General features: G+C 53.4%; 340 protein-coding genes across 340 annotated transcripts; 180 read left to right on the top strand and 160 right to left on the bottom strand.

Annotated features, from left to right (window-relative positions):
- Positions 1–13,422: 13,422 nt before the first annotated feature.
- MYCGRDRAFT_92880 (uncharacterized protein) lies at positions 13,423–14,532 on the bottom strand (the record flags this gene model as incomplete). Its single annotated transcript, XM_003853117.1, has 1 exon — positions 13,423–14,532. One exon carries the CDS (start codon positions 14,530–14,532, stop codon positions 13,423–13,425), a length of 1,110 nt encoding a protein of 369 aa, XP_003853165.1.
- A 3,714-nt stretch (positions 14,533–18,246) lies between these two features.
- MYCGRDRAFT_92879 (uncharacterized protein) lies at positions 18,247–19,854 on the bottom strand (the record flags this gene model as incomplete). The annotated part of the gene is made up of 1 exon (XM_003853116.1): positions 18,247–19,854. One exon carries the CDS (start codon positions 19,852–19,854, stop codon positions 18,247–18,249), a length of 1,608 nt encoding a protein of 535 aa, XP_003853164.1.
- A 516-nt stretch (positions 19,855–20,370) lies between these two features.
- Positions 20,371–24,462, bottom strand: MYCGRDRAFT_92878 (uncharacterized protein; the record flags this gene model as incomplete). The annotated part of the gene is made up of 6 exons (XM_003853115.1): positions 20,371–21,150; positions 21,301–21,486; positions 21,703–22,105; positions 22,263–22,475; positions 22,571–23,016; positions 23,608–24,462. 6 exons carry the CDS (start codon positions 24,460–24,462, stop codon positions 20,371–20,373), a joined length of 2,883 nt encoding a protein of 960 aa, XP_003853163.1.
- Positions 24,463–25,000: 538 nt separating this feature from the next.
- On the bottom strand, positions 25,001–25,859 carry MYCGRDRAFT_92877 (uncharacterized protein; the record flags this gene model as incomplete). Its single annotated transcript, XM_003853114.1, has 2 exons — positions 25,001–25,420; positions 25,701–25,859. The coding sequence occupies 2 exons, from the start codon at positions 25,857–25,859 to the stop codon at positions 25,001–25,003; spliced, it is 579 nt and encodes a 192-aa protein (XP_003853162.1).
- A 5,115-nt stretch (positions 25,860–30,974) lies between these two features.
- Positions 30,975–32,000, bottom strand: MYCGRDRAFT_25073 (uncharacterized protein; the record flags this gene model as incomplete). Its single annotated transcript, XM_003853113.1, has 1 exon — positions 30,975–32,000. A coding segment is annotated over one exon (1,026 nt), but the record flags the coding sequence as incomplete, so codon positions are not given.
- Positions 32,001–32,471: 471 nt separating this feature from the next.
- Positions 32,472–33,717, top strand: MYCGRDRAFT_109310 (uncharacterized protein; the record flags this gene model as incomplete). The annotated part of the gene is made up of 1 exon (XM_003853174.1): positions 32,472–33,717. The coding sequence occupies one exon, from the start codon at positions 32,662–32,664 to the stop codon at positions 33,715–33,717; it is 1,056 nt and encodes a 351-aa protein (XP_003853222.1).
- A 1,225-nt stretch (positions 33,718–34,942) lies between these two features.
- Positions 34,943–35,379, top strand: MYCGRDRAFT_104325 (uncharacterized protein; the record flags this gene model as incomplete). The annotated part of the gene is made up of 1 exon (XM_003853175.1): positions 34,943–35,379. One exon carries the CDS (start codon positions 34,961–34,963, stop codon positions 35,183–35,185), a length of 225 nt encoding a protein of 74 aa, XP_003853223.1.
- Positions 35,370–36,572, top strand: MYCGRDRAFT_92874 (uncharacterized protein; the record flags this gene model as incomplete). The annotated part of the gene is made up of 1 exon (XM_003853176.1): positions 35,370–36,572. One exon carries the CDS (start codon positions 35,370–35,372, stop codon positions 36,570–36,572), a length of 1,203 nt encoding a protein of 400 aa, XP_003853224.1.
- A 1,473-nt stretch (positions 36,573–38,045) lies between these two features.
- MYCGRDRAFT_39975 (uncharacterized protein) lies at positions 38,046–38,555 on the bottom strand (the record flags this gene model as incomplete). Its single annotated transcript, XM_003853112.1, has 2 exons — positions 38,046–38,410; positions 38,459–38,555. 2 exons carry the CDS (start codon positions 38,553–38,555, stop codon positions 38,046–38,048), a joined length of 462 nt encoding a protein of 153 aa, XP_003853160.1.
- Positions 38,556–40,326: 1,771 nt separating this feature from the next.
- On the bottom strand, positions 40,327–40,941 carry MYCGRDRAFT_40773 (uncharacterized protein; the record flags this gene model as incomplete). Its single annotated transcript, XM_003853111.1, has 1 exon — positions 40,327–40,941. The coding sequence occupies one exon, from the start codon at positions 40,939–40,941 to the stop codon at positions 40,327–40,329; it is 615 nt and encodes a 204-aa protein (XP_003853159.1).
- Positions 40,942–41,264: 323 nt separating this feature from the next.
- On the bottom strand, positions 41,265–43,916 carry MYCGRDRAFT_100069 (uncharacterized protein; the record flags this gene model as incomplete). Its single annotated transcript, XM_003853110.1, has 1 exon — positions 41,265–43,916. One exon carries the CDS (start codon positions 43,914–43,916, stop codon positions 41,265–41,267), a length of 2,652 nt encoding a protein of 883 aa, XP_003853158.1.
- Positions 43,917–45,499: 1,583 nt separating this feature from the next.
- Positions 45,500–48,302, top strand: MYCGRDRAFT_92872 (uncharacterized protein; the record flags this gene model as incomplete). Its single annotated transcript, XM_003853177.1, has 4 exons — positions 45,500–46,191; positions 46,579–46,619; positions 47,063–48,099; positions 48,177–48,302. 4 exons carry the CDS (start codon positions 45,500–45,502, stop codon positions 48,300–48,302), a joined length of 1,896 nt encoding a protein of 631 aa, XP_003853225.1.
- A 200-nt stretch (positions 48,303–48,502) lies between these two features.
- On the top strand, positions 48,503–50,141 carry MYCGRDRAFT_71623 (L-galactonate dehydratase; the record flags this gene model as incomplete). Its single annotated transcript, XM_003853178.1, has 2 exons — positions 48,503–48,785; positions 48,840–50,141. The coding sequence occupies 2 exons, from the start codon at positions 48,693–48,695 to the stop codon at positions 50,139–50,141; spliced, it is 1,395 nt and encodes a 464-aa protein (XP_003853226.1).
- Positions 50,142–50,184: 43 nt separating this feature from the next.
- On the bottom strand, positions 50,185–51,141 carry MYCGRDRAFT_71621 (uncharacterized protein; the record flags this gene model as incomplete). The annotated part of the gene is made up of 2 exons (XM_003853109.1): positions 50,185–50,670; positions 50,861–51,141. 2 exons carry the CDS (start codon positions 51,131–51,133, stop codon positions 50,185–50,187), a joined length of 759 nt encoding a protein of 252 aa, XP_003853157.1.
- Positions 51,142–53,027: 1,886 nt separating this feature from the next.
- Positions 53,028–54,716, bottom strand: MYCGRDRAFT_71618 (uncharacterized protein; the record flags this gene model as incomplete). Its single annotated transcript, XM_003853108.1, has 10 exons — positions 53,028–53,162; positions 53,228–53,301; positions 53,375–53,452; positions 53,506–53,632; positions 53,689–53,714; positions 53,770–53,960; positions 54,013–54,073; positions 54,132–54,316; positions 54,374–54,599; positions 54,659–54,716. Coding segments are annotated over 10 exons (1,161 nt in total), but the record flags the coding sequence as incomplete, so codon positions are not given.
- A 178-nt stretch (positions 54,717–54,894) lies between these two features.
- MYCGRDRAFT_104322 (uncharacterized protein) lies at positions 54,895–55,950 on the bottom strand (the record flags this gene model as incomplete). The annotated part of the gene is made up of 2 exons (XM_003853107.1): positions 54,895–55,250; positions 55,334–55,950. 2 exons carry the CDS (start codon positions 55,898–55,900, stop codon positions 55,071–55,073), a joined length of 747 nt encoding a protein of 248 aa, XP_003853155.1.
- Positions 55,951–58,473: 2,523 nt separating this feature from the next.
- On the top strand, positions 58,474–60,289 carry MYCGRDRAFT_40054 (uncharacterized protein; the record flags this gene model as incomplete). The annotated part of the gene is made up of 4 exons (XM_003853179.1): positions 58,474–58,884; positions 58,940–59,113; positions 59,354–59,545; positions 59,726–60,289. Coding segments are annotated over 4 exons (1,341 nt in total), but the record flags the coding sequence as incomplete, so codon positions are not given.
- A 2,266-nt stretch (positions 60,290–62,555) lies between these two features.
- On the top strand, positions 62,556–63,807 carry MYCGRDRAFT_100065 (uroporphyrinogen decarboxylase; the record flags this gene model as incomplete). Its single annotated transcript, XM_003853180.1, has 2 exons — positions 62,556–63,677; positions 63,734–63,807. The coding sequence occupies 2 exons, from the start codon at positions 62,657–62,659 to the stop codon at positions 63,805–63,807; spliced, it is 1,095 nt and encodes a 364-aa protein (XP_003853228.1).
- A 223-nt stretch (positions 63,808–64,030) lies between these two features.
- MYCGRDRAFT_85889 (uncharacterized protein) lies at positions 64,031–64,640 on the bottom strand (the record flags this gene model as incomplete). The annotated part of the gene is made up of 3 exons (XM_003853106.1): positions 64,031–64,061; positions 64,124–64,389; positions 64,479–64,640. 3 exons carry the CDS (start codon positions 64,638–64,640, stop codon positions 64,031–64,033), a joined length of 459 nt encoding a protein of 152 aa, XP_003853154.1.
- Positions 64,641–65,473: 833 nt separating this feature from the next.
- SNT2401 (histone deacetylase complex protein) lies at positions 65,474–69,648 on the top strand (the record flags this gene model as incomplete). The annotated part of the gene is made up of 2 exons (XM_003853181.1): positions 65,474–66,790; positions 66,880–69,648. Coding segments are annotated over 2 exons (3,822 nt in total), but the record flags the coding sequence as incomplete, so codon positions are not given.
- Positions 69,649–70,419: 771 nt separating this feature from the next.
- On the bottom strand, positions 70,420–71,322 carry MYCGRDRAFT_39960 (uncharacterized protein; the record flags this gene model as incomplete). Its single annotated transcript, XM_003853105.1, has 1 exon — positions 70,420–71,322. One exon carries the CDS (start codon positions 71,320–71,322, stop codon positions 70,420–70,422), a length of 903 nt encoding a protein of 300 aa, XP_003853153.1.
- A 1,080-nt stretch (positions 71,323–72,402) lies between these two features.
- Positions 72,403–75,872, bottom strand: MYCGRDRAFT_41207 (uncharacterized protein; the record flags this gene model as incomplete). The annotated part of the gene is made up of 5 exons (XM_003853104.1): positions 72,403–72,488; positions 72,556–72,743; positions 72,900–73,492; positions 73,685–75,621; positions 75,683–75,872. The coding sequence occupies 5 exons, from the start codon at positions 75,870–75,872 to the stop codon at positions 72,403–72,405; spliced, it is 2,994 nt and encodes a 997-aa protein (XP_003853152.1).
- Positions 75,873–77,341: 1,469 nt separating this feature from the next.
- MYCGRDRAFT_71605 (calnexin protein) lies at positions 77,342–79,260 on the bottom strand (the record flags this gene model as incomplete). The annotated part of the gene is made up of 3 exons (XM_003853103.1): positions 77,342–77,857; positions 77,912–78,973; positions 79,039–79,260. The coding sequence occupies 3 exons, from the start codon at positions 79,159–79,161 to the stop codon at positions 77,342–77,344; spliced, it is 1,701 nt and encodes a 566-aa protein (XP_003853151.1).
- Positions 79,261–80,077: 817 nt separating this feature from the next.
- MYCGRDRAFT_40209 (putative major facilitator superfamily transporter) lies at positions 80,078–81,955 on the bottom strand (the record flags this gene model as incomplete). Its single annotated transcript, XM_003853102.1, has 2 exons — positions 80,078–81,205; positions 81,254–81,955. 2 exons carry the CDS (start codon positions 81,953–81,955, stop codon positions 80,078–80,080), a joined length of 1,830 nt encoding a protein of 609 aa, XP_003853150.1.
- A 1,293-nt stretch (positions 81,956–83,248) lies between these two features.
- On the top strand, positions 83,249–85,967 carry MYCGRDRAFT_92864 (uncharacterized protein; the record flags this gene model as incomplete). Its single annotated transcript, XM_003853182.1, has 3 exons — positions 83,249–83,305; positions 83,364–83,589; positions 83,722–85,967. The coding sequence occupies 3 exons, from the start codon at positions 83,249–83,251 to the stop codon at positions 85,965–85,967; spliced, it is 2,529 nt and encodes an 842-aa protein (XP_003853230.1).
- Positions 85,968–86,919: 952 nt separating this feature from the next.
- Positions 86,920–88,683, bottom strand: MYCGRDRAFT_11841 (uncharacterized protein; the record flags this gene model as incomplete). The annotated part of the gene is made up of 2 exons (XM_003853101.1): positions 86,920–87,162; positions 87,247–88,683. Coding segments are annotated over 2 exons (1,680 nt in total), but the record flags the coding sequence as incomplete, so codon positions are not given.
- A 2,356-nt stretch (positions 88,684–91,039) lies between these two features.
- On the bottom strand, positions 91,040–92,359 carry MYCGRDRAFT_92862 (uncharacterized protein; the record flags this gene model as incomplete). Its single annotated transcript, XM_003853100.1, has 1 exon — positions 91,040–92,359. The coding sequence occupies one exon, from the start codon at positions 92,357–92,359 to the stop codon at positions 91,040–91,042; it is 1,320 nt and encodes a 439-aa protein (XP_003853148.1).
- A 6,832-nt stretch (positions 92,360–99,191) lies between these two features.
- Positions 99,192–100,423, bottom strand: MYCGRDRAFT_58483 (uncharacterized protein; the record flags this gene model as incomplete). The annotated part of the gene is made up of 4 exons (XM_003853099.1): positions 99,192–100,102; positions 100,163–100,242; positions 100,305–100,315; positions 100,369–100,423. Coding segments are annotated over 2 exons (975 nt in total), but the record flags the coding sequence as incomplete, so codon positions are not given.
- Positions 100,424–100,954: 531 nt separating this feature from the next.
- On the bottom strand, positions 100,955–102,027 carry MYCGRDRAFT_100061 (uncharacterized protein; the record flags this gene model as incomplete). Its single annotated transcript, XM_003853098.1, has 5 exons — positions 100,955–100,972; positions 101,031–101,320; positions 101,382–101,811; positions 101,868–101,908; positions 101,961–102,027. Coding segments are annotated over 5 exons (780 nt in total).
- A 261-nt stretch (positions 102,028–102,288) lies between these two features.
- Positions 102,289–102,845, top strand: MYCGRDRAFT_80611 (uncharacterized protein; the record flags this gene model as incomplete). The annotated part of the gene is made up of 2 exons (XM_003853183.1): positions 102,289–102,493; positions 102,550–102,845. The coding sequence occupies 2 exons, from the start codon at positions 102,428–102,430 to the stop codon at positions 102,811–102,813; spliced, it is 330 nt and encodes a 109-aa protein (XP_003853231.1).
- Positions 102,846–103,244: 399 nt separating this feature from the next.
- On the bottom strand, positions 103,245–104,766 carry MYCGRDRAFT_104314 (uncharacterized protein; the record flags this gene model as incomplete). Its single annotated transcript, XM_003853097.1, has 4 exons — positions 103,245–103,821; positions 103,875–104,295; positions 104,357–104,618; positions 104,675–104,766. The coding sequence occupies 4 exons, from the start codon at positions 104,697–104,699 to the stop codon at positions 103,441–103,443; spliced, it is 1,089 nt and encodes a 362-aa protein (XP_003853145.1).
- Positions 104,767–109,140: 4,374 nt separating this feature from the next.
- On the top strand, positions 109,141–110,890 carry MYCGRDRAFT_41254 (uncharacterized protein; the record flags this gene model as incomplete). Its single annotated transcript, XM_003853184.1, has 3 exons — positions 109,141–109,593; positions 109,644–109,852; positions 109,909–110,890. Coding segments are annotated over 3 exons (1,644 nt in total), but the record flags the coding sequence as incomplete, so codon positions are not given.
- A 1,497-nt stretch (positions 110,891–112,387) lies between these two features.
- MYCGRDRAFT_100058 (uncharacterized protein) lies at positions 112,388–116,143 on the bottom strand (the record flags this gene model as incomplete). The annotated part of the gene is made up of 3 exons (XM_003853096.1): positions 112,388–114,264; positions 114,487–115,113; positions 115,174–116,143. The coding sequence occupies 3 exons, from the start codon at positions 116,141–116,143 to the stop codon at positions 112,388–112,390; spliced, it is 3,474 nt and encodes a 1,157-aa protein (XP_003853144.1).
- Positions 116,144–116,740: 597 nt separating this feature from the next.
- MYCGRDRAFT_109300 (uncharacterized protein) lies at positions 116,741–117,625 on the top strand (the record flags this gene model as incomplete). The annotated part of the gene is made up of 1 exon (XM_003853185.1): positions 116,741–117,625. One exon carries the CDS (start codon positions 116,741–116,743, stop codon positions 117,623–117,625), a length of 885 nt encoding a protein of 294 aa, XP_003853233.1.
- Positions 117,626–124,553: 6,928 nt separating this feature from the next.
- MYCGRDRAFT_109299 (uncharacterized protein) lies at positions 124,554–127,675 on the top strand (the record flags this gene model as incomplete). Its single annotated transcript, XM_003853186.1, has 4 exons — positions 124,554–124,563; positions 124,943–125,192; positions 125,633–125,821; positions 125,887–127,675. The coding sequence occupies 4 exons, from the start codon at positions 124,554–124,556 to the stop codon at positions 127,523–127,525; spliced, it is 2,088 nt and encodes a 695-aa protein (XP_003853234.1).
- Positions 127,676–128,664: 989 nt separating this feature from the next.
- Positions 128,665–129,623, top strand: MYCGRDRAFT_100057 (signal recognition particle receptor beta subunit; the record flags this gene model as incomplete). Its single annotated transcript, XM_003853187.1, has 2 exons — positions 128,665–128,897; positions 128,955–129,623. The coding sequence occupies 2 exons, from the start codon at positions 128,688–128,690 to the stop codon at positions 129,621–129,623; spliced, it is 879 nt and encodes a 292-aa protein (XP_003853235.1).
- A 2,564-nt stretch (positions 129,624–132,187) lies between these two features.
- MYCGRDRAFT_92854 (uncharacterized protein) lies at positions 132,188–136,474 on the bottom strand (the record flags this gene model as incomplete). Its single annotated transcript, XM_003853095.1, has 8 exons — positions 132,188–132,481; positions 132,539–132,727; positions 132,780–133,248; positions 133,308–133,960; positions 134,013–135,329; positions 135,380–135,687; positions 136,074–136,235; positions 136,384–136,474. 8 exons carry the CDS (start codon positions 136,472–136,474, stop codon positions 132,188–132,190), a joined length of 3,483 nt encoding a protein of 1,160 aa, XP_003853143.1.
- Positions 136,475–137,325: 851 nt separating this feature from the next.
- On the top strand, positions 137,326–139,463 carry Rlm1 (transcription factor protein; the record flags this gene model as incomplete). Its single annotated transcript, XM_003853188.1, has 4 exons — positions 137,326–137,610; positions 137,665–137,827; positions 137,883–137,979; positions 138,334–139,463. 4 exons carry the CDS (start codon positions 137,561–137,563, stop codon positions 139,461–139,463), a joined length of 1,440 nt encoding a protein of 479 aa, XP_003853236.1.
- A 534-nt stretch (positions 139,464–139,997) lies between these two features.
- Positions 139,998–141,359, top strand: MYCGRDRAFT_92852 (uncharacterized protein; the record flags this gene model as incomplete). Its single annotated transcript, XM_003853189.1, has 1 exon — positions 139,998–141,359. The coding sequence occupies one exon, from the start codon at positions 139,998–140,000 to the stop codon at positions 141,357–141,359; it is 1,362 nt and encodes a 453-aa protein (XP_003853237.1).
- Positions 141,360–141,859: 500 nt separating this feature from the next.
- On the bottom strand, positions 141,860–143,369 carry MYCGRDRAFT_92851 (uncharacterized protein; the record flags this gene model as incomplete). Its single annotated transcript, XM_003853094.1, has 3 exons — positions 141,860–141,968; positions 142,178–143,227; positions 143,329–143,369. The coding sequence occupies 3 exons, from the start codon at positions 143,367–143,369 to the stop codon at positions 141,860–141,862; spliced, it is 1,200 nt and encodes a 399-aa protein (XP_003853142.1).
- Positions 143,370–144,122: 753 nt separating this feature from the next.
- MYCGRDRAFT_109296 (uncharacterized protein) lies at positions 144,123–145,912 on the bottom strand (the record flags this gene model as incomplete). The annotated part of the gene is made up of 3 exons (XM_003853093.1): positions 144,123–145,340; positions 145,396–145,409; positions 145,489–145,912. 3 exons carry the CDS (start codon positions 145,910–145,912, stop codon positions 144,123–144,125), a joined length of 1,656 nt encoding a protein of 551 aa, XP_003853141.1.
- A 9,981-nt stretch (positions 145,913–155,893) lies between these two features.
- On the top strand, positions 155,894–157,521 carry MYCGRDRAFT_109295 (uncharacterized protein; the record flags this gene model as incomplete). The annotated part of the gene is made up of 5 exons (XM_003853190.1): positions 155,894–156,153; positions 156,214–156,318; positions 156,372–156,497; positions 156,660–156,802; positions 156,858–157,521. The coding sequence occupies 5 exons, from the start codon at positions 155,950–155,952 to the stop codon at positions 157,519–157,521; spliced, it is 1,242 nt and encodes a 413-aa protein (XP_003853238.1).
- A 550-nt stretch (positions 157,522–158,071) lies between these two features.
- On the bottom strand, positions 158,072–159,899 carry MYCGRDRAFT_109294 (uncharacterized protein; the record flags this gene model as incomplete). Its single annotated transcript, XM_003853092.1, has 4 exons — positions 158,072–158,309; positions 158,368–158,862; positions 158,914–159,742; positions 159,805–159,899. The coding sequence occupies 4 exons, from the start codon at positions 159,826–159,828 to the stop codon at positions 158,152–158,154; spliced, it is 1,506 nt and encodes a 501-aa protein (XP_003853140.1).
- A 561-nt stretch (positions 159,900–160,460) lies between these two features.
- MYCGRDRAFT_109293 (uncharacterized protein) lies at positions 160,461–162,224 on the top strand (the record flags this gene model as incomplete). The annotated part of the gene is made up of 7 exons (XM_003853191.1): positions 160,461–160,809; positions 160,859–161,317; positions 161,376–161,587; positions 161,659–161,756; positions 161,808–161,886; positions 161,945–162,122; positions 162,184–162,224. The coding sequence occupies 7 exons, from the start codon at positions 160,461–160,463 to the stop codon at positions 162,222–162,224; spliced, it is 1,416 nt and encodes a 471-aa protein (XP_003853239.1).
- A 3,884-nt stretch (positions 162,225–166,108) lies between these two features.
- Positions 166,109–166,531, bottom strand: MYCGRDRAFT_92846 (uncharacterized protein; the record flags this gene model as incomplete). Its single annotated transcript, XM_003853091.1, has 1 exon — positions 166,109–166,531. One exon carries the CDS (start codon positions 166,529–166,531, stop codon positions 166,109–166,111), a length of 423 nt encoding a protein of 140 aa, XP_003853139.1.
- A 610-nt stretch (positions 166,532–167,141) lies between these two features.
- On the top strand, positions 167,142–167,954 carry MYCGRDRAFT_92845 (uncharacterized protein; the record flags this gene model as incomplete). Its single annotated transcript, XM_003853192.1, has 1 exon — positions 167,142–167,954. One exon carries the CDS (start codon positions 167,142–167,144, stop codon positions 167,952–167,954), a length of 813 nt encoding a protein of 270 aa, XP_003853240.1.
- A 1,778-nt stretch (positions 167,955–169,732) lies between these two features.
- MYCGRDRAFT_100052 (uncharacterized protein) lies at positions 169,733–171,187 on the top strand (the record flags this gene model as incomplete). The annotated part of the gene is made up of 7 exons (XM_003853193.1): positions 169,733–169,960; positions 170,029–170,134; positions 170,197–170,237; positions 170,304–170,740; positions 170,793–170,880; positions 170,947–171,042; positions 171,096–171,187. 7 exons carry the CDS (start codon positions 169,771–169,773, stop codon positions 171,185–171,187), a joined length of 1,050 nt encoding a protein of 349 aa, XP_003853241.1.
- A 6,666-nt stretch (positions 171,188–177,853) lies between these two features.
- On the bottom strand, positions 177,854–179,662 carry MYCGRDRAFT_109292 (uncharacterized protein; the record flags this gene model as incomplete). The annotated part of the gene is made up of 2 exons (XM_003853090.1): positions 177,854–178,409; positions 179,076–179,662. The coding sequence occupies 2 exons, from the start codon at positions 179,405–179,407 to the stop codon at positions 177,854–177,856; spliced, it is 888 nt and encodes a 295-aa protein (XP_003853138.1).
- Positions 179,663–181,813: 2,151 nt separating this feature from the next.
- On the top strand, positions 181,814–183,667 carry MYCGRDRAFT_80591 (uncharacterized protein; the record flags this gene model as incomplete). The annotated part of the gene is made up of 2 exons (XM_003853194.1): positions 181,814–182,164; positions 182,222–183,667. The coding sequence occupies 2 exons, from the start codon at positions 182,052–182,054 to the stop codon at positions 183,486–183,488; spliced, it is 1,380 nt and encodes a 459-aa protein (XP_003853242.1).
- A 1,250-nt stretch (positions 183,668–184,917) lies between these two features.
- On the top strand, positions 184,918–185,543 carry MYCGRDRAFT_92841 (uncharacterized protein; the record flags this gene model as incomplete). The annotated part of the gene is made up of 3 exons (XM_003853195.1): positions 184,918–185,209; positions 185,296–185,362; positions 185,444–185,543. The coding sequence occupies 3 exons, from the start codon at positions 184,918–184,920 to the stop codon at positions 185,541–185,543; spliced, it is 459 nt and encodes a 152-aa protein (XP_003853243.1).
- Positions 185,544–191,964: 6,421 nt separating this feature from the next.
- Positions 191,965–193,056, bottom strand: MYCGRDRAFT_104300 (uncharacterized protein; the record flags this gene model as incomplete). Its single annotated transcript, XM_003853089.1, has 3 exons — positions 191,965–192,266; positions 192,331–192,487; positions 192,539–193,056. 3 exons carry the CDS (start codon positions 192,955–192,957, stop codon positions 192,081–192,083), a joined length of 762 nt encoding a protein of 253 aa, XP_003853137.1.
- MYCGRDRAFT_71564 (uncharacterized protein) lies at positions 193,030–195,497 on the bottom strand (the record flags this gene model as incomplete). Its single annotated transcript, XM_003853088.1, has 1 exon — positions 193,030–195,497. The coding sequence occupies one exon, from the start codon at positions 195,495–195,497 to the stop codon at positions 193,551–193,553; it is 1,947 nt and encodes a 648-aa protein (XP_003853136.1).
- A 674-nt stretch (positions 195,498–196,171) lies between these two features.
- Positions 196,172–199,831, top strand: CPC2401 (condensin subunit SMC2; the record flags this gene model as incomplete). The annotated part of the gene is made up of 3 exons (XM_003853196.2): positions 196,172–199,449; positions 199,505–199,714; positions 199,777–199,831. 3 exons carry the CDS (start codon positions 196,172–196,174, stop codon positions 199,829–199,831), a joined length of 3,543 nt encoding a protein of 1,180 aa, XP_003853244.1.
- A 249-nt stretch (positions 199,832–200,080) lies between these two features.
- Positions 200,081–201,337, bottom strand: MYCGRDRAFT_71559 (uncharacterized protein; the record flags this gene model as incomplete). Its single annotated transcript, XM_003853087.1, has 5 exons — positions 200,081–200,237; positions 200,292–200,431; positions 200,488–200,776; positions 200,834–201,002; positions 201,066–201,337. The coding sequence occupies 5 exons, from the start codon at positions 201,208–201,210 to the stop codon at positions 200,081–200,083; spliced, it is 900 nt and encodes a 299-aa protein (XP_003853135.1).
- Positions 201,338–201,582: 245 nt separating this feature from the next.
- On the top strand, positions 201,583–204,020 carry MYCGRDRAFT_109288 (uncharacterized protein; the record flags this gene model as incomplete). The annotated part of the gene is made up of 1 exon (XM_003853197.1): positions 201,583–204,020. The coding sequence occupies one exon, from the start codon at positions 201,732–201,734 to the stop codon at positions 204,018–204,020; it is 2,289 nt and encodes a 762-aa protein (XP_003853245.1).
- A 1,171-nt stretch (positions 204,021–205,191) lies between these two features.
- Positions 205,192–207,365, top strand: TYR (uncharacterized protein; the record flags this gene model as incomplete). The annotated part of the gene is made up of 2 exons (XM_003853198.1): positions 205,192–206,272; positions 206,331–207,365. 2 exons carry the CDS (start codon positions 205,279–205,281, stop codon positions 207,209–207,211), a joined length of 1,875 nt encoding a protein of 624 aa, XP_003853246.1.
- A 572-nt stretch (positions 207,366–207,937) lies between these two features.
- MYCGRDRAFT_40839 (uncharacterized protein) lies at positions 207,938–209,143 on the top strand (the record flags this gene model as incomplete). Its single annotated transcript, XM_003853199.1, has 1 exon — positions 207,938–209,143. One exon carries the CDS (start codon positions 207,938–207,940, stop codon positions 209,141–209,143), a length of 1,206 nt encoding a protein of 401 aa, XP_003853247.1.
- A 405-nt stretch (positions 209,144–209,548) lies between these two features.
- On the top strand, positions 209,549–210,569 carry MYCGRDRAFT_39852 (uncharacterized protein; the record flags this gene model as incomplete). The annotated part of the gene is made up of 4 exons (XM_003853200.1): positions 209,549–209,660; positions 209,722–209,770; positions 209,825–210,404; positions 210,471–210,569. The coding sequence occupies 4 exons, from the start codon at positions 209,549–209,551 to the stop codon at positions 210,567–210,569; spliced, it is 840 nt and encodes a 279-aa protein (XP_003853248.1).
- Positions 210,570–210,651: 82 nt separating this feature from the next.
- MYCGRDRAFT_104297 (uncharacterized protein) lies at positions 210,652–211,497 on the bottom strand (the record flags this gene model as incomplete). Its single annotated transcript, XM_003853086.1, has 1 exon — positions 210,652–211,497. The coding sequence occupies one exon, from the start codon at positions 211,485–211,487 to the stop codon at positions 210,765–210,767; it is 723 nt and encodes a 240-aa protein (XP_003853134.1).
- A 413-nt stretch (positions 211,498–211,910) lies between these two features.
- MYCGRDRAFT_41185 (uncharacterized protein) lies at positions 211,911–214,061 on the top strand (the record flags this gene model as incomplete). The annotated part of the gene is made up of 1 exon (XM_003853201.1): positions 211,911–214,061. The coding sequence occupies one exon, from the start codon at positions 211,911–211,913 to the stop codon at positions 214,059–214,061; it is 2,151 nt and encodes a 716-aa protein (XP_003853249.1).
- Positions 214,062–214,374: 313 nt separating this feature from the next.
- MYCGRDRAFT_17862 (uncharacterized protein) lies at positions 214,375–215,070 on the bottom strand (the record flags this gene model as incomplete). The annotated part of the gene is made up of 1 exon (XM_003853085.1): positions 214,375–215,070. A coding segment is annotated over one exon (696 nt), but the record flags the coding sequence as incomplete, so codon positions are not given.
- A 1,157-nt stretch (positions 215,071–216,227) lies between these two features.
- MYCGRDRAFT_92834 (uncharacterized protein) lies at positions 216,228–219,458 on the bottom strand (the record flags this gene model as incomplete). Its single annotated transcript, XM_003853084.1, has 7 exons — positions 216,228–217,278; positions 217,338–217,529; positions 217,579–218,007; positions 218,060–218,925; positions 218,982–219,125; positions 219,190–219,207; positions 219,264–219,458. The coding sequence occupies 7 exons, from the start codon at positions 219,456–219,458 to the stop codon at positions 216,228–216,230; spliced, it is 2,895 nt and encodes a 964-aa protein (XP_003853132.1).
- A 2,044-nt stretch (positions 219,459–221,502) lies between these two features.
- MYCGRDRAFT_40002 (uncharacterized protein) lies at positions 221,503–223,277 on the top strand (the record flags this gene model as incomplete). Its single annotated transcript, XM_003853202.1, has 2 exons — positions 221,503–222,801; positions 222,918–223,277. The coding sequence occupies 2 exons, from the start codon at positions 221,503–221,505 to the stop codon at positions 223,275–223,277; spliced, it is 1,659 nt and encodes a 552-aa protein (XP_003853250.1).
- Positions 223,278–223,635: 358 nt separating this feature from the next.
- Positions 223,636–224,175, top strand: MYCGRDRAFT_92832 (uncharacterized protein; the record flags this gene model as incomplete). Its single annotated transcript, XM_003853203.1, has 1 exon — positions 223,636–224,175. The coding sequence occupies one exon, from the start codon at positions 223,636–223,638 to the stop codon at positions 224,173–224,175; it is 540 nt and encodes a 179-aa protein (XP_003853251.1).
- Positions 224,176–224,815: 640 nt separating this feature from the next.
- On the top strand, positions 224,816–226,492 carry MYCGRDRAFT_41214 (uncharacterized protein; the record flags this gene model as incomplete). Its single annotated transcript, XM_003853204.1, has 5 exons — positions 224,816–225,003; positions 225,067–225,493; positions 225,546–225,760; positions 225,814–225,937; positions 226,010–226,492. The coding sequence occupies 5 exons, from the start codon at positions 224,816–224,818 to the stop codon at positions 226,490–226,492; spliced, it is 1,437 nt and encodes a 478-aa protein (XP_003853252.1).
- Positions 226,493–227,699: 1,207 nt separating this feature from the next.
- Positions 227,700–228,685, bottom strand: MYCGRDRAFT_104294 (uncharacterized protein; the record flags this gene model as incomplete). The annotated part of the gene is made up of 3 exons (XM_003853083.1): positions 227,700–227,967; positions 228,035–228,523; positions 228,583–228,685. 3 exons carry the CDS (start codon positions 228,607–228,609, stop codon positions 227,866–227,868), a joined length of 618 nt encoding a protein of 205 aa, XP_003853131.1.
- Positions 228,686–229,463: 778 nt separating this feature from the next.
- On the top strand, positions 229,464–230,369 carry MYCGRDRAFT_85860 (uncharacterized protein; the record flags this gene model as incomplete). The annotated part of the gene is made up of 1 exon (XM_003853205.1): positions 229,464–230,369. The coding sequence occupies one exon, from the start codon at positions 229,464–229,466 to the stop codon at positions 230,367–230,369; it is 906 nt and encodes a 301-aa protein (XP_003853253.1).
- Positions 230,370–231,132: 763 nt separating this feature from the next.
- On the bottom strand, positions 231,133–233,241 carry MYCGRDRAFT_109284 (uncharacterized protein; the record flags this gene model as incomplete). The annotated part of the gene is made up of 1 exon (XM_003853082.1): positions 231,133–233,241. The coding sequence occupies one exon, from the start codon at positions 233,239–233,241 to the stop codon at positions 231,133–231,135; it is 2,109 nt and encodes a 702-aa protein (XP_003853130.1).
- A 3,105-nt stretch (positions 233,242–236,346) lies between these two features.
- Positions 236,347–237,560, top strand: MYCGRDRAFT_92827 (uncharacterized protein; the record flags this gene model as incomplete). The annotated part of the gene is made up of 3 exons (XM_003853206.1): positions 236,347–236,435; positions 236,490–237,308; positions 237,362–237,560. 3 exons carry the CDS (start codon positions 236,347–236,349, stop codon positions 237,558–237,560), a joined length of 1,107 nt encoding a protein of 368 aa, XP_003853254.1.
- A 1,060-nt stretch (positions 237,561–238,620) lies between these two features.
- Positions 238,621–239,089, bottom strand: MYCGRDRAFT_92826 (uncharacterized protein; the record flags this gene model as incomplete). Its single annotated transcript, XM_003853081.1, has 3 exons — positions 238,621–238,679; positions 238,764–238,895; positions 238,948–239,089. The coding sequence occupies 3 exons, from the start codon at positions 239,087–239,089 to the stop codon at positions 238,621–238,623; spliced, it is 333 nt and encodes a 110-aa protein (XP_003853129.1).
- Positions 239,090–239,838: 749 nt separating this feature from the next.
- MYCGRDRAFT_85859 (uncharacterized protein) lies at positions 239,839–240,975 on the top strand (the record flags this gene model as incomplete). Its single annotated transcript, XM_003853207.1, has 5 exons — positions 239,839–239,982; positions 240,033–240,261; positions 240,346–240,462; positions 240,534–240,599; positions 240,656–240,975. The coding sequence occupies 5 exons, from the start codon at positions 239,839–239,841 to the stop codon at positions 240,973–240,975; spliced, it is 876 nt and encodes a 291-aa protein (XP_003853255.1).
- A 207-nt stretch (positions 240,976–241,182) lies between these two features.
- MYCGRDRAFT_71542 (uncharacterized protein) lies at positions 241,183–243,189 on the top strand (the record flags this gene model as incomplete). Its single annotated transcript, XM_003853208.1, has 1 exon — positions 241,183–243,189. One exon carries the CDS (start codon positions 241,183–241,185, stop codon positions 243,187–243,189), a length of 2,007 nt encoding a protein of 668 aa, XP_003853256.1.
- A 64-nt stretch (positions 243,190–243,253) lies between these two features.
- On the bottom strand, positions 243,254–243,922 carry MYCGRDRAFT_39901 (uncharacterized protein; the record flags this gene model as incomplete). Its single annotated transcript, XM_003853080.1, has 3 exons — positions 243,254–243,368; positions 243,421–243,556; positions 243,658–243,922. The coding sequence occupies 3 exons, from the start codon at positions 243,920–243,922 to the stop codon at positions 243,254–243,256; spliced, it is 516 nt and encodes a 171-aa protein (XP_003853128.1).
- Positions 243,923–244,237: 315 nt separating this feature from the next.
- Positions 244,238–245,897, top strand: PWP1 (PWP1 periodic tryptophan protein; the record flags this gene model as incomplete). The annotated part of the gene is made up of 2 exons (XM_003853209.1): positions 244,238–245,627; positions 245,706–245,897. The coding sequence occupies 2 exons, from the start codon at positions 244,242–244,244 to the stop codon at positions 245,895–245,897; spliced, it is 1,578 nt and encodes a 525-aa protein (XP_003853257.1).
- A 126-nt stretch (positions 245,898–246,023) lies between these two features.
- On the bottom strand, positions 246,024–252,632 carry MYCGRDRAFT_71536 (uncharacterized protein; the record flags this gene model as incomplete). Its single annotated transcript, XM_003853079.1, has 1 exon — positions 246,024–252,632. One exon carries the CDS (start codon positions 252,630–252,632, stop codon positions 246,024–246,026), a length of 6,609 nt encoding a protein of 2,202 aa, XP_003853127.1.
- A 201-nt stretch (positions 252,633–252,833) lies between these two features.
- MYCGRDRAFT_71535 (uncharacterized protein) lies at positions 252,834–253,924 on the top strand (the record flags this gene model as incomplete). The annotated part of the gene is made up of 5 exons (XM_003853210.1): positions 252,834–252,991; positions 253,046–253,077; positions 253,134–253,188; positions 253,309–253,393; positions 253,475–253,924. 5 exons carry the CDS (start codon positions 252,948–252,950, stop codon positions 253,922–253,924), a joined length of 666 nt encoding a protein of 221 aa, XP_003853258.1.
- A 594-nt stretch (positions 253,925–254,518) lies between these two features.
- On the bottom strand, positions 254,519–255,571 carry MYCGRDRAFT_104291 (uncharacterized protein; the record flags this gene model as incomplete). The annotated part of the gene is made up of 1 exon (XM_003853078.1): positions 254,519–255,571. A coding segment is annotated over one exon (987 nt), but the record flags the coding sequence as incomplete, so codon positions are not given.
- Positions 255,572–255,807: 236 nt separating this feature from the next.
- MYCGRDRAFT_109278 (uncharacterized protein) lies at positions 255,808–257,036 on the top strand (the record flags this gene model as incomplete). The annotated part of the gene is made up of 2 exons (XM_003853211.1): positions 255,808–256,169; positions 256,225–257,036. 2 exons carry the CDS (start codon positions 255,863–255,865, stop codon positions 257,034–257,036), a joined length of 1,119 nt encoding a protein of 372 aa, XP_003853259.1.
- A 220-nt stretch (positions 257,037–257,256) lies between these two features.
- MYCGRDRAFT_71532 (uncharacterized protein) lies at positions 257,257–259,339 on the bottom strand (the record flags this gene model as incomplete). The annotated part of the gene is made up of 2 exons (XM_003853077.1): positions 257,257–259,176; positions 259,227–259,339. The coding sequence occupies 2 exons, from the start codon at positions 259,311–259,313 to the stop codon at positions 257,257–257,259; spliced, it is 2,007 nt and encodes a 668-aa protein (XP_003853125.1).
- A 343-nt stretch (positions 259,340–259,682) lies between these two features.
- On the top strand, positions 259,683–261,274 carry MYCGRDRAFT_40027 (histidine--tRNA ligase; the record flags this gene model as incomplete). Its single annotated transcript, XM_003853212.1, has 2 exons — positions 259,683–259,834; positions 259,885–261,274. The coding sequence occupies 2 exons, from the start codon at positions 259,683–259,685 to the stop codon at positions 261,272–261,274; spliced, it is 1,542 nt and encodes a 513-aa protein (XP_003853260.1).
- Positions 261,275–261,786: 512 nt separating this feature from the next.
- MYCGRDRAFT_71524 (uncharacterized protein) lies at positions 261,787–263,621 on the top strand (the record flags this gene model as incomplete). The annotated part of the gene is made up of 1 exon (XM_003853213.1): positions 261,787–263,621. One exon carries the CDS (start codon positions 261,849–261,851, stop codon positions 263,619–263,621), a length of 1,773 nt encoding a protein of 590 aa, XP_003853261.1.
- A 448-nt stretch (positions 263,622–264,069) lies between these two features.
- Positions 264,070–265,747, top strand: MYCGRDRAFT_71522 (uncharacterized protein; the record flags this gene model as incomplete). The annotated part of the gene is made up of 3 exons (XM_003853214.1): positions 264,070–264,634; positions 264,690–265,241; positions 265,293–265,747. The coding sequence occupies 3 exons, from the start codon at positions 264,130–264,132 to the stop codon at positions 265,640–265,642; spliced, it is 1,407 nt and encodes a 468-aa protein (XP_003853262.1).
- A 772-nt stretch (positions 265,748–266,519) lies between these two features.
- On the top strand, positions 266,520–267,951 carry AFL-R (aflatoxin regulatory protein; the record flags this gene model as incomplete). Its single annotated transcript, XM_003853215.1, has 3 exons — positions 266,520–266,612; positions 267,214–267,318; positions 267,376–267,951. The coding sequence occupies 3 exons, from the start codon at positions 266,520–266,522 to the stop codon at positions 267,949–267,951; spliced, it is 774 nt and encodes a 257-aa protein (XP_003853263.1).
- A 549-nt stretch (positions 267,952–268,500) lies between these two features.
- MYCGRDRAFT_100038 (uncharacterized protein) lies at positions 268,501–269,816 on the bottom strand (the record flags this gene model as incomplete). The annotated part of the gene is made up of 3 exons (XM_003853076.1): positions 268,501–268,698; positions 268,759–269,567; positions 269,620–269,816. The coding sequence occupies 3 exons, from the start codon at positions 269,726–269,728 to the stop codon at positions 268,501–268,503; spliced, it is 1,116 nt and encodes a 371-aa protein (XP_003853124.1).
- Positions 269,817–269,982: 166 nt separating this feature from the next.
- Positions 269,983–271,447, top strand: PDI (protein disulfide isomerase; the record flags this gene model as incomplete). The annotated part of the gene is made up of 1 exon (XM_003853216.1): positions 269,983–271,447. A coding segment is annotated over one exon (1,368 nt), but the record flags the coding sequence as incomplete, so codon positions are not given.
- A 760-nt stretch (positions 271,448–272,207) lies between these two features.
- Positions 272,208–273,014, bottom strand: MYCGRDRAFT_92814 (uncharacterized protein; the record flags this gene model as incomplete). Its single annotated transcript, XM_003853075.1, has 2 exons — positions 272,208–272,768; positions 272,826–273,014. The coding sequence occupies 2 exons, from the start codon at positions 273,012–273,014 to the stop codon at positions 272,208–272,210; spliced, it is 750 nt and encodes a 249-aa protein (XP_003853123.1).
- A 798-nt stretch (positions 273,015–273,812) lies between these two features.
- On the top strand, positions 273,813–274,553 carry MYCGRDRAFT_92813 (uncharacterized protein; the record flags this gene model as incomplete). Its single annotated transcript, XM_003853217.1, has 2 exons — positions 273,813–273,998; positions 274,053–274,553. The coding sequence occupies 2 exons, from the start codon at positions 273,813–273,815 to the stop codon at positions 274,551–274,553; spliced, it is 687 nt and encodes a 228-aa protein (XP_003853265.1).
- Positions 274,554–275,175: 622 nt separating this feature from the next.
- On the top strand, positions 275,176–275,538 carry MYCGRDRAFT_40224 (uncharacterized protein; the record flags this gene model as incomplete). Its single annotated transcript, XM_003853218.1, has 3 exons — positions 275,176–275,258; positions 275,321–275,373; positions 275,435–275,538. Coding segments are annotated over 3 exons (240 nt in total), but the record flags the coding sequence as incomplete, so codon positions are not given.
- Positions 275,539–275,796: 258 nt separating this feature from the next.
- Positions 275,797–276,897, bottom strand: MYCGRDRAFT_92812 (ARV1-like protein; the record flags this gene model as incomplete). The annotated part of the gene is made up of 4 exons (XM_003853074.1): positions 275,797–275,910; positions 275,966–276,526; positions 276,576–276,629; positions 276,709–276,897. The coding sequence occupies 4 exons, from the start codon at positions 276,895–276,897 to the stop codon at positions 275,797–275,799; spliced, it is 918 nt and encodes a 305-aa protein (XP_003853122.1).
- Positions 276,898–277,790: 893 nt separating this feature from the next.
- Positions 277,791–278,667, top strand: MYCGRDRAFT_109272 (uncharacterized protein; the record flags this gene model as incomplete). The annotated part of the gene is made up of 1 exon (XM_003853219.1): positions 277,791–278,667. The coding sequence occupies one exon, from the start codon at positions 277,834–277,836 to the stop codon at positions 278,665–278,667; it is 834 nt and encodes a 277-aa protein (XP_003853267.1).
- Positions 278,668–279,543: 876 nt separating this feature from the next.
- Positions 279,544–280,984, top strand: MYCGRDRAFT_40751 (uncharacterized protein; the record flags this gene model as incomplete). Its single annotated transcript, XM_003853220.1, has 2 exons — positions 279,544–280,491; positions 280,544–280,984. The coding sequence occupies 2 exons, from the start codon at positions 279,544–279,546 to the stop codon at positions 280,982–280,984; spliced, it is 1,389 nt and encodes a 462-aa protein (XP_003853268.1).
- Positions 280,985–281,841: 857 nt separating this feature from the next.
- On the bottom strand, positions 281,842–282,246 carry MYCGRDRAFT_29011 (uncharacterized protein; the record flags this gene model as incomplete). The annotated part of the gene is made up of 2 exons (XM_003853073.2): positions 281,842–281,905; positions 281,960–282,246. Coding segments are annotated over 2 exons (351 nt in total), but the record flags the coding sequence as incomplete, so codon positions are not given.
- A 1,226-nt stretch (positions 282,247–283,472) lies between these two features.
- MYCGRDRAFT_104283 (uncharacterized protein) lies at positions 283,473–284,623 on the top strand (the record flags this gene model as incomplete). The annotated part of the gene is made up of 3 exons (XM_003853221.1): positions 283,473–283,629; positions 283,730–283,864; positions 283,925–284,623. The coding sequence occupies 2 exons, from the start codon at positions 283,756–283,758 to the stop codon at positions 284,494–284,496; spliced, it is 681 nt and encodes a 226-aa protein (XP_003853269.1).
- A 1,050-nt stretch (positions 284,624–285,673) lies between these two features.
- Positions 285,674–287,103, bottom strand: MYCGRDRAFT_92807 (uncharacterized protein; the record flags this gene model as incomplete). The annotated part of the gene is made up of 2 exons (XM_003853072.1): positions 285,674–286,338; positions 286,458–287,103. The coding sequence occupies 2 exons, from the start codon at positions 287,101–287,103 to the stop codon at positions 285,674–285,676; spliced, it is 1,311 nt and encodes a 436-aa protein (XP_003853120.1).
- Positions 287,104–288,745: 1,642 nt separating this feature from the next.
- Positions 288,746–290,648, top strand: MYCGRDRAFT_71508 (uncharacterized protein; the record flags this gene model as incomplete). The annotated part of the gene is made up of 9 exons (XM_003853222.1): positions 288,746–288,778; positions 288,841–289,116; positions 289,172–289,308; positions 289,359–289,396; positions 289,456–289,477; positions 289,532–289,914; positions 289,985–290,132; positions 290,197–290,312; positions 290,392–290,648. 8 exons carry the CDS (start codon positions 288,844–288,846, stop codon positions 290,646–290,648), a joined length of 1,374 nt encoding a protein of 457 aa, XP_003853270.1.
- Positions 290,649–293,424: 2,776 nt separating this feature from the next.
- On the bottom strand, positions 293,425–296,504 carry MYCGRDRAFT_92805 (uncharacterized protein; the record flags this gene model as incomplete). The annotated part of the gene is made up of 6 exons (XM_003853071.1): positions 293,425–293,450; positions 293,612–293,910; positions 294,049–294,468; positions 294,898–295,464; positions 295,532–295,803; positions 296,184–296,504. 6 exons carry the CDS (start codon positions 296,502–296,504, stop codon positions 293,425–293,427), a joined length of 1,905 nt encoding a protein of 634 aa, XP_003853119.1.
- A 949-nt stretch (positions 296,505–297,453) lies between these two features.
- Positions 297,454–298,281, top strand: MYCGRDRAFT_92804 (uncharacterized protein; the record flags this gene model as incomplete). The annotated part of the gene is made up of 1 exon (XM_003853223.1): positions 297,454–298,281. One exon carries the CDS (start codon positions 297,454–297,456, stop codon positions 298,279–298,281), a length of 828 nt encoding a protein of 275 aa, XP_003853271.1.
- A 778-nt stretch (positions 298,282–299,059) lies between these two features.
- Positions 299,060–300,864, top strand: MYCGRDRAFT_109269 (uncharacterized protein; the record flags this gene model as incomplete). Its single annotated transcript, XM_003853224.1, has 2 exons — positions 299,060–299,644; positions 299,733–300,864. The coding sequence occupies 2 exons, from the start codon at positions 299,508–299,510 to the stop codon at positions 300,862–300,864; spliced, it is 1,269 nt and encodes a 422-aa protein (XP_003853272.1).
- Positions 300,865–301,651: 787 nt separating this feature from the next.
- On the top strand, positions 301,652–302,676 carry MYCGRDRAFT_109268 (uncharacterized protein; the record flags this gene model as incomplete). Its single annotated transcript, XM_003853225.1, has 3 exons — positions 301,652–301,903; positions 301,959–302,607; positions 302,665–302,676. 3 exons carry the CDS (start codon positions 301,749–301,751, stop codon positions 302,674–302,676), a joined length of 816 nt encoding a protein of 271 aa, XP_003853273.1.
- Positions 302,677–305,318: 2,642 nt separating this feature from the next.
- Positions 305,319–309,614, bottom strand: HHK6p (histidine kinase HHK6p; the record flags this gene model as incomplete). Its single annotated transcript, XM_003853070.1, has 3 exons — positions 305,319–307,265; positions 307,327–308,374; positions 308,458–309,614. 3 exons carry the CDS (start codon positions 309,612–309,614, stop codon positions 305,319–305,321), a joined length of 4,152 nt encoding a protein of 1,383 aa, XP_003853118.1.
- A 2,014-nt stretch (positions 309,615–311,628) lies between these two features.
- MYCGRDRAFT_40912 (uncharacterized protein) lies at positions 311,629–313,411 on the top strand (the record flags this gene model as incomplete). Its single annotated transcript, XM_003853226.1, has 3 exons — positions 311,629–312,031; positions 312,171–312,671; positions 313,005–313,411. The coding sequence occupies 3 exons, from the start codon at positions 311,629–311,631 to the stop codon at positions 313,409–313,411; spliced, it is 1,311 nt and encodes a 436-aa protein (XP_003853274.1).
- Positions 313,412–317,423: 4,012 nt separating this feature from the next.
- On the bottom strand, positions 317,424–318,367 carry MYCGRDRAFT_40059 (uncharacterized protein; the record flags this gene model as incomplete). The annotated part of the gene is made up of 3 exons (XM_003853069.1): positions 317,424–317,499; positions 317,558–317,971; positions 318,024–318,367. The coding sequence occupies 3 exons, from the start codon at positions 318,365–318,367 to the stop codon at positions 317,424–317,426; spliced, it is 834 nt and encodes a 277-aa protein (XP_003853117.1).
- An 807-nt stretch (positions 318,368–319,174) lies between these two features.
- MYCGRDRAFT_109266 (uncharacterized protein) lies at positions 319,175–321,216 on the top strand (the record flags this gene model as incomplete). The annotated part of the gene is made up of 1 exon (XM_003853227.1): positions 319,175–321,216. One exon carries the CDS (start codon positions 319,318–319,320, stop codon positions 321,214–321,216), a length of 1,899 nt encoding a protein of 632 aa, XP_003853275.1.
- A 14,527-nt stretch (positions 321,217–335,743) lies between these two features.
- On the top strand, positions 335,744–337,910 carry MYCGRDRAFT_71498 (uncharacterized protein; the record flags this gene model as incomplete). Its single annotated transcript, XM_003853228.1, has 3 exons — positions 335,744–336,409; positions 336,471–336,671; positions 336,725–337,910. 3 exons carry the CDS (start codon positions 335,744–335,746, stop codon positions 337,844–337,846), a joined length of 1,989 nt encoding a protein of 662 aa, XP_003853276.1.
- Positions 337,911–339,677: 1,767 nt separating this feature from the next.
- Positions 339,678–340,991, top strand: MYCGRDRAFT_92796 (uncharacterized protein; the record flags this gene model as incomplete). Its single annotated transcript, XM_003853229.1, has 1 exon — positions 339,678–340,991. The coding sequence occupies one exon, from the start codon at positions 339,678–339,680 to the stop codon at positions 340,989–340,991; it is 1,314 nt and encodes a 437-aa protein (XP_003853277.1).
- A 193-nt stretch (positions 340,992–341,184) lies between these two features.
- MYCGRDRAFT_71496 (uncharacterized protein) lies at positions 341,185–341,826 on the bottom strand (the record flags this gene model as incomplete). Its single annotated transcript, XM_003853068.1, has 2 exons — positions 341,185–341,445; positions 341,522–341,826. 2 exons carry the CDS (start codon positions 341,824–341,826, stop codon positions 341,217–341,219), a joined length of 534 nt encoding a protein of 177 aa, XP_003853116.1.
- Positions 341,827–354,798: 12,972 nt separating this feature from the next.
- Positions 354,799–357,715, bottom strand: MYCGRDRAFT_92794 (uncharacterized protein; the record flags this gene model as incomplete). Its single annotated transcript, XM_003853067.1, has 3 exons — positions 354,799–356,370; positions 356,859–357,347; positions 357,698–357,715. 3 exons carry the CDS (start codon positions 357,713–357,715, stop codon positions 354,799–354,801), a joined length of 2,079 nt encoding a protein of 692 aa, XP_003853115.1.
- Positions 357,716–360,822: 3,107 nt separating this feature from the next.
- On the top strand, positions 360,823–361,885 carry MYCGRDRAFT_71493 (uncharacterized protein; the record flags this gene model as incomplete). The annotated part of the gene is made up of 1 exon (XM_003853230.1): positions 360,823–361,885. One exon carries the CDS (start codon positions 360,950–360,952, stop codon positions 361,883–361,885), a length of 936 nt encoding a protein of 311 aa, XP_003853278.1.
- A 1,029-nt stretch (positions 361,886–362,914) lies between these two features.
- MYCGRDRAFT_92792 (uncharacterized protein) lies at positions 362,915–364,177 on the bottom strand (the record flags this gene model as incomplete). Its single annotated transcript, XM_003853066.1, has 1 exon — positions 362,915–364,177. The coding sequence occupies one exon, from the start codon at positions 364,175–364,177 to the stop codon at positions 362,915–362,917; it is 1,263 nt and encodes a 420-aa protein (XP_003853114.1).
- An 809-nt stretch (positions 364,178–364,986) lies between these two features.
- MYCGRDRAFT_104278 (uncharacterized protein) lies at positions 364,987–365,471 on the bottom strand (the record flags this gene model as incomplete). Its single annotated transcript, XM_003853065.1, has 1 exon — positions 364,987–365,471. The coding sequence occupies one exon, from the start codon at positions 365,352–365,354 to the stop codon at positions 365,124–365,126; it is 231 nt and encodes a 76-aa protein (XP_003853113.1).
- Positions 365,472–368,923: 3,452 nt separating this feature from the next.
- Positions 368,924–370,060, top strand: MYCGRDRAFT_92790 (uncharacterized protein; the record flags this gene model as incomplete). The annotated part of the gene is made up of 1 exon (XM_003853231.1): positions 368,924–370,060. One exon carries the CDS (start codon positions 368,924–368,926, stop codon positions 370,058–370,060), a length of 1,137 nt encoding a protein of 378 aa, XP_003853279.1.
- A 3,124-nt stretch (positions 370,061–373,184) lies between these two features.
- On the top strand, positions 373,185–374,737 carry MYCGRDRAFT_40852 (uncharacterized protein; the record flags this gene model as incomplete). The annotated part of the gene is made up of 3 exons (XM_003853232.1): positions 373,185–373,983; positions 374,038–374,486; positions 374,534–374,737. 3 exons carry the CDS (start codon positions 373,185–373,187, stop codon positions 374,735–374,737), a joined length of 1,452 nt encoding a protein of 483 aa, XP_003853280.1.
- A 5,297-nt stretch (positions 374,738–380,034) lies between these two features.
- Positions 380,035–380,653, top strand: MYCGRDRAFT_109261 (uncharacterized protein; the record flags this gene model as incomplete). The annotated part of the gene is made up of 1 exon (XM_003853233.1): positions 380,035–380,653. The coding sequence occupies one exon, from the start codon at positions 380,204–380,206 to the stop codon at positions 380,651–380,653; it is 450 nt and encodes a 149-aa protein (XP_003853281.1).
- Positions 380,654–380,949: 296 nt separating this feature from the next.
- MYCGRDRAFT_100032 (uncharacterized protein) lies at positions 380,950–381,971 on the top strand (the record flags this gene model as incomplete). The annotated part of the gene is made up of 1 exon (XM_003853234.1): positions 380,950–381,971. One exon carries the CDS (start codon positions 380,958–380,960, stop codon positions 381,969–381,971), a length of 1,014 nt encoding a protein of 337 aa, XP_003853282.1.
- A 281-nt stretch (positions 381,972–382,252) lies between these two features.
- MYCGRDRAFT_40145 (uncharacterized protein) lies at positions 382,253–384,538 on the bottom strand (the record flags this gene model as incomplete). The annotated part of the gene is made up of 3 exons (XM_003853064.1): positions 382,253–382,453; positions 382,547–382,808; positions 382,908–384,538. Coding segments are annotated over 3 exons (2,094 nt in total), but the record flags the coding sequence as incomplete, so codon positions are not given.
- A 691-nt stretch (positions 384,539–385,229) lies between these two features.
- MYCGRDRAFT_104277 (uncharacterized protein) lies at positions 385,230–386,922 on the bottom strand (the record flags this gene model as incomplete). Its single annotated transcript, XM_003853063.1, has 3 exons — positions 385,230–386,624; positions 386,724–386,777; positions 386,897–386,922. The coding sequence occupies one exon, from the start codon at positions 386,591–386,593 to the stop codon at positions 385,427–385,429; it is 1,167 nt and encodes a 388-aa protein (XP_003853111.1).
- A 705-nt stretch (positions 386,923–387,627) lies between these two features.
- Positions 387,628–389,457, bottom strand: MYCGRDRAFT_71484 (uncharacterized protein; the record flags this gene model as incomplete). The annotated part of the gene is made up of 3 exons (XM_003853062.1): positions 387,628–388,083; positions 388,143–389,099; positions 389,159–389,457. 3 exons carry the CDS (start codon positions 389,435–389,437, stop codon positions 387,628–387,630), a joined length of 1,692 nt encoding a protein of 563 aa, XP_003853110.1.
- Positions 389,458–390,375: 918 nt separating this feature from the next.
- Positions 390,376–391,482, top strand: MYCGRDRAFT_39944 (uncharacterized protein; the record flags this gene model as incomplete). Its single annotated transcript, XM_003853235.1, has 2 exons — positions 390,376–391,232; positions 391,287–391,482. 2 exons carry the CDS (start codon positions 390,376–390,378, stop codon positions 391,480–391,482), a joined length of 1,053 nt encoding a protein of 350 aa, XP_003853283.1.
- Positions 391,483–391,790: 308 nt separating this feature from the next.
- On the bottom strand, positions 391,791–393,450 carry MYCGRDRAFT_71479 (uncharacterized protein; the record flags this gene model as incomplete). Its single annotated transcript, XM_003853061.1, has 4 exons — positions 391,791–392,137; positions 392,189–392,925; positions 392,983–393,166; positions 393,241–393,450. The coding sequence occupies 4 exons, from the start codon at positions 393,443–393,445 to the stop codon at positions 391,791–391,793; spliced, it is 1,473 nt and encodes a 490-aa protein (XP_003853109.1).
- A 1,067-nt stretch (positions 393,451–394,517) lies between these two features.
- MYCGRDRAFT_14486 (uncharacterized protein) lies at positions 394,518–395,603 on the bottom strand (the record flags this gene model as incomplete). Its single annotated transcript, XM_003853060.1, has 1 exon — positions 394,518–395,603. A coding segment is annotated over one exon (1,086 nt), but the record flags the coding sequence as incomplete, so codon positions are not given.
- An 852-nt stretch (positions 395,604–396,455) lies between these two features.
- MYCGRDRAFT_40428 (uncharacterized protein) lies at positions 396,456–398,137 on the bottom strand (the record flags this gene model as incomplete). The annotated part of the gene is made up of 2 exons (XM_003853059.1): positions 396,456–396,872; positions 396,923–398,137. 2 exons carry the CDS (start codon positions 398,135–398,137, stop codon positions 396,456–396,458), a joined length of 1,632 nt encoding a protein of 543 aa, XP_003853107.1.
- A 3,590-nt stretch (positions 398,138–401,727) lies between these two features.
- Positions 401,728–402,332, top strand: MYCGRDRAFT_39839 (uncharacterized protein; the record flags this gene model as incomplete). The annotated part of the gene is made up of 3 exons (XM_003853236.1): positions 401,728–401,796; positions 401,829–402,060; positions 402,136–402,332. The coding sequence occupies 3 exons, from the start codon at positions 401,728–401,730 to the stop codon at positions 402,330–402,332; spliced, it is 498 nt and encodes a 165-aa protein (XP_003853284.1).
- Positions 402,333–403,146: 814 nt separating this feature from the next.
- MYCGRDRAFT_40128 (uncharacterized protein) lies at positions 403,147–404,995 on the top strand (the record flags this gene model as incomplete). Its single annotated transcript, XM_003853237.1, has 2 exons — positions 403,147–403,399; positions 403,464–404,995. Coding segments are annotated over 2 exons (1,785 nt in total), but the record flags the coding sequence as incomplete, so codon positions are not given.
- A 554-nt stretch (positions 404,996–405,549) lies between these two features.
- MgBem1 (uncharacterized protein) lies at positions 405,550–407,784 on the bottom strand (the record flags this gene model as incomplete). Its single annotated transcript, XM_003853058.1, has 3 exons — positions 405,550–407,214; positions 407,289–407,390; positions 407,444–407,784. 3 exons carry the CDS (start codon positions 407,462–407,464, stop codon positions 405,550–405,552), a joined length of 1,788 nt encoding a protein of 595 aa, XP_003853106.1.
- A 2,013-nt stretch (positions 407,785–409,797) lies between these two features.
- On the bottom strand, positions 409,798–411,623 carry MYCGRDRAFT_109254 (uncharacterized protein; the record flags this gene model as incomplete). The annotated part of the gene is made up of 2 exons (XM_003853057.1): positions 409,798–410,047; positions 410,100–411,623. The coding sequence occupies 2 exons, from the start codon at positions 411,464–411,466 to the stop codon at positions 409,798–409,800; spliced, it is 1,617 nt and encodes a 538-aa protein (XP_003853105.1).
- Positions 411,624–411,783: 160 nt separating this feature from the next.
- On the top strand, positions 411,784–413,710 carry MYCGRDRAFT_109253 (uncharacterized protein; the record flags this gene model as incomplete). Its single annotated transcript, XM_003853238.1, has 1 exon — positions 411,784–413,710. One exon carries the CDS (start codon positions 411,875–411,877, stop codon positions 413,708–413,710), a length of 1,836 nt encoding a protein of 611 aa, XP_003853286.1.
- A 714-nt stretch (positions 413,711–414,424) lies between these two features.
- MYCGRDRAFT_71466 (ABFa alfa-L-arabinofuranosidase-A-like protein) lies at positions 414,425–416,605 on the top strand (the record flags this gene model as incomplete). The annotated part of the gene is made up of 5 exons (XM_003853239.1): positions 414,425–414,616; positions 414,680–415,192; positions 415,284–415,443; positions 415,495–415,818; positions 415,896–416,605. 5 exons carry the CDS (start codon positions 414,425–414,427, stop codon positions 416,603–416,605), a joined length of 1,899 nt encoding a protein of 632 aa, XP_003853287.1.
- Positions 416,606–416,838: 233 nt separating this feature from the next.
- Positions 416,839–418,864, top strand: MYCGRDRAFT_100024 (uncharacterized protein; the record flags this gene model as incomplete). Its single annotated transcript, XM_003853240.1, has 3 exons — positions 416,839–417,410; positions 417,477–418,568; positions 418,626–418,864. 3 exons carry the CDS (start codon positions 417,107–417,109, stop codon positions 418,862–418,864), a joined length of 1,635 nt encoding a protein of 544 aa, XP_003853288.1.
- Positions 418,865–419,406: 542 nt separating this feature from the next.
- Positions 419,407–421,110, top strand: MYCGRDRAFT_104274 (uncharacterized protein; the record flags this gene model as incomplete). Its single annotated transcript, XM_003853241.1, has 2 exons — positions 419,407–420,781; positions 420,837–421,110. The coding sequence occupies 2 exons, from the start codon at positions 419,517–419,519 to the stop codon at positions 420,997–420,999; spliced, it is 1,428 nt and encodes a 475-aa protein (XP_003853289.1).
- Positions 421,111–421,312: 202 nt separating this feature from the next.
- Positions 421,313–422,706, top strand: MYCGRDRAFT_100022 (uncharacterized protein; the record flags this gene model as incomplete). Its single annotated transcript, XM_003853242.1, has 3 exons — positions 421,313–421,502; positions 421,561–422,415; positions 422,477–422,706. The coding sequence occupies 3 exons, from the start codon at positions 421,457–421,459 to the stop codon at positions 422,692–422,694; spliced, it is 1,119 nt and encodes a 372-aa protein (XP_003853290.1).
- A 2,211-nt stretch (positions 422,707–424,917) lies between these two features.
- On the bottom strand, positions 424,918–426,672 carry MYCGRDRAFT_71455 (uncharacterized protein; the record flags this gene model as incomplete). The annotated part of the gene is made up of 3 exons (XM_003853056.1): positions 424,918–425,085; positions 425,524–426,514; positions 426,571–426,672. 3 exons carry the CDS (start codon positions 426,663–426,665, stop codon positions 424,918–424,920), a joined length of 1,254 nt encoding a protein of 417 aa, XP_003853104.1.
- Positions 426,673–428,400: 1,728 nt separating this feature from the next.
- Positions 428,401–429,048, bottom strand: MYCGRDRAFT_92771 (uncharacterized protein; the record flags this gene model as incomplete). Its single annotated transcript, XM_003853055.1, has 1 exon — positions 428,401–429,048. One exon carries the CDS (start codon positions 429,046–429,048, stop codon positions 428,401–428,403), a length of 648 nt encoding a protein of 215 aa, XP_003853103.1.
- A 610-nt stretch (positions 429,049–429,658) lies between these two features.
- Positions 429,659–434,674, top strand: MYCGRDRAFT_92770 (uncharacterized protein; the record flags this gene model as incomplete). The annotated part of the gene is made up of 6 exons (XM_003853243.1): positions 429,659–429,685; positions 429,782–430,942; positions 431,003–431,338; positions 432,054–432,320; positions 432,711–432,821; positions 433,175–434,674. 6 exons carry the CDS (start codon positions 429,659–429,661, stop codon positions 434,672–434,674), a joined length of 3,402 nt encoding a protein of 1,133 aa, XP_003853291.1.
- An 832-nt stretch (positions 434,675–435,506) lies between these two features.
- MYCGRDRAFT_92769 (uncharacterized protein) lies at positions 435,507–436,631 on the top strand (the record flags this gene model as incomplete). Its single annotated transcript, XM_003853244.1, has 1 exon — positions 435,507–436,631. The coding sequence occupies one exon, from the start codon at positions 435,507–435,509 to the stop codon at positions 436,629–436,631; it is 1,125 nt and encodes a 374-aa protein (XP_003853292.1).
- Positions 436,632–437,373: 742 nt separating this feature from the next.
- On the top strand, positions 437,374–439,554 carry MYCGRDRAFT_109248 (uncharacterized protein; the record flags this gene model as incomplete). Its single annotated transcript, XM_003853245.1, has 1 exon — positions 437,374–439,554. One exon carries the CDS (start codon positions 437,374–437,376, stop codon positions 439,552–439,554), a length of 2,181 nt encoding a protein of 726 aa, XP_003853293.1.
- Positions 439,555–441,060: 1,506 nt separating this feature from the next.
- MYCGRDRAFT_71451 (uncharacterized protein) lies at positions 441,061–442,941 on the bottom strand (the record flags this gene model as incomplete). Its single annotated transcript, XM_003853054.1, has 2 exons — positions 441,061–442,270; positions 442,322–442,941. 2 exons carry the CDS (start codon positions 442,939–442,941, stop codon positions 441,061–441,063), a joined length of 1,830 nt encoding a protein of 609 aa, XP_003853102.1.
- Positions 442,942–443,236: 295 nt separating this feature from the next.
- Positions 443,237–443,849, top strand: MYCGRDRAFT_92766 (uncharacterized protein; the record flags this gene model as incomplete). Its single annotated transcript, XM_003853246.1, has 3 exons — positions 443,237–443,487; positions 443,559–443,754; positions 443,808–443,849. 3 exons carry the CDS (start codon positions 443,237–443,239, stop codon positions 443,847–443,849), a joined length of 489 nt encoding a protein of 162 aa, XP_003853294.1.
- Positions 443,850–445,657: 1,808 nt separating this feature from the next.
- MYCGRDRAFT_71450 (uncharacterized protein) lies at positions 445,658–447,450 on the top strand (the record flags this gene model as incomplete). Its single annotated transcript, XM_003853247.1, has 3 exons — positions 445,658–445,747; positions 445,811–446,910; positions 447,113–447,450. 3 exons carry the CDS (start codon positions 445,674–445,676, stop codon positions 447,448–447,450), a joined length of 1,512 nt encoding a protein of 503 aa, XP_003853295.1.
- A 1,244-nt stretch (positions 447,451–448,694) lies between these two features.
- Positions 448,695–449,725, top strand: MYCGRDRAFT_85831 (uncharacterized protein; the record flags this gene model as incomplete). The annotated part of the gene is made up of 2 exons (XM_003853248.1): positions 448,695–449,560; positions 449,650–449,725. 2 exons carry the CDS (start codon positions 448,695–448,697, stop codon positions 449,723–449,725), a joined length of 942 nt encoding a protein of 313 aa, XP_003853296.1.
- Positions 449,726–458,996: 9,271 nt separating this feature from the next.
- MYCGRDRAFT_41212 (uncharacterized protein) lies at positions 458,997–459,825 on the top strand (the record flags this gene model as incomplete). Its single annotated transcript, XM_003853249.1, has 3 exons — positions 458,997–459,063; positions 459,123–459,603; positions 459,663–459,825. 3 exons carry the CDS (start codon positions 458,997–458,999, stop codon positions 459,823–459,825), a joined length of 711 nt encoding a protein of 236 aa, XP_003853297.1.
- Positions 459,826–460,151: 326 nt separating this feature from the next.
- Positions 460,152–460,685, top strand: MYCGRDRAFT_92762 (uncharacterized protein; the record flags this gene model as incomplete). Its single annotated transcript, XM_003853250.1, has 1 exon — positions 460,152–460,685. One exon carries the CDS (start codon positions 460,152–460,154, stop codon positions 460,683–460,685), a length of 534 nt encoding a protein of 177 aa, XP_003853298.1.
- Positions 460,686–464,700: 4,015 nt separating this feature from the next.
- On the bottom strand, positions 464,701–465,644 carry MYCGRDRAFT_41334 (uncharacterized protein; the record flags this gene model as incomplete). Its single annotated transcript, XM_003853053.1, has 3 exons — positions 464,701–465,092; positions 465,143–465,201; positions 465,277–465,644. Coding segments are annotated over 3 exons (819 nt in total), but the record flags the coding sequence as incomplete, so codon positions are not given.
- A 401-nt stretch (positions 465,645–466,045) lies between these two features.
- On the top strand, positions 466,046–468,077 carry MYCGRDRAFT_71444 (uncharacterized protein; the record flags this gene model as incomplete). Its single annotated transcript, XM_003853251.1, has 2 exons — positions 466,046–466,341; positions 466,413–468,077. 2 exons carry the CDS (start codon positions 466,114–466,116, stop codon positions 468,075–468,077), a joined length of 1,893 nt encoding a protein of 630 aa, XP_003853299.1.
- A 3,194-nt stretch (positions 468,078–471,271) lies between these two features.
- MYCGRDRAFT_71439 (uncharacterized protein) lies at positions 471,272–473,290 on the top strand (the record flags this gene model as incomplete). The annotated part of the gene is made up of 3 exons (XM_003853252.1): positions 471,272–471,504; positions 471,560–471,699; positions 471,750–473,290. 3 exons carry the CDS (start codon positions 471,275–471,277, stop codon positions 473,288–473,290), a joined length of 1,911 nt encoding a protein of 636 aa, XP_003853300.1.
- Positions 473,291–475,294: 2,004 nt separating this feature from the next.
- On the top strand, positions 475,295–478,032 carry MYCGRDRAFT_10667 (uncharacterized protein; the record flags this gene model as incomplete). The annotated part of the gene is made up of 4 exons (XM_003853253.1): positions 475,295–475,666; positions 475,718–477,108; positions 477,165–477,409; positions 477,623–478,032. Coding segments are annotated over 4 exons (2,418 nt in total), but the record flags the coding sequence as incomplete, so codon positions are not given.
- Positions 478,033–478,772: 740 nt separating this feature from the next.
- ERG24 (ERG24, C-14 sterol reductase) lies at positions 478,773–480,830 on the top strand (the record flags this gene model as incomplete). The annotated part of the gene is made up of 4 exons (XM_003853254.1): positions 478,773–478,886; positions 478,942–479,282; positions 479,343–480,341; positions 480,760–480,830. 4 exons carry the CDS (start codon positions 478,828–478,830, stop codon positions 480,828–480,830), a joined length of 1,470 nt encoding a protein of 489 aa, XP_003853302.1.
- A 140-nt stretch (positions 480,831–480,970) lies between these two features.
- Positions 480,971–482,734, top strand: MYCGRDRAFT_39884 (uncharacterized protein; the record flags this gene model as incomplete). Its single annotated transcript, XM_003853255.1, has 2 exons — positions 480,971–481,393; positions 481,445–482,734. 2 exons carry the CDS (start codon positions 480,971–480,973, stop codon positions 482,732–482,734), a joined length of 1,713 nt encoding a protein of 570 aa, XP_003853303.1.
- A 1,987-nt stretch (positions 482,735–484,721) lies between these two features.
- MYCGRDRAFT_109240 (uncharacterized protein) lies at positions 484,722–485,997 on the bottom strand (the record flags this gene model as incomplete). Its single annotated transcript, XM_003853052.1, has 1 exon — positions 484,722–485,997. The coding sequence occupies one exon, from the start codon at positions 485,838–485,840 to the stop codon at positions 484,722–484,724; it is 1,119 nt and encodes a 372-aa protein (XP_003853100.1).
- Positions 485,998–486,562: 565 nt separating this feature from the next.
- Positions 486,563–487,696, top strand: MYCGRDRAFT_92754 (uncharacterized protein; the record flags this gene model as incomplete). The annotated part of the gene is made up of 3 exons (XM_003853256.1): positions 486,563–486,600; positions 486,655–487,106; positions 487,227–487,696. 3 exons carry the CDS (start codon positions 486,563–486,565, stop codon positions 487,694–487,696), a joined length of 960 nt encoding a protein of 319 aa, XP_003853304.1.
- A 228-nt stretch (positions 487,697–487,924) lies between these two features.
- MYCGRDRAFT_58320 (uncharacterized protein) lies at positions 487,925–490,196 on the bottom strand (the record flags this gene model as incomplete). Its single annotated transcript, XM_003853051.1, has 3 exons — positions 487,925–488,086; positions 488,139–489,865; positions 489,923–490,196. The coding sequence occupies 3 exons, from the start codon at positions 490,125–490,127 to the stop codon at positions 487,928–487,930; spliced, it is 2,091 nt and encodes a 696-aa protein (XP_003853099.1).
- A 181-nt stretch (positions 490,197–490,377) lies between these two features.
- Positions 490,378–491,362, top strand: MYCGRDRAFT_71432 (ras small GTPase related protein; the record flags this gene model as incomplete). The annotated part of the gene is made up of 4 exons (XM_003853257.1): positions 490,378–490,589; positions 490,641–490,687; positions 490,744–490,935; positions 490,997–491,362. The coding sequence occupies 4 exons, from the start codon at positions 490,517–490,519 to the stop codon at positions 491,360–491,362; spliced, it is 678 nt and encodes a 225-aa protein (XP_003853305.1).
- A 1,368-nt stretch (positions 491,363–492,730) lies between these two features.
- On the top strand, positions 492,731–494,778 carry MYCGRDRAFT_41178 (uncharacterized protein; the record flags this gene model as incomplete). Its single annotated transcript, XM_003853258.1, has 8 exons — positions 492,731–492,798; positions 492,869–492,947; positions 493,081–493,105; positions 493,168–493,196; positions 493,264–493,363; positions 493,533–493,732; positions 494,103–494,243; positions 494,674–494,778. Coding segments are annotated over 8 exons (747 nt in total), but the record flags the coding sequence as incomplete, so codon positions are not given.
- Positions 494,779–498,167: 3,389 nt separating this feature from the next.
- Positions 498,168–499,951, top strand: MYCGRDRAFT_109237 (uncharacterized protein; the record flags this gene model as incomplete). Its single annotated transcript, XM_003853259.1, has 4 exons — positions 498,168–498,659; positions 499,049–499,267; positions 499,329–499,779; positions 499,854–499,951. 4 exons carry the CDS (start codon positions 498,429–498,431, stop codon positions 499,949–499,951), a joined length of 999 nt encoding a protein of 332 aa, XP_003853307.1.
- A 716-nt stretch (positions 499,952–500,667) lies between these two features.
- Positions 500,668–502,374, top strand: MYCGRDRAFT_40139 (uncharacterized protein; the record flags this gene model as incomplete). The annotated part of the gene is made up of 1 exon (XM_003853260.1): positions 500,668–502,374. The coding sequence occupies one exon, from the start codon at positions 500,668–500,670 to the stop codon at positions 502,372–502,374; it is 1,707 nt and encodes a 568-aa protein (XP_003853308.1).
- A 463-nt stretch (positions 502,375–502,837) lies between these two features.
- MYCGRDRAFT_92747 (uncharacterized protein) lies at positions 502,838–505,127 on the top strand (the record flags this gene model as incomplete). The annotated part of the gene is made up of 2 exons (XM_003853261.1): positions 502,838–504,400; positions 504,927–505,127. 2 exons carry the CDS (start codon positions 502,838–502,840, stop codon positions 505,125–505,127), a joined length of 1,764 nt encoding a protein of 587 aa, XP_003853309.1.
- A 2,557-nt stretch (positions 505,128–507,684) lies between these two features.
- MYCGRDRAFT_104261 (uncharacterized protein) lies at positions 507,685–508,564 on the bottom strand (the record flags this gene model as incomplete). The annotated part of the gene is made up of 3 exons (XM_003853050.1): positions 507,685–508,350; positions 508,405–508,462; positions 508,515–508,564. The coding sequence occupies 3 exons, from the start codon at positions 508,556–508,558 to the stop codon at positions 507,862–507,864; spliced, it is 591 nt and encodes a 196-aa protein (XP_003853098.1).
- A 377-nt stretch (positions 508,565–508,941) lies between these two features.
- Positions 508,942–509,454, top strand: MYCGRDRAFT_30776 (uncharacterized protein; the record flags this gene model as incomplete). Its single annotated transcript, XM_003853262.1, has 1 exon — positions 508,942–509,454. A coding segment is annotated over one exon (513 nt), but the record flags the coding sequence as incomplete, so codon positions are not given.
- A 1,212-nt stretch (positions 509,455–510,666) lies between these two features.
- MYCGRDRAFT_109235 (uncharacterized protein) lies at positions 510,667–512,157 on the bottom strand (the record flags this gene model as incomplete). Its single annotated transcript, XM_003853049.1, has 3 exons — positions 510,667–510,816; positions 511,130–511,303; positions 511,367–512,157. The coding sequence occupies 3 exons, from the start codon at positions 511,832–511,834 to the stop codon at positions 510,667–510,669; spliced, it is 792 nt and encodes a 263-aa protein (XP_003853097.1).
- Positions 512,158–513,213: 1,056 nt separating this feature from the next.
- Positions 513,214–516,387, bottom strand: MYCGRDRAFT_71423 (uncharacterized protein; the record flags this gene model as incomplete). The annotated part of the gene is made up of 4 exons (XM_003853048.1): positions 513,214–513,491; positions 513,549–514,326; positions 514,381–514,725; positions 514,777–516,387. The coding sequence occupies 4 exons, from the start codon at positions 516,088–516,090 to the stop codon at positions 513,349–513,351; spliced, it is 2,580 nt and encodes an 859-aa protein (XP_003853096.1).
- A 764-nt stretch (positions 516,388–517,151) lies between these two features.
- Positions 517,152–518,286, top strand: MYCGRDRAFT_71420 (uncharacterized protein; the record flags this gene model as incomplete). The annotated part of the gene is made up of 2 exons (XM_003853263.1): positions 517,152–517,878; positions 517,928–518,286. 2 exons carry the CDS (start codon positions 517,152–517,154, stop codon positions 518,284–518,286), a joined length of 1,086 nt encoding a protein of 361 aa, XP_003853311.1.
- A 1,159-nt stretch (positions 518,287–519,445) lies between these two features.
- On the top strand, positions 519,446–522,222 carry MYCGRDRAFT_71417 (MFS putative major facilitator superfamily transporter; the record flags this gene model as incomplete). Its single annotated transcript, XM_003853264.1, has 16 exons — positions 519,446–519,572; positions 519,627–519,668; positions 519,788–520,027; positions 520,148–520,328; positions 520,384–520,406; positions 520,526–520,566; positions 520,633–520,877; positions 520,925–521,032; positions 521,086–521,121; positions 521,177–521,297; positions 521,360–521,457; positions 521,513–521,542; positions 521,601–521,680; positions 521,731–521,852; positions 521,905–521,957; positions 522,073–522,222. The coding sequence occupies 16 exons, from the start codon at positions 519,511–519,513 to the stop codon at positions 522,220–522,222; spliced, it is 1,632 nt and encodes a 543-aa protein (XP_003853312.1).
- A 440-nt stretch (positions 522,223–522,662) lies between these two features.
- On the top strand, positions 522,663–523,227 carry MYCGRDRAFT_41229 (uncharacterized protein; the record flags this gene model as incomplete). Its single annotated transcript, XM_003853265.1, has 2 exons — positions 522,663–522,884; positions 522,943–523,227. The coding sequence occupies 2 exons, from the start codon at positions 522,663–522,665 to the stop codon at positions 523,225–523,227; spliced, it is 507 nt and encodes a 168-aa protein (XP_003853313.1).
- Positions 523,228–523,730: 503 nt separating this feature from the next.
- MYCGRDRAFT_31164 (uncharacterized protein) lies at positions 523,731–523,964 on the bottom strand (the record flags this gene model as incomplete). Its single annotated transcript, XM_003853047.1, has 1 exon — positions 523,731–523,964. A coding segment is annotated over one exon (234 nt), but the record flags the coding sequence as incomplete, so codon positions are not given.
- Positions 523,965–524,807: 843 nt separating this feature from the next.
- Positions 524,808–526,607, top strand: MYCGRDRAFT_71416 (uncharacterized protein; the record flags this gene model as incomplete). The annotated part of the gene is made up of 6 exons (XM_003853266.1): positions 524,808–525,449; positions 525,501–525,593; positions 525,646–525,779; positions 525,841–525,956; positions 526,012–526,202; positions 526,275–526,607. The coding sequence occupies 6 exons, from the start codon at positions 524,860–524,862 to the stop codon at positions 526,303–526,305; spliced, it is 1,155 nt and encodes a 384-aa protein (XP_003853314.1).
- Positions 526,608–526,760: 153 nt separating this feature from the next.
- Positions 526,761–528,675, top strand: MYCGRDRAFT_71411 (v-type proton ATPase subunit B; the record flags this gene model as incomplete). Its single annotated transcript, XM_003853267.1, has 5 exons — positions 526,761–526,962; positions 527,017–527,101; positions 527,160–527,215; positions 527,270–528,020; positions 528,070–528,675. The coding sequence occupies 5 exons, from the start codon at positions 526,858–526,860 to the stop codon at positions 528,609–528,611; spliced, it is 1,539 nt and encodes a 512-aa protein (XP_003853315.1).
- Positions 528,676–528,891: 216 nt separating this feature from the next.
- On the top strand, positions 528,892–529,281 carry MYCGRDRAFT_92737 (uncharacterized protein; the record flags this gene model as incomplete). Its single annotated transcript, XM_003853268.1, has 1 exon — positions 528,892–529,281. One exon carries the CDS (start codon positions 528,892–528,894, stop codon positions 529,279–529,281), a length of 390 nt encoding a protein of 129 aa, XP_003853316.1.
- A 1,004-nt stretch (positions 529,282–530,285) lies between these two features.
- MYCGRDRAFT_58295 (uncharacterized protein) lies at positions 530,286–532,139 on the top strand (the record flags this gene model as incomplete). Its single annotated transcript, XM_003853269.1, has 2 exons — positions 530,286–531,709; positions 531,811–532,139. The coding sequence occupies 2 exons, from the start codon at positions 530,290–530,292 to the stop codon at positions 531,879–531,881; spliced, it is 1,491 nt and encodes a 496-aa protein (XP_003853317.1).
- A 421-nt stretch (positions 532,140–532,560) lies between these two features.
- On the top strand, positions 532,561–534,096 carry MYCGRDRAFT_71407 (putative galactosyltransferase; the record flags this gene model as incomplete). Its single annotated transcript, XM_003853270.1, has 2 exons — positions 532,561–533,153; positions 533,228–534,096. 2 exons carry the CDS (start codon positions 532,637–532,639, stop codon positions 534,094–534,096), a joined length of 1,386 nt encoding a protein of 461 aa, XP_003853318.1.
- Positions 534,097–534,948: 852 nt separating this feature from the next.
- MYCGRDRAFT_41082 (uncharacterized protein) lies at positions 534,949–536,781 on the top strand (the record flags this gene model as incomplete). The annotated part of the gene is made up of 4 exons (XM_003853271.1): positions 534,949–535,170; positions 535,261–536,213; positions 536,268–536,469; positions 536,527–536,781. 4 exons carry the CDS (start codon positions 534,949–534,951, stop codon positions 536,779–536,781), a joined length of 1,632 nt encoding a protein of 543 aa, XP_003853319.1.
- A 1,424-nt stretch (positions 536,782–538,205) lies between these two features.
- MYCGRDRAFT_40414 (uncharacterized protein) lies at positions 538,206–538,763 on the bottom strand (the record flags this gene model as incomplete). The annotated part of the gene is made up of 3 exons (XM_003853046.1): positions 538,206–538,379; positions 538,485–538,624; positions 538,736–538,763. 3 exons carry the CDS (start codon positions 538,761–538,763, stop codon positions 538,206–538,208), a joined length of 342 nt encoding a protein of 113 aa, XP_003853094.1.
- A 1,712-nt stretch (positions 538,764–540,475) lies between these two features.
- On the bottom strand, positions 540,476–543,181 carry GLS-A2 (glutaminase A L-glutamine amidohydrolase; the record flags this gene model as incomplete). Its single annotated transcript, XM_003853045.1, has 5 exons — positions 540,476–540,549; positions 540,637–540,816; positions 540,873–541,338; positions 541,412–541,812; positions 541,871–543,181. The coding sequence occupies 5 exons, from the start codon at positions 543,174–543,176 to the stop codon at positions 540,476–540,478; spliced, it is 2,427 nt and encodes an 808-aa protein (XP_003853093.1).
- Positions 543,182–545,691: 2,510 nt separating this feature from the next.
- On the top strand, positions 545,692–546,620 carry MYCGRDRAFT_92732 (uncharacterized protein; the record flags this gene model as incomplete). Its single annotated transcript, XM_003853272.1, has 2 exons — positions 545,692–545,764; positions 545,869–546,620. 2 exons carry the CDS (start codon positions 545,692–545,694, stop codon positions 546,618–546,620), a joined length of 825 nt encoding a protein of 274 aa, XP_003853320.1.
- A 1,162-nt stretch (positions 546,621–547,782) lies between these two features.
- On the bottom strand, positions 547,783–547,944 carry MYCGRDRAFT_40724 (uncharacterized protein; the record flags this gene model as incomplete). The annotated part of the gene is made up of 1 exon (XM_003853044.1): positions 547,783–547,944. A coding segment is annotated over one exon (162 nt), but the record flags the coding sequence as incomplete, so codon positions are not given.
- Positions 547,945–550,498: 2,554 nt separating this feature from the next.
- On the top strand, positions 550,499–551,930 carry MYCGRDRAFT_104260 (biotin synthase; the record flags this gene model as incomplete). The annotated part of the gene is made up of 1 exon (XM_003853273.1): positions 550,499–551,930. The coding sequence occupies one exon, from the start codon at positions 550,523–550,525 to the stop codon at positions 551,765–551,767; it is 1,245 nt and encodes a 414-aa protein (XP_003853321.1).
- Positions 551,931–552,337: 407 nt separating this feature from the next.
- On the top strand, positions 552,338–553,300 carry MYCGRDRAFT_25437 (uncharacterized protein; the record flags this gene model as incomplete). The annotated part of the gene is made up of 1 exon (XM_003853274.1): positions 552,338–553,300. A coding segment is annotated over one exon (963 nt), but the record flags the coding sequence as incomplete, so codon positions are not given.
- A 948-nt stretch (positions 553,301–554,248) lies between these two features.
- On the bottom strand, positions 554,249–557,005 carry MYCGRDRAFT_41266 (m-AAA protease subunit YTA12; the record flags this gene model as incomplete). Its single annotated transcript, XM_003853043.1, has 1 exon — positions 554,249–557,005. The coding sequence occupies one exon, from the start codon at positions 557,003–557,005 to the stop codon at positions 554,249–554,251; it is 2,757 nt and encodes a 918-aa protein (XP_003853091.1).
- Positions 557,006–557,597: 592 nt separating this feature from the next.
- On the bottom strand, positions 557,598–559,103 carry MYCGRDRAFT_40778 (uncharacterized protein; the record flags this gene model as incomplete). Its single annotated transcript, XM_003853042.1, has 2 exons — positions 557,598–557,969; positions 558,021–559,103. The coding sequence occupies 2 exons, from the start codon at positions 559,101–559,103 to the stop codon at positions 557,598–557,600; spliced, it is 1,455 nt and encodes a 484-aa protein (XP_003853090.1).
- Positions 559,104–559,864: 761 nt separating this feature from the next.
- On the top strand, positions 559,865–560,794 carry MYCGRDRAFT_92726 (uncharacterized protein; the record flags this gene model as incomplete). The annotated part of the gene is made up of 2 exons (XM_003853275.1): positions 559,865–559,908; positions 560,065–560,794. The coding sequence occupies 2 exons, from the start codon at positions 559,865–559,867 to the stop codon at positions 560,792–560,794; spliced, it is 774 nt and encodes a 257-aa protein (XP_003853323.1).
- Positions 560,795–561,360: 566 nt separating this feature from the next.
- Positions 561,361–565,335, top strand: MYCGRDRAFT_109224 (uncharacterized protein; the record flags this gene model as incomplete). Its single annotated transcript, XM_003853276.1, has 1 exon — positions 561,361–565,335. One exon carries the CDS (start codon positions 561,361–561,363, stop codon positions 565,333–565,335), a length of 3,975 nt encoding a protein of 1,324 aa, XP_003853324.1.
- A 2,222-nt stretch (positions 565,336–567,557) lies between these two features.
- On the top strand, positions 567,558–570,126 carry MYCGRDRAFT_92724 (uncharacterized protein; the record flags this gene model as incomplete). The annotated part of the gene is made up of 4 exons (XM_003853277.1): positions 567,558–568,049; positions 569,086–569,529; positions 569,586–569,648; positions 570,088–570,126. The coding sequence occupies 4 exons, from the start codon at positions 567,558–567,560 to the stop codon at positions 570,124–570,126; spliced, it is 1,038 nt and encodes a 345-aa protein (XP_003853325.1).
- A 1,318-nt stretch (positions 570,127–571,444) lies between these two features.
- Positions 571,445–573,862, bottom strand: MYCGRDRAFT_10738 (uncharacterized protein; the record flags this gene model as incomplete). The annotated part of the gene is made up of 1 exon (XM_003853041.1): positions 571,445–573,862. A coding segment is annotated over one exon (2,418 nt), but the record flags the coding sequence as incomplete, so codon positions are not given.
- Positions 573,863–577,250: 3,388 nt separating this feature from the next.
- On the bottom strand, positions 577,251–578,210 carry MYCGRDRAFT_71387 (uncharacterized protein; the record flags this gene model as incomplete). The annotated part of the gene is made up of 2 exons (XM_003853040.1): positions 577,251–577,573; positions 577,767–578,210. The coding sequence occupies 2 exons, from the start codon at positions 578,122–578,124 to the stop codon at positions 577,251–577,253; spliced, it is 681 nt and encodes a 226-aa protein (XP_003853088.1).
- A 3,271-nt stretch (positions 578,211–581,481) lies between these two features.
- On the top strand, positions 581,482–583,262 carry MYCGRDRAFT_85807 (uncharacterized protein; the record flags this gene model as incomplete). Its single annotated transcript, XM_003853278.1, has 4 exons — positions 581,482–581,987; positions 582,114–582,864; positions 582,928–583,049; positions 583,103–583,262. 4 exons carry the CDS (start codon positions 581,482–581,484, stop codon positions 583,260–583,262), a joined length of 1,539 nt encoding a protein of 512 aa, XP_003853326.1.
- Positions 583,263–583,531: 269 nt separating this feature from the next.
- MYCGRDRAFT_92720 (uncharacterized protein) lies at positions 583,532–585,773 on the bottom strand (the record flags this gene model as incomplete). Its single annotated transcript, XM_003853039.1, has 2 exons — positions 583,532–583,893; positions 583,946–585,773. The coding sequence occupies 2 exons, from the start codon at positions 585,771–585,773 to the stop codon at positions 583,532–583,534; spliced, it is 2,190 nt and encodes a 729-aa protein (XP_003853087.1).
- A 1,296-nt stretch (positions 585,774–587,069) lies between these two features.
- GTA (GTA glutaminase A) lies at positions 587,070–589,533 on the top strand (the record flags this gene model as incomplete). Its single annotated transcript, XM_003853279.1, has 7 exons — positions 587,070–587,711; positions 587,766–588,072; positions 588,122–588,437; positions 588,494–588,761; positions 588,826–589,178; positions 589,243–589,400; positions 589,468–589,533. 7 exons carry the CDS (start codon positions 587,080–587,082, stop codon positions 589,531–589,533), a joined length of 2,100 nt encoding a protein of 699 aa, XP_003853327.1.
- A 200-nt stretch (positions 589,534–589,733) lies between these two features.
- MYCGRDRAFT_40048 (uncharacterized protein) lies at positions 589,734–592,022 on the bottom strand (the record flags this gene model as incomplete). The annotated part of the gene is made up of 3 exons (XM_003853038.1): positions 589,734–590,843; positions 590,890–591,800; positions 591,863–592,022. The coding sequence occupies 3 exons, from the start codon at positions 592,020–592,022 to the stop codon at positions 589,734–589,736; spliced, it is 2,181 nt and encodes a 726-aa protein (XP_003853086.1).
- Positions 592,023–592,633: 611 nt separating this feature from the next.
- MYCGRDRAFT_92717 (uncharacterized protein) lies at positions 592,634–593,251 on the top strand (the record flags this gene model as incomplete). Its single annotated transcript, XM_003853280.1, has 2 exons — positions 592,634–593,021; positions 593,088–593,251. 2 exons carry the CDS (start codon positions 592,634–592,636, stop codon positions 593,249–593,251), a joined length of 552 nt encoding a protein of 183 aa, XP_003853328.1.
- Positions 593,252–593,564: 313 nt separating this feature from the next.
- Positions 593,565–594,781, bottom strand: MYCGRDRAFT_92716 (uncharacterized protein; the record flags this gene model as incomplete). Its single annotated transcript, XM_003853037.1, has 2 exons — positions 593,565–594,484; positions 594,604–594,781. 2 exons carry the CDS (start codon positions 594,779–594,781, stop codon positions 593,565–593,567), a joined length of 1,098 nt encoding a protein of 365 aa, XP_003853085.1.
- Positions 594,782–595,206: 425 nt separating this feature from the next.
- Positions 595,207–596,450, bottom strand: MYCGRDRAFT_92715 (uncharacterized protein; the record flags this gene model as incomplete). The annotated part of the gene is made up of 3 exons (XM_003853036.1): positions 595,207–595,561; positions 595,691–595,909; positions 596,065–596,450. 3 exons carry the CDS (start codon positions 596,448–596,450, stop codon positions 595,207–595,209), a joined length of 960 nt encoding a protein of 319 aa, XP_003853084.1.
- An 876-nt stretch (positions 596,451–597,326) lies between these two features.
- MYCGRDRAFT_104256 (uncharacterized protein) lies at positions 597,327–597,987 on the top strand (the record flags this gene model as incomplete). The annotated part of the gene is made up of 1 exon (XM_003853281.1): positions 597,327–597,987. The coding sequence occupies one exon, from the start codon at positions 597,376–597,378 to the stop codon at positions 597,916–597,918; it is 543 nt and encodes a 180-aa protein (XP_003853329.1).
- Positions 597,956–599,389, bottom strand: MYCGRDRAFT_40500 (uncharacterized protein; the record flags this gene model as incomplete). The annotated part of the gene is made up of 4 exons (XM_003853035.1): positions 597,956–598,208; positions 598,261–598,932; positions 598,996–599,246; positions 599,303–599,389. The coding sequence occupies 4 exons, from the start codon at positions 599,387–599,389 to the stop codon at positions 597,956–597,958; spliced, it is 1,263 nt and encodes a 420-aa protein (XP_003853083.1).
- A 338-nt stretch (positions 599,390–599,727) lies between these two features.
- GMC-oxred (glucose-methanol-choline oxidoreductase) lies at positions 599,728–601,822 on the bottom strand (the record flags this gene model as incomplete). The annotated part of the gene is made up of 4 exons (XM_003853034.1): positions 599,728–600,135; positions 600,191–601,214; positions 601,297–601,544; positions 601,607–601,822. 4 exons carry the CDS (start codon positions 601,799–601,801, stop codon positions 599,728–599,730), a joined length of 1,875 nt encoding a protein of 624 aa, XP_003853082.1.
- A 771-nt stretch (positions 601,823–602,593) lies between these two features.
- On the bottom strand, positions 602,594–604,842 carry MYCGRDRAFT_109219 (uncharacterized protein; the record flags this gene model as incomplete). Its single annotated transcript, XM_003853033.1, has 2 exons — positions 602,594–604,008; positions 604,347–604,842. The coding sequence occupies 2 exons, from the start codon at positions 604,840–604,842 to the stop codon at positions 602,594–602,596; spliced, it is 1,911 nt and encodes a 636-aa protein (XP_003853081.1).
- Positions 604,843–609,425: 4,583 nt separating this feature from the next.
- MYCGRDRAFT_104253 (uncharacterized protein) lies at positions 609,426–609,930 on the bottom strand (the record flags this gene model as incomplete). The annotated part of the gene is made up of 1 exon (XM_003853032.1): positions 609,426–609,930. One exon carries the CDS (start codon positions 609,808–609,810, stop codon positions 609,526–609,528), a length of 285 nt encoding a protein of 94 aa, XP_003853080.1.
- Positions 609,931–610,748: 818 nt separating this feature from the next.
- MYCGRDRAFT_71377 (uncharacterized protein) lies at positions 610,749–612,545 on the bottom strand (the record flags this gene model as incomplete). Its single annotated transcript, XM_003853031.1, has 4 exons — positions 610,749–611,156; positions 611,254–611,577; positions 611,631–612,161; positions 612,224–612,545. The coding sequence occupies 3 exons, from the start codon at positions 612,518–612,520 to the stop codon at positions 611,383–611,385; spliced, it is 1,023 nt and encodes a 340-aa protein (XP_003853079.1).
- A 192-nt stretch (positions 612,546–612,737) lies between these two features.
- Positions 612,738–614,976, top strand: MYCGRDRAFT_71375 (uncharacterized protein; the record flags this gene model as incomplete). Its single annotated transcript, XM_003853282.1, has 3 exons — positions 612,738–613,044; positions 613,113–614,820; positions 614,885–614,976. 3 exons carry the CDS (start codon positions 612,823–612,825, stop codon positions 614,974–614,976), a joined length of 2,022 nt encoding a protein of 673 aa, XP_003853330.1.
- Positions 614,977–615,209: 233 nt separating this feature from the next.
- MYCGRDRAFT_39961 (uncharacterized protein) lies at positions 615,210–616,265 on the bottom strand (the record flags this gene model as incomplete). The annotated part of the gene is made up of 4 exons (XM_003853030.1): positions 615,210–615,522; positions 615,605–615,735; positions 615,792–615,932; positions 615,990–616,265. 4 exons carry the CDS (start codon positions 616,263–616,265, stop codon positions 615,210–615,212), a joined length of 861 nt encoding a protein of 286 aa, XP_003853078.1.
- Positions 616,266–620,767: 4,502 nt separating this feature from the next.
- MYCGRDRAFT_109215 (uncharacterized protein) lies at positions 620,768–623,254 on the top strand (the record flags this gene model as incomplete). The annotated part of the gene is made up of 2 exons (XM_003853283.1): positions 620,768–621,802; positions 621,860–623,254. Coding segments are annotated over 2 exons (1,818 nt in total), but the record flags the coding sequence as incomplete, so codon positions are not given.
- A 462-nt stretch (positions 623,255–623,716) lies between these two features.
- Positions 623,717–625,154, bottom strand: MYCGRDRAFT_71372 (uncharacterized protein; the record flags this gene model as incomplete). The annotated part of the gene is made up of 4 exons (XM_003853029.1): positions 623,717–624,216; positions 624,301–624,694; positions 624,764–624,933; positions 625,016–625,154. The coding sequence occupies 4 exons, from the start codon at positions 625,152–625,154 to the stop codon at positions 623,717–623,719; spliced, it is 1,203 nt and encodes a 400-aa protein (XP_003853077.1).
- A 600-nt stretch (positions 625,155–625,754) lies between these two features.
- On the bottom strand, positions 625,755–627,705 carry MYCGRDRAFT_92705 (uncharacterized protein; the record flags this gene model as incomplete). The annotated part of the gene is made up of 7 exons (XM_003853028.1): positions 625,755–625,792; positions 625,847–625,888; positions 625,944–625,997; positions 626,050–627,163; positions 627,429–627,484; positions 627,547–627,617; positions 627,701–627,705. The coding sequence occupies 7 exons, from the start codon at positions 627,703–627,705 to the stop codon at positions 625,755–625,757; spliced, it is 1,380 nt and encodes a 459-aa protein (XP_003853076.1).
- A 1,399-nt stretch (positions 627,706–629,104) lies between these two features.
- MYCGRDRAFT_109211 (uncharacterized protein) lies at positions 629,105–629,784 on the bottom strand (the record flags this gene model as incomplete). Its single annotated transcript, XM_003853027.1, has 1 exon — positions 629,105–629,784. One exon carries the CDS (start codon positions 629,759–629,761, stop codon positions 629,105–629,107), a length of 657 nt encoding a protein of 218 aa, XP_003853075.1.
- A 158-nt stretch (positions 629,785–629,942) lies between these two features.
- MYCGRDRAFT_71363 (uncharacterized protein) lies at positions 629,943–632,247 on the top strand (the record flags this gene model as incomplete). Its single annotated transcript, XM_003853284.1, has 2 exons — positions 629,943–630,777; positions 630,844–632,247. 2 exons carry the CDS (start codon positions 630,100–630,102, stop codon positions 632,245–632,247), a joined length of 2,082 nt encoding a protein of 693 aa, XP_003853332.1.
- A 293-nt stretch (positions 632,248–632,540) lies between these two features.
- Positions 632,541–632,997, bottom strand: MYCGRDRAFT_104241 (uncharacterized protein; the record flags this gene model as incomplete). Its single annotated transcript, XM_003853026.1, has 1 exon — positions 632,541–632,997. The coding sequence occupies one exon, from the start codon at positions 632,946–632,948 to the stop codon at positions 632,625–632,627; it is 324 nt and encodes a 107-aa protein (XP_003853074.1).
- Positions 632,998–636,178: 3,181 nt separating this feature from the next.
- On the bottom strand, positions 636,179–638,366 carry MYCGRDRAFT_71361 (uncharacterized protein; the record flags this gene model as incomplete). Its single annotated transcript, XM_003853025.1, has 9 exons — positions 636,179–636,288; positions 636,334–636,516; positions 636,572–636,622; positions 636,677–636,787; positions 636,835–636,859; positions 636,943–637,337; positions 637,395–637,575; positions 637,633–637,719; positions 637,771–638,366. The coding sequence occupies 9 exons, from the start codon at positions 638,263–638,265 to the stop codon at positions 636,179–636,181; spliced, it is 1,638 nt and encodes a 545-aa protein (XP_003853073.1).
- Positions 638,367–645,882: 7,516 nt separating this feature from the next.
- MYCGRDRAFT_71358 (uncharacterized protein) lies at positions 645,883–646,773 on the top strand (the record flags this gene model as incomplete). The annotated part of the gene is made up of 3 exons (XM_003853285.1): positions 645,883–645,971; positions 646,026–646,407; positions 646,467–646,773. 3 exons carry the CDS (start codon positions 645,887–645,889, stop codon positions 646,771–646,773), a joined length of 774 nt encoding a protein of 257 aa, XP_003853333.1.
- Positions 646,774–646,942: 169 nt separating this feature from the next.
- Positions 646,943–652,163, bottom strand: MOT2 (general negative regulator of transcription subunit 4; the record flags this gene model as incomplete). The annotated part of the gene is made up of 4 exons (XM_003853024.1): positions 646,943–649,203; positions 649,814–650,053; positions 650,189–651,989; positions 652,044–652,163. 4 exons carry the CDS (start codon positions 652,161–652,163, stop codon positions 646,943–646,945), a joined length of 4,422 nt encoding a protein of 1,473 aa, XP_003853072.1.
- Positions 652,164–652,463: 300 nt separating this feature from the next.
- Positions 652,464–653,596, top strand: MYCGRDRAFT_71354 (uncharacterized protein; the record flags this gene model as incomplete). Its single annotated transcript, XM_003853286.1, has 4 exons — positions 652,464–652,742; positions 652,804–652,882; positions 652,944–653,475; positions 653,561–653,596. 4 exons carry the CDS (start codon positions 652,532–652,534, stop codon positions 653,594–653,596), a joined length of 858 nt encoding a protein of 285 aa, XP_003853334.1.
- A 269-nt stretch (positions 653,597–653,865) lies between these two features.
- MYCGRDRAFT_104239 (uncharacterized protein) lies at positions 653,866–655,067 on the top strand (the record flags this gene model as incomplete). The annotated part of the gene is made up of 2 exons (XM_003853287.1): positions 653,866–654,152; positions 654,208–655,067. The coding sequence occupies 2 exons, from the start codon at positions 653,993–653,995 to the stop codon at positions 654,951–654,953; spliced, it is 906 nt and encodes a 301-aa protein (XP_003853335.1).
- A 150-nt stretch (positions 655,068–655,217) lies between these two features.
- MYCGRDRAFT_104237 (uncharacterized protein) lies at positions 655,218–655,828 on the bottom strand (the record flags this gene model as incomplete). The annotated part of the gene is made up of 1 exon (XM_003853023.1): positions 655,218–655,828. One exon carries the CDS (start codon positions 655,700–655,702, stop codon positions 655,325–655,327), a length of 378 nt encoding a protein of 125 aa, XP_003853071.1.
- Positions 655,829–656,173: 345 nt separating this feature from the next.
- MYCGRDRAFT_104236 (uncharacterized protein) lies at positions 656,174–656,926 on the bottom strand (the record flags this gene model as incomplete). Its single annotated transcript, XM_003853022.1, has 3 exons — positions 656,174–656,379; positions 656,431–656,738; positions 656,858–656,926. Coding segments are annotated over 3 exons (573 nt in total), but the record flags the coding sequence as incomplete, so codon positions are not given.
- Positions 656,927–658,515: 1,589 nt separating this feature from the next.
- MYCGRDRAFT_41129 (uncharacterized protein) lies at positions 658,516–660,930 on the top strand (the record flags this gene model as incomplete). The annotated part of the gene is made up of 2 exons (XM_003853288.1): positions 658,516–659,745; positions 659,779–660,930. 2 exons carry the CDS (start codon positions 658,516–658,518, stop codon positions 660,928–660,930), a joined length of 2,382 nt encoding a protein of 793 aa, XP_003853336.1.
- Position 660,931: 1 nt separating this feature from the next.
- MYCGRDRAFT_71347 (uncharacterized protein) lies at positions 660,932–662,386 on the bottom strand (the record flags this gene model as incomplete). The annotated part of the gene is made up of 2 exons (XM_003853021.1): positions 660,932–662,168; positions 662,225–662,386. 2 exons carry the CDS (start codon positions 662,362–662,364, stop codon positions 660,932–660,934), a joined length of 1,377 nt encoding a protein of 458 aa, XP_003853069.1.
- A 414-nt stretch (positions 662,387–662,800) lies between these two features.
- MYCGRDRAFT_92696 (uncharacterized protein) lies at positions 662,801–664,014 on the bottom strand (the record flags this gene model as incomplete). The annotated part of the gene is made up of 5 exons (XM_003853020.1): positions 662,801–662,921; positions 662,990–663,323; positions 663,437–663,679; positions 663,746–663,780; positions 663,905–664,014. The coding sequence occupies 5 exons, from the start codon at positions 664,012–664,014 to the stop codon at positions 662,801–662,803; spliced, it is 843 nt and encodes a 280-aa protein (XP_003853068.1).
- A 721-nt stretch (positions 664,015–664,735) lies between these two features.
- MYCGRDRAFT_92695 (uncharacterized protein) lies at positions 664,736–665,904 on the top strand (the record flags this gene model as incomplete). The annotated part of the gene is made up of 3 exons (XM_003853289.1): positions 664,736–664,744; positions 664,832–665,530; positions 665,662–665,904. The coding sequence occupies 3 exons, from the start codon at positions 664,736–664,738 to the stop codon at positions 665,902–665,904; spliced, it is 951 nt and encodes a 316-aa protein (XP_003853337.1).
- A 747-nt stretch (positions 665,905–666,651) lies between these two features.
- On the top strand, positions 666,652–667,669 carry MYCGRDRAFT_71344 (uncharacterized protein; the record flags this gene model as incomplete). The annotated part of the gene is made up of 2 exons (XM_003853290.1): positions 666,652–666,844; positions 666,897–667,669. The coding sequence occupies 2 exons, from the start codon at positions 666,652–666,654 to the stop codon at positions 667,667–667,669; spliced, it is 966 nt and encodes a 321-aa protein (XP_003853338.1).
- Positions 667,670–668,485: 816 nt separating this feature from the next.
- Positions 668,486–669,681, top strand: MYCGRDRAFT_58228 (uncharacterized protein; the record flags this gene model as incomplete). The annotated part of the gene is made up of 1 exon (XM_003853291.1): positions 668,486–669,681. One exon carries the CDS (start codon positions 668,597–668,599, stop codon positions 669,449–669,451), a length of 855 nt encoding a protein of 284 aa, XP_003853339.1.
- Positions 669,682–671,831: 2,150 nt separating this feature from the next.
- Positions 671,832–674,931, top strand: MYCGRDRAFT_71341 (uncharacterized protein; the record flags this gene model as incomplete). Its single annotated transcript, XM_003853292.1, has 3 exons — positions 671,832–672,018; positions 672,081–674,349; positions 674,437–674,931. 3 exons carry the CDS (start codon positions 671,930–671,932, stop codon positions 674,929–674,931), a joined length of 2,853 nt encoding a protein of 950 aa, XP_003853340.1.
- A 1,268-nt stretch (positions 674,932–676,199) lies between these two features.
- On the top strand, positions 676,200–677,428 carry MYCGRDRAFT_58223 (uncharacterized protein; the record flags this gene model as incomplete). The annotated part of the gene is made up of 3 exons (XM_003853293.1): positions 676,200–676,238; positions 676,298–676,393; positions 676,606–677,428. Coding segments are annotated over 2 exons (894 nt in total), but the record flags the coding sequence as incomplete, so codon positions are not given.
- A 30,966-nt stretch (positions 677,429–708,394) lies between these two features.
- On the top strand, positions 708,395–710,054 carry MYCGRDRAFT_104234 (uncharacterized protein; the record flags this gene model as incomplete). Its single annotated transcript, XM_003853294.1, has 2 exons — positions 708,395–709,365; positions 709,402–710,054. Coding segments are annotated over 2 exons (408 nt in total), but the record flags the coding sequence as incomplete, so codon positions are not given.
- Positions 710,055–710,390: 336 nt separating this feature from the next.
- MYCGRDRAFT_99982 (uncharacterized protein) lies at positions 710,391–713,031 on the top strand (the record flags this gene model as incomplete). Its single annotated transcript, XM_003853295.1, has 4 exons — positions 710,391–710,842; positions 710,972–711,501; positions 711,609–711,829; positions 711,882–713,031. The coding sequence occupies 4 exons, from the start codon at positions 710,482–710,484 to the stop codon at positions 713,029–713,031; spliced, it is 2,262 nt and encodes a 753-aa protein (XP_003853343.1).
- Positions 713,032–713,371: 340 nt separating this feature from the next.
- On the top strand, positions 713,372–715,153 carry MYCGRDRAFT_85784 (uncharacterized protein; the record flags this gene model as incomplete). The annotated part of the gene is made up of 2 exons (XM_003853296.1): positions 713,372–714,825; positions 714,940–715,153. 2 exons carry the CDS (start codon positions 713,372–713,374, stop codon positions 715,151–715,153), a joined length of 1,668 nt encoding a protein of 555 aa, XP_003853344.1.
- Positions 715,154–715,755: 602 nt separating this feature from the next.
- On the bottom strand, positions 715,756–716,111 carry MYCGRDRAFT_40070 (uncharacterized protein; the record flags this gene model as incomplete). The annotated part of the gene is made up of 2 exons (XM_003853019.1): positions 715,756–716,023; positions 716,086–716,111. 2 exons carry the CDS (start codon positions 716,109–716,111, stop codon positions 715,756–715,758), a joined length of 294 nt encoding a protein of 97 aa, XP_003853067.1.
- A 223-nt stretch (positions 716,112–716,334) lies between these two features.
- On the top strand, positions 716,335–717,822 carry MYCGRDRAFT_71332 (uncharacterized protein; the record flags this gene model as incomplete). The annotated part of the gene is made up of 3 exons (XM_003853297.1): positions 716,335–716,453; positions 716,529–716,577; positions 716,700–717,822. 3 exons carry the CDS (start codon positions 716,399–716,401, stop codon positions 717,820–717,822), a joined length of 1,227 nt encoding a protein of 408 aa, XP_003853345.1.
- Positions 717,823–723,194: 5,372 nt separating this feature from the next.
- On the top strand, positions 723,195–725,253 carry MYCGRDRAFT_92686 (uncharacterized protein; the record flags this gene model as incomplete). The annotated part of the gene is made up of 4 exons (XM_003853298.1): positions 723,195–723,308; positions 723,375–724,208; positions 724,293–724,607; positions 724,663–725,253. 4 exons carry the CDS (start codon positions 723,195–723,197, stop codon positions 725,251–725,253), a joined length of 1,854 nt encoding a protein of 617 aa, XP_003853346.1.
- Positions 725,254–725,783: 530 nt separating this feature from the next.
- Positions 725,784–727,921, bottom strand: MYCGRDRAFT_71330 (rho-like GTPase; the record flags this gene model as incomplete). Its single annotated transcript, XM_003853018.1, has 2 exons — positions 725,784–727,678; positions 727,736–727,921. The coding sequence occupies 2 exons, from the start codon at positions 727,743–727,745 to the stop codon at positions 725,784–725,786; spliced, it is 1,905 nt and encodes a 634-aa protein (XP_003853066.1).
- A 425-nt stretch (positions 727,922–728,346) lies between these two features.
- Positions 728,347–730,537, top strand: MYCGRDRAFT_109196 (uncharacterized protein; the record flags this gene model as incomplete). The annotated part of the gene is made up of 3 exons (XM_003853299.1): positions 728,347–728,366; positions 728,446–730,124; positions 730,233–730,537. 3 exons carry the CDS (start codon positions 728,347–728,349, stop codon positions 730,262–730,264), a joined length of 1,731 nt encoding a protein of 576 aa, XP_003853347.1.
- A 1,035-nt stretch (positions 730,538–731,572) lies between these two features.
- On the top strand, positions 731,573–732,850 carry MYCGRDRAFT_40355 (uncharacterized protein; the record flags this gene model as incomplete). The annotated part of the gene is made up of 1 exon (XM_003853300.1): positions 731,573–732,850. A coding segment is annotated over one exon (1,278 nt), but the record flags the coding sequence as incomplete, so codon positions are not given.
- A 30-nt stretch (positions 732,851–732,880) lies between these two features.
- Positions 732,881–733,582, top strand: MYCGRDRAFT_85779 (uncharacterized protein; the record flags this gene model as incomplete). Its single annotated transcript, XM_003853301.1, has 1 exon — positions 732,881–733,582. One exon carries the CDS (start codon positions 732,881–732,883, stop codon positions 733,580–733,582), a length of 702 nt encoding a protein of 233 aa, XP_003853349.1.
- A 630-nt stretch (positions 733,583–734,212) lies between these two features.
- Positions 734,213–735,422, bottom strand: MYCGRDRAFT_104228 (uncharacterized protein; the record flags this gene model as incomplete). Its single annotated transcript, XM_003853017.1, has 1 exon — positions 734,213–735,422. The coding sequence occupies one exon, from the start codon at positions 735,215–735,217 to the stop codon at positions 734,282–734,284; it is 936 nt and encodes a 311-aa protein (XP_003853065.1).
- Positions 735,423–739,036: 3,614 nt separating this feature from the next.
- MYCGRDRAFT_99976 (uncharacterized protein) lies at positions 739,037–740,285 on the top strand (the record flags this gene model as incomplete). Its single annotated transcript, XM_003853302.1, has 3 exons — positions 739,037–739,218; positions 739,407–739,890; positions 739,976–740,285. The coding sequence occupies one exon, from the start codon at positions 739,452–739,454 to the stop codon at positions 739,875–739,877; it is 426 nt and encodes a 141-aa protein (XP_003853350.1).
- A 1,487-nt stretch (positions 740,286–741,772) lies between these two features.
- On the bottom strand, positions 741,773–742,744 carry MYCGRDRAFT_92680 (uncharacterized protein; the record flags this gene model as incomplete). The annotated part of the gene is made up of 6 exons (XM_003853016.1): positions 741,773–741,778; positions 741,875–742,001; positions 742,061–742,124; positions 742,185–742,194; positions 742,285–742,387; positions 742,686–742,744. The coding sequence occupies 6 exons, from the start codon at positions 742,742–742,744 to the stop codon at positions 741,773–741,775; spliced, it is 369 nt and encodes a 122-aa protein (XP_003853064.1).
- A 1,501-nt stretch (positions 742,745–744,245) lies between these two features.
- MYCGRDRAFT_40950 (uncharacterized protein) lies at positions 744,246–745,007 on the top strand (the record flags this gene model as incomplete). Its single annotated transcript, XM_003853303.1, has 1 exon — positions 744,246–745,007. A coding segment is annotated over one exon (762 nt), but the record flags the coding sequence as incomplete, so codon positions are not given.
- Positions 745,008–745,541: 534 nt separating this feature from the next.
- Positions 745,542–750,112, top strand: MYCGRDRAFT_85776 (uncharacterized protein; the record flags this gene model as incomplete). The annotated part of the gene is made up of 6 exons (XM_003853304.1): positions 745,542–746,131; positions 746,219–746,368; positions 746,519–747,446; positions 747,561–749,639; positions 749,690–749,756; positions 749,856–750,112. The coding sequence occupies 6 exons, from the start codon at positions 745,542–745,544 to the stop codon at positions 750,110–750,112; spliced, it is 4,071 nt and encodes a 1,356-aa protein (XP_003853352.1).
- A 520-nt stretch (positions 750,113–750,632) lies between these two features.
- MYCGRDRAFT_40235 (uncharacterized protein) lies at positions 750,633–751,820 on the bottom strand (the record flags this gene model as incomplete). The annotated part of the gene is made up of 1 exon (XM_003853015.1): positions 750,633–751,820. The coding sequence occupies one exon, from the start codon at positions 751,818–751,820 to the stop codon at positions 750,633–750,635; it is 1,188 nt and encodes a 395-aa protein (XP_003853063.1).
- An 895-nt stretch (positions 751,821–752,715) lies between these two features.
- On the top strand, positions 752,716–754,164 carry MYCGRDRAFT_109190 (uncharacterized protein; the record flags this gene model as incomplete). The annotated part of the gene is made up of 1 exon (XM_003853305.1): positions 752,716–754,164. One exon carries the CDS (start codon positions 752,758–752,760, stop codon positions 754,162–754,164), a length of 1,407 nt encoding a protein of 468 aa, XP_003853353.1.
- A 696-nt stretch (positions 754,165–754,860) lies between these two features.
- Positions 754,861–758,359, bottom strand: MYCGRDRAFT_99975 (uncharacterized protein; the record flags this gene model as incomplete). Its single annotated transcript, XM_003853014.1, has 2 exons — positions 754,861–755,776; positions 755,961–758,359. 2 exons carry the CDS (start codon positions 758,357–758,359, stop codon positions 754,861–754,863), a joined length of 3,315 nt encoding a protein of 1,104 aa, XP_003853062.1.
- A 502-nt stretch (positions 758,360–758,861) lies between these two features.
- MYCGRDRAFT_40267 (multiple inositol polyphosphate phosphatase-like protein) lies at positions 758,862–760,544 on the top strand (the record flags this gene model as incomplete). The annotated part of the gene is made up of 4 exons (XM_003853306.1): positions 758,862–759,593; positions 759,647–759,781; positions 759,830–760,249; positions 760,302–760,544. Coding segments are annotated over 4 exons (1,530 nt in total), but the record flags the coding sequence as incomplete, so codon positions are not given.
- Positions 760,545–763,277: 2,733 nt separating this feature from the next.
- On the bottom strand, positions 763,278–763,877 carry MYCGRDRAFT_104222 (uncharacterized protein; the record flags this gene model as incomplete). Its single annotated transcript, XM_003853013.1, has 2 exons — positions 763,278–763,635; positions 763,700–763,877. The coding sequence occupies 2 exons, from the start codon at positions 763,861–763,863 to the stop codon at positions 763,479–763,481; spliced, it is 321 nt and encodes a 106-aa protein (XP_003853061.1).
- A 253-nt stretch (positions 763,878–764,130) lies between these two features.
- MYCGRDRAFT_58203 (uncharacterized protein) lies at positions 764,131–765,735 on the bottom strand (the record flags this gene model as incomplete). The annotated part of the gene is made up of 3 exons (XM_003853012.1): positions 764,131–764,974; positions 765,028–765,482; positions 765,534–765,735. Coding segments are annotated over 3 exons (1,386 nt in total), but the record flags the coding sequence as incomplete, so codon positions are not given.
- Positions 765,736–766,583: 848 nt separating this feature from the next.
- MYCGRDRAFT_92672 (uncharacterized protein) lies at positions 766,584–767,000 on the bottom strand (the record flags this gene model as incomplete). The annotated part of the gene is made up of 1 exon (XM_003853011.1): positions 766,584–767,000. One exon carries the CDS (start codon positions 766,998–767,000, stop codon positions 766,584–766,586), a length of 417 nt encoding a protein of 138 aa, XP_003853059.1.
- A 1,939-nt stretch (positions 767,001–768,939) lies between these two features.
- On the top strand, positions 768,940–771,237 carry MYCGRDRAFT_58200 (putative ABC transporter; the record flags this gene model as incomplete). Its single annotated transcript, XM_003853307.1, has 3 exons — positions 768,940–769,138; positions 769,197–769,668; positions 769,721–771,237. The coding sequence occupies 3 exons, from the start codon at positions 768,951–768,953 to the stop codon at positions 770,942–770,944; spliced, it is 1,884 nt and encodes a 627-aa protein (XP_003853355.1).
- A 2,894-nt stretch (positions 771,238–774,131) lies between these two features.
- Positions 774,132–778,033, bottom strand: NCR1 (NCR1, Niemann-pick type C; the record flags this gene model as incomplete). The annotated part of the gene is made up of 2 exons (XM_003853010.1): positions 774,132–774,235; positions 774,289–778,033. The coding sequence occupies 2 exons, from the start codon at positions 778,031–778,033 to the stop codon at positions 774,132–774,134; spliced, it is 3,849 nt and encodes a 1,282-aa protein (XP_003853058.1).
- A 632-nt stretch (positions 778,034–778,665) lies between these two features.
- MYCGRDRAFT_109185 (uncharacterized protein) lies at positions 778,666–780,916 on the bottom strand (the record flags this gene model as incomplete). The annotated part of the gene is made up of 3 exons (XM_003853009.1): positions 778,666–780,490; positions 780,554–780,665; positions 780,726–780,916. 3 exons carry the CDS (start codon positions 780,895–780,897, stop codon positions 778,666–778,668), a joined length of 2,109 nt encoding a protein of 702 aa, XP_003853057.1.
- Positions 780,917–781,788: 872 nt separating this feature from the next.
- MYCGRDRAFT_92668 (uncharacterized protein) lies at positions 781,789–782,996 on the top strand (the record flags this gene model as incomplete). Its single annotated transcript, XM_003853308.1, has 2 exons — positions 781,789–782,800; positions 782,914–782,996. The coding sequence occupies 2 exons, from the start codon at positions 781,789–781,791 to the stop codon at positions 782,994–782,996; spliced, it is 1,095 nt and encodes a 364-aa protein (XP_003853356.1).
- Positions 782,997–783,305: 309 nt separating this feature from the next.
- Positions 783,306–789,542, bottom strand: MYCGRDRAFT_109184 (uncharacterized protein; the record flags this gene model as incomplete). Its single annotated transcript, XM_003853008.1, has 5 exons — positions 783,306–788,001; positions 788,875–788,984; positions 789,040–789,080; positions 789,133–789,311; positions 789,511–789,542. The coding sequence occupies 5 exons, from the start codon at positions 789,540–789,542 to the stop codon at positions 783,306–783,308; spliced, it is 5,058 nt and encodes a 1,685-aa protein (XP_003853056.1).
- Positions 789,543–790,392: 850 nt separating this feature from the next.
- On the top strand, positions 790,393–790,851 carry MYCGRDRAFT_104217 (uncharacterized protein; the record flags this gene model as incomplete). Its single annotated transcript, XM_003853309.1, has 1 exon — positions 790,393–790,851. One exon carries the CDS (start codon positions 790,400–790,402, stop codon positions 790,625–790,627), a length of 228 nt encoding a protein of 75 aa, XP_003853357.1.
- Positions 790,852–793,751: 2,900 nt separating this feature from the next.
- Positions 793,752–794,948, top strand: MYCGRDRAFT_41247 (uncharacterized protein; the record flags this gene model as incomplete). The annotated part of the gene is made up of 5 exons (XM_003853310.1): positions 793,752–793,868; positions 793,924–793,975; positions 794,032–794,213; positions 794,286–794,541; positions 794,605–794,948. The coding sequence occupies 5 exons, from the start codon at positions 793,752–793,754 to the stop codon at positions 794,946–794,948; spliced, it is 951 nt and encodes a 316-aa protein (XP_003853358.1).
- A 190-nt stretch (positions 794,949–795,138) lies between these two features.
- MgBgl8 (putative beta-glucosidase) lies at positions 795,139–798,178 on the bottom strand (the record flags this gene model as incomplete). Its single annotated transcript, XM_003853007.1, has 8 exons — positions 795,139–795,857; positions 795,919–796,960; positions 797,016–797,126; positions 797,183–797,344; positions 797,397–797,421; positions 797,476–797,582; positions 797,640–797,905; positions 797,967–798,178. The coding sequence occupies 8 exons, from the start codon at positions 798,169–798,171 to the stop codon at positions 795,139–795,141; spliced, it is 2,637 nt and encodes an 878-aa protein (XP_003853055.1).
- Positions 798,179–798,994: 816 nt separating this feature from the next.
- Positions 798,995–802,069, bottom strand: MYCGRDRAFT_109181 (uncharacterized protein; the record flags this gene model as incomplete). Its single annotated transcript, XM_003853006.1, has 4 exons — positions 798,995–799,117; positions 799,306–801,224; positions 801,284–801,724; positions 801,783–802,069. 4 exons carry the CDS (start codon positions 801,982–801,984, stop codon positions 798,995–798,997), a joined length of 2,685 nt encoding a protein of 894 aa, XP_003853054.1.
- A 188-nt stretch (positions 802,070–802,257) lies between these two features.
- Positions 802,258–803,165, top strand: MYCGRDRAFT_71301 (uncharacterized protein; the record flags this gene model as incomplete). Its single annotated transcript, XM_003853311.1, has 2 exons — positions 802,258–802,517; positions 802,573–803,165. 2 exons carry the CDS (start codon positions 802,322–802,324, stop codon positions 803,163–803,165), a joined length of 789 nt encoding a protein of 262 aa, XP_003853359.1.
- A 1,604-nt stretch (positions 803,166–804,769) lies between these two features.
- MgMkk1 (MAP kinase) lies at positions 804,770–806,546 on the top strand (the record flags this gene model as incomplete). Its single annotated transcript, XM_003853312.1, has 2 exons — positions 804,770–806,145; positions 806,207–806,546. The coding sequence occupies 2 exons, from the start codon at positions 804,770–804,772 to the stop codon at positions 806,334–806,336; spliced, it is 1,506 nt and encodes a 501-aa protein (XP_003853360.1).
- Positions 806,547–806,869: 323 nt separating this feature from the next.
- Positions 806,870–808,991, top strand: MYCGRDRAFT_71297 (uncharacterized protein; the record flags this gene model as incomplete). Its single annotated transcript, XM_003853313.1, has 3 exons — positions 806,870–807,918; positions 807,984–808,116; positions 808,183–808,991. 3 exons carry the CDS (start codon positions 806,881–806,883, stop codon positions 808,989–808,991), a joined length of 1,980 nt encoding a protein of 659 aa, XP_003853361.1.
- Positions 808,992–809,676: 685 nt separating this feature from the next.
- Positions 809,677–811,486, top strand: PDC1 (pyruvate decarboxylase isoenzyme; the record flags this gene model as incomplete). The annotated part of the gene is made up of 2 exons (XM_003853314.1): positions 809,677–810,556; positions 810,636–811,486. The coding sequence occupies 2 exons, from the start codon at positions 809,677–809,679 to the stop codon at positions 811,484–811,486; spliced, it is 1,731 nt and encodes a 576-aa protein (XP_003853362.1).
- A 1,227-nt stretch (positions 811,487–812,713) lies between these two features.
- Positions 812,714–813,700, bottom strand: SDG2401 (ESC/E(Z) complex protein; the record flags this gene model as incomplete). Its single annotated transcript, XM_003853005.1, has 1 exon — positions 812,714–813,700. A coding segment is annotated over one exon (987 nt), but the record flags the coding sequence as incomplete, so codon positions are not given.
- Positions 813,701–816,642: 2,942 nt separating this feature from the next.
- CYTb5 (cytochome b5) lies at positions 816,643–817,680 on the bottom strand (the record flags this gene model as incomplete). Its single annotated transcript, XM_003853004.1, has 1 exon — positions 816,643–817,680. The coding sequence occupies one exon, from the start codon at positions 817,585–817,587 to the stop codon at positions 816,643–816,645; it is 945 nt and encodes a 314-aa protein (XP_003853052.1).
- Positions 817,681–817,888: 208 nt separating this feature from the next.
- MYCGRDRAFT_80499 (uncharacterized protein) lies at positions 817,889–818,567 on the top strand (the record flags this gene model as incomplete). The annotated part of the gene is made up of 1 exon (XM_003853315.1): positions 817,889–818,567. The coding sequence occupies one exon, from the start codon at positions 818,149–818,151 to the stop codon at positions 818,371–818,373; it is 225 nt and encodes a 74-aa protein (XP_003853363.1).
- A 15-nt stretch (positions 818,568–818,582) lies between these two features.
- Positions 818,583–820,968, bottom strand: MYCGRDRAFT_58174 (uncharacterized protein; the record flags this gene model as incomplete). Its single annotated transcript, XM_003853003.1, has 10 exons — positions 818,583–818,885; positions 818,942–819,071; positions 819,128–819,146; positions 819,200–819,423; positions 819,493–819,548; positions 819,614–819,719; positions 819,775–820,102; positions 820,152–820,261; positions 820,321–820,683; positions 820,734–820,968. The coding sequence occupies 10 exons, from the start codon at positions 820,936–820,938 to the stop codon at positions 818,705–818,707; spliced, it is 1,722 nt and encodes a 573-aa protein (XP_003853051.1).
- Positions 820,969–822,849: 1,881 nt separating this feature from the next.
- Positions 822,850–825,542, top strand: MgXBX3 (putative xylan 1,4-beta-Xylosidase; the record flags this gene model as incomplete). The annotated part of the gene is made up of 6 exons (XM_003853316.1): positions 822,850–823,086; positions 823,142–823,544; positions 823,665–823,705; positions 823,759–823,959; positions 824,016–824,097; positions 824,146–825,542. The coding sequence occupies 6 exons, from the start codon at positions 822,853–822,855 to the stop codon at positions 825,540–825,542; spliced, it is 2,358 nt and encodes a 785-aa protein (XP_003853364.1).
- An 87-nt stretch (positions 825,543–825,629) lies between these two features.
- Positions 825,630–827,890, bottom strand: MYCGRDRAFT_58167 (uncharacterized protein; the record flags this gene model as incomplete). The annotated part of the gene is made up of 2 exons (XM_003853002.1): positions 825,630–826,937; positions 827,106–827,890. The coding sequence occupies 2 exons, from the start codon at positions 827,568–827,570 to the stop codon at positions 825,789–825,791; spliced, it is 1,614 nt and encodes a 537-aa protein (XP_003853050.1).
- Positions 827,891–829,738: 1,848 nt separating this feature from the next.
- Positions 829,739–831,369, top strand: MYCGRDRAFT_92656 (uncharacterized protein; the record flags this gene model as incomplete). The annotated part of the gene is made up of 3 exons (XM_003853317.1): positions 829,739–829,936; positions 830,023–830,213; positions 830,880–831,369. The coding sequence occupies 3 exons, from the start codon at positions 829,739–829,741 to the stop codon at positions 831,367–831,369; spliced, it is 879 nt and encodes a 292-aa protein (XP_003853365.1).
- Positions 831,370–833,833: 2,464 nt separating this feature from the next.
- Positions 833,834–835,354, bottom strand: MYCGRDRAFT_104206 (uncharacterized protein; the record flags this gene model as incomplete). The annotated part of the gene is made up of 6 exons (XM_003853001.1): positions 833,834–834,049; positions 834,106–834,223; positions 834,276–834,426; positions 834,479–834,710; positions 834,764–834,867; positions 834,923–835,354. The coding sequence occupies 6 exons, from the start codon at positions 835,091–835,093 to the stop codon at positions 833,863–833,865; spliced, it is 963 nt and encodes a 320-aa protein (XP_003853049.1).
- Positions 835,355–835,802: 448 nt separating this feature from the next.
- MYCGRDRAFT_92654 (uncharacterized protein) lies at positions 835,803–837,678 on the bottom strand (the record flags this gene model as incomplete). Its single annotated transcript, XM_003853000.1, has 4 exons — positions 835,803–836,315; positions 836,417–836,791; positions 836,970–836,996; positions 837,415–837,678. The coding sequence occupies 4 exons, from the start codon at positions 837,676–837,678 to the stop codon at positions 835,803–835,805; spliced, it is 1,179 nt and encodes a 392-aa protein (XP_003853048.1).
- A 1,126-nt stretch (positions 837,679–838,804) lies between these two features.
- On the top strand, positions 838,805–840,567 carry MYCGRDRAFT_71278 (uncharacterized protein; the record flags this gene model as incomplete). The annotated part of the gene is made up of 2 exons (XM_003853318.1): positions 838,805–839,187; positions 839,241–840,567. 2 exons carry the CDS (start codon positions 838,805–838,807, stop codon positions 840,565–840,567), a joined length of 1,710 nt encoding a protein of 569 aa, XP_003853366.1.
- Positions 840,568–840,888: 321 nt separating this feature from the next.
- Positions 840,889–843,074, top strand: MgVPS5 (Vacuolar protein sorting-associated protein Vps5; the record flags this gene model as incomplete). Its single annotated transcript, XM_003853319.1, has 4 exons — positions 840,889–840,932; positions 840,991–841,059; positions 841,117–842,609; positions 842,672–843,074. The coding sequence occupies 4 exons, from the start codon at positions 840,905–840,907 to the stop codon at positions 842,957–842,959; spliced, it is 1,878 nt and encodes a 625-aa protein (XP_003853367.1).
- A 354-nt stretch (positions 843,075–843,428) lies between these two features.
- Positions 843,429–846,074, bottom strand: MYCGRDRAFT_92652 (uncharacterized protein; the record flags this gene model as incomplete). Its single annotated transcript, XM_003852999.1, has 3 exons — positions 843,429–843,487; positions 843,652–845,892; positions 845,957–846,074. 3 exons carry the CDS (start codon positions 846,072–846,074, stop codon positions 843,429–843,431), a joined length of 2,418 nt encoding a protein of 805 aa, XP_003853047.1.
- Positions 846,075–846,361: 287 nt separating this feature from the next.
- MYCGRDRAFT_104198 (uncharacterized protein) lies at positions 846,362–847,386 on the bottom strand (the record flags this gene model as incomplete). Its single annotated transcript, XM_003852998.1, has 6 exons — positions 846,362–846,457; positions 846,515–846,604; positions 846,666–846,754; positions 846,867–846,997; positions 847,066–847,088; positions 847,219–847,386. 6 exons carry the CDS (start codon positions 847,360–847,362, stop codon positions 846,425–846,427), a joined length of 510 nt encoding a protein of 169 aa, XP_003853046.1.
- A 4,374-nt stretch (positions 847,387–851,760) lies between these two features.
- MYCGRDRAFT_25547 (uncharacterized protein) lies at positions 851,761–852,429 on the bottom strand (the record flags this gene model as incomplete). Its single annotated transcript, XM_003852997.1, has 1 exon — positions 851,761–852,429. A coding segment is annotated over one exon (669 nt), but the record flags the coding sequence as incomplete, so codon positions are not given.
- Positions 852,430–855,662: 3,233 nt separating this feature from the next.
- On the bottom strand, positions 855,663–858,253 carry MYCGRDRAFT_99959 (Hsp90 family chaperone HSP82; the record flags this gene model as incomplete). Its single annotated transcript, XM_003852996.1, has 2 exons — positions 855,663–858,047; positions 858,146–858,253. One exon carries the CDS (start codon positions 857,984–857,986, stop codon positions 855,884–855,886), a length of 2,103 nt encoding a protein of 700 aa, XP_003853044.1.
- A 294-nt stretch (positions 858,254–858,547) lies between these two features.
- Positions 858,548–860,497, bottom strand: MYCGRDRAFT_71265 (uncharacterized protein; the record flags this gene model as incomplete). Its single annotated transcript, XM_003852995.1, has 2 exons — positions 858,548–859,051; positions 859,133–860,497. The coding sequence occupies 2 exons, from the start codon at positions 860,243–860,245 to the stop codon at positions 858,548–858,550; spliced, it is 1,617 nt and encodes a 538-aa protein (XP_003853043.1).
- Positions 860,498–861,948: 1,451 nt separating this feature from the next.
- On the bottom strand, positions 861,949–863,870 carry MYCGRDRAFT_92648 (uncharacterized protein; the record flags this gene model as incomplete). Its single annotated transcript, XM_003852994.1, has 3 exons — positions 861,949–862,129; positions 862,190–863,639; positions 863,738–863,870. The coding sequence occupies 3 exons, from the start codon at positions 863,868–863,870 to the stop codon at positions 861,949–861,951; spliced, it is 1,764 nt and encodes a 587-aa protein (XP_003853042.1).
- Positions 863,871–865,115: 1,245 nt separating this feature from the next.
- MYCGRDRAFT_109168 (uncharacterized protein) lies at positions 865,116–866,840 on the top strand (the record flags this gene model as incomplete). The annotated part of the gene is made up of 5 exons (XM_003853320.1): positions 865,116–865,291; positions 865,400–865,446; positions 865,502–865,770; positions 865,826–866,261; positions 866,323–866,840. The coding sequence occupies 5 exons, from the start codon at positions 865,116–865,118 to the stop codon at positions 866,838–866,840; spliced, it is 1,446 nt and encodes a 481-aa protein (XP_003853368.1).
- A 384-nt stretch (positions 866,841–867,224) lies between these two features.
- Positions 867,225–870,820, top strand: MYCGRDRAFT_71261 (uncharacterized protein; the record flags this gene model as incomplete). The annotated part of the gene is made up of 7 exons (XM_003853321.1): positions 867,225–867,657; positions 867,717–867,945; positions 867,996–869,427; positions 869,479–869,529; positions 869,582–869,636; positions 869,698–870,631; positions 870,694–870,820. The coding sequence occupies 7 exons, from the start codon at positions 867,336–867,338 to the stop codon at positions 870,818–870,820; spliced, it is 3,150 nt and encodes a 1,049-aa protein (XP_003853369.1).
- Positions 870,821–871,465: 645 nt separating this feature from the next.
- MYCGRDRAFT_92645 (uncharacterized protein) lies at positions 871,466–872,999 on the top strand (the record flags this gene model as incomplete). The annotated part of the gene is made up of 2 exons (XM_003853322.1): positions 871,466–871,893; positions 871,958–872,999. 2 exons carry the CDS (start codon positions 871,466–871,468, stop codon positions 872,997–872,999), a joined length of 1,470 nt encoding a protein of 489 aa, XP_003853370.1.
- Positions 873,000–874,472: 1,473 nt separating this feature from the next.
- On the top strand, positions 874,473–876,222 carry MYCGRDRAFT_92644 (aspartic protease; the record flags this gene model as incomplete). Its single annotated transcript, XM_003853323.1, has 5 exons — positions 874,473–874,498; positions 874,610–874,987; positions 875,132–875,328; positions 875,380–875,440; positions 875,502–876,222. The coding sequence occupies 5 exons, from the start codon at positions 874,473–874,475 to the stop codon at positions 876,220–876,222; spliced, it is 1,383 nt and encodes a 460-aa protein (XP_003853371.1).
- A 2,866-nt stretch (positions 876,223–879,088) lies between these two features.
- On the top strand, positions 879,089–879,448 carry MYCGRDRAFT_40412 (uncharacterized protein; the record flags this gene model as incomplete). The annotated part of the gene is made up of 2 exons (XM_003853324.1): positions 879,089–879,174; positions 879,313–879,448. Coding segments are annotated over 2 exons (222 nt in total), but the record flags the coding sequence as incomplete, so codon positions are not given.
- Positions 879,449–879,915: 467 nt separating this feature from the next.
- MYCGRDRAFT_80478 (40S ribosomal protein S11) lies at positions 879,916–880,650 on the bottom strand (the record flags this gene model as incomplete). Its single annotated transcript, XM_003852993.1, is given in 4 exon segments — positions 879,916–880,015; positions 880,070–880,308; positions 880,433–880,528; positions 880,544–880,650. The coding sequence occupies 4 exon segments, from the start codon at positions 880,608–880,610 to the stop codon at positions 879,947–879,949; spliced, it is 471 nt and encodes a 156-aa protein (XP_003853041.1).
- Positions 880,651–880,868: 218 nt separating this feature from the next.
- Positions 880,869–883,122, top strand: MYCGRDRAFT_92641 (uncharacterized protein; the record flags this gene model as incomplete). The annotated part of the gene is made up of 4 exons (XM_003853325.1): positions 880,869–881,162; positions 881,331–881,511; positions 882,446–882,541; positions 882,875–883,122. 4 exons carry the CDS (start codon positions 880,869–880,871, stop codon positions 883,120–883,122), a joined length of 819 nt encoding a protein of 272 aa, XP_003853373.1.
- Positions 883,123–883,370: 248 nt separating this feature from the next.
- MYCGRDRAFT_92640 (uncharacterized protein) lies at positions 883,371–883,895 on the bottom strand (the record flags this gene model as incomplete). Its single annotated transcript, XM_003852992.1, has 3 exons — positions 883,371–883,589; positions 883,699–883,782; positions 883,836–883,895. The coding sequence occupies 3 exons, from the start codon at positions 883,893–883,895 to the stop codon at positions 883,371–883,373; spliced, it is 363 nt and encodes a 120-aa protein (XP_003853040.1).
- A 1,999-nt stretch (positions 883,896–885,894) lies between these two features.
- On the bottom strand, positions 885,895–886,827 carry MYCGRDRAFT_109163 (uncharacterized protein; the record flags this gene model as incomplete). Its single annotated transcript, XM_003852991.1, has 1 exon — positions 885,895–886,827. One exon carries the CDS (start codon positions 886,822–886,824, stop codon positions 885,895–885,897), a length of 930 nt encoding a protein of 309 aa, XP_003853039.1.
- Positions 886,828–887,906: 1,079 nt separating this feature from the next.
- Positions 887,907–889,670, bottom strand: MYCGRDRAFT_92638 (uncharacterized protein; the record flags this gene model as incomplete). Its single annotated transcript, XM_003852990.1, has 1 exon — positions 887,907–889,670. One exon carries the CDS (start codon positions 889,668–889,670, stop codon positions 887,907–887,909), a length of 1,764 nt encoding a protein of 587 aa, XP_003853038.1.
- A 392-nt stretch (positions 889,671–890,062) lies between these two features.
- MYCGRDRAFT_92637 (uncharacterized protein) lies at positions 890,063–891,420 on the top strand (the record flags this gene model as incomplete). The annotated part of the gene is made up of 3 exons (XM_003853326.1): positions 890,063–890,172; positions 890,231–890,514; positions 890,567–891,420. 3 exons carry the CDS (start codon positions 890,063–890,065, stop codon positions 891,418–891,420), a joined length of 1,248 nt encoding a protein of 415 aa, XP_003853374.1.
- Positions 891,421–892,543: 1,123 nt separating this feature from the next.
- MYCGRDRAFT_30173 (uncharacterized protein) lies at positions 892,544–893,326 on the top strand (the record flags this gene model as incomplete). Its single annotated transcript, XM_003853327.1, has 1 exon — positions 892,544–893,326. A coding segment is annotated over one exon (783 nt), but the record flags the coding sequence as incomplete, so codon positions are not given.
- Positions 893,327–893,931: 605 nt separating this feature from the next.
- MYCGRDRAFT_117762 (aspartyl protease) lies at positions 893,932–895,400 on the bottom strand (the record flags this gene model as incomplete). The annotated part of the gene is made up of 4 exons (XM_003852989.1): positions 893,932–894,393; positions 894,451–894,588; positions 894,651–894,868; positions 894,923–895,400. 4 exons carry the CDS (start codon positions 895,398–895,400, stop codon positions 893,932–893,934), a joined length of 1,296 nt encoding a protein of 431 aa, XP_003853037.1.
- An 851-nt stretch (positions 895,401–896,251) lies between these two features.
- Positions 896,252–897,913, bottom strand: MYCGRDRAFT_71246 (DNA primase; the record flags this gene model as incomplete). Its single annotated transcript, XM_003852988.1, has 3 exons — positions 896,252–896,413; positions 896,469–896,785; positions 896,860–897,913. The coding sequence occupies 3 exons, from the start codon at positions 897,911–897,913 to the stop codon at positions 896,252–896,254; spliced, it is 1,533 nt and encodes a 510-aa protein (XP_003853036.1).
- A 376-nt stretch (positions 897,914–898,289) lies between these two features.
- Positions 898,290–899,781, bottom strand: MYCGRDRAFT_71244 (uncharacterized protein; the record flags this gene model as incomplete). Its single annotated transcript, XM_003852987.1, has 3 exons — positions 898,290–898,853; positions 898,906–899,323; positions 899,381–899,781. 3 exons carry the CDS (start codon positions 899,575–899,577, stop codon positions 898,290–898,292), a joined length of 1,179 nt encoding a protein of 392 aa, XP_003853035.1.
- A 2,672-nt stretch (positions 899,782–902,453) lies between these two features.
- Positions 902,454–906,041, top strand: MYCGRDRAFT_92633 (uncharacterized protein; the record flags this gene model as incomplete). Its single annotated transcript, XM_003853328.1, has 6 exons — positions 902,454–902,501; positions 902,884–903,054; positions 903,422–903,452; positions 903,686–904,094; positions 904,398–905,793; positions 905,859–906,041. The coding sequence occupies 6 exons, from the start codon at positions 902,454–902,456 to the stop codon at positions 906,039–906,041; spliced, it is 2,238 nt and encodes a 745-aa protein (XP_003853376.1).
- Positions 906,042–908,459: 2,418 nt separating this feature from the next.
- MYCGRDRAFT_109158 (uncharacterized protein) lies at positions 908,460–910,871 on the bottom strand (the record flags this gene model as incomplete). Its single annotated transcript, XM_003852986.1, has 3 exons — positions 908,460–909,616; positions 909,675–910,485; positions 910,577–910,871. The coding sequence occupies 3 exons, from the start codon at positions 910,616–910,618 to the stop codon at positions 908,910–908,912; spliced, it is 1,560 nt and encodes a 519-aa protein (XP_003853034.1).
- A 707-nt stretch (positions 910,872–911,578) lies between these two features.
- On the bottom strand, positions 911,579–912,684 carry MYCGRDRAFT_99953 (uncharacterized protein; the record flags this gene model as incomplete). The annotated part of the gene is made up of 2 exons (XM_003852985.1): positions 911,579–912,349; positions 912,523–912,684. The coding sequence occupies 2 exons, from the start codon at positions 912,682–912,684 to the stop codon at positions 911,579–911,581; spliced, it is 933 nt and encodes a 310-aa protein (XP_003853033.1).
- A 164-nt stretch (positions 912,685–912,848) lies between these two features.
- On the top strand, positions 912,849–914,786 carry MYCGRDRAFT_109156 (uncharacterized protein; the record flags this gene model as incomplete). The annotated part of the gene is made up of 1 exon (XM_003853329.1): positions 912,849–914,786. The coding sequence occupies one exon, from the start codon at positions 912,876–912,878 to the stop codon at positions 914,784–914,786; it is 1,911 nt and encodes a 636-aa protein (XP_003853377.1).
- A 253-nt stretch (positions 914,787–915,039) lies between these two features.
- MAM3 (uncharacterized protein) lies at positions 915,040–917,433 on the bottom strand (the record flags this gene model as incomplete). Its single annotated transcript, XM_003852984.1, has 2 exons — positions 915,040–915,279; positions 915,415–917,433. The coding sequence occupies 2 exons, from the start codon at positions 917,431–917,433 to the stop codon at positions 915,040–915,042; spliced, it is 2,259 nt and encodes a 752-aa protein (XP_003853032.1).
- A 580-nt stretch (positions 917,434–918,013) lies between these two features.
- Positions 918,014–919,424, bottom strand: MYCGRDRAFT_99952 (uncharacterized protein; the record flags this gene model as incomplete). Its single annotated transcript, XM_003852983.1, has 2 exons — positions 918,014–918,339; positions 918,392–919,424. 2 exons carry the CDS (start codon positions 919,362–919,364, stop codon positions 918,014–918,016), a joined length of 1,299 nt encoding a protein of 432 aa, XP_003853031.1.
- Positions 919,425–920,284: 860 nt separating this feature from the next.
- Positions 920,285–924,938, top strand: MYCGRDRAFT_109154 (uncharacterized protein; the record flags this gene model as incomplete). The annotated part of the gene is made up of 8 exons (XM_003853330.1): positions 920,285–921,479; positions 921,669–921,723; positions 922,058–922,118; positions 922,286–922,392; positions 922,446–922,924; positions 922,998–923,077; positions 923,137–923,721; positions 923,787–924,938. 8 exons carry the CDS (start codon positions 920,285–920,287, stop codon positions 924,936–924,938), a joined length of 3,714 nt encoding a protein of 1,237 aa, XP_003853378.1.
- Positions 924,939–925,365: 427 nt separating this feature from the next.
- Positions 925,366–926,975, top strand: MYCGRDRAFT_71228 (uncharacterized protein; the record flags this gene model as incomplete). The annotated part of the gene is made up of 2 exons (XM_003853331.1): positions 925,366–926,358; positions 926,560–926,975. The coding sequence occupies 2 exons, from the start codon at positions 925,476–925,478 to the stop codon at positions 926,973–926,975; spliced, it is 1,299 nt and encodes a 432-aa protein (XP_003853379.1).
- Positions 926,976–927,522: 547 nt separating this feature from the next.
- On the bottom strand, positions 927,523–931,464 carry MYCGRDRAFT_109152 (uncharacterized protein; the record flags this gene model as incomplete). The annotated part of the gene is made up of 4 exons (XM_003852982.1): positions 927,523–927,592; positions 927,871–927,912; positions 928,101–928,237; positions 928,885–931,464. The coding sequence occupies 4 exons, from the start codon at positions 931,462–931,464 to the stop codon at positions 927,523–927,525; spliced, it is 2,829 nt and encodes a 942-aa protein (XP_003853030.1).
- Positions 931,465–933,230: 1,766 nt separating this feature from the next.
- On the top strand, positions 933,231–934,358 carry MYCGRDRAFT_39898 (uncharacterized protein; the record flags this gene model as incomplete). The annotated part of the gene is made up of 4 exons (XM_003853332.1): positions 933,231–933,369; positions 933,422–933,578; positions 933,633–933,996; positions 934,047–934,358. The coding sequence occupies 4 exons, from the start codon at positions 933,231–933,233 to the stop codon at positions 934,356–934,358; spliced, it is 972 nt and encodes a 323-aa protein (XP_003853380.1).
- Positions 934,359–935,873: 1,515 nt separating this feature from the next.
- On the top strand, positions 935,874–938,272 carry MYCGRDRAFT_92623 (uncharacterized protein; the record flags this gene model as incomplete). Its single annotated transcript, XM_003853333.1, has 8 exons — positions 935,874–936,100; positions 936,175–936,232; positions 936,431–936,437; positions 936,516–936,727; positions 936,784–936,879; positions 936,938–937,309; positions 938,007–938,070; positions 938,223–938,272. The coding sequence occupies 8 exons, from the start codon at positions 935,874–935,876 to the stop codon at positions 938,270–938,272; spliced, it is 1,086 nt and encodes a 361-aa protein (XP_003853381.1).
- A 5,537-nt stretch (positions 938,273–943,809) lies between these two features.
- Positions 943,810–945,131, top strand: MYCGRDRAFT_40731 (uncharacterized protein; the record flags this gene model as incomplete). Its single annotated transcript, XM_003853334.1, has 4 exons — positions 943,810–944,124; positions 944,185–944,279; positions 944,334–944,616; positions 944,679–945,131. 4 exons carry the CDS (start codon positions 943,810–943,812, stop codon positions 945,129–945,131), a joined length of 1,146 nt encoding a protein of 381 aa, XP_003853382.1.
- Positions 945,132–945,482: 351 nt separating this feature from the next.
- PRS5 (ribose-phosphate pyrophosphokinase) lies at positions 945,483–947,290 on the bottom strand (the record flags this gene model as incomplete). Its single annotated transcript, XM_003852981.1, has 4 exons — positions 945,483–945,539; positions 945,592–945,662; positions 945,767–946,013; positions 946,095–947,290. The coding sequence occupies 4 exons, from the start codon at positions 947,007–947,009 to the stop codon at positions 945,483–945,485; spliced, it is 1,290 nt and encodes a 429-aa protein (XP_003853029.1).
- Positions 947,291–947,502: 212 nt separating this feature from the next.
- MYCGRDRAFT_58104 (Rho protein) lies at positions 947,503–948,713 on the top strand (the record flags this gene model as incomplete). Its single annotated transcript, XM_003853335.1, has 2 exons — positions 947,503–947,629; positions 947,683–948,713. The coding sequence occupies 2 exons, from the start codon at positions 947,559–947,561 to the stop codon at positions 948,248–948,250; spliced, it is 639 nt and encodes a 212-aa protein (XP_003853383.1).
- A 643-nt stretch (positions 948,714–949,356) lies between these two features.
- MYCGRDRAFT_71216 (uncharacterized protein) lies at positions 949,357–950,257 on the bottom strand (the record flags this gene model as incomplete). Its single annotated transcript, XM_003852980.1, has 2 exons — positions 949,357–949,872; positions 949,946–950,257. The coding sequence occupies 2 exons, from the start codon at positions 950,018–950,020 to the stop codon at positions 949,357–949,359; spliced, it is 591 nt and encodes a 196-aa protein (XP_003853028.1).
- Positions 950,258–953,104: 2,847 nt separating this feature from the next.
- On the top strand, positions 953,105–958,593 carry MYCGRDRAFT_71215 (putative ABC transporter; the record flags this gene model as incomplete). The annotated part of the gene is made up of 8 exons (XM_003853336.1): positions 953,105–955,044; positions 955,111–955,344; positions 955,408–956,138; positions 956,237–956,399; positions 956,462–956,776; positions 956,833–956,959; positions 957,029–958,327; positions 958,392–958,593. The coding sequence occupies 8 exons, from the start codon at positions 953,736–953,738 to the stop codon at positions 958,591–958,593; spliced, it is 4,380 nt and encodes a 1,459-aa protein (XP_003853384.1).
- A 51-nt stretch (positions 958,594–958,644) lies between these two features.
- On the bottom strand, positions 958,645–959,400 carry MYCGRDRAFT_17135 (uncharacterized protein; the record flags this gene model as incomplete). The annotated part of the gene is made up of 1 exon (XM_003852979.1): positions 958,645–959,400. A coding segment is annotated over one exon (756 nt), but the record flags the coding sequence as incomplete, so codon positions are not given.
- A 1,005-nt stretch (positions 959,401–960,405) lies between these two features.
- MYCGRDRAFT_40824 (putative major facilitator superfamily transporter) lies at positions 960,406–962,028 on the top strand (the record flags this gene model as incomplete). Its single annotated transcript, XM_003853337.1, has 1 exon — positions 960,406–962,028. The coding sequence occupies one exon, from the start codon at positions 960,406–960,408 to the stop codon at positions 962,026–962,028; it is 1,623 nt and encodes a 540-aa protein (XP_003853385.1).
- Positions 962,029–962,320: 292 nt separating this feature from the next.
- MgSCP2 (serine carboxypeptidase) lies at positions 962,321–964,044 on the top strand (the record flags this gene model as incomplete). The annotated part of the gene is made up of 3 exons (XM_003853338.1): positions 962,321–962,905; positions 962,962–963,103; positions 963,182–964,044. The coding sequence occupies 3 exons, from the start codon at positions 962,321–962,323 to the stop codon at positions 964,042–964,044; spliced, it is 1,590 nt and encodes a 529-aa protein (XP_003853386.1).
- A 30-nt stretch (positions 964,045–964,074) lies between these two features.
- MYCGRDRAFT_40021 (uncharacterized protein) lies at positions 964,075–964,738 on the bottom strand (the record flags this gene model as incomplete). The annotated part of the gene is made up of 3 exons (XM_003852978.1): positions 964,075–964,401; positions 964,462–964,598; positions 964,669–964,738. 3 exons carry the CDS (start codon positions 964,736–964,738, stop codon positions 964,075–964,077), a joined length of 534 nt encoding a protein of 177 aa, XP_003853026.1.
- A 554-nt stretch (positions 964,739–965,292) lies between these two features.
- MYCGRDRAFT_92614 (uncharacterized protein) lies at positions 965,293–966,730 on the top strand (the record flags this gene model as incomplete). The annotated part of the gene is made up of 5 exons (XM_003853339.1): positions 965,293–965,800; positions 965,856–965,948; positions 966,012–966,136; positions 966,213–966,370; positions 966,604–966,730. 5 exons carry the CDS (start codon positions 965,293–965,295, stop codon positions 966,728–966,730), a joined length of 1,011 nt encoding a protein of 336 aa, XP_003853387.1.
- A 93-nt stretch (positions 966,731–966,823) lies between these two features.
- Positions 966,824–967,899, bottom strand: MYCGRDRAFT_39869 (uncharacterized protein; the record flags this gene model as incomplete). The annotated part of the gene is made up of 4 exons (XM_003852977.1): positions 966,824–967,050; positions 967,117–967,493; positions 967,551–967,647; positions 967,731–967,899. Coding segments are annotated over 4 exons (870 nt in total), but the record flags the coding sequence as incomplete, so codon positions are not given.
- An 810-nt stretch (positions 967,900–968,709) lies between these two features.
- MYCGRDRAFT_85740 (uncharacterized protein) lies at positions 968,710–969,098 on the bottom strand (the record flags this gene model as incomplete). The annotated part of the gene is made up of 2 exons (XM_003852976.1): positions 968,710–968,942; positions 969,005–969,098. The coding sequence occupies 2 exons, from the start codon at positions 969,096–969,098 to the stop codon at positions 968,710–968,712; spliced, it is 327 nt and encodes a 108-aa protein (XP_003853024.1).
- A 1,957-nt stretch (positions 969,099–971,055) lies between these two features.
- On the bottom strand, positions 971,056–971,632 carry MYCGRDRAFT_28978 (uncharacterized protein; the record flags this gene model as incomplete). Its single annotated transcript, XM_003852975.1, has 3 exons — positions 971,056–971,310; positions 971,377–971,495; positions 971,569–971,632. Coding segments are annotated over 3 exons (438 nt in total), but the record flags the coding sequence as incomplete, so codon positions are not given.
- A 487-nt stretch (positions 971,633–972,119) lies between these two features.
- On the top strand, positions 972,120–974,384 carry MYCGRDRAFT_92612 (uncharacterized protein; the record flags this gene model as incomplete). The annotated part of the gene is made up of 6 exons (XM_003853340.1): positions 972,120–972,122; positions 972,268–972,286; positions 972,446–972,700; positions 972,753–972,888; positions 972,954–973,827; positions 973,878–974,384. 6 exons carry the CDS (start codon positions 972,120–972,122, stop codon positions 974,382–974,384), a joined length of 1,794 nt encoding a protein of 597 aa, XP_003853388.1.
- A 3,105-nt stretch (positions 974,385–977,489) lies between these two features.
- MYCGRDRAFT_71209 (uncharacterized protein) lies at positions 977,490–979,070 on the top strand (the record flags this gene model as incomplete). The annotated part of the gene is made up of 2 exons (XM_003853341.1): positions 977,490–978,375; positions 978,433–979,070. The coding sequence occupies 2 exons, from the start codon at positions 977,490–977,492 to the stop codon at positions 979,068–979,070; spliced, it is 1,524 nt and encodes a 507-aa protein (XP_003853389.1).
- Positions 979,071–979,712: 642 nt separating this feature from the next.
- Positions 979,713–981,112, top strand: MYCGRDRAFT_71206 (uncharacterized protein; the record flags this gene model as incomplete). The annotated part of the gene is made up of 1 exon (XM_003853342.1): positions 979,713–981,112. The coding sequence occupies one exon, from the start codon at positions 979,766–979,768 to the stop codon at positions 981,110–981,112; it is 1,347 nt and encodes a 448-aa protein (XP_003853390.1).
- Positions 981,113–981,195: 83 nt separating this feature from the next.
- Positions 981,196–981,716, bottom strand: MYCGRDRAFT_104183 (uncharacterized protein; the record flags this gene model as incomplete). Its single annotated transcript, XM_003852974.1, has 3 exons — positions 981,196–981,293; positions 981,344–981,508; positions 981,573–981,716. 2 exons carry the CDS (start codon positions 981,654–981,656, stop codon positions 981,377–981,379), a joined length of 216 nt encoding a protein of 71 aa, XP_003853022.1.
- Positions 981,717–982,115: 399 nt separating this feature from the next.
- Positions 982,116–985,883, bottom strand: MYCGRDRAFT_109145 (uncharacterized protein; the record flags this gene model as incomplete). The annotated part of the gene is made up of 2 exons (XM_003852973.1): positions 982,116–985,653; positions 985,708–985,883. 2 exons carry the CDS (start codon positions 985,881–985,883, stop codon positions 982,116–982,118), a joined length of 3,714 nt encoding a protein of 1,237 aa, XP_003853021.1.
- A 559-nt stretch (positions 985,884–986,442) lies between these two features.
- MYCGRDRAFT_85738 (uncharacterized protein) lies at positions 986,443–987,709 on the top strand (the record flags this gene model as incomplete). Its single annotated transcript, XM_003853343.1, has 2 exons — positions 986,443–986,503; positions 986,556–987,709. 2 exons carry the CDS (start codon positions 986,443–986,445, stop codon positions 987,707–987,709), a joined length of 1,215 nt encoding a protein of 404 aa, XP_003853391.1.
- A 439-nt stretch (positions 987,710–988,148) lies between these two features.
- On the top strand, positions 988,149–989,237 carry MYCGRDRAFT_99945 (uncharacterized protein; the record flags this gene model as incomplete). The annotated part of the gene is made up of 2 exons (XM_003853344.1): positions 988,149–988,890; positions 988,972–989,237. 2 exons carry the CDS (start codon positions 988,149–988,151, stop codon positions 989,235–989,237), a joined length of 1,008 nt encoding a protein of 335 aa, XP_003853392.1.
- An 874-nt stretch (positions 989,238–990,111) lies between these two features.
- On the bottom strand, positions 990,112–990,968 carry MYCGRDRAFT_92606 (uncharacterized protein; the record flags this gene model as incomplete). The annotated part of the gene is made up of 2 exons (XM_003852972.1): positions 990,112–990,122; positions 990,188–990,968. 2 exons carry the CDS (start codon positions 990,966–990,968, stop codon positions 990,112–990,114), a joined length of 792 nt encoding a protein of 263 aa, XP_003853020.1.
- An 816-nt stretch (positions 990,969–991,784) lies between these two features.
- OXD (oxalate decarboxylase, secreted) lies at positions 991,785–993,382 on the top strand (the record flags this gene model as incomplete). The annotated part of the gene is made up of 2 exons (XM_003853345.1): positions 991,785–992,956; positions 993,016–993,382. 2 exons carry the CDS (start codon positions 991,797–991,799, stop codon positions 993,380–993,382), a joined length of 1,527 nt encoding a protein of 508 aa, XP_003853393.1.
- Positions 993,383–993,482: 100 nt separating this feature from the next.
- Positions 993,483–994,357, bottom strand: MYCGRDRAFT_99943 (uncharacterized protein; the record flags this gene model as incomplete). Its single annotated transcript, XM_003852971.1, has 2 exons — positions 993,483–993,677; positions 993,738–994,357. 2 exons carry the CDS (start codon positions 994,263–994,265, stop codon positions 993,483–993,485), a joined length of 723 nt encoding a protein of 240 aa, XP_003853019.1.
- A 392-nt stretch (positions 994,358–994,749) lies between these two features.
- Positions 994,750–995,514, bottom strand: MYCGRDRAFT_92604 (uncharacterized protein; the record flags this gene model as incomplete). The annotated part of the gene is made up of 3 exons (XM_003852970.1): positions 994,750–995,167; positions 995,234–995,273; positions 995,325–995,514. The coding sequence occupies 3 exons, from the start codon at positions 995,512–995,514 to the stop codon at positions 994,750–994,752; spliced, it is 648 nt and encodes a 215-aa protein (XP_003853018.1).
- A 443-nt stretch (positions 995,515–995,957) lies between these two features.
- MYCGRDRAFT_71192 (guanine nucleotide exchange factor GET3) lies at positions 995,958–997,083 on the bottom strand (the record flags this gene model as incomplete). The annotated part of the gene is made up of 2 exons (XM_003852969.1): positions 995,958–996,000; positions 996,051–997,083. The coding sequence occupies 2 exons, from the start codon at positions 997,013–997,015 to the stop codon at positions 995,958–995,960; spliced, it is 1,008 nt and encodes a 335-aa protein (XP_003853017.1).
- Positions 997,084–997,351: 268 nt separating this feature from the next.
- MYCGRDRAFT_85733 (uncharacterized protein) lies at positions 997,352–998,161 on the top strand (the record flags this gene model as incomplete). The annotated part of the gene is made up of 3 exons (XM_003853346.1): positions 997,352–997,571; positions 997,677–997,854; positions 997,960–998,161. The coding sequence occupies 3 exons, from the start codon at positions 997,352–997,354 to the stop codon at positions 998,159–998,161; spliced, it is 600 nt and encodes a 199-aa protein (XP_003853394.1).
- A 2,146-nt stretch (positions 998,162–1,000,307) lies between these two features.
- MYCGRDRAFT_71190 (uncharacterized protein) lies at positions 1,000,308–1,001,327 on the bottom strand (the record flags this gene model as incomplete). The annotated part of the gene is made up of 3 exons (XM_003852968.1): positions 1,000,308–1,000,376; positions 1,000,430–1,000,788; positions 1,000,852–1,001,327. The coding sequence occupies 3 exons, from the start codon at positions 1,000,994–1,000,996 to the stop codon at positions 1,000,308–1,000,310; spliced, it is 573 nt and encodes a 190-aa protein (XP_003853016.1).
- Positions 1,001,328–1,004,328: 3,001 nt separating this feature from the next.
- On the top strand, positions 1,004,329–1,004,764 carry MYCGRDRAFT_104179 (uncharacterized protein; the record flags this gene model as incomplete). Its single annotated transcript, XM_003853347.1, has 1 exon — positions 1,004,329–1,004,764. A coding segment is annotated over one exon (351 nt), but the record flags the coding sequence as incomplete, so codon positions are not given.
- Positions 1,004,765–1,005,335: 571 nt separating this feature from the next.
- Positions 1,005,336–1,006,355, top strand: MYCGRDRAFT_39840 (uncharacterized protein; the record flags this gene model as incomplete). The annotated part of the gene is made up of 2 exons (XM_003853348.1): positions 1,005,336–1,005,640; positions 1,005,698–1,006,355. The coding sequence occupies 2 exons, from the start codon at positions 1,005,336–1,005,338 to the stop codon at positions 1,006,353–1,006,355; spliced, it is 963 nt and encodes a 320-aa protein (XP_003853396.1).
- A 211-nt stretch (positions 1,006,356–1,006,566) lies between these two features.
- On the bottom strand, positions 1,006,567–1,007,661 carry MYCGRDRAFT_41107 (uncharacterized protein; the record flags this gene model as incomplete). Its single annotated transcript, XM_003852967.1, has 1 exon — positions 1,006,567–1,007,661. One exon carries the CDS (start codon positions 1,007,659–1,007,661, stop codon positions 1,006,567–1,006,569), a length of 1,095 nt encoding a protein of 364 aa, XP_003853015.1.
- Positions 1,007,662–1,008,027: 366 nt separating this feature from the next.
- On the bottom strand, positions 1,008,028–1,009,903 carry MYCGRDRAFT_20852 (uncharacterized protein; the record flags this gene model as incomplete). Its single annotated transcript, XM_003852966.1, has 3 exons — positions 1,008,028–1,008,894; positions 1,008,946–1,009,752; positions 1,009,805–1,009,903. Coding segments are annotated over 3 exons (1,773 nt in total), but the record flags the coding sequence as incomplete, so codon positions are not given.
- A 2,802-nt stretch (positions 1,009,904–1,012,705) lies between these two features.
- MYCGRDRAFT_109139 (uncharacterized protein) lies at positions 1,012,706–1,013,622 on the bottom strand (the record flags this gene model as incomplete). The annotated part of the gene is made up of 1 exon (XM_003852965.1): positions 1,012,706–1,013,622. The coding sequence occupies one exon, from the start codon at positions 1,013,597–1,013,599 to the stop codon at positions 1,012,706–1,012,708; it is 894 nt and encodes a 297-aa protein (XP_003853013.1).
- Positions 1,013,623–1,014,458: 836 nt separating this feature from the next.
- MYCGRDRAFT_92595 (uncharacterized protein) lies at positions 1,014,459–1,015,773 on the top strand (the record flags this gene model as incomplete). Its single annotated transcript, XM_003853349.1, has 3 exons — positions 1,014,459–1,014,506; positions 1,014,575–1,014,956; positions 1,015,013–1,015,773. 3 exons carry the CDS (start codon positions 1,014,459–1,014,461, stop codon positions 1,015,771–1,015,773), a joined length of 1,191 nt encoding a protein of 396 aa, XP_003853397.1.
- A 2,941-nt stretch (positions 1,015,774–1,018,714) lies between these two features.
- Positions 1,018,715–1,019,422, bottom strand: MYCGRDRAFT_109137 (uncharacterized protein; the record flags this gene model as incomplete). Its single annotated transcript, XM_003852964.1, has 2 exons — positions 1,018,715–1,018,946; positions 1,019,006–1,019,422. The coding sequence occupies 2 exons, from the start codon at positions 1,019,353–1,019,355 to the stop codon at positions 1,018,832–1,018,834; spliced, it is 465 nt and encodes a 154-aa protein (XP_003853012.1).
- Positions 1,019,423–1,021,046: 1,624 nt separating this feature from the next.
- Positions 1,021,047–1,023,155, bottom strand: MYCGRDRAFT_109136 (uncharacterized protein; the record flags this gene model as incomplete). The annotated part of the gene is made up of 1 exon (XM_003852963.1): positions 1,021,047–1,023,155. The coding sequence occupies one exon, from the start codon at positions 1,023,153–1,023,155 to the stop codon at positions 1,021,047–1,021,049; it is 2,109 nt and encodes a 702-aa protein (XP_003853011.1).
- Positions 1,023,156–1,025,576: 2,421 nt separating this feature from the next.
- MYCGRDRAFT_104178 (uncharacterized protein) lies at positions 1,025,577–1,026,469 on the bottom strand (the record flags this gene model as incomplete). Its single annotated transcript, XM_003852962.1, has 4 exons — positions 1,025,577–1,025,812; positions 1,025,865–1,025,985; positions 1,026,053–1,026,129; positions 1,026,235–1,026,469. 4 exons carry the CDS (start codon positions 1,026,412–1,026,414, stop codon positions 1,025,639–1,025,641), a joined length of 552 nt encoding a protein of 183 aa, XP_003853010.1.
- Positions 1,026,470–1,026,777: 308 nt separating this feature from the next.
- Positions 1,026,778–1,031,985, top strand: MYCGRDRAFT_117720 (SNF2 family DNA-dependent ATPase; the record flags this gene model as incomplete). Its single annotated transcript, XM_003853350.1, has 1 exon — positions 1,026,778–1,031,985. The coding sequence occupies one exon, from the start codon at positions 1,026,778–1,026,780 to the stop codon at positions 1,031,983–1,031,985; it is 5,208 nt and encodes a 1,735-aa protein (XP_003853398.1).
- Positions 1,031,986–1,032,777: 792 nt separating this feature from the next.
- MYCGRDRAFT_104175 (uncharacterized protein) lies at positions 1,032,778–1,033,580 on the top strand (the record flags this gene model as incomplete). The annotated part of the gene is made up of 1 exon (XM_003853351.1): positions 1,032,778–1,033,580. A coding segment is annotated over one exon (621 nt), but the record flags the coding sequence as incomplete, so codon positions are not given.
- Positions 1,033,581–1,035,370: 1,790 nt separating this feature from the next.
- On the bottom strand, positions 1,035,371–1,036,656 carry MYCGRDRAFT_99937 (uncharacterized protein; the record flags this gene model as incomplete). The annotated part of the gene is made up of 4 exons (XM_003852961.1): positions 1,035,371–1,035,426; positions 1,035,478–1,035,686; positions 1,035,809–1,036,176; positions 1,036,228–1,036,656. 4 exons carry the CDS (start codon positions 1,036,639–1,036,641, stop codon positions 1,035,371–1,035,373), a joined length of 1,047 nt encoding a protein of 348 aa, XP_003853009.1.
- A 383-nt stretch (positions 1,036,657–1,037,039) lies between these two features.
- On the bottom strand, positions 1,037,040–1,038,982 carry MYCGRDRAFT_71174 (uncharacterized protein; the record flags this gene model as incomplete). Its single annotated transcript, XM_003852960.1, has 5 exons — positions 1,037,040–1,037,272; positions 1,037,335–1,037,405; positions 1,037,458–1,038,607; positions 1,038,661–1,038,756; positions 1,038,810–1,038,982. 5 exons carry the CDS (start codon positions 1,038,980–1,038,982, stop codon positions 1,037,077–1,037,079), a joined length of 1,686 nt encoding a protein of 561 aa, XP_003853008.1.
- A 611-nt stretch (positions 1,038,983–1,039,593) lies between these two features.
- MYCGRDRAFT_71171 (uncharacterized protein) lies at positions 1,039,594–1,041,664 on the bottom strand (the record flags this gene model as incomplete). Its single annotated transcript, XM_003852959.1, has 3 exons — positions 1,039,594–1,039,964; positions 1,040,022–1,041,450; positions 1,041,518–1,041,664. The coding sequence occupies 3 exons, from the start codon at positions 1,041,560–1,041,562 to the stop codon at positions 1,039,594–1,039,596; spliced, it is 1,845 nt and encodes a 614-aa protein (XP_003853007.1).
- A 270-nt stretch (positions 1,041,665–1,041,934) lies between these two features.
- MYCGRDRAFT_92589 (uncharacterized protein) lies at positions 1,041,935–1,043,092 on the bottom strand (the record flags this gene model as incomplete). The annotated part of the gene is made up of 3 exons (XM_003852958.1): positions 1,041,935–1,042,360; positions 1,042,410–1,043,006; positions 1,043,066–1,043,092. The coding sequence occupies 3 exons, from the start codon at positions 1,043,090–1,043,092 to the stop codon at positions 1,041,935–1,041,937; spliced, it is 1,050 nt and encodes a 349-aa protein (XP_003853006.1).
- A 1,239-nt stretch (positions 1,043,093–1,044,331) lies between these two features.
- On the top strand, positions 1,044,332–1,045,449 carry MYCGRDRAFT_71170 (uncharacterized protein; the record flags this gene model as incomplete). Its single annotated transcript, XM_003853352.1, has 1 exon — positions 1,044,332–1,045,449. One exon carries the CDS (start codon positions 1,044,382–1,044,384, stop codon positions 1,045,447–1,045,449), a length of 1,068 nt encoding a protein of 355 aa, XP_003853400.1.
- A 171-nt stretch (positions 1,045,450–1,045,620) lies between these two features.
- Positions 1,045,621–1,046,871, top strand: MYCGRDRAFT_92587 (uncharacterized protein; the record flags this gene model as incomplete). Its single annotated transcript, XM_003853353.1, has 3 exons — positions 1,045,621–1,045,680; positions 1,045,819–1,046,323; positions 1,046,825–1,046,871. The coding sequence occupies 3 exons, from the start codon at positions 1,045,621–1,045,623 to the stop codon at positions 1,046,869–1,046,871; spliced, it is 612 nt and encodes a 203-aa protein (XP_003853401.1).
- Positions 1,046,872–1,059,091: the final 12,220 nt, after the last annotated feature.

Below are 1,059,091 nucleotides of genomic sequence, written 5' to 3'. Positions count from 1 at the left end.
CTCTTAAAGTGCACGCAGGGCAAGCTAAAGGGCTAGAGATCCTTTTTCTACGCAGCACTATAGGCAGACCGCACTACTATTCGCAGGTCTACGGGATATACGCCGGCAAGTCTTTTCTATATATTTAATGTCGTCCTACCTATTAAGCTGCGGTACGACACTTAGAAAACGATTAACTAGAAGATAGTGCGTACGACCGAAGACTTACTAGCCGCTCGAGTAAGGCAGATCTTCTGCTCTAAGAAGGATATTAGAGAAGTTACCGCCCTATAGCGCAGGCTACAAGATGCCTAGAAGGAGTACTAGGATATAAACTATAATATCGACAATAAGCCGCTTAAAAAGGGGCAGCTCGTACTATTAAAAAGAGGCGAGCGAAAGTCTACCTATAAGAAGCTGTCCTTTCGATAGAAGGGGCCCTACCGAGTAATAAGTATAAGCCTAGACACCGGTACCTACAAGATTATAGAACTAGACGAGGCAGAGCTCTAAGGCATATAGTCTAGGGACATGCTTCGGGTAGTCCCTGCAGACTACCTCGAGCATATTAATAAGCTCGAAGAGCTAATACGCGGCGACTTAAACCCTAAATAGCTTACAAGTGTTAAGAGTAAGGATAAAGAGCCGGCATTACCTTACGGCGACGACCCTGCCGCTAAACAGTATAGAGAACCGGCTCCCGGACCTCCGAACATCGTATAGGGAGTAAGGGAATCCTCGCTATCCCCGGAAGAACGATTATAGTACCTAAGAATCTAAGTGCGGCTATAATTCGCATTAAAATGTTTCCTAGACCGAGGGTCTGGCAAACATAGCGACGTCTGCTCTCGGCTTACCGTAGTTGTTTCCTAGACCGGTAGTCTAGCAAAGGCTCCGCTCGCTCTCTCGGGCAAACATTATTATTACCTAAAGAGATATATACATTTCTTTATATTAAAGGGAGCTCTTTTCGCCTATAACAAGACTCCCCCGGCACGACCTTATCTCCGTCCTCGCTGCTAGTGCTGCCGGATAGGCCTAGTTGTTTGCTAGACTATTTAGAAAAAGGGGGCTAGTAAACATTTGCGAAGGATAGGATATTGCCTAGGTGTCTCTGCTAGCTACGACTAATCTACTATTGTTCAGAGCGTACCAAATATACGTTCTCTACCCTAAAGGGGAGGGAGTTACAATTTACGAAGCTTAGTCGCCCTTTCGGACATTTAGGGGCTAGGCTGCCTTTTCCTAGACAATTATGCACATTCTGCTACAATTACGAGACTACTAATGCGAGCACCTATATACGTAATAATTACTGATATAACATTTACCGATATAACAATTACAGGCCTTTCCTAACAATTACGAGCTCTTCTAACAATTACGAGCATAATTACGCATACAATTTACGAACAATAATTACCGACATAATAATTACAGGCCTTTCCTAACAATTACGAGCTCTTTTAACAATTACGAGCACAAGTACGCATACAATTCACAAACAAGCAAAGGACCCGCTTTCTACCTACTCGCCCTACTTAATAGCCTTAATCTTCTTTACACCTCCGACTTCCCTATAATATCTACTACATCTTCTTTCTTTCCTATCTCCTTATACCTCCCCTAACGACTCCTTTTCCTCTTAGACGAACCTTATCTGCGTCCTCGCAGACCTTCGACCTAATTAAACACCCTCTACGAGCCCCCCCTCGATATACTTACTAACCGAGCGCATTAGCGCAAAACAATACATATACTAACCGAGCGCATTAGCGCAAAACAACACATATACTAACCGAGCGCATTAGCGCAAAACAACATATATACTACCCAAGCGTATTAGCGCAAAAACAGCTTCGAAACGATACGAGCGCACCGAGCGCATATAACACACCTTAACAACGAGCGTAACTGCGCATACTACTACTAACATAGACAACATCCTAGCTTGCCTCCGGAGCGCACCCTTAACAAACAATAAAGAAATGCGTATAGCCTTCTCGACTGCGTAGAACACTAGGGAGCTAGGAAAACTCGAGAGTCTCCTTAAGAGCATACCAGACGCGGACCGCGAGCGAGTAGTATTAGACATCGTTAATACCTTAGAATTAGGATTAGAAAAAGCAGCAGAGTTTGCAGTAGGCATGTAGGATTTCGTGCGGATAAACCGGGTCCCTATTACCTTAGGAACTAGGAGGATTACTAGACAGGACAGTATTGCAGCTGCTTATCCGAGGCTAGTAGCGGCAGCTACGGATAGCAGGAGGACCCGCAACCGCAAGAAGGGCATTTACGACGCCCTTACAAAAGAATAGGGACAGGACGTAATAGATGCAAACCCGGAACTAAGGTAATACGTGTACAAATCCGAGAACATAGCAAAAGAGATTCGAAAGCTAGCTTTAAAGTACAAGACGTAGTCCGATAAGGGTACGACAGTAGCTATACTTGTTTTACGAGAATATATTCGTTAGTATAGTTAGGGCGTAGGACAGGGTTATTCAGATCCGAGAGGGACTAAGTACACTACTAAGGACTTCTTTATAGTCGCCAAACTAGGAGGAATCGATCGCCCTACATAGGAGCAGATTAATATCGTGCGCAACACGTATAACCGGCATATAGATAGTCGTAGGTAGATAGTGCCCTACAAGCCTAAGGGAAAGGAAAAGGAAGTTGCGTCTAGATCTAACACTTAGAAGCAGATCGAAGCACCTCCCGCTATAAGCACGAGGTCTAAAACTAAGAACAAGCTAGCTAATCTCGGCAGTCTTCCTATGCGCGGTACCCCTTCCGAGAGTAGCTCCGGCCGCCCCTAAACACCCTACTCTAGCAGATCTATTTCCAGCCCTAGTCTCGGAGGGAGTATCTATGCGAGTCCTGTTATTCGCATTACGGGAAGGGCTCGCTTAGTAAGTTAGGCAGTAACTAAAACACAGATCGCTCTTAGCATACCTATTACGGAACCTACGAACACGACCTGTAATTATAAGAACGCCTTACCTTAAATCATCGCTACGATTAATAGCCTAAGGAGGCTTCCGCTTTCGCAACGTCTTGCTACCCCGAACTAGCTGTTTCGATGCCTGTAGCTGCTATATCCGGACAGTACGAAGCTAAAGGATAAGTGCACGTTCCTGTGCTACAATTATGCGAGGGACCTGCTTCGATACTTCGGAATTAAGGTAAAGACCGGGAATATAATAGCAAAGAACAACACGCTCTTTAAACTTACTACCCTTAAGTACGATACGTATAAGCTTAGCTAGCTAAAGACAGGTTCCGAGACGTATAAGATATAGTTTAAGGATGCTCGTCCGTCTCGACTATCAGACTTCCTTGGGCTGTACCGCTTCGACAATAACGTCCTACGTAGAGAACTCGGCTAGCTCAACTTTGACGGCTTCTTTAACAAGGCTCGCTAAGCGATGTACTTAACGGCCGGTTAGGAGAACGAGTTTAAGAGAAATAGCACGCTTAACATTCCCCTCTTCGCGTAGATCGGACAGGATAAGGCCCTTTGCAAGATTATTAATAAGGAAATAGATATGTACTTATAGCATTAGCGCGAAATTAATAGCTAGCCTAACTACGGATAGCTTCGCACGATGTGCTACTCTTAGATCTAGCAGCTTATCCGCTAGGACATTTTATACTAGCTACTATATGTTCTTCTGCGAGGTAACTATAAGCACCGGCTAGTGTCGTACCTATACTACGCTAAGAGCACTAAGAAGGGCGACAACACTACCTTTAAGCATATCGACCTTACGGTTAGCCGTATAGTCGAGGAGAATCGCGGTATTAACCAGATTTAAGGTACGGTCTCCTTAACAGACAAGGGCAAGAAGGACTGTACGGTGCTCGTTAAGAGGATGCACGAGAAGGAGATCTTTTAGGAATAGTACTAGTAGATAAAGGCTAACAACTGCGCAGACGGAGCAGTGCAGAAGATCGATTCTATAGTGCTGCCGCAACACTTCCTAGATCGCTATAAGCTTAAGTAGGAACATGTTCCTTACAAGGCATTTAATGTTCGCATTACGGTTCCGCATCTGCTATATAGTGTCGATACTAAGGCAGAGACCGAACGTCGAACGATTCTTCCCTAGTTCGTAGCTATGTATATAGATAGTTCTCTCGAATGTACCGAAGCTAGTAACTAGGAGATGCTACGCAAAGCTTATATAGACCTAACCGCCCCCGAGAAGACACCTTCCAGGCTTATTAACAAGTACGGCAAGATTCCTTACGCCTTCCCTACGTCTGTGTCTTTAATACCTAACAACTATATCGCTACTGCACTTGTTACTTACGAGAAGTAGGAGAGCCCTAGAGTTGTCGTTAAATTAGAGAAGCTTATACGCCTTAATATTGTCGATCTAAGGGCATAGATTAAGAAGTAGCGAAATGCGACTATAGCTCGGGTAAAGGCAAACTATAAGGACATTAAGTACGCGGAGCGGAATATGTTCGGTAACCGATCGTACTACAACGCTAAGGACAAGCACCCGACCGACTTTTAGAAGCACTAACCTCTACTAGCTAAAGTCGCTCCTAACGATGTAGACGATAGGGAGCGTAAGCTGCTTAGGCAGGGAGATACAGACATTACAGTACCCTAGGAAGTCCCCGACTTACTTATCGGCAAGGATAGCAAGCGCGTACCTAGACGCAACATATAGTAGGAGGATAGTACTTAGCGATAGGTTTACAATGTTTCCTAGACTAAAATCCGCATCGGGTCTAGGAAACATTTAGTGCGAACAGGACATAAGGAGCGGCTGTTTTCTGCACTAGCGCTTGTTTTAAGGTTCTTTTTTTCTTTTTGTTGTTTCTTTTGTTTTGTTTCTTTTGTTTTAGATGCGATGCATGCGATAGACATACGTAGTAGGTGCAAAACCCGAGGATAGGGACAGTCTACGTTAGTAACAAGTTAAAAAGGACGACGCTAGTGCTAGATCTAGAGGGTTTTTACGCTTTAAGCGTGCACAATAGTATAGTTTAGGTTCTTGTAGTGTCTAGGTTAGACACTATAGGAGGGGGACGGATGTAGTAGGGAATATCGCACTATTACGTGCAGTCTGTATCTAGCTTCAGCTTCGTATGTAGGTCGGAGGATTATTAAGACACCGACCTACGGAGGAACAGGACACCGACACTAGCACCTCCGGAAGGGCCTTCGACACGCACACGAGGCCTAACAGTACAGAGCACTTAATACTACCTCTTTTGCCCCCTATACCTTTTACTCTAATTGTACAGTTTACCGCCCTTTTTGCCCCCTATGTTACTCTATACGTCCGCACTGCTACTATCCGCGGGAGATCGGAACCTTTGGAAGTTCCCCCCTCACACGACGAACAATAGAGAGAAGCCTCTACTCTCTACGCAACACGTTCCTTCCAAACACTCTACTAGTAGGAGACTTTAACCTTAGACACCCGTCCTAGGATCCGAGGGGAAAGGATACTACTAGTGCCCGCGAATTTATAGAGTAGATAGAAGACTAGGGCTTTACTCTACATAATACGATAGGTGTCGGGACCTTCTATAGGCCGCACCTAGACGCAGAGTCGGTCCTAGACCTTACGTTTACAAGAGGATCCTTATCTACGAAAGAAATCGACTAGAGAACGATTCCGACAGGCTTAGACTATAAGGCTATATCTATAGACCTTACTAGCGCGCAAGATCGAGCCTAACAGAAGAAAGTAGTTCTAGATATAGCTTCCGCGGATTAGGAACTGTTTACAGATCTCCTAATAAGCAAGGCGACGTCTATTAACTATATAAACTCCCTCGACGACATCGCAGACTCCTTTACCTCGTGTATTACCAAATCGATGCGGGGAGCAATCCTAGAGAAAGTAGTATACGCCTGCGCAAAACCTTAGTAGAATAGAGAGCTACGCACGCTACGCCGTACAATGTCTAGAACATATAGACAGACCTTTACCTACAGATATACGCCGACGCTAGACGAGAAAGAGGCGTATACGAAAGCGAGAAACGAGTACTTCTAAGCTATTAAAACAGCTAAGAAGAACTACTAGAACGCTTTCCTCGAAAAAGAAGACTCGAAATCTATCTTTAAAGCTATATCCTATACTAGGAATAGTAGCCGAAGATAGATACCTACGATAAATAACGAAGATTCTTTCGAGGGGAAATGTAAGGCCTTCTCCGAAGCCTTATTTCCGCGCCCTCCTGCCGAGGAACCTCTACCTAGCCGTTAGGAAGTATATACAGCCGGGGATTAGGGCTGGACTACGCTAACCGAAGAGGAACTCGCTGCCGCCTGTAGTACGAAGATAGTAAAAGGAAAAACGCCGGGCCTAGACGGCATTACGTAAGCTATTATTAGTAAAGCGTACAGCGCTATTCCTATTACCTTTCTACGTATATATAGTAGGCTACTCGACGAAGGACACTACCCCCGATGCTGGAAAGTTGCGACAGGCGCAGTTCTAGCAAAGCCGGGAAAACTAGACTATTCGGTCCCTAAGGCCTACTAAGTTATCTCTCTCCTAAACTGCCTTAGCAAGATTAGCGAGAGAATACTCGCAAAACGCCTAGGGATTATCGTAGAGACGAAGCCCCTTCTACACGACTCGTAGTTAGGAGGGCGAAAGAAGAAATCGGCTATCGATACGGTACTTCTCTTAACAAACGAAATCGAGGAGAATCGAAGAAAGAAAAAGAAGACTTCGGTTATCTTCCTCGACGTAAGAGGAGCATACAACTACGTTACAAAGAACCGACTATTAAGAATAATAATCTAGTTAAGGCTTCCGCACAGCCTTATATGTTAGGTTTAGTCGTTTATAAGTAATAGACGCCTACGAATAGCATTCGACGGATAGATACAGGAATTCTAGGACGTAGAGATCGGTGTTCCGCAAGGCAGCCCGATATCTCCTATCCTCTTTCTTATCTATACGCGCGACATATTCTTCTCGCTATAAGGAGTTACTCCTAGTTCCTACGTCGACGATATTAGACTATCTACCTCGTCTACGTCCCTTAAGAAGAACTCTAAGGTACTAGAACGTAAGGCAAGAAGGCTAATAGACCTAGGAAAGAAGAACTCGATTGCTTTCGACCTAGTAAAGACAGACCTAGTACACTTCTCGAAAGGGAAAGGGTCCGATTGCCCGGTAATTCTTCTAAACGGCGATATTGTTTACCCGGCAAAGAAAGCGATAAGGTAGCTTAGGATTTAGCTAGACGCCGGTCTTACCTTTAAGGAGCATATTATAATAAGATCGGCACAAGCATAAGCGGCATTCTATTAATTAGAAAGACTAGCAAATACCGAACGCGGTCTATCTTCTATATCGTTAAGAAAGATCTACCTAGCCTACGTTACTATAATAGCAGACTACGGGGCCCCGGTTTAGTAGCAGTCGAAAAAGAGTATAAAACCTCTAGTATCTCTATAAAGTAAAGCTTGTAGAAAGATCCTAGGCGTTTTCCGTACCGCCCTAAACGTCCTGTCCGAAGTAGAGTTAAATCTCTTCCTCCTGGATCTACGCCTAGAGAGACAGTTAATTTTATACTCTCTACGCGTAGCAAAGCTACCCGAAAACTACCCTATAAGACTCGCTATCTAAAGCGCGCCTTTAGACACGCGAGAAGTCTAATACGAGGACTCGAGAGAGATACTTCCGCAAAAACGATAGAGAATATAGATATAACTACTCTATTATCGACTCCGACAATACAAGCATTTCGTAGAACACAAAAGGGCTAACTACGCAAAAGACAATCTCTTTAGCGTCTAGAAAACCTAATACGAAATAGCAAGACAACGGGAGATTAATAAGGTACCTAGGAATACAAATAGCTACCTTAGTCGATTTCTATAGAGCTCGCTAGGAAAACATAGAATAGGAGGAAGACGCGCTTTAACTAGTGCCTTCTATACTATCCTATTAGGATACGGATACCTAAAGTCCTATCTCTATCGCTTTAGATACGTAACGACGCCAGACTGCCCTTGCGGACGACGAGAAATAGTAGAACACCTCGTATGTAGCTGCCCTATCTACGATGTATTTAGGCTACTACCGCTACGACAAGCATAATCTCTACTAGAAATAGTAGAAGATAAGGAACTCCGGAAACACCTTACTACCTTTCTCTCGGATACAAAGATTGCTTCTAGGTCCTAGCACCTAGCAAGAGGCGAAGACGAGACCGTCTAGCCTACACTCCTTTTACTTTTCCTTATTTGTCTTTCTTTAAAGTCCTTCGATACTAGCTTGCTACTATCCTAGGCACAGGTCTTTCCCTAAGGTTAAGAGATACGAGAGAACAACGATTGTACATAGATAGACTGCTGTCGCGAGACAGCCGTCCTACATAGTTATAGACTCCTACAGGACGTAAATGGAACAAACAAACAAACAAACAAACAAACCTAGTAAAGACAGACCTAGTACACTTCTCGAAAGGGAAAGGGTCCGATTGCCCGGTAATTCTTCTAAACGGCGATATTGTTCGCCCGGCAAAGAAAGCGATAAGGTAGCTTAGGATTTAGCTAGACGCCGGTCTTACCTTTAAGGAGCATATTATAATAAGATCGGCACAAGCATAAGCGGCATTCTATCGATTAGAAAGACTAGCAAATACCGAACGCGGTTTATCTTCTATATCGTTAAGAAAGATCTACCTAGCCTACGTTACTATAATAGCAGACTACGGGGCCCCGGTTTAGTAGCGGTCGAAAAAGAGCATAAAACCTCTAGTATCTCTATAAAGTAAAGCTTGTAGAAAGATCCTAGGCGTTTTCCGTACCGCCCTAAACGTCCTGTCCGAAGTAGAGTTAAATCTCTTCCCCCCGGATCTACGCCTAGAGAGACAGTTAATTTTATACTCTCTACGCGCAGCAAAGCTACCCGAAAACTACCCTATAAGACTCGCTATCTAAAGCGCGCCTTCAGACACGCGAGAAGTCTAATACGAGGACTCGAGAGAGATACTTCCGCAAAAACGATAGAGAATATAGATATAACTACTCTATTATCGACTCCGACAATACAAGCATTTCGTAGAACACAAGAGGGCTAACTACGCAAAAGACAATCTCTTTAGCGTCTAGAAAACCTAATACGAAATAGCAAGACAACGGGAGATTAATAAGGTACCTAGGAATACAAATAGCTACCTTAGTCGATTTCTATAGAGCTCGCTAGGAAAACATAGAATAGGAGGAAGACGCGCTTTAACTAGTGCCTTCTATACTATCCTATTAGGATACGGATACCTAAAGTCCTATCTCTATCGCTTTAGATACGTAACGACGCCAGACTGCCCTTGCGGACGACAAGAAATAGTAGAACACCTCGTATGTAGCTGCCCTATCTACGATGTATTTAGGCTACTACCGCTACGACAAGCATAATCTCTATTAGAAATAGTAGAAGATAAGGAACTCCGGAAACACCTTACTACCTTTCTCTCGGATACAAAGATTGCTTCTAGGTCCTAGCACCTAGCAAGAGGCGAAGACGAGACCGTCTAGCCTACACTCCTTTTACTTTTCCTTATTTGTCTTTCTTTAAAGTCCTTCGATACTAGCTTGCTACTATCCTAGGCACAGGTCTTTCCCTAAGGTTAAGAGATACGAGAGAACAACGATTGTACATAGATAGACTGCTGTCGCGAGACAGCCGTCCTACATAGTTATAGACTCCTATAGGACGTAAATGGAACAAACAAACAAACAAACAATATAACGATTCGCAAATTCTTAAAATTACTACTATTACTTTAACCGACATTATCGTAATAACTAAGATATATAAAAAATAGGTAAGTATATAGAGCTCCGAGAGGGGATTACGGGCTTTCGAATAAGCCTACGATAATAGGAATCGGTCCGTAGGTTAAAAAGTTGTAGCCTTATATAGCTACTTAAGAACATAGTAAGCTTTAAAGAGCTTTATATAGTCGAATTTTACGCTCTACTACTTATATACTAGCCTTATAAACTCCTTAAACTCCGACTACTAGTCCTTACCGAGCCTATATTTAGGTATTATATACTAGTACCTACGAATCTAGTACTTAAGAAGGTAGAAGGTCTTCTTAATAGGGTTATAGTCCGGTAAATAGGGTAGAAGAAACATAAGCCTTACGCCTTGTTTATTGTAGAGCTACTTAATAATTAGACGATCGTATATTAAGTAGTTATCTATAATAATTACTAAACGAGGCCCTAGAAACGGTATATAACGAGGCAACACTTCTACTTATATCTATAAAATAAAATCCTCGCTCTTAATACTACCCTCCTTAATAAGTACGCTAGGTAGATATCTATTAATAGTATAGGCTAGAAGAATGCTATATCTCTATACGTAGTAGAGGTGTTATTTATCTCGTACTAGAAACCCCTTTAGTAACTAACCCCTTCTTCTTAACGCTAGTTTATTACTCGTATATATCTTATTAATATAGACGAGCTAGTTAGCCCTTAGCTCTTATACTTACGCTTCGAATAGAGCCCTTACTAAGTCGTCTCGTTATATAGTAGTCCTTACGACTAGCTTGTTGTTTGTTTTGTTTGTTTGTTCCATTTACGTCCTTTCGGAGTCCAAGACTATGTAGGACGGCCTTGCAAGCAAGGCAGTAGATCTATTTACAATTAAATTCTTTCGGTATTCTTTAACCTTAGGGGAAACCCCGTGCCTAAGGCAGGACCTGCAAGCAGAATCTACTAAAGGACTTTAAAACAGCGCAAGACAAAGGAAATCAAACGAGTGTCGTTGTCTGCAGCCGGGGCTGCAGAATTTTCGCGCCAAGCTTTTTGTAGAATTTTCAGCGGATCCTTCCGCTTCGCACGTACGCTACAAATTCGAAATGCAGTACAAAAGCAGTGCAAAAGCAGCTGTCTAACTCGCTGTCTTCTCTTGTCCTTAATATGCCTTTGTAGAACTGTATGCCGCTTCTAAACGTATATAGCTACGCAGGTTAATCGCAGAGTTGTAGATTCCACCGAGTTCTAGCTCTTTAAAGTACATGTATGCTTCCTTTCGAGGGCAACGACGTCTCTACTAGAGAAGGGACATGCGATTTCGATTCGGATTTCGAGGAGGTGCGCGTATAGGATAGAGTGGACTACTTCTTCTCGTTCGTAACGTAGAGGGCTGTTCGTTCGAATCGTGCCGTTGTTCTGTTATAGCTTATGTTTCGAGGCGGATTTCGAGAAGGATTTCGGGCGGATTTCGAGAGGTTTTCGAGGAGGTTTCTTCCAGACTGTCTTGGTTTCCCTTCCGAGGAAGGTACTTACGACGGCCACCGCGTGAAGGTGCAGTCTGTTCGGCCGTCTTACGACTAGCTTGTTAGTAAAGTCCTCGCTATATAAATAGACGTTAATAGTGTTTATATAGACGCTTAAGGAGAAACGCTCTAGTAGTAGCTCTTATAACTTCTTATACTAGTAGGTAGAGCGTTCGGTAAGTATATCTAGAAGGAAGTCTCTATAGTATAGTAGGATCGATCGTAGTCGGCCTCCTTTACGAGGGAAGACGGTTTGTTTTGTTTTGTTTGTTTGTTCTATTTACGTCCTTTCGGAGTCCAAGACTATGTAGGACGGCTTTGCCATAAAGGCAAAGCAGTAGATCTAGTTACAATTAGATTTTTCGGTATTCTTTAACCTTAGGGGAGACCCCGTGCCTAAGGCAATGCTAAAGGACTTTAAACAAATGCGAGACAAAGGAAATCAAACGAGTGTTGCAGCCTAAGGCTACAGAATTTTCGCGCTAAGCTTTTGCAGGATTTTTAGCGGATCCTTCCGCTTCGTACATACGCTGCGAATTCGAAAGAGATGTAGCATAAGGCAATGCAGCGCAAAGGCGCAAAAAGCAGCTGTCTAACTCGCTGCCTTCTCTTGTCCTTAATATGCCTTTATAGAACTATATGCCGCCTTCTAGCGTATATAGCTATGTAGGTTAATTGCAGAGTTGTAGATTCTACCGAGTTCTAGCTCTTTAAAGTACATGTATACTTCCTTCGAGGGCGACGAAGTCTCTAGAGAAGGGACATACGATTTCGATTCGGATTTCGAGGAGGTGCGCGTATAGGGCAGAGTGGACTACTTCTTTCTTCTTCTTGTTCGTAGCGTAGAGGGCTATTCGTTCGAATCGTGCTATTATTCTGTTATAGCTCGTGTTTCGAGGCGGATTTCGAGAAGGATTTCGGGCGGATTCGAGAGGTTTTCGAGGAGGTTTCTTCTAGACTGTCTTAGTTTCCCTTCTAAGGAAGGTACTTACGACGGCTACCGCGTAAAGGTGCAGTCTGTTCGGCCGTCGAGGGAAGACGGTGCCGGTAGTATAGAATCGAGTTATTCTAACCTATATAGTAGTCTTAGAGCCTCTATTATCGTATAATAGTAGCTAGACGATATCGTAGCTACTCTAACGGTCTTCGAGAAGGTGTTATATTAGTACCTCGTCTTTACTACCGAGTCTTATTACGGCGAAACGGAGGCGGCGATAGCGCGTAAAGTAGTTAACGGATCTAGTTAATTCTTAATTTAACGGAACGGCTACGATAAGGGGAATAATATAAGACACTTCCTATGCCTCTACGATGTATTATTATAATGTTATTAATAACTAACTAAATGAAGGTTGTAGTAGTAGTATAAAATTTAAGGATTAGTAAAGTCTTAGCATCCCCGACCCTTTCAGGATTGAGAATAGGGGCAATTACGTGCATTCTTAGAACGCCGGAAGTTCGGAAACAGCGTGAGGTAGCTGAAACTTTGTATTCTGGGGTCGGGATTCCGGTTTGGGTACGTATCAATGCTATCTTGCCTTGAGTCCCTCAGTGATGGAAAACATAGCGATCGTGTTCGTATTTGTGCTCGCGCGTCGTAAATGTTTCTGTGCGAAAGTTGCCCCCTCGCCAGACCATTGCTGAGATCTCCCCGAAGTTGATCGCTTTTGCTCACAAGTCGGAAACAATGCTTCCTAGCCGTGAGGTCGCAATCGGACAAATTCCATTGCTGGGATTCCCCCAATGAGAATGTCCCTGCTCGCAAGTCGGAAAGGACGCTTTTCAGCACCAAGATAGTACTCAAACCAACTTCCACTGCTGAGTTCCCTCCAAATGAAAATGCACCTGCTCAAAAGTCGCACCATTTCCATTGCTGAGATCCCCCCGAAGTTGAACGCCCCTTGCCATTCCACGCCATAGTGCTCGCGCAAGCAAGGGGAAGATCCTCGATTCTCCCCGCTTTCATTGCCCGCCTCATTCCGAAGGTTTTGCTCAACGTGCTACGTTCCGATCTCGACGAGGGACCTCGAACAATTGGCTATCGGCGAGCTCAATAGCGAGAATTCCTCTGTCCAGGTGTAGCAGGTTGTCTTTGCGGGCTCCAGACGGAGTTGGGATCGTAGACAAGCTGCGATTTGCTAGACCAAAAGTCTAGTCTCTGCGTTGATACTGCAGTGGCGCGTCCGCTGGGGTCAAGTTGTTTTTCCCGAGGTCGGCGGTGATCTGCCGGAGGACTTGGACGCTTTTCGGGGCATTGACTACATCGTTGGATTGGGAGGTGATCGGGCCGGGTTCGCTGGCTCCGGACAGGGGTGGAAAGTTGGACGAGCTGGAGTTTCGACCAGTGCCCGCAGCTGGGATTTTCGCCCGTTTCGCCGCACGCTTTTCGGCCAATTTTGTGCTTGCCTTGATATACTCCAAAGTGTCATCATCAACAACGGTGGAGTTTCCGTTCCCGGTGTCTTCTGTTGGAAAGTCGCCCTTTGGGCCATCGTCATCGGGTTCATCGGCTTGGTTCCGGTCTGAAGTCATTGAGCTGGAACGCGATGTCGAAGTGGAGCTACTTTCCGCTGTCAGGCTGGTGTTCGGATTTCCACCCGCCGCGTTCCATGGCGTTGCAGCACCATATCCGGCCACGGGGTTGAAATTTCGCTCTTCCCATGCTTCCGTGAGGAATCTGTCATGCCCGTTGGCGAGAGACTCCAGCATTCCGCTAGCGGCCTCGCAGAATCCGAAGTGGAAAGATCTCAAAATCTGGTCTCGACCACACTTGTACGGAAGAAAGATGGCAAGAACCCCGAGGATGGTGAGATTGCCAGCGTCTGTGTAGCCGTGGGGAAAAGCCCGGCGCGCCTGAATGGGGGTGAACACGATCACCCATGTTAAATCGTCCGCGTACGTGCTGTCTTTTGCGTACATTTTGGGCAATACGGCTTCCAGGCTTGGGTTCGACTTGGGTAGTTTCTGCTTTGCAAGGCCATGTAGGGACTCCATTTCAGCGTCGCGGGTTTCCACCATAGCAGGTCTGTTTCCGTTGCTCGGACTATTCCATCTGATGAAAGATCGTCCATCATTCTGAACTGCCGTCACAATCTTCTCGTCTGCCGCCTGGAATTTTACGCTTTTACTGCTCTCTTCGGAAGACATACATTGGAAACGGGCGACCATTCCAACGGCGTCGGTGGCGATAGCCCCGGCGGGTAGAACTGCCACAAAGACTACCGGCGGCGTGAACAGCTGGTTCTGTGCCGGGTGAGCCATGTTGATAGACTGGACTCCTGGTATCGTTAAAGGTGGTGATGCGTGACGACTTCTTGGACGGAGTCTTGATGTGTTTGTCGCGGCTCAAGTTGGTATGAACACGTCGGTGTGAAGGAGAGATTGTCGACGGGAGGACTCTTGACTGGGTAAAGTGCCGGAAAAGGGGAATTTTGTGGTGGACGATAGTTGTAGAGAATGTGGATGATGTGGATAGGGAAGGATGTTGGTTGACGTTAATGTTGATAGGGGAGGATCTTCTTGGAGATGGTGTTGATGGAGGGGCGGTCTATGGTCGTCAGTCTTGACTGGCCCCGATCACAAGGAAAGGGGCTACATACGATGATGCCTGCGCACGGTCCCCCGGACGGGAGGGCTTCCTTGAGCTCCGAGCTCCCTTGAGCTCGCTTGCTTAGCGCATTTCTTCTTTCAATATCCTTTTTTCTAAAGGCACTTCTAAGAACAACCTCGTTCAAGAACACCCTCCATCAACAACCTCTTTCCCGAACGAGAACCCTTTCTTACACCGTCCCTCCTTGCGAGACAGCCTCCTCCAACAAGAAGAGTATTTAGCAACGGTGTCTTTGGGAGACAACCTCGCTAACAACGACATCCATTCTCACTGTCCTTGCCACTGTGGATCGAGCGACCACCAGCCAGAATAAGCTTTCCCGGCATCGCCAAGGCCTTCGCCTTCGCCTTCGATGGAGGACGAAGATTCCGAAAACGGGCAGAAATTAGCGAAAGCTCCTTCGGAAACCCCTGCGGCGAAGCAGAGGCTTCTAAAATACTGGAACTAAGGGGAAACGACTACAGGGGCGACGGATCAGGTGGCATTTTCAACATCCGCAGACACGGACACGGTGAGTTCGACACCAAATGACAGAGCTACCTTGTGTTTCCCGCCCATCGCGGAAAAGCATCCACGACGAGTTTCAGCTTAAGCTTAGGCCCAGTAGTCGAGAACTTGGTAAAACTTCCGAGAACGTAAAGGAGTCCGCTTTCACCCCGATGTTAGCTATTACGCATTCTACCGCCAGCCCGCCATAACCTGCAAGCACTTTAACATACTCAGCTCGAGGTTCCCAGATGTTGAGAACCCTCACAAACGGACCGAATCGTCGCGTGCATACACGTCTCCTTGATAACGCGATGGAAATTCGGAGACTTGCAAATGGGAGGGAGGATTGCATTAAGAGCGACGGAAAGACAGCAATGTAAGGGAAGTCCGCCACTCGAAAGCGCTGGCATGCTAGCAATGTTGCAGCTGGAAATCGCCGGTTTTTCCGACACCAAAAAGCCCCCGCTTTAAGACTTGCAGGCGTCGGACCAAAAGTCGTCGGTTGTAGAATTGACTGGAATGGGGGACTTCTACGATGGAACAATGCATTTCAAAGCGGCCGTGATCAAGCCTACTTCTCCTTTCGGCATCCGAACAGAGGCTGCTTGGACAATCTGCGATCCAAAAGCGCTTCCGTCCCCGCAATCTTAGCGGTGGAAATTGCTGGTGTCTTCAACATTTGAAGAATACTTGCATTGGAATTTCCAGACAGTAGTTCAAAGGCCGTGGTTGGTGAAAGGGGAGGGTTTGACCGTGCACCAATACATCCGAAAGCAGCTGCGAAGACGTTGTTTCCATCTTCAGCGTCCGAACAAAGAAACTCACGACTTTCCTGCGATTGTGAGTCCGAGGGCTTTTTCGACGACGCGAGATACGGGAACTACATACTGCCTAATTCCGGCTGGAATGCAACATGACGTTCGATTGTACTACAGACTTTTGCGGAAATCTTGATGTGGCTCCTAACAATGAAAGTACAGCTCTGCTCTCCGACTCGCCCTCATTTTCGTCATCGCCCTCGTCCTCATCTTTCTCATACTCTCAGCCACTTTCACATGGGCCAACGCGGCAGTCCTCCGCAGCTTACTCGATGGTCTCATCCTCGGCCTCCTCCACGGCTTTCATAACACCATATCTTCAGGTGTCGCCTCAGCCGCACCAGGCCACCGCCACCAACAGCAGTCTCGTCCGGGCCGACATCCTCTGCACTCTCCGTTTGTTCTTCCTCGTCTGAATCCTAGTATCCGACATCCTCGTCGTCCTGAGACATGTCAGCGATGGTAGGCAACGTCACAGGGGAATGGAATATTTCCACCGCGATACTATTGCAGGCAAATCCAACAATCAGATGCCAGCGAAAGTAGTCGAGCCGCTCGTGTTTCTTGGACCTTGCAAGACTGAATTGCGGTGTCTCTGAGGCGGTCGCAGTGCGCAGCGTTCGAGCACTTCTGTGACGGATTTCCTCGGGAGTGTTGAGTTGGCAATTGCAGTAGCTTGGGCATGTACCGCCGTCGCCGGCTTTTTGGTGACTTTTACGATAACTTGCGGGGGAGCGTAGAGTCGATACGCGGGCTGCCCCGGTCGGAGATTCAGTCTTTGTGAAAAAGTGGGCGAAAGGAACGATCGAGCCGCGGTGGATTTTCAGAAGGTGAATTTACGTAGTGCCTGAGGCGCCAAGATTTACCCCTTTTCGTCTCGTTCGGTCGATTCTCTCCATGGAACCTACACCGCTTGATACTCCACACGCTTGATACTCCCTACGTAGGTAAAGCCTCTCGTCCGCAGCGAAAAGGTAGCTCTTACCCTAGCAGCCGTGGCACCATTAGTCAACGGCCCGGCACACCTCTCCTTTGGCCTTTACAGAGCTTGATTGCGAATGCATAGGCTTCGGGACAAGTTTGATCCGACAGGTGCCGATGATACCCGACTTGACACTAATCGGTGTGAAAAGGGGGAAAGGTCTGGCCCTGGATCCTTCAGAATCTCTTCGTCTTTCGTGCCTGGCTGCTTGTTGTGCTGGATGATCTTGCTCACACATAACAAGTCTGCGCGCTCAAAATGTACATCGTGCTTATACAGACATGGACGCGATCGAGCGCGGCAAGCACCACTCTCTAGGAGCCGTGGGCATCGCCCTCAAGTGTGTAGCCTTCGCTTAGACCTCCATGCGGGCAGCCCACCTTCTCCACGCCCAGATGATATACGAAGAAGGGACGGCAGATATGTAGCTTGGTGCAGTTGGCGTCGTCGCAAAGGCTAGTTGCACTTTTCTCGGTGCTGGTCTTGCGCTCGAGTTGTTGGCGCAGATGCTCTGGATGAGCAACAGTCGGGTTTTGTTGCGGACGAAGGCGACGCCGGAGATACCACCGACACCGTAGAATGCTGGGTTGGTGGTAGCCTTATTCATGATAGTGAACGCTGGAATTTTCCCCGCCGCGTTCACAGAGAGATTGGTGTTGAGATTGGCTTAACGAGGTGATGGGATGCCATCAGGAGGGCGGTGAGGGTTGTTGTCGTGTACAGCGGCGTCAGGTTCTCCGAGTAATCGAACAGGAGTAGCACGTGAGATACTTCTTGAGTCTCCACAGAAGTATGGGGTGGGCTAGGAGAGCTACGTTGAGGGTTACGTCCAGAGCATGTCCAACGCGGAAAACGGCTACCACGCAATGGTTTATCGAGTCAGCATGGTGAGGAGAAAGTCTGCAGATGTTGAAGAAGCTGCTTGATTCATCGGACTGCGTAATACCCTCAATGCACGCTATGAACATGTACAACTGCCTCATCAACGGAATGTCCCATCGAGATGCCCTGCGCCATCGTGTGGAACCCTTGAATCCGTCGACCAGTCCGTCGCTTGCATGAAGTCCTTGACTCCGTCAATTCTCCTTCACGTAGTAGCCCAGGCTCGATGGTGTCGACCCATTGGATCTGTCTGCCGATGGCAGCGGGAGGAGACGCATGTTGTTGAGATGGCGATCGTCGACCTCAGTGTGGGAGGTCATGAGAACACATGCCCGTCGAGCACTGATGCAGCTTGGGCAAGCTTTCTGTTGGTCCCAAACCTGTACTATCTTGACTTTTTGGCATTTGATGTACACGCAGTCCTTGTTGTCAGTCTTCCCGCTTTGTGGCAGAGGAGTAAACCAGGGCCAATTGGTGCCTTTATTTTTCTCGAGCTTCGAAAGCGTCTCCTTGAGCTTGACCTGCAACTCTGCATTCAGGTCCGGGTATGATATATCGTCGTTGACGATGACGTCTGGCAATAAGCTGTCGGTATCTCTCTCGTTGGAGACTTTCTCCGCTCTCGGCTTCTTCGCAACAGGCTGCTCGAGGTCATCTTCGTCATCTGGCACCACATCCTTGCGTTTACCACGCCGACTACCTCCACTGGACTCTACGATGGAGTCGTCTCGAGTGGATCGCCGAGGTGCTCGGCTCTTGGACTGTCGGGTGGCAGCGTGGGATATCTGCTGAGACTCTTGAGGGAGGAAGGACGAAGAGGGCATGAGCGTAGTCGCTTGAGACGAATCTTCCACTTCGATGACGCCGGTAGAGTCCATGGAGCCTATATGGCTGATGTCGGAGATTGGACTGGGTCGCTGGAACGAGCCGCCTGGGACACCACCTTGCTGGGCGGTCTTGTGTGGCTGGCACTTTGTGCCGCTTGAAGGCACAGAGGACACTTTGTCCAGTCTTCTCGAGCAAGTATCTATCGAAGATGAGAGGCTCTTGACGAAATCTTGGCACACCGAGACGTCGGAATCGGTGTCCGTGATCTTTGCGCTAAAATTGTCGAGTTTCATCTTCAACTTCTTGATGTCGACAATTGCATCTGAGCAAGCATCAGTGGCATTGCCGATGGTATCGTTCGCTTTGGAGACGGTCTCATGGTTGAGTGTCGCCAGGATCGTCGTGGCTGAAGTTGCCTCTGCTTGGAACTTCTCAGAGCATGACTTCACGTCAGAAGCATATGAAGTCAAAGTGCCTTGCACTTGCTTTGACTGCTCAGACACCTTTGTCATCTCGGATGACGATTCTTGGGCGGAGGTGGCGAGCTTCTGGCAAGTCTGCTTCATAGCCGAAGCATGCTCTGTCAATTGGTTGGAGATTTTCTCCGTGGAGGCCTCAAAGCCTGTTGCAGTCTCTCCGACCTTGTCGGTGCACGACGACAATTTCTTCTCGTGAGCGGAGAGACGATCTATGAGACCGTTCAGCTCCTCGCTCCGCTCGTTGGTCCGTGTGATGCTCTCCAGCTCTTCTTTCTGGATCCTGCACCTGCTCGAAAGTTCGCGATTCTCCTGCTCCAGTGTGCTGATGCGAGCCCGCATCTGGTGTATTTGCTTCAGCAGGTCGTTGGCGTCGGAATCGTCTTCTTCACCGCTTGGCGACATGACCTGTTGTGGGAGGTCTTTGACCTCGTTCAGCGGCTGCATCGGTGTTACGACCTGTTGTGGGAGGTCATTGACCTGGTCCAGCTGCTGCATGGCTGAGTGCGGCCGTAAAGGTGCCATCACGCGGAACGAGGGCGGCTGTGAATACCGCGATGAGATTCTGTTGTGTTGACTGTCCTCTTCGTGACGATCCGCCATGATGAAAGGTAGCGAGGCTCGTTGCCTTGGTTGTGATGAAGATGGTCGAGATAGGAGGGAAGAAGGAAGTAAAGCAAGTGAAGTGAAGTAAGAGCTAAGCTAGGCAGGTCGATTCTTAGGCGCAGTCGCGTCGCGTCGAACGTCGCTCCTCAACGTGATTTCTGTTTGTTTACCTTACCAAATCACAACATTTTCACATAATTTCTCGTCGTCGACGGACAAAAATGAAATGATCGTATTAGATACGCCCATACAGGGTAGACAGGTTGTGAAATGGCAACACTTCAGGGGTACCTCATGGCGATAGCACTCTCCCCTTCCGTTTCTTGCGCCTGAGCTGCGATCGCCTAGATCCCGAACTCCGTCCTGCACTTGATAGCCTCCTTCTCCGCCACCGAAGGCGACTTCCCGCTACTTGTTGGCTGCTTCAGTCATCTCTTGTGTGAAGTCTTTGACTGGATCGGCATTGTCGACCATAGATTTGGCCTGCGCAGTTATTGCCGCGATCTTGCTCTGCTTCGCAAGATTGGTTGCGGTGTTCCTCGCCTTACCCCTGGCCCTGCTCTCCATTTTGTTGGTTTCAATCTCTTCGTCAAGATTGAAGTTCTTCAGCTCGACCAGCCCGATCGTGTTCGTTGCTTGCATGATGGCATCGATCCGGCATTGAGACATGAAATTGGAAGCGGCGTTGTTTGCCGCTTGCGCTGCTCTCTCTCGTTGCTTGCTCTTGGCATCGTCAATCTGGAGCTTGCAGTCTTTGACTGAGTCAACCAGGATTCCAGACAAAGATGCCTCGATCGCTTGAAGCTCCATCTCATTTCGAGACTCTTCAACTTGGGCGTCCACCGATTCCTGTAGCTTCGTTTGCTGGGATTCCCGAGCGGCGCTCAGCTCAAGCGGATGGTCCTTGACCTTGTCGACGGCGATACTTGCTGTCTGCGCGAGGATTGCCTTGACCTCAGACTCGCTGCGAGCGTTGCTCGCGATGGCTCGGACAGACTGATCCAGGCGGCTCTGTTGTGGAGTGAGAGCATCCTTGATCTGAGGGGTAAGGTCCAAGACCTTGTCGACGGCGATGCTTGCTGTCTTGGTGACGATTGCCTTGCCCTCAGACTCGCTGCAAGTATTCTTCGCCCGCGCCGCTGTAGACAGATCCAGCTTGGTCTGTTGCTCGGCCACAGCTTCGCTGAGCTGGGTGGTGAAGTTCGTGACCTCGTCAACCTTGACATTGTCCGTCTCTGCTTTGATGACATTGACGGTCTCTGTATTGTGCGTGTTCTGCGCGTCGGCCTCTGCTGCCTTTCTGAGCATTTACAGTCGAAACTCCCGATCAGCACTGACTTCAGCAGTGCAGTCTTTGACTGTGTCGACGCTCGTCTGTCCGGTCTCAGCGTTGATGACCTTGATGCAGGCAGTGTTGCGTTCATTGGAAGCCTGATTGTCCGCAGCCGTTCGGAGCTTCTCGTCTCGAGCGTCTTTCACGAATCTGAGGTCGCTGGTATGGTCTTTGACCTCGTGGATGGATATCTGCGTGGTTGCAGTGTGAGTAACACTGACGGCAGCAGCGTTCTGGACAGTCACCGTATCACGGTCGGCAGCCGTTCAAATTCTCGTGTCTCGAGCGTCTGTCTCGAGCTTCAGGTCAGTGGTGAAGTCCTTGACTCCGTCAATGCGAGTCTGCTCAGTTCTGGCGAGGACAGCACCGACAGTGGCAGCGTTTCGATCGTTCAACGCTGCATTTACGGCGGCTGTCTGGATTGTCGAGTGCTGGGCATTTTTCGCCTCCTTGAGGGCGGTGGTGAAGTCCTTAACCTCGTTACAATGAATCTCGAAAGTCTTCTGATGGATTGTCTTGAGCTTGACCCCATTGACCTCGTTCTGCACGCTCTTTGTCGCTCTCTGTGTCATGCAAATTCGAGCAGCCTCGTTAGCATCATCGGAGACAGGTGATCCGCGCTCTCGTTGCTTGCGGTCATTTCCCGTCGACAGCGGTCGTTTGGCAAGATGATCTTCCGAAAAAGGTAAGACGGCAGATCCTCTGGCAGTAGAACTATGGGCTTGGCGGTCTTGGAGATCCTGGAGAGCATCCCGGAAGTTGCTTCCGTCAGGGAGGAGGTTCTGAAAGGTCTGGAGTGGAGGGCAGTAGCTGAGATTGCCACAGGAATTTCGAGAAGAAGGAGAGGGCGAAATAGGAGAGAACGATTCACATATCCCGAATTCATATCTTTTGGTCAGAGAAATATCCTCCCGTCCGGCGGATGCCTCTCTTTCGAAGACTTGGACTTTGAATGCAGATATCTCACCCAGATGCATTGGTTATAGCGAGAACTGTGGAGACGCAACCAGAGAGCACGAGCTCCGGTATGCCGCGGCGGAAGCGGAATGCAAAAGCCTTGCCGCCTCTGCCGGCTAGAAGCTCGGAACACACTTCTCGCGGCCGCTCTGGGGTATGTTTGAGATCTTTGCGTCGTCTCGGCACACCGTACCGCTTCTCTTCATTCGACTCCCAGCCGTTGCTGTACCTTGTGCAAAGCGTTCAAGCGTTGAGATGGAAGCAGATCTGCTGTATCATGGCCGGATAGGCCAACACCGAATCTGGGCGTTCCCATACCAGCTGAGCGTCTGCAATCCGTGGGCCGGCATTGTACCATTCGGAGTATTCTGGTGCGGTGTTGGTTGAAGCGGACCGTAGCGCCGCGGTGGCTCGTAGTATGCAATGTCGAGAGAGAAAGGAAGGTCTCTGACCTGCTCCAACCAAAGCTGCTCATCTTTGTCGGTGAACCGGTGCCATCCAAAGTATAGGCATCTCTGAATCTCGACATGTCGAAGCCGAGGGAAAAGCTCTCTGAGCCGCTTAACGGTCTCCAGATCTAGGAATGTGCAGTTGACAAATTCCAGGCGGAAGACAGGTGGATTTTCAGTCGTGGCCGGCTTGGCGTAAACTGCGGCGAAGAGAGCTTGAGCCGTCATCTTCTTGCTTGCGATCTCACTACCAAGTATGGTGACTGTTGGACGTTGGAGATGCTCGGCATCGGAGGCGGCATTGTTGTATGTGACCTGTGGTACCCAGTGTAGCTCGTCAGGGAGGTTGTGGAATTGGCGAGCCCGATAATGAATGACTTCCCCTCGGTGCTGGGACCGACTTCTGATGCTACTGGACGCCTCGCATGGCCTTGGTCGGACCTCATGCGCAGGGAAATATTGATCGCAGTCGAGTGTGCATGTTCTGACGAACCTGGTACTGTCTCATACCATTCTCCATCCGTAAGATCTACAATACATCCTGACAGCCTCTCTTCGGAGCTTAGGCGTCTCCAATCTTCGGTCCATGACATGCTGTCACAGAGCTCTCATCCTGCGGCGCATCCTCTCAAGTTCGACAGGATCCAGCAAATCGATACCCTTGAGCTCCTCGCGCCTCGTCGCAATTTCGATCTCAATTTGTAAATGCAGCATGCGATTTACTCGGGCTATCACGTCATGAGACAGAGCTTGGACGTCCACAGAACCGAGAGCTGTCCTCAACTCGAAGGTATAGTGCGCTAAAAAGCTTGCTAGGTGCCCAGTCTGGACGCGAGAGGCGGCAAAGAAGTACCATCTAAACAGCCAGTCCACGATAAAGGCCAGTACGCAAGGTATGGAAGTCACCGCGCCAAGCGGCGGATGAGCGGCGTAGACTCTCCAGAGTAGCGTTAGGCAGCTTGCAAGGACAGCAGCGATGGTCATCGTCTTTCCAGCTTGGACGTCCTTCGCCATCGACCTCATGTCAACATCGACTGGCCTAGGATTGTAGGAAAATTGGGTGCCGTTGACGACGCTCGGATACAGCTCGAGGCCATAACCCGGATGGCTAAGGAAAGTATCATGGCGTCGCCAGGTACCTTTAAGGAGGCGGCACATTCTCTCCTTGTGCAGCTCCGCACTCAACAACCATAGTACGTTCGAGATGAACATCTCATACTGATAAGGAAGTAATCGATCGGAACCCGAGCGATTGAAAGCTTGCTGCCATTCATCGTCAATGTGAGTTTTGGCACTGCAATCAACAGTGCCGCCGCCTTCAAAGCGGATGAATGGCGCTGTGCGTAGGAAGTCGGGCCAGACCAGGTGGCGGAGGTCGTTTTGAGAGCTGCCAGGGATGACGCCTTTCTTGTTACTTCGAAGGCTCGGAGCGTAATCGCCGCAGCGTAAGTTTCCGATGAAGACTCCTCCTGGAAGGATGCGGATCGGAATGTAGTTCAAGAGGAAGAGGAGTTTCTTGGCTTCGCTATGCATCTGCTTGCTCGTGGCGAGGATTTGTGGGTGGCAACCCCTAACGGAAGAGGCTTCTGGCAACGTGAGGAGTTCGTAGTAGACCAGGTTTCGAATTTCAGGCGGGAGATCCAGAAAGTGAAAGGAAATCGCTAGTGGTAACCAAGGAGGATCATTCATCATGAGTCTAATTTCGTGGTTGTTGGGCATTGATGCGGAGCTGGAGCGTCGAGATCCAGATAAGGTGGCCATTATTTTTGACGTGAGCTCAAGAGGTAGCTTTGTTTCAGGATCGGAAGTGTGTAAAGTCAAGCGCCGCTTGCCATACTTCTTGAACGGTTTTGAGTTGAGTGGAAAGTTTGGCTCATCCAGCCGTGCTTCCTTGGTTCGACTCCAGCACGGATTCGGTGCAAAAGCGGTCAGGTAATCCTGGAGCCAGATCTGGTATTAGTTTCCAAGCTCCGCGGGCTTCCTGCGCTTTTTGCAAGAGGGATGAGCCATGGTGCCGTTAAATCAGTTGCGACCAGACAAAGACATTACGATCAGGTCCAAGAGCTGTCGAAGCAGTCATGAGTTGGGGTTCGGTTTGCTGTGGACGTAAAATTGCACGAAATACAGCATACCGAAAGGCTCATAGATGCCACCCTCTGGAATATCCGAACTCAGCCTTCGTCTCACGCTTGGGTTCTCCTGGTCCAATGCACGTCCAAAGATCCTGCTGCTGCTTTCACCCTGCACGTGGAGGGTACTGCTGAAGTCCAAATCGGCGCTCGCTGCGCAAAGCTCGACTCTAGTCCTCGAGTGGCTTCGGAAACACGATTCGGTGCTGGTAGTACCCCGCTGTCTTGTCTTCGTCCTCCAGCACGACATCAAAAGGCCGCTGCACGAGAAGTCGCACGAAGTGCGTGAACCGATAAGTCGTCGGGCACGATGCCGCAATGTGCTGTTCGTCTTCGAATTGTGGACAATGCAAGCGGTTCCTCTTGGCCAAGCGAAGCATGTCGTTGCCGTAACAGTGCCTCCGAGCTAAGTCAATAATCCGAGATCTTGCTGACCTTCCTGTTTGGAGCACGGTCTGATCCTGAATCACGTCCGCAATCCTGATGGACTTGAAGTGATGTAACATACGTGGCTCAACGGAGCGTAGCCAGTGTGCGAGCCTCCTTCCTTCTCCGCCCAAGCTGGTTCGAAGGATCACATTGATCTCAACCTTCGTGACATAGTAGTATGACAGAAGCTCCTCGCGCATGGCGGCACAGGTTTGCGTCACGGGAGGAAGATTGGATGCCCGACCATCTCTCGATCTGCGCGTTTCGCCATTGTCGACGACGTAGAAGCAGCAGCTTTCGCCAAAGTGAAGACTGGCATGATTGTCGACCGCCATCTTCCCTATCTCAGACCAGAGCTCTTTCGGCAGGTCAAGAAGGCGGAATGTCTTCTGGACCCCATCAGTCCAAGAAAATAGCAAGCGTAGGGTCCAAGAAACTTACCCTTCCATGGAAGGTCTTGATTGCTTTGTTTCCATGCTCTTCCGTCGTGTCATCTTCGCGCGCGTGCTTGCGCAAGCCGGTCTCGATTTTCTGGTTGTCTTGCGGCGCATCGTCGGAGGCCTGCGGCTGAGGTGTGGGTGATGGCGATTGTGAAGCCATCTACAGGGATGGTGGTGGATGGTAGACGATGAACAGCAGTGAAGTTTTGATCAAATTTTGCTGAAAGAGGAAAGTTTGCTGAGGGTGTTTCGTATCTGGGCAGGCACAATGCAGGGACTGAGCGTCCGCGTGGTGCGCCCCTGCGTTACACGACGTTTCACAGTGAGGGGCAGAGAGCAATTCTGAACGTTCTGCAGTGAGTTCGACGGGAATCTATGGCACATTCAGGGTGCACATGTACCGCGAGCGTCGAACTTGTGCGCGTAACTCCCTCCACTGTCCTTTCACTCGATGCGCTTCTCCAAAGTCATGATGAAGTTAGTGAAGCTCTTGTACGAGCGTTTCAACTTCATGATCACCGGCTTGAAGGACTCGGCTTTCTTCTCACTTGAAGACGACCATCTCCTTGTACTCTCGGATGCCGCGCGCAGCGTCATACTCAATCTTGTCCCCGAGCTCGAATTCCATCCTTCCTGTCTTGCCCGGAGTCTTGAAGTCCAGACTCAAATTGATGCGCACATAGTCGGTCCATGTGCCACCATTGTTAAACAGATTTTTGGAGTCCAGATGAGCCTCCAAGGCGTCCACATAGTAGGCATCTTTCATTCCTAGCACAGTCACATGGTCGACCGTAGGTTCCGGACACTTCACGAGTCCGATGATACTAACTCCCTGAATGGCACGAAGCATATTGGGATCGACGAATCGCAACCACACCAGGATAGGGAAGCTGCCTGCGATATCGTGCCAGTCGAATATGAGGTTGATCTTGGTCTGGAAGAAGTAGACAAGAAGTTCGCGGCGAAGGAGGGAAGTAGCCTGCGTAATGGCTGGAGGGGTTGGAAAGCAGCCCGGAAAGTTCTTGACAATCATCCATGGGGTGTACGTGATAGTCTGGGGCAAGATGGGGCGAGTTCCCTTTATGCGAGCACTTCGATCATGTAGAAGCGCATCAGACATGCTTTCAAGCGGAGTAGCGACTCCAGGTGCATCGTCGACCACCATCTTGCCGATTCTCACCCAGAGCTCATCGGGCAAGTCGAAAAGTCGGAAGGTCTACCAAAGGTGTTAGCGATATCAGCGAGCATTCTCGCAGAGCTTCATACCTGCGGCTTGGTCTCTTCCGCTCCCACAACATCGCGCTCTTTTATGTCCGACGCACTTTGAACATTTGCCTGGGTAACCTCTCCGTCGTTTATTGCATTTCCGGCGATGGCATCAGACGTCGAGCGGTTTGAGTTGAAGCGATCAGACACATCGACCATCTGTGGCGGGCTGAGGGTGTGTAAGAGATCATGCTGTATGGCGAGTTCCAGAATTTCCATCGTGTGGCGTGAAGCTGAGTATTCTTCCATTGCGAGCGCCTGGAAGGAGGCTCAGCAGATGTAGCGCGGGATAAATTCCTGTGATGGCGTGTGTTGATGCAGATGTAAAGAGAGAGAAGTTCAAGCTCGGAAAGTGTGCGAGTGGAAGGAAGCTTCGACGCACGGACGCCGCACGCCGCTGAGTCAGCGCTGCGAGGAAGTGAAGTGAACAATAAGGTGGAGAGCTTCGTTGCCTTCAGCGGCACATGCTCAACTTGCACGCTTTACATGTGCAACTCATACCACTGCTGGTAATGGAAGCAGACTTTGTGCAGTTAGGATGGCTGATTCATGAAATAAACACCTTGTACTTGGAACTTGTAGCATAAGCATACGTACGAGGAGCCGCATGGAAACGCATGGGTTCTGCATCCGCTTCTCCTACCGTGCACGCTGACACAGGATTGACACAAGCCACTCAGTTGCGACTCGCCGAAGTCAATGTTGCAATGTTGCTTTTGCTCCATCCCAGAATAGCAAAGTGCCCGCATGATCACAGTATCGCCATTCGCCGCCGTCCATCTCACTTGAACACAAGTTTGCCCTTGTACTCTTTGATACCGCGCGAGACATCGTACCCAGTCTGGTCCTCCACTTCGAATTCAACTTCCAAGCGGACCCGGACAAGGTCAGTCCATGTAGGCTCCTTGACGTTGGGCACCTTACTTTTCAGCTGATCCTTCAGCATAACGACGTGAACATAGTCATCGTCATCGGCATCAGGTCCCAATGGCAATGTCATGAGTGCAGCTGGAGAGTGGGCGAGGCCAGTGATTTTGACCCCTTGCATAACACGGCGCATTTCTCGGTCCACCTGTTTCACCCAAAGCGCAAAGATGTAAGTGCCCAGAATATCGCGCCAGTCGAATGTAAGGTCGATCTTGAACTTGTAGTAGTACGCAAGTAGCTCGCGCCTGAGTCTAGAATTGGCCCGTGAGATGGCTGGGGGTGCTGGAAAGTAGGTTTTCAACATGTACTTCTTGTGATTCGCAAGTCTCATCGCCTTATCGTCAGGAGACTGCTCGTCCAGGGGACTGCTCCGGGAACCCGCGGGAGTTTTGGGCATGAGCATGTCAATCGCCCTTTCCGGAGGAGTTGCGATTCCTGGTGAGTCGTCGACGACCATCTTCCCAATCCGGACCCAGAGCTCATCCGGCAAGTCGAGCAGACGAAAAGGCTGGCGTTGTCAGCTATGCGCATGGGAGATGGAGCAACTTGCCGTACCTGAGTGTCCGTCGCCTGCGCATCGTCGGTACCCTTGTCCATCGTGTCTTCATTCGTCGGTGAGCTGTACGTATTGGCCATAGCCGTTTCAGCGGCTTGAATGGAGTCGACCATCGCTGGAATGAGGCGAGTTCCGGTGATGAAGTGAAGTGGTCGGGTTTGCGCAAGAAGCTGGGCGGTGTTGATGAATTGTGGAGGTCCGCCGTCGTTGGAGTGGGAGCAAGAAATAGAGCAATGTGAGTGCTCACTTCTCTGCAATGCGCCGATGGATAAAGCACATGCGTGACAAAGTGTGTTGATGATGGAGAAGTGAAGTAAAGAGATGACATTTGAAAAGTCGCTGCTTGAGCTTTACTTGCGCGCACGGACGGAGATGAGTCAGCCGTGAGGTGAATTGCAAAAGCTTCGGCCTGCGTGCATTCACTGCTGTCCCAATGAAGCTGCAAGCTGCGCATTTCCTCCCGTCCGAGCCATGATGCAACGCAGACACCGGATGCATATATCTCGGCGTCGTCAGCCCTCCCATCGCATCTCCACCTTCGATATCCCATGGACCACAGGATTTGTTCGATTTCAGGAGTGCAAAGACTGCCTCAACAAGTACCACCGCCCGAATGTTCTCGAAGATAAACGCCAAAACAGCAATGATTTTGTCTCAACCGTCTCATCATATGCAAAGGCTCGCGGCCATAATATGTGCGCCGCTTCAGCCCGTCTAAGCTGAAGGCAATCGCGCGGTGCTTCAACCCATCTCACTTGAAGGCGATCGTGCCCTTCCATTCTCGATACTCTGGAGCAGCCTCGTACTCAGTCTGGCCAACGACCTCGAATTCCAAGCCTAGCTCAGACCGCAGATATTCCAGGTAGGTGTGGCTCTCGACCTTGGACTTCGTCTTCGTCAGCCGCACCCTAAAAGCGCACACGTGAATGGAATCTTGTCGAGAGCGCAAGGCCAAGGCATAGTGCTTCGTACGGTCGACTTCCGCCAGACCGATGATGCGAACTCCGCGTACCATGCGATGTCGCTGCGGGTCGGTCTTCTGAAGCCATGCGCAGAGATATTCCGTACTCTTGAGGTCACGCCAGGTGAATGTGAGACTGATCTTGGTGTGGTAATAGTAGGCAAGCAGCTCGTTCCGGAGGGCGGAGGTTGTCTGCGTGATGGCGGGAAGAGGCGGAAAATGATCGCGGAGCACTTTTTCCCTGTACTGCTTAATTTTCGACTGAACTTCGGTGAGATACGCACCGACGATGTAGTCTGCGGAATTGGGGAATGGTCCTGCAACAGAGTCCATGATGGACGCGAATGCGTCACTCATGTTGTCCGGAGTCGTGACTCCCGGGGAATTGTCGATGACCATTTTGCCGATCCGAACCCAGAGCTCATCGGGCAAGTCAAGCAGGCGGAATGGCTGCAGGAGTGTCAGCTGTGCAAGCCTTCGAAGATGTTTGAGCAAGACGGCTTACTTGAACTTCGGTCGCAGTGAGCTCATCTGCGATCTGCGCATCCGGCTTGTTTTGCGCAGTAGCAACGGCACCGTTAATCTCGGCCAGGTCTGTCATGATGCTGGATTTGTGGACGTTGATGCCGGAGATGATTCGATGTGGCGAAGTAGGAGTGTGAGCAGTGCTGCTAATGCGCTGGAGCTGCTGCCGATGAAGCTGAGTTGGGGAATGTCGAGGGTGCGCCGGACTGAAGCAGAGGCGTGTTGTTGCGAGTTGCGGATGTTGATGAAGGTACGAGGTTGAAGATCAAGCGCACGACCGAGAAGAAAAGGTATCATCCAAAGCACGGGCCTCGTTCAGTCAGCCCTGAGCTCAAGGTGAAAGTGAAATTCACTGGCACATGTTCACCCTGCTGCGTTAAAGGTATCAGATGTGCGGAAGCTGACACCCCTCCCTCGATACATATGAATCTCTCGCTCTCTCGACACTCGTACACAGTGTTGCGCAGTTCGTCCTTCGCAGCAACCTGGCTGGAAAGCATCGTACCATCCACGGACGCTCTTCCATCACTCCCGAGCTTCCTCACTCATTCCGACCTCCATTCATCACGGGAAGAAAATATGAACCACTGTCTTCGCCTAACCGCATTGCAACTGGTATGCACCCGCCAAGTCAGAAAGCAGTGCGTTCCAAGCACTGCAGCCCAGGACGAGCATCGATTGTAGCATGGTCAACCGCAAGCTCTACTGCTGCTGCGACGAGTGTCCGTCTGCTGCTTCCTTCGCAGGCCTGCCGGAGGACCGAGTGTTCCGCACGCTTGGATAGCCGGCTTCGACGGCTTGACGATTGCGTTGCTCCAGCCTGCGTGCGCTATTCCGTTCCCAAGACGCAAAGCTCTATCGCGCAGCACAAGACTCTCGAGGAGCGCAAGATTTCCGGGAGCCGTCTCGGGGCAAAATTGCAATGCCCTCGGCTGACGCTCCATCTATAGGGAGAGCCAGCTGCACCTCCTTGCAGCGACCAGCAGTCTGTGTGTGTGTTCCCTCGAGTGTTCTCAACCCAAAGCCTCTCATCCCTTCCGTCTCTTGCAAATCGCAGCCACAACCGAGATATCATCCGGCTTCCCACCCTCAATCGCCAATCCCTCCTCAACAGCCTTCTCCATAAATGGCGAAGCGGCGAACGGATCCTCCGCAATCTTCCTCGCCGCCAGCACAATTTCCTGCGCCACATACTTCATCGCCTGCTGCAGATCGAAGTCATGTCCATGCTTTTCCTTGATAGTCTTCAACGCTCCTGCTGCGTAGTCTGAAATCTCCTCTTCCCACAAGTTGTCCGTCACTCCGTCGCTCAACGCCAAAACCACATCATCCTCCTCCACATCCACTTTATCCAGCACTGCATTCCCTTCTGGGGTATCCGGACTGTTGGTTCCCAGCTGTCGAGGACAATCAAAGTAATGATACTGCTCCACGCTTGAAAAGAGCACCTCTCCTTCTCCACTCTCCTGCGGCCGAACCACCAAGACCTTGCAATCGCCCAACTGTGTCACATACACAAGCGGCTTGTCGTCCTTCCAATGGAGCAACGCCGCACTCGTGGTTGTCGTCCCATGCCACTCATTCGGCTCGCTCAACGCGGCCTTGGTGTGTTCATACGCCTCTTCCAGCCACTTCACCGGCTCTGGCTCTCCATCCTCTCCGCCCGCATACAACGCCTTCTCCGCCGAAAGTGCCATGAAATGCGCAATCAGCCGACTCCACAGCGGAGCGCATCCTCTTTCTCTTGTCGCCCAAGCTCCTACACCGTCATTCGTCGCAATCAACGTCTCAGACACCAGCATCGCATCATCGCCATTCGTAACGCCTCTTATCATCTGTCCGTCGACTTTCGGCCGGCGGTCCATCGATCGGTGGGTGGTGCTAAGCGGATCGGAGAAGGAGCCGGAAGGAGGCGAGAAGAACGGCGGAGGGAAAGGTCGAGACGGTCGTTTCGCCCAGCCAGCGTAGCCCGCGGCGAAGTAGAAGGGAGAAGCAGACTTCTTATCGGCGGAGCCATCTGGGACGGGAGTCTTGAGGCCGGTTTGTGGATCGCGGGAGCGGTGCTGCTCGCGGCGGGTGTCGGCGAATAGTCGAGGGAAGGAGAACAGTGTTCGTCGTTGGATCTGATGTATTGTCGTCTGTCGTGGTATCGTGAAGGCGACACTGCTGGTAGGCTTCAGCCGCAAGGTCAGCATCGCGGAGGTTGTCGTTGCTCGAGGCAAGGTGGCGTTGGTTGCCCGTCCGGCGGCGATGTTGGCTACATGCCACAGAGTGTATCGCCACTAAGCAGTAGGAGAATTTGCGGCCAGGAGATCTTTATCGGGATGTCGCAAGTTGTTGGGGTTGAGACGAAGAGTAACGTTCCGGACTTTAATTTTGGGTTCAGCTTTCGTGCCAGAGTCGCGGTTGGGATCCCGGCGCGCTCCCGATTGGGTTGGTCGTGCCGAAAGACGCACGGACCAGCGTCAGGCCGGCGGTCTTGGAGGAGGGATGAAGTGACTGTTCACCACAACCTTGCTGGCCACTACCGTACCTGCCTATTTGAGTAATTACTGCTTCATTGCTGTCCTGCGAACAGATATCCTGTCTGCTGGACCTTGAAAGCAACCTTGAGTATCATAGGCAAGCCAGTCTGCTCAAACCCGTTCGCTGGATCCTCACGGAACCGCACGCCATTCTTGCCTGTCCTTCGGTCAGCAAAGGCTTCGATGGGCAAGATAAGTCAATATGCCGGCCCACGACGATGACCTGCTGGCGAGATTGAATGCATTGAAGCCATCAAACCTCAGCTTCCAGCAAAAGGCTCCGTCGATAGATGTCGAAACGTCAAAGCCTCAAAGTCTCGAAGACAGACTAGCAGACCGCCTCAAGAATCTCCGAGCAGGCGGAGCAGGCCCGGCTCAGGGTTTCTCGACCACTCCCAGTCAGACTTCCGCAGCAGACTCCGCCGATGCTTTGACAGCAAGAACGCAAGTCGAGATTGCTTCAGAGCGTGATCCGATTCGAGACTGGCAGCAAGAAGGCGAGGAGCAAAGCTTGGAAGACCTGCTGGCAGAGCTTGGTCCAGACGATCAATGGAAACTGGACCCTGAAGACCCGAAGCACATTGAGACGCTGCTGAAGGAGGCTAAGGAAGCTCTTCCAGCGGAGTCGGAGAATGCCGCTGGCGACAATGCCGAGCCTGATGCAGACCCAGCGAACCCCAAGAATGACCAGGAAGAGGACTCCGAGAAAGCGGAAGACCAGCGAGATGAAGCAGAAGCCGACGGCTACGTTCAGCGTATCCTGGCCGAGCTTGAAATGGAAGCAAAGTATGGTGGTGGCGAGGAGGAGGAAGCCGCCAGCAACGACACTCGGCCGACTGAGACCTTTGGCCTCGATCTCCCTTCTACTCCATCAAATCTACCCGCTCCGCCTCCCTCTCAGTCACGAGCAAAAGAAGACACAGATCTTGCCGCCCGCTTCTCCCAGCTGGGTCTGAATCTTCCCTCAACTCCAACATCGAAACCTTCCTCGGCCAAGAAGCCCATTATCACAGCTTCTGTCAAGCCCAACGGAGACTCGAGTCTGCCTAAGTACACCGACGAAGACATCGACTCGTGGTGCTGCATTTGCAACGAGGACGGAGAGGTGAAGTGTTTGGGATGCGATGGCGATTTGTATTGCCAGGAGTGCTGGGATGAGGGACATGGAAGCGGACCTGGGAAGGAGCAGGGTCATAAGGCTGTGAGATTTGTGAAGGGTGGAGGTGAGGAGAAGAAGAAGAGGGTTGCTGCGTCTTGAGATCCATTCCCGGCCACGTAAAACGACTTGGTGCCGACGCTGGGATGCTGCCCAGGCCTCATAAATCGCGCGGCCCACTCCGCTCGACTGATCAGCCCGTCTTTGGTGCGCTGTCGCTTACCTCCCCAGCAGGGCATGGAGGACGGCGGCATGAAGGACAAGAGGAGGGTTGCTGCAGTCCAAGCTTCACTCTCGCTCGATGACAATGAGTCTATGCCATTGGTGGCCACGGGCGACGTTTGAACACTGCAGTGTCCCGATTCTGCAGCTTACCTCACTTCGTCTCACCAAGCTTGGGCCCCGGTCAGCTGCCTCTCGCCCTGCCGCTCCCGCTTCTTCATGTGACAGAGCGCCGATCGTAGCTCTCCAGCTCAAGCTTGAGCAAACACCAACACAAACCTTCTCGACTTCGAACACACCACAACACTCACACACAACATCTTCAGTCTTCAACAGACCAAAGCACAACGATGCCCCGCTCCCGCTCACGCTCTCGATCTCGCTCTCGCCCGCGCTCCTCATCCCGCCGCAGTCATCGGAGTCACCACGACGACCGTCGCAAGCAAGGAAGCATGTCTTCCGTTCACATCCCACCTGATAATCCACTGACTCATAGTCAGACGGCTTCGCCTCACCCAAGGTCTTGCTCGCCGCCACTTTCGGACTCGTGGTCATGGGCCTGCTCCGCAGGAAGAAGAAGAAAGACAGAGAGCAGGATGGAAAGGATTGAAGTGGACTCGGGTGCGATTGAATGGATCAAGACAGCGGTGGGGAAATGAAGCGGATAATTCGGCACAACGAAAGGAAAGGACTGCTATCCCGCACTTCCTGGCAAGTGAAGGCAATGGAAAGCGCATGATGCAGTCAGATGAAGGCGTACAACTGTGCTTACAGGATCAGGCGCAAAGCTGGGCTTTCGACTGGCAAAGATCGTTGCAGCGCTTTACACAGATCGAGAGAACTGTTCTCGATCTTGGTGGAATGGAGAGAAGCGGCAGTACAAGCGAAGCGCTGCATTCGGGGCTTGGAATGGAAGGAAGCTGGAAGCTTCGGCATGCGCTTTCGATCTCGGCAATTACAAGCTGCGCATCCATCTTTCAGCGCTGCAGTGACTGGTCGGTATGAGCCATAAGCCATGGCAGGTACTTCACACATACACGGCGAGCAGCGAACAGTAATTACTCGGCGACGGTCAGCACTACCTTACCAGGTATCTTACCCGAGCTCCTCATAATCCAAGCCGATGGCTCCACTCAACCTGCGCAGAACCGAGCCACTCAAGGCCGCTTCCGCGCTTTCAAGTCTCTTCCAAGTGCTGTGCCCACAACGAAGTCTGGGACGTTCGCAGAGTTTCTCAGGAGTCGAACATCACCAAGTACAGCGATCGATAACCATGATGTCGAGACGTCCGCAAATTGTGGCATCGCAGACTAGCTGTCATCAATCTCTCTGGGCGAGGAAGGTGTGAAGAGTGAAAGTGTTCTCGTAGCGACTCCCTCGACAGCCACGCCTGCCCACCGCCAGGTCCGACCTTTGGAGCCACTCTCATCCTTGAAACCTCACATTCAGCGATACATATCACTCACAAGCCCTCACACGGCAGCATCATAATATCACTCACTCTACCAGACACTCATTCTGCAGATCTCACTATGGACTACTCGCAGCATTATCCGATGGCCTACATGGACTTTGACCAGGCTTTCTACACCGGTCTACACGGCGGCGATCTGGATGATCCAGCCTTCGACCCGTCTTTCTACGCAGGGCTATATGGCAACGACGTTGATGCCTTCGATGCCGTTCAGGACTTCAGAGACTTTCCTCAAAATCTCGGATCGTCACTCTTCACTTGCACTCTCGACCAGGAGATCAAAGCAGCCTACCAGATTCCTTGGGCCGCATCGTCTCCTGAGATCAGGCGAAAGATCCCGATGCTTCAACCAGGTCCACTCCGTCGCCAGCAATCGCATATTCTCTACTCGCAGTCCCCCCGTTGGCAGAGTGTTAATGCAGACGAACCGAGCGATGCACGCCCAAAGAGACCTCTTCCGAGCCTCCGCCCCTTCTCTCCTCCGCCCTTTCTCTCTCAACTCACCCTCTTGAGACCACAACAAACTCTGGCAACGATCTCCTCCCCAGCTGCTCAAAGACCCAACTCGATCGCGAAGCGACCTCCGCCCCCCTACCTCGTCTGCCACACAACCACTCCCCATACCCACCCATGGCCAGACTCCGGCGACTTCTTCGTCGAATTTTGCGAACGGATCTATCAGCTCTGCGAGCGGTTCAATAGTGTTAGTCCGCTCTTTGGCGAGGTGCGTACATTGAGAGGGCATGTGAGCCGGTCGCATTGCCGCAACGGAAAATTGAGGTACTGGACGGTGCGGAAGATGATGCAGAATTCGGATTTTGCGTCGAAGATCAGGGTGCCTGCTGTTTTTCCCTCCACCCCGAAGTCGTCTCCAGGTTCATCAGCGGCGACCCAGGGGAGCGACTCCGCCCTGAATGTACCGAACATGCCGTCTCCGGAGAGGTCAAAATCGTCGGATCCGCTCGATCTGTTCGGCATGGACCTCATCCGCTACTACAACCCAGGCGCTACGGTCAGCGACGAGAATAGCGAAGACCTATTCTGCGGGCTATCAATCCTGGACACGAGCTCACCTACTTCAACCCTCTCCATAATCTCCAAAAACGACCATACCAACACCAATACCGTCAACTTCCACCAGTCTTTCGGAAAACGCATCAGCTCGCCTGTCTGCTTACTGTCCGGATCCTGTCTCCTGCAGTCAAACTCTGATGACACTTGCTCTCCTCCTACCATGCCAATCACCAGTCTGCATGGCTGAGGAATGGGGTAGACAGTTTCGGGAGAACGTTTCAATTTTCAGGGGTCCGGTGCTAAATGGGTGGATGGAGGATATTGCGCCAGAGTTGTGTCAGGTTACGGATGAGCCGGTGGGATAGGATCCGAAGGACTACTCACGGGTTGAAAGGTGGCTTGATGGGGTGCTGGAGGATGTGGGGATGGGGTTTGATGAAGAGGCTGTAAGGACGGAGTAAGTGGATGTGATGGCGTGGATTGATGAGGTTGAGGAAGTGGGAGGTATTGTTGGACTGGATAGGTTGGTGGAGGAGAGTTGGGTTCAAGGTGGGCGGTGAGGTCGGACAATAAGAGTGACAAGGTATGTCATTTGTCTTGGGTCGAATCTGTACAATTGCGCTGATCAGGTGTGCGTCGCTTCACCGTGCATCTTTCTTCCGTACGCACGTACAGATTTTGAGCCATTTTCGGGATGTTTCTCTTTCTCTTTTCCTTGATCTCTTCACTTAGCATCTTTTTCTCCTGCTTTTTTCCCCTCTCCATCGCTTCCTTATGGTATGCGCCCTCCGTCGGCGAAAACATCGACAGGACTTCACGGGTGAGGTATCCGGATTGCCCTTCAGCAAAACGGCAGCCCTCCCAGACTCCCCGCCGCAATCTCATAAGCCTTGAAGTGATCAACGGACTTGAGTTGCTGCTGTGCCGCCATCTCGCCCGACAGTTCCATGCTTCTCATCATCTCCTCTTCTTCCTGCGGATTCCACACATCTGAACTAAATCGCGGAACCTCATACCCATCTGGCTGGCGGGGAAGGGTCGGCCAAGGGCGAGCTGGAGGAGGCATCGGTTCGTTGTTTTGTGGTAGAGATGAGAGATGAAGTGCGAGGTTTCGGTCGAACGCGCTTTGCGGAGAGGTCTCTTGGATACTTGAGCGAGGTGTGGGGAGCTGGAAGCCAATCGACTGTCGGGAAAGCTCCGCTTGATTCCTGGTAACTTCAGCCTCTGAGAGAGACACAGGAAGCCTGCGGATGGGATTGCGAGCCTGTGACTCGCGGTTCGACGGACGGTTGAGATGATGAAGAGGTTCCTGTTCAGCTTCCAGTTGCCGGCGCACCATGTCACTGATGTTCATTGGCTGGGACAGCAGCTCGTTCGCGGATGTTGAAGCCGCCGGAGCATTGCCGCTGTTCAGCGCCATCGAGGAAGCCGCGGAGCCACCGTACTCATTGCACGTAGGCTTTTCGACAGTGAAAATGGCCTCCCTTCCCGAGGTAAAGGTGCTCTGCCGACCGCGCCTAGCGACGGTCTGGCTGTTCTGTTCTCCTTGGCGACGTTTCTCCTCACTCCCCAGAGATTTCCATTCCTCCTTCTCTTCGGGAGACAGACTCCGCCACCGTTCGCCGATGATCCTGACGACTTCTGTTTGGTGGATGCCGGGGTGCTCCGCAGTGATATGGATGTGAGTCTGCTGGAAGAACAGGTTGTATGCTGAGAGTGGTTAGGAATTGCTACGCTTGTGATGATGGACTTGAACAATACCAGTGCGTGCTTTCTTTGAGCTGGGAGCACAGGCAACTGTGATGCCGCCACATCTATTACATGTGAGTTCTTGAACGGCAGGAGTGAATCCCATCTCGGCGGGATACGCGTTCCGTCGACCTGACTTCGGTTGGGCGCGGTAATACGGATATTGCGCTTGATGGCGTTTCTTCTCCTCGTCCGCGAGTGCATACCACTCTTTCTTAATTTCGACCTCCAGCGTCCGCCACTGCTCGCCTATAATCTTAGCAATCTCCTGCTGTCGCAGACCTGGATGCTCGGCGGGAACTTGGGCCTGACGATGCTGAAAGTATAGGACGTATGCTGGAAGAAGTTAGATATTGCTGGTTTATGGGCATGCTTTCAACACACCGTTTCGTGGTCCTGCAATCTTTGGACCCGGCGGGCAGACACAAATACGAATGCTGTCACCGTCTTGACTCGTGCTTGACACCCGGCGTGCTTGCATCCGCGTGAGCATCTCATTCGAGATGGGCGAAGGATCAGTTCTAGTGCTGGAGGCCGGAAGAGGCGAGGTGATAATCTTGCCCAGCGCTGGGCGCTTGCGGCTCTGCTCCGAACCTGCGACCTTCAAGCGCTTGGCAGGTGGCTCGGTGAGTCGATGAGTCGAGCGCCACTCTTCGATGAGGGCTGAGAGTGGTATATCGGGGCTGGAGCTCCGCTGTCTACCAGCAATAGGATGATTGGGAAGTTTCAACACCACCATGGTCTTCCGTTTGCTCGGCGGAGTGGTCGTGTGTTCTCCACCGATGATTTTTTTCAGCAGCTGGACTGGATCCTTGATGATCTTGGAATGAAGACTTCGGGATTCGTCGACGGAGCCAATCCTGAGCAAGTTGCTGAAGTACAGCCTCATCAGCGCTCCCAGCTTGGAGTACGCCAGCTCGTCGGTCTTCAAAGGCGCCCGCTCCTCTTGCTCATCTTGCCAGGCTCTCCGCGCTCTCCCCGACACGACCGAATGAAGTGCAAAGTATGGTCCCGAAAGACAAGTAGCCGCTACTTCATCACTCCCTTTCCAGTAGGTGTAGTTCTGAAGAGTATTGACCGCGGATAGATGTGTCCGATGAGCGCCATCGTTTGGCCAGAGCCGTGCGCCATAAATGCGGAGGAATGACGCTGCGGTGTCCAGACTGAGAGTCTCTTCGTCCGTCGGGGGAGTGTTGTATTGCGCTTGCTGAAGGTGGTACTCGGCGAAGAGGTGAAATGTGTCGTGGTGTTCGGCTTTGAGGAACAGTAGGTTGCGGATTGTAGTGAGCTCTTCCCCAGGCGTTGACGTCGAGCAGACTCGCAGGGATGATGGGAGTGTCGGATCCTCCGGTGCATTGCTGTACTTGGTAACAACACTGGACGGGTCGGAGATTCTTGACTTGGCCTTTGGGCGATTCCTCGGAGGTGCATTAATGACTTTCGCATACTCCTTGTCGTTCCTTTTGCGCAAGTTCACCGCGGAGACAATGGTGACGCCCGGCATGTCCTTCAAATGCAGATGATCCACATGAGCGCGAAGGTTGCTGGCGTCGCTGAAGCGTTGGTTCTTCTTGGGATGCGGGCAGAAAGAGCAGAGGCGCTCACAGTTCTGGATGTGGAAGACCGCCGGACCAGCTTCTGGCCACTCATGACTGTGTGTTGGATCTTCGCAGGGCATCGCAATGGGCTCGTCGACGTTGTCGTTTGTCTGATTGATGGCGGGACGAGGTCGATGATGTGGGAAATGTTTCGTTTGGCGTGACGTGAATTCATATCGATAATGCAGCTAGCCGGCTTAGACGAACGAGCGCATACCTCCGTGTTTCCGCTCAAACTGCACCGCATGTGTCTGACTCTGTGGGCTTGGACGGTGCAATCTGCGCCAGGGAACGGAAATACAGTTCGAGGAAGGTGTGTTGTCTTCGCGAGGAATGAAAGCAACGACAAAACTTTCGTCCTTCGAGCTCACACGATACCGACCGAGCTACTGGAGGGCGAGTTGAGTGGTGCGGTTTGAGCGGAGCCATGGAGGTATCTGAACAACACGAAATACGCTTTCACAATGAAGATGAGCAATGAATGGAGAACGAGACATACCTTGGGAATGAAAGACCATTTTCACGTACCTTCAGAAGCAAGACATCTTTCGTGTACATCCTTCAACTCGCTCGGTGTTGTTCATATGGGTATCATCCTCCCCCTCTTGCGCATATCCATGCTGCTGTATCTCTCCGTCCACACCCCAAAGTCACCTACGCCGCCTCCCCACCCCTCCTCATAGCCTCCATCTCCTCCTCTCCCGGCCTCACATGACAAACCTCCCCACACTTCCCACACGTCCTCTCCCCTTCCTCCATCGCCCCAAACCCATTAACCGCGCCCTTAATCTGCGTCCCCAAATCCGTACAATGAAACCCATCCTCATAAACAACCCCTCCACACCCTCGACAATACCACCTCAATTTATCCACACTCCCCTCCGGCCGCGGCTGCTCAATCACAATGCCCACGGTATCCTTGAACCTGACCGGATTATGCGGCACATTCCCAGGTAAGAGGAACATCTCGCCTTCTTTGATGTACACGTCCACGGGCGTCTCTTTCCCATCGATGGTTTGCATGGTTTTGAGCAGCATGGTGCCTTTGTATTGGAAGAAGAATTCCGGGGTCGTGTTGATGTGGTAGTCCGTGCGGGCGTTGGGACCGCCTACGATCATGATTGTGAGGGGGTGGGAGTAGACGCAGTAGTTGTTGATCGGGGGTTGGAGGAGGTGGGAGTTTTCGGAGAGCCATTTGGGGAGGTTGAGGGGGAAGCCGAGAGGGGGAGCGGGGGTGGTGGTGGTGGTGTTTCCGTTGGTGGAGGACATGTCGTCGGTGGATGGAGGATGCTGGGAGATGATAGAGGGACCTTGATGGATATGGAAGGGTCGAAGATTACATGTTAGATACGTGAGGGGCAGAGGTGCAGTGGTTGATGCTTACGATTTGCGTGAATTCAAGGATGACGATGGAAGCCACCGGAACGGAGATACATGTGCGCCGAGATTCGGGTCAACGTCGGGTAATGGGAGTGAGTATGAGGAGCCAACAGGGGAGAGCATCATTCGTCTTTCGGAATGAATAGTGCAGCAAAGGATCACCAATACGGCTCATATACCACTCACTCCTCTGCTACGTGCCATAAATAACCTCACCGCCCCGCCTTCTTCTTCTTCGCCTCCATCTTCTGCCGATCATTCCTTGCCTTCTCCCTCTCCCACTCCTTCCCACCCTGCGCCGCCTCACCCTGTACCTCCGCAACCAATCTGCGATACTTCTTCTCATACGCCACATCCGCCTCCTTCTTCTCCCTGAGCATCTCTCTCGCCATGAAATTCGCATCCTTCCGCAGTTCGCGAATCGCACCTTTCCTCTCCCGCTTGTATTCTGCTGCAAGTTTCTTGCTGTCGCTACGCTCCTTGTCGGGATCGTAGTGCTTGTCGGGATTGTAGGATTCTTCGAATTTGGGGATCGAGGTGCGGATGGGGTTGGGTTTGTGGTGGTGCAGCTCGAGTGGGCGGCGGGCGAGGCGGGAGGTGGAGAGGGCGATTTTGAGGCGTTGGTGGATTGGTTTCGCAGTTGGGATGGATTTGAGGACGGAGAGGAATGGGGTGAACAGTTCGGTGAAGGCGGAAAGTGGAGCGTAGAGGTCGGCCAGCAGGACGAGGTTAGTGAGGTGCGGTGTCGAGAGGGCCGGAGTGAGGGATCTGGTAGACAGCGCCCTCAGAGTGAAGCGGACTGCCTCCGGGATGAGGCGCTTGGAGAGTCGTTGGTATGTGATGCATAGTGAGACGAGGAAGGCGCCGGTGGCGAGGAGGGTTGGCTCGACAGGCTTCGTGGCCGAGGGCACATTGAGACCAAGCCATTTGGCCATGATCGTGATGGCCGGCGTGACGACTTGATGCCAGTGGTCGCTGGTGGGGTAGATAGACCCGATTGCCGTGAGGATGATGAAGTCGCCGGCGTTGGGCTGACCGCGTTCGTGAAAAGCTCTGAGTTGAGCTCGAAAGGCTTCTCCAATTTCCGAAGGGTATGTGCGTGAGAGGGAGTGCAAATGGCGGATGACTTGTTCAATGACCACAAGAGGCTGCTTCTCGTTCCCCATGTATGCCAAGTGCTCTACCAGAGAGCGGGAAAAGTCGGCCATGGATTCCTTGTTGGCCTCGGATAGAGAGGGATGATACAGCGCTCGAATTCGCTGGACGACCGTGATGAGCTGGTCGACCGGAATGTCTTTTACGACATCGAGCAGCTCTTCATGAGATCGGGGGCACGGGTATGTAAATGCCAGTCGTGTACCCGGCGCAACAGCATTCGCACCACTGACTTCAGGCCCTTTTGACTCCACCTCATCTTCCGGTCCGAGAATGCCCGTGACGAACTCGTCCTCTTCGTCGTCGTGGTTCTCCATGTCCAAATCGCTGTCTTCTTCGCTGTCCTGACCACTTTCAACGTCACTCAGTCCAGCATCAGAACCGCTTGCAACGAGGTCATCTTCCAACGCAAATTCATCCTCGTCGTCAAGAACCAGCTGTTCGCTGGGCTTTGAGGCCTTTGTCGGTGGTGCCGAAGACGTGAAACCGAAATCGGCGGCCTCATCACCGTAGTCTTCCTCTTGATCCCCACCATCAAGACCGTCATCTTCCACACCATCGCCCTTGTCAGTTTTCCCGTCCTTCTCATCATCAGACAGTTCCTCTCCTCGCATTCGCTTGAGGCGCTTCTCTTCAAGCTTCTGTAGTTTTGCAGCCTCATCTGCAGCTTTCTCCTCCGCGGTCTTCGCCCGATCAGAAGGCTTCGCACGGGTGTCCGTCGCGAGCTGCTTCATGCGAACATCATAATCCTTGTCTGCCTGCGACCTCTCCATTCCATCCAATAGTTTCTGTCGATCGGGATTGACGATAGGTCCATTAGAGTCGACAGCAGCTGGTACGCTTGCTTTCGGGGGTGGAGGAGGCTTCTTCACGCCTTGAAGGAGGCCGAGAATTTCCCCGAACCCCTTGTCCAGCTCTTCTCGAAGGTCATCATCGTCCTCCTTGACCTTTTGCCTCTCATACTTATGCATTTTCGACTTTGCAATCAGTTCATGCATAACCTCTTTCTTCGTTTTCTTCCTCTCTGGCTGATCGTCCTCGTCACCATCAACCTCTTCCTCGCCTTCCTCGTCCTCGCCTTCATCGCTCTCCCGCCGCCTCTTCCGTGTGAACAGCTCCTCCTCATCATCTTCACTTCCCTCAACGCTCTCATCCTGGAAGTCGTCCGCCACCAAGTCCTCCACCTTCCTCCCTCCATGCGTTAGCAAATCGCCTCCCTCCTCATCACTGCCCTCCAAATCAAACATTCCCCGTCCCTTCGCCTTCCGCTCCTTCTCCCTCGCAAATCTCTGCACTGCCCTTTCCTCCGGCGTCATATCCACATCGCCTTCGCCAATTCTTCGGTCCACCAATCCACCAACTTTGTTCCTTCTCCTCATCTCCGGCAGTAATGTGCCCCGTCTCATCTCCTCGCCTCTTGACTTCGACACCCCAGGTCGATGCAACACAGCTTTGTACCCGCCCCCAGCACCATTGTTGCGGTTGCTGATGCTAGTCGAGGAAAACTTCTCCGGTCGTGAAGAAATCGATTTGTGTTCGAAAGGATTGAAGGAGTCGCGGATTTGTTGGAGGGCGGCGGCGCGATTGTTGCGTTCGGAGGTGGATTTGGAGGACGCGGACTGTTTCTTTTGTTTCTTCGATTTTTGTTGATTGGAGAGACCTTGTTCGCGGAGCGAGGCTTTCAGCCGCTTGAGTTGGGAGGGCGGCATCGTATGGTGTTGTGAAGAGGACGACGAGAGGGTCGCAGATTCAAAAATTTAGATCGCATCGGAGGGTTCGGCGTTAGATGACCGGACTTCGGGCCGGCGCTTCGGGCCGGAGGTCCACCTGTGGGCTCCACGGCTTCACTTGCCGTCTGCTCTGAAACACCACTACCTCCATTCTTCCGCTCAAACTGCACTTCAAACCATACTAAACAGGATATCGCCGACAACACCTTGAGCGCAAAGATCCTGATGCACATCTCTCTAACTTCGGCGCACCTTTCACCATACAGCTATAGCTCAGTCAGCTTGGACGGTGCAGTCTGAGCGGAGACATGGAGGTATGGCTATGCGAGCCGACTGCAGCTTTGGCATTGGACGAAGATTGAAGGACGGAATCGATGGAGAACGAACTGAGAAAAGACTTCTGGCGTCATGTTCGACTTTGCCGATTCAATGTGCTCCCAGCTTGGGTTCGACATACAGCCTGAAGAATTGCTCAAATGCTCTACACGCGGTCAGCCTCTCCGCGCTTCCCTTGAAGTCCTCTCCACTTCTTCTCCTCCCGTGGACGGCAGCGTCCTTTTAATTGCCGTCCAGAATCAACAAGACCACAGCCAGAACGCTATGATCATTGCTCTCGCCTGAAGCCTGCGATGTCGAAGCGCGAATGCCCAGCTCAGCCCTCAGCGCCGTGCGTATAGCCTTGATGAGCGCATTGCAAGTTTTGGTTAGCGAGATGTAGTCGAGCTCCATGTCAACCAGCACTACAGGCAAGTATGTTTGGAAGCGGGAGAGGACTTGTGCGGGATTGAGTTGTCGACGTCTCCCGATGGTTGATGTGTTGTTCTTCGATATCGTTGTCCGGGTGGGCCTGACCGCATGCTCTTCGATCTGAGATTCGAGTTGTAGGAGGGCGTGTTCGACGCTGCCCTGACTGTCAAGCAATTCCTCAACGACTCGGACGCAGCGCCGCAACGGAGCTTCCAAGGTTGCTTTTTGTCAAAATTTGCGCCGGTGACTCCGCTCGCGTTGGTTCGATACTCCAGCGGAGTCTTCGCGGAGTCTTTGGGCCAAGGCTTTCGCGAAGAGTGCATTCACGTGGAGATCAATAATGCGGTCCATGTCTGGCCACATGACGAGCCGACGGGAACGTGCAGTGCAGTAGGGACTGCAAATCACCGCGGGCTGTACATAGATGGAAAGCTGTCGTGTGCAGCATGCGGTCGCATAGAGCGCCGTCCAGGCATATGGTGAACCCAGGTCGCAGCTCGTTTTACAGTCACCTCGCAAGTCCCACCAACCCCAGCCCGGGATTCGACTGACAATGCTTTGATGCGCTCCTGCAGTCAGCGCTGTACGTTGACGTGGATGAGAAACCATCGAGACTGTCTTCCTTTGAACCGCGCAGTCGATGCAAGATGCTCTGGCGACATCTGCATGGATGTCCATACCGGCGAGGTTGATGTCTTCAGAAGTGAGGAAACGCGAAAAGTACACGTCAAGCTTTACGCCAAGAACTCGACACGTCTTCCTTCTCCTCGGGCTGTCTTCTTCTTGCAACAACACCGACATCAGCATCGGCGAACATGACAGCCATTTCGAGGAAGCGAGAGTGCGAATATGGTGTCGGCGACGAGAGTGCAGTCTCCGCGAAGCACTCGCGGCTCGACTTGACCAAATTGACTCCAGCCATGCTGGAGCAGCCTCGCCTGACGCTGGCGAAAAACCAAAGAATCATCCGAGAGATGCAGAAAGACGCAGATCAAAAGCGCCGAAACATGGTCGCACGTCCTCCCAGCTCGGAACACGATTTCAACTTCATGTCAGTCTCTGCTATTGGACCATTCCTCGAAGACCTGCACGCCACGAACGCCTACCTTCAGAGCATTATCGAAGCAGAGGTCCCGGACGATGGCAGTATATCGCTGAACGAAGAAACCGGCATCAAGCGTGCGTCTTTCTTGGGACTGCCGCAAGAGCTGCGAGACAGAATATACGCCATGGCGATGCCTTGGGGTAATATCCATGTTCAGCATCATGGTGGCAGTTACTCAGGCGGAAGTAATAGTGCACCGAGTTACAACCCCGGAGCTGGCTTCACGCGGCATCTGTGCAGATGCGAGGGCACTTCGACGGATGATGAAACCGAGACCAAGAAGTGGATCGATGACGAAGCAGATTGTTGGTATTCCGACTACGAGTCCCGCCACTCTGATTGTTGGTACTGTTCCGACCGAGATGGTGGAGCGGCAGTGCCGCGCTGGCCTTTCGCTCCACTGTTCGTCTGCAAGCAAACATACGATGAATTGTGTGGCGAGGTATACCGCAAGAACGCCTTCTCGTTTCGCTATCCCCACGATCTGCATGCATTTGCCACGAAGATTCCAACGAAACATGTATCGCTCGTTCGCGACTTGCGGCTGCGTGTTTACATGGGCAGTTCACGTGACGGACTCTTTCACCAACATCCTGCAAAATCGGTCGCAGTTTGCCGTGCTTTCTCTGGAGTTCGCAAGCTGCATGCCACGCTAGAACTGGCCTTTTGGAAGATGCCACAAGCGCGAGACGCCTTGAAGACGGACTGGAAGATCAATCACTGGGCCCGAGGTTTGCTGAACTTTGGTTCTCTTCCTCTGGAGCATGTTTCTATCCTTGTTCATGACAGTGAGGAGAAGCATTTCCACTGCGAGACGCCAAGCATGATTCGTAAGCATCTCCTAGATGATGATGAGCGCCGAACGTGGGCCGCTGCAATACGTGATCAGCTACTGGCGCCATGGGATCGCGATACTGTGCTTTTGTCGTTACATGCTTGCAGACGACAGGAGGAACAGTACCACAGAAGGCTTTGTTACAGTAGAGTCGGGTTTTGTGGGGAGTCTTGTCCTTCAGCGATCCCGGAGGAGCGCATTCCATGATGATCGCAACCCAATTGCTGCAAAACTGCCTCTTTGCGACGATGAACATCAGTCAAGAGGGCCATGGCAAGCGGAATCGATTGCCAACATCATCACGATTGTTGACAAGATGAGCTTCGGACACCCCTGTCACAATGCCACGTCCATGCGAGCTCTCGCGTGACATTAAGCTTTAGGCAAACGCGTTCCTCGCGTCTGACCTTCCATCAATCGTCAGCATTGTTCGCATAGACATGCTCATCGCCGACAAGATCATCAGTTCCGAGCTTGATGCAGCACCTCCACTTTGTCCGGAACCGAGCGACAGGATGGCCAACCTGATGGATATCCCCGACGCAGTCCGAAGGAGGATCTTTGCTCATCTCTGGCAAGACTCTCGATCTATTGCACTTTGCGATCCGGCCCAGCTGGAGGCGGAAAGGTACGAAGATATGAGGCGCTTCCCAGAATCCCCTACGACAAACTACCCACCGGCGGACAAGAACAGCGCAAGACCTACAACAAACACCGCTGCCAAATCGAGACTCGACGGTGCAACACCACCTCCATACATAGCCATTCCGAGCATCAAATTTCGCACGAAAGCTTTCATCGCTAGACACGCCAATGACGATGAGGATGAAGACGGTGACGAGGCTCAAGCACCGCGCTACCGTCTTGTCACCAGAAACCACTTCACTCTGGACCTCCTCCGAGTCAACCGTTGCCTCCACGATGCTGCCAGCTCATACTTCTATGCAACGACGACCTTCGTCTTGGACTCCGATGCCATTGCCAGCATGCGCTTCCTGTCGTCTTTGCCGGACCATGCTCGGAAGTGTATTCAGTCCGTCACACTTACCGGCAACACTCTTATGACCGACGATGGCTCGAATAGGATATCTTGGTCTGGGAATCCAACACGTCCGCACTACAAGGACGATCGGCGGCTGGAACTCGTTGCTCCATTCACGGCCTTCCTGGCTTCTCACCTATCGTCGCTGCGAGAAGTGTCTTCATACGTCCCATGCGGCGGCGCAGAGGATTGGTATCCGCCACTGGCTCCGGAGGAATTGCTCAAGCTGCTAAAGTATGGTCGTATTGACAAGCTCAACTTTGTATTCATGGGTGAGGACACGGTTGAGACTCTTGAAGGTGAGAGGCGGTCGTCGAGGGACATCTACAGTGCCCTGATGGGTCCGTGGGCGGAGAAAATTGTAGGTCCCATCTCGTGGAGCTGGGGCGAGAGAGATCTGGACATGGGCAGTGACGGAACTACACAAGCTGTAGTGTGTTGCCACATGGTCCCTAATCCTGGTCATTGAACACGGTTTATCAATCGTGAGATGTAACTACATCGTGAAAGTCGTCGGAATGCAGAATTTCAGTGCGCCACCCAGAAACTCTCCCACCGGCTACTGACGGCGTTTGCGTGTTCATCGTCTGCACGCTCTCGAATGTGCAATGCGGCCAGTCTTACAGCGATCGTTGAACCATGCTAGCAGAGTAACACTGTGGCGAACAGTGCCACCACCGCCGGGGTCTGTCGGAGACATTTCCAAGATCGGTCTCGATGCCTCGTATCGGGAGTCGCGCCACTTTCTTCAGACTACTCGTATCCCGGCTAAATTCATCGACAAGGACGACCTCACTCGCCTTAAAGCGTCGTTGCCCATCAATGTATTTTCAGGCTATTTGTCTCGTGGCTGAAATATCGTTTCTCAATCGCCTTTTCATCGGACGGGAAGCTTGATCGTAGCCAAGTAGCCTACCTGAGATTCTTGACTACAGCTCGGGTCGGTTGGAGACGGAAAAGTGGACCACTGCGGGAGCTTTCATCACCTCACCTGTGTCCTCCTGCTCTTTTTGAGCTCCTTTCACAATGGGTGTCCTGATAGAACCCAGTGATCCACACGACCGAGCAGACAAAATGGTCACAATCACAAGCATCACCACGCGGGATGTCCGCTTCCCTGTGAGTACACTCCAACGTCCATCATCCTCCAGCACGCCCTCTGACACACCACAGACCTCCCTCGACAAAACCGGCTCCGATGCCATGAACGCAGCAGGCGACTACTCCGCCGCATACTGCATCCTCCACACCGACAGCCCTCACTCCGGCCACGGCATGACCTTCACCATCGGCCGCGGCAACGAGATCGTCTGCCACGCCATCGCCGCCCTCTCCGAACGAGTCAAAGGAAGAACCCTCTCCTCCCTCGTCGAAGACTGGGGCAAGACCTGGCGGTTCCTCGTCGCGGACTCACAACTCCGCTGGATCGGACCCGAAAAGGGAGTCATCCATCTCGCGCTCGGAGCCGTCGTCAACGCAATCTGGGATCTCTGGGCGAAGACGCTAAACAAACCCGTCTGGCGAATCATCGCCGACTTCACCCCTGAAGAATTCGTGCAATGCATCGACTTCCGGTACATCACCGACGCCTTGACGAAAGACGAAGCCCTCTCCATCCTGCGTGACGCGGAATCAACCAAGCCCCAACGCATCGAAGAAGCCCTCGCATCCCGCGCCGTGCCCGCCTACACCACCTCCGCCGGCTGGCTCGGCTACGGCGAAGCGAAAATGAAGTCCCTGCTACAAGAAACCCGCGATCAAGGCTATCGACATTTCAAACTCAAAGTTGGCACCTCCCTCGCTGAAGACAAACACCGCCTCAGTATCGCCCGGGAGGTCCTCGGGTACGACAAGGGGAATGTCATCATGGTGGACGCGAATCAAGTCTGGGACGTGCCGGAGGCGATTGCGTATATGACTGAACTGGCGGAGTTCAAACCCTGGTTCATCGAAGAGCCGACTTCACCGGACGACGTGTTTGGTCACAAGACGATTCGGGAAGCGTTAAAGCCGATGGGTATCGCGGTGGCGACGGGAGAGATGTGTCAGAACAGAGTCATGTTCAAGCAATTCCTGCAACAAGGAGCGATAGACGTGTGTCAAATCGACGCATGTCGAATGGGTGGTGTGAACGAAGTGCTGGCTGTGCTGCTCATGGCGAAGAAGTTCGGCGTGCCGATTGTGCCGCATAGTGGTGGCGTGGGACTGCCGGAGTATACGCAGCACTTGAGCACGGTGGACTATGTGTGTGTGAGTGGGAAGCGCTCGGTGTTGGAGTATGTGGATCATTTGCATGAGCATTTCTTACATCCGAGTGAGGTTGTGGATGGGTTTTATAAGACGCCGTTGGAGGCGGGGTATTCGGTGGAGATGAAGGAGGAGAGTATGAGGAGGTTTGAGTTTCCGGGTGAGGAGGGGGTGAGTTGGTGGAGGACGGAGGAGGCGAGACCGATTTTGGAGGGGGTGAAGATTTGAGGAGAACGCAGGCTTCGTTTGCGAAGATAGATGAATATGACAATCACACCCATTGCAATCCTAACCCGTGCATCTCCACCGCCAGCCTGAAAAGGTAGTCCAGACTCTCCGCCTGCGTCTTCGCTTGCACCACATCTCTTCCCCACACATACACCCCGTGCCTCTTCACCAACACCGCACACGCCTCCGGCCACTCCTTCATCGCCGCTTCCAGACTGTCCTTCAAGTCCTCCTCATGCGCTGTATTCTCGATGATGGGCACCTTCAAGGTGTCAAAGTATCCCAGGTTGCCGAGTTTACGGCCACCTTCAGCGATAGTGGTGCTGCCTGTTCCAGTGCGTGAGAGACCTTTGATCTGTTCGATTTCGCGGATTGCGAAGTGGTCTGTCGCTCCGTTATTTTGCTTGCCCGTTCCGACGATCAAGGTAATGAGAACAGCCCATTGGGAGTGTGTGTGGATGCAGCAGTGGGCGTCGCGGACTTTGTAGGTGGAGAGGAAAAGTGGTGTGCAGGCTGAGGGTTTGAAGACCTACCGGTGGAGAGAAAAGGGTTTCAGCGAGTGATTTGAAGCGAAAGAAGTCGGGCGAGAAAGATGCTGCATTGCGGATGTTATGTAGGTATGTAGTCTTCCTCGTCTTCTGATCCTCTTCTGATCCAAGCTTTCTCTTCCCGTCTCGCATTGTATCTCTTCCCACCCCGAACGAAAGAAGATCACCTACCTCTGGCCTCCTCAAATACTCTCCACTCTTCCAGTCCATCACGAAGATGTCCTTCGGCGACATCAACTCCTTCTCGACACCCGAGGGAGCCAGATACACATGATCGCCGTGCCGGATCGAGATCCCTCCACCGGTGCCCGTCACCCAGCCGTGTGTATAGAATTGCTTGCAGAGCGTGGGGATGTGGTTGGCAGGGTGGAGCGGGTCGTCGGAGATTATGAGAGCGTCGGCGTCGGTGGTAGAGAGCTCGGCGAAAGGCGTGGAGGCGGACATCGCAGCGGTGTTGAGGAGGGTGAGATGAGTAGGTAGAAACGAGAGATGTGGAGGTGGTCGTCGTCAATGCCGTTTCACGAGGCGGAGCAGCTTTTTCGTTCCTGCCTGAGGCACACAAAATCGTTCAAGTCCTCACGCATTGCCCTTTCCGATCGATCAACATCACCTTGCCGACAAACCCCAGTCATGATCACATGAAAGCGCCCCGCATTCCAAGTGAATGTAGGTCCCCTTTACCGGCAGCAATGGCTGTCCCGATCACGATCACCTCCTCCTCGCCGACTGCTACACAGCCCAAAGCACCGACTTCTACACGTATGTGCACATATATTCTTGCTATCGAAGCAAAGTCACTGACACATTTCAGATCGGCTTCCGACACAATCGGCCGCAGATGCGCTGCAAGATGTTTCTGGCGATTCCAAACACGCCTTCGTCTCAAGCGGCCTCAAGTCTCTGGATCATGCTTTGGTCGGCAGCTCGCCTGGAATGACGGGAGGGTTCGAACGTGGGAAGGTGGCGGAGATCTGGGGACCTGCTGGGAGTGGGAAGACTTCGCTGGCGTGAGTATCTAATTTCGAAAGGCGAGAAGGATTCTTGCTGATTTGATGCTATGACACAGTTTCCAGGCTGCTGAAGCAGCGATCAAAGCAGAAGGGCATGTGGTATGGCTAGGTAAGCACATTTGCTCTCTTGTCCGCATCCTCTGTTCTGACATTGACTTGCTTCACAGATTGCAAGAATCCTCTCGCCGCCTTCCGTCTGGCCTCAATATCGCCATCCTCATCGTTCCATTACGCCTCCCTTCCTACCCTCTCCCACCTCCTGTCTTTGACCCAGCACCCACCGTCTCCCTTTCCACCACCATCAACCTCTCTACTCGTCGTCGACAATCTCTCCACACTTCTCGACCTGGACTATCCGCGAACCAATAACCCTACCAACGCCACGCCTGCTCAAAAGTGGACCGCCTCCCGACGCTACGCTGTGCTCGCATCTCTCATCACCTCTCTACAGCGTCTGGCCGCTGTGAACCACCTTGCAGTCCTGGTAACGACATCTTGTGCGGCGCGGATGCGACCAGGGACGAACATGGGCGCTGCTTTGGCGCCCGGTGTCGGTGGCTCGGAATGGGAAGCCGGAATCTGGAGTCGAATCGTGATGTTGCAGGATTTTGGCGGTAGAGTGGTTGGACTGCAGAAAGTGGGCGGTGTCAACATCTGGCCGCTGGATCCGGTGGGCGGGATTGGTGGAGTCATTGGAGTCGAGATCGATGCTGGGGGAAGGCTGCTGGAAAGGGTTGTAGACTTGACCGATGTGGAAGGGCAGAGCTCTTCGCCGGTTGTGATTGTTGCGCCTCCTCCTGTGAAAGCAGATGCTGGTCAAGGCGTCGGCAGAAAGAGGGCGTTCGTGGAGATCGAAGACTCGGAGGAGGAAGGAGATGAATACGGGTGGGGTGATGAGGATGACGCTGCTATCGTGGGCGCCGAGAGCGTAGCAGACCCTGCGCTCCAAGCTGAGACAGCAGGCAGCGAGGGCGAGACGACACAAGCGGCTCTCGCAATCGACGGTGAAGCTGGGACCGCAGACGGAGAAGTGAACAGCGAGACGCAGACCGATATAAATGACCAAGGACTACCGTGAACATCGGCACACTTCCGGAGACTTTTCCATTAATAATCCGACTACTTGACGACAACAAACGCAAAATGGCGTGCGACGGTCGACCAACTACCGGATCTAGCAATACCAGACGGAAATCGGACGGTTCAATTAGCTCCCAGCTGCAGGCTCGACGGAACAGTCGACTACGCGCCACTAGGCGACCGCATCCTCCGCATCCGGAATCCAGACAGTCATCCGATCATATAGAGCGTCGGCAGATGCCATCCTCTCAAGCGAGAATAAGCTGCTTCTCCTTCTTCAGCTTCTTCACCGTTGCCACGGAAACATTCAGCACCTGTGCCACATATGGTGCGGGAGTGAGGGCAAGCCATTGTGTCAGACTGATGTCGGCAACTCTGTCGGCCTGGAAGAATGTTCGTGGTTAGCACTGGATGGATCTGTGTGATGATGGCGGCGACGATGACGGACCTTGAAAACCTCGATCCACACCAAGTCCTCAGTCTGGGAGGTGTTCTCGACGTAGTGGCCTGAGTTATCGGGGACTGCAGTCGAGGAAGGAAGATTCAGTCAGCAGGTGTCACTGGGTGGAGTGGGAAGGCCGGTGCTGAGACTTACAAACGGCAGTATCGCCTGCGGAAAAGTCGAAGGTTCTCGATCTCGCGTTGCCGGCGAAGATGGTTGCACGACCTTGGCCTACAGCGAACGGTGTCAGAACCTCATCACGAAACCCCCGGAGCAAGCCGTACCTGATACGAAGTAAACCCATTCCTCAGCTGTGGGATGCCAATGCAATTCTCTCAGAGCACCGGGCTTGAGTGTCACAACACTGGTGGCCAAAGTCTTCGAGATCGGGAAACTGCGAGAATCGAAGATCTAGAGCCCCGGTCAGCATGACCGTGGACGATGGACACGATGAGGATGCTGCGTACCTGAATGGTGCCACCACCGCCGGGAGCTGTTGGCCAAAGTCAGCGTCAAGGACTTACCCACGAATTTAATTCAGAGCATACCAACGATCGGCGCCACATCTTTGCTGTGCTTGACATACGACCCATTGCCATCGGCCAAATTGCCATAGGGGTGGTCGATGCCTTCGCCACGAGCTCCGTCGCTGGAGTTTGTCGCTGCGACAATGTAGGGAGTTTGTTGAAGGCCCGCCAGTTCGGACTCATTGACGCCCAGGCTGCGGGCCAAAATGTCACTACAACACTGTCAGCGAAGTTGAAGTGTGCTGCATCATTCATCGGACATACCGAGGAGTGTGAGTAATCCAGTCATCAACATTGAATGTGGTGCCGGGAGCTTCGAAGTCGCCTTCGGAATCCGTCAGCAACCATGGCCCGTCAAGAGAGTATTTCCGCGAACAACTCACCCTCGTCAAACACCAAGAGGAACTCATTATCATCGTCCAGCCCTTCGACGCCGTGGGCCGCTCCCTTGGGGAAGTACCACACATCTCCCTTCTCGAGGACATCGTACTGGTTCTTTCCATTTTCATCGACGGCGGAGACGGCGACGCGGCCTGCGTAGACATAGCCCCATTCGGCGACTTTGTGCCTGAACGAGAAGCGTCAGCGATTCCTGCAACCCTCGGAGGCGAGACGAAATCCTTACCAATGCAACTCTCGCACGGCTCCTTTCTTAAGATGCTGCTGGGCGCCGAATATGTCCTTGGAGGAAGGCAAGTCGGTGATCAATTGTTGACGAACCCAGCCGCCACTTAGAAGACGAGTCTTGGAATCGGAAAAGCGCCACTTGAGATTGGGGACGTTGCCTGCATCGGTAGTTTCCTGTCCGAGGTTTGATGGGCTTTGGAGGTCGATTTGTCGGTTGGTACCGCCTGTCATTGACCGTCAGCTTCGACTGAAAGTGACCAGATCAATGAGATCTGAAACCCACCTGACAATGGTCCACCTTTGCCGGTAGAACTGATTGGGTTGCCATCGGAGAACCCTCCTTGACGGTAGTATCCCTTGGCCGATGTATCTGGAGCCTCGTACTCCGCGTCTCTCTTCTCGTTGCCAGAGGAGTACTCATAACGCAGGTGCTTGGAGTCGGCGGTGGATGGAAGGTGACAATTGGCTGGCTGCTCTTGAGCTGGCTTGTCCAGAGGCGTGGCAGAGGTATATTCGAGGACGTTGAGAGCCAGGGCTCCAGTTACGAGATGGAGGAGCTTCAGTCTGACGGAAGGATCCAGTTACCCGGTGTGATTTGCATCCCCGAACGGGACCGGCTTCGCTGTAGATATGCTCGATGTCGCCGTTCATCAGCATCAACGTATGTTAGCCTATCCCAACCTCAAGCTGCCTTCCTACTTCGACACCTTGGACCTGCTCCTTGACCTTCGTCGATACCACGCATACTCCGGCTTCGTCTCATCCGCCAATTCTAATGACACCTTCCCTCGTCTCAATCGCGACGTATGCTCAAACAGTAGATCAGTACCGCGCTGATCCATGTCCCGCAGGATGATAATGTACTCCGGGTCGAGCTGTATATATAAGTTAGCACCACCGTCTACGGGTTAGAAAGAGACTGATGAATTGTGGATAATTGAGGGCGGCGGCCACATACGTGATCATATTCCCAGGGGATGTGGTAGTAATTCAACGTCTCCACGGAGAGGTACTTGCGGTGGACTTTGGGGTAAACGGGGGCGTCAGGCGGGTGGGAATCGCTCCCGGCAGCGAGCGCGGTCGTGTCATGCGTCGACTCCACCTGTTTCCTGGATTCGCTAGGGATCTCCTCGTCGACAAGGATGTCGATGGTCTGTTGCGTATAGCCCATGTTAGAGAGACGTTTGCGCATTTCGGTCTGGAAGTTTTCTTCTTCCTCTGTTGCTTCGCGCTCCATCTTTTCCTTTTTCTCTGCTTGAAGCCGGACAAAGTCGTCGTATTTTCGCTCTTCTTCGTCTTTGGCGTCCTGTTCGCGCTGCTTGTATTCAAGATACGTCTCTCGTCTCTCCTTCTGTTCAAATGCCGTCTCTTCCACCTTATACGGACGCCGCTCACGCTCAACGTTCCCCAGGGGTCCCTGCTCGCGTATCTTTGCTCCGCCCTGAGGATGAGGTGGGTACCTTGTTGGCGGGTACGGCACCAACGGGAATGCACGCGATGGATCGCGGTCGTCATCCTCCTCCATCGCGCGGTTGTAGATATGGAACGTCGGTGTCGGACTATGGCCACGGGATCGGCTGCGGTAGCGTCCAGAGCCCCCGGGTCGATCACGCTCCCACTCCGCCTGATCCTCATCGATCGGCTGTCGTTGGTGCTGTGACGATGCGAAGTCGTCTGCAGCCTGTTCCTCGTCGATGGCTCGGTGCTGACGGCCTTGAGGTTCAGCAAGTCGACCCTGATCGGTGTCGATGGCTTGATGGCGTCCGCGATCAGACGTGGCTATTCCCTCGCGCTCTATGTCCGCGGGTCGCACTCGCCTAAGCATTTCGACGAATGGCTGTTCTGGCTTATCCTCTGTCGAGGTGTTTTCGTCCTCTCCTCGCGGCCCTTGTCGTGGATCATCTTGCATAGAGGCGTTTCTCGCCTCCCAAGCGCTCGCTCCGAGGGAGCTCGCGTGATCGCTGAGAGCGGTCACGGAGGGAGGCGGAGCTGCCTTCTCAAGTCCATTCTCGGAGAAGGAGGTAGTGCGGGACGGTGTAGTGTCATAGTTCTCGTCTTCGGAGGCTGCCTCATCGCTCGGATTGGATTCGAAGAGACCAGGGTGACGATCACGAACAGAGGGGTCCTTTGTGGGATGGATAATGTCGAGAACCTCAACGCCGACGGCACTTGCGGGACCAGACTCATCGGCGACGGAGGCCCCCTCCTTGGCGGGACTGAGATCCCGTATGATATCCGACATACTCGACACTGCCTCTGTAACCTCTGTTCTCACATCGGCGTCGTCCGATGGAGTCACTGAAAATAATCGTGGAGCTCAGCAAGCAACTCCAGCTCGTCCGGGTTCATGTTCGCGGGTTCCAACCGTACTGCCAAGAATAGATCCTGATAGCCTGGTGGCTCGAAGACCGGGGCTGATATTCCTTGCGCAGCATCATTGTCGCTTTCTATGTCTTGCTCCGCAGGCTCGTCTACGTCACTCGGATCGTTTTCTTCATGGTCTGTACTGTGCGCAAAGATGTGAGTGGGTAAAGCGAACAGAGCAAGTTGTTCCAGATGATGGCCCACATGTTTGAACCACAAATTGCGATTCGACGTTTCTTTGTAGCAGAACGGACACTGTGCGAACTGGAAGCCGCTGTCTCGAGCGCAAGACTTGCTCAGGCTCTTCAGCATCACGTCCTGAAGATCTTCGTGATGGTCGACCTTCATATGGCGACGATGATCCTCGGCCGATGCGAATGCGTCCTCGCAGCCGTATGGACATACCCAGTATCTGTAATGATCTAGTGTGTGCCTGCGCCATGCACTTCGGCGGGAGAATTGCCGAATAACACTTTGGCAGTCCTAGTCGCTGTTAGGCGGTGTCCCGAACGATCCATACTCGCAAAGCTACCGACATACCTCGTGCATGCAGGTGTACGGCGGAAGGTCCTCGTACACATGCTGCCTCCAGAGCCGCTCGTTTGGGGCATTCACGATGTGAAAGCAAATGTTACACTCAAACGGCAGCCCATCCGTTGCTTTCTCCGGGCGAGGAGGCGGCCGCAATAGTGTTTCGCTGGACTCCGAGGGGGCATAAGATGTTGCTGTACCAATTGATCCATTGTCGGAATCTTCATGGAATGACCCTGGCTGAATTCCTGGCTTGACCAAGGCCGTTGCAACGGTACTCTGTCTCGTCTCGTCATCGTCCGGCTTCAAGTCGTCGATCCCTTGCGCCAGCTTCTCGTTGTGCTCTCTGCGGTACTTGAAGTACTGCCGGTGTTGAGAGATAGATTTTCCCAACCGTTGTGCCAAGTAGTGGGGGAGATGTGGGTATTTCATTCGGACGTGTTCAATGTCTCGGGGTTCAAACAGTTTCGTCAGCGCTGTATCCGCATATCTCACCTGGTCGTTGCGGGCTGGATTCCTCAAGGCCATGGAAATTCGCATTAGTCCACTTATGATGTCGTCAACTTCCTCGAGTGCTTGTTGCGCTGGCGATTGACGAGCGTCGACCTCGAAGAGCTCCTCGTCGCCTTCTTCGTCATCTTCCTCGGACGGATCCTCATCGATGGAAGGCAATTCGTTGTTCGCTAGATCTTAGAATCAGTCTGAGTGGCAAAGCTTCTGAGACGAGTAGAATAACCTCGACCAAGTATGTCCAGCAGTTCTTTGAGATACGCCAGGACGGCCTCCGTCAGCTCCGAAGAGTCTCGCAGTCTGTACCGAAGAGACCTCTTCCCACTTGTGTGTGCCGACACATTGCCAGCCCATACTCGAAATCGCCCGAAAACATCAACAATCTCTTCCTTGTACCTGCTGTCATCCGCCAAAAGAATTTTGAACCGATCCAGACATTTCCTCACCGTGGAGGGTATCTCCATGATGATCCGTATCTACCAATTTCTCACGTTGTCGATGTTGAAGAACGTCTCTCCGAACACGAGATGGGGAGGCGGGGTGAGCTGGGCTTAAGCGAATGCATGGTCAGCCTCATGCACGTCCCGGAGCTCAGATGAGGAGTCGTCGCTCTCTCAACCAGAACTCAGCCGCAGCAGTGAAAACGTCGCATCTTCTGGCGAATCCAGCTGGACAAAGGCGAATAAAATCTCTCGTGCTGCTTCAAGTTGCCCTGCAAGGATGTCCGGAGTCGAGGTCATCGGCTTGGTCCTGGGAGCGATTCCTCTCATAATATCTGGCCTGGAGCACTACAAAACGTGTGTCAAAACGATCAAGAGTATCAAACACACTGCAGTAGAGCTCGGAACAGTGGCAAGGAACTTGCGAACAGAGGGACTCATGTTCCGCAATACGCTGCAGATTCTGCTTAGCCAGTGTCTGGACCATGAAACGCAAAAGCAGCTCCTCGATGCCAGTGCCGATGGCTGGGATCAAGGAAATGTTCGGGATGCACTCCAGCAAAGGCTTCAGACCTCGTACGAGCTGTACATGGAGCACGTTCACAGGGTCCGAAGTACCCTGAGCGAGTTCATGGAAAGGTTACACCTCGGTCCGGATGGCAAGGTACTACCCAAGAAGTCTCCAGATACGAACTCGAGCCAGCTGACAATATGGCTAGCCGCCTTGCGACACAACTGCTGCATCATTCCGATCCGCATACAAAAGGCTCGGCTTCGCTATAAAGAAGTCCGGATACTTGGACCTCATCCAGGAGATCCACGATGTCAACGTCATGCTTGAGCGACTTACTGGTCAGACTCGAGAGCTCGAGGCAGGAAGAAAGCTGCGAGCGGTTCCAGACTTTGAAACGGTCCGTTTGGAATCTTTGAGTATCTTTAGTTGCCTGGCCAAGACCCTCCACGTCTCGTGTTCTATGCCTCATCAAGTCAGCATTCTTTTGAGCTCGACAGCAGGAGTTTTGGATGGACCGAGAAATAAGGCGGGAGGACCAGGTGCGCATACCTACCGGATAGTGGTTGAACACAACATCAGCACCTCCAAGGCCAAAGCCCCAAGATGGAACATTGCTGAGACGGACATCAAGCATATTGAAGCTCCGAAGCCCGTGCTATCAGTGTCTTCAAGCACTGCGGCTTTCGATGCCACTATCTCGCATGCTACCGGCAGCTCAAAGATCACAGTAAGAAGTCATTCGGTGAGATTCCAGAGCCCATCACGAATCCACATAGCACCGACGCTGCCTCCAATATTGCCGCCGGAAAATGTCGTCGAAATTCGGGACCTCTGCGAAATTATGGACAACCTTAGCACAGCACCCTGCGGAGGTTGTGTTGGCTACATGACCGATGACCAGAGCCGACATGGACTATACACCCCAGAAACACGTCTGATCGACCAGAAGCTGTTCTCTGTAGGAAGATTGTCGGATTGCCTGGGCCAACAGCGGAAACAAAATCTGACCGGTGCGGACGCCCGACGTCTGGCACTCTCTCTGGCCACAGGAATGCTCCAGCTCCATAGTACTCCATGGTTGCAGAGTTCGTGGGGGAAAAGCGATATCATGCTCATCAGCAAGCAAGACAAAATTCTCTCTCAGCACGCCTTCATCTCGCAAGACTCAACCGGTGCTCGCAAGACTCTACCTGCCTCTCCAGCCACAGGAGCACTGGCAATGATAATCAAAAATCGGACGTTGTTCTCACTTGGATTGATGTTGATCGAACTATGCATGGGCAAATCCATGGAAGACTTGCACCGAGCAGACGAGCGGAACCCAGACGGCACAATATCAGAGTTCTCGGACCTCCTGACAGCAGAGCGACTTTTGAACAAGCAGACCATCAGTGAGAGTTTTGGCAAGCGGTGGAGTGATGTCGTGCGCCGGTGCATCCGTTGTGAGGTAGACGAGACAGAAAGCAGTCTGGAAGATGCTGGCTTCCGAAAAGCGGTGTACAACAAGATATTGATGGAGCTGGAAGAGGAACATAGGCAGTTCTTCCGACTTTGAGCGACTGCCAATTCCGTGGGAAAGTCGCAGCCAGGCAGTCCGTAAGGGTGTCTGTAAGGGTGGTCGCAGCAAGGAACGATTGTTGCCACAAATTTTCCCGGGCAATAACGGCTTCGGCATCACCGATAGCTTCCAGACTGCAGTCAACGACTGTGGGATCTATGAGGCACTGAATGAGCGGAATAGCCCTTTGACGTCGAAGTAGCTCAGGCTAGAAATGTCTCGATGCGAGCTTCATTTGGCCGTCACATTGACGAACATCTTGCACCGCATCGCTAGCAGAATCAACGGCGAAGAACCAGGCCATGAGCTTTGAAGCAGGGCGGTTTGAAGTCTGACAGTGGCCATGATGGGCAGGCACTTGCGCCGTGGGCTAGAGATGGCGATCTGCATTGAGACATGCCGTTGCTCGAGGGACGAACGTGTTATTGCCCATGTTTCGTCGTTGTGAGAGACTGTTGTTTTAGTGACAAGTCCCTCGTGTACCAGATCAGGGCAGTGGTGGCCATCCTCAGCCCCGGCGGGTGTTCCTCGGATGTTTCGCAGTATGTGTGTATGACTCGAGGTTAACCACCGATCAATGGTAAACAACTTTCGGAAACGCTTCATGTGTCAGATCCAACGAGCTCGCTGCAGATGTTGCAGAGCCACATCCGATGTAGGAGTCGAGGCTGACGGCAAAAGGCGGCGATGTTGACCATCAATCGACAGCCTCACAGCGCAGAGATATCGGATGGTGGGAGAGGTAGTTCCAGATGGCATGTCTATTCGGCCTGCCGCAATGACTACATTTGGCCAGAGCTCGGTCGGGCCCTGATGCCGCCAGGTCGCCGTCAGCTCATCCTCCCATCAGAATTGCCATTCGTCCCGACTGTTCCCACAGCAATTCAGAACATGCCAAGATCTTTTCGAAGCGCTTCGTTCTCAACTGCGATACGCCGCGACTCTTCTTTGATCCTCGTGATCTTCTCCAGCAAGATTTCCATCCGTGCCATCTCACTGCGAATAGACCCTTGCTGTGATATCTGCACAAGCTCCACAGGCCCGTTCGTCGGTTGCGATGGAAAGTCCGCGTAGCAAGGCAGAGAGGCGGAGAAATGCTCGCGGATGATTTGGTGCCTATGCGTGCTCCATACACTCCGGGGCACCAGCATTTGCTTGGAGACGAGTATTTTCCGATCACTTGGATCTGCTGGATCATCGCCTTCGAGGACGCAGATGTTCGACCGGACTGTATGGCGATAGGGAAACGTTGGATAGGAGTCCGGTCGATTTGCTTCTGGGAGTTTTGTGTGCTGAGCTGGTCGTACAGGTGGATATCGGTCGTGCTTCGGAGAATATTGAGAGATGCTTCCCTCCGGATCGCTTCGAAGGGTCGGATCACTGGATGGGGTTCCACCCGGTTCAGAACGCGGAGGAGTGCTCGGTAACAACTTTCGACGCTTCGGCACGCGGCGGAGTCTGCGATTGGTGCTCTCCGTAGGCTCTTCTCCTTCCGATATGTCTTCTAAACGTTTTCTCTTGGCATCGCCTTCTTGATTGATCTCCGGATCGCTTGCTTTGTGGGCTTCGCAGATGGCACTGGCGGAGATTTTCATCATGGTCTCAATGTGCTGGTGCTCAAGGATCGCCGTCGTGAAGGGAAAGATGAACGGAACTTAGGCTACACGAAAACACTGAAAGCCCAATGTTCGAAACGCGTTGTTGACGTTTCGTGGGTTTGACAGCAGCATCGTTAATCCTTGCATGATGTTTGACTCGTTCGAACGCGTCTTGCGTCAAAACACGCGCATGGCCGAGCTGGGAATGCTCAAGATGCCAACTGCCCTGAGACACAGAGTAAGAGCACGTAGCTCGCCTTGAGCATATCGATGCATTGCAACGATGAGCTTCGAAGGAGGTCGGAGTGCATATATTGCCGTGAAAGCCTCAGTGGACATCTCTCAGCTCCTGCAGCGTTCTTCTTTCTCCGAGTCCGTCTCGGGATGAAGTCTTCGCCAATCTCGTCATTACCATGACAGGTTACGAATGTCGACTTGAGCCCTCGAGCTGTGCTGTCTTTCGTACGCGTGGCGTGAAGCAGTGAGGTAGAAGGTATGAAAGCGAAGCGAAGTCAGCGAAGGGATTTGATCTTCCGCGCACGAACTTTAAATTTAAGCGTATTCCTTGAGCCGAGGCGGAAGGTACGCCGACATCATCCCGTTTAAACCCCACCAAGGTCGTCTGGAATTCGAAGACGTGTCCTGCTCACTGTCACCATCATCGAGCGGATTGCATCTCCTGTACCTGACCAGCGTCCCTCCGTCCCGAGACCCCATCAATCGCTTCTCTTGTCCCCCGGTCCCCAGTCACGACCCCACCGCAGCCATGACCCAATTCGCACCCCTCAAGAATGACCTCCTCCTCCGCACCGCCCGCGGCGAGAAGGTCGAACGCCCACCCTGCTGGGTGATGCGACAAGCCGGCCGCTACCTCCCCGAGTACCACCAAGAAAAGGGCACCCACGACTTCTTCGAATGCTGCCGGTCCCCGGAGATCGCCTCGAATCTCACACTCCAACCCATCGACCGCTTCGCCGGCCTCATCGATGGCGCCATCATCTTCTCCGACATCCTCGTCATCCCGCAAGCGATGGGCATGGAAGTCGTCATGCTGGACGGAAAGGGACCACATTTCCCCAACCCACTTGTCGGACCCGAGGACGAGCAGTTCAAAGAGGTGATGGAGAGGAAAGTGGATGTCAAGGAGAGTCTGCAGTATGTCTACGATGCGATCACGTTGACGAGGAAGAAACTGGATGGAAGAGTGCCGCTGTATGGATTCTGTGGCGCGCCGTTCACGTTGATGTGTTATATGGTCGAGGGAGGCGGGACGAAAGTTTTCCGTCAGACGAAGACGTGGATTTACAAGTATCATGCTGCGGCGAAGGAATTGTTGCAAAAGATTGCGGAGCTGTGTGTGGAGTATTTGGCTCAGCAGGTTGTGGCTGGAGCACAAATCTTGCAGGTCTTTGACTCTTGGGCGGGAGAGCTCAGTCCGGCGACGTTCAAGGAGTTTTCGCTGCCGTATCTGAACTGGATTGCGGATCATCTGCCTAAGAGATTGGAAGAGCTTGGTGTCGAGCAGGTGCCGAAGGTGGTGTTTGCGAAGGGTGCTTGGTATGCATTGGAGGATCTGTGTAAGAGCAAGTATGAGGTGATTGGACTGGATTGGTTGCATGAGCCGAAGGAGGCGTATGCAGTTGCGCAGAAGTATGGAAAGGTGCTGCAGGGGAATGCGGACCCCGGCGTGTTGTATGGAGATCATGAGGGCATTACGAAGGTGGTCGAAGAGATGGTGAAGGGCTTTGGAGGTGGCAAGCAGGGATGGATCGCGAACTTGGGACACGGTATGTTCGACAAACTCCAACGAGCACTGTCATGGAAAAGCTAACGATCCATGCAGGCATCACACCATGGGTCAAGCCCGACGACCTGAAGTTCTACTTCTCCGAGATCCACCGGATATCAGGTAGCTGACTCCATTCCGATCCTGCCAACAAGCAGCGGCTCTAAGCTGTGATATTCTAGAATCCCACCAGCAGACCGCCATGCCGAGCAAGACGGACCTCGCCGCGGCTGAGGAGAAGATGCACACACGCAACTTATTGCACGGCGACTGGTGAAGAGAATGCTGTCCGCCAGGGCGATCACATAGCCCATAGAAGTCCTCGATTGGACCAAAAGCAATTCCTCCTCCGCTTCATTTCGTCTGTTCGCCAATGTCCTCGTACCTGACAATGCCTGCGTCAGCTGCAAAGATCAGACGATGCATCAGCCCCTCATGAGAACCCACCAATCCTCTGGATGCGCTTCGATAAACTCCTTCATCAACTTCTCACACTCTGCGCTCTTCAAATTTACCACTTCCACCCCTTTAGCCTTCAGTGTCTCCTCTCCGCCAACGAAGGTATTGTTCTCGCCCATGACGACTCGAGGGATCTTGTACAGCAGCATCGCGCCTGTGCACATGTCGCAAGGAGATAGAGTAGTGTACATCGTTGAGCCGACGAGGCGGGAAGCGGGAAGTCGGCCGCAGGATTCGAGGGCGGCGGTTTCGCCCTGTCATTCGATGTATAGTGTAAGAATGCATTGCATAGCATGGGTGGTTCTGATCAAGATCTTCGAGAAGCTTGTTGCTTGCCGCATACATGTAGAATCATGCTATTCTTTTGAACTCGCATGTTATGTCCTCGACCTAGGATTGTTCCATCTGCTGCTACGAGACATGCTCCGATGGGGACGCCGCCTTCTGAAGCGCCGAATTTGGCTTCTTCGAGGGCGATGTTGAAGCCAGGATCGTTGGTAGACATTGTCAGACAAACAAATGTTTTATAAGTGCTACAGGGACATCGAGGACATTGATGGACTCTTTAGGACGAGTTCCTCAGCTATCGTGATTGATAGGCCAAAAAGTCCTCGGCCAGGTACTTCGGATTTAAGAGCGGAGTTTGCGATTTCGCCAGCTTTTAGCGGACGGGGATGCGAGCGGATCCAGCCAAGACTCGGGGTAACGATGATGAACTCTTCAACTCCTGCAGAGAGCTTCACATCTGCATCGACCGACATATTCACCACTACAACATGTGAATGCACGATCGCGCATCTCATTGAGTTCTCACACAACTACCCGACACTCATTTCGTCCACGCCTACATCACTTTTGCGACCGCGATCCACGTCATCTCCGACGCGCTGGGCCCTGTCCGCCCTTTCTACCACCACGATTACGAGCGCAACGACCCGCGCATCATCGCACGCGCCTAGCCGAGACATTGGACGAAATCTTGGAAAGACTTGGAGATATCTGATAGCTGGCTTATCTCATCAGCCACAGGCATAACACACATCATGGATCCTGGTCCGCATCGAAATTGGCCGCATCCGCCGGGCGGGAGCTCGCATGGCGGAAATAATGAGCAGCAATCACAGTCGCAGCCTCCAAGGCCTGGAGGAAGCTATGGGTAAGTCTATTGCTGTCGTAGTAAATGTGCGATTTTGAGGAGAGCTCAAGCTGCAACGCGAGCCTCACGATTCAATATTCATGCTAGCGCGCCTTCCCTTTTTACCTTTGCAAGACTACCAACTAACATCGCGCTCCTGCAGTCTCGGCACATCTCAACACCACCAATCTCCGCCGTCAGGACCTGGGAGCAGTCTGCCACCGCCCGGCGCGCCCTTCCCATCTTTCCACCAACCCGCCCACAATCTCGCCAGCTTGGCTGGCATCAGTCAATCGTCCCCGAGACAACCCGTTCCACACTCGCAAGGTCCACCTCCGAATGACAACTTCTCATTACCCGGCATCACTCAAGCGACGGGTCAATCAGATCGTGAACGCGAAAGAGCTCGGGAGGCGGAACAATATACCCACATCAAGGAAGAGGAAGGCCGAAGGAATCGCGAGCGTATGGAACAAGCTCCACAACATCAATCACAACCTGGCCCTCCTCCACATTTGCATCAACCAGTCGCGCTGGGTCCGCGAACTGTGCACGGTCCAAACGGCCTTTTGAGTAATCCGGGTCTTGGAGGTCAGCCGCAGCATCCACATCTTCCTCTTGGAGCGCCTTCAGGACCTGCAAACATCTTCGCCGGAGGTCCCGTACAGCCAAATCAGGGACAGCAGATGCCAGGCTTGTTGGGTCCGTATGGTGCGCCTGCTCAAGGGACTCCCCAGCATCCGCAAGAACAACACACTCCTCAACAGCAGACTCCTCAGGGAGGCCCACAAGCACAAGGCCAAGGCCCAGGCCAGCAACCGATTCTGAATGACGCGCTCAGCTATCTGGATCAAGTCAAAGTCCAATTCGCAGATCATCCCGATGTCTACAATCGCTTCCTCGACATCATGAAAGACTTCAAATCTGGCGCCATCGACACACCTGGGGTCATCGGTAGAGTTAGCACTCTCTTCGCAGGTAATCCGCAGCTTATCCAGGGATTTAACACGTTCCTTCCACCCGGCTATCGCATAGAGTGCGGCGCCGATGATGATCCGAACGCGATCAGAGTCACCACACCAATGGGTACAACAGTATCCTCACTACCACAGCCTCGTCCTCTGAGTCAACAAGGACTACCAGAGAGCTCTCGGCCCGCCAATGGCACCTTCACACCGCAACCCGGCGGTCAAGGCGCGCAGATGATGTTCAGTCCAAGTGGACGACCACTCGGACCCGTCGCACCAAATCAACCTCAGCATCTCTCACCACTAGAAGCAACACGACAACAGCAAGAACAGCAGGCAATGCATCAACAAGAGCAGCGTGGTGTCAATTCGCTCCAAAGTGCCGTGTCAGCAGCTGCGGGTGGGGCCGGTCTTCGCGCCGGCGTATCTCCGCGCGCAACGCCGATGCCTGATCAGGACGCAAGTGCGATGATTGACGCTTCTCAAGCTGGCATGGAAAAGCGTGGACCTGTCGAGTTCAACCACGCCATCAGTTATGTGAACAAAATCAAGGTATGCGTCGCATGCGGAATTTTTGCCAGGGCTGTCATCAGCCATTGGCCGTGCGAAAAGTCTACTAATTCACCTTCACTTCATCACAGAATCGCTTTTCGGCGCATCCAGACATTTACAAACAATTCCTCGAGATCCTTCAAACCTACCAACGCGAATCGAAACCGATCCAAGACGTGTACGGCCAGGTGACTCACCTGTTCAAGACCGCTCCGGACTTGCTGGAAGATTTCAAACAGTTTCTGCCAGAGTCAGCAGCACAGGCCAAAGCTGCGGAGCGTGCACGACAAGAGGCGGAGAACAACGTGCTCATCTCGAATGTGAGAGGTGAAGGCGGTGGAGGAGGAATATACGGCAGCCCTGTCATGTCGCGTGAGGCACACATGGGCACACCAGGTGGGACTGGGCGAGGCCTGCCGCCGGTTGGCAACTTCGCACCAACGCCAGCATCCAAGGACAACAAGCGGAAGCGCGATCAGCGACAAGGCACCGCGGGTAGCATTCCCGATGGCGTCGCTGGACCAGCTGCCAACAAAGCTCAATTTCCTGGGCAACCCGGCAAACGCGCCAAACCGAATCACACTGTCGCAAAGGGCCCGATCGAGCCACCACCATCGTCACCGACCCTCATTCCCGCCCTCCCCGCACCGATCGAGCCGACCACCACTTCCGCCGCGACGAGTGAAGAGCTAAGTTTCTTTGACAAGGCGAAAAAGGCGATTGGGAATAAGAACACGATGAATGAGTTTTTGAAGCTCTGCAATCTGTTTAGTCAAGACTTGATTGATCGCACGGTGCTCGTTCACCGCGCGCGATTCTTCATCGGTGCTAATGCGGACCTGATGAAGTGGTTTCAAGAGTGGGTTGGATACGATGAGCGGGATATCGTGGTGGAGAACAAGCCTCGCGTGCCATCTGGTAGAGTCATGCTCAGCAACTGCAGAGGTCTTGGCCCGAGCTACCGCCTGCTACCCAAGCGCGAGCGTCAGAAGCCATGCAGTGGTCGCGATGAGCTGTGCAACTCTGTGCTGAACGATGAGTGGGCGTCGCATCCGACGTGGGCGTCAGAGGATAGTGGCTTCATCGCTCACCGCAAGAACCTCCACGAGGAAGGCCTGCACCGCATTGAGGAGGAGCGTCACGATTATGACTTCAACATTGAGACTTGTAGCCGCACGATCCAGCTCATGGAGCCGATTGCGACACAGCTCCGCCGTATGGACGACCACAGCCAGAGGACATACACACTGCCACCTGGTCTTGGAGGTCAAAGCGAGACCATCTACAAGCGCGTCATCATGAAGCTGTATGCTCGTGAGCGTGGAGCAGAGGTCATCCAATCACTTCACGAGCGACCTTACCAGGTCATCCCGGTCCTGCTCAACCGCCTCAAGGAGAGACTGGAGTCGTGGAAAATGGCACAGCGCGAGTGGGAGAAGGTCTGGCGCGAGCAGACGCAGAAGATGTTCTGGAAGTCACTCGACCACCAAGCCGCCAGTGCGAAGCAGAATGACCGTAGGCAATTCCAGCTCAAGACACTTCAAGGCGAGATCCAGGTCCGCTACGAGGAGATGAAGCGCGCGGGCAATGCCAACCCGGCACTCTTGCGACAACCGCAAATGGAGTTCACCGTTGACGACATCGACGTTCTCTACGACACCACCTATCTGGTGCTCAGTCATGTGGAGGCGACGTTGGCGACAGATCAACCCAAGCTGTTCAACTTCATTCGCGACTTTGTGCCGCTCTTCTTCGGTCTCGATGCGGAGAACTTCAGAGACAAGATGCATGGAAGGTTTGATCGATCGCCAAACAGTGAGATGGTCGACGATGAGGCATCTGGCGCTGAGGATTCAGCGTCGATGAAGTCGCGCAAGACCGGACCGAAGAACAGCATGTTGCGCGCGGCTCTCACTGGGCGAAAGATGCAGCGCAAGGATCGCGAGGATAGTAATGCCTCTGGAAGCCGTGCATCAACTCCTGATGTTGGATCGAACGCAGACGAGGAGCCATCTGTCGACGCCACCATGGATGATGCGGAAGAACGAGGAGAGCTGGCAACCGGACGCTGGATGGATCATCCTACCACCAACAATGACGACAAGAAGACCAGGCCAAACGTCAACCCTCACGAACCGCAAGTGCGCACGCTCTACCGCTGCTGGGCTAACACCCCGATTTACTGCTTCGTCCGACTGTTTGTCATGCTCTACGAGCGACTGTACAAGCTCAAGATTTCCGAAGCTGGCGTGCGTGAGGCCGTTAAGAAGGCCAATCGCGTCAAGCCAGCTGTGGAGCTTGGTATCATTGACAAGCTGCCGGGTGACTTCTTCCCAGACGTTAGCGAGGGCGCAAACTACTACAATCAAATGCTGCAGAAGTTTGACGAGGTCGTCAAGGGCGAGCTGGAGTTTGTGGAGGTCGAAGAGGCTCTTCGTCGCTTCTACCTTCAATCAGGGTACCCGCTCTACCCCTTCGAGAAGATTGTCAACACTCTCGCCCGCGATGCTATCATGGTCATGAACAGCGACAGCAAGGACAAGTCTGCAGAAGTCTACGCGCTGTTCAGGAAAGACCGACAGAAGGAGACGTCGACCGCTCAACAACAGACTGACTACCGCAAGTCTGTCGAGAAGATGGTCAAAGACGCCGAGCTGTACCGCATTGACTTTGACGGTCTCGCCAACAAAGTTCTCATCTCCCTTCACAAGAAAGACGACCCCATCGCTGATGACGGCCTTTCCGTCCTCGATCGCGAGAACAAATGGCGTTACTACGTCGCCTCCTACACTTCCGTCGACAACACTGACGGCATCAACTTCAACCACGTCCACTATCCCTTCCGCATGTCCAACATTCGATCCTTTGGACTCGATCCTCGATCTGAGACTTTCCCTCCGCAAGTTGCCGATGAGTCGGCGAGGAGTTCAGTGGAGGCGAAGGCGAGGTTCTTGGAGGTCAAGAATGAGGAGAGATTACAGCTGCGGATTGCGGTCGGCAACTACAAGGCTTTCTTCCAGAAGGATACCTTTGAGAGCTGGTTCGTGCCGGGAATGGAAGGCAGGGAGGGTGGAGAGAAGGGCGTTGAGAGTGCAGAATTGGCGGCTGGAGAGAGGGACGAGGTGGTCAAGGACCGGTTTGTTAATTACAACTCCGCGATGGAAGGTGTGGCCCGAGAGGGTGTTGATGCAGCGAATGAGAGCTGGAGAGATTTGGTTGAGAAGGGTGTTGAGGGTGTCGTGGCTGACGGGGAGAAGATGGACGTGGATTGAGGGTGATGGGAAAAGCTGAAAGAACGAAAGCACGCCAGAAAGCACGCCGCTCCGCCATGCGCGACATGGCTGTTGGAGCAGTCGCTGGGATTGCCTCAAGCCTTTTGACATTTCATACGACAAAGGCAATGTCTACGACGTATTCAGACGACCTTCTCAGTGAAGGACCAAACTCCCAGCGCCGCCGCTGAGCAGACCGAGCGGCATGGAGTGGAGCGGAGGATTACCGGGCTGGACAAATGGACGTAGCCATAGACGCCCTACATGTTACTGTACGACCATTGTCACTACAAAGCGAATGAAGCCTTCAGGCACAATTCCACCTCATCCTCGCAATCCAATTGATCTCCTCTCCACTCACTTCTTCCTCGCAACAGCCCTCAACCTCACATACCCCAACCACCTCGACCCATCCTCCTCCCTCCACACACTCCCCTCCACATTCTCACAAATCGCCCTCACACACTCCTCCTTTTTCCCCTCATCCTCCACCCGTTCCAAAAACTCCGCACACATCAACCTCACCCACCCCTCCAGTCCCCCTTTCTCCGTCTCCGTCATTCTCGACGGTCGATACTCCGTCTCACAAATTTCCACTACAAATCCATTCCTCTCAAGGCAAGCTCTCATCCACGCCACACTAGGGAAAAACCAGGGACTCGCTTCCCTCGCTTCGAAAAGGGAAAGCCCGCCGATGGAACGCAGAGCGGCAGTGGTGGCTGTGAGGATCTCGGCTACGTTTCCTGCGCCGCCCATTTCAAAGGTGAACGTCCCGCCCGATTTGAGCACGCGGTGGATGGATGTGAAGAATGGGTCCCGCGTGGAGGGGTGGCGGAGGATCCAGTGCATCGCCGCGTTGCTAAACACTTTATCGAACCCTCCATGCTTCTCCACTTGTTCCTGAACGGAAGGGGAGGAGAGGAGACTGTTGGCGTCGCAGAGGGAGAAGGTACATTTTCCTTGTAGCGCTTTTCCTTCCTCCTCCGACGACGACGAGGTTTGGAGGCGTTGGTTGGCGGACGCGATGAAGGATTCTGACGCGTCGATTCCGAGGACTGAGTGAGCGGAACGTGCGATTTGAGTGGTTAGGAGGCCGTCGCCGCAGCCGATGTCGAGGATTGTGGAGGAGGGGGTGGGGGACAGGTAGGAGAGGACGGTGGAGGTTAGTTTGGGGACGAAGGCGGCGGAGGAGGCGTAGGATTCTGAGGACCAGTGGTCTTTCTTTTTCGTCTGGGTGGAAGAGGAGGAGGAGGAGGACATATTGGTGGTTATGGTTGTTGAGAGGGCTCGTGTGGGGAGGGGGTTGAATGAGTCGACTGGTGGCACTGCTGAGGAAGGTGATGTTAGCTTACTGTGTCGTTGTTGTTGATACTGAGTGAGTCCGGATATAAGCACGTACATTTGGCGGTGTATATTAAGTCGTAGTTGTCGGCAACTTTCGGCAGACCTCGAATTCCTCTTACACGCAAGCTCTTCGACAAACAACGACTCAACATTGTTCAACAGGATCCACAGCCCAGGAGGAGAGATCTCAACATAAGATATACCCTTCCACCTCGCAAGGATGTAGCTATACAGCTGTAGCTCACCTCTCCGACATCGGCTATACCCACAGGTCCCTCACTTAACACAGTCAGTGTAACCGAAAGTCTAAAAACTTCCCAATGCGGAAGCTCTGGCAGTCTGGCAGTCCTCCTGTCTGAGGACTTGTCTGCCATAGAATCAAACGAGATGATATGCTCGATGTAAAACGTTTCATAATACTGTATACTCCCTCCCAGCCTTCCTTCCTTCCCAGCCTCTCCCCCTGTTCCTCCTCTCTGCCATTGATTCCTCGCGAACAGGAGAGCAATGATCGAGGCAACACCATCGAGGCTGCGACGAAAGAAAAGAGAGAAAGAGCAGAATCTGGTATCGAACATGAGGTGTAATTACAAAAAAACAACGGAAGAACCCGAATTTTCTCGCTACCATACGCTCCGGCTCCATGAACAAAGGAAAAAGAAAATCTCAAAAAGGATCGCAACGCAGACGTGAAGAAAACGCCCGCGGATGTGGTATCATTAGTGCCTCCTCCATCTCACTTCTCCTTCCGCTCCATCCTCCCATACTCCTTCCGAGCTTCCCTCCGATGCTCCCTCTCCTCGCGCGCAGGTGGTCTGTACAATGTGTGTATGTACACCCCACGCACCGCGTCCATCCGATTGACGCAGGTGGTATTTGCAGATTCTTGACAGCAGCACAATGTCGGGCGGTAGTCATGGGATTGACGCGGCATGTCCATCTCGCGGTGCCAGGTCGTCCCCTCAGTCGGCGTCGATCTCAGTCCAGATCAGCCTTTCAAGGCCGCGCATTAACAGCACTATCCATATTCCCCGTCAACTCCGCAACCCTCGCCTTGATCCTCGCGACTCTCGACTCGATCGCTAATAAAACCACACCAGTCAGCAAAACACCCTCTCACCTCACAACAAGAACAGGATGAAAACTTACTCTCCTCCCCAGACGTCTCCCCATCATCCGTCCTCTGACTCTGACTCATGCCACTCCTCGCACTCTGATCCTCACTCCCCCTCTTCGCTCTCCGATGCGCATTCTCTCGGATCGTCGCCCAGCGATCCTGGACGACCTGCGGATCATACGACTCCTCTGCTCTCCGCTCATAGTCGGGCGTCAAATTCCTCGCTGCTCCACCGACACCCGCACCAGCACCAACATTGTTCGTCGGCGGCGCGAATTCCGGCGGCGGAAGGAAATGGTCGTGTTCCGCGACGGGTTCTGGGGTGGGAGCGTCTGGTTCGGGAACGTATTGTTTCGGCAAGGGGACTTCTTTGAACGTGGACTTGTGGGTCGAGCGGTCGTCTTCCGAGTCGAGAGTGACGGCGGACGGGATGTCCATCAGCGGACCTTGGTCGAAGCGGGAGAACTCGTGCACGGCGTCGGCTTCTTCGCGGGTGCTGGTGCGGGAGAGGTCGTCGGCGGGGTAGGGGTTGGGACTGGACATGTCGAGGACGGGTTCCTTGGAGGTTGCGGCGCGTGCGGCGGCGACGGCAGCGGAGTTGGATGGTTTGGATTGGGTGGTCGGAGAGGTTGTCGGAGGAGATCTTGTGTTTTTGCGCATTTGGGAGAAGCGGCGGCTGATTCCATTCTCGGATTGTGGTGGTGCGAGACTCGATGCTTGTTGGCTGCTCACTCGTGGAGGAGGCTCGTTGACAGTCGTCTTCTTGCCGAAGAATTTGCGCAGTCCGGCGTTGTTGGTGGTGGGACCCTTTTGAAGCTTGCTGGTATTCTGAGGTGGCGGAGATGCTCTAGATTGCATCGCCGCTTGTGCCGCGAGGAATGTTGCGCTCTTAGGGGTGCCCGGATCCTTTTGTTGCGCAGCCGGAGCTCGTGTTGCTGGGTGGACAGGCGGAGGAGCTGCAGCGACCGGCTTTCGCTCAACTCTGTTAGGCATGGGAGAGACGTCTCGCGAAACAGGATGCTCCTCCTGAACAGATGGCCGAGAATCTGGTCGAGGCGGCGTCTCCTGCACGGTCTTCTCGGGCTCCACCGGCAGAGGCGAGACGGAACGCTCTCTAGGCGCCCGAGTCGTCAGCTGCGGAGGAGGTGCAGGGGCAGCAACTGGCTCCGGCAGCGGCACAGCAGGAAGGTCACGCTCAGTCTTCTGAAGATCCAGCGGTGGCGGTCGAGGAGAAGTTGCCCTTACAGGCTTCTTCTCCTCGGTAGTCAATGAATTGGACGAGATCTGGCGGACGAGATCCTCTCGCGACTTTCCAGTACCGGCCAGATTATCACCCAAGTACGCCGCACGAATGGCATGCTTGTCGTACGCCTTGGCCCACTGCATCGCCGGTGCAGCCTCACTACCCAGTCCCACAGTCATGGTACTCGTAGTCTTCGAAGCAGTGCCCTCCTCGTGTCTACCGCGTCGGGTGGCTTCTGGACTCGAATTTTCCTCATTCTGTGTGGTCAAAGCTCGTGCAGCAGCCTTGATCTTCGCGTGTTGATCCGTGGTGATGCTCACTTTGCTCGGAGTTGCCGAGAGCGCACGCGGCGGAGGCACCTCGTTGTGGGACTTTTTCTTCGACTCTTTCGTTCCCGTCTTATTCCGCTTGGTGAAGCTGAACAGACTCTTCTTCGGCGCGATGAACGCTCCCTCCGCAGGATCCGGCGCAGCACCCTTGACTTGCTCCTCCATGATCAGCCACTTCCCATTCATGATGGTCGTCTCGATGAGCGCGCAACGACCGAAAACAGCTTTTCGCCCAGTCGGCTCCTCTCCTGCCAAGCTCGTCATCCACACCCACCAGAAAGCATCGTCCAGCTCGACATTGGTAATCGCAGCAAGCTCTCCCGGAGCGAGAGCCTCATTGATGCCCTCCAGTCTGCCGAAAGAGGCCGAACGTTGTACCAAGGGTGGAAGCGTTTCTGTAGGTGGATACAGCAGTGTTGAAGGCTTCCCATCATCGGCGAATCCAGAAGAGAGAAAGTCTCCCCAAGATGGCGTCGTGGGTCGGCCGAAATCGTCACCTCTCGAATGCGGTCCAGACCGAAGACTGCTGCCAATCATGCTGGAAGGTTTATTCATTCCCTCAGGACCTTTCGACAAAGCCCTCTCGTCAATATCGCCGAAACCCATGTTCTGGAACGCAGACCACGACTCATCCGGCTTCGGCAAACCCGGCAGTCCGTGACTCGATGTGACCGCTTTCGTCTGAGACTGGTTCGTGGAGGAAATCGCCCACAACACCCGCTTGCACTCCTCCGTCAGAGCATCGATTGGATCCTCAAACTCGGCAAACTCCCGCAACACTCGATCGCGATCCCTGTACTCAAAGTTCTTAGCTCTGCGAAGTAAAGCGAACGGCGTGGGCGAGACGTTGTCGACGACCATGACGACTCTCGCAGTCGATCTCTGCAGCATGCTCGGCGTTTCCGGTGGGTACTCCGTCGAAGCCACAAGCGCCTGCAGCGAACGCGGAATGCGCTCAATGACATTCATCGACGGATTCGTATCCGGCGACAGCGAGCGCAGATACGCAAAGAATAAATGACTGCACGCATCCGCCGCGCTCTGCCAGCATTTATACCCGCCCTCGAACCCCTTCCCATCATCCGAATGCTCAAACGCCCACCATCCCGCTAGACGCGAGAGCTTCCTCCCACCCAATCCATTCAACTTGCCATGCGCCGCCACACTCGCCAACAGATCGAAAAAGTCGAAGATGATACTCCTCCTCGCCTCGGAGTCGACACCCATCGGGATGAACGTGTTGAACGCGTTGCGCGCCAGGTCGGCCTCTTTCTCGCCGATGCGGAAACCCTCGTAGACTGGCCAGGTGACCACGCCCGCGGGCATGCGGCTCCAGCACCACTTCATGATGCTGCACAGGACGACGGAGTCGGTGAGGCGAAGTTCTTGCTTGAGAGCTTCACCGCGGTATTGGGTTGAGCCTTCGGCGTTGGCTTTGTAGTAGTTACGGATGAAAGTGCGGGCGCTGATAGGGTGGGAATCAGGTCGGAAGGGGAGGAGGAAGAAGGGCGCATCGAGGGCCTCCGCTGGAGATGTTGTTAGCATGTCTTGTGTCCTCAAGTCCTTCATGTCTCTGTGTATGCCTACCGCGAGACTTCATCTCTGCCGTGCAGATGTGCACCAGCTCTTGAACCTCCGCCGGCACAATGGTCGTGCTCTCCCATCTCGACTGGTATGTAGGACGTTTCGCAGCGACATCATTGCCATTGGTGACCTGCGTCTTGTCCTTCGACGTCGGCTGCGCTCCCTTGTTCTTAAACCGGGAGAAGAGAGGCATCTTCACGGATATCCGACAGACGGCGTCCTTGCCCGGTCGGTCCGCTTCTCACGTAGCTCTTGCCTGTATCTTGGTCGTGATGCGACGAGTGGGAAGTGGTGAAGTGCAGTGCGGCGATCAGGTGAAGTCGTGAGTCGGACTCGCAGATCTCGGCCGCGTGGTGAAGTGGTCGACTAGGAAGGCACTGCTGGTCAATGTGAAACACGATCTTGGGGGCGGTATCGGCCAAGCAGATAGCTGAGAGAAGTTGAAGCGATCGCAATGCGCTGGCACAGTCGTGACGAGGGCGTGAACTCGGGAAAGCACGTCCGTCGAGGGGGGTGGAGAACCGCGCTGGCGAAGCTGGTCGAAAGAAAAGGAGCGTACGCCGCGGGTGAAGGCAGCAATTAAATGGACAATGACCCAGGAGAGGTTCTCGTCACGCGTCAATGCGGAGAAGGAGGAGGGTGAATTAGTGGTCAAGCAGAGGACTGGAGGACGAACAGGTGAATAATTGGCGTCGCAAAGGAGAGTTGAAGCAAAGAGGGCACACCACACACCCCGGTCAGGGAGAGAGAGTTCCGCACAACCTACGGCGATGGAGAGCAGTCCACCGTCCATCATGCTCATCAAATGTCGCTAAAGGGGTCGCGTCTCATTTGATACAAGGACGCGGTACTTGGTGGTGAAGTCTCCATCGTGACTGGCGCAGTGTCCCTGCAGCTCGTGCCGCTAGTGCCCATGTCCTTGAACTCTATTGCAATCGAGAACCAAGCATTGCCCGGTTTTCAACGTCTGTTTCAAGCAGCTGGCCTGGAATTACGACGTGTCCAAAATCTGGAGTAGACATACGTCGTCCATACCAGTTTACTCCGCCAGGACATGCTCTTCCAGGCATTTCCGCCGCCGATTACATAGGACTCCGCCCCGCCCTCCCTCAACTCACACTAACCCTCGGTACGGCACTCTGTAAACCTTAAAATTTCTCCTAATCGAGACTATCGTCATATCTAATCTCCTGAACAGGTACCCGAGAGGACACCTCACCTGATGATTCAAATAGCAAGAGGACCAGTCCTCCCGTTCAAAGTACCCATGCCTGACTTGAGAAGACAGAGAGGTCGGAAGAAGTGATGCTGCCGCAGGATGTACTCCGATCGAGCAATACCTCCATCGGGACTTTCGCAGCTGTCTGGTCCCGTGTCATTTGCTCGGTCAGCGTGCCGCGAGATGTGGGTCGCAACGCCGGAAAGGCATCATTGTCCAGCTCGCCATCAGATTGCAAGTCTTCAAAGTCATGAATCTCTTGGTTGCGGTACAGATAAATAGATTACATAAAGCTGCACTACGGCTCGAAAGCATCAAGGACTTGTCTACTCCACAGCAGATATCTTCCGACTCCTCAAGCCGTCTACTGTGTGTTCTCGCTTTTATCTCCTCCACGCCTCCCTCTCTCACTCAAGCTCTTTCTCCCTTCCACGTCACTCCACTTACTGCGCAGCACCACTCCTCGTGTTCCTCTTGTTGACCTCGTCCTTCGCCTTCTCCGCACCACTCGCAACCGCATCAGCAACCTGATCCTTCGTCTTCTCCGCCTTCGCCTTCGCCTCCTTAGCCCTCGCCCGGATCTCCTCCGCGGAAGGAGCGGCCGCCGCACCACCACCAAACAGCAGCAGCAACAGAGTAAGAAGCGTAACACCAATAACACCAGCGACCTCGGGAACGAACTTGATGGCGTCGATGGGGTTCTTCTGGAAGAGCTCGATGAAGAGTGCGCTCTTCTCCTTGATGTAGGTGACGGGATCCTCGGTGAAGACGAGGTCCATCGGGGACTTCTTCTCGGCCTTGTCCTCCACGGGCTTGCTGGCCTTCTCGGCTTTTTCTTCGGCGGGCTTCTTGATGTCGAAGGTGGCGGCGCGGAATTCCTTGGCGGCGGCTTCGTCGTGGCCGATGTAGATGTTGTCGAAGAGGATGTTCTCGTTCATGGTCCAGAGCTCGAAACCGATCTAGTTGGATGTCAGTGAATGTCTATGTCTGCATCCTCAAGAAGTCAAACTTACAGCGCCCATTGGCTCAAAATCAGCTGGCGTCTTAGCCTCGAAGAAGTTGGGGTTGGCAATCTTGCGAGGAGCCCAGACGCCCTTGTAAGCCGGGTTGTCGATGAATGGAGCGGTCCACTTGCCCACGTACTTCGGGTTTTTAATCATCGGCTTCTCCCATGGACCACATCCGGAAACATCGTCACACTTGGGGTTGGAAACCTGAGGAGGAACCCAGTCACCATCCTCCTCATCATCCCAGTCCTCTGGCTTCTCAGCCTCGGGGTCGGGAATGGTGAGAGGCTCGTTCTCAAGCCAGTCCTCGGGCTTCTCGGCGGTCTCGTCGACAATCTCGTATGGAGCGTCCTCGTCCCAGTCCTCGGGCTTCTTGGCGTCAGGGTCTTGGATCGTGGCAGCGTCAACCCAGTCCTCTGGCTTCTTGTCCTCGGGGTCATCAATCTCGGCCGGTGGGTTGACCGATGGAGTGAAGTTCTCAAGGAGAGTGCCGTTCTTCTTCGACTCGCCATTGATGAGAACCTCGAAGCTCTGGTCGGGTCTGACAATCAAAGTGTACAAGTTGGTCAACTTATTGATCACAGCCGACGGAGCGCCGTCCATGTGCTTCTCCTCATACTCGCCCGTCTTGGGGTTCTTGTGGCGGAAGATGAAGTGGACCTTGTTGGTAGACCCACACTTGTCGGGACCGAACATGATAATGTACGGCGAGGCATTGGAGAACTCATCCGTGCCGAGCGCCGCGTTCTGCTGGAGAAGCTTCATGTAGGCGCCACCGCACTCGAGGAAGTTTTGAAGCTTGACCTCGTATTGCACGACCAGAGTCTTGCCCTTGTTGTCGATGGGAGCGTCAAATTTGGCCGAGATGGCGTGGTGGGCCGCCTTGTCCTTCAGCACGAGGCCCTTGTCGCCCTCCATTCCCTTGAGCACGGTGGGCTCCTCGACCTCCCAGTTTCCGACGAATTGCCACTCCTCATCGGTGTTTTCCTTTTTCGCGTGGGATGGCTTCCATCTGCTGTCCCATCCTTCGGTGAATTGCTCGAGGAAGGGTGCCTTCAATGTGGTGGGCTGGGAGGAGTAAAGAGGATTAGCTTTTGATGCGTCGAATGCCGCCGCATGATGGAGCAGCTTACTGTGAATTTGGGCAGAGATGCATCGACTGATGATGACTTTGCGGCCTCGTCTTCGACATCAGCGTCCTGCGCGGCTGAAACGGCAGCATAGCAGCCGAGCGCCAGAAGAGAGGTGACACGCATGGTGGGCAGTCCTGGGAGTGTGCGACCTGTGGAGTGTGTAGAAGTAGAAGGAGGAGTCACAAGCGAGAGGTCGATGAGGGTGATGGAGAAGAAGATTCGTGTCGAAAGTGTCGAGGGATGGAAAGAAGAAGAGGGTTGGTCCAATGGCGAGAAGCTCGAGTCGTTGATTTAGCTGATGCCAGCTTTCACTTTCCGAGGAGCCAGCACCCCGGTCGTTCTTGGCTTCAAGTTCACGGGCGGCGGCGGGGGTTTTAAGTGGACCCTGGCAGAATTGCCGGAACATTCACCCATCCATGAAACGTTTGCACATGAAAGCGAGGATTACCTCAAGCTCCATGCATCTGCGTGAATATCTTGCCTCTGCAGCAAGATCCGACTCAGATCTCAATTGGGTATACATAAAATTATGGCTAGAATATAGGATAACATGCCCAAGGCACTCGCCGTAAAGTATCGAAGGCGACATGTGGTCCTGTGTGCAAGTGGTCTTTGAGAGCATCAAGGACAAGAATATACCACAAGACTCTTCTCGATTCCCCATGATACTATTGACAGATTGCGGTTGATTTCCGATGACGACAGCAATCAGGAGGAGTCATGAGATTGTATCAAACCATCGAGACGTGGCGACTTCCACACCGTCTTCAATGGCCATTGACGAGCGAACCCTAACCCTAAGACATCATGAACGATGCTTCATCGAGATAACGTCTTCCAAGAAGTGCAATCCTCATGCACGTTTCCTCGAAACCTGCTCGTGAAGTAGCTGAAGGAGGTACTATTACATTGTCTCTGCCACTCAAGCATGCCACTATCATCCAATCCTCCTTATCCTGTCGATATTTTACCACCTGGCAGCACCTATACATACAAAAAACGCCTTGCTAACATATCCAAAACCAAATCCACCTCCACCTCAACTCCCAGCCTCAACATCCTTCTCCACCGCACCCCTCGCCTTCCCCCTCCTCTCCTCCTTCTCCCTCTTCCTCGCCGCAGCATTCTCCCTCTCCGCCTCCAACCCCGTCTTCGTCTCCTCATGCTTCGCCGTCAACACCTTCTTCTGCACGAAGAACATCACCACCAAGCCCACCGTCGCGCAACACGTATACAAGATCCACATCGGCTGCAAACTCTTCGCAAACTGCTCTCTCACGACCCTCCTCCCCGGGTTCGGAAGGTCGTTGATGAACGCCGTCGAAGCACCCGCATTACCACCCGTGAGTTCCTCTGCAGCTTGTGGACCAATCGCCGCCGCGACGGTGTCGAATTTCTTGGAGAATTGGTTTTGGTAGACGACGTCGCCGACTACGACGGAGATGGCGGTGGAGAGTTGGCGGATGAAGCCGAGAGTGGCGGTCGCGGTGCCGATGTCGCGGGGGTTGATGTGTGCTTGGAGAGCGATGATGGGAGCTTGGAAGAGAGGTCCCACGCCGAGACCGGCGATGATTTGGTAGATGATGATTTTGGCCCAGCCGGAGTGGGCGTCGAGGTTGATGAAGAGGCCGAAGCCGAGGGTGAGCATGAAGAAGGCGAAGTAGATGGGCGGAAGGAATTTGCGGGTCTTGGCGACGAAGATTCCCGTTGCGAGGGAAGAGACGGCAAGCGCGATGGCGTGGGGGAGGAGGTAAACGCCGGAGAGGAGCGGGGAGGCGCCAAGGATAGCTTGGAAGTAGAGAGGGAGGTAGTAGGAGGCGGAGATGAAGACGAAGCCATGGATGAAGACGACGCCGAGGGTGGCGCGGTTGGTGACGGAGGAGAAGATGGCCATGGGCATGATGGGGTATTTGGCGAATTTCCACTCGTAGAGGAGGAAGAGAGCGAGAGTGAGGACGCCGAAGATGATGAGGCAGAGGACGAGAGCTGAGTCCCAGGGTGCGGTCACGCCGCCGTATTGGAGGCCGAAGAGGAACATTAGGGTGCCGCCGACGATGAGGAGGACGCCGACCCAGTCGATGGCTTTGAGGCCTTGCATGAACGGCGTGCGTGGGGTTTTGACGTCGAGGAAGAAGAGGAGGATGAAGAAGGCGATGCCGTCGAGGGGCTGGGATGTGTTAGCGAATGTCTGGTAGCAGCGAACTTTTAAACTTACCAGATTGATGTAAAAACACCATCGCCAAGTCACACTCTGCGTGAAAGCGCCTCCGATGATCGGTCCCAAGCTCGATGCAATCGCCCAGACACCTCCAATCAGTCCGTAGAACGCACCACGAATGTTCAATGGGAAGAGGTCACCAATAACGATGTTCACCAAAATGACCAGTCCACCCGCACCGATACCCTGCACCGCTCTCGCAGCGATCAACATACCAATACTATAAGCCAAAGCCGCCACCAGCGAGCCCACTAAGAAGATGACATTCGCGGCCAGCAACATTGGCTTTCTCCCGAAAATATCGGACACTTTGCCCCAGACCGGAATGGACGAAGCGTTTGCCAGTAAGAATGCGGATCCGATCCAGGTGTATCCTGCGGCGGAATTGAAGTGTTGACTAATGGTTGGCAGGGCCGTGGTGATAATGGTGACGTCTAGAGCGGCGAGAAAGACGGCCATCATCAGAGCGGCCATGATCACGGCGACCTTGCCTTTTGTACGGCCTTGAATGAGGCCATTGCTGTTTAGTGGATCAACCTCGTCGTCGGCTTCCTTTTGCGCGGGTTCGCCATCGGGGCTGGAGTCGCGTGTTGTATCCGGAGCGGTCTCCTTGTCGGTGGCGGCATGATGGTCGTCGATGGGGGAGTTGCTTGCAGTGGTGTCTGCTGATGGAGCAGCGTTATCGGTGGTCGTGCTCATTGCAAGGTTTGATATATTGTTTGCTAGCCCAGGGTTCGTGGTTGTTGACTCAGCTTCCTAGGGGAGGGAGTCCCTGCTGGAGCGAGGATAGCCTGTGTGATTGGACGGGCTTGGTTCCGGTAAGATTGTCCGATCAGATCTTCGGTTGCATGATGGTATACCAGGAACGAGATGCACTTTGCAGATGCGGCAGGGTATTATGTAGGAGGTTGCAGATGCACGAGGAGGAGGTGTTGTATCTGCAAGAGACGGAGTTTAGCGTCGCACATGGCCGATGACGGTTACAAACTTGGAATCCCGGACTTTCGGTCTTTGACTTTGACAGGCAGATTTCGGCATTGCCATGACTCGCGTAATGGTATCGCACGCTTGAGAGAACTTCTCCCATCACTTCCACTTCCACCTCACTTCAACCCGACTCCATCCACTTCGTTTCGCTTCTTTCAAGGCCGGGCTGTCACTCCTTTGGTCTTTTGCTTCTCCGCTTACTCGTGTCTTTGCGCTGATGTTCGCCCGCTGCTTCGCGCTCATGAGGATACCTTGCCTGCTGCCGGACATCATGTAGTAAGAAGTTTGCATAGCTCGACAAGCCATCCGATGCTGTGAGATGGCACGTACGGCTTTGGGAGATACTCTGACTGGCGATCGGTCGGAGTTGCCTGATTGTGCGGGGAACGCAGCGAAGATCACGTCTTCGCCGTCAGCATCAGAATGCGACATCTGATGGAAAATTTGAATATCATGATCATGGCAACTCGCGCCAGGTAGATTGTTCTGCTCGACGGGGACCGCGGCCTGTACAGTGTGTGTCGGAGCAAAGAGGCAGGAATCTGGACGGGATCGTGGCAGTCCGTACATCTTGGTTGCAATGTAAGTGTCTCTTCGTATTCTCTCATCAACTTCATGTCATGCAGAAAGAGACCGAATAAGATTGTTCAAAAGCCAACTTCGTTCTTGCCTGAAAGCGGTGAAGGCGACGTTCTGTCTCGTCGCTGCCGCGAAATTCTCCGCTCCGCTCCGTCAACAATCAACACAACACAACACCGCGTCACGCACATGAAGGCCTTTCCCTGATCACCACCACGTTGTTCCGGCCTGACTTCACACACATCGAGCGCACACTGCGCAGTCCCTCAACGCGCGTGCGCACCGAACTCTTCACCACACCATCATCCACATTGCCACCATGTGTTACCAAGGCTTCGCGCACTTTCGCTGCCACCATTCGACAAGCTTTGTCGAGTTGTGCGAAGATGCTCTTGCGTTGGACCTGCCCTTCTTCCTGGCGATATCATGTCCGTCCTACAGCATGTCATCCCACAACCCGGCCCTCCTTTGCGGCGATGGAAGGTACTACTGCGCACAGTGTCCCGATGGCCCTTTCCTCGATCGTCTGCATGCGCTTCAGTGGGCCGCGGCGGAAAATCTGGCAGAGAACAAGGCGAATGTCGAGGGGCTGAAGACCATGGCGAAGAAGATGGTGGACGATGAAGTCCTCCAGGGACGAGAGGCAAATGAAGTGAAGCGCTCCGAGCCTTTCAGGGAGATTGTTGCGGCTGTCGACTTTGGGATGACAGAAGGCAAGGAGCTGGATGCAAGAAGGACAAGACTAAATGCTGCTGCTGATACAGCGCGTAAGTGGGTGTTCTCTCTAGGCAATCGAATTATTGGGCATGAAATGGAGATCGCCCTGCCATACCACCTAAGGAGGTGGGTCGAGAATGTCATGGAGGGGCGAGTTGAATCGAGTGCAAACATGTACCCAGGAGCAGCATTAGCTGCGCCACTCGGGGCGCCCGCGAGCACTCAGTTGCCAGCACCACGAGCGCAGTTCCAGTCGCGACCGCCGACCCCTTCTGGTGTCCCAGCCACAGTACCCTACGCAGTACCATCTGCTTTCACTGGCCATCTTCCACCAGTCGCACGGGCGCCCTTCGCCGTCCCCGGCCAATTCGCAGCACCAGGACCGATCACTCACAACATCCAATACCACGGTCATTCATTGCAACCAACGCAGGTCCAGGACGAAGACAACATCGTGGTGAAGCACACAGAGCGCCCGAATCGCACCAGCTCAGTTGTGCAGGGTAGCTCGGCCCAGAAGAGTCGTAGACCGCCGATCAAGCGAGAGGAGACTCAGGACAGCGTGCTTTCAGAGTATGACAGCCCCACGTCGAACCGCAAGCAGGCCAAGAAGAAGGTCAAACAGGAAGCTCCTCCACCGAAAGAGGAATCGTCTTCTGTACGACGCAGTGCTCGGACTCGCGGAAAGCGAATCAGCTATGCTGAACAGTCCGACCCAATCTCGAGGACACCTTCTCCAGAAAAGTCGGACCACTCATCTTTTTCACCACAGAAATCCGACGTTTCCGAGCGATCGATTCAAGACCGGCGGAAGAGCGCCATGAACCCATCGCCGTTGAAGAACGAGATGTCCGCGAGTCACTCGTCCAACTCTCTAGTAGACAAGATTGCGGAGTGGAGCAGACGAGGTGGCGGTGTTCCTGCGAAGACGCCGACTCCTGTGCATGCTGTCCCACAGAGCGGTCATACCATGCAGGCGAACGCCAATGCTCCGGGAACCAACTTCACCTTACCACCACCTCCGGACTACCCTTCGAACCGCCGCTCGGGCTGTCCCTCCAATTTTGCCACCGTGGCGCCTGGTGACTTCATCTCAACGGGAAATGCCAACAATCAGCCGGGCTACGGTGACTCAAAGCCTGCGCCTGATCGACAGATCGCTTACCCCTTTTCAACGATGCCGCACATGGCCCCAGTCACCGCGCAGGGCCAAGGTTCGCCCGACTACGGTACCAACACCGGCCTGCCACCTCAATATCAACAGCAGTCGTATGCCCAGACTCCAGCACAGGCTCAAGCATCTTCATACTCTCGATCTGACCCTCGCATCTTCAGCAGTGCGCAGACAAAATCTCGTCCACCACAAGACCCGCAGGCTATGGAAGAGATGAGGCGACGCAAGGAGGCACGAGTTCAGCAAGGCGAGGTGCCAAACATCAATGATGGATCGTCGCAGAGCGTGCCTACAAGAACGTTTCACGTGCAAGCGAGCACGAACGACCCATTCACCACCTTCTCACCAGAACGCATGGCAAAGATGATCTTCGCCGAGGGCACGGTCGCTCTCCCACGCTCAAGCAAAGAGCACGGAATGGCCGCGGCTTTGCAAAACTTGAAAACCACTCCGAGCCCCATCAAGCGCTCTCTACCCTCATTCACTTCGACTTCCGGCCAGACGCCTCCTTCATCGAAACGCGCCCGGCTATCATCCAATTTTGCTCCTACCCAGGACGGTGATCCATTCAAAGCACACGATGGCGGAACACTCGTACCGTCGAGAAGGCCATCGGCGAAGAAAACGCCGAAAAAACGCACCGCTTCCGGCACGCCGCAGAAACGTACGCCAAGCCGAGCAATGAGCGACGTTAGTCGGATGAGCGGCCTTGGACGCAGTGGAGGACCTCACGAGTCTAGTACGGGAAAAGTGCCATCGAGCTTGAAGAGAGACTGGGCTGCGCAGGAGGTCACTGTAGGAGCAGAGTACGTTCCCACACCCAGTCGCGGATCGGGACTGAATGCGGAGCAGTACCAGCAGGGTATGAGTACGATTCGAGGGACGGGTCCACTGGGAGGCCTGATCGTCCAGCCGAATGGCCAGTCACAGAAAGACCAATCCCAGTACAATCGGCTAGAAAGTGTGCAGCGCCAAGTCAACGATATGCACACCCAGTACGGCGGAACGAATCCACCGCACAATGGACAATACCCAACGACCGGTGCACAGCAATCCGAGAGAACATATACCTCCCTCCCCGGCTTGAGTATGAATGTCGACTCGGGGACGATGACGAATATGGTCGCCACGAACGATATGGCAGGAGGACAACACGACTTTGGTTTCCCGGACGATTTGTCGGCGCTGGGGAATTTGGACTGGGATTTTGGGGAGGCGGCGATGGGTGGGTTTGGGCATGTTGATGGGGGTTGACGGTTGAGAGAAATGAGTTGGGAGGGAGAGGGGTAGTGAGGTGAACGAAGAGGGGTGGTGAGGTCAATGGCGAGGGACGGCGGTGTTGAAGTTGGCGTTGAAATTGAAATCGATGTCGAGGACGGGAGACCAGGTTTGACCAAAAGCGTTTCGATGATCTGTTGGGAGCTGGGAGTTTCAATCCGAGTTCTTGAGAATACCGACCGCTTCTTGTCGAACAGGTTCGCTACAAGATTGACAAGGTAGCCCATTACCTTGCCATGTCTGATAGATACTTGTATGTTTGTATGTATGTTGGCCTTTTGCTCCCCGTCAATCTCCTCCACGGACTTGATGTGATTATCCCACCCCATCTTTGTACATAAGCGGGGTCGAACTCTCCTAATCCCAAAACGACCCGAACAAATAAAACTTCAGGAGACGTTTTGTGGATAAGAAAACCCCCAAGGAACAGAAAGCTTTGTGAAGTATAATGTAATACTCATTGTACACTATTCCCCTCTCCATCATGCTTTAATTCAGCCAGTTAGATCAATTCCCAATCGACCAACCGACCAACCCATCTTAATCCCAATCCCGTCCCATCTCATCCCAAGCAAGCCAGCCAGCCAATCCAGTGACCTGACCATGCCTTTCCTTTTCCCAAAAACGCCGTGTACTGTGTCTTTCCCTTATGCCCTCCCGCTGATCTGGTAGTATACATCAATCCAGTAGGTCGTTAATACATCGCCCGCTCGCTGAAAGGAAAAAAAAACGCCACGTTTCCCCCTCCTCAAAAACCCAGACAAGAAAAATCAAGGTGCTAAACGGATCCAACCCTCCCCCTCTCTACCCTCTGCAACCTCACTTCCTTCGCAATCTCACCACCTCCCTCATTCTCCCCCGTTTCTCCCTTCTCCTGGACCCCCTCGTTCCCAGCCAACTTCTCCTCACTCCCATTCCCACCCCCCAATTTCTCCCTCAACCGAATCACACTCTCCAACTCCCTCAACATACTCGTATTCGCCTCCCTCAACATCTTCACGCTCGCCTGCCGTTCCCTCTCCTCATTCATCCTCGCGATCCTCTCTTCCCTCGTCATGGCCAAACTCCTCTGTCGCTGTCTCCTCATCGTCGAAGAAGGAGTGAGAGCCACGGCTTCGTAGAGCAGTCCTCCTCCTCCGCCGGAGACTTTTTTCGGGACGGGGAAGGGTTGCTCGGGGTCGGTAGAGGGGGAGGAGGAGGGGGAGGAAGGACGGGATTTGGCGGGCAGGCTGGAGCGGTGGTTGGATTTGCGGACCTTGAAGGAGGCGGGGTCGCCGGTGAGGGAGTTGAGGGCGTCGTCTGGTCCTCCACCTCCTGAAGCGGTTAGGGGTTCGGTTTCGTCGACGGCGGTGAGGCCTCCGAGGCTGGAGACGGGGGAGCGCATGCCGTTACTGCTTGACATGCTCGCTAGGGATAGGCGGTTCTCTTGCCGGGAGAGGGATGTTTGGAGAGCTTTCTTGCCGGCTTCCCACGCGCGGAGGAGGTCTTGGATGTCTTCGCCGATGGCGTCGTATTGGGAGAGAAGTCTCGGCCCGAGATCGGTGAGGTCTTCAGACGCGTCGATGGCGTGGGAGGTCTCTTCGCGGAGGATTTGGATTTTCGCGTGTAGACCTCTGATGCCGGTTCCGAGGGTCGTGATGCCGCGGACTTGGGAGCGGATTTTGTCGCGGGTGGGTTGGAGGTTCGGGGACAAGGTGCCCGAGGAGAGATTGCGAGTTGGAGTGAGAGGCACGGTGATGGTTTCCATTTCGGTGAGGGTTTGGCGGAGGCGGGTGGCGGCGGTGGAGATTTGGGGAGTGAGAAGGGAGAGGGTGGAGGTTGTGGTGTGCCAGCGGTGGAAGTCTGGGTGTCCGCCGTCTGCGTCCAGGGACATGAGGGCGCAGAGGGTGATGCGGCGGAGGATGGAGGAGCGGTAGCTGAGTACGCGGAGTGATTTGAGGGATTCCGGGTCGTCTTCGAGGATGGAGAGGGAGGTGGTGGAGTTGAGAGCTTCTCGTGCGTCGGCGAAGCTGATGTCGTAGACTTCGTAATATCTTTCAAGATCGTCCTGGTCGACCAGAGGGATGAGAGTGTTGAGGGCGGATGTGGAAGCCGGGATCGTGCTGCTGTATGCTTTGTACAGCACATGCCGTAGCTTGTTGCATCGTCTGCTTGCGCCGGATCCTTCGATGCGTGAAGCAGGTGGCAGAGGTGTGCTGAGTCGGAAGCCCTTGGAGACGAGTTCGACCTCTTGAATGAAGGAGAGCGAGGATGTGCAGGCCAGCTCGAATGCTTGCCAGCTGGTCGTCAGGGCGGAAACACCCTCCACAGCCTGCTGTCGAAGCCATCGTAGCCGTCGTCGTCGGTTATATCTGTGCCCAACGAACCCGACAAGCAAGAGTAGAACCAACCCCATCATTGCTCTGCCCGTACTCAACCAATGTCCAAGCCTACTCTTGCCCAACTGATCAATCAACAGCGCAACCAGCATCGCGCCGAGAGTGGCCGCAGTCGCTCCATACAGACTGACACGACCATGTTCGGCATCCTCATGCTGCTCAGCGGCGCCGTCCACATTCGTAGGGACCATTGCATCTGGATGTAGCGATCCATGATCCAGGTACTCGTTCAGCAGCTGTGAAGCTACAATGGTATAGCGGAAGTGTTCCAGAAACCGCTCATTGTCCGCCCTTCCAAGCCGCGAGTTGACAGCCGTCGACCAAGCATCGTGAATCCGCGCCAGCGCGTTCTGCGCCGGTCGTGGCTGTTGTTGTTGTGCTACCTCAGGTATCTTGGCGGTCTTGAATCGTGGACGCGGCGAGGCAGTCGGTGGAGGCGCGAAGGATGGCTGTGAGTGGGAGTCGTCATTGGTATCCGAGCCGGCATCGTATCGTGTATCGCTGTCCTCCGCGAAAGGCTCGTATTCGCCCTCACCTGCATAGTAGTAAGTCACGTTAGCTCTCGTCCCTGAAGACATGTCGCGGTAACTGGCAAGCTCATGCCGAGGGTGGATTCAATACCTTCGAGGTACGCGGCGAGTGGGCTGTCCGCTGGGTAAATTGTCTCCATTCACCTGGTCGTGACTCTGACGCATGGCACGGTGAGGGTTCCTGGTCGACGTCGGTGGACTAGTGTCGTTGATATGAAGGATGGAGGGAGCTGGTGGTCCGCGAGCGGTGGAGGTGAGTTCTAAAATAGACCCTGCCCTTCCACACGCGTGGCGGTATAGACGGGATGGGAGATATCGATCCTGCTCATCAGCGTGTGACGCCGCGACCATACGTTCCCTGCGTTAACAAGCCAGAACGTCACGTTTCAAGAGATGTATTGACGGCCCAGGAATAGATGCCGCTCCGTCTCCACGTGAGGTGAGGCTTGAGCCTTGACGGGAGCTTTGTCCCCAGACGACCGGGACGACGGGTGGATCATCTCCCAAGTTCAAGGGTCTTTAGCGTCATCGTCCCGTCTTCCCATCAATGTGCAACGTCTTCTTCCATCAAATTCGTCCAAGGTCTTCCTGTCAACATCACCTTGTCCATTGAGGAGCATTGTCTGCACTCAGTCGGGCTCGTGCAAGACAATGGGAGTGGACGATGAACAACACTTACACACCGTCAAAAAGACATAGAGACCAAACCGCCAATCCTCTGCCGTCATCAAAAAACGCTTGGACCCCAAAGCAAATCAAAGGACGACATCTGCAAAATGCCGTGTTTCATACCTGCACGCCCGACCGCACCCGCCATATGCGATCAGCTCGTCCTGATAAAACCTCTCCGCGATCGACTATAACCATCCAAAGCAACCTGCATCTGCACCGACATCCAAAGTTCAAATCCAACCACAAGTCGGCACTCGAAGTCGGCAATGTCGTATAGCGAATGGCTGTTCTATCTTCAGACCGCATATACGAATCCAGTCGTGACACAGCCGTTGACTCTGCTATACTCCTCTGAAGACCTGTATGCTGCAGCAATGTCTCCTCATCGCCCACGCGTTGATACCAATCTCCGAGGAAACATGGTTACCAATACGCAGATACCTGACCTCAAAATCAACAGAATGCTCTCGACGACGACCCGAGTCAGATTGTAGCTGTCAACAGCGGCGGCACATGGTGAGGATCTTTCTATTCTTGAGATGAACAGCGTCATGCTCATATGCGAACAAGCAAAGCCGTGACGCAGCCGTCGACATCTGCTATACTCCACAATCCGTGTGCTTCAGGCAATACATCCTCATCGTCTCCAGCGGAGATAACCCACCTCGCTGCAAGAAGAGTAGCCAACATGCATATACTCTCAACCTAAATAGAACCCCACCCTCCGACGAACAAGCCGAGTCATATCCACAGCTGCCAACAGCAGCGGATGCTTCATGATTTTTTTTTTACCACATTGCCAAGCCCAAGCGTGTCAAAACATCGACATCTCTGTCTGCATTCTGGAGGAGAGAAATAGCGTCGGGCTGGAGGTGCCAATCGATGCAAAGATCGTCGCGTGCGAACTTGGGCGAAGCGTTTTCTACCCTCTTGAGAGGGAAACAGCGTCGAGCGGCCCACTGCCGACTCGGCGATGAAAGTTCACCGCGTTCTCCAAGTAGCGCCGGGAAAAGATGCCGGCGTAAGAGCTCGCCCCCATCGTCCTCTGACAATTATCGTATCGATACCCCGCTCCTTACGCCTTGCATGTTCTTTTCCAGGTCCACTCCGCGGAAAAAAGTCCTCGGAAATCCGTATGCGAAGTCTGTACCTTTCCATTCAATCTGACGACAAACATCGGCGGAATTTTTCGGCAATTGAGCAAGAAAGCTAAGACAGTAATCGCTGCCCGACACGATGGAGTTTCGCTGCCCAGACATTATTAGTCTGGAGAATTGCTTCGCGATTGCTTCATCTCAACGAGCAGATTTCTCAGCGGGTATGGAGGACTGATGTATCCACGGCCCGGCGCTTGGAAATCCAAACCAAACTTCCCAGATCCAATACCAGGTAGCGGTACCTCGCATCTTTCCTCCCATCACCTCATTCCATCACCTCCTTCCATCGTCCCCCTCCCACTCACCTCACCTCACCCACTACTACCTCCCCTCTCCATCCCCTCAATCTCCCCCACCACCCCCTCCGCCATCTCCACAAACCCCAAACCCGCCCGCACCCTCCCCAAAGCCACCTCCCTCGTCTTGACCCCCGCTGCCCTCCCTGCATCCCTCCACGCCTTGCCTCCAACCCCGCTTCCACTCCTCGATAAATCCGGCGGCAGCAAATGACTTTCATCCGCTAGTCTCCCCAGCAACTCCTGCGTGCGAAATTCCGACTGCGCGAGAGATCGGCGGACATGGGAAGTTTGCTGCGTGAGAGAGGAGGTGGTGGTGTGTGCGGTGAGTAGAGGGTGGAGGTAGGGGAGAGCTAGGATGGAGGGTGTGAGGAGGGGGTGTTGATCGTTCGTTGCGTCGGATGGATTTTGAGCACGGCTGTTGATGAACGGAGGAGGAGGTGGTGGACCAGGAGCAGGAGGATGAGCGACGAGTTGAAGTAGTCGTGTCCGCGCGGAGAGATAAGTCTCGTACAACTCCTCAATATCGCGGATCGTGAACTCCGGCGCGCTGTTCGCGTTACCCGTCGTATCTGCCGCTTTTGGCGTGGGAGCTTCCACGTCTCCAATTAGTCCCAATTGACTTTCCATCCACATCGTCAACGCCATGTGAGTCTTCTGCAGCGCTTTCAAGTCGGCTTTACCATCCACTTTCATCCCGCGCCCTTCAATCTGCTTCTTCGCTCTCGCAGAATGCTTCTCGTGCTCGGAAATTTGCTGCCGAGTGGAAAGGATCGCCTTCTTCAGTCTCAATAAATCATACTCCGAGTCCTCCCGATCCGCCGAGAGTGAAGCGGAGGGTAGACCGGGTAACTCCCCGACTTCACGCTGAGCTACAGTGTCGAAAGATTCAGTAATTGCTTCGCTGCCGACTTGCGTGACTTTGGTGAGAGCTTTGTCGATGACGAGGAGTTTTCGGTGTTTTTCGCGTTGCCGGATCAGAGGGATGTATGAGTCCGTGAGAAAGTTGGAGCCAGCGTCTGCTTCCTTCGGTGCATCATGTTCTCCCGCCGCAGAAAGCTGCGCAAGCTCCTCCTTAACAGCCGCGTACTTCGCCTGCGCGGCATTATGAGCCTGCAGAGCACGATAGTACGCTCTCCTCACGCCGATGAGACGCGCTGGTTTGATGTCCTCCGAAGGAAGAGGCTGCGAGACATGAATGGTGGATAGTGGCAATGTAGACTGCAAGCCCTGTCGGATCGCGTTGGTTTCCTGGCGGGTTTTGATGAATGGTTCGAGACTGTCGGCGACCTCTGGGAAAGGACAGTCCTTGCCGATGACCGGAGAGCGTTGCATCATCGATTCATTGGTGTGTGTTGAAAGTGGTCGATACCTAGTTCAAGACTTTTGCTTTGATTGTGACGGGGGTCGGAGAGGCATTGGAGTTGAGGTGGAGGAAAGCAGAAGCCAGCTCGGCGCTGAGTAAGCTGGACGAATATTGTTGTGATTGGGCTTAAGCTGAGTGGAAGAAGACCTCTGATTAGTAGGTATATATTGTCATGCAGAGAGAATCTCAAGTGTGAGATTCTCACTTCAGCTATCTGTATGTAGGAATGCCTTAGCACTAGTCACGTGCACTCACGTGCACTTCACTGATGGTCAGTCTAATGATCCACAACACTCCCCTATCAGCAGCTGCATCATCACGAGCTGTCTGTCACCTGGATATGGCAGGTATTCACCCACCACGTGGCCAATGCTCGGCTTCAGCTTGTTAAAAAGCATCTTCTTCCATCTTTTTCATTCCTCCACTTTACAATCCACACCTCTCATCCATTTAGCTAATTTATCAGCTAATCTATTATCCATCCCTTACAGCTGTTAACAACACAATCTACATTACTGGCCATAGCTTCTGGAAGAAGAGCAGCTTTCTCTGTCCCCAGGAAAACCTTCTAGCAAGTCATCGATAAAGCAAGAGCTGTTAGCAGTGGAGATCTCCTATAGATCCACAAAGATAGTTCTGTAGCACATCAGACTATGCATCGACTCATCAGAGGAGAGATGAATAGACACTACAACAGAGTGAATGTTAGGGCTTGGGGTCCCTTCTCTTTTGTAGCTTGCTTTAATAGGTTCATAGCTAAGCTCAATAAGGATCTCCTCACTACAGACCTCATTAACATAGTGATAGAGGAGCTGTACAACCTAAGGGAGTGGGCCTTCCTAGTGGAAAACTACCCTGGTCTAACAACTCCTAATCCTTAGGGACTTGTGTTGTGCTATAACTAGACTCCTCTTAGCCAAATGTCAGGCTCTAACAAGGCAGAGATGAAGCAGTAGTTGGTAGCACAGCATCCTGTGTATGTTCTCCTTAAAATCCCTTCTTCCCTAATAGAAACTAACATTCTCCTAGGCTTTAAGTTAAGATTCTAGGGGAATTGGCTTGGTCTTTTGGTAGTAGTTTTAGGGGGGCAGGCTGCAGGTTCTAGGACATGCTCTGATGCTTTTGGGTTTTCATGGAAAAGTTTTTCTTCAGCTAGGTGTTTTTCTTATAGTTTCTTAGATGCTTTTGTGGAGGTGTGTAGTTGCCTCCTTTCCTTTGTACAGATGAGAATAAAATGAGTGTTCTGAGTGTTGTACTTCTCAGTTTTGTAACAAATGAAATAGTGTAATTCCAGGGAGGGAATCCTTCTCAGGTGGGAATGCAGGTATTGAGGCATAAATTTGAGAGCAATTTCCCTCTTCTCATCAAGGGCTGGTTAGTCTAGTGGTATGATTTCTAACCACAAATCAGAAGGTCACAGGTTCAATTCCTGTATCAGCCTCTCTCATGTGTCCATGTTAGCTGCCTAATATGGACACATGAGTATCTTTTTGCTGGATTCATAGATCCATACATCAGAGGATAGTGTTTGGGGATTTTGGTTTTGTTAGACAGTCTGCAAGCTGCATGTCTGTCCTCACAAACTCCACCTTGATACTCCCCTTGTCATGTTGTTCTCTGCAGTAATGGTTCCTAAGAGAGACATGTCTTGATCTTTTGGAGTTGGCATAGTTTTCCACAAGGCTGATGGCTGATTGATTGTCCACTTTAATAAGGATAGTAGAAATGCTTTTGGCCTGGGTGAAGGGCTGGAGCTCATTAATAAGATTCCTCACCCAATTCACTTCTCTTGTTGCCTTAGTGAGAGAGAGGTACTCTGCCTCAGTGCTAGACAGCACCACTTCTTTCTGCAGTTAAGATCTCCAGACAACTGGGCCTCCTGCAATTTTGAAGAGCATTCCTAAGGTAGACCTGGATGTGCTAGGATCACCAGCAAAGTCAGAGTCTAAGAATGCTTTAATCTAAATTTGCTCCTTGGTTTTCCTATACACAAGGCACTTGTCAATTGTGCCTGCAACATATCTCCAGATGTGTTTAGCTGCCTGAACATGCAAAGGTCCTAGGTTCTAAAGGAACCTTGCACAGTAGTTGACAGCAAAACTGATGTCTGGTCTAGTATGGTTTGACAGATGTTGCAGTTCCCCAATAATCTTGTTAAAGAGATCATAGTCCTCCTTTGTTCCCTCATCCTGGAGGGGTTTAAGGAGGGTGTTAAGGGGGTACTTGACACTCTTTGCATTGCTAAGACCATGTCCTTAGAGTTTGTCTCTAGAATAGTGTTCCTAAGAGACAGACATAGAGCCATCTTTCCCTTCCTTTAGGTAAAGTCCAAGAAAGACATTGGTATTAACAACCTTGATTGTGTACTTCTGCTCCAATCCCTTGATTAGCTTGTCAATCTTATGGTCTGACTGTCTAAAGATCTGGAAGTCATCTACATGAAGGAGAACAAGGATGCCTTTCCCTTAAAAGAGGCAAGCGTCACTAACAGTTCTTGTCAGACCAAGCTTTTAGAGAGTGTCCACAGCATCGTAGTGCCAGAGAGCAGCTGCCTGCTTAAGCCCATACAGTCCTTTCTTAACATGTATAATGTACTTGTGGGCATCTTTCTTAAAGAGATAAGCTCCCTCTAGTGGCTTAATAAAGATCTGCTTATCCAGGTTTGGATTTAGGAATGCAGTCTTAACATCAACTTGTCTCCTCTTCCAGCCAAAGTTAACTAAGAGGGACAGAAGTATTCTCCCTGTTGCAGCTCTTAGGGTGGGAGCAAAGGTATTAACATAGTTAAGTCCCTTCCTTTGTGTGAATCCCCTAGCTGTCCATCTGGCCTTGTACTTCTCTACAGTTCCATCTAGGAGCACCTTGATCTTAAAGACCCATTTCCCTGTAAGAGGGACTCTCCCCTTAGGGAGGGTGCTAATAAGTTTCCATTCAAGGCATCCTGTGGACTCAAGTGACTTAGCTTCCTTAATGATAGCTTTCTCCCATTCCTTGTGGTCAGATCTGGAGAGAGCTTCCTTGACTGTCTTAGGATCAGACAGATTGGGATTTGTTGCTTTAAGTCCCATCTTCTGGATCTTGCTGTAGTCTTTTCTCACAACTGATCTTCCACTTCTTAAGAGTCTGAATGTGCCTAAGCTTTCAGGACTTGCTTTATTGCCTAATTTCTCAGGTCTCTCAGGGCTTCTCCCTGCTTTCCTCTTTCCTGTGACATAAATGTCTGGGAAGGGAGTTATGGCATGATCTTGGAGGTCTTCCCTTTCAGGGCAATTCTCTGCTGATGCTTAATGTTGTGGCTGTGTTAATAAGGCATTAGCCTGCTCCTGGAATCCCTTAGGACTTCCTTGGAATCCCTCAGGACTTCCTATTTCCTCAGAAACATGCTCCCCCTGAGCTGGCTGGGAGGCTTCTTTATGCTTAGTAGCCTCTGGCTGATTAGGCTCAGACTGCTTGTGTTAGTCATCCTAGGACTGTATGTCCTAACCTGATGTTTGCTCCCCCTAAGATGTTGAAAGGGAGGCTTGGTTTCTCTCTCTCTGCATAGTATCAAACATGTTCTCTACTTCTTGAAGATAAGAAGTAGTGAGAGGTTAGGCATCTTGCCCTTAGGCATCCTAGCCCTGATCTTAATCCTCAGTGTGGATAGCATGGACTTCCTGTTCTGTGGCAATAGGTTGCATTAGTTGCAGGAAACTCTCCCCCTAGAAGTCCAGGGCAGCAGGTATTATGCTGTATACCTCATCCTCATTGTGTGTTACATAAGGAGAGGTCACAATCTTGTGCTGAAACCTGGCAAGGGTAGATGGTTCAAACTTCTAAACCATATAGTTAGTTAAAGTGTTCTCCTAGAATCCCAGATTCCAGTATTTCTCTGCTCTGGGATGGAACTTCTATGAATCAGGTCTCCCCTAATCATGCAGATATGCTCTGCATCCAAATCTCCTAACCTTTGTCAGATTAATATATGGAGTTCCAGCATTGAGATCTTAATCAAATTCCTAAAGAGGAATCTTGTTAGTTAACAGGCATACTAGCCTGTTAGTAAGGAAGATTGCATGTGCAACTGCAAAACTCCAGAGAGGGAGAGGTAGGCCAGAGTCAATCATCATTGCTCTTGCCTTGTTAAGGATAACCTTGTTAGATAATTCTGCAATTCCATTCTGCTTAGGAGTATAGGGAGCTAAGAAATCCCATCTCAGTCCCTCATTCTCTGCAAATGTAATCAGATCATTATTGTCAAACTCTCCTCCTCCATCTGAGAACCAGATCTTGACCATCTTTTTGTACTAGTTGAATGTCTTGGTAGTCTATTTCTTAATGATTTGTGCAGCTTGTGATTTAAGCTTGCAGAAGATAGCCCATCTCCTTCTTGACTTTGCATCAGTAATCATAAGGATGTACTTGCATCCAAAGATGTCCAGTAGAAAGATTGGTCCCACAATGTCAATGTGGACCTCATCCAATGAGGATTGAGGTGTTAGTCTTAGAGTTCTTAACACCACTCTCTGTGACCTTGCAAGCTTGCATAGCTCACAGTGCTCAAGTGTAGATGTGTCAATCTGCTCAAGTCCTTGGACTTAAGCCTTTGTTGCACTAAGAATCTTGTTCCCTACATGGCCTAGTCTCTGGTGCCATCTTGTTGTGTCAGCCTTAGGCATGGCAAAGGCTAGACAGGACATGTTCCTGTCAGTTGTAGAAGCAACTTTGGTACTCCCCTCAGGGAGAGAGACAGTTGCATTCTAGAGGATCAGAACATTATAAGTGGACTAAACCTTGCCTATCTTCTTGTCATTCCTTAGAATGCATAAAGATGGCCTGTCCAGGTGGACCTTGCACTTCAGCCAGAGAGTCTCTGCTAAGATAAGGTTGTGATCAGAGTTAGGAGAGTACAACACATCTTGCAAGGTGATGTTTGACTTATTCCCCTTGTACTTCATTATGATCCTCATACTTCCTGAGTGTGTAACTGTGCTTTGTCCAATAGCTTGAGAGAACCTGATTAGGGTTTCTAGGGGTTTGAGGTCTAAGAACCAGGACTTGTTGTTAAAGAAGTGGTATAATATACCAGAATCCCAGACAATAGTGTTACTCCTTTGTATTCCAGCGGCAGCAATTGCTGCTCCTGCAAATAAGCTGTCTAAATCAGAGCCTGAGCCTGCATTAGAAGAGGAGATAGGCTTGATTGCTGCAGCACCCTTTCCTCCCTTCTTGTTATGTCTCTTGCTCTTATCTTGGGACTTCTTCTTGTCCTTGTCAGATCCTCCTTTTCCTCTGTATACCCAGGACTTTGGGGCCTTGTCAGGGTGCTTCTTGAAGCAATCTGCATTTATGTAGATATGATGGGTACACTCAGTACACTAATCATCATCTACTGCAGCACCCCCAAATCCTCCTGCTGTCCTCTATGTCTGTAGAGGAGGTTCCTTAATCAATAAGGTAATCAGCTCTTCAAGAGTTGTGTTCTTAATATAATAGGATTGTCTCCAGCTTCTTAGGTATTCCAGATAGTAGAGGCCCTAGATAAAGAACAGCCTAATCTGCTCATTACTAAAGGTGAGCTTTAAGACTGGAATGCTCTTAGACCTGGAGTATTGTTCTGTTGCAGAGATGTACTTGTAATGCCACTTCTGGAAGTCCTTACAGTACTTCTAAGTGTTTGTTCCTTAGATCTTGATGTTGCTGATTCCAAGAATCCTCAGGCTGTCATGAATGTTTATAGTCACAACAGGCCTGTAGGTAGCTGCAACAGTATTATACAGTTCCTTAGCTGTCTTCTCTGTATCCCCAAAGTTGGGCCTTAGAGATTGGTTAATCCTTTTGCTGACAATCCCGTATGCAATCAGGTCATGCTTGTGCCAGACTTAGAGAGGAGTTGGTCTTAGTCCACCAGTCAGAATAGGTTCTGTTACTAGAGTGTCCCCTCCTTCTTTTTGGGAAGGAGTTGGAGCCTGGGAGGATAAAGCAGTACTCTCCTCAGTTGGTAGAGAGGGATATCTGACTTTAATTCCTAGCTTTGGTTAGGCAGGGCACTAGGGAATGTTATGAAAGACATAGCCCAACACCTCCTTGTCCATAAGGGCTGCTTTGAGCATCCTTAACCAGTCTAAGAAGTTGCTTCCCTTTCTTAGGACTTCATTCTCCTTCGCAGTCTTGAACTTATTGGCCTGCATTGCGGCTGTTGTTGTAACTGGCTCTTTCTCGGCTCGCTAGTCAACTGTCTAAACAGTGTACAGTAAGGTTCCAGTGGCTGCGCTTAGAACAGACAATTCTTCCTTAAGTGTGCAGTAGTTACGCCGGGCTCATAACCTGTTGTGATTAGGCTTAAGCTGAGTGGAAGAAGACCTCTGATTGGTAGGTATATATTGTCATGCAGAGAGAATCTCAAGTGTGAGATTCTCACTTCAGCTATCTGTGTGTGGGAATGCCTTGGCACTAGTTACGTGCACTCACGTGCACTTCACTAATGGTCAGTCTGATGATCCACAACAAATATGGGCTGCCCTGGGCTGCAGTGGGACCACCATTGAATGTACAATATTGCTCGCTTTGCTTCTCGGATTGCTGTGATCGCTTGTTCACATATGTACGGGTATCTACCTAGCTTCAACTTCAATGCACTCCTCGCCCATCACCTCACGTCTGATGACTCCGCCCCGTAATCCCCGGCGCAACTTTCAGCACCCCCAACTCATCCGCCGCCTCCTTAACCTCCTCATCGTCTCGCCCATGCTTCCACTCCTCCTTCTCCTCCACCACATTCCTACCCCTCACCGCCACCGCCTTAAACTCCCCCAAATTCGGCGGCTCCCTCAACGCCCTCGCATTCCTCACAACCCTCACCTCCGCCGCCCTCGTCAACTTCAAATGCCGACTCACGTCCTCCTCCTTCCCCGCCTCCTCGCCCTTCCCCTCATTCAACGGCTCCCCCTCCTCCAAACTTCGCAGCACCTCATTATAATGCCTCGCCGTATCCTTCAACACAGCCTGCATACTCGCCAACACCTTCTCCATCGCCTTCGCAAGCGGCAACTCCTCCGCCACAACCTCATCCGGACTCCTCCAACTCTTCTCCCCCAAAACCCCCGCCTGACTCGCAGCCTCTCTCAGCCTTGCAGTCAGTAACGCAGCGAACATGTCCCCCGTGCCACTAAAAAATACCGGCAGCGCGGGGACTTGAATCCGAAACATCCTCGCCTTGCCCTCTTTCGTGGCACTCGATCCGATAACCCACAACATCCCCTCCTCCTCCTCCCCCCCTTCTCCCTCACGGGGCAACTTCACGCTCGTAACAACAACATGCGCAAGCTGATATCCCCCATGCAACCCCTCCACCGCCCCCCTCAACCCCTCCCAATCCCCAATCCTCACCCCACTCAACAACTCCGCCTCGAACTGATTCGGCAAAACACAATCCGCATCCTTCAACAAACTCTTATACGCCGGAACCGTATCCTCCGCGACATAAATCCTCCCATTGTCCCCCATGACGGGGTCGAGGATCCAGAAAAAGGAACCCGGGCGCGTGTTGGAGCGGAGACGGCAGGAGCGGCCGATGCGCCCGATTTCGTGCACGAGGGACGCCGAGGGGCTGTAGCCGGTTAGGAGCATGGAGAAGGTGTCGAGGTGGGTGTTTTGGAGGCCGGTGTAGAGGGAGGCGACTTCGGTGGGGGTGGAGGCGCGGCCGGTGAATTGTTTGTAGCCGACGTGGTTGCCTGGTGGAGGAGGTGTTGTCAGAGATGAGATGAGATGTATACGGTCTTTTTGTCACTTACTGTAGTTTACGGTGTGAATGGCCGAGACTTCGCAGCCCAAGGTCTGCATGCAGAAGGTGGCCATGGTGTTGCCGACATAGCTGGGAGCTTCGTTCAGCAGTTGATCCTTCTGCTGTCTTGATGTTACTGCTAGACAACTCACCCAGATGTCACCTTTCACTGACTGTCAGCTATCATCCCAATGGTGTCGATAGTAGAGCACGCACATGGCTAGCAATCGCCAGGACGTGAGTCTCGGGGACGTTGTTGTCGTCGCTCTCCGCCATTTTTGCACGATCTGAGAAGTCGAGCATGACAATGAAGAAGAGGAGGGGAGTCTCGAGGGATTTTATTCAAAAGCGACAGGGATGATAGTGGTTGTGTTATCGCAGCGATCAACAATGGATGACGTCCGGCTTGCAGGAGAAAGCACGCGAGCGAAAGCCCCGGCACGTCGGCTATCTGGCCCCCACCATCGAGCAGTAGTCACTCGTCCCGTTGCCCATCCCAAGTGCCATTGCCGTCGATCCGACACGGTCCTTTGCATGCAAAACCTGTATCCCCGAATCTATAGACACGAGGTTCTTCCCCTTCCGCCTCCAGCCATTGTGCAATGCCTCTCTCTTCCGTGAAACGGCGTGCATAGCGCCATGAAACCATCTCACATAACCATAGCGCCAGTTGACGTCCCACAAAGCTGACGATGCCTCCGTAGTCCCGCGCAAACTGCCTCCAGCTGTTGTGGCCCAGAGCACGAGTCTCGTGCGGTCCAGAAGGTGCACCACCAGTAGCTAGATTCTTCCTGCTAGAGTTCTACTCCTCGTCGCCAATCTGAGAATCTCAATATTAGCATGTCATCTTGACAAAAGCGGAACGGAGGCAATTTTACCTTTGGTGCGAGGTAGAACCGCAAGAAGCTGTTGTTGCTCAAGCTGTATTCGACAAGAAGTGGCACCTCGTTGCTGAGGCAGAGCTTCACCGACTTGCTGAGTCCACTAGCCTTGCAGAAGTTGGTGAGGTATTTGAGGGAAAAGGTCAATGCGACGGGCTCTGAGAGGTTGATCTCCACGTTCTTGTCCTCGTCTTCGACGTTGGTGTGTTGGCGGAGAGTGACGGAACCGTTGCCGATGTCGCCGTTGCACTTGAAGCTAACGCCGTCTTTTGTGCACTCGATGGAGACTGTTGTTGTGTTAGTGAGGCCGTTCTTCCATCTTTCCAAAATCTTCATGCCACAACATACCAGACTCAGACAGAGCACCAAGATCCCTGGTGATACGCTGAAACTCCGAGCTGGGCAGAGTAATCGTCGCCGCGTACTCGGTATCCGGAATCCCCAAGTGCTCTTGATCAATATCCATCAACTTGATATCGTACTCGCTAATCCTGTCGCTCTCGGCGCTCTCAAAAGTGAAGTTGACAACGTCCGGCGCATCCTCCGCCTTCATGGTGAGGATGTCCTCTCCTTGGGCGCATCGTAGGACTTTGGTGAGGGAGCCAAGGTTGATGCCGAGGGCGATGTTGCGGTCGCAGCGAAAGGGCGAGAAGGATTCGGATTTGAGCATCATGGACACGAGCGCGACGTGGGAGTTGTCCATGGCTTGAAGGGCGATGCCGGAGTCATTGCAGTCGAAGTTGCAGTCTTGGACGAGGTCCTTGATGGCGTCGACGACCTGGAGGGGTGGTCAGAATGAGGGCATAGTGGTAGAGTATTACTGTTTGTGTGTACCTTCTTCAGCAGAGCAGCCTGTTCCAAACGTGCTTCAAGCACTGCGAGGTTGTCAGCGAGGAGATTGCAGGATTTTCAGGCGAGCGAGCGTACTCTTGAATTGTGTTGTAGTTGTTTCTGGTTGTTGGATTGAGTATTGTGTGTATTGAGACTGTGGGAAGATCTGTTGGTGGGATGTGATGTGAAGAAGGCGACACTTTGAATTCGTGAGAGAAGCAGACGCGATTTAGTTCTAACGCGACCGAAATTGATCAGTTCTAGCGCGACTGCCGTTTGGAACCCCACACTGACACGTGATGAGCTACGGCGGGCCATTACTTTCGCCGTCTCGATATCTGACTTCTAAGCAACTCCATCTCGTTGTCCAATTCCAGACCCAATCCCATCGAATCATCTTACAAGCTTCTTGAGCTCCACTGGAAATCGAACAGCAACTCCTCCAGGCCAGACAAACTTCACCAGCTGCTACCAAGGAGGACCAAGCATAGCACTTTCCGTCCCGATCCGCTTTGGAGAAGAAACAACATTTACCACAATCTCCTCCTCACCAACCCGCCAAAATGATAGACGAACGCGAACTAGCCATCTCCCCCATCGTCCAAGACTCCGTCCAACACAACATGCGAGTACATCTCCCCTCTCCCTCACCCTCCTGCATCCCACCCTCCTAACCTCCTCACAGACAGTCTCCAACATCCGCGCCCTAACAGCCTCCCTCTTCGGCGTCGCAGCGGGAACAATCGGTCTGGAATCCCTCCCCGGTTTCATCTTCTACTTCATCGGCACCGGAATCGTATCCCTACTCATTTTCTCTTTGAAAGCGGAGAAGAAAGCCGAAGCGTACTTTTGGAGTCCCGGGAGTGATTTGTGGATGGGAGATTTATTTGGGGGTTTGATGAGTTTTGTTTTGACTTGGACGTTGTTTTATGGGCTTTGTAAGGCGTGAGGGATGAGCGTGTGGTTATGGATTGGGATGTGGTTGGTGTGAACTGGTGATCCGCTTGCGGTCCAAGGCGCCTGGGAGCGGCTTCATTATATGGTCAGAGATGGGTGCTTACCGGACCGGTGCGATTTTCGACCACTCTATGCTTCTGGGAGCGTGCATAGCGAGCTGGACGAATGTCGGATGGTGAGATTGAGCATATCCTCTGAAGATGTAGGGCTTTCTCGAATCAACATCGGACAGGGAGACTCCACTCCAGGGCTGAGACTGTGGTGCAGCTGGTCACATGTACCAAAGCAATGCACGATATGAAGCGTCGACGAGCGCACGGATAAGGTCCAGGATGGCTTTGCTCGGTTCAACGACGTGGGAGTGAATATCACGGAGGTTAGACTAATGTAAAGAATATCGAGACATTGTACACTCTTTTGCAAACTGCTCGAGACGTGGACGCATTTCACCGCACTCGTAAGCTATCCTGTTCTCAGAAAGGCAGGAAGTTCATCTAGTCAGTAGATCCAAACAACGAGAACCATCAAATCGACGAATGACTGCTTCCGTTCAAAATAAAAACAACATTTTGAAGCTCTCAAACCACAATCCCTACATCCACCCCGCCCCTTTTCCCATCTACAACTTACTCTTACCCGACAACGTCGAAGAGTTCGCATGGAAAGTATCAACAGCACCCTGCACCATCTCATCAATAATCACCTTCGCCGACTTCTTATGATTCACAACCGCCGCAGCCTTGCCCATGAGGAACGGCCGGGCATTGTCCATGGTGTCATCATCGACATCGTCGCCCATGCGCTCCATGTCCCATTCGACGGGAATGTGGCCCTTGGATGTGAGGTCCTTGATCTCTTGCTGGCGGTTCTCTTCCCAGTTGGCGATGTAGGGGTTGTTGCGGACGCGGAGGGGGCGGCCGGTGAAGATGATGGTGCGGACGTTGTCGTCGAAACCGGCGGTGCGGACGGCTTCTTGGTGGGCGCGGGGGGCGCCGGCTTCCTGAGAGGGGGTGTTAGATTTGTTGGGGAAAGATACAATGCAGTGATGCCTACCTCTGCGAGAATGAAGCGGGTTCCGACCCAAACGGCGCTGGCACCGAGAGCGAGGGCAGCGGCCAAACCTCTGCCGTCAAAGATACCACCGGCAGCAATGACCTGCACGGGCTGGCCGGTCATGGGAGACTTGTGGCCCTTGCAGAGCTCAGCAACAGCTGGGATGAGGACAGTCGTGGGAACATCTCCAGTGTGGCCACCACCCTCGCCACCCTGCGCGCAGATCATGTCCACGCCGAGCTCGAGGCACTTCTTGACGTGCTTGGGGTGTCCGATCATGTTCATGTAGAGAATACCAGCCTCGTGGAGGCGGTCGACGACCTGCTTGGGTGGGACACCGACGGCGGAGACGAACAGACGGGCGCCGGAATCGATGATGATCTCGGTGAGCTCGCCGAGCTTGCCCTTGGTGTAGTCGTAGCTGAGGGTGTTGTTAGTGTATGTTCCCGTATCTCCACCCGGTTTTTTTTCATGCCACGTACTTGGTCTTGCGAGCACTGCCTCCGACTTGGGGAAGGAGCAGATCAACACCGAATGGTGCGTTCTTGTCCTTGAGGTATCCCTTGAGCTCCGCGATTTGCTCCCGGAGCATATCCGGTGTGTATCCCACACCTCCGATGACTCCGATTCCACCTGCGTTGCTGACGGCGGCGGCGAGCTTGGGACCGGCGGCGACGTTCATGCCGGCGAGCATGATGGGGTGGTTGATCTTGAGGAGATCAGTCGTCACCGTGCGGATCTGCTCTGCGGGAGGTGTTAGCTGGCATGTGATGGTCCTGGATCCGAGGGTTGTTGCTTACGGGGGGAGGAGTCGGGAGCAGACATGATTGCGGTAGTATGAATGTGGTATGTGAGAAGAGGTGTGATAGAGAGAACAGGATGATGTCCAGTCGTGACTTTGAAGACAAGAAACGGGGCGTTGTTGGGGAAGATGGAGTAGGTTCATAGACTGTGGAGAAGGAGCCTCGGCCTCGGAGGTCAAGCGCCATGACTAAACACATGTGGTCGGCTTCTCTCGGCTGTTGCGAATGAGAAAATCACGAGTCGCCTTCAGCGATGCATGATTGAGCCGTGAGCGATTAACGTCGCGATCAATGCGTGACAAAATGGCCGTGAAAGAATGCTTTCTGGCAGTATCTCACTGACCTCGAGATCGGGTAAGAAGGGCAAAAGACAACGTGACGTTGTTCTTCGTGCAACCTGAGTCATGCCTCAGGCACCAAGGCAGGAAACTAAGCTGCGGCCAAAATTTCACAAGTGGATCGCGACTTCCACGTGAGATGCCTGATACCAAAAAGTATATTGTCGACCTCACATCTTCGGTCAACCAAATGCCACCGGAGTTCCACCGCATACCATCGACGTTGCTCGCTTGATGCGGCATTTGACACTTCGCGGAACAGCACATCAGCTAGTGCAAGACAAATGCTGCATCTTGCCATCTCACTACCACACCCTCGCAATGCATTGAGACTGCTACACTACTCCAGCACGTGAGTGTGTCGGGCAAGATGCCCCTACGCCGTGCTATTGTGCGGCGTATACGGCAAAGTCGACATCATGTCCGCAAGATACGCCAATCAGACACACCACTGGTGTCAGATGTCTCCGCTGCATCTTCGACTACTGAGCTGCCACCGGAACGCGATCAATTATCGCACTGGCAGGCATTTAGACCAGAGAATTGCCTACAGATGTACTCTACCAGCAAATTCGCGATGTGAGTAAAGCTTCAATCCAGCCAAAAGCTCCACTAACGCATCTGCGTAGTCCAAACACGATGTCGAAGCACTTCGGCGGAGCGGCGGTCAAATTGTATACGCATGGCTCGGCCCAGGATAGCTGGCAGGCAACGATTGCATCGCTGAGGAAGCCCTTCAACTCCGACTCTGACATACAGCTTCTCGCTGCAAGCAGTCCTTTGCACGCCTTCGGATGTCTCGCCAGAATCGCCGTCTGCGTGCTCAAAGATCGCGACAATGCTCGAAACGCTTTTGTGCAACTTTTTTCTAGGATGTCGCCACTATCTTTGGAGCGGAGGGCTACCTTCAGCAAGACCGCTCTCCCAGGATGGACTGTGTATTGCGCGATCAGCAAGTCTAGCGATGGCCTGCGATCAAGACCCTGGATATCCTTGGAGACCAATAAGATACTTCTCTCCAAGCCCACAACCGTACGGAGCTCGACTAAAGCCAATACCAGGACCGGCAGTGCATTGCCATTCAGATCTGCTGATACTGATTTTGGCCTCGTGTGGGCGATAGGCGGCGAACTCAAGCCTGCCGCCTTCGATGGGGTTTCACCTGCTCTTGAGGGAAGTGAAAGATTGCAGCATGGCTCTGTCTTCAGATCCATCACCGACAGCTTGAATCTTGCCATTTCCCGCGCCACGAAGCAGTATAGCAGCTGGACATCATGCGATTCGATGATGCTCGATGTCCAAAGAGCACTTCTTGAGCACTTGAAGTTGTCGCCTCTCCCATCTGTGCTAGATCTGGCCCAACTGAATATCGATCTAATCAGGGACTTTCCACGTGGACGACGCTACGTCCGACGCATTCGACTGAATAGTGATGGCACTGTGCGGAAGAGCAGCGATGGTGATGAAGGATCAGACCTGAAGATGCTCCCGGTCTTAGAATCGCACTCTGCTATCGAGCCCGATATCGAGAGGCCGAAGATGCTTTCGACGCTGGAGGCAAACTCTGCCATCAAGCTCACACCGGATTTCAATGCTTCCGGGTCGTGGTTGGGTTGGAAAGATAAAACTCTGTGAGTACTTGCGAAACGCGGGGTATATGGAATCCTAATTCAAGGTAGTTCAGACGAAGCATCAGCGAAGTTGGGTGTCGACACATTCTGGAAGGCCAGAGCCTTGAAAAGCAGCAAATCGAACGTTGACAACGAGTTCGCCATCTTCGACGCTGCGTGCCAACGTTCTGACAGCAAGGGTCTTGAATGCTTCCTCACTGCTGCTAGACCATCAATTTACTTGCGCTCGGCGGCCATCCCATTACCAGACAGTGGGGAAAGCACTACGAGGGCTTACAGGATCAGTTTAACGCCAAGACCAGCGGGAGTCCGATTCACGATGAACCTTCCACGCATTCACATCTCAGCTCTAGCCATTGCTGGTGCAAGATCCAGGCTCCCCATCGACGTAGAGCTTCGGGCCTTCGTCAGCTCGAATCAAGCAAGCGAATCAACAGCCAATGCAAAGACAATGGCACTGATACCCGAGGAAGTCGCTTATATCGTGGGTGCCGCCGAGGTGGTAATCGAGAGCATCAGCAAAGCAACGGCTTTCGACGATGCAGTGTCGGCCGCTTCTGCTCTTGCAGAAGCCCTCTTGAGGATTCTTGCGTTCCGCAGCCCTTCCCTGAGCCTTGGCTACGCTTACGTCAGTATCGCACCACTCCAGCCACACGGCGCTCGTGCGATGGCCCGCTGGGCAGCTGAACAGACATTCGAAGATAGAGTTCGCAGCGGCGATGCAAATGTCTATATTCAAGCTTCTGCCAATACTGCTCCGGTCGCAGATGCCAGTGACATTGAGTTTGCACCAGAACTTGAAGCGGACGAGCAGACGGTTGAAGAGAAGGATGCAACGGTTCCCTTTCGAGTCATCGAGCCCGATGGAGAAATATCCGTGGCCCGAGACCCACCCTCACAGGAGAATGGACCTGCAGAAAGCCTGGAGAAAGATCCATCCCACGCCGGTGAGGTCGCGGGGTCAGCGCTTGATGCGACGTCTCAAGGAAGAGACGAGCAGAGTGCAGCGACAAGAAGTGAACCGAGCGATTTCCACCTGCGGATTGTCCGCGGCTCGGTCTGTTCCTCTGTTTTGTTGGACGAAAGCATGGCACAGGTATCGGATTGCCGGAAAGCCAAGCTCAATATTGTCTGGGGCTCAAAATATGCACCCGACTCAGACAGGTTGTCGCTTGCTGATATCAAACACCTTGCGGCAGCAGAAATTTCTCGCATCGATTCATTTACTCTGGGGAAATTCCGTGATGCATTGCAGCGAATAGGAAATCTTCTACCTGGACGACCAGGAATCGATGCGCATTTGACCTTCGAGTCTAGCATTCCATCCTGCCCCAAGATCAGCACTGGTCGGCTGATGGTCAGACTGCACTTTGATCGGCAGAAGAAATCGGCGGGCCTCAGAATGACAGGCGTGATCCGCCGTCTCGAAGATCAGCAGAGAGCTTTATGGGTGAACGCTAGAGCGGCGTTCGGATTCTCGTCTCAGCCTTTCTTGCAATTCTTGTCTGTAGCCCATGGCGAGAGGGTCCTGGTCAAGACGTGGGAAGCAGCCTTTGAGCATGTACTTCGTCCTATCGTTGAACGCGGTAATTGGGACGATTTGCCCGCACTGGGTAAAGAATGTCGTCGCGAATTGGACAGGTACAAGGCCACCACCACGTCGGAACTCCCCAACAATGTATGGCGCATTAAGCTATCTGCAGTCGACATGAGGAAGGAGGGTAATGAGAACGATCAGCAGCACTCTGCTGAGGACTTCGAGAACGAGGATGAAGAGCACGAGGATGCACTCGAGCACGAGGGCCCCTTTGATGAGCTGAGGGAGGAACGCCAACACCCACAGGACGATCTTGCAGACCATCAGGACTCCCCCGGACGCGCGAGACCCGTGGAGGAGCTCGACACTTCCTCTGCAGCTCATTCTCACGTCCCCACACACGATGCCACGTCTACGACAGCCCACGAGGAGAGCTGGGACTCGGAAAAGCACGATGCCCAGACAGAAGAGGACTACGGAAACTGCGCCGAATACCACCTAAGATCGACGACTAGTGATACGGTGAAATCGAGGCTCGAACTGGGCCAGATGGTGGACGGCGCAGAAGTCGTGGCTGGTGTAAGCTGGAAGTCGAGCGAGCCGCCCTCCACGGATCAATTAGGCTTTGCCGACCTGCGCGAAATGGTTGAGAAAGAGCTCTGCTGCGTTCGTCCATTCACATTCAACAGCTTAGGGCATGCTTTGCGGCGGCTGGGAGAGGTATTGCCATCCGAGCCCTTCGTCGAGGTTTATCTAACGCCCTTGCTCAAGAAGGCCTGTGGTAGCGGTACGAACTCTGACCCCTCGCGACTGGACATGAAGTTCAGATTCTCGAACACTTTGCCTGGACGTGTGAAAGCCGACATGCGGGACATCGTTCGCAGCCAAAGTGGAGCGCAGCGAGGGAAGACGACAATTACAATCGAAACAGCAGGGATGTCGCTGTCTCCCGATATCATGTCCGATGCGCAGGGCATTGAAAAGCTGACCAATTTTTGGGACCTTGCATTCCAAAACGTCATTCGCCCAATTGCCACAGCGACTGACTGCGACATCCGTGGGCTGACGGCGCTGAGGACGGAAGTTCGCCTCGGCCTCGAAAAGTACATCAACACCAGTGTCTTGAACAAAGTGAGATGTAGGAGGATTAGAGCAAGATGGGATCCAGATGATACCAGCCAGGAACACCGGAAGATCGTTGAGGATGAAGGACGGAAAGAGCCACATTGGCGACGAAACGTCTTCTTGGCCCTGGGAAGCAACGTTGGTGATCGATTCCGAAACATTGAAGACGCCTGCGATAAGCTTGACGAATGTCAAGACATTCGAATTATCGATACTAGCCCCCTGTACGAGACGGAGCCGATGTACGTCGAGGATCAGGATCGCTTCCTCAATGGCGTGTGCCAGGTAAGTTATTCGAATGCATCGTTCGAGGGAGCTACATTGACTCAGAAAAGATTGAAACAACTCTTGCGCCAATGGACCTACTAGACCGCCTTCAAGCCATCGAGAATGACCTCGGACGAGTCAAGTTCATCGACAAAGGCCCTCGCAACATTGATCTGGACATCATTGCCTACGATCAGGAGATTATCAACAACGAGCGCTTGATTGTGCCTCATCTCCTGATGACAGAACGCGAATTCGTCTTGCGTCCGCTATGCGAGTAAGATCCATCTATCACGCCTCAGTGCAAGCTACCGATTAACTAATGATTCGCAGTCTCAGTAGCGGTCGAAGTTGGCACCATCCAGCAACACGATTGACCGCCACTAAGCATCTGAACAAGCTGCCCCGTTCCAAAATTCCGATGTCTTCTGTGACACCTCTAGCACCGTTGTGCGAGTCACTGCGGGCTTTAGATCCTCACCGTCGGACGCACGTCATGTCGATTCTGAACATAACGCCGGACTCGTTCTCCGATGGCGGCGTGCATGCACTGTCGGACATTTCTGCTTTGAAAGCAACGATCCTGTCACACGTTGCGGCTGGCGCAACCATCATCGACATCGGCGGTCAGTCCTCCCGTCCGAATGCACCAGACGTCACCGAAGAGGAAGAAATGAATCGCATTCTGCCGGCCATCGAAGCCATCAAATCTCTGCCAGAAGCTGCGCATATCGCCATCTCGGTCGACACCTATCGCGCGTCTGTGGCTGAAGCAGCTGTCAACGCTGGTGCACACATCATCAACGATATCTCTGCTGGCCTGCTTGATCCTGATATGCTCTCTACGATCGCTCGACTCAAGTGCATATATATCATGATGCACATGCGTGGAACTCCAGCAACGATGCAGTCTCAAGTCAACACGACCTACATGGGTCAGGTCAACCACAAGGTGCGTAGAGAACTAGTCGAGCGTCTCCAGGCCGCTCGCGAAGCCGGGATCCGTTGCTGGAAAATCATCCTTGACCCCGGCATCGGATTCGCCAAGACAGCGGAACAGAACGTGGAGCTTTTACGGGACTTCAAGCAGCTCAGAAACAACGCGATGGTGAGAACCGTACCCTGGCTAGTAGGAAGCAGCCGAAAAGGTTTCATCGGCCAGATCACTGGCACGAAGGTAGCGGCCGACAGAGTGGGAGGTACCGCAGCCACTGTCGTGCAAGCAGTTGCGGGTGGAGCTGATATCGTGAGGGTTCATGATGTTGAGACTATGACACAAGTGGTGAGGATGTCCGACGCCATGTACAGAGGTATGAAGCAACAGCAAGACAAGAAGGAGAAGACTGCCAGCATCCAAACGGGCAAAGATGAGGCGAGCAGTGAGGCCGAGACGAAGACCGCCGCGGCCGAGTTGATGTTCAACGCAGACGAGGCTGCGAGCGAGACACGACCGCAAGCCGATGCAGTCGAGCTCCCCAACGCCGACGATGAAGCTGCTCACGAGGCAGAGTCCCGGGTCGGAGAAGCTGGTCTGCAGTCTTATGAGAACACGGCTTCCAACGAATCGGAGTCGGACAGAACGATACAAGCTGAATCTGTCAACGAGCCGACACCAAATGAAGCATCAGCCGACGATCAGCCAAGCGAGAATGAGCCACTCGATGAGCTGCAATCCGGGACAAAGAGCGCTGACCTGCGAACGACCGAGGACGAGACCATCTCCGATCAGGATTCGAAGGACGAAGAAGTCGAATCTCTGCTCAGCGAGGACGAGTCAATCGACGCGATCGTGTCGAAGATACAAGGTGACGAACGACAAACAGCCGAGAATGAGACCGCGGCTGAGCAGGAGCTGAGTGATGAACGTTCCGCCCTCTACGGAGACGCCGAAGCGGCCATGAGGGAGATTGAGTCAGATGGAGCAACTGAACCCGTGTCAATCGAGAATGAAGCTCTGGACCAGGTAGAGTCAAATCATGACGACGTCAACCTTCAGACAACCAGAGACGAGTCTGTCGACGACGCAGACTCAGGATATGAATCAGCCGAAGACTCGTCATCTGAGGATGGTGTCGTCGACCAGACAGAACCAAAAGACGAAGGCACTGAGCTCGAGTCAACTCAGGATGAATCTGCTAGCCCTTCAAGCGAAGACGAGGCATCCCACGAGACAGAGGCGAAAGAAGGGTCACAAATGCAGCGAACGGAAAGCGAGCTCGTCGAAGAAGCGCAGTCGCGGGATGAGGAAGCTGAAACTCAGCCAACAAGGAATGATTCCGTCCACGAGATTCACTCAAAGGACCAGTATGAGAAGTGAATGAAATGCTGGTGTGCCGCGAGGGAGTAGAGACAGACGCCAAGAGGTGTTGAGGAGGAGTCGGGCTTGAAAATTGGCTTCCCCAGAAAAGGAAGAGGAAAAGCATGTAAATTACCACATAGAGTTGCTTGTCGAGCATTTCAGCGTAGCATCAGCATCAGCATAGCATCTTGCAGCGTACGGGATAGAATAGAAACCCCAGCATGGAATAGCACAGCACACCGAGGCGCCCTACTCTTGTTCTCGAGCAGTCAATCGCAAGCCAGCGACCTGAGTTATCCACAAAGTTGTCCATTACACACATTGCAAGCAACGAAGCGGGTTCGAAAAATCGTATACACGCAGTAACAACACCACCTCATCGACCAACGGCTCACAAGCAAAGCCATCAGTTCCTCTCCCGCCATCAACGTCATCACCTCTTCCTACGTCCTAACTTTTGGTCCCCATGCACCAAAACACTCCTCTATTCTACCCTCCCACTTCAAGATCTGCTCAATTCTCCGTCTCCCACTCCACCCAATCCCTCCCCACAACTCTCCAAACCCTCACCTCCCCACTCTTCAGATCCCCAAGTCGAAATTTCTCACTCCTCACTCCACCCTTCTTCCCATCCCTCCCCTGTTCCCAGCCTTTAATCGCCCTCTTCGTGCCATCCCACTCCTCTACAATCGCAACGTGTTGCGGTCCGTAGTCCGCTTTGTATTTATGCTTCATCGCGCCATGCGTGCCCTCAAATCGCGCATTGCGCAACGTGACAATGTCTCCCGCGCGGATCTCGTCGTACTGGAGGGTGGACGCGTTGGCGAGGTTGGCGTAGATGATGGAGCCGTAGGCGCGGGTACCGACGGGTTGCAGGGCTTTGGGATGTGCGGCGATGAGGGTGGAGACGAGGACGAAAGATGTGCCGTCGCCGACGTTGGAGTCTTTGCGGGTGTTGCCGAGAGAGGAGGCGGATTCGGCGATGGAGCGGCCGAAGCGTTGCCAGTAGCCCTCGAGTTGGTCTTGGCGGAGTTTGGGTGGTGGTGCGAGGTGGCGTTGTTCGAGGTTGATATCGGCCGGGTTCTTGGAGTCGAAGCGTGCGGTGATGATGGTTTGACTATAGTCCATGTAGAGGACGTAGATGTCCTTGGAGATGTAGGTGATGCCGCCGCGTTTCGAGGTTGTAGACTCTTCGCATTCGGAGAGGATATCAACACCATTGCGAGGTTGAAGTGCAGGTGGGAGTGGTTGCGACGCTGTCCACCATTGAGTGTCACTCGGAAGAGGCACATCAGCAGCGATCTGCCCATTGCCCTCGGCAGGTCTTGATTCCATCGATCGTCGACCTGTAGTATCTGATCGGCGAATGTCTAGGGACTCTCTCGGTGCCGCACGCTGTGGTGGTGGAGCTGGCTGCGGAGGTGGAGCTTGGGCAGGTGGTGGCGCAGGAACCGCACGCTCTTGTGGAGGAGGTGGAGGCGGGCGCTCTACTGAACGACGAGGTGGAGTGGTTGAGTACATCTCATCTGCTGAGCTATCTTGTCCTTCGTCAGTTTCTCTACTCGGAACAGGTGGTGGTAATGACGGAGCAGCGACGGGCACGGCAACAGGGGCAGGCGGTGGTGGACCTCGGCGATTCTCGTAGCGGAACGGGTCGTAATCGTCATCCTGGTCGGCGGAGCTTTGTTGCGATCCAGGAGGCAAAGGCGGCGGGGCTCGAGGCAGGTCGGTGGATTGTCGTGTCCTGGTTGGGAGCTGAGGAGGAGGCGGCGGCACTGCTCTGGGCGCACTGGTTTGTGGAGGTAGTGGAGGCTGAACCGGGCTGTTTTCGGCTGTTGTGCTGTCGTCAAGACTGATGTCGCGTACGTGCTGAGACTTCAATGCGTCCTTGTGCTTCACACCAGATGCAATGTCAGTATCGTAATCTCCCTCGTATTCGCTTTCGCCACGACCTTCAGAATCGTCAGTATATGCAGGTACTGCTGAACGACCGGCATTGGCTGGTCGCGGCGGAGGTGGCGGGCGTGGCGATGTCAACGGGCTCTGCGGAACTGGCGGCGGAGCACGACTAGCTCTCCGATCTGATATTGCTGATTGAGGCTCATTGCTGAAGTATGACTTGTTATCGGTCGCTGATCCGGGCACTGGCGGCGCCATTCCGGTGCTTGCGCGAGTTGGTGGACCAGGAGTCAGAACATCCGGGGATCCCATCGACTCTCGCTGTGGGTTGATTGACATCTCGTCGTCCGATTGGTATCCAGGTCCGGGTGACATAGGGGCAGCTGGAGGAGGCGGAACCGGACGAGCATCGGGCGCAGTCGCTCGCGGTGTTGGCAGACCACTGCCAGGGATGGGAGGAGGCACACTCGCATCGAGTGACGGTCGAGAGCCTATGTCAATGTTAGCGCACGAGTTTTGCAATAAAAATATCGAGGACACTCTATCACGTTGCATCTTGTCTTGCGGCCTGAAGCTCTTCTCCAAACTTGCTGGCACATCCACATAGCCATCCGCCGAAGACAGCGGCAGGCCGTGAGTGTGGTGACCAGAGTCGAACTTGACATTGCGCGCCGGCGGTCGCTTCGATGCAGACGAGATGCGATTCTGCTTACCTTTTGGCACCGGCGGAGCAGCGGCTCTCTCCTCGGTGAGAGATTTTCGCGGCGGAGGCATCGGTTGATCTTCCTCCAAACCTCGTTCAGATCGCTCCAGTGACTTGCGGCCTGCTTCAGAGCTTTCCGTTCTCGAGAAGCCCGGCATCGGAACTCTTTGCGGAGGCGGAGGTGGAGATGTCGTCTCGTTCTCCGCGCTGGCCTGTCTTGGCTTCGTTGACTTCTTCTTCGAAGCAGTTCCGCCGGGAAGTGGCATCGCGCCAGGTGGGCCGAACATGCCAGCCATGCCCATGCCGCCGCTCATCTTTGCCATGCGCTCTCTCAGCTCCAGACGTCGTCGAGTCTCCTCGTCCATGCTATCGTCTTCCTCTTCTTCGCCTTCTTCGGGGTCCTGCTCGTCGCCAACATCCGCTTGTTGCTTTGGAGCGGTGTTCGCCCGTGAAGGTGGAAGTGGTGCATGTCTCTCGTCGCTGTCATCTGGGCCAATCGTACCGGCATCGTCTTCAGTTGTCTCGCCAGCAGCTGACTGATCTGCGTCGTTCTCGCTGACAGGCTCGTGTTCAGGGGCTGCGATGACAGGAGAGAGTGGAGTCTCATCTAGCTGGTTTGATGGCACTCGCGGGCGTTCTCTTGGGAGATCCAGAGATTGTCTGTCCATTGACTGCCTCCCTGCAACAACAGGCTCACGACTCGTGACTTGCTCCAGCTCATCAGCCTCGCCCACTGCCTCTGCTTGCTCAGATGACTGGGAGAACTTCTTTACAGGAGGCTTCTTCTCCCGCTTCTCACCACCTCCATCTGCTCTCCGCTGTGCCTGTTCAAGCTGTTGCTGCTGCAAAAGTGCAATACGCTCTTTCAAAGTTGTAGGCTTCGGAGCATCCTCGCTTTCCTGTTGTTGCTCCGGGTCACTCGTCAACCCAGCCGCCTCCGCTGCAGCACGATCTTCCTCTCGTCTTCTCTTGATCTCCGGATCCTCCTCTCTGATGTACGGCTTGTGGATTGTTTCGACTTTCGGAGGAGGAACGTACGAGTTCGCTGAGGGAGGAGGAGCGACGAAAGGCTTCTTGATGAACGTGTTGCCTTGTGGCTTACCGCCACCGGGAATTATCGGTGCTACCGGTGCAGCTGCAGGCTGGTTGAACGCGGCAATCCTATCTCGAAAGGCATTGGACTTGGCGGCGATCGGTGGAGGAGGCTTCTTTGCGGATGCTGGTTCGGCGGGAACTGGTTTAGGTCCTGGCGGAGGTTCGCTCTTTACAGGTGGGGCTGGCTGTGCGGCAGAAGTCGGCGAGCGCACTTCTTCTGCCTCGCGTGGTGGTGGTTGCGGCTTCGATGCTACTGCTACTGGAGGAGCAACATCCTCTTCGGACGCCGGCTCCTCTGGCTCCGCGACTGGCTCTGGAGCTGGCGCAGCTTCCGGCTTTGTCCGTGCAGGTCGCGTAGGACGTGCTGGCATTGGCGGCTCATATTTCTCAACAAACTCCCTCGGAAAGATGCCAGCCTGAGTCGCACCTGAGGGATCAGTGTACTTCCCTTCCAGCCAGCTGTCGTCCACCTCTTCGGTCACGTCAATGATTTGTCCGACTGGAAAGCCCAGATCGTCCTCCTCTTTCGCCTCGAAGTCGTACCGCGCCTTGACCTTGAACAGCGACGCCATGACGGGCGGTGGGGCAGGTGTCGTTGTCGATGACAGTTTTGGAGAGGCCGTATGGATGTTGCTACGGCTAGAAGCTCACGGTCGCCGTCTGCGGTGCGCCGGCGTGGGCTGTGCTGGTTCTGAAGCAGGTTGACGCAATGACCGCGTGGCCGCCTGGTGGGCAATGTGCAAGGAGCTCGTCGTTGGTCGGGACGTCGTCGTGCTCGAGCCGGCAATGGTGCAGAGGGAAACAGAGCTTCGACAGCTGTGGATGGAGGTGAAGTCGTCCTCAGTAGCGTGGCCTGTCTATCGCAATTTAGATACAGTCCACCAGCGAAAGCAACGACGATGAATCCACAACACACTAGAGCGGCCGTTCTCGAAACGTGGGCGGAGATGACGATGAGGGCACTGTGGCTGACGTTTGAAACAATGACATCTCGCTTTCGGATCGGTATCTCGCATTCGGATCGCCCACTCGACTCGGATTCGGCTTTGTATGTGTGGCGCATGGAGGTATACATTCACTTGATCGACTTGGATGACTTGACCTTAGCTTGACAATCAATATAACCGACTAGCTCCGACATACCTCACGGCTGGAGCATATCACGGAATATGGCCTCAACAACACCCCTCAAGTCGATACTGCGTCCACAACCACCACGCAAGAAGAAAGTCCCCGAAGTCACAGAAGAACAAAAGGCGCAAATAGAAAAAGACAAGCGCAACCTGGACCTCGCTCTCAAACACGCCCACCGAATCCAATATCAGAAAGACGTTGAAGCGACCATTTTGAACTCCACCATCGCCTTGCTAGACTTCCCTTCATCCTCCACATTCACCGCCCGCGAAGCCCTCGCCTTCACAACCCTAGTCAAAAACTTCCAACCCTCCGACTACGACAGCCTAATCGAAGAACGACGCATCGACTCGAAATGCGGCTACGTACTATGTCCTCAAGCTCCTCGAGCCATCACTCTCGGCGCATCCGCAGCTTGGAAACTCAAGAAAGGCGCGGGAGACTGGTGTAGCGATCATTGCGCCAAGAAAGCGCTCTATGTCAGAACGCAACTCAGCGAAGTCCCAGCTTGGGAACGAGTGCCGCAGCAAGTTCCAGACATTCAACTTCACGCCGACGATGCGCCGCCGGAGGATGATCCGCTGGTGAGGAGAGCGAAGAGAGCGGAGAGGGTGAACGAGTGGCGGACGAAAGTTGCGGACGACGAGGAATTGGCGGCGGAGAGAGGAGAGAAGACGGCTTCATTCCGGCCGAATCAAGTCATGAGTGAGGCGGTTGTAGAGAAGAAGGTAACGGGGAGGGCGAAAGCGCCGGAGATGGAGGGAGACTTGTTTGCGATGCCGGGTGGGTTGATTGAAGGGTATGCGCCGAGGAAGGTTGTGGCTAAAAGTAGGATCGGAGGGAAGGCGCAGGCTGATGAATACGAGGACGATGAAGAGGAAGAAGACTACGAGGAGGAGCTAGATGATTACGATGAGTGAGGGCGCTCTCTGCGTGGCCTGACGCTGTCTGGAACGGTTTCCATCTCCCCCCGAAACTACTTATTCTGGACTAAAGACCCACGTGCAGAACGTCGAACCAGACGGCTTGAGCCCCGACATGTCTTCCCAAAAAAAGAAGAAGAAATAAAATAGCAGCCTTCCAGAACCTCCGATACCAAACCGGACCTCTTGCCAACTCCGCCCATCGGGTCCACCTCCGAAACCGCCACAGGCATCACATCTCGCCATGCACCTCTACACCCGATCCAAACCCTCCGCATCAAAACAACCACAAGCACCACGCCTGGTCCCACCTCCCTGTCAAAAGACCCAAACGGATTGATGCATGAGTTCGTATCCAGCCATGCGAAAAGTCAACACTCCATTCATCCCTTGCTTCCTCGCTCCCGAGGGCTTTCTTTTCGCATCGGTGCATCCGAGACATTTTTGCTACTCCACCCATCCACACACTTTTACGGAACTTGGTGCGGGTTGGGTGTGGGGTTTTCGTTCGAGAAGGTTATTGTTGCAGGAGGCAGGGTAGGTGGGAGGGAGGGGTGGAGATGTGGTTGTTTTGAGGCAGGGTGGGGATGTGGGTTTGAGGCAGGGTGTAGTGGAGGATTCCACGCTAGGAGATGAGACCGTGGCCGTATGCTTCGCGTCTATCTGGTAGAAGTGGCATCGATAAACAAGCGCAAGTCGTGCACCGTGAGCGAGAAACCCAAAACATGCCGCAGACGACATCGTGTCTTCCGATATGATCTGATGATCACAGCATCCGTTCAATCAAGACAGAATACTTCCTCAGTGTTCTAACTGCGACTTCTTCCGCTATGTCTCTCACACCCTCTTCTCCTATGCAGCTTTCCGCTTAGCGTGCTCTCTTTCCTTGCGTCGGGGATGTCTATATATCGAAAGCTTGTCTTGCAAGGTGCATGTGGCAGAAAGCGTGGTGGTTGAGGCAAGGTGGAAGATCAGATAAGACTCGGTAAGAGTTGTTGTTTTAATTCGAGGTGTTGTTCGCGGGTAATGTGGTTCGTATGTATGCTTGTGTGGGAGGACGCCTACGTTCTCGAGCTTATGTGGATATTGAGCATGTCGCGAGGGGTACTCACTGCTTTGGTCAGAAAAAGGCTGCGAGCCGGTATTGCTCACTCCCTTGTAGGACGGAGTGAATGGTAGAGATGTCGTGTAGCTGCTTTGGAGCTGTTGATCGCAGGCAGCCATGTAAGAGCTCACTTGTTCAGAGTCTGATTTGAAAAGTGTAGAGGTCGAGGCGCTCGCGAACGAGGTCCCGGATGTATGACGAGAGCGCTGATCGTTCAGATAAAAGGCGCAGATACTTAAAAATAGAGACCGTTAAAATTCGATTTACTTTTGCGTATGATGAGCTGGTGTGTTCGGCTCTCCTGTACAGCTGGTGAGATGCATCGACGCCTAGTCCTTCGTATTACGATTGTAGAGCTCAAAGCCAATTCGCAACGACGCGAACATCCTCTTACTTTCCGCAGATCAGCTGACAAGTCATCGTTTGAAGTTCGCTCGATCTGCGGGCTCACCACCGCAACAGATACAGAACTCCCCATCGCCAACTCACCAATCTATCCACCCACCTCCCACCCTCAACAAGGCAAAGAACCAAGCCTTGCAACCTCTCTCACGGTAAGCTTAACAAGAAATCTTGTTTGCTGCAGCCTTCCCAGCAGCAGCCATGCTCTCATCAATCTGACGCAAGTCACTCAAGTCACGCAACCTCTCATCCATAGATCGTTCACCGATCCCCAGCAACCCACGTGAGGCTGACGACGAACGAGGCTGCGCCCTGGTGCATCGTACTTCGACGATCAGGAGTGGGAGGCTGACGTGGTGCTGGCGTGGGATGGACGGCGAGGCTGACGGAGGGCTAGGCTGAGAAGGGTTGGTACATGGGCGACAGAGATAGGCGTCGATTGTGGAGGAGTGTTGGGAAGTGCCTCGGTGGGGGAAAGAGAACAAGTTGTGGCAGATGCGGGTAAGCGATGGGCTGACGAGGCTGGGGTGTTGGGGATTGAGGAGTTTGCTGGCCGGCCTAGAAAAGGGGTCAGCGAAGGGAGTTAGAGGGTCTAGACCAACATTGCGATAGTAGGAGCTCAGCGTGACACATTCAGGAGCGTTCCTCGGCAACCCAGATTCCAGCAGTAGATTTTCTTGTTTCAAGACGTTGTCAGGAGCAGGAGCCGGGCCGACTCTACCAAGTATGAACCGCGGCAGTCGACATGCGTGCGACCATTCCCTCGCGGCAAGTCTGCTACAAGTCCAGTACTCCAGTCCAAAACAGGTATGAAGTTCGTCGCGGCTCTGCAAGGTCCCACCCTCGTGAAAGAGCACGAGCAGATACCCAGCCGAAGGAGCCGAAGCGTGAAGATTCGCCGTTAGCTGCACAACGTGAATTGCAAGGAAAGTCCGGAACGTTCCTGTGTGCTGCTGTCAGCCTGGCGGAGGGGTCGTACATGCTGTGAGGAAACGTTCCGCGATCAGGTGGTGTTTGCTGCCGCTGTTCCAGGAACTCGAATCGAAGGCGAGGAACATGTTTCGGAGTCCAATGACGATTGACGGAATCAGCGAGATAAGCATGTATCCCGTTGGAAATGTTGCTTGTTGTGATCACGGCGTTCTCGCGACTGTCGATCTTGCGTTGGCCCATTTGGCTCAGAATGTCCCCGACGATACTCTCGTCAGATGTCAGTCAGAGCGCGGAGGCTGGTTTCGTGGCGGGCTGACGAGCAACACGCAATCTCTTCTTTGCATCATCAGACAAGGCGCGGACGCCAGTCATATGATCGAAAGTTGGGATGTCCCTGGCTCGTCCAGCTGTAGTCACGACATGCACAATTGACCATTTCTGAACGCCTATCGCGACAGCTCTTGGCTTAAAACTGCTGTTGAATCGCAGGATCTCCCGCTGCTGGGTTGTATTTGGAATGTTTCTGCGGATGTCTGAAAAACGGGATGGAGGCATGACTGCGGAATCACAGCAGAATTGTTCGTCCGGCTTGAGTGAGAAAGTACTCCTCGCGGCTTCTGAAGCCATCAAACCTCCCGCAATCTCGACTCCATCGCCATGTGAGGCTCAATCGAAGCATGTGCTGTTCTAGGACATTGCACGGACCAGGTGTTCGTCTGGAAGAACCAACCCAAAGAACGTGCGACACAGTAACGACACGCGATGGAGGGGTGCGATGTACAGTCGATTGTATCTCTGCCGTATGGTCGTGCGGGGTCCGTCACTGTGGCAGCAGTGGGTGACACGGGGTAGATCTGGAGTTCCGCTGCCGTGCCATCATCAAATGGATGTTGAGCACCGCGAGAAAAGCTCCGATAACTACTTGGCGGATGGTGCAGATTCCGGGCGGGCTCGAGCAGTGATGTTTGAAACCGTGAAGATCATGAGGACAGCCGCCAGCCTCGTACTGCGTTGGAAGGATGTTGACAAATTGCGAGGCGCATTCTGCCCTGCTGAGTCTGCCGGAAAGCAAGTCACCGGACCTTCGACATGCGTGGCTGATTATTGCGCAGGAGACGATTGAAAAAGCGCGGCCATCGGCATACGTTGGGATGCGCTCGAGGATAGGACTCTGCGTGCTGCCGGCACTCGTGGTCCGTGACGTTCATCGATACCAGACCGAATTTGGGGCTCTGCGGTGTATTTGACCAAACGGGGCACAACGTCTGAATGTGGATCGTAGCCTGACGATTGCAGATCAGCAGCACACGATCTGAAAGTAGCGAGCGGATCTGAAGCGCCGTTTCAGAAGAATTGCTCTTGGTAGCAGCAAACAGTGAGCCGGGACGCTTTTGTCGATATTCATGCAGTCGCAGCGATCGTGAGGAAGTTCAACCAAAATACCAACCACGGACTTTGCATGATTGATTTGCGGTCCGCATGACAGATTAACGACGAGGTTGGTCGTTTCAGCTAGAAAGAGCAGCAATATGCCAAACTCGGTGCATAAGCTCGGCACGCCTTGCTGTGCGAAGGTGATCCTTTCGTCACGTGGGGAAGAAGACCCTGAAAGATGAAGTAGCGGTGAGGACGGTACCTGAGTGTGCCAACGGGTGGTCTGCAGCCATCCGAGAGCGTCCCAAGAAGTCTTCTCGAAGGACCACGAATGAGACATTTGGTTAGGGCAATTGCGGTAGGATTCCAACGCATGGCGCTGCACATGACATGACGCTCTCGAGGTTGGATGGGAACTCGCAGGAAGCCGAGATGTTTCTTTCCTTTGTCTTTGCGGGCCTCGTCGACTGCTCGGACGTGGGAGTTGGTAACCAATCGAATTGCAGAATGTAAGCAGCGAGCGCGCGGCCTGTTGAGATGGCTGTTGAAGATGCCGTTCAGCGATATTATATTCGAAAGCCGACATGTATGATGAGTGTGTCGTCGCTTTGGTTCAGAACATCGATCAATGCATGCATGTATGTAGGTGTCGTTGTTGATCTGCATCGCTTGTCGAGTTCGTCAATTGAAGCTTGGCGCGGCAGGAAGGGAAGGGACGGTCCGTGCACTAGCTTAACCGAATAAGCCGGACACGCCGAGTCCACCGGACGTCGCAGCTTGCATCCTTCGCCCTGCTCGCTTCTCCACTTCCAATCTTTTTGCCTCTCAAGCGACCCTCTCAGCTGCATGATAGCTGACATGGATTCGCGCGATCGAAGCAAGGCACTTCTGGGTCGACCTGCGGAATACGCGCAGCGCTCGCCGCAAATGGCATCATGTCTGTTGCGGGTTGGATCGGACTTGAAACCGAACGGCTCTCGCGCGTCGGCGATGGCAGAAAGCGGGACAACAACCACGACCAAGTTAACAGCGATCCTGCGGCAGGGGTGGAGTGGATCCTCCGGACGACTGTACTGTGATCACTGACGGCACAGCACACTGTTAGGTCCTCCGTCTGCCATCGGCGCTTGTTGGCGACTCGAGGGGAACCAGCGTGCCTCTGCTGCACTTATTGCGCAATGTGGCGGGTGTGTAGGGGCCATTACTCCACACGCCATACACCATCCATGATCGGGGAATAGTCTCCAGCGCAGCACCGAACAACTGTCAGCATTTCGCGTGACTCTGCTCTCACTTTTTGTGACAGGTTATTTCCATGTTGCGCAGCGCGACCGTTTCCTCGGGAGTCCTGCCGACCTAGATTGCTAGCCTGGCTGTACGGTTCCCGGGCCGATCGGGAGAGGCTTCCAGGGCACGACAATGGGTGGCTCGTCTCCATCCTCCGCAGACGATGCTGCGCCAATCCTCCCAGACTCCATGGGCCGATCATACACACCTGACCCAGAGGTGGGCATGGGCCTGTCGTTTCTGCGAGATGTCGGGGCCGTGCGGAGCGATGCATCGAGTCCTCAGTCGCCGGTCTTCCGTTCAGATCTGGCCATGGCGCAGCACATACACGGTACGGCCGAGGGGCCAAAGAGAGATACTCCACCTGATAGAGAGATTGCGGTGATGAGGACGTCTTGGTCTGCAAGGAGAATTGACAAACTGAGCGGAAGTCATCACTCAAGCACTGGTGAACGGGCGATACGCTGCCCTCCCTGGCTTGACGTTTATGAATAGCAGACCGCTTTCGGCGGACAGATGCAGCTTCCCACTGCGAGCTGCGAGGTGCCCGTGTGGCCTGAGCGCTGGACCTTTGAATACGCTCATCAATACTCTCATCAGACGGGGACCCAGCAGGTTGGTAACGAAAGAATATCCGTGCAGTCATTTTCTGCTGTCCGCGGCCAAGGTCGGTCATGACGCCGGTTAGAAGAAGGACACGATGGCCGGCTATCCCTGCCTCAGTAGACGCTGCTTTCCTTCAACACTATCGTTCCGTCTTTCTGGTGCATCGAGGAAAAAACTGGGCACTCCATCGTCTGTACTTCTTCCTGGTTCTTCCTCCCTGAAGTTTTGACTTTTCCCCGTTGCCTCTTTGTTCACACGTCCATCGTCAAGCAGGGCAGTCTTACCCGGGTCACACAAACACTCCGCTACTCAAGGTCCCAGATCAAGCACTGCAGCCTTCTGCAGATCCACGCGACGTCTTCCGCCCTCGACATATATCGGCTTCAGGAACGTTGCCCTCGTTCGACAAGATTTGTTCAACAAGATATCGTCCGACAAACACCGTCCACGTCCACCACCCACAAGGACATCTCCTCTTTCTCAGTACCACGCAGTACTCTGTCGACGCACTCGAAAACCTACAGCACCACTTCAGCATCTCACTTGCATCAGGTCAGTTCCTACATCTCCTCAAACTCATTTTGATCGCCGACCATGAGAGATGAACGGCGACGTTCGCGCCACTCGTGCAGGATGGCACTCTCCACCAAGGATGAGGAGGCGAACCAACCACTCTAGCGCGATGCGAAATGCTGGTCGGTCTTCAGGGTTCAGGGCTTACGAGAATGTGAGCTGTCGCAAAAGATGGAGGCTCCCGAAGACCAGCCACGCGAACGCCGCGAGTCGCAGGGAGTGCATCGTCCAAGCCAGAGGATTCCAATACCGAATTCTGATGTGAGAAGAAGCAAAGCTGACATGAAGAACAGATTTCCTCAAATCGACGTCTGACGTTGAAAGAAACACGGCCCCAGCGCACGTTTTGGAAAGTCAAAGCCGCCCTCGCGAGTCGGTCGTTGCTGTTTGTCCGGCCCAATTCGTGCTTTAGCGAGAAAACGCCATCATCCCCGCCGACGAATCGCGCATTCGCAGCATCTCGCCCGCTGTAAACGGTGTTGCTTGCCCCACCTTCACTACCTCGACGACGACGACGACGACGACGGTGATTATTGAGCGCAGTCCATTCCGACCGCCCACAACCCACAGCAACGATCGATACTCTCACTCTCTCAGGAAGAACGACTCGACGACAGAAAGACATAAATGGTGTCGGTTTTGACCATGGAGCAAGGTAAGCACTTGATCGCCTCTCGTCAAAACAGCCCCGGTCGCTTCATGCATTGCGCATCCTCGTTTCCCACTTTCACCACACCGTCGGTCCACTCTTCCAGCCCATCACCGAGAATTGGCAGCAGGGTACCAACCTGTCGAGTCGATCAATGGATGGGCGGTGCGACGTTTCAAGCGCGCATTGCTGTGTTGAACTGCACTCAGATGGATACACTTCACGTTGTGCGACAACGGCTGCAAATGTGATCGACCAAGTCAGCATGAGAAGGAGATCGACAGCCAACACACTGCGGATCACAGTCTGGACCAACATTCTCGCTCTGCATCGGCTCGCTTCTGGACGGTTTCCTCGCTACAACTTTGCTAACGCACTCGTGCAGGACCCATCCTTCAGCAGCATCATCAGCTACCTCTCCACGACTATTCGCTCTCCTCCGGCCACGACTACAACGACCAGTTCTCGCCGCATACGCATCACAGTTCATCCTACACGTCGGGCTCTGCCGCTGACCACCGCCGGGATGCGACGACCCAACTCCAGGCACCCGCTGCTTACAGTTTCACACCCAGTAACGGTACGCCTTCGGCCCGTTTCGTGTCCGATCGCATTGTAGCATCGGAGAACAGCAGGTGCGTCCTTTTCTTGTATTCCCTTCATTCTTTCACTCTTCCGCGCTCGCTCTCCGTGCATCTTCGACATGCGACCTCCCGGCTTCAGCAATGTCGACAAATCTGGACTCCTCAACGGTCATCTTCCGCATCACGGCAATTGGTTCTGCACGTCGGCCTGCAGGGTACTTCTCACCCACACCACTCAATGTGATACAAAATCCGACAGACCGGTCGCCTATCATGCTGACCAGTCTTGGTACTGATCACACGGGCGAATTATGTCATTCGAGACCGGTTCTCTTCACCTACCCTGGCCACTACAGTACGGCGGTACAAACTATGCTCGTACTTGAGCCACGTTACACCTCGTCACGCATTCTCCCTCTTCTTCACGACGACAAACAAGCGTTTGTGCGCCACCTTGAGACAATCGAAGCTAATTCCCGTTGACCTTCCAGCTACCACACGAACAATTTCACCGACTCCAGCTCCGGCTCCATCTCAAGCCCGTCCTCGGCGGCATCGTCGCTGGCTTACACCACCTACCAGCAGCAGAATCCTTGCACAAACATCTCCACCTATACCAATCCTGTGCCACTTCACCAATCGTACACCGGCACATATGCCAGTACACGAGTTCCATCCATGTAAGTCCATCTGGCAGCACAGCTTCCACAACGCATCCGTGACGAAGCTCACACCGGGTTGACAGTGCGGACAGTCTCGGACCGGGCATGCTGCCACCTCCCAACCCCATTCGATCACCGATAACAAGCTCATCGCATACACTCGACCGAGACTCGTACCCGCACTCCTCCCCCTTCCTCGCTCGACCTCTGCAGTCACCGGGCAGTCAATCCGGTTACGGATCCTACACCGACACACCACGAAGCAGCCTCACCTTTGGTAGCTTGCCACTGTCCAACACCTTACCCCACTCGTACCCCAACCCTCACGCGCACATGGCGTCGCCACCAGGCTACAGCAGCCATCACAGCAGCAATGAGTGCATCAACTTCCCATGGCCGACGCTGGAGATCCAGGCCGAGATTCAATGTGATGGCGCATCTGTCACACCCGAGGTTCACGCCAAGGTTGAGAAAGGCTTCTTTCCGTCCACCGTCGATCAGAAGTGGACGTGCTATCGACGCAACTACTTCTCCGTACAGTGTAGCTTTGAGCTGCATCCCAACATCAATGGTGGCCGCATGTTCCTGAAGCGATCAAACAGTACCAACACTGAGCCTATTCAAGCTATGGGCATGCGTCTTTCCGCGGCGGTTGATGGTCAGCATGGGAAGAACATCGAGCTCGTCCAGCATACACCGAAGCGTGACAATGGTCCGAAGACCAAGATTGACATCATCAAGGTTTCACCGATGCCTACATCGGGTCGCAACGAGCACACCGTCTCACCGCATGGCGTCTACCAGGTACCAATGTCGACCTTTCACGCCACTGGTCAGGTTCCAGGACCTTACCTTCCCCTGCAGAACGTCGCCGACCCCAACGCTTCACCATCCTCCACCACTCCGACAATGTCCTCGCAATTCGCATACGCCGCATCGACGCAATCACCTCAGCCAGGTCAGACCTGTTCCCACACCTTCGAGCGTGTTCAGTTCAAGCAAGCAACCGCCAACAACGGCAAGCGACGTGCTTCACAACAGTACTTCCACCTCATCGTCGAACTGTTCGCCGACGTCTGCAAAGAGAACAGCGATACTCCGAACTGGGTCAAGGTCGCTCATCGAGTGAGTGAGAAGATTGTGGTTCGTGGTCGGTCTCCCAGTCATTACCAGAATGAAGGTCAACATCAAAATGGTCGCACTGGTAGCTCGGGTGGAAGCAGTGGATACAGCACGACTGCAGGAGCCAGCTATGGTAGTCTCACAGCTGGTGGGTTCAGGACGGGATCGACTGGATATGGCGGCAGTCTCGGCGGTGGATCATATCGCACCAACAACGCATACGCCTTCCATCCATCGCCGGAGAACTCTGGCAGCAGCTCGTCTAGTGTTGACGGAGGTGCCAACGACGCCGACTACCCGCCTGATACTGTGATGACCGAGTCCGAGCGGAATGAGGTTCAAAGTCAAGAAGGCTACCGCTACTACCCTGGCTCGATCTATGAGGGTAACCCACCTCATCATGCAAGCTTGCCAATTCCGAAGCTCGAGTCCAGCGCGAGGTTCAACCTCTCGTCCGAGCCTTCACAGTGGGCGGTCAAGGCCGAGTACAGCGACTCGACGTCGCAAGCACCGTCGTGGCCGACAACGCTCAGCCGCTTTCAAGGCGTCGACTCCAGTCGTGGGTACTTTCCGGACTTGGCTGCCAACAACTACTCGTAGTGGTTGATGACTTTGGACGATGCTACGATATCAGAGCAACCTCTCTTTTGTTCGCATGTGCTGCGTTTGGTCACCACGCTTCAAGATACCCTACACAGCTCTCACACCCTGCGGCACAGGTGCCGGACGCCTGACGCATGATCCAAGAGCATCAACATATCCCATGGCGCAGCTACATTTCACTCGACTTCACTTCAACCGGAGTGCAGCACTGCACACAAGCACTTTTCGGCACTACGCCTTGTAATATCGGGCAACCTTTTTCGTTTCTGTCTGCACGGCGGGCTTCCTGCATTGTTCGGAGTTTTTGGGTGCGGCATTTTGGGCGACGGACTTGTCTTTTCTTTTATTTTCTTTTGATTTTGACAACGACCACTCCTTTTCACAAAACGAGGGAGGAACATCAAACAAGCATGAGATATATGATGTGCATGATATTATCCAATCGACAGAAGACGAAAGACTGGACTGGACAGAACAACAACATGGGAACAGACCGGATATGGGATGGTAAAAAGGACGTGGGATGTCAGAGTAAATCCGAGATGGAAAGAAGGGAACGTGGCAGAAGACACGGCGACTCGATCGACGAGTGATGGGCACGAAGGAGACGAAGGAAGGAAGTAATGTCGCAACGATGGACGACTGCAAGACTCGCCAATGCGGCATGACTGGCAAATGCATCATGATGAATGACCTTTGCGATCATAGATAGCTTAGCTTAGTGGGAATGGCGGTCTGTTCGCGAGGTTGGAGGAGGAGTGAGTGCTACGTTAGGTTTGTGGAGTGGGAGATTTGTACTATTGGCTGGAGGCCCTTTTACTTCTGATGACTTCTCTCTCCGATTCAGCTTGTTGGGTCAGCGTTCGTGGCCGTCGTGATCACCAAGTCTCTGCATCAGTCTATTAAATCGATGGACATGCACAACGGTACTGGGAATGACAGTGAATGTGTTGTTGTCGAGAAGGAAGAAGAGGTCAAGATTGAGACAGCAGAGTTCACACTCCCGCAACTCTCGCGGCGCATCCCGACCGCGGATCTGTGGACCCTGACTCAAGCTTGACGATTGACCATTCAATAAATCGTCCGACTTCCACTTTCCAGTTCTACATCACCAACCACGATGCCGTCCTCCACCCTCACCAAGACGACCGTCACGGTCATGACCGGTCAGACGTCCAGCAAGTTAGCAGACTGGTTCACCTGGTCCGTCTCAGGCAACCTCTCCGCCATCGTCGTAACGCTCCTCATCGCCCTCATCCTCCCGGTCCTGATCCACTCATATCTCTACCGACAAGCCGTCTCACGAGAAGCACCAAGTATCCTCCTCGTCGGACCCAGCGGATCAGGAAAGACAAGTCTCTTCACACTCGTGCGTACCACAACCCTCATCGAACCTCCAAACCACTGACCTCATCCTTCCTCGCAGTTCGCAACCTCCACCACCCCCACAACCCACACCTCCCAATCCCCCCTCACCGCCAACTGCACGCTCCCCTCCCACATCCGCTCCTCCTCCTCTCAATTCCGCTCCGAAAACGACTCCTCCGACCGACCCACCTTCACCCTAACCGACACCCCCGGCCACGGAAAACTCCGCCACCACGCCTTCACCCTCCTCACAGCAACCCCTCAACCCAAAAACATAATCTTCACCGTCGACTCCGCCGCTCTAAGTTCCCCCTCTGGCCTCACCGAAGCCGCAGAATATCTACACGATGTATTACTACTCCTACAAAAACGCGCCAACTCGAGGAAAGGAAGCAAAGGCCCGGAAGAAGTGAGGGTGCTGGTGGCGGCGAATAAACAGGATGTGTTTACGAGTTTGCCGGAGGCGGTGGTGCGGGTGAAACTGGAAGAGGAGATTGCACGGGTGAGAGGGGGAAGGAGTAGTGGGGTGGTGAAGGCAGGTGGGGAGGAGGGAGGGGCGGAGGATGAAGAGGGGAATTGGTTGGGGGAGTTTGGGAGGGAGGGGTTTGGGTTTGGGGAGGTGGAGGAGAGTGGGGTGTTGGTGAAGGTTGTGGGGGGGAATGTTAGGGAGGGGGAGGGGGAGGGGAAGGTGGAGGGGTGGTGGGAGTGGGTTGGGGAGGGGTTGTGATGGGGAAGAGTTGGAGTAAGAGATACGATACAGCGATATACCCAAGTTCTTGTCGAGATGTCCTGCTCGTGTCAAATGACCTCCATACACCATGCAACGAGTGAATCTGAGGTCGATCGACAATATCGTAGCGAAGCCGAAGCCGCTCTGGTCAACATGCAGCCGAAGCCGCCCTCTCCAGCAACGAAGCCTAATCCTCCCATACCAAGCTGAAGGCCACGCCGAACCCGCTCTCTTCAGGAGTGGAACCGAACCCGCTTCACTATTTTGAAGCCGAACCCGCTTTGTCAACACGAAACCGAACCCGCTCCTCGAAGACGAAGCCGAACCCGCTCCTCGAAGACGAGACCGAAGCCGCCCTCTCCAATAATGAAGCCGAACCCGCTTCTTACCAAGATGAAGCCGAACCCGCTTCGCTGATATGAGGCCGAACCCGCTCTTACTAAGACCAACACGAAGCCGCTCTCAGCAAAGTGAAGACGAACCCGCTCTTACCAAATTGAAGCCGAACCCGCTTCACCAAAACGAAACCGAAGCCGAACCCGCGCGGTGAATGCAGAGCTAAAGTCGCTCGACTAAGGCGCAATTGAACGCGCTCGACAAAGGCCAAGGCGAATCCGCACGGTAAATACTATCCTTGTCCAGCGAGTTCACAGCGAAGTAGAGGCCTCTCTTACCAAGATCAACCCCAAGCAGAACCTGCACGATGAAGTTGAACACGCTCAAGTCAGACGAGGGCACATGATAAGACCTCGCTACGTTAGGATACGATCAAAATATGCGACAAGGTACAAAGGTAATTAGTGAGCGAAGCCGAACCCGATCGATGAGGCCGTACCTGATCTACCCACACGCGTAACTTAGCAAGGCTAAGTCAAAGAACTAGAGCCAGATCTACAAGTGCCTAGGCCGTAAGAAACGCGCTCTACAACGAGGACTCGATCGTATGCTAGCACGCGATTACTAACGCCAGCGAAGGCGAAGCCGCTTCACGAACCCGAACCCGAACCCGCTCTACGAACCCGACTAACCAAGCCGAACCCGATCTAGCATGTAGAAAGACAGCAAGAGAAGCGGTTGCATATAGCTACAACGGCCCGCTTCCTCTGCATTTCTTATGCAGTTCAACTTGTGGGGAGCCACACCTTGCTGCTAGCGACCATCGGAGGCGAAGCCGAACCCAACCTAACAAGCCGAACCCGCTCGACGAGCCCGAACCCGACCTGACAGATGAAACATCGCGACGGAAGCGATCGCCTATGGCCATAGAACACGGCACATATGTATCGTCCCTCCGTCTTGCAGGCCTGCGTGCAGACAGGCACGCCTTGACGCCGGCGACAATCTCGAAGGCGAAGCCGAACCCGATCGACGAGCCCGAACCCGACTCAGCTAACAGAAGCCAACGACAGCAGCGGTGACGCATGGCTGCAAACAAATGCACGCCTCTATTTATTTCGCTATCTAATGAGGTTTGACTTGTAGAAAGGAGAAGAGACACGCTGCCGCAGGCCACAACGATCAAGGCCAAGCCGAACCCGATCGACCAAGCCGAACCCGAGCCCGACCTACTCCAGACGGCGACAGAGTAAGGTAGCCGCCGAGCGCTGTAGGAGCATCATTCCCATCTGCTTCCAGTTCTAGGTCTGTGAGGATACACTGCCGTGGGCGGCGATGCCCTTCACCACGAGCCCGCGCCAGATCAACGAAGCCGAACCCGCTCGCCCAAACCGAATCCGAACCCGCGAGCCTGAACCCATCTACTTCAGACGGAGAAGAGGCCAAGAGTTGTGGGAGCATCTATTCCAGTTCCGTCCCCTACGGCAGTGTATCCTCGCCGTCGGCAACGATGCCCTTCACAGCGAACTCGCACCAGATCAACCAAGCCGAATCCGCTCCCACGAACCCGCTCGATGGATCTGGAGGCAGGACTCTCGTGGCCATCTCGAAACCACCAAGCCGACTCTCCAAGCTGAGCAGAGAGCCATCATGCTTTGTGACAGCAGTCCATCGAGTCAAAAGTCAACAGCGTTTCAAGACTACGCTCTCCTTTCCCTGGCAATAATTTCGTCGCTGTACGTTAGAGCAGTTTGTAGACTACGAAAGCACCCCCAGACTCGTAAGCCGCAGGGCGGAGGAAGTATCCTGTTCATCTGGTCTGGGTCGTGTCATCAAAGCCGCATCTTGTGGTCGAAGCGGCACGACTCCTCCACCAGGAGTAAGGAAGACCGTACAAGAGGGCGTGCAGAAAGACATCGGTGTTCGGAAGGGCGACAAAGTCTAGCTGAAACGTGGAATGGGGCGAGACATGCCAAGGTCCACCACCAGCACGTAAGCAGCAGACAAGAACCAGAGACGGCAGACACGAAGAAGTATTGCTGCGAGCATTGCCGAAGACTATTCGTAGTATCTACCCAGCAGGCGAGTGACCCTTTCATCCAGCTTCATCTCTTTCTCCATCGTGATTTGCAATTTGTTCCATCCAGTCATGCATTCTTGCGGTCAGTGACCTCCATCTCATACTTTCTCATGCCATGTCCATCATCACTCAGCGTCTTGCCGTCCTACTCTTCACTCTCTGTGACTTCATCCCTGAACTTCAATCCACAGCAGACAGTCCGCTTCTCCAACTTCTTGATCCAATCCTCGCCCTGTCGAAGTTTCTGCATTGGCAGCTTGGTGAGTTCTCCAGTGCCCTCGACCTCGTCCCGGTAGCGGACATAGGCTGGGGTGGCAACTTCTTTGCTCCGGTCCTTGCGCAAAGCCACGGAACATGCCCCACCGAGGACCCACCTCACATCTTGACTCCGAGTCATCGCGACGTTCATGCGCTTGTCGTCATCCACAAAGCCGATGTGCTGGAGTCAAAGGGTCAGTTCATGTCTTGGACGAAGAAGAGAATTGGGATTGCGTACCTTGTTCTTCAGTCTCGGGTCGTACTGCTGGACGGCGCAATCGATGATGGTGACGGGAGCCTCGCAGCCTTGCGAGGAGTCGATGGTGAGGAGTTGCGGTAACTGACAGGCTGGGATCTGGTGCTTCTTCTGGAGATAGGACATCGCCTCCTGGTAAATTTGCTTGGTACCTTTGTACGCACATATAATCTGTCGTGGCGGTCAGCATGGTTTCATGGATTTGGAGAGGTACTGTGCTCACCATAACGTTCTCGTTCATCGACTCGCCATAGTAAGCGTGGAGATCCCAGAAGATCTCGTTGAAGAAGAAGCGGACGTGCTCATTGACGAATGGAGAGCGCTTGGAGGAGTCGCGGGTGCCGGTGATCGAGAAGTAGTGGGTGCGGAGCGCCTTGTCCTGATTGATGGGATCGGCAGTGGTGCTGAAGGATGCATCGAGGCGGGAGATGATGTTCATGGCGCAGTAGTACAGACCGGGCTTCTTGTTCGCCAGAGTGTGCTCGGTGCCTGGACCGTTGAGCATGCCGCCGGCGTAGAAGTTTTGCGAGGGCCAATTGGCAATGTGCTTGCTCATGCGATGCTGGACAACGAGCTCCGTGCATGGGAAGCCCTCTCCCTTGAGTCGAGAGAGAAGCGGAATGCTCAGTCGGTCGGTGAAGTTGTTGAAGCAGAGCTGGCCCTTGGCCGACGTGTTGCATGGCTCGAGTTGCCTTGAAGTATGGATGTCAGCAGTGGTCTCGAACAATTTTGGGGGGATTCCAAAGCGTACCTCTCGTCTCCCAACATCACAACACCTGTGATTTTGTGTCGGTACTCCGGAAATACCATCGGGGAAATGCTGTCAATCTCAGTATCCTTTGCGGCTTCCTCCAGCACATAAATTATTCCGTTACACTTCACGCCGTGCTTCTCCATGGCCCAGTTGTTGACAATGTCATCGCAGCGGAAGTTACCAGTGGTGGTGGCGACGAGGCGGCAAAGGGCCATGTGATGAGCTTTGCACGCATCATACGCCTTCTGATATTTCTGAACATCCTTGACGTTGCGCCAGTCGAATGTACCCTCGGTGGCTTTTTGAATGCAGGCGCGGAGGATGGCCCAGGAGTCCTCGCTCACGCCAGCAATCTCTTCAACGTTGGACATCTCACCTTCGCGAGCGAGCTTGAGAACTTGAGCCGCAAGACCACAGTCGTCGAATTTCTGTCGCTTGTCACGAGAGTCAACTTCGGCGCGGACCATATCGAACTCGAGGATGTCAGTATCGGCCTCCTGGAGCGGGCCTTGGGTTGAATTCTTTGGGTCCTCGCCACGGTGGGCTTTCTTGGCGATCTTGTCCGGGCTGAAGTCTTTGGAGGATGGGAAGACGCGGGTGGCGTCAATCTCAGGAAAGAGCTTGTTGAGCTTGGCCATGAAGTCCTTGACCTAGATATCATGAAGATTAGCGATGCCGAGAAGACGTAGGACTAATACGTACGTTGCTGTTGGCGGGAGCAAGAACAAGTACATGCAAACCGAGCTTGTAGAAGAAGGCGCACAGGGCCTGCAAGACAAGGGTCTTGCCTGTGCCTGCGGGACCGCTGATGAGTACCATCGAGCCAACAGCGCTGCGCAGGCTTCGAAGAGCAATAAGCTGCTCCTCGTTCCAGTTCTGAAATGTGAGGAGCCATCGCATGGCGGACTCAACCGCTTCCTCGATCTCCGGAGTGATCTCCACATCGTCCACTCGCTTCATCGCGAGGTCGACCGTCTCGAGGGCAGAGTTGTCGTGGTTCATGAGGAGATCGTGCCATCTGCTGGAGTCTGGATGGACCAAGTTGATTGCTGCACTCAACTTGCTCGTCAAAGTAAACTTGTTCTCCGAAGAAGTGACGTGGATGTTCAAGATTTCTCCCTGAATATCGTCGGAGGGCTTGACGCAGGCATCGAGCATCTTGTCGTTGGCCTTCGTGATGATGAAGAGGGCATCGTGGACGGAAGGAAGTTGAATCGGAAGAGTGCTTCGAGCAGCATCGCAGTGGAATTGGTCTCCGGCTCTGTTCTCCCAGCGCATCTTCACAGTCAGCTTGTCCGGCAGTGAGAAGTGGCCGACACCTGGACCGCCAAGTTGCTTGAAGTCGCCAAAACGGAGCGCCATCACGACTGCGCCTCCAACTTGATACAAAGTACCAAAGTGATCGACCGCCTTCCATTGTCCGAGAGCAGTGTCTTCTTCAAGGTGCTGGATGCGCGCGCTTTCGTAGTATTCGACACAGGCTTGCGTAGGAGTTGTAAATGGCCCGCACTCGAATTGTACCATTGGATGCGGTGCCGGTGCTTTCAGAAGCTCGGCAATGCTGCGCTCGGGCTTCGGTGGCCAGAGTGTGCTCCATGCTGGGAGCAAGAGAGAAGGGAGCTTGTTACGACCATCGATGTACGGAAGCACGACTGGCAAGGCGGAGTCCCATGATTCGATCGGGTTGAAGAAGCGGAATCGAAGAGTTGTGCCAGATCTGTTGGTGATGAGTCCGCGCAGGACTGTGAGGATTCGGGCGACAGGTTCTCCAAGTGCCGAAGCTTTCTTCTCGGCGTTCACAAGGCCTTCGCAGGAAGCGCCATAGCTGTCAAACACGATCTCGTCCTTGCGCCGGCCGAGGCGCTCGACACGCGGCTGGACTTCGAACTTCTCGAGGGCAATGTGTTCAGACTGGCGGGCCTCGTTGGTGAAGGCGAATTCGAGTGAGACTTTGAGCGGCGATTCTCCTGGAGTGCCAGTTGGGATGAGGCATTCGACGCGTGCGGCGGGAGCCGTGAGCTAGAATTTGTTAGTGGTGCTGTTCTGCGAGGTCGTGAAAGATGACTTACAAGTCTGTTGAACGTAAACTGAAGGTAGTAAGGAGCTTCGCCGCGGGCGAAGGAAAAGCCAAGGGTCTCGCCGTTCTCGAGCACCAGGAAGCAGCTCTTTGCGGGACGAGCGATGCCTGTGAGACAAGCAACAAGCTTGCCATTTCCGGTGTCCTCATCTGGCTTGTGCAAATTGACGAGGGTGGTGGAATCGGTGACTGGACCGCACGTGACGGCGTCGACAAGATCTTTGCGGTAGGCGAGGACTTGCTGCAGTGGTCTAGCCATTGTAGCGGAGTGTGTGATGGAAGTGGTGCTGATTTGGTATGCTGTGGAAAATGCGATGTGAAGGGAAAGTGGTGGTGAGTGTGTCTGAGGAAAAGGAAAGGAAGAAGGAATCCGACGAGGAAGAAGAAGAGATCAGACGTCGTCCCAGCCTCGTCTTTCTTTTCTTCTTATTGTCGAGAAAATCTCTTCCGATTGTCGCTCTCGTCCAGTCATATCCCAGGCTCGTGAATGCGGTGGCAGGTCGTTGAGGTCGATGGTGGTGAAGTGGCCAATGGGGGTGGTGAAGTGCTGTTCGGAACCCTGCTCCCGCCCTGTTCCCGCGCGGCGGAGCTAAACGCCGGTAAGCGCGGTCGGAGTCATATGAGGAGATGCAAACGCAGACGACATTGGTGGTATGGTCCTCCGTAGCACCAGTGGAAGCACACACTGTTGAAGGTGTACTTGTCGATGTTCATGTTCTTGGTGAGGCCATGGCTCGGAGCGACTAAGGTAGGTGGCCTTGTGCCCGAGGCATTGACGACGGCGGTACCACGTGGTGGGTCTGAGTAGCTTCCTCCGCCGGTAATGTGAGCTTCCGGGTGACTTGCAGCTACGAAGTGATCGTGCTCATGTGAACGTCTTTTGATTTCCGCCAACGGACGCTGACCGCGGTAAGGGACACTTTTTCTCCACAGCACCCATGACTGAACACCTCTTATCCAGTGACTGATTTCACGCAGGGCAGGTTATCAGTATACCGGTGATGAAGCACACGTGAACACAGAGCAGGGTAGTAGAAATGAGGAGAGGTACGTATGACATGGCATGTCGCTGAACCGTGAACTGCATCGCGGGAACACTCTCTGCGTCTGATCGAGTGTCGAAGTCCAAGAACGAGTTCACATCTACTGCAAGTGGGGGCCATCAGTTCATCACGAGAAGGTCTGAGTGCTTCCCTCACCAGCTCATCCATTACAAGGTACTCACAGATTACTCTCAAGCATCACCGCCTCGTTCTTCCAAATTATCCTGACTTTGAAACGAATTTCCGAAGCCATACGCCACAGAGGCAAATGCAAACGTCGCATGTCAACATCTGAGGCAGTTGACATCTGCCCACGATACACGATACCCTTCCCATGCTCTTTGCCGATCTCTTCAGCTCCATCTCGGAGAATCGACGTCACGCCCAATGCCGGCATCGGATACGCCGCTCACACGAGCCGGATATTCTTAAACATTCTGCTGTTTGACATGTGTGTAGCAAGGAGACCACTCTCGCGACGTATGAAACGTGGTATCGGAGCTCTGCTTGGCGATGGCAGTCGAAGGGCGAGGAAAGACGAGCACACCGTAAGCGGGAACTCCGAGATGGGCTCATCAAGATCATTGACGACGACGAGAAGAGCGAAAAGAAAGTATGATGTATTGATATGCAGGCATTCATGCACACAGCCCGACCAAGAAAGTCGGAGTGAGGTTCGTTTCAACTGGCCATGCCTGGGTCGCATGGGTCGCATGACGGCCCTTCCTTCCGCCTCTAGCGCTCGGGCCCTGCCCTTTGTCAGAACAACCTTTCACCGATAGCACCTTCTTTCGCTCCTATAATTAGCAACTACCACCCATTCCACCAGCCCGAGATCGCCTACAGATCACGCTACTGCTGCTGCGATATCTCCATCGAAGACGAGAGTGTGAATGCGAACTTCTTCACATTACGTCTCATCTCCAGTCACTCGTTCACACCTTCCGAACTCAGCCGCGCCCGACTTCGTCGCAATCCTCCTAACCCTCTCGCAACGGTCGGCCACAGACGCCTCATCCGTTAGCAACCTTCGACCCGGAACCTGGCCAACTTATTCGTGGAAGCCGTGCTGCTAGACGCGCGCGTGCTCGCAACGGCCATTCTGAGCAGCGTGCTCGCTCCAACCCACGATGGGTCGTCGAAAGATTGAGATCAAACCTATTCGGGATGATCGCAACCGGTGAGTAGTACTCGAGCTGGTTGTCGCCGATATGATTCTGACGACAATATGCAGATCCGTCACTTTCCTCAAGCGAAAAGGCGGCTTGTTCAAGAAGGCGCATGAGCTTTCCGTGCTCTGTTCCGTCGACGTCGCGGTCGTCATCTTCGGTCACAACAAGAAGCTCTACGAATACTCATCCTCCGACATCAACGAGATCGTTGGTCGTTTCCAATATGTAAGCGCGGGAGAAGAAAGAGATGCATGGCAGGACAACAGCTGACAATATACAGTACGGCGGCGCTCACGAACACAAGGGACCTCAGGACTTCGCGGACAAGCAAGGCGGTGGTGACGATGATGAAGACGATGAAGGAGGAGCAGGGGAGGATCATGGAGAGGAGCGGGGCACACCAGATCATAGCATGTTGCAGCACGCACAGATGGGAAATCATCCAGGCTTTCAGCATGTACGACATGGGACACCGTCAGGCTCGCCCCCGATACCCAACGGCGCCATGCCTCAGTTCAATCGAGGACCCTCACCGCTGCCACCAGGCATGTCTCGACCGTCATCTCGCAATGCGCAAAACCCGCAGCAACATCGTCGCGTAAGCTCGAACCTTGCGCCTGGAGGTGGACCGCAGCCTGGGTATGCATACAGCCCGAACCCGCCATTCTTCAACCCGCAAAGTCAAGCTCCGATGGCCAGACCGCCGCCGGGTGTTCCTCAAGGACCGTATCCTCCACCGTATCCACCTCAAAACGTCCCTCATCCTCAAATGCAGCAGGCTTTCATGAGAGAGAACAACAGATCACCCATGCCACCAGGATTTCAAGCGCCGCCGCCTCAAGCCAATATGCAACGCAACTCACCGCCGGAACATCTTCAACCGCCACCTCAACAGCAACAACAGCAGCCTGGACAGCCATCGCCGAGATTGACTCAACAGCAACGACCAACGCCATCACCACAACCTCCGCAGAACGAGTTTGCAAGTCCGCCGATACCTCAACCAAGGCCATTACCCGCCAACGCCAAATCGCATAGCATATTCACACCCATCGATGACAGTCGGTCATTGCTCGCACAACATTGGGGTGCGACGGGTAACAGTGAGATGCCTCGACACGAAGCTTTGATCAAACTGGATGGAGTTGGACCACGCTCACAATCCATCGATGTGGCTCAAATGCATCGCGAAAATCAAGCCCGCGCGAACGGCATGTCATCCCCTCAACTCAGGCAGTCCACGTCACGTCCGCAATCGCAGTCTCCTCAAATACCTCAACGATCCGCCAGCACATCCAACACACCCGGTATGGGACGGCCTCAGCAACCAGAACCTAAGCGACCTCGATTGAAAGTCCAGATTCCCAGCGAGCAGTCCGGTGATGAGGGAGGTGAATCCGGCCAACCAGACTCCACCAGCGAACCACAAACCAGCAATCCCGGCGCCGCACAGCAACAAGGTCAGCAGCCTTCACACGGAGGCGTGCATCTCCCGCCACCTTCGCCTAGTACGAACCAAATACTCTCCGCCGGCGCGCAAGGTCCACCGAATCCGTTCGCCCGTCCTGCTCCGCCAATGAGTACAAATCCGCATGCGACAAATCGGGATGCAGCGAGCAACCACATCGAAACGCCGATATCCGCGCTGCCTAGTAGATTCATGAGTGACAACCTTCTACCTTCACCGAGCACGTTCTATCCGGAATGGGGTTTTGGCCGAGGAGATGGGAATATGCTTCCCAGCCCGTTGAACTTTCAAACGCCGGTCGTGAGTAACGGGAGTGGTTGGCGGGAGGAGGAGAGGAAGAGAGCGGCAGAGGAGGAGGCGGCTGGCGGGGAGGCGAAGAGGCCGAAGCAATGAGTGGTGAGGAGCGAGGGAGGAGAGGAGGAGGAGGAGGAGGAAGGAAGACACGGCAGCGGTATTAATGATATGTCTCAGTAATAAATGATGACTCAGTAGCGCTTCTTGGATACGGGATTCATGGGGTTGAATTGGCGATATGACACGAGCATTTTGGGGATCAATGAGCTTTGCTCACTTTGTGGACTGTCCTTTTTGAGATATTTGGGAGCATTCGAGCGTGCTTGGGGCTGGCGTTGGAAGATGGCACTGAGATCACACTCCTTACTATGATCAATAGAATCAGTTTACTACTGCTATTTGAGTAATTCATGAGCTATTGTCGAATACGAGCTATTGATATCTGATCGTGTCATTCTCACCCGAAGTCATTCTTGAGCATCCTCGCCTCGGCAGGACTGAGTGACGGCAGATTGGTGCGTCTCCAAGCTCTCTCCCAACTTTAAAGCTCACCTCCACATTTCGACCTGCAACATCAACACAACACCTTCCACCCTCTTCTCCCACCGGAAACACACCAACATAATCCTCACAATGACCACACCCGCCGCCCCACCTCAACGTCTAACCCAACTCCCCGGCTACGACACCGCTCCCGACGTCTACGAAACCGGCGGCCGCACCTCCAGCAGTTTGTCCAACACATCTTCCCATTCCGCCGACGGTGGAGCAAACACATCTGACACCTCCGACCCGGAAGACGAAGAGGAAGATGTCTCTACAAGTGGATATGGAGTTAGTAGGAGGAGACTACATCCCGGACAAGCGAGACGGCGGTTCGTGGGAGCGAGTCGTGGGGTTGAGACGAGAGGGGTGGATTATGGTGATCGGGTTGATGGAAAGCGGAGGGGGCTGACGAAGAGGAGTAGGAGGGTTGATGTGGATAGTGAGGAGGAAGAGGAAGGGTTGGAGGCGAGGATCGCGAGGTTGAGGAGGGAGGTGGAGGAGTGTCGGGTTGAGGCTGAGAAGGAGAGGGGAGAGGAGGGTGAGGGTGGAGGAGATGGGATGGGATATTTGGAGGAGTTGGGACGGATGATTGGGGAGTTGGACGGTGGTGCGAAGACGAGAGGAGCTACGGGAGGACACAAGAGGACAGGATCGAAGTATCACGACGCGCCCACGATTCCACCCACCGCTACGGCGAGTACACAACCATCGACGTCAACGCCAGAGCGAAGTGAACCAGTCGACGAGCAGACCCTCACCTCAATCACTACCTTCGACACCCGCCTAACAGCCCTCGAGTCCGCCCTAGGCCTCTCCTCCCTCGACCCAACAAGCCAAATCTCCGTCCTCACCGCACCCCTCCTCCCAACCCTCACCCTCCTCGACCAACAACTCGCAACCCTCAGTTCAGCAACCTCCCTCTCCGCCCTCGAAGCCGCTTCATCTCGAATCCACAAATTGAAATCCGAAGCCGCGTCCTTGTCCCAATTACAATCTCAACGCGGTCCACCGACAGCCAATAACAACAGCGCCTCCACACCCTCCGCTTCAACCCCTACCACTGACGATGAAGAAGAAGAATCAACAACCGCGGACTCGGCCAAGCCAGCTACCTCCGCCCTGCTCAGCGCCGATGATTTGAAAACTTTGACGGAACTTCACGGCCTGCTTCCGACCCTGACATCACTCACGCCGTTAATACCCCACCTCACTACCCGGCTGCGGTCCTTGCGAACGTTACATACCACAGCGGCCACGGCGGCGAGCGATTTAGATGGGATTGAGAAACGGCAAGCGGAGATGGAGAGCGAATTGAGAGTTTGGAGGGAAGGGTTGGAGAAGGTGGAGGAAGCGGTGAGGGAGAGTGGCGAGGCGAATGGACGGAATGGAAAAGTGGTGGAGGGGTGGGTTGGGGAGTTGAGGGAGCGGGTGGAGAAGTTGGGTCGATGAGGTAGGCAGGGAGATAAGTGTGAGCAAGTTCTTTGCAGGTGCTATGTTGTCGAAACGATGGAGGGACAGCTTTGCGCGCTAAGTGAGGTGTCGCTTTGCAAGCACATGTGATGGTCAATGAGATCGCACGATCAGCGAATTAAATCTTGAGCTGCTCAGCAGTTGATCATCATGGGGGTATCTCATGCTATTGGGCTGCTCTGTGCTAAATCCAGTCTTGCTCCTCATTTTTCTTCTTTCCTCATCTCGTGGGACGTTTCGTGACTTCATGCGCGTGATGTTGAGATCGGTGCTCAATGCAGCCGCAATATCATCTTGGACGTCCCTTTGTTGAGACTGGATGCCTCTTGCGAAGTCGTTCCTGCCATGCAAGTTCCAGCGACGCTGCACTCTGTCGATACTGCGAACTGCCATCGGCCTTGTACGAGCCCTGCTCCTTTTTGGGCAAGATGCTGCCCGCATGGTATCGTCTCACCGTGCGTAGCATGCCGTAAGTCCTTTCACTCACACCTCCTCGATGGGACTGGAGCCAAGGCTTCCGCGAGCGTGTCCAACGGATGGATTCGTGTTGTACCTGGCTGAAAGCTCATCCCCTCTGCTTCAAGATTTCTTCGAAAAGTCGTCAGTTGTCATTCGTCCTCGACCGTCGCGTGGTTCAATAAAGTCCCGTATCCGTCACGGACGAAATGGAATTGAACAAGAAGAGGCTCTGCGCACCTGTAAGGAATTCCTCGCTGTAATCACATCCTCGACATTAGCAATCATTCCTCTCCCTCTTCCCTCCTCATTTAACCAGCTCGGATGGATGTGCAACTTACAAGCTCAACGTAATATACCCATCCCGATCGGTATCAAACTTCTTAAACACATCCGTCATCCTCTTCAGACTGATACACGCTTGGACGAAGAGGTCGAAACTCAGCACCTTCTCCCGTTCATGCTCATCCCCTCTCCCTCTTGAATGACTCTTGGCGTAGGTCGAGAATAGTAGTCCAACGAAAGCAGGTGAAAGTCTGTACCCAAACGCCACAAGACTATCCTCAAACTCCCGCAAACTGATATTCCCACTCCGATCCACATCGAACCGATCAAACAGCCCCCTCCATGCGGCCAGAAACCCCCACAACCCGCAAAACTCGTCAAAGTTGATCGTCCCACTGCGGTCCGTATCGAACATCCGGATCATCATACGCACGGTATGTGGGTCGAAAGCGGTGTAGTCGCCGTTGACGAGAGCGCGCTGGAGTTCGGGTTCGGAGAGCTGACCGCAGCGAGAGGTGTCGACTTGGAGGAAGAGAGGCCAGAGATTGTCGCGGTCGGTGGAGGAGCGTGGCGCTTGGGGTGCGACTGTGGGAGGGCGTTGTTCGGTAGGGATTGGAGGGCGGTGGTGGGTAGGTGGAGGACCTTGGCCGTAGGAGGCGGGTGGAGGTGGGGAGGTTATGCCGCTGGTGGAAGGGTTGGGGTTTTGGTAGACGTTGGAGGAGGAGCGGGGTGGTGGTGGGGCGGAGGTGTAGGAGTTTTGTTGGTTGTAGGATTGTTGGGGTGGTGGGCGCTGCGATTGACCGTATTGATCGTAGCGAGGTGAACTTCCACGGCCGTAGTCATTGTATCCTTGCTGTTGCTGCTGTGGTGGGGGAGGTGCGGGATTCGAAGAGCCGTATGCGCCGGGTGGTGCTGGTGATTGATATCCGCCTGAGCTCTGTCTTCCTCCTCCTCCTCCATATCGATCGTCGTGGGATGGACGGAGGTTTCCAGATTGTGGTGGAGGCGGAACGGGCTTGTTGTAATTCGCATTCGGATGATCGCGTCGTGGCGGCTGCCCGCCTGAAGTGTGAAGCATTTGTGCTGCCTGCTCGGGTTCGGCGTGTCTGAGAGTGTCGAAGGTCGAGTCAGTGAGGGACAAGTTTGTGGTGTTTCAAAGTACTGAAGTGGATTGAAGAGAGGAAGACAAGGACAAGACTCGACTCACGCAGGAAGGGCATCTGGGTTGTAGCCTCTGTTGTACGCCATCGTCTCGTATTCCTCTCTCTCTGCCGATCAGGCTACGGTACCGTCTTCCGCCAGTCGCGCGCGTAAATCGGGTCGAATGTCGTCAGAGGAAGACGAGTGAGTTTGAGTACGCGCGGCCGAGGAGTGTGGAGTCGAGGAAGATGGACAAATGAGTGAAGTCTGAGAAGTCGACGTTTCCTGTTCCTGAATCGAGTCTATTCCTGGAGGATGGTTCACGTGTGCAGAGTCCAGTCGTTCTTGGTTGAAAGTGGAGAGGGATTGACGCGGCCGAAGCGCTGGGCGGGACTTCACTCTATAACAACATCTGATGAGGCTCTGCCGACCGGTGAGAACATACGACGCGGCCTCGAATCTCAGGATAAAGCAGAAAGCGACACGCATATCGATTGATTGCCGTACCACGTCCTACGGATTGACTCTGGAGAGGCACACGTCATGGATATAGCCCGGGTCTGAAGTCGTCAGGCCTCAACCTGGCAGGCCCAAATGTATACCCTGGACATGGCTCTATGTCTAGGAACATGAGCCCCCATGGCGCCATGGAGACGTCTGCAATATTTCCCTGGACAAAGACCTCGCAAAGCGCAGTACTGCGGTTGAGCTGGAGGAGAAGAATCCGAGACTCGAGCTCTCGTCAATCAAGTCAGTCTCGCTGTGGTATTGACCTGCTCTAGGAAGAATTGGAAAAAAACTTTTCTTGGGGACGTTCATGCAGTCGCTCTGTCCAAAGATCTTCAAGATAGCTCCCTCCCATCACAGATCCTTCGCCAACCTCGATACCGGCGGGATATAAATATGCCTCGCCCAGCCGACATAATACGCCGTCGCCACAATTCCCACTCCGCCATATACCGCACTCGCCCAATTCATCTGCTCCGCCGTCGGATTATTGTACAGCGGAAAGAACGCCATGACAAACGCCAACACCACATACACGAACCCGACCACATTCGAGATCCACCCCAATGGCACTCCCAGCGACCACCTCCTCGGCAACAACTCCTCTCCTCGAATCCTCTTCAACAAGATACACCCGATACTCGTAATATAACTCGTCAACAACGCCACCACTCCAATTGACAGAATCGCATTGAAAGCCACGAGACTCCCCAAATTGATCAAACTCAACAACGAGGTGCACACGAAACATATGCACACCGCGTTGAACGGGATATCCCAACCAGGCCTCACTTTCGCCACCACATCCGCGAACGGCAATCCGTGATCCCGCGCAAACGCAAACAACTGCCTCGATGCCGTGGCGACGTTACTCACCGCTGAAGTCAACGCCAGCGTCGTCACCACAAGCGTCATGACCGTCGTGCCCGCTTTACTCTGCGTGGCGTTGTAAAATGTTCCGATGAAGGCAAAATTGAACTGCGGCGTCAGCGCGGCTTCCATCGGTCCCACGCAGTACGCAAATGTGATGGTCATTACCAATCCCGTAAGGCCATTCAGCGCGAGGGTTGACACCATCGCCCACGGCAGTGTGCGAGAAGCGTCGTGGACTTCCTCCGCCATGTGTACCGCCGAGTCCGGGCCGATGAGCGCGTAGATTGGACCTGTGAGAGCAACGAGACATGCGGTACCCATATTCGGCCAGCCTGCTATTTGCGTGAATTCCGTCCAGACGGCTGCGCTCGGCGTTCGAGGGGCGAATACCCACAGCGGGATGAGGATGCCGAAGAAACCGAAGATGAGCAAGATGAGAATCAATCCTTCAAGAAGTGGCAACTTTCTCGCGAAGAAGGAGTTGAAGATCACGGCTACGCTCGCCGCGGCGATGGTGAGGAGCGTGGAGTGCCATGGTTGGGGAATGTAAGTGGCGGAGTTAAGGACCAGTAGACCTTGGATTTGGGTGGCGACGGTGAAGCATTGGCCTGCGATTCCGGCTTGCCAGCCGAGCACGCAGAACCAGCCGACGAGGTAGGAGAGGATTTTTTGCGAGGATTTTGGGGCGAATTCGGAGACCTGGGATGGATCATCAACATCATCACTTATTCGTGAAGGACGCCATGCGACTTACCCAATGGTATTGACCTACAACGCAGAATCACGCCGTCAGCAAATCGCCTCACTCAACAGTTCCCACGACCAAGACAGGAAAGTCGCTACTCACCACCACTAGTCGGCGCCATACTCGCCATCTCCGCCATACTCAAAATCGCCGCCCCAAACCCCACCAACGTCGCAACATAATTATAAATCAACGCCGGCAATCCTCCATTCGGCAGCGCATAGCTAACACCCGACAGTACGCTCGCCCACGTCATCATCAGCACAGCGGAGAAGCCGAAGATGGGGATGAAGGAGAAGTTTCGCTTGAACTCCTGCGCCATTCCCATCCGGCGCATGTCGGAGCGGTCGGCGCGGGTGCCGCGTTTTTCGGGAGGGAGCTCATGCTCGCCGCCGCCGCCGCCGCCGCCGGAGGAGGAGGAGTCTTCGCGGGCGATGTGGACGGTGGGATGAGGGTTTTTGGATTCGGCGAGGGCGTGGGTACGGGCTTCGGAGACGAAGAATTCGGTGACGGTTTGGGGCGCCATTGCGGCGGCTGTTGGAGGTAGTCGTCCCTAGAGCGCGAGGAGGTGAAGGATGGAGAGTGCTCGCCGTGGAGAGGGCTGCGATCAGCACGCCGCGATGATTGAGGACAAGACTGAGGGTTTGCAGTGGAAAAGATGTCGTCGAGACGTGAGATGGGGTTGTTTTCCCACGTGGTCGAGATGAGGGGAATAAGCATTAGCTTTCCATCACCGGGACCATTGACCATTTCCAGATGTTGAGCCTCGCCTGCATCTGACCATTCCCTGTTGACCTTTTTTCAGGTTGGACCACCTGGCACCATTCAACCCAGAGCCGGACGAAAACCTTGTGCACGGGCAGGGTTCGGGCAGGCCATCAGTACTAAAATTCCTAGTCATCAGGGACCTCAAACATGATGCTGGTTCGGTCTGCATGCATCATCGGCGACAGCAGGGTGATTGATGCAAACACCTTGTCACCTTGTGCTCCTGCTCACGCTCTTGTTCGGCTGTCGGGACTTTGGAGCGACGACTTCGCGACTAAGTTGTCGTGTTATGCATACCCAAGAAATCATTCTGTCGATCTGTTAGCGTTGATTCATGAAACAGGGTAAGACCAGGGATATTGACTCCAACAGCCTGATTACGTGGTCAGTGTCCTATATGATATTATAGGATATTGGCGATAAGACCCCAACCCCTTTTGGGTATTTGGAATCACGGCGTCTATATAGTCTTTAGGTCGATAACCTTAAGAAACACATGGTTTTTCTTAATCTTGAAGTTCACCCCTGCATTGCACTACTTAATTGACAGTTATGAGCCCGGTTTCGACTTGAACAACAAGATTAAAGACAACTTCGCATCAACAAGCAACAATAGAAGGTCTTAAGCTAGACTCGTTGGGTTTTCTAACCGCAACAGGACTAAAGCGTCGAGAAATCGTCTGCACCGATCAAACCAAGTACGACGAATGGTACCTAAACACCAAGTCGGCGGCAATTAACAACCATATGTGGCAATATATGCGAGAGACAACCCCAATAGTCAAAGACGGTATGGCCGTGGACCGAACTTTAGAACCAAAGGTCCCAAACATGCCGAACAAGACGGATTTGGGCCTTACAGACACTCAACTTCTGGAAGGCGAGAACTTCATAAAGTGGCAACAAAATGAAGCCATTTTCGACTCCAAAATGAAGAACTACACCAGAGAATCCGTCATCTACGAGACGTTTAGGAAGAAGAAAGAAGATTTCAAAAAATACTTTAGCCGGACTATTCCGTTAACGTACCTGGACGACCTTAACGAACAGTCTGGGACACTGGCAAGCTGGATGGACTTCGTAACCAAGACATTCGCGCCGGACGACGCAACGAGGCGCAGAATGCTTTCTAAACAACATAACGACCTGTTGTCTGGACCCAAGTCGTCCAACATCCTCATGCACCTGCAGAAGTGGATTAAGCTTGAAAAGAAGATGGTCAGAGGACACTATCCGGCCGCTAGCATCCTGAAAGACGACTTCGTGCGGATAGTGGAAGACAAGATTGATGTTACCACAGGAAGACTGTTGGCGAGCAAGAATGATCTTAGTTAATGCGTTCACGACGTGACTGCGTTCATTAACAGAGATCCTGGCAACTTGGCCAAGCAGTTCCGTGCAAACGCCACGTTTGGGTCTGAAGAGGCTTAAATCACCGGAACAGGTTAGGTAACATTTAACGCAACGACCAATTCAGGTGATCAAAACAGAGGGAACAGGCCCAACAACAAGGACAGGACCTGTCGACCGTATACGGGTAAAGACGCCGACAAAGCGTGTCCAAAACTAGGAGATTGTCCTATCGTCAACTATCGTCTTCGACCTGATAAAGCCGATATGACAAAAGAGGATAAGAAATTCCTCGACAACTACCGGAACGTCCTTAAGAAGGACAAGGCCAAGTGCCTCTAGCAGATGAAGTTTAGAGACCCTATTGCTATAGGACTAAAGGATCACCACAAGATCACTAAGGTACCAAAGGAATGGACTAGGTCCGGAACACCTAGTTCAAGTGGGACAATCGTCTCTAACGAACTAAAGACGCAGTATGGCAGTCACGCTATCAGAGCGGTAACTCAGTTTAGAGTAATGTCGACCGAAGCTCACGACGAGAAAAATCGATAGCTTCTAGACAGTAGCTCGAACGTTTACATCGTAAACAATCCAACTATGGCGGGATTTGAGGTCGTTAATATACTATACAACGTGTCGATTTACACCGGGAACCAATAGATAAAGGCTGCTGCAAGAGGCACGGCAAAAGTGTAGTTCCTATTACCCTCAGGTAAGCCGATCACGCTGTTACTAAGGGACGTCCTGTATATACCCGGATTTCACGTCAACATCGTGTCGACTGGGCTGTGCAGAGACTTCAGCCTCTTCTTAGACGAGAGGACCGACAACTGGATAGATGAATCCGGAGCAGTTGTTGCCAAAATCAAGCGATATAGCGGCTTACTATACCTGAACCTGGCGACTACGCCGAAAGTAAGGATTGAAATCATCAATTAGCTACTTGACGAGAACAGTCAACCCCTAAGCGTCGAGATAGCGTTGAAAAGGGATTGACTAGCCGATCAAACACGGCTCGTTGCCTTCGCGACGGACAGCAGGGCTGCGAGACGACCTAGAGTCCTCTCTCAGGCCTAATAGCACCGAGTTATGGGCCACATCGGGGGTGATCGTATATCAGAACTCTATCGAGCCGCTAAAGGCGTGGAGTATCTGAAAGATAGAGATGCGGCCCCTAAAATGCACGAATGCCACTTATGCGCCCAGAGCAAGTCGAAAAGAATCGTTTCTCGAAGAAAACCGGTTAAGATCAGGATGCTAGCACCTTTTTCCGACGTTGCGGCCGATATCGTGGAATTTAACATGGCAAAGAACGGAGATAAATACATGTTTTACGCCGTGGATTTGACGACACACCTGCACTTCGTTTGGACGATGCCGAATACGGATCAAGCGAGCCTGGTACGATGCTTTGAGGAACTTCAGACCTTTGTAAAGAGTATAGGTCGTGAAATATTCGCCCTTGGATCGGACGCAGACCCCAAGTACGGATTGACGTTTCAGTCCGCACTCCGCAAGGGATCAGTGATGTGGAAACCCTCAGCACCGTATACGCAAGCACAGGACCCAGCAGAACGAGCCGGCGGCGTCATCGTCGAGATGGCAAGGACACTGATCATCAAATCGAGGCTCCTAAAGGATCTCTGGAATGAAGCCTGCGTAATAGCAGCCTACATCATAAACAGGGCCCTAACGCAAGCATTGGGTTACAAATCCCTATAGGAAATAGCGACAAACTAGAAGCCAGATATCGCCCACATCCATAAGTTCGGGTCGAGAGCGTATGTACACAAAACCAATCCAAAAGACGTCCCTAAAAGGGAGAAGATGATGGAGCGAGTAAGAATCGGATACCTAGTCGGGTTCGAGGGACACAACATATTTCGAATCTGGATTCCAAGCCTAGACAGGGTGATTAGGACAAGAGATGTGGTGTTTAACGAGAAGATGAAGTACGAAGGACTCTACGACTTTGATCTAAACATGGTAGTACCACTTAATCTTGCGATTGATGTCGAACTAGACTACGCTGCAGAAGCACATCAATTTCATAACCTACAAGAGGCTATGTACATAAGCTACATCGCTAGACAAGGTGAAGAGGTCGAAATTCCGGAATCCTTCCGAAGAGGTGCTCCAATTTAAGACGACAGTGATGTCGAATATACAATCCCCTACAACAGACCTGAAGAGATGCGAGAGGACATCGTGGAAACGTTTGTTAGTGTCTAAGGCATCGAATACACGGACAATTAACTCTTCCCCTTCTATCAAGCTTGGAAGCGGGGACCGGAACAGATGGATCCGGACGATGAGATCGATAAACTAACGTTATCGGCTTAACGGCAGAGAATAATCGACTACCAGCCACCTCAAAGCTTTGACACCGAGGTTATAGACTTTAACTTCGGCGAAATAACCTTATTCGACACTACGGGAATGTTCGCGACTCATGCGACGATGGCCAAAGTCTACGCCATTACTGCGATAAAGGCGGTTATAGAGGAAGGAGCATCCGCAAAAGACGCACCTGTCCTTATCGGAGATTTACCGCCAGAACCAAAACGCTAGAAAGACCTTATTATGCACAAGTACTCAGAGGAATTCGAAAAGGCTGCTAGAGCAGAGTTTCAAAAGGCTCTCGACACTAGAACGTTCTATTGGATCCCCAAAAGTTAAGCAGGAAACAACCTAACCGTCCCGTTGACGTGGGTGTTTAAATACAAGCAAGACTTAAAAGGACACTTAGAGAAGTTTAAGGCTCGAATTTGTGCAAGAGGAGACTTGTAGTTAACCGAGCTTGACACGTACGCAGCCACCCTCGCAGCGAGGCTGTTCAGGTTGTTAATGGCAATTATAGCACACTTCAACCTAGAAACAATCTAGATGGACACCGTAAACGCCTTTCTAAACTCTGAGTTGCCGACGCTAATCTACCTTCAACCCCCAGACGGTTTTCGAGACCCGAACATGCTGTTGAAATGCGTTCGCGCCCTTTACGGCTTTAAGGAGTCCCTAGCGCTGTGGTGGGGAGATCTGAGTGAAGGTGTCGAAGAGCTTGGACTACGGCAAGTCGTTGATTGCCTATACACCGATGGAAAAGTCATGATCTTCTTCTTCGTCGATAACATTGTGTTAGCATTTCATTATGAACACAAAGTTCACGCCGAAGATATATAGAAAAGGCTGATAGCCAAATACGAGATAAGGGTTATAGGCCCAATCGACTACTTCTGTAGAATCAAAATCATCCGGAACAGAGAGACTGGGGACATGTGGCTCAACTAAGACACCTACATTAAGAAAATCGCCGGAAGATATAATATCTCATTAACTGAAAAAAGAGCGGATACACCTCTACCTATGAACTTTAATCAGGAACCGGCAAAAGAAAAGGCGAAACCCCACATAATCAAGGAGATGCAGTTAAAAGTCGGTTCTCTTAACTTCGCAGCATCCTACATAAGACCGGATATCGCTTTTGCAGTTTCTTTGTTGGCACGTCATCTGGTAAATCTAGCCGAACATTATCTTAAAGCAGCAGATCATTGTATTAGATATCTGCTACAAAGCTCTCAATTAAGCGTTCAGTATGGCAAAGACGACAGCAGGCTCACCTACCTGTCGCAACCGCTGGAGTTCTTCGGAGCCTCAGATGCTTCGTTCGCAGACGATCTAGAGACGCGAAGAAGCTCAGAGGGTATAGTTTTCTTCTTGTTTGGAGGGATTGTCGACTAGAAGTCCACGAAGTAGACCATGGTTACTAAATTATCCACGGAGTTAGAGCTATATGCACTTAGCCATGCTAGAACGGAGATGATCTGGTGGGAACGAGTGTTCAAAAACATAGACCTGAGCCTCAACAGCAAGGGCATGTTGTTATGTGACAACAAGCAAACCATTCGAGTCGTCACTGCACAAGGCCAAAAGCTGGACACTAAGATAAGGCATGTGGATATACAGTAGTGCTGGCTGCGTAAGAGGTACCAAGCCGGAGACCTTGAGGTCGAATAGGTCGAAACCACCTTAATGCCGGCGGACGGGATGACAAAACTGCTGTCAGCATAACGGCATCGCGCCTTTCTGGACCAGCTCCGAATGACGATACCACCGGATCTGGGGGGTGAGGACTGCGCTGACAGTAAAACTTCACTACCGGATCTCGGGGGTGAGGGCTAGGCAAATGCCTAGCCCAACTTCACTATTAGAAAGAAGTCTGCACAACGATCAGGAGCCAACACATGGCCTCACATGCACATCACATGCGGACTTAAATTATCACGTTCACCACCTCAACAAGTAGTCCAGGACGTATACATCCAGGGATCCATCAACCGGATTACCCTTTTAAAGCCAAATTCACTTCACTTTTTGCGCTAAACTGAAATTGGAAGGCCTAAACAGCTATCACATGCCGAACCACGCGTACTTCTGAACCCGTAACGCATTCCTCAGCACTGGTCTGTGCTCATTCTTAGAGCTCATATCTTTTCCGTTTGCACTTCCACTTTCTCTTCTTCTTCAACCACCTCATTTTGCATTAGTAGAGGTGTTGACATTGCACAGTAGCACTATCGCGATAGTGAACACCAGAAACAGGCACAACCTTAACCCCGAGAACGAGGCACCACTTCTGGACTTCAACGCACTCGAAAACGTCCCCAAATTAACCAAGAAGTCGAGAAAACACTCGAAAACCACCTCCACGATAGGCGACAACCAGTCTAGCATCGACGCCAACGACCCGAACGCGCGCGTCGACACTCCCACCAATCCAATCACTCTAGAACAGCTACGTCAAGTCACCGCTGAGACCGCAACCGCTCGTGCGTAAGATGAAGTTCAGGACAACTAGTAGGGTGCGCAGCCTCATCTAAGGGAAGAAGACGCAATCGACGCAGCAGCAGAAGCTAAAGTTAACTGCGAGTTGTTGGCGGCCGAAGATCCACTAAGCGATAAGGACGACATGTTCCGACACCGCCACCTTAATTAGCGCGCAGCAAGCAATGCGCAGATACCGGATCAAAGCGCACAAGTCCTAAGCGACGGGAACACACAGGAGGATACCACAGCAGCTGGAGCTGAAGTCCCAAATGAGGACAACGCTCCTCCTTAAAAAACAGTCATCCTCGACAAAAAGGAGTTTAAGAATCACGCTGCAACACTTTATTAAGCTAATCCAGTTACCGGACAATCGGATAAGGCCTTTCAGGCCTAGCAAGCCAGGGACCTCAAAGCCATTTAGTCATACGAAATAAAGTTGAGAACGAATAGTCACACAACCGAAGAGGACCTGACAGCATACTAGGACGCAAAGGCAAGAGAAGCGGCTATCCTGAAAGCAGAGAAGAAGGCAGAGAAACAACGCAAAGCTGCTAAAGAGGCCGAGTCCGAAGCCGCCAACGTTAAGAAGGAGTTGTAGGATGGATCCGAAGTCGACCCCATCCCTGAGAAGAAGACTGGAAAAGGTGACTTCAACTAGGGCCCCTTGCGTGGAACCTTTGTAACAGAGACTTTACGTCGTTAGAACCAACCTTAGCAGACCCCAACGAAGAAATCAACTCGCGCTCCCAAGACCCTACGCACAACTAGTAGGTAGCAGAGTGCTAAGAGGCCTACAACTCTTCTAGACAAACAACCCAAAATCACCGATCAGGTCGTTAAGACTTACCAAAATGCATTTAACGACTTCTCCAGAGAATTTGGGCGGTTTACCAACTTTAGCGCAACGAAGGAGTAGGCGTTCCGGTGGAATAAAGGAGAAGACGGAGTACTTCAACGCGACGCTGCGGAAAACAAGTCAAAGCCCAAGAGGCAGTTGAAGTCCATCCTGCTTACCCTCCTTAACTCCATCGACCGCATAAAGGAGTTCAAGGCGCTAATTTCAGCAAAGCTTCACCCGTTAGCTCCCTTTATTATCAACGTCCCGTACATCGACATTCTCACTTGGCTTAAACGCATCTATGACGATATCAAGAGCGGAGTTACTGTCTACTACCCTAGACTTCTTCAGATTCTTAAGGACCTGGAGGCCCTCTGCACCTTCAAGGGCGAAGGAAAGGATCGAATTATTAAAAGCATCGACCCTATCGCTGCGTCCACGATGTTAAAAAACTACACTCGCGCCTACGCCACGCCGACCTGGGACGACCAAACCCTGAATAAGCCTGAAGCCGACGCTGGAAACAACCGGATCCCAGACATTAAGACTATGCGCCAGATGGTAAAAGAACATGATCGCAAGTCTAAGGCCTCTAAGGAACGTAAAAAGAGGAGACAGGTCGCTCAGGCTACCCTGGACGCCCTCGACGAAGAGTCTAAAGGAGATAACGATCTGGAAAACTTCCTCACTCCGTACGGTAGCTACTCCGGACCACCAGCTCGCCCACGACGTAATTAGCCTGTTAACGACTCTTCCGACGAAGAGGAGAAGGAGCTCACACCTGTGCCCAAGCCGACCAAGAGAAAGGCACTAGCAAAGAAGCAACCTACTAAGGGCGTTGCCGTCAAGGCCGAGAAGCCCGCGAAACGCAAACGCCAAGATAAGGACGAAGACGAAAACGTAACAGGCGTCAACACTGAGTCTAAGCAATCGAAGACCAGAAAGATCAACCGCAACGCTGGGAAGGTCGCTCCCTTGCCTCTGCCTAAAGGACCTTAATCGAGCAACGTCACTACTCCCGACCGGATGATAAGAGACGCCTACGCCGAGGAGGACGCCATGACCGCGATAGCGGGGAACCAACGTAGAGGAGCCGCCGTCTTCAACGCTATGGCTAGCGGATCCGGCGAGTTCGAGCCAGAATCTCTCAAACTTCAACGCCGTCGTCAAGCCGCCGCCCTGGCGCTCATCAACATTCCACCACCGCCAAAGAAGGACCCCGAAATCGAAGATTCGGACGACGACTCCAACAGCGAGGAGAGCGAGGGTTAAGATCGTTCAGTATGACATAAACGGATCTCGGGGGTGTGTCGATCTGTTAGCGTTAATTCATAAAACAGGGTAAGACCAGGGATATTGACTCCAACAGCCTGATTACGTGGTCAGTGTCCTATATGATATTATAGGATATTAGCGATAAGACCCCAACCCCTTTTGGGTATTTGGAATCACGGCGTCTATATAGTCTTTAGGTCGATAACCTCAAGAAACACATGGTTTTTCTCAATCTTGAAGTTCACCCCTGCATTGCACTACTTAATTGACACATTCTGGCTCGAAGTTCCTTCGTTCTGCAGAGGTAAGCCAGCATATGAGAACACTGCAATCCCAGCAGAGTCACGATCAGCCAATCAAGGCCCGTCTTCTAATGTGCCGCTCGTATTCGCTGGATCTTCTCGATGCGACTTCGTCTACGCATTTCATCCGCTAGGGCATAAGCTGCATAACTTATACGACGCAAGTGCGAGGACAAAGAGAATGTCATCCACGCCAGTATGGAACGACCCTTGATGGCCGGATGCACGAAGTCCCGCGGCGACGAGTGGGGAGACCTGGCTGAACGACCGTTGACCTCGATCACGACATGGCCCCTGGATCTCACTGGTGTTGAAAAGTTCGGGCCATGGGTATACAAGGGGAGAAAAACGTCAGCATCAGCTTTGCAAGTCCCTGCTACCCTGCACGCCCTTTTTCTTCCCCGGAGCCGCCAGAGTGATCGATGTGTCAGTCACTGTCGTGATTGAATTTTTCCCTGAAAACCTCCCTCTTTGGCTTCCGTCCGCTCCGCCGTCTCTCCGCTCTTGAAAGTCCGCCGTTGAGGAAGGGTGCGAGAGGGATGATTTCATCGCATACATTCTCTGACGATGTTGACGGAAATACTGCCTGTACTATGGCTCTTTCTGCAAGTCGGAAACGACCACGAAAGCGTGTCCAAACTTCCGCGGAACCTCTGCTACTCCGTCGATGAGCGCTCTGGAGATGCGTCGACGTAACTCAGCTTATGTGAGCTTATGGCAGCACTCCGGAGATCAATGCGAATGAACTTCTGCTAATGAGGCCCGGGGTCGACACCGTCAGTCGCTAATGCGTGGCAGAGACCGCTCAAGCCCCGTATATCGCGAGCCCTTTCGGGAAATCGCATCTTGGGAACGCAAAAGCCAACGCAATTGTCGAATACGGGCAAATCTCGCACGCAAACTCTCCACTCACCCCAGAACATTGACAAGGCTAGGGTGCGCTGCTAGTTCGACGACCCTTTCACCACTGGGGTACAAAACCTTGACCCCAACCCTGAACTTGCCTCCTCCGATGGGGCTACCAACCTTAGCTCTTACACCAGCAACCCATAACCCCTCCACGATCGAAATCCAATCCGGCGGGGCGAAACAATCACCAAATGCACGGTGTTTTGCGCAACTCTCACACGATGACGGCGTCTCTTCCCAACTCTCGCTTTACTCCACCTGCGCCGTGTCCACGGCACGAACGACTACAGCTGCATGTCGACGCCGTATCCACTCCCGAATCTGAATTCGGGTCCGAGGGCTTTCGTCACGAGTGATTTGGATCATGGCGGGATTGCGCTCACGGTGGGCACGTTGCTCGCGGTGTATGCGGTGTTGTGCTTCATTTCGAGGATGTATATGCGGTTGACTGTCAGTGGACCGGTTGGGTGGGATGATATTATTTGTGGTGTTGCGACGGTATGTTGGAAATGTTATCAGCTTCGGCGATGAGATGGATGTGCAAGCTGACTGGCATAGTTCTTCGGTTCACTGGAAATGGTCGTCTTCGGCGTGGCTATACACTTTGGACTCGGCAAGAAGATGGAGATTCTGGACCAGACTGCGATTCCGTACATCTCCAAGGTGTGTTTCCTCTCGTTTTGCCAAAGGCGTGCAAAGCTTACAATGCCGTGCAGGTCATCTACGCTGCGCAACTCATCTACATCACCACGAACGCGTTGACGAAGTGCTCCGTGGCACTTCTTCTCGCACGCCTCATTCTTCTTCGGAGCCGACTAATAGTATGCTACGGACTAGTCGCGGTGAGCGCTCTTTGGGGTCTTGCATCGTTCTTGGTGATAGCTATCAAGTGTACTGATCGCCCTCCTTGGGTGCTTGTCGGACCTGGCAAATGTGTGAACACTGTACGACAGCCCGGAGTCATTGAGAGGGACATCAAAGCAAGCTGACGCACGACTGCCCAGACTCTCACCTGGCAGGTCATCACCGCGGTCAACGTCGCCATCGAACTCGGCCTCCTCGCCATACCCGTCTGGCTCGTCTGGTCTCTCCAGACCAACTTCAGCCGCAAACTCACCGTCGTCGCCGTCTTCGGTCTGCGAGTCCTGTACCTTGCATTCTTTTCCCGTTCTCTCGACCTCTCACTAACCTCCTCCTCCCAGCGTCATCCCCGCAGCCCTCGTCCGCCTCCACTACCTCCAAACCGTCCTCCCAAACTCCCGCGACCCTTTCTTCGACGGCGTCGCACCCTTCATCTGCCTCAACCTCGAACTCCACTACGGCCTCATGGCCAGCACAATGCCCACCCTCAAAGCCTTCGTCAACGCCTGCAACACCGGCTTCGGCACCCACGACAGCGCAGGCGTAAGCGGCTACGGCAGCAGCAATAGCTACGCCATGCAATCTCTCGAAAGCGGGGGCAAGTCCTCCAACGGACAACCTGGCGGACCTGGCGGAGCCAAGAGACGGAGCACGAAACTCCCTTTCTCACCCGACCGAACACAGGACTCGTTCCGCACGGCGGATTCAAGGAGGAGGAGTCGGCATGTTGTGGACGGGAATTATGTGGTCGATGAGGCGTTGCCGAAATTTGGTAAGACGACGACAATGGTGAGAGCGATGCCGAGTGAGGAGAGGAGGGAGAGGAGGAGGAGTGTGAGGAGTGATAGTTCGTGTCGACAGATGGTGATTCAGCAGACGACGACGTGTGAGGTGAGGTATGAGGAGGAAGAGGCGAAGAGAGAAGTGCTGGAGAGTCGAGGGAGAGGAGGTGCTGAGGCGGATTCGATGGAGTTGGCGCCTGTGAACAGGAGGGGGTCGGGATGAGGAATTGCTTTGCTATGAGTAGCGATCAAAGCCTACAAAAGCTATCTGTACACAAGCTTGCGATGCACCGCTGGCGGTGGACTGGCATCGTTGGTATTTTTCTCATGAGAGCAAGCCGATCAACCCAACTACGTTACTATGACAGCATTCGCGTTTGGTCGTCCTGGTTGATGTGGTGGCGAACCTACTGTCTCTTGACTCGTTTGCATCCCTCTCTCTCCCCGAGCTCAGTAATTTCGAGATGGCGACGAGAGTCCTGTCTCCAGATCCACCGAGATGGTTCGCTGGAATTGGTTTGGCCTGATCGTTCGGGATCGGCTTCATCGATCTCGTGCGGGTTCCCGGCCACGGCATCGTGCCCCTGCGGAGTATGGCAATACAATCTGCAGAAAAGAATAGGCTCAACGAGACGACAACCAACAACATTGCCATCATTATGGAAACACAATGCTTCCCTCGTGCACACGCCTCACGGTCCTACAGCCACGGACACCTGCGCAGAGTCCTCTATTCGAAAGTCGGAGCGAAGTCACATCAAACAGTCACACGACAGAACAAATGTACACTTCCCATTTTGATCGACTACATCAATAAATCCCGTCCTCCTCCAATCCTCCCATTTCAGACCACCTAATATTGCCCATCGATCGTGAGTGTGCCAGTCTTGGTGATCATGTACTCCTGGATAGCAACGTCTTTGCCAGACTCCTTGCCGTAGCCGGACTCCTTGATGCCTCCGAAAGGTGACTCTGCGGCGGAGGCGTTGCCGGTGTTCATGCCAATCATGCCTAGAAAGCGAAACTGGTCAGTCAAAGTCGTAGAACGGATCTCCCGGTCATTTCTTACCGGCCTCGAGGTTCTCCAGCAGTCTCCATGTGCGGTCAACACTCTTCGTGAAGAAGTACGACGCCAAACCCATACTGGTGTCGTTTGCACGCTTGACGGCCTCGTCCTCGGTATCGAACTCGAACAGCGCCAGGACTGGCGCGAATGTCTCCTCCTGTGCGATGAGCATCTTGTCATTGGCTTGAGTGATCAACGTCGGCTCAAAGAAGTAGCCGTCCCCATATCCTTCCTTGCCCATTAATTTATGGCCACCAAGAATAACTTTGCCTCCTTGCTTCTCCGCGTCGGCGACTTGAGCCTCTGCCTTGCCGATCGAGCGGTCGGTCGTGACGGGTCCCATTGTGACGCCTTCCTTTGAGCCGTGGCCAACGACGAGCTTCGCAGTCTTCTGGGAGAGAATTTCGGCGAATTTGTCGTAGACTCCCTTCTGTACGAAGACACGGTTGGCGGTGATGCAGGCTTGCCCGGCGTGGCGCCATTTGAGGGCCATGAGTTCTGGAGATAGTCAGTATCAATGTGGATTGATTGGAGGGAGGAATGACGAACGAGTCGCCGCGGCTTCGAGATCGGCATCGTCAAAGACCAAGAATGGGCAGTTGCCTCCCAGCTCGAGGGTGCACTTCTTCAGTCCATCCGAGCAGATCTTCGCAACAAGCTTGCCGACTCGGGTGCTGCCAGTGAACGTGACCTTCTTGGTCAAAGGATGTCTGCAGAGAGCCTCGCTCAAAGCAGGAGTGGTATCCAAGCTAGTCGGCATGACACTGAAGACGCCCTTGGGGAATCCGGCCTGCTCGGCGAGGTATGCGAGAGCGGCGACGGAGAACGGAGTCTCGGGACTGGGCTTGACGATCATCGTGCATCCGGCTGCCAAGGCAGCACCTGCCTTTCGCAGAATCATCGCAATGGGAAAGTTCCACGGCACCAAAGCAACCGCCACACCGATTGGCTGCTTGACTGTGAATACACGCCTGTTGGGAGCCGCGGGCGTCTGGACCGTGCCTTGCACACGCTCAGCCTCGCCGGCGAACCACCAGGTGAAACCGAGAGCATAGTCCAGCTCGCCTTGAGACTCCGCGAGAGGCTTTCCACACTCGTAGGTCACGATTTGAGCGAGATCGTCCCGGTTGTCGCGAATGAGCTGGTCCCACTTCAGCATCCATTGGGCGCGCTGCCTGGGGTTGACCTTCTTGTAGTCTTGGAAAGCGGCGTGGGCGGCTTTGACTGCGGCGTCGACATCATCCGGTCCCATATCTGGAGCTGTGGCCCAAACTTTGCCGTTGCCCGGATCGACGACATCGAAGCGGTTGCCGGTCTTGGACTCGATCCAGTTGCCTCCTACAAGAGACTGCTCGCGGAAAAGGTCCGGGTTTTTGAGCTGCGAAGAAGGATGGTCAATATTGTTATGAGGATTCTTTTCCGGGGTAGCTCCAGCCATACCGTAAAAGGGAGTTGTGGTGCCATTGTCAATGATGTTATGCAGTATCTCTTCTCTTTGCTGTCTCGCCAAGTTGATGGTGATCAAAAGGGAAGTGTTGTCAAAACAGAAGAAAGCAGATCGGCTCTCTCCACGTCATCTCTCTATATCTCTCGTGGTCGAGGCCGAGCTACCGGCCAGCGGGGTTGATCGTTCAGCCGTGTTGGCCCACAACCTCTGAAGCGACCAGGTGGGGTACAACGTCACCTCCTTCTCAATCATCTCATCAATCATCTTATCAACACGATGTTAACAAAGCATGATGAGCTGCGTCGCGCAAGAGGCAGTACTGATGGTGACGATAGCAGACGAAGCTACGGGCTGCGGTCCATCGGTCGTGACGGCGGTCCACAGTTCTTCACACGACAGGATCAGCAACCCCTCTCGATCTGACAACCTCCTCTCAGCTCAAAATGAGGGACAGCTCCCCAGGATCGTGCTCCGGTAACCTATCATGAAGCTGAATCTGACGCTCCGTGAGATTTGACAAGCAAACATGGCTCGTTCCTGCAGCTGTTTTACTCCCCTCCGGCTTCCGTTGCACCGACAAGCATAAGTATGGCACTGTACCTCGATACCCAGGCGTTGGTATAAGTATTCCTTCTCAGCACATTCTCCAATGGCTCCCTCAAAACGTCAAAAAGTCTCCAAAGAGAACGGCAACATGGCTCACGCATGGTCCGATCTCCCGTCCGCGCTGTCCGCAGCGCTCCCCAAAGCCAACCAGGCAGCCAAGGATGATGCTCAGTTGAAGTCATTCACCCTCAGTAATGCCATCGAAGCTCCTGCTACCTTCGGTATCAAGTCGGGTGGATCAGACAGTGCCGTACTGGTGACGGTCACCAATGGAAAGGCCGACATTCGTTCCGGCTCGGCCAAGGAAGCCCTCTTCACCCTCAACGCCCAGCCTGAGCAATGGCAGGAGTTCATGAAGCAGACACCTGTCGCCCCATACCAATCTTACTGGGGTACGAGCTGATCCTCTTGCAACCTTGCTGTTATTCTCTCCCTCCACAGCTTATACAACCCCAGCGATCAGACGTCAAACCGCCAAGACCGCCCAAACTAACAAAGAAAAAGGCATGTTCGGCATGAACATCAAACAAGAAGGCATCTCCGTCGAAGGTGATCAGACCGCTTTTGCGCACTGGACTCACGTCTGGCGCCGCATCCTCGAGCTCATTCACGATGCGCATGCCGGTCCCACGCCGGAAGACTCCCAAGACGAGCCTGTTGAAGATCACATTGTCGGTCGATACACGTACATCACCTCTCCGCTGTGGGGCAAGTGTAAAGTCTTCTACGAGCAAGCTGGCGAGGGCGATGTGGAGATCGTCTTCTTGCATACCGCTGGAAGTGACTCTCGTCAATACCACGGCGTGATGAATGACGAACGCATGCGGAAGAGGTGTCGCATGACGGCTTTCGATTTGCCGGCTCACGGTCGCAGCTTCCCGTATGAGAACTACTTTCCTGGTGAGTCTGCGCTACGCTCCAACGCTTGCTGGCTCCGGCATACCTGACGACTTCCCAGGCTGCCACACCAACAACGAGGATGCCTATATTGGCTGTATCGCCGCTTTCGTCAAGAAACTCGGTCTGAACAAGCCGATCATCTGTGGTGCTTCAATGGCTGGACAGATCTCCCTTGCCTGCGCCGTACGCTATAAGGAGGTCGGATGTGCTGGTACAATTCCATTGCAAGGCAGCGACTACCTCAATATGGATCGCACATGGAACGACAGGGTAAGCAACAGACGACTTTTCTACTTTCCTTCAATTGAGAGGCCACTGACTCAACCCATCCGTGCTCGTAGTCGCCATACGTCAACCAATCCCTCTTCGCTCCCGAGTGGATCTACGGCATGATGAGCCCCACAGCTCCTTTCAAGAACCGGCAGCTCGTCTGGCACATGTAAGCAAAGTCACCCACACAGCTACTCGGCGTCGCTGATCACCCACCTAGGTACTCCGCCCAAACCTATGGCCTCTTCCACGGCGATCTCGACTTCTACTTCGGCGGTTGGGACGGTCGCGACCGCATGGTATGAGTTCTGCTCCCCTCGAGCGTCTGGGTTACACGACTGACAATGCTGTTACTAGGCCGGCATCGACACCAAAGCCTGCCCAGTATACATGCTCACAGGCGAATACGACTGGTCCAATACTCCAGCCATGTCTCAAGCTACTTGCGACAAGATCCCAGGAGCCAAGCACAAGGCTATCAAGGGCGTGGGTCATTTTCCGGCAACGGAGAATCCGAAGGTTTTTGTGCCGAGCTGTAAGTTCTGGTCCTGCGTACTGAGATCTGTTTGATGGGGGGTTGCTGACTGCGGGAATAGTGTTGGAGGCGATTGAACATATTGTCTCGACGAGGTCTTGAATTGGGAGAAGGGTCTTGTATGATGAAGTTCAATGTGAGGTCGCGTTCACAAGTGACAGGAGTCATCGGTTTTATCTGCCCCCCTCATCGCTTGTCTCTCCGCAGTAGCAACAGGCACGGAGGCACATTTCAGCACTCCGGCCGCTCCCGTGTCGGTTCACTTCCTCCAGCTTTTGACCGCCCTTCTGCTTCTTCCTTTCTCTCTTCACGCCGTTACTGTCTCGTCAGCAGCACAGCGGCGTTATACGCGTGTGCCTAACAGTCATGCCTATCCAATTTCACTCCCGCTGCTAGGCTGGGTCGTCGTGAGTTTGGCTCATGACTATTTTTTTTCATCTGCTCTTGGCTTTGGGCTGGGACAGGAGAAGAGCGGGAATACCGGGCGGTGTCAAACACCTTTCTGGCGCATCAAGGGACTTGGCCGTCAGGAGAGGCCCATCAGGTGTGAGCTATAAAGGGCGGCCTTGGTCGCTGCTGGTGGTAAGCGTCTCAATCTGCTATGCGATATTGCTGGCAATCCCGTGGTGACGGACTTTGCGCTCCGTTAGAGGATGCCCTTTGCACAGAGGATGGAATGGACCTTGTAACCAAGACCTCCTTCACTCTCGTCGTCCGTATGGCGGTACTTCTAAGCACCTTTCGCACATGTCAGCACAAACGCTCGGCCGCTCCCGTTCGTTTTCACTACTTCAACTTTCTCCGCTTTCTTCTCTTCCTCTTCTTCTTCTCCTTCATGCTTAACAAGGGACTGACCTGTAACTTCATCACGCACGTTTAACAGCTGGGTGTTGTGGGTTCCATTCCTCCCGTGTTGCACGCCTTTGGGCCGGCGCATGATGTCCAGTTCGACCTTTTCGGGGGTCGTTCCTAAGGGATGGGCAGGTTGGTCGCTTCTTTTCATCAGTTTACGGGTCTTTCTTGACTGGGTACTGGAGAAGAGCTTGGAAATATGTTTGCTATCGACAGAACACTTCTTCGCTGATACACCAACATATCTGACCACAGGATCGGAAGATCCTCTCGAATCCGTAAGGACCATCTCCCGTCCTCAAACCCCGCCTCCCACCCAGAATCGCATCACCCAGCCCTCCTGAGAAGCCGAGGAATCACAGCTTCTTCGAGGCGACTCACGAGTGTGCCAGAGCCGGCGAGCCCGGAACATCGGACTGGAGGAGTGCTGCTGGCTGTTGCAGGATGTGAAAACTTCACAAACGATCGCCAGCAGATGCTCCACAAGCACGCCTGGGAGTGTAGTATAAGCATATCCAGCAAAGCAGAGGCTCGCGGAGAAACACGTTGTTTCATCGCTGTCGCGCTTTCGTCCAGATCGGCCACCTCGCCGCGCTAGCCCCTTCTTGCTAGCTGGCCAGTTGTTCACATCAAAGACTTCTCCGCCAGGACTGCACATCTCGACGGCCTTTGCCCTACGACTCACGTCGGTCCTCTCCCGATCTACATCTGGCTTGGAACCCAGGGATATCGCCACTCCCTGGATCTAGCAGTTCGACAATGAAATACCATGACTACTCTCCCTCCTCCACTTTGAGGAGTTCATGCGTACGGCATTGCAGCCTCTGACTGACACAACGATATGATGGCGTGTTGAGCAACAGTTCGTGGAGAGGAACGTGAAGAGTTGCTGGCGTGGTGGTGTTTGATTCTGAGCTGTAAGTGCGGACCAGTGACACTTCCGGCAACCAGACTGACTGGAGACCGCAGGTTCCCAATCGACAATGCCAGTAGACCAGTGAGCAATGAGTAATGAACCATTGTGGCGGTGCTGCAAATCTCCGACTGCAAGGTCACCGGATGTCAGCGTCTTCATCCATCACAACAACGCATTGCCTCGACCCGGTCCACATCAGTCTCGCCGATCGTCAGCGCGATACGCCAGCAGCCACAGTACGAGTGCGAAGCCGACGATCACGATCGATGTCCAAGCGATCGACGACCTACCTGGTCTCCTGGACCGACTAATTTCATCCTGATACGGTAGTTCGAGTTGCGGAAAGAATGAAGAAGTTGTTCGGGTGACGAGACCAGACCTGGAACACAAGTGTAGCTTGGTCGACTCGCCGAACGCTCCGGACTGGACATCCTGCCATCCCGGATTGCACATCTCGGCGGACCCAAGTGACCCGAGAAATACTACAGAACATGAGACGCAGAAGAAGGTGGACTACGGGAGAAATCTGCGAAGGTAGGTGGTATGCGAGGTAGGTGAGGGTGACGGAGATGGTGTGGATGGAGTCCTCCGCCAGGTTGGCTTGATGGGACATTAAATGCTTGATGGATACAACGACGCATTGCGCGATACAGGAAGTGATTCCTTGCGACAAGCGATATTGGGAGACCAGTCTTGATCAAGGGCGAAATGCGAGCCGTAAGGTCAACGCGAGAGGTGAGGTCGTGACGACTGCACGGGCTGGGAGCCTGAAACCTTGGGAGGAGGGCAATGGCACCTGCCTTCGATGTTGAAGTTGAATCCCACGCTGGCATACACATTCCATCAACACATCACGCTCCCACGTCTCACACACGCACACGTATACCGAATCGAACGACACAATGCTCCGCAAGACCAGATCGGCCGGGAAGAGACCTGCTCTCACTCCGCTCTCGACGAATACAACAGTCGGCTTGAGCAAGAAGCGAGGCCTCCCGGCCGATCAAGTTGAAGTCGGCAATATAACGACGAAGAAGGCCGCAAGGCGACGGGCAAAGAAGCAGCAAGACTATGATGATGACGACGATCACTTCGAGTGAAGTGGCTCAAGAACACGACCAAAGAAGAAGGGCAGGCCACAGCCCGTGATGAGTGAAGAGGAGGGGAGTGATGGTGATTTTGCGTTTGACGACGACGAATACGTGAGCGAGGATGAAGATCTCGATGAGCAGTTCGCAGACGATGCCATCGAGGCCAGCTCCAGCGAGCCAACCGTCGCTGGTCCGAAGGAGAAGAAGGGACGCCGAGACCCATTGTGCCGCTCGAATTTGAGCTGAAGTCTTTCACTACGGCACTGCCCTGAACGTTGGCGAACCTGGCCCGGTGCATGGGTAAGTTCTTCTCACTTGATAGGCCAAATGTTCTTGTCCGAGCATTGCACTAATCTCCGACGGCACGCCATCGACCAGACCAATACTCAGGCTCTTGTACGTCTGGAAGAGATGGAAGAATGCGAAATGTTGTGCTCATCAATCTCCGACGGCACGCCATCGACCAGACCAATGCTCAGGCTCTTGTATGTATGAACGAGCTCAGAGAGTGTGAGGAGTTACACTCACCAACCTCCGACAGCACGCCGTCAACCATACCAATGCTCAGGCTCTTGTACGTCTGAAGGAGATAAGAGAATGCGAGCTGTTGTGCTCACCAATCTCCAACCCCACGCTATCGACCAGACCAATGCTCAAGCCGTTGTAGGTACGACACGAGAGACAGGAACGGCATAAGCCTAGCCGCAGTGTGCCAAGCAGAAGTGTCTCCTCAATCTATATAACATACCTGGCGGATAGTCGGAGAAACGGACAGAGCTGCAGGAGAAATAGAGACGGAGAGAGAGACGATGGAATAAGCGATCGAGATGGAGAACAGGGGAGGAGAACAGCGAAAGCTGCACTTTTGGATATGGAAGCTACGAGTTACACGGATCTCACCCGAGCCCTCCCACACGGAATGAGTCCGCTCAGGCGCAAGGTAGACTTCTCTCACCTCCGCTGCCACTGCTATGCCAACGCCGCTTTGACTTGCCAGACAAAGTCTCCCCTCTGAAAACACATATCTTGATCCTGCGCCGCTGCGTTCATTCGCTGAATACTTCTCGGAACTTTGACGAGAGAGCGCAAGTGGTTGGGAGCTGTAATTTCATATCAATCGCCCAAAATCATCCGTCAGATCTGCGATCAGTGTCGCCATTCCCCGAGGGGTTCGGCCGCATTGGCAATGTCGGCTGCGCAAACTTGATGGTCGCATCCGTTGGTGCGTGAAAGCCAGTGGTACGTGAAAGCTTGTGCACATTCTTGCTTGGACGGACGCCAGCTTCATCTCCCATGCGGTCGGCGGCTGCCACCAGAGGCTCAATGTCCACAGCGTGCGAGCCGTTGTTTATCAAGATCAACGACATTCCCAGCTTTGCCGTCATCCCCGGCTCCAGCATGTTCTGCGTCGCCGTCGTTTGCGCAGCATGCACTTCGTCGTGTGCACGCTTCGTGGGCAGTACCGGTGCCCTCACTTCGTCCTTCAACTTCCGCAGTCTATTGAAGATGCCGTTCGAGACCCAGTGTTTCACCCTGGGGAAGCCGATCATGGTGGAGAAGAAGCGCTTTATCAGTGCATTGGTAAAGTCATCGCGGCTGGGAGTTGGGCCATTCTTGAAGCTGTTGACGACGAAGTCGACGACATCCTGAGTCTTCGGGGCGTTCGACGGGAGACCTGGGCAGTACGATTAGCTCTTTTGAATGGTTGGACAGCAGGCTTTTGATAACTACCCCATTCAACTCTCTTGTTTTCGAAGCCAGAAGCGACAATTCTTTCAAACTCGCGCCAGAGCTCGTCCTTATCGTCGATCTCCATTTGCTGTGACTGCGCGGTCCCGTTCTGCGCTGGTAGCTTCTTAGAGGCGCTGGAGTCTGCCATCGTTGGCACGGTTGGAGATGGCGATGATGAGCGGGATGTTTGGAGTGGCTACGAAGATGCGCGAAGGTGGAGAATTGTTTGCGATCCTGAGGCTTCATCCCGTCTGCAGCTTGCCTGCTAGCGTGATTGTCAGCAGCCAAAAGTCACGAAAGGGTTTGCCCGTATTGCTCGTAACTTTGCGCACTCCACAGTCCTCTCCAAGACCGTGATCATAACCATAGTGATCAGATACTCTCTCGCCACACGAAACTCCTCACCAAACACGAGCGCATACCTGCATCATGTCCGCTGTCACCGCTGACTTGGACTATCTGCTCGCGAACCCCATGGGCCTTGAGATCATGCTGCGCATGGGATGGGAGCCAGATCAAACCTCGAGCCCTAAATCCAGTCCATCGGCAACATCGAGTGCGGTCCAAGGTGCAAAGACCTCCTCCGGCGACCAGAAGAACCTCCCAACAGATGGCGATCAGCTCGACAGCATTCCCGACATCTCCTCGCTCAATCTGAAGACCGGCGCAGGCCCAGACCAGTCGAATGGCGAGCAGGCAGGGACGCTCAGCAGGAAGGAACAGATCGAGATGCTCAAAACGTACAAAGACTGCATCGGCATGTTGATGGAGTACTACAACGCACGCAGCACATCCGTCATCGCACCTGCGCCACCTGGAGACGTCGACCCGAGTGCGGCGGAAGAGGATAAGCGCAAGACGGGCAAAGCGAAGTTGGATGTGGCGAAAGAGTTGGCGCTCGACGAGGTCCGGCCAGGCCCGAAGACTCTGACCGGCTTCACCAACTGGCTGTCCGACCTGCGGGACGCACACATTCGTGCGGCTCCCGGCAATACTGAGGAGACTTTCCGCAAGCGGGCTCTGGGCTCCTGGCAGGACGAGAAGACTGCTCGGCTCGATCTGATCCAGGAGAACGTCGAGGCGTACACGAAGTCGCGCGCTTTGCCCGGCTTTGAAGATGCTGAGCCGCCTCTCTTCAAGAACGAGAGAAGCATGAGGGACTATATGGGGATGGACAAGCCGCCAGTCTTTGCTGAGGATGAGGCAGTTCTTGAGGATGACGAAGAAGACTCTGACGATTAAGGTACGAGGGAGAAGAGATGGTAAAGTGGAAGCATAAGATTTGTCTTGGGTGATAACTCTTTCATTGGCGTTGATGTGAGGAGTAGTGAACAGGGAGATTGAAAGAGTGCTTTGCCATGTTGCTCTCTCGTCGCCGCATTTGTTGTTGGGAAGAAAGACGTGAAGTTGTCAAGAGCGAAGGAAACGCTCGACGTGCTGAGATCTGCGCAGTAGAAGTATTCACTTGAGCGACATCCCTCTCACGCAACACTATCACTCTTCATACAACGCAGCTCGATTCCGTCCTCTGTTAAACCCGATCGGTCGAGGTCTCATTATGTCGTTTTGGCAGTATGTCTCACAGTTGTCTTCCTCCTAAATCGCTCTCTAACACCAATACAACAGATCCTACCGAAACCTCTCTCCTCGAACGCGAATGATTGCTGGCGGCGGAGTGATAGTCTGGGGGATTGTGGGCATCCTCATCTCCGATCGTGCTGAGAAGTCTTTCGATCTAGTCCCGACAGACGAAGATCGGAGGAAATTGAAAGAGGCCATACCGAAGCTGCACATGGTGGAGAAGGAGAAGTGAATATTGGGCAAGAGATAACAGACCATTGCAGGACGGCTTAGGAGTCGATTGAGTGCCAATGCTCATTGGAAAGAAGAGCAGGCTGTGGACAGACTTTACGGGCCCTGTGCCATCGCTCCGAAGCAACATGGCGCGAGAACAAGGCGTGTGAGCTAGTGCCTCCCAAGTCTGTCGAGACAAAGCCCAGTTTCGAGTGGATGTGCCGCAAGGCGCAGTCTAAAGATACAGCGCTATCTCGAGCACGACGTGTCTCCCGGCATCATGTGGCATATCCTGCGGTCGAACGCCAAGCACAGCAGGACCCATGACTTTGGCTGCGAGCGCCTGTATTTCCGGAACAAGGCGTGCCCTCCACCGGACAGGCCGGAGCATCGAGCTCTAGCGCCGACGACTGGGGGCCTGGCTACTCCGTATATCAGACATGCACCGGAAGTTCATCCAAATATAAGGACTGCTGCATTGAGACCTTCCCGGAAGCGGCAATACTACACTAGAATACGCCGAGGGAAGCACTGGTCAGGAAGCATGAGAGGGACATTCGATTTGTGCTGTTGTCATCCAGCGCATAAGATGATGCGAGCGTGCTTGCATATTCGTTTTCTCATCTTGAAATCTTCTGCTCAACATCATGGCCCCCGCGCTACATCGACACATCAAAGCTGTCGAACTCCACAGTCTGGTCTCAAGATCTCCCACATCAATACGCCATATCGAAGAAGCTCAGATTCTCATTGTGTGCATCTCGCCAATTTGGTCACCTGTCATTGATCTTCACTCATCCTGGCTTGGTTTCCCCGCGTTTGCTATTGTACAGGTACAACGAAGTGCGGAGTTGCATGCATTTCACGCAGGAACATTCATCTGCTCCTCGCACCTTAATGGCCAACGAACGAATAAAAGCTCAGCGGCGCCGTGGTCCCATCTTCCAGCTCTGCGTACCACGGCTTACACTGCGGGGGTGTTGCGGTACGAGTGACTTTGCCATGTCTTGGAAGACGGGATGCATTGCCCAGAAGCTCACCATCCGATGCACCGAGCGCTTCTGGGCAGGGATGGCGGGAGAAGAATGGGCATTGCTACGGGGCAGTGGATCAAATGGAGCTCCTGCAGAAATAGCTCCTCCACTATCGGGCGTTATAAGAAGCGAGAAGCTGAGCTCGCTGGGTTCATTCGGCCTTTATCTGCGCTCCTAAATTCTTCTCCATCCCCGATATCTTACATCAACGACCCTGCACCACAACGACAATGAAGGCTTTGATCTACAATGGCATCGGCAAGTACAAGGTCGTCGACAAACCCGATCCCAAAGTAGAAGCGGGCACCGATGCCCTGGTTCGAATGGTCCGGACCACTATCTGCGGATCAGACCTGCACATTCTCAAAGGCGACGTCCCTACCGTGACGGACGGACGAACTCTGGGCCATGAAGGCATAGGTACGTGATCCCTTGGAAGGCTCTCCATGATGTGCGAAGTAGCGTTACTTATCACTTACGCTGCCAAGGTGTCATCGAGGAGGCTGGCGCCGACGTCAAAAACTTCAAGAAGGGCGACCGAGTGGTGATCAGATGTATCACCTGTTGTGCGACCTGTTCGTTCTGCAAGAGAGAGTGAGTCCAATCAATCTCCACCCTTGCTAAGGTTTCCACTCACACGAGCTGACTCTTACCAGCATGGCCTATGCATGCCGCAATGACGGAGGCTGGATCTTGGGTAAGAGCAGCTCAGCCCAAGCCAGTGCTACTACATGAGCCGACGCTGACTTGCCGCTTGAAATAGGCCATACTTCAGATGGAACGCAAGCGGAGAAAGTGCTCATCAAGCATGCCGATTCATCTTTATTCATGGTACCTGAAGGCGCAGACGAGCGAACACTTCTCGTCTTTTCCGATATTTTGCCGACCGGGCTCGAGGTCGGTGTGCTCCGTGGAAAAGTCACTCCTGGTAGCAGTGTCGCCATCCTTGGAGCCGGTCCTGTTGGTCTTGCTGCTGGAATCACAGCGCAGCTTTACTCACCTCGGGAGCTGGTGTTCTTTGACCTCGATGACCACCGACTTTCGGTGGCCAAGAAGATTGGTGCAACCCATGTCTACAACACCACGGGATGCAAGGACATTAGGGCATTGGCGAAGGACCATATCGGTGAGGCGGACGGCTTTGACGTCGTGATCGAGGCGGTCGGGATTCCCGCTACCTTCAACTTTTGCGAGGATTTGGTAAGGCACACAGAACGCCAGGATTGACGCAATCATCCTGATGTTTTCCCAGGTGGGAGTTGGTGGCAACATTGCCAACGTCGGAGTGCATGGAAAGCCTGTTCAACTCAACATTGATAAGCTCTGGCCTAGAAGCATCAGTCAGTACCTTCCTGGTCGCGGCCCCCGGACACCTCGCCGCTGCTATCCTGCTGACAGACTGTCAGACATATCCATGGCCTTGGTTTCAGCTCACACTATTCCTCGGCTCCTTGACCTCATGGCAGCCGGAAAGTTGAATGCAAGCGATATGGTGAGCCATGGTATGTCCAGACGTCCAAGCCATGGCGAGCGAGCTCTGCTAAATCTTGCCAAGACTTCAAGTTCTCCCAGATCGAGGAAGCGTACGATTTTTTTGGCCGCGCTGCGGAGACCAAGAGCTTGAAGGTCAACATTGAATACGATTAGCTCGGGAATGCGATGTGAGTGCTGAACCTTTTGTGTCATTATTCATTGACGTACGGCGTGGAATGCATGCATTGATTTGAGACGCTCATGCTTCAACTGAGAATTTGACTTGCAAATGAGAGGTGCGTGAGTTGAGATGCTTTGCTTGACTGCGGAGATACTGCTATGTACACAGATCTGTCACGGCTCATTTGTAGCAAAGACGTGCTTCACGAATGGCTCGCAGCAACATCTTGTCCCACAAAGATATTCAACTACCATCGCATCTTCCGGCACCGCGTCCCATCATACTATGCACTTCTCGCGAAGGTACAACAGCCGACAAGACCTATGCCCCAGGAGTTGCTTGCCACGATCGCCAACGCTCGAACTCCGCCGAAAATGCCCCGACCCAGTGTCGATGCTCCGCGCTCCATCTGTGCAGATTTGCTTGGGCGTTCGAGTCGTTGCTACTTGAGTGGGCCAAGTCTTGTTGTGCGGCAGTAAGGTTCTGAAGCGCCACTTGTCCCCGCCAGGCAAGGAAGAAAAGTTGAAGTGTGGGATCCCAGTCGTTATCAATCATAGCGAGGCGCTCTTCGTTCGTGATCCCAGGCGGCATTCCTTGGCTTCTTGCCCAGTCATGAAATTCCTTCTTCTCCTTCCTCGCCCTGACTGACGCACCTGCACGATGTCTCCTGCGAGTCGGCCCGTTGGTGAGCGCAGCGCCTGGTACGGATGCTGGCATTGTCCTGCCAGCTTGTGGCCAGAGGGACTGGCTGTTGGCTTGCACTGGTGTGATGAAAGAAATGCGGGCGTGGGCTGCAGCTCCACGCTCAAATCGGGAGACCGGCTGCTCGCTCGCTGATAATTGGCCTCCAACCTCCTGAAAGGGCGAGTTGAAGTCAGTGGCAGGGACAGCAAAGCCACGAGGCTTCTCGCTCTTAGCAGCGTTGCCCACCACTTGCTCTTGACGCTTGCAGATGGTATGAGAGTCGCCTCTCTTGCGCTTCAGCTGTCGTGCAAGCGCTTTATCAAGGCATTGCTGCAACGCATTCCGATTCTCCATCTCCCTTGCTAGACGCCTCTCGTCTAGAGCGATCTCTGTGGCCTCGACCGCAGCGATGCTGGCGGCGCAGTCTTCCTGGTCCAGGCGCTCGCGCTCGAGCGCATCGTACCGGCGCTGTGCTTGAGTCCGCGCAGTTTGCGCGCGTTGTTGCTGCGGTGCGTTCTCGGTCGCGGCGAAGGTGTCGGGATTATGCGCTGGCTACGACGGTGGTTAGCACGACCGTGCGGGCAGTAAGGACTATGCCAGACGTCGAAATACCGAATCTTCCCGATCATTCTGCTCTGGTAATAGCGCTTTCCAGAGCTTCATGCGTCCGGCTGGCTTTGTCCCCTCTCCGCTTCCGTCACGCATACCACGCTCGAGTACACTCTGTACATCTTGGTCGAAAGTCGTGCGCTCGGGCGGCTTCGGGGTGACGAGGAATTGCTTCGTGCGCCCGAGATGCGAGGAGATCTTCGCCTTGTGGTGATAAAGCACGGCTGGTTTTGTCGCGGGTGCTTTTCTCGATCTGAGTGCGCTGGCATCGATCGGGCTCAAGGTGCGAATTCCTGAGGCGCGACTGCGGCCTTCGATGCGGTTCGCAAGCCCATCTCGGTGCTCGTCCTAAGTGGCGTCAGCATGATGAAGCAATCAGACATGCCCTGTCTCACTTACCTCGGCGCTGCTCGTTGATAGAGCGCTGCCATTAGTGTCGTGTGGTCCTCTTGTGTAAGAGCTGCCATAATGGCTTGGAGGCGCTCCTGTTGTGGAGCTGCCATGGTTCCCGAGACGCGCTCCTGTTGTAGAGCTACGTGCGCCAGCTGCCAATGTAGGCGCTAATGGCGATGGGTTGTTGTGGTTTGGCCAGTCACTCATCTGACACGTGCTTGCGTGTCCTCTGAGGCCTATCTTCTGATGGAAAGGGTGTTGATGTTGAGACAGGAACTTCACTTCGAGCAAACTTTGCATTCGGCCGGCAGGAGCGCACGCTAGCGCCGAAACGAGCTTGTGACACAGCCTGCAGACAAACAACAATCTGACTTCGAATTCGACATCTACGAGAGCTTGAACACATCACATGCGACCACACATCTGACGGATCTCGGTCTTGATCCAAACGGTGTAATGATACGACGACCGAATCCAAGACCGCGGTCGCCGCTCCGCTTGCCTGCACGGGATGATGCAGAGCTTTTCGGCCATCTGTCCTCGCTGAAAGACGCTGCCCCGGTGCGCAATACAAGCACGATCACAAACGAGACGACGCTCGTAGTACTTCATGGCCAATCTACTCCACCGCACAGACAAGGAAAGAAGACGCTTCTGGAGAACTTCACTGGCGTTGCGGAGCCCAAAGTCCCTTGCCAGATCAATGGAGGAGCAGATGGTCGGGATTGGTACCCGAAGGACAGAAGCGCCACTTTGCATGTCACCTTCAACAAGTTGGTGAGTATTGTAAGCGTATTCCCCTGGTCTCCATCGCTGACACCTCCGAAGCTCCTCGCGCCAGTGGTCCGCATTGAGGCCAAGTTCCGACAGCCCTCCCCGCCCGCAGGCCCAACCTTTCCCATGTTAGTCCTCGAATTTCACCTGAATAAGAATGATCAAGTCGAACCCATCACCGATGTCAACCTGGACAATCATGGGAGCATTACCTTCAACACAACTGGTGCAACCAGCTCGGGCTTCAACCACATCGCAAAGCTTTCGCAGTACCTGAGTGTGCGACAGCGCGAGGTCGTGGACTTGTTGCTCCAGCTTCGGTCTCCAGAGTCACCGAGAGCTGTTAAAGTCCGCCTCAACTACGGTTCCTCGAGACACATTGACCGCGCCATGCTCAACAAGATCATCGGTCGGCTGCAAGGCTCATTCGCGGATCGACTTTCTCCAGCAGTGTCAGAATACTCGGCCTTCCGCCGTCCAGGTGGAACATTATTCTTCAAACACTACGAGATGCAAACTGTGAAGGAACTCATGGAAGGAAAATACCCTCATCCGATGACGGCGCTTGAGGCCTCCAACACATTCAGCACCGTTGCAGAAGCCCAAATTCAGCTCGCATACTCCGCCGTTGTGATGGATGCTGAATCGCGCGCAACCCTACTTCTCTGGTCTCAATATCAGCATGGCGGCTTCCTCTACAATGGCGAAGACTTCCCCGTGCTCGCCGTCAAGAACAGCCGAGTATCGCTTCCTGGCGCTAAAGGTGCGATCAAGCTCCCAGACGAGCTGGAGTGCAAAATCGAGCTGTTCTATGAGGAAATGAGAGCTGGCAGGAAAGAGGATGTGGTCATCAGGACCGTGGGGCATCTGCTCGCTTCGAACCCTGGAGTACCACACCACGACGCTTACTTCAGACTTGGGATGTCGAAGGGACTCTGCGCCAAAATCATTGAGGCCCGGAAGATCACTGAGCCAGACAAGACATGGATCAAGGCAGATCTGGTTCCACACATCAATTCTTTCACTTTCTCGTCCCAGCTGGAGACTTGTCAGCAGCTCGGAAGGACCTGCAATGAGCGTTGGCAGCGCATACTCTTGAATCAGCGTCACGAGACTGTGCCGGAGGTGGATGTCACTGCCATGTCAAGAACGGAATCCTCGCTTCGCATGAAAGCCGACCACTGGCTCAAGACTACAAAGCCGTGGAACGAGGAGCAAATGCAAGTGATTGATAGCACCATTTCCGGCAAGTTCGCAGGGGGCATGTCCATAATAATGGGACCTGCTGGTGTGGGAAAGACTACTCTCCACATTGCGCTGACGCTCTACTTCTGGTTGCTGGGATATCGAGTCCTTTCGTTGGCACCCGCTAATTCGAACTGCAATCACGTCGCATCCTACATTAACGTCGAAGAGCTTGGCAAAGACTTCCCTGGATTTGATGTCTTTGGCTTTGTCAACAGCGATGTGCTGCGGTTGTTTCCCGGCTCCCGGGACGTCAAGGTCAAAGAGATGACCGATGAGCAGACCGAGCACAAGGAGGTTGGGCACAAGGAACGCCGCGTGCTTTCTCTCACGGAGCTTGTCTTCGCACTTCAGCAGGAGAAGACTGGTTTCACCACAGCCGAGTCTCGCGGCGTGGTTCAGACAGTCATCAAGCTGGTGGATGACGGCTTCCGCGGGTACAATCCGGAGGCATCGAAGCAAGGCCCTGGACGCAGAGTCGACGAAGTGCTTGACAATCACGAAGGGCTTCAAGATAGCGCTGTGTCCAGGCAGGAGGAGGCTCCACAGAACGAGACAAATGCCTCTGTCGAAGCTACGCCTGAGCAAGACTGTGTGCCCAAAGAGGATGATGTAAACCCTTGGGACAGACTGAGAGAATACATCACTCTTGCGCGAACACTGGACCTCAGGGAGGAGATGCAACGCATTCATGGTGTTGACGAAGCGGTCCGGAAGCTCAGGAGGCGGCCAGAGCCAGAACTGAATGCATACCAACAATGTCTGGAGGAGATCATGGCGCACAACAGATTCCTGATCACGACCACCGGTAACGTTCGCTCCTTTGAGATGATGGAGTTCTGGAGCACCGAGCACGACGGAATACCAGTCGCGGTGTTTATCGATGAGAGCGCAAAGGATTTGGAAGTGAACGTGTGGAGTGCCATCGTCTGCGAGAAATGGGCGGGGATGGTATCTGGAGTGTACTTATTTGGGGACGACAGGTAAGCCAGGGCAGCCTTGCAAAGAGACCGACTATACCACAGCTAACCAACCTCACAGGCAGCTGCAGCCGACAAACACTTGCATACGGGATTACAACCGCGACACCGGCGTGCATACGCAGTACAATGCCTACTTCGACCGTCTCGATATCAGCTTGCCCTGCCGCCTGGTCGCAGAAGGCTTTCCATTCGTTCGACTCAAGGAGCAGCGACGCATGCACAAATATCTCTCCGACTTCCCGAATCGCAAAGTCTACAACGGCGAGCTGAGAGACGGCCCTGGAATGGACAAGTCACTAGAAGCTGTCAGGCCGGGACTGCTTGCAGTACTTACCGACATCATCGCAGGCAGTGAGACCCTGAGCCTAGCTGAACGTGAGGCGTACCTTGCCGAAGCTTCGGAAGAGAAGGCTCGTCTGCATTGGATCGAGGTGGAGGGCGATCGGGAAAAGAACCAAAGCCAGTCGTGGAAGACCGAGAACCACGTTCAGGTGTTCTTCTCTGAGATCTACCCGAAACTGTTGGCGTACTTCAAGGGGAGGCAAGAGAAGATGAGCGAGTTCGTCATGCTCATCTGTTCATACAGCTTCACGGTAAGTCGTCGCGAACGGATTATCGCTCCAGGTTCGAAAGCTGACCAAACCAGATTCGAAGCTACGAGGATAAATTCGCCAACTGGCTGCGCGCCGACCCGGACTTGACGGTCGACGACCAACCTCGTCTGCTCTCCGTCGACGCCTCACAGGGGCAGGAGTCCATGATGGTGATCTACGACACCGGCCTCCAGAATGGCTGGGATCTTGGTGAGCCTTGTACTTCCCGGCCATAGGGAAAACATCGACAGCTAACCATGACTAGGCTTCCTGAAGACACCGAGCCGCATCAACGTGTCGATCACTCGCTGCCGAGATGTTTTATGGATCATTGGAGGCACTATGCAGCTGAAGAGCCCGGGCGACAGGAAGTATTTGATCAAACAGTACTACGATGAACTGAAGGCGGCGAGGAAAGTGCATCGATTCAAGATCGAGGAAGTTTCAGCTGGGCCAGCTCGTGGCGGTCATCACGGCGCTCGCCGGGGCGGGGACCATCGTGGCGGAGATCATCGTGGCGGAGATCGGCGTGGTAGAGATCGGCGTGACGGAGACCATCGAGGAGAGCAGCGCGGTAGAGGTGGAGGCAATCGTGGTGCATCGCAGCGTGGTCGGGGTCATGGGGGCCGGGGTCAAAATCATGGTGTTCAAGGCCGGGGTCATCGCGACGGAGGTCATCGTGGTGGATTGCCGCACCGACCTTTGCCAGCCGATCGCCCGCAATTGCGAGTCGAAGAAGAGGAGTTCAGCGAGTAATTCGGTCTCAACGGCGAGCACGACTTGATTGTAACGGGTAGTGGCATGGGCTTCAAGATCAGGACATGCATGGCGCGAGGGAAAGAAGGGTTTGGACTAGTTCATAGAATGCTGAGGCTCACGCCTTCCGTAACCTCTACCATAGCCTAGCCTTCGTTCAATCTGTCCACCGAACGTGAGCGTCTCATTCTCCAAGCCATGCGCAGGTGTACCAGACCCATGAGTGGAATCAACGGCCATGAGACGCAGCTGAGCATTCCCTCAGCACCATCAAAGCCATGTTGCTGCTCCCGTTCCAGACTCTGCCTCGTCAGCATACATTGACTTCATACCAACGAGCTCGCCACGAACGTCACAGCTATTCGCCTCCAATTAGAGATCGTGGGAAGGAAACTCCTACTCTTCTCCAGACGCCAGCATAAACGCCAGCGAAATGATGAAAAGTCAAAGACGGGCTCTCGCCACGCCCAGGTAAATTGAAGACAACATTTCTGCATGCCCCGATAGAAGGTGTGTTGACCAAAGTCCACGCGCGATAAAGACCGCCTTTCGGCAGGCCCAGATATAGTTTTGATGGAAAGACGACTTTCCAGTAAGCCTAGACAAATCCATTCATGCCTCATCAGAAGCCCTTCTCCGCCTCCATTCCCGCATCCCCCGTGCATGGTTCCAGCAGCACTCTGGGCGGTATGCCTTCCTCGTCCTTCTCCCTTTCGTAATAACACTCCCGTTCGACTGGTTCCGCGTAAGCTTCGCTATCCTGCCATTCTAGCTTCATCTGAAGGGACGAATCACTCGGCGCCTCATTGAACAGCCAGTGTGCGATGCCAACGAGTTCTCCATCTTCTTCGCCCCGACCTGTCATGTCGCTGAGGTATAGGCGCATCCCGGCCTCATCGAGGAGTCGCTCCGTAACCTGATACATGATTTTGTGCGCAAGGTCCTTGTAGCCCTCCACTGTCCATTGCAGGGCGACGAGTCTGCTTTGTAAAGCCCAAAAGATTGTTTTATCGTTGAGGAGGACGAGGATGTTGCGCAGCTTGGTGGATGTTGGTGTGGTGATCTGGTCGAGCTGTAGGTTCTGCATGTTGAAGCGGTCCATGATTGTTGGTCTGAATGTGTGGGTGATGTAGTGGCGATGTTGAGGGTCCTTCTGCAAGCTGAAGTGGAGCGGAATTCTGCTTGTTCGTTTGCACGGCGGGCGTCATCGGCTGCGCATGGAGATTGCTCTTCTCCAAATCCTGGCGCAAGGCCAGGAGCTGATGAAGAGATCAACAACATCGTTAGATAGTAGTTGATGAGGTACCACACGGCCGTTGGGCATGAGTGATATGGAGCAACACTGCCGTGAGGCAAGAGTTACTGGGATTTTGTTTTCGCGCCCAAGATCGTGAACAACAGGTCTGCTGTCCGCTCATAGCACATTAACTCATTAAAAGTCTTCATCGTCAAAGCCCATGTCCAACCCGGGCCCAGCTTCAGCCCAAGACTCGTCAGACACATCCTCCTCACGCTCAGCATATTCGATGGCTTGCCTCCACCGATGGCGAGCAACAGAGGTCAAGAACCGCGCCTCGCGATTCCACTTCTTGCGGAGATGATGTGGCGGAACCCAGTCATCATCGTCGTCGTCATCATGATCCTCTGCCTCCGCGAAAGGAAGCACAGCAGCCAGCGCCTTGTTCTGGATCCGATCCTCTGCCTCGATGTCGGCCTCTTGAAATAGTCAGTGCACGAATTGCTCAATTCCTGTGTCGCCCTCCGGTCGCTCGAGCCGATCGTGTAGGCGTGCTGATGTGCCGGCGACGTCTGAGCCATTCTCCCAGCAGGACACGATCACGCACGGTGACATCTCCAGATGCATCTCCGTGAGCTTCTTGTCCATGATGTCCCACATCTTGCTGATATAGGCGGCTCGTGCGGCCTCGGCAGTGGTGACGTTCGTGTGCGGGATAGATTGTTGTGATGTATCGTACGCATGCGAAGCCTCTCGATTCGTGAACGGATGGTCGGACGGCGCATACCAGGCGTTGTCAGGAGATGAATCCCAAGCCAGGTTCCGCGATTCAGCATCTTCCACGGCCTTGTCCAGCTTCCCGAGTAACCACCGCACAACCATCACAAGCTCTTCGTCCTCTTCACCGCGGCCCGTGAGGTCGGCTACGTGCGAGAGCATGTTCGCTTCGGTGACTCCTCATCTGATGCGGGCGAAGTTAAAAGGCCCTTCGTCTCGATCCCGTTCTGCCATGTATGCGCGCATCCTGACTTCTTTGACACTCCTGCTCAGGCGATTCATGATCTGACGGGCAAGGTCGGAATAGCCTTCGAGCGTCCATTCCATAGCTACGAGGTGCTTTTGCAGCTCGCTCTCGATGCCTCTCGATCGTGGGCCAGTGGTGGCTGTTCGGATGCTGTTGGAGATACGTTTTGCTAGACCTTCCATGATGGCGAAGTTGGGAAGGTGTTGTGCTTGATGTGATGTGTTCAGTATTTGAAAGGTCGTCCTGTCGATCGTTGTTAAATCTGTCATTTGGTGAATTGAAAAGCCACTGGACGTGGGCGGCTCTCCAAAAAGGTGATCTAGAGTTGTGGCCATTCCAAGTCTCCGTTTGTCGTCGCCGTGTCGCTTCCGCACGTCCTAGCGCAAATGTACGCTCAAACTTTAATTTGACGGCTTCGATAAACCTGGAGCGGGGTGTACTGAAAGCCATGTAAAATGATCAAGCTGTCAAACGCCACATTTTACTATCGTTCCAGGCCATCGCCAGTTTTCTCGCAGTCATCTCCAGCCCGGGACAAGTGACAGTGGCAACAAGCATTGTGTCGAAGCAAACATCTTGTGCAAAGCCGAGAAACGTGCAGTCAAGTCGACAAACCACCGTGGTCTACGCTTTGAGAGTGCGCCGGTCATTCGATGGAAGAGGCACAGCAAGAAAGGCCGCTGGAGGAAATCGAGGAACAGGCCAGGCTCCCAGTTCGAATGCTCCGAAACTGGCAACGACGAACAAGCCAGGTTTACCAAACTCTTTGCCTGATCCGAAGACAGTCAGCTCGAGCCAGGAGAGGGCAGTCCGGCTTGGGCGCTTGATGCGAAGATGTCATGCGCTCCGCAGAGTCTGGCAGTGGGATCATATCCTGCATATCTGAATCTCAACGCCGCGGGCGACCACTCGCTTCCATTAAAGCACAAGTTTCGGTAGGTGTTTTGCAGACTGCAAGTCCACGGGCAGCATCATGTCTCGTCGATACTGAGCGGGATATCGATGACTAACTTCGAGCCGGACAGAAGATTCCACCGCTAGGCTTCAACTTTTCGTGGTCTCCCGGCATGACAGCACCTGAGTCACAGCATCTAAGACCGATGGTCATGTGATCAATCATCGAGCGCTTCGAATCCAGCTTCGTACCTGGCGGTCATGTTTCGACCGTCGCCGCCAGGCTGTCATTAAGAATCGGGGAGTGGTATCGACTGGCATGGCAGTGCGAGGTGCGGCTCACCGCGGCGGACAGTGAAGGAAAGTGTAAATACTACTCCATAGTTGAGAGGAGCTCGATCTGGTCCCGATGTGATGTCCACCGAAGCAAAGAAGGCTTTCGGTCGCCGACCAGACCCGATAGCGTATCAGGGTCCAAGCTGGCCCAAAATTCACCTATAAGACACGATCACGTGTGCCCTATTCCCGCCTCTGTTCGCCACAACATTATCACCCCACGAGCTCGCCTCGTGTTTCATGGAGGGGCAGCAGTTCCAGCCGCCTCAAATCTTGGTGAGCTCATCTGCGGAGTGTTATCAAGATCCTTCCTGCTCGGTGTGCTGACTTGGTTGCTTCCATTTCACTGGAGACGTGAGACGCGTTGAGGTGCAGTTGAGGATCGGTGGCATCATCGAGCACGAGAGACATCACGCATGAGCCAGTTTGTGTGTTCCTTTGTTGCTCGGGTCGATTGACAGCAGGCAGAAACGTCTGGCATCTGGAGACATCTCCAACCGTTTTCCACACCGCGGACAGATGGCGATTCCTTTGTTGTTTGTTCATCCTAGATTCGATTTCGCAGCGTCGTTCTCGTTTTGTCGAGAACTTAAGCTTTCGGCCGGCGTCATGCTGCAGGGCTAGAATCGGAATGGAATCCTTGAAAGAACCCCGGATTCTGTGGTCAGTGGCGTGGATCTCCTCAGAGTCCACAGCTGGGAAGCAGATGTGTGTCTTGTTTATTGTGGTGGTGAATACTGGATCCGAAGAGACAGCGGCATTCCCAGCGGCGCATTATTTGCACCATCAGGCACACGGAGATGCAGCGGCAGTTGAGTTGTGCCTGGCAAAGACGTCAGCAAAGATCCAGACGGGAGGCGCATGTGGAATTGGTTGAGCATTGGAGCAACATGATTGGCTGGTGGTGGATTTTGTGTTTAGAGTGAGAGCCGAGCCGGGCTGTGATCTGGTCGTCTCGTCGTTCTCGTTCTTTTGAGCTCGCTCGAATAAGGGGTCCGTTGAGATTTTGAGATTCCGGCCCGTGGCCAAATTCACTACAATTCTCATATAATGTCTTGACGGTGCCTGCGCTCTCCTTCTATCCTGACACCCACCTACCAACTTCGCGTACTTGCTACTTTACTCTGGACTCTCATTCATCAGTTGAGAGCCATCGTACCATAACTACACGCCAACGCTCCGACGAGCATCACGATTGTAGCGACACGACACCTACACATCGCCAACGCATTTTGGCGTCACACCGCAACCATGCCTTCCCACCAACCCGTGGAGTACAACAACGCCTCGAAGCCCGAGTTCGAGAGCGAGCAACCAAAGGGCGCTGCCATGTCCAAGCCAGCTCCGCAAGAGCCCGTGAGGAACAAGAGCTACGACCCAAAAAAGCCACACATCACAGAGACGCCTCTCACGAGGTATAACTGGTACAAACATGTCAATTGGTGAGCATGATCCCAAAACACACATGACAACGAGCAGCAGCTGACCTCAACCCCCAGGCTATCAACAACTTTCATCATCGGCCTGCCTCTCGCTGGCTTGGTCGCCGCATGCTACACTCCTCTCCGACTCTCTACCGCCCTCTTCGCCATTGCCTACTACTTCGCAACCGGCCTCGGAATCACCGCCGGATACCACCGATTATGGGCACACACCTCCTACTCCGCATCGACACCTCTCAAGATCTTCCTCGCCGCAGTAGGAGGAGGCGCCGTTGAGGGTTCCATCCGATGGTGGTCCCGAGACCACCGCGCTCACCACCGATACACCGACACCGACAAGGACCCATACAGTGTTCGCAAGGGTCTCCTCTACTCCCATTTGGGATGGATGGTCATGAAGCAGAACCCAAAGAGAATCGGACGTACGGACATCTCCGACCTCAACGACGACGTTGTCGTCGTTTGGCAACACAAGAACTACCTCAAGGTTGTGCTCTTCATGGGCATCATCTTCCCTTGCCTCGTTGCCGGAATCGGCTGGGGTGACTGGGTCGGCGGTATCGTCTACGGCGGTATTCTCCGCATCTTCTTCGTCCAGCAAGCCACCTTCTGCGTCAATTCTCTGGCCCACTGGCTCGGCGACCAGCCCTTCGACGACCGCAACTCTCCCCGCGACCACGTCTTCACCGCGCTCGTCACTCTCGGCGAGGGATACCACAACTTCCACCACGAGTTCCCCTCCGACTACCGTAACGCCATCGAGTGGCACCAGTACGACCCCACCAAGTGGTTCATCTGGACAATGAAGCAGGTCGGCCTCGCCTACGACCTCAAGCAGTTCCGCTCCAACGAGATCGAGAAGGGCCGCATTCAGCAGCAACAGAAGAAGATCGACCAGAAGCGCGCCAAGCTCGACTGGGGCGTGCCTCTTGAGCAGCTTCCCGTCATGGAGTGGGACGACTACGTTGACCAGACCAAGAACGGTCGCGCCCTCGTCGCCGTCGCCGGTGTCGTCCACGATGTCACCGATTTCATCGCCGACCACCCTGGTGGCAAGGCCATGATCAAGTCCGGTCTTGGCAAAGATGCTACCGCCATGTTCAACGGCGGTGTCTATTATCACTCCAACGCTGCCCACAACCTTCTCTCCACCATGCGCGTCGGCGTGATCCGCGGCGGCATGGAGGTCGAGATCTGGAAGCGCTCGCAAAAGGACGGTCAAGGCTCGCAGATCTACAAGGATGCTGACGGCAACCGCATCGTCCGCGCTGGCGCTCAGATCACCAAGATCATGGAGCCGGTTGCTAGTGCTGGTGCTGCATAGATTTTGGAGGACATGATAGATTATGACGAGTGGCTTTGGTTGTATGCGTTTTAGCGATTGGGAGAGGATGATAGATTCGGCGGAAGAGTGGAGTTTCACATTCGCTCGGATAATGAGGTGTTTGACCGAGGCACAGACTGCTAGGTAGACACCTGAATGTACGACCTGAGTACAACGTCAACAAATTTTCATAAGTTCACTATCACTATCACATTGCAGTTTGTATCTTGATGTTCAACAGACAGTCACTCCACCTTGGCTGTTGCTGCCAATGACGCTTGACAAGCTGCCGCACCTTCAAAGCTTGAGATATTCCCACAACCTCAACTTTCCACATTCAAACGACAACGTCAAAGCTGTTGACCATCATCTCGTCAGATCACTCGTACGATGATAGTAGTTCATCGCCAACCATGCCAATATTCCGAGCGTCCAAAACCAGGGCAGTGAGCACACTTTTCGACTTACCCAAACCCTAAACCTAAGATGCTCGGCGCAACCCTAAGCACGCGACGCCGAAGTTTGTCCCGACTGCAGGGCTCGGATTCCAGCAAATGCTCGTAGCTCTGCGAGAAGGATGTGCGTGCAGTCCAGCCCTTCATTTGAACGGCGATGCCTTGGAAAATACGATGATACGCTGGAGTGGTTGGGATGGTATTGAGATGGATGTCGTTCGAGGGAGCTCTCTACTCTGCGGAGGGAAGCGTCCAGAGGGAAGGGAAAGAGAGGAGGATCAAGGCCTCTCGTGACTTTCGTCCAGTGGACTTGGACGTACCGTGTTCTGAGGCGGCTGGATCGGTACACGCTCTGCACCCGGGAAGAGTCAGGACGATGAACATGTTTGGCCGCCCGGCGCACCGGCCGCAGCGGTGCTCGCCTCGTCTTGCGAGTCACGCCTTTGCTGACGATGGCAACACATTCATCCTGGCTGACCGGCCGATGAGATCTCCGCGATCGAAACCTTTCCGCTGTCGGTTGATGGCCGCAGGTTTCCAGTCCCTCTCAGATCGAGCGGGATATCGAGGTCTTGCTGGCACAAAATCGTCCAACCTGCCATGTCATGCCAGAACACCAAGCTCCGTGTCCAGGATCAAGGCGGCGATGTTCTGCTAGTGTCATTTTCGGACATCGAGGATGGAGGCCTCAGATGAGGTATGGCGATGATTATGGCGGTGCATTGGACGACAGAATGCATTGAGCAAGATGAACGAGCAATTTGAGAGACCTGCCGAAGGACGGGTGCAACGAAAGAGAAATACCGCCGGGGCAGGCGCTCAAGGAGAAGTATCAGTCGGCATCAGAAGCATCGGTTCTCGTCCTCATCGACATCCTTCATCCACACCATGATCATACACTCTCGTTCCCAAGTTCTCCAGATCCATCCTCTTGGGCAACGTCGAAGTTCTTTTACGCCATCGCCGCTCTCACCATGGCCAGTCCAGCCTTTGCCGTCTTGAACTGTGGCGGATACTGCGAATGCTTGGAGGCGGACGGAGGTCACTGCTGCGTCGACATTACCTATGGTGCCGAGCGCAACGGTGGCTTCGCAACCAAGTCTGGCGACGACTGTACGGCCCGGCGCTCCATCCGCCAGGCCTACGACCATCATGGAAAGGAACATCGTGGCAGCAGCAGCAGGTCCTCTCTCTCGGGCCAACTCCGGTACGAATGGACCCACGGAGATGGTGGCAAAGAGGCGGAGACGAAGGTCAAGCCCGTGGGTCAGGTCTGGCCTCAGATCGAATGAAGGTCGAACAGCGGTATGTGATCTGCTGTTATCTCGAGGGCACTGATCTGGTACTAACAGACAAGCTGTCGACGAACCGCGCATCACTCATGCTCGTCGAGATTATCGTTCTCTGGCTGCCGGATGGGTACGAAACTCAAAAGTATGAAACTCTCCTCTTCCATCTGATCAATAGAAATCCATCAAATGAGAACTTTATCCGGGACAGACATTCGCTCAAGGCAAAACATTCCATTCACAGATCCATGCTACATCACATCCTGCGGCCCTTCCTTTCCACTCGCACCTCTCCGCCGGTGACGTTCTGACAAGCAAAAAGTTCAAACTCGAACCGGCGACCTTCGCGCAAACAAAAGAAGAAGAGGGCATTTTAGAGTCTGCCGACTTTAATTTCAAGAACTCTAACGTCATCCCCGTATCCCGACTGACCAATAATTGGAAGTGGCTCGGGGGTTGACGGTCATTCCCATCCTCCCGACTGACCAATAAATGGAAGTATCTTGGGGGTTTGACAATCCCGCTGGCTTTTCTTTTGTATATATATCCAAAATGATTCTGCCGTGGTTATGCCGCCCCCTTGTCGCTGATGAAGAGCTTGATGTTATTTTATTGGGGATCGCTTTTTGCGGTCGATACGCCTGTCGTGTTGCGAGCACTCTAGAAGCGGCAGCGAGCGATTCTGCAGCATACATCTGAGGACTTGCTGATGCTTCAGTACAGCTTTGCGCAAGATGTGGTGTCGGTCCTGGTCTTTCGAGGGCTGAACCTCCTGCTTCCCTCGACTTCATTCGTCTGATTGCCGTCGTCTCCACGTTGCTCAACTAGGCCTTGTGGAACGACCACATGCTTGGTGCTACTGCTTTGTTGAGACCGACATCCGTGTGCTCAAAGGTACGTCACTTGTGTCGCTACGCTTTCGGGAACGAACTACCGCAATGGGGAATCTTGAACGAGAGAGATATCACCACCACCATTTCTGTCATTGCTCGTTGAGTTTTCACTGAAATCGTGATTAAACCATCTTCCACTGTATCAGCGGTCTCGGCGAATATAACCTTCACGACGGGCTCAACGACATGCTCGATTCTCTGCCACATTTTCCACGACATTCTTTACAACTGCCTCAATCCTGCCGACCATCACCATCGCATGTGCTGCGTGCATATGTAGAATAGAGTAGAAAGTTTTACGGCGAAACAAATGAGGCGGATCAAGCAGGAGGTATTGCCAACACCATTGGGTTGTTTCCATCCGCATGGCAGCCATGGATCGCATATTGGCGCTAGTGTGGACCCTACGAAAGCTTAAAAAATTGTCTAAAGTGATGACCGAAATCTTTGAACGATGGAACGCAAGAACGAGACGACGTGAGCGATCGAATGACAGCAATTTCCCTGTCTGGAGTGAGTACTTTGTAAGTCTGAGCAAGCCCGTTTGTCAAAAGTGCTTCGCGCTTTCGGTTCTCCATCGGGCCGAAACTTTTTGGTCGGCATGCCGAATGTTTGGATTGTTGGGATGCGAGAATTGACACTGATCTGGCTCATCCATGACCATTCTGTCGCCCGTTCTCGAGTAGAAAGCAAGCGGTCTGTACGAGCACACTTATCAGGAACGCGATGCTATGCGATGACATCCATCTGACAGCATGTAAAATGTTTGTCCAACAAGCCGAAGCCTCGAAGCCTTCCCGATCGCGGCGACGTCTTCGGCCGATGCCGATTCACAAAGTCTCGGTACGAAGTTGTTCTCGATTGATAGACCCGTAGAGTGCTAACATGGAGTCTTATCTATCGCGGCGAGTGAATGTAAAAAGTCTAAATCTGGGCAAACACAAAAAAGGGGGTCACGTGGAGCGAGAGTGAAAATTTGCATTGTCACGTCTCCTGTCATCTTTGGAGGCGCTGTATCATCGATGTGCCCGATTCAGACGATCTCGCCGGCCTCGATTGACTGCAGAGCCGTGCGCAGTGTATGCGATCGAGCGGTACCACTGTTTTCTGTTGAGCGAGAAATTGGACATATATCTTGAACAGTTTTAACATCTGAAGTCAAATTGCTATCGCGGAAGATAATTGGCGAATCCGCTATTCATTCGGGACTACGAAAGTAGCGCGAAATGACGGAACAAATCTTGCATCGCTGCAAGTGAGATGCTAATGCCCCTGAGAACGTGATTGTTGCTGCTTCTACATGGGAACAGGAGACGTGTTGGAGACAAAGGTCTGCCTCGCTCTCTACAAAGACCTGAATGTCACTGTCCCGATGTCTATCATCGACTTCGCCGTCGCCACTGTAAAGTTGATGAGGGTGGGAGGTAGGTCTGCCTCGGACCCTGCTACCGTGGTTCTGTTTCTGTCTAATCGGTGTCAGAAGTATCGGCCAAGAGCAAATACGTCCATGAACGCCGATAAGACTCACGTTGAACTCGCCTTCGTCCGTCAGTCGTGCGGTCATAATGTCACAGATGTGAGCGAAAGAGGAAGAGTCCTTTCAATGGTACTGCCAAGTCGTCTCTTCTCGAGGAGAATAAAACTCTTCGTCTTCCTCGACTCTCTTCCTCTTCTCTTCTTTCTTCTCCATCTTTGCGACTAGACTGGTACGTCTGCCTGCCCTCTCTTCTCTTCTCAGCACAACCACCACCCTCACACGACGTGCACCACACGACATCTCACCACCACCACCACCTCCACCACACATCCTCCCTCACACGATGTGAACTTGCTAACCGCCGTCAGATTTACAAATTTGGAAGAAAAAGCGACTCAAGAATCAGTTTCAAAGATGTGAGTCCTCATCCATACCAACCACGTCGAAGATGACCTGCTAACACGCCTTCCAACCACAGTAGACATGTCTTCAAACATCTCCACTTACGTGGACAAATGCGGTTGTCTCTTCGGGTATGACCCGTCCGACCCAGTCAATTACGAAGTTCTCTGTCAATGCAAGATGCACCGCAAGGCCCAAGCCCGTATCGATGCCATCTTCGACAATCAGCCCACTCCAAAGCCCAAGTCTTCCGCCGGCTTTTGGAGAGCCCTGGGAAGTCTCTTCTGCTGCTTTTAAGGGAAGAGGCGCGCTCAAGGATTCTTCGGATGAGGGCGTGCCGGACGAACAGATCTGCACCTTCACGCGGTGTCCGGTGTTAAGTAGCTTGTCCTTTGTGGCAGGTGAAACCAAGACAGATCTACAGATAGCTTCTCAGATATATCATCAATGTACTTTGTTCTCATCTTCCACTGCTGTCGTCTTCTCCTGTTATCCTCTTTCACTGCCGTTGTCTTTTCATCCCGTCGTCTTTCCTCTCCGTCGCCCTGGGCCCTCCACCGCCGTCGTCTTCCACCGCGGTCATCTTCCACTACCGTCGTCGTCCACTGCTGTTGTGTTCCACCTTCACTTGCCGTCATGTTCCCTTGCCGTCACGTGTCTTTGTTGTCGTGTTGACGCGTTCCTCTGTCGTCGCGTCTCCTTGCCATTGTCCTCGATCACCATCGTCCTCCAATTCATGCCCCAAAATCAGTGCGTCTTCGATGCTCCTTTCACTCTTGTGCTCGCTGTCCAGTCTCACGCAGTATAAGAATTGGGTCGCTTCCTTCGTCACACGGAAAGCACGGGAAGAAGTCCACGCGACCGGCAACGCGCGACTGGCAACAACTTCCGATTTGTGACATACAGATCGTGATGGAATCCAAAGACTCATTCGACGTCTCTCGCTCATTTTACATTTTTCCTGACCATCCCTTTCACCCGATGCGAACCTGCCGTCCTGGTGACGAGTCTGAAACAGCCCTTTGCCAGATTACGTCCGCAGCCATCTCGGCATACTCCTATCTGTGACCAGCATCACTCGATGCGTGATGAAGACTCAACCACTCCTCCAAGCTATCGGTACCGTGTGCAATACTATAACACGACCAGACGAGCCGTCTTCGCAAAACCACAAGCAACTTGGGACTCCATCGAGCCTTTCAGGGGTAACGACGCACGAGAATGGCAGGACTGGATACAACGGCTATTATCACCGGCTTTACAGATGTCGGCTCTCAACGGCGATCCTACTTGATACGAGGGTCTCAGTGGACTACAAAACGCTGCAGAAGAAGGTGGGAAACATGGGAGCGCTGGCTTGCAGAATCTCAAAGACCTATATGTCAAATTTGCGGACGTCAAGGCAGAGGCGACCGAGACGCATCTGCAAGTCCTGCGGTCAAGAATACTTCGAGCTCAGGGCAAACTCCGAGTAGAGGAATAGCACGGATGAGAAGCATTCAGTACTGCAATCTTGGGAGCTCGGCTGTAGAGAAGTTGTCGCTCAGTTGGACTATACTGTATCTTCGACCACGTCACCGTGGAAGGATCTGCTGGTCAGTTGCCGTACAGACTTGACCTTGTACGAGAGCCCATATCTGGCAATCGCGGAAAGATCTGCTGATCGGTCGCAATGTTCTGTCGGGACCTTGATGGCAATGTTCGGCGAGGAGGCCAGGCTAGGAACAGCGTGCTTGTTCTCGTGTTACTGGCCAGGGGGGTAACTGGAGATCAGCTGTTTCGAGTCCGGAGTCAGGGGATTGCAGTCGAAGCCGTAAGGATCGGAGAAGTGCATAACCCGATATTCGTTCACCGTGACGGTTCACGTACCGCCTAGGTCTTCCCATTCAAGCGACCTCCTCGTCGTAATCTAGACACCCACCTCAGCCAGCAACAACTGCTGACAGCCATGAGGACAGAACGTCGATCATTCTTCGGCTATTTCTGATACTCCATTTCCGCGTTTCAAAGAGGCTGCCTTGCCCGGGCTATCTGACGAGTGAAGCCATCAACGCCGGAAATCAGTGGACGGAGGTGTCCATGTCTTGATGGAATGTGGTCCCTCGGTTGGCTTTTGGCGAATGACTCTTACATTGGAAAGGAGGTGTCCGTGTCTGGATGGATTGTGCTGGAGTTAATGGGTTGTGGGTGGTGACATACGTCGCAATCCACTCGAGGTTGGTATCCAACAGCCCTGGTCGTCGCTCGATCGTTCTTAGATTGGAGATATGGATAATGGATTTCTTTCATGCTCGCTCTCGCACTTCAATGACACACCGTTGATCGATTTACTTGCATCTCCTACTATTTGAGTATCGTGCGAAGTGCCGTGCCAGATTATGCGAGGTATTCGCGGCGCAGTCTGATATCGTCAGCAAAGTGAGGCGCCGGCCCATCGTCTAGAGCCCATAGCTTGACCTTTTCCGCTGCAATCCAGTCGGTCTTGCAAGTGCCGCAACATGCGCCTGCATATTGTGGCGCAGACAGACTCCATCACACTGAATAGCACGCATAATGAGACATGACTGCATTCGTTCAAATCGGCCAGAATGGCAGATAGTGCAAAGGGAGGCGACACAATTGAAGCCCATGCATCCGCACATAGATGAAAAGTGGTCGGCTTCCGGTCCGAGCAAAGATGATGAATTGATGATCAACAAATCTGCAGACTAACGATGCTGCAGTGCTTCTCCCGCCTCCTGATGAGGTAATCTTCCAACAACACACAAGCAAAATTGCAGGCTAAAGATGCTGCAGCAACTCCTGACCCTCCCGAGCAGAAATGCTTTGGTCGATGTTTCGGTAATTGAGCGGGCAGGATCGGGTGACGAAAAAGTATCGGGTTCGTATTGAGCTTCGGCCCCTAACAGCCGGGTCTCCGTTCGGAGCGGATCGTAGCGCACTGGGCACATTAGCTTCGTGTCATATCGGAGCGAGAGTACCGGATCAGGATCACTTACCACGCAGCACTGCTCGTGGGACCCATATATACTGCAGGCAGCCTCGCAAGGATCGTCACCATGTTGAGGAGATGCCTCTGCGGCAGGAGCTGCGGATGCGCAGATCGCGAGGAGGATGGAAGTCAGGAAGAAGATGGTCTTCATGTTGATGTCGTTTGCCGGTGAGTGCTGGCCGTGGATGAGTGTTGGCCGTGGATGAGTATTTACCTTGGATGAATGTTATCCGTGAATCAGTGTTGGCTGTGGTTGAGTGCTGGCTGCGAAAGCTGGCTGACTTGACTTGGAATCGAATCAACGGCGAATTCGCGCTTTTTTATAGACGAAGACGGCTTCCCCTCTCTCGCGCCTAGTTGCGTGATCACACAGAATCACAGGTGCTGTACCGTGATGGAAAAGAGCGGCTTCGACCGTGAAGGGGATAGCGATCGGAGGTCAAGGATACTCTTGGAAGCTTCTAGTCGGTAAACGTCGGAGCATACCTCGTAAAGTCGTCTGATCACAGGGTCAGGTCAAAGGCATGTCTGCAGGGAAGCTCAGGCTCAATTCCCCTGCCTTGCAAAAACTCGCACCGGGATGGCTTGACCCCTGCAGTCAGAGATAACCCGGGAAACTGGATGTCTCACAATTCTGGGGAGACCACATCGAGTCAGTCGCAGTCAGTCTCAGGTCCTTGATTTGTCGAAGGCTGCCGGCGCTTTTACGACATGTACAACGGCGGAGGTAACTCTGCAAGTCCTTTCCCGAAAGCAAGAATCAAAGCCAGGCCTCGCGAACGAGATCGACAGAATCCAGTGTAATTGAGACAGCGTCGGCTTATACTCCAAGACTGTACCGATAGGGTTGCGCGCAAGGATGAGGAGCGCGAAGATTGGGAGCGTCATTGTCTCACCTAATTGGTAGCCTTGCAATAGGCCTTCCCACGTGCAACAATGCGGTGGAGAAGCGGGGAAGAGTCATGCATGGGGAGCTCATGAACGTTGTGATTAAGCTCAACGAGGAAGAGGGGGAGGCGACAGGTGTTCTCTCCCTCAAATGCCGAAAGTCAATTCATCCTCGTGCTAGCCTGGGAGAGGTGGTTCACCACGGCGCATCTTTGCCGTCATACGAATTCAAAGGCCGATTCTCAAATCCCGGAACTTTGACCACGGTCAGCTTGCCGTTCGTCTGATCATTCGGCTTCCAGATGATGTCCAGCGAGGCTTTCGCGCCCTGCTCGGGAGTCAGATCGGCTGCGTCTCCTCCGCCCAGATCAGTCTTCAGCCACTATAATCCAGTGGGTCAGCACTCTCGACGAGACAGTGTACCAAGACGCGGTGCTACGACTTACGCCCGGAGAGAGTGCGATAAAAGTGAACCCATCTTTGCCGTATTCGAGGGCATACTGGACCGTGAGTGCGTGTGCCGCAGCTTTGGAGATCTTGTATGCCGGACATGCCGCCCAGGTATACTGTTCAGCAAGCGTGAGGGAGCCCAGGGTTGTACCACTGTCGGAGTCAGCAATCAGGAATGCGGAGAGTCAGATTTGCTGGACTCACATGTTGGCCACCTTCTTCAACTTCCCAGCTTGCAGCAGAGGCAGGAAAGTTCGAGTCACCCAGTGCACGCCGAGCACGTTGACCCTGAAGCTCTCCTCCAGATCTTCGGACGCCATGGACTTGGTCCCGTCAGGAGCCCACTTGGCGATCCCAACGTTGTTGATCAAGATGTCCAGACCATTACCTTTCCCAAGAGCGGCTTCGACTTCCGGAACGGCTTTTCTGATCGACTCCTCATCGGCGACGTCGAAAGTGACAATCGTCACTCGACCTGAAGATGCCTTCGCAATGCCCTCCAACTCGGCAGATAGACTGCGCACGCTTGCAATGATTCTGCTGATATGGGAAAGGGAGACGAGCTCTTTGACGAACGCCAGGCCCAGACCGCGGCCGGCACCGGTGACCAGGACCGAAGTCATTGTTGTGAGGAAGTGCGATTTTCTTGTCGGTGATACCACTGGTCGTCGATGTTGGGCCAGAATGGTTCCGACATTGCGTTGATCTCATCTAATATATATGTTTCGATTGGTCGTCCCCTTCGTCCTGCTCCAAGACTGCTCGATTTGTCAGCTTGACGACTCGGCGAATCCTTCTGCCACCGGCGTCCGAGCTATGATGAGCTCAGCAAGAGTACTGATGCCCCGGATTTAGGAAGTACGCATTGCGACTGAGCTGGCCCCTTTACGAACAAGCTGAGCCGTCTGCTCGGAGAACCCTCCGGCGCGCGAGAATGCTGGTTCGTTTCTGCTCCTCGGACGATTGGCACAGACTGAGCTCTGGAGACCAGACTCTCAGTTACATGCGTGTTCAGCACAGTCTTGAAGACATGGCCGCCGCTCTTGAAGTCAGTCCAAAGCGACGCACGTCTCCTCGTGCATCCTTGCCACGATTCCATCTGTCCCAGATCCCCAACTCCGGGACGAAGTCGCTTCAAAACTCGTGCGGTTCCAGTCAAGGCTCCGCCTCCGCGTCTTCTCCAACGTTCTCATACACAAAATCCCAGCAGCTCAACTCATTTCCTGACTGGCTCAAGGCTAGCAGGTATACTCCTGCACACAGCAACATAGTCGTCCCACCTCTGTTGGTCTTCAACCACACCTTTACCAGTCCAAAACATGACCCACTCCGTTCCCTCCACCCTCCAACTCCCCTCCGCTCGCTCAAAATACCATTTGTTCACCGGATTACCCACTCGACTTCTCCAGCACACTCCTTTGGGGAAGCCGGACCGGACCATCGCTTGGAACACGATATCCGCCACGCCGCTACTACCCTGTGAAGTCTGCAATACGGCGAATTTGTCCAGGTACGGCACCAGCCGAGATGGATCGTTGACGCCGGGTGGCATCTCCCAGGTCAGGATCGCGGCACCTTCGTACTGCCCTGCGATGATCAGGCCTGCGAGGCGGCTGGAGATGCGGGAGAGGTAATGAGGGACATTCAGTTTCCGGCGAAAGGAGTCTTCGATGAGGTGGATAAGGCGAGGGAGGTCGATGCGAGGATCGGTAGTAAGGTCGAGAGAAGTGGTTCCCGATGGCAAAGGAAGTTGCCAGCCCAAGGGTGAGGGTGGCGGAGGAACGATAGTCAAAGGCATGCCGAGGCGGAGGACGGTGGAGAGTTGAGCTCGGGTCGGGGTGGAAGGCGAGTGCTGGGTGAAACGGGAGACAGGGAGGGAGGAGGAGATGAGAGGCTTGTTGGTGAGGAGGTTGTGGATTAGAGGATTCTTTTGACGGCGGGTGCCGGCACCGAGGGTGGGGGCTGTGGAGCGCCGGGAAGCGGAGGCTGCTTCGTTGGGAGTGACGATTAGAGCGGAGGAGGATGTAGGGAGCAGGGTAAGGCAGCGGCGAATGAGGTCCATGTTGGCACGGTGCTGGTCGTAGACGGTAAGTCGGGACGCTGTGCCGTTATTCTTTCGTGCGGCGTACTCTGACAGTTCTTGGGAGATTTTGTCGAATTCTTGTTGGAGATTGATAAAGACGTGGGCGCCGTCTCCCCGGTCTTTGCTGGGTATTCCTCCAATCGCATCGAGTATGATGATGCGATCCAGTGATGCCGTTTCTGGAGAAGGTGCGGCCTTCTGCTTTCCGCTTACATTGTCCAATCCAGAGAGAAATTTGGTCAGACCGGTCATGACTTCTGAGGTTGGAACTGGTAGCAATTTGCCAGAGAGAGTGTAAGCCATCGAGGGGACGATCGGAATAATGCCCCTTTGCAAAGGGTCTGCTATGAGTTCTGGTATCGCAACTCCAAGATCTTCGCCCTCATGAACCTGCTCAAGAGCATTGGGCACCGAACGACCTCCCTTGGGACTGTGTCGTTCGAGAGCATCGCATATTCTACTTGCCTGTTTGGCGAATGCATTTCGAATTGGTTTAATGTCGACGGGCGTGCGGTTAATCTTGATGAACTCATCCATCGGGTTGTCCGAAGCCAGCACAAGAACGATTCTCATATCGAGCTTGACCAGTTGTGAAAGGGTCACTGCCAGACCATCCAATGTCTCATCATCGATCCCATCCGCTGCTCTCAGACACACCAGAGCGATGTGAAGTTGCTGCTCGGGCACTGTCGCGGTCTGCTCTTTGACAGCTTCTTGTTGCGTAAATTGAGGCGTATTGGCAATCGCTCGAGCGGGAGCGTAAAGCCCACCTAGATTCACTCCCATACGGTCCACCCGGTCCTGATCCCGACGATGGCGAGCATTTCGTTCATCCTGAGAGGCGATTTTTGATTTGACCTCAAACCGAGCGAGATATTGCTTAGCATCTCGCCTCGTAGGCGTGACATTCAAGACGTTGACGATGAAGTCTCTTTGTGTTTCAGTGTCCTCGGCTCTCGCGAGATGTGCACCGTTTCCATTTCCAGTGCTTGCTGAATGGTTCGAATAGCGTCTGGTACATTTCAGTATGTTCGATTTAGTGTTCCCGGAGATGACCTTTCCAGCAGCCAAAGAATTCATGATGTTCCATGTCAATGTGAATAAGCTCGAAGAATCGCAGTAGGAACGACGGACACGGCCAGCATTGCCTCACGAGCTGCTCTTGAGCTGTGAAACATATGAGTGTATGAGGTCAATGACGAGGGATCGAGGGATTTTTGTGTCGGTGTCGTTGATCCGGACGAAGCGTAATCGGATCAGATAAGAATGAGTCGACGGGCGAAGATAGACGGTGTGGAAAAGGAAAGTTTTAGTCGGTTGTGACACATTCTGCCGACTAACGCCGAGAGCTGGCGTCGATCGTGGAGAGGTACCTCAGGCGTGGGATACAGTATCTTACATTCATGAGAACGAAGGAGGACGTATTTGAAGATGGTGTCGGAGAGTGCTCGAGCAAGGACATCATGTTCCTTGAACCGTTCCCGTCCTTCATTTCGTGCATCGACACGTGATGCGGAGCGGAGTCCGGAAGTTTGACGCGCGAAGCAAGCACTTGCTAGCGCGACGCTCTTGTTTACTTGAAAACACAAGAACAACCACGACAGCACCACGACGAACGACGAACGGCTCTAGGACGACGATGCGCATCAGGATCTGGAGAGAACAACACCCGATCCTGGAATAAGAGCTGGAACACATCTTGCGATTCGGACGAAACCGGCCAACGCACTTGCGACAACACACCACCCGCAAACATGAGGGTACAGGAACTGGTCATTGACGGCTTCAAGTCGTATGCTGTGCGGACAGTAATCACAGGCTGGGACTCTACTTTCAATGCGATCACGGGTCTGAACGGTTCCGGCAAATCGAACATTCTCGATGCGATATGCTTCTGCCTTGGAATTGGACGTTTTGAACTGCTGCGAGCAAGTGGAGGCGCCAGCGATCTCATCTACAAGCGTGGCCAGGCCGGAATCACAAAAGCATCCGTGACACTCGTCTTCGACAACAGCGACAAGCCAAAGTCACCCATCGGATTCGAGGACTATGGCAGCATCAGCGTTACCCGGCAGATCGTCCTGGGAGGCACGAGCAAATACCTCATCAATGGACACCGCGCACAACAACAAACCGTGCAGAATCTCTTCCAGAGCGTACAGCTGAACATCAACAACCCCAATTTCTTGATCATGCAGGGAAAGATCACCAAGGTCCTCAACATGAAGAGCGCGGAGATTCTGGGAATGGTAGAAGAGGCGGCTGGAACGCGCATGTTCGAGGACAGAAGGGAGAAGGCACTGAGAACAATGAACAAGAAGCAGGCGAAAGTGGACGAGCTGGAAGCGCTGCTCAAGGAAGAGATTGAGCCGAAGTTGGACAAGCTGAGAAGCGAGAAGCGGGCATTCTTGGAATTCCAAAGCACACAGAGTGATCTTGAGCGATTGACGAAGCTCGTGGTGGCATACGACTACATTAAGTCAAAGCAAAAGATGGAGCAGAGCGCACATGACCTCGCCGCGAAGAAAGAGCACGCGGCAAAACTGGAGGAGAATGCTGAAAAGCTACAACGAGAAATTGGCGTGCTCGAGGAGGATGCGAAGAAGGTCCGGGCAGCACGCGACAAGGAATTGAGGAAAGGCGGCAAATTTGCAGAGCTGGAGGCTGCGGTCAAGACGTTCTCCGAGGACCTCGTTCGACTTGACACGAAGCTTGAGATTGCGAACTCGTCTGTCAAAGAGGAGCAGGAGCGGCTGAAGAAGGCTCAGGAGTCTGTTAAGGATTTCGAGAAGCAATTGGCACAAAAGACTGAGACACACCAGAAGCTGCAGACACGCTTCGAAGAGGCCAACAAGGAGCTGGAAGAACAAAAGGCAGAGTTCAATAAGAAGGAAGAGCTTCTGCAGACACTCCAAACCGGTATCTCTTCGAATGCAGGATCAGATGGTGGTTATGCTGGTCAGCTTACAGCAGCACGCGACAATGCGAGCAAGGCTGGCACTGAAATTGAGCAGTCAAAGCTCAAGATCTCTCATCTAGAGTCGCGAATCAAAGAAGACGAGCCTCGAGCTAAGAAGGCTGAGAAGGAGAATGCTGGTCTGCTGAAAGATCTTGAGTTATTACGAAGTCAGGCGGCGAGGCTGCAGAAAGAGCTGGAAAAGCTCGGTTTCCAACCCGGCAAGGAAGAGGAGCAGCAAGCAGAAAAGGCACAGCTTGAGAAGAGAATCCGCGTACTACAAAGTGAAGCCGAAGGACTGCGAAGACAAGTTGCTGGTCTTGACTTCTCATATTCCGACCCAACACCAGACTTCGACCGGAGTCGCGTCAAGGGACTGGTCGCCCAACTCTTCAGTCTCCCAGAATCGTCAACAGGAGCCAGCACTGCCCTGGAGATCTGCGCCGGTGGGCGACTTTATAACGTCGTCGTGGACAGCGCGAAAACATCATCACTGCTTATCGATAATGGCAAACTGCGACGACGAGTGACGATCGTGCCTCTGGATAAGATCGACTCATACCGTGCCCCAGCAGATCGCGTCAACAATGCACAACAGCTGGCGCCAGGCAAAGTACACCTCGCACTCAGCCTCATTGGCTACGAGCACGAAGTCGAGAAAGCCATGGAGTTCGTCTTCGGCAGCACATTGGTTTGCGCTGATGCATCAACAGCGAAGAAGGTCACGTTTGACCCATCGGTCAGGTTAAAGAGCGTCACAGTCGAGGGCGATGTGTACGATCCGAGTGGGACACTCTCTGGTGGCTCTGCAGCACAAGGCAATGGCGTGCTTCTCAAGCTACAAAAGCTACACGCAATCACCGAGGAGCTTGACCGCGAGCAAGCCAAACTCCACACCCTTGAGCAGGCCATGGCCAAGGATGCGCAGAAAACGAGCAACGCGCGGAAGTACAAGCAGGAGCTTGATTTGAAGAGTCATGAGATCCAGCTCGCCGAAGGACAGATCGCAAGCAACTCCTCGAGCAGCATTATTGCTTCTGTCAACGAGATGAAGGAGACCATCGGCGCACTGAAGGACCTTATTCAGGCGTCCAAAGCTCGACAGACAGAAGCCGAGCAAGAGGTAAAGCGCGTCGAAAAGGACATGAAGGACTTCTCCTCAAACAAAGGCGCCAAGCTGGACCAACTCCAAGGCGACCTCGACAAGCTCAAGAAGAGTCTGGCAAAGGCGCAGGGAGCCATTAAGCCTCTACAGCAGGAAGTCAGAGACGCGACGATTGATGCCGAACAGACCGGCAGTGATCTCACCACCGCCCAGGAGGAGCTTCACGATGCGGAAGTCACACTGAAAGCACAACAAGAAGAGTTCCAAGGTCACCAAGCAGATCAACGAGACGTCAAGAACAAGCACGACGAAGCGGAGGCAACGCTCAATGACGAACGCAAGAAGCTCAGCAGTTTCGACGATGAGATTGCAGACCTCGACAAAGCCTCCAAACGCAAAGCCCAGCAAATCTCGGACGAGAAGCTGGAGTCTCAAAAGCTCGGCCACTCAATCGACAACTTCGCCAAAGTCCAACAAGTCGCTCAACAAGCCGTCTCTCACCTCGAGAAGGACTACGACTGGATCCTTGAAGAACAGACCTCGTTCGGCAAGCAAGGCACCCCCTACGACTTCCACAACCACAACATGGCCGAAGCAAAGACCAACCTCAAGTCCGTTACCGAGCGCTTCCAGGGCATGAAGAAAAAGATCAATCCAGCAGTCATGGCGACGATCGACAGCGTGGAGAAGAAAGAAACGGCACTCAAACAAATGATGCGAACGGTTATCAAGGACAAGAAGAAGATCGAAGACACGATCGTCAGTCTGGACGAGTACAAGAAAGAAGCGCTCTTTAAGACGTGGGAGAAAGTCAACACTGACTTTGGAAATATCTTCAATGATCTTTTACCCGGCAATACAGCAAAACTCGACCCGCCGGAGGGTAAGACGATTAGTGAAGGCTTGGAAGTTAAGGTCTGTTTGGGGAAAGTGTGGAAGAGCAGTTTGACGGAACTGAGTGGTGGACAACGGTATGTCTTCCTATCCCCTGCCTGATCATCGAGCCGAACACTAACGAAAGGACAGATCCCTCATCGCACTCTCCCTCATCCTCTCTCTCCTGCAATACTCCCCCGCTCCGATGTACATCCTGGACGAAGTCGACGCTGCGCTGGATCTCTCACACACGCAGAATATTGGCCGCCTGATCCGGACGAGGTTCAAGGGAAGTCAATTCATTGTTGTGAGTTTGAAGGATGGCATGTTTGGGAATGCGAATCGAATTTTTAGGACGAGGTATGTTCTTCTTGCGTTGCGTCCCTTGGGCTCAGGATGCGTTGCTGACTGATTTGGGATAGGTTCATGGATGGTACGAGTGTGGTTCAGTCGTTGACGCCGGCGGATGTGAAGTGATAGCATGTTGAGGCGGCGCTTTAGGGAATTGGATATTTCGTATTTCTGGGTGTGGACAAAGGGCGGCGTTTGGGGGAGGCATTGGGTATGATTCCCGTGGAGCGGATTCAGTGTTGCAGTGCATGAACGTTCGATACCATTGTACGATGCTGCGCTACGCTACCGCCATTGTGCTCCCCATGCTCAATGTGCCAATGTTAGACTACCGCAGTTAAGCGAATAACCGTCGACTTTTGCTCGACAAGCACTTTACGTACCGGCAACAAGCTCGTACCCACCATCCACCGTCACAGTCTTGCCGTTGAGATACTGATTCGTCACCACGAACAACACCGCGCCCGCCATGTCCTTGTCGTTTCCGGGGCGCTGAGCGGAAGTCTTTGACTCGTATTTCTCCTTCTCGACGCTGAAGGCGAATGTTAGCGTTGCTGCGGTTTGGCTCGAGAATGGATGCTCTTACTGAGACTTCTGGTTCGCGCCACTCTCGCCGGCAGTCATCTCGGATGGGAAGACACCGGGTGCGATGCTGTTCACGCGAATCTTGAGGCCGTTGTTCTGAATTTCGTTGGCGAGCATTTTTGTGAGGTGGATCGTGGCGGCCTGAATTGTCACTGTCAGTAGTCAAGTCCAATGTCCAGCTTGTAGTCATGCAGTACCTTTGAAGCGTTGTACTGAGGATGGTGCTGCATCGTCTTGACCTCTCCCGACATAGAGCTGATGTTGAGCACCATGCCCGACCAGCCGTACGTCTTCTCCGTGGCCTTTTGCAGGAGTGGCAAGAAGCAAGTAGTCATGAAGTAGATCTGTGAGACGTTGGTGCGGTAGACGTCGTTCCAGTCCTCGAATGTGGCGTCCTCGTTGTCGAAGAGGTTCTTCTTCATCTCCTCGGCGGTGGAAGCTTCGTGCTTGAAGGTCTTGGTTGAAATGCCGGCGTTGTTGCACAAGCTGACGTGGGAGAGTTAGCAATGCGGGTGGAGAAATGTTCACTTCAAGGCATCTTACATGTCCAGATGATCCTCCTTCGACGAGATCTCCTGGTAGAGCTTGGCAATGTCGTCCTTCTTGCTGACGTCGGCGACGAGTGGGATAATCTGACCGGAAATGCCTTGGCTGTAGGTCTTCACAACGGTGTCGAGCTTCTCCTTGGTACGTCCGACGATGTAGACTTTGGCTGCAAGGTGAAAGGGTCAGCTATGGCCTTGCCAGAAGATCTCTGCTCATCCTTGAGTCTTACCTCCGTTGACTGCGAGAGCCTGCGTGACCATCAGACCAATGCCGCTGCCGCCTCCAGTCACCAATGCCACTTTCTTCTCAACGTTGAAGACGGTCGACAGCTTGAAGCTGTCATTGTTGTTCTCTGACGAGTTGGTGGAAGCCATGTTGAAGTGTCTGTTGATCTGGCCAAGTCTCTCTGCTGAGAACGTGGTGGGTGGTGTTCGAGTTGATGTAATTGACGGAGTGAGGGTTTGAGAACGTCGAAGAGCAGATTGTGAAAGTCGTAAGAAAGGTCGCATTTGTACTTACGCAGAGGATGTCAAGGAGAGTCGTTCTTGCTCTCTTCTACCTGCAAAATATTTTCATGCTCGCATGACGCCTATGTGACGAGAGAGCTGCAGTTCATGTGCAACTCCAATGGTTGTTCGACAATGTACTTCTCGCCCGCCGTAGTATCTGGCCTCAGGCAGGAATTGGACATCTTTAATAAAGCCGCGACGATCATAAGCTCTCCCTCATCCTACTTTCCATATATTCGACAGCACAACGTTCATTGAGCATCTCATCAATGCGGATGCGGCGGAGATGCAGGCATAGCTGCTCGGCTCCGAAGAGCGAGTAGAGATTCTGCGCATCGCTATTGTCACAGCCATTTCCCAGCGATTGCCCCACCAAACAGTCTATCATGCCGGGTTCCAAGCCATTCACCGTCGATCTCAAGATCGAATTGCTTGAACTCTTGCTGGAGCTGGCAGAGGATTGGGTAGATGGCGATGATCCCGATATCCGAAATTTCTGGCATATCGTCCAACGCGAGTTCCGAGGCGCGAAAGGAACCACATGGGACGGCAGACACTTGGAGATCAAGCTGGAGAAAGAAGAGGAGGCATGGTTGGAAGAGCGTGAGGACCCGAATATGAAACGTCGGCGTGGACATGAGGAGGGATCTCAATATGACGTTCTCATGGGGAAGTTCTCCAAGATCTGGAACGACTTTCTCAAGAGACATTGGCAGTTCATGGTCGATGCTGGACTGGAGAAGTACGAGTTGGTGCCGGACTGGGTACGGCCACATATCAAACCACCTGCAAAGCCAATCAACCCCGCCAGCAATTCGACGTCAAGCACGTCCCAATTTCCGCCGGAGGACATGGTCGTCGTCGCCGATGGAAAGTCTCTCAGAGAAATCGTGGACGTTGCGATTGAAAAGGCTCTGAGCATCGGCAACGAAGAAGTTGCAGAGAACGTGCGTCAGGTCTACGCAGAGTCTTTGGCGAATCCACACTTGATGCGATTGCTTAAGGAGCTACTCACACTACCTACGAGCGTGGAGCGAAACAAAGAGTTCTCGGCGTATGTCAAGGAGTTGAAGAGGAATCCGAGACCTAGTCAAGCGCACGCTGCTATATTGTTCCCGAAAAAGCCAAGTGCTCCGCCAACCTGGAACTTACCGGCAAACAATTCACATCGTGTCAACGGCAAGCCATCGAATTTCGCACCTGCTCCGGCTGTGACCACCCAGGTCAAGCCTCCTGTGCAGAATGCAGCGCCGAAGAAGAGTCAGCCTGTGGTCAAAGCTGCTCCAACGGTCAAAGCTGTTCCGCCAGTCGTCGAGAAAGCAGCGACCCGATCAACTCCGGCCAGTAACACAAAATCGGCCAGCAAAGCCAAGTCTACCAGCAGTCCAAAGTCGGCCAGCAAATCGAAAGCACCAAGCAAGGACAAATCGCACGTCAAATCCTCTGGCGACTTCGTGCACACTTCGCCTCCTGCCGACATTTACACCCCACAGAGGTACCTTATTCTTGGAAACCTGCTGTATGCCCCTGTTGTTCATCAGATTCTTCGAAAGGCGCCTTGTCGGAGCAACGCCGAACTTGAGCTTTTGAAGAAGATTCTGACGGAAGACCCGAAAACCACAACTGATCTCGTCGCCCTGGCTAAGAGACTGGAGGCTGAGCTTCGACAGTATGATAAGGACGGCAAGGACGATGGCCAGGCCGGCGCTGGAGCCTCGCGTGATGAGTCAAGTGTCAATTTGTCAAAGCGGCGGCGAGAATCTCAGTCGTCTTCGGACGCGGCGAAGGAGGAGGATCTGCTGGAAGCTCAACGCGCTGCAAAGCGTCGAAAAGTCATCGAGAATGATCGCGATGTCGAATGGGGAACGAGCCGTCGCGGTCGTAGTAAGGCAAACAAGAACAAACGCAAGGACGTCAATCGCAGCAACGACGATGATGAGGGAAGCGACTCAGAATCCTCAGATGAGGAGATTGAAGTGCACAAGTCTGCTTACGTTGACGAGATTTTGCGCAAACGCAAGGAGGAAGATGCGCGAAAAGTGATTGAGGAGCAGTATGGTCCAGTCTCGCCGACGGAAGCTGGCGATGGCGTTGATGTGGAGGACTGGGCATCGATGGCATCGCCAACACTACTGCCAGCAGATCTCGAAGACGCTAACGAAGCACCGACTTGCCCAACGACTCGATCACGCGCACGGAATCGAGCACCGATTCCACCTCCTCCAGAGCGTGCGAGTGCCAGTAATGAGGCTTTACAGCTCATCTCGGCAGCCGCAGCCAATGCTGTCGCTAGGGATCCTGGCATCGGCCGTCTAGAAGCCAAGCTCGATGCGCTTTTGAAGAACAAGGTACCACATCCCTCCTCGGCCCTCAAAGCGGACGCGAATGGACGTCAGGTGGAACGGACGGCAACTGAGCTGGCAGCATCATGCGAGTCAACTTTGGCCAGCATTGCAGAAATGTTGCGCAACTCCGACCATGAATCCCACAATCCTGAGCTTAGTGTGGCCATCTTGCAGCTCACCCAGAATGCGACCAAGTCTGCCAGCTATGCAGCTCAAGCCGCCGAGAGTGCTGCGAAAATGGCTCAAGATGTCGGTGTGGTGTTGCAGCTGATGGCCAGCAAGACTGCAGACGAACAACCCGCTACCCCATTGAGCAGCAAAGAAGAGTGACTGTACACGACTGTACACGAAGTACTGTACAGGAGACGCATTCGGGGCGATCATCGCATGCTTTCGACGAATCACAGAATTGCCTTGCAGTGCCTGACTGCCGGAAGCGAGAAAATGCACGCGATATGCAGGACAGCCTTTATTTAGCTCTTCAGCTTCGTGCGCTGTTGCTCGAAGCTTCCTTCGCGCCCACAACGCAGGATTCCAATATAATTACGAAAATGTTTTATGAACATCGCTGACGAGAAATGGGTGCTTCGGCTATGGCGGCGCGAGTTCAGCTCGCCACTTCATCCTTAGCTGCGTTACAACACGGCGTCCGGACGCCGGCCAGCCGGCACGGGACCTTTTCCTCGCGAAGTGCAAACTATCGAACCAGTCTTTGTCAAGCCCCCGCTTCTATCTTCGTCTTTTCTTCCTTTCGTGTACAGCTTACCCGAGTTTTTCACGAGTCTGGGCGCGCCTGGAGTTGCGGAACAACACACCGCTTGTCAGGCCACAGGCTGGGCGTGGCCTGATGCATGCTCAGACCCGTTCTAGTTGACTCGACATGCCATGTGGCGACAGCTTACACTACTGACACATATGCGAACAAGTCACCGAATTGGCCCCATGAGTCCATGACACAGGACAGGACGGAAGCGTCGAGTGAACGACTCGACGTCAGGCCCCATTTTATCGTTCAACCGGCGTTGTTATTGACAACGCGCGTCTCGAGGAATAACCGCCCACTTTGCCCAGAGGTGGAGGTAGCATTGCCAATTAAACGGCCGACGCCACGGGGGTCGCTGTGGAGCGGCTGTGGGTGGGCTCAGGTCCGTCTGACGTGCCGGGCTCGCGCATCGCGTGGGTGACCAATGTGAGCCCGCTTCTCAAGCTCTAAACGCACTAAGCCTCCCATCTTCCCGATCAAGCTTTCTGGCGTCCGTCTGGAACGGTGAGTCTTTCCACTGAAGGTTTTGCCCTCGGAGCCAAATGGATCAGGCCATGCGACGCCGATGCCCAGTTCCGCTTAGCGAGCCCGTATCTGCTGGCAATAATAATATTAGATCGTCCTTCGTGCAGCCCCTGTGGGCTCTGCCCGGCGCTGCTGTCGAAAACGGGCAGCTCGCGTGCCGGAGCATCTTACTTATACGCCCTCCTGGTCGTTGCGCCATTCTTTTACTGCTTACTCTCACCCCCGTTTCTCTTCCCTGCCAACTCAATCTTCATCGCCGGCCAGCCCTTGCTCGGTCGACAATTACCTTCGTTCGCAACCATGCGCTTCTTCACTTCCCTTGCCGCTCTTTCGCTCGCTTTCTCTTCTACCTTCGCCGCCCCTGTCGAACAAAATGAGCACACTCTGGAGACGCGACAGTCCGGCATTGTCCTCACCACCGGTGCTCAGGGCAACATCCTCGTCCGCAAAGAGATCCGACAGTTGAAGGACCAGAATCTTGATCAATGGACACTTTTCATCCTGGCCATGAAATCATGGTACACGCAATCACAATCGAGCTCCACGTCCTTCTTCGGAATGGCAAATATTCACGGTGTGCCGATGGGTAACTACAACGGTGTCGGGCAGTGCAGCAACTGTAATGGTGCGACGGGATACGGTGTCCACGACTCCATCCTCTTTCCACCGTGGCACCGCGTCTACCTCGCCCATTTTGAGCAAGAGTTGATCAAGGTCGCCAAAAATGTTGCCAACTCCTACCCGGCATCTGGAAACAACGGTTGGACACGAAGCAGAATGGTTACTGCTGCTAACAATCTGCGATTGCCATACTGGGACTGGGCTGCCAAAGTACCAAGCGGACGCCCGGCCATGCCACTCATGTTCACCGACACAACCGTCACGGTCTGGGACGCAACCGGACAGAAGACATATGAGAACCCTCTCTACACTTTCAGGATCAACGATCCCAGCGGAACGTTGTACACTCCATTCGTCAACTGGAGGCAGACGTACCGCTGGCCCAACAACAACAGCAACAACCCATCCAGCCAGACCGGCAAGATGGCCTCCGCCTTTGCGAATGCGCGTCAAGGATACGCCGATCAGGTGTACAGCTTGTTCACTCAGTGCGACGATTACCTTCACTGGTCCAACGACCAAGCCGGCAGCTCTTCCACCAGGTGTTCTACCTCGATTGAGGCTGTTCACAACAACGTCCACAACATCGTTGGTGGCCCACCTGGCTCCGTCTCCGGTGGCCACATGACCTACCTGCCTCTCGGCGCAATGGACCCAACTTTCTTCCTTCACCGTACGAATTTGGCCTACATCCTGTCGCTTTCGATTAGCTTACTGACATTCGATCCCAGATGCCAACGTCGATCGCTACTTCGCCATGTGGCAGCGAACTCACCCTAACCAATGGCTGGGCAACCAGGCCGCGCCATCCACCTCGTGGACAATCTCTAGAGGTTACAATGTGAACGGCGGAACACCTCTCACTCCTTTCTTCTACGACGGCTACGGAAACTTCTGGAAGTCCGACCAGGTCCGTGACTGGACCGTGTTGAAGTACACCTACCCAGAGTTCGCCAACAGCGATGGCTCTGCCGCCTCCATCAACAGGTACATTAACAATCTCTACGGACCCAACGCTGGCGCCGTCGCCGGTTCCTCCAAGCGACAAATTCTCAGCGGTGTGCAAGCCATTGTCAACAAGACTTCAACTGCTATCGAGGGCACCGCCAAGGACATCATGTCCGGCAACCCGCTCAAGGCCGCCAATGGCACCACATACCAATACGTCGCGAACATCCAGGCTCCTCGCAACTCGCTCGGCGGCTCTTACACAGTCTACCTTTTCAACGGCCAGCCGTCCTCTGCCGCCAGTGACTACCCTCTCGACTCCAAGCTCGTCGGCTCCATGGCCGTGACCTCCGTCAGCCCCAACTCGCCAGGCGGCGGCATGGGCGACAACGGCGTGATCGTCTCCAGCTCCGTGCCATTGACTCGCACTCTGCAGAGCCAAGTCAGCAGCTCTGGCCTTGCCTCGCTCGCCGAGGCGCTGGTCGGTCCCTTCCTCACCAAGAGCTTGGTCGTCAAGATCATTGGACCTACGGGCAATGCCATCGACCCTAAGTCATTGGACGGTTTCTCCTGCGAGGTTGCCGGTTCCACCGCGCAACTGCCCAGCGATCCTTCCGTGCTTCCGGTCTTCTCGGAATTCGTCAAATTGATCAGCATCGTTTAAATATCGACAGACTCGAGCGCTTGATGTTTGCGCGTTTTGTTCTTCTAGTTTGCAGTTTGTTACCACCCAGTTACTGGACGAACGGGACGAGAAGTGAGTTGAAAGTGGATTTGAGAATCACAGAAAGGGAACAACGACGAAAGTAATCTGAGCTTTCGCGAACTGTCTATACGACCCCAGAACTTCCTATATAGTCCAATCTTCATAATCTGAAATGTCAAATACCAGATCTTTCTCCAAGCACTCTTCCATCAGAGTTGTTTTTGTTCTGGACCCCAAACAATATATTCCGCGGTAAACTCTCATCACACGCGCAGGGTCAGCGTTATTGATCGCTGCGAACGACGAGTCATCATCCCGACCAGTTCGTCCTTGTGGCAGGGTCTCATTGGTCTGAAAGCATGGGCATTGATCAATCGGCTCGGCCTCCCAGGAGTATGCCTGAAACAATTGGCATCAAGTCGAAGCCTATTTCCGGGTTGATTCAGGCGGTCAACTCTTCCTTTTGTGGTCAACAGGAAACATCGTCACCGCTGCGATACCGGAAGGAAGAAGACTTGTAATACCCGAAAGGAGGGCACAGTACACTGCAACGACAGGCCGTCCATGGTCTTCAGTCCAGACTGCGATCCCGCTCATGTGTATTTGTCACCAGCACAAACACCGCTTGACGACCTCAGACCTCAGTCGTGCGCTGTTTACAGCATCGCCGCCATGCTCAAGTCAATGCTCCAGGCTGTGTCCCTCCCGCTGGCACTGAGCTCGGCCCAGCTCCTCCCCGAAAGCGTCCAGCTTCCACTTGTCAGAGAATGTGGCCCATCGTCAGCCCGCGTGGTCTGCGTCGAACGATATGCCTCCGTCATGCCTTATCACTTCTCTCGCGAGCCGATCATCAACGACACCGAAGTTCAATTCGGGAACACTTCCGTGCCAAACGATCCGTCTTTTGACTTAGTCTCCTCGGCGAACTTCGTTGTCTTTGACGAAGAACGAGCCTTGGACATCCTCGGCAACAACCCGACCTACGAAGTCGTGCTCAACGTTTCAAATACTCCGCACGAAGCGCCCGTGTATGTTCCAAGCCTGAATAAGATCTTCCTCAACGATCTTGCTGCTACACTCAGTCAGCTCGTTATCGATCTGAACAGCGAGCCACCCACGATCAGTGATTTTACCAGCGATCCCCCTGTGCTGATTCCCAACGGCGGTACCTTCCACAACGGCCTCATCTACTGGGCTACAGCAGCTGGGAACACCACCGCCCCCGGCGGCGAGCAGAGACCCGGCATCGTCACCCTCGATCCACATACCAACAAGTCGACAGTTCTGCTCAACAACTTCTTCGGCTACTACTTCAACAGCCTCGACGATCTGACAGTGGACAGCAACGGAGTCGTCTGGTTCACCGACACGGAGTATGGCTACCTGTTCCACGCCTCGGACACAGCGCCTGTCCTCAAACCTTCGACGTATCGTTTCGATCCGAAGACCGGCAATGTGCGGGTGGTCGAAGACACTCTGACCGTACCGAATGGAATCGCACTCAGCTCGGATGGCAAGTATGCCTATATCGGCGATACTGGAGCGCACACCCTTGAGAATCCGGCGGTCAATCAGAAAGGTCCACGGACGGTGTACAAGTTCGATGTCGTCGACGACGGAACGAATCTCTGCTGCAGGAGACCGTTCTACTTCTCGCAGGACTGGCTACCTGATGGGTTGAGAGAAGCTCGGAATGGAATGGTCGTGATTGCCGCGGGGAGTGGTGTCGATGTGGTTGATTCGTATGGACAGCTCGTGTTAAGGATTCAGACGGACTTTATGGTTCAGAACTTTGTTTGGGCTGGGAACGAGTTAAAGGATCTTTGGCTTACTGGAAATGGAAAGATAGCGAGAGTGAAGTGGGAGCTGCAAGGGCCTGTATTGACGTGAGCAGGGGTTAGTCCGACTTGCCATCATTGCCTGATGAGGAAGGAGCAAGTCTAGGCAAGAGGCAGGTTGAATTAGAGTTTCATATTCGGGAACGATGGGGCCGAGAGAGGAATGTGAAGACGACGACACTTCTCTCTTCTCCTGTTCCCACATTCGCACAACACACAATATTTCGCCTTGAAACAGGCATTCGTTCGCCCCTGATCACCAATTCTTCGACGTTGTGAAATCGCGGAAATCCAAGCCCAAAGACAACGATCGATGACGTAACAATCGATACTTCGTGTCACCTACATGCTCGTGCGAAGTTGTTTGATCGCAGCTGCATCATCAACGACCAAATCTCTGAGATTTCTATCCACCGGAGCATCAATATCATCTCAAACCTTCCGGCCATTCTCAGCCATGTCGTGGATGGACAGCTGGTCACGACCAAACGCAAACAGCAAAGTACCTGCGCCGCTTTACCTTTCTGGAGATGATGTGCCATACTGCCATACGTGTGGGAGGGTGATGAGTGAGTCCAATTTTACTGTGAAGGCGATTTGCAGGACTAACGCGCATAGATTCGAAGAAAGTCAACAGCAAAAAGCAAACTGCCAACCCAATCAAGTATTGTAGTGATAGGTCGGTTTCGATATCCTGTTATTGAGGCATCCTCGCTAATTCGTTGGTACTCAGGTGCCGTAACCGCAAACCTGGAGCTCTAGACCGCAAGATTGAGAGGACCATTGCTTCCCTTCTCAACGGCGAGGAAGATTGCGGCCTCGAAAAGACAGCCGCTCGGGACAGAGTTGTCAAAGGAGACCCTCGACTAATCGTGACGTGTGGCGAAATCGAAGAAATTATCTTTGGCACACGCTTCGATCCTGAGAAAACTCACGGTAGAAGGAAGAATCGCAAAAGTCGAGCCATTGGAGCATCAAAAGAAGAATGGAAGAGCGTCGATATGGTCGACTCGGAAACCTCAGATTCCCAGGATGATGAGGAAGACGAGTACCATGACGATCACTCCGACTTTGGATTCTCCGATGATGGCGCCGCATCGGGAGGCGGCGTCAGGGTCAGGCCTCCTCAAACGGAGTCAGATGTCAACTTCAGCGTGGGAGGTGAACGGAGTCGTAACGAGAAGATCGAAGAGACGCCACTAGATCTTGAGAAGCGAAGAGAGGGGGCAAAAAGGGCAGAAGAGAGGGAGATGGTCAAAAGAGCTGCGAGGAGGGCTATCGTGTTTGGTCTAGAAGTGCCCCGAATGGATCCTGTGCCGCAGAAGGGCGGCAAGAAGGGAAAGAAGGGAGAAGAAAGGGTCGAGCTACCACCTACGGAGATCAGGAAGGCTGAGGGGTTGATGAATGGGATTGTCGTGGAGCCTTCCTTCGCGAAAGGCAATTGGAGCGTTAGGTGGAGAGACAGGACCGCACAGTGATTGGCATGCGTCGTCGAGTCGAAGCAGTATCTCTGATATGCGTACAGGACACTCTTGTGCACAGACACTGGAGGGTAATGTACAGAACTCTCATTCACGACCAGCCTCGTTATCGTACGTCCATCCACGCTCGAACACTCAGCTGTGAACATGTCGGTATGCATCTCGTATATTCACATTACCTCCTCTTGCTCGCTACCATCCCTGCTTCTTCATCTTCATCACCATCCGCACCGTCTCCTTGAACCCCGCCTTGAAATTCTTCCTCCACCTCTCACTCTTCAGCCTCTTTCGCTTCAAACCCGGCCGTTCATGAAATCTTTGCCTCATAAAATCTCTCTTCACGCTATTCCTCGCACACAAGATCTCCAGTGATCTGAACGCCCGTCCAACATCCATTCTCCTCTCCGGATCCACCCTGACCTGTCGTCCAGTACTTGAATTGAGCTTCATCGGGGGTTCCACAATGTCCATTGAAGGTGCGAGTCCCAAAGGTGATGACGGAATCATCCTGTCCATTTGTGAACCTTGCGAAGCCAGGGGAGACGGGTATGCTGAGCTCATGCCGCTGGTGAAGACGTCGAAGGAGTTCCCTTCGCGCGGGCGATTGGCGAGGATGGCGTCGCTGGATTTGGCGGTGCCTGAGGAGGGAGTGCGGGATGTTCGATTCGCAACGGGCGATTTGTTGCCGCTGAGGGTATCGTCTAGCAAATCGGCAATGTCCATGTCAAATCGAGATGTCGAGGGATCGTCTGCTCTTCGCGCGGGAACCGTTGTGAAGGCTCGTGATGGGAGGACGCTGCTGGTTCGGCATGGTTGCTGGAGATGTTGCACCACGCGCGATGCTCTGGTAGGTAGTTGTGGGAGTCGGCGCACTGCCGGAGCCAGTAAAGGCAGTAATCTGAAGGAGGCCTCCATGTGATGTATGATGTGGTCGAGTAAGTGAAGCACCCGGCCAATGTCGATGCGATGCGGAGTTCCGCTCGGGAGAGACGCCAACTTTTCGCCAAGGCCGCCGCGAAGCTTCAAAAGTAGAAGGTTGCTGTCTTGACACAACACTTCTGCAAACGCAACATCTGGAAACACTGAACCGCCGCCCGCCATACTCCCTGGGTTCAACGAGAATTGCATCCGCTCATACCACTTGACAGCATCTTTCACTTCTGATTCGCGACACGAAACACCACCATGGCGTACTACGGCCCACCGGGCTCGTATGGCCAATTCCCACCAGGAGGAGCGCCGCCTGGATTCGGCGCTCCGCCAGGCTTCGATAATGTCGCTCCTGGCATGCCCTCACAGTCTCCCGGCGGCATGTCTGCGCCATTCCAAGCGCCGAACATGCCTGGCATCAACTTCAACGCTCCGGTGATTCGTTTGGGTGTTGATGGACCAAGAGCTGGCGGTCCTCCAGACAACAGAAATGGCGGCGATCGCGGTGGAAGAGGCGACCGAGGAGGCAACGATAACATGGGCAATCGGGGCAGAATGGGACTCGGCATGGACAACGATCGTGGTCCAAGAAATCTGGATCGCGAGAGACAGCAGGTTCGCGACAATATGCTTGCTCTCCAACCACCCACACGAGAAGAGGTTGCGCGCACGGTTTTCATCGGTGGTCTCACTGAAGGCGCGCCGAATGACGATCAGCTCGAGGCCATTCTGCGGTGCGCGGGCAAGCTACGAAGGTGGACACGCGCACGGGACGCAGACGACAAGAGGTGCAAGTTTGGATTTGCGGAGTACGAAGATGTGGAGAGTCTGGAAGCGGCGAGCGAGATCTATCAAGATGTCGAAGTGCCTCTTTTCAACGCGGATGGGTCGGCACAGAAGGATGAGGACGCTGAGGAAGAGGTCAAGAAGACAAAGCTTCTGCTGGTCGTGGACGACGCTAGCAAGAAATACATTGAAGAGTGGAAAGGTCGTGTAAAGGAGGACGACGATGCGCGACAATTCCGAATCGACGGCTGCAAAGAGGATCTCAGATCGGTCATTGCAACTCTAGCCAAGAGCGCTGCAGTCAACGGCGTGAATGGACATCATGATGGGGATGTGGTGATGGGAGAGACCAACGGGAACTCAGCCGAAGTCATAAACATTCCAACAAGCACTCTCGAAGACGACCTGGCCGACATCCCTGCGGAGATGCGCGCAACTGTTGCTGAAGAGATCAAGAACTTCCGCGATCGGTCCAACCGAAGAGATATCGAACGACTCCGCCGCGAGGAAGAAATGGAGCAGAACGAGCGTAATCGTGCGACTGCTGCAGCTCGAGCGAACCGGCAGGCGTCTCCTCCACCTTCCGCTGGTGCCGGCCGAATTCCTAGCGGCCCTCGTGGAACACATGGTGTGTCAGGTGCTCCATCTGGTCCGAAGGGCTTCCGAGGCGCACAGCTTCCAAGCGACTACGTCAACGGTGTGGTGTTCGTTCCTGGTGTAGGACCCAATGGCGCCGGTACTCATGTATCTATCAACCGCGAGGATGACGATGCAGAGGAGTCAGACGATGAGCTGGAGCGCAGACGAGAGGCAAAGAAGAACGCCGAACTCGACGCACATCATGAAAGTCAAGTGCAAAAATGGCAGGCGAAAGAGCGCTCTCGCCGGGCGGCTGCCGACCGCGAGCGCAAGCGCCAGGATGATGAGGAAAGGAACTTTGCGCGAGCTCGAGAGGATATGCTCGCCCGGCTGGCAAATTGGAACGACGACGAACAAGCTGATATCCGGAAGGAATTGTACTACAAGGATCGCTCCGTTTGGCTTCGCAATCGCGAGGCACCTCGCGATACGGAACGCCGAGATGACGACCACGACCGGAGAGCGGAGGAGAGAGAGAAGGCTGATCAGCGTCGACATGAGGCGGAAGCTCAAGGCCAGGCGAATAGCTTCCTCGACTCTATGGGCAGCGATTTGGGTACCAAGGGTGCTGAACGCGAGCAAGCTCCAGCAGCAGGTTTCGGAGGTCTCAAATTTAGCTTGGGATCTGCAGCGGCAGCTAAGACGAAACAGCAGCAGCCGGCCATCAAGCGTGCGTTTGCAGACATTGAAGGTCTGCTCGAAGACGAAGAAGATGCTGCGGCAGCAGGTACGAGGCGTCTCGAACTCAAGACTCTGCAAGACACCTCTACCGTGCCCATCTCTGGCGCCGATCTCACGGAAGAAGAAAAGGGCGAAGCGCGCCAGCAGCTCGCAACGGAGATCCCGACAGATTCGACGGCGCTGTATGCTCAGCAGATCAAGTGGAAGTCTCTGTCTCGCAGCCTTGTGGATGAGCAGATCAAACCGTTCATCGAGAAGAAGATCGTGGACTACTTGGGTGTGCAGGAAGACTTCCTTGTGGATGAGATTATCCAGGGTATCATGGATCAGAAGAAGCCGGAGGTCATGGAGGAGGAGCTCACGGGACCTCTGGAGGATGAGGCGCCGCTGTTGGTGAAGAAGCTGTGGCGTTTGTTGGTGTTCTGGGGAGAGTGTGCTAGCAGAGGGTTGTAAAAGTATAGGCAAAGGCGAGGATAGCGATGGACGACTATGCGGATGGTGGCAGGGAAGGCATGTTGGAGATGAAAAGGCTAGGCATACGATGTGAGCTGATCAGGCAGCGAACCGTGCAGTGAGTATACTCTCTGAGATCGCCTTTCGACGTTCTGGTCTTGCTGCAGACGTTCCAGAGCTCCTCCGAGTTGCTGTAAAAACACATTGCCCCAATTCTTCATTGCACGGAATCCGCCTTCGTGCCCTCCTTTGCGATCTCTCCTTGACCCTTCACCTCCCCTCCCACCTCCTCTCCCACTGTCTGACCACTCCCCTCCACATCCGGCCAAAAAATACTCTCAATCCACACAACCTGCCTCCAAGCCCTCTCACACTCCCTCCACACCCACCCTCCCTCCTCAACTCCAACTTCATCCACCAACCCCCTCAACCGCCCCACAAACCCCTCGAACTCCTCCGAGCTCCAATTGGGAATGAAGACCCTGGCCATGACATCCTGCCCAGCATCACCTTCCCCCTTCTGCGCAACGCAATGCGATTTGGCAAACTTCCACGCCCGTAAATAACACTCCTCCGTAGCCCACAACACCACCAACCCCACCACCCACCCTTTTGCACCACCCGTCGCACCCGCGAACAAATCCCGATAACATCTCGTCGCCGTGCCCTCCTCCACTTCCCCGCCACACACCTCCGCTTCCCATCCTTCCTGCCTCGCTACCTCCTCGAACATCCCGATCTCTCTCCTAATATTCGCCAACGCATCGATCAACACGTCCGCTACCCTCCACTCCAATGACGTAGAGCGGGAAGGGTGGGAGGGAAGGGGCAAGGAGGAGAGGATGGAGCCGATGAAAGAGGGGTAGGAGAGGGCGTAGAGGCGGTCTTGGGCGAGCCAGGTTGTGAGGATTGAAGGGGGGAGGGTGGAGGTCGCGGCGGCGAGGAGGAAGGGGTGGGTTGTTGCGGTGTGCAGGTGGGATGGGGTGAGGGAGAGGAGGTGGGTTGTTAGGGAGGGGGGCATGGTGAGGGAGGAAGGATGTGTGTTGAGGGAGTGGTTGGGAGGGCTGGTGGTTTTGTTTAGGTTTGGTGGTTTCGTTGGGGTTGCGGATGTGGGCCTCAAGAGTTGCGTCCGGATGGTATCTATGGTGTCTGGAATCTGCGCTCGAGTTGCAATCTTTCTGGTCCAGTGGATGGTCGTGGTTGAGGAAGTTGTCGGTTAGGGTTATCGTTCTCCGTTAGGGTTGTTGCTCTCCCCTAAGGTTATCTACGAGCTCCTCAAAACTCGTATCCTTTCGGCAGTGTCTTCTTCTGATCTATTCTCGAGTTACACCTTTGTTCTGAGCAAGCGAACAAAATCAAATGCTTTCTCCGCGATGCCGTGCTGCTTTTGTCCGGTCGTTCGTTCTTAGGGTTGTCGCTTTCCGGTAGGATTGTTTCCTCCTTAGGGTAATCGACGTTGTACTCCTCAAAACTCGTATCCAATTGGCAGTGAAATCTTGACCTGTCCTTCGAGTTGACGTTTCTCCGAGCAAGCGGCAGATGTGATTTGCTTGCTTTCTTTTCCGATGGTGTCCAGCTCAGGTCGTCCATTAAGTAAATGTGATGGTCGGAAGGATTGTTGAGCTCGGAATAAATGACGCGAGCTGAGCTGGCCACCTCATGCTGTGGGTGAAATCCTCGGGCTTGCAGCTGACATTGCAGTCGAGCATATTCACCCTCAACACCCCATGCCATCCCCTGAACGCGCAGAACGTACATGAACTATTCGAGGACCTGCATCTCATGCATCATCGCCGAACAATGCACATGAGCTTGGCTTGAAAACGGGCACGACTCGATGCGGTAGTCATATGCTAACAGCTATCTACCGAGCGCCAACACATATCCCTCGACTCTCATCATGAAAATGCATCATAAACCTATACTTTTTCTGTCCTTCTCGGAAATACATGATCTCATGCTCATGCGTGTGGGAATCTGTCAGATAAGACGCCGCCACGGGCCACTGCTTTGGTCCCAAAACTCCCCCTCCTCCTCCTCTCACCCAAATCCATGCCATTCCCGAAACTCCTGCTCCTATCATCGTACAAACATGCCACCCGTTCGCTCCCAAACTCCTCCTTACCCCATCAAATTTTTAGAATGCTCCATCCCTCAATCTCACTCTCAACCGTACCCATTCGAAGCGCCATTCAATCCATTCAACCCATTCAAATCCCCCGCATTCTGAATCCCAAAAAACTCGAACCAATCCCCCACATTCAACGTCGTCGGCACGATCGGACCGCCGGTTGTAGAAGAAGAATTACTCCACACATCATCCGGCCGTGCCGTATTCGCCTGGTTCATCGATGTCCACGCCGCCGCATCGTGGTGGTAGTCCATCGGCTGAACGGTGCTGCCGTCGACCATGTTGGGCATGTGACCAGCGTGGAGTTGTGATGGACTTTGAAGATGTTGAGGATTGAATTGTGGTTGACCGATGTTTCCACGAAGTGCGGGATCGACCATGTTTTGAACGGGACTGTTGGTGACGACAGGGAAGAGGGAGTTGGCCTCTGGAGGGAAGAGCTGGTCGGGTTGGTAATTCTGCCACAGATCCTCGGAGATCTTGGGCGAGCCCCGCGTGTGCAGGAAGAAGTCGGGTGGTGTGCCGGGGATGGAGAAGCCATTGAAGGGTGAACCGGGCCGAGTGTGAGGTCGTGATCGGCCCATGAACGCATCATTACCCTGTCGGATCACGGGACTGCTAGCGGCGATGTTGGGTAGTTGATGCATGTCGGGAGCCTGTGTACCCGATGGGATGCCTTGTGAAGGCGACAGAACCGGTGACTGCGGCCGCGATCGTTCGTACGACATTTGCGGGGCAGGAGGTCCGTTTGAGTAACCCATTTCCATGTCATCAAACTTACGCTTCTGCGCGTCAGGTCCATCCGTGTTGGCGGGATTGTTGCCCGGCCTTCGTTGTGTGGTGCTGGGCTTGTTTTTGGCGTGCCGCCTGCCTGCTGCTTTCTGCAACCGCTCTTCGAGAGCTTTATTTCCGAGGATGGATTCAAACAGAGTGTGCACCATCTTGGCCACCAGCCAGACCTTGGAAACATCCTTGAGCGCGTTCATGCAGATCGTCAGCCGTGCTTGTGTAGCCGACACGATCGTCTGACTGGACGAGCGCATCTGGTAGACATGCATGATCAACGCGGAGAATAAACTGTAAACACTGCATCCGCTGTCAGTAACGTCGAACACGCGGTTGGTGACCAGGTCTGTGTAGCTTACATGAATGCAGGCGTGTATCGAAGTTGATCGTGCTTCTGTAACGTTTCGATGATCGAGGTGATCATCGCGGCGGCTTGGTAGGCAATGCCTCGGGATGGGTAGGCGGTCTCTTCGGGGTAGCCGTTCATTGGTCGAGCATCAACAGCCCCTGCTGGTGGCATGTGAGCTCTGTGTAGAAGACACAAGATGGTGCTACGAGATGTCAGTCGTCGCCCGCAATCGTTCAATCTGTAATACACACTAGTAGTTTGACTGAAGAAGAGCGGACCAGAAGTGGTGACGTTGCGGCTCCCACCGCACTTCTGGAGGACAATTCTGAAGCCAGTCTGCAAGTGCCATATCGCTGTGCGTCAGGTCGAGCGCATTGTTGCGCCGTTCCTTTTTCGCCACAGAGTACTGTTGAGAGAGCACAAGACCCATAATCTCGCACAGCTTGACGTAGTTGAGGAAGAAGTGGACGTGAGTGGGATCTGGTGGGAATTCTGCCGGTCGGTCGGGTTCGTCGTCGATGAAATCGTCCTCGGTGACCATCTCAACATCGGAATCGTCAATGTTGATGGAGACGGGGCGGCCGAGAGCGACAGCGACGGAACGATCGCGGGTGAACAGTGTCCACCATATTCGTTTCCAGAGTCTCTTGTCCGCTTTGCTGAGCTGTGATTGCTCCACACTGAGAAATATGGTCAGCGCTGATTGGGAAATAGCAAGTTTGCTCATCTCACCTTCTGTGCATGCCTGAGCCTTGCGCAACAATAACGGCAACTCTGCTCCAGTAAAAGACGTTTTTCGTCACGTCTGCAGCCACGTCAGACTGAAGGTGCATAACGGATGCGTCTGGTGGTGCTAGTCCCTTACCCTCTGGTCCTTCCCAATACCAACCCATTAAAATCAGTGCTTGAACAATGGTCACGCGATCGTCCTCGTAATTAGCGTCGTAGAGCGCTTTGGCTCGTTTGTAAAACGTCATGGCCGCGGGTGTCGTGGAGCCGTTGGCGTCCATCAGCTGCGGATTGCTGCAGACTCGCGATCCTGCCAGCAGAATTGCCTGGAGTAGAAGCAGAGAGGGCGGGTTCTTCGTGTCTCGATATCGTCGCATGAACTTGCTGCGATTGATGACAGGCACAACCGGCGCGATCCAAGTGAAGAATGCATCGACCAGTTCGTCGCATAGTTGTCGCGGTGGGAGGAGAAAGGCTCCTCTTTGGTGAAGGATGTCAATCTCGACATTATCGAGTTCGTTGATCCGTGCTCGAGCACCGCGGACATTCTCCGGTAAGGGGTAGTGAACTACATCAGTCGCTCCGAGACGATCCTGAACCAGTAGGGACAAATTCGAAGACTCGCCAAGATATGCCACACGTCCAGCTTCCTTGATGGGTGCTCGTGCAAACTTTGGTTTCATGTACTGTGCGTAGGTTCCGTTGGAGGCTTGTTGGCTCGCATAGTACGCGTCCGAGCCTTCCGTCTTGGGCATACCCGCGGAAGTATTCATACCAATCTTCTCTGGGGGAATGTCGCGTGTCATGACCATCTCTCCTCGTCCTGGAAAAGCATCATTCGCGACTGCTGGTGATCGATCGTCGTCTGCCTGGGAATCTATAGGTTCACTGCCGTACGTTTCGTCAGCACAGCACTTGTCCTCACCGCTATTGCATCCTCCATCACCCACCTGTCGTTATCCTTCTTCCCTCCTGTCTTCTTCCTCTTTGGCGCCGGGATCTTGCATTCGATGGAAAAGGCGACGCAGTTGGTGCACGGCACTCCGAGACTAGCGGCATCGCAGCGGACCTGCATGAATGTTATTCGGACTGTGCATGTGGTGCGTGATCGGTGACTCTCGCGCGGGACATACCTTCCGGGCATGGCAAGTCTGCGATGTTTATTAGTACTGTGTATGAGATGTGATGTTCTCTGTGTGAAACCCACCTCGCAGGCTCGCGATGCTCTTTGTCGTCGGAATGATGGGTGGCCAGGCATCTGATCCTTGGGCGCAGCGGCGCCAGATTGACCACCATTGTTGCCAGCGCTGACCGGAGTGTTGCTCGTGGGTGTGACCAGTTGCGCGCTGCCGTCGTTGGGCGTGATGGCCACGGCCAGCGGACGCTCGCGGGGCTGGTCCATGGCGGATCGGATTGCGTGGTCGGCGGATGTCAAGCTCTTACGGGGCGCAGTGCGCGCACATCGCTCACGGAGGTGACAGAGCGCTCTCCGGGGGGTTGAACTCGTCTCAAGCACGTATGATGGGTCTGGGAAATAGGCGGGTGGTGAAGTGCTGGTGGTGTTATTGAGGATTGTCGAACGTGCGGGACCGTTGGCAGTGTCTGGAACGAAGCTCGACCTCTAGTCCTACCTCTCTCCACCCGCCAGCCACGGTGCCAATTTCTGGGGTTATGCAAGGCAAGATCACAGGATGCACCAAGACCGAGACGTTACTACAAGGAACAGCTTCTCCTGCATCATCCAAGCATCGTCACACATCCAATCCACGACGATACGATGTACACTTCCAAGAGGCTTGTACGTAGCTTTCGTTTGCTTCCGGGGCCGCCCGACAATTCTGCCTGCCTGCTCTGCTCTGCCCTGCTATAGTTCTACTGTAAGATGAAAAGGACCGAGGCATAAATTCTGCACTCCACCAACACGATCGGCGCTGGGGAAGCTCCCTTGAAGTTTGCCCAGCCTTTGATCTCCATAACCACCACTGCCGCTCTGCCATATAAGGCATCGACTGCGCTCGAGGACTGCACCTCCATATACGCCATTCTCCAGATCTCCTGCGCACGAGTTCCCAGCACACAGGGCCACAGGTACATCACCGCCAGGTTCTAGATCATACTGTACATCCCTCTGTTCTCCACCATCCTTTGGGAGAAGTCTGGACGCCGCGCCAAGAGCGGTCTCTGGGGCCAGTAAGACATCTCTTGATGACTTCGTACCTTTCCGACTTCCTGAAAGCCATGTCTCCCTCGAAGACCACAACGCAGCCTTACAGCACAAACATCACCCGACAGACGACGCACCGACAGTAAATGACCGATGCTCCCGTCAGTGTCAAAGGTGGAGCCTCACACTGACCCTGTCAAACATGTTTACCGGCCGCCATATCAAACCCTGATCTCGACTTGTTGATGAGCGGTCGTGGACTCGCATGGTAAGCTCAAAGTATCGCTGCTTCACGAAGAATTGAAACAGTGGAACCATTTCCACCATGCTTCCTACGATCCTCTCATAGACCCTGCTCACCAGCTCTGCCGTTTACCCTAATGTCCGTGGAGGTATCCCCCAGTTTTCGAGTCATGCAAGCACATCTTGATGGACAGCTTGACCGTGAATTGGTTAAAGCTTTCGTCGCATCCTTCACGCGACGATTCCGCCATCGAGATCTGCCATCCGACAACAATTAAGGTCAAGAATGCCGACGACTACTGCTCCGACTTTAATGGTACGCAGCACAAAGGCAGCAAGGCTCGAAACCGCATCTGCCTACGACCACAGCTGGCCACCCACTCCGACCTGTCCGCGTGTTCATCGAGCATCTCAAGAGCATAAACTCACGCTCCGCCCTGCGAACTACCTCCTATGCCGTGTCCTGTCTCAAAACACCACGCGACAACTGCAATCCGACCAAGTCTCAGCCAATGTCTGGCTTGACTCTGGTGAACTTCACGACTGGTACAGTGAGACGCGTTCACTCTTGCCCTTGATTCATCTCAAAGAGGCATCTCACTGTCATGGCTTCAAGAAGACGGAACACATATGACAATTCCGTACAGGTCATGCTCCAGCAGCACATTTCGCTTGTCGAAACAGATGTGCCTCTTCCATCATGAGAACTGCAAAAGGTCTCATCACGAGTCACGACATTCTCTGTAGGGCCATTGCAAAGACACCCTTATTTCGAGGTAGTCGGACTGCAGTCCGTCCGGAAGTCGGCACCATCCCAGCCTCGGCTCTCCGCGTACAGTCTAAACGATTATCCGGTCGTGAACAACACATCCCTGTTGTTCGAACGATATTCGTCGAACCCACTGTTGGACATTGCGGTGAGACTGTTAGATTTTAGTCGAGAAGATCGATCGGAAGGTCCTACATCGACACGATGCTCTGGAAGTCGGATCATCCGGAACTCGACAGTAAGTGCAGAGCCGTCGATGTGAAGGAAGACATGAACCTAACGCCTGAGTCAGTTCCAACAAATGTGACAACATGGGAATGGGTCTTTGAACAACCACACCTACCAAATGGCAAATACGAAAATGCCGTCACGAAAGAGTCCATCGACTACGAAGCCGTCAAGCAGAAATCAACCCAACTGAGCAGTGCTCTCATCCAGAATGGCCTCCAACCCGGCGATACAGTATCGTTATTCGCAACGAATACAATCTGGTATCCTGTCGCTCTCTGGGCTACGATCAGAGCAGGAGGACGCATCAACGGCGCATCATCCGGCTACAATGCAGACGAGATGACCCATGCACTCAAAACGGCAAAGACAAAATTCCTCTTTACATTACCCGCATCTCTCGACGTCGCCTTGGAAGCAGCCAAAAACGTCAATCTACCCGCATCCAACATCTTCCTCCTCGAAGGCAAACGATCAGGCTTCACCACAATTCACGAGCTCATATCCCACGGCTCAACACTCACACCCCACCCCCCGTTCTCCATCCCACCCAATCAAACCAATAAAACCATCTGCGCCTACCTCAACTTCTCCTCCGGCACAACCGGCCTCCCCAAAGCCGTCATGCTCTCCTACCACAACATCATCGCCCAATGCCACCAACTCCGCCAAATGCAAGTCATCGAACCCAACGAACGCCTCCAAGCCTTCGCCGTCACCCCGCTCTTTCACATCACCGGTCTAGTCCGCTACATCCACTACCCCGTCTTCCTCTCCGGCGACTCCATCATGCTTCCCTCCTTCAACCTCGAAACCATGCTGCAAACCATCATCTCCCACAACATCCGCGAACTCATCCTCGTACCCCCGATTGTCATCCGGCTCGTCCGCGACCCCATCGTCGACAAATACCTCCCTTCCCTCCTCCCTATCGTTCGCCGCTGGTCTTCCGGCTCAGCCCCCACCCCTCCCGAAATCATCGCCCTTCTACACGCTAAATTCCCCAGCACCGGGTTCAGGCAGGGCTACGGCGCTACCGAGTCCACCGCTTGCATCACCTGCCATCCGCCCACGCATTACGAATACAAGTACGCTCACACGGGGGGTAAGTTGTGTGCCAACACGATGGCCAAAGTTTTATCGCTGGAGGATCCAAGTGTGGAGATGGGAGTGGATGGGGTGGGCGAGATTTGCGCAAAAGGACCTCAAATTGCGATGGGGTACTTGGATAATGAAGCGAGTACGAGGGAGACGTTTGATGCGGAAGGGTGGTTTCATACGGGGGATGTGGGGTTTTTTGATGCGGAGGGGATGATTCATATTGTGGATCGGATTAAGGAGGTGAGTATTGAAGGGCAAAGGACCTGCAGCTGAGCCCGAGCATGTCTTTCCGGACTCTGTCTGCAGGGTATCGACAGCCTAACACATGAACCACCACTAACCTTTCCCCCACCTAGATGATAAAAGTCCGCGGCCAACAAGTCCCCCCGGCCGAACTCGAAGACGTCCTCCAAGGCCACCCTTCCGTCTCCGACGTCGCAGTGCTCGGCATTCCCGACGCCTACTCGGGTGAAAAACCCAAAGCCTACGTCGTGTTGCAACCCGGCCACACACCCAGTGCGGAGCTGGGAAGGGAATTACTGGCTTGGGTCAAAGAGAGGAAGAGTCGGTATAAATGGTTACTGGAATTGGAGTTTGCGGAGAGTGTGCCGAAGAGTCCGACGGGGAAATTGTTGAGACGGGTGTTGAAGAGTGGGGATCGGGAGGCGGGGAGAGCGAGGGGTGTGACGGTTAGGGAGGAGAGGGGCAAGTTGTGAAAAGGGGGTGCTGGCGCGCTAGTCAGCAAGAAAACGAATTCCATTGTTTTCGAACCACGACAAACAAAAGCCTAAGTCGAAAACACAAAACCTCCATCTCCTTAGCGGCTTCATCACCTTGTTGAAGAATTGGCTTTTTGGTCGCTCTTCACTCCACCAAGTTGCAGCTTCAACAACGACACAACAATATTTCAAACATACGACACATCACTTCAAACAACCAAGGAAGCACATCACGCTCCGATAATCGCCACCTTCATAATTTCCCAAGGACAAGCCCTCCCAGCAACAAGATCATTCTCCATCAACGCCATACCGTCATCAACCTTACCACCCACTCGGTTCCAACATTCCCGCCATGTCAGACATACCGAACAGCAGCGACAACACGAGCTCGATCATGGACGAAGACGTGCGGACCGCCTACGACGCAAAACTCGAGGAGCTCCTGGCAGAACGACTCGAGCGGATAATGCACAATAATTTCCGCTCAGGCGCCAGCATCGCCAGTTTGATCATGAACCACCTCGAAATCGGCATGGATCATTATACTCTGCTCCACTACCTTGAACGGTCGGTGCGGTTGACGAACAGAGCCTCCGAGATCGAAGATATTGTGCTCTGGCTCTTTACAAAAGCGCAGTATGAAGCGTTCAACGCCACGCTGGCTGATGCTCTTCCGTTTGCAATTGCGCCTGCAGAAGTGGAGAGCACTGTCTGCAAGCCAGACCTCGAGTGCGTCCTGGTTTCCACCTGGGATCAGGACATCAATTGCCCGCTTCCTGAACAGCGCCGCTCCCACTCTGACCAGCACAAGCGAAGCGCATCTACGGCATCATCGGACGGGTCGTCTGAATCCGAGGAGGGGGATATGCTCATAGCGGAGGAAGAATTTTGAACCCGCGCACGAATAAAGTCTGTGCCAGTCCCGCATTCTGCTTCTATGGGTGCGGCTCAAACAGCACCTCATCTTCACCGCCCTTGCAGCACGACAAAGCCATTCCCGGACACGAAATCAGCACACAAAAGCTCATTGGGTCCACAAACCTAACAATCTCAAACAACGACACACTCCGCTCCAAAGAAAGCTCGAGAATAATGGAGAACCACTTCGTACAATCTCGGGCACTGCGCTATCGCCTGCCGCACTGTGATGGAAGCAACCATTCAACAGAACAGCACTGGTGGATCTTCTCCGCATCTCGAGACCTCACAACCTCGGGCAAGCATGGCGCGAGCATCTTGGCGGCGACTCTCCAATGTCGACGGCTACAGAGGATGTACTTCGCGAGACCGACAAGATGGACACTCGCGTTCACTCACGCCACGTGCATGATAGCCGACATGTGCCTTTGTGCGGCAATGTTGATGCAGAGGTTTGCACGTCACTGCTTGTGCCGGCGTTATTCCCATGGAGATCTGGCAGAACCCAGCCCGGCGCTTTCAAAGGGTTCCAGTACTTCCAACCCATCTCTCCTTCTGTCCTCGTCGTCCTCCCCACCTCCCAAATTCAGCTCTTTCTCCACTTTCGACTGGCCATGGACATCTCAAAGCACCCCGCCAACGCCGATCATGCCGAGAAGCACCCATCGCCGGCAGAGAGCGATCCTCCATGGGAAGACCCTCGCGTGAAAGCGATCAAACACAAGGTCGACGTACGCCTCTCCGCCACGCTCGCGGTCATGTACATCGTAAACCAAATCGACCGCAGCAATCTAAGCAACGCGTGAGCGACCCGTCTCGATCAATGTTCAAACAGGAAAAACGTGCTAAATGATCTCCACCTCAGCGTCATAGCGGGTATGGACGACACTCTCGCCTTCGAAAACACAAACCGCTACAGCATCATCGTCCTCCTCTTCTTCCCTACCTACGTCCTCTTCCAACCTATTGCTACGGTGCTGGCCCGCAGACTTGGGCCTCGGCCTTTCCTCGCGGCGATTACTCTCGCGTTTGGACTGGTCGTTCTAGGATTCGGGTTCGTTGACAATTGGGCCGAGCTAGCTGGGCTGAGAGTCCTGCTCGGAGCATTCGAGGCTTGCTTCTTCCCCTCGGCGCTGTTTCTCGTGAGTATGTGGTATGTGAGACGGGAGGTGGCGAAGCGGAATGCGTTCTTCTATCTTGTCGGTAATAGTGTAGGCGGGTTTGGAGGAGTGTTGGCGTATGGGTTGCAGCAGATGGATGGCCTCGGAGGACTGGAGGGGTGGAGGTGGATTGTAAGTGTACGATTTCAAGGTTAGAGTACGGTGCCTGGCTGACATGTTACAGTTCGTTATGGAAGGAGTTATAACGGCGATCATTGCTCTCGTTGGATACACCTTCCTCATCGACTTTCCCGAAGACGCCCACAAGACCAAGTCGTTCCTTACGAGCGAGGAGATCAAGATTATGGTCGATCGTGTTGAACGGGATCGCGGCGACGCTCATGTCACCCCGTTCAGTCTGAAGAACTACCTCGTCCAAGGCAAGGACTGGAAAGTCTGGTAAGCAGCGGTCAGATATCCGCACTCATGATGCCAAGCTAATCAACGCCCAGGTTCTTCGCCCTCAACTTCGGTCTGTCCGGCCTCGTCACCTACGCCGTCTCCTACTTCCTCCCCATCATCCTCCGCAACACGCTCGGCTTCTCCGTCGTGCAAGCCCAATGCCTCACCGCACCAGTACGCCATCCATCCAATCAACCCCCCCTTAGCTCTCCCTGCAGTCTCTAACCTCCACCTCCATCCAAACAGTGCTACGCCTTCTCCTTCCTCCTCGGCTTCACAGAATCCTACCTCTCCGACAAATACACCCTCCGCGGCCCCGTCCTCATCTTCAACGCCCTCCTCGAAATCACTGGCATCGCCATCCTCGGGTACGCCTCCCAACCCTACGTCCGCTACTTCGGCGCCTTCCTCATCACCGGCGGCGCGAACAGCAACATTCCCGCGAGCATGACCTACCAAGCAAACAATGTGGTCGGCCAGTGGCGTCGAGCTTTCACGGCCGCGACTATTGTCGCCGCAGGAGGGGTCGGAGGGGTGATTGGAAGCGTGGCGTTTCGACCGCAGGATTCTCCAGGATATGGGCCGGGGTTGTGGACTTGTTTCGTGGCGGCGGGGGTGACGGTGGGCAGTGTAGTCACGACGACGGTGTATATGTGGAGGATGAATCGGAAGCAGGCGAGGGGAGAGTGCGTGATCGAGGGGGTGGTGGGGTTTCGGTATACATTGTGAGGCTGACCGCTGATATCGATGCGGATGTCGGGCGTCTCTGGGATGTTGGGAATTCATCGCCCCAGGGAATGCACGCATCTTTGAACATGTACGGCACAAGAGTCACAGCTCGCGTTGTCCTCGTGCCGGTTCGCCAACTCGTGGAAGTCCACGCGGGCTTGCCAAAGGTGTCTCCGGTCTCCTTCGCCCTATGCCTCTTGGTTTCTCCCCAGACAACAACCCGAGTCTAGTGAGGGCGACCGACATGCTTAGTTGAATCTTCGAGTTGGCCTCGACAATCTGGTACCGTATTCTCGGCTTGTACATGGATCTGTCTCCTAGAGAACTGCCAATAAGTGTGAGATGTCGAAGATGAGCCACCCATCTGCTAATCGACGGCGCTGTAGTATTTCCAGCTTGCAACATGGATCTATGCTTGGAACATACAAGCAACCCACATCTTCACTTCTCTCGGAGCGAGCGATCAATCTCATCGTTGCGTTCACCATCAACAAGGTACCGCTCACAACCAAACATCTCTCACCACTCATTTACCCAACCATGATCGCCACCCCACCCCTCCTCGCCATCCTCCACCCCGTCTCCTCCATCCGCCCCTACAAAACCCTTCGACGGCACCCCCAGCGTCTCTCCTCCCGACTGCAACTCAGACGATTTCTTACTTTTCTGGCGTACCTCCATTCCCCCTCCCCAAGGATTCCCTCCCACACCCTTTGCCAGCCCACGAAGTCCAACGCATCGCTAAAGAACAAGTATAGATCGACCCCCGCTACACCCAGGCACCTTCAACAGCAAAAAGATTGCAAACACAAGGAAAAAAGGTCTTCACGACTCGAATCAGTTGGATCAATCAATGGCTTTCCGGAACTGAGATAGGAGGGAGGGTTGTCGGGTCAGGGGGCAGAGTATGTTTGCGCGTCAAATATGATGTTTATATTAGAGATGAGTTGTTGAAGGTGGGGGAGTGTTGGGCACTGGATTTGAGGACGGGGAAAGGGCGGCGGAGTTGGACTCTAGGGGAGTTGGATGGGATCAATGTATGATGTATCCCCGCATTTGGCTGTTTTGGTCGAGATTGAGGTGGTCTTCTGTTATAGTTTCATGAAAAAGTGGATTCAAGACTAATTAACAACACACTTCGCCGGCAACCCACAAGGTCCCTTCTTCGCATCCTTCTCCTCTTCCTGCTTCTGTTGCGTTGCAAAGTCCTTGCCTGGTACAGTTGTCGCCGCGCCAGCACCAGAACCGGTACCCGCAGCAGCAGCAGCACCATTGCTTGCACTCGCTGCCGGCTCCGTCTTGGCCGCAGCCGGACGCTCAGCCAACGTCTTCTTCTCCCCTTCCTCCTGCTTTCCAGCGGCACTGCCATCTAGTCACGCAAAGTTGACCTTGGAGACTTGCTCGTAGAAAGCTTTGCCCTGCGCGGTTGCGAGCTCGAGTTCCTTGGCGGAAGGTTGGCGGGAGCCATCGCCGGCCTGGGAGATATCTGTCAGTACAACATCCCTTGTGATGTATTGGTCGATGAGATTAGATGTGACTTGCCGAGAAAGTACCCGCACCCCACGGCGATCCACCACGGACCTCAGACAAGTCCGACAACAGCGCAAAGGTGTGCTTGTAACCCAACGGCACATAAATGATACCGTGGTGAGTAAGAGTCGACATAGCATTCATAGCCGTCGTCTCCTGGCCCCCACCCGCCGTCGCCGTGCCCACAAACAACCCCGCATACTTCCCCCAAAACGCACCACTCTGCCACTGCCCACCCGTCTTATCCCAGAACGTCTTCCACTGGGCCGGGAAATTTCCATACCGCGTCGGAATCCCGAAGAGGAAGGCGTCGTACTGCTCGAGGGTCTTGGGGTCCTCGAGGACGGGGATGTTGGCGTCTTTGGGGGGAGCGTGCATTTTGGTGAGGACTTCTTGCGGGAGGGTTTCGGGGAGCTGGTAGAGGTCGGCGGTGCCGCCGGCGGCTTTGATGCCGGCGAGTTCGGCTTCGGCGAGTTTTTGGACGTGGCCGTACATGGACCACTGTAGTGGGGGAGGGGGGTTAGTGAGGGGATGGGGAGGGATGGAGGGGAGGGACGTACGAAGACGATGGCGATTTTGGGAGCCATTTTTGGTGAGTGGGTTTGGTTTGTTTGATTGGATTTGTTGGTTTGACTTGAGTCTGGGCAGAGGGGAACAAACGGTGGAGGCAGACAAGAGAGGGATATATATACCAGTCCACCACAGTCCCCCACCCCTCACCATGCCATTGGAAAGCAGTCGACTGTCCGGTTGCTTAGGGAGCTTGACCCGCAGCACTATGCATCATTAGCGTCGAGGGTAAGGCCCGACTATACTACATACAGCTCTTTTGCCGATGTTTCTGTTGATTGAAAATGCAGCATAACTCTGAGCTTTTCCTTCTTTGGGCCGGACACCTGCGGAGAATATGTGGCAAATTGATTGAGAATCACTGACAAAGATTGTACCCCGCTGGTTGCAGTAGCATAATCGAGGCGGAATTGGTTGCGCCTGGTCTTGTCAAGAAATGCCGAGTCTTGTGCTTCGAGGTCTTGCTGACGACGCATAGGGGAGCTCTGATCCATCGTCAGCAGCGAACAGATCCAGTCCATTTGATCGATCTCAAGGGGAGGAATGACGATGTTGTCGTCGGAGCTGTTCCAAACGAATGGAACAGAATCGAACATCTCGCCCGGCAAAAGTTCGTAGCGCCAGACATGCAACCGCTGTATGCACGCATCGAGACACGCAGCCGAGAGGAGTGAAGTCGTTGTTCCTGCATTCACTCGCAACTCCGCCTGCGCTTGTGAAAATCGACCCACTAGCGGGGGTGGCATCCTCTTGTCGGTGATGTCAACCTAGACAATTTCTCGAAGCTCCGAAGAGCTCGACACAAACATTCTCGCACCGCAAGTGAGCGACACCACACCATCCCACCGCCGACAGCGGACTTCCGCCCACCATGACCTCCGCCGCCGCCGACGACGACGAAGACGACTACCTCTCCATGACCTTCGACGCCCCTCCCACCACCAAAGTCAAAGAATCCTCCCTCCAACGCATCGCCCGACAGAAACGCGAAGCCGCCTCGCGCGGCAACATCCTGCCCAAAGCCGAACGCGAAGCCCTCGACCGCGCGAAACTCGAGTCCGCTCTCACCACCGAGCTGGACACTGCGAATCCCTCGAACAAAGGCGCGCTACTCATGGCGAAAATGGGGTTCAAAAAAGGCGAAGCGCTGGGTAAGATGGAGGGAGCGAGGACGAGGCCGATTGAAGTGGAGATGAGAGAGGGGAGGGGAGGGATTGGATTGGAAGGGGAGAGGAAGAGGAAGATTCGGGAGTTGGCGGGGGAGGTGGAGGGTGGGGAGAAGAAGGTGAAGTTGACGGCGGAGGAGTTTCGGGAGAGGAATAGGGTTGAGGTGGAGGAGAGGAGGGTGGAGGGGATGGTTTGGGGGGCTATGAAGGTTTTGGAGGGGATTGAGAGTGGTGAGGATGGGGTTGGAGAGGGGAAGGAGAAACCGCTCAAGTCGGTGAATGTGCTGTACCGTCCCTTGGTGAAACAGAGGTTGGAACGGGAAAGGGAGAGACGGATGAGGTATGATATGGATCAGAGCTTGTCACGGAGTCGACAGTATGAGGAGGAAGAAGAAGATGAGAAGTTGGCATACGGAGGCGAGGTGGAGGAGGATCTGGAGGAGGAGGATACCGACTTGGAAGCATTCGAGGCGTTGGACGCAAAGGAGAAGTTGGAGAAGTTGGTGGGATATCTGAGGGAGGAGCATCACTATTGCTTCTGGTGCAAGTTCAAGTATGAGGATGCGGAGATGGAGGGATGTCCGGGTTTGAGTGAAGACGAGCATGGTTGAAAGCGTGGCCATTTGGATCATCTGATCTGAGATCAAACCCCAACAAGCGGCTCCTAATGAGAGCAAAGGCAAGCCCTTCTGAACGCACTTACCGCGCACGAATTCCGAGCCATATCGAGGAGAACGAAGCCCAACTGAGCCAACAGCAATTGGTCCTTGATGCGACCAACCTAAGGCCGTTACTGCGCCGAGAAGGCCGAGAGAGTGAAACAACCGAGAAAATCACACTCGCACATGCTCTTGCGCCCCCTGACACATTACAACGGCACACAACTCGGTTCGCTTTCGCCTACTGCCAGTTCCATTGCAAGCAATGCTCCTACAGAGGGCAAACACTCTTGGGTCGTCTTCGGATCTCGAGAAGCCCCATACGAAAAGTGAAAACTCGGGATGACGGAGACAGCGCGAGCCATCTCGGCGACGATGATTCAATTGTCGATCACTTACGAGATAGTGTGCTTCGGTAGACGATAGGATTGACAACTCGCGTGCCACTCACTCACGCCACACGAGCAGAATAGAATTTAGCTGGATGCTCTATAAATGCAAGAGGATTTTGTACAATCACTGCCTTTTTTGCCAACGTCAATGTCTCATGGAGATTCTGGCAAACCCCATGGTTCTTCCCTCGGATACACAAGATGCCGGATCTCGGAGTTACAAGGTCGTCGTAAAACATTCCATAATGCGTTATATCGTGGGTTTGTCATTGTATAAGGTAGTTCCAGCCATCCGGACTCATGGATCAACGCCGAGGGTCCTTTCACCCCTGCCTCCCATCCTCCTCCTCATCCCACTCCTCCTCCTCCTCCTCCTCCTCCTCATCAACATCCATCTCCTCCGCCCCATCACCACCGCCCATCATCTTCTCTCCCAGCGTGACGGCCCTCTGCATCATCGGCGGTGGCGGCGGCGGCACCCCACTTCCCTTCCCAGCAGCAGGCTTAGCCGGCAGTCCCCTCAACATCCCGCCCGTAGCATTCAACGTCTCGAGCGCTTGTCCAATCCAGCCCGCTTTCCTCTTACTCACCGTCAGAGTCCATCGAAACTCATTGAGTCGACATTCATAAAAGGTTTTCTCTTCTTCGTCCGCGCTGGTCGCCATTAGCAGCGCGCCAAACGTGCCGATGAGCGCGAAGTTGGAAGCGGATGCGAAGAACCAGAAAGCGTGTAGATGGGAGGGCGTGAGCCGGTTGACAAAGTCGAGAGCGGAGATGAGCCGGGTTTTAGCGGCGGAGCGGATGATGTAGAGCATGTAAGGGTCCGCGGTGGCGGAGTCGAGGGAAGAGATGATGCGGCGGTGGATGCAGATTTCTGTGGCGAAGTAGGCGAGGTGGAGGTAGCCTTGGGTTTGGAGCACGCCAGGGTTGGTTTGGAGGGATGGGGTGGTGGAAGAGTCCATTTTGCAGTCGGCGGGAAGGTTGGCGAACCATTCTTTCAGTTTGATTTGTACGGGTTTGGCTTTGTTGAGCACGAGTTGGGTTGCGTATGGTCCAGCGCGGAGGAAGGCGGCTTTCGAGGTCTCGGAGTAGAAGGTTTCGCAGACCTCGGACATGATGGATGTGAGAGCCATCATTTGCGTAAAGACCTGTCGGCCTTTGGATGTGGTGGAGTCTTCTTCTTGTTCGTGCTCGGAAGACGGGCCGATGATTTCGGAGAAGTCGGCCTCTGTTGGTTGAGGCACATTCCAGTCGGAGGAGTTGATGTGTGAGGGACGACCGTGCATCACTGCAGACCATTTGTCTTGCATGTAGAGGGCCCAAGCGAGACGTTTGCGGAGAAGTCGTTCCCATAGTGGTATAGACCAGTCGGAGCAGTCGAGGTGGAGGCCAATGTCTTGTCCCAGAGCGACGAGTTGGACCGTGAGTGTCCAGGTAGAAGACTTGGCTCGTTGAAGAAGGAGGAGACCAGCCTGTACGGCGGAGATCTTGGGCCGTTGCATGGCAATGGTGAGGGAGCTGATGGCGATGTATTCAAGTTTGGGAACATCTGGCTTCGGGTGGGCAGAGACGGACGGATCGTAGTCCCACCATGTCAGCGCGAGGAGGTACATGGCGGCCAGCAAAGGAGGATTGAACTGGCGGTCGCCATGTCGATGTCGGTCGAGGAAGGCTTGCTTTTGGATAATGGGGTAGCTGGGATGAACATTGCGAAAGTAGATATCGATCAAGGCGGGACCATGAGGTCCAATGATCTGGTCGATCTCTCCGAGTGCCCTCGTTTCATCGTCGGGGATGTTGACGTCGGCATCGGCATGTGTGCTGAAGTACTCAGTCCCAGTGACTTGACGGAGCGTCCCAACCTGCGACTCGGTCTCGTTCTTGTCGTTGAATGATCCCAGCCCAATCAAGCAAGCGTCGAGAGCGGTCGTCTGGCCAAGATACTTGCAGTGCCGATGCCTCTGCAAGCTCAATGTCTCGTCCACGGCGAAGGGCTTTCTCATCGAGGGCTGAGCCGGGGTCGGCAATGTGGCGTCCGGTTCCTTCTTCGGGATTGTGGTCACCACCGGAGCAGATGTTGGACGTGGAAGCACGGGTGGGGAGGCTTTCTTGGTCGGACCGTCGGACTTCAATGGATCCTCCGCTTTGCGTTTCCTCGGTTGGGCGTCTTGGATGAACGTGCAGTCTTGCTTGTGGAATTCACACAGTACACATCGGCGGGACTCCTGCAGGACGCACTTGGACTTTCGTTTCCGGCAGCCGTCACAGGGTCTTTCTCTTCGTGATCGATTGGGTGGAGTGCTTTGTTGGAGCTGTTTCAAGGCAGGTCGATTCTCTTTGCCGTCTGGGAGAGGTTTGGGAGAGGACCAGACGGTAATTGGGCGTGGCGAAGGTCGCGGGGCTAGAGGCGGGACTGTCATCACGGCGGCCATGCTTTGGGTGATGTCGATCCAGATAGGTAAGGTATGTTCTGGGTTCGATAGATAGAGAGATAACGTAGGGCAGAGACGACCGGAGGCGTAGCTTGGCGGGGATTCTCGAGGAGGCAGACGGGTATGCTTCTTGCAAGAACAGGCAAAGTGATGTCGAACGGCCAATCCGGTGGTGAGTACTGTCTATCCGCCGTAGACTGCCAGAGTCTAGTTCGACTGTCCAATGCGGCGGAGGATGCGATATGGGTCGAAGTCGGTCTTATCGCCGGTAACTTCAGGTCTCGTTTAAGGAAAGTGATAGCAGATGCAGGAATGTCCCAGGCCTAAGCGTGGTCGCAGGATCCGCACAGAGCTGCTATGAGAATGAGATGGTCAAGCGTCTTGGGGGTCATTGAGTCGTGGGAAGTGTCTGATTTGGTATGCAAGGACACTCTTCTCAATGAAAGAGAGAGATATGAGTAGGAATAGTATGAGGGAAATAGCCAAGCACGCGAGCAGTACCGTCCGGAGGGTATATCACTCATCCCTTCCCTCTCCGCCAAGGGAGAATTGCTAATAGAACCAGCCCCCATCAAGCTCAGCATCGATGACTTCCCTGTCCGACTGTTGGTCGTTTTGCACAACAAAGTGCGTCCAAGTGCCACCCATCGTGGTTCGAGTACGTAAGGAATAGGTAAGAGAAATCGACCGCTGTGCCAGTTGTTCGGAGGTGAAGAGAGGCTCGAGATAAGACATCCAACTCGTCCAATCAGAGCGCGACAATTGCAGTTTGTGTTTCTCATCTCATTGAATGAGGCTTAGTGCGGAAGGTGACGCTAGGCTCGGGTAGGGATGGTTGCGACTTCCTACAAGGCAGATCGCTGACCTCACTCTCCATCCGGTGTGACCTGTCATCCGCTCATCTTGGTGCCGCGAATCTTGCTCTATATCGTGGATATGGACGGCCGGACAAAAAGCATTGATACAGCACGATCGCCTGCAAGACACACCGGCGAATTTTAGGCGGATTGAGGCCATGGACGGCCAGCAAACTCGCGGAAGAAACAAAAGGTCAAGCGACTCACAATGCCGGCAGCGACAAGGCCTTCAGGGTCCTTGCTTAACCGCGCTTACGCCCAGATCTCACCACGAGATTCATCCGAACCGCACCTCATGCGTGTCAGTAGTAGAGCATTTTAGCAACGCTGTCAGGACAGCATGCAGCGAGGTAACAGCACAAGCTCCGGAGGGGTTGCTGGCAAATGCCTTTGCGACAAAATCGGCTAAGGGCAGACGTACTTAGCTCGGCCGCAGAGTCATTATTGGCTGTTCAAATGCGCTATACTATTCCTGCTGCTGTCGTGTCCGAATCCGTGCTGTCATGGCCGCTACAGCGAGTGTAGCGGCCATGACAGCAGATTCTGATTTTCGTCCATTTTCGGCCACTCTTGGCAGGCGCTTGACCATCTTCGGCCGCTGTATGCTCGCTGTATGATGTCCTGACAGCGTTGCTAAAATGCTCTAGTCAGACACCGGCTCTCACAATATATCTTCCTTGAAAGCGGAAGCCCGCGGCCTGCAGCTCATGGTCGGACGGATGTCGGACGGCTGTCCGGAAGAAGCGACCGCCCGAGAGCTTTGCTGCGACTGCAAAGGGACAGAAGAACCAGAGTCGACAGCAGCACCGAGCGGGAATGCCATCGAAATGAGCAGACCACCGAGAAGGGCGGCTCGACCGACCTCAGACGTTCATCCGCCTGATCCGCCGTCAAATCGTGCATCCCATCGTGCAAGCAAGTGCCGACGCCTCCAGCACAGAAGCGAAGCCAACCGAGCATGCGTGCTTGGCTCAAAGTGCATTGTCCAGTCGCCGACAAAGCACATGTCCGGAACCACGGCCGATGCGAACGTCGTGTCACCAATGGAAAATGCTGTCGGACGGCGCCAAGGAGTTCCAGGTTGTGTTTTCCATGACTTTGTGAAATTTACGAAGAGACTGGTAAGTTCAGATTCTGTCCATACATCTAGATTGACCGGTCTTGCTCCTTGTGTACGTCGACTCCCTTCCTCGAATCCGTCGACTGCTCTGCAAACATCAGGTTTCAATTGAAACGCTTTGCATTCATGTCAATCTGCCAGCACCACCATATCGAACGCTTGCTTGAATTTCGTCGCGAGCCGTTGCTCTGCAACGCTACAAAGATCGAGACCTTTCTGAGCGATTCCATCGTCTTTGTCTTGGTATGTAGCGCGACACCGAAGTCCATACCTCTGGGTCTGGGAGATCGATCCCTCGCTCAGACAATGTCTTCCCACAGCCATCCTCCCTCCTCTGAAGACTCGTAACGTGTGTCGGGACCGTTCTCCGCCCACTCCCTCTCACATCTATCTGCATGACTTGCACTCTTTCTTCGTGTAAAGTCGAAGATCATCATCCACCACTGACCAGCAGAGGCAGAGCTCTTCCAATTTAGCCTTTTGGACGCCTCAGGCATTCAGAGTCAAACCTGGTCTTCCGTGCTGTGCTCCTCTTTCGACATGCATCAACACCACATCACTTTCTTGTCAGCTGACGGTGTGGTATATGGCCGTGGTCCGCAGCTCTTCACGAGTCTCACGCTCTACTATACAACATCTCCATCTCGGCCACGAAGATGACCCGGCCCTCACTAGCAGATCCTAACCGATCGGCGGTGTGCCGCCTGGTGAATAGACTTCATTGGCTCCCAATGGGTCGTTTCGCAACGGCGTGGTGACGTCCGCCAGACCGAAACACCGACTGCCGAAACGCGAGATCTACGGCGGATCAACGGCTACGTGGACAAGTGTGAAGCAATGTCAAGCCTGGCCCGGATCTTCCGTGTGTGGTGGGGTCTGGGCATATGGAGCTGTTTGAGTTTGGTAGTTGGTACCTTCCTGGACTTGCTTGATAATAGCACCGTATACTCCTCTCAGGACTGCTAGCTGCGGGTGACGGTAGCTGCGGAAGGGCAGTGAGGTATATATTGACCACGACCTCTTCTAGCTGTAGACTTCTGCAAGGTAAGGGAGAAGCACATATTTCCTTTCCTGTCTCACTTCCACATATTCCACACTCCACCATCGCAAAAAAAAAAAACAGTCAACATGGCGAACATACCAGCGAAGCAAACCTCCCTCGAGCAAGGCCGCGAGACAGCAGCAAAACAAGGATCCGTCTACTCACTCGGCTACGAGTAAGAAGCCTTCCCTTCCTCCCAAAGAACCACACTCTAACACCCCTTTCCCAGCGACCAAGAACGCCTCCGCCTCACAACCCAACACAACTCCCTCATCGCCCTGATGGGCACTCCACCCCTCAGCCCCATCCCGTCCCACACGCACATCAAAACAATAATCGACATAGGCTGCGGCGTCAACGCCTCCAACTCCCTCATCTTCGCCCGAAACTTCCCCCACGCCCAAGTCTACGGCGTAGACCTGAGTCCCGTCTCCATCCCCAACTGCCCAGCAAACCTCACCTTCATCGAAGGCAACATCCTCCACCTCATGGCCTCCGACCCGCGCCTCGCACCAGGGAGCGCGGATCTGGTGTTTAGCCGTCTACTAATTTCCGGCATGCAAGACTGGACGACACACATCACCTCCGTCTCCCGCCTCCTCGCTCCAGGCGGGTGGTTGGAAATGCAAGACATCGCGGACTGGAACTTCTACGTCCACGACGATCCCGCCCCGGTCTCGAAAGACTGGAACTGGGTCGAATTCTGCATGGAACAACTCCGCGGACCGATGGGGTTGGATATGCTGACGTTTGATCGCGCGGATGAAATCTTGCGGGATGAAGCGGGACTGGAACGGTGTGAGAGGAAGGTGATTCGACTACCTTGGGGAGGGGAGGGGGATGCGGGGGTTGATGAGAAGATGAGGGGGTTCATGCGGGAGGGGCGAGGAGCGTGGAGGGCGGCGTTGGATCGCATGGTGGATTTGACGGTTGGGGATGAAGGGGAGGAGAAGAGGGGGGAGGTGAAGGGGGAGGTGGAGAGGACGTTAGAGCCGAGGGAGGGGATGTGGTTTCCTTTTGTTGTGGTTTGGGGGAGGAGGAGGGCGGAGTGAGGGGGTGGTGGAGATGTATTGATGTCGTAGTCATATTCGCGTCCTACAGTATTCCAACGCCTACGATCACAGCGCAAGCCATCATCAACGCCATCGCTGCAGATCCCTTCAATTTCAACCCTCCATTCGCCCCGACCGCTTCCGCCATCAAACACTCCTCCCTCCCGCCCGCGAACCCCCTCTCCGCCGAGCTCACAACAAAACTCTTCACCCCGATCCCGACTTCGAAACACTCCCCCAGATTCTGACAGCTCCACACGAAATACGGCTCCAGAGTCTCTCCGTTGTTGTCGACATTTCCCTGTTGACAGTCGGCAGCGGAGTAGAGATAAACGGCTCGAGCGGCACGTTGAGTGGCGTCTGCGGTGGTGGAGGTGTTGGGTTGGGAGTAGTGGATAGAGGAGTAGTTCGCGGCGGGATCGTATGTCTCGAAATTGGTCACGGAGTAGGTCTGGTTGTGGGTGGATGAGTTGCTGGTGCTGTTGGTGAAGATGTCGGCTAGGTTGAAGCACTGTCCGACCGTCGGGAGGGGAGAGGTGGTGAATGTCAGACCGGAGGTGGAGGAGGAGTCGGCGCAGGAGTTGGAGGATCCTTGGGATGAGGATGAGAAGGTGAGGGTCAGGTTTGTGCTGTGGGAATCAAGTGTCAGCGAGGAGGTTCTTTGAAGAAAGGTCAGAGGTTTGAGAAGTGTACGGTATGATCTGAGCAGCCGATATGCCGAGGAGGCAGAATAAGGCAATGTGGAGGAGCATGCTGTCCATCATGTTGAAGGCGTTGTTGTTGTTGCTGTTGGAACTCGATTGATTGCGATGCGACTTGAAGATGGAATATCTTGAAAACGTGATGGCTCCGAAGGGATGAATGTTACAAGTCACATCTTGCGGCGGCCTTGTGTAACCCAGTGACGACGTTGCCCATCTGGCCGCAGAGTCTTATGCAAGCCATCAAATCGGACGGCGAGGCTGATCATGGTCACGTCCTGAAACGTCCAAGCACTGTCTAAGTCTTCATTGGTACCTGCGGCATAGCACAAAGCATGAGGAATGCCCTGGAGAGGTATGTGACCTTGGCGGCAGGGCAGGGGTGATGTGTGTTGGTGGAGATCTTGGCTGACCTCACGTTCGTCGTGCTTTTCAGCAACTCGGTACAGAACGTTCGCTGAGAACAACGTGTGGAAGTAGGAGTTGTAGTATTGCCCAACGAGGAATGAGAGAATTGGAACGAGTTTGTTGGGGAAGCCATTAAACTCTCAGCGCTCACTTCCAACACTTGATTCATTTTGCTATCCGAACTGCAACACAACTTCATTCACGACTTGACCACTTGTTGAGTCCCGATGCGCATCAACAATAACCTGCCGCCAGCATCTGATTGCCAGACCATCAAGAATAATCCTTGCCTACACTCCGTCAGCTGCAAACACCAACACAGCCTCAAGTGACCGTACTCACCATTGCAGCGGATGATGATTCCAAAACTCTGGGGTCCGGGGTAGGTGGTACAGAATCCACTGCAGATCCCACCTTTGTTGTCGCCTTCGGCTTCCTCTTTCAAGGACTTGCAGCCGTCTTCGCACTTGCTTCCTATTCGCCACGGTTAGCAGATAGGAAGTGAAGGACGGAGAGGCTCACTCACGGCTATCGTAGCTGCGCAGCCCATCTCCGCGGCCGTCGGCACATTTGGGAACATCGTTCTGGCGAACCTTGAGCGTTGGGGAGGCTGCTGCGCAGAGAAAACCTGCTGCCGCGAGAGTAAGGACGGTGAGGCTGGACTTCATGGTCGAGAGCCGGCTGGTGTGGTAGATTGGAGCCGGATGGGCAGGATGTGATTCGGAGAAGTCGTTGATCTTGAGCAGTGTTCCGACTTTATATGCTGAAGGTACGCCGTGTTTGTTTGGGCGACTCGTACTCTGACGTCGTCTGGGGAAACGACATCAGAGTGTGAGACAGCCATGCTGCAGTCAGGCGGAGATGACATGGGAGTCGACTGTTATCGGCCACGGTCGATGCGGCAGAGTCTGTGCTACCTCCGATGGGCTATGTTGGACGAATCGGGAGAGCTGAGCATGAGATAAATCCGGAATCGAGCTCGCCATCAAGCACGGGCTTCTTGCATCACTTCATGAACGGCGGTTTTGTGCGGCTGAGTTTATTTGCGTCTGTCTTGCTGCACGTACAGCCTTGCACAAACCTTGGCGGAAACTGAAGATCGGAGAGATGTGCCAGGGACATTCCTGGCGCCGTCATGGCTAGGCCAAAGACGAGGTATTCCGTCGGTGGCACCAACAGAAGACGCAAGTCGACTCTCGAGACATTGCCTGCAGGTTGCCGATGGCGTGGCCGGCGGAGTTTCGGGAACATGACGTCTCAATGCTCGGATATCGATGAAGGAGGCCCTGTAGAGTCGATCTGTTGGCAAAGTCAAGAGGAAGTTGGCATATAAGCTACATCGAAAGCCTGTCGACTTTATCAGCGTCCATACTCCCTTTTCTGACACACCCTTTCAATACATATTCGATTCGACATCATGGCCCTTGTGAACGCCATTGGACTTTCGAGCGGGATACTCACCATTGTTGGCTTCTTCCAAAGCAATTTGCCCGCCAAGCCTGCCGAAGGAACGACAATCGGTGTCAAGGTGGGACTTGGTGACGATGATAGTGATAACCTGGTCAGTCATTGATCAACACCGCTCAAAGAGCTGGACTGACGACCGAACAGAGCGGAGGTATCGGAGCCATTTATGGTTTCGACACCAACAACAACTATATCGGCAAAGCTGCGGGCGCCAAAGTTGGCACCGGAGGTTTTCGGGAGTTCACCATAGACCAGAGTGTACCAGGCATGCAGGGAGATTTCATCAGCGTCGAATCCACCAACGATGCCATCTGTATCGCTTGGGTCAGCGTAGGCATGTTCGACGACAGTCCAGGTGGCGCGTGGACCGGAGGTGAGCCCATTTGTCGTACACGACTGAATCTCGAACTGACGGCGTTAGACATCGGCTTCAACTGTGGCCAACGTTGGTACGAAGGCAATCAAGTGGCGGGAAAGGATAACGACACTGGCGAGCTTTACAAGCCTCGCTGCACCTGGATCGATGGAGACGACACAGGCGACTTTGAGACTTCTGCTCTCAAGTTTCGGACCCGTGCTTACGGCGAGAAATCTGAGGGTGGGTGATCCTAACCGCCACTGCGATGGCCACTGACGAGATTCCAGACACACTTGACAACAACAAGGAATGCAGCGAGACCGCGTTTGGCAAAGATCCGGGTCCAATCAATGGTGAGTGGCTTTCGCGGACAAGGAAGCTTCGGGAACTGGAACTGATAATTTCGCAGGCATCCCAGGAGCGAAGCGCGCAGTTCCAACCCGTCGTCCTTGGATGGAGCAGCGTCTGATCATGTCGAATGGCACATCTCACTCGGCCGCAAACTTGTGCAGATCTGAGACCTCGTATGGTCCAGACTTTCTTAGTGCTGATGGGCAATTCTGCGATATGGTCAGCAAGACGCTGAGCCCTCTTTGCTCGGTGAAGGAGGTCGATGGGTGTGTCGACGTCGATGCCTCGGCGATGACAGTCCACAAGCGCTCCAGCGTGGCGAAGCGCACGTCTTCTCTACTGCACAAGTCGTACAGCAAAGTCTCCCAGTGGTCCTAGAGAGGGGTATTGCCGCTACAGCGGGTGGCAAGGAGATGGAAGCGAAGTGGGAGAAGTAAGGTAGTCATGTCGATGGATGGCGTGAGGTCAGCTTTTTGTACTAGTCGTGCCTGAGGCAGCAAATTTTAACACGAGACACTCACGTCCAACGCGACTTCCGTCACGAATTACCTAGGTACAAACCACATCCCGGCTCGTGATCTTTCAATGGAATACGAAAAATGCTATGTCTTCAGTCCAGAAGACACACGACCTGTAAAGCGCCGAAAAGTCGAGCTCACCGGCCTGCAAACATCCTGGCCGATTCGCGAAAAGGCCTACCAAACAGCGTGGTCCGCCCAACAAGCCCGCATAGATGCGAAGGTCAATACCATCAATGCCACGACCGTCACGGACATTGCTCAATTTCTGGACGAAGCTGTCAGAATACCAGCTACAGATCGCATACCCGCAGGTCTCATTCTCGCCGGTCCGAATTCTGCTCTTCGAGCTTCAATCGCCGCTCAAGTCGCCAAACAGACGGGAGAAAGGACGAGACGAGTCCTCGCCACCATCTCATCAAATGCGGGATCAAATCTCAAAGGCCTTGTGCGGACGATCATCCAAAAGGCGACTTCCAGCCCTGAGGGCGAAGACGATGATGATGGCGAGGAAGTGGGGGGCTCAACGAGGAAGGGTGCCAAGCTGCTGAAGTACGACTTGCAGATCCTCTGCGACTTCGTCCAAGAGCGGCGGATCCAGCAGGTCGTCATCGCCATCGAAGACACGGAGGCGTTCGACTCGGATCTGCTTTCCGAACTGATCGAGCTGCTAAGCTGTTGGCAGGGAAGAATCCCGTTCGCATGTCTATTCAATGTCGCGACCTCGGTGGAGTTCCTACAGCAACGACTCTCAAAGTCTGCAGTCAGATGCTTACAAGGCCGACTTTTCGACGCGGAACTTTCAGCGGATGAAGTCGAGCAGGTCTTCGAAGCGATCGCGAGTACGGAAGTGAGACTTTGGTTGGGAGCGGGACTCACGGCTATGATGTTGGAGCGCCAGAGCGATTACATTCAGAGCATTGATTCTTTGGCGCAGGCGGCGAAGTACGCTTACATGTCGTGTTTCTTTGCGAATGCGCTGAGTGTGTTCCTGGACCCCAAGGTGGAGTTCGAGAGTGTACCCAAAGATCACTTTGAGGCTTTGAGGAATTTAGATTCTTTTCGGAATGAGGCTACGAGGAGGTTGGAGGCTGGAGAGGCAAAGCTTGTTCGCGATCTGCTGGATCGGGATCAGGCATTGTTCACGTTCACGCAACAGGCTGTCAAACGTGGGCGAACCGCTCTGGCCGAAATGGTCGCCGCTACTGAGGTGATACGGACGGTACAGCAATACCTCCCCAACACTCCAGTGACGACAAAGTCGAAACTCTACGTCCAAGCAATGTCCGGGAAACTCTCAAACTCAGCGCAACTCCGCTCCCTCTTCCTCTCCCTCCGCAAAGCGCATTCCAACATCGCTCGACAAATCCTGGAGGCTCTCGACGACGACTCGCGCAACCTTCCACCCCAAGACAAGTACTCCTTCTACTGTATTCGCGCCGACCTGGAGGACCTCGTCCAGGGCATGGCCAACTTACGCATCCCGCTCCGCAGCGAAGACGACGTCCAAAACTCCACCATGCGGACCACCGTCGTAGCGCAAAAAGTTGAGCTGAGCAAACAAAAGTCCGTTCTCTCAGAGCAAGACTCGGCGTACACGATCATCATCCGGAAATTCTCCAAGCTGTTGCAGGAGTTCCTGGCTGACAAACTTGTCAATCCCAAAGACCTCCCGTTCCACGAGATCTTCGTCTACGATCTGAAGAGCCCGTATCGAGAAGTCTTCACTCCACGTCCAAGGCATGCTATTGAGCGGGCATTGGCGAGTCCGCATGATTACCTGGATTGCGAGTGCTGTGCGCCGGGTCAAGGCGATGGGGAAGAGGCTACGCTTGCGGCAAGTCAGCCGGCCACGGCGGTGCTGTATCAACTGTACCTGGAGTCGGGCTTGTTGATCAACGCGAGCGATTTGTGGCAGGCGTTTCAGGCTGTTGTGGGGGATAAGTTGGAGGATGAGCAGAAGACGATGGCGCTATTCCAGCGAGCGCTGTCGGAACTGAGGCATTTGGGTTTCGTAAAAGCTACGAGGAAGAGGGTGGACCATGTTGCGAAGGTCGCTTGGAAAGGGCTGTGAGGTGACATTGAATAGATTCGACGAACATTCTCGATGCAGATGGTAGTATCAACGCAACAAATGTCTAGTGGCAAGCAGCGCTCTTGGTAGCGGCGGAGCCGCTGAACATGAGATATCCGACGAATGCACCGACGCCGACAGCGAGCATAATCCAGCCGTTGTAGGTCATGAACAACAGCCTTTCACACAATCAGCGATCTGGACGCATGCAAGCCGAGGTTCAGAACTCACATGATGAAGAACGAGTAGAAGACCTGCACAGCATAGAACGCCGCCTTCGTGATCCTGCCTTCGTCTGCCTTGGCAGGGTTCCCTGATCGTAGGAGTGAGCGTCGTTCGGTATCGGTGTCCTCGCGGTTCGGAGGAGCTGTAAGGTAACGCGTTCCTCATCAGAAGAGAGCTACAACCAACCCTCCCCGCACGGCCTCTAGTATCAGAACGGAGAGGACCTGATCTGCACTCACTCACCTCCACTACCCTTCTGTCCCACCCGCGCCGCGACTTTTGCCTCGTACCTCCTCGACGCCTCTCGCACAGCTTCGTACCCCGCTGTCATGACGATGATGGCAAGGAGGGAGACGATCAGAGATAGAGTCCCGGTCACACGCCAGCCGCTGAAGACGATGCAGAGGTTCTCCGTGTCCCAGGTGAAGAGCATGTTCATGCTGCACATGGGTTCGGAGTGGTCCATTCCGCCGTGCCCGCCATGCCCGCCGTGGGCGCCGTGGTCCATGCCTTGAGGCGGGTCAGCAGGAGGGATTGGAAGCTGAGACGGAGGCAGAAGTTACCGCTGTGATCCATCTTGGAGTGATCCATCTCGTGTGGTTATTGGCTTGCAGTGTTCGTGGAGGACAAGGAGAAGATACAGGTGTTCGATATACCTTGAAGCTGACATCCAGGCATAGCGGCGGACGGTCCCGCCACTAAGACCCTGTTCGTCGCTTTGCCCCACTTTAAATATCTTTTGAAGAACGACTCGACTGCGATTCGAGGTGGATGTCAGTTCTTCATACACATTTCTGTTTGGAGATTAGACGGCACAAACAGCAAGCATGACTTCTATGATCACAGCGACCGCATGGGTCCCTCGAGGCCATGCGGCGGCCTTTCCCACGAAGTACCAAATGGACGACGACGAATACGCTCGCATTGCGAAACTGGCGAAGCTCGAGCTCGACGATGCAAAGGTAGATTTGGAAAAGGCGAGGGATGCGTTGAACAAAGTGAACATGGGAGATACTTCAGAAGGAGCTGAAGACGATGACAAGGACGAGGAGGACTCGGACAACGACAGCGACGACGAGGCCGCAAAGGACGACGATCTTGCGGAATACGACATGGAGCACTACGACGACGAACCGAACGTTCCCGGCGAGGAGGATGACGAACCTGCGGGCGGTGTTTTCAGCAACATCAAAGACCTTGCATATCACACAGACAACAACGACGATCCATACCTAACGATCCCTGAAGGAGAGCTATCAGACGACGAAGAGCGAGAAGAGCTGCAAATCCTGCCCACCGACAGTGTTCTGCTATCGGCAAGAATAGAAGACGAGGTCGCACATCTGGAAGTATACGTCTACGAAGATGGTGCGGACAACTTGTACGTTCACCACGATGTCATGCTGCCCGCCGTCCCACTTTGCGTAGAATGGGTCGGAACAAAAGTCGGACAAAACGCCGCCTCGAGCGATGGAGGGAACTTCGCCGCCGTGGGGACAATGGATCCGGACATTGAGCTGTGGGATCTGGATATCGTGGACTGTATGTACCCAAACGCAGTCCTCGGACAAAACTCGCAAGGCGGAGGTATGGACATGCCCGAACCAGTGCTCAAGAAAAAGAAGAAAAAGACCAAGAAGTCAAACGACGCCTACCACGTCGACTCCGTCCTCGCTCTCGCCGCCAACCGACAACACCGCAACCTCCTCGCCTCCGCATCCGCCGATAAGACGACCAAACTCTGGGATCTCACAACTTGCACCGCTGCGCACTCTTACTCACATCACACCGACAAAGTCTGCGCCCTCGCATGGCATCCTTCGCAGTCCTCCATCCTCCTCTCCGGGTCCTACGACCGCACAATCGTTGCAGCGGACATGCGCGCTCCTGGAGCAAAAGTCCCCCGATGGGGCGTTGAGTCAGACGTCGAGCAGTTGCGATGGGACCCACATGATGACAACCGCTTCTACGTCAGCACGGAGAATGGTGTGCTTCATTGCTTCGATGCGCGCACATTACCCGCGACGCCAGAGGCAAGTAAAGCCGTGTGGAGACTCCAAGCGCACGACCAGACTCTTTCGACATTCTCGCTCAATCCTGCTGTACCCGGGTTCATTGCTACGGGCTCCACTGATCGGACGGTGAAGTTGTGGAATGTGACGGCGGACAGTGGGCCGAGTATGGTCGTTTCACGAGATTTGGAAGTCGGGAAGGTGTTCTCGACGAACTTTGCTCCGGACGATGAAATCGCTTTCAGGTTAGCGGTGGCGGGGAGCAAAGGTGCAGTGCAGGTGTGGGATACGAGTACGAACAAAGCCGTGCGCGAGGCGTTTGCAACGAGGGTGAGGTTGCCGGAGCCAGTGGATGGAGTGCTCAAGGAGCGATTCGTTGGTATTGCAAAGGACACAGAGGTTGAGGACGAAGAGGACGAGGCGGAGGAAAACGGTGGCGAGGGAGGATGGGAGTCGATGGACGAGAACTAGATGAAACAGTCAGATGCACAAGATAGATTGTATTCACACAGCGACGCTACAAACAGCGCCTTGTCGGTCTTTCGAGACCAAGACCACTCAATATCCCACAACGCCAGGCATCCAACTCTCTAGAATCTACCCCTCCATCTCCTCGTCCTCATCTTCTTCCTCCTCCTCGCCCTCCGCAGCATCAACCTCAAAAGTCGGCGCCTGATCCACACCCACATACGAATCACTCATCAAATACAACGTCAACTCATGCACCCCCGCAGTCGGGACCACAATTTCCAACTTCGTCTTCAACTCCCTCGCAACAGTAACCCTCTTGATCGCGAGCAGATTCTTCGTCTTCTCCTCTCCAACCACCAACCACCAGTTCTCCGTCTTTTCCGCAGGATAGAACGGCGCGTGGACAGCAAGGTTCGGCTCTTCGTCCTCTTCCAATTGGCGAGTGATGGAGACATTAAGCGTGCTCGGAGAACCAGAGACGACGTTCTCCGCGTCCTCAAGCTCGAACTCCAGCTCGACGTTCGGGTACCGCTCGTTGATGAACTTAGCCGCGTCGGCGAGTTGAGTGTTGCTGAAACCGAGACCCTTCATCAATTTCTCGTGGTCGGGGTTCTCGTCCGGATCCATAGCGTCTTGGAATTCAAAGACGTCTTTGATCTTGAACTGTGAGCAGACTTCCACGACGCGGTCTTCGAAGTGAGGGATCTGCTTGAGTGGCGAGTCGCGGTCCCACATGGCTTGTACGACCATTTGGCTCATTTCCATGGCGTTCATGGCGTTGAGGTGGCCTTCGGAGGAGAGCACGTCGACGCAAGCGCTGAGGAGGTTGAGCACCTTGCGGAGGATGACTTCTTGGTCTTTGGCGAGATCGGTAGGGAGTTGCATGCGGGAGAAGTGGGCTTGCAGCAGGATGAATGCCTTGGTGTGTGGTGACTCAAGGTTGAGGTCGGAGAGCTTGGCTGGGATGCGATCGTAGATGAGTTGCAAGACAGACTCTTCATGACGGCGGATCTGGATGTCTTCGAATTCGGTGGCAGCTGTGACGATTTCAAGGATTCCCTTGAGCTTGGTGCCGCGGCGGAGAGAGAGCAGGAGCGTCTGCATCGTGATGAAGGAGATGTTGTAGTATGCTGCGATCATGGCAGCATTGAGTGGGGCGATGGTATCTTCGTCTTCGTCCAGTTCGATGATCTTTGCATCAGACAGATCCTTCAACGTGCTCTCCACTTGCTCAGACAGGTACGCGCTGAGACCCTCGTGAGAGGTATCTGTAAGCCCGTAAAAGCTGGGATTCGCCAACAGTCTCCTGTAGAGATAAGTGTAAGTCGTCCAGTCCACAGCATCTTGCGTCGACTCGATCGTCTTCGTGCTGATCTCAGTGACAAACGCATCGTGTAGGTATGACTGCAGCTGGCTCTCAATCGGCAGCGCCTCACCCAAGAACTTCTTGTAGTAATTGCGCTTGACATCGGGACACATCAGCACACCTCTGCAGTCCTTGTCGGTCGAGGGTCGGCCAGCCTTGCCGAACATCTGCAAGATATCGCTGATGGGGTAGTCGATGTAGCGATGCTCACGACCCTCGAAGAATTGCGTGCCCATGACAATGACAAGATGAGCGACGCTTTGGATCTCCCAGCAGCAGTCTCGCGACACGAGCATGACCTGTGCGGCGCCCTGCATGTACAGCGACTCGGAGATGCGCTTGTCGGAGTCGTTCATGCCCTCATGGAAGTAAGCAATACCATGCGAAAGCGACTCAGCGAGTGACCGCTCCTTCACCCTCGCCAGGATGGGTGCCAACTGCTCAGCGTCGGTCTGCAAGAATCGATCCTCGTCATCCTCGGCAGTGCAAGCAGCAAGCAGATCCAGTGCGGTGCCGCGAACCTGCTTTCGGCTTGGAACGAAAACGATTGACGGCTTGTCTGGAGCGTACTGGACGATAGCCTGGTAAGCAGGCTTGACCATGGCCAACATGAGCGAGGGGAAATGGGGAATGTTAAAGGTCTGCAGATGCAGGTTGAGGGAGATTGGTCGGCTGTTGGGGCTGAAGTTGAAGATGGTGTGCTTGCTGCAGCCGATCCATTCGCCAACATCTCGCGCGTTGGAGAGGGAAACGCTCAGACCGATGGTTCGCAGGTCGTTCTCAAGCTGAGCTTTGATGGCTTGGGATCGAGACATGACAGCCTCATAGATGTAGCCACCATGGCCGCCGAGCATGTGCAAATCGTCGGCAATAATCAAGCTGACATTCTGAACATTCTTCCTTCGCTGCCACTGTCGAGACATCATATCCCACTGCACAGGCGTGGCGAGGATGAGATGACCCTTCTCTAGGAGCTTCAGATCAGCAGTCGTCTCGCCAGTTAGCTTGACGATCTCCTTGCCACCTGCTAATGGGCCTAGCCTCGCCTGCCAGATCTTCTGCCTCGCATCAATTTGTTGCTGGAAGGGTGCAACATACACAGCCTTGCCTGCATTCGCTTTTGCGAAGTGCCGAAGCAGGGCGAATTCCGCGCAGACAGTCTTTCCGGCGCCAGTCGGTGCTCCAACAAAGACATTGTCATCAGATTGGAACAGTGCATTGAACGTCTGCGTCTGAATTTTGTTGAACTGCGGCCAGTCCGGGTACAGACCCACGAAGTCCTCCCTCTTCAAGGCCTGAACAGGCAGAGGCTGCATGTCCAGAAGCGGAGTGTGAGGCGGGAACTTCTCCGGCAAGACCAACTTCTGGAAGGACAGCGTGAGCTTGGTCTCGGCGTGCATCCAGCGATCGCTGATGACAGAGATAAAGTAGTTCGGAGGCATGGGCTCGGTGATGGGTACTGTAAATCCGACGATGTGCTCATTCATCTCGGAGATGGCGTAGTCTTTGCGGAGGATGAATTGATCATGAAATAGGATGTCTTCACCATCGCAATCCTCGACAATGATCCAGAAGCTTTCCGCACGTCCATGAATGGAATCATCCCACTCGAACTTGGGAGTGATGGTGAGCTCGACCCGAAGCATACTCCGAGTAATAGGCTGCGCTTGTGCCTGGATGTCCAGTCTGGGGAACTTTGCAACCAGGTTGCAGACCTGTCGACCTTGCTTAGGCATGCCCAGCAATTCACCCATCCGTGGCGGGTCGAGATCGAAATAGCTCGACCACGGCACATCCATACGCTCGGCCTTCTTGATGATATCGACCGAGCAGTCAGGGAATTGTCTCAGCGGCGTCATGGTGGGCCACATCCTCTTCTCCGCCATCTTGCACAAATCCAAAGCATCCTTGGCAACGGATGACCAGCCCTTCTTCAATGCAATTTCGAACATCGCACGAAGGATACGACCAGCGGACTGCGTGACGTAGACGAGATCGGCCATCAATGCAAGACCCTCGAGCTTCAGTCTGCTCACGTATGCTTGCAGCAAGACGTTGATCTTGCATTGCGGCTCGTCGATCGTCTCCTTGACTGGGATTGGTACCCGACCCAGGAGCTTGGCCATCTCGAGCTTCTCGTCTTGCCGCACTGGAATGTACTTGAACTCGTCGCTGAGCGCAAAGACTCGGAAAAGCTCGATCGGGCTGACGGAAGGTTGGATGTGCATGTTGTATGTCAGCATACTGTTGTGCGTGATGTAGTAGTGACTGGCGATTCGGCCAAGATCAGTCGACTGCAGACGACCTGTCTTCTTGTCGTATTTGACCAGGCTGGCCTTCTCCAGTACTGCCGCAGCTGAGTGGATCAGATCGACTCGCTTTTGCTCGAGTGTCTCGTCTTCCATGTAGTCGGCGCCAACTTGGTAGATGGCGGGGGATCGTAGCATGCGGACGAAGAGGTATGTGTAGCCGAGCCACTCCACACCGTCGTCACGAGTCCTGATGTTGCCCAGCACGATTTCGGCATTGAGATTGTCCGCCAGTCTCGAGACGAATTGCGACTCAATCGGCAGTTGCTGGTTCAGCAAAGACAGATAGTACTGAATTTCAGCCTGTGTCGTGATGATGATACCTTCACCATACGTGTCGTACTGAGGACGACCCGCACGACCAAGCATTTGCAGCACATCTTGCGGGCTAAGCTCCACCCAGGAACCCTTCTCAGGCGAGTAGATCTGCGTGCCCTTGATGATGACAGTATGCGCAGGCAAGTTGACACCCCACGCGAGGGTCGCTGTGCAAACCAAGACTTGAATCGCGCCATCGGAGAACAGATCTTCGACAGCAGTTCTGTCCGCTCGGCTCATACCGGCGTGGTGAATACCAAACCCGTACGGCAGAACGTCCTTGAGCTCTGCATTCTGCGCAGCTTCCGCTTCCTCGCGCAGAATCTCACGGCTGGCAGCGTCTGTTCGCAGAATCTGTCCGATAGTATCATTCTCGAGCGCCTTGTCACGGATGTACTTGGCAGTCTTTGCGGTCTCCTTCCGTGAATGGACGAATATGAGCATCTGATTCTTGTTCTGGCCGACCTGCTCAAGCACTTTTGTGTAGCAGACATCGTTCATCGTCTTGAGCTGCTTGATCGCTTTCTTCTCCGTGACGCCGACGAACTCTTGCTTCAATGGACAAGGTCGGAATGTGCCGTCGAAGTGATAGAGGTCTTTCTTGTCGACTCGCAGGAAAGTGGCAACATCATGGTAGTTGGGCAGGGTTGCGGACAGACCTACAATTCGCACAGGATCGCCAGTCTGCTCAACACGTCGAATTGTTCGAGAAACAATGCTCTCAAGCACGGGGCCTCGATCGTCGTGCAGAAGATGGATCTCATCAATGCAGATCAGTCGGACGAGGTTCGTGTAGCTCGTGTCGGTGGCCTTTCGAGTGATGACATCCCACTTCTCAGGCGTAGTGACAATCACATTGGTGTTTGCGATTTGTTCCTTGGTGAGCTGCCGATCTCCAGTAAGCTCAGAAACAGTAATCCCGTAAGCCTCCAACCGCTTGCCGAAGTTGCCAACTTGCTCTTGTACCAGCGCCTTCAAGGGAGCAATGTAGATGATCTTAAAAGCAGCGAGGTCGAAAGCTCCAGTGTCAGGGTCGCGATGCTTGCCGATCTCTCGAAGCATAGTCAACATGGCGACGTTCGTCTTACCCGAACCCGTCGGAGCACAGATCAGCATGTTGCCGTCATCTTCGAATGCAGATTTGTAACACTCTGTCTGGATGCGGTTGAGGGACTTGGAGCTGCCGAAGCCTGCTTGTGCCCAGGTCGGTAGACTTGACGTTGGGATTAGGGACTGTTCGTTCGGGTTCGGCCTTCGCTTTGGCGCAGGCACGTGAATCTCCTCGTAGCCCTTGAAGGTCCTCTTCGTCGATCCTTGCGGTAGCTTGACATTCTGGTTGGTCATCAAATGGTTGCCTTGGTCGAACTTCAAGTCTTCAAGATTGAGCGTCTTCCGAGGCTGCAGACCACCGACAATGCCTTCCTTCTTGACATCGTCCTCGTCCTTGACTGGCAGCTTGGCGTCCAGATCCATTGGGTCTAGCTTGACGGTGATTTTCGGCGCACCCTTTGCAGGCGCATCGTCACGGCCACGCAGCTCCTTGAGAATGGTGGCATGTCCGGCATTGACCATATCCTTCTCCAAAGCCACGCGAGCCTCCTCGTCTTCGGCCACCCTTCGCCATCGAGTGACCCAAATGATCTTATCTCTATTCTTGACCAGCTTGCCCACCAACTCATGATGCTCGTAATCGAAGAGTTCCATGAGGTCGTTCTCAACTTCTCGCAAAGGCTTCTCTTCTCCCTCGTCATCCTTCGCCGACATGATCGTTTCGGCCTCTCGTGTCTTCTCGGTCTGAATGTGAGCGTCCTCGTATATTTGGCCGATTTGTCGCTGTAACCAGTATGCATCGATTTCGTGTGCCGGGACGTTATTCGGATCCTTGCTTTCCTTCGCACTCCGACGAGGCCGATTCTCAATCACCATTCCATCATCTTCCTCGCCTTCCTCGCCCTCGACATCAGGTGGAGGACCAGCACCGTCTTCTGCCTCTTCTTCAGCTCCGACGGCCAAGTCGTCTTCTGACTCCTCGTCCTCTTCCCTGACTTCGAATGTTCTCCCAGCATCTTCGTCCTCATCCTCGGATCCAAAGTCGACGGCTACGCCCTGTTGTTCATCCAGATCCGCTTCATCTTGCAGACCCTCGCCCATTTCTTCATCATCGTCCTGCGCATCATAATCCGTGATCTTCTTGCCCAAGTTCACCAGCTGATTGAACTCCTTGCTCGAACTTGTGATTCCCAAGATATCGTCAATCTCCTTCTTTTTGTCAAAGTCCTTCAGACTATCATCCTTCAGGTACTCCAACACGGAATCCGTCGCAGAAGCCGTGACTGCAAGACCATAATCGCCACCCATCTTCTGCGCCACATTCGTCGAGATCAAATCGTACACGTCCTTGGTCGCAGCGGTTCGGGGGCGATATCGCAGTCCTTCAATGTTCATATCCTGTTGGCTGAGGATACCAGCTGCGCGCGAGCTCTGCACCGGTTCTGTTCGTTTCCTCTTCCGGGCTTGTTCTTGTGTCGCCGCGGACACAGGTGCCTTTTCACGTGCTGTCCGTGATCCCATTTCTCCCAGATTTATTCTGCCAGCCAGCGACTCTGGATCTCCCGTCGTTTCATCGCCGCGACGGCTCACAAATCTTCGATCCGCCTGGAGGACCAAATTTGACATGGCCGCATATTTGTATTGGCCGAGATTGTTGTCGGCGCCGCCAGCGCCCTTTTTGGAGTCCGCCATGCTGGGTGGTAGAGCCTGCGGGATCGCAGGGGAGACACGGAGAGAGGATGAGGTGGATGTTCGTGAGAGCGGCACTCGATTGAGTCTGCATGATGGACTGGAAATGTTCGCGATTCAGAACCTTAAACCCAGCTGACTAATCAAGATATTGGTCGACGGCGACTTCACCGCAGATCGGTCCATGGGATGGATAGCGATTGTGTTTGTTTCTGCCATTCATTTGTTCGATCACGGCATCTATTGTACTACTCATATACTGCATATAACGAGAAATTCCGGAAATTCAGCAAAACTGTAAAATCTACCTTCCCTACCATGTCTGACAACGGCGAGAGCGATCTTTGGTTATTTGGATATGGGTACCAAGGACAACTTCCAGACTTGCTTGAACATCAAACTGACCGTATGGATAGAAGCCTGATATGGAAGCCTCCGCCCCATTTCGGTACTCATGATCGATCCTTCAGCTCCAATGTGACCTTGGCTTACCACCTTCGCCAGATCTACGGGTTCCGGGATATATCGAAGGCTATGTCCGACGGTTCTGGCAGGTAATTTGGCCGTCGTATCGCTCAAATGACAAGACCAATCAATGGCTGAACTTACTCCGCAGGCAAGGTTCGACCACTACTCGGCGTCGAACGCGATCGTTCAATTGACCATCGGTACACAACAGCGAAGACCATCGTGGAACCCCTGAAGCTCCAGGTCGAGTCTGCACATTGATCGATCGCCAACTATGGGAGACACTCACAGATCAAGTAGGTCGCCTTCCTGATGCTCCATCTATCTCGACTTGCTTCTCAACAATATCTTTATCTTCAAATGCCGTGGACAAAGAGCTGATCGTGGAACAGCACACATCCGCCCCACCCCGAACCTGGGGAGCGGCCTACCGCATCCCCTCAAAACACGTCCCCGAAGTGAAAGAATACCTCGACATCCGGGAGATCAACGGCTACAGCATCCAATACGTGCCCTTCCACCCACAACCCCCTTCCCCAACCCACTCCGACGAACCCAGCCCATTCCTCCCACAAGGCGAGATCAAATGTCTCGTCTACATCGGCCTACCAGATAATCCCCAATTCCTCGGCCCTCAAGACCCACAAGCGTTGGCGGAACATATCGTCGACTCGAGAGGTCCATCGGGGGAGAATAAGGATTACTTATATCAATTGGATGAAGCGTTGAGAGGCTTGAGTCGGGATAGTGGGGATGAGCATGTTTCTGATTTGGCGAGGAGGTGTCGGGAGGTTGAGGCTAGGAGAGGTAAGGGGGATGAAAGATAGATGGACGGCTTGAACGCACGGGTGGGAACGAGAGAAGAGAGAGGGCGGTATGTCGTGATTGAGAGTGGGGGCATTGAATGATAGACCGAACGAAAGATAGACGGGGGTACAAAGCATTTCATTTCTTCCTCCTCGATGCGCTGAATTTCATCTGATGTCGCTGTGCTATGCAATTTCCGATGCCCCACGCGCCACCCACCTGACGTCTCCCATGAAAGACTATATCACGCTCAGAACGCTAAATCGCTTCCCAGACAAACCGAAAACAACCCTTGATCTCCCCTCCCCCAGACACTACGGCCCACCCCTTGGAGCCTGGTTCCACCTCTTAAAACTCCTCAAGTTGGCATTCACCACCACAAACTTGCCCGCCTTCGGATCATAGCAGCTCTTCACATCGAACAACATCCCGCCTTTCGCACCTCGTACCTCCACCAATCCTTGCACCACGAACGTACCCCTGGGCGGCTCCTGCTTCTTTGGATTCCATTGTTTTTGTAATGTGGTCGCGAAAGCGGAGAGCGCGATGGGAATGTCGGAGGATGAAGAGGGGTCAGACGAGAAGTGGACAGAGGGGAGAGGTAGCCAGGGGAGGGTTTTGGAGATGGAGGGGGAGGGCTCAGGCGTTGTGTTGGCGTCCGGACTTGTGGCGGATGTTGAAGCAGCGGCGTCGGGGCCGGGTTGTGGCATTTTCTGCGCTGATCCGCCGTTTCCGTCGCGGCCATTTTGTTGGCGCTGGAACATTTCGATGGCGTGTTTGTATCGCTCCTCTGGACTCATGGGGTTGACGCCTTCCCAGCCTAGCCATTGTTTCAATCGCCGATACTGAATGCCTGTGAATACGCTGACGGAAGCGTAGAGACTGCTTGCCGCGGCGGTGGGGACCAGTGCTCGTTTTAGGCGATGCTGGTCCTCTGGGCTGATCCTCTCAGCGCTCCAGTAGATGCCATCGTCCCCAATCTCCAGCCCTTTCCTCTCAAACTCTTGCGGCGGACCATCTGGGAATGAGATGTCCAACCAGTATTTCCCAATCTTCGAGTCCTTTCCCAGCATCGCCGCGACTCGTGGATGTTTCATGCTCCCTGCGTGCACCATTTGCGCCAAATCTGTTTGGATCTTCTGATGTCGAGGTTTGTCCTTTGCGATGCGTACAAACTCTTGCCATTCCGGATCGGATCCTTTGTAGAATTCACGAGCGACCGGCACGGCCCATGTCATGGGAATGAAGAAGCTCTCCTCCTCCTCCTCTTCATCGTCGCCTTCAGAGAGTATTGAGGAAGCGGGCTTCTTCGAGTCTGCTTTTGAGTCGTCGACAATCTCGACGGAGAAGTATTGTGAGAACATGAGCATCCATAGTCCGGGCACGCCGAGCCAGAGGAGTACGCGGACCTGTCGGCTGAAAGCGAAGAAGGAGGGTTTGCGGAATCGGACGGCTTGGAGTTGGATAGGTTGTGTTTGGTGGCGAGATTTGAGGAAGATCGTTCGTCTTTGAGGGACGCGAGCAATGTGTATTGAGGGTGTTGTCCGTGATATTAGTGGTTGCTGCTGGCGCAGTCGGAAGGCTCGTGGTAGTCGATACATCGTGGCGGTGAATCGTCGAGTTGTCGGTGTCTTGTCGATGGTGGTGAGGAGTGCTCGAACTGGGAGGTCAGGTCATCGCATGTCGTGAGAATCGTGAATGTTTGTTGTGGTCTTAGGTGAGGTAGAAAGAGAGAGACAAAGTGAAGTTCGAAGAGTGACGAATGACCACAAGCCAGGCCGCAAGACGTCAAGACGATGCCCTGGGGGTGGCGGCAGAGCGGAGCCAAGGCCGGCTGATCGAGAGTGAGCTTGAGACAGATACTGGACTGGACTACACGAGAGACGACAGACCGAAGCCATCACCACGACCATCTGCCCTCTCTTCCATCTCGTCCACACACGCATCCCGCTTCCACGATGAAGCTCTCCGCCTCTACGATACTGCCGGCCCTTGCGCATCTGGCTTCCGCCTCGACCGCACGCATTCACATTCACGACCCGCAACAACGAGACGTTCAATCAAGAGATGTGTCGCCCGTCGCGGCAAGACTGGTGCTAGCACAGCGGACAGGCGTGGAGGATTATCACAATGCAGACTTGGAGCAAGACGACGTGATAGATGCCATCAACGACTATGGCCTGCAGACTCCAATGTTTGCGGACAAGGCAGCGGGCTGTGAGAGGAAGGCCTTCCTATTATACGAGGGCGAGGAGCATATTGAGGGTGAGATACAGAATCGCATGTAGCCAAGGATCGTAGTACTGACACCTTGTCGCAGCACTATCATCATACACCTCCTTCGACCTATCCCCCGCGCCCGCCTCCTCCGCCATTCGAGGCCTAATGCTCGACCTCGCGAGACAATCCGACCCCAAGCAACTGCTGAAGCTCTCCGACGAGATCCTCCTGGATCGCCTCCAATCCATCCAGTACATGTCCTCCCCCCTCTTCTTCCTCACCACCTCCTCCTCGCACTTTACCTCCGAGCTCAACCGCCTCGTCAAAGAGAGCTACTGCATAACGACCCTCACCACCCCTCTCGACACCTCCTCGACCGCAACCTCAAAATTCCAATGGGGCACCTACACCCTCCCCAAGCTGAACACCAAACGCTCCGTCCCCGAGAAACTCCTCTCCGAAGCCCACGCCTCTCTGTCCTCTGGCTCCCACCCAGCACTCCACGCCTCCGCCAACCACTCGTCTTCCAACTCGTCTTCCGAACCCCTCCGCGGCATCCTCCCGGCGTGCTTCACCTCCCTCTCCGCCTGCGAGTCCACAACTCGCAACTGCACCGGTCACGGAACTTGTCGCAAAGCTTACCGTGATCCTGACCGTGGCTCGAACGGTCTGGACTGCTACTCTTGCTCTTGTGTAGCGACCAAGTCTGCAGATGGAAAGAAGACGACAACATGGGCGGGACCGGCGTGTCAGAAGAAGGACGTGAGTGTGGAGTTTTGGTTGATTGCACTGTTCACCATTGCGATGATGGGGCTGGTGGGATTTGCAGTAGGAAGCGTTTGGGAGATGGGCAGTGAGGAGTTGCCGAGCGTGATTGGAGCGGGTGTGAGTGGGCCGACGGCGAGGAAGTAGGGGAAGAGATACGAGATAAGGAGATGAGGACGATGAGAAGGGGAAGAGAAGACCGCGTAGAAGAAGGGAGGAATCGATACTGCGCACGGCGTTTGAAGTGATAGCTGGGAGGAGATGCGTACGGCCACAGAACAGGCTTTTTGTAAATGGAAACATTCTTGAACTACTCCTTCCCAACCCCTCCCCTTGGTGCTGTCACTACCCACTATTCCCTCTACAACTACATCACCCCCCTCCTCTCCACCGCCGCCCCAACAGCTTTCCCTCCACTAATCATCCCCGTCGTAGCAACCACAATCCTCCTCCCACTCGCCTCCTCAATCTGCCTGCTCACCAACCTCAACGCCCCGACTTCCGCGTACGTCACGCCACCCAAGAAAAACACGATTGAAACTTTCGGCCCTTCTTTCGCTCCTGCCCGTAAAGTCTGCTTTGCTTGGGAAATGTCTTTGCTGTGCCCGGATTGAGAGATGTCAATTGTCGCGCCGCGGATGCGGGAGAGGGGGTCTGTGAAAGATGTCCAGCCACCGGCGGTTGATGAGGGGGTGGTAGGGGCAGGGGGATTGGATGTTTTGGATGTGGAAGAGGGAGGGTTGAGGAGAGCGGACTTTTGAAGGATGGCTTGGACTAGCCGAACGGAGAGCGGAGCGTAGCCTGAGAAGGCATATGATGGGTCGACCGGGTCGTCTTCTTGCACGTCATCGGACCAGAGATTTAGTGTTTTGCGAAGGGAGGGCCAGTCTGTCGCTGTGGTGCCGAGAGCCGCGCCGATGGGGTTCAGGTAGCCTCTGTGGCTGTCCCGAGTGGAGAGGAGGTTCATCTTTTCGAGTCGGGAGAGGGTGAGGGTGTGTTGATAGCCGTAGGCTTGTGTGATTTGGCGTTTGAAGTGATCGAGATCCCGCTGACGAAGGCCGTTGGAGAGGGAGGACATGAGGCATAAAAGGCGCAGGACGGTGGGGAGAGGGGCGGCGCGGGCGATGAGTTCGTCGAGGGCGTCGTGAAGGGAGGTTGGGTCTGTGCCTGCGAGGAGGTTTTGCTGGATGTCGAGTAGGGAGCGGAAAGTGGAGGAGCGGGTGTGTTTGAGAATCTCCTCGGCGAGGGAGGTGTGGATCTTCAGGGACGCGGATTCGGCTTGGTAGGTGGGGAGTTTGGAGTGGACGATTGCTTTGAGGTCGGAGACGGTTTGGTCTTTGCTGTGCATTGCTTCGGAGTCGGAGGCGAGGCGGCGGGCGGTGCGGTTTAGGGAGGGGCCGACGGTGGCGAAGTTGGCGTCGCGGAGGAAGGGGTAGAGTTTGTCGGTGCTGTCGAGGAGGACTTTGCGTTTGGTGGCGGCGGTCGGGGTGGAGTTGGTTTGTTGTTGGGGTTGGGTCGGTGCTGCACCGCCGAGAATGGAGGAGTCGACTTCCGTGTTGTTGTTGGTGATGCCGAAGATTTCGTCGATGAGGCCTTCGTAGGTGAGTTGGGTGGAGAGGAGGGTGGGAAAGTCGATCTCGCGGTCGATGATGATGAGGTTTTCGACGAGGGAGCTTGGACTGAGGCCGAAGGAAGCGAGGTAGGCGGTGTTGGGGTCTGCAGAGGCATTGACATCTTCTTCCTTTCTCATGCGTTGGAGAAGTTCGGCCAGCCGTTGTGCATTGTCACCTTTGCCTAGAATCCGAGGAAAGAGGCCATATTGCTTCTGTAGTAGCATCAGAGCTTTGGCAGAGGCGAAGATGCTCGAGGGATCTTTCAACAAACAAAGACCACTGAATGCATCTTCCAGCTCCAACGATAGCAGGTCCGGCTCCAGCGGGACAAAGTGCAAGGCGAGTTCTGTGATGTTGGCCTCTCCCAGCACTCCATGTTCCTCGAGAATCATATCACTGATCATGGTCCGTCGAGACACCCAGATGATGGTAAAGTCATGATCGATCTTGCTCTCGCTTCGTACGAGCTTGATCTGCTCCGCGACCATGCGGATCTTGTTGGCATTCTCTCCACGGACCACGAAGACGATGTTTCGTTGGCTCGAGTCGATGTTGTGGTTTTCCAGGAAGAAAGGCTTGTCGACGCCATATTCTTGGAGCGTGCTGAACTTGACAATGAGACCGATAGTACCGGCGAGTGACCTTTCCAAGACTATGTTCTTCTTGCCTCGGACCTGTATAGCTGTGAGTAGTGTGCCGGGGTTGGATGGGAGGGCATACATACTTGTTCGAGATGATGTAGTAGTTCTCGGCGAGCCTTGTCGGTGAGTTCCTGTGTGTTGATGGCCTTTGCGGCCGAATGTGCTGCCATTGCATTCTAAGGGAGTATCAAACAACGATGATCAAGAACAATCATGTACATAGAGTTGTTGGTATGCGTTTGGATGTACCTGAAGCAAGCGGCCGTGCCCGGTTGAACTTCGGGTGGGGCCACGAGGGGGCCGACGTTTTGCTGGAAGTGACGAAGGTTTTGGTTCTTTGAGCTGTCCACCTCAGCCCAGTCATTCACGAAACAAAATATCCTCGACTTCAACTTCTCTCCACCAACTCCCACCACACACTCATTTGCATGAATCACTGCATCTTCCGAACCTTTCGCGCCTCGTCTTTCCTTTTATTCAAACGATCGTTCCGAACCTCGCCCCGCTTCTATACCTCACGCATATTCGAAAACGAAACCATGGTTAAAGAGAAGGCCGAGAAGACGAGCTACCAGCTCAAAGTCCCCAAGGGCACCAAAGATTGGGATGGCATTGACATGGTTATCCGCGACCAAATCTTCGACACAATCAAAAAGGTCTTCAAGCGTCACGGTGGTCGGACGATCGATACGTGAGTCAACTTTTTCACGATCACACTTGTGCACCCGCTGACTTTCACAGACCTGTCTTTGAGCTGAAGGAGATTCTTTCGGGCAAGTATGGCGAAGACAGCAAACTCATCTACGACCTTGCCGACCAAGGCGGCGAACTCTGCTCCCTCCGATACGATCTCACTGTTCCGTTCGCACGATGGCTCGCCATGAACTCCAGTGTTTCCAGCATCTCTCGATACCAGATTGCGAAAGTCTACCGACGCGATCAGCCTGCTATGACAAAAGGACGTATGCGCGAATTCTACCAATGCGACTTCGACATGGCTGGAGTGTACGACCAGATGGCAGCGGACAGCAAGGTTCTGACAATCACATCACAAGTCTTTGAGGCGCTAGGATGGAATGGGAGGTACACGATCAAGATCAACCACCGCAAGATTCTTGACGGTATCTTCGAGGTGTGTGGTGTTCCGGAAGAGAAGTTGCGAACGATTTCATCGGCGGTAGACAAGCTGGACAAACTGCCGTGGGCAGAGGTGCGAAAAGAGATGACAGAAGAGAAGGGCCTTGATCCCGAGGTGGCAGATCGGATAGGAGAGTATGCGGTGCAGAAAGGCGGCGTCGACTTGCTTGAGAAACTACAAAAGGACGAGAAGCTTGCGGCCAATGCCTCCGCGAGTGCCGGTCTCGCAGACATGGCACTGCTGTTTGAATACCTTCAACCTTGGGGTGTGATGCCGAACATCTCCTTCGACATGTCTCTTGCCCGCGGTCTCGATTACTACACCGGCGTCATCTACGAGGTCATCACCGAAGGCTCCGCAGGTAAATCAAAAGACTCATCAAAACCCGACTCATCAAAACCCAGAAAGCCCGTCGATGCAGATGAAGACCGGTCCAACGATCCCTCCGTCGGCGTCGGCTCTGTCGCAGCAGGAGGTCGCTACGACAACCTCGTCGGCATGTTCTCGGGCAAGCAGCAAATCCCCTGCGTTGGTATCTCCTTCGGCGTGGAACGCATCTTCAGCATCACAAAGCAACGTCTTGCCGCTGCATCAGCATCACTTCAACCACGTCTTTCGGCAGCAGATGTCTACGTCATGGCGTTCGGTGGCAAGGGTTTCACAGGTATGTGGCCGGAGCGACAAACTGTGGTGAAGAAGCTATGGGACGCGGACATCAACGCGGAGTTGCAGTTGAAGATCAAGCCGAAGTTACCGCAGCAGTTCAAGGCCGCGGAGACATTGGGCGTGCCGTTCGTGGTGATCCTGGGCGAGGAAGAGCAGGCGAAGGGAATGTGTAAGGTGAAGGAAATGGGACTGCCGGAGGGTCACCCAGAGAAGGATGGTGTGGAAGTACAACTAGACGGGTTGGCGGACGAGGTGAAGAGGAGGCTAGAGAAGTGGAGGGCGGAGAAGGAGGTCGTGAGTGGCTTGCAGGCTCTGGGGATGCAGTAGATATGAGGGATGGAACTGATGTGAGGGTTGCGGGTTCATGAGGATCATCATGATTCATGAGGGACGAGGGAAGTCTCTGTACGATGTGTGCACAGAAAAGGTAGATACCATGGAAGCATAGCGATCGGGTAAGCAGGGTGAATGGACTCTGCGAGGGTGAGAGCGCCAACATTGCGCCCCTGGCGCTTATCCCACAAATTGATGAGAACGAAGCTCTCCTCCTGCAACGACAAGACAGATTATGCATTCAAGTACCAACCGAAGTACCACACACAAGCCTCCTCGTCCATTGAGGCTCTTGGTGGACCAAAGCTTGATCCGACGTCGGAGGCCTTGCCGAGATCCGTGAGCTTGCCCGCCAATGCCATGCGTTGACCGCGTGCTATCGCCATCTTCGATCGCAACCTCATCGGCGGGACTCTTGTACGCTATAGGAAGGTGCGAAGACCTCCATTGATCCATCGAGTAGGTGCATTGATCATTGCTTTCCTTCTTGTTCTCGCATATCCTCTTCCCGTTCCCATCTTCTACACCCTCTACATCTCATCACATTGAGCTTCACCAGCCATCCAGCATGGAGAAATCGACTCTTCCCACCTCGGTGGAGCCCATCGCATCTCGCCCAGCTCATAAACACTCCGCCCTCCGCAAAGCGACCATTGCCGCAGCTGTGCTCATCGGTCTACGGACGCTATTCTACTCCAGCGCCGCCGCTGCCTCACTCTTCCCATTCCCATCCTCCGAGTCGCCTCTCAGCTCCTCCACGCCAAAGTGCCAGCAAGTCCCCGCCCTCTTCCCCGCTCAGGACGAGAAGCTCCAGCAAGCCTTTGAGTACCTTTCCACTCCTGAATCTGTCAACGCCTCCATCATCCGCCTCTCCGGCGCCGTGCAAATCCCGACGCAGTCCTTCGATGATCTTGGCCCAATTGGCGAGGATAAAAGGTGGGAAGTCTTCGGCCCGCTGCACAAGTACTTTGAAGCCACATTCCCTCGCATCCACTCGGAGTTGAAGGTGGAAAAAGTCAACACGCATGGACTGCTGTATACTTGGCATGGATCGGACAAGGCCCTCAAGCCATTGGTGCTGATGGCGCATCAGGATGTCGTGCCGGTGGATCCAGACACGGTGGACTCGTGGACGTACCCGCCGTGGAGTGGACATTTCGATGGAGAGAATGTTTGGGGAAGAGGAGCGTCGGATTGCAAGAATTCGCTGGTGGGAATTATGGAGTCCGTGGAGGTATTGCTTGATGCGGGCTTCAAGCCGAAGAGAACGATTGTTATGTCGTTCGGGTTTGACGAGGAGTGCTCTGGTGCCCAAGGAGCGGGTCATTTGTCGAAATTCTTGCATGAGCGGTATGGAGATGATGGTGTTGCTGCTATCGTGGACGAAGGGATGGGATACCAAAAAGCGTTCGGCATGGGATATGCGGTCCCTGGCGTTGCTGAGAAGGGATACACCGATGTGGAAATCGAGGTGAGGACGCCAGGAGGCCACTCCTCTGTCCCGCAAGACCACACGAGCATCGGCATCCTGAGCGAGGTCATCACCAAGATCGAGAGCGTCAAGTACCCGACCTACCTCGCACAGGAGAACCCATACTTAGGTTTTCTTCAATGCGGCGCCGAGTACGCTCCCGACTTTCCCAAGAAACTCAAGAAGCTCCTCAAGAAACACCACGCCAAATTCTCCTCCGACGAGGACATTTGCCCTGCAGCCAAAAAGCACACCGACCGCCTCGCACAAGAAGCCGCCTCTCTCGGCCTCGACGTCAGATACCTCATGCAAACCTCTCAAGCCGTTGACCTTATCTCCGGCGGCAAGAAGACCAACGCCCTCCCCGAGTCCGCCACAGCCATCGTCAACCACCGCATCAACATCGGCGACTCCCCAAAAATTGTTTACGACCACCTCTCTTCCCTCATCCACCCGATCGCCAAAACGCACAACCTCACTCTACACGCTTTCGACGGCACCAAAGCGGCATACAACTCCATCTCGCTCTCCGCGCGCAACACAACTCTCAACGTCGCGCCTGTGACGCCTACGAATGTCGACGCCGTGACTCCCTACGCTGTGCTGTCGGGGACGATCAGAGCGCTGTACGGCGAGGAGACGATTGTCGCTCCGGCGTTGATGACGGGTAATACTGATACAAGGTACTATTGGGACTTGACGAGGCATATTTTCCGCTTTGGGCCGGGATATGTGAATGAGAAAGATTGGGGTATGGGCAGGATTCATACGGTTGATGAGAGAGTTAGTGTTAGTAATCATGGGAAGGTTGTTAAGTGGTATGCGCTGTGGATTCAGAATGTGGATGGGGCGAGGTTTGAGGGGGAGTAGATGGAGTGATTTTGGTATGGCGGCTGGGTCGGAGTAGCAGATGGGTAAAGCCTAGATGTGAACGACGACAGGACGAGCAGTACACTAGAAGCTGGAATTGACTATTCAGATATGGATACAATTGTGAGTGCTGTCTTCTCCGGAGCTTCGGTCGTGATCTGGAGGTCCTCGATCGAGAACGTTGCCGTCAAGACTCGAACGTAATCGAACGTCCCGCGAGATAACTTGCCTGCTTGACCGCCCATGCCGAGCCCTTGAGACTAAAGCCTTCGCAATCGATGTACAGGAGATGGTGACAGCAAGAGGCAGCGGATGTCGTTGATCTTGGTGGGGGTCGATTTACAAGGGAGCTATGATTTTGGACCCCTGTTTCACCCCACGCTAAAGTATACCTTAGCTCGTGCAAGTTGACCGCTCGAACCATAAGACAATCGTTGTAAACACACGCACTCTCAGCATCTCGATCACACACACAATACACACACACGGTACCCAGACCACCGCAGCCATGGACGAAATCGCACCGGAGTACGACGTCGTAGTGCTCGGCACTGGACTCACGGAATGCATCCTCAGCGGTGTCATGTCCGTGAAGGGCAAGAAGGTGCTGCACATGGACCGCAACGACCACTACGGCGGCGAAGCGGCATCCGTCAATATCGAGGCTCTGTTCAAGAAATACGGAAACTACGAGAAGGGCACGGAGCCCTGGAAGAAGTACGGTCGGGCCAACGACTGGAACATCGATCTCGTGCCGAAGTTGTTGATGGCCAATGGAGAACTCACCAATATCCTGGTCAGCACGGATGTCACTCGATACATTGAGTTCAAGCAGGTTGCTGGAAGCTACGTTCAACAGGGCAATGGGGCCAAGGCGACGGTGGCCAAGGTCCCTAGCGATGCTACCGAGGCGCTGAAGAGTCCGTTGATGGGACTGTTTGAGAAGAGAAGGGCGAAGAACTTCTTGCAGTGGGTGGGCGGCTTTGATGAGAACAACCCGAGCACACACAATGGTCAGTGAGATACGAGGAGGGGATCTGCAGCGATTTGCTAACTGGGCATGATCAGGCATGAACCTCTCGCAGACCACGATGAAACAGGTCTACGATAAGTACGGCCTCGAGGCCACCACCCGCGACTTCATCGGCCACAGCATGGCACTCTACACCACAGACGACTACGTCGATGCCAAGGGAATGGCAAAGGACTGCATCGAGCGCATCCGCCTCTACGTCAACAGCATGGCCAGATACGGAAAGAGCCCATACATCTACCCTCTCTACGGATTGGGGGAGCTGCCTCAGGGTTTCGCTCGTCTCAGTGCCATCTACGGAGGCACATACATGCTCAACACCAACGTCGATGAGATCAAGTACGAAGGTGGAAAGGTTTCCGGTATCAAGGCGACGATGAAAGAGCGAGGCGAGGAGGGCGAGGGCATGAAGTTCGAGACCAAGTGCAAGAAGATCATTGCGGATCCCTCGTACTTTCCAGACAAGGTCCGAGTGACCGGACACATCCTCAAGGCGATCTGCATCTTGAACCACCCAGTCGACAAGACTGACAACTCTGACTCCTTCCAATTGATCATCCCCCAGTCCCAGTGCGGCCGGAAGCACGGTATGTCGCACCATCCTTTAAAACCACTAAAAATGCTAACTTCTCCCACAGACATCTACATCGCCGTCGTCGGCTCCAACCACAACGTCTGCCCCAAGGGCTACTACATCGCCATCGTCAGCACCGTCGCCGAAACCGAAGCCAACCAACACCTCGAACTGAAAGCGGGACTCGAACGTCTGGGACGGATAGAGGAGCAATTCATGGGCCCTCCGATCCCGATCTACGAGCCCCTCGAGAGCGGTGCGAAGGACAACGTGTTCATCAGCAAGTCTTACGATGCGACTTCGCATTTCGAGTCGATGACGGTGGACGTGAGGGATGTGTATAAGCGGGCTGAGGGCGAGGAGTTGAAGGTGGAGGGATTGAAGGAGGGTCAAGGGTTGGAGTACGAGGCGTAAAGGCCAGGTAGCTCCCCGGAGAGGGTGATGCTGAGGGTTGGTCTCTTGCTACGAGCGGAGATGGACGTGCTGGAATAGCAAGGAGCATCGATGAGTATCGTTTTGAAGCGAGTTCTGCGTGCCATGTCTTTTCTCAGTTGTCCGGCTTCGATTGGAGGACGAGCTCGTGGGTCGTCTCGCGCTCGTGCGGCATCTTTGCCATAGTGGTCCCGAGGTGTCTGTTCGGTTTGTCTCTGTATCTCGCAATGTGAGTGCGCCTCGACAGGACTTGCTCATATCATGGCGAAGCGATGTCTCGAGGTCAGAGCAATGCCTAGAATTCGACGCCATGCGGGAGGACACGTGTCAGTATTTGGCCAGTCGACAAGCTGCCCGCCGAGCTCAGAGCACTGTCCAGAAACCAACGCCATCCCAGATCGACGCCAGAAGCGAGTGATTGTTTTCGATAACCGTTCCCCAGCGTGCTCCTTGTGCGTGGTGATGCTTATCGAATGCGAAAGTCGACTCCGCGAATCGTACGCGGCTCATGGGACGCTGTGTATGACGATGAATTCCAAGCGAGATACGCATCCTGGCAGTGATCGAGACGGATGACTGTATTCGTTTGGGTGTCAGGCGGTGTTCGACCGACTAATGCCAGACCAAGAACATGAGCAGTAGCTTCCATCTGCCTCCCAATCAACGGCAATCATTCCAGGTCAGCTTCACACGACTGAGATGCGCAGGAAAGTGGTCGTCTTTCGGTATGTGAACAACGACATGACCGAAAGAAAATCCACGTGGTTGATGAGAGATCGCCAAGAAATTGTCCCAAAGAGGAAGTTGTGAAGAAAGTGTCGCAATTTGCCCAACGTCCTCGAACATTCAACTCGCAAACATGCCTATTCTATGCCTGCAATCACTTCCGCTCGTGATTCTCGTAATGCTCGTGATTCTCAATATGCTCATGTCTTGCTCAATGGGCAAATATGTAAGAAGCGAGAACCGAGCAGACCGGATGATGGTATCCCTCTCAGAAACGCGTCACATTGTCCTCGATGAACAAGGTTTTTTGAGATAACCCGAAGACCCTGCCTTGAACCCAGCAGGCGGGTGTTCTAGCCGAGCTGCTGCGCATCCGCTACATCGGTGCCGTGCTTCGATGGCATCCTCGATGCTTCGTTCTAGATCACAGTGGCTGGGGAACTTTAGACAGGCTGCCCTGTCTCTGCCATCTGGACCCTTGATCTTCCCTCTGGATCTTGATGGACTGCTTCGATTGCAGCGATCGTTGAGATAGATTAGAACCCTCGGAGAGCACGTTGACGGGAGGTCTGCGACAGGGTGATTGGCAGGCCAGTGACAGAAGTTACCTCCTAGGTCAAGCAGTGTTCTAGGCTTCTGGCCGCAGATCATAGTGTAGCCAGTGCCGTGCAGGGCCAGTCCGCTTCAGTCTACTGCCGGCGGGGAGTCGGTCATCTTGATTGTTTCGCCTACATGGCTTGATCTTCATTTGTACACGAACGCTCGAGCGGACTGCTTTTCTCTCCCGCCTATACTCTGAGACGGCTATACTGCGACATTTTCATCAGGTCCCTCAGGGCCTGTCCTGCTCGATGACGAAAGACGGGGTGCGAGGTCCGAAGAGAGAGCAAGTGACGAATGCATGCACGGCTTGCCGTCTGTCGAAGCTGAAGGTCCGTTGCTCCTCCTATTGACCGCAGTCTTTCGTTGACACTGACTCAAGGACACAGTGCAATGGAAGACATCCAACCTGCTACCGCTGCCACGCTCGCGACCTGGAATGCGTATACGACGTGTCCGAAGGCATGACTAAACGACAGCATCTGAACAACGAGCTGTCCGAGCAAAAGTCAGAACTGACTCAAGCAAGCGCCGTACTCCGGGTGCTCCAATTCGGCACCGATCAGGAGGCAACGGCGTCACTGGCTCGACTACGAATCGGGAGTACCGTCGGACAGGAATACCAACTTCTTCAAGCGCACAGCAAACCTTCGCTGCCTGAGGGTGTTCCGGTCCATGTATCCAGACAACAACGAGCGATCAACACGACCCGCCTGCAGTCTGAGACGTTCGCACCATGGGGCTGCCCGCCGACGACTGAAGCTTTCTCGGGTTCGCAGCAATACGAGTGGGATGATTCGGCATCTGACCAGCTTGCCGACTGGCCGCAACCGTGTCAGATAGCGAGAGAGGACTCATCCGGCACTGTCTACAGTGCGGTCGACAGTCCGCTCCTTGACATGGCGCTACCCACGCCTGCCAGCGATGGTTCACTGGATGATCGAAAGCCATGCATTGGCGGATAGAATGCCCCTGCGCACACGTTGGAGAGCTCTGATATGGTTGATCGGTGAGCGGAAGGAGTGATGCATCGAGCGATGGCCGGAGAACAAGAAAGACTGGAACGACGGACAATTGAACGGAATAATGTTATGGCGGCGTGGTGGTGTGGATTTCTAGTTCTGGTGCTCAAGGCGCACGAGTTGACGCAGGCGTCCGAGACGTCAACGCAATGATCACGATACGCGTGCTTCGAATCAGAGATACCCTTGATAGCTCGAACGGTATATGCAACAGTTTGGAGGCGTACCTTTCTGAGCTGTGTCTGCCGTCTCTTCTGGGTCTCGTTGACAGATGGCCCCCAGGGTCTCATAACCGGCACCGCCTCGAATGTCTAATATGTGCGACATTGATCGATAGAGATCCACCGAAGCCTTGGTCTTGAGTTGACGACAATTTTGCACGGCGCACAAAGCCGAGATCGTCGTACGCAGGAGATCCTTCCAATCGGCACACTCGGCTTCGAGACATCGTCGACTCGACAAGCATAAGAAGTGCCCAGAAGATGTGCGACTTCAGCTTGCACCAAGACTTTGCAGTGCTAACCTGAGTTCCTTGACCGCAGTATCAGCATCTTCGAAGTTCAACGCCGATATCGCCCATTTCGCATGTTTCTGTGCGGCCAAAATCGAATCGTCATCAGTCTTGTAACCTCCAGCTGGAGGCAGCGTTGAGATCGGTTGAGATATCGTTGGTGCAGGTGCCCTCGCTGGCTGTGTTGACATATGATGTGGTGTTGGTGCAACAGGACGGTCTTGTGGAAGTGCGCCGACAGCAGGAGTCGGATGAGCCGCCTCTCGGGGCGGTGATGTATTGTAGAAGTCGGCCGGATCCGATGGCGCTTGAGGTGAGCTTGGAGTCGGTGGCTGAGCGTTTGTATTCGACGGTTCTCCGGGAATGGCTGGAAAGTAGCCTCCTCCTATTGATGGCGCTCTGCTCGAACTTACGGCTGCGTCACCCGGCAAGTTGGCCGATATGTGTTCGTCCGGCGTCCTACTAGGGACTGCAGGTGGTGCCATAGCCTCTGCATGCGGCGTGGACTGGCCCTGAGACGGATAACCACTATCAGGCGCACTCTCGACTGTCGGCGGTCTGTATACTCCGGCATCGTTCTCCATGCTCTTCAGCTCAGCCTCTATTCCGTCGTCCATCTCAATGTCCACCGGCTCCACAGGGCGTTCCACCACCGGATTGGATGCATTCGGGTCCTCGCCTGCTTTGATTGCCTTTGCTATTCGCAGAGCGTGGAACTTGGCGAATTTGATCTTCGCGACGAGCTCTGGCTCCAGTGGTCCCCATATGCTCACGAGTTCCATGAACGTCACTGATGCCTGAAATGCATCTGCAGTCTGCTTAGAGACCTTGTTTGTCCGTTGTGCCTCATCGCCTCGACTGAACGTTTCCAGCGCAAAGTTCTCGACGTACGCCTTCGCGGCTACATCGTCCACCACCGCGTCGTTTGTAGAGTTCTCCGCCTTGTATTTCTCGAGCTTGTCCATCAATTGTATCGCGTAATTCGTGCATTCTTCATCGCTGGAGTGCAGTTCTTTCGATAGGATCTGCTGCAGGATGTAGTACTCACCTAGCGCAAGATCAGTCCCTTGAGCAACAACTTCTGCAGCAGCAGCACCTACACCAATAGCTCACTATCGGCTTGAACCTTTCCAATTGAGCTGCTCTCGTTGCGAATCTTTGCACATCTGGAGCTGCTGCCTTGAGCTTCGCTGGGAGAGCCGCGGCCATGTTCTGCGGCAGATACGTGGATCGCGACCAATGGAATGAGGTACGTTCTGCAGGATCTTCCGCATGCAGAAGCACGTATCAGGTAAGTGAATGATGAGGTCTGAAGACGGGCTTTAAAGGTACCGGGAGGATAGACAGAGCAGCCAAGGCCGATTTGGCAGCTGAAAGTGGGCCCGAGCTTTTGCGGGGAAAGCTCTCGGTGAATCGTGAGGCTTGAGACACCATCTAAAGGACAACTTGCATATGAGTAGTATGTAAAAAGCCAACCTCGAGGACACATGTCCTGCAACTTACGTTCGTTCCGCGACATTCCATTAATCAGAAAGATTCTCTGTCAATTGGTTTAACACAATGGTCAAGTCAGCACAGATCGCCGCTGTTGCAGCGTCTATCCTTCTCTATGGCGCCGATGCTTTCTACACGAAAGACTCTCCTGTCCTCCAAGTCGAATCACGAACGTACGACAACCTGATCGCAAAGTCGAACCACACGAGCATTGTCGAGTTCTACGCGCCTTGGTGTGGCCATTGCAAGAACCTCAAGCCAGCATACGAGAAAGCTGCCAAGTCGCTCTCTGGTCTGGCCAAGGTCGCGGCTGTGAACTGCGATGAGGAAGCCAACAAGCCGCTATGCGGCAGAATGGAAGTCAAGGGCTTTCCTACTCTCAAGATCGTTCGTCCTGGCAAGAAACCTGGGAGGCCAGTTGTCGAAGACTACAACGGGGAGCGCAGTGCGAAGGGTATCGTGGATGCAGTTATCGATAAGATCCCCAATCACGTCAAGAGATTGAAAGATTCGGACATTGAAGGCTGGGTGGCAGCAGGTACAACACCAAAGGTGCTTCTGTTCACGGACAAGGGTACGGTCAGCGCACTGTTGAAGTCAGTTGCGATTGACTTCTTGGATGGCTTGGAAGTTGGGCAGGTCAGGAACAAGGAGACCAAGGCTGTAGAGGCGTACGGTGTCACAAAGTTTCCGACACTGATGCTCTTACCCGGAGATGGAAAAGAGCCCGTGAAATACGACGGTGAGCTGAAGAAAGAAGCCATTGTCAAGTTCCTCTCGCAAGCAGCGACACCGAACCCAGACCCGGCCCCAAGCAAGAAGAAGCCAAAGACCGATAAGAAGAAGGACAAGGATGCTTCGTCGTCTTCCAAGTTCTCGAAATCCTCGGCTTCACAAGCTTCGAAGCAGGCCGAGACGGACGCCGCCTACCAGACCGACGAAACCATCGTCGATAATCCTACGGACTCTCCCAGTCCCGAAGTTGACCAAGAGCAGAAGCAGAAGCCGATCAATCTGCCCAAGCCTGCCCCGTCGATTGCACAGCTGGCAGAGGAACTCTTGCTCCAGCACAAATGTCTCAACGACAAGGCTGGAACCTGCGTGCTGGCTCTGCTACCTGAAGACAGCGCTTCCGAGAAGACTGTCGAGGCTGTCCAAAGTCTGAGCGACCTTCACTACAAGCACAAGTCGGCCAAGAGAACACTGTTCCCATTCTACCAAATTCCGGCTTCGAATGCCCAAGCAAAAGCTCTTCGAACCCAGCTCGATCTTTCCCCAACAGAGGTCGAGATCATCGCTACCAACGGCAAGAGGTCGTGGTGGAGGCACTACAAGGGTGCGGACTTCAGACTCTCGGGACTCGAAGACTGGGTCGATGCTATCCGTATGGGTGACTCTCCAAAGTCAAAAATGCCAGATGGCTTGATCGTCGACTTTGCCGAACTTCCAGCCGAGCCAGTCAAGGCGGAAGACACTCCGGACCTCGCGGCGTTGAAGGAAAAGTTGAAGAGTCAAATGCCTGATGGAATGGACTTTAGCTTTGACGAGATCAACGATGAGATGTGGGCTCAGATTTTGAAGCAGGGTGAAGAGCTCAAGGCGGCGAAACCAGCACAAGATGCTGCAGAGCCGGAACCTGCAGCACCGGAGGCCGCAGATCCAGTGCCAGAAGTTGCGCCAGAGGACGATGGTCACGATGAGTTGTAGTTTGGTCGATGCCAGATCGTTCGCTCAGATACATACGCAATCTACCTGGTCAATATCCCCTCGATCTCAATGTCCACTCCTGTGTCATGAGAGACTACTGCTGGAAGCTTGTTTTAACCACTGTCAGTCATCGGATGCGACAGGTAACTCCAACAACGGCATCGCTGTGTGATGAATGTGAATGCCACCAGTCCTACACGTAGCGCGAATACACCCTGCTCGGCGCTGGCGGTCACGAACGATAGCATTGCAACACAGCATGGTAGTATCACCGCTCTACTGTACATGGAAGTCGAATGGGCCATGGGCAATTTCGCAATGTTCCGAGACTCTAGGTCATAGAATTCGTGGCTATGTACAGGTTCTCATTATCTGAGCTGACCGTCATGATCGTACTGCATCATCATCACCATGCAAAGCAAACCCGGTTCTCGCGGGCCCCTTGAGACAAGGTCTCGTCCAATCCCGCCTTTGGTCTTTCATTCGATCAAAGTGAATCGACAAAGCTAGTCTTCTGGCCCTGAGCCTTGTAGCTAGCACCTGGGAACTGGCTGAAGAAGGCGGAGTTGAACTTGCCGAGCTCAGGGCAGCTGAGCTTGGACTGAATTGGCGCAATCTGCGAAGTAACGAAGTTGAGAGCGGAGCCCAGTGCACCTAAAGCAGGGTCAGCGGCATCAGGCACGGCTTGTTGCGAAGCCCGCAACATGAAGTAAGCAAGATTGTTGCCCTCGAAGAGTGAAGCTCCGTTGAGGGCTCCTCCAGTGAGATCGGTGATGTCGACGCCTGTGAAGGAGTTGACATTTCCTGTGTTGCCACCGAAGCGAACGATTCCCGGGTCCATTGCATTGTTGACCTGAACGTCGGCGAGCACGGCCGGGATGCTGTACTGGATGCTGCTGGATCGGCGGTAGAAATTTTCCGGAATTCTCTCTTGACCTCTGTTGTGCACGAAGCTGCCTGGCTCTCCGGTGACACCGAAGAATTGCTCGAGGACATCACGGGTGAGGACACCACCTGGATTCTCAGCGGAACGGTTGGACATGAAGTTCTGGAACGAGTGTCAGTTTGCATTCATGACAGGGCCGGGCTATTGGACTGGACTCACAATAACGAAGTTGTGCGCAGCAGGCGCGACAAGACCAGCGAATGGCACCGAAAAATAGTAACCGTTGTTGGCGATAGACCATCTGGTCTGGTAGTCGGACTGGTCGGCGACTTTGTCCAGTGTGAGCCCATCCTCTGCCAGGGCGTAAAGGCGCTCCCACGAGCGCATCTGGAAGACGCCGAGTTGCATTGTGGCTCTGGTGGCTTGCTGCTGAGATAGACAGAATTACTCCAGATCCACAGAATACGTGAGGGGCAAGGGTCGGTGGCTGTCGAGCCGCAACATTCAGGACAAAGGCGTGTCGAAAAACTCATTTCGTCCAGGCTTTCGTCCAGGCTTTAATGGACTCTTGGTCTTGCGTAGCATGGCGAAGTGGCAAGCCATGGCACCCTGTGGACACGCACACTGGCTTGGATAACGCCTGTGGCGGTAAGCCACTGCACTCCTTGAGCGTCGCCCGGGTGAAACTTCTGGAGAGGCTATGCCGACGTTGGCCTCTTTGGTTTGCATGGCGTCGCCTCATCAGCCTCATGACGACCTTTGGCGCAGGACCCCGGCTTGCAGTATCGACGAGTACTCCGCTCGCGGATAACGATGTGGCCGGCGAATGTGCAGTGTGCAAAACACATCGAGTTGGTCGTAGGCGCGATGAATCAGCACAGTGGCCACTCTGGCACTGTCAAAGACTTCCTCTCTGGGCCGAGAGCCATCCTATCGGACCCGCTTGTTCGCAGGTCTTGCTAGATGTCAGTAGTGAACTATGGTGGTGTGTCAGCGTGCGCAAAGAAGCCTTAGGTAACCAGTACGCTCTGGTGTTGAACGATGCCGACGCCCATTGTTCTGCGAGTGAATCAAAGCGAGCTCACGGTAATCTGCGCCGTTTGTCAACCACAAAAAGCACGTCATCCGAAATCGTCACTTCGCGCCCCTCCTCAAACGCAGCTCACCAACAACAACAATCCTAAAGCTGCATGATACTCACACAGTATGCACTCCGACGAAGAGAGCAGCTTCAACGAGCTCGGTGCACTCATGAAGAAAGTCAGAGCTGTAGAGTCGATCGCACGCCATCACGAAGATGCTGTCAGGTTCCACGAAAAGGCCGGTCGAAACGCGGAGCTGCAAGCGGAGAAGGCGCGCACCGAAGCCAGAGCCCTTCGAGAGCTCTACAAGGTACGTCCGCACTCGGTCACTTTGGCCAGTCCATCTGCTAACATCAGCTCGAAGGAGTCCATCAAGAAGTTTGCCACGGCATTCAGCGTCGAAACTCCAGTGAGTGACTCATCTACGGCGGAGTCGATTCAAGAGAGGGCTCGCGAGAAACGCGCAACAATCGAGTCGCATCTGGATTGGCCATTCAGCGAAGGAGTGTTTTCTTCTGCCAAAATCCAAGCCATTGCGGCAACAGATGCAGAGTTCGGAGTAAGAGAGAAAGCCTCGGACACCAATGAGCTTCTCCCGACCTCTCTGCACATCTCACACACCAACGCCGCCTTCACCCTCGCCGGGAATACCTCGAGTGAGTACACCTCCATTTCCAGCAGCTTCGTTCAGCGAGTGGCGAAGAGAAAGGAGAGTATCAGCGCGCTGCAGAAGATGAATCCGACTCATCTGCGCACTGCGTCAGAGCCGACGCGCAAGGTGAGTCCGAAGGCTGTGCAGATGGAGGAAACAACGGAAGAGGAGGGACTGGGATTGGAGCATGATCACATCAAGGCTTTCCTGTGAGCGACAAGTGGTGACCAATGCGAGGTAGGTGGAGAATCTTTGAAGCTGCGCTTGGCATGTGCTGTTAGATCGCACATTATGAGCGTCGATCGGGCGGTGCGACGAAGGCCAGCTTGGTAGGTGGTCCAATTTTCCTAGAAAGCAGGGCGATTTGCGTTGAATTGCAAGCGACATATTGGGACTTTCCGCCGGCGATTTGAGTGGCAGCCGCTCAACTGGAGACCTTTGCGCAAATTGGTTTCTTGCGTGAAAGCCACGTGCCTCTGTACCTCTTAAGCTCCACCATGGCTGCGAAGCTGACGGCACGGACGGTCCTGTGAGCAACGAGAGGATGAGCTCCGGTAGAGAGTCAAAATACGAGTACGAGCACCTCTGAACCGCATTGAAAACGCATCTGGCATGGTGTGAAAGTGAAGTGAAGTTCGTCTGAGGAATCCAACTCAAATTCAAGCCCGGTCAGACTTCGGCCCGTTCCGAAGCTCCGACCTCCGATGAGCGTAGCTGACGGCCATGATCATGCTGCGACAACTGAGCACATCTGAACCAAGCACGATCTCACAAAATGGCGAACGGGTACGCACTCAAGCTCCATGGACATGACATTCCCTAACAAACCTGCAGATGGAGTCTCATAATCAGCATCATCGTGGTGGTAGCCATCGCGATGGCAGCATGGTTCTTTAGCCCCAAAGGCGAGAACCAGACGTACGTTTCTGCTCCCTCCAGACCTCACAGGACACCATCAACTGACCTTCTCCTCCCTGCAGCGTCTGGCGCTCAAGTATCATATTATCCGTGGCGAGCTGTTGGCTCATGTGGGGTGCGCACACCTCCCCTCGATCGAAGCTGAGGATATGGACCAAGCTGACGAATGTGTGCAGCGATCACTTTCCTCGCGCAATGGCATCCTCTCATCGTACCCGAGCGAAGCGACTTGAGACCGGAATTCAACGGCGGAAAAGTGCAAGGGAGCAGGGCGTTCTGAGAGGGTACGGCGGGTGAAGATGATGGGATGGCGAATATGGCGTTTTTGGGAAGGGTTGTGATTGATTGTATACTGGGATATATGAACGCATGGCAAGCAGAGCAGGCGGGAGAGATGAGACACCAATTTCTCGCTCGCGGAGAGAACGCCGCATGGAGGTCGAAAGGCGAACGATGGTCACATTGGCACGGGTCGATATTGCTTCATGGCATTTCATGGCAAAGGAGGAGGCTATTCTACACTGCCCTGTTGGCCCGATCAGCCCAAGCCTAGAGTCTCGACAAGCGTCCGCCAGACAACAATCAAATCTCCCGTCTCCACGACGCCAGCCGCAGCAGCGCCGCCATGAATGCCAACCACTCTTAAAATCCCCTGAATGCGTGTCAGCTTTCTTCATCTTCAGCAGTGAAACAGGCAAACAACTCACCCATCCAATACCAGCTCTAAACACAGCGCCCACAGCAGCCAAAGCCGCCGCTCTCACATACCCACAATCTAGTAGAATTTCTAGCGCCGCCACGTTATTGATAATGACCGCCCAACTGACTGCACTCGCGCTGCTGGGAAGATCGTACTTCCAAACCAACAACATCAGCGGGAAAAGCTTTGTGAAGCTGCTAACAAGTAAAGCCGTGCTGATGAGAGCCGAGTGCGGGTAGTGTGGAATCGCGGAGCTGAGAGGTCGTGGGAAGCGGAAGGATAATAGCCAGATGATGGGGAGGTGGAAAGAGGCTGTTTCCACGGTGCAGAGGATGAGGAAGAAGATGTATTGGATGAGGATCGGTTGAGAGGCGAGGTAGCTGGACGAGTGGTCGATGAGATCCGGTGGCGTGAAGAGTGAGGAGTTGGATCCAGATTGGAAGGGTGGGAGTGGTGGTGGTGGAGATAGTGGTAGGGTTGGAGAGGAGGGCGTGGCTTTTTCGATTCGGGCCCAGGTTAGGTAGACGTCGAATAGGAGGAGGAGGACGCCTAGTCGTTTGATAGATGGCTGTTCTTGTTTAGTCTGATGTCCTGAAAGCAAGATCTGTTCCACGTACATCTAGGGTGTCGTCTTCTCTGCCAAGTCGGTTGAAAAGTAGATGTCGATAGACCTGTCTCAAATTAGCAAACGAAGCCTTGAAGGACAGCAGACAAGCACAACGAACGGATCGTCCGATGAACGCGACATACCTGCGGCTTGATCAAGACCAAATCAATGAACAACACCACGAAATCGTGTTCGACATATTTGTCGGCGAAGCGTTTGCAGCGCGGACATTGCGTCAGACGCACGCCCTTTCCAAGAGCCTTGTCATCGGCTTTGCTGTACGTCGTATACAGCGTCGCCACCGGATATCGACATTCAATACATATCGGCATATTGGCATGTCGTTCTTCCACATTGATGGAGTTGATACGGCGGAGGGCTGGAGAGCAGGGGCGGCGGGAGGGCCGGAGCGATCCCTGCTCTAGTTCACTTCAACCTCACGTCCGAGGGTCTCCTCCTTTCTTCCACACCCACACCTACACTCACACTCAAATCACACGCATTGCTCAGGGTCTGCCTCATCGGTACTGCATACATTGGATGTAACAAACTCTGCCTCGAGGACCATGGCTCACGCGAGCCGTCCAGCAGGCGTCATAAAAACATGCTCAAGAGACCAGAGGTTTTGGGCATCAATACCATGGTCACTGATGGATGCGAGGACGCGGACCCGACAGTAATATCCACTGGGTAGACATCGAGCATCCATCGATCTTGAGCTTCCCGAGCCTCGCATCAAGAGAAACTCTGTACGCCAGCACGCGACATCGGACTGTAAATGGGGCTAGGGACACCTCGACAATGAGCCACCGGAGTGGTATTGTGCTATGACAGCTATCAGAACGCAATTCCATGGTCTATGTTCCGTCCTCTCTTCGGCGACTGGTCTTGAGCGTGCCCACCTATGAGCAAATTGCGAAGTCTGGGACGAAGCGTGGATTGGCCATGACGCACCCTTCACCTCTCCAATGGTCACGATATAATGGGCTAGGCCAATGGCGACCACTGATAGGCCAGTCAGCAAGATTCGGTCTGCCATAATTTTGGTATTGTCGGACCAAGTTTACTCATTTCCCATGCAAGCGTACCGATGTGACCTTTCCCTTCTGCCATATTTTCTCGACGCCCATCCTATCCTTCGTCTACAAAGATCCTCTCACCCGTACCTCTCTCTTTCAAACCTTGATCATCATTCAGCTTCTCAAGCGTCCACGCTCCGACCCCAAAACACTCAAAACCAAAACTCAACACCAAGACCACCTACAACCATGGCTCGCATGACAGCACCAGCCTGCGGCCAGCACGCTGTTCTCGTCCGCTTCCAGCGCAGTGTCAACCTCCGTAAACACCGAGCACGCTTGGAGTCTCATATGCTCTACCTCGAACAGGAGTACGCTCAACTCCAGGCGCTTTACGAGGAGAACGAGGCCGACATTCTCGACAGCGACACCATTTCCACCGTGGACTACTCCGATGCACTCCCAGCCGACCATGACAACCAAGACGCCGGCCTAACCTCAGAAGACGACGACGATCAGGGGAGCGAGGCTGGTCTTCTCGCCAATGACACCGACTCCGAGGAGTACTACTCCACCTCACCACCAGCCGACCATGGCGATCATGCCGCCGGCTACAGCTCATCGGAAGAGGGCGGCGAGGAGAACGAGGACGATATTCTCGCCATCGACACCGATCCCGAGGTGTACCGCCCCTCCCCGCCACCAACCTACCATGCCGACCATGAGGCCGACCTCACCTCATCGGAAGACGACGACCAGGAGAGCGAGGCCCAGTACGATGTAGACGAGTTCCTCTTCCCAGGTGTGGAGGAAGACTCCCTCACCTGGAGGAGTGAAGAGGAGGAGATCGAGGAGGAGACTCGCGCGCTCTCCGAGGAATCGTCCACCATCCCGGACGATGAGTCGACTGGCAGTGGGCCAACATCGCCGCAGTCCTCGGAGAGCGAGGACGAGCCGCTGGTGTCTCGCAAGCGGAGCGCGGAGGAGATGGAGGGGGAGGATGGTGATGAGCTTGGATGTGGCGGCTTGTGGGTTTGGGTACCTGGTCGTGGGTTGAAGTGGGCACGATTTGATTACCCGTAGAGAGTGTAGAAAGGGTCTCTCCGAACAGTGGTAGGGCGACTGTAGCTCCGAAGCGAGTATCAGATGTTCATAAACGGATCTTCAATAGGAAGCAAAGTAGAAGCGTTTCTTCGATAGTACAATGAAACCAATCGAAATACAATATTCACAAATTATTGCGACTGCCATCGTCCCTCGCCTTGATCACAGTAACTCTCAAGTCTCGCCTCCGAAGTTCCTCCGATCTGACACCCTGATCGCCACGGCCCGCTCTCCGCCCGCTCCGCTCTGTCAGATCGCGTGGAGCATAGAGTTTTGACATGCATCGCACCTGAAAACAACCAGCAACATCAATGCCATCCTTGTAGCATGACTTTCGATAAAGCTTTCGACTTACAACATACAACTTTCCATACAACTACAATGCTGCCGTATATCTTCTCTCTGATCTTACTCTCGGTAGGCGAGATCGACATTAGGATTGGACCACTGTAAATCGGTACCACAAGGCAAACAATTCATGGAGGTTTGTCATGCTGCTTTTGTGGGTCTTCTTTTTCGTCCGGCTGGTCTTGTCCGAGACGTGCTTTCTCCTATTGAGGAGTGTCTCTTCGCGTTTTCATCATGTCCACTTTCTGTTTTCGGGCATTGGACGATTCTGCTGTGTTTCATCATCGTGGTATTGAAGAAAGAACGCCGGACGACGCTCGCTCTTACTGCTGCTAGGCTTGTCAGACTATCCCTCCGCTGTGCCTCAGTCGCCACTTGAGAGGATCTTGGACGTCTTCCCGAACTACGCGAGGATCAGACTTGCGGGAGAACAGCACAGGTTTATTCACACCAGGACCACGCCATACGCAGCACTCGACCGGACAGAACGATAGGATGGCGACTACGATGGAATTGCCGAAAATTGATCCATACCTCACGGAATCGGACCAAATCCTCTTGAAAGACCTCTACCAAGACATCAAGCAAACCAATGCCTCCAGTCAAGACATTACCTCAAAATCCAACCCAGAAACCACCACAACATCGGCCATCACCCACCTCAAAGCCCTCAACGACCCCACCTCCCCCTCCTTCTCCCCCACAATCTTCGTCTCCTGGGACACCACCTCCCTCCCCCTCATCCTCCAAACGCACCTCATCCACCCCTACGCCCGCTTCGCAACAACCATCGTCCGCCATCCCACCGACATCGTCTTCCTAACCCACATCCTCCTCTACCTCACCATCCTCCTCCCCTCCGCCCTCTACCTCTTCCACGCCTTCACCTACCTCCACGCCACCGTCCACCTCATCTTCACAATCTGGTGCGCGGGGGGTTACACCCTCATGCTGCACAACCACATCCACAACAACGGCGTGCTCGCCTCGGCTTACAAATGGCTGGACTTCTCTTTCCCTTACGTCCTCTCCCCGTTGTTGGGACATACCTGGGACTCGTACTACTACCACCATGTCAAACACCACCATGTCGAAGGCAACGGACCGGACGATTTATCTTCCACGCTACGATATCAGCGGGACGAAGTATGGGACTTTGCACAATATGTCGGTCGATTCCTGTTTTTCGTATGGTTGGATCTCCCGCTCTACTTCCTCCGAAAGGGAAAGTACAACCTCGCGATGCGCTCGTTCGGCAGTGAAATGGCGAGTTTCGGGTTCATGGCCAGTATGTCAACATTCTTCGACACCCGCGCCGCCATCTTCACGTTGATCCTCCCATTCGTCGTCCTCCGCTTAGGTCTCATGGTGGGAAACTGGGGTCAACACGCTCTCGTCGATGAAGTCGAACCAGACTCCGACTACCGCTCTAGCATCACCCTGATCGACGTCGCCGTAAGTCCTCCCCCTTCTCCCCCTCAACCACCCCGCTGACCATGTGTGTAAGTCGAACCGCTTCTCCTTCAACGACGGCTACCACACCGCCCACCACCTCAACCCCCTCCGCCACTGGCGCGACCAACCCCTCCACTTCCTCTCTTCCAAGTCCACCTACGCTTCCAATCACGCGCTGGTATTCTCCGATATCGACTACATTTTCCTCACGATTACGTTGCTGTGGAAGGACTATGATACGTTGGCGAGATGTCTCGTGCCGATTGGAGAGGAGCAGATTGCCTGGAGTCACGAGGAGAGAGTGCAGGTTTTGAGGAGGAAGACGAGGAGGTTTGGGGAGGAGGAGATTGGGAGGAAGTTTCCGGGAAGGAAGTCGGGAAGGAAAGCCAAAGGGAAGAGAGTTGGGTTTGGGGGCTGGATCGGGAAGTTGGAAGCTTGGGCGAAGAAGATGGGTGCGCTGAGGGTTGGGGAGGGGGAGGGGAAGGGGGAATGAAAACGACAGGATTGAGCAGAGAGACAGAAAGGTTTTGAATGGTTCGGTATGAAAAATTGCCCCCGAGGTGTAGAATTGGCTGCGTGAGGAGAGGTCATTAGGGTTTTGGAAACGGTCAGAGGACGGATGGCGTCGAAGTGGAATAGACGAGCAACGGAGAGGATTCAGGAACAGCAGAACTAGCCAGTGGTAAGATATAGATCAGCCACAGCTCGGCAGAAGGAAGAAGAACCCCTCGCCCAGATCGGAGGCGTGAGGCGATAGAAGAGCAGACAGAAAAGCACAGTATGTTCAAGCCTCGGTAGGCGGAATGTAGTCCTGAATCACCAGAGTTGCTGCTCCCTCCTCGCCTTTCCTACACAGCCTTGTTAGGGTTCCCGTCCATCTCGGAAGTGATGTCTTGTATTATTATACAAGGTCGATGGCAGCTGCAGTCGTTTCCTTCGATGGGAACGTGCAAAATTCAAGCCCTGGCGGGTTCCGATTGGCCTGGTGGTCGGCTCCGACCTGTGTGTGAGGAAGTACTGGTTCAAACACGAGCGGCCTGCCTGGATGAACGCAGCGGTGGCTGAAGAGATACTGTTTCCGTAACTGTTGTCTCGGAACTCGACTCGGCGAGCTGAGGGAGTACAGCGGGGAGAGGATCCGATATTGGCGACGCTTTGATGTGACCTTGCTCCCGTCAGACGACTGCCCTCTCGGCATGCTCCGACTGGACCGCTGATGGCGAACAGTGTCGATGGGAGACACTGACGGTGTAGGCTTTGGCGTCTCAGCTGCGGTTGCTGAGGTCGAGGTCCATCTCAGGTTCTCTTTCTGCTCGTTGTCGTAGAGCCGGGAATGAGTCGATCAGTCTTTCAAGAGAAGACAAATTCCTTCAAGATCGGCGAACTCGCAAATTCCGGATTGAGCAGAATACATCTGCGCAATCTTGGTCAGTAACGGTACCCATGAGCGAAGAAAGAACACCCTCACGTCAAAAAATGCTCCAACCCCATCCGTCTCCCCTCCAAAAACTCCGGCCGAAATCTCGAAACGACACTCTTCCTCGGCAACTCCGGAATCATCTTCGCCGCGTGAGGAAACGCCCTCTTCAGTTCACTCCGCAGTCGATCGAATTCCGAGTACCGTTTCCTCAATTCCAATTCCCCGCCCTCGAGGGTTTGCACCGTGACGTGCCACACGACGTAGGCTCCGATGCCTGTGGGGCCGGAGATGAGGATGTAGGAGGATATGGAGACGGATTGGGCCCAGCAAGACTGCCATTTTTGAGAGGTGGAGGGGGATGAGGTGTGGTCGATTAGGAGGATTGCGGAGGGGTGGGGGGTGGAGGGGAAGGAGTGGGAGCTTGGTGAGCGGGTGTGGTGGGGGGAGGGGGACCAGAAGGGTGGGATGGTGGAGGTTGGGTTTTGGTGGTGGATGGGGTTGGAGGGAGGGGAGGGTGGTTGCTGTTGTGGAGATTCTGCGGGTTCAGTTGGGGCGGAGGCGGACATGGCGGGGAGAGATGGGTTTGCATCTTTGATGGTGAGGCCTAGGCTAGTGGTGCTGTGGTCTTCAGTGTTCTTGAGTTGGGTGCTGTCCGTATGCAGAGTTGTGACTACCGCGGAAGGCGAGCTAGACCGAACATCGGCCTCGGAAGTGTCGTCGTCGTCAATAGCATGGTCTTCCTTGTGGTGGTGGCGGGAACTCATGCGCAGGGATTGAAGTGGAGGCTAGGAACAAGGTTGGAGGGGATTCGTCAATTCGATCTCGACCGCGTCGCACTACTTCACATGCATCTGTGTCTCCTCATATGCAGGTCTGGGGTGGCGGCGGGAGGGTGGGAAGAAATATGTCCCCGGTCACGGCCAAGCTTCTGAGATGCGGTGACCCGAGGTTGTGTCGATGCGAGTCCACGTGAGAGAAAGCTGTGAGGATGTCCAGAAGCGGGGAGGTGGACAATCTTGGCACTGCTCGTGTCGTTCAGTATGGGATCCCAGCAGCGAGTCAAGAGATGTTTCTCAGTCATGTTCTGATGTTCAGAGCTGCAGTCCGTCTCGTTGTTGCCCTCTCACCAACCCGGCACGACTTCATTGGTCGAGATGCTCGTAGATGCACGTCTACGCCCAAGCGGGTTAGATCACGCAGGACAAGGTTCGGGATCGTCTATAATTATGATTTCCCTGCAGAGCTCCGACTCTTTCTGCTAGTCCAATCGTCAATCCCGATCAATCGCTGCACCAAGGCCGCGTATGTCTGTCCTCTCTCACGACCACTTGCATCTCGTTGAGCTCCGGGATATCCGGCTGAATTGTCCGTCGTAGGCATTGCCTTGTTGAGCGTCTCGTACTTGTTCCCCAGTCGCTCGGAAGAAGTCCTATACGCGGCACAACAGATGCACGGGAGCTAAACACGCGGGAAGAGTGGAATAAGCTCCAACGCACATACCACCCATGTCCATCCACATCTCATGACTTCTTCCTCTTCTCCCGTCTTCTTCTTCATCCAGTCTTCCCGTCCTCTTCTTCCAACGCGTTTCTCCTTCGTGCCTTCCTCTTCCACCTTCGCTCTCCTGCTTCAGCCCTCACACTCGCTTGAGCATCGCCTGAACGACAGTCGCTTCTTGCCTTGTTGACATTTACCATCGCCCTACTAGGAAACATCAGGTGAGCACATCCCGTGTCAGTGAGAGGAAAGACATCCACTCGCAAAGATGCCATTGACACAACAATATCGGACAACACAATACTCACAGCATACATCCAGATACATCACATAATACTCCCACCACCATGAAGTCCTCCACTACCGCAACCCTCACCACCCTCCTCTTCGCCACGGCCATCAACGCCCAGGACCAATACGCCATCAACCCCACCACGGTCAACGAGACCGTCCGCGGTACGCATCTCAATCCTCCCCTCCTCCTCCCTCAACCCAACTAACCTCCTCCCCTCACAGACTTCTGGTGCACCCAACAACAAGCCCAATGCCCTCTAATCTGCCTCCAAGAAGTCACCAACGACGACGCCACCACGCAATCCAACGACTGCAACCCCACCATCCTCACCTACGCCTGCGTCTGCTCCGACGGCACCTCCCCCAACATCTCCGAGTACTCCCAGACCCTCCCCTTCTTCATCTGCCAGGAGTGGGGCAACCAGTGCGTCGCCAACTGCGGCGGCAACGACGCCACCTGCCAGACCGCCTGTCGCGAACAACACCCTTGCGGCGCGCAGAACCCGAAAAAGGCAAATTTGAGGAATAGCACGAGTACGGCGACGGCGACGGAGGGATCGACGAGTACGATGGCGGCTGGGGGGATGAAGACTACGGATGCGAGTGGGGCGACGAGGGCGGTTTATACGCAGGCGTTGGGTGCGGGGCCGACGTCTTCGAAGGGGAGTGGTGGGAATGGTGGGAATACTTCTGGTGCGGTGAGGTTTAGGGGTTGGGCGCTGGGTGCGGGACAGACGTTTGGTGGGTTGGCGCTTGTGGGTGCTTTCTTTGGGGGGTTCGCTGTGTTGTTGTAAGAGGTGGGACAAGTAGTTCTGGACAAGTGTGCTGGCCTTGATCTTCTGCTTAGTGGCAGGAGAGGAGGAGGGAGGTAATGAAAGTCGGATGGTGATGCTTGTGGCTATTCATAATTGACCTTTCTGCTTTTGTCGTTCATTAGCGCTGCATTTGTCGACTTGGAGAAAAGCACGGAGGTTGGACGAGGAATCATGTTCAAAGAAGGAGTCTGGGCCGATGTATGCGTTCCGCTGTGAGTCTATCATTCACTCATGCGTCGGTTCATACATCCTCTTCCTTTAGTCACTCTACCTTCACCACTTCTTCGGTTCAAGCACAGCGCGACTTTTCTGATCTCCATCTGCACTTCGCCTCTCTTTTTCTCCAACTCTTGTCGGTCTCCTAAGCCATACCCTCCAGGAAGCAGACCCTCTTTCACCACCACTCCCTAAAACGAACGGATTTAGGAGCGTCTAGCATGAACTCTGAAAGTCGCAACGAGTTCACGAAAAAGAGAAGCCCATGATACCCAGCCACGCCGATCGAGAGCGGACGCAGCGGACGCAGCCGTTCCCTTCCGAGGCAAAAAGGCGCACACTTCCTATTCACCACCACGACCAATCAACCGACCCGCCCACGGACCGGCCGCACCACCTCAAACGACCAAACAAAGAAGAATAACCCCGGCATAGAATGCAAGTGAGGAACAAACTCAAACCATTTAACTGTCAGAGCAGTACCGACCTCGAAGAGCCGGCTGGTTTTAACAATTGATCAGAGATTCCGCGGGTTCGAAATGAACGATCCATCTTCCCGCTATAACCATTCGGCTAATCGGAGCGAGTTCTGAACCACGGAATTCTTGAGAACGGTGCCGGAGAGGGGGTATATACAGGCAAAGAGGGCGGTGGCGGTGCAAAGGGGGCGCAAGAGGTGAAGCGGGTGTGGGTCCGGGCGGGAGGGGAGCGGGTCACGGTAGGAGGTCGGCGCGAGAGAGGAGGGGGTGGATGAGCTGGGTGATGAGATGCGAGCGTATGGCGGAGGTCGATATCTGCCATACCTCATACTGGAATGAGTCCTGCTCCACTGTCAAAAAGGATGTATCCTGCCTCTCTGGCGGACAATGGTAACGGAACGGACGCCCTCCCACGACCCTTGGGAGCCGTGGCATTCATGAGCTCTCCTCTCATCGCCCGCTCACCACACACTCTTCAGATCCCTCCTCTTCGCCTTCTCCAACCTCTCCTCACTATACCGAAAGCACTCCGGCAACCCTGTCGCAGCCCACTCCTCGCCCATAATCAACTTCGCCAATCCCGGAGCCGCCGTCCATATCCTCGCCATCCCATGCCCGTTAAAGCCAGCGCAGATGTACTGTCCGTCTAGCCCATCGATGGGACCGACAAGAGGCACAGAGTCGGGCGTCATGGCGATTATGCCGGTCCAGTAATTTCCTGGTACGTCGCCATGGTTGGGTGGAATGGTCTGACTGGGGGAGAGTTTCGTGTGTTCTCGCTCGGCTGTGAGCGCTACTTCGGCGTTGTAGCCCGAGTCGTCGAATGTGATGAGGCCGTCTCGAGTTGACTGCGTCCACGAAGGGTTCTCTCGTGATGTGCCAAAGATGACGGTGCCGTCTTCCCGCCGCTGGATGAAGGAGAAGAAATGCTTCAGTCCGTATCGCAAGGACATCGTCTCCTTCCTCACCTCTAACCCCTCGACAGGCGGAAACGCATGTGCTTGCGCTCGATTCGGCGTCAAAAAGTCCCTCAACTGCGGCAGCAGATACGCAGCATACGCGTTCGTGCAGTGAACCACTTTCTCCGCTTTCACCCTCCCTCTCTCGGCGTCGTCACGATCCATCCCTCTCCCTCTCCATCAGCATCCCTCTCAACCTTCTCCGCAGCACAATACGTCCACAACCCCACCCCCCTCTCTACACATTCCCTCAACAACCACCCCGCCAACTTGGCCGGATGCACACTCCCCGCCGGCCACTCATACACCGCCTTCGCGCCCTCCACTCCACTCCTCCCCACCGCCTCCCCCTCCCCGTCAAAAACTCGCACATGCTCAACATCCCCACCCACCTCCCTAAACCCTTTCAACGCCTCCCCTTCCTCCCTCGCAAACCCCTCCGTCAAACAAACATCCCTCGTAACCGTATCTTCAAAATCACACTCCACTCCCATCTCCCTGACAAACGCTCTCACCCTCTCAAACGTCTCCCTCTCAGACCTCAAAATCTTCTTCGCCTGCTCCACCCCATGAATACGACTGTAAGCCGCAAACCCCCGGAAGGCATCCGGTCGACAGTGGCCTGCGTTGCGACTTGTGGCGCCGGAACAGGCGGAGCGGGCTTCGAGGAGGAGGAGAGAGGTGGGCGGGAGGGAGTGGGTCGTTAGGAGGGTGTAGGCTAGGAGGGAGGCGGAGAGGCCGGAGCCGAGGACGACAATGGGGGAGTGGCTTGGTGGAGGAGTTGTGGAGTTGTGGTTGCGATATGGGAAGGAAGGGGTGGTTTGGTGCCAGTAGGAGGTTGAGGGAGAGGGATGGGGGAGGGAGGGAGAGATTGAGGGTGGATAGGATGGGGGAGGGGAGGTTGATGGGGCAGTTGAGGCGTGGGGTGCCATGATCTCTTGCTTGGAAGCGTTTGGAAATTGGAGATTGTGTTCAATGCCGTAAATGTGGTCAATATGAACGGTAGAGAATGAGGGTGGACAAACAGTGAGGAGGTGCAGATAGACACCGTACTACATCTTCTGGTCAGCAGAATGCTTACGTTGGGCCCGCTCGATATGTGCGATGTCGCTGTGAGGAGCTTCCTGCTGCCGGGATACTAGGTAGGAAACAGCTCTCGTATCCAAGTCTGAGCTAAGCCGAAAGAAGCTCATATACATTGACGAGGGAGATACGTATTTTGGAATCCGAATAGGCTGCCCCCAGCGCCAAATCCCTCGACTCGGGGACTAATTTGAATAGATTTGAGCACAGTATTAAACGGGACATTAAACGGGACATTGAACGGGACATTAAACGGGACATTAAACGGAATCTCGTAGGGTGACCCTGACGTTCTGACCCTGCCGTTCTAGCTTGTGACCCTGCCGTTACTGCTTGTGTAAAAGTAAGATACGCCCGGCGGTATACAGTGTACGCGTGAATGCAGCGCTAAGCCACTTGTAAATTTAAGCGACCAATCAGACGCGAGTAGCGGCCAAACCAGTTTTTGGCTGACTACCTGCAACTTTATATTGCGCTGCGCGCAATAACACGCGATAAGTCTCACTGCATAACGTATCACTCACCTCGAAACAACCTTTCCTGCCAACTTCACTTGCTCAACCACACAACAATCCAAACCGATTGCAGAAATGCTCCACTGCTAAAGGATACTGCTTCGAGAAAGCAATACTTCAAGCGGTTCAAACGCATCAAGACTCCTCACGAAGCTCCACTGCCCAGTCGTATCTCTCTTCTCCGCTTCGGCCACGGTATCGGCATCGGCAAATCTTCTAATTAAGATACATACATTGGCAAGCAACTGCGACCGTATCTAGGGGAGGCCTATCGCTATCTCGGTGCCCCGTTTACCGCCACGGGACCACAATGCTTCGCCTATGCTCTCCCGAAAGCTTTCCTATTGCCGGCTGCCAAAGATCGAGGACTTGAGGTGTTGAGAGTCTGGCACTTAAAGGCGCTGTTACGATACCGTTCAGAGACTGAGAGACATCATTTGAAGAGTTTCGCTTCTGTTTGCCCAATTGTGGGCAGCAGTTGAACGCAAGTGCTCAAGTTCCTCGTATTTGGACTGCGGTCCGCGTGGCCGAAAGTAGCGTCTGCGACCACGGCGACAGTGACAGGGATCAACCAGTCTAGTATGCGGAGCGACAATGATCGACGGTCTGCAGCGTCAAAAGACGAGCGCCGCCCGCTTTTGGAGGGTGTCGGAGAGGTCGGTTCTGGTTATTTGAGAACCGCTGCGGCTTCCTCTTCGTCTTCATCTCGTCCCGCGGAGAGCTCTAACACCCCAGAAGCATCAAGAAGCCTGCCTGTAGGGTCAGTCTCCAGCAAGATGGGTTTCTGGGCGAAAAGACCCGCGGTCCTGGCTCCTACGCCGCCTCGGTCGAAAGAAGAGTTGGCGTTTGTGAGGAGATTGGATATCTTTCTCATGACGTTTGGATGTATTTCGCAGGTGATCAAGTATTTAGGTAAGAAAGCTTCATCGGCCAACGCCGAGATGTGGAAGGACATGGAAAACTGACAGCAAGACCAGACCAGCAGAATATCAACAATGCCTACGTCTCAGTGAGCCAGCCATCACACACCAACTCTCTACCCAACCAACCACTAATACGCTCCCCTCCCAGGGCATGAAAGAAGACCTCTCCCTCAACGGCAACGAACTAAACTACTTCACCACAACTTTCAACGTCGCCTACGCCCTCATGCTCATCCCCTCGCAAATCATCATAACCTGGGTTCGACCCTCCTTCTGGCTGTCCGGATTAGAAGTCGCATGGGGTATTATGACAGGTCTCATGGCGATGGTGACGTCTGCGAAGCAGGTGTATATCATTCGAGCGTTCTTGGGTGCATTTGAGAGTTCGGCTTGGCCTGGGATGATGACGATTTTGATGCATTGGGTGAGTTGAGACAACAGGAGGGGAAGGTTGTGGGAGGTGCTAATGGGTTGGATAGTATACGCCGATGGAGTTGGCGAAGAGGATGGGGTTTTATCATAGCTGTCAGTCGGTGGGAAACATGTTATCGGGAGCGCTACAAGCGGCGATCATGAAGACTCTGGATGGGAATCTGGGGCTTGCTGGTTGGCGGTGGTATGTTGAGGATCTCAGGAAGTTGAAGGTCTAGCTAACAGTTGCCACAGGCTGTTCGTCATCAACTCCATTATGACTGTCATCTGGGGTACGCTTTCCATTCTCATCCTTCACATGACAACCTCGTATTGACCTCTTGTCTCATAGGCTTCGCGGGAATCTGGATGTTGTACGTTTAGAACCACCCGAAGCACAAGGCCAACTCCCTGATATTCTCTCTCAGACCTGACTACCCCAATAAGACCAACCCCCGCGCATTCTGGTTCAGCAGCGCCGACAAAGACCTCGCCGTCGCCCGCCTCCTCCGTCACAAACGCGCCGAAGCCAAACCCGTCACCCTCGCCTCCGCCCGCCGCACTTTCTCCAACTGGCTCGTCTACTTCATCGCCGTCCTCTACGCCGGAACCGTGCTGGCCACGTACGGGTACAATTACTTTGGCTTATTCCTGAAGAGTCTGACGAGAAGTGATGGGAGCAAGCGCTGGACGACGGAGCAGGTGAACCTCATTCCGATTGGAGGGAGTGCGATTAATATGGTCTTTGTGTGGTTCTGGGCGGTGGCGAGTGATGTGTTGCAAACGAGGTGGACGTTGATTGTGGCGCAGGGTAGGTAGTCTTCGAAGTTCTTAGGCTGAGTGGTGGTGGTGCGAAGACCGGCGCTGACTTGTGAGGATAGGTGTCATCTGCTTAATCCCCTGCATCATCATGTCTGTCTGGACTTCCCACCCGACGCAGCTCCCGATCTCGGCTGCGTATGCGAGTTACTTCATCAACTTCATGTGTCTCGGTACTGCGCCGTTGATCATGAGTTGGCTGTCCGACCTGTAAGTGTCATCGTCGAAGATTTGTCGTCAAGCATGTGAGACCTGACACTTGCGTCCATCGCAGCATTCCCCAAGATCCCGAAGCCCGCAGCTTGATCGTCGGAGTCGCCATCGCGACGTACTACGCCATCGGAGCATGGTCACAGGTCCTCGTTTGGCCGGCGAGTCAAGCTCCTTACTGTAAGCCCGCATTTATCCACTCCATACTCATCGCTGTCGACGCTACTTATCTATTTCGTGCCACTAACAAAGTGCAAAGACAAATTCGGCTGGCAATCCGCCCTCGCAATCTGGGTCCTCTGTATCGCCATGACTATCGCCTTGCGCTACATCGATGTGCGATGGATGATGCCAAAACGACTTGCGTTCGCCGAAGGGATTGAAAGGGGCGAGATATCTATTGCTGGACAGACGGCTGTCGAGGGCGTGGTTGCCGATGTTGAAGAGAGTGTCGATGGTAATGGGAAGAGAGACGGGAAAAAAGATGCGGGGGTGCAGGTGACTGATGACCGTTGAGCACGACTTGACTGACGGTTATCATCGTTGACGGTGGGACCATGCTCTGAAGACTCGAGCTGATGTTGATCTCAGTCGACAACGATCTCCGACCTTGTCCGGAGTCCGCTACAGAGAAAGGATCAGGATTCATCTGATCCACTTCTGACCCATGCAAGATCCCTGCCCTCCGATCATGCACGTCAGGACGAAAGGAGCGTTGTTGGTCTACACTACGAGTCTACGACGGCTTCGATTCAAAGCAGTCCCGCATGTAAGAGGGCCTCAGCCTTCTCAAGGTACACATCCGATGTTCCTTTCCATCTGCCATCTCCTTGCTACATTTCGATGACAGTCGCTCACCACGTCTGTGGCCAAGACATGTCATACAAAGAAACCATCCTTCTTGTTGCTTTCATCCTCACCTTCGCCTTCTTCGTTCATCACACTCAACCCATTCCCATGGAACTAGCTCAGCTCCATCACATCCTGAGTGCGTTCACAGGCAAAGGTCAGACGACTCTGGAGCTTTTTGCGCCGCTTTCAACGATCCTTGGTCGGACCGAGTGGTCCCAAGAGTTGATGACTGTGGTATCTGCAGTGTGCTGGCCGCTCGTGGGCGCGGTCGCTGTGTACAGGCTCCGAGGACGTTGCGAGGGAATCCAAGGAGCCGTGTGGTCGATTGCAACGAGTAGCTGGGTATTCCTGTATGGTGTTGGTGTTGGGTTCACGAAAGACGAGGGCAAGGTTCTACTCGATGAGGTATGTGGTCTGCAACATTGTACCAGACAGCTAGTTGATCATTCCGAACAGATTCATGACATAGCCGATGCATGCTTATGTCTAGCTCTTCTACTACTACCAGAGCGTCCGAACACATCCAAGTGGTCAAGCCTGGTAAATATCTGCGGAATACGAGAAGCGCTTATTCTTATGAGCATGGCTGTTGGGTGCAATATGGTTGATGGATTCGTTGCATACTTCCTGCTTCTGGTCCATCGAGCAGAAACTCTCTGGAGACGGATCGCAGACGACAAGCGTTCACCGGTGAGTGCACCTGGTCCCGTCTCGAAACCCATAGATTCCGATCTCATGCCTGTATCAGCTCTCCCTGTTCCGACATGGACTTGTCAGCTTCGCAATCTGGGCTTTGATATGGCCAAGTCTCATCCTCCTGCTCATCGGAGCAGTGACGCCAGCTTCAGAAGCAAAGGCGTGGGGCAACTACCACTTACGCTTCTTCTCAGCTCGGGCAAGGAGAGCCATAAGGCCCTTCACAGCACTGGACGCTTCCCCATCTACTGAAAACAGTCCTTCCGGACTGTATCCTGAACTGGCATACACACTTTACGTACCTGGAGCTGGATTTCTCTGGAGCGATGCGATGATGTGGAACCAAAGCTTACCGAGCACATCATCGCGGGACACCGATGTGAAGCACGACCACTTGACTCTGGACTGGCTCGCGGACGAGTCCTGGAGGGTCTTCTTCCAGGACAAGTACTCGGAGAGGTATCCTTGGGTCGTTGACATCGCTACTGACCCACTTCGGAGCGGGAGGGAGAAGCTTCCGGTTAAATCAACGGGTAATGTGCGTATTCGCGATCCGAACACCTCGCGATACTTGTGCATCATTGCGAATTAGTCCGTGGTCAGCGAAGCTGGATATGTTGACAGCAAAGCGGAGCACATTGGCCGGATTCGTGTTGGGTTTGTATAACGACTCTTCGTCCATGAGGATAATCCTCGCTAATCGGAACCACCAGCACTTTGCAAGAGTATCACCCGGAAGACTGCGACTGGTCAGCTTTCTATGACGCTTCAACAGACAGGGAAATAGCCTTTTACAATCTATCCCACGAATGCACCCTCGCTACGACCTTTCGGTCCATCCCTGAAGCTATCGAGCAGAAGACCAACGATACTGTGCAACTTTTCATGAACCTCAAAGTCGAAGCGAGCTGCACGAAGAGTGCGAGTAGTGCTAGCTCAAGGATGTTCCTAATCGAGACTGCTTTACGGAGCAAGCTCACTGTGAGACCTGCACCGCAGAAGACTCGCAGAGTGTGTCTGAGAACCCTGAAGGACGCTTTCAGATGGGCATGATGGAATGTCGAAGCACGACTACGGCTCGCGCGGTTTCGAGCGAGATATTGGCAATTGCAAAAGATGACGGAGTCGATACGACAGCTTCATGGGAGAGAAATGGAGGCACACTTCTTTGAGCCAGATGTTCTGGTAACAGGTGTGTGGTCAGCGATCTGGTTGTTGGGACTGGTCGGTCGTCAACGATGTCGGCGTAGCGGGTATGGACTGTCCTTACATTACAGCGGTCTCTTTGCAAGTGCTCACTTCCTAGTGAATGCTTCGCTCGGAGCGGGAGGTTTGACGAGCTCACGTGTCCCTGCTCTAGTGAGCGTCTTCGCTTTGACATCCTCGCTGGTCGGTAATTGAGAAATGTGGAACAGAATCAGAAGACTCATGTATCGATACTATCACAAACTTGCTTTCTACCGAAGTAGTCTAACAAGCACTCAAAACCAACTCCTCATAGCAGGATATCGTCGTCCCAACAGGATTGAATCCCAAACTTCCACACGCTACCGACTTGGTAACTCCTCTCCCACACTCTCCTCTATCGCCATGAACTTCGACCTCGAACTCGGAACCACAACCCCCACTGACATCGCAATTGAAGCGGACCTGAATGCCGTCGTTTCCATCCCTGTAGTCCTCTGTATTGCCTTGGAACCACGTGCATGAGATTGAGAAAGTATTGAAGACAGCAGGACTGCGATCAGGAAGATTGAAAGTCGCCGAGATCTGACAGAACGATGTGCCATCCGCGCCCTGAGAAGTCAGGAAGTGGACTTCTTGAATGTTGGTGACTGTGAACGTGGGAGTGGGCTCGGGCTCAGGTGTCAGAGTAGTGGTGGGATGCGGATTTGAGGTTCGGCCTGGACACAGGCTATTGTCTGCAGCACACGGATCGCCGTCGTCAGAGTCGTCGCCGCCGCAGCCAAAGTACTTGTAGATGTTTGCGTCCAGGAATCCGCCGGAGGTCTGTCGTGAGAGCAGGTCTCTGGCATGATCTCGTTTTTTAACACTGCCGTAATCGAGGGTGGCATTGGAAGTGTGACGCTTCACGACAGCGCGCGATGCCCCAGCGTCCGTGCATTGTGCTTCCAGTACGTTGCCGTTCATAGCTCTAGGCGCTGGACTAAATCCTTCCGCCAACTGCCATTGTCCCGAGACGAATTCTTGGGTGCCGGGAGATGGACTACTGCAGTACGTTGGTGGTTGCTCGAGAAAGACCGATGGGTCTCTGTTTGAGTCACTGTCAAGAGTAATTTTCCCATCCGGAGTGAGGTAGTATGCCAGCTGTGTTGTCTTCCGTGGAGAGCCGACGTCCTAATCAAACCACGTATCCCACGCGCGGTACTCATTCCCACTGGCATCGGTCTTCCTCTGTTCAGTGACCAGGCCAAATGATGGTCCGTATGGCTGCGAGCAGATGTTCTTGTCGACTTGATCTTCTGGCAGGTATTGCGTGAAGTCATCATTGAACGCCACGCAATAGACCAAGCCGTTGGTTCGCAGGTTGCCAGCTGGATTGTTAGCATCGCGCCACCTCGTGCTCACTGTGTTGATCCATCGCTTCATGTGATTGCCATGCCTGCTGTTCTCTCGACTTCCAGGGATCAAGGGCAGGACAGAGTCTCCACTGAGGCTTCGATCGGGATTGCCAGATCCGAATGGGTACTCCTCGACCTCACAGCCTTCGAGTTTCCAGCCTGCACGAGGATCATCTGTACGACCCGCAAAGTAGCGGCCGTAGTACCTGGAAATTCTTAGCTGTTGCTTGTTTAACGGTGTAGAACAAACTCACCAAGGTGATGTATCGTGAAGGTTGCTGCTGGTGTGGTGAGTCAGAACGGCCGTAGCACCACGGTGCAAGATCGCGGATTTGGCATTCCCGCAGACGTTGGGAAATAGGGCATCAGGACAGGTCCAAGTCGCATAACACTCTCCTTGTGGCGGGTTGAAGGGATCTCTGGCAGGATCAGCCTGATAATCGCATTGTACTTGTCTCTTCCGAACACCTAAAGATTCGGCAAGCTGTCCCAGAAAGCCGAGTTGAGAAACGATTTTCTCAGCTTTACTCGAAACAGGACAGCACGACGCCTCGCCTTCGATGTATTCCGTGATAGCGGCAATGTTAGAATCGATGTCTTGCTGGCATTCAGAGGGCTCCCTGCTGTCATCGCACGAAATTGTGCCTGCCGCTGCGTCGAAGACAGGATAGTTCCCATTTGAGCACATTCCTGAAGCGACGTTCATGTCGCAGGGATCAGGACTCTCAGGATCTGATTCAATGGGTTCAGGATCGTTGGGAGCAGGTGTCGGGACTGGCGCAGCATCGGGACCGTCAGCAGGAGGGGGGATTGGCACGGGAATTAGAACCGGAACAGGAGGCGGAATCGGGACTGGAGGCAGGCCCGGGACAGGTGGAACCACTGGAATAGGTGCAAGAATTGGCACAGAAGGACCGGTCGAAGCAGGAGGATTGTTTGAAGTCGCTGGATTGGTGAACGTAGCAGTACCGATGGGATCAGGAGTATTCGACGCGGTAGGTCTGTTCGAAGCAGTAGGATCGTTTGGAGCGATGACACCACTGGAAGCAGTGAGATCGACTGAAGAAGTGAGATCGCTCGAAGCAATGGAACCTGTCGACGTAGTGGACTCTGTCGACGCAGTGTAATCCATAGAAGTAGTGAAATTCGTCGAAGCAGTAGCAACGTCGGAAGCAGTGACCTCGCTCGAAGGCGGACGATTACTAGAACCAGTGACAACCTCAGTCGGAGCAGCAGGGTCAGAGTCTGTAGCAGCATCACTTGGCGCACCAGAACCGGCCGGAGCAGTAGATGTGACAGCCGAAAGCGACGGACCGATCGAAGAATCTGGCGACAATGACGGTGGTATCAAGCTGGTCGCTGCAGACGGTGCAGGACTCGTGGCTGTTGAGGCGGAGCTGGAAGACTCGCTCGACGTTGATATCGCCACAGGCAACGCAGACGTCGACACGCTGGTTGAGATATCGAGAGCCGAACTCGGCGGCACATCGGAGGGGGTGGTGGACTCCAACATGGCTGAAGTCGTAGCAGAAGTAACAAGGCTATAGCTAACAGTATCATTCCGAATCGGCGCATTGCTCTCAGAAGCGGTAAGGGGTGGACTGATTGCAGTAGTACCAGGTTGCGCAGTAGTGTGTGTAGCAGGGTCTTTCGAGGCTGGATCACTCGGTCTGGGCACGCTCGGATCCGAGTCGATGGGACCTGGATTAATAGGCCTTGAAAATGCTGTGGTAGTCGACGAACTGACGAGAACCGGATTGGCTCTGGAAGCCGATTCAGGTTTCATAGAGGATGCTGTCGATGTGGACGAAGTCGTGGTCGGCCTTGGCGTCGAGTGCAGAGGTTCCGGCGTGGTCGCAGACCGGCTCGACGTTATAGATGTTCTTGCACTCGAACAAATAGTAGTCCTAATAGGTGGTACTGTGCTGATGGACCGCGCTGAAGTGTCAGAGCATATCGTCGTTGTTGAGAGCGACGGTCTGATAAAGCTTGTCAAAATGGTCGAGCGCGCTGTCGATTGTTTCTCCGTCTCGCAGTCTCCGGTCTGGTAGATCGATATGTATTTGGTTGGTAGCGTCATGGACCGGGATGTATTCAGGTGCATCGAAGGACCACGAAGTTGGATGCCATCGTGATCAGGCAAGTCGTGCTCCGCGGGAGCATGCGCTTGAACAAACGCAAATGCCAGGCTGCACAGCAAAGTTGTAAGCAGTGCTTGACACCAGTGCGCGAGCAAATGCATGTTGCTTCGAGGACTCCGACGTGCATCCGGAAGTGTACATTGGCGGCGGCATCAAGGGCATATATGATCGAGAGTTCTGTCGCATAACAACATCTCAGCCGGCAATGCTGTCTCCGCTCTTTTCGAGCCTCGACTCACCCGATCTGGCCCAGACATCTCCGAGGAGAAGAGGAAGGATTCTTCAATATCAGCCTCGCTATGCAGACGAGATCCCACGCGCCTCGAGAAGCGACCCATCCCAAGGTGTCTCAACTGATCCGGCCCAACTTTCCGAGCAGTACAGCTGAGACCAGGCTGGCCAAAACATCTCAGGACGAACTAGACGGTCTGGCCATAGCATGCAGAATTCCATCGGCATAAAGTCCAGCAGCTTACATTCTCAAGGGCGGGCACATGCAGCGTCCTGAGGGAGGTTATCGGAGGTTTGTTGACAGTCAGACGTCGGCCTCACCGGAACAAGAAATTGCACACCCTCATCGCGCTGGGTTAGATGATAGGACTCGCCTTGGCGCACGAAGCGGGTCCTTCCTCTTGAGATTGGGCATCGAAGGAAGAAAGTGGCGCAACACTCCGATCATTTCCATCCACTGGTCTGTCACATTCGAACTCTGCATGCGAGACTCCGAAAGCATCGTATAAGCGCCTTCAACCGAGCGGCTCCGATATTGGATAAGGCTGCAGACATGGCTCGTTCGCGCATGGACATTTTCGTGATACGGCTGATTGTGGAGCATTTGCAGCGGGTGTGAACAGAGACTTGATGATTGACCAAAGCCAGTGATGGAACCTGAGAAGGTCTGCTTGAGTGCAGCATTCTTGCACTCATTCGGTAATCCAGGAACTCTGCATTCTAGTCAGCAACGCAGCTCTCACATTTGTTACTCCTCAGACAAAGCCGCCGGACTGACAACGACACCCCGACCGACATCAACCTCATCGCTGTTGCATCATGGAAGCCAGCACGCCGCCTTCGTCCATCGCACAAGCCCTGGACGCCTACAAAGTAGCCGTAGCAGCGAAGAACCAAGCTGTCCTCGAGGTCATAGTCGAGACCTTGACATCCCTGCCACTGCCCTCAAACATGACAGCCGAATATGCGAAAGCGAAGCGTTTCGACTGGCTCAAGCACAGACTCGGGACTGGCATCACCGCCTTCGCCTCTTCGCCCGAAGATTTGCTTTCAGCAACCGCACGGGCAGAACTCGTATCGCGACTGGAGTTGGACGGTGTGTCGCATCAACTCGTGGATCAGGAAGCCAGAGAGAAATGGTTCGCTGCCACCAAGGATGGCATTTCAAAGACAGGCGTCGAAGTCGAAAGAGCCTTCCCTCCACCGGAAATAGAAAAGCTCTGTTGCCTCGTCAGCAGCGTTCATGGTCCTGGACTACCCTATTGGCGAGACATGAAAGGCTTCGATCTTCTGGCGCCGGCCAGACGTCAGGTGCAGATGGAGCTCACGCAACAGCGAGCCATCGTACCTGCTCATGACGATGATGCAGACGCAGAGCCCACGGAAGTTGACTATCTCTGGGAAGAGTGGGACATCACCGTGGCGGTCAAGATCGGGGACGGCTGCTCAATCAGCAACGGAGGATCCTTCGCGATGTACTGTCGGAAGGCAGAAGCTGAGGAGTGGAAGTGGCGATACGCGGTGCATGATGGAGAGTGGTCTTCGGACGTCTATGAGACTCTCGAGGAGTATCTAGGATTCTATGCGCACTTTGGTGAGCAGAGCGAGGACAAGGCTGAGTGGCTTGCCGAATTCGCGGGCATGTAAGGTAGCTTTGTGAGCAAGAACTTGAATGTCGGCCAGCTGCGTAGCGACTTCGTTACAATAATGGACTCGCCCTGCGCAGTCCATGCGCCTTCAAGTTCTCCAGGCCATGCCGCAGCCTGCGAGAGCGTGGCAGCATGTGCCATGGCTTGGCTTGGCTGGAGCGGACATCCTTCCAAACAATCGTCGCTCGTACCATTGAATGGTGAGGCCGACACGACCGCGGAGCAGTGACGTTCGATCGATGTCTTCCACGCAATCCGGCAGCGAGATGCCGGTGTTCGCACGTGTCTTCGCCGCGGAGCTTTTTGTAGTAAGAGTTTCTTAGCTTTTTGAAGTGAGTGAAGTTTCGAGTCCGAGCCCAGCCTTGTTATCCGTGCTTCCGACTCCGCCGACTCCGCCCAGCCTCTCCACAAGCACGTGCGATCGGACCAAGATCGGATACTTCTACTCGATGTACCGGCTCTTCCGCCGTATTCACCAACTTGCCGTATGCTCGTGAAAAACCGTAAGCGTCGCATTGGGTGTGCTGTCCAAGTTGTCATTATGAAGCGCACTGAATCATTCCGATACATTCCTCTCAATCTCCGCATCAGGCCAGCGCATTCGCAACTCAAATCATTGACAACAACAGTACAACACTGGGTCGCCCCGCCTTCGATACACACCTCATCGACTCGGATCCTTCTGCAACTCATCACGCGCCAAGTGCGTTGTCGGCAAGCCGACTCTCCGCTTTGCCTTGTCCCAAGCACGCTCCATAAGCAGAGTAGAGTGAATCATCATTCCATTGTGCGGTTACGAGTCCAACGGCCCTACAGTTTTCAATAGCGGCCTCGATCGCCACCTTATCTACACTTCACCCGCAGCCCGGAGTGAGCCGCATCGCATCGTGCTCGAGCTTCTCTCTTCCTTGCATTTGTATAGCATCTCATTCACGGGCACCATTCACGACCACCGCCTCACTCGCTTCTGGCTGCGTCGAAGTACTCAAGCCACCGAGTCTCGACTTGCTCCGCTCCACGACTCCGCGATTTGGACTACCCCTGGTCATGACTCTGCATTAGCCGCAATCCCCTCCACGGCCGACTACATCTCCACCTCGCAATCCAGCAGCACCTCGCAGGAGACAGAGGCTGCGCGCAGTACGGGAGTGGCATACTTGGACTCGAAGTTGTGTTTCCCGTAGCGGTCGACTGTCACAACGTACCTTTCTGGGACACATCACCATGTCTTCTACCACTTCGGCGGCGCCTGCTGCCACCACGACTGGCTCGACTGAAAAGCACGACGGCAAGAGCAACTCCAACAACCCACTGCTTTTCTTTGTCGCGCTGGGCTTCGGCGTCGTCTTCACGAATTTATGGTAAGCTTGCGCTGCCTCACGGCGCTTCCCGCCCTTTCTGACCGCCGTCCGTGAATATTACGCAAGATGCTAACAACATGCTTCGCAGGATTATCGTTGGCGTTAAGTACTGCTTTCGATACAATGCCCGCAACCGCGCCGCGCGCATCCTCAACGAACATGGCGAACCCATCGATCTCGATAACATGCCACCGGGCCACCGAAGGAGGAGGAAGGAGAAGAAGCTCCTTTCTATGCAAGAGGTCAACGAGCGGTTTCCGCTCACCAAATACAAAGTCTTTCGCTCGAGTCGCGAAGCCGTGGGCGTGCCTGAAGGAGGTGTTCCTACTTCGCCGAGTCGCCCAGCCAGTGTGAGAAGGGTCGAGGGTGTGAATAGCTCGATGGTAGGAGGAACAGTAGCAGACACAGCACCTCCACAAACCGCGCTTGCTATCGCGCAACAAGATCATGCCGAAGCCGTCACAGGAGGCAACACTACCAACAAACCTACACCCCAAGCGACCACCAGCACCGACCTTGTGGCCGAGAAGAACGACACCGCTGTTCGGTCCAGCTCCGTTGGAACAGGCGACGACGACGATGAAGACGACCCGATCCGAACCGCTGCGCCCGCTGAAATGCTCGACGTTCCGGGTGATACCTGCGCCATCTGTATCGACACACTCGACGACGATGATGATGTGCGCGGCCTAACATGCGGGCATGCCTTCCACGGCTCCTGCGTCGATCCCTGGCTGACATCCCGTCGTGCATGTTGTCCACTGTGCAAGGCCGACTACTACGTTCCCAAGCCACGCGATGCTGCAGCTGATGGCGAGAGAGGCTCGATGCCAACGTATCCTTCTCACACGTGGATTGGACCAGGCGGTTTCAGGCCACACATGATTTTGACGTCGAGAGGCTTCTTCCTGGGAGATCAGGTGCAGGAGAGGATGAATGGGCCGGGAGGTGCGAGGAGAAATCGTGCTGCGAGGACGACGAATACGACGACGAATGGGGCGGCGAGACCGGGATTCTTTGGACGATGGAGACCTGGCGCGCAGAGTGCGACGACCACCACACCCACGGCCGGCACGACGAATCCTTCTACCGATCCTACTATTACTACTCAAACACCACCCACCAGCACGTGGCGATCAATGCTGCCGAGACTGCGACGAGGAGAGGAGAGCCGCACGCAGGAGGCGCAACTCGAAGCTGGAACGAGGACTGTCCGATGAGCGCGTTCGTCAGGTCTAAGAGAACTACTAGCGGTATAAGATTGGCAGCGCCCTCTCTTGAGTCTTACACAGCGGACTCGAGGAGGAGATATTCTTGGGAGGCGTTTCGCTCGATCCAGTTCAGCTCAGCTCCGCCTACGATGATGGGACACCCGCCTCGAAAGGAATACAACTAGCTGGTGGAGGGACTTTTTACGATGTGAATATACGACTGGATGATTTTTTCCCAAAGGAGAGCACTGAGGCGAAGTCCCTGCATGAATATGGAGGGAATGGCAGGCAGCAGGAAGCGTGAGCTTCATTGCTACACTGCTAGCCGGGCAGCTTTGACCATGGTCAAACTGTAGTACCTCTGCTGGCGAGAATGAAGCTGGCTTCTGCGAGAGTCGATCGGACCCCTGAATGGAATTTCATGAAATCTGAAGACGCGTTTCTAGACCCAAGTGATTGTACAGTGGTCGGCAGTGATGCGTGGAAGCGCGGCCGGAGTGATCTTCGTAGATGTAAAGCTTCCGAAGCAGCAGGCCTAGGATCGATCATTTGGCAGCTGCATGCCATCCTCATTGAACGCATTGCACGAGTATGTCGCTGTGGCATGTGAACGGAGACTGATACTTGCAGCAGACAACATCGACATCTCTCAGCTCGACCATCCTTGCACGGAAGTCAGGAACAGGTTAGCGCTAATCTCACTAGCTCACTTCTCCAGCCACCAAGCTTTGGAGCTCCTCGAACTGCTTTTGCGACAGCAACTCGCTCTTCTACTTTGCGACAACCTCGACCATCCATCGCGCATCGTCTCTCCACTTTTCCATTCGCTCGCTTCATTGTCGCATCATATTGCTTCAGCTCGCACTCACTTTTCACCATCTCAAACCATCACAATGGCTGACCCGGAGACCGAGATTGTCATCGAGGACGAGACTAACGTCGACGAGGAAATGGCAGAGGACAACGTCGACGAGGGCGCTGACGAGACTGCTCCCGGCGGCCTCGAAGACATTGAGCCTACCATCCCGACTCGCACCACTTTCCTGGAGTACGTCTTCTCGCAATCATTCCGTCTTACCTCACTCAACTAACCTCAATCCCAGCTACCTCTCCTCCCCCATCGTCGAGCTCGTAGTCGGCTCCGGCGCCGAAGCGCAAACACTCTACGCCCACCAAGCCCTCCTCACCAAAGCTCCCTTCTTCGAACAAGCCGTCAGCCAACTCACCGGTTCCGCCCGCCGCATCGCCCTGCCCCACGACGACCTCATGGCCACGGCCTCCGTCCTCGAATACCTCTACAAATCCGACTACTTCCCCACCCTCTCGGGCAGCACAAACATGGAATACGACGCCTCCGTGCCCTCCCCCGATAACGACGGCGTGGGTCTCCTCCGTCATGCCCGCGTCTACACCCTGGCGAAACGCTACGGTCTCCCACAACTTTCCGCCCTCGCGCACAAGAAAATCCACCTCACCAACTCCACCGCCAAGGGCGAGATCGCGTACGCGCGTTTCGTGTACAAGGAGAGCGACGCGGACGACGAGGCGATCCGCAAGCCCGTGGCTACTTTCTGGGCGACGAGGTCGCATGTTCTGCGCCACGAGGCCGAGCAGGAGTTCAAGAGGATGTGTTTGGAGTTCCCGCAGTTTGGTTTCGATGTGCTCAGCTTGGTGCTCGATGCGCAGGAGAAGAGGAGTCAGAGGCAGGAGGGGCAGAGTACCGGTGGACAGAGTGGAAGGAAGAGGCAGAGGGTGAGTTTGAGATAATCCTTGATTTGGTGATGAACGTGCTAATTGCGATGTGTACAGACCATCCTCTAAACGCCTGGATATACTGTATCATACTAGCTGGGTGTACAACTTATACGGCGAGCGCAGTCGCTGGAATTGGAGGTATTGCGAAGTCGAGGCAGGGTCCGTCGAAAGTAGAAAAGGGCGAGCGAAGTACAACGAAAATTTCCGTCGCATTTCCAGTGCGTCTCCTGTTCTTCCTTGTGTCCTTCAAGCCTTGGTGCTGTTGACCTCTCGATAGGTCTGGCCTTGTTGCGAACTCACCTTTCTCACTCTCTTCACGAGCATTTGCTTTATTCACGGCACTGCGCATAAGTGATACAATCACGGAGCTGACAGCTGGAGTCTGCTTCGACCGACTGGTAGTGAAGCGAGTGGAAGTCGAGGTAAAAGAGAAGCTTGGATTCCTTGAATCTCTCTTGGACCTCGATTCGTCTCATTTCGCCACTGGAGTGGAATTACTGTACAATCCTTTACTCCTATCATAATCCAACCCTCCCCTCTTCCTTCCGAGCCCGTCCGTTCCATTTGGCGCAATCTGGACATTCCCTCGTCGATCAAGTCGAAATCGTGGCCTGGAGCTCCACGCACTGAACCTCCTCCGCCTCAGCCAAGCTCAATCAGGGCAACACTGCACGGCACCGTGTGTCTCGAACGAAGAGGAAGAAGAAGAAGAAGGAGACGTCATTGGCGCTCGTCAAGTCATGGCTATGCATATCCTGTCTCAGGCGCTTAAGAGGGGTCAACTTGAAAGGGAGGTACCGCCATGTTGTATACCGTGAAGCAAGACCAGAGCAGGTGGAGATTGAGCAAAAGAGGATCCCCAATGTCTGGTTCCTCGCTTCCTCCTATTTCGTTTGTCTTCCGAACCGAATTACGTCCTGACGCTCCAGCGAGACCTTGATTTATGCTTGGTTATGGTGCATGGAAAGAAAGACACATGAAAGGTAGATGCAGTAGAGAAAAGAAATCACCAATTCTCAATGGTCTATCTCAAAATGTCTCAAGCCGAAATCGAACGAAGTCATCTGCACCGCGCAAGGGTCGGCCAGGTGCAGCACGCGGAAGTTGAGAATAGCCATGAGATCCAATCCTGCCCTCGCCCAGCATGCACAACAACAACAACATGCTCTCCGTCATCAATCACCCTCTCCGCTGGCGACTGAGTCTCCTCCGGCCCGTTCGCTGTACTCCGCTTACGGAGGGCCGTTGTCCTGGTACGCGCAAGAAGCCCTGGGAAAGTACTTGCCCAGGGAGCACGGAGCGTTTGGGTAGTCGCACCTGCTTTCCTGTACAAGAAGGAACAATGTGTCAGCGGCATCAACTGAATCTCTTGCGTGCAGTAGGCACATGCAAGGTACGAACCACGTCGCATTCCCAGATGGTGGCCTCTCCTTTCCCGCCAGCGCTATAGACGCCCGTATCGCAATGGCCAAACAGGTCGCCCTTGGGGAAGAAGCATTTCTGGTGTGTTGTTAATGACATTGAAGCAATCGTGTGGAGAGCGCGCAGCATGGGGTACGTACGCCGGCAAAGGCGACCGAAGCCATTGCGAGGATGATCGAGACCTGAAAGATTTGCATGGTTCTTGTCGTATTCGGTTTTGGTGGTGTCTCGGTTTTGGTTGTGGTGTTGTTGAGCTCCGTGTGTTGGCTGGTTTTGCTGTTGGTTCGAGGACGAAGGAGGAACGTCAGCGCAGACGTGGAAGTGGGCGGTCAATATACGTCCGTCGAGCTGGCTCGAATCGTCGATTCGTTGGGACCTAGGTAAGACACCCGCGGAGATTATCGACATGGAATATAGTCGTTCATGTGACGGTCCAGGCCAGAATCGTTGCAGGTGCCTCGTCATATCACATCGGCTTTTGCATGGCTTTCCTTTGGTGGTCAGCATAGCAACGGAACGCGATCACCGTCGCGAGTGTCGAGAATGGACAATTCAAGCGCTCGCTTCAATCCTTTGGTCCCGCTCGTGCGAAAGCCTCTTAAAAGCATTCCATAATCAATGCTTTCATGCCTTGGACTTGACACCTGCGGAGATCATCGACAAAGAATCTGGTCGTCCGTGTGACGGTCCAGGCCAGGATCGTTGCAGGTGCCTGGTCGTATCACACCATGATTTCCCTTGATGGTCAGAAAGCCATGCTCGGAGTGCTGTTTGGCGCTTTCCGTTTCAATAGCATTTCGTTGTTTGGCGCTTTGGCGTGCGACCTCCGCAATAGAGCCTCCGGCGGCCAGAACAGTCTTGCGAACCTTCTGAACGAAAGTATACCTCACCGCTCTCGTGTACAGTATCGTACGCCAGTCGCTGTCCCTCGCAACTTCGGGCGCCTTAGAACTAGAACTAGTGCTTACTTCCGTCTTTGCCGACGCTCGTGGCCTCGTATGATCCGTATCGCAACTTCAGCTCGCTTGTCTGTGCACCATGCTCATTTCGCGGAGACAAGCGCCAAATAGCGAATGGCCACGCGCCAAAAGCGTCCGGGGGCCATGCCATGGAGGCCTCGTTAAATCATTCCATAATCAATGCTAATGCCTGGTTTTCGCAAAGTCCGTTCTATCTCTAACATCAACAATCAGGCGGTGCTGTGTCCCACCCATCCCGATGCTGCGAACCTGAAACCGAATGCCTAGGTGCTGTACCACCCAAATTATGACCAGATCACGCTCACTTCATCGCCGCTCCACCACACTTGCCCTCTTCGCGGCCGTGCCGACCAACACTGGTGGTGGCGCAGCAGAAGCAGGCGCCACGCTGACCGTCTCCGTTTCCGCCGCATTATTCGCCAGACTGCTGCTCGCATCTCCATCTGCATCCGCAGCACCATCTATTAGTTTGCTCAGCCTCGCGTCCCGCGCAAATTTATGCATATTCTCCGTCGTCAGAGCCTCGCCCTTTCCCTCGCTTTCGAGTCGTTCATCGTCTTCGCCAACGTTCCTCCCTACTTTGGTCTTCGGATCTTCGCCGGCTTCAATCAGTTCGTGATCCCGTAAAGCAATAGCTTGTTCTTCAGCGCGTAGCTGTCTCAATCCTCGATCGCCTTCCGACTCAGCGCTCTGCTCAAACGCCGCTCGGTGCGCATACTCCATGCGTTCCAGCTGTCCTTCAATCTGCTCCTGTGGCGTCTGCAAACTGCCCACACTGCGCTCATCACTCGCGAAAGAGCTCCTGGCACGATCAATCGGCGGACGCACAGCCAATGTCTTGCCACGGGGGTTCGCCGCGATTTCGGCGCGCTTCTTCCTCCCTTCAATCGCCCAGCGTACGAGCATTTTCTCAAGATGGGGTTTCTTGACGGGCTTGGCGAGGTAGTCGTCCATTCCTGCGGCTTGGCATTTTTCCCGGTCGCCTTGGATTGCGGACGCGGTCATGGCGACGATAGGAGTGGATTGCAGAAGAGGAGAGGAGGTGAAGAGCGGTGAGTTGCGGATAGTGTAGGTCGCCTTGTAGCCGTCCATGATGGGCATTTGGACGTCCATGAGGATGATGTCCGGCCGAGGTTGGGAGGAGGATGGGGAGGCCAGGTAGTCGAGAGCTTCTTTGCCGTTCCAGACAGCGCGGACGGGAAAGCCGAGCTTTCTGATGGTTTTAAGGGCGATTTGTTGGTTGATGGGGTTATCTTCTACCACAAGGACTTCGGTGGCGTTACGGTCTTCATCGCTTAATTCCTGATCCTCAGCGGAAGTGTTGGACCACGGAGCGGAGGTCTTGGGGATCACGACATTGGATGGTTGTCGTTGGTGCGTTTGGTTATTGCTGTTAGACCGTGGTAGGGTAGGTGTAGGTGGTCCACTATTGTGTTCGGAACCGTGGCGGGACACGGAGAGGTCAGATTGCAAGCGGTCGGGGATAGTGGTGAGGTTGAGGTCGACCAGGGGCGAGTTGTCCGATTGGTAGGGCGCTTTATGGAAGGGTATGGAAAACGTTGCTGTCGTACCGACGCCTAGAGTGGATTCGAGGGAAATGGTGCCGCGCATGAGTTCGACGAGGTTCTTGCTGATGGTCAGCCCAAGACCCGTCCCGCCAAAGCGTCGGGCGGTCGAGCTATCGGCTTGCGAGAAAGGCTTGAACAACTTCTGGCGCACCTCCTCTTCGATTCCAATGCCGGTGTCCTGAACTTCGAACTGGAGTTGGACCATGTCATCAGTCTCTTTTAGAGTCTTGACCTTCATTGTGACACTGCCCTCGGTGGTGAACTTAATGGCATTCGTCAAGAGGTTGGTGATGACCTGCCGCAATCGTCCAGGATCGCCCATGACTTTCCATGACTTGAGCTGTTGGATATCGTCCACGTATTTGAGTCCCTTTCGTTCCGCGGCGAAGCTCAGCATCTTGTTGACATCACGAATGACAACCGATAGATCGAACTGCACTTCCTCAATGTCCAGACGACCGCTTTCGACCTTGGAGAAGTCGAGAATATCGTTGATAACCGTGAGCAGCCCGTTTGCGCTTCGCTGGATGTTTTCGGCGCATTCTCTTTGCTCTTTGCTCAACTCTCCCGGGTCGTCGTCCAGCAATAATTCGGACATGCCTATAACCCCAGCGATCGGCGTACGTATCAATAAAGGAGTCAGCATTGAACAGAACCAAAAGTTGCGGATGAAAGCCGAGACCTGCTAGCACAGCCCAAGAGAAGACCCCCAGCCATGCAACAGACCTCCTGCTGTACAGACTTACCTCATGCGACATATTCGCCAAGAACTGACTCTTCATCTTACTCGCCTCCTTCGCAGCCACACTTTGCGCCAATAAATGCGCATTCTCGCGATCCCTCTGCGCCACCTCTTCCGCCGCCTTCCTCACCTCCGTGACGTCCATACTCACACCTACCACACCGTCCACAAAAGCCTCGCCCTCAATCCCTCCAAACCTCTCCTGCCTCAACAGCGGATACAATCTCGTGCGATACCAGCGCTTGTTAGTCGCAATCTGCGACTCGATCGTCTCGCTGGTCGACCGACCCGCCAGGATCTCCCGCATCGGTCCCTCGAAATTCGACCTCTCGGAAGCGCGACCTTGGGATGCAAGGACGTTCCACATATTGAGGCTGACGACCTGGGAGCGGTCGTTGGAGGGTAGCGTTTCCCTGTCGCTCGCGGAGTGCATGGAGCGGCCTTCGGAGAAGGTGACTGTGAAGTCCCGGTCGACGGACCAGAGCGTGACCTCGCCGTGTTCCATGACTCGCTCGAGCTGGGCGCGGGTTTGCTTGGCTTCCTCGCGGGCGATGACTTGCTCGTGGATGTCGGTGCAGGTGCCGAACCATTGCAAAATCTCTCCGTTCTCGTCTTTCATGGGTGTTGCACTTCCCAGCATCCATCTCCATTCTCCGCTGGCTGATTTACAGCGGTATTCGGTGCGGTATTCATCTCCCGTGGCCAGGCTGTGTCGCCACTTGGGCTCCGCGACCTGCAAATCATCATCATCAAATGCATTCAGCCATCCCTCGCCTGCGCTCTCCTCTACAGACAGCCCTGTGTAGCTGTACCATCTGTCGCTGTAGTAATTATGCGCTCCCTCTGGAGTCGTCGTCCAGATCATCTGGGGAATCATATTGCAAATATTCTCAAACTGTCGTTCGTTCACCTGTTGTTGTTGATCGATCGTGCGTGTAAAAGTTGTAACGTCGTGGAATAGGACCAGCCCACCGATGAATTCTCCCTTTTCGTCGAGCAGAGGCTCTCCGCTGGTGTCGTATAGAACCTGGCTACCGTCTTTGACGCTGTACCTACAAGTGGAAAGCAGGTTAGGGAAGTGTTCAGGGAGGTTTGAACCAAGCTGGAGGTGCTCTCCGCCCTGTACTTTACTTACATGCCGACGCGGTAGCCTTCAAATCCTTGCTGCTCCTTCATGAGCCGCATGATCGGAAACTCGGCAAGAGGTATTTCTTCCGAGAAGTCGGGTCGATAAAGCACGTAGTGAGAAAGAAAGTCACGAGCCTGCTCGCTAGAGTCGAATTTGCCGTCCTCGATCCACGGATATAATAGTTTGACGGCAGCGATGTTGGGAATGCCAAAGGATTCGTCTTTCCACATGGCGTATGCGGGTATGGACATGCTATTCAGCAGAGCTTCCTTCAGCTTAGTCGTCTTGCTGAACATGGAAGGTGCCGCGACAGAGCTTTTGCCAGGTGGGCCGCGAGGAGGAAAATCCATCCGTGGCATGGTCGTTGGGCTGGCCGTATAACTCGCTGCTGGAGGGCTTTGTACCGCGGATCTCCGCGCTCCAGACCGAGAACTGGCGCTAGAATGGGTGCTGTTGGAATACGAGGTTGCCGTGCGAGACACCGTGCGACTGGTGGTTTTGGTAGAAGTCGAGGCGCTCGACGACGAATCGGACTGTGCAGCTGTGAAAGTCAATGTGAAGTACTGGCTGTCTTCAGTAGCCCACACCGACACAATCATCCGAGCTTGTACATGATCGGACATCTCGGTTCGTGAAGCCAGGGGCAATCCTGTCTTGGGATCTCGATGTGTAGAGAACACCACATCCATCACGGAATCGTGAACCTCTGTACGGGACCCTCTCTGGTCACTAAACTTGTTGGAGCGACTCGTGCTGGTTGAAGTCGAGCGTCCGCGCGTTCCTGTTGGTGTACTGTCATGATCTAGGCGTCTTTCGTGATGTGTGTTCAGGTTCGTGCCGCGACTTTGCGCTCGAGATGCATCGTCCACAAGAGTCTCCAGAAAGTCCTCCCAAGCTACGAATACTGCATTGCCGTTCTGCAGCAAGTCCACGCCTAGTTCCGCCATTGTCGCTCCGTATAGTGTTTCGGTCGCGCTCTTCTCTTCTCGACCGTCCAGCTGGCCGAGCAAATCGGTCTCGGTCGTTTCGTCTTCGTACTCCGGATCGATGCCCAGCAGTCTGCCCATCGCTTCGTTGGCCATGATGACGTTCTTTGTGGAGGAGAGCACCATCACTGGCATTGGAAGGTATTGCATCGCGGCGAAGGCCAATTCCGTCTTCATTTGGTTGGGCGGGATGCGAATGGCGAGCGACGCTCGTCTGCGGGCTGGCGGTGATGCAGTGCCCTCTTCCCATCGATCCGATCCACTGTCGTCGGCGGAGAAGTAGCCATCTCGCTCTGCGGACTCATCCTGTATTCCGTCCACTGAGGGCGGCGGCGGACTGTGTTGCGGGCTGTCGTTAAAAGAGACTCGTGCTCGTGATACCTCGGCGGGACGTGTAGGAGGATCCATGGCGAAAATATGGATCGCAATGCGCTCCCCTACGTCCCCAGGCGCTTGACGCCGGCTCCGTGTGATTGTGTACGCTCTTCATCCACCTCTTAAAATCGTGGCGGTCTGGCGATCTCTAGAGGTTCCAGTTTCAGATATGTGCCGGAGTTGATCGGAAGCGCAGGCCTCGGGGCAGGGCGTGGGAGGGGTCGATAGGTAGATTCTGTAGGCAAAGCGAGAGACTGCGATAGTGGGTGAAATCTCATGAGGTCTTGTTGTTGTCGCATCTATCGCTCAGCGCGCGAACTTCGAAGAACGCTGCCGGTACCTGGGATTTACGTCGGTTTCCGGCAGAGGCGCCATGGAACGCGGCCAGCCCTTCTCGACGTTGCGAAGGTTGGAGCTAGGAAAAGCCAAATGCTGCCTACACGCAAGATCTGACGGAGCGGCTGATGCGGAACGATGTGTTTTTGTCAAATATGAAGACGGAATGCGAGAAGAGGAGCGGAGTGGTAAACATGTGAATTCATCAGTATTGGGGAGAGCAGATTGAGGCCTCAAGTACAAGGTAAATGTGAGAGTCGAGTCCTCAAGTCGCACTGAGACAAGGAACAAAGCCGAGACAGGTGACAGATCTGAATGGCCTTCCCGTTGGCGTCCGTAGATCGGGATCTCGCGGCAGATGGGATGAGAGATTTCGTTCATTCGGTGGCTGCACTGGCCTGGCTGCTGAGCAAACCATCACCATGAAGACTCGAAGAACGACACCTTGCATCGTGTAAGAGTTGTAGTCTAATGTACAGTGGTATGCGATTTGGCTTTTGAGAGAACAGGGCAGCATCCCAGGTACCGGGTAACACCAGAGTGTATGAGCATACGAACACGACTGTTAGCACGTCTTGCCAAGTACGACAATTTAGCATGCCTGGCCAGATGCACGACAGTACAGCGTGTCCACTAACTTATCCGCACGGTTATCTAGCATGTCTTGCCAGCTTATCTGCACGGCTATGAAGCATGCCTACTAAGTTACCTGTACGCCTACCTGTACGCCTACCTGTACGCCTACCTGTACGCCTACCTGTACGCCTACCTGTACGCCTACCTGTACGCCTACCTGTACGCCTACCTACCTAGGCGCCTACCTGTACACGTACCGGCACGCCTTCTTTTCCTTCCTGTCAGACTACCTGCACGTGTCCCCGCACGTCTACTGAATCGTCCTGCTAATGTACGTGTACATGTACAGTGGTTGTCTTTGTTACAACTTGTCGTCCGGCTAATAATGTTGACCCCAGGAACACACCCCTGCGATTTTGGGGGCCCGATATGTAGATCGGCGCTATGACGCTTCTGTACAGCACTCTCCTTTGGAGGTACCTTACACTTGCGACTGAATAACAGCACTTCTTGTCGGACAGTGAGGGATAGACTGATTCGAAGACGTGCCAAGCAGAGCATCTTCGAGATGAATTTGCGAACATAATCCTATTCCGGGAGCTGCGCCTCCATCGTCTGCTGACCTCAAGATTTCCAAGAAGAAGCCTACGCGTCGTCCCTGGGCTGGTCACGCTTCACGAAAAGCTGTTTGCTTCGTCCTCACGTTTCTCCTAAATTCATGTCTGTTCCGGGAATGGACCCATTCACTGACACAACAGCCCGAGAAAGAACACCTTCATAAAACTTTCGCCTTCCTTCCTTCCTTCCTCTTCATCATCGACCAGGTCACCAACGAGGTCACCAACCGGACCATCCATGAGATTACGCGCGAGATCACCACAGCATAACAGCACATAATTCGACCATGTCGTACAATCCGTTCGGAAGAGCTGGTCCTTCGAGACCTCCGCCCAAAAATCCTCGTCCGCCAGCAAATGGAGTCCAGCGCCAAACTGCCGCCCAACTCAAGGAGCACTCCGCCCTCTTCACGACTTATGAGCATCTACCGAACCAAGAACGTGCCGATGCGGCTCTTCTCATGCTGCGCAAGGTGGCATCGATCGTGAAGCCCATCATGCAGAAGCACCACTGGCATGTCCAAGTTCTCGCGGAGTTTCTGCCTAAGGAACAGAGTCTGCTAGGCTTGAACATCAACAAGGGATACAAGATCTGTATCCGACTGAGGTATCACCACAATCCGGGACTCTTCCTCCCGATCGAAGAGGTGACGGACACAATGTTGCATGAATTAAGTCATAATGTCTGGGGTGAGTGGCAAATCTTCCCTTCTACCTCCGTTCTCCTGCTCAACCTGCACACACCAGGCCACCGAGGGTCAGGTCGTATGGTGCAGTTTGAGTGGGACCACGGAGGTATGCCAGGATCTTCTCGCTAACATACTTCCAGGCCCTCACGACTCCAACTTCCACAAACTCTGGGACGAACTCCGAGATGAACACGAAACCCTTCTCCGGAAAGGCTACACAGGCGAAGGCTTCCTCTCCGAAGGACATCGTCTCGGCGGGTCCAATAACCACCGCGCACCTCCACCCCACGAACTCCGGCGCCTCGCTCGCGTTAATGCCGAGAAGCGAAGAGCGCAAGCTGGACTGGCCAGCGGGTCAGGACAGAGGCTGGGTGGAAATCCGATCCATCGGGGTGCGAATGTGAGGAACGTCATTGCGAGACAAGCGATTCGGAGGACGACAATCGATCAGGGCTGCGGATCGATGCGGGACGATGCTGTCATCCTGTCGGATCAGGTAGGGAGTACAATCTTCAAGACAAAGGCGGAGGAAGACGATGCGAATAATCTGGCGATCTCGAAGGCGTTGATGGAGTTGATGGAAGAGGAGGAAATGGGCAAGTTGAATGGGACGTGGAAGGGAGATGAGAAGGGTGGTGGTGGTCTTGGGTGGAGTAAGGAAAAGGGGCTGTACGATGCTGGAGCGAGTGGTGAAGTGAAGCCCAGCGGCCGCCACGATCACCCAGACGAAGAGGAGCAGATGCGCTGGGCGATGGAGGACAGCGTCAAGGCTGCGAGTCTATCGAAGGCGAACTTGGAGTCAACGGCATCGGAAGCAGGGCCGCAAAGCTACACTATCGACTCTTCCACAGATCCGGATTCTTCTACCGACGAAGAGAGCGCACCACCGACTAGGGATGCCGATGCTTTGCCCACCAAGCGCAAGCGTCCACCAACGCCCTCGAGTCCAATGGCAATGCGTTCCAAGAAACAAGAGAAGCCGACAGCAGCACTACCTCCACCTACTGTCAACGCACCGACGATGCCAGCAACGCCCGTCACCGCTACCGACGACTGGGCCTGCCAAGTCTGCACATGTATTAACCCGCTCCAATTCCTCGCCTGCGATGCGTGTGGCACAGAGCGATCACAGTCCGTCCTCGTTGCAGCTAAAGCGCCGCCACCGATGTCTCAGCCGATCATCAAGCAAGAGCGGCAAGAGCGAAAGCCCATACCATACCCATCGCGAGACAGACAGGCGCCGAGCATCACGGGCGGCGTGCTGGACAGGGGCTCAACCGAGAGGACGAAGAGTCTTGGGTGGACGTGTTCTTGTGGTGCGTTCATGGAGCATCGGTGGTGGACTTGCTCGGCTTGTGGGAGGTTGAAGGAGAGTTCCTGAAATCGGCGGGGCCGCATGGTTCGGTACGGCATAATTCTCGCTGTACCATGGTGCATGAGGCGTAAGGTCTAGCACGGCAAGTTACCCTTTGCTGCCATATTTTGAGTACCACTTTGCTTCATATCTTCGCGTTCACAGTTCCCATACCCTCTGAATCTCACTACGTTTGACCGCACTTCGGCAGTCTACTGATGACGCCGTGAAGAATGGGCGCTGTTGATACCATGACTCCACAGTCGCAGCAAACCATCCCGAAACATCTCCTCCCGACAACTAGCATCAAGCTCAAACAGCGGAGATGGCGGCAAGCCTGGTACTACGACAAAGAACGAGAGTCGTTGCGAGAGATGTGGCATCACGATATAAAAGCGTACCTCGCCGCTTTCCGCCTCTCCGACGCCGACCACGACCAAATCATCGAACAGGGCATGTCGGCCTTCACGGTTCTGCTCATACGTATGTTGAAGCATGCGCAATTCGCAGACTACGAGCGTCGTGGCCACACAGCTTGCGCAGACCTTGTCACCACCATGACTTCCCAGCCCAATTCTTTACCACCGAGCGACCTTCCGATCTTCATCGCCATCGACTTCGAAGGCGAAGTCCACAACCGCGGCATAACCGAATTTGGCCTGGCTAGACTCCATCCTCAGAACCTTCAATCTGGAATTCAAGGCATGGATCTCGCTCTCTCGTCGAAACGCTCGAGAGGAAAGTTTTTGTTTGGCGAGTATGTGCGAATTGACTCTGTCCAACTACCGGATGTCATTCGAAACGAGCTGAGAGGTGACAAAAGGAGGAAGATGGTGTTGGTGGGACATAGTATTAGCTCGGAGTTGCATACTATGCGGGTTCTTGGCGTTCCGATTGAGGCGTTTGAGAATGTTGTTGGCAGTAAGTTTTCTTCCTCTCCCACCGGACCTAATCCTGTCATCTGGCTCCTCGCGCTCTACCTACCTCGACTGTATGCGTGCTGACAACGTGATATAGCCATCGACACATGTCTCCTCAGCCGCGACTCGCAAAGAAAAGGATTCTCGCTGCAAGGCCTCCTGGATCATTTGCAGATTGGATACGAGGATAACACGTTTCACTGCGCTGGCAACGATGCGTATTACACCATGCAGGCTTTCCTTGCGTTGATGGTTCATCGGGCGGATGGGGTGACCCGCAAAACAGGTAGCGGCGCCGTCGCTTGTGGTGATCCGGAGACGAGGATGTACGAACGGATCAAGGAGTTGGCTTGGAAGAAGGCGCTATTGAAGAGGGAGGTGAGGAGCAGGATGGACGCGGAGGCTTATCGAAAGGATGGGCAGGAAGACGAATGTGGCGTGTTTGGAGGAATGTTTGAAGATGGATGAGGGTAACGTCGTGGGTGGAGGCGAGATGTTATGGAACCCGGAATGGAAAGGAGAACACCTGTGTCCTGACTCACAGAGCGGCGGACATGCATCACGACAACGATCGCCACCTACCTCACATCAATCGACGAGCGGTTGAGGACCCGGATGAAATCTTCCGTATGCAGTCTAAGCCGGCAGAACTGCTACTTCGATGACTCAACCGAAAATACGGTTAGAGGGTTGGTGCTCTATCTATATCCCCCGAGGCTTCCTAAGAAATGGCGTGAGAGCTCCCCAGGATCGCAAGAACTGTGCCTGGTCAACTTGGTGCGTGGAATACTGACAATTGTTTGTCGTGTAACAGTCATGCGGAGTTCCCATCACTTGTCATGTTCCGGATTCTCCGATTTTCCGCATGCTGTGCAGCGAACTCGATTCGTACCATTACTTCGAGGACCTCTGGACTTCCGCGGAGAGGTCGGATCTCGCGACCAGGGGATACAGTTCCCCCTGAACCTGGCTGTCTTGTGTACAGCATGTGATCGCATCGGAGTGCTCGCCTTTCAGACCTTGTCTAAGGTTAATGACCTGATTACAAGGAAGTGGGCCAATCCGGTCCCAGACATGGCCCCCTTGAGCCTGTAAGTGCCCACCAGCGCCGAGCACTCCGATGCGTTCACATGCTGTAGAGCTGGCCAAGATTAATTCATGGTTTCCACATCGGCCGATGAACTAGCATGGCCACGCGGACGTAAATAGCAGCCACTATGGACCAATCTCGACTAACTGCACCAAGTTAGCGGTGCAAGGAGTCTTGGCCTGTCCATCAGGGCTGTATACGACCTCATCTCTGACACTCTCAGCTGTAAAGCCTGTATTCATCTCTTTATCATTGCCATCTCGTGCTCTTGCCTGCTCTTGTGCATACAACATGGATGTGCTTATGTTGAGAAACCTCAATCGAGACGATTTTCGGCAGCGATCCAGATTCCAAACTGCTTCAGACCGACAGCCTGGGTTTCGATTGTGACCACCTTGTTATGTCCGCTGTTGAGTTCTGAATGGCACACTACTGCTTACTGTATCGCCATCCTATCCAGGGCCAGGCAGCGGAATGGCCGGAACCTGCAACTGGAGAACACCAGAGAAAGGTCTTGATTAGCCTTTCCACTTGTCAACTGTCACAAACAGGCCGGCAACCGAGCGTATCCGAGCGACTACATAGGTAGTCTTGTCCTCCACCACCTTGTCAGCACCACACTTCTGTCTTTCCTCGGATTCTCATCAGAAAAATCCCTCTTGCTCGCGCACTCCTCGTTCGACGACTTCAACATGAAGCTTACCGGTGCCTCCGCGCTCGCGATCTTCATCGCCGCTGCTTACGCAGCTCCAACCGGACCACCCGCTGCTGCTCTCGAAGCTCGTGTAGATGGCGTAGGTCCCTCCGCCGCATCTTGACATATCGTTTTGTCCATAACTGATACAACTTCCTAGAATGCAAACGGTTATAACCCCACGCCAAGGCCGTATATCCCCAGCAATGGAGATAAAAATCCCGGCCACGGCGGCGGTGGCCCGCTCCGCGCTCTCGCTGCTCGTGTAGCTGGCGTAAGTCCTTCCAACGCATCATGGACATATCGTTTTGTTCATAACTGATGCAACCTCCTAGAATGCAAACGGTTATAACCCCACGCCAAAGCCGTTTCCCAACAATGGATCTCCTCCCAGCCACGGCGGCGGTGGCCCACTCCGCGCTCTCGCTGCTCGTGTAGCTGGCGTAAGTCCTTCCAACGCATCATGGACATATCGTTTTGTTCATAACTGATGCAACCTCCTAGAATGCAAACGGTTATAACCCCACGCCAAAGCCGTTTCCCAACAATGGATCTCCTCCCAGCCACGGCGGCGGTGGCCCACTCCGCGCTCTCGCTGCTCGTGTAGCTGGCGTAAGTCCTTCCAACGCATCTTGGACATATCGTTTTGTTCATAACTGATGCAACTTCCTAGAATGCAAACGGTTAATAACCCCACGCCACACCCGTTTGACCCCAACAATGGATATCCTCCCAGCCACGGCGGCGGTGGCCCACTCCGCGCTCTCGCTGCTCGTATCGCCGGCGTAAGTCCTTCCAACGCATGTTGGCAAGACCTGTATGACTGACCCAGATCCTCAGGGACCTGTCTGGAACGATCCAAACAATCCAGACGGCCGAGGCCACGGTGGCCATGGCGGTGACGGCGGCTCACCACGTGCTCTCGCTGCTCGCGATCCAGTATGTCCTCGGAACTATGCTGAATTGTTCACGTTTTCATATGACTAATCCCATTAACTCCAGCATGACGGCCACAGTCCTTCCACTTAGGATTCCGGCCACAACGGCGGTTACCAGCCGATCCGTGCTCCTCTCGCAGCTCGCGCGGTACGTCTTTCCCCTTGATTAGCATAATCCTTGGACGACCGCGATAGACCTCGGAACTGACAATGCCCGCAACAGGCTTTCCACTGAGCATCGAATCGATGGTTGGGTTTGGTAATATGGCTTGCCATGACTGAGCTCGGAGTGTTTGGGAAGCACGTCTTCGGTCTGTTTATTCGTTCCTGCTATCAGACCGCTCGATAGCATGACGCCGTTCGTTCTTGAAACTCAGCATGGTCGACGCTCTGCACCTCACTTCTTCACCCTTGTTGCTCCTCCGTCCACGGTGATCTCCTGTCCCGTGACAAAGCCAGCATTCACAAGATATCTGACAACAACACATTAGCACACACATCTTTCTACACATTCTTTCAGACTCAACTCACTCGGTAGCATCAGCAATATCTTTAGGCCGTCCAGCGCGATTGGTAGGATGATCCGCCACATCCTTCTCCCCGTTCTGCTCCTCCCAGTCCATTCCTGCCTCATCTCCCGCCTTGGACTCGTGCGCGACTTTGATTCGTCCAGGAGCCACCAAATTGACGCGAATGCCCCTCGGCTGCAGACTGATCGCCATACTGTGCATGAGTCCCAGAAGTCCGGATTTGGTGGATGCGTAGCCTTCCTGGTTCGGGTCGCTACGGTGAGCACGGAAGGAACCGATGTGGATGATGCAGGGTCCGGCGTTGGAGTGGCCGTCGTTTTGGACGGGTCCGTGGAGACCTTCGCCTTTGCGTTCCATGTATGGCAGACAGGCTTGAGAGACGATGAAGGGCGCTGTGAGGTTGGTTTCGACGTAGCTTGGTCGGATTGTTAGCATGTGACCAAGATGAAGAAGGACGCTGGACTCACGCCTGCCACTCCTTGGCCGTCTCGCGATCGAACATCGTCTTCCCATCTCTCCACTGCGGACTTGCTATCCCTCCGTTGTTGACCAGTACATCGATGTGACCGCCAAGAAATACGGCCGCCTTCCCGACTTTGTCATAAATGTCGTCGACGTTGCGCAGGTCGCAGATACTTGATCCCAGAGCTTGAGTATCGGTGTAGCCTTTCAGATGCGAGTGAGTGGTGTGATAGAGCTCTTCCTTGTCGATGTCGAGAACGTAGACTTTGTAGCCTCTTTCAAGGAAGCGGCGAGTGAGGCAGCGGCCGATGCCGCGAGCGCCGCCGGAGATGATGGCTGTTTGAACCATCGTGCTTCTGACGAAGGTTGCTTGAGGATTGATCGTGGTTATTGTCAAAGTCTGGAGTGTTTTTCGGAAGTCAATTTCGATGCAAATGGCGAATGCGAGAATGTTTGCCATGGAACGGGTACGTCATGGTGATCGAGTGGTGACTGCCCAGAAGATCAAGGTGACACGGCGATGGTGAAGATTGTGAAGATCAGCAGTACCGTATCTTTCACATGCAAGAAGTGGAACATTGTGCGTGCTCTCTCACATGCGAAGCTTCGCCCTCCACTTAGGGTCGGTGTTGCTTCCTAGCTTCGTGTCCAACATCTTGGGAATCCGACATTTCACCCATCAGTCAGCTTGTCCGAGTGCAAGAGATGTCAAACCTTGTCGCCAGTGTCATTCCGAGCGGCCGTTACTGATCGCGGTGTGTTGAGCGCGCTGCCCGACCTCGCCACGATTGCTGCTCTCCGCCGAGTAAACACGTCTCATCAAAGGAATCCGAATGGGCCGCCATTCTGGCCAAAACAGTGCTTTGCTTGCTGACACAGCAACACGCGGCCCGGACACCATGATATTCAAGATAACAAGAAGGCAAGTCTTCGTCTGTACTTGCAGTCCGTGTACACTCGTCGTGATGGCACAACATGAAGTGAGGTTGTTGTAAAGGAGAGCTTTGAGTTCGAGGTTCAAACGCCGGCGCAGACCGGACTGGACCTCTCTCTGACCCATGACGCTGCAGCTCGAGCGCCGTATCAATACCGTAAGATCCGACCACATGCCATAAAACGCGCCTTCGTACTCTTCCAACACGCCGTTCGTTCAGGGACCACATTCTCCACTCTCCGTGTCTCCGACCGACTGAACGTAATGCGCCGGTTATAGGAGCCGCTTCCAGACGACCAACTGTGTTGTCTCTGGCCCTACATCCCACCATATGCCCCACCCCCTGCGACGCTGCGTAGTTGGCGATGAGCGCCAGCAATGTCCGCACGAGCTCCGCCCATGCCTCCTCCTCGAGTTTGCGACCGCGAGGCAAACGTCTGATATCCGGTCTGGACGAGGGCGACGAGACCAGCTTCGATCCCGACCACTCCAACCTGACACGTATCGCATCACCCCTACCTTCTCCATATGGCAGTCGACCTGCCTCACCCATACCTTCAGCACATCCGCAAAGATCAGGGACAGGAACACCGCGGCAATATGGCTTGGGTTCGACGAGATCACCGGTCAAGAGAGGAGTGGCAGGCAGTCAGAGGACAACACGGGATAGTTCACCTTCACTAGCAGGACTATGGGGGAGTTCATGGAGCACACTTCAAGGCCTAGCTTCGGATTTGTTGGGGAGCGATCTTGCTGCAACCGATACGACAAATCGACACCGATCGAGGCGAACGCAAGGAAAGCTGCACAGCGTGAGATCACAGTCCACCAACCCTCAGTCGAGTTCATGGGGACCCTCCGCACCCACATCCCACCCGCAATCGAGCAGCATCGGCTCCGGCACCCGCGAAGAGCAAGCAGCGGCATTGCGAGCGCAAAAGAGGATGGACATGTTGACAAGGCAAGAAAGCAGTTATGCCACGACTGATGCAATGGGAAAGTTCAAACGCCGGCTTTCAGACGATCGCAATTCAGTTTCAGCACCGCCGGGAGGAGAGGAGGATCGAGAAGCGCTGGTTTATGTGCACCATGTGACGAAGAACGATACTCTGGCAGGCATCACGATACGGTATAACATCTCTGCGAACGCTTTGCGGAAAGCGAATCGCATGTGGCCGAATGATACAGTGCAAACGCGGCAGATATTGATATTACCCGTGGACGCGTGTGGTGTGAAGGGCAAGCCGACGTCAGATGGGTTGGATCTGCTGGGTGCAGAGAGCGAGAGCTTGTCGAGCATGCAGGCGGAGGAGGTCCCCACACCCACACAGGCACAGCCTAATCCTGGCCTGCTCACTACCGGACGAGATCGTTCTCAATCAACTTCCACTCACTCTCACGCCGGGTCAAGTGTCGATACCGAAGCGAATTGGCATCACGACTCGTGGGTGCTCCTCCCAGGCAACACCAAACCCACCGAAATCGCCCGTCTACCACGTCGAGCGTTAGGATACTTCCCTCCCGCACGCCGGAAAAGTAACGCCTGGTCCGATGCTGAGACACCATCCACATCTCTCGATCTCAACCGCAATACATCCGATGCAGGTCATCCGCCACCCTCCCCTTCACGGCAGAACCGACCTCCCCACACCCGGCGCCCCTCCAACGCGAACAACGGCTACTTCCCGTCCTACCTTTCCGGACCCGGCGGCGTCGGCACAATGTCCCAATCCGTTCGATGCCCAGGTCCAGCACAAGACTCGCTGAACAAAATCTTCGCGAAACATCTCCCCGACGTTGCTCCGCCTCGCAATCAGCAATCTCTCTACCATCCGGAAGTTCCGCTCTATACCGACGAGCCTACTCCTCTGACGTCCGGGTCACATACACCTGCATATCCGCACGGCGGAGGTGGTACAGGTGGTATGCACATGAATCTTGAAAATGTCGGCGGCGCGATTGAATCCTGGGTGAGGCGATTAGCAACAAAGAGCGTCACGACGCCTTCGGCAGAGAGAAGGGCAGCGAGAGCGAGTGTAGGCACGCCTGGAAAGGGAGCGGGTGGAGTGGGAGATCTGATTGAGATGACGGACGAGTTTGAGATTGGAGGAGAGGACGACGATCTAGATGAGCTGGGAAGGGGAAGGCAGGGGAGCGTTGGCGTGGATGGTCAGGCTGGAGGAGGAAGCTCAGGGGCGAGTTATTTTGACGGAGCGACGGCGGTCAGTCGAGGGAGGGGTGGCAAGAGTGGGAAGGCGGATTGAGAATGATCGCCAAGGATGAGGCTGTGGTGGCCATGGAAGAAGAAAAAGGCCGGAGGCTGTTTCAAGTCGTTGCTGGCCGGCCGGGAATAATCATCTAGATGATTCGGAGCTAGATTTTGGATATCGATACGAGTTTACTACCATTTTGCCGCTATCGTAGTGGGTCTCGTGGTTTGCCGCATTTGCCTATAGGATCTTCAACGAACTGCTCCTTCGAGGTCGAACACTTGGAATTCGCTGGTCGGGAAAACCTATGGAAGCACCTTCTTCTGGTACAATCAAGCAAAGCTCCACTACCGTATTTTAGGCGAATTTGCAGGCAACAATGACCATTCCGTATAAGACAGCAGAACGCATTAGGATACTACAGAAGACGTCCAATCATACGCTCCAGATTCACGATTGGACCCTCGTCCGGCCATAACCGGGAATAATCTACTAGAAACGCCCCCCAGATCCACCCCAGATCTAGTCTCAGGCGCTCAGACCACCTCGCTTAACGGGCCTATTAGCTGCAAGCAGCTGGCCCTACTGTAGGTGGTCTGAGGGTCTAGACGCGCTTTTTTCGTAATAGAGCGCAGCATTAGTATGTAAACACTACTAACATACAGTGTAGCATTAATAACGGCTAGTAGCGACGATAGCGATACTAGGTATAATATTTAAATTTCAGACACTGTAACTTTGTACAACTAGACCTGCTAAACAACCTCCTGCTATTTATTTATCTATACCTCCTTAATAGCGACCTCTAATAGAGCTCGCGTACCTCGCATCTTAACAACGCGTTTATATAGTAGGACGCGAGCTCTATTAGAGGTCGCAGTTAGCAACTAATGCTAACAAAACTATATCTACTAGAACCGCATACGCTCCCTCTGCAAAGTTACAGTCCCTAATTCTCTAATAGCTCCCCTAAAGGCCCGCTATAGACAACTAAAGGTTGCTAATCCCTAATCTTGCGCTAGCGATATCTCGAGCAGCTTTAGTACTAGCAGTACCGGACAAGATAAGAACAGTACAGGGACGTCGGTCGTTAAGGAAAATCGATCGTAAGAGTAGTCTCCTAGTGCAGATATCGAGCATATAGCTGCCCTACTCGACTAGTTCGATAGGTGCCCGGGCGACGACGACGGTAGTAACAGCAGGCTTTCGGACGTACCTAGTAACTTCGACGATGTAGGAGGGCTTTAGGGTAGTCTGCAAGTATCCGTTAAGGCGTCCGAGGAAGATTTGTCTATATAGAAGGTCCTAGGTAGAGGGGATATAAGGATCTATTTCGCTAGGCGACGCGAATAGGTAGCTAAGATAACCGCCGCTCTGTTGCGTACGCTAGTAGAGGTTAACAACGCAGGTATAAAGAAGGTCGTGCTTTAGGCGCTACATAATGCATAGCGGCAAAACACTAACTTAGAAGCTGTACGTTCTACCTAGCTCGGTCCGGTAGGCGCTAACGGCAAGCTAACCCTCGAGATACCTAAAGACATAGTTAGCAGTCTGTTTGTACTGTCGCGCCGGCGGGCGTTTCTTTAGGTGCGCAATGCAATTAACTAGGCGATCGACGAGCCTATCCCTGTCGACAGCGGGCTACCTATAACTACCGCTTAGCAGATGCATTTAGTTTAGCAGGCGGTACGACTCCTCCTTCCCTACTACGCTCGCCCGCCGCAGGTCCGGGCACTCTACTAGCTGCTATTTAACAACCGAGATCTTGTCTAGATCGCTGCTACGTCCGTAGGCAAGAGCCTCGTCTTCTAGGTATAGCCTATTATCCGCAACAAGATGTCGATCCTAATCTTGCCCTTAAACTAGATTAGCAGGGAATAGTTTAAAAGGATCGAAGGCATAGGAGGCAAGCTAGTTATACTAATACATAATACGAAGGCTAGTGCTACGGCGGACGACTAGAAACTCCTGTATTCTAGCAGGTGCACCTACTTAATGTTGTCTCTAGAGATAGCTATGCAGTCCTAGTTCCGGAAGCTTATAATAAGGACCGACGTGCGGAAAAGGCTAGGAATACTCGTCTGCGATAAGTTTTATCTCGTCTACTAGTAGGGCATTAAGGGAGGAGGATTCCGGAAATAGTATACCTAGCTAAAGAACCTCCGGACTATACTTTACGAGTAGGTAAAGTTTTACGGCTACTCTGCGATGCTTAATGCGTCTACTCTGCTTAAATATTAGGAGGCGGCCGGGTTCGACCCGGACACTTAGCTTATTCGCGATCCAATCGATCGGCTAGAGATATCGATGTAGTGTTGTGCTATTCCGGATAGGATACTAACGAACTAGCGGGCGCTTTAGTATCTGCTCGCAGACCTAGTCGGCCCGGACGGCGTTACTAGACCTTAGAGCGTAGAGAAGACGGTCGTCTTTATTAACAGCCGTGCCGGCATCTATGCCGCTGCTACTAGTCTCCGGGCCTATATCTAAGTAAGGTATCCTAGTTAGCTAAGTTCGGACGAAGTACACTAGCTCGTAAGGACTTACTACGGCAGGACCGTAAGGAGGACTTAGGCAAATGTTATCCAAGAGTTCTAGAAGCCTAACTCCCGCATCCGCATCCTTCTAGCTACTAAGGCGCTTAGCCTAGGGGTTAACTTACCTAATATTAAACGCATTGTGCAGTACCGACTAGCTATAAACGGCACTATGCATACTATTATCCAGCGTACTAGCCGCGTAGTCCGAGACAGTCGAAAATAGGGAGCTAGTTCGTTTATGTTCCTATATAATCTGTAGATGCTCGGTAATCGGGTTATACAAAGGCCGCCGGACTCTTAGGTCCCTACGAGATAGCAGAGCTAAGCAGACGACGATACCGCAACGCCTACAAGCTCTAACGCTAACATAGATTGCCTATTAGACGCTAGTTTAGATATCGATAAGCCTCTTTAGGTTAGCTAGTCGAAGAAAAAGAAGGGTAAACTAACGAATTAGCAGAAGCGCGACAAGATAGATAGATGTGTCTAGAAGTTTGTTAACGCTTGTCCGCTAAGCAGCACGTCCTTTCTACTGTCTTATCGCCGCGTTGCGGCACTTAAGTTGTTTTCCGAGGTACCTAGGCTAGTAGCAGGACGTGTCTGTTGCGATATCTGCTCGCCGGCGTCCGCTCTGCCTTCGGATTATGTGCTCGAATAGGCGACTAATCTAGGTACTCGTACGGCGGCAAGCATTACCTAGCTATACCTTAAGTCGATCCGCGATAGTCTAATTAAATAGGAGTCCGGAGCCGCTTAGTTATACTATAGCAACGCCGTCTTTCCGGGAGTTCCTAGGTCTCTACTACCTTCGTATGTAGTTAACTACCTCGCTAAAGCGTACAGTGTAGAGGACGCGCTACCCGATTTTAGCTATAGCCGGATCTAGGGACTCTATGTAGGTATCGACTTCGCAGTCTCTTCTAAGTTGTGCGACATACTGGTACTACAGTTGTCGACCCTGCGCAAGGTCGCGGAGTCTATTAAAGCCTAGCGGCTATAGGAGCTTGCGACTAAGCGCGAGGGTCGGGAGAGGGAGCGCTAGGAGGAGCGCTAGCGCTAGCGGCTCCGACGAGAAGAGGCCTCTTCTAGTCGAGAATAGGATTGTTTCGCAGCCTCTTAGGAAGTAAGGTCTGCTAGTGCTCCGGACCCTCGTATTGTCGCCTTTACTACTAGTAGTACTCGTTTAGTCCTTGCTCGTACACCCTCCCCGGTATCGCCTACCTCCTTAGTCGTTACTAGTTCTAAGCGCCGCCGAGGGAAGGCGAAAGCTCCTCCTCTGCCTGCTCCCGGCCTATCTGCTAGCGCCCAGCCTCTACCTCCTACGGCAGTTCCTAGCCTTACGGCGGTAGGCTCTCGGAAGGGCAAGAGCGCGGCTTCTAGTCCTATTATCGCCCGAGCCTCGCCGGTACGCAGATTCGGCACAGAATTAGATCCTAATCGTCGAGGCTCTTGTGCGCCTACTCCTGTTTCTCTAGCATCCTCCGAAGCAGCCTAGTCGCCTATAACTACGGAAACATCTCGAGGTAGGAAGCGGGTCGTAAACGGGGTTCATTAGCGGCATCGACTCGGGTAGATTAATAGTTATATAGATAAGCTAAATAGAGAGAAGAGGTAGTCGGCGCTAGGTAGTTTGTTTTGCTAAGAATGCTAAGTTATAAGTGTATTTTTAGCTACTAGGCTCTTAGTTAACATTAGTTAACACTGTCGTCGACCTTATCTTAAGCTAAGTTAATATTAATATCTTACAATATAGATTAACAACAGTTAGCTTCTAGTTCTCGCCGTATGCGTAGTCCTCGTCCACCTACCCTCTAGTCGCTATCTAATTCGCCCGAGGGCTCGCCGCCACCTATAACTAAAGCTAGCTAGTAGACGAAACCTAAGCCGACTAGGAGGAAGAGAGGGAACAACTAGCATAGCGACTCGAAGTCTGCTCGCGAGAAAGTGGACTTTATACTACAGACTATTCGCAGGCAGCACCTGTCGTTCGAGGACTTCCTAACGCTTTATATAACGACTAAGAAAGAATGAAATATACCTAACTAGGGCGAGCGGGCGGCTACTAGGGCGGTAAAGTTAGCACGGATTCTGTAGGAGGATAAAGTAGTAGAGTGCATCGCACTATATATGTCTAATAGTAAGTAGCTAAGTGCTGCGAGTCTAGCGAAAGAGCTCGAGGATCTAAAGGGACGGAAGGTAAGTAATATTAGCATATATAGGTTCTGTTGCTAAGTCTATATAGGAATTCAGGTCTTAGGACAGAAAACTACCCGCAGAAGAACTAGATTATAGAGACGCGGTAGTAGCTATAGGTTAGTACGTCCTATCTATTTAGGCTCTCGTAAAGGAGCTCTTAGGCTTGCCGGCAACTTAGGATCTCTCTAAGTTAATGCTCCGCCGCATTAGTCTTATTTCTAGTATACTTCTGCGCATAAGACATCCTCGATCTGGGAACTAGTTCGCTATGCAGTTAGGAGTGTACCTGCAGAGTTAAGGTGTCAAACGTCGCGTTCTTGCGGTCCTAGCTAGACTAGGTATATGCGGATACCTAAAGAGTATATACCGTTGTAACCGGATGCTCTACGACCTAGCTGCCGGTTGTATTAAGGCATTCGGCCGGTCTAACCTTACCTATAGTATATTCGACAACCTAGACTACTTTGCCCGCGTCGGCTAGCATAGCTTCGGCAGGCGGGACGTCCTAAAACATGTTACTACCGTAAAATAGTTTAAGAGCATCGAGGTACTATGCTTAGGCCTAAAGAAAGAACTATTCCGAGAGGACAGGCCGCTTTAGCTACAAGACATCCTAGATAGCCCGGGCAACTAGCACGACGCTTAGCAGAAGGCGATCTTACTCTACTTAATCGCAAGCGCTATAGCAAGGGTGTATCTAGCCGACGTTGCACAGGCATTCGGTGTCGAATCTAACGATTCTGTTTTAAAAAAGAAACCGAAGAAGAAGAAGAATATTAGCTAGGACCCTAGTATTAGTAGAGATACTGCTACCGGTAGCGAAGCTAACCCTAACGGCATCGACTAGACTAAAGTAAAGGGCTTCCCTTAATTCCCGGCTTTTAATCGTATAGTAAAGCAGAAAACTATTAGTACTACTATAAATCTAATCTACGAACAAGAGGGCACGACCAAAGGCACTTATAACGTTATAGAGAATATACTAGAGGAGTAACTTAAGCTTAGGGAATTATACGAACAGGCTGTTAAAGGACAGAACGCGGACTAGATCTGCCGCCCTAGTAATTTTAACTGCTACGAACGCCCTCCTACTACTTAGACCTAGCCCTCTACTAGGCAGACCTAAGTGCCCGCTCCTCCAAATCAGTCGCCTATAGCTAATAACTATCGTCCCGGCACATAAATTCAGCCCCCCTCCTCGTAATATTAGCCGCCTACCTCGCAAAGCTGCCCTCCTAGCTTATAATATTAGCCGCCTACCTCGCAAAGCTGCCCTCCTAGCTCGCAATATTAGCCGCCTACCTTGCAGAGCTGCCCTCCTAGCTTGCAATATTAGCTGCTTACCTCGTAGAGTTAGCCTCCTAGCTTATAATACTAGCTGCCTACCTTGTAGAACCGCCTCCCTACGCTACGGAATCCGCCTCCTACTAGTCGAGACTAGCCCCCTAGCACTCGTAATCGACTACCTACGGACGGAGAACATGCTAAGGACGACATTCTACGTATTCGACGGCTAGTCGAGGACTTTACGGGTAGTGCGTATAACCCCTCTAGGTATATTCTACTAATGTACAGCGATCAGCTCTCCGTAAGCAACATGCGGACGTAGCTAAAGGAGTCCCAGGAGAATAAGGACGATTTTAACCGCATGCAATAGGTACTGCTATTGCCTAGGCTCTTCTACCTTAAGATGTGTCTAATATAGGCAATCGAGAACAATTTTAACGGCAGAGAGGGCTGCCGGGCTAAATCGTTACTCCTAGTATACCGGGAGATAATAGAGCGGAAGATATGTCTATCATTTTACGCGCCGCATAGCCACCTAGAACGACTAACACTCGACAGCTTTAATGCAAGGGTGCTAGCATTCGTGTATAAAGAAATCGACCCGGTAGTTCCTAAGAGGCATGTTATATCTAACTACATCTAGGCGCTGTTAGCCGACGGCTTTATAGGTCTAGTCGGAAAGGTGTATAAGAAGGTGTTCTTGCTATCTGCTCGTTGCCTAGAACCCGATGCTATTAAAGCTAACACTTAGAAGGCAAAGAATTCGTACTCCTCGAAGAAGCAGCAGGGGAAGAAGGCAAAGGCGACTAAAAAGGCAGCTGCCCGGATCGATAGAAACGAAGAGCAGAGAAACTATGTCCGATTCCTGCATATCGTCGAGATGTATTATATACTTAGCCGGGCTGTTAAATATGCGGATATTAGCCTACTGCGTCGAGTCGTTAACTGCTATATCCTAATCTTCTATGCACGCAGCCACAAGAATTACGCTTTTATTATACTATAGATAAAATAGCTAACCGATTCTAAGGCGTTAGATCCGGTGCTGCAAAGAGCGATGCTAGCGAACGGGTTTGTAAACATAGCGGGTGCCGAGGATAGTTAGTTCGAGATTAACCGGGCAAACGAGTTCCTTAATCGATACCTAAAGACTCTTATTAGCAGCCGCTATAATAGGACATTCGACGTCGAGAATTAACTAGAAGAGGCAACCCTCTTAGCAATGCATACTAGCTATCTGCGAGAGGTTATAGAGGCTAGCTTCGGGGAGTCTACAAACACAAAGCACACGTCCCTAAAATCAGTTAAAGAGGTGCATGCTGTCGCAGCGGCATACTAGGACGAGACGTTAAAGACCAAAGAAGTCGATCCGGATCCTAACGTAGTAGCCTAGTTTTACGCTATAGACCTATATGCTATAGGTGTTAAGAACCTAGTAACTCTAGTTAAGAATATTAGCTGTCTAGAACGCTTTAATAAGAACGTAGTAGTTAAAGGACAACAGATTGTACAGGCCGACTAGCCCTTATTGTCTGTTAGTATAGAGCTTCCGGACCTAAGGACGGACCCTTACTTATAACGAGCGGCAGCGACCGACCTAACACCTGGACTTATTATGTTATCCTAGGATTTAATAGACGGATACGAATTAGAGCTTTTATAACAAGGCGAGGTAGAGTAATGTTAGTTACTTCGCCAGTCGCTACGTGCTACATAGGAGCAAACCGGGCGCAGCAGGGCGCTGTTATGCGCCTGCTATTGTCAGCTAATTTACCGAAATTCACGGGCATTAATTGTGTTAACTACACAGGTACCTCCCGGTATATCTACCGCCCTATCGACATTATTACTCGGAACTCTTCTATCTACTAACAACATCTCGACTCTACTTTATTATCTACTTCCTTATCTACTCTCTTGTCCACTTTATCTACTAATTAACTATCTCTTCTATTACCTACCTTCGCGAACGCACGCGAACTCGAATACTAGCTTACTATAAGCACTCCTACGAGCGGCAGAAACCTCTCGGGTCTCTAGCGACCAGCCGACTTTGGCGAAGCCCTACTAGGCACTAATTAAGACTAGTACAACGCGGCATGCATCTAGATATAGGCGAACTGGTTTAGCTAGCTAAAAATACGGATATTAGAGCTCGAGGTAATAGCGTTTATCGTTAAGCTTTATAGCGTCCTTACATAGGAGGATAGTGCTATACTAGATCTACTTAAGAGATTTATACCCAGGTTATACGCCTCTGGCAGACCGCACACCGAACTTATGCTTCTCCTCGACAGCCGAGCCGACTAGGCGAAGCTTATTCCCCGGGACAAGATCGCTGCGCGTATGCGCGGCCGCAACGATTTCTACCCGTATGTAAGCACTACTTCGCTTTCTGCGATCCTAGCAAGCTTTATAGTAGGTGCCGAGCGTATAGGCGAGCCGGAGGAGAAGGATAGTTAACGCGGCTGCGACTAATGCAGTCTATACGATAACTAGAAAGGCTTCGTTAAAGGCTACTATACATTCCCGGCGCCGGATAGTTTGTCTAAGCTCTAGTCGGGCGCGTATACTAACTGCCTGCTAGACGGCAATAAGAAGGGATACAGCATTAGTAGAAGGAAGTTATCGCGAGTTTACGATAGGCTAGCATCTAAAAACACGGCTAATACGTTAACTAGACGGCGTAACGATCCGCTATTAGCATTACTTAGACGCGTCCTAGCCGAAGTTAACATTGCAGACATCTTCGACAGAGATAGTGTCCTAGATGCTGTTAGCTATCCTACTTCGAACGACTCTATCCTACAAGAAGACTGCATAGTAGGTACACTTAACATTCTATTCGTCTTTAGCTAGTACGATACTGCGGAGGCTTACGTCGGTCGGATAGAAAGTGTAGCGGCTAAGACTGTAGAAGCATGTCGGACTGCTATTAGGAATGCTGCTATAGCTCGAGACTAAACTAAGATAGCCGCGGCCGAGGAGAGACAGGTGTCCTTATCCGGATCTAAAGACTCTATGCTAGTGTTTAGCATACCGAAGGCTAAGGTCCAAGAGCGTAAGTAGTATAGGAGCACGAGATTAGAGCGACTAACTTAAGGCAGGAGGGTTCCTATCGACGAGGACTGTTCTAGGCGCCGCTCGGATCGAAAGAATTTGCCCGGCAGCTTTAGAGAAATAGACGTCGAAGATAAAGACGATCTAGTCGTCCCTTCGGCCCGGAAATCTAGAAGGAAGAAACTAGCACTTACCGACCTGTTTAGCAGCCCTAAGCCGGAGACTACGCTAGCGAAGAAGCAAGCTTTAATAATAAGCAATATCTTTAGCAGCTTGCTAAGTAGTCGTAATAAGAGTCGTATAGTAACCTAGCCTTCCTAGCCTCGCGCCTCGCAGCCGCCTAGGCAGAGGGTCTATAAGCCGCGACAAATTTCAGACGAGGAGATAGTCGACGCCGGAGGGGACCGAGACGTTACTATAGAGTCTATGCCTATAGGCACTATAAGGCCTAGTAGGAGCAACAAAGTAGACAAGAGTAATCGCCGCCGTAAGCGGTAGTTAGATAGCTATACTAAGATACTAGAGCTTGCTTAATTTATAGCGCCTACACTACTATTTTGGATTCGCGTTTTGCTTTATTACCTACGTAGCTACTATGCTACCGTCCTGTCGTTAGGATAGCCCTGCAGGACTAGCAACCGCTTCTTAGCATTTGTTTAGCGCATTGCGCCTTAGATTTTACGAACGGCAGTCGCTCTAACACGATATGCTAATTAGCAATAGACCACAAGCCCGTTATTAAAGGTCCGTTCGTACCTGTCGTTAGGATAGCCCTGTAGGTCGACAGCAAGTTGCCAGATACATTCTTTAAATTAAACCTTAGTATCCCTATTAGCTATCGCCTTATATTACTTAGGTGTTGCGTAAAACCTAGTAGTGTTATAAACAGGAGCGCAGCTTCTTTATCTGTATTATACTTATTATCCGAGCTGCTGTAACGCCGGAGTCTAGGACTTACATTATGCCTACGCTAAAGTAGGCGGGCCTAGTACATATACACGGACTAAGGAGTCTAACATAGCCTCGAGGCTCGTAAACATAAGAGGAGCTATAAGACGAGGTCTGAACCGTAGACCGGAATGAATCTTAGATCCGGCTATACCGCACACCTTATAATTCCTAGTACTACTAGAATAGCTAAAGTTACTATTAAGTCCTTACTACCGGAGCGAGGCTAATAAGCTATATAACTAACTTTACGGCTAAGATCTTACTGCTAAAGTAAGCCTAGTAAACTATGTGACCTAACCGCGACGATAAGTAATATCGTGCTCCTTAAATACCTACGTGCAAGGCGCGACAGCAAACCTATCACGCGCTGTTATACGCGCAGGAGGGGCCGCGTAGTGAATTTACGAGCTAGCTAACGCACTAACTAGCCGACTCGAAAGCGGTAATTGTGCTGGCTACATAGAGGGCAACCTGCGTATATCTATAGCCCTACTAACCTCGTTTCTTAATCTTCTTTCTCTATCCTTTATTAACCTCCTTCCCCTTCTGCCTTCCTTACATTATCTACTACATTATCTATTACACTATCTATTACACCATCCGCCACACTATCCGCTATCGTCCGCTTACGTCGAGCAGGCCACTATTCGTAACTGCGCTGCCTTATTAGAAGCAGCTATTATAAGCTTATAACTTCCTAACATTTACCGCGATTTACAATCTAAAGACTAATAAGACTACAGTACTACCGAAATGTCCGAGACTTTAGGAAAACGCGCGAAGATTATCCGCGACGGTCTCGAGCGCCTAGCGAGCTAGGGCAATACGCTATCCGGAATAGACTAGGAGGAGTACGAGGCCGTTATAAGGTAGCTGTAGAAGCATTAGTTCGGCTGTAAGCGAGTCGAGCACACGAAGGAGAGCATCGCAGAGTTTATTAGAAAGCTTTACTAGGCTCTATTATAGGAGGATAGAGCGGCGGTGCAAAAATGTAGAGAGTTTATCCTGTCGACTTATGCAAATAGTCGCCCTTATAGCGAACTAGAGTCTATCCTAGATTCTTTAGCAAGCTAGGCGAGGCTTATTAGCCCGTAGGAAATTAAGGACCGTCTGCGCAGCGACATAAACGTTAACCTATAGGGAAGCGCTACGAAGCTTAGCGCTATCCTAGCTAGCTTTATAAAGGGTACAAATGAAATAGGCGAGCTAGACGATAAGGTAGGTTAACGTAGCTGCAACTAATGCGGACCATCTTTAGACGCGAAAGGCCTAGTTAACGGCTGCTTTACGTTTCCCGCGCCAGACAGTAAATCTCTCCTCTTCGGCGGCGCCTATACAAACTGCCTACTTAATAGTAGTTACTACTTATATAGCATTAGCATAGTCCCGGTAAAGAAGCGCGTATCGCGTGCGAGCAAAGGTAGCAAGCGAGAAGAAACTTAGCTGTTGTTATTGCTAAACAGAGTTACCTAGCAAGTGCATATTAGCGAGATCTTCGACGATAGTGCTAGTATCCTAAACTCCGTTACCTATCCTACCTTAGACGACTCTATCCGGGTAACTAACCGCATAGTAGGTATGCTAAGCGTTCCCTTTACCTTTAGCCGGAACGACGATGCTACTACATACATTAGACGGATTAAGAGCGTATTAAAGGACGGAGTAGAGGAGTATCGGTCGATACTACGTAATTAAGAGCTCCGGAACTTATCTAAGTCCGATGCTAGAGATGCTTAGTCGATAGGATCGGGCATTTCGAGGCTAAGAATAAAGACTGCGAGTCCGAAGAAGAAGACGCCTTAGAGGACAACTAGTAGGATAGAGGAGGAGCTAGAGGAACTAAGGAGGGAGCCTAAAGACTTCGCGCGTAATTAGCGCCGCATTACCCGCTCGTAGAGCACTACCTAGCAGCCCTAGGCGGACGAGATAGAGGTAGACGATTAGCTAGTAAGCCGCCGACGTCGTCGCCGCTCTAAGAAGACTTCCTAACTCTCGCTAGAGTTTGTATAGGAGGACTTAGATAAGGATCTCGAGGGGATCTAGACGTCTAGCCGTCCCCCCTTTAAGGACGGCAGGATAGTTAGTTCGAAGGTAGATAAGACACCTAGCAAGAAGAAGAAGGGTAGTGTTTTCTCGGACATAAACTTAGGCTTAGGTTTCAGCCCGGATCCTAGCGTAGAACCGGAACCCCGGACTAGAGCGATAGGGATGTTCGACAGGTTCCGTAGCCGTAGCAGCCGCTTAGTTGCGCTATTAAGTGTAGTAAAGCCTCGTACGGCGGAGGCACTAGCTCGTCGAGCATACAAGCCTCGGGATTAGGATACGCGCATAAAGGATCTTAGTAAGGACGACACGACCTAGGACCTTACTAATACGTCTACTAAGGTAGGAAAGCAGAAGCGCCGCGAGTCTGGCTAGGGCGGTCGCTACCGCGACTACTAAGAAACGGAGCGACAGGTGTAGATAATAGGAGGGTACTACGGAGCGTGCAGATGTTTTAACTTGGATTTTAGTACTTTTATTACATTTACTAGTATTGCGCTGCGACTTTAGCAGAGCAGCATCGAACTTAGCCTGTCGTCAGGATAGCCCTACGGGTAGAGCGATTACTAAGCGAGTATTAGATTTTACGCATCGTAACTCCTACATAAGATAGGAGTAGAGACGAGACATAACGCGGACGGCGGTAGACTGCAAGTCCTAACATCGCTGTCTAATTCCACCTATCGATAGGATAGCCCTATAAGTTAAAAGCATGCTTATAGTTAAGTCCTTTTTAATACAACCCTAGTGCCTTTATAACCCGAACCGTCTTATTTACTAGTGCTCTAGCAAACGTAAGGCTCCCTTTTATTAAACATTACTATATAACAATAGAGTTCGCCGTAAGATTATAGAACACGTAAGGCGATTACTATTCTTATAGCACTTTAGCATAACTATTTATTAGATAAAGGCCGGCAACGTAGATAAGTCGACAGCTACGTGCGAATAGCAATTAGCAGCTAACAGAATTCACTAACGAGATGCTAACGTTGCGCCGCGTAGCCAGGCGACTAAATAGCATACAAAACAACCCCGTAAGAGCCCCTAAGACTTCTCTCGAACACTAACATTAACAACTATTAAGCGAGACTAGTAAGCATGCCTTAGCTACCTAGGCAAATATCCGAACTATACTAATATTCGCCAGACACTATATGCTTCTCCTCAGACGACTAGTTAGTCTATCGTAGTGTTAACCGCTACCCGAAGTAAGGTCTACGAAAGTTACGCGCCTTCCGGAACTACTTAGAAGAAGAGCGCCAGGCGTAGTAGCAGGACGAGCGTATAGCGTAAGAACAAGACTTCGAATCCGTATACGATCTTCTAGTACGGCGCCTATCCGACAACCGCGATCAGTCGCGATACAGAGGCTTAGGATACTATGTAGGAAGCTCTGACTACTACTATATAGATAAGATATAAGAATTACGTTTAGGACAGCGCGTAGAGGGGAGGCTAGGGATAAGGCTAGATAACGGACGTAATACTAGAGATGCTAGGCGGACGACCCGGAATCTATAGCCTGCCCAAGTTAACAACCTGTTCATAACGCGGCCAGCGCCTCGTAGCACAGCGCTATCGACTTATCGCAACACGGGACAGCATCCCCGTATCGAGACTATAGCAACTTAGTCGAGTGGACGTAGTCGCTCTAGCCGACGACCAAGAGCTTATTAACCGCTATTAACGAAGTAGAACCTAGCGGATTAGCAGAGCAGGGCGGCAGCGATTAAGGCTAAGGAGGAACGCGCGTAGCAGCGTCTTGCTATAGCGGACAAATAACATAGTACTAGCGACGGATATAGGGGCGCAATAGACACAGGTATAGTAATTTTAAGCTTTTAGCATAAGAATCTAGCTGCGATACTAGTTAGAAACTAATACCCCTACTGCGTACGACAGCGATGGAATTATAGCATGATTTTTATAGCAGTGCAATTAGATCGATATGCAGCTTCTTATACATACCTTAATTATGCGATAAAAGTAGTTTTGAATTTTCGATGTCGCGGCGCTACATAGCATTACCTAAAAACGCTGCTGGGCCCTCAGACCCTCTCAGGCGAGGCGCTCGAAGAGGTTAGTGCTCGCCAAGAGGGTCTGTGCTTCTGAGACTACCCCAGATCGCGGGGGACGAATGAGGAACTTCACTGCTTCACCGAGGATAGATCTGCTACACGTCAACCGCATCAACCGGCTTCGAACAGTTTGGGCGAGCTGTGATATGAACAGTGGGCTAAGTTATGTGTTGACTGTTTCTTTGACTCAATTGCATCCTTCTCCTCTCCTGCTCGATCTTCCCTCTTGTTACTCTTGAAACGATCTCGTCGTGAACTCGCATGCTCTCGAACTGAACGATTGAGCTGCAAGAGGCGAGTGTATAGAGCCATTGAGTCGCGATTCGGTGGCCAAACAAGACGACAGCAGCACATACACGCAGACCAAGGCCTCACGAAGAACAGACCTCAAAGTCCTACCCATAGGGTAGCCACATTTCCACCATGGCCCAACGAGTATTCCTAGACTGCTTGCGCTCCTCCACGTTCACCACCTCCTCCCTCCTCCACCGCTCGAGCCCAGCAATACGACGACCACGACGAACACCTCCAACCATCCCTCAACGTCGCACCCACCTCACACTCCCTCAACGCCGCCGCGCCACCACAGCCTCCGGCTCCGCCATCTCCTCCTCCACAAACCACCCCATAATCGACCACCACTACGACGCCATCGTCCTCGGCGCCGGTGGAGCCGGTCTCCGCGCCGCCGTCGGACTCGCCGAATCCGGCCTCGAAACAGCCTGCATCACCAAACTCTTCCCCACACGCTCGCACACTGTCGCCGCACAAGGCGGCATCAACGCCGCGTTGGGCAACATGACGGAAGATGACTGGAGGTGGCATATGTACGACACGGTGAAAGGAAGTGACTGGTTGGGGGATCAGGACGCGATTCATTATATGTGCAGGGAGGCGCCAAAGGCGGTGTATGAGTTGGAGAATTATGGCATGGCGTTTAGTCGGACGGAAGATGGAAGGATTTATCAGAGAGCGTTGGGAGGGCAGAGTTTGAAGTATGGGAAGGGAGGACAAGGGGTTAGGTGTTGTAGTGCGGCGGATCGGACGGGGCATGCGATGTTGCATACGCTTTATGGGCAGAGTGTTAAGGTGAGTTTTGCTGAAGGGCGTGTGGAGTGAGGAGTGCGAGACTGATTGGGTGATGTTGCAGCACAACACGAATTTCTTCATCGAGTATTTTGCGATTGATCTGCTGATGGTGGATGGAGCGTGTGTGGGTGTGCTGTGCATGTCCATGGAAGACGGCACGCTTCATCGTGTGTTCGCGAAGAACACGGTCATGGCGACGGGTGGCTACGGACGGACGTATTTCTCCTGCACTTCTGCGCATACCTCGACTGGAGATGGGAACGTAAGTCTTGTCTCAAATAGCCATATTGCCCGCGGCTAACACCCCATTCCAAGGCCATGGCCGCCCGTGCCGGACTTCCTAACCAAGACTTCGAATTCATCCAATTTCACCCAACAGGAATCTACGGCGCCGGCGTGCTCATCACTGAAGGCTCCCGCGGTGAGGGAGGATATCTGCTCAACGCTTCCGGCGAACGCTTCATGGAGCGCTACGCTCCGACAGCGAAGGACCTCGCTTCCCGAGACGTAGTCTCTCGATCGATGAACATGGAAATCCGAGAAGGACGAGGCTGCGGACCTGACAAAGACCACGTCTACCTGCAACTATCCCATCTTCCGAAGGAACTAATCTACGAACGACTCCCCGGCATCGCAGAGACAGCGAGCGTCTTCTCCGGCGTAGACGTCACGAAAGACCCCATCCCCGTCTTACCAACAGTCCACTACTGCATGGGCGGCGTCCCCACAAACTGGAAAGGCGAAGTCCTCAACGTCGACCCCATCACCGGCGCCGAGAAGCCCGTTGAAGGACTCTACGCCGCCGGCGAAGTCGCGTGCGTCAGTGTCCACGGCGCGAACCGTCTCGGTGCGAATTCTCTGCTTGACATCGTTGTCTTTGGCCGAGCTTGCGCCCTCGATATTGCGTCGAAGAACGAAAAGGGTATGCCGCATAAGAAAGCTCCTGAGGACATCGGGATGAACTCCGTGCGGGATATGGAGAGTATCCGCACCGCAGACGGAGATAAATTATCAGCGGAAATCCGCTCGGACATGCAAAAAGTCATGCAAGCAGACATCTCCGTCTTCCGCACGCAAGAAGCATTAGAGCAAGGCGTCGCTCGACTGGAAAATGTGCAAAAAGACTTTAACACGCGGCTCAGCGTCAAAGATCGGAGTATGATCTGGAATAGCGACCTGATCGAAACAATGGAGATGCGGAATCTCCTGACGTGTGCGGCGCAGACGGCCAAGTCGGCACTGTTGAGGAAGGAGAGTAGGGGTAGTCATGCGAGGGAGGATTTTCCGGATAGAGATGATAAGGGCTGGATGAAGCATACGTTGAGTTGGCAGGGGGATGTGGGAGAGGAGGTGAAGATTGGGTATCGCGGGGTGGTGATGGATACACTGGATAAGAGCGAGATGGAGAGTATTCCGCCGGTGAAGAGGACTTATTAGGACCGAGATCGGGTGCCGACGCTGTCAGAGCAAATTGTAACAGGCACTCGTCGCCGATCCGTCCACTCTCGAACCACAAGGTGCAAGGCAAGCTGTGCACAAATCGGGTCCTTCGTCCGCTCCACGAGTCTGCAAAGGTGATAGTCCTTTGTGCACTTGGTGTTCAGCGAGGAAAGAAAAGACGAATCCCGTTAGCCAAAGTCATTCTTTCCAACGGGTTCGAGACGCAACGCATATCTTCGTCTGCGCGTTGGATTCGAAGACTCCAAGTTCCTCGACTTGCGCATGCATCCATCTAGTAGCAGATCGCATCTCCGTTCTTCTCCGCGAAGCTGCACTAAAAGAGAAGGACATGAGAGTCAGCTATGGCACGGCTGAAGTGAATGTGAACGTAGACCAGGACATGGCCCAGCTCCAGATAAATGGTCTCCGGCTGAGTTGCATGCCTGACATCAGGTAGTACTCACTCGGTGTTGAGAGCCCTTGCACGGGTTTTTCTTCGGCGGAGCAAGAAAATTAGCCAAAGTTATCCGACAACAGCACGTACGCATCGCAATATTCGCAGGTGACGGTGGACATGAGGGAGAGTAAGATAATCGTTGGCTTGAAGAGATGCATTCTTGCGGTGTCGTTGGGAGGTCTCTCGAGTGTGGATCGGAATCTGCGTTGATGTAGCTCGAATGACTTGATCTACCTGTTTTAAATCGAAGTGAACAAGGAAAAACGCAACGAGAGGAGCTTGCGTGTGTCTATACCGACCAGGTTCATCACAACCGGGTAGCCTGGTCACCGGGGACTGACGGCAGGGCATGTCCGATGTATTTTGCTGCACTTGAAGACATAGGCATGCTCGAAGAGAATGTCTCGTGCCAGCTGAATGCCCACGGGATTCTTTCGACGCTGCTTCTTCCCGGCCAGATTTGTATGCGTATCTGAAGAATAGGTCTGGAAGATCGGAAGGCTGCAGATATCCAGCGTTCTACGATGTGCGCATCGTTCTGACTTGTACGATTGCAGAACCGCGACTCTTTGAAAGAAGACGTGCCGAAAACATGAACATTACTCGAAATGCGCTCAACATCGTTTCTACCTCAGAGGGCGCACAAGGTGCAGCGGCATGAGCGCAAGAACTCGGCGGAAGGCAGGTATATCCACTTCTTGTTCGGCGACAGCCCTCGTTCCAGTCAACTTCTTCCTCTGACCCGAATCTATCACCACATCTATGGAGCATGGTCGTTGCATTCCACAAATGTGTTCCATGTTTCCTCGACTTGCTCGTTCGCTCGCTCACCCTCAAGATCTGCACAGCGCACAGCGGCATTCTGCTGCCAAAAGAGATGTACTTAGCAGGCACATAGGTAGTCTAAGTACTACTGGTGAGGCTGTGTACAACGCGCGAAGGAACGAAGAGCAACGAACCACGGATCTAGCTTTGGAGTCATACAATCGTACCGCACAGAGCCACAGCTTCAAGCATACAACATTCTCTTCTCTCCGATTGGCGAAAGATATGTTCGTTCTCGTTCTTCACGCTCGACATCGCATAATCACCTGTCCTTTCGTACCATTTCGAGACATTTCTTTCATACCATCGAGACCACTGAGACCGCCGAGACCACTGCGACAACGGTTGCGACAAAGACTGCGATAACGATAATTTGAATCAAGCAAGTCCGACAAGACGACATATATTTTCCACATTGCCGAACGCCTTGTACAGACGCATACATGGCTTCCAACTCGCAAAATCAGAAGATCGACCTGATAGCCTCTCTCAGCCAACCTGTCTCCCTCAGAGCTTCCACAACCAGCAATACCAAATCCAACCAGAATGAAAACGCTCGTCTTGACTCACCGCGACCGCCGTACGCACGCAAATTTCCTGGCGTTGCCGCCCGAGGTGAGGCTGCGTTGCTACGAGTACATGTTGATCCCTCCATTACCCATACACGCCCTCCGCCACCAACCCACCTGCCACAACCACAATCCTCTCGCCGCCTCAATTCCGCCGCCATACATACCCGCCCTCCAAAATCGTCCCAAACCAGCCTCATGGCGCTCCCTCCTCCCCCGGGAAGTCTTATCCGAAAAGTGTCGCATCTCCTGTATCCAGCAATCCGGCCAAAGACGGAATCTCGCCATCCTTCGCGTAAGTCGATTGGTGTACAAGGAAGCCATAGAGATCTTGTGGGAAGATGAAAAATGGGGCTTCACTTTCACCGGTCTGCAGGATTTCGTGGATAGCATGAAGACCATGCCGCTGGAAGGTAGGTCGAGAGTGCGGAAGTTGGTGGTTAGAGAGGACAGGAATATGGATGTGCAGCGGAGGGGGTTTGGGTTGAAGGAGTGGTTGCATGCTGAGTTCTGGAGGTTCGTGGGAGGATGTCCGAGATTGAAGTATTTGGAGGTGCCGAGTACGATGGGTGGGGTGCTGGCGGGAGAGGTCGTGAAGCTGGGAAGCCTGGAGGTAGTGAGTGTGAGCGTGGTTGGGTGGATGACGTTCGTGGAGGGTATGGATGTGCACAGGGTGGAAATTGGAGTTAAAAAGGGGTTTAAAATTCGGAGCGGTGAGATCGCGAGGAATAGGAGGGAGATGAAGATGGAGGAGTGGTTGAGAATAGCGGATGGCAGGCGTGGCGGGAGACGGGAGACGCCCGAGTGGATGCAAAGGGTTGATGCGGCGTTGGAAAGAGATCGAGATGTGATGGTCCATCAGGAAGGTGGGCGGGATTGGGTGACTGTGACGATGGCGGAGGGAATGCGGGTCGAAGTGGAGATATGGGGACTGCCAACGCATTCAAAAGCGGAGAGGAGGAAATTGTTTCTGCAGGAGGCAAGGAAGCCGAAGACGTTGAAGGTTTCGAGGCGAACAGTGCCTGATCTTCCAGAACTGGGAGGTGAAAACGACGAGGAATTGGCGATGATGGCGAAAAAGTCGGATCAACGAGCAAAAATCTGGTACGAGCAAGAAGAGGATCATGAGGCGCTGTTGGAAGAGCGGCGTGATCAGAAGAAGCAAGAGGCTAAGACCGAGCGTACGAAAGAGAAGCAGAAGGAGCGGAGAAAGATGAAGAGAAGTGAGAAGCAGTTGGCGGCGGAGAAGAAGGCGGTTGCGACGCGGGCTGGCAGGAGGGAGGTGCAGTAGTGCCAGCGTGTCAGGAAGCTGTTCATTCTTTAGTATCCTTCAATACATACATACCCTTGCCATACCTCACTCGGAAAAATGCGTATGGAAGAATTGCTTCATTCTCAATGGTCTTGTCTTGTGGTATAGCCTGTTGTGTATCTCTCGCGAGTGTCGTAATCGGATTACTCGACTCAAGTTCCAGCACGCTAACGTTTGCCGTCCAGCTCGTCATGGCAATGCTCTCTACGAAGGAGGAGCCCAGTCGTAGACCAGACGAATGCGCAACTCATCCTTGCCCTTCTTGGACAAGATACGACGGACGTGGCGACGCACACCCTCGACCTCGGCGAAACCCCAGACCTGATCAGCGGTCCAGCCATTTTCAAGACTCTCGGCGAAGGACTCGAGAATTTCATCGCCTTCCCAGCCCTCTTTGAGGTAGGCGTCTTGAAGGTCGGCGACTTTGGCGAATCTGTGGAGAGAAGAAATCCCGGTCAGCTTGACGATCTTGTTGACATGTCAAATACTGATCAGCAGGTCAGACATACTGCGACCGTCCCTTGACCTTGCCCCAGTACTGAATGTCCCGCTCATGCATCTGGTTGTCCAAAATTCTCGGCTCGTGCTGGGTGTTGACGGAGGAAACCTGCTCCTGGTCGACGTGCACGACACCCTGGTCGTCGGTGTACTGCTTCAGGTTGACGGAGACACTCGAGTAGTTGGCGGCCTGCTGCACGAGCCATGGGATCTTTTGCATCTTGAGCATGGGCCCGGTGGAGTCGGAGAGCTTCTTGTTCATGGCATAGCTGCCGGTGACGTTCTTGATGTTGATTTCGGCGGGAACGGAGGCCATGATGGTGGTCGATTCGAGAGTATCGCGGGAATGGGTTCTGTCGATTGTTCCTGGTAAAAAAGATCGAAGCGGTTGGTACGGGTGAAGACTGTGTGGGAGACGGAAAGAATGGTCGCGGCGGACGTCAGGAAAACTAATATCCGTCGACCGGATCTAGGCCTGGAGCTGTCGTCGCACTGCATCCCGTATGATGCTGTACCTGCGCTTGCCTCGGCCTGTGGAGCAAGCCAGGAGGGGTCCACTTGGTCCAGATTCGCAACGGGAATGGATTGCGCTGGACGACAGCAGAGTGTGGGGGTGAGGGGCATCACATCTCCCGGAGTTCTCCATGTTGAAAGTCATGAGCCATAGATTGTTGATCTACGGGTGGGCCATGGCCTTAACTAAGTACAGATTGGTACCGATATCGGACCTATGAACACGTGTCTAATATTTAACACTCCTACTCGATGAGTGTACTAATATCCTATGTAATTAACTGTAAACTCCTACTAAACGCTATTAACTCCTACTAAGTAATATTCCCGCTGCCTCGTTAAAAACCTTATTAAGGGAAAAAGAGTGCAGCTAACTGTTTACTAAGGTTATCGTTTCCCCTGTTTCTACTAAGTGCTAACGCCGCTTTATTTCTATCTCTTCTTAATTCCTAAATCCGTCTAGTTATTATCGCTGCGGCGATAGCTGACCTCTTCCTATTAGTCTAGGCTTCGTTGTCGTATTATATCTAGTCGATTCTAGTAAAGAGATCCTTTGCTAGTAGATATTAAACGATGTATTAATATAGGTAGTCCGGAATTCTGTCCTTAATAATGTTAACGATAAACAAGTTTATCTAACCCTAGCAAGCCTGTCTCTAGCGTAGTCGATTTGTATTAAAGCCCTCGTTAAATTGTTAGGCTTAAACAATTTTAAGAGGATACCGCTCGGGATAGGTAAACACTTCTTTAAAGGACGGTCTAAGGGAATAAATAAAACGAAGTATTCGGGTTGTCTAGTTGACTTTTAATTAAGGATCTAGTAGACTAAGGATAGGGACTTTCTCTACGAGAAGTCCGGGTCGTAAGAAGCGGACATTACTAACGTAAAGTTCTACTATGCGTTGTAGGTAGCTCGCGTCGTAAATGTTATCGTCTATGTCCTCTTCGTCAATCCAGAGTCCGGCGTTAGAGTTCGAATTTAGTTACTGTTCGTAAAACTATGCCTAGTGTTAGTATACACTCGCTCCGTATCTTCGTACTTCTTCTCGCGCTTTCGCGAGACCTGTTAGTTAGGTTGCTATTACTGGCGCGTAGTTTAATGTAGGGTTTGATGTGTAGTTTAATGTGTGTGTATGTATATATATGTATAGGTACTTTTTAAGACGGTTACCAGGTCATACGGTATTTGTGCTTTTTAAGACAATTACAAGGTTATAAAAGTAGACGGCCCGTATTTAATAAACCGGACTAAGGAGTCTAACGTATAGCGTAGCTTTTATAGTCGTTCTCGCTTAATAGACCTACTATTGTGTTAGTTTGCAGAGTTTATGCAAGGATGTTACCTTAATTAATTGCCGTCGTTATTATTCCGAGCGCGGATAATTGCCGGTTGAATTCGCCTAGGGCGAGTGCCTTCGTAAGGATGTCGGCGACTTAATAAATGCCGGGGATGTGCTACACCTCGACTCGCTTGTCTTCGATAAGCTGTCGAATAAAGTAGAACTATACGCGAATATGCTTCGTCCGGTTGTAGTGCTTAGGATTCTTAGCGATAGCAATAGCGCTTTAATTGTCGACGTAGATAAGAACCGGATTACTACCGTGTAGTAAGCCGAAGTATGTTAGTATATCCTTTAGCTAGGCTACTTCCTTGCCCGCGTAGTGTAGAGCGGTGTATTCGGCTTCCGCTGTTAATAGTACGACGGTAGTTTGTTTCTTCGATAACTAGCTAATAGTAGAGCTACCGAGCATAAATATGTAGCCCCCGACTAACTTGCTCGTAAAGGGATTACCTGCGAATTTAGCATCGGTATAGCCTCTAAATAGGTCGGTGCCGTCGAATTCTAGGGCGCGGTTAACTAATCCTTTAATATACCGGAAGATGCGTTATACTAGTTCCGCGTGTTGTTTTGTAGGATTGTAACAGAAGCGGCTAGCGACCGATACAGCGTATACGAGGTTAGGACGTATTCCGAGCATCCCGTACATTAATAAACCGACTACGGATTGATACTACTTTCTTTGTTTATTTAGGCAGACGTAGTCCGTTAGCGGTAGTTCGTATTTAATGTCTATCCGTATAGGCGTTAATTAGGCGTTGGCCGTAGTTATCTTAAACATAATGTCGGAAATCATGCCAACGCAGCCACCACACGAACAGAGAGGCCTCCAGGCCTCTTAACACGCAGCAGTCTACCCTTAGAGGAGGCAAAACATTTAGGGAGGTTAGGGAGTAAAGGAAGGGGGAGGGGACTATCCTCCGCCTTCCCAAGCCCCCCTAACTACCCTAAACTACTTAAAGGGCCTAAAAGGCTATTAGCAGCACCTTAAGGAGCTGCAAATACAGTTAGAAATTAACAAGGATATGCAAAAACTAACTAGTGAAGTAGCAAAGGTCCTATCCTCCCCCTAGGAGGAAACCCTAAAGTCTCTCCTCCTCTCCCTCCTCTAAAGGGCATAAACCATCCTCCTGCACACTCTCTAAGGGCAGATAGTTATCTAGAGAGTCTAGGAAATCCAGAAGACTATCTAGGCTACCTAGCTAAAGACCTAGGCACAAGCTACAGCCCTTCCTAAATAACAGACATCTAGCTAGGTGTACACAAAGCTAGCCCTACCCTAAAGCTACTACTTCCTCCTTAAGATCTAGAACCTAGCAGAAAGAGAAGAGATCTAGAAGAAGACAAGCATAGAGATTGTTAGGGAGTTAAAAGACCTAGTAGTGCTAGCAGTAAAGAAGCTAGAAAGCGGAGACATTAGGGTTTTTACCTACAGCCAGAGCTCCTAGGAAAGGCTAGAAAGGGACCTTAAGTAGGCCTAGGACAAATACCCTAGTGCTAAAGCTGTAGTGCAGCTCTTCTAAGTGCTAGTATATAGTGTTAAGATCTAGACTATTAATACTAAGAGTTAGGGAACAAACACTTAAATTAAGGAGGAGAATAGAAGACTCTACCTATACCTAAAAGTCCTTAGAGCAGGATAGCTAAAAAGCAAAAAGGGAAGGGAAGGCAAGGACTTCTCTTCCTTAATCCTAAATGTCTAGAACACAGCACAGGCAAAGGAAATCGTTGCTAAGGGATTAGTTCTCTAAGGGAACATTCTAGTTGTAGAAGAGTTCTACCTATACTAGAGACTAACATAATGCCTTAACTGTAGACAGTTTAGACATATTGCAAAGCACTATAGAGGCACACAAACCTATAGAAAGTGCTTAGGAAACTATAGAACAGACATATGCAAGGAGACTAAAGCAAGGTATAGCAACTACTAGAGGGAGCACCTATCTTAGTTAGCAACCTACAAATTTAAGCAAGCAGTAATCTTAAAGGCAAGGCAGTTTAGGAGCATTATAGCCTAGGGATTGTATAGGAAACCCTCCTAAACCTAGCCGGAGGAGAGTTAGACAATAGTGCAACTAACAAACATAAGGAAAAGAAGGGCTAGCCCTATCGACAGTAAGCAAACTAAAGGCAACTAGATTAGGAACCTAGCAGGGAGACTAAGAGCTATCCTAAAAGCAGGACAAAGCCAGGCTAACAAGATTAACACAATGCTAAGGAGCTCTACATAGGAGGGCTACTAACAAGCACCCTAGGTACAAGCAGGAATGCAGCAGCAGGACTAAGCCCAGGACCCCGGACAGGAGGACCTAGAAATAGGAGAGAGCGACATTAAGGACTACTTCTTCCCAACCCAGGATGAATAACACACTAAAGGAACTTAACATCCTACAGTATAACACAAACAAGAGTAGCAACCAGATCCAAACCCTATTTATGCAACAAATGAACCTAAGAACCTACTACATTGTTACAATCTAGGAACTATAGGTAAACACCTCTACCAGAGGGAATGTTAAGCAATACCCAGGATACTACACAGTAGTTCTAGAAGGAGAGACACTAAGAGTTGTTACATATGTATTAAAGGAACTACAGCCAGAAACCTAGGAAGCCTGGCTAATTTGTAAGGACCTAATTAGGATTACCCTCCTCCAGACAGAGCTAAAACTCCACATCTTAAACTGCTACAACCCAAGTAGCCTAATAACAGGCAGAGACCTAGGTACCCTCTAGGAAGTTAGGAAGGCTCTCTAGGACACAAAGGAAAACTAGCACATTCTAGTTAGGGACTTCAATCTGCATTATTAGAAGTAGGGAGCACAAACAGCAACAAACTAGCACTAGGCTGCAGACTACCTGATTAAGACGGTAGAACAGGCTGATATGCAGCTCCTCCTAGAACCAGGTATAACAACATAGGAGAGAGGACCAAGCATCTAAACCCTTAACTTAGTCTTTAGGATAAAGGAAATCCAGGACCAGATAACATAATGCAGGACCTGCACTAAACTAGAAACAGGGTTAGACTACCTTCCAATCTAGACATTACTCTTCACCTAAGGCATTGTGGAGCAAGAGAACTAGAAAAGGCTATAGTAGAAGAAGGCACTATAGGAACAAATTAGATCTAAGATCCTAGAAGCAAAGGGAGAGGCTAAACAGCTACCTACAGAGGGAAAGCAGAGTCTGGACTAATAGGCACTCTAGCTTTAGAGGACAATCTAGCAGCTGGTTAAGGAGCTAGTACTACAAGCCCGACCCTTACTATACGCAAAGATAAGTTAGGACCAGGAAAGCACCAGGCTAGTTAAGAGAGCGAGGAAGGCTAGGAGAGCCTGGAGGGAGAACAAATCCCTCCTAAACCACCTATTAGCACTTGGAACTGCATATGCAAAGAAGAGGCACATTAAAAGGAGCGGGAACCTAGCTTAAAGGAAAACAGTTACAGAGATCTTAAAGGATTAGAGCAAGATATAGAAGTTTGCAAGGTAGGCAAGAGAAAGGGCAAACAAAGGACCCTCTCTTCCCTAGTTCCTAGGCATTAAGAACAAGGCTAGACTCCTCTAGACAACAATATCTAGGAAGGCTAAGGCCCTTGTAGAGGAGTTCTTCCCTTAGCCGACAGAGGTAGACCTTACAGACATAACAGGATCTATACTAGCCCTAATCCCTATAGACTGTATAATTACCTAGGGAGAAATCCTAGCTACAATCTAGAGGCTTGCACTAAACAAGGCACTAGGACTAGATCAGATCCCAAACCTATTCCTAAAGAAGACAAAGAAAGAGCTAGCAGACCTCCTACAACTATTCCTGCAAGCCTGCATAGTACAAGGATACCTCCCTAGGCCCTTTAAGGAATCTACAACAGTAGTCCTTAAGAAGCCCTAGAAACCAGACTACTTAAAGGCAGGAGCCTACAGACTAATCGCCCTGTTAAATACAATCTCTAAAGTCCTAGAGGCCCTTGTGGCGACAAGGCTTAGCAGAGCCGCTGAGGAAAGAAACCTGTTCCTACTAAACCAGATAGGAGGAAGACCAAAAAGGTTAATAACATTAGCACTAGAGCTAGTAACTGAACAGGTCTACTCCATCTAGGGAAAAGGCCCAGGGAATGTAGCCTTAATGCTATGTTTAGACATCTTAGCGGCCTTCCTAAATGTTTTACACCCAAGACTGATCTACTACCTAAGAATGTGCTAAATACAGCTAAACCTAGTAGCCTTTGTAGAATCCTTCCTTTAGGACAGGACAACATGCCTTAGGCTAGGGAACTACCTTAACACACCAAGGCCCTAGCATACAGGAATCCCCTAAGGATTAATAATGTTACCTATCCTCTTCCTGTACTTTGCAAGAACCCTACTTCCTCTAATTAAAGAAATAGGAGTATTAGCAATAGGCTTTGTAGATAATACAAACATTCTAGCCTTTAGAAAAAGCACAGAGGAGAACTGCAGAAAACTTAAGAGAGCCTATAAAAAATGTGCAGAATAGGCAAAGACTTATAGAGCAGTCTAGTCCCTACAAAAGTACATGCTAATCTACTTCACAAGGTTAAGAAGGAAACACAACCTACAAGCTACAGTTAACATCTAAAGATTTAATAGCAAACCCGTCCCTAACCTTAGGCTTCTTAGAGTGCAAATGGACACTAAACTTATATAGAAACCCTACATTAGGAAAGTTGTAGAGAAAGCAGAGTTACATATAAACTCCCTATATAGGCTTAGCTAATTAACCTAGGGAGCATCCTTCCAGAAGGCGAGGCACATCTACACTATAGTTGTAAGGCTAGCAATAGCCTTTAGCTATAAAGTATAGGCAAAGGTAGAAGGGGTTCAGAAGGGATCTAAAAGCTAGACAAAAGAGCTTAAAGCAGTCCAAAATGCTGCCCTAAGAAGGATTACTAGAGCATACAAGAGTGTCCTACTAGGAGTACTCTAACAAGAGGCAGAGATACTATCCTTTAATCTATATATGCAGCAACTAGCTTTAAACTAGGCAAGGAAGGAGGATAGGCGAGATGTAGGGAGGTACACAAAGGCAGCAAGTCAGGCACTCTTAAATTAGGAACAGGGGGCCCGGAGAAGACAAGGACATCGAAGAAACTAGAGGGCACCCTACGAAATTGTACAGGAAAGACTCCTAGAAAAATTCTAACAGGAGGGGGGAAACTAAGATAGAATACCCCTAAACAGATCCTTTATTTAGGAGAGATAGAAGGCAAGATAGGAGTTAGAAGTTAGAAAGAAGAGACAACACAGCAATAGGAGGTTACCTACAGCATGGACAAATAGAGGAAAAGGAAGGTCTCTATATTAGAACTAGACAAGAGCACAGAGCACAATTGCTACACAGATAAGGACTAAGCACATTAGATTCAATGCCTACCTAACAAAGAGAAGAGTCCTAGGGAAGACACTAGAATGTAGCTATAGAAGTCAGGCTTAGACAGTAAAGCATATAGTAATATTCTGCCCTCTCCTCTAGGGGAGGGACAGAACATTCTAGCAGCTAGGTATATCTAACTAGAAAAGCATAATGTTAACAAAGAAGGGTCTTAGGGCAATTGCAAAGTAGATAATTAGGGAAGAAGTCCTAGACTAATTCCTACTAGCTAAGGAGGAGCAGGAACGAGAGGAGAGGGCTAAGGGAGCCTAGGTACACAACCTAGTAAGAGGATAGGATAACAGATCCTTCTAGAGTCCAAAAGAGGAACCTGAAATAAAAGGTGTCTACTAATAGTCCTAGGAGACACAAGCAGAGAGAGATTAGGAGGGTTTTTATGCCTATAGCTTTTTGCCCTTAGTGAAATTTAGGGAAGGCTACTTGCCCTGTACATAGTTACATAGAGGGATAGATCAGCAATACAAGACTTTATTATTATTAGTTATCTTAAACTTCTCGAGCATTTGCTTAAAGTACGTTTCTTAACTAAGTCGGATCTTGTTACTGTTTCGACTAACCGCGATTCCGAGGAAGTAATTGCATTTGTCTATGTCGGTTATTTTAAAGCGCTTTAAGAGGCTTTCCTTTAACGATTTAATTCGGTCGAGGTTAGGTTTAGTAATAAGGAGGTCGTTAACATAGGCAAGGAGGAATGTAGTGCTATCGGAGAATACTACGTTATCGTGTTAGCAAGGCGTAAAGCCTATATCCTTTAGCGTAGTCTTAAGTGTTTAGTACTATATTCTCGGTGCTTGTTTAAGTCCGTAGAGAGCCTTGTTTAGCTTGTAGACCTTTCCTTCCTATTCGTAGCTAGGAGGTAGTCGTACGTAGACTTCTTCGTCGATTTTCCCGTAGAGGAACGCTATTTTTACGTCTATTTAATAGACCTTCTAGCTATTAATTAAGGCGAGAGCGAAGAGCATTTTATAGCTTATTAGCTTTACGACTAAAGCAAAGGTCTCGTTAAAATCGATGCCTTCTTCTTGTTTAAAACCGCGGACGACCTATCGTGCCTTAAAGCGGTAAACATTTCCCTTGTTATCGCGTTTAACCTTAAATACCTATTTCCCTAAAAAGGCGCGTTTGTGCGCGGGCAGTAAGGCCTCGTCGACGATTTCCTAGGTAGCGTTCTCGATTAACGATAAGTATTCGTCTGTTATCGCGGTAACCTATTTAGCTTCGTACTAATTCTTCTCGACATCCTTATAGGACTTTAGTTCGATAGGGTTATCCGAGGACAGTTGAATTTTTACTATGTCGCCTAGTAGTACTAGTTCTAGCTATAGTTTCTCGTCGGTTTAAGATTCTATTTTCATCTACTTTTGGCCGGTAAGGTCGAGTTCGACTTCGAAGCAGTTCTCGGTATCGACGGCGATATTAGATCCGGCTTCTTTAGTCGCTTCCTTAGTAAGGAATAATCGCAGGCTATTATCGCTAATGTCGGATACAAAGTAGCCTTTAAAGCCTAAAGCCTATCGAGTAAATCCTAGTCCCTAGGACCCGAGTCTCTTGCTATCTCTTTAACGGATTTTAGCAACGGTGTTGCCTAACTAGCCTTGCTTATTCTCCTACTTAGGTAGGTAACTAGTAAGTTCGTCAAAGCTTAGAAGGTCGCCGTATTTATCGCTAGTTTCGAAGCGAGTAGGCATTATTTCGTCCGCCGTTATTATAGCGGCGGTGTTCGCGCTTGTCGTTAGGTAAATAACCTTAATTTCTTTGTAATCGATTGTAGTGTCCTTATTAAAGATCACTTCCTTTGCGCGCTCGATTACGCCGTTATATAGGTTCCAGAGTCGGTAGAGATTCGTACCTTCGTAGCCGACGAGGACGCGCACTTGTACGCGGTTATCCTATTTCTTTAGGAACTTGCGCTTAGGCACAAGTTTGTATGCGCAACAGCTAAGTCGCCTTATCTAGGATAGGTCGTATTATCGACCTATAAACTTCTCGAGAGGTATACTTCCATTTAGAGCAATTAATAGCCTTCGATTAATTAGGAATACTACTGCTCGTACTAATTCAGGCTAGAGCGCGACTTGTACGTCTAAATCGATCTTTGCGCATCGAATAATGTCCTAGATTTAACGGTATCGTCTTTTAGCGACTCTATTTTAATTAGCTTAGTAGGGCGCTGTTCCTTTAAATAAGATTCTATGCGATTTCTCGAGAGATTTAAGGACTAGTATAAACTCTAGACCTATATCGCTGCGGAATGTTTTAACGCGGCTACCGGTTTTTCTCTCGGCCTTTTTAATAAAATGCTTAATATAATTACCTATTTTAGGGCCTTCCTTTAACTTGTAGGTGTATATCTAGGTATAGCGAGTCAAATTATCGACTAACACTAGGTAGTACAACTCGCCTAATTTCGAGAATAACCGGTAGCTAGTGTCCTTTAAGCTTCGCATAGGTCTACACAGGTCTATGTGGACGAGTCCTAGTCGCTCTTCGTCTCGCAACGGTTTTGTTTTAAAGAATGTGCGCACACCTTTACCGCGGATGCAGGTAGAGCAATTAAAGTCCTCGTCGTAGTATTAAATATCGCTCTTCGTAAGGAGTTTTCGAAGAGCGGGGAGATTAAGGTAACTAAAGCGTTAATGCCAGACGCGGAGAGGGAGTTTCTTCGTTAATCGGCTCGTAAAGAACGATTGTCGGAGAGGAATTCGTCTATTTAGCGCTTAAGCGGCGTAGCCCTTAGGGCTATCGTACTAATTGCAAAACAATAACTTTGTAGAGACGTCTAACTTCTATAGGTTCCCGAGCTGTGTTCCGGTTATAATTGTTCGCTTAGTTTGTCTGTCGTAGAATTTGCACCAGCCGGTGTCTAATTTGTATTTCGCACCGCCTTTGTAAATTATAGCGACGGATAGAAGATTAACAGACATTTAAGGGACGTAGAGCACGCCTTATAGCGCGATTATTTGCGTACTATCTGGCTGTTGTACGGTAAGCTCTACCGTGCCTCTACCGACTGTAAAGAAGCTAGTTCCGCAGCCTTCTATCTCGATCTTGCGCTTAAAGGGCTTGTATGTCTTAAACACCTCGCGCTAGTAGCAGACGTGTATTAAACAGCCTAAATTAATTACCTAGTCTAATTAACTAAGGTCTGCGTCTTCGACTTATACGCGTAAGGTGTTTAGCTTAATCGCGGTAAAGGCTTAGATACGGAGCTTGTTTAGACTACGGCGTACTCTAGCTAGTTATTCTAATAGGGTAGGAGAGGTGCCCTTGTTCGCTAAGAATATGTATATTCCCGCCTTAGATAGGCCGGACATTATTCTCGCAGCGGGTTTGTCCTTCCTAATTTGCTCCTTATCGTCGTTGTCGTTAGAGACATTATCGGTAATGCTAGCTAGGTATGTTCCGCCTTTTCTTATTTAATTAGAAGGCGGGCGAGAGGGCCGCTCTATGCGCTAACGCTTGTCTGGCCGGCCTGAATCTTCCTTGTTTAGAAGGTAAGGAAATTAACTAAAGTACGCCCCGTTAGTGTACGAGGGAGTGCCGTTCCTAGTGTAAATTAAACAGGGTGCGTTAAAGTTACCCTTTAATTAACTACTTAGATGCGGTTTTGCCGCATTATAGTCGGGCGTAATGTGCGACGTACGCGGTAGCCTTAGTCCGTCGCGCTTTCTCTTCTAGAGGTTAAACCTCTATAGGCGTGCTACGTACGCTATACTAATTTCGCCTTAACTTTATATCGAGAAGTATTTAGCTCGGGCGCGACCTTTAAGTTTACTAAAGGTAAGGTCGCTACCGGTACTAGCACTAGCGATGCTATATGTCTAGGTAACTATGTCTATTTAGTCGGCAAAGGTTGGTCTAAGAGCAGAGGTAAACAGAAGGATTTTGTACGCTTCGTTATACTACGCGGCATATAGCAGTCGATTATACTCCTCGATTAGTCGATTAAATTCGAGAACGAATGTTAAGTAGTCGGCGACGGAGTCGAGAGTTAACGCCTATATCTCGCGATACTTAAGAATTGTCATAAACGCGCCCGAGGGTGTATAGTCTAATTTAAGGACTATAAGCACCGCCTTAATTGTTAGGAGGTTCTTAACCTTGTCGGAGAGGCGTTTTGTACATCGCGATACGATGCAGCCACAGAGTACTTCGTTAACCTTTTTATACTCGGCTAGTGCGATTATATAGTCGTTATATTTATTAATATCGTCCACATTCTTAGGGACAATTGGAACTATGCCTTTAATATAAGGCTCGTTTGGTAGGGGCACTCGTAGTCCTATATTGAAGAATTTAACTATTCCTATACGCTTTGCTACATTTCGACAGTTATCGTAGAAGGACGACTAGTTTTCTAGTCCCTCGAGAAGAGGAACTATGTCGAAGACTTTACCGTCTCCGCAGATGTCCTTTTATACTTTTCGCTATTCTGGCGAGTAGCGAGTAATTCGCTTAGCGACTACTCTTATAGCAGGCGCTATTGTTGTTGTTGCGCGTCTGTTGCGCGGTCGTATGTCGGAAAAGGTCGAGGTAGACCTTCTTACTCCCTTAGGGAGTAGATCGGAGTTTAGTATGTCGTCGGCGTCGCCGTCGCTATCGCTTAGATCGCTAGGTTCGGCGCCGGGTTTAGCGAGAAGTGTTCCGCTAGTTTCTTCTTTAACGTTGCTGTTAGAGTCTAAGTCTGATGTATTAGTAGATACAGTTTATGTAGCGTCCGCAGATGTTATATCCTTTTAAGGATAATCGGTAGTTAAAGTATTTATAGCCTCGGTACGGCGCTTAGATTTTAGATTTTTTGGTAGGTGTACAGAATTCTCATCGCCTTACACCCCTTCGCTTTGTAGTTATTAAGCGGTATTTTTATTTAGCATTGCTACAAGTCCTTCGCTAATAATAGCAGGTTCGGTCTTTTTCTTTCCTATTCTTAACTTAATAGTCTGTAGGTTTGTACCGACCTTCTTGTTATAGCGGTAGAGTGCGACTCTATCGGCGTTCTGGCGTTTAACCGCTTCGTATTCTTCTTACGTTTAGCCGGGTTTCGGTCCTTTTGCCGTAGGTATAAATGTAACGATTAAAAATTTAGCAGCGTGCTGCCTTTAATAGTTGTTTATAACGAGATGAAAGATAACAGCGAGTTGCCGTATATAAGAGACGTTAATGTAACGTTAGAGAATTAGGCAGCGTTGTGCCTTTGAATTTAAACAACTATTAAAGTTAACCCTGTAGGGATTTGGTTACCGCTTACGGTTTAGGTCATTAACCAATAATTAATAGACCTTGCTTTAATTTAAGTTATGTAGGTCTAGCCCTTAGGCAGATATCTAACTACATTGTAGTAATTTGAATTTATTAAGGATAAATTAATCCTATATATAGCGTTACTGTTCAGTCGTTAACTGTATTTGTATAAAGTCGTCACTTCTTGTTCTGCGACTTCGTTTAGCTAAGTATTGCGACTAATGCGGTAGTTTAAGGAGAGAAATAGTAATGTTGTATTACGTATAAACGCTCACCCGGGCTTATAACCTATTAAAAGTCATAAGCTATAGATTGTTGATCTACGGGTGGGCCATAGCCTTAACTAAGTACAGATTGGTACCGATATCGGACCCATGAACACGTGTCCAATATTCAACACTCCATGCTACCGTACCTTATTGCCCAATTCAAGACACGGCTGCCTGGGTCTTCTCGCATGGTGTCCCTAGAGGCCTCGGTGATTTCTTGTCATCTCGATCAAGTAATAAAACTGCTTGAGGACACGGAACTTGCGATGCGGAGTGAGCCTGTTCGGCAGGTGCGATGGAACATGGGCATGCATGTACCGGGAACGGACATTGGAACGAGCGAACGAATGAATCGTCGTGACAGAATGAGGCTGAATTAATGCCGCAATCTTCCCTGCCGGCGGGCAAGTTGCTTGAATTGCGATTGTTGCTGCCTCAGGCAAGACTAGCCTCAGGCAGAATGGAAACTTGATCGTCCGTCTTCTCAACTCTCTTTCTCTCTCCTCTCCCTCACGGCCACATCCCCCTCGGAATCCTCTGCTCATGCCATCCATCCCGATCCAGCATACGACTCAATCCATCATCAAACGCTACTCCATTCTCCGCATCCTGCACCCAATACGGCTCCACCATGGCGCCGGAGTCCTCCAACCACTGGTTCCTGCTGATGGCCACATTGAAACTGAAACTGCTCTTCACGAATCCTCCAAAGACACTGCATCGCCGCAACACCTCCCAGTCTATCAAAGCCTGCTGATCCCACGTCAAGCCCGCCATAATGGTTTGCTCCGCCTCGCTCATCAAGTCCTGCTTGGTGATGACTCGAACCGCAGGGTGCCATGCAAGACCTTTCTCCTTGAATCTCTTCAGGCCATCGACATCACCTGAAGCGGCATAGACGACGCCGAGACCATGCTTAACGGCTTGACTGAGATATGCATCCGTCTGCACCGTGAAATTCGCCGCCGGCTCGCTCAACCACCCGGCATTCGCGGCATCAGCCTCGATCCGCAAATGCGCTCCGTAAAACGCTCCTTTGGGCACCGCGTCTCGTGGGTCGATCGGTAAGTCATACGTCTCCTTCAGATTCTTGACAACACCAGCTGCAAGACTGCGAACATCCGACCTCACCCTCAACAATTGTCCGAAATTCCTTCTCAAACCCAGCGGCAAACTCCTCGTGTCGAAATTCCACAACGTCCGCTCAAAATTCACCTTCATCAATGCCGACCCATCTTTCTCGAAGCCCTCCTTTTCGCTCATCCACATCTCCAGATCAGCCAGGTACGCCTGCCTCGTATTCTCATACCCATCATCCATCCTTCTCGTCCTCGGCAGATAATTGCCCTGCAATTCCGTCGCCTCAATCTCCTCACCCTCTCTCAAGATTTTCATCTGCGGACACGCCTCCTTCATCTTCTCCAGAAACCACACCTCATCAAACATATGTCCCATCTGCTCTTTACTCCCCCAGACGTTACTCAGATCCGCCTCCGCACGTCCCGCCATGCCAGGGAGGTACATGCTCGCTCCCGCTTCAATGGCGTAAAAGACAAAGTCCAGAATATTCCCTCTCACATTCCCGATTCCTCCGTTCGCATCCGCCAGATTGAAGATTAAATTCGAACGCCATGTTGTTTTGGCGCAGTATGTCCGCAAAGGGGAGGGGTTGTAAGGTTGAACCAGGGAGGTGGCAAGCCAGTCGGAGGTGACATTCGTCGAAGGTGGACGGATATTGGAAGATGCTGAGGAGGTGCCGTAAGGGTGATGGAGGCGGTAGGTGTAGGAGAGGATGTATAACGGAACGAGGGTCAGCAGCAATGTGAGCCCATACACGGTCGGTGACTGCGATTGAATCCGGTGGAGGTGGGCTGGATGGAGTTGAGGGAGATGCATGCCTGCGGTAAAGCGAATTTTGCTTTGGAGATGCTCGGAAAGAGGTAAGAATTGTCGTCTCTCACGATTTGAAGGGAATTGCGCACGTTGAAGAGACGTGTATCGAAAGGGGAGTTCCTTGCGTCGACATTCCGTGGTCTCCAGATTTTGCACCCCTTGCTTCGGATGTGTGCTCGATTCTCCGAGCTGACAACTCACGTGTCCAACGCCTCATCTTCAAACAGCCCACCCAACAGTTCCCATCCGCCTTATCATGGAGCCTGTTCTTCTCGACTTCCTCGTCGATTGGTCTCCGAACCTCGCGCTTGAGCGGTGCCTCCTTCTAGGCCAGCTCCTTGAATCGCGCATACAACGCCATCGCCCGATCGCCATGCACGGATCCACCACCGATAATTCGTTCCTCTTCGATCCGACGGACAAGCAGCCCAAGAAATGCCCGCATCGTATAGAAAGCATCCTTCCCCCCCACAGTGGAAGGTGTTTCTTTCATATGGTATACGAAGAGCATCCATTAGAGATTGGAGTGACAGATCTCGTTCGATATATCGTGGCCCACGAGGATTATCTGCTGCCCATCGAGGTATCCGCATGTGCTGACCGAAGAGGTAGTTTCAACCGCTACGACATGCCGTGGCAATATTACTGCCATGAATGCCTTCTTCGAGATGATGCACCTTCAATCTGGCCAGACCTAGCTCCGACACTCCCTTGGGGGTCCCGTCGCCTTCGAAATCGATGGCAAGGAAGACCGAGTCCGGAGCAGCATGTTCCAGAGTATTGTCGTGGATGAGTGCCGAGCAAGCAGATTGCGCCCGCCGCTCAAAGCGTTCGAGCTGAAGTTTGTTCCAATGCCGCGCCTCCCGTTTGAGGAGTCGAAATTCAAGTTGGGCAAACGCGGCCATACCGAGCTCGAGCACATTTTCTCGATCTGCTTCATCCGCGTAGACAGCAGGAGAATGTGCGTCTTTGCCATTGTGATGTCCTTGCCGCCACAAAGCTCTCTCCTCGTTGGGCAGATTGATCCAATTCCGACGCCATGTGCGAAGGGTGACTGTGGCACTGGCACGTATGGTTGCTGTTGGCGGGCCATTGCATGCGCTCGGCTCGAGAGCTTGTGGTGATCGCTGATGCGCCAGTTTGAGAGAGGTGAGAGCGAACAATGACTATTGCAGAAAAAGAGCGGAAATGCGAAATTATTAAAAAAACTGGTAGCAGCAACGCGCTGGGATGTGGGTGATGGGGATGAGAGCAAGGTTATCGAAGAGAGGCCTGGAAACATACCCTTCTAGCGGGAACTTCCTCAAAATATGGCGACAAGACGGAGAAGCAGGGACGCCACGCCGCCCTCAATGCAACGCCCCTGATTTCCAGGTATTTATACCCCGCTAAATTGCCGACTCCCATGAACTCCCGTAATCAAGTAATCGGACGTGTTAGTACAACGGTTAAGACGCTCGTCGTCTGGGAGTGTTTAGTAGCAAACCAGCTAGAACCCGTCCGGGGTGGATAGTACCACGACCATCGTACCCATGTCGAAGGGGGTTGTTCCAAATCGCCGTGGCCAAGTAGGTTTCTCGTGTCTCTTCGGAGGCGTTCTTTTGCTCTTCCTAGCACAGTTTCGAGCACTCGTCGGAGGTGTTCTTTTGCTCTTTTTACCACAGGTTCGAACAGCTGTTTGCGGCTGTGACACGGCTGGCTCGTGGCACATCGTTTACTTTTCCGCAGTAACGCGGCTTTCTTTTTGCCATTCACAGCTCGCCGTGTTCAGAGAATTGCGTTCCCTTCTTAACAGACTCGCGTCAGCTTTGCAATATCAGACGATGAAGCTTGAAGAGAAGGATCTCAATCCGACATCTCCTGTGCTGCCTTTGTCTTGGTGTCCTGCACCCTTAGCCGGTACGGTGGGCAAGCCGAACCGTGAATCCATTCAGGAATGACGCCAGCCTTGTCCAAAGTTGTCGACGTTCCTCGTCATGTTGCCGTTGAAACCGGGCTCGCGAGGGAGGTCTGCGGGAGTCAGGATGCGCTTCCTTCCCAAGCCCAAGGTCTCGCTTGCTGGCCAGGACAATGTGGAGCCCATGTGACAGCATCATTGTGAATCGTGTTCCTTGGCCCAGCTTTACGACATCGCCGTACTGACGACCTGATGTTGTCGAAATGAGCTGACGTCGCTTTCATGCAAGCCTGCTCGTCGACAACATTGCTCCTCGCACCCTACTCGACTTCGCGGCTCGCAAAACCATGTCCATATCATGTCTTGCTCTTGATGGCATTCAACGTCGTCCTCCGATTGCCGGTCGAAGGGTCATCGGCTGACATTCCATGTAACGAGGCTGTCTCCGTGGCCGTCGTTAGGACCTTATTCGTTCGCCTTGTGCACGAGACGACTTTCTGCCGTCGCTTGGAGCTGTGCGCTGCGGATCAGGCCCTAAAGTGCTGCATGTATGAAATGGTGAGCATAAGATGATGGCCGTACAGGTGAGGTGCGACGTGAAGACAAGCCTCTGATACCTTAGTGCCAATACACAGCAACAGGCGGCTGTAGAACTACAGCATACCACCCACCGAAGGTTCAGGTCTTCGTCTCGGGAACAGCACTCTGCTAAGCACAGTACAACTGTGAACTTTCACGCTACTCGTGTTGCAAGCAATATCCACCGCCAAGGCGGTGTTGGCCGGTTTAACGCGAATTACGTGTTCAACGCAAATCTTCTATATAGCTTTATTGATTATTACGTATATTAGCTATTACACTTATCTAATTAACAACATAGTGCTTAAAGGCAGTCTTCAGGCCTCTTATCTTAAACCTTAGCTGCTAAACCCTCCGGATTGTAGCTAGCCTGTGCCTGTAATTAGCAGTCTTAGCCTAAGCAGCCTTCCTTCGAATAGTCTTAATATTAGCTTTATTACGTTATTTAACTACTATACGAGCATCTAAAGCCTTTATAACACCCCTAAGCTAAAGCCGACGCCTCTTGTCGTAACGACGAGCTATCCTTTGCTCGTAGACTGCATTATATGCCTTTAGATCGTGTTAAGCCTGTTAGAAGCCTATAGCTTAAATTTTAGCCCCTCGGAGTAACGGTGCTAATGCCTCGTAAAGTAGTATATCTATAGTAGCCTACAATATAGCCTTAGCTTGCCTTTTAAGGCTTCTTATAGTAAGAGGTGTTATGCGGTCCGGTAGAGCCTGTCTTAGTAGTATGCGTAGTGTTTCTATGCGTTTAGCTTAAGCACGAAGTAGTGCTAACACTACCTCCGGATTAAATAGATAAATACTAGTCTTCCTAAAGCTTAATAATATCGTTGTTAGCTTTAGAGCCTGCGCTCTAAAGTGCTCAAAATTAGCAAGGAATACTAGCTTGTCGTAGTCTTTAATACTAAGTCTAGCTGCACGGTTAACAGCCTTACTATAGTAGTATTTGTATAGCTGGAATACTACGACATCTAAGGGCTAAAGCACAGCTATTGCGTGTAAAGGAAGTCTAAAGGGGATCACGTTGTGCTAGTCGCAACGAGTAATAAACTCTCTTATACAGTATAAGCCGTAGTTATCTATAAGAAGGAGCTTAAATCTACCCTTCTGTGTTGCTCGTAAATGCACCTTAAAGTGCTGCAGCTATTCGAGTGCGAGCTGGTTATTCGTGTAGCTAGATTCAGAGACCCTAACGAGCGTGTCGTCGTGTAGATATCGATACTAGCTCGACATATGGGCCTTGCTAATTAACACTAGCATTAGTAGAGTCTTTAATCCACCGGCTAAGATAGCCTTAATAACCGTAAGGCTCTTACGATTCGTAGAGTTTAGCAGCCGTGCCTCACGCTTAGGAATCTTAGTAAGGATGTATTTAGCTCTTGCAATGCCGACTCTAAAGCTAGACTCGTCTATGTTCTATATGTCCTTAGGCTAGATACCATGCTCTTTAATAACTAGCCGGAGCTTCTCAAACTAGCCTGTTAAGTCGTCTAAGTCCTTAGCTACAGCTCGTGCTATTTCCTAAGGTTTCTGCTTCTTCTTAAACTATAAGGGGTTGCGATCCTTCTATCGTAAAGCCTAGTAAGTGCCGACAGTCGGTAGTAGATCGTTCGTATTATAGCAGTCTCGGAGTATCGAATTAGTAGTAAGGGCGACTATTCGAAGGCGTAGTAAGATGCCACACTAGTCTAGATAACGTAGATAGGTCGTAAGCACCTCGTCCTATTTAGCTATAAGCCTCCGGTTTAAAGACACGCGATTACTCTTGCTCGGTCGTCCTTAAAGCCGTTTAAGCAGTCTGTAATATAGCACGTTAAATTAATAGGCTGCGTGCGTGACAGGGGCGTGTAGCGCGTCTACAAGGTATTCTAAGGCCTTAGCAATGCGATCCTTAACTTCAAAATAAGACGACATAGTGGTGGTAGTAGTAAAACACGTAAAAGAGGCACGCGTTGTAAGTAGTATAGAGGATTTGCGTTGAACACGTGATTCGCGTTAAACCGGCCATTACCGCCTTGGCGGTGAAAAGGAACATCACGAGTACAGCCGGACATGAATGCTTTCCAAGTGTGGAGAGCCATTGGCTCCAAGGCAGATTCCCCTTCTGGGACGGGAGCTTGGGACCTGAGGCTTTGTAAGCGATCAAGTCTTCTCCAGCCTGGAAGGTAGGATTCCCGTCCTCGTACATTCGCATTCATTATTGAAACCCGACACTTCCATCGACCATCCACTTCCAACCTCTCCCGCCCAATCCGAAGGCTACAAAGCACGCAGTCTCGATAGAAGATGGGCAATCTCGCTATCCTCGGCGCCTCCGGAAAACTCGGCTTCGCAACCTTGAACGCCCTCTTGGAACACAATCTCATCCCATCGACATCCATCATCGTAACAAGCTCTTCCACCTCAGGTGCTGAAAAGCTCAAGGCCGCACAATCGGCTGGCGTCCAACTCCGGTCCGCCAGCTTCGACGATGACTCCTCCTTAATCTCCGCATTCGAGGGCTGCGACAAACTTTTCTTGATCTCTTCTCCTCGAATCTCAAAGGATTTCAACAATGCACCACCAGGACATGGACGGGAGGAAGATCATTTCCGAGCACTGCAGGCCGCGAAGAAAGCCGGTGTGAAACATGTCTACTACACCAGTCTCGCTTTCGCAAACCCGTCTCTTAGTGAGGTCATGACGGCCCATGAACGCACGGAAGAATTCCTCACTTCGGGACAGAGCGGAATGCAGTGGACGATCTTGAGGCAAGGACTGTACAACGAGAGTTGGCCGCTATATTTCGGGCACTGGAAATTGGGAGAGGATGAACGGAGCGAAGTCGTGGTAGGTGGAGATGGAAAGGTTAACTGGACGAGTATCGCCGACTTGGGTCTCGCGAGCGCGCTGATCCTCGCGGCGCCGGAGGAGGAGTGGGCGGGCAAGACGGTGTATTTGTCGCAAGGTAAGAGCCATTCGTTGAAGGATGTGGCGACAATGGTCGGCAGGGCGCTCGAGAGAGAGGTGAAGTTGAAGGTTGTAGAGAGGGAGGAGCATGAGAATTTCTACGTTGAGGAACGAGGAATGGACAGACCGTTCGTGGAGTGGTGGAGTCGAACGTATGATGCGTTGAGAGCAGGCGAGTGTGCGATTGAGGATGGGACGTTGGAGAAGTTGTTAGCGACCAAGGCGGTGAAGCCAAAGGCGCTGGAGGATACGATCAGGGAGATGTTGGCATGAGGATATGTTGCGATACGTCATCATCTGGAAACTCTATCTGTGGGAGGTGGTTGAATATCGGACTCAGAGTTGGACGCTGGATCCTCATCGCCCGCTCCGATGTGCGGCTGAGATTCGGAGGATGAAGGAGTAGTGCCGTCTGAAGCGCCGCCGATCTGAGGAGGAGGTGGATGTGGTTGTCCTCCGATGGGTAGGACGTTGTCGAAGTTGGTGGGTGTAGAGTCGGGAACTTTGGGCTTGGGAATTATTGCTCTGGGGAGGAAGCGGAGGAAGATATCTTGGTTGGGCTCTTGGGTGTGCGGTTTGATGGCTGAGAAGGAGGTATCGTCGCCGGCTGCAGAGCCTAAAGCCAGGACGAGAGTGCTGTCTCCAAGTAAGGCGAGGAGAAGAACGTTTGTCCAGAAGTTGAGCTTCATTGTGGGTTGTGTTGTGCGAGCACACTTTGAATGGAAGGTTTAATTCTTTTGGGAAAACTGTGAGGCAGCAGGCAGATAGATGGGTTTATCAAACACAGGAAAAGTGCAGGGCTGACAAACCGCATATGCCGCCTTTGTATACAAAGTGCAGGGCTAGTGATCTTTGTGTACGTGCACTGCAGACGGCAGGCGTGCGAGTCCAGTGAATGCGACATACAAAAGCTAGCTTGATATTTAGTGTAGCAAAGATAGACGCTGCGGCGCGAAGGATTTTACGAATGGTCAGGGATGGGTGAAGACGGGCGGTGTATGCAGCTAGTGTCTTGGCGGAGCATGCTCGCATGAGTGGTAAAGACAGTTGTATTCTGAGTATGCTAACATACATAGTTTGACTTTGGACAGATGATAGGACCAGAAATTGTCGAACAGTGGACGAGCCGGCCGTTAGTAGCAGAAGAGAGCAATGACGGGTAATTACCAGCCAGGAAAGGACAGAGACGCAAACGCGATAAGAGCCAGACAGTAAGTAAGCCAGCAGACTGAGAGCGACAGCAGGGCAGACGTGCAGGAAGTCCAGCAACGGTTCCGTCAAGATATATCGTAGATTCCAGGATCATGCGGACGCTGCTTCTTTGAAGATGACAGCAGCATAAAGCTGTGTTCCAGACACCCCCTCGGCCAGTTTTTGGGCCTGTTTTGGGGCAACGACGACCTTGTCAGGGACCTTGTTCCCAATGGCATTGTGGTGGTATCCGTAAGCAAGGAACTTGCTCCTGAAGTTTGGGCTGCCCATGATGCGGTTGAAGGCTGGGGTGCCGCTGTTGAATGTGAGGATCTGGTCGAAGGGCTGCTTCGCCTCGTTGTAATTTGCTCTGACGATCTTGTAGAACTCGGTATTCTGGATGTCCATGAGGAACACCACCTTGAGGTTTTGTGTTTTACCAGGTGCTGATTCAATGAAACTCTGCATGCCCATTTCCCAGACTGGCAATTGGTACCCATCTTTAGGTTGGGCCCTCTTGTCAGCCTCTTGATACATGATGAATCTGCCCTCTGTATCGTATATGCCCCTGTTGATTGGTGCCCCACCCTTCTTGTTTGCGATAGAAATCATCTTGACATTGGCCTTGTTGTCCTTGAGATTGAAGCCCAGCTCGTTGGAGTTGAAGATCTTCAGCAAGTCTCTGTACGCTCCGTTCTGTAATTTGTAGTCGAACTCCCAGTCATCCTCGTCGACGCGATAATGCTCCAAGCTGCGAAAATTGGGGAAGGCCGTATGTCCGGGGATAGCGGTTCCGATAAGTGTGTCTGGGCCTGGACCAGCGGCGATCTCAGCATATTCTGCGATTGCCGCGTGGCCATCGGTCTCGTACTCCTCAACACTCCGGACCTCATCCAGACCTTTCTTACCAGTCCCAGGGTCTAAATCCTCTGGAATGGCTTTCCAATCTGACTTCGGGGCTGGCGGGTCCTCGCGAGGTGGCGTGACCGTTCGAGGAGGCGGATCACCAGGACCGAGCGCTTTGGGACGTTCGCTTGAGAAAGCCGGACCACTCGTCAAGCCAGCAGTGCCTCCGGGAAAAGCTCGGGGTGGTGGAACAGGAAGCCGCGGAGCTTCTGGAATAAATCCCTTCGGAAAACCCCGTGCTCCGACGGCAGCTGCCCTTTTCCTTGTCTCGAGGGAGGAGATGTCCGCATCTTGCCACAGTATGTCGTTGCCGTAGGTTCCGCCGAGACGAGGGTTGAAGATGTCATGCCCGGACTGTGGTCCAAGAGAATCGATTGCTTGGGTGAGAGGGAATCCCAGCGTGGAGCGTGGAATACACGACACGAGAGAGGCGAAGAGAAGAGCATTGCTCCCGATATTGAGCTTCATGGCGGGCGTTGAAGTAGATTGCAAATTTGCAATACAGCGGCGTTGAAAAGAGAGATCTGCAAGTATCTGCAGCAGAAAATTGAGGGCGTACACATGCTTCGACGTCCACAGTCTTATAAAAATCCAAACCCGGGTTCCGTTGAAGCTGTTGTTAGTTCATCGCCTCGGACGGCGCAAGATGCTGCGCTCTTCCTCGATCTAATTTTGGCTCTTGTTGGTCTGTCAATACCAACATCGCCGCCTGCACGATGCATGCTATTTACCGTTTCGAATGTTGCTGGTCCGAACCTGTATGGTCCTCGATCATCTCCGACATGGGCGTTTTGGATCTCCGCATGCACTTCGCCAGGGATAGACATGTTGCAGCGCGTAGACCGCAGAGTGCATGCCACTGGGATCCTGATCTAGCCCATGATGGTGTTCTTTCGCAAGCGCAGGTCAAATTCGACCTGCGGCAGGGTTGGCCGGAATGGCATCACCCAGGCCATCGTGCTGTGCCCCGTGCGATCTTGTCACTGGAAGCGCTCTCCAATCGTCAATTAGCGCTCGTAATTGGCGCTGGCTATGGTATGTAAAGCGCGAGAGCGCATGTAGCTGGCTCGAGTGGCGAAGTCTCGGTGTCGGATTGTCAGCAGAGTTCCAGCCAGAAAGAGGTGGTATACAGTAGGTAGAGAAGGGAAGTGAAGTCAAAACCTTCGACTCCACGTGACGCAGATTAGATAGCGCCTTGGCAGCATAATGATTATGCGCTCTCATCTATCCCGTGCCGTGTTTCAGATCTTGTCGCGCGCTTGATGCGGTTGATCATTGGCAAACAAATTCCGGGAGCGACATTGACGCATATCACTGATGCTGGAGGAGCTCACGATGGCTCAAGAACGCCGTCCGTTCAGCTTCCTGCAAGATCAGGTCTCTTTTCATCGTTCTTTTTCTATACGGGCATACACTACCGAAGCATTGCATTATCAGCATGGCAGCTTTGCAAACCTGTCCACCGGAGGTTCTGGATGTCATCATACACCACCTCATCCTTGATATCGGGATCCAGAAAGCTGTCCTTTTGCGCAGTGTGAAAAAAGCATTCGACACGGCGATTCTCCACGCGATTTGTTCTTGTCAGGAGGTTGACGTCGAAGATCCGGCCACGCCATGTATGATTGATCGCATGGAACACCATCTTAGAGGCCAAGTTTTGTTGAGCAGATCGCGCTCTGTCTCCCGATGCAGCAAAGGATATCTCCAAGTTATCGCCAAAGTCAACCAAGCTCTCGACATGCTTGTGGAAGCTTCAAGTCCAGAGGAGGTCCGAGCTCGACATGAAGCCATCGCAGAATGCGCTATCTTGGCAAAGGATGATTATCTGCCCAGACTCGAGCGGCAGAATCTGCTCAGCGGTGCTATAATAATCGGCGACATCTCTACAGTAAGGTCTGTGCTTCTTCGTGATGGCCCCGAGTCCGAGAAAGCGACTGTCAGCGGGACCACGCCTCATTTCTGGGAGCCTTTGACTTTGGCCGCCAGTAAAGGCCACCAGGAGATTGTCCAATTCCTTCTGGATAACGGTGCTCGACTCGAGACTCAAGCGGAACTCTGGTGGCAAGACCGACATGATCTTGCACAGCTCGCAGACTGGAACCTCCATGACGAGCGCAGGCACCATACGGTGTTGCACTCATCGTCGCCCAGTGCATTGCGAGCTGCGATATCTGGTGGACATACGGGAATCGTTCATTTGCTACTGCGTCTCGAGCATCGCTTGCCTACGACTAGTCTCGAATACCTGCGCGCCATTCTGACGGCAGCAAAGGTTGGACGCAAGGATATCATGGAGTTGGTTTTCGACACGATTGACCAGCAGTTGTCAGACTTCGAGAATCTCGGAAAGTTCATCATGTGGGAAGCTATCCGAGGTGACCAGGCCGAGATTGTGCAGTGGGTTCTGGATCATGGGGTCGATGTCAATGCTTGCCCAGTTCGGGATTATTACCCAATACGAGGAACCTTACACCTGGCTGCATCTTTGGGCAGAACTCGTCTGGTCGAACTGTTGTTAAACCGCGGCGCGAACGCCATTGACGGGCCGCCAAGAGGCGGATACGGAGGACTACCAGTCGAAGGAGCTGCCATGCGCGGGCAAAGGGATGCTGTCGAGCTACTGCTCAGCCATGGCGCTGACCCTGCCAGAGCACTCTATGCCGCCGTCGCCGGAAGTCAGTCTTGGCTCATCAAGCATTTATTGTCCAATCACCCACAATTGACGGATGAGATTACTCTTCGGACCTGCTTTCACTTTGCGATTGCTAGCTGTAGCCTCACGGCCATGACTATCCTGGTTCAAGCCGGTGCTTCTCTGAACGACTGCTACGAAGACGATGGTGTCCGCTTGGATACTCCTATCAACAAGGCGTTAAAGCAACATGGATTTTCATGGGTCGGTGAACATCTGATATCGCTCGGAGCATATCCTACGGACGCCGAATGGGCATCAACTCGGACCTCGGACCTCAAAGTCAGAGAAGTAGTGGTCACCAAGCGTACTTGGGATTGGGTTGGGAGATACTGAAGGCTGTGTCTGACATGATCGCTCCGCCGGTGGCTGTACTGGTGCGTGCGTCACTAGTGGAACAGGAACATCGGCGCGTGGACAAGCCGCGTTGGCTGCATACTTTAAGCGCCGCAGAGACAAGGCGCCATGCGCTGATTTCGTACTTTAAGCGCCGCGACCATCCCCTGATGAGTCCTGAAACAACTCCAGCATATCTAAAGAGCAGCATTCCGGCTTCGTCACGCAGCCAAACTCAGACGACTTCATCATTTCAGATACAGGCATGTTCTCATACGCATCAACAAGATCCAAGCAGACGCAGAACAAACATCCCAGATTCTTCCTACTATTTGCGGCCAACACCTCCCTCGTTCTTCTCCTCGCCATCCTTATCATCGCCTTCAAGGTCGACGCTCAGACTACGTACAGCAATGCAACACAGGGAGGACTCACACACGGAGGCACTGTCGATCTCCGACCTGACGAGAACAACGACGGACTTCGCCTGGCACGATATCCTGCTGTTTTGGTTGGCCGGAATGACTACAAGGCGGTAGTGGCCAGCGCTGGTCTGAGCATTGCTGTGGCCTTGAGTCTTGCCTCGCTTGGGGTCTTCGTTCATCGGCGGGCGATAGCACTACTTGTGAGTCGATGCTCGGTATTCTCGTTGCGGGTGGCGACGCTGTTCGATCGTTGAAATCATGTCGTTGCTGACTTGAGTACTGGCAGCTTTCGAGATTGCAGAGGCTCGCACTCTGCTTCGTCATTGGCATTGACTGCGGTCTTTCGCTGATATCGTTCCTCATGTGCCTTGTGCATCATGTTCAATCCGACCATTTTGAACCGACATACCGAGTCGAGTATCAAGATGACCCTTGGCTTGGCAACAAGACATATTCACTCTACGGGCCCGCCAACGTGTACAGCGGTGGCAGATTCGACCTCACGGCATGGGCTTGCCAGCTGAGTTCTTACGGTGCTTTCGAAGACTCCGGCCACGACATGTCTCGACAGTGTGCCGGGGGAAGCGCTTCACTCTGGATCAGTCTTCTTCTCCTATTCTGCAATTTGGGCACTGCTGCACTCCTCTGGTGGGATTGGAGAGGCGGGAGAGTACTGCTACGTGACTATCGTGATGCGTTTCCGGACGAGCATGAGTGTGACGTTGTCTGACGAGCCAAGTTGAAATGCGAGGCAAGGGGTACAAGGCGACGAAAGGAGGAGAGCACCGGTCGGTGGGCGATACTCCACCCTTGGCTTAATCGATAGCTAGAACAATTGAATCGTATCTTTGACCGCAGCATGCAACTTTGAACAGCCTCGAATCCCAGTACCCCATCAAGACTAGAATCGAAATACAAGAGGCACATGTTCCGTCTACCTCACGATGCTGTCGCTGCGGTTGTCATGCTCCCGTGCCGCTCCTTAGGCCCGACCAACTGTCGAATCAACAGTTCCTGTGCCTCTCTTGGGAGCCATGTCTTTATTGGCGCTACAGACGCCCGCATAGCTGATCGCCTGCGCCATCTTGGGATCGACCGAGCAAAGTTTTGTTGGCGATTGATTCGGGATCTAAATTGGGATGTTGCTGCATGTTGACACCCGGCGCTTCGTGTCTGGAAAAAGATCTAATGCTTGGGGTCAAGCGCCAGACTAACAAGGAGACTACGACTCGGACGCTGTTGGTATTCCTCGGAACGCTCCAATGATGTCCGCAGGCGACAGGCATACGCGCCATTGCTGCATCGCATGGAGCTCCGACATGGCGGCATTCGGTTTCAGGATGAGAGCGCCGGGCGGCGAGAATGATCTGAACGTCGTTATCTGCGCACTTCAGGCGACAAACACGAGTCTCCGAGCATGTTGGCAGACGGAGCGGATGTAGAGCCTCAAACTGACTTTAGTAGCCGCCATGTTTGCATTAGCGGAGAAGGCTCAGCCGCCGTCTCTGTTTCACCATCAAGAACCTGATCGTCGACGACTCTCCCAAGCCAGGATATTCTATGGTAGGTGGTGATGGTGTTAGCATGCTGCGGTGATAGAAGGCCATATAATGACTCTTTGTCAAACACTCGTCGTACTCACCATAGCTTCTCTCAGCTTACTTTGCTCATTCGGCGCTCTCGACACACCTTCTGTAGCTTGTTACACGCAGACATCCCGTTTCGAAAGCTTCTTCGGTTCCACTATCAACTTTGACAATGGCTCAGGCTCTTGGTTTCATCTTCGGCGGAGCAACCTTCCTTCCGCTGGCAATACCTGTGGAGAGACCAGCGCCAGCCACCGGGGGCTCGACTGTCCAAATCACGGTCGGGTCAGGCCCGAATTCCCAAGCTGGCGGGAACGTACCTCATATTGCACTTTGGGATGATGATGGCAACCGTATCGGCCAATACCACCCTAGGAAGACCGACAAGATAGCGGAAGGCGATAGTGGTGGCGGTCCAATCAATGTGCCCAACAATCAGAATGGCGGCAGGCCCGCTGACCCATACTATGTTATGCTGAGCAACCTCCAGAACGATGCGATCTGCATTTCTGCCGTCAGTGTGGCCAACAATCAAGTGTCAGCTACTTTCTTTGGCGATACTGGCTATCAGTGCGGCCAGTCGTGGTTCCTGAGTGAACATAGAATTGGAGCGGACTTCGCCAAACCAAAATGCGTCTGGCTCGACGGCGATCATTCCAATGGCATCAATGCCCGAGCGCTCAGCTTCCACCTGAACGACATGGCAGCCGCTTCAGACAAGTTGGCAGAGTACACCAGCAATCCAGACACTCTGTGCAAAAGCACACCTCGGTTTTCCTTCTGGGGTAATTTGCTTCCGGATAGTCAGATTCCATTCTTCGACCCCAAGCTGGAATACGACGTGGTTGCAACGGATGAAGAAGGGAGAGGGTCAGGTGAAGGTGGAGATAAAAATCCACAGAGGGTCATCGATAAGCCGGGCCAATACGACAAATCGGTCTACCTGTTCCAGGGAGAAAAGCACAACACGAAACGAGAGACGCGGCGACGTCGCAACATCAAAGTCCGTGGCTCCAACCAGGATCCAGAGCACCTCATAATCACGGATCATCAAGAGGACGATATCCGCGAAGTGTGCGAATCGTCCAGCTCACACGGTTTCGACATCGTGTCCACGGTCCAGAAGCTGTACTGCGATATGGAGGAAAAGCAGTTGTATCAAATCTGTGACGAAGAGCATGTCAAAGACAACTGCTTTGATATGGAGACGAAATCCATCAAGCCCAAAGACGGCATTGGCGCGCGCGCTGAGTTCGCTGCGGCGGTGCCACAGAAGAACTACACTTCGCAGGCCTATTGGAAGAACTGAGACGTCGCTCGAGAGGCGGCACACACGATCTCGCGAGACTTGTGTTGCGATTGTTGATCGGCCTTTGCGTTCTCAGCGTTTTCGGTGATCGTATGCTAGAAGTTTTTGTCAGTACTCCAATGTCAAGTAGCATGTTTTGAAAGATCGCTTTGTACATTTGCTCGCAATGTCTACCTCTCGCTGAAGACTTGGAGAATGAAGTTTCAAAGCATTCCTGATTGCGGCTTCCTAGATCGAGTCTATGAGACATGAGCTTTTGTCTTCTGCAATATACAGAGCCATGAGCACCTCCAGAGAAAAGAGGTGTCCACGAAGGAGGTGTCCACGTCGCAGGAGGGCGAGGTGGGACTTGCGGATGACTCCATTTTGGTAGTCCACGCACCGCGAGATGAGCGGCGTCATGGACCGTCGATCTTTCGGACGCATGTAGGTCTGAAGTGGATTTGCGCTCGTTGTAGACCAGGTCCGTCTGAGGAACGGTGGAGCTATGGCTTCGCTGATCGGTGGTCTGGATTTTTTTCATCGGAGGAGCTTGCGGCCAGCACAGAGACGCTGGCAAAGAGCGTGGGGAGGCAAAAATCCACTGAACCAACGTTGACCTTCATCGTGATCGAATGAGTTCATCTGAGAATGCTGGAGAGTACTGTGAGCAGCAAATCGAGGGGATTTGGTGAGGCTTTAGTTCAGCATTCTTCCAAGGTCAAATAGCATACTTTTTTGGCTTCACATTGCGGCGCTTCCTCGTGCCAGTCGACAGCAAGCACATGTGCTGCGGACTGTGGATACAGAGCGCCATGAGAAGCATTCTTGAAACGAGCTTGTCGATGAGAAGAGCACGAAGGACCTGAAAGAGTGAGGCGAAGTTGAGCCTAAAGTCTTGGCACGCTGCCGAAGCGCCTCCGGGAGAGATCGCGTTTTGATTCATGCACAATAATGTGCCGGCGGAACAGGCAGCGCATATTCATGCGACCGCACGCTTTGAATGATATTGACCATGTTGCAGCTCGCGATGGCGTCGTCCACGCACTGCCGCCTTCTGCTGAGCCCTTGAACGGATCAAGGACGAGAAGTCATCTGCTCCAGACACTCCGCGCTGAGCAGCACTTGGAAATTTTCGCGGCAGCAAGATGGCGACATTGAGTTATTGCTTACCGGAGATCTTCGACATAATCGTTGAGCACCTGGTCATCGCTATCGGCATTCAGAAAGCAGTCCTCCTGCGGACTGTGAGCAGGGCCTTTGACGCGGCTATCATGCACGCTATCTGTACACGTCAAGTCATCGACGCTGAAGCCGGGGATTCATTGATGCTGTATCGCATGGACCGTAACTTCAGAGTCGGGATTCTATTGCAGAAATCACGCCTAGCCACGGTAACGAGCCAGAGCTATCTGCAAGCAATTGCGAGAGTTAACCGAGCTCTGGACCGACTCGTGGACGATATGGATCCGGAACAAGCACAAATTCGACATGAAGCCGTAGCTGAGTCGATCTTGTTTGCGGATACCTATCGACGAGAACGAGCTACAGAACCTACTTTGCGCAGCTGCACTTACCGGAAGCATTCCTCTCGTGAAAAAGGTGCAATCGCTTGCATTACCCACCTCTGCAGAGACGATTTTCAATAGAAGGACTCCCTACTTCCCCATTGCTTTGACGCTGGCGGCTGGAGAAGGTCACTTTGATCTCGTGAACTACTTGCTAGATCAAGGAGCCCGTCAAGACACGGAAGCAATGTACTGGCGGGTGGAAGACATTCCAGACCTCTCATACTGGAATCCCGCCTTTGACTTCGAACACTTGGAAGCCCTTGAGACGCGGCGCTTCAGTGCGTTGCGAGCAGCAGTCTTGTATGGACATACGGACATTGTCCATCTCCTCCTGCAACCCGAGCATCGATTACCCACGAAGGATGTTGAATATCTCAGAGCTATCATGTCCGCGGTGCAAGCGGGCAGTCTAGACTTCATTCTACTACTCTTCGAAGCAATTGGAAAGCGGCAGTCCGACTTCGAAGGGTTGGGGAACTATATGATGTGGCAGGCAATTCGGGGGAATCAGGCTGAAGTCGTGCAGATGCTACTGGTCAACGGTGTTGATCTGCACTATAACCCGAACCATACTTGGTCGGGTTATGGTGCGCTACACTTGGCAGCGTCTTTGGGCAGGGCCAATTTGGTCGGTTTGTTGCTGGAACAAGGTGCAGACCCGAATGGTGGGTCGCCTCGCAGCAATTGTCTGCCAATCGAGGGCGCGGCCGAGCGTGGACAGAAAGACACGATGGACTTACTTCTCGACCGTGGGGCCTCTGCGACGATGGCACTTTACGCTGCAGCCGCCGGCGGGCAGTCGTGGTTGATGAAGGACTTGTTGACCAGATTTTCGGCAGAGTTGACTCAACTGATTGTCCTCCAGACTTGCCTCGGACATGCGATGCATAGCTGCAATCTCACGGCCATGACTCTTCTGGTGAACGCGGGACTTTCATTGAACGACTGCTACAAGCGAGATGGCAATCGCTGGGTGTCACCTGTCGATCTGGCAATAAGTTTGAATGAGCGGTCGTGGGGTCGGGCCGTGGGACCATGGGTAATCGATCATCTGGTGTCGCTCGGTGCCCGTCCGACCAAACTTCGGGATACTTCTGGCCAAACAGACAAAGAGGCCGAGAAGCGAGCGTTCAGGCGATGCAGGGACGTAACGCTTTCGGAACGTACTTGGGACTGGGTCGGTAGGTACTGATGTCCGAAGATGACTTGCGAATATTTCACCCGTCGATATCGACATGTTCTCATCGAGAGTACACTCATGGTGTAGCTCGCTCCCAGGTGATGTATGAACGCTGGAGGTGATGGATCGCGGGGCAAAAGTCCCGTCGCACAGCAAGGCATCGATTCTATATCTACCTACGCACCAAGGAGTATGCTTCAGCTGGGTCATCAAAAGGATAAATATCTCAATAGTTCATCTTTTCGATGAGCGGCTCCGCTGCTTCCAACCTCCGTCAAAGGCCGGAGCCGTTACCGACGGCATGTTCGGCAAAAGGTTTTAGCGGCCACATCACTCCTTCCCTTACCACGAATACCCCAGCATCTTTTCGTTCACTTACACGAATGTTCCGAAAATGGCAGCTAAGACTCCCGTGAAGCATGAAAATCGGGATGCTCTCCTTGCCAGTCTACCCAAGCCATACCCTGGCGACCTGCGTTCAGCAATCAAGCAACGAGTCTCGAACCCCAGCAATGGCATTCCTCTCTTGGTGATTCTGGACGATGATCCGACTGGAACGCAGACATGTCATGACATTCAAGTATTGATGAGCTGGGACGTTGAGACTCTGAAGTCTAGCTTTACTTCCAGCGTAACGCAAAATGTCGGAGGATTCTTCATACTCACTAATTCCCGGGCTTTGCACGAACCGGAAGCTCGAGAATTGATCAAGGAGATTTGCACGAACTTGAAGGCTGCTGGGAATGCAGTCGACAAAGATTTTGAGATTGTGCTGAGGAGTGACTCTACACTGCGAGGACATTTCCCACTCGAAGCGGATGCGGCATCCGAAGTCCTCGGGGAGGCCGATATCTGGCTGCTGGCTCCATTTTTCCTTCAAGGCGGAAGGTATACGATCAATGACTGTCATTATGTGGACGAGGAGGGAACGCTTGTACCGGCTAGCGAAACGCCTTTTGCAAAGGATGCTACGTTCGGGTACAAGAATTCTAATCTCAAAGACTGGGTTGAAGAAAAGACGAACGGTGTTATCAGCAGAGATCGAGTGCAGAGCTTGAGTCTACAAGACATTCGCACAGGAGGTCCTGATAAAGTTGCACAGCTTCTGACTGGCTTCGCAAAAGGCAGCACTGTCATCATCAATGCGGCGAGTGAGCAGGATATGGACGTTGTCGTTGCTGGACTACTGGACGGTGAGTCTAATGACGACATATTCCCCTATCATGTCGGGAACTGACTCTCGCCAGCCAGCAAGTCAAGAAAGTTCTTATACCGCAGCGGTGCAGCTCTGGTCTCCTCTCGTCTCGGAATCGCACAAATCCCACCCAAGACGTCAGCACAGCTCAAGCTTAATCCTTCCGTCGGTGGTCTCGTTATTGCAGGTTCATACGTTCCGAAGACGACTGCTCAACTCAAGATCCTTCGTGAGAAGAGCGGCGACAAACTCACGACAATTGAGCTCCAGGTAGAGCAGCTACTGGAGTCGCCGGACACTGCCGACCGTATCATTGAGGAGGCGAAAGAACAAGCTGCGCAGGAGATTGAGAAGGGTCAAGATGTGCTGGTGATGACTAGTCGGGGACTGATCACTGGTAAGGATGGAAAGGAGAGTCTCAACATTGGATCGACTGTTGCGAAAGCTTTGGTCTCGTTCTTGACGGGACTGCGATCGAGGCCGAGATACATCATTGCCAAAGTAAAGGGCTATTTCCAATCGTGGAGTTCTCGGCTGACAGCTTGCAGGGCGGCATCACATCATCCGACATGGCGACGAAGGGATTGGGCATGAAGATCGCAACTGTGGTTGGCCAAGCGGCGCCTGGCGTACCGTTGTGGGAGTGCTCGGAGGAGAGCAGCAAGTGGAGCGGAATACCGTATATCGTATTCCCCGGAAACGTGGGCTCAGCCGAAGAATTGTTCAACGTGGTCAATGGCTGGAGGCCTTGATGCCCGCCCAAGCATAATCGAACGGCAACGACGGGTATGCATTCGAAATTTAGCCATCAGATGCAGCAATGGTGCTTGTCGAATGTAAAGACAGACCAGACCACTATTCAGCCCACAGCAGCATACCACATTTTGCCATACAGGTCCTTCGCGTTAAGTAGGCCAATGCCCTGCATCCTGGTCTCTTCGTCCAGACATGTCGCCCAGCTCTCGGCCATGCTCACTACCTGCTGTTGCAACTCCGTCGACGGCGGAGCACCCACTCCTTGCACAAGCCGCTTCGCAAAATCAACATGCAAGTCCATGGAAGTGGTCGCTTTCTTGAAATCGTGTTTCTCCAGATCTCCCAGCCTCAAAGCAATTCCTAACACTCGAGAGTCCGGAAATCTGGCCTTTTGAACGAAAGACACAAGCTGCTCATACCTTCTGCCATACGCCCTCCGCGACTCGTCGAACCAAGTAAGTCTCGAAGATATGAAGCTCGCGAGTCCTCCAAAATGCCTGTCGGTATCAGAGCTGGGTGGTAACCAGATCCAGAGATACATGCCGAAGCGATCGGGAAGAATGGCTGGAGTGCGAGCCGGATTTCCAAGCCAACCTTCGGACAAACCGATGCCGTCGATTGTTCGGACAACGTAGTCGACGATGGGCTTGCTGTGCTTTTCCCAGATGAGAAACTGCTTCGCACCCCAAGGTGGCGGCGCCAATTTCCCAGCGAACATCTCCCATTGCTTCAAAGTTGGGTCGGGATTCTGTAGAACGACGTCGGCCTGACGCAGCACGACGGACTGCACTTCATCTATGCTCATACCGCCATCGGTCGCTTGCCACTCGTTTCGTATCATAGAGACCGGGCTGGTCTTCTGCAGCAGATAATTCGCCGGCTTCTTCCCGAACAGTGTCAACCAGTGTCGGCCGGCGTTCCAATCGTGAAGTTCCGGATCCTGCTCGATCCTGCTTGTCACCGCAGCCAGCTCGGTGGACGGGCTGAGGATGACAGTGAAGTAGTCAAGCCACAGATCGAGTACTTCGCTGGGAACATTCGCCGGGTGGTCGAGGAGATGGATCAGAAAGCTAGGCTTAACGGGTATCGCTGGCAATTTCAGTTGTGGAATGCCCATTTGTCGAAGGAAAAGCGATAGCCAGCGTTTGTTGCTTTCGATGGAGTCATGAAATGCAGGGAGTAGAACACGAGTGATGATCTGCTTCTTAGTTAATGCATCGACTTCTCCCAGGGCCTTGAACATGAGTTGCAGCATTGGAGTGAGCTGGAAGGAGTCTCCTTCGAAGTACACTTCCGGGAGTTCCACATCCGCATCGAGACTCTCAGACGGACCTTGGGGAGGACCAGTTCGCTCGCTCATACTTGCCATGATGGGCACGACATCCCTTTCGAAGAATGCAATGATACGAGTGCGGACATTGCCATCGGTCGATTGCTTGAGAACATCCAGCAGACTCTCAACAATGGATACGCGAATGTCAATGTGCGTCACTCCAGTAAAGAGATCAATCAGGATTCGACTCGCAGTGTCTTCGCCCATGAATTCCGCACCCGACAAGAGCTTGGACACCATCTTGACGGTGGACACCTTGACTGCCGGACCTTGATCCGAACTGCCATCTGACTTCCGAGCAGTTTGCTGCGCGAGCTTCTCCTCTACGCCCATGACCAGGCTTTGAAAGAACTCGCTGGCGTACTTGCGAGGCAAAGAGCGGAAGAAGCTGGGCTTCAGGACCGATCGGTGCCAGGAGCTACTCTCGGGCACGTCCAGTATGAACGAGCGGACGACTTTAAGTGCTGCTTGAGGACGATCACTGAGTACCAGTAGCCGCAGAAGCTGAGGGATACTGATGGCGCCTTGGCTCTCAATTGAACTTGACGCCCGTTCTGATACCAATTCCGTGAGCAGTGTAGGAGGAATGTCGCTGATGATGGCAGCAAGTAGGTGCTGTACGGGGTGCTTGGCCAGATCGTCTCGGTCTAGGAAGTCTCCGTCCAGGAACATGGCGGAGAATCTCGAGGCGCCAATGCTTGGGAAGGGTTTCGAGAGAAGGTTTGACGATCCAGACTTCCCGGCCACGTACATTACCACGGCAGCGACAAGAGCTTCTCTTGTCGCAGGATCTTCTAAGTGGTCTCCAGCACGTCGCCAGAAGACAGAAGGCTCGTATTTTGGTATCCGGGGGTCGAGCTCTTCCAGCCAAGTACTCGTCTGTGGGTCGCGATATTGCAGATGTTTGGCCACCAACATCGTGTCCAGCCTTGTCGGGGTCAGCTTGCGAGGCTTGACTATATAGTCCTTCAATTCGGGGTCCGGATTCCATTCAACCGCCTCTTCATCAGAATGCACGACAGGCAGTCTCGGCTGCGGCAATTGCCTAGGTGCATCGGTCCATGGTCCACGGACATCACACTTTGCGAGTGCCTTGGTGAAATACGGCGACCAGAAGACGTGGGCTTCCACTGCAGACATGCGAGACAGCGAAAGGGTCTCCGTGGCATGCTTCCAAGCTGCAGAAGCTGCAAGTTGCCTGTCCTGGCTGAGCAAGACGTAGTCTTCGAGTGCCTCTTCCCAATTGTCCACTGCGTACGCAATCGCCTTCTGAACCTCCTCTGATTCGGGCACTGGAGAGAGGGCGGGCTCCGAATCCACAAATATCACCTCCTCCGCTCGAGAACGTAAGTAAGACAAGTCGACAGTCCCTTGCAGTTTTGTGAAGTTCATCAAGATGAACGGTTTGTATGGATAGCCTCGAGAGTAAGGGTGCGGTAGCTTCCTGCTGAGTGGGAAATGCCTCTCCCGCCATTTCAGTCTTATTTCATCCTGCCTAAAGGCCAGCTCATCAATGAACCTCGCCGTCGCTGGTCGGAGCTCGCGGAAAGCCGAGCCATCAAGCTTCTCGATCAGCGGATCTCTGACGGGGTAAAACAGCTCCCTGTTGTCTTCTTCTAGACACTGTCGTTCAAAGGAGGCCCAATACATGAGCGTCGGCTCCCACACAGTGTCGAAAGTCTCCTCGTCAGACAGCTGCAGAGCATCCTGGAGGCGATCGACCCCTTCCATTCTTTTACGCAGCACTAACGCAGTCAATCTCATAGCCGACTTCCAGTGGAAGTCCTGAAAGCTCGGCTCATGCGAAGCGAGGAGTGCCGTTTCGACAAGATCTTGACAGATCTGGTTGCCCTTTCGCACGTTGTCAGATATTGCGTCCCTCGACACATCGACTCCTGCGAGGTTGTCCGGGATACCACTGAGTAGCTCAATCGTATCGTGGTTCTTGAGATCACCTGTGTAGAAAATCCCAATCGCAGTCTGCGGGTCCTTGATGTACTTTCTCGTCCAGAGCAAGGTGCCGCGATAGAGGTCGAGAGAGCCAGAGATCGAGGCGCATCGCAGTGCGTACGAGGCACAGTACGCGCGGAGCGGTTGAGTGCGCGAGTTTGAAGCTGCACTCTTGTGGTGGTCTACGGCATTGACCACCATGTCGTGGTGTTCAGAGTCGCCTTTTGACAGCTGCATCAGCACAAAGTCGGGATCGTCGGCAGGTTGACGAGGCCCGAATTCGCCCAGCCCATCGAAGACCTTGTCGTGGAAGATGTCCATTAGACGTTGGAGTAAATGCTTCGATTCTGCTCTTGGCAGTGCAAGAAACAACTGTGGCGACCAAATGGGTCCAGACCTTTCTAGATCCACATTCGAGGTGATATCGATATTGAGGCACCTGAGATTGCGCATTGCAAGTTCTAGCAAACGAAACCGCAGGGCTCGCCGGGCACCTTCCAACAGTTCTGTCACATAGCTCGAGTCCATCCGTGCGGAGCTCGGAAGCAAGCGGAAGATGCTCTGCAGAGAAGCGTCGAGCTGATCGGGAGAGTGTGACCATGCTCGAACCACGAAAGTGGTGACATTGACGCTGAAGATATTCTCCGAGTAGGCGGCATTTTCCGCGTGCCTCTCAAGATACCGTACGTAGGACTGCACCGCTCCAGAGATGATATCCGGCTTGCGCTCTCTTTGGCACAATTTATGAAATAGCGGTCTGGCGATCTTCTTCCTAAAAGTTGTTGTATCGAGAGCCTTGAGACGATGTCGATTTGACAGCGCATCGATCACTTGCAACGGAAATACGATGTTGGCTGAAATTCGTTCCCCTTGATAGGTCTGATGGTCCCCAGCTTGGAGTGCGAGAAGCTCGAATAAGGCGCTGATGTCGATGTCTTTCTCAGAGTCGTAAAGATCGCCAAGAAATTGTTTCCGCAGGAATACCGTATGCGCTTCGAACACGGACCTCCTGACATCGCCGGGCAATGTGTAGCACGGCGTGGAGGCTATGACTCTCTGCGAGCAGGCTGGAAGCATTTTGCAGTAGTGCCGAGTCAAAGGCCGCTGATCCGGGTTTCGTGATGCATCTTTCAGCCATCGATATAGCTCATCCACGTATTCTTGTCTCGTTGAAGCAGCGATGACTGTCCTCCCGCTTTTGCCAACTTCAGAGCAAAAGAGCCGGACATCCTGGACTGAAGCTTCGGCGAGGTATGCTACGACTCCGTCGGTACCACCCAGGACTTGCCACAGCTCGTCAACTTTCCAACTGCGAAATAGTCTTCCAAAGTGTTTGATCGAGGCCCTCCTTACGCGCATAGAGTACTCAAATTGAAGCCCTCTGCGAACGGAGTGGGCATCTTGACAGACCGACAACCACAAGGAGTAGACTCTAGGTGGCAGTGATTCGTTCTGTATACCCGCGAGAAGTTCGTTTGTCACTGCTGTAGATCCAATGCGAGAAGCACTGTCTTTGAGGTACTGTGCCAGATCCGCCGGACGGCCGTTGCGAATTGTTGAGAAGTCCATCGTCAAAGCGCGGTTGCCATCTTTTCCAAGTGTGTTCAAGCTTGCGCAGGTATTTGGAGATGAAAAGATACAAAGATGTTTGACTGGAAAAAACGGTGACTAGATATGGCTTACCGCTCGCGGGTGCCTGCTTTATGCGGCTCACCCAGGTCTAGGGCGATGTCGCTGATCCTTCGAGATACATGACTCCATGTCTTGGCAAGATGGGTCTTACAGAGTTCGGGAGCAAAGAATCGACATGGGCGATGGAGAGGTGCAATGAGATGGATGGAGCGAGAGAGGAAGTCGTTGTCGAGATTTGTCCTCGCTCAACTGCATGGTGTGTACCACATCACGATGACAGTATATGCAGTCCCTACCAAAGACTGCAAGTGGAACCGGTAGATTGTCATCTGCCGGACGAAGACGAGCAATAGCGCAGGCATCATCTCGGTTACAGACGAAAAGTGACAGATAATCTTCTTATTGGCATAGAAGTACCGGACGTACAACAGCAGTCGGAAGCCAGTACCTGCTCAAACCATCCGGCGAGCAAGATATACACCAGCAGGGCATCCTTCAGATCCTCCAGCCCTACCAGGCAAGTCACCACAAAGGCGTTCCACCAAAGATGCCAAAAGAAAAGGTTTTCCTGGGCGAAGGTCTAGAACCCAGCAGCGAGAAAGCCGACACAGAGACAACTCGATACCTAGAGGACCTCTCCCGGCAAATGGTCAACGCCCTCAATGAGCGACAGTACGACCACCCCGTCTTCAAGCATTTCACAGAAGTTACTTCCAAGCTCGACACGAAGTCTGGAAGCGGAAGTCTGTCCGATCGTCTGGAAGAACAGAAACGTGTGACGACCAGCAATCCCGGGTATCGTATCCTGATCAAGGATACGAGCTCGTTCATCAATGCCACGGAAGATGTGGTAGAAGTCCTGCTGGTTGTGGAGATCACCGAGGGGGTGGGAATGGCGGGCGAGTCGATCGGCGTGTTCAAATGGATGAAGCAGAAGTCGAATGATATGTGGAAGTGCAAGGAGACGACGTATATGCGAGGCCATCCAGCGGTTTGAGGGGCGTTGGCTTGCAAGCCGGATTAGGGTCGATGGCATGACTTCGTGGAGGGTCAGGCTATCTGGACCGAGTCGGGGATTGCCGACGATATGTTTCTCTAGAAAAAGCCTACTCAGCAACATGCACAACGGGTGTCGATGGCTGTTGTCAACGATCGAAGCTCGAAGCTACCTGCATGTCAGAGCGGGGAGCTCACTGCATGGAGATCCTCCATGAAGAGAAGTTGGATATCTAGACACCCAATACACGACAGACATAATCAAAGGACTTCAGAACCATCTCCAAGCAACCATGCCAACCACCATGCCCTCAAAAATCGACCTCCACTCCCACTTCCTCCCACCCTTCTACCGTACAGCCCTCCAAACCCACGGCCACGCCAATCCAGACGGAATGCCCGCCGTCCCAGACTGGAGCGAAACCTCTCACCTCGCCCTGATGGACAAACTCAACATCTCCAGGTCTATCCTCTCCATATCCAGCCCAGGAACCCACCTGATCGCCTCCGATCCATCCCTAGCCATCACTCTCACCCGACGATGCAACGCCTACGCAGCCGACCTCAAGCGTCGCCATCCCTCCCGCTTCGGATTCTTCGCTTCCCTCCCCTTACCAGAAATCCAAGCCAGCCTGGACGAAATTCCCAAAGCGATCTCAGAAGATTGCGACGGTTTCGTGCTACTGACCAACGCACACGGCCATTACCTAGGCGACGAAATCTTGAATCCCATCTTCGAGGAACTGAACCGCAGAAAAGCGATCGTCTTCATCCATCCCACAACACCGAAATGTCCTTGCTCCACTGAGTCCACTGCAGCAGGAGGTCAAACTCCCATCCCAGCCACACCCTTCGCAGGACGATTCCCAAACCCCATGCTAGAATTCTTCTTTGACACCGCTCGGATCGTAACGAACCTCTTCCTCAGCGGTACGGTGCAGCGATGTCCGGACATCAAATTCATCTTACCTCATCTCGGTGGGGCGTTTGCTCCATTGCTCTCGCGATGGACGGGGTTTAGTGGACTTGTACCCGGACCTTGGTCAGGAGTTTCGGAAGAGGAAGTCAAAGCGGCGTTTGAACGGCAGTTCTGGTTCGATATAGCGGGATTTGTGTTTCCGAGTCAGATCAAGGGGTTGGTGGAGGGTGTTGGGGTGTCGAATGAGAGGCTGGTGTATGGCAGTGATTTTCCATTTACGAAGGCGGAGGGGGTGGAGATGTTGCTTGGGCAGATGGATGTCGGAGTGAAGGGGATGTTTGAGGAGGGTGAGACTGAGAATCTTTATCATGGCAATGCGGAGAGGCTGCTTGAGTCGTGAGACGTCGGCGTTGCTTGGAGATGGATCGAGAACGGAAGGGTTGTGATCGAGGAGAGCATCGTATGTCCAGGGTCGCTGTTGACCATTGCCGATTATCCAATACGATGGCTCTATCTATACAAAGACTCAGCTGCTATTCACACCGGCATGCGCACGAAGATGACTCCAGAATCGGAGAAACCTTCATTCCGAAAGCCACGGACATCGCAATGTACACGACTCTTCAGCAGTCAGGGGGTATCAATACACCTCATCTCATCACCTTCTCATCCAGCCCCTTTTCACCTCATCTCCACCGCCGGCCAAAACATCCTCCCCTTGACCTTGATTTTAACCTCAAAAATCCCCTCCTCACACGCCGCCCAAAGCACCCTCCCATCAGGAGAAATCGCCAATCCCGCAGTCCTCACTCCAATTTCCCTCCCTCCACCAATCGCCGAGAACCTCATCACAGGAACCCGTCTGAGCGACGTATCATGTCTCTCAGTGAACGGAATGCGCCTCGGATCCGCTATCATCGACTCTGGGAATCCCGAGACATTGGCACTCGCAGCCGCGACCGCAGCAGCATTAACGACAGCACCTAGACGCGAGGTTCGCCATCGTTCGCGGGTGCGGGCTTGTTGTGCGGCCAGACGGCGCTCGGCGATGATCTCGCGTTCAACGTCTTGGAGTTCTTCGGGTGTGAGGTCATCTTCGGGGAGGGGAGGAGCGGCACGGGCGCGAGCGGCGCCTTCGAAGAGTGGGCCGCGGGCGGGCATGTGCTCTTCGATGAGGCGCCAAGGGTTTTCGTCGTCGTCTTCAGCGGCTGTCCGGGAAGATTGAGCAGGCTGCCGGCTACCGGACGAGGACTCGGGAGGGCTGAGGAAGATGGATTGTCGTCGGCGAGGAAGGCGGGACGGGTCGGCGAGGCGGGACGGGTCCGCGAGGCGGGACAAATTCGAGGTGGGCCGTCGAGCTGCCCATGAAGCTTCCGGTATTGAATGGACCTGGGCGAATGTGGTTGGCGATTCGGCTGCGTGGGAAGATGGTGGTCGCTCTGTTGCGGCGTGCGTTCTCGACAGAGCTGGCATCGACTCTTGTGCCGAAGCTAGAATCTCGGAAATCGGCTGAGGCAGGTCTGCAGTGCTAGAGGTCGTTGAGGTCGGCATATCTCCCGAGGCGTTGAACATGTCCGCGCTGGTATATGTCGTCGACGGCGATTGTCCATTCGCGCGGGCTTCTTCTCTCTGCCGTGATGTTCGCAATGATTCCAATATCTGCTGTTCTCGTCTCGTCAAGCCTTCAGCATCAGACGCATGACGCGAGCTCGAAATGCCGGTGTATGATCTTCGCAAAGCGTTCTGTTCGTGTCGCTGACGCTGCTCTCGTTGCCGTCTCCTCACCTCCATCCACTCCGTCGCAGAATGTACTGGCGACGGATACCCATCCGTCACCTGTGATCGATACCTCCGCAGCAAATCCAACTCGTCCAGATCGTCCCGAACTGCACTCGGTGTCGCATTTTCAGAAGGCAAGTCTTCCACTTCCAACCTCTCCAGAGATTCATCCTTCGGATCCAAATTAATGACCTGCCTGCTCTTCAACCCAGTTCGCAGATCCCCTATACATATCCTCCCCTGATCCTCCGCCCATATGAACAAATTCCATGGCTCCGGGGAGAACATCATCGTCCGGATCGCACCAGGGTGGAGGCCTGACAAGTCAGCCCGCGATCCCGCAACCACTGCCACCACCGCCTCGTCATCTTCGCATTCTGGGTCCGCGAGTATATCCGCATCCAGAATCGTCACATATCCACCTTCCGACCCCAGCGCAACCAAATGTCCACTCGGCGACCACGCCGTTGTAAAATATCCACACGTCGACTCATTCGAATGTAGCGTCACCACATTCGTCAACGTCCAATCCAGACTCGCGCTCGTGAGGCGATTATGCGGTTTGGGTATTTGCGGCGGCGCGTCCAAAATCTCTCTCGTGAAGAAGTATGCCTGGTTGTAGTCTCCCACCGCCACCAATGTCGTCCCATCCGGCGATATCGTCGCATGATTGATCGCGAATGGCAAATCCTTCACCCTCGTCTCTAGCCCCTGCGGTAAACTGTATATCCGTACCGTATTGTCATTATTCGTGAGAACCGCGACAATGTCGTCCAAATGTGCCTCCTCATCTTGTATCCGATGTACCGAGATCGAATTGACGATTTCCTCTCCAATCCGCTCAACTTTCACGGTCGGTGTCCGATGCCCACTGCTTTGCCTCCATCCCTCAATCGGCAGCGCCGCGTCCACATCGAGTGCTCCTGAAAGCTTAATCGCCGCAAAGAGTCCATCGTCCTCGCCGCCTATACAGACCCAGCCATGGCCGGATGCGGTACACCTCGCTTCGAAAGGTAGGGTGGTGATGTGTTTGCGCTTTTTGGTGGAAGTGTTGAGGCAGTAGACGTCTTTGCCGCTGGCGTAGTAGAGTAAATCCTCCTCGGGTGCGGAGATGTAGTGCCGTAGTTGCCAGTGTCTATGGAAGAGGCGCAGGTCAGTACTCGGCGAGGGCGCACTCGGATCTGCATATCCTCACGATACTGGGATCTTGACTTCGTAGAAAGCCTTTTGTGTTTGCGCCAGGTCGTGTGCTTCCGGATATCTATTCGCATCAATCAGCTACTGTCCTCCAAGCCAAAGACCGAGCGCGACAAGGTACGCACGGAACCGGATCGATAGCCATCCTGCGCGTTCTGGACGGGACAGCAGCGGGGGACTGTCTCGCGGCAATACCAAGCGGAGAGAATAGGTTCGACGGATGAGGTTCGGGATTCGGGTCGTCGTCTGGACTGCGGTGATCGCGGCGGGTCAGTGCGAATGTTCGAGACAAAGCAGACGGATCGCAGACGAAATGACGGAGTTTGAAGGCGTTGGAGGAAGTGTGGGGGAATGACAGGGCTTTGTCGATCTCACATGGCAATGAGGTCAGGCAAACTGCTTGGCGTTGATGAGCCGCTCATCGTTGTGTTGGGTTTCTTGGGGCTAAAGATGCAGGGTAATGATATGTAAAGATGCTTGAGGTATAAAAGAGTTCTTTGTGATCGGTCCCACTGCCTCGTGAGAGACATTCCCGTCGCTAGGGCTACAGTAAGCCGATGGTAGAAGCAACCAAGCACCACCTTAGTGGTGCCAAGTTTCACATGTTGGAGCAATGACGACGGAACAATCCCATTGTTCTTCATCGTTTCACGACATGGTTCCGTGGAGAGGGATGCGGGGAAACGACTGCTCAAGTGCGATCGCTTTCATATCGTGCTCATTGCTATGATCGCCAGCTAAGATGAAATGCATCAAAATCGTTCACATGCCGGTGACTTAGTCGTGCTCTTGACGACAACAAGCTGGGGTGTCTAATATAGGCCCTTCCTTCGTGATTTCACTGTCGATCTCCCCCCGTGGGTCATGCCCTTCCACAGTCTACTTAGACTCGCCCTGCACCTTCTTCACAATCGCCTCGACCTTCTCGAACAGCGGGTGGCTCTCCTCCAAACCGGTGATATCCTTCGTCGCCGCCTTCGAGTCCATGTCCTTCAACTTCTTCGCCAGCTCGGCAGACTCCTCATCACCCTCCACATTCTGGAAACGAAGAGCTTGCTCAATCGATCCCAAAATGCACTCCACGCTGTCACCCTGCTCAGCCAAGTGTGCAGCCGGGCCAATGAAACGCTCCTTGCGGGAGAGCTTGCGAAGCGGAGCACGACCGACACGCTCGACGTTGTCCTTGAGCACTGGGTTGCTGATACGCTTGACAATGTTCTGGACGTACTCCTCCTGCTCCTCCCTGGAAATGTGGTCGTGCTTGGTGCAGATCAGATGGGCAGTCTCCTTGAGCACGTTCTGTACAATGTCGTGGAGCTTGGGGTCTTCGAGGACTTCGTGGATGTACTGCTTTCCGGCTTGGTGACCGTAGTATGCAGCGGTGGCGTGGCCGGTGTTGACGGTAAAGAGCTTGCGCTCAATGTATGGCTCGAGGTCGTCGACGAAGTGTACGCCCTTGATGGGTGGTGGGCTGCCGTTGAAGGGCTTCTCCTCCACACACCACTCGTAGAACTTCTCGATCTTGACGTTCAGACCTGCGCCCTCATCTTGGATTGGCACGATTCGGTCAATGGCGGAGTTGGCGAATTCTGCCTTGGATGCAATGTTCGTCTTGCTGTCATCTGAAAGCTTTCCCTCGATGAACCCGCGGAGAGTGTCCGTAGCTCCAATTGCGTTCTCACAAGCGACAACGGCAAGAGGCTTCTTCTCCGTACGTGCATCAATACCCTTGGCGATCGGCTCAGCGATGAACTTCAGGATGTTCGGTCCAACAGCACAGGTGACAATGTCTGCAGTAGCAATCTCGTGGATGACCTTCTCCATTTCATGCTTGGAGTTGAGTGCGCGGTAGTTGTCGATGGTGAATTTCGACTCGCCATCGGGACCGATCTCGGTAACTTCGTAGCTGGAGGTCTTTTGGAGAGACTCAATGATTGAATCCATGACATCGACGAAGACGACTTCATAGCCGGAGTTGTGGAGGAATTCGGCCACGAAGCCACGGCCGATGTTGCCACCGCCGAAGTGGACGCCCTTCAAACCCATCTTGCTGGTGCTCTGTTGGTTTGAGAGGTGTCTGCAGGGAATGATGTTAGTGATGTGCTACTCGAAGCTCCAGGCTTCGACAAGGTGCAGTGTGAAGTCGAGTAGTGTGTCGGGCAGTGAGAAGACATACCCTTTGATTGACTCGACTCTGGAGGAAATGGTTGCGGTATTGGTGGTGAGAAAGCTACGCGGTCCTGGTCAGTTCAATCCTCCGGTGAATGTATTCTCTCCACCACGGGACCAAGCTCGCTGGGGATGCCGGCAAGTTGGTCGAGAGTCGGAGCAGACATCCTGTCAGCTTACAGTGTAGAAGAGGTGCGGTAGAGCGGGCGTGTGTTCTGGAGGAGAATCGGAGAGGGAATGGAAGATGGAGTAGAAGAAGAAAAGAAGGAGACCAAGAAGAAACAGACAATGTTTGCTCGCGTCGTGGTGTGATGGCACCAGCCTGCCCGCAACGCGGGGCTGGCGGGGAGAGCAGGGATATGTGGCGCTTTGCAACGTCACAGAATCACACAGCGTTTTAAGCCGCCCCTAGGTACTCCTCCCCTTGCAACTTTCTAGGACAAACAATCACGCAGAGGAGCACTGTCCAGATACGGTGGTCTATGGAAGATCTGGAGACCTACCTGTCTCAATGATGGTCCTCCATCGTAACACGCTTCGCAACGAGCGACACGCAAATCCCGAAATGCAACCGAATCTGCAGGCCCACCGCATGTTCCTCAAGATCCAGCTGCCACGATAATGTGTGCCATGCAAGTCGAGTTTGCCGGGGTTCAAACGTGCAGCGCGTCCAATTGCGGCCTGAGGAGACCGACATCCCGGAGCAAGCAATGCAACCACCCGCGGAAGGTATGCACGCCGAAACGTGTACTGTGTCACCAGCGCTTCCAAGATCGGCGTTATACACGTACTCTGAGTCCTCCTTGTGCCTTGATCTCAAGCGAACCGTGACATTTCTGCAATCGAGTGCATTGTGTTCTTGTGTTTGATATTACCGCAGCATCAACGAAAGTCTTTCCACGATGCGCCTCTCATGCGTGGATTGCTTGTTGTACCTGTGAGACAGTCAGCACGCCATTTGGATCACCACACCGCATCGCCCGACTTACATGAGGGTACACCTGCACCATTCTCTGGTACAAATCTCCATGCTGCTGCATCAGGCACTGAGGGTCCCAGCCCATTCCAACGAAGATGGTATCGATTCCACTGTTGATCGGCACAACGAAGCAGCTGGCAATTTGAAGACCGATGAGGAAGGCATAAACGACGATGACTCCGGTAAAAGCTCCACCCTCGTTGTATGCTGGGTCGGTGACGTCCAGGTAGATGTAGGCGACCAGCGCGCAGCAAACGGCCACGAACAAGCAGCCCATTGAGAGGACTGGACCGACAAGACACTCGTTGATGAGTGCATCGATGCCACGGTCCTTGATCATTTTCCAGGTGCCCTTGGCAGAGGCGATGTATGCTTTGCCGTAGAGGGCCTGCCAATCTGTTAGTGAGAGGCCCAAGGTACGTACCGTCCTCGAATGCCAGTACTTACGATGTAGCTGAAGGCGTATCGGTTGACGAACTCAATCGCCCACTGGATCAAACCAAGAATGCACTGCAGAATGCAGAATGCACAGTCAGCGACTGGGTTACCGGTCCCTCCATTTCCACGGGCGATGGAGCAGGCGAATCGAAGAAAGTCGAGAATGGCAACGATCAAGCTACCAAATGCGATTGAGCCAAATGAGTATGTCAACGCCCGCTTCGCAGCACCGCGAGTGGCGCCCTTCGCCGGATTATTTGGGTTGAAGTACCATGCGCCATACACTCCAGAGATGGTAACGTGGATGGTGTTCTTGAGCCACTCGGTGATCCAGTATCCAGCGAAAGTGATATACACGACCAGTCCAATGACAGTGGCCTTGCTGCAGTCTCCTCCAGAACCTCCAGCAGCACACGCAGGATTGTTGTTGGAAGGCTGGAATCGGATGTAGACGGCTACCAGCGTGGCAGCGAACCAGGCGGCGAAAAGAGCTGCGATCAAGCCACCCATGAAAGAGACCAAGTAAACGTGACCGAACTTCTTCGACACATCCACGGCAGTCTGGAACATCAACACGGAGAACGGGATTCTCTTGATCCATGAGATGAAGCAGATGATGGTGAAGACGGCGAGAAGCGCGAAGAGTACACCTCCGACGTAAGCATGGCGGTAGAACTGGTAGACGGCCGTTGCAATGGTCATGCAGATGTTGAGGATACCGCTGATCCAGATGAATTGCTTGGTGAACATGCGTGCCATAACGACGTAGGCGTACCCGAGAACCAGAGCAGCGACCAGGACAAAGGCGAAGAGGACCAAAGTGTTTCCATTGAGGCCGAATGTGTTGTCGGTATTGGAGAAACCGCCATTGTTAAGGCTGCTGTTCGAGGCGTAAGAATGGAGACAGTAACCACTGATGGCAACGTATCCCAGAAAGACGACAATCAGCAATGCGCCGGCCCAGAGCTGTGTGCGAACAGGGTCAGTTTGCGATTAGGAGACGACTTGCGCCGAGAATTACGAACATCATTCCACTTGGGACGCTCGACTTTGAACGTTTGCTCGAAACCAGCTTTGCCATCCGGTGAGCTGTAGTTCTGGCCGTACGAAGGCGGGTTGGGCATCTGCTCCTGCGGTCCAGGTCCACCATTGTCGTATTGCTGATACTGCTGCTGTTGGAATTGCTGCGGCGGAGGGCCCTGTTCGTATTGTTGATACTGCTTCGGAGGAGGCGCACTGTTGTACTGCTGCTGTCCATTGTAGTAGCCCTGCGCTTGGCCGTAGCCCTGGTTGTTGGGATCCATTGCGGCGGAACGGCGTGCGCGACAGCGATCGTGGATTGATGGAGTGTGTTAGTTGGGAAGAAAACAATTTTGAGAGATGGACAACCGCTCGATCGCGTCACAGACGGATGCGAGGTGCGCCGTGCGTTGAACCAACGGTACCGCTAGCGCCGATATTGAAATGAGCAGCAATGTATTTGATTTTGGGTTTAAAACAATGGATTGATCGGCGGTTCTATAGGGTTGGATGGCGAGAGTTGAGGTTTATTAGGATGATAGGAGGCCACGCAAATGCTGTGAGCAAGAAGCAACAATAGAAGGCAGAAAGTGCACCGCACGTGCACAAGAAGAGAGAGTGCAAGTACAACTTTGTGACTCGTGCCGCCTCGTATTTCGTCATCAGCATTGCAGCAACATGGATGGCGGTAGCTTCCATGTATTGCAGCCAGCAGCCTCCCGTAGGCGTCGCCGTGATTCCATGCGCATCAAAGTACAGCTGCTCGGGCAAACAAGATCACAAACATACTGGAGGTTTTCTTGTTCTTGTTGATGTATCCTCAAGATCTTCTCTGGTTCACGTGCGAGAACACGACGAACACAAGCCTTTTAGCGGGCAAAGCTCCGACCACATCTTAATGTGCCCCGCCTGATCGACCAACCCTGCCCTGTCACGCTTGCGAACATGGAAGCAATCGTCACTATCGCCATCACTCATTCGTAGTCTTTGATATCAACCACCATCACTACCACCTTACTACCTTCACAACACCATGACGGACGCACAGCACCTCATCGACTTCGCGCGCGCCCAGTTCAACGAGATTGCCGACGGTGTGGAGCGCCAGTTTGACAGCATCGCTCACAGCCTACGAGACAGCTTCAACTCATCCTCGATACCCGTGCGCCGACCTGTTCAACGGCTACCTCCGCCGACCACATGGCAAGTCGCTGAGCGATGGATGCTCAAGAATAAAGCCTTGACGGCGGGCCTCGCGGCGTTCGTGGTGACTGGAACAGCTGGCACTGCTTTCTACTACATCAAGAGCAAGGACGCCAGGCGGAAGCGAAGAGCGAGGAAATCACACAGTGGTGCCAGAACGGACGTGGTCGTCATTTCTGGAGCAGTGGCAAATCCTCTGACGGCGGCACTGTATCTCGACTTGGAGAGGCGAGGATTCGTGGTCTATGTACTCTGCCCCACAGCCGAAGACGAGCATTTCGTTCGATCACAGTCTCGGGTGGACTTGCTACCACTGCCCTTGGACGTCCTCGATCCATTCAAAGCTCAGACTCAGCTCGCGCGATTTCAGGACTTGCTGGAACGAGACCATCGTGCATTCGACCATGCCGAATCGCACAGATTGAGGTTCATGGGTCTCGTGCTTGTCCCCGACACTCAAGTCGCTCCCATGCGAGTAGAAGACACAAGCTCCGAAGAGTGGAGTATGGTGCTCAACGCAAAGGTCCTCAATACCGTAGCAACGACACAACTCCTCCTACCGGCAGTCACACGGCACAAAGCTCGGGTTCTGCTCCTCACACAGTCCGTGGCGCCGTCATTACGGCTAGCGTCGCACTCCATGGAAAGTGCCGTATACGGAGCGCTGCAAGGCTTCGCAGCGTCTCTTGCGGCAGAGCTGAAGGAGGATGATATTCCTCTCACTCACATCAAAATTGGCAGCATGGACATCCCCGCGATCTCCGCTAAGCAACGGCGAGAAGGTGTTCCAGCTCCTCGGTTGAAGCCGACTCCGTTGAGAGCACTGCACGATTCTGTTTTCGACACGCTTGTAGCGAAGTCGCCGTCACGCACATTGTAAGCTTAATCGCGCGGTATGGTCTCAGTGAAGTTGTGTCTAATCAAGCACAGGCATGTCGGACGTGGAAGCCTCACCTACGATCTTATCGGAAAATGGATGCCACCTGCTTTCATTGCCTGGATGATGGGCGCCGGCAAGCAAAGACTACCTCAGGCGAAGGCTGCTGTCAACAAGGAAGAAGACTTGCGCTCTAGTACAGGATCTTTGACTTGGGACAAAGTCGAGCTGAGCGATCAGGAGGCGTGAACTGTGACTAAAGAGCGATTCTATCCTGTTGATCCTTCCTTGCAGGATCGGCGAAGACCGAGAGGCGTTCAGGGGGAGATACCATCATACCATACTCGTTTCAACGGCGCGGACACCACTTATCTTTCAGCTCAAACTACTTTGAACGCAATTCACCGTCCGAGCAATGATTCCGTGTTCCTGTGATACAGGCTGTCTACCGTTGAGCACAGGGCCGAAACACAAAAGCGTCGGGTCTCAATCTATCATCATCATTTCTCTCTGCCTACACCTCGCTGAATCCAACAACAACCTCCCTCACTCAACAACTAAGAGTTAAGATAACTCCTAATAGCACCCTGCAACTTACCCGCCCCCTCACCCAACATACTCGTCAAATTCTCCAAATCATCTCCAGCCGTAATCCCAAACTTCCTAACAAAGTCCTTGGCCGCCGTCTCCAAGTCTCCATACTCGCCATTCGCATCCGGTCCATCATCATCCGGACGACCAAAGTACGCGTTTGAAGAGATGGAAGAGGCGCCTTCGAAACCTTGCAGTCGTTGCTTGGCTTCGTTCTTCGCGGAGCTGTCGTAGTCGTTGCGGCCGAAGAATTCGTCGGAGGAAATGCCCTTTTGTACGCCGAATTTTTCGCGGGCGTAGCGTTCTGAGTCGTCTGGTGAGGGGTTAGGTTGTGTACCACTTTTCGTGTTGAGGGAAGCCTTACCAACGACTGGCGCCTTGCTCGTGCTTCCAAAGCCCATGGCCTTGGGAGCAGCGCCCTTCGGCGCACCACCACCGACCTGTCCGAAGCCTAGTCTCCGCACTCCCATGCCCAGTCTCTCCATCTCGCTATCGCTCCTCTCTCTTGGCTTTCCCGCCGCACCAAATCCGCCTGCAGCTCCGCGAGCTGGGCTGAGAGGTGTAGGAGCATGAATCGTCGAAGCAGCAGTATCCGGTTGCGCGGCGTTTATCCTGCTTTCGCTTGGTGTCTCTTCATTCGGGTCGTATCCCAATCGCTCTTTCCGCTCCTCTTCCTCGCGAGCCTTCTTCTCCGCCTCGTCAAAGTCCAATGCGCTGGCGTCGACTTTCTTCGCGCCGAGTTTGGTCTTTTTGGCTCCGAGAATGTTGGCTTTCGGCTTGCTTGTTGTTGCGGTCTTGCGAATCGCGGATGTCGAGACGGACTTTGCCGCGGCGGGAGCGGTGGTTGCTCCTTCGGCTGGTACCAGAGGCGACTTGGAGCGAGCGATGCCGTTGCCGTTAGCATTGGCGTTGAGGAATGGGGAGGCGGTACGGTTGACGTTGGAGGGAGTTCCGGTGCGCGAGGGAGGGTTGCTGGGTCGCTTGATCGTTGGCTTGTCCCAAGACGAGAAGAAGTCGTCGCCACCAGGCTCACCGGATGGAGTATGAGTTCCGGAGTCGGCGTCTTCGGGAGAGTCTTCAATCACGACCTCGTCGGGGAATCTGTCGAATTGTCAACACCATGTCTCATGATTCCACCCGATTGTCTTGTCTGCTCACTTCTTATGATCCGCCTCCACTCGTCGAGCCAATTCATCCTTGTACTTGTTCGCGGCATTGCTGGTATACTTTGTCTTTGGGTCCTTGCTCGCCAGGGCAGCACTTCCACCATGAGACTGGAAGTACTTGGTCGCAGACTCATTCCCGCCAACCTTCATCCGTCGCAGCTGATCCCATTGCCATTCTATTCATGCGTCAGAACTTTGTATCACCGCACGTCCCCTCCCCTCTCCTTCCTGGGGTATGGTCTCTACTCACGATCCAAGTTCGTGCTTCTCACGAAACTGATATGCACACCCAAGTTTCTGTGGTGTGCCGAGCAGTCCAGACACAGGTAGATGCCGAATGGAACACTGGACCATGTTGGGTTCTTGCCGCCGCAGTCAAAGCAGATCTTGTTCGCCTCCTTGCGCTTGACCTTTTCGAAGATCCTCAGCGACTCGGACTTGGGCGCGAGCGCCATGTTGTTGGTCGAAATGGGTGTCACGGGATGTTTTGGAGGGGTTTGAGCCGATCAAGGAGTCCGGTCGCGCGCGAAGACGAATGTCAAGTGGATCGTGTATAGGAGAGAGCGGAGAGGGAATGTTTGGACGGTCTCGGCCGCGGAACGGCCACGTAGATTTGTGGGGAGCTGAAGCCGACTTGCATTTCGAGATGTTTGAAGGTCGCCTTACTTTCTCGTAACTTCCCAAGCCATTTCTTACTGCTATTGGGAAGTGCGACTTGTCGTACACTTCCAGGAGCTTTCAACCTTTCGCCAATAATGTCCTGCTCAAGTCAACATCCTCGTCGAGGGGTCAGGCAGTCGAAGGAGATTACTCGGCGTATCATCGGGCGGCAGATCAGGAGAGTCATGTATAACAATAACTCTCACACCGCCATCCAATCAGAGCTTTCGAGCATCTGAAAGTTCGCAGCTGAGTGGCGCAGGTTCGTTCCACCACACGATTGAGTTCGAGTCCATCAACTAACATCTTCACAGCGGAAGCGCGGTATGTGGCATCAATTAGCCCACAACTTCGGACCTGGACTGACAATCAAATAGCCGGGCTCATAACCCGGAGGGCAACGGATCGAAACCGTTCTCAGCTATTCTTTTTGCCTTTTCTCTGTCTGACCTAGAATGAGGTTTTGAACAGAGAGTGTCTGTCTTTTTGCCCTTGGTCCCTACAGACTATGTTCTTGGACAACTGTCTGCTATGAGAGGGAGACATGTCCTTGAAATGAATGCTTGCATGAGACAGATGAGGGAACTTGCTTTTACATGGACGTATTGATACCATCTATCATAACATTCTAGCTGATGTTCAACCAACCTGCTCCGCTGTTGCTCGAGACATCGAGTCGATGCTTGAGATGGGAGAGCTTCCCTGCCATGCATGCCTTTCAACGCCATCGCTAAACCAGAATGCTGACTTTCCAAAAGATATCCAATCGCCTCCGACCGCTCAAGGTCTTTCTCCTGAACACGGTAGCGATCTGTGCCTCAGCAGGCACTACTCACTTCCTTTCCCTTAGGTGTACATCTTCTCATAAACATGCTCGCCCGTTTCCAAGACCTCGACCTTCTCTCCAACCCTCAACCAACCCCTCTCAAACAACGGGATCATTGACAGTCCAAGCACAGCATGTGGCTTGGCACCATCATCAACCTGTCTCTTCCTCTCCAGCGTCATGAATGGCTCCTCGCGGTCTCTCAGCCCAGTCTCAGGATCCACATTCGGCAACCTGCATCGCGCCGTGCGGCAAGCGACATGGAACTCGCTGTCGGATGCAACCTCACCTGGATTTCCTGCCCGACCGAGGATGATGCGCTTCCATTGGTCTTCTGCGAAGGCTGGGATTCCGGAGATGAAGATATTTGCTCTGAAGCGCCTCGGGGATAGGGAGGATTTGATCTGACTTGTAGACGGTAGGAAATCGTCGATCGCGCGAACTGATGCGATGCTGAGCAGACTGACAGGGAACGCGTCCGCAAAGCCGACTTGAAACTTTTCCTCGAGTCGATCTTTGGGCAGACAACGGGTGACAGTGCGTAGGTTATCGTTGTCGTCGATGCGGAAGAGGGCGAATGACCTATCGACTCCGAGGAACGACTTCAACTTCTCGAGGGTGATCGCGTCGATTTCCGAGGACACGTTGATGGCCAGCGGATCGTCTTTCCAGATCTTCATCGGAGCATATGTGTACCCTTTGGCCGCAGCTCGCTCACTGGTGGGTTTGAGCGGAAGCTTGAAAGTGACAGTCTCCGTACTTCCCTCTGAGCCGAACGGGAAACGAACCACCAAACAGCCTCCATTGGCCTCCCAGTCATTGAGCGCATCACGTCCAGACTGTTCGGTCACCTCGACATCCTCCGGAAGAAGCTCGGAACGAAGTCGAGGATCCGGAATCCATAGCTCCGTGGTGACCTGCGAGAGCTGTGGCTTCTCCCTCTGCGTCAAGAACTTCCAATGATACTCTCCTTCAATGACACGTCCCTTATCATCACGTCGTTGCACCCAATGCGCGAATGAGAACAGTCGGTCATACTTCAAGCCCGTGCTCGTGATCTCCGTTGTCTGAAGCTCGACTCCGCGGCACGACTTGATCGGGTATGCGAAGATGGCTTGTACTCGAGGCTCATTCGACTCCTCCGCATGATTGACTCGTCGCTTGTCGAGGTTGCTGCGGCCATAGAGTCCGAATCTAGCGCATCCTGGATAGTCGAGTGCAGCCGATCTCCGGTGTTGTGATCCAGTGTTGTGAACAAAGAAGAGCGCAAGCAGCAAAAAGGCAACAATGGCGATCAACGCAACACCTGGCGAGGATAGATACGCCATGTAGTGCTCGAGGAACGTCGAATGGTGGCTCTGCTGGGCCATATTTCTTGCCTCGAGGTCGACCTTGGATGTGTGTCGCTTGAAGGAAGGTCAATCCACCTCATGAACAGGGCATGAAATGTTTGGGTCACCGCTTTGTTTCTCGTGAATTGTTACCCGCCATGCCGGACTCGGAAAGTGACTTGATGAAAGTGATGTGGTCGCAGCTGATTCTATTCTTACCTTTGATGACATTTGCGCTCCCTGGTCACTTCTGCCGCGACATCCTTCGCACGAGCGTTCCGAGATCACGCCGCTCCTCCTTCCTCAAGGTTCATGGTTCATGCGAAGTCCTTCCGATATGGTCGTAAGAAGCACTAGATGTGAGACCATGATGAGGAATTGGAAGAAGTTGTAGGCCAGAAGATGGTTTTGTGAGGTACAACAACCGAGCAAAGTCGAGAATTCAGGTTGCGTGGAAAATCCAGCACCGCCGCCATGGTCCTGACTCAAGTCACAAATATACATGGAATTGAACTCGGCCAACGAACTACCACACAACAGCCGAAACAGCTAGCATGAAGAGGAGAGATGACAATGAGAAGTTCGAATATGTGCGGCATAACAGCTCCCTTAATTTTGCATGTCACGATAGATACATCCATCCACAACCTACGACTGCGTCGGCATGTTGACCTTCGCCCGCGTGCTGACCGCATCCTCGGCCTTCCAGAAGCTCGTGACTGTCTTCTGCTGCGTGTAGAAGTTGATACCCGGCTTTCCATAGAATGTGTTCGCACCACCTCCCGCGATCGACTTCTTGTTGCCCGTGAAGCTGAACATGGGAAGCGGCACAGGGATCGGAACGTTGATACCAACCTGACCGGCTTCAATTTCCTTTTGGAATCGAGTGGCGGTCGCGCCGGAAGATGTGAAGATAGCTGTGCCGTTGCCGTACTCGTTCTCGTTGATGAGGTTAATTGCATCGTCGAGGGTGGGCACGTTCAAGCACACGAGTACTGGGCCAAAGATTTCTTCTTTGTAGCAGGTCATGTCTTTTGTGACGTTGGCGATGATGGTTGGGCCGACCTAGGAATGAATTAGTTGCGAATTGAAAGATGTCGATCAATGCCACTTACCCAGTTGCCGTTGGGGTACTTCTCTGGCTTCTGGCCTCTGCCATCGAGAACAATGGTCGCGCCCTCCTTCTCGGCGGACGCAATGAGGCTCTCGATTCTCTCCTTTGCCTGTGGCGAGATGACGGGACCAAGATCTGCACCCTCTTCAAAACCACCGTTCATGGACAGAGCCTTGGCGCGCTCAGCAATCTCAGGAGCCCAGTCCTTGGTCTCTCCGACAAGAACGAGAGTAGACAACGCCATACATCTCTGACCGGCAGCACCAAAAGCAGCACCGGCGATCGCATTGAGGGAGTGGTTCTTGTTGCAATCCGGGAGGACAGCCGCGTGGTTCTTGGCGCCCAAGTTGGCCTGCACACGCTTGCCATTGGCGCTACCACGAGTGTAGATGTATTCACCAGCCTTGTTGGAACCGACAAAGGAAATGGCCTTGATGCGTGGCTCGTCGATGATGAAGTCGACGGTCTTGGCAGAGCCGTGAATGATGTTGATGACACCTGGCGGGAAGCCAGCCTTCTCAGCAAGCTCGGCCAGAATCATGGCGGCACCTGGATCACGCTCGGAAGGCTTGATGATGCAGGTATTGCCAGTGATGGTGGCCACGGGAATGGTCCAGAGAGGAATCATAGCCGGGAAGTTGAACGGGCAGATGGCAGCGATGATACCAAGAGGTTCACGGTATGAGCGGGTCTCCATGTCCTTTGCCACCTCCAATACCTCACCCTTGAGGTCGCTAGTGATCGCGCAAGACTGCTCGGCGACCTGCAGACCACGGAGAACATCGCCCTTTGCATCAGCAAAGGTCTTGCCCTGCTCCAAGGTGATGCTGGCCGCTAGACGGTCCCAGTGCTCCCTGATCAAGGCCACGTACTTGAACATGATGGTCTGTCTAGCAAGAACGCTGGTCGCCCTCCACGCGGGAAAGGCCTTCTCCGCGCTGTCCACCGCCGCTTTCAGCTCTTCATCCGTCGACTGAGGTACTCGAGTCACGAGGTTGTTCGTGGCGGGGTCGTGGAGATCAATCCATTGTGTGGCCTTGGAAGCAACAAACTTGTTGTCGAGGAAATTCTGTGTGTCTGCCGGCTGTTGCACCTTCTCATGGTTGTTCGGATACTCTGTCGGCGAGCTGGCGGCGGATGTGGTACCGGCGAGGTGAGATGCCGTGGCGTGTATCCGTCGAGCTGCGATCTTGCTGGCATTGACGTTTTGAGGCATCCTGGCGAGGCGAGGAGCTACCGCTGGGCGGAGAGTGAGGTTCTGGAGAGCTCGACTCGAGATCGCTCGACGGGCTGCTGCCATGGTGTGTGAGCGACGATGAAAGACTCCGCTCGTTGTCTTTGTCGCAAGGTGATGTTAGTCTAGACCAGCGGCTCTGGGTAGGAATTTAGTCTACCCTCGGGCAGCTATTGTCACGTTGCCGGGCAAGCTTTTAGCCCGCAATATCAAGCGGAGACCGGGCAGGCGGGGAGCTTGAGTTGCTTGGGCCGATTTCGGCCGAGACTTTCAGATCGGTTTTCGGATCCGATCGTCTTCCATCCACACAGAACGTCTCCATTTCATCTCATCAACATCTCAGGCAAGAAGTGCTGCTTCCGACTTTTTGGATTCTGCCTGACACGCGGACCTCCAATACTGTCGGTGTCAACAGCTGTCTCCATCAAGAAAGCCATCCATACTGGCGCTGCTTGGCCTGTCCCACTGCAACCATGGATGCGTCCATCGAATACGTACGGCGCCGTTCCATCACATCAAGGGCGTGATTTATCCTGCTCACTGCAGCCTCGAACATGCAGATGCTCGTGCAGAGCCGAGATGCCTTTTCTCTGAACATGCCAAAGCATCTGGCGGCCGAACGAACCATAAGAGTTCATTTTCTGGACGACGAGATGGTTCGAGCATGAGGCGTCGAAAGAGCTTCGAGCCTTTGGCGCAAGGTAATTTGTTGAGCAGCGCTGTCCAAGCGCTATTCAAGTTGCACTGCAACCTGAAGATGACACGTTCAGGATCATGAGCCACGACAAGCAACCTGTTCAGTCACCAGTCACAGCATGTGGACACATCGGATGACCATAAAGTAACGCTCGATCCGCCTCGAAATTGAAGGCTTGCCTGCGTTCACAAGGTCTTGATCCAATGATCACCAGGAGAGGCCCCTGCTATGAGCAAGCGAACGCTTCCAGTGTGTTCATTGTGCACGTTGTTGGTGAAGGAGCTGCAGAGAGTACAAGGCTTTCTCGGACATGGCTCTGTTGCGCGATGGTAGCTTAGCGTGCAAGGTCTCTGGCTTGTTCGTGATGCATGATGAAGATCCGCATCGCCATGTGCCATAAGCTCCTTGTCCACGACCATCGATCGCATCATCAGACTGTGAGTTTTTCGATTAGCCACGCAGAAGAGCGCGCTCTTGTCCGCTTCCTTGCCTGGGACGATCGCCGGCCTTTCGAGTCTTGGCCTTCGAAGGCCGTGAAGAGTGACAGGTCGCAGGCCCTTCCTGTTGGTGGTCAAGGGTGTATCGTGCTGTCCATGCGTCTGGCGCTGTCGCCGGTGCGTCCGGCATGCGCAATACCTGGGGGAACGTCTACAAGGTAATTTGGAGACCAGTCGTCCCGGCGACTTGTCACTTCGGCTTGCACTGAGTCCCATTCAGCTACCTTGTTACGGCAGGGACATCCATGCAGAATTCAGCAGGCTTCTGGAGACGGGCTACCCAAGTTACTTGTGAAAAAGAGACAACCCTCGAACTCAAGAATCGTCACTCCTTCGGGCCATGACGTGCGATCCTCATATTGCGAAGCCACGTTGTTGCACAAATCTGTGACGACCACTATTCTGCATCAAGACCCTGCTTATATTGCTCAACGGAGAGAAAGGCGAGATGTCGGTCGTTGCACCACCAGAAACACTATACCGAACCGAGCTGTTTCGAGAAGGCCTAGGATCCGGAAAAATCCCGTTCGGCCACGTGCTGCTCGGCGAGGATCTGGCGCCTGGTCCGTTCATGCGTTCGTGTTCTCTGGGCTAGTCATGCACTTGATCGAGGGTTTATATTCGGTCCTTGCGAACACCAAAATTCATGCTCGTCAAGATCTCGGAAGGTGACCGGAAAGATGCTGAGCCGTTGTACAGGGCGGTGAGAGACCACTGCAGGACAATAATGTCATAACCCTACGGAAAGATGCGGGCGGCATGAGAGCGACACGACTACGAGGAGAGACTGGCCTCGATGTGTGCCGACTGACGACACTCGACACGATCGAGCTTGGCAAACGGGAAGATGTCGATTTTCCGGACCGCAGTATTGCGCTGTGCATTGTATTATTACTATTGTGCAGCAGCTCACGGAGTCAGCAGCCGGCCGCGTAAGGCAAAGTGACACGCGATAGAATGTGAGATCCGAATCGATCTATCGACTTGCAGCATCGACTGGTCGTATCGCAACCAGGACCGAAGTTCTCGCACATTTCCCCGATCTCAGGGCCGGACCGGAAATCGAAAGTGTCTCCAACGGCTGTCAGAAATGTGCTGAAAGAGGCTGACCCCGCATACTGTGCTAGGCTGCCCTGCACGTTGAGGTGATCATCACCCCGAAAACCAATTGCGGCGCATGGCAACATGCGCTAGTTCTTGCCCTGCTCATGCAAGGAACACCATGCTTGACGACACCTGGCTCTGGCGTGTGTCGGATTGTCTTGTTCTGCTTCATTAGTGCTGATGATGAGAGAATTGTGGTACCAGGAATCTTGACCTCGGAATCGATAGACCAGCAGAATCATCTATGATGCTCGAGAACATGGCTAATACAGCAAGGTCTATCACATCTGTGATCATCTGGAGCCGTGGCACCGCATTTTCACAACTTTAGCTTCTGGCGATCGCGGACCCCAACTTCTTGACTCGCAGGCAGTGCATTGAGGCCTAATACAGTAATGACCTTTCGCCCCAGATCTTCAGACGGATTCGAGCAGAATGCATTGGCCAAATTACGCTACAATATACGGAGTAGTGGAGATGATACCGGCGGACCTCGAAACTGAAGACGAGCAGTTGCCGCCGCATTTGCAGCGTTGCATAAGCTCGAATGCTCCGAGGAACGAATGCGGACAATCCCAGTGCACGGCACCACTGAATGATCAATCCCAGCCCTTGGCCCAACAGGGGAGCTGAAGTCGGCATCTGCTTATATCTCGGGCGCAGTCCGCGTCGACATCTCCTGTCCCATCAACAATCACTGCTACGCCGGAACATTGCCTCAATTTGAGGTTCGAGATCGACCATGAGGCCTTCACTGTGTCTGTGGGCCGTCGGAGCACTGGCAATATCGCACGTGCAAGCGGAGTACACACTCAACTCGACTGCCGCCATGGAGCTCCCAAAGTGCGTCACCGACTGCGGCTTGACAGTCCTTCCCAAAATGAACTGCACGCTTGGAGCCGACTGCTATTGCGCAAGAGGAGGTCCGGTTGCCATAGCCCTTACAGCTTGTGTTATGGCAGCATGTCCATCCTTACGCGAACCCATCCAAGGACTCAAATTCCAAGCGGACGGCTGCCACTGGCCACGCGATCGCGACCTCTCGACTGCAGCCTTGACCGTGAACGTCGCGCTGTTCGCGTTTACGACCTTGTTTCTCACTGCTCGGTTGGCTTCGCGCATGCCGCGATGGTCTGGTGCTGGTTTTAGCTGGGACGATGGTAGGCTGCTCTGTCGCTCCAAATCTGGGACGGTTCCACTGACAGGTCGCGTTTGCAGGCGTTGCCTCGCTATGTTACGTACCGATTGTGGGCATTTTTGTCGTCGGTGTCAACATGTATCACTACGGTCTGGGTAGAGACATGTGGATGGTTCCTACGGATAGCATTCTGGCTTGGAGCAAGGTTGGTGGTCAATCAAGCCTTTGTCAACTGAGCCACCCATATTGACCAGTTCTCAGTGGTTCTTCGCTTCTATGCCGCTTTACTTCGTGGCAGCTTTCTGCACGAAGCTCTCCCTGATCTTGCTCTACCTTCGCATTTGGCCGGACGACACTGGCACGAATCGAATATTCCGCATGGGATGCAAAGTCATTGGATTGTTACTGTTGCTCACGGCGTTCATTTCCGTGCTCACGCTCATCTTTGGGTGCAATCCCATCTCGGATGGTAGGTATCGCTTACAACGCTAGCGGTGCGTCTATCTCAGCCACATGAAATCGCTGACGACGTTCATCTCTACAGCATGGCGCTACGCAAACAGGGCGGGTGGGAAGTGCATTGACCGTGTGGCTGCCGGCTACGCCTTCGGAGGCCTCAATGTCATATTCGATCTGATCGTCATTCTGCTGCCCATTCCACGGATGATCGCTCTCAAGGTATCCATGAGGCAGAGGATAGGGTATGTCTTTGGCAGTGCAGAGTGGGATGCGTTCGACTGACTGATTATGCCAGCGTTGTGTCCTGCTTCCTCATCGGTCTCGTGGTGACTGTCTGCAGCACCGTGCGGCTCACTCATTTGTACCAATTGACGAATGTGAGGGACATCACGATGGACTTTTACCCATTCTTGATGTGGAGCGTGGTAAGTCACTTCGATGGTCAACCTCGTCCCATTGCTAATCCCCACTCCAGGTCGAGGTCTACGTCAGCATGTGAGTCCGTTGATGCGGCATATCACATCCTCAATGACACTGCCCGAGTTCTCTACTGACACTTCGAACAGGATCTGCTGCTGCATGCCCGCGATGGCCGGTCTCCTGAAGCGTTGCGTCTCCCACGTCGCCAACAGCAGTTCCATCATATCTTCACGGAACCGAATACATTCCTTCGACCTCGTCCGCCCGGAGAAGTCGATGAATAAAGGCAGCCAGTACAGCGAGGAGTACGTTGGCATGGGATCTCTTCCGCCAGTTTCAAAGCGCAGTATGGGTTGAAAGAGGAGGCATTGTGAATAATAGTGTACAAAACGAATCATGACCAAGTTGTATCATACGGTTCTGTTCGTTCAGAGCGCTTCCATGTCGTTCAAGAGAGGTTGCGATTTTCGCGCGTCGTCAATCGGCACGTGTGGTCGCTGAGGGTGTTCCTGCCTCGCGGGTGCCAGGCTGCACTCGCGTGCGGCTCAGCTCCGCCTTCCTGACGAAGTGAAGTTATCACGTTGACATTTTGCGCGGAAACTTTCTCAGACACATCACGATCGACGTTCTGATCAGCTTCAAATCGACTTCGAAATCACGGCTATCGCCGCGCCGCACACTCACGATGAAGATCCAACGACCAGGATTTGGCTTGCCATTGAGGTTGGCGGAATACAACTGGCGTGGCACCGGCCACGACGACGACGACAGGTTTCCACATGCCATCGAAGACTTCTTCGCCGTCTCTGCCGTCACTTTACGAGAGCGGCGAATGCTGGAATTTGTTGGGCAGATCACCGACAAGCCAGGTTGGTGGGAAAAGATCAAGAAGGATGAGATTGTTGCGCGTTGGAGACAGGAAGCTTGCGGTACCGAGCAGCAGCAGCAACGCTCGTCTGATCACCTGGATCAGAAGAGCTTTGACTATGTGAGTATCGAATCCCAAGTCGGAAGATGACGCTATGCCCACAGTCGCTGACCTGGCGGCAAAGTGCCTCGCTGAGCTTCACGACAAAGCTGCCTATCTTCAGCGACATGGCGTCGTTCACGTTCTGGATGTCAAAATCACCGTAGTGAAGTCGGACTTGGACCTTACTGATGTGTTCTGGACATCACTCAAATCGGCAGTGCTGGACTTCGAAAACGTTCCGGATCGCTGCAAAGACTGGCATCCTCATACCAACAAACAGGTCCTTGATCTCCTTCATCCATCTCTGTTCCCGCTAGAATTTGGCAAGACCCGAGTCTTGTCAGACTCTCTGGTACCACTGGAAGGATGTGTAGAGTATATCAACAAAGGCAAGATATGCCCAGTGCCGCGAGAGGTCAAAGAGAAGCGCAAAGTTCACATGCATCTCATGTGGGACAACATCAAATTCATGCAGGCCTGGGGGTCCTTTCAATGGCTGCCTTCCGAGATCGAATTCCATCAGAATGGCAAGGCCTACATCGCCAGCTACGTGAACAACCTTCATCCGGATCAACATAAAGACACCTATCGCGTCCTGGAGACTGCAGTCGACAAAGCAGTTCCTCTTTGGAACGAATGTCTGTCATGGTTCCACTCGCGGTCGCGTATCGAAGACCGGCACATCGGCATTGAGGGTCTCGTCCCGCCCGTGGGATCGAACGGCGAGACGGACGACGATGTGGACTGGGAGGATCCGGATTACGACACCTGGGTGCTCAAGCAGCAGCCTTCGGCAGTCAAGTTTGCTTCCTTCGACGCGCAGGCACAGGAAGCCAAAGCCCAGCGACTGGATCTACGCACCAGGTTCTCGGAAGGTTTGCAAGTCATCTTCAAGCTGGCTAACGTCGTGTTAACGCCGGAGAATCCACGATACGATGGCAGCAACTGGCACATAGAAGGCTGTTTGAACGAGCACATCGCAGCAACGGCATTGTTCTACTACGACTCTGACAACGTTACGGACAGCCACCTCCACTGCCGTCAACACGTCGACGCAGAAGAGCTGCGCGACCAGTGCGCACAGGGTGAGGGCATTACCATGTGCAAGATGTACGGTGTCAACTGGGGAGGCAGCGCCGTCCAAGAACTCGGCAAAGTCCTCACAAAGCCGGGTCGTATACTTGCCTTTCCCAACGTGCTCCAGCACAAGGTTGGTCCCTTTCAGCTACAAGACAAGTCGAAGCCCGGACACCGCAAGATCCTCGCCATGTTTCTGGTGGACCCGCACGTCCAGGTGCTCTCCACGGCAAACGTGCCACCGCAGCGTCGTGATTGGTGGGCCGCGGAAATCCGCAAAGTCGAACTCTTCGCTAGACTGCCTGTGGAGTTGTTCGACCACATTATCGACGACGTGGAAGACTTACCGATGACCTGGAAGCAAGCATGCGAGGCGAGGGAGGAATTAATGAAGGAGCGGGGTGCCTTCACTGCCGAATTTGACGAGATACCCAGTGAGGTGAGCAAGCACGCCGGATGTTCAATGCTCTCTGATTGATGACTGATCTGCGTACAGGACACCTTCAACTTCTGCGAGCACTGAGTAGTTTCAATGTCTGCATTGTCGTTTCGTGTGGGTCGACAGATAGCTAAATCTCCAGACAACTCAGCAATGTGCGGGCATGTATACGGCCAGTCAAGTCAGAAGTACAACGGCATGTGTGCGGGCTGATGATCGATCAATACAAGAGCGGTAGCATCTCTATCATGGGAATGGACGCGAGCAGGCGGCTGGGAAGTACAACAGCATTTGACTGCATGGAAAGGAGATCATCAGCATTGATGAATGTGTCTTTCCTTCGAAAAGAAGAACATATTAGCCATATTTCCAAAACTGCCAATTTTCGTTCTTCAAAAGGGTATAGGCAGCAAAAAAGCAGGAACATCTCCACGACTCAACTCCACCCTCCGTTCCTCTTTTCCCTCCATCGCGCATGAAAAGAATACCACGCTCCACATCGAAGCACACAAAATAAAAATATCGTCCTAGATTCCTCGCATTGCAACCATGCATTCATCCATGCATTCATCCATCAATCCATCCCACCACATTCACGACCCCGCCGCCCTCACCGCCAACGTCAACTTCTCATTCCTCTCCACGGCGATATCCAGATCCTCATCCCCTTCCAATCGATAATACTCCCCATCCTTCTCATCCCGATACTCAATATCCAGATCCTCATCATCCTGATCCTGACCCTTATACTCCAACTTCCTCCTCTCCACGATTTTCTTGTGCAGTTCGTCGTACGTGAATTGTCCCCGCGGCGCCATGCGGATGACGACGCACGTATCGCGGTCGAACCAGGCCTTGACTTTCACCGGCGCGTTGGGCGTGCTGGTGCCGCCGCCGGGCGCGGGGAGGGTTTGTTGGCTGGAAGTGAAGGAGCCGTTGGCTTGGGAAGATTGAGAAGGGCGGTGCGCGTAGGGTCCAGTGGCGGAGTTGAGGGTTGTGGATTGGGAGGCGGAGTATTGGTGCGATGGCCGAACGGGAGCGGTTGTTTGGTGGGATATTTGCGAGGATTGGGAGTATCGTGCGCGAGGATCGGAGGGTCGGGCGTGTTCGTTGAGATCCACTGCGTTCGGATCGATTTCGTAGTCGCCTTCCCGTGGTGCGAAGAAGTTCCGTACCAGGGATGAGTTTGTGATGTGTGGTGCCAGCTTTAGCAGATCGCGGAGGTACTCGTCCAGATTTGCTCTTCGTCCCTCGCTGATGCTGTCTGTGACAAACTTGACCGGTCCTGGCATGTATGGCAGTATCCGGGGTTTATTCGGTGCCGTCCTCGCCTCTTCGGGAAATGCGTTGATCAAATTAATTTGCAGTTCGTAAAAGTCCTCGTAAATGCGCGAAAGATCCCAGTGCGAGCCGTTTGACAGCCTGCACTCCACGATGAAGTGGAATTTGTCGTCCGAAAAGATGAATCGCGGTACAGACGCTCGCACCGCGGCGAAGACGTTCTGCTGCGACATGCTGGTCTGCCGAGAATGTCTTTGCTGTCCATATGCGCTCTGTCCGTTCACGCTCATTCGTCCCATGCCCTGCTCGAGATTACCGGAGATTGACACAGTGCCGAGAGGTACGCTGTTGTTCTTGTATTCGGCCGCCATCTTTTTCCACTCCTCCACCTTTGGAATGCCTGCCGCCGACACCGCGGCCACCGGATCCTCCACAGCCTTGCCCGTCGTCATGTCTCGAATCTCGATGAATGATACTGGAATGAGTCCGGGTCCTCCTAGGCGAGTTATAGGCTTTGCGACAAACCATTCCGGATTCGACTGCGCTATGACAATGATCGCCTCACCCTCCTTTGCATCCAGCTCGTCCGGTCGTTCCGCGTGGAAGTCGTACGACACGACGCCATAAACACCGCCGGGTGCCTTGCTCCCACTGTAAGACTTGGTTGGTCGGTGGCCCGGCATTGGCGGTACGGTACTCATTCTCGGCGCAGGTGGGGTAGAGCCCTCGGCGTAGCCGCTATCGTGTGTGGTACTGGATATGGATTGCGCGGAGTCGCCGCTGTCGCGCACTGTCTTTCCAACAATCTCGAAATATTTCACTGGAACCAGTCCTCGCGCATTGCGCAAGGGGTTGCAGGCTTCGTACCAGTCCGCATCGTTTTCGCGGCTCAGAACGTGCAGGAAGTCGCCGGCAGAAAAGGAAAGATACATGTCAGAGTCGGCGGGCGCATTGTAATCGTATATCGCTTTTATGACCTGTGTATTGCGACGTCAGTGGGGAATCTTCCTGAATGGAAACGCGCGCGGCTTCTACGGCTGCTCTCTCGTACCTTTTTGGGCGGCTCGATTGCGATGGCGTCCTTGTTCTGGACTGATATCGGAACAGGTTGTTTCGCCGAGTCGTGCTTGTCGCTCTTGATCGACCGTCGGAACTGTTCCTTGTCAGCGCGATGTGCAGACCGGATGTCCCGCGTGCACTGCCTACCTTCATAGCCATTTTGTCCATCCTTGCTGCTTATGCTCACACTTGAGCGCGCCTCTTACAGAAAGGAAATTGTCGCGCGCACAATAGCACTGTACCTTCGCGATTGTCCTCCTCTTAAGCGACCGTGGTAAGAATGGTGTCCTCTCTGCGCCTGCCGAACAATGAATGTGGGTGTAAGACAGCCGTCACAAAGCCGAAGTCGTCTCTGGTCGCGATTTCCGGCGGAATGAGCCACTATCGTATACGTCGTCGCCTGCCTCGGTCGCGGTGGGAGGGAGTAAAGTCGCGAAAAGCAGTGTTTTCGATTGCAGGCGCGGAGGCGGGGTGGTGGCGGTGTTGTGTTGGTGCGTGGTGTATGGGAATCGGATGCGTCGAAGCGTGAGAGTAGGTTGGTAGCGTGCGTTCCCGTCCAACGGCGAAATCGTCCGGATTGCACAAGAAAGAAGCCGCAACGGCTGCTGTGTTCAAGGCACGACACCTCGGAGGAGCAGGTCAATCTCAACAAGGCAAGACGGTGATCTCTTGATCTGTCTCACAATAGCTGAACAAGACGATACCTGTGCTTCTCTTGTTTCCCTCTCGACTGTATTCGGGCCAAAGTTTGATGATCGCCCGCCGCTTGCTTTGTCCCAGACTCCACCGAAGATGCGCCAACAATAGCGACTGACCGGGGTTGCACGTGGCAGCAACAAGGCCTGGAGTGACAGCAATGACGGAGCGATGAACGTGGATCTGAGTCTGTACGCTCTGTTTACGGCCAGATTGGGGCGGACGGACGACAGAGTGCGGTAGGTTCGGTGGTAGTCAGACGGAGTACCACATGGCGAGAAAACTCGGAGCGGTACAGCACCAAGACCACATGCAGAGCCTACCAGTAGTACCAGAAGAAGCACTTCCACAACCCTCGTGGCAGCCCGACGACCTCATTGCCGAGTGGGGCAGATCCCCGACACAACAGTACACACACGACACACAAGCCATCCCTTTCAATCGACTCTCAACCCTCAAATGTACGCCATATCCTTCCCTCTACGGTTCGTCCGCCGCTCTGTATGCAAGCCTCTCCACGAACAGCTGCAGCCGCCGAATGTACGGATTCGCTCGCCGTTGTGCCTCGACATACGAATGGCGGTCTACCGCACAGGCGGCTGCTTGACGCCCAAATGAGCCGACATGTTGCCAACCTGTTTGCTCCTCCTGGGATGCTGTCCGTGTTCGCCTCTCGGTGCTCCGCCCACTTCGCTGTCAACAATAGTGTTGTTGTTGAGATTTATACCCACCACACCACACCGAAACGTCGTCCCTTCTTCGCCACACCTGTCATCCAGTTCAAGATCACGAAATAGGTACTCGCATCATGCCGATCGACCAACAGACCAGGACGTCCTTGCAATAAAACATCATAACCGGGTTGGAAATCACTGAACGCCAGCCGTTCTTCGACATGGACCCTTCAGGGACCACGTTTCAAGAACCCTCTCGATTCCCACGCCAGATTACAGCATCTCTGAATCGAGCAATGAGAATATAGAAACATGGCGGCGAACGATGCGCTGGCGGCTGGAGCATGCGCGACTGACTCCCGAGCTGCATGACATATGCCGAATAGCCCAGCAATCTATTCTTGCATCTTTGTCGCGAATGCACCGTTGGGTCGACAAGCACGACCACTCAATCGCTGCTGGTACCTGACCTGGTCGACTTCGCTGCAGGAACATGTTGAGATCGGTCTGGGTTGATCGTAGCTAGATGTCGCGGGATTTGAATCCGAACGCGCGTTGTGCAGCCATTTCATTCTCAACAAAACATCGTTGCTATTGGTATCGATCTTAAATGTCTTTGACATCTCAGAGCCGACTGTCTGGATGTCTGAAGATCGCGCATGGATATGAAGTACGCGTCACTATCACCATGCTCACACTCCCTTGGTATCATCACCAATCCAAGCCATGCCGAAAACCGATCCTAAGGACAGTGCACGAACCCAGTTGAGGCCTGCCAAAGCCTTGTCGTCTCGACGCTCGAACTCGACAAGCAGGCTACTGTAAAGAACCCGACCGACGGCGTGCCGTATCCGACATGGAATACCGTGCTTCTCTCTCGCCGGACACAGAGGACGATCATGAGCCGAAAGCAAGTCCATCAAATGCCGACACCAGCTTTCCTCCGGTGTCTCCCTTCCGGCACAACAGGCAAAGCTCGTTCGAATGAGGTTAGTTCTGCGCCGCGCAGGAATCAGGTGAAGCAATGAGATCGGAGGAGCGGTCTTGAAGATGTGGATGGGAAGTGCAACGCGGTCGGACGGTCCATGTGCTTTTCACCGATGATGCGCGAAGTCGAAAACGGTGAGTCTATCATATTTGACCTTTGATGTCGGTCATGCCGAAGGCAGCTCGCTTGGCGTTCTCGAGAATGTTGCCGGCCTTGCCAGTGAGGAAGCGCGTAGATCCGTCCTTTTCTTGTAAGAGATTCTCGCCGTTGTTTTGGCAGATGAACGCGAGACAAGCCTGAAGAGTTGCGTTGTCAAACACCGAGTCAGCAGGGCTGTCGATGTGAAATGCAAGCTCTCTGGCCACGAATTCACTGTTCACGTCGGGCTTGTATCTGGAAAGAAGTCAGCAAATGACGATGCAGGCCAGATTGAGGTACTACTCACGCCTTCCCCATGGCAGCCAGCGCAGCAAGCCGCTCTCGAGCAACGAACATATCCATCAGGTATGGTACCATACCAGTGTCGTGGGAATCGTTGTATAGCTGGAAGAATTTATGGTAGTTGCCGGACGCGAGGGCCTTGCGCACCTGGAGAGCAAGCTGCACGAAAGGCCCATTCTTGTCTGCTGGAGTTAGTTCGGCCAACATGTTGTTCATGTCGACCCGGTTTCGCGTGTAAATCAGATACAGGATGCGGTAAGCCAAAAACTCATCTTCTTCTCCGCCACTGCCGCCATTCTCGCCCAACCTCATCTTGTACAGTGCACGCAACTGCGTCTGACACTGGTTGTACTCACCCAAGTCCTTCATCTGCAGGGCAATGCGCGCGTGTACTTCGTACACCTTGATGGTGAATGCCGTCTTGATGCGCTGGACCGTGAGGTCTTGTCGTAGTGACTTCAGTTGATCGCAGACATATGTGTAGTCCTTGTCGGTGCGCCATTTGTCTATGATGAGTGCCAATGTCTTCTCTAGAACAGGTACTGGTCGAACTGAGCTTGGAATAGGAGGCGCCGTCAACCGAAAGTAGTTCTTTTCGAGTGTCTGACATGTTCCAATGATGGGTCCAGCGTGCGCGTCGTGTGAAGAAACATCTATACGGGGAGAGGAAATGGGGGAGATATCATCGGAGGAAATCTGACCGAAACGTTGCCGGCGTCGCTCAAGCGCATCTGAGCTGGTATCGAACCAGCTGGTGTTGGTCGTCTCTTTGCGCTTCTTATCCTGATTCTTACTCTTGCCAACAGCGCCAGTCACACGATCGGCCAATGTCAATTTCGCCATAGTGTTCTTCTTCTTCCACGGTGGTGTGACGGCTCGTCCGTGCGATTCGCTGCCGTTTTGGTCCGGTGATTTCCGTTTTCGCGTGCCAGCTCCTGTGGCATACAAAGGGTTTTGGAGCGATGCGGTCGGATCGGTATTCGTGGCATACAGAGGATTTTGAAGCGATGCAGTGGGATCGGGGTTAGTAAGCATTTCTTGCTGTCGACTGAAGAGCGCAGCCTGCTGCCGGGCTTCAAGAAGGATCTGGTGAGGTAGCGGGAATGCCTTCCAATCACGCTCATATATGATCGGGCTGTCATCCACTTCCATGATCACTTTGGAGAGTGCCGCGCGAATATCGGCATCGAGAATGCCGGAGAATGCGGGCTCGTCTTTGCGTTTGTTGAACTCGGAAAAAGCCCGCGTCACATAATCCAGAAGCGAAGGAGGATATTCCTTCTTCTTCTTGGGTGTTTCCTGCGGCGGCAGTGGGTCTTTGGCGAGCGTTCGCCTCGCCGCAACTTGCGTGAAGGACGGTTCCGCGGTCATGGCGACCGTGTCGGCGTACAGTGCGCCGAGAGTGGCAGAAAGGAACTAGATTGTGGAATAACGACGAAGGAGACAAGTGTTCGTGTGGCGGTGCTAACAGATGGAGCAGCCTTTGATCGTGGATGATGTTCGCGTCGTGAAGTGCTGTCTTTGTTGGTGTTGAAGAGGAAGAAGAATGAGGAAAGACGGTGACGGGAAGCCAAGGAAGTCGCATGAGAGCACGTGACCACAAATCCTGTGAATGGGACTTGCAAAACACATCCACGTGAGCATATCATGAATGAATTGGCCTCGCGAGACGATATCTTTTCACTTTTTTAGCATTCCGTGGATCTCTGGCCTTTTCAAGTGATCATCGGCTTCTCAGCTTGATCGTACTGCTGCAACAAATTTCTTCCATGTCTGCGAATGTTCCTCCGGCAGCTAGACTTGACCACAGCCCTCAGGCCATCGCTCTACGATGACGAGACTTTACTCTTTGTGCAGGACAGCGTCGGACTCTACGAAGGCAAATACAAGATTCCCAACTATCAGCATGGTCATGCCTATCTCACATCGCATCGAGTGTGCTATATCGACAATGAAGAACCAAGAAAGTACTCCGTTGCAGTGGACCTCAAGGAGATCGACCGGATCGAGTTCTATGCTGGGTTCCTCAAGTCATCGCCGAAGATTACACTATTTCCCAAAGCATTGAAGAAATCAGCATTGGGAGTTCGTAGTCCTGTCCCGAAGTACGCCTCTCCCAGCGACGCTCTCGTCGGAGCTGCGACTTCATCGCCACGCTTGACGCCTCAGTCGACCGCTCCTTCTCGAGACATCAACGCTACCTGGATCTGTCCAATATGCGGCCTGTCAAATCCAGTGCCTTCAAACTTCGATCCTTCCACGGCGAACCAGCACACACCGCTTCCACCATGTCAGGCCTGTGGGATCAAGCCACCACTCGTGCATCTAGTGAGGGCAGCAATCGCAGCCATGTCGAATCACATTGGAGGAGGAGTCTCCTCACCACGAAACTCAATCGATGTATCCTCTGTAAATGCAGGATCGTCCTCGCTGCAGCAGTCGGCCACGACACCCAACCAATGTCCACGGTGTACCTTTCAAAATCATCCTTCCTTGTCGACTTGCGAGATCTGCGGTGCATCGTTACAGAATGCCTCTCATCGACGCTCACAAATCATAGAATCCGCGATAAATCGGCCTGAGAGTCCTGGACCTTCGTTGAGCACCAACACTATCATCGGAGACGACACGATCGAGACGATCAAATTCTCGTTCCGCGACGGTGGAGAAAAGACTTTCACAGAGCGACTGAGGGGCGCTCTTGTGCAGCGCAAATGGCTCTTACAAAGTGCGCCTCCAGTTCCGCGAGCACCTCAAACCCCACCACAGTCAGGTGGATTTTCGAGGCCGCCAGACTCTCCAGCTCCAGCCAGCACACCGCAACGAGTCGTCGGTATAGCAGGACTGGAGCAGCGAGGTGCAGCACTACGTCAGAACAACCAGGCCGTGATAGGAACTGCATTTGAAGATCTCGAAGCTTTGATGACATCCGCGAAAGAAGTCATCAAGATGGCCGAGCAGTTCGCAATGCAGTCGAACGGGACGACTGACGGCGAGACTAGAAAGCTGATATCGGACTCGACTTCGGCACTTGGATTGATCACAACGAAAGACATGCTCGGATCCGGCTCATCCGCTGAGCAGACCTACCTCACGGAGTTGTCGCGAGATCTGGCAGAATATCTCACCGACGATAGGAAAGGCATACTGCGAAAGGAAGGCGGAATCATGTCACTTGTCGATCTATGGCAAGTCTTCAATCGGACCCGAAACGGCATCGAACTCATATCGCCTGCGGACTTTGGGAAAGCGGCGAATATGTGGGATAATCTTCGGTTGCCGATTCGTCTACGTCGATTTCGTAGTGGTCTGCTTGTCGTACAAGAACGAAGTCGGACGGACGAGAAGACGATTGCAAGTCTCCTGGCCTGGCTGCGACAGCCACAGAACCACTCTCTGCCTGTTGATCCGGTCACGAACGAATTAGAATTCGGTAGAGGCGTGACAGCACATGAGACCGCAGAGCGTTTCGGCTGGAGCGTGGGAGTTGCAACTGAGGAGCTCGAGATGGCTGAAGAGACTGGCGCCATTTGTCGAGATCAGTGTCTTGATGGCATTCGTTTCTGGAGCAACTCTTTCATGCTGTTTTCTCCTCCTCCTCAGATAGTGTCTTGAGACAGCCGCCAGAACGACTACTACTACTGATGGTGCATGGACTCTTCTTAACAGAACATGCACCATAACGAAAACCATGGGCAGCTTCCTTCATTCATGCTTGATTCTCTGCCATATCGCGGGATCATGTCTTTCATCGGCGAAGGACGGAATAGTGCATTGCTACCGGTCCAACCCACCCAACTCGCCATGCATTACCGAACAAAAACAAGTCAAGCTCCTCAAGCTCCAGCAGCCGAAAGCTTACACCCGGTCTTTCTACTCGATCTGCACTGACAACAGTTTAGACGAACACATATTGGCGGCTAAATGACAACTTCTCCGACCACAGTGCCTCGCTCGTCATTGCAACGAGAGCTGGGATGCTGGGCTCTCACTTGGATACGAGGTTGTTTTTACCCGATCCCAGATTTTCCGTGAATGTACTTCGTCCCCGCCTTGATCCTTGCTCATGCACCCCGCATGTGATCCCTCTTCCTTCCCAAATTGGTCGAACAACACCACTCCGTATTACCATAGATCTGCCGGAGCGGGCATCTCTCCTCACGAAATGCGGGAGAGTGGAGCCGATATCGTGAGAGAGCGATGGCGGAAGCATTGGAGAACGTCACAGGATCGGAAGAAGGAGATAACGAGCACGATCAAGTACAAGTAGGCGGTCCGGCCTGCTGAATCGATCTCGTGTTCATGGTCCTCATTCAAGCCTCTTTCAAGATGTTTGCGAAAAGTCTTCTAACGCTCGGCTTGGCCCTCGCGGCTCAGGCGGTCGAGATCACCGTCAAGTCGACTGGAGGAAATGCTACATCACCTCTTCAATATGGGATCATGTTCGAAGACATCAACAACTCTGGAGATGGCGGCGTGTACGCCGAGCTTGTTCAGAATCGAGCATTCCAGGGCAGCGGTGTGAGTTCGACGCCGTCGACCCAGACACGTGACAGCATAGCTAACGAGCCTGTCATCGCATAGATCTGGCCAAGCAACCTGACTTTTTGGTCTGCGCTTGGCGGTGCCCAGCTATCCCTGCTGAACCTCTCGACGCCACTATCGTCGGCTCTGCCAGCTTCGATGCAGGTTACTGGAACCGGGAATGGTATCGGCTTCTCCAATGCTGGCTTCTGGGGCTTCCCGGTCGTCTCGAACTGGACCTATAAAGGCTCCTTCTATGTCCATGGTGACTACAACGGCAACATCAGCGTCAATCTTCAGTCCTTGGAGAAGAAGTCTTGGGCAGAGGCGTCGATCGAGGTGTCGTCCAGCTCTGGGCAGTGGACACAGTACCACTATACGCTACAGCCAGGTCAGGATGCTCCGAATTCGAACAATACCTTGGACTTTACCTGGGACTCCACTTCTGGATGTGCTCTTGACTTCAACTTGATCAGCCTATTCCCCCCGACGTACAACGACCGGGAGAATGGATTGCGGATTGATCTTATGGAAGCGATGGCTGGCTTGAAGCCGTCGTTCTTCCGAGCTCCGGTAAGTCGAACATCAGTCTGGGTGAAATGTTTTTGTGCATTGCCCTTCCTGCATCATCTTCAATTGGCAAAAGTCTGATGAAAGAAAAAAGGGAGGCAACAACGTGGAGGGTCTCCAGTCACCGTATTGGTGGAACTGGACGAACACTATCGGTCCACTGACAGACCGACCTGGATATCCCGATACCTGGAGCTATGAGATCACCGATGGACTCGGCTTGATAGAGTACATGCTGTGGGCACAGGATCTCGGTTGGTTGTCCAGTACTACGTTCCTTTCGAGAGATCGCTGACCAGTGCTAGGCATGGAAATTGTTCTTGCAGTATGGGCAGGCCTCTGGCTCGACAAGGAAGTCGTCCCAGAAGATCAGCTCCAGCCGTACGTGCAGTCCGCACTGGATGAGATCGAATTCCTCCGAGGCGACGCTTCATCGCCTTGGGGCAGTGTTCGTGCCAGTCTCGGATACCCGGAGCCGTTCTCTGTCAAGTATGTCGAAGTCGGCAATGAAGACAGCTTGAACGAAGGAGACAAGAGTTACCGGGAGTACAGGTTCAAGATGTTCAATGATGCCATTAGCGCAGCTTACCCAGACATCAAAGTTATCTCCAGCTTTTACGATGTCGATGGTCCCACGCCTGTAGATGGAACAGCTGGAGGTGAGCAGTACTTTCGTGGCTTCAAGAACCTCGCTAACCGTTTGCAGACTATCATCAGTACGCCCTCCCCATCGAGATGTCGTCTGAGTTCGGCAAATTCGACAACTATACCTCAGATCATCCGATCCTCATTGGCGAGTATGCCATTGTCGAATACGACGGCTTTAACAGAACTGAGGTGACCTGGGAGAAAGGCGCCCCACGAGCCTTCACACCTTTCTGGTATGGCACAGTCGCAGAAGCCATCTTCGTTCTCGGAGCCGAGCGCAATTCAGACAAGATGATCGGAGCAGCGTACGCGCCGATGCTGCAGAACCTGAACAGATGGGAGTGGATTCCAAATCTCATCTCGTATGATGCGAACCCAGCACACACCACGCTCTCCACGAGCTACCACATGATCAGCCTGTTCTCCAGCAATCGGATCACGGAGAATCTGCCCATGGAAGGTGCCGAGTTTGGTCCAGCGTACTATGTTGCTGGCCGTAGCAACGTGACGGGCTCGCATATCCTCAAGGCAGCTGTTTACAACAGCACTGGGGATGTTCCATTCAATGTCGTCTTCGAAGGGGTCGGAGCTGGCTCGACCGCGACATTGACATACCTGACCGCGCCGATGAATGCCAGTCAGCCAATTGGTGGGAATATTGTCGAGACACACACGTCCCAGGTGGATGCAGATGCCAATGGCGCATTCTGCTTCAGCTTGCCGGAGTACTCGGTCGCTGTACTGGATGTTGCCGGAAGTGATTGCTAGTTCTTATTGAAAGCTAGCAGAGACTGTGTGCGTGGGTAGTGGCCTCGCAAAGATGTTAATATGTGTTTAAAAATTAATGTACCTTATCCACGAGGAGAGTGAAGTCCTTCGACCAACGCACGGACCCACGGCGGATATCCCGCTCTTGCTTGAGCTTCGAGTTTGGATGTGAACTTCGAGATTTTGCACCTTCGATCATCAACATTCACCAGCTCTGTCACCCCGTTCCGCGCATCTTGTCATTGTCGCATCATCCGACGACTGATGCAGACTCATCCACTGGCACTTCCCGTTCCGTTTAGTCCCACTGACCGACGGACCGAAATCGAGACCTCGAACCTCCTCCGCCGAAAGCACTTCCGTGTTCCTTCCCTGAAGACGTTCAATTGATCGTTATAGGCACGCACGACGGGAAAGAACTACCGGATACAACTCCTCCACACCTGCACGCGACACCTACGTAAGAGCGCGCAGAAGAACACAACTGAGGAAAATATCAGCATGTCTGACGGGAGACTGCAGTCCTCTCGTGATGACCACCGCCGCCGCGACCACGGTGACCGCCGCGAGAACCGTCGCTCGCGATCTCCGCACGACCGCCGCAACCAGAGACGCGGTCAGCCCGAGGTAGACAGCTATTCTTCGCAACGAGGATACCGTGAGCGCGAGCGCGAGGATCGCTACGGCGGTGGCCGCGGTGACCGCAGAGACGACCGCCAATGGGGTGGAGACCGTGGATCCGCTCGGCGCGATGCTCGACGCGATGATGACGGCGACCGTCGCCGTGGAGGTGACCGTCGCGGAGGTGATGACTTGTTCGGTGACAGGAGAGGACCACCACGCGGCGGCCGCGATGATCGTGCGCCTCGAGAGGACAACCGTGATCGTGGACGTGATCGCGACGACATGAGACAGCTCGAGAATCAGTCCAAGCGCAAAAGCGCTTCACCACCGCGCAAGCCAAAGGAGCCCACGCCCGATCTTACCGACATCGTTCCGATTCTGGAAAAGCCTCGCCGGATGACGCAGTGGGATGTCAAGCCTCCGGGATACGAGAATGTCACTGCTGAACAGGCTAAGCTCTCTGGCATGTTTCCACTTCCTGGCGCACCTCGTGTGCCGGCAATGGACGCCAACAGGCTCAAGGAGTTCATGGCTCAGCCAGGCTCGCAGGCTAATACTTCAGCTCTCAAGCCTTCTTCGGCTCGCCAATCGAAGCGTCTGCTCGTTTACAACCTCCCAGCATCGGCTACTGATGATAGTCTCATGGACTTTTTCAACTTGCAGCTTAATGGGCTCAACGTGACTAAAGGCGCAGACCCGTGCATCTCCGCAAACATCAGCCAGGGCAACGGATACGCTCTACTGGAGTTCAAGACTCCCGAGGATGCCACCAATGCAATGGCCATGGATGGTATCAAGATGGAAGCCGATGTCGACATGGGCAATGGCGAATCAAATGGTACCTCGAAGGGTCTGGAAATCAAGAGACCAAAGGACTACATTGTGCCGACCGTGTCCGATGAGACCGAGAACACCTCTGGCCTTTTCTCCTCCATCGTCCCAGATACGCAAAACAAGATTTCGATCACCAACATCCCTGTCTACCTCCAGGAAGAGCAGGTCGTCGAGTTGCTGACCTCCTTTGGCCAGCTGAAGAACTTTGTTCTTGTCAAGGACAAGTCGACCGAAGAAAGCCGCGGCATTGCATTCGTCGAGTACAAGGACCCCGATTCGACGACCAAAATAGCACTCGAGGCGCTGAACGGGATGGACCTCGGCGATGCTGCTTTGAAGGTGAAGCTTGCCAGTATTGGTATTCAGCAGGTCAGCGGAGAAATGACCGTGGGCGCCATGGGTCTCATCGCTGGAACTAAGAGCACCGATGCTGACAACGGGCGCGTGTTGTGCCTCATGAACATGATTACACCAGAAGAGCTTATGGATGCTGACGAAGCAGATGGTGAGTTACGATGCTTATGTCTTGCCACTTACCCACAGCATGCTAATGTAAGAGCAGAAATCCTCGAGGATGTCAAGGAAGAATGCGCGAAGTACGGCGAATTGATGGAGGTCAAGATGCCCCGACCCACTGGCGGCTCGCGTCAAAACAATGGAATCGGTAAGATTTATCTGAAATACAAGGCCCCGGACAGCGCCGCGAAGGCATTGGGAGCGTTGGCAGGCAGGAAGTTTGCGGATCGTACTGTCGTTGTGACTTACTTCGGAGAGGAGTACTTTGACGTCAACGCATGGTAGAGAGGAGAGACGTGGAGAGCATGGCGTGAGTTGAAAAAGGGCGACAATCCATGGTTGTCGATATCGATGGTTGCAGAATCGGAGGCGGGAGTTGAAGACGAAAAGCAAGAGGTGCAGCAAGCCGGCGCAGCAGAGACGATACAGTGGCTGGTTGAATGTGACAGCAGGAGGCGATGATGTTGAGCTATGAAGTTGGCGCAGGTTTGCTGTTCTGTTCAAGTCTTCGACGGAGCAGCGGCCTTGCAAAAGTATGCGGAAAATGTCCTCTGTACCATAACATCGAGCGAGGCAGAACGAGGGAAATGTAGCAAAAATGGCAATGGAGACTTGCTTGTCGAATCACAAAGCGCATGTTCGCTTGCGTGTCCTCTATAACTCCGGATCATTGGCATTGTGCTGCCTGGAGTCCGAAAATCTATCTTTGTCTTCTGACGACGCCCAAAGTGTGGCTGACGTCCATCCCACTTGCGTTCCCCACATGCTTCACGGGCGAGATCTCCATCATTGGACCCAAACTTGTGGACGTGCATCCGTTCCCCTGATTCACTGTTCCTCTCTTCCTCCTCTCCTCACACTGATCTGCTCTACAGAAAGCACCATACCATACAAAGAGCCCACAAACATCCAATTCCCGCGAAAATCACCCATAATCATGCCATTCGGCCTCAAGAAAAGCGACAAGGGAGACGGCGATCTCGACTCGAAGAAGGCCTCTCTCTTCGGCGGAAGATCAAAGGCCTCCAAAGCCTCTGGATCTCCAGCACCTGCTTCGAACAATCCATACGCCGCCGCTCCGCCCAGCAACGCAAACCCATACGCTTCAGCACCCACAAACGACCCATATGGCAAAGACATCAAGACTGATCCATATGCGAAGAGTCAGAGCAGCTTCTCACAACCACCCACGAGCTCATTCGGGAACCTGAGCCTGAACGGCGATCGCGCTGCGCCTCCGAGTTATGGCGCAGCCGGAGGGAGTGGACAGCCGTTTCGCAATGACAAGAGCCCAGTGCCGCCTGGAGGATATGGAGGCGGACAGGCGAGATACCCAGCACCTGGAAATTCATATGGACAAACGGGAGGCTATGGGAACAGCGATCCATATGGAACTGGCAGCTCACAACAAGCATCCCGCTATGGGCCTTCAGGATATGGTGGGCTAGGGAGGAGCAACAGCCAAGACACAATGAGCACAGACGCTGGTCGGAATGCGCTCTTCGGCGATGCGCCCACTCGTGCGCAGCAGTCACGGCCGGATATGCCGCCTCAGCAAGGCAGTGCAGGAGAAGCAGGTGATGCGAGCTACAGCAACACAGGTGGCTACGATTCGACGGAGATGCCTGGAGGGTACGGGTCCGGTCCACCACGAGAACTCACAGCTGAAGAGCAGGAGGATCAAGATGTAGAGGCTAGCAAGCAGGAGATCCGGTTCATCAAGCAGCAAGATGTGGCATCTACCCGCAACGCCCGCCGTATCGCCGAGCAGGCCGAAGCGACAGGTCGCGAGACACTTGCTCGTTTGGGTGCTCAAGGCGAGAGGATCCACAACACAGAACGCAATCTCGACATGGCATCCAATCAGAACAGACTCGCGGAGGAGAAAGCTCGAGAACTCAAGACACTCAACAGGAGCATGTTCGCTGTGCACGTTGCCAACCCATTCACCGCCAAGAAGCGCGAGGAGGCCGCCAATGCGATCGCATTGGAGAAACATCAGCGCGAACGTGCGCAGAGGGATGCCACGCGCGAGGAGGCGTATGGCAGCACAGCGAGAGCGCAGCGCCAGCAAAGAGACATCAATGGCAATGTCGTGCGAACAGCGCCGGGCGCAAACAGGAATCTTGCGGATCGGGCAAAGTATCAGTTTGAGGCGGATAGTGAGGACGACGAGATGGAGAACGAGATTGATGATAACTTGTGAGTGATGTCGTGGAGTCCACTGGTCGAGCGGATTGCTAACAAAACCTGGTAGGGACGCCATTCACCGCGGAGCCAAAACGCTTAATATGCTGGGCAAGGCCATGGGCGAGGAGATTGACTCGCAGAACAAGCACATTGATCGTATCATTACGAAGACAGACAAGGTGGACGATCAGATTGCCGTCAACAGGGCGAGGTTGGATCGCATTAGGTAGACGAGCTCACTGGCAATGTTGCTCTCTCACATGACATCTTTGGCGTTTGCATGACCCGGGCAGCATGGATGCATACCCGATAATGGATTGGCCAAGTCCAATACAGTGACTTGGAGCAGCATGAAGGACTATGAGGCATATAGAATGTTCGCTATGCGTAGAAGCATGTATCATTGGACCACGCCTTTTCAGTTCCAAGCATATTCCTTGCATGTGACAGAGGGAGGCCTCTGACAAGCAAAGCTCACAACGTCACTTGTGACCTCGCAGCTCGAAGCTTTCAAGAACGCAACACCGACCGACCATCCCAGCCAATATTTCGAAACACACGACCATGGACCCACCAATTACCGGTACCCATCGTCCCGCCTGAACCTGAACAAAACAAAAGAAAATCTCTCAAGTTTTGCACACAACAATCACACAAACTCCATGATCTGAGCTCATATCCACCACCATGCCGCCGCGATACTTCAAGAACGACGCACCGCTCGCACGTCGAGGTCAGCAACACTGTGTTTACCGTTCAATACTGCACACCCAACTGACAACGTATTACAGACCCCCGCCGCCAGCTCGAAGCCTCCCTCACCCGCCTCGTCCTCGAACACCCACCCACCTCGATCAAACCCGGCGGCGGGCTCTTCAAAGGCCCCATCTCCGTCGCCTACCTCTTCCTCGTCCTCCAGCAAATCTACTCCGACCTCCTCGTCGAAGACACACCCCTCGGTACCTGGTCCGCCGCCTACCTCCACCACGCCCAAGAACACATCGCCAGCTACGCCGGTCCTTCACCGGGAAAATGCGGCATCACCGACGACATTCTCGCGCTGCTGGCGATTGGCGCGGCGAGTAGTAAAGATGCGGACATGGCGGCGAATTTGTGTGATTATTCTGCTGAGGTGATTGATCCCGAGACGGAGAATGAGCTCATGTTTGGACGGGCGGGATACCTTTACCTCCTGCGGTTGGTGAAGGCAAGTTTTATGGATGATGCCAAGACGTTGCAGCTCATCACGGATACGCAGGAGGATGTCATTGATGCGATTCTCGACTCCCCACGGCCGTGGAAGTGGCAGGGGAAGACGTATATCGGAGCGATTCACGGCGCGATTGGGATTCTGACGCAAGTGGTGCTGACGAATCCGGGAAAGTACGCGGAGAAGTTGCAGGCGGAGTTGGCGGTGTTGTTGACGTATCAGTATGAAGGAGGGAATTTCCCGGCGAGTGTGCCGCCGGAGAAGGATCGTTTGGTGCAGGTTTGTCACGGGGCGCCCGGGGTGGTGTGTAGTTTGATTAGTGTGGTGGAGTTTTATGACGGGCCGTTGAGGGAGAAGATTGAGAAGGCGATTGTGAAGGGTAGGGAGTGTGTTTTGGAGAGGGGACTATTGACTAAGGAGCCGTGTGTTTGTCATGGTGAGTCGTGGATGGGAGGGAGGGAGACTTGTGTGCGGATGGTTTGCTGATCTGATGGCAGGTATCTCTGGAAACGCCCTTGCGCTTGAGGATTCAGACTTTGAGCACTTCCTCACCTACACTACGGGCCATGAGATGAAGTCGATGGAAAAGGATGGGATGCTGGAGAAGTCTTCTGCGCCGGAGAGCCTGTTCTTCGGCGAAGCTGGAAGAGCCTGGACTTGGGCTGTCGCGGATAAAGGCCTGCCGAAGCGGATTCTGGGCTACAATGATCTTTGAGGTCCTTGTGGAATGGGAGGAACGAGCAGAACGAAGCATGAAGCTGAAGGGCCTCCGCGCTACGAATGATGCATATTGAGCGCTTCGAAGGGCCATTTTGATCTGCGAAGCGGAATGCGCGTTCAACGATGCATTCACGATTAACGATTCCTGTGCTGCGGCCTCAAACTCTACGACATCGAGTCTGAGAGCTGCTCACATGGTTGCGATGAGAGATGTTGATGAATTCTGTTACGATTGCATGGTCTATGAGCAGACCGAGGAAGCTTTCAAGTTCCGTTTTGTATGATGCATACGCACAGAGGGCTACGACTACATAGCAGCAGTATGATGATCACGAGCCATTGATTGTGTTGTGCTGCAGTACTGCCGATTTCTGTGACTTGACCCCGGCTTGGCGATCATCCCTTGCCTGTCCGTACCCCTGTCGTGCCTCCGCAGCGGTTTCTCCACGATTTCCATCATCATGCATTCGGATCTTCCAACGACCCAAGCCGCAACATCTTCGGCACACGGCGCAAACATCTGTTTTCCGACTTCATCTTCTTCATCGACATAACTACGTCGCCTCCAGGGCAATGACAAAGCCCACGTCGTGCCTTCCATACACTCTCCGCCGTTCGACTTCATCCCTGCCCCTCTTCACGACAAGCACTTCACTCTCTTCTGGCTGGCGATCACGACACATGAAGTCATCCGTGTTCCTGCATTGAACGACCTTGAACTTCGTCTTCCGCTTTCCTTGCGCAGGTCCACTGTAGACCTCGACGAGCGAAGATGGCTTCGCCAGCGAGCTTCCTTGCTTCAAGCAAATCTACGCCTGAGATCATCATCTCGGAAGACCACATGGTAGGCGGCAATGCAAGACTCCCACCACCGATGCTTTCTGCCCTCCTACCAGCCGCCGCCTCACATCATCCATCCGGCCAGTCAACACCAGAAGCGAAGCCACGCTCCATCCACTTCGACCTGAAAAACACTCCAGAACGAACCTCACGCCCACCCTCCGCCAAGAAGATCCGACCAGGCAGTACACCCCCAATGGTTATCCCCAACAAAACCATCACTTCCCTCGCGGCAACAGAAGCCGGCGCAATCCAACCAAACAGCCTCCCTTCCTCCATCTCGCCACCACACCTCAAAACCCGTCCCAAACTCCTCGACGACTTGAAGCGGAGCTTATCACACACCAACGTCCACCACATCTTCCACCCTCACCATAACCGACCCTCCTCACGCCAGAATCCCCATTCAGTCAAAACACCTCCCCTCGGTGGCGACAGTGGCACCACCTCTCCTCTCCCCGACACGCCCGACCTACAAACCCTCTTCCGCGCCCACCCAACGAGCAGTACCTGTCCAAACCTCCCCGCCGTCAACCGCGCGTTGAACGCTCTGCGCGCGGACTCCACAGCGGCGACATCCCATCCAGATCACCTCACCTCCCTCACACTACTCGCATCGACCCTCACCGCCGCACGCGCTTCCAGTCGGAAAACTCTCTCCCAAGCCATGCTCGCCCGCGACAGTGGCAAGTACGAAATTTGCCGCGCCTTATGTCTGGGGATATTACAAGATCCACGGGCGGGAGCGGATGTGGAAACGAAAGTGTATGCCTGCGCCATCCTCTCCACTCTCGCCAGCAAAGGTCAATCCCTGACATTTCTGGTCGAGGGAATGGAGATTCTCGAGCGGGCTTGTCGAGATGGGGAGAGAGATGAGGATGTAGGCGGTCTGGAGGATGGGTTGAAGGAGAAGTTGCTTGTGTTGTTGGCCATGACGAAAGAAGGGGCTGTGAAGAGGGATGGTGGGATGGAGAGTGAAGAGGTGAGGAGGTTGGCTGGGAAGGTGAAGGGCTTGGAGGAGTTGAGGCCAGGGGTTGGGGTGGAAGTTGTGGGCGATGGGGTGGGAAAGTTGAAGGTTCCTGAGAGTGAGGAGGGTGGGAGTGGAGCGGTGACGCCGAGGTTGGGGAGGATTTTGGTGTGGCAGGGGTGGAGGTGATGATTATGACGATGATGGATGGGAGTGGGCGGAAAAGTTTGATTGCTTGTTGATGTGCGCGGTCTCGAGCGTGGTGTTGCGGTGCGTTTGGGCGGGAGTTTGCAAGGCGCAGGACGGAGGCGGCGATCACCGGCCACACACGAGAGTGGACAGCAGGAGGTCTCATGAATTTATCATTGCGTTCGGTTCGTCCACGATTTTACGTAGCGGTCACGAAGAAGTTCAATTCCTCCTTGCCCTCTTCGGTCTCCGAACCTTCTTCTCAACCTTGACCGACTTGCTATCCTCATCTTCGTCCCGCTCTCTCTTCACCGTCCGCCGGCTCGCTGTCTCTTGCTTCACGGGCACCGCCACCTCCTGTTCCGGCTCAACCTCCTCATCCTCTTCCGACTTGACATCTTCCTTTTTCACAGGTGTCATCTCAGGCGTTCTGTATTCCGCTTTGATGGGTGTCCGAGAAACTGCCCGCTCAGCTTTGATGGTAGGGTTCTGCTCCTTTTTCACGGCCGCTTGGGTCGTCGTCTCTGTTTTAGTTATCGCAGTGCCGGCCTGTGTTTCCTGCTTGATTTCCTCTTTGACTGTAACTCGAGCGACTGCCGTGCGGTCGCTGTTGCGCTCTCGTTTTATGGTGGATTCCAGTTTGACGTGCGGCTGATCGATGTGCTCGGCTTCGTGCTTGATCGTCGCTTCACCTTCGCTTTCATCGACGTCGGCACTAATCTCCTCCTTCACGATGGCTCCCTCCACAGTATCGTCATCCTCTCCGGCCACAACAGCCTCGATCTTGATCTTCTTCGCTCTTCCTTTCCTTTCTTCCTTGACAAGCACCTCCTCCTTCACCTCTTCCTTCACCTCTTCCTTCTTGACCAACCTCTCGCTGAACGCCTTCAAATCCGCCGTGAACAGCACCGAATGCGCCCAACCCGCTTCCTTCCCCCACAGACTTCGGAATTTGTTCCCGACGGCATCATACGTCTGCTTCGTCAGACTCGCGTGTTTACCCTTTCCGAATTTGTAGTCTTTTACCGCGATCTGCCATACGTGCGTATCGACGGGTACCGCCTCGCCCCATCCCAGTCCCATCAGGCTCACGCAATCCGCGACCTTCGGACCCACGCCTTGGAGTGTGAGGAGCTCGGCGTGAGCGGTTCGGTAGCCTTCTCTTCCTTCTGCGGCCCACTTTCCCGCATCGGAGGGTTCGACGCCGAGGATGGGGGTCTCGGGGTTGCGCAGGGTGTCCAGCCATCCGTCCGGCTTCTCTGAAACCATACACGCTGTCTTGTAAATGTACTTCGCCCGATACCCAAATCCCAGCCGTCTCAGCTCCGCTTCCACACCATCTTGCGCCAAATCTTTCGGTTCCGGGAAATCGTGGTAAGGTTCCTCGTCGAGGTATCCCAACAGCGGACCGTATCGTATGCAAAGTTTATGTACCATTTGCCCAATTCTCGCGATGTTGTTGTTGGAACTGCAAATGAAGCCGATGAGAGCTTCCCATGCGTCTTGTCGAAGGATGCGAATGCCAGTGAATTGTGGTGCTTTGCGGGCGAAGTTGGCATCGGAGGCGGCCCATTGGGCATAGAGGGTGGTAAGGTTGGGTTCGAGGTTGAGGTAGTGGTGGATTAGGGAGAGTGTGTCGTCGGATGAGGAGGATGATGGTGGAGAGGCGGGTTTGGAGGAGGGCGGCGTTGGTGGCGTTGTGAGGGTCGTTGTCGTTGGTGGGATGGAGCGGTAGTAGAGGTATTGCGGGTCTTGGTGGAGGGAAAGGATGCGGTTGTGGAGGGCGATGGACCAGACATCGAGGTCGTTTTTGCGCCAGCTGAGAGGGAGGTCAGTATGGGGAGAGCTGGCTTGAGATTAAGTGGCCATTAGTACCGGAAGGACTGGCCGCAACGGAGTGTAGTGTTGATGCAGAGCTCTGAGAGGCTCATTGGCAGCTTCTGCCACTCGGCGAGATTGATTCCGCCCATGTTGATGGTGCTGGAGAAGATGTGGAAGAGAATTGTGAAGGAGTCCAGATGGGAAAGAAGTTCGGGGATCGCGCCCAAGCGCGCCTCCATCGTGATTTAAGCTTTCAGGGTCCACGATACTGTGGGGATTGAAGTGAACATCGTTCTCGACGTCAGCTGCTATTGAACGCATTCTAAAGTACGAATAGAACGGGTAGCAAGACGACAAAAGCATGGCGCATGCAACATAGAATCATCCGTACTTCTTGTATACTCGCAGGGTATGTCTGATCGATCTCTGTAGGTACGGTAATGATGTATAAGTACGATCTCCCAGAAGGGCTCTTCAGGGGCAATTGCAGCTGTTCGATAGGAGGTACCTGCAAAGCTATATCGAACAAAATTTGTTGCCGCAAGACATTGGCTCGCCATGTCGCCAATCAAGCGGTTCTGAACACTTGTGGATGCCCCATTCTCTCGGCTATTCATTGGTCGTGGCCCCTATAAGTCTAGAAAGTCCTGCCGAGCTCTACATCTCCATATCCTTATAGTTATAGTCCTCCCTACTCTGTTCCTTCCGTATATACAAGCACAACCAGCGGCATATGAGCACGCTTACTGCTTACCTCATCCCGCTCCCGTCGTCGTTGATTGACCTTCGAACTTTTTCCTTGCCAAACCTGCTTCCTTTCCCTCTCATACTTACCTTGTCTAGATTTCCTGAGCTCACGAATTCGGGAACTCCAAGAGAAAGTCCTGCATTGCACAGCGCGGAGACGGTCTCTTGTCATTCTGCTTCGGGTAAGTTCCTGAATACCACTCATCGTTGTCGAGCATTGCTAACTGTCTTCTAGCGGCGTGTTAGGCGGAATTTTTGATGCCCCCCACCGTCACGGTCACTTTTCATCAGTTGCTGAGCTTTACGAAGCTCGGTGTTGGAGAAGAGGTATTTACATTGATTATAAGGCGCGACTACTAATGTCGCATGCAGAGCCTGCCGTCTTGCATGAAGGTCGCGATGCTTGCTGAGTCCGAGAGTAGCGACCGGTCATCGACAAGAACCTCAAGCGACGTGGCCATGCGACCGACGCCCGACTTTTGCTCTCGAAACCGCACAACAAGGGCCTCACGCTTCCTCCTCTCGATCTCGTCCTTGCCAAAACACCACGAACGCCTTCTGCGTACAGCCTTGGATATTTATTTCAAGCCGAAGCAAACGCCTCACTCTTCGATCGAACCTCGCCGCAAATTTGGTCGTCGCTGCCAGCGCGCAAAGCGCACCCTTCAGGCTGGGCTGCGAAGGCGTTACTTTTGAGCATTGGAAGAGCCGAACACCGGGCCTGGTTAAGCAAAAGCATGATACGGTCGAGGTAAGACGTGTACACGTTGTGGCGGACAGCACGCAATACATGCGCCGAGGACATCACCGATCTTTCTGCCGTCAGCGGCTCCCATCTTATTACTACTCGGTCTCGATCGATGGCCCCGAGTCTTCGTTCTTGCTTTACACACACGCCGAACTCACGATTCCATCCGAGCATCGAAGCCCGACTCTCATCCATTCGCTGCCGTCGGTCCAAATGCGCCCTTGGTGCTTCGCTGGTCAGGTATTCTTCAAGACTTGGAAGAAGCCGGATATTAAGTCAATCGAGAAAGAGAAGAATACATGAGGTAAGATGTGTACATGGTCGTCTGTACTGGAGCTTATGCTGACGTAGGCTACGACCGAGGTCTCTTCATGGCTCCTGGCCATGTATCAATACAGTTCTGCCTGGGCCGTATTGTTGAGCTCAATCCACATCTCGGTGAGCCTCGCTCTGCTTTCATCTGTCAACCTGCCGAGTTTGGCAATGTCGTCTTGGTAGGATACTCTGAACCCGCCGGTGATGTGCACCACGCCGTTCTTGGTCTTCAAAGTGTTAACCATGGCGGCTTCGAGTACCTTGCGTACACCCTCGGTGCGATGAGAAGCGCCTTCGCCTTGGTTCGTGATCTCCACATACTCGTCTCGCAATTGGACGGGCTTTGCGGTGATTCCTCTGGCACCGAAGCTAAAGAATGGTAAGCAGAACATGTCAGTCTTGTGTTTCCAAAGCACGACGGCCATGCGACGTTTGCTATACACCGGACCTTCGGCCGTTCTTGTCAGCGCCACATCGTTCGGTTGCACGTCTTTGTTGGTGTTCGGAACATGAAAAGGGAGCGATATTATCTCGCCCTTGGTGAATGCCTCTTTTGTATAAGCAGAGCGGACGCAATCCTCGGTGTCGATCCAGCCGTCTTGCTGTCTTCTTGCCGCTCCGCGTCTTGTGCTTGCTTGACTTGGTGCCGCTTGGCTTGGTGCCGCTTGGCTGGGTGCTGCTTGAGTAGGTGCTGCAGCTGCTGCTCGCCAGTCTTGATTCATGGCTGCACGATTTGGCGCATTTGAAGGATCCATGGGCGATATGTTCTGAAGATTCATTCGACCGAACCCGGCGTTCATAGCGGCGCCCGCTCTTGAAGTGCCTGCGGCAGTACTTGGAAGCCTCGAATTCTCCCATCTGGTCGTTGATTGCTGGGTTTGCTGGGTTTGCTGGGGTTGCTGGGGCTGCTGGGGCTGTTGCGGATTGCTATCGATTGTCTGTTCACCGATTGCTGCCAGGGATGGAGTTGCCATGGTCGACCTGACATTGCGTTGTCCATAACCAAGTCCGCCCCTACCAAATGCACGTCCTGGGTTGCGATTCGGATTAGGAGGAAAATTGCGAGACATTCTGATTTCGTGGTGATGATTTGGTAAGAAGTTGAACCTTCGATATTCGGGTTTGGAATGAAGGTTTGCACAGGAGGTAACACGATCAAATCATTATTCCATATCAACTGCTCGACAATCAGTTGATCGAAAGGGTGATGACAGTGGCCGCCGCATCGGGGAATGAATCCTTTGTTGTCTTTGTGCAGAGACCTCGCAATTTCACTTGGTCTCATCTCAACGCAGGAATTGCCTCTTTGACCCAGAACAACAAATTGGCACAATGAGCCGTCTAATTCCGGCGAACATCGTAAGTCTTCTTCAGATCAACACATCATTGCATTGTACTGTTCACTAAGCGCAATATTCACCAACGTCGACTCGATCTAACTTCCTTTTCCAACAGGCGCAATACAGATTCCTAACGATGGAAGCCCTGCTTAATTTCTGGGCGGACTTCAAAACTCCACTGATCGAGACGTGGAGGAGCGTGGACAACTCTCTTCTAGGCGCAGACAGTCCTCTTCTACTGCATCCACAGTCGGAAGCAGATTCTCCGCGCCACCAACGTGATTCTGAGGACGGACGCTCGTATACAGAAGAGTCAGATGAAGAACGACAATCAGAAGCAGAACCTTCGCGGGATCAGACCCAATTCATCGATAGAGGCACAAATACCGAGGAATCAGATGGAACTCCGCACGACCAGACCGACCCCGGTCACTCGGGCCTTAGCGAGTGGGAGGAAGAGGCAGCACGCCAGTCCGTCATGTTGGTCTTCGAGGAGGAGATCCCAGACGCTTACACAGACGGACCTGGCTGCCTGATTGAGGCGCATGATGGTGTCAAACCATGTATCGCTCTCACCATATCATCGGACCTCTCAGCAAAGATTCAGAAGGTGATCATGTCGAAAAGGGAATTTGAAGCAGAGAAAGTCCGCGCAAAGGCAAGGAGCGAGGCGGTCAAGAAGTTCTCGTCCGAATTGCGTACAGCAAAGGTCAAGCACCAGTCTCGCATAGCGTCCGAAGAGGCTCGTCAATCGGTCTCTGACGAAGAAAAGTTCGACAAGATCAGCTCACTACGACAAGAGCTGGAAATGCTCGAATTGCTGTCAGAGAACATGACTGCTGTGAAGACCAACATCGAGCTGAATCTGAGCGCCCGAGCCGACGGTTTGGCTGCTGCCCAAGCGGCAGTGAGCGCATACTTGGAAGACGCCTTTGTCTATGCGCAATTGAGCGAGCCTGATGCTGGTGCATCACCCGAGCCAGTGCCCGAATACGACCTGCAAGAGGAGTACCAAACACTCCGAGATCAAATGGAGGAGATCAATGGGGGCCCTCCGGCACGCCAAACATTGGACACCAGCGACGACCATTTGCGTGCCAACAAACCGGTCCAGACACCAGCTCAGGAGGCCATGCTTCAGGCGAGTACAGATCTGTGGCACGCAAGGGAGCGATTGCAACAAGCTCAAAATCGATTCCACGCCAGGGATGAGATACGGCGGGACGAGTACCAGCAGAACATCGAACTCGAAGAGGCAGGACAACCGACTCTCGATGTCAGTAACGAAGATTTCGACTGCAGATGGGTGAAGTGCATTACCGACATGACTCGAGAGCTGATAGAGGCGGAGGACGCCGTTGAGCAGGCAAAGATCGCGGCCCGGGAAGCAGGTCTCCCATGCGAAGACGATCGGCAGTCCTCGTGCTTTGCTGATGATGCAGACGACGGTCCCGATGGCCCTTTCAGGAGCGGCGACCCCGACACATCTGAGCACGTTGCCGCGGAGCCCCGAGTTCTGGATTGGTTTGATTCTTTGGTCGAGGCTGGTGATGCGGAATTCATGGGGGCTGCTGAGGTTGACGATTGGGATTATAGCGAGGCGGGCATGAGCGATAGTCTCAGTATGGTTGCTCAAGGCTCTGATCGCAGGAGGATAGACAAGTGGCAGCAAGTTTGTCGTACCTAGAGCACAATTTGAGTACGACTGCCTGCTAGATGTTGCGAGCCAGCTGTCTATTCACCTGCGAAAGCGAATAGTGTTTGCCGTCCTCCACTCGTTATCACTTCATACGCATCCGTTTGTGTGTGGCTGACTAAGGTATCATGTTTCAAGAAGTCAAATTTCACCGCACCACATCGTTACCTTTCCTTTCCTTTACTTTACCTCATCATCATCTTTTTCGACCCATTCTCGACGCTCTCCGTGCATCCACAGAACTTCGTATGATGCCTCTTCGTCAGATAAGAGATTGGTCAAGATGAATTTTGATACTTGATATCTGCGCGAACCGAATCTTCAAGACACAACGCTTCTAGCAGACGATGCCTGGCGCCAGGCCAAACAACAGATATCCCTCAGGCTCCACATGGAAGACTTAAGCATTGACGCGTCACCTCCGAGTCGGTACCCAGGCTTTGTCTTGCGCAATGTCAACTCGATCTTGCCACAACTGTAGCAAATGAGCATGCGAGTCTTTGGTCAGCCGCCCGACATATGTGATATGCTCCCTCGGATCGACCGTAACGCCTCCTGTCAGATGTACCGTCGTCTCATCCGTCAATGGCTTCCGGTCGTACGATTCGAACACAACAGGCTTGTACAGTCCCACGTTCTTGAACGAGCGGCCTGCCTCTTTGTTTGCCAAACAAACATAGTCAGCTTTCAGATAGTCCTTCTTTGCGGCCAGGCCTTTTCCTTCGAAAGAGTACAGCGGCAAGCAAAACATGTCGATCTGGTTGATCCAAAGGACGATGAACATTCGACGCTTGCTGAAGGCGGGTCCCTCGCATGTTATCTGCAGGCGCGGATGATTTGGTACCAGTTTCGGATTCATGTTTGCGACGTGGAACGGAAGAGCAAGGACTTCTCCGCTCTTGAAGTCTCGCACGGTGCGTTTGGTCCTGACACATTCGGGTGTTTTGACAGGCTTGAAGTAAGTATCTGTCGTCATGTCGGTCTGGACAGCAGTGCCGCCCCACTGAGTACCTGTCGGCGGCAAGGGACCGAGGGACGGATTGTGGACATTAGGATTCGCAGCTCCGGGATGCAGTAAGGAGTTGTTGACGCTCAGGCCTCGCATTTGGGATACCATCGACAGTCCGCCAACGTGCGAAGGCATTGCTTTCAAGACCGATTTGCGCATATCTGGTGGAGCGACATTCGGTCTTGCGACGGTCTTCCAAGGACTCTGAGCGCCCGTTGTTCCTGCTGCTCCTGCTGTTCCGGAGAAACCGGACGCTTTTGGTGTAGTTGGGGTTGTCATGGCTGAGGCGACCGACGAGGTACCTTTCTTTGCGGTCCCCAGAAGAACCATGGTCTCCAGGATCTTCCTGAGATGTGGAGAGTAATAGAGCGGGTACTTTGCTGGTCCGAGGATGTGGAGTGGAGAATGATCAATGGATGGAAAGTTGAGTGCTTTGGTATTTCACAAAAGGTAAGCGTCTGGTTATCTACCTGCTGTCATGCTGTCGACTGACATTGTCTCCTCCCTGGGCTTTATTCACGGAGAGCGCCGTCGCATTCACGCATTGATGTGGGAATGAAGTGATCCCGTGAATGGACGACAAAGAAGGCCGATGTCTCGGTCATCCGTCTCTCACAAAGATACAAGCGTATGATCCGTCCGTGAAGATGGATCGAATTTAACAAACAAAGGGTCAAAGGAAGCCAACTAATAGCCATCAGCCCTTGGGGTCCTTCTTCTCTTGCATCTTTCAAAGTCTTCTGCATCACCACAACAATTCAGCGATGGATGTCGCAACAATGGCTTTTCTGAACAGGTTTCAGTGGGCAACCATATTCGGCGCTGCATCTCGTCAACTGCCGTGCGCAACGAAGACAGAAGCGACACGGCCATTCACAGCTACGGATCGCACGTGTCATTGTGCCGACCGACCGATTTACCAGGACAGCGGCACGCAGACAATCGACGAGAGCATCCTGAACCCTAATGACGACCATCTGGACGAGACTGAGCGAGTGCTTGAATCGTCACCCGACGAAGCTCCAGGCGAGACGTTTGATGAGGAGTGCGGAGGCGAGAATCACTCCGAATACATCGACGAGCAAAGCGTCCGTGAAGAGCGGTATGTGAGAATTCATGACGAAGTTGAAGAGGACTACACTGCAGGGCCCTTACGCCTGGTTCTGGCCACCGATGGGCTTAAAGATGACTGTCCTGCACTTCTGATGAATCTAGAGCTGTCTGGACTCATTCAGCAAGCAATATATGCGGAGCGACAGTTTGTCCGAGCAGAGCGACATGAGACCGACACCAGGATAGAGCTGATGAGACTTGAGTCTGCGGTGAAGAGGGAGATTCGAGCTCATGAGTATCGCCTTGACCAAGACCAGGTTGATGATTTAGAGACGGCTGCGGTGGCCTCGGCAACGGATGAAGCAGTCTCTGCGGCGTCTGTCAAGGAGTTGGAGAACCTTCGATTACTGCTTGCAGATGTTGGACAACGCAAACAAAGGGCTGCTGCTCAAGTGGAGACTGAAGCTATGTTGCTACATAACTGTACGAGAGCGCTGACCGAATGTCTCGAAGACGCTTTCACTGCCGCAGAACTCGTTTGGCCGGAAGAGCAGGCGCCGGACATCGATGTTGAGCCTCTCGATCTCAAGCAAGAATATCAAGCATTTTGTGAGCAGCTCCGAGAGATGGAAGAAGGCTCTCAAGCAAGTAGTGTGGCAGCATTGAACGTCACCGGCGACACTTACCTGCGGGTACCTCCGCAAGTTCTTGGGCCAGAGGAGCAGGCCGAGGCCGATTTGAAGAGTGCCTTTTTTGACGCCCAAGAGCGCCTGCAAAATGCCACTTTTTACTTCGATAAGCGCGGAATGGCGCGACACGAGGATCGGCAGAGGACGGACGAAGACGAGCAAGTCTTTGATCTTCGCTGGGTACAGCATATCTCTGAGTTGACACGCGAAGTGATCGATGCTGAGGAGGGTCTCGCAATCGCAAAGACGGCTGCAAGAGAAGCTGGCCTCAACGTTACGCTCGAATATCAGTCGTCGGGATTTGCAGAGACTGAAGGAAGCGGCGACCGCATGAGTATTGGGGACGAGCTGATTGTACCTGCCCGGATGGAGAATATCAGTGGATGGCTGAGTGGCGTTGACGAAGAGGTGTCATCTGAGACTGCTAGCAGCGCGGACGTCGACGATTGGGAAGCGCGAGACGTTGAGATATGTGATAGTATCAGTCTTGTAGCATACGGAGTGGATCGGAGGAAGATTGATGGATGGCAGCAGGACTGCCGCCGGTACAATGAAGAATGAAGAAATCAAGCTGCTGATCTTAGCGGCTCAGCCGAAAACATGTATATACAACGTTGATTCATCTGACATTCAGGATTGCGACCATCGCGCTGGCGGGTACAACGATCATTCACCTGTAAGCGTTGACCATATGTCTGCTGTAACACCAGTACGTTCGCTGCCGCTTATTGTCTTTCATGTCGATCGATGACATTGATCTACCGAGCGCTCAGTGCCTGATCCAAGGGGCTATCGCATCTTCCCAATATGGATACAAGGAAACACCATCTCAGGCCGTATGAAGCCAGCTGTATCTGTCGAATATGAAGCAGTCTGTCTCAAACGTTACCGAGGGACTTGGCATTGTATGCTTAGTGAACGGCATCTTCGTCCATCCCTTCTCCAAATTTCCAGATTGCGGTCGTTCAGGGGCTTCAAGACTCATACTTCATAGAGATAGCAACCAATGTCTTTGTGTTGCGAAAGACTTCGACCGAGCCAACTGCGATCTTGTCTCGCATCACCGCCACTTGGTGCTTCATTTGTGGCATCCTGACTGATTTGTCTCATGCGGAGATGACGTTCTAAGTCATCGGACGAGCAACAAAGACTGCCCATGGAAAAGGAAGCTCTCCACCAAAGACTTTTGACTCATGTCCCTAGACAACCATGAGACAGCAGAGACATGTGCTGGTATAAAGGCAATTGACAAGTCAAAGGGAACTGTCTGCTGCAGCAAACTACAACCGCCGAAAAGACCTCATAAAAGTTCAGCAACCTCGCCCTTATTTTTCCCGGCACCACCATCTCATAACAAAACGAACAGCGACACCTTACCGAACTACATCTTCCAATGGACGTTGCAATTGCTGTGAAGGCCTTTCTGAACAGGTTTCAGGGGACAGCGTCGTTCGGAACAAACTTGCAACAAACGTCCCAGCCCGGCACCGATGTACCGAACCATTCAGGAGCCCGGCATACAGATATCCGTCGGCCAACTTATCGAGACACTGGCACACAGACCCTGGAAGAGGATCCTGCAAGCTGCTCAGATGGGTATGGAGACGACACCAACGACGGCAGTGAATCGGCCTATCTTGCAGAGCGAAACGAGGAGGACGATTTTTGGAGCTATGGAATGGGAGACTTCACTTACAGGCAGCAAGTCCGCGACAGTGTCGGAGTGAGCTTGAAAGGCGATTGCGCGGACTACTACACGGAAGGGCAACCTCAATTCGTGGCTGCAAATGACGGAATCAAGGACTGTGCGGCGCTTCTGATGACCGTGCAGCTATCTGGACTTATCAAAGCCGCGATACTGGCCGAAAGAGAGTTCAAGGAGGTACAAGGACAGGCGCAAGAGGATAGAGGAGAACTCATGAGCCTGGGCCGCATTGTACATCGCAAAATCAGATGCCTTGAGTATCGCCTGGATCGAAAGAATGTGGATGCCGCATCGGTGGACGGGGAATCTGGGAGGGAAGAGTTGTTCCAGGAGCTGCGGATTCTGTGCCTCCTACACGAAGACGTCAAGCGGCGAGTGCGGTGCGTTGAGGAGACTGTCCATGAAGCGGTCATGACTTTGCACACAGGCGACAGGGACATGAAGGCATGTATGGAGAAGGCCTTTGTCAAGGCTGATCTCGTGGAGCGCGTATGGTACGACCCGGATTACTGCACAGAACCGTTGGACTTCGAGTCGGAGTACGCAGCTTTCTGTCAGCGGCTTCGAAAGGCGGAGAAAGAGCCCCAAGTCGATATTTCAACATCGGACGCAACCTCGGACGCTGGTATTCGTATGCTTGAAGCGGTGGAGGAAGGCCATCGGGCCGACGAACCAGCATTAGACTCAACCTCGGACGCTGACGTACCAGTGCTTCAGGAGGCGGGTGAAGACTCCCAAGCGGACCGACCAGCTTTGGATGCAGCTTTGAGCGCTGATTCAACTGTGCTTTCAGAGGTGGAAGATGGCTCCTAAGCCGACGATTCAGTATTGGACGGAATCTCGAATGCTGACATGCTCTCCTTTTCTTAAGCTTCTTGCGCAAAAACGATAGACGGAGTTTGATGTCCAAAGCACATGCTACAGCGCTAGGGCCTATAGGTGTCAGACTTGAAGCAGTCTTATAATGTGTGTTCCGAGACAAATTAGAGGCTTTAGATTAGCATAGCAGATAGTAGATAGTGCGAGTTAAATCCGAAGTTCTTTCCCTAATCCGCGTAATGCCTCGCCGCTACCTCTATCTTAGTGCGCTCCTTCCGAAAGCTCGAATTTAATATGCAGGTGCACAATTTCGAGCTTTCTTGTAAGGATTTACTATAACACTACTCTAAAGTAGAAAGGGCTAAACCGGAGATAGCCTCGCCGTCCTAGTACAGTAATAATCGGAAATGTTCTGCTGCGCCTTCTAGGGCACGACGGACCTTTGCCGCTTCGGGTCTAAGTATAAGCTTTGAATTCTGAGATTGCTGTCCCAGATTAGCAGCATTCACCATTGTCGCTGACGACTGTCTCATGCCACGCAAGACAATACCGACACAATCAAATAGGCGCTTTGTTCGCTTTGTCTCGGACAATCAAGATAAACAAAGACCACGGGATCTGAGATTCGCCTTTGTCAAGTTCCCTCAGGTAGAAGTCCGCGATCTTCGTGCAACGAGGCATCGTCTCAAACTTACAAGTCCAACCTCCAGAACTCGCCCCCAACTCATACCACGAAATGGATCTGGCATCCATCGTCCCAGTTGCAGTCTTGCATTGCGCTCCCTACGTCAAGCGTTGCCTCGCAGCGTGTACCACCCGCATTCTCCAAGCTGCGGTAGCTGAGAAGCAGGCGGCGCGCAATGTCCTCACAGCGAAATCTCACCACAATGATGTTGCGACAGTTGACCAATCGCCTCGTGACAGTACGTCTTGCCCGGCCAGATCCATAGCCACCACAGACGGCGTCGATCCATCATTCACGCTCTTGGTGCAGAGCGACCTCTGCGAGTCCATGAAGACAGCAGTCCGTATCCAGAGGCTGTACTCCAAGGAGCAAAGGTATGCCAAGGCGCAGCTAAAGGAGATCAAGGCGTTCGATTCCAAATTGTGGCAAGAGATCACCGTCCTCAAGAAAGCAATCCGGAACGAGGAGAATCCTGAACTTAAGGCTCAATGGAAGTCGAGGCTGCTTGAACTCGAAAGCTTGCTGAATGTCGCGCCTGCAAAGAAGAGCAACCTCGAAGCTGGACTCAAGTACAGAGGGGAGATACTACTGAAGGCTTACGCAGAAATCGGCGCATTCTTGGACCAGGCACTTGTAGAGGCGACTCTCGCTGATCTCGACAATGACGAGGAGCTTCCGATCGAAAAATTGGATATTGATGAGCAGTGTCTGCAGAGAATCCAAGATCAAGACTATGCAGACCCAGAGTATGCAGCGGAGCTCGCGGGGCCACGGATACCTGACGAGTATTACGGAGCTGTTGCGGAAGGTGTCGCGGCACCGCAGTCTCCATGGCCGGCAGGACAAAAGGCTGAGCATGCGGATCTCGTTGGCGATGCTCAATCCGTCGAACAAGATGCTGCTGCTATCGAAGATGAGCCAGCCCAAAGGGACAACTACATCAGGATATTCCCCGAAGATCTCGAAGACTACACTCCCGGCCCGGCACGTTTCATTTCTGCCACAGATGGATTTCACTCCCCAGTCGTGGCACTTCTAATGCGACATGATCTTTCTCAGTATATCAAAGCAGCCATCAAGTACCAGAGGATGTACGATCGAGAGAAGCGTTGGGGCGAGGCGCAGCTTGAGGAAATCGAGCAGTACGACTCTCAGCTGAGGCGCGAGATAAATGATCGTCGCTACGCCCCGTCCGAGCCCAGTACCGCTGCACGCCCTACTTGGCGCGATAGCGAATTGTCGATTCTCGAAACTCTGTTGAAGTCGGTGCCTTTGAAGAAAGAGGTCCTAAAGAGTCGTCTCAGGCACCGTGCGAATGTGCTTCTGGAAGAGACCTCGGAAATCATGGCGTTCCTCGAAGAAGCGTTCGTGCATGCCCTTCTTTGCGAACCAGACAGCGGAGAGGAGCTTCCGACCGAGCGTCTGAACCTGGAGGACGACTACCAGAGTTTGCGCGCCGAGCAGTTTCCAGAGGAGAAGGGCCTTCCGAAGCAGTATCTGTTGGCGGATTCTCGAGAAAGTCAAGACCAAGACGCCGGCACTGCACGCGCAGATCCCGAGCCACTGACACCTGACGCTCACTACGGAGCTGATGCGGAAGACGTGGCGACCTCGCAGCCTGTGTCTTCACCAGAAGACGAGGCCGAGCACAAGGCCAGAGTTGCTCACTGGGAAGCCCGTAAGTCTCTTGAAACTGCGCGGCAGGAATTCGACTCCAGGGCAGACAACGAAGATATCGATCTGTACAATTGTACACGTGCGGAAGAGAATGGTGAGGCACCATACGATGCTACACAAACGGAATTCGATCTCCGTTGGGTCGCAATCAATCGCCAGCTCACCAGGGATGTCATCAAGGCCGAGGAAGTGCTCCAGGAGGCCGAAGCCAAATTGTTGGAGCTGGGCGTCGAGTTGCCTGAAGAGTCGGCAGGCTACTATGGCGGCGGAGGCTACATCGAGTACTACGAACGCGATCCTGTTGTGGATGGAAATCCCCCAGAGGATCCTCGAATTCAGAGCTGGCTGCACGCCATTTCCGAGGCTTCCTTAGAGGATCCGGAGACGCTAGGCGAAGAGCGCGGTGAGATCCTTGAGTGGGAGTGCCGAGAGATTGAGATTAGCGACAGCTTGAGTGCGGTCGATTACGACTATCAGCGTAGCAAGATTGACAAGTGGCAGCTGGCCTGCCGTAGCGATCGAGAGGAAGCCTGTCGTGTTCGTATGGTTCAATGAAGACAAATCGGTTCGACAGAAGCTGTCATCATGCAGATAACCAAGGTAGATCCGATTCGAAAGGGCTTTCAAACGACATGTGAATTGCAAGCCAGGTGAAAAGTGAATCACACCGGCGTTGAGGTGGTCATCCAGTCCTGTCGCAGACCCTTGACGTGTGTCGAGCTCTGGTACCGAGACAAAGCTCTACAGCTGCAGGCAGTCTGCACATGATGCATGAAGTCCGGCGCCAACGCGTTGGCGGTGTGTCTGCTCGAGCACTCGCGAAGGAGCTCGCTGCGGTGGAGGTAGGGATCGTACTTCGCTTGCGTCGTGCTTCGCGTTCTTCAGGCAGCTTGTGCATAGTACATGTGATGTCCAAGACGCTTCATTCGCCCGTGTGTTGTCGATGGCTGGAGTTGTTGGGGTGAAGTCCTTGTCAGAGAGGAGTGATCACATCACAGCTCACATTCAGCCGGATTAATTCTGGAAGGATCACCGCGCTAACCGCTGCGTGGGGTGGAGACCCGAGAAGGTTCAAGCTTCAATTGACCTCGGACCACAGCTTACAGGCACATGGCCGACGATGACATGAATCACAAGGAAAGTGGAAGACATCAGCTCCGGAGAAGTGTTTCATTGAGGTAAAGAGCGTGTTCGTCGGATCGTCAAAAGGCACCCTTCAACTTTCTCCTCCACCGACAAGTCCCATATCCTCCACCCGGGCCAGATCGCCCATCATCCACCCTCTCCTCTCATTTGCTCGCAACCATGGTCGACGTGGAATGAAGCGGACATTGACATGGCATCCCTTCGTTGTCCGTTGGTTGGTCGCACGTGGCGTTGCATTTACTGTTGTTCAAGTCTGTCAGTGAGGATGTCCAGTCGGCGACTGTAAGCAAAGGGAAGGGCGAGTCGTACGCAGTTGCAGTTGCCGGGAGCGCAAGCGCAGTTGTCGTTCTTGCAGGATCCGCAGCCACCCATGATAATGATTGGTTTGTTTGGTTGGTGATTGGTGGAGTGTGTTGTGTAGTGTGTTGACCTTGATGGTTTTGCGAGAGTGTGTTGTGGAAAGAAGATAAGAACGGGCGAAGTTGGAGGGTTAGATATAGGCCGGCCGAAGTGCTACCCTCGCTTGTGACGCTCCCACTCGAGAGCTCGTCAGTGGAGCCGGTTGAAAGTCTATGCAGGCCAAGATGTCATTCAACGCATACGTGCTCCCACTGCTCCCACGTCTGCGTGGGAGGTGTGCCCGATTGAGGTAGTTATCAGCAGGCTGCGCTGGATCTGCAGGCATCGAGGTGTGTCGGAGATGAACGAGCATTGGTTGAAGCTCTTCACAAGCTGCTGAGGCCTCGTGAGCACGACCAGCATACGAAACAATCGCCTCGCGCTAAACCGGTACATTCACCTTGATTGGGCTTCATGCCGATCTCACGCATGTGTGCAGAGCTGCGAAAGGATCGGAATCGCTCGGATAACTGAATACGGTAGCTCCGAGCGGCGTTTGATCACACATCACATGCTTCATAATCCCACGAGCCTGCGGATGCCTTGCCATCTCCGACCGAGAGTCTCGCCATATCCCACTTCAACCACCCCACGTGCACTCTGCCAGGCGCCCATCCGCATCGGGTAGTCCAGTTTACCGGGGATAGCCGTCTTGATCAAGCCAGGCCACTTGTCGGAGCAGACCGATTTGGGGTTGCACAGGCTTCGTAGGCCTTCGCAACCCGCGAATCGCCCATAGCCAGAACCTCCGACTCCACCAAAGGGCAGCTGGACCACATAGTATGCTGCAAAGTCATTCACCGCTACCATGCCAGCTTTGGCGCCATTGGTCACATGCTGAAGATCTGTCCGTGCTTTCGATGAAGATGTTGGTCCAAACACACTGCAACCCAAGCTGTAGATCGTACTGTTCGTGATCCGCAGGACGTCCTCGATGGTCTGTGCTTTCATCATGACACAGATCGGCGCGAACAGCTCCTCCTGTGCGATACGCATCTCCGGAGTCACGTCTACGAGCATGGTCGGTGAGAAGTAGTGACCGCGAGGGTAAAGTTCGTGGGAATATCGGTAACCACCAACGAGAAGACGCGCGCCTTGCGCCGTGGCTTCAGCGATGAGTCGTTCAAGGCGATCGAATGATGCGGAGCTGATCATAGCTCCGACATCGATCGGACTGCCTTCGCCGCGTCTGGCGTCAAGGTCGTTGCCGACTCGCAATGCGTCGATGCGTGGCTTCAGCATGTCCACAAGCTTGCTGTATGCTCCCGGCATAGCAACAACACGCTCGATGCCAACGCAGTTCTGACCCGCGCTTTGGAAGACACCTCTCATGATGATGCTTGCGATCCTCTCCAGTTCTCCTTGTCCCATGGCAGATCCCGACGGCTCGTCCAAGACGATAGCAGCATCCTTACCGCCAAGTTCGACACACAGCGGTGTGAGTGGTTTTGATGCGCTTTTAGCCACAGCGTGGGCAACAGGCCTACTCCCGATAAATGTGAGGTGGCTGATGCCAGGGTGAGAGGTGAAGTGGTCCGCAGTCTCAGGCCAGCAAGACAAAGCATGAACGAGGTTCGGATCGTGGCCACAAGCAGAGAGCGCATCGCATACAATGCTGACGAAGTAGGCTGATGACCACGCAGTCTGCTCGCTGTTCTTGATGACAATACCGTTGCCGGCGAAGATGGCGGAGATGACTGGACCCATGAAGTTGTGAAAGGGATAACTAGGCGTGGTCAGTCTACCGAACGCAACAAGAATGGTCGGTGCAACTCACTTCCAACTAACACAAGCACCGACGACTCCAAGCGGTTCGTAACGGATCTCGTTGTGCTTGTAGAACATCATCAAGTTAGTTGGTCGACGATCAACTGCAAGGGCCTTCTCTCCGTGGTTGATGGTCCATTGCAGCTTCTCCACAGTAACAAGAACCTCTCCAAATAAAGCATCAACACGAGTTTTTCCACTGTCCAGGCACGCAGTGCGAATGATGTTTTCCTGATTGTCGAGGATGAACTTGAGTATCGTCTTCAACACCTTGCGGCGCTGAGCAAAAGTCGAAAGACGCCATGTCTTCTGAGCGGCGGCTGCTTTGGCAATAGTCCTGTCGATGCGGTCCTTGGTAGCAGGATTGACAAGTCCGAGAAAAGTTCCTGAGGCCGGGGCGTAGCATTGTATAGCTGTGCTTCCGGCAACCTTGATGGACGGGTCGTTCAGCCCCTTTCCTTCCCAGCCAGGCAGGATTTGCTCGGGCGGTGCGACGGAGTAGTCGATGGCTTTTTCTGGATCTGTTCGCAGTGTGGTGTATGCTGCGTATGCGATGATAAGACCGATCACCGTTGCGATGATCTCTTCTCGAAAAAGGGCATCAAAGAGGACCTCGAGGGACCAATTCATGGTAACGTGACTTGCGGATGTGAGTGTGAGGTTTGGTTTGGTGGAGGATAGAATTCTGTGGTCACCGCGATTCGGCCGATGTTCGGACCAGCTGGACATTGTGCACCTCCAGTGAGAAGGAGCATGCCAATAATTACAGACATCAATCTGTCTCGAGACGACTACTCGCGAGAAGACCAAGATCCACCCTCTACCTGACAATGGCACCGCTCAAAGTCGGGGACGAATTCCCCGCAGACGTCAAGTTCGAGTACGGCTCTTTGCAACGAGCTCTGGTCTGACAAGAAGAACACTGATGCTGAACGCCTGTAGATGGGCTCCGATCACGGACCCCGATCCAACGACATGTGGTATCCCGCAAGAATACGACGCTTCTAAGGAGTTCGCGGGCAAGAAAGTTGTCCTCGTCTCCGTACCTGGCGCCTTCACTCCTAGCTGTTCCTCCTGGCACATCCCACCGTTCATTGCGCGGATCGACGAATTGACGGCCAAGGGCGTGGACTTCGTGGTGGTCATTGCTAGCAACGACAGCTGGGTCATGAATGCGTACGTCCGCCGCAGAGAAAGAGTCACGTTGTCGAACAGATCACTAACATTTAAGGTTCATGACTTTGCAGTTGGGGTAAAGTCAACGGAGTGAAAGGTGACAGCAAGATCATGTTCATGAGCGACACCAAGTCCGTCTTCTACAAGAACCACGGCTGGGACGCTGGTCCTGGTCGGGCTGATCGCAGTCATCGATGGGTGATGGTGATCGAGCGAGATGGCACTGTGTCTGTCGCTGATGTCGAGAAGACAACGAAAGATGTGGATGTATGTGACAAGAGGCATCTGCATTTTGCCGGCTTCGCTGACATTCACCACAGGTCACAAGCGTCGACGCTGTGCTTTCCAAGCTCTCAGGCTAGCACATGTCGAAGCAAAGCATCTGCGATGCACCACGATCGATACAACGCAGACCGCGAGTAGACATAGAAACGCTCTGGTGCCCAAGGTAGACCTAGACTCCCCCAAGTATGCGCTTTGCCAATACCCGTAATAGCGGGTGAATGCTATGCGATCTGGTCACCTCAAGGACGTTGTTGTGAGCAGGTGCTCGGGAGATTGTTCCAGTGTTGCTCAACGAGAAGGCTGCTGCTGCTGAAGAGCTTGCTGGAAGGTACGGACCGAACATGACTCAGAAATAAAGCCAAGGCAACCGCCATTGAAAAGCCTCAGTTTGCTGCGGCCCTCTCCAACCTTCTCTTCTTGCCAGACTCGCCACCCTCAAACCACGACTCTGATGAATGTCTCATCCATCCACCCACCCAATTCTCTCCCTTGACTCACGACAAACGAGTTGCCCTCGTGTATGAAGCAATCTCTGCTTGCAGAATGGCTCTTCGCTGCTTAAGCGACGAGAATAAGTCGTCCAATTCCCGCCTCATTGCCGCGAGGACTTGGGCATCTTGTCGAGGAAGATTATTTCGTCTCGCAGCTCGCCAGATCACCTCGCCTCGGAGACGGTGTGTGTTTGCTTTCAACCAGCTTGAGGCGGCTTGGACAAGATGGGCGAAGACCATGCGATGGTCGCTTGAGGGATGGACAATGGCTTCTGACTCGGCGGGCCTGGCATCGCCGAACTCGCGTTGCTGGCTCACTCGGTCGATCGATATGCTTCGGTCTTGTTGAGCATCTTGTGTATGCGGTGCACTGTCTGTGCTGATAGCAGTTTGGGTGGCGATGGTCGATGGATCGAGCCGAACGTCGGAGTGTTGGAGCGGTTGTGCGTGATCGCCGCCCGGGTGCACATCGTGTCCGTTGTGAAGGTAGCTCGAACTACCGCTGTCGATGGCAAGGCTCCGAGAGCGATGGGTTGAATTGGTCGCCAGAATCTCCGGGTCACTGGTGTCCATTGGTCTGGAGATCTCGTGCCTGTTGGCATTGTGGCTCGAGGTCGCCATGTTGTAGAAAGTGCTGTTTCTTCGTGTTCGCGATCGTGATCAAAGTGGTGTCTCTGTGTTCTATTCGTGAGAAAAAATGAGTCTGAACTAACGATTGTTACTCGGCATATGGATTTGCACATGTCAGCGCATGTGATAATGGTGAAGAAGACAGTGAAATTGCTCCAGATGTGATATGCAGCTTCTTGCCTGCTAAAGAACCACTCACAGCCTGCCTCGAATCATCGCGCGTGTGCATCCAGGGAAGGTATGTTCGCCAGTTGCTGTGGCAGGAATGTGTATACGCTTATAGAATGTGTTGTCATGTTGAATATCTTGAAGTGTGAGCGCCAGAAGCTCCATATGAAATCGATCGCTCGAACTATAGAACTATCAGGAGCAGACGTCTACTAACGCAGACGACGATCTCATTCCCGCACTGAAGGAACTTGGGGATACCGTGATCAAGAGATGAAGAAGAATGATATTCGTCACTAACGACCTGCACCATCAAGGAGATTCAAGGCAGGAGATACGCGGACGTAGGTTCGCTCTCTCACGCCCATACAGATCCGCAGTGAAGGGACCCGATGACAACTCCGCATCATGAATGAATTTGCTTCGTTTGAGGGCGCGATGAAGAGAGGAAAGGAAGCAAGAAAAGATTGAACGTGAGGAATGTTGTTGCAGCGCCGTCTCTAGCGTGCAGTATTTCTCAGACTGCTGTGTGTGTGGCGGCAATTTTCTTCGTCGTTTGGACTTCTTCCTCCTCGAGACCAACCACAATGTGAGACTCACTTTCTCATCACGATGGATACACTCGATGGGACCGACTGGGATGTGATCATCTCAGGCACAGGTCTACCACAGTCGCTACTTGCGCTGTACGTCCGCCCAGCATTCGTGAGCGCAACCTCGAGCTAACTAACGCGAAGGTCGCCTTGAAGAGCTCTGTCTCGGTCCGGCAAGAGTGTCCTCCATGTCGACCGCAACGACTATTATGGCGGCAACGAAGCTGCCCTGAGCCTGTCCGATGCGGAGTCGTGGGTGTCGAAACACGCCGCGAGCTCTCACGCCCTGCCAACGACGTTCAGCAATGCGGTATCGAAGTCCGCTGGGCAGGACACCGAGCAGAACAACCTGGGCCATTCCCGCGCCTACTCTCTCGCCCTAGCCCCACAGCTGTTGTACGCCCGATCTTCGCTGCTGTCCGCATTGGTGTCATCGCAGACTCACAATCAGCTCGAGTTCCAAGCGGTCGGCTCTTGGTTCGTGGTGTCACGGGCCTCAGAAAAACTAGTAGGGCAATGGGAAATCACGAGGGTACCTGGCGGGAGAGAAGATGTGTTTCAGGACAATACACTAAATCTCAAGGCAAAGAGAAGCCTGATGAAGTTCCTGCGCTTCGTCGCCAGCAGCGAGGAGCAAAAAGATTCATGGGAGGCAGATCACACAAAAGCGTTCTCAGCGTTCTTATCGGAAAGTTTCGGCCTGCCAGAAGCATCGCACGCAGCGATCATTGCGCTCACTTCAAGTCAGCAGCCATCGCAAAGCGTCACCGTTGCAGATGCTGTGCCTCGAATTGCTCGACACCTCAGCAGCATTGGCGTGTTTGGACCTGGCTTCGGTGCAGTGGTCCCGAAATGGGGTGGTCTGGCTGAAGTCGGTCAGGTTGCTTGCCGAGCATGCGCTGTGGGCGGTGGCGTCTACGTCCTTGGAAAAGGCGTTGACGAGGTGCGTGTTGAGGACGACCAGAGCCTCTCCGTCACTCTCGGCGGTGGTGAGAAAGTGATAGGACAATGGCTCGTTGGAGACAATGAGAACTTGCCCGCATCAACTCTGACAGAAGAATCTTCATCCGAGTCTTACACCTCGGAGAGCATCTCCATCATCTCATCACCGCTGGCCGCCCTGTTTCCTCCAACATCCGAAGGAGGTCCAACGCCCGCCGGCGCTGTGATCCTTGTGCAATCAAGCACCGATACTGAGCCACCGGTTCACATTCTCGCGCACTCCAGCGATTCGGGCGAATGCCCAACCGGACAAAGTACGTATGATCTCCATCTTCATCTCCATTTCCCACGCTCCTCCTACGAAATGATGAACGATTATTACGAATACTTATCTACATTGTCTGAACAACATTGAAGAACAAACCATCTCTGACAACCTGAAATTCGTCCCCAAATACACACTTCACATTTGCATTCACTACTTGTTCAACGAACTCGTGCTGACTGCAACTTCAGGCGTCCTTTATGCTTCGAGCTTCGAGCGATCAGATTCTGGTTTCAGCCGACTGAACGACGCTATACAAACTCTCCTACAGAGTCTACAGGAGGAGCCTCCGCCGCCCCGAGTTCTGTGGGACATGCAGTATGAGCGACGGCATGCAACGAGCAACGTGACTCGCACTGCTGACGATCGTGTGATTGCACTCAAGCCTATGCCGGCAGACCTTACTTTCAACGATTCTGTATTAAGAGACGTTCAGGACGTCTGGCAGCAGATAACGGGTGCTGATCCAGAGAGCTTTCTCAAGTTCGAAGCACGAGAGAGCACTTTCGACGAAGACGGTTCCAGCTAACCGGCTCTCGCGAATGACTTCACGATCCTACATGACAGCGCTTCCCGCAAACGAGATACTTGTGTGCAACCGAATACAGTATGCATTGTTCTTGTCAAGTACTTGTCCCTTAATGTTCTACAGTAGCACTGTGCGTTGGCATTCCAATCATTGGTCGACATGGCGGGCTGAGCTTCTGGTGCAACTGCTCGGCGTCACAACGGCTGAGCGCTGGAGGATGATCGCCCCGCATCTTTAGCTCGCCTTTCACAGCTGTGCGGCACTGCAGCATTGGCTTCCGGGATGCTCCGCTGCCATTCGACCACAAGTCGTTGTCAGACCACGACAGGAAGGGTGTTGGCGACGACAGGAACTGATATCTGGCCCAGTGCGGTTTAATGACAACCATGAACGACACTCGATTCGGATAGTTCCAAGCCGCTGCTTGTTCGCGAGCAGCAAACCTTCATTGCGCATCCATGATCCTCAACCTCATCATTACCTTACCATGTGTCCGATGGTTCCCGAACTATCGGGCATGCGGACAGAGAAGGAGGCTTGAGCTCCGAGACAATCAGCTGCGAACCAGGAAGCATAGGACCATGGCCGCTTCATCGTCCTGGTCGAGACGCGTGACTCCCGATTTTGGTATTGGCTGCGTGACTGAACCCCGCCCGATACAAGGTACGCTGCGAGAGCTCCAACGAATCCAAGCAATGCCATATCAGCTACTTGAGGAACCTCCCCTCTCGCACGAGCAACCTGTCGTGACTTGACACCCTGTGCAACACTGCAGCTCCCTGCTTGTCTCGCATTTACCATCGTTGTTCTTCTAGATACCTGATAACATTGTATCGTTCGTCAGCCGACGCTCAATTCGATCACGCTACCTTGGAAGAGCTCGAAGCGAGTTGGCATTGCTTGCTGCGGGGGGCTGGGCATTGCTACAAGACCAATTTAACCAGAACTGTGAGTCTTTGCGGAAGCAATCGGAATGTTTGCTGGCTCCGAAGCGAAAATGGAATGAGCTGGCTTGTTGTCGTCGCTGGTGTCATTGAGTGATCTTTGGAATGGAGTATTCATGACTTCCACTTGGGCATTCTTCTGACCGGAAATAGCGGCATTGATCGCCAGATCTTGAACGTTCGACGAAGCAGACTCCACGACACAGCGCGAACATGGCCTCGGCACTCGAAGCAGCGAAACGAAAGGCCGACGCTGCCTTGACGGCAGCAAAAGAGGTCGCCGCAGACGCACCCGCAGCGATGCAGAAAGCCTCGGAGAACCCTCAACAAGCCACTCGAGACTTTCTGCACACTCCGATAATGCGTATTGCACTTCCATTCATTAATGGTGGAGCTGCGGGGATGGTTGCAACATGTGTCGTTCAGCCCATGGACATGATCAAGGTCCGGCTCCAGCTCGCCGGAGAGGGAGTCAAGACTGGCCCCAAGCCGACTCCAGTCAGCGTTGCAAGAGAGATCATCGCCGCGGGCAAGGTCCTGGACCTCTACACTGGCCTGTCAGCAGGTCTTTTGCGACAGGCTGTATACACGACTGCTCGCCTTGGCTTGTTCGACACTTTCATGAAGTCCTTGACCACACGCGCAGAAGGTCAGGGTCTATCGATCGGATTTCGGGAGCGCGCAGCAGCTGGTCTGAGTGCGGGCGGTATTGCAGCTTTCATCAGCAACCCGGCAGACTTGGCCCTGATCCGGATGCAGAGCGACGGTCTGAAACCCAAGGCAGACAGGGCCAACTACAAGAGCGTCGCCGATGCTCTCATGAGGATCACAAAGAACGAGGGCGTACGTCGATTGTGGGCCGGTGCCACTCCGACTGTCGTAAGAGCTATGGCATTGAACTTTGGTCAGCTAGGGTTCTTTTCCGAGGCGAAAGCAAGGCTGAAGAAGATGGACAACATGGGCCCTCGCGCCCAGACTCTCACTGCATCGGCCGTTGCGGGATTCTTCGCATCATTCTTCAGTTTGCCGTTCGATTTCATCAAGACCCGTCTCCAGAAGCAGTCCCGCGGCCCGGATGGCAAGCTCCCGTATAAGAACATGTTCGACTGCGCGAAGAAGGTGATCCGGGATGAGGGTCCGCTCAGGTTCTATCGTGGGTTCTCGACGTAAGTTGACCGAAAGGGCAGAGCCCGCTTGGAGCCTGTCTCCGCTGATCGTCGAACGAAATGAGCTGACTTTATGATGCCGCTGAAAGATATTATGTAAGGATAGCGCCCCATGCAATGGTCACGCTCATCGTTGCAGACTATCTCAACTTCATTACGAAGTGAGTGGTGTCCTGTGAAGGGAGAGGCTCGAAGGCGGCGTGTTGGGGCCGAAGCGCAGAATTCCGCTCTGATAGTAGTCTCGCACACATATCACGTGAATGAAGAGATCAGCAAGCACGATAACACCGCCTCTGTAACGGGGATGTCATTGGGATGCTTGTAAGGGAAGGGAGTGCAGTAGTTTAGATGTGCGGCATACCACAAAGTAACGTATGGCTGACTAAGCCGGATTATTCCTTCTCCGGCCCGAGCTGAGGTGCGTGAAGGGTTTCTAGCTTCACACGCGTCTTCCTAGTGCTGCAGCAACGCGTGTTTCTCACGTCTTACACTATCACTCCCACGGCCCTCACATTTCTTTCACGGACACATTGCGCCAACATGTTTGGCAGGTCGCGACAGTCAACGGCTCAGCCGACACCACGACGAGGCACTCAGGGAACGCCTCATGGAACTCAACAAACACCCCAGCGCGGCGAGCAGCAGACACAGAGGCGCGAGCTGCCTCCGCATGAGCCTCCAGCGTTCCCACTCAATCCGACTGCGCAGCGCGAATTGGCCACTCTTGTCCGCGCGCAAAAGCTTCGTAAGCTAAATGACAGCATTGCCGACTCGCAGAAACGCATATCCGATGCCGCTGCCGACCTCAATGACCGCGTGACGCACAGAGCGACCGCGGTGAGGAAGCAAAGAGAAAGAGAACGTGCTCCAGACGATCTAGAGGAGCTGGAGCGGAAGCTGGCCGAGTTCCAAGGAAAAGCCGATAGCATGACACAGCGGATGGACGAGACAATGCGCAAGCTGATCGATCAGCAACAGAATGTGAAGTACATTGGCGACTCTCTCGCAAGCGCTGAGAATCACGCTCGCAACACCGCCAGCACGCAAGCCAGCACGCAAAATGTACGCTCTCAACGGCCGAGGCGAGGAGGCCATGCAGAGGGCGAGGAAGCTGGTTCAGATGAGGAGGAGGAATACCCGGACTTCACACCAACAGATCCGGCAGGTGCCACTCAACCCCAGCAGGCATCATTAGATGTCTTCCGCACTGCTTACGAGGATGCCAAATTGCGATATGAGAGTCGAACGGCGGCAGAACGTTATGTGGAGGATGGACCGTACGGTGACTTCCGGAGAGTGGTGCACGATGCCTGCCACCCAGATGATGATGTCGACATGCCACCTCCTCGTGAGTGGTTCACCGAAAGTGGTGCACCTGCGCCTGGTATAACGAATCGAAGAGGGCCCGCGAATGACGAGGAAGACGATGATGAGGACGACGATCTCGCGGTCAGCAAAGCGACCATCAGCACGAAGTGCCCTATCACTCTGAAGGAGTTTGAAAATCCTTTGACGTCGAAGAAGTGTTCTCACAGCTTCGAGTCAGCCGCCATCAAGGAAATGATCGGTCAGTCTGCTACTCGGACTGCTCCAGGACCAGGTCAGAGAGGAGGCGAAAAAGCCATGCGGTGCCCTGTCGGCGGATGCAAGGAACTCCTCTCGATGAACGATTTGGAAGTGAACAAAGTGCTGGTGAGAAAGATTCAGCGACTACAGAAGAGCAGGCGATTGCAGGAAGAAGGAGACGATGATGATGACGATGGCAGTGAGGCCGGCATTGGTACTCAGCGGCGTGCGCAGTCGATTGACGACGATGCTGTCGATGACGAGGACGCCACGCCGGGTGCATCCAGAAGTCACAGACTCAAGTCGGAACCAAAAGCGACCGCAACGCCTGCGCCAACGTCCACCGCGGCCCGTGTCATTGACCTGGGCGAGAGTGATGAGGAAGAGGATGAGGAGGACATCGAGGTCGACTCGGAGGGAGATACCACCATGGGATAAACCTTCGGGATGCGCCACAAAAAGGCTCCATGAGCATATATCGAAATATCTTATTGGCATGTAGTCATACAAGCTTCTCCCAAATGATCCCAATGCCTTCAAGACTTGATGCCTATTCATCTCCACCCTTTGCTCTTCGACCCTGCATCCTTTTCAGTGTCCTTTACTTCCACAAAAGCTCCCCTCTTCTGACCGTCTCTGGCAGGAATGCCTTTCATCTGCATGCCACCTCGCTTCGACTGGCGGTCCATCGCCGAAGGTTTGGGGTTGCCGCGACCTGTGAGTCGTCTCGAGGCGCGTTGGATCGATTGTCGAATGTTCCACTGCCGGCGTTTGGCCACGACGAACAACACAGTCATTACGGCTAAAACATGTCAGTTTGTTTGGGGATTTCAAGCAGCGCTGAAAGGTCTATACCGCCCAGAATCACTACAATGACGACCACCACGATGATCGCGATCAAGCCGCCTTTGCTGAGGTTGAATGATCCTGACGACCCGCCTGATGCTCCGCCTTCTGTGTCAACTGCTCCGCCGTTGGATTCATACGTTCCATCGCTGCTTTCTTGTGTCTGTCGTCCTTGGATTGCGGCTGCCAGAGAGAGGGTCGGGAGAACTGCGCAGAGCCAAGGTACAGCTTGAGAAATGGAGGCCATTGTCGATTTTCTGTTTGTTGATACACTGTGCTGTGGTACCAGTTGCTTTGTCGGGACGAGATGAAGGAATCAAAGGAACGCGTGTAGAAGATAGGAAGAAAATGCGATCGAGACCAGCGTAGAGTTGTCTTCCATCTTTCCACTCTTCTCAGCGCTTACAGTGCCCCTATCTTGCTCCGCAGTGATAGCAATTGACGTCTACCGCGATGCTACTCGCTGCGCGACGCCAATGGAAGTCGAGCGCATGCAGGAGGCGAGTGCGAATGGACAGTGAAGGAGGAAGTTTGGGCGGCTATTTGGGCGAGGACGAGTGGAGGAAGTCGAGATGGTGGTTGTGATTGGCTGGAGGGCGGCTTGGTCTTTGCGCCTCCTTCTCCCACAGCTTGGTCTTCCTTTCGACATCGACCTCATCCGGCCCTCCGTCATGTTCCATCTGTCCGTCTTGATGGCTTATCGGGATGGACGTGTTCTTGAATTCTGTGAGCATCCGATGAAGCCGCGCAGGGTAGTCCTACCGCCGGTGCAAAGACATCAGGATGAAGTCGGGCGCTCCCTTGGCTCCTCTCCTCATGATCCTGCTGATGACAGTCTGCTCAGTTCTCACAAGAGGGAGAAATAGCAGTCCGCCGTCGCCCGAGCCGTTTAGTGAAGCTCCGGTAGATGTGCAGCTGCGAAGCATCACTGATGTGCAAGGCATGTCTCTGGAAACCGCGGCTTCGAGGGAAATATGGATATCTTGAGCTGGAGCACCTCGTAATCAACGTCTTCACTTCGGTGTTGTGTGTGCTTGAGAATGCGAGATGAGCATGTCGTTCCAGATTCAATCTGCAGCAGATCGTGTGAGCGGTTGAGGTAGAACACAAGAGGAAGTCAAGGTAAAGTGGATGTTCTGAGAGGCAAAGAACTTGCATCGCTCAACCTCTACCTTGCGATTTGATCTTCAAAAGCTCACATCTCGACGCGTGAGCGTGATCGAAACGATTGGCGTGGCTGCCTATTTCGACGAAGGTCAAGTTTCAACTTCACTTCTTCCACGCTGGCTGGATTCATCTTTTGCTGAGCTTCCATCACTGCAACCACTCCTGGCATCAACCTCTCGATACTGTTTTGCATCTCGACAACGCACTGGCAAGACGGACTCGGTCATGTCTGTCGCCTCGCCACAGATCGTCTCATCAGACCAGCCATCGTTCGACTCCATGCCGGACGATGAACCACCCACACTCAATGCAGAGCAGCAGCATCCGGCCGGCACCGACCAGCAACCAGGAGGAGCAGCAGATAGTATCAGCGAGGATGAATGCTCCACCGACGAGAACGAGGAGACCGACGACGATGACGATGATTCAGACGACATTGGTGGGAGCTTCTCGTACGAACGAGTGTATGCTTCTCAGCAGCAGGATCAACTCGCACGCCCTCCGCCTGATGCGAAGCAACCTCCGACTGCCCGCTCGCAACGTGTGCCACTCAGTCAAGTTCACTCTCAGGATCATCGGAGTCCAAATCAAGGTCAGTTTACTACATGCACGGCCACGTCGTTCTCTGCTGACTACTTCACCTACTACCTAGCATTAGGATTCTCACGCGTGCCATCCACTGCAAAGCCGGGATACATGAATAATGTCATCACAAGCGAAGACCAAGATGTCGGTGTTGTGGAAGCGGTGCAAAACAAGAGCGAGAAGACACAGCCGATGAGCACGATAGCTCAGGCCGACCCTTTGAACGACGGCGGACCTCCACCGTTGAGACAGCAAAACGCCGATCGGCCTCACGACAATGAAAATGACCTGCCCCCGACCCCCACGCCCACTGTAGAGACCGCCGCAGCCTCTCACGGCGAAGTGTACTCCCGATATCCACCCCACAAGGAACTGATGAACACGAACGATACCGCCGATGAGCAGGTCTCTCAACAGCCTGTACCACGCGCGCCTCCTGCTCAGTCAGAGACACAAGAACATTCAGTTGACACGACCGAGCTCCACTCCCAGCAGATGGTGCACCATCGCGGCGGCGCTGAAACGGTCCAGAATCAAGCTGCTACTAGACTACCCCAGCTCGACCAACCAAATCCAGAATTTGACGGGTTTCTAAGCTACGCGTATGGTCTTCTCGATCGCGTGAGAGAGCTTGAGGCCGAGTTGAATGAGCAAGAGCTGAAATGGCAATTCCAAGCTGAGCAGGAGAAGTCCGTTCAGGAAAGCTTGAGAGCTCAAGTGGACACAAAACAGAAGGAGAACGACAGCTTGAACACAGGATTTGAGCAGAACAAAGCAAAGATCACAAACTGTGTAACCAAAGGACAGAAGATGAAGAGCTTCGTCACCGGCCTCGGGACTGACATAGACTCGCTGAAGAAGAGATTCAACCTCAATCGGCTAGAGAGCGAGCAGGCTGCCAAGGATGGACGCGAACACGTAATGAAGCTGGAAGGACTGCTCAACGAGATGTCCAGCCGAGCGCAACAGGCCTCTCAGACCCAGCACGATGCCATGAAACTCTGCCGTGAGACGGCTGCAGAGCTGACAGCAGCAAATTTGCGCTGCAGACACCTTGAAGAACAGCTGGAAGCCAAGTCGAGGCTGATCGTCGAGGAGAAGAACCTGCGTGAGCAAGTTCAGAGTCAACTTACCTCGGTCATAGCGTCTCATGAGGCGACAGGTCGAGAGTTAACATCAACCAAAGACGCCGTACTTGGAAAGCTTGGGGAGCTCAAAATCGGACTCGGCGAATCTACCATCACAGACGAGATGATTGAGATGATCAACAAGACGTTCCAGGCAGTACAAGATGTCAAATCCCAACAGACGCCGATGCACAATGATGTGGTATCTTCGAAGGGCATGCTCGAAAAGCTGGCCGAAGCGTAAGTTTGTCATTGCTTGTGAGAGTCGCGTCCTCTAACAAAGTCCACAGTCTATCTGGCCTACCGCAGCAATACACTCTCGGAACAGAGGAGATGGAGGGCCTGAAAGCTCACATCGAAACCGCTGTCAAAGATCTCAAGTCGGACGTCAGCACTCAAGAGAGACTGGTCGCCCAGCAAACCTCGGATCAGAAGACGATTGATGACCTTCGAGCAGAGGTTCGCAGCAGTGATGCACGAATTTCCGAGATCACGTCGCAGCTATCGACTGCGCGGGAGACGAATACCGAGCTTACGAATCAGAACTCGGTTCTGCAAGAACAAGTCACAAAGCATGAGAGCGACGTTGCTGCCAGTGCATGTGAGCGTGAACAGCTCGGCAACATAAGAGAGAGACTCGCAGCCAAGGAGACGGAACTCTTAACCACGAATTCCAAAGCCGATCTTCAAGCGCAGGAGTTAAGCAGCTTGACTGCTTCCAACGCCGACCTTCAAAAGCAGCTTGAAGCTCTCGAGCAGCGGTTGCAAGAAACACCCGCGATTCCAGACTTTGAGGGGGAGCGCAGTCAGCTCGAACAGAAGCGAGTCAAGGACGTCGAGCACATGCGGCAAAAGATGTCAGATCAGGCGAAGACGTTTCATGCTTTGCACCAGTCGCAAGCAGAGAACACTGAGAAGACGCTGAAATCTGAGCGTGAAAAGCTCCGTGGGGACATTCAACGCCTCAGATTGGAGCTCAATTCAGCCAACAAACGCATCGAGGACCTTACGATTGAACAGCACGGTCAACTTGAGCTGCCAAAGCTTCTAGCTGACAGTCAGAAAGAGGTCAAGGAATTTCGATCAAAGGTCGCGAATCTTGAACAAGCCATCCGGTCAAACGCAGCCACCTTGAAAGATCTGGAGAGCGTTCAGTCTCAACTCACAGCACGCCAGAATGAGCTTCTGGATATGACAAAACAGAAAGACTCTGCGAAGGAGGAGATCGCCGCCCTGCAACGCTCATCTCAAGCAGCGAAGTCGAGTGAGGAGAAAGTCACAAAACAACTCCAACAGGAACGTGTTGCCAATCGCGACGCTGTCCAGGCTCTCCAGGTCGAACTGCAGACAGCGAAAGACTCCAATATTCGTGACGCAAAGCTAGCTGAAGATGCTAAGCGGACAGCCGTGGATGAAGAAAAAGCCAGAAGCAAGAGTGAACTGAACATCATGTCACAACGCCTGCACGATGCCGAGGACACGATCAAGAAGTCTGCTGAGGCATTTCAAAATGCCCTTGCCGAGCAGCAAGAGAAGCACGAACAGCGTATTGCTGAGGAGGTCGACGAAGCAAATAGATATGCGACCGCTCCTGGTGCCTCGCAGACCTTTCCGAGCGGCAGTCAAGGAGCGCCTTCCGCGGATTCGACTGAGAATGGCACTGCGAAGAAGAGGCGAACTCTCGATCGCAGTCAGGTCGAGCGTCATCGGCCCACTGCTCTCCAACAGTCGACTACACAGCGACTAGATTTGTCAAGCCGATTGGCAGGACCTCCAGCTCGAGGACCGATTGTTCCGGAGTCTCAGTCCGAATTCCTACCCCCGAGCAGCTTTTCGAAGAACAATTCCCCTGGTATGAATGCACCAGGGCTGCAGAGACCGAGAGGTGCTGTGGTCGAGGAGTCTCAGCAGTCTTACCCGAACTCGCAAATGCTGAGGGCCACGGGCCTGACTGTAGAGCAATCGCAACAGTCGGGATTCAAATCGCAGCACTTCTCGCAGGTGCGCGGCGAGAACCTGAGAGGCCCAGTGGTGGAAGAATCTCAGCAGCTCTCATTCCTAGGGGCGGTGGTGGATGATGTCGACCGATATGCCTCTCAAGGCGCTGCTGAAGTATCCACGCTGGGCGGTCCCGCACGACTTACATCTCAAGAGGAAGCCGATTTCGAGAACTTGTTCAACCACACCGAGACACAGAGCGCTCAGAACCATACCCAGGTTGTGCGCACCAGTCAAGCAAGCAGGATGGGAGTCTCTCAATGCTCTCAGCAAGATTCGCGAAATTCGAGCACCCGAGTACCTCAGTCCCCTGTCCTTCAGGAGCGGACTGCGCGTCAGAACCATCCGCCTTACATCTCGCGCGGACACGCAGGATCCAGCCTACATGAGCCAGAGACCCGTGTTTCGAAGAAGATCATGGCTCCTCCCAACTCGTCTTCGAAGCGTACTCGCCCCAGCACTGGAGACTCAAGCCGCTCAGGAGGTTCGCGCAGCCAGTCTCAAAACAGGCGTTCCAACAAGACGCCAGAACCGAGAGGCTCCTCGCAGAATGGGTCAGCATCGACTCATGGCAAGCAAGGTTTTCTCAGCAGTTCGCCCATCTTCGCCGACAGCCTCAAGGGCGGGTTGACTGGCGGCACGCAACGTGAGACGTTCGGCCGCCGTCCATCTTCGAAGGGACGTCCGGACTCGAGCGTAAAGCGCAAAGCCTCGAGCCAAGTTGTCAATGGCCACGAGTCGCAGAAGAAGAGGCGTACTAGTGTCGCCGCAAAGGGTGGTGCTACGAGCCAGCCAGCACCCAAGAAAGCTTCGCAGCTTGTGACAACGAGCCGACCATCGAGCCAGACTGGCATGCGCAACACTGCCGGCGCCTCGTCTGTCGGAAGTCGCACGCCAGCGCCGTCTCACATGCGCAGCCACAGGAACTCCCAGCCAACGACCCGACAAACTCGCAGCACGAAGTCATCGCAGAGTATGCTGAACCTTCCAATTCGTGAAAACCCAAGCTAACCGCATCGCAGGGACCGAGATGGGCGCCGCCTTTAGCCAAGAGCTCCCATGAGCGCAAAACGATGAAGAGATTATCCTGAAATGCTCGAAATATGCAAGACATCATCTTATAACATTTCTATGCTTACTCTTTTTGCGAGCAGAGAATTTGCGGGTATCTCAACAGGGCTTGTCTATGGCCCTAGCTTTTACTGCTTTCAAAATGGAGGATTGTACATTTAGACGCATTGTAGCTTTCACATCACGTCTCCATCTCTTATTGCCTGCGGACTCGTGCCATTCCGACATCTTACATGTCCACCATCTTCGTCCGGACGATAGTGGGTTCCTTCCGATTTGACCCTCTTCGAGGCGCGGTTCGCCTTACGGCCAGTTGTGCGTCCGGTGGCCTCGATAGAGCATCCTCGTTATGCTGTCGTATTTCGAAAATTTGAACTCTCGAGATGGCGGCGTATTCCTCACTTTCCGCCTCCACGCTTTGCTTCGAGGAACAGGACCTTTTGCTTGACTGTGAACCCAAATCTTAGTCTTCGTTTCCCGTCTCATTTTATTCCCTTCTTTCACCTACCAACAGGGTCGTATTTCAACATGCTCAGCGGCCGATGTGTTCGCGGTCTCGAGTACGTTCGGTAGAATCCCGTCATCGCCTTGAGGAGGTCAGTAGGCCACTTAATTGAATATTCGAGGTCGGTATACCATTGAGATGAGGCGCACCGCAATGGTACGGGACTTAGCTGTGGAAAGTATCAGCGCATATCACGGGCTTCACAGCGACGACTTGTATACCTTTCTTCGCCATGGCATGGGTCGTGAACTTTCGGTTGCTCGACTTCGTGATGGACTGCGGTCATTCAATTCGAGATTCACGAGATCACGTGCTCAATAGTTCTACACTTGCCGTTCTGCTGGACCTCGGCGGCTGTCGGATGGAGTGACCACACGAAGGCAGCACATGCGCGCCGCTAGCACGGTCGGGCAGTTCTTCGACGAACGAGGGTCACTCTCGATAGACAAACATATACAGAGTCGCATCCGCTGACTCTCAACTACGTGCGCACAAGCCTTCGTTGAACCACTACTCCGAGAACAGCTCCCAATCAACTCCCGTCCGATCTGCTAATCACAATACCGCCAACATGGTCGCCGACGCCCTCGTCTACCACCCTGCGGTGAGCCACTTCAACCGATTCGTAGCAACCACGAGTAAGCGCAAACCCCCCACCCTCCCCTCCACGAAAAAGTACTGAACATTCCTCCACCAGTCGGCCGCGACAAGACCCTCCGAACGATCCAATACTTCTCCCGCTTCCTAGCATGGTACCTCTACCGCACCAACCACCCGGCGACGACCGTCGCAACCTTCGAGACGATCAAAAAGAACTTCGGCAGCGTCCGCAAAGCGATGCGCCTGGGGAAATTCGTCGAGCACTTCAAAGCGGCCGCCATCGCCGCCGACGCCAAGAACCTTGATCCCGTGCTCAAGTACCTCGCCGTGGGCCGTCAGCTGGGCTACGCAATGTACCTGTCGCTGGACGCGCTGACGTACTTGGACCAGACGGGTATCAAGAAGTTCTCGGCGGGAGCGAGGTTGCAGCGGGAGGCGTACAGGGCGTGGTTCACAGGGTTGACGTGTAATATTCTGGCGGGCGTGTATACGCTGTACAACATGAGGCAGTTGGAGCAGCAGCAGGCGGCGAGGAGCGAGGATGCGGAGAAGAAGATGGAGAGCAAGAAGTTGGAGAAGTATGCATATTCGCGGGAGATACACTGCAGAGTGAGAGGACTAACATCTGGGTTTCTAGGGAGAGAGCGGCTGTCAAGCTGCAGCTGCTGTCGGACGTGTGCGATATCACCGTTCCCAGCAGCGCGATCGGATTCGTTAACTTGGACGACGGTGTTGTGGGTTTGGCTGGTACCGTGAGCAGTTTGATCGGTCTATCAGCTGCGTGGCTCAAGACGGCATAAGAGGAGAGGAGGTCCAGGACAAGGGAAGAAAGACAATGGTAATGTCGGCCGTCCTGAGGCAGCAACACTGATTTGTTCAAGCATTTTGTCTACATTTTGCAGCTGGGTTTTGGGAATTCACTTTGTTCATGTGCCGTCACCTGCCATCTCGCGTCTTTCGTGCGGAGAACCCTCGGGCCACTCGGCCTTGGCCTATCGCGCTGCATGGAGACTGCAGGTACAGGTATTAAAGCAAGACTGTTCCTCTGCTAATACAGCTGTCCACTTACATCTCACAAATTCGCTCTGGAAGGCTTTGACGGCTTCCTCAAATCGCCCAGCTCACCATGTCAGACCCAAGCACCCACCCCTCGGCAGACTCATACCGCGCCTCAGGCTTCTCCAACCGCATAGGCTGGGGCCAACGACCTGCTCTCCTCCTCATCGACGTCTGCGCCGCATACTTCACGCCCGGCTCTCCCCTCGACCTAACCTCCAACCCTGCTGCAGCCGCCTCTCCAGACTCCATGAAGCGCCTCCTCACCGCCGCTCGCTCGTCCAAGGTTCCCATTATCTGGACTCAAGTCTCATACACCTCTCCCACACTCGCGGACGCTGGGCTTTTCCACGTCAAAGCACCTGTCATTTCTGTATGGCAGAAAGGTGACACGAGGGGTTTCGATAAGTGTATGCCCGGGTTGGAACCGCTAGAGGGAGAGGAGGTGGTGTTGAAGAAACACCCTTCGGCGTTTTTTGGAACGGAATTGGCGGGCATGCTGAGGTTCATGGGTGTTGACACGGTGGTCATTGCTGGAGTGAGTACGAGTGGGTGTATTCGGGCGACGGCGCTGGACGCTATGTGTCACAATTTCCGGCCGTGAGTATTGAACTCCCGGCGGAGTGAAGGAGGCATTTGTTTGCTGATCATTGTGCAGGATGGTCGTTGGATCCGCGTGTGGAGACCGGAGTCCGGCGATCCACGATGCCAATATCTTCGACATGAGTGCGAAGTTCGCGGACGTTGTCGATGAGCCTGAGGCGATTGAGCACTTGGAAGCTGGGTGGCCGAAGGTTTGATGTGCTTCGCAAGACGTTGGTCGCCGTGCTGTCGCCAGAGCGCTCCTGTAGATGGACAGTCTGATGGATGATGACAGCTCGCAGATAGATCCTTCAACCAAAGGTGTCCAGTCCCACAGCTCCCAAGTCAAAGTCTCCCGCGAAATTGTCCCAAAAGCTGCCGTTGAGGTAATTGAAGAACTCTGCGTCGTCCATCGACTCCGCCGGTGTGGGCTGGCCCATCTCATTCAACGTGTTCGAAAGCCTATCGCCATGTCCGTCCGCATCCCTCACCGGCGACGCCGCCCTCGTACTGTGGGCCATTTTCGCTTCCCATACTTGCCTGGCAAAGCGCAATTTTTTCCCCCACGCACCGAAACAGTCATTCTCGACCTTGATGTCATCCGGCTGTGAAGCGTCGGCTGCCTCGAACTTGGCGGCGAAGGCCTCGAAAGTTTCGGAGAAGCGCATTTTGTCGTTCAATGCGGTGCGAATCCAGGGCTCGGCTTCCATTAACGAGAGTTTTGTGAAGCAGATGAGAGCGTAGACGAAGTGGTCGAAGATGGAGAATGTGACGAAGAAGAAGTCGCCTGTCGGGATGGCTAGGAAGAGATCGAAGATGGATTGAATGGCGTTTGTACAGCCGTAGACGTCTTCGAGATGGTGAGTGAGGATTTTGGTGTGGTTGTCGAAGAGGTTTGCGAGACTGGCTTCCCAGGCGTGGAGTTCTACTGCAAGGCATTGGAGCTGGAGAGGAACGTCGGCGCGCAGTTTCGTCTGTTGTTGTGGACTGCCGCCGATCTCGCGGAGTCTCTCGATGTCAGCTCGGATGGCCGAAGCGTAGACCTTTGCGGGTACGTGAGAAGTGCCGTTGGACACGATGGTGCAAGCCAGGCGCTGGACTCGCACAGTCTGAACGAGGTGGAGATCACTCGCGTACTCGCGTGCTGCGTCGATGACAGAAAGACATTCGTCCATGTACGGGGTGAAGTGCAAGGCTGAAGTCCTGTTGCCGAAATTTGTGGCCATGATGGAGGTATAGTAGAAGACACCCATGAGCACGCGGTGATCTGCGAGGGTCTGTACCCTCTCGGAAGACTTGCGGATGACTTCATTCTTCTGAGGAGCTCTGTCGACGCAGGTGTCAACTGTGAGAGCGACGGCGAGGTGCAGGAGCATCGTCAGTTGGTTGAACCAGAAGACGTGAGGATGGTACCATGCCACCGTGACCATTACGCATTGCAAGAGATCAACGGACCTCTCGCCTTTGACCAGGATGCGCTCTCCAATTTCACGGATGAGGTCTTTAACGCACACTCGCTGCCGCGGAAGATCGTGGAACAGGGCAACGCAGACGATAGCTCGCAGCAGGAGGGGATTGCTTTCGTAGAGCGATTGCGGTGTTGCGTGGCGCGGGATGACGACGAAGGGCATGTAGCATGCCATCAGTTTCTTGTAGCGATCGAGTAGGACTTCTGCTTCGACCAAAGAGATGGCGACCGCTTCAGGATGTTTTGGGGTGTCCGGTTCTCGGTTGAACTGAGAAAGAGCGTCAGTAACGATCGAGCTCGACACAAAGAACGTTGACTTGCTTCGAGATTGTCACCACCACACATAGTATCTAGCACGCTGTAGTCCCGATGTGTTGTGTTCGCAGGATTGTCAAGCTGAGAGATAGCAGGCGAAGGGTGTCCAAGGCCGTTCGATCGAGTCGATGCAGCCGTCTGGGGTGTTGCAGTTGAAAGCAACGGAGTGGAGGACGCCGAAGTCGACGCCGCTTGTAGTTGCGATGTCGACGAAGATAAAGCATTGACGAGATGGTCGAGTTTGTTTTCAAGTTTCTGAAGTTGCGCCGCTCGTCTGTAGCGTGTTGATTAGCATCGATTCGATTGACTGGATACATGTCGAACGAACACGGTCGATAGAGATGAACATACGTTGACTTTTCAGGCTTTCTTCTCCTTGCAACAGCCTCCTTCCTCAGACATTCTTTCCCAAGTCTCGTACATCTGTGACATGAAACCAAGATGTCAGTAGAGTTCAGTGTTCGTGTGAAAGACCAGGGCTCGGATTTACCGTTGACAAGTCCTCTCCGTCCTCTCTTGATCCCAGACACATTTCGCCTTTGCTTTCGCACACGTAACGCAAGATCGCGTGGTATGGTTGGTCGGTTCCATCATTCAGATCATTCGTCAAAATGATTGTGTTGACAGGGAGTTGTAGGACAAGGAGTGAACAAACGGAACGGAGATGGAGGAGAGGGCACCCCGTTCGATGGGACGGAAGCGGGATTTGAAGAAGCTCCGGTCCCGCTCATCCCGAATCCTAAACAACACAACACACCGTCAACGCAATCAGCTGTCATCGAAGTCGCGCATGCATCTCATTATCGAAGTCAGTTGTTTTGTACTGTTCGTTTGCATTCAATAGGAGGTACAGTCAAGCGTAAGCGAGACTCTCAAAGACACTCAATGCTCGCAGAAGGCCGTGACTCCTGCCAAACATGCTCCAAGAACTCCAACCATGTGATTCCGTACCAGCCGTCCATCCGTCCATCCATTCCCTTGATCATGATGAGAAAAACATACGAAATGTTCAAGCGCGCAATTCTGTGCGATTGTACAATAGCAGGCCGTTCTGCTCATTTCCTTCGCTCCTTTACTCTCCCAGTGTCTGCATTTGTTTCGTTCGTACTCGCTCCCTCGCTGAGTTCGCAAGGGATCAGTCCTTCCAACCAAGCCATGTCTCCTCGCCGAGTAGCTCCTCTTCGATTCGTTCGATGTTGGGCAATCACCGCCTCTTCACCCACGGACTGGGCATCTCCTCTCCGTGCACGCCATGATTCCACTTCGCTGGACTCTGCATTCCGCGCTGGCTCGACAGTTCCACCAATGTCCTGCCGCGCACCGGAGGACGGTTCTCCTTTTCCTTCTCTGCCAATGCGGCGGCGCCGAACTTGCCTCCACTGGACTTGCCTGGGCTGGCGACCATGCTGAAGATGTTCCTCTTGAGCGGATCTCTAGCGGCCTTACCGCTGCCATCAGTTGGAGCACTTGGCGCATTGCGTCGAGGTGACAGACCAAGATGGCCAAAGCGAGCACCTGACTGCTGAGTGTAGCCTTGATGCATCGGGCTTGGACTCGCCATGTGCACGTCCATCGGGCTATCTCTAGCTGCATTCGCGCCGAAGTTGCAGGTCGCCATGGTCTTGGCGCGCGCGAAGGGCTTGCGGGAAGACTTCTTCGGTGGTGGGAGGGATGGTTTGGCCGCGCGACGAGCGAGTGGTGATGCATCGTCGTCCATCGGTGGGTCGTCGGTGAGGGAGAGAGATGTGAGGTCGGGCTCGTCAAGCGCGGAGGACGATGATGTCGGGCGAAGGCTGGCTGATCCCATGTCGGGAAGAGAGGTGGCGGACGGGTCCGGCAGGTTACGAGAGAAATGGGAGAAAGCGGCGGTGGTTGCGTGCTTGCCTGGTGGAGGAGTGGAGGAGCGGACGTGTATGGCGGATGTGGAGGATGCAGGGTCGGAAGGAGGGTTGTGACTTGAAGGAAGAGAAGCAAGGTGGAGTGACAGCTTCTCTTCTGCTCGGATGTCGACGGCGGCGTCGAATTGTGCAAGCAGCTCGGCGCGGTTCTTCTCACTGGCTTCGTGAACTTTCTGATCGATGGCGAGGGTGGCGCGGGCGTGCCACTCCATCTCAACCTTCTTGTTGGCTTCGCGGAGTTTGAGGACCTCGGTTTGGAGCTCTTGGAGTTGTTTCTGAGCGGCCTGAAGCTTGTCCATGGCACTGTCGCGCTCGGAAACGACTTTGTCCAGTTGGCCGAGCGCGGCGGCCTGTTCGAGGCGAGTGCGGGCGACTTTGATGTTGGCGAAGGAGAGCAGCTGAGCACAGTCGGGGCGTTGAAGGGGGTTGGTCTTGAGACACCAGGAGATGGCGTCCCAGAGGTCCTGACTGTATTGTGAGGGAAGAGGAGTCAAGCGACCATTCTTGATCTTTAGCACGAGTTCCATGTGGCTCCGAGCTTCGAAGGGAACTCGACGAGAAGCAAGCTCATATATGATGCAGCCTAATGACCATATATCAGAGTGATGCGAATACTTCTCAGCGGCGCAAATCTCTGGTGACATGTAGAATGGGGTGCCGACGTAGGTGCTGGCGAAATCGTGGGAGGCGATGATCTTCGAGAGACCAAAGTCGCCGAGCTTGACGCTGTTGTTCTCTCCGAGGAAGACTAGAACGGTCAGTTTGAGCTAGAGTTGAGGTGATATCGGGACAACCTACCGTTCTCGGGCTTCAGATCACGATGCAAGATGACAGTGTGTCCTTGTTGTCCTTGTTTGCTGACGAGCTTGCCCTTCCTCGAATTTCCCTCTTTGCCCGCCGCTGGGGGATCTTCTCCGTAGTGGCAGCGATACAAGGCGCTCACTAGCTGGGCGAAGATAGTCCAGATGAAGTCCTCCTCAGCCATTCGGTTCCGCTCCTTCAACTTTCTGATGTACCCTCCCAGATCTCCATTGCCGCAGTACTCCATATACAAATGCAAATCGTGCGACGACTTCAAGTGCTCTCGGTGACAGTATTGCACAATATTTGGATGCCGTAGCGACTCCAAGATCTTGAGCTCCGAGTGCAATTGGTCCTTTTCCCGATCCGACATGCGCGTGTACGATATCTCTTTACGGCACAAAACCTCTCCGTTGTTCTTGCGTCTTACCTTTCGAATGATTCCAAATGAACCCTGTCCGATCTTCTCCAAGACATCAAAGTCTTTGTCGTTAGCCATGCTGGCGGTAGATGGGTGATGCTTCTTCTCTCAGATGCTTCGGTATGTCGCTGTTCTCGTGTGTTTGTTGTATGTGTTGAATCTGCCGGTAACGTCTGTGTGAGCCAGTCACAAGGCAAATGAAGGACTAGATATGTTGCAGCATAAGAAGCTCGCAATGTGGTGTGTGGGGAACGAGAGCAGTACGGTATTGTAGTAGTAGAGTCGAAGTTGAAGTCGAAGAAGTAAACACCAAAGTTGTTTAGCCGTTGCTATGGCGGTCACCACTTCCTCCACTGATCCCTGAAACTCTCTTCTAGCGTGGGGGCCAAAGTCGTTTCGCGTGGCGTTTGAACGTCATGCCGGGAAACGTTAGAACTTCAATTCGACTTCATCAACGAACACGACCTGAGCGGCATGTCTTCAGATTCATAGGCATTGTCACAAGTTCGAGAGACAGGAGCGCTAATAGAGCACCCCGACTACGATCATGACCAACATCCTCGGGAAGCACCAGATCGAAAAGGCTCTCTACGAGGAGAAGCAGGATATATCCTCTGGTCGACTGAAAGAAGAAAACCCCTTGGACACGAGCATCGAGTTCCGAAAGTTTTGCGAAGCATGTCGACGAGGTGACCTCAAAGTCTGTCAAGAACAGATCACCACCGGAATCAACATCAACGCCCGAGATGAATACGATTACACACCTCTAATCCTTGTGAGTGGCAACTTTACCCCGAATTCCTGAATCCGACGAAGACTGATTTGCTGATGAGGAGACTCGTGGAGGCATCACTTTGTGGTCACTATGAAGTCGTACAGATGCTCTTGGAGCAAGGCGCATTATGCGAGCGGGATACCTTCCAGGGCGAGCGCTGTTTGTACAATGCGCTGAATGACCGGATACGCAATTTGTTGCTTCAATATGACTACAGCAAGTCTACGGATCCGTTACAACCTCTGGCGGCACATATCACGGCGCTGTTGACGAGAGACACTCCGAAGACGGCGGATATCAGCGTACAAGCTGGTGAGGAAACTTTCGAGCTGCACAAGTTTCTTCTCAGTGCGAGAAGTCCCTACTTTGCTCGGAAGCTGGCCGCTGCACCGGAGACGACAACATGGCGCTTATCTCAAGGCGTCCCGCCGCAGTCGTTTGAGACTTGCATACGGTACTTGTACATGGCAGAAGTCGGTGCGGACCTCGGCGATGGCGACGAAGCGCAAGCGATTCTGACCGGTATCGATAAGCTTAGCCGACAGCTGGAAATCCAGCAAGTGTTTGAGGACATTTTAGCTTCTGGAGATCGACGACAAGCGAGACAGAGGAGGACTGAGGAAGTGGAGAGAGGTCGAGATCAATTGGCGAGCTGGTTTCAAAACAATGTGCTCAAGTACAAAGTGGCTCTCGATACGGCAAAGGCAGATGATGTCAAGTGGGATCGAGATAATGGCATATTCGCAGATGTGCTTCTTCGAGCGGACGAAGACGAAGATCAAGATGATGAGGATCCCGCGCCCAAAGTCCGCCAAGCAACAGGTCCCCTCCAAGGCATTCCCGTCGGCCACTTCCAGCAGGCCTCTCGCTCTCCCTCCCGCCAACGAAAGACCAAGCGTTCCGTCCTCTTTCCCTGCCATCGAGCCATGTTACTCCGCTCGGAAGTCTTCGCAACCATGTTCGCCTCTCCCTTCCGCGAAGGCCAATCCAGCACACACCTCCAAATCGTACCAGTCGATTGCTCCCCGGCGGTGCTGGAAATCATCCTCCGATTCCTATACACCGAGTCTGCCGACTTCCCGCTCTCCATAGCATTAGATGTGCTCACCGCCGCAGACATGCTCTTCATCGATAAACTCAAACAGCGAGCCGCGCTACTTATCAGCACCCTCGGTAACGGCGGCGCATCGGTCGTTGAAGCGGAAAATCCTCGCGGCGACACCACCGTCGACGAAATCCTCGATATCTACGAAGTCGTGCGCGCCGGCTGGGACACCCGCGTCCACCGACTGGAAGAATTCGGTGCAAGATATATGGCGTATCGACTCGAGCGGTATATCGACGAGCCGGAGTTCAAAGATTTGGTCAAGGAGTCGGCGGCGAGGATCCAGGGACGGCAGGAGACGGATACGGTGGAATTGGTGGATGATATCCGGTACTATCTGAGTGAGAGATTTCGGCTGCGGTTTGAGGATGCCGGGTTGGATGAGATGATGGATGAGGAGAGGAAGTGGGTGCAGGCGGAGCAAGACGGTGGTGATAGCGATGATGAGGATGGAATGCCTGCTTCCACGGCGGTACGCAATGACCAAGCCATTGACGGTGCGGCTGGAGGCGTGGTGAGGACGCTGGACGGAGAGATCGCTGGTGATGAGTTTGCGCAGGATGCGATGAATTATCAAATTCTGCTGGGAAAGATCGAGACGTTGATGGACGGACTCGGCTTGGACGGATAGATCTGCAGACAAATACATGTAGAGACAGACAGGCTGCGCAATCTTTCGATGACAAGCCGAATAGCAGGCCACGGACAAGTAGGCGGTATAGTACCGCGCCACGGATGAGTACGGGCGCGACCAGGTTCGGGGAACGACCGTGTACGGTGCCAGATCGCGGCATGCACGATAGCAGATTACGGACAAATGCGATAGCTAGTGAGAGCATCCGGTCTCCCTGCTGACCCTGACCGCATGCGCAGGTCCAGACCCGTCCCAAGACGGTATACGCAGCACGATCAAGCATCACGTCCTTCTCCCTCTTAGGCCATGAGAAAGGACGTCTATAGTGTTTCTGCAAGATTGAGAGATTTCTCTTACCCTCTGCCGGGAAGTCGATAGGGACCGTTCGCGGCACAACGTCCCAGTCCCAATACTACCATCCCGAACGGTTCTTCACGACTTCACCTCATTGGACCCTTGATCAGTATGACTTCGATGTTTCCGGCCGAGGGAAAACTTTCATGAACATGCCGCTGCGCCCGTTGCTTTGGAATCTCTGAAGAACAAGATCTGTCGACGGGATGAAGGTACGAAGCAGGAGGAGAAGAACAACGGGAAGAAGCAAACATTCTCAGGCCGATGCCAATCCGTGGGGCCGAAAGGCGGAAGTGCCAGAACAATCACACACCTCTTGCAGCCCTTGGTGGTAGAATGTCAACAATCCAGCCCCAGCCCGAACAATGCTTCCCACCACCACCACGGATACCGCAGCATGCATCGTCCCTCGTTCTCGCACGTCTCTGATAAACAGTGTTAGCCTGTCTCTATCTCGTCCTGGCATCAAACCATCCAGAAAAATCACACACCAATCGTCGTCCTTGACAGCAAAACATCAACGGCCTACCTAGTTGCACACCTCCGCGCAATATCGTGAACCTTTTGTTTGGCAGCATTTGTCCTCGGTGTACTGGCACCAGGTTCCGCCATCGTTGCATGTCTCTGATAGCAGTGTCAGCACTCCGCAGCGAGCTCGCAGAACAGAAGGCAACTCACTTTGGCACTCGTTGTTGAGGCATTGAAACCTTTCAGAACAGCATGTACTTCCGCTATCGGCGCAGTATGCTATTGAAAGCGGTAAGTCAAGGATGTTCTAGGCTGGGGCAATGGAGGAGTAGTATTCGTACCATGGTCGTTGATACAAGTGAATGGCTCGATGCGGTAGCATGCACCGATCGCCGCGGCGGCAAGGGTGAGCCAGGTGTATGTGAGGACCTTCATGGTTTGAAGTGGTTGTAGGATTTTTGGAGTCTTTGCGAGTCTCTGCGAGGACCTGAGAAGAGAGGCAGAGGGGGAAACGGATGGAGAAGAAAATGGCGGTCAACATGATGGCTCGAGCCTGTCAAAGTAAGCACGGGAATGTGGCTGAGCCGCTGAAGCAGTATTGTGTTGACAAGGACCATCTCGCGGTCGGAAGAGTCGGAACATGGAATCCATGTGACAGCGATATCCCATGTTCGAACCATCGGCAGGGTGTCAACATGTCGAGGAGGAGAGAGGGTTGAACGAGCGTCAAGACCAGTCGTTCTCTTTTGGACACTTCACGTAGTCGATTCGGTTTTGTGAGATGGAGTGAGATGAGGTGAGCATGGATGCGGCTGACTTTAAGTTGATGTCGATCGGATGCGAACATCTCGGGCCCTCTCAGGGACAGTGAGGTAATTGACAAGGACGGAACAGGCACTTGGGCTCTGCCCGAGAGGTTGGAATCACAACGACGCTGTCAGTGGCATCAAGATCACGAAGATCCTCATCACCTTTCGATACGCACCTTCAAGACACCACAAGATGTCTGCTTCGAGCGCTTGCTGCCCCCATCTACCGCAACGTGAGCACGCAACGCAACCTGTCATCCTCTCCTGTCGTGAATGTACGCGTCTTGCCATGTTGTCACCCACGATCCCACCTGCCCTCGGTGCGCGCACCTTCTCTCGAAACGTATCCTAAGGTCGAAAACGGTCGAGCAGACGGTCAACGAGTTGGTTCTGGCGCAGCGCTTCTGCGGCCCTTTCGGCGATTCTTCGTTCCCAGATGTACCTGCGGCAGTTGCACCACGTTCAGGTCACAAGGGAGTCCGGCGATCTCGGGGCAAGGCGTTTCTTCTCATCTCGTTGATGAAGGAATTCCTGATCTGCAACGTCACACTGGAGCTGTCTCGTCTCTTGAGGTCGAAGGGCCGTATGGTTCGGTTTCAGGTATTGCTTCATCCTGCTTCATCTTTCGATTCCGTTGTACATCTTCGTCGTTGACCAGAGCACCTCACGGAAGGAAGTTCCCGATTTTCATCACTGCCAAGCCGACTTCGCATCCTTTCGGCTCAACCTGCTTGCCTGCAAACGAGCACTTGGCGTGTTCTAAACGAGCGTTTTGGAGACACTCTCGCGTTGACAACGACTTGCCACTCCTACAGCCAGCGCCTCATGCCCGCGGTAACTATCATTGCAGCCTTTGCTAGTCTGGCGACAGCGTCGAGCTCGCGCGCGACCCCTCATTCTGAAGATGAGATCGAGGCCCCTTTCAGCAAGGTGAGAGCGAGCAAAGGCACAGCTTAGGGACAGAGCAGCGGACAGGTACGGCAGATCTCTGTTTCAACAGTGTGAGTGGAGCAGAAAACTCTCGCGCTAGAATCCTCCAAAACCTGCCACGAGCTGAACAAGCCACAGGGACATCGCCAGACTGCTCGATATCGTGTGCGGCGATCAAGCGCGGCTTCACAACCCATCATGCCCTGAAGTCGCCGAGGTGACATCGGCCTGATGGAGAAGCTGAATTGCGCAAGTTCGCCTTGCAAGTTGCCATATGCCGTTGCCTCCCCCAAGGAAGATTGATCGACACTCCTCCGCATGATCAGCGGGTCTCCAAAAACGCTGACTCGTTTACAGGAATCTCCACCCGACCTCCATTTGGTTCCGTCCAATAGCATATTTCTTTCATTTCCTTTCGTTTTCCCCTCATGCAGAATGGATTCGGGAAGAAACTAGACAGACGTGTGATCTCGAAGGAATGCCTTGGTGCATAGCGTTGATCCACTAGCTAGAGGCGTGAGCGCCAAACAGCTGCTGGACTCAACAGTAAGGCACCGACATATAAATGGGTCTGTATGTTCACCACATTTCTTCTCAGTTCCACATCCTTGCTCTCATTCTTTCATCGGCGAGATGGGTCTCAAGCAATTCCTCCCGTTTGGCCTCTTCCTGCTAGCAGCGGCGCTCCCTGCCGCAGAAATCAGACAAGAGCAGGAATCCGAATATGAATACATCGTCGTTGGCAGTGGAGCCGGAGGCGGTCCACTTGCATCTCGTCTGGCTCGGGAAGGCCACAGCACGCTGTTAATTGAGGCTGGAGACGATCAGAGCAGCAATCCAAACACCACTGTTCCCATCTTCCAGTATGTTTGGGAACTTCCTATGAGCAAGAAAGACGGGTCGCTAACTCTCGAACAGAACACTAGTATCAGGGGATCCCGCCCTACGATGGGACTTCTATGTCTCTCACTACCAGGACCAACAACAAGCCCAGCGGGATCCCAAGTACAGTTACGATACTCCAAACGGAGAATATACTGGACTCACGCCTCCTTCGGGTATGTAGACATGCTTCGAGCATGAGCTGTGCCTTTCTGACAGAATTCAGGCGCCACTCCGAAAGGAGTCCTGTACCCACGAGCCGGCACTCTCGGAGGCTGTGTAACACACAATGCCCTAATTTTCATCACAGCCCACGACTCCGACTGGGACAACATCGCCACTCTGACTGGAGACGCCTCATGGTCCGCTTCAAACATGGGCAAATACCTCGACAAAGTTTACGAATGGCAGAGCGTGAACCCAACCGACCCTACGATTCTTCTCAAGGACTTGCAGCTTGTCCGACAGCTCGCCGGGGGTGCAGGTGTGATCGCTCCTGGACTTGATCTGCTCAAGCCGGTCGTAGGTCTAGGCACCGCGCTTCTGGGTGACCCGAACGCTCGTCTTCCGAACCGTGACTCCACTGAGGGCTTCTATCCCATTCCTCTGATCGCTGAGAAGGGAGCACGAAAGAGTGTTCGAGAGCACATTAAGGACACCGTTGCTCAGGGATACCCCTTGACGGTCAAGACCGACACTTTCGTCACAAAAGTCGTCTTTGACAAGTCTGGAGATGAGCCAAAAGCGGTCGGCGTGGAGTATCTCGAAGGAAGCTACCTCTACCGCGCCAGTCCTCGCAGCAGCGGTCGCTCAGGAACACCCGGATCCGTCAACGCTACTAAAGAAGTCATCCTAGCAGGCGGAACATACAACACAGTCCAAATGCTAAAGCTCTCCGGAATTGGTCCTAAAGCCGAGCTCGACTCGTTTGACATTCCCATCCTCGTCGACTCCCCGGGCGTAGGCACCAACATGCAAGATCGCTACGAAATCGGCCTTAATGTCCAACATACCAAAGACTTCAACATTCTCGAAGGCTGCACCCTCGATGCTAAACCCCACGACGAATGCTATAAGCAATGGGTTTCCGGCGCCCCTGTCCTCGCCCAACGCGGTACATACGCTACAGATGGTCTCGCGGCTACGATGGTCGCCCACTCAGACTACGCCGAAAACTCCGACGTCGACATGTTTATCTTCGGGTCTCCAGCCAATTTCACAGGGTACTTCCCTCAATGGTACGACCACATCGTAGACCAACACAACTTCTACAGTTGGTACACCCTCAAAGCCCACACGCGAAACACAGCCGGAACAGTCAAGCTCCGCTCCGCCGACCCCCTCGACGTCCCCGAGATCGCCTTCAACTACTTCACCTCCCCAGGATCCGACAAAGATCTCGCCTCCATGGTCCAAGCATTGAAAATGTCGCGACAAGCTTTACAGCGGTATAACAATGACCCTATCCTGAATCTCCTTCCAGGAAGTAAATTTGAGGAATTCTTTCCCGGGCCGAACGTCCAGAGTGATGCGGAGCTGGGTCAGTATATTAAAGATCGGACCTGGGGACATCATGCTGCTTGCTCCGCGCCGATTGGAGCGGATGGCGATCGGAACGCTGTGCTTGATAGCAAGTTCCGGGTTAGAGGTGTCAAGGGATTGAGGGTTGTAGATGCGAGCGTTTTCCCTAAGATCCCGGGAGTTTTTATCCAGGCGCCGATTTTTGTTATGAGTGAGAAGGCGGCGGATACCATTCTTAATGGGTAGAGGGAAGAGACGACGGTGGGGTTTGGATGTAAATATGGCGAATGAATGATGATACATGGTTCCTGCCGTTTGATGCACTGTGAAATCAGCTTGAATTCTGCGGAGGTAATGGAGTGAAGCCTGTCATTTTGTCAACACCCGAAGTCTCCGAAACGCAAAGTCCTCCGATGGAGACTACTCGAGCCTGCGAGGTAAGCTTGCATCGAGGAACAGCGAGAATTGAGTGTGCGGCAGGACGCTTCCTCGTCTTTGAGCATTGCAGTTGGGCGCCTCGGTATTGTGAGATGGACGAGGTGAGGTCAGGATCGATGCGGCTGTTCTTAAGGTGATGTGGTTTGGCTATGCGAACATCTCGGGGTGTCTCCGGAACAGGGAGGCAGTGGCTGAGAGTCCAGGACGGTGAACAGGCGCCGACATGCCGAGAGGATGTGTAACAACGAGGTCGTTTGTACGAAGAGTACGAAGTACTTTTGTGTCGTCGGTTGAGGACTGACTTATCGTCTCACAACTCGCGGTCGCTCTGCTGGACGCAGCAGTGTGCATAATGCAGTGTATGCATAAAAAGTTCGCTGCGGCTCTGTGCGCATGCACACGCGGGTCTTGCAGCTCCGTCGTTTTATGCATCCACAGTCGGGCTGTTGTATTGTCTCCTCAGCTCGGTATGGAGGGAAGGGAATGCGTAGGCGAGGTAGGTCAGGTCAGGCAGGAACGAGGGGTTGTTGCTGAAGAAGACAAGAGAAGGAGGGAGTCGTTTGCTGTTCACCTCAGCTTCATCCTCTTCCAACACAACTCGTGAATCCCTCCTCGTCGACTCACAGCGCCCACACACATTCGCACGCATCTCTCCCAAGCCCCACGGACCAAGCAGTGCGTAAATGGTCATCATGTATATCCTGGGCGCAACGGCGTCAATATTGGACTCCCAGCTGAGAGAGCCATGCGATGGAATCCGAGGCATACGAACGACGTCTCCAATTCGAGTCATACCAAACGACAATCTTCACGCAAGATCCCGGCTGGGAACTCTGCGGAATGGCGAGCGAGGAAGTGACGAAGTCAGAACAGGCAGCGACCGACTCTGCGCCCAAGAATCTTGTCCATACGAAGAGTACGAAGGATGGAGGACGGGAATGTCGGCCAAAGATGAGCGCCGCCTCCGCTCCCTCACACAACCTCGAGTGGTTCCAAGATCGGATCGACACGGTCTGGCTCGTCCAAGCTCGTCGTGGCTCATCTCATGTAAGCAACGTGGGCTTAGTCTCAAAGTCTACCACCCAAAGGACATACCTCCTAGCATTGCTCTCACTTCCGGCAGTAACGACACTGCACTGCCTCACACATCTCACCCTCCTCGCACATCCGAAGTGCCGCGACAGCTCCATTACCAAGAAACGACAGGCATCCGATCGTGTCATTCGAGTTCCTCATGCACTCCCGGAAAGGATCTTTGATTCACTCCATTGTCTACTAAGATGACGCAGTCACAACATTTCGCTTAACTACCTACGACGGCAGTACGACTTCCTGAGTACCATGAGCACTGGTCACTGTCTATTCTCACCACCTATACTGCACCGTCGACTATCGCAGTCTCAATCTCTTCGCCCGACGCCCACGACCTGGCCTGCATCCCCGCGACAGTACGACCTATCACCTCATACCGCCTAGCTTGAGGCATCCAACATCCCGGCCTGTTAGGCCACAACCCTGGTTCACCGCCCCGGTCTGGATGTCGAAGGTTTAACGCCGTCCAGGTGTGCTCCGCCTCCCTCTCTCGCGACTATGAATCCACCAGCTTCGCCCGGCGACGGTTCACAATCCAACGCCGCCATGAATCCTCCACCCCCTCCCTCCATGTACGGCAACTTCAATGCCGTCAACAACCCTTCTGTTGCACAACAATGGTCGGCGGGAGATCTCGACTACGGCTACGACGAAAACGATCATGATCAGGACCAGGACGGCGATGGAAATGGGGACGGCGACGGCGATGGTGGAGACAGAGATGCGAAACGGAGGAGGATTGCACGAGCTTGTGATATGTGTCGCAAGAAGAAGATCAAGTGCGATGGCAAGATGCCGAAGTGCAGTCATTGTGAGAACTACAAGACCGAGTGCATATTTACACATGTGGAGAAGAAGCGGGCGCCGCCCAAGGGAGCGAAATATATCGAAGGACTGGAGAATCGGCTGGGTCGCATGGAGAGTCTGTTGAGACTGTCTGGCTTGCTGGCGGAGAACGATCGAGGACGGACTGATTTGGGTACACTGGAGAAGCGACTGGCGGAGAGAGGAAAGGTCGGAAATGGTACGGGTAGCCCAGCATCGCCAACATCTCCAGCTATGAATCGTGCGAACAAGAACGGGAGCACGCCCGTACAAGGTGATGCGTCTAGGGAGAAGGTGCCAAGTCCGGAAAAGGAGCAGAACGGGAATGGCAGTATTGCCTCGTCGGTGGAAAAGACGTCGGCAGATGCTGCTCCACAGGACGTGGCCAAAGACGAGGACGGGCTTGCCGATCAAATGTGTAGTCTGATCACAAACACTGCTGGCGAAACGAGATATATTGGATCATCTTCTGGCTTCAGTATCTTCAGTCCGAAAGGTATCGATTGGGTAAATGCGAAAACCGGAGACAAGAGCTTCCAAAAGATGATTGCAAAACAAGGAGCAGAGGAGAAGGAGGGGTGGGAGCATTGGAAGCCGGAAGTCTTCAACGATTTGTTCCACCGAAAGATTTTCAAGCCTCTGCCTGGTCGAGAAGAGTGTCAGGCGCTATTGAAGGACTACTTTGAGAACTTCAATTGCATGTTTCCGCTATTCCACGAGCCGACGTTCATGCATCTGGTCGACAAACACTACTCGATGGAGCCGTATGACGGAGCTGGATGGTGGGCTAGCTTGAACGTCGCTCTTGCCATTGGGCATCGTCTTCGAGTAATGAGCAATGTCACTGGATCGGAGGAGGATGAAGTGGCCTGGGCATATCTCAAGAACGCCATGGCCGTCATGACAGAGCTGACCATGCGGAGCAATGATCTCCTCTCCGTGCAGGCTCTTCTCGGTATGGCATTATTTTTGCAGGGCACTCCCAATCCACAGCCCAGCTTCTTTCTGGTCTCTGCAGCTGTACGACTTGCGCATTCGATCGGTCTGCACAAGCGTGGTTCCGGCTTCAACTTGAATGAAGTGGAGAACGAACAGCGAAAACGTGTTTTCTGGATCGCATACCTCCTAGACAAAGACATTTGCCTCCGATCGGGTCGACCTCCAGCGCAAGATGACGACGACATGAATGTTGAACTACCGTCGGAAAATCCACCAGATCACATCGGCAGTATTCCACTTTCCGATGAGAATGGCAAATCCGGCACAATGAACCTCTTCAGACTGATGTGTCGATTCGCTGGAATTCAGTCACGCGTCTACAAGCAACTTTACTCCGTCAAAGCCAGCCGGCAGAGCGACGGCGAGTTGCTGAACACCATTGGTGAGTTGGATGCTCAACTGGAAGAGTGGAAGGACAGCATACCATTGGACTTCCGACCGGAGCATGAGATCAAGGCGGCGCACACGCCGTTGATTTTGCACATTGTGGTACTGCATTTCGCGTACTACAATTGCCTGACCACGATACACCGCATGAGTGTGCATCATGGATATTGGACGAGTCGATTGAGCGACTACGCTATTCAAGGGCTGAATGCGCGGCCGCTCAATCCGAGAGTGTTCATGAGTGCTGCGCTGTGTGTCAACGCTGCGAGGACCAGTATTGCGCTTATTCGGTACATTCCTCAAGGCGACTATGCTTGTGTTTGGTATGTTGTTCTTCTCATTGCATCCGATGGACCTCTTTACTGACATACCAATCTAGGATGATCCTCTATTACCCTGTCTCCGCTCTCGTCACCCTCTTTGCGAACATCCTGCAAAATCCACAGGATGCTCGTGCCCGCTCCGATCTGAAACTCATGTCCAGCGTCGTCTCCTTCCTCACTATGCTCGAACGCGATGTCTCCGAGCCCAACTCCTCCGTCCGCCGAATGCTTTCCGTCTGCGCCGAGTTCGAACGAATAGCAAGAGTTGCTCTCGACAAAGCCGAACGTGAGATGCGCGGACGTGGAAAGCGCAAGCAAGCTGAGAAGGAGAGGGAGAAGGCGATCAGACATGCTGTCAGCGGAGAAGTACACCTCGGACTGGAAGAGGGCAAGACTTTAGAGATGTTGCAGGTGGAGACGCAAGCAAGCTATCGCAGGCCAGTACAGACGCCCAGTCTACGCGCTAGTGTCGCAGAGTCTCAAGCTGGCAGTCAGAGTCCCAAAAGCTGGGCAGGCAGTCCAACTGGCCCCAACGGAGCTGACTACAACGCCGCCGCTCAAGCTGCGATGCCACCACCGCGGACGGGTCACCAATCTGGTCATTCGCCGAACATGCAGCAGCAACATCCACAACCATTCAACGCTGCGTCGTATCCAATGCCCAACAATGGTGTCAATGCAATGGACTACTCCAACGGCCACCTCCATCCCCAACAACAGCAACAACCCTTCACACCCGACTTCACGACCTCCGCAGGCCCAACCTTCGGCCAATCAACCTCTCCCATGACCGCCGACTTCACCTTCAACCCCTCCCCATCCTCGGCACCCCTACCCGCAGATCCCAGCGGCGCGTTTCAGCAACCTTTTGTGCCGCAGGACTTGTGGCAGATGCCGATGACGTTGGAGTGGGATTGGGCGGAAGGGTTGGGGATGGGAAGTTTTGCGCTCGGTGGAGGAGGAGGGATGTATGGCAATGGAGGTGCGGGGATGGGTGGTGGAGGAGGAGGAGGAGGAGGAGGAGGAGGAGCGGGAGGGAGTTGGGAGTATAATCTTTGGCCGCCGCCGACGGGGCCGACTGGAGAGAATGGTTGAGGGATGGGAGCTGACGGGAGCGCATGGATGGGAGAATGGTCTGATTTTTTGAGCGTGCTGGAGTGATAATATGGTCCGAGGAATTTGCGAGGCGTTTTGGCTGGGATGAAGGGGCTTGAAGCTGTATTGAACGTACGATTCTCGGTCGTTCGTCGGATGGAAACGACCGGGCAAGGATGTGTGAAGAGGAGGACGGATGCTCGGTTGGAGGATGACTTGGATAATGAACAATTGCTCGCTTAAGGACTGGAGGATTTTGTGCTGCAGTACGAATGATAGAGAGGATCCAACTCGACTCGACTCGCTTCTACTGCTCAATCCTTCTCACTCTTGCTTCAACAAGACTTCACCTCAGCAGTGTCTACTCCGTTCACGCAGGGCAGGTCGCAAACGGTATGCGATGTACAACTTTTATGTCGATATGTCTACGATGTCGCACGGACCTCAAGGTACACGCGCGACCCTGACGCGGATCATGAGATCATGCTTCTGTCGTACGATCAACAAATTCGAGAACGTCGAATCTCGTACGATTGACTGTTGTCCAATGGTCAATACATAATTCCACCTTCACTCTCAAACTCGACGACTCTCACTCTCACTCTCCCTGACACGATCTTCACTATGGCGTCCAAGAAGGTCGCAGTGAAAGCAGAGCCTCATGGCTTTGAATTCGGCGGACCGTACGTTCACTACAACCAAGCATCACTACAAGCTCACATCTAACACTCTTCACAGCATCGGCGCCTCACTCATCTCCTTCGGCCTGCCCATCGGCTGCTACGCCTTTGCCTTCCTCTGCAACGATGTTTCCGGCTGCCCGGCGCCCTCCCTGCTCTCGCCGTCGAAACTATTCACCGCGCCGGCTCTGTCCAACAAATCAGGATTCCAGCACGCCTTGGATACATTGGCAACAGAAGTGGGATGGCCAGGCTGGACGGGTCTGCTGAATACTGAGGCGGTCGTGGGGACATTGGCGTGGTATGCGATCAGCTTGTTGCTGTACGCCATTTTGCCGGCGCAGGAGGTTGAGGGTGTGGAGTTGAGTACGGGAGGGAAGTTGAAGTATCGTTTCAACAGTGAGTGGACAATCGGTTGATATGGACTGACACGATGGACTATGGGCTGACAACGACCAGCGTTCCTCACCGCCGTGACGATCCTCGTCGCATGTGCTGCCGGTACCTTCACTCTGGGCCCACACTTCCAGGTCTGGACTTTCATCGACCGCAACTACATCCAGATCCTCACGGCCAATATCCTCATCTCCTACGCCCTGGGAACCTACGTCTACATCGCCTCCTTCGGCGTCAAGCCCGGCAATGCCGACAAACGGGAACTCGCCGCCGGCGGCCACAGCGGCAACATCCTCTACGACTGGTACATCGGCCGCGAACTCAACCCCCGCATCTCCAACCCCCTCGTCGGCGAAGTCGACATCAAATCCTTCATGGAGCTCCGCCCGGGCATGATCGGCTGGATGATCCTCGACCTCGCCTGGATCGCAAAGCAATACCGCACCTACGGCTACATCACGGATTCCATCCTGATGGTCGTCGTCTCCCAGTCCGTCTATATCCTCGACGCCCTGTGGATGGAACCCGCCATCCTCACCACGATGGACATCACCACCGACGGCTTCGGCTTCATGCTCGCTTTCGGCGACCTCACCTGGGTGCCGTTCATCTACTCCATTCCCGCCCGCTACCTCAGCGTGCACCCCATCATCCTCGGCCCGGCCTACATCGCCGCCATCCTCGCCGTGCAAGGGCTCGGATACTACATCTTCCGCGCCTCCAACAACGAAAAGAACCGTTTCCGCAATAACCCCAATGACCCCGCCGTGGCTCATCTGAAGTACATTGAAACCGCGAGTGGATCCCGCCTCATCACCTCCGGCTGGTGGGGCACCGCGAGGCATATCAACTACATGGGCGACTGGTTCATGAGCTGGTCGTACTGCTTGCCCACCCTCGCGGCCGGATACCGTCTCACGCCGAGTATTCTGTACCCGGGCACGAGACTGGTGACGACGGATGGCATGCAAGGGTATGCGATGCCGATTACGTATTTCTTCATGATCTACTTTGCGATTTTGTTGGTGCATCGCGAGATGAGGGATGAGGCGAAGTGTAAGCGTAAGTATGGCAAGGATTGGGATCGGTATTGTGAGATTGTGAGGTGGAGGGTTTTGCCGGGGGTTTATTAGAAAGTGGGTGAATCGAGAACGGGGTGGAGGGAGGAGGAGGGTTGATGGGTTCTTGAGACGTGGATTGGGAAGAATGTTAGGGAGGAGCGTGCCGAGGGAGGAAATGTAACAGGACATGGGTGGTATAGCAGAGGAATAGAAGCGTCATCTTCTATTGAGCTACCATCCATCTTCGATCCAGTCTCGTTGCGATCCCACGGGCATCAAGGACAGCGAAGACACCTTGAAGGAAGATAAGGAAGTGATAGCGCAGGGAATATCGTATTCTCGCGCTAAGCCTATTTTGAAATACTTTGAATTCACCTGGCTTTATGAATCGTCTAAAACAAGATAAAGCTCAACACTAGGTAGCTTCGTACGACTACAATTACCTAACTACTTCACTACTTCTATCTACCTGCCTTCACTCTTCTCTTAACAGTTTACGGCCCGGACTAAAGAGCACTCCTCGGCCAAACGAGCAGCATAGCCAGGACAGAGCAGCGCTTAAAAACCAGAGGAAATACCGACTTTCGATCTCGCAGGAAACCACGAGAGAAACCGCCATCCGGGCCAACCATGGCGTCTACCTCGGAACAAACCCACCCTGAAGACCAGGAAGAACCGCCCTATCCATTCAATCTGGGCTCATACACCCCTTCTCTCCTCCTCCCCACTGCCTCACCTAGCGCGGCTCAAGAATCCTTTACTCAGGCCCTCCTCTGGTCCTACGCTTTCAATCACGCCGAAGCTCAGTCTTGCTTTCAGACCGCACTCTCCCATGATCCCGACTGCGCACTTGCATATTGGGGCTTAGCGGTGAGTGGCGGGCCGAATTACAATCTTCCTTGGGAGAGTCTGGGCAGTGAGGATGAAAGGAGGGCGGAGGTGGAGAAGTGTAGAGAATGGGTAAGGAAGGCGGCGGAGGTGTTGAAGCGGAAGGAGGGTGGTGGAGATGGTGTGGTGAGGCGATTGCTAGAAGCTGTGGGAAGACGGTATGGCGTGCACATCGAAACGCAAGCGGACGAGAACTTGAGTGTAGCGGGAAACAAGGAAGACTTCAACTATGCCGCCTGGAATGAAGCGTACGCTGCGGCAATGGGTGACATCTTCAAAGACTTTGGCCACGATCCGGATATTGCGACGTTGTATGTCGATGCGTTGATGAATCTTCACCCCTGGTCGTTGTGGGATATCTCGACGGGAAAGCCGGTGGAGGGTGCAAGGACGTTGGAGATCAAGGACTTGCTTGAGAAGTCACTCGCCTCAGAAGAGGGTCAAAACCACCCAGGTCTGCTGCATTTATATGTTCATCTCATGGAGATGTCACCAAAGCCAGAGGAAGCTCTGCCCATTGCCAACCGCCTCCGGAAACTCGTTCCGGACGCTGGACATCTATTACATATGCCCACACATCTCGACGTCCTCTGCGGCGACTGGGACAGAGCAATGGAAGGAAATCGCCTCGCCATCCGCGCCGACGAGAAGTACCTTGCGCATCGCGGCGGGAAGAACTTCTACACTCTCTATCGATGCCATGACTTCCACTTCCGGGTCTACGCAGCAATGTTCGCAGGTCGATACGGTGTCTCTCTGGCGACAGTAGAGGGACTGGAACGGACGCTGTTGGACGATATCGAAGGTGTGCTGAGACCAAATGCAGATTTCTTGGAGGCGTTCTTGGGGATGAGGGTGCATGTTTATGTCAGGTTCGGAAAGTGGAAGGAGTTGGGAGATATGAGTATGCCCGAGGATGTGGAGTTGTGTAGTGTCACGGCGGCGATGGTGAGGTACGGGAAGGGAGTTGCGGCGGCTGTGGACGGGGATCAGAACGAGGCGGTACGGCAGAGGGAGCTTTTTGGAGAAGCCAAAGCGAAGGTCAAGGAGGGGAGGACGTTGTTCAACAACACGGCGAAGGATCTTTTGAAGGTTGCCGCGGCGATGTTGGATGGAGAAGTGGAGTACCGGACGGGAAATGTCGAGAAGGGACTGGCGAGCTTGAAAAAGGCGGTCGAGTTGAGTGATCATCTGCCTTACGATGAGCCATGGGGATGGATGCAGCCTCCGAGGCATGCGCTGGGAGCACTGTTGTTGGAGCAGGGAAGGGTGGAAGAGGCCAAGGTGGAATATGAGAAGGACTTGGGACTGGACGAGAGCGTGCCTAGGCAGCTGAGGCATCCGAATAATGTCTGGGCGGTTCATGGGTACGCGGAGTGTTTGAAGAGGATGGTTGCAGATGGGAAAGAGGTGGAGAGGGTGGAAGGAGAGCTGAGCGTGCTGATGAGAAAGGTGGACGTCAAGATTGGGTCTTCTTGCTTTTGCAGGAAGACGGGAGAAGTGTGAGGATCGCATCAGGAGGCGAACATGTGAAAGCAAGTCGGGCATCCACGAGCAGATTTGCGTTGATCATGGACAAATTGCCATGTGCAAAGACAGCAAAGACAGAAGCCAAGGCCAGACTGGCAGGTCGATCAGAAGTGACACGTGCGATTCACACGCTTGCGAGACATTCACGCACTTGCAAATTGCCGTCTACCTGAGGGAGCTGGCTTTATCTATCTTTCCACTGTCCACTCAACGCCTTCCTCAACACCGACCTCAACACTGACCTTCGACCAACATCTTCCTCATCCACAACCGAAACCTCGACATCCAACTTGATCACAACATCCATCTTCGCCTTTACGCTTCCAAGTCTTATTCATCCTCGACGCACTCGACACCCTCGACATCCTCGACGACCTCGACATCCTCGACATCCTCGACATCCTCGACATCCTCGACACCCTCGACAGTACGTTTACAACCCACATCTTACTACAATAAGCTGACACATGTTCCTAGAGATGCACGCTCCACTCAGCAGTCTCTGCTTCGCCCTCCTGGTCCTCTTCCTCTCCAGTCTTCCAACCACCTCGGCCTGGGCCATCGCCTTCTTCGAGAAAGACGACTGCTGGGGCGATGCCTACTCTGTTCACAGCGGCGACGACAACTTCTCGGGCGAACACCCCGGGTACACTCGACCCGGCGAGAACGCTGACAACCAGAAGTGCTACTGGGTACGCCGCCTGTGATCACCTTTGACAACGTGCTCTTGCTGACCAAGTGACTCTTCATATGACAGAACAAAGACTGGGGCCTTATCCAAGAGCCATGCACCGTTGCCACCGCTCCCGTTCCGAAGTCCTTCTACATCAGTAGCAACACCGGTTGCGTCATGGGAGTCCTGAGCGAGGTGAAGGACAAGTTCGTACGTTATCTCCCATGCTTCTTGATCTCAAGCACAAGATTGACAGACCCTATACAGTTCGGTGACACTACGGCCGGCGAATGCAACAGCCTCAAAAACTTCAGAGGCAGAGCCGCTCTCAAGAGAGGTACGATCGCCCGACTTCTCCTCATGCACGCTTCGCGCAACCCAAGACTGACATTCAAATCTCAACACAGATCCCAACCTCGTCTTCCGTTGCCGCAGCCTTGCGGTCATGGCACAGCAAGACCCTCATGTTGAGAAGAAGATCGGCGTGTACCCGACTCCGAGCAACGGCACGAAGTACTCCAACACCACCGGCGATGCCGTGACGGAAAATGACGACGAGTGGGACGACGACGAGAACTACCTCGAGGAAGTGCCGGAGGAGGACGTGGCGTACGATATGTGGGGAAACCTCTTGTCACCGGTTCAGGGAGAGGCGAATGCGACTGCGGGAGTCAACGCTACTCAGGGCTAGGACGATGACCTTCATGCCTAAAACCTAGGCGGCACGATACCTCCACGACTACTACCAAGGTCTACCGACGATGACTACGACTCTATCGACGCTACCGACTCTACCGACGCTACCGACTCTACCGACGACTGCGATTTACGGCGTTCATCACGATTGCAACGATTGCCACGAAGCTTACGACGGAAAAGTGATTTTTACTCGAGCATACTCGAGATTTGATTTCTTGACATTTGCTCTTTTGAGATTCACATCAGCTACCTGGCTCTCGATCTGTGCTGCCCAAGCTCCTCTACAGTCCTGGACGAACAAGAAGACAGAGAGCAGTACATAGCACAACAGGCCTGACCATTCACATTTTCAACGCAGACTTCACAAATCAGGAGGATGAGCGTCATGTCCCAAGCTCCAAGTCGGAGCAGATCCAATTCTCTACCCGTTGACACAGTGGTGAATCTCGTCATCATCCAACAGTGCTGATGTTCTTTCCTATTTCACTCATCCAATGAATGACTACGTCCTGTGTCCTCCGATCCAACATTCTTTCCCCTCTCCGTCTACTACCACTCAATACTTCCCAACCATATTCATTTCCAAGACTCTCAATCTTCTCCATCCTCCAACAAACTCCCCTCTAAACTTTCACTCCTCTCCATCGCATCCCCACCTCCACCAACCGTACTCTGACTGACCACACTCGCCACACTCCCAACCCTTTGCAACTTCTGCCTCTTCTTCACATGCAACAAACTCGTCTCATCCTCCTCGTCCTCTCCCAACTCCGATCGATCCCGTTTACTTTCCCCTCCCGCCGAACTCGGCACCGGCGAAGACCTCAGATTCGCACTACTATTCGACTTGGACAAAGACTTGGGTAACTTTCCATTCGAAGTCTCCTTCTTCGCTTTCTCCTTCAGGCCCTTTTTGAGCAACTTCTTCCTCACCCCTTGCGGTTTATTCGGCGTATCCTCCTCTGAAGCTGCCTCTCCAGCATTATCTCCGTCCTTTTCACCTCTCTCACCTCCGCCACCGTCCTGACTCCCCGGCCCAGGCGTACCACCTCTCGATCCACCGGGTGTACCACTCCCACTGCCATTCATCTTCGCCATGGCATTCCTGCTCGCCGCTCTCCCACTCAGACCCATACATTGCTCCAAATGTTTCGCAAACCGCGTGATAAGCAGACTGCGTTTACACGACGGACACGTATGCCAGGGCACATACTCCCCCTTTTTCAATTTCTCATCAATCTTACTCGCTTTCTTCTCGCCTTTCTCCAATTTCTGCGGCGCGGCTGTATTACTGCCGTTATCTTCCTGCGATGGAGACGGCGGACCACCTGTATCCGGTCCATCTTCGCCATCTTCCTTCTTTTTCGCTTCGCGTTCTTTCTTCGTCAACGGACGACCCGTGACGTCGGACTTGAGGAAGGGGTTGCCGTAGATGTCGTGGCCCGGGCGGCGGATCCAGGGTTTGCGGTCGCAGTAGGTTGTATTGGCTGGAGGGTCGGAGGTTGCGCCGCGGACTTTGGGCGCGAGAGGAGGGTCGAGGAGGCGAGGGAGGTTGCAGTCGGAGCAGTGGGGCAGTTTGGTGGTGGGGTCGAGGGAGGCGAGGAGCATTTTGTGTTCGCGGTGGCGGTGGATTACGATGTTGTGGATTATGACTTGGAGGGCTTCTTCGAGGATTGTCTGGGCGACTTCATTGAAGGAGACCTTGGCCATGTTGGGTGGAGATATCGAGTATTGAATAGAGCTTGTCGAGAAGGTCGCGTGAGAGGGCGGTCTCGTTGCGATGGTGTATGGTTGTGAGTAGTCGCTGCTGTGTGGTATATACCCAGACGAGTAGCAATGTGCGTGTTCTTCCCTTCCCTCTTGAATTCCCCCCTCTCCTCTCGTCGATGTTGTGGTAAGGACAATGGTGCTCAGTCGTCCTCTCGACCTTATATTCGAGATCCCCAGCTTTGGCGCCGATCAGCGGGACGGCACGATGCGACCTGCCTTAACTCTATTGAAGTGTGGGGAAGCCGGGATGGACGTCGACGGTGATGAGCCGACAGAACTTGAGCACTGAACTTCACCTCTCGTTCTGGAGAGGCGTGGACGGATCGATCTTCAAGTGCCGACACTTTTCCAGCAACTCATCCTACGACTTCCATGCCTGGACTGTTGTGACGAACAGAACTAGCCAGAGAGTTTCGGTCTGGTAGTCCGGAGACATACGAGGAGACATACGCCCGCAGGAAGACTTTGGCATCAACAGAACGGAAATTGTGCTCTGCCATCGGATAGTTGTGTGAGAGAGCAACAGACTTCTAGCAAGTGATCGAAGGATATCAGAATCCACGAGGCACCCAGATCCTCAGCAAGGACTCATCACAGCTCCTCGAGTCCATAAACGATCTACCTCGAATATCGCCTCGACCATACACTCGACCACCGCCAATATGAGCGCCTTCACCGAAGCCAACCGCAAAGCGTTTGAGTAAGGAAGCTTCTAGTCCTTCTGTTTCTCAGCCACTAACCTCTCCCCTCCCAGCGACCTCTCCTCCACCTACAACAGCCAACCCTGGCAAAAGGCCATCTCAAGCCAAATCGGCAACGCCCTGCTGGCACAGAAAGAATGGATGGGCGTACCCTGGATCCTCCCTACCGATGAGCCTGGCCGTAGAGACATCCGACTCCTCGACTACGCCTGTGGCACCGGATCTATCACTCAAGTCCTTGGTCCTCACGTCTCCACTATCCGAGGCATCGACATCTCGGAGAACATGGTTACCAAATACAACGAGGCCGCCTCATCGTCCGGTCTCACCCACGAGCAAGCACATGCTGTGGTTGGAGATCTCTTCACACAGACCGTCGCCCCGGATCTCTGCACAAGCGAATGGTACAATTTCGACATCGCCGTCATCGGTCTGGGTTTCCACCACTTCGAGCACCCAGACCTGGCCATCAAACGACTCGCAGAGCGGCTGAAATCAGAGACAGGTGTGCTCGTCATCGTCGACTTCCTTCCGTTCGAAGCCTCTGGCCATCATCATCATCATCACCACCACGGGCACAAACACGATAACCAGACGGATTCATCATTGAACTCTGAACACGCAGACCCACCAGTGGCATCGGCCTCGAAGTCTACAGACGCACCAGCGTCATCATCAACAGAACCACCTCAACCAGCCAAGGACGTCCAACACACCGTAAAAACCCACGGCTTCACCCCTTCCCAGATCCGCGACTTCTACACCGCCGCCGGCTTCACCCCCGAATCCTTCGACATTACCGCGCTCCGCGAATCCGCAACGCTGCACCTCTCCAGCGGTCCCAGTGAGCGGAAAATCTTCATCGCCAAAGCCACCAAGTCGCCCACCGCATGGCAGAAATTGACAAACTGGCTCGCTGGCGGCCAAGATACAGTGAGGGAGCAATTTCGCACGGATCGAGTGGACGCACAGGCTTGGAGACCTTGGGCGGAGACGGGACCGGACAGGGAGGTTTGGGGTGTGGGGAAGAATAAGGAGGAGCCGTGGGGTGGGTTCGAGCAGAGGGCGGAGAAGAAGAGTTGGAATGGATTTTGAGGTTGTGACGCAGTGCACCATAACCATGAAATGGATGTGTTTTGATGCGAGGCTTTCCGTTCCCCGTTGAATTCCCATTAAGACCGGTCTTCTAATAACGCTTTGTGCTGAAGCTGTAAAAGTGTCGGTCCAGATTGACCGATTCCTTCTTCTCTCGTCGCCGAGGAAGTCGCCGTGTCCGCGCCGTTTTGGCAGGCTTACTACACACGAGCCGCAGCTCGAACCACTGCTCTACTCCCTCCTCTTCTTGCCCTCCTCGAGACTACCCAAGCGACCCTCACTCTTCACTCCCACAAATTGTCCGAGCAATGGATCCTTGCCAACTCTGTCCAGTGTATCCTGGTACGCCTCAACAGCCCACTGCGGCGTATTGAGTTTCGGCCAATTGACCTACATCTAGTCAGCATCAATTCGGCATCACAACACATCATTCAAAACTCACATAAAGCGCGCCATAACTCCACATGAACCGCCCCGCATATCCCGCCACCGCCAAACTAAACAACGTCACCACCCTCAACGGCCAAATCGTCGAGTCCGGCAATTGATTCGTCGAGACGCTGATCAGCACGAAGAACACACAGAAGCCCAGCACGTAGGGAACAGCCTGCACGATCAGCGGTCTGCGATCGGCGAACTGTGCCGCGGAGCCAATACCCGCTTGGTCGGCGGGCGAGTAGGATCCCAAGAAGAGATCGAAAGCGTCTTGTCGCGGTCCGTCGGCGAAGTTGTTGCGGACGTACCGCGTACAGCTGTTGCTCAGATCTTGGAGCATACCCGCGCGGGTGCGATTACCCGTGCGAGTGAAGTCGGTCTTGAGCGCACCGGTGCCGGAATATGTCTTCGACACGACATCGGCGTTGTCAGCCCAGACGTTGCGGAAGAGGTGTTCAAAGGTCTGGTCGTCTTGGGCGGTTTCGCCGGGGCGGAGAACGCCGAGATCGATGAGCATGCGTGTGAGGGTCCATCGTCCGAGCATTGACTGCACGACGTTGGTGCGATCGAGGCAGTCCATGCAATTGGTGCGGACGACGGCGGTCTGTTTCCTTCGGACGTCAACGCCGCCAGAGGGCATATCGATGCCGTGGAAGTAGGAGCCTGCGGTGAGGCCTTCTTGGAGTTGGTCGAGGAGAAGTTGGGCGCGGTGCCATTTCAGGCCTTTGGTTTCGTTGTGGAAGTCGAAGTAGACGTAGTGGAGATGATCGTACCAACTGCGTTTGTCGCCTGGCTCGATGACATTGAATTTTTCCCGCGTGCGTTGGTCCGCCTCGGACATTTCTTGTGGCGAGGATTGGAGAATCTTGACGACTTGTTCGTAGGCGTCTTTGACTCGCATTTCGCGGCCTTTCTGGTTGACGAGGTTGACCATGTAGTTCTCGCCGTAGATGGAGATTTGTTCGTCAAAGTGCTTTTTCGCGGCATTTGCCGCGGTTTCTACGCCACGGATTTGAAGCTTTGGCGTGTAGTGGAGAGTGTTGATTTCTGCCCAAAAGACTGGCACACTTCCGCGAGTCTGCACGTATGACAGGACTTGAGTCTCACGACCGCTGCCGGCTGTGCCTTTTGAGTAACCTTGGTCGCCGGCATAGCTCGTCATTCCTCCAGAAGCGTTGTCATTCAAAATCACAGATTGCTCCGTCTCGTTGAAGTTGCTGACATGGCCTTGCTCATCGATACCGCGGGAGAGATATCTTGTGCCAGTCCGATGCCGCGATCGTCGGGTGATCAAACAAAAGGTGAGGCCATTGCCCTTGATGGAAGTGTTAGTAATGCTCATCATCCCGTACATCACTGGTAGAATGTACGGATCGACGCCTTTCTGAGGACCGGAGGACAATCTGCCAGCTGACTTTCCTAACCGGAAGTCGATCAGTGATGAAGAGATGTGTCGATTCCAGAAAAAACGGTCGTCAGCACGCTCCCACAAAGGTTCGTTGCCATCGCTGTGAGCTTGTCGTTGAAAGCTGTTGGTTAGATCGAACGAGTACGAGAAGTACATGGGTCCATTCTTGAGCAATGTTTTGAGGTAGGTCAAGTAGGTGTCCTCATCTGGGTCCCGGACCTGGCGCTCTCGGAGAGGCAGGAATTCGGTAGTGACGACTTTGTATATCTGATGGCCTTTGAGACGTCCGACGGGCTCCGACTTGGTAATGACAATCACATAGCTGTCTGAGAGGAAAGTTCAGTGGATGAATCTAGGAACAATTGCCAATGCCGCTCTCATACCCAGTCGTAACTTGATGATGCCCAAAATACCCGAGATGCTCGAGACCCGATGACCACCAGTGATTTTGCCATCGTTGAGTCGCAAGTCTCCAGATGGTCGATCAACGACTAATGTTGGGGCGTTTGGGGATGATGGCGAGGAGAAGGCATAATATGTTGCTGACGCGTGGACGTTGATGTCGCGGTATGGGAGAGTCGCACTCATGTTTCCAAGAGTATATTTGCCCGTCTCGCGCGTGACAGTCTATCCCGGTGATGCGAATGGAGATCTGCTGGAAGATCACGTTGATGAATGTCTCGAGAGCTTCCCCCTGCGACGTCTTGGCTTGTCGTTGTTTCTCAGCCACGAATCCGCCCAATGACGTTGCCAGGAGAGCACGTGCAAGGACAAGGCCGCTTCACGGCTTCAACAAGCTACACAACTACAACATCCACGAACGACGAATCGACATAGCTACAGCCACAGCACTGCAAGCACCGAGAAGCACTCAGACTACGATCACATACACGAAGGACCCTTCGAACTCATACCATCGACCGGCGATCCCTACACGGCCCAGGAGCGGTCTACAATCAATAGACCAGGCAGCGATAATGGCCGCGAGAATGCAGCAGGGTGGACGACCGAGCGGCGCACGCTTTGCGCAGTTCAAATTGGTATTGTTGGGTATGATGGACCGCAGGAATACAGCAGGAGCACAGGACTGACTGGTCGCAGGCGAGTCTGCCGTGGGAAAGAGCTCACTGGTATTGCGCTTTGTCAAGGTAGGAGGAAGCTCAGAAGACACTACATGCACTCATGACCTGACACCTGCGCACAGGATCAATTCGACGACTACAGAGAATCGACCATCGGCGCCGCCTTCCTCACTCAAACGATCGCCCTTGACGAACAGACAACTGTAAAATTCGAAATCTGGGATACGGCAGGACAGGAGCGATACAAGTCACTGGCGCCCATGTACTACAGGAACGCAAACTGCGCGGTAGTTGTATACGACATCACACAAGCGGTAAGATAATGGCATGCTCCAGGGCATACATAGGGGCATCAATAGCTGACTCGCTGAATAGAGCTCACTGGACAAAGCCAAAGCCTGGGTCAAGGAACTGCAACGCCAAGCAAACGAGAACATCATCATTGCGCTCGCAGGAAACAAAGCCGATTTGGTCGCCGAGCAGCCCGACAAGCGCGCTGTACCCACCGCTGATGCCGAAGCATATGCCCGAGAAGCCAATCTACTTTTCTTCGAGACTAGCGCCAAGACCGCGGAGAATGTCAAAGAGTTGTTCACGGCTATCGCGAAGAAGCTGCCGATCGAGCAGGCGAGCCAGCGTGGCATGCGAGGTGCGGCGGGCAGACCTGGTGGTGTGGATTTGGGTTCGAGACAGGATCCGGGCACGACTTCGGGTGGTGGGCCGGGAGGATGCAACTGCTGATGGAGGCGTGTAGGGGAGAGGTGTCAAGGAAATGGGCAGCAGAGAGCAGCACGTGGCAGGATTCGAGAGACGGGACTTGTGGATAATACCAATTTTTCTGAGGATGCAGCCTCTGTTGTAGCGCCGCGGAGCAAGGTGGAGGCATGACCAATGGTTCTTTCCGCTGCTGTCGTGAGCAGGTGACTTGTCTCAGATGTCGAGGCGCTTATGCGCGGTGCCTGCAGGTTGCTGAGGTTCGGTGTCGCATCTTATTAGATCATGATAGCAAATATGAATGCTTATGCAGATTTCTGTGACCTTGTTTCTTCAGGCTCTCGCACGAATAGTCGAAGAATGGTTGAGAAGAGAATCTAGACTACTCAACCCTTGTCATAGCAGGTTCCCTCACATAGCACCGACCAGGAGTTCATCGCGCTGTAGGCCATATCCAGAGCGGAGACAGGTCCGGCCACGCGTGCAGCGCCCGCGTCTATTTCGAGAAACGTCATCGCCAGATGGACATCGCTCGAGCGAGCTGAATTAACTCCGATCCCTGCTCTGCATATATCAGAAACATGAACGGAGCAAGATACTCAGCTCCGGGAACCAGCAGTGGCACACGCGATCATCATTAAAACATTGAGAACCACGGTCTCTTGCTGGACCAAGAATGTCAGCCTCAAGAAGAAGATCACAACGCCTGTCGACAGGGGACAGCACCGAATCGAAACACAAGCGAGCAGCATCCGGATCTGGACCAGCCAGCCAAGTCACGAAGAAGCCAAAGAAGCAGCTTAGTACTCCCAAGAAGAGCCAATACTTCGAACCCGACTCGGAAGCCGACGAACTGGCCGAAGACGACTCTCCATCCCCAGTCGAGAACGACTCGTCGGAGTTCGGCGAGGACGCAGCAGTATCCGAAGCATCCGACTCACCGGAAGACGACGAAGATGAGTATGATAGCCATGCGGATTCTGCTCCGAAGAAACGACGAATGTCCGCGAAGAGCACTCCAAGTTCTGTTCGCGCGCCGGCAGGAGAAAACTATAAACCTGGAGTGACGATTATCAAGAAACCGAAGGCGAGGCCGGCGGGCAATGTGAAGTATGCTGATGAGACGATTCACCCGAACACTTTGTTGTTTTTGAAGGATTTGAAGGCGAATAACAATCGGCCTTGGTTGAAGTGTGAGTTGTCCTTGCGGCCGTCGATCTGTCTCTCGTGCATGTGTTTGAAAGTCATCACGCTTTGTTCTTTTGTGATGCAACAGACGACACGGTCGTCCGGCATTTGCCCTGTGGAGGCACTGTGGGGCGGAGATTGCAACATCGGCCACTCCATTGACATGGCTTCGAATTCGCAGAACGCTCCTGAAGAGAAGCTGCCATCAAACAACGAGCTAACCCGAGCCACCTTACAGTACATGATGCAGACTTCCGCCAAGCTGAGAAAGACTGGTAAGTCGACACAGCATACTCGAGTATCACGAAACCCCATGCGGCTGACCACTTCTTTGCTGGACTTCAGGCATACCTTCGTCGAGAAGATGACCGAAACATTAAGCGAAATCGATGACACTGTACCCGAACTACCTGTCAAAGAGTGCGTATTCATTCCTGACTCGAATATGCTGTACCACGATGCAACCTCGCTAACGTGCATGTACGTGTCAGCGTGGTGAGTCTCTACGAGCATGATGGTGGAATGAGAGCTGTCAGAATTCATTTTATGTTGTACAGGTGTTCCGCATCTACCGCGACGTTCGTACGTACAATCTTGGTCCCTTCATGGCATGTGCAGCAGTATGGCTAACATGTTGTTTTCAGGCTTCTCCTCCGATCCTACACCTTACAAGGTAAGTAGCGTTTCGAAATATGCATTTCCTTTGCAGCAGCTGGACGTATCGCTGACGCGTGCGAAAGCCATTTTTCTCCGCTGCATGGTCTCGCGCTGGTCGCAAGTCGCCATATGCGCACTATTATGTCCAGATTGGACCCACGGGCAAAGGCGACAGCTTCGTCGGTAAGTCGCTCAGGTGCCAGCTCGGCTCAGGCATTCAATCGATCGAGCGCACAGCGCTCGCGACGACCTTGCTCGATGGCTTGTCTACACACCTGCCTCTCGCCAGGTCTTGTCAGAAGCTCGGCTGCATCCCACAAGGACCGTGTATATTGACTCTCGCTCTTTCTAGGCGGCGGCCTGTGGTGTCCCGAAGCTGCAGCCACAGCCGCGATGCGACGGGCGATCGACCGTGATTCCGCTCGATTGAAAGGCGTCCTGGCCGACGAAGCCATGCGAAAGCACTTCCTCGGCGGGACCAAGACTGACGCGAAGGCGTTGAAAGCTTTCGTCGAGGGCAATAAGAGTAATGCGCTCAAGACTAAGCCGAAGGTATGTTCTCCCCTTCGATGCGTCGTGATCAGAGCTCGAGCGAGTTCATATCAATCTTTCAATAAGCATCTCGAGTTATCCAGACACAGCTCGATCGCCAGTCGCATCGAAGCACGATCGAACGCCCCTTGCTTGACACGCAGTGTAATCCAGCACCTGCAACCCATGCGGTGTATCACATCCGTTCTGCGACGGTGACATATCGGATCTACCCCTCTACCCCGCCACCATTCGATCAACCAATGAACCGATTAGACTACGTCTTTGAAGTCAACGGGAATGCTTGCTGCAGGCTTCAAGACCCCGCCGTGATGGAGGGGCGATTCCCACTCACATTCGTCCCCTGCTAACCTCTCATTTCAATCGATAGGGTTACGACGGCGATCACCCTGACATTGAACTCCTGCGTCTGCGAAATTACACCGTGGGCAAGAAGATCCCCAGCGAGGAACTTCTCGGCGAAGACGGGGCGAAACGAGTCGCAGAGTTGCTGGCTACGTTGAAACCTATGGTGAGTCGAATGTTGTTTCTTTCGCTGTGTTCTTGATGGAGTCTGGTGAGTATTGACTCGACCCGCTCGTGACAACTCCCAATGGACAATCGGGCCGTGGCGACCCGGACTGAGGGTCGGTACGATGTCTCAGATGCTCCGGTGGTTCAAGTTAGGGCTGAAGGCTGGACACTTCAAACCGTCACACGTGGAGTACGGATACGAAGCGGAGCCTGCTATCATTGTACGTGTCGGTCGTGCTCAAAGCGATGGAGTGAACAGATGGTGGCGATGTTCACTGCCGTGCCGACAGGTCGACGACGCGACGTACCATGCCGGGATAGACCTGGACGTTGGGCTTCAGTGCGACTCTTGGCGGCGACCGGTCTTTGAAACGACGATCCTTCGCTAATCGCGGCCTGAGCTGTTGGCTAATTTTGCGTGTGAACAGATTACATACTGTAACAGTGTGGTGATGCCTGATGAGGCTGAAGGGGAGGAAGAGGACGAGAGTGGCGACGATGAAGATGGTGACGAGGAGGAGGCTTCGGATTGAGGTACAGATTCAACGGTGTTGCGGCTCGCCGGAGCAGTTTACAGTATGCTTCACTGTCGACGTTGCCCTTCTTGTTCCTGGTCGCTTTGTGCAGCTTATGTCATATCGCTTCGTCGCCAAATCGCCAAATCGCGTCCACATGCCCTCTCAGCCTGTGTAACCTGAAGTCGCTCAATGCACATCCACACTTCCACAACCTCTACGAGAAGACAAGCCAGCACATCGATGTGTATCTTTGCCAGCGCATACTGCATCTCACCTTCGAACCACGTACACCTCAATGCACCTCTACGAATGTGGTGTCACATCAAGCTCGACGGGAAATCACATGACCGATCACTCATGCGGAGCGCCCTGGAAGCGGGATTCCGACAGCGGGCACACCGCTGCAAGGAAGGGAACGAGCGGTCCGAGAGCGATAGTGCAAGCCAGGGTGGATGCCAGGATCGGAGAGAACGAAATATCCGCGACATGGAGGTTGGCAAGGTTGGCGAATGCATGCCACGACATCGCGTCGTCACCAGTTATACCCTCCTTGTTCGGGTGCTCGGCGAAGTTGTCGCGGCGAGGTCGCTGGCTTGTACGGTGCGTCGATGGACTTGGACGAGGTACGTACTGCCCTGTACATGCGCTCAAGGTCAAAGAGTCAAGATGCATGTTGGACTTGCATAAGCGCTGCCGTCAACGCCCGCCGTCCGGCCGACCCGTCCTTCGCCCGGCGAGTCCCTGCGATCTGTATTTTTGTCGACATCGTGGGGGTGATCGTGAATTTGCGACAGGCGTAGTCGGGTTGCGAGATTTCTGTCCTAGGTGACCCTTGTATTACGAGGTCAGGCTCGTAATTAGCAGCTCACATTGTGGCTACTGTCCGTGGTATGCTGGTTCATCCGGATGCGACCTTGACCGCTTCCTCGCCAGGTGAGGTGCAGATTGCAGAAGACGACAGAGTTTGTGCAGCGGAGAAAGGAAGACCGGTATGAAGTTTGTGAACGGAAGGAGCGTGCCGGTCCTCACCACGTTCTTGCCATTTACTGACGGTTCATTTCGCAACACAACTTCACCTCCTACATCGATTATCTCACCTTTTGATCAGCATTGTTGATGATGCAACTCACGCCATCGCGATTGAGACCTCCCTCCGAGCATGCATGCAGTAACCTGCAGCTTCTACTAGCCATGCCGCTTTGCCTGCCGATGAGAAACTCACCTGCCACCTCGATGTGGCCTACCCTTGGAACTGCTCGACTGACCTGGCCTGCATTTTGGTACTGTCCGTTGCACCGTACCTCTCGCGATCCGGAAAACAGTCCGACGCACGATGACGATGCGCGAGCCTACGGACGTCTTATCAAACTGCCCGGACCATCCTGGACAAGCTCATGTTTGAGGTTGATCGACCTGCAAGCCCGTGTTATATTCACCGGATCATCATCAGGAGAGGAAGATGCTTTTGGAGAACCGAGTATACACAGCAATCAAGGTTCGGGAGTGGCCTTGCCCTTGTACCCGAGCCTTGTTCATCTCAGCACTTCGTCACACCATCATCGCTCATCTCACCATGCACGTTGCAAGTCACCTGGCCGATAGCAGCTGCGGCGGGCCTTCGCGCTCCGTGCGGCACAGCACCCAAGTTCAGCCAGCGTTCGCCCATACCCGCAGCATTAGCTGCATGAACTAGCTCGTGCGATTTTGACCAGTGAAAGCTCGAGCTCCCTCCCCTTTTCGTTTCACTTTCTTGCAATGGCGATGATTGGTTAGCCTCGAGAAACGCGCTTGATTTTTCTTGAATCTTCACACACGGCATCGACGGATCCCTTCAGCGTGAACAATGAACGGCACATCTCCCTCACTTGTCGATTCGATTCTTGTGGACTGATTGAGACCATCGCATCGGTCTACGCGGACAGGTAAGCCGAAGACACAGATGCCACAGCCGCCCAAGGTGCATACCATTTTACGTGTACAGCACTTCCACCTGCACGCTCGTGCAAGGATGGAGTCACTGTTGCATCGGCCGCTACGGCGTCCCTTGCCACGAGGGCTGGGACAGCCCGAAGTGGGGTTCACGTCGCAAGCAGACGCGCAGCGTTGATTGGATTGATGCTTGCATTATTCCGCTGCAGCCAGCACTGGCGTAAGAACGAGTGTGTTCGAGCTGGGCCAATCAGGCTGCGTATCAATGGGCCTTCTGTCCGCGACCGGCTGCTTGAGTTTGCACAAATGCTCCCGATTTTGGCAGGGCTTTCCCAGTCCCAAGATTTTGGAGGAACAGCGGCTATTCCAAAGCCGTCAAGCGCGACCTCGGCAGCAGGTTGGCGAGGCGCTAGGGCTTGCGTGTCCACCCTTCTGGGTTCATCGATCTTATGATGATAGCCGTGGCTTGGTACCGGTCAGAGTCTGTCGTATACGATGAAAAGATGGCGTGATATGATTGCTGGTGCCGATGCTCCTTGTCGAGATTGTTGAGCCATGTCTTGAGCCAGTCAAAATCCATACGTAGTTGCATACGCCAGACACGAGAGCCTTGCAAGCCTTCGGACCGGCTATGCAACGGGCCCTCCGCTGATTCTTGCAGTGGGCTGAAGTCTTTTCTCGCTTATTGTATGCTGCCGGGTCCGTCGCCAAAAGTACACACCTTGTCGCAAGCTAGTCAGAGGCAAATAAGGCAAATATGCGTCCAGGGCCATATCACATCGTCCAGGTTGTGCCTCACAAGGGTTCGCACTGAACGCCGAAGGCTACAGATGAAAGGTTACCGTCGCGTTGTGCATACACAAGAGAAAGTTTGATCATGAGGTGTAGACGATGAGAAGATTCGATATGTCATCATTTTTTATCCTTTGATCGCTGCACATCACTGCCGGTCTTAGCCCCGTGCCGTCTTTCACGGTACCGCATCCTATTCCTCGCGCGTGAGCCCTCTTTCACGTTCCGCTTCGAGCTGAATGGAGAGCATTTTCGTACTGAGCGCAAGGACACCAATCAAAGTGCTGCCTTGCCTTGCTTGTCTCTGCAGATTCCGTCGTCCATCTCCGCATGCACCGAGAAACCCCTTGTTGAACTAGATCGTGGCGTGGTTCTGAGAAAGTCGTTCGACTCCTTCCAATAAAATCCGATCGACACGTCCGGCCGACGTTCCGTTTTTTCCACCTGTCGCCCGTGCGCCTGCGCCTGCGCCTCTTCCCTCCCGATCCCAGTACTCTGGCTCTGGTTCCTTCTTCTTTCTGCGCATCCTTCTCCCGCCCGCGCGAATCATTAACACCGCCATCCGCACCGTGCTTGGTGTGGTGCGTTTGTTCTCCTGCCGTCCGCCTTGATCCGCCCGCTCCCTTCCCACCCCCACGCTCACACTGCGTTTGGCAACCTCATCGTCGAACGAACGCGAGTGAACTGGATTGCTGCGTCGGTCACACCCGAGGATTTCGACCATCACGACCAGCTCAGGCCTCCCTGGTCCGCTTGTGCGTCCGCTCGTCAGGACCAACGCTCACGGCACGCTCCTGCAAGCCAGTCCGGCCCGCACCTTGTGCGACACTTCAAAAGTCCGCTCCACTCGCACGCATTCAGATCGATACATATTGTCGATACATAGCGCCTACTTTTGATCACGACAAGGCCACTTCTCCGACTGGGACTTCATCGTCGCGACCATGTATCAATCTCCAACGCAACCCGGCCAGTGGCCGCAGAATCCATCGCCTGCGAATCAACAACCGAACAATCAGCAGCAGCAACCACAACAGCCGCAACAAAATCAACCGCCGCAACAGCAGCCGCCGCAGCAATGGGCTCAACAACCACCTCAGCAGCAACAGCAGCAGCAGCAGCCGCCGCCAAATGGCCAATATCAGCAGCGTCCTCCGTCGCAACAACAACAACCAGTAAGTCAAGCAAGTCACACGCCCTGAGTCATCACGCTCATTCACAATCCTCCATGCATGCGTTCATTCACCCAAATTTGTTGTCCATGTTCTGCTTGTTTGAAACGTGCGGCGTCGCGTTCTGCATCTGCTCATCATCGAGAGCGCGCGCGTGCCAAGAGTCGTGACCAGCTCTACGTTACGCAATTCAATCTGGCGTCGCTTCTTTTCCACCTCGAATTCTCAACCCTGCCCTGCCCTCAACTCATCCAGCTTCACTTCCGCCGCCGCCACTTTCCGCTCATACCCGCACATCCCGCTCCCGTCCATCAAATACCATGGGCGCCGCCATCGATCCGGCCCTCGCGCTCGCGAATGTGCAAACTGACGATGACCTCTCGCAACAACAGATCGGCCCACCTCCCACGCATCCTCCTCAGCAAGGTCCCGTGATGGCGACACTTCAGCCGAATCATCCGGATCAATATCGCGCGCTGCCTTCGCTACCTCCGCCCGGACAAATGTACGCGCAGCCATATCAGCAAGCACCGCAGATGGGCTACCCTCCAACACAACCTGCACCGCGTCAGAGAACCGCAATCGCGTGCCGGTATTGTCGCCGACGCAAGGTATGCCATTCTTCCATCCAAACAAACCACAAAACGCGTCATCTAATGTTCTCACTCGCAGATTCGCTGCTCCGGTTTCGATCAGTCCGATGATGGTCGCTGCACCAATTGTCAGCGTTTCTCACAGGAATGTGTCTTCACTCCAGTCAGTGCTCAGACTCAGGCTTTCGTTCCTGCGCATACCGTCTGGCGCGGTCAGAACCCACCCGCCAATACACAGCTGTACGGCGCCTACGGTCAACCTCTTCCTCATGGTGGTCGTGAAGGATACCCTCCGCAACAGCAACAACCAGGACAACCAGGCCAATACGCTCCACCTCCGCAAGGTTACCAACAACAACAACAACAACCGATGTACGGTCAATCTCCGCAGCAAGGTACGCCGATGAATCCGGATGGCAGTCGCAAACGCGGCAATGACGAGCCGCACACTCCGACTCTGCCGCCTCCCAACCCTGCGCAAATGGGTCCTGATGGTCAATACCGCTACCCTGACACAAGTGGTCTGCCAGGTATGTGCATATTTTGCTTTCAACTCACGTCTGCACGCATGTCGTTTTTAGAACCAAGCTGACTTGTTCCCCAGACGCAGGTCCTGATGACAAGCCTCAGTTCGTGCGCAATCCTGTTCGCGATGTCGGAGTTCAGGTCGATTTAATCACCGGCAAAGACGAGTCTTCTTAGGCGGCTTTTTCTATCGGATGGGTTATGAAATGGCGTCCCGGTTGTGTGATACCCAGGGATTTCGAATGGTGCGGATCACTCGTGTTGAGTGTGTGCATGTGCGGCGAGGCAACGATTCTGTTCGAGTTTCCGCGCAGATGCATGTTTTGTGTGTTGTTTTAATGGTTGGCTTTTTTGCGGCGGTCTGCGCGAGCGGGTCGAGCATCATAGCTTCAAGGCATCGGGAGGCTGTTTGATTTCGTTTTCGTGTTTTTCGCAGCGCACGAATATGGCTTGAGAAGAGTATGAGATGGTTCTGTCCTTCGCGCATCGGACAGGCAGGCGAGCAGAGATATTCCTGCTGAGGGAAGAGGAGCGCATCTGGCAAAGGAACTCGGGTTTCCAATGTGTTAGCCAGCATACCATGCTTCAGTGAGATGTACAATGTCGCAACGCCGCAACTTCACTTCTTGCAGCACCGTGCCTGCCGTTTTGTGCGTTTGCGCTCGCTCGATGTGATGAAGAAGAAGATGAAATGAAGTCGCTTCAAGGTCTGTTGTGTGTGAACGGCCCGTGGCGATAGCCGCCGTAGAAAGGAACGGGAGGGACGAAGCGTTACGGGCCACCATGACGGGTATATGCAAAGCTCTCTCTCACTTCTGTGAGCCTGCGGTCGATCTACCGGACAACATTGCATCTCGGTCTCTTGAGGAGGCAAATATCAGCACCTCAACACGATGGCGACACCACTGATAGCATGGGCACTTCCACGCCTTCAGCAAATTCTGCCACTGGACGATGAGTCGCTGAAGCAAGTCATCGCCTACGCCGAAACATTACCCAAAGAGGCTGCGGCAGAACATTTAAAGAACCTCCTCGGCGACGATGCGAAAAGTCTGGAATTCATTTCGAGCTTCAATCTACGGCGAGGAAATGTACCGGCGTCGACGACGAGTCTCGCATCGAATGGTGGGAATGCGGCGGCGTCATCGTCAGAAGCACCAGCACGCAAACCGAGACAGCCGAAGAAGAAACCTAATATTCATGCATTGCCCGCGAGGAGAGTGGAAGGGAGTGGAAACGTCACGGGCGCATATCAGAGACCTGCGGAGGACTCGTACATGCCCGCGGCGACTTCACGCCAGCAGAGCCACAAGGACCAAGTGGCGGATAACCTCGCACTACGGCAACGCCGACCAGATGCGACACAAATGCCACTGATCACCGACGATGCGTCTCTCACCACGAAGCCGATTACTTCAAAGCCACCTCCTTCAGCTTCCGGACCGTTGATCTCGGATGGACTGGCTCCGAAAAAGAAGAATCCCTCCACGCAATCGTCAAGAAATGCTTCACCAGCGCCCAAGACGAAAGTGAACATCTCTGGTGGAATGGCCATGCACGGCGCAAGCACAGCATTATCAGACCTAGACTCCGCGATTCGCAGTCTAGAACTTCAGACCAATCCGACGTTATCCACCTCCACTCCCGCCGACAACGACAAGCGGAAATGCAACTGCATGGCCACTCGCCATCCTCTCCTCGACATGGCGCCCAACTGCCTCGATTGCGGCAAAGTCATCTGCGTCAAAGAAGGTCTTGGGCCCTGTACCTTCTGCGGCGCTGCGCTGCTCTCTACCGACGAGGTGCACAAAGTGCTGAAAGTGCTAAAGGAAGAACGTGGCGACGAGAAAATGAAATTGAACAACGCCTCGCATCGTCGAGCGGATGTTGCGCAAGGTAAACCTCGCGCTTTTACAGGTCGAGACTTCCTCGCGCAGGCGTCTTCTTCAAATCGACCTTCGCCACTATCGAGTACTGCCCCGTCTCCGATGACTTCAGACGACGACGAAGCGACGAACAAAGCGAAAGCTCACCGCGATAGATTGCTAAATTTCCAAGCGAATAATGCAAGGAGAACGCAAATTCACGATGAAGCGGCGGACTTTGATGTTCCTACAAGTGGCACGAATATGTGGGCTTCACCGGTCGAGCGAGCGAAGCAATTGAAGCGTCAGCAGAAGGTGATGAGAGAAATGGAGTGGAATGCCAAGCCGGAGTGGGAAAAGAGACAGGTTGTGGCGAGTATTGATCTCGTGGGAGGGAGGGTGGTGAAGAGGATGAAAGAGGTGGAGAGGCCGGACTTTGAGGTCGAAGGTGAGGGTGAGGATGATGGAGAGGGGTACAAGCAGATGGTTCCGGAAGGTGGAGATGGGAATAGTGGTGGAGCGTTCAGTAATAATCCTCTGGCAGCTGGACTCATTCGGCCGATGGCGAGGGAAGGTGGTGGCGATGGGAAGGGCAGGAAGGAGAGGGAGGAGAGGAGCACGACTTGGAGGAGAGTGCAGATGGATGAGGACGATAATGAGCAATGGATTTTGGACGGTGGGGTTTATGGTGGAAACACGTCGATGGAGAGTACGGCGGGTGATGAGCCTGCTTGAGGTGGAGTTTCGACGACGTCTGCGCCAGAAGAAATGACGAAGGGTATGGATACCGTTGCTTTACTTCGAGGTGAAGTCTTGCAAAAGATGCAAACGATCCCACCCACGACAAGAAACGATGTTTACAATGGATGGAACTGCTACTTCAAGACATTCAGGAAGAACTTCGCAGAGCTGAGCCATCGATTCCTCGGGGTTTCAGTCCTCGTTATGGCTCAGTATGTCGCACTCGACCACCGTCAAAAGCTAAATATGGTAGAAGGTCAGATTGAGCACTGCACTCACCACATTGAAACTTTGCAATCCTCAATCTCTCGATTTGGCATTTGCATTCCACAACCCAAGGCTGTGGAATGTCAAAGCACGACTTCGAGGCTGGCTCACACGTCCTCCAACTCCATATTGATATTGCTTGCTCAAAACGCCTCACGCGCGATACTGCGACAAGTCTATCTAGACAATCATGGCGTTCCTCTCCCAGAATCGCCATATTTTGGCGGCATCGGCCTTAGTCCTCAACGCCCTCGTGTACGCTCAAGGCGTTGGCGAACCCGTTCCCGATTATAACCCAACCTTCACAACCGCACCCATCAGCATCTTTCCCACCACCACCGAGTCCCTCTTCTCTACCAGCACCGCCAGCGATCCAGCAACCTACACGGCGCCAGTATGTCCACAAGCCGATAACACGCCGTACACCAATGGAGCCGGACAAGACTACACCATCCGCTGCCCAGCCAGCTGGTTCGCCAACCTGAGCAACACCACTGGCATCGCCACCCTTGACGGCTGCTTGATACTGTGTACGACTTATGGCGACGAGTGTGGCGCTGCTGTGTACGATGAAGCAGAGAGCATCTGTTCGTTGGGATCTGGAGAGGAAGATGGAGGAGCGCTGTTGCTTGGGAACTTAGTTGTCGGTGTGAAGGTTGTCGTCGAGGCCTCTTCGACAACGTCGGCGACGAGTGTGATTACGGAATCTGCGCCGGTCTACGCTGTGCCTGCGACGACGACGACGACGACTTCGCTGTCTTCCAGCGCTGGCGCTCCTCCTGCCTACTCGGCTCCATCGACGTCCAGCAGCGCAGTAGCACCGCCAGCATATAGTGATCCTGCTCTTTCGACCTCCAGCAGCGCAGTAGCACCGCCAGCATATAGCGATCCTGCTCTTTCGACCTCCAGCAGCGCAGCAGCACCACCAGCATACAGCGAACCCGCTCCTGCTCCTCCAGCTTACAGCCCTCCTCCTGGCGCCTGTACTTTCGACACACCGACCGCATCGCAGTCCACACTCACCGGCCTTGAATACACTCTGTCCTGCGCTTCACGATGCGCTGGCGGCGCCACGTACGACACATCCACTGTTTCAAACGGCTACGTCGACTGCTTCGCTCTTTGCGACTATGACTCTGGATGCGGTGGCTTTACCTTCACCGGGCAGGACGATCAGGGTGGCGCGGGAGCAGGGACTTGCGAATTGATGTCAGCTCCGAATGAGCCCGCTGTACTTTATCTCACGCCGGCGAGCAGAGGTACTGTGGGTGGTGTGAGAGGAGAGGCAGTATTGGTCAGTGGATCGTCGACGACATCGGCGGCACAAGCTCCGCCAACGACGACAACAGCCAACGGTGCGCCGACGGTCATCTTTACACCAGTGCAATCGCCGTCAGAGTATGAGACTGTGGTCGTCACGCCGATCGAGTCGCCAACGGGAGGCGAGACAGTGGTTGTGTCTCCAGTGCCGGGAGCATCGACGACAGCGACTGAAGAATCCTCAGTGATGGTTGTCGTGCCCTTTCCCGGAACAAGTCCGAGCAGCGGCCTGACCGGCACAGAGACCGGATCAAGATCGGTGATACTCGATTTGCCCACACCTGTCACGCCGAGTGCCTCGCCTTCGTCGGCATCCGTGGTGATTGTCACCCCGATTCCTGCCATCACAACGCAAAGCACCACGAATGCAACGGCAGGACCGGTCTCGATGAGTCTCAGCTCGTACTTCAACCCGACTGCGTCGACGACAGGAGTGTGTTTGCCAAGACCATGTTCAGTGTGCACGAAAGTGACGACTGTGATTGCTGTCTCTGCGACGCCGGCGATTGGAGCGTATATCGTTGGTGGAGTGATGGGTTGATGTTTTGCTGAATGACATTTGGATTTTACAGATTTGCTCTAATGAGGAATGGACAGCGCCATTGTGATTTGATGAAGGGAATCATGTTTTGGATGAGATGAGCGTATTGTGTTGATACGAACGAGTAATGTAGCCTCCTTGCACGCTTGATAGTTGAAATTTTGCTTGAAAGCGCTGCATGCTGCTCCAGAATTTGCCGCATTCATGGGTGTACTGCTTCCATCGCCTTTAGTGGCAAGTGCTGTAATACTTCCTCTCCTCTACGCACTCTGGGTTGCAAAAAGAGATCTCATAGAAGACCATTCATACAGCTGAAGCAAAAAAAGTGAAGCATTGTAGCGTCGAAATGACAGAAAGAATGGTGGTCGATGTAACAAGCCCTCTGTGCGCTGCGTTGTGCTTCAAAGACACTACGAAGGCCGACAAGTCGAAGAAGGCCACCGCCGGTTCGAAGCGCAAGGCGGAGAATGATAGCACCAAGGGTCCTTCCAAGAAGCGGGGCAGCAAGAAGGTCGTGCGTGACGACGGCGGGGAGGAGCCGATCGAGGTCGAGGACGATGACGAGAGCAGCGAGGCGCAGGAGAGCGGAGGAGAGTACGACGATGAGGATGATGAGTAGGCTCACCTCACGGTAAGCCCACCTCATGGAAAGGGCTCCGTTGGAGACACCGCTGCGGTCGAGAGTTGGGTCTTTGGGCTTGATCAACAGTAGTTCTCTTCATAACAGCTCTTCAAACTTCAAACAAAGCTCTTCAGCGTTGGCATAGTCAAGACAGATAGTTGACTCATTCGATCACTTGTTTGCCTGACTTCTTCCGTACCTCGTCGTGTTGTGTGCAGTTGCTTCTCTTGAAATCCCATCACATCTTTGGTAAGATCCGTGCTGAACAAGGACTGAGCCGGTGCGAGCTTCCGTCAACGTCGCGAGGAGACCTCCAAGTCGAGTGGCCATGTGCACACGGGAGGTGGTGTTGTTGCGGTAACTGTGAAGTGATTGGTAAACGTGTGAGCATTCCGACCGCGAGGTGGTAAAAAGTACCTATCGGAAGTGGAACAGTCGCGATATGTCCCATCCCAGCACGCTCACAGCCGGCGCTAACAAGCGAGCCGAAGTTGTCTCCAATCAGACCGGTGGATGTCGCTCTTCGTTGTCGGGTCGCTTGATGCCTGAATTGTTGCCTGATACTTGAGCTTCACCCACCGCAGTAGACTCGAGCGGAGCAGCCCTATACAAAAGAAGGAAGGTAGCAGTGGTGGTAGAATGTCCATTGGGCTTCAAATTACGTCATATGGTGAAGAGTCTACTTCGAGCGCCTGATAGGAGGCAGTCTCTACGCATCATTCTACAGCTTTGGAAGGAAGGGATCGGTCTGCTCATGTTGATACAACGTGTCGACGCAGGTCTGCCATTACGTTGATCGATAGAACTAAGGTACAGCTGTGCTTCTCGCTTCAAGTCGAGCCTTACCGCCCCAGCCATCCCCAGTTGGCTATATACACGACTTCGCATTGGAGCCCGGCGGCCAGAATAGTTTTGCTAACCTTTTAAACGAGCCTATGCCTCACGCGCTCGGTATCGTACGCCCGTCGCTGTCCTCGCAAGCTCGGGCTCCTTGGTACTTACTTCCCTCGTCACCTCGTGTGTCGCTCAGTCCGCAACAGCGTAAAGAGCATAAAATCGGCAAAAGGAAACGACAAAAAAGAGTTGCTGGACGATGTAAGACTCGAACTTGGGCAGAATTAGCTGAGTTCAGAAACGTACAGTGTCCAAGATGCTCACCTCACGACCTCATCCAGACGGGATGTAGCTGAGAAATCAGCAAGCATCCGTGCTAAGGATGCGCGCTACCAGCTGCGCCAAACGCCCTGTTTGGAAAGCTGGAAGGTGTTACCCTACCAGCTGTGGTGATGAGATGGGCGCCGGCAGCGGGGTATATAAAGGTTATTGTCCGAGTGGGGGGGCAGGGGCGTACGTGATGGAGAGATGCTGGTTGGAGGAGCCTGGAAAGGATCGGCTGTCGAATTTGAACGGAGACGCTAGCTTGGATTCAACCCTGGTAGAGTGCAGTTCTGGTCACAGGGGCGAACTCTGGGCTCTTCCTCCAGGAGACAACAAGAGACCTGAGGATTCACTCGCTCTTGCAAACCCCTCGAGATCCTATGTATCCTGCGACTCGAGCATGCGGGAATGGGAAGGCCACGCGGGCGCTGGCAAGGTCGAAGAGCATCTGGTGGTAGAATTGGTAGCCTGTACCTAACGCTTACTCCTGGGACGGTTCATTGCCGAGCTACTGTCACAGCTTCTGCCGGCTTCGGATCTGATTACCTCGCTGCCTCGAGCATATCTCCAAGGCGACAATGAACATGTCCACATGCGGCTTTGCAGCTCAATTGTAGTGAACTTGCCGGATAGATGTACAGCTCGACATGTGTGGTGGATCGCTAGCGGCACACTAGCCTTTTAGCGTCCCGATATGTGTCTTGGCCTAATGCGGAAGTTAGGGTTGCTTAGGGTTAAAGGTATGGTCTCAACAACAGATGCGAATCTGTCACTCGAACACATGAGCATCTCACGTCTGGCAAATCGTTCAACTCGTAATCACAATTGTACTCAGCTATACTGGATCATTGTACTCCATGCAATGCCGTTCGGGAATAGCAGTTTTGAGCCAAGTCAGTCGAGTACGAAGTTCACGATGATTTAGACGGCCGATATCAATCGATTGCGGCCCTACAAGACACAAGATATAACACCAACAGGTAGTACTTGCGACATCCCTCATGCTAGTGGTGAGATTTGGATGGAGACAATTGCAAAACGTCCCGAACAATGCACAAAGACCGAGGGCCTTGATCATGTCTTGAAGTCATCGAGTTGAAGATCATCCGTACAATTGCGCTGCATACGTTGATAGACGCTCTCGGCCACGATTCCCGTTTCATCGCGACGAGTCCTATGTGATGTGCCTGAATGTTGTGCTAGAGACAGCTTCACCGACTGAGCTTTGGGAACGAGACGGGCTGGCTTCCTCCTTTCTGGGCCATGAACTTCATTCCTACCGTTGCTGGAGCGCCGTTCTCGCAGGGCCCTGTCGGAAGAGTTGAAAGAGGATGCAAGATCTAGCAAAGCTGCAAGACTCTACTGTTCAGCGAAGGTCATCGATGAAAGAGCACGGCCTGTGGATGATTTCGATAGTGCACGGTGGACGTGCTCAATGCGCCTGCTGGTCTTGTCCCCATCCTCTCTCACTTGCGCCGCGGGTGCATCGCTCCTGCCTCCTCACGTCATCCGCCAGGCGCATAGAGTCTGCACCCTGATATATGTACACCTCCGCCTCATGCACACACCCAGCCTATCCACCCGCCTTTTGAATGAAAGCCTTTTCCAGCTTGCCAACCTCGGTCTTGAAAGACTGCACCTCTTCCCAGCAGTCCAGCGGTCTCCGATCGTTGTTCCTCAAACAAGACACCAAACTCTCCTTCGCCTTCTCCAGCTCCTTGGGCACCTTCTCCACCTTCTTCCTCGAGTCTAGCTTCTTCCTGAGATCCATGATCTCGTTGTTCACACTGTCTGAACTGCGTCCGGAATCTACGTTGGCGGTCTTTGAACCCTTCTCTTTTGCGCTCCAGTCGTGGTAGAATGGTGAGCTGAGGGTCGCGAAAAGACCGCTGTTTTCGCCTTCTGATTTCGGTGAGGATTCTTCGGGTTTGGGTTGGTTCGTGGTGAGGGAGGCTGTAAGAGAGTCGAGGCGCTTGGCTTGGTTTTCGCGGGTTTTGCGCAGTTCCTCGTGTACGCGGGATTGGATCTTCAACTCGTAGTCTTGCGCGCGGGTGGTATCGGACTAGCAAATGACGGTTAGATGGTGGTGGAGGACAGTGTGCCGGACAATGCATACCTCTGGACTGTTTTGCAGAGAGTTGACGACGGATTGGCTTAATCGTACTGGCGCATCACTGGTTTGTGGTCAGCTACGTGGGCAATGCGTGCTGTGTGATCTTCACATACGCATTGAAGACGTGTTGCTCCTGCTTGGAGCCTCCGCTACCCATTGCTGTGCTGTTGAACGGTGTTGTCGGGGCTGAAGCTGTGGTCCCAATGTTTCTTGAGAAAGAGTGAAGCCGAGACCGAGCTTCCGTCGCTTTCAACAAATTCCGAGCGACAAAGCCAGCCTTTCTCCACGCGACCAACACTCTCAATGCACAGCCATGCATCCTGATCGATGCCTCAGACGTCGCTCACAACATGGTTGAACAAGCCAAAGGCTGTGAAGGAGTCAAAATCGTCAGTCAGTGCAGGCGAGCCAGCGCCAGTCTCTCCTGATTCTGCACATCCAGGTCAAAGGTCCGCGACAGATGAGAAGCAGAATCGCACACAAGGTAATAGCAGCGAGAATGTTTCGATATTCGGGTCAACTCGAAAGCCTCTTCCGCCCAATGTCGAACTGCGAGCTTGCAAGAAGGAAGACATTGCCGCCCTGAAAAATCTGACCAGTCTTCTCCTTCCAATCCCCTACCAGGACCGCTTCTATAAAGAGATTATCGAAGACCCGGTAACAAACAACATCACTCTCGTCGCTACCTGGCACGATGATCCGATCACAAAAGGCCGCGACAAAGGACGCCTGATCGGAGCGGTTCGATGTCGACTACTTCCCGAGCTTCCTTCGACGATCCCTCAACCCAAATCCGACGATGCACCAATGCTATACCTCAGCACTCTGGTCCTACTCTCTCCATACCGGCAACATGGTATCGCGACGCAGCTTTTGCAGATTCTCACGCAGCGCGCAGTGAACGCATATGGTATCACTAGCGTTGGGGCTCACGTCTGGGAGGCCAACGCGGAAGGCTTGGAGTGGTACCGCAAGCGTGGATTCCGAGAAGTCGGAAAGGAGGAAGGCTACTATCGGAAGCTGAAGCCTTCGACTGCGGTGGTCATGCAGCGCAAAGTGAGCGTTATGGATTTCGTGGGAGAATGAGCGGAGCGTTGGATGGGCGATGCTTCACGAAAGTGGTACGAGACGCAGTATCGAGTTCTATGGTCCGATGCTCGAATACCAGCACTGCTGAACGACACTAGAGTTGATAAGTACCAGCGTCTGCCTCGAGACATTTGGTCCCGGTCGGCAGTTTCTCAAGACTCGAACAATGCATGATGAACGGAAGTGGCATTGCACAGCTGGAGAGTAAGCGGAGAAAATCAGCGGGCGCTAGGGGCACCATGTGTGGCACCGTATTCAACGCGGAAGAGCCTGAAAAGTCGAGACTAATTGAACTTCCTCACTGGCAGAACCATGCACGATACAGAAGTGGTGCTCGAGAAAGTTTCGAGACAGTCGCAAGTCAGCAGCATCTCCAGGGACGACAGCGACGATGCGCCAATTGATCTGGACAGACAAGGAGAAGAGGTGCGCGGTCTGAATGCATTGATTGTCTACAGCCAACTCAGAAAAGCCCCAAACGCTGCCGCCGTACATCGCATCCGGAGGAACCCATCGCCATGTCGTTGCAAAGCCTTCTTTACAGCCGTTGCGGAAGTCCATTTGTCCAAGCTCCGGGCCCCGGGTTTCGGGCAGGAGAAACTCATGGCCAGCTGTCGTCGCAAGCGCAGCCATTTGGAGCACTGGTGGAAGACCCTAGCATTGATCGATCGGACTGGAAGATAAGATGGGAGTGTTACCAGTGGCCGCTTGTGCGGTGGCATTCCGTTCAGCAGGAAGTTTACGGACACGGGAGAGAGCTGTCGTTGCAAGCACATGCGTTGTCCGCGCCACTAAACGATCAATCGTCAGTGTACAAGATGACGGAGACAGGAAGACAGCGCAGAGAACTTGCCAGATCCCCCCATGACAAAAGCTCTGATCTTTGCATTCCTGCATGCAATCCCCACATGAAGCGACCAGAGGCGCGACGAGGCCGATGACGATCGCGGTGAGGATCGTGGTGAATTTCATGTTGAGTGGTAGTGTTGAGTGTTGGTGGTTTGCACTTTGATGGTCTGCAGTTTGAAGGTTGCTGGCGGTGAACTTGCTTTGCTGGAGAAGGCACGTTGATGTTTGGTCGTAGATTCATCGGCGGAAGACGGCCTTTTTCTGTTATCTCTCACCCTAGAGACGACCAAAAATGGTCGGCGACTCTTCGAAAGACTTTCCCGGCAGTCACCAGTCGTGGACAAAGTCAGGGAAGTCCATGCAGCGCAGCGAATTTGACGTGGAGGAGCCTGGAGAGAACAGACCGGATGAGCGACTTCTCAAGGATAGAGCCACATGCGATATCGAAGAGTTGACGTGGCGGTGCTGGAGAGAGCTCTGGGACAGTCACAAGTCAGCAGAAGCTCCAGGGAGATCCATGCATGGCAGAGCAAATTTCACCTGGAAACCCGAACAGAGGAAACCGCATGACCGACTCCTCAAGGGTGAGACCATACACTTCAAAATTCGCGGTCGTCAATTCATGGCTATGCTGCGCTGAGCTCGCTCTCTGCCCGCTCGCTCAATATGTTTCAGCCCTGGTATACATGCAACGTCCAAAGTGCCAAAATCAAACTCCCGCTTTCTGCACTCCAATGCAATCAAATCGTTCCTGGTCTCAATCTCAATGCTACCATGACCCTCATCATACGTAATACTGCCTCCTGCTGCTTGAGCGATGCGTGCTTCTTCGTCCTCCATCACGACTGCTGCGGTGATCGCGGCTAGCAGAGCGACGATGGCTGTGGCGAGAGGTGTGATACTCGCGCTTGACGACGACTTTGTCTTCGTTGCGGTGATTGCGGTGAACGAGGAGAGCCAGAACCTGTGAGTCCAATGTTAGTAAACTGGCTTCTCCATCTTCCGGCGCATCGAGACATGAACTTACGAAAGTAACGCAGAAAGCGAGAATATTGATAATCGCCAACGCCCAGCTCGCCTTGAGCATCGCGCAGTTCTTGTTCAAGTTCAACGCCCACCGGTCTCCTCCTTGCCTTCCATAGTACCCAAACGGTCCCAGATTGACGAAGATGCTTCCAGTCTCGAAGTTGGCGCAATCAGCGTTCGCAATCCGTCGCATCACCACCACACCGGCGATCAGCGCCGCGACGAAGCACAGATCGACGAACGCAACGAAGAGCGCATCGTGGCGCGCGCGCAGGTAGCTGATCAGTGTGAAGAAGACCCAGGCTAGGGCTAATACTGAGACGATGAAGAGCACCAGAATGAAGTTTGGCGTGAGTTGGTTGCGCTCGACGAAGCCGTGGACGAAGTAGGCCAGCATGCCGACGATTGGTATGAGAGTGACGAGCTCGAAGAGCCGCCATGAGATGAAGAGGAAGCCGGAGACGCCCATTGTGGTGGTTGTGTTGGGTGGATGTAATGAGTGAGGGTTGATCGATCGGTATTGTTATCGTCGTTGTCGTTGTTCGTTGAAAGGCAGCAATCGACCGAGTAAGATTTTGCGGTTAAGGAAGGTCGAAGACTTGCGCCGATGATCGAATCGTGCGCTGCGTTCAAGGAAGTGAGCTTGACCTGCAGCGAAGAAACAAGGCTGACGAGCGGAAGTTGAGCTCTCTTGCGCCGGATCGTTGGATGCGTTGTCCAGGAAGTCCAAAGTGCGGTGTGAAGACGTTGTAGGATATGTACAAAGTTGCGCCTCGCCGTTGGCAGGTAGAAACTCTCGCAGGACTCGACCGCAGGACGCAGCAGAAAGGAAGGACCCGACACTTTGTTTAAAGCTTCAACGATGCCGACGGAGACTTTTTGGAGATGGCGGGGGTGGTTGGGGATGACGATAAAGCTAATGCGGGCAGGGCTCCGCCGTCGATCCCAGAACTCAAAGCTCGTCTAAATTCTTCCGGCTGACCAGCATAACATCCAACTTGCCTTGACTGATCGCGAGCGGTCCGCGAAGATCCTCGCTACAATCTATGACATGGCCGAAGATCAGCAGCTCACCGCCAAATACGATGCGCCCGGCGATACGAAGGAGTTCACCAAGCAACTGCCCTCGATCCCAGCAGACGGCAGCGACGTGGATGCGAAGACGACATATCTGGCTGCATTGCGATCCAATGCGTCGAAGCTACAGGGCGAGATCAACGTCTTCTTGACGCAGAAGATGGAAGAGGACAAGGCGGCGGAGGGAGAGTCGAAGAAGAAGTCCGCCAAAGAGCAGAGAGAAGAGGAGATGTATGGCGAGGAAGATCCGGAGAATGATGGATGAGGCAGATACGGTCGGAAAAATTGTACAAAGGCCATTGCTAGCGCTGTTTTTGAAAGCAGCCGGAGGTAGAGATGTGCTTGCAACCGGGATCAAGACGTTTCGCTGGAATTGGAAGTGCACAGACAACATGAAAAGAGCAAGGCCTTTCCCTGGATTTGGGCTCGAGCACACCAAGAAGCCGCGGCTCACCGAGGACAGCCAACTCCATGGCTGATGGCGAGCTTCATGCGATACCGTCTAACCCGCTGGGATGCTTCGGTGATCGCGGTCGTGGTTATATGTGATCTCTTAAGACATCATCACGACTGGATTAGCTGTGTCTATACCCTTACTATTGCCGGCACGCATTGGGCATGGCTTCTGTGGGTTATGGCTATGTGTGCACATTGACTTGGCTCCATTGTGGAAGGATTGGAGCGTGTCTACGGCGCCTTCTGGCCGCTGATGTATCAGTGAAGGCAGTACAGATTTTGAAGGGCGACCTCTCGGGATGCAGCGCGAGCGCTAGAGTGATTGAGAATCGTTCCCAAGGTTAAACAATGCAATCTTCAGTCAAGCAAGACATGCACAAATGCTTCCGTCGCCAATCTAGCTGTACAGCAACGGCCGAATCGGCCAAACGCCATGCTACGATTTACCGTCTAAAACCCAGCCGCAAGCATCAAGCCATATCCAACACTGATAATCACCACATATGCCATCATAGTGGCGGGAATACCTCGTGTCAGGAAATGTCGGACCTTCAAATATCGTTGTCCAGAAGAGTCTTCCATCATGATAGCAGCTAGTAGAAACAGTCAGCAAAGGAACTCGAGTTCAACCAGATTCACCATTGACTCACTCATATTGGGGAATCCACTCGTCGGCAGACCCATGGCGGCAGAAGCCATGAGCACCGAAGACATGACGAGAAGATTCGGATGCGGCTCGCTCATACCAACGCCGACCTCGCGGACGAGAGGGAGCACGATCAGTGCAGCAACGGTGTGGCTGATGAATGTAGCAACAACTGCGATCAGCGCTGCGAACACACATGTGACTCCATAGAGCGATAGGTCCGAAACGGCTCCGGTAATGGCAACAGCGATTGTGGTCAACAGTCCAGAGCTATTGACAGCCTTGCCGAGCGCCAGTCCACCGGCTGCGAGGATGATGATCGTCCATAAGAAGTTATTGAAGTCCTCCTTGGTGAGAATACCAGTTCCGAAGAATAGCACAATCGGAATGATTGCCACAACACCCATGTCGCCAAAGATGTGCTCGAGTTGATGGCTCACACACCACAGCGCGATGGTCGCGATCGTGACAATTGAGATGAAGTACTGCACGCCACTGAACTTGTCCTTCATTGGTCGAATTGGAACGATGGTGGTGTTTCGACCTGGGCGGAAGGTGACGAGCAGGAGGACCCAGATGAGGAGTATGCTGATGATGCAGACTGGCAGGGCGACGAAGAACCAGGTGCCCCAACCGGGTTGTGGTTCCATGTTTTCCAGGGCGATGAGATTTTGGGGCGAAGCGATGGGAGAGGCAGCGCCGCCGATGTTGGAGGCCAGAGCGATGCCGAGGAGGAGGGCTTTGGTCATGTCGCTGTCGGAGGGCAGGTTTCGCAGGATTGGCTGGGAATGTGATGAGTATGCTTCACTAAACCTTTTTCGCAAAGTAAATCTCACCTGAATAATACTGAAGCACAGGACGGGTGCCGCAACGTTGCTGATCCACATGCTGGCGAACATGGCCACGCCCATAGAGGTGAGCAGTACCGTCCTTGGCTTAGTTCCAGCCTTTGAGAGGACGAAAGTGGCCATCATCTTTGCAATGTTGTACTTGCTCAGAGCAGCTGCAATGGTGAAGCCTCCGAGTAGGAGCATAATGACCGGAGTCCACATTGATGCGAAGACATAGCCGGCAGCTTGTTTGCTCGTAAGCCGGCGGTTCGGCTTTGCGTCTTCGCGCACGACCTGCAGGATCACACAGAGAAACGGGACGAGCAAGGAGGTCACGAATAGAGGTATCGCCTGAGATGTGGTTAGTGAAGTTGAAACGTTCGTGAGATCGCTCAGTCATACCTCAGTCGCCCACAATAAGCTGACGAAGACCACCAGCGCCAGACAGTTTTGTTGTTCTGGCTTCTCCATGATCGGCACAACCAAGAGGACAATGAAGATGGCGATGATGGCCATCAAGACCCAAAACGTACCCGCAAGCAAGAACTTGGGACATCTGTACTTCCCAATTGGCAGATTTACTTCTTTCAGTGCGGCGTCTTCTTCTTGGTCTCCCTGCAGACGGCTCTTCTTTCCATTGCTGTCCGTACCGAGCATGGTATTCCTGATTCCGAGATTTGCAGCTTGCGCCTTCCGCTCGATACCGATCATCTCTCGCCAGACAGTATTGCGTTCCCACACGACGTGCTCCCTGAGATGTAGACGCAGCTCTCCGCGTGCAGCTTCCACGTCACCCTTTGTCACAATTCCGGCGTAGGCTTCCTCAATCTTTTGCAGGTAGTCCTGGAGCTTGTCCAATGTTGTGGATTGGAATGGATACGCCGGTTTTACCTTGGCCTTGACATATTCGCTTTTCAAATTCCGGTCCACGATTTTGTCATACTTTTTCAGTACTTTGGAGAACCCAGTCTCGTTCAGCTGGATGAACGACCGCAATTCGCATATGCTGACATAGAGGTTTGTTGTCCGCTTCTTCAATGTGATGCCTTCATCGTAAAGAGCTTGCAGTGCATCGTCTCCAAAATCTGCAAAGGCAGCGCTGGGCCTGCGTCGGACTTCGGCCATGGAAAAGTCCTCAGAAGGAGCATGCTCGCCTGAAGACATGTCATTCCGGGAAGATTTCCGGTCGATGGTGGCTTGACTCTTGTTCAAAGCCGTATTCTCATTGTCGTCGTCTTCGCTCTCGTCCTCCTCACGGATCATGCTCCCTCCGACGCTTCCCTGATTTGAACTCTTCCGCCTTTTGCCAGGGAAGTTGGTCGTGCGAAAGATACTTTGCCGCCTGGCCTTATCCCACAGACTCTGTCTGCGCTGTCCCACTTCGCCAGCATGATCGTGATCAGCCTCGAACTCTGCAATGTCTGCCAGCAATGCATCCACCTCGCCATATATCTCCGACTCTTTCAGCTTGTAAAAGCTGCATATTTTCTGCAGCTCATCGTCAAGCTTCCGCGCAAAGACTTGGTCCGGATCGTCGATGTTGGAGCTCGCAAGGAGTGGTGAAGATTCGGGATCGACGGCAGAGGACGCCGGTTGGCCAAGTTGGTTGACCTGCTTCTCGAGCTGGTAGATGAGCTTCTTGAGGTTGGAGTAGGAAATGTAGTTCGACGACCAGTCCGGAACGGCGTTGAACTGGATGCTGTGAGAGAACTTCATGTCGTGCTCGAGAAGCTGACAGAGCTTCTGCCGTCGCCGAAAGGTTTGTGGCTGTACAGGTTGGAGGCGGCGCGGCAGAGGGAGGCTCCTGCTGTGTGTGAGCAGTGGTGGTGGGAGCTCGGCGAGTTCAATATTGAGATCGTCCGAGTGGTGTATGCTGCTACTGTGCCATGCTCGCTCCTCCAGAGTGGCCGATGGCAGTGGCTCGATCCGCCACGACGGAGGAATGGCGATATAGTGTGGTAGATATGCGGTCAGGTAGTTCTGCAGTACTTTTGACGTGTGTGTCGAATAACGGCCGGCGCGAGAGCATACGATTGGTCGTGGTGTTGGCTGGAGCGGCCTGAAAGCTGTGGACCAATTCCTCTCCACGATCTACGTACACGCTTGGGAAAGTCTAAATTTAAATGCATCGACGGGAGGGCTCCACGGCCTCATACGTGGAGAACTCCGCCGACGACGACTTGACTGAACGACAACATCAGTTCGGACAGGAAACGTTCGCGCAGAACTCGCCGCTGGAAAGGTACATTGCTTGAACGGTAAGGAAGGTCTTCTCGCACACCACTTCCCACACCGCTTCCTTACCGTACGCTGCTATGCCAGCCTTCACAGATTGTCGGAAACAAACATGGAATGGCAAGACAAGGCATAGGAAGGCATGGCATGATGCAAAATTTCGTACTGCACTATGAGATCAAAGGCAGTGCAGAGTTGCATGTGGCAGTGCGAGTCTCGCAGACCGCCGACGTCGCAGCTGTATGACACAGCGAGACCGAAGACGCAGTGCGACTAGACAATATATTGCAGATTGCCGGCGAATTCAGAGTCTCGTTCGAGATAAATCATTCCGAATGCACTGCAGATACTTATAGCAACCTGACGAAGCTCAATTGCATTCACTTTGCATACGAATCCGCCTTCGTCACAGCCTTCCTTACCTTACTTGCTGACTTGCTGCAGAGGAATCAAATACTTCGGAGCGATCTCGCAGTCCCAGGGCGAAGCGGTCCGTCCAGGCTGGGAGAAGCACTGTACTGCTATTCGTCAATACGAGCAACATGGCCGAAGAATCTGCATCCAGCCCGAAAGTCTACGTCGCCCCGAAAGATGCCAGGAAATACGTTGAAGCAGTCCTCAAAGGGAATGGCGTGCCTTCCGAGAATGCCTCAATCGTCGCGAGATGCCTCGTAGCAGCCGATCTGCGAGGTGTCGACACACATGGGGTCAATCGAATCCCGTCATACGTTGCACGCATCCGCCAAGGTGTTCTGGACGCAAAGGCACAGCCGGTTCTTCACGAAACGACACCAGTCGTCGCGCAAGTCGACGGAATGAATGCTTTTGGCTTCGTAGCGGCTCATATGGGCATGAAAAAAGCTATCGACATGGCCCAAGTTTATGGCATCGGCATGGTCAGTGTCAAGCACAGCAACCACTTCGGCATGTCCGCATGGCTTGTGCAGCAGGCCATCGACGCAGGTATGATGAGTCTGGTCTTCACGAACAGCTCGCCGGCGTTGCCTGCTTGGGGAGGCATGACGAAGCTCATGGGCGTTAGTCCTATAGCTTGTGGAGCGCCTGGCGGGAACGAGAAGCCTTTTATCCTGGACATGGCTCCATCGGTCGCGGCTCGTGGCAAGATCTACAAGGCAAAGCGTCGAGGCGAGAAGATTCCCAAGGAGTGGGCACTAGATGCGAATGGAAGGCCAACTGATGACCCTGCGTTGGCGTTGGACGGTGTCATGCTGCCAATGGGTGGGCCGAAAGGGTCGGCGCTGGCGATCAGTAAGTCCTTGTTGGAGGCATGATCTCGATACGTGCTGATGAGGTCTAGTGATGGATGTCTTTTCCGGCGTCCTCTCAGGCAGCGCCTTCGCTGGTCATGTTACCAACCCTTACGATCCCAGCAGGCCTGCTGATGTAGGCCATTTTTTGATCGCTATCAAGCCGGATCTCTTCATGCCATTGGAGGACTTTCGTGCACGTATGGACTACCTTTACAAGCGGGTCATCGACTCCGACAAGATGGAAGGCGTCGATCGAATCTACTTCCCTGGAGAGATCGAACAGATCACCGAAGAGACGCGCCAGCAAGGCGGAATACCATACGTGGAATCTGAGATAGCGGCGCTCAACGATGAGGCTGATCGAGTTGGCACCGCACATATCAGGATCATGCAGGAAAATCCCTAGGCTGGCCGGTTCGTGATCCAACGAGTGTATGGCTTCGGACTCTTTTTGCATCTGTCGCTGCACCTGTCGCGTGGAGCGCTGGGATTGCTGCCGCCTGCGTCTGTCCTCCACGGGGAAGTGGATCGTCTCGGGGCCGAAGACCAGGGCCTTGGGAAAAACGAAGGCTAGTCAGCCGGTGGTATCCCGGTAAATGGCGGTTGTCCGCTTGGCATTGAACGGCGGCTGAATGGCTTCGAACTTTGGTGCTTTGCCGCACCGGAATTGGCAAAACATCGGACGACCGCTCTCCGATGAAGGATTGTGGAGCTTATGATGCTCAAGTGTCTACTTTCGATCTTGCAGAATCGTTCCTTTCACAGTGTGTCGGCCAGCCACGAGCATCGACAGAAAGGGTACATCCGTGGCTTTTACAAGGCCGAAACGCTTCCTGTTGGATCCATTGTCGTTCTTCGCAAATGGTACACGTCGATGGACGCAGAGTTTCAAGTTAGCAAGGGCCGCCGAGTTTGGAAGAGGATGAACTCATACCCGACAATACGCCGCCGTTTTCTGCACCCCGGCACGTGACGGTCCAACATCGGCGACCCCGTGGAGAAACCCCGCCAAATTTGTTGAATTTTTGGAGTTGCCGCGTGGAGGCGGATCGGAGTGGATATTCTCATGCAGCATCTGACTCCTCTCCAGATGATTGGCACCGAGCTTCAGTAAAGCTTGGGAGGATTCGACTCCTGAGCGTTGAACTGCGGTCAGTGAACGCTACACGCCACCTCTCGTATTGCTCCACATGCGACCCCACACAACGCCCTACGTCCTTCGCCGTCAATCGTCTGACCAACGCTGACTCGCTAAGTGCTGCAATAAACCCTGCATCTAAGCAACGGAAAGCGATGGCTTGGACCGCTTGTACGGCTTGAACGACTTGGCATACCTTGGCAGTACCTGTGGTCCGACGGGTACTGATGGTTTGGTACCCCACAAACGCCCTTTGGTTCACGCTAGAACGAAGAACCTGGTATCGACTTGGTAAGTATCGGCACGGCGAGACCATGTGCAATCTCACCGGAAGGGCTGGTCAAAGGTGTGGCGAGTGGAGAGTTGATAAGTCACGGTGGCCGCGCTCTTTCAAGCTGTCTGTGTCTTGCTTGTCGCTCTCCCAAGTATCTACTTTCTTGAACGTACCGACCTCCAAGCTTTCGAGGCTCTTACAAGCTCCCACCTTCGAAAATGGGGAAGATTATGAAGCGCGACCCGGATGCTCCGTTGGAGATCTTGAACTGGAGGCTCTGGTAGGCCTGAGATTTGCTCTTGGACCGTTTGCCAGATCGCTGACGACTCCACAGGCTATGTGTTTTCGTTTTCGCCCTTATGGGTGCAGCTCGAGGGTACGCAATCGATCGACGGGCAGAAGAGCTTTTGGACATCGCATCCGCATGTTCTACGAGCTCTCTATCCCGACTTCACACCATCCGAGCATCGCTAACGCTTCCGCCTTTCACCTCAGACTCGATGAAGGCCTTATCGGAACCAGCGCAACCCAACCCAGTTTTATCAAGCGATATGGACTGAAGGACGAGTCCTTGACCAAGGCGCAGCAGGCTGACTTGAAGGGCAACATTACCTCGATGGTGCAGATGGGTTCTATTGCTGGAGCTCTGATCGCTTTCCTCATCGTGGACCGCATCGGCCGCCTGTGGGCAACCAGACAACTCTGTATATTGTGGGTTGCTGGCATTGCTCTCTTGTAAGTTCTGAAGGGTGGAAGGCCTGCAGCGTGCGTTGAGAAAGTCTCACAGCTGCAAAAGTTGGAATTTTGATTTTTGAGCTACAACTGACCTTCGACGTTTCCGAATAGCCTCGCAAGTGCTACGAATGGCAGTCTAGGGATGCTCTACGCGGGTCGCTTTGTTGCAGGTATGGGAATAGGACAAACCACTGTCGTGGCGCCTTCGTATCTGGCAGAAATCTCCCCGAAAGCCAACCGCGGATTTTGCGTCGGCATGTTCAGCGGGTCTGTCTACCTGGGAATCATGATTGCATACTTTGTTCGTTCTCACTCACTATCCTGACGATCTGAGCGGCGGCTAATCACCATTCAAGGCTTCCTATGGCGCTAACAAAGGGTGAGACTGAAGAAATCAAGGTCTGGGTCCCAGTCCGAGATCCTCTCTCGGGTTTTTGGGCGCAGGCGTGAACCACCATTGATACCTCTACACCAGAACGCTAGCTGACCTCATTCCAGCATTGATTCGGGAACGCAACTCCAGTGGGTTGTTCCCAACCGTAAGTGGCAGCTCGATCACAAGAAGGCCCACAAACGTACTGACAAGTTGTTTCGTTACTTCTTAGTGCTCCACATTATCTTCGCTACGATCATCTGTATCTTCTCCTTCTTCGCGATTGAGTCTCCTCGATGGCTTTTCAAGGTTGGCAGACGGGACCAAGCCATTGCCAATCTTGCCAAGATCAGAGGTCTGCCAGAAGACCACTGGTACGTTGCGGCTGAGGTTCTGGACATCAACGATCAGCTGGAACGCGAGAGAGAAGCGACGAAGGGGACGAAGTGGTATGGCGTTCTCAGAGAGCTTGTTTCCGTAAGTAGAGTTCTTGCATTGTGGTGGTCCTCCGCTAACAGATCCAGTCGCCTGCCAACAGGTACAGATTGATGCTCTCGCTGTTCAGCCAACTTCTCGGACAGTGGTCTGGCGCCAACAGCATCACAATCTATGCGCCCGAGTACTTCGAGATGGTAAATCTCTTTTGTCACAAACGTTCAGACCCTTGCTGACTCTTCGCGTACAGGTCGGTGTCACTGGAACCTCAACCAAGCTCTTCTCGGTAATTGCTACTCTCCCCTGAGCTTGAATGGCTACACGCTAACTGCAGCCCCAAGACTGCAATCTTCGGAGTTGTCAAATTCATATCCGCGCTTCTGTGCGCATTCTATCTGATTGACAGAATTGGCCGCAAGCGATCCCTCATGACTGGCATTTCGTTGCAGCTCTTTGCCATGTGTACGAAAACGCAACGATCGCAACTTGGCCTCCATAATAATTTGCTGACCTGCCGACCTTAGTCTACATGGCGCTCTTCCTGGTCATCGACACTGGAGTGGATGACCCCGAGGGTCAGACCAAGAGCGAGAAGCAAGCTGCGACGGTTGCTATTGTTATGGTAATGCCCTAGAGAGCACAGATAGCTCGTACTCATTTGCTGACGCTCTTCGCAGATCTATCTCTCGGGCTTCGGCTGGGCTTTGGTAGGCACATTTGATTCCTTCGTTAGCTGTACAACAGCCGGCCAACTTTCACCATTAGGGGTGGAACTCAATCCAGTATCTTATCAATTCGGAGATCTATCCGCTCAGGCTGAGAGCGATTGGAGGCTCGTTCGCTATGTGAGTCTTGTCGTATCTTTGTGCCGTTAGGAAGAGACTAACGGTCGCAGGACAATTCACTTCGTCAACCAATATGGCAATTCGAAAGCAGTACCTTCAATGTTCCTTTCTTTGACCACTGGTGGGACGATGTTCTTCTTCTCGGCCGTTACGGCAATTGGATTAGTCTGGGGTAAGCACGGTGCTCTCCGTCTGACGAGCAATGATCGCTAACATTATCCCAGCCTGGTTCTTCCTTCCCGAGCTCGCCGGAAAGAGTCTGGAGAGCATCGATGCGGTAAGTCTGAAGTGCACAAGGTCTGCAGAGATGCCCGAAATATTGGGCTTTGTTCGCAGATCTCATTCTGCATTGATCTTGTTGCATTTGAGCGTGAGCTGACTGTCATTTTTAGGTGTTCGCTCTACCGTGGACTCAGATTGGCCGCCATGGCAAAGAGCTTACGATGGATCAAGGCGGCGCTGTGGAGAACTTCGGCATTGCGAAAGGCGAGGACGCCGAGATGGTCGAGAACGTTCATGTGAGCGTGGACAAGAAGGCTTGAATGAGAGGCAGACACAGACCAGTGCCAGGAATTGTAGTCACAACGAGATACGAGATATAGAACAGAAAGTGCAAGATCATATGAATGAACCGCTATATCCCAACCACACTAGCGCCATTATTCTGATGACGAAGGGAGTGATGGCCATGTGGGCAGAAATGTGGGGAAGTCCAAGCTGAAGCTCAACCCAGCTGTTCCTGGCCTGGCCTCGACAAACACATCCAGCAAACATAACGCTCTCGAAAGCACTGCAGAACCATCCATCATACTCCATCGCAGCCTCATCTCTTGAATTTGCAACAATGTCCGCACCAGCAGCAAGCCGCATGTTGCGGCGCACCATGCGTAATGCCACCAGAGGCTTCCTCCAAGCACCACGAACGCGTCAGATGCAAACAGCAGCAAGGCCATTCGCACAAGTGCACACCGGATCTACGCAGATGAGAATGATCTCGACATCAAAGGCTTCAATGGCCGGACTCATGCCTGATTCAGAAGATCCCGAGCCGCCGACAGTCAAGGCGACAGAAGCTCCGCCCGCTCAACCAACAGAGCTCAGCGATGAAGCATACGCCACGGTTGCGGAGGAATACATGGAATTAGTTCATGAGAAGGCAGAACAGATCCAGGAGACACGGGAAGATGTTGAAGTCGAGTACAGCGTAAGGTTTCTTCCAAAGGGAGACGATGGCGTTGCAAAACTGACACTCTTACTCGCAGGCTGGCGTCCTCTCAATAACATTTCCGCCCGCTGGCACGTACATCATCAACAAGCAGCCGCCGAACAAGCAGATCTGGCTGTCGTCACCAATCTCCGGTCCCAAGCGATACGATTGGGTTATCGAGGGCGAGGGCATGCATCAGAAGGAGGGCGGAGGAACGGGAGAATGGGTGTATTTGCGTGACGGCACGAATCTCACAGAGCTGTTGGGCGAAGAGCTGGGCATCCACATCTATGCACAGGCGGGGGAGGAGATGAAGGGTAGCACGGATCCCACAGAGTAGCTGCGACACAGGGGGAAGAGGGGATTCAAGCATGGAAGACATTGCAATGGCACAAGGGCGAAACCGATATGCAGACCAAAGCCGATGCTAGATGCATATCTAAAGCGTACCCGAATTTCGCAAGAGTTGGCGCTGGTCTACCACATCTCATAGCGATTTGTTCCGGCCTTAGATGTCCTTGAGCCGAGCGTGCTTCTTCATCTTGGTTTGGCAACGAGGTACTCGACATCGTTCTCCTCCAGGATGACAGGTGCTGTAGGAGTCTGAGCATCGGGCAGGGGCAGCATTTTGCCACCGCGTGCCGTGTTTACAGGTTTGCTCGCGCCACAGCGGCGTTGTTGGCATGGTTGGAGATGCTCAAACATTCTTGGTTGTGTATCGACCCGTGCCAACTCGTGCTGTCTGGCTCGCATGGCTCCGTGCATCACAGCCGTGATTCCACATCTGACAAGACTTCCTCTTCGCTCCGCTCTTCATGTTGCTGCGACCACCTGTTGCGGCTGGATTTGTTGGGCACTGGTGCCACCTTCTGGCTTCGGTAGGTCGTCCAAGTCGAAGATCACTCTGATCTGAAGACTGCAGCTCGGGCAGACTGCGATGTCCTCGCCATCTCTCAGGTCCTCGATGTTGATTTCGAATCGGTCGCCGCACGGGCATGGGTAATGGTATGTTTGCAGAGTCTCATCGTATGTCATGTCCTCGATCTCGATCTCGTCGTACATGTTTTCGTCTGCCATCTTGACTCTGTGGTGCTCAGATGGGATGTCGTGGACGGATGGATGTTCGGAGAGTTCAAAAAGTCCGCGGGTTGATCTGTGGCTCGTGATGAGTCAGCGAATTAGCGGCAATGGAGCCCAGTCTATCGCCGACGACCGATGTTCCAGCTCTACGACACCACCAACGCCCACGAGATCTGCTCAGTCTGCGGGCCTGCGTACTGCAAATATCGCGAAAGACATCGCACTCGGCCGCATTGAGCCAGGTCCGATCCGCAAGACTGCCGTCCGGCGGTCAGCGCTACTCTCGCAGGAACTTCGCCGTCGTTGTCGACAGGCTACAGCCTTCCCGATACACCGGTAAGCACGCAACTATTCAAAAGCAGAGCACGAGCAGATCGCTTGGCCATGTGCCATTCTTCCGATCTTGACCGGCCAGTCGTAGGGCGTGGTAAAGATCGCTGATAACAACCACTTCGATTGACCTTCCATTTGAGACGAGCACGCAATCATCAACCATTGCAAAAAGTGAAAGCCGGCCGGTCGCCGACGACCCGACAACGCGGCGACCACGTTGTTCGACTACACTTTGCCTGAATGAGGTGGCCACCCGAACCCCACTCGTTGACAGGCGCTCGGCAAGACCTTGCGATCTTCGCCTCGCACGCAATGAACTGCAACACGGCAGCTCCATGGCATCAGATCTGACCTATGGCAGGGCGCCGGCCAAGCTTAGGTACTCAGGTAGGTACCTTTGTTCCCTTGCTCAACCTCTTGTGGACCCGATGCCGGGCGATACATATATGCCCTGGTCTTTCTCCCATCGCTTCTGACTTCTGATCTTCTTTGCACTTTTCGAAACGCAACTCGACATAATACCTGTTTGAACACCTTATACAGCACACAATTCGTCGCAATGGCTCCTGGACTTGTTGAGAACACCTTGAACGATGTGAGCGATGTAGCCGAGAAGGAGTACATCAAGGACAAACTCCAGAGCACAGAGTCAAAGGAGGCCTTCGGCCAAAGTGCTAAGACCACCAACTATGACGTTGAACTCCGCGGCGATGGCAAGCACGCCCCAGCAGCATACCCTCACTACCTTCCCTACTGGGACCCTGATACTCGCTATCCTCCGTATGAGCCATTCGAGGCCGTCCAGCCGGGCAAGAATGCCGACCCAAGCTTCCCCAACCTGCTCGCAGGCGCGGAAGTTCGCGACCTTACCGCCAACATCGGAGCTGAAGTGACTGGCGTCCAGCTTTCGAAGCTTACCAACGCCGGCAAGGACGAGCTTGCCCGCTTCGTGGCCGAGAAGAAAGTGGTCGCGTTCCGGGCACAAGACTTTGCGGACTTGCCCATTCAGGAGGCTCTCGACATCGCGGAGTACTTCGGACCATCTCACATTCACCCTGCGTCTGGTGCTCCGAAGGGCTTCCCGAAGGTTCACTTGGTGCATCGTTCGGCATCGGATACGACTGCCAAGGACTACTTCCAGGAGAGGACGTAAGTTTGGGAGTGCCATCTCTTGCTGCTGCAAAGACTAATACTTCCAAGCAATTCGATCACATGGCACTCCGACGTTACGTACGAGATGCAGCCTCCGTCCACAACGTTCTTGTATCGTCTCGACGGACCTGATGCGGGAGGGTAAGTTCGAGATTCACGCTGATCATTACCGTCCGATCTAACATCGTTGCAGTGACACACTGTTCGCAAATATGGCAGAGGCGTACAAGAGGCTGTCACCCGCCTTTCAGGAGCGCCTTCATGGCCTCAAAGCGGTCCACTCAGGCCACGAGCAAGCCCAGCAAGCCCTCGCACGCGGTGGCATTGGTATGTGCGGCATCCAATCTTTAGCTGTCTCGGGATCCGCTGACTCCTCTTCTACTTCTAGTCCGACGTGATCCAGTCTCGAACGTACATCCTATCGTCCGAACGCACCCAGTAACTGGCGAGAAGGCGTTGTTCGTCAACACTCAGTTCACCAAAAGAATAGTAGGGTTCAAGAAGGTAAGTGGTTGACGTGTATAATATTTCACGCTGTATCTGGCTGACAATCCTCCAGGAAGAGTCTGATTTCCTACTGAAGTTCCTGTTCGACCATGTGGCTCTTGGTGCAGACTTCCACGCTCGCGTGAAGTGGGAGAAGGGCACTGTGGTCGTTTGGGACAACCGCGTCACCGCACACACAGCGCTCTTGGACTGGCAGGATGGACAGAGGCGCCACCTTGCTAGGCTGACGCCTCGTGCCGAAAGGTGAGTGCCGACGGGCGCATCAAACCCTCGACTTCTTAGGAACCTTGCTGATCCGCGTGTCCCTACTCCTAGGCCATTTGAGACTCCATTCGAGAGCAACTGAGCGAGAGGTCGTCTTTTGAATGAAGAGTTGGCGATTGCTCGGCGTCAATCTCACAAAGTCGTCATTAACGTGAATGAATAAGTGCCGCTCTTTCACGCGTCAACGAGTCGAATGATCTAAGAACTCTATTGGAAGAGACAGTTCCAGAAGGGTAAAATGCATGCAGCGTGGCATCAAAGTCTTCCTTCTTTTCAGTAAATTACAATCTGTCTTGGAAAACGATTCATGGAGAAGCGAAACAGGCGTGTTAAATAGGTCTATTCCTAGCTGTTAGTCGACAATAATGCTCAACGTCTGTCTTGGATCCTTCCTCTCGAGTTGAATACAGCATTGTTCCTGCCTGAGGCGCCACAAGACGTCGTCAGATCCAAGCTTCGCAGCTGCACCTCACAGCTTTAAGCTGTGCATTGCTCCGACTTCAACACACCACCTCCGCGCCGTACCACACACACAGCCGCAGAGTCTCACGAAGATTCTTCCCAGACCGACCGACGAACGCCGCCCAACTCCGACCTTCCCACCTTCAGATAGCCACAGCGGCGTGTAGCCGTCATGGCCAAAGAGCAGGATGTCGACCCGCGCATGATGTCGGTGACGCCGCGCATACGATACAATACCATTGGAGGAGTCAATGGCCCGCTCGTCATTTTGGAGAACGTGAGTTGGATGTTGATAAGAGCTTGAGGGATACGCATACTGAGACTCGGCCAGGTCAAATTCCCCCAGTTCAACGAGATTGTGGCTATCACATTGCCTGATGGCACCGAGCGATCTGGACAGGTCCTCGAAGCGAGAGGTGTGTAAAGAGATAGATCACGCAGTAGAACGGGATCCGGACTGATCACATCCTACAGGCAACCGTGCTGTTGTGCAGGTCTTCGAGGGAACCACGGGTATCGATGTCAAGAAGGTGGGCATAGCTTGATCACCACGACTGAGATCAAGCATTGCTGACTCTCAGCAGACCAAAGTCGAATTCACCGGACACAGCTTGAAGCTTGGTGTGTCAGAAGACATGTTGGGGCGAGTCTTTGATGGTTCCGGACGAGCCATTGACAAGGGGCCCAAGGTCCTGGCTGAGGACTACCTGGACATCAACGGCTCTCCCATCAACCCGTACTCTCGTGTGTACCCCGAAGAGATGATCTCCACTGGTATCTCAGCCATCGACACCATGAACTCTATCGCTCGTGGACAAAAGATTCCCATCTTCTCAGCCGCTGGTCTGCCTCACAACGAAATCGCTGCCCAGATTTGCAGACAAGCTGGTCTCGTCCAGCCCACAAAGGGTGTCCATGACGGCCATTCTGACAACTTCTCCATCGTTTTCGGTGCCATGGGTGTCAACTTGGAAACCAGCCGATTCTTCACCAAGGACTTCGAGGAGAACGGCAGTATGGAGCGTGTTACGCTCTTCCTCAATTTGGCCAACGACCCCACCATCGAGCGTATCATTACACCTCGTCTTGCCCTCACCACCGCCGAATACTACGCCTACCAGCTGGAGAAGCACGTTTTGGTCATTCTCACCGATCTGACTTCATACTGTGATGCTCTGCGTGAGGTCTCGGCTGCAAGAGAGGAAGTGCCTGGTCGCCGTGGTTACCCGGGTTACATGTACACTGATTTGTCGACCATCTACGAGCGTGCCGGTCGTGTGCAAGGACGTAATGGATCTATTACTCAGATCCCTATTTTGACCATGCCTAACAACGGTATGTCATTTCATGCATCGATCGTGAACTCATAACTAACATACTTCAGACATCACACATCCAATTCCCGACTTGACTGGATACATTACCGAGGGACAGATCTTCGTCGATCGCGAGCTACACAACAAGGGTATCTATCCACCGATCAACGTCTTGCCATCTCTCTCGCGTCTCATGAAGTCTGCCATCGGCGAGGGCCACACTCGCAAGGATCACTCCGATGTCTCCAACCAGCTCTACGCCAAGTACGCTATCGGTCGTGATGCCGCCAGTATGAAGGCTGTCGTGGGTGAGGAGGCACTGAGCAGTGAAGACAAGCTCTCCCTCGAATTCTTGGAGAAGTTCGAAAAGACGTACATCAGCCAAGGCGCATACGAGAAGCGTTCCATCTTCGACGGGTTGGACCAGGCATGGGAGTTGCTTCGCATCTACCCCAAGGAGCTCCTCAACCGTATCCCGAAGAAGGTCTTGGATCAGTACTACCAGAGGCAGTCCAAGAAGGGCAGCAAGGATACGCGGGACAATGGAGGGGAGAACGGAGAGGCGTCCAAGCCGCAGAATGGTGAGGAGGAGAATTTGATCGACGCATAGGTATCGGTGTTTGGGTTTGTGCAGAATAGGTGCCACATTACAATGGAAATGTCATGCAATCGTGACTTGTGCTCCAGCTTAGGTTGTCTTTCTTCGTGTCATCTGGAGCTGCATGCTCAGATCCGGATAACCTGGAAATTGGACGGCTTAGTCAGTTTAACCCTAAGGTAGCGGACCTGACGTTCAGCTCAATAGCTCACTTCTTCGGTTCTTGAATTCGAACAAAGCCGTTCTTGGGAGTGGTCTTCCACACACGAGCGGATTGTATTTCGACCTCAACATGGCGGGTGACGAGAAGACCAAGGTCGCCGTGAACGGAGCGACGTCCGGCTACAATCCATCGACACAGGACAATATCACCATGGCTCTCCTCCAGAACGGCGGCATCAAGCGCATACAGAGCACTTTCCAACAACGCCTAGACGAAGCAGGCTGGTCGCAGGCGCTCCGCGACTACGTAGAGAAGCTGTTCCGAAGCGGAGAGGCCCAAACTTACGATGAGGCTCTCAAGATTGTTATGCAGCACATTGCGCTCCAGGGAGACGAGACGAAGTCGAATGGGAACAATGGCTCGTCGGCGCCCGACTTGACTATCCCGAGAGATGCTGCGAAGGATGCTGCGGCGACAGTGAAGAAGGAGTTGGCGCAAGTGGTTAAGATGGAGAAATGAAAGAGCCGGCAATGGTATATGATATCAGAAGCGAATTAAAGCAGGGCGACCCAGACCTTGCAGACGCACCGGAATATTTGATACCCTGAGCTATTGCAAAGATACGTCTCCTCGCGGTGGACAAAGACCTCGCTCGTTGCGTTGCACACACCATAATGATCACTGGAGACAAGGCTACCTTATCATGGGCCAGAGCACCTATTCATCGCCTGCGGACTGCTGGAGACAGCCAATGCACAGTCAATGCCGCAAGATCACTACAAATGCACGACATCTGGATAAGAGCACCCGCACAGCCCACTGGAGTAAACCGCCATAGTCGACCAAGTTGGACTGCAAGGAAATGACCATATCTTTCGACAACGAACCGGATTTAGCTATGGACTTGCCGCATGCAGCTTGGCAGCTAGGAGGAGTGTTGCCTGCCGTGGTAGTGAAGATATCTTACCGGCATTGTAGCGATCAAAGCTCGGATCGCTTCGTTCGCTCGCAGCCTTCATACTGGCCCAGTGTAGCGGTGGTCAGGACCTTCTTCACTCATCGGAGAAGGGAACACGGAAGGAGGCCTCGCAGGGGGATCTGGACGGGACAACTTGTTGTGGCAGTACATTCAGCACAGGCTGACACTGGCAGAGCTAGGAGTATATGGCAGAAAATACCTCTAGGTTGCCTGTCGTCAATCCATCAGACAAATCTGAAACTCATCTGAACTTGAAGCTGCGACCAGAACGACCGGGAACGGCCTTGTCGTGACGCGACGTCCAACATTGACATTCCATATCTATCATTCTTCCATTACTTGCTGAGCAGCTACCTTGGTCTCCTGTCATAAATGTCAAGCTCCCCGAATATCCCCCCATGTGAAGAACGGCAAGCAACGGCCCGTGTAGGTTAAAGTCGCCGCTGATGCGCGATTGCCGCAGGGGTCCGCGACCGAACCGCAAGGTTGGAACGATGATGGAATACTCGCGATGTAACAACTGGAACACTTAGACTTCGCAACCAGCAATGGCGCGGCTCTCCTCCATACTTCATCCGCGCTGGTCCGCGAGATACGTCTGCTGTTCGATCTTCGCCCTTTACTTTCTCTACTGCACGGTCTTCTCAATGCCTTTGCTCAGCTCAAAGCTTCCCAAGCCTTCCGGACAGTTTGACGTCGGAACAATAGACATTGAAGCGCTCTGCGAACGACGACGGATCGATGATTTTGTATTCAAAGCAACGGGCAGGCCGGCCTTCGAAATCGAGACGGTGCTATTCGCCCTCTACTATCCCGCCGTGAAGGATGCGCCCTCACGAGGGCCGCAGCACAGTTGGGTTCCGAAGCCCATTTCATTGACTGGAGAGGGATATGCACGATTCGCAAAGATGAGCAATTGGCTTACGGACAATGTCTTCACATTTGGGCTGTGGATGCTCGCTGGATCAACAATCATTCCAATAGAGGTTGACTCTCCGCTACATGGTACGGTCAAGAACTACCGTGACTACGAGACAGAGCACCCGCTGGACGACTATGGTTTGCCAGAGTTCCCAGTCATCGTCATGTCACATGGCATGGCAAGTTCGAGAATGCAGTACTCGCAATACTGCTCCGAGCTTGCCTCTCGCGGGTTCATCGTTGCAGCAGTCGAGCACCGAGATGGCTCCGGACCAGGGACCACGATCATGACACCGGATGGCAAGTCGAGAGACGTCTTCCACTACGAGGCGGGCGAGCTCGAGCCGACACCAGACACACCGAAATACAAAGAGTTGCAATTGGCGTTCCGGCAGGCAGAGGTTGAAGAGACGGCGAGAGTGCTACACATGCTCAACGATGGGCGAGGTGCAGAAGTGTTTCGGAACAATCCTCGCAAGGAGGGAATAGACCTCGCAGAATGGAGAGGAAGACTGAACACAAAGCGCATGGTCATTGCGGGACACAGCTACGGAGCTACGTTGGCGCTACAAGCATTGAAAGGAGCACCCTCAGAACGATTGCCGTTCGTTGGAGGCGTGATCTTGGACCCAGGCAAGCAATCTGGACCTTTGAACGACGACATTGACGTGCCGGTCGTGGTTGTGCACTCTCAGTCCTGGTCAGCGAAGCACTCAATATTCCAAGGCAGACCACACTTCGAGGTTGTCAAGGACCTCGTGCGCAAAATCATCGACGAGAAGAAGAAGTACGCCTGGTTCGTCACGGCAAAGGAGACCTCTCATCCCTCAGTCACAGACGCTCCTCTCATCGAGCCATTGTTGTTGGCTTGGACGACGGGATCTACCATTGACGCTCGACAAGGTGTGCTGCAGTATGTGAAGATCACGGAACAATTTCTTCATTTTCTCGAGACTGGAGATCGAAAGTCGATATTAAAAGAGGAGATATCGCACCCAGAGTATGACGAGAGCAGTCGGCCCTTTAGAGGCAAGATTGCCAAATATTGTAAGTCTCCACAAGGCCTGCGGCGTTCAATCATGCCAGATTCTGGTGTTCGTCGCCGTATTGTATAAGCATCGCTAACTATCATACCCTCTGGTGTTTAGGGCAAATACACATGAGTCCGTCGCCAGCGTGCCCAGCTCCTGGCTACTGCGGGCTGGATGATAGCGACTGACCGGGCAATAATCTGCTCTGTGCAGCAGTCGACGGGCGCCGCTGTCGGACGGCCAAACGACGGATGGCTTCGAGTGCAAAGCCATGGCTGATGTGGTTACGAAGACATGATTTGATTTCAAGCGCAAACAGGACACAGGCAATGGCACGGAACAGTATGCTAGGCGTTACTTCTCCAAGTTTGGAGCTCAGTGTGCACTTTGTTTGTACCATAGAAATCCCATAGGAATGAGGCTTGTAATAAAGCTTTTCTTGCTAGCATGGAGAGACTTGTTCAATTTTAATCGCAAGGTCTGACCGAATGAACGCTGTCCCGTATCCCGCCGATCTATTTGTGTGTCATCAAACTTCCTCGATTGGAACGCAGTACGAAGTACACTCCACCTCCGTCATGAACATGTCGACCAAGTGCATTCACTCGCAGCTCATGCAGATCGAGAACGCTTGACAGAAGGCTACACGCTCCAGCTGAGCTGGACAGCTGAAGACGCGATTCTTCAGGTCCTTCGGGCCGCGCATGCTGCGGGTCAGATTCGTATCCTTGTTAACTCTCCTTTTGCGTTAGACCGCGACCGTGCCATCGGCAGGCAATGTCTTCAATGGCTGACGCGCAGCGCCGGCGAGAAATTGAGAATGCTGGCCTTTACTTTCAATGTCTAATAATACCAAATCCTCTGCGCGACTGCCTTCCCTTCTTCTCGGACATCACCTCCCCGACCTGGCGACATCGATGACGACCTCGAAACCTGCCTCACAATGATCCTAGTGACTCCGTCGCCGGGGACGGCGAAGCTCTTGATTATCGCGGGAGTCACATCCTTCCTTCTGCTCGCTCTGTATGGATTCGGACCAAGCGCTGTGCCTTTTGACTTGGAGACATTTTCGACTCCCGTGGAGCTTCCTCAAAATCCTCCATGCCAGTTACTACCAGGAGCCGAGGACATCCTCGTCGTGATGCGAACCGGCGCCACGGAAATCAAAGACAAATTGCCCGCTCATATTGAAACAACATTCAAGTGCTTCAAGAACCTGGTGATCTTCTCGGACTACAACGAAACGTTTCTGGGATATCCAGTTCACGATGTTCTGTCCAATGTGAACCCCGAGATCAAGGACACGAATCAAGATTTCGAGATCTATCGACATATTCGTGAGGTCGGTCGCGAAGGACTGAATGAGTCTGAACTCTCTGGAGCGGTGTCAGCCGAAAGCGGACCTGTGGGCAAGAATGACAATGCAGGCTGGCGCTTGGATAAGTGGAAATTTCTACCAAGTGAGTCCATCACCAACACATCTTGGCAACAACATGTTCTGTGTGGAAACGGAAGCTGACCAGTCTTCTCGCAGTGGCTAATGAAACCTTACATATGTATCCCGACTTCAAGTGGTACGTGTTTGTAGAACCGGATACATACCTGGTCTGGTCTTCATTATTGCAATGGCTGCCCACACTAGACTCCGGAAAGGCCTCATACTTTGGCAGCGAGGTCATGATCGGCGATGACATGTTTGGTCACGGCGGGTCCAGCTTCGTCATCTCAAAGCCGGCTCTGGAGAAAGCAGCCGAGTCCTACAACAAGGAAACACAGCGATGGAACGATATCCTTGCCGGCCATTGGGCCGGAGACGCTGTGCTTGGAAAATTGTTGGATGAGGCCGGTGCGCGCGTTACTGCCACGTTCCCGATGATTCAGGGTGGCAACTTCTACGATCAGATGGACTGGGATGGGGGGAATGATCATAATGGAAAACTTTGGTGTCGCCCTGCTTTATCATACCACCATTTCACGCCGGATGAAGTGCGGGAATTTTGGAAGTTCGAACAGACGTTCATTCAGCACGCCTTGATTGAGGCTTCCGAGAAAGAGTCAACACTTACGGCCTGGAGGGAGCCTCCTATGGCCGTGCTGCATCATCGAGATGTCTTCAAGCTGTTTGTACAGCCAGCCATCGCCGAGGCACGGAAGGATTGGAACAACACTGCTGAACAGCTCGTATCTGAGGACACCTCAGTGGAGAATTGTCGGAATGCGTGTCTGGCTAAGGACGACTGTAAGCAATACGCCGTTGGTCCCGCTGGCTGCTCAATTGGCAATAAAGTGCGGATTGGGTCGGCGCAAACAGGCACGGAAGCTTGGTGGCTCACGGAGAGGATTCAGGAGTGGGTTTATCACAAAGACAAGTGCCACGGCCAGGAAGGATGGTCAGTGTCTTGAGGGGTAGACTTGATCAAGGCAGGACTGGCGTTGGGTTTGTACATTGCATATCTATGTATTGCATATTTCCCGCCTCAACATATGAGGCTATAGATGAGAGAACGGAAAGGAAGAAGTTTACAGCAAATTCTCGAAGGCACGATCTCCGCGATACGCAATCCACTGCTCTAGCACAGACGCACATGCAATGAACGCCATTCGTCTGATCCTTGCCGTGTCGTGGTTGCCATGTGGTCGCATGATCTGACCGTCGACACTCACTTGCATGGCCCGTGCCTCGGCGCCGCGTTTTTCCGGCCAAGCTGCATCAGTTCCAAGTCCAGGGGCAGATCGGAGAAATGTTCGGCCTTTGCGACCTGCTCGATGTCCTCGAAAAGGAAAGCCGTAGAGGAGACGGTGATTAACGGGAGATCTGGAGCCAATCGAGCGATACTAAGGCCTGTTTATGTGGTTGTGCTGCTTTTTGCTGCCGGCAAGAGTTTGTGGGGCAATGCGGAGATTCGGTGCGGGGTTGATCCTAGTGCATTCATTCACCCAATCACCATCTGCGTCACGGAGGAAAGAAACCATGTCGGCGAATGGAACCACACTCCGCACCGTTGTTAGCCACGCGACCGCCGACCAGGTCGAGGGAAATGGACCGAAAGCCATGGACATAAAGATTCTGCATGTCGCCTCCTCTTCCTCATCTCCCTCTTCTCACCCTCAACGCTCGCGCGCACTCTCTGACGTTTCCTCAAGGCGACCATGGCTGACCACAACGTGACCACGCCGGTGCAGGAGCACCACAACGAGAAGCATGGCGATCCACTCCATTTCACCGCGGATGAGCAATTGAAGCAGACCGACTCCATGAAGCAGACTGTGATCGATGCCAAGAAGGCGTCCGACAATGAGCACAGCATGTCTCTGATCCAGGGCATCAAGCTGTATCCAAAGGCGATCATGTGGTCCGTTATTATCTCGACCTGCATCGCCATGGAAGGGTACGATGTTGCGCTCATCAACAACTTTTACGCATTCGATTCATTCAAGAGAAAGTTTGGTGAGGAGATTTCGCCTGGCAAATTCGAGGTGAGTGATGTGAAATCCATTGCGAACGAACGGAGCCGCCGAAGACGAGGTTTACGGGCAATGATTCGTAGTCGACTAACATTTATTCAGGTCCCTGCTCCATGGCAATCAGGACTCAGCAATGGTGCCAACTGCGGCGAGATCATCGGTCTGCTGCTCAATGGTTTCGTCAGCGAACGCTTCGGCTACAGATGGACGGTCATCTCGTGTCTGGCGATGATCATCGCTTTCACTGCCATTTTCTTCACAGCCAATACCGTTGAGCAACTTTTGGTCGCCGAGATTCTCTGCGGTATTCCATGGGGAGTGTTCCAGACTCTTTGCATCACGTACGCATCCGAGGTGTGCCCGGTCGCGCTGCGAGGATATCTCACCACTTACATCAACGCTTGCTGGGGCTACGGCCAGCTCATCGCGATTGGAGTCATCCGAGCAATGGTTAACCGCAACGATCAATGGGCTTATCGCATTCCGTACGCTCTCCAATGGATGTGGCCCGTCCCTTTGATGATTGGTGTCTTCTTCGCTCCGGAGAGCCCGTGGTGGCTGGTCCGAAAGGGCAAGCTCGTGGAGGCGAAGAAGTCTCTCATCCGCCTGACTAGTCTGAACCGCGAAACCGATTTCGATGCCGACGAGACGGTCGCTATGATGACCCACACGACTGCACTCGAGAAGAAGATTACCAGCGGAGCCTCGTACTGGGACTGTTTCAAGGGGACCGATCTCCGCCGGACTGAGATCGTCTGCATGGCGTGGGCGATTCAAAACTTGGCCGGCAACTCTTTCTCCAACTACAGCACTTATTTCCTGACCAACTCCGGCGTGAGCGAGACGAACTCTTACAACTTCGCCATGGGACAATATGGTATCAACGTCGTCGGTGTGATCGGCTCGTGGTTCCTCATGTCGCGAGGCATTGGACGTCGAAGCCTGTACCTGTACGGTCTTTGTGGACTCTTCACCATGTTGCTCATCATGGGACTGCTGGGCTTGGCTCCAGATTCGCAGCGTGAAGCTGCCGGTCTGGCCACTGGTAGTATGATGTACGTCTTGACTTCTGCTGTGCTGCATTGAATTCATACTGACAATTTTCGCAGGATCGTGTGGGCAGCTGTGTACCAGCTCACTGTGGGCACGGTCTGCTATTCACTCGTCGCTGAAATCTCGACCCGTCGTCTCCAGATCAAGACCGTTGTGCTCGGACGAGCCCTTTACATCGTGGTCGGAATTATCGCTTCTGTCCTCACTCCTTACATGGTCAACCCAAGCGCTTGGGATTGGGGTAACTATGCTGGCCTCGTAAGTGCTCCGCCAACTACATCTTCTGCTGATAGCCTCACTAACACCTCATTCCAGTTCTGGGCCGGCAGCTGCGCGCTCTGCATTTTGTACACATACATAAGAATCCCCGAACCACGAGGCCGTACCTTTGCCGAGCTGGATCTTCTGTTCGAGCGCGGCGTCAGCGCGAGGAATTTTGCTACCACGGAGGTCGACGTGTTCGACGAGACTGTGGACGAGAGCATTATTGCACAGTACAAAGACAATCTTGGTGTGCAACATAGCGAAAAAGCATTCGAGGCCGAGACTAACAAGGCATTCAAAGGTTGATGATCGAATATTCGCAGGTCTTTAATGTAGTATAGCTAATGCCATCACGCTGAATTTATCGTACTCATTCGTTGAGATGAAGAGCCTCTGTACATCTCTGCCATGTTGTCATCCGTTCGAAGTGCTTGTCGTGATGTTCTGTCTCAAACAGGCAGGAGCAAGAAAGCCAAACTTCACGACATGTTCCCGTCCAACCTCAACCTGCAGCCATCACATCATCAGCATGGCAACTCCGGCAGCTCCAATCCTCGCATCAAGCATTTGGCTAGCACACAAAGAAACATTTGCAAAGGAATCACAAACAGAACCGTCACGCAAAAGACGAAAATTAGCTACATGCGTCAAAACCATCAACGATGCACTCGACGGAGGCTTCGACTTCGGCTCAATATCATGCATCACTTCCGAGCCCGGCCATGGATCCAAAGACATCGTCCAAGAATTGCTCATGTCACATCTGACGGGCGATCCGAACGCCGCCGCGACGGTGATAGATGGCACGCTCTCGTTCGATGTGCGGGGTCTGTTTCAGCAAATCGAGGTCCTACTGAAGGATAAGCAAGAAGCGCTGAAAGTGCTGGACCGACTGAAGATCAGCAAGGTGTTCGACTTTGTCGGCTTGACGGAAGCTGTTGATGAAGTGCGAGATACGCTGGAGGCGAAGCCTGTGCCTCCCGATGGAGAAGATGATGCATCAAGGCCACCTAAAGCCACGATTGCAGACAGCGAAGACGAAGAGGATGAGATGTTGGAAGGATCCGATCGAGAGTGTAAAGCGCGGGAAGCAGAATCGGAACAGAAGCCTGCTGACCTCCGGCCGCCTGCTCGACTGCTCATCATCGACAATATCACCCATGTCACAGCTCCCATCATCAAGAGCAACTATCCGCAAGGCCAAGCACTACTCACAGCACTGATGCGATCGCTAGGCCACTTGACACGAACACACGACTTGTGCACAGTGGTTCTCAGCACCGCAATGACGAAGTCCAATACCGATGAAGAGACGCTCAGCATCTTCAAGTCGTGCACCATTCGTCCAGTGCTGGGTCTTGGGCTGGGATATTTGGTAGACCTGCATATGTACCTTCATCAGCAGCCGAGGCGGACGGCTGGTGCGTTGGAGGAAGGTGCGATGGGACAGCGACGGCCCGTAGAGATGGCTAGTGTGCTCGAGATTGTGCAGGACAAGAGCGCTGGGAGAATCGGGCGCTGGGCTTCATTCGTGAAGGGCGAGCATGGGAGGTTGATAGACATCGCATGATTGTATTATCATGTGGCCTCCGGCTGACCAGACATACTCGCCGTATCATCCACATCCTCAAGCTTCCCGTCCAAGGCATCTCATCGAGCATTGGTGACATGACTTCATCCTTCCCATTCCGTGATATATCTACAGCTCTCAGCTCCCGATCTCCGCCTCCTCATGCCTTCGCTCCCTTCGTCGCCAATAGCTTCGCCGGCGTCACTTGCTTCTCCGCATCACTTGCTTCCAATAGTCCCAAACTCCTGATCTCGCCGGCGCTCGGCGCGTTGTCTCTCGGTGTTGCGGCTTCGCGTTTTCGGTACGCGGCTTGTAGGGCGATGATTTTGGATGCCTGGCGCCTCTTGTATTAGCATGGGCTCCTGTATACGTATCCTCCGGTTCCGATCTCTTCTCTTCTTCCTTCTCTTCTCCGTGTCTCCTAGGGAAATTGGCCTACCTCTTTGCGGTGGTGCAAGCACTCGTAGTAATCCTGAAGTGGAGGCTGGCACTTGGCTTTGCCAGAGTCGTCTTCGGCGGATGTGTTCACGACATAGCAGGCGAGGACTTCTTGCCAGTAAGGGAAGCAGCGCGAAGGTCCTGTGAGAGGGAAGAAGAGCCGATGTTAGCAAGCGGTCGCTTCGGGGTTGCGTAGGGACTGTTTGGAGCACGAGCGGAGCGCGTGAGAGCTAAACACATGGTCCGACGTACCTCCAGTCAGACCGTATCCAGACGACATGATTGAAGAGCTGGCGCGGAGTGGTTGCGAGGATGTCGGAGCTTCAATGGCGGAGGAACGACGTTCGCACGACTGGTGAAACTGCTGACTCAGCGCCCGATGAACAAGGGAAGCTGGAACCTGTGAGGTGGACGGCACCTTTCACCACCTCACTTGGATCATCAGAACTGAACTCATTCACTTTCTACACCGCCCTGGGAGAAGCAAACTGTCAGACATTGAGTCAAATCAAGGCGACCGCGACGATCGCCTGACCGTCCTCGCGCCTTTCTTCGTGGCCTGCCTCATCCCGGTCTGCCTCCGCGCAATGAGACGGCGTGTGACACAACGATAATCGGAGTAGATTCCAGTCCAGCTTCGAAAGGTCAGAATACCCTACATCTCCGCTGAGATTGGTTTGCTCGTAAAGAAGCCTGTGATCTTTGGCGAGCTCCCTTCGACAGCATTCGGACCATGGGCCCTTGCTCCTGTCTTGCGGGATGGACAGACGCGTCTTCCATAGGGAGTCTGTCGTCCGCCGACAGAGGGTAATTCGGAGAAGCACAAGTTTAGTCACTTACGACAGCGCCGAGTACTTAATGCCAAATGTTTACCTTCTCGAGAGTCACCGTCGTTTTGCTGATGCACATTTGGCCTCGTCAATCGCGACAAGGAAGAGCCCTGCCTCACAGGGAGTGAGGCAAGCTCACGCACGCCGATCATGATTCATCGTGAGGTGAAGTAGCTTCCTTTACACACACATCCGCCCGATTCCGAGGGTGCTCGACGCTGTGATGTGTCTTATGCCTCCTTCTCCTTCTTCTCCTCCTTCTCCTCCTTCTCCTCCTTCTCCTCCTTCTCCTCCTTCTCCTCCTTCTCCTCCTTCTCCTCCTTCTCCTCCTTCTCCTCCTTCTCCTCCTTCTCCTCCTTCTCCTCCTTCTCCTCCTTCTCCTCCTTCTCCTCCTTCTCCTCCTTCTCTTCCATACCCGCGGACAGATACACACAACCGACAAAGACACTCTCTCCAAGCACTCATTCAACCGATAAACAACCACAAGAATGCAGATCTTCCAGCTCTCCGTGATCCTCGCTGGCTTGATCTCCGTCGCCTTCGCAGAGACCGGCGTGAGTTCTCTTCATCTAGTTCTTGCAACGATGCCTCGTTTGACAATCTCCAGTTCTGCGTCCCGACGACCGGGAAATACGGGCAGTGCCGTGACGGCCCAAACGGTCAAGACTGTCGCAGCGTACGTCACACCATTCTCGGCCATGTCGTGAAGTCTGGATCACTGACCTTTACATTTCCCGCAGAACTCCAAGTGCCCCCATGTGAGGACCGAGTATGGAAGGCGCAGAGCATGTCTCGAAGCCCTCCAACATGTGAACGTTTCAGACACCTGCTGACCTTAGGTCTTCGTTTCAAAGGATGCCAACCCATGCACGTTCACAAGCAAGGGCGCCATTTGCGCTTGAGATATTCTCGGCTTCGTTCAAGGACAACTCATGAGGTTCCAGCCAATTGCGGCGAGTTGTCTTGGGAGGAGGAGGGATGGAAGATCGCAAGTGAGATCGGAATTGACTGCGCCTTTGCGTTTGCGCCAAACTGTTGAATCTGGAGCCAATGGCTTTGGATCGAGAGTGTGAAGTTATGGTCTTGTACGTAGTTGTTTCGGCTGTCAAGAATCGAAGACTTCCATTCACGCCAATTCAAAGTGACCCTCACCGCGATTTCCCTACTCTTCGTAATCGAAAGCAGCACTCGCTTTCCCGTTGCAAGCCCTCTCAAGTGTCAGGAAAGCGAAATGACCTGGCGGAGGAGATTAGCAAAGTATTTGGCATCGCGATGTAGGAGCAGGAGATGCTGTTACGGCTTCCTGCCCTTGAAATTACTCACTTCCAATAACCGGACGAGCGAAAAAATTCGGCCCGGGAAAACCTCCATCGCCTTCAGTCTTGTACAAATCCGTGAACGGACGATCAACCTCCGTCTCGTTCAACCACTTCGCCACCCGATTGAGGATTTGAGAACGTGTCTTCTTGCCGGCCACCGCAGCTGCTTGGAACTCCCAGTCGCCTAGATAGAAGAGTCAGCGATGTCTTTGTCAGTACCGGAGGAACAGGGATAGCAACTTTTAGTATACAAGTGCCTTGAATCAAGAGGCAAGCCATACTTCTGCATGACTGTCTCGTACCAGCGAGACTGTGCAGTGTAGATGTGATTCGGGATGAAGTTCTCCTTATCCTTATCCTTGTGACCACCAGAAATCAACGGTTCCTGAGAACCTTGGCGGCCGTGAACCTCCAGAGCGGCAGGCGTAGCATTGAGTGATGGGTGGAAGCAGAGAATCGCATCGGCGTAAAGGGAGTAAAGCGTAGTCCAGCTGCCGTACCAGTCGTAGGCGAGTTTGGCTCGTCCTCCATCACGGCTCATGCCTTGGACCTCCCACTCTTTGATGTAGGTTTCGCTGATGTTGCGGTAGTACTTGGCATCCTTGGACTCGCCGAGGACTTCGGCAAGCTCGCTCATTGCTTTGATGCCAACGATACCCTTGAGGGCCAAGTTTGTCATCAGTGGTAGCCAACCCGCAAAGTCGTCCTAGCAAAGTATACGTATTAGCTCAGATCTCATATCTTCGGGGTAAAAGTGCTTCAAAACTGGCACCACGCACCGTGCAGAGCTGATTGCTCGGATAGAGTGAGTAGTCGACCAGATAGCCAGTCCATTGTTTCCATAGAGGATAGCTCCTTGTCAGCCACTTCTTCGCTTGGTGTGAAGCCGTCGCTCCTCCCCACTGATCGTCAAGACCGAAGATGCCATCGCGAGTGGCCGGAATACTCGGCAGCGAGAACGGCGTAGCTCCTTCCGCCAACGACTCGATCGCGGCGGCATCCACGGGCATACCAAGTGCACTCCACGGAGACTGTGCTTCATCCTCAGAATCGTAGGAGAGACTGTTGACGAGCGCAAGTCCCATGATGAGCATGTCGCCACACTCCTCAACAGGCATGTATTCATCGTTGCCATCTGCATGGCCCGTCATGTTCGGGAAATGTGTTCCAAGATCGTGCACTAGCCATCGTCAGTAATCGCCTCATGTCTTCCGCCATGCAACTGAATAGTGACCTACTCGTATAGTCATTGGGATACTGCCCGCTCAACATGTGCTCCAAGAGTGGCTCTAGCAGGTATGCCAGCCACCTTGGATTAGTGTACAAGAAGAATGGGAATGCAGGGAAGATCACATCGACAGTCTGACAGTTGCCGTTGGAACTGATCTCCTTGAGGAACAAGACAGGGTTGTCTGGAGTTCCGCTGAACGACGTAGCACCCAAGACTTGTCTGGCGCTCAGCTGGACAATGTCTCTATAGCTGTCACTACCACTGGCGTACGCATCCTTTGCCACGCGTGCAGAATAGTCCTCGGCCAGGCTTCGCGCATGGTTGTAGTCCTCGTAGTGAAAGCTGATGAGCGCCTCGTCTGAACTGAAGTACGATGTCCAAAGCGGTTTCATCAAGGTCAGCCCTCTCGCGGACGCAAACTGAGTGACCGGGTCCTGAATGTGGGAGATGGTGAACAGCACGCTGTCTTCCTTGTCATTGCGACTGTCCGAGGTCAACTTGAACGACTTGCTGAAAGCAAAGACAGGTTCCTCGTCCATGATCGAGCGGAAGTGGTCGTCCACCGCATTCTTCAGCGTTCCATTTCTCGCGAATCCGTGTCGGAGTCGTGCAGACGTGCCACATTCGTGATGAGCGCTGGCAGGCCCAGTGAAGTGTAGTGTGCCCCATTCCGCTTGATCTCCAATCTCCGTGAAGAGCACTTCGTCCCTCCTCTTGACTCTCCATGTCTTGAGCCTTGCATTCTCCTTCTCTTCCCTTTCGTGTAGTCTCCACTCGATGTTGGAACCTCGATCACCGCTGACCCACTGGCCATTGACATCGACGTACAAGTTGATGTCCAGGCTTCCTTGAACATGAATTGACAGGTAGCTCGCGGGGATAGACTGGCGAAGAGTGGAAGTCGGAGTGATCGGCGAGAGGAAAGACAGCACGACCTGGACGCTGCCGTTGCCCGATGTGCCAGAGGAAATGCTGTACGTCAGATTGGTGGTGGAGGCATCGTACTGAGCACCCAAGTACTTCGGATAGGCGATGGTATAGTGCGAGCTCTTCTCGTCCAGCGAGTCGTGAGCTCGTCCGAGGAGCGGATATACAGTCGAGCTATCAGGCGATGAGGCCAGCACGGACAGACCTAGAGAGCTTCCGGTGTAGAACATGGGCCATTCGGTCCATGGTTCATCTCTCGCATTGGCCAGCCAAGTGGAGAGATATGGATTGCGAACGATCAGAGGTAAGACGGGAGGTGCGAGGGTCGAGGCGGTGGCAGAGCCGACCAGCAGGCTCGCCGCCAGGGCTGCTATGACTGCGTACATACCGGGCGGGACGGTTGGCACGACAGTATGCTTAGTTTAAGAAATGCTGTTCATAGAAGAAACGTTGTCGATGAAGATGGTGTGTATACCGCTTGGATCAGCACAGCTGTGTAGGAGCTTCCCTTCCTTCCCCACGACACCATCTCAAACCTGGGGTCGTTTCAATCCCCCGCCTTGGGACCGGAAGGGCGGGAGGGGAACAGGGTATAGTAGGCCATGATCCTTGCGTTCGGGTCTGGTGATGTGATGTGATCGCCTGCTAGATCGACTGAAAGTTCTTGGAGATCATGAATGCGTACACGAGCAACTAGGAGGTAGTACTATCAACGCTGCAGAGCTTCATCGTCGACATACGTCATGCGCTTTTCGCAATCCACATGCAATGGGAGGCGACATGTGTGTGCACTCTAGCGAGCCAGCACGACCAAGAAGAGCGCGCAGATATGGACTTTGTGCGAGAGCGGAACATAAGATGGGAGCCTTTTGTACAGCACCTCAAAGTCGTCGCGATCGAGCAAGAGTCAGCACATCGGCTCACTCGACGCCAAACTCGTGGCGGAGTACACCTCCGTTTTTGCGAACCCACAATCGCTTTCGGGCAGTGCTCACAGTTTTGCCGTGCTTCAGTACATTCCTGCGATTACCGACGAGCGAAAAGCGATGCAATCGATCGTAACGGAATGTCCAAGATCGAGCACGACAAAAGTCGTGCTCGATCGCGGCATCGCAGCGAGAAGTCGGCATGGAGCTAGATGCAGAAAGATGGCCCGTGGCGGCGACAACTCCGAGGTGTCGAATAGCAAGCAAGGCCGTTGACTCGATGGCTTCGGCCTGGCGGCGAAATGCGAGGTTGCCAAGACATATCGTAAATGAGCCGTGCCACATACTGAACAATGATGCAAACCGGCAGGCAGAGTTGCAATCATAGGCAGAATGGAATCTAAACGAAGAGTCGGACTGTGCCGATTGTGAGCTGAAATCAAAGGTAGCAATTCGGAATGCTGGGTAATGCGGTTGCCGATATCAGCATGTGCAACTGTACGTTCTGCTGTCACCTTCGTGTTGTGAAACAACCTCGTCTGCACTCGCTGATCATCACGAGTGCCCGGACTCGGTACCGGGAATCCACCGCGTATGCAGTTACGCGGGATCGATCTCCATCATGACGAAGGGTATTCTTTGCGATATAGAACGGTCTTTGGAACGTTTCGAGACCTACCTGCCTCTCGTAGGACTGCTGGCAAAGTGACCTTAAGGGAGCGGTTACTCTCCACGTCATGACAACCTCGGTGCCGTGCATTCTGGCAGTTGGGGTACCAGTGCCAATCACACATTATTGTCGGACGCGGACCTCAGCTCCGGTAGCGTGATGCACATGCCAATTGAGGGCAACGAGCGGACCGGAGTAGAGAGCCAGAAAGCTTTGCTTCGAGCAACACGATTCCGCTTTGTTTCCTAATGGAACGCTTTTTCATGCGAGCAAAAACTCAACTGCGCCGGCCATGTATCAAAGCTGTCCGAAGTGATGAAAATGCTGGCATCAGACCCCGCAGTTCCACCGCGTCATGGTTGCGTGATGTTGTTACTGCATTACCCTCAAGCGTCAAAGGCTTCGGTGCTGCAAAGCACTAGAAGCAGGCGACATGTCACTTTCTGGGTGACCTTCCCGGACGGGCCTGTGGCGCTGCTTTGCTGATTTGACCTATCGAAGAATGGTCATAAATGACCAGGTCATTAAGCCTCTCTGCCACATACTGAAGGTCCCGGCTGCAGTCGGCGTGGGTCTGCCATTGATTAGCTCGAAGCCATCGTAAAACACGTTTGTCTCATATTCGACATTACCCGTCTGTGCATCGTTCATCATCACCGGCTTCTCAAGCTCTCAGCAAAGAACCCGATTGCTCCTGGGGAGTTCGGGGAAGGGAAATACAACCCGCTTCCCTTCTGCATTGTAGCGATTCGTCTTGTTCCTTGCAGATCCCTCCTACGATCAATCGATCGATCGATGCTGCAGAAGGCTCCCCCTCGCCACCACAGCCACGTCTCGGCCACACAGACACGTCTCGACCTAGATTCGAGCACTGTCCCATTTCGCGCAGTCACTGATACATCAGCCTGTCTGTCCATTGCCGCCACAAAAGAAATCTCTCACTGAACATTGACGAGTGGTCGTCCGTGTATGAGCAGAAAGGAGCCTGGAATCCACGGATTGTTGTCGGCCTGGATCCCGTGCGACGGACATATGAATCACAAACTATGCCATCTGGTCAGGAAACGGACAGCGATGCGTCGCAAAACCAACCAGGCTCTGACCGACCGACCCGAAACCCTCCTCTGGTTATAGTATCGGAGCGAGGGCGACATTCGGAAGCCAGTCGTCGAATAGTCCGAGCACAGGCGGCGAGAGCAAGTGCTGCGCAATCCAGAGAAACCAGAGCCAGAAATCGTGAGGACAGATTCCAGCGAGACACGCCAGCAGACGGTGCCTCGAGATCTACTCCCAGCTTGAATCCAGATGCGCTATCTGCGAATCCTCGTCAGCAATATCAGCAGGACCAACGACAACGCAGTCAATCCTCATATCTTCCGTACGCACAGCCTCCTCCGCAACCATTGACCAGTGACCGTTCTGAGGAAACTGCTCTCACACCGCTCGTTAATTGGATTACGAATGTGTTGCAATTGTCGGCAGCTTCGCTCGCTGCTGCCGGCGCCGCTTTAGCTTCCGCAGCGATGCCATCGCTGGAGTCAGCCGGTGATGCGATCGCGCAAGCCGGCAACGCCCTCACTGGCAACGAGGACACGAAACCCCGATCAGAGCGTTCAGGCGGGCTCTTCATTGGGAACAAACTTCCTGCAGCATTACCGAAGGGTTTCGCGGCCTTGGAAAGGCGAGTGCGCTTGTCCGATACTTTTCTTCAACAGCTGCAACGCACGGCCTGCTTCGATTTTGGCAGTCCGGGCGTGGACCATCGCTTGAACCAGCTGCTCTTTGACATTGTAATGACCGAAGCCGCTTCCTACCTACCGAATGCGACATCGCCGCCGGCGCATCCAATACAAGGACATCTGCGAATAGCTTGTGCTTGCCTGACCATCGTTCAAGGCCAACAGACGGAAGGCTCCAAATTCGCCGAGGATGAGAAGTACGCATGGGGCTTGCAAGCAGCGTGGTTGGAAGTGACGACGTTGGACCAGAATGCCTTGCGCGAGCCGAAGTCGCCCGAGGCGGCTCTGTGGGCCATTTTCATCATCAGCGTGACCTGCGGGTCGACGGTGCATTTCTTCGGCCAGGTCATTATGGGACTGCTGGAAGAGATGCAACTCCGGCGGTGGGAGGAGGTCCGGAGTCTGCTGATCAATTTCATCTATCCTGGATCGTACCTGGAGGCTCCGTGCAAGCAATTCTATGAGCAACTACAGCAGGGCAACGTTGTCCATTGACGAGGCGAAGTTGCTCATTTTGCCGTCGTCAAGCGATGAAGATCCTCAATGAGCAGTCTTTCAAGCGAGAAATCCTCGTATAGAAGCTCGGATGTATTTGCCAAGAAGGAAATGCGAAGAGGAGGTTAAGACTGGCCGAAAGATCCGGGTCAGTCAATGATGTTCCACATGTGCGAGAGGTCCAGACTTGTCGGCGATGCTCGGTGGCAGGAACAGGGTCATGGTTGGTCGAAGAGAAGGGTGCCTTGGACGTTTCTTGCATGACAGCCGTCTGGATCTCTCAGACGAGACAAGTCGATGGCCGTGAGATCCGGCTTGCGCAAAGTATCGACCTGCCGTGCTCATGCTCCATAGAGATTCTCAAGACACCGGCGACCGGCACTGCCCTCTTCCGAGCAGCGCGGTGCGTGAGGCCGAGCTGACGACAGAAAGACACGATGCAAGCAGTCCAGATTAGCAGTCCGAATTAGCGGTCCAAATTCCAGAACAGTAATCCTTGGTCTGTAGATAGAAGCGGAAGCGAGATGACGATGACCAAATGGACACCAAACATCCGTCTGAGCCATTCATTGTTTCAGATGGTTTTGTCAGGTGATTTTGCCTGGTGCGACGTGTCTGTGCGTGACAGTCATGCCATTCCATCGAGTGTAAGTCGACAAAGCAGGAATTATGCCGTATGGTGTCCAGGAGATCGAGTGAGGAGTCAGTTAGTAAGGTGAAAAGAAAAGGCGAGGTATGGTCGGAGGAAAGAACACCACTCGCAGAAGGATCGGCGGAGGATCGACGGAGGACCCTGAAAACGCAAGCTCCCCTTTGGGTTAGTGTAGTTTTTCCGCACTGGAGCACGACGTTCGAGACAATCACTGACGATGATCAGAAAAAGTGAAAATCAACAAGTTGTTCTCAATATCTATTCATTAATGACAACCTTTGCGTAAGCATATCCTAAATCAAGAAATGACTCTGCTGAATATCAATGCGATGAACCTATTCGTTGGCATGATCCAGTGCAACGTTGGCCTCCGCCGCACGAAGGCCGAGAACGTCTTGGAGTTGAAGAGTTGCGAGACAGCCTTAGTTGGCCTTGACCTCCTCGCAGACGAGAGCCGCACCAGCCTGGCGTCGATGTTAGAGAAGACAAGTATTGATGTTGTGGGAATAGTCAACTTACAGCAGGCAAGACACAGCACTGAGCGGTGGCACCAGACTGTCCGCAGTGGCGAGCGAAGTCCTCGCGGCTGTACAGGTCGACAGTGGGTGCGGTGCAGGGGAGGGAAGCGACTCCGAGCACGTTGACAGCGCAGCACTGTGGGCTGCTCTGGAGAGGCGCGGAGCACTGGAATTTGTCCCCGTTGTTGCCGTTACCACCGTTGCCGTTGTGGTTGTAACCACCGTTGCCACCCCAGTTGCCGCCAGCATCGCAGTGGCCATCCTCGCAGCCGGCGCCCCAGTTTCCGTTGTCGCTGCCACCGTGCTCGTATCCACCCTTGTAGCCCGGGGGGTGCTGGTTGTCGCCGTAGCCGGTGACCTCGCCACCGTTGCCCGTGACGCCGGAGCCGTTGCTGCAGTAAGCATCCGTGCAGCCCTCGTCGTGGTTCTTGTCGTCACCCCAGGTGTTGCCAGCGGTGTTGCCATAGCCTGGCGCGTTGCCAGCGGTGTTGCCGTAGCCTGGCGCGTTGCCACCGTGGTTCCAGTCGCAGTTACCGTCCTTGCAGCCCTCGCCCTGTGGGCCATTGTGGTCGATTTCGTGGTCGCCGCCGTGGTCCCAGTTCTTGTTGCCGCTCTGGTAGCCGACAGCGTTGCCGCCGTTGCCACCGTAGCCAGGAGCCTTGTATGCCTCGTCACCGGGCAGAGCAGCACCGAAGGCGAAGCCAGCGGCGGAGAGGACAGTGAGAAGGGTAGAGGGATGCATTTTGATATTAGGATTGGAAGGTTGTTTGGTTGATAGTTGATAGATGGAGATGAAGGAGAGACTGTTGTTGATTATGCGTGGAAAAGATAGCGAAGGAACGGATGTGGGAAGTTGGATGGTGATGAGAAGAGTACTGCAGAAGGAAAGAGAGCTGATTCTTATAGCCAAAGACTCTCGACTGAGCTCGTCGGAATATCCCAAGTGGCGGGCTCTGGGCGGCGTCCGTGCAATGTCGCATAATCGTGGCTATTCGCAGCTGTCCTTGGTTTCGGTCGTTGGCCTTTGCATCGGCAAGGATAGCAACGCAGTGAAGGCATTCCCTGCCTCGAGTCATGCTGTCAATGAATGCAGAAACCTTTCCTTGGCATTGTCGAACGAGACTCATCACAAGCGCGTTTCAAGGATGTACTGGCTGATGAAAGAAAGGCGATCTCGACCGGGCTCAAGGTACTCGTGGTCAAGCACGGCCGCAGATGTGAAGTGAACGAGCTGTTCGATCTTCCTAAATTGTCTGTTAGCAATCAATCGTCAATTCGATCATGGAGAAGGTCTTTTCCATCTTCGTTTCAAGCACTAGTTGTTACGTCAATACCGTATTTTTGGCCCTCCTTGCACCAGGGCGAGAATACGAGCGCCCCGCGCGCAGTACGCATGATGACATGCTCAACGTTGCCGTGGCATTGACACGTAAGCAGGTAATCACAACTACCTTCATCTTTCCATCGACATATTGCTTGAACTCGAGTCGCGACTCGAACCTCGTCAGCCTCGTAAGCAGATGGAGCGCCTATGAGCTGTCCCTTTCTCTAGCGAATGATCAATGTTCGGCGGCTTCCTGGAACTGACCAGGATGAGTCTGAGATCTTGCATCTTAAGGATTAGTATCCTTGCGAGACGACCTTCTCGATCTACTCCGAGAAGCCAACGTCCAGGTTTTGCTTACAGACCTCTCCGATCGGGCCCTCATGCCGAATGCCGGGTCGCAACAGATAGCGCAGAAGAAACACGGCTTCAAGACAATCCCGATCCGTGAAGGGCATTACATTAGGTGCACGGAACACGTGAAGCAACGTGTCACAAGTCGTTTGTCTCAGATGGGCGGTCTGCGTCATTGCTTGCGGTTGTGCGTAGCCGTGCGAATTTGCCTGGGGGCGGAGACACACTCGGTGCCGCACACTGAGTCCAGCATCTCAAGCAAGTGCAGATTAAGCGGGCAAGATGTCACCATGAACGCCATACCGCACTGGCGGCCCCCCTCTGATGCTCTTGCTCAGCGATTGCGATGTGATAATGCCAGGACCGAATGGCAGGGAGCACAAGACACATTCCCTTCCCTTTCGGTTCGCGGCCATGCGTTGGCGGAAGTTCCACAGGAACATCGCAAACAGCGCAACGATGCAGAAGCACCGACCTCAGCCCTCGTATTACCTGCTCCCATCGGCCAGAACGTAGGTCGTGATGAGCAATCGGCCAGGATCCGGGGAGTTTGGTATATCGGCCAGTGTTTCTGTGCTGTTGATCGAAGTGCCATCACATCCAAGTTCCCGGGGCCTTTTTTCGACACAAGAATGGAGATGCTTGATAGTGCGGCGTGTTGATTGTCTCAAGGGGATGTCAGTTTGGGGTCGGATATAGAAGTGTTTCATAGGTGAGGTTGGACCATCCTTGGCGCGGATCATCATCAACTTGACGAGGCGGTCAGCGGTGAGGAGCACGACGGTGGCCTCAGTAGGCTGTGAAGCTGCTAAACCATGATCGCTGCCAGCGGGTGTGGTTGATGAGGTTGACGAAGCACCGATGATTTCCGGAAGCGAGAGAATCCTGAGACCTGGGGCTTCCTTCGGCAAAGGGGTCATGCAGATCTCCAACCAATTGCGGGGCAGCAATTGCCAATCGGTTTGATTGGGAGTCTGGGGACCGTGTTGAGCATTATTGCGCTGTTCGACCTTCACCAGCATCCCCTCGAGACTCGACTCTGCCGCCCTTCGCAATGTCGCTGACGCTCCTTTCCAGGCGGGTTGCCGTCCGTTCCGTGCGGTCGTCAACATCAGCATCGCCGACGTGCACACGTGCGTTCAGCACACCGGTCGACGACTCCTTCGCGCCCATCTCTGCTACCCCTCCACCTCCGCCGGAGTCCACCAACGCGGTGTGGAATGCCGTCAATGCCCGCGCTCCACGTTACGACTGGACCAAGGATGAGATCCGCGAAATCTACAACACTCCTCTCATGGAGCTGGCCTTCCAGGCTGGGACTCTTCACCGCCGTTTCCACTCGCCGTCGGCCGTGCAAATGTGCACGCTCATGAACATCAAGACGGGAGGATGCAGTGAGGACTGCTCGTATTGTGCACAGTCATCACGTTACAACACGGGCCTCAAGGCTACGAAGATGTCTCCTGTGGACTCTGTCCTCGAGGCAGCACGGATAGCAAAGAGCAATGGCAGCACACGCTTCTGTATGGGAGCCGCTTGGCGTGACATGCGTGGAAGGAAGACCAGTCTCAAGAACGTCAAGGCAATGGTTGAGGGCATCCGCGGCATGGACATGGAAGTCTGTGTAACTCTCGGAATGATCGATCAATCCCAGGCCGATGAGCTCAAGACCGCAGGTCTGACCGCGTACAATCACAACCTGGATACTTCGCGAGAGCATTACCCTTCGGTCATCTCAACTCGATCATACGACGAACGCCTCCAGACGCTATCCCACGTTCGGAATGCTGGCATCAATGTCTGTTCGGGCGGCATTCTTGGTCTGGGAGAGAAGCCAGAGGACCACGTTGGCTTGCTATACACTGTGTCGAATCTGCCGGCACATCCAGAGTCATTCCCTGTTAATGCACTTGTACCAATCAAAGGAACGCCTCTTGGAGACGACCCGAGTCGTAAAAGAATCGAGTTCGATGCTATTCTCCGGACGATTGCTACGGCACGGTTGGTCATGCCAGCAACGATCATTCGCATTGCCGCTGGACGCACGACTATGAGTGAGGCTGAGCAGATTCTCTGCTTCTCCGCTGGTGCGAACGCCGTGTTCACTGGGGAGAAGATGCTGACCACCGAGGCTGTCGGGTGGGATGCAGATAAGGCTATGTTCCAGAAGTACGGTCTGACTGGGATGAAGCCATTTGAACGAGGAGCGTATAAGGGTTCGAGCTTCGCGGAGATGAGAGGTGATGCTGCTGTGCCGAGCGACAACGCTGCACCTGTTGAATCTGCTGTCAGGGCGTAGGACTGTTATCTGTGCAGTCTCCAACAGCTGCATACTAGAGGCTTCGATCGGCATGTGGTGAGTGAAGGGTTGTTCATACATGAGTCGACTGGTCTGCACATGAGACATTATACATACCACACAATGGCCGTAATGGCCCGCTTCATTGAGTTACATATCGGTCAGGACACTACTTACTCCACGCTTCCTCGAGTCACTTATACTTAAAGTAAGGTATTGACCTGGACTTAAAGTATGCTTAAGAGATATGGTCTTTACGTGAGGCTCATTCAAAAGCCGACGCTAGCGGGCTGATAAGCCACACTAGCGCTGACAGATAACGCCACCATACACGACAGTACGCCACGATAATTGCTCCCTCATAGCTCCACTTGCAAATACATTCCGTTCCAGAACTTCTGCTTCTGCTCACCGACATGTCGCGCATAGCTCCGCCTAGACCAGGAGGCGCAGCTGGCGGCGGCGACCCATCAGATGGTAAGAGTGCCATCGCAATCCTCCCACGCATCAGCTCAAGCACGATGCGACTGCTCATCCCTCGATACCACGAACTAAATGAAAATCCCAGCAGAAATATGCCCCGTCTGCAAGTCCAGTCGCTACCTCAACGCCTCCCTCCGCTTCCTCGTCAATCCAGCATGCTACCACAAAATGTGCGAGTCCTGCGTGGACCGCATCTTCTCCCACGGCCCGCAACCCTGTCCGATACCCAAGTGCAAGCAGACGCTACGAAAACACCGCTTTCGAACCCAGACCTTCGAGGACATCGCCGTGGAGCGGGAGGTGGATATCAGGAAGAATGTGGCGGCAGTGTTCAATCGGCGGGAAGAGGAGTTTGAGAGTCTGCGCGACTATAACGACTACTTGAATGAAGTGGAGGATATCACGTTTAATCTGATCAATGAGATTGACGTCCAGAAGACGAACGAGCGATTCGATGCGTATAAGAAGGCACATGAGCAGGAGATTGCGGAGAATGCGAGTCTGGCGCAACGGGAGAGCATGTCTTATTCGAAGCTGCAAAAAGTGGAGAGAGAGCAGGCGAAACAGCGGAGAGAAGCAGCAAGGCGAGAAGAGGCTGAGGAGCGAAGGGATGCCAATGCCAACAGGCAGGATATGCTACGGCGACTGGAAGCCGGGCAGGACGCGGAAGATGTGGCGGCCGCTGGTAGTGGTGCAGGGCTTAAGAAGCGGATGAACCGTCAAGCTGCCGAGCAGAGGCAACAACAACTCCAGGCGGCTTCGGAGACGAGAAACGGAAACGGAAGTTCGAATCTGGTGATCAAGGGACTGAAAGCCAAGGTCAAGGCAGAGCCAGAAGCGCCCATCGACCCGTTCGGTGGCCTCAGTTTCGAAGGAAGACAGTACTACACTCTCCAGGACAATTATGTGTGGGATGTGCTTCAGGATGCTCGAAAGGATCCGCTGATTGGAGCGGGTGGGTACGACGTCGGTGCGTTCACGAGGAGGGCTCTCGGCGAGGCGTTTGCGGGACTAGGCTGCTTCATCGCAGACGAGGCGACGGTAAGAGAGCAAGGAACGCAGGGTGCCGAAGCGGCGGGTACTGCGCGAGCCGAGCTTGCTGCGCAGGATGTGAAGATGCAGGATGTTTTCTGAGATGGGAGAGGCAGGCTGCGGGAGATCTTGTTTCACCACGCCCGATGGTTGATGAATTATTGGCATTCTGACTTTAGCGAGGCGTTGGTGGATTGGGATGCATCAAGATCTCTAGTATGAGACGAGTGTAGAGTAAACGACAGCAAACAGAGCGCGGTCATGGGTGAGCTGAAAGGAGCCCGAACTATTCCAACACGCACAATCGTAGACCAAGTCTTGATAGCCGTGTTATACCGTGCTTCCGCTCGAACCGCGGAAGGTCGGTGAGCTCGACATCGAAATCCGTTCTGCAACGACACCGTCCTGTCGGTAATTTGCTTCCTTGTTACCTCCGTGCTTCCGCTCAAACTGCATCATCCAAGCCAACCGAGCGATACCTGTACGGTGAAAGTTGCCGGAAGATTGGGGAGATAAGCATCAGAACCGTTGCTATCACGATCTTGTCGGCAATGTGTCTCTACGCTGTCGTGTGAAATGAACCGCACGAGGTGGACCTGATTGGTTTGGTTGGAGTGTTGCAGTCTGAGCGGAAAGGATGGAGGTGACCTAAAGTACCTGGACCTCGACGGGAGAAGCTACATACCAATTGGCAGTACAATTGCGAGTATTCATGAGAAGGGGACGTGGTAGTGGAGTGCTTCAATTTGCCGCTTAGATACTAGTAAAATCAATCCATTCATCCCTGTGCCCGAGCACGTTGTTTCGTCCTGACGCCTCGCGATGCTCCGTGCTATAATCCATCTTTACGTCCACTGCAACAACCTCCCTCTATGTGAAATCTTCGGGTTTGTGTTTATCGACAATTCTGCAACCATTCCAAAGCAGCGCAAACGAGGACCAGACCCAAACGCCGACGTGCAATGCTCACCAACGCTTCGACATCTGCTCCAATTGCTTGTACAGAGTCGGCGCAGGCTCCTCGCCACCAGGTCCACGAAGCGGAGGAGGGAGGTTGTCGTTGCTCGGAGGTGGGTCGATGGCGCCGGGCTCAGCAGCCTGTCCACCGACGGGAGGTCCGAGTGGGCCGCCTCCAAAGTACTTGGAGAACTCGCCCGGGTCGGCCCAAGGTCGAGGTCCCAATAGTCGCACCATGTCGTCACGGGAGAGGACTTCCAATGAGAGGAGTTCCTCAGCAACGAGGCCGACTTCCTTCTTCTTCTCCTCAAGGAGCTGTCGGCATTGCTTGTAGGCCTCGTTCACAATGCGGTTGACTTCGGCGTCAATGGCTTGTGCGGTCGACTCGGAGAAGGGCTTCTGGAGCTGTGCTTCTTGGCTCTCGGATGAGTCGGGGTAGTAAATGTATCCGAGATTTGACATTCCCCACTTGGTGACCATGGCGTTCGCCATGCGGGTGACCTTGCTGAAGTCGCTGCTGGCACCGCTCGTGACGGTGTCAAAGTGCAGCTCCTCGCTCACACGTCCACCAAGAGTCATGGCCATGCGGTCCATGAGCTGCTTGACATTCATGAGAACCTCGTCGTTGCCACCGCCCGGGAGGTACTGAGCGTAACCCAGCGCGCCTTGACCGCGAGGAATGATGCTGACCTTCAGAAGAGGATCCGCAAACTGGAAGTACCATCCGCAGATGGCGTGTCCAGCCTCGTGATACGCGACAGTCTTTTTCTCCTCAGGCGTGAGCACCAAACTCTTCTTCTCCAGTCCACCGATGACTCGCTCAATGGCTTGCTCGAAATGTGTCATAGCGACAGACTCCGCTTTGCCACGCGCAGCGATGAGAGCGGCCTCGTTGACACAGTTGGCAATGTCGGCACCAGCGAAGCCTGGCGTCAGTGCTGCAAGACGACCCTTGATGTACTCAACATCTTCGTTCGTCACAATGTTCTTCAAGTGCACGCCGAAGATCTGCTTTCGGCCATCCATGGTGGGTCGGTCAATGCTGATGTGCCTGTCGAATCGACCGGGACGCATGAGAGCTTTGTCGAGCACGTCTGCTCTGTTCGTACCGGCGAGAACGACGACTTGTTCCGAAGTGTTGAATCCATCCATCTCCGTCAAGATCTGGTTCAGGGTGCTTTCACGCTCGTCGTTGCCACCACCAAAGTTGGACTTTGAACGAGCTTTACCAATGGCATCAATCTCATCGATGAAGATGATGCACGGTGTGTTCTTCCTCGCGTTGGCAAACAAGTCTCGCACACGACTGGGACCAACACCGACGAACATCTCCACGAATTCGGAACCAGATACCGAGAAGAAGGGCACTCCACTCTCTCCGGCAGTCGCCTTGGCCAGTAGTGTCTTACCAGTTCCCGGAGGTCCAGAAAGAATTGCTCCTCGAGGGATTTTGGCTCCGAGCTTGGTGTAGACGCTAGGGTCCTTCAAGAAGCTCACGAATTCCATGATCTCCAGCTTCGCCTCGTCCGCGCCTGCGACGTCGGCGAACTTGACCTTGACATCTGACTCGTGGTTGAACTTCTTTGCTCTGCTCTTTCCCATTCCGAAAATCCCACTCGAACCCCCACCACCTCCGCCTGCTGCTCTTCTCGACACGTACATGATGACTCCGATAAAGAGAAGCGTAGGGGCAAAAGCGAAGACAGCGTTCATCCAGCGACCCTCCTCTTGATATGAGACCGGTATTCTCTCTACATTGGGTATGCCGAGTTCGTTCTGAGCCTCGTCCACTCGTCGCTCAAATGCTTCGACAGAACCGATGCTGAAGTAGTAGTAGAAGTTTGGATGCGCGGCGGGAGAGTCCGGGTACATGGCAGCGACGCTCTCTCGGTGGAGGTGTACTCGTACGCGGTTGCCGTTGACCACAACCAGTTTCTCGACAAGACCCTTGTCGAAGAATGTGTTCCGGAACTCCTGCCATGTAATCTCTCTGCTGTTCTCGCCAGGTACAACAAGCCGGTAGAGCATGTACGAGACGAATGCAGATACCAGGAAGCTCTGAAGGTCGAATTTGAAAGTGAGGCCCTCCGGAGCATCCTCCTTGCCCTTCTTCTTTCCGCCGTCCCTCTTTGGTCCAGCCGGGCCCGGTTCATCAGCCGTCTTCTGTTGTGCGGCGTCCTTGTGTTTCTCGCTCATTGTCTGTTCAACCGTCTGTCGTGCGATCGTTGTTGTCAACCGCCACAGCTTCGCCGCTCGCGCTGGAGTCATGCCTTCCTTCGCCGACTCCTCGATCGTCTGCCGCAGCTCCAACGGCATGCCCTCTTTCTTTATCCGCTCGATAGCCTTGTCGATCTCCTTTGCCATGCCCGCGGGCATTCCCTTCTTTACCAACGCGAAAACGTCGTCAAGGGCCTTCTCTTCCTTGGCCGATAGCTTGTCCCTACCGGGCAACGGACCATCTTCTTCCGAATCGGGCTTCTTTCCTGGCGGCTGTGGTCCTGATGACATCGGAGAGCTCTTGGAGTACAGGTGCTCCATACCTGCGGCGGGAGAGCCCTTCTTCGAGTCGACCTTCTTTCCATCTGCGTCCTCCGATTTTTGGGGCTCTCGTGACTTGGATGCATACTGTCGGCTTCGTGCATACGCATAGAGGGGTCGTGGTAATGTCGCGGGTCGGCGTGCAAGAGTCTGTGATAGTGATGCGGCGTCCAGTAATTGTCTCGATGCCCGACCGAGGGTCTGCGGGCGGCGCATGATGGTTGCCATGGTGGGTGACGGTGTGAGAGCGAAAACGGCTGACCAGTTCAACCTCTCATCAGCAGTGTGATTGTTGGCGATGCGGAAGAAGAGTAAGAGATTGTGCAGTCAAGGCGGTCGTGATTCAGAGGCGAACGGCGTTGATGATGTCGACACTTCTAGCGCGGATTCGCTCCGGCGCGCCCAAAATGGGCGGGAGCATCAGTCAGCAAGTCTTCTGGCCCACGAGTTTCTCTTCGTCCTTTTCAACCTCACAGCCTTGAATATGAGAGAGCAATTGACTTTATCGCTCATCGAATGGCTCAATCGGATATCGGCGATGAGCACTAACTTACACGCAGCTCGAGATCGCTGTGGAACGAGACACGCGGATCACTATCGCCGCAGCTGAGAGATCTCAGCCGAAGCACCGTGGAAAGAAGATAACCTGGAATTCAACGTACGGGGTATGCGGTGGTCAAGTATACAGTTTGCCCGTCGAGAAACGCGTCAAAATGTGCCTGGGTCACTGGTTTCTAGCTCGCTTGCTCGCAAATCTGCTCTGTGCCGAGTCGTCTTAGACCCGACTCAATGTCGCCGCTGCGTCCATCAACACTGTTGTTCACTCGTCCGCAAACTCCGATGCAACATCGCTGAGCTCGCTCTCATCCTTCGCAACTTCCTCCTCGCCAGTAGCAGCAACTTCAGCCTTCTTGCGATCTTTTACTGAGACACCACCCTTCTTCGCTCCGTGGCGCTTAACCAGGTGTTCGATCGGGCAGCCTTCCTCCCAGTTCGCGCTCGATTGACCAGTGGCAGCTCTGCAGCGTGGACATGTCTTGCCATGCTTGATCAGCAGCTGGTGGAGGGCGTACTTCAGCTCATCTGGGATGCGAACGTCGCAGTGCGAGAAAGTTGTGTCGCGATCCACTTTTGGTTCGCCCTTCTTGGTGGACTTTGGTACCCAGCCAAGGTACTGGCAAAGACGGAACACCTGCGAAGATTGTCAGCATTATGCGAACGGAGTTAGTGCCATTCAACTCACGTGAGTATCGACTGCGAAGGAGGCGTGGCCCATGCAGAACAACGCCACACACGATGCTGTCTTCAGACCGATACCCGGAAACTCGACCATCTTGCGGATGGCATCGTCTCGGCTGAGCAGATGCAGATGATCCAAGGAGATGACATTCTGCTCGGCCTTTTCGATCTCATCTTGTTTCTCGCTTTCTTGCGCGTGTTCGGCCCCAGCAGGATCCTCAGCCGAGCCGGTGAGAGCAGCCTTCCGCTCTTGGTTCTCCTCATACGCAATCTGAAGTATAGACTGAATGTCCTTGGACTTGATCTTTGCCAGACCACCCCGTTCGATCGCCTTGAACACGTCGTGGTTCGATGCAGTACGCACAGCATCCCAATCGACGCTGCCTTTGCCAACGCCTTCTTTGAGAGTACCAAACCGCTTGACCAATCCTTGAAATGCTGTCGACGAGTTCTTGTTCGTGGTATTTGCGCTGAGCCGGGTGCGAATAAGAGCATCGAGGACAGAGGGCACTTCTCCGCAGCCAGCCACTTCCAGTGATGGAGGTGGCACCACCTTCGGCACGTTCACTTTGCCATGAAGCTTTTCGAGAATCCGAACAACCTCATGACATTCCTCGGGAGTCGGTCGTGGGTAGTTCGGGTACGGAGAAATGCCAGGGTTGAGCTTGTACTTGGTAGTCTTCTTCTTCGGGGTCTGCTTCTTCTCCGGCGATTCAGCGACATCCTCGATCTTCGCAGCAATCTCGGAATCGTCATCGGCTTCGGCTGAGCGCTTTGCACGCTTCTTTGCTGGCGCCTCATCGACCTCATCCGACTCCGGCGTTGGCAGCACAGCGAGATTGTGCGGGAGCTCATTCACGTCGCCTTGATCCTCTTGCTTGATGGTCTTCCTGGTGCGCTTGCGATTGCTGGCAGGAGTGCTCAGCTGTGTAGGGGTAGCTGGGGTTTCTTTCTTAATTGCAGGGGTCGCTTTGGCGCTCTTCTTGCCCTTCACAACTGGGGTAGCAGGCGGGCTAGAGAGATGCGAGGACTTGGACTTGAGGTTCTCGTTGGCCTTTGCAGCGGCGGCCCTTGTTGTTCGAGCCATGGTGAGAAGTTGAAGTCGAGGTCGTAAACGAATGGGCAATTGAAGGTGGCAACGAATGACGGACGTTGCTCGGCAGTGTGTTGATGACAAGAGAATGATGGAGGATTATACAAAATTGATTACAGTGTTGGAATTGAGCAAACGGAGAGCAAGTGAAGTAGAGAGAAGCTCTTTCTCACTGGAGGAAATATTCCGAGTCACAATAAATCAATGGCAGAGCAGGGACAAAGTGAAGGGAGCTTCCCGTCACATGAAAGTCATGACGCACCTGCTCAACTCAATCTGACATCCCAGTCCGCGCCCGCTGCAGGTACCCGCTCCCGCAACATGCATGGGACCGATCTCTTCGCTCGTGTCCATCTCAAGGAACTTCACTTTCATACCCGCCGAGGGGATGAAGGTGAAGGCACTTCAATGATGATCTACGCCTGCTCAATAACGCGCAACTCCGCCCTCCGCGGCCGAAGTGACACCACGGCTTTTTGGCGCTTACAAGAGCCTTGAACTCTGGCCGTTGTAAGCAGCAACTCCCGACGATCAAACAGGAGTCGACGAGGTCCAGCCGCATGATGGCCAACATCGACAGAGGGGCAGGTGTCTCCATGCTGAGGTAGACTCATCGTCAGGTCGCATAGTATCACGGGTTGAGTCCCGTGGTTTGATGCACGCGAAGCCTGGTATGGACGCTCAGCGACCACGATTTGTTCTCGCTCGGATCATCCACACGAAGGGTTGAAAGCTCTTGCACACGAGGTTAAAACATGTGCCTATTCAGGTCAAAGGTCTGTTCGCATTGGTGTAGTCGGTAAGTCATGGAACAACGCCCATGCAGTAGCTGCATGCTAAGTGCCCGTACGGGCATTTCTGAAGAAGTCAGCGCGGACTGGACGAAGCAAACGCTGCTGGACAAGTCGCCTGCGTCATCACTGCGTTTGCATACTTATCGGTCACCCTGGCGAAGAACAAACAAAATTCCTGTCGTCTTGAACTTTCTGTTGCGACACAAGTGCGAAAAAATCCTCGCAACATACCCCAAACTTACGACCATGGATCAGTGGTGGAACAACGTGAGTGCGTGGTCCGAGAATACCGCCAAAGACGCTGCCGAAGGGTTCAATTCATTCTCCCATGGCGTCGAAGACACCGCTCACAACGCCGCCGGCGGATTCGATACGTTCTCACAAGGCGTCGAAGAGACAGCGCACAACGCCGCCGGTGGATTCGACACATTCTCAAAAGGCGTCGAAGAGACGGCACACCATGCCTCTGATGAAGTGGTCTCGTTCTCTCAGCACTTCCCGGAAAATGTCAACAGCTGGATCAACCAAGCCGCAATGAGCATACAAAAGGCTGTCGAAGCGGGAGACTCGAGCGAGCTGGGCCGATGGTTGAAGAAAGCCAGCAAAGCCATTGGATTTGACGACTTGCTTGCACAACTGGCAGTGGTCAAGCTCGAGAATTTGCCAAACGACATTCTCAACTACATCCGCGAGAACCCGGGACAGGTGGCGTTTTTCGTCTTGGGCGCAGTGGTGCTGATCGCTCCTGTGCTCGTATGGGGACCAGCCTTCGCTGCAATGGGATGGTCGGCCAAGGGCATCCAAGCAGGTTTGTTTCCTCCCGCTGGCAACTTCATTTCGATCCCTGCTGACTTGTACGAGGGTCTTTCGCAGCGCGCTGGCAGTCGGTGATGGCCGGTCACGTTGTGAAGAAAGGCGTTTTCGCTACCATGACCAGCGCTTCCATGGGCGGCTATGGTATGGCAGCAGCAAATGGCGCCGTTCGCACTGGGGCTGCTCTCGCTATGGTTTCTCAGGGACACCCAAGCTCAGAATCGAAAGGTCAAAGCCAGAACAGCGGTCCTGACAGCGAAGCCACGTCGGACATCGAGGATGGCTCTGATGCCACGCTCGAGTCTGGCGAGGATGCGTAAGAAGGTTGATGCTTCGGTGGAGAGTGACTGACGAGATGGGATGGTACGAGAGCGTTCGGCTCGGGTTACGAATTGTCATGGGCGAGGCCTAAGTGAAGTGATGGATTTGTTCACAGAAGTCAGACAGGAGCAAAGACAACGTCGCAAATGTCTTCTCTCATCACATGCTTTCGCGTGAACGTGATTCTTGGCGTGTCGTCATTGCTCGATCCAGCGTGCATCTCATCGTCAGTTCAATAAATTGATCCACAACACCTCATCTCTGCTGTGCCATACTCCTTCATCTCTGTCATAATATCATGAGACCGCCGGCACCTCTGCGCAATGGGTGTCACAGGTCTATGGCAGATCGTGCAGCCTTGCGCACGGCCCATCAAGATCGAGACCCTCAATCGCAAGCGACTCGCCGTCGACGCCAGTATCTGGATATACCAATTCTTGAAGGCTGTGCGCGACAAGGAAGGAAACGCACTGCGTAACAGTCATGTCGTCGGATTCTTCCGTCGCATCTGTAAGCTGCTCTTCTTCGGCATCAAACCTGTCTTCGTTTTCGATGGAGGAGCTCCCGCTCTCAAGAGGCAAACCATCCGAGCGAGAAAGTCGCGTAGGGAGGGCAAGCGTGAAGATGCGGTTCGAACAGCGGGAAAGCTATTGGCGAAGCAGATGCAGAGGCGTGCAGAAGAGGAGGACGCCAGACAGCGAGCCGAACGGGCACACCCAGCAGAACAGGAGGAAGAGGTGCCAGATGAGGGGCTCGTGTACGTGGAAGAGTTGAACATGACACAACAAGAGCGGCAGCAGAATCGGAAGTTCAAGAAGAAGGATGCATACCACCTGCCTGAACTGGATATGTCGATGGCCGAGATGGGCGGTCCCAACGATCCAAGGGTCATGTCGCTCGAGGATCTACAAGAATATGCACGGCAATTCAACACAGGAGAGGATATCAACGTATACGACTTTTCGAAGATCGACTATGATGGCCAGTTCTTCATGTCGCTCCCTCCATCCGATCGTTACAACATCCTGAATGCTGCGAGACTTCGCAGTCGACTACGTATGGGACACTCGAAAGAGCAGCTAGACAGCATGTTTCCCGATCGTATGGCGTTCTCAAAATTTCAAATCGACAGAGTGCGGGAACGTAACGAATTGACACAACGCTTGATGCACCTCAATGGCTCCGAGACTATGGAGTTCGGCGGCGGAAGGATCGCCGGCGAGAAGGGCAGAGAATATGTTCTCGTCAAGAACGATGGAGTCGAAGGTGGATGGGCGTTGGGCGTGATCAGTGATGAAGGCAAGGAAGACAAGCCTATTGACGTGGATAAGCCGGTGCGAGTGAAAGCCGAGACCGATGATGACAATGATGACGACGACGAGTTCGAAGACATTCCAATCGAAGGCCTGAACAGATTACCCACGAAGCGTTCCAATAATGAAGAGGTGGCTGACCAGCTCACCAAGCAAAGGCGCGTTATTTATCAGTCGAAACGGGCAGGAGCAACGAGGCCAGGTGGTGCAAGGAGGAAGCCAACGAAAAAGCCGGCCAAACAGGCGGACACCCTCTTCGTGCAAAGTAGTGAGGATGAGAACGCTGAACAGGATGACGAGGCGGAGGAGTGGGAAGCTGTCGACGGCCAGGATGATCTCTTCGGTGAGAACGAGCAACCACCATCTGAGGACGAAGACCTGCGCAAGGCCATTGCAATGTCCATGGAGAAGGACCATGCCGCGGAGACAGCTCAACCTGAGGCTGCAGGATCTGATGGCGAAGAGAATGACCTACTCGAGGTGTTCCACCAGAAGGCAGCTGACGAGGCCAAACCGCTGCCAAAAGGTAGCGGCAGAGCAATCGCAAACATCGTGAATAGGCGTGCATTCAATGCCGCTCCGGAAAGCCGCGAGATCACATTATTTGGTGTACCCACCGAGAGGCCCGAGTCGAGCGACGACGATGACGATACAATGGACTTCCAGGCTGCGCTGGCTGAGAGTCGTAAGAACAAGCGAAGAACAAGTCCTCCTCGCCGTGCACCATCCCCTGCAAAACCTGCAGCCCCCAGCGAGATCGCCAAAAAGGCTGGTTTCAGTGGCCCCCTCCCATTCGAAAAGCTTGATCTCGGCACTTCACTGTTGGGAAAGAAGAAGATGCAAGAGCGGACCGAGGAGATTGCTGGTGGTTTCGAGAAGCCGGGGCTGGAAGAGAAGCAGAAGAAAAAGGCAGAGCCTCTACCGCCGTGGTTCAACGCCGATGTCGAGGAGAACATGAAGGCGCAAAGGCTGCTCGAGGCTGAGGATCGCGAGAAGGCTAAGCAATTCAGCAAACAGTTTCGCTTTGAGGAGAAAGGTGGCAGTGCATTGCATCGAGCAGATACGAACGAAGTCATCGATTTGGATGCTGAAAACTTCAACAAAAGCTTCAGGAGCGGCGAAGTAATTGATCTTGATGGTGAAGAGTTGGGGGATTTCGTTCCGGTCACCACAGAAGCTCAACATTCTCCTACTCCCGACAATGGGTCGAATGACATCTTGATACCGGGAACATCGCCCAATGAGGACAACGACGAGCTGGCTGAAGATGTACGCGCTGAGCCGCCACAGCCGCCTGCTGCTACAGAGGTCGAGGCAACAGCTGATGTGGCTAACGCTGCGATCCCGCTCAATGAACCTTCGAAGCCGGTAGCGCCTTCGATGCCAGTCGAAACCCATCAAAAGAGCAGGTCGGAACCGACCCCTGCTGCACAACAGCCTGAGAACGTGGACGAGGAGGAGGACGAGGAAGTCATAGATTGGAGTGAAAGCGACCATGAGTCCGACAATGTCAAAGCCAGCAAGTCTACGGAGGCCATCACTGCGCTGAGAGCAGAGCAACAAGTTCGTGAAGCGTCGCGTTCCCCCTCTGCAGAGTTCGAGGACGTCCCCATGGACGCTCCAGTTGAGCCGGAGGAACCCATTTTGAATGCACCGGAGGCTGGGATCGAGGATGAGCCCCCTCCAGACCTGGACATCGAACCGGCGGTTTATCTCGACGACGACGATGAGTTCGACGACTTTTCGGATCCAGAAGAAGAGGCTATGCTTCACGCGCTGACACTCGAAGCGGAAGAACACGCCAGATTCGCCAGTCAACTGAACCACAAGTCCCAAGCACAAAATCATCAGGACTACGAAAGAGAGCTCAAACAGCTTCGCAACCAGCAGAAGAAAGACCGTCGAGATGCGGACGAGGTCACTCACATCATGATCACGGAATGTCAAGCACTTCTACGGCTCTTCGGTCTCCCATACATCACTGCGCCAATGGAAGCCGAAGCGCAGTGCGCTGAATTGGTCAAGCTCGGTCTCGTTGATGGTATTGTCACCGACGACTCCGATTGTTTCCTCTTCGGTGGTACGCGCATCTACAAGAACATGTTCAACCAGGCGAAGTTTGTCGAGTGCTATCTCACTTCAGATCTTGAGAAGGAGTTCGACTTGACCCGCGGTAAGCTGATCTCTGTCGCTCATCTACTCGGTTCGGATTACACAGAAGGCTTGCCGGGTGTCGGTCCTGTGACTGCTCTCGAAATCATCTCCGAATTTGGATCATTGGACAATTTCAAGACATGGTGGTCCGGCGTGCAGATGAATCAGATCCCCAAGTCTGAAGACGCTGACAAGCCTTTCCGGAAGAAGTTCCGTCGCAACGCAACGAAGATATTTCTTCCTCCGAGCTTCCCTGACGCCCGCGTCGACATCGCCTACCAGGAGCCCGAGGTCGACTCTGATGCGCAGGCGTTCCAATGGGGTGTGCCAGACTTGGACGCTTTGCGCTCATTCCTCATGGCAACGATCGGATGGAGTCAGGAACGCACGGACGAGGTGCTCGTACCGGTGATCAAGGACATGAACAGAAGACTGGACGAAGGCACACAAGCAAACATTACAGCTTTTTTTGATGGAAGTGTGGGAGTCGGTGCGGCTGGCGTAGGCGGTGGTGAAGGCTTTGCTCCTAGAAAGAAGGCGGAGGGCAGCAAGAGGATGGGCAACGCGCTCAATCGAATGGCCGAACGGGCCAAGCTGGATCGCAATGTCCCTGTGACCGACACTGCGAATGGAAGCACATCAGCTGCGAACGATGCGGGTCCATCGTCAACCTCAGGTCGTACAGCGAGAGGCCAGAAGAAGCGCAAATCGACGAAGTCTGCTGAGGAATCGGCACTGGGTTCTGATGGCGAGGACGGCAGTGACTTCGAGCAACCCAAAAAGAAGAAGAAGCAGACGCGAAAACGTGCAAAGCGTGGCACGCAAGATTGATTAATGTACAGCTCGTCACGGCAATGCACATGGCATGTGCGGTGATACCACAGACAGCACGATCGCATTCGGAAATAAGGACAACGAAGAGGAGTGCAGTGCATTCTCCATGTGGTGATAGACCAGAGACTAACTGCATTAGAGCGGCAAATGCGGACAGACAATCTGGGGCTGCTGATCGATGAAACTTTGTCAGATGAACTCAAAGTGGCAGATGCACATCATCAACAATCGAAGAACAGAGCCTTCTCATCATTCATCAACAAGGTCATCAATCTGGATGCACTCGAAACTCAATAGCGACTCGCGGAAGTGATTGTCGGAAGTATCTGGATAATTCGGCAGTTTTTCGCGGTCAAGATCAAGGCAAAGGTAACACGCAGGAGGTCGTCACATCGATGCCGTGGTACCCTCGAATCCTGGCGCTCGATGAGTTCCAGATCTTTCCCTCATCGCCGGCGTCGTTGTCAAAGGTGTCGAAAGAGCCCATCAAGTCCTCGACGATCGACCTTCATCACCTGTACGGTGCTCTCGTGCTTCCGGCGAAACTGCACCGTCCAAGCCGACCGAGCGGAAGCTGTGCCTTGAAGAATGCGCGAAATATTGGGGAGTTTAGGCCCCGGAATCCGTGCTATAATGACAACACGGCCCTATCGATATTGTTATTTCCCTGTCATCGCTTACATGGAACTAGACAGAGTGCACTCAGGTAGCCTGGAGCGTGAAGTTCGAGCGGAAGCACGGAGGTAGCTCACTTTGCCGTCACTGCACCTAGCCTGCACGCTAGTGGTGATCTCGAAGCTCGCCTTTGAGCCGAGAACCGCTGCGAGATCGTGAGTTGATCTTGTCCCGGACATAACGAGACGACGACACTGTCACACTGACACATCAGGTTGAATTTAATGCCGTCAAAGGTACTACTTGCCCTGGCATTTACCATGCTGCCGGTACTGCGATCATCCTGCGGGCAACCGTCTGTCACTGCGAATCGACTCGACTTGGCCTCGTGGCTGCGAGTTGTTCTCATCGGCGTCAGTGCTGCATCTTTCGCGAGCTCGACCTTCTCGTTCGGTGGACGCAACGGAATCTTCACCTGCGATCGTGTCTCTTCGCCGAAGCTGAAGGTCTTCACAGATGTTACCACGGAGAAAATGATCACTACGGGACAGCGGCTGGCATGAACGAGCGACACAAGACAACAAGAAGACAGCCACCTCACCGGGAGCCTGGATACCTTCGGATTTATCATGACCGATTCTGTCTCGCCCAAGCATCCTGGCGAACGTGTCTTCCGTTTCATCTCTGATCCCGAACACAAGGAGAATCTAAGCGGGAGAGTCCATGCAGCATGTTTAACCTGTCGAAGGAAGAAGATCAAATGCTCTGGCGAATTTCCTTGTACCACATGTGTTGAGAAAGGACTGGTATGTGAGGGTTTGTCGGAACGGAAACGGCCACGAAGAGAGTCGATGATGAACATGACCCTTGAGAAGCCGACCTCTGCTGGCGGCGATCGAAAGCGCAAGTTCAGCTCCACGGAGGACTTCGTGCCTTTGCATCGCCCAACCTCACAACTGCGCGAGCAGGGCGCATCTGGTAGTGATTGGGGACTTGGCGGGAATCGTCGGGCATCGACGGGAACGTTGCTTCCCCCAGGAACATCAGCTCTCTTTGGAGAAGCTCCGGCGTGCGACCATGCCCACTTCTCCGGGATCGACGCTCGAACGCCTACAATACCATTTCAAGTGGACATTTGGGAGTTTGGTAGCGCTCATGACGGCAGGAACGAAACAGAAGACGAGACCAAAAGGCGGCGACGTTCGCCATTCCACGGCAAGCCTTCTTCCGCAGACCTTGCGTTGCCTTCTATCGAGGCTACCGCGATAGATTGGGTGAATATGCAAGACGATCTGTCCTGGTGGCAGCCAGAACCACCACAGGATGAAGCACATCTAGGAATTCCTAGACCTGACCCTCAAGAGCGAAAACGTGGCCAATCTCAGCATCCGTTTGATCTACACTCAGCTCCAGTTCCTCGTCCACATCTCGCTCGAACTTCACAACCAAGACGGCCACCGCAACTACAGCTACCAGGAAACACACCTAGAATTCTTACCGAACCAGACAACACCCAAACCCGCCGACAAGCAATTCAACTCCCCCAACCAGACACCGACACGAACTCAAATGACGCACTCTACGATTTCCTTATTCAGCCCGCCATGTCCGACGACATGGCCCGCTTGCTCGCCTCCCGTCCTCCACAAGAAAATCTTATGCCGAGCACGTCTCATGTGACGCCCTGGTGGAACGTGAACGACGAGATCTCCGCCATGCTGTCGCAAGCGGGTGATGTGTTGAGCCAACCGCATCCCGAGAATTTTGATGTCGCGGCGAACGCTCTCGTCCCGGAGGAACAGAACGCTTTGATTCGAGAAGTGACCTCTCCTATAGAAGGCATCAATCTTGGCTCGGCGAGTATGGCCACGATTCAACTTCCGAGTACGAGTACGATCACTACCACGCCCCCCGCAGCGCCTTTCACAGCGGCTGCCGCTGCTGCCACCTCTGTCGATCGTCCCGATACGGCGATTGGCAGCCCAGCTTCGACCATCGGCGCTACTTTGTCGGCGCATGACTCATCCATCTCAGCAGCCATGACCAAAACCATGCCACGACAGGATTCAATGGACCATACGGCAAGGAAAGATCTGGTGGGCAACTTTTACTGGTGACGGCGAACGATGGACCACGGTTTCTGGTTCGGCCGCCGACGAGTATCTCAGAATGACTGGGCGACCTGCGATGAAGTTTCTGCCCGGCGCGCCGTATGCGCAATCTTGACTATCGTTCAGTCAGCGAAGGCCGTGTCAACGAGGCGCCTCGGACGTCGATGACTGTGAATCTTCGAAGGAAGCGTCTGCTGGATGTGCACGCAAAAGCCTCGGAATCAGAGGAGCAGCAGATCATCGCCGCCTCAGGTGTCCAGGCGAAACGACCGAGAGATTCCCGCGGACTTCGTGCCTCCATTCAGACTGTACCCTCCAAGCTGACCGAGCGAAGCTTGTGCGGCGAAGACCGCGCGGTGATTAGGGGGCTCGTGCATTGGAATAAGGCTCTGGATGATACGCTCTCCGCTTGTCGCTCACATTCGACTGAACGAAGTGTACCGAAGTAGCTTGGAGTGTGCAGTCTAAGCAGGACTAGGAGGTCTCGACAAGTAAGATGCGACCAGCCTACGGCAAGGCTATACACCTACATGCTCTCCTGCTGCAGGTACACGGACTGGGCTATTCGTTCCCAAGGAGTACGATGCAGTTTGAGCGGGACCACGGAGGTATTGCCCGACAAGTACGCGACGATAGCAATGTGCGGGAGGACACAGCAGGCTCTACAGAACCCTCCGTCGATGAGGTTCACTAAGGAGAGTGAGGTAGGACCACTGGAGCCGACGCCCTTGACGATCTTCCAAAGGCCATGCTCGAGATACATCCACACCTGCGAGGCAATAGCCTACTCTCCCAAGACATGGACCACGTGGCCTTGGTCATCCTACATCAATCTGTAAGGTGGAGGAGTCACCGTGCAATTTGGTGACATGGCCTCACCAAACTTGCTCTCCTTCAAGAGCCCCGTGTACCCCGCGGATCAGCGCCATTACAAGGCCACCAATAGCTTTCGCAGCGTCGAGAAGGCTCGTATGAAGCCCCTAGATGGTCCAGACAATAAGCACATCAAGTTGAAGAGCAGACCAATCCGAGTGACTTCGAGGACCAAATTGTGCTGCAAGAGCTGCTAGACGTGCTGAGCAGTCAATTTTGCCGGTACCACGGAGCATCAAACCCAGCGACTGGTTCAGTGGTTCTTGACGCTGTCGCCAATCCTGACAACAAGTACAACTTCGTGTACATCGAGCCTCCACCGCCTGATGTCAGCTCACGAGTCCGCGAAGATGGCACCGTGATGGACGGCGAGATTCCGGAGCCAGAGCAAGAGGTCCAAGACGAGCATGCAGCTCAGGGCAGCGACAACGACGATGATGACTGGCAAGCTGCTGCAGAGCGCCATGACTCAGAGCGCCGTCAGCAGCAGCAGAGTGAGGAACTTCCAAAGACTGAGCCATGCCAACTGCCGCCGACCTCAAGGACTCTCCCATATATGAGCCCAAAGTTCCTGTTCCTTCGGCCTGGACTTGTAAGCTTCGCGCCGAGAAGCTCTGCTTCATCGACAGCGACGACGTTCTCACTCAGCAATACCTATTCGTCCTCACGGTACCCCTCGGCCATACGTTCGACCTCTTCGACGAGATTCGCGTGAGACGCTTTCCACCTCTGCAAATATGCTCGAGTGTCTCCCTTCTCTAAGGTGGGCTGCACACTCCGAGCCTCCGGATTCCGGCACAGGCGGTGCAATCGGAGCGGGATCACGGAAGCACCGCACACTTGACCTTTGCCGATCCAGTGATGGCTCCCTGGCGACGCTCGTACCACACCGCGCCAATTGGACTCGGATGGCTTAGATGGTACAGTCTGCGCCGGGGAAGAAAGCACTGTGGCCGCTTTGTCTTCCTCGTGAAGACATGTATCTTTCCCGAAATACGTCTCCGTTCTCTGGCACCGACACCAAGCCGCCGAATTTCGACACAGACGGTGCCATCCGAGCGGGATTGTGGAAGGAGTTCGACAAGGAGCACAAAGGCAAGCACATCGCCATGCTTGAATTCCTTTGCTACTGGTCTCTCCTACATTACAGCGCGCTCACTTCACTTTCCAATGGCGAACGTTATACTGAAGCCGGAAAGAAGTACCAGGCGATATCGACCATTCTTCGTGGAATGCAGCATAACCTCAAGGTCGAAGTTGAGTTTCGGCAGAAGCGCGATGGCGCATTTGCCCAAGCCCACTACGCACTCCTCAAGAAGCGGGCGGTATTGAATTCGAAACACCATGGCAAGAACCTTGCTTCCAGCTGGACCAGATGCTCAAGTCGACACCTAAACCTATGCGGTGGACTTCTACACTCAAGACTCAATCACCGTACCTTCGACTTGACGGACGTCAAGAAATGACGAACAGGCCGACAAAATTCCGGACTGGCGTACAGGTTCAGGCAACCTTGCAATTGCCTATCCAGGCTGCCGTGCATCTGCTCAAACTAACGAGCCGCTGCACGCCGGTATTCGTTTCGAAGCGTTCGGAGTCCTGCGTCTTTCGGATCTCAACCTGCGTCCATGGTCTGCAGATCAGAGCACCTTGGATGTGAACGCCATTGTACCTTCGCAAGTGCCTTGCCGCGCTACCAGCGATACACGACTTCGGCAGCGGTCCAAAATTTGACGCATCTCTCCGGAGACAGGAAAAAGTCACGATTCTCCTACCTCCGTGCCCCTGCTCAAACTGCACCGCCCGTCCAAGCCAATCGAGCGAACCGTGGGACGGTCAAAGTAGCGCGGAAAGGTGGAGAGTGTCGGCGGCCTCCCTTGTAAAGGAACAGAGTTCCTTGTTGTTGCTTGTGAAAGCCTACTAGACGAATGCATTCACTTGGCTTTGGAGGGTGCGGTTTCGGAGTAGGAGCATGCAGATCGGAGGATGGTCGGGTTATGTACGCAGATGACTTGCATGGCACCGCAGCCTAATGAGCGCACAAGTATGAATCTCTGCACCCGTACATGCATGCGCGCAAGGCAACTTAGCAGGACGGCCAGATATGCGTACTGGTAGCGGGTACAGGTAGCCATCTGTATGTGTGCAGGTTACCAAGTGACCCACCTCGGCAGAACGACCAAACGCATGTGTGCATGTAAGTAGATAGATGCCGTCGACACCAACGAAGCCGTACATGAAAGTTACATCAGTATAGCGTCTTCACCATTCGTGAACGACAAGCCAACTGTGCAGTGTAGTAGTTTGAATCACGACAGATCTTGTTTCAAAATTCCACAACTACCACGAAATCTGCACTTGAGATTGACACATCATCTCCCTTCATGCATTCACCACCCCCATTTCCATGTCCTCCCTTTACCATCTCTTCCTCCCACCCGTCTCCATCCAACAACCTACGCAATCCCCAACCCCACCTTCGCCAGCCCTTCTCTCCCCTCAAATCCCCGTTCCCTCATTCTCCTCCCCTCCATCAGCCCTCTCAATCCTCGCTTCTGCAGTCCCACCACCGAACTGCACGCACCACTCCACACCTCCATCCTCGCCGCCGCATCGGTGTCCAATCCACGACTGAAACTACTCGAAGCACTCAGACCGTCCGCCGGAAGCCCATCCTCACCTTCCCCTGCACTGCTAGCACTGACCGCACTCGTCGGTTCCTCTGTATCGTCGTCCTCCGTATCGCTCGCGAGACCAGTCTGCCCAGGACGAGGCGTAGTCCTCGCCGAGCGGCCATTCGCCATTTCCGTATTGACTCTCAGCCCATCCCTACCTGCCCGCGGATCTGTCCCGCTAACGCCATTCGTCATCAAGCCATCCATGCCGCCCAGACTTGCAGTCCTGATTGGAATGTCGCTCTCCCGTATCGTAGCGCGACTCGTGGCGAAGTGCACGCTATCTCCGCCTCCCGCACCCATCGCTGCGGCGTTGAAGATGGCTGCGGCGTTGCGGCCGTCGAGGGAGGAGTGCAGGCGTTCGACGACGGCTTCGAGGAGGCCGGAGATTTTGTAGGGGCGGGCGAGCTGGAGGAGGGAGCAGAATATCTGAGGTGTGGCGAGAGGATGAGGAGATGCTGGAAGTGTGAGGGTGTAGAGGTAATGGAGGAGGGCGTGGAGGGTCGGAGCGGTGTGTGGGAGGTAGAGGAGACGAGGACGGGTGGTGGGTGGGGCGGAGCGGGTGTCCAGGAGGTCGGTACTTGTGACGGTGGAGTTGGCGGTGAGAGTTGTGGCGTTGGAGGAGGTGATGGATGGAGTGATGGTGATGCTGGAATTGCGGGAAGGGTGATTCGCGACGTTGGGTCGTAGGGTCGCCGTGTCGGTTTCGGAGGTCGCGAGAGATTCTCGGAGTAGGGAGATGAAGTGGGGACCCCAACGGCGAGAGATGAGGCGAGAGTTGACAGGCACGCGGGTGCCGTCGATGGCGAGAAAGTCCATGTCGGCGAGCTCGCGGGTGTTGAGAGCGAGTGCGCCAATGTCTTCTGCGGCGGAGGAGAGAAGCCGGCTGAAGCTGATGTCGGGAGTGGGAGGTTGGATGAGGGCGGAAGCGGAGATGAAGTTTGATGTGGGCTCGGCGATGTTGGGGTTGTCGTAAAGTCCGAATGCTTCCAATTCGACGACGCAGATGTTGGAGAAATTGATGCGGCGGTTGTTGTAGTCATCGACAAGGCTCCGCTTGCGGTTGCCGAGAACGACGAACGAGTTGCGACGACTCCACAGCACACCACGATTCCAACTCCCTTGGCTGAAGATGCTACCTCCAGCATCGATACGAGACCATGTGAGTGTTCTTAGATCCAGTGCCCAGAGCGCGTACTCCTGCTTCGAGGAGGTCAAGAAAGTGCCCGAAACGACGAAATGGTTGTCGATGACACCACCGTTGGGAAATCGAAGGCCAGGCGGTGACACAGCAGTCTGCATCGGCTTTTCCGTCAACGTTCCATCAGTCAGACGGACTTGCAGCTCCAGCTTGACATCCAAGAAGTTGTAATTTGAGTAGATCAGCATGGGCGCGCCGGATCCAATCGAAGCACCAGGCTCTTCATCATCCTCCTCGAGCTCATTGCGGGCGTGCGGGCCAGCACCAATTTGAGAGGCAGTCATGCCGGTGAGAGGCGTGACCACACTTCGGTAAGCACCACAACTTCGACCCATGCCTGTCGTGCCAGTCCACTTGAGAGACCTCAAGTTGAACACGCTGACTTGCTCAATGTAGTGGTTCGCGCTGTCTTGTCCGCCCACTACGACCATCTCGGCTCCACCAGTACCATCTATTGCGACACCAAGAGAGCCCTGGTTTGGGTTCTCGCCGGCAGGGTTGTGATGGACCGCCGACATGGGCGCGTTGGGCGAAGCAAAGACGGCCGATGAAGGGAGAATCGCCGCGCAGTGAGCGTATCGTCCTTGAGGCGGATCTGGAGTGTTGATCTTGGTCCATGTGTGTGTGAGAACGTCGTAGATGTGCACGTCAGACATGACAGCCACCTCGGGTTGACTTTCCGAATTGCTCTCGGATACCGGAGCTGGAGACATGCCTCCGTAGCAGACGAGTTTCGTATCTCCCAAAGCACACATGCTGTGAAAGTATCGTGGTGAGGGTACGTCGCCCTTGGGACTCAATTTTGTCCAATGCCGTCGGATCAAGTCTAGCTCGTAGAGATTCGACGTCAATTGTGGTTTCGTGCGAGATAGTCGGCGGCCTCCAAAGACGTAAAGCTTGTCGCCGAGAACAGTCGTCGTCGCACCGACGAGAGGGTGTGGCTCCTTTCCTGTCGTGCGATGGACATTGCAGACCAGCCCGGAAAGGTTCGCAGGGTTGGTGCCGGGTGTATAAGCCTGGCTAGGGAGCGTGCCAGGTGCGGTGGGTTGTGACGGTGTGTGAGATCCGGATCCCAAATCTGTTGTCGTGGTCTCGGCTTCCGCCTCTGATGCGGACTCGTACTCGGATCGCGTGCCGATGAGGCTGGTTTGACTGCCGTACGAGCTAAGACCCGTAGTCGATCCATTCTCTCCACGGCCATAGATCTTTTCCGCCGAAGGCTGTGATGTTTGCGAATCCATGGTATCAGTCCGACTGACCGGCTCTGGAGTAGTCATCTCGGTAGGAGATACGGGAGAGGTCTCGAGGAACGGGTCGAGGAAAGGCGACTTGGGAACGGGAGGTAGACACTCGGCGCAGCGTGCTGGATCGGACCAGTCTGGGCTCTTTATCTCAACATGCCTCAGCGTGGAATGGCGGCTGTTCGGACGAGCAATAGTATCCTCTATGAAGAGGGAAGAATCGCTATCGCTAGAGCTGGAGAAACGATCGGAGCCCGGTTCGGAGAGTTCAGGTACGCTGACGTAGCTGTATGCGTCCGGGATGATGATCGGGACGTGCCTAGGCCGTGGGCGGACAAAAGATTTCCGTGCGGTGGGAGGGCTCGGAAAGTCAAAGGAACTCTGGGGAGAGGAGCTTGTGCTTGCCGTCGATGTTGATTCCGGTCGCGTGAGTGCAGGTCGAGGTGCGCGGAACGAGGTCGTCGCAGGGCTAATTGCCGACTTGTCGCGTGTGAGAGAAGCCCAAGCACGGGCAGAGAGGTTGGGCGATCGCTTTGTCTTTGGCGGTCGCGGGGCGTCGTCGGAACGGTCGCGGAAGTTCGCACCCAAGCGGAAGAGGTCGTGCTTTGGTGAGGTCCTGCGCGAGATCGATGGTCGAGTAGCAGTCCTGTCGCTGTCCGTCGGCGCGGCGTGAGCGAAGAGGCCTACGGGGAAAGACATCTCTGGTCAGCGTTGGGTGGCCACGCGAAAGCGGTGGCTCGGGCGGGTTTGGAATGTGAAATGTATTATTGATGGATGGGAACAGCCGCGGTAGCGTCAACGCGGGTGCAGAGCAGATGAGATGCAACGATGATGATGGAAATGCAAGAGGTCAACGGTATGGTTTACCAGCGAAAGGGGAAAGGGCAGAGGAAGGAGTGATGCTGGGGGCACGGTGGAGTTTTGATTGGTTCCATGCGCATTCACATCACGACAGCCGTTGGAAGTGGAGGGGTGATGGTCGTGTGCAAGGCGTTCCTCGACAAGTCGGTCGGCACAGCGAGGGCAAATCTCCCTGCGCCGGGATGTGCAGTAGTGAAGCAGAGAGGGTGGATTTCGGCGAGCCCGGCGAGGTGGGAGCTGGCAGGCGGAAGGGTGTTGCAGTGGAAGCCGTATGCAGGTTGCAGTGGAAGCCGTATGCAGGTGGCCAGGTAGTGCGTGCCACGCCGTCGGATCTTCTTCTTGGAAGGAAGAGCAATGGAGGCAAGTTTCGGCAGGATACAGGTCGTGTGGCGCGGGCAGAGGACAACGGGCGGAAGTGGACGATGAGCTGGCCTGTGCCTCTTCGTGGAGGATGTGATTGCGCAGTAGTGGACACTCGCCGGCAAGGGAAACTGCTCTGCTCGCGTGCGAAGGGGGAGAGGGAGGCACGGTGTAGATATGACACGCTGGAAGGAGACATCATACACACCTTTGGTTGAGCTGGGCCGGAGTCGAGGCGTGTGGGAATCGTGGGAGAGCAGAGACCGGGCGTACAATCATGGACAATAGTGCAATAGTGTGGCTGTGTGTGGTGAATCAATCCGAAGCAACACATTCCCACCCTTTGTTTTTCCTCACCAAAAAGCAGCGCATTTCCAGGTGCGGTTTGGAAGAGCCGTGAACTAGACCGCGTTGGGCTAAGCGTCGATTTCCGGAAGCAAGGGCAACTCTTCCTCCCGTGCAAACCAGGGCAAGGAATCTTTTGGCTGTCATCAATGATCAATCCGACAGGTCCACCGGTCCACCGTCTCGCTTCCATCGACTACTGCGATGTGATGTCTCCATCCTTCGAAGCATTGCCATCGTGGGGAGCACTGTGGTGCCATATAATCCTGCAATCATGATACCAAGCCGTGCCTCATCATAATCCATCGGGTGGGAGATTACATTTGAACAAGCATCAACAACAACAAAACACACACATCCACGTTCCCTCCCGTCAATCGGCTACTTACATACAGAACTACAAGCAGGTACACAAACGGTCGTTCACGCACTGTACATCCCGCCGTTGAAGCAAGATTATTAGCAGATGTCAATCAAAAAAAAACCAAAAACACCCGTCCGGAAGCACGCACGCACCCTCCCGCCTCGAGAAGAAGAGATCATCAAAGCCCAAAAAAAATCCGGAAAATCCACAAAAACTCCCCACGAAAAGCTCGCCGAACTGACCGAGAGAGAAAGCAAAGCACAAAACAGGTCAATACACTTTGTCCTGCATGAAAGTGCATGTAGACCGCAGTCCAGACCGGCCGTGTCTCGCCTGCGCGGAGTCCGGATTGAGGATTCCCTTGGACTTGCGATTTTTTAGCTTACCACGCAGTAGTGAAGAGGATCGGCTCATCACCCTGCTTTCGGCGAGAGCCAGAGAAGAAGAGAATAATCTATAACCACATGTTTGTCGCGCCAAGGGGTCTGTGCTATCATTCTCGCGTGGAAAATTGATGCGATACGCTCCCGTCGTCGATCGCGAATCACCATGCTCACGGCGCGGTTTGACTTGTCGGATGGATATTGCGAGGACGGAAGTTGCTGCGAGCGCTCGAGCGAACTCATCACGGGTATCCGCAGCACAGCACACGTGCACTCCATACTTCCAAACTTGTTTCAGCCCTCTTCAATACCAACGAAGCGATGCAATCTATCAAAAGTATAAACAAACATATCCTTTTTTGGTGCCTGGATCGGTCTGCGGATTTCTCAACGGTTATCCAGACAACCGTGGTGGGGGTGAGACATCATGGCCTTACCCCGAGATCATCATTTCTGGTGCCCCTGATGAAGTATAAGATGTCAGCTCCGTGGGTGAAATGCTCTTACGAGACTTCGTTGTTGGACATGTTGTAGACTTCCGTTGGGATTGGAATTAACATTGTTGTGAATTGCTCTTGATCTTCACTAGGCTGGCGATAGTTCGCGTCGCACGCTCACATGGCTAGCCCGGTGCTCTGGCGTGTAAGGACGTTCTGCAGATCGGTCATGTAGACAGCGCAGAGGAAGTCTTTGTGTATCAAAGAGCTTTTGATTCCAATATCTACCGCTAATCGACCATCTTCGTCTGTACCATCTGGTTCCAGAGATACATGGTGGTGGATTCGGACTCCACAGGGACGACAAGGTGCACGATCTCACCCCATCAAACCACCCGTCTTCCCCACTCGCTCTCCCATGCATCCTGAAACATGACATCTCCCAGTCAAACCGCCGCGCTCGTCTCCTCCTTTGGCAGCGGCGTGAATCTGAGGTATGGCCGCACGACGTTCATCTTCGGGAACAGCTTCTCGGCCTCGGGGCTCTTGACGCTGGGGTGAACGATGACGTCGTCACCGGGGACCCAGTTGATCGGGGTGGTGATGCGGTGCTTGTCGCCGGTCTGGAGCGAGTCGACCACGCGGAGGACTTCGGCGGTGTTGCGGCCCGTGCTTGCAGGGTAAGATAGTATAAGACGAATGGTCTTCTTGGGGTCGATGATGAAGACGGAGCGGATGGTGAAGGCGATGCCCTTCTCGTCCACGTTGGCTGGGAGGAGGTTGTCAGTATGTGATTTCGAGGTCAAGAAGAGGTGTGTCGAGGTATGGATCTTGGGAGCTCTTCCGTCGGCTGATCGTGTGCAATCTTTCGTGTTCCCCTCGTTGCCACAACTCTCAGCCACCAAAAGAGCTCGCAAATTCCGTCCGCAACACCCCTCCCTCACAATGTGTCATTATCTTACTAGCATCCTGATGATCAATCATATCGTAGGCCAAAGCCACCTTCCTCTCCTTGTCTCCAATGATGGGAAACTTGAGCTGCGAGCCCGAGATGTCGTTGATGTCCTTGATCCAGCCGCCGTGGGACTCGACCGTGTTGGCGGAGAGACCGATGAGCTTGACGCCGCGCTTGGTGAACTCGGGCTCGAGCTTGGCAAAGGCGCCGAGCTCGGTGGTGCAGACGGGAGTGTAGTCTTCGGGGTGGGAGAAGAGGACGACCCACGAGTCGCCGATGAAGTCGTGGAAGTTGATGGGGCCGGAGGTGGTGTCGGCGTCGAAGTTGGGGGCGATGCTGCCGAGGCGGAGAGGAGCGGTCGACATGATGGCGGTGATTGGTGTGTGTGTGTGTAATGTGTTGTTGTTGAGGTTGGTCGTGCGTGTGAGGTTGATGTTCAGTCAGAAGAAAGAAAAGTTGTCCTCGGTGCTGATGAAGCAGCTCATCAATGGGCGAAGGCAAAGTTTTGGAGGGGTCAAGCACGCCATCGACCCTGGCAATGGTGGGGGCAACAATGGGGCCAAGATCACTGCTGTGATGAACAATCACGCCGGGATGGAAAGATCTAGACCTCACGCTTGATATGTTGTGTACAGCGCCGCAGACAGCCGTCCGTCTCGCAGTAGACGATGGCTTCAAATCTATTCCAGACGGCGATCGAAGTAGAGAAGTGGCATAAGTTGAGACCGCCTTGCTGCTGGACGATGCCGACAATATCGTGGAAAGTGGTTCCTGAATGTGCGAAGTCGGGCACTATAAGAGCACCAGCTTTTTCAACCTTTGCAGATCTTCGTAGAGGAGGAAGAGCAGGATATCTCTGGCGAAGCTCTTTGCAATATCTTCTCCAGCGCGATCATTGTTGAAGGTGCAGGTCGGCCTATTTCCGGCTTCTTGTTGTTGGACATACCGTCGACAATATTGAGGTCATGGCTGACCCATACAAAACGCAGCACTGGAATACACATGAATCCTCCACTGTTCAACTGGTCTTTGGTGGGACGTGAGGCTTCGGAATACAGGGACATCGCGACATAGAGGAGGGAAAAGCGGTAGAAGGATGAGAACATGCTTTTGTTTGTCCGGAGAATCGCAGCGTCCACCATCGTAATTTGTAGCTCTGTCCAAGTCTCTTCGGTCTGACGAGGATGAATCCTGAACCCTCCGTTGGTGTTATTGGTAGCACAGACCGAGACTTCCGCTCCTCGAGTGCCATTCATGCCTCCTCCTGCCTCCACCGTTTAATCGGGTCGAACACTCTAGGCTTGACACTTTCCATCGTACGCCGGTTTTGCATTGGGGTGTTTGTCATTGGCCGCACAGTCATACGTGTAGCCGTCGATGTCGATGTATGGAAGGCAGCAGGCGTTGTTTCCTTGCTGTGTTGGAGAAAGGAGAAAATCAGCAAACAACTTCGGATACTGCGTGACAACCGCCCAGTCGAGATGAGACTTACATAGTCGCCGCTCCATGTGCTGCAGACGTGCTTCGCCCAGGCCTCGGCAACGTTGTCGCAGCGGACGTAGTTTGTCTTTTTGTTGTTCAGATGGACGGTTGAGCCGGCGTGGCCGATGGCGAAGAACATGGCCGTAGCGAGCGAGAGGGAGATAGCGAGCTTCATCGTGCCTCGAGTGTCTTTTTCGTTGAAAGTTTTGGAATGAGCGAGCCGGCGGTGGAATTGCGACGAGGATTGAGGAAGGAAGAGAGAGAAAGACAGACGAGGGACCGAGAGGGTTTTGATAGCGCTCAGGAGATGTGCCAGGGCCGAACTGGCAAACGACCTTCAAACAGGCCATCGACCTCCGGACACGATGGTTCGTCCAATGCTCTTACAGGGCTTCAGAACTAGCCAGAGAAACCCAGGCGCCGTGTCCACGCTTCTCCGGCTGCTTTCATTGCGACGAGGGATCAAGGCCTGATTGCAATTACAGTTCGTATCGCAGTAAGCATAATGCCGGTCAAATTTCTGGTCCTCGTGTGGTAGAACAACTTGGACAGAACGTGTCGGCATGAGCGGACGATCTTGCTTGAGTAGTGTTCTCTTCGGGCTTCCTCGATATGGGATTATCCCTCTCGTCGGTAGCCTCGCTATACTGCCTCTCGTGGCGTTGCTGAAGAATAATAAAGTGAATGGCAGTGCCTTGCATGCCTTCCAATTTGCGTCTAGACCGGTGGTTCCTGGCTGGAAGTTTATTAGTTCTAGATCCCAGCCTACGGTCAGCGAAAGCTTTGCCCCCAGACTTCATAGACTGCTTTGGGCGACCGTACAGGGGGATAATACCAGGCGACAGTCGAGCCCTCCAAGGGATCTGCAGAGTGAGGTGCCCGGCTCTTGCAAGGGTTCGACAGCTGTCGTGTAAGGGCAAAGTGGCCTCCCTTCGCTGTACTTCCGGCGGACCTGCGTCCCGTCGTGTGTCAAGTTGACCAACGTTTGTTCTCTGCGACCAGCAAGCGACAAAGCGACGTTCAGAACAAGGCAGCACTTTGGATGAGCACAAAATCGACGAGGAGAGCTACCCTGCTACGATTGTCCTCGCCTCGTGGCAATCATGATCCAGGGGTGTCTTCGTATCGCCTGACTTCATGTGTTCCCTCACCATGATACGGCATCGATATCTTGCCTTGCCTCTCGACGTTGTGCACAGCAAATCCATCCACGACAGCGACGACGCAGTTGAAAGGCAAGGCCGACGCACGAGGTGAGGAAACCGCTGAGATCGATGGATTCCTCGCAGATTTGACCGGCTTTGATACGCTTGCGAAGTCCGACTCCAACAGCGACAATGCAGCGGGCACATGCTCTCACCATGGCTACCTCATGCTCTTCAACACCGCAGACGCCAGGGCGCTCTCTCTCTTCCGCCCCAGGATCCCACGTACCTGACCTGCTCTTCACTGACCATATGTCAGTTCTATTGGACGCACGATTCTCGCTTCGGACGAGTTTCGGCCTTGCAATCCTTGTCGGATATCCAACAGGCCAATGACAACTGCAGCCGTGAGCCGTTCACGAAGCTTGCCTGGACGTATGTGGACGTGGACAAGGTCCCTCATGACCGCACTTTCAGTAGCGATTTCGGACTGCTGTCTCCGTGGCGCTTCTCGTGCAGATGCTGTCCTTCTCCAGGCAGAGTTCAAGTCGATAGGACTGACTGTGAACGGTGGAGCATGAAGGACAACTTCACCCTCCAGACCGAGTAGGCCTGGAGCCGCAAAAAGCGATCACCATTCATCGACAGTCATTCACGATGATGATGTCCTTGGATGAATAGACTTCCGTCCTTCTTGCGCATCGGGAGTACGGATAGGCTAAGGTTAAAGCCCACGTTGTCCTCGTCTCGGTTAACGGTATCAAAGGATCGGCACCCCGTCTTTTCACGACATGACTGATGATGTGACGCCCTGTCGCGTTTGCATCTTTGATCTCATTTCTGACTTTCCCTCCCCTTCTTCCTTCATGCACAGTCTTGGTTGTGTCCACGTGAATTACCATGGCTTGTCCAGAGGTCCACCTCTCCTCACTTGAGAAGCCCGAAGACTCGACATTTACACCCGAAGCCGATGTCGCTCAAGATGAAGACAAACGCGACAAGAGCGATTCGACCAGCACTTTCGGCGCAGAGGATGGCGACGGCTCCGAAGACGACAACGACATCGTCTGGCACTATCTCGAGTTCGAAACAGAAATGCCATCACCCGCACATCTCTCACAGTCAGCTCCCAATTCACGAGCAGAGCCGCCTCCACAATGTCCAGACTTGAAGAAATATACCTCGCCCTTCCTCTGGTCCAGCGCACGAAAGCGCATGATGACCGGGCTCTCCTGTCTCGTCACCTTCATCGCCGCATACAACTCAGGCGCATATAGTCCTGGAGTCGCACAGATGGCCTCAGAATGGAACGTCTCGCGCGTAGCCGTCTTGGTGGGAATCACGACCTTCACCTGCGGCTTCGCAATCGCGCCCATGTTCCTCGCGCCATTCTCTGAAATCAACGGCAGACGACCTGTGTTCGTCGTCACCGGACTGTTGTTCGTCGTCTTCCAAATCGTGTGCGCAGTCACCCCCACCTTCGTAGGCGAGTTGGTGAACAGGTTCCTAGCCGGAGCAATGAGCAGTACTTTTAGTACAATGGTCGGCGGTGTTGTGAGCGATATCTTCCACGCCCAGGATAGGAATACGCCAATGACACTGTAAGAAAAATCGAAGGGTAGAACGCCTGTAGCTGTCCGAGATTGTCTCTCGGGCTATGCCAGCAGGTCTCAGTCTGCCCTTATGTCCGTCCGAACTATTGCTAACCCTTCTACCTTCTGTTTTAGGTTCTCGGCGGCTGCTCTGTTGGGTACTGGCTTCGGACCACTTATCTGTGGATTCATTGCCAACAGGACGACATGGCGTTGGATATTCTACCACCAGGTCATCCTGGACGGCGCTGTAATGATCGCTGTCATCCTCTTCTTCAAGGAAACGCGCGGCTCGGTACTCCTCTCTCGCAAAGCAAAGGCCTTGAACAAATGGTACGAGAGCCTCGAAGCAGCTGGCTATCCAGGCGTCATGATGCCGCCCTCGAACACCTCCTCGCCGGAAAAGAAAACCGCTCAGCGCATCCGATGGAAAGTCCTCGCCGACGAAGAACGAAGCAGTATCGCCACCATGCTGCGAATCTCCCTCTTGCGTCCCTTTACCATGCTCGTCACCGAGCCGGTCGTGTTCTTCTTCAGTCTATGGGTCAGCTTCTCGTGGGGTGTCCTTTACATGACCTTTGCCAGCGTGCCGTTGATCTTCGAGAGAACTTATGGCTTCAACATCGAGCAAGTGGGTGGCATCTTCGCGGCGACGTGTGTTGCCAGTGTACTGTTCGCTGTGGTGGCGATCTACCAGGAAGATCTGGGGAGAAAGTACCTTCCGGCGAGCCAAGTCGCTCTATTGGACAGTCCTGAAGGTCGACTCTACTTCGCTTGTGTCGAATCCGCTTTGCTGCCGATTGGATGTCTTTGGCTGTGTATTACTGGAGCGTACCCCGGCATACATTGGATCGTGCCGACCTTGGGCTTGGGATGTTCCACAATGGTATGTCTTCTCAACACCATTACCTCCTGAGTGTCCTGAAGAATGCTAAATTGGCACGAACAGGGCATCTTCAGCATCTACCTCGCCGTCTTCAATTACCTCGCAGATTCCTACCACCGCTACGCCAGCAGTGCGCTCGCCGCACAATCCTTCTCTCGCAACATGCTGGCCGGCGCATTCCCTTTGTACGTCGCCCTCCGGTCTTACCTTCACCTCCACTTCTAATCCGATCATCCAGATTCACAACCCAAATGTTCAACAAAATGACCTTCCAGGGCGCAGGTGGCTTCCTCGGAGGTGTAGGATTCCTACTCACGACCGTACCTTGGGTATTACTGCTGTACGGACCAACGATTCGCGCGAGGAGTAAACTGGCGGGAGAGATTGTGAAGACTTGAACGGAGACTTGACGAAACGTTGATTGAAAAGCGAGCTTGAATGGAGACCGAATTGCATTGCATTACTGATAGAAGTCTAAAGAAAGGAAAAACGATACGAGCTATGATGACCGGCAAGAGTCGAGCGGGATGATTGGTACCCAGCGACTTGCGGAGTCCAAATGAAAAGAAACGACAGGACGATATTACGCCACCACCCACGATTCCCGCCAACCTCACCGACTCTCATCCTTAGAGCCGCGTACCACTGACGACATCACATTCCCTCCTCAACCCCGACTCCTCTTCGCCCTCCCAGCATGCGCCGCAGCCGCCTTCCTCTTCCTCGGCGACGGCACCTCTTCCATCTCCTCATCCGTCTCACCTGCCCGTGGTCCGTGCGAATCCTTCTCCACAAGCTTCCAGACCTCCTCATCGCTCACATATGGCAACGCCCACATCGTCGGCCTCAACGCCGCGGGTGCCTTCTTGTGGCTCTTTTCCTTAGCAGGACTCTCCGGCGCAGCGCTAGCAGATGCACTACGGCCTAGGACGGCCGAGGCGGCGGTCGTGACGCCCGACTTGAAGCGATCGATGAAGCCGGCGCTGACTGGTGTGGCGTCTGGTACGGAGGGGCGGGGTTCGTCGTGGTCTGTTCCTCATGTTAGCAAGTGTGCGTCGGAGTGGGTAAAGGCGATACCTACTACGAGCAAGGTCCTCGTTGATCTGATCGCTCATCACCTGCTCCATATACGGCGTCTCGCCGAAGGAGAAGAAGTTCGGCATGCGGCGGTGCCAGACTTCCGGCGCTGGCATGTATTCGAAAAACGGGTTGGGTTTGTCGGTTCCGGGGAGGTACGGAGGATTGTTGACTGAGATGACGGGACCACGGCCATCAACAAGTGGAGGATTGGGAAGAGTGCTGGTCCTGACAGGTTGAAGGGTTGGGACGGGTTTCACTGTAGTGGCTGCGGTGCTTCGCGAGGGAGTCTGCTGCTTGCCGGGAGAGGCGGTTGGGGAACGAGCGGTGGCCATGGTCTTTTCGGCGGAGGTGGGAGACTTGAATTCATTGGCGTGCTTCTTCGGCATTCGGTATGGAGGCGGGACTGGCACGGGGTTGTACTGTCCGTGAAGTCGGCGGCCTGGAGATTCAAAGTTGCCCTTCGCTATAGGTTTCTTGTTCGTTGGGCCGAACAACTTTGAAGGCGGCTGGGCCTTGTACTGGCGCTGCAGGTCCTTCAGTTGGGTCTTACTCGGCCTGGTAGCTGTCAGGCTGGACCGAACTTTTGAGCGACCGGTCGAGGGACCGGCATCATCGTCTGCCGAGTCGGAGTCGTGAACGACCTGTCCAGCGCGTCGGACACCATGGAACCAGGCGAGTCTCCATTGCTGTTCGGTGATCGGAAGACCTGTAGGCGGCTCAGGAGTGTCGAGGTTCTCCAGCGTCGCTTCGTATGCTTGCTGCTCGGTCGCTTTCATGAGGAGCGACCCAGACGAGCCGTCCTTGGTCAGTTCTTCGTACTCGTCCAGCATTCCTGCGAGGCCTTCGGCGGTCTTTATGCCCTTTGAGGGACTTCGCGGCGCGGTTTCCTTGACGGGCGACTTGCTGGAACTTCTGCGCATGGGTCGAGTCATGGTGATCGGCTCGTGGTGAGCACGAGTGGGAGACTTGGCCGGGCTCTTTGATGGAGATCGCTTGATAGCAGCACCTTTCGAAGGAGACTTTCGCTTCACGTCAGCCTGCTCGATTGACTGATGCGGCAGACCTGCCACAATCTCATCGAATTCATCCTGCATGGGAAATATCGGCCTGAGCTCATGGTGGAATCGCCAGTAGATCTTGGCATGGCAATTGAGCGGTTGACCCAACTGCGAGAGTCGGGCTTCTTCCTCAAACGGGGCATGCACTTCCTCGACTTCGACAAGGTTGCCGGATTCGCGGTCCTCCCAGCGCTTGAGCAGATCGACCATGATCTTGTCCCACTTCGTACGCTTCCGACCATCGATCATGGCGAGGACCTCCTCGGTGGTCTGCGTAGAGTCATCGTTATCGTCGTCTTCGTCGAGCAGGCCGCGCTTCTTGAGAACGTCTTTGTTGGGGCTTGTGGTCGATTTGGCCTTTGCTTTGGTGGTCTTGGTGACTTTGCTCGGCGCGGACTTCGTCTCAGCTGGCGTCACACTCCGAATCAAAAAACTGCCGCCATTGGTACCACAATACCCATCGACTAATCTTGCTTCTGTATATTCTACCATGGGAACTTTGGTGGCGGTGGCCTTCTTGACTGGTGATGCAGCTCTCTTTGCGGGCGAGGCAGCTTTCTTGGCCGGTGATGCAGCTTTTCTTGCAGGTGAAGCTGTTTTCTTTGCGGGAGAGGCAGCCTTCTTTGCAGGAGACGAAGCTTTCTTCGCAGGAGAGGCGGCTTTTTTGCGAGGCGAAGATCTTGTCGAAGGACCAGGTTCAGGAGACGACGTTGCTTTCGCCTTTTTGGCGGCAGCCGCCTTCGCAGGCGATTGCTTCTTCGCGGCAGCCATGTTGTCGCAATTGAATGAGACAAGGAGATCAAAGACGCGATGTGAATTGTGTCAAGCATCTTTCTGGGGAAATGCGAGGCGCAGGGAGTTTGTAAACAAAGGAAATGCCACAATCTCGTGTTGGAATGTGGATTGCTTACCGCACGCATGGTCTCGAACGACAACTCCTGCCTCGACCTTTGGCCTGCGGGTGCCAACTGACATTCTAGCAAACACGACGACAAACGATCATCACTGTTCCCATCAGAGCAATATTTGCGATGGTACCGCCAAGACCGCAGTACGGTTGAAGAACTTCGTTCCGCCAGCGAGTTTGCCCGAGATGTCGCAGCTGACCAGCAAGGAGGTCAACTCGCGAATGTTGTCCACTTCCCGAGTCGGATATGTGTATACTTGGGTACATGGCTTGGATGCATGACCAAGTCTTGGCTGTGCGTGGCTCCGTTGGAGATGTAGCTGCCACCGCTGTTTGACTGGAGCACAAGACCAGCGACTTCATCCGACAGACGCATGCAGCCAATATAATGTCTGTATAGCTATTGTGACGGTAGCATCGGGATGGAGGCAAAAATGAAGTCAGCTGGTCGGTCTTGATGGATCAGATTGGTCAGGAGGTATTCTCCATTACCCCGAAAGGGAGTCGCTAAAGCAAAGTAGAAGCCATCGTGATGCTGTTAGTGAAGGGTAGTGTATGGAGAAGAAGAGGTTTCCCATCGTCGCGACGGGAAGGTCTTTGGGTGTGGGCTGCTGACTACTCTCCGTCGATCGTCGACCGGGGTTGTTCCATTCTACCGCTCCTCGGCCTACCGACAAACCTACGTCAATACAACACCTACATGAGGTACCTCACGGACGGCACTTTGGACACTCGAGACCACTATCGACACCCTCCCGACACTATGACATCGCAAAACTCACCACTTGACACGAACTCAGTCACGCTCCCACGACAAGCGAGCCGGATCGACAGAACTCGCGCACAAGACTTGCATATGTCTGCACACTAGACTCCTATATTCCTCCAGTACAGCAACACGAAGAGCATGTGGCAAGTTTTCATGACGCTGTGCGGGAGGAGAACGTGGTCCGCGTGCCTCTTTCAGCATCGCACGAGAGGCATGTTCGGACATTTTTTGCTAGCCCTTGCTGTTGTGCTCCCACTAGAGCTGGGAGAAACAGACAGTGCCCGGCATAGGCGAGAAACACTACGGTGAGAATGCTTGGTCGATTGAAGACTTAAGATGCGGCATCCGCTCCTAGGCGGGTCTCAGGTATGGACAGAATCCAATTCTCTCATTCTTACAACATGAATTTGCCCATTCTTCTCTTGTGCACCTTGGCCACATTGGCCGCAGGTCAATCCTCAACTTTCTCTCCTTTGAGACCGCCTGCAATTCCATTAGCAGTGAGGTCGCCTTACATGTCAACTTGGCAACGAGCCGGCAGCGATGGAGGGAATGGAGGCTACCTCGCTGGACAGTGGCCCACATTTTGGCCTGGCCAAGTGACAGGGTGGACCGGAATGATCCGAGTCGACAACTCGACTTACACCTGGATGGGTGCTCCGAAGGACGTTCCAGAGCTCGTTACCCAGACTGCATTCGAGTACACTTCTACGCGCTCGATCTTCACCATGACAGCAGGCCCTGTGCAAATGAAGATCACCTTCTTGTCCAACGTCACTCCTGATGATCTCCAAAGATCTTCGTTGCCTTATTCTTACATGGACGTTGAGGTGCATTCGCTCGATGACGGAGAGCATTCTGTTCAGATCTACTCGGACATCTCTGCCGAATGGGTATCTGGCGATAGAGGTGCAGTGGCTGAGTGGTCATATGGTGACATCGGTACCGACCCGGCGATCTCATACCACAAGGTGTTTCGACAACAACAACTCGAGTTTGCGCAGGTAGACGACCAGGCAGAATGGGGAAATTGGTAAGGTCGCTCCACAGCTCTGATATTCGCATGATAATCTCATTCAGTTCTTAGGTACTTCGCTACCGCCAACACCGCTGGTGTCACATTTCAATCCGGGTCGGATGTCGATGTCAGAGGTGGCTTCATCGATAATGGGATTCTGTCCAACACCAAAGACACAAACTATCGTCCCATCAATCAAGACTATCCGGTCTTTGGTTATGCAAGAGACTTCGGGAAAGTCGGATCAGAGACTCAGGATATTCTATTCCAGCTCAGTCTGCACCAAGAAAACTGCATGCAGTTCCAAGGACAAAAAGATACCGTAGCAAAGGTCCCATGTCTGTGGAATAGCTACTTCGCCAATGAGACCGAAGCAGTAAGGCAGTCTCAGCTATCCGACACGACGTATGCTGATAGTATTAAAGGTTGCCCATTTCTATAATGACTACTCCGACGCAAAGTCACTCGCCTCGGACTTCGACTCCAAGGTCTCGAAAGACTCCGAAGCCGCAGGTGGTTCTGATTACGCCAGCCTGACTACTCTTGCTGCCCGGCAAGCCTTTGGCGCGATCGAGTTCACCAACAATCCCACGGACATCCTCGTCTTCATGAAGGAGATTAGTTCAAACGGAAACATCAACACGGTAGATGTCATCTTCCCATTTCACCCCATCGCCCTCTACACGAATCCAAATATCTTGAAATGGCTGCTTGATCCCTTGTACATCAACCAAGAATCAGGTGAGATCGTCCGGATGGGCGCAGCTATCATTCCATTCGATACTAACGTGGAGCAGGCAACTGGCCGAACACTTACTCGATCCACGACATAGGTGCCAGCTTCCCGAACGCCACCGGTCACAGCGATGGCAACGCAGAGTCAATGCCCTTGGAAGAATGCGGCAACATGCTAATCATGACACTCGCTTACGCACAGCGATCCAAAGACACCGACTATCTCGCCAAACACTACGACATCCTCAAGCAATGGACCGGATACCTTGTCGACGAAGCTCTCATTCCTGCCGAACAAATCAGCACAGATGACTTTGCAGGCCCGGCCGTGTAAGTCTTTCCACTCACTAACCATCGCACCCTCTACACTCGCGTTCCCTAACACCCAACCCAGCAACCAAACGAACCTCGCCCTCAAAGGCATAATCGGCATCTCCGCAATGGCGCAAATCGCAACCCTAACCTCTCACTCCGCCGACGCAGATAACTACACCTCCATCGCATCCTCCTACATTTCCCAATGGCAAGACTTAGCCATCTCCAAGGACGCTTCTCCTCCGCACGCCACTTTCCAGTACGGCAACGAGTCGTCGTACTCTCTGCTGTACAATCTCTACGCGGATGAAGAATTGGGACTCGGACTGGTGCCGAAGGAGGTGTATGATTTGCAGAGCGAGTTCTACCCGACGAAGTTCGAGCAATATGGCGTGCCGCTTGATACCAGGCATCCTGCTGGGTACACCAAAGGTCAGTATCAATCATCCTGGACGTGGTTGTCGTTAGACGGCGGGACTAATGAATTTGACGACAGATGACTGGCAGCTCTTTTGCGCGGCGGTCGCGTCGAAGGACACCAAGGACATGTTCACCAAGACGATCGCAAAGTGGTTAGGTGAGACGTTGACGAGTTTGGCGATGGGAGACTTGCATGAGACTGTCAGTGGGGACTATCCTGCTGGGCTTCAATTCGTGAGTTTACTCATCGTCCCGTGGAGGAAGTTGGTGGTTCATGAATACAGAGCTGATGAAGGAACAGGCTGCGCGACCGGTCGCGGGCGGATACTTCGCGTTTCTGGCCTTGGACAGTGCGCCGAGCGAGTGAATACGAGCGATGAAGGATTGATGGGAATGCAAGCGCAGTGTTATGGGATCGAGTATGCACAGTCGGCAGGAAACAAGATAGTTGTCGTAAGGGTCGTTCATTTGAAGCCTGCTACTGGGCTCAGTGCCACAGCGGTCTACATGCCTTTTCCCTTGTACTGCAATTCCACCCCGACGCCGCGCTGCAAGAACTGTAATCCCTCACGTGCTCGACGGCGGCATCATAAACTTCTTGTTCTCCTCAACCGTAACCTCACTTGTACTCGCCTCCTCTTTCAAAATCAATCCCTGCTTGTCCCTCCTCACTCGATACCACATCGCGCCCCGATCTCCACCGAGCTCCTTCCCAAAGATCTTGTCCTTCAACTCGTGCAAGAAGTCATTATACAGCCCCGGCTCCTCAAACTCAACCGCCTGCTCTCGCATCACGTAGATATTCTCCAACGCTTGGCCATACTTGTTCTCTCCGACGGAGTGCTTGATCTCATCCAGGATGATGAATTTTAACTGCTTGAATGCATTCTTCATCTCGTCGATGTCGTCTGTGCTCTCCAACATCTGCTTGAATTCCGCAACGGCATTCTTCGGGTCGATGCGTCGGGACTTGCGCTTGGGGTCTTGAGCGAGGAGAGCCGCGACGTCGAGGTTCGAGAGTGGCGCGGAGGGAGGTTTGCGGTTTCCGCGCTTGCCCTTGGCTTTGGGAGGGACCTTCTTAACTTCGGCTTTGGCAAGGAGATGGTCTAGGGCGGGCTTGGACTTGGTGAGGACTTCTTCGGGAGGGTGGGAGTATTTGCCCAAGATTTCGTAGGGAGGTGGTGGGTCGGCTTCGGGGAAGACTGCGCGGTGTTTGATGACTTGATGAAGACGGTGGAGGTGCGGGTTGTAGGTTTCGTCCATCGGGGCGTATTCTGTTGGGTCGCCTTCTTCTTGGGGGACGAGTTTTGAGAGGTCCATCTTGTCGACGTAGTCGCTCATGGCCTCGAGTAGATCGTCGCTGGGAAGATTGCGGTGTGCTTTGATCTCCTTTCCGCTCACGGTGAGGACGCGATCGAGAGGTGGGAATTTGTAGCTTCGAAGGTCCTCCGCGAAGGGTAATTCAACGTCGTACAGGCATTCAAACTCGGGCTCAGCGTTCGGACAGAGCAGGAGCATTCTGGGTTCAGAGTTCTCTTTGCGTACGTATCGAGCGATTGCGTATGATTCGCATTCGTGTAGTGCATGGATGAAGGACGAAAGTGCCATGGATGCTTTGTCGTTGTTCTTCTGTGACACAATCATGCAGGCTTTCGAAAGATCGAGATAGCGTTGGTACTAGGGTTGTCAGCAGACTCTTGTAGACATCATCTCGGATACTCACCTGGTTCTTGTCGACAAAACCGACAATGTCCAGACTTTGTTTCGTCTCAAAAGTCGTGACATTCTGATCGCTCTCTGAGATGTGGACTGCCGTCCTGCCATATTCGTAGCCTTTGGAAAGCTCCTCTCTGTCTAGATCTCTCTTGCCACCGGGTGCGTTCTCGTCATCAACCTGGTAAGTCCGAGCATTGTGGATCGCCGCTAGGCCATCACCGCCGTCTTGCGTCCCATTCTCGCCGCCCACCAGTGTGCTTTGTGTCGCTTCATGCCCTCCGCTTCGCACGACAAACTTGCTAGCTGAAGGTGCAGCTGCAACCATCACTTTGGGATACCGCTCGATATCGATGATCATCGCATCGTCGTGCAGCTCCACGTTGCCCAAGGTCAGGAAACCTTTGTAGCTTGGTGTCGGTCTTACAGATTTCGTTCGTGGGGTCTGCAATTCGTCAATCGCTTCAGCTATCGTGCCGAACAGGCCTTTGCCGTCTGCGCAGAGTGTCTTCAAAACAGCCTCGTGTTCCTTCTTGAGTGGATCCTTGTTCTCTTCCTTGAAGCCGTATTCTGCATCGTCAAAGTCAACTCCGAGCACAACGAGTTCGATGCTGTCCGACTTGATCTTCTCTGTGATATGCGAGAGATCATCGGTGATCATGTTGGCGCGAGCGTCTGTGACAAGAACGATTTTTCGCAGGTACTTGAGCTGCTTGCACGTCTCGGTGATCATTTGTATGGCAACCACCAATGCTGAGGTCGCATCGCCCTCGCCGGTTTTGCTGAGTTTCAGGTCATTCCGAAGTTTTCGAACGTCCGACATGACAATTTGACTGATGGGATGCAAGATTTTGATGTGATGATATTCGTCTTCGTCACCCAGCGGATTGTCCGTTTCGTCTGTTCGCAAACCAATGACACCTGAAGTATTGTCAGCATCTTGTTCAACTGCTTCATTACTGTTCAGCATTTCGTCCACTCACCAGCCATCGCAGTCTTTCTGTTAGTCGCAATTGTAGCCGTGATCTTGTCCCAGACGTATTCCAAGGCAAAATCGAGATTCGTCTGACTTCGGCCATTCTGCCGCTCTCCCATCGTCTTACCGACATCGACAATGTAGACAGTCGCTTCTTTGCTGGCCATCTTGATGGTATGTCTGGTTTGATGATTCGATGCTTGGTGGAGGACAACGAAAGCCGAAGGACGTGAGGCGCGTAGAGTGGCCAGGCTGACAGCGCGCTAGATCAGGCAGCCACGTGATTGTAATACTGTAAGTTACCTTACGAGCGATCTATCGCTGTCGCTGTCTCTCTGTCGACAATTGAATCCCAAGGTACGATCCGACACAGACTGTGGCTGTAACAGGCATGGCAGCGACGGTTACAATGCAACATCGCCCGAACCAACTTGCAATGCCTCGTCTTGAAGGCGTCCCAGTGGAGGGGATAGATACCCTTTCCTACTGGACTCCACTCGGTTTGAACACCCGTACCTCAGCGAGCAGCCACGCGAACGAGCAGAGGCGACCTGGCGGTCATGTTCGATGAGACACCTTCCTTGTACGCTCACGACGAGTGAGTGTCCGACTCTAGAGCGGAAGGGAGCTCTGAGCATGACCCTGGATCGCGGTGCCTGACGCGCTGTGGATGATCTCACCACTCACGGAGCTAGAACAACAGCTCGAACGTGAGGCAAAACATCTAACAACTCAGACTCCTCCTCCCACGACCACACAACCCACCACGACCGCCAAAATGCCCTTCCTCGCCTCTCTCACCGACCCGAAACCCTACCACATCCTCACCTACGGCACCCTCCTCGGCTCCAACCTCTTCCAGACCTTCATCAACGGTCCCCTCGCCTACAACGCCCTCCCGCGACCTTCCTTCAGCACCCTCCAAACCGCCATATTCCCCGTCTACTTTGGCATACAAACCGCGCTTCCCGTCGTGCTCGCTCTGACATGGCCCGGTGAGAGGTCCGTTGCCGGACATGTGAACTCCGGATTCAAGGGTCTGCTCGCGGAGGAGAACAAGTGGACTGCGCTCACACCGATGGCGTTGATGTTTGTGACGAACCTCGCAAATCTGGTTTGGCTGGGGCCGGCTACGACGAAGGTTATGAAAGAGAGGAAACATCAGGGTAGGTTGGATATGAATGACGATGATGGTGGTACAAACGGACCAAGCTAAAGGTGGATCAATACAGAGACGAGAGATGGGAAGAAGTACTACGATGCTGGCCCAAAGTCGCCGGAGATGCAGCGCATGAACTCGAGCTTCAACAGGTTGCACGGCGCGGCATCGGTGGCCAACCTCATTGGCTTGGGCGGCCTGCTGGTCTACGCCTTCACTTTGGCCGAGAAGATATAGAGACTGTATAGCAGGCGGTGTACACTCAGGAACAGAAAACTATAGATATGACGAATCGACATTCAGGGATCGATATTGCAGAAGGATTTCATTGAATCGATCTCGTGAACGAAGTGTTGATTCAGCAATGGCAATTGAATGAACTACACTTCTCTACGTTGCGAAGCTCGCTGCTCGATGCTTTTCGAGGAACTTTTGGTTGACAAGCTAGCCTCCATGCGCGCATCGAGGTGTCTAAGATGCTTCCTGGTGAAGTGTGCCGATGAGATCAATGTCATTGGGCCTCCGCCGCAAGCTCACTCCATCCTCTCGATCAAAACCCAAATGCTGCCCACCACTTCTTCCCACGAGTACTGATGGCGGCCGTTGTAGTAGCAGCAGCAGCCAAAGTCTCCCCTGTAACAGTAGCCTCGCTACTCTCGCTCCTCCGCAACATCTTCATATCCACTGTTGCCAACTCAACATCCACGTCCGACGGCTTGTGGTCGCACTGCTCCTCCGCAAAGCTCGTGATACTCGTGGTCGTACCCGTGAGATCGCAGCCCGTTCTCACCGAACTGCTCACAGCTGTGCAAGTTCCGGACCCTTGAATAGTGGTGCCACCGGTGGTAGTGACATTCGTCGCGAAGCAGCTGACGCTGACGTCCGTGGCTCGGGTGTTGGTGTTGATGCACGCAGTCGTGGCGTAGGTGGAAGTCACACCCGTGACGTCGCAGCCGGTGATTGTCTCATAGATGCTGGTACAGGACGTTTGTGTGGAAGTACCAGCGTCGGTAAGGAAGGTGCAGGATGCTGTGAGGTGGGAGGTGGTCAAAGTCTCACACTCTTCATCCTCATCGTCTGGGTCTTCGGGGTCGCCATTGTCGCCGCCGTCGATCGCGATGGGATCTCCCCCGTCCTCGAAGCAGTTCTTCCCTGAGCATGGTTCCGGGATGTCTTCGTCGGTGTCTTTCTTGCAGCATCCAATCTTGAACAGCTTGCAGCTCACCTTGATTATGATGTTTTTGCATCCGATCTTGGGTAGAATCTTCCCAAAGATGCCCGTGTCGAAGCCGCCACAAGCCAGAATCCCGCAGACATCAGCTCCACAGCCTAGGATCTTGCAGGTGATGTCGTCGCAGAGGTCCTTGCACTTTGGCAAGCCGGGAAGCTTTCCGCTGATCACGGGGAAAGCTGGAGGAAGAATGACACCCTGCGGAGTTGGCATGTCGTACCAGACCGGGAAGATGGGGACTGCATGTTTGTCGTCCGAGTCCTCAAATGTGGGCTTATCACACGACGTGCTGTTCTCCCAACAACGGCCCCAATTTGGTAGGCACCCGTCGCCACAGAAGTCTTTCCCTTTGCCACACTTGCCGTCTTTACTGCAGCACTCTTTCTCACCGCATTTGTAGTGTGAGTCAGGACCGCATTTCTTGTCCTTGTCGGGTTTGCCGTGGTGAGGAACGCAGGTCTCGAGACCTTTGGGCACGTTGATTGTTTGAGTGCCTGTTTCCCAGCGAGGGACAGGCGTGACTTGCCCAGCGCCATCTTCTGACCCCGGCCAGAAACAGACCCGATCGGTCGTGAGCGATGGAAGCTTGATCTTGGTGGTACTTTTGTACTGTATGCTTCCACAGGCGGGCTTGCAGAGCGAAGTCGTGTATTCCGGGTAGTCAATAGTGATCGGCGCTGTGAGGGTGGAGCACGGTATGGAGAACTGACAGGGGAACTCGCACGTCACTGTTGGAGCTGGGAGCGACCAGAAGTTAAGATCGACGCCGTTGGAGTATCCTGAAACGGCGCTCATGGCAGGGGACGATCCCGTGGGGGATGTCGAGGCCGATGAAGACAGAGACGCTGCCGAGGTGGTTGCAAAACTCGACGCCAGTGAAGCTGTAGCTGTGGCCGATGTCATTGGTACCGATGTATTGGAAAATGACGATGCTGAGATCAGAGAATTGTTGCCAGTAAAGCTAGACAGGATGCTCGATGTCGAGTTGAGTATTGGCTGCTGGATGGTAGAGCTCGTGGAATTGAGCCCTGGCTGCGGAGTGATGGAACTTGTGGAGTTGAGCACTGGTAGCGTTGTTGGCGGAGGGTTCGTAGTCAGTGCGTTCGTGGTAGAGAAGAAGGTTCCGGAGGTGATGGAGGAATAGGAGAGCGATGACAGTGAAGCGGTAGCACTCGTGGCGTTGAACACTGGCTGTGACAGAGGCGGGATAGTCGCGTTCTGTGCTCTCGTGGTAGATGGAAAGATTGCAGAGGTGATGGGGAGATTGCTGGTCCCTGGCAGTGATCTGATAGAACTCGTGGAGCTGAGCACTTGTCCTGGGATGGATGGTAGAGTTGTCATCAGTGCACTTGTGATCGCCGACAAGCTTCCGGAGGCGATGAGAGAACTGGAGAGCACTGGCTGCGGAATAACAGAGCTCAAAGAGCTAAGCGCGGACTGCAGACCGGATGGAAGAGTCGAGGTCAATGCTCCCGTCGTAGACTGCGAAGATCCCGACGTGACTCCAACAGTAGTGAGCGCTGGTTGAGGCAAGTTCGAACTTGCTGAACTCAGCGCGGATTGCGGACTTGACGGAAGAGTCGAGGTCGATGCGCCCGTAGTAGACTGTAAAGATCCAGACGAGGCTCGAGAGACGGAGAGTCCTGACTGCGGCACGCCAGAACCTACCGAGCTAAGATCTGGTCGCGAATCCGGAGGAAGATTCGTACTCAATGCATTCGAGGTAGACGGCGGGATTGCGGCCGTGTCCGGAAGACTGGTGAGCCCTGGCAGCGGGATGGTCGAGATTGTGAAGCCGATTCCGGGCTGTGGAACGGACGGCAAAGTCGTAGTCAGCGCCGCTGAGCCCGGTGGTGCGGTTCCAATGGTGACGACAAAATTGGTGATCGCAGTGACGGTCACCGTAGACTCACATGAAAGCGGACTCGCGGTCTGCTGTCGCGCTGCCAATCTCTCGGTCTCAGGCCGGAAGAACTTCATCACGTTGGCAAGTGTCTGGGCCACTTTGATGCCATCGACCGTGATCACGTTAGTGCCGTATACGGTAGTCGTAATGACCTGGCGAGAACGTGATGGGAAAGGTTCCGCTGCAGAGGTTCCGACCGCAGCGCCTTGGGTGACGGTGGTCGTGGCCGGACAGTTCAGCTGAGCGCTGGACACACCGACGGTTGCCAGGAGGGCGACTGTCTTCTGGATGAAGCGCATGTTGGATTGTGGATAAAATTTTGAGGCAAAGTCCGTCGGCGTGGTGGTGTTGAGGACAAGCGAATGAGCGATCGTCGACAACCCGGCGGAAGACTTGGTCCGAGTGGTTTTCGTGCTGAGGGCAAGTGTGTGCTCTCGGTGTTGGGCAAGCAAGTTCTTCCAGTGCAGTGGTCAACCGAGGTGGAAGTGCGTTGTTATGTGGAAGTCCATTGAAGTGCGAAGGTTTGTGGAAGTTAGTCAATGGGGAAGAGGAAGCCTGGAAACATGTAAACAGTCAATGAGACTTGCACATGCAACTGCAAAAGCTCCCGATGAATATGAGAAGCACATGAGCGTAGATTCACCCACCCACTGGAAATGCATGGCAGCTGAGCGCCTGGCAAGGTCGAGATCCACTGTCATGAGCCAGAATCATCGACGTTCTCATGTGAATGATGTTGTGGGAGACTTCAAACCTATGATGGACTGGCTGAGAAAAAGATCGATTGAGCTTCACATGAGCGTGTCGTCCCAGCAAGCCATCTTCCGATACCATAATTGGACTGATGGGGTTTCCGATCGCAAATTCTCAAGCTTTGCAGAGACAGCAGGTATTTCTCTGCGTCGAATCGTGGTGATCGTAGCGAACGACATCTCCTTAGCCAGAAACATGATGCACAGGTGTAGAAGGACAGAGTCAAGCTGCGATCGAGCTCCTTCCAGAATAGAGTTGGCGCCTTTCCAGATCGGGATGAAGTGATGATGTAAGTGAAGTCGCAACCCGAGCACCTCGACCTTCGGCTCATTGCACACCCCAGACTGCCATTCGGAAGCTCTTCTTCGGACCCAGCGCCAGACGAGAAAGACCAACAATCTCGAGGACAGAGGGCGGACTGCTGCACATCTGCCACCCATGCCGTGATCGAAGAATCCCGTCAGCGCCACCATGGCGCAGAACATCTTCTACTGGGTGGGCAAGACACCCGTCGACAATGCATGGCGACCTCAACCAGGCCAGAATCCGACCAAGTACTTCGACAGACTGCCGAATGCTTTTCATCGAATGGATCTCGCCGCAATGGTCGTCGACTGTGCACCGTTCATCGCTGGAGCCGGTGGAGTCGCACATATGTCTCAAGCCATGCAGTTTGGCTTCACGGCTCACGCCTCGATATTCCGAAATGCAAAGACTTTGACGGCTATACACCGAACAACTCTCCTCCTTACACCTCTGATCTTCCTCTGTCAGGCGTCTGGAATTGAGTATCGAAACTTCATTCCTCGCTGGGCTCATGAGCGAGAGTTGCGAAGGGACGAAGAGGAAGTGCGGACGCATGTCGATGTCGGAATGGCGATTGGAGGTGGACTGTGGACAGCTCGATTGCTGTTCAGACTTGGTGCACGCTACTGGGCTCCCGTTGATGTGATCATGGGAGGTGCACTGGCGGATCTTCTCCAGCGAGAGTACTTGAGAGCGCACAGCTTTTAGCAATGGTGCGAATCTGATGTGTTTGAAGCAGAAGGCTTCACTCCTCCAGCGCAATCGCTCCGCGCTTCTGCCTTCGAAGTAACTTTATGGTCGGCGGCTGCACAATCTCGTTGAAAATCGCTGTGCCCCAAACAAGAAGGGCGAACCCAACGACTTGCAGCCACTTGAAGGTCTCCCACCCCAGACCAAGGCTCACTATCCAAATGAACAGTGTTCGGCAAGTGTCGATGGTGGAACGGGAGGTTGCAGAGAGGCTGCGAGTAACGCTCAGACCGAAGAAGTTGAAGCCGCTGGTGGGTGATTAGCGTCTAGCCAAGCGAGCGAGATATTTCGTGTACTTACCCAATGGATATCATGATCAGAAGTGAAGTGAATCCGATCGCAGGGTAGTGGAAGATCTCGTAAAAGCCCTCTCTTGCGTCAAAGTATCCTCCCTTGCCGGCAGGCGTTGAGCCCACAGTCGCGTGAAGAATACCCATGCCGATCAGGGTGACCAGGAAGCCAAACACGCCCTCCCAGCCAACGACTTGTATGGGATCCATCGAGTATCGCTCCATGATGCTCTCCTCCAAGACGAACTGCGTGGCGGTGAAGATTTGAGCCACGGCAATCAAGAAGAATCCGAGAACAGTCTCGGCGGCTGTGTGAACCTCAAGAGTTGAAGCTTCCCGTCGAACGAACGTCATAACATTGTCGAGCAAGTCCTCCGGCGGCTGAGTGTCGCCAGGTAGTTTCGGATGCTGCTGAGTGTCCTTGTTCTCGAGAGCACCAGCAAGTCCAACGACAGCCACTCCGAGCACAACGATGAACAAGCTCGCCCACTTCCATCCTGTTAGATGACGCTTGAGGAAGAGTACGCTGAATAAGCCAACGAACAGCACCAGAGCTCCTCTCGTCATCTGATATATAGAAGCCGCAACGAAAAGCAAGCCAATGTTCATCAATGTTGTGCCACAGATATCGCAGGTGGAAGGCAACGCCAGCATCACCACTCTCCAACCGCTGAGGGGTTGCCTCTCCACTCCTTCAACGATAGGTTTAACGACCATGTTGGTAGGGTCCACGAGTGTTTGAGACGTAGAAAGGTGTGCTGCCGCCTCGTCCTCGTCATCCTCCACCTCTTCATCGTCCTCGCCATCCTGCGTATTCACCGACTGGTAGCCTGTTCCGGAAGCCACGCTCTTTCCTCGTATGCGGCGGAACAAGTAGGACAAGAAGACGACGAGCCAGCAGCCGGACTCTCCCACGAACATCTGCAGAGTCTGGATGACGGGTTGCTCGAATCGTTTTGGTCGGTCGGTGTCGCAGTCGGAGATGCATTGCATGTCCTGGAGGATATCTCAGTCAGCGTTAGGAGCACATTGTCAACTCGTGCGACGCGTACCTGATACTTCGTAAGCAGCGTATTGCAGACGCCAGTCAACAGCATCATGCCGACGAGCACAGGAACAAGGGCGCGACTTCTCGACATGTTGGCGATGGTCGCGAACTCGAAGAAAATGGAGGGTTTGTAGGTGAATAAGAGGTCGTTGCAGCGCTGTCACTACAGAACAACTCAAGACGGTGAGCAGCTCTCGTGACGATGTGTCTCGTGTGGTCGAGCTTCGCTTAGTCTATCACATGCCACGATAAGAGAGCTCGCTCTTAGCCGAAGTTCTGCCATGGAGATCTTGAAAGGTAACATCTCGAACACAATGATCAATGTTTGACAATTCTACGTACAACACGCGCGCTATATCGCCAAGTACCATCACGATCGAATACGACTCGATGTGCTCTCAAGCCCGCAGACCCTGGCGGTTCCGCCACTCAGTCATCACTCAAGATGTGTCTCGATATCTTCTCTGCCAAAGCATAGACGACCGACTGAGGATGGCCAGGAGGCAGAAGGGCGAAAGAAGAAGCATCGACGACTCTCAGACCGGTCACTCCAAAGACCCGCGCACGACTGTCCACCACGGCCATATTGTCCGAAGCTCTTCCCATCTTGCAAGTGCCGCTAGCGTGCCATACAGTTTGCAACGTGTTACGAATGACTTCCAGGATCTGCGCATCAGTTTGAACATCGGGACCGGGAAAGTACTCTTCGTCGTCGGCAAGAACTGGCTTCATGAAGTTGGAGGCAAACGCTTCACGCACGCGCTTGTACGCGGCGATGGCGACCTCTTGATCAGTCTTTGTGGACAGCCAATTCGGGTCGATCACGGGTAAGTCGTCCTAAAACGAAATGGTCAGCACATTCACGAGCAGCATCGTTCTTGAGATTACTTACCGTGTCATCAGAGCTGATCGTGACACTCCCTACCGACGTGGGTGCCACAAGCGCCGCAAGAATGGTGGCGTACTGGTAGCCATCATCGGGCTGGGTGGCAAACAGATTCGTGAAAGCTCCAACGTAACCTGGCGCACCGAGATACTCGATCTCTGGCCAGTCTGCATCAAATCGATCCAGCTCGGCTATGGACGATGAAGAAAGCGATTCACGTAGCGAATTCGGCACCTTTTCCCAACCAAGGAAGTCGCACACTGGATTGGCGAGCGGCCCACGCTGTTGAGCGTACTCCAAGACCTGCGCAGCAAGGTAGACGGGATCTTGGACAATTCGCGAGAGTGTGTCCACTTTCACACGGTAGGCCGGACCGAAGAGAATGTGATCGATCAAGTTCTGGCCGACGCCTGCGAGATCTGAGATCACCTCGATCCCATGCTGCCTCAGGGTAGAGGCGGGTCCAATACCGGAGACCATTAGGAGCTGAGGGCTGTGGAAGGCACCGCCGCTCACAATGACCTCCCGCCTCGCGTTGATGGTCAGACCGACCAAGTTGAGAGCTGTCGTGACTCGTACACCCGTCGCTTTCTTCTCGGCGTCGAACAGGATCTTCTTGGCCTTGGTAGCGCTGAACACCTTCAGGTTTGAGCGTGTTGTTGCAGCGTTCAAGAACGATGTTTGTGAGGTCTCTCGAGACTGGGTCTTCGGACGAATGGTCGAGGAGCAGTATTGCGCGCCCATAAGACTTCCGCTGTTGAAGTCCTGAGCGTGCCCGATTCCTATCTCGTTCAACGATCCTTCGACCCAGCTTGAGAAGGGCCCGGCATAATTGGAGTATGAGACCTGAAGCGGGCCAGCGCCAGAGTCGAACGCAGCAGCATTGTACTCTGCAGACGCGTTCGTCGCCCTCGTTGGACCAGGAGGTGTGAAGTCGACACTCCTCTTGAAGTCTGGCAGCCACTCGTCGAAGGTGTAGCTCTGGTCATCGACAGCATCTGCCCATTGCTGGAGCGACCCCTTCGTTGGACTGAAGGAAATAATGGAGACGTCAGCGACGGTGCTCCTGTTCTAAGTGCCGAGTCTGTAAGTTGGCAAGGCATTTCACTCACCGCTGGTAGATCATGAAGTTCCTGGCGCTTGTTCCTCCCAAGCACTTCCCTCTAGCATAGCGAAACTTTCGCTCATTCGCACCAGCCTGCGGCTCTGTGACAAGATTCCAGTCAACCAGAGGCTGCACATCCAGCGGCTGTTTCGGATCGGAGCCCACGAAAAAGACATCGCCGGCGGGAAATGTGCTCAACAAGGGATTTGTGACCTGATACAGCGATCCAGCCTCAATGACGGCCACGGTGATACTCTGTGCAGGATCAATGTATTTAGCATGCTGGCCTGCGACTCTTGGAGGGCGATTGGGCTCACAGCATCAGCAGAAAGCCTGTTGGCAATGGCCAGACCAGCGGTACCTCCTCCAACGATCACGTAGTCGTACGTTTGAGCTCCGAGTATATCGGCGTTGAGGAGCTGTCTTTTCCCCTGGCCGGTGGCATGTTCGGCGGACACGAGCTCTGTTCTCAGACACAGCAGGGCGCTGAGCCAGACAGCTGAGTATCTCATGGCTGCAAGAATCTTCCTCTGGTCGTGAGGCACTGCGCTGTGAGCAAGGCAGGGTGAGATTGCAGCTTCCCCCGACTTTTTCCACCGCGATTTGACAAACAATCAGACTATTCTAAGACACTGCTACGCTAGGAGCGTCTAAGCTCCGGTCATTTGGACATCCAGACGGAAGTGCCGAGTGCGGCGAGACGACGGCGTGTTTGAGCTCGCTTGGCTTCTAAGGGACTTCATCGGCTAGTTCTGCATGAGCAGGGTTTAGGCGATAGCTCTACAAGACTCGCTGCCTGCTGCCTGCCGCCTGCTACCTGCGTCGTCACAAGATGCAAGAGATTGCTTTCACTATGTCGACTGTTGATCACGCTGCTTTTCCGATTCCTGCAAGCGCAATATGGTCCGCAGCCTTGCACATGACTCAGCTTGTCGCGGTTCGCCCACATGATGCTCCAGACAACTCGGACGTCCTTTTTCAAGGCTTGCGAGGTTATCTCGAAGTCTCGATTATAACGGGTCGGAAGAAGAGACCATAGTTGTTTGAACACGACGTGCACTGACCAACCCCTGTTAGTTCCGCTGGTTTCCCAGATCACGCCACAAGCTGGCTTATTAGATATTGGACTTGGTTGATGGATCCTTTTCACTGCCCTTGAGCAACTTCTCGACTTCTTTGCTGATGTACGCTGGGATCCCTTCTCTGGTTACAGGTTCATCAATACCATACATTTGGGCTACCCAGTCATCACAGGTTCATCAGCATCATACCATCGACATCATCCGATCATACACTTCACACGCTCACAGCATCAACCTCTCCAGCTCCTCATCCTCCACCCAAGGGCCCTTCTCCTCCTCGGTCGCATTGTGCAAAGCGTCTGCACGCCTGAGAGTCTGGACATCCAAGTCCGTGATCCACGCCTCCTGCCTGCCCTCGGTCTCTGGACCCGTCAGTGGGATGCGCACTTCATGATCGGCACTCAACATCATATCGTCCTTCCACAACCGCCGTTGTCCATCGTACACACACAGCACGCGCTTCCGCATCTTCATCTTATCGGGAGCCGCACCCCAAGAGAGAGGGTAGTTCTTGCGGCGCTTTGGGCCATCTTTGGAGGGTGGCGCGGCGAGGGAGACGCCGGACTTGGACAAGGTGAGGCCTTTGCGGGTAGGCTTGCAGACCGATCCAGTGGAAGAGACGTGGGAGGTGTTGGACTTGGTGGAGTGTCGGGATTTCAAGCTGGGCCTCTTCGACCTGGATGACCGGTTGCCATATGTGGCGTCATTGGAGTCGTCTTCCTCGATCATGTCTTCGTCTTCATCTGCTTCGCTCTCGGCGAATGTCGTTGGTGCGGCGTAGTCGAGGTTCGTCGGGAGCATGTTCCGCGCCAGCGTTGCAATGACCTCGTCGTCCTCGGCCACGGACAACAGGAGCTTCTCGTTGATGGCATCGGTAGGGTCAGCTTGCTGCACGACTCGCAGCACACAATCATCAAGATGCTCGTAAAAGTCCTGCGCACTGGCAAAGGTCTTGCTGCATGTCGAACACATGCCGGTGGCATCTCTTGACACCTCGACAGCCTTCTTGCTGCCGGCAGCTGGACTCTTCCTCCTTGCGCTTTGAGGAGTCTGCTCAACGCCGTGCACTGAAGTCAAGTGTCGCTTGAACACATCGGCACGATTGAAGCTTTTCTCAGCGGCACTCCCACTACCATGGCAGAAGCCACACACCATTGTCCCCTTATAGTGCGTCAAGGTATGGCGGTTCTTGTCGTACTTTCTCGCGAATCCTTTGATGTGGTATTCGCAGGAAACGACCGAGCACTTTTCCGGTCGCTCATTCTGATGCGTCAATGCGTGCGCTTTGAGGTCCTTGACATTTCGACCGCAGGTCGGGATTGGGCACACGCCTTTGTTCGACTCGTCTGAGGATGTCGAGTGATGGCTGTGCTTGGAATGGGCGGAAGAGATGGAGCGACGTCGAGAGTCGCTGGACTGTGGGTATTGCTGCCACGAATTTTGGCGCATGAATGGAGAGTCGGGCCGTTGTGTCTTGATGACCTGTTGTCTTGGGCTGACGATCGATGTGCTTGAAGGCTCCGGCGAGGCTGTCGCTGCGTATCCAATCTGCTGCCTAGGAGACGGCATCTCATTCATCTCTTGAAACTGATTACCGACATATTGCGCTGGCGAGTAAGGTTGAATCAGCGATGGATCTATTGCCATGGTCAGCGAAATTGTCGTGAATTGGTTGCAGCTGCGAGAAAGAATGCGCCTAGAAATGACGGACATAAAGACTGTAGAGGAAGAACGAAATGGCCAACGGAGGAAGAAGAAAAGAACGAAGGACATGGCGTCGCAGATGCTTGCGGCGTGCTCATGACAGAAGAGCTGGCTAGCTGCAGGGATTGATCCTCCTTCGAAGAAAGAGTGTTGCCTCTGCGTCGGAGTTGACTTGGAAATGAACCAGAAGCAGGTGCATGCATGGACGGAAGTGAAATCATGGTGGGCGAAGGTCGTTGTGCCTGAGATGAAAGTGAATTCGTTGACTCACCAACACACCCTTTCTCGGGTGCAGGAATGTCCATGTTGTTGTCGACGCTCTGTGCGAACGTACCATCGTGCTGAACGATCGAAGGGTAGTTGTGGTGGCTCCAGTCATTATGATGCTGTGCCGAAGGAGAGCCCATCGCAGAAGAGATCGTGCTCTGTACTGATGCACTGGAATCGGAGACACTCGCAATGTGATTGAGGTAGTGATGGTCGAAAGAGTGCGCGACCGAGTGAGCAGGTGAGTAGTTGGAGTGGGCGCTGTGGAGGTGCCGTTTTGCGTGGCTGATTGCTTGATTGGCACCGAATTGATACTGTTCCTGCAAGCGGGTGTAGTCTTGTTGTTTGTACGGCTCGAAAGGTGCTGTGAGATAGGCTTGTTCGGCGTAGGTTGTCGATGGGTACGAGTGCTCTCGGCTCCAGCTCTCTGAATATGGGTAGAGGGTGAAGTCGTTCCCAGAAGTCACGTCTCGAGAATGTTGCTTGCCAAAGTCGTCCATGGTGAATGTGCTATTAAGAGAATCGATCTTTGTCAGTCTAAATTCTCCTCGATTTCGGAGTCGGCATGGCCATGCTCACCTGGGCTGCTATGATGTTTTGGACCGAGCTGAGATCGCATCCAATGATGCGAGCTGTCAAGGTACAGTATGCAGGTACGTGGAGCAGGATGTTCAAACAACACTGTGTTGTATGAGTTGAACAAGAAGCGGGCAGATGGAAAGATCAATCAGACATGCGAAGGGGGCGAAGGATAAGCCTATGTATGAAGAGGAAGGGACAAGATTATTAGTATATCACACGCACCGGTCTCTGATGCGCAGTCTAGCACGAGCCACGGGTGTGGGACCCTGCCTAAACCGAGCTCTGCCTTACGGCCAAACCCAAGAACGGTGCATGCGAGGAGGATGGACAAGGTTCCGGTAGGCTGTTCCTGTACTGTACCTGTCTGCTAACTCTCCTAGTGCGCTCCGGAGTATGCGGCATGCCTCCTCGGAGTGGCCTCGTCAACGGTGAGCGCGCAGATTGGTACCACACAGCCTTGACGACCTACTTCCTCATCGGTCGGCACCAGTCAATGGTATGCATGGCAGCATGTCCGGGGCGGACAGGCAATGTCGGACCTGTAGCAAGCCAGCATAGCCGTCTGAGAGAAGGAATGAAGCGGCCCATATGCCCCGATCTGCGCTCTCCGCAGTCGCAAAGCTGTCCAGAGGATGCATGAATCCTTGCAAGCCACCTTTTTGGGAGCAGACGCAAGCGGAGACGAGGCTTGATGGGGGTCCCGATGTGCAACGTGGTCTGCCAGCGGGATGACCGCACGACGACATCTTGGAAAGTGGAAGGAGAAGGAGAGGAGTCCATGTCGCCGGCGCAGGTTGGCGGGAATGATTCGCTCGTCCGCGATTTTAGTGTGATGCACATGATTCCCGTGCGGGAGACGTGGCTGAGCGGTCTGGTTTGGTGCACAAAGTTTAATTTTGGCTACCTCTAACCGCAATAGGACTGAGGTCGAGCTCACTAGCGCCTGATCTAGTTTAGCACCCGGTTTGCGTGAATGGTCTTCACCGCGAGACGAAACGGTGTCTTCCATTCCACGCATATTCCGGTGAAGTCGCTGCATCACATCGTGACCCTCTCCTGACCATCCATCTGAACGTGCACCGTTCTGCGTGTGGTGCTCGCTCTACAACGACTGCACACTGAGGGCTTGCTCAATTTGCAAACCGGTGAGGACCGAGGAGCGGCGCCAATCGGCCAGCACCACTTGCATCCTCAGATTGCACACGACAAGGTTTCCATCCTTCACAGGATTGCGGGTAAGGCGACACTCACTATACCACGCTGGGCGTCTTCCTTCTTCTTTGGCTCTTCCTCTCCCACTGCAAGAGACTGCTACTACCGTCATGCAACGTCGAAGCGTGTGCGCGATACGTTGCGACACCCTGAGACGATGGTGTCATGGCTTCGTCGAATATACATACTTTGTCAAGTCGATGGCATTTGCGCCTGTTAGCCTGCATGGGTCGAAGGTTGATTTGCTTATTCTGCAGCTTCCCCAGCACTAGCAAACCGTGTCCCATTTCGCCCCGTAGGGCTGATGTTCTCTCTAGGTCTGTCAACCTCGTCGTTACATGCCTAAGCGATGTGGAGGTCTTGCAGAGACGCCAAACCAAGACTACAGTCTCTATCAACAGCACACGATGCCTGATCGACGACTGAGCGTGCTGCTGCTGCTGCTGCTGCTTCGGCGTGGGGCCGAAGGAGGTAGTGTCATCTGCATGCCCTATCCTTGGCACAGGTCAGATGCGCTACGAAAGCTTGTTTTGCGCCTCTTCGGCGAGACCGAAGCCACCTCGCTTCGCCTCGCTCTGAAAGGAATAATCATCGGCGACTACGAAAGGTACTTCCAATGCTTATCCTGCAGGAAGCTGTTGTCATGTGCAAGGCGTGACGACCATGGAGCACGTCAAACATGATCGAACATGTGATTTATCGGAGCCATATCACGATCGCACCCCTGACTACATCTTCCATTCATCATGACATGGGTGCATCTCGATGACTTGCTGACGTCTCAATCATCGTCACGGTTGCTGTCCGCGTTGTGCATGATAAGGACCTCTCCCTTGGTTGTCTGTCACTGCCGAGCCAAAATCGCTGGAGTACAACACAGTTTTCGCTTCACCGGAACAGGACCTCTTCGGTCAAGCGACACGACTTGTCATTAGCTGTTCGACGTTGCTTGACGAGGTGTCATCGATCACAAAGGAGAGTTTGCTTCGTTCATATTAGCGTGGACGGGTCGTCGAATGAAACGCAACTTCCAAGGTTCTCGTCAGCACGGCGGCAACCTTCTCCGGTTTTCGGCAGCGCGGCAAGTGCTAGCCCACGTGGCATCCACAAGGCTTCCTTCCCCAGACCAGGATATTGGTAGCCAACGGACTTGCTTCTCCTTGATGCCGCAGTGAAAAGGATCATTCGTCATTTTGATTTCGTACAAGGCCTGCCAGTCACTCGGATGGGGCCAATCACTCACGACTGGCACGAAGACGAGCGAACATCGTTTCTGCAGATCTCCCCACGCAAGCAGAATCTATTTTGAACATTGTGTTGGTGACACCAGAAGAATTCGCGGTGCAAGAGAACATCGGTGCGACTGAGACGTCAATTTGAAGAAGTGTGATCCACGTATTCGGTGCTCGGAATACGCCTTCGATATTGCACTCGTCCAATCGTTCAACCTCAATCAACATTCGGTTTCTCTCTTGATGAGTAAGAGCAGCGGGCCTGCAGGTCGTAGCGAGACCAATCGGATGTTGACATTCTACCAGACCATGTATCTCACGTTCGAGTGTCTATTAGTGTACACATCCATGAATGTTAGCAATGCCCCCTTTTTGTTGCCATCGCGAGCAGCAACAGATTGTGCATGCGAAGCAGTGTGCAAGCAGCAAGCCTCCGGAATGAGCCATCATATCACCTTTCCAGATTTCGAACAGGATCCGACGTTTCGGCACGTCGATTCTTCCTAACGCAAGCCATCGAAGATCTGCGATTGCACTCTGCCAATTGCAAGAATCTAATTAGCTCAATCGAGCGATGGAACGCTGATGCTAGCACGAGTTACAGCCCTGTTTAGTTCAAACTTTGAGGATCATCGAAGCTCTGCCGCTCGATCAAGAGCTACTGGACGATTCACATGCACGTCTCGGAGCTTGCGACCTCTCACGTCGCGAACGACGTACCTCCTAGCCGAGGGCTTGAACTCTGAGCACAATATTCCACGTGGACCTCAAGTCGCCATCAAATGAGACCGTCATCTTTCGTACCGCGTTTTGCGAGGCCAATGCTACCATCCCCGCAGCCGGCAGCGTGCAACCACGGTAGAGGATCCGTGGGTGCCGCAGTCAAGGCTGGATACGCTGCAAGGCCAGGGAGGCTTATTGTTTGTCTTTCCTGGCCCGGTACGCTGACAAGGCGAAGCGATAGGGCTGCATGACTGCAGGATGTAGGGGTTCATGTGCAATGCATGACGCGAGCGACTTTTCATTGGTGATGATGGCGATGATAGGTGGGAAGCACTTGCTGCGACCTGCTGCGTGATGGCGTCGATTATCCTACGGTGGGTGGCGGTGAATGTCAAATGACCGTACCGTCAGAGGACATGCGAGCTTGGAATCGTTTGCGGTGCGTTCGCAACTGACTGCCCGACTTCCCAGCAAAACGCCATCTCGCCATTGAACAGGCAGACTTCGCGGAATTGTCAACTCAATCCGGCTCGGCGTCGCTCGCGCCAGTTGCGCTAAAGTCTGTCTCGTACGTTCGTACTCTCGTGCCATGCCACTTGATCCGCGAACCATCCATGCCCCATCGCGGCTCGCATCCGAGAAGCCAAAGAGCTCAAAGTGCGCTTTCAGCTCCGAAGATTGCGCCACAATAGCATTTGTTCCGCGACTGCTCACAACCACGTGCACTAAAGTGCCGACATCCTGCCACGCTTGAAATCCGTCCAACCTTCTTGACTCTTGCAGCTGGCGACATCGGATGAAGCTGACGATGACAGATTGGAATGATGCGGAAGGCGCACCGATATAGGCATGCTAATTGCTAAGCGACCCGGAGAAGATGGAGAATCATTGCGAGCTCGCTCTTGCACGAAGCCTCTTGGTCCGGAATCGGCCACAGTGTTCTTGACCGCGCTGGTTCAGTCTTGACAGGATTGGCGAACGACATATGCCACTATAGACTCATTGTGGTACGGTTGCTGCAGTCGCGAGCAGCGAAAGCCAACGTTGCAAGAAACAATGAATGCGTCGTGGAACTTGAAAAGAACAACTTCCACCGGTTGAGATCGTCTGGCGTCTGCAACAAAGTCATGACTTGAACTGCCTGTGTCCTGGCATCCTGACTCCTGAGGTTCGTTTCCGCTGTTCCATGTGAGGGCTCTGACGTGCCAGGTCAAGACATCTCCAAAGTCGCTGGGATGTCTGCGCGTCCTCAAAATCAGCATACTCAGCTCAAGTTGTCCAGATCTGGTCCAGAAGAGCACGACATTAAGAGCCAAGACCTGGCATGCACGAAGCTCCCACACCGCATATCGATTGCCGCCCGGCTTCTCGCGAGAAACGACTCGTTGTCTTGGGTATAGGCTCAGGAGCTGGTCGAAGCACCGAAGCTGGTTGCTAGAACAGGTGCAAGAGGCTGTCGTCTCTAATGTCCCAGCATTTGACGCAGCCTGCTGCCTCGATTTTTGCTCGGACAGTACGCGGCGCAGATCTCGAGGTGGTTTCCAGGAAGATGTATTGCTGCGCTTGAAGCTGCGAGATCTCGTGCTTGCCATTGACGTTCTCCATTCTTACGCCAGTTGACCTGTAGCTCGTCCTCCAGTGGTGAATGCCTGGCATAAGGCCAGAGAGGGCGGCGAAGCCGACAAAGTCGGAACTTGCATGTGACAATGCGCGCCGCATTCACCTACCCTCTAGAAATTTCCGTCTGACCTTACGATCGTATCGCTGCCGGCAAAGTCTGTAGATGCTTACTCGGATAGTCTCGAGGTGTCGGTGTCTAGGACGTCCACTTGGCGTGAAGGATGCTCACTTTCGGACCTGGACTCGGTATCGGCGTGAAGGACGTTCATCTTCAAGTATTGTTCAGCCGCGCAACGGCAGCTCCATAGCCATGTCATTGTCATTCACTCCAGGTCAGGCCGCAATTCTCCGCCTCAACTTTGAGATTTTTGCCCCTCTTTTTGAATATTCTCTCTCTGCCAACGACGACGACGACGACGACAACAACCACGCCGACCGCCACACCACCATGAACTCCACGCCCCGTTCTTTCGCGGAGCGTTTCGCTGAATACTTTCTAAGATCTCCGCCTCCAAGTAGAGTGCCCTCTCCCACCATTGTCGAGTTTCCAAAGGCGCATCCAGGCAACACGGGTTCCGCTGCCACCACATCCGCGGCCAGACCGCGCGCGACAAGTCTCATCACGGAGGCTCTCATCTCTCAGCCGCCGCCGCCGCCAACTGTGCCCATGGCGCCATCACCAAGACCAGCAGAGATGATCACCCATCAGAGCGGTCTGCCGCTCGCAAAGTACCTGCGGCGCATTGCGCCTTCAGACAGAGATAAGCGATTGCGGCGCGAGGCGAAGGAGCGGGAGGAGGAAGAGAAAGAAGAGAAAGCGGAAGCGGCGCGGAAGAAGAAGCTCGAGAAGAAGCGCCTTAAGGCCATTCGGAAAATGCAGCTAGAGCTCGACCGACAGTACGCAGAGCAGCGGTTGCGAGACCTCGAAGAGCACGAGCCGCATAGCGAAGAGTCAGATCAGGAGATGGACTTCACCAGATCCGGAGAGCCGAAGCCGCGGAAAACCGACATCCAAGAAGCGCACCATGAGGACGACGCAGAGGGAGCCAGAATCAAGAGGAGTGACTCAGCGTGCTTCACACCGCCGCAGCACGAAGACCACCGTCCGGCTTTGACAGAGCGGCCGGACAACCAAGCGAGTAAGGCGAAATCCTGGATTCCGTCAATCTTCAGGAAGCAGGGCGCGACGCGGGAGACGAAGTAAGACCAATAGACAGTGACGAGCACGAACGGACCAGCAAACCAGATACTGGGTCGAGTGTCACGGACATATGACCTCAGCTTCGATGGAAAGTCCTCGCATGGTCGTCCGGGGAGGAAGTGAGCATTAAGGATCCGGGCTGCTGCGAACACAGAAACGGCGCAGGCAGGAGCTTTTAACGTCGAGATGTGAGGAGCCATGGATGGACGCTCATCCGAACGAGTGCGTTGATACACACAGAACGCTGCACAGACTGGACTTCAGCATGCGAACATTCTGAGAACTGCATAGAGGCCAAAGACACAGTGAAAGGCTACGCAAGTAAGAAAAGTTTTGCTTACGACATTTCGAGGATCCTAGTCCTTCTCCATTCCATATGATCCATGCTGTCCGCCTGCTGAAACGCTGTTGTCATGAAAGGTGAATCGTGAAGTGCCTGAGTATATCCCTCTCGCCTTGCCCGCACATGTCTACTTCTTCTTGCTGGCCTTTCCGCCGCTGACATCTAAAGCGGTGAGCCACCACATGAAGGCGAATTGCACGACGTAGCTGTAGACGAAGAGGAACTGAGTGCGACGCGAGCGTTGGCCTCGAGCGATGGTCTGCATGCCTGGGTTGCCTGGAGCATTGTCTGTGGGCAGAAGGACGTACTTCAAGGATCGAAGCTATTGACTGTTAGCATGGAACATCGGTTTCCTGGTTCAATCACGAAACTCACCAGAAAGAAGGCGTTCGCCATGAAAGTGTAGCCGAACACAGCCCATCCGACCCATCCTCCAGTTCCTTGTCCGCGGTTGAAGATCGCAGCCACAGCGATCGTGACAATCACACCCACGAACTTGTATCCGCTGTACGCAATGAGGTCGTAAATTTGACTCTCACTGCTGATGTTTAAAAAGTAGCGTCCCAGCCACAAAACCACCAGCTCAAGTATGATGATCACGCTCGCATTACTGAATGTGATTCCGAGTAGCTCCGGCTTGAACTTTCCGTTCAGACCAGCTATGAGTGTTGATAGCAAGATGTATGTGACCACGGCCATGAGCGGAATGTACATGTCCGGCGAGTTGACGTCTTCTCTTGGTGGGAGGAACTCCATTGCGCCTTGATTATCGTTGCTGCGAGCTTGCTGGCGGGACCAGGGTCGATGGCGCCAGGGAAATAGGACGATGAGGAGTTTTGAGAGGACATAGCGATTCGAGACATTGAAGTAATGCTTCAGGGCGGAAACATTGACGTAGCGGTTGAACTAGATGAGGTTGCTAGATCAGTACATGTCCTAATGCGTCTCAGTGTATCCCTAGCACTCACGGTCTGCTCTGCATATTGTTGTCCAGCATCCACAGCGCTCTTTCCTATTTGAAAGCCCATCTGGGCTGTGGGATCATTCATGAATCCGCCGAACGCCGGATGCATGTAGTTGTTGGCATCGCCGGGAGCGCCTTGTCCAGGACTTGGACCATATCCGTAGGCGCCCTGCTGTCCTTGGGCGGATCCTGCAGGCGGCGGAGGAGAGCGAAGCTGAGGAACGGTCGAGACATGCTGGGGTACGGGGTGGTGAAGCGGAGGGGAATTCGCAGGCGGTACTGCGTAGGCCGGGCGTTGCATGGTGTCGACGTCTCGCGGTGGACTCGTATCGCTGACTCGGTATCTGTTAACGGTGGGTTGAGGATTCAATGTGAGTCTACGCGTCAGATGAGGTGAATCGAATGTTTTTGTGAGTGAAAGCTGTCACAAGAAGACTGCCAGCATTCAAGGGTTCACGACTGCAGATCCCCACGGCAGGACGGATTCGATGTCATACCTTCATTCAACTCCGACACCAACCGCGACAAGCACAACGACGACCGCGAGTTGAGGCAAACTTTTCGGGACAGCTTCACCTCCGCCCTCGCGCGACTCTCCTCACCATGCTGGACGCCTTCGAAATCGTCACGGCCTCTGGCGTCGTCCTCTGGCGCAAGCATTATGCCCCGCTGTCCGCCAACGTGATCAACGGCCTCATAAACGATGTCTTTATTGAAGAACGACAGAAGCCCGGCGCTCAAGAAGGCTCGGCCAGTGCACCATACCGGAAGGACAAATATACTCTGCGATTCACAACAGCAAAAGACGTCGGCTTAATATTTGTGGTGGGTTGAACTTGGAGCATGGACGGCGTGTGCTGGGTCAAGAGACGGCGAACTGATATCGGTTGTAGGCTGTATACCAATCCCTGCTACATCTGTCGTGGGTCAACGATCTTTTGACCGCGGTGAAAGCTCTTTTCGTTAAACAGTATGGTGCGGAACTCAAGAAGCAGAACTTTGTCCGGGTTTCCACAACAGACTTCGATCCGACCTTCGATGCGCTGGTGCGCAAGCTCGACACAGGGAGCACTAGAGTTGCCGTGGACGAACAGGACTCAGAGAGCCAGGCCGAGCTCACTCCACCATCCAGCTCGGCCTCTGTCACAGATGATGCGACTCGCGATGAGCCACCTCCACCACCCGTACCGCAGTTTAGGAAACCGCTGCGACAAGAGCTTGTAGTAGATGATACAACGAGTGCAGAAGCCACGCCAATTGGCACTCCGGAGGCATCGAGACCTTCAACTCCAGCATCGCATATTTTGACCGGCAAAGCTGGACCGGGAAAGACTTCACGGAGATCACGCAAAGCCGCTGGTTCACCCTTCGCCTCGTCCGCACCTGCGTCATCTGGCGACGAGGACACAAGACGAGGACCAAAGGGCGGGAAGGGCGGCGTCAAGCAGAAGAGAAGATGGGATGCAGACGGTTTCGCCGCGGAGGGCGAGGAAGAAGTGTTGGACTACAGTGCAGCTGCTACACCTATGGACGAGAGGGCAGACTTTGATGTGGACAACGTCAGTTCAGATCAAATGGGGAGTAGAACAGGCAAAGGACAATTCGTGCTCAAGGACTTGGAGGATGAGGTGGATGCCATTCTGGCCGAGTCGCACGAGACTCAGAAGGAGACGGTTACGAAAGAAGATTCCGGTCTGTTCGGCACAGCGACAAGCAAGATATCTGGCTTGTTCCGCAACGTGGTCGGTGGGAAGAAGCTCACAAGGCAAGATCTGGCACCCGCTCTTCTTCAGATGCGCAATCATCTCCTCGAGAAAAACATCGCAAGGGAGGCCGCTGAACGTCTCTGTGACAGCGTGGAGACGGACTTGCTCAACTCCACTACCGCATCATTCACTTCCATCGATAAGACGATTCGCGAGAGCATGGCCAAAGCCTTGACCCGCATCCTCACTCCAACAAGCAGTCTCGATCTCCTCCGCAACATCACTTCCACGGTTGAAGGCACCAACCCACGACCGTACGTGATCAGCATTGTCGGCGTCAACGGTGTCGGTAAGAGCACGAACCTCAGCAAAATCGCATACTTTCTGCTCCAGAACAAGTTCCGCGTTCTGGTCGTCGCGGCAGATACTTTCCGAAGCGGTGCGGTCGAGCAGCTACGAGTGCACGTTCGGAATCTCACTGAGCTCGCTCGCCGCGAGAACGTCGGCCACGTCGAGCTCTTTGAGAAGGGCTACGGGAAAGACGCTGCAACCGTGGCTCGAGACGCCGTCGCACATGCCACGAACGCTGGTAAAGGCAACATGCTTTTCGATGTCGTTCTCGTGGATACCGCCGGTCGTCGTCACAATGACGCGAGATTGATGAGCAGTTTGACAAAGTTTGGGCAATTGGCGAATCCGGATAAGATTTTCATGGTTGGCGAGGCGTTGGTTGGTACGGACAGTGTTGCACAGGCGAGGAATTTCGCAAAGGAGTTTGTGGATACGAAGGGTCAGATGAGGAATGGTGGTGTTGGCATGGATGGGTTCATTATTAGCAAGTGTGATACTGTGGGCGATATGGTTGGGACATTGGTTAGCATGGTGCATGCCACGGGTGAGTCCCATCTTCCTTCTCGGTGCGCTGCTTCCGCCGACTTTGACTGACATTGACTTCTCAGGCATCCCGGTTGTATTTTTGGGCGTGGGACAGCATTACGGAGATCTCAGGGGATTGAATGTGGATTGGGCAGTAGGCAAGTTGATGAAGTAGACGGCCACTTGAAGAATGGAATGACTTTCGAACGCCATCTCGCGCTCGTTGCTCTGGTCATGCGAAATGCTGAAGCACTGCTCGAGAGGACGATCGTGGGGCTGCCGTCGTATCTGATCCCGGCAGCAGTGGAGTACATCAGGCGATTGAAAGGCGAGTCTTCGCTGGCACCGCTCCGGAGCGATGCTGAATCAATGCATAGTCCTGGCTACGCTGTACCTTCGATCTTCGCCTCATCCCCTCCTCGGATCGCCATCGTGATCAAGCTTCGTCGTATTCTCATCCATGACATGTTGCGCAAAATTCACAGTATCTTGTCGCTTCGGCGGCGGCATCTCTGACTCGTCATGTTGCAATTCAGGCGGATCTGCTTCTGGCTGTTCAGCGAACAGGTCCATGATGGCGCCTTTTCCAGTTGCCCGCTGGTAGATGGCGAAACTCGTGCCAAAGTCGCGGTGAGCGCCGACTTGGATGGCTTTGAGAAGTTCGACGGCAAAATTTTGGCAGTTGTTGCTGATGAGGTTGTAGGCGGGTCGTTTTTCGCGCCTGCGATGGACAGTCAGATGTGTGCCCAGCTGCAAATGCGTGTGCAAGGAATTGTTCCCGTGGTGAAGGGCACATCGCTTACATGTTGTGAATGGTCATACGGCTGGCCTCTCGGAGTGCTTGGTCGTTGAATCTTGTCTTGCCGACTTCGAAGAGGTGCCAGTCTTCTCGGTTCAGCTTCTCGTTGATGTAGATGATGTTAAGATTCTCGTCCTGTAAATCGTGTCAGCCTTTGGCATTCATGGTTCGATTCTTCATAGCAATCCTACCATCCAAAGCTGATGCACATAGTCGCCCGCTATCACAGCCCAATGCTGTGTCGGATCTGGATAACTTCCAATCTTGTCTTGGATCTGTTTGCCGATGATGCTGGCCGCGAACCACTTCCCCGTCGCTCCGGCCACTGGGTGCTGGTACAAGTGTCAGTCTGGGAGCCATTGCAATGCCCGACCATGAGAGATGCTCACCCATCCCAGCTCTACAGTCCTAGGCTCGCCACTAACATGCGCCTCCCCTTCAGGAATAACATCAGGTCGAGCACCCAGTCCTGCAGCTTTCTGTAGCGCTTTCTTGGCCTCAACAGCTTCGTCCGCTGTCCACGTTTGTGCTTGCTTGAAATACTGCTTCGCGTAGTCTGACATGGTGCTCTTCTTTTTATCGCTTTCAACAACATCTCTGGCGTTGTCGACCGATGGTTCGGGTTCCTTAGATTCCTTGGGGCTTTTCTTGAAGTATTGTTTCATGCTTGCTGTCATGGCACTGGGAGAGATGGAGCTCTTCTTCTCTTCGCTTCCATCTTCGGGTGCTAGCTCTTTTGAGCTGCTCTTGTCTTTGCTTCGTTTGAATAAGTTCATTGCTGGGTCGGGTGCAGTCCGCCGAATAGTAGAACACCCTTGGTCGATCTCAAAGCTTCAAAGTCGACTTTCGTGTTTCGGCGTAGGTGAAGTAATTATTGAGCTCGCAATCTTGAAATTGGCAAGCAATGTGGCGTAGTCTATGCTGGTATTCAATACGTATTGCACCTGAACTTGACACAGGAGTTGGTAAAGAGGGAGAGTGTAACATGTTTGACAGTCATTGGGCGGTATGCGCGACAAAAGTCTTGATCCCAGGACAAAAGTTTTCGTGTCGGCGGGAAAGCTACAACGCCACGTTGTGTTCTCTCTTCTCCAAAGTCCTGCAATGCAGAAGCAGTGATGAAAAAAAGATGACGCTGGACACGACCACCGAAATGGCCTGTCAGCGTTGCAGAGACACTGCAAGCTATTCTCCGCGTGCTCTCATGCCGCCCGGTCGTTTGTCCCAATCGTTTTGATCCGAAGCGCGTACTCAGAATGACTGCGTGTTGAACGCTACTACGAATCACCGCTCTTTCGAGCGGAAGAGACCCAGCACGCCGCAGTGTTTTCTCATCAACGTACGCGCCCGTCCCTTTCGTTGGCACCGATCAAGCCGGCGTCGGTCTGCATCACAAGGCATGGCCCCCAGATCGGATCTCTCACAGAATTCATGACTTTGCGAGTCTTGAACGCCCAGTGAAGGTCGCCTTCTGTGCAGGAACGTCTCGGCCGCTGCGTGGTGTCCGCCGCGCCTCGAAACCGCGTCCCTTCTTGCGTAGGACAAGGATGCACGTCTCAAGAGCACGTGGACATCTCAGCAGTCTGTTCGAGAAGACATGCCTTCCGTCTGTATCATGTTTCGCGAGTGATAACTCTTTCAAGCCCCCCAGAGAGTACTCGCCGAATCGATCCCTCGAAAATATCCCCAACACCGAAGAGCCCGCGTGACCGGGCGCGTTACCCGTCACCTCCGCTGACCCCCGAAGGAGTGCAGCAGAGATAGCTATCAATCCCACGGGGCCGAGTGCAAAGTTCGGTCGCCCATGTCTTCCGCCACGACCAGTGAAGGTCGTTCGAAAGTTTCTGTCAAGCTCAGTGGGCCGCAGTCACCGGTCCAGTGAAATATGACATAGGGTCATGTGTGGGAATGCAGGATTCGCAGTCAAGGCTCGGAGGCAAACAGACGAGGCGGATCCATTCAATCAGGGATCGCGGTGATGCCGAGAAAGAAAACCTATGTGTCTGCGCCTTTCGGAAAAACGAGCCAAGACTCGTCTTCTCCGGACGGACTAACTGCAGAAAAGTTAGCGAATGTTGTGGGTAATCTGGGGTCGATGAAGACGTGGCGTCGCTCGAGACATTCTCGGATTTCCACGCATGTCTGGTGCGCTTCAAAGACCTACCCGGATCCAGGAAGCCTGTGATGGAAGTGGTCAGCATTGAACATGAGCGGATCGAGGAGCGATCGAGAGCGAGAGGCAACTTACTGGTATTGGCCTCTGCCGTATCAACTAAGCCAGGGAAAGGTTGGCTCCTCGCTGTAGTACGTCCCACAGAATGCACTTGCGGGCAGCCCAACGAGGCCCTCACGATATGGCCAACAACTGCAGTGGAAAGTCAGCGAAAGACTCTGCAAGGTGATGAGGTGATGAGGTCGATGGAGACCCAGCGCATGTCGATGTTCGGGTGGGGATTGGTGGCGGTAGACGTGGAAGTGCGTAGAGCAAGGCGCAGTTCTTCACTCTGCTGAAGAGGCTGCCGCGGTGATGTGGTCGGCGACGGAGTGGGAGGTGACGGGGAGCGCAAGGAGATGGTGATACTTACGAGGGAGCGGAAACCCGCATCAAAGCCGAAGCCCATCAGAGAGCGATACTCTGATAGATTGCAACAGGAACCCTAAGCGACGGGCATGAACACCAAAGCGTGTTGAGGAAGAAGAAGAGAAGAAACAAATCGGAGCTGGAGAAAGAAAGATCTGTTTGCGGCGCATCGCGGGCCATCCCGTTGTTTTCTTCCTTTTGGCCTCTGCCTCATTCTCGTACGCTGTTTACGAGGACGATTATGACGTGTGGAGTCACCGTGCTGCGGAGATGCGAGAAGTTCCCGGCGCTGCTTGTGTTGGACTCGGAGCTGGCCCGCCATGGACAATTGTGAGCAGAATATAGACTGCGCGATCGCAGATCCGCATTGCATCGACTCGAGAGCTCTCTTGCTAAGCACAGCACGCTAAGGTGAAGCTCGAAGAAGCTCGTGAAGCCATATCACATGTGAACGCCAAGACTTTATAGAGTACCGCATCAAAACAAAAGAAGCAAAGTGGAACGATGGCAGCACGAACCACACACACAGGCAAAAAGATTGCTTCTTAATGCCCGATAAATCAGCAAAAGAAACTCTCGAAACAACACGAGTCCAGAAACCCTTTCCAAATCGTTATATTACTACAAGCCCGAGTTCTTACGAAGCGGCCAAATGGGCGGGTTTTCTTGATTGGATGGAGGGGAAACTTTGTGGAATGTATAGCTTCACTCTTCGACTGCGTTTGGAGGCTGGGAGAGGGATTATTTGAGGGCGAAGAGCGATTTGCATGTTGAAACTGCTGGACGGTTGCTGGAGTGTTCTTGTGCGCAGTGAGCCTGTGCAGCGTGCTATTTTGAACACGGAATAGGTAGCAGATCACTGCCAATGGGCGTACAGGTAAGTTGGCAGGACATGCTCAATAGGCGTACAGGTCAAAGGGCAGCACATGCCAGATAGGCGTACAAGTACGGTGACAGAACATGCTAATAAGCGTACATATAAGCAACGCAAACGTGCCGGAGCAGTGGCAATCCTTCTGGCAGCCAAAAGCACATTGTAACGCCAACTGTACCACCAATCTCATCCGAAGGCCGAGTCCGCATCTCTTGTACGGAGCCACATCGCGACACCGCTTGAGCCACCCCATCAATCAAATCCCAAAGTGCACCATCTCGTGGTGGTACGACTGGAGCATTTCTGTCACGGTCTGGTCAAAGTGTCAGCACACGTATACGTCCAAAAAGCGAGCAGCATGGCGGGCGTTGATGGAAGAGATTTGAAAGTGCACTCTGTGAAGAACGACAGTCTGACAACGTAATGCCGAGCTTGAGCATAGATCTACGTCGGTCATGGGCACGAAGGCCACAGCAAAGAATGTTATTCAAGTTCAGGGTATACTGACAGGCGTTGCTGGACAAATAACCACCGCAGTCCAACACGCGGGACATGCGAGATCAAAGGCGAACCTGTTTGCAGCCCGGCGAAAGCGGCGGAGAATACAGTCATATCTTGCCGTGTCTCGGGTGCCTGGCCTCAAGCCGCGAGCGGGTTGACATGGCGCTTGTGGAGGTTGATGAGTCCTTCGTGTCCTTGATCACGCATCGCTCGAGATTAGGCTAGACCAGTCGCATTGTGACATTACGTCCTGCTTCTTGTGAGTCGCGAGACAGGCAGCAGTATCGCATTTTATGTGCACCGGAGGATCGGTGAGCGTCGTCTCTTTGCCGTGTGCACCAACTCGGCGGACCAGCAGCAGCAGCATCTGTGCGCTTTGGTTTCCTCGTATACCTCTTCATGCCCTCGAGATTCGCCGTCGGGCATCATCGGCCATCTCTCCACATCTAGCGTGAGTCTGACGGTGATGTGAAGTTGAATCGAGCACAGATCCGCTGGTGGCGAGACCAAACGCCATGAGTGCGGCCCGCTCCGCTTGTCTCGGCTCTGACGCAGCGGCCGGATCCGGTGCCTTGTTCGAACTCCAAGGCCGTGCGGCATCGAGACTCATCTGAGAGTGCGAGAGAAATGTGTCGACACGTTCCCGGCGCCTGAAGTGTATGTTACGGTGCATGGGAGGCAGAGATCTGTCAGCTGATACGATTCGGACGAGACTGGCTGAGCTACTTGGCCAAGCAGGGCAGCGGCGACCAAGGCTTCGCTCGAGGGCTGTGCAGGCAGGCTTGGTTGGATGCTGCGGGCCAGACGAGTGTACCATGGCAAGCCTTTGAGGATCTCGAGTGTTAGGGGCATGGAAGCACTGGCAGTATTTGCACTCGAACACATGTATCACAGTGCATCGATAGCCTCATCCATTGTGCTTGTGTGCTATACAGTATTCATATATCTATTGCAAGAAAAGTCAACCGACGAAACCCTCTCTCTCACTGTCTCTCCACACATCGTCTCGTCTCGTCTCGCCACCAATTCGCCCCCAGACACGCAATTGGACCGCTGTTGCCTGCAACTACATCAGCCTCTTTGTTGCACTGCGGAGTCACACGCCGCGCCTGGCTCATACCCCATCCTCATACCTTGTACTCACACTCATCACAACCACTTCCAATTTACCTTACTCATCTCCTCTCTTTTACAACCACGGAATAAGCCACTCAAATCACTCACTCAACTCTGCGACGGCTAAGCGAGGAAGGAACCTGCCAACCACCGCCACCGCCTCCAAGGCATCCGGAGCCTGCCACGACCTCACCTTCTTCGCCACAAGAACCACCCTCGCCACGAAACACCTCACCTGTACGACTCACACCCACTCCATCATCTTGACTCTTCACCCAGCCTCGACGGCAATCTCGCGACCCAAGTCATACCACTCTCGACCCGTCCGAACAGTCAGAATGAACCTCTCCATGCTCAAGAACGAGTCCTCCGTCAGCCGCCCAGCCCAGTCCAAGTCTATCGTCGCTGCTATTGTCGAGGCCTCCAAGTGAACTACCACTTTGCGATCCACGACTCACCCACGCCGTCACACAACGAAAGAGACAGACGATACACACTACTTGGACCTGCTGGGCGAGCTTTGATTGAAGCTGCCATACCTCTACACCTCATACCTTTTACCACCACTCGTGTCGACATCACCCCTGGTCATATGTCTTCACGTGCATATTAATACTCTTCGTCTTTCAACATCGGAAGGCGTCCCGGAACAACAAAACTCGAACGGTTATTATCTACTGGAAACATCTACCATCCGACAGACAGCATGAACCTTACTCCAACCCGCGATGTCAGCCCAGACGGCTACAGATCATACGAGCCGTCCAGCGCTTCATCCGCGCCCTCATCCCAGGCCTCTGTCTTTTCGGATACCCTCTCCGCGCACAGTTCGATCGCATCATCAGTCTCGGATGACTTTCGAAGCATTCATGAAGATCCACAAGAGCGAGACAGGATACTTGCACAGACACAGCTTCGATTTGGTGGGCAGCTAGACGCAGTGCAGGAGTACCCAGCATCGCGCAAGCTGCCAAATCCAAACACAACATGTCCAACCTATGCAGACATCACATCTGTGCCTGCACCGCAGCGACAGAATCCTCGACGATGTTCATTGTCAAAGGGACAGAAACCTCCACCACTTGTACGGCAACGCGATCGCAAGATCAACTTCGTCGACAACCTCGTCGGTAAGCACAAAGACGGCACCATCTTTATTTTGACATGTTACTGAGACAACTTTCAAGACTCTGCCACTCAAATGGTTGAAGTCATCTGGCCTTTATCGAGTGTCCTTTGCAAGAGCGAAAGCGGTGAAAGAGCTGTGCTCCCACTGCGCACATACATTGAAGAGACTCTGCGCAGGTCACGCACGAGCTATTCGACTCTGCAAGTCGCTCTCTATTATCTGATCCTGATCAGACCTTACGTGCCCAAAGCCGATTTCACCATGGAGCTGTTCGCAGACTGCCCAGCTGATCGCGCTTTGATGTGCGGTCGACGCATGTTCCTCGCGGCACTCATCCTCGCCTCAAAGTATTTGCAAGATCGCAACTACTCTGCGAAAGCCTGGAGTAAAATGTCAGGCCTCAAAGTGTGCGAGATCAATGCGCACGAGCGCTGCTTCTTGAGCAAGGTCGGATGGAAATTGCATCTGCCCAAGCCTCTCTTCGAGAAGTGGCAAGACATTGTCCTGCGATACACACCAAACCCCTCATCACCGTCTGCGGGCGTCGGAACTTCGACGTGGCAGCGAATGGTGCCTCTACTCACGCCGGAGCTGGACAACATGCCGTCCATCGAAAGTGCTTTGATGGGCTGCCCGATCCAGCTTCCTTCTCGTGAGAGCTTATCCTCCACCCCGACTCCCACCATCGGATCCTTCAACAACGCTCGGCTGGAAAGCAGTGAATCTCCCGAGCATACACCAACTCCAAGAACAGCACTCCCACCACCTCGCTTCTTGGAACCCAAACCAGACCTCGCACCAAGAATGGGTCTTCTTCCAACTCCAAACTTGACGCCAGCATCGACTGCTTCCAACACTCCTGCTGCGAGTGGATACGAAAGGTCAATGTGCTCGGTCATGAGGATGGAAATGGCCAACTTCGAAACCCGCCATCCGCTTTGCCCGAGAGCTCCCGCCCTGATCCGACGACCGTCGATCGTGTCTGCCAGTTCATACAACTCCAGCCCGGAGTCAATGATGTCCGACCACTCGCGGTCTTCTCGATCATCCTCCATCTCTTCCATCTCCACCGTCTCGACGACTTCGTCCATGGCGCCGAATCGAGCTTGCTTGGCTCGACAGGCGACTTGCCGCAACGCCGGACTTCCACCACTCAGGCTGGTCAAGGAAGAGACTGAGGGCACTGTCTCTTGTCCCATCGTCATTGATGATACAGAGATGGGCGAATCTCCGGAGATGATCGACTTTTCTCAAAGCGAGAAAGTCCTCCACGCTCCTCATCGCCACAGCAGAGCCGCCAGACACCCACCGCAGACCTCATTGCCAGCCGTGGTGAAGAGCAACGGCATTGGCAACAGCCGGAAGCGAGGTCGTCCCAGTGGACATCGCCGCTCGGAACTTCAAGAAGAAGTGCGCTATTTGCTTGAGGAGTCGCTGGATGAGGACATGGACGTTGACGATGACGACTTGTTGTCAGAGGAGTCGCCTGCCGTCACGTATACCACCGCCATGCTGGCCAGGATTCCCATGCAGAAGAACGATGGCAAGAAGAGGACTTGCTGCTCGGCGCGTCCCATGTCGGTGTCGCCTGCGCCGTTGTATGGCGAGGTGGTGTGAGCATGAGAAGAGGTGACAGTGCGAGGCTGCGAAAGCGCGTGTATATTCTTTTATGTTATGTAGCGTGAACATAGTCGTAGAATCTGAAATCCAGATTGTTCGACATTCGCATCCGGCACGTCTTTGATTCCTGTTCATCGTGTACATATGTACAAAAGGTCTGGTCAAGTCTCAGTCGCGCTTGAAGGATCACATGGTAGTCTCGCTGCGACGGTTTCGAGAACGTCCACGACTGTTTGGCATCAACACAATGCCATCGCGAGCACTTCTGGCAGGCATTTGGGTATCTTCTCTCATTCTACTCATCCAATTCCCAAGCTTCATCGCCCTCGTTCCTCACCCACCCTTTCAAGACCATCTCCTTGACGTCCTTTTTCACCCTCGCCCGTCCCTCCAACACCTTGCATCCCTTCATCTCCGCATAAGTCCTCTTCTTCCTCAACGCCTCGGTCAAGAGCGGTATCCCAGCTAGCATCGCGACCTCCAGCACCGACTTCCATGCCATCCTCCGAGATACGCAACTCGCGGCTTTCGGATCGAGTTGTTTCCGTCCCTGCAGCACGCCGTTGATCAAGATCTCTTGTCGTCGGGGTGTATACATCGCCGACAGGTTACTCGACATTCGCGGGCCACCTCGCGCAGCAGTCGCGGGACTTCGTCTCGAGAACTCAAATTCCCGCTTCGTAGTCTTCACCTCAAACGGTCGAAACGCAAATCCTCCACCCTGTTTCCAGCGTGCTTGTACATCCTCCTGCCCGAGCTCTTTCATCCTCCCCTCCCTACCGAATGCTCGTTCCACTGCTGTCTGGACGTATTGACTTTCCGGTAAGATCAGAGTGTCGAGGTACACGCTGCCCGGGTCGAGCAGCAGCGAAGAGGGACCGGAGAGGAGGCCGGTGCATTGTTTGAGAGCGAGTTTGTCGGAGCAGGATTTCGAGAGGGTGGGTGGTGCGTCGGGGCGGGAGGGTTTGCGGCGGACGAGACCTAGGCGGTCGAAGTGGCCGCGGCCTAGCAAGCCTGAGATGGGCGTGATAGGACTGGTGGCTGCTGGGTTGGGAGAGGAGTTGGTGGAGGGAGTGCTCATGGCAGACCAAGGTGTCGCATCTTCTTGCTCGGCCATGGTGAGTTCCATGCTCGCGTCGCCGCAGGGGGTTTCGGAGCAGTACATGTGGATCTTGACATCGGGACGGAAGGTGAAGGGCGGTGTGTGGCGTTGTGCATGTCCTCCATCCTGTTCAGTGTACCGTGTCTCATCCTGCTCTTTTGAAGATGTGCTCTGATCCAAAGCCTGCTCTTGCCTTGTCCATTCCACCCACTTACTCTTGCTCTCGCGCCCTTGTCTGACCAGCTCCGCGCATTCGTCAATCAGAAACCGGTTGAACGCCCTCAAAGCGAGGACTTCAGCATGCCAGTCATGCAGCACATTGCCCTTTACGAAGGGCAGTTTCGAATGAGGCAGGCATTTCATGCCCGTTGCTAAGGCGGCGCAGAGGAGGTGCGGAGGAGGGCCATGATCTTCGCTGCGATGAGCTACGGGTCAGCATGTCGATGCGGAGGTTTGGAGGGTTGGTTGTGGTTGTGGATGTTTTGAGCTCACCTCGACTGAGCACGATGCCGGCTAGAGGCACCCACTCGCTTTGTCCATTGGCGAGTACTCGAGGTTTGTACTTTTGTGGGAGGGCGGCGAAGGTGTCGAGGACGCAGGCTGCTACTTCATCTGGTTCCGTAAAGGGCATTGGTGAGGTAAGGTGAAAGGTTGTGTAAAGCTCGGTGTGCATGTATGCGAAATGTACGGTAGCTCGTCAAGGAACTTCAGCTTCCAAGTTGCTTGCACAACACCAATGGCGTACTTCCTAGCTCTAGATCATTGCACCGCAGCCGGCCACGCCAACGACAAGTACAGGACCTGGACCGGGTAGATGAGGTGACCATAAGCGTGCATGTACGCTGGTCTTTACGGTCACAACTCGGAACATGGTGCCTTAGCGGGCGACTCACCTAGCTCTGGCGTGTACAGGAGCGAAGCAGGTCTTGTGTCTGGCCTGAGTCGGTCCACAACCAACTACCAGATGCAAAACTGTCCCAATGCCGTACCAGTGCCAGTATACGCGAAGACCCAACTTCGAAAATCGCACGATGGGCATAAGAAGAATGTACATGACCGCCGAGGCGACAAGACGTGGAGAGAACGACACATGGTGGGAAAGTATGATCACAAAGGAAAAATTCATTTCGTTTCATTGCTGTGCTCACTGCTAAGCTTGATACTGGCCTGTGGCCGCAGCGCCTCAACAATCTCTCTCGGGCATCTGAAACAGGAGTACAAGTTTCAGAATCTATTTCTTGGCGCCAGCTTTGACTGCTGCCTTGGTCACTGAGGAAGAAGTCAGTACGTGCGCGCGTGGACGATCGGAAAAAAAATACTCACCCTTGCCACCGGTGTTTGCGGATTTGGCGACGGACTTGATCACTAAATAAAAGTCAGCAAATGATTCAAGTTGTATGAGCGTGGAAGAAGGACTTACCACCGACGGCGACGGTTTGACGCATGTCGCGCACGGCGAAGCGGCCGAGAGGTGCTGAGGGAGGAAGTCAGTCAAGAGCCAGGACAGTCGAAGCAGGAACACTTACGGTACTCAGTGAAGGCCTCAACACACATAGGCTTGGACGGAATCATCTTGACGATGGCGGCGTCACCAGACTTGATGAACTTGGGCTGGTCCTCGATGGACTTGCCGGTACGGCGATCGATCTTCTCGAGGAGCTCAGAGAACTTGCAGGCGATGTGGGCGGTGTGGCAGTCCAGAACTGGGGCGTATCCAGCACCGACCTGACCGGGGTGGTTGAGGACGATGACCTGGGCGTTGAAGGAGTCACAACCCTTTGGCGGGTCGTTCTTGGAGTCACCGGCGACGTTGCCACGACGAATCTCCTTGACGGAGACGTTCTTGACGTTGAATCCGACGTTGTCACCTGGAGCACCCTCGACGAGCTGCTCGTGGTGCATCTCGACGGACTTGACTTCAGTGGTGACACCAGCGGGGGCGAAGGTGACGACCATGCCGGCCTTGATGATACCGGTCTCGACACGGCCGACGGGAACTGTTCCGATACCACCAATCTTGTACACATCCTGGAGGGGAAGGCGGAGAGGCTTGTCGGAAGGACGAGCGGGCTGGTCGATGGCATCGATGGCCTCGAGTAGGGTCTTGCCGGTGGTCTTGGTCTTGGTCTCCTTCTCCCATCCCTTGTACCAGGGGCAGTTGGAGGAAACGTCGATCATGTTGTCGCCGTTGAATCCGGAGATTGGCACGAAGGGGACGGTCTTGGGGTTGTAGCCGACCTTCTTGATGAAGTTGGCAGTCTCCTTGATGATCTCACCAAAGCGAGCCTCGGACCACTTGGTGGTGTCCATCTTGTTGATGGCGACGATGAGCTGCTTCACACCGAGGGTGTAGGCGAGGAGAGCGTGCTCACGAGTCTGGCCATCCTTGGAGATACCAGCCTCGAACTCACCAGTACCGGCGGCAATGATGAGAATGGCGCAATCGGCCTGGGAAGTACCAGTGATCATGTTCTTGATGAAATCACGGTGACCAGGGGCGTCGATAACTGTTACGTAGTACTTGGGGGTCTCGAACTTCCAGAGTGCGATATCAATGGTGATACCACGCTCACGCTCGGCCTTGAGCTTGTCGAGCACCCAGGCATACTTGAAGGAGCCCTTGCCAAGCTCGGCGGCTTCCTGGAGTGGTTGTCAGCGGCCATATCATTACTTGCATGCGACATGAGTGTATGAATGGGAATGTGGTGGCGTGGTATTCTGCTGCGACGGCAGGAGCGATGGGTGGTGAGGCCTGAGGATGGAAGGCGGAGACCAGAAGCGGTCAAGCGCCAAAAATCTCAAACCCCACCAAAGTATTGCCCCTCCGCCCACCACAAGAGGGGTGACGAGGCGATAAATTTTTCGTTGTGATGTCGGCGCAGTGATGCCAGGAATGAGTGCTCACCTTCTCGAACTTCTCGATGGTACGCTTGTCGATTCCACCGCACTTGTAGATCAAGTCTGTGAATTGTGTGAGCATGAATGTCGCTCATCGGTCGCAAAATGTGGGAGGAGGCGCTTACGTCCGGTGGTGGTCGACTTGCCGGAGTCGACGTGGCCGATAACGACGACGTTGATATGAGTCTTCTCCTTACTGTATCCACTGTCAGCTGCTTGTTGTCTTCTCTTGCGATGCCAACTCGACGCGCGCGAGAGGCTTGAGAACGGTCAACGTACCCCATGATGGCGGTTGTGTGTTGGTTCGAGTTTTGGAAGTGGTAGAGTGCAAGGAATTGAGTTCTGTTCATGCGCCGTCAGTATACGTGGTCTGGATGATCGATATAGTGGACGGAAGGTGTCTTACCACAGGTTTGATGCAATTGATCAAGGTATGTGGACAAAGAGCGGAAATTTTGAGGTGACGGAGGGCGAGAAGGGTTTTGTACTGTGGACTGGCGACAATGCCAAGGCGCTTGGTCAGTGCGTCACAGAAGATCCCTGCTTGACGACGGCGGGGTGATTGAGAAAATATCGTTGCTGGTGGGTTGGTTGGGTGAGAAAGCTTATGGCGGGACCTTTGAGCTTTTGTTCCGTTGGTGGCGAATGCCACAACACTTCAATCGGCATGTGGTTGTTCATTATGGCCTTCATATTCAATGCTCTATTCACTCGATCGATCAGATGTGTTTAAATTCGTTGTGTTGTGTCAGGATGAAACGCTCTGGAAGCTCTCCCCGCCGCAGATGCTGACAGTGGATCACTTCCAACGTCTTGCATGTGTACGGTCGACATTGGGTCTACAATCACTGTTCCAATCGTTCGAATGATCATATGCTCAAGAAATTGTCGCGTTGTGGCCTTCCGGAAGCTGGCATCAGCACAGATGTTGGGCTTCACATGAGTCACAGCTCGCTTGCATTGCTGAGTCGATGCGCTGGCAGTGCGGTTCAGTACCGTCGCTCTCATCGGCATATTGCTTTGAACATTGCATGCGGAATAATCTCGGTTGCTACGTCGTTCTGTGTAAGCCAGTCATAGGCTCGAGCACATTGATCAGAGCTGGGTTCTCGTCGAGCTAGCAGCGTGTGGGTCTGTGAAACATGGCAACGCATGTGTCTATGCGAGCGGTGAACGAACAGAGAGCAGTCTTGAAATACAGAAATGAGAGAGTAAACACCAGTCGTAAGAGCGATGGAGATTCGACGCCCTGAACGAAATGCTTCCGCATCTCTGTCTGTTTGTGATTGCCTTGTCTGGGATTGGTCGTCCAGTACCTCATAGCATTCATCGTTGTCTTCGCCCTCGGACCTCGATGATTGATCTGAGCTAAGCATTGCTTTCGACTATTTGTCTGAGCTCAGTCGTTCCTGCTTCGAGCTCCATTTATCGCCAGGCATTTCGATCAGCTGAAAGGGCATGGGACGCTTTCATGTCATGTCTTGGCCAGTCCATGATCAGACTCAACGCCGCAATTTCGCCTGATCCGATATGTCGAGCGGAAAGATACGCTTGCCCTTTCTTCTGCGTCTTGTTGCGATCGTATACTAACCAGATGATTGCCAGCAGAGCCAAAGTCGAGCACAGAGTCTGGGCGTGAAAGGTGCAGCACTGTTGTTTTTCAAAATCTCCATAGCCTGACTCTCAACCACCTTCCCTCTCCATTCGTCTCTTTTCTTTCGCTTCCTTTTTCACCCGCAGATCTTCGGCCATCTTCCGCTGAATCTTCAACTCTAGGCTGTGGTCGTCGGACATGAGCTTGAGCTCTCGCTCAATCTGCTCGTTTTTCTCCTTTGCCCTTCTCCGTGCTTCTAATCTCTCCCTCAGCAGTTCCATGCTTGCGTCAATCTCCTTGGCCACAGCCTTGCGCAGACGCTCCTTCGATCTCGCATTGGTATTGTTGGAAAGGAAGTCCTCGGGGAAAGTGTCCATCTCCGGGTCAAGTCCCGGTCCGCCTTCGAGATAGCCACCAGGATGGGTCAGCTTCACGCCGGCAATCGGACTCGCAAAGATGCGGCGGGGATCATCGAGTGACAGTGGAAGCTCGTCTTCATTGATGGTAGGTAGACTCTGCCATGAAACAGCATCGGCGCGTACAGAGACGCCATCCACGGGCTGTTCGTTGCTGTCCTCGGGAATCACACGAATGCCATCCTGCTGTACATCAGACTCGAGGACGAGTTGCATCAAGGAGTCTTCGAAGTCCTGGCTGTATTTGAGGTCGTGCGGGACGTAAGAAGCGAATGCTCCAGTTGGCTGCACCTCTTGGGGCGGTGTAGGTCCGCCGGCGACAACGCTCATCTTGAAATCTGTCGAGCAATCTATACAGCCCACATGAGGTTTGTGGGGAGCATTGGATCTTACTTTCCGGATCTAAGAATGGCGCATCGAAGCTTCACGGGGCCGGAGCCAGTTCCGCTATCGCGTCACTCTCGTGCTTGCTTCACGACACACCTCCTACCGCAACTCATCTCGACCGTCTGGTCATGCGACAACTGGATTTCCTCACTATCGCCACCACTAAATACTGTCATTCGAAGCAGCGACTCATCAATGAACGGCCATTAGCTCCTCTCCAAGGTGGCCGTCTTACCCTGGTCGGTCGACGCCCACAGTGATACCTCCTCACCACCGCCGCGATGGCCTCCTCTGGCACAGCACTCTCACACGCGCCCGTCGACGCCGACTTTCGCTCTATCAGTCGTCAGCCGCCATCGGATCCGGACATCCAGGCGACCCTGTCCGACTTCCTGACATACACGGAGCACTTTCCTTCACACCTCACCCGCGCCCTCGCCCTCATTCAAGACCAGCGCACAAAAGCCGAGCGCATGGTTCGAGCTGTTCACGAGGATACCACAGCATACAGCATTCTACCAACCATCAAGCAGAACCGTCCCGATCCCGTGCAGCTGCGCAGAGATATCAGTCATGCGCTCGAAGAGGCCGAAGCCGCGTGTCGCATGTCGGTCGCGGAGGCCGTCCGTCTGGACGAGGAGTGCAAGCGAGAGGCACGGCGCTTGGATATTGTTACCGAGAAGTTGAAGGCTCAACCCAAACCTCCTTCGAGAGATCCCACTCCCGAGCAGCAGGCCTTGACATCCCCAAATCTGAAGCGAGAGCGAGGCATGAGCACAAGAGGAGAAGACACAAAGCCGGAGAAGAATCTGAAACGATCACAGGACAAGGCTGCGGCGAAATTGCGTAGTCGCAAGGTGATGGTGCCAGGCGAAGTCATTCCGCCTCCGGATCCCAATGCACCCGTGGAGACTTTGTCGGATTGGACATCTCCACGTGCTTCACCACCTCTTCTCGATGTACCTCCTACGGCGGACAAAGGGAAGACATCGCAGACTCCTCGACCGCGGTCTCGCACGCCAAAGCTGCCCAAAGTGACTGTGGAGGGCGAAGACAAGAAGATGAAGCCGCGTGGACCACGCGCACCTGGCCAACCAGGAACCAATGCCCACTCCGCAGTCGCAGGAATTAGCACATCAAACGCGATCCTTGCTCTTCACGAGCCACCACCGGACGCCGCAAAGGGAAGCAAATGGCTCCCATGGATGAAGTTGACAGAATGGGAGATGGCAAAGCTTAGAAAGCGGATGAAGAAGAATGCAATCTGGGTGCCGTCGCAGACCATGGTCCGTCGAGAGCTTAAGAATCTAGGCCGCGGAAACACTGGAAAAGAGGCTGCACGGGCACGAGCGCAGGAAACTGGAGACCGGTTCGTCGATGAACCCAACGAAGCGGACCCAACTAAGGTTATTATTAGCGGCGAGGAGACAGACCAGATGAATGCCATGCTTGGCCCGCAGATATACGCCGAAGACGAAGACGCCGACGCCGAACTGATTAATCGAGGTATGAGGCTCAATGAGGCAAAGAAGCTGAAAAGGCAGCGTCTTCTGGAAGAAGCGGCTCTGCAAGCACAGCTGGCGCGTGAACAAGGTGTTGAAGCGGCAGAGGATAAAACTTCCAACGCATCTCCGGAGCAGAAGAAGCGCAAGCGCGAGACCACGCCAGCCGCAAACCAAGACACACTGACCAAAACAGGTCCAGTGATCAAGAAATTGAAGGTTTCCGCTCCTCCAAGTGCCGGGCAGATGACATTGAAAGTACCTCTAGCTCCGGCAGGTGTCTCATCGTCGCCCAAAGCATCCAACAGCCGCAGTCGCCGCGCCGCCACTCCTCCCGCAACCCGCGGACCGACCATCAAGCTGAAGATGGGCAAAGCAGTCTCTGAAGAACCACCTAACAGGCGCGCCGGTCTTCGCCGCAACAGCAATGCCAGTCTGCCCAGTACAAGTATGTCGTCAACAAACGCAGCCACCTCGCCCACCAGCACAGCTCCTGCGGCGGCGACAACCAAGAGCGGTCGCCGCAGCCGCCGCCCGGTGCCGGGAGTCATCACTAGCAACGACGACGAAAGCGCCAAGGTTGGCGTCTCCAAGCGCAAGGCAGCACCGAATCGCAAACGCAACAGCGGAGCGAACACACTGAAGAAAGACTCCGCCGCTCCTCTTGATGCGCAAGTGCCCGCCATGGAAGCCCTACCCGAGGAATACGTGGATCCGGACGAGCCACGGTACTGTATTTGTGGAGATGTCAGTTGGGGAACGATGATTGGCTGCGACAACGAGGAGAGTTGCGAGAAGGAATGGTTCCATCTGGAATGTGTGAATTTCAGCGAGATGCCGCCGAGGCGTATGAAGTGGTATTGTCCCGATTGCAGGAAGAAACTGAAAGTTGGGAATAAGGACACCGGGCTGGTGGAGAAGGGATGAGGAAATCGAGGAGAGGAGAACGGGATTGTGTTGATGTGGCCGGGAAAACTGACACCGGTGGCATCGACAGGCTGGAAACAATTACGGAGTGCAAAGGTATTTTGTGTGTGACGCAGAGAAGGGAGCAGGCCAAGAGCGAGTTGCTCTGGAGGACTGCGGCGCGATGGAAGCAGGACATGTACAGTAGTGGGTAGATCGAAACTCGATGCACACTCGCGTACGGATGGCTGTTGCTTCATCTACCGGTTCAAGTCATGTTCGGAGTCACAATCACACGCTTGAGAGGCACAGATCGGTTGCATGCAGGATCTTCATGGCGTGAATGTGCTGTCTGACAATTACAACGACTGTGTTCTCATTTCGAACTTCTCTGAACGCTAGGAAATGCGCCGTACACTCCTTTCATCCACAATCCAATCAACTTCCTTCATGAGGTGATCTATGCCAGCTCCCAATATATTCGTGCAGGTAACAACGGCTCGTACACGTCCATCCAACCAGGCAGTCTCTTCCGTCAGACGTTCGCTTGCTGTTTTCAAGTTCGCCATGGACTGCCGAAGTTCTTCGAACCGAGACGTTGCTGATCTTTGCTGTCGAACAATGTCCGTTGGAAGCTGGAAAACGTCGACGCCGAACTGAGTGGAGTCGCCTGCTGCTGCATCATCTGCGGGATCATTTTTGTCGCTGGGCAAGAGGTACATCTTCAACACCAAGAAACAGTACCACCACCCCCGTGCAAGCGTACCCACAGGTTTCGTGGCGCCGACCCAACGCAACAGATCGTGGAAACCAGTCCGGTAGAAGTCGAGGACTATAGCCAGAACAGCTCCGACAAGTCGGCCGAGTTCCACCAAATTGCGCAAGAGTGGTCGCACACGTTCTGGTAGGAGCCAGGGACCATACGGAATCGAGTTCGGAGGTGCTCCTTGTGTGTCTTGGTTGTACTTGAAGGCGATTATGAAGATGAAGGTCCAGAACATAAATCTCCAGAACACAAATGTGAGGACAAACATGTTGATCGATGGTACCGGTTCGGCTGCTGATCGTGTTCGTCAAGCGGCTGAGAACTGTGGTTGGCTGTGAACGACCGACCAGTGGACAGAGAATGTGAGGCTATTGGGATTCGCCGATGATCAAGACACTGGAGGCGTGTCCGGAGGAGTGACGGTCACCTCTGGAATGGTGGTCGCTTTACCGCTCTTGCTATCCGACGATGGTGGATTCGAGGTCTCACGCTCAATTCGTCGCTGCTCGCTCGTCTCTACAACTTGCTCGCTTCTCTCCGTGGCCTGTCGACTTGTCTCCGGAGCCTGCTCGCCCTCCTCGGCGTCAGGGCGTCGTTGTCCGCCGAAGTTGGCAATGCGAGCTTGTCGTATGACGTCCAACTCCGTGGGCTGAACGTGCGGTGGAACCGCGCTGCTCTTCCTACGTCTGCTCGTATACTGCGGCAGGGTCGAGAACCTTCGTGGTTTGAAAGCAGCGACAGACTTGCGCCTCTCGGTGTAGGCGTTGTGGACCGAGTACGAGAGTCGGCGGGCAAACGGTACGGCGCTCTGATGTACGATCGCGGAGTCGTCACAGCAGCCGCCACAGAGACCGAAAAGCCAGGAAACGAGCTTGAAGATTTGGTGGATTGGCCAGAAGATGATCACACCGAGACCGTTGCAGCAGCACTCGACGCTGCGTTGGAAGGCGTGAAGCGTACTGGCGGCTGCGTTTCTGAGGACTTTGAAGACCATGGCCTGATTCTGGGTCTAGTCGCACGAGTGTCGCGAACTTATTTCCGATGACTGGATTGTCCTGTCTGTGGTTGTATCGTCGGTGGCTGTATCGTTGGTGGCCGTATCGTCGGTGGATGTCTCGTTGGTGGTTGTCTCGTTGGCGTTGGAGGTCGTTCCGTCGGTGGTAGTCTCGATGGAATTTAACTCGATAGCAGTGATAGCACCTCCAGCCCTCCGTGCCTGGCGTTCTGCCGTGGGAGATGGTCCGAGTCCACGAAGAAGACTGCAGCAGACGAGTATACCGAAGAGTGGAACGATGATCATGAACCTGAAATGGCTGGTATCAGCGATAGTGCTGGCGAGCATCTTCGCCGCTGGTGACTTACAAGAAAACAAATGCGGTTTTCCCGTCGTAATCCATAAATTGTGAACCAGCTAGGTTGTGTGTAGCGATAGTGACTCGACGATTGCTCTATCGATTGGAGTGATGGTGGGAATGCGTAGCGGTATCTTGAAGTAAGCGATGTCGGTGGTGGAATGTTGGATGAATGTGTCGAGGTAGGTAGCAGAGCGAGACAGGGTCGAGATACTGATACAGCTGAGGGTCGAGATACTGATACAGCTGGACAAGGCTAGGGTGCCTTCTCGACTACTCATCGCTCTTCCTGCTGAGGTTGCTTTGAGGAGGCAGGATGTGAGCCGGGTCGGGAAGAACGGTGCTTCTTTGATCTTGCCTGTGTGAGGACGGACCATGCCTGCCACGTCGTCCCTGCCCTCGTGGTGGTCCTGCCTCCCTCCTCTGCCGTGCTCGCAACTCCCGTTCTGCGATCTCAGGCGCCATTGCCTGCCTCAGAAATGCTGGAAATCCACCAGCCGTAGAGCTATCAATGACGGCCTGTCAACAGAGTGGTCAGTTCTTGTTAGATAAATCGCGACTCGATTCTGTGCTTACTGCGATCAACATAGCTCTCAAGGTGTACGCAGCATCATTACCAGCATTGTGAAGAGATTGAGAATCAAGCCCAACCGCCTTACACAGCCGACCGAGTCCAATACCGCTCTTCTTCCCTCCCAGTCTCGCCGTATCGAATCTACTCACAACATTTGGAGCGGACGGTAGGGAGAAGCCAAGATTCTGAAGATACGGAACTTCATTCTTCAGACCATGCCCAACGAGGACGATATTTCGTGGCGTCTCCGTGGCGTTCGGAACGATCCTGCCGGCCGACGCTGGATACTGGAACACTCGGAGCACAGTGGCGCTCGCATCGGCTTTCTGCACCCAAGTGCTGGTGCCGAAGGAGAAGAGATCCGGGCAGCCCTTGACGAATTTCTTGTTGACGAGATGGCCGTACTCTCTGATGCGGAAATGCTCTGATTGGATGGAGGAGAACCACGCCGATGCATCGGACCCCGGTGGAATCTATGTCAGATGAGTGTATGTCGTTGCGGGTGTTCATGATAGAGTGGCTCACATCTACGATTGATCTCGTGTCCAGGATCGATATCCCGACTTCTGTGGTCTTGGCCTGGTCGAACTCAAAGGCTTCGCAGTCGATGCATACGAACACGACATCCCTGAGCTCCTCCTTGACGCTTCCCGAGGCGCTGAGTCGGAGCATGTTTCGCAAAGTCTTGAGTTCCAAAAGAGCGGAGCCCGCTGCTGTGTCCTCAGGGGCCATCTTCGGTAGTACTTCAGGTTCAGAGATCAGATAGGATCATTGTGGAAGCATCGCACTATGATGGAGGATCACTAACATTTGTCTCTCGCTGCTTGCAAACACTGGGCCAACCACGAGGAGGATGTTCGTCTGAACGGCACGCGAGGCACGCGAAAGGACGACGTCACGACTGAGCGTGGCGAGCCATGATGCTGAATGACATTGAAGGCGCGACGAACGTATTCAGCACATCGCATCAGTTGAGAGTACTCCCGAATGGATGTGTCTTCGGCTTTCCAACAGCGTTGATGAAAGAAGTGTAAGACAGAGCGAAGCAGATGGTGCGAGGAAGAGTGAAGTCGACGGAGATTTGACTGCAAATACACGTGGGATTGCAAAGTGGTGGGAATGGATACATATCACAACAGCATTCGTTCGATGATTTGTGGGCATTTTGGAAGGCGCTAGCGATTCGAGGACCCGGATGTAGCGGTACTGTACTCCCTATCTTGTCGTCGTATGACGTTAGGCTGCACAACCGAACTCCTCCTACACGAACGGCTTGAAAGCTGGATATCCCTGGTCTTTGCACTTCTGCAGCTCCGCATTGTATCCTCCCATGCCTCCGAAGTAGAATCTCAGAGTACGCTTCTTCCCTACTGGAGTCAGTTTGACATCGGCAGAACACGTCGAATGATGCATACCTGGAATATTGGCTCCGAAAATCCAATTCTCCGTTGCCTTCCAGAACAGACTGTTGGCCGCCAGACCTTCGCACAAGTCCGCCCACCACTTCTCGCCTTCTTTGGTCGCTTCGACGACTTTGGTGGATCCTTTCTCGGACCGTGCGATTGTATCCGTGGCGAAGTCGACTTCGGCTTCAATGGCTGGGAGATTGTTGTCAACATGCAACTTTCGTGCGAATTTGAAAGGGACACTCACCTGGAGGCTGGTTGGTGAATGGCCCTTTTGGTCCGTTGATCATGAACAAGTCTGGAAGTCGAGGTCAATCTCATTTTTAGAAGGGCTGGGCAGATGCAGACTCACTTGGAAACTCAGGGATGCAAACACCCAGCACGCTTGTCGGGCCAGTCTCGTCCCACATCTCCTTCAAAGAGACATTATCTCGGCCGTGGATTGCCATGCGCGAATAGTTGCCTGGGAGAGGTCAGAGCTCATATTACAGGGAACTTGATCTCGCTTACCCTCAACAGCGTCGAATCCGGTCGCCTGATAGTGAGAGGTGGAGAGTCAGCAGAATGTCGCATGACTTCAATAATTGAGCCATCAGCCAGAGCAAGCGACAAACTCACCAAGATCAGAACATCAAGCTCATAGAACTTGCCATCCGAAGTCCGAATCCCATTGGCCTCGATCCGCTCTATCGGTGTCTCCTTCAGATCCACAATATCGACATGATCCCGATTGAATTGCTCGAAGTACTTCTCACCGTTAGAAGCATTGCCATCACAAAGTGGGCGTCGAGCGTAGACGTCCCTTGGCTTAAGCTTCCTCGCCTTCTCTGGATCCTTGACGGTCTCGTCAATCTTCTTGCGGATGAATGCACAGGCGCCTTCGTTCGCTTCTGCGTCGAATGTGATGTCGTTGAAAGTGCCGAACATGAAGCGGAACCCGTTGCCTTTGTCCCAATTCTCTTGAAAGGTGCGTTCGCGCTCCTCGGGGCTTACGTCGTGGTATGAGATCTTACCTGCGAGAGATGGTTAACGAGAATGGTCTATTTGTTGAAAGCCCGAGTAACACCCACTCTCCTCGAAACCAAATGCAGTGACGGAGTTGTGGACTTGCTTCCAGATGTCGTCGTAGTTATCGTTGACCCACTTGCGGTATTCTGGCGTCACCTTCGCATCTCCTGACGGAACACTGTACTGTGGGTGGCGTTGGAAGCAAGTCAAGCTTTTGACCTTCCTGGCGATCTCTGTGATGACCTGTTCGGACTCCCTTAGTTTTCGGCCAACTCTGAGCAGCGACGTTTCTCGACGCACCTGCACGCCGGTGGAGCCTGAACCGATCACTGCTACTTTCTTGCCTTCAAGCGGAAAGTCCTTCGGATACTTTGCAGTATGATGGAGCTGATTTTGTTAGCGGCCACATTGACTACCACTCATTTTGAACAAACTAACATCGCCTCTGAAGTCGTGAATACCCGGAATGTCCGGATAGTTCTGCTTGGAAAGTAGACCCAGACTGGTGATCAAGTACCTTGCACTGATCGTCTTCTCTCCGCCATAATCACCCTCTTGCGTTTCAATCTCCCATCTTCCGGTGGAGTCATTCCACTTTGCACCTTTCATGGCCGTGTTGAAACGCATGTCCTTCCGCAGGTCATGTTTGTCGACAGTGTGGTTCAGATACGCAAGTACTTCCGGCTGCTTGACGTAGTGCTCTGGCCAAGGATACTCCTGAAGGTCCTCCTTGTCCCAGGAGAAGCGATAGACATAGCTCTCGGTGTCACTCATCGCGCCAGGATAGAGATTCCAGAACCATGTTCCGCCTGGTCCACCGGCTTGGTCAATTACCAGGCATTTCAATTTCAAGTCATCGCGGAGGCGTTTCAGTTGGTAGATGCCGCCGAACCCAGCGCCTACAATAACTGCGTCGAAGGATTCTTGAGACATATTGATGCGCAGAAAAGGTGATCAGAGATTGGTGGAGGGAAGCGAAATGTGACTTGAGAATACGAAAGGATGTAGATGTTTCCCTTGATACGACCGCGTCAGCAGAGCACATCCATGATACTGACGGAGAATGAGACCCAGCAGCAATGCCGCCCTCGGGTAAGAGGAGAACGAGGTGCGGAGCTGCTAGAGCTCCGCATCAGAGTGCCGTGACTGATAACTGAGAGGCGGGTACGCGGCGGCCAACGAAAGTGAGACCCCAAGCATCTTGTTCTTCTCAACATTGTGACATGCTCGTCACTCCAGGAGACCACCTGGCTCCATGCCGACGATGAGAGCATTCCCGTCATTTGTTGGAGAGGGGCGGAGTGATGAGTGAAAGGGTATGCGGGGCGCCCGGTGGCTGTAGAGCTGGAGCTCCGCATTGAGGATCCGAGATGCACATCGGGACACCGTGGCCGCTGGAGAGAGCGCCGGCATCGATATGATCCAGATCACAGTGTTAAAAGGATGTCTTGTCAAGTGATTGATTAAAGGAACTAACTACCAACAGAGAGTAAGATACCCTAATATACACTATTTGGAGCTAGCTAGCTATTGCTAGCCACCGTATTTTAACACTCCCCCTCGTTAGCTGTTCTATGCTGGCCTCGTTAAACCCTTAGTAAGGGAAGAGTACTAGCGTTATAATTAAGTATAGTTCTTACTAAGGTATTCTATCTTAACAAATAATTCCTAGCGCGGTTCCTTTAGGTCTTCTTCTTTAAAAGGCTTGTCTTTAATCTAGCTTATCTTGTAAACCTATCTTATAGTATAGCCGATGTAGTAGTTCTCGTCGACTTTAATAGAAGTGTCTAAATACTACTTGTATTCTATAGTATCTAAGATAAAGTCGTCGTAAATGTTCCCTATAAAGACCTTCTTAATATGCTAGCGCTTAACAATTAGCTTGTACTATTTAACGATCGATCCGTAAAGGTCCTTAAGCTTAATAGTTTAGTGTCGCTCTAGCAATAGGCTAGAATCGCAGTCGTAGATAAACAGGTATTTCCTATAAGCTGTAGGTCTACCGACGATTATAAAGGCCTAGAGGTACTATAGAAAATCCTTCTAGTACGGGTTATTAACCTAGTTTACTTGTGGACTTTTAACGATAGCAATCTAGGTCTTAGCCGTATGTTCGTTGTCTTCGCTACTTCGAGTCTTAGGAGCCTTTAAGAAGGTAGAGAAGATGTCAGTATCTATAACGTCGTCGTATGCGGACGCCTAGTTAACTCGTTCCTAGTTAGTAACGCAACAGAGGGTCTTAGGATAAATGTATAGCCTAAGGATGCTATATTTCTTAATAGTCTAAGTGTCGAAAGCCTTAAGCATGTCGTTTATCTCCTTGCAGTCTTAGAGTTTCTCGGTAGTAGTAAAGTAGTCTCGGTAGACCGACTCTAAAGTGCTCTTGCTTAGAACGCTAAGATCGACGCCTCTAAGGTCTTCCGGAAGGAGTGGACGTCTTTTTTCGATTCTTTAACGAAGGACTCGGCCGGCGGCGGTAGTTAGGAAGTCGGCTGTATTAGACAGTAGAGGTAACTAGTCTAAATTAATCCTTATTAAAGTAGGGCGGCTAAATTCGTTCTCTATAAGCTCGAATCCAGACTCGGTTCTATATATGTAGTTTCGGTAGAAGTCTTCTATAGCTAATATCGGCAGGTCTTAGAATCGGATATTTAAGAAAGGAAGCAGGTTTAGTCCTAAAGTTAGAAAAATCCTTATACTTTATCGCTAAGGTTAGCGCCGAGAGTTACATAACTACGAAACTTAGGCAGGGATTTAACGGCGACGGCGATATCTCGACTAGACTCCGGTAAAAGTATCTTTAAACTTCCGTATACTATAGGCGTGTATACTCTGTGCGTCCTCGATGCTTAAGAAAATAGGCCTTAACAGTAGTTATGTTGCTGTCGTAGTCTTAGCGCGAGGTCTAGCGGCGATCTGCCTATTAGTAGCTTACTCCCCCTCGTTGTTAGACTCCTTAGTCCGGTTCTTCTTTTAATTAGTTATAGACTGTAGCTACCGGGGAGTTTTAACGTAGGAGGGGAGTGCTAGTCCGAGCGCCCTTCTAAACGTATAGAACTGTTTGTTAGCGAGAGGTTTAGTTAGGCTATTAGCGATTATCTTCTCGGTTTTAACCTAGTGCAGCTCGATGTCCCCTTCTTGCACTCGTTCGCGGATAAAATGCGTATTAACGCTAAAGTGCTTTGACCGCGAGTAAAAGGTAGGGTTCTTAGCGAGCGCTATTGCACCTTAGTTATCGTAGTAGATAATCGTTGCTTACGGTCTACGATTTCCTTCGGGAAGGAGTTAATCGAGGAGCGTCTTTAGCTAGATAGCTTCTTTCGCCGCCTGTGTTTGTCCTATATATTCTGCTTTAACCGTTAACAACGCTACTCTCGTCTGTTGTTTTAACAACTAAGAGATAGCTCCGCTACCTAGGCTGAACACCTAGCCGGACGTAGAGCGGCGTATCTCGGGATCTTACGCCTAGTCGGAGTTAGTGTAGCCGCTAAGGTCCTTTAAGTCTCCTTAGAACACTAGTTCGAAATCGACTATAGCTCTTAAGTAGCACATAATTCTCTTAACGAGCTTCTAATGTTCTTCCGTAGGGTTAGCGCAGAATCGGCTAACAACAGATACAGAGAATGCGATGTCTAGTCGTATGCCTAGCATAGCGTACATTAATAATCTAACAGCAGACTAATACTTCTTGCGAAGTTCGTCTAGGGCGATATATCCTTCTTTTGCTAGCTCGATTTTAGACGCTAAGTCTATTAGTATTATATAGATCTTCTCTTCCTATACACCGTACTATTAAAGGAATTTCTCGACGTAGGCTCTTTAGCTAAGGAAAATCTTCTAGTTAACGCGGTCGCGGCGAACAGTTATCCTAAGGTAATATGCATAAAGGCCGAGGTCGGACATTTTAAAACGCTCCGACAGCTAGTTCTTAATTTCTTAAATCTCCGGTTTCTTCGGCCTAACGATAAGCAGATCGTTAACGTAGATAGCGATAAAAGTGTACCCTCGGAAGAACACGCTAATGTCGGCAACGAGGGGCTTAAATCCGATCTCGTTAAGGTAGGAGGTTAGGATGTTATACTAGGTACGAGGCGACTATTTAAGGCCGTAGAGCGCGCGATTAAGCAGGCAAATGTTATCGCTTCCTTCTTCGAATTTATAGGGTTGTTCGACGTACACGGTTTCTTATATAAGTCCGTAGAGGAAAGCGGTTTTAACATCTATCTGTTCGATTTCTAGGTCGAGTACGGCGGCGATAGCGAACAGGGCCTTATAGCTTATCGGTTTTACAACTAAGGCAAAAGTCTCGGTGTAGTCGGAGCCTTCTTCCTAGGCGTAGCCTTTAATAACCTAGCGTGCCTTATATTTAAGTATCTCGCCGTTTAGTCCCCTTTTTAGTTTAAAGACCTATCTGCTAAGCAAGACCTTCTTACCGTTTCTTAAAACTTCCGCTCGTTTCTTTAATCTCTATGTCTTGTTCTTCTAAAGTGATTTTACTTCTTCTAATATAGCGCCCTTCTATTCGGTCTACATTGTATTAGCCTTTGCTTAGCGGACAGTTCGTAGTTCGGACGGTTCCGTTGCAGTAGCGGCGGTAGCGATAAAAGAGAACATTAGAAGAGCCTGTATTTCGGGGAACTCGGAGAGTGTTTTAGCGAGCGGATTGCTTTAAGCGTTTAATATAACAAAGAGGTTATCTCGGTAACTTGTAAGGTAACTTTCGGTTTCCGCGTCTTGTTTAGCGATTAGCGCGTAGTCGGTTTCCGGAAATAACGAGTTCGGCCTTCGCTAGCGTTTCTCTCTGTATCCGTCTAGGATAGTCTCGTCTTAAGGGCGTTCGTTAGGTAGAGGCGTTAGTGTTCGAGGAGGCGGCGTTAGCGTTCGGGGAGGCGGCGTTAGCGTTCGAGGAGGCGGTAGAGGCGTTAGTGAGCGAGAAGGACTAACGATTTCGATGTCGGAGTTACTACTTAACGATTTACTATCTAATTCTCCCCCTAAAGCGTTACGCCGTAAATCCTTTGCCGAACGGCGACTCGGACTAAGGAGTCTAACGTTGCGCCTTTTAGACGGGGGTTCGTCTTCGCCGTTGCTGTCGCTACTATCGGATTCCTCGCGGATGTGTTTTCTATGTTCTTTAAAGATTACGTTGTACACCTAGCGTAGTTCTTTCTAGTTTAGACAGATAACAAGGTATTGCTTGTTTCCCTTAAATCCGAGTAGTTTGCTAATGTTAGCGCGATAAACATACCCGGGGCGTTTGTCTTTTGGCTCCTTCTTTAGGACATAGGCCTTTAAGCCGATCTTACGAATGTTTAAGATGTTAGGGCGTTCGCCCGTCTATGCTTCGTGCGTAGTAATATCGAGTCGGCTGTTCGGGCACCGGTTGCGTAGATAGGCTATTACTTCGACAACGGCGGGCTACTATTTCAGCTCGAGTTTGCCGGCGTATAGCGTAGGCTCTAGTTTCTCGAGGATGATTTTGTTAACAACTTCGGCAACCCTATTTAATTAACTTTGCTCGGTACTTATAAATTCGAGTTTAATTCCTCGATTATAGCAGAGATTTTTGAAGTCGTTTGTAATAAATTTACTGCCTTAGTTAAGGCGAATCCGCCGGCATTTGAACATAGGCGTTTTATAATAGTCGAGGTAGTAGCGTACGAGGTCGACAACGTTACGGACATGCTTGTATACTAAGTAGTTAGTATTTGTTGTACTGTCGTCTACGATTATAAGCTAGAAGCGAGAACCGTCGTATCCTCGAGTCTCCTTTAGGCCGTATTTTAAGTCTATATAGAGAAGGTCGAGCTTTTGTTTTCCGCGTTTAATATGCCCTTAGTAAGGTTTTGCGTAGAAACGACCTATAACGCACGCTTCGCAGATGCATTAGCTATCGAGAGTGTAAGCGTCTATGCCGTCTACTATCTTCTTTAGCCTACGGACGTTTTGTTTACCTAGGTGACCGAGGCGTTCGTACTAGAGTAAGGCCTATCCGTCCTCGACTTCGTATACGGCTATACAAAGGTCGTCCTATAGCGTTAGCATCGTGTCGAGAATAAGCAGTCCTTCCTCGAATTAGGTTCGGAAAGCTTTATTTCCCTTTACAAACGAGAGACTAGTAGTTAAGGGTATAACCTAGTTAAATTAAGACTAGATTTAGTTAAGGGAGAGCAGGTTAACACCGGCATTCGGGGAATACTTTACATTTGTAATGTTTAATTTGTAAAGCTTTCTATCGATGCGAGCCGGAATTTAAATAGTGCTAATGCCGATAGGATTAACGGAGTTGCCGCTAATACCGCGAGAGGTATGTCTATAGATTTCCTTAAAAGAGGTAAAGACATCGCGGCGGCCGATTAGGTAAGAAGAGGCGCCGGAGTCGATAATCCACGTGTCGAAGAGGCTCCTTCCTTTGTAGAAAGTTATTATTTCTCCGGAGCGAGAGGCGACGTTAAAGGCGCTATCGTCCGAGATAGCTACGTATTGTACTATTTTCTTCTTTGTTTCGGAAGAGAAGAATGTTATCTCGTCGTCGTCGCTAACCTTTCGCTTCTTTAACTCTTGTTCTTTCTACTATTTAGGCGCCTTGCTCGGGTTAAGAGAAAAGCACTTACCGCGGTAAGGGCGTTTGCAGTGCTTACACTTCTCCCGAGGCTAATATAGTTATGCCTTTAGCCTTCGTCCGGCGAATATATGCGATTTAGAAGATGCCTTCTAAATGTAATAGAAACGCTCTGTGTTAGCGATAGCATCTATAAGAGTAACTTGCACTATAACTCCCCTAGTTGTCTTCGGGAGTATGTTGTGCGTCTGTATAAAGGTCGTTTGCTACAAGTCGAACTCGGAGGAAAGGCCGGTAATAAACTTTATTACGGCGAAGCATTCGTCTTACGTAACCTTCGAGTAGATCTAGGTAAAGCGGTTCTAAAGGCGTCTTACCTTAGAACCGTAGGCGTTTACTCCTTCGGATTGGATAGTAAGTTAATTCTATTCCTCGATTAGAGTCTTAAATTCGCCGTCTCCGGAAAGAGAGTAGTTCTTCTCGAGGATCTCTAGCGCGTCGAGTAGTATAGTACATTCCTTAATAAGGTCTTTTACGTTATAGCAGCATTTATCTTTAATAACTCCGAGCGCTCTTTCTTGCTTGTCTCTGAATTCGCGCACGTACTTCGTCTAATCGGCAGGGTCGTAGTAAAGTTCGCCTTCTAGGTTAATAGGATCCTTTGTTTTAATTATAGCCGAGAAGCCGTGCGTTGCGAGTTAATTTCGAATCTTGTCGCTCTAGACCTCCTAGTCCTTCTAGGTCTCGAGGACTAGGACTAATAGGGTTACTACTTTCTCGGAAGACATAGTCGCACGAGTAGAAGAGACTTTAGAGGTGTTAATTGTCTTCTAAGTATTTTCCGGTTCTCGTAGATTAGCAGATCGTATCCGGGACAGGGCGGATCTAAAGATGCTCGTAAAAAGCAAAGGTGTTATTCTTGTTCGCGGTATTAGTTAACCCAGAGAAGTAACGGCGGTAGTGTTAATAGCACGAGTCCAAATAGTTCTTGAAGGTGTAGAGATAGAGGATTAGGGATATCGAGCGCGACTACTCGTAGTAACAGAGAGCGAGATTGCCTATTTTTCTTCCGTTTTTAAGGTAGTTCTAGTTCGTAGTCGCTTTCGAAGGTAAAAGGAATCGGTGCGACAGTGCGAGAATCGAGTCGACGGATGTCCTTATTCTTGGTCTCGATAGTCTTAAAAAGGTATAGGAAAGAGGCTCTTAAGAGGCGTCGTTCGATAATAGACTTCTTAAGGAGAGTGCGACTCCTAAGGAGGTAACGATAGGTTCGAGGGGTTTCGGAGGTTTAGAAGGTATCGAAGAAGGATACAAGTTAACTATAGTATCTTCTCTTTTTCGAGTAAGTACTCTCGATACTTGTATTCTCTTAACTATCTATCGTTAGCGTAATATCTCGAAAAGAAGGAGGTTGGTAATTAAGGTATCTAGTAGTTTAGCGTAAAGAAGTTTTTCTTCTAGCTATCGAATTTTGAAAGGTAGCAAGTAATTCCAGCTATCTTGTTTTAAAGGGCTTGCGAGAGCATCCGCTTAGCCGAGGTATAAAATCCTTTCTTGTCTTAGTGTCTTTATTCGTTTCGGTCGTGTGTAGTATAGCACCGTAAGTGCGGAGCGGAAATGCAATAAAGAATAAAGACGGCGGCGCAAAGCCGGGCTCATAACCTGTTAAAAGGATGTCTTGTTAAGTAATTGATTAAAGGAACTAACTACTAACAGAGAGTAAGATACCCTGATATACACCATTTGGAGCTAGCCAGCTATTGCCAGCCACCGTATTTCAACACACAGTTGGGAGATGGAGCGATAGTTTGAGTCTTGAAGCAAGACGGTCGACAGCCGACCGCACATGCCATGTCGGCCGATGAAGACTTCGCCTTCGCCAATTGCGTCACCAGTTTGTAAGCAATCGGTACATCAACGAAACATATATGACCCAGGACCGTACTGTCGAGAGAAACGTCCAATCCCGTGCAACCGAACATCCAATCAAACATGACATCTCGCGTGTTCATCACCGGCTCCACCGATGGCATCGGCCTCGCCGCCGCCAAACTTCTCACCCAACAAGGCCACAAAGGTTCGGCATCGAGGAGTGCTTAAAGTGCTGCATGAGGCGACTGACATTCGCTAGTTACACTGCACGCCCGGAGTCAGGATCGCGCGGCCCAAGCCAAAGCCGCCCTTCCCGAAGTCGAAGGCGTGCTCATCGGCGACCTCACCAGCCTCGAATCAATCAAGTCCCTCGCCGCCGAAGCCAACAAGGCCGGACCCTGGAGCGCGGTTGTCCATAACGCTGGCGTAGGATTGTCTGGCACAGAAGGCGAGACGGGCGATGGACTGGCCAAGACGTTTCAGGTGAACAGTCTGGCGCCGTATGTGCTGACAGCGTTGATGGAGAAGCCGAAGAAGCTGTTGTATGTTTCTTCGAGTTTGCATTTGAGTGGCGATCCGAGTTTGAAGGATGTGAATTGGAAGGAGAGGAGTTTTGTGCCGATGCAGGCGTATAATGATAGGTGAGGAATGGCTGTGTTCGTTTGTTGAGGTCCGAGCGCGTGCTGATGGCGATTGATAGCAAACTTCACAATGTCCTTCTCGCGAACGCGGTGGCAAGGCACTGGCCAGACGTACAGAGCTGCTCGTATGACCCGGGCTGGGTGAAGACTAAGCTGGGCGGAGGAAGTGCGCCAGGCAGCTCAGCGACATCAGCTGAAGGGATCGCGGCGTACATCAACGGAAAGAGTGGTGCTGGCGATCGGAGCGGTGTCTATTTCAACGTCAGCGGTGCACAGTCACCACAGAAGGCCGCGACCGAAGAAGCAAAGCAGGAAGAGCTCTTGGCAATCTACTCGAAGTTCTCGGGGATCAGCCTTCCCAAGTGAATGGTTGGTATCGTTGCTAGCTAGTGATCGGAGTAACTACTTAGCTAGTACTGGATGAATAAACATTCAAGCGATCAAGGTGTGCCTGGGCGGCAGTGAGCGACTCTCGTCTCCGATGTCCAAGCATTTTCGACCCGGATATCGCTCCAGCCAGAGGCTCTGGCGAGCTTCACGTCAAGCCAGCCACGCGCTTGTTCTTCTTGATCGCCTTCTTCAGAGCATTCTCCTTCTCATCCATCATCCTCTTCGACTCACTCAATTGCCTCTCCGCGATCTCCACGCTCGGCACACCCGCCTCCGAATTCGCACCTTGCAACGCGTGAGCTACCTGCTGCACCCTAGTAACATTTCCCACATGCGGCGGCGGAGTAACAGGAGGCATGACAAATTCGTTGATGTACTTCCTCGCCTCATCGACCAGGAAGGCGCCCTTTTTCATGGTCGATCCGTCCTGCACCATCTGCTCCATGACGCTCACGCCGCGGCCGTTGGCGTTCTCGAATTGGCGTCTCATGTCTTCGAGGTCGATGGTCGGGAATTTGGTGTCGTTCTGTGGCTTTGAAGGGTGGAAGCGGAGTTCCTCTGGCATCTCGCGCAATGCCTGTTCCAGTTCGAGAAATCGTGACTCCAGCTCCTTTGTCAGAGCACGCAAGTGAGCTCCGGAAGGTGTTACCATGCCGCGGTCGAACACGCGAGTGTCTTCTCCGCCGTAGTGAATAGCTGGCACCTTACCCTTGAGGAGAGCCTCGACGTCTTCCTTCTTCAGGTTGACTTTGAAGTCCGGCTTCCACATATTGGAGCTGGCGAGGTCCTTTAATGACACATTCGGCTGTTGCTTTTGGTTGTGACTTGTCGAGATGCGGAAGAGGCTGTCGATGCACTTTTGAATCTCTGGCGCAGACTGCTTCAACTCGGCGATCAACTGTGCCGGGCTCAGGGTGGGAGTCGCCGGAGGTGATGGTCCATTAGGTGACTGCAATATCGGCTGCACTGCCGGAGCCTTTGTCGGTGTCGCGACGACAGTTTCTGCGACTGGAGGCGACTCTGGTTTCACCGCAACCTCTGGCACCACCTTTGGGCCCGGAGACGCGGGGCGACTAGCCGTGGGAGTGCTGTCCGCAGTCGGCACGACGGATTTGGTCTTTGGCTTGGCGGCTTTCTCCTTCTTCGTCTTCTTCATGCGACTGACAACCGCTTCCTGCTCCGTCTCCTGCGCGAGCGCTTTGCCCGCCTGTTCAACTTTGGCCTTCAAATCCTGCTCTTCCTTCTCCTTGGCGATCTTCTGGCGGTCCTTCTTCTGCTGACTTTTCGTCTTGTCCCTCACGGGCGCAGATCCGACTCTGCTAACGCCAGGTGGCGGTGAGTTGGCCCTTGACAAAGAGGTCGAAGCGATCGAAAGATTGTCTGACATAGGATTGTGCTCGCTGGATGGCGTCCCTGGAAGGTGCATGGAGGACACGCTCGGCCGCCGTGACGGCAACCGATGAGCGGCGACATTCGGCAGGGTCGGTGTAAAACTGGGCTGCGCCGGCGGCACATCAGCTTTAGGGACGGTTTGTGTGGACGTCAATCGCAGAGTTCTTGGCGCCGGTCTTGCGGCGGGTGACGCGATTGCACTCGCTGGGCTCTCGGGTAGCTTCGCTGGCGATGATGCGAGCGATGCAGTGCGCTGTGGCTTTGCGTATGACCCTGCCTCGCTGGGAGTGGCCGTTGTTGGTGTCGCGATCTTCTCCTTCTTGTCTGCTGCAGCATTGATGTCAAGTTTGATAAGGGAATGCTTCTTTGTAGGCTCAGGTTTGCTTGTGTCGATCTTGCTCGCGTTGAGCGCTTCAGCTTTGGTTCCGCTTGCAGGAGCGTGGTTCTGACCTTTGGCTGGGCTCGCATCGCCTACTCGCTGTAGACCCGCGCCCTGCGTTGGCGAGGCAGAGACTTTTCTAACATCAGCCACGACAGGCGCCGCCGGCTTGACAGCCAGGTCGTCTGACTGGTCCCGGCGGTCTGAGACAACCTTCTCTTGCTCATCAGCAGAGGTGGCAATCTTGAGGTCGGACGAAGTCGTCGATCGGGATGGCTTGCTAGGTGTTTCTGCAGGTATTATCTTGTCGAAGTCATCTCTCGAGCCTTGCCGTGAAGGTGTGCCTTTGGTGGGCGTCAATGGCACCGCAGGCAGAATCTGCGAAAGATTGCGCTGGACGCTTGCTCTGCTAGAGGGACGAGAGCCAGGCCGTGATGCGCTACCTTCCAGATCTGGCAGTGCGGTAAGCTTGGGCACAGCTGACAGTCCCGGAGGTACAGTCGGCGTTGATCGTCTGCTGGTTTCCAGGCCCGGAGGCATAGAAGGCGTCGATCGTCGTGACCCTTCCAGAGAGATGCCGGATACTGAGGCGTGCTGTCGGGAAGAAGAAGCCAACGGCGGGAAGTCGGTTTCATCTGTAGCTAGTCAGCATTGTGAACCAACAGTGAGTGGCAATCAGTGCAGGTGCAGAGTCAGTGCAATCCTCCTCTTTCCGTGCATGCATGGCGGCGGTGACTACAGCTACAACAGCAGATCAAACTAACTACCTACATCGCCTGCAGTCTAATGTACAGTTGAGTTCTCTCGTCATGGCACGTTTGTGGGTGAATAGTAGTGTAGGAAGCTATCCTGGTAACTATCTTCCCGTCAATCTATCAGCCACGGAGAAGGTCTGCGAGATACGTACAAACGTGACATGACGAGAGAACGGCGAGCGTGCAAGGACGTCGCTCGTCTCAACCCAAGTGACCCCCTCTCCCATCAAAACCAGCCGACTATGGTCATGATGGTTGCTGCGCTTCAAACTGCGATTTTTCGAGTCACTGACCAGCGTCCAACACTTGGCGCCGGTCGAGATCGTCTTTCTGAGCCCCATGAACGCCTTGCAGGAAAAAACGCCAATGTCGATCGCTGGTGCGAACAACAAGTTGAGAGGTATCGCTTCCAAAAACAGAACGCCGAAAAAGACCGCCACCATCTACCATGGTCTGAAGTTGCCGCCATGCATGCCGTTGTTGTACACACCTGCAGCACCCTGGCCAACGAAAGGAGCACCGCCGATGCCACTCGAGCCTTGGTGCAGACGGTGTTGAAGCAGATGGCTGCTGGGATCGACAGAGACATCCACTATACCTCCTCCCGAGGAGGAGGAAGCATTAGCGTGTCTCTTCTTGCCCTTTTTCTTCCTCTGCTTCTCGCCATCACCATAGCCGAGCGGCGTGTACGAAGGGGCGGGAAAGGTACTGCTTTGGCTGGCCTGGTATGCTGCATTCGGATGGGTAGTGTTATAAGGGAAGGAATGTAACTCACGCTTGGCGTCCACGCTCCCATTGGATGCATCGCGACCATTTGCACGCATCATATCTCTCATATAAGTGTCCTGCACATTGCGCGTTCCACCTGCGCCGTATTGGAGACCACCCGTAGCAAACCCGTGGCCTTGTCCGAATGTAAGGTTGCCACTGACTGGAGGAGTACCAGTCGTCTTCAGACCAGGTGGTGGACCTTGCACATTACTGGTGTAGAATTGTCCGTGTGGTTGCTGATGTTGCGCTCCGAAGTGGTAGCCGCCAGCTTGTGGCATCATCGCAGATTGTTGATTCATCAACTTCGGGTTCGCAACGGGCTTGACGGATGCTGAAGCACTTGCGGTATCGTTGGCAAAGGAGTATCGAGACGTGTTGCGTTGATGTCCAGGTGGAGCATTCGTCTGCTGTGGAAAGGACGATTGGAACGCGGAGGATTGATTCCCGCCATTGACGTATGTTCCCTGGACAGTCGGCTTGAGCGTCTGCAGCAGCATCTGTTGGTGTTGCTGGGTCGTTAGCCCTCGCTCACTAGCACTTGGGCTGGATGCTGCGCCTCCAAACTGGAAACGTTGATCAAGTCCACCGTCTTGTCCCGGAGGATGTATGGCTCCCTGCTGACTTCCCGTCGCTCGCTCTTCCGGTTCTCCACCAAGCTGGAGGCTTCCGCTCATTTCAGGATTGTCTTCCGGCTCGATTGCCGGAGGCTGCTGAAAGGCTTGCGCTTCTTGTTCCATGCGCCGCTGTTCCTCTTCTCGTTGCCTCCTGACACGGCGTCGAGCGCCGCCACTGGGATCGAATAACGGGGGATAGTTTTCGATGATATCCCGGTCGGTCTGCGATAAGCTTACAGGGGACCATACGAATGTGAAGTCCTCAATTTTGAAGCCTCTTATCAGCGCTGTCAAAGGCGAAACCAGCAGTCTCTTCGGAGGCGGAGGCGTGGTAGCGGCAGTTTCCGCCGACTTGGTCTCCGGCGGCGCTGTCGATGGTGCCTCGAACTCCTGCGCCGGTTCAACCTGAGCCAAAGCAGGTGTTGATCTGGCCGGCGCCGGACTTCCGTGTGGGGTGCTCATTAGTCGACTCTCGTCGCGGCCCAATGTCGATGGCCTCGTGGCCCAGCTGGCGGTCGAAGGTAACGCGGGCCGCTCGAGCGCCGGGCTTTGCGGAGTGTCCTCGCTCAATTGTCGCATCATGGGCTGCGCGGCAGAAGCAACAGGCTGCTGTGATTGCGGTGGTGGTGGTCGTCCAGAGCCTTGTTGCGAAGAACCAGCATTGAGTGCCGACAGGTCGGCGCGAGAGTAGCTCTCATTGGCCTCGCCCGGCTCATGCAGAAACATGCAATTCCGATTCGTGCATGTCTCACCACGGAGGTACGCTGAACAGTACTTCGTTGTCCCAAATTGAGCCCGCAATGTCCTGTCGCCGTTCTTGGAACCATCCACTGCGGCTATGCAAGACGCCGCATCCTCCTTGCGTTCGTAGGTCACGTACACGCCGACCGAATGGGGATGTGACGGGTCCTTGGCCTTGCTGACGACGATCTTGATGATCTTGCCATACTGTCCGAAATACTGGTCTCCGCGCAGGGTCTGCAACAACTGGTCCTCCTGCGAGTTCGGGCTCAAACCTGTCACATAAACAAGGTTCTTTTGCACGACACGCATCCCGGCCAGATGCTTGCGACTGAGATTATCAGCTTCGGCTTTCTGCTTCTCTTTTTGTAACGCCGCTTGGGTCTTCTTCTGTTTCTGCGCTTGACGGGCCTTATGCGCCGCTGTTTCCTCCGGCGTGATTAGTTTGTAATGTATGTCCTCGTCTCTGTAGGGTCGCCGGCACGCAGGGCACAGGCCGTTCATGTTGGTCTTGACATTGTGGTAACAAAACTGGCATATCTAGGTCGTGTCAGTAAAGCGCCTGAAGGCTTCGCTCAGAGTGCAGAAACGCACCTGGTATCCGCATGGGCACGGCCGGAAGCCTTGATCTGCAAGGTCGAATTCTTCCACGCATAGCGGACATGTTTCCTCCTCGTCGTCGTCAATGAATTGATCCTGCTGTGTTCTCGACATCGCGCGTCACGGTTTCGGGTGTGGCGTCGCAGGAATGAAGCTGGGGAGCGAGGTCTCGCTGAGGGCGCCAGAGTGACAACGGCGCGGCGGTAGAGGAGAGGCGAGGGCGAATTAATCGGATGGAGGGTCGAAGTTGGAGGATAGGTGAGGTTGATGGGAGAAGGAGAAACAGTCGGAGGTGTCTAGATGAAGGAGTTAACGTCGACGGGATGCCAAGCCGCCGCGGGAAGGAACGTCAATGACCGAAGCAGCTCTGGAGGTCTAACATTGAAAGTGACAACAACGACCTCGACCTCATTCACGACAGCGACACACCCATCGCCGACGGGCACCGTTTGACCACCTGCCTTTCCGCCCACTGGACAATCATGGCCTCGCGAACCTCGCTCGCCCGCCCGTTGCGAGCAGTGGCCACTGCCGCCCGCGGAAATGGACAGGCCAGCAGCGCCGTTCGTGCATTCAGCGCGACGGCAGGACGATCGAAAGAGCTTGCAGGAGATATTGGAGCGCTTCCCAACATGCGACACGCACCTCGCGCCTCAGTTGGGCCATTACAAGCACCCATCGTGAATCCCGCAGGTACTTGCAATCCGCCACCGGCTTGCGCGCAGTGCGGCACATGTTGACACGGGCTATGCAGACAAATACCAGGACAAGGCCCAGAGCTTGCACGCATACGGACAGTACCTCATCTCTTGTCTACCCAAGTACATTCAGCAGTAGGTGGACCGATCTCGACGAAAGTGAAAGATTGAAGCACGGACATTGATATTCGTGTAGATTTTCTGTCTGGAAGGACGAGCTCACCATCTACATCCCACCATCTGGCGTCGTACCGACCTTTTCTTTTTTGAAGTACCACACCGCTGCCGAATTCACTTGCGTAGCCGACATTACCGCCGTCGATTATCCCACCCGAGACCAGCGATTCGAGGTCGTCTACAATCTCCTCTCGGTGCGCCACAATGCCCGCATCCGGGTCAAGACATACGCTGATGAGGCGACACCGGTTCCCTCGATCTGCGACCTATACGATGGTGCCAACTGGTACGAGCGGGAGGTCTACGATTTGTTCGGAGTATTCTTCGTCAACCACCCAGATTTGCGACGAATCATGACCGATTACGGATTCGATGGCCATCCACTGCGAAAGGACTTCCCTCTCACGGGCTACACTGAGATCAGATATGACGAGGAGAAGAAGCGGATAGTGGTTGAGCCCCTGGAGTTGACACAGGCATTCAGAAACTTTGAGGGAGGCACCGCCGCGTGGGAACAGGTCGGACCAGGACACGACCGGAAGCCTGAGACTGTGAGTATCACGAAGCAAAACCACACATGGCGCTATCGGATAGAAGCTGACCGCATGCTCACAGTTCAAACTTCCGACGCCCAAGCCAGAACCTCCAAAGGAAGAGGAGAAGAAGAAGTAGAAAGGCTGGCAACTCTGCCGAGTGTAGAATGTGTACATACCCTTTTTGCCAATCATCGGCACGTCAATCATCCCACAACCTCAGTGTTCTTGAACGTGGAACATTCATTGTTGTCCGCTGCATACTTCCATCTTCAGCTCAGCAGCTCGGCCCACCTTCTGTCAGCTTGCCCGAAGAAGGCCCACATCCGTCAAACCTTCTCTTCGGTTGAACTTCACGCTTCACTGATTCTGTCTTCCTGAATAGTGCCCGACACATCGCACATAAGCGTGCACATTAGAAGACCCATCATTCATCAATCTTCTCTGCCTTTCTGATCATCGTTCCATTTCGCACGTTCGACGATCACCCAGTTAAGACAACTCAGCTCCTACTTCTCAACCAGACACAGCAAATATGGCTGATCGAGACTCCCTCACCTCCCGAACTCTACCTTTCATAACACTCTCCGATGGCTCGTTGGCTTCCAAGACCGGACCGCCCCCACCGCTCCCTCACTATCTCAATGCCGAAGGTCGAGCACTGGCACGTTTTGCAGTGGAGGGCAATGTCGTGAGTGAGTACATCCTCTTCATGGTCTCGATGATATCCAGACATTGATCGTTGAGTAGTCACTGGTGGTGCTGGCACTCTCGGACTTTCTGCCGCTCGAGCACTACTCGAACACGGTGCATCTGGTATAGCGCTGTGGGATCTCGAAAGCACGCTACGAACCTCACAGACGTCCATTCTCGCTCTAGCAAAGGACTTTCCCAAGACACGAGTCTTCAGCATCGGTGTCGACGTCACAGACGTAGAAGGCATTGCTGAAGCCGTTACAACCGTCGTCAAGACACTGGGATCCTTGGACCATCTCTTCTGTTTCGCCGGAATCGTCGGCTGTGTACACTCCATGGAAATGACGGAAGCACAATGGCGGAAGACCTTGGACGTGAACACGACCGGTTCGTTTCTCTGTGCTCAAGCTGCGGCAAAGCAGATCGCCTCCCAGGACAACGGCGGCTCGATCACCTTCATTGCATCGATTAGCGGTCACCGAGTGAACTTTCCTCAAGCTCAGGTTGCCTACAATGTGTCGAAAGCAGCCATCATATCTCTCAAGTCCAGCCTGGCCGCAGAGTGGGCTGTACATGGTATTCGTGTCAATTCGATCTCGCCTGGGTACATGGACACCATTCTCAACGCTGGAGAGGGAAGCATTGCTGAAGCGCGCGATGTCTGGGCTGCAAGAAATCCCATGGGAAGAATGGGTGCAGTTGGCGAGCTCGATGGCATGTGCGTGCTGCTGGCGAGCCGGGCAGGTAGCTACATCAATGGCTCGGATCTTGTGATTGATGGTGGCCAGATAGCTTTCTAGGCTCATACTCAGCGCAGAATGGGGAAGACATAGATTATCCTCTCCTTGCATCTCATGCAGAATCACATCGCTGCATATAACCAAGATTTCCTGATCAGTCACCTTTTAAGCTATACTGGCCAGTGTACCGTTCACTGAGTACATGATTGAGTCCCACTTCACTTCATTGGCATACTCGACTGTCTGTTCTCACCACCTGCTAACCCTCTTAGGTTGTCCTGCCTCATCAGGCAAACGACTGAAGAGTCACTCTCCACATTTTCGTCATGTGCATAGCTTTAATTCGACTGGTATGAACGATAGGAGTAATGCTTAGCGTATGATGCACATAATTGAACAAAGGATAGCAGCCACCAGTGTGGTTCAAAACTTCACCCATTCCCGAAACCAACTGCACCATACTCAACAGCCTTGCTCAATTTTTCCTTCAACGTCTCCACACTTGCATACTTTGGCAAAATGAGTGTTCCAAAGCAAGTCGAGCTTGTGGGCAGATTATTCAGACTCTCCGGATGGCCCCTCTTGATCACAAACGTCAACTGCGAAGCACCAGTGATTGGAATGCGCTCAGCAGCAGTGACGAATTTGAGCAGCTGCTTCTGCTTCTCCTGCGACCAAGAAGTGACGACATCCCAGAAAGAGGTGATGTATCTCGACTTTGCGTCGTAGCCATCGTAGCGTGTGGCGGCGCGGAGGTCGTTAATGTCCAGAGTATCGGAGCCTTCCACGTATGCTTTGAGCGCTTTCATGCCAAAAAGTTGCAGGGTGAGAGGCTCGAACAGACCGGCTGAATGGAAGCCTTTAAGGAAAGCTGTCAGCTGCGGAAGTACCGAGTAGCACGTCAACCATTTGATATGGGCTTGGACGTAGTTGTCTTTATTGGCCGATGTCACAGTCTTCGGGGTTCTCGTGGACAATTTGAGATGCCAACCAGGCCATTCATTTAGGAGGGCCCGATAATCGAGGCTGGGAGCTTCGGGGGTCTCTCGGTATTCCACAGCAGTAGCGGACTCCTCGTGGTGCGACAGAGGGGCGGCATTCGTGATTGACATTCTGAATTTGCCCCCTATCGAATGTGATGATGGCAGATGTGCCGCCAGTCGCAGACCGTTCGCTTCGAGTGGAAATGAGTATTCGAGTTCTAAGTCATCCACGTCGTTGTCTAGAATGCTTTGCAATGATCTCGCAGTGGTCGGCCAGCAGTCAACAATTTTCTCCAGCGTAATGTGATCGCGAGGAGATCCAGGTCCTTCTCCGTTGTGGGCTAGGAAGTAGTAGAAGACCCAAGGCAAGTTCACTGGCAGCGTGATACCATTGTAAATCGCCAGGGCCATGAGCAGCCCGACCAATTCGAACATGTAGAGAGGCTGAAGACAACCGGGACGGAAGTAGCTGCAGCCTGTCGTTGAGTCGGTAGTGAACAGTTCTATACCAATGTCAGACAAACCACCAAATACACGGGCATCGCTCCACTCACGGGCTTGCTCGGAGAAGACTTCTCTGCACACGAGGTTGAAGAATTCGATTTGGACGCCCCCAAGATCATGTCCAACCTCAAGCTCGTCCACTTCGCCAAGTCGAACTCGGAGCGGACGTCGGAGCTCTGACTTTCTGCGTTGCCAGAGCTGATCGAAGGCGTCCTGTAGGATATTGTTGCGACTGACACTCACCAGTAAGTAATACTGCCGTTCGTGTCGACTCTGTTCGCTGTGTGGAGGGTCGAGCCAGAGCGGAAACACTTTGTCATGCAGCTGGCGTGCTTGAGAGACCTCGCTGTGTGCTCGCCTGTGCGCATGAATCAGTGTCCACTGTATCGTTGGAAATGTGCGGCATGGCTTCCGGCTGAGTAGCACGGTGCGCCGACTTTGTGCAGGAGAACGGAGAGAATGGAAGCACATACATACCTCATTAAAAGATGGTTCAATGTTCGGAAAAAGAGGCAGAAGTCGTATACCGACAGCATGAAATTCCATAGGAGGAGATGCTCCTCATCGGTTGCAATGGGCCTCAACCAAGACTGTGCGAGCTCCACTGCCGAGACGTAGGATGAGATCATGGGCATATAGAAGTCCTCGCCCTGTAGAATCCTGTGCGAGCCAGCGTAGGCATAGAGCGCATCGATCATGGCCAGTATTCCATGACAGGTGCTGCCACTCCTGACAACATCTTGAGCATTCCAGTGCTTGGCGAAGGCCCTCTTGAGCCAGATGAGTAGGGCGAGAGCTCTCAACGGAGCGATCTCCATGGCAAACAGGCGGGATATGAGCACAGATCGGATACAATGGGCCCGGTCGGAACCCCGTTGCGTGGAATCTGCCACCACTTTCTCCAACAAGGTCCTCTTGGCAACTACGCGGCAGATCCGCTCCAACAGTCGTATGTTTGGCTCGTGGTTGATGCTGTCCAGTATGACCGGGTCGCAGTGTTCGGGTTCTACTGGCAGGGTATGACCGCTCATCTGAGCATACGCCTTTCCTTTGCTGATGATGACGCGATCTGCCGCTCGCCAATATGGCATGGACACTGTCAAGGGTAATCTCTCGAGGAGCCATTCCAGAGCCGGTACAAGCACTTGCGCCAGATCGGCATTCGGGCGAAACTCTTTGCCGGGCTTGTGGACCGACTCGTCCAAGAGAGCTGTGACCTGCTTGTGAAAGCTGTCGAGCGCCTTAAACTCTGGAAATGCGATCACAGCGCCGGGCGTGCGGCTCACGGCTAGACGGGAGATGGCCCCGGTGTCGCACAATCGTTGAACCAGAGAAGACTCATCGCGAGGACCGTAGGCATTAGAGGTGGTATCCGCTCCGGGACTGGCAAAGCGATTCGGGTCGTAGAACGGACAAAGATGTCGACGTGGATTGGGGCCGGCGCATATTGTCAGGGCAATAGCTCGTGCCGATCTATGTTTGTACACTCGAACTGGCGCTTTCGCAGTATTGAGCCGCCCAGTGCGACACATGGATTCTCGACAGTCTTCGACATGGCAGCCCTCGGTCAGCTGGCCAGAATAACTGCGATAATGTCAGTGCATCAAGTTTCCCGCACATGTCGGAAGTAGTCTTACAGCGATAGTAAGTCCTGTACGTCGCGGACGTCGACGCTTGAATCTTGATCGGATTGGTCGTCATCGGGAGACTCAATGGAAGTCACGACGATTTCTTGCTTCTCGGACATCGATTCTCGTGGTACGTATGACATGATGAAGAATGGCTTGGTAGTCGCGGTATTGAGGTATGTTGATGCTCAACGGTAAGTGGCCGTTCAGATATCCATGTTGTTTTCATCATAGCCAGCCCTTCTCCAGACATCTCGTGACATACCATGCATCTGTCGATACTTCCGTGGTCATTTGATGGAGAGACGTGCTCGAGAAGTCACGAAAGGATCCAAGTGGCTGTGCTGTGGCGCATGATCGACCCCGTCCCCGTCACGAGGCAGCTAGAACCTACACTCCTCGGAAAAAAGTTCCTGGACTTTGCCTTTGCGACCACGATCTCACATTCACCATTTCGCCGCCATGGCCACAGAGGGAAAGAATGCGCTGCCTACAAAGGTCGCAGCGATGAAGGCACGGAAGCGTCAGAAGGTAGAGACGAATTCAAGTGCAGCACAGAGCGAAACCGATGACCAGAGGACGAGCAAAAAGCGCGCTTCACCATCTGGCAGTGCAGCGAAGCCAAAGCGACGAAAGCTCGCGACGACTGCTCCTTCGAGGACGGTGGATCCTAATAGTCTGGAATGGCGGAAAGTCGATTTGCCGGACCGCATGGAGGACGCAGAGGGACTTTTGATGTTTGACGAGATTGAAGATGTTGATGTTGTGAGGGAAGGGGAGAAGATAACTTTCCGTACGACCAAGGCGGCTCCTAGCCAGGCGACCCACGACGATGGCAAAGACAACGAAAACGACAACGACGATGCGGAGTCTTGGAATGGCTTTGGAGATGAGCCAACAGAAGCACTTTCTAGCGTACCACCTGCAAAGGAATCTGGTAATGATCAAGAGACTTCAGCGACGGCCAAGAAGAATGCGAAGTTGAAGGCGAAGGAGAAAGCGAAAGCCAAAGAAAAGGCGAAAGCGAAAAGTTCGAAACGAACTACTGCAGACGAAGTCGACTCCAATCCAATGCCTTCAGCTCATGGCGTATTCGAATCACTAGCAGAGGATGCAAACGACTCTGCTGCTGATGTCTCTGCTTGGAGGCCTCTCAAGCTCTGTCCTGACACAATGGCAGCTTTGGCCGCACTGAAGTTCTCCAAGCCTACAGCGATCCAGAAGTTTGTCATTCCGGAGGTCCTCGCAGGCCACGATGTGATCGGCAAGGCTTCTACAGGTTCGGGCAAAACACTAGCATTTGGCATCCCAATCCTTGAACGGTTCCTGGAATCTGCAGTGGGCGCTGACGGGAAGCGTGCAAAACGCGCGCCTCTTGCGCTGATCTTGTCGCCGACCAGAGAATTGGCGGTCCAACTTGACCAACATCTTACTTCACTCTGCTCGTCAGGTCTATCCAGGCGACCATGGATCGCGACCTTGACAGGAGGAATGTCGATACAGAAGCAACAACGACAGTTGAAGGATGCAGATATCGTGGTGGCCACTCCTGGACGTCTGTGGGAGATCATCGAATCTGGGAGAGGGACTGCGGCAATGCTGAAGCAGATTGAATTTCTTGTCATCGATGAGGCAGATCGACTACTCAGTGAAGGCCAGTTCAAGGAAGTTGAGGAGATTCTGAACTCGCTCGATCGTGTGGACGATGCCGAAGGGGCGGAGGAGGGTGATGAAACCGTGGCAGATGCACCTGAAGGCGACAAGACGGAGCGTCAGACACTGGTCTTCTCCGCAACCTTTGACCGGGCTCTCCAAAAGAAGCTGGTGGGCAAAGTGAACCGCCAGAGCGCTCTGATGGGCAGCAAAGAATCGATGGAGTACCTGCTTGGGAAGCTCAACTTTCGCGAGGAGGAGCCCAAGTTCATCGATGCGAATCCCGTGAATCAGCTCGCATCAGGTCTTCGCGAAGGTTTGATCGAATGCTCTGGAACTGAGAAAGACCTCTACCTCTACGCTCTGCTGCTGCATGAAACACCCACAAGAGCGATGGTGTTCACCAACTCCATCAGTGCGGTTCGGCGCATCACGCCTTTACTGCAGTACCTTAACATCAACGCCATGGCGCTGCATTCTGGCATGCCCCAAAAGGCTCGCTTGAGGTCTATTGAGCGTTTCAGTCAGAAGCACGGAAGCGGGAAGGGCCAGCGCAGTGTATTGATCGCTACCGACGTGGCTGCGCGCGGTCTGGACATTAAAGGTGTGGATCTCGTGGTGCACTACCACCTTCCTAGAGCTGCCGATACATACGTGCATCGCTCAGGCCGCACAGCTCGTGCAGGACAGAAGGGCGCCTCGATTTTGATCTGTGGCCCGGAAGAAGTTGCAGGTGTTCGCAGGCTGGTGGCCAAAGTGCACGCTCATTCCGCTGCAACCAAGGAAAATGGGACTGCGGCCAAGCAGGGACACTACATCCAAACCATCGACATTGATCGACGCTTGGTATCCCGTGTGCGGCCGCGGGCGGCACTTGCGAAGAAACTTGCCGACGCCACCATCGCCAAGGAGAAACAGCACAAAGAGGACGACTTCATGCGTAGTGCGGCGGAAGAGCTTGGTGTCGACTACGATAGTGAGGAGTTTGAGAAGGAGGCTACCGGCAAGCGTGGCCGCGGTAATGGGAGGAAGAAGAAAGAACGCGAATCGCGGGATCTCACCAAAGGCGAGCTCGGAGCCATGAAGGCAGAGCTGAAAGCCCTTCTGAAAGAGCGCATCAATACTGGCGTGAGCGAGAAATATTTGACGTCCGGGCGTGTCGACATTGACGAGCTGCTGCGGCAACAGGATGAAGGCACGGCAAACACTGGCGGCTTCTTGGGCAATGTTGAATCTCTGCTCGTGGCGGAGGAGCAGAAGAAGGATTAGACTATCTTTTATCCAATGTCAAGCCGTCTATTCCACCCTCATATTCTGACACATCGTACTCGTTTGGATATTTCTCCATGATCTTCTTCATTGCCGCCATCTGTTCTCTCTGCTCGGTGGTGGGCTCAGCGTAAACGTCACTCATCATGTTCCCTAGTCGTGGCTTCTTTTCCTTTTCAGCTTTTCGATACGCCGTCAAAACATTTTTACGGGTCTCAGCCCGCAAGTCCTTCTCTTTCTCCTCGTTCCAGATCCCCTTTCCCTCCATCCATTTACGGAGACGAGTGATGGGATTATCTCTCCGCTTCCAGTCTTCGACTTCCACTTTTGCGCGGTATGCGAACGAGTCGTCTGATGTGCTGTGATGCGACACGCGATAGCTCATAGCCTCGATGAGGACGGGCCTGCCTCCATCCTGCAATGCTAGCTCTCTTGCTCGCTTTGTCACCTCGCGGACCGCCAAGATGTCGTTGCCATCAACACGGATGGTGTCAATGCCATATCCTACGCCACGAGAAGCGATACCATCTCCACGGTACTGCTCCAACGTCGGTGTGCTGATGGCATATCCATTATTTCGGCAAATAAACAGAACCGGGCATGCTCGCGTTGCAGCGATGTTCAACGCAGCGTGAAAGTCTCCTTCTGAGGCTGCTCCTTCGCCAAAATAGCAAGCAACGACTCGCGGGTCGTCCGTAGGATTCTGCTGGTTCTGTATCTTTACCGCGTACGCAGCACCTGAGGCATGAGGTATTTGCGTCGCCAAGGGACTGCTGATCGTGTGAATGTGATACTTCTCGCTGCCGTAGTGTACGGGCATATTCCTGGCCAAACCTGGATCGTCCTTGGTCGCGAACAGCTGTGCCATGTAGTCGTCGAATGTGAAGCCTCGATATTGGAAGATGCCAGTCTCTCGATATTGAGCGAAGATCGGATCCCTAGGGTCTAGAGAGCTTGCACTGCCCACTGCTATGCCTTCCTCGCCAGCTGACACCATGTAGAAGCTGACTTTGCCCTGTCTCTGTGCGTCGAACATGATCACATCCATGATTGACACGCTGACCATGTCCTTGTATAGCCTCAAGACCTCCTCATCACTGATATCCGGCTGCTCTTTCTCAATCACTGCTCCATCCTGGTCCAAGACTCGAAACGTAGGCATGGCATCGTCCTCGCCGGCTCGTGCGAACTTCAGGGAGGTAGTGAATCTTGAATTGACAGCTCCTGGAAAGTGTACACTAGACACAGAGTCAGAACAGTACCAGCAGCATATCAGTCTGGACCTTCTGCTCACCGATCGGATCCAGGCTTCTGTGATACAGAGTTCCATCTTCGCTGACAGCTGAAGCAGACATGAGCTTTGGCTTGTCTACGAAGCGCTGCCTTCGCCAGTAACGTTCGCTCCAGGGACACGAAAGATCGTTTCATCGCCATTCCGGTATGCGAAGGGCGAATTGTGTACACATCTCATGGAGAGACAGTGGCAGCCCTCGCATTGGTTGAAGAAGCAAATGGATCGGTTAGTCACGGCCTTACTTCCCCTCGTGGAGGAGCGTACCACGTGTGTACCTACCTTATTAAGGTAGTTCTACCTGCCCTGCGACTCATCACGTGACTCGCTTAGAACATCACGTTCCTCCGTCTTGCCTACCTTGACTTTCTTTCCTCCCCTACGCTCTTATTTCGCAGAGAAATACTGCCCATGCGAAGATACTGCTTTCCTACCAAACATCATGTTGGCAGGAAGAACCAAGACTACAAGGACGAGCAGGAATAGAGACTGGCGACAAGCAGACACCAGACAAGACGAGCATATTATTTCGATCTCGAACACGCGCAGCTCCGCAGAGAATGACTTCCTGAATTACGCTCAGTGGCCTTCGACTGTATTCCAACACGTCACTCTGTGAGACACCCGGGCCAATGCCCATCCCACGAATCCCACCACAAGGCATTCTCTCACAGTGCGGGGCTGGAAGCAAGCTAGGTCTCTGTGGCCTCATAGAGCGTACAGACAGCGCTATTGCACCTGCATCCATATATCTGGCAGACGCCTGACCTGTAGACGCAGTACATTGGCGGGCAGGCGACTTGCCGCTTGGTCACCTGGAGCGGGTTCGGGTTTGGGCTTATAACGAACTCGGCCATAGATTCAATTTGTGCATGTGGTTTGATCTCGTCCGGAGGGTGGAGAAGCTGTTCTTCGGGCACATCTTGCGGGTTGGCAGTAGCGTAAGTCGTGCGTTCGTTTTCGGCGTCACTGGCTGACAGAAGAGGAGCTCGAACGTCGAGCCAATGCTGAAGTTGCTCAGGGGTGAGGCGAGCGGCATCCACGACGCTGCCATCAGCGAGGTAGGCCCGATAGATCCCGTCCGGGTCCACGAAAGCGAAACCTGGACGAGAGTGTAGTCCCTTCAAGGCAGGAAACCCTTCCAGTGGATTGGAGGTCGCCAGTCTCAGGCCACGGTCGCTGTTCTGCGAGCCGCCAGTCAGCTTCTGAGCATACCAAGGACCAAGAACGTGAGGAATGTTACCTGAGGTGCTGCAAGCGCACGGACGAACCAAGAGGCTCCGAGAAGTGTCTGGATCATGAGCTTCATGGCAGTGATCGCAGTATGAGAACAGGAGTGCTTGGCTTGGCAATGAGCTCGGAGTCCGAAGATGTTCGTTTCGCGTGGTTCGAGGCCCAACATATATGCTCCAGGCCACTCATTCTTTCCTCCGACGAGTGTACACGCACTAGCTCGACCTGCCATGTATGTCGTGATCCAGGCATCGGCAGTTACGTTTATTTTTCCTCCGATTATGCACGCACACAAACTCGGCTCGCCGTGCATGTGTCCTAGTGGTCTGGCCATTGACAAGTTACTTTTCCTTTCCTTCGACTATGCACCTATACGAGCTCGGCTCGCCGTTCATGTCGGTCGGAGGTCTAGCCATCGACAAGTTAGTATTCTTTTCTCTGATCACGCACATGCACGAGCTCTGCTTGCTGTGCGTGTCGTTTCGAGGTTTAGCCGTAGACAAGTCCTTAGTCGCTTGCCCTTTGAGGATGTAACTACGCATAGTCGGCCTGCTGAGCATGTCGTTTTAGGTCTAGCCACGGGCAAGTCACGTTGACATTTCCTCTGGGCACAACAAGCTCGGACTGTCGTGCATATCGTCTCGAAGGTCAGCCGTAGGTACCTCACACTCTCTTCACCCCTGAACATGCATCTACATGAGCTCGGAGTGCTGTTCCGCGATGGTTGGCGGCTTCTTTTACGGGCAAGATGCAACCTCAAGCACGGTCCCGTCCAAGCCGAAGCAGTGTCAAGCAAGGCAAGGGTGAAGCTTACTTGCATTAGAGCTAGGACTAACGCATGTTCCACCTGAACAAGATATACCACATGCAGCCTTAGCTCTCCAGCACCTCCTCCCACCGAGACCGTTACTCGTCGACTGATGGTAATGCTTGCAGTGGTAATGTGCTGTCTTGGACGTCTGCATGTTCCGAAGATGCTCCAGGCGCCGCACAGCGCTAAGTTACCCGGTCCATGAGCATGCGTGATGCTGCGAACCGTGGCTCTAGCAGCGGTTCGTTTTATGCGGCTCGCATTTGGGATTCATGCAAGCGGTGATGGACTCCGAATGTAGCAGTGTCGTGCTCGACAGCTCATATGTCGTCAGCTCGGTCGATGAATGTCCTCGTGACCGCGGAGCTGAGAGAAAACTGTACCACTTTGGAAGTCAATACTACGCCATTGGAACCAGCAAAACGCTTCCGCGCTGTGCTTGATTCGGAGTTAGCATCGCCTTTGCAGCAATGTTTTCGGTGAGTAGGTTCACAGAAGGCCACAAGACACAGCTAAGTTAAGCCTAGCAAGACGAAGAAGCCGTCGGCCTTGTCCAATGTCACAAGCAATACATGAGTCAAGAAGACGCCCAAGTGGAGACCAAAGCCAGCCAACGACGATGGCGATTCAACGACCCTCTCCTCGCCGGACGAAACCCTGATAAGAGCCTTGGTCGAATTGTCATACGGATCTGGATCATTTGCTTTGCGATTTGGGGACTGATCGATGTTTTCGTTCACCAACTGCCGCCAGCGTTGACCAAGATTTTCGATAGTAAACCAGCAGATGACTGCTGGTGTGGTGAAACAGATCAGCAGGCAGTGGCCATGGGTTGCCAGTATGATCATCTCGCCGTGGACTGGCTGCCGCCATCTTGCATAGACCAAGCCCTTGTAGATGAATTCGATATGTCCGGCCCAGGAGTCGATGGAGCTTGGATATACTACGATCCAAGGGTATCAGAAGATGGGATGAGCACTCTATTTGTTTCCATCAGCACCAACGAGACAGATGAATTCGCATTGAGAGGAAAGCAGTACTTTGCTACGAGAGGATGGCATATCTTGCACTGCATGTTCACATGGAGGAAACAGTTCCGAGCCTGGCATTCCCACAAGCCCATCGAGCCCTGGAATGACGATGAAGAGCACATCAAGCATTGCAGCGAGTACATTATGAGAACGCTCGAGTGGCACCTTAGCTTGGATGTTATCGACACTCAAATCCTCGGAGGTGACCGTCACCGAGAGAGGCAAGAGAAAGGGGTACGCCGTCGAACTGAAACCTGAGACTCCGTCAGCCCATGAATGGAATTCTTCGATGTCTAGATCGTACACGTCTTGTGCACGCTTATCTCAAGGAGGTCTTCGTGTGCTTCATGCTTCTTCTGATCCAGAATCGTGATGCCGCAACTGAGACCCAGAGCGTCGAAGAAGTGCCAGACTATGGCGGAGATGCGAAGAAAGGAAGGCCAGAGAACAACGTACCACCATCCGTCCAGGTCAATCCGCTGTTCCGGATCATGAGAACAGGAGCTCAAGTCCTGCTCGAAGACATGAAAAGCAGCGATAATGGCGAACCTCAGCAGCCGAATGCTTCACGTCCTCCGCCATTTCCATATCGTGGAATCGCTGCTTGACGATCCAGATGGGTGACCGGTCTTGTGTGTGGTTGCACGGCGAATCGTTTGCATCGGGGGAGGAAGGAAATTCTCGATTGCTCAAGCCCGTTCTCTGCAGGCCTCGATCTCAGTGTGAACTAGAAAATGCGCTTTGACGGGACGCTGCAGTCTGTGCTCCCCTGGGATTGAATTCGAAATTGGCTGGTTGCATGTTTGAGTCAAAACGTGATATGGGATCAACAGTGGCCGAGAATCAGCTCACGAGGATTCTTAAAGCCCTTTCCGTGTTTAGCTCGTGCTTCAGTATTCACACCGGCCAGGTGATAGAGATAGCCATGAAAGATTCGTGGCGTAAGTTGTGCGAAAGCTACGCAGACCCTGAGACATCGCCATGGCCTCGAGCTTGCAGACTCTGGACCTGGAGCAAGAAGCAGCGTCCGTTCCATCAGTGTGAAGTCGCAAATGCAACCTTTTCGGGGAGTGCTCCCATGAAGATACCTTGGTCTCGGAACGGCCGGCGACTTGAGGTGTGGCTGATGATTATCAGCTCACGAGGATCCTCGTGCCACATTTCCATCGATACCTCTTCAATATTGATGCAGACACGTGAGGGCAGCGCTGAAAGATGATGCGACGGTGTGTTGAGATAGAACTAGAATCTCGGTTCGACTTCGGGTGTCTTGCCTGGCCGGGAGTCTTACTTTTTGATGCGATCACCGTGCTTCCCGGCTTCACTTACGCTCCCAAGGTCAACACGCCTCCAAGATGTCAGTTCAAGTCCCTCGAGCAGCTAAACGCTTACGCTTAGCCGGTTCCAAGAGCTGGGTGTGTTCAGAGTGCAGCAGAAGAAGTTTCGCAACATCGCAATGGCGTCTCCAACAGCAGCCCGAGCAGCCAGTCAATAGAACGACGCATTTCGGATTCGAGACTGTGGAAGAATCCCAGAAAGCATCGAAAGGTACGCATGCCCGACGGCCACATCCAAGGTCCTCGCTGACAGCAGTACCCAGTCGGAGCCGTGTTCTCCTCCGTTGCCACCACCTACGACCGAATGAACGATTTGATGTCCTTGGGCATCCACCGATTATGGAAGGACCACTTCGTACGATCACTCAATCCGGGCGTACGGACCATGACAGCACCAAATGCTCAGAAAGGTCAAAGAATATTGGACATTGCAGGCGGAAGTGGAGACATCGCGATCCGCATGCTGGACCACGCAACGAACATCAACCGAGACCTCGACACACACGTAACAATATCCGACATCAACCCCGACATGCTAGGCGAAGGGCGTAAACGATTAGCAGCGACGCCATATCATGCTGCTGGAAGAGTGGACTATTTGGAAGCGAACGCGGAAGAGCTAGGCGCAATCGAAAGCAATAGCATTGATCTATACACCGTGGCATTTGGGATACGGAACTTCACGCACAAGGACCGCGCGTTGAAGGAGGCTTTCCGCGTGCTCAAGCCGGGTGGAGTCTTCGCATGTCTCGAGTTTGCTCCACAGCTGTCGAACCCAGTGATGAATGGGATCTACAAGAGATGGTCATTCAGCGCGATTCCTTTGATCGGACAGATCGTCGCCGCCGACCGAGACAGCTACCAATACTTGGTGGAGAGCATTGAGAAGTTTCCATCGCAGCCGGAGTGGGCGAAGATGATTCAGGACGCTGGGTTTTTGATTCCGGGACACAGCAATGCTGGACCGCTGGAGAGCGGATGGGAGAATCTGAGCATGGGCATCGCAGCGATACACAAGGGGATCAAGCCGTTGTGACTTCGTCGGCCTGGACGATGAATGCCACAGGGACTTACTAGACAACGGCTCCATGTGAAGCATGAATCATTCACTTCGTACATCACGTTGAAAGCAAGGTTGGCCTTACTTAGGGGGCAGCGGAAGTCCATCTGTCTCAATGCAGCGCCATGGCAAGGAACGGTCGCTCGTCACGATCGCGGAGGTCCGACATGACAGGACGTCGACCAGCAGTGCATAGACATCCGCGCCCGAGACGTCGCAGTATCTGTAGCCATAGCCATCTTGCACATGAAAGCAGGTACCTGCAATTAATCTCCTGTCAAAGGAGGTAGCTGCAGCAGCGCATGCAAATCGTTGATTAACGTCACAGCCACTAGCGTGCCTGTCCACGAACTCTCCACATCCGAACCGGCCCAGTCCACTCAACGTTCTACAGACACCACGCTTCGACTCTCGATCTTCGCCTAGCTCCGCAAGACGTGCTACCCAGATCCAACCTTTCCCAGTCTAGCACCTAGCTTCGGAATTATAGCAATTCGGTCGATGCCGATTATCAAGCGCGGTGCGTGCGTGTGGGAACGGGCGCCTTGACCTCCGCCAAATCGCATAATCTATGACGGTGCCATGTCTCGCGATGGATCGGGAGGATTTGCATGAATGAATGCGCCATAGATATCAAGATTAGAGTTAGAGTGTGCCTGGCTGGGCCGCTCGTGTTGATTAATCACCCAACGAACTTGGTTGCGTATTGAATTGAAAGAGTTGTCTTTGTCCTCTTTCCTCATTCACCATTGCATTGCTCCGAACCTGAGATTTCAACGCCGTTGCGTCAGCTCGTTCTTTGTCGAATAGATAACCCTACCGAACAATCCTGCACACCACTGAGCACGTCCGCGCTTGCCTTTCGAAGACGACAATCGTCAGTGGAAATTTCTGGTAGGCCCAATGGCTTCACAACGACCATCAAAGCGTCAACGGATCTCGGGCACCATCAGCCCAGTGACACCCCTGTCGCCCGACGACGAAGAAACCCTAGGCAGTGTTTCCGGATCGAAAAGTAACGGCAACAGCACACCCAGCAGCAGGCTCCTGGACCGAGCCATCGAAGTGCTCCGCGTGGAAGCCGACGCTCTCGCCAACGTGGCAGCTCTGTACCAAAACGATGCCGCAGCTCGGGCTGGACTCGCCGCGGCTGTGGAAGCCATTGTCGAAGCTCAGCACCAGGACGGCAAACTCGTCGTCTGTGGCGTAGGCAAATCCGGCTACATTGCACAGAAACTCACAGCGACCTGCAAATCTTTGGGGATTCGCGCGGCGTTTCTGCACGCGTGTGAAGCCATGCACGGGGATTTGGGCGACATTCGCCCGAGAGATGTCCTGCTGTTTGTTTCTTATTCGGGCCAGACCCCGGAACTTCTGAATCTACTTAGTCATGTCCCGGAAACTGTCCGCGTCATGGCCATGTCCTCACACAACGATGCTCTCGACTGCAGGCTGTTGATGGACAGAGATGATGGGATTCTGCTGCCAACGCCAATTCCGATCAAGGAAGAGGACTCCTTTGGCGTTCGTGCGCCTACGACTTCGACTACTGTCGCACTTGCCGTGGCGGATATGCTGGCCTTGACGGTGGCTGATGAGTTGCATCGAGAGGATACAAAGTCCGTGTTTCAACGAAATCACCCTGGCGGAGCTATTGGGATGACTCCTCAAGAGGTGGAAAGCCTGAAGCGAGCGGATGTTGATGTGTCTATTGTTGCGCTGCCCAGCCCGAGCATTTCTGCCGAGAGCGAGGATTGAAAGAAAAATATGACTCGATGCTATATTAATGACATGTTTCGATGTGGCGACGACGCACAAGAACTGAAACTCCCTTCGAGCGAAAATTGCGATGCAGTGAGACCGTCACAACCCGGTGGCGATCCTCTGCCAACAGCTCTCCATATCCTCGCAGAGTGTTGTGAAAGACGGGTTTTGAAGATTGTCCACCATGAACTGCTCCAATGCGGCCAGTCTGGTTTTGCCATCCTGTGCAGCATACTCCTCGAGGGAAGCGGATTCCTGCACACGGTATGAGGAAGAGAGTGCTTCGAATGCCTCGCCAACGGCATCTCGCTCAGTCATGCCATCTGGATAAAGTGTAGCAGAATCCTTCGACCTTTGCGCTGGAGCTGGCATAGACGTCCAGGCCGTGTCGGCGGGAGACTCAAGCTCATGCGGCGCATCGATGAGACTGCTGATCCGCGCCCTTTTGGATTCGAACGCAGATGTGGTGTCCCCGTCATGCAGAGGGCGTTTCGCGGCGACGAATGAGATATTACTCTGTGCGGGCTGGACTTTCTTCTTAACACCTTGGGTGGTACTGTGAGACGTGCTGGGTCGGGCGTCCTTCGTCTTGGGAGCCTGTAAGGAGCTGTGGGATGTGCTCGGTCGGACGTCATTTTTCTGATTATTCGAGCGGTTGTTCGTCTTGTTGGATAAAGTTTGGGGCTTCACAGCAGCAGTAGGACGGACACCAGCAGTTGTGGGACGGTGGTCAGCAGTCGTAGGCCTCCTCAGCGGAGGCAGCGAAAGTGCCGAGCTGCTCGGTCGAGATGCACTGCTTCCACGACTTCCAGGTACCTTGAATGGCAACTCATGTCTCGGAGGAATTTCGTGCTCGAGCGTTTCAAGAGGCGCAGGTGAAGAGGTTGCAACGCCACCGGAACGAGGTGGCTCCCGCAAGCTTGAGTGAAGGGGCGTGTAGTATTGACCATCAATAGTATCTGATGACACATTCTGTTGTGGCGCCTCCGTGTCGGAGAGTGGAAATGCATCGACACCGTTATCGAAGGGAGCCCAGCTCCGCTGGACTGCACTCATCGCTGCGACGTTCGACCCCGACGAAGCACGCTCAGAGTCGAGCCTGCCAAGGTTCTGCTGGCTTGCCGCGAGCGGTACATTGCTCTGCTGGGTTGAAGGCGCTTTGAGTGTGCTTGCTCCCCATAGTCCTCCATTCGAGGGCTGCGGTGGTGCGATGGAGCGGGTTAAGAGTTCTCCATCGCGTGTAAAAAGCCTTCGCTCCGTCGCTATGCCGGAGCCCCCCACCGAGCTGCTGATCTGCTGGGCTTCTTTGCGAGTCTCGACTGAAGGCTGATGAGAGAGGCTGCCTACGTCGAGATTGGGAAGAGAGAACGGGCTCGGCTGATGAGATTGGACTGGCGGCTGGAAATTGGAGGACTTCTGCGTCGTCGACGGCCGATCTGATGTTCCTATGCCGGGTGGATTGTCCGAGTGCGTCGTCGCCGGTTGCTTCTTGGTCTTTTGCTGAGGTGGCTGGAATTGCATGCCCATTTGCAAGAAGAGCTGCACGATCTGATCACATGCTTCGATACTTCGCATGGCTAGTTGCAACTGACGGTCCTGAAGAGTACTTATGAGCTCGTCACGTCGGTTGTCAACGGCCACCTTCGCAACATACCTTGCCGTCGAGATGGTAGCGGACAGCAAAAGACATTCCATTTGTCATGCCGCTGATTGGGAGGTGATAAGCCGCATACTGGAGGCCGTCGTTCTCTTTGCTCGCTTGGAACTGCTTTGAAAGATCAAGATAGTCGCCAATGTCGACACGATCCTGATGAGATTTGTCAAATCGTGTAGCTGAAGCCATACGGCATTTCATCTCTCACCAGACAAGTTGTTCCTTGGACGATGGTCATAGCAAGAGGTGCAGTGCCGTGGACCGAGCTATGCCCCTTGAGGATTACGAACATGTTGTCCGCAATGACGTGGGTCCATGGACCTTTTGCAGTCGCCTCTGGTCTCGTCACATGTGAGAACTTCGCCAAAGCGAAGCACATGTCGATGGCCATGGTAGCTGATGTCGTGAAGGTCAGCGCTGAAAGATTAGTGATTGTAGCAAATAGACCTTGAGAGGGCCGAGCAAATAGACGTGTCGACGATGCGATGTCTGTGCATCTCACTGTGACACTGTCAATCGTGAAATAGAAAGTGAAGGTCGCAGATGTGATGTTGTAAGGTGAAGGTAGAAAGGCGAATGTAAGACTTGAGAGGAAGGCACCGCTAGCGGCGGGATCGTCCGCGAGGGGCTAGGGTAAGTTGCGCAGACAGATCTCCAGCGCGTCGCTCGTGAAGATTGCTGTCAAGACACTCCTCCACCAGGCCCGACGTTGACGGCGACACCTCGTTCGAATTGTTTGCCTCAAGGACTGTGCGCAGCTTCGGCGCGCTGAACTCACAAACGCTGGGCTGGGCACCAGGTGTCTGCACGATCGCAAGATGGCGCCCAAACGTGGTTTGAGCATTGAACCGTCTGCAGAACGGGACGAATTCATTCGCAAGCTGAAGGAATACCACGAGAAGCGCGGGTATGAGGCTCTTTCTGGAGTTGCAATAACGTTCTTGCTGACATGTCCTCCTCTCCTCGCAGGACGAATCTCGACCTGGAACCCAAGATCGGCATCCGACATATCGACATCCACAAACTTTACGAGCGTGTAGTTGAAGAAGGCGGATATGATCTCGTATCGGACACAAAGGCAAAGCCTCTGATGTGGAGGAAATTGGCCGAGGAATTTATTGGCAAAAATCAGTACACAGCGGCGCAAGCTTTCCAGATCAAGAACGTCTACTACAAGAACCTCTGCGCGTACGAGATAAGCACACACTGGAAGCAGGAGCCGCCGCCGAAGGAGATCCTGGAGGACGTTACCGCGAAAGGCGCAAACGTAATGACGCGAACGCTGGAGAACTTTGTGAAGCCGCTGGGTCGCGAGCAGGAGCCCGTCCAAAATGGCGATGGCAGCGATGCAAGTCCAGAGCAGAAGACACCCAAGGAAGAGAAGATCGAGGTCGGTGACGAGCCTGGCAGTGCGGCTGGGCGCTCCACACGTGGCCTTCGACAACAACCGCCGCAGCGACAGCTGTTCCAGCCCGAGGCGAATCCCGGCCGAAACATCCGCACGCAAGGTCAAATACCACAGGCCTCTCCTACCCCTCATGCCATGGCTAATGGGACTTCATACGCGCCGCCAGCCACACATGGCGCATCCGCGACATTGGCCTCGTACGAGCCCTCGCAAGCCTATCCGCTATCTCTCAAACCTGTCATCACTCCGGCGAACAATCCCGAATTCTACCGAAACGAACGAAAGAGGAAGCTCGAGGCCAGTTCTGGGCCGCTAGCAAAGAAGTATAAGAACATTATGCTTCCCGGTACCGGGTTTATTGGACCCAACATCTACGTGCGAGCTCAGTTGGCCCTGCAGAGCGGCATCGCGGATGAAGAACAGTACGCGCTGCACCATCTTGTCAAGATCAGTCATGAACGGGGAGAGAAGTTTCGATTCGACCAGTTTCCTGGACTTGCCGACGCACTTGTGAAGAAGGTCATATCTGTTACGAGCTTGTTCTACGACATTGACTGGGACGTGATGTACGATGAGGAATTCTTCGCTGGCGATGATGAGACTCTCAATGGCCTGGATGGAACCCCCGACATTGTGCAGAGGCTCAATTCTCGCGTTCCTGTGATCTTTGATGATACAATCCTGGACTCCGCGTTTCTGTCCAAGGTCAACGTAATGACCGAGGCGGCTCTGATCACCCGGAATATGTGCTTGCAGGAGGAGAACGCTTTGTACATGTCTCGCTTGCCACTCGTTCGAGATCTGATCGCAGTCGTCTTACATATGCCCGATCACGTGAGCATTGTGGAACTGCGACAGTATGTACTTGACATTGCGGAGCAGGTCCTGAAGTACATCGACGTAGGCACGCAAGATGCCCTATACCAAGGTCTGCTCAGACAAATCACCGGCTCAGACCGAGGCGCAATCGTCACAGCTTTCAAGACAGTCAGCAGAATTGCCATGACACACCGAGCACCGAAACGACTCGACGATGTTCCCCTTGAAGTGCTCAAACGTGCCCAGGACTTCCTGCTCGTGGAGGACGAGGAACTTCGATCAGCGTGCTTGGACTTCTTCATGCAATTCACATCCATCAGTGACAACGTGGAGATCTTGCTACGATCACTAAGCACTGAAGCACTCGGGCGGCAACTCAGTCGATTAGTCTTGTTCAACGCGAAAGAGCACCGGGAGACCCGGTCATCCAAGCCGGTTGAAGTTGATAACAGCATACCGCCTCCGGTCCCGCGTCTGTCGACGAGTCTTGTCGAGGGTCTGCTAAAGATGGAAGAACCAGAGCGATCCTCCGAATGGCTGAGAATGTGCTTCGTGGCGGATCCCAACGCCGAAATGACTCAGATCTCGCTATGGCAATCATATCAGAGCACTTTCGGACCATACCAGGTATCTCACCCACACTTGATTGCAGGAGAGTTCATCAAGAATGTCAGCACTACGTTTCAAGGCGCGACTGCACAGGTGGCAGGGTCGAACAAATATGTCATCCGTGGAATCAAGTCGCGCAATGTTCCTGTCGATACTGGTATGCTACCAGGCGCCAAAGCAACAGACAAAGGCAAGGACCTACATCGCTGTCACTGGACAATGACCGTCACAGTGGAAGGCGTGCGTGATCCAGTCACCGGCATCGCGTCTGCGCCCTCAACGCGAGAACAAGAGTGCGCAGAGTGGTTCAGATCAAATGATGATATGCTGAAGCACATATTGAACAACCATCTTCAACTGCCGAGGAAGGCTGCCTCGCCACCTGGTTCCGATCAAATGGACGTCGATTCGAAACCCGCCCGATCTTCTGCCACGCCATCGAGTCAACTGCCGAACGGCGCCAACGGAGTTCACGGACACTCTTTCAAGGACAACCTGGACTTCGAGGCCGCCGATAAAACGACGTACAGATGCCGATGGGCAGAATGCCAGCGCTCGTCTGTCGACTTCCCGAGTGGCAAGATTCCTCGCACCACACTCTTCGCTAGGCATATTGAGACACACTTACCCGAAACGGAGCCATCAAGATCGAAGCACAACTTGACCACGGAACAAGCTTCGGCGCCTGCAGACGGGGAGATCTTCAGGCTGACAGTGCTCGAAGACGAACGCGGAGATGCAGCAGGAGTTCCCTTACGTGCTGCTCTGGTGCTGCGGAACATCGCCAAGTTTATGCCGAGGAAGGAGAGTGGTCCTAAAGATGCGACGAAGAAAGGGACGGCTGGGGATGTGAAAGAGTGGCCGGAAGACGTTCTGTTCAGCAGTGAGGTTAGGGAGCGTCTGTTCTATGCGATGTCTTACAGCAAGACATTAAGGGATTACATGGGCACGATCTTCAGGGCTCTGAAGCAGAACGGCGGGTAGGTCGGATTGTGAAGGGAGGTGCTTCATGGGTTAGCGAGGAGTTCGACTTGATGGCATGAGCACCATTTGATGTATCAGTAACAGGAGATGTGTCGTCGGTAGCAGACGCAGGCATTTGCAGCTCTTATCGCGATAAGAAGCATGCCCATGACGTCCCAGCATGGAGTACGGACTGACGAGTAACAAGTGTACTACAGTATACTACAAGGTACCGGCGAGTGATCCGGTTCGTCGATGGTAATAGAGAACAGTACACGACGAGGTTCACAGCCAAGACAGCTGTCTGGAGAGCGCATCACGCTCCTGGTGTCACGAGCCGATCGCTAGCCGGATGCCGGGGAAGCATGTGAAGTCACTGTGATGGCGTCAAAACAACAAGAAAGGTGTGAGCCTTCAACGGCGGTGAACGATAGAGGTCCTTTGAAGACCCTCGTTGCGCAATAGACTGTACAAAAACAACAATCCCGCAACTTCACTCTTTTTCTTTCACCATTGTTTCGCAATCCGCAAGGTCAAGTTGTCAGCGGACTCGATCAACCACCAGACGGAGACCCTGGTTATCTAAGCTCCGAGTCTGGACTTCACAGCACCTGACAACGGGAACACTGTCACGGCCACACCACCCAGTCACATCAATCCGGTACTCTACGGCCTCCCGTACGACTGCAATACTTCGACCTGCCATTCTGTGGTCGATAGCTTGGTGCCATCCGTGTCGAGGTGTGCGGCTCTGCTCTTATCGCCGACCTCCCCCAAGACAGCTCAACAGCTCGTGTGCCTGCATGTTGGATGCCTCAGTCTCAGTGATCATGGCGTCCTCAGACTAGCATCGAGTCACCTGCACCATCGTCTCGCCTGGGACCTTCTCAACAACTCCTTCTCAACTCGACTCCGAACACTTGCACAGCTCCATCCAAGGCTTCCCGTGAACATGGAGCCATCATCCACCCGCTATCGGCCCACCACTACGACGTCCTAGCGTCTGGACGACAATACTGTATACGACATCTTCGATTCACCAAATTCATATTGCAACGCCTGCACGACCCTGCCTCGATCTTGCAGAAATGCATCAACATCCTCGACCCTCGCCTCGTAGCGCCTCGGCTGCGAGCAATCCTCCCACGAATCCAGAAAGAACGAACAACCCACGAGATCGACCGCCCATACGCAACAGATCCAGCGCGGATCTATCTTCATACTCGGAAAGAGCTGCTGCGGATATGACAGGCGAGTCATCTCGAGGGGAGAGTGCCTCTGGAGGAGGCCAGGATCGCGAATCCACAAAATTGAACCAGATTATACAGGTAGGTGGACGAATTGGCTGACGATAGATTGAGGACAAGGCGCTAAACGATTGGTACAGCATTTTCATTCGAAGGCTGCATTGATGATTTGTTCGTCCCGCGCGAATTTGCCCCAAGTCTATAACAGAAACGGAGATATCAAGCAGAACAGATGGGTGAGTCTACCGATCCATATGTCGTCTATCTGGCGACGGCTCAAATGTCGGCCCTTCAAAGCGGAGTCGAGCGGCTCGGTCGGAGCTGTCAGCTGTTGAAACGCATCTACCAGGGGTTTCTTGGAATCGCTACATCTCGAGCATCCTTGCATTGTTCCCGATTGTCTTAATCCGAACATTGAGGATTCGATCAAGCTGACAGAATCATCTAGTTCAACGTAATACTCGACGACACTGATGTGCTCCTCGACGACTTGCAACATTGGAGAGGACCTGACTTATCCGAGCAAAGACCGGTTCCACTTGTGATTGAAGTATACCTGGACACCTCGCACCTGTCGCATAATCAAGCACTCGTCGCCATAGATGACGCTGGAAAGCGCTGGGATGTTGCCGATGCTTTGGGATCATCCGCCGAGTCCAGTCCACGTCCTTCCAGAAACGGCGGACGCTTCTGCGAAGTTGTGCTCGAACGGTGGACAGTCGAGCTAGGTGATGCAGAGGACTATTCCAAGTCCGAGATCAACGATGCGCTTCCGAATGTGTACAAGAAAGGAGTGGTTCTGTTTAGGTCGCTGTTCACACTTGCCCGCCTTCTGCCCGCCTGGAGGCTGCATCGAAAGCTTACTAGGCAGCCCGGTAGCCACCAGGCGCTTCGCATGAAATTCCGCATAAGACAGGGCCATTCGACGTCTCGGCGAAAAGACTTACTCTACGCGCCACTTTCTCCTTCAGAACGCGATGCGGGCTCAGTAGTGGAGCGTCATCACATCTCTCCTCTTCTTTGCCGCTCTGGGCCTTTGTCGATATTCGTGGATTATCGAACACATTGCGAATTCAGCGTCGCGGACGCAGAGGCACTGCTGAGCTCTCGATTTCTAGGACTGGACGCAGGAGTTCCTACAGTTCCGGTGGGGAGATCGCTCCCTGGAGCACACAGCGAGCAATCCCGCGTGCGATACAGCAGCCTGGCGGGACATACTAGTCAGCAGACCGCCCGTGTCGGAGCTTACGGCAGTCTCGGTACCTTCCACGCGGCGGATAAACGTGGCTCCCCAGTGACGGAGCTCAGACAACGAGTTCAAGACGACGAAGAGGAAGAGATGGAGGCGCAAAGAGGCTCCACCCGCGAGCGCGACATGCCACGCAGGACTTCCATCAACTTGGTCACCAATCCGCCGTTCAAAGCTGGCTCCCTGGCTTCTTCACCAAAGCCATCGCCTTCACCCAGCACATCAATGGGGAGAGATTCGAACTTTCTCCGAATAGCCAGCACTTCTGCTGGCAAACGCGTCTCCCTCAATACACTACCACAGCAAGCACTCCGTGCACCTCACATACCCAACGAAACGGCGATTGCATCTTCGGGCTCATCGTCCCCGAAACCTGCGCCTATGCATCGATACAGCAGCAGCTTTGCCAACAGAAACAAGCGCTTCGTCTCACCCGGCAGTAAGACTGGCGAGAGTGCGATGAGCGCCGCGAGTTCTGGTAGAGCCAGTAGCTCTTCGAAAGAGAAGCCAAGCGGTCAATTCGCGTCCGGCACACCTGATAGTTCCGGCAGCGGCCAGACAGACGATGAAGACATTGCGTTCTTCATCTCAGAGGTCGAGCGTGCCAAGAATCTCCCCAGTTTTCATGCTCGTCCACCCTCCCGCGGTAACACCGTCAACCTCGCCAAGTACAGCAGTCTCGGCGCTCCAGGATCCCAGCTCGCGGAAGAGATGAGTTCATCTTCATTGATCCAGACTTCCGCCACACCACCCAGTCGACGTCTGTCAAATGTGCCAGGCTTGTCGATATCATCCTCGCCCTCTCGCGCTTTGGCCCACGCACCACATGTACGCTCGCGACTATCGGCGCATAGTATCGCGGAGGAAGTTACCGGCGCATCTGCAGCGTCAGGAGAGGGTTCGGACAGTCCGAAGATACAGGAAGAGGAAGCGGAAGACGAGGACGACGATATGCCGTTCATCTTCGCTTCAGACAATGTCTGAGGGATATGAGCGGCGGCGTTTTGGTGCGAACTGTTTACAGAATTGTTTTAGGGTTCGGAAGATGTGGTCCCGGACGAAGGAACAGTTACAGAGAGCACAGCAAGGCGTTAAGCGAGGGTTCTTTTGCAAGCATGAATCGGTTTGTTCATAGCTATAGATTGGGACAGGCATGTGATTGCCCAGGCGATGGACGGGGGGCTCATCAGACAAAGGCCATCGGATTTGGCCATGGAGTCATAGTTGCATTCAGGTATTCGAGGCAGCCAGAATGGAAGAGATGCCCAGACTATGCGGTGCGCTGTTCTCCTTTTCTTTTCGGAGTGAGTGTTGGCACAGCCTGTGGAGCAGCAATTGGACATGATTCTCCTCCACGCGATTGATTATGTTCGTTTTATCTGGAGTATGAGAACTCCCCACGCCCACGCACGTAACATGCCGCGGACACGTGAAATTGAGGTAGTACAAACTGAAGCATCGAATGGACAAAATCGCGTGGTGATGAAATCGGCATCTGATCGTTATCGGGGCCGCGGGACCCGATCCGCGCCTGCCCCCACTCTAGCGGCTCATTCACCGCATCGACGACCATGCGACAAAGGCTCCGTCGAGTTCGACCGCTTGTCCGCCGCCTCTGTACAACCGAGTCGCAAGCTCAGGCGAAAGGAGCATGTCACTCTCACCAAACCCCTCAGCGGCCGTCGTCCCGCCTTCGCCACACAATGGCAGCGTCCGACCTCAGCTTACCCGATCCTCCCAATCCTCAAACTCCACCTCGACTAGGCATGCTGCAGCAGCGCACGCGAGTCCAGGATCGGCAGCAGGCGACCACCTCAAAGTGCGTCAACAGCACCACAAACCCGGCCGCCATGCGAAAGTCGTCCTCCCGCGAAATCACAGCAGTGCGAGGAATCTGGTCAAGTACGCCGAGCAACACTCCCGTCAACGATCTCACGAGGGCGACACCGAGATTCGATTACCGGGGAGTTTGGACGAGGGTAGACCTGCGATGAAGCGCAATGCGACGGCGTATCAGCTCCCGCGCAATGCGTCGAGTGCGAAGTTGAAGAAGAACTTGTCGCATGGGCAGTTGACGAGGTTGACGTCGGGGAAGAATCTGATGGCTATGGCGGCGAATGCTCAGCGGGCACCCACGTCGCCGAGGTTGAAGGGGAGGAGTAAGAGGCCGAAGTCGGCGGATATCGTCATGTTGGAGAAGGAGTATCAAGAGCGCGGTGCGGAGGACAGGAACGAGGTGAGTGCGAAGGAGAAGAGCGGTGGTTCGAGAAAGGTAGGGTTCGATGTGGGAAGCGGAGATCACGACGATGAAGACGACCCTCAGATGGAGATCAGTGGACTACAAGAAGATGAGTGGACGGAAGAGAGTGCGAGCGCGAGTCCGTTCAGTACGCGACAGAATACGGCGAACAATTCGAGGAGGACGAGCACGGTGGCTGAGAAGAAGCCTGCTGTGGCTTTTCCTTCGTCGTATGTCATTGAAGCGAAGGCGAAGCGTCATGCGGAAAGACAGCAACAAGAACAGCAACAGGAACAGCCGAGTGCACCACCCCCGCCGCCGAGGGCGGTTCAAGAGCCGTCGTCGGAAGAGGAGGGTGAGGATGAAGATGAGGACGAGTACGAGGACGATGATGAGGATGAGGAGGTAGATGCAGACAGTGAGGATGCGAGTCCAGCGAGTCCACGAACATTGCCACGAATACGAAAGGAGTCCCATCCTCCCGGAGAACAAGGAGAGTCGCAAAATCGAGATAGAGTGCGACCCGAGCCCCAACAGGAACCTCAACGTGAAGCACGTCCGGAGCCTCAACCAGCGCCCGCGAGACTGCAAGCATATCCCACCGACACACGCCGAAGCTCGATACAGTCACAACATAGAGAGCACCCGAACCCTGCAGCACGGCACCTCTTGAGCAAGACCCAGCCAAACCCAGCGCCTGCACTTGTGAGTAACGTCAGTGCTCTGGACGATAATCACAGCATTCGAGGATCTCCCGCGCCATCTCTCCGCTCTTCGCGATCCAACCTCCAAGACGGTTCGGCAGATCCGGAAGGGGATGAGCTAGTCTCACGTTTCGTACCGAGCACATCTCATCCCTCTGGCACCAACACCGCGGTGAGCACACCGAAACAGACAGGATTCCACACTCCCGACCAGGAAAGTAGTCTTTCAGCTCAGCGGAGAGAGCACCACGCCCCAGGCGTGTACAGTGGTCCCGCCAGTCCCGGCTCCACCGTCTCAGGCTCATCCGGTGCTACCACACCCGCGATAGGACGATCCCGGACAGAAATCCGTCTCCTCCAAGACAAAGCCCTCGCGGACCGCGAAGCGACCCACGACATTCAGAAACCCTACCTCCCCGCATGGCAATACGACCGCCTCAACAAATCCCTCCGCTCGACCTTTTCCCTGCACAACAAAGCCACTTACATCTACAGCGCCAACGTCGGCCCAGAAATCTTCCAAGGCCGTTTCCGCGCCGTCAACACCGAGTTGCGCGTTGTGCAGAAATTCCGCGACCCCATCGGCGAGGCCACGGCGAGGTTGAGGAGTTGCAAAGGCAGTAAATTGCAGCAGTCGCGCGCTGCTGCGCCGCAGAAGAAGTCCGGCGGACCGGTCGTGCCGCCTGGGAGAAACACGATTTCATTCCCTGCTGCTGCTGCAGGATCGGCGGCGCAGGCGCAGAGGACGAGTCATTTGTCCAAGTCGAGTTCGCCGCCGCACCATCAGAGCAGTCCGCTCGCTGCGGGGGCGCATAATGCTAGCGCGGTGAGGGTTGGTGGGGAAATTCCGAGGCATAGGAGGGAGGTCAGCTTCGCGCAGACCCCGCCGCAAAGTAGGCAGGTTGGAGAAGGAGGGCAGAAGGAGTTGTCGCCGGATGTGATTGCGAGGCAGTTGTGGGATGCGGTGTGATGGAGTGGTGACTCGCTTTGGCGTGAGTGATTATTGGGGAGGACGGTTGTCTCATGATTGATTTATCGATTTTGCTTGACTCTGCGTTTCAGCGAGGAGTTGGTCGGCGTTTTGGGACATCTTGATTTGGTCTGCTATTGCTTTCAAAGGGGCGGCGGTGAATAATGAAGTGAAGAACAGTCTTTTTATTCCCCATTCTCAACATCAAGACCAGGAGACCTCGGTTCAACTGCATTGCAGGCTATGGCGATAGCCTTTACATGGGTGTCGCTTTGGGTTATCGTGGGATTAACCCCTGGCTATCGGCTTCGATTCCAAACCGAATACTCTGTACAGAGCCGATTGAGCACTCATCGCTACTGCTTTACATGCCCGCTCGAGGTCTGGACCCGCACTTCTGGAGGGGGTTGCTATTGTTCTGATTCGTCACGTCCTCAAATTGGAGGTGGATCGTTGCAAAAGTCAACGATTTGACCCTCATGAGCATTTTGACTTCACGATCCATGGACATCCAGATTCTGGTGGTCTGACTATCCGACGGCAATCTGTTGAATTATGAACACGTGTTCATGGGTCCGACATCGGTACCATATCTGTATTTAGTTAAGGCTTATGCCCTATGTAGATTAACAATCTATAGCTTATGACTTTTAACAGGTTATAAGCCCGGGTGAGCGTTTATACGTAATATAACATTACTGTTCCTCTCCTTAAACTACCGCATTAGTCGCAATGCTTAGCTAAACGAAGTTATAGGAATTAAAGTAACGACTTTAATACATACATAATAGTTAACGACTAAACAGCAACGCTATATATACTAAAGGATTAATTTATCCTTATAATTCTAAATTACTACGCCTATAAGTAGCTAGGATTACTCGCCTAAAGGGCTAGACTAATAAGCCTTTAATTAAAGCATAGTTCTTTAATTAAACGATTACATAATCTAAACCCTAAGCGGTAAAGAAATCCCTTAGGGGTTACCTTAGACAGCTGTTTAATTTAATTTATAAGTATAACGCTACTCTCTCTTATACTATTACAAAACGTACGTATATCTACGTCCTTACATTATTATTCTTAACGGCACTACGCTGTTATTTTTATTACTATTACTACTATACAAAGGCACTACGCTACTAAATCCTCGAATATTACTTCTATGCCCGCTACAAAAGGTCTAAAACCTAGCTAAACGTAAGAAGAATACGAAGAACAGAAGCGTAAGAACGCCGAACGAGTAGTACTCTACTGTTATAACAAACAGATCGAAGGTAGCCTATAGACAATTAAGTCTAAGATAGTTAAAAAGTCGAAGATCGAACTAGTCGTTTATAGCTTAAATCTAGCATTAATGCTAAACGAGTAATTAACCGCTACTACTACGAGCAAAGGGGTATAAGGCGATAAGAATTCTATATACCTACTAAAAAATCTAAAATCTAAGCGCCGTACCGAGGCTACATCTACTTTAACTACTAATATATCTACGACTACCGTAAGTAATACTGCTACCTCCGAAGACACTAAACAAACTAAACAAACCGACCCTAACGTATAAAGCGAAGAATCGTCTTCCGAAGACGATAACGAATAAGAAGAGACGAGTAGTATAATTATACTATAACTAGACGCTAAACCTAGCGACTCTAACGATAGCTCGGATATACCGAGTGTTCGATCTAAGCGATCTTTACCTATTAGTATAAAGAGAGCTCTATTAACTTTTAGCGACGTTATACTACGTACTAGACGTACCCGAATAATAGTACCCGTACGAGTAATAGCAAAACGAATAACTCGCTATTCTACTAAGTAGCGGAAGGTATAAAAGGACATCTACGGCGATAGGAAAATGTTCGACTCCGTTCTACTCCTCTAAGGTATTAAGAACTAGCTTACATTTTACGACGACTATCGTAATGCGGTAAAACGAATAGGGACCGTTAAATTCTTTAACGCTACGAAGGCTACCGGGCCTTACGTTAAAGGGATGCTTCTAGCTATCCCCGAAGATATAGACGATATTAATTTATATAATAAATATATAGTCGTACTCGTAGAGTTTAAGAAGGTTAACGAAGTGCTCTACGGCTACATCGTCTCGCGATGCTTAAAGTACTACGCCGATAGAGTTAAAGAATTTACGACAATTAAAGAGGTTATTTAGACCCTCGAACAGATGTATACGCCTAACGGCGCTACTACTATTAGCGCAAAACTTAAAGAGTAGGAGTCTTACTATCTCGAGGCATACCCTAACTATAATACTTTTGTGTTAGAGTACAATAGAATCTTTAACGAATAGAACCGACTACCGACTAGATGTCTAATAAATTAGAATTAGAAGGTGTTAGAGGCTAGTGCCTAAGGCTGCATCGGCTATGCCGATGCCTAGGCCAACGCCTAACGGACGAACGCCGGTTCAGAAATCTACTAGGCCGAATCGGGAATAAGCTTCCTTTCGGCCGACTAGAAGGCTACGTATGCGCTAAGCGACGCTACGCGTACACACAGCTTATACTCGACGTTCCGTTGTTCTAGATAGATCTTCTTTTCGGTAGCTTTAGAATTTTATATATTCGGATCTAGACCTTTGTACGTAACTTCGGTTTAGACCCTTATATTTTCTAAAGCTCGTTATCGAATAGATTCCTCGACGGAAATACCGCCTAAACTTTAGGCGCAGCTCGCTATAGAGATAGAGCGGATTCGAAACGAATATCGCGCTGCTATCGTAGAGACCGAAGCTATATATAACGAACGACATCGAGCTAACGAGCTCGTATAACGCGAACTCGAGATAGTACGGCGCGAACTCGAGGTAGTACGACGTAAACTCAAGATACGTCTCGAACGAGCTAGAAAACGACTAGTATAACGGACGCCGGAAGCGAGTAGCTCTATACTCGCCCTAGAAATAATCGAAATAATAACGACGGACATAAATACGAACAACGACTATATACCGAGACGCCCAAAAGAGCGTCTCCCGACGCTACGGACCTTTAGCGGCAAAAGATTAGAATAGGAAGACTAGTACCTCGCTGCCCTATCGAAGCTCGCTATTAACAAAGTAGCTATTAGTAGGGACTTCGACTAATTCCTCTACTTAATAAGTAGGCTCGAAGAGAGTACGGCGAGAATAGTAAGAACAACTATCGAGAACGCTCTCCGACTTAGGTAAGGTAACGCGAACGATTTCCTCGAGTACCTAAATAGTATCTACAGCGATACAAACTAGTAACGACGAGCGCTACAAACCCTCTCGAGGATATAATAGCGCGATAACGAACCTATCGCGACCTACCTACCTCGATTCGAGGTAGTTCTCGCTAATACGGGAATAGCCGAGACCCTCTCGCCAGGTATAGAATCGGACCTAAAGCTCGAAGGTATTCGGATTACCCTTCTCGAGAACTCTCTTAACAAAGAGATGCGTAAGGTATTGCTCCCGTTTGCCTTAAACCCGCCGGACAAGTACTTAACCTTTACGAGAAACCTTCTTACTATCGGCGGATCGCTCGTAAACCTTCGTTTTCGGTCGAACATATCTAGACCCTCCGCTCCCTAGGCGACCCTACTATCGACAGGGTTACGGGCGACCCTACTATCGATAGGGTTACGTTTTCGGTCGAACATGTCTAGACCCTCCGCTCCCCGGGCGACCCTGCCGCGAGAATCGAAAGACGAAATAGATTAGGAACTGACTCGGTCTAACCGAGTCGAGTTAAGTAACAAGAAGAGAGCAAAGTAGGTTACGAGAGAAACAATACAGGCTCGAAGGGAATAAGGCCTTTATCTCCGTTGCGGGATAAAAGGGCACCTTATCGCCGACTATACCTATCTTGCCGCCTAAAACCCGAACGCTGTACAAGCTACGGTTAGTAAGGCCGAGCGCGAGATACGGGAAGTCTTTCTAGAAGAAGATAACGACTCGGTATCGGAAAACGAGTAGCCTCTACGACAAGTCGTCCGTAGAGGTAGAGTTAGATATAAGTAGAAGTAGAGTAGAATATCTTTCGAGATACAAAAATGGAACGATCTCTTTTCTATGCTTCCGCTATTATTAACGACGATGCACTTTAATTCTCTCTTATCGACAACGGTAGCTAATCGTATTGTCTAATAAACGAACAGTTAGCTAAGAGACTCCGGCTCCTGTAGATTCCTATTCCGAGACAAAAGGTTATTAGCGCGTAAGGATCCCCTTCGTAGAAGAAGGGAATCTCTTTTATTACTAAGTTCTCTCTTAATATCGGCAGGCACAAGTCTACGGCGTTTGCTTACGCCGTACCCGACTTATAAGAGGACCTTATTCTCGGAAGGCCCTATCTCTTTTACGAGAGTGTATAAGTTATCGAGTTAACGAACCGTCTCGAGTTCCTTCTCGACGGTTTTTCGATACTTTGTAAGATACGGCCGATAGGTTCTACGAAGGCTAAGGCCGTTAGTAGAGCTGCCTTTAGATACCTCGCTTAGTTATCTCGGAAACAAGATATTACTGTCTTTGCCGCCTCCCTCGAAGACATCGAGAAGGCGTTACGTACGAAGAAAGCCCTTACTCGTAAGGACATTGTCGAGAAGCTTCCCGAATACTACCGCCCCCGGATACGTGCCTTTATCTAGGAAGGAGAGCAGCTACCTCTGTATCGACCCGGATTTAACTACGAGATCCTACTTACTACCGACAGCAACGGGAAACCTAGCGAACCTCCCTAGGGCCCTCTCTACAATATAACCCGGGACGAGCTTTTAGTCCTCCGGAAGGAACTATACTCGCTCCTCGAGAAGGGCTATATTCGGTATAGCAAGTCCCCTACTACTGCGCCGGTTCTTTTCGCTAAGAAACCCGGCGGCGGCCTTCGTTTCTGTATCGACTACTATAGACTAAACGCTATTACCTTAAAGGACTGTTTTCCCCTCCCGCTTATCTAAGAGACGCTTACGTCTCTTAGTAAAGCTAAGTAGCTTACGAAGCTCGACGTTTCTACTGCATTTTATCGGATCCGTATTGCTAAAGGCGAGGAATAGAAGACTACTTTCCGTACCCGCTACGGCTTGTTCGAGTAGAACGTTTGCCCCTTTGGTCTTACTAGTACGCCGGCTACCTTCTAACGGTATCTAAACTAGATCCTACGCGACTTACTCGACAACTTTTGTACAGCCTATATCGACGATATCCTTATCTTCTCTTCCGGTACCCTTGCCGACTACCGGGAGAAGGTAACGCAGGTTTTACAACGCATCGAGGATAGCGAGCTTATCCTAGATATATCGAAGTGCGAGTTCGAGACTCGTACTACGAAGTACCTAGGATATATCGTCGAAGTAGGTATCAGCGTACGAATAGACCCTACGAAGGTATAGGCTATCCGGGACTAGGATAGACCCCTAACTGTTCGCGGAGTCCGCTCGTTCCTCGGGTTCGCTAATTACTATAGGATATTTATCCGCAAGTATAGCGATCTTGTTTGCCCTCTTACCGATCTTATAAAGAAGACGATAGGCTTTCGTTAGGGAGACGAATAGGACAAGGCTTTCGAGGATATTAAGGACGCTTTTATCTACGGGCCTGTCCTAGCGAGCTACGACCCGGACAAGAAGACGCAAGTCGAGCCCGACTCCTTAGGCTAGGCAACGGGCGGTGTACTACATTAATTCGATACGGTACTACAGACTTAGCGACCGGTAGCGTTCTTCTCGTAGCGACACGCTATTGCCGAGATTAACTACGATATCTACAACAAAGAACTCTTAGCTATCGTTAAGTGTTTAAAGGAATAGAATTCGGAACTACGCGGACTAAAGTACGAATTCGAGGTCCTTACGGATTATAAGAACCTCGAGCCTTTCTTTATTAAGAAGTCTCTTAACGAACGCCAAATCCGATAGAGCGAGTTCCTCGCGCCCTTCCGTATGTTGTTAGTTTATCGCCCTAGAAAACAAGCTACCGTCCCGGATGCGTTATCTCGACAGGAGTAGGACATGCCGCGAGACGAATCTAACAATAGGCTACGTAGTCGAGAGGGAATCTTACTCGACTCTAGCCTAAAGGCCTTCCCCGCCGAGCTATCTACGCCTACTTCTCCCTTCCCGGACGATACCGAGTTATCGCAGCTTTAGATAGACGCTTTCTCGCTACTATACGGAAATAGTTACTTACGCGTACTCGAGGCCGTCGAATAAGGTTAATAGGCGTTCCCTATAGATCTTAACCTTAAGCTCTCTATCGGGGAATGCGATATATAGGACGGCCTACTTCGCTTTCGAGAACGGATCTGGCTACCTCTCTTCGAACCGCTAACGACAAGGGTTATCTAAACGACGTACGATTTAGTCCTCGGTAGACATGCCGGACGCGATGCTACTATCGACTTTCTATCTCGATAGTTCTTCTAGCCGGGAATAAACGCCGAAGTACGTAAGTTCGTACGAAACTATACTACGTATAGGTAGACTACTATCTAGAGAAAGAAGCGACGTAGGCTATTACGTCCCTTGCCGATCCTAGAGCGCATTTGGACGGAGATATCGATGGACTTTGTTACAGACCTAGCGCCTAACGAGGAGGACGGCGCTACTACCCTCCTTGTTATTATAGATCGCCTCGGGAAAGGCACTATGCTCTTACGAGTCCCTCCCGGCTAGTTCGACGCTAAGGGCGTTATAGAGCTCCTTATCGAACGCTACGTCGGCATATATTAGCTACCTACCGGTATTACGTCGGATCGAGGTGTTTAATTCGTTAACGCCCTCTAGAAAGAAGTATGCGAGCGGTTAGGTATCGTTCGGCGACTATCTACCGCGTACTACCCGGAGACCGACGGTTCTACTAAACGACGAAACTAGGAGGTCGAGACCTACTTGCGGGCATTCGTTAGCTATAATTAAGGCGATTGGGGCAAGTAGCTCTCGCTCGCATAGATCGCCTTAGATTCGCGCGTACCCTCTACGACGCAGGTCTCTCCCTTCTTCCTTATATATAGGTACTACCCGCGTACGATCGAGACTATTTCTAACACTGTCGAGTCGCCTCGGAACCCTCGCGAGGAAGGTACGCATATCGTTACTAAGCTGTAATAGGCTCGCGAGTTCGCCGCTATAGTAATAGCCGTAGCCTAGTAGCAGTAGGAGTACTATACAAACCGGTCCCGGAACGTCGCTACTAAGTATAAGGTCGGGGATAAGGTCTGGCTCTTACTTCGGAACATTAAGACGGACCGGCCTATAAAGAAGCTCGACTAGATTTACGCGAAGTATACAGTTGTCCGTACTTTCGAGAGTATGCCCTACTTCGTCGAGCTCGATGTTCCTCGCGGTATTTATCCGAGGTTTTATACGTCGCTCTTACGATTAGTGTATAACGATGCGCTTCCGTCCTAGGTCGTTACGGATTCGTAGCCCGCCGCGATTCTTAACGATGCGGGAGACGAAGAATACGGTATTAAGGCTCTTCTACGCTGTCGTACGAGGCGCGTCGGCCGCGGCTATCGCTAAGAGGCTTTTGTTAAGTAGGTAGGTTACGACCGACCTACTTAGGAACCTTTGCGCGAGTTTAAGGATATAGTAGCTCTCGAGCGTTTCGAAACGCTCTACGGCGACGCGAATACGGCAGACGGTCCTGCATAACTTTAAACTACGCGACGTTAGACTTCTTAGTCCGGTTCTTTGTTACGGGCCCTTACCTTTACCAGATACTAGATACGACTACTAGATACTAGATACGACTACTAGATACCTGTTTATCTATCGTACAATATAAAACTACGACACTGCGCTCGCGGTGTGCTAGACTCGACCCTCTTCCTTCGAACAAAGATAAGAATCTCGCAAAAGATTTAAGTCTTCCCCCTCTTGAACTTGTGGTAAACCGTATCGACTATGCAACGAAGCACTTAGAAGTCTACGACTTCCCGATCGGGTAAAACCTACAAGTTTAAGAGGAGCATTATAGAATAGAGGACCTATATGTCGCAATAGCGCATATAGTAACATATAGAGCACAACCCTGCTAACGATACAGGGTTAGCCGAACTGCTTCTGTACGCACCCTGAATAGCCAGCCGTTAGGCTACTATGTCTGTTAGCCGCTTCGTTATCGGCCTAGACGTTATTAACTAGTAGGTTGCATAAGGCGTCTTAAGAACGTATAAATCTAAGCATATATAGATTCCTAAAAAATATATACCTAACAATTTCCTAGAGGTCAAATAGCTAAGTAGAATAGACCCTTTACCTCCGGCTTTTTATAAGCTGTAGAGCATAAGATTAGTAGGTTAGGAGGTGACAGAGCTGGATTTCCAGGACAGGAATAGGGTGGAATTTTAAGGCGGATTCAATAGTTACACCGGTTTTGCGATTGGGGGTAGGGATGGGGGGGGGGGTATTGTCAGAGGCTGGTGCCTGAGGCTGCATCGGCTGTGCCGATGCCTAGGCTAACGCCCAACGGACGAACGCCGGTTTAGAAATCCACTAGGCCGAATCGGGAACAAGCTTCCTTTCGGCCGACTGGAAGGCCACGTATGCGCCAAGCGACGCTACGCGCACACACAGCTTATACTCGACGTTCCGTTGTTCTAGATAGATCTTCTTTTCGGTAGCTTTAGAATTTCATACATTCGGATCTGGACCTTTGTGCGCAACTTCGGTTCAGACCCTTACAATATGTTTGTAGTACTCGGCGACGGAGTTACTATAAATAAGGACATTATCTAAGTAGGCGGTATAGAAAACGTCGAGGTATTCCTTTAGTACGTTATTAATAAAGGACTAGAAGATTAAGGGTATATTATATAGGCTAAAGGGTAGAACTATATATCTAAATAGCCTATACCTTATCTTAAAGGTAGTCTTCTATTCTTTATCCTTAGCTATATAAATCTAATTAAAAGCGGATATAATATCGAGCTTAGTATATATTATAGCCTTACTTAGTCGGTCTAGAGTTTCCTAGATTAGGGGGATTAGGTAGCGATTCTTCTATATAATAGCGTTTAATAGTCGGTAATTAATATAGAATCCAAGGCTACCTCCGGGCTTCTTTATAAATAGGACTAGTAATAAGTACTAGCTAGTCGATATACGAATAAAGCCGGTGCTAGTGTTCTTTTTAATATAGTTACTTAGGACTTCTAGCTCTTCTAGGGATATAGAATATAGTAGCCTATAGCTAGGCTCGGTAGTAAGGTTAATAGTATAATCTACTAATCGGTATAGTAGTAGTTTCTTCGCCTCGGTCTATAAGAAGAGGTCGAGGTATCCGTAGTAAGCGGACGGAATAATAGTTATAGGATCTACTTCCTTCTTAACTAATATAGCCTTCTTAATATCGTATAGAGAAGCTATAAATACTATAGTACCCTTTTAATACGATACTATATTAAACGAAGCTACGCTAATATATAAGATATCTATTAAGATAGACCTAATTCTAATATCGATCTTCTTACTCTTACGTTTCGTATTTACGCGTTTGCGTTAGTTTAGTAGTACGGACGGCGGTCGGCATAATAGCGGTTATAGCGTATAAGAGCGCTCTTAGAGTATCTAATATTAGTATATAGATAATTCGAGCTAGTCGATAGCTTAGTTAGTATACTCGTCGCGCGGCGACGATAGTTCGGTACCTAGCGTAGGTATTAGTAATAGTTCGGACGCTAGAGGAGTATTTTTATAGTTATTTATACCGTAGGCGCGGATAATTATATATAGTTCGTTATAGCTAGATCTATAATAGTCTAAGTCAAAGAGTAGCGTACTATTCGTCTAGTTAATTCGAGGATTATATTAGTTAAGCTAAGGGCGTCTAAGGATAATTAAGTAATAACCGAGGGCGGTTAAGTAGAATACGCGGTGTTCTCGGTAGCTATTAATAATAAGTATTACTTTTATAAACTAAGTAACGTTAGCTACAAAACTTCTATTAAAAGTAGTAAGTCTATAAGGGGATTTAAGGGCGTAGACGGTAAGTCTATAGAGTTGCGCGTAGTAAGAATCTATAAAGGATAAGCCTATATAGCCGCAATTAACTATTACTTACGTTTAATAGTATACTAAGCTATCTAATAAGGAAGGAGAGGTTAAAGGAGTATAGTTAGCGACTAAGTATAAGAGTATAAGATACTCTAAGTCGCCCTCGGGTATAATGCCTCCTAATACTACTAATAAACTAATATAGACGTTCTTCTTCCGCGTTCGTAAGTAGGTGCTTAGTATAGTAGCTAATAATATAATAGTTAATATAGGGCTAGATAGTCTAGGTATTAGTAGCTCTTAATCGCGACGATAATTAAGAGTATCTAGTTTTCCGAGTCGTCGCTATTACTTAGTTCCTTAACTATACGGCTAGTATTAGTAGTAGAGATGTTAGTAGTAGCGCGACTAGCTCGTTTCTTCTTAACCTTACGGAGTATAGGATACTAAATATTATTATTAGTGCTATAGACGTAGTTAGCGCCGCTATAGAATAGATAGAGGTTGTTCTTACGGCGGCGTTCCTTCTCGTCCTTAGGGAGACTAGGCTTATAGTTACCGCGATTAGTATTAGTATTACTAATAGCGGAGAGGTCTATAGCGTTAGCCTTAGCGGACGCTTAGATAGTATATTAGCCGGCGTTATTACGCGCGGTAGGTAGGTTTAATAGCGCGGTAGCTCTACTACGTCTTAGTAGCGTACTACCGCTATTAATAAAAGTAGACTCTCTATAAATTACCTTAAAGTTACGGATTCTACTATTAAGCTATAAGAGGCGAAGGTAGAGTTCGTTATAGTCCTTCGGTTTATTATATATATAAGATAGGGCGTAAAGGAGCTTGTTACTAAGTCCCTTCTTTATAGAAGATCGGAGGGCGAGGCCCTTATAGTTAAGGACTTAGTTAATTTAATTAAATTTAGAGATATACTAGCTAAATAGTTAGTTCTTCTACTTAAGTCTCGTAAGCTCGTTAAGGGTAGTAGATTCTTTATCTTAGTTACTAAATGTAGCTTCGAGAATAGTAATAAAGAGGGAGACGGAGCCTATAGATAGTTTAATAGAGATAGTAGAGCCCTTATACTAGATATAAGGTAAGAGTAGGTTACGAGCTTTATAGGTTATACGCGTATAGGCGTATAGTACCTTTATACTCTTAGTTAGGTAGTAGTTATCGTTAGCCTAAAGCTTAATAGTTAGCTCGAGAAGGAAGGACTTTAATATCTTCCTATTACTATTATATAGTAGAGGGTCGGGGATCTTCTCTAACTTCGCGTAGCCGGAGTAGTTATTAGCGGTAAGGTTATAGATAAGGGACTTTATATTACCGGGGTTAGTAATATAAGGAGGAGACGGCTACTAATAGTTTACGCTATTAGCTACTTAAGTAAGGTCGTAGTCGAAGTCGAATTTACTAGTTATAGCTAATAGGTAATAGTCGCGGTTATTACCTTAGTAGTCGTTACCTTAGCGAAGCTATTATATAGTATTTTATACCCTATAGAGTTCTTTATTAACGCGAGTAGCTTCGTTCTTCTAGCTATTAACGTTTTCGGTAGCTTCCTAAATAGTATACTAGTATTAATTAATCGTTTACTAAGCGAGGTCGAGGTCGGTTACTAGGATCTTATACGTAGTTAGGGCTAAGTCGCGCTTAGCGATAATCTCCTTGTGAGGACACCCTCACGATGACGTCCCCCACCTGTCCTAACCTGGACCATCCTGGCACTACAGATTACCGGTGCCATCTTATCTAGCCTAGACTGGGATATCCTGTAGAGGGACGAACCTCACGGGCGTACGATGGCCCCCGAGCGGACGTTAGACTGCGACCGGTGCCTGGTCTGGGCGGAGGGACGTATTTGGCAACACGAAGGGCGGGTACATAGCCTCGGGGGACGCTCTTGTCTATTCCCTTCCTTATCGAATCGACTCGTTACATTCTACAACTATTTGTTTTCGGTGCAAGCCTACATTCCCTCTCGAGGTGCTTCTAATATTCGATTCGATTAAAAACAACTGTACAACTGTACCGAAAACTACCGATATAGCTCTAAAGGTTACCCGTCGTTAGGACGATTCCCTTCCTAACACCTCCGCCCGATAGTAGGCGAGCGCTTCCTCTACGGAGCTATCGGCTACGCCTACTAGTCAGCTGTAGGACGTTAACCTTCTTAACTAGCCTAGCTCGGGAGAGACCGCAGAAGAAAGGGCTACCCGGGAGCACGACAACGAAGTCGCCCGCGCTACCTTCGAGTTCTTAACCCTTTAGCAGAAGATTAAGGAACTCCGTGCCGAACTAGACTATCCTACGCTAGAAGGGAACCTAAGGACGGCTACCCTCCGCTACCTCTTCTCCGAACCTAACTAGTATACCAAACCGAGGGATAACCTCCCTAAGTTAAAGGAGCTACTAGTCTTCGAGGGCAAGTCGCGTGCGAGCTACGACGACTAGGTCCGAGCCCTCGAAAGAGCCTTTAGACGACACGAAGGATTCGCCGAACGCGAAGACCGCAAGGTCGACTTTGCTGCCGACTATATAGGAAAGCTCTAGCAAGACTACTAGGAACGCTACGTCGACGGCCTTAACGACTAGTCTAAGCCAACCTAGTCTATAATAAAGGAGGTTATGCTTAACTCGATAGGTATAGAGACCGAACAGCGCGAGAAGGCCTACGAGAAGCTGAAAAAGGTTACCCTAGGTAACCGTACGCCGGAAGAACTCCTCGAGGAGCTAAAGACACTCTAGAAGGAGCTCGATAAAAGGGACGATAGCAAGAAGATCCTTAGGTTCTATAGCGCCCTTCTATAGACCCTTCGCAACCGCCTCTCGAACTACCCTACTGCCCTACTAAACCTAGTAGACGCCGAGGAGAGGGCTAAAAAGGCCTACCGTGCTAACGAGGGCTCTAAATAGGAGGCTCGTAAGAGGCAGGCTGCTAAAAGGACTGCTAAGTAGGCGAAGAAGCGCCCTAGCGACGGCTCTGCTGCTCCGGACGGCAAGAAGGTAAGGACTAGCGATAGCGAACAGAACCCGAAGGCCCCCTCTAAGGCTACGTGCTACAGATGCTAACAGGTCGGGCATATCCGCCGCGACTGCACTAACTAGCACCTATAGAAGGATTCGGGGAAAGAGACGCCCCCTAAGTAGACGCTATTGCTTAGGTAGGCTAAGTCCTCTACAATAAGGATTAGCAGCGCTCGGCTAAGCCAGGAAAGCGCTGCGCCTAGTAAGGGCGCCTAATTAGCGTCGAGTTAACGCTAAACGGCCTAGGGGAGTCTAGAAGGGTCCGGGGCCTGATTAATAGCGGCGCCTAGGATAACTTCTGCGATTCTATGCTAGCAAAAGAAATAGGGTAGACGGTTTCCGAGCTATCTACCTAGACAAAGTACCTAACTCTAAATAGCTAGAGCCTATAGGTCTTTAGAGAAACGAGAAACTCCTACAAGGCTGTAGACACCTCTAGCAAGGCGTAGGGGTGCGTAGACACGTTTAAGGTAGGACGTATCCACGGTTTCGAAGTCGTGCTCGGCATGCCCTAGCTCGAGAAGTACAACCCGGGTGTTGACTTCGCTCTAAAGAAGGTCTTCTAGAGGCAGAAACCTTAAAAGCGTTAAGCAATAGCGGTAGTATCCCCGGACAGGTTCTACTAGGAGTGTCTCGGTAAAGTCGAGGCAGCTCTTTACGTTATGTTAATCTAAGAGGTCGAGGATGGACTCGAACTAGACTAGAATAGCATCCTAACAGCGTACTCTAACTTCTCCGACGTCTTTTCGGAGGAGTTAGCTAGCAAGTTAGCACCGTATAGACCGCACGATCTCAGGATCGACCTAGTTAAGGGAGCAAGGGTCCTATTTAGCCCTATGTACGCTCTGTCGGAGGCAGAGATAGATGCGATGCGTAAGCAGCTCCCTAAACATCTAAAGAGTAGCTTTATTCGCCGCTCGACATCCTCGGCGGGCGCGCTAATCCTCTTCGCGAGGAAAAAGGATAATATACTCCGCCTCTATGTCGACTACCGCGGCCTGAATGCGGTTACGGTAAAGAACAGGGGGGGTCTTCCCTTAATTTCCGAGTTAATAGACCAGCTGGCTAGCGCTAGGTACTTTACGAAGATAGACCTCCGCTACGCGTACTACCGTGTCCGTATCCGGGAAGGCGACGAGTAGAAGACAGCCTTCCGGACCAGATACGGCTATTTCGAATACACCGTAATGCCCTTCGGGCTCTGCAATGCCCCCGCGGTGTTCCAAAACTTTATTAACAGCGTATTAGTAGGGCTAATCGACGTGTTCTGCGTCGTTTACTTCGACGACATCCTTATATACTCTAAAACGGTAAAGGAGCACGAGGGCCACGTCCGGGAGGTGCTAGAGCGCCTCCGGAAACACAAGTTGTACGCTAACCTGTCTAAGTGCGATTTCTATAAGGACCGCGTCGACTACCTCGGGTACGTTATTATACGTAATAGGCTAGAGATTAACCTAGAACGGGTTAGATCGGTCCAGGAGTAGCTACTTCCCTAGTTAATACATAACATTAGGGTCTTTATCGGCTTCGCGAACTACTATAGGCGCTTTATTAAGGGTTTCTTACGCCTCGCTGCGGCACTTAACTGCTACACGGAGGGGAAAAAGGCAGTAAACTAACGCAAGAAGGAACGAGCATACTTAGAGCTCGACGAGCAAGCTGTGCTTTCCTTTAACGAATTGCGGAAAAGGTTCTCGGAAGCTCCTATCCTGCGCTATTTTGACCTAGAACTGCCCTATAGGGTGGAAACCGACGCCTTAGGCGAGGCAATCTCGGGCATCCTAAGCTAACTATATGAAGACTACGGCAAGACGTAGTAGTTCCCTGTATTATACTTCTTACGAAAGATGATCGCGGTAGAACGGAACTACGTTACGGAAGACGCTAAGCTGTTAGCAGTCGTAGACTCCTTTAAGCACTTTAGACAATACCTGGAGGGGGCTCGACACTAGGTCGAACTACTAACGGATTATGCAAACCTGCAAACTCTTATAACGACTAAGACCTTGTCCAGGCGGCAGGTTAGATAGGCCGAGTAGTTGTCGCAGATCGACTTTAAGACTATTTACAGACCCGGCAAGGCTAATAGGGCGGCGGATATACTAAGTAGAAGGCCCGACCTTACGGACAAGGACTACTCTAGACGGTAGGCTACAGACGAAGAGTCGTCTACAAGCTTGCGGCTCCTCTAGACGGCATTCCAACCGCATCTGGACTATAATAGACTAGTAAGGCACGTAGGGGTAGTAAAGGACGCCCTAGACCTGAAAACGCGCCTGAAACGCGCCCTCTTAAAAGATCCGACCTTTAGTAGGATTAACGAGGAGAAGGACTAAGCGGAACCTGCTTCCTGGGTAGATCGATAGACTAACGAGGATAGAGTCGCGTACATAGACGGCAATGCCTACGTACCTAAAGGAAGCATAAGACTCTAACTGCTTTAGGAATGCTACGACGACCCTATAGTAGGGCACTTCGGCTTCTCTCGAACGCTCGAACTTCTGTAAAGGAGTTTCTACTAGCCTAAAATAAGGAAATACGTTAAGGACTATATACGAACGTGTTAAGCGTGCAGCAGGGCAAAGCTACGGCGGCACAAACCTTACGGATTGCTATACGTAGAGCTACTATCGCTTACACTATAGGAGGATGTAACGCTAGACTTCATAACAGACCTGCTACCTAGCATGCTTCTGGGCTAGGCTTACGACTTAATCCTAGTAATCGTAGACAGATGCACCAAAATAGTCTATTATGCGCTATGCAAAAAGACGATTACCGTAGCAGAGCTCGCAGAGGTGTTTATAAGGGAAGTCGTACGACTCTATAGCGCACTAGCTACGATTACGTCGGATCGAGGGCCTATCCTAACCTCAAAATTCTAGAGTACGTTCTGTTTCTGCCTTAGCATACGCCGGAAACTAAGCACAGCGTTCTACCCTTAAATAGACGGGCAAACAGAGCGCCAAAACCAGACGCTAGAGTAGTACCTTCGCATATACTGCAACTATAAACAGGACAACTGGGCCTCCCTACTTTCTACCGCGGAATTCTCGTACAATAATAGCGTACACTCCGTAACAGGAGTTACGCTATTCTAGGCGTACACGACACGGGACCCTCGGCGGTGCTACTAGCCCAGACTACGCTAGGATGGACGAGAAGCCCCGTTCGCCGCGTAACTTGCGGACCGCGTTATCTCTAACTAGAAGAAACTGCGGGTTAGACTGGCCAAAACAAAGAAGCAAATGGCCAAGTAGGCGAACGAGCATAGGAAGGACATCTCCTTTAACGTCGGAGACGAAGTCTACCTTAACATACGCAACATTAGGTTATTAAGACCTTCGGCGAAGCTCGATTACAAATACATTAGACCTTACAAGGTAAAAGTAGTTATTAACCGCGTCGCATATACGCTCGATCTACTAGACTTACTGAAGATCTACCTAACCTTCTATGTTTCTCTGCTAGAACTATCTATCCCGGACTAGTTTGGTCGCAAACAGGACAGGATAATGCGGTACGACGCAGGAGAGGACAATAAATACGAAGTCGAGGCTATTCTGGCCGAACGTGTAGACGAATTAAACAATCGGGAGTACCTTATTAAGTAGAAAGACTACGACTAGTCCGAGAACTCCTAGGAAGCAGCAGTTAACATTAGCCCGGCAGCAATGCGGGCCTACCGGCGCAGAATAGGCTAGAAAGGACTAACTGCGCGCGGTAAATTCTAGAAAAAACGCTAACCCCCTTAGTTAATTTTTTAATCCTTTTTGCTTTATGACATTGGACTTTAACATTTTTAATAATTCTAAGGATTTTATTTAGGCGTTAAGGCTTTCCATTCTAGACTATTCTAGTCCATGTTAAGCTATTCTGCGCTATTATAACTTAAAAGGGCCCTATTACTCTGCGTAATGGCGTTATCTGTTATACCCTGCACACTACTAGAGCTAACTAGACTAAACCGGCTTAATTATCGCTATCCTCGTCCGAAGCGTCCTCTCTACGCTCCTAAGCGGCCGTAGTGCTTACCAAAGCCTTTAACGCCTCCCTATTAGTCTTTCCCGTACCCCTAGCGTACGAATTAAACCTCTCTAGGGCCTTGCTGTTGCGATGTAAGGCAGTCTTGTACTTGTTAAGCTTGTCTGTTAACGACTGGACCGTAATGGCGCCCTTTAGATTAATTAGACGGCTTCTCTTAGCCCTCGGGGTCCCGGCAGCAGCCTGCTCCTACACCCTGGCGTTAGTATAGCCCAAAACGCGCTAGAACGGTACACTTACGGCCTTCTCTATGTAAGCAGCGGCCGACCTGTCCCGCTTCTTAACCTTTTAACCCGTCGTGTCCTACTCGCGGGTACCCTAGTGCAAAGTAAGACCCTCCGGGCCGCGAACGCTGTTTCTAAGCTCCCTAAGGCGCCAACTGTTAGCATACTAGTCCAAAATGAGCTAGAACGGCATATACAACTTAATCGAACTAGCAAACAGGAGCACCTTGCTCCTTAACTTCTTCCTGTTGTCCGCGTTTACTACTGGATTGGCGTACTCTGCTTAAATCTGGGCATTAATAGTGTCCCACTCGTCCTTATAGGCCGGAGGGAGCTATTTAGGGTCAGCCTAGATCTAGAAGACTCTAGAACAGTCTAGAAATATCCTACCTAGAAGTAATCGGCATTTCTGTCGTCCAGACAGCCGGCGCATTTGGCAGTAATGCCCTTAATAGGCTTCTCTAGCGCTAACTAGCACAGTTTAGTTAAGTCTTTGTTCAGCTTAACGTCTTTAATGCAATTAAAGCACGGATTATAGTTAAAAGCCCCGTTACGGACCTTTTTGGCGTAATCGTTGCGTACGAGGGCCGCGGCGGCGGAAGATATAGTGTGTCTGCGCTAATGTTAGCCTTGCTAGACCTAAACTGGACTATACTAGCACCACCCTAGATTACTTACTTTTTAGTAGTTAGTAAAGAAGAGAGAAAGTTTGGAAGAAGAATTAAATTAATATGGCGACGCTACGGACCCGCAAATCTTTCCAGATTGGGACATCTGGCAGCTGACAGCTTATGAATTTTCCACCGCAACTAAGGTCAGTTGTAGAGAGGGGAGGGGGGCAATGTAAGGACACCCTTACGATAACGTCCCCTACCTGTCCCAACCTGGACCATCCTGGCACTACAGATTACCGGTGCTATCTTATCTAGCCTAGACTAGGACATCCTGTAGAGGGACGAACCTTACGGGCGCACGATAGCCCCCGAGCGGACGTTAGACTGCGACCGGTGCCTAGTCTGGGCGGAGGGACGCATTTGGCAACACGAAGGGCGGGTATATAGCCTCGGGGGACGCTCTTGTCCATTCCCTTCCTTATCGAATCGACTCGTTACATTCTACAACCATTTGTTTTCGGTGCAAGCCTACATTCCCTCTCGAGGTGCTTCTAACACTCCTCGTATTCGGATTAGTACGAGTCTCGTAAAGTAAGAGCTTCTTAGAGATACTATATAGTAAGGTAGTATACGTAATATAGCTCCTTATAGTACTACTTAATATCGTAGGTGTTAGGGTTTTCCTCTAGCGCTCGGCGGCTAGTTATCTATTATTTAAACTCGGGCTAGACCGTAAGGTATCGTAGCTCTTCTCTCTTCTTATTATTAAGATAGTAGTTCTCGTCCGTAGGAGGTAGTACGACGTTTAGTAGGGGTATAGGCGCTTAAGAGGCGGCTTAAGAAGTAGTATTATAGTAAAGGTTTATACCGCTCTAGTAACGCGAGGGGGCTCGGAAGTAAGACTAACTCTAGCTCCGAGACTAATTATAAGAAGGAGCTATTAAATAACTTAGTATAATATTAGTAGAGTTCCGGAGGGATAGAGTAATCTACGTTAGTAGACTAGCTAGCGTAATTCGGCGCGAATTAGGTTTTCGAGTTAATCCTTAGTCGCTAGCGCCGCTACTAGACATAGACGACGTAATAGCGTACTAATAACGTTATTACTAACGTAGGAGGTAACTCTTCGTACTATTAAGATATATAAACGTAAAATTAATTAATTAGCTATCTAGCTTTAACGAAGAGTAACAAGAAGAAGGTTTAGCTAGTCTAAACCTTCGATAGTAAGTATATATAAAGCTAAGCCGTACTAAGATATACGCTTAGTGTAATAGAAATAACTATTAGGACAACAAGTCTAATAGAGGTAGGTCTAAACTATAATAAGATATATATATAGGCTGCGCTAAGCATTAGTTATTCTTATAGTTATAAGACTAGAGACTAATCTTATATAGTACGGATCTAATAATCCTTACTTAAGCCTAAGTAATACTATTATAATAAGGCCTATTACTTTATATATATAAGGATATATTAGGTTAATCTCTAATCCTTAGTTAGCAGCGACTTAGTTACGTAGTACTACTACTTACTTCCCTTATAAGGATATAGTTATAGGGATACCGAAGGCTCGGTTAGTTATATCGCGCTATTTCTAGTTTATAATACTTATAAGGATCTTAGCGCTAATAGCTATAGCGTCGGCTAAGCTTATATTAACGAGGAGATTATCTATCTCGGTATCTTAGATAACCGGAAGCGGTAGTGCCGCCTAGGTGTTACTAGCTATTAGGATTATCGTCCGGCTGGGCCATTGCAGGATTCATTGGAGGTGCCGGTGAAGGTCGTGCCGGGTGGGTTCCACTGTAGTGATTTGTCGTTGAATGATGGGGATGTGAATGAGGATGTGAGAAAGGTGCAGGACGAGGTTGTTGCGCAGTTGGTGAAGTGGGTTGGGGAGTGGCCTGGCAAGAAGGATAGTGGACAGTGATACCTCCGTTCTCCTGCTCAAGGTGCAGACTCCGCATGTCTCGCGGCGCACCAATGCTTTGTCCTGAACGGAAAGAAATATTACCTCCCGCTCGCCACTCATCATGGCATCGACAGGAGGGTCTGAAATCGTGGCGACAACAACCATCCCATCGCCAACATCAAGACCCGGAGTCCTCAACAAAGGGTCCGGCTGCATGCGTCGTGCTCGCCATGTGTGTGTGATAGGTCAACCATGTTCCTTCCCAGGCAGTGGACCAAGAACCACAGAACTGAGCAGACTCCACAAATGTTCTCCGTCGGACCATCGCACGAGGCCGAATGGGAGTACCAACGGGTATCGTGACCCGCTTCCTGCCAATCGCACGCGGTACAAAGTGCGTGGACTCACTTCTCATCATTAGTGGAACCGCATGTGTTGAAAGTTATGAGCTATTAGATTGTAACTCTACCTGAGGGATCCTCGGTTCTATATATACATTAATAGGAACCGGTGTCGGTTATCAACCCTTGTGACAAATCGGCCCTATTATAACACTCCTACTTAACCGAATACCGGTTACTATAATATCCTGTTGCCCTCGTTAAAAACCTATTAGGAAAAGAGTAGTTAACCGCCTGTCCGAATAATTAACATTAGTTAGACTCCTTGGTCCGTTTTCTCTTTAAGTCCTTCCTTACGCGTCTACCCTCTAGTCCGGTAATTCCAAGTCTAGCAATGTGCTTCTTAAAGGTGTATTAATCTAGTGCTTTCGTAAAGATGTCGGCGGTGTTGTTAGTTCCTAGTATGTAAAGGAGAGTAACTGTCCTATCGTTAATTAATTAACGAATAAAGTAATACTAGATCCGGATGTGCTTAGTTGCTTCGTATTTCACCGGGTTGTTACTAATCGCGATAGCGCTCCTGTTGTCTACTCGAATAACTACGGTGTCCTACTCCGTTCCGAAGTATTGGACTATTTGTCGCATCTAGACTACCTCCTTTCCAGCGTAATAGAGGGTAGTGTATTCGGCTTCCGCAGTAGACAGGGCTACGGTAGTCTGCTTCTTACATCTCTAGCTAAGTGAAGTTCCACCGAGTTTAAAGACGTATCTACTAATTAACTTGCTGTCCGAGCGGTCTCTAGCCTATTCGGCGTCGCTTATTCCGGTAAGAGGCTCCAGGTTATTTCTATTAAATTCTAGTCCGAGGTCTAGCGTTGCGGCTATGTATTTAAGTATCCTTTTAATTTAATTATAGTAGTCCTTTAATAGGTTTAAGCAAAACCGGCTGGCCTAGGAAACCGAGAATGCTAGGTCCGGTCGAGTTCCTAGCATTGCGTACATTAATAACCTAACTATTAATTAATACCTGAGTCTGTCTTCGGCGGTAGCGATGTAATCCGTAGGCGTAGGTAGCTATCGTACCTTCGAGTTGTACGGAGTTAGTGCCGGGTTAGCATCTTTTAACCTAAACCTTTCGAGCATCGCCTTAAGATGCGCTATTTAAGTTAGTCGAATTGTCCTCTTTTTACGGTCTCTTTTAATAGCGATTCTAAGGAAGAAGCTACATTCGCCTATATCCTTTATTTAAAACGCTTTCGAAAGCGACTTCTTCGCCTCCTTAATTAATTCAAGATTAGGGCCTAAGATTAAGAGGTCGTCTACATATACAAGTATATATATTCTGTCCTTTTAAAACACAGCTTAATCGTAAGGACACGGCTCGAAGCCAAGTAATTAAAGGGATTTAATTAGAGTTTAATACTAGATGCGCGGTGCCTGTTTTAATCCGTAGAGGGCTTTGCGCAGTTTGCAGACTTTAGTGCCGTCCTTTAAGCCAGGCGGTAGTTCGACCTATATGTCTTAGTCGATGTCGCCGTACAGGAAAGCAGTCTTAACGTCCATTTAATAGACGTGCCAGTCGTGTCTCGCGGCGTATGCGAACATTATACGATAGCTTATTAGTTTGACGACTGCCGCAAATGTCTCTAAGAAGTTAATGCCCTCGCGCTGTTCGAAGCTACGCACTACCTAGCGTGCCTTAAATCGAGTAATCTCGCCGTCCTTTCCTCGTTTAAGTGTAAACACCTATTTTCCCGAGAGTAGAGCGTCCTTTGTAGTAGCGCCTTCGACTACATCCTATGTTCCGTTCTTATTAAGCGAGTCGATTTCCTCGCGAATTGCCGCGATCTATTATTCTCTATATTCCGAGTCTATAGCCTGCTAGTAGGTATTTAGGACTATTAGGTCTTTCTCTATTAATTAAACAGTAACCGCGGTATCGACGTCTGGAGGCTAAAGGGGTCGATTTGGGTCCGGTAGTTGCGTATCTTCCGTTTCTACTTCAAATTCTATAACTGGTTTACTGGCGAGGAACGCTACATTAAAGACTAATATTAAGTTACTTTAATGCGTGCAGTAGTAACTTATAGGCTGCATTCGGAGTAGTAGCAACTTCGGATTCGTAGGGACTTTAATTAGCGTAGGTCTAGTAACGTAGCTAATCGGTAGTAGATTCGGTCGAGTTGCGACCTATAGATTCGCGACTTGCGGTCTAACGTAAGGCATACGCTGTATGTGGTCCGGACTTCCTTAATTCCTATTCTCCCACTCGGACCGTATAGCGGATGCTTCTTGTGAAGGTTGAAGCGCGGCGACGTCGTAGGCAGTCGTCTTGTTTAGCAGATTCATCTCCGGTGTATTAACTACGTCTAAATTGGCGCTAGACAACGGTAACGTATAGTTTAACGAACTATAGTCCAGTCGAACGTCTTCGTTAAACAGAACTTCCTTCGTACGCTCGATTTTGCTATTAATAGGATTCTATAGTCTAAACAGGTTTTCTCCTTCAAATCCTACTAGTACTCGGAGATAAGCTCGCGGATCGTATTTCTTCGGAAACAGCGCTTTTAGTACGAGTTTGTATGCGCGGCAACTAACTCGCCGCATCCACCTAATCTCTAGAACGTTCCTAGTAAGTGCCTTATGCGGTAACCTTTAATTATGTAGCGCTCGCGTAGGGCTCCTGTTATTAATAAAAATTGCTACTTTTAGCAGCTCCGGCTATAGTTCGTTTCGAAGGTGCCCGTCCTATTTTATGCACCGGATAATGTTCCAGAGGGTTTAATGTCTTCTTTTAACGACTCCGTTCTAATTAGGCTAGTACGCCGCTGTTATCTTAAGTTTCGCTCCGGCTAATCGACAGGCCTACGTAATAACATCTACGAATTCTCCGCCTCCGTCTGTATAAACGCATCGAATCTTCCTATCAAATTAAGTGCCTATGCGCGTTAGCTAGTCCTTGTAGCATCGGTAGACTTCGTCGGCCATCTTCGTCTTTATTATGTACGCCTAGGAGTGCCTAGTATAGTCGTCGACTAGTAGCAGGTAATATCGTTCGCCGCATATCGAGGTAGGCAGTAGTCCGCCGAGGTCTATATAAATCTTCGCGAACGGTTCTATTTCTCGCACAGGCTCCGATATCTTGTGAGTTTACTAGGCCTTGCCTAGATAGCACGATTCGCATAAAAAGGATTAATTAATAAAGCTAATGTTCCTTCGCCTTAGCATTACTTTAGCGGCCTCCGGGCTAATGTAGCCCAGTCTTTAATGCTATACGCTTAGTAGTAGTTTCGCCTGCGTGCGCGTGTTAAAGAATAAAGCCGTATTAAATTCTATCGGGAGGTTTAATAGCGTTTGATAGATCCAGGTCGACAGGTAAGAGCTTCTAATCGAGACGTCTAGTGTCTAGAGTTTTCCGCGTTATAATCTAGTAAGCAAAACTTCACCGGTTGACAAGTTTGTAAAGTCGTAGTACCTAGTAATTAACATATATCGTGTGCTGCTTCGATTAAGGTTGTCGACAGATAGTAAGGACACTAGCATTTAAGGAATGTAAACAACCTTTAATAAGATTAATTAACGGCTTCCGGAAGGGTGTCGAACTTCTAGTTAAACGCGCCTAACTCCTACTACAAAGAATCTAGTGCTACAACCGACTATTTCCTACGGTGTTTTTAGTAGCACGTAATCGACAAACAGCTCGTAATTCGGGCAGATATGCTCTATAGTGCCGGAGTCTACAATCTAGTCGTACTTGCTATACCCGCCTTAAATAATGTCCGATTTGGTAGTCTTCGGAGCTAATGCTTGATTAACGACGGAGTAGGAGGCAATGAATAATTGATTCGATATTAAAGGGTACGTAGGGTAAAGTGCACCCGCAGCAATATGTTCTAATGCGACTCTAGACGCAAGATCGGATAGTTATTCCTTTATAGTAAATAATAAACTAGTGAATTGCACGACCCGCTTAATCTGAGGATCGCCGTCATTTGTTACTAAATTATCTACACCCGCTAGGTATAAACGCCGTCCTAGATAAACAGCGTCTCTGTTCGTACCGGAAGTTATTATTTTCGAGCTCCCGGGGAGTTTTCTACCCGCCTTAAATGCCTTAAACACTTCGTTGTTCTGCTTCGCACATTAACCGTTCGTGTAGGTAGACCGTCCTTTATAGCTTAGCTACTCGCATTTGTTGTTCGCTAGTCTAAGTAGTTGTCCGAGTAGCGGGTCGTTTAAGTCGTGCGGTCGCTTTATTCTACGGAATGCCGCATACGAGTAATTTAAAGCCGGTATTAGGTTAATTTAACTTATTCGCTCCTATTCGTTGCCTGCGGAGGACTTTAAGGACTCGTACAAAATTAGCTGCTTGCCCTTTCTAATGCTACAGATCTTGTAAATTAAGCTCTGGGTTATAATCTAGTTGCTAAAACGAGGGCCTAGTGCTTTAACGAAGAAGCCGGTTTTAAAGTCGTCCGGAAGTTTTAGCGCCTCGGCCAGGGCGTAGAGTTTAGTAATCCTTCGCTCGAATTCTTTTATAAAGTCTTCAAATAAACCGGCCTTATTAAACGAGTAGTTAGAAACATCGCCGAGTCTTAACACGAAGTAATAAACTCTATTCGCTATGCAGTAGTTCTTAATTGCTTCTAGAGCGGTGGCGACGAGGGTAATGCCCTTAATCTTTAATTAAAGGCCTTCGGTAATGTGCCTTCGAATATAGCTAAGTAAGGAGAGGTTTCTCGCCAGCTATTCCGCGTATTCTAGCATCTAGTCGTTCTATTTAGAGGTTAGTGCATCTCCTACTAGAGACACGGGTAGGAGCTCCGATCTATTAATAAGGGTGTGAAAATTGACTACGAGTGCGCAATTAAGGAGTTAACGCTTCTAGGTGGCGTAGTTGTTTGGGCTAGTAAGTGTGACCATCGTGTTAAATTGCTTAGTGTCCTTAAAACCTGATTTGTACGCCTTCTTGTACTCCGTCGAGCGCTCGGTATATCTTTCCGGCGGAGTAGGGGCAGCGGTAGCTGCTGGCGCACGTCGAGGTAGCATATTAACAATGTTGTTAATAGGAGCTGCTTAAAAACAGTAGGAGGACTCGTCCGGAATGAAGAGTGCGTCGTCGTCGTCGTCGGAGGATAGTAATTTAGCCGAGTTTCCCTAGGCAAGAGGGGCAGGATTAGTAAACTAAGAGCTGCTGTTAGCGTAATTAGCTTCCTTTAGTAATACAGTCTATGCAGATGTAGTTATACCAGGTAGAGCCGTCGAGGTGCTTTTAAGGTAATTACTACGCGTCGCACCCGTCTTATCTGAAGACGCTTTCTTCTTGCCCTTTGGCTTAGAGGCCTTTAGTAGTTTTAATAGACCTAGAGTTAGTAGTAGTGCTAGTGCTGCCGGTAGCGCGGATAGTGCGGTTGCCTTAGTTAAGGAGGTTATTAATGCAATAGTGTTACTGTGTGAATTAATGTCGTTAAATGTTCGTCGAGGTAGCCTTAAGTCGTTAGGTACGGATAGACTCGAGAACGGGTTAGTCTTAGGATTAAGGTAGGGAGTGCTTTAAATGTTTCGTCTTTGTTCTTCGATTTCGGCCTGTTTGTTACAGTGTCTCTTGTAGCGCTAGTGCTCTGCAGCGAGGAAACGACAATATGCTGCTTGTTCTTCTGTCTCGCCTAGACGCAGCTTGTATTATTTTGCTATTATTTGCTGGGACCTAAGTATATATATACTAATTCGTTAAAACTTTAAAGGATCTTAAATAGGTCTGTGTCCCTTAGTGCGTTACGGTAGACATAGGATTGCGTTAAGAGTAATCCACTTTGTATTAGATGTTTCGAGTAATGCAGTAATACATTAAATAGGAGGTTGCACGAATTGTCACGTTCGTCAAAATGGCAGTAAGTCCGTGTCGATAGCGTAAAAACTCTAACGTCGTTCCGAGGTTATCCTTGTCGCTTAATTAAACGACGGAGATGCTCGGACAACGACCAAAGTAGTCACTAACTCGACTTAAGGTTTTTTATTAAGATTAACTGTGAAGTCTATTGAGTGTTTAGCGCGGACGCCTATTAAGAGTTGGCACAAGGCCCATTAAGAATCGACACGGAGGTCGGTAAAGACATTAACAAGGCATACGTAAAGAACGTAAAAAGGGCTCATACACTAGAGGTATTGTAACCTATAAGCGCGGTCCGGGCTCATAACCTGTTGAAAGTTATAAGCCATTAGATTGTAACTCTACCTAAGGGATCCTCGGTTCTATATATACATTAATAGGAACCGGTGTCGGTTATTAACCCTTGTGACAAATCGGCCCTATTACAACAGCATGGCAGAGGTGGTGGGACCGAGAAAGGCAGTGGCACAGGTACCACCGTACCACGAAGCAATCTCGCCTCGTCTCGTCACAGTGATCACTCCGATAGTGTTTCTGATTCTCCGCAAGGATATCCTGGCTTCGCCCCGGGGATGGGTTGTTCGTTGCCCTGACGTCGCAAGATTGGATGAGGGGCACACGCACAGTCGGAAGTCTGAGTCGGTCGACACTCGCGCCATATCGCGGCTGGTCAAGCGATATTGAGATGACAAGGGCTAAAAGGCCAGACTCTTCCATTGTACTCCGTAATGCCTCCCAAGCCTCGGAGTGGGATGGATGCGAGTGGGACTTTGGGACGCTCATCATCCTTCACCAAGGCACATGTTCCAACGGCGCAACGAAGAGCCAAGGTTTCTTTCCACGTTGTCCGGATGCTTGTGGATCTCATTCTGCTGTGGTTCCGGACGGGACCGGCTCAACCGTTGGTTGACGCAGGTACAGGAAGATGCCGAAGTGTGTCGTGCATTGTTTCCGTCCCGTCGTACGATATTGATGGAGTGCGACATTCATTTATTGAATAATTGGCATCCCTTTGTGATACACGCAGTGCGCATCCTCGCGTGGAACACGGTGTTCCCGATCGCGAGTTGCAGGGTGGATCAGACAGTGGAGTGACTGGACGATATCGACGTCGACGAAGATTGGAGGATCCCTCTGATCCCTCTGATTCACTCGGCGCTACTCCATACTCCATCGATTTGCCGGGGTCAGGCCAGCGGCTAACTCAGCCTAAGCCCTCCAAGCCCGGCGCGCTTACCCCGATCGGTCGGTTTGCGCCTGCCGTCTGGAAATTGCGTTTCCTTCAGCGAAGCATGCCGAAAGTGACGGGAGTGCTTATACCCAATGGAAGCCTGCCGCAATCCTGCCCGTTTCCTCTCGGCTTCGGCTCAGATCTGCCTCATCGCTACAACCACATACCGCTGGCCGTCGGACTCTTCACGCGCAAACACATTCCTTCTCAGTCGCAATCCCTCGGAGCATTTGCTTTGAATCACAGTCTTTCCAGACAACACGCGCTCAACCGTCCGTCGATCACCCACACTCGTTCTCCAAGCGCATCCTAGCGACGCCGCACGACAACAACCGAATCGCTCGACCTCACACGCGACACCTTCGGCATCACTGTCTGCTCGAATCGACCTCGCCGTTGTTACCCATCGATCGTTGAATTGATCAATCAACCGACGCCTTCTACAACATCGCCATCCGATCCGACACTATGCGGTTCTTCGACCTCTCCGCAACGGCACTCGCCGCAGCTGCCATGCTCTCCGGAGTCTCCGCCGACGCACCTCCCAGCTACGTTGCAACAACACTCGATGTAGAACCAATCGTTTCCGGTTCTGCTACCGCGACCACCACCTACTACGTGACCCGCACCGTCCTCCGCGTCGTCACGACCGTGACCGCAACCAGCAATGGCACCTCCTCGGCCTACACAACGATCGAGGCCTCCACCGAAGCAGTGGCCACCGTCGAGCCATCTTCCACCGTCGAGCCATCTTCCACCGTCGAGCCATCTTCCACCGTCAAGCCATCTTCTACCGTCGAGCCATCTTCCACCGTCGAGCCATCTTCTACCGTCAAGCCATCTTCTACCGTCGAGCCATCTCCATCTCATTACCCCGGCCTCAACACCACCATCGTCTACGGCTCCGGCACCGGATCTGGCGGCATGCCCATCGCGACATACGTCCCGCCGCCTCCATCCACCGGTGCGGCCGGCAAGCTCGAAGCCTTCAGCTTCGCCGCCGTCCTCGGCCTCGTCGCACTGGTCCTGTAAACCTCGTTCAATTCCTCCGCGACATCTTTCAATATACACGACAATGACCTGCAGCTGGAGAGTGCTGGGTTACATTCTTCAAACCTTCTTCGAGAGAACGACGCGTTTCACGACTTTATGGCTGAATGGCAGCGACAACCTTCTTCTACCGACCCCCCCCTTTGGTGCTCTCTTTTCTTCTTCGTTATTCTCGGGAACCACTTTGGGACCCGGAACTTTTGGTCGCCGGTAATGGATGGGTTGGGGTGTCGGGTCGCGAACACTCCGGTCTGTGACTGTTGAGCATGGCTTTATCCACCCAGATGCCGCCCGTCCGAAGTCGTGCGCGGAGAGAGAGACACTTTTTTCGATTCTTGTGGATAGCAGTTTTAAGATGTGATCTGTGTGCCCGCTGCTGTTGCGGTGGGCATTTGAATGGACTGATAGCTCGACGGATCTCCTGTGCCACTGGCTCAAATCATCTCTGTGAGCTCTCATGCTGTACAGCTATTCCGTTCAAGCACGCCATACCATGGGAGTGCATTGCAGCCAGTATCGATACTCGTAAATGAGGACGTGAAGTGAGCTCTGTTCGTATTCGGAGCATTACCCCGGAGGAAACGGGCGGGGAGCTTCGTGATGTTGATCCGGGAGGAGTGCGGTGCGCTTCTGCCCGCTGCTGCATGACGTGCAGACCGTTGGTGTCGGTGGGATGTCTATCACGCACCGACATTTAGTGAACAACCACAGAGACTCGCCAATTCACACCTCTAACTCTTTGCGCTCAGGAATTCCTCCGTCCTCAAGTCCTCCGAATACCATTTCAAACACTCACCCCAGAACTCTGCAATCCCACCTCCAACATCGCCCAGAACCCCACAATGCAACGAGTCAAAAACGTCGGATACGACGACGACGACATCTACTCCGATGAAGACGACTACGGCTATGGCGAAGAAACAGAAGGCGTAGATGCCCAAGGCCGCACAGCCGAAGACCTTGAAAACTTCGCTACCCTCACCCCCGTCGTGCGCGCCGAACTCGACGAAGCGGGCGTACCCAGCACCACCAAGGACATTGAAGATGCGCTGTGGCATTACTTCTGGGATGTGGGCAAAAGCGTGGCGTATCTGAAGAATGCGAGGACGCCACGGCCGGCGCAGGGGAAGAAGGAAAAGGTCGAGAAGATGAAGGCGAAGAGCAAGTTTGATGAGGCGGCGGAGAAGAGTAAGGTTATTGCAGGTGAGTTGCATGTGTTTTTTGAAGGTTCTAGGGGGAGGAATCGGGTTGGGCGTGTTGGGGAGGGTTGTTCAGGTGGGCATATTCTTGGTTCGATTTGGAGAGAGTTTTGACTGATTATGTTGGTTGAAGGGTATTTGCCTTTACCACCCACTTCTGCTCGGGACTGGTTTAAAGATACGCCGTGGACTGGACTTCCTGCGAATGTGGTTGCAGAGATGGTACCCGCCGAACCACTGCGACCGAGCCCGAAGCTATTGGGAGGATCCTCGAAACTGGCGAAACTGGCAGAGGAGCGACGCAAGAAGGCGGCTGCAGCACAGAGTACTCCATCAGCACCCACCGACACCACCAGCTCGCTCGATCGTTTGAGCAAGCCCAAAGAGGCGAAAGAGAATGTACTCCCGATCAGAATCCCAGAGCCGAAGAAGTATCCGGTCCGCAGGAAGAAGTCACCTTCGCCCCCTCCGCGAGAGCCGACGCCACCGCCAGAAGAGCCCAAGGAGCAGTTACCTGATTTGCGGTCTGGTCCCACAGCGTTCGGACAGACCTTGTCCAGTAGCCTGCCATACCAGCACAACGCAGCTCGCATGGCTCTCCAGGATCTGCTGGGCTCGAGTCCCGAGTCCAACCCATTTGATGGACCATCGCCGGACGATACAGTCCTGAAAGCGCAGGACAAGAGCAAAGGACTGAACAAGAAGTGACGAAACTGACCAGTATTTACCGAGTAGACAATACGAAAGCGGACACGAATGGTTTGGCCAAGAAGACCGAAGCACTCAAACTCGACGCGCCTGCGCCTGCAGCGCCGCAATCAAAAGTACGGAGTAAGGGTCTGGATGTGCCGAAGCTCTGGGCGGAGGGCAAGTCGGCGAGGAAGTCATCGGCTGGGTTTGTGGTTGTTGGACATGTTGATCATGGGAAGAGTACGCTTATGGGTCGATTACTTCTTGATACTGGTGCTGTGGCGCAGAGGGAGATTGATAAGTATGTTTAGCGAGTGTCAATACGGATCCAGGGAGAACTGACGTCCTCACAGATACAAGAAACAGGCGACAGAAATGGGCAAGGCATCTTTCGCCCTCGCATGGGTGATGGACACGGGATCAGAAGAACGGGAACGAGGCGTCACCGTCGACATTGCACAACATCATTTCAGTACTGAGCAGGCCAACTTTACCATTCTTGATGCGCCGGGACATCGAGATTTTGTGCCAAATATGATCGGCGGGGCATCAATGGCAGATCTTGCCGTGCTTGTGGTGGACGCAAATCAGCTGGAGTCGGGAATGAAGGGTCAAACGAGGGAGCATATCCTGCTAACCCACGCAGTCGGGCTACGGAGGATCGTGGTGGCGGTCAACAAGCTCGATTCGACCACGCCAGCGTGGGACCAAGGGCAATTTGACAGCGTCAGTGCAGAAGTGTCAAAACTGCTCGTCGAGACGGGGTTTACACAAGAGAATATTGCATTCGTGCCGTGCAGTGGACTGAGCGGCGAGAACGTTGTCAACATGACAAAGTCGTCTCACAACGGCTGGACCTCGAAGAGCCATGAGACGCTCCTACATCAACTGGAGATGTCCGCACCACCAGCCGTCACCACGGAGACCATCAACAAGCCACTACGACTGCAAATCTCGGACGTCTTCAGAGGCGGCATCACCAATCCCCTCTCGATATCAGGTCTCATACGAAGCGGCAGCGTTCAAGTAGGCGACATCATCACAGCACAGCCCAGCGGGGAAACAGGGGTAGTAAAGGGCATCGAAGTCGCAGGGGAAGTCCGAGAATGGTCCGTCGCAGGCGAGATCCCCACTCTCCACCTCGTAGACATCGATGCGCAGCATCTCCGCAGCGGCGACGTCGTGTGCACTTCCCAAACACCCATCACGGTCGTCAAGAAGCTGAATGTCAAAGTCACGGCTCTGGACAGTTTGCTGCCGCAGAGTGTGGATGTTCACATTGGGCGCATGCATGTGCCGGGTTTGATTAGTCAGTTGGTTGCTACGCTTGATAGGGAGGGGGAGGTGTTAAAGAAGAAGCCGAGGATGGTCAAGGCGGGTCAGAAGGCGCTGTTGAAGGTTACGTTGCAGGATGCGGTTCCGATGGAGAGAGGGGATCGGGTTGTTCTGAGGGCTAAGGGAGTGACGGTTGCGGCGGGGGTGGTTGAGAGTGTTGAGACGTAGGTGTAGATGAGCCAATGGGATGGAGTGAGGAACTATGTGGATGGTGATCTTGTGCAGAACGTCTGTAGAAGTTGTGATTGTGTCAAAGAGTGATGTTCACAGGGGAAGATCGATCACCGGCGCAAGTGCCGATTTAGCCTTGGCTCAAGGCGGGCAGCGGGTCTGGAAACGGGGCCCAATTCATTATTGATCTCAAGATTGGACATCAACCGTCACGTCAGGCAGCACTCGGAACACGACAAACATCTAGGCCACGACACTTGTGACCTCTGAAATACACATCGCCTTCAGTCCCTCCCTTCCCACCCACCTCGCCGCCCGCGAGCCCAAACCACCCAAGATGTCCCGCCGACCGCCAGCAGGCGCCGACCGCAGCGAACAAAACCGCGCCACGCTCAAACAACTCGTCAAACTCGAATCCAACAAATCCTGCGGCGACTGCAAACGCAACAAACACCCCCGCTGGGCGTCCTGGAACATCGGCGTCTTCATCTGCATTCGATGCTCCGGCATTCACCGGGGCATGGGCACGCACGTGTCGAAAGTCAAGTCCGTGGACCTCGACACGTGGACCGACGAACAGATGGCGAGTATGCTCAAGTGGGGCAATAAGCGGGTGAATAAGTATTGGGAACATAAACTGGCGGAGGGACATGTGCCGAATGAGGCGAAGATTGAGAATTTTATTAGGACGAAGTATGATAGTCGGAGGTGGGTTATGGATGGGCCGATGCCGGATCCGAGTACGTTGGATGATGGAGCGGGGGAGGATGATGAGTTGCCGTTGAATGTCGTGCAGGAGAAGGTGAAGCAGAGGGAGGCGAGTGGTGGGGTGAGGAGTGGAGGTGGGATTGCGGGACCGCCGAGGGCGAGACAGCAGGAGGTGGATTTGTTTGGGGATATGAATGAGCCGGCTGCTGCTGCTGCGCAACCTGCGAGACCGAGTACGACGGAGCCGGCGATGAGTCGACCTGGGCAACCGAGAGCTCTTCCTCAGCAGGCGGTGGCAGCAAAGCAGTCGAAGCCGGGGGAGAGTCTGTTGGGATTGGACTTCTTCGGTGGAGCGTCGGCAGCGCCTGCGAGGCCGTCTAGCACTGGTCCTGGTACGCCTGGAATTGGACGGTCTGATTTGAAGCAATCGATTCTGTCACTATATGCCTCGAAGCCGGCCGCGCCAGCACCGCAACCTGCCGCGAACGCATTTGGAGGCATGCAATCGCCTGCTTCTCCTGCTGGGTCGCAGTCAAATGCTTCGGCGCTGAGTGGAATGGATGACGCTTTTGGCTCGTTGTCGTTCTCGTCTCCTGCACCGCAGCAGCAGCAGAAGTCAACGCCCTTCGCGAACTTCTCCGCACCATCTGGCCATTCGAAACAGCCTTCAATACAGAAGTCGGCTCTCAGCGGAGGCAGCTTCTTCGATGCGAAGCCCGCTCCTCCTCCCAAATCGAATCCTCCTCCTCAATCGAGCAACAGCTTCAGCAATGACTTCGGCAACGACTTCGGCGACTTCTCCTCCGCGTCGCCCGTCATGTCCACAAAAAGCCCCGCAGCAGCAACGAGCTCCATGGGCGACCTATTCGACATGTCCGCTCCCGCACCACCTCCAAAACCCGCCCCCATCACATCAGCCGGCTTCTCCGCCGCAAAGTCACCACCAGCGTCAACCTATTCCAGCAGCGCCTTCAACCTCTCGCAACCAACGCCCACCCCAGCCGCCGCATCGAAACCCACGCCCGTCGCGGCCTCCAACTTCTCCGCCATGAACAGCATGGACGCATGGGGTTCCAGCGACGCGTGGGCTACTCCCGACCCTCCCGCTGCTGCTCCCGCGAAGGCCACCTCACCTCCAATGTCCACTCACTCAACCTCGACCTTCAAATCCAACCCCGCCCCACCCGCTATGACCAGTGCTTTCGACTCTGGCTGGGGCGATCCCGAGCCTGCGCCTGCGAAAGTTACAACCGCGACGACACCCGGCGCGAGTGGGTTTAGTGTGCAGCAGGATGAGGAATTTGGAGGGTGGAGTCATGCTAGCCCTGTTGCTACGAATCCTCCTCCGAAGTCAGGTGGTGGCGGCATGGGTGGAGGGTCGGATGATTTGTTTGGGAATGTTTGGGGCTGATGGGAATGAATACTTGGTGAGGTAAAATCGGCGGCTAGATGGCATTTTGCATAGCGTAGATGAGGTGAAGAATGAATGAGAGATATACACAGCCTAACCAGATTCGAGCTGTGTCTTCACTTTCTTGAGTGATTCTCCGTGATGGTAATATGCGACGATGTCGGTGTCCCGTGCGGTTCTGTAAATATTCCCTTGATGCGCGCGAATCAAACTCCTGAACGCCATGCTAGAAACAAATCACAACGCATCCCATCCCATCCCACATGCAGTCCTCAAATATCTCCGGAATCTACGCACATATCTGAATGCGTCGGTTCTCCTCCGTCCCGCTTTGCCTATTCTACGAAGCTAGACCGCCCGGATTCGAATTGTGGCCGCGCAGAGATGGGCCGGAGATTGTTGGAGTATCCGTCGCTGTAGCCGTAGTGAATGGCCTGAACAGTCGAGTCCTCTTCCCGTCGTCTCCTCCAGACGCTCCGGTCTGACAGCTCCGTTCCGGCCCAAATTGTGCGGGCAAAGATATACCAGAGGTCATGACACGGTCCGTCACTGTCATAGCCCATCGCCTTCACAGTCGCATCCCTCTTTCCCACCATCCTCCTTCAAAAAATCCACCGCAACAACCAATATACGACCAAACACACCCCCACCAGAATCCCCGCCAACTTCAACACGGCGACTTTGTTCCCCTGACCCGCCATGGTCCCTAGCCGTCTCGCGGATCCTTTCAGAGAAGTGGTCATGTTGCTGAAGGTGTCGGAGGTGGAGTCGATGACGTGTTGGTCCCGCGCATTGTCGTAGATATCGATCGTGACGTTTCGCAGGGCGGTGACTTTGGAGGAGAGGGCGGAGAGGGAGTCGTTGTTTTGTCTTGAGGGAAGAAGAGGGTTAGTGAATGGGTTAATGGGAGGAGAGGAGGAGGGGAAGGATACCGTTCGCGCTCGTAGGCTTCGGACATGATGGCGGTCTTGTGTGGTTTGGCTGCTTGCGTGAAGGGTCGTTGGCAAGATTGTGAGCGAATCTTTGTGTTGTCTGTCGCCTTGAGAGTTGTATGAGCGTTGACGTCGGTCCCTTGATCGTCTGGCCGGAACTGGGTCCGCAAGGTACTCGCAACGTGCCGAGCGCGGAACGTCATGTGCGGGACTCAGCCTCCAACTCTCGACGACGACTTCACTGCTTCACTTCTTGAATATAACAATATTACCTGAGATCGAAGTTGTTTGTTCAGCACAACAATCGTCTAAGATGGGGTTCATCAACAATCCTCTGCCTTCGTCCATGCGAAGCGAATGCAAGAAGTGTAAGGCAGACACACCTTCATATGCTTCATTCGCCCGGAGTTTATTATAGAATTAACACTGACACTTCCTCCCAGGCGGCAAGATTTTGGCGTCCTTCATTGATCCTCGACAAGCATTTGGACCGTAAGACTCTTGGACAGACGGCCTGCAGCGAAACTCGAGAGTTCTCCTCTAGCTTCGTCTGCAGGTCTAAGTCTGCATTTATCTACCTATATATGAGCTTCAGCTGACGTTGCGCTCTTCAGTGATAAAATCATCCCGCCCTCAGTACTTTCAAACGCCAAAGGTCTCGCGATCATTACCGTCTTCAAAGCCGGTTTCCTCGGCTCCGCACGATTCGGAAGTGGTGTGGTCGTTGCACGACTGGCAGATGGAAGTTGGTCGGCTCCCTCAGCCATTGGAACAGTAGGAGGAGGCTTCGGTGGACAAATCGGCTTCGAAGTTACCGACTTCGTCTTCATCCTGAACGATGCGAGCGCTGTGCGGACTTTCTCCCAAGTGGGTTCGCTCACCCTCGGAGGCAACGTCAGTATTGCTGCGGGACCCGTGGGACGAAACGCCGAAGCAGCGGGCGCGGCGAGCTTGAAGGGCGTGTCTGGTATATTCGCATACAGCAAGACCAAGGGTCTCTTCGCAGGTGTCAGTCTGGAGGGAAGCGTCCTGATCGAGCGTAGAGACGCCAACGAGAAGATGTACGGCAGGAAATTGACGGCGAGGGAGCTGCTGGGAGGCAACGTGCCGGTACCACCACAAGCCGAACCTTTGACAAGAGTGCTGAACTCACGCGTCTTCGCGGGTGTGAGCCGGGCAGGCGACGATGCCATGTACAACGACGTCCCAGTCTACGACGATTCGCACGAGGATGTAGTGTGGCAGGGTAAGACCGGCTCCGCATACGGCGAGGGCGTGAGGCGGGACAACACCGGCATGGGCAGCAACGATGAATGGGCGTCTCGGGATAAGATCTCGAGAGCTTCGACTTGGGGCAACAGCGATACCTACGGACGAGCCAACCCGAGCGAGACATTCGACAGTCTGCAAGGCAGGACTCGAGCGCAGTCAAATGTCACCGGCGATCAATCCGACTATGTCTACAGTGATCGCAAAGGACCAGCACCTGGTCGACCTTCAGCGCCAAAACCGGCTTTCAGCAGCGAGAAACCCAACTTCGGCAGGAAAGCATCAGCCGGGCCAGGACAAGCGATCGCGAAATTCACATTCGACGCAGACCAGCCCGGAGATTTGGGATTTAAAAAGGGCGACATCATCACGATTGTGAAGCGAACGGAGAACGAAGCGGACTGGTGGACGGGCAGGATAGGTGGCCGCGAAGGCATCTTTCCCAGCAATTACGTCGAGGTGGTCTGACGCGATCAATGGGTCAATGGTCAGTTTTGGGAAAATTTTGTCAATGGTTGGAGGTTCTCAGATCGGACTGGCTTGCGTCTATCAGATCCTATATACCCTCTTGCTTTGGGATCGCGCAGCGATGAGATTGGTGCTTTGCGACGGCCGCTTTGGCTTACGGTTGATCCGAATACTCAAGACGCTCCTTTGGCTATGGTGCATACTGGTTATGAAGATTTTCGACGTGCAGCGGTGTACTGACTCCGCAATAGACGGTGTAGATGTTTGTACACTGCGACAGCGCAATTGGTATGAAAAGGGAATGAGATTATGAGATGAAATTCTTGCTTCCAATTTCTATAGTTACCTTATCATATGAGTTTGCTGTTGCGCTGACTATGAAATCATTGCATTCATGCTCTTCAACGAGCGGCATTGCTACTGCTCTCTCAACAACAACTCCACAGCTCTATCAACCCTCAACCCATCACCCATGTCCGTCGTCCTCAAAGCCTCCTTCGCCTTCTGTTCGGGAAATCCCATCGAGACAAGCTGCCGCACCGCGCGTAGACCCGTATCATCCGCAAATCCACGTCCATAATTGCGACCCGCCAGCCGACTATCCGCGTGCACACGCTCTTCGATGATAGGTGCCATATTCCGCGGCGCCGACCACTGCTGTGCGATGGGCGATACCGCACTCAATAGCCCGGAGCCGGTGTCGCGCGGTGTAGGCGAGATAGGAGAGATATCTGTCCACCCAGACCTCACGCTCCTCACGCTGTTCTGCCTTGAGCTCATACTCATCGGACGCTCATGTTCCATGTCTATAAGAGGAAGACGTCGATAGTCGCTGCTCTGTCTCCTCAATCTGATCTCCGCCGCGAGAGAGCTCACCCGTCGACGATGGAGGTCTTTCTTCGCCTGTTCACGCGGATCGCTGAGCACTTGTTGCATTTTGGCAACTTGGTCTTCGTAGCAGCGCGAGACGGGTTCTTTGAGGAAATTCCGGCGACTAGCTTGAGGCGACCATTGGGTCCAGCCGTTTTGTTCTGCGGTGGCGAAGCCGAGGGCTTCGTTGATTGAGGCGAGTTCGGCCATTTCGAGGACGACGTCGGAGCCGAGAGTGAGGAGGTGCAGGGTCCATTCTTCGAGAAAGTGGTCTTCTCGTGTAAAGTCGCCGGGTCGCACGTTGCAGTCGTCGAAGACTCCGTGTTGTCTTGCGAGTTCAAGTTGGCCGTGGTACTTTTGCAGCAGAACTGTCATACACGTCCAGATTTCGGTCATGTCGAAGAGCTGAGCGGCGGAAAGTCCTCCCTCATTCCCGCGTGCGAAACATTCTGGTGGGTTCAGCAGGACGCTTGCAGAGTAGACGTCGAAGTTGGTGTCCACTGTGGCGGAAACATAGTCCTCATTTGCGATCACGCCGCCTCTGAGCCAGTCGATCTGGCCGGCGATGTCCTCCTCGCGACCTTTCCCACAGCCGAAGATTTTGCAGAAAGTCCAGACTCGCCAGAAAGCATCGTTGAATCGTTGGGCCTGTGAATGGTTGACGTCGGCCAGTGCAAGTGCTGTCTCTCGTCGGATGAATGTCTGGCATTGTGCGAGGATCAGTTGCTGCAGTCGTTCAACGACCGCCTGGTCCCTTCGATAGCAGCGCATGTATCCCAGAGGCGTGTCCACTGCTGAGGATAGGTTCGACCTTGTCGTTCCAGTTGGCGGACGCCACTCTCCAAATTCCCACAATGCCGGAGAGCCGTTGTAGGTGACCCTGTGGAGAAGATACATTTCATTCTCCTTGTAGATTCGATACATGCCTTTGTTCATCAATGCCGTGTTCATCAGATCCTTGGGAGATTCGAGCGAGCTCAAGATATGTAGAAGAACATCTTCGGTCGTCTCTGCTTCTTGGTAGATCGCATAATGATATCCGGGTATTGACTGGCCGGCGCTTTCGATGGAGTCAATTTCGTCGACCATGACTTTCGACAGCGGTCGTTTTGAGGACTTTTTGGGCAGGGAGGGCCGCATCGAGTTCGATCGAGATGCAGCGTACATTTTGGTAATCGATATGCTGGCGGCTTTTCGCAGACCACCGGCAAACTGTACGTTTGTAGACTCTCTGAGCTCCGCTTCCGAGCGTCGACGACTGGGTGCATTGCCGGAGAACACCGCGGATGCGCACCATTCGCGCTTGCGAGATCGTTTGGGGACAGGCGGCGCGACACTTGGAGGCTGCATGACCTTGCGAACGCTGCTTGTTCGATGCAGCGTGCCAGATGAAATTTGCGGCCAATCGTTGGGTCCGATGCCTTGCTCGAGTATCCTGCTTAGACGGTCCACTGGCGAATAGTCGAGTTCGTGGTTGAGAGCGTCTTCGGCCTGACTCCAAGTTGGACTGGTGGGAGACGGATCCAGCAGGAAAGATGAACGCATCGGCTGCATCCGCTGCGGGTCGTCCTGATGTTGTATTGAATCTTGGCCATCGAATTGTTGTCCTCGGTGGGCAGACCAGCGATCGTCGCATTCTTGTGCACTCGCATCATTGCTGCAAAGGTCTAGCATAGAAGCCGGTGAGACTTCGCGTGAGCTACAAAGTCTCCCTACAACCAGAGCAGTCTCAACGCTGGTCGCTGAGCTCCGGCTACTGCACGCCGAACTTCCTTCGACATGTGAGATCTCCGACACGGGAGAAAGTGAACGCTTGGACGAAATGCTTGGTCCTCGGCTCGAAAGGTGCTGGCCTAGACTATATGACCTGTCATCTGCTGCGACGCATTGTGTAGGCGTGTCAGGAGATGTCTCAACTTGTACTGATGGCGGCGCCAATACAACAGGACGTGTCGGCCGTGGCCTCAAGATCTTGGTAAGGCTATTGACTTTTCGGATCTGCGATTCCGGAGTGCTGTGAAGTGACGGTGAGGTCTGGTGGTTCGCGGAAACTGACGACATGGACGCAATGGTTGAGTCCTCGTTTGTGACTTGCTCCTCCCAGCACACCACTCCGTCGACCCATGTCCCGATTCGTGTAGAAGAACCGCCACACACAGAATGGTGGTCGATCGCCGTTGCATTGTTCGCAGGGCAAAATTCGTCCTTATGGGTTGGCGCTGTTTTCTTGATTGATGATACGATTTCGTTATTCGGATCCGTGGCCATCCGCTCCTCCAGTGAAGCCAACTTCTGCACGCCAGCAGGAGGAACGGCATAGAGAACTGTCTCGTTAGATGACTTCTTGCGTGACATCAGCTTCCTGTGTCGACCGGCCATAGTGATGTCGGCTCGACTGCGTTCCCGTGCATTCCGCACAAATATCGGCTTGGGTGTTGCTGTGCCTCTGCGACTGAAAACCGAGATGTTTCTTCGAGGGCCGATGTTGTCGTCGAAATGTGGAAATGGCTCTCTGACCGGAGACATTATCGTTGAAGGATCCATCGATCCCGAGAAAGCCGGTGCTACGACTTCAATGCGGCTGACTGCGTTGGCGGGATGTCAGCGTGGCGTTGCGCGAATGTCCTTGGCCTGCAATGCTCCAGAGGATATCTCGATAGATAAGTCCAAAGTATAGCCAAAGCGATCCACTATAGTATGAGCCAAGACTGCAAGACAATGTTTAAAGTGTGCTCAGAACTTGCGTCCGCCTGGGCGGAGCGGGCGAAGTCCTGCCTTGTGCTATATGACACCCGCGTACCAACGCAGAGCTAGGGCCGGGAACGTATGGCTCATGCCATTGCATGCTCAACGCCGGGGTGACCCAGGTATGCTAGTGCCGAGCCAGGTACCGATCGTATTCGCTGGCCTTGAGGAAGATGTCGATGGGCTGGCTGGACTGGCGGAGATATGGAATCGCGTGTGATCGGGTCCTTCAGCCTCGACATCGTGCATCTGTAAGAGGATGTGATGGGGATTCCAGAGGCCACGCTTCGCGACACGAACAGCGAGCAATTGAACCTGGAGCTGGATCCCCATGTTGGTATGAGGTAGTGTGGCGTAGTGATCCTGTTGAAGATCGCTCAAAATAGAGCACTAACTCGGGTTTGCACAGCCATGGTGTTGTGTCGTGCTAGACAATCGCAGATGAATACTTGACCGGCCGAGTTCAGGCTGTTGGATGGTCGACCCGTTGGCTTTCGTGCATTGTTTCTCCCTTGAATCCGCTGCGTTTCGTTTGTGGTTGTAGAATTCTGCTCCTATGCGTTTACTCTATACCAACGGTATGAGTTCTACATGATAGTAGCGCGACGGAACACACATCTACCTCGAGAAGCACGATGGATGGGAGTCCCGCATTGATCTCAAATGAGTTTCGATAAGACGTCAGTACTTCATGAGACTGTTATTATGTCTACCCCATGCTCTGTCTCTTCCCTGGACTGAGATCCTGGATGAATCCCGGAGCACGAGGTTTATACGAAAAGTATTTTTGGAACCCTCGTGAGCTGTCGATCAGCCACTGCTGACCTCACCTTCCGAACCTCCCGACCGGGTGACTGCTTTGTCGCTTGAATGGTCAGTCGTTCGGTAGGGTGTGTAGCGACTTTCTCGGGCCACGGCGGCCAGCGAGTTGATGCGATGCGCGCTCTGACATGCATGCTTCAATGGAAGCGAGATAGCTTGGAGCTGCCCATGCGTTCGTGGTAGCTTTGACCATGGCGATTGATTTGCTGCAGGAAGATAAGAGAACTTTTCGGACGCTGGTCGACAAGCGGTCGGTAAGCTGTTCCAGCCGCACTATGCCTGACCATATTTCCATGCCCAGTCCGCCTGCTGCTGCTTTCGGTGACAATGGCGGACACCTTTGCCCGGGATCCACCACATGCAGAAGTCGGAACGTGCAGTGGACTGAGGACGCCGAGCTTCGAAGGATCGAAGGATCCTTAACACTGACAGCAGGCGAAAGGCTGCGGTGCAGACGACCTACACCTGTCAAACGTTCAAACGGTACCCGCTCACATCCTCAGCTGCGTCTCACGGTGCCTAGAGACCATTCCCAACATGTTCTCAGACGACCGAGACTCTCATATAATGGTCGGAGCGGAACTTTTGAGCACTCTTCGAAGATGCTTGGATCGAGCAAGACCTCGCAGAAGCCTGTTTTTCTTCATGAACTCGACCGATCCTAGTTGAGTTCGGAGCTGGACAGCCACGGACCGTGTCACAAGGGCTCGTCTCGCCTCGGACATGCATCTTCGAAAACTACTCGGCGATATGGTGCTGATGTGCCCCTCCGCACAACTACAAAGGTGCATCTTTATCTCGCGAAGGGTTCGATTGGTCGAGACCGCGGAGGTGGCGCCGGATCATGCACACCGAGGCGAGATACATGCAGCTTGCAAGCTTGCGATGAACAATGAAGGCATATAAGTCGATGACCGGGCCCCAGCTACGTCCATATGCCAAGAGCTCTCTGTCTGCAATGCCTGCCGTTGCATCGCGCGGTCCAGAATGTCGCATTCATTCACCTCGTCCACGAATCCGAAGCCGAGTTTATGGCACAGAATGCAGAGGTCGGTGGGCTGGGCTGTCAGTTGACCCTTGCTCATGGACGGACACGCAGCTGAGATCAATCACAGTCTGCGAGAACATATGCGGTGCCGGACTACCTCGAGAACTCCATCGATGAGAAGCGTCGACATGATTTGCAGCTCTATCATCGCAGGCTACGAAACATTGATCGCAAGTATCTCATAGAGGGCATTGGCTGGCTCACTGATACCGATGGTACCGCATATTCTGGCTTCATGAGCGGCTCCATCGCGGACAATCTCGACGAGCTCCATCAACAGTTACAAAAGTTCGGATCGAGCTCGTGCAGATCGATGATACACGGCTTCAATGTCAACATGCACTCGATCAACGAAGGCCTAGCCCCTCGTCTAAAATTTTGGACTCCTCCGACCACCGTAGAGCATCTCTTGCTGCGAATACTCAGTCATCACTGGAAAGATGCAGCAAAACGTATCAGGGTCGCGTTGAGGCAGACCCAAAAGCAGGATCCGGCTCCGCTTCGCTGGGACTTTCCATCTAAAGCTGGTGCTATCAAAGCCGAAAGTCTGGACGTCGAGATCAATTGGATTCGCAATGCTCCAGTTCTGTCTACCTTCCTCAAGTCCATTGACTGGCCAATATACGTCTCTGAGCCGTTCGCAGTAAGGCCCGTCATGGATAAGGTCAGGATTATTGACGCGGCGCCGGCAGGATCGGACTACCAGAGCATCTTGATCATGAGATCGTCTCCACTACCGCTCACTAGCATCAAGAGACGTTATGAGATCGCTATCAAAGGTTTGGCCTCAAAGGATGTGCTGGACAGCCAGTCGTACATCCTTCTATGTGTTGTATTGACCGTCGTCAAGAATGACACGATGTTGTACATCGAGGCAACGACGAAGCGACTGGACGCAATGGTAAGTACTCGCAGGCTGTGTGAAGCTTTTGATAACAGACCGTGCCAGGAAATGTATTCTCGCCGCAATCCCTCAAGTTCCAAGGTCCAGTATCTACTACATACTCAAGAATGCCACAACTACAGCGCTCGAGCGTGTCGAGCCAACGCAATCATCGCCAAAGACCTGGGCAAGGAGATCGAGCTACCTGCAGCTTGTCGGGTGCATTATATCTTGCATGACGACCTGCAAGCTCTTCATCTTGATTTGAACTACCTTGCCGACAGACTGGACAACAGCGCCATCCAGATCGATAGACTCAAGCGACTCACTATGGATCAGATGGATATGTTTGACAAGCGCCGGAACAGGCTCATTGGTATCCTGATCGCCATTTACGTACCCCTCGCATTCACTACGGTTCGTGCACGCTGCGTTTCAACTATTCAAGTCAGAACTGACAAAGCTGCAACAGTCCTTCTTCGGGATGAACATTGCGGATCATTCAACGTTCAGCTACTGGACGAATACGACCGCGAGGCACGAAGACTTCAATTCCTCGCTGCCGTTTGAAAGCACTGGGCTCGACAATGTCTTCTTCGGAAGCTATTTGCCCATCGCCGAGCAGAACAACTACTGGGGACCGCCGAATATCACCGCAAACGGCACCTCCGTCAACGCCCGCGTCCCGACCTGGTTCCTGGATCAGAACAACATCACTGATCTCGCGGAAACCAACTATACCTTCACCTGGAGCACCAGTGATTTCAGTAGTGACACCGTTGCATACGCCGCAGATCTGCTCACCGCAGGCTGGCCGAGCTGGCAGCTGAACCGCAATCCCAACGCCACCGCTAACGCGACCTCGGCCACATGGACGCAAACGAGTCTACCCGGCGCTCATACCTGGAGACTCCAGACGTTCTGGATCGTAGCAGGTAGCCTCGTGCTTGGAAGCATCGTCGTTCCCATCATTGCAGGAGTCACGATCCGCTTCCTGGCGCGGATGTCGATTTCTCACCGGAAGAGGTTCCGGGCCATCGTCTCTGTCCTATGGCTTACGTGAGTCCACTCTCCCAGCTCGCTTGACTCGATGGCGCTCATCTCACTATTCCCTTAGGTTCTGGGGCCTCGTAGCCTCATATAATCACAAGGATCCGAATACTCCCGCACCAGTCCTGCTTGGGCTTCTCGCGCTCGCGTGCGCGGAGCCTGGCTTGGGTGCGAGCCTATTTGTGTACTGGGGGCAGACTGGTTGGCTGTCGCGAGCGACCAAACCACTCGTCGGAATCTTCATGATATTACAGTATGCTGGTGCTTTGTCAGGGAGAAGCGATGCATACAACCATCCTCTCTTTATCATAGCGCTCCTCGGATGGAGTTTTCTTCTCTTTGAGTGGACTTTTGCACACTCGACGCTTCTATAACTTGCTGGAGTATTCATATAGTGATCAGCACAACAGGCAGTGTTCCAATGAAGACGGACGCGTTCTTGCGTAATGTACACCAATGTGTGAAAGGGGTATTTCCTCCATGCAGCGCACTCGTACCTCAAACGCCTGAAACGCACACTCCATCGAGCCAGCCCAACACCAATCACGGACTCGAAGACAGCATATTCCTCTTCCAGACCCATGCAAAAGCAACCGCCACAGATATGGAAGCTCCCAAACCAATATACAACGCCGTCCGATCTACAGCATCCTCATCGCCTTTCGGAAACGCTTGTGAAGGAAATGTCGCACTTTCCGCCAAGTGGACGAAGAACTCGCTGATCGACTCCCAATTGACCGACACGTGCAGCGGCTTGCCAATTTTCAGCTGCTCGCAGTACACATCCGGCTGAACCTCGGTCCTCTGCACCGCACGGTCCTGGTCGGCTTTGAGCGCAACGTAGACCGAAGGCAGGGCGTTGAGGTTCGGGTGGCGCTCGCGCATGTCGAGGATGTGGGCGAAGCTGTCCGGGTCGCTGCTGTCGTACGTGTAGCAAAGTAGGTCGCAGGCGTCGAGTTTGGCTTGGTTTTCGAGGATGGCGGGTTCCAACTCGCCGAGCTCTTCGAGGATGAGGTAGCATTGTTTGCCGCCTTGGAGCTCGACACTGTTGACTGCTGTCTGTGGCTTTATAGTTGGGTGATATGTACTGCTGAATGGGCGATTGAGAAATGCATTTAGGAGAGAGGATTTACCGCTTTGCGCAGATCCTAGCACGTAGCAGAGAAAGACGTTTCGTTCGACCCGACCTGGTTTGTTTCGTCGCTTGCGCGCTTTGGTGATTCTGAGCGCTGGTGTTGTGCCTTTGCCTTCGGAGTCGAATCCAAGATATGCAAGATACTCGAGGGTAGTCTTGGGATTCTCGAATGTGGTCATACTCCACTGAGCGAGCCAGCCTTGCAACGTGATATAGCCAGCCTCGTTTCGTACCGTGCAGCTCGGAAACGCGCAGTCGATCCATGATGGTGGCATGCCTGGTGTTGGTGCAAACAAGGTCGCCAGCTCGGAATTGCTGAGTCCTCCGTCGTTGTCCTTGTCGTGTAGTAAGAACAGATCAACGAAGAATCGATATCCCGCCGGTGACAGTTCGGCAGAAGCATGTGCTGGAATTTCGAGCTTCGGATGGAGAAAGTTGTCCTTCAGGCTTAAGCTGTCTGAGTATTGAAACTTTCGCAATATGATCCAGATGGTCTCGTGTCTTCCCTTTTCAGCGAACATCCGGTTTAACTGAATAAAACCGTCCACGTCTATTCCTTCCGTCAATTTTGGTTCATCCAGAGATTCATTTGAAGCCAGCCTGGATCGTCCGATAGCTTTTTTAATGTTGACCAGGTCTTCGTCCGAAAGTGGCTTGTCGAAGCACTTTAGTTGGAAGTCGTGAATCTCCTTATCATTCAAAATGCCATCCTGATCGCGATCGCAGAGGTAAAACACCCTTCTGAGCGCATCCACTGCTGCAGGCTTCAAACTGCACTCCTTGGAGTCGTATATTGGCGCAATTGGATGTGTGACAGCTTTCTGACATAAGAAGAACACCTCATTGATGTTGTGATGTTCCCTGGCACTTGTCCGAATGCACGAATCGATCTCCTTGAACTCCGCCATGACTGGGAGCATTTCATCCTCCACGATTTGTGCTGTACTCGTCCCCGGCGTGAGATCGCTTTTGTTCGCACATAGCACCACCGGCACGTTCACACCCAGCGAGCGGAAGTGCGGCATCCAAAACAAAGCGACTCTTTCATAGCTGTAATGATCGCTATAGACCAGGAGAATCACGTTGCATTTCCGAAGCTCTTTTCGTAAGGCGTCTCGCTCTTGCGGGAGGGCAGATGTATCGACGATTGTTGTGGTGACATTCTCGGGCGTTCCTAGACTCGGCGGAAGGGTGATGGGAGGGAGGACGGGTTGGATCTTGGTCGTCACAAAGGTGTCTCTGACTAGAGAGGTCAGAAGTGAGCTCTTGCCAACGGACTCATCGCCGCAAATGACTATGCGGACTGAGATCGAGGAGTCAGTAGATGTTCACGATCGTTCCAACGGTCTGGGCAGTTTACCAGTCGCCATGTCCGGGACGCCGACGTTGACTTGCAGTGCTCAGCTGATGCGATGCAATCGATAACCTCCTAGCTCTAGAAGATCTTCGTAGCTCATGCACGTGGCGCGTGAATTGAGTTCCAAGCGGCTGATGAGATGAGGTGGAGCAGATGTGTGCTACCGAGCCATATTCGTCTCAACTCCATGCCGCACGTCGAGGACGATACCTCCATACTTCATTGCATTTCTCTTCCCCGAGTGCAGTGACCGACAGGGACGTTGCTCGGCGGGGATGGAGAGTCTACAGTGCCTCCTCGGTCTCACGGGCGGGATGTGGGGAAATCCACGATCGACGACAACACGAAGTGCGATCGAGCTTCCTTTGACTTCGTGCCTCCCATGTTACTCCACCACTTCGACAGAATGGCATTTCAGCGACGCATTGTTTGCTCATGAGACACGTTTCTCACTGCTGTGAGCTCGTCCTTCGCGGACGCACGTCAGAACCATGTTGTAAGCGGAGCCTCACTATCGATAACCCCACGATGGCAGCAAGGTGTGCTGACCGCAGGCCATATGTAGTGTCCTACCACCTCCGCCGCGATATCCGTCTGGTAATCTCTACACGGGCATGCCAGGCGGAGGACCAATGTAAGTATGGCAGAGCGTGCCTCTCACGAGTCGCAGGCTTATGACGTCGGAGCTAGGAGGAATCCTGACCATCCACCAGACTCGAGACGAACAACACTCTCGAACACCCGACCGGGCCAGAGTACCAATTAGTCCTTGGAGAGGGCGTGTATGAACTCAAAGACGACCTCCACATTGCGACTCCGCCTCCACACCCAAGCGATGCGCCGCAACCGAATACAAATCCTCTTGCAACGACAATCGGACCTCCAGTAGCTGGAGTGAAGCTCTCCATTGCCGTCCTCGCGCCTCGTAGACCTCCCACCCAGAACCTATTTCGATTCCACACCCACCAAAGCGGTCGCTCCCGCATTGCACCGAGCATACAAGAAGAGGCCTACAGTCCGAGGAGTGAAAATGGGTCAGCATTCAACGGACTAGATTACCCGCAATCTTCCTTTGGAGATGGAAACCCGGCGTTGCTGCCAGCTGTACCGGCGAAAGGAAAGAAGGACCAAAAGCCGAAGCCGAAGAACAACATCGTCAAATCCAACTCGTCGTACGTTTCGAGGGTGATACCACACGAGAGTCTACCTAAGAGGTTGAGCGAGCGATCGCCAGAGGGCTTATTTGCATTCGCCAACATCAATCGTGCTTTCGTGTGGCTCGACTTGTCATCTGAGGCAAAGACGGAGAACTTGACCAAGATTCTCTTTACAAAAGCCAATGTGCTGTGCCACGATGTTAACCCTCTCACCAAATCCGCGACACATCTGGATGTGGTGCTGGGATTCAATACCAGCGACATCATCTGGTACGAGCCCATGACGCAGAAATATGCGCGATTGAACAAGAATGGCTTGATAAATCCGTCCGCCGTCTCGACGATATTATGGCTACCCAATAAGGAGAACTTGTTCATCGCATCCCATACGGACGGCACGCTGGTTGTGTACGACAAGGAGAAGGAAGACATCGAATTTGTGCCCGAGGACGCACCGATCGAGGAGAATGGCCACGCTCATGGTAACGATCTGGCAACCTCTAGGTTTCAGATCAAGAAATCGGTACAATCACGAAATCAGAAGACGAACCCGGTAGCGGTGTGGAAAGTGTCGAGCATGAAGATCAACAGCATTGCCTTCTCTCCCGACGGACATCTCCTAGCAGTAGTCAGCGACGACGGCTCTCTCACAATCATGGACTACGTCGCCGAGCGCGTTCTCGACGTCTTCCGGTCGTACTATGGCGCCATGCTTTGTGTAACCTGGTCGCCGGATGGTCGGTATGTCCTCACCGGAGGACAAGACGATCTCGTCAGCATCTGGTCTATTGAGGACCGTGCGCTCGTCGCGCGCTGTGAAGGCCACTCGTCCTGGATCACAAATGTCAAATTCGACCCCTGGCGTTGCGACGAGCGGAACTATCGCTTCGGCAGCGTTGGGGAGGATTGCCGTCTTCTCCTCTGGGACTTTTCGGTGGGTATGCTCGGTCGACCAAAGGCGGTGAGGCATCGAGGTAGCATCTCGAGCCATGTGCCTGCGGATCGCAAGCACAGCATGTCGACGGTTGGGAGATTGAGGAGCACGTCGAACCTCACGCAGACGGCCACAGCCGCCACCGCCGCAGACGAGCCGGAGGAGGAGGTTGTCGTGCACGCGCTGGACTCGAAGGCGAGCACGGCTGTACTGCCGCCGGTCATGTCGAAGAAGATTGGCGATCATCCGCTGTGCTGGCTGGGATTTGAGGAGCACTGCATTTTGACGTCGTGTAAAGACGGTGGGTCACTTTCTGCCCATCCTTACGTTTCCTGGATTCAGAGTTTCGTTGGGAGATGCTTGGACCCACAGTGGTGTGATCTATATCGCTGACCATCATGTTTCACAGGCCATATTCGTGAATGGGTGCGGCCGGGTTAGGAAGCCTTTTACAGTGCTGCAGATGAGGAGGTGCACACGTCAGAACCGGATACATTGCTCGATATGCCTACAGGCATGCATCACTGAGTTGGCGAATGCCAGCCATCTAATGAGGCAAGTCGCGGGAAAGTTCGAAAGAGCGGTTCTCTGCAGGGCTGGGTCCATCCATGTGCCAACAGTTCTCGTTGAACGCACGTGGGTGTCCCATCCTTGCGCTTCCCTATTGCAGCCATTCATTATCTGACAATCTACGCCAATGCGTGATCTCTTCTCACCAGCAATCGGCTCAACTTGAAGGCAGTCTTGCAGATCCAACAAGAAAGTCTTTCCGGACACACCGCGGTCGAACAGACCAACAATCGTTCGAAGCAGCTGTAGGAGAATCAAAGTTTAACATTAAGCCGCAGAACCTTGGCGGCGATCGACGGTCTTTGCATGTGCTGCACTGCTCCACCCCGTCATCCACATGCCTCGGGACGGGCCCTTATCTAGATTTCGTCATTCGCGCGAACTTTTTCGTTCGGGCGCGATTACTCCCACGTTGTCGTCTTGTTGGGAGGATTGAGTTGGATAGAACCTGGAAAGGGTCCATTAATGTTCTGCCCGTGAGATGCTTGCTGGTCGTTCTTTGTGTTGGGTTGGCAGGGAGGCACAAGGAGAATGGTTCGGCGAGCAGGCCCGATAGCAGCCAAACGGTCTTTCCAGCCTTGCCAGGTCGTCGTCGTCCTTCCAACGAGAGGTCCTCCATCGGTCTCTTGTGAAGATCGCTTTTCATTGTTCTCCAGCAGCACATTAGACCGAACACACACATCCACCCGACCCTTCATTCATCAGTCGATCAATCTAACCATCGTCGTCGTTGTCGATTGTATTACGCCATCAACCAATATCCAGCCGGTCTCACTGCGGCCGATCACCGCCGAATCGCTATCTCATCACTACCGAACCCAAGCACAGCTCTAGCTTGCTGCGTTTCCACCTTCTCGCAGTGTCTCTGCTGAACCTGGATCGCATCCCACGTCAAGACTGTCGTCCTTGGGTTTTCTCTCTTTCTTACACTGCAACTTAACACGACCACTCACTGAACGACATCATCCTCGTTGTTGACCTCCCCCACTGCGACTTCGTCCACTTACTACGACCACATCACGACTCATCATAACCTCGATCGCTGGCAGATGAGCACAACCTTGCGGAAGATACTCCTCCGTCTACTATCCTACAAGGACCGCTGAAATCCTGGCGAATAACACCAGGAACAACGGTCTGTCCTGGCCGGCGAGTGTGCACGGCGTCAAGATACCCAGCATGGTGCCCACCCCGCGATCATATACGAGCGGCAGCTCACGAAACAAGGCGACACTCGAGATCATCCCAGACGATCGCTTCATAGTCTTCAACGGCGGAGAACATGAAGCGGCGACCTTCAAACTCACGGGTCGTGTGCGTCTCACCACTCCGGAAGCTATGAGCATCATGAGACCCAAGGTGCGACTGGAGGGCAAACGCAAGATCAGCTGGTGGTACATGGGAGGAATATCGACAGGAGAGGTCATGGATAAGCGAGTATTCTGGAATCAAGAGCAGAGGCTAGGCATCGAGAGCGCACACAAGATCAAAGCGGGAACCATAGAATGGCCGTTTGAATTCGATCTGTCTCCCACCATGCCCGAGAGCGTAGAGGGTCTGCGAGAGACTTTCATAGCATACCACCTCCACGCGAGCGTTTCACGGCCTGGCTGGAACGCAAAGGATATCACGGCACAAGAGCACATTCGTATCGTCCGGACCCTGGGACAGGATAGTATGGAAATGACACGGTCGCGAGTGAATGCGGATATCTGGGCGAACAAGATCTCCTACAGCATCTCGATACCGACGGACGCGATAGTATTTGGCACCTCGGTGACGGCGGATGTGGAGCTTTCACCGATCAAGAAGGGCATCACACTGGGCAAGGTCGAGATGAAGCTGATTGAGACGGTCGTCAAGCGGATACAAGCGAATGAGGTGCCGGATGTTCGTGGAGATAGGTCAAAGTCAGAAGAGACGGAGGTTGCAAAGGCGGAGATGGACTTTCCGGAACACTCCAGGATAACCTACGACGACGATACCACTGACAACCCGACTCTCGCGGACGAGATGTACAAGTTCCAGGCGACATTGCCGCTGCCAAAATCGCTGAATGCATGCCGGCAGGATGTGGACTCGCACAGCATCAACATCACTCACCGGTTCAAGCTGATGGTGAACATTCACAACCCGGAAGGCCATGTCTCTCAGCTAGTGTGCAGATTACCAGTCAAACTGTTCATCTCACCGAACTTGCCAGTTGACGAATCGAATATGGTCTGCGGGAATGCGAACGGTGTGTCGGATGCACAATTAAACCTCACAGAGACGGCATTAGTTGCACCTCCGGAGTACGGCCGACATCAGCTCGATCAGATGTACCGCGATATTGACCCGAGCGGCTTCATGAGCAGAGCAGGCTCAGGTCCAGGAACACCAGCCGGTCTCATGAGCCAAAGTCGCCGAGGATCGCACGAGAACATCCTCTCTCTCAATGGCCTGGCCGAAAGCGAAACACTCTCTTCCACCAACCACGGCAGCGCCATGCCCTCCCTCCTGCATTCCCGGCTAGCCGACCTCCAAGAAAGCGACTCCGTCATGAACGGCCGTCCAATCCACGGCATTCCTCGTGCCATTCGCCAACACAGCCCGTCAGGAGGCACCTCTCCTGCCCCAGGCTCCGCCGACCCCTCCTCCTCCTTCAACGACCATACCTCCCCCTATGGCAGCTACATCCTCCGCGGCACACCACCCCTCCGCACCGACGCTTCCTATTTCCACCACTCCACCGGCCACTCTCCACACACCTCGGCACCCATGTCCCGCCGTACCTCCGGCGACGGTCTCGACAGCCTCCACCAGCAAGACTACAACATGCAAGACCTCACTCGCGTCCCCTCCTACGGCGCCGCGCTCCGCACACCCGGCGCCGTGACACCTTTTACCGACGGCCCACCTTCATATGTCGAAGCGACGAGTCGTCCGCCTTCCCCTCCTTTATCTCAGTCCGATAATAACAGCCCACCACCCGCGCGTCCGGGGTTGGCGCATTTGAGAAGTGGCGCCAGTACGCCCAGTTCCGGGGCGTCCACATCGACGCTGACGAGGAGTATGGCGGGGTTGACGATGACGCCTGCCAGTGCTGGCGTGGGGAGGAGAGAGAGTGCGACGCAAGGGAATGGGGGACTGTCGAGCAGGACGCATGATGAGGAGTCGAGGTTGAGGATGTTGAGGGCTAGGACTTAGGAAGTTCGAGGCAGGAGGTTCGGGAGGAAGGTTAGAGGATGGAGGATGAAGGCTAGGGGATTGGAGTTTGGATGGCGGGAATATGGGGTGGAGACGTGAGCGGGACAGAGGGCAGGGGTGTTTTCGCTTGCATCCGGGCATGGATATGGAGTGATTCAACTTTCGGAAAGATGGCGTGGGCGCATGCATTGGAGAGAGATGGGGGAAACACTGCTCGCTACTCACCTCTTTCTTGCATTTTTGGGGTGTTCTTTCGGGCGAAGCATTGGGAATGGTGGATACTTTATGCTTGGATTGCATGAAAGGAGTCATACACCAGACACGATATTCTGGACGATCATTGCAAGACGATGAGAATTCTCGAGAATGCAACTTTGAAGTGATGGGAAGCGGACTGTGTTTGTCACAAATTGCATTGATGGCTTTGCATGTATGTGTCTCGTCGTGCATCGCATCTTAGTCCACGGTTTATATCAGGCATGATCAATTCCTCCTCGTTCGCGAAAAGGAATCGAATATTGAAATTTGTCGGGTATCATCTCTCCACCAATTCATCAATCATCTCAAGTTCAAAACGACATCCCAATATAGTCGCTCGCTCGCCGAACCATCTTGCTACATTGGCTCCAGGCATTCCCTCGTAAATTCCAAAATCATCATCGAACAATCAATCAATCAAATCAACATTCCCAAAACCAATCAATCCCAAAACATGGTCGTCGGTCTCTCCCTCCTTCCTTCCTCCCTCTTCTTCCGTCGCGAAGAGTCCTTTCGAGGAACATCTGCGGTGGTGGGAGAAGAAAGAGGAGGTTCACGTATCTCTGTGCGGTAGCTCTCCCGTCGTCGTTGAGAAGGTTCGGGTTCGTAGTATTGTGGTGCGGATCTCCGGGTAGTGTCCGGAGGTGAGGTGGGGTATGAAGGAGCCTTCGGGAAGTAATCTGTATCCTCGTACGCGCTGTCGACTGCTTCGTCGTCGTTGAGGGAGTCGACGATGACGGTGGAGTAGCGCCGGTCGGAGGAGGAGGACTTGTGTTTGGAGTGGTGCCGGTGAGACTTTTTCCGTGGCGATGAGGCGGGTTCCACGATGACTTGTGCGCGTTCGGTGGTTTCGTTGGAAGGACGACGGGCTGGGATGGGGTAGGACCGGTCATAGCTGATGATGGGTACCGGGCGAGTGGTGTGTCTCTGTCGTCGCTGCCTCAAGGCATAGTCCATGGAACGGAGGAGACCTCGCAGGTTGGTGTACGGCGCGGGGATTTCGACGCGGACGAGCTTGGCTCCATCGTCCTTGGATGCGGTGGTGGAGTAGAATTCCCCATCGAGGTGGTAGACGTGGTACGCGACATCCTGAGCGAGACCCAGACCGATGGAACAGAGGCTATCTCCTCGCAGGAAGACGTTGTGTGGAGAGTGGCATGATGGGCAGTGGCGGGCGTGGTGTTCGAAGTGGTAGAGGGACCAGGCTTCGGTTTGGGAGAGAGGACGGGAGACGGCGTTGTTGGAGGAAGGAGCGAAGCGGACGGCTTTGGTGGAGGGTGAGGTGGGTGTAGTAGGGAGGGTTGTGGAGGGAGTGAGGTTGGTGGGTTGGACTTCGACGATGACGGGACGGACGACGTGTCGCCGTGAGGACGACATGGTGGGATTGAGGGTGATGGTGATGACTAAGGGTTGGGTTGTTGGGTGGATTGGTTGGATGGTGAGGGTTGGTAGGCGAGTCAATGCGACGGCGATCGTCTTCGAGGATGGTGAGGTGTGTGTTGTATGTTGTATGCGTCGAGTGGAGAGGGGCAATTGGGCAGTCGGGCAGTTGGGCAGTTGGGCAGCAATGAGATGAGTGGGGTGATGGTCGAATGGAAGAAGGGGAAAGAAAGCTGCTCGGCGGATGTCAGCTCGAAGATATACCACCTGCGTGACTGGTCCGGTGAGAGAGAGAAGATCAAGAGTGCAGCGGCCTCTTGCTAGACGATGCAGCTCCACAGCAACGAGGCGGCCATGCCAATGATGACTGACACTCTTGACACGCGGAGACTGGAACGAGACGAGCAGTCCGGCCAGGCATCAGGGCTGTGTGAAGACGTCGGGTGTGAGAGTGACGTGAAATCCGGCTCGCGCTAGGGGAAGGGAGGCATCCAGGTTCCATTGACACGGGAGAGAACAGTCATCTCTCTCTCTCTCTCTTCACGCCATGGCCATGGATGCCTTGGAGTGAGAGGTGTGGTGGTGAATGGACAGCAAGACAAGTCAGAGCCTGAGGCAGGGAAGGGCGCAGCTGCCTTGAGCCGAAGACTGAGCCACCATCGGTCCAGAGATGGTTAGCGTCAGACGATGGATCAACTAGCGGCGCGTTTCTTCTTCCTCCCCTCCCGAGATGAGACGAAACCTCTCACAAGTCACAACCGCATGTCCGAAACGTGGCCGTGGCCGTCAGCTCTCATCTTCATGTCTCTACCTCAGAGGAGGCTAAAGTCTGAATCCTTAGCGTTGTTTACCTCGTGTTAATCTATAGCTTCTATATCTTTACTAATTAATATCTTAACAACTACACTATAGAATTACCTATAGAAACTCGTATGCTAATCGTTAGATATCGCTTTATTTATGCGTAGACGTTTAAAAGAATTGCGACGGTTCTATACCTTAAGAGCGCTCGAACAGCCTAGTTACTCTATCGCCGAGTACGAGCTCGCGCCGGTAGCGATAATTACGACGAAATAGTTAAACATCTACGTTCTTTACTACGGAGCGGTCGGCGACCTCTTATTATACTAGGATTAAAAAAGAGTACGCATTTGCGACAGTTAATGCGCATATAACACCGCCGATAGAACTAATAAGAGGCTACTACCTTTACCCTTACGTAGCTAAGACAGACTCGACAATTAGACGTAAACCTTACTACTCGATCTAAACGACGACCGTTATAAGAGCTTAACAATTAATAGGTGCATAACATTATAAGGAGCAAGGCTTACTATAAGGTAGATCCGTTCGATTCGAGGCGTATAAAGCTACTCGTTAGCATCGAGAAGCCGGCACTCGAGAAGCTAAATCTTCTAGTTCGTAAGAAGTAATACGATATAATTAAGGGCCTCGATAAGGACAAGACTATCCTTATTACGACTAACAAAATACCTATCGACTTCGGAGGCTTACTTAGTAAGTAGCGTATACTTATACCTAAGGGAATAATACTATATATCGATAAGTACGATCTACGGTTTATAAGGATGTAGTAGGTAGCTACGTATTACGACATACGGATTAGACGACTATAGGTAGCGTAGAGCTAGTAATAAGAGGAAGATAATTAAGAGCTAGTACGGAAGTTAAAGGAGTTATAACGGATACTAGATAATAAGGTAGACGAGCAACGCGCTCGTTATAAGGTGCCTAGTACGCCTAAATACGAGTATCTTTAGCGTATTAATAAGGAAGTTAATGTCATAGGCTGTACCTAGGGTATGGGCTTAGGCTGCGCTAAGCCTTTAAAAGTAGGGCGCAATTTCAGAACACCGTTCTAAAATTCTTGTCTTTTGGCACTTTTGGCCTAGTAGTAAAGCGCCCTACCCTAGAACCTAAAGGTCGCCGGTTCGAGCCGGAGCTTTCCGGCCGGACCCTAACATAATTTTAGAACAAAAAGGGTCGTAGTGCGTTGTTAGATACGCCTCGGCTTATACGCGTTGCGACATGCACTACGTAGGGGCTGCTTTTAAAGGCACCCCCTACCTTCTAATCCGTACGTCCGGAGAGGTCGCACGGTACCCGCTTTTCTGCCTATGAATAGGAGGGAGCGGGGCGGGGGAGGGGAGGTAATGTTATAGGCTGTACCTAGGGCATAGGCTTAGGCTGCGCTAAGCCTTTAAAAGTAGGGCGCAATTTTAGAACACCGTTCTAAAATTCTTGTCTTTTGGCACTTTTGGCCTAGTAGTAAAGCGCCCTACCCTAGAACCTAAAGGTCGCCGGTTCGAGCCGGAGCTTTCCGGCCGGACCCTAACAGTTAACACCTTTAATGCCTTACTTCCTCGGTCGTAATATCGACATAAGAAGCGAGCTATTACTACCGCTCGGCTATACGTATACGATCCCCTTAAGCGTAATAATAAGAAGGGTAGTATTAACTTCGTATAGTATATATTCGAGGTATATTAAAAGAGGCTCTTCCCCTACTACGAGGCAGTACGTAATATAAACTAAGGTAAGGACATCTTTATCTACGAGGACAACGTCGGTGTTTACTACAAGGCTCGTAAGTTATTAGTACCTAAGATCGAGGTAAGAGGCATTCGATTTATTAATACACCGACTAATTTACCTAACCTTAATCCTATCGAATACCTCTATAAGGATTAGAAGAGGCTCCTTAGACCCTATTAGCTCTTAGTTACTAGTGCGAGCAAGGCAACGCAGAAGGAAGCTAAACAAATAATAGAATTAGTGTAGTATAATAACGAGGAATTTAATAGCTACGTAAAGAAGAGGACAGCGATACGATACTTCTAAGGGCTGTGCAATAGTGTAAGGCATGCTAATCCACCGTTTAGCAACAGATACAAGGACAGTAGATAGATAGAGCAATAACAACACCTTTTGAAATCCAGAGCTATAAACATAGTGTTGTGCCAAGGATTCAGACTTTAGCCTCCTCGGAGGTACCGTCGTCGCCGTCGTGCAGGTCCAGATCGCATCGACAGATCTCGCTCCAACGTTATCCTTGGCCTCACGCAACACCCGCTGTTGACTCCACCCGTTCACACCGGTCGATATTTACCTCATCGTCCGTGGATTCGTCGAGCCACTCATGCACATGCACATGCATACCATGCACAGCCCTACCACTATCAATTCCCTCCAATGCACCGCGTGACCACCTCTTACTGGTGGACTGACGCTTCGATCAAGCCTTCCATCGCAGAGCAAGCATCGCTAGTCGGAACTATGCTGACCCACTGTCTTGTCCACTGACATCAGCTCGAGATTCCAACATGCGACTGCGCCGCTCTCTCGGCTTCGGCGCCGGAGGGACTTTCGAAGGTATCTTACAATGCTTCTCGGTCTTGGATGGGAGTCACATGCTCGGCACTCGCTTTGCCTGCATGATGCATACAGCTGTTGTGATGATGGTTCGCCGATCCCAGTTCGAGTCACCGAGCTCTTGCATGCACGCCAAGTGGTGACTCGATTGTCGGACCGAAGCAGGCGGAGATCTTTCTCTCTGCTATCGACACACAATCTGACGACATCTGCTTGGCTTCACATCTACTACCCGCGTCTTCTAGACCATGATCGCAGCTGGATCAGCTGACTCGAGGTAATGTGCGCACTCGCGGCCTCTTTGATTTCGCCGACACCAGTCAAGCACCTGACCTGCCGGTACTCGACAAGCAGTACGAATCTCCAATTTGACGACCGCACGACCCAGTCCAAGACAGACACTCGGCCATGTGATGTGCATTCATCATCGGCCTTCCACTGTACCTGGCAAGATCTGCTCGGACAAGATCGGTGCGACTGTCGGTACCTGCTTGAGCTGCACTTCCTTTTGACTCACAGTCGCACCCTGCATCATCTCGGTGGCACATCTGCTCTCTCCGACATTCCGGATCTCTTGCTCCGACCCTCAATCCCCCGCGCAACAAGTAAGTGTTAGTTCACACTCCGGCTTTTATGCTGAGCACATGCGACTACTGCCATCGCTTCGCTGGTCGACTCGATTGTGTAGCGTCCCTCCAAGTTCCGAGCAGAACCTTCCTATGTGCTCAAAGGGCGGCAACATCTACAGTCATCCACCTTACCTTTCTAATCCTGATGGCATTGCTTGCCCCAGAACGTCTTCGCAGTCGAGACCTACCCCGGCGAAGCGTCGGGACGTATGGTACTAGGCGTTGGTCCACAAAACCTTAAAAACGAGCGCATGACCCGGACCTTAGCCACGACCAACCTTGAAATCGCGCACACAACAAGTCAAATATGTTGCGCCTACTCGCTCTTCAGCAACACAAACACCAGCACGACTAATACAAGCAACTTCATCTCCACCGCAACACCGAAAAGAAAAACACAGCAATCATGGCCGGAGTCTACGCCTCCCACAACCCCATTGCTATCCACAACAACCTCGACATCCCCCATCCCGGCTACATGGACCAAAACGGCTTTGTCCACATCCCCATCACAATCGCAGAATACATCGATCCTTCTCAAAAACTCAACTTCGTCGACAAAGTGCGAAGTAAAGCCAGCCATAAGACCGATCAGAAACCGCAGATGTTTGCCATGTCGCAGAGGGACTATGTGAATCATTGGGCGAAGTGAGTAGTCTTCGTATCGCACAAAGATCAACAGCGAATGCACTGTCGAGGTTTTGTTGGATGGCGCTGATCGTGTGAGCGGTAGAGATGAAGCCGGCGAGTGGCTGCCGAACGTGACGGAACCTCCTGAGGGTCGACTCGCTTGGTTGAGAACGCAGGTAAGGGTCAATGAGGAGTGGAAGCAATGGGGAGCGCTGAGGGATATCACTTCGGGGAAGTGGTCTTGGGGCGCGACTGGTTGAGTTTATTGGTAAGGGATAAAGGGAGGGAGTATGGTGATTCAATTGATTGAGCTCTTGGTCACAATTCTGGATGGTTCGGCTTCGGAGGCACTTCGAGGAGTCGTGTGCTTGGCACTTTTGCTATATCTGCATATCGCATACCGTCGTCCAGTGTCCTGCATCGACTCGTTTCGAACTCCCGAGCCTGCCATGCCAAGTGATGACTCGAATTGCTTGAACTCGAGCGGGTGGAGCGCTCCCTGCAGTTGATCTAGGCTCTGGTTACAGCTGTGTCCAGGTCCAATGAAGGTGTCCCAATTGGGATTGACCGAGTGTGTGGAATGCCCGCTCATCGTCCTCGAACACAACGAGTCGTGCGAATCGATCTCGGGACACAGATTTGACGGTGTAACGAGATCTCAGCCTTGGACCGCTTCTGCAACCTCACCGGCAGTGCTCTCAGGCACAGGACCTGGCCGCATATCCTCGAATAGGAGCGGAGAGGATGCTCGCACATGCCTGAGCAGCTCTTCTTTGTTGACTCGTCGTTGAATCCTGCAGTGTCGGCAGCAGGAATCTCTAATCCGTCCGTTGTCGCAGAGACCTTGCTTTGATCTCAAACGTCCTTTCAACGCTACAACCCACAGACGTTTTTCGGATCTGGATCAGGCTTCTTGTTGGTCTGGTTACCAATGGGAAACCGGTCTCCACCACCACCAACCAACAGGCCGGGCAGTCCTTACCAACTGCACCAGTGGTATACACCAGATTACATAAGGAATTTGGGGGCCAAAATGATGCGTTTTGGGAAGGGAGACGACGTCGTTTCGACGCCTAAATTCCCGCTCGAAATGACAACCCTAAGTCCTCTATGCATTCCTTAGACATCATCTTCACCTCGCCGCCCTCGTTGCCCTCGTTGCCCGCGTCCGATTAGCCGCGGAGCTGTTCCCGGCTGGTTACCAGGTGGCGAATGAGTCTAACCAACACTAACCAAACGGCCAGCGAGTGCTCACCAAACCAACCATTAACCACACCAACCATAGCCACCAACCCCACCACACCAACAAGAAGCCTGATCTGGATCTAAGTTATCGGTCGAATCGAGCATCGCCTGATAGATTCACCTTGGATTGGACATCCACGCGCATGCTCTGTCGAATTCTAGGGCAGAAGCAGGTCGGATGATCGTCTTCACGCGGTCAACGTGGTTACAACAGCTCGCATCTGGCCGACACAAAGGTACACCTGTCACGAACTGAAGACATTTCAGGCCCAACGAGCTTTGTATTGAAGGATCGACTCAGCTGTCAAAAAGAGGACCGAAAAATTGCCGGTCAAGTCCAAACCCGGCGTGGACAAGACTGCTCTCCTCGGGAACGTGATGAGGTACCCTCCAGCAGTGTGTTCAAGAATCAAGAAAGAAAAGCAAAGACAAACCCCCAAATTCCTCCAACAAGTTCTACAAAAGAAACAAACGAATGACCTTGCTCTCGCACACACCCTGCAAGCCCCTTCGGAGGACTTGCACTTCCTTTCCACACCCGAGGTCCTTCCGCCTCTGTGGCGCCAAGCACAGCTCTTGAATGGTGTAGTCTCTCGAAGGTCGTCTCGATGTGGCGGGCTTGCTGTGTTAATACTGCTAGTTGCATCGCCCGAGGTCATTGCTGTTCGATTGTGTCAGTCAAGATATAAGAAAAAGGAGATGTTAGGTCATACCAAATGGAACGACCCGTACAAAACGTCTGGCCCCGAAAGTGTACCGTTCCGGTACAGCACCTCGTGCCGGGAGTACAGTCATCCATGATCGCGACGGCGAAGCCGATAATTGCGGCGATGAGGATGGTGAAGCGCATTTTGAGGAATTCGGGTGCGTCGAAGTGATTTGCACTGCACGATGTGTGAGCCGAAGCAGTGGAAGTCGGAGAAGGCAAGGTGATGGGCCGTACCTTGTGAAAGCTGACTGCGATGTCGAGAAGAGTCTGGCTGGTAACCGAATCGAGTTGGCGTGATCTGGAACGAATGTGTAAGCAGAGGCAGTGCAAAGCGGAGAGATGATGTGATGAGTAGTACCTTGTGAAAGCTGATTGCGAAGTCGAGAGGATTGGAGTGGAGGAAAGAGAAGAGGAATGGAAAGAGGAACGGATGCGCTTATAACGCGTCTCAAGCACACTTTCCAAGTTCCCTTGATGGACTCGTACTTCTCCTTTTCTGCTCCGGAAAGCTCATCCCATCGATACAGGGTCAAGGCGTCTGAGTCCTTGTCCACGAGGGTGCTGCACACAGGTAATCGAATCCCACGGACCCCAGCAAAGTCAGATCAAGCCGAACAGAAGCCAATCCTTGAGGACGAGATGTGCTGCTCGTAATTTCTCGACGATTTCGATGCTTCTACAGCTTGTCCACTATATATTGTGTCCTGCGTACCATACAAGATTGGCGAGAGTCTCACACTAGTTCACAGACGGCGGTCATGTCCACATTGCCATTCGATTTGACAACGTTGGGAGTTGAGTGAGACGGTGATTTCCGAATGCGGAATGCGGAAACCTGAGCGCATCGGACGGATCTCACGACTCGTCGTCTTGACAGGGCCAGGAGGCATGCCAGGGGCGGACTCGTGTTTGGCCCATGGCGATCAGGCCATGAAGCTTGGACACGCTTCAGACGTTGATCCGTCCAACGCGTTGAAATCGCTGAACTTCGTAGTCCTGTCCAGCCACCAGCTGGATATTACATGATGCTAGAGACGAAACTTCCTCCTCGAATACGTCTTCGCTGTCTTCGTCGGGCGCACATCAATAATTTTTCGAACTTGCATAGTCTCGGGAAAGCGGAAGTATCGATGTCTCCCTCAGGGACACATGTTGGTGTTCAAACTCAGTCCTGGGGTTGTGAGCTCGCGTGAGTGATGGCACCACTGACCGCGGCCAGAGCTGCTGCGCCTAGTCAGCTGCTTCGGTCCTGTCAGCTCATTTCCCAGGTCTGGACCGTCTGGTCACCGCAGGGCCTCGACGAGCTCTGCGAAATGCCGTCTACGATCATGGTCAAGAATGTGTCTGGGCCTGGCTTCTGAAGACGCTGGACCCAAGAGAAAGAAGTAGTCTCCTTCTCACGCCGATGATGATAACAGCTTCGGACCGGTGCACATTCGAGAGCCTGTCAAAAATTGCCCGAGCGCGTCGATTGAAATGCCGGCGTCAGCACTAATTCCCGTGCGCGGTGATCCTAAAGAGGTCGTGAGAGGAATGAACAGGAGGCCCTTGTCCACTGACTTGTGAACTGGGATCCTTCCGATCAGCCATGAATCAGAACTCAGGATGCTCGTGTTGGTGAAGAATTGGCACTTCCGTAGTTCAGTGTTGGTTGTATGCTGCCGTTGCCCCACTTTTTGCTCGAAGGAGAGTTCGATTGGCCGAGATCATGGCCATTGTCTCGTAAGGTTCAAGGCTATGGAGTGGAGAGAAGAGAGCTAGAAGATAGGGAAGAAACACAGGAGTGGCAAGGGCTATCAAGCTTCACGTTCATCATTTTGACGAGGAAGATGACATTTGTCTTGGTGCATCTCCCCTGCAGATTGGATCCATGTCTTGGCTACAGCTTCATGCTCCTGAGCTGCTCGTGGCGATCTGATTTTCATCGCAGAACAATGTCGTCGACATGCTCGTGCTTTTCCATGATGTTTTAGCAGAAGATGATTTCTGGACGTGAGGTCGCCGGGCGAAAGAAGGCGTTGAGGTCCCTGACACGTCTATGACATAATCTACCGACGGTAGGTTCAGCCAGAGCTAAGAAGCAACTCGTGTTTACTTTCCTTCCGATGGCTTTGCTTCCATTCAATCTGCAGTGAAGTTGTTGCAGAAGCAAGATTCTAGATCATGGCTCCAAAGAAAAAGGCAGCTCAGCCAAAGGCGAAGAAACCAACGGAAGAGGAGCAGGCTTCCAACGAGGACGTCAAGCAAGCTCCAGACGAAGCTGAAGCTGAAGATCCTCAGAAGGAAGATAAGAAAGAAGACACCAAACCAGCAGCCGAACAAAACTCGTCCAAAAAAACGGAAACATGCTCCAACCAAGTCTGAACAACCCTCTAAAGCATCCCGCAAATCAGGACGCGGCGGAACCAAGTCTCAGCCAACTCATGAGCAGCTCCTAAACTACCTGCTCTCCAGCGAAGCAGAAGAACTATGCCGCCCAGACGACGAGAGCCAGGATCTGAAGTCCCGCCCTAAGAGCTTCCGCACCTACTCTACCGCCGTCATGAATCCCTTCGAAGAACTCCTCTGTGCCGTGATTCTGTCCCGCCCGATTTCTCACATGCTTGGCCTGCGCTCCATCCGCACTTTGTTGAACGATCCGTATAACTTCACGTCGGCGAAGGCGGTCAAAGATGCCGGTGAGGAGAAGAGGCTGCAAGCGCTGTATGATGCCAAGACGCAGCATAATCGCAAGACGGCGGAGCAGATCGGAGGTCTGGCGGAGGTGGTATTGGAGCAGTTTACGAGTAGTGGGGATGCGAAGGGAGAGAAATTGGGGAAGTTGATGGATGGCAAGGACGTAGACGAAGCGCTGAAGGGGTTGAAGGATGGTATCAAGGGCCTCGGCGGGACAGGCCTGGACATCTTCTTGAGGAGGGTGCAGTGGTTGTGGACGGAGGGGTTTCCATTTGTGGATGGACGGACCGGGTTGGCCTTGAAAAGTTTCGGATTACCGCAGGAGGCGGAGGAGCTGGAGAAGGTGATTGAGGAGAATTGGAAGGGATTGAATACAAAGGGACTGGCGGGGAAAGATGAGAACGAGAAGAAGAGGAGGGCGTTTGTGGTTGTGTTGGAGAGGGTGACCGGGGCGAATCTGGAGGGCAAGATTGATGAGGCCGTTCAGGCGGCGGCGGCTCTGTAGGATTTTGATAGATGTGGTTTGAGTGATCGTTCCATGTAGAGTATGTAGATGTGAGGATTATTCTCCACAGCGCATGTCTCTTTTATGCTTCCAAGCTTGGCAGCTGCCGAAGAGCTTGAAGCCGGCCGGAAGTCCAAAGGAGACGCGGTTCTCGTATACCGAACGACTTCACTTCTCGAGAACCCCGTCTGCCATTCAATTGATTGTTTCTGCTCGCAAGTTGAGCGACTGTACTGTACTTGTGTCTAATACTCCGCCCACGCACATGCTCGAGTTCCTCGAGCAGCGACGGCATTGCCAACACGTCACCGCAATCCGCCGGCCAAGCTGGCGCTGAGCAGCGCATCCAGTACGACCTGCGCATGTCCAGTCGCGCCGCATGCTGCTGCATTCGCATATTCATATCCCCGGTAGAAGCTTGCCATCGCCACCCATCGTCCTCGCCATTCTCCACCGTTGAGAATGAACGGCCAGGCGCCACGTCCAGGACCAGGGAGCTCGGCCATGAATACACCTCCCACCACGAACCCTGCGATGTCGCGCGCGGAACGATTCGAGGATGAGAAACGAAGAGTGATCGAGTCCCTATTCGTGAAGACCGACCAAAATGGCCAGCTCGCCGAGTCCTACATCACTCATATTCGAATCGAGGAGGACGCGCAGTACGCCTCAGCTCCACCACCGCCAGACAGTCGCCCAGAGAACAAGAAGGCGAGACTGATCATCATCGCGGTACGGTCAACGGGAAGAGTGCGAATGCACAAAGCGAGGGAGAACAACAACGGCAGTTTCAGCATTGGCAAGACGTGGAATCTGGAGGAGCTATCAGCGATAGAGTCCTACGCCGGGACAACACCACCGCAGGATGATCGAGAGGCGCAACAAAGAGCTTGGGCAGGGAGTGTGGGTTTCACAGTGACCATCACGAAGCCGTACTATTGGCAAGCAGGGACGAGTAAAGAGAAGGACTTTTTCATTGCGAGTGTGGTCAAAATTTACCGCAAATACACCAAAGGACAGGTCCCAGAGCTGCGAGGATTCGACGAGCGGGAGAGAGCAGCAATTCTTGGGCAAGCGGCTGGACAGGCCCCTCCACCTGTTGCACAGCAGCAACCTCTTCCGCTGTCGAATGAACGACCTCCCAGATCTCGCTCGCGCGACCAGGGTGTACCTCTACCCCCGCAACCGCCATTTGTACAACGAGATCAAAGCCGAGAAGGGAGTCGATATAGACAAAGCCCTGGACCGCCGGCGAGCATTGGTGATGTACGGCCGGGCAGCAGGTCGAACAGTAGGCACCCGAATGACTCTCCTGCTCCTAGATTTGGGCCTGGCCATCCACCTCCGAACGGCCCTCGCGTGTTTGCTAGTACCGAACAATTGCGCGGTCAGAGCAGAGATCGAGATCCGAGAGCTGACAACCGACCGGGAACGGCCAGCGCGACCGCGGGATATCGATCTCCTTCGCTGGCCCGGAGTCAGAATTCGGCATTTGCTCCACCTCCTGACAGCCCAAAACTGCCTTCTTTTGCTCCCCCGACTACTCAGCCATTCGCCTCTCCGTTGAGACCCCACAGCCCTGCATTGAAGCCTGGACTTGAAAACGATAGGAAGCCGAATACGCCGCCCACAGCTGCAGTGGACCTGTTTCAGAATGCCCGACAGCGTTACATGGAATATCAACCCGGTTCGACCCCTCCGCCGCCACAGCTGCTGGCCTCCGCGGACATGGCCCAAAATGGAAGACCTAGAACTCCTCCCGCCAGAGCTGCATCTCCCGCCGTCGATTTGATCGATCGAGCGCAGTCGCCGCGAGAGCCAGGAAGTCCCACAACTCCGGAGCGATCGAGGAGAAGACCGATAGTAGACCAGAGGATTTCCGAGACAGGTATGCGGCCGGCGCCGCTCACCCACACACGGAACGTTTCTGGCACTGCAAATGGAAACCCAGAGCCAGACGTCACGCCTTTGCAGGTGCCGAGCAAGACGGATTCTCCGCCTGTCATGCCTGGTGCTTTCTCCCCGCCCTTCTCCCCAACCTCCGAGCCAAGCCCGACTTTGAGTCCCTCGGAAGAGAAACGCGAAGATGACGCGATGGGAGAGCAGTTCCGTCCAGGTCTCGGTCCTATGTTCAAGAAGAAGGCACTTGCGGACCGAATGAAGAAAGCTGCAACAGCTGCGAGTGCTTTCAAGCCAAGGCCCGGTGGTGCCGCTGAGAAGATCTTGCTTGCAAAACAGGCCGGTGGACCAGATGGAATCACCGGAGTCGTTCCTCGGCCTGCTCCTGCTTCACGTCAAGACTCCGAAAGATCTGATGTACCGCCACCGGTGGAGGAAGCTGTTGTGCCAGATACTCGACCCGAAGAACCGCCCACAGTGGAAGTCAGCGCGCCACTGTCTCCGCGCAAAAGGACAGAACGACCGCCTCCTGACGAACCGGTTCGTAGTGTAGAGCTTGTTGATGACGCGTCACACCTCCAGGCTGCGCCTACCGATGGAGAGATCGAAGTGGAACAGGAGCGGTCACAAGAACGAGAGGTCGTTCAGCCTCAGCTCAAGATCAAGCACAGAAGTGCTCAGCATGAGAGGTATCTGGCCGCGCTCGACATTGATCGATCATTGCTAGAAGGCAAAGGCTTGGAATTCGAATCGATGCTTGTTGAGTCAGGTTGGGGTAACGAAGTACTTCAACCGAAGCACTTAGCTGCTCTGGAAAATGACATCCGCCGGGAGCAAGGTCGCGTGGAGGCAGGATCCTGGCTGTCGCATACAGACTCCGCGCGGGAGGAGCGTGTGGCGTATGTGGACAACCTGCTAGACAAGGCAATTGCCGAGTGTGACGAGCTGGAAGGTCTTCTGACGCTTTACCACGTTGAGCTGAGCTCGCTGAACGATGACATTGCATTCATCGAAGCGCAATCTCAGGGTCTGCAAGTCCAGTCCGCCAACCAGAAGCTTCTACAGAGCGAATTGCAGAACCTCGTCGAGACGATGTCGCTGGGTCGGCGTGTCATGGACCCGATTCGCTACAACGATCTCTCACAGCCGCATTCTGTTGAAGAGGTGGAGAGCAGTCTGGTGCGATTGTATCAGGCGATGCTCACTATGGATCCCACCATGCGCTCGACAAGCCATTCCAGACCTCGGTCGAGAGGCGGTCTGGGCGATAGTGAGACTGCGAACATGACCGCATTACGCGAGAAGAAGGCGGTCTATGATCGCGAGATCTCCGATTTTTGCCAGCGATTCATGCAATTCCTCGACGGCAGATTCGCTGCTTCCACTAACTCGGTCAAGGACCGTGTACTGCGGGCTCCCAGCGGTGTTGGTCTGGCGAAATTGCATGAGGATGCTTTCACTGAGGTGAGGACGGGGCTGTGGATGTATGTCCCGCTCATTCTCTTCACCAAGGAGATGAATGCTCCGGCTTGGAAGACGATGATGAGATTGTACTCTACGAGGCTGTCACCTTTGTACAAGGATGCCTTCTCAGAGAACATTGCCAACTGGAAACGGACGGCCAGAGCTGCTACTGTTGATGATGCGGAAGTGCTGTTCACCACGCAAGAGAAGGAAGATCCGGCCAGTGGAGGTTTGACATCCACAGCACGCAAGTTGACCGTCAAAAGATCGCAGACACTGGCAAAGACGCTCCGTGGCGCTTCTGGTTTGAATACACCACAGAGCCCAACCGAGCGCCCTGGTGCGTTGACGCGATCGGCGGCCTTTGCAGCGGCTATGGACGAGATGGCGCCTTTGATCAATCGGGAGCAGAACTTCTTCGTCGATTTCTTCCATGCGACTTCGCTGCGGACAGAAGATTTCATCGATGCCGTGGAAGCTGCCCCTCCCATCGCGAGAACCGGCACGAACCTGAAAGACTTCAAACCCACCGAACCTGACCAAGACATCACTCGAGACATCAGCTCAGCAATGGACCAGATGTTCGCCGTCTTCAACGACGAGACTCGCAAAATGGCAGAATGGTCCATGGCCGAAGATCCAATCCAAGGCGTCGGCGTCCTCGCCAGTCTCAACAAACACCGCTTCTACCTCCAAGGCAGCAACCAACTTTTCCTCCTCCACCTCATCGATCAAATCTGGGACAAACGACTTCTCCCCGGTTTTGAACGCTTCGTAGCCGACCAAATCCGCGCCATCGAAGACACAAAAGTTAAGATTAAAAAACGCAAGGGCGTCATCGCCTTCATGAGGAAATTTCCCAACTTCTCCGCCGCCGTGGAAACCACCTTCGCCACCGTCGCGGGCCACGACTACGACTCCCTGGCGCCAAGCATCATGGATGTCCGGAACCTGCTTGACGACGCCTACGACCGCATCAACCGCGCGATGTTTGATAGTCTCAAAGTCATCGCGAAGGAAAGTCCCGTCGCCGGTGTGCCGTCGACGAAACAGCAGCTTGTCGGCAACGTGGAGGAGGCGCAGGAGAAGGAGATGTTGAACTATTACATTCTACTGCTGGAGAATATGAATCACTATATCGAGGAGGTGGATGACGGGAATCGCGAGGGAGTGTTGGCTGAGTGGAAGGGCAGGGCGTTGATGGAAAGGTCGGAGGCGATGGAGGCGTATGTTACGAGGGTCCTGCGGAGGCCGCTGGGCAAACTATTGGTGAGTTGTGCACGTACTGATGATGAAGAATATCTACTGACATTGAACAGGACTTCCTCGACGCCGCCGAGTCAATTCTCGCAACCAACCCCTCCCAACCCACCGCCGTCTCCAGCCGTCCGTCCTATTCCCGCAAAGCACTCCGCCATCTCCTCAAAGACAGCTCCAACGCTCTCAAACCCAGCGGCCTGACGGGATCGCACAAGAAACAAGAAGGCTACGATGCCCGGAATGTGCGGCAAGGTATTGTCGACCTGCGAGAGCGAGTGGACAAGCATTTCAAAGACGCCGGCGACGAGACGCAGATCCGAGGTCTGACGGGTTTGATTTTCAAGGAATGTGAACGAGTGTATGAGAAGACGCTGGAGAGATTGGAGGAGTTGGTTAGGGAGGTGTATCCGCCTACGGAGGGAGAGAAGAGTGTAGAGATTGAGTTCTCGAGGGCGGATGTTCAGGCGGGGTTTAGGAGGTAGGGTGGAGGGTCTTGGAGTAATGTACATAGTTCTGTGAACGAAGTTTGCCCGTAGTGACTGGGCGGATTGGAGTCAGCAGGTCTTGGTTCATCTGCATACTTCGGATGTGCTCGTGTTCGTTGCAATCGATCATGGAGTGAATCCCGTGCATGTTTTCGTTCGTTTGTCTCCAAGCTACACAGCTCCCAACGTCGCTTGACGCAACCATTGATACTGCGTCTACCCTCTTCCGCCTTCGGCCCAGACTGTATGTCTACTTGCTGTCAATAATCGCCGTGCACTTCGGCCACCTGCTGAAATGTGCTACCTCACATACATCTGACGATGATTCGGTCTGCCACTGCTGACTCCTCGTCATAGACAACTGCGGTCTCCTCCACCCTTCTCCGTAGCCTCGAAGTCTTGTATACACTGCATGATCGAATCGTATCGGTCTTCAACATCATGCTTCCGTTCAGGAACCCTATACGCTTCGCACGACGAGCTCCAACGGTGGATCTTAACTCATTAAGCCAACACTTCAGTAATCCAGCACATTCTTGATGGCATCGTAAACCCTCGCGACGTCTGGGATATTGAACTTTTCGTACGCCAGACCAGAATGCGTTGACCAGCCCGCCACCCTCTGCACCGGAGCCTCCAACCTCAGGAAGCAGCCCTCCTGAATCGTAGCCGCGACTTCAGCGCCAACGCCCGCGTTGACCATGCTCTCGTGTACCACGAGACACCGTCCGGTCTTGTTGACAGATTCCATGACTGTCTGTCGATCCCAGGGATAGATCGTCCGTAAATCGATGAACTCTACTGAGCATTTCAAGTCCTTCTCCGCGGCTGTGATGGCGTTTTGACATGTATAAAGTGGCGTCCCGTAGGAGATGATCGTTACATCAGAACCCTTTTTCAAGATCTCAGCCTTGCTAAGAGGAAGCTCGTACGGTTCCGCGGGGACATGCTCGACCGCAGCACGATACAAAATCTTGGGCTCCATGAAGATGACCGGATCCGGACACGCCACCGCCGCCAGTAAAAGTCCCTTCGCCTGAGTTGGTGACCTCGGAACGACGACTCTCAAACCAGGAATGTGCGTGAACAACGACTCGGGCGACTGAGTATGATACAGCGCTCCATGCCCCACCCCTCCCGCGGGCATTCGAATAACCAAACCTCCGCAGTTCTGCGTCCCAGCATGGACACCAGCTCGATACCGCATCTTCGCCGCTTCGTTGACGATCTGATCGAAAGCCGGGTAGACATAGTCCGCGAACTGGACTTCAGCAATCGGTCTCATGCCCTCCGCTGCCGCTCCGATCGCGAATCCAACGAGTCCCTGCTCACTCAACGGAGTGTTGAAGACGCGGGCATCTCCAAATTCTGATGCAAGGTTCATCGAACAGCGAAATACGCCGCCGAAAGCAACATCCTCGCCGAAGAGCAGGACGCGGGGATCGGAGCGGAGAGCGTGAGCGAGAGCAGAGTTGACGGCTTGGAAGAGGTTTTGACGACATGTGGTTCCGTCACGGGCGGATTGAGGGAGCTCTTGGTTGACGAGGGCGGACTTGGAGGTGTGGTGGAGGAGAGGAGTTGTGGCGTAGTTCGTGGGTATGTTTAGTCGGGCATTGGGGGGATGTGAGGCGTACGTGCGTTTGGTTATTGATGTTGAAGTCGTACGAGCAATACGAGACGCATTGCTGCATAGAGGCCTTATCATGGTGGATCGTTTGCTTTCTCTGGTCGGTAGGAAGTTTTTGAATGGAAGGACATCTTTCTCGTGGAACATGAAGTCGGAAGGGACGGCTAGCAGCGGGCTTGCTTTTGGATATTGCTTCTCCACGCGGCATTGGAGATTGCGGGGAGCACGTGACTGGCACAGTGGCAGAGTTCGATAGGAGGGACTGGTCGATCACACATCATATCTATTGGTCTAGCTGCCTGGATACAGGAGAGAACAGCGGTGTTAGCGAGTTGGCCTGGGTCTTCTCGTCGACGGCGAAGCGACGCTGCCGGCGCTGCCAGAGTTTCAACTTTCGAGACGTAAGAACGATCTCTTTCCTCATGATGGGCTTGACCATGGCGGCGATGACAGCGAGGGTGTGCTAGGGGAATACGGCGACGAAGATAGCGATGACTTTGCCGAGCACGAAAGAATCACGGACCCGACGAAAGCGATGAATCTGAAGGTACTCCCGATCGGTCTTCAAACTTTCTGGCTCATAAGTCTGATCGGCTTGCATGGTGAGAGCATGCGCATGCAACTCTGACTTCAAAGGCATCGCTCCATTGCAGCAGTTCTGGGATCTTCAGCATTGCGAGGGAACGATGGCGCAGAGCAGAGAAGAATGAAGCGCATAGCAGAAGAGACAGAGTCTGGTGGAACTGTAACGCTCGAGATGGTGCACGTCGTGTGCTGCTTAAGTTGTCGACGAGGAGTACAAGGCAGCGGTGTGGAATCGCAGGTGAGTCGAAGTGAAGTGGAAACATCGATTCGTGAGCAACTTGCTGGCTCAATTCGCGTGCCCGTGTTTTGTGGCTCCCCAAGGTTTTGTCATTTCTGGATTCGATTGAACTTCAGCTCCTCTCTACCTTTCACTACACCACGTCCATCTCTCAAATTTCATTCACGATTAGCCTCCTACAGTCTCTGCAACATGGACGACCTACCGGACGAAATTATCAGCACGATCTTCGGATATTGCGACCCGCCGGACATTGAAAATCTGCGCCTCACATGCAAAACCACCCTGCGCGTGGCGAATGAGCATCTCTTGCCTGAAGTCGTACTCTTCATGCATCGCGAGAGTCTCAAAGCATGCGCAGGAGTCGCTGCCCACCCGGTTTTCTCGAAGACAGCGAAGAGTCTCTGGATCCAGGCTGATCGTCCACAAGAGAAGACTTTCCATGAGTGGGAATGCGATTGTATGGCCACAGTCTACTCAGCAGCAAGAGCTCGGGCGTGTATCGAGATCGAATACAGTGGTCGGCACAACAATCTCACCTCAGAACAGAAAGACACGGCTCAGACTGCATTGGAGAGAGAACTCAAACTCAAGGCTAAGCACGAGGCGCAAGCACTTTCGACCGAACAAGTTCAAGAACATTTCGACCACGCCGTTCGTCTTTTCTCTGAGACGAAGGAGATCTTCGACGATGGATCTCTTTCTACGTGTCTAAGAGCCATTCTTGAGCATTGTCCCAACCTCGACACGGTCGACCTCACTATGGGCGGTCACATCAGGACTAGAACCACGCGACACAACAGAGGCTTCAAACTGGGCAGGCTGAGTCCGTCCAAGGATCTTGACTACCACAACCCTGGCGAAAGTGTCACAATCAAGCTCGTGCTCGCTGCAGCGGAGGCCAATTTCGAACCCCGGGTAGTGAGGCTCGGGCACATCTCTCACCTCGCGTTCATGCATGCTGGCATTACCCAGAATTTCCAGACGTTTCTCGATAAGGTTGAGGTCCTGGAGTGGGAGTTTTCGGACCCTCTGGTCGACACGATCTCCGAGTCGTACGAGGATGACTTTGACGACATCATCGAAGACTTCAACCAGCGCGAGAACAAGTTTGTCCCGCTCATGCGGGCAACGAAGAAGTTGAAACTGCTACGTTTGGAGCTGCCAGGCTACATCTCAGAATTTCCTGCCGTTCAGCTGGAGAGTGTCGTCAGTAGCATTCTCTGGCAGCACCTGACGCACGTCAGCATCTCCAGCTTCAAAACAAATTCGACTGTACTGGAGAGCTTTCTGCTCCGCCATAAAGCTACCCTGATGAGGGTACAACTAGGGCAGGTAGATCTCCAAGATGGCAATTGGCTCGACTGCTTCGCCTCGTTCGCAGGCAAGCTACCCAATGTCCTGCAGTTCGAGCTTCGCGCAGAGTACCGCGAGACTGCCAACGATCCCTTTAGAGCTTGGTATGACTTCGGAGGTCTTGTGGGTCCGGACAGCTCGAGCAACAACATCTATGGCAAACGCATCTCCAGATACGTGATCGCTGGAGGCGACGAATGCCCGCCGAGACCCGCCACACAAGAGGACAACTACACGGACTAGGCAGTGGAGGACGACGGGCATGGTGATGAGGAGAGTGAGGGCTATCGCAGCGAGGATGGCGAGAAGGATGGTGAGGATGAGGAGTCCGACATTTGATGGGAATAGCTACTCGAAGATCTTACCATCTCGTGCGTCAGGGCGTCAGGGCGTCAGGGCAAGCGATTTCACTGCTTAGGGATTCCCTATGGCATGACAGTAGTGAGGAGGACAGCGAGGGTGATGGCAGCGAGGATGGCGCCGGCGGTGATGAAAGCGATGACAACGACATCGGGGGCCATGATGAGGAGTCCGACGACAGTGAGCTTGACGGTGGCATCTAGTGCCAAAGCCGGGCGTACACATGCGTCGGCATAATGTGCGCTGGGAAGACGTTTTGTGTCCTTCACGATTGCACGACGAGCTCAATAACGTGGATCATGGGCTGCTTCTGAAGCGGCTGTAAGAGTCTGATGGGCTGCCGTGTGTTATGCCAGCACTCGTCGGCGAAGAGGCTTAGTAAGTCACAACGGCCATCTTGTTGATGTCATTGTGTCAATAGTGTACGACAAAAGCCAAAGCCATGCACGACATGGTTTCTCTCTCTCAAACAGCACTTTTCATTCGCGTGAACATTCGCATCACAATCTATGGGTATCTTCCAACAATACGACGACAAAACGACGACGCTATGCATGCTCCATCTCTCCTCCCAGTACTTCAACCCCGAAGGTACTTGACCAACTCCGTGAGCTTCGCGCGCGTCTCGTCGCTGAGCTGGTCCTCCGGCGGGCCCAAAACCTTCTCAAAGACAGGCATAAGCTGTTGCGTCGCACCCTGAGCGACAGGGTTTTGCGCCTGGTACAAGCTGATGATCATGTCAAACACCGGCTCGTTCTCGCGGAAGTCCTCCTTAAGCGGGAGGAGCTCAACGAGGCGTGGCAGAACATGCTCCAGTGGCACGCTTTCGGGCGACTTCTTGATCATGCGGCTGACACATCCGGCGGCGTTGTCGAGCAGGCGGGCCTCACTCTCGCTGGCGCCGGCCTTGGAGGTCTGCAGAAGAGGCTCGAGCATACCGAGGACAGTATTGTATTGCGGCAGAATTTCCTTGCCGTCATTGCTGTTGGCACAGAGCAGACCCATGCCGAAGGCGGCGTTGCTCTTGGTCTCTGGGTCCTCATCGCTCAAACGCTTGAGGAGAAGCTTCATCATTCTCTGCGTGTATGGTGTGCAGCCAGCTCCCATCGACTCGATGCAGTCGGCCATGGTACCAATGGCGGCGGAACGCTCGAAACGTTCTTGCGATGATGCGAACTTGAAAAGGGGGGTTTCAAAGATCTTCCAAAGCTCACCGAACTGTTCACCAAGAGCAGTTGAGAGACCAGCCACAACTTCCATAGCAGTCTCCACGACAAGCCAGTCGTACTCTGCGGACTCGCCCTCCATTGCGGCAGGCTCGTCAAAGTCGTCTTCGTCCTTTTGGCACGGATGTTGGCGTTGCAGAATTTGCATGATGTGTTGGGTAGTGAGCTCGAGGGGCGTCGGTCCATCTCCTGAGACAGGGGCAAGGACAGCAGGTCCACAGAGCTTGAGAGTAGCGGCGAGGTTGCGATTCACCTCGGTGACGGTGGCCCTATGCAATGATCAGTACTTTTTCATCTTTTCCAAAGTGACGGACAAGCAATCGAAGCGTGAATGTCGATATCAGAAACAGCCTCTACATGTTACAGCAATTGCCGTAGCATCTGAGTTGAGCAAAGCTCGGAGTGTTTCTCATCATGTTGTTGACACGGTAGGGAAGAATGCATGTGACTTACCGATCCATCTCCTCCTCCCAAAGGGCGAGTGTGCCCTTCATGACAAGATCGCCCAACTTCTCAAGATCAGCAGTCGGCTTGACCTTGACCGGGAAACCAGGCTGCCACTTGGCCATGCCATTGTCCTCGGCCAGTCCGAAAAGGCAAGCATAAGCACGCCACATGGTGCTGACCGCGCTCTTCCTCACGCCTTCAAAGGTGTGATCGAGCAGCGGCAATGTTGTCTCGATGGTCTTCTGCATGTATGGCAAGTATTTGCCCTTGGTGTGAGTCAGGATGTCTCCAAGCACCTCGATGGCGATCTCCTTTTCCATGGCGACAGCGCTCACAGCGCCAAGGTCGTCCCAGTCGTCGTCATCATCATCGGCTGTCTCCATGAGAGCCTTGACAAGCTCTGCCTCATCGATGTCCTCGGTTTCATTCGAGCCTCCAGCACCAGCTACCTTGATCTTCTTGCCCGCAATGGTGACTTCCTGCCCGACAAGGTCGGATGCCTCGGCGCCGAGTGTGACGTCTGAATCAGTCTCTTCTTGGTCGAGGCATTCAAACAAGGATGTGACAGCGCCCTGCAGGAATGGCTCGAACTTCTCCTCGTACACTCTGGCGAGAGTGCTCCACAGGATAAAGCTGGTCTCCTTGAGTCTCTGGTGATCGAGGTGCAGGCCCTCCTCGCTGGCGCGCATGAGTGGCTGAACGAATGGCTGAAACGCTTCGGGACCGACAGCGCTGGCGAGCTTTCCGAGAGAATCAATCACCATAGACCTCAACTCTAGCTGATCTTCGTTGTCCTTGATTTCGATGTACTTGCCAAGACTGCGCATGGTCTGCTCGAAGTATGGCTCAAAGGCACCCTCCGCAGCACTGGCGATACTGCCAACAGCGCTGACGGCGGCCATTTGAACCTTGTGGTCGTCGTGGTCAATGAGGACGCTGAACCTTGGCATGAGTTCACCAACGTAGAGCGCTGCGTTCTCAGGCTCAAGGCCCTCGATCAGTGAGTCAACAGCCATAGCGCTGGCCTTGATGATGTGTGTGTTCAACTCGTGCTCTTCGCTGCCCTCTTTCGAGTTCCTCATACCCTGACCAGCCAAGTCGAAGTTCCTGATAAGAGCCGGGATCAGTCTGGCGTGCTCCTTGCCCATGTCTTCCGCAAGGTCGTCTGCGAGACGAGAGACACCATTGAGCGCAGCACTTCGAACACTGATTGCGTTGTCCTCGAGAAGATGAAGGACAAGGGGGAGGATCTCCTTGAGCTGGGTGGCAATGAAGTCTGGTGCACCTTCCACACACATGCCCAGGGCGAGGATACCGGCTCGGCGATATTCGGGGCGTGAGTCCTGGACGTAAGGCCCGATAGCCTTGAGCAGAGGCACGGCAACCTGACTTGGTGGCAGGCTCTCGCTGAGGATGTCCAGGAGTCCGAGCGCAGATCTTGCAGGTGAGATATCATCCTCTTCCGATGGCAGCTCGTCGAGCTCAGTAGCGATTTGAAGGCACATCTTCGTCATATCCTCACCAACCTTCAAGCTTTGCACCTTCAGCTTGCGGTATCTGACACTCTGCATGAGGAAGCTGAGCGCCTGCGAGCGAGCATCATCGTCAATGTCGCTCTTCGCGGCGACTTGCATGAAGAATTGGAGCAAGTTCCCGAAGTGCGGGTTGAGGAAAGCGCTTTCGTAGCTGAGCAGCTTGTTGAAGACATCGAATGCCAACATGGTGTTCTCTTCGTCCTCAGCAGCGATGGCGGTCTCCAGAACCTTGACCATGTGTGGGATTGTGGCCTGGAAGTTCTTCAAGCTCTTGGTGTCCTCCTCGGTGTCCAATACCATGGCGAGCTCCGACAAAGCGAGCATGGTGTTGATTCGCACCTCCACTGACTCCGGATCTTGAATTGTGCGGTTGAACAGGTTCAACATGTCGCCCATCGTCTCCTGGAACATGTCGGGCATGGTCTCGAGGAGGGTGTAGATGATGTAAATGCCAACCTCGCGGTGATGGGCATTGTCGCTCGTGGCGGCCTGCTGAAGTATGCCCGGGAGCTCCTGCCATTTGCCATCCTCGAGATCCGTGCGGGCAATGGATGCGATCACGCGAGCCTTGCTGTGGCGGGCGAGCTGCTTCTCCTCCGCAATGGTGGACTTGAGGAGTGACTCGCGAAGCTGAGGTTTCTGGTCCTCGGGTACTGACTTCCAGTGCTTGTTCACGAGCTTTCGGGCCTCGACGGCGGCCAATTGTCTGAGAGGAGCATCGGGGTGGTTGATGATGATGTGGATCAGTGCGGTGACCGAAGCGGGGGAGCTGTAGTAGGTCTTGTTCAGCTGACTCGTGGCAGCCTTGACCTTTTGAGTGTCAGGCTCGAGCAGGGCCTGCAACAGACCAACGAATTCTTGCTCGTCCATGATTGTGGGGAGTGGTTGTAAAAAGAGGGAATTGAACGAACTCAAAACATGAGATAAAAAAGACCCTTGCACGGAGAGGTCAAACAATTCTCCGGCTTAAAGGTCCGTGCATTTTTTACGTCGGCTTGATCTTGCGCAGTTGGCAGACACGAGCAGGCCGCTAACCATTCCGATAGGCCCCGTATCGGCGAAGATGTCGACGAGGATGACAAAAAGTCTCTCATCTTCAAGTAAAATGTAGCATAGCGTGGCTTTGCTGCTGCTTAAGAAGAAACAAGCTCAGCCCAGTATCGGTCTCTTCTTGGGTTTGCACTTTTCTGCACAGCATGCTCGCATTCACAACACTACTAGCCGGCCTCAGTGCCTTGGCTGCTGCAAGCTCCGACCCTTCGCATGGACAGGCACAACTAGTCAAGAACTTTGACATCATCAAGCAATATCTCGGTATGTTTCATACCAATGCCAGCCTCTTCCCTCACCTCTGACACTCCTCCCAGGTCAGATCTCACCGTATCACGACAATGCTGATAATGTGTTCGGTGTCAAGCACGTGGGCCTGCCCGATGGTTGCCAGGTGGAGCAAGTGCACACTCTCCAGCGTCACGCCGAACGCTTCCCTACTGGGGCCTTTGACGATGGCTCGAACAACGGAAACTTCGCTGCTAAGGTGAAGAACTTTACCAAAGCTCACTCCGAAGCTCAATTTACCGGTCCTCTGTGTTTCCTCAACTCTTACCGATATAATCTCGCCAGTGGCTTCTTGACAGGTCGTGGGGCTAGCACCGAGTTTATGTCGGGTATCTCCTTCTGGGATACCTACGGACGCATCCTATACAATGCAACCGCCGGCCAGGTTCAGTACAACTCATCGTTCACCAACGGAACTTCGCGCCCAAAGCCCGTCCTGCGGACGACCGGCCAGAGCCGTATCGAAAACTCGCAGATCTCGTGGAGCTTAGGCTTCTTTGGTCCTTCATTCAACGAAGTCGCCGATCCTGCGTTGACTTCGTTCGCGAACGGCTCCCTCTTCGACGTTGTGGTCATTCCTGAAGGCGGCGTGGAGAACAACACGCTCGCATCATACGACTCTTGCTATAGAGATCTCCTCGATGATGTATCATACTTCGGAGATCGTCTCATGTTCCTGCAGTATGTGCCTTTGTACATCGAGAATGCCACGGCGAGGATCAACAAATACGCGCCATCCGGATTTCAGTTCAACAACAACGACACTGTAAGTGATGGAGTGATGATCTCGCGTTGAGGACATGTCGCTGACAGAATTAGTATGCTATGCAATCGATCTGTGCCTACGAGCATGCATACATCGGTATGAGTGACTTCTGCAATCTGTTCACGCTGGAGGAATGGCAAGGCTTCGAACAGACGCTCGACATCGAGTACTACTACGACTATGCCTGGGTAAGCTTCGTGACGAGCAGCGCATCCACGGCATACTAATGAGTTCAGGGCAACCCAACTGGCCGTGCTCAAGGTCTGGGCTACCAGCAAGAACTGCTCGCTCGCCTGAAGAAGGAGTATATCAAGAGCAGCAACAGCAGCGTGAACAGCACCATCACCAACAACGCCGATGACTTCCCACTCGGGCGCCCATTCTACGCGGACTTCTCTCACGACGACATTATCATCTCGGCGCTGACCTCGATGTCTGTCGACTACTTCAAAGACGCCCCGAACATCACACAATTCCCACCTGACGCAGACCGCCACTTCGTCCTCTCCAGGTTAACGCCGTTCGGTGCTCGTCTAATCACGGAAGTCGTCGGATGCTCGCAGTGCGATCCTGCCGCAGTGGAGGATCATCGCACGTACTATTATCCTGGCCAGTATGGCTACGATCCCGCCAACGCAACGCATAAGTTCATTCGGGTGAGCCTTTTCTCTCGGCGGAAGCGACTCATGGAGTACTGACACTCGACAGATGCGCCTGAACAACGGCATCGTCCCACTGGACACCATACGCGGTGGCAAGTGTCAAGGTCGGACTGACGGGCTCTGCGCCATGGAAGACTTCCTCTCCAGTCAAGATGAGGCCATGAAGCTCGCGAACTACGACTTTGCGTGCTTCGCAAATTACACGATTGCCAATACAAGCACTCCGCATGACTATGACGGTACTGTCAACAACAGCACAGAAGGCATGTTGGTTTTGAGCTGGAGATGAGAAAAGAGCTGACTCGGCCTGATAGGCATCACTGTCAATCCGGGCAAGATCACGGCGGAGTATATCTCTGCACTTTTTGGCTATTGAAGCAGGCGATACATTCGCGTTCGGTAAGGGAGGCCATGCCGGCCACCACAGAACAACTCGCTGCTCCAGCCGGTACCTTGACCACGTACTGCTGTATTTCTCGCTGTCCGTGAAAAGACTCATTTGCCTCCCTCATCCCTCCCTTATCACACCATCGCATATGCCACCACATTGCCTCGTTTCCTCACCGTTAATGGAGACCAGAGATTATATTGCCTACTCAGTCCACTGCATTCCGCTGTGTGCTTCACCTCGAAGCGAGTGCTCGTTGTACTCAAACATATGTAATGCGTTGTACAGTTTCCTCACAACTCAGGGATACACAACGCATGGCGAACGCGACAGAAAACCTCAACGCGAAGAGGTTCCGCGGCCATGGCCTCCATCTGAACATTCCGGGAAGAACGCACGAAGACTTATCGCTCCACAAGAGTCACGGAGCCTGAAGCGATGCTCACATGTGTTCCTCAACACAGTGGCCCTATAGCAAGGCAATCTCCGAACACAGGGCCAAGCAACAGTGAGATCGGGGCCCGTTGGACAGCACTCGAACTCTTCATCACAGACACAAAGTATACAAAATCTAGACCCTCCGCATCGAGCACAAACCTCAATGGATGTCTCCTCCGCATCGGACACCAAACACGAGCGCTGTTTCTTCCGTATCGGTCACAGAACTGGTCTCTCCCGCATCGATCTGGTGTTTCTCGTTCTTCAGCTCATTCTTGGGCCCGGTCCTTGTCGAACAAGAGCACCGAGCACCATACCACCCTCCTTCACATGCTCCTCGCGCTGCGTTCCCGTCCGGAAACCGTCGGGCCTCACGTGTGTGAAGAACCACTGTACCTGGCCTCGGTGGATCACTGCGAACGGATCTGGACCGCGGTTTCAGGTCCTGCAAAATCGGTGTACGAAGCAAGTGGAAATGTGATGGAGAAATGGAAGAACGGTAAAGCCACCTACCCAACTCTTCTTTCCCCGTCGCTGGAAATTCTCCTCGTCGCACGTACCGGCAATACCGCAATGATTGCCCACCCGGCGCATCATCGCGTTGCATGAACACAATCAAGAGGAAAACGAATCTTCCTCCTTGCAGCACCTCATCTCCCACCAACCCGGGAAAAGGAACAAAACATACAAGTCACTTTCCACCATCATCTCCAGAGGTAGAACTCATGGGACGAATCCCTCGGAGCAAAACACCAGAAAAGAAGGAATCAAATCACAAACACTGTCGTGTAACGCAACGCAGACTCCACACCTGCATTCTAGCGAGTCCACTCCCTCTGCCCCCCGTGACACATGACAGCCGTACACGGTACAAGAAGATCCTGCAGACTCCACCAGCCTACACACCCGAGCGTTCCACAACATCGCCTTGGAAAATGTGATGGAAAATCCTCACAAGCATCCGGTGCGACTCTCGCGCCCACCGACCTGGCTCGGCTTGTCGTCGCGACCGTCGGTTCCAAGTACGCAGGACAAGTGGAGTTCTCGCTTCGAGTCCCGTCGCAGCGATCGGATCATCGTCGCATTGTTTGGGACACGGGAAAATAGTGGATGTGCTGCTGCGTCGGTGATCATGGTCGCAATCGCGGTCGACGGGTCGCGGGAAATTTTGGAACTTGGAAAGGGCGATCGATGGTGGAGGTCGTGCAATGCAGGCGCCCGAGGGATGCCGAATGTCTGACTTGACCGCACCGTATGCTTTACCATCCTCCGCTGACCGGTTCGCCGTCACTTCGCCAGGTGTTGTTTGCCATCACTGCACATAAGCCGCCTTAGCGATGTAGGAGACCGTAGCGAATGTTTGTTGGCAACCATGACAAAATGTTCTCCAACGCCCAAAATGGCGCCGTGCATCTCTTCCCTCATTTCCTCGTCTTCCAGTCGCGTCACCAGGACATGGATGCCACCAACAAGGCAGAGACCAACACGGCTGACGGCATGACACGTACGCACGCCGTGAGTGGGCTGTCTCAGGGCGTATGAAGGCGTCCCTCGTCTCGTCCGCCTCGTATCCGCCATGGTCACACGCGCTTTTCTCCCCGACCTTCGCTTGCCACGCAGAGAGGCGTCAGAGGCGTCGTGGATGGCTGCAGCGATAGACAGCTGTCCGGGTGATGATGGGCTTGACCTTGACAGGCGCCTCTTGAGACGACTACAGAGATAGGGCAGGCAGGAACGAAGGAACATGAAATGAAGTAAGTAATAAGTAGTAGTGTGAATTCTTTCCGGGGTATTGATCCTAGCAACTGAGTGCAGCTCCTGTCTGTCTGGCATCTGCTTTCGAACAGGAATACAATGTACTTCGGTCAGCGAACATTCAACTTCCGCTCCGCCCTCTTCTGTTCCAAGCGAGTGAGTCGTGAGAGTCGTCTGTCCCTCCCTCTCTCAATCTTTCTCGTCGTTCCAATTCGCAGCCACCATCTTTGTCCTGTCATGGCCAATTATCTTCCATTCTTCAACCTCATGCACTCCATCCGTCTCGTATATGTACAAGTCGCCCCTCCTGAAAACGCAATCTGCGCGTCCCTCCCAATCGGGAACCTCGATTGCGAGAACTTAGCATACTAAAAGCGGGACAAAACCTCGTCCCAGGGGTATTGATTCTGTTCTCCAATGACGCTGCTCTGCTTGCGCCACCATCTCTTGCACTGAAGTTTTCTTTTGCCTCTCTCTGTACTCCCAAGTGAGTGTTTCTTTTCTGTTCCATCCCGACCAATGCCCTGCTAACGTTTCGCGTATAAAATTGTCATGTAAATATGTCCATGTAGTGATGTTGTGTGGTGTTGTGTACTGCGCCGCGAGATTCAAAAGGTAGTTCAAACGCACGACTACTCAATGTCAGACGCCCATGCCCATCTCCCTCAAGATAGCAGGTGTTTGCAGCGAGTCCAGACTGCTCTTGGCCGATAGTCCGGTATTCATATGCCGCGGAACGTTCAAGCGCTGTTGTCGACTCAGATCCGGCGGCATGGGCGATGCAGGTATAGGAGATCTACTGTAGGAATAAAGGTCAGATTTGACCTCGACAATATGCTCCAGAGGTTCGGTGTTCATCGTACCTTCCGTCTGAGTTGTGCCCACTTTTGGTGCGTAATAAATTGACCACGCTACGGCCGAACTTCCGCGCCTTGACGCTCGGAGCGTTGGTTGATCGGTTTAGGCTGGCATCTTCGGCTTCGCGTGCTTTCATGTCCTGGGCATAGACGGCGGCGTTTTTGCGCATTTCTTCTTCCCAGGGCTTGCGCATTTTCACATAGTCAGCGGGATTGAAGGGTGGAGGTTTGGGTCGCTCATCGGGCTGCGCTTCGGAAGTTTGGTCGGGTGATTTCGGCTCTGTTGGGGTGCGTATGGGCGCCGGTGGAAGGGCGGTGATGGCCATGCTCGGACGGGTTGTGAATTCTGGTGTGCTGAGGGACCGTGAGTTCAGTCCGGGCGCTGCTTGGGTCGATGTGGGCGCCTTGATCGTGCTGACGCTCATGTGTTGATGATCGTAGACGTTGACATAGACCTCGTCCAAGAATTCAAGCATGGTGCGGACATCTGCTGCCGTGCTCATGGCACCGAGACTGACGCGAACGACTCCAGTAGCCTTTCCAAGCATGACTTGGGTTGGGTTGGAGCACCGATGACCAGAAGCAAAAGCAGCGCGCATCTCTGCTGGAGACCAGTTCAGGTACGTAGCAACACCTCCTGGATTGCACAACGAACCACTTCGTACGTAAATATTGCGTTCGTCCGCGGCCTCCTCGACGACTTCAAATCCGATCAGAGTGCCATCAGGCCGTTGAACGTTGAACGCGACTGTTGCGCCTTGCATCGTGGGATCGCCGTAAATTGCAGCGTCGTCTTTGTATATCCGACACAGCGGGGTGCCATTACTGTGTTTGAGAGAGGACAGACCATCATACAGCATCTTGCCGAGTTGCGCGGTGTGATGTGAGATGAACTTCATCGGGTTCGGCCCGTATAAGCGTTCGTGAACGTTCATTGCGTGATCCAGTGCGAAAATGGAATGAAAGGGGAGCGTGCCATCCTCGAGACGGTCGTGAATGGAAGTTTCCTTCTTGGCGTGCCAGACGTCGTTGACAGCGATGACCATCTCGACGGTGCCGCCACCGAAGAACTTGCGGCTCTCCAGAACGTGGGCTGACTCCTTGCGCACAAGCAAGGCACCGATGTTGGGAAAGCCGAAGATCTTGTAAAAAGATAGGGCCACAAAGTCGGGACCAGTAGCCGCGTCGGATAAATCCAGAGGAGCCGTGCTTGCCAGAGCAGCAGCATCCAGGAGGGTGTAGGTCGCCGCCTTGTGCAAGGATTTGCGAATGCGACCAGGCCTGCGTAACGTCAGCATTGTCATCAGATCACGACACCATCCCGGTGAACGTACCAGCTGAGGGGCAGTCTTCGTCCAGTCATGTTGGACTGGCCGGGGTACGCAAACAGACCCAGCTGTCTTGCTCGTGGGCCTCCCAGGCCACCGCTGTTGATCCAGATGTCAACCTCTTCGTCGCTGGTGAAACAGCGATGCATCTTGGTCGACTCTCGTACACCCACGAGCGACGTATGTGCGTCCTTGTGGTACCCGTACCAAACTGGGGTATTGCTAGCGGCGGCATGGTCCTTGAAACATTCGATAACAAGTTTGATGGCAGCAGTGGCGTTGGCGACGAAGACGAGGTCGTATTCCTCTGGATCGGCACCGAAGAATCGCAGAGCACGCTCACGGACGGTGTCGACACGGTGACCGGCAATAGCAGACGGTGTCGAGGCCGAGTGTGGGTTGCCGTAGAGGTTGGCAATCAAGTCAGCAGAGAATTCCTCAACCAGGGATTTGGCATATAGCTGGAATGCGTTAGCGATACTTCTTTCGATTGCAAGATGGATTCAACATACCGTCGTGCCACCATGGTCCAGGTAAGTCTTGCCCTTTAATTGTGGATACTCGCGATCGCGGAAGTCCTCCACGTCGTCGGGTTGCATGTCGTCGTGACCTGAGTTGATTTCTGATGAAGCTGGGGTCGTGTAGTCTGTCTGGTAGCCATGCTCATGGTCCGAGTCGCTCGTCGTGGAAACGTCCCCAGCGGATGAGTTTGCTGTTTGGAAAGCTGTCGATGTGAGGTATGGCGAACTTGGTGGTGAAACGTCGTTGATGGAGACTGCATCCAGAATGTGCGAAGGAATGTCCATCGTGAGAAGTGTTCGGAGTGGAGGTAGATGCCTTGGTAAATACCATTCAGAGGCCAGTGGAACAGACCAGTAGAATGGATTCAGATATCAAGGAAAGCACTCAATGTCCAGGGAGATGCATGATCCAACGGGGAGAATACAGCAGGACCGTGAGTGTTTAAAAGTGGTGGCAAGTTGCTCGGTGCGATCCACACTGAGGAATGGATGCGCGGAGAACGAGATGCAATGGCTGTCCGACCAGGACTCGTCCGGTGGTAATGCGAGATCGGATTGCACGGTGCGATGATGACCGAGAAGTGATGGATCGCAGTGCGGTGGAGTGCAGTGGCCGTTTGGAAGAGGCGAGTGCGACAGTCGTACAAGATACTGGCCGGGGTGTCGGGGGAATGATGTTGGAAGGGAAGTGGAAGGAGATCGCGGGACCAGGCCTGGGAGGACAGACTGCCGTTGACGTGAAGTAGTGCCGTTTGCGCCACGACAGTTGACGTGATTGCTGAGAATAATAATGACCAGTGGGAGGGAAAGCAGATTCGATCTCTCTGTCCGGGATCATCGTCTGGGCCCGGGCGACACATCCGTGCACCTGGTGATCGTTCCAAAATTGGCGGGTCTTCACGGGGACTCAGGGCAACTCTGAATGGACGACGAGACTTCGCCTCGACTCGCTAGTAAGAGTGGCTAACTGTTCGCTCCTCGTTCTTTCAATGAGAGTTTGCTAGACCGGTCTTGTCGCCCAGTCTGAGCGCAACGTAATGATTATGGGTCTCCATGATGGGCCGCGGAGCGGAAGACGGCTCTCGGCGCTGGTGCAGGAGTCAGACCCGCTGTTGCCAACTTTGCTGCACCAGTGTCGTGGCGAATCAAGACATGGCACAGGAGAGAGATCACCTCGCGGATCGCACCTTGGGAGACCGCAGCTCTCTCCGCCGAGGCCGGAAACGTTCTCGATCGAGTCGTGCTTGCTGCCACCACGACCCAAGGGAGGTTGAGGACGATGGAGCTGTCCTCTTCCATGGTATCGGGGATGCCGGCAGCTCCGCCGAAGGAGCTGACCGTCTCCATGGACCGACAATTGTCCCCTGGCGCACGCAACGTGGGTCGGTTGCACCAGGCAAACGTCCTGCACAGTTGTACCACCACCACGCTCGGCACATACGATAAGTCTGTGCACATGTTTATCCTTCCGCGGTTACAGCACCTGCCGAATGTGACTGCCAGAAAACATCAGGCGCCATCGACTCGAGACGGATAATCAGATACAGCGACGCGGCGCAGCACCGCAATGCGTTGAGGCGATCGCAACTTTGCTAGGTCGATGGACATGACTTGAGCGTTCGCGGGCAAGCTCCGACGTTGGACTAGCCGTTGACGATGTCCAAGATCCCACACTAACGGTCCGCAAAGCTAAATCTTCGCCAGCCCTGAACTCTAGTCTCGATACGGACGGAGATCAAACGACGGCACCATCGCCATGCAACCAATCGAGGATTTTCTCCTTCCGAGCTCCATCTCGCGGTGCTCGCCCTTTGTCATCGGCCCACTGCAGCGTGGCTGGCGAGTCACGACCAGGGGTAAACATCGACGGCGCGTCTTCAAATACAGGCGGACAACTTTTGCCCCGCGCCAGCTGCAACTTCTCACAAGTTGTTGAGAATCTGGCTGTGAAGTGGAGACGGACAGGCGAGACGGCGGGAGGGAATGTCGTGACGAGGTGATCCAAAGATCACTGCTAGGGGGTCTTGTGCTTGTCCTGGCTCTCCTGCGGACCCCACGCTTACGTGACCTGGGAATGACCCCTCGGGCTGCAGCGAAACTCCTTCCAAGATCGGCGGACTGCATCCTCTTTACAGAGGATCGGACTAACTGGAAGGGGAGTTTGTGCATAGACCTCGCCTAGCATTGACTTTTGGCCTCCTGAGATAATCCACGCTAACAGGGAAGGCGCGCTTCTGCTGCAGGGCGGTTGAAACGGTAGTGCGACGCCGAGAACAGGCTAGCGCCGGCCAGGGGCCTGCAGGTACCAAAAGCTAAAGGGCAAGCTACACTCGCACCAGCGACACCGCATGACGGAGACTGTTCGGCGAAGATGCTCGTTTCATGTCTCCATGCCTCGCACTGTATCGCACACTCTGGACGATAACGCAGAGAGAAAAGACCAGCTCGGACGTGGTCGGCTCGCGGCTGTTCGGCGTGTAGTGCGCTCGATGATCGGTCGGCCGTGTGTTCCCATCCATGTCGTACTGTCGTACCGATGCCGTTCACGTAATCGCAACCAGGGAATAGGAGGTAATGGAGCCCAGGCCGATCCAGGCCAGGCACAAGAAAGAAGGTTGAGTCGTGATGATTTTAGTCTTCGGTCTTCCGGAACACATCACCATTTCGACCTCGCTCTGCCGCTCTCTAGCGCAGGTTTCGCCACACCCGGACGAATGCGTCAAGTCAAGCTATCGTCGAAAGGCCCAATGTATTTGACGATCGTCTCCTGCAGCTCCCTGCAACCCGCAACGCATCCTAACCCGCCTTGGTCGTCGCACCGCCGTGCTGTCTTTTGCCCGCCGTACCACTCTTTGCCCTTCTTGTGAGAACTACATTCACCTCATTCACCCCGACTTCCCCTCGTTTGTCGTCTTTTCCTCTTCCTTCTTCCCACCTCAACGCGACCGTGCCTTCCCCTCCCCGGTCAATTCAATCTCGCTTCACCATCGCCCAACGAGCACATCGACTCCGATCCGCCTACAGACTTCACCTTCACTTCATCACTACCGCAATCGCTCTCTCACTCACCTCGAGTCCTCCATCGCAAACACATCAACCATTTCTCCGACCAGATCAATCCGCGCACCTGACTCGGTCTGACACTTGGTGCTGACTCGGAATTCTTTACCCTGTTCCTGACGAAATCACCATCGAGACAAGCACGGGCTCCCTGGCCTTCATCATCTCTGAGCACCCCAGCTCCCAGTCCAGCATCTTACGCACCGACCTCCGCTTCGCTCGCGCTACCAACGGTCTCCACGCAATCGACCGCGCAACACACCTGACCGCACTCCGTGGCCTTCACTCACCATCACGCTGGCCTACGAACTTCAGGCTGCGACTCCCGACCGCAGACGCTACAGCAAAATGTCGGACATTGAGAAGATGATCGGAGGTGACTATGCCCAGCTCACCAACACAAACATCCGCAGCTTCGGCTGGAAGGGCGTCACCGTCACCGTCAAGGACCGTCAATCTCAGCAGCCAAAGACCATCTTGAACGACATCAATGGCATTGTCAAGGCCGGCGAGCTTCTCGCGCTCATGGGTCCTTCGTAAGTTGGCATTTGCACCACTTCACTTGCCGACATTCACTGACTCTGCGCGATCTAGTGGTTCCGGAAAGACCACCCTGTTGAACGTCCTTGCCCACCGAACAGCATCGCTCGCCGCCAACGTCAAGGCCGCCGTCTACATCAACGGCCAATCTGCCGATCCAAAGACCTTCCGCCGCATCTCTGCCTACGTCGAGCAAGAAGACGCCCTTGTCGGTTCGCTCACCGTCCGGGAAACACTCAACTTCGCCGCCCGCCTGTCACTTCCCAGCAATGTGAGCAAGATCGAGCGCATCCAGCGCATTGAGGCTCTCCTCACGGCCTTTGGTCTTCAAAGCCAGGCAAACAACTTGATCGGCACACCAATTCGAAAGGGTATCTCAGGTGGTCAGAAGCGTCGTGTTAGTGTTGCTGCACAGTTGATCACCAGTCCTAAGCTGTTGTTCTTGGACGAGCCGACATCTGGTCTCGACTCCGCTGCCTCGTTCGAGGTCATCTCCTTCGTCAAGGACATTGCGAAGAAGCACAACGTGAGTACCTCGATGAATGCGCTTCCACATGACCAGGACTAACATGGACCAGCTGATCGTTATCGCATCCATCCATCAACCTTCCACCTCCACATTCGCCATGTTCGACAAGCTCTTGCTCCTCTCACAAGGTGGGACCGCATACAGCGGACCCGTCTCTGAGGTCCAGCCTTACTTCGATGCCTGTGGATTCCCAATTCCGCTATACATGAACCCAGCCGAGTTCATCATCGACTTTGTCAACACCGATTTCGCCCGCGATCGCGGCGAGGTCGACCAACAGTTGAACATGGTTCACTCCTCATGGCACAAGTCCCGCCTTGCGACCGCCACGGTGACCGAGCTCACGGACGAGATGGCCCGCAACTCCATGGACACGGAGCTCAACATCAACACCAAAGAGGAGAAAGCCGGTGCTTTTGCCATCCCTATCGCTCTCATCCACCGATCTTTTATCAAGTCCTACCGCGACATCATCGCTTACGGTATCCGAATTGCCATGTACATGGGTCTCGCCGTCATGATGGGAACTGTCTGGCTTCGCCTCAACCCCGAACAAGGCAACATCCAGTCGTTCATCAACGCCATCTTCTTCGGTGGTGCTTTCATGTCCTTCATGGCTGTCGCTTACATTCCCGCCTACCTCGAGGATCGCGCTCTCTTCATCAAGGAGCGAGCCAACGGTCTCTACGGGCCATCGTCATTCCTTTTGGCCAACTTCGTCACCGGTATTCCTTACCTCTTCCTGATCGCTATGCTCTTTTCCATTGTCGCATACTGGCTCTCGAACTTCCGACCCACCGCGCAAGCCTTTTTCACCTGGGTCATGTGGCTATTCCTCGATCTCATCGCCGCCGAGTCACTTGTCGTTCTTGTCAGCTCGCTCATTCCCATCTTCGTCGTCGCTCTTGCCGGCACGGCTTTTGCCAACGGTCTCTGGATGTGCACGGGAGGCTTCCTCGTCCCACCTCAAACCCTTAACCCATTCTGGCGATACGTCTTCCACTACATCGACTACCAATCATACGTTTTCCAGGGCATGATGGTCAACGAGTTCGCTCAGCGCAACTACACCTGCGGCACGAATGCTGCTGGTGAGTGCTCATGCTTGTATGAGACCGACCTCGCACCGCAATGCCTCATTGCCGGCGAGGGTGTGCTTCGCAGCTACGGCTACAAGTCTGGCGAGACGGGCAAGTGGGTCGGTATCATGATCGGCATCATCGCCGGCTACCGGATATTGGGATGGCTCACGCTTTACCTTCGCAAGACCTGATCGATGAGATCGGTCGTCTTACGCATGTTGCTATGTCACGTTTTCATTTCTGTTTTAATTTGTTTAGCGCGCACGAGGCCGACCCCATGGAGGCGTCGTCAGAAAGAAACTGCTCGTCAGCACGGAGCGGTCAAAGACTGAGAGGAAAGAAGTCTGGGCACAGGTGTAGATTTCTCACATGGAAAGCGGAGTTCAGGTGGTGGGACAGCCAACAAAGGCGTACATGGCATGTCTGCAGGATTGTCCAGCTCGATGTATTTTACAGTCACTCGAAATCATGTTCAAAAGATCACAGGCTCTTCATTTCATGGTGTGTGAGTTTGATGCGTCTATCGCTGCCCTGCCCTGGTCTCGTCGCATGACCCATTGTCATGGTCTTGCTTCCATCCCACCGTTCCTACGACTGCATGAGACCTGCATAGCATGTAGTGAGAATTACCTTCTCCGGTCCTCCACGTTCACGTTCTGTTCAAACGGCCGATATTCAACGGCCGTGTCCCGAAAACTTCACAAACTTCACAAGCCACCTCACATGCACAAACGTCTGAACCGTTGAACTCGCAACATCGCCGCTGACCCAGCCGAAGACGGTGTGCATTCTTCATCCGGTATCCCTCCCGTCCTTTCCCCGTTCTGTCCACCTTCTAGCCTCTCCGTGTTGATTGTCTCACTGCCACGTTCGTGTAGTCAGTCCCTTGATTTTTTCACTCGCGCGGCTCCGCAGACCCACCTCGCCTCCGCTTAACCATGCATTGCATCGAAGCAGAAGTCCCACTTTGAACCTTGTCTTCTAGTCTCGCTCGAACTACACGCCGTCCGTTGGTAGGGCCGGAAGGGCAGTGCGACGTGGTCCAGGAGAAGAGTTTGATCCATGGTAGGAGAATTCCTTCTTCCTCGCGTGGAGTGACGTTGCGATACTGTACCGTCGGGTTCGTGATTATCATTTGGTACTGGGAACAAGGCAGAGGTGAAAGTATCGTCACTGACTTGTTCTGGACTCCGAATGAGTGGGAAATACCGTGCCGTTGATGGAGCGCATATCGGACGGGAATTATGGCTGCACAAATGCAGGCTCTGCCCGGCCGCGACCACGACGGGACCATGAGCAGCCGCGACCAGACACTACTGTACCTGCCTTTCTCAGCCGCGATTCGTCATATTCCCGCCTCGACTTCCTTTTCTTCTTCCCGCCGACAATCTCCAGCGAACTACTTCCAAGTTTTGCACCTCTGACATGCCCGGCTCGCGTGCGCGCCAAAAGACCCTGTGATCCAGCCGGGACGAACGACTCTCACCGCAGACGAGCGCAGCATGTTTCTCATTCGAAAAAATTCCTGCTTGCTGAACAGTAGCTTCGGAGGAAGATTAGGAATGGGAAAGAGATGGACAATAGCGACCAGGTTGTTCTTCAAACCGCTGGTCGTTGGTCTGCCTGCTAATGCGTGCAAGACGCGGGGCAGTGGGTGCGAGTCGGCAGCAATAGCGGGACTGGCGGTACTGTGCCTCTCTGCACGAGCGCGAGAAACCCCACTCCTCTTCCCTGCGCCGTACTCGCGCTTGTCCAAGGACCTTCACACGGCGCGGTCACGAAGTCACGAAGTCGGTGGGGTCCAAGAGTTTGTGAACGAGCACTTCCCTGTCTGCATTGGCGTTGTCGTTGGCCCCAGCGGCACAGACAAGGACATGGGTATGCTTGCATTCGTACAGATACGCAGAATCTGCTTCCTAGAACTTTCACCGCACTACTACTCCTTCCGGAGAAGTTGAGGACTACGCTTGCCAGGATCACAGATGCTAACGGGCAATACAACACTAGACCAGGGAATGCAAGATCCATCGCCTCGAAGTACCGACTGCCGCAAGCGATCACACACCAGGGGACTCGACGTCACTCGTCACTCGTCACTCGTATCGATCTCGGGGGAGCACTGCTCGTGCACTGGAGATCGAGCTCGGCGCAGTGCGGAGAGTAAAGGATTTTGCACACGCAATGGTACCGACTTCCGTTAGGAAGGATGTGTTTCAGCTGGGACGCTCAGACACTCTCTCCACACACTAGAAGGGCGGAGCGGTTCGCATTTGCCTGCGTGCTCGTCAGGGCATGATGACAACCAGCCTGATCGGCCAGAAGCAGAGCTTCCTCTAACTGAACAGGTATTCGTGGCCGAGGGCCAGCCAGCGAGAATCGATAGGGTGTAAGCGATGCCCGGGAGGTTTTGCGGAGATGGTGTGGGAGGCATAGTATCATGCCAACCAGCTCAGACTGACGGTACCAGGCCATAGCAGAGCTGCAGTAAGACTATTGCATCATGAACAGTTCTCGCACAAATCGCCCAAAGGAGGTCTCGCGATACGACAACTCCCAGAATACATGAAACGGCCACCATCGGATTCCGGCGTCCCTTCAACGTCACTCACGTCACTCTTTCTCCATACACGAAACATTGCGCACCGGTCTGTCGTTCACTCGTCTGACATGTGGCTGACCTGCCCAAACTGTCATGACGACAATGGAAGGCGTCCAGCTTCCTCCACAAAACGCTCCATGTGCCTGTTGTGCCTGTTTCGACTTTGACACAAACGTCTTTTCCAGACGTCGGGCGTGCGTGTGGGGAAGCAAAGCTGTCGCCGATCGGAGACGTAGGATCCGAAAGTCGGAGTAGGACAATGATGGATAGAAACCCTGTGATCGATGAACTGATGTAGAGGAGGAGCAGGAGGAGGAATCCGATATGCAGACGCTGCTTGCGTGAGGATGACATGCCCATGTGCTGGAGTGTGTAGGAGTATCCGACATGCAAAGACTGCTTGCATGCGTGTGTGAGAGCACATGTAGCAAGTTAACGAGAGAGTGTGCACCGGAATTCGCGTTGACCGGACGGACTAGCCCTGTAGAATTTATGCGTCCTCGAAGCACGTGGCCGCAACAGGTGAGGTTGGCAATGCGCTGGCTGTATTCCTTATGCATGATGTGGATGTCGTGCCACCACCTCGCGGCTGAGAATAACTCGGACAGAAGTCGCTGTCAAGATTGAGTGATGACCGCTTGACGAGGACTGGATGCAAGTGAGAAAGGTCGTTATCATGTCCGATTCGTTTCCATCTAGGTATCTGTGAAGGCTATGCAGGACGCCTGAGAGCAAGCCAACAACAAGTCTCTGCCCTCCATTCGAGCAATAGCCGAAGTCTAGTATTCTTCGCTGTCATACTCATCATCAGGCAAAAGCGCTCTGTAACGACGACTTGCCAAGTCCTGTTCAAGACCACCATCATTGTCCGGATCCACGTAGCCTGCAGGAAGGGTCAGCATCAATTAAAACCAGCGCCACGCCATCACCACTCACCTCTACCGCCGAAGATACTCAAAGCGACCGGCAAGAAAACCAAGGCATGCAGTGCCGCCCACAGTACCAGCGACAACCACACCCGGAAGTAATAAATTTCAAAGATCTTACTCCGCGTGAACGCAAGCACAAACACACCCAACAGCTTCGTAATCGTGATACCGCTGAAGACACTCCCACCCACATTGACCAATGCCGCCCAAGCGCGAGCGTCCTTGCCGCGGAACTTGCCATGCGCACGCTCCAGAATGGAGGGTGAAGGCACAGTGAACGCGCGGGCGATATGCGCGCAGAACTCGACGCCGATGCCGACGCAAATGACGATGTTGACCAGACTGACGGCGTTGAGAGACACGCCGACGAGAGCCATAGTTCCGACGATGTCGACAACGATCATGATCACGGTGACGGTGACCACGATTCCGGTGGCGAGAGATCCGAGCAGGATGCTTGAGATGACGAGGATGAACGCCAAAGCTGCGCCGACGAGACCCGTGGCGAGACGAGCGATGGAGGCGTACTGGTCGAAGAAAATGTAGAACTTGCTGTAGGGAAAGACCTCAATGCCGTCGTTGTGATCGCTGATATCCTTGGCGATGCGGCGGGCAGCGGCGTAGGCGTTGATGAAGTCGGCTTGACTGTTCAAGGGAGTATGTGCTGTTCTGAAATGACTGGCTTGGACAGTCGTGCCCTTCGGGTTCAACACAACGGCATCCGCGTATGGAGCCTTACCACCGAACGGACAATCTTCATCGGTGGGACTCTTCAGCCAGCGTTGAGCGTAGTCGATGAACTCTTGTCCTTCGGGCATGCCGTACAGAGTACGGTTCCACGGTGGGTCACGATCCGCGAAGCACGCTTTGCTGCCGTCAACACAGCACTGCTCGTTGCTCTCCGGGTCGAGCCACTGGAAGAAGTCATCGACCCAGCTCGCGGTGCCTTCGCCAATGTAGCTGTACTCAGGTCTCTTGCGCTCTTGCTCGAGGATGTTCGCCAGGGAGAATGTGTGGCATGTTGTGAAGCGAGCACACAGTTCTTGCTGATGCGGCCGGGCTGTGATGTTGGCGTTCTTGACAACGAAGTAGACGGGCGCGCCCGAGCCGAAGTAAGCATCGAGGTCGTTGAAGTAATTGATCAGGTAGCTGTCAGAAGGAATAGCGATGCGCTGGTCCAGACCCAGTTCCACGATCGGCAATAGTGAGATGCCAGCCGCAAACAGTCCTAGGAAGACTGTAATGATGGCAACTTTTGCTTTCTTCTCGAGAATAGCGGGAGCGTAGTGCTTGCGAATAAACCTCGCCAGGACGCCTTCTTCGTCGACTCCGCTGAAAGGTGCGCCACCATAGCCATTCTGCATGTGGTGTGACTGTCCATTGCGCACTTTGACGCAGGGAACACAGTCTAGTCGGCCGTCTTCGACACGTCGCTGGTTCAATGCGAGAATGGACACAAACATGGTGACCTGTAGCACAGCGTTTATGAACACAGCGCCCGCAGCATAAGCAGCGAAGTTGCGCACGGCAGGCATGCCGACTGCCGCTCCCAACGCAAATGCTACGGTCTCTGTGCTCGCCGAGAGGAGGATGGAAGGTCCCATGCGGCCCAACGCGCGAGCCACACGTTCAGAGACGTCCTCATCAGCGTGGCTGACGTTCACGCGCTCGAACTCGTGCACGATGAGGAAGATGTTGTCGACGCCGACAGCCAATACCAGGAATGGGATGACCTCCGCAATGATCAGCGTGGCCTTGACGCCTACGGCTGCGAATAATCCGACGGATGCAGCCACAGACATCAACACGATCAAGATGCCGACAATGCCCAGCATGAATTTGCTCTGAACCAGCGCTCCCATAGGGTTACGCAGGACGGTGCCGAGGGTGATCGTGGTGCTTCCGAGTGCCAGCGAGGCATAGATGAACATGACGATGTAGCTGATGACCACAATCTTAGCGTCGGTGTTCGTGTTCTTGTTCAGCTCCTGCTCCAAACTGATTTCAGCGTTGAAGCTCAACCGGAGTCCTCGCTCGGCTGCTTCATCTTGAACATCTAGAAGCAGGCGCTTGAAGCTCTCTTCCCATTCTTCGGCCTTTGCAAGGCCAGGTTCGCCGGGGTTGTAGTTCGTGACCACCCAGGTAGTGATGAGAGCCGATGCTTGCAGAGCGGATTGGTTGGCTCTATCAAAACCCCCTAGCAGGCGCTCCACAGGAAGAGGCTGCTTGAATGCAGGGAGGCAAGTCTGGTCGGTATTGGTCTCCGTGCAAGTGCGAAGGTGCTCCTCCCAAGTGTCTTTCTGAAAGCTTTCCGAGGCGTAGTAGCCTGAGACGGACTGAACAATACATGCCTCCCCTGTCGGGTTGTAGCAGACGTCCTTTAGAGTATATCCATGTTCAAGACTCTTCTGCACGCTGACTCTGCGCTCGACGTCGAACCACCAAGAAAGGGTATCGTAGCTGAGGACAGGTGAGTGACCAAGCTTGCTAGCAGTATCATTCACGAGGAATGCTTGCTCGGCACGGAAGAATGGACCGAAGTTGGTGTCGAAGAACTCCTTCTCTCTCGCCGCATCTGAGTCTGGCGAGACCCATAGCTTGACTGGATCGGTCTCCAAGGCGAACCGAATCCAACCAAGACTGAGAAGAGCCACAACGAGAACAGAGCTGGAGATAGTGATGGCAGGGAAGTTAGAGCAAGTGCGTCCAAGCCTGCTGAACATGCGATCGACGAAGGTGTTGACAACGTATTGCTTCGTTGGTCGATCCAGCATGTTGCCGTTGTATCCAACATCGCCTTCATCCTCATCGTCACTCGGAGAAGCGTCCTGCAAGAGCTGGAGACGCTCGTTCTTGCTCTGACGGCGTTTGGCTGCGGCGACATGGCCAGTGACAGCGAGCACCAACAAAGCGATGATCGTGGAGTAGACTATGACGATCGCGAAGCTGAGGCAAGGCAGCAGTCCAACGTGGCACTGCTCGGCTTCGTGAATGGCCGGCAGAGCTGGGCATGATCCTTCGCAATCCACGCATGCGCAGCGATATATCTCTTCCGTGCTATTGCAAGGCTTTGGATCCTTCAGGACAGTCTCCATATTCGGGAAGCCTTCGCTTGGGCGAGGAAAGTTGATCTGAAAGGGGCTGCCGAATGGTGACTTCTTTCCCAAGAACGTCAACAGATCGGTGTAGTTCTTCGATCCGCCAAAGAAGTCCATGACCTTGCTCCCAGTAGCTCCAAAAGTCACATCTTTACAGCTGCTGTAGAACCCAGCACCGAAGTCATCGCTCACAAGCTGATCGAGCTCAGTAACCATGAACTTGTCATCCTTCGGCTCCGTTTGGGTGATGTTAACGAACAACGACTGATCCGGCGAGCAAGTGAATGTGCAGAAGAGGTCGTAGAAGTTCTTCTTACATGCTCCACATGATGATATGAGCCGATTCGCCGTCTTGAGGTTGCTCTCCAGCGCATCCAGCTGTTCCGCCTTACAGCAGACTTTGGTATCCGACCACTCCTCGCCACAAATCGAGACGAGCTGTTTCCTCACATCTTCTGAAGGCTCCTCTGCCAGATAGTTATCCGGACACGGTAGCTGCTTGCCAAAGAAACCTTGTTTGCCACAGTTTCCTCGTATCGCACATCGTCCTGCTTCGTGTTTCGTCGTCAAGTCCGGAGATGCCGCTGCGGCTGTGAGAGGGGAGATGACTGCTAGTCCCGACAGCAGCCAACCTGTCACGCTGCCAGTCCTCATTTTGCCCTCGACGCCTCCTGATCTTCACGTAGCTTCCTCAACTCCGTTGAGTGGTCTCTGTGTACGCTATGCGGAGCATGTGAGATTGGTTCCGGTGGTCTGACGCTTCGATTCGTGGCAGTTTGCAGTGCGGGAGCTCTTATTGCTTGCGAAATGGGAATGTGATGCTGTCGGAAGCTCACAGAAAGCAGCTGGTGATCGGTATGGTATGAAGAACGTGTAAGGTAGGCGCGGAGAGGTACCTGTGGTAGCTACCTTAGGCACGATCGTTGGTCTGCGTCATCTGCCAGCAAACAGCCACTTCCTTGGCGTGGCGCAGCCAGCTTTGAGCTCGATAGTATGAACCAGGTAACGGACACAGATTGATTCCACGTTCTGATCGTTTTGTACTCCATCTCTACATAACGCTCGTAGTGCTCTGACTGAAACAACCATACACAAGCCTTAGCTAGCGCCTTCCAACCTCATCTGCCACGTCCAACCTACCTATCGTAACAGTGGAAACTGGCTAAAGCTCGCTGCAATGCAACAGGCTGGTATATCAACGCAATGCCGAGGCGTCATGGTCCCACGATCGCAGAGGGAGGTCAGAAGCGCTGGACCTTCTCTGGCCGACTCGTAGTCACGTTTCCTCACGAGTCGCCCCCGGTGGCAGGCGCTGGTGCACCTTCTGCTTTTCCACCTCTCTCGCCGCCTCGACCTCCACGGCCACGTCCACGGCCTCGCTCGCTTCCGAAGCCTCCTCGACCTCCACGGCCGCGTCCACCCCGACCAGATTCGCTGTCGCTGCCAGTAGTCGCTCCTCCCGTGGACTGGTAGCCGCCTCTGCCTTCACCTCCGCCACGTTGGGTGGTACCTCCTCGGCCGCTGGCCCAGCCACCAGCGCCTCCGTAGGTGCCCCGGTTCGATGGACGGTATTGTGACATCCTAATGCCCTTGAAGTGCTCGCTGGCTTCCTTGCTAGGGTTACGCTTGAGAACTTCCTGCATGATCTCGCTCGAGGCGAAATGCGCAACGAAGCGACCGGGTCCGGCCTTCTCCAAGCTGGAGATCTTCTCGACATCCTCTGCGGAGAAGATCTGAGCCTTGGCCTCCTCGGTGCTGTTCAAAGTAGGAACATTCATGATGAAGATGCCCTTGGAAGGCTCTTGTGGCTGCTGTGGAGATTGTTGCGAGCTCACTTGACGAGTCTGCGCAGGTGCGTCAGACTTGGCTGCCGATGCTGCACCATTGCCATTGGTCGCTTGCAAGTTAGCGACTGGCCCAGCTGTTCCGTTGGTCGCTTGCGTGCCTTGCGGTGTGCCGGCGGGCTTCGGCGGCTGCTGTTGTTGGTTCGTTGGTGGTAATTGTGTCTGTGGATGAGGTTGCTGCAGAGGTCGAGCCTGTTGCTGTCCGGCTGGCCCTGCTTGCTGCGGGCCAGAGTTGGGCAAGTTGCCACCAGTCGGTGCCATGCTAGCATTCGCCGGCGCGTGTGGAATACCTTGCGGTCTCTGGGGCACTTTGCTACCACGGTGCGAGAAGTTGAAGCCTTGCGCGCGCATCTCTGTTCCAATTCGACCTTGGTCGATATCGAGAACAAGCCATCCAAACGCCGCATCCGCAAGGTTGAAGTTCCACATGTTCTTGAACGCAGACTCATCGACAGCGCCGTTTTGAGGACCGCCGCCAAATGGATTACCTCCGTTCGCCACCGAAGGCATCTTGCCAACAAGCTCGAGTGCGAACTGGAGGAGCTTGTTTTGTGCCTCGTTTTCGGACACTGCCGGTTCCACCTCGTGCTTGACCGTCTCCCACACATCAGTGAAGGATGCCTTGGACGCCGAGAGCTTGCCCCGATAGTGATCGAGCGAGGGGTTGACCGAAAACTCGTTGTATGAGCTGCCGTAGCGGAAGTGAAGTCCTGCGGAGATCGAGAAATCGGCCTTCAAGGTGACGGAGAGCTGATTCAGGAGACCCTCACGAGCAGGCGATGCATGAGTAACAAGCACGCGGGTCTCAGTCGGGTCATACACGCGGTTCGCAGTGTCAATGAGCTCGCCCATCTGCAAGAGAGTGGTCCACATGGTGCCCTGACCACCAGCGATTGTTGTCCGGCCCTCGCCATTGTCGAAGAGCTTGTGCATGACCACCGCGCCGCCCAGACCCAACAAACGAAGCTTCACTCCTCCAACATCGAGCAGTCGCGAATGCGACTCATCGATGACGTGCAGGTTGTCAATCTTGTACTCCCCGGAACGCAGCTTTTCTAGTACCGAAACATCCTCACAAGCACCCCACACGGTGAAGACAGGGACATCGAGGCGATAGGTCTTGTTCAGGAATTGCGGGAGCTCGGAGAGTGGAAGACGCTCGCGCTGGAAACGCTCCTTTATCGATTGCTGTGGTCCAGTATGCGCGATGTCTGCTTTGAGTGGCTCGGCGAGGAGTGGTGAGTATTGAGCGACATGCTTGAGGGTCCTGTGAGGTGCTGTCAGTCTTCCCACTCTTGTCATGCCAGTCACCTCGCTGCGTTCCACCTACTTCTCGGCGATACGTTCAAGGGAAGTGTCGTCGTAGAATCCAAAGTCGCCAGTGTGGATGATGTAGTCGGCTTTTGCGTTGCGCGCGAGGTCATTGAGTTGTCGAAGATTGCCTGACACGTGTCAGTGGTGGGTCGACCAAGAAGCCCATCGTACGATATGTCTCGTCTTACCTCGAACATCTGCAACGCACAGCACTCTTGCGTGGCCGACCTGCTGCACTCGACCCTGGTTTGGATCAAGTGGTCGGGCTCCAGGTACGGGACCGCCGGGCTGTGGGCCACCGTTTGGCAGATATGCTTGCGAGTAGGCGCGCGGCTGCGAAGGTGGTTGCTGCGATGCCATCGTCAGTCTACCGACGTGTGAGATGCGGGTGAAGGCTAGGGTGGACCAACAGCCATGTGAAAGGTATAGAAAGTTTGGGGCTGGTCCACGGAAGTGTCTCGGGGGTTCAAGCTGGTACTTGAGGGCTAGTATTGGGTGGCGCGGCGTCGATGCAATATCGTGGGCAGGTAATGACGGCGGTGATGGTGGCGTTGAAAATCGCGGTGTTGTGCGTCTCGTGTTTGATGGAATTAAGAAGCTGCCGGCAGTCGTATGGGGGATTGAGTGCTCAGCAGCGGCGATGTTTGAGCTGGAAGGAGAGCCGGAGTCTTGGCCAAGGGAAGAGCTTTGGGCATCTGCTCGCATCCCAATCAGGCTAGCGTCAGGCATGGAAAGGCATCTTCACCTTCGCATACATGGTCCTCCCGTTCTCCACTCCACATTTCCTCCATTCACTTGCATGCTGTTGTTCAAGTTTGGTCTATGGAGCTGGCAGCGCAAGGTCCACAGAACAATGGGCTGTGAGCGGATTCCTCCGTGATCGAAGGCCCCTCGCAATGCTCAATATCCTCATCATGACCCAAGCGACATGCTGGCAGAAACGAGGCAGACATGGCATTATGTCTGCTCGATCAGTATCCAGGACTCGCGACCATGTACTGTCAATGGAACTGTCCTTCCCATTGGCCACAAGTTGACATGTCTGCTGATCATCGCTCATTCACCTCACTTCCAGATCCGTGGACTGTCACGAGCTCATTCACCTCATGTCAAATTGCTGACGAAAACCTTTCCAACGACAATGCGAAGTAAATGCTAGCAATCAAAGTCACGGCACCGTCCAATTCTAAGCCACATCACCTTCATCATCGACATCTTGCTCAAGACATCTCCCAGCACTGTTATCTCGAGATGACTTCTTACGACTGGCAAGGCAGAAAGCATCGATCCAATGGTCACTCTCACGAGTACCTACCTCCTCGCGAGCAGGATGTGCGCACCTTCGATCGAGAGCGTCGCACTGAACCATCACATCGTCCACAGGGAGATCAGCAGGATGCACGCCACGAGTCCACGCGCAGTAGCTACAATTCACAGCCCAGATCCTACTTCGACTCTCGCAGATATCATCTGAACGATCCTAGCGCTCGTGCCAGAGATCAGCAGGCACCTGCAGGTTTCAAAAGCCAGCAAGCATCATGGATTCCGTTGTCTCCAGCAGAGAAGAACTTCCCTCGACATTCCGACGACGCACCACGAACACAAGATGCGCGACGAAACAAATACCACAAGGAAGGAACACCACCAGCAGATGCGCGCAGATCTCGGCTCATCACGCCTCACTCAGAGTACGACATCATCAAGCCGCTCGAAAGCAGACCAGGTGTACCGGTGGCTGGCGGCATGAACGCCGGCATCTTCCTCCTCGAGCATCGATCAACCCGCGAGCTTTACGTCGAAAAGCGCCTCCGAATGCGCGACGAAACCGACTGCGCCCGCGTAGCGTCCGAACAATCCGCCCTCTACGAGATCCGCAAAGCAGGTTCATGCACCCACATCGTCGACGTGATCGAAGCCTTCGCTCCCTCTATCTCTCCACCCTACTGCAGCTTAGTCCTCGAATACTGCAACAGCGGCACAGTCAAGGACTTCATCGAACGCTACATCGAAGAACGAAAAATCACACCCGAGCCCTTCGCGTGGCACATCTTCGCTGGCGTCACGGCGGCTTTGTGTGCTTGCCATTATGGTACCATGGACGCTATGCACTCCACGACCAGTCCACGACGATGGGAACCCATCTGTCACCTCGACGTCAAACCTTCCAACATCTTCCTCACATCTACAGGCCGGACCAACGCCTACCCACGCGTGGTACTCGGCGACTTCGGCTGCGCAGTGAGGGAGGAAGACATCGACTCGGGTATCCTTGAGCAGGTGTACACCCCTGAATGGCTGCCGCCCGAGAACGAGAGGAGCCCATACGGCGCTCGCAGTCTCGGCTCGTCGTTGGGAACATACACGGATGTGTGGCAGGCGGGTGCTGTGGTGCAGGCTATGTGTCGGCTGTTGAGTGCGCCGAATCAAGGGCTCGTGGAGGAAGAGAGGCCTTGCGGTAGTCGATTCACGTTCGCGCTCAATAACGTTATCTCCTGCTGTATGGCTCGAGATCCGGATGATCGACCTACTGCGGTGGAGCTGGTCAAGGAGATCAAGAGGGAGATGCAGAAGCAGGGAATGTCGGTGTAACCCACGGCGGACTCCATGCTCTTCTCCATCCATTGCAACAGCAGGACAGAGGCAGCTCCTTGTTTTCATCATGCCATCGTCTGGATCGAAAAGTGTTTCCAATATTCCTGCGTCTACTTCAATATTCCAAAGCTGTATACATTTGAATCTATAGCGTACAGTGCGGTCTGGCTCCGCATCTATCGTGACTTCGCACCGCTCTTACTACCGCCATCCACAATAGCAGCAGAAGTACCCGCGGCATTCTCCTTCGCGCCACCTCTCGCCTTGCCTCCCCGCCCTCTCCCACCTCGACTCTTGCCCTTCTTCGCTCCACCCTTCGCCGGGCCCGCAGCCGCCCTCTGTTCTTCCTCCTGCACTCTCGCACTTTCCTTCTCCCACCACTCCTGAAATTCCTGCTCCGCTTGAATCTCTTGCAAGTCTCGCTTGGCCGCGGCCTCTTTGATGAGGTCCTTCTCGGCGAGCTGCTGGGCGACGATCTCGGACATGCTGAGTCCCCAGAGCTGCTCCGGCAGAGGTTCGTGGCGGATCGACTGAGGTATGGGCTTGCTGTTGGAGAAGTAGGAGATGGTGGATGGTGTTGCGGGACCTGGACGTGGTGACTTAGCTTCCGACGCGGTACGCTTAGCTGGACCGGGTGACGGCTGCGGCGAGGCAGCGAGCTTTGTGTTTGGATTGGCTACTGTTTGTCTCATGGTGAGATGAGGAGTGCTGGCTGAGCGTGATGAAGGTGTTTTGACTGCCGCTGCGTTGAGCATCTCACTCTCAAGGACGTCCTTCAAGCCTGGTCTCTTCTGGGCAGAGACTGATTGCCAGGAGAACTGTGAAGACTCGGGCTTTTCTGTGCTTGGCTTTGGACTCACGACGGCGGACTGCTGGAGATGCTGCATTCGTTTTCGATCTTTCTGCGACATTTGCGAAAGCTTCGGCGCTGGAAGACTGAAGGGAGCGGGAATATAGTCAGATGCGCTTTTTGCTGCCGCCAGCCCTTGGGTGAGAGATGACTCTCGGCCGGTCGCTGTCTGTGCCATGATGTCCTTCAAGCCCGAGGACGACCTTGAAGCTAAGGGTGTAAGTGTCCATGGCTTTCCAGTATTTGGCGAGGTCATGCCGGCCATGTCCGGTGAACGCGGCGTCCGTGGAGTGACACCGCTGGGCGTCGAAGCCTGCGGACCTAACCTCGGCGAAGGGAGCACCTTTCCGCGTGAGCTATACCAAGTGTCTTCCACAGGCGGCGTACTCTGTTGCATCGGATCGAGTCCTCTAGGACTGGACATAGGCCTGATGGCTGGTGATTCTCGCGGCGACGCCTGAAATTCATACTCTTCGTCCATATCAAACATCATGTCCTTCGTCGAGGCCCGAGCCTTCAGTGAGGGCTTATCCAGATCCGTCTTGGTGTTGTGCGAAGAACGTCGACGAGCCTTGTGCTGCATGGGCGATGCGGAAAGCTCTGCGCCAAGCGAGCCTGGGACGAATGTAGCCATGTCGTTGAACTTGGATCGCAGTGACACCGAATCGATTTTGGTCTTCCTGTTGCGGTCTATTATGGATGCGAGCTCAGGATGACGCTCATGAAGTAACATCTCGGCTCTTCCACTCTTCGCGAACGGCATGCAAGCCAGCTGATTCGCTCGAACAACCTCGTCGAGCTCTTCAGAAAGGTCTTCGTCCAGCTCGTTGAGGAAGTGGCCTTGCAGCATGGCTTCGAGATTGAGACACAGGTATTCGAGACCAGCATCCTTGAACTCGTTGACAGAGCTGGGCGAGATGGCGTTCAACAAGCCGCATACATTCCGGGCGTTGACGAACTGCCCAGCGACAGATTGACATATCTGAGATAGACGATCCAACATGAGCTCATTGGCAGCTGAGAGCACATCCATGACAGTGTCCAGAAAGTCGTCAACATCAACGCTGACGACATCATCAAAGATTTCTGACCCGGCATCGTAGTAGATATGACGCATGACGAGGTTGAACGTCTTCGCACTGATATGCTTGAGATCAACGGCAACCTCCTCTTCATCGCCACGGCCTGCGAGCCACCGTCCTCCAGCACGGCCCATGAACAGGCCTTGGAAGAAAGGGCATCGTGCGCAGACAATCGCGCTGTGAAGCTTGACCTGATCGTCCTCCAACTCTGCTGTGATATCACCATCGTAGAAGAAGGCCGGATCGTTGAAGGCAATCTCGAAATCCATGTTCAGGCAGGGCCGCGGCTCCACCATTTGGCGCACGGCTGGTTCCAGTCTCGCAAGCTCCAGTTTAGAGGCGACCTTCATGAGTTCCAGCCTGACTTGCCGATAGCTATATGCAACTTTCGGTGCAGTTCTTGTGAAATGCCAGAAGTCGACCAGGGCATCAGTGTACAGGTACAAAGCCAAGTCCAAAATCGTTAGAATGTCCATGCCGGTGAACGTCACGACCAATCGCCCGTCACCATCCAGCTCGCATTGAGCGAGATCAGGGATGGTGAATGTGCTGGTCTGACACAAATCTCGGAGACCACGTCGTAATACCCGGCTTCTCCCTGCGAGCACGAATCGATGAACCGGTATTCTGACTTCTGAAGTCGTTGTAGCCAGGACTGCGTCAAACGTGCTGCTAGTCGAAGGATAGCTTTGATCAAACAGCATTGCCAACTCGGCATCAATGTCCGCCTTGCCGAGGATGGCCTTCTTCAGCCGTGCAAGCTCACTTGGCTTTTGAGAGCCTTGCCAAAAGCGATGTCTGGCTTCATCATCTTCTGGCTGCGCAATGCCGTCCAGTAGTCTGCCGAGTGACAGTAAAGGGAACATGTCCTTCCATAACGTAGAATCTTCCACGATCACCTGCGTCTTCAAGACATCACAGTCATGCCGGACTGCAGCGTATGCTCCGTGACCGGATGCTCTCACAGCCAGCACACGCGTCAGGCCAGGTATACGCGAGAACTTGTAGTCACTTGGCTTGTACTCCAAAGTCCCAATCGCAGATGCATCCTTGATCTTCAATCGTTTTGTGCGCTTCCATACACTGCCTTCGTCGGTTGTCAGAATGATGCTCCCATCGACATCAAGACCAACATCGCGAGCTGCCATGTTGCTCTTCTTCGGAGACCAGATACGCTGCGGTTGTGTTATGGCACTTCGTATTTTCGCGGGATTCGTAGTCGATGCACTTGACTGATTCTCCACACGTTGTCCAATGGAAACAGTGTACACCTCTCCCCGACTCGACAGCGCGCAAATGCTGTCACCCTCGGCAGTGATCTTCGCGATCTTATTGGGGGCGGTGTCGTAGGTCGTGACCAGGAAGCTTTGCTTCAGAAAGTAGTTGCTGAATCCTTCCAGCGGAAATTGCACCTTTGCGTACCCGTAGTTCGCAAAGACCCAGACATCGTGGTTCTCAAGCAAGCATACCGTGGCCCTGTCGATGGCTGTGACAGCAGAAATGGAAGAGGTGAACAGAGAGGCTGCGACTTTGCGTGGCGTGACCTGGAATTCGAGCGAACGAGCATCCGAGTCGACGATACCCAATTGACCGTCATTCTTGCCCATAACATATAAGCTCGAGGAAGTATGTGCCACGGAGTGAACTCTCGACGCTGCGATTCCGATCACAGTCTCGCGTTTCAAAGGTCCAAATATCTGTCGCGGCACCAAACCAATGGGTTCTTCATCGGCAGAAGTTCGAGGGAGACCATATCCGAGCTGGCCGTATCCATTGTTCCCCCAAGAATGAATCTCGCCATGTTCGGTTAGAGCGAGGGTATGATTCTGGCCGAGTGCGACAGTAGCCACACGTTTGCCCGCCAGGGAACCTCCTTCAATACATTCATAATTGAACCGGGTACGCTCATCGCCAGTACCAAGTCGGCCGCCTTTGCCATGTCCGCAGGTGTATAAATTGGACTCCGGGTCTGTAGTGATCACAGCACTATGAAGCTTTGACATGTATACATCTCTTATGACGATAGGTCGCGAACGTACCATCCAAGGAAAGTCTTCGATCCACATGCCATGGACGTCTTCGCTCTTGGGTCGATAGGCAGCATCGTAGCTGGACCATTTGGCGTGATCTCGACCAAGATGTTCCTGGTAGAAGCGCCGAACCAGGTGTTCTGGACGGCGAATATTGACTCGCTCAGGGAATTGCCGATCGTCCTGGTCGCCAAGACCGAGCGTATTGTTATTATTGCTGCCAAAGGAGTACAACTGGTCGCCTCCAAGCTCCACAAATCGAATGCGCGAAGGTGTATCATCACCGTCTGCATGGTCGCCAGGATGGTCGTCATCGCTCCCAATTGATCCTGCGTGAGAACGTCCAATGCTATCAGGTCGAAGAGTCCGATCTTTGATAGTAGCGGCAAAGAGATCGAGTGGTCCCAGTCCCTCCTTATCCTTGACTTTGATAAGCTGATTCACGTTGCCGGTCGCTCGCACAGCGTCCCGCTCCAAGATCAGCCTTGCGATTGACACGTTTCCAAAGTAGAATGCGCGATGCAGCGCAGTCCATCCATTCTCCGAGTCCACAACGGACAGGTCGATGTACGGATGATCAATCAGCGCGCTCGCAAAACCAACAGCATTCTCCGAGTTCAACGAAGCGGCATGATGCAAGAGGGTGAGACCCGCCGCATCCCTCCAATTCACATCGGCCTTCGTAAGAACGTATCCTGCTCCACCTACTGGCGTTCCAGGTGTATTCGGTTTCCTGCTCCTCACCGCTGACGCAGGCGAAGAGCCATATCCCACTGGACTTCCTACCACTTGTCCAATATGCTGTACCGGACCACCTCTTGACACAAGACCTCGGGCATTGTTGGCCGCGGTCTCCAACAGCTGCCGAAAGGCATCGACGTTGTCGTCATAGTAGGCTTTCCACAAAGAGCTGCTCATAGGATGTAGTTGGAACGTCGAGTAGATCTCCCGGTGACTTCGACAAGCACACCTCGCTGTGACCACGACGGATCACGGCTTGTTTAAAGGTGCGTGGCGAAGTGCGGGAGGATTCCCTGGGGGAACGAGGAGCCGGCGATGGACGACGCTTTATGACAGCTTTTCGAATCGCGTGTTGAGTGATAGTCGGGCGGTATTTGGCGGTGAGTGCGAGGCGAGGACGAGTGTTTCTTCGACAGTGTCTACGCAGACGAGAGCTCGAAATCGCGTTGCGAAGGTGGCGTTCGGTTGTGGGTTTGTAACTCTTGCTGCAATCGGTGCCGTAGTCCTGTGCTGGCTTTTCAGGGTCGTCAAGTAACGTGTGAGTAAGGGAGGAGAGAATCGCAGTTGTTCCGAAGGCGCGAGGAGTAAAGGAAGTAGCGAGTTATGGAGTTGTGGTAGTTATCGTGGTCTTTCGTGGTCTTTCGTGAAGTGCGCTCCAATAGCGAGCCATCAGAGGAGAGGGTGGGGTCGCCCCGCGGCCGAGATGACTCGAGCGCGTTGTCCAATCGTACCGCCCATGTGCTGCCATTGTTCGTGTTTAAACTGACAACACCCACCTCACCTCAAGAGGGACCTACAACGCATGATGAAACAGCTCAAGGAACAGTGCTTGGATGGGCATGGTTCGCCCAGTTACCGACGTCAACCCAGGCATCGAGCTGACTCGCTGGTACACTTGTTGGACGCGCTCTGCTAAGCTACCAAGTGGCATCGCATCCTCTCAAGTCACAATGTTCTGGTCGAGACGTAGAAGCGCAAAGGCTGAGACGGAGAGTCCGAGTTCGAAGCGTGAAATCAATGCTGCGACTGCGGCGGCAAGTACAACATCTCCTGCTGCTGCACTGCGGGTTGCTTGCTCGTCGCCGTGAGCTTCCGCTGCTCTGCCTCATTGCGCTTGCGCACCTCCTCGTCCAGCTGGGCCAGGGTACATGGCTGGTGTGATAGTCAGTACGGAACCAAATCTACATGGGCCTGTCCAAGTTCTTACCTGACAACAGAACGCCGCGAGGCAGTCTGTGCAGTGGTTTCCTGGATGTAGGACGTCAGCTTCTGCACCAGGTGACGGGCCCAATCTACACACCTCGAAGGCCATATTTCTTGCGGATGTCCAGGCGCATGTCCATTGCGAGAACCCACGAGCAGGGAACCATCAAACAGGCTCCCACAATGTAGCCGATGAAGAACTCCCAGCAAGGATAGGAGCAGTCCTCGGATCGTGATTGACCGCTGTGGTGACCGGAATACGTTAGTAAGGTGAGTCTGCGTCTGTCTTCAGTCGAAGCGGAGTGTACTCACAACTCGGGATGGACCATACGGCGGACTGTTCCAGTGTATTGAGTCTCTGGGTGGTCCAGGCGCTGAGCTGTCCGACCATAGAGGTAGCAGCAGCAATACGATGCTTTCAACTGTGCTGGTCAGCAAGGCCAATCTTAGAGAATTGCTGTGATCGTCAACGCACACATAGACGAGGACGACCGAAAAAGCATGCATGGTCAAAGAGACCTGTCTGCCATTCGTTTGGAAACTTTCGCTTTTTCTCTCGGATTTCTTGAACTGTATTGGAAATCAGCAGACGCTGGACGGAGTTGAATGCGGGATACGATACCGGACATGATGCTTTGAGGAGCTGGCCCGGAAGGCGAAGTGTCCATGGTGGTATGCAGTATGGGTATTGGATCTTTCCGAAGGCCGGTGGGTTGAAATTGTCGTTTCGCTGTTCAATTGAAGGATGCGGTTAATGCTGATCTTGATGTTGACTTCGATGTGGTGTTGATATCGATGTGATGTCGATGTCGATCTGATGTTGATGTCGATCTGATGTTGATGTCGATCTGATGTTGATGTCGGACTTGATGAAGTGACCATCATGGAAAGTGACACGAACAGCGCCGACCAGAGCAAGAAGCTGGCAGTGAGTTGATCCGACGCACGCTCCTAACCTGTCTACCTCACGGAAGTAACAAGGAAAAGTGAAAGAGCAATTGTCTCCGTAGTCGTAAACATTCGTCGATCGAAATCCTAACTATACATACAATGGAAGTCGATCCAAATCATTATATCCAAGCGTTCCAGCGCTCAGATGTGTCGTAAATCGTGCCACGTATCGGCGCTGTCGCCTCTTCAATACTTCCTGCCTCGTCTGTTGTATTCGTCCGTGTAATAGTAGTCGCCGTCATTGCTGTAGGATCTGTTCCGGAAGCCGTTCGGATTGCTGTGAACTCTGCGTTCCCGCTCCTTGTCCTTTGCCACCTTGTGTCCACCCAACCCACCAAGGATGGCGCCACCTATCGTACCAAGACCGGGGAATATCGCGTCGCCGATTAGAGCTCCGCCGCCGGCTCCAATGAATGTATCCACGCCGCTCTTCTTTTTCTGTGACGGCTGTTGACGGTGACGATGTCTCCTCTCTCTACTCCGACTCCTGCTTCGACTTCTGTCCCGATCCCGATCCCGCTCTCGTTCTCTGCGGTCCCGACTTCGACTCCGACTGCGACTGCGGCTGCGTACCCGTGGGGAGTCTGTGCGAAACTGTACATGTGGTGATGCCGCGCCGTAGTCGCGGTCCTTCCTCGTGAACGACTGCTTCATCGATGAAGGCCCTGGCTGAGAGAAGTAGCCTTGCTGAGGCTGTGGTGTATATGACTGTGGGCGGTATTGGGCTTGCGGTTGTGGTCGCGAGGCCTTTTCAGCTGGGTGATGTTGACCATTCGAGGGATACTGTACGCCATTCTGAGGATATTGTTGGTTGTATGGTGGGTATTGTTGATCGCCCGGAGGATATTGCTGACCGTTCGCGGGCGGCTGCTGGTAGTATGGATCGAGCGGCGGCGGTCGCTGGATCGGCGGTGGTTGGGAGTGAGGTCTTGCGTCTGCAATCGCGGTATATGGTGGCGGCGCATCTGATATGGGGTACGGTAGTGCAAGGTTCGCGTTCATGGGCGGTCGAGGGGCGCCTGAGTAAGATGCTGGCTGCGAGCCCGGGTTGAAGTACTCGGCGGCAGCCATATCGTTGGATGATTGGTCGCTTTTTCTGCTGCAGGGCGCGGGCGTTTTTGCAGCAATGGAAACAGGCTGAGAGGGTTCGCGTAAGTGGTGTGTATGGTGAGTGGGAAGGTTGAGAATGGCAATCAGAATACGAAGAGGACTTCCGGTTCTATGCGCCTCGAGAGAACCGGATCGAAATAGCGCAGCAGTGAATGTCAGCAGACTAGTGCACAGTGAGGCAAGTCGTTTAGGTGGCGCATCATGTACGAAGCGCCTCGCACCGGTGACTCGAATGGTGACATATGACGGCGACCTCTTCCCCTTGATCTCTACGTGCCGTTGCCGACGCGAATGTGCCTTGTGATCATCCAGGCCAGGGAATCGAAAGACAACGCTGACGCCATGCCCGCGGAAGATGTTCAATATCTCCGAGTCCGTAGCGCCGATCATGCCGTACGCTAGAAATCCGGCCGAAGTTCAGGCAGGAACGACATTGCATGCCTTAAATGTCAATCGCATCTTGACGTGCGACCGTTTCTCTGTACAAACCTCGTGTCCTTATCCGTCATTCTGATGGGCCATTCTGATGAGCCACGTACAGATGCAGTCCCTTTTGAGTCTGCAGGTAGAGTCCTGCATGAGCTGCATGCTTGGTCCCGCTGCGACACTGAAGATTTTGAGGCCGCCAGCTAGTGCGCCGGTCGGCTCCGTCACTGATTTCGGAGAATGAGTGGTATGAAACCGGTGTAAGTTGCGAAGCTCTAGCATCAGTGCATAACAGCTTGCCGATTGCAGGGAAGCTCTGACAATGCCATTCCGTGCCGCAGCTTGCTTGCTCTTCGCTAAAGCTCGAAGTCAGATTGACATTTCCATTGCTGGAAGTAGGCTTGTGCCGGGTGTTGTCCAAGTCGCTTCTCATTTGAGAGCTGCGATAATACCCATCTTGCTATCGAGATCTGAATCGGATTTGCGAGGCTAAGACGGTAAATCATTTGGCAAGGCTGGCCGCATAACAGTCTACCTTTTGTGGCTAAGGTCAGCCATCTCGCCAGGCCCGGCGATGCACTTGCCCCATACGTCGATAGCTATGAGTTTTAGAGCTCGATTGCCGCTCGGAATCAGGCTGCATTGCCATTCTTGGTCGGGCGTGTCTTTCATGGCAAAGGATGCATGGCGTTTCAGCATGGTAAATGCGGGACAATGATCGTCAAACAACGACAGCTGCAGTGTCGACTGCGTTTTTGAGCCAGTCGTTCCCACATGGCTGGTTCGGGTCAGGGATTCCGATCTGGTGCGAGGTTCGAGAGCGCCTCGTGGAACTATCGAGCATCTGTTCAAGTCAATTCATGGTACCTTCGTATTATGTTGGATGGACCTTGGTCTTTCCAATGGACAGGGCCGAGCATTTAAAAGTGAGTAGTCAGCGAGCCTAACCCGAGGGTGTCGGTGCTGTTGATACAACGGCCGCACGAAGCGGATTGAGTCCAATAGGGGGGGTGGAACAGCTGGCGCCAGCTCCCAGATCTCTTGAGGATGTATGAAGTGTCAGTCCGTGGTGTTTGATGTCTAAGAACGCGCGACAGTTGCCAGATTTGTCCATCCACGAGTGCTAAGATCCCGTCGGAAGCCCAGCATTCCGAACGGAGAAGTATTGTGCTACCCTCCTCGACAAACTGTTTGACATGGAGATGGTCGGTATGGAACGTAATGCTTACTTGGCTGGCTTCGGCCACGGCTTCTCTGCCACCGCTCGTGTCCAAGCTTGCTCAATGGCAAGCGATATTTGACCTCCATTGTTCCGCATAAGTTGCCTTACGGTTGCGGAGAGGCGCCATGTGTATGGATATCGATATGATGAATTTCAATTCCGAGGCGAGAGCTCCTGGACAGGTCGCTCGATTCGCCCTCGGTGGATGTCGATGCTATTCTTGGGCGCCCAGATGTGAGTATAAGAGTGCCTTCGCATGCATCCGAGTCCAGAGAGAACGATCAGAACGCAAGTTGGAAGTCGAAGGCATCTCAAAGACTACTTCAATCAACACTCCCATTGACTCACCACATCTTGGACGGTCACAATGTGCAGCAGACAAGCTCCTCGACACCCGAAGTGCGGCCACGCAGTAAGTCAGATAAAGCCGACCAGCGACCTCATACTGACCACCAGAAGGCTCACGGAACAGCTGCCGAAGGAGGCAGACTGCAACATTGTGAGCTATCTCGGCGACGTGAACCATGCGGTCCTGTTCGATGGAAGTCCTTCGATGTAGCAAGAGCGTACTGTGATAGCTGCATCATCAATGGCGAATTCCTGGCTCAGCGCACCGGTCTGGATCCTGGAGTCTATTCGAAGCGGCTCGGTGCTCGCTACCTCGAGTTGAAGGATGCCAATCCCCAAGTCTGGTCGCAAGCATCGGTCCACACGGCCGCTTCCAGGAGGCCAGATGTGTTCGGGCGATGCAGAAGTGCTGAAAGCTCGTCAATCTCTTGACGATGCTCCAGGAATATCGAGAGACTGTAATGCCCTGCGCTCGATTGTGTCGTTTCTCTACACCTGCGGCGTCGATGGTTCTAATATTTCGTTGCGGTGAAGGAGAATGCTGTAGCATCGGAGCGCGGGCCGTAGTGTCCGTCGGAATCGCGCTAGTGCAATGTAGTTCTACCATCAACCTCGTCCAACTCCATCTCGTCCCAACATCCATCACTTGTTCTCACAATATGATTCAAATACTGAAATTGCCTGTGGCTATCAGGTCTCACTTATTCGAGACCGTGTTCAAGCGATCGTTCTGTTCGTCGTCAAGTCTTCAGGCTTCGGGCCATGAAAATCCTCTGGTAGGTCTACACAGAACATCCTTTCGTTGTCATCGTTCTTACTATCGCTTTGAAGGGACTCCCACGCTCCGGAACGCCTCCGAATCTTGCAGCTCGAATGAAAAGAGGTTGGCAGCATTTTAGGCCCCAAGCCCGAATCAAGATCACTTACAGCATCGAACAGGCCTCCCCGAAAAGCGACCCATCCCAAATGTAACCAAAGTCATCGCCGTCAGCAGCGCCAAAGGCGGCGTAGGCAAAAGCACCATATCCATCAACCTCGCCCTCGCCCTCGCCCGTCAAGGCCTCCACACCGGAATCCTCGACACGGACATCTACGGACCCAGCATACCAACCCTCCTCAACGTACATGCATCTCCACATTCCCCCATCCAACCACCATCCCAACCCCACTAACATCCCCTTTTCCCTCACCAGCTCGAAGGCTACGAACCCTCCCTCGACTCCTCCAACCGCCTCCTCCCCCTAACAGCCTACGGCCTCAAAGCCATGTCAATGGGCTTCCTCGTCCCACTCGACAGCCCCATCGCCTGGCGCGGCCTAATGGTACAAAAAGCCATGAACCAACTCCTCTTCGACGTAGCCTGGCCGAAACTCGACGTCCTCGTCCTCGACCTCCCCCCCGGAACAGGAGATGTGCAATTAACCATCACCCAAAGCGTCGAATTAGCCGGTAAGTCACCCTCCTCCCGACCCACCCTCCCGATCATCCCCCCCCCCTAACGCAATTGCACAGGCGCAATAATAATCTCCACCCCCCAATCCCTCGCCCTCCGCGACGCCACGCGGGGAATCTCCCTCTTCGAGAAATCCTCCATCCCCATCCTCGGCATGATCCAAAACATGTCCACTTTCACCTGCACCACTTGCTCCACCACGCACGACATCTTCGGCCTCGACGGCGCGAAGCGGAAATGCTCCGAACTCGGAATCCGCTTCCTGGGCGACGTACCGCTGCACGCGAGTATTTGTCGAGACGCGGATGCGGGGAAGCCGACGATGGTGAGTGAGCCGGAGGGGCAGCAGGGGAGAGCGTTTGCGGGGATTGCGAGGGATGTGAAGGGATTGTTGGGACTGTGATGATACTGAAGGAGGTGGGTTGGAGAAGAATTAAGAACGTTCATGATATGTCATGTACTATGCATTTTCGTTATACTCATCGATCTCCTGGTCCAATCGTCTTATCAATACGTCCCATCTTTTTCACCTGGACGGTTTTTCCCTCTCCTTCATGCTATCAACGTGCCAGTCCACCTCCACATCCTCACAACTAATACCCACCCGGACTACCACTCGCCAACTTCAACTCCCCACTAAGCGGCAAATCCCTACTCGAACACCCCACGTACACCGTCTTGGGATAATCCGAAATAACCCAGTTCTGGCTCGCGGTATCCCAGTTACTCAAGTCCCTCCTCGTCAAGTCCGCCGTGTACACCACACTCTCACCCGGCTCGATACTCAACCGATCAAACTGTCTCAACACGACCTTGGGGTCATTCGGTCCTCCCAGGCTGACATAGACTTGCGGCACCTCCTCGCCGACGACCTTGCCGGTATTCGTGATGGTCGCGGAGACACTGAACAAGACATCGTAAAGCGCTGTGTTACCACCCGGCGCGACGTTGCTGCCAGCGGGGAGGTATGGCTGGGCGTTACCGTTCGTGGCGTCGTCTGGAAGAGAGTAGCCCTCGGCGTTGTAGTACGGGTCCGCGGAGGAGTCTTGCAGGTCGGTGGAGTTGAGGTACGGGTAGATGTACGCGTACACACGGGTCGCGTTGGCAGGGAAGAGGTAGGCGGAAGTGTCGTTGTCGATGGTTCCGTACGAGGGAGCGGCGGGTGTGTTGCCGTCGGTCGGGACGTAGGGTGCGACGGACTTGGCTTCGATTTGGAGGTTGGAGAAGTTGAAGGTGGTGTAGGAGAGACCGAAGCCGAATTCGAAGACGGGGGTGATGTTGGCTTTGTCGAAGGCGCGGTAGTCGATGAAGACTGTGAGAGAGGGCAGATGTTAGCTTTGTCGAGGGAGTGGAGGGGATCGTGTGTGACTTACCACCCTCGGAGAAGGTCTCTTGTGGGGCGTCGGCGCCATTGTTGGGCTCGTAGACGATGTCGACACCCCACTCGGTGCGGTCGGAACCCCAAGTGAATGGAGTCTTGCCACCGGGGTTACGCTTTCCGTAGAGGATATCCGTGATGGCGTTGCCGCTCTCTTGTCCGGGGATGCCGGCGTAGATAATGGCAGTAACGTTGGGGTTCTCGTACCAGTCGTTGACGAGCACCGGACCGACGGAGTGAATGATGACCACGGTGTTGTTGCACTGGCTGGTGACGTTCTGGATCAGAGTGTCGCCGTTGTGCCAGATCGTGAGGTTGTTGCGATCGCCCAGGTTCCCATCGACACTGATATATCCTTCTCCTGCATCGGCGTTGACGAAGACGAGGGACACGCCAGCGACGTCAGGAATGCGACGAGCAAGAGCGGCGATCTGGGAGTATGCGTAGTCGTCAATGACCGACTCGATGGCGCCGCCGTTGCTCCGGACCTCAGCCTTGATGGCTTCCAAAGGAGTGATCAGGTATGGGAATTGAGCAGTACCAGATCCCCAGCCCATGGCCAGAGTGCCGTTGTCACATCCACGATCGGCGCATCCGTTCGGTCCGTACTGGTTCTCGCCAGCATCGGATCCAAAGACAGCGGTGAGCTTCTCCTTGCCAGTCAACGGCAGAGAACCGGTGTTCTTGAGCAAGACTGTGCCCTTGACAGCTGTCTCGCGGATGTTGCGTGCATGCTCGCCACGGACGTCGACGTGCTCATTGACCAGAGTGTAGTCCTCCTTGGCGTAGAAGTTCTTGAATCCAAAGGTGTCCTGGGTCCACGAGGAGAAGTTTGGTGCATCCTCGACCTGGTTCTCGTCACGGCCAACGTAGTACCACGCGGCGACAATGCGGACAGCCATGTCGTCGATACGCCATTGTGGGATGGTGCCGTTGAGGACAGCGATGGTCAAGTTGGTACCCCAGTACGAGGACATGGAGTTGAAGGTCACATCACCGGGCATGGTCATGTCGAGACCGGCAAGAGCGGAGGCCACCTGTTGATGTGTTAGAGGGTGATTCACCGTAGCATTGCTCGTTGTTCTTGCTTACTCCGGAGTGTTGTGCCTGCCAATCGCTCACAACGAAGCCTTGGAATCCCAGCTCATTCTTGAGGAGGTAGTTCAGCGCGTACGAGTTCTGGCAGCCGTAGCTGTTGTTGATCTGATGGCATGGTCAGCCTTTCGAAGTTCAGCTTCGTCCGGCTCTGCGGTACGCACCTGCTGGTATGAGCACATGATGGACCCAGTACCGGCACGAACAGCATCCGCGAATGGCCAAAGATAAAGCTCGTGCATGGTGACATCGTCGAGGTTGGAGGAGATGGCCGGCAAGTTGGTGCCGTCCTCGAGGGTCGAAGGCTGACGGAAATGCTCTTGCTCCTAGTTGAGGTCAGCACATGCGTGATCGCTCATCCGTGATCGAACTGCTTACGTTGAGAATGTAATGCTTGGTGCAACTGTGTCGGAAGTCAGTATTTGCGGTCTGATCTCACCGAGGACATTCCACTCACGCAATGACACCAGCACTCTGGATCCCCTTGATAGTCTCACCCACAGCAATACCAGCCAAAGCAGGATCCGGCGAGAAACCTTCCCAGTTGCGACCACCTTCTGGATGCTGCAGTAATCAGATCAGTAACCTTCCTCAAGCACATTCTCGAGACAATGTCCTTACACGACCAATCGGTCCCACCACGGGTCCAAGCTGGACATCAATCCCCTTCATCTTGTGCTCGGTGCCCATGTCCACACCTTGCTGATACATGATGCCGCGGTCCCATGTTGAAGCCACAGTAACACCGGCGGGGAAAGCAGAGGCAAAGTCGGCGAATCGAATTCCGAGAGGCGAGTCTTGGAGACACAGTGCTCGGAAGCCGAGTCGTGGAATCTCTCCCACATTTCCGACACATTTCTCGCTCTGCCAGCCGACACCGGTGGTGACTGCAAGATGTGTGTATTAGCGAGGCGTCTCAAGCTACCTCGGCATTTCAAGAGCACCCACGATTGACCTTCTCGAGCAATGTGAGCTGCGACACAAACGCGCGAGCCTTCTCATACGAGTCGGCCCAATCGCCGAGACCCTCACCCCACGGCGAAGGGTATTTCGGCGGAGAAGTCGCACTTTCGGCGGGCGTCGTGCTGTTGGTGCCGTTTTGCGCGAGCACCAATGGCAAGACAGCCGCCAGCGCAGCGGAGAGACGAACCATGGTGGAGGCTCTTGGAAATGGGCGGGTAGAAACAATGGATTGACAGCACAAGAGCAATGAAGAAGTCGAGCGAAAGAGGAGGGGTCGGGATCCTACTTGTAATTCAATAGTCCGGGATCCGAGATCTACTTTCTAGCAGAGGTCATCCGCAGAGTGTTGTGGGGAACGTTGTTCCTGACGCGCGAGGGAAACCAGTGCTGCACGCGAGGGACCATGCCATGCCCTAAGGTGCCTCCTCTGCTAATGCGTCCTCGGATATCCATCCCGATGCAATCACATCTAGCGCATCTTCCAAAAAGGAAGAAACAGATGGATCTTATTACTCATTATTGCCCGCGCGGCCCCACCATGGCATAATTGTTATTTGCGGGTTCCCCACGACGACCAAGGGGGATCCATTTTTTCCTCTTTGACCGGGATGGGAAGGTACTAGACATGCATTGTCTCTCTCCGCACTCGTTGTCAGGTGAGAAGTGTGGTTCTGAATGGAGACTCTCATGCAAGATGCAGGCGAGATATGCAGCTTTCATCGTGAGATGGTCGGTCCACTGGGCATGCATGCGTCAGCCAGCCTCTGTCAGCACAGCACGGGCAGTCTTCGTTTAAATCTGATGAGCTGTCCAGGACAAGGACAAGCACGACACAATGGAGGGCGAGAGCGAGGAAGCAGGGATAATGCTAGCTTCGAGAAATTACCGAGAACATACAACTACCCCGTTACGCACACATCTCACATCAGTCTTGAAATCATTTCCAAGCAGCAAAACAAAGTGCAGCGTCACAAAACGCTCCACGGAACCATGGCGCCCCATATAACGCAAGCTCAAGCCCGTTCTGCCCGCTGTGATGCATAAACCAGCCACCTACGCTTGGCATCGTGGGCGAAAGCAGTCGAGCACGGATCAGCATTGCGACCACAGTGCATTGCGACCACAGTCTGCCAAGTCTGAATATATACACAATCGACGATGGGTGGAGCGTTCCATATAATCGGAAGTCGAGAGCTTTGCGTCTTCTACTCGCTATTATCTATACAACATCTGCCCAACAAGACACCCTTCTTCATCTCCCCGACAACCCCCCTTTCATAATCCTCATCTCCCTCGCAAACCGCCTCTCATCCCTGCCTCTCACCATCTCCCACCACGCCGTCCTCCCCACAAACCTCCCCAACTCCCTCTCCTCCCTCTCCTTGACATCCTCGTAAAACGCCACTTGAAGTTGCTCCGAAGCGTACAGCGGGACGTGTTTCCACCACACCGACGCCCTCGTTTCGCAGACGATGCGGTTGTGGATTCTTTGGCGTTTGCTGCTGCGAAGGATGGGAGCGTCGTCGGGGCCGATGGCGGGTGGAGGATTGGCGATGCGGATGGGGCCGGGGCAAAGGTAGGGTTGGCAGAGGGTGCCGTGGCAGAGTGGAGTTTGGGGGAGTGGGCGGGAAGGTGGTGAGATGTCTGGAGGTCCTTGTGTCGCGTCGGGTCGGGGTGTTGTTGCTCGAATACCGTATAGTTCCACGTTTCCAGTTTTGGCCTTGGTCTGGAATTGGAGGACTTGTTTTGCCCTTATTTCTTCATCCAGTTTCGCGTTTCTAGGCTTGGTTTTGGCCTCAATACCTACTACCTCCTCGGGTCTCTGGCGTTCATCCAATTCCACATCCTCAGATTGATGTGTGGCTTCGACTTGTGAAACTACCTCTGTACTCATCCCCTCGTCGACTTCCACGTTCTCAGCTTCGTGTTTGGTCTCGGCCTGTGGAGTTCTCGGCGTTCTCGGCGTTCTCGGTGGTCTCGGTGGTCTCGGTATCCTTGGTGCTCTCTCGACTCTCGCTGCTCTCGGGTCTCGCGATGGTCTTGCTGCTCTCGGGTCTCGCGATGATCTCGCTGCTCTCGGTTGTCGCGGTGCTTTCCCGTCATGGTCATTTATAGCTTGCGTTCCACGTTCGCTCTCAACGTGAGAAACATCCTTCGCGGTGGTCATGTTGCCACCGCTTGACTGAGGAGGCCCAACGCCAACAACGGCGTCGAGCAGCCTCTGCTTCATGGCAAGCGTAAGTGCCTCCAATTTGGTGCCCTTAGACCCGCGCTTAGTCTTGACTTGCGGTATTTCCTTCGCTTCCGGTGTGGTTCCTTCAGGTTCGTGCTCGATCTCGCCTTGTGCACTTTCTCTTCCTGAGACCCTGAAAATGCGGCCCTTACCGCCGGCGTTCGTGTCCCCTTGACGCAGATACGATTCATACTTCCTCTTCTCTCCGTCCACGAGCCGTTCGGCCATTTTGCCCGCCACCTCATTGGCAGACCTCGTTTGTGACGAGAACAACCCTTTGAGCCAAGACCACCACGAAGACGACCACGAGGACGAGGACGATAAAGAAGTCGTACTCCGCGTTGCGAGAAGCAGTTCTCTCGCTTCGTTCAACGCATTCCGGCGAGCTGACCTTCTCGCTTCCAGATCGTAGCTTTTGTAGGCCTTCCCAGCGCGCTGGATTTTACCGTTAGCTAGCACGGTGCATTCAGCTGTATGTGCGGCTTCGGCACAGCGTATCTCGTCTTGTACGACGGCGCTGCGAGTTTCGTTCCCGATCATGATGTTCCAGTCGGCGGCAAAGGTCAGGAGACACATCATCGTGTATGCCGCGTCGTTGGAGGCGTTGTGCCAGCCTATGACGGCGTCCTGGGATCGATACAACGGGTCGATGCCGATGGAATTGGCCATGGTCCCAAGACTTAAGCCGGATAGGTCTGCCCCTTCTCGCTTTGCGTCCATTCCCAGCCAATATGTGTCGAAGACGTTGAGCAGCTTGAGCCCTGGCCCGCCGATTGTCCGAATGTCGAATCCAAGGTCTGGACATTTGATCATTGCATTGATGTCACTCCACGTAGAGTGTCCGACCAAGGCGAAGTAGCCCTGAGAGTCAGCGTCAGATGGTATCATTCCTTTCATGAGTTTCTGCACTGCGATGCTGGCGTCGCGACCGGAGACGTGCTGACTTTGAGCGAAAAGTGCGGATTTCTCTTTCCATCGTGCTGCCTTGCCGTAGTTGACGATCATGTGGTCTACAGTCGAGGTCCCCGTAAGCAATCACTCGGACCATGTCGTAAAACTCATAACTTACGATGCTTCAACTTCGACGTCCAATCTCGGATGAACAACCCCGGCGCAGTGTTCGTGACATCGCTTGCCCTCAAGGTAGTGATGCCAATCTCAGTGACATACTGCGTACCCTTGACCTGCGTGAACTCGCAGTCAATCGAGACAAAAGTAACATCACAAGATGGTCTGCTACCGTCGAGACTGAGCAGAGAGCGCAAGTGATTGATATTGGCAATTTGCATGCCATCCGGGAGAGATCTGTCGGCTTTGTATCCCGACCGGAACTTTGACCAGCGTGATCCTTTTCGTACACGTCGCTGTCGCTGCCGCTGCAGCCTGGAGAGTATCTTCAGCTCTGCCTGTCGTAAAGGTGACCAAGGGGTAGGTCCGACGGTGGTATTCGTCGTTCTGAACATTAGTCTTCTGCGCTGTTCGCGGAGCTTCATTCTCTCAGCTAGGGACGCTGGTCACCCCCACAGTCAGAAATCGATCGGCGTGGCAATAGGATCGCTCCCACATACCATCTTGTTCCCTCTTGAATGGGGATGTGAGTTGAGGTCCACCATTTCCGCCCGTGGTCGCCCTGATCCTGGGGCCCACGATAGGCTTCGCCAGCCAGTCATCAGAGATGTTGGGCAGTTGCGAATTGATCGTCTTATTTCTCGTCACAGACTTCAGGGCTTTTGTCTTGAGTTTGGCCGCTGCCGCGCCGAGCTTGGCCATGTTGTCCTTGGAGGTCGATAGTCAGGTAGCGCCATCGTTATCAGCAGGAGCCAGATCTGATGAGCATGTCGAAGCAACTTTTGCTGATGATGAAAAAAGTTGATGAGGCGACGACGAGACTCGACAGCATCACACATCTTTTGGAGAGTTTCCTAGTGCCAAACCCCACGGACCTGGCTGCGGCCTCGGCCGAAACTCAATCTGTGATGCCGATCTTGGTCCTCCGTCGTTGACGCTCCCGACCAGCTTCTGAGTCGACAAAGAGAAGCATCCAATCGTCTCAAGATGTCTCCCTCACAGTACTGTAGTGAGCCCCCTCTTACAACACATATCCACCATGCAACCATGGGCATTGGTCACACCAGCCTCGCGAGGCATCGGCCTTGAACTCGCACGGCGACTACTCCAGACAACTACCGTCCCAATCGTCGCTACAGCTCGCAAGGACCTCGACCAGACTCGAGAAAATGTCCTCGCCGGACTGAAAGACGTGAAAGAGGATAGACTGCACGTCTTGAAGCTCGACTTCCTAGGTTCATCTCCTGTCCACAAGCCAACCCATCACCACCACTAACCCTTCACCACCAGACGAGCAAACCATCGCCGACGCCGCCCAACAAGTCTCAGACCTATTGCCCAAAAACGAGTCCTACCTCCGCCTCGCCCTCAGCATCCCGGGCATCCTCCACCCCGAAAAGTCTCCCTCGCAAATCGACTACGACTCCGCCCTCCTCACCTTCCGCACCAACACCCTCGGTCCGATGATGCTGATCAAACACTTCTCGCCCTTCCTGCCCCGCAAGTCAACCAAACTCTCCAACGCAGATGGTCTCCCCTCTCACACCGTATGGGCCAACATGTCCGCCCGCGTGGGTTCCATCACCGACAACCGCCTCGGAGGCTGGTACAGCTATCGCGCGTCGAAAGCAGGGGTCAACCAGACGACCAAGACGTTTGACAATTTCTTAAGGACAAGCGCGGGGGAGAATGCGATTTGTGTGGCTTTACACCCAGGAACAGTCAAGACGGGACTGAGCGAGGAATTTTGGGGCAACGTCAAGGAGGAGAAGTTGTTTAGTGTGGAGTTTGCGGCGGAGAAACTCATGGAGGTGGTGAATAGTCGCACGGTGGCGGACAGGGGCAAGTTTTTTGATTGGAAGGGGGAGGAGGTGCCACCTTGAATGAGGTATGGGATTGGGTGGTGTATGGAGTGGACATGGCTAAAGCTAGTTGTTCTTGTTCAGCTCCTCTGCTCGCTTCTTCAGTTCCTCTTTGCTGGCGGGTTCGCCGAGTTGCTCTGCGCTTGCCATGACGGGACCGGGATTGGCTTGGTGGTCTTGGATTGTAGCCTTCTTGGCCTCTTCTTTGTTGGACGAGTTGGGCTTGCCGTCGGCCAAGGCGGCCTTCATGGCTGCGGTGGGAGTTAGGAACCGTGTTGATGGAGGTCGGTCTTGCTTTCACTCACCGTGATCGTTGTCTCCTGGAATCACCGGCATATTGACTTTCACTTGCTCGAGTGTTGATACAGTCAGTTCGTTGCTTGGAGTCTTGTTTCGTGCTGCTGCTGTCGTTGCAGTGAGATCGAAGCATTCACGTTTCCAAGTTTCCCAAACAGTCATCGAGGGGCATAGATGACACCTCAGAAGCTGCCCCGGGCCACCTCACAAGCCGCGACCAGCCTTACAGCGATCCCTTTACCAACATTCAACCATTTCCTTCGCAGCAGAAACCCGTGGCTGGACTCTGCGAGTTTTGAGCCCGGGAATCTCAAGACCAGCAACCGGCTTTCCCATGTCGGCACATTGAAAACAAGGGGGTCGTCTCAGTGCAGCGATCATTCCAAGTCTCAGCCAAACAGCGTGCGATGTCTGGCGCCCAACCATATACCGAACGGATGTGATCGGCCTCTTGTAATCACCAAATTGCCTGGCCTCCTGATGAGAGTTTGAGTGCGGGCGCGTATGTAATGAGGATGAAGTACGGCAGAATTGATGGACTGTGCCGTACATGGTGAGGCGGTTATATTAGTCCGATAGGTAGAAATGGATATCTTTGCGCAATTTCTTTGTTATTTGTTCACTGTTCAACCCTGAGACATGACGATACACGGTCTTCAGAGGCACCGCCGGACATTTCTTGTTATTCTTCATTCCCATCGTTGATTGACCTGGACATTATTCGTCTCGTCTCCCGTCTCGTCCGCCGCGTCCTCGGATCAAGAGCTGACTGGACCTGACGGGACTAGAACTAGAACTAGCTGACACGACACACCCGACTGCACGCGAGCTGGTGCTGGTCCACCACACTTCACCACGACACACATCGACCTCCGAGATTCTCTCATCCACGCACGCATATCCATACCCGACTCTCCACCCACGACATCACTTTCCATTACTGGCCCTTGGATGAAAGTGACCCACTACCACGACTCCTCACTACCTGGAACACTGTCACTTCTCTACCGCTGTGAGAAGGCCTGTCGCTCTCGTTCGCATTCCGAAACAACCACTCTTCCCCGGCCTGTCTCAAACCGATGGGATTCCCGACTGCACTGCACTGAACCACCACATCACCATCACTCTCTCACTCTTCCGTCGCCGCCAGAGTCCGTCCACTGTTCATACTCTCGCAGCTCGGCTTATAACCCCGGCATCCCCCAACACCACCTCCCTTCGTTGGCTGTCAAGAGGGCTACGAGCACCTCTTTGACAGCCGCTGACCAGAATCGCCCACCGTGGCTTCCACCACCGACCCCCTCTCCATCGACGCCGACCGAGCCACCATGGCGTCACCCGCACCTCTCCTCCGCCCACCCATTCCAGGTGCAGGTCGCCAGCAAACCGGCGGCCGCATGCCACGCCTTGGCCTTTCCATACCCGCATCTCCCAACCAACGACCGGTGAACAGCGTGGCAGCACCTCCCATGACAGACACATCCGCCGTCCCCCCATTATCAATACAAACTCGACAAGCGCCCCCCAAGCTTAGCCTTGCCACGCCCATGGGCAGCTCTCACACCCCGCAAGAGAACAACCCTGCTCGAAGGAGAGGTCCACCCCTACAAATCGCACCAGGCTTGTCTGCAAGTGGAGCGAGCAGTGATGACTCTGCACATAGTCGGACGAATAGCTTTGGAGCAAATACCACACAAAACGGCTCGGTTTCTACAACATCATCCTACTCGGCGCTGAATTTTGTGGAGATGCTGCGCGGCGACAAGGATCCGGTGTCTGCAACAGGGTCGATGTACAGCTCGAGCTCGGCACATTCAGTGGGCATGGAGCGTGAGGGTAGCACACAAGGTATCCTACCAGATCTAGAAAAGCTGAGCTTAGAAAAGGGCCGACCCTTGGACGTGGAAGACCTCGACGACGCCGGGTGGAAAGCAGCCAAAAAGGAGGGTCGGATAGTCGAACTCGGCAGTCTCGGCGAGGGAGCCGGCGGCGCCGTCACTCGATGTGTCCTGAAAGGCGGCACCACCGTCTTCGCCCTCAAAATCATCACCACGGATCCCAACCCGGACGTCAAGAAACAAATCGTCCGCGAACTCTCCTTTAACAAATCCTGCGCGTCCGCCCACATCTGCCAGTATTACGGCGCCTTCATGGACGATACGGCGGGAACCATTGGCATCAGCATGGAGTTCTGCGAAGGCGGCTCCCTCGACAGCGTCTACCGCGAAGTGAAGAAACTCGGCGGCCGCACGGGGGAGAAGGTTCTCGGTAAAGTGGCCGAGGGCGTGCTCAATGGGCTGACATACCTCCACGGCCACCGCATCATCCACCGCGACATCAAACCGAGTAACATCCTCCTCACCCGCCAGGGAGGCGTGAAACTCTGCGACTTTGGCGTGAGTGGGGAGTTTGGCACGAAAGGGGATGCGAATACGTTCATCGGGACAAGTTATTACATGGCTCCCGAGAGGATCACGGGGCAGAGCTATACCATCACGAGTGATGTCTGGAGTTTGGGCGTCACGCTGTTGGAGGTGGCTCAACATCGCTTCCCGTTCCCCGCGGACGGCACGGAGATGAACCCTCGCGCGGGACTGATTGATCTGTTGACGTATATTGTCCGCCAGCCGATTCCGAAGTTGAAGGACGAGCCGGAGAACAAGTTGAAGTGGAGCGAGAATTTCAAGTATTTCATCGAGTGTTGGTGAGTATACCTGAAATCCCGGGATATTTGGAACGATGCTGATGAATTGGTTCTTTTCTAGTTTGGAGAAAGATGCGAATCGACGCGCTACGCCTTGGCATATTGAGGGTCACCCGTGGATTGTGGAGATGAAGTCGAAGAGGGTGGATATGACGCAGTTTTTGAGGACGGTGTGGGATTGGAAGGATTGACAGGATGAGGGAATTGAGGAAAGCATTGTGCGGTCGAATCGAAGGATGAGGCACCGCGATTGAAGGATGCGACCACGGATTTCTTGTGTTACGGTGTGAAAACGCACTTGGATGAGCGTATTTGGCATACGAGCAGGCGTTGGTTTCTCTTTGGGTCGTCGTTCGTTTGGACGAAAGACTGGCTGGCGCTTCAGATTGCATGGCGAATTGGGCATCTTTGAATGGATGATCTGGAGAGATGTAGAATGTTGCTTCATACGGATAGTAATGAATGCGTGATGAGGGATGATCGATGGTATACTTCAGAAGTCTCGATGAGAAATACGAGGCTCATTTGATCTCTATCGAAGACGGGAGGTTATTAGGCTGTTCAATGTCGAAGGATTTGGCTTTCTTTAATCGGACCTTGAAGGATTCAGCTGATTACACATGTACTTGCTGCCTACAGCCTCCTAGACAGCTTTATATCAATGCACATCCTCTTGACCGAGTAGGCGTTCAATCTCCTATCAGGCCACCAAAGCACCCCGGTCGAAATTCCAACATGGAGAAACACTCCTCCATCTCACCTCACCCAGCACCACCCCTTCACCTCCGCCGCCGCAACCACTCCACCCTTATCCTCCTCCTAGCAGCATGTCTCGCCCTCACCCTCTCCCGCCCTTACTGGTCCACCCTCCCCTCCCTCCTCCCATCCCCCAATCCGCCCTCCTCACCCCTCCCACCCACCACCAAAAATTTCGACTGGTCCACGGCTCCCTCAAAACAACACCTGGACTACACTCCCTGCTACACCTCCCTAGGAGACTTCCAATGTGCCCGCCTCACCCTCCCAATGGATTACTTCAACGCCACCACCAACGCCACCATCTCCCTCGCCATCATCCGCAAACCCGCAGCGGTGGACGTCACAGATCCAAGGTATGGCGGCGCGGTAATCGTCAACCCAGGCGGACCAGGTGGATCTGGGGTTCAGTTCGTGCTGCTGGGTGGGAAGTCGATTACGGATGTTATTGACTCCCCCTCCCCGGAGGATGGCAAGGTGTATGATGTGTTGTCTTTTGATCCCAGGGGTGTAGGACTCAGTACCCAGGGGGTGGAGTGTTTTGAGGATGAGGTCCAAGCGCAGAGTTGGGCGTTGAGGGTTGATGAGCAGGGGTTGTTGGGGGTGAGTGATGCGAGTTTGGGGAGGTTGTGGGCTATGTCTGAGGCGAGTGGGGGGAGTTGTACGCTACCCGGGGAGGGAGGGGAGGTGGATGTGAAGAGGTTTGTTACGACGGCGAGTGTGGCGAGGGATATGGTGGAGTTGGTCGAGGCGCATGGGGAGTGGAGGGAGAGGGAGGCAAAGAGAGTGCTCCAGACGAGCACCCTCTCAAGTGGAATGCAACACGGCGTTCCAGAGGCGCTGAAGTATGAGCCTGGAAAGGAGAAGATTCAGTACTGGGGTTTCTCGTACGGGACGTATTTGGGACTGACGTTTGCTGCCATGTTTCCGGACAGGATTGAGAGGCTTGTGGTGGATGGAGTGGTGGATCCGGTGGATTATACCAAGGCTTTGTGGTATGATAATCTTTATGATACGGTATGTTTTCGTGCGGGTATGCTTTGCGGTGACGGAGTATGAGACTGACATGTGAGGTTCTCTAGGAGAAAGACATGGACTCGTTCTACTCCAACTGCGCACGAGTTGGGTATCCAAAGTGTCCCCTCGCGAGCAAAGCAAACAACAGCACGACCTACGTCCAACATCGTGTCCAAGCTATCCTGGAAAGCCTCTACCGTGAGTTATCACCCTCCTCCCCTCCCAGCCTCACGCAGTCACCCTGCTCACATCCTCCTCCTCCAGACAACCCCCTCCCCGTCCTTCACCCCACCCCCGAAGTCGTGACCTACTCCGACCTCAAAACCCTCATCTTCCTCTCCCTCTACACCCCCATTCAATCCTTCCCCCGTCTCGCCCACCTCCTGGCGGACATCGAGTCCCGCAACGGAACCGCTTTCGCCAAACTGCTAGCTCTCAACCACAACGTGCAATGCTCTCCTCCCACCGGCACAGCCGCGATACGCCACTTCTCCGGCCGCGCAATCGCCTGCTCCGACGGCGACGACCTGACGGGAACAACGAAGACGAAGTTCAGCAAATTTCTGGGCAAAGTGGAAGAATTGAGTTCAACCATCGGAGCAAAGTGGGCGGAAATCCACCTGAGTTGTATTCACTGGTCGACTCGGCCTCTGTATCGTTTCACGGGGCCTTGGCAGGGGAAGACGGATCATCCGATATTGTTGATTGGGAATACGGCGGACCCCGTGACGCCGGGGAGGAATGCGGTGGAGCAGGCGAAGGGATTCGAGGGAAGTGTGGCGTTGATGCAGGAGAGTCCGGGGCATTGTTCGAGTGCGGGGAGGAGTCGGTGCACGGAGGGTTATATCAGGGAGTACTTCCAGACGGGAGGGTTGCCGCCGAGGAATACGACTTGTGAGGTGGATGAGTTGCCGTTTGGATCAGATGGGTCAGATGAGGCGCAAGGTCTTGCTTTGGAGGATCTTGCGGGGAGGAGCAATGTCCCGGGGATCAATGAGGCGATGCATAGGGCCGGCGGTGGGTTTCTGAGCGGTGGGATGGGACGGTACGTTGATGCTGGGCTACATGCGTAATGACAGAGGCGTGGACTAAGGTAGTATTCGACGAGTAAATGCCTTCCAAGGGCAAGCCTCGTCGACAAGAGTCTTTGCAATTCATCTGTCAGCTCAATATATCGGGCTGCTCATGAAGCATTCTCCATTCCGATACAAACAGGATACTCTACCACAGCAGACCTCGAGTCGACGTCCCATGACTGACCCTGCCGCTCCAATCCGTCCCTCGATCGGCTTAGTCAATGTCGAATTCATGTACAAGTAAAGGGCGTCCGTCCCTCGTTCAGCCGACTTCGAGCCGAAGAATGAGCTGTACGACCCACATTTTATTGCCCTTAGTTTATGTAGTTCTATACTTTACCTGGCGTTCTTTCCTTCGTTTGTCAACAACCTCGACATCAACAACTCTGCCTGCCTGCCTGGATTCGCACTTTGCGCTGCGTACATACGACGTGGAAGAAGACGGTGAAGAGAACAAGACTGACTGCTCGAACAGACTGCATCTTCACCTGCTGGCCGTTCGTTCCCGTTTCCCTTCGAACCACTTCATCTCCAAGGCGATTCGTTTGCATCAAAGAATCGACAGTTCACGAGCAACTTCTGCAAAGTTTTCTGCGCCTTCGGAGGGTAAAATCTCTTCCTCAGACATCAGACTTCATCCCTCCCTCATCCTAACACCTTCTCGAACCAGAATTTCCTCATCATGGCCGAACAAACAGTGCCACTCGGGCGCTACCTGTGGGAGAGAATCAAGCAACTCGGTATCAAGAGCGTCTTCGGCGTGCCCGGCGACTTCAACCTCACCCTCCTCGACCACATCTACGACGTCGAAGGTCTCGAATGGGTCGGCAACACCAACGAACTCAACGCCGCCTACGCCGCCGATGGCTACGCCCGCGTCAAGCAAGGCGCAGGCTGCGTCGTCACCACCCACGGCGTCGGCGAACTGTCTGCGCTCAACGCCATCGCGGGAGCCATGACTGAACAGGTGAAGGTCATCCATGTGGTTGGACAGACGTCTCTCACCATGCAGAAGAATAAGATGATGATTCACCACAGTATTGGTTCTTCACCGGATCATCAGGTGTTCAACAAGGCTTCGATGGGATTTCGAGTTGCGGCTGCGGAGTTGCAGTCGGAGGTTGATGCCACCAAGAAGATTGACGAGACGTTGAGGCAGTGCTTCGTCAAGTCGGGTCCGGTGTATGTGTTTGTTCCGATCGACTTGGTGGATAAGCAGGTTCCTTCCAAAGCACTCGAGACGCCCATCGATCTCGAGCCGGAGTTCGATCCTCAAGTGGTGGAGGAGGCTACAAAGGCCATTCTCGATATGGTGTACGCCAGCAAGCATCCTTCCGTCTTTGTGGACTGTCTCGTGCAACGCCACAATGCGATCAAGGAGGCTACGGAGCTGGTTGATAAACTCGGTGTCTTGGTGTACACGAGTAACATGGGAAAGGGTATCATCGACGAGACGCATCCGAATTACTTGGGAGTGTACAATGGACAGATCTCTGGTCCAGGTGTCGAGTCGGCTTTTGAGGCGAGCGACACTGTGTTGGTGTTGGGGAATCTGCCATCAGGTGAGTGAGAAGATCATGCAGCACACCAGCAGACACGAGTTGCTGCGCATACCACAGTCCGCATACTGACATCAAACAGACACCAACTCCGGAGGCTTCACCCGCAAGATCAAGACTCAAGCCATCTACATCAATGAATTCGACGTCTCGATCCAAGGAGGCAAGACATGGACCGCGCCACTCAAAGCCGTCCTCGCATCCCTCGTCAAGACCGTGCAAACCGACAAAGTCCCCAAAATCACCAAGCCCAAACTCCCCGAAGCACCCCTCGAAGAAGACCACGACTCCAAATCCATCACCCAATCCTGGATCTGGAACTACCTGGCCGACACCTACTTCCGCAAACACGACGTCATCTTCGGCGAAACCGGCACCGCCGCCTTTGGCATCCCCGACACCACCTTTCCCGCCGGCATCAACTGGATCACACAGACCTACTACGGCTCGATCGGGTACTGCACACCCGCCGCTCTGGGCGCCGACGTCGCCCTGTCCGAACTCGCCTCCCAAAGCCGTCCTCGGGGCCGCACACTCCTCGTCACGGGCGATGGAAGCCTCATGCTCACGGTCCAGGAAGTCGGCAACATGGTCAAACTCGGCCTGAAACCCGTCATCCTCCTCATCAACAACTCCGGCTACACCATCGAGCGGGTGATTCACGGCGCGCACCAGTCGTACAACGACATCGTGCCGTTCGACTACAAGCACATGCTTCCCTTCTTCAACATGTCCCCGGAACAAGCGGCGGCCAACTTCCACCGTTGCACCACCAAAGTCGGGCTGGAGGAGATTCTGAAGAAGGACTCCGTGCGCAACCCGCAGGCTGTACAAGTCGTGGAGATCGTCATGGACAAGTTGGACGTGCCGTGGCGACTGAGCATGCAAATCGCCACGAGGGGCGAGGATGCAGTGCAGGAGATGGAGGGGTAAGAAACCGAAGTGTAGAAGGCCCGCATGGTCCGAGATAGTCTCGGGTGTCTGGCGCCCTCTTCCATCCCTAAATGACTATGACATTCGCTGACCTTATCCAGGGCCGGCTTTCGCGTGCGCAACAAGTTGGAGAAGCAGGAGGCGTTTTGGTATTAGCTCTAGCGAAAGATGAAGACTGCTGCTTTGGAACATTCTTGCGGACAATTTTGCGGGACTTTTGGCTGCTCTTGGAGGGGAGATTTCTCGTGGGGATTAGAGGATGCACTGAAGACGTGTTGGGACGATGGCGTACGAAAAGCGGATATGGGGTTGATTTTTTGGTTTGGCTGTTCTGGTCTTGACGCATGAACAGAGCGGAGGAGCATAACATAACGTGAGCATGACAATATGAAGTATGAAATTCCAAGAAGAATACAGCTTTGAACGGGGCGACGTTGTAGCATCCTGGGAGGAAGCATGACAATGAGCAAGTGTCAAAGTCCCCGTAGCATCTGGTTGATCATTAGGTCTGCTAGTACGTCCTGCCTCGCTCTTCTTCCACATCGACGGACTCAGCAAGTCTCCTCCACTACGAAAGAGACATCTACCTACTAGACAGCCGATCCTCCCCCACCACACGCAAGCTCCGCTGATCATTACCTCCTGCACCACCCCCACGCCCTCGCTCGCCGCCGACGATCTTCGTGTTCAAATCCTGTCCCGATACTTCCGGGGCATTCTCCGCTGTCGTCGACGACCACTGCCATCCTCCTCATCCTCCTCTTCGTCCTCGACCTCACTCTCCTCACTCCCTCCATCTCGACTCCTCTCGCTCGAATCGTCCGGCTCGAAATCGTCGTCTTCCACCGCCTCGGAGTCAGCCTCAGCGGCCAGCTCTTCGGAAATGTTATACTCCGAAAGAAGGGCGCCGGCGTCGTACACCACGCGCGGGCGGGGACCAAGTCCAGTCTCCTGCTCTCTGTCGTCGTCCTCCCCATTTCGACCAGCCACCGGCTCTCCACCATCTCCGCGAGACTTCCTCGGAAACGGACCTGATTGACTCTCCCCCAACCGCTGCCTCTTATTCCCATTCCCACCAGGGGGCCTCCCTCGTTTCCCCACCACCACGGCCTTCCTCGCCCTCCTCACTCCATTCTCATCCTCCGTATCATTCTCCACCTCATCAAACTCCCTCACCAAATTCGCATTCCTCACATGCGGCGCCGCCTTCCTCTCCTTGCCGCCCAATTGCTCATCCGGAAACATAGGCCCATAATCGAAAAATAACTCCTCTCCCGCGCGGATATTCCTCGATGCGTACAGCGCGATGCGATACACCGTGTTGACCATGATGATCCTCGGATACAAGTTATTTCCCTTGCCATCCCCAGCGTGGTTGATGAAGCGGATCTTCGTGCCGAAATACGTGCTGTCGATTTCCTGTTTCTGGTTGAGGGAGAAGAGGTAGCTCAATTTCTGATGTTCGTAGACGGATCCTCTGCGGTCGGCTTCTTCCTTGGTGATGATTTCGCCTTTGTATTCTCCGACGTATTCGTGCGCGCGGATGTCTTCGCATGCGTAGAGTCCTAGGCCGTGTACGCCGCTGTCGCCGAGAATGGTGTGTTTGGGGACGCCGCGCTGGATGCTCGCGTTGCGGCAGCGGGCTTGGAGGATGCGGTCGTCGTGGCGGTGGACGGGGTCGAGGATGTCGCAGACGCCGCACTCGCCGCAGAGGTCAGGGTCGCATTCTCGACCGGATTGAAAACATGCGCAGCGGGCGTCTTCGAAGCAGACGTACTTTTGGTTCTTTTTCGAGGTCCCTCCGTTTGCGCGGGCTCGGTCGTTGGAACAGGAGCAGCCTTGGAATTTGCGTGGGCAACTTGGTGCGCAACTGCAGATTTTCTCGCAGGTGATTTTCGCTCGCCAGCAGGAACATTTTGCGCTGACGCAGGATTCGCCAGGGTGGTGGCAGGGGTAAAAAGGTCCGCGGGTCTCGGGAGTGGTGTTGAGGCTGGCGGTCGTGGCTAGCCAGGTGGATGCTGCTCGACGGTCCTTGATGGGCACGTTGGGGTCACCTTCATCGACGCTGGGTGGGAACGTCACGCGCGAACGATGGTTGATCCGTGGCGGGTGGATGATGTCGGTCTGCACAATGGCCTCATCCTCTTCTGGAAGTTCGTCATCGCTGGGTGAATGCTCGACAAGTTCACCGTGGTATGGACAATGGAATCGCATGCATATCCGGCAGGTAAGCTCGTCCATGTCGGGCTTTCTAGGCTCTTCTTCGAGAAGCTTGGTGAAGTAGTCGCTGCGCCGGACGACATGCCACAGGGGAAATCTTGCAATACGATAGAAGTGGTCGCAGAGGAGGGCAGCCTTGCCGACGGTATCTGGATCTGCCGCTGGAAGCTTTGACAACACATACACCCATCTTTCGTCACGACGAGTGAGATCCTCCATGGCAATGGCGTTCCTCTTGCTCAACAAGGCTCGAGCCTCGCGATCTGATCCAACATTGGGAGAAGACTCCAGCAAGAAGTGCAGCACGTCTGACCAGGAGCAGCCAATCTGGTGAAGAGCTTCCTCTGCATATTCCGCGATACTCTCTGCTTGAGCAAGTCGAATCAGCTTTCGTTCTCGATTCACCATATCGACGTGATAGTGTAGTCCGAGTGCATCACCCCTTGCGAAGTCGTCGTCGAAATACGGCCAATGCTGCAAAGTTCGTTCGCTATTGGCAAGAAAGTTGTGCTTGATGCTGACATAGTGCGAGTAGTTTGGCACATCCGCGTCGGTCGGTGTTCGATAGATGGTGCACGGAACCGCGTAAGTAGATCTCGCCAACTTGCCAGATGAAATCTCCACGTGAATGCGCACGGAGCTGTCCGGGACCTTTTTCTTCTCTGGTATGAGCTCGACTGCGAGCGGCTTCATTTTCTTGAACACGGATGTCGGCTTGCTGTGTTGAACCCGGCGAGTGCGAGATCCGGTCGAGAAACAGGCCCGCTTGAGCCATACGCCGTTCCAGTATTCGTGGTCATTGCGAAGGTCTTCAACGGCCTGTTCCACTATCTTTGCAATGTTACCTGAAGTGCCAAGATCGGATGCCATGAACTCGCCCTTAACCACGTCCAGGGAGGGCTGTGAGGTCTTGATTGGGGAGTTCAGCGGTGGCATCCCTGGCTTCTGCGGACTACCCGGCGCTGGTCGGCCATTTCTGGAGCTCAGATACCGCCCAGCGCTGTTTTCACTCTTCAAGATACCATCGGGTCCTTCGACGCTCAAATGGGCGACGATTGAGTTTGCGGTTAATGGTCTTGGCGTGGCACTCGAAGGTCGACTGTGAGGCTGCTCTCGCCGCGGTGTAGGTGCGTGAACACCTTTGTGCGGCGAGCCGACTTCTGATGTTCTCGGCGGCGTGGTCGTTCTGTTGCTTGCGCGGATTGGCTTCGCGGTACTGCTGCTCTCGCTTGAAGCTGCGGTGACTTCGCTCTTCTTCTTTGGCGACAAACGTGTTGCTCTGCCTTCCGAATGGCTATTATTGGCAGATTTCGCAGAGGACTGAGCTGGAGCAGCGAGCAACTTCTCACCACCCAGCCCCTTCGAGGGCTTTTGCTTAATTGGAGATGGCTCCTTGCGTGGCGACTCAACAGGACTCTCCGGAATTGAAATCTCTCCCTTCGATGCCGGGCCAGCGCCTTTCCCTACAAGATTTCTGTCACGCGCAGCAGCCGATCCTTTGAGCGGACTCCGCTTTGCATCCTTTCCAGCTGTTGTGAGTTTGGTGCTGCCTGCTACAGGTCTTGGAGTTCTGTTCTCTTCCTCAGGTGACGATCGCAGATCGATCGTCTCTCTCACCGCTGTACTTCTCGCATTACCCGCACCGGCAATTGTTGACAAGTGGTTACCTGAACGCGCAGCTTCGTCGGGCTGCCTTCGTTGTTCATTTGTGCTCTTCAGCTTCTTGGCCGGTGACGTGCTTTTCGAAATTTCTCCGCCTTCCTCGATGCGACGCTTCTTCTTTGGGCTACCAGTCACGGCGTCCGGAGCGCTCGACTTCTTCGCGGCTGACGCATCTAATGGCCTCTTCTGAGGCAGTCCAGTAGGGATGTTAAAATCCTTCGCAGTCACTTTCGAGATTGTCTTCGCCATATTGCCTCCACTTTCTTTCGAAAGTTTGGAAGGCTGTTGCGATGATCCGATTTTCGTAGGGCCGCCTCCTGCCATTCTCGCGGCAAGCGACTGCGGCCCAGATGCTCCAGGCTTACTGCCATGTTCCGTGCGCGCGGACGAAGACTGCCTCGACCGATCATTGGATCCTTCCTTGTTTGATGCGTGGTTCAGCGACTTCGTCCTCGGCACTTGAGCTTGCGGTGACCGAGATTCCATGTTGCTCGATCGCTTGACGTGAGGCTGGTTGGATGTTTTGCTAGGATTTGTCGGCAGAGGAAGTCCGGCGCTAGAATTCTCGTTTTCATCATCGCCAGTAAGATCGATGACATTGGCCATAGCTGCGGTCGGAACGCGGAATGATCATGTGCAAACTGCCGTGCTACTTTCTGTGCATTTCTTGCATGTGACACTCCTCTGCAAATGTGGTACGATCTTCGCTAGAACCACCTCTTGTTGCACACCGCTGGCTAGGCTTGTCAAATCTCGCTCTTTCCCAACAAAAGTGAGATGTCTGCCTTACTCAAGGACGCGTCGGGCAGCTTCCATGCTTAACGCGAGAACCTTGCCAATCGCTGAAGATTTGTTTGTTTCCTTGGCTGTAGAGTCTCTGAAGGGGTTTCCAATATCGCTCCACGCACAAACTTGTCGTCACATTCGAGAAGAGATGTCTCTTGGAATTGGTCGCAATAAAGGTGAGGTGAGCACAGAGCACAGAGTTGCGCAACCAAGGGAGCAATTTAGGGTGGAACTTAGGTAAGGTAATGCTGTAGGACTGTCTCGCTCGCCGGGCGAAAGTCGTGGGTCGCTTTTTGACATATATCTGAGCAAGAAGCATTCACAAAGTTCTAGCCAAACATTACAGAACTACCAGGTACCAATGGACAAACCCGGATGGACAACCACGCATCTGACATTCTCGCCATGAGAACAAGTATGTACAAAGTCGTCGGGCTCCCATCGCTATGCTGTATCTCTATCGAAGTCGCAAAATTCGTAATGTTCCGTCAATCCATATCCTCCAGACTCCCACTTCCAGCGCCGTGGTCTTCTGGTACCAGAACTCCTACTAGACAGGTGGATAGCATATTCTCCCAATTCACCCATGGATGCACATCCATGAACAGTTTCGTTCCGTCCCTCCCAGCAGCCTTCATCAACTCTGGTTCGCCGCCAGGATGGAATGGCAGGTACGGGGTGATGTTGTAGACTTTCCCCTGCCAGCTACTCCATGCTGGCTTGCCTTTTCGTCCTGTCATCTTCTTCAACTCGCTAGGTGTGACGCGCTGAAATGTGCTGACACCCGCAAGATTGCCACTTTTTACCAGTGCAGCCCAATCCATGGGCGAATGGCCAGGCGACAATAGCACTTTGCCGCGCGAATTTGGAGTCGAGACAGCACCATTCGGCGATAGACTTGAATTGACCCGCTGCTGACTCCCGGCTGGTGGTCCGCGGTTGGGCAGGGGACCATTTGAGGGTATGCGCAACGAGGCGGCTGCAGACTGCTTCTGACTGGGAACGGGTCGCCCTGGTGGTGGCATGAGACTCGAGGCACTAGGTTTGGTCGGTCTCGGCGGAGGAGGCATAGATGAAGAGGCTCGTTGGGCGCTATTCGCGGCAGGGAACATAGGGGTGACTGGCTCTGCAGGCGACTCTGGTACTTCTTCCGCAGTACCATCACTCAAGGTGAACGTGGGGACTGCTTCCTCATTTCGTGTCGGCTCCGCTTTTGGTGTCGAGTCGCCGTCTGCTTCATCTCCTGATGTTGAAGTCCTTCCCTGGTCTGAGGCTTCGGACCCGTGTGACAGGCGGCTTTCATCTTTGGAGTCGAAGTCCTTTCGTTCGGCCGCGCTGAACCATGCTGGCAAGAGGCCTTTCAACATGACCGGATATCGTATTGTCAGGAAGGATATTGATACGATGAGGATGAGGATGCTCAGTGCACCCATTATTTTGTCGGACTGGATCTCAGCGAGGGATCAGCATTCTCGATCTGTGGTAGCAGCTGAGGCGATGGGCGGGATGTTGTATGCTCGTGATGGTCATCGTTTTCGGACACAGTTCATTTTTGTTGCATTGTTTAAAGAATGAGGTCTGTGAAGGAGGCGAAAGTGATAGCTGCTGGAGCGTCCAAATTTAGCAGCCGCTAGTGCGTCACTAGTGCTCGCGGTGCTTCGACTTCCATTGACATTTTGGACAACCACATCGCGACACCCGAGCACTCACATTCACCATGATTCCCCGGGCCGTATTTTCCCGCGTACTTCGCCAGAGTACTATACCGAGACGCACAATCCGCACGCTCACACGACCGCGTCGAGTCGCAGCGTCTTCGACACGATTCGCATCACATGTACCCTTTCAGACAGCAAGATGGCTATCCTCGAAATCAATAGCGGACGAGAAGATCGAGGAGATCACTGAATTATATGCTACTGCTCAGGACGAGTTCGAGATTGCAATGTATGCGATGGGATGGCAAATGTGATGCGCAGTGTCCTTTGCTGATCATGTACATCTGCAGGGAGGAGACCGAGAAAGTGTCTGTTTACGCAGAGGAGGATAGAAAGGCAGCAAGAGAAGAATTGACGAAACTACAAGAGGCGTACAAGGCTTGCGTGGACGGAACAGACGAACAATTGGCGGAAGAGGTAAAGAGGCGGGTCGGGCAGAGGATACGTGAACTCGAGCAGGGCGTGAATGCTATGGAGGAACTGGCTATGAATCAAGACTAGTCAGGTGATGTCACAAAGAATATTCAGCACTTGGAAGACTCCCTACGAAACCACAGGTCTGGCTGTGAGGATGCCGAGAAGAGCCCATGCGACCACGAGCTCTTTCATGGACTGGCTAGTCGTTCACACCTCTCCCTGTGCGCTCCTACGCTAGAGGAGATGGTCAGGAACGGCTTTCCTGAAGTTGCGAAGATTGGCAAAGGCGTTTTCCACGAGTCAAGTGCATTCCGTTGTACTTCACTGCTCGCTAATCGCGCTTCGCAGATGACGGCCACAACTGCAAACTATCCTAACGAAGGATCACGCTCCCACAGACACCTTGTCCACGGTCTTACAGACTTGGACTCTCGCCTTCTTCAAATTTGACTCCATCCTTCTCGTCAATGTGCTCGTGCTTCGGCTCACTGACACTATTGCCCCGAATCATTGCCTCGAGTCCAATCTCGCGGTTGATCTCGTGCATGCGCTCGGTGTCAGCTCTTGCGACGCCATGCGATCCGAAGAGAACGTCCCTGCTTGAGAGTCAGCTGCAGGAAACGAGGCACTTTTGAATCGAATAGGTCCTTACATTTCTTCCAAGGACAAATTTTTGGTCTCCGGGAAGAACCACCAGATGAATCCGGCTCCGCCAAAGGTCATGATTCCGAAGAAGAGATAGGTTCCATAGGTGATATTGGTTAGCATGTCGGGAGTCACCTCTGTGATCATGTCAGTCTCGCAACAACACAACAATCGAGTGCAACTCGAAACCTACGGCCAACAATGAAGTTATTCTATGCACAGGTCAGCTTCCGTCGACTCCAAAGGTTCAGAGCGGTTGACTCACCATCCAGTTTGACGAAGCTCCAAGAGCGATACCATATGGCCGCTGGGAAATTGGCCAGATCTCTGCGATGACAATCCAAGCGCAAGGACCCCAGCTGTATCCGAAGAATACCACAAACAGCCATACCATGGTCACCGCAGCCCACCCAGCACCCGAGTGCGTCTCCCATTGGTTCTGGTTCTTGGCCACGATGACTGCGATGATGATGTGGCATGTGGCCATACCTGGAAAGCAAGGCGTATAAGGTCAGCGAATACCGAAGGCAATCTGTAATAAACAAAGGCTCAGCCTACCGATGGCTCCACTTATCAGAATCGGCTTCCGTCCAACCTTGTCGACGTAGAGGACGCTGTGGCCAGTATCGTCAGCAGGGATCCCGTCATGCGCGGTCGTGAAAGCTGAAGTTGTACTTACGCTGGAATCGTGGCGAGCCACATCGCAATACCGACCACACCTGTTGCCAACAGCGAAGTGGTGTTGCCCGACAGCCCAAGACCTTTGAAGATTTGAGGAGCGTAGTCTGTTGAAAAGGCTATGAGCGTGATGCTCTGTATTGTGATGTCTGAAAAACTTACACAGAATCGCGTTGATGCCAGACCATTGCTGGAACAGCATGGTGAATACAGCGAGACAGACACGACGGAACATAGGCTTTGTCTGGAAAAGCGAGCCGATAGCGACGAACTGCAGTTTGATGGTGGACATTGCCGATCCGTCGGACAAGTGCGGAAAGCGCTCAGCGGTGGTCCGTTTCTCGAACAAGGACTGGGCTTTGATTTCCAGAAATTCGAGCTCGATGAGTTCGTGGTCTTCTGGCAGGTCTCGAAGGCTGGCGAGTGTCTTGCGGGCTTCGGCTTCCCTTCCGTGATGGCACAGCCATCGTGGGCTGAAGGGCATGAAGATCTGTGCTGGTCAGCTAAGATATCGCAGCGTTCTGGCCTCCAAGACTCACCATTCCGACTCCGAGAAGCACCGCTGGAACGAGCTGGAGCGACAGTGGTACAAGCCAAGCAGCGTCATGCTGACCTTCGCCGGTACCACCAATGTAGTTGGTGCCGTAGTCTGGCCGGACACAATCAGCGATCTTGGGCGTTTGAAGGCATAATGGATTGTTGACTTACCAATCCAGAAGGAGATCATGATTCCGGTAGTGATGGCCAGCTGCTGCAATCCGATCAAAGCTCCTCTCACTTCCGGAGGCGCCACTTCCGCGTTATACATTGGCACGATCATCGACAAAGCGCCAACGCCCATACCCGTGATGAATCGTCCACCAAGAATGCTGCTCGCACCACTTCCAGTGACAGATGTGACCTGGACGATGACGCCAACGATGAAGATGCCGGTGCTGATGAGAATCGCATACTTGCGGCTCAGTATCTCTGCGACGAACCCGGAATACAGACAGCCGACCCAAGCTCCTAGTTCCAAGATTGCCGTGAGCCATCCTTTCTTTGTCGAGTCGGTGACCCAGACACCCATGTCTATGGATCCGTTAGTTGAGCTTCCTCCAACGATAGAATGATCGACTCACGGTTGTCGAACGATTTCATGGCCAACACGCCGGAGAAGACGCCCTGGTTGTAGCCGTACAACAGTCCACCCAAGCATGCAAAGCAGGCGATGCCGAAGACTTTGGCATTCTTCACGAGTGCTGCAGGACCCGAGGTTCCCTGAAGTGCGAGACGGCGCTGCAGAGCGACTTGCTCAAAAGAGCTTCCACCTCCTGCTGGAGCCATATTGCGAGATTGATGATCGGTGTCGAAATAGTCTGTCGCGTGGAGACGGAGGTAGGGATGCTGGAGGAAGGAAACGAGCTGCGACGACGCCCAGCATATGTATGCACTCGCATGCGTGTGGCATTTACCCCCGTCCACACCTCGCTAACTAACGCCCGCTGCTGCCATGTGTCCAACGGTTCCATCCTTCCTTGCTGACATGGCTTGCCTCGTAGGAGTCACAGAAAGGCGGCTAAAGTCGTGTGAGGACACGTGATGCTCGCTTAAAGCACATGGCTCTCCATATGGCGGGTACCAAGCTCTGAGCTCCCCAGTCTGTGGCGGGATTTCGAATGCTTGACCATGATCCTTCACGGAGGCGGTTGTGGGGTTAGGGATGGGATCCACTAATCCATGGAATCCATATCCGCAGATGGACTGCAGTTTCCATGCGGACGAAGACTCGAGCCATAATGGACCAGATTAGACTAACTGTATATAGTAGCGGCTAAGTCGTATCTGACAGTCTGAGCACGAGCGGCTTTACCTAAGCATTTGCAACAATAGCGACAACACCTGCACCCGACGCCGTACGGTTACCGCGATTCGACGATTCGATACGTATAGCAAGCCTCTCGATCTTTGCTGTTAATCGGCCAGCTTGGAAGTGCGCAGCGTCTTTAGCCCCGGACAGGGATCTTTAGTCCACTATCCCGTCCGTTTGGTCCATATTGTGGCCCACACGGCTATATCCCAATCCGCTGTGGCCTCCCATCTCTATGTGGGGTACGCGTTCTGCCTGAATCTCGGCAAGGATGGCCGAGCAGTACAAGTCTACCATGCTGGTTGTTTGGAATTTCAGATGGCGGAGTGTGCATCTCGTTTGCCTTGATCAGCTGCAACGACTGCCGTTGCTACGCTCGTCGCACAAGCCTAACGCTTCCATGCCGCTCGGAACAGTGTGCCGCTCGGAGACACACGAAGACTCTTCTTGGGTGCTAGGAGCATGGTAGGACGACCTTTTTGATTGATTTGATGTGCTCTCACTCAGGTCATTCTTACCAGACTCCAAGTCTTGCCCTATCGGCGTGCTTGGTCTTGAAGTGGAGCCAAGATATGACTTCAGCGTCCAATACCTTTAACACTGGCGTTGTCAGCTTGAAGTCGTCCAACGTGCAGGGATCTTCATTTTGCCTAAATGCAATGCCTGCTAGACTTCCCGCCCCGGATCACCCTAAACTCCACCCCTCATCACAGCATTATGGAGAACCCGGAAGTGTACCAGGGCAGATCGCCCCCAGATGGCAGGCTGTAACGGCGTTCGGCACGACGGACAGCATCCTTCTCGATCTGATCCCAGCGGTAGCAGACTACGTGGAAAGAGGCGTTCAACAGGACGCATGCTACAACCAAGAACAAGTATTGCTAAGATCGCGCTAGCAATCGGTAGAGCCGATGCTTGGTAGAACTGCTCTCTACTGTCGAGACCGTACACAATCTGTTCATGCGTACACCCAGCTGCAGGTACCCTGTCGATACAGGCGTTCAGCAGGTCCAACAATGCCCGTTGACGGTCTCCATCTCGGCGAGGGAATCGAGGCGAACACGACTCGATCTGTGCCAGTGTTGCGCCTCCGAAGCCCGCCGGTGTAACCATGCATTGAGTTTGCGGCAGCATCGGATGAATTGGAGAAAAGTGGACCTTGCTCCACGCAATAGATATGGAGCTCCTCACTTTGCCGGCTTCATGCCTTGACCGCATCTCAAGCACTGATTCTTTCGTAGTCGTGCATTGCTTGGCTGGTCGGCATTTGCGCGGGTCTGCTCACGAAGTGACGTCGTACACGATGGAGTTGAGAAAAGGTTTAAGAAGGCAGTCGCCTTCGGACCTTCGAGACTTTCTTTGATCGAAGCTCATTTCCTCACTTCGACACGATGACTGCGCTTCTGCTTACATCGCTCTTGGCATTGACCTTGAAAGCAACTGCCCAACTGGAAGGCAGAGGCTTTCCTGACTGCCAAAATGGACCTCTCAAGAACAACACCGTCTGCGATTTTACGGCTGATCCTCTGACAAGAGCAACGGCATTGATCGCAGCCTTTACCATCGAGGAGAAAATCAACAACACTGGCAGCACTGCCCCGGGTGTTCCTCGACTAGGACTACCAGTAAGCACTGGACATGAAAGCGCAGTACTACAGTGTGCTGACTGCGGCTATCTAGGCGTACACATGGTGGCAGGAAGCGCTTCATGGCGTTGCTCAGAGCCCTGGTGTGAACTTCTCCGATTCCGGAGACTTTCGCTACGCAACTTCGTTCCCACAGCCGATCCTGATGGGTGCTGCATTCGACGATGACTTGATAAAGGACGTTGCAACCGTCATCAGCACTGAAGCAAGAGCCTTCAACAACGATGCTCGTTCCGGATTGGACTATTGGACTCCCAACATTAATCCCTTCAAGGACAGTCGTTGGGGCCGTGGCCAGGAGACGCCCGGAGAAGATCCCTACCATCTGTCAAGCTATGTCAAATCTTTGATCGCAGGCCTACAGGGAGATGGAAAGTACAAGAAAGTCGTTGCCACTTGCAAACATTTCGTGGCGTACGATTTGGAGACGTGGAATGGTAAGTCGTCATGGGAGAGGCCTGCAGCGTGAATTGAGACTATCCTTACGCCTCTCGCCTTGCCAAGTCCCGTCCTGCATCAATGACTTGTCGTCTGAGCATGGCTGATGCATTCATCAGGCAACTTCCGTTACCAGTTCGATCCACACGTTGGTTCTCAGGTAAGCATTTCCGGTCAAGTCGCGGACCATCGGACACTGACGCATTCCTGTAGGAGCTCGTTGAGTACTACATGCCTCCGTTCCAGGCCTGTGCCCGCGATGCCAATGTTGGAGCCTTCATGTGCTCATACAATAGCTTGAACGGAATTCCGACTTGTGCGGACCCGTATCTCCTCCAGACAATCCTCCGCGAACATTGGAACTGGACTTCGGAGGAGCAGTGGGTGACTTCTGACTGTGACTCTATCCAGAATGTAAGTTTGAAGCCGAGAATTTTATCGCCACATCCTAGCTGATAGTCCAACCACAGGTCTACCTTCCGCACGAATATACCTCGACACGCGAGGAGGCCGTTGCTGTATCTCTCAAAGCAGGAACCGATGTCAACTGCGGTACGTCTCGTCTTGCAATGCTATCAGGATCTTACTGATGTCATTCAGGTACCTATTACCAAGAGTTTTTGCCAGGAGCTCTCTCTCTGGGCCTAGTGACTGAGAAGGACATCGACATGGCACTTATTCGGCAGTACTCTTCTCTCGTTCGTCTCGGGTACTTCGATGGTACGGCTGTTGAGTACCGGAGCCTAAGCTGGAAGGATGTCTCCACTCCCTATGCCCAGCAGTTGGCCCTCAAGGCCGCTGTCGAGGGCATCACACTCCTCAAGAACGACGGAATCCTGCCGCTCGCCATCACCAAGGATACCAAAATCGCTGTCATTGGCGACTGGGCCAATGCTACAGAGCAGATGCTCGGAAACTATGATGGTATTCCTCCTTACCTTCACTCCCCTCTCTGGGCCGCCCAACAGACGGGAGCAAACGTGACGTACTCGGGCAACCCAGGAGGGCAAGGAGACCCAACGACGAACAACTGGCTCCATATCTGGACTGCCGTGGACGAAGCCGACGTCATCCTCTTCGCTGGCGGAATTGACAATGGTGTCGAGGCTGAAGGCATGGACAGAGTCAGTATCGCCTGGACTGGCGCTCAATTGGACGTCATTGGCCAACTCGCCTCTCGTGGCAAGCCCGTCATCGTCGCTCAAATGGGCACCAACGGTGTCGACAGTACTCCTCTCCTCAACAATCAAAACATCTCGGCTCTTCTATGGGGCGGCTACCCCGGTCAAGACGGTGGTGTCGCGCTCCTCGACATCATTCAAGGTAAATCCGCTCCCGCCGGCCGTCTGCCAACCACCCAATACCCAGCATCGTACATCTCGAAGGTTCCAATGACAGACATGCACCTCCGCCCCAACAGCACCACCGGCTTCCCAGGTAGGACGTACATGTGGTACAACGAGAAGCCCGTCTTCGAGTTCGGCTACGGTCTGCACTACACCAACTTCTCCGCCACGATCTCGCCCACCGACACCACCTCCTTCAGCATCGCGGACCTCACCAAAGACTGCACCGAGCACTACATGGACCGCTGCCCATTCGCAGACATGAAGATCGCCGTCACCAACACTGGAAATGTCACCAGCGACTATGTCACCCTCGGATTCTTGGCCGGCGAACATGGTCCCGCTCCGTGCCCGAACAAGCGCTTGGTCAACTATCAGCGACTACACAACATCACTGCCGGAGCAAGCCAGACGACTTCGTTGAATTTGACGCTGGCCAGCTTGGCGAGAGTCGATGACATGGGCAACACGGTGCTCTACCCTGGCAGCTACGCTTTGTTGATCGACACGCAGCCTTTGGCTATGTTCAACTTCACTTTGACGGGTGACGAGGTGGTGCTTGATCACTGGCCTCAGCCGCCTGCGCCGCGGACTCAGGACTCGGACTACTATGTTGGCGGGTACGGTAGTGAATATGAGATGCCTTTGTGAGTGGAGGCAACTCCTGTCGTGACGGATGTCCGTCTGTCATGAGTTTGAGGGCCAAATAAAAAGCGTGCTCGCAGATTGAGTCGTAATGAATGCAACGATCTTGAATTCACCATTCCTTGGCAGGTCTCAGCTACCTGTTATAATCGCCGCCAATATTCTAGCCACTCGTTCCTCGTTAAGTGCATCAAATGAGCAGTTCATTAAGGTCATCACTACTGCTGTTTGGACTGCTCCAGCCTGAAAGCACTACTCTGCCCCGTTCCTCGACAGCGTCGCAGCACCACTGACAAGTAGAATCCCAGCTGCCAGAAGTCCATTGAAAATAGCCATGAGGAAAAATGGAGCGCCCACCGTCCATGTATCGAATAGCTTGCCACCCAGCTTCGAGAGGAGCAAGATGCCTGCTCCACCAGCAAGACTGTACATTCCTGCTATGCTGCCTTTCAGCCGCGAACGATCGATTCTCCCACTTGCGCCGGCGGAATTCGTTCCAGGGAGTAGAGCAGCCGTCTCGTCGCCTTCGATAGGTCCGACTTCGCTCTGCCGTACTGTTCCTTTACCACCGGGATGCTTCCCATCCCTGTTGACCGCCCGACTCAACAGACCAAGCGAGCAGACGATTGCTCCGATCTGGCTCAGCCCGATGCAAATCACAGACAAGAAAGCGTATGATCCTTGATCTCCGTGGAAAGCGTCCGGGTTCTTCAGCAGTCCGAAGCTCACATATCCCACGATACCGACGAGCGCAGCAACGAGCAACGGCCACTCCGACTTGCCTCGTACAGCGCGACCTCCCAACCAGCCGAAGATGGGTGCGCAGAGAAGAGCTGCCAATTCACCAATGCCGGTCAGAGCAGCGGCGACTTTATAGGCGCGCTCGCAATTACGCTTAATGTCGTCGAGATTGTCCGGGTTGTTGGTGCAGAGACCCGTGCGTTTGAAGTATGCATTGACGAACAGGGGAATGAATAGGCTGATGGCGACAGAGGATGCGCGGGCGACGAAGCCGCCGAGGTAGCCGAGTCCGATGGAGGAGTCGGTGAAGCCGAGGAGAAGAGCTTCTTTGGCGAGAGTGAGGTAGGAGGGGGCGGGAGAGAGGGTGATGTGCGTGTGGCCTTCCTGGTCTACGCTAGTCGTTTCGTCGTATGGAGGTCGTAGCAGTGCGGAAAGACTTTTATGCTCTTCGCCGGGCAAGTTGCGCAGTCCGAAGAAGACGAAAATGGCAACGCAAATCGCAACTGCTCCGACGATGTAGAAGCTAATCTGTACGCTTTGTGCTGGCCCATAGCCGCCGCTTTGGAAGTGTGCAGGCAGTGGTAGAAAGAGGCCCAATGCGAGTAAAGCGCCAGCCCCTGTGAACATTCCTACCAGTCCAGCAAGCTGAGACGTGCCTGCCTCAGCCGCCAATGCGTCTGCATCGTCCGGCGCGTTGCGCGGAGACCCTCGGCTCCGCGAGCTTGAAGCGTATCGTGTCGGCGTGATTGTGAGCTCGCTGTTCACGCTTGGCGATGGAGCATGAGCTCCGCGACTATCGGGACGCGCCTCTTCACGTAGCCTCGCAACTTCTCCATTTGTGACCGTATGCTCCTCATCTTTTTTGTCTTTCCCACTCCTCTCAGCCATCATAGACGGCAGAACCGCCGTGACCATTGTGCTGCACGCCGCCGCTCCCACGCTGAATCCAAGTCTGCCTACCAGCAGCTCTGGATAGACGTTTGTGCTCTGTACCAACGACACCAGACTGATTGCCACAATGAAGTATCCTGCCACCGCCACGTATCGTACGCCAATCCTGTCGCTCAAAAGACCCCATAGTGGACATGCGATTAGTGCGAGTAACTCGTCGAAGAAACTGAGTGTGCCTGCCGCATCTCCAAGTCCTTCCTTCCGTCCGATGACGTCTGTGACCACAAATGAAATGCTGCTGTTGAGGAAGACCAGGAATGCGATGGAGAAGAGGGCGACTCCGAGGAGATAGGTCGTGGCTTGTAACGTATTGGCCGTGAGTTTGGGAAAGATGCGTGCCATGTCGTTTGTCGGTAGCGGTAGCTGGAGCCTGGCCGCGTGGTTCGATAATGGTAGTCTGTATCTCGTTGCTCCGTGGATGTTCAAGGGCCACACGCCCTCAAGGAGTCATCTTGCTGGATTGGACGCACGGAAGAGATGTCGCGGTCAAAGTACCTTAGCATGTTTGCGTCCACGACGAAGGTGGTAGTGACGTGTTGCGAGTCGGCAGCCCAAAGCTCGAAGCTCTCCACGTCACCGAGTTTTCAGCAATGAGTAAATTGTCATCTCAGCAGCAGTATGCAGTCCTATGCTCCGTCAAACAATCGATGTAGATATCTCACGCAGCAGGAAACTCGCTTTGAAGTGCAGCAATATAAGCGAGTCGCAAGCCGATCTGGGCAAAGAACACATCCGGAGCTATGGACACTCAAAGCTACATTACGGCGATGGTTCCTATCGAGGAACCTTGCACATGTCACCTGCCTGCGCACCTTCTTCGAATCGCCATCACCATCACCATCTCCATCTTCATCCTCGACCAATCATCCAGGCCACTGTATGGTCAGGCCACTGTATGATCAGGCCACTGCTCATTTCTCAACTCACCTATGATTATTCACAGATGCTATCACAGCAACAAGCCTGCTGTTCAGTTCTCTTCCGCAGGGACACGACGATTTCAATGCTCCCCGGCACCTCTCAATCAATGTACACGGCATTCGGCACGCTCCAATCGTACGGTCTAGCTCCAATGCGGCATCATGCTATTCGCAAAGTGCCTAGAACGATCGATACGGCCGTGGCTTGGTACGCTGCTGCTATATAGCAAAGTGGATGGCGAAAGTTGTCGAGCATCAGCTGAGGCAAGCATCTAGAGCTGTTAGGTGGTGAAGGCGTCAGGTCCCATGATTGAGCAAGGCTGCTCACGAGGAGAATCTAAGCCGTGGGCGAAGTTCGAGCCTGATCAATGAGACGCTTCACGGGATATTACTTGGGTCTAGGCGTAGACTGCGAACATGCATGCCAACAAGTCGCAGTACAGCCGCGAGGCTTGAAGGCTTGTGGAGATGCGTCGGCGATGCCGTGACTGCGATCAAATAAACGCGCATGATGAGAGCCTGCCGGAAGAAGCCATGAGCTGAAAAAGCAGTCAGCTGATAATGTGGACGGTTGGTGAGAGGGCTTGCCGTTTCGCCCCGCGGAGTCGCCGACACAGAATGAGTCGAACTTGAACTGCTCTGCTCGCGTCGATGCTTCTAGATCCTCGTCCCAGCGACTGAGGTAGGTTCGGTCTGGAGCTGTGTGTCGTGCGTCGGAGCGTTGTTTTGTCAAAGTTGTGAAGCCACAGAACGAGGCCTGGGACGCAGGAGATTTGCTTCGCTGGCCCGGAGCATTGCGATCGTGAGGCCAAAGGCGACTTGGAAACGCGATCGCAAGGTATGGTCTGCACAACAGCGTTCGGCCTTGTCGACGCTCAGTCGAGTGAGCCGAGGGGAGCCGGGTCTAGAACGCACTGCCACGCTCTCGAGGATAGTTCGTGAGAGCTGCGAAGCCACGCAACGCACCCTTTATATGCAGGGGAATGTGCACCGTGGTCCGGACCATTGCGACCACAAAGCCCTACCGGGCGGCGGTCCGACCTGAAACGTAATTGGAACGTGTGATTTGCATGAGCGCTTGCAAAAGTCCAGGGACCGTGTATATGAGTGCAGGAATCGGCGAAGGTACAACGTTCTAGACCAGGCTGTGATAGCAGTGGCACAAGGCAAATGTGACAGCGCATGTGAGCTGAGCGAAATACACCGGGCATGGCGCTGTGGCGCGGTTGTGCTTTGCTCCTTGAAACAGTCAGCCGATGGTGGAGATGGTGGCTTCATCCTGGCTAACGCCCTTCAATTGCTGTATGTTGCGCGCTTGCGGTTGGGAGCGGTCGCAGTGTTCTGGCGTACAGGTGAACGCCCCTTGGAGTGATGCCTTGGGAAAGTGGTTCGATCTCAGCGCTTGTGTCGATGTCCACTGCACATGATCTGGTTGATGTGCCTGGCGCGAAGCGATCGAGGCGAGCAGCTGCGACGGTCAAGCCACGAAGGAATAGCTGTTTGCTTTGCCAAACACAACATCGCGCGATGTTTACGGCAACGCTGCGGGAAAGGTCCAAGTTTGCGGCAGTTGAAACCACATATTTCGCCATGAAACGGTTGTCCGAGGTTCGAGCCGGCGATGATAAGACCGGTCTAGGCTCTGACCAAGAACATCCGACAAGACGGTCCGCCCCGGACAATCTCCCGATCGTGAAGATTCCAAAGGCCGGAGCGAGACCGAATCTTCTCAAACGCGCCATTCCAGGAGTCAAGGTTTGGGATATTCTTTCGGAGCTCGTCGACGCCGTAAGAATCGCCGGGCAATGGTCCGGTCGAGCGTGCATGTCACATGTGACATGTGGATGCAGCTCTGTTGAATACTGTGGCTGCAGCAGCGGATCAAGGGCCGCTCGGCGTCCACGACACAAACTGTGCGATACTCCTCGTGCTTGATTACGCGCATGCCAGAGCGACAGTCGGACGGCGCTGCGAAGTGTGCCTGCGATCAGAGCCTGGTCTGGTCTCGGTGGGCTGCTGGTATTCGTCTGCCTGGGAATCTGCAGCGCGGCCCAATCCTGCTGGCGTGAGCTGAGCTGAGCTGTCACAAGGCTGTTTTATTCACCGCGGCCGCCATGGCGGGAGCCTTGCAAAACTGCCTCCGCCTTGCAGCAGGGTCGATTCGATCTAAGCGACAGGGTGGTGGTGGAGCTGGGTTGAAATCCATTTGTGAGCGGCAAACGCCCTCAGGGTCAATGGTGTGGTGAAAACAAGGACACCGAGTTCGATCGATGGCATACGAGCAGGTCGCATCCCGGCTGTGAGGAACATCCGCCTTGGCTTGGCTTGTCTGTGATGATGAAGCCGATGGACCAATGAGCCTGGGGGCCACGGAAACCCGGCGTTGGTGACCCGCCCCATCCGCCCACACCAACGGGAGATTCGCCCAAACTTCGCCGGGCTTCAAGGCCTCGATCGCTTTGCGACATCTCGATGGTGGCTGAGGGTTTTTACCGGCGTCTTTGCAGAACGTTCCTGTAGGAGCCACCTCCTGCTTGATTTGAGCTCGGCGATTGGCCATGCACCGTCGGAGTCGTATCGGATCGAAGATGGCCCTACCAAAATCTCGATGCCATGCCACAGTACCTCCTTCTTATACTTCGCTGCTCCCGGTCTGTGGCCGCGCGATGCACACCGACACGCATTCCAAGGATCTATGAATCTCGCAGAACATGTTAGCGACTCCATGCAGTGACGTGGATTGCCTACCTGACTACTTCTCCATTACACCACGGGCCAACAACACTGCCGACGTTCTCTCCGTCGATATCAACACCGAACATCTACCTGCCGACTCTCCTTACTATTCACCGGCCCCATCAGTACAAGTACATTCTCTTCTGGCGCCGCGACCTTCGATCACTCCGACTTCTACCATGGCTTCTACTGGCAGCTTCATGCAAATGCAGACCTCTGCGTCGCACACACCATCGCGACCTCAACACATTCAGAACGTACTTCACGTCACCAGCGACGACTCCACATCATCAGACAGCTCCTCTTCGTCCTCAGCGAACTCCGCGCTGTACTCTTCTCCTGAGTTTGCTCGCTGCTCACGATGCCACCGAGCATCGAGCATTGACTGGAAGACCGGTCAAGACAAGAACATGATGCGTTACGGCCTCAACCTGTGGTACTGCAATCGATGCGCTAGCATCGTCGGCATGATTCCCAAGGGATGAAAGAACATGCTCGCGATGCTCATCAACCGAACCATTGCTATTCAGCCAACTACCAAAACCATCTATCTGGACAAACCAATCCACCTGGACAGCTATCCACAAGGAACGACCATCCGATCTGCACTTCTGCCAACAGGGTGGTGCGAATCACGCTCCACTACCTTGACGTAGCGCCTGCATCCAACTTGGTTACCATATGCATCTAGGCATTGCTGGACTCTGCCGAACTTCCTCCGCATGGATTCAGCACCACTGCCGTTGAGGGGCAAGGGTGGGAGGAGATCTCGAAGCGAAGGTGTTTGACACATCTTTTGCACATTTCGTCGAAGCAGCGAGTGCTGCCGACAATTTCCTGTACGATTACGACTTGACGGACGACGGTTCACGATACAAAGATACCCTCTCGAGCGATTTGAGCGACTTGCATCTTGTTACGAGAATGAGCTGTTTTTAATTGGGAAATGCTGGCATCGAGAAGACAACGACGTTCGATTAGTATTTAACGATTCACGTTTCTCATCACAAAATTGTCGTTCCATTCATTCTCATCACCACATTCCACAACAGAGAAAGTTTCACATTTTCATCAAACTCGTGCAACTCGTGGTCCCACGACTCAAATGCCATGGTTGATCAGTGATCACAGACAAATGCCCCGCCCCGCTCCGGCGACAGGTCCCACCTGGCACGCTTGCGACACGTTTTGCCGGGTCCGCATGAGCGGAGCCAAGATCCGGTCCTCCAAACGTCAGCCACATATCGGCGATGCGGGACTGCATCTCACGATCCTGTGCCTCAAGCGGCAAATACGCCTTTGTGTGACGAACGACTTTTCACGTTGGAACCTGACTCACAGGTGCCGAGCCGGGCTTGTCTCTTGGACGTTGACACGAATCTACGATGTGTCAGTAGAGAGGAAGAAGGAACGGACATACCGTCTCGGAAGCTCTGCTCGCCACCGATGCAGCTCCTTGAAGTCGATGCGACTGCTCTATGAACCAGCGTGCCGTCCTTGGATGCGACGGACGCGCACTCGATGACATGAGAATTACCGTGCGATGAGTACTGCTCTTCTGTCGTTGTCGTGACAGCGACCACGCGTTTGAGTGAGATCGCGATGGAGGAGGACGCGACATGATCAAGGTACCCTTCGTTCTTTATTGCCATTAGAGCCTTGCACATCGCAGATGGCTGAACCCGATCGGACGGTTAGAGTTGGAGGACGTGCGAAAGAGACCATCGCCAAGCTGAAGCTTCAGATTGTTTCATCTTGGCTTTCTCGGACGGACTATCGAAGCAAGAGAGCAACGTCCCATTCACTACTCGTCGTGAAATTCTGTGATCTCTTGAAGCAAGCAGATCGAGCCGATGGGTATGCTGCACGCGCATACAACGGCATATCGGTCTTCGCAGGCCCGACAAACGCCGAGCGGAGCCCGTTCCTCGGACCCCTCAACGCAAGTGGTCAATCGAGATGGCGGACGCACTTCCGACTTAGCCTGAAGATCCTTTGCACTCTGATTACGAAGCGAAGAGTCTTCTCGACGGAGCAATGTAGATCTCGGTTGCGAGTGCGGCTCGACCTGCAGGGCAGCACACAGTAGGTCGCAATAAACAGTGAAAAGATCGTCACCCCCGAAAACCTCACCCACATTGTAATTCTTTCTAGGTACGGCCTTTTCTCGCGGTAAAAGCTGGAAGACGAAGCAACCAAATTGCAACTCGTACAATAGTGCAACTTTCGTAGCGGTCCGACTGCTTGTTGTTGCGTTATGTCGCTGCCGGTTCCTCACTTTGTGGGGCATTGCTAGCGTGGTTTTCACTGTTCATTGCGACCTACTGTGGCAGGTCGCTGGCGTTCTGCAGTCTAAGCGGCACGCACACACAAAAAATGACGTGACTGCCACGCACGCGGCAGAGTTCACTTCCCAAACCCTCCACGACAAGTCCCGGATCGGCAGATCGTGAGTGGCGTATCCTTATTGTTGACCAAAATGCAGGGTTCGAACGATGGTGAGAGAAAACGGCTTTTGAAATCATTCGATCCTCTCATCGACAGCGTCTGAAGTTTGGACGCTGTCATGTGTTCGAGACACCGAAGAAGAGGAGTGTTGTGCTGTTCGAACTTAGATGACTCGGCGAACTGCGCTGATCCATTGCAGATCTACGATGAAATCGGAAGAAGTGAAGATGGGGAGCGGACACGACTCCGGAACGGTGCTTGGTTGTTAGAGATACAGCGACCTCAAACTGCTACACTGTCCGTTACCTCCGCAGCTTCTGACCGACTTTGCCGCTGAGTCGGCGTCGATGCCATTGAAATCTGTGCAGCCGCTGCGATCCATCTCCGATCTGGTGCGCTGTCTCTTGTCTTTCTCCTCCGACAATGAACACAAGGCGGTCTACCTGGTGGCATCGAGCGATAGTGTCCACCCGCTGATACGGCATTGCGTCCTGCTCGTCGCAAACATGCTACCGAGCGACGCTGCGACGTCAGTGCGACGCCTTATCCTCGCTCACGCCGACATCGCTAGTCAGCTCCACGGGGTCAAGCCTTCGGTGTGCATAGCAAGCCTGCTTCTTCCGTCGTAGGCTCCAGTTCGTGTCTGCCAGAGTATTTCTGAAGATCAGTCCCGGATGGAAGATGGTCAGACAGATGCAAGCAATTATGATCATCGGCCTTGGATCTGTCAGCAAAGTCACACGTCGCAAAACTACTGAGCATGTTCGACTCACCCTTCGAGCACCATGAAAGCCGCCTCATCGTTGAAAAGCTCTCCATGGAAACCGGAACTGAGCTCGGCAACTCGGAATACACAACGGATAAAGATCGTAACAGTAGCCACTGCGAGACCTGAGAACTTGCATCAGCGTTTCACCTCGAGATAGACGGAAAGTCGTCGCACCAACGAGAAACATCGTCCACAACTTCGTGTTGCGGAGAGACTTGAACCGTTCGTCGAGCTGGTCGGGATGTTTCCGTACACGCCAGGCAAATTCGGCGCCGAGAATTATGAACAGAAGAAGTGAGACGACTTGGGTGGAGAGACCGGCGATCTGTGTTCTCGTCAGCATGCGATGTTCCTACTTTTCAGACCATGATACGTACCATGATGTTGACACCGGTTTGACCATCAGCCGGGGTATCGCCCGTCGCCGCCAAAGCTCCGCCGGCAGCTTGGAGTACCAGTGATAAGAAGTCGCAGCTGATGAAGAGGATACTGTAGGCACGAGGCTGAACGCGAGAGATGCCTTCGCCATACACGACTACGATGCGGCCCAAGCAGAGGTAGATTGCTGCAGAGAGGAAAGCTGGTCCGATGGTAAGGCAGATGAGGTACCTATCAACGTCAGTGCACATTCAAGAGCTTCAATTGGAGTACGGAGAACCCACAACAAGAAGGGATCGAACGGGAACGGGTTGAAATGCAATTGCACCCTTCCCACATATCCGATGATCTCGAGGACGATGCCACCGACCATGCCGACAAAGTATCCCTACACCTTCACATCAGCGTCCTCCAGCAGCGGGCATGAATTCGCCAAGGCCCACCCATGTCTTGTACCGGATGCCAAAGTACAATTGCGGGACCAGGATCACAGCGAAGATCGTGAGATAGGCAACATTGCCAGCCAAATCCGGAATGTATGTGAAATTTGCTTCGCTCATGGGACAGGTGCCGATCTTGCAGTCGTCGAACGGATGTTCCATACCATTAGACATGCTTGAGGAATCGCGAAATGGGTTCGGCGAGTAGTAAGGAGGTTTGCTGTGCAATGGTGCATCCAAGTCGTCGGTTCGTATGAAGGGCAATCGGGAGGTGAACTAGACGCAATCGGAAGATGCAGGAGAGTCGTCTTGAGCGTTAAAAGCATCTTCAGACTTTCTAGGCACCGGTATATAGGCACATCAAAGTGCTCATATCAGTACGGACTTGATCGCTTACTCCGTCCGCTTTTGCCAAGACACGGACGGAGTAGATGGGCTTGAGCCATTCTTGACGCTCCTTCGTGAGTATCTCATTGGATCTCGCAGATCTCAAGAAAGGCACATTCGGGGAGCGGCTGCAGGTTTCGGTTGACAGCGGCCGGTCAAAAGCTTCGTTGTGCTTGAGGCGCAGTAAGAGAACAGGACGCGGTCGCTTCCTTCAAATCCTTCAATTCTGGAGCCTGATATGCGCTGCGAATCCTTCCCGCTGGTTGCGTTCACTAAAGCCGTCCATACGCAGCTCGTGATATCCAGAAATTCGAGACGCTGGACGCGAGCGGATTCAGACGGTTCGCAATCTTGTTCAGACCATCTTTCGCACATTGTGATATGGATCTCCTCCGCGTGCTATGATGGCCTAGACATAGTACCGAGAGACAAAGAGTGGTGTCTCGAGTCAGCGATAGGCATCTCTGTTGTTGAAGTTTGTTTGTATGTTTCGCATTCACGTGCCCTCTGCATCAAATGGAAAGGTTTGTCCGAAGTTCTCCATGTCCATGAGATCATCCGGCAGCCAGTCGAACAAATCTCCTTCGCGCCAGGCAATATCCATGGGCAGGACCGGCGAGTCCTGAGGCAGCGCCTGGCCTGGATTCCATGCGCGCTGTGCGCCACTAGATGCAAGCGGGAGTTGCTGCCTAGCACTGCCGTTCCAGGCGGCCGCATCGGCCGTGTCAGAAACGGTTTGCATCGATTCTCGCTGGACACGCTCCTGCTGCGCCTGAAACCATGCTTGGATCCGCTGTACGCGCTGCCGATAATGGTAGAAGACATCTCTCTCGCCATCGTCATCGGCAGTCGATGTACTGAGCGACTCCAAGCGGCGGATGGTGTCTTTGAGACCGTCTGATATGCCTAGAAAGCGCCGCAGATGGTGCGTTTCTTGGCGAATGACTTTCTGGCTCGACAATGCAGCTAGTCTAGCTGCACACGTCGTCACAAACCCCAATTGTATCCACTGATAATCACATGAAGGTCAGCGCACTCACGGGAAAGATTCAGATCAAGAGGCGAGCCTGGAGCTACCGTTTCATGGCTGCATCACTAGGATATGCGTACCTCAGAGTTGTTGAAAGATTTTTCGTGCCCAAGTGGTAGCGATAGGAAGCACGAGAGCGACGATTTCGCGGCGATGAGCCCTGTACTGAGTGCGTCCAGTCGCCACTGAGGCCATCTCTCGTCCGTTGGCAGGAGGTTCAGCGCAGCATCAGTACAAACATTCGTATGGCAGGCGTGTACGATCCCAGTGTGAAGGTGCATTGTCAACATGGCACTCTCCGCCAAAGGGAAAAGGAGAGCACCTTTGATCGTCTCGAGACACAGAATGAGTTGAGTAAGGTGAGTGGACTTGAGAACCTCGCGCTCGTCGTGGTCGGATGCGTCGGCTTGTTCCATCGTGTGTTGGATTTGGACGATTGGCAGAATGTACTTGTCCTGTCAACTATCAATCGCTGTCACGCTAGTTCCGGCTGTACCTCATGTTGACACTTGCCGTCAAGTACTGTTTCTGGTGGTCCAGAGATCTGCAACAATCTTCAATGTGCTGTGTCCCTTGAAGAAAAGTTACGTCAGCTGCCAGACCTTGAGTGTGCGGTAATGAGGCCATGCTTACAGGGAAATGTGCAAGTCTTCTGTAGCACTGTCGAAACAGTGGAGCAGAGATAGTAGCAGCCAACTACAGCCCTTTGCTCGTCAAGTTCGAGGTATCCCTTTGGCTGGGTGGTGTCAGTCGGATTCAGACGAGTTTTCCATGGTCGAGATTGAGGCTTTCGATCAAAGCGTAAGTCGACGACAATCCCGATAGCCAGCTGAAGGTATTGGGTGTAGCTCCGTGGTCGGGGATGATATTGACACCACGCAATGTGAATCAGAAGACCTTGAAGCGTCTCGAGAGAGATGGCGTTGCGGTATATCATCCTACCGGCAATGCAATGCTGAACTTGCCGGCCAAGACGACGCTGGAGGACCACGTCATCGTATGAGGCCGCAGCGATGATACATAGCAAGAGGAAAGGTCTTGTGTCCTGGAGTATCTCAAGTGAGACTTCGGAAGCTACAACGACAAATGGGAAATGCGGTGTGAGTGTAGTTTTGAAGCGCTGTAACAAGGTTCTGGCAGCTTCTGTCGATAGCAGGCCCATAGCGACGGCATCAGACTCCGTCGAAGGCGTCAGTGAGAGTAATTGACCAGCGCCAGCCGGAGTCTCTATCGGGTCTGGGACAAGCGGTGTGCTTGGCTGCCTCCTTGCAGACGAAGCGTTATCGGGGCTGGGGCCATTGCTGTCAACATTCTTGTTCTGAGCGCCGATGTCAGCCAGCATTATGTTGATGTACACGTGGACTGACGAACTTCAATTGAGCTTGTACTTCCAAGCAGCTGCTGGATATGAGACTCAAGGGCTTCAATACGCCTGCCTTTTGTCAACTATGGCGCCCATCGTCAAACACTTGAATACGTACAGGTCTCGTTGGGAGTTGTTTGGACGCCGGCGAGCAGGCTTGGAGCTACATGGCTTCTTGAGTCGCGCACAGCTTCTTGAGTGTTAGATCCGTGTCCATTCAACAGCTTTGCTCAGATTTACCGTGTGCATGAGCCACTTTCAGAAGATCGATCACATCTGATTTTCGCCCGATGGCAATTGAGGCAGGTACGCAGAAGCACAGGCGGCGATGCAGACTTCGCATCTTTTCTCCGTGAACCTTGGATGCTAGCCATACCGTACAACAATAATGGTCGACGGAGCTGTAATATGCCCGGTCATTGTTGTAATGGATTGAAAGGCGACGGAAACGATTCGGGATGGCTTATGCTGAGCATGAAGATCCCGTGTCGGAAAGCGCGAACAAGACACGTACAATGCTCGCGTCCAGGCCAGGGTATTGACAAGTAGCACAATGTATCATCGACAAGTCAGCTTCAGTCGAGAGACGGGAATGGACTGACTAAGCACAATAGCGGCGGACAGTTCCGTACCGCCTAGCAATGCCCTTTAACCGACGTCGCTCCAAGATTCTTCGTCCAAAACTACAAGTTCAAAAATTTCAAGCTCGTTCTATTGGATACAAGTCTCGACCCGAACATGGACCAATACAAAGCATCGATAGACAGCGTCGACAGCGCTCTGGCACGCCTGAACCAGACCCTGCAATCGTATAGTCTGTTCGCTTCCAAGACCAAGAGCAACGCAAATGAGGAACCTCCAAAAGCAGAATCCCAGACGCCTGCTGCAGCTGAGCCACAGGATGGGAGTCCTATTGCAGGAGGCGCCAGGCGAGAGTTTTCAGATCCAAGCGAAGATGTGCATGCTCGGAGTGAGATCCGCAAGCAGGTCCTGGGCCTTCGATCCAGCATCAGTTATCCAGAGGTGTGTACAAAATTCAACTAAAGCGATATGCTTGGCTGCATGCTGTTGTCCAGCGCCTCCCGTGGCTGACACTTAATAGACCATGAACCCTGCTATTACGAAAGACGTCCGATTGCGAAGACTCGAGGCTGCTCATGTGCACGTCAAGGTCGATCCTTACAATCTCCCTTTATATGTCTGCATCGCTCAGGAGTATCTTGGCCTTGGATACCCCGACCTGGCAGCCGGTGCTTGCTATAAAGCGATCTTACTTTCGGATGCGTTGGACGACGAGGCCGACGAGTATCATGAAGCTGCTTCAGACTCCTTGAAGCTGGTCATCCAGCAGCAACCACTTGAGGAGCGTATTCGTATCATCAAGGAGGCCATGAACGCTGAAGATGGTGAAACGGCTACTCCTGACAGCGACACGGCTCTTGACATCGAGCTGACGCTGTGGCTGAGAGAACATTACCGGCTGATCATGTAAGCCATTTGTGTTGCTGGTCCGTCATTCAATCATCGCTGACCTGGAATAGGTACCGCATTCTGACCAGAAGTCTTCTGCTGTGTGAATGCTATAGGTCAGCGCACATCTATCTTTGTCAGGGCATCCAAATGTTCCTCGACGACGATGAGCTTGCGGACATATTTGGAGATCTCTTCTTAAAAATTCGGAATATGCCGGGGATGCCCGAGAATCATCACGAACGACCCTGGGAATTTTCGGACAACGGCTGGGTGCGAAGAGAGCACTATCCTTGGAACATCTACGAGCCCGACCGGCTGAACCGCCTTGACAATCTGAATGAGATGATGGAGGATGTCTCAGACAAGTTGGAAGTACGGGCGGTAGCTCTGCCCGTCCTCAATGGCGACCCGCGAGAGGTCGTCACTCAGCTTGGTGTCTTTGCCAAGGAAGATATCGAACCAGGCGAGGTCATTCTCAACGAAACGTCCATGCTCACCGCCAACAACCGACTCCAAGACGCACTGTGTGACGCTTGCAGCGGCGACATCCCTCCACTGGACAGTCCGGACGCTGCCAAAGTTGTGGTCTGCTCCGATTGCGAAGTCGTGTTCTGCAGCCAGTGGTGCTGGGAAGCGGCGGTCGACACATACCACGACGCTCTTTGCGGCAAAGACGTCGAGGCCATCGCGAAAGACGTCCCCCCTGCAGAAGCTGCAGACTCGCTCTATGCCCTGCTGCTTCTGCGTGCTCTTGCCATGTCAGAGACCGTAGAGTGGCATCCACTTGACCTACCTGAGGTGCGCTTCATCTGGGGAGATCTGAGCCCGGAGGCCAGCGACAAGCTGCCATACAAGGACTTCCTCAGTCCCGACTCTTGTCTTGTGCCACGACGATTGCCGTTCTCTTTCCAGTACAACATTCGGCTTCCATTCCACATGCTGGAAAAGATGGACATCGACATCTTCGCCAATCCACAATACGACGTGTGGGTTTTCAACACTTTGTATGCCAAGTTCCGAGGAACCGCATCAGCCAGACTATCGGGCACTGGAGGAACGGCAATACGTGGTCCCGAGGTCAGCGCCGTGCACCCAATGTGGTGTCTCGCCAACCACAGCTGTGACCCGAATGTCCGTTGGGAGTGGGGTGGAAGCATCAAATTCTGGTCGACTGACGAGAGGGTTCCTTGGACTGGCCGGGACGGGAAGAAAGTCGTGAAGTCACGGGCCGGCATAAAGAAGGGTGAGGAGGTGTTGAATCACTATTGTGATATTGAGCTGTCGGTCAAGGATCGAAGGGAGTGGGCTTCGGGTGCCCTCGGAGGAGACTGCATGTGTGATCGGTGCGTGTGGGAAGCGGCTGAGGAAGAGCAGGCGAACGGAAAGGCGAAGTAGTAGGTGTGGTTAGTTAGCCCAAATGTCATGATCGATAGCATGATTTTCCGTATATCTGGTAGTTTGGCGTCAAGTAGTGATTGATGAGGTCAAAGCAAGGTGATCCATGCACGAAACCAACCACGCCCGGCTCATATGGCCCCAATACGTAGAGTCATGGGTGCTCTTGAGGTATTCTGACAACCAACATCTATCGAAAAATCGAGACCGAGAGACCACGAAGTTGATTGAACACGCACCTCGTCGATCACGGAACTGTCCCGCTAAGCTGAGGTGGACCTCGAGCGTCGCTGAAGACATGGCCCACTTCAACCAGATCATCAACCCGTGGGACGCAATGGATGAGGGAAGCTCACCGTGGGACGGTACGAATAAACAGAAGCATTGTCGTGATACCGTACTGACCGCGTTTGCGTGCAACAGATGTCCCATCTCGCAGTCACTCCCACCACAGCCTTGTCAAGGCAGCAGAAGATGCGCAGGCCACGTCCGGTATGGAAACACCATTGTCGAGCCACGATTTGCAGCAGTGACTTACCACATATGAAGATCCGATGCCTGCCTCGCCCTCTCTCTCGCAATCGACTCCGAACATCGCCGCAGGCGTGAAGCCAGCTCCATCCAAATCCCGAACCCCACGCCGACATGTAGCCCTCGCGCAATCGACCACACTCGAGAGTCTGGATGACTCCATGGGACCGCTAGGTCCTCTAGGCCAAGAGCCTGTTGAAGAGCCAGTCGCGCCTACACCACCAGTGAAAGAGCTCGCGTCCCGCACAAGACAATCCGCCAGCAGCCGGCCAACCACTTCCGCGTCTGGCTCATCGCTGCGTGGCCCAGACTACGATGACGATGTGGCATCTTCGCTGTATGGTGGTCCGCGCATACCGCCGCCAGTACAGCCTACGGAGTTTGATGGTCGGGTCAGGCAGGCGCAACCTTCAGTCTCCGTGGAGCAGGCATCAAAGCCGACATTTTCAATAACAGTCGGCGATCCTCATACCGTGGGCAATGCGGCAACAAGTCACACAGTGTACAGTGTCATCACACGGACTTCCTCAAAGGCGTACATGAACTCCAGCTTCACCGTGACAAGACGATACCGGGACTTTCTCTGGCTATACGAACGAATGCACGACAACAATCCAGGTGTGGTGGTACCACCCCCACCAGAAAAGCAAGCGATGGGTCGCTTTGACAACAACTTCGTGGAGTCAAGAAGAATGGCATTGGAGCGTATGATAAACAAGATCGCGGCCCACCCTATACTGCAAAGCGACGGAGACCTCAAGATCTTCTTGGAGAGCGAGACATTCAACGTGGCCATCAAGCACTCAGGAAAGGATCCTCTTCTCGGCGGAAGCGAGTCGAAAGGCATCATGTCGAGCATTGGTCTTGGAAGTGTAGGATCAAGCAACAAGTTCGTCGAGCACGACGACTGGTTCCACGACCGACGGATCTACTTGGATGCGTTGGAGAACCAGCTCAAAGCGCTGCAGAAGAGCACAGACACAGTTGTTGCGCAGCGAAAAGGTCTTTCAGATGCATGCGGCGACTTCAGCATTTCTCTACACAACCTCGCAGCCGTCGAGCTCTCTCCTAGCTTATCCGGACCTCTCGAATCCCTCGGCGACCTCCAGCTGCGGATCCAAGAACTGTACCAGCGTCAAGCCATGCAAGACATTCTCACCCTCGGCATCGTGATCGACGAATACATCCGGCTCATCGGCTCCGTCAAGAAGTCCTTCGAGCAGCGACAGAAAGCCTACCACTCCTGGCACTCGGCGGAGTCAAAACTTCAAGAGATCAAGAAACAGCAAGACAAACTCCTCAGAGCCGGGCGCTCGCAGCAAGATCGCATCGGCCAGATGCAAGCGGACGTCAACGATGCGGAGAGGAGAGTTCACGCCAGCCGCTTGCTGTTTGAGGACATGGGTCGATTGATGCGTACGGAATTGGATCGTTTCGAGCGGGAGAAAGTGGAAGACTTCAAGAGTGGAGTTGAGACGTTCCTGGAGAGTGCAATCGAGGCACAGAAAGAGGTACGTGGTGCAGAAGCTCGGAGATTACGCGCACGGAATACTGATGATTTTCATTTTCACAGCTCATCGAACTATGGGAAACCTACCTCCTCCAACTCGACAGCGACGAGGATGGCCCGCCACTCATGCCCGCCGGCGTGGTGGCCGATCCACAGCCAAAGTCTGATGCTCAGCTTCGTCGCGAAGCGGCAACTGCTCAGCTCGATGCAGAGCACGCCGAGAATGGCTCGCACGACGGGGATGAATCGCGGCTTTCTGGGACTACTGTGCATGAGAGCGAGGGCTTTGGAGCTGACAGCGAGCAGACGATGCAGGAGGCTCTGCGTAGTTCGCAGGAGATTGAGTCGTAGAGGCATTCTACTTGAATTGGTCGAACAGTTGAGATATGATTGCAGACGCAGGTCGGTGAATCACTAAATAGACGAGCCAAACGCCAGATACATGACAAAGAAGCACTCAAAAGTCACATCACAGGTACAGTAGTCATATTCACTCTAGCTCAACGCCTTTCTCGCCTGCGCACTAACCTGCCTCTGCTTCCTGACCGCCCGTTCCGTAGCAGCAGCTTCCTGTGCGGTCTTATTCTTCTCCATGCGCATCGCCGCGCGAATGACCTGCGTGTCCGCACGAGCTTGCGAAGGTAAAGTAGGCCATATTCCAGTGACGGAGGATGGAGCTTGAAGTCTGGACGTCGTTGCGACTTGCGGATAGGGCGTATCGGGCTTTAGGAGAATCGGGCTGGCTTCCGGCGTGGAGGCACAGGTCGATGGAGTGAAAAGTGCAGGTGAGAGGAGCGGCGATGTAGGTGGTGGAATAGGATCATGTCTGGTCAGTGTGGCGTCTGGTGTTAGGGTTGGCGTGGACGTAGATGAATCGATCTGGATCTTGATAGGTAGGTCCGGCGATGCAACACGTGCTAAGTCAGAATCGCTGCGCTTCAGAGGAGGTGGACTATTGATGTGGAGCGTAGGAGCACCGGGTACTGGCCAGTGAACGGTGCGACACGGCAGAGCATTGCCTGCGGGGGCGTCGTTTCTCTGACCGGCAGCGAATGGACCAATGTGAGATCGCACCGCGGCGATGTCTTGGTCCAGCCGTTGACGATTTGCGATACGTGATTCTGGAGAGAGGGCAGAGCCACTGCTGACCTCGTGAACAATGCTGACCGCGTCTGTGGTCAGAAGAGACTGTGATCGTTCGCGGACATCATCCCTCGTGGTAAGAAGCTCTGAATCAGTTGACTGAACATCCCCCCGAGCTCGAGCAATGCCTAAATTAAGTCCGCCTGCGGCCTCGTCGATCATGCTAAGGAGCTCGGGCATAGATTGCTGTCGACCATGACGTGTGTCGACGACCATTGCTCTATCGTTGCCCACGGGTGATGCTCCATCAACCTGCGAGTGGCTCGGATTGAGATTGGCGGCGGCAATGGCATTGGAGACCAAGATGAGCTCCTTGGAAAGCTTCTCCATCGCTTCAGCGTTGGGTGGTCCTTTTCGTGCGTTCATGATGACCCGTTCAAGCCTCCCGCCTCGTTCCAAGATCACGGCGTCGAGCCCGTCTCCAAGATCGGCAGCAGTGACAAGGTCGCCGGCATCGCTTCCCTCAGAAAGTCCTTGAGCGTGGAGGACAACAGGCTGCTCGCCAGGAATCCTTGTGACAGGAACGACTGGAGGCTTCGTGGCTGCTCGAGGCTGTGGTGTCGCAGAAATCTTGAACGGTGGCTGCACAACAACCGTCTCTTGCGGAATCGGCGCGGCAGTCGGCGGCTGCTGCTTGATCTTCTGTCGAATAGTGCTGATCGTCGCTTGAGAGATCTCGTTCTTCTGGATACCCAACTCAGTGATGCAGTCAGGGCAAGCATCGCTCTCAGACTTCGGCTGGATGTCTGCTGTCTTCGTCAATTTATGACCGGCTGTGAAACGCCACGGACTCGTCGCATCCATCTGACGACGAACAAGCAAGCCGGTAGGAATATACGCACCACTTCTGCCCTTCTCAAACATTTCCTTGGTGCCTTGGAACTCTGCTCTGCTCTGCCCCAATTTACGACCGTGTCTCACGCAATGTCCACGAGTTCCGTGGAGATGCATGAACGGGCTTGGTCGAATGCGTGACACTGCGAGTGCTTTGTCCTCGCTCCATCCTTCTCGAGATTTCTCTACAGCCAGCATGCCGGGCGAGGATGAAGCCACCGGGGTCTTCGGAGTTTTGATCTGCGGAATGGTACGCTGCGGAAGTGGTGAATGTATGATGGAATTCTGATCCGGGTCCGATTGGTACAATGGCGTTTCAGGTCTCAAAGGCGATCCATTGCGTTGTCTCCGGACGAATCTTTTGACATGCAACGGGAACACCAACGGAACATTCCCATCTCCACTCTTCCCAAGCAATTCAGGAGGTCCGTCTCCAGCTGTGCTCTTCCTTAATGTCTGCCTGGACTGAACTTGCTTCAACTCAAGATTACGCACGCGATCGGCGACCTTTACTGTGCTGGTGCGGATGGCAGGTCGTTGCGGTTTTGGCGGCTCGGCGTCGACACCGCCATCCAGATGGATCGCACTTTGGCCTTGATGCGTGTTCGCTTCTTCAGCGTGGTCGCTCTGGTACTGATGCTCGGAGTGTACGAAGCCACCTGCGACTCCCAATCGCGGCTGTCCGTACCACTGGGCTCGTAAGAGTGTTGCTCCTGTGGCTCGCTTTGGGGCAGGTCCTCCGAGAATCGACCCAATGATGCTGGATAGACCTTTCCGCGTTGCGATGCTTGGGCCACTTTGACTGTAGACGCCTTTGTCTTGATCGACGTTGTAGACGTACTGCACTCGGCGATTGGAGTCATTGATGGCCTCCGTGACGCCGGTCTGGACGGCGTAACTTGTGGTGCGGATGCAGGCTCCTCGTTCTTGCCTTTCGGACTGTGCCACAAGTTCTGTGACTGCAACGATTCGATGGTCACCTCCCGCGGAACCGGCTCCTCTTTTACTGTCGATTCGCGAGCAGCAGCACCCGTGAGCGACTGAGCCGACGCCGTCGAGCCATTCGTCGCCACAGTCGTGAGGGATAAACCCGACTCGCCCGAGCCATTTGTCCTTGTCGAGCGTGGTGTCCGACCGCGCCAAATGCTCTTGACCGACGATGCGATGCTCCGTGTCTCCCACCTGCTCGTCGTCGAGTTGACCGTAGAGTCTGTCGTCGCGTAAGTGGACCCGCTGCTCGCAGTAATGGACTTGGCGTCCGATGTCTTCTGGGAGAGGTTTGTTGCTGCTCGGCGAATGTTCGCACGCTGGAATGAAAATGTGTCAGTCTCATTACAGTACGGGCATTGTTGCATCGCTATCCGAACACACTGCTCTCTTCGTCCACTTCGGCATTGCAACGACCGATCTGCAACTCTTGTTCGCCAACGGACGAGTTGGCGGTTCGTTCGCTGGAGTCCGATTTGCACGGCTGGACCCAGAAGGGCATTTGGCGACACGTACAATGTCACTATCGGGTGTTGCGTATCATGTGTTTGAAGGAAATGACTCTAGCGATGGTGAGATGGCCACTGGCCAAAGAAGGAGGTCAATCCACACTCGAGGCGCGTGTGAAGAAATGTTAGCGATCAGGACGTGTCCTAGACTGAGGTGTCCGGCGAGATGGGACAATGTGCCAGGCGTGGCCAGTTGACAGCAGTCGCTGCTTGCCCCAGTTGATCGAGGCCGCGAGTGCCTTTTTGCTCTTCCTACTTCGTTGGCTGATTCTAAAACGTTCTTTCTTCAAACTTCTCGCATGCGCTCAGATGGTTTACAGAGAGGTATATACACGCGAATGGTCTACTTCAAAGATGCCTGAAGGCTCTCGAGAACCTGCAAAATCAATTCATTAGTACAACACAACACATCATTAAACCACTGCGCACTCACCTCGAGCTCGATCTTAGCCTCAGCAACGTCCTGCTCACTGCCACCTCCCTGGGCAATCTTCTGTGCCTCGGCGATCTGGTTCCTCACAGCCTGTTGCGAAGAAATGTCAATAGCTGTCCTCACCAAGCAAAATGCGTATCTCTCTACTCACGTCGGCGCTGAAGTCCTCGAGCGGGTATCCCTCCACAGCGTTGATGCTCAAGACAGAGCCTGGCTGCACGGTTGCGAAGCCACCAGACACTGCGATTCTGTGTTAGCATTGTGAGCTTGTCCATCCTCTGCTCTGCTCTTTGTCTCCCCATTCTTGCGATCCATATGTTTCATTCTGCCCTCCGGGATTCGTGAGACGTACAGAAAAACTGCTTGCTCCCACCATTCTCCTCAATCACCTCCACAAGACCGGGCTTCAGCTGCTCGATCGAAGGAACGTGGCTGGCGAGCACACCCATCTCTCCGGACTCGGCGGGGATGTTGACCTGGACGCTGTTTCAATCTCTTCATCAGTCTCACACTCTCTTTCGTACCTCCGTTGTCATTGCTCTTGAACGTACACATCCTGCGACTTGTAGACAGCCTATAACACACACGCTGGTCAGCACGGCATTCTCTCAACACTCGTCTCTGCCTCGGTTTTCTCCACTGGTCTTCCTCCTCCATCCCCTCCCATTCCCTCCCCAGTCCTCCACCCAACAAAGAAAACGCACCTGATGAGGCAGAGCCAGCGTCAACTGAATCTTATCCGACGCAACATCGGCATATCCGCGCCTGAGAGCCGGAGCCGCAACAGCGGCCTTGAAAGCGGTAGGGCGTGCGCGGAGGGCGCTTCGGGCGACACGAAGGGAGTTCATGGTGGATGTCGGGGCGTGTGGTGTGAAATGTTGGACGTTCAATGGCTCGCTGCTGTCTGTCTGGCGTTGGTGAGAGCTTTCTGAGGTTCCTGACGGGTGAACCCGGCGCCGAAGCCGAAAGTCACGTGTTGAGGATAGAGAGCAATGGAGCCGTGCCCTCTGGAAACAACACTCTCAATCACTGACACCTTACAGACGGAAGCTTTCAAACGTATGCAAAGTCATGATCATTATGTCGCTCCCACTCGCATCTATGTCGTTCGCCCAGCGTGCTGCCACTGGAGGCAACTCACACGCAATGCATCGCTGGAACATTCAAGCACTCCAAGAAACGCTCACTCGCCCTCCCACCCATCATCACTCGTAAAATCAGTCAACAACATCCCATCACTCAAACTCGACCCTTCCCCCTCCTCCCCTCGCAGCCTCCATCCTCCTCGCCCTCTCCGCCCTCCTCCTCCTCCGATTGTTATCGAAAGCACTAACGTCCGTCCCCGTACCCATATCCGTCCCCGCGCCCGGAGGACTGCCAAAGGCACCACTGCCCGCCGGTCCCGTCGCAGCAACCGGAGGATAACCCTGCATTGAACCCGACGGTGCCGACAAGACCGGCAGATTCAACTCCGGGCTCGGTCGATTGAGCGCTGAACTCGACATGCCGTGTGGTGGAGGCGGCGGGACATTAGTGATGGGCTGCTGATTTGAAGGACGCATGACGCTGCCACGACGGTATCGTCCCGTTCCAGCTAAGGCCTCTTCGCCGCCGGAGCTGAGACTGGAGCTCCGTCTGCTCTTGCGCTCTTTGCGTCTCGCTGCCCGCTCGGCGGCGGCTTCTTCTTCGTTCAGCCGGCGGAGGGTGACGTGGCGGCCGTCGGGGTGCATATTGACTTTTACCGCGACGGGAGGGCTGGCACCCGGTACAATGGAGCCGGTATTAGCCTGGGACATGGTAGCGGAGGTGTCGCTGTTTCGTCGACCACCGCCATGTCGTGGTGGTCTGGGTCGTGAGTCGTCTCTGTGGCTGTGCCGGGAAGGTGATTCGGAATGGGTGCGGTGGTGGCCGGCTGCGTAGCCTGCTGCTGCGCCTGTGGCGACGCCGGTCGCGAAGTCGTGGGTTGAGTTCTGGGTTGAGAATAGTCTCGACGGGTCCGGGTTGACTGCAGGTTGTGGCATTTGTAGTGAGCCGGGCGGTGGTGGTTGGTAGTCTGGCCGGACTGTATTCGGCGGTGGTCCAGGGGGTGGTGGGGGCAGGTCGAACATGACCGTGGTGTTTTGCGTCTGCGTCTGTGTCTGCTGTTGTTGCTGTGGCGGGTACGCTTGCTGAGGATACGGCGGTTGCGGATGAGGCTCAGCGGTTGGAGCGCTTCCAAAAGGCACCGCACCAGCCGCTGCCGGCAATGGAGGATGTGAGAGATCGGGTCTGAAGGACTGTCGTGACCCTTGAGCCATACTGCCAGGCTGATCGGGTCCACTCGGCCCAGTCATAACAGTGCCCGAGTTGCTGTGTCGTCTCCCACTCGCATCCTGAGGTCTAGGGTATCGATGTGAATGGCGACGATTGAACTGCTCCTCATGCGCCAGCTCTTCACGTCGAAGTCTTTCCTGCCTTTCGTCCTCGATGCGGTCTTTCCTCCGCCGATTCCAGTCTTTGAGCCCTGCTATTGCGCCCATGACGGCCATGCTTTCTTTGAGCCCCATGCCGTTGCCTGCGCTCTGCCCTTGCGGACGGCTCGCATAGCTGGCTTCCTCCGAAAACGAGTCCACGCTATGCTGCCTTCCGTGCGGTCGTCTTGTGGGCGTCACGGGAGTCACAGCAGCCATATTCGACTGATGCTGTCTTCTGGGATCATCCGGCGAAAACGGAGCTTGACCTGCTTCAACACGCGAGACATCCGTCTGACTGATAAAGTTGTGATCGCCCCCTGGGGGCGGTCTGTGGTAGCTGACATCCGAGTCCACATATCCTTCCTTCCGCCGCTTCTTGCTGCCGAAAAGACTCTTGACGCCCTGGAAAGCGGCGAGTCCTGCTCCAGCTCCGAGGATGCGATTCCGCCACGTGTGATCTGCTCGATCGTTGTGTTTCTCGTCAAAGACTTCGCTGTCGTCCCACGATTCGGAGGCAACAGGTCGATGACGATCGCCTCGGCTTGGAGGTCTCTGTCCAGAATATCCTCCCGCCGGCGGGGGTCTGCTCGAATTCCTCCTCGCAGGAGTTTGCGCCCTGCCGTACGGTGTTGGTGTCATCGTCGAATCTCCAGGTCCAAGAGTGCTTTCAGGACGATGGATGCGACTTCGACTATCACTCGACTCATCGTCTCTGTCTCCACGGCCCTTGTCCCGTCTGTTTTGAAACCACTTATACGCTCCAAACGCACCCGCGCCGGCCAGCAGCTTTTTGCCCCAGCTCGAGTGCTCTTCACTCCTTCCCCGCCGATCTCGCGTGACGTCCGTACGACTACCACTCAAGTAGCTTCCAGTATAGTCCGAGTAATAATCCGAACGATAATCAGAATGCGGTCCTGGTCCTCCCGCTCCTATCCGTGGTTTGTTCCGATACTCCAACGCCAAGTACGCAAAGATGAGGAATGCCACCCACAGGGTATACAGTATGAACAACACCTTCGGCGATCCATACAATGTCAACCCCAAAGCGACCTGCACGATCGCTAAAATCGCCAGCGACCTCCCGAAGATCCTATGCAAGTGCACTTTCAACGGTATCGTTGGGTGGGGTTTCGTCCTCTTCCTCTCCCGCCTCGACATCCACCATCCGAATATGAACTGCACCAGCACGAGGACGTAGATCGCCACTCCGATTCCATGATGCGGATTACTCAGACTCCGTTCGGGACCCACTGCGAACCATCCCAAAACCAACACCACCGTCGCCAGGAACACGGTCAAGATCTGGAGGTATACATGGAACTTGTACGCCCATCGACCGTGAGTATGCCAGTACCTCGCGATGAAGATGGCCGCCGGCACAACTCCGAGGAAGGTAATGGCTGCCACCACCGCGTGCCCGGTGATGAGGACGTGGTATTGTGGGAGGTCGCGGAAACGGTTGCCCATTCCATTGTATCGCATTGTCTCGAAGTTCAGTCCGACCAAGTTTGGCAACAAGAACGTGTTCCGTCCGCTGTCCCATGTTCCATCGCCAACTGTCAAGGTGTTGCTGTCGTAGGAGCTCGTGCCCGGAGCGGCAAGGCCGTTGGCCGACATCTTTGCCTTGTGATCGTTGGGCTTGCAACGGGTTTCTTGTTTTGTGGAGCGAGCGTTGCGCCCGCGAGCGGGTTCAATCGGTTGATGGTCGTGGCATGCGTGGTATCATATCGGTCGTAGTACTCGTGAAGAACCGGGATTATTGGTGTGTGCGAATGCAGTCGGGGCGCTGTTGACGAAGCGAGCGGTGAGGTTCGATTGGTGGGGTTGCTGCACTGTTGATCAGATGTTTCTCGTGAACGATGCTACGATATTGCTGCTGTAGTAAAGCGAGAGTCCTGTCAAGAATATGTCCAAGTCAACAAGTCGTTTTCCCTTGGAAACGAGAACAGTGATGAGCTAATGCGAGTCGTGGTAGGTTGTGGCGTAGACCTCGCAAGCTCTCTGCATCTCGTCAGCTTGTTCGCTTGCTTGCAGCTGTCCGGCCGGGGTGTTTTGGCCGTCATCGCTCCAGCAACGGCTCGAAAACGGCTTGCCGTTGCAGATATCTTCCGACGATGAGAACCTCATTTCTGTTGAAGTTCAAATGCCACATGTCTACAAGGTTGAAACGGTGTTGAACGTTCACTAACGACACTCCGAAAAGGTCCTCTTTTGCGAAGAAAGAGGTGAGGTCCAAAAGGCATCGACGGAAAGAGTTCCCGCATTCCAGCTTGCTCCTTCCCAGGCACGACCTCGACTTTGCTACCAGACTCGATATCGAGGAATTGTGATGGAGTAGTCTGATTACATTCAAATACTAGACTGTGTAGATAGTAAAGTTGAAGCTGTACAAAGTTGAGGTATAGAAGTACTGCCTTTCTCCACAGAGAACAGACCAAAGTAGAAAATCCAATTGCCCCAGAAGAAGGCAATGCGTGCCATGCAATGACTCAAAAGTGAAGAAGCTGCCCAATAATGCCCAAGAACGCCGTCGCTAAGAGTGAAACCCCAGACAATCTTTTTTCGATGGAGGAGGAAGACTTTCTCCATCTTCCTTGCTCCGTGCCAACCAAACCCGGATCAGCGCTTGATCCTGCCATCATGCTCTCTCCCTGCTCTCTGCAATGCATGAAGAGGTTCCGTCGACGCGCGATTATTCAAGGTGACCCCCTCGCAATCGCCAGATCAAGCCATCAACACGCCCAACACCGCCATCACACCCATCATCAAGCTCCACCGCACCTCGGACCCCCCACTCGCAGCACTCGTCGGCTGTACACTCGACTCAACAAAGTTGGGTCCGCACAGCATCTTCACCTGCTGCGAAGCGCCCACGTAGTTATCCTTCAGCACCTGTGTACTAGATACCGCCTTCGCGAAAATCGCCATCGTATCCTTCAAACACGTCGAGCACGCCGGTCGGGAACCTCCGGGAAGAGAAACGCCCAGCGGAAGGTAGTAGATGTAACTGCTTTCCGGATTTTCCGAGTCGGTGGCAGCGTTGGCGTAGCAGTAATTTGATCCTCCACCTGATGTCGAGGCGGAGCTGTCTGCGAGACATCCAGCTTTGTAAAGTGGTTGGTACGCGGTGAAGCCGCGAAGTGCTGTCAAGGCGAGTGGATTCTCCGTTTTCAAGTCTGGACCACATTTATCGGGTTGCTGGATTTGCGTCGCGAGCGAGGCCATCAGGTTCGAGCAGGTGGGGAAGTCGACTGAGCAGCTTGCGTCGAGGATCTGCGTGAGTTTGAGCAGAGAGCGGGAGGCCGTGAAGAAGCCATTGGAGGTTTGTAGAAGGAGGGATAGCGGGAGGCAAGACGTCAAGGTTTGGTCGGAGAGGAATGTGGTGAAGAAGTCCGGGCAGGTCGTGGATGTGAAGTTGTTGCCTAGCGAGGAGTCGAATGGTTTCGGGAGGGTGAATGTGCCGGTATCGGTGGCGGTCGCGAGGATGGATGAGCTGGAGGCAGTGCCAGTAGCTGATCCAGCACGAGTGGAAGTTGGTTGAATTAAGACGGAGGATAGGGAGGAGGATGGAGCGAAGTCGAACTGTCGGGCGACCAGTGGAATGTGCTGTGGAAGAGGTGGAGGCTCGCTTCGGTCGAAGAGGAGATCTCTGGAGAGAAGAGAGTCGCTCGTGCCGTATACGTTTGCTGCCGCTTCGACGCCGTGTCGTGAGAGGAAGAGAATACAGCACACGACGGCCAAGGTCCAGTTTTGCACCAACATGAAGACATTACGGTTGGGATGGGAGAAAGAGCGGCGGAGGGCGGGTCGTATTGAAGGAGCTCGCCGGCCATTGTTCCGGAGTCCGTCCTGGTGATGGTCGTGCCGCCATGGTTGTTGTGATGAGGGTTGTGGAAGAAGAGGTGTGTGTCGCACGACGGATGGCGGGGTGGTCGTGCGAGGTGAGCTGCAGGACGAGAATGAACGCCGACCGGTTGTCATCGCACCTGCTCCGGATGTTGTCTCCGTCGCATATTCCAAGTCGAATCCGACGTGAGGGTGTGCCAGTGTGTACCTTGCTTTCAACGGCTCGGTGCAGGACAACACGGAGGAGGAAGACCCGGAGACCGTGGTCGAACGAAGAAGATTCGATCGACTGATCACGTATGTCTTGCAAACAATTTGTCCGGCGAACCGCGACTCAGACACCCTGGTCGCTGTAGGCTCAATCCGTGTAGAGCTCTAGACCTTGCAGGCGTATTTCCTTGCACCACGATAGATCCGGACTGGGATGGGAGATGCGATGCTGGGATGCAGTAATATCGGCAATGGAGCAATGCTGGTCGATAGTGGTGTGGTCGTGCTAAACAGGTCAATGGTCGTATGGAGGAGAAGGGTGATGTCGCAGCAAGCAGGGAAGAAAAAGAAAGGTTATAATAAGAGAATCATGTCGACACGGAAACCTACACTTCTACTAGTATCGAACCGCTTTCCAATACCCTCTCTGCAGGTGAAGCAATAATTCCTCCGCCCCAAAAGCGGCCAAAAGGTGGCATCGGATGCAGGGCTTGGCGGGGCAGGGAAGGAACGCTCCGGCCGGACGCACTATTGGCAAGCCTGTGCCGTCGCTCTGGACTCCTGCACACGTCCGCGCGCTATTCCTTTTCATCCATGGCGCAGGGCGCAGGTTTGATGTGATGAGTCCTGTCTTGATGAGATGGGTGTGAGAACGTTCGCGTTTTTTGGTCTTGAAAGACGTGCACTGGATGAGACATGTTCATCAGGTGGACAGTAAGAAATGGCAATTCCTATATTGTCCTCACGATTGGACGAATCGCGGCGCCGGAAAGCACATCCAACTTCCACCGCCAATAATTCGATACGACCTTCCTTCGCGTGCGGCTGAGAGGTGGTCTGATGAGTGGAGAGTCTTGATAGAGGCGATACCTTAGAGCATGCGCGAGACCCTTTTCTCTCCCACACCATGAAAGTCCACATCCATTGAACCACTGCAACAACAACCTTTGGTCCATCCAGCCTTTGAGGTTGCTTAATCAATCAATTCGTGGAAATCGAATTGCAACCAATCACGCCGAGATGTCGTGCTTCACTCCGCGTGAAGATGCCGATATCCACGAAGTTGGCGCCCTGCACATATCTGAGCAAAAAAGGCATGATCCTGGCTCGTTCGCATGAGCATGATTTTACGACCCCTGCAAGATGCTGGTCTCTCATCTCCAGAATTCTTCGACCAGCAACAATGAGCGTGAACGAGAGGAGAACCTTGCCGGCGCTTTCACGGCAATGACTACTAGTATGCTCGACAGCACGCAGTCACGCACGACACAATAATGTCCTCAAGTTACTCGATTCATCAGCTGCATTTGAAAGGGGCGGTGTCCTAAAAGTCCTGAGAAGCTGACTCCACCTTGCGTGCACGCTCTCCCGTCTCTCTCATCAGTTGTGCAACGTTCCATCCAGGATCCATGCCATCCACAAACTTCGGAGCAAACATCTTCAACATCGCCTCCATCCGATCGATGAAGCATGTCCAAAGAGACTACAAACTTCAACAACGGCCAGAAACAGGGCGACCAACCCACCGCCGTTCAACCCGCTTCCGCCCTCTCCGACGCCCAGTTTTAGTCACGCCACGACCACGCCACGCCCAAAGCCTGAACCAGACAAATCATAATTTCGGCTTCTCACTTCCTTGAGATCCAAGCGTCTACACCAGTGCCCAGTGCCCAGTGCCCACTCCACAAGGCATCACATCTCAGTCATCATCAGTCTGCTCACATCGCTTCATCCTTCCCTACCGCACGAAGTCGCAATGGGGTATTGTTCTTGAAGATCATTGCCACGTTGTCTGCATTCTGCAGGTACAGAGGTATCTCACCTGAGTCACCTCAATGCAGTACCGCTGGCTCTCGAGTCTCGACCCGAACGGTCGACCTCACGCGAAAACCTACCCTATCTGCTGGTCGCTCGGTCGTGCGCGCGCGCGTGCGTGTACATGTCCGGTCCGGTACGGTACTGAACTGTCGCTATGCATAGTCAGGTACCATCTCGACCTCTCGATCGCTCTCTGTCTCGCGGGAGAAAGCGGTGGAGAATTCGCCACGCGAGTTGAACCACGGTCATGAACATGCGTCAAGTACCTGGCAGAGCTGCTGGGAATTTTTGAGAGCATGTAGGGACTTCATGTGTACCGCAGATACCTTACCCTCATCACTCGCCAACTCAGCCCAACTGTAGGAGAGCACTGTTGTGAGACGGTGAGACAAGACTGGACTGCACGATCAGGTACCATCTCGATCACTCTCGACCTCTCCCTTCCCGCTGCACACTGCTAAGCCGTGGAATCTATGCCACGCGAGTCTCGACCAAAGACCATGATCGTGCGTCAAGTACCTGACAAGCACTGGAAACTTTGAAGCGAGGTAACAAAAGGAACGTGCAGGATGCCGAGTCTGATATCGAACCACGCCTCGCCCTCGTTCGCTCGTCCAAACGGCATTAACCTCAACGGGACTGCATAGCGTTGTCAGTAGCGTTTGAAGCCAATGCGTAGTGAACGTCAAACGTGCCGTCGTTGAGCAACGGCTTCGAACGTTGAAGTCCTTGAACCACGCACGGCATGGCATCGCATCTCACCTTGCGATCACTCGAAGACATGAAGACAGTGGATGAAGGGGAAACACAGACACCTCTCTCATATTAACAACATTCATGATTTGTTTGTCCAGAATTTGCTAAAAGCTAAGAGTACAATGCACGTCTCACGCTTCCCCATATCCGTCATCAGTCACAAAAACGCCTGCTTTGTGGATCCTTGAAACCCAGCACACTTCATGCGCGTTGAAAGCCGTGAACACATAACACAAAAAGAGCTCAACTTTTCCTTGCTACTCCATCCTCATGACAGGGCAGCAATTTAGTCGACCTCCTCCATGGCGCTCTCGCCAGCCGCCTCAGCGGGTGCGGCGTCGGGCGCAGCAGCCTCCGCCTCGGTCTCGACGTCCTCGTCAACGTTGAGGCCAAGGGAGACGAGCTTGTGGATGCGCTCGGCGTAGTCGGCGGGCTCCTCGATGGTGAACCCAGAGACGAGCAGGGAGGTCTCGTAGAGGAGGGTGGTGATGCTCTTGACAGTGCGGTCCGTCTCCCCATCAGCCTCGACCTTCTTCTTCAACTCCTTGATGATCGGGCTCTTGGGCGAGATCTCAAACGTCTTCTTGCTGGACATGTAGCTGGACATGGAGGTGTCGCGGAGGGCCTGGGCCTTCATGATACGCTCCATGTTGGCGGACCAGCCGAATTGACCGGTGCGGATGGCGCAAGGGGAGCCGACGAGCTTGTGGGAGACGACGACCTTCTCGACCTTGTCGCCGAGGACGTTCTTGAGCGACTTGGCGAGGGATTCGAATTCCTTCTCCTCGGCCTCGCGAGCCTTCTTCTCGTCCTCGGTCTCCTCGAGCTCAAAGTCCTTGGTGATGTCGACGAGCTTCTTGCCCTCAAACTCCTTGAGCTGGGTGAAGGCGTACTCATCGATGGGGTCGGTGAGGAAGAGGACCTCGAAGCCCTTGTTCTTGAGGGCGTCAAGGAATGGCGACTTCTCGACGGCCTTGTCGGACTCGCCGGTGATGTAGTACATTTGCTTCTGGTGCTCGGGCATGCGAGTGATGTAGTCCTGGAGGGAGGTGGCCTCGTCGGAAGACTTGGTCGACTTGAAGCGGAGAAGCTTGGCGAGTGCCGGGCGGTTCTGAGCATCCTCGTGGATACCGAGCTTGATGTTCTTGCCGAAAGCGGTGTAGAACTTGTCAAAGTTCTCCTTGTCCTCGGCAATCTCCTGGAAGAGCTCGAGAGTCTTCTTGACAATGTTCTTCTTGATCACCTTCATGATCTTGTTCTGCTGGAGGGTCTCACGGGAGAGGTTGAGTGGGAGATCCTCAGAGTCGACGACACCCTTGACGAACGACAACCACTCGGGAATGAGGTCGGTGGCATCGTCGGTGATGAAGACGCGGCGCACGTAGAGCTTGATGTTGTTCTTGGTCTTCTTGGTCTCAAACAGATCGAACGGTGCGCGCTTGGGCACGAAGAGGATGGCGCGGAACTCGAGCTGACCCTCCACGGAGAAGTGCTTCACCGCGAGGTGGTCTTCCCAGTCGTTGGAGAGCGACTTGTAGAACGAGCCGTACTCCTCGCTTGAGATGTCTGCTGGGTTGCGTGTCCAAATCGGCTTCACCTTGTTGAGCTCCTCCTCCTCGACTTTGCTCTCCTTGACCTTCTTGGTCTTGGGCTTCTTCTCTTCCTCGTCATCGTCGACCTCCTCGACCTTGGGCTTGTTGTCCTCATCATCCTTCTTCTCCTCGGCGTCCTCATCAGGCACCTCGGTCTCGGTCTCCTTCGTCACGTGGAGGTAGATGGGGTATGAGATGAACTCGGAGTGCTTCTTGACAACCTCCTTGACCTTGGCCTCCTTGAGGTAGTCGGTCTGCTCGTCCTTGAGGTGGAGGATGATCTTGGTGCCGCGACCGAGCTGCTCGCCCTCGGTATCTTGTGCGATGGTGAAGGTGCCGCCGGCAGACGACTCCCAGATGTACTGCTCGTCATCGTTGTGCTTGGAAACGACAGTCACGCGGTCGGCGACCAGGTATGCGGAGTAGAAACCAACACCAAACTGACCGATCATGGAAATGTCAGCGCCGGCGGTCAGCGCCTCCATGAACTGCTTCGTGCCGGAGCGGGCGATGGTTCCGAGGTTGTTGACGAGATCAGCCTTGGTCATGCCAATGCCGGTGTCGCGGAGAGTGAGGGTCTTGTTGGCCTCATCGGGGATGATGTCGATGCGGAGGTCTTTTGCAGAGTCGAGCTTGCTGGGGTCGCTGAGCGCCTCGTAGCGGATCTTGTCTAGCGCATCGGAGGAGTTGGAGATGAGTTCTCGCAGGAAGATCTCCTTGTTGGAGTAGACGGTGTTGATGATCAGCGACAGCAGCTGAGAGATCTCAGCCTGGAACTCGAAGGTCTCGCCCGACATGATGGCGGTGTGTGGGTGGAGGTGATGGATTGAGGTGTGCGTTGATGGCGGTGATGCTTCTCTGAAGATGTTTGTCAGTAGGCAAGCTCTTGTGGAAGTGAAGATTTGCTCGGCCTTGATTGCTCCAGCAACAGGTGGCTGGCTGTGGAGGATACTGACAGTGTGTGTGAAGTCTTCCGGTGGTGATGATGTGAGTGACCAGCAGGATGATGTTGCGGTCGGGTATCTGATGAGATGCGATGTGCGAGTGTGGATGTTTGTCTTTGGTTGATGCAGCAGGAGATTGGGCCGGTCGTGCCTGCCTTCCTTAAGATCTTTTTGGCGAGCTTCTAGCATCTTCGCCGCTGACCGTTCGGGTTAGCGTCGGCTGGAGCATCAATGGCCCGAGCTTGAGCTTGGTGCAAGCCTGAGGCATCAATCATGTGAAGATGAAGATAGACAGAATGGAGGCAAGTGTTTGACATCTTATACACATATATACAACCCCAAATTTTGGAGTCGAGACCTCCCATCATTATCATCACTCGTCATGCCCGAACGCCCTCCACCCCATTTCCACCCTCAGAAACAAATCCCCACGGGCACCTCATCCAATGTCCTTGTCCTTACCAAAACCTCCATTCTCTTCCCATCCTCATTCACGCTCCTCGCCTCCTCCGTCACGGACACAAGCTTGCCATGCTCCTCCCTCTTCTCCCCCGCCTCACCCAAACTCAACGTCAAATGCAGTCCTCCTTCCTCCACCGGCGTGATGACATCCTCATCCTCCACCCCAAGCATCGTGCTCGATCCCAACCCTTCACTTGATGCAATTCCATCTTGCGATCTGCTACTCGCTGCGGAAGTCTGGGACACCGACCTCGACAACTCCACCGCACCACTCGCCCCTACCATCGGACCGAAATTATGCGCCTTGTAACTCGGCGGACTGAGCGTCCACTCCTCGTACGCCGCCTTCTTCGCATTGAAGCGCACCCGCCGGCCGGCACAGATGGTCACCTCTGAAGCGCGGGGCGAGTCAGCGAGCAGCACGGGCATGCAGCGCTTGATGTGGCGTGCGATTTGCTGGGGTGAGCGAAGTTGGGGTGGGTGCCATTTTTGACAGGCGTCGAAATTAGTGGAGGGGGTCTCGTAGATCATTTCGACGGAGAAGGTGGAGGAGGTTGTTGTGGCGGTCGTTGAACGGGCTGCGGCGGGTCGAAGGGTTGGTGGAGCGAGTGTTGATGATGGAGCGGGGAGATCTTCGCGAATCATGGAGAGGTCGAAATCTTCATCCTCGATGATGGGAGTGGCAGGAGGTAGGATCGCTTCGAGAGATGGCGTGGGAGTCGACTCGGCTGCGAGACCTGGATACATTGTCCGGATGAGTCGTTCTTGTTCTGCAATCACGGCAGGATCGGTGAGGTCGTGGTCGGTGTTCGCAGCTTGCCGCTGTCTTCTCCTTCTTCTCGGCACTGTGCACGGCCGAGGAATACTGCGATCATCAATCGGTTGTGAAATGTCAATCGCAGCCCCAATCGTGTGGACAAGGGTGTAAATTGCCTCCTCCTCCGAATCAGCGATCAAAATCTGATCGATCTCAGCGCGCAGGCGGAGAACGCTCTGAGGAACTGCCTCGAAAAGATGAGGATCTTTTTGCCACGCTCTCCGTCGCGCAGCCGTCGGGATCAGCTTTGCGAATCGATTTTGCGGGACGAGGATATCATGCTCGACATCCGTCGCCAGACCGACCTCAGCGTGCTGCAGAGTGTATGACCAGAGCAATTGGCCTGCACGGCCGTCCCTCACTCGGTAGAAGTTAATCATCGTTCCGCGAATGACCATATACACCTCCCTCCAACCCGCTTCAGATGTCCGCGTGGAGGTGTTGGTGAACTCGAAGTTGATCAGGATCTTCTTCTCCAACAATACCGAGCACGAATATCCTGGTAGTCGCTCCCTGGGCGTCCGCTGCAGGATTGCTCGTGGCGCAATCTTCGAGGCGATAGCATACGATGGCGGCGCATCGTCGGACACCGTGCATGATGTTTGGTATGCGTTGTAGTAGCTCGTCGGTCGTCGAGCATGCCGTGCTGGGCGCGGTTCTGCAGCGGCAATTTGTGCTTGAGGTGTTGTCTCCTCGACATTGGGAAGCAGTAGGTTGTTCGCAATGTCCCGCCCAATCCTAGTCTCCATCATATCCGTGGGAACCCGGAAATATCCACCCTCGGTGTTGAGGCGGATCGTCCTTGATCGCTCTCCAGCTTCAAGTCTTGCCATGTTGAGAGGCGAAAGAGTCGTCTACAACAAGTCCAAGCAGGTACTTCAATCAAGATGTTGTACGAAGAACTCTTCCCCACAATTCAGAAAGTCCCAAAATCGCGCTCCGTGTTCCACAGCAGGATGCAGTGCGTCGTAGAACCGGAGATCAGGCCACACGTCGTGGTCGATTATGGTAACATCGGGAAGATGGCCGAGAAATTCAATGGTATATCGGTGAATACTGCGAGATGCGATCTTTGTCGTTGATCGGTGTGGTGTCGTCGCTGCTTTCGAGCAAGTCGTTCAATCGCAATGCAAAGCGAAGCTTCCCTCGTTGCTTCTCTTCGGAGCTCGCGTGCGGAGGACTGGAGGAGGCGAAGACGGGTATAGTTGTTCTTGCTTTTAACGGAACAATTGTCGCTGGTATCTCTTTTTCGTTTCGCTTGTTCCGTAGACGACTCTTCCAATCGAGCCAGTTAACAAAAGAGAACACAAAAGAGAGAGAAGGCAAAAAGTCTCGAGCAAGACTATCTTGGTGCTTGGAAGTCACAAGCCCACCGACCGCGGCCCCGCAGCACAAGACACGAGCCCAGGCACGTGGCAGGGTCTCCTCGCTTCTGACTGACGATCCAGAACCGAGCCCTTTCTGTCAGGTGCCAAACGGTCAAGGTAGATCCAGATCGCGGGGAGAAGCACAAGACGCCAAGGAGAGGAGCAGTGTGGCCAGAGAGGGAGGAGAAGAGGCTCGGCGTTCGACGGTGCAGTCCTTTGGCGGCTCCGCTTGTGGTGAATCGATTCGGGGCTGCACGCTTCACACGAGGTGAATGCGGAACAGCAGCAGGCGAACAAACAGATCAGAAGCTTCTGAACAATCGTCGTGAGCGACGGCTACGACCCAATGCCATGTGCATCGCCCTTCTATACCCCTCTGGCCATGACCTCCCGCTGCCATCTAGTTCTATCCCGGTCATCTTGTTCACCTGCACAGCCTGCACTGCCTTTCCGCAGTGTTCCGGCATTATTTACCGCCCTGTACTGTAAGGTAGTTCTGTCGAGCGTGGGTTCGGCGTTTCCAAACGAGGGGGAAGCATGAAAAGTCTAGACGTGCGCCACCTTTTGCCCTCCACTTGGACCACTTTCAGATCTGGCCCCTCCCCTGCTGTTTTGCCGAGAAGCACGCGAGCGGAACAAACCACCTCTCTCCCTATCGCTTTGATCCGAGCATCATCAGTCAAGTTCATCGCGCTTTCAGCTCAGGTCGTGGTCGCTGGGGGAGAGTTTGACTCGCTGAATAGCTGGCGTGCATCGCTTCCATGGGTAGGCTCGCTATCAATGACACGTGCTGCTCTTCGTCTGCGAAGCTACCTTAGTATGCCCTGGACTTCGTGCTGGGATGCGACGATCGCGCGCGCGCTCGCGCGCAGACTTCGTTCACATCGTAGATTTGGAACACTCTCCATGAGTTGAGCGTGTTCATTGAACAGTATCGTCATCCTTCGCCTCCGCAAAGGCCATTCTACGCCCTTGCGATATCTCACAAATCCTCCTCCGTCGCGGGTATATTCCATTTCTCCATTTTCCCATCCATACCCAGGAGATATCGGCGGCCCTCAAAGGTCCCACGTCCATCTCATATCCTCCCATTTCCCATCCAAAAACTCCTCGCTGTTCGTGAAGGCATCAACATGTATATACACCCGTTCATCACCCACATCCCGATTTCATCTCTCCATCATCCCCGCCGAAGTAGTCGACTCATTCGACGTCTCATTATGCAACGACGAAATCGACCCCTGTGTTCTCCTCCGCCGTTGCTTCCCCTCGCCTTCCAGTCGTTGCGCGAGGACTTCCCTCAGTACCGGGTCGTCTTTGTCTTTGTCCTCGTGGTGGACGCGGACATGCCTAATATCAAAAGTCAGCTCCTACTCAATGACCTTGTGTACCCACTAAGGGTGTGCTCACCGCTGTAAATTGTCCGGCCGCGGATACCGATGTTCGCGATCCGGACAATACGGACATATGTATCCGGGACTGCTGTGTACGAGTCCATGGCGAATCATTTCGTTCTTTCGCTTGAAGCCCTTGCCGCCTTCGCTGCGTGGACAGCCTTTGACGGGACAGTAGTGTGCGCGGACTTGGCTGTGGACGTTGCGGTGGGAGCTGCGAGAAACGTTAGTCTTGAAGTCACCTTTGCGATCCGTGGTCTGGGTGTCGTACGTCAGGAGATATTGCGTCTGGAAAGGCGCGGCGTTGCAACCAGGGTGGTCGCATCGATACATATCGTAGGTGGCCATTGTCATGCCGGGAGGTGGTGGTAGGATTGGTCGAGGGAGAGCTTCGCCGGGGCCGGCGTGATCGATTGGTGTCGTATGTGAGGTGCTGTAGCCATCGGTGCTTGTACTCGAATGCGGATGACCATGGCTCTCGCCGGATGATGAGACGGAGGGCATCGAGTGCATGGCCGTGAGGAATGGCGGAGGTTTGCTGTTGATGCTGGTGGATCTCCTACGGCCTTGAAAGTAGGAGGAGCCGGAGAATTGTGCGTGTGGAGAAGGGTATTGTTGCATGTCGCCGCCAATGGTGCTGGTTGGTGACCGGCTGTAGCTGGATTGATATCCAGATGGTGTGGTATGTGAACTGGCGGCGTGAAAGTTGGGAGGGAGGAATTGAGGTCCAGGTTGTTGAGTCATCGCCGGATTGATAGGATGGCTGTGCTGATGCGATGCTCGTGGATCTTGCTGCATGGCCGCCTCGGCCAGATCTGTTAGGTGCCGGATAGATGGTAGACTCGGCGCTTGAGGCAGCATCGGCGGAACTTCTCTTCTTGGTGATACTTGGACCGCTGGTAATGTATCCACTGTGCCTTGATCTGTTGATTGCATGTGCTTGCTAAGTGTGGGTGAATTCGCCATGGAGTCTCTAGGTGCTGATGCCGACGGCTCTCTCATGGGCAGAGGATCTATATGCAGAGATGCTCTAGACTTTGGATCCGATGGAGGCATCGATGGGTCACCCTGGCCGTCCTGCGCAGAATCAACTCTCTCGGGCTCTTTAGGATCTGACGGCAGGTGTGCATCTCTGTCGCTTGCTTGTACTGCAGCAGCTGCGGTCGCTTCAAGCAAGGATGGTCCAATGTTGTCCAGCTTCAACTGATCTGCACTGATAGCGGTCGCCCCATTCCCCCCATCGACCAGGCCGGACATGGCCGAATCGGACATTGCGCGATCAAACCCGCCAAACGAGTCGCCGGATTGTAGGGCTGGTAGAAGCACTCGCAGTCCTGGGTCGTTCTTCGGAACCACGCTCACTGGTGGGAGGTATTGCTCGTCGTCAATCTCTGGTGCAAGTCGTGTCTTCACAATTGAAAGTGGTGACGTCTCTCGATAGATTGGTTCGTGCTCGTCGAAATATACTGACATCCGCGAGTTGAGGATTGAGACCCAACCTGACTCGCTGATGTCTGAGGCAGAATGGCACCGGCCAGGAGTTGATGAACGGGCGGGGAGCTACCTTCAGACGCTCGATGATTTGGAAGCAACGTCGCGCTCAGCAGACGGCTCCAGTATCTGAACAGGCCGGGAGTAGATGTAATGTACTCGATCTCGACCTGCAGCGCGATCAGCAAGAGCACGAAGTTGGACATGGCGATAAAGGCAAAGGTTTCGCAGATCGGGCAGGGACAACGTCTTGAGGCATCTTTCTTCCATCAACATCGGACGGGAGGTGCCTCTGGACATGGCCATTCAGTGCGCCGTCGAGGTGCAACTTTCACGGCGGCAGCGCCGCGGGTTCATGCGCGACCAACCGCGCGATGCCGAGGAACAGGCTTGCGAAACATGATGCAAAAAGTGAAAGCTGAAGACGTTTCAGACATACCGAAGCATTTCAGACGGCCGCACCGGTGACGGTGGGGGCCGCAGTGGGCGGAGAAGTGTGGTCGAAGCGGACGAGGGAGAGGCGCGCGCTGAGGATGAGAAACCGAGGTGGGAGTGGGATGGGTGAGGCTCTGCGGCAGTCTCAGAGTCGAATTAGTGGAGGTGCAGGCCCGCCTCGTGGAGTGGTGTGATGATTGTCTTGGGATCAGGCCGGACGAGGATGACAAGACAAGGCTGAGAAGGTCGATAAGGCAGATGCTGGCGATGGGCTGATGATCGAGATGAGATTTGGAGTCGAGTCGGGGTGGAGTAGTTGGATGACACTCATCAGAGCCAGCAAGCAGGGAAAGTGGGTTGGGTAGGTACCTTAGATGGTAGGGCTATGCGAGAGGCCAGCGTTCGGTGCATTGACGACGGAGCTGGGCAGGATTTCTGGGAGAAGCGATCAAAGAGGAGCTTCCCAGCGATCGACATGGACATCTAGCCATCGCGTTCTAGACCCCGAGAGAGCTGACAGAGCCTCAAATACACCCATGATCTCATCCCCGTCTTTCCACGCGCCGACTGGGATGGCATGGACAACGACGCGCGATGCCTGTTCTCTCATTCTGCGCAAGACCAGGGCATCCCATTCGCTCTCTTGTCCATCCCACGCGCAAGAAGAGTGCAACATTCGAAGAGCCCAGCGAGTTGCGCAAGGCCACGTGCATGCCCCCGGAAATGACCTCGGGATCGACACCGCACTGCCTCTGTTCGGTATATGCGTTTGGACGCCTCATCTCATTTTCCTTCATGATGTCACCATCACTTCATTTCAGCCTCAGGCGAAGGAGAACAGCCACACGATGGGTGCCTCAGTCAGCAGTGAAACAGCGTGAAGAACATTGGTATCCTCATCGACATCATCATCAGAACGAATGCTGCAGCGTGGTCGCCGATACCAGGGAATCCTGCTTGACACGCCTGTACGCACACGAATCTATCCCGTCCGCCTGTCGTTTTATCGGACCGCCATGAACAGCTCCAAGCGAAAGGCGCCACCCAGCCAGGAGAAACAGCCAACAAAGCGCGCAAAGGTCGAAGTTCCAGAGTATCACTTGACGCCGTCTATCAAGAACGAGGATGGCTCTATACAGTGGCCCGCTCCGCAAGCTCAAATAGGAAGAGCAAGAGAGATTATTCTGCAGAGGTATGTCCATGACATTGATCATCGTGTGAGAGTGCCATCGGCTTCAGGACCGAATGCATATCATCGGATACCGCCGACTTGTGAGCATGTGTTCTGACGGCAACGCAGTGCCAAATCGGACGGAAATGTCCTCATTGTACCGGACAAAGATGCAGGTAATGCGGTGTATGAACTATCTCTCAGAAACACGCATACTAATAACACTCGAAGACGGCCTGTCCGCCGGCGCCATACTGCGACATACTCTGATTCTACTTGGACTATCGAAAGAACGAATACATGTCCATCTGCTATCGAAAGGAACCAACATTCATAGCGAAGATGAGCGGCAGAAGATGGCTTCATGTTCGCCGGCATTCGTCTTTGTGGTTGACCAGGGAAGTCGATCTGGTCCGAGCATCATAGACAGCCCTCATACTGGACTGATCGTCGACCACCATCATGCAACGGAACAGGACTTTCCAACTGAGTCGGAGCATGTGAGTTGTGCAGTGCCATAACTTATCCAAACATACTGACATCCCCTCCCTCCAGGTCACAGCATGTCTCTCCCCACCCGTGGCAACCTCCGCTCTCCTCACCTACCACCTTTGTGAACCTCTACACCCCGATGTAGCCTCAACAACAGACTGGCTCTGCGTCGTCGGCACTCACGGCGATCTCGGCAACACACTGAAATGGGAGCCTCCGTTTCCGGACATGAAACCCACGATGAAAAAGTATTCGAAAAAGACGCTCAACGACGTGGTCTCCCTCATCAATGCGCCTCGAAGAACAGCCACCTTCGACGTCAGGTCTGCCTGGGATGCACTCTGCGAAACCGCAGAGCCGGCGAGTGTGCTAAAGAATCCTAGATTATTGGCAGCCCGGGCGGAGGTCAATGCGGAGGTTGAGCGAGTGACACATACCGCGCCGAAGTTCTCGCCCGATGGGAAGATTGCTGTGTTCAGGATCAAAAGTCAGGCGCAAGGTATACTCACCTCGTCTCCACCATCCACCAGAGCAGACCTAGCTAACGCACGAACGAACAGTCCACCCCGTTATCGCCACACGCTGGGCAGGCCACCTCCAAAGCAAAGCCCTCGAAATCGTCCTCGTGGCGAACGAAGACTATACCGAAGGCAAAGTGCACTTCTCCTGTCGCATACCCCGGTGTGCGCGGAGTCGCGACCCGCCGGTGAATATCATCGAAAGTCTGAAAGCTTACGCACGACTACCGGAAGTCGGAATCGCCGATGACGAAGGCGGCACAGAGGGCGTCAAACTCGAACACGACGGAACTGCAGACCTGGGAGCTGCGCCGAAGATCCCACTCCTTGAACGTCTGGGCGATAACTTCGCCCGAGGCCACGTCCAGGCTTCGGGCGGGATTGTGGAGAAGGAGGACTTCGAGGACTTGATGCGTCGTATGCAGATTGGCGTCAAGGTCGCGAAGACGACGGGAGAGAAAGATGCGAGTTCAGCGAAGGGAAAGGGGAAGGCGATTGATGGTGGGCAGAAGAACACGTTGTTGGGATATTTTGGGAAGAAGGCTGCGGCAAAGTCTTGAAGAGAGCGAGTTTTCGTGGTTGAGTCTTGAATCTGCGAGCGTCCGAGACGCTCGTCACTTAATGGAAAATACTCGTCGTTGAGTTCTGATCTTGGGCCTTGCGGCTCGAGAAGCTTGTGTTCTCGGACTTTGGATTTGTCGCAAATCCGGGTTACACAACATCACGTCGCTCTTCCCACCGAAACTCCCTACTTCCTCTCGGAGCGAGTTTCAGTTGCAATCCTCGGTTCATGCAAGCGCTCACTACAACGCTTTTATATACAGTCACTGCACCGCCTCTGATGCTTAGTAGAATGTGGCGCGTTAGGGTTGCAGCTCGAATAAAGTTTCACGCGAACCATGCTACGGCTGACCATCGGTAAGAGTTGTTACTTCTTCCATCACCACCCATGCATGTGAAAAACACAGACTCTTGAGCTCGACCAGCTTCATCCTGGCCTCCCATGCACAGATAATAACAGTCACTCTCCACCCGGCCACAGGCCACAGAACAAGATGAGCACCTCACGGGACAAAACCAATCATGACCGCCGCTCGGATGACGGCGGAACAGAGTCTTCGCCCAGCAAGACTCATTCTGGGGAATCGAATGGCAACAACAATAACGACACGAGTGACGACGCAAACGACGCCAAGAAGCCGAATCAGTTGAAGCAACTATGGACCAAAGCAGGCTTGGACGCGAGCACCCTCATCTTGATGCTAAAGGGCTCCCTACCGCCCACAATCGCCATCGCAATGTATCAATCCCCCGCCGTGGCAGCGGAATTCACGACGCTGGGATACTTGGTCGCCATCGCGGCGACACTGGGAATGTGTGAGTTGCGGAATATAGTCGATTCACCCAAGGTCTTTGCGCTGATTCGTCATGTAAAGGTATCCTCCCAAGAGGCATGTTCGTGCAAACGATGATGCTAAACGTCGTTTCAATCTGCGTCGCGGCAGCTGTGTGTCTGTTCTCGCTGTGGTGCGGGATCCGGGCGAGGACCAACACGACGCCTGCGGGAGCTCCGCCGACGGGATATAATTCTTCGGCGTCGGCGGTGTTGGCGATTTTTCTGATTGTGCAGACGTTTTTGGTTAATACGCTGCGAGCCGCAAGACCGTGAGTTCTACTGTGCTCGAGATAGTGAGGAGTGCTGACGATTTTTGCAGGCAATTTCAGTTTCCCGTGATCTTGTATAGTATTTTTGCCATCGTCTCCACGACTTACGGGACTCAGTTTCCCACCATGGCTTATGCGGAGTCGTTCATGAGAAGGCTTCTCATCGCATTCCTTTCGGGTTTCGGAATCGCAACGGGAGTCAGCTTGTTCGTCTTCCCCATCAGCTCGCGGATGGTGGTCTTCAAGGAGATGGCGGGCTATCTGAACGGTCTCAGTGGTCTGCTGAAAGCCCAAGGAGCCTATCTGCAGAGCTTGGAGGACTTCGATCCGCATGTTGCTGGCAGGGAACAGCGGGCGGTGAAGAAGGGAAAGAAGTCCAAGGGCGCTGATGACGAGCCAGTGACTTTGATGACGCCTGAAGGTCGCAAGCTGAAGGGAAGTCTGGAGAAGTTGTACGGTCTCTACACCAAGATCCCGACAGACATTGGCTTCGCTAAGCGGGAGGTTGCGATTGGTAAGCTGGAACCGAAGGATATTTCGGGCATGTGGAAACTGATGCGCGCGGTCATGACACCGATCGGGGGCTTGAATGCCGTGATCGACATCCTTCAGCGACGAGCGGAGGCGGTCAACGGCGACCACCCAGACGAGGAGACTCAACGGCGGAAACTGGACGATCTCCACCATTTGATGAAGTCACTCCACGAACCCTTCGCCATGATGAGTTCCAGCATTGGCGAGGCATTCCAGCATGTTTTGCTCACGTTCGAGTTGACGAAGCCTCCCAAGAAGAAGAAGAGCCAAGATGAGGAGAGCTCAGGCAACGAAGCTGCACCTGGAACACCAGGTTTCGCAGAAGCGTTCAAGGCCAAGATCGATCTCTTCTACGAGAACAAGAAACAAGGAGCTCGAGACTGGTGTACCACCCACAACATCAACATGGCCAATGACTTCTCCGATGCATCGTTCATCCAGCCGGGCGACATTCGATCCATGGACGAACGCGAGACCAATCAACGACAGCTCTTCTTCGCGTTGTACGTCGAGTATCTCCTCCACCGCGCTGGGCTGGCCGCGTTAGATCTCGTTCTTTACGCCGATGAGAGGAAACATGCCGGTACGTTGAAGAAGACTAAGCTCATCATTCCGAGAGCGAAGACGCTCAGGAAATGGGTGCGAGCGGCGTTCGGGAAGGAAGACAAGTCGGACGATGATCAGTATACTGCGGACATGGACTCTTCTGGTTCGAGACTCCTTGACTTGGGACAATCGTATGGGAAGAGGAAGGACCCGGAACATATGCCGCCGAGGAACTGGAGGGAGAGGATTGGTGAGATGATAAGATTGATTCCGAGGGGCTTCCGCAGTGATGCGTCGAGTTTCGGGTTTCGTGTGACGTGGGCTACGATGAGTGTTGCGATTATTTGTTTCTTGGAGGCGACGCAGAGCTTCTTCTTGAAGCATCGATTGCTTTGGGCTATGGTGAGACCATTGTTTTCGTATTGTTTCGAGAAATTGCTAATGAGTTTGCAGATCATGGTCCCGATCTCGATGACTCGGACGGCTGGACAGTCAACCTGGAGTGTACGTGGTCCTCTGCTGACGATGTCTCCACACACATGCTGACGGTCTCTAGTTCGCTCTTCGAATCATCGGCACAGCCATCGCAATGGTCGCTTCCTATGTCATATGTAAGCTCCTCTCAGCTCACTCCTCTGCACAAGCACCACTAATCTTACATCCATCGCACAGGGTACATCGTCGACGGCAAGACCGCTGGAGTCATCGTCTTCCTCTGGCTCTGGCTCTTCTGCGCCTTCTACTTCCTGCTCAAATTTCCGAAGCTCATCATCGTGGGCCTCATCTCCGCCATCACTGCCATCCTGGTCGTCGGCTACGAACTGCAAGTCAAACAAGTCGGCGTCGCCATCTCCGAGTCTAACGGCCAGCCCGCCTACGAGACCTATGTCCTCGCTCCCTACCGCCTCGCCACCGTCTGCGGCGGTCTCGCAGTAGCCTACATCTGGACAATCTTCCCCTATCCCATCTCCGAATCCACCGAACTCCGTAAAGACCTCGGCGCCGCCATCTACCTCCTCGCAAATCTCTACTCCGTCGTCCACGAGACCGTCACCTCCCGCATCCAACGCATCGACGGCGATGAAGACACAAAAGGCACCCGCGCCTACCACCTCGAACAAGCCCGGAGGAAAGTCTTCACAAAACTCCTCTCCTTACTCACCACTCTCCGCCAAAACTCGGCGTTCTCCAAATTCCAACTCCGCGTCGGCGGCCGCTTTCCTCAAGAAGAATACGAAGGCCTCATCGGCTGCGTCGAGCGCGTGCTGCAGTACACCGCTCTCATCAGCTACGCTTCGGGAACCTTCTCCACCTCCGCCGCGGACTCGGAGTGGTCGGTCGACTTCCGAAAACTGCTGCAGTCCGTCGACGCGACCTCGCATCAGTTCACCAGCCTCCTGTCGCTGCTATCTTCCAGCCTGGCGCACGCGAGACCCCTGCCGCCGTACCTGGAAGTCCCGCAGCATCGGCGATACGTGCGGAGTCTGGAGAAGATTGATCACGACATTTTGAGCGTGAGCCATATTGCGGAGCCGGAGTATTCGGCTTTTGCGGTCATTCAGATTTGTGCGCAGTGTATTAATGATGATGTGGTCAAGATGACGAGGTATGTTGTGACGTTGTTGGTTGTTCGCTTCCGTGGACGGGTTGCTGATGGATTTGTTACAGGCATGTCAAATTTCTCGTCGGCGAGATTGACTTCTCGTTCCACGTTGTCAGCACGAGCTCGGATAGTAGCGATGGCTCGTCGACGAGTTCCAAGGGTGAATACGAGAAGAAAGCTTACAGAGATTAAAAAGTTATCCGAATCGAGGATCGCACACGTCGGATTCGCTCTTTATACCTACTGTTCTACGAAAGGTCTGAACAAAACGCAATCGCACACCGTTACGTTTCACTGGGTCCGATGTGACTAAAAAGACAAGAACGTACAATACTACGGATTCCCAACTGTACCGGTGTTAGTGAGGGTTTACAAGCTGTATCATCGGATGGGTAAAGGGCCCTTGGGGTGCAATATCCCACCCTTGAGGGGGTGTCCCATGTCCATACAGTCAAATCGCAGCGCCGGTGGTGATTCACGCCATTGCAAGGATATTGCCATGGGTTTGGTCTTGCCCGTGCGTCGTGAAGACAAGGAATGAAGGGATATACCAGGTGGAAAACAAGGGATATGCCTGGTTCGGAGGGGCCGTCCGGACGACCTTTCAGCGCTTGCAAGCCTTTTGACATGCTCTAGAGCCGTACACCACAGGCACCTTGGATTCACTGGTGAGGTGACTGTAACTGTATTGATGGCTGGCGGTGCGGCCATGGCTTGTAGAATCCTCATGACTGCTCTCGCATCCTCTCGTTTCATTTCTTACCGCTGTTTCTTGTTCTATCGCTGCTGCCATTCTTTTGCTTTGCATACACGCTCCTTTCCTCGCACTCCAACGATATGTTTTTATTGCGCATTGACCTTTCGGTCTCTTTGCTCTTAGCATCGACAATCACCACGGTTTCTGGATCTCCACAAATCCTGCGCGAGGCGGACAATGTTGCTCGGTCTTCTGGTCAGGAGCTTCGAGCACGAACATCATTGAACAAAGGCTTGGATGTCCCTATCGCACCTCATTCACTCCCTCTCAAAAGGCTCGATACCAACGACTACGCTGGAGTCAATGCGGCCTCGCTCCGGAGGAGATCCACTCCCAACACTGGCAATGCTGCATCACCACTCTACGCTCTCGGTCCGAGGCGCGGGTTTGCTATCGACATTCAAGTCGGACAGGACACCTATCCTGTGTTTCTCGATACCGGAAGCTCCAACGCTTGGCTACCTAGTCCTGATTTCAAGTGCATTGATTTTGATTACAAGACCGTACTGTATGCATTCTTGATGCCCACGGACTTGATTTGCATTCTATAAACACTACTGATCTCAACATAGGACACAAGATGCTTGCGGCTTCGCCAAAACACTTCCTTCGGACTACACTTTCAGCGGCGGAGAGATCAATGACACACTCCTGGGAATGTCCTATAACGATGGAGAGATGGTCACAGGACGTGCAGGCTATGAAACAATTACCGTTGCTGGTGTGACTGTCCCACGTGTTGTACTTGGGCTTGCTGAAAATGCCACATACTACGGCGATGGTTACACCTGCGGCTTGATGGGACTTTCGTGGCCATTGCACGGCGCCATGTATTCTGCGACCACGAGCGACACTGTCTTGTTCAAGCCATTCATCTTCGAAGCGATCGATCAAGGGTTGATTGCCCCGATGTTTTCACATGTGCTGGATGTGCACAACGACTACACCGGGCCGAACGCGGGACAATTGACATTGGGAGGCAAGCCGGCCGATGTCGAATCTGGAGATTTCGTCGAGGCGCCACTTCTTCTCGTCACGGATACTCCATTGACAGCTCCGCCGCTGCCGCTCCCAATTGACAAAACCACCTCCCTGACCGAGGCGGAGCTGAATTACATTGGCTACATCATCCGCGTCGACGGATACAACATCGTTCCGCCTACAGGAGGAGAACCGCACTACGTTTCCTACGCGGACGATACCGAGTCCAGCAAGCATGTTCTTGCCCAGCCCTCTCATATCGAGATTGATAGTGGTAATCCGTTCGCCAACATCCCAGACAATGTCGTGAATGCTACCGCTGCACTATTCGATCCTCCGGCCCGATGGGATGATGAAGCCCATGGATGGGTAGCTGATTGTGATGCCGCCGTGCCCTCCATTGCCCTTCGGATCGACGGGGTCGACTTGTGGTTCGAGAAGAAAGCGCTGCTGAGCGAGCCGATTTCGTCGAAGTCGGGCCCGGACTACTGTTATCTGGGGGTGCAAGGCGACAACGGAAGTGGTCTTGCCTCCGCAGGAGTCCCTTGGTTGCAAGGCCTTGTTACAGTCTACGACATCGGCAATAAGAGGATGTTGTTTGCGCAGAGGACTCGGGGATCTGAGGATTCTTAAGGGCTGCTGCCTCTGCGACTCCAGAGAAGAGCCGAGTACCGCACTGGTCAGGAAGGAGTCGCAACCTCTTGGTATCTTGCAATGCCTCCGTGTGTGGGAGCTCTGACATGTTCATTCTATTCAAAGTGTTATCACATTCTGTAAAGCAAATATAATGGGATCTATCGCCTTTGTTCTCCATATCGAACTCGGGGCTTCGTTTTCATAAATCCTTGCTGCTGAAGGGTACGTGGGAACAGAAGCTCACAGTGCGATTGAAATCAGGCCTCGTTGTGTACAGAGGATGAGTATGAACACTGGATGCAGGATGCAGGAAGCGATCAGCGCGCCCGAACCGATGTGCGGTGAAGATACAAAGTCATAGTTCTGGTACGAACGGGCAGAAGGGAGTCTCTATATATGACCTTTGGCCATGCAGAGCACATGAGTCCATCTCGCAAGTTGGGTCTGCGACGGTGGCTCTCTTCACACGACGGTTCATGCATAACACATGAGTTCATCAATGCAGCTTCAAACCCGTCAGAGACCCTACCAAAACAAGTTGATGTTTGTTGGTGCCTGAGGTGTGAGAAAGGAACGTGCTTAGTCATGGCTTCATGAAAGTCCGGGGTACCTTATACCTTTCGTTTCTTCCACTGACCTCGTAAGAGAGATCAATCTCCACCGGCGCTGCTACTTGACTGTACCAGCGTTCAGTCGTGGAAGAAACTTAGCGGCTGGAATCCATGTGTTGTCTGATTCCACTCATCACGATGGCTCATCGAACCTGGACAGCTGCTCCAGACTAACATTTCGAAGCAGAAGGCCCTGCTCACACTACGCGGCGCCTGCGACCGGAGCGCCAGGCTGATCTTTGGTTTACGGTTACCTCATTTCGCGGTGAGCCAGGGACTACACTTTGAGCAAGACGAATCCGTGGGAATCACACGTCGAGGCCAAGGATTCGGCATGAACACCAAATTGCCAAAGCGGTAGTCGCAGGAGAAGCCGTGAAGAAAAGTGCTGTTGAATCCAACACTACTCTCAAGCCACCACCCACCGCAAAGGCTTCTTTTCATCGTCGACATGGCTTGCCGAAGTCATTGGGTGCTCAGATAGGTGCGCATCATCTCAAGACTCACGCCACCCTCCCCAGTCAGCATCCAGGATCGAACCATCACCTGGGAAATGAGGTCTTGAACACTTTTCTAGTGGCAGCACCTCTAGCAGCCAATACGGCTTCTTTCTGGAATTGGCTAGAAGCGGTGCTCACCTCTACAGCCTGCATTTCTAGAGCATGATCTAGTGTCCGCTCCTCGCAATACTTCCGCACCAATCTGTACTGGGAAACTTGTCGGTTGCCGCTCCGACCAGGGGTCTTCATGGGTTTCTCATGGTCGGCGCTAATCCTCGTATGCACGTGTAGGATTGCATGGGCCCCTACAAAGCATATTTACGTCCCGGGCGAATGCGAGCTGTTGGGATGGGGCTAAGATGAACGATAATTCTACTTCTCCCTGGTAAGCGGATTCAGATCGACTTTAGATGCGGCCCCGTCCCCGTTGGAGGTCTTTCCATCTGTCATTCGCTTTCAATATCACCCGGACGATGCACAACCTCTTCTCCCACAGCTCGCTCAGCGCGCTGACGCTCCTTGCCACACTCGTTTCTGCCTCAAGCTCTCTCGAAGATGTTTCTCAGCCCGAAAGGGCCCGTCGCGGTCTCCTTGATTTCGAAATCGACATAGACCTCAACACCCGACTGATCGCCGAGCTTGGAATTGCCATCACCGGAAACGTGCTGCCACTCACCTCTTCGGGCATCACTCTCGATGTCGGATTTGGAAGAGGAGGACATGGACTTGTGGAAAACGTCAATGCGGGCAGGAGCTACGCCATTACTATCAATATCGATGGTTCCGACTACGATGTCATTCTAGACACTGCCAGTTCCGATCTGTGGCTAACCAAGCACGATTTCGTGTGCGAAGATGTGAATGGTACGGTGATGTAAGTACGGATGCGTTGCGCGACTTTGCCGGCGATCTACTGACGTCTTTGACCATGCAGTGAGCAGAAGGAATGCTACATTGGGTAATTCTCATGTGATACAATGCTGCGACTGGGTACCTACTAACGCTGGATTTCATACAGCCCTGGTCCGCCTGGATTCTCTGAAGGGAGCATAGATGATCAGATCTTCAACATAGGCTATGCCGATGGAGAGTTTGCTTCTGGTGGATACGGCTTCGGCACTGTCTCGTATGGCGGAGTCACAGTACCCAAACAGCAATATGCTCTGGTCGATACACTCCATTGGTTCGGGGATGGGTTCACATCTGGTCTCATTGGTATGTTTGCAAGGACAACGACAGGATGCCGACCTAATGTAGAACCTCTAGGCTTTGGTTTCCCGAGCATCACAGCAGGAGTCTATAAAGACCCGAAAAGCCACAACCACACGTGAGTCGAGCTGCCATCCTCCTTCGCACCTAAGCCGCACTAACCACGGTTCTAAACACAGCTCTCCTATGTATAACCCCTGGATATTCTCAGCGATCGAGAATGGCGATGTCGTTCCAGGACAGTTCACAATCGGGCTCTACCGTCGCGGCAAAAACGACACAAACGGTTCTCCTGGCGGCTTCTTATCTCTAGGAGGAACTCCGGCACCAGCCAATCTTCCGTACACTGGCGTGTGGGCCTCGACTCCAATCATCCAGTCTCAATTTCCACACTACAACATTAGCCCAAGGTACTCCACCTACGACTTTCAAGTCGATGGATTCACGGTGAACGGTGAATTCATGCAGTGGGTAGCACCCATTCAGAACGATACCGGCCTCACAGCACCTTCGAAGTTGGACATTGGAACTACCCTTACCTATCTGCACTCGAAGGTCGTTGATGCCATTGCTCAGGCTTTCGATCCTGTACCTGATCGCTACCCGGAAGTGTTTAACCAGTATTATCCGTTTTGCAATTCCACTGTCCCAGAGGTCTCCTTTCGCATTGGCGGACAAGACTTTGCAGTCAACCCTCGCGATGTCCTAATCGGGGATGCTGAGAGCAATGTTTCCAACGGATTCTGTACCTTGGGCTTCTGGAGTCGGCCTGCTGAGCAGGAGGCGGATGGCTATCTCCCCTCCGGACCGCTTTTCGGCGCCAATTTCATGAGGAACGTCGTGGCGGTGCATGACGTTGAGCGCTACCAACTCACTTTTGGGGGGGTTCACTGGGATTGATGTGTGTCGTCTGCTGTGAGACAGGCAGCAACGGGCCGATCGTACGGCCATTTTTGGCATGGCCATTCATTTGATTTCTTGAACGTTCGCTTTATAATTTTCCAGCCGGTATGGACGGCGAATTCAACAGCACAGGGCTGACTTCGGTGGACAACTACCTTTCCAAATACAATGTTCACTGAATTTGGGCGACAATTATGTATACATTGCCCTTTATCAAGAGCTCTACGTAGAAGAGAAGAGTCCTATGAGCCCACCTTATATCTTATATGCACCTCAAGACGACTCAGCGAATCCCATGCCTCAGGCATAAAGCGACCTTGCTGTCTCTCGTGTGATATGATGACTTGCCCGCTTGCCAGTGAGCCGGAACATACCTATAGAGAGACTCGGCTGCAGTAGAATCCTTGAGATATGTGAGCAGTCATGGAATCGTTTCGAATGTCTCTTGCGATCGTGTTTATCGGCGTACGCTACCCGATATAGCTTAGCTGCAGCCGCTAGGCTCATTCCTTCCCTGTCGCTTTCAGCTTCAAGCCATTCTTCGCTCTCTCTTCTCTTTACACCAGATTGTGCAAAGAAGAAAAGTTGAATATGCAGCCAAGACGCTCTTTGCGGAAACCTTGACAGCGAAAAGACCTCAAGGTCCACGGAGACAAAGCACTCCAATCTTGCTGTCGAACAGCCATCATGGTACCCGTGGCGTGGAAGACAAAGAATACGCTTCAAGTCTTCGTGTAGTCATTCAACGGCGCAGAGAACCCTGCTGAGAGATTTCTCGCAGGCGTGGCTGTGTAAGCAAGGCTTCGTCGTGTAAAAGACACTCAGCGGCAGTACGTGGCGAAAATGGAGGCACAGTACGACGAGGGATTGAGAAGCATTCGCGATGTGGACGAACAGGACAAAGAGGCACGCGTTGTCGGAAGCCATTTCCATGGAGAGCGCGAGAGCAAGGACGTGGTAGCCTGGGTCAACGTCGGTTCTTGGTGTCCGTCGGGAAGGAAAGTCGCCCAGACGTTCAAATCGGCGACCCGAGCAGTAGTACTTCCAAGCTCTGCGGCCCTCGATTGCACGATTTCGATGAGGACCGGAGCAGCGGCTCGCCCGAGACGATCGTCGACTCCGCTTGGATCTTGAATGGCGGATACAGCGTGCATTTACACCCCGTCGGGATTGGGCCATTGCATCTTCTGCAAGCTATTGCTAGTCGTGTGAATGCTTTGGAAGAAGGCTTCTCGGGCAAGATAAAGGTATAAAGGGGCACGTTTCATCTTCTTTACCACTGGCAAATCAGCCCAACTCAAGCTCGAAGGTCAATCTGCCCTTTCCTTGTCCAACATTTGGCACACGCAACAGCCATGCGGTCTACGACGGTATGGCAAGACCGTTCTTCAAATCAGTCTGATCACCAGCTGACGAAATCAGTATCTACTTGCTATCGCAAGTCTGCTAGCCATCCCGATGTTTGCAGTTGCTCAGAAGGGGCCGTGCGGCAATGGTGTGAGTCTTTGCCAGATCGGACCAAATCAAAGGTGTCCCATAGGCTGGTAAGTCTCTGAAGGGTGCAAGGCTTGCGGCGCCTGAGACTGTCTCGGCCTGTTGCAAGTCGCAGTCTGTATCGCTGCTTTGTCCAAACATCGCTGACCCTTATGCCCTCTGATGTTTAGCATCAAGAGAGCCAATTGTCCCACTACAACTAGGACCTCCACTGTCACCTCCACGATCACCTCCACTGTGTCCAAGACGTCTATCACGACCCGGCTTTCGACTTCTTCCTTCACATCGACCATCACCATCACCGCGACACCAACTTACGCAGCGGCCCCAGACCCTTCCGGCACAAACCCCGCCGTATCCGCCATCCTTCCCGGAGCGTGCATTTTCCAGCAACCATACGTCAATCTATTCACCTTCGTGGACGACAACTGCGGAAACGGCACAATTCGCGACCTCCAGTTGGACGGGTTCGGCAATCGCGAGGTCCGCAACGGATTGAATCAGTATCCCAACAAGCTCCAGAAAGTGTCCACGCAAAGCGGATACTACGGAACAGCCTGCATCAACATCGACCCAAGGTATGCCCAGTCGATGTACTGGACCGTCGATGCGCTGCCGCTCTTGGCGAAGAACTGCAGGATGGTGATGTTCGTCGAAAGCGATTGCGGTACAAGTATCGACACGTTCGCTCTGTCGACGGTCAATACCTGCAATCCTGCGACGGTGATCGCTTGGAGGTCTGCTCGTGTGGAATGCGACGGATTGTTGTAGGATGTGACAGACGAAAGCAAGGAAGCCAGGCGACTTGTCGGAATCCATGTCAGGCGTGTATCTCGAAGACAATTTGGGAATGACTGAGAGGGTCAGAGGAGGGCAATAAGCAACCGGGCTTTTTGATGTCTGTTTCTGTAGTGCACGCCGCCTGCGTACAAAGAATAGCAGTATATGCAGATTCATGATGAGCAACTCCAAAAAGGTCACGAGTCGATACATGTTTGCAGGTCAATTAGCAGTGACAGTGCGCTGTAGCAAGAGCTACCCACGAATGTCCCAGATAGGCAGCAGCAGACTTGGGCATGGGCGTATCTCTCAGTCCGTCAGATGCTAACGACAGAGGCGGTCGCTGACACTCATGATCACCAAGCTCTATCGATGAACGGCCTCGAGTACCATCTTGCTCGACCTCACGCCCGCCACCACGTCAAAGACCCCCGAATATCTACCGCATCCTCATCGAGACCAGACGATCTCCTCAAGAACCAGATCGACTGAGAAGGCGTCCAGCGCCGCGCTTCAACAATATGGTTGTACGGCTTGTCCTCCCATCTGGCGCATCCACTTCTACGATCTAATCCACCTTCTTCTCCTACAGCTCGGTCGCCTAGCCCACTACACCTTCGACGCAGTCCTCATCTCCGCTTTCCTCGCCGGCGTCAAGCGCTCCACCGGACTCACGTAGGTCCTCCCTCTGCCCTATCACCTCTTATACACCGCAACTCGGCGCCTCCGATTCTCCCCACTTCTCTCGACCCACGAGCAGTACTTGAGGCTACAGAGAAATATGATCTGACCATTCTAACAACTTAGTCCCAGCCTGAAACCCGACCAGTTTTCCGAGTCGCCGAGCATAAAGAAGTGGGTGGAGAACTACCTGTGGGTTGGCGAGACGATCATGGATCAGAGCGTTGCGCTCATGGGGGCGAGTTCCTACTTTGAGAGGAGGAGATGAGTGAGGATGCGGAGGGAATGGTATGGTTGAGAGCGGACGTCAGAGGAAGGGATGTGGTCACGCGACCTGAATCTGGGCAGGAAGACATAACGAATGGGTATCTGGTCACATTTCCGGCGTTTCGAGGCGAAAGCGAAGGGCTGCTGGGACACTTCTGCGAGGCGCATGGGACATATTGTGAAATCGTGTACCGAGCAGGATTTCGGGAACCATGGCACTTCATTTCTCCGTTGCATCTCCTTCGGGGCGCCTCGTGGATCGCGTTTCAAGGATAAATCGCGTAGGATCGAAATTGGTTGCATGAGAACTGTTCGCATTTGACATTTGCTACGCCGAGCTAGTAACAGGCAGATCTCGCAGGACTACCTCGAGACCACGCCCTGCCCAAAAGGCCTTTTTCTGACCAACGCCATTCAGATGCAGTCGCTGCCGGACGGTATCATACCATGCCCATCTCCCAGCTCCTTCATCGATCCCTCAAATCAGACATCCAGACGCTTAGAACTTGTTGAACTGCTTGACCTGCTTGCCAGTTCGGGGAAGCACGCGCAGAACGTTGAAGCGGACCTGCATTATGAATTAGTATACATGTCCACCACCAGGGGTTCTCGATATTCGTACAGTCTTGCTCAATGGCCGGCACTGGCCAACGGTGACTTGGTCGCCATCCTCAACACGGAAAGCAGGGCTGACGTGTGCAGCGAGGTTCTTGTGGCGCTTCTCGTAACGGGAGTACTTGGGGACGAAGTGGAGGTACTCGCGGCGGATGACGAGGGTGCGGTGCATCTTGGTGGACACGACGGTGCCGGTGAGGATACGACCACGGATGGAGATGAGGCCGGTGAAGGGGCACTTCTTGTCTGCGCGCGAAATTGTAAGCCCATGTCCATCATGCTTCTTCCTGTCCCATTCCAAGCGTGCGCATCGTCCATTCCCTCCTCAAAGACCATCCCATTCATCCTCCATCCGACTGACAGCACTTACCGATGTAAGAGCCCTCAATGGCAGTCTTGGGCGTCCTGAATCCAAGACCAACGTCCTTGTAGTATCTCCGTCCTCCTTTGCCGACTTTTGACTTGCCGCCGGTCTTCTTGCCGTTCAAGAAGATGTGAGGCTGCTTCTGGAAAGCGCGCTCGCTCTGAACTGTCAATTCGGTGGCCATGACTGCGGTAGTCGTCTGTCGATCGTCGAATTGGCGGTGGGGTTGGAGTGTTTGTGCGGTGCTTCGAGCGCTGGGACGTCGAAGTTCTCGGCGGCTTTGAAGTTCTTAGTGTGGACAATTCGAAGCCTTGGCATGTGGTGTGGCCAGAAAACGAAGAAGGAGAGTCCCACCAGTTTGGAACATGCAGCTGGAGAGGCAGCTTGAACATCACTTTGGACTTTGCGATTGAGATCGAATTCTATCACACCAACAGTCAACATGCTGTCCTCCTATGCGACCCGGTTTCTGGCGAAACGCCCCCTCACAACCACATCAAGACCATACGTCTCATTCCGACCTTCCCTCAACGCGACACAACCGACGACACGATCAATAAGCAGCATATCTTCTGCCAGCAATGCGCTCCAACGAATACGGCAGGCCACTTTGGCGGATAGTCTGAAGGCATTACGACTTGATGGGACGACAGCATCACAAGCCCTTGCGGCACATCAAATCCGAGGCATGAAAGTGCGGAGCAGTGTCAAGAAGCTATGCGACGGATGCAAGAGTGTAAGGAGAAAAGGCGGCAAATATGTGTACATCATCTGCAGCAAGAATCCGAAGCACAAGCAAAGGTATGGCGAAGTTTGATGCAGGATATCTGAGCCACATCCTAACAGAACTGTAGGCAAGGATGAACACATTTGGATTGCACTGTATACTGTGACGAGCATGCAGCATGGGCACTGGCGTATTGGAATGGGAACAGGGATTTGTTTGGAAGAGTCGAGCAACATGGATGCACGGGAAGCGGAAGGTCACACGCGAGACCACTCCCGCGACGAGGCTCGAAGCAGAATTGAAACGAGTGCACTCGCATGGAGCATTGATCCACCATACGAGACTGAAGTGAATCAATGTGAGAGTCGACGGTTCACCAGCAAAGCTGGATGTCATATTTCACATATGCAAAATCCGTTGGAACTTTCGCTAACATCTGATGCCTCGACTGTCGTTTGCCAAACTTCACCATCCGGCGACGCCGGCCTCGCACTTGCCACCGACACAACAGCAACGTCAACATCTCAGCTGGGTAGCGTATGTTCGTGCATAGCATACAGCTTACGCGCCTCGAAACGACTTCATCGGCATTACGGTGTTTCGACCTATAAAGACGGTCTCGTGTTAAACAGCGATTGGGTCCAGATTGGCTCGGCATAAGATCGCACAATGAGCGGTAGAGCAGTCCGCCAAGTCCGCGAGGTGCAGAAAGAGATCCCGAAGGTTGCGAAGCAAATACTTACTGGTGACTTTACCCACACGCATTTTTTTGGCCTGGGGACCCGTCCTGCTAATGTCGTCGACCCGGGTTTGTGGCAACCCGCGTTCGATGAGCGTAAAGTCTCAGTGGACCGTCTCGTAACACTTATTTACGGACGCCCGGATGCTTCGGACATCCGCATTGCAGAGGACTTGACCGCGGAGTCCTATCCTCAATTAGCTGGGATTGGAACGCGCGTGCTTTCTACGACCTGCCCGACAAGCACAGGATGAAGACCAAACACAATCACGACGAGGCCACGATCAGCTTACAAAGAAGTGATCGCGGCCGACCCTTCGACGATCGTTCCCCCTAATCAGACCGAAGCTACTATCTTGGAGGCCAAAACCACGTCAGCGACAGATCATGCCTCAAATCCTCTCGGCAAGGCTGTAATCGGCGAACAGGAAGCTTCAGCAATTTCCAACGGGGACCTGGATCACGGCTCTTCCATCACTCACCAATCACGTCGAATCCGGTCTGCAGGCAGCTGCCGCACGATTGGGGTCGACGGAGCACTCAATTACTCCAGATCTGGACTTCATACTCGACAAGTATGAGGAGATTCAACAGATGCTGGCTTCAAGTCTGGTCGAGGCCAAAGCCAAGCGCGCTCGTGATGATGACGGTGAGAGCCGCGATGCGAAGCGACAACGGCACCCTTCTCTGCAGCCCGCGGAAGACCGCACAATGTCAGACCATTGTCTCGCTCCACCGCCGTAGTCCGCGGCATCAGAACGACAGATTGGAGAATTCGCTCCCCCAGAGATGAGGGCGTTTGATGAGATTTCCACAGATCCTGAGCCTGCCGAGTCGTTGAGGTCCGGGAAGAACGCAACGCTCGCCGCACAACCAGCCGGCCACTTCTCACGATCTTCACACGCAGCACCAATCCTCAAGGCGCCTTTCACAACACTAGGGATACGGTTCCAATTATGAATCAGATCTCTGGTACTCAAAGGCATCGAGATCGTGGCATTGACGGATCTCACGACTGTCGAGGAAGTCTTCGCAGCCCTGCAGAAAAGCCTGGGCCGTCCATTCGAAGGCAAGGAGATCCTCAGCTTTTTTGTCAGTATTCCAGATGAAGAGGAGCCCTTTCGCATCGATAAGGGTGACACAGACGACGGCGGCTGGGAAGCGGTGCTCTGTGTGGTGAAGGAGGGAAACTTGACCAAGTTGAGCGGAGTTGTGGAAGCGGAGCATTGAAGTCGGTAGGAGAGATCAAAGCAAAGACGAATAGCCTGCAAGATGTGAGCTGGACGCATGAAAGACGGTGAAGTCGGGACAGCGATGAGCGAGGGATGACCCGTGTTAGTGTGGGTGCTCGGAGCATGCGCTAGGTGAACACATCTTAATCAGCTTTTGGCGATACAGCTTTTCTCCGCACATGCACATGGACAACGTTCTGGAAGGTGATTCGAGCGACAATACACTGATGCGAGTTGAATGCAGAGCTATCGTCCAGTCATGAGCATCGGATTGTCAGCGTCCAACCTTTCCCGGACGGTACCCGTCGATTGTCTTCCATCGCTGTCCTCCACCTTCATCCCGTCATTCGAGATCGCGCTGTCTCCCGAGATGGGGCATCCAAAGCTCGGAGACCTGCGGCTCTTCCGCGCACGTTCGCCTTTAACTGCAGTCTGCTCCGTACTTGCCCAGCCTGGTGTTTGGGTCTTTCCAGTCGGGAGTGCAGTGATGAGATTTCCTGCACGGAACGTCCTTTGAAACGGAGTTTGTCAGCCAATGACCCTGGATGCAGAGATCTTCGAGATTGGCACGTACGCTGCCGCAATCGTAGATGCCCCTGTCTCCTTTTCTGCCGATGCAACGACCCTCCGGGTGTTCTTCCGACATGACTTCGCAGATCTGGAGGATGTTAGCCGAAACTAAGGAGACCTGATGGCATGAGCAAGACTTACAAATTCCGCCATGGCCGCCGAGGTCATGAAGAGAATGATGGAGAGCTTGAAGATCTGCATGGTCGATGTTCTTGCTGTCGCTCCTTTGATTCATGGACGTTTCCGAATGTTGAGAAGAAGGAGAAGGAAGAAATGGGAGAAGCGTCAGGTTATGTACCTCGTATGCTGAGAGTGGGTGTCCATGCTTGAGGAGCGCGGTTGGTACTCGAGACGGACAAGACGGAAAAGTGCCAGGTCTATACGAGGTATCATCAGATCAAGGTGTGCTCAAATGAAGATCATCCCGGCCAGGGCATGGATGGCTCATATATGCGGCGTGGGAGTAAAAGGCTGATCATACTCGGACCGCCAGTCTGACGAGTAGAAGGACGAAGCCAAAATCTGACACGAGTGACACGAACGTGTACCTCGTGTACGAAGGAAATGTGATGTCTAGGGGGAATGATAAATACAGGGAACGCGATGGCTAAATATCGGACTCGACACATGCGAACATGGCTCGATTTTCTCAGAAATAGCTGCATGTTGAAGAGCGGTGTCGATTGTGTAGTCTGGCAGATTTCTAAGTTGTATGTCTGTCGGGAACTTGTTCAAACAGATAAGTCGCAGAGTCGAAAAATTCCGGGCAGAATCCCACGTCTTTTGCCGATCTCAAAGATCTTTGAAAATTCGCCACACTACCTTAGCGAGGGTATAGGGTCGATTTTAGCCGAGCAATATCGGAAAGGTATCGGAAGGTTTTCGTATGCAGCTGAGTTTCTAACTCGGACTTAATCTAGCATTTGAAAAACTTGCTGCAAGTACAGGCTTGCTGCAGAATCTGTTTTACTGCAGAATCTGTTTTGCTGCAGAATCTGTTTTGCTGCAGAACAGGCTGTGGTTATAATTACCCCGCATACTCGAGTAAGTGCGCCCCTCTGTCCAGGCGGCAGCGCGCATAGTCACATCGACACGCACAGGCATTTCACGTTAAGCCACTCGATAGGGTAAAATCGTCGGTTTCGAATGTTTGCCCTACTTAGATTTCAAATGTGCTGCTATCTCGTTATATAAATCCAAGTCTGTCGTTTAGGCTTCGCCTAGCTTATTAGGGTCTAGGCATTTATACCGATATTCTGCCGCTATTTTGCAGTAAAATCGAGTCTGCAGCAAAGCCGGATTCTATAGTAAGCTATGCAGGTAATCGACATATACGGCAAGACACGCTGCTTACTCCGTACGAGCTACTCCCCTTACTGCTTGTTTTGCACTAACTGCTATACCGAATTCAGCCGATTTAATGCAGCAGAAACTAACCCCATATGTTCGCTAAGGTACATATATATACCTTATAATGATTCTATGTAGTGCAATCGCCTCGAAATTACTTACTCTACACTCAAGGTTCCAATAAACTCCAGCGTACAATGTGCCGTAACAGAGATAGAGAAAGACGATGTAGCCCAAAGTCGAGTCCGGTATTTAGCGACGGCGTTCGCTATGTTTCTCACGTCCCGATGTCTAGCTGAGTACGCCGACGTGTCTTTCGGGGATGACATGGACCGTTCCCAGTCGAGACCGTCGAGACGGATCAATGCCGGGTCTGTCTCCTTCGATGATCCCAACAAAGGCATGGATGGATAGCTCATGGGTTCCGCTGGGGAGCCGAAAGGCTGCACACTCCAGGGAGTCCAGGCCACTAGATTTCGAGCCGTGCGGTCGAGAGTCCGAGACCGATGAGCCAGAGGCGTGACAGGGCTGTATGCTTCGATCATCCCAGCAAGGGCATATAATTAGCCTATGGACCCTGCTCGCAAGCAGGAACACAGATCCTATCGTCTGACAAATAGGCAAATAAAGTCGAGCCATGACATGAGTGACGTGCCACGTGCGTGTTGAGGACGGAGACGGAGTTCCTCTTCCACGGTTACCGTTGCGGTCGCTGGTAGAGCTGGTGGGTAGACCATCCTTCAATGACCGGGTCAGAGTCCGAAGCGGTTGTTTCAGTGAGGAGCAGAGCGTGTACGCGAGCTATTTACTGCCGCGCGTAGCAAGTTACTCGCTTGCATGAGTTTAGTTCTCAGCTTTTCGCCTTGAACGTATCTGACATCTTTGCAATTGTCTCACATCCAATGCCACAGCAGCCACCAACAATCGTAGCGCCGCTTGAGGTCCATCGTTGGGCGAAATCGAGATACAGATCTGGTGTCAGCTCTGAGCGGGTCTCGCTAATGCTCTCATTGGCAGCCGTGTCGGTATCCTTGGCCTGAAAGGCATTCGCGTAGACGCCTATGAGTGGTACGCTGCGAGCGCCGCTCTCTTCGGAGAAGACGTCGTGTGCGTCTTTCACAGCAGCATCCATGTATTCGGGCTGGCTGCAGTTGAATAGCAGTGCCTCGACACCAGCGTCCAGTGCCCAACGGGCTGCGTCTGCGACAGACTCTCCCGACCTGAGTCGAGGGGCAGCGCTCGCAGTGTCTGCTCTAGCATCATCCAAAGTGAAAGCAATCCACAGCGGCTTACCGGAGTCATGGATGGCTACTCGCACAGCCTCTGCTTCCGCGATGAGACTCAGTGTTTCTCCCAACCAGAGATCAATGTATGGTCCTAGGCCTTTCACCAGCACGGCCAACCGCTCTTGTACCAGTTCAGGTTTGTATAGCTGCGGCTCATACGAACCAAACATAGGAGGCAGACTCCCAGCAACTCGTTTCCCGCGGCCTGCATCAGAATCTGCAGTCTCCCGTGCCAATCGTCCTGCCAGAGCAGCTAACTCTTCTCCGCGGTCTCGGAATCGCTCCTCACCGATGTGAAACGGCACCAGCGCGTATGTGTTTGTCGTGATGACGTCCGCTCCGGCGGCAGCGAATCCGTCGTGGACCTTGCGGACGAAGCGTGGTGCTTCGAGAAGAGCAAGTGCGGACCATTCAGGTTGTCGAAACGGCGCTTCCAGGCGGATCAGTTCCCGTGACATCCCGCCATCAAGAATCATGACCCTTTGAGATTGCATGGCGGATGTTGCGCCTTGACGCTCGGTATCGCAATGCGTGATGAAGTGTAAGGCAGAGCGAGGCAGAGGTATCGAGGAATTTGCATGTGAAGAGCGGTTACTCCCGCCTATCGCTTATCGCCTTGGGTTAAGGTAAGCTCTCTAGCACAAACGCGACGATGATGGAAGATGTCAGAGCCATCGATACGAGACGACAACACCCTTGCTCAACACCAGGATGACAAAGTGCAGAAGAAGCCTACGGACGATCGAGGCGACAACGATGCAGCAAGCGAATCTGCGGAATTGTCTGGCCCGCCGACAAAGGACGGCAAACAGTCCGCTGATCTTGAAACCGATACAAAGTCATTGATAGAACTCGGAGTGGGCTCTGACCCCGTGGACGCATTCCTTACTGCAACCTCAGACTCCATGCCGGCCAACGAGTATCCCAACGAAGAGGACGAAGGGATGCCTTACCCCGAACCAACCAGCGCCCTCCTCCATCCATCAGACTTCCGTCCCTTCTTCCCCTTGATAGAAGACACAGCGACCGATATTCAACACCACCCGACTGTTCACTATCTCTTCTCCGACGACGATCCTGACATCCTCACCGCCGCCGCTTTGGAAATTCTCTCCGACGAACAGCATGAGGTGGAAGAACGCTTCGTGGTGGTGGACATGAGTGCGGATGGGAAAGAAGTCGTGGCTACATCTTCGTTTTCTCCGGAGTGGCAGGCTTTGAGAACGAGAGTGACGCAAGCGCCGAGTTGGGGTGATCAGACAATGGCAGGGGATCGAGGGCTCATGTTGCGGATCGAAGGGAGGGAGATGGGGAGTGGACAGCGTGCTAGGAAGGGCGATATCAACGGGCTGCTGCAAAGGTTTGACCAGGCGATGGGTGGACTGGATGAAGCTCTTGGAAATAAGGCTGCGCAGGAAGAGAGTGGACATGCATCACGTTAGGCTTGAATGACTGCCACGAATGAGGACTACGAGAGACGACCAATTGCATAATGAACATTCGGCAAGCAGAGACGTATATCTCGTCACCCTCTACCTCCTAGCTCATAATTTCATACAGACCGGCTGGCGGCTTGCTATACTTCGCTAATCCTCACACTTTTGCGTGTGGCTCTCCTCGGCCGACCGTCGTCTTCTGCTGCAGAGGTGTCTTTGTTGGCCTCGGATGAATCTGTGCTTGTTGGAGGCGCATCTTTTTGATCCGAAGCTGAGGCTGTCGCATCAGGTACTGGTTCCCGGATTGACTCTCCCGTGCTGGCAGATGTTGGGACTGTCGCTGCGGTGTTCGCGGGCTTCTCAGACGGCGCAGCTGTTTTGGATGTCGCCTTCTTCGCTGCTTTCACCGTCGGCTTGGACTTCGTCTTCTCATCAACGACAGGTGTAGCTTCCTTCGACGCTTCCTCGCTCTCCGGAAGCAAAGTAGATTTCAACGGCAACCTCAGAGCCAAATGTGTCTCCGGTGCCCTCTCACAACGCTGCATCACTTCCTCCATATGCTTGCGGGAATCCTCGGCCGGCTTGACCCACCGCCGTATACAGTTCAATATTTCCTCGCGACCATATGCCACCTCCACCATCATCGTGATCGGCTGCCAGTACTCCTTGTCTGGGTCCAGCCCGCTTGTATCAATAGCGTCACGACCTTTGCGTACTACCATGAAGCTGACGAGCAGATGCTGTGGAGACAGAGCCTCTAATATACAATGCTCTGGGAAGAGGAAGCGATCCTCTGAAGCACCAGGCGTAGAGAAGGAGAACACGACGGGCAGATTCGTGGGAATAGGAACAGGAGTCCATGCTGGCTGCTGGTGGTAGGCCGGCACCTGAGCAGCAGGGTACGAAGGTCTTTGCTGTGTAGGTTGTGGCACCGGTTGCTGCGGTGTAGACCTCGAACCAGCAGCCCCATCGTACTGTATCGCATTTGACCCTGAATCTGCGCTCGGCGTATTGGGACCGTCGGCCTTCTTCTGTGTTTGTATTATCGCCGTGAGCTCATCTATGTGTCTCTGAAATATTTTCAACTGGTCGGGAGTGGCATTGCCAGTAGCGACCTCTTTCATCAATGACTTCAGCTCCGGATCGGACGACGCTCTTGAAGCGAGCATGCTTATCACAGGGTCTGCCTTCTTCTCTGCTGGGGCCGCCGGCGTGGGCGTTGATGGCTGGGATCCTCGAAGCGGTGGTTGTAACGGTGGATGCGCGGGCGTGACAACAGCAGGCGACTGTGTTCGATTCTGGATTTGCGGATTTTGCGGCGGCTGGCCAGGCTGCGTCGATCGATATGGCGCTCCAAATGGCGTATGAGTCGGAGCGGCATATTGCTTCGGAGCTGGCGGTGGTTTCGGACGCTCCTCGATATACACTTCCGCCTCGAAAATATGAGGCTCGATCCGCATTCTACATGGCCCCCGAGACTTCATCAGCTTCGCATCAGGATTACCCGGCGGCGGTGGCTTCGCGTTCTTCCCACTCTCCGGCTTCACCCAATGCCGCTTGAAGATGCCATTTGAGATCCAATTCAGTCGCGAGCGATCAAGAGATGTTGTCAAGACTGCGCTGGCGGCAATACTCTGGTATTCACTGTTCGACAGTGCATCCGACTGTGGCTCTGACAATGTCGGAAGCGGTTTGTTCTCTGCGACCTTCGCTGGCAACCTGACCACCTTCTTCTCCAATGCCGGTGCTGGCGAGGCGGCCGCAGGCGAGTGAAGGATCGGACTGTTCTGCAATGGTGTTGTGACTGCAGACAGTCTCTGCTTCTTCATCGCTGGCGTCGCGGTCGATCTCGGCCGTCCTGGTCCTCGCTTTTCACCCGTTCGAGGCTCCTGTGGTTGCGCCATTTCGTGTTGATGTCCGGGTAGAGGACATTGGAAACCTCGAGCTGGAATCCTGTGCCTTAGTACAGGGAAATGGTCGAGCAATGTCAAGTTCGTGAAGTGGACATGAAAGGCGCTGCGTGAGTGTGAAAGGTGAAGGCGAAGTCGTCTACGGGCTGGTCGTTCCAGTTGCGTTGCCAGGACTCCCTTCGAATTCGTGTCAAATGGGCTTCAAATTCAGGTCGCGATGCCCCTAAGTTTGATTTGATATTGATTGTGCTGGCGAGGCTGCAGGTGCTCTTCAGTCCCGTCCACTTTCAATCCCGTCGTCCTTGCAATGTCATACCTTATTCAACAATGTCTCAACATACCCTACGAGTACTTTCATCACTCGCTGGTCTTTGTTCCATCACACAATGCCGATAACGTCGCCAGTCTGGAAGCAATTGCTCTATGGCGCGACAATCGCTGTAGGGTTGTATGCTGTGTTCATTGGTCTTCAACTTAGTCCTACAGTCCAGCGGTTGTAAGTCTGAACGCAGAGAAGGACATGCAGAAGTGGATGTCGACTAACGCGTTGCTAGGGCACTATACTCGCACAAGTTCAATACACTCTTCTGGGATGACATTCATGATGGCGAGGCGTTCGGCTTCGCTAAGCATCAAGTAACGCCGTTCAATATCGTCACACCGGATGGCGTGACACTATTCGGGTGGCACATTCTGCCAGTCAATCTATACGCCCGGCATGAGGCGCAGATTCGCACAGAGGAACGTCCCGCTGGACAGCCCGTTGAAGACTTCACCAAGACCACGGCTTATGAGCTGCTCACGGCCGAGAATCTAGACACAAAAGTCGTCGTCAGCTGTACGATCTCCTGCACGTGGTGTCCGTGGAACGAGCTGATCCAAACTGATAGTCCACGGGAACGCTGGCCATATTGCACAAGGTTGGCGAAAGGATGCCAATCGATATCTGAGTACTGCTTCTGATACTCACGTCTTCACAATCGACTATCGAGGGTTTGGCCATTCCACTGGAACTCCGACGGAAGCCGGCGTCATTCTGGACGGCGTAACTCTGCTAGACTGGATCATGAACGTGGCTAAGGTTGATCCTGAGCGCATTGTTATTATGGGTCAAAGCCTCGGAACGGCCGTTACCAGTGCTGTAGCTCTTCACTACGCAGATCCGAAGAACACATTGATCCCATCGGAACCGGCCGAAGTAGCTCGGGTACTGGCTTCGAATTCGGATCGTAAACCTGTGACATTCGCTGGCATCATTCTAGCGGCGTCTTTCGTGAGCGTTCCAGGTCTTATGCGCACATACAAAGTCGCTGGCTTGATCTCACTAGTTGCACCATTGAAGCCATTCCCATTCATATTGGACCAGCTCCTTGTCCAGCTGGCGGATACATGGCAGACAGGAGAACGATTGGCCGCATACTACGACGCATTGAAAGGAAGCCCGAAGCTACACAGCGGATCTCGGAGCATGGGATCTCTACAACTACTGCATGCAATCAACGATGCTGATATCCCGTATCATCAGACCGAAATCATCTGCCGGCGCATACTGGGAAGCGGGGACACAGCGAGTCAACTGAAGCTCGAAGGCAAAGACGGACAGACATTGGACGGCAGCAAAGGACCGGCTGTATTAGATGTGAACCGCAAAGATCGCCCACGATTGAGGTTCGAAATCGTGCGGAATGGAGGTATGCAGAATTTGGTCATCATGAAGACATGGCTATTTGCTGACCTAAAGTAGCGCACAACCAAATTATCGCCTACAGCTCCGTTGCTGTCGCGGTCTCGCGCGCCTTTCAAGATTCTTTCGCCGATAATCATGCCCCACAAAGGAACAAACGCTGAACAATAGCAGTCGAATTCTCTTTGATGGCGCCACCGCTCGACAATGACCCGAATTGGTACAATCGAGCCGTGTTCACTTTGTATACACAAGAGCATTGTTCGAGACTGAACAATGCATTTACTATTCAGACGGAAGCTGAGGATCAGCATATATATGCTCGTTTTCTCGGCCTGGTCTCAAACAATCAGCTCTTGCATCTTCTTCGAATCTCACAGAAAAGCTAGCCTTCTCTGTAACGCTTTGATCGAAGTAGTCAAGACTCAAAAAGAAAAGAAACGGCACGACGACACCCGGAAAACTCAACATGTCTTCCAACAGGAACATCGGAAGACTCGGCCTATCGGGTCTCTCGGGCATGTTCACCACACTTGCAGCTGGACTGCGAGGTGATGCTTCGGACGCGCTCCTACTCACTCCTGATCAGGTCTGTCGTCAGACACTTGCCATTCTACGGTCTGCCAGTCCTCTACTCGAATGGTCTATCAGGAACTGCCTGCCGATTGTCCTGCTCGGCGTTGGCCTATCGCAGTACGTCAACGGGCTACTCCAGCTGCGATGCCTTGGCAAACAGGTCTACTCTAACTTCCTCAGCTCAGTCACCGTGGCCGGCTTGAGTCCACTGAATAAGGAGGCTTGTTCTTACATTGCGAAGCATGGAATCGGGCAAGACTCCCGATCGCTTACCCTCTCGGAAAATGACTCTGAGAACAGCGACCTTCCCCTTGCCTTCATCCCCGCGGTCTCCTCAGCTTCATGGTTCAAGTTCAATGGAGTGTGGCTCAAGTTCTCCAGAAATCGCAATGATGACGAAAAGCCAGAAAAGATGGTGAACTCGAGGAAGTATGGAACGCGCATGGTTGGGGGCGAAAAGGCTGATCCTGACATCATCTTGTCCTGTTTTTCATTCACAGGAAGTGTCAAACCAATCAAGGACTTTCTCGAGCATGTTCAAGCAGCCACTGAAGCGGAGAACGCTCTCATGATCTCGATCACTCGTTGGTCGGCAGATTCCCGACTTGGAGCCCGAGGAGAATTCGACCCTATCACAGTGCACAGGCCTGCGAGGAATCTTGACTCCGTGTCCATGGAGGCAGCGAAAAAAGCCAGCATGGTTACGGACATGACGACTTATCTTGCCTCCCAGAAGTGGTACGCAGATAGGGGTATCCCGTGGAGACGGGGTTATTGTTTATACGGCCCTCCAGGAACTGGCAAAACCAGTATTGCGTGCGCATTAGCCGGGCACTTTGGCATTGCTCTGATCATCATCAGCCTTTCCACCCCTGGCATGAGCGATGCGTCGCTGCAAATGATGTTTGACGCACTCCCTACCCGGTGTATCGTGCTGCTCGAAGACATTGACTCAGCAGGTATCAAACGGGAGCGGGTCGCAGAGCCCGCGGATGACGACCAAGCTGGCAGGCATTACGGCGTATATCGCCAAAGCCCTCCTAATCCCGCCAATGTAACATTGAGTGGTCTCTTGAACGCAATTGACGGAGTTGGAGCTCACGAAGGCAGAATTCTGTTGGCGACTACAAACTCGCCCGACTCCCTGGATCCAGCCCTTGTCCGCCCTGGCCGCATCGACATGAAGATTCTGTTTGCCTACGCCTCCGCCGAAGTGTCCGAGAGTCTCTTCTTGCACATCTTCCAAGATACCGAGGGCCGGACTCCACACCACGGACTCGCAGCACTGGCCAACAAGTTCTCCGCCTTGATTCCCGAAGATCAGCTGTCTCCAGCTGAAGTTCAGAACTTTCTACTGGCGCATCGCAACGATCCTGAAGAGGCGGTTGAAGGTGCGGCGGCATGGGCGGAAAGTATGCTCGAGACCAGACGCCAGGGTGGCAATGTTGCGAGCTTCAATGGGCAGATCTAAGTGTCCTTGAAGAAATGCGAGCATGTGGATAGAACTGTAGAAGACGCTGGCCGCCAACTTAGACAGAATAGAAAAATGACTCGAGTCAAATCGTTCAAACAACCTCCCGTATTGTATCGAATCCACTGTGTTGCTTGATGACTGAGGTAACAGAGCGTTTGTCTTGCATGTTCGTTACGTTCACCCATGTTGTCGCTAGTATGTACAAATGTGTCATCCACCTCTGTATAGAATTTCCGATATAACTCACTTGTCCCATAATCTAAGTCTCCTGTTCAGGTCCTACAGACTGCATGGAACAAAGCCTCGCTTGTGGGACATGCACAAGTGATATAACAGGACAGCTTCCTCAGGCGTGTGGTTACCTGTACAAATACTGTCGCAAAACAGCGTCCAAAGCAGGTCTTGCAATCTTGCGTTCAATCATCATCAATTTGGTGTTATATACACAAGAGCTACTCTGCTCAATCATTCCGTCGTAGACCTGGCGAGCCAGGTTGCTTCCATCGTCTTCCCATCGTGATCTAAACAGCCTTCGCAAAGTTGACGAACGCCTTACTCGGGCTCTGGTACTCATAAGTAGAATACCAGTTCTTCAAGAACGTATCGCCAACAATATAAAAGTTCTCGCCAGGCCGGAAGTCCGCTCCAGCAATACCAGCAAGGCAGTAGAGTCCCCCAATCAAACCACCGAGAACGGGAAGCCCACTAAGATCCAGGCCCAAGTCGTCGGTGAGGCGGCCGAAGTTGAGATCGAGTGGGTTGACGGCGAATGACTTGCCGGCGAACTTCAAGTTAACGGTCGGCTTGGACGCACACGGGTAGGCGAAGAGGGTGACGGCTCCTCCGAGTGGAAGGGGAACGGAGCCAGGGATCTGTGAGAAGATCGACAGGGCGGCCGCGTTGGGGGCGATGATCAAGGTCGTTCCGGTGTCGATTGCGGCTTGGCCTGCGGTTGTTGGGAGGGCTGCGTTCTTGTTGACGGTCTAGAGCATCGTCAGTGACTGGGTCGGTCTTCGTGTTCAGGATCGTATTTGACTCACGACGCCATCGATGGGCACCTGCCAGTATGTCTGCGAGGAGACGGGAACAGGAGTGAACGATCCGGTGTACCGGGAGGAGTCACGTCCACCGAGTGTCATCTCGCTCTTGCCTCCAGTGTTCGACTTCGCGCGTCCGAGCTGAGGCATAATCAATACGTGAATGATTGGCGAGGGCTGTTCATCTTGGAGAATCGACTCACGTAAAAGCTGAACTCGGATGGGCTGACTTTGCCCTGATCCACCAGAGTGAAGAAGTACGGAGACGACTTGCTATTCGCAATGGACTGGAAAGCCATTCCCATCAACCCATCCGAAGCTGAGTTGGCGAAGCCTTCGGCCTGAGTGAGAGAGATGACGTTCTGGCGTGTGGCAGTCAGGCCAGCAATAGTTACATCGTCGAGGTAGTTCTCGCCAGTCACTAGTCAAACGTCAGTGGTTGAATCAAGACCATTTTCTGAGCCGGGAGACAGACCTTGACCGGAGCCATATGTGATGCTGGTAGTGTTGCCTCGGTCGACACCCCTCTCGTTGTACTTTGTCTTGCCAACGCAACCTTGCTGAGTACCGCAGGTTGGCCCAGGCACAAAAGTATCGCTAGAACCGGTGTCGAAGTCAAAGGTGAACGTCTGGGTGTTCACTTGGCCAGCACCGTAATACAACGAATCCAGACCGTCCTGACTCTGATCGGTCAGAGGCTCGTTGGCGTCGGTATCTCTCTTCAGAATGGCGGGGACGTTTTGCAGAGCATCCGGCAGCTCAAAGTTGGAATCATATTTCAACAGCGTCTTCTTGAAGTTTCCCAAGAACCATTGAGTGTCGACGGATCCATCTTCTCTCTTCTGATGCTCGTGGCGTTTGCGCGAGTACTCGACCTTTGTTCCTTGAGTCTCTTGTGTTGGCGCAGCTAGCGCCAGAGCGCCGAGCGAGAGGATCGCGGCAGTAGTCTTCATTATGAAGAGTAATAACGAAAAAGTGTTTTGACGATTATCAAGATGGAGGCAGAAGGAGCAAATGATGTGATCCCACCGAACCGTCCTGCACCATCTTATAACATGCGGCCTCTCTCCCGCCATCTTCTCCGCTCGCAGGCGTGATGCCACTGCTCGCCGCTTCCCGTGTCCATCAATGCCATCATGGGCCTACTGTGAACGGCAGAGCGATCGCATCACGCATGACCGCTATGAGTGGATATCAAGTATCGGCAAACCTTCACCCCGCGGTGCGCGTGGCGTCCTTGCATCCACGCGATGACCACTCCTGTTCGATGAAGCGGTAGATCATGTAACCCAGCGCCGTGGCTGCAGCGACGGAGCATTTAGCAGTGATGGGCAGCGAATGAGAGAGGATGAGTGATCCTGCCGAGGATAAAGGAAGCCAAGCCAAGCACGACAAAGCCTCGCAAGCTTTTCGTTCAAGAGTCGGACAAAGCTTACACAGATGAATCATTGCGTATCGCGGGGGCTGATCGACACAGAAGCCGACTGAATTGGGGAAGTGATGTCGGAGATCTCGCCAAGTCGCTGATAGTGAGTGTGGAGGTGTGGACGCCCCCAGTGTCGATCAACGCATGGAGGCGTTTGTGTCTCCGCTTCTCCTCACGTCTGCCGACCTCGGCTTCAGATGCGAAGGAGAAAGGGTCGCGTCGTGCATGAGCGCACCACGAAACCGGAGAGGTGGGACATGTAAACGTCGTGCAAGTATTCGTAAAGCTTTCTCAAACATACCCTGATTCTGCCAATACGCTCCCGAAATTCCGCGACGCCCAGGTTCATGCGTGGTCATACTTGGATATCCTGTCGACTCACTCCACCGAAGACTGAGATGGTCCACCATTATCAACAACGCCAATGTCTCCAGCTTGGACCTTTCCGAGGTTCTTGAGCAGAAAACTTCGCTTGAAATATGTGTTTGGATGCAGAATCGTGTCGAGCTCGCTGGCTGGCCAGAGAGACTCGTCTTTCACCTATGGACATGGTCAGAGCTGTGCATTGCATTACCGAAACGGGAACCAGACGAACCTTCTTGATCTCATTCTTGTGCGTCGATTCGAAGACCCTGTTGCAAGCAATATGGTACCGTTGCTTAGCCACGTCCTCGCGGACACCCTTCAGCAGCTCTTTGTCAGAGACGCCCACGTTTTGCAGCAGGCCGATGAGGTTGTCTGAGCTGTATGTTCGATAAGGGCAGCCGTGTGTTTGTCCGCTCGAGGGTGGAGCTTCCGTGAGCAACTTTTGACAACTGTATGGAGTGTAGCCGCGACCACGACGATTTGAGTCGCCGCCAACATCGCCATAGGCGTGTCGGACGTTGTAAAGATATTCCGATTTGAACTTGTCTGTGAGATATCAGCAGTCGTTCGGTATCACGGCCCGGTACAATCCGGTGTCACGACCCGGCATCCCGACATACCATCAGTGATCAGCTTGAAGCTCTTCCGCCAGAACACGATACACTCGTTCATGCTCAATCCAATGCCCTTCAGGAAGAGCGTGTATTGCAGACGTCCATAATGCTTCAAATGGCTGTTCTTCCTCAATTCGCGATGAAGATTCTGCATGCACAATGGGAAGTGCTTGCTGTGTCCATCGATGGAGCCCGCGGTGATGCTTGTGATATCGTTGAGACTTGAGCTCTCCGCATACGACGCATCGGGCGCCACGAACGACTGCGAGAGGTGGTGTAATATCGGCGCCAGTCGGTTGTCCTCGTCCATGCGGGGCAAGAATCGAGCAGCAAGTTCCAGACCCGACTCCAGCTGTCTCGAGAACTCGTTCACCACCATGTTCATCTGCTCCCTGACGTGCACGTATGCTTTGCCCTTCTTCAAGAGAACCTGACGCTTCTCCACCAACTCCGGCACATTCTCCCACTCTACCTTGAACCAGCTCTCCTCATCTTCTTTGTACCATCTCGTCGCCGCCTTGAGGTCGTCACCCAGTATAGCCTTCTCCTCATTACTCACAGTCTCCCACGACATCGGCAGCGACTCGATGAAAGACTTCCTCTCCCGCAGATCATCCTGCTGTATCCTCAGCTTGAACAACTGTGCTTCCAATCGCGAGAATCGCTGTCGTAGGTCCTGTGTGCTCGAGAATGCTAGTCGAAGAGTCCAATGACTGTAATGATCTCGTTTCCGCTCCAAGTTCACCTCACTGCTGCGAGAGCTGTTACTCGCGAGCGGCAGGTGCTTGGCCAGAATCGGTCGCATGTACTCCTCCGTCTCGGTGGGCGTCTTATTCCGGAATTGACAAGCCTCGAGCTCCGCGAGCACTTTGAGACGTGCGATGCCCCATTCTTCGAATTCTTCGAGTGTGATGTCGCCTGTTGGTGGGATGATGTAAAAGTTCATGCGATGTGCATAGTCCTGCTCTGCGAATGCGGCCTGTTGGAATTGCTGGCGCTTGGGATTGACCACCGCCCGTCGCTTCGCGTCGATGCGCGACGCGGATGGTATTGCCAACATTCTGCGAGTGTGTGGGTAGAGAAATGGTAGACGTCGGATTGATGTGGTGATGAATTGAAAGCTGGAAGACGCGACGGAGACGGATGAAGAAGGGACGCGACGTGTCGAAAAAGCCCATTAAATAGCCGCATTTGTCCAGCGCAAAGCTGAGACACAATATCCACCAGGTCCACCCGCGGAGACATCGTGGTAACGTCCATGCCAAATGGACCATTCTCACAACATGCTTGACTCTCGGCCACAAAGATATCAAACAAGTAAGATTATAGATATGCGCATTCATCTCACCATCTTTCATCATTTGACAAGGTGTTTCTCTAGGCCTTGGCCCTTCGAATCCCACTTCTATCCAAGTCTTTCGCAATGCCTTCTACTTCTACTTCTGCTTAGCCCCATTCGTGTGTCCATGGTCATGATCATCGTGATCGTGCCCATGATCATGTCCATGTCCATCGGCCTCTCCATCCAACTTCTCCTCACTAGCCACAAACTGATCAAGAAACGCAGGCTCCTCCTTCGTCGTAAACCTGACATTAACCCGTTTCGTACCACGCACACTCGCCGCAATCGCCTCCCTGATCTCCACCTCAATCTCATTCGACTTCGCCACCGAGCAATCCTTCTCCACGGCGACCTCCACCTCAAACATGAGGTTCTGCCCGCTCTTGATGCCCTGCACGCCACGGATCTCCTCTTTCCGTCCAGCTAACACGGCGTTCGCGGCCTTTTCAGCTCCTTCGCGGGCTTCGTCTTCCATTCCTGCGTCGGCGAGCTCGTAGAGTGCGGACTTGGTGTTGCCCCAGCCTGCTTGCACGATCATGCCGCTGATGATCAGGCCTCCAACGGGATCTAGCCAGCGAGCACCTTCTAGGAAATGGCTGGCGACGATGGTGAAGAGTGCGACGAAAGCTGTCAGACTGTCGACGCGGTGATGGTATGCCTGGTCTTTGTCAGTATTGGTGTTGGGCAGGTATGTTCTGGAGCACGCTCACATTACTCGAGAGAACACTACTCCTCTTGTCCTTGGCAATCTTCATCGTAGCTCGATACAGCCACTCCTTGACCACGATTGAACCCGCAGCTAGCCACGCAGCATTGATGTTCGGTCCCAGGTGGATAGCTCCATGGTCGTGTCCGTGGTGATGCGCATGTTCGAACATGCCGATATGAGAGAGAGCCTCGAAGATTTGAGGGAAGAACTGCTGGCTGAGAGCCATGACTGCTTGTAGCCCAATCATGAAACCGCCGGAGAGGAGAATGCCTGAGACTGCGAGGGCGCCGAGGGATTCCACTTTACCGTAGCCAAGCGGGAACCGTGCTGAAGCCGGTCGAATCGAGTAGGAGATGGTCAATAATGTGGTCACGTCCGAGATCAGATCCGTCAATGCGTGGAGAGCGTCTGCCGTCAAGCTAGAGGTGATGTTAGATTTGTGTGGTCTCCGATTGCGATTCTCGAACAGCTCTTACGCTTGTGAATTGAACACAACTCCTCCTGTACCCTTTGCAATCGCCATGCCCAAGTTGACATATAGCCCAATGCGTGTTATCCTCACTCCTGGATCGCTGCTATTCTTGCTCGTGAGATATGTATTGTCGTGGTGGTGATGATGGCCGCCGTGCGAGTGTCCTGCATGGCTCCTCTTCTGCGTAGTTGAAGTCGCCATTGCGGTCGGTGGTATTCGTCGCGAATGGTGGGCAATGTGTGACCACTGATGGGGAGATCGGAGGCGGAGCGAAGCAGAAGCAGCAGTAGCAGCAGAACTCCCACCGGACGAAGTCACCAGGACTCGATGCTGCACCTTTAACCGCACTCGAGATCTGTGGAGGATATGTGAAAGCGGCGAGGTCGTCGAAGTCGTCGAGGGCGTAGTGGTGCGAAGGGAGGTGTCGCGTGGCAGAGCGCAGCCGACAGTGAAACCTCGCGGCAGGCCACGAATCGACATCCAGGGAAAGGTATAGGTGGCCGTCCAGCGCCCACGGACAAGGGAATCTCTGTTTAGCAAATTATATCTGGTCTATCTCGCTGAACCATGTACGTGGTCAGGCATGCTAGGTTCTGCGGTGAGCCAAATAACACTGACGTGCTAGTGAATTACCTTACCTTATTATGCACCTCGAAAAGTGGAGAGATGATGAATCTGGGGTATGCGGTTTCGGTCAAAGTCGGTGAATTGATGGACCCCTTGAAATAGTTCTACCGCAATACCACAAGATCCTTCTGTCATATGACAAGAAGGTGAAGGGTATGAACATCTTGAACAATGCATATATTATCGTTTGCAATGCCCTCACCAAGTATCGTACTCTCTGCCAATAGCATAAAGTCATCGTTCATCCTATGCTCTCAATGCAATGCTAATCATTAAGGTCGTGATAGTCGTACAAAAGCAGACAGTGAAAGAGATCATCGTGCAGCGCCTGAGCAATGCGCAGCTCAATATCGTTCCACTGATCATATCGAGCTCTTCCTCAGTTGGAAAGAACAGACTGGATGCTGATACCTCCTCGACCATTCTGAGAATCGGGCGAGCAGCGCCGAGAAGCAGATGACCTGTCCAAAGACATCTCATTTGAACTTGTCGTCGGATCCACACCCTCAATCGCTCGCCGCGGTACGATTGGAGGCGGAGGTCGATACAGCGGCAATGGCGTCGGCAGACTTCGCGAGCGGGCATGCTCCTGATGTAAGTGCTCCGAATGTCGAGACGCGGGTGGAGCGTGCCAGGAGGATGATTTGGTCGATGGGCCAGCCTCACCTAGGAGGTCCATCTCAGTGTCGGAGCCCAAGCCAATACCAGAGTCGCTATTGTGGTCTGAAATACCTGGGTCGCCCACGGAGTGGCTGTCGGCCGCAGCTTTCCGGTGAGCTGTCCGAGCTGCCGTCTGTAGAGTTTTCAAGCCCTTCTCCATGCACTGTGAGGGATCTTAGTGATTGACCAGCATTGGGAGGACTATGTCCTTGCTGCTCACCTTGGCTTCAATCACACCCCAACGTTCGCCGAGCCGTGATGCAAGAATCTCCCACATCTCCTGACGGCATGCCATGTATTCTTCGGCAAGCAACTCCAGTTTGTGCGTATCCCAGTCTTCTACGTGGCGTCGTTCCACGAGTCGTTCATGGCGCTTGCGACATGCATTCGCAGTCTTGTTGGGGAAGTGTCGAGTAGCGATGGGCTGCCAATTCAAACCCGATGCTCTGGCTTGGAGAAGAATTTCGTCATCCGCGGTGCTCCAGATCGCGGCGTTTCTCTGACCAGCAGCTGAAGTTGATGCGTTTGTGTATGTCGTGTTCGCGTTGGTGTTCGTGTTCGTATAAGGAGCATTGGAGGCATGACGGTAGCTCGCCATTGTAGTCCGGCTCTCTTTCGGCATGATCGAAAGGACTTTGGAATATGTCATGAAAGGCACCTCCGGTATCGTGATGAAAGTTAGAAGGAAGTTGAAAAGAAGACTTGATGCCAACGCAGGCCAGGCGTCGTTGTGCTTCAACAGAACAAGCAATGAAAGATTAGAAATTAAGAGGTCGCTGACGCCAGTATCAGACCGAAGAGATGACCAAGGAAAGAACCAAGGAGAAAAGGAAATATGCAGAAGTGAAAGGTAGAAAGGACGTTCGCTGTGGGCAATGTTTGATCTGGAGAGACCAACAGTGGAGAGCGGTGACATGGCCAGCTTATATCAACATTACTGTGCCGGACAACATTGACTGCGGCCTGCGACCAGGGCTGTGAGAGGGCGTAGGTCCGTCGATGAAACGAACCGCAATGGATTCGCATCTATGATCTCGCAACGAATGCTACGAGCCAAAGAATGTTCGTAGGGCTGAAACACCAGGCGTTCTGTGCCTCGAGCGCTTCTACAGAACTCGAGGGCGGCTGTTGATACTGGCCCATTTAGTGGCCAAAGGTCGTACCGTGGGTGAAGTCAAAACGCCGATGCAGGTACCACACTCGTTCGGTGCGAGCGTCGCGCCTGTTTCGAGCTATTCTTGGGTGTACCGCGGCAAAGTAGGGCCGGAGAGTGGTGGCCAGGGTGAAGCCAGGCCCGGCGGCTAGATCGTGCGGCGTAGATCTGATTGAAGAGATATGGACTTGTTGCAGAGACAGCGCCAGCACTGGGCTCGCAAGACGTTTGGACACTGCCTGAAACATACCAGCATTGCTTTCCAGGCCATGATCCTCATTGTCGAATTGGTGCAATTGTATCTGAGACCGACCTTGGACGCCTTCGAGGGATAGTTGAAGCCGACAAGTTGAAGTTCGCCAATAGCATGAATCGACGCGTGAGGGACAGTCAAATCCATCCGGTGGCAACTTGGGCCGTGGAGATTATTCTTCGTTGACACGCGCTCATGGATGCGTGGTAGAAGCGATGGCATTGCCATGTTGTCGCGTGAGGATCGGGAGGTGAGGTTCCTCGGCGGCTATTGATTCGAGGCGCGTAGGGAGATCAATATCGGCTTCCCATTCGTCGCACGTGCGATATTGCTCCGCCTATGAGGATATCGACATTTTGACAGTCGTAGCGAATGACAGCCATGATGGAGATTCGAACCAGCAATGAGCGTGAAGTCGTTGTCATGTGTAAGGTAAAAGAAGAGACGAACTCACGTGAAAGCGAAAGTGGTCGCCGTCGGGAGTTTTCCTCCACATGGCCCGACGGCGACCACCATTGGCCGAGCGGGGAAGCCGTCGGCGAACCTCCGAGAGTAAACATCGTCCACAGTCCACAAACTCTTCCCTCCTTCGTACACCACACCAAGAACAAGACACCCACGAAGAGCACCGCCACATTGCGATGTTCGACGTGGGAGGCTCGCGGCATCGCCACTCACTGCCGTCGGCCTGTGTCTCTTGCACCGCTTGATTATCGATGGCTACCGACGCCGGCCTCGTCCGGGATTGGCCTCCATTGGCGTTTGTGCATCGCTGGCCTGCCCGCGTCGCGGCTGCTCACGTCGACTCCACCAGTCAAGGACATGGTCTGCGGTCTACTGCATCGGCCCGTTCTTGACAGTCGATCGGCAGGGAACGCGTTTTGACAGACGGCCGTCCATCACGTACCACGACGTTGAAGCTGTGCTGGCATTGCTTGTGCCATGGGATGTGAAGCCTGGTTCGCCCCGACGTGCAAGCCGTGTTGTGAGTAAAAAGGCCGCCGTAAAACGACTGGTATCACTGACTCTTCAAGTGTGCATGAGCTGTCAATTTCGACGCAGGTTCTATGCAGTGCAAAGGAATCCTTTCGCTGAGCCGCACGCTGCCGTTCAGTACCATCGAAAGACTGCATCTTGCCCTGTTCAGACACTTACCAGGTCCACTTCAACACATCGCTGTCGTCGATCACGGTGATCTTGGTCCTGCCAATGTCGGTACATCGTCCTTCGATGGCGAGCCGTACTTCTGGGTCTCGATGATACAGTGAACGAGATTGGCTCCGTCGTCGCTTCAAACACCGATCGTAATGCACGCAGCTTGGCATGCTGCTACTCATGACGATGCTCATTAGCTCAAAAAAATTGGATCCGGGAACGTGCAGAGTGAGGTCCGGAGCGGGGCCTGTCTGGAGGATGCATCATCGGCGGACATTGAACGAACGGGCACAAGGCCAGTCCAGACTGCTGCCGTTGATCTGTCTCGGAACGACTTGCCTTTCAATGTCAGTCTGAATGCGATTCTCTGGTAGAGAGGCCCCGGCAGCCGCGCTTGACCACGCTTCCTTGCGGCGCGGATGTCGCAGCATCATCCTGGGCCTCGCTATCCAGTTCTACAGATGGAGCAGCATCGCTGCATTGGGGCTCGGAAGGGCTCGCCGTCGGTCTGCCGACATTCGTCGACGGCAAAGACCAAACGCACTTGAAGGGTACGCCGAATCGATGGCTGCACTCCCTGAAACGTGGCCTGGAGAGCAAGTCCTGCGATCTTGAGGAGTCAAGGCTCATTCCAAGTAGGTTCTGCTTCATCTCCTTGATGGTTGATCTGTTGTCCTTTCTTCTCTTGTTCCAATCGGCGGTTGTCTATTGTACTTTCGAAACCGGCGGCAGAGTCTTTCAGCAGCAATCTCCAATCTTGACCACCATCGAGCGACGGCCCGAATCTCTCCACACCAGAAGCAACCTGTCCGAGAGAAAACCGATCCAGCAAGGCGTATCCAAGACAGATAAGAGGTTGGCGAAGTTTCGGTAAGTGGTTGTGCTTGCAGTTCAGCGGCCTCCTACAGTTGAAGGCTCCAGGAATCATCCACTGACACGCAAAGAATCTCCTAGATCCTGTTAGCATCGACGAAACCCTACACCGCCATTCCTTCTCCACGCCCAGCCGTGTTCACCGAACGCCATCGTTCCTGCAGCTCCCGGTTGCAACCCGTCGCTCGGGCTCCATACTGTACTGCTCTACACGCCGACTCCACGTGAATCGACGCCATCGTTCAGGCTGCTTGCACACCGAACAATCGGTTACTTGCTGTCACCGACCATTTCCTGCAGTGAAGAGCGCGTACACTTGCGAAGTTCACTTGCGGTGAAGATCCAGCGCACCATGTCCGGATCAAATGCCAACTTCCCGGCGTTCCTCTACGCGAACTGGTCGAACACCCCATACACCTTTTATCCACCACCACATCCAGTTTCACATCGACTGAGTCAATATCACCAGCCGAGACATTATCATCAACCATCTCATCGAACAATGGAGGTCGATTCGCAACACGATGAAGCTGATGGAGCTTCGCCAAGAGCTCCCGCCGTCAACAACGTCAACATCGGAGAGCTCGCCGCGTCCGCCGTGGCAACCGGAATGCCTCCGGTCTCAACCTTTGAGGATATCTTCCGCGCAGATGCCTACTCCATGTCACAGTGGAGAGAATACAATACCAATCAACCAGACATGGCCTTCCGCCCCGCAGAACAGCCTCGTGCCGAGCCCATCATGTCGAACAACACACTCACATACCCGTACGATACCACCGCTTCCTACTTCACACCTCAGTCGTCGTTCGGCACCGGTAGCTTCAGCAGCACCATGGGCTCCATGGGAACCCTCAACGGCTCGCAGCCGATGAAGATTGACAATAGCCCTGGCACATCGACATTGGTGGGCTTGCCCGACCGAGAAGTTGACGTGGATCAATTCGACCTCATCAGAGACGAAGCGTGGGCGTACCACGTGGCCAACCTGCCGTCGCTAGACACCTTCTCCTCACCGGCCTCGAGCGACGCCTACAGTGGACCGTTCACGCCCGACACTCAGGGGACGGATGAGGGTACATTTCCCGGTCTCGGTGGCAACGCCGTACAGTCCACTCAACGCGACGTGAAGATCCAAAACCGTGACAGCTTTATCCTGTCCGGTCCTCACATGCAGCACCGCGCTCCATCATCCATGCAGCATGCCGACCTTTACCCTCGCCAGCTTTCATCGTGGCCCACCATGGTCGGACATCGCTACGACGCAACAGCCTACCCTGAGGTCCCCGCATACACCCAGCATGACTCTGCCTTGATGGACGTTCACAACTCTCGCATCTCTCACCTTCCTGCCACCGGCTCACTGCAAGAGGTGGAGCGTCGTGTTCCTGTCAAGCTCATGGAGTCCGGTGAGAGCTCTGACGGTGGTGATGACGACGATGATGATGAAGACGAGGATGAAGAAGAGGAAGAAGACCCAGCTCCTGACCTCAACGATGTGGCCATCACCGAAGCCACTCATCGTCGTGCGAGAGACCGCTACCTCCTGACCAAGCGTCGCGAGGGCTGGTCATACCGCGACATCAAGAGAATGGGAAAGTTCCGCGAAGCAGAGTCGACCTTGCGGGGTCGGGTGCGAGTCCTGACCAAGACCAAGGAAGAGCGCGTGCGTCGACCAGCGTGGAAGCAGAGAGACGTGAGTTGAGACCTTCAACATTTCACATGCACTGTTGAACATTGCTGACACGATCCTGCTTTCAGATCGAGCTCCTCATGGAAGGCGTCGACTACTACGTCGAGCAGAGCGGCGTTCATCAACGTGGCGCCGACCTTCGTGGCCGCGTTCCGTGGAAGAAAATCAGTGAGTGGATGAAGCGACGTGGTAGCAGCTACCTCTTCGCTCCTGCCACTTGCGCCAAGAAGTGGAAGGAAGAGATGGAGTGATGACATGGCATATCAGTCAGCTCACATGAAGGCGTTAACAGGACAAGGCTTGCATTCGCCGTCTCACTTGAGCGGCATGGAAAAGGATCGAAATGAAGCATTGCGTGGGATTGAAGCATGGCATGGGCCTGGAGCATTGCATGAGACTGAAGCATTGCATGGGAATGAAAGCATTTGGTCACAGCTGACCAGGAAAGAGAGTGATACTACATCGCCAACCTAATTGGCCAAGCTGGCACACAGGAAAGACGGCAGAGCATCTAGTATCGGTGTATGCATCACGCATCATGGATAACGAGACAGCAATAGCGAAAACAATTTCACATGACACTGGAAACGTTCAAAACCTCACCTCACTTCGTTTGACTTTGCATGATGCTGACTGTATTTGAACCTAGCGATACGTTGTTCCGAGAGCGACGCAGATATTGAGTTTCCATGAAGACGAGAACAACGGACAAGATGTAAGTGAGTGATACTTGTTTGTGGTCCCAAGAGGTGAGGTCCTTTCTCCGCGTGAAACAAGTGAAATCTGCCGACCATTACGTAGCATGCGCCAGCCACCCTCTCGTCTCCGGGAGCTTCCCAGCTACTGTTGACACTTGACAGCGCCGCTAGCAGCAATCCACGCCGCCGACGCCCGAAGATAGTAACATCACACCCTGCCGTCCGTCCACCGCACAAAACCACAGCATGCACCACCGTCACCTCCGTCGATAACCCTCCCTTCCACCGAGCCGCATCCAACACTCCTCTCCACCGCCCGCCATGCCCAGGCCCAGCAGCAGCAGCTTCGAAGCCGCCGTCCGCGGCGCAACAAAGGTCAAACTCGCAAGTCCCAAGGCCAAATACTGCCAACAGATCCTACTAGCCACACAATCCGGCGACGCAGGCGTCGCCGAGGTGTTCCGCACGCTCACGCATCGACTCCGCGACTCGACATGGACCGTGGCGTTCAAGGCCCTGATCATTGTGCATCTCATGATCAAAGAGGGCGCGCAGGATGTCACGTTACGATACCTGGCCGTGTCGCCGCGGAATCGACTGGCGATCAACAGCTTCACGGATGTACAGACCCAAGGGCAGAATATAAGAGTTTACTCCGAGTACCTGCTATCCCGGGCGATGGGGTTTGAGAGGACGAAGTGCGACCATGTAAGATCTGGCGAGGGACGGATGAAGAGACTGTCGGTTGATAAGGGCCTGTTGAGGGAGACGGAAGCGGTGCAAGATCAGATCAAGGCGTTGGTCAAGTGCGATCTGCTGAACCACGATACGGAGAATGAGATATCCTTGACCGCGTTCCGGTTGTTGACGCGGGATCTGCTGGATCTGTACAATGTTGAGAATGAGGCGGTCATGAATGTTCTCAGTCGGTACTTTGAGATGTCGCGACCAGACGCGGAGAGGGCGATTAGGATCTACAAGGTGTTTTGCAAACAGACGGAGCAGGTGGTGGCATATTTGAGCGTGGCAAGGCAGTACGAGTACGCCACGAGGTTGGAGATTCCGAAGTTGAAGCATGCGCCGACGAGCTTGGCTGCATCGCTGCAGGAGTACCTCGACGACAAGGACTTTGAGATCAACCGGAGACAGTACTTGGCGGAGCAGGATGCGAAGAAGGGAGGGAGGTCCATTCCGAAGCCATCGCAGTCAATGCCACAGTTGAAGAGCGCGGCTGCATCCACACCGTTTGATGTGAAACCTGCCACTGCAACGACGACGAGCCAACCGGCCAAAGGACCAGCGCCAGATCTGATTGACTTTTTCGCATCAATCGATCAGCAGCAGACTCCGATGGATACGAATACGAATCCTTTCTTGCGGCAGCAGCAGTCGCAACCACAGATGTCAACGCAAATGACAGGCTTTCAGCAGCCTCAACAGCAGTTTGGTCTTCAACCACAAATGACTGGCTTCGATGGTTCTCAAAATTACCACTTCAATCAACCACAACAGCTACAGCCGCAGCCGCCTCAGCCATTGCAAAGTCAGTCGACGGGAGCCGGATTTGGAGGCTATGGTCCTCAACCAAGCCAACAACAGCAGCAGCCGTTCCCCACTGGCAATGCATTCCCACAAGATCAATCGCAGCTATTCGGCAGCCCGCCTCAAGCACAACAACCCGCTCAGCTCCAGCCACAAACCACGAATCCATTCCGCCTATCCATGATGCAGACAGGAGGCAACTTTGCAGGCGGATTCAATCAGCCGCCTCAGCAGCCACCTCAGCTACAATCACAACCGACCGGAGGCAAGAATCCTTTCGCACGAAGCGCTCTCCCGCCTGCCATCCCTGAGAACGAACCGACATCACCTTTCGCCGCTCAGCAATCCTACCAACCTCAACCCCTCCAACCACAAACAACGGGCACAAACCCCTTCGCGCGGAATAAGGCGCCAGCTCAGCAGACAGCACCCGCACCTGCTCCATTGCAAGTCCAAAACACTGGGAGTACGAATCCTTTTCGACAATCTCAATTTGTGAATCAGCAGACGGGCCAGGGGTGGCAAAATGCGCCACAGGCTACCATGGGTGGGTTGGAGCAGCTGCCAACTATGCCTGTTTTCCCGAGGCCGGGCACGGCGAGTGCGCAACCGCAGCAGCAACAGCCGCAGCAGTCTTGGATTTGAGCGTTTGATTAGGGGTTGTGGGTTTAGCGCGGCGTTGATGTAGCGCTTTTTGAAAGGAAACAGAGTGCCGCACCTATGTGCTCGAAAGGAGGTGATTACATGCTGAGTCTGCTTCTATATACCACACTGTTGAACAATGGTATGGACATGTCTTCGACCATGACCTTTTAATCCCGAACTCGCTGTCGATACCACTACCCCGCCTCAACCCAGACTCGAATCTCATCTTCCCATCTACTCGACAACCTGATCCCTCACCCTCTGCAACAGCGGCTGACTCTCCCCGTCCTCCCCATCCGGCTTCGGATACGGCAGGTTTCTGTACTCGCCCTTCGCCACCTTCGCCACCCTCCACGACTCCTCCTTCTTCGCGTCCTCGAAAAACTCCTGGTTCTCCTCAAACGACCTTCCGCCTGTTTCTGGACAGTAGAGGAATGTCCACGCTCCCGCGAAGAGATTCGTGCCCGCGAACACTGCAAAGACCCAGTATTGAATATTGTTGAACAGCAACGGCGTGACCAGCGTGATGGCGAAATTCGCGAGTCCCCAAATAATCACACTCACCGCCGTTCCCTGAGCACGAGCGGAAGTAGGGTATATCTCCGTCGGGATCAACCACACGGGAGCCAACCAGCCGATCCCGAATGCCCCCGTGGCAATGAACAGGATCACGATACCGGGTATGGCGGAGGCGTTGACGGGTATGGAGAGTTCTTCGTGGTTGTAGGAGAGCCCGCCGAAGATGGTGAGCAGGACGAAGCAGATTGTCAGCACAGCGGAGCCGTTGAGCAGGAGGGCGCGGCGGCCGACGGCGTCGATGAGTAGCCAGGCGAAGGTCATGAGGATGAAGTAGGAGACGTAGTTGGCTTGGGTGAGGTACTCGGAGAGGCGGGTGCCGTAGCCGAGGAGTTCGAAGATTTGGGGGCCGTAGACGGAGATGGCTGTTGGGGATTGTTGGTTAGTGGGGATGGGATTCGATGGATGAGTGGAAGAACATACCTCCATAACCAGTCAATGCTTGATTGACTTGACCCATGATTGTCAAGACGGTCGGGTGGAATTGGGCATGGCCGGGAGTGAACATTTCCTTGTACCCGACGTTCTCGTCACTCTCTTCCTTCTTGGCTTCGACCAGCTCATCGCACTTCTTCTTCGCGTCTTCATCGCCCATGATCTGCTTCAAGCTCTCCGTGGCATCGTCCTTCCGATCCATGGACACATACCACCTTGGAGACTCTGGCAGCGCTTGGATGAAGCACAACAGACCAATCGGATACACCTGCATGGCAATAATCGGGATTCTCCACGCCCACTCGTTGCTCTTCCCCAGATGCACGGTCGCCACCAAGTTAATGGCAAACGCCATATTCAAGCCGAAGATATTCCACTGGAATTCTTGAGCCAACGCTTTACCTCGCGCGTCGTCGGAGCTCAATTCACTGCTATACACCGGTACCACGGAGTCGATGCCGCCCACGCCGAGTCCCATGACCACACGGCCGGCGTACATGACAGCCAAGGCGCCAGTGTTGAAGCCCAGACCGGCAATGAACATGAGTGCATTGCCGAGGGATGCGGTCGCGAGACAGGCGAAGAGGGAGGGTTTGCGGCCGTACTTGTCGGCGAACCAGGAGAAGAACACGGCGCCGATGGAGCAGCCGAGATAGTAGACTGCTACGATGAGACCGACTTGGAAGGATGTCTCGGAAATGCCCATCGTTGCGAGGTAGTCCTCGTTTGTGTTGACCAGACTCATCAGCCCTTGGTCGTACCCGTACAGCGCGATGGCTGTGGAGCTGAACATAACGACCTGGTTCAGTTGAGGATGGTCAGCGTGATCTTGTCATTCGATGGGTTGCCGTATAGCTAGCTAGTCGAAGGAGTTTGAGGGAAATACTGACTTGGGACTTTTTGTCCGCGAACCAATTTTTGATGCTCTCCATGATTGGAGATTTCTTTGATTGATCGATCAATCAATCAGTTTGTACGGCTGGCGAGTTCGAATGACTCGGGTACAACCGGATATATCGTCAGTCGTCCGGCTTAATCTCCGGATATCCAATTCTCCAGAAATGGAGGGGAGCCCGAGAAGTCGGGTTTCGGCGAGCTTGAATGGAGGGGTCCCTGGCGAAAAAAAAGCTCGTGCAGGGTGGGACAACCTCGTTGAAATGCGAAAGGTCCTGTCTATCCTTCCGAGTCTTGGAAAGCCGTCGTCTTATAGGAAAATGGTAGTAGTAGAAGAGAAGACGGTGAAGGAAACTGCAGAGAGTTCTGCCTCCACCGTCCTTCTGCCAAAGTTTAAACTCGGTCCGTGGTGGATGCAGTGCACGTGAATGTCGTCGTTGAAATGACGCACGAAAATTGGTGGTACCAAGCTTTAGGCAAAAGTCTTGTTGAGTGCAGTGCTCAATCGCGTATATGGCTCAGAGCTCGAGTGCATCTCAATGGATGTGCACGAAATGAGCGGTGTGATTGGATTGGAGACGTCCATAGCGTGCTGACAATTTCAAAGTTCTCGAAAAAAGCCGTCGACACGGCATCCGGTCCCAAACAGTTTATTTGTGAGAGCACAAACTTCGGGATTCGGTCTGAGTCGGATTTCGACAGACTTGCCTCTGCGACGAAGCCTTTTCTGCTCGGCGTTTGATCTCATGAAGCGTCAGGGTGACCCTTGTGTCGAGATTCGGGAGAGAAGCATGACAGATGGCTGGCGCCCTGACGGTGACACATGCGTCTGCACGCAAGGACGAGATGTCAGTGAATCCGCCTTTCTTCACTGGAACATCTCCTAAAAGAGTCTTGGTATTGTAGCCGTCGTTCAGGTCGTTCAGGTCGTTGGTCGTAGCGTTACCAGGCAGGCGTATGTTCCAAGCATGGTCGAGCAAAACCGCCACGATTGAGCTTCATCCAAACATCTGCCGAACATTCAAGTTCACCCGCTTGCCTTTCATCCAGCCCGCCCAATGCTGATATCGATCAATGCCATGCGCATCATTGCCAGGCCAATCCGCCATCCAACCAGGACAAGTATCTTCCAAGACCTTCGGGACGCCATGCCATGCATAACGGCTCTCACCACTCATGAGCACGGCATCTCCAGATCTCAATCGCATGACCGCCACCTTCGACTTTCCATCCTCAGCTTCATCGTCAAGACCTGCCATGAAGATGGCATCGCAGCCTAGGGAGACGCTTGCCAAAGGCCTATTGCATTCCTCGCTGACGTCTCGATGCAGACTGAGTGTGTCGCCAGGCGAGTAGAGATTGACGATCGCAGCTTCCGCTTTCATCGGAAAGATGTCCTCAACAAGCTTCTTGATGTCGGGCGGAAACGCGGGCGGAGGGCCCGACGGATAGACTTTGTTTGTCCAATCGTATTGGCCTCCCAGTGTAGTCCAGCGGAGCTTCTTGTTCAGGAATTGCTCCGTTGAGATGGGCTTGTGAAGGGCAGGATCGTGTGGTTCGAAGACAGTACTGCGGCAAGACTCGTCGAAGAACGATGCGTCCTCGTCCTCACTCTTCGATGGGTATTGAACATTGTAATGCGTGTGGACATTCGTCATGTGCTGGGGATTTGTCAAGTCTCGATGCAGCAGTCTCGAGAGCAATTCTCGCTGGATTTGTGGCGGGAACAGAGAGGGATAAATGAAAAGACCTACCTTTCTTCTCAGACTCTGCAACGGTAGCATGTATCGAAGAAGGTTGTTCCAATCTTACCAGGCACATCTGGGACTTCGTACAAGGCATGTTCGGCGACAGGCAATGTAATGGCATGCGCAGTACCCAGAAAATCGCTGAAGAATTGTCGCAGCTCCGTCGGAAGGTCCAGCAATCGCGTTGGACGTACGTGGCTGGTACTGCTGCTCGAACAGCCGTCAAATTGGATCAGGCCTGGATGACTTCCCAGGGCGGTCGGCTTGAGTTTGTGGTAATATTTGTAGACATCGCGAAGGCTTGACGGAGGCTTTGCGTGCGCGTCCAACGGCACTGGCATTGTCTCCAGGGCCATCGTTGTGATGTTGATGTTGGTGTCAGAGTCAAGACGGACGATTTTGGGCGAGGTTCATTGCGTAGTGCCAAGACGCTAGTCGCGTCTTCCTGAGCGCGTTCGTTGTGAGTCGCTAGCGAGGCCAGCGAGTTCAGCGAGTCCAGCAAGTCCAGCGAGTCGCACTCCTCGTCTTCAACACACACTCAATCAACATGGCCAAGCTCAAGGAGAGTACACACCAGCGACTGGCTCCGGCACCAAAGCAGAGCAGGATCCCAGGCACGCGACGGACCCTCCGATCTGGACAAACTCGCCCCTCGTTACTGGCTTTGAAGAAGCAGTCAACCTTGACTCAACTGGAGTTCGGCGATCTTCCTTCTAGCAGTCGAAGAACAGTCTCGGATTCTGAAAAGGATGAATGCGAGGAAGAGGATATCGCGGAGTCAAGGCCAAAGAAGAAGCGCAAGCTAAAGGATACTCCAAGAGCACCAGATCAGTCAAGTTTGACTCAGAAATGGAGCGACGTCGAGATGTCGAAGATGAGATACGGTAGCGACAAGAAGGGGAACCGCTGGAGTAATCCGGTCGTGATCAAGGATTTCAACGGCGGCGACACTCGTGACACACAAGCGATTGCTATGGACTTGCGCCAAGTGATCGAAGAGACTCCTCTTTCAAGCCAGAGGATACCGGACTCGGAGCCATCGTCAAGTGCGCAGAGTTTACACGAGGAGTATACCGTACATCCATCGTCACCCGGACACGAGACAACACGACCGACTACTGCCAATTCCGCGATGACATTCAAAACGCCGCAGAAGATCTTAAAGACTGTCATCCCGTCTTCGAATACTCCTTCCAGTGTGCAACTTTCGGTGCATAGGAGCGGCGCTTGGATGGAATTCGCCAGATCGCCACTGAAAGAGCGAAGCTGCAACCGTAGAGTACTGGACAAGTCGCAGAGTTATGTTACAGCAAGGGAATCCCCATCGCCTCTGAAGCGGCCTTTGAAAGTCTCATCAGCACGTCGTTTAGCGCGGACCAACACGATACACGACTCCGAAAGTGACGACTCGGATATCGAGGAGGATCCAGAAGACGTGACGCTTGTATTGCCGCCTGCTCCCGATCTCAAGCCCGAGTCCAGGACGCTCAAGCGCACGATCACGGTGCAGGATTCCGATGATGACCTAGATATGGACGATCTGGACGATGACCTGGGCGAGGACAACGATAACAACGATGGAGATGACGGATTTGACGCAGACGATGACAGTACGGTCGTCGAAGACGATCTAGACCAGCAGAACACCTACTCAGCCTCGAACTACCCTCAGACCTTTGATCCTGTCAGTGCGGCCATGGAGCGAGACGCCGCGAGATTTGGGAATGGACCGACACAACTCGAGACTCAATACGTCAGCTTCTATGATCATCCGAAAGATGATGACGAGGCTTCCGTTGTGGGGGGCGAAGAAGAGATCGAATTTGTTGCCGAGAGTCCAATAGCAGAAGTTATAGTGGAGGCGTCGCAGGAAATTGAAGACGTCGCGGAGACGTCCCGCTATGAAGGCCACGCACTCGCTGCTGTGATGTCTGGAGACTTGGATAAGCCGATCCAAATACAAGATTCGAACGAGGATGGCCGCCACGCCAATGAGCTACCATCTGTCCCCGGCTCACCAATACTTGAGCCCGCGAGTCCGCGCGAGAAGAACAACCACGACGACGATCAGCATGACACTTCCATCCACCAACGTACAGAATCCAATGCAGATGATGAAGCAAACGACAACCTCCTACCCCCGACTACCCAACCACGCCCATCCCAGGTCAGCACCGTGATGCCCACCCAATGGACAACGTCCGACCGCCGCAACTCCGGCCAACAATCAGCGCCGATATCCCCGCAAAAGTCCTATAACTGGGCAGGCAACACACTCTCCAGCTCGCCGTTTCCTATGCCGCCGTGGACGTTCTCCAATCCTGATGAGGAGACCGGGGATGCTGGTGGGGTGAGACGGCCGGAGACGCAATTTGATAGTCTGGTGGATTTCAGTCTGCCGCCTCCGCCGCCGCTTTCTTCTGAGGTGAGGAGAGGGGACGGGTTTGATGGGATGTGATGACGGGGTGGCAGGGATGGAATGTAGACCACACGATATCAATAGCATCGTGCCTCAATAGCATCGTGCATCAATAGCATCGTGCCTCAATGTGCCAAACGAGATCAACTTGTCAATGTGTTCGGTTGTTCCGTGATCCCACTCCATGCGTCCTTCCGCTACTTTACAAATGCCACTCGACCATGCACAAGCCATTCCTCCCCATCGATACTTTTGCCTCCATTAAGCATACACGTTCCTCCCTCTCACCCCCTTACTCCCCGCCCTTCTTCTTTTTTCCCCTCTTCTTCCTCTTCTTCTTGCCACTATCTCCACCCTGCCCTCCATTCGGACTATCCCCCTCCCCAGCTCCATCCATAACCGCCACCCCATCCTTGCCCTCAGCATCACTCACATCCGAACTACTCGTCGCCTCCAACACCATCTTCCGCATCCCGCCCACGCCCTCAACGGTGGTCTGCGTGATACTACCCGACCTCGCCGAGGACTTCTTCTTCAACTTGGGTTGGTTGCTACCTGATGGATCGGACGAGGAATCCGTGGTGCTGGAATTGGTCATCATTTCTCCCACGCGGTCGTCGCCTTCATCGCCATTTTCATCGCGGGTGTCTTTACCCGTCGGCCCGACGACGAGTTTCTCGGGGATCTTGAGGTCGCTGCTGTCGTCGTTGTTATTGAATTCGGTCTCAGGAACGCCGGCGGCGGGAGGTGCGGTGGTGTTTTCTTCTGCGAGTTTAGTCGCTTCCTGTGCGGTCATGCTGACTTGGGAGATTCTCCTTTCGGAGGGTTTGATTGGCGAATCGGGGCCGTTGTGGTTCATGGTTCCGTAGACAGCGGCCACGCCGCCTGAGGCACCGCGGGAGTCGGAGCGGAGAGTTTGTATCGCTTCATCAACGGCTGGGTGGTCGGTCATGGCGTTGAGAGGTGGGGTGGAGATGGTGGTTGTGCGGCCGAGTTGGCTTGTCGGTCGAGGAGATTCTCCCTGTAGTTTCTGTGTGGTTCCTGCGGTGCCGGTCGTGGTCTTGTTCTCTGGAATTGTTCCAACGCCCGGCTTGATCTTGACGGACGTGTACTTCGTTGCGCGCGGTTTGCTGGCTGCATTGGAAGGTCCGAGGTGCTTGAGATGCTCGCGCATGTCCGTGGCTGAGCTGCGAACAGGCACGGCGGAAGGATTGGCTCCGGCAGCAAGAGTGGAGGATACGTCCCGAGAGGACGCTGCACTCGACTTCCGACGCATCATGAACGTTGTGTGCTGCTGGCCATTCGCCAGGCTCGGACGTTTGCTCTCGGTGCCAGACTTTGGAATGAGAGGTGCGTTCTCGTCGACCTCCTTACCGTCGTCATCGGAGTGAGAATCGTTGATGGCATCGTCCTGGTACATGCCATTCTTGCCCCAACGCTGTTTCGGTGCTGGATGCATACGTCGAATAGCTTTGTGGACGTCCACGAAGACATCAGATTCGTCAATGATCTCCTCGCCGATCAATTCCTCGATGACATCCTCTAGAGTGACTACGCCGAGAGCTCCTTTGTCCTGGCCTGGGAAGTCTGATACCAACACCATGTGACTCTTCCCTTCCTGAAAGAAGTTGATAATGTCCAGACACGATGTGTGTGGTGCGGTCTCGGGCAGAGTGGCTAGAGCGAAATCCCGTACACGCTTGCAGTCTTCGGGATCATAAGTGATCAAGATCTTCACCAGCAGCATGCCAATATAGTTTCGTCCATTGTCCGGTGAATAGATGGGTATCCTTGAGTATCCTTGTGAAAGTATGGTGTCCATCATCTTCTCGTCTAACACCGTGTCCGCGCTCATGGTGAAAACATCCTGCATAGGAGTCATGATACCTCCAACGGGCTTGTCTTTCAAATCCAGCACACTGTTGATGATTGTCACCTCGTCCTCCATCAATTGCTCTCCAGCACCCGTGCCCAGCGTCTTGTGCAAAGTCACCAGCGTCTTCAATCCCGCCTTTTTGTACATTGTTCCGTGGTCCTCTCCGAGCAGGTAGTCCAGCAATTTCGCCGTCGGCCATGCAACGGGTCCCATAGTCCACATCAAACCCGTGACAATAGGAGCCATGTATGCACCAATCGAAAGTCCATACCGCACGCAAATCGACTGCGGTACAACTTCACCGAAGATGACAATCAAAACCGTACTCGTCACCACGGCGGGCCAACCTCCGCCCAAACTCCGGTCCAGAACAATGGGTAGAGTCTCATTGGTGATGACATTGCTCAACAGCAGCGTCACCAACACCCAATGCTTCCCCTTCGCCAGCAAATGCAGCACCTTCGCCGCATGTCTCTTCTCACTTCCTTCGCCAGACGTGGCAATGACTTGTAAATACGTCTCATCCTGTCCCATCAACGCAATGGTCAGACCCGCGAAGATTCCACCCAACAGCACGAGAGCAATCGCGACGCCCAGGTATAGCCACAAGTTCGGATCGGACGCATCTTTCGGAGCATCATCGTCGTCGTCGTCGGCGGCGGACAAGGCGGAGAAGATCGGAGCGGCGCTGACGAGGGGAACGAAGAGCAGACGTGCTAGGGCCAGGATGGCGGGTCGGACGGTGATCAAGGCATTGGTGCTGCTGCGAGCGCCGGGGCGGACAGCTCGAGGAGCAGCCAGCGCAGACATTCGAAGGCTTGCGTTCGTCCCAGTAGACTGTGCGGTGTAAGAAGAGGGAAAGGTGATGATGATCGCTCGAGAAACAGAAGTGGCCCTGACGCTAAGGATCGAAGTGAAGGAGCTTCCAGGTTATGCCGTGAGCGCGGCGATCCTTGTGGTCGGATTCTCAGGTTCAGGATGACGACAGAGTCATTGGCATCGGGTTGTTGACGCTCTGCGTGGTCGAGGAGAATAATATCACCACATGATTGATGTTGTACAACCAAGACATCACGATATTGCTCCTGCTCACTCATCGATGATCGTGTGTTCCACAGCATTGTCACTCCGCACTTAGTTCTAGTTCTACTGCACCTACCCTGGTCGATTCATTGAGGAGCTTCAGCTTGCCCACCAACAACCAAGCCAACTCACAATCTTGGCGAGTCTGAAAACATCATGCCAATGTGAGACGCATGTCTCTAGCCATAGAAAAGCAAAATGTGCATCATCATAGGTATCGCAGAGCAAATGTGTCCCAAGTCAACGTTCCAACGCCTCGCGTGACATCGAGCACTCATTCATTCAATGATCTCGTCGACGGCTTTCTTCACTCCCAATCATCATCATCATCACTTTCGTCCTTGCCTTCAGTCTTCGCTTCCTTGGGACTACCCTGAGCCCGACTCGTCGCGCCGGATACCAGATCATAGCTCGCCTCAGAGTCCGCCACGCTTCGATTCTCCTCGTCGCTCCTCCTAGGAGAGATCGGTTTGAGGGTCGCGTTGTCAGTCGTCGTCGGCGCGGTGATGGTCGTGGTAGATGCGGACGCCTTGTGTGACACGGAGGAAATTTTGTTCGGTGTGGCTGATTTGTCGTCTTCTTCATCATCATCGTCGTCCCATGCGACTTCTTCTTCCGGGTCTGCTGTTGCGCCTATTGAGTCGTTAGCCTCATCCTCATGTACATCAACCGAGAATAGCTTTACCTTTCAGCACTTCTCTCCTCCTCTTCTCGTCTTCCTCAACTGCTCTCCTCAAGAAGTAATACCTCAGCCAGAACGTTTTATAGTCCACCTTCTCCGGCACCAACCTCTCCATTGCCCGTCTCAACTCCTCGAATTTCTCCAGATCTTTCGCAATCTCTGCCGTCCTGGCTTCCACATCAAATGTCTTCTCCCACTCCTCCCACTCCTGCCCTTGTGGCTCATCCGTGAAGCTTCCCGCCGAGCTATGAATTGCGTGTAATTGCGCATCCAGCCGTGTAGTGTGGAACACTTTCTTTCCTGTCCCTGACTCCTGCGTTTCGAAGAGAACTTCGTTCCCTACTCCATCCGTTCCAAGCGCAGTCTTGCCATCACCATCCTCCGGAGCCGTGATACTGACCGCATCCCGCAAGAAGCTCCTGATATTCGTGCCAAACTTCAATAATGCCTCATCAGCTGCATCTTCTGCTTTCTGAAGGTCCTTTAGTCTCGCCGCCGCAGTAGAACGGAACGAGGCAACTAGGCTCCCCGCCTCCTTGACAATGTCCGCAGACAGGTTCTCCGACCTCTCTTGTGAGCTCCCTTCTCCTTCAGCCTCGACGAAAGTCACGCCCGGCACCGCCTCTTCTCCTGGTACTCGGACTTCCGGTCCTGGCGCAGTACTGTCAAGTTTCAACGCAGCTGTCCGATTTGCGACTTCCTCTGCCACTCGCGACAGTCCTTTGCTTGCTTGTGTAGATGTTTCACTCACTTCCTTGGACAAGTCCTGGTAGAATGTGGATGATTGCTCGACAGCTTGGCTGAACCAGCCGTTCAGTTTCGCGCCCCAGGGTGAGGATGAGACGGCTTTGAAGGCCTGTGAGAATTCGGTGTTCAGGTTGGATGTTGTGTTTGCTCGGGGTGTTTCTGTGTTGCCTTCGGGTTGCTCGGATGGGTCAAGGGCGTCCTTTTGGATGTGATCGTAGGCTACGTCCATGGTGGGCCAGACTGGAGCTGAGTCTGTGGAGATGATGTCTCCCACTGTCGCATGGGCGTTCCCAATGTGAATGTCGTTATTGCGGAAGGTTGTGTATGTCAACAAGAAGGTATGATGGTGTTAAGGTGTCTAATGGTGGAGCTAAGGTTGAATACGAGGAACATCCAGGGTTCGCTCGTGCAGCACAGTGTGGGGTTGAGATCGTCCTGTCCTACAACAACGTCGTCCTTTGAAAGCTCACAGTAGGAGGTATGACCATTTGTATGCACGACCTTCATTCCATGAATATGTGCCATTGGCCTGAAGACTAGCTCACAGCCAGATCAGCCGCAGAAATCGTGCCTACACCTTTTCGAGGCGCCGTAGCACGCCAGCGATGTTCATCCTTCCTCTCCAAGGACATGTTCACAATACATAGAATCGCTCAACGTCGGCAATGGTAGATCTACCGGGCTGTCTGTCGATCCGGGGGCACTTCGTGTTGGCGAGACTGCTCTGATTCTGACAGCTATCTGGAGTCGATTCCGGAGGATTTTCGTCAGTCATGCCTCGCAGATGACGACCGACTGAGCAGGCGGTCAGCCTTTGGGGGTGTGACCTCCAGCTGCTCGCGGCTTTTTTAAGACTTGGGCATCTGCCATCAAGCGACAGGCGCAAAAGCAGGTTGGCGAGCACAGACCTGGTCAATTGAGATGACCTTTTCTTAGCAGATGACGACGATGATGAACTGATTCATATTCCTTACTACTCGCACGTCTGAACCAACATCGTTTTGTCCACGACTGGGTTGTCTTGTCTTTCGTTGGGTTTCACGCCTGAAAGCTGACTTCATCGTGTTTCGACTCGCCGCAGTCGCCGCACTTCCGCTTCACCTCTGATAAGACTCACCATCCTCCGATTCCTTCACTCTGACATACACCATGGCGCATCACCACGACGACGACGACCGCCAGCCGCGCACGCGACATAACGACAGTCACCAGTCCATACCTCCCCCACCCTATCCCAACGGCTCGAGCGACAATCATGGCGCGAAAGAGCCGCCGGTGGATCTGCCGCCCCCGCCGATGGGCGAAGCTTTGAAGCCTGCTCTACGCCGCGAAGGCTCCCGCAGCCGAGTACCAGACTTAGCTCCACAATTCCCCGACGAAGCATCTTATCTGGGATCCAACGCACCCGATCTCGAGCGCAAAAATCGCCCAAAAGACCGTCGCTTCCGAGAAATGAGAGACGGATACGAGAGTGAAGAGGGTGAAGAGCACAGAAAGCGAGGGCCAAAAGAAAAAATGGAACGACGCCCGACAGACGACGACTATTCCTCGCGCGGACCACCTCCCAGGCGACGAGACCGAGACCCTCGAGATCGAGAACGAGATCGTGAACGAGAACGAGACGACCCGCGAGACAACCCGCCATATCCTCCTTCAGACGCAGGACGACGTTCAGACGGTGGACGGCGTCGAGGCGGTGGCTACGATGATGAGGAACCACCACCACCACCACGCTCGAGTCGCCGAAACCGAGATCCCTACTACGACGATGAGGACTCTCGTCCACCGCCTCGCAGACGCAGTGGCCGTCCACCTCCAGACGTAGAGTACGGTTCGGAGCCAATCCCAGCTCGCAGAAATACAGAACGGCGACCGCGACGTCGCGACGATTACTCCGATGAAGAAGAAGACGACTATCGTCCACGCCGCCGCCGTCCCCGTAGTTTGGAGGACGACCGCAGGCGTCCTCCTCCTCGCCGCGACGACTACCGAAGGGACGATGATTACGATGACGACCGCCGGCGGGGAGACCGCGATCGGAGACGCTATGACGATGATTACGATGACAGATACGACCGACGGGGTGGGAGTCGGGATCGGGATCGGGATAGGGACCGACGCAGAGAAGAGGAGCCCAAGAAAGAAATGAAGTTGGGCAAGTATGATATTGGACCTTTGGTGCAGCAAGGGCAAAAGCACTATGCTATGTTCGCACCTATTGTCGCGCCTATGGTCTTGAGCTTGTTGAAGAACAAAATAGGGGGCAATGGAGGTAGTGGTGGTGCTTTGGCTGGGCTTTTGGGCGGCGGTGGAGATAATAACAGTGGAGGTGGTAATAGTGGAGGTAATAATAGCGGAGGTGGCGGTAACAGCGGAGGTGGCAGTGGAGGTAGAAGTAACAATGGCGGAAGTGGAGGTGGAGGTCGGAGGAGCGGTGGTGGAGGAGGCGGAAGTCGCCGTTGAGGGACCGACCAACAGACGGCGAACGAGTTTACGAGGCATACCGGCGAGTTTAGGGATACACTATGGGCAGGACGGAAGATCACGGCAACGCGTACCTGGGATGCGGGTGGTTGTGACACGGCAAGGTATGCTGCGGCGGCTCACTCTTCTCAATTTAGCGATTCTCCTGGCGCAAAGTTCTTAAAGGTCCTCAAATTGTCTCTAGAGCGGACCCCGGTATGTGATTCAATGGCATCACCTTCAAAGAAAGAGGGGAAGGACCCGATTCCGATCTTCTCGAACACGGTATGAGCAACGTCTTTTAATCCCCTCATCAATCAAAATCGACACGTCGCAGATGCACACACCCGTCTTGACCCTTGGCGCGTTCGCTTCGCTTCATCTCCAGCAGCTTCCTCTTCAGATCCCGACTTCACCACCTCACTTCCATTGACAACTTCACTCACACCCACCACTCAGCGCAGTCATCGTGACTGTGAAGAGCAGCGAGCATGGCGACGCGGCCATACATTTCGATACAGTACGAAGGTGAAGAGCTGGGCGAAGACCGTGAGTGCAAACGGACTTCATCGAGGATACTATTGGCGACCGTTCAAGCTGACGTCTCCACCAGACAAACTCGGTTGCAAGTGCTGTCGATTCAGAGCCGGACATGACCTCCCCATTCCTGCGACTTTGACTATCGAGGAGACCAGAGAAGCAGCACAGCGATTCTCCTTCGCCATCTTCCGTGACTGGACACAGCTCAACGCCATCATTAAGCGGTTCGAAGGCACGTTGCAGAAGCGATGGATGTGAGCCGCCCTGCTGTATAAATTACACGAGCGTATACTGACCGCTCGTACAGGAAGAAGAACGTCAAACAGCGACGAGACGTCCTACTCAAGGCCTGGCCCGATATCTCTACCACCCACCGTCCGGACTTTGCGAACTTTCGTGAGTCCAAGAAGCAGATCTCGCGTGCGCGCACCATGCGATCGGAGGCGTTCTTGTGGCCGTACATCAACCTCGAAGATCTCGTGCAGCGACACTTGCTACTTCTGTTCCTCAACTCGCGCGGTCGAACCTTGCCCGACATCCACCGCGCAGCCGACTTCGATCGCGCTCATGTCGGGTTTGGCTTCGACGATGATGTACTTTCGCTTGGCATCGGCGACCAAGACTTCTGCTGCGCCTCGCACTTTCTCGAAGACAATCCCATCGAAGAGCTATGCATGGTCGTTCAGTCCCGGTGCTCACCTGCCAAGTACGCCACGGTCGTGGATCCAGACAAGCTTAGGCTGGTCAAGAAGCTGAAGTTCAAACACATTCGACCCGCAACTGAAGGTAAGACTGAGTGCTTCGTTCTCCTCGACAACTCTTGTTGCACGCTACAGCTGACACTTCAACCCCTCGGTAGGTCTCGTCACTCTGGAGATTCAACATGGCATCTATCGATTCCTTCTTGCCTGTGCGAAGCTCATCTTGCACGATGTCGAGGTGAGAATCCATACCAAATGCTACAGATCAACTATAGCTGACCGAACTCCGATTTCCAGCCTGCTATGCTCTTCTTGGCTCCGCATCAACCCGAGCCTGATATGCCAGTACCGCGTACGACTGAATGGGAGAACGTCACAACCCACGCACTCGAAGCATCATACAAGAACCCACAAAAGCTCAATCTGGAGCGTCTGAAGATGCTTGTGGGCGGTCGCCGGTCCGCAGCGGAAGACCATGTCTACTCGCTGAAAGAAGATCCGGGCTACTTCATCAACCATGTCCGCGAGTGGAGAGAGCACAGTGACAGGTTCGACCGCGGGAAAGACGCCTGCTTCTGCTTCAGCTGCGCTAAGGATGTCGCGCCGCGTGCCGTCCAAGATGCATTTACGGCTTTGCTGGTCTGGGACGACATCTACAGGAAGCTGGAGTTCATGGACCCAATGGACGTACAGATGGGCCGTGCGAATGAGGACAAAGTCCGTCTAGCCGACGAAGACGCCCACAAATGGACGGCGATGAGCTGCATAGTCAAGACTCTGGTGATCATCGAAACCAGCATCCTGAAAGATGGAATCCCGAATTCGCCAAGGTTGAGGAACATTTCTAACATATTCCTGGACAAGGAAGGCGTGAAAGACTGGGTAAGGGCGCCCAAGCGACCAAGTACTTCGTCTTTGTCTTGAACACACTGACCTCTCAACTTTAGGCTATTGCCAGCATCAAAGCCTCGGATGGACAACAACGAGTGCACAATCTGTTCCAGTCGATCTTCGATGAATACATGTGCGGTCTGCATCGCTTGCAGAAGCTGGTGGAAGAGGTGCAGTACATGCTGGACAACGATGATGATGCTACCCAATACCTGGACTCATGGATTGTCGAGCATTTCTCCGACCTCGCTTTACTGTGCGAGCTGATCAAGGCTATCCTGTCGCTACAGCCGTGGTACGACACTGTGGGAGCTATGGAGTGGAACGAGCGCTTGACGAGGCAAGGTCAGCGTATGAACAAGGTTGACACCACCCTCGGCAAGCTGGTCACCGGTATTCCAACGATTTCTCCTCAGACGACGAGGAGATTCTGCGATCCTTCCGACAGCGACTTTGAATATCCGGCCGACAAAGCACGCACGAAAGCCAACGTGGAGAAGATGCGACGAGCTGAGAAGTCTCTGGACGATTTCTGGGGTCATATCGAAGGCGAGATCAAGGAAGAGGTGGGCCTTGACCTGCAGAAAATCATGCGAATTCGAGCATTCGAGCCTCGAACCATCTACAGAACTCCGCCATGGCAAGAGCCGGAAACACCCACCCGCAAGACGCCTACCAAGATACTTGGTGAAGTTGACCCCAATGTTAATGTGTATCGTGCATACGACAGTCCTACTCGATCGAAGTTCACGCCAACGCCTGCGAAGGAGAAGGTCAAGACTCGTGGGGTCATCGCTGGAGCACACCACCCGAGAACCGTGGCGGACGATGCTGCACCTGTCGAGCCAGAAGAGGTCGCCACACCGAAAGTGAAGATCAAGCAAAAGGCGTTCAACGTCTTCTGCTCTCTGCTTCCGACCACCATGTCCGCCAATCAGCCTTGCCGCGAAATCGCCTGGGACGACTTCCTGTCCGCCATGGACGCCATCGGCCTCAAACCAGAGAAGCTGTACGGTAGTGTCTGGCACTTCCAACCTTGCGCCGAGGAATTCAGAAAGGTCCACGTGACTAGGAGCATCAGCTTTCATGAACCCAAGGAGGTGAGGAGGGGGAACAAGATTCCGAGGCCCATGGTGAGGACTTTTGGTCGTCGTCTCAAGCATGCCTACGGATGGACCGACGCTGAGAGCATGTTTGAGGTGGAGTGAAAGAGTGGAGCAGAGGTACGCGTCTTTGAACAGACTATGATGGCATGATGTTTTCGGCATGAGCATGGAACAAGGCTGTGCTGCAGGAGAATTCGGTTGCCTGAGGACGAGGAGGTTTCTTTCTGTCTCTGGGAATTGGGTGAATGGTCTCGGCATCCGGCATCAGGCATCCACAATCAGGTAGAAGGTTTCGCGGTAGTATGACGACGTCCTCCGACAAGCATAATGCACGTTCAAGTGAGGTCGAGGTGAGGTTCTTTTTCGGTTGGCATCGAACAAAGGAAGCCCTGCCAAGTGTCCCGATATAGAAGTCATTCGTCACTTTCACGCGCAACCACGAGCCGCAGCCGCAGCCAGCCTCACACGACCAACCACAAGACATCTTTATTCGTACCACTGCCATGCCTGCTGGCGGCCTCCTGCGAACTCATGTTCTTCCCACCTGACCTCTCCTTTTCTCCCGGAGGAAAGTCATGACTTGAATCTCGATACCAACAACGGACGACATCGTTCGACTAGCCATCGCCAACACCGACAATGCTCGACGAAAACCTTCCCGCCTTCTTTCTCAAGCCCTCCGCCACAAAGATCCCTCACCACCGCGACATTTACCTCTCTCACCACGGCAGCGAGCCCTCTCCTTTCTACGTGATCCAAAATTCCGACCCGACCTCGCAACTGCCCGCCCATCGAAACGTCTACGCCGCTGCGCTCTTCGACGCCTACAACCCCAGCGTGCTCTTTGGAGAAGTCCTCGTTCGTCCAGCCTGGTCACAGCCTACACTCAACGCCGAGGAGATCAGACGGAATAATGGCATCACACCGCCGCCTGTGCCATTATTGCCGAATGAGTTCGTCGTGCAGCTGTACAACCCGGAGCAACAGGTGAGGGTAGAGGTGAAGGAAGGGAAGTGGGGAGCGTCGGATAGTTATGAGTTTGCCATGCCACAGACGAGCTTTCGGACACCTTCAGCCTCGAATCTGGATCGAGGACAGTCGGATCCCGCGAGTTTGGCCATCACGCCGAAAGTCAACTTTGTGTGGAGAAGGGAAGGGAAGCTGAGCAAAGATTTGACGTGTTTCATGACGGGCAAGAGTACGGATACAGTCGCGGCCAAGAAGAGTAAACACCGCGACCCGGACATTGCAATTGCGTTGTGGAGGAGCATGCGCGAGATGACGATCTACGAGTCGAACCTGGGGAGGGTGTTGGAGGACATGGAGGATCCGAAGGGTCTGGAGGTGGCGTTGCTACTTGGAGCAGTGGTGATCAAGGACTTGTATTTTGGAATCAAAGGACAGAGCGAGATGAAGGAGGTGTTCAACATTTCTGAATTGCCAGAGGAAAGGAAGCTGTCTGGCGGAGGCAGGAAAGTCGTCAGCCCGCCGAAGGCTGGAATTGCTGCTCCGCCGCCACCTCGTACTCCAGCTCCCAATGTCCTGCACCGAAATTCTCTCCCGCGACTACAGACATCACCCCAACCACAACAACCGCCTCGACAGCCTCCACGCCCTGTAGCGAATGCTTCACATCCTCCCCCACCGCCCATGCCCGACGCCCGCTCTCAATGGGAACTCGACGCCGAAACCGCCCGCCTTAAAGCTCTTGCCGACTCAGAAGCCAAAGCCGCCGCTCGACGAAAAAAGGAACGCGAAAAAGCCGACGAAGCCGAGCGGAAACGCTTGTTGAAAGTCGTGGAGGAAGAAGCGAAGCAAGCGAGGAAGAAGGCCGCGGAAGTAGAACGGGAGACAGAACGTCTGCGACGGCTTTATGGCACGCAAGGACAGGCGAACAGCTCGCAGTTGAGGATCCCGCAGCAGCAGCCGGTGGTGGATCCGAGATTGAGACGACCGGCTTCGGCGCAGGGCTCGTATGGACAGGCAAGGCCGCCGTGGAGTGGGAGTGCGAGTTCGAGTGCGTTGGTCATGAGTGGGGCGAATGGAGTGGTCATGAGTGGAGGTGGTGGACCGGGACAGAGACCGCCGGCGGTGAAGCCTAAGAAGAGCAGCTTCTTTGGGTTGATGAGTGGGAAGTGATGTCGTGGTGGGATCATGCGAGTTTAGCGATGGAGTTTAGAGGTTTGATTCACTGAGTTGCTGGGACAAGTACTGCACACCGGAGGTGGATGTGATGGTGGTCGGACATGCCAATGAAGTGTCTAGGTAGGCGTACAGGTCGTGTAGATAGACCTGCTATGGACGCGTCCAAGTACGCTGACCTGGCGGCTTAATTTGACGGTACATGTCACCGGCATGTACGCCTCGGAAGCCGTACCTGCACGCTTACATGGCCGTACATGTACGTTGGCATGCCGGCTTAGGTAGTCGTACAGTTACGCTGGCACGCCGGGTTGATTGCAATTCTTGATGTGCGTTGACATGCCATCTTCTTTAGCCGTACAGGTCAGCGACTGTTCTCCATGGCGGCTGCCGAAGTTCTACCGGGACTACTCGCTTCCGCCGCCGGCACTTGCTATTCCTCTTCTTCATCACCTATCCCAAGATGGCTCGATCAGATTCCATGAGCTACTTCTGAGCAGCGATCAAGAGAACCATGCCGTTGGGCACTCGACGATCCGTACAGTTACTTCGAGGCGAGATTGATGATCACCAAGCCATCGCCAATTTGCTTCGCGAGGACGAAGTGAGCGAGCCTACACCAAAGAAGGCTGCACCGCAGGTGAAGACACCGCAGGCGGAGAAGGATACGATTGCGGCATTTTTCAACACGAAGTGATGGCTTACAAGGAGAATATTGATATATGTTATGGGAGTTGCGGTGGGCTGGCGTACAAGGGAGGGTTCTTCACACGTGTGAGTTATGATCCCTTACGATATTATTTACGGGCGTTGTGGTAGGCTGGAGTAAGAGGGAGGGTTGTCTACATGTTAGCATGGCAGTACTTTACGATATCTATCTCAACGAACGTACATTCTAAGCGGAAGGTGACCCGCGTGTCTCGCTGACAATTCTCTACGCATCAAGAATACAGCAACAGAACAGAGAATGCCAACCACGACCCTCCCATTCCGCTTATCATCGACACATTCATCTTCCCATTCCACCTCTACCAACCGGTCCTTTCTCCTCCATCCCTCGTATATCCTCTCCGACCTCCCTCGCTCCTCCTTCCAGATCTCTTCGACCGATCCTCATCGTACCTGGACGTCTTCGACGACTTCGACTTCTTGGACTTTCCCTGGTTGGAGTCCTGGAGCATCTCCCTCACGCGCTCGAAGAGGATTCCTAGACCTGCGCCGCCGATGGCGAGAGACATTTTGTAGGTGGTGAGTTTGGTCTGTCGAGAGGGTGGAAGCAGTTGTGTTGCTTTGATGCGTGGTGGTAAATGCTTCGTATGCCTTGATTTGCCTCAGTCGGAAAGCGAGGAAATTTGTGATGGAGATTTTGGGTGGAGATGTGGCTGTCGAGACTCTCGCCGATCAGATTGACGGACCCAGGTGCAGTATATATACCCTCCGTTCCTCCCAAAGCCACGACGCCTGGAGGGTGACGCATGGAGGCCTCCCGCGCAGGGCGTCAATGCCTTGGTCAAAACCGGTCGTCTGACTGTAGACATTGCCTCGAGAGGCAGCGTATATCTGCAGCCCTTGAGCGCTCCATTCGAACACGGCGAATGCCTTGCGAGCCAGCTGGAGTGGTGGACTTGCGGCATCGGAGTACGTCGTACTAAACAAGGCTGAGGAGGCCTCCTCGAAGCTCAAAGGCACCAAGCCCGCGCTCGGAGGTCCATGCAGTCATGAGCGTACAACAGTTCGTGAAGGCAACTAGCGTACCAGATCTCACACAAGGCGAGAGCGGCCTCCTCAGACCAGACCAGGGCGTCGAGCGTCGCATGACAGCAACATGGAAGTCCACAGCGCACGGGAACACAGTCTTTGTGACGGCCGAGTTGAACAACGAACGTATATCGTCACCTCATCCTACCACACTCTTCAAACTCAACGCCTCCAAGAACCCTGCCAGATCCTCCTTCTTCACCTCGACAACACTATGCTCAAACGAATCGATCCTCACCCTCGACCCCGTCTCCTCCACAACCTCCTGAAATGCCTGCCCAAAACGATTGAACCCCTGCATCTTCTTCTTCTTACCACCCTCCTCCTCCCCGTCCGACTCATCCGAGTCACTCGTCTCCTCACCCTCCGACTCCGTCTCCACTTCCGACTCAGACTCATCATCCGAGTCCAACAATCCATTCGCCGCGTTCCGCTCCTTCCTCAGTCGTCGCTGTTCCTCCCTCTTCCTCGACTGCTCCGCTTTCCTCGCCGCCTGATCCGCCGCTTTCCGCTTCTTCTTCTCCTCCCGCTCTTTAATCTCCGCTTTCGAGCGAATCGCCTTGCCGCTTCCATTCCAGCCATTCCCGCCGCCCGTGCCAACGACGACGTACACTCCTCGACTTTCATCCAGTGCGCCGAGCACTAGCGCTTCGTTATGGCGTTTGTTCGCTCGCCGGCCTTTTTCGCCTTCGAGTACGGCTACCGCTTCGCCGACCCACGCTGCGAGTCGGACGAGGGCACCCGGGTGGGTGAAGAGTGGGACGTCTGGGCCTTCTTTTACGACTGCCATGCGAAAGGCGCGGAGGTGGCGGATTTGGCGTTTATTGATGAGGGCGGAGCCCATTCTTAAAATGGCTTTGTAGAGGTTCTGAGCGGCGGGCAAGTTTTCGAGCATTGTGGCGAGGCCCTTCCCAGGCGCAAGGGAGTCGTAGGCGCGGAAGAAGCGGCGTGTGACGTAGTCGGGTACGTCGGGTGCTGAGGTGTCTTGCTCTTGTCCGTCGTCGGATGAGTGAGGTGGTGTGGGAAGGGTGCGCACGCGGGCATTGTAGGTCGGTTCGGGGGCAGAGCGGGCACCGAGTATGAAGCTGGAAGTGATATCCGTGTCGATGCCGACTTCGAGAATTGCACCCACGACTACAGCGACATCTTCAGCACTCAGAGTGCCTCTCCATCCCCACGATCGGACGAAGCCCCAGCCTTCCATTCCACCACGGCCATTGTCGCCGGGTACGAGGCCATCGAGATTGTACTGCTCGGCGAACTTCAATATTCGTTTTCGTAGAGTGCGCTTCAACTCGGAGTCCATGTGCAGATATCCTTTGCCGGCTTCCTGCAAGCTGACTCCCATCTTGGCCAAAAGTTTGTGAAGCCGCTTCTTCCCTACATCTGACCAGACGTGTAGTCGGGTTGCCAGGTATGGCGAATGTAGCATTGAATCATACAAACTCCAATGCCGGATGAGCAGGAAGCGAGGTTCTGGTGACAATCGAATGCTGGTATCTGTTGGACTTCTTGCTGTCGTTGGGATAATAGCTTCCACGCTTTGTGATCTTTGCAATTCGGAGTCTGGAATTGGGTTCAGACGGCGGACTTCGTCTTGCAGTACAAGGCGGATCTGATTTGCTCGCTTGCCAGGACCAGAAGGTGACGTGGTCATCGAGCTTACGCCGACGATGGCCAGCCATAACAGTTCGTTGTCTTCCCGACCGAGCTCAGAGGCAAGTGAGTAAAGCATGCTGCTGACAGGTTCTGCGGCATGCGTACCCAGGTCATAGTATTTGTCTAGTGTTGCTTCATGCTTGCGCCGTAGCTTGAGGAGCTGCTTTCGCAATTGCTTGGTCGACAGTTCCTTCCTTTTGGGAGGTGATGATGCTATTGGAGGAGGTGTAGAATTGATGTCAACTTGCGCTGAGAGTGGGTTGCCGCCAGGTGATGAAGGGATGGGTATCGACGATCGCGAGTTACTTCGACGCCGTCGTCGGGCCCGACCTTGCTCCTCGTCAAGATCCGAAGACTCGCTATCGGAGTCGTCCAAAGAGTCGTCCCTCTTCCGTTTCTGCCCGCTTCCAGGCGAATCCTTGGCTTCGTCCGAGTCCACCGGACGGTTTTCCTCCTCCTCGTCATCATCATCGTCGTCGTCATGCAATAAATCATCCTCTGTAATCTCCGGCATGTCCTGCAGCGCGAAGTATGCCTCCTTTTCATGTTGTAAATCTGCCTCCAGATCACCATCGTCCCATATGATCACTCCACCTTTTCCAGGCTTGTAACCTGTAAGGATTTGTCCTTCCCGTACGCCTGGTCTTTCGACAATTGCATGTTGTTTTGCGGCTGCTAGATTCCCAAAGACATTGTCGAGGTTCAATGGCCGGTGAGAGTCAATAACCCATATTTCAATCCCAGATTCTCCACCTTCCAGACCAAGGACCTCCTCCAAAGCAACAGCACCCCCCAGGCCCAAGCACACGACTAGACCGCCATCGCCGCCAGCCGGACGGGAAAGTGGCACGACCTGTTCGAGTCCAGCGCGTTGGAGGTCCGAGTAGCCGGCGACAGGCACAATGGTATGCGGGATGAAGTCGCGCTTGAGCAGGCTGGCGAGGATTCGTGTCGCGCATAGGCTGTCTACGGTGAGAGAGGTGAGAATCAAGACGGGTGCTGAGGATGGGTGCGTGCTCCGGGTCAGGTGGATGTATAGTTGTGCGATCTGCTGGCGTGGGAGATACATGTCGGCGCGTGGATCGAGAGGTCAGGTAGAATGGAGGCCGGTCAGGGAGTTCGTAGTAGTATGGGACGCAGCATTGGCAGAGCAATAGAGTAGGAAGCACAGGACGTCTGTCTGTCCGCAGAGGAAGCCCGAGTTGTGAGTATTGTGACAAGACGACGCGACGCGATGCCGTGAACTCCAGGCATGAACTTTGGAGCCTTACCGTAGGACGAAGCGAGAGGGGAGGCTGCTTACTCACTCCCGTCTCCCGTCTCCCGTCTCCCGTCTCCCGTATCCCGTCTCCCTTCGCTCCGTCTCCGTCTCCGTCTCTCGATCAGACTTTCGGCTTTCGTTCTCGATCTTCGATCTGAGATCGGTTCCTCTCACGTCATGGCTCGAGCTCCTCTTTTGGTGAACACACCACGACTCAGCGACAGCAGACCAAGAGACGATCATCAATGTCAGCGTCAAGCGGTTGGTATTCGTACCAGGTTTGACGGTGGAAAAGCTCTCAGCACTCCAGCTCCGCACTCCGATGATGAACATGATCAACGTTGTGGAGAAGTCTGACTGAGATACCGAAGGGGAAAGCCGAACTGGCGAGAGACTGATCATGGCCATTGCCCAGAAGAAGAACGCGTTCCGAGGCAAAGACAACGGAGGTATCCTACAAACTACTTTCATCATCGCGACGATTTGGTCCATGAGTGTCTACTGCACTCGTGTCTTGGCTGTACGAAGTATCTCGTACCACCACTGCACACGTTCCTATCACGTTTCATCGCAAATGACCCTTCCACGCTCCATCACACTCACTTCATCAGCCACAATTCAACTCTTTCGTCCGACTGACTTCTCCAAGCGCAAACATTCGGCATGCAGGCCCAACAACACCAGCAGCTCTCCACCAAACTTGACGGTGGTGGCTTCACAAATCTATGTGGCATGTGTCAGTTTCAATGGACTAGCTCGGGAACCACACTGCAGGTCCTGACTCGAGCCGCTGCCAGCTTCATCCACCCACCAATGCCAGTCAACGCTGCATCAACAAACTTCTGCCGACCGTTCTCCCCGCTGGTGGACCAGGCACTGCACGTTCGCTCGAGTGACCATTGGCGAGTCCCTGTGCCTGAATATGGTTGACCATCACAGTTCGTGCGTTCTGCTAAAGCTGTCGCACTGTTCGTATCGTCATCCCTCTGCCATCGCATACCACTTCTGTGGTGATTAGAGCTGTGGCCGGTGTCGTTCTGATCGTCCGTCCAGCAACCAGAGGCACTTCTGACTCGCTTTACCCTCCCGCAAGCCCCTAGGAGGTAAATCGACCACTCTCATTGTGATGATGAGATCACCCGCAGGTAGTAGGTACAGCTCTGGGAGCGCGCCCTATATGAGATTGCTTTCCTGTTGTCCCTTCTGCCAGGGTCACGCCTGTTTCTGCTTCTACTTCCTTCCCTGCTTTGAACCCTTTATACGTTCACCCATTCCTGCATTCGCCAAGCGACAACATGCAAGCTCCACCTTCGACCAATCCGACGCTCACGTCGCAGTACCCAATGCGGACCATTCCCTCTGACGATGCCACCACCCTGGGCCATGGAGCACTCGGAGCTACCGAGGCGCACGCGTCCGCACCATATAGCCCCACGCTCGGAGGCGATCGAACCATGTCGAACTTGAAAGGAGGAGACTCGCCTACCGACGACTCCGAATATGATGAGGAGCGCCTTGCGCAAGCTGGTCTTGCACCACCAGTCACACAAAAGTTGAAGGGCCCGAGAAAGTGGATGGGTCTTCAGCCTGTGGCTCCCCTCCAATCTCACGAAAAGCATGCCCACCACAACCACTTGGCATGGTCCAAGGTTAAGATCACTTTCAAGGAGCCCATGGCCGAGTTCTGGGGAACGTTCATTCTCGTCTTATTCGGTATGAATCAATCAATCTGCACTAGATTTTTCATCACTAACAACAACATCAGGTGATGCTGGTCTCGCTCAGGTCACTCTCGGTTCCAAGAACCCGGGCTCTGCTCCAGGCGGAATGGGTTTTGGTGACTGGCAGAGTGTCAGCTGGGCTTACGGTATCGGACTCATGTTGGGTGTCTACGTCGCCGGTGATTCCGGTGCCTACCTCAAGTAAGATTTCCCTATCCACTCATCTCCATTCAATCATACTGACCTCCCTCCCAGCCCTTGCATCACCTTTGCCAGCTGCATTCTTCGCGGAATCCCATGGCGTCGTCTTCCCATGTACATCATCTCGCAGACTCTCGGCGCGTTCTGTGCCGCCGGTGTCATCTACGGAAACTACTACAGCTTGATCGATGACTACGAGGGCGGTCCAGGTATTCGCACCGTCGGCGGCCCAACTTCCACTGCTGGCATCTTCGCGACATACCCCGCCGACGGAGTGTCAACCGCCAACCTGTTCTTCGACCAATTCATCGCCAGTGCTCTCTTGGTTTTCATCATCTTTGCCCTCAAGGACGACTCGAACAAGGGCAGCTTCATCGCCAGTGGTGCTTGGTTCCCTCTCGCTCTCTTCTTCTTGATGGTGAGTACCCTTTCATCCACCTAAACATTTCTAATACTAATTTTCATTAGTTCGGCATCAGCGCCACCTTTGGTCTCCAAACCGGTTTCGCCATCAACTTCGCCCGTGACATGGGTCCCCGCCTCATGACCTGGGCTCTCGGCTACGGCAATGCCGTCTGGACCACGGGCAACTACTACTTCTGGATCCCTACCACCGCTCCCTTCCTCGGCTGCTTGACGGGAGGCATTATCTACGACGCCTGCATCTACACCGGTCCCAGCCCGATTAACACTCCGTGGTTCGGATTGAAGAAGCTGTTCAACCCAAAGAGGGCTGTGCAGGAGAGGTTGGAGTCGCAGAAGGACGCTGGTGCGATCTAGTATCGTCCAGTTTAGAAGGGAACAGAAGATGTGCATGTTGCCAAGATTTGTCGGCGACGGTGCTGGATTCTGATCGGGTCCGCACGTGTGGAACATGTTCATTTCATTGTAATATTAGCTACTAACGACCGAGCAACATCACGAAACAGGGTGAAAAGAATAGGAATAGTTTTGATGAAGGTTATCTTTCTCTTCAACAACACATCTTCGCACGATACGCAAGTGGCCACCATCTCCTCCAGTGCGCTCTTCCCATCCTCGCCGCCGTCCTCGCTTGCGCGTAATTTGGAGCACATTCGTACATCTTCTAGACCTGCATTGCCCGCGAGGTTCTCTTGGTTCCTACATTCGACCTTGAATCAATACTTTCTGAATGCAGCATCATGCAGTCGTTCAATCACGCCGCCATGGCCGTCTGCGTTGCTCCTAAATCCCATTGCTCGGAGCAGATGACCGTCCGTCCGCGTCAGTCGGCCGATAGCCTCTCGATCGTGCGGGCAACTGGGTAGCTTCAGGCAGGAACATGCATACGCTGCCTCCTCGATCAACGTACGCCGACTTCGTGCGTACAGGTATCTCGGCACAGTACTCATACCGGTGTGTTAGTTACCGAAGGACGGGGCCGTATTGCACAAACAGGAACCTTGGCCGACCGGCGAGTCCAAAAAGAGTTCTATCGGTTTCTTCCACGTTAGGAGGACTTGCACCTCCATCAAGACGAAGCCTATCAGAGATGCCACCCGGGCTTCGCCGGCGTGACGAAGTGTATGGAGAGCATACCTGCTGCTGTGTTCAGTGGCGAAGAGGCCAATGCTCTCGCGATGTACTCACTATCACGCTGCTGAACTCGGCTCTCACTCATGGTCACAAGTGGGATACTGCAATGGCTTGACATTTCATGAGAAATACCACTGTAACTGTATATCGACGCTCGGAAAGATGGCAAATTCGATCGTGCATGACACGACATCGTTTCAGGTCTCTTTGTCGTAGCTCCGGGCTGCGAGCACAGAGGTATGACAGCTCAGCCACCTTATCTTCTCTGATCACTGAGGCGTTAGGACTTACGACCACACCGCCGTCTCCTGCAGGGAAGCTGAAGAGATTCAATGCGGTGCAACACCGGCTACAAGACCACATCGACAACACTTGAGCCTCAATCGTTGAGTCTGCGTTCCTCAAACCCACAGAGACCACCTTCGGCGTCGTTCTTGTCCGTCGTAGCCGAACACACGTACCAACAGGTGGAGACTCTGAGCGGCGATTGGCAGTGTTCTGGTCACCATCCACGACTTGAGAGAATCCTCACAGACCTTTCAGTCACGGTGTGCATGATATTGGTTCTCGAATGCGGCAGCCACGACAATGACAATCCTTTCCAGGTAGGACTCATTTGCCATGGCTCGGACAGCCACCAAGGCAACGCTCTATATATCGAGCGCCGACCGCCTGGAGGAGTACCGGACTCCATCAGATACCGTCTCCTCCTTCACTCGCTTTCAGAAACCCGCAGTCATGGCCGGCTTCCACGCTTTCCTGATGCTCACATTCGCTTCGCTTATCCATGCGACCCCCTACAACGTCTTGTTGGCAAGACAAGAGCAGAGTGAAGTCTGCCCCACTGGCCTTGCAGGCTATGCCACCGACGGAGCTCAATGTATCGAAACTGGAGGAGAAGATTTCGTCTCTTCGCTCTGCGGCGCGTTCCCTCCTCTGGTGACCGAGACCTTCTCTACCTCGTCGTATGGGCATCTTTCTTGCAGATTGATAGGACGTATGCTAATCAGAGCCAGCACCTCCACTATCGCTGTAACAGTCACCTCTGCTGCTCAGACGGTCTATACACCTCCACCATTCACCAGGACAAGATACTCGTGAGTCTGACACGATGCAAGCATGATGAATCAGGCTGATCGATCTTGCAGCACGGCCACTGTCAATTCTACTACTTGATAAGTCTCCTGAAAATGATTCACTCTCATCAATCGACTGACCTTCTCGCACTGAGACTAGCTTCGTGACGGCCACAAGTGGGAACGTCACAACTCAAGTCGCTACAACCGTCGTTACAGACACCACGTCAGTCACGCTGGTGTTGCTATTCAAATTCCATCCTGATCACACATTGCAGCACCGCCACCAACTTCATATGCCCAGCCTCATCCTTCACGGCCGTTGCACTGGCCGCCATTGCCGAAAACTACAAGCGACAGGAACCGTCTGGTACCCCCGACTGCCTGACAGCATATCAGCGTCAGCGAGGCGAAGAAGGTATCCGAGACGCATGTAGCTGTCTGGTGCCCGGTCAAGCCAGTAGCACGACGTCCATCACCAGGACCAATGTCATCACCAGCAGAAGAACCCAGACTGTAAGCCCCATGCCGTCGACTAACTCGTTCGCAAGCGGCTTACTGACCTCAATCAGCAACTCGGCACAACCACCATCCGCGGAACAACCTTCTACACCAACGTCACCACCGCAACCGCCACAGTGCTCAGCACGGAAACCCGCACCATCACCGTAAATATGTACAAACAACTCATGCACTACACCTCCAACTGACACCCCTCCTCCCCAGGTCCCCCGTACAATCGCAGCGACCAGCACCCGCACCATAACCCGCACAATTTCCACCTCCCTCCCATCCCCCACTCCCGCCCGCTTCCGCATCTACTACAACGCCACCTCCCCCTCTTCCACCTCCACCACTCGAATCTACGGCGCCCGCACTACCGCCCCGGCGGACCCCTCCGTCTACGAAATCGCCTTCACCCCTCGCACCCTTCCCGACGAATTCGCCCTCAATTCTGCCTCTCAACTCGTCGACCTGACCTTCTTCCGCACCATTACCACCCGCAATCGCCAAGACCCATACCCGTTCGTGTTCCTCAATGCGGCCGCCGACGCGCAGGGTGAAGACGGACAAGGGTTGATTGTTCCGATGTGCTCGGTTTGTGATGGGGAGTTGACGTGTGGGAGTGATTATCAGTTTGCGGTTTGTCTTGAGGAAGGGTTATTGGCGTTGGGGCCGGATGGGGATTGGGCCGTTCCGCAGGGAGGGAATGGGACGGTGGATGGAGGTGATGAGGCTTGTACAATTGTGAGGTTGGGGGTTGAGGCTGTGGGTTTGGGGAGGAAGTAGAGATGGGTGATGCCCTGGCGGTCGGAATGGGTGGGTCATGGAATTCTCTTCTTCTCTTTTTGAGACGCTGATTGGGGATTTTGCGAATTGAGTGGTGGTATCTGGAGTGGGAAAGCAGAAAACAACAGACGAGGAGTGGGACGAAGTAACAAGCAAAGCAAACACTTCGACGTATGCGACGAACCACATGGGTCTCGTCCTTCTGCATTCCACCATTATTTGCCGTCACAGCTCGGTGATGTATACAATTCCAGGATCGATGCATAAAGCAGTCCGATGAAGGGGTACTCTGCCGCTGTTCAGCCCCAGGACCCAGTCGAGATCATCAGCGGCCTCCGCCCTGGCTGCACACACCGCCTGGCGGAATAGGATCTCCCGGTTGAAAACCAGGACACTCGCACTGCATTCATCACAATCGTCAGTGAACTCTCGCTCACGTGCAGGGGAAAAGACAAAGGAGCGCTCACATATCCAGCAGGGCTAGTGGTAAATGAGTCAGTCGAAGCTCAAAGATATGGCCATTGTCAATGAAGCAGAGTCCGACCTGGGACAGCCCGCGCCGGATCTTTGTGAGTCTTGGAACTACTCACCAGCCGAGGCAGTAGGCTCCAATGTATCTTCCACCCACATTACAGCAGTCGTACTTGTCCCACCCTTCGCAGGAGATACGATGAACGTGGAATGGATCGTTTTTGCGTCTTGAACAACTCTGTTTGAACAGGGAATCGATCTTACCGACAGGATGTCTCTGTCGGTCTTTACATCAGGTGATCGTGAAAGACGTGTGACTGAACTGAATCATGAGGCGGTCTTGTTCTCGCCGCACCGGGAAATCGAGAGGGAGAGAAAAGGTGGCAAGCGGCTGGCGTTCCATTGCCGGTGTGTTGCATTCTTTGCATCGGCATAAATCCACGCACGCACGCATGCTGCCATGCATTGTATGCTTCCAACACTCGTACACGCGGAAGTGAGCAAATAATCATGGCGAACAAGGGCCTTCCTCCGGAAATGTGTACCTGTCCACTCTGCCTCCGTTCCATGGCCTTTTGCCCGCACTGACAGTCTGCATGAGTCAGTGGCTGGCCGCCTGGTGCAGACATCCGAAGGACATACCTTGCACACATCGCTCTCTCTCTCGTCGTTGGTTCAAAAACAATCTCCGTAGTCATCACAGTGGCACTAACAAACCATTAGCAGCGAGTGATCATCGTCTCGCGCACGCAGAGGGCGCGGTGTGGACAAGGCTCTTCTTACAAATCCGGCAGGGCTGCGGAGCGGACGCACACGTCAGTGAAAAGTCTCTCATCTATTCGGGGGAGAGTCGGAGGAGAGCGTTTTGGACAGACCAGTGCGATCATGGTATATCTGCGCCGTGTCCCGCCATGCAGTCTACCTACCAGGTATCACAGTAACCATATGGGATGATGCGCCCGCCGACGTTGCAGCATTGAATGTCTCTTCCTCCGCAGCCGTTCTTGTGATGATGGCCGCGCCCGCGTGACTCAAGGTCGACGACTGCAGCCATGGCTAGACCACCATAAAGGCCAAACACGAGGAGCGGGAGTCGAGGGAGCATGTTAGGTCGTCGTTGGCGCCCGTGCGGTTTCTTGTTGTTTGTCAGGCGGGGAAACGTGGACATCACTGCTCCCTCATCCCGGTACGGTGGGGTCCAAGCTCGTATTGGTTGCCGTCGGAAGGTCCTTGTCCATGTTTCGACCAGGGGTCGGTGACGAGACATCAAGCAAGGAGCATTCTTCCGACTCTACAGCGTGGAACAGTATCGTAGACTGGAGTGAGTGGAGTATCAATCATCCGGCATATGGTCAATGGGTAGTTATCAGAAAGTGGGCCAGTTTATCCTTATCATGCCACTTTACCCGACAACGGAACGACCATTGCGGTGTGTTGACAAGCCACAACCATCACTAACGGCTCGGACTAGGTCTAGGGCTGTCCATGTATTTTTTGGCACTGCTTGCGAGCCCGAGTCGTGACGTGAACCTTACACCGAGGTCTTCTGGTTGTAGCAGTACCTTGGTGGACGGCCAAGTACATGCACCTGGCCAGTTCAGCGGGCCTGAGATTGACGCTATGCTGGAGGTAGAAGTGAGTTGAATGGTGGTATGGGATCAGGAATGACACCGACACGCGATCAGCAGGCCGTACATCATGCCGCCAACGTCCGGGAAGGAAATGGGAAACCGTCCACCTCTCTTCTTTCCATTACCCGTCTTCTCGGCTGGCATTGCTGATTGACGCCCTATTCCCGCGTTCCGTCACCGGCTCCGTGGGTCGACCGCACCGCAGAAGTCTCCGCTACTGCCACGATTTGCTAGGAATCATGATCCGCCGCAATGGCCGGCCTTCACGACGTTCGTCGCCCTCGCAATGGCGGCGATGAAGAAGGGTTTCTGGTCACACCGAGACGGCCGTGCCGCCAGAATCGGCCGATATCGTAGAGGGATCGGTATAAGTGCAGTCTGAGGGTGAACAATATGGGACTCCGTCACTCCGGTGGGCTGCTGAGCGAGTTGCCTCGTGGATCGTGGACGTGGTCTGGTCCTCCCCAAGCGCTGCCCGCCGACGTTTATGGCACCCGTATATCTTTAGCCAATGCTCAGCCGAGAGCTCGTCCTGCCAACAGAGCCCTGAACAAGATGGAGCCGGAAGGTCGGAGACATTCGTATTCGGTCCGACGGCTGAATCTTCTTGTAGTAGCACTGCCTTGATCCGTCGAGCCAAAGGCTTGGCGTACGTAAGATGCTACACTAGCGTCGTGTCAAGATACATCTTCAAGACTCGATGAATTGACTCTGTTGCTATCGTCATTCCACGTGCCCCAGAACGAAGCTGCTCTTTCGACAATGTGTCGAGTCTGGCGAGAGCGGCACATGAACCATGCTGCCCCAACGCGCACGATCGGCAGCGGCGTGGCATCGGAAGGGAAGGCTGCACGTCTCGGGTCCTGCTCAGTGCTGGCAAGGATGAAACACCCGACATGATGTGAGGCAAGGACTACGGGGATCCTTGTGCAAGGTCAGCCCAGGCCAGGCCAGGCCAGGTACAGTACCTGACTTCTCCTGTTACACATCGTGAACGACGTTGAGACTCCCTCGTTACCAATGTCACTCCGCCCCCACCCACCTCACTGGAGAGCCCACCGTGGCGCACATCCTCCATCAAAGCGGCCGAGAACATGAGGAGTCTGGTCGGCTGGCTCCTCATATGCTGTGCCTGGAAAGTCTGGGTCACTGCGGCGTACCAGCCCGCAAGCCACGCCGATGTCTTCGACTTATGTGGCAGGTCAGGCAAGCAGCGGTAGGCGAGCACTTCTTTCCACATATTGCCTGATACGGTAAAGACTGGTGATACTGACGATTCCACAGACTTGCTGCTCCGAACGATGATCGTCAGGGACGACTGCTCGACCTCCGTGTTACAGCACGCCACAGCATGTACGATAGCAGCGATATCTCTGGTCAATTCATCGTGACAGCGTTGCGCTCAGCTACTCGTGGACAGTCACTACATGATCTCTCGACTTCGGATACCGCCTCACTGGACTTCAGCATTCAGGCAAAGTCGACTGACGGGAGAGACCTCCAACTGGCATCAGGCAGAATCGCTCTGGGCACAAAGGACCGCCTCCTCAAGTTTACTCTGCGGCGACTGACGCCTCGACTCACGCCCTACGAAATCAGGTTCATCTTGCATGGACAGTCAATGTACAGTGCGACGACGGAGCTGTACTACTTGCCGGCGAAGAGGGAAGGCAGCTCCGTCAAGATCGACGCACTGCATGGTGGCGTGCTGGTGGCCAACAACTCTACCGGCTTCGCCTACGAGCGTCTCATTCCCTTTGAACTTTCCGCTAGCTGCTCCGAGATATCAAGTCTGAGCCACGCCGAGGTCTCTGCGTACAAAGATGCTGGAGTCAACACAATCGGCTCAGCCTCCGCTTCCCGACAGCCTGGTCTGGATGCATTGTACGACGACATGGACTCGGTGAACTTGTGGTACCAGCACAGCCTCGAATCTCCACTTTCGGAAGCCTCCATGCTTGAAGAGGTGTCACGTCTGAAGGATCGTTCCAGTCTCCTTAGCTGGCACGTTAGCTCTGCTGCTATGCAGTCCTCGACCGTTAAAGCGAGTTACGCTTTGCTGAAGCAGCATGATCCATACCACCCAGTTGGCCTGAGCCTCTCTTGCGACAATCCTCAGGTGTACTCCAAGGCTGATTATATCACGGCGGATCCAGGCTCTTTGGAACACAATCTCGATGCAAGCCAAGATGGCAAGTCAGATCTATCCGCAGTCAGAAATGGCGGCGACTTGAAAGGCATCATTGATCTCCTCGAGGCGTACTCCGAGTTCCTTCAATCGCTTGGCGACGGCTCGAAGCCATTCTGGGCCGCGCCGCAAATATCAGCTACAATGACAAGTGCAGAGCTCTGGGTCACCGTGGTCTTGACGTTCAGCCGCAATGCGAAAGCCATCTTGCTTGAGCTCGACACCATGAACAGGAACCTCACAAAAGCATACGGTCGAATCGCAAAGGCCTTCAACGCACCAGAAGTAAGCCAACTCCTACTCAGCTGCGCACCAACCCGCGTGGACGTCGACAATACCTCCTCACTAGACGTGAGCTACTGGAGACAAGGCAGCCAGGTGCTCGTGGCCGTTGCTAACCTGAATCGAACACGGACGAGCGACAACGTGATAATCGACTTGCCTTTCTCCGCGAGGAGAGTTGCGAAACAGCCTTGGGGAACACTTTCTTGGAGCTTGACGAACGGGTCTGTGCTTAGTACGTATGGACTGGATGGGTTGGCTACCAGTTTGCTTGTGTTCGATACGTGAGGAAGCGGTGGGCTTCTACATCCCATACACCAGCCAGGCTGCGATCCACCGCTCGGCGTGGAACAACGTCGTCTTTGGCCGGACGATCAATCCCTCGTCGTATCAACGGCCAGAACTCCCACGGTATATGCGCCCATGCAGAGCTTGGACTAATTCGTATGGCGTATCGTGATGAAAGCATCTCGGACGATGCACGGCTTCACAGCCCATCCACGAAAGGGAGGACCAGATCCGAGAGTCCGTTACATCCTACAAGGGGTGGACGTAGGACTCTGCGGGTCACCGGTCGAAGTCCGTCCCTGGAATCCACGAATACACTGTCACGGTTCTCAGCGACCCAAAACCTCATCCTTCAAGCCGCATCAATCCTCTCCTCCCAAAGCATACAATACCGATGATACCCCGGCCGATTCAGATCCCTCTCCTCCCGATCATACCTCATTTTCTCGACATGCTCCGGCCCCAACGTCGCCGCATCGACCTCCCTGAAACCCCTCCTCTCATACCAAGGTCCATTCCACGGAACCTCCGCGTAAGCCGTCAGACTCGCCCTCGCCGTCGGCTCACCCTTCTCCCGCGCTCGCTCCCTCGCCCACTCCAGCACGGCGTCGAGCAACATTCCGCCAACTCCTTGTCCGCCGAAGGAGGGGTGCACTGAGATTTCGGAGATGTACAATGTGGAGTCCATTTGGAAAGCGCCGAGGAAGCCAGCTGCTGCGCGAGGTTCAGAGGAGCTCTCCGCGAGGAAGATCCGCCCGCGGGAGAGGGAGTTTTCAACCTTCTTCAACATGGCTGCATCTTCGCTCGCGCCGACCAGATGCGCGAGTTCGGGGATGGAGCCGAATTTTGAGACGGCGGATTTGCCGATTGCGCAGAGGGTGGGGATGTCATCTGGAGTGGCGGAGCGGAGGGTGAAGGGCGGTTTGGGGGTCGGATGGGCCATTTCTAGAGGTGGGGGAGGATCAGGGTCGGTATTATGCAGGCGAGATGTGCATCGGGAGTTTTTGAGGATTTCTGAGTCACGATGCACGTGGTGGGGTATTGATTGGAAGTTCTGATGCTTCCTGCTCGATATCAATGGAAAAACGACGCTCCTGGATGTTTCCGTTAGACCTGCTCCAAAGGCTGTACGAGGCGATCTCAAGGTGATGGAAAGGTCTTCAAGCGAGATATCGGGCTCGGTGGATCTCCTTCCATTGACGACCGATGTCGGCTGTTGATACGCGGGGAAGCTTCACCCGTGACGGGGACGTTTGGTTGAAGATGGAAGGGACGACATGAATGTTTCCTTTCAATATATCAATCATCCTGTTCCATTCGAATTTTCGATTGTTATCATGAAACGTTAAAGTGCACAGTTGAGCTGCCAGAAGATTGCAACATCGCGAGGACTACAGGAGTGAACGACGAAAAAGACGACTCCCAGCCACAACCGCCTTCAACTGACGATGGCTTCCAACGACACTCCAAAAGGCGGCAAAATCCTCATCCTCCCTGGCGACCACATCGGGCCCGAAGTCGTAACAGAAGCCCTCAAAGTCCTCGACATCATCGAGACAGCGACAGGCGTCGCCTTCGAACGAGACTTTGACCTCTGCGGCGGAGCTTCACTCGACAAGCACGGCGACTCCGTCACTGAGGAGGTCCTGAAGAAGTGCGAGAATGTCGACGCGGTTTTCTTTGGCAGCGCGGGTGGGCCGGAGTGGGGGACCAAGCAGCCGAATCCGGAGAGTGGGTTGTTGAGGATAAGGAAGAGGATGCAGGTATGTCTGTTGCGTTGTGAGGTGGATGTGGAGGGTAATGACACTGACGATGGGGTGTAGATCTTCGCCAATCTACGGCCATGCAAATTCGCGAGTAAGACGATGATCGAATGGTCGCCGATCAAAGAGGAAATTATCCAAGGTGTAGACTTCATGTCCGTTCACCCAACCCAAACCTCTTTCCCCGCACCCTACTAACCACCTTCAAGGCTAATAAGAGAGAACTGCGGCGGCGCCTACTATGGCACCAAAACCGAAGAAGCCGACTACGCCTGCGACCCCTGGGAATACTCCCGTCCCGAAATCGAGCGCGTGGCCCGTCTTGCCGGCGCTTTAGCCATGCAACACGATCCTCCGCTCAAAGTCTGGAGCGCGGATAAAGCGAATGTTCTCGCCAACTCCCGCTTGTGGAGAAAAGTCGCGACGGAGGTATTTGAGATGGAATTTCCACAAGTCCAGTTGCAGCATCAGTTGGCTGATTCGCTGGCCATGGTACGTCCTGCCACAATGATGTGTGAGATGTGATTGATGTGAACTGACGAAACGGATTCCAGCTCCTGATCACCAAACCCACCGCCTTCAACGGCATAATCTTCACCGACAACACCTTCGGCGACATCCTCTCCGACGAATCCGGCGGCCTCACTGGTTCCCTCGGCCTCCTTCCCTCGGCCTCCCTCGCCGGCGCTCCAGGAACCAATCTCGGCCGCAACTCCGTTGGCGGCGTCATCGGCCTCTACGAGCCCGTCCACGGCTCCGCGCCCGACATTTCCGGGAAAGGACTCGCGAACCCGGTCGCGCAGGTGTTGAGTCTGGCGATGATGTTGAGGTATAGTTTCCGGATGGAGAGGGAGGCGGGGCTGGTGGAGGAGGCGGTGGGGAGGGTATTGGATTCGAAGGCTGATGGAGGGTTGGAGGTGAGGACGGGGGATTTGGGAGGGAAGGCGACGACGAGGGATATGAGTGAGGCGATCCAGAGGGAGGTGAGTAGGTTGCTTGGGGTTTGAAGGGGTGGTGGGGAGGTGGTATAGGGATGTGGACTGCGTCGTGCGTTTGTAAGGGACAACGTCCTTAGCTGTGGTAGATACCTGGAGGTGTATGCAGAGCATTCTTTCTCCATTGAGAGCTATCGAGCAACGTCAGGGTATCTTTCAATGGGCGGCGTGAGCAACTACAGACCCTCTCTGCTATGGTGCTATGGCACCCAGCAGCTTGCACTCCGCTCGCCAGGCTCTGAGCAAGAAAGCTTCCACGCTGCTTGCGCCCACTCGGTGTATCATTCCAATCGCTTGGTCGCTTCATAAGCGCAGCTTGTCTTCACACATATAACACATATACAATACCACTACGTATCAACCTCAGTCGTATTGGAACAATACGCTGATGCTCTCTCCGTGGTGCACCCGTCGAATAGCCTGGACAGGTTGTCAGTATGGCTCGTTTCTCTGCGATGGAGCTTTCATGTACCTCTGCAAACACGCCCGCCACGTTCAGCACCTCCAGCTTCCCACCAGGCTTGCCGTACGCGTGGCACAACTCTTCCATCTTGCGAATATGATCGTCTTGCGGCACGCTGTCTGTTACGAGTACCTGCAAAGGATTCGTCAGTGTTGCAAATATAGCTCATCTGAAGCGAGCCGACTTGCCTTATCAAGACCAGAGTGGAAAATCCGCTCTACGGCATCTCCACTCAACACTCCGTGCGTCACCAACGCGTATACCTTGGTCGCGCCTTCCCGTTTCAGCAACTTCGCAGCTCGGGTGATGGTGTTGGACGTGTCCGCCAGATCATCGATGAGAATGCAAATCTTCTCCCGTACATGTCCGACCAGTAAAAGTGCGCTGCTGTTGCTGTTGACACCGTTGGTCTGATATGTGGGATTGTCGTGCTGTCGTGCTCGGCGCTCCTGCGAGTGGATGTCATCAACGTCGGAACTTACCGCATGCGATTGGATCAGGTTCTTTCCTACCTTGTGGATTAACGCAAACTCCATGCCCAGCGAGTCTGCAATGCTGGTTGCGCGTTTGGCACCGCCCGCATCGGGACTGACAATCACACAGCGGTCGACACCGCCGTGCTGTGGGAGGATTCGTTGCGCGATGTATTGTCTTAAGAGGTGTCGGCCGTATAAGTTGTCCACGGGAATATCGAAGAAGCCTTGATATTGCGGGTCGTGGAGATCCATTGTGATGATGTGGTCTGCTCCGGCGCAGGTCAGGAGGTCTGCCACGAGTGTGCCGGCTTGAGCGACCCATTGCTTGTATCCACGCTGCGGCTTGAACTCTGGCGGAGCGGTGTAGTTTGATGTGCTGCCCTCTGGTGGGGATGTGTCCGATGCCGCGCTTTCCAGTGTATTGCTCCTGCTCACAGGCATGCGCAGCTCTCCTTGCAACTTCATCCCGCCGAGCTTCTTCTCCAGCTTCTCGTCTCTTGGGAGGTTGTGTCCACCGGGTCCAGGTGTTCCTGGTCGCGAGTCGAAGGTGTAATTGCCGCCATTGTCTGCCGTCTTCGCTGGCATGCGTGCGAGAGGTGCTCCGACTTTGTTGTATGGTAGATCGCTCTGGCGCGAGTATGGAAACAGTGGGAGCACAGCCGTCACTCGTTTCGCACTCGCTGTCTTGCAAGCGCTGATTGTGATGAGGAGCTCCATGAGACCGTCGTTGAGGGAACCGCCGTTCCCGGTGCCATTCGGAGGTTTCGAGCAGGCGGACTGCACAATGAAGACATCTTTCCCGCGAACGCTCTCGCCGACTTCCACTTGTGTCTCGCCCACGCTGAATTTCGAGAGGTGGATCTTCGCTGGAGGAATGCCCAGGTGCGTGCAGATGTCCTCGGTGAGCTGCGGGTGCGAATTGCCCGAGAAAATGAGCATTCCTTTCGGCATGGTGGGTGGCTGCGTACGCGAACGGCGCGAGGAGGAGTAATCGGTGTGCGAAAGAGGTCGTCGTCAGGAGAAGGCGTTAGGTGATCGGTGTCGTTCTCCGGTCGGAGGAAAAGGGCGGATCGGATTAGTGTAGTAGTGGGGTGCGATCTGGGTCTTCCTCGAGCATGTGAAGCTGGTCGGATTCGCGGAAGGAGACTGTCACTCGGTTGACAGCATTGCAGCTTCCGCCGTGGCCATGAGCGGAGAGTGAAGGCGGTGGTGCGGACTGGTATACGAATCCGAGTCGTCGTCGGTCAAAAATTCAAGAGTCATTGGAGTTTGGGAGGGCATCTCAATTTGAGAAAGGGAAGCTCGGGCCGGGACCGGCCACTTTTTCTTATCCGGACTCGGCATCTGCGATAAGGCTCCGGATGCAAGTTGACGACACTTCCCGTCTGCAGGTACAAACCTGAGTACATCCACTTCTCATCATCAACGACATGTCTTTGCAAGTTCGTGATACCATGTCTACATAAGGCCACTCATATCGCCCAGCGAGGCAGCATCAAGATGGACGATCCGCCAGTAGTACCCATCCTCCTGCTCGGAGACTCTGGAGTCGGCAAATCGACATTCCTATCGTAGGCTGTCATCCTCACGACGAGCATCATCGACCCACCGCTGACCATCTCAGTCGCCTGTCGGTCGGTCACAAGTCTACAGCTCCCCTCCCACGGATGCGGGATCTCGAACAGCCCTTTGTATTCAACATATCCATGTACAACCGGCCGTACCGCTTCGAATTCTACGACACCGCCTCATCGGAGAATTACACACTGCTGAAACCCGCCGTGATCATACTCTGCTACTCCATCGCGGACCCTGCGTCGCTCGTCAATATACGGGAAAAGTGGATGAATCTCGTCGACACGAATTACAATGTCGATGAGCAGCTGCCAATCATTATCCTTGGTCTGCAACGAGATGTTCGCAGCGAAGAAGACTACTCAGGCCGAGTTCGTCAGCAAGCTACTACTTCTGGTGAGAGCGAAGACGATGATGTGGTCTTGAACGGGAGGACGTTTGTCTACCCGCAGGAAGGCTTGAGAGCGGCGCAGGAGATGCGTTGTGATCGGTATTGTGAGTGTTCAGCGTTGACAGGCGAGTTGTGTCGAGAAGTCATCGAGGACATTTCCAAAACTGCTGCGAAGACTACGACCGAGAAGGGTGGGAGGTCGGAAGGGAACTGTTCGATTATGTGAAGAAGCAGACGATGACGGGCAGACTTGTGCGCGAGCCTTCAGAATGGCCTCTTTATTGCTCTTCGAATCTGAACGGTTGAGGTTCAGCACGTTACGCACGGTAGACGTCCTCGAGAACTCGATGCGAGAGTCACGAGGCTTGTCCTCCAGCCCTGCGACACTACAAACTTCCGACAGCGGTACTTTCGCAAAGCGAACAGATGCAGAGTGAAAAGTGAGGCTCATGTATTTACCGACAGAGAACCCGTTGCGGAAAGGTGGTTGCTGGAGGTCCGTGAACAGCACGTAACAAGGGGTACAGGTACATTAATCAGAGACGATGAAGCAGGAGAAAGATATCGTCGCGAAAAGGAACATTGGTCTTCGTAACAAAAAAGTGGACTGCGAACATTCGGTCTCGTATCGACCCGATCAAGGGCGATCGAAGCTTCTCTATCGAGTCCATCATTCGCGCCACCTCATCGACAGGCTCTCGCTTCCCGCCTTCCGCCGAACTTGATTGACACCTCGCAGCGGGAGATCGATGATCTGGTAAAAGTCAGCACGTGCCATGCTTCGCGCACAAGGTTCATCACACTGGATTCGGAGTCCTTGCGGCAGATTGGTGGGGCTCTCTTGACGGTTCTCTTGACCGTTTAGTCATCCGTAGGAGGATGACTACATGGGTAGTGTCCCGGTGGGACGCAGTCGTTGGAAGTCCCGGGAGTCCCGCAGCATTGTGCCGGAAGCTCGTGACCGGGCATGGGCATGGGCCCTCCCAGAGTTGAACGCATGGTTGATTCGAATTGGTTGTGCTGATTGTCGTGATATGTTTTGGAGCAGCTGGAGCGGTTGTGGACATGTTGGCTACGACATCTTTCAGCTGGAAAGGAATGGGCAAGTTTGGTCACAGCTTGGGCTCAGCGGCTGTCGCCGCTTCTTTTGCATCTTGGTACGGACATAGCCAAGAGAAATTCATTTGAGATACTGAAATCCTCACAACCAGTCTTTCCGCCCTCGATCTACAACCCCCACTGCCACAATGACCTGCGAAGTACACCAATTCCCATAACGAAGGTAGTCGATCCATTATCCTTTCTCTCGGCCAAGTCGTGCGCAGTATGAGATTAAGCGCGCTTGGTCTTGTCGACGGGGATCACGTAGTCCTCCACGGCCTCAGCACGCTTGGTCTTGTCGACGGGGATCACGTAGTCCTCCACGGCCTCAGCACGCTTGGTCTTGTCGACGGGGATCACGTAGTCCTCCACGGCCTCAGCACGCTTGGTCTTGTCGACGGGGATCACGTAGTCCTCCACGGCCTCAGCACGCTTGGTCTTGTCGACGGGGATCACGTAGTCCTCCACGGCCTCAGCACGCTTGGTCTTGTCGACGGGGATCACGTAGTCCTCCACGGCCTCAGCACGCTTGGTCTTGTCGACGGGGATCACGTAGTCCTCCACGGCCTCAGCACGCTTGGTCTTGTCGACGGGGATCACGTAGTCCTCCACGGCCTCAGCACGCTTGGTCTTGTCGACGGGGATCACGTAGTCCTCCACGGCCTCAGCTCGCTTGGTCTTGTCGAGGTAGTCCTCGACCGCCGTGACTGCCTCGTGGCGCGGAGCCAGAGCGGGAAGTGGAGGACCCTACAATGCAAGAAGAACACCAAATGTCAGCTCGTGGGCTGCTGAAGCTTGTTCAAACTCGAACCAGACTCACATTGAAGATCGGCGCGCTGAGAGCACCCGTGCATGACAGGGCAAACAATGCCCATGTGGCGCTTGATGTATGCATCGTCGAGATTGTCGTGTCTTTGTTGAAACGTGATTGATCGTTGTGCAGAACTTGTCTGATGGAAGTCTTTCGTTCCTCTCTTGCTCCGAAGGAATAGGCCAAGGACTGATAAAATGTTTGCCGTTGTAGTCAGGCCTTCTTTGCTTACTCTACACTGGCGCCTCGTCGAAGCGCCGCCTAGTAAGTAAAGAAATTGGCGCGAGAGGCATTGCGTGGAAGATGTTCGCGCCTGATGTTGTCAAGCGCAAACCGACAATTGGCGCGTCTATCCTCACTAGAAGAGGCTAGCAATTGACGAATGACGGTCCAAAATGCTCATTGTGCTCAGGCCGCAAGGTGTTACCTTGGTGCATGAAAGAGCGAGCAGCGCCTCGCAAACACGGAGCGGGCGCCAAAGAACAAATCTCGCGCCTCGCTCCCAAGGAACATGACCCAGGTCGCGGCTTATCAGGCGCATTGAGGTTTGGAGCGTTTTGGCCCAGCTTCCATACCGATCAGGACGCTCAAGGATACATCTGAGATTGGCTGAAAAAACTTTTAGTGACACACTACTGTGGCTTCTACAGAAACAAAAGCACAGTATTTGTGGACAACATTATGTCTTTCCAAGTTTTCACCTCGCCAGAGCCGGACGCTGGTCGGTCAATTTCGTGCCAGCTCAGCTCCAGCAGTCTGCGGATGTCCTGCACAAACAGCGTCGAGGAGTCGGTCGTGATACCCTGAAAGAAATCCCGATCACTGTCTGTAGCCGCGCTCGCTGCGATGCAGAAAGGCCACGCGAGGGCCAGACTTGATATGGCGGGACGAAATGTGGTCCAAGTGGATATAAAGCGTCGGACACTTTGTTTGACTTCGGGTGCCCTCAGTGACGGGCCGGACACGATGAGCTGGAGTTCGATCAGGGCCGCTTGCAGGATGATGTGGGTTCCAATGTCGATAGCGCGCGAGATGGGCTTGGGTAGAGCGGGTGCCAATTCTGCCGCGGACGAATGAGCGCCAGCGTGCGGCAATGATAATGTTGTCGCCAACTGCTGGATGCTCTCATCCAGCCGACGTTCTATCTCATTGGCTCTGCTCAGCAGCTCCCGATAGCTCAATTCTCCACGCTTTTGCCGCTCCCCCCTCCACTCATCCAAAGCGACGATGTCAAGCAGACAGAGGAGCGCCACTTCTGCGAACATGTTGGTGGTGCGGAAAACCGCTGAAAATTCGGCCACTGAAAGGAGTTTTTGATAGGCTTCTGCTGCTGTTGGCTTTGTCCGTTTTACTGAGCACGAAAATGTATCATTGAGAATCAGCAATGCGCAGGACTCGTATGCCGCTTGCCAGTCCAGATCAGTCTCGCGTGGTCGTTCATGTCCAGGGAAGACATTGAGGTCACCGGCTCGCTCGGGGCAATCGAAATATGCTCGAGCAGATGAGGGCGCAGGTTGTTGCGGCAAGTCAACGAGCTCTGCCACCGTCGGCTGATGACGCAGACTCCCACTGCAGATCAGGGTTTGTGCGGCAATGCCCAGATACGACTGACACTCGGGTAATCGTTTGGCTTTGGCCTATAAGAATGGGCGCCACCGCCATGGTTAGCTAGTGTCCCGGGGTGACAAAAGGAGGGGGGCCTGGGTACAGAACTCCTCAGTCGCCACTTCTTCGCCCCGTGCAAGGGCAAGGATAAATGCACAAGAGATGGGAGAAAGTGAAGCCTACCTCGAGTTGAGCGAGTTGAACTGCAGCAATCAAATTTTCGCCCACAACCACGAGTGACGTGATTGGCAACTCTTCAAACAAGCGGACAGCACGAGTTCGGTACTCCTCAGCTTCTCGCAGCGCGCTGTCCCTCGCTTCACTGCCAGGCGGGAGCTCGAGCGAAGCTTGCCGTGCGGCCATGCTTAAAGCACACTGCCACACAACGCGAGAGCGCGAGAGGAGACGCAGCAGCCAACCTCGAGCTATAGTGCTGCCCTCTGATCGCGTGCTATGGCAACAATCCAAGTAGCGCATGATCAGATCGAGCTGGCGGTCCATGTCCTGAGAAGGTTGCTGTGTAGCAGCAATGGCGGTACCGACGGTGGAAGACGTTTGCATAGCAAGCAGATTGGCAAGATCGGTGCAGTCAAAGGCTGCTGGTGTGAGAATGGGAGCGTGATCCGCAAAGAGTGGCAAGGAAGCCATCGCAGTCGGAGCTGTGGCGGGCCTTGATGATGGCGGTGGGGATTGCAGGAGATGATTTAGTCCCGCAAAATCGAACATCGAGGAGTGCTGCGTACCGGCACTGACAGGAGACGGGAGATAATTGATTTCCGCAAAGTCGAACAGCGAGGAGTGCTGCGTACCGGCACTTGTAGGAGACTGTGCCATCGAGCGCAATGATGACAGTGATGACTGCATGTTGTCGCCGAAGTCGAGTGGTAAAAGATCAATATTGTCTCCTGGAGGGCTTCGACTTTCCCCTGTGGCGATTGCAGTTTGGCGACCGGCAGCAGGAGAGCCACTGCCGGCTGGAGCAGCATCGATCAAAGGTAGACTCGATCGACTTCTTCGTGATTGGTGTCGTGAGGAGAGGGTAAGCCGAATGGCCTCATCCCTCTCCCTATCGCCTTTATCTTTCCAGTGAGGCTTGGGACCGTAGCCATGACAGTAAACCCCGCGCTGCACACAGTTCAGGCATGGCGGACCATCCTCTTGACATTTTTTCCGGCGCAGACGACATGTCCAGCAGCCCTTCTTGGAGCGTTGCGTAGTTGCCATGAGAAGAGTTGATCAGAGCATTGCGTTCTCGGCGCGAAGTCCAGCGCCGCAAACGGCCAGGTGTAGGGTGTGTTGTAGACAGGTAAATAGCAGTGTGTCTCTCAAGACATCGATTCAGTCTGTCTGTAAACGAAGTATTCGATGAGGATCGAAAGCATCCAAGAGTGCAGCGTCCAAAGTATACCCTCGGCTGCCTCATGAGCTCGTACTAGGATAGCTGCTTGGAAAACATGCTCGATCTTCAACACCTTGTTCGAGTCCCAACTCAATCATATATATATATATATAACCTTGATCCTGCATACAGGAATGGTGTTTACTGTCGAAAACTCAATCGATGCACTCTTGGCGAGCTTCCCGCGATGAGGTGATATAGTCGGTGAGAAATATCGTCAATTCGAGCGGTCGAGCCAGTATACAGCGTGTGGGCGCATCGGAGTAGCTACCGGTCCTTGCCAGATCAAGGGTCTTCGCGGGCCTCGATTGGTCTGCTTCCTTGTATACAGCCTGTGGACTGCATACAGGAACATCCACTCGGAAGGCGTCCACAGCACAAAGGCCTGCAAACATAGGCCTTTTTCGAATAAGAAGCGTCTGATCCAGGCGAGATCGTGTGAACTTTGCACGAACTACCTTGTCCGAGATGACAATCCTCACTCTGCGAGGAACGGTCCCAAAGTGTAAACCGGAACTAATCCTTGCTTTTGGCCCAGGGGTTGTACAGGCCACGTAGCCTTGGGCAAGGTTCAAGCGTTCGCAACTTCGCATGCTGTAGGCGATGGCCCGACTCTTACTCCGTACCAGGTTCATCATGACAGGCCCAAGATGGTGCCTGCTAGTAGCCGACAATGCTTGCCACCAATCATGAGATGATCGACAATGGCAGCTGGGAGGATGTTCTGAGCAGATCGTGCGGTCCTCCGTTCGTCTGCCACCAACAACCGCTCGATCCGATACTGTTGCTCGCTCCATGATGGAATGCCCTATCGACGCCGACCAACAGTTCGGGCCGCGAGTGGACCCGTCTTGTCGCTCCTTCGACTTCACACTGTTATTCGAGCAAACCATCTACATCGTGCTGCCATGCGGCCTCATGGTCGCCGCTGCCACGCTCCGGATCGCTGCTCTGCTGTGGCTATGGCCAGCCCGTCGACGCCGTGGTCGCGATGCACCACCATGGATCCGCAGCAGACGGCATACGGTGCTCACGGTCATCACTCTCGCCGGCTATGCGGCGCTGGAATGCGCCGCTCTTGTCCAGGTGGCCACCGCCGAGGCACTCAGAGCAACGACGATAGCGGCGGTGCCGGCGGCAGCCATGTCATGCGGGACAGCGGTCATGGTGGGCGCGCTGTGGTACGTCGAGCAGCGGGAATCGGCGCGACCATCGATGCTGTTGGGTGCGTGGCTGGCGCTGCAGATGCTGCTGCGTGCCGTAGTGGTTCGGACACTGTGGCTGGTGACCGAGGACAAGGGCGGCCATGGTCATGGTCATGGTCATCCTCACGGCGCGCTGGCGGCGACCTCGCTGTCCTCGCTGCTGATGCAGGCGGTGCTGCTGGTGCTGGAGGAGCGTCGCCCAGGCCCGCAGTCGGGTTTTCTGGCCCGCAGCCTGCTTTCCAGCTTGCTCGGCGTGCTCCGCGCCGGGTGGTTCCGCACCCTCGATGCTCATCACGTGCTCTCTGCTACATCCGCGCAACTGCCTCCGCCGCACCACCACAACAACCACCACCACAACCACAACCAGCAAGACCATCATGATGGTCTGCTGCGCGCCTTCCTGCGCCAACCCTCGGGCATCATCCGCTTCACGCTGACCCGCACGCCGCGGCGGTTTCTGCTGGCCGTGCCGCCCCGCCTCGCCCTCACCGCCTTCTCCTTCGCGCAGCCCTTTCTGACCACGGCCCTGGTCGAGTACTTTTCGCGTCCGCGCAAGCCGCGGGATCAAGGCTGCGGCCTCGTCGGCGCCTGTCTACTCGTGTACGGCTCACTCGCGGTCGCCAATGGATGGTCACGTGCCCTCGTGTACCGTTGGGTGGCGGACAGTCGTGCGCTGTACATTGACCTGATCTTTCAGAAGCTCAGCAGGCTGGCGCCATGCGATGACGGCGTGGAGGCGCTCGCGTTGACGCTGATGAGCTCCGACGTCCAACGCGTCGTCGTCGCGTCCTCGTTCATCCATGAGCTCTGGGCCGCGCCGCTCGAGGCCGGTCTGGCAACATGGCTGCTCTGGCGGGAGCTGGGCCCGTCGTCCGCCACGGCCTTGGCACTCGCTCTTTGTACGTATCCTCAATGCCCGTCTGGCACCATCTGACCATGAACTGACCCTCCGACCCTTTTACCAGTGTGCGCGATGGCATCCCTGCTCCTCGGCAAACGCGTTGCAGTCGCTCAGCGGACATGGCTACAGGCGACAGAGCAGAGAGTTCGGGCCACGCGGAAGCTGTTGGTCTCACTCAAAGCCCTGAAGATGATGGCCATGGATGCGGCTGCGGCAGCTAGCATCACCAATCTGCGCCAGCTCGAGTTTGCCGCCTCGAAGCCCTTTCGAAGCCTGGTGATAGGCAGCGTCTTTGTGTGTAAGCCGCACAACGTCCGTCCGAGGTCCTACATTGAGACGTTCCGCTAACGCTTGACAAAAGCCTATTCCACACTATCCTTGGCGCCCGTTGTTGCTTTCGGCACGTATGTTGGAATCCACGGCGCTGCTTTCGACAAGTCGAAATTCTTCTCCTCGCTGATACTCGTCGCTTTGCTTGCGAATCCGCTGGTGCGCCTGTTCCAGATTGTTCCGCATTTTGGCGCAGCCCTGGCCTGCATTGACCGCCTTCAAGCGTTTCTTCGTCGCCCAGAGTCTGGAGCCGCTAGCCTTGAGAATGGCATCTGCTCCTCGTCCCACAATGGCGAGACTGAGCTGGAAAAAGAAAACCTCTTCCGTGAGCATTCGCCATGTCGCTCCATGAAGGACCCAGACCTTATCCTTGCATTTCAAGACGTCGAGCTACGCCGTGACGACCGAGTTCTCCTGAGCAATATAAATTTCCGCGTCTCCAAGGGCCATCACGTTGTCATCTGCGGCCCTGTTGGATCGGGAAAGACGACTCTGATGAGGCTCTTGTTGGGCGAGCTGTCCCCTTCCAAAGGCTGCGTCAAATTGGACAGATCACTTCCGATTGGCTACTGTGCGCAATCGCCATGGCTTGAGAACCTCTCTGTCTATGATAACATCTTCCAACACGTCTCACCAGATCCAAGCTGGCGAGATAAGGTCATCGATGCTTGCGCTGTTCGGTCCATCCTCGACGTGCACCATGCCGGTGGGGTCATCGGAAGTCGGGGTGCGAAAATTAGTGGAGGCGAGAAGCAGCGTATAGTAAGTTTTTTTCCTCTTCAGTACTTTTGCGTGGCTGCTTTCAGCGTACCGCTGCTGCGCACGATCACGTTAGCTACGACTTACTCCTTTCTTCATAGGCTCTCGCGCGTGCTGTAGCGCTTCGCCCCGCAGTGCTCCTGCTCGACGATCCATTGAGCGCTGTTGACCGCGCAGTCTCCGCTTATGTTATGGGCCGCCTGCTGGGCAAGAGCGGCCTTCTGCGGCAACTGGAGACGACAGTCGTTCAAGTGACCAACGATGGTGAGTGTCCGAATGCAAAAGCGTACACGTGTACCTCTCTCATACCAAGCGTGTATCGACAGATTATATCAAACAGTACGCGCAAGAAGTATTCGAAATGGACATGCACGGCTCTATCCAGCTTATGCCCGCTGTCTTCCCCCGCGGCTATTATGCCGAAGATGGCGAGCATGAAAAACTGGATCAAGTGGACGTACACGAAGTTTCGGTGGAGGGATCTGTTCACTCGACATCACAGGCTACCACCCCCGCCCATGCGGCTAATCGCGTTAGCGACATCCAAGCATATCGGACATACTTCGGCTCGATTGGATGGCCAGTGTTCGTGGTCTTCTTCGTTTGTGGGGCATTATTCGCATTCACGTTGAAGTTTCCTGGTACTTCTTTCCATTCTCTACGCCGGAAACATCGATGCATACTAACGGCTGCTCAGAAATATGGGCAAAGTGGTGGGCTGATGGTTCCAAAATTCAACACCACACAAGAGGTGTCGGATTTTGGCTTGGTTCTTACGCTGTCTTCAGTTGCCTGCCACTCATCATGCTGGCATCATGGACAAGGTACGTCAAATCATCACAAACTCAACGCCGGGACAGTTTAGTGCATCACAGACTGATATGTCTACCCAGCCTTTTGATGCTCAAAATGCTCCCCAAATCAGGCATTGAATTCCATGCGCTGCTGCTGCGGACGGTGCTGGGCGCTCAACTGAGCTACATGACCAAAACCGACGCCGGGGATCACCTGAATCGTTTCAATCAAGACATGATGCTCATTGATTCCAGCTTGCCACTCAATTTACTCAATACGGTGTCCGGGCTGTGCCTCTGCGTTGGACAGATCCTTCTCATCGTTGTACCTGCAACCTATCTTCTGGCAGCTGTGCCTGTCTTGGTCGCCTTCGTCTCGCTCCTGCAAACCTTTTACCTTCGAACATCAAAGCAGGTGCGACATTTGGACCTGCAGTCGAAAGCAGCTTTGCAAACTAGGCTATCCGAGCTCCACGAAGGTCTTGACACCATTAGAGCACACGGACTACAGGGCGCCAAGCATCTCGCTTTCTTGGACAAGCTGGACCAGGCTCAGCGGCCGTTCTACCTCCTGCACATGCTGCAGACATGGCTCCAGCTCGTACTGAACATGATGGTCGCTGGTCTCTGTACGGCTGTCGTGGGATTGTCGGTCGGCTTGAGGCAGTCCACGTCTGCTAGTGGAATCGGCCTCGCCATGCTCAATCTTACTACACTGGGCCAATCTATGGAAAATTTGATAGTCTCATGGACACAAATGGAGACTTCACTTGCGGCCATCGCACGGATCAAGGGTTTCGAGCTGGACACGCCCCAAGAGCCTCAGGACACCACGACGAACATGGAGGATATAGCACCAGATTGGCCCATGACCGGATCATTGGACGTCCATGCGCTATGGGCAACATACTCAGCTCATTGCGACCACAAGCAGGATTGGGCCTTGCAAAATGTCTCCATCTGCGTCGCTGCTGGAGAAAAGGTTGCCATCTGCGGGCGCAGCGGCTCCGGAAAATCCACCCTGCTCTTGAGCATCCTCCGGCTCATCGAACCTTCGAGCGGTACCATTGCCATCGATGGCGTTGACATTACTCGTGTTCCCCAGACTTTACTTCGGTCTAGAGTGGTCACTGTTCCGCAGGAGCCCTTTCTGCACGCAGCGGGCACTTTCCGCGCAGTCGTTGACCCTAATGACAACATGTCTGATGCCGCGGTACTCGAAGTGTTACAGGAGTGCGGGCTATCACGGAAAGTGGATGCAGCCGGAGGTTTGACGTGCTCACTTTCGGCGCTGACCTTGTCAGCTGGAGAAATGCAGCTCTTGGTGCTGGCAAGAACGATGATACAAGCAGAGAGGACACAAGCAGGTATCATTCTACTAGACGAGTCGACAAGCAGGTATATTCATCCGCGGGTTTGGTTGCTCTGCATCAACGTTGACTGACGCGCGATATCTTCACAGCATCGATCATGCCGCTGGTCGCGCGATGTTGCAATTGATTCGGAAGAAACTTGCTCACAAAACCGTGCTTGCTATCATGCACAACCTCGAAGCTGCAATCGAATTCGATCGAATCGTCGTCCTCGATCGAGGAAAGCTTACGCATGACGCTAGTCCTGCAGAGGTGATGCGGGAGTGCGAACTTTTCTCGTCATTCAAATGAAGATGGATCGTTTGTCGGTCGCGTTCCTTATCACTACGAAGGTCCCACGTGAAGCTCTGCCCACCAAATATCCATTGCCTGCACATGACCTCCTTTCTCTATTCCGATATCATCGGCTGCGGCCTTGACTGCGCTGACCATGGCTAATAGCTCCTCTTCTTGCTGGGGCGCTTCTTGGTGCACCGCAGCAACAAAATTATCCGACAGGACATGCAGCACTTCGAAATGACCCTCGAGCATATGTGGTGCGGGCAAGATTCGGCCTTCTCGCACCACTTTGAAGCCCGCATCCAACGCCGCGCAGCGGATGTCTTCCACCGCCATTGCTGCACGCACATTGGGCTCTTGTGGATCGGGACCCGACGAGGGCTTTTTACACTGGTGGAGGTATGCTTGCGCTCGTGCTGCCAAGACATGTGGCAACTGCGTGAGTTTGGAAGACGCGAAATCGTACTCGGCGACGTAGACTCTCGATACACCAGCTGTGGCAAGGGTTTGGAAGAGAGACGAGACGCTTGCGGTGGTGGGGAAATACCACAGGCCGAGGCACAACGTCGCTGCGTCTATACGAGGAGGCTTCTGGTCGCCAGTGAGCAGCGTTTCCGCATCTGTGCGTAGATGAAAGTCGATTTGCCGGCCGAGTTTGCTGTGGGAAATGAAGTCGTGGACTTGCGCGACGGTGAACGGAACACCATATTCTGGCGGAGCGGTGTCGATGGCGGTGATGTGTGCCCGTGGGCCAAGGTACAGCGCCATGGTGATCGCCGACTCCCCTTGGCCGCAGCCAATGTCGAGGACAGAGCTGCTTGTGCCCAGTGGGATTGAGATGCACCACGCGCGGAGGATTTCCAGGCGCAGTTGGAAGCGAGGGACGTACACACGCTCCCTGCGCGATCCCTTGATCAGGAAGCTCTGCAGAAGCGTCGAGACCCGATCTTCTTGCTCACTGCCGCTGTCGGTGTCATCTACTTTGCTCGACGACATGATGGCCAAGCCTGGTAGATGGTGTGCCTTCTTGGACTTGTGTGTACGCCCGTTCCTCTTTCGAGTGTCTCCGCGAATCAAGACATGCGCTGACCATGCCCTCCCTGGTCTCCAAGGGTGGGGTCTTTGATAAGCCGCGCCTCTTTGCATGCCGCTTGCTATAAGGGCAATCCACATAGGTAGGCGCGTTGGCGCAAGTACAAGCGGATGCGCCTACTAGCTCCAAGACCCCTGGCCCTGCCACCCAAATGGTACTCTTGGCTTGCTTTCAGTGGGCTGGTAAACGGACGCGCACGGATTCATGCTGTTGTAACCATCATTACTTTGCAGCAATCAAGAGCACTATCGCAAAAAAAGTGATAGGGAACAGAAAAGGAAACTCAAGATACGAGGAATCTTCATTATCTCTCGTCTTTGCTCACTCATCTCTCAGCATGGCGGCGGCAAGTTCACACGCAGAAGACCCTCGCTCGTTGCTAAGGCAGGTGGACACTTTCCGACTGGTTGAGCGGCACGCTGACTCGACTCACTACATAGGCATCATGACGCAGAATACCCACGGCTCGACAGCGACCTCGAAGCGTCGCAGATGAAGAATCGCTCCTGCTGTTATTTCATACGACACACTTCCATGCAGTCCGACCCCGACACGGGAGATGGATTGTCCGTCGCAGCTGCGAAGGTCCGCGGGATTATTTCTGCCGTGATGGAAGCGAACAGCAGTCATCTACTTTGTATGCTTGGGTAAGAAGGCTCTCTCCCCTCGTGATGGAAGGCGCATTGTCACTGACGAGCACGTCAGCCTAGCCGTAATGATCACCGTGTAGTATGCCATTCTACCTAGCTGGACTACGCAGTTTGATATCCGCTAACAAGCACAATAGCGCCCTGGAGATCACCTCGGCCGAGTCATACAATGTGTACGCACTCTCAGAATTCAAAGCGCTTTCCATGCAAAGCAGTGCGGAAGTCACCGATTCGATCATCGCCGCCGTCTCAAAATTGCCTGTCGCCAAGGTCTCCGAGGCAATTGGCCCCATGGAGACTTACTGTATCCTCGCTATAATGTACATCATCTCCTCCCTCCTGCGGTTCGAAGCGCAATCACTGGAACTCTTTGCCGTGGGGGCTCTGGTTGCAATGCTCGCGCATGCTGGTACGGCCATTATGAACCTCATCATGATCTCCAGCCTCACCTCGGCACGGATACGAGGCTTGGCAATGAATGCCTTCTTCCTACCAATGCTTATCACGCCGTTGCTCGCGGGCGTGGTCGTGGAAAAGGTCGTAGCAGGGCCTGGCTGGCGGTTGGGCTTTGGTCTATTTGCCTTCGTCATGCCTTTAGGGGCCGCAGGCCTCATTGTGTCGCTTTATCATCTGCAACACAAAGCGCGATTCGAGAAGCCGTCGAAAAACAAGGGAGAAATCCATCTTGCTGGCGTCTCCTCTCAGGTGGATGCAGGTGGCTTGATCTTGCTTTCTGGTGGCCTTGCTCTTTTTCTGCTTCCTATCACCGTATACTCGAAGACCACAGACGGCGATACTTGGATGACGGCACGGAGCCTGCTTCCCATGGTCCTTGGACTTATCCTTCTCGCCTGTGTGATACCCTGGGAGCGATACATGGCCACGCAACCTGCTATTCCTCTTCACTACTTCCACACACGGGGGATTGCAGCACCACTCGTCATGGTTCTCTGCGAATCCATGGCTTTCTCGAGTGCACATGTCTATCTGATCCCATTTGCCGTTGCTGCGCGCGGATTCGATGCCGGATCTGGCGTGTATCTCAGCCAAACCTGTACCGTCACTCAAATCATCACAGGAATCATCGTCGGCGTGGCCATGTACCGACTGCGTCGCTACAGGAGTTTCGCGACCATCGGCGGAATGATCCGCGTAATTGGAAATGGGCTCATGATTCGATTGCGAAGCAGCTCTTCTTCTGATGCTGAGCTGTTCTTGGCCGAAGTTCTCCAAGGCCTGGGTCGGGGCATGATAGACCCGGCCATCTTTCTGTCAGCCCAGGTCATGGTTCCAGCAGCAGAGCTCGGCCAAGTCACGGCACTCATAGCAATGATGCAGCACTTGGGCGGGGCCTTGGGTGCTGCAATCGCTGGGGGCATATATGCGAGCAACATGAAATCGCGCCTCCGCTTCCATTTGCGCAATGAGCCCAGCCAATCTGTCATTGATGATATTTATTCTTCATTGACTGGCGGTCTGCCTGGATGGGGCACGCCTGAGCGTTGGGCTGTACGAAGAGCATATTCGGATATCATGGGTTACATCACAGTTCTTGGTCTAGGACTGTCCATCGCAGTCGCAGGTTTCGCCTTTCTAATGCCAGACAAGCGACTTGTTGATGGGCACGATCTTGCCGCGGCGCTTGAGGCACACGACGATGAATCGAACATAAGGTTGTCGGGGGACTCCACTTCGGCGATATAGACGTATGTAGCAGGACTGTAGGCCATCATCACGATTTGGAAAATACTTCCACGTCTCTGTCTGCAGCAGCTGTGCCATTCCAAGCGGATAATTGCTCGGACATACCCAAAACCAAAATGGAAACGTGCTTGGATCAATTGCCACTGATCCTTGCACGCGCCAAATCTCAGAACAAAAGGTCCGCGAAAGAAGTTGCGACTCATCATTCATTTTCTTTCCAGTTGCTGTCTCCACGGAATTATTGAGCAAAATGCTCGACCTACTACCAGCTTTCGTTTGCGGTCTTCGCCTGATGCTGGGGAAAAGCTGTGGACTGGATCCTCCACCCTTCCCGGTCAACCGCCAACACTGCCGTCAATTCAGCTCATGCGCGCCATCCGGAGGCAGCGGCAACGCAACATTTCCGCAGCTAGTTGATCACAGCACTCCACAGCTCGGAACGTTTGAACAATTCTTCTACTGGAACACAAATTCCTGGGACGAGCGAAACTGGAGGCAGGCGCCCATCATACTCTATCTTGGCGCCGATCACAGCATCCAAGATCTAGACCAAAACATCAATGGAGACGATTCGCTGGTTGCAAAGCTCGCGGAAACTGTGGGTGGCGCGATCATCTACTTGGAGCATCGATATTGGGGAAGCTCCAGTCCCTTTGAAATTGGCACGACTTCCAATCTTCAATATTTGACGATCGAGCAGGCGTTGGAGGATGTTACCCATTTCAAAGAGAACGTCGAACTGCCTTTCTTGACGAATGCTCAAAACCGATTAGCGGACACGCCTGGGTCCAACAACCCCCCATGGATATTAATAGGAGGAGGTTATGCCGGAGCGCTCACGGTTTGGACCGCTCAAAGGACGAAGGACCATTTCTGGGTAACCGCGCTGCAGCTAGTTTCGATTTGCATTCCACTGACGAGCTGTCTCGTAAGGCTTTTGTTGCATCCTCGCCAGTGATGATCGCGCAAGAACGCTTCTCCCAATTCGATCGTGCTGCAATTGAGTACGGGCCGAAGAACTGTACCAGGGACGTGATGCGTGTAGTCGAATACGTCGACAATATCCTTGAGCATGGTGAGTAGAGCTGCATCAAACCTTTGCGAGCAGGACACATTGTCTCGGCTACTGTTGCGTTCGGCTCACCAAGTCAAGGCACTCGCAACGAGATATCTGCGTTGAAGTCCAAGTTTGGGCTTGAATCGCTTCGAGATGACGACTTTGCCTTCGTACTGCACATTGGACCGCTGCAATGGACCGAGGCTTCCATCAGTCGTGAGTTTTCATACATGGAGTTTTGCGACCATGTCGAAGGGGTCTACGGCCAAATGAACCCACACATCCACATCCCCGATGAATATGGTGTCGGTCTTGAAAGAGCAATTTCCGGATATGCGATGTACGTCGAGTCGTTGAAGCGTCATTGTGAGGGCGCTGGATACGGGGCATATCAAGGCCGTGGAAATAACACACGTTGCTGGGACACCTACGAACCCCTTAATCCGAAGTTCACTGATATAACCATCAATGATGGGGCTGTGAGGCGTCAGTGGAAGTGGTTGACATGCAACGAACCATACGCATCCTGGCCTGCGCCGCCACTGGAAGGTCAGCCTTCACTGATGAGTCGGTTCGTAACTCCTGGTCGCTATGCGAGAGAATGCCGACTCACTTTCCCTGCCGGCGAAGGGGAGGGCTTCGGACTCAAAAGCGGTTCAACCTTCGAGGAATTCAACAGAAAGTATAACGGACGCAACATATCGGACCACGACCAGAAGCTCATCATCTCACACGGAAGAATGGATCCTTACTTTGCCCTGTCCGACCTCTCACCTGACGGATCTCTGGATCAGACCACTTCGCAAACACGCAGATTCGTACATCCTGGTGGATCTAGAGACGACCTTTTTCTGTCCAGTGGTCGTGACCATCCCGAGATGAAAGCGGTACAGGATGCAGAGCTCGATCAATTGGCAAGTTGGATATCCGAGTATCGATCGGACAGCCAACGACCGTAATTTTAGATAGTACAGACATTGGTCTTCTGTCTAAATGTGAACTAGTTCAACCAAACTCTCCACCTGGTCTGCTTGGTGACGTTCCGGTGGCTGAGCTAAGTTCTCCAATGCCCAATCCTGAATCTTACCGAAATCACGACACTTCCTTTTGACGTTGAAATCACTCTTCATTCCCGATGGCCGTGAATCGTCTTTGACAAACAGCACTGGCGTGACATCGCTGGTGCACATCAACTGTTTCCGAAGCGTTTCGATGCAGTGGTCGACGTGGCCGCGAACTATCTCTTCCGGTGCACGAAATGCCGTGACATTGCTGTAATCGTAAGTCTGACGGTACGTGTATTGCCGAATCATGTTCTGCAGAAGTGTTAGATGGGCATCGTCATCGCTTTGTAGAAAGGCGTGGCCGGGCCTTACCAAACAGTGCAGCTCGTGGAATACGTGGAAGAAGCCCAAAACACCACCGCCGTAGTCTTGGGACGCGTGCATGTACTGTGTTGCGTCGCTCTTGTTGAGTGCGGGCAATTTGCTCTCTGGAAATTGTATCATTGGCACTAAAGTTGTTGATAACTCTGTCAGCGTCATTCGATCCTTTTTCGAAGCTGATGCGAGGAGATTCCTTACAGCGCCATAATCTGATCCAAGCTTCCTCCACCTCGGGCGTTGGCTGTCCTCGATACGGAGAAGGTTGCATAAGGTGATTCTGTTCCGTATATACCAGATGGTCGAGCGTCCCAGATTCGAAATATGGAGCTGATGTAACGTGTTAGCGTCGGTCTATATTTGTCATAAGCGCTGCCTGGCTTCTACCCACAGTATGGCGAGAGTTGTTCGGCACACACTGCGTCCTCTGACCCGAGGAGGACGATATACAGCAGGAGGAAGACAATAATGAGGCTCTGGACCAACAAAGCCAATGGGAACCCCCATCCACTTCCAAGTCGAGACCGAAATCTGCCATCTCCTTTTTCTGCCAATGCTTCTGGAACGATGCTCTCGTCGCCCTCGGCATCTGACGAGAAGCGCAGCTGTTGGTATTCCCATGCGTTGTTCATTTCGACATTCGATGGCAATGGCAGTGCGGGAGGGACTGCGCGAGACAGAGGCGTCACATAGTCGATACGTCCGATCCAACGCAGAAGCTATTCTGACTGACGATATCGATGTGATCGGGCAGGCGAGGCGACAGCAAGGCTAGGCGCTGTCAAAGCACATGGTCTATCGGCAGAACTACGGCAGCGCTCAGACATGCGCTTCGCAGGCGCCAAAGCCATTGCTGCGCCAAAGTGGTCGCCAGACTCGCCACCCCATGCATCCGCATCCAGTGATACATCATGCAGATCGATACTAAACGTTTTCGCCGCGAGCCATCATCGGAGAACGGCCGTGTTCAATGTCAAGATGCCTTTTGGTGCAATTCGTGATGGATTTCTACCCAGTTCAGCAAGGCTTCAATCTCCTCGGTATGCGGCCGTGAAAGAATACGATGAGAACGAACGGCAGAGCAGTTTTGAGGAGACCAATTCGGATACTTTCGACAGGCCAGGTGCACGAGGGAATCAATGGCGAGATTTGGTGCGCATGCTGCTCCTCGGCGTTACTGTGTTCATCACTGCTTTCGCGGGAACTTCGGCCGCGAATGCCTTTCGCATCGCTGGATGCCAAGTTCGGAAAGAGCACCATTTCCAGAACCATGCAGCGTCGGCTGCCGTGTCGGTACCAGAGAAAGGCACCAGGATCCCATTTCTGGAAAACGGTAGGTCCGAATGATCACATGGGAGTGGTTTCAATATCTCACGGACTCGTCACAGTACCCATGAAACCCTCAAACTTCACTCCAGACGAGCTTCTTGGACTACCAGCCCTTGTCGAGTCCAACAAGGCATGGGATGCTCTTATTGGGCGTGAGTACTTGATCGGCAGACTTCAACCACATGAGCTGGAGACATGGACTAAGAGCATTTCAGCCTCGAAGGGATACATTGAGATTGCCCACCCCGAACAGTACGGTCTGCCTCCGGGAGTGAGGCATCCCACAGATCCAGACAAGAGCGTTTATGGCTTAGCAATGACGCATCAGCTGCATTGCCTGGTAAGTCCTCCCAGCCGAGACATATCTGGGGCGAACAAAACAGCAAAAATGGCAACGGAGCTGACATTTGCTTCAGATTAGAATCCGGAAGATCTACTATGATTTCGTGGATGGACGCCTGACTGCAGAATCTTTCCACGCTTCGCCCCCGCTTGAGTTGACGGGAATCCTTAAACTAAACCATGGCAGTCTCCATCTGAATCATTGCTTCGACTATCTCCAAGAGGGCATCAGGTGCGCGGCACATATGGACGTACAGTACCCGGACATGGCAAATGGTGTGGGCATTTTGACTGGAGAGAGAATGTGCAAAGATTGGGCAAGCTTTTGTTCCTTTCATCTGTTTCACCAACGTGCTAACGAATTGCCCAGACCCATGTTTACGGAATCTTGAACGAGCATGCTTTCGATGCTTCAAATATGACGCTGTAGACCGAGATGAGCTGTGTATGACTGCGTCAATGCAGTGTTGACGACTCGAAGGTTTTCTTGGACGCTTTAGTTATCGTAGAGAGCGACATCAAGGACATCGAAGACCACACAAGTGTTTCCCAAGTCTCAAGATTGCACGGCCACCTCATTTATCATTCGTAACAATTCGGGCCTATTGAACGTCATTCATGTACTTGTCTATTTGCATTGGCGTGGCAAAGTTCCAATAAATGATTGCCGTATAGTAATCAGTTATCAGTATCTATAGCATAGCTTCCCATTCTCCGTGTCCATTGCATGCCAGACGGGCACATTCTCGACCAATCCACCGAACATGAGCACGTCTTGCAGACTTGCATTCTCGTCGGTTGAGTTGACCATGTGTCGGCCAGAATACGCGCCCAGCCTCGACTCGGGCTGCTGCTGTTGCCACTGCCACCAGATATGATCCAATTGCGCATGGTGGAGAAAGAAGATTGGATCTGAGGAGAAGGCAACGTCAGTATCAGTCGGGCTATGAACAAGCGATCCCGAGGCAGTTGACTCACCATTGGCGGCTGTCATGGCTCGAAAATCTCCTCCGATGGCGGGATGCATGGCATTGTGTAGATGGAACTCAACTTCCCAGTTGAAGTCTTTGTAATCGTCCACTCGCATGATATGACCGATCGATCTCGGGTTGAATCTCTTGCCCAGAAGTCGATCCAGAGTCGGTTTGTCCGCGAAACCCCGCGATAGACAGTGCGCAACATACGTGTTGTTGTATCTGATGGGCCGAAGATTCACGAAAGGACCGTCTTCAACGCAAGTGCCATTCCCCACAGTGACTTGGCCAGTTGGATCGCCGTTGCCACCAAAACCGCTCTCCGCGTCCCATATCGATGAGGCTGCAATATCCATCCAATCTCGTGTCCAGTCCCAGTATCTTTGTCAACGATTCAGTTAGAGCAGACACCACGCAAGGCTCTGGTGCGGAACTCACGGGACGTGCCCTCTGAAGCCACAGTGTTCCCTCAGCGATGCTTCCCATATGTGCAACGTCCAGCGATGCCAGGGTAGGAAAGATGCCGAGTGATGACCTGCAATTTCCGTGTCAGAAAACCAATCTCAACATACGCTGAGTCCCTGGTGCTCGTATGAGTAAGGAGAAAGGGCAACTGACACCACTTGCCGATAGATCCATGGAGGTAAGCAAAGTCATCATAGACGGTGCCATTGTGCGTCCAACGAGAAGGCACTGTACTCAGGCACTTTACTGACCTGACGAAATCGTCACGTTCATCAGCAGTCAGAGCCCTCCATTCCCGGCGGATGGCAATAGACTTGCAAGGTGACTGTGACAGCGACCTGTGACTTGGATGTGAAGGAATGGCATGCTCCCACACCTCAAGTGAGACCAATCCAAAAATGACAAGAAATACGGCCAAGTTCTGCCAGTGTGTCCATCTTTGTGCAGCAGTGTCAGTACGCACGGTTCTGTTTGACACAAATCTGCTCAGTAAACCATCACGAATGTTTCGAAACGGAGAATCGTCTCGCCTTACCGGGTCTCCGGTTCATGCTGGTGCTCAACATCATCTGGATCGATAGTACTGGCAGGAGAGTAGTCTTTCTTGTGAAAGGATCGCCAGATCCCGTCCATGGTCTCGTCTTGCGTTGCGATGAGTACGTCGGTAGATGCTGTACGTCGCTGTATTCAAGGCGCCCTGCCTGCCACGGAGAAGGCACGCACTGAGACGCAGCGCGGCGCCAGCGGCGCGCTTGTTCAATGGACGCCGGGCGTCTAGACTTTCATCCCGGTCGTTCAAAGGCGAGGCGCGTCGGGTGTCTGGGAAGCGCGCCTGGACCCTGCCAATCAGTTCGGAAAAATTGTGTCTCTCGTCGCAAAATTGTCACGCGACCAAGAGTTTCCAAATGCATGTCGCTCGACCAAAGCTACCAGCAACCAAGGCTGGGGTTCATGGACATCTGAAACACTTGGGTAGGTTCCTATGGGCCATTCAATTGTTGAACCCAAGTCATTTGATGCTTGAGCTTGGTGTAAGGAAATCTCTGTGATACGGACTCTGCTGAAGAAACTTGACCTACAAAATAGTCTTGGGTACCCATGAATGATCACAATCACATCATAGCCTGAAGATCTATCTTCCTGACCACTCGTCACTTTCCACGACCGTACCAGGCGCCGGTGACACTGCCAGACTCCCATTATACCTTTCCGATACCCAATTGCGTACCTTTGTCCAATCACGGCACGTATGTGGCTGGTCGGAGTCGATGTAGTTGTCGCCGATTCCTGGGTAAAACCTCGAGGGTATCGGCGTCAAGTCCGCGGTGCACATGACCGATTGTCGGATGTGATCGAGGCAGTGATCTGGAGCAGTGAGTGTCAACTTCTGCACTTAGCTGTCTTGGCTGGATTTTGTTTTGACAAACCTCTGTGTAAAGTGCCATGAACCGGGCTATCCTGAGAATAATGCTCCGGGTACAGCGATTTCCGAATATGGTCCAAGCAGTGCAATGTATGCATGACCTCGAGAGCAGCAACGTAGCCTCCCTGTCTCGGACTCCAATACTGCTCGAACCCTTTTCCCCATGCGGAACGCGCCTCGTCTTCAGACAGGAGGAAGAATCGGCCCCAGTGTAGAAGTGCCCATTCGTGGTCAATCGATCTGCTGGGCTCGCCAACGTACACAGGCCGATCGATCCCATCATCGGGGACATACTCTGTCCCATCATCTCGGAACTCTGGACTGCCGACGAAGACGGACCTCTGGAGCTCGATCAAATGTTTTGCCGGCCCTGCATTATGGAAGGTCGAGATCAGCGAGGTGCAATGGCTCAGAACGAGACTTGTGCTTACCCAGCTCATTGGAGAATCCGCGCGCGAAAGAGCCGTGGCGTGAAACTCTCCATAGCATTGACGTGAGGTGTGCAATGATCGCTAGGAGTATAACCACACTTGTAATCCAGCATGCAATGATCAGACGTTCCCTTCGTCTGCGATCATGTCGTTGTACGTGCCGCGCTGCACAGAGATCAATTTCAGGCTCACTGTCCTCTTCTCCCTTCACCCTCGTGTATTTTGGAGAAGACATTGCTCTGCGATAACAACAACGGGAAGAGGCAACTCGCCAGATGGATGCTGCTCCCAATAGATGCGGTGGTACGGCAAGTTTGCACTTGCAAGTGATACAACCCAATGCTTTGGCGCCTGTTGGCAGCCACTTTGAAGCCGAGCTACGAGACGTCTTCTGCACTGGTCGGTTCCCATTCGGAGCGCCTCGAGGCGCTCCATCCCCGGCGGACTTGCAAGGATATGTTGACAGGACGGTATGGGTTTGGCGCAGGCGCGGACCCAGGCGCCGTGGTTCCTTGGACCCTCCAATTGAAAAGCAAAGATGCGCTGCTCTGGGTAGTGCGAACACGGCCGGAAGAACCACTCAAGCCATGTTTTGCGAGGCCATGAATCTCATCATCTGCATACTATCGATCAGTGCCGTCGCCACGCTGGCTGCGCCCCTGTTGGCCCGCAAAGCAGTCGCTGCAGGAGTAGGATACCTATTTGGCGCTGCACACCAACGTCCGGAAATGCTCATTGGTTACTCGCAGGGCCTCGTACCCAACAAAGTGCAAGACAGTGCTGTACGTGCAACTGCAACCCCTCTCTTTTCTTCCATGGAAAAGCTGATGCTCGCTGTAGTGTAAGCCACAATGCGTCCATGGCCATACATTGTTGACAATGACACGGAAGACTCTGACCTTGCAGCTAGAGTGCGTGGCAAGTGAATTCCCACGTGATCGGGCGGAGCTGATGTCTCTTGACCGTGCAGCACACTGAGCGACCTTCATGAGTTCGATTCGTGAGGGTCGAGTCAACACCGAGTTGACCTGGCGCCTATCCACCGCGATCGTCTCCGCAGAAATGCCTGGCGATGGAGGTCATACGGTCGCAGGATCAGGCCGATGGATGGGACTGCAACGGACGTGGAGTGAGGTTCAGCTCATGGTGGACAGAGAGGAGTTGGAAAACCGTGTGATGATGATTGATGTGTGATGGTGGCGCAGCGCGGTGGGGGTGGCAATGATATTGTGGCAATTTGGGAGTGACTCAGCGAGCGTCAATTACGTTCGAAATTCGAGAGAGCGGGCAAGCTACCTAGGTATCTACCTAAGGTACCTAGTACTCAATTAAGAACCGGAATGCAAAACCAGAACGCTCGGCCGAACATGAACGCCCACGAATCCACAAGCAACGATGTAGAACTAATCTACACAACAGCGTTCCGTTGTTCCGAAAAAAAGAGCACTCTGCCAATCTGCGCCACCGATTGTTCAGAAGACGAAAACTTCTAGATCAAGGTATTTATACCGTATCAGTATCAATATCAGTATCAGATCAGGTACCGCGAGTCGATTTCAAAGTCACGTGCATCTCGGCACGGAGAGCACCCGCCCTGCCCTGCCCTGCCCTCGTTCTTTCAAGAATGAATCTTCTTGGTGTCCGTCAGGCGATTCTTCTCCGCCCAGCCATATATTGCAGCATAGTCTTTACATTGGTGCTGATAACCCCAGCCTGTACTTCCGACATCACGAGGCGGCGGCCCTAGCCATTCGAGGGTCGTATCGCCCGCGCACATGATGGTCTGGCGCAGGTAATCCCAGCAGTGCGACAGATGTTCCGGCCGAAGATCATCGAGGTTTCCCGCGCGCGCAGCGAAATACGACTGCCGCGTGATGTACTGCGTTCCGCCGGCGTCAGAAGGGAGCCACTCGCACGCATCCGGTGGCAGAAGTCAAAGACTTACAAGACAGTGCAATTGATGGAAGACCGCCACCATGGCGCGCTGATGGGGAAGCGATGTATCGAGTCCTGGCACGGGGTCCAGCTCGGATTCGTTGTTGATGTGCACGAAGCCTTTACCCACTAATGGCACATGCCGGTCAGCACAAGATCACATATATGACGGGCAGGTAGCATTCCGAACGAGATGACGCACTTGGGATCAGCTTGGTCCACGCATGTTCGGACTCGTTGGTTAAAGGCCCCCCGAAAATGGGCTCGTATTCAAAGACACGCGCGCGGGCCACCTCGGGAGGGAGCCACGACACCTCCCGAGACTGGCGCTGGACGTGCTGATGCCGTTCCCACGCCAGAGCGGCGGCGAGCGTAGCAAACAGCAGCGTGCAGGTGGTCAGGAAAGCGATGATGCCGGTGTGCCGCGTTGAAGGTTGACCACGGGACGTGTCATGATGGTGGTCGTCGTCGAGCAAGCGGTCGCGCTCCCATTTCTCGCAGCTGCGCTTGGGTGTTGACGATTGCATTGGTGTTTTGCAATACTGGGATTGAATTTCCTCTCTCAGTACCTTACTGTCAGAAGTCACTATAATAGCGGCAGATCCTCGGAGAGGAGCGCCAGCGCCAGCGCCAAGTTGGGGCTCTAGGCGCGGGCGCAGAACTGCCAACAAGAGCGCGCCCCGCATCGATACCGACCAGACAGTGGGCAAGGCAACCGTTGTGTTGCGGGTGAACATCAGCCGTATCGTCATCATGGTATGTGTGCGGCGAGCCGTCGCCGTGATCAGCACTTTGCTTACATGGAGGAAAGCCTGCGGTGGTGTTGGCCTCGACGCACCACCATCCAACGATGCGTGCGCTCAGATTGCGGACCTGTGTTCTGGGACCGTATCATGCTCAGGTATTCCGGGACGATTGGCGTACGACTGTCTGCGATCCATGCCCTTCCGCCCAGATTTAGCCACAGCTTTTTTGGACCACTATCGCCCCTACCTACGCTTTCACTCAACGCTAGACGCCTTGAAGGGTACTGTATCTATTCCATACCTCCACAATATCGGCTGACACAAGGCTCATAGATCCACCTCCCACATACATATCAACCGCCAAAGACTTGGACGCCAGCTTGAACAAAATCCGAGCCCGCTCTGCGCAAAGCGGTTACTCCAGCCACTATGATTTTGAGTCGGACCTGAACCATCAGCTGTCCCTTGCCCATGACGGCCATCTGCAGCTCGAATTGTGCTCTTTGCAATCCTTCCGTTTCACGCGGGACTTGCCACTGGTATCTCTTTCAAACGACGGTCTTCAAGCCCCGTCTCTATACGTATTGCGTAAGCATTCTCCATCCAGTATTGCGCTACCTACTCACTGAGCGTCTTCAAGCAGATGCGGAGCTGATGAGATCGAGTGAGAACGGCCAGCACGTCTCCCCCGTGGTCAAGATCAATGGGAAGGATGCCGTATACTTCCTAGAGTCAGACGTGGCGATGGGCTTGGATATGCACGACCCAGATGCCCGGTGAGTGTCCAGCCCGCAACTCGTCGTGGCGGGGAACGGATCGCTCATCAGTGTGTCAACGACAGATACAACCACGTCTTCCCATCGGCAGCCGCACGACTTTCTGGGGAATTTTCTCGTGGCGCATGGGTCCGTTACAAGGGCTTGTGGCCTGGGGCAGCGGCTTATACTCTCGAGTTCGCCAACGGTACAGCTATGAAGGTCGACGTGCTCGCATCTTGGGAAGCTGCGATTGGGCCCATGGTTTACAAGAGCGGGTCAGATCTGTTCGGCGCCGTATGCGCGGACTCGACCGCGTCCGCTGGTGGAGAGGGAACGGCCATTGTCGGCGATGACCTGACAAGTGCGGCTCAGTCCTACCCAGAGTCCGATTGGAGCCACGAAGATGCTCCTATCAAAGTGCACTATCTGGATCACGCTGGATTGCCCGATACGGCTGCGGTACAAGTACTGTCCTTCGCGACCAGTAACGGCAGCAAGCAGTACGCCGATGCATCGGCGCAGTTGCTGAATGAAATCGCAGCCCGAGGAAAGACAAGACTGGTCGTTGACGTCACCGATAACCTGGGCGGTGATCTCAGTGCTGGGCTGAATTTGTTCCGCCTACTTTTTCCAAACGCAAATGTCCACCTGGGCACGCGTTTCCGCGCCCATGATTTGATCGACACCATGGGCCAGATCTTCACCAGAAATCTGTCGCCGGGCCAAGCACCTTTGGATTTGCCGCTTGTTCCACAGGACGCGGTGGACCCCACTCAGAAGCATGCTTTCGACTCATGGAATGCGTTGTACGGCCCTCACGAATCAGGGAGCTCCAACATGTCCAATCTCTACGGCCTATTTGATTTCGATGCCGCATCGAGGTTTCGTCGTCCCATAGCCGGGTACGGCTCCGTTGCCAGGGCCCGCACTCTATTCAAAAGTAGGAACATCGTCATAGTAAGATCACCGCATGGTCAACAGGTGCAACTCCGCTAATGCCAGGATAGCTAACAAATGGTCGCTGCGCGTCGACCTGCGCGGTCTTCGTCCACCAGATGATGCGACAGGGCGTGCGAGTTGTAGTCTTCGGCGGTCGTCCTCGCTACGGCCCGGCACAGGCTATTGGAGGTAACAGAGGAGCCCAATTTTGGTCCCTGGCGACTATTGGACGTTATGTGAACATGGCGCACGAGCTGGCTCTCAACGTGAGCAGAAGCCGCTCATCCCCGGAAGACGAGGAGCTTTTGGCTCGGATGGAGAAGTTGATGCCGCCTCGGCCAGAGAGTTTCCCGGTGCGATTTGACATGCACGGAATGAGCGGGATCAACTTTCGCAGTGCGTATGACGGCTTCGACGAGGATACACCGCTGCAGATGAGGTATCAAGCCGCCGACTGTCGACGCTTCTACACAGTGCGAAACATCATGGACCCTGGCTCGACGTGGATCGATGCCGCCGAGACGATGTTCCATGGTGGCGAATGCGTTCCCGGGAGTGCGAAAGCATCTGTTTAGAGGGACTAAGGTACGCGAATTGTACCAAGATCGTTACGGAGCCATCAGCGGTCTCTCTGTACGAGGAACAGTAAAAGGCGTAGGATTAGGCTGTGGTGAAGAAGGGAAGAGGGTGAAGTTGCGAAAGCACGATCTATAACCTACCGTACGTACCTTGGTATTATGTAAGCCACCATTTCGCGCGTCGCGCGCGTCGTCATGAGAACGTCGTCCTGAGAACCTTGAAAGCTCTTCAGAAGAAGAGAAGGTGAGATTGAGGCGGGCGTCGCGAATCTATCGTCGCTCGGATCAGTCAGTCTACAAGGATGTTGTTTCCCGAGGCTTCCGCGTCGTGCACTGTCACGATGCGTTGGGATCACGCGATACCAGCACGAAGCTTTGAGCTTCACTATTTCTCGAGATGATCATGTCTGATCTGATTGTTCGACCATCGAGCACGACTATCGGATCCTCGTGCAACGATGTTCCTTGGCATTTTCCGCCCGCCCTCCCTCCGAGTTGCTTGTCCTTTGGAAGTCTGCACGATGCGTGTATTGATTGAAGGCAGTCGACTCACGTTCCCTCTGGATCGATCAGAGAACGTGCGGAGGCGTCGAAGGGTCAAGCTGCGATCGGAGTAACGGTAGCTGCTCCGTCATGCCCCACACAGGAGAGCGGTGACTACATGGAAGCTGGGAACAGGAGCTTCCTAAGTGGAACGTCGACGAGCCACACGGATGCGTTGAGAAGACCGGGAAATAGCAGGGAAAAGAAGTTCCATCTGGAGTCAAAACATTACATCAAGTCCCTTGCTCCACACCAACGAATGGGTAACCCTTACCTCCCACCTTTCTCCGACCAGGACTGACAATTCGCATTGATTATGGCCTGACAAGAACCACCCTTCCTTGCGCCCGCAGCCCAGCAGCAGAAAAAGAGATCGAAGATCTGGGAACAATCAGCACGTTTCCTGTGTCGCTTTGGCATTGAGATGTGTCGTACTGATTCACAGTTTGTGCAATTTGGCGTTGCTCTCGATCATTCACTTGTCGGGATACCCTTCACATGAAATACACTGCCACGGAGAACGTTTGCTGATGGCCTGGAAACAAATCAGCAAAACTTTCTGTGCGCATGCTTCGTGGTCGACAGGCCGGGTCGTACCGAAGCCTCGCTGCTGCAGCATGGCAGAGGCTGATGTGGTCTTCTGGGCATAGGCCCTCCCACGGCGAGTTGGAAGATGCCGATGAGGCCTGGATGTTCGTGGGTACGCTGTTCAGCAGATGCTTGGACGATGAAAACTGAACGAGTCGAAGACCTGGGATGCCACGAGAGTGACGAGACAGGCTCGGCTGCGAGCCTCGGGAAGGACTTACAGATGAGGGTGGCAAGGGTGGAACGCATGGTCTCTTGACTTGGGTCGGTTCGTTGTTAGAGGTCGAGGCCGACAGATTTGGATGTCAGATGAACTGGATGGACTGGATGTTGAAGAACGAAAGAGCAGTCACGAGGGCTGACGGCAGGTCTAAATATTTTTGTGCGACTGGGACGATGGAATCCGCAGCTCTCCGCATCACACATTGCATTACATCACGCGCCACATCACGCAAGACCAGGTGTAAGCATGAAGCACGAAAAGATACTGGAGGTCCTGCCATTAAAGTCATGGTGCCTGGTCTGCGCTCTTTGAAGGGCATGCCGACAATTACCGCCGCCAGTACAGACTCCACGGTCGAATGGATGCGTAGCTACTGGCTGCCCGACTCGATTGAGTTTCCAACAGTCAGCACTACTCCAGGGGTAACGTGCAAGCTACCGCATGTGATCGCAGGAGTGCTTGGCATCCGAGTCCGGCCGGGGATTGAGAGCCTGTCTACGAGGTGATCACACCAATCGAGGCCAGTGAAGGCCTCTGCGTTGCGATTTTTGAGAGCATCCCATACGCTCACCTGCTGTACAGCGTGTGATCGCATCGGACTGATCGCCTCGTCCGTAGACGTGAGCGAGTGCCCGAGACCGAGTGGCCCAGTTCCTGGTAATCAGGCCGCTGACCTCCGGCTGTGTCTGAACGGTGATCACCACGATGCGCCCTTTGATCGCGATCATGATGTCCGATCTCTGACATGATCACGACCAGGCTTCGACCATTTCCGTAGAGATTGCCGACTCTTCCCGGAAATCAGAGATGCGCTGCTCTGTTCTTTGGGAAGGACCTTGTGTCTCCAGGCCAAGTGCTCGACAAAATGAGAATGGCCTGCGCAAACGAGGCGTCGACAAGAAGGCGGCGAATGCTTTGCATAGAACTATCAAGTCTATTGCATTACCATCGCCTTCTCCGCCTTCCTTCTCAACAGCCAGCGTCGACTCACTTCCCGCCTCCGGCCGAACGATCTTCTCCTCCGTTCGCGGCCATGCTTTGATCCCGTCCTCCTGTGCCCTCCTTCGCTGCCTCCTCGAGTCATCAACGACAGGCTTTGCCCTGATGAGGCTGGAGGTTTGATCATTAGCACCCGCTCATTCATTCATGGTCGGAGACGGCTCTTGCTGGATCGATGTAGGTACCTAATAAAACAGAAGGGCAGAAGGGTTAGCGATAGTTCGCACAGGGGACAAGGGCAGACTGAGACCTGCTGGCATAGCCCGAGAGACAATCTAAAGAACGGGAGGGTCTACTTCGTGCTTACAACTCTCCTGCATTGCAGGAATCAGCGCTTATATGGATGATGCAATCGCCGTTTGGGCCGATAGTGATACTCCTTGAAAGTGCATTGAGTTGGAGAGCCGAGGGTGGTATGTTCTTCAAGGGTCAGACGTCAATCATGCTTTGGCAACGCCCTTTGTACTGTTGTTTTCCCACGGGAATGGCGGTGTCGGAAGAATGGGACAGGCGTCCCATTGCACAACTTTTTCATGGAGTCAGTCGTCTTCAACGAGATCGTTACGGAGCCATTAGCGGTCTCTCTGTACGAAGAACAGTGAAAGGCGTGGAACCAGGCTGTGGTGAAGAAGGGAAGAGGGTGAAGTTGCAAAAGCACGATCCATATGACGGTATTATGTAAGCCACCACTTCGCGCGTCGCGTCGTCCTGAGAAAGCACTTCCGATCCCCACTGCTCCTGCATCAACAATGTCTCCACCGCATACCAAGATCGCCAAAGAGCAACGCACAGTACAGCCGCTGCGATCAGCCGTTCAATTTCACTGCAAAGTTTGCGTCGAGGAGAAACTCTTCTCCCAGGCCCTCTCACTGCTCATCAGCAGCCTGCAAGCAGGTCTCGACACCGATTCACCCGCATTCCTACCTTCATCACCTTACTTCAACCTCTTCTCCACACTGGTCGTACATCCGACGTACAACACTCGAACGAACAACGCCGACAAGAAGAACGAATCGAATGCGGCACTGAGGTACATTCGCAATGTCGTGGAAGTTGTCGGCGCAGGCAATGGCACACTGAAGAACGCTTTCCGGTTCGACGGCCCTTTGCGGAGTGATCGCTCTAATCGAGCTAAGACACGACAAGCGGATGTGGTCGATGCAAGTGGCGAGAGCAGTCTGGACAGCCCATACGCCGGTCTGCAGTCGGTATCGAATCGAGCACAAGACTTCTGGGCTGTTGTTGGCTGGGCTTTCAATTGCAGTGTGCGGCACAAGGCAAGATGGAGCAGGTGGAGTCTTTGGCTGGAGCTGATGATGAATATCCTGGAGGAGGACCTCACAAGAGCTGCGAGCTGTGAACCTGACGAAGTTGCTGACAGTCTGTTTGCTCACTACCTATCTCCGATTGGCGAAGGGAGGAATAACAGGCGTCGAGTGATGCGGGCGATCACAGCCGATGGGACAACGAAGAGCATGGCAGAGTTCGGTGAGATCTGGAAAGACGAGACCAACCCACCGAAGAAGCAGGACGACGAACGAGCACCTAAGCGGCAGAAGCTGGATCTGGAAAAGGGACAATATGGTGACTATTTTGACGATGAGTCGGAAGTGGAGGACATCTTAGGCCAGATTGGTGGAGGTGCTGCGCCCGCTGGAACACGAAGAAAGCGACGTTCTGCGGGTCGAACAGACGATGCCGATGCGCGCGACGGAACCTACGACATGCCCTCAGACCAGGGATGTGAAGCTGCCGGAGTGGAGGCATTTGGAGGCATGGAATCGATGCGACTAAGACAAAGGCTCCTGGTGCTACTTGCTCGGATCAGCTCAGATGCTCCACATCTATTCGCCGAGACAGAGGACCTCTTCGACCTCTTCGCCGAATTCTTCCGTCCGCTACCACTAGATGTATTCCAACAATTCGTCACCCCGCAGACGCCATACTTTGCTCCCGACTTACAGGCATCATTCAATGCAATGCTCTTCCGTCCGTTGCTCGGGTCATCCACAACCACAGGCATCATCACACAGGAGATCTTCGAGGAGCAGTTCGCGGCCAACGCCGCAACGAATACATCGTTGGAAGACAATGCCAAAGTCAGTCTGTTGACCGAGAGTCTCCTACGAGCATTGTGGAGTACGAAGCTGCTGTCGAGTGATTTCTCGCGATTGGGGAATGTCGTGGAGGATGGCATCAACGCGAGGAACGATAAAGTCTCCGGTCGAAAAGGCAATGCGAAGCGAAGTGAGGCGGAGGCTCACGCGAGACAGCTGCTGAAGTGCTCTTCGGAACGTCTGAGAGTGCTCGTCCTTGTTGCTGCGAGCTGAAAAGAGCAGTATACTGTAGCTTGTGGTACTAAGCGAGGCACGAAAACCCAAGGCCGCTTCTTCAAATCGCCAGCCTTCCAGCACAATGTATTGTGCTGCTCCTTAATGACATCCCGGACGGCCTGGCCTCCGGACGAAGTCGACATTTATGTCCGGTAGGACAATAGTCCGGTTGTAGCCGATCGAGCCGGTGGTTGAATGTGTCAAAGAGTGGCAGGCGACTTTTGAAAGTGACAACGGACCAGATCGGTCTGTTGATGGTATGGTTTCCCTGACATCAAGAGCGTGAGGTGGGTAGAATGGCCTGTATACAGGACGAGGTTTCGCGGCATCGGGATGGCAGGACTCGGGTACCAGCGTGGGAATAATTACGGTATTTTTCCGATCGCGGGCTGGGAAAGTAACAGTCTTCCGTCACGAAGTAATGCTCTCTATGTTCGCATTGCACAGGGTTCCTCACCAATCAATGGTATCGATAGTGTGCTGTCAACTGGTCTATTCAGTGCTCGCTCCAGCACAGCACAGCAGCCCGGGCAGTGGCGCTTAGCAGGATTTGTCTTAGTAAGCATGTCCATCACGGTCGTTTACGCGAGGATAACACATCCTCTCTGTCCACTTCACTTCGCTCACGGCAGCCAAGGAACCTGAAGAAACTCTCCTCGTATTGGCACAGACGGGATGCAGACCACGAAAACATGCCCTCCCTCCCTCGTCTCCGCTCCATCGCCGAGCACAATGTCAAAACCCTCCGACAAGCTCCCCTCGCAGAGCTGTCCGGTGCTCTGGGAGACCTAGGCACCCTCCTGCCACTGATGATAGCCATGACTCTGAACAATTCCATCGATCTCAGCAGTACGCTGGTCTTCTCCGGTCTGGCAAACATCGCCACCGGCGCAGTCTACGGCATCCCACTCCCCGTGCAGCCCATGAAAGCCATCGCGGCCGTGGCGATTGCGCAGAATCTAAGCAAAGACGAAGTGGCAGCTGCGGGACTCGCGATGGGTGGTGCTGTGCTTCTGCTCAGCGTGACGGGCTCGTTGAAGTGGCTGCATCGAGTTGTGCCTGTTGCTGTTGTCAAAGGTATTCAAGTCGGAGCTGGGTTGAGTCTTGTGATCAGTGCGGGTGCGAATCTGATCAAGCCTCTGGGATGGGTGCATCCCGCGTGGGATAATCGGATATGGGCGGTGGGCGCATTTGTGTTTTTGCTGCTTTCTACTCTACTACCTCGGGTTCCCTACGCTCTGATTGTGTTCGTGCTCGGCCTTGCCATAGCCGCTGCAACGACCTCTGAAAAATCGCCAGCCTCAATCTGGACGCCACACTTCGCCGTTCCATCGCAGCAGAGCTGGAAGACTGGCGTCCTCGACGCCGCTATCCCGCAGCTGCCGTTGACGACTCTGAACAGCGTCCTTGCTGTTGTCTCGCTTGCTGAAAGCCTGTTTCCCGACCACCCTCCGACACCAAGCACGACTTCGATCGGACTGTCGGTAGCCATGGCGAATCTGGTAGGATGCTGGTTCAACGCCATGCCCATCTGTCATGGCTCCGGTGGTTTGGCTGGGCAATATCGATTCGGAGCTCGCAGCGGGTCGAGCATTATCATTTTGGGCGTGGTCAAATTTCTGCTTGGTCTTTTCGTTGGTGATGGCATTGTACCGCTGCTGCAACGCTTTCCAAAGTCATTGCTGGGCATCATGGTTATCGCTGCTGGTGTGGAATTGAGCAGAGTAGGTCAGAGCGTGGGTGAAGCAAGGGATCTGTGGGAGCAAGTGGGAGAGGAGAATGATGAAAATATCACGTATACGAAGAGATCGCTGCAGGCAACGAGTGAAGAAAGTAGAAACAGGTGGATGGTGATGCTTGTTACAGTGGCTGGCTGTTTGGCGTTCAAAAATGATGCTGTGGGCTTCGCTGCTGGTTTGTGTTGGCATTGGGGTTTGAAAGTGCCGGGCGTGCTTCATCGAATGCGGTATGGTCGCGGTCGGATAATGCTGAGGGATGGAGATGATGCTCCCCATGGCCATGTTCCCAGGGAGGCTTGATGTCGATGCGGCAAGATACTGCTGGCGTCAGTTCACGTCTGCATGAGACTGCAAAAGAATTCAGCATCATGGGAAGAAATGTTGACAAGAAAGAGCCTAGCTCATGGCTGCGTTCTATTTCCCGTGGTATCGAAGATAGCAAACCCCCGGAACTCCATCGATCTCAGCAACTTCATGACTGCTGAAATACCGTCAGCTATAAGAGTCTGGACACCCAAGAATCACACATACATCGCATCTGCTCATCCCACTCGATACACACATCTAAGCGGCGAAACAGTCCTCGTACTTCTTCGTATGGCGCGAGTCGGCGTGCTGCTCCAGTGCCGTGCGGTTGACAGTGCTTTGGAAGTCCTGGAAGCAGATCTTACACTTGACGGTCTTCGCGGCGGCATTCTGCAGGCTCGTTGGTCAGACGTGGCCTTTGTCAAAGACGTGAAGAGGACGAAGAAGAACTCACCGATTTCAGCTGCGAAGAAGGTTCCTTCTTGCCCTTTTCGCCGGCCCGCTCGCGCTTCTGCTGTGCCTTGGCTCCGTTGCCCATGTTGAGGAGTGTGCTTCGGTCGAGTTTTGAGGTCGAGTTGGTTGTTATCGTATCGTCGCCGAGCTCGAAAGTATGTGTAAAAGTGGTGAGAATGCGGAAAGTGTCGTCCAGAGGTTTTCCGCTAGCGCCACCACGTGGTGTTGAGACAAAAATGGCGCAGCGCCAGAGGTATTTTTAGTCATGTCTGGGATATTATGTCCCGAGATATCGGAAAGCGCGAGTTCTCGAGGGAAGGATTGAATATATCAATAGTGGACTTAATTGAAGTGTAGTAGTAAAGGCGTGACAATTGCCTCCTTCCCCCGTCATGGCCCAACAATGCTAACTCATGCTGTTCTGTTCGTTCCCAGATAGAGTCACCAACTCATCGATCGCCTCAAGAATAGAAAGACGAGCATGACCACCGTTCTCTCCGTAGAGACTCTTCAAGAGGGCAGCAACATCTCGTGTACGGGCGCATCATTCTCCCTGCGCCAAGTCGTATCTCCAACCTCCTTCCCTCACGACCCTCTCGCGTCCCTCTCGGTCCCTCCTCTTCTCCGCACTCGTGACTGCATCGCCCGTCTCATGCCACAACGCACTGCTGCCTCTCTCTCTGAACCTCTTCAATCGCTCCACATTGCCTTTCGCGCCATTGCGGAAGACCTCGTCCATCTTCAACTCACCAATGGGGCCGAACACGGTCTCTGGGTCGACGAGCTGCTGTTGCGTGAGCAGGTCGCGCAAAGCAGGTGATGCGACCCAGCTAGGTGCGCGGAATCCGCCGTTGTTCCCGCCTTGTGGAGATGCGTCCGAGTCTTCGTCTTCCGAGTCGGTGGCAATGTCGGGCAGGTCGATGTGATCGCCTAGAGGAGTAGTTCGCGGAGCAGATTTCGGAGGGTGGAGAGCGTGCGCGGCAGGCCGGGCAGGAGTCTTGAATTGCTGCTGTTGGTAATGATGTGGTGGATGTTGTGCGAGTTGTTGCTGAGTGGAGGATGACGCGGCGCTTTCGGCGAATGGGATGCGGGCAGTAGACATCTGGACGAGCTGGGAGGGATGGAGAGGCTTGTTGTTGTTGGCGGAAGATGAGGTGCTGCTGGCCATGTTGGATTTGAACATGCTGTGGTGAGCGGCGGGAGGAGGCGCGTGTGTGTAGCCGTGATTGAATTTGGTGATCGTTTCCTGCGTAGTGTTAGTCGTTGGACCAGTATAAGCACTGTGCTGATCGAAATATACCTTGCGCATCGTAGAAGGCCGCTTCGGAGGCGCCATGACAGACGCCCGCGGGTTGGCCTCCTCCTGCTCCTCGATGGTCCTTCTCCGCTTCGCATCGGTCTGCTGGTACGACGCCGGGCCGCGCATAATGCCAGGGCGCTGCGGTGGCTGCGGGAACTGCTCTTCGTCATCCAACTGTCTCTTCGCAGCAGGCTTCGAGCCAGTCGGCGCAACAGAGAGGATCGTTTTGGTGAGCTGGCGCAGCGTTCCTGGCAAGTCGCTGCGAGGATGAGCTTGCTGCTGCTGAGCACGCTCGCGTTTGATCGACTCTGCCAATTCATGCGCCTCTCGCGCGCGCCGGGCCTCTTCATCTCGCCTCAGCTGATCTTGCTCTCGCCTATGCTGCTCGTCACGTCGCTGCTGCTCCTGGCGCTCCTGCTCTCGTCGCTGCTGCTCTTGACGCTCCTGTTCGCGCTTCCTCGATTCAGCCGCCTGCTTGTCCGCCAACTTGCGTTGCGCTGCCAGCTTGGCCTCTTGCGCACGCTGTTGCTCAGCAGCCTTGCGCTCTTCCTCGACACGCTTGTCCTCCTCGACCTTTGCAGCACGTTTCCGCTCGAGCTCTTTCTTTTGCTCTGCCTTCTTCGCAGCAACCCGCTCATCGGCTTCCTTTTTGCGTGCGGCAGCTTCCAACGCCTTCACGCGAGAATTGCCAGGGGCAGATGGTCCGCCTCTGCCTGCCATTGCCGAAGGCGGACGACTTGGACCGTCCTTCGATGCGGGCGGAACCATGCTCTCGTGGGTAGATCGTGAGAGCGACGCCTGCGAGTTGTGGCCGAACCTCTGCGACTGGGACGCCACTTTGATGGAGACTGGTTGCGGTTTCGACTGCGTTGTAGGCCGGACAATTCTGCCTGGCGCTCTCAGCTTTCCGGCGCCGAGAATACTGGACTTCAGACCTGTGGTCACTCCTTCGTCGTTCGAGACTTTGTCTCCGTCAGCAGACTCTGGACGCTCCGCTGCAGCCTTCTTCTTCTCCTTCTCAGCTTTGATAGCTTCAGCTTTCTGCACCTTCTCCGCCTTTGCCTGTTCTTCCTGCTGCTGCTTCAAGGCTTTGGCCCGCTCCTTCTCCCTCATCTTCTCCAGCTCGTCGTCAGCCTTCTTCTGCGCCTTCATCTCCTTCTCGCGCTTCTTCTGACTCTCGTCTGAGCTGCGGGTCTTCCTGCTGGGGCTGAAAGAGATGACCGATCCGGTCCTGGCCGGCGAACGTAATGTCTCCGTACGAGATTGCATGGCTCCCGGCATGTTGAAGACGCTCGTCCCTTGCTCCTCTTCACCAGCTTGGTTGTAAGCCTCCAGCTTGGCCGCAGCGCTCGTGCTGGCAGATGAAGCGAAAATGTTCTTAGCTGACTTCAGAGCAGACCACAGCCTGTTCTTAGAAGCACTCAACGGTCCATCGGTCTGCTTCTTCCCGTATGGAGATCCCGCAGGTGTCGTGGATGACTTCATGGCGGCAGCAAGATCTGGGTGCGGGATTGAGGTCGACTTTTCGAGCGTAGCACCCATTTCGGTGTGAATCCTCGGCGATCCCACAACGTGAGCTGACATGGACTTCTGGTGCATCGTAGGACGGGGTGGCGAGAGCGTCCTTGCTTGGATCGTAGCGTCTGAGGTCTTCTCGTGCAGCGACTGTCGCGGCTTACTCGGGGCGATCCAGTCGTCGTCTTCGTCGTCCACATCCATGGCATCTTGGCTGGCCTTGTTCTGGGCGAATTCGAAGTTGAAGGTCTGATCCATCTCTCCGGTCGCTGGCTGAATTTCCGGGAGTTGCGGATACGTCGGCTGGAGAGGAATGCTTTTAGACGGACGTGGTTCCTTTGTCTTGTTCAGCATGTTGATTCGGTCGTGAAGTAATTGGGCGGTCGATTTGCTGTGTGCCTTCGTCTCCGGTCGTTTCTCCTGTGACATCTCATCGTCCGCTTCTTGTGAGTCGACATTCTTACTGCCAATCGACTTGTTGAAGACGCTGCTGCGGTGCCGCTCCATCTGGCCCATACTCCTCTTTGCCCCAAGTGGTTCCCTAGCGGGTAATGATGAGAATGTAAAGCTGCTCTTCCTGTTCAGTGGCTGCTCCGGACTTGATGTGTCCGATGGAGCCTCCATATCCATGTCGACATCGTTGTCGATCTCCTGCTCGGGCTGCACCTCAGCAACAACCTCTTCCAGCACATCCGCCTTTGCATGGTGTTGCGCATGCACACCGTGCAAATCATCCGGCTGTGTGGCCACATAATGCGCGTCGTCCATTTCTTCATCGACAACTTCGTCCTCGTGCTCCTTGGCAGAGACGAAAGAGTCATCTCCCGTTTCGTCTCCACCTTTGCCGTCACGCAGCCGTTGAGCAGGGGGCTGATCATCGCGTAGAGGTACTTTCTGTGTCTCTCCAATTTGCGACAGACTGATCACGCTCTCCATCATGCGCGTGTCCGGATCCATCTCATCCTCCGTCATCATCCCGTGATAACCCGAATCGGTCCATGGCTTGCCAGCACGTTGAGGGCTAGTTCCACGCGCGACTGGTTGAGCAAGAGCTTGTTGCTGATTTGGGGCATCCTCGGAGATTTGGAAAGGCGCGATTTTGTCGTAGAACGAGTTCTTCTGCGCGGATACAGGCGCAGCGGGCGCATTGTTGGGCGCGAAGATGTCGGAAAGAGGTTGTCGGGGTGCAAGGACGTCTCGTTTCCGTGCAGTGCGCGGAGTCTTGCCTCGTAGCTTGCCGGGCGTTTTGAACATATCGGCGAAGTTTCTGTAGGTCCGTCGTCAGTTCAGAGTCCCTCCTCAACAGTGGACTTATACATACACTTGTGATGTTGAGAAGATATCCGCCATATGCTCGTTCAGCCATTCCAACTCATTCCGCGCGCTGAAGCTGAACTCATCCGCTTCTTGCGCGATGAAGTTCTCGGCCTGATCGCGCTCATCCTGTATCCATTGCGATGAGCCGATCGCCGGCGCCTTTTGCCTCATTGCTGCCATTGTGTTATTATTGTATCGTCTGGCGCCGTCGTGATCCTGCTGGGCGAGCTGCGCGTGCGCCAAAATTGGTGCGTCCAAGGTCGGGTGTGATATCGCTAAATGTACATGATCCAAGAGCAGTATGTAATCGTCGTCGTCGTGAGTCGTCCAGTATCGCGGGTGTTGGTGTTCCAATGTTCTGGTTGTAAGGTAGATTGATTGGCGTTGTTTTGATTGTTTACCTCCAGCTACTAACGATTGTGGCCTGCGGCTCCCAAACGCGAGCCGAGTGCGAATGCGAGATCTTGCCCTCGCCGACCTCGCCCCTCTCGCCTCCTCATGAGTTATTCCCGGCGGCAGCAAGCAATATACATGTCGTGGTTGCTCTTTCACACTCAACTTGCGATCTCATGATACCTTTGCATCTGAGAGCTGGGCAATTCGTAAAACTACTCCCACAATGGCTAAGAATCTGTTCTTCTCGTCCCTCCGCTCTGCCACCCGTCTCTCGTCTCTTTCCACTCCACGCCTCTCAAGATGTACCGTTCGTCCCTTCTCTGTAACGCCTCGCAGGAAGCTCATGGAGACGTCTGGTTTCAGCGATGAGCAACTTGCCGTTCGCGACGCAATTTTCAAAATCTGTAATGCACCCTTACTCTACCACTCCAATCACAGGCCCTCATTCATTCTCAGGCAGCAACTTCTCCGATGACTACTGGATGGAACACGATCAGACGGAGACATACCCACACGAGCTTCACGCAGCACTGTCCAAAGATGGTTGGATCGGGATTGCTCTCCCTGAAAACCTCGGCGGATCTGGACTAGGCATCTCAGAAGCTACAATGATGTTGCAGACGATAGCAGAGTCCGGTGCAGGTCTGGCAGGTGCACAGTCGATCCACGCCAATGTTTACGCAACACAGCCGGTAGCAAAGTTCTCGACCGATGATCAACGCGACCGCTTCCTTCGTAAGATTATCTCTGGCGAATGGCGGACTTGCTTCGGTGTGACGGAACCCAACACCGGTCTCGAAACGCTGAAACTGAAAACCACCGCCACTCCAACATCAGATGGATATTCCGTCACTGGTCAAAAGATCTGGATCTCTTCAGCGCAAGTCGCCCAGAAGATGGTTCTCCTCGCTCGCACAACACCTCTTGAAGAAGTTAAGCGTCCGTCGGAAGGTCTCTCAATGTTTTACATCGATATGGACAAAGATCATCCTGGTCTTACAGTACAACGAATCAAGAAGATGGGTGGTCGTGCTGTCGACGCCAACCAGGTCTTCTTTGACAACTACCCAATCCCGAAAGATTCTCTCATTGGCGAGGAAGGCAAAGGCTTCAAGATTATTCTCCACGGTATGAACGCTGAGCGATGTCTCCTCGCCGGTGAAGCACTTGGACTTGGCTATGCTGCTCTCGGCAAGGCAACACAATACGCCAAGGAACGAATTGTCTTCGGGCGACCTATTGGACAGAACCAGGGCATTCAACATCCGCTGGCATCCGCATATATGCATCTCGAAGCAGCAAAACTAGCGACTTACCACGCCGCCCGACTGTACGACCGCAGCTCGCCTGGTCATCCAGAATACGATCAAAGCATTACCCAACACCAGGTCGGAGTGGCATGCAATTCGGCAAAGTATGTCGCGGCCGAAGCGGCGTTCACAGCATGTGAGAGGAGTGTGATGAGTATGGGTGGAATGGGCTACGCGGCTGAGTATCATGTTGAGCGATATCTGAGAGAATGTTTCGTGCCGAGGATCGCGCCGGTGAGCAGGGAGATGATTATGAACTTCATTGGCGAGAAAGCGTTGGGCTTGCCGAGGAGTTACTAGATAGCGTTCCGCGAGACTGTCGCATAGGTACGCAGTACGCAGTTGACAACTTTGCTCACACCAAGAGAAGTGTGACATCCCAGGCATCAATAAGCTTGCGGAAGTGATGAGGCCGTAGCTGGTAGCCTGCAATGCCGAGTTCTCTGCCAGTACATGATGATAGCACAAGTGGCATCATTCACATCTCCCCAAGCGCTTGGAACACTGTAAGTGGACGGAACGCAATCTCTTTCATGTCGTGAATTGTTGGACTCGATCCCAACCCTAAGCCACTAACCCTAAGCAGAACGTCGCTTGAATTTGGTGCACGCTCCCAAAATGGACTAGCTTCTGGAGGCCAACGACACCTCTTCACAAGCCATTGAAATCACTCCTTTCTATTCAACCTTAACACAACTCATCAGAAGCGCTCACATCAAAACCGCCCACAATGGCCAACATGTTCGGCGCACTCAATCGGTTCATCTCACGCCTCGATGCGGACCCTAATGCCACCGGCTCCAACCCATCAGCCACTCCTCCCTCGAACTCCACCAACACCCACTACGGCTTTCAGGTTCTGCGCAATACCAACCCATCACTACCTCTAGACCCCTGGTTCGACTTCGTCATCGGCATCAATGGCCACAACATCACCAACTCTAGCCCGCACCTCTTCGCGACCGAAGTGCAAAACTGCGCGGGCTCGACCATCTCCCTTGGTGTCTACGGCGCCAAAGGACAGGCCATTCGCGAAGTTTACGTCTCCGTGCCGCCCAAGGAGCAAGGTGCCATCCTCGGTCTGAGCTTACAATGGACCCCGCTCAGTGCCGCCGAGGAGGTCTGGCATATTCTCGACGTGATCCCAAATTCTCCAGGCGACGTGGCTGGTCTACTTCCCTACTCTGACTACGTCATTGGCAGTCCTGAAGGTCCCATGTACGGCGATGCGGGACTGGGACAGCTGATCGAAGCATTTATCGACCGGCCTTTGAGGTTGTTTGTCTACAACCAGGAATACGATGTCACTCGCCTGGTCACACTCACACCGGCGAGAAATTGGGGCGGAGAGGGTGCGTTGGGGTGTGTGCTGGGGTATGGAGCTTTGCATCGTATTCCGGCTCCGCTTGGCGAGCCAGCGAATGGCCCTGGCGAGACTTTATTCGAGAGTGGCGGGGATGATCCATCTCAAGCGACTGCGAGTATTGGAGCCGACTTCCTGGTGCCAGCAAACATGCAAATGATGAATGCCGTGCATAATCCGCTGGGTGGTAATGAGGCAGCGCCGCCTCCTCCACCGCCGAAAGCGGGCGGCAAGGCAAGGAAGGCGAGGGCGCACCCAGCACCTGCAAGCGGCGGAGGGTTGGATGACTATTTCGCCGAGGGCGAGCAGAAGAGTCGTGAGATGGAGGGCGGCGGGTCGACGCCGAAGCCGAGCGCTGCTGGACTGCCTCCACCACCGAAGAGTGGACCTCCGAAGGCTGCTTCGCCGGCGCCACCTGCTGCGGCGGAGGAGGGCAAGGAGAATGAGGATGGAGAGGTTGATTGAAGGTGGAGGGAAGTGGGCAAAGCTTCGCTGCGCGAAATATGAGTACTCGAGGCACAAGCTCTTAGGTGATTCAAGGACGAATAGCTAATGCAACACGACTTCGAAATACAGCATTGTCTTGGCATCATGTCGTCCTCCATGGCGCCCTCTTTTCAGATGAATCTCGCATTCATAAATATGAGGCCCTCTCAACGTCCCCTACGCAGCCGGGGAGCGCGCGTGAGACGGATTGACATTTTCCACCTTGACAATCATAGTGTTAGCCGCAAGACGGCACAATGCTAGCCCTGCGGTCCGAGGCCTGCTTGTACTGGTCCCGGGGCAAGGCGTCCAGGCGTCGAAGATCCATGGGAGGCCTCCCAGTAGGCGCGAACATGGAGTCGGAGCAATCTGAAGCCCGAGCGGCCTACTTTCGAGCGGCTAGTCACTTGGGATGCCGCCCAGGAGACAATGTCACTGCGCATCGTCAGCCAGAAGATTTCGTAGTCGACTGGTGGATCGATCGTTGCAACCATACGTCCATACATACGGACGAGGCTGATTTAGGACGTCCGAGACAGGTTCTGCAGGAACAGGCAGCGCACTGATCGATAAATTCTGATCGTCCTCAAGATTGAGTCAGGAATCGGTGGTGTGAATATGCCGGGCACGAGTCATTTGCTAAGGTCCTTCCAGTGAAACATGCTGCATCTTGTTCTCGAGCCAGTGAACGGCAACCGCAGTCTCTCGCCAGGCGTCGATATTATGTTGCAGCACATCAATCGCCTCCCTTTTCTCCTCCTCCCAGTCCACCTCCAGATCAAGAGTATTGCCCGGTTGCACAAGCAATGGCCAGAAGTACTTATTCCGTCGCTGCACGGCGAAGAACAGTTCGTCAATCTGCCTCTGCAGATCGTCAATCTTGGCAGTCAAGTCCAGACCATCTCGCATGCCTTTGATCGTATCTTCACTGCTCGCGACAACATCTCTGGCCATGTACTCTTCTCTCACGCGGTCCAAGATCTCTCGTGGAAGCCTGCCTGTCAAGACCTCTTCTGCACCTCGCAATTCTCTCAGGTTCTGCCAAAGTCGCAGTTTGACCAGACAGACCGCTACCAAAGGACTCAGCAACTCCTGATCGCCGTACTTCAGCTCATCATCCCATTCCCTCACTTCTTGCAAATCCCACCCACCATCCTGTAGGTCTTCACCCGCGTCCTCGCCTTCCATGTCGAAATCCCATTCGGCCCCAAACAGCGGCGGTCTGCCTTTAGTTGCGAACCACTTCAAGAAGTCATATGCCTCTTGATCCCGACCCAATCGAAGTAGGAATGCCGGGATCATGAATTTCACTCCGGAATGATCTACTGCGGCCATGGCTTCCATCCGATGCCAGGCAATGTCCAGAGCGCGCTCGATGGCGAGGCGAGTCGGGATGCGTCGCAGAGCTTTGAGGAGAAGTTTCGTCGTGTGTGACCAGGCGAATGTTTCGGAGATGGACCAAAGAGCAATGCCGGAGTCGAAGAGGTTGCCGAACTCGGGATCGTTTTCGAGATCGAAGCGGTGCTCGGCTACTTCGTCTGTGAGGATGGTCACGGTGCTGCAACGTGAACTGTGGACTGGGGCGTGTTGAGCTTGATGGTCGGGCGAGCAGTATTGGACGATGTTACACCGTAGACAGCTGATATAAGCGGACGTTGACTTGTAGCAGAACGAGCATTGGTTGTCGAGGAGAGGAATGGTTGAAGCCATCTTGGTAGAGGGAGACGTATCAGAGAAGTAGGTCGCCATGACCCGGGCGCTGTCCAATTCTAGTTCATGAGAGCGACGAGGTCTTACGGGTGACTGGCCCGGCCAGGTTGCTCGTGCCGTGGCCGCGTCGTTGAACGTCCATGGGAGATGTCGAATATGTGAAGACGATGAGGCGAATGGATGATCCAACTTCACATCGCTGCCTCTTCCTTTCTCCTCTCGACAACCATCTTCAAGAGACTGCGAGTGGTCAGAATGAGTGCGAAAGACAGAATGCTGGCGCTCCATGCTCAGTTACATCTACTTGCGAGCACTGTTGATGCTCATTGTTCGGCGTAACAGCGTCGATTTCAAGCTCGAGACACGACGTCGAGCGTCGTCATTCGGCACCATGGATCCGCAGCGCTGGACTCAGGCTGGATCGGCATCGGCAACTCAAAACCACCAACCTTGATCAATGATCATCCTCCTGGAGGACCCGCACGATCCGACGCTTTTCGACCATTTGTCAGATGAAGCCGCGTACTCCTGCCCCATCGCTCCGGTTGCACCACCTCTCTGGCGACATTGACTCGACGTTAATTGGCACAAGCCACCTATATTCCGACAGGAAGGTTCCCACACAGTACATCGGCATGACGTGGCAATTCCCGCACGTCTTCATCACACAGCTTTGGTATTATCATCTGTCGGCGAATAGTCTTTGCAGCTTCAGGACATTCCGCGGTATCCGCTCCACGGGGTACATTAAGCCAGGTGGTTGCAGGTGAGTCCGCTCTGTCTCTCGAACCTCTCCTCTCTTTGCGCCCTCGCTCTATCGACTCAATCATGGTTCGGTCCTACATCTTCGTCTCTCTGCTCTCCCTGGCATTGGCAGCACCGCCCAAACCTCGTCATGAGCCCGCCGTGGTCCACCGTCGACAAGAAGGCAACAGTGAATCGCCTCCCGACTTTGCTCTACTGTCTCCTGTCACTGCACTTCCTCCCGGTCCAAGCGGCGCATCGGGCTCTCTCCGAGGACCAACCAGCCTGATTGGGTACAACGCCAACAACCCGGTGAACACTCAGCTTCCCGCCACCATTCCAGCCGATGAAGTCAAGCTCGTCACCAATCAAGAAGCCGACGCAGATCTAGGTCTTTACCTTGACCTCACGGAAGTCGACGTCCCTCAGCCGATCCGCGGCGGAGATAGCAAGCAACCGACTGATCCTGGGCCACGTAATATCGAGGTTGAAAAGCAGAATCCCGATCTCTACGCTCCTCCTGGCACTGACGCAGGCGACGTACCTAATGCGAAATGGCCACTTGCACTTTCGCACAATCGTCACGGCCTGAACGCTTCCGGCTGGGCTCGTCAGCAGAACGTCGGCCAGCTCCCGATCGCCACGCAGATGGCCGGCGTGGACATGCATCTCGAACCGAATGCGTATCGTGAACTACACTGGCATCAAAATGATGAGTGGTCATATATTCTCAATGGATCTGTCAGAGTGTCGGCTGTGAACGAAGCGGGCGAGACGTTTACAGATGACCTACAGGCTGGAGATGTATGGTTCTTTCCAGCCGGTGTGCCGCACAATATTCAAGCCTTTGGCGATGGCGTGGAGTTTCTCCTTATCTTTGACAGCGGAAGTTTCAGCGAGGATGGTACTTTCCTCGTCTCGGAGCTCTTCTTACGGAATCCAAAGTCTGTCTTGGCCAAAGACCTTCGAGTGGATACATCGGCGTTGAACAACATTCCCAAAGATCAGCTCTACATATTCCCGGGTACTCCAGCACCTGTTAATATTGAAGACCAGGATATAGTTGGACCTGCTGGTAAGATTCCGCAGGAGAGGACGTATTCGTACCATTTCAGTCAGCAGCAGCCGTACGAGGTGCCGGGTGGACAAGTCAAGATTCTGGACACTTTGTCCTTTCCGATCGCAAAAGACTTCGCCGTAGGACTGTTCACGGTCAAGCCCGGAGCCATGCGAGAATTGCATTGGTGAGTACCCGTCATCTCAATTTAAGCCACCAACCATCAACCTCTAATACGCCTGACAGGCACACAACGTCCGACGAATGGTCCTATTTCCTCCACGGCCAAGGTCGACTTACAGTCTACTCCGCGCCCTCCAGCTCGCGGACCTTTGACTTTCAAGCCGGCGACACAGGCTATGTGCCCGTCACAGCGGCGCACTACATCGAGAATACGGGCACGACCGATCTGATATACTTGGAAGTCTTGCAGGCGCCGGTGTACAATGACATCTCGGTAGCGCAATGGTTGGGTCTGACGCCGAAGCAAGTGGTCAAGGATCATTTGGGTTTCAGCGAGGATACCTTAAACCGATTGCCGAAGATCAAGCCGTTTATTGTGCCTGGGAATACGAATCTGTCGACGACGGACTTTCGAGCGGAGGCGGAGTAATGTGAAGCAAGGCTGGATAGCGTCCAGATAACCTTTTCACACCGCTTCATATATAATGTCTATCACTTCGACAGGACCGTCTCCACTCAGCGATGCTGCCTCACTTCTTCTCATCAACCCACAAACCCTTCTTCAAAATCTCTATCAGCTCGTCCAGTCGTCCTACCACCAGATCTGTCCTCCCATCCACTTCCAGATCCTCTTTACCTTCACTCTTCAACAGCACAGTCACACATCCCGCCGCCCTGCCCGAAGCCATATCATCCACACTATCACCCACCATCATCATCGGCAACTCTCTCTCCCACGGTCCTTCCACGTCCCCTACCCCATCCCTCTCCTCACGATCCGAAACCTTCCTCTCCCGCACATCCCACACCCTCGCACACTCCCATATCCCCGCCGGATGCGGTTTCGCCGGCGTGAAATCCCTCGTCACAACCGGATCAAACACCTTCCCCTGCCCTCCCTGCACCTTGCCCTCCACGAAATTCTCCAAGAAATGCCGCACCGGATCCTCGAAATTTCGCGTACAAATCGCCATCTTCACTTTCTCCTCCGCCAGGAATGCGAGTAATGTGACCAAACCCGGTTGAGCTTCTTGTTCGCGCATGGCCACGGATTCGATGTCTTTGATTTTCTTCCAAGCTGCGGGTTGGTCGGATTGGGGAAGGGAGTTGATGTGTTCGATGATGTCGACGGATTTGGGAATGGAGAGAGCGGAACGCATTTGGCTGAACATGTGATTTTGCGGGAGGCAGAGGGTGCCGTCCATGTCGAAGACTATGCCTTGAAGTTGGACACGCCGTGAGTCTGGTGATGTTGATGTATCGCTTGCGGGACTGCCTATTGGGAGGAAGCCTCTCCCTGAATTCGAGGCCATTTTTGTGGCGAAGGATTTTTTGATAGAATTTCCAGTGATATGGGTAGTGTGGCGTGAGATCGGCAAGGAGCAGCTTCGTCGGACCAAGAAGCGAGGGAGGATTGACATGGTATAGGTAGGATGATAAAGGTGAAGTAGAGGTGGAAGGTGATTGACAAGGGTCATGGCGGGCCTTGGCGTGTTAGATGACCACTTCACTTTGGACTTACTTCATCGACGGCGTCCTGCATCAACTCTAGAGATCCATCGAACGCATACCCGTGCTGAGTAGCACCTAGTTCAATGGTTGTAACGACACAGATTTTGGGGGAAGTCAAGGAACACGACAATGTCGATGCGAAGTTCTTAAGTCTACGCTGATCTGGATCACCAAGGAGCGACACAGCATCTTGAGGAAAGTCCCTCGACATGTGTGAACAGACTGGAGAGCTGAATGCACGACACCTTCCGCTTCTCCAATTGCGATTTACGATCATCACGTCCCTCACTTCGTCTTCCTCCCCTCCTCACTCCAATACTCCTCATAACTAGCCCTACAACCCAACAACCCACCCAGCCACCTGCCCACCAAGACCCCAAAAACCCAACTCGCCGGCCGAGCAATCCACCCCGGTCCGGGAAACGCCATACTAATCTCCGCCGCATCCAGCATCAACAGCAACTGCGGCAGACTCGGCGATAGATTCTGCACATAGCAGTCGTCGAGGTAGGAGTAGATGTTGCGGAAGAATCTGTCGTCCGCGCCGCGTGGGGAAATGGTGGTGGAGATTTCGATGGTACAGGGGCCGGAGTGGGTGGGATCCACTTTGAAGGTGTGCCGGGCGCGCGCGGGGATGTGGATGGGTTGAGGGGAGGTGGCGGAGAGGGTGGTTGTTATGCCTTCGAGGGTGAAGATGTAGCGGCTGCGAGGGGAGGAGTGGGGTGAGTATGCAGTCGTAGCGGATGTGTTGGGAGAGGCATGTGCTCACCCTTCTTTGATGTGGAAGTATTCATCTTGATACCAATGCCCTGCTCGATGTCAGTTATGCTTCTCGCTTCTGATGATCAAGTGTGTCTTACAGTGTGGTGGCGGAGTCAAGTAATTGAGATTGTCCGGAATCTTCTGCAACGCAGTCGGCGTATGTGTGATTTGGATCTCGCGGACGCTTTTACCAGGAGCTGGTGTAGCCCAGGTTGTAGATCGAATGCCACGATATTGCTTTAGAGGGTCTTGATGCTTGGTTTCTGTTCTTTTGACGTGGAAGGACATTTTCGAGTCTGATCCTGAGAAAGATATGTTGTGTGGTCGGGTCAGCGGGAAGAGGCAACCTCCTGGGATATGTTTTAAGGGAAGCTGAGAACGGAAGCTCGGTTGGCTTGGAGGATCAAGAGGATCAACGAAGGATGAAGAGCTATATTGATTAGCTTTTGACAGCTCCGAAGGATCAGACCTGACCGACTGTCTGCACAAGAGAAGACCTGAATCGAACGTGTTAGTGTAATGCGATTCTGATGTTATCCCATCCAAGGAACAAGCACAGCTGGGATGCCAGGTCTACCGATTGACGAGATAGGTTGTGGTCAGTCTGGAGCGGCGATCTTGTGCCACACTCGTTCATTTCGTTAAGCTACTCGCTGTTCGTCGTCTTCTTCTACTGCCGTCAACGCCTCGCTCTACGCAACAAATCACCTTCAAATCACCAGGCCTCCGGTCTACTCCGCCGGGACGAAGGGCTTGACGAGCATCTCGCTGAATCTAGAAAAGTCGTTAGTGTAAAATCGTAGCACTCAATCAAGACAACTCACTTGGAAATGCTCTCCACCCCTCTGACCTCATCTACCAACAGTGGCATCTTGACCACATGGAAGTCCTCGCCATACAGATCGTCAATCTGCTCCAGATACTTCTTCTGCATCTTCCTCCTCGAATTGCACTGCTCGCAAGGGTTGTCCTTCTTCGGGAAGAGCAGCTGGTTGACCACCATCGCGTGCGTGTCAATCTCATATGTTCCCAACTCTTGAATCATGCGTTCCGTCTCGTATAGTGACAGGAACTCAGGAATCAGCACCGGCACGAATGTTGTCAAATCTGGGTTCTTGAACTGCTTGTTGACCTCGCTGATCGTATCCTGCAAGTCATTCATCCTCTTCAACACATCGTCGAAACTCTGTCCATTTGGAAGTCCGCCTCTCGCTCCGATGAGGTTGTTGATCATCGGTCCGAATTGTTGACTGAGCTGGCTCAACTTGCCCAGCGCCTTCTCCAGCACGGTCGGGAACTGCAAGAATCGCAGTGTGTGTCCCGTTGGCGCGGTATCGAAGATGATCAACTCGTATTCCATTCCCTTGACTTGCTTCAACACCTCCGCGAAACTCATCGCCTCGTCCACACCCGGGATGCTGAATGCCATATCTTGGAACATGCTTCCCACACCGCCTAGTCCTGCCATCGCCTCTTCCGCGTCGTCACCTCCCGCCTTGATCAGATCGTTGATGCTGCCATTTGGATCGATTTCCATCGCAGCGAGTCCCTCAACACCGGGCACAGGACGTGCGTCCTTGCCAAACTTGACACCGAAAGCATCGGAGAGGTTGTGAGCGGGGTCGGTGGAGATGAGGAGGACGGATTTGCGGGCGCGGGCCATTTGAACGGCGAGGGAGCAGGAGGTCGTCGTCTTGCCGACACCGCCTTTGCCGCCAACGAATATCCATTTCAGCGACTTCTGGTCCACGATAGACTGGAGGCTGGGATCCATCTCGTCGTCGGCCATGATGTTGGCGTGTTGGGAGGTCTCGTGGAGCTTGGGCAGTCGTATGTGAGGTCTGCTGGGAAGATCAGGCCGTGAAGTGGAAGATGCAGGAAAGCAATGAAAGAAGAAGAAGCAGGAAAGCAAGCTTGTTGTTGATCTCGAAACGTGCCAGGTGACCCGGAAGAAACGCCAGGAACGTGGCCATCGTCATCTTTCACATGCAATGACATTGATTCGACGACGGAGCTGGCCCCGACCGACGACAGCTATTCATGTATCGCGATCATCAATATCATCAATTCGACATTGTCCTTTCCTTTCTCTCAACCTCCAACATCGGACGACCTCCCATACAACATGCCGCCACCATCTCCCGCATCTCCTTCTCTGGTCACTCGTGTCTGGCATACGTGGAAATCCCTCAACCTTCCGTGGCGAAAACAGTTCCTGAAGGGCAGCGATCTGTCTGGCAACACATTTTGGGAATTTAGAGATGCACTTAATGCGAACCGGATGAGGAGGATCGTGAAGCATGCGAAAGGGAGGCATGTCAGCTATTCGGATGTGAAGATTTCTCGTATGTTGAGCCTCATACTCTTTTCGCACGGCTATACCATTCATCGGGATTGCATGGAGGCAAATTAACCATCGATCGATCGCTAACAACTATCCACCTTCACAGCACAATGGCACCAATGGCTTCGCCACACAAGAGACGAACCTCCAACCCTTCCAGAACAACACGCCGAAATTGCCCGTCAAGGACGAATGCGACAACTCGCCGCCGAAGCCGACGAACGATGGAAGAGCATCCCCTCATTCCTGGATAACCCTCGAACAGCGGCCGCACCACAGCTAGAGTCTTCATCACAATCCGTACAACAGCCCGAATCACCGTTCCAATCTCCGACACTCACGCCTGACCGCCCCATATTGCCAGAAGTTGGATCAAACGAGGAGACGAGGACGGAACCGATTTCGCCAACGGGTGGGAAACCAGAGGAGGAAGTCACTGGGGAGAAGAAGAAGGATGCATATTCGTTCAAGCCTAAGAAGGCTCGAAAGGAGAATCCGTTTGATAAGGCTTTGCCGAAGGGAAATGCGGGTGAGAATTGGCAGCCAGAGGGGTGGACGCCTGGAGTTGCGCCGCGCAGGGGTGGAGGTTGACAAGTGGGAAAATCGTCTATATGAGACCTGCCTTGAGACGGAGCTGGATGGCTGCCTGTCTGCGAGTTCTGCATGGTGCCGCCGAGTCGAGCTTCTTGAAGAAGATCGGCAGGGACTGGAACAAGAGAGAAGCACAGTTGATGCCGCGGCGTTGCGCGGTCGATGCTATGACTGCGTCGACGGAGCTCCAAAGCGCGCAGTCCGCAGCTACAGCCTGCCTTCACTGCACTGTTGCCCTAAGCCGCGAGGCTACGATTCTGGCTTCCGTCCCGACTCGCACTCCCACCTCGAATGTGGCATAATCCGCAGAAACGAGGCAGACCTGGCTCTGCGGTGGAAGAGTCTTGCATGTCCGCGTTCGGGAGAGCATGTCGAGGTGTAGATCATGTACGACTACACAACGAGGATAGCTTGAGCGGCCTGAGCGCGAGCTGCAGCATGGCAGACATTGCCACTCATCCACTCAAATCGCGCCACTGTCAGTTCCATCTCTCCTGGTAAGCGCAATTCCAGCCCATCGATATGGCACTCATTTCCTTGGTCCCCGATGACATCCTTGATCGGAGCGCCAAGCAAACAACGGGGGTGAACAGAAACACTCTCACCATCCTCCTCCTCTTCCCCTTCATCTTCGTCTTGGTCTTGGTGGTCCACTGCAACTTGGTTCAATTTTCTGGTGTGCCTCTCTTTTATCTTCTTGTTCTCGAGAGTGGCACCAATCGTCGCTCTCGATCGGCCATTTCTCCTGCTGTCATGGCCGTTGAGGTCGACTGACGCGAGCCACGCACACACATCTAGGCTCAGTGATTTCTTCTCTCCTGCAGCGAATCGCGTCGCTTGCAAAATTCTCGTGTTGTGAGCGTCGTCTCCACAGCGTTGCCGTGACGGTTTCAAGGCCAGAAACCGCATCGAGGATCACGTCTTTGTGGTAAATCGCCGGCTTGGAAAAGCTCTTGTCGGAGGCATGAACCTTGAGCTTGCGGAGCACATCTCGAAGCTCTTGGTCCCTCCTCGCATCGGCCAAGATGGTGCCCTTCAGGAGACTATTCCAGGATCTTGGGGTGCGTGCTGAGCAGAATATTGACCACACTGTATCAAGTCCCGTGAATCCTGCTCTCCTGCAGCGAATCGCGTTGTTTGCCAAATTCTCGTGTTATGAGCGTCGTCTCCGTGGCGAGGACGCGTTACGCGGGTATGTGATCGAATGAATCGCCCTGGTCGGTATCTAGACTCCGCGAGAGCTAAGCGTGGACGTTACCGTGCCTCCATCACAGGAACAGGACTTCATGCACCGTCGTTGCGTTTATTGCCGTAGAACATGCGATTCGTGGAGCTCGTCGATAATGGTTCTGTTGTGCAAAGGAGCAGTGTCATTGTTGGGCTACACCAATTTCGTGGCTTTTGTCACGGTGTCCACAAGGAGCGGCCGACGGGGAAGAAAGAGAGCAAGCGCTTGGAGTAAGACAAGAGAGGAAAAGCTGGACAGACAGCCGAAATGGGGATGCACCATCTGAACCTTACCTTTCCCACAGCTTCGTCCACCATGCGCCGGATTCATGCACCTCTGAGCACTCAATGGCCCAGCCTGTGCCTCACATGCTCCTGTCGGAGTTGTAGCCTGGTCCAGCATCTCGTTTGTCACCTTAGCCTTACCTTTTCCACTTTCACGATTCCGTCTTTTGGACCCATGCTCCAGAATCGCCAATGCCGCCAACTTTTTCTGGATTTCTGGACTTCAAGACGATCGCTCATGTGCTGAAGTCGTGAAATTGTGGGTTGGTTTGTGTCGTCGAATTACTCTCTGCTTTTCCTCGCTCTTCCTCCGAGTCGCCTTGCGCGCTCTCCTCGTCACTCGTGGTATTCACCTTCCATCAACCCCTACTTTAATCAACTCTTCTCCGCATCCGCAAATCTCCACATCGCAGGAGAACAAGCCGTGGATATCTCGCTTTGCTTGTCCTCGATCCCTAGGCCTTTCGCTCTGCCTTCACCACGCTCGCTCGCTCGCTTTTCTGCCCCTGCCGTGAACCCAATTAAAAGAATGAACGCCGTTGTGTAACCCGTGAAAGGACCGTGTTGGTTTTCTGACCCAGCATCAAATATGTCCGGAAAGTGTCTTCTTCCGCCTTTCGTCCATGTGCCCAGACTATCTCTGCTCCTGCTCGTGTGGTTCGGGACCGTAATTGTTGAAGATGGAAAGTCGCATTCGATGCAACTGGAGATATTGTCAGTAATTGTTCCTCCACCATGCTTCTCAGGCCAACATACCGCCGGTAATTTCGGCACGACCACCGCCAACGTTGCCAAAAAGTTGATCATAAAATACGCCAGATCGTAATGCGTGTAATGCGTCGAAATGAGGAACAGACAGATTGGCACGCTGAGCAGGAATTTCTTCGCGGGCGTGTACTGTTCCCCGTCGTCGATTTGCTCCCACATATTGAGATTGTCGTAGGCTCCCGCGTTGAACTCAAAGGGAATGCCACGCACCCAGTGGAACATGAGATACGAGCCGAACATGTAGGTGATGTTGACGAGGGTCCAGGAGGTTTCCTGAGAGATGGAGGGGACGATGTCGTAGATGATTTTGAGGAGGAGGATGAGGATAATGTGGATCATCCAGGCGCCTGAAGAGAGGTATGTATGTTAGTGTTCGTATGATATGGCCCATTCTCTTGCAATGCACTCACCCTTCGCATTCACCCACTGCGAGTTCAAATTGGGCAAGATGGCCTGATCACTCTGCTGCTCCAAACTCTCCGGCGGCTCCTGATACATCAAAGAACTACTCCTCCGCCGTCTTCGGTTCTCCTTGTCTATGCTGTTGGTGTTCATCTTGCGCTCGGCGGACTGCACGCATAGGGGCGGCGACGTGTTCACCTTGTCGGCGAAAGTGATGCCGCCGCTGGGCGCGCGCTGGAGAATTGTTCGGGAAGACAGTTTGGCGGTGTTGGAGGGGATTGAAGGGGATGGGCGTTTCGCGTGCGAGGGTAAGAATAAGATGCCGGGCGCCAGCGTGGCGATGGTGGAGGGTGGGAGAGGAGGCGTGTCGAGGCGAGTGGATGCGTTGGTGGTGCGTGGTGTCTCGATGAGGTGGTTGAGGGGAATGTGGCCGCGTGGAGGGTAGGTCTGGTCGATATCGTGGTTTTTGGCGGGCGTGGTGGTTGGTTGGATGAAGTTGAAGTGAAGTGGTCTGGTTCTCGTGTGAGGAGGAATCGCAGAGACCACTCTGAGCGACGGGAGCAGGGTTACGGGCACGCTAAAAGTGCCAGCCGTGCCAGGGTCCAATGGAGGGCGAATGAGTCTAGACTTGATTAACCGCAGAGTGACAAGAGAAAGAGTCGCTTTTCTTCCGTTTGGACAAGATGGCAGATGATTCCTTGCTTTGCTTATGCGACAGAATGCAGATGCAGTGCGCGAGGTAGGTACCAGAGAGACAAAGGAATCCATGTGCAATTGTCGTGCAATCAGCTTCTCGACATCATCTCAGAACACGCGCGGCCCGCCATCAAATTATTGAAGGCGAGCAAATTCCTATTTTGAGCTGGCAGTTGGACCCCTTTCCTTGCTTCTTTACTTCTTCCAAACCACCAACATGGATCGAAGTCTTGCCACACCAAAGGCCGAGTCTCGCAGTGCGGCAGGTGACTGGTGACTGTCGACCACCACTACGACGTCTGGAGTACTGTCGTCTCTGCTTTGGTCTCGCTCTTCCGGAGTCAGCTTTGACATCAGCAAGACTACAAATCTCTGCGTCTCAGCTGCCTCGCGAAAGCGCAGAGCCTGTGCGTGGCCGAGGCGAGAGGCTGCCGTTCCAATGCACGATCGCCAACACGTATACCGGATGAGACAAACGCACCACACTGTCCCTGCTTTTTTCATTTGTCCGGTTGTTGCTACAAGGAACCGCGTTGGCACTGGCACTTTCATCGGAACCGCATCGCCTTCTCGCAATACTAACATGTTTCACTCGTCGCACAAGACAGAAGCTGCTCGATCCGTGAACAGCCAGCGACATCAAAAAGCTTACAAGAGTGAAGATGGTGAAGAGGCAGGATCAGATGCCGATTGACGGCATCTCGCGGATGCACCTATGGGCTGTCACAGGATGTAACATAGCACACCTTCTTGCGGATAGTATATGAACGCGTTGCAGTGGTCGCCTCGTGCCGCGCTCGATCTCGTCTCAACGCAAGCACCTTGCTGGCCATATGGCACCTCCAAGGGTAATGCATGCGTCGACCGCCTCATCAAAGCCGCGACGTCGATCGTTCCTGGGTTTCAGAAACCTGTGTGCGACCGTGCAGTACTAGGAAAGACCCCACCGCGAGCATTCAGCCGTTTCCACATCGAGACCATGCCGAGTTGTATCTGGGGTATGCCAGACGCAGATCTGAAGAATAGGGCTGACGAGCAGCACGCGTCGAAAGCAACAGTGAACTATCGTGCATGAAGGAAGTAGGGTCGCGGCGATCGAGCAAATGAGCGCATCTTTATGCGTACACAACTCGGATGAAAATGGCTCGCTCCATGTCGCCAAGGACCTGCTGCTTCTTGCATGAATGACGAACTCTGTGCGGCATACGTGATGGTAGCGTAGGGTCGGCTGTCAGCTCCTTCGATATCGTCGATGGGCGTAGGGCGTAGGAGATTAGTCGAGGAGTTTGGTCGAAGCAAGGATGCGTGCTGACGAATGGCAGAGGACTGTTTACAAGCAAGTCCTGATCCGTATCTTGGACTTGTCGGTCGGAGACCACACCCAGGTCGGAGTTCCAGTCTCCGAGACAGGGTAGCCACGGCGTTCTTCTCCTTATTGACGACACGTGGCTGCATACGGTTAACATTGTGCGTACGGGAATCAGTGCCTGAGTTGGGCAGCGAGCAAGAGGAGCATATTCTTTGGGTATCAGAGATGCCGTTGGCTCGATCTAACCATCCTAGGGATGTGCAGCGTCCCAGTCACGGCGTTCATCCTGCATACAGAGATTAGCGTCCGCCTCATGAGGGGTATCCGGGCCAATGTTCATGCGAGGAACTATCGCTCCCTGCTCTGCCTGGAGACTCAGTGAAGAGTGCTTCGATAGAGCTTTCCGTCCGCAGGCGTGGTTCCTGAATTTTTCTATGCAGTATAGAGGTTGCTGGGCTGTATAAGGAAATCTGCGATCGATCGATCGATCGCTCAAGCTGCATGTCAATCGTGAACTGGACCTCTGCATCGGGATCCAAAATGCCGCAGCGAAGTAGGGGTACCGCCTGCACGTTCATCCAGTGCCTTAAGGAAGAATTCCATGGTGATGTTGATGGTGCAGCAGTGCCGGTAATGTCGAACGAGGAGGAAGGAGAGGTCAGCGAGCTTTTGGGGGCCGCTAGAACCAAGGTAGTGAACGAGAATCAGGCAACAAGGCATCAACACGCGACACTCGGCTTCACGCTCAACCACCTTTGCCAGCAACACCAACAACATCGTGTCAAGATTCATCTCATGCCACGGAATCATCGGCGTACGGTGCGTGTGAGGCCGAGTGATCCTAGTCGACAGCACTGACGGCTAGTGGAGCGGCCCTTAATGACATCGAAGACCACTTCCACCAGCTCTTTCTCGAGGAGCAGAAACGCATGCCAGGTAAGAAAATCACGCACTGCTCTTCCTGCTTCTTTTATTCGTTGGATCATTGCTGCGAAAGAGATCATACCCGGGTGGGCGCGGTGAAGGACTTGCATTGGCCAGCACCGGCAAAGACTACGTTCTCGACACGCCATCTCCGGAAAAAATGTCCGCACCCAAGCGACGCCGTGACGTCGACTGGGACGATTACTACAACGTCCCACGACAGCCACTCATCCCGGTCAAATTTAACATCCCCAGGCGCCAATCCTCTTCGTCTTCTGCTTCCTCGGCCTCTGTTCCAAAGAACAAAAATCCTCTAATCGATTTCATCACCCGTCCTGCTCCGCCGCTGCGAAGACCCTCCACTCCCTCACCCTCACCGTCACCGTCACCTTTAGCCGATGCAGCGAAGTCAAGACGAGTTCTCTCCGATCACCTCTGCGTCTCATGCGCTCAGCCGGGCCACCAAGCGGACTTCTGTCCCTCGCTGGTCTGCCCACACTGCGGAGAGCGAAAACCACGACACGACGCCTTCGCCTGCCCGGCTTGGAGAAAATGCCGGAGATGCCGAAAGCGCGGCCACGATGAGCCGGACTGTACAGGAGCGCGAGCGAGACCGGGATTGACGGGAGGCGACGAATGTGATGTCTGCGGAGAGCTGGGACACGTGGAGGAGGAGTGTGGTGGATTGTGGTGTACCGTGCCGCCAAAAGTGGCGAGAGAGAGGATGCAGGTTGGGGAGAAGCGGGAGGTGGATGCAGGGATTAGGAGTTGTGTTTACTGTGCAAGCGATGAGCATTGGGGTGATCAGTGTTCCGAGAAAGACAGGGCGGGGCGGGATGTGCCGGGTACGTGGAAGAGAAGGGAGATGGTTGAGAAGGAGGAGGCGCAGGAAGAGGAAGAGGTCCCGCCGGCGAGGAACTGGCAGAGGGCGATGTTTGATGATTTTGCGGACTTTTGAACGGATGAGGACTATGGCTCGAGATCGGACCGCGGGTCGTTCAGAAACCTCACGAACATGTGCTTGCTCGGCCTTGAATTGCCATGACATTGGCATGACATATGCCTCTGTTGAGGAGCATGTATCAGCGACGAAGGTCGGCAACCCATCGACGGCACGGATGGATGCGGTTCCGACGGAGAGACTCATCTCGCCGAGGGTTTAGCTGCTACGTTCAAGCGTAGTCCTTCGCCTGCATAGTCACGAGGCCCGACTGCTGAGTGTCTATACAACGTGGGAATGTCTCCCGCCCAGTTCTGGCAAGTCGTCGTCGCAACACATCTACCGCCTCGACGATAGCATCTCGTGCATAAAATCGTTGGACTTAGTGGGATCTTATCTCCGTCACGCATGATCCAGGGCAGGGGTACGATCGACATCCAGGCTGGCGTCATCATAACTTCCAGGTTGCGCATCTTTCGACCGCCTTCATCTTATTACACCTTCTTCGCGACACCGTTGCGACTCTTCTCAATAGCGTCGTGATACATAACTTCAACCACTCTCGATAAATACTCCTGCAATCCACCACAATGGCCGCGCTCGCCAGCTTCTGGAACCAGGGCATGTTCATCCCCAAGCCAACACTCACCGAGGCCAACCTTCCGGACCAGTCCGGCCGGGTCTTCATCGTCACAGGCGGCTACGCTGGCGTGGGCTACGAATTGTCTCGCATTCTCTACAACGCCAATGGAGTCGTCTACGTCGCTGGAAGAAGTGCCGACAAGGGAGAGAAAGCCATTTCTGAGATCAAGCAGATTGTGCCGAGCAGCAAGGGAAGACTGGAATTCTTGAAGATTGACCTGGCGGACTTGACCAGCATCAAACCTAGTGTTGAGGGATTCCTCGCCAAAGAAGAGCGACTCGATGTGTAAGACGACATGCAGTCCTTCGCGCTACCACCACCGCTGACACCTCCGTCAACAAGGTTGATCAACAACGCCGGCGTAATGACGCCACCAGCAGGCTCTCTAACCACCCAAAAATATGACCTTCAAGTAGGCACCAACTGCCTCGGACATCACCTCCTGACCAAGCTCCTCCACCCTCTCCTCACGAAGACGGCCGAATCCTCTCCACCCGCCTCCGTCCGCGTCGCCTGGGCCGGTTCTCTCGCCGTCGACGCCTTCTCGCCCAAGGGAGGCGTGACCATGACCGCCGAGGGAAATCACGAAGTCGGCAAGAAGTCCATCCAAACTCTTTACGGAGAGAGCAAGGCCGGGAACTACTTTCTCGCTGCACAGTTCGCCAAACGCAATCCCATTCCCGCAGACGGCAAGGGCGGCGTGCTGCACGTGGCGTTCAACCCGGGCAATCTGAAGACCGAGCTGGGACGACACCAGCACAGCGCGGCGATGTGGGTGATGGGTAAGACGGTGCTGTATCCCGCCGTCTATGGCGCGTACACGGAATTGTTTTGTGGATGGAGTCCCGAGTTGACGAAGGAGAAGAATGGCTGTTATGTGGTTCCTTGGGGTAGGTTGGCAGGTGTGAGGAAAGATGTGCAGAGGGAGATTGATGTGGAGGGTGGGAATGCGAGCAAGTTTTATGAGTGGTGTGAGAGGGAGACTTCGAAGTATGCTTGAAGGGAGGATATCCACATTGTGGAATGACGGATTGAAGGATGATTAATAAAGGACCACGAAATTGAAGGATTGAGGTAATGGATCAACGAATCGAAGCATCGCAGCTCTTTTCGTGGTCAACGGGGACCAAGACCACCCAGTGCAGGATGTATGCGTCCGCCTTAAGACCAAGCAACTCCCGGTCCAGCGGACTTCCAACAACATCTCGAGCTCATCGTCGCGACGCTTCTCGCATCATCTGCTCCATCATGTCCACCGTCTCCTTGACTTCTTTTTCGGACAACTTCGCCGGCATTTTCCTCAACTCTGCAACAGACCTTGATCCGCCCTCGATCACCCAACCGGGACCTTCGTCCTCCTCGTCATCCTCCTCCTCGTCATCCTCCTCCTCGTCATCCTCATCATCTTCGTCATCCTCCTCCTTCCCATCCTCCACTCCCGGCGTCCTCGCCCTCGCACCCGCCAACCCTCCCTCCCCCCTCGAATAAAACAACCCCTTCCCCCTCTCCTCCAACTCCATCCCACAAACCCCCTTATGAACCTTCCAATCCCCCCTCTGACACTCCACTCCACAATACGTCGCCGTCCCACACTTTCTACACTTTTTCAATCCTTCACCTCCCTCCCTCCCACAAAACGTACATCGCCCGAGATCCATCGCCCGATATAACCAATGCGGCGAAATTTGCAGTCCATCACTCCACGCGTCGACGCCCAGCGCGGCGGACTCGACGAAGAGATCGTGGCGTAACTTTTTCCCGGTTTCCCAGCGCGAGGCAAGGATCCAGTCCCATAGCTCACGACGAGCGTGTGAATTCACTTCCTCTAGAGTCTTGCCCTGTGCAGATACTGCATTCAGAAATGAGTCCCGACAATCAACCACCCACTTTCCCTCGAACCATCCATCCTCATCAACCTCGTCCTCCTCCTTCCCAGACTTCGTCATATCCCACGCCGTAGCCCAAGTCCACTCCTCCTTCACATCCAACTCCCCCACCATGACCCTCCCCCTGACCCGTCCAATTTCAATCTGCCGCCCATCTCCCAACCTCAAGTTCCAGGTAAAAGTCACCCAAGTCCTCGTATCCAGAAACGCGAGCAATGCATCTGGATGCCAGTTGTAGAGAATCGTCGCGATGGCGATGGCGGGAGTAAAGCCTTCCGGTGGTGTGGCGGAGTTTATTATTTCCCCGGGATCAGGGCGATGGGAGATGATTTGAAGGGGAGAGTCATCGAGATGAAGGGCATGTTCTGGATATGTGGGGATGCGGAGGGAGTAGAAGGGTAATATTCTTGCTTCGGGCATGTTTCGGGGGACGTGAGGTTTCTTGCCGTCGCAGGGTTCTTCACTGTCGATGGACTGTTTGTGCAATGTTTGTGAGGTATCGAAGAAACATTTAATTCACGTAGAAGTGGAGATCACGGCCCGAAGCGTTGGTGTGCCGAAGCCGGGTGGCCTGCCTTGTACGACGACGACATGAATAACTTGAATCCTGTTACAAACAGACATGTACTGCGCAAATATGAAGGCCGTCACAAAGAACTTGAGACCGCGAGAAGCAGACACTCCAACCAAGAATTGAGCTTCCAGCGCTCACATTCTCTCCATATCACACTGTCAATATCTATTACTCAGGTCAACCACTAGGTCCTCCTTTCCCAGCCATCACTCCTTCACCAGCTTATTCAACTTTCGAATCTCCGTCCACCGCGACCAACTCCCCAACTCCAAGATGTTCATCCTTCGCATCTTGCCCGAAGGGTTGCCAATGACGACAGCCTTCCACTGCGGATCATTCGGGTCCCACGCCTTGCTGTCCTTCCTCGTTTGCGTGCCATTCTGTGCTACTACGGGCACAACGCCGGATCCGGAGAACTCGGGTATTACCTGAACTTGCTTCCACCGCCACACGACGATGAGCAATAGCAATGTGACTGCCAGCAAGATTCCTGCGACGATAGAGATGGCCGTCTGTGACCCATACGAGTTCGTCACTCGTCCCGAGACGACCGTCGCGCCCGCAGCGAGGAAGAAGCCAAGACTTTGCGCCGCAAAGAAGCCTGCGCAGACTCTTGGAAAGGAAGAGTAGTTCGTCCGCCGCCGCTTGACATTGTCCGACAGACTTTGCAGCCGGTGTCGTTGATTGACGCCAGGTTGCAGGTCACATGTATCAAATGTCTCCATGATCAGGCCAACACACTCGGCGATGCCCAGATCCGTCAAAAATCCGACCAGACCGGCGAAGATCACGACAGCGATCCAGTTGAATGGCGGACCAGTGGCGGTCAAGCAGTAGGCAAGACCAGCAAGAGGTAGGAGCAGGGAGAAGATAGCCCGACGAATCAAGTGGGAGGACCAGCTGAATGATCTTTGGAACGTCATACTGTCGGTACGAGGAGGCGTTACGCGGTCGCGAGAGAGCCAGGAGGCTTTGGTCAACGGCATTGCGAGGATGGCTCCGATTGGCACGGAAAGTGCGGCGAGGCCGACGTATGATGATTTCCAGGCATAGTCGCGGGAGAGGAGGGCGCCGAGGAGCTGCAGCAGTGTCAGCAAGTAGTCCATAAGAATTGTGGGATCTCAACTTACAAGTATGACCAATGTCAACTGTGCCTTGATCCATCCCAAATACGACATCAACACGAAGAATCCCGGCTGCAGTACCATTCTCTTGGTCAGAACTAGCCCTGCCCCAACTTCTTCCCACCACCACTTGGGTCCATCCATATAGATGTGCAGCTTCACTTCACCTCTTGCGACTCTTCTCTTCATCTGATCCGGATTCTCCTTGTCGAATACATGCGCGATACTCCTTCGATATGGCGCGCGTCTCGTCTCTGGCGCGAGCACATTGACTAGCAAGAAGAAGGCCAGCAAAATGGCGATGATCCAAAATCCCCAGCTGGGATCGAGACCGGAAATGATGCAGGCGCCAACACAGAACCCGATCGAGAGCGAACTGCTGAAGCAAAACGTCCAGATGCCCAGCCAGACGCCAATACCACCACCTTGTCGACGAACATCATCGCCGTCGACGAATTCTTGATGTGGACGTTCGGACATGAGAGAGGCGCCGTAAAGGTCGAAGAGAGTGGGAAGGAAGTTGATGTTGGCGAAGCCGAGAGCAAGTCCAGTCAGCGCACGAGGAAGGAGGAGGCCGATCATATAGAGCGGACTCTGGCCACGGGCAGTCGTCACCGCCATCGCTTGAGGGATCTGCAGAGGAAGCATGATGCCAAATGCGAGTAGTGTATAGGGTTTGCGGCCGTGAAGGAGAGGGAGCGGCCAGAAGACGAGGGTTGTGAGTCCGAGGCCGGCGAAAAAGAGCATATTACCGAATATAACCCAGTGCTTTTCATCGGCGAGTTGGTACTGTATGCCGGGAACTTCGCCGGCCTGTGAAGATGTTAGACGAAGAAGATCGTGACGAAGTTCGGCTTAGACTTACATAGATGCCAGCAATGAGACCAATGAAAATGGTGTTGAGGCAAGCAATCGCCGCCGTTAAACGCTTGCGATGCAAGTTCCATTCTCTCGCAATGGGTTGACGTTTGTGATACCTCCCTAGACTGAAGCCTTGCTCCTCTTTCAGGCTGAGATGATTCCTCCGCGGATGTCTCAGGCTCAGATTCTTCGTTGTCAACAGTGGAGGATGAGACTCAATCGGCGGGACCACGGCGTCTTGGAGAACATTGACTGGCGAGCCTGGGCGCGGTTCCGCAGCAGCTCCTGGGCTTACGCTTCTCATTGCAGTATGGTCACTGCTAGAAGGGAAGTAGGCCGGCTCTAACATCGCCGCTGACTGCCGCCGAGTGGAGCGCCGGCGCTTGAGTCCGCGAAGACGAATATCCGGTGTAGCTTCCGGCTGCACGGACTGTGCGATGCTAGGATCGGGGCCAGTGGTCCCAATGCTGTCGGGTACCACACCTTTGACTCGTCGTAAAGGTCTTGCTGTCGAGCACAGGCGAGCATCACTCACTTCGTCAACATCACCTGTCGATCTACGATGCTGTTTATGAGCCCGATGTACTCGCTGATATTGGCCTGGTGCTATGCTCTGAATCGGGGTTGACGAAACAATGCTCTTGCGGATTCCTGGCTGGTACTTGACGGACTGTCCATGGTCGTGGTAGTACGCCGCTGCTGCACCGTAGGCGATCATTGCCGCACGTTGAGCAGAGTAGCTTCTTGATGACTTCCTCTTCTTGCCATATGCAAAGTCTCGGACAATGGAATCGGCAGAAGCAGTTTGATACAACCTGGGAGGTGTTGGGCAGATGGAATTGTCTCCAGAGGACTTGGAGCGACGTTTCGGTGGCTCTTGCACCAAGGCCACGGTCTGCTTCCCAGATGGAGCAACAAGTGGCTGCAGACTGTTCTTGGTGAAGACCGTCGGGAACGTCTCAGCGGATGCATCTCGGCTGTTCCTCGAGGACAGGTCAGATTCGTGTTCGTGATAATCTCCATCCGATGAGCGGTCCGAACCAGAAAGTGATGGTCTCCGCGGGTGTACCATGTGACCACGTACGGTACTCGCTTTCCTCAACGCTAGAGTAGCTTCATTCAACACCGTGGCGACTTCTTCATGGCGTCCGGTCTTCGCGGCATCTCTGGCGACACCGATGGCTTCTTCCATCAAGTTTTCGAGGCCTGTCACAGCGCGATTCAGAGGCCCCGACGGAGCAGGTTTGTGAGTGGCGCGACTGACGTGAGCCTGTGGCGGCGGCAATGGAGTCGTTGGCGATTCGTCCTGGTTTGATGAACTTGAACGTGACATGAGATGTAACGGAAGGATATGTAGAGTCGATTCCCGTCGTGGCTTGGATAGTGGATGTCGATGATGCTTGTCCTGATGCGTCATTGCTGGTGGAGCGGTCTCTATATCCACATCGCATGATCTGCAGTGTATATGCCCTCGATCGAGTGGCCCGTCACCGTCCGTCTGGCGATACGAATTCGGGTCTGGCTTTGGTCTTGTCGCGCCTCTGCCGTTTGTAGTCGAGAAAGCTGTCTCGCCCTGGGAGTCATCGGGCGATGGTGCTACCCACGACTGCGAGAAGCCATGGCCACTGTCACTCGCCTCCGTGGCGCTGTACTCAGATGAAGCGTAGACGCTCTTCGCAGGTGCGGCTTCGACAATCTTCGGCTGACTCCTGGCAACGAGGGAGTATCTCAGACCGGAAGGCAGCTGGGAGCTCTGCGAGTAGGCCACGGAGTCTGCTACGCTTGCCTTCTGCCGCAAAGATGGCGTAGATCCGATCGCGCGAAGGGAAAGATCGTTGTTGGGGGTTGGTATGTATGATTTGGTGTCCGACTTCTCTTTCGTGGCCAGTGCAGGGCTTTCGGCGGGTATATTCTGGACGGCCGACTCCGCTAAAGGAGAGCGATTCGCAGGTCGAGACTCGAGCCATGGTAGCTTCTTTCTGACAACGACAGTGGATGATTGTGGTACTGTTGATGTGGCTTTCGGAAGTGGAATGGGTGTCGGCGTCGCAGCCTTGGACTCATCCGGGCTGTCCTTTGTTGCGACCTCATTGCGATGGGTATTGTTTCCGCCTAGGTCTTGTTTCGGACTCCGATCTCTTGGTGTCTCTAGCACCATCAGAGCTGGTGAGTTCGCCATCTCATCACTTTCGGGACGATTCGAACAGAAACAGGTGTCTTATTGGGAAACCGCGTGTTTCAAAGGTATGAAGAAGAACGAGGGTAATTCAGCAAAGTGGACGACCAGCGACCTGCTTTGCTCGAGGGATGAGATGGCACAGCCAGAAGGTTGAGGGATAGTCGTTAAGCGAGGTTGATGTTGAGATGAGTGAGGTGAGGTTGGTAGAAAGTGCTTCGGCTTCCCTCCAGGCAAGACCGATATGCCCTTCGCGACCCGAATGCGTGGAAAGGGAAGTCACCGCTCCGCCGTTTGCAATTTGCCCATCCGCGCTCCGCCACTGCACCAATCGACCTCACCCACCAACCTTTAATTACCGTTCATTTCGATCCGTTCTCAAGAATTCGGCGGTTCAGAACTCGCGACGATTGGCCGAATGGCTATAGCGGGACGATGGATCGTTCATAGTAACCCGCCGTCTTCGAAACAAATCCAAACCAGCCTCCCTCGGGAGGTGAGTAGCATCTGGTTCGGTTGTCCCCACTGGCATTATAGCCCGGGGTTTTCTTTTGCCATTTCTTCTGGACATTTTCTTTTTGATTCGGCGGTGCCAGAGCGGAATATTGGAAAAAGAAAGATGGCATGCTTACTGTCATTGTGCAAGCAGCTGTCATTGTGCAAGCAGTCGAACAGCTCACTGTATGGCTCACTCGACTCTCGTTTCTTCATCACTGTACACCCTCCCTCCTACTCCTCATACCGCACGTTACCAGCACTGACATCCGGGTAGACATCAAACCGTCTCTGTGTCTCAATCGGGATCCCCTTCCGACTCTCCACCAAAGTCTCATTATCCAGATCGGCATACACAATCCCCTCCTTCTCATCCGCCTGGCTCTGCACAGAAGCATTGGGATTGACCACCAACGAGTGTCCCCACGCATTGTAATCCGCCTCCATATCTCTCGCTGGACTACACAGTCCGACGTAGATCTGATTGTCCATTGCCCTCGCCCGGCCCTGCAGCTCCCAGTGCATCTCACCCGTCGTCAGGTTGAACGCTCCAGGGTACAGGAGGAGAAAGGCTCCCTTTCTTGCCGGGATTGTCGCGAGCTCGGGAAAGCGAATGTCATAGCAGATTGCGACTGCTATCTTGCCATATTCGGGAAGGTCGACCATGGTGACTTTGTTTCCAGGTGAAAGGACCTCACTTTCGTGGAACGAGATCTTGCCGGGGATGTCGATGTCGAAGAGGTGCACTTTGCGATGTGTAGCGAGGAGCTTGCCGTTCGGATCGAAGATGAGGGAGGTATTGTAGTGCTTCTTCGTCTCTTCCCAGTACTCGGGGATGCTGCCTCCCACGAGATAGGCTTTGGATTCCTTGGCGAGTTCGGAGAGGGCATGGAAGGAGGGTGATTGTTCGCGAGTGGGAGGGGAAGGGAGGAGAGTCTCGGCGTATTTGGGAAAGTATTTGGTGCCGTATGGCGAGTTGAAGCATTCGGGGAGAACGACAATGTTAGCGCCATTGGAGGTCGCTTCGAGGACTTTTGATCGGGCTCGGGCGAGGTTGGCGGATTTGTCGGATCCGGTGGCCAGCTGAACGAGGGCGAGCTTCAGAGGCTTCTTGAGGAGTTTGGCCATGATGAGGATGGGTTGGAGTGGGAGAAGATGGATTCGTGTTGGCTGGTGAGGTATGAATGGTCAATGGACTGGTGAGGTTGCTCACGCGGGGTGAGCTTCTCGCCATGTGCCAAGACCTTGAGGTGAACCTCAATACTTCGGCGAGACAAATGAGAGACACACTGCCATTCCGACTCGATGGACGATGGTTCACTCGCTGCGGTTGTCGTGCTCAATCTGGCGGATGCAAAGCGACGTACGATTGCAGCGAGTCCGCAATTGCCCAACCGGGAAGGTGTGCTTTTGGCGACCACTGACTCAAGTCCGCGCAGTATCATGTGAAAGATGTCAGGGAGACAGCGCCGATGCTCAGGGTGATGTCCAAGAAGCAGTTATGACATGCCGGAAAGGACTCCCATTCAGTCGACGTTTGGCATGTGACAATCGATAAAGCTCACCTGCCAGGAAGGTGAGGCTAAGGTATGCATGCTGTGGAACATCCTCGTCCTCGTCCACTACAGCGTCGATCGACCATGCTGGCTTATTCCTGCATCACACGGTCCATCAACGTAGTTTCTCGTCCTTTTGAGATAACGAACGATCGAGTCGATCACAGCAAGACAAAGGAACAACACTAACGACTCCTGCGTGAACGCGACGACCGATGACGCCATGCTTCCCATTCAACGCCGCCGAGCTTCCAGTGGTATCTGGGCCAGGTATCTCATGTAAGTGACCTCCCGTCTTTCTCTTCCGTACACTGGCCTTTCTTTCAACATTCAAGACAAAGTGCAGAAAGAGCGTATCAGTCGGTGTTGAAGCACACTCAATTTCACTACATTCCCGTGTCCCAACGACGAGCATTCACTTTCCTGCCATCATGGCTGACAACTCCGCCAAACGAAGCTCCTTGAAAGAGTTCATCGCCGTACGTATACACACAGTCCAGCCTCGATGTACAATTCACTCCGTAACCGGCCCTAATGATCGGAACAGTCAATAGCAACAATCAAAGGCGACCTCTCCAACATCACCGCTCCACCCTTCGTGCTCGCTCCAACATCTACAACGGAATTCCCTCGATTCTGGATCTCGCACCCTTCTCTCTTCCTCGCGGCTGCGACTCTCCCAGACCCGGAATCTCGCATTCTTGCCGTACTGAAATGGTTCCTCGCCTCCCTCAAAGATCAGCAATTCGCTGGCCGGGATCCAACGGATGGTATCAAGAAGCCGTTGAATGCGTTCCTGGGCGAGGTCTTCATCGGTGAGACGGGCAAGGAGGGCGAAGAGACGAAACTGATCTCCGAGCAAGTCAGCCATCATCCACCAGTCACGGCGTGCTATCTGTGGAATGAGAAGCACGGCGTCCGAGCCGAAGGTGTGTCCGCCAACCGACCCGTCAATCCACCACAGAAGGACTAACCACAACCCCAGGCTACACCCGCCAACAAATCACCTTCTCCACCACAGTCAACATCCAACAAACCGGCCACGCCCTCTTATCCCTCGACCACCACTCCGAAACCTACCTCATCCCCCTGCCCCAAATCAAAGTCAAAGGCATCCTCACCGGCTCCCCTTACCCCGAACTCGACGGAAACTACACCCTCGCCTCCTCCTCCGGCTACGTCGCCGAAGTCGACTTCACCGGAAAAGGCATGCTCGGTCTAAGCGGGAAGAAAAACCACCTCTCCGCCCACGTCTACGCTCCCGGCGACGACAAGCGGAAAGATAAAAACGCCGTCTTCTCCGTCGATGGATCCTGGTCGGAAGGGTTCGAGGTCAAAGATTCGGCGGGCAAAGTCGTGGACTCCTATGATGTGGCGTCTGCGCAACCCGAGCCGTTCCGTGCTTTGCCTCTTGAGCAGCAGGATCCGTGGGAGTCGAGGAAAGCTTGGAATGGAGTGATCACGGCGATTGATGAGGGGAATATGCAGGGTGTTGCGGACGCGAAGAGTGAGGTTGAGAATGCGCAGAGGGAGATGAGGAAGAGGGATGGGTTGAGAGAGGAGCAGTGGACGCCGTTGTTTTTCGAGCAGACGAAGGGGTGGGAGGAGGCGGAGAGGTTGGTGGTGTTGGAGAAGGATTCCGCGGGGATGGAAACGGAGAAGACGGAGGGGGTGTGGAGGTTCAGGAAGGATAAGGCGGGATTGCAGAGGCCTTGGAGGGGCGAGTTGACGCCGTTGGGTAGGTGAGAGATTGTCTCGGTCGTGTTGGGATTGAGTCTCGAGTGGCCGTTGGTACAGACACCCAACGACATGCTACAGGCCGACTTGATCAGCATGAGATTGAGATAGACCGTGAATCATTCGCGTGTTCTCCAAGAAAGAGCGCTAAATGCTTCGATCAACTAGAGCACATCCGATCAGCTAAAAATCAAAAGGGGTATCTTCGCGCCGTCTCGTCCTCGTCTGGGCCTATTCTTCCGAACCAGCCACCTCTCATTCTCATGCGACATTTGTACAGTCGTCCAAACCGTGCACCGTAGTCATAGCGCGAGACTTCACTTCAGCCCAACTCCTCTCTCAGCCTCGCTTCGACATCATCGTCAGCCGAACCATGGTGCTCCAATGTTTCTTCCTTTACTACGACCTGCTCGCTCGGTGCTCTATCCCGGCGCAGCTCGTCGTTCAACACATCGTTGGCCTCGCCATCTCTTCGCGCTCCCGCCACGCTGATTGCACTGACTCGCCGCTCCCGATCGCCACTCTGAGTGTCGGTCGCGCTTTCGGCGGTTGATCCGATGCGCCCACCGGCCCAACTTGGTCGTCTCTGCCGTTTGGTTGGTCGTGGATCTTCAATAGTGCTGGGAGAGGGAGCCGCATGAGTGAACCACGGAAGTGCACCCGCCGGGAGCGACCCGCGTTGCGCCACATCGGATGGAGGAGGCCGTGGAGCTTGTTGCGGCACATGGGATTGTGAATGAGTTGGAGGATGTTGCTGTTGTCGAGCCTGAGAGACTGGAGGTTGGTACGCGTGGTGTTGTGGTGGCGGAAGGCCATGATGCATCGGCGGATTAGGACGATTCGGAGCATAAGGATTCGGCGGAGGATGCCGATGTTGTTGGTATTGAGGTTGAGGCTGGGTACCGGGCAAAGACCGTCCGTGTTGATCGTGCGGTGGTGGAGGAGGGTAAGTTTTCTGCGGTCCGGGAACCGACTGGCTGTGATTCTGCGCATAGTTCATCGGCAGACCATTGGGCGGGGGTGGTGCGCCAGATTGGCCAGAACGAGAAGCGCCAGGAGGAGTGGCTTGAGACGATGCGCCGGCTGTCGTTGGGTTGTTTGGCTGTGAAGGCTGTCGTGAGGTTTGCGGTTGCTGCGACGGCGTGATAGTGAGTGGGTACATCCTCCCGTCATTCAGTATCGAACTGATCAAAGGAGGTTGATTCCCTAGCTCATCCCAATTACCTTGTCTCCTCGATGGCAGGCCAGGCTCAGGCATGACAATGTCTCCGCCCTCTAAAATGCCCACACTCGCGCTGCTCCCATCGTCTCCCTTCTTCCCCAAGAACGGCAAAATCACATCGACCGCCTCCGGCATCTTCTTGCACACTTCCTTTAGCGCATTCCTCAGCCCGTCCACACCAGTCTCCATGATCCGATCCAGACAGTCCCTCATTTTGGCCTCCCCTTCGGACTCGTCATCGTCCATGCCACCCGACCTCAACGCCACATCCTTGTTTTTCAACCTCCACGGCCTTGACACATTGGCCACGTCTGCATGCGTGAGATACTGCGCCTGATCACACACGCCTCCATATTTCTCCTGCAACCACTTTTGCACTGCCGTATAGCCAAAACCGCCTCCTTCAACCTTGCCCTTGGCAAAGTACAGAATCGCATTGCTCCTGCTCCACGTATCCAGCAGGCCTATCTCATGCGTGTGCTGGATATCTCCGTGGGCTTGCCGCGTCCTTGAAATGTGTAGCCATTCAGGGACACATTTACACCGTCCAAACCCCGGCTTGGCACACTCAGGATCGGTAGAGGTCTCGCTGTGTTTGGTATAGGTGACCAGGCGGATACGCATCTTGCATTCATCCACATCGTCGATCAACCTGTCCTTGCTATTTCTCTGTCGAAGGCCCTTTCCCACAGAAGCTTCTCCCTTCGTTGCAACTCTTCGACGCACACGACATTCCCACGCCTCAGTGACGCAACCATTTTCGTTTCTAGCTGATGATGAGGATTTGAGCCAAACGTTGGACATGTGAGGCCAGTAATCGGCAATTGCTTGACTGTCGAGCAGGATGGGTCTCTCGACGAGGTAGAGCTTCTGCCGGACAGCATTGAGGTTGGAAGGAAAGGGACGGTATTTGAGCGTCTTATTGGCGAATTGAACATTCGAGCCTACGACGGGTGGCATGCCGAGGAGACGCGGTATCTCGGACGGGTCCTTTGGATATTGTCGGCGAGTGGGAGTTGATCCATCGGGTGTCGAGTTCGGAGGAGGATTCGTAGCGGCCTCGAGGGTAGGAGGGGAATGATGGATGCCATTGTGTTGAACGGGGCCATTGGCCGACATGTGGTCATGGAGAGGGAGTCCGGCACGAGGTTGAAATGTTCATGGTTGATGTCGGTCGCATCGGATGAAGTCGCGTGTAGATCTGGAGGACGTGTAGATCCATGGATGGCCCGGGGCTGTCTGATCTGCTGACTAACCGTACTCATTCCCGTCTGCCCGTCTGTCGCCTCACTGCAGGAGAGACCTCTTCTGTACCCGATCTATCGCAAAATCTCCGCCATTCTCTTTCAGATCACAGCAACTCTTATTACGCCAAAGAACGGCGACAAGCGGGCGCCAGAGTTCTCGGACACGTTGGTCGCGCTTCCTAAGCCCAAGATTCTGGGTGAGGATGTCGGACTCCTAGAGTCCTTCCAACATCGCGACGAGCACTGGTTCGCTGAGAGCGGGTTGGGACGCGGTAGATGATGCCTCTAGCACCGAAGCAAGAATGACTTGGCGCTCCTTGAGCAAGAAGATCCTTGAGCAAGAAGATCCTTGAGCAAGAAGATCCTTGAGCAAGAAGACACCGGCGATGAAGCAAAGATCAGTTGAGGTAAACTGTTTGTGTACAATTGCCCGAAAAAAAGGTAGAGACATGATTGTTGCATTACTGCATATCAAACTTCCCGATGTGACGCCTTTTAACAGAACGGACACATTGCCTCCGCGACACAAAAAAAAACCACGTCTCGTGCCACCGCCCAGTCATCCCCCTTGCACGTCCCGCCAATCTTTCCACTCTCTCTACTTCTTGGTACCGTAGTGGTACGTGGGGATGAGATCGAAGTCCTTCGTGGTGACGAAGTTGTCGTAGGTCGTGATCCTGTTGGCCTGCCAAGTCTGAACCTCGTTGCTGTCCCTACAACAAGTCATCAGTCAATGCATTCCACAGATCGCGCGCAATACAAAAAGACTTACCCAGACGTGAACTTCAGCTCCACATACAACTCATTGTCCTCCGTGTTGTCGTGGCGCGGGTCGAACTTGAGGTAAGCAGACACCTCCTGCACGACCTGGTCGGCGTGCCCGGGCTGGATGTAGCACGTGCGCTTGTTCCTGTCGCCCGGGAGGGACTGCGTCCGGCATTGAGCTTCGAAGCCGGGGAGTTTGCCGTCCTTGGCGCCGTGGATGTTGAAGAGGTAAAAGCACTCCTGGGAGGTGGCCTCGTCGCGGCAGTTGGCCTGCATGTCGGTGACGTGCCAGAAGGAGTCACGGGCGGCGGCGAGGGCCGTGAGGGTCGTGAAGATGGACAGAGTTGTGAACTGCATATTGGCGTTTTGGAGTATGGTTGATGGAATGGATTGGAAGAGCGGATTCGTTGTAGTTGTTGAGTTGGTTGGGCTTGGATGTTGAACAACGAGAATCACCGCAGAGGGAGGAGTACTTTATACCCCTTCACGCGTGGTCTGTGAGAAGCGCGGCCTATTTCCACCTCCCACCCTCCTCGTATTTTCGACAGCATCGATGCTGGCGAAGAGGGCCCGCATCGAGCACGAGTTGCTAAATTTAAAGATCGTTTCATCAACATCCCAGCACTTTCTGGATTTGGCGATCCGGACATGGATGACCTGACGATCGAACGCAAGGACCAGCCGCAGCAATGAAGAAAGAGATGGGTTCCGTGGTAGACGAAAATAAAGTCGTCGTTTTGTCTATCTTCAATCTTCGATTTCCCTTATCCAGTCCTGAACTGACGTCTTAGCACCGAGAGACGTCGCTACAACGTCAACATCACTGGAAAACAAGATGCCCTTGATCCTTGTCATTGTTTCCGCTGGGCCGGTCGCCGATCGATTGACAGTCGTCAGCTTCCTTGGATGATCCCAGCGCGGCACGCTCTGGATGACATTCCAACTAGCGGTCTGGCCAGATCATGCACTGTTGGCCTTTGTTTCAACTCTGGCTTCTCGTTTCAAAACACTCGGATGCTGGCGGATGGAAAAGACGCTCGTATTGATTATGTTCCATGAATGGAATGGCCTCGTGGAATGGCCTCGAACATCGGACGATAGATTGACGTGCGTAAGCAAGGGAGGCAGGCATAAGCAAAATGATCATCCAGCAAGAACAACTCAAGGCAGCAATGCTCCATGCGGCGGACACTCACTCTGCAAGCAGATTGCCTCTGCAAGTCCATTCTCGGTCATGAATCGAGGATACAGCAGGCTATCTTCTCCAGAATCGGCGTCGTGTCGCTGAGCCCCGTCAGCTCGTCTGACAGTCAAGCGCTGCGTCCACTGGCTTCCCCAGGAGCGGTCTAGGGATGGTTTACGTGTGAGTTGACGATGAAGCGGGCTGCCACATCATGGTGCCGAGCATGCGAGTTCGACCTGCGGTGAAAGTGCTCTTTGCAGGGAGGTCACGTCAGTCGAGACCTTACCTCCACCAAAGCAAATATGAAGTTCTCCATGCACCTGCTCTGCCTCGCGGCCACTCTTCTCGCCGGCCAGTCCTTCGCTGCACCCAACGCCGAAGCCGTCGCCTTGGCCAAACCACGCAGACTATCTCGATGCGCTGGTGATATGTCTCTCGACATTTTCCTACGACGTCCCCTGCTAACATGTTCTGAAGCGACTTGCAACGACGACAATCCCTGCTCTTGCTCCAACACGCACTGCGGACCTCGGGGTGTCTGCGAAGATAACCGATAAGTCTTCCATCACAATGAAATGCCGTGGACTCAAGAAATCGGACTGCGGAAAAGAAAAAAGGACAGCATTGGCTTCTGGCAGTCCAGATGGTCGCAGGAACAGATGTGTGGCACCGTGGATACATTGCGTTCTCATGTCATCTCTTTCGTTAGACAGGTAGTTAACCAATTGGAGGATGTTCGATTCTGATGAACCAGCGCGAAGCCTTCTACAGCTTCGCGATTTCCTTCCGACGATCGGGCACCCTGCAACGCCGTTCTTCCTCATCGTTATCCGGAGGTCGAATCACGAGCAAGCATCGCAGTCTCTCACGTCCCACGAATACCCCAGCCCGTCATCAGCTCATCCTGATCTTCCTCATCGTCGCTCAGATCAATCGGCTTGGGTATCGACGTCAGCATGCCATTCTTCGGCGTGGCCTGCGAGGGCGGCAGATCGTCCACATCCATCGTGTCTCCCTGTGGTTCAGTCTCTGCGACATCATCGTCTTCAATCTCCACAATGCCCACCTCTCCACCAGCACGCCCGCTAGCCTCACCCTCGGTCCCACTGTCTGCCTGCTGAGCAGCACCTCCCATCATCCCAAATGCCTCTTCAACCTGCTGCGACTGCGATTGCTGTATCACTTCTCGCTCTCGGATCGCCGCCGCATACGCCTCAGAGCTTCCCTTCTTGCCATCCAACACCTTCAGCGCCTGTCGCCAAGCCCTCATTTGAATTTTGTCTCTGGTCTGGTCTTTGACTCCGACAAAGCGTCCATTGACCTCATGCAAGTCAAGCTGCTCGATGCGGGTCTCCGCCCAAAACCATGATTTCTCGCTCTCGCGGTCGATCCGTGAATCGTTGTCGGCGCTGAACTGGCGGGCTTCACGAACGGCCTCTAAACCGCGGGAGAGGTCTGGCTTGTATGGAGTCATGGGGCGGGCGTTCACTGCCTGAAAGGACGATGCAGGCGTGGTCGCAGGCGGAGAAAGCCAGGCTTTCATTGCAGATTCTTCGAAGCATTTTCCGAGGATGCGCGCGAAGGGGATCTCGAGCTTAGCTTTTGGTTCGTCGGGATCGACCATGGGATACCAAGTCCCAAAGATGGCGAGGTCGGGACGTGGGAGGGCAGGCTTTGTGTCTTCACCGCGATATCCTTTCGCTGGATTGAGCGTGTACGCCTTGCCCAATACGTGAAGGCATGTATTGTACGGTATCTCTCCGTCATAATCATCATCATTTGCCTCGTCCATGTTCACGAAGCGGAGGCGGATCGATGAAATGATCATGATATCTGTGACCGAGTCCTGATCGTCCGACAAGCGTGGCATCAGTCGGACTGTGTCACCCAAGACCACGAGCTCTGGTCCGATGAAGCATCCTCTCATGTAAAGTGAAGCACTCGGCCAGGTGCCTTGGAACTTGATGGGTCCCACAGTACAAAAAGAGCTGGCGACAGTCAGGGCATGTCTCAAGGTGGGATGCGTTTGTGAATCGGTATCGCCCTTGAGACAATCCCTCCAAAGAGACAAGGGCCTGATGGAGTGAAGCGGCACATATTTGTGTTGTGACGAATACTGCTTCTGATTGTTGTCCGGCTCGGGCATGGGCTCAACTCTGAAGCCAGAGTATGAGACGTTGTGCGTTTTGGTGGGTGGAACTCCGAGGAGGTCTTCGTCAGAAATTGGCTCCACGGGCAGTTGTGTGACAACACCCGCCTCCCAGCGAGGATGTATGTTTTCAGGTCCACTCCGAGTGAACAGGACCAGCTCGCCGTATCGAGGAGAGTACATCGGATCTTTCTTGCTGAGCAGCTCCTCCACCAGCTCATGACCCGCTCTCCAATCAGGCGATACCTGATCGGCGAACATCTCGAGCACGGAGCCCTCTGTTCCAGCCTCTTTCACCTTGTCGAGCAACAATCGATATACATCCACCATTCCCTCTTCATCAACCTGACGGCTTCGCCTGGGCTCCGATGATTCGGAAAGGTATCCTCCATGTGTGAGGGTACTCTTGCGCTTCTGCTTCACTGGTGCTTGCGTACGAACGGCAGGACTACCGCTGGAGACCCTGGTCTTCACCGGCTTCTTGCCACTGCACAACTTGCAGTCGCAGCCGATCGCACCCCCATTTTCTTGCAGATATTTGAAGTGCGGAAACGCTTCATTGAGGGAGCGCATGACTCCGTTGGGGTGACCGTAGAGGTACCTGTCGACATGTTTGCTATTTTCCCGGTTCTTTTCAAAACCACCGTATCCTGCCGGAAGCCGATCAAGGCGGTAGGTCTGGCCAGGTTGGAAGATGCCCTGGTCTTTCGCCCAGCGGTCGCCGAGTGCGTTCAGGAAGTATGCATCGTTCCGTACGATCGCTGGGACCGCGGGCGTTGCATTAGTGCCGTCGGATGCATCACCGACTTGGAGGATGATGACCATGTCTGGAGAAGTGATTCAGTGGCCGTGAAGCAAGGTCGATGAAGGTGTCTGTCGTTCTTCCGCTGATGAGTGATCTTTGGAGATGTCGTTGTCGCTTGAATGTTGAATGTGGTGAAGTGAGAGCAATGTCGCGACTCAATGGTTCGAGGAAATGAAAACATCCATTGAGAATGATGTTGTGTCCTGGCAGTCAATTGTTGATTTGTCGAAGATGCCAGCCCTTGGTGCGTCAGTTCATGTGCGAGGTGATTCACTCGAGAAGGAAGTCTGTTCTTTGTGCTCAGTGAACTTCTGCCTCAGGCCACCATATCAAATTGTCGTTCTACGGCGAACGATACTTAATAATCTTGCGTAACTCTCGCAATCTTCATCACGTGGAAGACACGCGATCGACGTTGTGATTTCGTAGGAGGTATCCTTCAAATCACACGCGTGAGAATAAAGTATCAAAGTCGACGGGCAGGCCCGAGATTAACAGACACCACATGGCATGACAGGGCACTAATTGGCGCCGTTCACCGCCGATCGTTGATTTATCGACGGATGACGGCCGACCGGGACCGGGTCCGTTGGCTTTCTAGACTCACGCCATTGAAGAACGTTGTGGCCGTCTCATCTTCAGCTTCGCACGTTGCAGCGGTCTCACTCCAATTACCTGCCTCGTCGATCGGCATTTTTATCCTTACTGTCCTCGACGTGCGGGCTCGATTGCTGGGTTAGACTCGTCGTCGCTCATTCCTTGCCATTTGACAGACAGCAGTAGTTCTACCGACTGCACCATCCTGAAACCGCGCCAGCGAACATACCCTGCATTCCGTCTCCACGCGAACGGCGCGACCGCGCGAATTCGTCGCCGACATGTCCAACGGACGAGCGCCTCAGCTCAGTCCCATTTCCATCCCTCAATCACAACGCCTGGCCGCCATCTTCAACGACGAAGCCGACTCCGCCTTTGCCTCACCCAGAACACCACCAATCCCTCCGAGAAGCGATCTTCGAGACGGGACTTCCCAACACCCGCAATCGGCAACTTCAAGTAACTGGCCATTGGTGGCTGAGCGGAGCGAGCACTCATCTGTAACGCATGCGGAAGGTCCTCCAGCCTACAATTGGGTCCCGGATCCCGTCGGCGAAGACAATGTCAGCGAAGGTGGACCGGTGGAGGGAGAGAAGCTTGCGAGTCTGCGACAACAAGGCGGATGGAGGCGTGATCTGAAAAGAGGTGGATGGGGAAGGATATGCCTGATCGCGTTGGGAATCTTGCTGCTCATAGGCCTCATCATCGGACTGGCTGTCGGTCTAACAGTCGGACGACGAGGGAATGGCAACAATAAGAGCTCTAGCAATACCGCTGAATCCTCAGAGAATGCCACATCTCTACCTTTCCCCATCGGACAATACAGCATCGTCACCTCGCTCCGCGACACCAACACAGACTGCACATCGAACGCGGCGACATGGACATGTGGCAGCACGACGCAATTCCAATGGATCATGACCAACACTTCCTCCAACTACGCCACCAACAGCACATCGCTCACCACCTCCGACGACGGCGTTCCAGCGAATCTCACAATCTCCACAACCAACAACCCTCTCTCCATCACCTTCTCCAACATCTCCCTAACCTACCACAATCCCGCATCCAATGCCTCCGCGGAACGCTACACTTTCTCCTACCAACAGTCCAAATCCGTCATTCCCACAGTTCCTCTGGTCGGGAACCAAGTCGCACAATGTTACTTCAATCAGACGACGTTCACGGGCACACTCTACCTCGGCGCACAGCGAAGCGGTGATGGACAGCAATTACCAGCTGATGTATGGCCGTACGCTGTGGAGATCGAGCAGGTCAGTCCGGGTGGAGAGGATGTGCCGGCTTGTTATCAGTGGAATAATGGGGTTGATGGGGAGAGGATCCAGGGAGTGTTGACGCCGCAGGCGGAGGGGCCGGAGTGCTCTTGTGATTATAGGAACTTTTGAGGGCGTTGGAGGGAAATGAGCAAAAAGCAGTGACTTGGGATGATGACATTTCTTGCGATACCCGGCAAATTTTGGGATTTACTTTTGCGATTTCTAGGGCGGACGTGGGAATGATACAGGGGAGAGCAGATGCTATCTGAGATGCTGGGGAATCGTGGACGGTGGAACAGGACTCACAGGACTGAATTGGCCTGATATTCCTATAGCGATGGACTTGCATACATTGTTGATAATCATTGGATATAATCTATGAGACCGCACCGTTGGTGTCCAATTGGATATGCGTTTGAACGTCCTGCTTGCGAAGACCATGTTCCTTCTCTCCCGCATTGCCGCATTGCTCTACCAGACACAACATGAGAGACCAGATTCATGCGCGCACACAAAGCCTCGTTGTGGTGCTGCCGACCGACTCCACTCATGGCGAAGGCGAAAGTGTCTGGAAACGTCTTTCGCTCGATACATAGAGAACCATCTCATATTTACAGCCCTCCGCCGCTTCACGATCGGTCCAAAGGCGCCCAATCATCATCCGACTTCCTCGCCCTCACGGCCTTCGGTCCTCCCAACTCCGCCTCCAGTCCACCCTCAAAAGTCCTCGTCACAGACGGCTTGTCTGGGTAGTAAATGCCAACCACAACGCACAGCGCTCCGACGGCGCCGATGAAGCTGCCCTGCAATGATTGTCAATATGTATAGGGTTTGAGAGTGAAGATCAGCACGTACGAGCAGAACACCGCCCCAACCGGGCTTGAAGTGCGTGTATGATTCGGTCGTGAAGATCCCGAGGATGTCGTTGTCTTCGTGAATCGGCTCGCCGTAGTTGCGACGTTCTTGAGGGTCCCACCTGTGGAGATCATGGTTGTTAAAGAGGGTGTTCGCGTGTCCGTACGAGGCACCGGTAGAAAGCTCACCAGTCGGCGTATGGATCGCGGAATTGCCTCTTCAATGGCAAGGCTGATGTAGTGGATGGGTCGGGGTAGTTGCCGTTCTGCATAGCGAAGCATCAGCATTCATTGTCCGTCTCAGTTGTCCTCCAGCGCATGGTGTCGGCCGGTCCTCCATCTCCTTCCCTTGACTCTCCGGACGTGCATACCATGTTCACATCTTCGCCCGGCTGCATGATCAGCTCCTCCGACGCCTGCTCTTTCGGTCCGGTCTCTGTCGTGGATGCGGAGCGGGTCGATTGCAGCTGTCCGGTGACGCGAGCGATGGGCGCTGCACGGATGAATTGGGCGCGCGGCGCCAGTCTGGCGAGGGGTCGGAGGCTCGCCATGGCAGTACGTAGAGCGGAGGGATCGACGGCGAGGATGTGGACGCTGCAATGCGTCTCGATCGCTGCTGGCGAAAGTGATGTTGTCTGGATGCTGAAGCCGGGAGGATGTTCGGGAGGTTCTTGGCAAGCTTTAGAACTACGGCGGGTCGAAGTTGGACTTCGTCGGAGAACAACTTCAAAGTGACAAAGTTTACAACCACGCCTTCCACCTTTCATTTTCAGACGCTCATTTCACAGGACTTTTTGACAATCTCTGAAGGTGTTGCGCGAATCTGGAACACAGCTTTTCATTCCGATAGCTCATCAATCGAATTGTTCAGCTCGAGTCTCTTCCGGTGATGATGAAGGGGAGGACGACGCGGTATGACCATACCGAACTCTGCTCCTGAAGTGGAGGCAGACGTTCCTCATACGGGAACAGGATCGAATACACATGATGATGGAAACGCTTCTCCTACGCGACCGATCGATGGCGATGGCGACACTGCTATCAAAGACGAGACCGACACCCGCGACGCCACGCCGCAACTCGACGACGACCCCTCCACACTTCGACCAGCACCTCAACCCAGCGCGAAGAGACGAGAGTCTGAAGCTGCGTTGACATCACCGGATCCGGTCGCCGAGAAACCCGCCAAAAAGCGCAAGCGAGCACCCTCCCCACCATGGCAGTTTCCCACGGCCGAGACGACAACGTTGAAGAGCGCAGATGGTCGACGCGTGTCAGCACGTGTGAACCTGGGAGGTACGCCCGGTTTGAGCGAAGGTGAAGGTCGAGGGCGGAGCGATAGCCAATTGTCAGCGCCTCGCTCGAGACCTGCAAGTCCTCCTTGGAAGAAGTTTGGGGCGGAAGGTCCGACAACGATCAACGTGGACGGCAAGCGTAAGAGCGGTCGTTTCAACAAGGATGTCGGAGAGACTCCTCCCAAGCGAATCAGCCCGAGGAGTAAGAAGCAGGTCGATATGTTGGCGACATCCAAGCAGGAGGTGAAGAGCAACGGGAAGAGGCCGGTTGGTCGGCCCCCAAAAAAGCAGGAGATCGAAGGGAAGTCGACGACTGGCGAGGATAGACTGGCGAGCTTCACGACGAGTACAAAGATAAAGGAGCTACAGGCACGGATTGCTGCTCTTCAACCGACGCGCTCGTTTCCAGCGCCGGAGCCTGTTCCCGCCCGCAAAAAGCCTGGTCCGAAACCTGGATCCAAGCGGAAGGCGATGCAGGATGTCAAGATGGAAGATGCGTCTGCTACGACACCGGTGGTCCGCAAGGGTCCTCGTCGAAGCAATGTGTCGCCATCGCCTGAAGACTTGACGAAACCCTCGCCCAAGATTCGACTCCGCTTCAATACTCCACGAAAAGCGATCGATCATCCGACGCCGAGAGCGATACCACGGACTCCTGCTCACCCGCCTCAGATCTCTCTGTATCAACTTCTGGACGAATGGGAATTGAAAGAGTTACAGCAGCCATACTTGGAGAACGATCGTGGTCCACCTGATGCGGAGTACTTCGCTCAGCGGGCTGTAAAGCAGGCTGCCGAGGAAGCTGCAATGCGAGAGCGGATATTGAAAGAGGCTCAACCGGGTGGAGTGCTTAGTCGAGATCATCTCAGTTTGTATCAGGATGAGCGACAATTGGAGCCTCCGCAGCAGTATGGACACCACGACGATCTTGTCGGGCATGTGCTCTGGCTGCGGCAGCTTCAGAGGAAAGAAAAGGTTCAGCACCGCGCGCTCGCGAAGAAGATCGCCTACGAGGCTCTTGACAAGTGGAAGACCATTCATGGGCCCACTGAGGAGGATATCGTGGCTGAACAGGACAAAATCTTCCGTCTGGTGGCCAAGCAGGTGTTTGCCGATATGAAGGCAAAATGGGATTTGGTCGAAGCGCATGTGCGCGAGGCGAGGAGACAGGCATACGAAGCTGAGCAGGAAGCATTGCGAGCGGAGAAATTGCAGAAGAAGCTCGAGTGGAGTGAGAATTTGCTTGCCAAACAGCGCGGAGATGCAGATGTCGACAGCGATATCGACATACACACGGACAGTACAGGCGATGTCGAGGGCTCCGAGGATGATGACGAGGATGACGGCGACGAGGAGGAAGGGGAAGAGAACATGAGCGATTCTGCAAGCGACGCCGTGCAGGATGCAGAAGAAGAGGAGGGTGAGATGGATGACGATACATTGGCGGCATATCTGGCTCAGCGGCAGGCCGAACCGCCAGATAAGAAGGGCGAGGTCGCACAGGATGAAGACGAGGCCGAAGATGAAGATGAAGACCAGGAAAAGAATGATGCGCCGAGCGAGGGCGAAACAGAGGAAAAAGTGACTCCTCGAGTCGACGAGCCACGTGGGGAAGGTGATGACCAAGACAGCATCGTCCCCGAAAGACGCGTGAGAAAGCGTGGAGCCGCTTCACGTTCTCCTTCCCCCACAAAGGAAGAGCTTCAAGTTGAAGAGCATCTCTCTTCTGATGAGTCTACAGACATGGACTCCGAGGATTACGATTCGGATGAGGACATGAGCAGTACCGGAGACGAAGCCGACGACAATGATAATGATGACGATGATGGTGACGCTGCAAGCAATGCGGCCGATGACGAGCCCGCAATTATGCGCAACTCTCTCCTTGCTCTTTACACCCCGAAGGAGCTGTTGCGGGAGAAGGATGGAGGTCTGCCTACGCCAATGACCAGCGTTGAGAATGGTGGCGATAACGAAAACCCACGTTCTGGATCCGAGTCGCGGTCAGACAAACAGGCCAATGCTGGTGCCGGCGAGGATCATGACAGCGTCGATGCTCAGCTCGATGTCAACGGCGAGTATTCGCAGGAGGCGACGCAAGCTGCCACTCCAGCCGTCGACGATGCTTCTCGCCAAGCACCGTCTCCAGATGATCCCAAGCAAGACGCCGAGGAAGATGTCGAGGAGATGGACGTCGTGGAAGACTTGGGTGCCAAAACCTTGGTCCCTATTCCGTCCATGATGCGCGGCACCCTTCGATCGTACCAACATGCGGGTCTCGACTGGCTTGCATCGCTGTATCGCAACGGCACCAATGGAATCTTAGCAGACGAGATGGGCTTGGGAAAGACCATTCAGACAATCTCTCTACTTGCCCACTTGGCAGAAGCCCACGAGGTGTGGGACACGCATCTTGTGATTGTGCCAACATCGGTTATCCTCAACTGGGTCACAGAGTTTCACAAATTTTTGCCCGGATTCCGCGTTCTAGCATACTACGGCACTTTTGAAGAGCGAGTGGCCAAGCGAAAAGGATGGTCGAACGATCCTCACCACGAAAACAAGGAAAAGAGAGGATACAACGTGGTCATCACCAGCTACAATGTCGCCATGCAAGACATCAATGCCATTCGCAATGTTCAGTGGCACTATCTCATCCTTGATGAAGCTCACAACATCCGAAACTTCAATAGCCAGCGTTGGCAGACCCTGATCCGCTTGAGGACAAAAGCGAGATTACTGTTGACCGGAACACCGCTTCAAAACGACCTCGCAGAAGTCTGGGCATTGCTGACATTTCTCACTGCTGGCGACGACGATCGATCACATGGCGAGCTGGAGGAGTTTCTCAGCCACTGGAAAGATCCAGTCAAGGAGATCTTTGACCAAGGCGTGCAAAAGATCTCGGAAAATGCTCAACGCGTCGTCAACCAATTGCACGTCTCTCTGCGTCCCTTTTTGCTCCGACGCAAGAAGATCGAAGTGGAGAAGGATCTTCCTAAGAAGACAGAGAGTGTGGTTGTTTGCAAGCTCAGCAAGCGTCAGCGCCAGCTTTATCAGGATTATATGGGTCTTGCCGAGACCAAGGCCTCCCTTGCCAAAGGTAATGGAGTCCAGGCTGGTGCAGTGCTGCTCAGTCTGAGGCGTGTATGCAATCATCCTGATCTGTTCGATCCGAGACCGATTCAGACAAGCTTTGCCATGGATACCAGTCCGCTTGAGATCTACAGCAGCAAAGAACGGCTTGTAAGGGAGCTTCTCGGCGTGCGCGACGGTCCGCCAATAGACATGCTAGTCGCCGGAAACGAGAATCGCAGCAAAGCGATACTGAGCAGAGGACGTAAACTCAGCGCTCGTGCGCAGCTACTGCAGGAAGTCAACAAGCTGGAGGCTGTGCCCGCAGGAGACGACCTTGACCCAAGCACCATTGTTGGCGTTCGAGCATTGCAGCGTCTCTACGACCGACAACGCAAAGTGCACCAGATGCGCGCCTGCATTCAAGCAACGGACTCGGCATTTGGCAGAACTCCAGTCTACGGATCTGATCTGCGGGAGATTTTGACGATCAGCACCGGCAGACCGTACAATTTCAAGTCTCGCCGCCAGCCGACGGTACGATTCTTGCAAGCCTGGCCAAGTCCTGGTCGCCGACCACTCAGATTGGATCATCCCAGTGATTGGAGTGCCGTGGCGACGACACGCCTGCAAGCGGACATCGCAACTTACGACAAGTATGCCGAGAGACTCAAGGACACCGTTGTGAGATTCACCTTCGTTCCGCCTGCTGCGACCGTTCCCATCCTAGACTATGCTATTCCGCCACAATTGCAAGAGGCTCTCCGGGCATCTCCCTCATATCCCGTCGAAGAAGACTGGGGTCACGAAGCTCGCGTACGCGCTAGCATTGCGTTCCCGGACTCACGTTTGCTCATCTACGATTCTGGAAAACTGCAACGTCTGACCTACCTCCTGCGAGAGCTGCAATCAAAGGGCTCACGAAGTCTGATCTTCACCCAAATGACCGGCACGCTCAACATCCTCGAGCAGTTCCTGAGCTTGATGAACCTACCATATCTCCGCCTGGACGGTAGCACTCCGGTCGAGCGACGACAAATCATGTCCGCCGAATTCAATCGACCAGACTCCAAGTACCAATGCATGATCCTTTCGTCTCGCGCTGGTGGTGTCGGACTCAATTTGACCGGCGCGTCCTCCGTCATCTTCTACGACCTCGATTGGAACCCTCAGATGGACCGACAATGTATGGACCGCGCTCATCGTATTGGTCAAGTCCGTGACGTCGAAGTGTACAAAATGGTCAGCGAAAAGACGGTCGAAGAGAACATTCTCCGACGCGCCAATCAGAAGAGTTTGCTTGATCAGACGGTCATCCAGGATGGACACTTCACGACTGAATACCAGCAGCCCACTCGCCAAGATACTCCTGACGATGATAATGGCAACGACGAGGTCGCAGTCGCCATCGAGCGCTTCCTCGGCGGGGAGGAAAAGACCACGACCCAAGCGTTGGAATCTGTCGAGGATCGGGAAGACGTGCTCGCTGCGCAGCAGGCCCGCAAGGAGGACCTGCAAGACGACGTCGACTTCGCCGAGCGGTCGAGCAAAGGTCCTTCGAAAGCCAATACACCTGGTCCGAGCGGCGGCGTGGCTGAGGGTGAAGTCGATGAGCTCAAAGGTCATGTGGACCGATTCATGATCAAGAATATGGAATGGATGCTGAAGGATTGGGTCTATGTACCGCCGCCGGTCAGGAGATTGGACAAACATGGAAGGGATCCGAGCCATCGGCCGAAGAGGAAGCGGTAGGTCATAACAGTTGTGGGGTATGCGTTGCTCGTGACCAGGCACCAGCCTTGGTTCGGACTGTATCAGTATGAGGTGGTCACAAGAAAGAGGCCTGTTAGATTTGGGGCATTGTGGTATAGCATTCCACGGCCAGAGTTGGTGGCTGTGCTTGTAGTACTAGACTGGACTAGTGGATCACTGGCCAGCAAGTTGAATCGATCACCATTGTACAACAAACTCTTGCTCTCGTGCTCTCGTGCTTTTGTGGTTGTGGTTCTTCCACCACTAAGTGAGCGGTACTACCACACATGTGCTGTACCGCAAGAATGTTACACTGCCTCTTCACAGCGTCATGGTCGTCTTGAGGCGGCCGAGGACGAAATCCTTCATTCGCAGCTGCGGCATTCTGGAAGCAATAGCGACTTCGATTATTGGCATTCAGCCGATTACCCACAAGGCGAAGCACGTTCACTTGGCGAGATGCTCAGTGGCGGTGACGGACGACAAAGGATCGATCTCGCAGATCAAGAGTCCGCGATCCTTCGTCCTGTTGGTCCACGTTCATCATGAGCGATCGCTAGACTCCGCCTGCACCACGGCATGCTTTTACCACATCCACGGTCATGCGCGAGCCAAGACGGAATTTCGCTTCGATGGATTGCTGGGCTGTGCAGCGATCGCAAGGCTTGGTCGGGAGAAGAGTGGCGGCGGATCTTGGACTACTCTGACGTAGCTAGGTCTATACCTCAAGTACTTTGTATGAAAGACCCCCTGCTCTTCCTGCCGCACTCTATTCTGCCTGACCTGCATCAACCTTCCTCGACGTATTCACGACACACATTACCTATCACTACCTCGGTGCATACAGAATCGACTTTACAGACAATTTCCTACCGATACCGAACAGTCTCCTCACCTCGCAGTCGCTACATCGCCGTCAACCTCCGTTGGCGCACAACAACATCTCACGCCACCCCACCGAATACCTTCACCATGAAGCTCCCGCAAACGATCCTTTTCCTCCTCACCCTCTTCACAACGATCCACGCCCTCGCACTCCCAGCACTCCTCACCAGCAACCCCTCAGCCGCCACCGAGCTATTCAAACGTAAAGGCGGCGGTGGTGGCGGCGGCCGTGGAGGAGGCGGATCATCATCTGGCGGTCGATCAGGTGGTAGCTCATCCTCATCCTCCTCCTCATCCTCATCCTCTGGCGGCAAGTCTGGCAGCGGCTCAGGCAGCAGCGGCGCCTCGACTCGCACCGCACCTACCTCCAACATCGGCGGTAGCACACGCGCCGGCTCTGGCACGCCTCGCGCCTTCGGAGCTGGTAGAGGATACTACGGCGGCGGTGCTGCGGTGCCCTACCAAGCCGGCTCTCGCTCTCCAACGCGCAGCGTCGCGCCCTTCCTCATCGGCGGAGTCGCCCTCGGAGCAGTCGCCATCTTCCCTGCCCTCGCCCTGTACGGAGCGTATGCGTACAACTTCGGCGGACCATACAGATACTACAACCAGACCTCGCGCACGAACGAGTCGCTTCCGATGGACTGCTACTGTGGACGACTGAGCACATGTGGATGCGACGCGAACAACAACACGGATTGGTTGAATGGTATCGCGAACAATGGATCGGTCGCGCAGAAGCTGAGGGTCAATGGCACGGACACTTTGGTTGTTGACGGCAGCTTGCCGAATGGAACGACTGCGCCTGGTGGTTCTGATGGCGCGGCCGGGTCGCTGAGCCAGCAATTGGTTGAGTCGAGCGGACTTTGGGTCGTGGTTGCTGGTGTGGTCTACACTGTGTGTGCGATGTAAAGAGTTGATGCGATGTGATGACACGAGGACGACAGGACAAAAGAGGATGAGAGCGATACCCGATCCCAAAGTGATGAAGGATTTATGGAGATGTTATGATAGTTTGTACATACCTGCATTCTTATGGACAACTTGGAACTGGAGGCCAATGCGAAGAAGATACTTCTACGACGTGCGAACATATCTTACCTTCAGTCACTCATCGTCGGCTGTCTGCGCAGAACTTACTAACATAGCATACGTTTGAGCTATCAGGGAGGCATCACTTGTGCCAATTACTCCCCTCTCGACGACACTCGATTTTTATCAAAAGAGCTCGGTGGAAAGCATCTTGGAGCAGCTATTTCAGCTCACAAATCCAGAAACTCGAAATAGTCAATGAGGACGAAGCGAGTGCTTCGCACAGTTGTTCGTGATCTGAATTGTAGGCGTAAGCTATGATGCAGAAGGACTGCTGCAAACAAAATCATGTGCGCTTTTGGTGTCGGGTCGAAATCGTTGAGGCTTTTGCCGCATATGATGAACGCTGCGCGGCTACTTTTTTGGTCGTGTTGGCTCGCAAATTTGGCGCAAATCATGTCTGGTCTTCGGATATGCCATTCGGAGAGCTTCCGGGGCTGTTCGTGCTCGTGTTGTTCGCTACCTTGATCGACGGGATAGTCGCCGCATTGTTGGGCATTCAATGGCCTGGTCTCGTTCAGAACGGGACACCTCCGTTCCACTTCTGGTTGAGCTGCGCTAGGTATGAGCGAGCTCCACCTCGCAGGCGAGCATCGCAGACATCACTGACAGGCGGTCCTGATCGTCACACGTGGCCAGGTACTCGCGAAAAAGGTCCCTGGCAGCGAGTATGTGTGCCTTGCGAGCCGCGCCCTGCTTGTCGTGCGCGATGATGATGTGGCACAGCGCATGGGAGGCGGGAATGGCGTGTGGGTTCTGCCGTGAAGATGCCGACCGTCAGCGCGGTCTGTCAATGTTTTGTGATCGGTAACGTACGAGGAGGAGATGCTCGGCGTGAGCGGCTGCGGCGACATGTTCGCCGCGCTCAACCTTGGCCCCGAGAGCAATTTGCGAGTTGAGAGCGTCCAGCCTATCCTGCCACCCCTTGGGAGTGGCGGGATCTGTCGCAGTGGACTGCTGTGGAGGCGCGGGCATCTCTGCGGCGGACTTGCAGCACTTGTGCTCGCAGACTTCCTTGTCAAGGCAACCGTGGTCGCAGGGTGCGTTGGTTGGGTTTCCCATGTTGGACTTGGTGGTGAAGTGTTGGATGGTAGATGAGTCGGAGTCGTTGGTTGGAAGACAAGATGGGTTGGTTGCTCTAAAACAACTTATAGAGATTGATAAAGGCCGAGCTCACAAGAGAAAGGTGAACGTCCAAGCATGTGAAGTAGTGTTGGCAGGTTTGGTGAATCGAGGAGTGATCGGGCAGATCTTTCCTGCTCTTTGCATGTGATGATCTAGATACCGAACGTCAGCTGCATGTGTTCGCTTCACCGCATCATAGTATCCTGTCACGATCATTTATCTTCACTCTGTGGTAGTGGAGCCTTGCGACCTTCATCGCCGTATCGTTATACGTGGTCACGCAGCATTACAGCTTCGACTGTGCCCCTGAAGCCGGTGCCTTGACTTCGACCATCATTTTACCTGAAGAAGTCAGCGAGCTGCACCACAACACCTCAACAGCATGCGACATACCTGTATTCCTTCCTTCGAACAAGGAGCCCAAAGCTTCTGGCATCTTTTCAATACCACCCTTGATGATGGTCTCCTGCCTCTTGATCTTCCCATCTGCCAGCCACTGTGCCAGTTCTTTCTGCGCATGCGGGTACTGCTTCTCGTAATCAAAGACGACGAAGCCTTCCATACGGATTCTCATCGAGATGATCATGAGGTAGTTCTTCGGGCTGAAAAGTGTTTGTCAGTTTATGCTCACAAGTGAACACCGCTCAACACCTCGCGAGACCCGTCGCGGTCCGTAGAGCAGTCTTGAGCGCCACGACAGGCGATCCGCCATAGGTGGACTTACCCTTGAGCTTCCTTGGTGTTGTACTGTGAGATCCCTCCACAGATGACGAATCGGGAGTGCTCCTTCGCCCTCGACAGTGCAAGGTCAAGGACTTCGCCACCGACGTTGTCAAAGAACACATCGATCAACTGCTTCTTCGTGGCAGCGCGGAAATTCTTGGCAAAGCTCGGGTCCTTGTAGTTAAGAGCGTTATCGCAGCCAAGATCGTCAACAAGCCACTTGCACTTGTCGTCTGAGCCCGCGATTCCAAGGACGGTGCAGCCTTTCAGCTTGGCGATTTGACAAACAACGCTGCCAGTGGCACCTGCCGCACCTGACACGACTACGAAGTCGCCGGCCTTGATATTGCCGACGTCCAAGATTCCAAACTGCAAGACTTAGCATTATGGCCACTTTCGGATGGGGATGATGCCACATACGTATGCAGTCAATCCAGTCATTCCCAACGCTCCCAAAGAATCGGTCATGGTTGCATTAGATGGCAGATTCAGCTTCTCAACTTGGTCCTCTTTCAGCACGGCGACTTCACTCCAGCCGCACATTGCAGAGACGGTTTCTCCTTCGTAGAACTTGGAAGATCTGCTCGCGAGGATTTTGCCAACACCATTACCTCTCATGACGGCTCCGATCTTGACGGGTGGGATGTACGAGCGGGTGTCGTTGAGCCAGCCTCGCATTGCCGGGTCGAGACTGAGATAATTGGAGGAGAAGATGACCTCGCCATCCTTGAGGTTCGCGGCGTTAGGGACTGGATGCTCTTTGATGGTGAACGTGTCCGGCTCGATGTGGTTCTTTGGTCGACTAGCGAGGTGGACACTCTTGAAAGTGGACATGATGTCAGAATACGCGATTGCAATCGGATTGGATTCAACGTCGAATGTATATACAGTATGGAGTGAGGTTGAAGAAGAACGAGGCCTTTCGTCTTACGGTCGTAGTTTAGCCGACGACCCTAGTATAGGGTTACCGGATGCCTCGGCCCGGAGCGCTTGCCTTTTCGGGACTCGATCTCCGCTGTATGTCGTCCTTAGGGTTACCTACTTGGTTGCATGAACCGAAGTCGTGGGTAATGGACTCGAGAGAACACCCTAACAGGTATGCTTCCAAGTCAATGATGCAGGGCTGTTAAGAAGACATGCTTGATAGTCGTACAGTTGGGCTCACTAATCGGTCTCGGAAGACAGATAGAAAGGCTGACAGGCGTGCAGGTAAGTGAAGGGCACGCGAAGGTCGGGTGTTGGAAGCTGATATACAGTCGTACAGTACTCTCACTCAATATCCCAGAGTTCATCCTCATTGATCCGGATATATGGCACAGGGACTTGAGGGCCGTATTTCACCTCGCTGATCGTCTTCCCGTTGCCCAAGAATGCAAAGATATTGTCCGGGTCGTCATACTCGATCTCGTAGTGCTCGTAGCGAGGCCGCTTCAAGTACTTGAGATGGTGGAGCATAGATCCGGGCCTGTGTATCTTGTCAGTACATATACATACGGTCAGTGCTGTTCCCGGGCTTTTTCAACTCACCAAACGAAGACACGGCCGTCCCGGGTGTTATCCTTGTACCACGAGCGACAATCTTCTGCCCAGATGGAGTGCTGTGATTATGGGTCAGTACGGATCACTTCGACCAGATTCGGCTCCACTCACCTTCGCATGCCAGGCATCTTCATACGCATTCAGCTGATCCGTTATCTTCTGTATAGGCGCCATGCTCTTGATGCGATCTTCCTGCATTTTGCGGCAGCATTGCAGTGCGTACTCGACTTGTGTTTCGTGCGAAGGTAGAGCGCATCCTTGAGCCCAATTGCCTCGAGGCCCGTTGATGACGAAGTAGTTGGGGAAATTCGGATGTGCGATTGACGCATAGATGTTGGGATCTTTCTGGTCCTGCATCACACGGCCTCCTTCGCCCGTGATTTTGAAATGAGGCAGAAATTGGACATCGAAGCCAGTTGCGCATGCCAGAATGTCGACTTGGACTTCACGCCCAGACTCGGTGACGAGCCCAGACTCCGAAATATGGTCGATCTCACCCCAAACCACCTCGACATTGGGACGGGTGAGAGACTCGAGATAGTTCTCGACCGGGGTCAAGCGGCGACATCCAGGACTCCAGGAGGGAATGATCTTCTCTTTCAGGTCATCCCTGTCTCCGAGTCGCTCTCTCATACTGGCTTGTACATATGCTTTACCTTGTACGTTGAGGTCACTGCCGCGGTAGACATTGTCCCATCCGCTGGCCACCCCCTGTTCCAACCTGGTACGGTAAGCTTGGAGATATTCCGGATCTTCTCGAAATCGCTTCTTCTCTAGCTCTGTATACTTGTGTTTGCCCGCTGCTGCTGGGTCCATGGCATCAGGATCTGCTTCTTTGTTCGTGATGTTCGCGCCAAATTGAGGAGCAATGTACGTCTTGTTCCGCATGAACACCGATAGTTGAGTGGCGGTCTCTGCGAGCTTCGGCACCATCTGGATTGACGATGAGCCGGACCCGATCACTGCGACACGCTTGCCGCTCCAATCAAGGCCTTGTGGCCAAGAGGCAGAATGAGCCACGATGCCTTTAAAGTCTTGGAGCCCCCGGATTGATGGCCATTTCCATTTGGTAAGTACGCCTGAGCCATTAATCAAAACGTTGCAGGTGTCGTGAATGATGGTGCCATCTTTGGTGTTCTTCAATTCGACCTTCCAGATCCCTTTCACGCCGTCCCATTCGGCACTCAATACCTCTGTATTGAACACGGCGAACTCTGCAAGACTGTGTTTGTGGTAGAACTTCATGAAGTACTCTTGGATTCTAGACAGGAGGTCAGAGACGTCGAGACTCGATCGATTGGACAACAACTTTACTCCGGAGCATAAGCGTAGTAAGAGCTCCACTCTGGATTCGGCTCAAAGGGAAAGGTGTACGAGTGTGCAGGTATGTCGCAAGCACACCCTGGGTACCTGTCTTTGTCAATAAGACATTCGTATCTGACGCTGAATTACAGTCTGCTCACCTGTTCTCCAACCACGTGCCTCCTGGCGACGGGTTCTTGTCGTAGCAGACAAGCTCGTAATTCGTGAGCATCTTCTTCGACTTGTGGGCACAAAGCATTCCGGCAGCTCCCATGCCGACATGTATGATCCTCTGCTTCTTCGGCTGACATTGTGGGAAATCCGTGACTTGCATCGCGGGTTCTTGAATGTGAGGCATTCTGGCGGTGAGCGTTTTGGAAGATCGTAGGGTAGACTTCGGTACTGGAACCAAAGTTAAGTTTGAGCGGTTTGAAGATGGAAGAAAGAGATATATCGCATTCAATGGACGACTCAAGCCGTACGAGTAAACGTCTATCGCTTGTATGCGACCGGAGTTGGTGGGACGGTGGGGTTGAGCAGCTCTATGCTATCCGAGGTAGCTGGACATCAATCACCTCCCTGGACCGTAGCCGTCAGCTTGCATGGATTGCGAACGAGTATCCCAGCGTAAACAAAATTCGCTGGGAAGAGAGTCGGAGTCGGATGAGCTCGACCAGATTGATGTTGGTGCAAGGACGGGCATTCAAGACTGATCCGAGGTATCCATACCGTCGATTCGCTTTGCTAAACGTTGATTAACCTAGGTCATCCATGCCGTTTGATATGCTCGATTCTGTGATGGTAATCTCCATGTCCGCGCCGGCTCGGAGGCATGCTCACAATAACGTCCGATGCCCTCGACGCTGCGCTCGCAACGCGTTCCCAAATCAGACCGGACGACGATTTCAATACACTGTGCATTTACAACTGGCCTGTACAGCCGTGTCATAGTTCACCAATGGTCGGCACACTGATACCGCCCTTCATCATGGCATTCAGAACCGCAATCGCCGCCTCGCCCTCTTTCTTTCCCTTTCCTTGACTTGCCAACAGCGCGAACCGCAGGAAAACCTCTGTCAATGTGACCAGAATACTCAATGCAATCAAGGCGATAACGATCCACGTTATCTTGGTCATCTTGACATCTGCGATTGAGTCTGATAAGATCTCTGCGAGGTCGAGGAAAACGCGGCATCGCTCGTTGAGAACTTGAATCCGAGGCTTGATTTCGAGGTATTCGCGAACGGCGGCGTAGAGTGGATGCAGTGTGGGTTCGGAGTCCCAGAAAAAGCTGGGTGTGTCGAGCATGTTGCTTGCTGGGAGTGGATCAGTATGGGTGGACGGCATGTCGGTATGCAGAATTTGAAACTCACAAAGATTCACATCGACACGTCCCTGGAACAGCTGTCCGACCAGGCTCACGATCTCCTTCCTCTCCATCCCTAATCGTCCTTCAAGCGCGAGCTGGCGAGGGACATACTGCGCGGACTCCATCGTCTTCTGCATACGTTCCTCAAAGTAGGAGAGCTTCGTCGACTGTCCAATCGCGTGCGACATGGCCAATTTGATAAAGTGGTCACTTGTCCGCAGAGTGATCATGTCGTTGTATATTCGCGGCTTGTCGGCTTCCTCATCGTATTGGAAATGGAACTCTTCTGTCTCAAAGTCGCTCTCGTCCAGCGGCATGGTCATGAGCGGCAATGCTGATGGCGGCGCCAATGCAGCAGCTTTTTGCGAGAAATGATTGGGCACCATCTTCCCTGATGGCATGGCTGATGCCGAAGAGAAGGTGAGATCAGCCAGCAAGTCCCGCTCCTGGTTCTGCGTGAAGTTCCACAACACTGCTACGCCATAGCTGAAGATGAATAGCTCAGCCACTGTATGCGCGTTGGGATTGATGCCAGCAGAATGAGGAGATGGAAAGCTGAAGCCACCTGAGTCTGTACTGGCTCTCCGTCCCGCTTCTCTCTCCTCTGCCCAGGCATCTGCGAATTCTCTCATTTTATTCGACTCCGCTTCGAGCTGCTCTGCCTCGAGAACACTGGCTTCCGGTGGTGGTGACGCCTGGTAGGGGTTGGAATTGCCTCGCACGGAGTACTCCTCGCTCTCCTCGCCCCAGCCCTCGCGATACTGTCTTCTCTCATTTGCCTCGATTTGTTCGTCCAGCACGCTTCGGCCACCCGGATGTTTCACCACAGGACTACTGCGGACGCGATATCCGTCGCTGCCTCCGAGAAGTGGAAGTTGGTAGACGCAGTACAAGCAGTCATCGTACAGCTTCGTCTTCGCGCCGTGCTGATCCCGTACGAATGCCGCAGTCGTGCGCAGCTTGTAGCTTTGCGCCGTGCAATATGCCGTCACTCTTGCCAGTTCGGGATCCGCTATTCGCTGCGATTTTGGCAACCGCTCTGCCACGCTCTTTCCTCCTTTGCCAGGCAACTTTCGTTTCCTCAATTCGTCATCTCGCGGAGGAGCACTGTCGTCGTCCTCAAAGTCATCCTCTTCCGGCTCCTCACTCGTCTCTGGCAGAAGAACAAGCTTCTCACTCGTTTTACTGCTTCGCGCTGGGATGTGTGCGCCGCTCAGAGGAATGCCCTTTCCACTCAATTTCGGGTCGACAGGATGTCTGCCGGAGGGCGTACGATTGTGGTTCGGAGGTCGCGCACCGGGTGGTAGTCGTCTCTGCGCGGAGGGAATCTCGGACGCATACTGGAGGACGTTGTCGACGGAGATGATGCGGGTTCCGGTGCGTGGGGGAGCGCTGGGGCGGGACGGCACCTTGACTTCGCGGGCGTCGGTGACCTGGCGATTGCTTACGATTAGTACTTTCGCCATGGTTGACATGTACGACAGGCGCAGTGTATCTTACCAGGACGGTTGGGCCGCGCTTCTGACGAGGACCTGCGACAGACATGACACGGACGTGTGGCCGGGATCAGGGATGGCGATAATGTTCCCTCAGTCACTCAGTGATGTCTCATGGACCGCGTGAAGTGAATGTCTGATGTTAGTGCAAGATTGTCATTCCTCTCTTTCACGCATACAAAGACGACAAGCTGTCGATGAAGATCCATTGGAGGCCGATCATCCGTCATCGCCTTTAGCAACTTAGCTTCGGCTCTCATCAAATTGAATCAATATTTGAAGGAGTGAATTTCCCGTTTTCCTGTCCACTGGACTGGGCATTCTCTTCGCGATATGTTCTATCAACTTTTTCCCTGTACAACAACACCACCATGTATCAGTCGTTACGGAATGCACTCGGACGCATCATTCACAGACCCTATCAGTTCTTGCGCTTGCTGTCGTCCGACTCATTACTAAAATACACATCCCCAGTGGCCCTTATCATGCCAGTGGAGGTCAAATGCCTGGTCAGACCCTCCTCGCCATCTTCATGAAGCGCAGCTCCTTTCCCTATGACTTGCAGCGAATCGCGCATGATTAATTCGTAGAAAGATGCCGCCAGGACCGTTGCCGGAATGTTGACAAGGATCGGGATCCACGAGTAGCTGCGGTAGGTGAAGGCTTCTCTTCCATAGAAGATCAATGCAACCAACCGAGCGCCAAGGTCCCTCGCCATGTTCGTGCCGATGGTGATATCTGCAAAGGCCCAGACCATCGTTGCGTACGCAAGACCGATGACAAAGGGTGCTCCAGCTGGCGATACGAAGGGATTTGCTGGATCCAAGACTGCCCAGATCACGATGCCCTAGACATGATCAGCTGATAGATCAAAGGCATCTGCTGGAAGTGCTTACCAAGTAACTGCAGACGAAGAATTCGATCAGGAACAGGTACCCAAGGTTTTGTTGGTCTTCCGTCGGGAATGAAACCAGGAAACTCGCCGGACCACCATTCATCACCTCTCGCCCGCCGTCCGCAAGAAGTCCCGCCGTGTAGCTCTGGATCTGCTCGTGGTACATACCCATCAACAACAGACCCGCCATGAAACTCCCAAACACTTGAGAGAAGATGTAGTATGGGACTTTTTTCCACGGGAAGCCTTGATAGATGGCAAGAGAGATTGTGACCGCCGGGTTGAAGTGTCCACCCGATGTTGGTCCGCAGGTAATGATAGCAAAGGCGATGCCGAACGCGAACGCCATTCCGACCGAGAAGAGACTGCCAAATGCGGCATCCTCCTTGTTGATGGTAAAGGCCGTGATTGCCGCTATGCCGGGAAAGACGTAGAAGAAAACACCAGTCGCTTCAGCGATGCATTCTCGCAGCCAGCGGGGTCGTGATCGTTCAAAGTCCAACTTGCGTTGCGAGACTCGTTTCTCGGCGACGACATGGCGAGATACGTGCTTCTGGAGGACTTCGGTGGCTCCGAGTTCAAGGTCGTGAGTGTGGAGCTGGAGTAGATGTCAGTTTGCGCCTGAGTCAGTACGGGTCCGTCGTCTGAACGACTCACACGTTCGATTCGCGAGCCGTCTGCCATGTTGGCTGACGTTACCGGGAGCTCTTTGCTGTGGACCAAGAAATATGGGCGCAGGGTTGATGTTGGGGTACCCCACGAACAGCGGGAACTGGGGTTTACTTATGCCTGATCTGATCCTCTTGCACTAGAGCATAAGGGTCGTATGCGTGGCACCTTCTACATCCGGAAAGACGGATCAAGCTGCGAGGCGGGTTGGGCGATAGAATGTCCGGGTAGGATTCATGATTGCTGAGCAGAATGCCAACCGAAGCCGGTCGTTCCGCCGCTTCGAAGAAGGATTTATGCGACCTGCATTTGTGGCGACGCACTGTCCGGGACGCGAGCGGGTGAATCGGACGTTGTCAGTGTCGATGTCTTGCTTTGTACTGCGGGCTCCGACGATCCACGCAAGTGGATGGTGAGGAATGCGTGCAAGGCACCCCAGCTCTACGGAGTCTACATAGTTGCTTCGACAGCCGCATGAGAATTGTGCGCTATCCAGGTAGTCGTCATGGCCACGTGCAGTGCGGTGCTGCTCGCCCTCGCTAAGCTTTCAGTGGAGCTTAGTCTTTAGCTTGTGTCTTCGGATCGGCGAGCAGGTGGTTGGCCCTGTTCATGTTCCCAGTTTATGCAAGCAGAGTATTCGGCCGTGCATTGGCAAGGACATCGGCTGTTACGAGGTGGAAGTCGATCGTGTTTTGACTATGGGCATGGCGAATGGCGAGCACAAGTCTGCGGCATACCGCCCATCGCTGTCTGGTCTGCCAGCCTCAGCACAGCAACACAGGTCCCGAGCAAGTCGCGTTGAGACGCAGCAAAATCCGATGCTTTGAGGCAGAAAGATCAAGCGACCGAAGAGTTACTCTGAGTTGACCCTCCACTGCAGATCAATGCCGCACCCCATAGGTGGGGTGGCGAAGTCTGCAGTGGGGCCGATGGGATTTCGGCATGAAGCAAAACTGCGGTGCCGACGACTTCCAAACTGTTCGCTGCCGCCGGATCTGGAACATCGCGTGTGGTTTTCAGAATGTCTACGTTCTGAGCCGCACGAGTAGACGGCCAGCTTCCGTGAGATGTGAGTGCGGTGTGAAAATTTCGTATGAATTGTCCATAGGGAGATGGAGGTGAAGTCTGGCCATGGCCGTCTCTAGCTTGCCTGCGGACCTGTCTCCGATCGTTCCTTACGTCAGCGGCCACCTCCCGCCCTTTCAGTCCAACAATGCCGCCCACAACCACGCTCGGGAAGATTGTTTTGAGGCGTCACCGGTAAAATTGATAGCAGGTCGCCCTCGTGCGGGTCGCTTTCAACCATGAAGACCGAAGTCGGAGTCTCAATGGCTCCCAAAGTTCTGGTACACGGCTCCGGAGCAATCGGGTCAATTTACGCATACTTACTGCTCAAGGCAGGCTGCGAGGTCGCCGCTGTCTGCCGTTCAAATTATCAAGTGGCCAAGAAAGCCGGTTTCCACATATCCTCGGCTCTCTATGGCAACGACATCCACATCCAACCCACAGTCGTCCGCTCGCCAGACGAAGCCGCATCGACACGACAAACATTCGACTATGTGCTAGTGTGCTGTAAGGCGTTACCAGAGACACATACCGCAGAAATCATTGCTCCCGTCATTGTGGACGGACAGACCGCGATCGTCCTGATTCAGAATGGAATTGACATCGAGAAAGAATACAATGATCGATTTCCAAACAACACGCTGGTAAGTTGTGTGGCTTATCTACCCGTCACACAAACATCGCCAGGGCACATTTCCATGGGAAACATGGAAAAGCTAGAGGTCGGTCTGTGTCCATCATCCGATCATGAGAAGTTGGAGGCCAGAGGGTCAGCCGAGCGATTAGTCGAATTGCTGCGGTCTGCTGGTGGCAATGCCGCGTATCACGACAACATTCAAGAGAGAAGATGGCAAAAGCTCCTGCTCAACGCTTCCTGGAATCCAATGTGCGCATTGACGATGAGCCGTGATGTGGCATTGCTGGCGAGTACCGCGACCACGGAGGATCCAGATTTTGCGGAGGACACAGTGCGAGCAGTCATGAATGAGGTTGTCGAGATCTCACAGGCACTTGGCTACACTTCTGTAAACCGAGAGGCGGCGGTCAGAGTCATGCAGATTGCGAAAGCGAGGGTCGGTGGTCAAGGGATCGAGCCGAGCATGCTGGTCGATGCATTGGAGCAGAGGCGGATGGAGGTCGAGGTGATTCTTGGGAATCCAACGAGAACAGCAAGACGACTGGGGATAGCTGTTCCGAGGCTTGAGCTGTTGTACATGCTTTCGAAAGCGCTCGATGAAGCAAACCGATGGCGCCAAGCCGGAAAGAGCGTGGGAGGTGAAGATCTGAAGCGAAAGGATGGCACTTGACTCTCTGCCTACGAGGGAGGAGCGCGAGCGACGTAATAATAGTCTGACTCACCCACTACGCTACGACCTTTTGCATTGACTTGAGCCTTCAAAATAGCTAGGGTCAGCCTGCAGCGACAAGGCGCTCGAGACGAGTGGACGTATCTTAGTGCTGTCGGTACGCTGGCCGCAATGTCGGAAAGGCGGAATGTCAACGCACTCCACGTTGTGAATAACAATCTAAAGCAGTTTGTAAGTTCTTAAAGGGTACCTGGGCTATAGTGCAATCCGAGACTGCCTTTCGAGGCTCTGGCGATTTCTCCAGCTTTGTCGTTGCGCGGCTTGCGCCCTCGTCTGGGTATCGCTGACTTGAGTACCTTTTGCGTTCAGGCCATAAGCCAGTACAACAAAGCAGGCGAGCAAACCATTACTTGGCCTGGCCTCAGAAGTCTTGTCCTCAAATACTGCAAGATGTCTCCTCGCGCGACAGGTCGGCTTCTGCGATTCTGTCCCAATCTGCTCTCGCTGGAATTGAGATCAGCTTCCGGTATCGAGCTCGATTACGTGCAAAATTACGGCCACTCACTCCGCGGACATGGTCGTCGTCTACGACGTCTGGCTATCGATGCCGGTGATAGCTGGCACGGCAATGAGGAGAGACTTCGACATCAAATGCAAAGAGGTGCTTTGATCAGTGGGACTGGAAGTCTGAGAGATCTTGCTCAGCTCTTGGATCTGGAAGCCACACCTTGGATTTTGCTTTTTGGCCCTGAAAATGAGCATCATCTTGCCAACGTCCTTCCTGGGACTCTGCAAATGCTGACTCTCCTACCTTGCGCCACACGAGAAGTCGTGATGGATGTCGAGCAGGAAGTCAATCTCCTTGAAGCGGACTGTGCGTTTACAAGTCTCGAGACAAACGTAGCGAAGACCGCGAGTCCCTCTCCTGCCACTTCCTTCTCATGCTGTACAAGGTGACTGTAATCTTTCTATTGGCGTCGGAGCTCTAACCTTCATCCACAACGAGCCAGAGTTCTGTGAATCTTGTTGTCGCATCCACGGGATCATCGGCGACGGAATGCTCACCGCTTCGAGTGGTGAGCTGGCTGACAACGCTCCTGATTCGGCGGAAGGGTTCTGAGACTCATCGAGAGTTCCGGGCCTTCTCGACTGCTTGGGATCAACAGCGATGAATTACGTCGGGAGTCTGAATACCATTTTCGGTGGCAAGCTTACTGACAGCGGTTCTGACTCGACGGAACAATGCTGAGAACCCTGTCGACTTCGAGCAACTATCATCGACGGAGTCCTCCACGGTTGAAGTCTGAATGCCGTTTCCGGGGCTGGTGGTCGCACTGGCGGTGCAAATCTGATGGCGATTGACTCTGTGCGACAGTCCGAAACGTTGTCGTCGACTGCTCGGGATCATGGTTGACGACGTAAATTTTTACCACTTCCGGTAGCAAGCTTTTACTGTTGACAGTGTTCCTGACACTGTGCGAGAATTGCGATCCTTGTCGACTCATCGGGATCATCCCTTTGCTGGTAGAGCGCCGGCAGCGTCCAGCGAAGGCGAACATCGGACCCAATCCAGACCGGGGCTCTCATTGGCTTGGTTTGACTTTGCTGGGTCCGCGGTGTTCCCGGATGCAAAGAGGACCTCCATGGATCTCCATTAGAACATATTTATCGCTCCGATTCCAACACTATGTTCATGGCTCGTGCGCTCTCAAAGGTGGAGTTTATGCTTAAGGGGGTGCCGGCTTACTATTAGTCGTTAACCTTATTTATTGCCTCGGTTGTCGTTTACGCTTGCTCGATATAGTAATGCCGGTAGTAGCGTGTATTCGTCGCGTCGTCCTTAAGGTTATGTTGTCGCTCGCGTTGTCGCTCGTAGAGTCGTAAATTCACTAGATCTATAGATAATCGACGTCGGCTAGCTATTGCGGTTGTAGTATTGTAGATGTAGATGTATAGGGCTCGCGCGAGGGCTCGCAGAAGGAGGTTGTTGTAGACTATACTAGCTATAATAAGAGCGGCTAAGAATAAGGCATTAGCACTCGTAAGAGCATAGCGTAGCGTAAGGGTATATAGCAAAAGGAAGACATATAAGTATAGCTATTTCTACTAGACGATAGACGCTATTAAGGACGACAATGTCTATATTAAGATAAGGCTGTCGAAGGCAGAACTACGTAGACTAGCACTATTGCTCCTTAGCTATAAACGCCTACGTTTTGTTAGCTCTAGATTATATAGATATGTTGTAGAGCTAGAGTAAGCTCTATATCTTATGTTAGCTCGAATAGCGTTTCCTACTCGATATACTGCCCTATCTATAGGTCGTACTTATTCGTAGATATCTTAAGTCTTTAATAGTACGGTAGAGCTATTATTAGAAACATTCGGTAAGATGCTAGAGTAGTAGCCGCCGCTACGTAACATCGCTACGCTAAAGAGGTATAAGCGGTATTATAGAGGTGTAGGGTTTAAGGACGTATAGGCCTTTATTAATAGTACGTTCTTCGACTTCGTACGGCCTAGTAACTATTAGCGACAGAGGGAGTGTTATACTAGCTATTACAAGGACTATAGCAAGAAGTTCTAAGCAATAGTAGCACCGGATAGTCTAATTGTGCATGCCTCTTAGCCGTTCCTTAGGCCTAAGAATAACTTCTAGATGTTCGTAGATTCCGGCGTAGAAAGGAGGTTAAGGAGGTTATTCGAGGGCCGAGCGGAGGGCGAGATATACATATATAGTAATAGTGCATACCGTAGTTGTTATACTATTATCGAGCTATAGGCGGCAGTAGTAGGTAGCTATATCTATCTAAGTCGCAATTAGTAGCGCGCTAACTTCCTATACTCGTAGGCTCGGATATACGTAGAGTATACTTTTAGTACGAATTAGAAGCTCTTCGGATACGTAAACGAGGGCTCTAATATTAGAAGCGAGTGCTAGCCTTACTTAGCCTACCGCTTAGTATCGATGTTATTGTAGAACTACATCTAATATATAAGATACGAGGACGGAGCTAAGAGCGTATATTAGGCTACGTTTATATACGCACCTCCGTCTCTTAAAGATTACCTCGGTGCATATCGATAGGACTAAGGGCGGCGGTAGAAGGGGCGGTAGAAGGGGTAGTAGTATCGTCGTTGTTATATTAAAAAAGGAGGTTCTCCGCGGTAGAAAGGAATATTCGACTTTTAGTATATTTAGGGGTCTAAAAGGATAGGTAGAGAACGATATATTGCACTTTTTTATATTTAATTGCATTCGAGTTGCGTAGAGGAGTCGGTAAGTCTAAAGTTTAAGTTCTTAGCGCTGTTTTTAGTAGCTATACTATAAATTTTAGTAAAGGTGTTTTTAAACGCTAGATTTCCGAACTCCTCCTCGTAATAGCTAAAAAACTACTATAACGTCCAAATCTCTAGCAACACTCGACTAATATTACTTACAAATTAAGTAACCGCGTACCTTACCTTACTTCCTTCTCGACGAGCTTACTTACTACTTCTATTAATATATCTACCTTCTTCGATAAGCCTTTAACAGTAGCGTCGTTCGCCGGCATCGTTACGAGCCTATTTAGTACCTCTATTATGTTCTTCTATGCCTTAGTATTAGCCTTACGATCCTTAGCTATCTACGCGTTTACGCTATTAATAGTAGTAGTAGCATTAGCTCGGATTCGACGGTCTTCTTCTTTAGCCTTCTTTACTAACTTACGTTTACCTCTAGGGCGACTATCCGGTATTAACTAAACCTTAGTAGACTTCTTACGATCCTTACTATCCTTAGCCTCGCCGGCCTTATCCCTACTATCTACTCGATCGCGAGCCCTCTTTAACGACCGCGTCCGGTAACGCTCCTTATACTCGTCTTCCTCCTTTAGCTACTGTTCGCTCTTCGACTTCCGGTCCTAATACTCCTTCCGTCGCTTTATAAGCTCGATCTACTAGCTACAAAACTAGTAAGCCTAAGACTCTAGCCTACTAGTGCCGATAACATAGCGCTTTATAAGATCCTTATACTCTCGGACCTAGCCCTTACGAGTAGCGTTACCGAGCACCGTTCTTTGTAAGACTTTAGTCTTATGCGGCGGATTAGTCTACCGTATAAGAGCTAGCTTAATAGTCTTAAAGAACTTAGTAATAGTAGTCTCTTTAATAGTAGCTTCTATGTAATTAAAGATCGTCTACTATACTATAATCTGCTTATCGTACGTATAGTTAATACGCTACTACACATCGACATCCGCACTTCTATTGCACACCTAATATTGACCCGATTATTACCAAACACGCACTATTCGAAAGCCCTTATTAAGGCCGTTCTAACGAACCCGCATTTACCCCGCTGCCCTTAAAACCTACGCCGCTATTAGAGTTTAAAGATTTACCTTGTTGCCCCCTTTAGGGTGCAAATTTGGACCCTAAACTCCGGGATTTGGCCCCTACCTCCGAAACCTTATTCCGACCTTACCTCCCCTATACTCGAAATATTCCCTATTTAGGGCATTATATAAGGAAGGTTTATAACCTATACTATAACACTTTAATATACTACAATACAACTAATACGCCGCCGATTCGGACGCCGTGTAGCCCGTTTAAAAGCCCTCGACGAGAGCTTTTATTCTAGCTATTAAACGCCTAATTTAGTCGAATTTTAAAAGAGCTAAAGGCTAAATAAGAGCAGTATTCCTAGGATATATAAACATATATATATACTTAGTTCTCTCTATACTAGAGTTACCTATTATCCTACGCCGCCGAGAGAGGAAGCTAAAGGAGTAGTATAGTTTAGTAAGGACGAATTTGCACCTCTAGGGATAAGAGTAGTAATACTAGCTATATAGCTAGATACTCTATATAGAGTATAGGCCTACCTTTCCCTAGAGATAAAGGTTATCCCGAACCTACTACGGCTACCTATAGAACGCCTTTAAAGCCTATTATAAAGACGTATATTACTATAGGCTAGAGTACTTCCTAGAAGTAGAGGTATATTTATATATCTCTTCTCTCCTCTTTAAAGTATACCTTCTTTTATACTCCTACTTTGTATAGTAGGGAGAAGAGTGCCCTAGTATCGTAAGTAGGCTAGGACCCGAACGCGATTAGAAATAGAGACGAACAAGTAGCCCTCTCGGCGTAAGACTACTAAGCCTCTTTTTAAATAACAAACAATAATAATAAGACAATGTCGACTAAGACGGAAATAACAGACGTAAGCTTAGCCCCTTAGACTCTAAAAGCTACGGCTAGAGGGGACGAGGAAGTTACGTTTAAGTCTCTTAAAACCCTATCGTTGCCGAAGGAATTACTAAAAAGAACTAGCATTCCTTTCCTACCTAGGAAAAGGCAAAACCCCTTCGAATTTAATAGCTCCCTAACTCGTAGCCCTTCTCTCGGAAAGAAATAAATACTCTCTTATACACCCGTAAACGAGAAGATCCTACAAGCCCGACAGCTACTAATCGAAGTAGCAGGGGATCTAGGCAGGATTCTAGAAGAACAAACCTAGGTTCTCGACCTTCTCGAAGTCTTTTAGCACTTTACTAAGCATATAGACTTTAGGATAACGGCCTAAATCCTCGCAAAGTAAGTCTCGAACCTAGAAACGATAATAAAGAAACTAGTAGCATAGGCGAAGAAGCCTACTTTCGTAGACGTTATTAAGGGAGATAGCGGATCCGCTACCTTTACCTCTACCTCCTCGATAATAAAGACAATATAATAATAATAATAATAATAACAATAGTAGACGACCGTCTCCTAGAGGGCTAGCAAGCCGAAAGAACAAGTAGAACCGATACCTCTTATCCTTGTACTAAAGGATAAAGAGAAGGAACTCGACTAGATCGCAACCCGAGACAAAATTAACAACGCTCTTAAAGGCGAAGACTAAGAGCTAGCTATCCTTACGATAAAGAAATTAGTTTAGGGTAATATTGTCCTAAACTTTGTAACAGAGAAAGCCCGCTAACAAACGATCGATAGCCTTATTAAGGTTACCGATATCGTAGGCGAGGTATAGGTAATAGAGGACTCTCTCTAGTATAAGGTCGTAGTCTATAGCGTCTCGACTGCGAACTTTAATACACTAACGGGCCTATAGGATATTTAACAAGAAATTAAGACCTTTAATAGAGGTCTTAAACTCGCAGGCACCCCGATTTAGCTAACAAACAAAAAGAGAAGAAGGACTCTTACTAAGGCGACAGTTCTAGTAGGTTTTGCTACCGAGGAGGAGGCAAAAAGGGCTATTTAAAACCGTCTATACGTAGGCGTAGACAGCCTAAGAGTCGAGAAGGCGAAGGATCGTATATAATAGAAAGGGAGGCCCCTAGAACGTTCTATATATTAGAATACTCTCTACGGATTTTCTACGTTAATCTTAACTAATCTATCGAGGCTATAGAGTCTACCTTAGACGTCGCGGTTAAGTAGAAAGCCGACCTTCTACTAGTCTAAGAACCGTAGACTATAGAAGACCCGATAATAGGCTACAAAGAGACAAGATCTATCGCATACCGGGATTATAACTAGCTATTCCTAACGACTACGGATTCGACGATCCGGCTAAGAACAATACTATATATTAGTATAAGACTTAACGTTAATATCTCTCCTATTTTATTAGACGATAGCGACATACTTTCCTTTGTTATTTTAGACAAAAAGGGCAATAAGATCTAGATAGTTAATCTCTATAACGAGAAGGACCTTCGGGATACTAAGAACCCGCAAAACCGACGAATAATAGAGAGAAGCCTCTACCCTCTACGTAACACGTTCCTTCTAAACACTCTACTAGTAGGAGACTTTAACCTTAGATACCCGTCCTAGGATCTAAAGGGAAAGGATACTACTAGTGCCCGCGAATTTATAAAGTAGATAGAAGACTAGGGCTTTACTCTATATAATACAATAGGTGTCGGGACCTTCTATAGGCCGCACCTAGACGCAGAGTCGGTCCTAGACCTTACGTTTATAAGAGGATCCTTATCTACGAAAGAAATCGACTAGAGAACAATTCCGATAGGCTTAGACTATAAGGCTATATCTATAGACCTTATTAGCGCGCAAGATCGAGCCTAATAGAAGAAAGTAGTTCTAGATATAGCTTCCGCGGATTAGGAACTGTTTACAGATCTCCTAATAAGCAAGGTAACGTCTATTAACTATACGAACTCCCTTAACGACATTGTAGACTCCTTTACCTCGTATATTACCAAATCGATGCGGGGAGCAATCCTAGAGAAAGTAGTATACGCCTACGCAAAACCTTAGTAGAATAGAAAGCTACGTACACTACGCCGTACAATGTCTAGAACATATAGACAGACCTTTACCTATAGACGTACGCCGACGCTAGACGAGAAAGAGGCGTATACGAAAGTGAGAAACGAGTACTTCTAAGCTATTAAAACAGCTAAGAAGAACTACTAGAACGCTTTCCTCAAAAAAGAAGACTCGAAATCTATCTTTAAAGCTATATCCTATACTAGGAATAGCAGCCGAAGATAGATACCTATAATAAATAACGAAGATTCTTTCGAGGGGAAATGTAAGGCCTTCTCCGAAGCCTTATTTCCGCGCCCTCCTACCGAGGAACCTCTACCTAGCTATTAGGAAGCGTATATAGCTAGGGATTAGGGCTAGACTACGCTAACCGAAGAGGAACTTACTACCGCCTATAGTACGAAGATAGTAAAAGGAAAAACGCCGGGCCTAGACGGTATTACGTAAGCTATTATTAGTAAAGCGTACAGCGCTATTCCTATTACCTTTCTACGTATATATAGTAGGCTACTCGACGAAGGACACTACCCCCGATACTAGAAAGTTGCGACAGGCGTAGTTCTAGCAAAGTCGGGAAAACTAGACTATTCGGTCCTTAAGGCCTACTAAGTTATCTCTCTCCTAAACTATCTTAGTAAGATTAGCGAGAGAATACTCGCAAAACGCCTAGGGATTATCGTAGAGACGAAGCCCCTTCTATATAACTCGTAGTTAGGAGGGCGAAAGAAGAAATCGGCTATCGATACGGTACTTCTCTTAATAAATGAAATCGAGGAGAATCGAAGAAAGAAAAAGAAGACTTCGGTTATCTTCCTCGACGTAAGAGGAGCATACGACTACGTTATAAAGAACCGACTATTAAGAATAATAATCTAGTTAAGGCTTCTGTATAGCCTTATATATTAGGTTTAGTTGTTTATAAGTAATAGACGCCTATGAATAGTATTCGACGGATAGATATAGGAATTCTAGGATGTAGAGATCGGCGTTTCGTAAGGTAGCCCGATATCTCCTATCCTCTTTTTTATTTATACGCGCGACATATTCTTCTCGCTATAAGGAGTTACTCCTAGTTCCTACGTCGACGATATTAGACTATCTACCTCGTCTACGTCCCTTAAGAAGAACTCTAAGGTACTAGAACGTAAGGTAAGAAGGCTAATAGACCTAGGAAAGAAGAACTTAATTACTTTCGACCTAGCAAAGACAGACCTAGTACACTTCTCGAAAGGGAAAGGGTCCGATTGCCTAGTAATTCTTCTAAATAGCAATATTATTCGCCTAGTAAAGAAAGCGATAAGGTAGCTTAGGATTTAGCTAGACGCCGGTCTTACTTTTAAGGAGTATATTATAATAAGATCGGCATAAGCATAAGCAGCATTCTATTAATTAGAAAGACTAGTAAATACTAAACGCGGTCTATCTTCTATATCGTTAAGAAAGATCTACCTAGCCTACATTACTATAATAGTAGACTACGGGGCCCCGGTTTAGTAGCAGTCGAAAAAGAGCATAAAACCTCTAGTATCTCTATAAAGTAAAGCTTATAGAAAGATCCTAGGCGTTTTCCGTACCGCCCTAAACGTCCTATCCGAAGTAGAGTTAAATCTCTTCCCCCCGGATCTACGCCTAGAGAGATAGTTAATTTTATACTCTCTACGTATAGTAAAGCTACCCGAAAACTACCCCGTAAGACTCGCTATCTAAAGCGCGCCTTCGGATACGCGAGAAGTCCGATACGAGGACTCGAGAGAGATACTTCCGTAAAAACGATAGAGAATATAGATACAACTACTCTATTATCGACTCCGACAATACAAGCATTTCGTAGAATACGAGAGGGCTAACTACGCAAAAGACGATCTCTTTAGCGTCTAGAAAACCCGATACGAAATAGTAAGACAACGGGAGATTAATAAGGTACCTAGGAATATAAATAGCTACCTTAGTCGATTTCTATAGAGCTCGCTAGGAAAATATAGAATAGGAGGAAGACGCGCTTTAACTAGTGCCTTCTATACTATCCTATTAGGACACGGATACCTAAAGTCCTATCTCTATCGCTTTAGACACGTAACGACGCTAGACTACCCTTGCGGACGACGAGAAACAGCAGAACACCTCGTATGTAGCTACTCTATCTACGATGTATTTAGGCTACTACCGCTACGATAAGCACAATCTCTACTAGAAATAGTAGAAGATAAGGAACTCCGGAAACACCTTACTACCTTTCTCTCGGATATAAAGATTGCTTCTAGGTCCTAGCACCTAGCAAGAGGCGAAGACGAGACCGTCTAGCCTACACTCCTTTTACTTTTCCTTATTTGTCTTTCTTTAAAGTCCTTCGATACTAGCTTACTACTATCCTAGGCACGGGTCTTTCCCTAAGGTTAAGAGATACAAGAGAACAACGATTGTACATAGATAGACTGCTATCGCGAGACAGCCGTCCTACATAGTTATAGACTCCTATAGGACGTAAATGGAACAAACAAACAAACAAACAAACAACAAACAATACGCTACTACTCTAGCTTCTTAAGCACCGCTCTACGTTAACTAATCTTCGGCATTTTAACTAGTAATCTATTGCTATTATCTTCCTCGTCCGGATTGCTCGTATCTATTACCTCTACCTCCTACTTCTACCTCGGACCCGGCGTTATTATTACCTAGGAATTATCCGACATAAGCACTACTAGCTTAGCCGAGCTTCCTTTAACCGGCACTACGACTAGCTCTACGACTAGCCGGTAAGCGATAGGCTAGTAAGCGATAGGCTAGTATTAGTGTCGCGGCTATAGCAATAGACTCGAGTCTATACGAATCGTAGGCCCTACTAGTGTTATAACGCTATTATGCTCCTTATAGCGTAATAGCATATACTAGACTTAATAGTATTTATAATAGCTCGGCCGTAGCTACTCGTAGCGATATCCTTACTATTGCCGCTATTGCTCGAAGGCGCGCTGCTGCTCGAAGGCGCGCTGCTGCTCGAGGGTATAGTGTTGCTGCCCTTGCTAACGCCGCTCTAAAGGGCTCGAGCCGGTAAACGTATTACTAATAAGGACGTCGCCGTAGTAGACCGAGGGGGGCAATAGTAGTATCGTCCGCTGCCCTTATAATAACGAGTCGCTATAGTAAGCCGCTTAAGGGCCGAACTAATTGTATTGCGAGCACATAGTAGTACTAGTATTAGTATTAGTAAGGGTGTACGAGAACGCTAACGTAACGCGTAAACGATACGACATACATACAACCTTCCGGCTCTAGCGGCAACAACATCTACTATTCCTATTGCGGCGCTAACGAGCTAGTTAGTCGTCCGACTAGCGTAGTTAGAGGTGTTACTAGATCACCGCACCGGATTACCACACGAGGTTAAGCGTCAAATAAGGTGAGTTCACGCCATTCATGGACCGGAGGTTTAATCACTACGCTAACCACCTTGTGTCGATTCGGACAGGAAATGAGACGATAAATATGTTCTATTATTCCACCGACGACCTTTCTGATGTGCGAGAGATCTGGACTTTGTCGACATCCCGGAGTGCTGAGAGGGACTGTCTCATACATACGGGAATCTGTGGTATACGCTCGAACGACTCCTGGCGAGATCATGGCGAGTCCCTCGATTTCAATCCGACTATATTGCTTCATGGAGGATCACCTCCGCGTTCTGGGGAACAGCGGACATGGTATGGTCCTGCCAACGTGTCTGTTCTGCCTGGGTGAGTCACTATGTTGGGCATCTTCCTCATCTTCCTGCGCTGTCATTTGACAGCGCAGGGTTATGCTGCTCGTAGTTTAACAAGCTTCAATTCAACGCATCCAAGCTTGTTAGGAACTCTCCTTCGTAGAGTGAACTCATAGACCGAGCTTTCGATCCATCCATCTCTGTACCTGGTCGATGATGGTACGTGCAAATCGCTAGGTTCTGCGACTCGGAGAGGTTGTCTCACGACCCTGGGCTGTTCGTCGGACCGTCAATTCATGCCATTGGGACGTAGTGTCCATCTGCAGCGCTGAATACACGGGATCCATTCGATGCTCTCTTCAGCGGCTACAGATCTTCGAGCACGTACGGTTCCGGGAATGCATATCTTCAGCAACCCCAGTCTTGATGCGCTCCAATGAATATGGTTTGCACACGTCGCAGGATGTAAGCTTTGACGGTGCCCGATGGTGTGACTGTCCCCGATGCGCGTGACTGTCTGGCGTGACTGTCTGACAACGAGTCACAATCTGAAGGTGGGCAGATTCTCCACCAACGAGAGGCCATGCGGATGTGCCTGATGGTAAGACGAATTTCCTTCCCCCAGGCGTAGATCCCTCCGCCATTCCTGCCCTGCAATGCCATTGCCTGAGTACCTCCTGTCACCGATATGGTCCATGTTCATCAGGCGATGGGGAGCACGCCAGCGGGATGAAGACCTTTGGCTGTCGTGTGCAAGGCGGTGACCGGACCTTCAGCCAGCCGAGATGAGACATTGAAGCTCATCGAACGTTGCACCCCTCGTCGATAATTGACGCTTTTGATTTCCGTAATTGACGCTTTTGCCAGTCACGTGCACGGGACTGGCATCCACGCGTGTCGCGTTCCTCACCTGTTTTTGCAGTGATAATAGACAGTTTCTGATCGCTGTCCTACGCCCTCGTCGTCGCCGTGGTATACTATGCCTCCTATTATTTCCGCTGTATCCGCCGCCACCGCTAGCTCTACCGCCATAGCTAGCTCCACCGCCGCGCCGCCGTCCACCTACGAACGCGCGTTTCTTAATAAGGATAAGGATAAGGATAATAGTAATATGCCGCAGGAGGAGTTCGATATGCTAGAGCTATAGGAGAAGGAAGAGGTGTTAAAGGAGCGTAAGGATCGCGCGCGCGCGGCTAGTATCTACAAAGGTCTTAGTTAGCGTGTTAAAGATGATAGAAGTAATAGTGTTAATAGCGCTAGAGCGGCTAATAATGTCGAAGTAATAGACACCGCTGCCGGTATGCGTAAGGTTAATGTCGCGGTAATAGCTAACGCCGCCGGTAGACGAGAAGTTAATGTAACAAGGAGGGTTTTGGACGGTAAAAATCAGCCCAACATAGCTTATTTTAATACTATTCCTACACCGGATATTAGTCGACTCTTTCCTACTATAAACAAGGCCGAGGAATACCTTATTAGCCATGCTAAGCAGCATAGCTACGAGGTCTCCAGACCGAGCGGGCCCGTAAAGCACAATAGTGTCGATATCGCTTAGCGCTAGATCTGCTCTAAGGGCGCTAGTAACCGGCATATAGTACAAAGGAAGGAGAAACAGAAGGCGGCTGGCATCGATCCTTAGCGTACAAGGGGGTTAAAGAAGACAGGCTGCTCTATAGCAATAACAGTCGCTATAGTAAACAAGGAGTCGCTAACTAAGTAGAAGATCAGTCTTGGAAGGAAGCTAGTTTACAACTACCCTAGTGCCGATGTAATAGGACTGCCTTAACACCGCTACCGTACTCGTAGTAAGGAGCTTATCGACTTTCTTACAGACTTACGGAAGGCTAGTTTATTAGCTAAGGAAGTGCGATATTAATATAAGCGGAGGTTTCTTCTACAAGACGGCTAACACTACGACATCGTCCTCACCGACATATACAACGTATAGCGGAAGGTGCGTAGTAACAAGCTCGTAAACTTAACCGCAACATAGAGGGTTATTTAGACTCTAAAGGACGAACGCTTCTAGCATAAACCGCTTAAGAATCCGGTTACTAAGACGCTCGATGTACTAGTATTCGCTCATCCGGAGATGCTAGCGATATAGAAGAAGAACAACGACGTATAGCTCGTAGACTGCACCTATAAGGTTATCGTCTACGGTATACTATTGCTCGCTCTCGTAGTGCGGACTCGCACCGGCATATACCTCCCTGTGCTCTATGTGTTTATGCCGAGCGAGACTAAGGAAGGATATCTATAGGCATAGCAGCAGATTAAGCGTTGCATAGAAGAGAATAGCATTAATAAGCCCTTAATAGTCGTTTACGACCGTAACAGAGCCCTGATAAATTCCTTCGAGTCTGTATTCCCTCGTGTGCCGCATTATCTATGTATATAGCACATAAACACCGCCGTTCAGAGCTACGCAGATACTAAGTTTAGCAGGCTTGCTATACCTCCACCGCCTAGAAGCAACGAGAAGGCGACGACTGCACGCAAGAAGGTAACTAAGAAGTGGCTAGATGGCTATAGAGCGTGTATCCGAGCTAACATACCAAAGGCGTTCGACGAGGCTTATATTGCTCACAGGGCTAGAGCTAACAAGGATATTATTAACCCCTTTACGGACGAGCGCACGCTACTAAC

Source organism: Zymoseptoria tritici, chromosome 4, assembly GCF_000219625.1.
Source record: "Zymoseptoria tritici IPO323 chromosome 4, whole genome shotgun sequence".
Lineage (NCBI taxonomy): Eukaryota > Fungi > Ascomycota > Dothideomycetes > Mycosphaerellales > Mycosphaerellaceae > Zymoseptoria > Zymoseptoria tritici.
The sequence above is the reverse complement of the archived record's forward strand: the minus strand, read 5'-3'. Positions and strand labels throughout refer to the sequence as shown.